The sequence below is a fragment of the Podarcis pityusensis genome (genome assembly GCF_964106645.2).
Source record: "Podarcis pityusensis genome assembly, chromosome: 4".
Lineage (NCBI taxonomy): Eukaryota > Metazoa > Chordata > Lepidosauria > Squamata > Lacertidae > Podarcis > Podarcis pityusensis.
This window is the reverse complement of record NC_138027.1, coordinates 15,447,660-16,449,179: the sequence shown is the minus strand read 5'-3', so window position 1 is coordinate 16,449,179 and position 1,001,520 is coordinate 15,447,660. Positions and strand designations below refer to the sequence as shown.

The following is a 1,001,520-nucleotide window of genomic DNA, read 5'->3' as shown; positions in this document are numbered from 1 at the left end:
AGATGGCGCCAGGCCAGATCCAAAGGCGGCTCTCGTCACCCAAGTTTCACACACTCGCCTTCACCCAGCAGTGGGGAACAATGGACTGAAACTGCATTGCCTCAGGCAGCAGTTACAGGCCTGACTGAGAAGAGCAGCGATATTGTCTCCGACCAAGCAGAGAAGGCTAGGAAATGCAGTTAATGGGGACAGGAAGGCTTGATTTCAGTCCTCCCCGGTGTGGTACCCTCCCAACATTGTTGGACTTCAGCTCCCATCGTCCTTGACTGTTGACCATTCTGACTTCGGGGCTTCTGGGAGTTGTAGTCCAACGCCTGGAGAGATCTAGGGTGGGTAAAGTTGTTCTGTCTCCCCCCCCCCCATATCTTCCTGTCTCACCATTAGACTCAGGTAGAGAGGGGCTGTGGGAGATCCACTGGGCTAGGCCCAGGCCCCTGTTGAGGTCAGGGCATGAGAGAGACGAGAGAAATAGGTTTCTCACAGCTGCTGCCAGCACTCTGAAAAGCAGCCAGTTCGGGAAGTCCAGCTCTTAGTCCAGAGGCTCTGAGGGCAGTTAATGGTGCACCTCTTTCCAGCTGGGCAGAGACCATAGAAGAAAATATCTATGGCAGATGGGAGGGCTCCCTGTTGCAGATTTCTGGTCCTGTCGCTCGCAAACATGGCGTCTCCGAATTGTGAAACAGGAACGCGCCATTTCCAGTTAGCAGTGTAACGGCAGAGGAGAGTCCTCTCTGGCCTCATTCTGCAGTCCTACTGGGATTAGCAGGTCCCTACTCTAATTAATTATATTAAACTTGTTTATGTAATTACTTCTGCAGTTAATTAAGTCCTTCCTTTCTAAAAGTGGCTTGTAATAATGCTGGTTCAACACTTGCTTGATGACTGCTCCTGTTTTTCCCACAGAAGTGAAGCCTTACTGCTCACTGTGTTTTCAAGTGTGACTTGAGTCTGAGGTCAAGGAGAGAGAGATGTCTGAGGGAAAGCTGTCTAGAGCAGCGTTTCCCAACCTTGGGTCTCCATATACTGTTGGACTACAACTCCCATCATCTCCGACCACTGGTCCTGCTAGCTAGGGATGATGGGAGTTGTAGTCCAACAACAGCTGGGACCCAAAGTTGAGAAACACAGATCTAGAACATAGCACTGCCAGGTCTAGAACCTGAGACTTCTCCTTAAGGGCTTAGACCTCCAAAGGCCGCCAGGTTTTTCTCATCATTGCTGCCTTTGCTCCTGATAAAGCTAAGAGACCTGTGAGATTGAACAGGTCCTGAGCAGGGAGGCCACATTTATTCAGATGAACCCAGGAAATTATTTGGCAACAGCCTTTTGATTCTGATGGTGTATTTAGGAAAACAGCAGTGCATTCTCTTGAGAAATTTTTAGAGGGGATTCTAGCGCTGTTAGTCTGTTGTGGCGAAAAAGACAACTCCGTAGTTTGTAAAAATTGTTTGGTGCTCTCAGATTTAATTAAATTTATTGCAACAGTTATAATTGTTAAGTTGCCCTGGAGGGGCTATTGGGCTCGGAAGACGCTGTGTATAACGGTTTCACTAATAAATTCATAAATTCCTAGTGCTTGCCCTCTGTTTGACTGGCGTCCATTCTTTCCCTTCTCCCTCCCCAAATATATGTATTGAGTCTCAAGGCTTCTGCATAGTAATATCGGCTGCAGATGGTGTTAGTTTCTGTTTGCCACTGTGCAGTGTTTTGGAGTCACAAGACTCTGTTTACATTCCAGAGACATTCCAGGCTGTTGGAAGTCTCACGGGAGACTGGAGACGGATGTGACGTACTGGTTTCCTTTTCCTTTGTTTCAGTTGCTCTCTGCTCTCACAGAGAGAGGATGCATTTCTTCCTGTTTGCGTGGCTTAGTAATGAAACCTAGCATGTAGCTCATACCTTCTCGTCTCTTCCCTGTGCTGGAAACTCTGCTGAATGGGGGATGTGCCTGGAGCCTTATCAGAGGCTCAGGTCGTTAATCACGAAGGGCGATTCTAGAAGATGAGCTTTATCAGCTCGGTCGAACGGAGATTCCGACAGATGGGTCATTATGCAGAGCTTGCACCCGTTGCTGCAGATTACAAACCAGCTGCACTGATTCTGCTGCACAAAAATCGGTTTGCTTTGCAAGTCACATTGCACCGAAAGGTGCGAACCGGTGTATCTGAAGGTCTGGAACAGGGAAGGTCTGGGTTCAGTTTCAACCCCCACCCCCCATTTAAGCTTGCTAGGTGACCTTGCTCCAATTGCTGCTATACCCCATAGGGTTGTCATGAGAAATGAGATGCTGGAGAGATCCCTGCACATTGCCCCTAAACTCCGTGAAGGGAGAACGGAATTAAAAATGTGCTAGCAAAGTGCACTTTGTGATGAATTTTCTCATTTTATAGAACAACCTGGATTTCACACCCAATTAAAAGAGGCTGAGATTACTTTATAACTGATGTTCACCTGCTGGGGCAATTTGTATAATTTTCATGCTATACAGACATCTGAATTATGAGAGTACAAAAAATGCTGATGCTGATAATCTTTTTTCCCCTCCCAGCAGAGAAGGGTAAGAGATTTGGGAACAGTTTATCAAATATTGCTTGTCAAATTTGTTACCCAGAGGTGGGGATGATATACCGTATTTTTCGCTCCATAGGACGCACCTGACCAAAAGACGCACCAAGTTTTTAGAGCAGGAAAATAAGAAGAAGAAAAATCTGACTCAAATGTTGTACTAAACTATTTAAAACAGCAAAGTGGGTGGCTCCTGTCCACTTTGCTGCTTTAAAGCGAGCCACGATATATAATGAAGAGAATGGAAAAAGGACAGACATTCCATTATAATGTAGCTGTTTTCATTATCACTGGGAAGTCAGTATTGGCAGCAGTCACAAAAATTAAAATTTGAGCATTTTACTGTTATTAATCAAGAATATTAATAGTCAGGGAGAGAAACCAGGGCTGTGCAAATGAGAAGTGCTTGGAGTATGGAGGAACAGCAAAGAGATCAAATGATTGTGCTCCAGTTCCTAAATCTCTGAAGTTTTCTCAAAACAGGCATGGTTGTTTTGAAAGGAAGATTCAAAATGGAGTGACTGAGCAAAGAACAGAGGAGGAAAAGAGGGCAGATAAATAGCTTCCATTCAATAACAAGAGAACACAATGTTTTTGGTTTGGTATAGGTGGACTGTACTTGTAAGAATTTGTATAATGAATTATAGATTTGGAGTGGAATATCAGTGCCTCTTTTCAGCAATAAAGATTAGCTGCTAGGAACATGGTCCACACACAAACACACAGGATGTCTGGTTATAGTTGTGTAGTTTAAACTGTTACTGAGCCAGATGCCTGCTCGGTTTTAGCTGAGCTCACTAATACTGGATTGTGGAAATGCTTTGCATGTATTTATGACTATTTCTGCAAAACTGCTACTTGAAGAAATCCCCAAACTTAATATTTTTAAACTTCAAATGGAGCTCAGAATCCGGTTAGGCAATCCTTTGCAGTTGAATTAGGAGGCACTGAGAGACAGCAATTTGCTGCTCCCCACCCCCACGAGCACCCCAGGAACACACAGCCTTCCCTCTGCCTGCAAACCTTGTCGGAGCTTCAGGGGGAATGCAAAAGCTATAGGCAGAGCAGTGTGGCTTCCCCCCCACCCCCAAAGAGCACCCCAGGAGTGCAGGGCAAAGACGCACAGCCTTCCCTCTGCTTGCAAACGTTGCTGGGGCTTCAGGGGAAAGCAGAAGCTGCCGACAGAGCCGCTTGGCTCCTCCCCCCACCCCCAAAGAGCAGCCCAGGAGCGCACAGCCTTCCCGCTGCTTGCAAACCTTGTCGGGGCTTCAGGGGAAAGCGGAGGCTGCCGGCAGAGCACCGTGGTTCCTCCCCCCACCACCAAAGAGCACCCCATCAGCGCAGGGCAACAGCGATTTGGCTCCAGGGACCACACATTTGCTCCATAAGACGCACAGACATTTCCCCTTCCTTTTTAGGAGGAAAAAAGTGCGGCCAATGGTGCGAAAAATACGGGTAGCTGGGATTTTAAATGTTGTGCACCTGGGATACATGGCATGCCCTGGATTTGCTATTGTTGGTGGGATTCTGTCTTGGTTTTGCATCTCTACACTCCGCACATCAAACATCTGGGATAAAGTGGAATTTATCTAAAATTTAAGTACATAATATATTGGCGTGTTTACCACATTCCTGTGGGGTATAATTTGTAGACTTAAATACGGCTTCAGGCTTAACACACTTGGACTGGTGTTTCTTTTGAATTGAAGCAACAGAATTCCACCCTCCATCGAACCACCCAAAGGCCATTTAGTCTGTTTGTCTGTCTCTTCCACAAAGCAGAGAGAAATAAACATTTCTGTGATCTCCTCTCACCTCCATAGCGGAGGCACTTACAATACGCCGATAATGCCCAGATCTGTTTCCCCACAACAACTGAGTCAGGAGACTTTTCCTTCTAACATCAAGTCTTGCACATTTCTGTGGAATGGTCCCATTTGACCTGTATCCTTCCGTGGAAAGCAGCTGTCTGCTGGCCGTCCGGTGGTAGGGATGACGAAGTAATTAAATTTAGTTGGCATTTTAATGCAAAGTCGACCTAATTCATACTGCTGGAAACAATGCGAGGAGAACCAAAACTTTAGGTGTCCTTCAGAATTCGTAGTTCTCCAAATTTTGCGTGCAGTTACGCAACCCAAGAATATGCACAAAAATGCATGTATTGTTGTAACCAAGATACAATGTGCATTTTGCTAGAGAAGATTTAGTAGAAAAGATGCATGCAGCAGGCAAAATCCATTGCAGAAGTGATTGTGTTAGGGGAAATGTTGGCGAATTCTCGTGAGGATTTTTATTTTTATTTTGCAAACTGATGTGGAAATATGGTAAAATGGAACCCTACAATGGGAAAATATGAAACAGAAAGAAAGCAAAATTGACAGGTTCATCCATCCTAAGGCTATTGGCAGTGAATTAGCTCTGCTTTCTCAGACCCCCCAGAATCCTTCAGCTCTGAGAGCTTCAACTTGTTCACTTCTACTTCATGTAGATACCTTATTTTATTTTATTTTTTAAAAAAAAATATTAACAATTTCAACATAATAACATATCAAAAATTCTCATATTCTTCATTTCCCCCCATTTCCCATCAAACCCTCCCCCCTCCCGCCCAAGACTTCCCTCCGCTCCTCTCTCTGATTTCTCAACTCATATTGTTCTCTGCATACTGTAAAATTGTATAACTCCTTATATTATCTATCTACTACATTAACAATCAATAGATTTGTGTATGTTTATTCAAAACCTGCCAAGGAGTCCAATTCATTTTGTTGTCTTTTTAAGTAATATGTGAAAAGTTCCCATTCTTCTTTAAAGTCACAGTTGTCCTTATCTCTCAACTTGTATGTCAATTTAGCCATTTCTGCATACAGTGGTGCCTCGCAAGACGAAAAGAATCCGTTCCGCGAGTCTCTTCGTCTTGCGGTTTTTTCGTCTTGCGAAGCAAGCCCATTAGCGGTTTAGCGGATTAGCGCTATTAGTGGCTTAGCGGGCTTAGCGGATCAGCTGATAAGCGGCTTAGTGGCTTAACGGATCAGCTGATAAGCGGCTTAGCGATCAGCTGTTAAGCGGCTTAGCGGCTTAGCGGATCAGCTGATAAGCGGCTTAGCGGCTTGGGAAAAAGGGGGGGGGGAGGAGAAAAACCCTGCAGGAACTCGCAAGACATTTTCGTCTTGCGAAGCAAGCCCATAGGAAATTCATTTTGCAAAGCACCTCCAAAACGGAAAACCCTTTCGTCTAGCGGGTTTTCCGTCTTGCGAGGCATTCGTCTTGCGGGGCACCACTGTAGTTCATCAATTTATCTTGCCATTGCTCTTTCGTCGGGATTTCCTCCTTCTTCCATCCTTGTGCCAGATATCTTAAAGTTGAAAATAACATGCCTCTCTCTCCCATTCCTCTCTTCTTAGGCATTCTGGCTGTTTCAGTCCCTCGCCTGGACATCGTCATCTCTCTCGTCGGAGCCATCAGCAGCAGCACACTAGCCTTGATCCTGCCACCGCTGGTCGAAATCCTCACGTTTTACAAGGAGAAGCAAAGCCTGTGGATGCTTCTGAAAGACATCTGCATCGCCTCCATGGGCGTGATTGGCTTCGTAACCGGAACGTACGTGGCCATGAAAGAGATAGTTTGTCCGGCTTCTTTCTTTTCTCTCAACACTACAGAGCCGTCTCTGGGCTCTTTCAATGTTTCACACTTGGCCGGAACGCCGGTTAACCTTGGAAAAGTATGAACTTTCTGGAACTCCTTGTTCCAGACTTCTTTGAGAACCAAAAATTCTGAATGGGAAGGTTTAGAGATGGGAGCCTGTCAAGTGCATTTCTGAGAACCTAAAGCCACTCCTGTTCCAACATTCAAGTTGTTCGGGCCCAAGGTCTTTGCATTCCTTCCTTTCCCATATGACCTCGTGAAGAGCATGGTTTCAAAGCATTATGGCTTTCCACATATTTATTTGCAAATGGGACCAGAGAGCAAAACACTATTCTGACACCATGTTTGGCCGATACAAACCAACGACTTTCCCGTTCATGTCTTGTTTGGCCACACTCGGCCTGTCTAAGATTTCCGCCGTCGCAAGCCCCACAGCAGTTGAGAGAATACAGATGTGCTTTTAAAATGTGAATTGTGTTAGGTTGGTTATGGGGCTTAGCCACAGGCACCACCCAGTAGATTCTGCTCCACCTGGGACCAGGTTTTGAGCTAGCTCCTCCGCTGCAGTTTCCTTCCCCTTGCAGGTCACTGCCCATGAAATGAAGTGTAACTAAATGAACAGGTTCCATAGCACGGGGTAAAGAGAGACCAAATGTGTCAAAATTGTGTCTTCGATTGCAGCGATGGGGATATTAAAACCTGTTTATGCAAAACAACAAAAATAACCTCTGCCGCGATGAGATTTTGCACGTGCAATGTCTGCTTAGTTATTTTTTGTGGAGCAGAACCACGATTATGAGTACCCATGCAAGCTTGTTTTAAATGGTTTTTTTTCTCTCTCTCCGTCGTAACTTGATTTTGACTCTACAAACTTGCAAGCTCCTGTATATTTTTCTATTTTATTCCTAACACTATAGAGCAATTCCTCTATTTTGTACTTGAGCGGTGTACATTGCGAAGGATTCTACTTTAAGCAAAAAACAACAGTAACGTGACATGCTGCGTGGAGTTCATGAGGTTTCCACCCACTTCTGCTTTTAGGAATCAAATTTCGATTGTATGTAAATGCCTTGGGCGTAATTGAAAGGAGTCTAGAGTTTTGAACCATGTTGAAACTACTTGGACTTCAGATGTCAAAGGGCTCTTAACTTGGGGCTGCACTCGTTCTTCCTAATATCTCTCCTTTGTTGTAATCTTCTTAAAGAGTGCAGCCACTCTTCTCCATACTTTAGGAAGCTCCTTTTGTGTAAGCTCCCATGGAAATGACGGTGTGCAGATCCCTTTTAATTTCAGTGAAGCTTGCCCAGGAGGACACAGGCTAGATTTTTGCCCTGTTCAAATGACGTTGGGTGTGTGTGTCTTCTGTATTACAGGCCCCTTTCACTTCTCTTCATCAGCAGCTGAGATGGAACCCCTTACTTCATAAAAAGCCAGCTCATACCTAAATCCAGCTAGGGGTCTTATCCTGGCCCCCAGGATCTGTACCACCTTCCCCCACCTGAATGTAGGCCTGATTCATGTGATCCTTCCCCCTCCTAAAACTGGGGGAGAGTGTGAATTCTGTGTGTATGAATTGAGTGCTAACACTACATGCCACAGAGTGGGGCTTCTGGAGTCATTCTGCTTCAACTCCTGTCCAGGATCTCTGCCTCTCTCTCTCTCCCTCTCTCTCTCTCTCTCTCTCTCTCTCTGTGTGTGTGTGTGTGTGTTGAATTGCATTTAAAACTGTAGTCATGCCCTGCACTTTTTAAATGAAAAAAGCCTATGCAACAGTTAGCAGCACTAATGTTGTTCATTCCATGCATACCACTACACCAGAGTTTCCCAAACTTGGGTCTCTAGCTATTTTTTTGACTACAACTCCCATCATCCCTAGCTAGCAGGGACCAGTGGTCAGGGATGATGGGAACTGTAGTCTGAAAACAGCTGGAGACCCAAGCTTGGGAAACCCTGCACTGCATGATAAAAACATAAAGCATCAACGTTTTCAACTCTTCTTCCCTGCCTCTTCCCCCAGACTGTTTGCAAAAGATACCTGGAGGTTACACGTCACCACGCATGATGGTTCAAAAACCCTGCTTTGCAAAGCAATCGCTTTGTACTGAGATGGTGAAAACGCATGTTGCTGCGATGGCTCTTTCCCCACTAGATATGTGTGCTTCTTTAATCCTGCAGTCCCAGAAAAAAGCCTATGGAGCTGGTAGAATGCCCCCCATGAGCAAAAGCGACACTTTGCTCCCCAGATGTTCTGCATCTAGGGCTGCTGCTGGCAGCTAAGCTGCATATGGGGAGAGATCTACGCTCCCCCTGCTTTGATCCCGAAATCCGACCTTTTCTCTTTTCCACCCCGAACACAGCAGATTAATGTTCAGAACCTCAGGTTGGCTGCCGTTTCCTTCACTTCAGCCTTCGGCTTGACTACTCTGTGCATCAGTCGACATGGTGCATTCTTGATATTGTCGGACTATAACTCCCATCAGGCCCAGCCTGAGTGGCCAATGGCCGGGGAGATTTGGGGAGGGGTGCAACATCTGAAGCGCACCCTGCTTGCTACCCTTTTGTGCAAAGACTTTAAAACAGACTGAGAACTCTAGCAAAGGCAGCACTGAGTTTAATTTCTCTCTCTTCCCCCCTGCTCCCGTGGTTCTGGCAATCCTCTGTGTGCCTTCAGGGGATATAAACCTGCCAGATCCACATGGCTTATCTGTTCCCTGCCCCATAAATCCCACTTGGAGACGACTGTGCAAAGCCTGCTCCAAACGCAGTGAAAGAACTGAGCCCTTAATGCTTGGCTGGCAGAAGTCTTTGGCTCACACAACCTGGATGGCGAGGCTGAGAGGCCGTGCCGTCCAAAGTCATGTTTGGTAAGTCCACAAGTGCCTTTTGTGAACAGGGCTGGGGGCAGAATCCTCAAGCTCTGAGCATCCCCAGCACCTGCCGCTGTAAAATAGACTCCCTCTTCCAAAATCCAGGGCACTGGGAGCGTTTAGTTCCTGTCTCTTGCAAGGATTCCATGCCGACAACCTTGGCAAAAGCGTGTGGCAGACTCTCCGCCCTACCAGCAAAGCTCATCTGGTTATTCCCCTCACTTGGCCAGCTGGTCAGGCTTGCTTTCCTGGGCACCACCTGAGTGTGAAGGACTCCTTAATTTCCGCCTAGCGTATTTGAAAATGCCGACAGATGCGGCTTAACTGGAAACCGCGCGGCGCCTGGGAGTTCGTTCTGTATGTGTGAATATTTAAAGCGTTCACACTGTGTATTTTTCAGTGTATTTCCTACTGTGTAGGACCTGGCTACTTCTGGGTTTGCTGATTCACAGCAGATTTTGCACAGGTGTATTGCCTCTTGTGTCAATGGCACTACTCTTGTATTCTAGCGTTGTGTGTTGGGCTTCAGCTGGTCTAAAGACATTGAAACCAGAGCAGCTGGCATGTACAAAATAAAAGTTCCGGGGAATACTTGCCAAAGATCTTTAAATGTAGCAAAAATCTTTTTAAAATAAGATAGTGACGTAGTAATTTTTTTAAAAAGATGTTACAAATGAGATGAGATGCTTAGATGAAGGCAGATGGCACTAATGAATGACGGTAGAACTTGACTCTGACATGTATTTAAAGATGGGAACAGAAATAATCATCCGCAAGTAAGATAAATGGTGTGTGTTGTTTTTTTATGTTCGCAAAGCATTGAATACAATTGAATTATGTTTATATGCTGTATGGGAATTTATATTTAAGTGGGCTATATTCTGATCAGTTTTAATGTAGCTTATTCACAGATGCTGGGCCAGAGGGCTGTGAATTTATGTGTTCGGTAGCCCTACTTTGCCTGTATCAAATAAAAATGGAAATACAATTCTCTGCTTTCCTTTGCTTTCATGATGGACCTTCAGGGTGCAATGGGGAAGGGATGCATGCTCTGGCCTCCACCAGACAAAGGTCTACTGGGAGAGGCAGTCTGGCTGGTGGCAGAGGCTTGGGTTGATGGTCGTAGGCTCAATCCCCACCATCTCCCAACTACAGGACTGGGAAATCCCTTTTCTGAAATCTTGGGAGAACTGTTGGCCGTCAAGAGTGGACATCATTTTGATGTAGAATGGCCAGTGGTCTGACTCACTGTGTGAAGTTAGCTTCCTGTGAGGTTGCACCCCTGTCCCCCCAGGAAGAATATTGTGGTAAGGGAAGAGATCAGCCTGGCCACATCCACTGGCTGAAGAAGAGAAGCATCCGCTGGGAGTTCGCTTCCCTCTTCCCTGCCTGAAAGGACACTCCACTCCAGACCCAAAGGGTGACATGTTCTGGGTTCCTCCGTCATCCAGAGGATTAAGGACTATTTGTGTGTGAGGGAGAGATTACCTGTTGGTTGTAAGCTGCCTTTGGAGTCATTTGATTGGAAGACAGTATAGACCTTCAAAGTAAGCAACAAGTATATTTTAGGGTAGCTTTTCAGCTGTAGGACTGGCCCGTCATTTGACGACAGATATTTTGAAGCAAAAAAAACTTGCCATTTGCAGACACCTTAGAACCATAGAAACAGGGACGCGGGTGGCGCTGTGGGTTAAACCACAGAGCCTAGGACTTGCCGATCAGAAGGTCGGCGGTTCAAATCCCCGTGATGGGGTGAGCTCTCGTTGCTCGGTCCCTGCTCCTGCCAACCTAGCAGTTTGAAAGCACGTCAGCGTGCAAGTAGATAAATAGGTACCGCTCCAGCGGGAAGGTAAACGGCGTTTCCATGCGCTGCTCTGGTTTGCCAGAAGCGGCTCAGTCATGCCGGCCACATGACCCAGAAGCTGTATGCTGGCTCCCTCGGCCAATAGAGCGAGATGAGCGCCACAACCCCAGAGTCGGCCACGACTGGACCTAATGGTCAGGGGTTCCTTTACCTTTTTACCTAGAACCATAGAATTGGGTCATCTTGCCCAAGGCCCTGCAATGCAGGAATCTCAACTAAAGCATCCACGACAGATGGCCACCCACCTTCTGCTTAAAAGCCTCTCACCTTCCGAGAAAGTCTGCTCCACTGTCAGAACAGCTTTTGCCACCAGAAAGTTCTTCCTGATGTTTAGTCGGAATGTCCTTTCTGGTAACTTGAATCCGTTCAGAGCCTTCAAATAGTGGTCTGTTCTGTCTATAGCCCTTGCGCAATGTCTCTTCCATCCTGTCCATAATCGCCTTTCTAGATGGTAAATATTGCTGGAAAGCGAGCAGCAAACATTCTGTAATCTCAACCATATCCACTGCGATGTCAAAACTCTATTATAAAATGCCTTTAAAATACACACACACAATGGCCACTCTTTTGCTCTTAAGATAATACCCGAGGGGCTCTAGAAGAATTAAATGAATACAGTCATACCTCGGGTTGCAGACACTTCAGGTTGCATGTTTTTGGGTTGCGCACCGCGCCAAACCTGGAAGTACTGGAAGGGGTTACTTCCAGTATTCGGTGTTCGCACATGCGCAGAAGTGGCACTGTGGGTTGCGAATGTGCCTCCCGCACGGATCACATTCACAACCCGAGCATCCACTGTACAACATGCAAAAGTTACAGCTTAAGTCAGACCAGCCTTCCCCAACTTTGGAACTCTGGTTTGTGAAAGATGCTGGAAATTGCCACTCTGTGAGGGAGCAGGACTACAACTCCCAGAATTCTTTGAGGCCATGTCCTTTACATGCCTGTTTGGTGTGCTTTCAATGTGTGGTGTGTATCTGCTTGTCGTCTTGAGCTAAAGGAGCTCACCCGGGTGGAGGAAACGGTCAGAGGGAGGTGGCTTAGGCCCACTAAAGGTGCTACAGCTACACAAATAGCATCCCTGTTTTTTCACCTTAAGACAACACTCCTCACTGTTCTGAGGTAGAGACGAGCAGCTTCTGACACTGAAACAACATGGCAAATAACAACTGCCAAAAAGCTGCCTTGCTCTGGAAATTGTGTACACAGGAGGGAAGGAATCCTCAGGACATAGTGCTGGCTGGCTGCTCATACTCCCTGGTGGTTATTTGCTGCTCTGGGGAAGTAACTCTGTGTGAGCACAGCAGAAACATGCAGATAGAACAAGCTGCTGCTATTGCTAACGCCTCGAGCCTCTTGGTTTCCCCAGCGACATGGTCTTGTCTTTTCCCTTCCAAAGGTTCTTTGTTCCTTTTTGCAAGAGAGATTTTTTGATGCCAGCCTCCTCCAACCACACTGTTACGTTCCATCCATTTTGTCATATTTTTATTGGAGTGGGGAGAGAAACAAACTTGTTTTATGTTATCAAACTATAAACGGGGCGACTGGTACATAGCCCCTTTCCCTCACTCGGTCCATGGCAACCCTCTCCTCGCTTCCTGAAAAGACTTAGTTCAGACATGTGGAGTATTTCGTTAGCTTCTGTCCCATTTCCTAACATTTCTTTTGCACTGCAATAACTTGTTGCATTAGAAAACACCGCCTTTTTGACCGATGCGCTGCCATGCCGTGCCACATTTTGTCCACACCAGTGTTGTGCGGTGTGGCACAACATCGGACGTCGCCAAACAACACTGCTGCTCCCCAAACCTTTCCAAACTTTCTATTACCTCGCAATTCCCCTGTGAAAAGAGCAGGAAAGAACTGAATGCTGGTATGCCTCCCCCAATTTTTGTCTCTTTGCTCCTGAGTTAACTGGGTTGCAAATGGATTGTTTCCGGAACATTCTGCTGTCGTTCTCTGCAGCACAGAAGAGAAGTTTCCACCCACGCTCACACACCCCTCTCCACCCTCCATCCAGGCGAGAAGGAGTCATCATGTGAGTTTGAGACTCACTCCAGCCAGGCAACAGGACACAGAGAGAAGCCGGACGACTAGTGAGGAGTGGAGCCTGAGTGAAATATACTCAGAATATAGAGTGGATTTCATGCTCTTTATTCAGCTCATAGTGGTGAGGAGGAATGAATGTTTCCCCACAGTATCCCCTTTATATACATTATTTACACAATGGGCCCCACGTGATTGGCTAATTCTGGAATTCTCCTGTAAGCCAATCAGGTTGTGGATTCACTTCCATCTGGAGCTGGATTGGGTGGCTCCTGCAGACCAATCATACTGCTGCATTGTTCTAGGACCAATCAGACCGCTGCATTCTGAATCCTATTGTTCTAGGACCAATCAGACTGCTGCATTTTGGATCCTATTGTTCTAGGACCAATCAGACTGCTGCATTTTGGATCCTATTCAACTCAGTACATAACACTGAGGAGAGAGGAAGGAGATGTAGCCTCTAGAGCGTCCCAAGGGCCAGACAGAGATGCAATTGGCCCCTGGACCTGAAGCTTCCCATCCATGTTATAAAGACATTATAAGGCACCTTGCTAAGGAGGCAGAAAAACAGGAGCCTCTTTCATGGGGAAGAAAACCTTTGAGAAACAGGGGGGGGGGCAGGTTTCCACAGGTTTCCACACAAGATTATCTCACGTCGCTTGTTACCCATTTATGTAAGGCGTGCATTAACAGCTAAATGCAAAATGGATCTCAAAAGCTTCAGGGCAACAAGGAATTAGTGGATAAAAACAAGTACCGTAAGTCTATTGCCTGTTAGTTGTAAGTGGTTTGCTTTTTTTCTTCCTGGTTTTTATATTAGTGAAGAATAAACATTGTGTCATAAATTACCCTATCTTCATCTTCCATCTCCCCTTGCAGGCATAAATATTTAAATTATTAGGAGCTTAAACTAATCGTTTTGCAAAGGGTACACTTATTACCTGGAGATGGGATTTTTCAAATTTTGATTTATTTTGTAGTTTTAAGCTCTAGAAATGCATTCATTATGTTCCTGAGGGTGGCATTTGTTTTGTTTTGTTTTGTATGAGCTCAGCAGGAGACTTCTGGCACATAGTCAGGGATCTTTTTGCTAGCTGTAAGGAAAGGCCTTCCTGAATCTGACCTTTGGCTCTCAGGACACAAGAGTGGTGGTCTCTTGCTTGTTCACAATGTTGGTGTCCGATGGGCTTCCATTGGGAGGGAGCTTCATAATGAAGTACAATGCGAGCTCTGCTTCCCATCTCTCCTACTAAGGCAGCCTTAGGGAACAGTTGCCCCAGACGACAGCTGAGGGAGAAGAAACCTGATAGAGCTGGTCTGTCACAGCAGAGCTGATGGAGGGAGCCCCGCTTCCCATCTCTCCCATTCCCCCTGTGAACAGCAGCAAGGAAGCACCTGGTTGTGTTTTACCACTCACTTATCCTTTCCCCCAACTGTTGGATACTGGCCAGTGGCAGGGAACTCACCCTGCTCCAGCAGAAGCGGCAAAAACACAGCAGAAGTCAGCAACAGGCCTTGCCTTCAGGAGGCTGTGTTAGTGGGGCAACAGTCTTCCAGACTGTGGGAGCTTTTGCAGTCAAACCTAACAATGCATATCTATGCTAGTTAGCAAATGAAAGGGTTAAGGACTACAGAGCTGTAAATTCCTAGAGAAGGCACAGCTGGGGAGGAAGTATTGTTTGTTTACCGTTCCTCTCTCTCCCTCCCTCCCTCTCTGTTTTTAACCATGTAACTGACCACTCATGTGGCTGGAACTCCCAGGTCCATATTCCATGCTTGAAGATACTTTTGTACTTTATACTAAAGAAGCTTTTACCTGTGCTGTTTCTGCTGTAGTGCTGAATGATGCATGAGTGAGACCTGTGATTACTGTAAGCAAAGCATTTAAACTCACACAAGTTTGTGGTCTATTCACTCTGAGAGGGGTAGAGAACTGTAAGCGCTTAATACTGGGACATTTAAAGGTCTGGCAACCTACATTTCCCATGCTTTGCAAATGCTGCATAGATTTGTGTTTAAATTCTGCTGAGGGCTGTTTTGGCTAAAGAGTGAGCCAAGCCCGGTGTGCTTTTTGAATTCAGGCAGTCAGCCATTTTTTTCTTTTGTAGTTCCTCAAACACATGAGACTTCAGGACTGACCCCAGTTATTTCCCAACATTGAGTGCTCACTGGAAGGACAGATTGTGAAGCTGAGGCACCAATACTTTGGCCACCTCATGAGAAGAGAAGACTCCCTCGACTAAATGACTAAACAACAACAACAACACAGACTCCATCTGCTTTGCCCATCACGGTCATGGTGGTGATGGCGGCAAGCACAGACCTTGAGATCACCCTTATCTGTCCATTCCAGGCATCTTCCACTGGGCCCAGTCTAACTCCTTCTCCCCACTCCAATTACACTGCAATCAGAGTGGTGGCTTCACCAGTCCCAGCCCCACAGCTCATGGGGGAACAGTGCTGAGAGTGGTACGGTAAGGTAAAAGGTAAAGGACCCCTGGACGGTTAAGTCCAGTCAAAGGTGACTATGGGGTGTGGCACTCATCTCACTTTCAGGCCAAGGGAGCCCGTGTTTGTCCACGGGTCACGTGGCCAGCATAACTAAACTGCTTCCGGCGCAACAGAACACCATGACGGAAGCCAGAGCTGCACGGAAACACCGTTTACCTTCCCGCCATAGCAGTAGCTATTTATCTACTTGTGCTGGCATGCTTTCAAACTGCTAGGTTGGCTGGGACAGAGCAACGGGAGCTCACCCTGTTGCGGGGATTCGATCTGCTGACCTTCTGATTGGCAAACCCAAGAGGCTCAGTGGTTTAGACCACAGCAAGTGGGACATGAAGGGAATAGCCTTTCCTTGCTGCTGTTCCCAAGGAACTGGCATTCAGAACCATGCTGCCTCTTATCCTGGAAGCACTTAATTGCCACTGTGACTAGCAGCTTCTGATCAGTAGCCTTATCTCCTGCAACCGAAAGGTCTTGGCTTAATACGGAGAATAAGTGGCACTGTTACATCCTGCTGGGATCAAGCCACTGGCCTATCTAGCCCAACACCCTGTTCTCACAGTGGCCCATCAGATTCCTGCGGAGGGCCTGCCAGCTGCACCTGAGGTTCATCAGCTTCCTGCCCACCTGTAGCAGCTTTCCAGGCTATGGGGCTAGGAGTCTTTTCCAGCCCCACCTGGAGATGTTGGGGATTGAACCTGTGACCTTCTGCACCTGAACCACATGCTCTGCCCTCCAAGCTACATCTCTTCCCCATCATTGTTTGTATTAATGCTCCTATTTCAGAAGGCGTGAATTGGCCCATGAAGCCAAAGGAGCAGAAGGGGCAATTTTCTCTGCTGGCAAATGACACAATCTCAGCCATGTCTGGCAGCATCCAAGTCACAGTTGGGAAAGGAACCACGAATAAATCTTTTGCAGCCGCGAAAAATATTGGCCTGTAAACACTTTAAGATGCCTCCCTCCTCTATACACACATTAAAACTGCTGCTAGATCTGTTTTGCTCCCTCGCCAAGTTTTGAAGGAATGGAAAGTTCCCACCTGGCTTTTTGTTTACCTGCGAGCATTCCATCTTTTAATTATTTTTTAAAAAATCCATTTCTGCCCAAAGAGTTGCAATAGTGCCTCGTGATAAATAATTTTAAAAAGAGATTCTTAATCCTGCTCCACAAGTATTTCAGCTCAGCATTTCCGTATCTCCCTTCTGGTGCTTTCTTGAGCTCCTAGAGGGGTGATCTGCAAACAGCTAAGCCTCGGAATATATTCTGAATTACACGGCGTTGTCCTAAATCTATTCCAAAGCAGGCATTCTCTCCAACATCCTACAATTTTCTCTTGTCGCGAAGCTTCTTAGATGACACCATGCTGGCAAGGAAAGCTGCAGTCTTGGTTCCTGAATATGTTTTTTGTGTGTTTTCTCCCAGCAGTCTGTAATGATTAATTCTGGGCTGAATTAATCCAAAAGTTTCAAATGAAATTTTAGATCGGTAAAAAGATACGCAACATGACTGAACAGGGGAAAGAAAGGAACGGCCCATGTCAGAACCCCTCAGTGACATTGTACTATGGGGAATATAATCCCATTCCTCTTTGCATTATCTGAATTGGAAAAGTTACCTACAACATTGATCAGAGTTGCCTTGTTATTTCTTATTTCCCTCTGCCCCAAACGTTTGCCAAACGTGCCTTCCTCTTAGCATGTTTTCCCCTTTTGTCCTGACTTCAAGCATCTTTACAGTCCATGACACCTTTGGTAAAGGCTGTTCTCCAGTTGGAGCATTCACAGGCTTTCCCAAAGGGATCTGTGTTTGGAAATACCTTGAGGGGTGGTAAGGAAACTAACTGGACACCATGCCCTACTTTTCTCCTTTTGATCTTGCTTTTAAAACAGACCTCGAGTACAAAAACTATCCATAAATCCAAACTAGTTTCTGAGATGGGAGTGTTTCAGATTGCAGTGCAAAGGCTTCTGTCCTCTTCTGCTCAATTTCACCGACGTCGTTGGTGATGATCGACTTTCAATACTTGTTTAGTGAGACGAGGCAAAAAAAGGGAAAACAGCAATCCAGAAAGTGGAATGTCCCCTCCCCCCCAATTGGCTTGTTTGTCACAAAAAAGAAAGTCTCTTTTTGGGATGTGGTGTTGGGGAGGTTCCAGACAGTGTGTTCTGAGAGCAGCCCATGATTGATTTAATTTTCGAGGCCCAGGTTACTCCTCAAAGGCGCTATGAACTGTTGGAAACGCAAAATATTTTTGCAGTGCCGTGGTTTGATGCTAAATGAGATTGGCTTTCCCTCTAAGTGTAGCTAATGACACTATTATTAATTTTTTATACAAACGCCAGCCAGATGTAGCGATGCATTCTCATTGTTCTTGGAGCGATGTGATTCACAAAAGCGTTGGGGGTGGATTTTTGCCGTTGTTGCTTTTAGTGGTTCTCTTACTAGCAGCTCTGAAAAGTTCTTCAAGAAGGATTAAAGGGACTGAGTAGCTGGTTCTCTCCTCCCTCCCCATCCCCTCCCCTCCCGGCAAATTTGTATTGACTGAAAATGTTTTATCAAGCTACTTATGCAAATACTTCTCTGAAGGGCCTTCCTGGAGGAATTGATATTTGCTGCAAATGAGACAAGGCATTTAGAAACCCACATATCCAGAGGGTGCCTGTTTTTCTTGAAGTCTCTCCTCTGGGTTGCTTCAAGGCATTTTAAATCGCCTGCGTTTTTTCAAGATTGTTTTCATCCTCAAGGAGCTGTGGGGGAAGAGAAGTGAGCTGCAAGAACAAGCTGAATAAGGAACTTGCGGCAGGGCACCCAACTAATCGGCGCACAGCTTGAAACAAGATTGAAGGACCAATAACCTCCAGTTGCTCACTGGAAGGACAGATTGTGAAGCTGAGGCTCCAATACTTTGGCCACCTCATGAGAAGAGAAGACTCCCTGGAAAAGACCCTGATGTTGGGAAAGATGGAGGGCACAAGGAGAAGGGGACGACAGAGGACAAGATGGTTGGACAGTGTTCTCGAAGCTACCAGCATGAGTTTGACCAAACTGCAGGAGGCAGTGGAAGACAGGAGTGCCTGGCGTGCTCTGGTCCATGGGGTCACAAAGAGTTGGACATGACTAAACGACTAAACAAAAACCTCCACTTGTTGTTGGGCTCCCAGCTCCCATCATCCCCAGTCAGCATGACCAGTGGTTAGGGATGGCAATGCTCAGCAACATTTGAAGGGCCGTAGTTTCCCCATCCCTAATGTAAAAGTCACGGGAGAAAAAACCCCACCTCAGCCTGGTGATTGATTGGTTGCGTTTACTTATACAGTGGTACCTCGGTTTAAGAACAGCCTTGTTTATGAACTATTCGGTTTACGAACTCTGCAAAACCGGAAGTAGTGTCCTGGTTTGCAAACTTTACCTCGGTCTAAGAATGGAAGTCGAATAGTGGAAGGGCACCGGCGGCGGGACCCCTCATTAGGGAAAGCACGCCTCGGTTTAGGAACGGTTTCGGTTTAAGAATGGACTTCCGGAACAGATTAAGTTCGTAAACCAGAGATTTACAGAAGATTGGAAGAAGTATATGAATTATTTGAAAAGCGACTGTAATCAACAAATTACGCTAGTAGGACTACAAGAAATTTTGTAAGGAGAAATATTAGTGTTATAAGTGTATACATAAGTGTTACAAAGTAGAAAAAGATAGAGATATTGGTTATGAGTTTGAAATGTAATATGGAAAATAAGAAATGCATACTAGGAGATTAGATTGGAAAATTTTCAGGCAGGATTGATGGAAGTCAAAAACATTGAATAAGATGGAAAAGTATGTTTAATTATTGTTGGAAAATGATATGTTAAAAAACTAATAAAAAAAATTATAGATATAAAACAAAGTTCATAAACTGAGGTACCACTGTTTGCTACTTTTCCACAAGGTGGTAATAGACATTTAAATAACATTCCTGTAGTGATGTGTATACTCCATCAGCAAAAAAAGAAGTCTGCACTGAGAATGCCTGCAGTAGGTTCTACTATATGATTTATTGGCTTAGAATCGTAGAGTTGGAAGGAAACCCCAAAGGTCATTGCAATGCAGGAATCTCAGCGAAAGCATCCATGACAGATGGCCACCCACCCACTGCTTAAAAACCTCCAAGGAAGGAGAGTCCACAACCTCCAGAGGGAGACTGTTCCACCGTCGAACAGCTCTCACTGCCAGAAAGATCTTCCTGATGTTCAGTCAGAATCTCCTTCCTTGTAACTTGAATCCATTGGTTCGAGTCCTACCCTCCAGAGCAGGAGAAAACAAGCTTGCTCCATCCTCCATGGCACAGCCTTCAGCTTGGGCTTCAGAATAAGTTCTTGAATTGAGTGCCCATTGAAACCAAGGCATGATTAGGTTATCCCATTCATTTCAATGGGAGTTAAGGTCAAGTGGCTTACAGTGGTGCCTCGCAAGACGAAATTAATTCGTTCCGCGAGTTTTTTCGTCTAGCGAATTTTTCGTCTTGCGAAGCACGAAATCCCATAGGAATGCATTGAAATTCAATTAATGCGTTCCTATGGTCAAAAAAAGTCCAAACAAAGCAAAATTTGGTACAACAAGGGTTTATTAAGTGCTCTTTAAAGTCACACATACTGTAAAGAGCATTTCAAAAATTGAAGGAACAATAAATTAAGTTTCTAAACATGACAGAAAAACATTTAAAAATCAACAAAGTGTACAGTACATTTTCTAAGACTCTGGGGGACAACTCGAAGAAGGTTCCTCTTTCACTCTTTGCTTCTTGCTGAAAAACCCCCTCCTCAACTGTTCCCCCAGCCACCCACCACACAGAAATTCAAATCCAGAATTTTTTTAAAAAAACAGCAGAGTGGCCCAATGGTCACAGAAAATCATAAAAATGCAGAAAAAAACACACAAGCTTCCAGATTCTTGCAAACCCTTCCTCAACTGTTCCTCCAGCCACCCGCCACACAGAAATTCAAATCCAGAATTTTTTTAAAAAAACAGCAGAGTGGCCCAATGGTCACAGAAAATCATAAAAATGCAGAAAAAAACACACAAGCTTCCAGATTCTTGCAAACCCCTCCCCAACACCAAGTCCTTGAATTCCAAACACCCCAACCCAAAATCCAAAACCCCCCAAAAAAGTTTTAAAAGTTTAAAAGAAGTTTTGGAAAAGCTTCAAAAATCACCAAAGTCTTCAAAAACCTCAAAAAAGGCTACCACACCGCGTTCTATGAGCTGCTTCTCGAAGTCAAGTTGCAACTGTATTAACGGTGTTAAGAAAAAGGAAACAAACTTGCAAGACGTTTTCGTTTTTCGTCTTGCGAAGCAAGCCCATAGGGAAATTCGTCTTGCGAAGCAGCTCAAAAAACGGAAAACCCTTTCGTCTAGCGAGTTTTTTGTCTTGCGAGGCATTCGTCTTGCGGGGCACCACTGTACAGTGCAACCCTGTGTATGCCTACTTGGCAGTAGGTCCCATTGAGTTCAGTGAGGCTGTCTGCCAGGTATGTGGGTATAGGGCTGCAAGCCTTAGTATTGTGATAAGAATTTTAAAGTCTTAGATATATATAAAATGTTCATAAATGTACCAACCAAGCACGTACATAGATCAGCACAGGAAGACAGACCTGAAACCATTTTGGATTCCCAAACTGACCAAATGTTTTCTCTGCAAGGTCAAAGGAAAATGGAAAAGCCTCCCCCATTGTCTTTTCCTTTACAAATCCTGTCTTAAGGGTATGTCTGTGTTTGAATAGGGTGTGAGCCTGTGACCTGGCCCAGGAACTAAGTATTTATCATTACAAAAGACTGGCCAGGCTCCCCAGGGTATCCAATCAAGTGAGCATTAATAGATAACCTGTCAGACGAGATAAACAACGCACTCAGATTTCTGCTGTAAACCGCCTTTTCTGTGATGTATGTATGATGTATGGAGGGGTGGTCTTGAGTTCCAGGGCAGGGAATTTAAAATGTCTATATAAGGGCAGGCACACCTTGGTTCTGGGTCCTCCTCCGTCCTCCTGCATGTGAGGGGAGCATCCTGTTGCAACAGATCAATAAAAACCAGGCTTACTAGCTGCTTTGCTTCTCAATATTCTCTGGTTGGCCTCTGTTATTTTCTCCTACCAATAGGGAACCTACATAAGGACTCTATATGGGCTCTTGGATACCCCATAAGGGGGAAAAGGGCAGATTTTTGTTTACAATAGAATGGACCCAGCAATATGCATTTTCAAGCCCTCGTTGATACCTGTGTACCAAGAAAGGGTGTTGTTGTTTTTCCGTTCTTGTTGTGAGGTTTCAGACAGCTTTATTGAGCTATTTGCCCTTTTCCAGCACTTGAAACAAAACGGGCAAAATAAAATAGCTAATATTTGTCCCAAGCCAGCAAGGGATATCTGTGTCCTGGACCAGTTTTCTGTTTGTGTATCCGACGCAGCTGTGCATCTGGCTACATATCCCCTTCCCCATCCATGTAATGATGGAAAGACCTCCAAGAGCACACAAACTGAGCCTTTTATGGACTAGATAAACGAATTGTGATCAACTGATAAAAACCCACAGCTGTGGCGTATTAACTGGGTCTTGGATTCATTTGGAGCAGCTTAACATGCAATTTTTCCCCTGGCACTCCTCCTGAGTGGGGTAGGGCTGCAGCCCAAAGACAGAGAATCTGTTTTTCAAGTGGAGGGTCCCAGGTTCAATCCCAAATATCGCCAGGTGGGGCTGAGAGATGCCCCATGCAAGAAACCCCAGAGAGCCACTGCCAGTCACTGTGGATTATACTGAGCAGGACCAATAAAGCAGAACAGAGTGGTATTATTACTTCCCTTGACCTGGATTCTATACTTCTGTTGATGTCGCCTACAAGAGCGTTAGCTGTTTTTGCTGTTGCATCACACTGTTCAGCTTGGGGTGTACTAATAATAATAATGATAAATTTTTATTTATACCCCGCCCTTCCTGGTTCAAAAACCGGCTAACAACAAATTTAAAACACTTAATTGTAAAAGCAGCATAAAACACAGTATAAAAACACGAATAACAATAAAATTCAAAATTCAGAAATCAGTTAAGGGGAAATAAGCATTTGATAATCTCCAGGGCTAGCTGGCTGAATTGGTCCTACTTGGGCCAGTGAGGAGGCCAGGGGAGAATTAGCTGTGGGGTCTCAGAGCGGGTGATCTTCATAAAAGGGGAGGGGGAGGGAAGAGAAGGGAAATAAAAGATCAGGCTGAGTTCAAATTAAAGGCCAGGCAGAATAGCTCTGTCTTACAGGTCCGATGGAAGGAGGCTGAATCCTGAAGGGCCCTAAGCTCATGGGACAGAGCATTCCACCAGGTCGGAGCTATCACTGAAAAGGCCCTGGCCCTGGTGGAGGATAGTCTGACTTCCTTAGGGCCTGGGACCTCTAAACTATGGTTATTCATGGACCTTAAGGTCCTCTGTGGAGCATACCAGGAGATGCGGTCCCGTAAATACGAGGGCCCTAAGCCACAAAGGACTCCTAGATCCTTTTTATATGCACTAAGGACATTGTGGGATAAAATGTCCAACCCCCTGCAATGCAGGAATCTCAGCCAAAGCATCCATGACAGATGGCTATCCAATCTCTGCTTAAAAACCTCCAAGGAAGGAGAGTCCACAAGCTCCCAAGGGAGACCATTCCACAGTCAACAGCTCTTATGGTCAGAAAGTTTTTCTAGATGTTTTGTTGTCCTTTCCTTTCTTGTAACGTGAATCCATTGGTCTGGGTCCTACCCTCTGGAGCAAGAGAAAAACAAGCTTCCTCCAGCCTCCTTGGCACAGCCCTTTAGATATTTGAAGATGGCTTTCATATCTCCTCTCAGTCTCCTCTTTTCCAGGCTAAACATACCCAACGCCCTGAACCGTTCCTCATAAAGCTTGGTTTCCAGACTCTTGATCACCTTGGTCGCCCTCCTCTGCACATGTTCCAGCTTGTCAACATCCTTCTTAAATTGTGGCCCCCAGAACTGGACACAGTATTCCTGGTGTGGTCTGACCGAGGCAGAATAGAGTGGTACTATTACTTCCCATAGGACGCGGGTGGCGCTGTGGGTTAAACCACAGGTCGGAGGTTCGAATCCCCGTGACGGGGTGAGCTCCCGTTGCTCTGTCCCTGCTCCTGCCAACCTAGCAGTTCAAAAGCACATCAAAGTGCAAGTAGATCAACAGGTACCGCTCCAGCGGGAAGGTAAACGGTGTTTCTGTGTGCTGCTCTGGTTTGCTAGAAGTGGCTTAGTCATGCTCGCCACATGACCCGGAAGCTGTACGCCGGCTCCCTTGGCCAATATAGTGAGATGAGTGCCGCAACCCCAGAGTCGGCCACAACTGGACCTAATGGTCAGGGGTCCCTTTACCTTTACCTTTATTGCTTCCCATGATCTAGACACTAGACTTCTGTTGATGCAGCTTAGAATTGCATTAGCTTTTTCTTCTTCGTTTGCTGCTGCATCACTCTGTTGACTCACGTTAAGCTTGTGGTCTACTAAGACCCCTGAGATCCTTTTCACATGCATTACTGGCAAGCCAGGTGTCCCCCATCTTATTTTTGTGCAGCTGGTTATTGTGCGTTGGGTGTGTGTGTGTGTGTGTGTGTGTGAGAGAGAGAGAGAGAGAGAGAGAGAGAGAGAGAGAGAGAGAATCTTGTCCTTTGCCTCAGGCAGCAAAATTTCCTGGGCTGGCCCTGTCTGTTCTCAAATAACCATGGCCACGTTCTCAGTTATGCGGTATACAGGTGTTACTTTGCTTCAGCAGATATATGGTGGCTCGTTATTTGCAACACAAAGGCGGATTTGCCAGGGATTTATGGCAAAGCAATACTCTTTCTCTTAACGATAGTGATCCATCATAGCTTTCCTCCCTGCCCTTCCTCCAGTCTCGTGCCTCTCTCTGAATTGGCAAACAGGCTACCTTTCTTTCTCTCCAGTACAGTAATTGGAACATTAGGGCTTTAAAGATGATGAAGTAGATCCGTCTCTGGAGACTCCCTTCTTCGGCTCTTGCAGCTATGCCTGCTGAAACAAAATTCAGGGCCCCACACTGCATGCTTAATATGCTGTTACAGTCTCCCTTCTGTAAGCAGAGGGCAATTCACAGCAGCCTTTATGGCAGAGTTTTATTCCCCAAAGTCAACACCATGACTCTATATGAAGTGGTGTGTATATATGTGTGTGGGTAAGGTTAGAGGATCAACTCTTGATTTCCAAGGGATTTAAACTAACAAAACCATTGATGCCCTTAGGCAGACAGCGTGGAACTGTTTCAGCGCTTAACCTGGATCCTGACTGTGTACCCATTGCTAAAAAACACATTCAAAACATATTCATTCCCTAGAAGAATTCTAGGCCCTGTAGTTCACTAATAATAATAATAATAATAATAATAATAATAATAATAATTTGTATTTATATCCTGCCCTCCCCAGCCGAAGGCGGGCTCAGAGTAGCTAACAACAATAAAAGTAACACAGCATTCTAAAATCAATTCATTCTAAAATTAATTTAAAACCAAATTAATGGCAATCATTGGGCTAGAGTTCTGTGAGGATTACCAAAGGAGGGGGTCAGGCTGTGCCCTGGCCAAAGGCCTGGTGGAATAGCTCTGTCTTGCAGGCCCTGAGGAAAGATGTCAAGTCCCACAGGGCCCTAGTCTCCTGTGACAGAATGTTCCACCAGATCGGGGCCACAGCCGAAAAAGCCCTGGCTCTGGTTGAGGCCAGCCTAACCTCCCCGTGGCCCGGGACCTCCAAGATGTTTTTGTTTGAAGACCGTAAGGTCTTCCATGGGACATACCAGGAGAGGCGGTCCCGTAGGTACGAGGGTCCTAGGCTGTATAGAGTTACAACTCCCAGCAACCCTTAATAAACTACATTACCCAGAAATCTTTGAGGGGGGGGATGATGTGTGCTCTTTCCCCCTCTAAAATTCTCCTTCCTTCCAAAGACAGCTTGCTGCTAGCTCCCCATAGTTCAGTTCTTGGGCATCTGTTCTGCATGAAGATTGCCCCTGGTTCAATCCTTGCCATCCCTAGGTAGGGCTGGGATGGGCAGAGACCCCGTCTGAAATCCTGGATAGCCACAGCTGGTGTGGGAAATACCAAACTCAATGGATCAATAGTCTTTGGCAAATAAGGCAGCTTCCTAGGCTCCTGTGTTCCATTATGGAGCAGAACAGGGTGTGCTTTGTGAGACAGCTCCTGCCCTCTAAGAGGTTATTCTGTCATGGTCTTCTTGGCTCCTCCTTTGCAAAGGCTTTGGAAAGGATGAACTATGCTTATATGGATGAGGAGAAACCAAAGGCGGCATCATTATCATCATCATTTTATTCGTATGTCTCCTTTCCACAGTTAATGCTCAAGGCGGCTTACAACATGACAAGATTTACATAATTACCAACATAACAGAAGTCCCAAACAATAAATAAAGCACATTGAAAGGTACACTACCAAAGGGAAAACAATTTCCACATAAATCATACAATCTAAAACTAAAAATACAACATTAATATCAATAACAATTTAAAATGACATAGATAAAAAAGAAAAACAATATTATAAAAGGAGTCCACTCTGTCGAGCAGCGGCAGCAGCAGCCCTTTATGCCATCAAGAAAAGCACTGTGAAACTCAGAAACTGCGGGCCCTCACAGCAGGAGAACCGTCCCTGATTTTTTAAGAAATCAACTTTGACTCTCCTGTTATCTTTTTACAAGAGGAAAGTTCAGCATCATCCTCAGAGAGAGCTCTTCCAGTGGCTCATTCTTTCCCATTGCTTTTATATTTTGCTGAAGAGTCAGGCCCTCATGCCAAAGAAGGCAGCTGGGCTGTGAAGGCAGGTTAATGAGCTGAGGGGCAGATGGGCAGGAAGCAGGCTGGCGAGAGACTTATGCTTCAGGCAAGGAGGGTCTTTGGCCACATGCAGACAGCGCTTCATCCCGTCTCCCTGATGTTTCCTTACCTGATCATTTCCATCTTTTTTGTGCTGTTTTGCACAACACAAAAGCAGCAGGAGACAAGCTTTCTCCATTATCCGTGTGACAGCCCTTCAGATATTTGAAGGTGACTATCATATCACCTAGTGATGTATGGAAGTGAAAGCTGGACCATAAAGAAGGCTGATCGCCGAAGAATTGATGCTTTTGAATTATGGTGCTGGAGGAGACACTTGAGAGTCCCATGGACTGCAAGAAGATCAAACCTCTCCATTCTGAAGGAAATCAGCCCTGAGTGCTGACTGGAAGGACAGATGCTGAAGCTGAGGCTCCAATACTTTGGCCACCTCATGAGAAGAGAAGACTCCCTGGAAAAGACCCTGATGTTGGGAAAGATGGAGGGCACAAGGAGAAGGGGACGACAGAGGATGAGATGGTTGGGCAGTGTTCTCGAAGCTACCAGCATGAGTTTGACCAAACTGCGGGAGGCAGTAGAAGACAGGAGTGCCTGGCGTGCTCTGGTTCATGGGGTCACAAAGAGTCAGACATGACTAAACAATTAAACAACAACAACAACAATCATATCACCTCTTAGTCTTTGTCTTAGCCAACATCAACTTCGTTGGACTGGTCATGTTTGGATCGTCATCCAAAGCAACTGCTCTGTTCCAAACTTAAAATGGAAAGCGTAATGCTGGTGGTCAACAAAACAGGTTTAAAGACTTGTCTCGATGCAATTTTTTAAAAAATGTAGTATAAACACCAACAATTGGGAAACACTTGCCTGTGAGCGCTCCAATTGGAGAACAGCCTTTACCAAAGGTGTCATGGGCTTTGAAGACACTCGAACTCAGGATGCAAGGGAGAAATGTGCTAGGAGGAAGGCATGCTTGGCAAATCCACACCGTGATCAACTCCCACCTGGAAACCAATGTCCTCACTGTGGAAGGACCTGTGGATCCAGAATTGGCCTCCACAGTCACTTACGGACTCATTGTTAAAACCATGTTTATGGAAGACGATCTTACTTGGCTACGAGTGATCACCAAAGAGGAGGAGGAGGAGGAGGAGGAGGAGGAGGAGGAGGAGGAGGAGGAGGAGGAGAAGAAGAAGAAGAAGAAGAAGAAGAAGAAGAAGAAGAAGAAGAAGAAGAAGCAGCAGCAGCAGCAGCAGCAGCAGCAGCCTTGGCAAGTGTCCAGGGATGCCAACCAGTCTTGCTGCCTGCCTGTTTGGGGCAAGTGACTCTCTTCGGGTTGAATTGGCACTGCTGGATTCTATGCTAAACTAAAGAGGCAGATGGACTCAGCCATTGGCCTCTCGTCCTGATTCACAAGTGATTATTCCATTCAGCATTAGCTGAGGTTAATGATAAATAATTGATATATATATAAAAAAGGAAACAGTTTTCGCTGGCAGCACAGTGTGCTCTCAAAACCCTTTTCCTCCTACATTTTGGTGCCCCCACATCCTCCCATGATAATTCGCCCTCCTACATACTCTCCCTGACCTACATTGTCTTTGAAATAATATCGGCACTAGGAAAGGGAGAGGAATTTGATTCCGTTTGCATTTAAATGTGAACCTAACTGGTCCACATCTTCCGAAGCAATGCATGAACTTGAAACCCAGCCGCCCTTCAGAATTTTGCACTTTTTCTAAAATTTGCAATGCGCTGCAATGCAGCTCTTCGGTCAAGCAGTGTAATCAAAAATGCATGTGAATACGTTAGTGAAAATAATATTAAATGCATTACATTTGGGAGTGTTGTTTTGCAAAAATATTGGGCAAAATTGCATGCAAACGTGTATATTAGGAGAAATCTTACTAAAATGCTGATGGGCTTGCATGAGGACTTTAAAAAAAATTGCAGACTGATGAGGAAATGTGGAGACTTGAAATTAAAATGGCAGAAATGAGAAACATTGGAAGACCAAGACTGACCGATTTGCCTGTTCCTATCTGGTGCCAGCTGAATACCAAACTGGCTAAGTTCTGAGCTTGTTTGTCTTCTGTTCCTGTTACCAATAATAGGATTTGAATTGACTGACAGATGTCTGTTATCCTAAACTTCTCACTGTTTTCTTTGAAAGGACCAGAGCAATTCTTAAGAACTGACTGGCTGTTGTTTGAGGATACAGACAGTGGCTTGGACCCTAAGAAAAGTTAACTTTGGGAAATAAGGAAAGTTACCCATCTCTTCCTCCCCTTGGCGATCCTTTTGCACCCCATCCCACGTCATCATAATCTCTCTCTCTCTCTCTCTCTCTCTCTCTCTCTCTCTCTCTCTCTCGTATAATATATGAGAATACAGTATGCAGACTAAAAACACAACATTACAATGAAAACAATACAAATGTCAAACAGATCTTTAAGAGCTGGTTGGCAAAGACTCTCAAGTCTGAAAGACCTGTCTGAATCATACAGTTTTTAGAAGGTGTTTCACAATGAGCAGGGGTGGCTCCTGCCCAATCTCTAGTGGCAAGGAGTTCCACAGGGGAGGGCTTCTCGAGCTAAAGATCTGTCTCTGTTAAAGACCAGCTGAACCTCAGAGGCAGGGCTCCCAACCTTTGGGAGAGACTTTTTGGAATCACAGGGGCTGCAGGCTGATGGAAGGGTCAGGAAACTATTCATAGAATCAAATAACTGTAGAGCTGGAAGGGACCACGAGGGTCATCCAGTCCAACCCCCTGCAATCTTTTTGCCTAACATGGGATTCTAACCCACAACCCTGAGATGAAGAGTCTACCGACTGAGCTATTGTGCAGGCAAACACTGTTGGTTAATTTTTCCAAGGACCCAACTCAGTATTTACAGCACTGACTGCGATCCAGAGAGCTATTTCAGCTTGTGCAAAAGGCTTGCTCCTGCCCACTGAGGCTTCCGACTTCCTTTCTTTGAAGAACTGCTCTTTGTGCCTCATCGCACATGTTTTTTTTGCAAGTCACCTCTGTTTCAAAAGCCTTTTGCCTTGCAGCAGCAGTGGCTGAAGCCCACTTGAGCTGTTTGGAAGTTAAAGCTCACTTGAACTCGAGGAAATAGTTTTTTGCTTTTTCAAATCCTGTCCATTGACTGGCGGCGGCAGTATAAAAATGGAGTTGCAGCAGGGAGCTCACATCGCCTGATGTTTCCAGACTGCAGAAAGAGTACATCCCTCTGTACAAATATTTCTGGATGGCATTGCTTTCAATAGGAAGGCGAGGCGTTGCACGCTTGGGTGTGTATGCTACATCCCTACATCCCATCATCCCTGACCATTGGGGATGATGGGATTTGTAGTCCAGGAACACCTGGGGACCCAACATTGAAGAGTGCTGCAGTCATCTCTGTAGTTTACCAAGAGGTCATGTTAATATATACTTCCTTTTTACTGAAACTCCTTTTTTGCATCATTCATCTTCCTACCATATTTTAAAGACTAGAGGGAATACCACACAGCAGAGGTATTACTGATCTAATCTGGAGATTATGATCTGATGGGTGACTCATGGATGAGATATCTAGAGTGAAACTGTTCCCTGACAATCATAAGAGCTTTAAAGAGTCTTAGAGCATTTCTCCATTTTTTTTTTAATTCAGCAAAACAGTGATGGGAAGCCCTGAGAAGGCTTCACAAATTATTTTACAGAACTTGACAGCCCAATCAATTTGTTACCTAAGTGAAAAATACCATGCCATCCCAGGGATAACTGAATTAAGGGAGGCTGACAGCCCCAGCAGGGGTACAGAATGATTAGCCTGAGATGGTTTGTGTCATTCCTGTGACATTGATTGTTGAACCAATACTGATGAAAGATAACAGATAAGTACTTGAAAGTTGTTGTTTTTTTAAAAAAGAAAATAAAGCAGAAACTAGAATCAATACAAGCTCAGCTTGCTTACAGTTGAAGACAGACTTGAAGTTAGGAATGTAAGTTGAAAGAATCAAACCTATGGAAATCTAGCTTCAAATAAAAAAATGGGGTTTTGTTTGTTTGTTGTCCATCTTGGCTCAAAGCAGAAGGTCTGGCAACAGCTCCAAGCAGATGCCTGTGTTCTTCTTCGAGCCATAGATTTTCAGATAAATGCAATGTTTGTGTAAAGGTAAAGGTAAAGGGACCCCTGACTGTTAGGTCCAGTCACAGACGACTCTGGGGTTGCGGCGCTCATCTCGCTTTATTGGCCGAGGGAGCCAGCATACAACTTCCGGGTCATGTGGCTAGCATGGCTAAGCCGCTTCTGGTGAACCAGAGCAGCACACGGAAATGCCGTTTACCTTCCTGCCGTAGCGGTACCTATTTATCTACTTGCACTTTGATTTGCTTTCGAACTGCTAGGTTGGCAGGAGCAGGGACCGAGCAATGGGAGCTCAGCCTGTCATGGGGATTCGAACCGCCGACCTTCTGATTGGCAAGTCCTAGGTCTGTGGTTTAACCCACAGTGCCACCCACGTCCCATTGTTTGTGTGGGGGTGTCCATAAATCTCATTTGGGGACAAAAGTCTGTAAATCCTAGATGTTATTTATAAATCGTAAAAAAAAGGTAAAAAGGTAAAGGACCCCTGGACAGTTAAATCCAGACTATAGGGTTGCAGCACTCATCTCGCTTCAGGCCAAGGGAGCCGGCATTTGTCCACAGGCAGCTTTCCAGGTCATGTGGCCAGTATGATTAAACCGCTACTGGCGCAACAGAAAACCATGATGGAAACCAAAGCACGGAAACACCATTTACCTTCCTGCTGCAGTGATACCTATTTATCTCCTTGCAATGGCATGCTTTCAAACTGCTAGGTTGGCAGGAGCTGGGACCAAGCAACAAGAACTCACTCCATCATGAGGATTCGAAGCGCCAACCTTCTGATCGGCAAGCCCAAGAGGCTCAGTGGTTTAGACCACAGCGCCACCCGCTCCCTTATAAATCGTATGCATGTGATGGATATTTGCTGCCACTGTGGGAGATGGAAAGAGAATAGATGGAAAGCATCACCTGGGAAAATGAGCAGAGTCTTCAGCAAACTAGACGGTAGGAATACCACCTGCATCCCCTTAGATTCTCTAAAGATTTAACAACAGAGCTTGGGGGGATTTTGGTACAAGTTGTGGCACACAACCCCCTCGTGGGCTTTGATATTTGCCAGCCTCATCATCTAGAATTAAATAATGCTGTACTTTCTTGTTGTTGCTTTCTGTGCTAACAGGAAGTAACAACGCCTGGATTTCAATAGAGAGAAGGGGGCGGATTCGGCCACTCAGAATAACACTGGAGTCGTTTTTGTTGATCCTGTAATGGGCTAATTAATAAAGATTCTGCTACAGCTCCATGGTGTAACAATTATCAAAAGACAGCGCTAATGACTATTAAATAGGGTAGTATCACAGGCTGCAGCAGTTTAATGATGGGAAGAAATGGCTTGTATTGCTGTGGTTGGCAGTGATTTATTAACCTTATAGCCTGTGAAACAGCTTGTGTGAATTGTCAAGAGCTGACTGTCTATGCAAAACAGAGGCAAGAAACATGCCTCTGTTATATATAACCAGCATGCTTGAGTCTCAGAATGCATGAAGGGGTTAAAACCATAGAGTAAGCTGTCCTGCCAGGCTTAGCCTATGTCACTTCTCCACACCTTGGGAGAAAATAGGTAACCAAGCCTTTTTGTTAATGCAGTCTCCATGTAAATGTTGGTATGTAAGGAGCTCTGAGCCACTCGCTCCAGCCAGCCACATGGCTTTAACCAGCCTCTTTTGTTTCAGACCAGAATGGTGTCTGAAACGAGCATTCTTCTATCTACAGTGGTACCTCGGGTTACAGACACTTCAGGTTACATATGCTTCAGGTTACAGACTCCGCTAACCCAGAAATAGTGCTTCAGGTTAAGAACTTTGCTTCAGGATGAGAACAGAAATCGTGTGGTGGCAGCGGGAGGCCCCATTAGCTAAAGTGGTGCTTCAGGTTGAGAACAGTTTCAGGTTAAGAACAGACCTCCAGAACGAATTAAGTTCTTAACCCGAGGTACCACTGTATACCAATAGCTTAGAAACCATTTTGCAGCTTACAAAATGCGTGGTCTATCTCTGTGCAAGGGAAGTGTGACAGTTTGGAAAGAACTTTTAAAAGGTGGCAATGTTGGGGTTCCCTGGAAGGGCACATTTTAAAGATTCTTTTACAGCCTAAACGTCCACGCTTTCCCTTGTTGCATGTTTTGTGATGTTAAATCTCTGCTGGGATTCTCTCACCAAAGAATGCATGCCCCAAACTTGGGTTTTGGTTTCCGGGATCCCAAGATTAACTAAGCTTCACATTACGCTGTCATGAGCAATTCCTCTCATGGGGCAACTCTGGGAACAGTTTGCCTTGTGATGAGCAGAGGCACAGCAAATTGCAGTGAAGTACCTTTAGGTCCTGGACTCTACCCACCTAGGCTAGCTATTAAATTATCCAATGTTCCAGTTATTCCTTTTATCCTTTGGCCCTGTTTTCTGACTATCTCCATGCTTCTGCTTCCTCCTCTGCCTTCCCTTTCAGATCTGACATGCCCTTCAGCCCCGACTTCTGCCTTGTCCCAGGGTTCCTGGTTTTTGACTCCTCTCCCGCTGTTCCCCGGCTTTGACATGCTAAGATTTCAGAGCATTGATTCTGCCTTCTGATCCTTTTCCGATCGTTTTGTTTTCCAACCTTGGACAGAAAATTTTGAGATCAGGCGGTTTTTGCATGAAGGAATGTCAATAATCCAACGAAAGTTTGCTTATTTATGAATGCTCCCCTTTGAGAGGCCACATCTAAATATTTATTTGTTTGATAGGGGGGTGGTTGTTAAACTTCCTACCTTCAGGAAACTTGGTTTGGGAGGAAGGGTTGTGGGAGAGCACATGGAGCCAAACTCCAGATAGTTTGAAACCCACAACTGCAGTGAATTCAACATGAATCAAAAAGCAGCAATTATACACCAATCTCTCCCCACCTTCCTTCTTCAAAAGTGGGAATTAAGTATACCGGGTGTATTGTAGGGCAGGGCAATATCTGGTCTTCAACACTGTGATAAACATCTCGATATATCTATTCAGTAAGTTTACTAGATGTCCCCGTTTCCTGGGGACAGTCCCCGGATTTACAAATTAGTCACCATACAAAATCCATTGAAGTTGAAAAGTGTCCCCGGATTCATTGAAAAAAAAATCTGGGAACCTTACTATACATTATATCGCAATATCTGAAATAAGGATGGAGCTTTGCTAGTTTTGAGATTTTTCCTGTATTGTGATTTTTGCTGGCTCCTCCTCTTGTGATTAAATGTTTGGTGTAGATGTGACCTTAGTCTGCTTTGCTATACATACCGTATTTTTCGTTCTATAGGACGCACCGGTCCATAGGACGCACCTCGTTTTTTTGGGGGGGGGGGAATGAATAAAAAAAATTATTTCCCCCCCCCCGCGGCTGCCGCCCCAAGCCTCGCGTGCTTCGGGCTGCAGGCTACCGCCCCAAGCCTTGCGCGCTCGGCGGGACCTCCTGCCGGGCGCGCAAGGCTTGCAGACACTCGCCCGAAGCAAGGGGAGCCCTCCAGAGGGCTCCCCGTGCTTCGGGCGACAAGCTGCAGCCCCAAGCCTTGCGCGCTGGGCGGGACCTCCTGCCGGGCGCGCAAGGCTTGCAGACACTCGCCCGAAGCAAGGGGAGCCCTCCGGAGGGCTCCCCGTGCTTCGGGCGACAAGCTGCAGCCCCAAGCCTTGCGCGCTGGGCGGTGTTGGAATTCTGCCTGGGTCAGAGGAATGTGCCACAGCGTAGGCACCGGCAGATATTCCTGTCGACCTTGCCTGCGTCTCCACTCTGCTGATAAGCAGGCGAGGTCCGGCGATTCTTCTCAGATGTATGAGAGGAACACACCGTTCTTCCTCTCTCCCCTTTGGTGTCCCCAGGGAGGGGAAAGAAGCAGACAGAAAACTATTTACATCATTTATTTCTGCCTCTTACATCAGTACAGAGAATCATGTCTGCACTCAACAACAGCAAGAAGAAAACTCCTCCCAAGTACATCCAGTACGGGTCATATGACACACACACACTGAGCTAACATCCGGTGCTCAGTACAGAATGGACTGCCCCTTTGTTCCCATGGCAACAGTCACAAACATCCTGTCTGGCTTTCCAGCCACAAGCAGCTGGCTGAGCTGCTGGAGCCTTTGCTTGCTGCAGCATTGGTGCTTTATGGTAACATACTCCCCCTAAAGTATCAATGCGTGCTGCGAGCAAAGCGTCATCCAGAGAAGAAAACAAACAGTTGTTATATTTATAACATTCCCCTGTTGTTTCAGTTCCACCCTTGGAACTACCCGCCACTGGTTTAACCAATGTACCTCTCTGGTTGTGTGACTTCGCATTACCTCGGTTAACAACTCTCTGTTGTGCCTTTGTCTCTGACTCAGACACAGCTTCAATCTGTCCTTGGTCGTTTACAATAGCAACATATGCAAGGTTAGCAAACTCCTTTGAATACCTCTTGGGTGGTACACCCTTCGTTGCTCTCTCAGACCTACGTATGAGGTTCTGATCCTCTGTGCTCACTGGTTCAACCTTTGGACTCTGTCGAGAACCAGTAGCAATCAGTGGTTCTTCCTTCACCTGTGAAGGTCTATCCATTGTGTGAGATTTCCTCTCAATGACTGTGACAACTGAGCTGTCTGAGCTATCGCTGTCATCATCAGTACTACTGAACTCAATAAGATCAAACTCATCATCATCATCATCATCGTCTGTGGGAAATGTTTGTACTACAACCCGCTCTTGCTTTGGAGCACTCTCTAGGAACTTTGTGAGAATCACCTGACCAGATTCAGACAAAATTACTCTGTAGAGACCTTTTTCATAACCCACAAAAATGCCTCTGGCATTCTTTACTCCACCTGGAGCTTCTGTTCTCACATGAGACCCGAAAACCTTAAAATAGGCAACAGAAGGTTTTCTATTAAACAGCTTCTCAAAAGGAGAACATCCCAACTCTGTTGAGACCTTTCTCAACCACACATGAAGATAGGACGCTAGCGATTCGGCCCAATATTCATGTGGCAAATGTGAACTCAGCAATTGCGCATTCATTCCCTTTTGCAATTCTTTGTTCACTTTTACACAGACCCCCCTGTTCCACGCTTCTTGCGAAACTGCCACTTTGTGGTCTATCCCTTTTCCATCCAGGAACTTCTGAAACTTCTGTAACAGAAAAATTTGCTTCTCATCTGTGAAAAGACAATCAATGTTAGCATCATGCATACTTTTAACCTTGTCACAAAACTCCTGAAACTTTTCTAAAGTTTCTTGCGGTTTCTCCATCATATAAACCCAAGAATAATTAGTGAAACAATCCACACACAAAAGGTAAAATCGTGCACCGCCTCTAGATGGTTCTAGAGGTCCAATCACATCAGCATACACCCGCTGAAATGCTCTGTCGACCTTCTTGGTCTTGGTGCTCACACTGGTCACACCTGCGAGAGAGATTTCGTTAGAAACAGAAGAATTACATTTCATGTAATCACTTTGATCAAAAGTCAACAAATACAGTCCATCTTTCTCTTTGGCAGTAAGAAACAGTTCTCCATCTTTGTAGATCTTGCAGCTTTTAGCATCATAGGACAGTTTCAGTCCTTTCTTTGCAATCTGCGACACGCTCAGCAGATTAAATCTCAGTTCTGGAACCAGGTAAACATCATTTATAGTCAAGTTCAGACTCTCAAGATACACAGTCCCAATTCCAGTCGCTTCCAACTCCTGACCGTTGGCCTGTTTCACAGTGAAGCTTTGCTTCCTCAACGTCGAAAACAGTCCTCTGTGCGGGCACATGTGAACCGTTGCGCCCGTGTCAATTATGAACGAGTTCCCAACATCTGGCGTGGTTCCTTTCGCCATCATAGCCTTTGCAGGTTTCACCTGGCACTTGGTACGGCTTTTGCCTGACGCCTGAGGCTTCGTAGAGCTGCTCTTTGCTCCTCTTGACTGGCGCGGCTTCTTACAGTTTCGCTGTAGATGCCCAGTCTGTCCACAATTGTAGCATCGGACAGCACTCAATGCTACTCCATGCTCTCCAGTAGCATCAGCAGTGGGGGAATTAGAACTCTGTTCTTCCCTCCCCCTGTCTTTTTCTTCCAGTGCAGCAAGTCTGTCGTGTTCATTCAGGACCACAGCACAAACTCTCTCCGCGGTCAGCTGCGCGGCCGGTAGGGAACCAAGCTGACTGGCAACAACCTTGTAGGTGCGGCTAAGGCTGTTTATCATCATGAAGCAAAACACTTCCTCCTGAAGACGAAAATTGCGTTCCACCATCTGTTGACGCAGAAACTTCATTTCTGTCAGGTGCGCTTGAACATCTCCATCAGGCGCAAGTCTCAGATTGGTCAATTTCTCAAAATACAGCAACGCTGAAGAACCAGCATCTCTCTGATGCGTTGTACGCAGCGTGTCCCAAACCTCTTTCGCATTTTCTAAATGCTGAACATGCACCAACTGATCATCTGAGACACACAGAATTATAGCAGTCCTGGCCCTTACATTCTGTGACTCCCAACCTCTGGTTGGTGCTGCAGGGATGGGGTTTTCAATTACATCAAAAAGCCTCTGATTCTGCAGCAGGGCCTTCATCTTTACAGACCAAGATGAATAATTGTTATTGGTTAAGGAAGGTGGGCAAGGCAAAGCTCCTTTCTTGGCATCCATCTTGAAGCCAAGCCTCTTCAGCTTTCCAGCCCACACTCTCAAACAAACTGTAAAATCCAACAGTCGTTTTCTTCTTTCTCACGCAGCAAACTGCAGATTGTTTACGCTCTTTGCACCTGGCAGCTAAACTCAGGCTGCTATTGGAAAGTCCCTTCCAAGAGCTCGTAAACCTTGTAGCCAAAACATTCTCTGGTTTTGTTTCGCTTTCCCAGGCTTACACTCAGAGTCCAGCCCCTTTGCCAGTAATTTTCCAGGACCGTTACCTAGCAACAATGCATTTCAATAGGACTTCTTATCTACCACAAATATTTGTGGAATGTAGGCTTCAGCCTTCAAGCTGCAGGCCTCTTCCTCCGGAGCTTTTGTTTTCTTTGAAACGCAGCTCCGTGAACCAGGGAATTAATCTTCCTGCGTTCACACTTTTAGCCCGAAATGCAGCATACCTTGAACTTTGTTGCTCTGGAAAACACCTCTTCTTTCCATCAGCCGTCTGTGGAGCCTCTGGCTTCTGTCAGACGCTTGCCTTTCTCCTTGGAGCAGAGGAGGACAATCCATCAGCCTCTCATGCAGATGTCCGATGAATCGCAACCATCCGAAGGCTGCCACTGTTGGAATTCTGCCTGGGTCAGAGGAATGTGCCACAGCGTAGGCACCGGCAGATATTCCTGTCGACCTTGCCTGCGTCTCCACTCTGCTGATAAGCAGGCGAGGTCCGGCGATTCTTCTCAGATGTATGAGAGGAACACACCGTTCTTCCTCTCTCCCCTTTGGTGTCCCCAGGGAGGGGAAAGAAGCAGACAGAAAACTATTTACATCATTTATTTCTGCCTCTTACATCAGTACAGAGAATCATGTCTGCACTCAACAACAGCAAGAAGAAAACTCCTCCCAAGTACATCCAGTACGGGTCATATGACACACACACACTGAGCTAACATCCGGTGCTCAGTACAGAATGGACTGCCCCTTTGTTCCCATGGCAACAGTCACAAACATCCTGTCTGGCTTTCCAGCCACAAGCAGCTGGCTGAGCTGCTGGAGCCTTTGCTTGCTGCAGCATTGGTGCTTTATGGTAACAGGCGGGACCTCCTGCCGGGCGCGCAAGGCTTGCAGACACTCGTCCGAAGCACGGGGAGCCCTCCGGAGGGCTCCCCGTGCTTCGGGCGACAAGCTGCAGCCCCAAGCCTTGCGCGCTGGGCGGGACCTCCTGCCGGGCGCGCAAGGCTTGCAGACACTCGTCCGAAGCACGGGGAGCCCTCCGGAGGGCTCCCCGTGCTTCGGGCGACAAGCTGCAGCCCCAAGCCTTGCGCGCTGGGCGGGACCTCCTGCCGGGCGCGCAAGGCTTGCAGACACTCGCCTGAAGCACGGGGAGCCCTCCGGAGGGCTCCCCGTGCTTCGGGCGACAAGCTGCAGCCCCAAGCCTTGCGCGCTGGGCGGGACCTTCTGCCGGGCGCGCAAGGCTTGCAGACACTCGCCTGAAGCACGGGGAGCCCTCCGGAGGGCTCCCCGTGCTTCGGGCGACAGGCTGCCGCCCCAAGCCTTGCGCGCTGGGCGGGACCTCCTGCCGGGCGCGCAAGGCTTGCAGACACTCGCCCGAAGCACGGGGAGCCCTCCGGAGGGCTCCCCGTGCTTCGGGCGACAAGCTGCAGCCCCAAGCCTTGCGCGCTGGGCGGGACCTTCTGCCGGGCGCGCAAGGCTTGCAGACACTCGCCTGAAGCACGGGGAGCCCTCCGGAGGGCTCCCCGTGCTTCGGGCGACAGGCTGCCGCCCCAAGCCTTGCGCGCTGGGCGGGACCTCCTGCCGGGCGCGCAAGGCTTGCAGACACTCGCCCGAAGCATGGGGAGCCCTCCGGAGGGCTCCCCGTGCTTCGGGCGACAGGCTGCTGCCCCAAGCCTCGCGCGCTCGGCGGGACCTCCTGCCGGGCGCGCAAGGCTTGCGGACACTCGCCGGGGCTGCAGGCTGCTGCCTGCAAGCCTTGTGAGCCCGCGGGAACTCCCACCGGGCTTGCAAGGCTTGCGGATAGCTTCCTGAAGCCTGGAGAGCGAGAGGGGTCGGTGCGCACCGATGCCTCTCGCTCTCCAGGCTTCAGCGAAAGCCTGCATTCGCTCCATAGGACGCACACACATTTCCCCTTCATTTTTGGAGGGGAAAAAGTGCGTCCTATGGAGCGAAAAATACGGTACATACATACATACATACATACATTTCTCCCCCTTTTCTATATACAGTGGTACCTCAGGTTAAGTACTTAATTTGTTCTGGAGGTCCGTTCTTAACCTGAAACTGTTCTTAACCTGGAGCACCACTTTAGCTAACGGGGCCTCCTGCTGCTGCCGCGCCGCCGAATTCTACACGAATTCGAGCACGAATTCTGTTCTCATCCTGAAGCAAAGTTCTTAACCTGAAGCACTATTTCTGGGTTAGCGGAATCTGTAACCTGAAGCGTATGTAACCTGAAGCGTATGTAATCCGAGGTAAAGGTAAAGGTACCCCTGCCTGTACGGGCCAGTCGTGTCCGACTCTAGGGTTGTGTGCTCATCTCGCTTATGAGGCCAGGAGCCAGCGCTGTCCGAAGACACTTCCGGGTCATGTGGTACCACTGTATAATACCTGAGGTACCACTGTATAATAAAGTTTATATCTATTTTCATCATTATTTTGTTTTTCCTTTTGCAAGCATGGTGGACAAAGAGAAATTGGACTGGGTCTGCTATGTTGGTCAGTTGCGTAAGAAAATTCAGTAAGTAACAAGTGATCAAGTAGTGAAGATTTGTGGTGACATACTGGAATATTACTGATTACTGCAGTCCTATCCATTCAGATGCTCAAGTGATAATTGCAGTTATTACGTGAGTTATGGAATTAGATAAATTGTTCTGACTCATCAGCTGAATCCTGATTTGCTGACATATTTGTGACAGAACTAGGAATTATCGGGTGCTTTTAAAAACAACCACACAGATTCCTCAGAAGTTCAATTCCTGCTCTTTAATCAGAGAATGCAGCTTTCGTTTCTCTTGTATAATAACAAGATCCATGCCTCATCCAATGAGGTTCAGGAGTTGTGTGTAGGTTCTTACGTTAAAGGAAATCAATTTTGTATCTTTTGAGCCTTGTATCATATCTTATACTCATTTGGGAGCATCCATTGTTAGAAAATCTTTGAGGTTAGTGCTGCAGTTAGAAGCTACAAAAGCAAATATTTTGAAGTCATTTGCTTTTCACGGATGTCTTTCCCTTGTGAAAAATACCGAGTGTCCAATTTATTTTAAATTAATTCCTAATTCCTCAAGAGCTGTGATTGCTGAGGATTTAATATCTCTCCCACATTTTTACTGCTCTGCTAATGGGCAAGGCAAAGCCAGCAGTGGTACCTTAGCTCCAGTTTCAAACCATAGGCTTCGGCCAGGCATGGGGAACCTGTGGCTCACCATAAGTTTTTATTCATTTATTGGGCTAACAACAAACAACAACAACAACAACAACACACCAGGCTCGCTGATACAATAAAAATTAAAGGCTGTGAATACTTTTGAATGCAGAAAATAAAAATAAAAACCCATTACTGTCACGAATGGGATGAATCTTAAAGAGGAATGCTATCACATCTTCTTCAGCCAACCTAATCTATGGACAGATTGCAGATCTGGTACATATAAGTCCAGTTTTGAGCTGACTGCGAGTCTCAATTGCTGGTGACCTCTGGGTCCACAGCAGCCTGCCATCTTACATGCTGAAGCTGCCAAGGTAAGTCTTGGAGCACTACTGAGAGGGCCTTCTCAGTAGTGGCGCCTGCCCTGTGGAACACCCTCCCACCAGATGTCAAAGAGAACAACAACTACCAGACTTTTAGAAGACATCTGAAGGCAGCCCTGTTCAGGGAAGCTTTTAATGTTTAATAGACTATTGTATTTTAATATTTTGTTGGAAGCCGCCCAGAGTGGCTGGGGAAGCCCAGGCAGATGGGCAGGCTGTAAATAATAGATTATTATTGTTTATATTATTATTATTATTGGAGCAGAGAGGTGAAGAAGGCAGTGACAGGCAAGGGATTCTTTTGAGTTTGAATTGGACACTTCCACTAACCTCATGGGAGGGGTATTTCCAGGGAGGGGTATTTCCAGGACTAAGGTGAAACACTGAATCTCCCTTGTTATTTTTGCTGTTGGTTGCTGCATGCGGTTCAACTAATCTTGCTCTATTTATAGTATTGAAATGTGGTTTATTGAACGTTGTTATATTTTAATTTGCTGTGTTATTGTTGCTATGTTATAGTTTTGCTATATTATTGTGACATTGTTTTTGTTATGTACTGAAGTTCTCACCCTGGGCCAGCAGGGGGATACTGTAGATAGTTCAGGTCCACATATGCAAATAAGGGATCGAAAGTGACGTTCAGTGATTGGATAGTTACAGAAAGTGGTTACTGTTGCGCTCTAATGGAGCTCTATATAAGCAGGCTGGCTGAACCCTTCAGTTCAGCTCTGACCTGACCTGTGAATAAAAAAGAGCTGTTTGGAGAATCGCAGTGTCGTCTGATATGTTCACCCACAACTTAACAGTTTTGGGAATGTTTGTTTGAAATGCATTCTCGTTTCTTTGTTGTAAGCTGCTTTGAGCAGGATTGTGTGTGTGTGTTTTTCAAGTGACGGTTTGGGGACCCAAAACCCTCCCTTATCCCTTTCCTGCTCCCTTTCAAAGAGCCAATCTTCCTGCTTTTGCTTCTTTTCACTAGGCCAGCAAATTCAGTTTTACAGCCTGGTCGTGTTGCTTTCCGTAAGTTAATTGATAGCGTGCTCTGACCTTTCCTACAGAACCTTCAGAGAAAAGAAAGTCTCCAATCCAAGATGCTGTCGATAAAATTAGAGGTGGATGTGAGTCATGAAATGCCGGATTCAGACCCCTCAAGTCTACTTGAATGCAGCGCTTCATTGTGTGTTTGTGAAGTATGATATGAGGACATCGGGTTCAGCTGGCAATTACTTCCATTCCTCCCAACATCCTTGGTGATAGCATGCCTTTCTTGCTAAGCACTTCACAAGGACGACTGAATCACTCTGACTCATTTACATATGTCTATGGATAAGCTGAAGCAAACTCTCAAAGGGTTGGGAAATTAAACAAGTCTCGAGCGTCAAAAAAGACAATGGAAGTTTCACACAATTGGTGGGAAGACGTCAAGGGCACGCATGGTTATGTCATCATCCATCACTGATGATCGGCCATGCTGGGAGTTGGTGTCCATCAACCTCTGCAGGGCCACACACTCCCCCATCCTTGGTTTATAGCCTTGGTCTTCAACGGAACCCACAAAACGAAGGATAGCTCAGTTGGTTAGAGCGTGGTGCTACTAATACCAAGGTTGCAAGTTTGATCCCCGTATGGGACAGCTGCATATTCAGGTTGGACAAAACGACCCTCAGGGTCCCTTCCAACTCTATGATACTGTGAACTGGGGCAACTGCCATACTTCCCCTCCCTTCCTATGGTGACATCATGTCCCCTGTAACCCTGGCAACCTCCCCCTCCCAATTCTTATGTCTATGTCCATTACTGAAAGCCAGGGGAAGGGGAAGGACAGTATTTACATTGCTCTTAATGACCCAGTACTCTGCTCTCTTTGTCTTTTAATAATACCTCTGTCAAGAATGATGCTGCTGCTGCTGATGATTTATTGATATGCCACCCATCTGACTAGGATCATGGGTAGGCAAACTAAGGCCTGGGGGCCAGATCTGGCCCAATCACCTTCTCAATCCAGCCCATGGACGGTCCAGGAATCATTGTGTTTTTACATGAGTAGAATGTGTCCTTCTATTTAAAATAATAATAATAATAATAATTATTATTATTATTAATAATAATTGGGCAGCTTCCAACAAAATATTAAAATACCTTAATACATCAAACATTAAAAGCTTCTCTAAACAGGGTGCATCTCTGGGTTATTTGTGGGGCCTGCCTGGCATTTTTACATGAGTAAAACGTGTGCTTTTATTTAAAATGCATCTCTGGGTTATTTGTGGGGCATAGGAATTGGTTCATTCCCCCCCCCCAAAAAATATAGTCCGGCCTCCCCCCCCCCCAAGGTCTGAGGGACAGTGGACCGGCCCCCTGCTGAAAAAGTTTACTGACCCCTGGACTAGGTGGCCCCAGCCACTCTGGGAGGCTCCCAGCAACACATAATGAAAGCACAAGAAAGAAAGCTAAGAAAGAAAACAAACTCATATCAATAAATTATCATCTTCATCCTTCTTGACAGAGGTACCATTAAGAGATGGAGAACCTGGGTTGCTCTTCAGGCATCATTGGACTCCAGCTCCCACTATAATTGACTCTTCCTCGACCTACGATTGTCCTCCCTGTCTTCCTCTCTACCAGTTCCCAATGTACATCAACCACCATGGCTGGAATTGAACCTGGAACCTGCTGTGCGGGAAGCATGCATTCTACCACTGAGTTATAGCCCTTCCCCACATCCCTATCAGACAGATAGTATTTTTTTTTTGAAGAGCTCCTGTTAGTGCTATGTGGGATATCTGGCTGGGGAGAAGAGTCGCAAATTGTTCAGTCTAGCATTATCTGATGGAGCATGTTCCTTCATCTCCTCTAAATGTAGAAAACGATTCTGTTTTAATCACTGAACTCCCAAATCCCTAGTGAAAGGAGATAAAAAAAATTGAAACCAAAAGTTTTTAACTAGAAAGTAATGGCAATTCCAAAGTAAATTACAATAGGAATGCGTTTCTTTGAAAGTAAAGATCACAGCTGCACGCTATATATGAAAATTATAGCTGTATTTGGAATGTTCTTTTTTGTGTGCAGTTTCCATGAAAGACCGAGTTAAAAAAAGATACTTTCTCTCCCCGCAGTTCAATATTCCTTTTTAATCTTTTGAAAAGCAGTCAACGACCCACCACCCTAGACTTAGAGGAACGTAATTAAGCCATTCATAATTTGTGTGCCTAATGAAGTACTTCTGTTGGGACTAGCAAAGTTGGGTTTTGTTCAGCTACATCAGCAGGAATTGGACATTCCCTCCGAGACTTGGGTCTCTTATAGGAAAAACAATTATGTTCTAAGAGCCAGATCTTCCAACTGACTGGATCCCAATATAGTTGGCATTTGGCTTGTCAGTGTTGTCAATCAGCTCAAGCTACAGTGTCTCAAGTTATGACCAACGTTCCTACAGGTGACACTTAGTCCCTCTCCTTGGGGAGTTGTGCTGAGCATCGATGCCAGTTCTTGGATCCTGGGCAACTCTGCGCACATCTGGGTCCTGCAGTGGGACTGCTGAGATCATTGACTTGAACAGGAAGTGCAGCCAGAGGTAAGTTCAGTTGAATGCCAATGACAGCAACAACAATATTAATCCATTGGTGGTTTTGCAGCAGGAAAAAGCAAGCCCATCCATGCAAGACAATGTGCCTTGGTTTTTGCCAGTGCTGTAGATCTCTGTACTATTTGCTGCACTATTCCAGAAGGTCTTTCAGCACTTAGGAGCAGCTTGTGATGGGGAAGAGCTGTAGTGTGTGGGCAGGAAGGCAGCAAGGCAGGAAGCGTGTTGCTGTGGCCAAGAGCTGAAGGGAAATGCTGACCTTATATCTCTTCCTGGCTCTTGCCACCAGGTGCTGAGAGTTACCAATTGGCCTCACCGTGCCTCTTCAGAACAAACTTAGGAAGGCCCCAGTCCTGCGAAGCCCTACTGGTCACAGGGCCTGGCTCCTGCACGCACTCCTGACAGACAAGCTCTGGCTCATCCTTCTATCCAAACTCATTGGTGGCAGCACAGGCAGGGGAAATAGGGACATTCCAGGATCAAAGCCGAAGCCGGGGTTGCTTCTGTAATTCCGGTACTGTCGTGGAAAACTGGGACGCTTGGAGGGAATGGCATCAACCTGCCGAATGGTAGACCTGGCCCTGTGACTGAAGCACAACACAAAATTGGATTAGAAGGGGAAGGGGAGAGAGTAGTCTCTTCCAATCAGACTGGCTAGCCCATTGCAGCAGCAGAACGGACAAACACAACAGTTACTATTGAATAAACGTCTTCCGAGATGCTCTCTCTATTTGCAATGGCCCAAACCTTTGATTGCTAATGTGGTTGTTCTTATTGTAACCTGTTTACTGAGAACAAGTGGTAGTTGTCTTTGCTTCCCACAAACAAGACCCTTAAATTGATGTCATACACATACTAATTACCATCTGCTTGCGGCGTCCATTGTAGTTAACAACAGAATGAGGATTATTATTTTTTTAATTTTTTTTAATGAAGCGTTCAGCTGCAAAATATTAAGCCGAGCTCCATAGAGTCGTCTTCTTAAAAACTGATGTTCTGGAATTATTTCCCAAACTGGTTATTGTCTCAAAACTTTTACTTAATCAAGAAACACTGGATAAAATCCAGGAGTTGCGGTAAAAGCTGGGCTTTGCCCCAAATGCAAGCGGGAGCCTGGGAATTGCAGGTGCCAGGAAACCCTTCCTAATGTTCTTTAAGTACATAACGTTAATTAAAAGGCAATGATTTAATTCCTAAGTTTGGGTTTTGTTCTAGCCTGGTCTCCTGCGCAATGACTGTGCAGAAATGCCAAGGATAATATGAAGGCATAGTTAGAACTCAGCTAAGCTCCCAAGATGTTGTTGTTTTTTGCTTGATATATAAGGATATCTACTCTGCCTCTGTCTTCCTTTTTTTTTATTATTAGTTTTATAAATAAGTGCAATTAAACGTATACAAAGTCCATTACATGGCTTACATAAATCATATCCACACCACCAATCATAAGTGTTATACAAAGTTTTTACAAATCATAGCTATAATACAGAGTTATTTTAGGCTCTGCCGAGCCTTGAACTTCCCTCCACTCCTTTGGTAAGTATCGAATAAGTTTTATGGTCACGTATTTTATCTCTTTTACCTAGTAATCACTTGCTGTTAGAGTTATTGCAACCCCGCCAGTGTCGTCTGAAAATTGGTTCCCATATACTTCAAAAATTTGTTCCAATTGTCATGAAATTTCTGTTCGTCTTGATCTCTTAGTCTTCCTGTTATTCTAGCGAGCTCGGCATAGTTTATCACTTTAACCTGCCAATCATTTATATTAGGTATAGCCTCCGTTTTCCAGTTTTGTGCTAACATATGTTGTGGCATATAGAAATAAGATCTTATCTTTTTCTGATTTCTTTACCCGTCATTCCTAGCAGGAAAGCTTCGGGCTTTTTGGGAAAGGTATATTTAAGGATTTTTTTAAGTTCATTGTAGATCGACTCCCAAAAGCCTTTCACTTTGCTGCATAACCACCACATATGGTAGAGGTCGCCTTCTACCTCTCCGCATTTCCAGCATCTTTTATTTTTCAACCTATACATCTTGGCCAGCTTCACTGGCGTGTGGTACCACCTATAGATCATTTTCCACAGATTTTCTTTTAATGCCGTACACGCCGTGAACTTCATGTTAGTATTCCACACTTCCAGCCACCTCTCGAAGTTGATGTTATAACCAATATCTATCGCCCCTTTAATCATGGCCTCCTTCACCTCCTCGTCTTTTGTGTGCCACTCCAGTAGAGTATCATAAATTTTAGACAGTATTTTATTCTTACCTTCTATCACTTCCACATTAAATTTGGATTTTTTATCTTCAAATCCTGATTTCTTTCTATCTTCCTTTAGCAAGTCATTTACCTGGTGGTATTGCAACCACCCCGTAAACGCGTTTTTTATCTCTTCATACGGTCTAAGTTTTATGCCTTGATCAGTTTTCTGTGTAAGTTCTTCATAGGTGGCATTCTTCCCTTCCATATTAATTTTTTTAACAGTTAGTACCTCTATTGGTGAAATCCACCAAGGGGTCTTCCTTTCCAATAGGTTTTTATTTCTTTCCCATGCTTGGAGTAATGGTCCTCTAAAAATATGGTTTAGAAAGCCTCTATGTACTTTCACCTTTTCGTACCACAGGTACGAGTGCCACCCGTACCTGTTATCAAAGCCCTCCAAGTCCAAGATATCTCTATTCTCCAATCTTATCCAATCTTTCAGCCACAGTATACACGCCGCTTCATAATATATACTTAAATCCGGTAGGGAGAAGCCCCCTCTTTCTTTTTTATCTACCAGTATTTTCATTTTTATTCGCGGTCTTTTTCCCTGCCAGATATACCTCGCCAAGGCTCTTTGCCATTCTTTACACTGCTTTAACCCTTTAAGTACAGGGATGGTTTGAAATAAGAATAGCATTCTGGGGAGGACATTCATTTTAATAACCGCTATCCTCCCCAAGAAGGATAGTTTCATTCTCTCCCAGATTTCTAAATCTTTCTTAATATCCTTCCAAGTAGTCTCATAGTTATCCTTGTATAAGTTAATGTTTTTAGCTGTAATCCACACTCCTAGGTACTTCACCTTCTTTGCTATCATAATTCCCGTCTTTTGTTCTAGATCTGCAGTATCTTCTTTGGTTAAATTTTTGGTTAGCATTTTGGTCTTATTCTTATTAACTTTAAGGCATGACACAGCACCGAACTCTTCAATTTTTTTTAGGGCTTCTTTTACGCTGTGTTTTGGATCTTCTAGTGTTAATACGATATCATCCGCATAAGCTTTGATTTTGTGTTCCTTAGTTCCTACCTTGACTCCTTTAACTTCTGTTGTTTCCCTCAGTTTCTTAGTAAATACTTCCAATACTGTTATAAACAACAAAGGAGACAAGGGGCATCCTTGTCTAGTCCCTTTGGATATGTCAAAAAATTCTGATGTAGTATTATTTATTACCAGCTTTGCTTTTTGCTCATAATAGATAGCTGGCCTCAACTAGAGCCAGGGCTTTCTCGGCTGCGGCTCCAATCTGGTGGAACGCTCTATCACAAGAGACTAGGGCCCTGCGGGACCTGACATCTTTCCGCAAGGCCTGCAAGACAGAGTTGTTCCACCAGGCCTTTGGTCAGGGCCCAGCCTGACTCCCTCCTCTGGCAACCTGCACAGAACCTTGCTTAACGGTTGCCATTAATTTGATTTTAATTAATTTTTATAATGAAATGTTTTAGAATGTTGGATTATTTGATTGTTTGATTATTTGTTTGTTGTTAGCCGCCCTGAGCCTGGCATTGGCTGGGGAGGGCGGGATATAAATAAAATTTATTATTATTATTATTATTATTATTATTATTATAGCTTCAATGCCTTTTCTAAATCTTTCTCCCATCCCCATCATTTTCAAATTTTCTGTCAAAAAGCGCCAAGAGACATTATCGAATGCCTTTTCAGCATCAATAAATATCAGTGCCGCCTGTTTATCTATTCTGCTTTCCAAGTATTCAGTGATGTCAATTACGTGTTTTACGTTATCCTTCAATTGTCTCCCTGGAAGGAAGCCCATTTGGTCTTTATGTATTCTACTATTTAATACCTTTTTTAATCTTTCTGCCATTACATCCGCAAACAATTTATAGTCGTTATTTAATAGCGAAATCGGCCTGTAATTCTTCACTTCTAAGGTGTCTGCATCTTTTTTAGGAATTAATGTAATATAGGCTTCCTTCCATGTGTTCGGAATCCTTCCTTCATTTATGGTATTGTTCATGACTTCACATAGAGTTGGACATAGTTGGTCGCTTAATACTTTATAATATTTGGCCGGTAAACCATCCGGCCCTGGCGCTTTTCCAATTTTCATTTTATTTATTGCCTTCCTTATCTCATTTTCTGTAATCAGCTGATTTAATAGCTCTTTTTCTTCCGTTGCAATCTGTTGTAGATGGTGTTTTTCCAAATAGCGTTCTATTTCATAGTCTGTTTCCTTTCCTCTTTTATATAAATCCTTATAGTACTTCTGAAATATCCTTTTTATTTCTTTTGGTTCTTCCACTATCCTTTCTCCATCTCTTATCTTGCAGATCGTATTTTGTTTTTTCCTTTCTCTTAATTGCCACGCCAGATATTTCCCTATTTTATTCGCTGATTGAAAGCTCTTTTGTTTCATCATTTTAATTCTCCCCTCAATCTCCTGGTTTACTATCATGGTAAATTGAGCTTGTAGTATCTTTATAGTTTGTTTTATTGTCTCCTCTCCTGGTTTAATAATTAATTTTCTTTCATTTTCCATAAGCTGTGTTAGGATCTCTTCTTTCTTTTTCTCTTTCTTTTCTTAGGTGACTATTTTTCTGGATTAGGAAACCCCTCATGACAGCTTTTCCTGCATCCCAAACCGTTTCTATAGTTGTCCCTTTGTTTAAGTTCCACTTGAAGTACTCTTCAATTGTTTCTTTTGCCTTGCTTACAATCTTTTGGTCATTGAATAAATATTCATTCATTCTCCATCTGAACGCTCTAACATCTTTTCCCTTTATCTCTATGAGTACTGGATTGTGGTCAGACACAGTTTGTGGGAGAATTTCAGATTTAATTAAACTCTGCGTCAATTCCTTCGAGATCCAGATACTGTCTATTCTCCCCCAACTCTTATTTGGGTTTGAGAAAAATGTATACTGTTTTGTAGTGGGGTTTTTAAATCTCCAAGCATCAATTGCTGCCTCTGTCTTCCTAATTTAACTGTTTTAATTGTTTTGCTATTTTAATGGGCTTGTTTCGTTGCACATTTTAATTGTGGGAGTTCAATACTTTGATAGAGTCGTTTTATTGTGAATTTTAATTGTCTGTTTATATATATATATATATATATATATATATATATATATATATATTGCAATTGGTTTCATGCTTGTAAATGGCTTCAAAACCATTTTGGCAATCATCATCATCGTCATCATATGCGTGCATGATACTCTGTAAGCAGAAGAGGACAGCTCTCGTCCCTGAGGTCCTTGCAAATCTAAAATTGTGACACTGGGGGAATATTAGAGGAAGGGGGGGGCACGGCTGATTGGTATAACTCATCGGTAGAACTCAGAGGGGTTCACAACATAAAAATACAAGATAAACCCCCCCCCCCCACAAAATCAGTGCTGGATTTACGTATAAGCTAAATAAGCTATAGCTCAGGGCCCCACTCTCTTGGGGCCCCCCAAAAAAATTTAAGGAAAAAAAACCTGGATGTACATTTCCAAAATATAAGATTAAAAAAACCAATAAAAGAAAACCTACATACAGCAACAATGTTTTGTGTTGTGTAGGCTCCTATGATGTCACTATTAATATACTTCTTAATTGTATTTCAGTTCAACAATTACTTTGATAAAATACATATTTTGTTATGTGCAAATGGCTTTAGATACCTATTCGGTCCATAAATTACCATATAGCATATATTCAACACAAAAAACAGAGACAATTTGTGGTTGACAAAGGACAGCTGGACATATAAAGGGCCCCATTGCCTTCAGTAGCCTAGGGCCCCATCAAACCTAAGTCCAGCCCTGCACAAAATAAATAAAAACAAGACCAAACCAAACCAAACCAAACCAATAACCACCTCCCCCCCCATTCATTTAAAAGGATATAGGTTGTTAATCAGTCAAAGGCTTGGTTGAAGACGGTTTCGCTTGGTGCCTGAAGGTGTATAGTGAAGGCATCAGCTGAACATCCCTGGGGAGAGCATTCCACAAACGGGGAGCCACCACAGAAAAGGCCTGTCTTATGTTGCCACCCTCCAGACCCCTTGTGGGGGAGGCACACAAAGAAAGGCCGCAGATGATGATCTCAGGGTCTGAGTGGGTTCATATGCAGAGAGGCAGTCCTTGAGGTATTGCAGTCCTGAGCCATTTAAGGCTTTTACGGTCAAGACTAGTGCTTTGAATTGGGCCTGTTAACTAATTGGCAGCCAGTGCAATCAGGCCAAGATGGATCTAATATGCTCAAACCGTATTTTGATATGTTGCAAGTCATCTTCAGCAGAAATTTGCAAAGAAGTGGCATACAAATGGTATCTTTTTGAAGATCAAGTGGCATATACATTTCTTAACATTAATTGCTTTCATATCTTACCTTTAAAAGGGATGCGGGTGGTGCTGTGGTCTAAACCACTGAGCCTCTTGGGCTTGCTGATCAGAAGGTCGGTGGTTCGAATCCCGGAGTGAGCTCCCGTTGCTCTGTCCCAGCTCCTGCCAACCTAGCAGTTTGAAAGCATGCCAGTGCAAGTGTAGCACCCTGTTTGTGGTTAACGCTTAGCTGGAATGAAATATTCAATGCAGCAATAAAGAAATTAAAATAATAATTTATTTGTCAGACAAATAAATGAGAGACACAGTGGTATATGGTTACCAAAGCTCTGCCCACTCCAGCCCTGATGGCCAGCACTTATATTTCCTCAGCCCAGTCCCCTTGCTCCTCCTTTGGCTGCCTCTGTCCAATCAGCCTGGTTGAAATTCCTATTGGCTGTTTGCTAGAACCAATCATAAAAGATACACCCATTTCCTATTACCTTTTATGGAAGACAAAGAGCTATATTTCCTTCTATCCATAAATGGCAGACAAGTAGCCATATATCTTACATTTGCCTCGACAAGGCACCTTAATTACCAGATCACCTTTGCCCTATTGCCCTATTGCCCTATTCACTCCAAAACAGATGGCTAAAACAGATGGCTCATGGTTTTAAATTTTATCTTAAACAGAGATCTTGGGTTCACCTTCTCACACACCATCAATGAAATAAGAATCTAACATAAGAATCTAACATTTCTTACTTTCTAAATCCTTTGCATAATTACATTAAGCCAATATATTTCATACATTAACATATATAGCTTTTTAGAAGAAAAGGAACTTAGTAAAAACAGTTTCAAAAGCTACCTCTTCAATTTACAACTCCCTTTCCCCAGCCAGCTGCTGTTCCCATTAGCTCTTGTCCTTTAACCTTATGAAAATATGGCTCGAGTCTTCTGTTAAACAATAAATCTTACTATTTACCAACTCTTAGTTAGTGTTTTTGCAGCTTGATTGTATTCTGTAATTTGTATGGTCAGTATGACCTTTGCTCCCAGCCTGTAATTTCCTTTTACAACTTTAAGGTACTGCTATAAATCAGGGGGGCCCTGTTCAAGAGGATAAACAACTGCCAAAACACTTAGCCAGCTGCTTTATGCCTGGCATGAAACATACAAACATTTGCAAATATATAAAATACAGGCCTTGATCAGATGCCTCACAAGTAGATAAATAGGTACCGCTCCGGCAGGAAGGTAAACGCATTTCCGTGCGCTGCTCTGGTTTCGGTGTTCTATTGCACCAGAAGTGGCTTAGTCATGCTGGCCACATGACCCGGAAAAACTGTCTGCGGACAAACGCTGGCTCCCTCGGCCTGTAAAACGAGACGAGTGCCGCAACCCCAGAGTCATCTGCAACTGGACTTAACTGTCAGGGGTCCTTTACCATTTAATCTTACCTTTGCCCCATTATATTTTGTTGGAAACCTCCCACAGTGGCTGGGGTAACCCAGTCAGATGGGTGGGATATAATTTATTATTATTATTATTATTATTATTATTATTATTATTATCTCAAAGCAAGTCTTACCCTATAGTTTCCAGTGCCTGTTTGCAATTACTTCCTTATCACAAAAGGTTTGATCTCAGGGCTGGGGTGGGGAGAGCACACAATCAGCTTTAATAGCACAACCTGCATTTGCCAGTTTGCGATTGAATCCCACCCAGAAACTGTGACAGTCTGGCTGTACTCTTAGATCCATGACACAACTCAAACAGTTCCAGTTTTCCTGCCAAAGGGCTGTTTCGCTGCCCCCTTCAAATTATTTGTTTTTCTTAGCACCAGCTCCCCCCACCCTGCCCATCACTAATAAAGCTTGAAAGGTCCTCTGAGAGATGCAGACATCAGACAAATATAAACGCACTGTTTTCCGCTGACAAAGCTCTGAGCAGCTCAAATTGGCCTCCCTTCCTTCTGCAAGGTGACTGCATGCCACAGCTTCGCTAGATGACAACGGCTTCTTAGCGTAGTGCTCTGAGCAGCTGTCTGGGCACCTCAGTGTTGGAAAAAGATAACAGGCTTACAAAACTGGAGTCCAGACTCCACCCCCCACCTTTGTTTCCTGAGTTACCTCCTTGTCAGTGCGAAACGAATTAAAGCACTCCTGTCAAACTAACTGCCATCCATCGTGAATCTGAAATCTGTTTGTCTGCAGATAAATGTGGCAAACTTCTGGCTTGGCAACTGAAGAAAAGACAGAAACTAAATACAGTCACAAATCTAGAAGTGGATGGAAAGAATATATCTAAACCCAACGAGATTAGAAACTGTTTCTTGAGTTATTTTAAAAAATTATATTCACAAGGATCACAGAATGAAGAGGACATAGACGAATTCCTTAAAAAATATGGATTACAAAAAATCTCTCATCAAAGCAAGGTGGATCTAAACCAGAGAATAACAGAACAAGAGATAGAGGGTGCCATTCAGAACATGCAATTGGGCAAATCTCCAGGACCAGATGGACTGACTTCCAGATACTACAAAGCTTTGAAGGAGTGGTTGGTTCAACCGTTAAAGGAAGTCTGTAACGAGATTTTAGAGGGGAAAAGGGCGCCAGAATCGTGGAAAGAAGCTTATATTACACTCATACCAAAGACAGAGACTGAAAAGACTCAACTCAAGAACTACCGCCCAATATCATTACTTAATATGGATTACAAAATCTTTGCAGACATTTTGGCAAAAAGATTGAAAAGAGTGTTGATGGAGAAGATTAATAAGGACCAAGCAGGCTTTCTCCCAAAAAGACATTTATCAGATAATGTGAGGAATATAATAGACATTTTGGAACTATTGGAGGTGAATATAAACACTAAAGCAGTGCTGATATTTGTGGACGCGGAGAAAGCCTTTGACAATATTTCTTGGAGTTTTATGAAAAAGAATCTTCATGGGATGGGGGTAGGCCAAGGATTTGAGAATGGTATGGGTGCGATATACTGTGAACAAAAAGCTAAGTTGATTGTAAATAATGTGATAACTGAAGAATTTAAGATAGAAAAAGGGACACGACAGGGGTGCCCAATTTCCCCATTGCTTTTTATTTCTGTTCTGGAGGTGTTGCTAAATATGATTAGAGATGACCAGCAGGTTAAAGGTGTACAGGTCGGAGCTAAACATTACAAGTTAAGGGCCTTCGCAGATGACTTAGTACTAACTTTACAAGAGCCAGACACTAGTACAAAAAGGGTGTTGGAGATAATTCAACAATTCGGCCAGGTAGCCGGATTCAAACTGAACAAACAAAAGACTAAAGTTTTAGAAAAAAACTTAACAGTTATGGAGAAGGAGAAATTTCAAGAAGAGACAGGTTTGACAGTGGTTAAGAAGGTGAAATACCTAGGGGTTCACTTGACATCTAAAAATTTGAACTTGTATAAAGACAATTATGAAAAATGTTGGTCAGAAATTAAAAAAGATCTAGAAATATGGTCAAATTTGAAATTGTCAATGTTAGGCCGAATTGCAGTTATCAAGATGAATGTATTGCCTAGAATGTTATTTTTGTTTCAAACTTTGCAGATTCTTGATAAGATGGACTGTTTCAAGAGGTGGCAGAAAGATATTTCGAAATTTGTCTGGCAGGGCAAAAAGCCCAGAATAAAATTTAAAGTACTTACAGATGCAAAAGAAAGAGGGGGATTTGCCCTGCCGGACTTAAAATTGTACTATGAAGCAGCAGCGTTTTGCTGGCTGAAAGAGTGGATGCTCCTCGAGAACACAGATATCTTGGACTTGGAAGGTTTCAATAATACATTTGGTTGGCATGCATATCTATGGTATGATAAAATCAAAGGGCATAGGGCCTTTAAAAATCACATTGTCAGAAAAGCGTTATTTAATGTTTGGATAAGATATAAAGACTTGTTGGAAAACAAAACCCCTAGATGGTTGTCACCCTTGGAGGCTAAGGCATTGAAGAAACTCAATATGGAGGCCGAATGGCCAAAGTATTGGGAAATCTTGGAACAAGATGGAGATAAATTGAAATTGCAGAGTCATGAGAAATTGAAACCTAAAGTAAGAGATTGGCTCCATTATTATCAAATAATGGAGGTTTACAAACAAGATAAGAAAATTGGCTTCCAGGTGGAGAAATCAAAATTAGAAACTGAATTGTTAGAACCCAATACCAAGAATTTGTCAAGAATGTATAACTTGCTGCTGAAATGGAATACACAAGATGAAACAGTTAAATCGGCTATGATTAAGTGGGCACAGGACATTGGTCATAATATTATGTTTGCTGACTGGGAATGGTTGTGGAACACCGGTATAAAATTTACGGCATGTAATGCCTTAAAGGAAAATGTTATGAAAATGATCTACAGGTGGTACATGACCCCAGTCAAGCTAGCAAAAATTTATCATTTGCCTGATAATAAGTGTTGGAAGTGTAAAGAAACTGAAGGTACTTTTTATCACCTTTGGTGGACGTGCCCGAAGATTAAGGTTTTCTGGGAAATGATATATAATGAAATGAAAAAGGTACTTAAATGTACTTTCCCTAAGAAACCAGAGGCCTTCCTCTTGGGCATTGTCGGCCAATCGGTGTCAAAGAAAGATAGAATTTTCTTTATGTATGCGACGACAGCAGCAAGAATACTCATCGCAAAGTATTGGAAGACACAAGACCTACCCACCGTGGAAGAATGGCAGATGAAAGTGATGGACTATATGACACTGGCTGAGATGACTGGCAGAATCCGTGATCAGAGGAAAGAGACGGCGGAAGAGGACTGGAAGAAATTTAAAACTTATCTTAAGAGCTATTATAAAATTGATGAATGCTAAAATGCCGAGGTGCTGAGAGAAAAGGGGAAACAGTGACATAAGATTAAGTTAGAGAAAGGACTAAGAGGACATATATTTGATAAAATTGCTCAAAAGCTGCTGAAATAATTTTGCAACAGGGATGCAGAAAGGGGAGGTATGGGGGAGTCCGAGAAACGAAGGTTATGGAAAAAAGGTTGTGAAATTATACATGTTTGTTTGTCTTTTTATTTGTTTGTATTGTTTAAAAAATGCTGTAAAACCAATAAAAACCTATATTAAAAAAAAAAAAAGAATCTGAAATCTGTTTGTTCTCACTTCAGATGTGCAGTTGCAACAATCCAAACAGGAATAGATGTTCACCCAGGCGGGCTGACAGGTTGTCAAAAACACATGATAAATACAGTCTTTTTTTATTTCAGAGTAATCCTGGGATTCTACAGATGTTTATTAGAAGATGACTCATGGAGACTCATAGAGATGGAAGGGACCTTGGAGATAATCTAATCTAGGGATAGCCAATATCATACCCTCCAGATGTGGCCAGACTCCAACTTCCGTCAGCCCTAATTGGCATGGACAATGAAGAGGACTGGAGAAGAGCATAGCTGTCAGACCACCATAAGGGCTGCTCAGAAGTGTTCAGATCTTCCTTTGATTTGCATATTTACATTTGCCCTACAATATACGTGTTATGTACTGGGCCAGCAGGGGGATACTATAGATAGTTATGCAAATGAAGGATCGAAAGTGACGTTCAGTGATTGGATAGTTTGTATGCAAATGAAGGATCGAAAGTAACATTCAGTGATTGGATAGTTTTAGAAAATGGCAACAGTTACATTCTTCTGGAGCTCTATATAAGCAGGCTGACTGAGCTCCTCAGTTAGTTCCGTTCTGCCTCTGAATAAAGAAGAGCTGTTTGAAGAATCGCTGTGTCGTCTGATATGTTCACCCATAACTTAACAATACAGAAGTGGCTTGTCGAAGCATCTCTGCACAACTTACATCATTACATGGGAAAATGCTGCTAATTTATTGATAAATGTATAGCCCACTTTTACCACCCTAGTTCGGCTCTTGTTGTTGTCAGCGCAGCAATAAAAACAGAGGAATAGCAACCATTGTTTTAGTACTGTAATATATTATAATAAAACTGCCAGATAAGCAAGCTGAGCACTACAGAAAAACTATCCTCTAAAGGTTTATAATATGCCTTACAAAACTTCCATCAATTTTTATAGATGTGGTCTAATCTTTTATCCGCTTTTTAAAAACACACAACTCCTAGCCCATTGTCTGAGATGGAGGTGATAAGCATGCATCTAATTCTCCCTTTGTGGGTGCTACTTTGTTTGCTAACATTATATTCATAATAGCATAGAACTTGTAGAGTTGGAAGGGACCCCAAACCTCTTCTTGAGAGAAAGTTGCTGCTTGAAAAACCTCACAAAAACCTGGGCAGCTGTCAGCAGCACGGCAATGTCCACTTGCTCACAGCATGGTGACCATGATAGATAGCACTGTGTGACTCCAGGATGCGTGGCTGCCATGCGTACCAGTTGGAATTAACTGTTGGGCTCCTCCGAAAGATTGATTTCTGTCCTGCTGTTAGTACGGAGAAAGCAGCGAGACAAGGCAAAAAGCAATCAAACTCCTTCCTCTTGGCATTTTTCTCTGGCTTCACTGACCATTAAAATAGTCAGGGGAGTAGGGAGACAAGATGTTCACCCAAGAGACTTAAAGCGGCTCTTGCATTTGTTCGCTTTGTAAAAGGAAAATACAGACCTGGTGCAGGGCAGAACTCTAATTCGCATGACAAATGCCTCTGCTCTCCCCTTTTTCCTCTAGGGAAAGGGCTGTAGAGCAGGTTATTTGCATGCAGAAAGTAATTTTGTTCCTTGGATGCCAGAATAATGTGGCTGGTCCTGGATGTTACATGCCTTGACTTATGAGGTGGTAGGTAGGATTGCAGTTTGATAGGTAAAGGTAAAGGGACCCCTGACCATTAGGTCCAGTCGTGGCCGACTCTGGGGTTGCGGCGCTCATCTCACTTTATTGGCCGAAGGAGCCGGCGTAGAGCTTCCAGGTCATGCGGCCAGCATGACTAAGCTGCTTCTGGCGAACCAGAGCAGCGCACAGAAACGCCATTTACCTTCCCTCCGGAGCGGTTCCGATTTATCTACTTGCACTTTGATGTGCTTTCGAACTGCTAGGTTGGCAGGAGCAGGGACCGAGCAATGGGAGCTCACCCTGTCGCAGGGATTTGAACCATCGATGGCCAAAGTATTGGAGCCTCAGCTTCAGGATCTGTCCTTCCAGTGAGCACTCAGGGCTGATTTCCTTAAGCATGGATAGGTTTGATCTTCTTGCAGTCCATGGGACTCTCAAGAGTCTCCTCCAGCACCATAATTCAAAAGCATCAATTCTTCGGCGATCAGCCTTCTTTATGGTCCAGCTCTCACTTCCATACATCACTACTGGGAAAACCATGGCTTTAACTATACGGACCTTTGTTGGCAAGGTGATGTCTCTGCTTTTTAAGATGCTGTCTAGGTTTGCCATCGCCTTTCTCCCAAGGAGTAGGCGTCTTTTAATTTCGTGGCTGCTGTCACCATCTGCAGTGAATCATGGAGCCCAAGAAAGTAAAATCTCTCACTGCTTCCATTTCTTCCCCTTCTATTTGCCAGGAGGTGATGGGACCAGTGGCCATGATCTTTGTTTTTTTGATGTTGAGCTTCAAACCAACAAACCTTCTTTGTTGCTTAGTGGTATCATATTAAAAAATATATATTTTAGAGTTTTACTCACTTTATACCCATGTTTATTATCTTACGCCCCCGTCCAATGTTTGCGCACATTTTGCAGAGAAGTAAATGGAAACAACAGCCAACAATCTGGATGAAATCAAGAAGTGTTCAAGTAACGAAAATGATTAAGGGATGAGTTTTCAGCTTTACCTTCTGTTCACATAGAGGACATTTCCTCTCTCTCTGCTGCTCTGAGCCACTAGGCGTGAGGCAAGCTATATGGGATTAATTTCAGGGGAGGACAAATCTTTTATTTCTACACTGCCTCCTGATAAGGGGCAGCAAGTTTTGGTGGAAAGGCTTAAGCAGCAAATAAATCAGATATGTATTGATAGCTTGTGGAGCTGCCTCAGAAGTTGCCAGCTGGTTTACACGAATATAGGAAACTGTATTAAACCAAGTCAGATCATTGGCCCAACTTGTTCAATATTCTCTTTGCTCATTGGTATAAGGATGTAAGAAGAGTCTGCTGGGCCAGGCCAGTGTCCCAGTGTTTACAATAGCCACCCAGATGCCTATAAGAAGCCTACAAGAAGGACCAGAGTACAATGGTCTCCCCAGGCTTTCAAACAGGGATATCTCCCAACCTGAACTTGAGATGCTGGTGGCTGAACCTGAGAGCTTCTGCATGCAAAACAGAAGCTCTGCCGCTGAAGAGCATCCCTTCCTCAGAATGAGGAATGAAAATCAGGAAAAATAAGGGTTCTGGGAGCTTATCTACATGTAGAAATTATTTAAATGGGCAGGCAAGCAAATGTCAGTGTACTGGAAGAAGCAAAGATCACCAGTGTCAAAGCAATGACTCTTCAACATTAACTTTGTTGGACTGGCCATGTTGTTTGGATGCCTGATTAGCGTCTTTCAAAGCAACTACTCTACTCCCAAGTTAAGAATGGAAAGCGAAATACTGGCGGACAACAAAAGAGGTTTAAAGACACTCTCAAAGCAAACCTAAAAAAAAAATGGGAAACACTGGCCTGCGAGTGCTCCAATTGGAGAATAACCTCTACTAAAGGTGCCATGGATTATGAAGAAGCATGAATTCAGAACGAAAGGGAGAAACGAACTAAGAGTAAGGCACATTTGGCAAATCTTCATCATGATCAACTTCTCCTAAGAAACCTATGTCCTCATTGTGGAAGGATGTGTGGATACAGAATTGGCCTCCACTGTCATTTACAGACACACTGCTAAGACTGCATTCATGGAAGACAATCTCACTCAGCCATGAGTGATCACCAAAAGAGAGAGAGAGATGTCAAAATAAGAACCAACAATTGAAGGGACTGGAGGTTCACATCTGGCTCCTGGGTTCTGAGTTTCCCTCTCCCTGGTTTGAAGTAAAATAAAGATCATGTGCAAAGCCAAACTACACATTTAATGGAACCATGTAGTTAGCTAACACCTTCCATAAATAAAACTTGTTGCAGTTTTACAAACTCCAGTGCCCTGTGGGGAGGGGAGAACCAAGGATATTAGTGAAAAAGGAGTTGGCTACAAAGGATTGCAGATGCAACCCCTGACACAGTCGCTTGTTTAAAACCTGAGGGGAAAACTGTAAAGCAGCTTGAGGAAACTACTGGGGAGAAAGCAGATGAGAGACCTGCAAGGAGCAGCCAGAAAAAGGACTCTTTATCAGCAATACCTGGCAAATGGCCACAAGGCATGGCAAGTGAGGGCTGTGAAAGGAAGAAAGGGGGTGGGGAGCAGTTGTCTCTGGGACAAGGAATAAATGGAAATGGTTCTTTGGCAAAGTCACTGCATTACGTATTATGAACAGGTGGAACCCCAGGAAGAGGAGCTAATGCAGTTTTCAGGAGGTATCTTGAGAGTGCCCTGTAACGTCCATTAATATTAGGTCTTCTGTACAAGACACCCTGACTAGGACAAGAAACAAATTATCCCTCCAAATTTTTCCCAAAATTCCTCTGGGACTTTTGGTGTTGAGTGTTAATGGGAGCAATTTACTTATTTAAAAATCATTTTCTAAGCTGCTTCACATTTTAAAAATTCCAAGCGGTATGCAAAAATACAACAATAAAACTATCATAACACAGGAGACACAACACAAAGAACAGTATAACAGGAACACACACAGAGAGAGAGAGAGAGAGAGAGAGAGAGAGAGAGAGAGAGAGAGAGAGAGAGAGAACAGAAAATCAATAACAACATGGTTCAATCTTACGGGTCAGGGAAGTCTGGACAAAAGGTTTTGTCGTTTTACAAGACCTCTGAAGCAGCTGATATCCTTCATGTATGGCCATGATGGATCTCTGAGTTCCTTGACTGACAGGTTTTGTGCAGCTAAGAGAGAAATCTCTCCTGACTGAGCAAAGTCTTTGTCTGCCAGACATTTTGGGGACTCAGAAGCCACATGAAGTATATCTGACAAATGTTAGTGGCTTTCTTTTGTAGCCTGACTATCCCCCCGACTCAGATTCTAATTGAAGTCAAGGAAGAATTCAGGAGCATGTAAAACTTGCCGGTCGAATTACGAGCCCCAGAAGTATGTCTCTGAGTCTGACCTGGGAGAACTTCGACAGTATCTCTATAAGCAAGTTGGAATTTGAAGTTTATCTGTATAGCTACTATCTATGGCCTGCTTCAAAGGGTGAGGGTGGGTCCCTGGCCAAATTTCCCCAGAATTTTCCATGGTAACAAATTGGCTGCAAGCTGGTGAACAAAATTGTCCTCTAACCAACATGAACATTGCCTGATGAAGTTTGCCAAGAACATGGACCAGATGGTTCATAATGATATATGTTTCCATGTCAACAATGTGGACAGAAATTTAAACTGTTACTTTCCTCTACACACAAATAATTGCTCTTTAAAACAAAGGGTTCTTGACCTTACTTTCTGAATGGATCTTCATATAGCTTAGATGAATGCCTGGAATATATATATATATATATATTTTAAAAGGCTAATCCCTTAAATTGGGCCAATTCATATATTTGACTTTTAGTTAGATAATCATTATTGTGTGGGTTTAAGTACCACAAAAATAAATAGGTAAAGGCTAACTCCATGCAGGACTTAATTTAATAAATAATATAAAATAATTTGCCATTCTAAATGTGTTTGTGAGAGTGGGGTTTATGGTTTGTTTTTGTTTGTATTATGTATTTTGTGTTCTCATTTTGCATTTTTATGTTGTGAACTGCAGTGTAATCTTCAGATGAAGGGTGGTATACAAATTTAATACATTAACAACAAGAACTGCTGTCATCCATGTGGGCTGTGCTAATTCATCACCAAAGTAGACCCATTGAAATGAATGGATATGACTAAGTCAGATCAGCTAATTCCAGTGGGTCTACTTTGATTAGATTTAGTTGGCTACCACCCGCTATAACTTTAATTATTCAACTTGGATTAATTAAACATGTTTTCAAGGTGAAAAGCCTTGCAGATATCAGGGCTGCAGACCAGGCAGCAACGAATTGTTGCAGCTTCTTGTTTGGTCCTCTGCCTACAGCCTAACACAGCCAAGCACCCTGAATGTTGCAGCTAAATACTACTAGAGGAAGTACTAGAGAAAATTGGACACATGATTCTTTCCAGATTTTATTGATCATTCTTGAACTGATAAGTCCCAGAGTCTCTTATTAGGAAGAGCATATCATTAGGAACCTTCTCCCAGGGTAGATATGACTCGTTATGAAACCGAATACAACAGAGATTTACTACACAGAAGAAAATCTTGCACGGATCTTGGTCATGTGAGGAAGGTACAAGCTGGTTTTAGCTATCACATGGATCAGCCCTCCATGGAGACTCAATCAATGTGAATTTATGACCTGTACCTCCTGAAAATTATTTGTTCATGATAAATACTTACACAGTGAACCACAGTGATAATATTAGGTGGCTTCTCTGGTAATAAGTAACTAGCAATGTTTTGTAATATTAAAAAATCCTCACCGCTTTGAACACATTCAGGTTTTTAGACTTCTCACAACTGGTTTAAAAAACAGCAACCCAAAGGAAGATCCAATAGTGTATTAACATTTTGTTACTCACTTTCATACCAACAATATTTACTACACAGTTCCGGACAGATGATCTGAATTCATTTCAGATTCAGTGGTTGTTTTGGCCTGACATTTATGTGATGAAAATGACCCAGCTGTGACAATCAGTCACTATGTAGTCACACATTGCATAATGTGATGCAGTATGTTAGACCATAATTTAGTAATTTGATACAAGATGGAGTATTAATAATGTGTGTGAAGGCCTAATGCAAAGCCTCGTCCAACCATCATCTTCCTTTGTTTCCGGCTTACTGTTGTAGCCCAGTCCAAGTCCCATTGCCAAGCAAGCAGAGACTCCGAGTCTCTGAGGAAAACTTGCCTGAGAGCAGAAGCCACAGACAGTCCAAAGGCCAGGGAATCCAGACGATCACAGAGTCAAGGGTTGAGATGGAGAGCAGAGAGCAGCAAAGTAGGGTCAGGAACCACAGGCATTCTTTCCAGCATCTGATTGCTGCTAAGAGCTTTGTTTAAGAAGCCTGGAACCAGCTGGTTCTCATCAGTGACAGCTGGTTCCCATCATTGCCTTCTGCTCTGTGACCTTGAAGGCTGATCAGGTGCAGGTGGAGTCACTTCACCTTCACTTCAGGCTGCTGCTCAGCAGGAGAAGCGGACTCTTAGCTCATGACACTATCATCTTGGGAGCTCGTTGATAAAATTTTACATTTGCTCATGCAAATCAAATTGATGCATATAAACAAGGAGAGCGTGTCCATGTGGTAATGACATGATGATGATCCCAATCTAATTAATTGCGGCACTAAAATCTCTATCTGCCACGAGCAAGATCAGATCATGTTTGATTTAATAACATTAGGTAACTTGGTTGCAGTTAAAAGTCTATTCAGGGTGTTGATTAAGCACATGAGTGTAATGAAATCAAGGAAGCTGCATGAAATCAGGGGGCACGGAGGGCGATGCAATAAAGATGTCTTTATTGTAATTGTATGCTTTGTTAGAGGATGCGGGTGGCACTGTGGGTTAAACCACAGAGCCTAGGACTTGCTGATCAGAAGGTCGGCGGTTCGTATCCCCGTGACGGTGTGAGCTCCCGTTGCTTGGTCCCTGCTCCTGCCATCCTAGCAGTTCGAAAGCACGTCAAAGTGCAAGTAGATAAATAGGAACCGCTCCGGTGGGAAGGTAAATGGCGTTTTCATGTGCTGCTCTGCTTCACCAGAAGCGGCTTAGTCATGCTGGCCACATGATCTGGAAGCTGTACGCCGGCTCCCTCAGCCAATAAAGCGAGATGAGCGCCGCAACCCCAGAGTCGGCCACGACTGGACCTAATGGTCAGGAGTCCCTTTACCTTTACCTTTATGCCTTGTTAAGTTTATGCTATAAGCCACCCTGGTAGGTCTTCACTGAAGGACAGTGTGTAAATGTTTAAAAGAGAAGAATGAATATTGGGCGGGGTGGAGGAATATCTCAGATGTTCCTGGCACCACCTTTCTCCTTCCACCAGTAAAACTGGAGAGCTGTCCAATGTACCAGAGAGCAAGGTTCCAGAAGAGCAGGGGAGCTGTCCAACCGCATTCACAGGAAGCTGAGCTAGGTGATGTGTTGTATCAGCAATGGCTAGGCACCAAATGAGAAGCTTTATAGCTGATCATGGCTGTGCCTTTCTGGAGGACCAATGTGGTCCTGATGCAGGGTACATGCTGAGCCCAGTTTTAGTGGAGAGGGGAATGTAGCTTCTGATCTGGGCTTCTGCTGAGGCCCATAATCCATCTCTGCCCTCCGAAACCTTGGAAGTGATTTTTAGTTTTATTTTATGCGTTTATTAAAAATAAACCACCCAATTTACCACATCTGGGTCTCAAAGGGACTTACAAAAAATAAAACTAATAGTAATAATAATAACAGTAATAAATCTTATTTATACCCCGCCCTCCCCAGTCAAGACCGGGCTCAGGGCAGCTAACAACCAATAACAAAAACAAGTTGATTGAAATACAACTTAAAAAACAAGATTAAAATACAGCATTAAAACATTAAAACATTAAAATGCAGCCCTATCACAGGAGAAGAAAGGAAAAAAGAAAGAAAGAGGGGGAGGGAGTCAAATTGATTCTAAGCCAAAGGCCAGGTGGAACAACTCTGTCTTACACACCCTGCAGAAAGAAATCAGATTCCACAGGGCCCTGGTCTCATGAGGTAGAGAGTTCCACCAGGCTGAAAAGGCCCTGGCTCTGGTTGAGGCTAATCTAACTTCCTTAGGGCCCGGGACCTCTAGGGTGTTGCTGTTTATGGACCTTAAGGTCCTCCGGGGGGCATACCGGGAGAGGCGGTCTCGTAGGTATGAGGGTCCTAGGCCGTGAAGGGCTTTAAAGGTCAAAACCAGCACCTTAAATCTAAATATGGGACAGAATTCAACTAATGAGTCACATCAAATGAAGCCTTGCTCAAGGGCTTCTACTTGAGCAAAGGGGCTTTCCTCCATCATTCCCCATGTGCCCCCAACCCCAAGATTGATTTCTGGTATAGGAAGAAGGGGTATGATGTGAATTTATCTTTGAACCTTATCTTCAGTCCAAATTATTTGCTCTGGATTATTAAAGCCCAAACCTAATAGGCCACTTAAGACTAGTTTGGTAGGGAGGAGAAGGTAAATATTCTACATGTACAAATGTGAATCCATCACCAGCCTTGGTCAGCAATTAACTTACTGGAGAAGGAAGAGAGTCGTGGAAGGACAACATGGAGCCTCTATCTGCAGGGCTGCAGCTTAGTATGCAGGGCCATAACTGAATAGGTCCCAGGTTCATGACCTGGCAAGTCCAGATAGAATGGAGAAAAATCCCGAGAGAACCAATTCCAGTCAATAGATGGCCCATTGGTATGTTGTCACATAAAGGCGTATTTCTAATACAGTGGTACCTTGGGTTACATACGCTTCAGGTTACATACGCTTCAGGTTACAGACTCCACTAACCAAGAAATATTACCTTGGGTTAAGAACTTTGCTTCAGGCTGAGAACAGAAATTGTGCTCTGGCGGCGTGGCGGCAACGGGATGCCCCATTAGCTAAAGTGGTGCTTCAGGTTAAGAACAGTTTCAGGTTAAGAACGGACCTCCGGAACGAATTAAGTTCTTAACCCGAGGTACCACTGTAGCTGGTTGTTTTTGGACATATCAAGGTAATAACGCCAACCAATAATGAATGAGATTAGGAGGGATTGATAACACAACAACACCTGTCCTGAGTTGATTTTTATATATAGCGCTAATAATCTGGCAAATATATAGTGCACTCTCTCTCTTTAAAAGTGTGGCAATTTACTTACAGCACATCCATCGGTTTACACACCTCAGCTTGTGAGAAGTGATGTTTTTGTTTATTTGCAGTGATAGCACTTGACAGGTTGTTAACCGTCTCCACTCTGTTCTGGCCTGTCACCAAGACTCACAATAAATCCCAAGCTATTACCACAATCCTTATGGCCAGATCCTGTGCATGTATACTCAGAAGTACGCTCGCTGTGAGTTACGTCCAAGTAAATGTTGTTGTATCTGCTGCCTACTGAGGAGCTTCTAGGCAACTCACGGTTAAAAATGAAATGCACAATATCACCATACATTATTTTTTAATTAAAAAAGAAGAAGAAAAACATGTAAAATTCAGCATTGCAATCACAAATCCCCTCTTCAAGCACTAACCAGGATAAAACACAGAGCCCCCTGTGTAACTATGAGCAGCTCCAATAAGTAATTTTTAGCCACTGGCTGAGAAAAAAGAGGAAGTTAATTCCAAAATATTGACAAGTTGCAAGTGCTGTTGAAAAAGCTGTTGGAGGGGAGTCTTTGCCTGGCACTGAAAAGATTATAAAGTGTGTGCACCAAGTGAGCTTTCCTCGGGGAAGCTTTTCACAGGCTGAGAAGCTCTTCTTTCCAGATTTCCGCACTCCAAGAGGGCCTTACCCAGCCTGTTCCAGGGTGCCTTTTCATAGGTAGGTACCAAATGTCTTTGGGTTCAGCTCAATCCAGGAATCCCCTTTGCGATATTCTACACATGCTAATTTTTATTTTTATTTTTTAATCATCTTTATTTGACTCCTCCCCACTCGTAAGAATGTCTCAGAGTGTCTTGCAATGTAAACACATTAAAACCAAGAATCATAGAATCATAGAGTTGGAAGAGACCACAAGGGCCATCGAGTCCAACCCCCTGCCAAGCAGGAAACACCATCAGAGCACTCCTGACATATGGTTGTCAAGCCTCTGCTTAAAGACCTCCAAAGAAGGAGACTCCACCACACTCCTTGGCAGCAAATTCCACTGTCGAACAGCTCTTACTGTCAGAAAGTTCTTCCTAATGTTTAGGTGGAATCTTCTTTCTTGTAGTTTGGATCCATTGCTCCATGTCCGCTTCTCTGGAGCAGCAGAAAACAACCTTTCTCCCTCCTCTATGTGACATCCTTTTATATATTTGAACATGGCTATCATATCACCCCTTAACCTCCTCTTCTCCAGGCTAAACATGCCCAGCTCCCTTAGCCGTTCCTCATAAGGCATCGTTTCCAGGCCTTTGACCATTTTGGTTGCCCTCCTCTGGACACGTTCCAGTTTGTCAGTGTCCTTCTTGAACTGTGGTGCCCAGAACTGGACACAGTACTCCAGGTGAGGTCTGACCAGAGCAGAATACAGTGGCACTATTACTTCCCTTGAATAGAATAAGAGCATGGGTAGGCAAACTAAGGCCCGGGGCCCAGATCTGGCCCAATCACCTTCTCAATCCGGCCCGCGGATGGTCAGGGAATCAGTGTGTTTTTACATGAGTAGAATGTGCCCTTTTATTTAAAATGCATCTCTGGGTTATTTGTGGGGCATAGGAATTCGTTCATTCCCTTCCGCAAAATATAGTCCGGCCCCCCACAAGGTCTGAGGGACAGTGGACTGGCCCCCTGCTGAAAAAGTTTGCTGACCCCTGAATAAGAGCAAGAAGAAAGAGGAAGCTAAAATGCTCATCCATAGATATACAGTGGTACCTCGGGTTAAGGACTTAATTCGTTCCGGAGGTCCGTTCTTAACCTGAAACTGTTCTTAACCTGAGGTACCACTTTAGCTAATGGGGCCTACCGCTGCTGCTGCACGATTTCTGTTCTCATCCTGAAGCAAAGTTCTTAACCCGAGGTAATATTTCTGGGTTAGCGGAGTCTGTAACCTGAAGCCTATGTAACCTGAAGCGTATGTAACCCGAGGTACCACTGTATGTAAAAGGGAAGATCCTACTCACCCCCTACCAGAAAGATGAGCACAAAAGAGATAGAAGATACAGTAGAAGATAGAATCATAGAATTGAAGGGACCGCAAGGATCATCTAGTCCAACCCTTGCAATGCAGGAATCTTACCCAGCATGGGACTCAAACCCACGACCCTGAGATTAAGAGCCTCATGCTCTACTGACTGAGCTATCCTCTGCCACAAACAGACCTACGCACCCTCCAAATTAAGGGTCAAAAGCCTGGGTGATTAAAAATGCTTTTGCCTGGTGCCTAGAAACAAACAATGATGGCATGTGGTGGGCCTCCCTGGGGAGAACATTCCACAGATAGGGGGCCACCAGTGAGAAGGCCCGTTCTTGCATCACTATCTCCCAAACAACCTTAGGAGGAGGCACATTGCTCTGTTCCTGCCTCTCCCAAACTGATGCCATCCTGCTGTACTGGTTTGGGCTGATGGGAATTGTAGTGCAAAGCATCTACAGGACCTCAGGTTGAGGAAGGTTGCTCATTCCCTTCCTTCCCACCATCTTTTTGCATAGCACAGCATATTCCAGTTGCCTTGTCTTGAGTTTGTTCTCTCCACGTTTTGTAGCAAAAAGCCATTTCCAGCTACATTCACTCAGGAGGATGGCTTGAAATTATGGCATCAGCTTGGAGGCAGTTCCATTTGGGGGCAGAACAATAGCCAGAGGACAGGCAAGCACTGTACAAGTTGGCCCAAATCATCTTTTTCTTTACAGAATTGATTGGAGTCACCTCAAAGTGCCCATTTTCGACTTGGACTCGAATCAGAAAAGCCATTTCAAAATGAAAGGGCTGTACAAGATGCAGCCGTGAAGGTCACATTCTGACGAGGTTCATATATCCTGAGTCACAAAAGGGATGCAGCAATGGCATTGTCAAAGGCCTACCCTTTGTCCTGAAGACTGTGCTGTTAAGTTGCACCTCTGTATCAAGGAAGCTGCCGCCTCTTCTTTTAGAAGGATAATAAAGCAGCACCATCCATTGAGTTCTAGTTTAGGAGTTATGCCGAATGTGTGTGTGTGAGACAAACTCACCCGTCTTATCCCTGGCTAATGGTGTGTTTCAACTGGGTTGCTGATTCCTGTATGTAGACTGTTGTTGTTGTTTAGTTGTTTAGTCGTGTCCGACTCTTCGTGACCCCATGGACCAGAGCACGCCAGGCACTCCTGTCTTCCACTGCCTCCCGCAGTTTGGTCAAACTCATGCTGGTAGCTTCGAGAACACTGTCCAACCATCTCGTCCTCTGTCGTCCCCTTCTCCTTGTGCCCTCCATCTTTCCCAGCATCAGGGTCTTTTCCAGGGAGTCTTCTGTTCTCATGAGGTGGCCAAAGTATTGGAGCCTCAGCTTCACACTCTGTCCTTCCAGTGAGCACTCAGGGCTGATTTCCTTCAGAATGGATAGGTTCGATCTTCTTGCAGTCCATGGGACTCTCAAGAGTTTCCTCCAGCACCATAATTCAAAAGCATTGATTCTTTGGCGATCAGCCTTCTTTACGGTCCAGCTCTCACGTCCATACATCACTACTGGGAAAACCATAGCTTTATCTATAAGGACCTTGCATAAATGTTTAGCATAAATGTCATTGACTGTTGTGCTGGAACAGAACCATGGAGATACCTTCCCACCACTGACATTGCTGCAGTTTTCCTGGACAGGGCAATGGTGATGGCCAAAGAGTCACAGAGCAAACATCAACCTCATCCAACGCATTTGGATTTTGGGTATATTGACTTACATGTTTAAATTAAGGTGTGTGTACTGATTGGCCCATATCCTTAATTTGAGCTGAAGGGGTGTTTTCTCTTTTCATTCTCTGCCTCTGCCCCCCCCCCCACATTAAAAGAAGTTGCGTGCCAAGGGCCTGTGCCCTGCAGTTCCCATAGATAATAAACACATGGACACAAATATTGTAGGTTAATGGGATAAGAATAGACCACAACTTCATTGGTTACAGATGTGAAAGGTTTGGCTTAGGTATTGGGTGAAACCAGACTATATCCCAACTCCTGCCCATCTGCAGAAAGTCTCACTAATGGTAAACCACCCTTAGGGGGAGCCCTATGACATACGTCAAATCGGGACAGCCCACAAGTTCCCTGTTAGGGTCATGGCATGGCCCTAGCCCACGTCCAGGCTTCAGACAGGATCCACACCCTGGATCCCCTTAACAGGATCCCCTTATCGAGAAGGGGCAGGCGGAGGCTACAGCCTCCCCTCCCATAACAAAGGCTTACCCAATGCCTAACTTGACGAAGTTGTGACGATTGTTACAAGGTAGGCGAAAACCAAATGGCTGGTGCCAATTTGCCAAGTGGAAAAATTCCTACCTGGCTCCACTGATATAGTGGCCAACATTTGCCCATAGCAAGGTCGCTGTGATAGCAACGCATAAAAAGAGGGTGGGCGGGCTGGGAGATCCAGCGAGGAGGTGAAAGGAGGACGCCCCACGGCTGCACCACAGTTTAAACAGCCAGACAGAAGGGAGCGTGATGCAGCTGGGAGTCACCATGATGTGGGTGGCATCCCTCCACCCTCCAGCCTGGTCATTGGGAGGTCCTGGATGCCTGACCGCAACACTGCCCACCGGGGAAGGTGAGCAGACTTGTACGTTCCATTTACTTCAATTGGGCTTGTTCCCAGGTGAGCGGGAATAATAGTAATAGTAATAGTAATAGTAATAGTAATTATTATTATTATTATTATTATTATTATTATTATTATTATTTATATCCCACCATCCCCGGCTAGAGTGGCGCTGTGGGTAAAACCTCAGCGTCTAGGACTTGCCGATCACATGGTTGGCGGTTTGAATCCCCGCGGCGGGGTGCGCTCCCGTCGTTTGGTCCCAGCGCCTGCCAACCTAGCAGTTCGAAAGCAACCCCGGGTGCAAGTAGATAAATAGGGACCGCTTACTAGCGGAAAGGTAAACGGCGTTCCGTGTGCTGCGCTGGCTCGCCAGATGCAGCTTGTCACGCTGGCCACGTGACCCGGAAGTGTCTGCGGACAGCGCTGGCTCCCGGCCTATAGAGTGAGATGAGCGCACAACCCTAGAGTCTGTCAAGACTGGCCCATACGGGCAGGGGTACCTTTACCTTTATCCCCGGCTAGAACCAGGCTCAGGGCAGCTAACATCAAAATATACAATACATTAGTAAAGGTAAAGGGACCCCTGACCATTAGGTCCAGTCGTGGATGACTCTGGGGTTGTGGCGCTCATCTCGCTTTACTGGCCAAGGGAACCGGCGTACAGCTTCCGGGTCATGTGGCCAGCATGACTAAGCCGCTTCTGGCGAACCAGAGCAGCGCACGGAAACGCCGTTTACCTTCCCGCCGGAGCAGTACCTATTTATCTACTTGCCCTTTGTGCTTTTGAACTGCTAGGTTGGCAGGAGCAGGGACAGAGCAATGGGAGCTCACCCCGTCGCGGGGATTTGAACCGCCAACCTTCTGATCAGCAAGCCCTAAGCTCTGTGGTTTAACCCACAGCGCCACCTGCACTGCATTAAGACATGAAATTCATCAATTTACTGAAATACAGCTTAAAATCGAATTAAAACCAAAATAAGAACAGATGGATACCTGCAAATTATAACTATAACTATAGGGGTTGGGAGCCTTAAGTACTCACTAGGCTCAGCTATTTGTATGAGCCGGTGAGAAGAGTTAGAGAGGCCACTTATATGCAGGGTCTTGTAAAAGGAGAGGGGTTAGACTGAGCCTGACCAAAGGCCTGGCGGAACAGCTCCGTCTTGCAGGCCCTGTGGAAAGGTGTCAAGTCCCGCAGGGCCCTGGTCTCTTGCGACAGAGCATTCCACCAGACTGAGGCCACAGCCGAAAAGGCCCTGTCTCTGGTCGAGGCCACTCTAACCTCCTTGAGGCCCGGGACCTCCAAGATGTTATTGTTTGCAGACTGTAAGTTTCTCTGCGGGGCATACCAGGAGGGGCGGTCCCATAGGTACGAGGGTCCCAGGTCGCATAGGGCTTTAAAGGTACAGAATTGCAGCCGAGTTGCAGACACTTTGGACTGCAGATTAAACTTCTGAATAGCAGTTGCTAGAAACCACAGAAGAGAGAGCTCTTGCGCTCGAATCTTGCTTGTTGGTTTCCCACAGGCATTTGGATGGCCACTGAGAACAGGATACTGGCCTAGATGGGCCATTCTTATGCTCAGTGGCGCTTGCTTCCAAGTAGATATACACAGGCATGTGTTGCAAGTCATCTAAAGAACCAGACATAGGGAACAGCAAGGATACCGATCATACGATTAAATTAGAAATAGATGCAGAGATGAAATGTATCATGCCAGAATATATGTCTCAACCATGCCCGAAACCCTCCCACGAAGATCAGCAGAAGTGGATTTTAGATCAATAAAATTGTGACCATAATTGTAGAGGGCAAGCTGGGAGTGTGTGCAGGTCAGCTGAATGAATTAGCAAGAAGTGAATTGATTATAAATGGCGACCAGTGTGTGGTATAATTTTGTTTTCGTAAACCCTTCAGATGTGATTCACACGTCACTTCATCTGGCGGAGTCTTGCTGAAGGAGGTAATATGAAAACATCAGCGTTAAATTCGGTGATCCCATAAAAATGCAAGGATTTTCTTTCTTATTCTCATTTTGCCTCCGAGAACAACACGGCCTCCTTTCTTCAGTGTGACTCATCCTGATGTATATTAATTCAAGGACATCTAGAATGCCATTCATGAAACATGTCTCTGTCCGCCACTTCCGTTGTGAGGATTTATTCACTCTGCTGATAAGAGCGTGAACAGCTTCTAAACGTATCTGACGCTTGTGTCGCTGATTGATGCTGTACCAGAGATCGCCCGGCTGCTGGCTGGAGCCAGCTGGGGACCTGCCAAATGCCCCCATCTCCCCGGCAGTATCCCAACAGGGGTCCCTTCCAACTCTACGATTCTATGATTCTAATCAACCCCTCTTCCCAGGAGAACTTTGGGAATTGTAGCTTTGGGATCAGTCTCCTAACAACTCACAGCATCCTTAACCAACTACAGCTCCCAAAATCCTTTGGTGGAAGCCATGAGCATTTAGAGTGGTGCACTACCACTTTAAATGCATGGCACGAATGTGGCCTCAGTGCTGCCGCTTTTAGGACTCAGCAGGGATGAGGTTGGGAACAAAAACAAATCAGTTGGCCACATTTCCCCTCCCTGAAAAGCAAATTAAAAGTCTTGAATATTGGACAGCAGCTAAAGTAACAATAGGAGCAGATATATTTTCCTCCCACCCCAGTTAACATGGCGTTACTGTTAGTATTCCTGCTCCATGATTGCAGTCATGGGATTTTTGTCTATCACATGACGGTATATGTTTTGACTCCACAGAGTGGGAAGTGATGAAGACAGGGTTTTTGTGTTACTGTGTTCCGTGAAGTGGGACTATTGTCCTTTGTTCTTTTTCTCTTTGCTGTCTGATGCTAGAGAGAGAAGGAGCCATATTTAAGTGCTCCATGTGTGTTTATACGTAAATAAAGTAGATTAGCCAAAATGCTGAGTTGCTGAGGTCTGTCACGCATGATGTGCAAACTCTGCAGATCCCTAAGTGTGCCGATGTCACTGTGATGTTTGGACTGAAGAAAGCTTTTGAAGCTCCCGAACGATCAACCAGGAGGGAGAGAACATGCCAGTCGGGCATATGTCTCTATCAGGGTCCTACTCGAGTATAGACTGAACTCCTGACAATTACATGGGAACATTCTTTGGCTGAGTCAGCTGGGGGGGGGGGGTTCAAATAAAAATCACTCTTTCTTTTCGCAAACAATTACTCCTTCTTTAATGGACCTGCTATCCCTTTGAAGTGGCAAATGCTGCAAATCTAGAATCTTTAATTATATAAGGAACCACAACTGGAGAGACTCTTTTAGCATATTAAGTGAAGGGTAGTTTCAAAACAATTCTCTGATGTCACCTGACTGTGGGATCTGGAGGAACTCTGACAGAGATGAAAACTGGCATAGTGAAACAATTGTGCCCATAAAAACTCATTCAATGAGCCTTAGGGGAGGGGAGGCTACAGCCCGTGGGCCAATTTTGGCCCAATAGGCCTGTACATTTGACCCACGTGGTCATTTTCTGCAAACACAAGGACCGCCTCTGACCTGGACCCTGCAATCGCCATCTGAGGTGATTGCATCCTCCACATGAGAACGGGCCTTCTCTGTGGTGGCTCCCAGCTTATGGAATACTCTCCCCAGAGAGACTCACTTGGCACCTTTGTTACATATCTTTAGACGCCAGGCAAAAACATTCCACTTCTGCCAGGCCTTTGGCTAAACAATCCATGGCCTTTTAAACTCTGTGTGGAAGGAGTATTGTTTTTGTTTGTTACTATGTTATGTATTTCTGTGGTTTTATATTGTAACCTGCCCTGTGATTCTCAGAGGAATGACAGTGTAGAAATTTAATAATCTACATCCATGTGTCTCCCTGCTGAAAGCAAGTCTGAACTTGCCTGTGTATCATTCAACCCTACTTGGTGGTTATCTCCCTATATGGGCCAATTTTGACAGGTGACATCTGGGACTGACTGGATGAGGAGAAGTGGGGGGAGCCCCCCAAGGAAGACAGGGAAGATGATTTAGACCCCGGGTTTGGACAATGGGGAAGGGTTGAGCTGGGAGGTTCCGGAAGCTGGAGGGTGGAAGAGGAAGGAAGGTCAGAGGAAGAAGACCCTTCTAGGACACGTCTGGAGGCTGCATGTCTCAGTGTGAGCGCAGACACAGAAAGGGAGGAATCAGAGGATTCACCTTCCAGTCTGAGTCCTACTGGCTCTCCTACTCTTACACCCCACTCATGGAGAGTCCTCCATGTTGCTGAACGACGAGCCAGACAGACCCAGAGGAGGAGCTCACCCCATGTCACAGTCTCCGTCTGTTGGGGAGGGCTCCAGAGTGAGAGGCTAGAGGGGAAAGGCAGGGACAGAGCTCAGATTTCTGCAACTTCTCAATATGAAGAAGTCGAGCCAAGGGGAGACTTTGCTGTGTTGCTTTCTGTAAATAAAAAGTCAATTGCATTCCAAGCCTCTGGCCTCTTCTTGGTTTGCAGGGACCCGGCACTCCCTTTCAGTTCTTGTGACAGGTAGGTAGATTTTTTGGCCTGGTGGGCCAATCTTTAGACTGCAGGACAACTTTGACATGGACCACCACCCCCTGTCAATCATCTGATTTCATAATGGCCACATTCATACCAGACATTTAAAGCACCATGATGCCTGGTGCCACTTCAAACAGTCATGGCTTCCCCCAAAGAATTCTGGGAGCTGTAATTAAATCCTGGAAGAGTTGTTAGGAGACCCCTATTCTCCTCACATGGCCATAATAAATCTCTAAACAAGGATCAAACACAATCACTTCTAGATGGGTGCTTTCCGTTCCAAGATTTGTCCCACCAGCCTGCTAAAGCAGGATGAAAAGTCTCTTCTGCTGATCAGGCAAAGGCAGTAGACCAAGCTTCTGGTATTTATATCAGGTCAATCCAATCTAGAGTTTTCATATTCCCTGCCAATGGCTGATATTGCACAAACTAAGCCAAGCTAGAAGTTTCATAGTGTTATGTACTGAGTTGAATAGGATCCAAAAGGCAGCAGTCTGATTGGTTCTAGAAGAATAGGATCCAGAATGCAGCAGTCTGATTGGTCCACAGGAGCCACCCAATCCAGCTCCAGGTGGAAGGAAATCCACAACCTGATTGGCCTACAGGAGAATCCCGGAATTAGCCAATCACGTGGGGCGCATTGTGTAAATAATGTATGTAAGACAGACATTCTGGGGGAAATTCCATTCCTCCTCTGCTGACGGCTGATGTTGCACAATCTAAGCCAAGAGAGCATCAGTGTTCTCTGAGAGGGACTCATGAACCTTCCACAACCTCCTGAGGTTGCTGGACCACAACTCCCATCGCCCCCAATTACAGGCTATGCTGGCTGGGGCCGATGGAAAGTGTAGTTCAGCATCATCTGGCACACACTACGTTAGAGAAGGCTTCCTTAGCCCCTCTCTCAACACACCAATGCTCTCTGGCATGCTGCCTTAGAGAGTGGAAATAAAGTCACAATAAAACAAGAGGCCCTGTGTGTGTCTGTGTGTGTGTGTGCGCGCGCGCGCGTGTGCGTGTACAAGTGTGAGACGAAGCAAGAAGTTCCTTCCGATTTCACTGTCTTGGAATATTATAAATTGCCCAGGAGGAATTATGCTTTAATTGCTCTTGGTTACATGAAACACATATTCTAATTACTTTATTAAGCAAAGCTATAATGATGAGAAGCCCAAGCAATTAAGTATTATCTGTCTTAGTCACTTAATCGGAAGGGTGCAACGCACAGCTCCACCCCCCTCCCCAGCACTTTCTGTCGCAGATAACGAGGTTGGCTTTGAACAACCACTTTAAAGGCAAACCCCGCCCCCCCCCCCCAAAAAGGAGCAAGCGACTTGTAAGGATTGATTAAAGAAGTTTGATTTAATAACTGGGCCGGGGATAGAAATGAACAGATGTAGAGATTTCTCTCTCTCAGGCCCCAAACTGGATGTGATGCTTGTCATGTGGTTTGTTGTTGTGTGGGGCAGTGGATGTTGTAGTGAGGGGCATCTGAAGGCAGCCCTGTTAAGGGTAGCTTTTAATGTTTAATAGGTTATTGTATTTTAATATTCTGTTGGAAGCCGCCCAGAGTGGCTGGGGAAACCCAGCCAGACGGGCAGGGTATAAATAAAAAATTATTATTATTATTATTATTATTGGTGTCACACACCAGGGGTGATGATCGCAGTTACAAGATGTATTCGTATCCCTCCAACATTTCTCTGATGAAAACAGGGATGTCCTAGTCTACATCAGGAAGCTTCTCCCGCATTTGATCTCACCACACTCTTATTCGTCATACACACATATACATCAGTCACCTTGAGCCAAGTGCAACCTTTCTGCCGAATTTACCTCACAGGATTGATGCAAAAAAAATAAATAAATGTGTGAGGGAAGGAATCGTGTACAGCTCCTTCCACAGACAAAGGAAATTAAATAAAATTTTAGCCGTAAAGTGGCTTGAGTTTCTGTCGGGGAAAATGGTGGGATATAATAATAATAATAATAATAATAATAATAATAATAATAATAATAACAGAAATTGTGAGAATGATTAGGAACATACCAGAGAGTAAATCCTGTTGAACTCAGTGGGAATCTAGTTCTGAGTAAATATGCTTGAGATTGCAGTGTAAGGCTGCCCAGTCTCTACCCAGTTACTTGGGGGTAAGCTCCATTGAATACAGTGGGAATTCCTTCTGAGTAGACAGAGTAAAGCTCCATTTACAATAAAGAAATAAACACTCCGCACATTTCCTTAAAAATGGCTGGCTGCGGAAGCATTGCAATTAAAGAATTCAAAGTGGATTAGTGACTTTTTCCTTCAAAATTTTAGGAAGGGCTTTGTAAGCCACCTTCACCATTTTCTTCATCTGGTACAGGGGTTTTATTTTCTGTATAAACAGGACTACATTTTTTGCACCTACACACCCACCCACCACTTTCAATTGTTCTCTGAGACATGGAGGGGAGGAAAAAAGGAAAACTGGGACATTCAGAGATCAGATCAGAAACTTGGATGGCTTCTATAATTCCGGGACTGTTCCTGGAAAACCAGGACACTTGGAGGGTATGTAAGGTAAAGGTAAAGAGACCCCTGACCATTAGGTCCAGTCGTGGCCGACTCTGGGGTTGCGGTGCTCATCTTGCTTTACTGGCCGAGGGAGCCGGTGTACAGCTTCCGGGTCATGTGGCCAGCATGACAAAGCTGCTTCTGGCGAACCAGAGCAGCGCACCGAAATGCCGTTTACCTTCCTGCTGGACCGGTACCTATTTATCTACTTGCACTTGAACGTGCTTTCGAACTACTAGGTTGGCAGGAGCAGGGACCGAGGAATGGGAGCTCACCCCGTCGCGGGGATTCGAACCTCTGACCTTCTGATCAGCAAGTCCTAGGCTCTGTGGTTTAACCCACAGTGCCACCCATGTCCCTTAGGAGGGTATGTACAAGTCATCATCAAAGAACTCTCCAATGGAGACAAGGTTGTCAATTCAGTACAAAAATACCAAGCTCAATATCACAGGGAGCTCAGGCAAGGTAGAACAGGTTGAAGCAGTAATGCTTCTGAATACTAGAAACCACAGGAGAGAATATTCTCTTGTGCTCAAATCCTGCTTGCTGGTTTCCCACAGGCATCTGGTTAGCCAATGTGAGGACAGGATGCAGCCCCTGACCTTTACAAGACTGTACACAACTCATAAGCAGCCGCAAGCAAGTGAAATATATCAGCAGCAGATTTGTTAGGGCAATCAAAACGGTCATTAAAAGTGATGAGGGTGTTCTCCAGGTGGTTTTCCCCAGGTGTTGATTGAAATCTATGACACCGGGGAAGTAATTTGTGTTTCCTAATTTAGGAGGAAAATTAGATGGCTCTGTAAACAGCTATGTTGGGGGAGGGCTGGGGAACCATACCCAAATTACTTGTTTTTTTTCTCTTGCTCATAGGAAAATCCTAGAGACAGGCAGCTGTTAGTACAAAACATCTGCAAGGAGATTGTTGCGCGACATTAGTTATATCTATTGTGTGTGCCCATCAAAAATGATGTGTTTGCTCAGCTTTTGTAGTTGTCATTAAAAGGCAAGATGTTTGATGAGAAAGCACAAAGTTGGAGGCAGAGAAGGAATCTTATGGCTGCCTGGTGGCTTCTGTAAGAAAGATTAGCAGCTGCAGCATTTTGGATCTGTTTCAAGGGGGCCCATGAGAGCTGAGGATCAGTCCCAACATGTTGCTCCCTTTGTGAATGATGGAAAACATCGCCTTTTGAGAAGCTGGTCTTAAATAACGTAAGCTTTGGAGTCTGGTGTTTAAAGAAAGCTGTGATCTGAGATTGTACAAAAAGGGAAAAATATATGCAAATAAGTATATTTGCACAAATGTAGTTAATTTGCATAGTCTATCTGCATAGCAAAATTTAGTATTTTTGTTTCCATTTTCTCCCTTTTACATAGACTAGATGATTTGTATGCAGCAATGGTTGTGTGTGGATTTTTTTTTTTTAAAAAATAAGCTTATTCTAAGATTTGCCAAGAGAGGGGAAGTGAAAAGGATAAAGCAAAAGGATTTTTCAGTGGAAGGGTCTCCCTCAGGAGTCTGTGGACTCTCCTTCCTTGGAGATTTTTAAGTAGAGTTTGGTTGGTCATCTGTCATGGATGCTTTGCTGAGATTCCTGCATTGCAGGGGGTTGGACTAAATAACCCTTGGGTCCCTTTCAACTCTACAATTCAATGATTCTATGATTCATCAGTGACTGTACAATATAATGAACTGTATGTGTGTCTGCTTAGTTCCTCTATGCCTGACTCAGCAATGAGCTTTGGGGTCTTCAATGCCCACTGCAAATGAGGAGTGAGCTTTAGGTAAAGGTAAAGGGACCCCTGATAGTTAAGTCCAGTTGCGAACGACTCTGGGGTTGCGGCGCTCATCTCGCTTTACAGGCTGAGAGAGCTGGCATTTGTCCGCAGACAGTTTTTCCAGGTCATGTGGCCAGCATGACTAAGCTGCTTCTGGCGAACCAGAGCAGCGCACGGAAACACCGTTTACCTTCCCGCCAGACTGGTACCTATTAATCTACTTGCACTTTTGGGTGTGTTTCGAACTGCTAGGTTGGCAGGAGCAGGGACCGAGCAACGGGAGCTCACCCCACCATGGGGATTCAAACTGCCGACTTTTTTTTTTAATCGGCAAGCCCAAGGCTCAGTGGTTTAGACCACAGCGCCACCCACAAGCTTTACAAGACCTCAAATTCTTCTCTGGCTTGGCTCAACACCTGAGCTACATGTGAATTTCTGGCTCTCAAATGAACTCTAATATATCCTGAGATAAGTGATGGTCTCTGAAGTGGAGATGCAAAAGTTTTACAGAGGCAGTCTTGTGGCTTGCAGCTCCTCAATGTGGTCTGGTGAATTTTTTTTGTCAAACATTCCTTCAGTGTCATTTAGAATGGTTTTCTCCCCATCATGTGTATGTGTTCTTTAAGGGGAGTGAGATTAATTAATGATGGTCGTGACAAATATCTGCTAACTCTAGGATTAGTGGCAGTCTGCCCTTGAAAACCAGTTGCTGGTACAGGACTGTGATTCTAAATAGGCAATCAGAGCGTGCCAATAAACTGATCACTGAGTGTATAAGTGTGTATATATATATATATATATATATATATATATATATATATAAAGATTTTCTTGTTTTACAGAAGTATGTGTAATGGCTCTCGTATTTTTTCCATGTAACATTTTTACAAATCCGTTTCATTTGTTGAGACATTAGGGGGAGGGGGGGAAAAAGGGGGTGGAGGGGGGGAAGATGGGTGGGGGTGGGGTCAGGTGGCGATGTTTCTATTATGCTTAATGTATGTAGGGTTTGGTGTCAGCGTTGCTTGTTCTGTTCACTTGTGTTCCTTTGGTGGTGAGAGAGGTTGGGGTTGGCCTAGGAGTTGTCTTCCTTCTCTTCTCCTAACCAAGATACTCAGTTTTATCACTTGAAGCTAAGCTTTCGGAAACTCTTCATTTAACTGATGTTGGAGAATTGGAAATTTCCCCAGTGCCCTCTCCCAGTTACTAAAGCTTGCAAATTAATGAAATACCAGATCTCTGTCTTTTGGTAAAGCTGGATTCTTTACATAATCAAATATGATAACTACTAAGTTTATTAGCAGAATAATGACCTCTGCTTCTCAACTTACAGCCATCTGAAAAATTCTTACGATTGGACAGCGCCAAAATATATGGCACATGTCTCCATTTAGGGCATTGCATTTTCAGCTCGGATTGTCGGAGCCCCTGTAAAGTTCTCAAGCTCTGCTCTAATAAGGCACTAGAGAACAGGAGGCAGACTGAAAGGCAGAGGCTCTTACTGCATTACATCTGTTTAGGGTCATGAATTGGTTATTCCACAGTTAATTCTCTCATTGTTTTCATGCCTGGCCTCTCACGTCTCCAGCAGTTTCCTCAGAACTGCAGAACTGCACCTCCTGGCTGTGATAAAAAAGGGTCAATTAAATTAAATGCAAATTGCACAATCATGCCATTTTGAATTACGAGCTTACATTCTCATTTTATTGTGTCATCTTTAGTGTAATTAAGCTTCCACTTAAGCTTCCAGAATCTGTGCTGTGCGGTCCTTCACTTCGGTTTGCCAAGTGGAATCACCAAGTTAAGCAAAACTGTTACTCGTGGTCATATTTATAGCCTGTCTTTTCTCTGAGGAGACTGGCAGAACACATTGTGGTTCTCAAGAACGCTTAAGGAATTTCATATTTGCAAGCTGCAATGCTGAACAGACCCAATCCAAACTAATGTGTGAATTGGAACATAATTATTAGGGCTGTGCACCAGATTCAGCTGAAACCTCTTGAATTGAGCCAGTTGTGGATAGGGGAGGGGAAAATTCGGGCTTGGGTCAAGTTGGCCAAGACATCCTCAGATCACGCCAAGTCAGGCTACCTAGAGCAATCCAGGGCTATCAAAGGAAGGGGCTTGGGCTAAAGGACTTTTAGGATCTGCTTCACCAGATGTCTATAAGAAGCCCATTCACTATCCACTCTTCCTTTTATCTTCTTTAACAGATTTTTAACTTATATGCAGAATTCATCATGCGTAGGGCTGGGCTGGATGAATCCCAAGCCGGAATTAAGATTGCAGGGAGGAAATATCAACAACCTCAGATATGCAGATGACACAACCTTGATGGCAGAAAGTGAGGAGGAATTAAAGAACCTTTTAATGAGGGTGAAAGAGGAGAGTACAAAATATGGTCTGAAGCTCAACATCAAAAAAACGAAGATCATGGCCACTGGTCCCATCACCTCCTGGCAAATAGAAGGGGAAGAAAGGGAGGCAGTGAGAGATTTTACTTTCTTGGGCTCCATGATCACTGCAGATGGTGACAGCAGCCACGAAATTAAAAGACGCCTGCTTCTTGGGAGAAAAGCAATGACAAACCTAGACAGCATCTTAAAAAAAATAGCTATCACCTTGCCGACAAAGGCCCGTATAGTTAAAGCTATGGTTTTCCCGGTAGTGATGTATGGAAGTGAGAGCTGAACCATAAAGAAGGCTGATCGCCAAAGAATGGATGCTTTTGAATTATGGTGCTGGAGGAGACTCTTGAGAGTCCCATGGACTGCAAGAAGATCAAACCTATCTATTCTGAAGGAAATCAGCCCTGAGTGCTCACTGGAAGGACAGATCGTGAAGCTGAGGCTCCAATACTTTGGCCACCTCATGAAAAGAGAAGACTCCCTGGAAAAGCCCCTGATGTTGGGAAAGATGGAGGGCACAAGGAGAAGGGGACGACAGAGGACGAGATGGTTGGACAGTGTTCTCGAAGCTACCAGCATGAGTTTGACCAAACTGCAGGAGGCAGTGGAAGACAGGAGTGCCTGGCATGCTCTGGTCCATGGGGTCACGAAGAGTTGGACACGACTAAATGACTAAACAACAACAACAACAACAACAACAACAACAGATTTTTAAAGAAATCATTTCAGATCCTCCAAGTGTCCCTATTTTCCAGGGACAGTCCTGGATTTACAGAAGCCATCCTGGTTTCTGATGTGATCCTGGAATGTCCCATTTTTCCTTAGAACCAGGGATTTTTTTCCCCAGCCGGGCCTCACCGGAACAGAGTTCCGGTACCTCTCAGGTGGGCACCATTGCCATTGTAAGAGAACAAGGGAGGTATTCATGGTGAGTTCTGGCACCTCTTTTTCTAGAAAAATAGCACTGGAGATAAGTAACTATACACCCTTTAGAAGACATCTGAAGGCAGTCCTGTATAGAAAAGTGTTTTTTGTTTGTTTAATGTTTAGCATTTCATTATGTTTTTATATATGTTGGAGGATGCACAGAGTGGCTGGGGCAACCCAGTCAGATGGGTGGGGTATACATAAAATTATTGTTGTTGTTATTGCTGCTGTTGTTGTTATGCAATAGGATGGCCCTGTTTTCGTCTGAGAAATGTTGGAGGGTATGTTGTTTTATTTAATTCTTGTAGTATTGGGAATACCTTGTCAGACCCACAATTGCACTTATTTCCTCCTCGTCCTCAGATTGCTGCGCCTTTGCAGTGAGGGCAAAACCGGTCTCTCATCCCGATACTTCCTGGACTAGCCCTATCCTGCAGGAGATCACAATGTGCCATTGTAGGCTGAACTCAAAAAAGCACACAGCACCCTCTTGCCAATCCTTCCCGTTGAAAACTCCTCCCTGCCACACACACACCCTTTTTAAAAAATACAATTTATTAATTTTACTATAACAAAAATAAAATAAAGAAGATCATCATAATCAAAAATACAACTTATAAATCTTAATTGACTTCCCTCCACTCCCCCTCCTGGTTCCATTATTTTATACTTAATCATGCATGTCTGTGGGACGTGGGTGGCGGTGTGAGTTAAACCACAGAGCCTAGGACTTGCTGATCTTAAGGTCGGCAGTTCGAATTCCCGCAACGGGGAGAGCTCCTGTTGCTCGGTCCCTGCTCCTGCCAACCTAGCAGTTCGAAAGCACCTCAAAGTGCAAGTAGATAAATAGGTACCGCTCTGGCAGGAAGGTAAACGGCGTTTCCGTGCGCTACTCTGGTTACCAGAAGCGGCTTAGTCATACTGGCCACATGACCCGGAAGCTGTACGCCAGCTCCCTTGGCCAATAAAGCGAGATGAGCGCCGCAACCCCAGAGTCGGCCACGACTGGACCTAATGGTCAGGGGTTCCTTTACCTTTACCTTTATGCATGTCTATAGTGCCTTATATTCTTAACAGTCCCATTTTAAAATCTTATTCATGCTATTACAAGTTTGGAAATTCAACTAATGCAGAAACCTGTACACAAAGCTTGCAGTATATGCCTTAAACATTTCCCCTTAAAAAAACAGCAACACAAAAAACCAATGTTCTTTTCTTTCTTGGGTTTCAGATTATGTAAATATGTCCCTCATGCTTTATTAATTTGTTTTGCCAATCTTCATCTTCTTTGGCGGTGGCTTCTTCTTTCTGTAAAGAAGATGCCGAAACAAAGTCTTTCACATAGTAAATCCAATAAATCCTGTACCTTCCAAAATCATAGCTGCTGCTTCTTTTTTTAACAAAAGCCATTCTCAACATTCTCTTCAAATCTTTATATATCACCTCCCAGGCCTTCTCAATAATTTTACATTGCCACCGCATATGGTAGCGTCTCAAACCTTTTGCCAGCCCTCCCTGCTACATCACTGCCAAAGCTTCCCAAATCAGTTCACCCATGGTGTCGTTTTTATCTTGGACTAGATCATAGGCCTCCCAAATCAATTCACACGAGGTGCCATTTTTGTCACGGGCCACTCTTACTTCCCCTTGCAGTTTCCTAGGTCCTCCCCTACACATCCCATCCATCCCAGTGGCAGACCTTTCTGTCCGATTCAACATCGCAGAGTCACTCGGGAAGCACCTGTTGAACTGCAACCGATACAACCAATTTCAACAGATTACTGAACATTGCCGGTACCTCGGCTGCTGCTTCGTTTATTGAAGTATAATAGAGACAAATTAGCTCCGCGGCGCACTGAGTGCCTGGGATCCCTAATTGCATCGCAAACGACTCCTCATTATTTATTTATTTATTTTGCAGGAGCCGTGCTAATTCGATCAATTTTTTGTTTGTTTGTTTGCTCCATCTAATTCAGGTGCACAGTGTGACTGATGTCTAATTTCCACCAATCTTCATACACACAAACATCTCCTTTTCTTACACGCCATCTGGAGGGATCACCAGTGGAGAACTTGAAATTCTGTAGCGATGAAGCGAATTAGGTCAAATCCAACCTGCTACCCTTAAAAAGAAATAAGGTAGTGGGATGAGGAGAAAAGAAAGAAATTGAGGAATTCCCTGGATGAAGCCATCTTGTTTCACCTGCTTCAACCCGAGTGTGGAGGCTGCCAAGTCGAAGTCATTAGTTGGGGGCAGGCCCCTAACCGGCCCTTATGAGCTGCCAGCTTGGCTCCCTGTGGCCGCCATTTTACGCACAGCGGGCCCCTCATGGAGGAGACTAGTGGGTGGCCAAACCTACCATTAGCAAAGTGCACTTGTTCAATTGCTCGTTTATTGCGGGTAATGGGAGGCAGATGAGATCAGGCAGATCTTCACAGTTTAGTAACGGGCAGGGGGCATGAGAGAGGTGTGGAGAAAGCAGACCCTCTAAGCGCCACTATTTTCCAGGGACTGTCCCAATTTTACAGAAACTGTCTGGGTTTCTGATCTGATTCCGGAATGTCCAGCTTTTCTTAGGATGTCCCTATTTTCATTGGGGAAAATGTTGTAGAGTATATTTGTTGTTGTTGTTTAGCCGTGTCTGACTCTTCGTGACCCCATGGACCAGAGCACGCCAGGCACTCCTGTCTTCCACTGCCTCCCGCAGTTTGGTCAAACTCATGCTGGTAGCTTTGAGAACACTGTGCAGCCATCTCGTCCTCCTTGTGCCCTCCGTCTTTCCCAACATCAGGGTCTTTCCCAGGGAGTCTTCTCTTCTCATGAGGTGGCCAAAGTATTGGAGCCTCAGCTGCAGGATCTGTCCTTCCAGTGAGCACTCAGGGCTGATTTCCTTCAGAATGGATCAGTTTGATCTTCTTGCAGTCCATGGGACTCTCAAGAGTCTCCTCCAGCACCATAATTCAAAGCATCAATTCTTCGGCGATCAGTCTTCTTTACAGTCCAGCTCTCACATCCATACATCACTATTGGGAAAACCATAGCTTTAACTATATGGACCTTTGTTGGCATGGTGATGTCTCTGCTTTTTAAGATTCTGTCCCTATTTTCATCAGATAAATATTGGAGGGTATGCAGCTATCTAACCCCTGAGCGATCTGAAGGCAGCCCTGTATAGGGAATTTTTTTTTTAAAAAAAATTAATGTTTTGTTACAGGAAAAGAGGTACAGTGGTACCCCGCAAGACGAATGCCTCGCAAGACGGAAAACCCGCAAGACGAAAGGGTTTTCTGTTTTGGAGGCGCTTCGCAAGACGAATTTCCCTATGGGCTTGCATCGCAAGACGAAAGCCCATAGGGAAATGCTGGCGGTCGGGAGCAAAGACTTTCGCCCACAGCCGGCCTTCAGAAGAGGACCTCTTCTGAAGGCCGGCGGGGGGCAAAAGTCTTTGCTCCCCCCCCGCCTGCCTTCCCCCCGCCTGCCCCGGGCGATCTTAAAATGCTGGCGGGCGGGAGCGAAGCGTTCCAGACAAGCGTACACGGAGCAATGGATCCAAACTACAAGAAAGAAGATTCCACCTAAACATTAGGAAGAACTTCCTGACAGTAAGAGCTGTTCGACAGTGGAATTTGCTGCCAAGGAGTGTGGTGGAGTCTCCTTCTTTGGAGGTCTTTAAGCAGAGGCTTGACAACCATATGTCAGGAGTGCTCTGATGGTGTTTCCTGCTTGGCAGGGGGTTGGACTCGATGGCCCATGTGGTCTCTTCCAGCTCTATGATTCTATGATTCTATGACCCCCAGCATTTTAAAATCTCCCCGGGACAGCAGAGAAGTCTCTGCTGTCCCGGGGAGATTTTAAAATGCTGGGGGTCGGCAGCGAACACCTGCCCCAGCCGCCCCGCTTCGTAACGCTGTTCCGAAGCGGGGCGGGGGGCGGGAACACCTGCCCCAGCCGCCCCGCTTCGGAACGCTGTTCCGAAGCGGGGCGGGGGGCAGGAACACCTTCTGAAGGCGGGCGGGGGGCGAAAGTCTTTGTCCCCCCTGCCTGCCTTCCCAGGGGCTTTTAAATCGCCCCAGACAGCGGAGAAGTCCTCCGCTGTCCCGGGGCGATTTTAAAATGCCGCCCGCCAGCATTTTAAGATCGCCCGGACAGCGGAGAAGTCCTCCGCTGTCCCGGGGTTTTTTAAAATGCTGGGGGTGGGAAGAAAAGCCCTTGTCCCCCCCCCAGCCTTCAGAAGAGGTCCGGGGACAGACTGTCCCCGGACCTGGTCTGAAGGCGGTTTCCCTAGGAACGCATTAATTGATTTTCAATGCATTCCTATGGGAAACCGTGCATCGCAAGACGAAAAACTCGCAAGACGAAGAGACTTGCGGAACGAATTAATTTCGTCTTGTGAGGCACCACTGTAGTAAGGGAACACCTAGCTACTTTAAATGAATTCAGATCTCCAGGGCTTGATGAGCTGCATCCAAGGGTACTAAAGGAGCTTGGAGATGTAATTTCAGAGCCCTTGTTTATTATCTTTGAGAATTCTTGGAGAACAGGTGAGGTCCCTATAGACTGGAGGCAGGCAAATGTTGTCCCAATCTTCAAAAGGGGGGGGGGGGGAATTAAGACCCAGGTAACTACCGACCGGTGAGCTTGACATCGATACCAGGGAAGGACCTAGAACAGATAATTCAACAGTCGGTCTGTGAGCATTTAGAAAAGGATGCTGTGATTACTAAGACCCAGCATGGGTTTCTCAAAAATAAGTCATGCCAGACCAATCTGATTTTTTTTTTTATGGAATTAGAAATTTTGTGGATCAAGGAAATGCTGTGGACATTTGGGCCATATTTTTCAATATGAACCATCCTGATCCACACTTCTTGGCCTAATTTGCGGCTCGGTACATAGATGTTCTTCAGTTTTTGAAGTTCTGAGAATTTTCTGATACAATTTTTTGTGGTGATATCCGCATCCTACATCCGCATCCTATGGAATCCGAACAGTGGAAGGGCACCGGCGGCAGGAGGCCTCATTAGGGAAAGTGCACCTTGGTTTAAGAACAATTTCGGTTTAAGAACAGACTTCCAGAACAGATTAAGTTTGTAAACCGAGGTACCACTGTACAAGAATATTGTGAAATTCAGTGCAGTGCAGGTTTCTTTTTTTTTTTCTTTTAAAAATGGCAGATCAGTCCTCAAACAGTACAGAACAAGCTTATGACTGACCTGTGTAACTGACACAGACAGCAGATAAACCGATTCATCCATCCCTATTCATAACGATGTATTGTTTCATTTTTGTCTTTATTTGCCTTCAGGGCATTGACGAGATTGAGCTGGGCGGAATCAATGTCTTGAGAGAGATCTTGGTAGCTGTCCAATTAAGTGCTGAATGCTGTCAGGTGTTTACAAAGATCATTAGTCATGATGAAGTTTCCTGGAACAGCGGTCGCAACTACCCAATCATGGCTTTAATGGCTTTAACTTTATTTTATCCTGATGAGATGGGCAACAGGCTCTTGTGGAGCCGATGATGTACGAGATTCGCTGATAACCATTCCCTAGGCAATCACCGCAGAGCTCAATGGAAGAAGGGGTCATGACCTTTTTGAAGCACATCCTGCAGTTTTGAAGCTTTGCCATTGCAGGGACTAGTAAAATACAGCTGCTGAAGGATTAGTGATCCCTCTTATATAAGGCTAAATTGGGATTAGCTGCTGAGAATGCTTGCCTGTACTGATAAGAGTGAGCTGATCCCAGAAAGTCTTCTTTATTTGGTTGGAGGAATTCATTTCAAAGTAGTGTGATTCAGCTTTCTGTGCTTTGCACACTTCAGCCTAGAACTTGTCCTTCTGTGGAAAAAAAAATCAATATTTAGCTGCTGCTAGAAGAAAGAAAGAAGGCATCAGCACAACCAGGTACCTTCACTTGCCCCACCTGCAACGAAACATGTCTCTCCTGTATCATTTTTTACAGCTGCCGCAGGCGCTGTAACTCTCCTGAAATATACTCAGAGTCGAGAGTGGATTTCATGCTCTTTATGCAGCTCATAGTGGTGAGGAGGAATGAAAGTTTCCCCAAAGTATCTGCATTATATACATTGTTTACACAATGGGCTGCATGTGATTGGCTAATTCCAGAATTCTCCTGTAGGCCAATCAGGTTGTGGATTCACTTCCGTCTGGAGCTGGATTGAGTGGCTCCTGCAGACCAATCATACTGCTGCATTGTTCTAGGACCAATCAGACTGCTGCATTCTGAATCCTATTGTTCTAGGACCAATCAGACTGCTGCATTTTGGATCCTGTTCAACTCAGTACATAACATCTCCAATGGTTTGACTTCACCCCCCCCCCAAAGGCACACTCTTCCATTGTCTCCGGAGACAGAAGGATGCCAACCAACTCAGAGTAGACCCACTAAAATTAATGACTACGACAAACCAAGGTCCATTAATTGCAACCCTTGCAGTCAACAATTAATAAAAGTGATACTCTAAAAATGTACAAAGTTGGCTTGTTCTGTTAAACCAAAGGCCCATCTAAGCCCAGAACTCTGTCTCCACCAATTTTTGTTGTTGGCATCTGTCTGTCCTGGGATGAGAGTAACTTAAATAGTTTGACTTTACTCCCGAAGGCGCACTCTTCCATTGTCTTCCAGTATCGCCAATAGGCAGCCAAGAATTCCACAAGGAAGGCATGTTCTGTTGTGTACCTATGAAGATCAAAGATTCACTTTCGCATCGCTGCTTATAACAGGGGTGGGAAACCTCAGGCCTAGGAGACCAAATAAAGCCTCTGGCCATTGTGACTGTCCCCAGTCCATTCTCCTTACTACCCTTACTTCACACCCTCCTTAAGTGTCTTTACCTGGCTGGAAAATGCCCTTGAACGTGGAGAATTACACCTGCTTGCCTGGATGGAGGACAGAAAAGTGTGGTTGTATGTGTGTATGGAAACTAGCCTATCTACAAAGGTCAAAATTTACTTTCATTTCTCTGCCCACTTCTTCCTCTGGCCCCGCCCACCACTGATTTGCAGGTCCTGAAAGATTATCCACAGTGCTCAGTCTGAAAAAGTTTTCTCACCCTTGGCTTTTAGGCTTTGATAGTACTTAGCTTGCTTGATGTTTTTTCCTCTACTTTCTGTGTAACTGCAGTCTATACAGGTTTAAACAAATGGATCTGTTGCTGCTGCACCTAACAGTTATTAAGTATAATTGGTTTAACGGACACTGAAATGGGAATGACTATGTGTATTAATGAAAGATTTCACTTGGGGATTTTCCATGGGCTATACTGAAGCCAAGAATAAGACACTGAGTTCTATCGGAGTTGATAATTAACTATTGTTGTTTTCTGCTAGCTAACATGTGAGTGTTTAACCTTAGATCACATGAGAGGTATTGAATTGCAAATCTGCCATCTTGGAAGGGTGGTGGCTGGAGTTCTGAGACTGTGAGAGTGAGGATATAAATGAAACTCTCCAGGTAAACAGCCTCAGGCAGGATGCAAGCTGAAATGTGACTTCCGGGGGCGGCGCGAACGGCAATGGCGGTCCTCTTCTGAACGGGAGAGGAGGCTCCGCAGGCAACGGGTCGTCCGCTACGGCGAAGCGGAGACCCATTCTGGAAAACCCCAGGCGGCAAGAGCCTGGGGTCTTGAGGCTCGGTGGGCGCCTTGAGCGACCCCCCAAGCGCAGAAGGAACCCCGTAAGGGGCTCCGGAGCGCGGAGGGGGGTTGCGGCGCTGAGAGCTGCTTCACAGCCTGAGGAGTGAAGCCGCGCTGCTACTGTCAGTGAGCGCTGATCCCTTTTCCTGCTAAATTACGGATTCGGACGAAAAGCAACTAACTTGTGAGTAAAAGACTGAGTCACTTGAATTTAGAGACTTTAAAGGGAAAATTTAAATTGGCTTGAACTTGGCTGAAAGCGGAGAGACGTGGAAGCAGGAAGTCCGTCTTCCGCAGCCATTGAACTTGAAAAAAGCAATCAGCTGGAGGAGTGGAGGCTGAAAGAAAGAGATCCTAAGTTTTACAGATCTAAGCATCTATTGAACTTGCATCTTAAAGTAAAGACTTTAAGCTAAAGATTTGGGATTTTTACTTGCACTTGACTTTCCTCCTTTTATTGGATTACAAATTAGAAGGTGAAACCCAGAGTCAGGAGCTGCCTGAGCACTAAGGGAGCTGTCAGTACTGCAGATTTGGATACTGTATATTGGAACTTGAAACAATCTGAGGGTATTGAGACCTTTTAAATTTGAAACATTCTTTTTGGAGATAAATAAGCACTGTCTGTAACAAAGTGACCATTTATAAACTCTGCTAAACATTTGTATTTGAAGGTTCTTGGACATTAAATTAGACTCTGAAAGACATTTTAAGCTCCCTCTAGAGGATTGGATTAAAACAGTGACTTTACATGCACATTTTACTTTTGATTCCCTTGTTGTTTGCTTGCTCTGGACCTTTCCATTCCCATGGGAATAACTCAGTGTGACCTTGACTGACAGATAACGTTGGAATGAGTGGCACAAGAAAAAGAGGGAGAGCTAAACAAACAACTTTAACAACTCTAACCTCAGCCTCACAGACACGTAGATCATCTGTACCTACTTTGCCCTCAGAAGTGGAGGGAGAGGGCGAAGCAGAGCAGTTACAATTGGAAGATATGGCCTCAGGAGCATCTGTTTCTGTTCTAGACAAAATTTTTGAAAAATTGGAAGCTTTGGACAAGAAAGTAGATGCGCAATCAGCAAAGATTGACAAAAACACAGAATGTCTAAATAAATTAACTACACAAGTGGTACAGAATGCACAAGCAATTGGACAGTTAACGGAGGCCTCAGCAGAAAATCGGAAATTGGCTGAGGACACCAGACAAAAATTAGAAAATTTAGAGCAAGAGGTAAGACCACTCACTAAACAAGTTGGGGAACATCAGATTTATCTCTCCATGATAGAACTGCGAAATCGTGAGAACAACTTAAGGATTAGATCACTACAAGAGGCAGAAGAAGGACATCTAACTGAGTTTTTGACCAAAGAATTCTCCAAGTTCTGGAATTTGGAAGAAAAGGACTTTAAAATCGTGTCAGCTTTCAGACTTGGAAGATTCATAAAGAAGGAGAGGCCCAGGGACTGTTTGATAACATTGAGATCAAAGGAGGAAAGGGATAAGATCTTGGGACTACATTTCGTAAAATCACTGGAGGTTTTGGATAGAAGAATTGAAATCTATAAAGATATCCCAAGACTACTGCTGGATCTTAGAGCCGCCTATTCTGAACTTGTTAAACTACTAAGGAGCAACGCAATTCCATTCAGGTGGGAATTTCCCCAAGGAATATCTTTTACCTTTAGAGGGAGAAAGGTTAAAGTAAGAACACTGGAAGAGAGAGACAAATTCCTGTCTACATACGGAGAGGACCTTCAAAAAGGAATTGAACTACCTTCTGGGCCTGAGGCAACGCCAGTACCAACATCAGCACCTGTGGAACCTGAAGATCCTGAGAACAAGATACCACCCCTTGAAAAATAACCAGATAATTCAGGATGTCTCTGCAACTCTTGAGCTGGAATATTAATGGTTGTAACATTCCGGAAAAAAGGAAGAAAATATTTCATATATTAAAAAAAGAACAATTGGACATTATTTGTTTACAAGAAACACATGTGACGAGGCTCCACAGAAAAGTGTTAATAAATAAAAGATTGGGCCAGGAATTTGTATCGTCGGACAAAGTTAAGAAGAGAGGCGTGGTGATATATGCAAAAGAGAGCCTGTCACCTAAATTCCTATTTAAAGATGAACATGGAAGAATTTTGGCTATTGAGATACAATATCAAGGAGAGAAACTGCTGATATTAGGAATCTATGCACCTAATGAAGGGAAATCGGAATTTTACAAGAAGTTGCAGGAGACAATGCTGAACTATCTAGACTACAACAACATCATAATGATGGGAGATATGAATGGGGTCGTATCAACTAACATGGACAAGTCACAAAGTCAAAATGTTACAAAAGACGGCAGACTACCTAAAACCTTTTTTGAAATGACTGACAATATGGATTTGATTGACATTTGGAGGACAAAGAACCCACTAGGAAGAGAGGGAACATTCTTTTCTGAAGCCCAACTGACCTGGACAAGAATCGACCAAATATGGATTTCTAGAGGCCTGGCACCTAAGGTCAGAAAAGTGGAAATCTGCCCAAAGACCTGCTCCGACCATAATGCAGTAAAGATGGATATGACACTATTACCAACTGGATCCTTTAGATGGAAGATGAATGACAATTTGTTTAGAGATCAGGAAATTACCAAGAAGGCCCAAAAAGTTTTGAAGGACTATTTTGAGATAAACATGAATAATATGGTGGAAAAAAGAATAATCTGGGACGCAAGCAAAGCTGTAATGAGGGGATTCTTGATACAACAGAATGCAGTAAAGAAAAGAACACAAAATGAGAAAAAAGATAAGATCTTGGATAAAATAAAAGAATTAGAGAAGAAATTAAGAGTGAATCCGAAGTCACAGCCAACTCTGAGAGAAATTAAACTTTATCAAACGCAATATTCTAAATTGATAAATCAGGAAATTGAATGGAAGGTTAAATTAATGAAACAAAAAACGTTTGAGTCGGCGAATAAATGTGGAAAACTGCTAGCTTGGCAGTTGAAGAGAAGACAAAGATTAAATACTGTTACGAACTTAGAGGTTGATGGGAAAAACATCCAGAATCCAGTGGACATCAGAAAGTGTTTCCAGAGATACTTCAAAAAATTATACACCCAAGGGCCGCAAGATGATGTTGAGATTAAACAATTTTTGGCAAAAAACGGACTATCTAAATTGTCACAAGAAAATAGGACAATCCTGAATTCTAAAATAACACGACAGGAGATCGAACAAGCCATCCAGAACATGCAACTTGGCAAATCTCCAGGACCAGATGGGCTGACCTCCAAGTACTATAAGACATTAAAAGACTATTTGATACAACCTTTGATGGAGGTCAGCAATGAAATTATGGAGGGGAAGAGGGCACCGGAGTCGTGGAAGGAAGCGTTCATCACATTAATACCAAAGTCGGAAGCTGAAAAGACACAACTTAAGAACTACCGTCCCATCTCTCTTTTAAATGTGGATTACAAAATATTTGCAGACATTTTGGCAAATAGATTTTAAAAAGTTTTAAATGAAGTAATTCATAAGGACCAGGCCGGCTTTCTCCCAGGAAGACATCTGTTTGCTAATACAAGGAACATTATTGACATTTTGGAACTTTTGCAAACAGACATAAATACAAAAGCAGTTTTAATTTTTATAGACGCGGAGAAGGCCTTTGACAATATCTCCTGGAAATTTATGATGGGAAATTTAAAAGAGATGGGAGTGGGACGGGGTTTTGAGAATGGGATTGAGGCGATATATTCAGAACAGAAAGCTAAACTGATAGTTAATAATGTGGTTACAGAAGAGTTTAAAATTGAAAAAGGGACACGACAAGGTTGCCCTATTTCCCCTTTGTTATTTATTTCGGTTCTGGAAGTGCTATTGAACATGATTAGAGGGGATCGGTTGGTGGAAGGAATTCAGGTCGGTCAGAAACAATATAAATTAAAAGCTTTCGCAGATGACCTGGTTTTGACCTTGCAGAAGCCAGAGCCCAGTACGAAAAGAGTATTACAACTGATTAATGACTTTGGTCGGGTGGCTGGATTTAAACTAAATAAACAGAAAACTAAGGTTTTGGGGAAAAATTTGACTGATACAGAGTCAGAACGGTTTCAGAATGAGACGGAACTTAATGTGGTTAAAAAAGTAAAATACCTAGGGGTAAACATAACAGCAAAAAATCTAAGTCTATTTAAGGACAATTATGAAAAATGCTGGACAGAAATTAAGAGAGACTTAGATAGTTGGTCAAAATTGAAACTTTCTTTGTTAGGCCGAATTGCTGCTATCAAGATGAATGTATTGCCAAGGATGTTGTTTTTATTTCAAACACTTCAGGTTTTGGACAAAACGGAGTGCTTTCAGAAGTGGCAGAGAGACATTTCTAAGTTTGTCTGGCAGGGCAAAAAGCCCAGAATTAAGTTTAAGATATTAACCGATGCAAAACAAAGAGGGGGCTTTGCCCTGCCAGACTTAAAGTTGTATTATGAAGCCGCAGCGTTCTGCTGGCTAAAAGACTGGCTACTTCTTGAGGACACTGATGTGTTAGATTTGGAAGGGTTTAACAATGCCTTTGGATGGCATGCATATTTATGGTATGACAAGGTTAAAGCAAACAAGGCCTTTAAGAACCATATTGTCAGAAAATCATTGTTTAATGTCTGGACAAAATATAAAGACTTGCTGGAAAATAAAACACCAAGGTGGCTTTCACCTTTGGAAGCCAAGGCCCGAAAAAGACCCAATATGGAGGCAAAATGGCCAAAATATTGGGAAATACTAGAAAAGGATGGAGACAATTGGAAATTGCAGAGTTTGGAGAAAATGAAAGACAAAGTGCGAGATTGGTTACATTACGCTCAGATTAAAGAAGTTTTTAAAAATGATAAGAAACTAGGGTTCCAGGTGGAGAAATCGAAATTAGAAACAGAATTGTTAGAACCAAAGATTAAGGTACTTTCAAGGATGTATAACTTGCTGTTGAAATGGAATACACAAGACGAAACGGTTAAATCGGCTATGATAAGGTGGGCACAGGACATTGGGCATAATATCATGTTTGAGGACTGGGAGAGGTTGTGGAGTAATGGATTGAAATTTACTGCATGTAACGCTCTGAAAGAAAATGTAATGAAAATGATTTATAGATGGTATATGACCCCAGTCAAACTTGCCAAAATTTACCACCTGTCTGATAATAAGTGTTGGAAATGCAAAGAGTGTGAGGGAACGTTCTTCCACCTCTGGTGGACTTGCCCTAAAGTGAAGGCGTTCTGGGAAATGATTTATAATGAACTGAAAAAGGTATTCAAATATACCTTCACTAAGAAACCAGAGGCTTTCCTTTTGGGTATTGTCGGCCAAGGGGTGGCAAAGAAGGACCAGACATTTTTTATGTATGCAACAACAGCAGCAAGGATACTTCTCGCAAAACATTGGAAAACTCAAGATCTACCCACACTGGAAGAATGGCAGATACAACTGATAGACTACATGGAACTGGCTGAAATGACCGGCAGAATCCGTGACCTGGGAGAAGAGAGGATTGAGGAGGACTGGAAGAAATTTAAGAACTATTTACAAAAGTATTGTAATTTGAGTGAATGCTAAATAAGGTGCTAGATCAAAATAACTGAGCACCACTAAATTTAGAAGTTTTTAAGAAAATAAGTAAGACTGTGAAATTTAGCTCCTTCTGAGAATTATAAGATTATGAAATATAGAAGGGATATAAGAATTTAAATAAGATGATAAATTGCTGACAAAACGTTACAACGATGAAAGTGGGAGCGGGAGATGTGAGGAAGTCCAAAGAAAATGTGAAAATATGTTAAGATCAATGTTATATTGCTTACTATGTTTATTTTTATTGTAAAACCTAATAAATTGCTTTAAAAAAAAAAAAAAAAAGGATGCAAGCTGAAATGCAGGCTGTGGGGAGAGACAGACTTCTGCTAAGTCTGTTGGAATTAGTTCATATTTTGCAAGATGCTGAACCTATGCCTTGCACTAGCATATGTCTTATGGAATTATTTGGATGTACCGTTGATGTTTTTGTTATGTTTTGAAGGACGTTCTGCAAATAAAGTTTTAATTAAACTTATGGGCCTTGATAATGTTTTACAGTCATATCTCGGGTTACAGACGCTTCAGGTTGCGTTTTTTTGGGTTACGGACCGCCGAAACCCGGAAGTACCGGAACGGGTTACTTCCGGGTTTCGGCAGTTGTACATGTGCAGAAGCGCTAAATTGCGCTTTGCGCATGCGCAGAAGTGCCGAATCGCAACCCGCGCATGCGCAGATGCGCAGTTGCGGGTTGCAAACGCTGTGGGTTGTGAACATGCATCCCTCACAGATAACATTCGCAACCCGAGCAGCCACTGTATTTCCAAAAAGGAGTCAGTTTTTATGCATCCAGTCGCTTCAAACTACACAATATTAATGTCTGCAATAATGGTAGCACCACACACAGTGGATTTAGCCTCTGCTCTGACCTCCTGACCGTCTCCAAGAGAAGAATCAGTAGGTCACACATCATGGACACATGAGAAACTATTCCTTTTTCTCATCTGCAGGAGCTGACAGCTTGTTTTACTACACTGTCAAGTGCTTTGGGTCCCCAGCCTTCGCTAAAAAAACAGCAATGGAAAAACCCTGGCTAAGCTAATATTCTCTGTCACAGAGCTTGCCTGTAGGGGGATGGACCCTTTGTGGGCTTAGAGATACGGTCTTTGCCTAAAGCTAATGCTGTTGGCATTTAGAATGAACTTTAATTCCTTTAATTGCCAAGCTTAGCTGCTGATATTCAGAAGAATTCTAACTGAAGTGTTTTGGGTTTGATTAAAACAAAAACAGGTGGAGGACAGGGAAATGCTGGGATATATCAAAACACCAAGGAGAGCTGAATAATGCTGTACATTTGTATCAATAAGAGATGGAAATCAAAGGTAAGGATCCTGAGAGGAGATTTAAGGCAGATGCCTTTTATGGTGCTGCTGTTTCCTCTTCCAGCCAGCCAGCCAGCCAGCCAGTTGTGCTGTCTTCCAATATACTCCATTACATTCTCCCAATGGTCAGTGGACACTCATTATGCTTTGCACGCAGGCTAAGACCCTACCTGCCCGCGGACTGTCTCGCCAGAGTGGTGCATGCTCTAGTTATCTCCTGCTTGGACTACTGCAATGTGCTCTACGTGGGGCTACCTTTGAAGGTGACCCGGAAACTGCAATTAATCCAGAATGCGGCAGCTAGACTGGTGACGGGGGGCGACCGCCGAGACCACATAACACTGGTCTTGAAAGACCTACATTGTACATTCCGAGTACAATTCAAAGTGTTGGTGCTGACCTTGAAAGCCCTAAATGGCCTCGGTCCTGTATACCTGAAGGAACGTCTCCACCCCCATCATTCAGCCCGGACACTGAGGTCCAGCTCCGAGGGCCTTCTGGCGGTTCCCTCATTGCAAGAAGTGAGGTTACAGGGAACCAGACAGAGGGCCTTCTCGGTAGTGGCGCCCACCCTGTGGAACACCCTCCCTTCAGATGTGAAGGAAATAAGTAGCTATCCTATCTTTAAAAGACACCTGAAGGCAGCTCTGTTCAGGGAAGTTTTTAATATTTAATGCTGTATTGTTTTTAACATTTGATTGGGAGCCGTACAGAGTGGCTGGGGAAACTCAGCCAGATGGGCAGGGTATAAATAATAAATTCTTATTCTTATTCTTATTATTATCCTTAATGGGTACACGAGCAACAGTACTCATGCCCAAACACTGCAGATAAAGGGAATTATTTAATATTCTATTTTCAGTATTTGCCCCAACTGTTTTATCATTTTTAATGTAATGCTGGCTGAATGAGGTGCTGGCTTATATACTTATAAAAGCATGCACATTCTCCTTCACTGAGCTAATCTTGGTGCAGTCCTACAGTAGTACCTCGGGTTACATATGCTTCAGGTTACATACGCTTCAGGTTACAGACTTCGCTAACCCAGAAATAGTACCTCGGGTTAAGAACTTTGCTTCAGGATGAGAACAGAAATCGTGCTTCGGCGGTGCGGCAGCAGCAAGAGGCCCCATTAGCTAAAGTGGTGCTTCAGGTTAAGAACAGTTTCAGGTTAAGAACGGACCTCCAGAACGAATTAAGTTCTTAACCTGAGGTACCACTGTATTATTATTATTGCAAACATATAGATATTCATACAGTGGTGCCCTGCAAGACGAATGCCTCGCAAGACGGAAAACCCACTAGACGAAAGGGTTTTCCGTTTTGGAGGTGCTTCGCAAAACGAATTTCCTATGGGCTTGCTTCGCAAGACGAAAATGTCTTGCGAGTTCCTGCGGGGTTTTTTTCCTCCCCCCCCCTTTTTCCCAAGCCGCTAAGCCGCTTATCAGCTGATCCACTAAGCCCGCTAAGCCGCTAATAGCGCTAATCCGCTAAACCGCTAATGGGCTTGCTTCGCAAGACGAAAAAACCGCAAGACGAAGAGACTCGCGGAACGGATTCTTTTCGTCTTGCGAGGCACCACTGTACCATGATGTGGACCTCATGGGGCATAAGCCTGGGCAGTGTTTATGGAGGTCCTGGGCTGCCCAGACAACAAGACCCGCCTCTTGGCCTGGCTGCCTGGCTGGTGTGGCCCAAAAGACCAATACGTTTGGCACCAGCTTGGCTGCAGCAGTTGCCGGAAGGAGGTATACGAGTTGTCACCCTACCATCTTAGGGACTCCATGCCGGATTTGCATAGGGTTTACTCCTGAGCCTTTTCTTTCCCCCAAATATCCTGCAAGGCAGTCAAGGTTTAGGATCATAGATTTCTTTTTCCTAGAGGGGCTACCTTCCATGTTGACGAGCCCCACCTGCCCCTCACTTCCCTCTACAGTTCGTGCAGAAACCACCTTGGCCATTGGACCAACTATTGGTCTCGTCCACTCAGTCTACTGGAGCCTTATGTGGCATTTGCCCTCCTAGGTTCATAAGGAAAGGGTTAACTAATTGTATAATGACTAACCAATGGGAACCCAAGGGGCAGAGTTAACTGTGTATATGGTTTAAGCACAGAGGTTTTTTGGAGGAGTTAGAGTTAGGGTGGTTGAGAAGACAGTTTGGAGTTAGAAGAGACAGAGAAGAGAAGTCTGTGGGTTGGGCTAGTCTGGTGTGAGAGAGGGAGAGAATTTGTTAAGACGAGTCAGTCAAACAGTTGAGATAATCAGTCAGAAGGTATTAGGAAGGTATAGGCCGGTAAAGAAACTGAAGTTAAGATACTGACTGGGATATTATCTGAGAAACCATAAACTTGTTAAAGTTGTAAAATAAACTTTTTTTTTTTTTGGTTCACTTTTAACAACTGACTGGACTCAGTGTTTTACCAGAGAGTAACTGGTTGGTGGCAGCGGGGAAGCGAGCACAGTGGTGGCACAGGGATCAATAGACCGTTAAACGCCCGGGGACCCTGTGTGATCACCACAGCTGTCTTCACATGCAGGGCAAGTCCCAAACTCACTAAGGGTTTAAAACCCATTGGATACCCTCACCTGGTTTAGCCAACCAGTCAGCCATTTCCTGGGGTGTGGCTGCTGTCTCATGCTGACAGCTTCTAGGAGCCACAGGTGAGAGCCGAATGCAGGCAGGGTGGACAAAGGTGGACAAACTACCTCAGAAAGAGCAGGATGTGTCTCCCACCAGAGGTACGACCCCTAACACCACCCCCTCACAAAATGATATTTCGGAGAAACGATAAATTGTGAATGAATAAACTCAATGCTGTTTTCCCCCTGAAACGGGATGAGTAACATTTCCCTCCACCCACCCACAAAAGCCCGTAATGAAGAAGTGCAACTGAATGACAGCCAGCTATTTAAAACAAAATAGCAATAAAATGCTCAGATCAATTGAGATTGCATAAAGCGAAAGCACGGGCTTAATCTGCTTTATTAAAAAAAATATATGGATCTAGCGTGGTTTGTATCTCTTGGCGATATTGCTTGATTGCTTTGACAAAATGAAGGCAGCGGTTGCGGCGGCGAAGTAACATAGGAGCAATGAAAGGTGGGGGAAGGGAATCAGGGAGGAGGGATGTTGAACATTCAAGGCTGGTTAATACACTGCTCCCCCACACCCACTTCTACTGGCAAGTAGGCTCCCAGTACGTTTCCGAGCACAATTCAAAGTGTTGGTGCTGACCTTTAAAGCCCTAAACGGCCTCGGTCCTGTATACCTGAAGGAGCGTCTCCACCTCCATCATTCAGCCCGGACACTGAGATCCAGCTCCGAGGGCCTTCTGGCGGTTCCCTCATTGCGAGAAGTGAGGTTACAGGGAACCAGACAGAGGGCCTTCTTGGTAGTGGCACCCATCCTGTGGAATGCCATCCCTTCAGAAGTAAAGGAAATAAGCAGCTATCCTATCTTTAAAAGACATCTGAAGGCAGCCCTGTTCAGGGAAGTTTTTAATATTTAATGCTGTACTGTTTTTAACACTTGATTGGGAGCCGCCCAGAGTGGCTGGGGAAACTCAGTCAGATGGGCGGGGTATAAATAAATTATTATTATTATTATTATTATTATTATTATTATTATTATTACATGTTGGTAAGGCATAGGAGCAAGCTAGGTTCAGTCAGCATTTAAGTCCCCAACCTTGACTCAGCTGAAGAAATGCCACATAACTTGCTTATCCCAGCTCAGCCAGGGCTCAGTTGACTAACAAGCTGTGCTCACAGCTAGAGGCATAAATGATTCTGAATACCAGTTGCTGGAGACCACAGGAGCAGAGGCGAATTTAGGACAACGCAACCGGTTTCCCCACACAGGACGTAGGGCCCAAGGGAGCACCTTCCTGCCTCTTTCCCAAAGTGCTGGGCTTTGGGAAGGATGGATGCAGGTGGCACTGTGGGTTGAACCACAGAGCCTAGGACTTGCCGATCAGAAGGTCGGCGGTTCGAATCCCTACGACGGAGTGAGCTCCCATTGCTCGGTCCCTGCTTCTGCCAACCTAGCAGTTCGAAAGCACGTCAAAGTGCAAGTAGATAAATAGGTACCACTCCGGCGGGAAGGTAAACGGCGTTTCTTCTGGTTCACCAGAAGCGGCTTAGTCATGCTGCTCTGGTTTGCCAGAAGCGGCTTAGTCATGCTGGCCACATGACCCGGAAGCTCCCTCAGCCAATAAAACGAGATGAGCACCACAACCCCAGAGTCGACCACGACTGGACCTAATGGTCAGGGGTCCCTTTGGGAAGGATGCTTGATGACCCTGACAGTGTGCTAGAATCCCTCTGCCTCCTTCCCAAAGCCTAGTTAGCACTTGCTCAGCTTTGGGAAGGCAGCATGAGGGCATCAAATTCTGGCGTCTCCCAGGGCCCCATATTAACAAGGTCCGCCTCTGACAGGAGCAGAGAAGAGCTCTTGTGCTCAAATCCTGCTTGCTGGTTTCCCACAGGCATCTGGTGGGCCACTGTGAGAACAGGATGTGAGACTAGATGAGCCTGATCCACCAAGATCTTCTTATGTACTTATGGCATAAGTAGGAATAAGAAGAAGAAGAATTTGGATTTGATATCCTGCCTTTCACTCCCCTTCAGGAGTCTCAAAGCGGCTAGCATTCTCCTTTCCCTTCCTCCCCCATAACAAACACTCTGTGAGGTGAGTGGGGCTGAGAGACTTCAAAGAAGTGTGACTGGCCCAAGGTCACCCAGCAGCTCCATGTGGAGGAGCGGAGACGCGAACCCGGTTCCCCAGATTATGAGACTACCGCTCTTAACCACTACACCACACTGGCTTAAACTTCAGAGACTCTAATCCTGGAGGGGCCCCAGAAGCAAATTTAGTTCACATTGCTTAAAAAGGGTGGTCTGGTAGACCCAATTTGAGTCATACGATTTTTTGTTTTGTTTTCAACCATCCCAAAGTTGGAGAGTCAGTAGCACAGATGCTGTAAAGGTTGTTGTAAACATCCCCACTGAAGAAGATAACAGTGGTTACCCAGACCTCGTTGCTGCTTGCAAAGTGGCCCCCATAACAGTTTGAACTTCAGAGCCCCCAAAATGTAGGTCCACCACTCACTCAGAAGGCTTCCTTTCTGCAGACATATCACCAATGCATGGACAGTGTGAGGATGGAGTTAGCATGGGATGCAATGAATCAGGGAGAGCCAGCGAGGGTTTCTCAACACAATTGCACGGACAGAAGAGCACTCAAAGTCGGCTTTAGCTAGGCTGCAGTCCTATACTCGCTTACCAGGGAGTAAGCTCTACTGAACTTGGTGGGACTTACATCTGGGTAGATGTGTGTAGGATTGCACAGGTCACCGTAGTGATTTGTGTGGTGCTGAGGATCTTATTTGTTTGCTCCTAATCCAAAAGAGTGTAAGGACTTCAGGAATGGCGGAGTCTTTTTTTTTTTTAAAAAAGCATTTAAATAAGTGTAAGCATATATACAAAGTTGTTGCAGAAGCCCAGGTTGAACTTCAAAGGAGAAAAATCATGGGGTCGCTGATCTGACTTTCATGACAATGAATGTTGATCCTGATGTGCTTGTGGAGTGTTTACACATCTTTCTGTTACTCATTCGTTCACCCCACACTTTTGAATGAAATTCCCCATCGTTTTCCAAACCACAAAATGTCCGCTTTTTTTTTAATATAAAAAAGTAGATTAGTTGCGCTAGGATGACAGAGCTCTTAGGCCTCTTTAATTGTGCAAGCCGAAAATTCTGGTGTGTGCTCAAATTGTTCCCTCAAATTAATGGCAGTCCGGAGGCAATAATCCCTAGAAATCGCACACTGCACTTTTTGGGTGATAGAAGACGGTGTTAAAGCATCATGGTAAGGTGATCTGTTAGAGCTCTGGGAACAAAGAACATGTCAGGCAGGCAGGACATATTCTTCTCGCACTCTTAAAAATTATGCTTGTTTCTTGCTGTGTTAAGCTCCACAAGATGCAATTTGGTCATTTATAAACTATGTCCTGTAAGGCCTAAATTAAACCCCACGTTGAACAAATGGCTGCCATACTCTTATGTCGAAATCTGCCATGATTGTGAGGGGCTGAAAAATGCTCTTTTCATGGCACGGAGTACAAATATTCACCGATGATTATCCTTCTTTTGCAGTGAAAAGATGATTGCCTCCCTAATTTTTTTGTCATCAGATAACAATGCATTTATGTTGCGTATTTTCTGTCTCTAGGCTAATGCATCTCCTTTTGACGTCACTATCAATAACCCTGCATCCCTGAGTTCATCTTTCCTATTTAAAAAGATAATGGAAAAAGGCACAAAGAAGAAGACTGACTGAAAATAATTCAGACGTTGCTGTTAAGATTGTGAGAAGAGCCCAATGGTCCATCTAGTCCAGAGTCCTGTTTCTTACTAGTTTGGATTAGGCAAGAGGGATGCCAGTTCAGGTGATGGAGAGAGAGTTTAAGAACATGCAGTCGCCCCTTCGAACAGCTCAGTTCTCGAATGTTTTGGCTCCCAACGCCGCAAACTGTGACCGATCCAGTTTGCGAACTATTTTTGGAAGCCGAATGTCTGACGGGGCTCCCCTGGCTTCCGGTTGGCTGCAGGAGCTTAATGTATCCAATCAGAATCTGCGCTTTGGTTTCTGAACGTTTTGGAAGACGAACGGACTTCTGGAACGGATTCTGTTCGACTTGCAAGGTATGACTGTACAAAGGACATATAAATGAATCAGGCCAATGGCCCATCTACTTCTACATTCTGTTCTTACAACGGCCATCAAGGTGCCCACTGGATGCCTGCAACAACATTCTCCTCTCTTACAACTAGAGCGTTGCTGCCTCCATCTGTGGAGGGAGACCATAGCCATTGTGGCTAGTAGCCAGTGCTATTTTTATAGAAAATGAGGTGCTGGAACTCACCATGGACACCTCCCTTCTAGTGGCAATGGTGCCCACCTGAGAGGTGCTGGAACTGAGTTCCAGAGAGTTCCAGGTGAAGAAGAAAGCCTTATTCTCCATGAATTTGTCTAATCCTCTTTTAAAACCACCCGGTATTATACCACTTTGAACAGTCGTGGCTTCCCCTAAAGCATCACAAGAAGTGCAGCTTTTTAAGGGTCCTGAGAGTGACTGAGAGAGCTACGATTCTCAGAGTGGTTTAGAAATGGAATCAATCCTTCTCCCCAGAGAACTATTCACCACAATGTGAATGTTGGAACTCTATGTTCAGAAGAGTGTGTCTCTGAAAACCAGTAGCTGAGGAGCAAAAGAGGGAGACAGCTTCTGCCTTCAAGCCTTGCCAATGGATTTCTCAGAGACGTGGAGTTGGCAGTTGTGTAGATTTTGGGCTAGATAGACATTTGGGTGAGATAGACATCTTATCTTCCTTCCTTTCTGGATCTCTGGATTTCTGAGTTGCCCGTATATCTCTGAGCCCAATTCAAGGTATTTGTGTTGACAAAAAAAGCCCTAAATGATTGGTTTCCCTATACTTTAAGAACCGTTTGACCCATTGCATGTCTGCCTGATCAAAGAGGTCTTCGGGAGAATCACTGCTATAGGCCCCCCAATGGCTTGGATTGGCATATTTTTTAACAGGCCTACAAATGACCATATTTCTGTGTATGGATCAAGTCAGATCAAAGACATTGTGCACTGTCTGTCTGTCTATATCATCTATATCTATCTATCTATCTATCTATCTATCTATCTATCTATCTATCTATCTATCTATTTATCTATCTATCATCTATCATCTATCTATCTATCACAGGGGTCAGCGAACTTTTTCAGCAGGGGGCAGGGCAACTGTCCCTCAGACCTTGTGGGAGGGCAGTCTATATTTGGGGGGGGGGGGAATGAACTAATTCCTATGCCCCACAAATAACCCAGAGATGCATTTTAAATAAAAGGACACATTCTACTGATGTAAAAACACGCTGATTTCCAGACCGTCCACGGGCCGGATTGAGAAGGCGATTGGGCTGGATCTGGCCCCTGGGCCTTAGTTTGCCTATCCATGATCTATCTATCTATCTATCTATCTATCTATCTATCTATTTATCCTGTATTGCCTTTATAAAACTCTCCCATGGGTAAATACTTCTATTCATTCAAAATTTCCTTTTAGGCCAATCAGATGGTTTCAAAATTAGATTGTTATTAGGCTGTGTGACAAAATAAAGTGGTGTTGTGTAGTGGTTAGAGTGTGAGACTAGGACTTTGGAGACCAGGGTGAATGAAGGAGAACCATCTTGAGCTCTTCAGAGAAAAGACAGGATATAAATGCAATAATAAATTACCATGTGGATATGGTACTTTTTGTAGTGGTCCAAAATAAAATATAATCAAACATAAGGAAGAAAGCGTAGAATTTCTGTGAGAGAGTTTTTAATAATATTTACTCAGGAGAACAATGTCAAAGTTGAAGTGAATTTGTTTCTTTGCTCAAAGAGAATGAAGATCCCTTTGCCCCGCCTCCCCCAAGAGGGGGAAAAAACATAAATGGCAAACATTACAGAGGAAAGGTTAATAAATTGAACAAAACATTGAACGTCCATGACAAAAAAAGCAGCATGCCAATCAAGTTCTGGTTAAAAAACGAAACCCAAAGCAGAATAAAGGCTTACAAATTTAACAAACCGACCAGTCCTTTGGAGAAATAGCAGAATATTTTTATTTAATTTAGTTTTCTGCACACAGTTGGCTATGAAGAAAAAGGTGCTTTACAAGTCTTGAGAAATTCTGGGAGGATGAAGGCATGAACAGATTCTGAGATTGCTCTGCCATAGTCCAACACAGAGTTATGGCACTTATGGAAGAATCGGTATGTCTGAGCCACACACCCCGATCTATAGATCCATGGCTGCTCATGTGCACCTGGATATCTTGTGAACATGCAACCTGGTGCGCATGCGCTGCGCATACCTCAGCTACATCGGGAATCATGCGCACAATTGGGCGCTGCATGCGGAAATTTCCATCCTGATCTAGAAGCCGGGGCTGCCCGGCCCACAGCTCTGTAAAATATGCTGCAAATGCAACAACCAAAGGTTCAAGGTCAGGAAGAGAATTGTGCATGGAGGAATTGGACTGAGATCATGTATTTCCTATTTAAAATATAAGTACCCTACCTTTTTTCTCCGAAGAGACTCAAACAATAATAAAACAATTTTGTGATTTTAGGTTGTAACTGCCCTGAGACCTGCAGGTATAGGGTGGTGCACAAATTTATTTATTTATTTAACAAACAGAACAAAGCAAACATCATCCTTAAGCAACATGATAATTCACTCACATCCTAAAGTGAAGAATATCTTTAATCAATTTGTCTTTGATTGTCTATGCAGTAGAGGTGAGGATGTTGCCTTGTGTAAATTCCATCTTGGGGCTGATCTGCACCCATTGTTTATAACATTATAAAAACGTGTTATTAAAATGGGACACCAGGGGGCGCTGCAGAGCAGCAAGCCACCGGCAATGGGAAACTGCATCAAACATTTTTAACGTTTTCAAATATAATGTTCTATGAGATCAATGTAGATCCGGCCACAGTCAGCACTGTTTACACTGACTGGCAGAAGCTCTCTGGGATTGCAGACATTTCCCAGCCTTACCTGGAGACACCAGGGACTGAACCTGGGACCTTCAGCACTGAAGGCAAATACTCTACTGCTGAGCTAGGGACTCAAAAGAAGCAAGTAACTCTTCATTGCCTGACCTTGCAAGTTTGAATTTCCATTTCTTCTTTAACCAGGTTAACATTCCAGCTCTCCTTCCTCACCCAACAGCAGACTGGCCCAGTTGCAGCTGATTTGACCAGCTTATACTACCACTAGCCCCAACCAATGATCAAGCCAATGCTCAAGGATTATGAGAGATATACTTCAACCACATCTAGAGGACAGCATAGTGGATACCCCGGTGGATACCCTACAGCCACTTTGCACGCACTGTTGGATCCGGGCCCCTCTCTTCTGCATTCATTTCAAAGCAGGGGGGGCTTCTCGGTGGCTGCTCCCAGGCTTTGAAACTCCCTCCCCAGAGAAACTGGACTGGCTCCTTCCTTCCTGTCCTACTTCCATTGGCCGGGGGAGACTTTCCTGTTCCAACAGGCTTTGGGAATCAACTGCTTTTAATGAAAGGGCTGGTGACATGATGTTTGTACTGGAATTATTTAAAACAGGTTTTATATATGTATATAGCTTTAATTCTGCCAGTGTTTAATTGTATTTTAATGATTGATTGTCATATTTTTTAGCGGTTCTTGTTTTTATCTGTAAGTTGCCTTAAGTCCCAGCAGGGAAAAAGGATGGGGTGAATATAATAATAATAATAATAATAATAATAATAATAATGCAGTTGTACCTCGCAAGTCGAACAGAATCCATTCTGGAAGTCCGTCCGACTTCTGAAACATTCGAAAACCAAGGCGTGTCTTCTGATTGGCTGCAGGAAGCTCCTGCAGCCAATCAAAAGCCGCAGAAGCCCCATTGGATGTTCGGCTTCCAAAAGAACGTTCGAAAACCGGAACAGTCTCTTTTGGTTTTTGATCGTTCGGGAGCCGAGACGTACAACTCCCAAGGCACTTGGGAGCCGATGTACGACACGTACTGTGCCTTTTATTTTTAAGGGAAAAGGTACCACTACTCACCATGCCACAATTTAAACATTTGGTCGGGAAAGGTGCTGGTATTGTGTACCCCCAGAAAAAAGCACTAATCCTCCTCCTCATCTGTCCACAGAGAGAAATGAGCATGTCAACCAGCTCCCTCCATTTAAATGAAGAAGGAAGCCAGTCTTTCAGAGCCCCCTGCGTTCATCAGGATGCATGCGTGTTGCAGAATCAGGCATATATATCACAAACACACAGACACACACACACACCTTGGAATCACTTACAAATGGTATTTACTAGTATAGAAGACATTGTGGTAGAAAGAAGGACAGAGTAGGCGCATTGCGTCGCAACGAGAGTGCCAGGTCTGTCAATGTTGTACAGCAGTGAGGGCTATTAGATGTGCCACCGGGGCACTTTTTCTGTTCAAAGGCTCGCTGCCTGGCAGCTGCCTCCAGCGGCACTGAACAATCCAGCTTTAAAGTGCTGGTAGCTGAACACGCACGCCTCTAGAGTTTATAGTTGCTAACTGCACAAAACATTCCCAAAGTGTGAAAAGTCCACTTTCAGTCTGGCACTGCAGTTGACATTCCATGCTATTGGGAGCAGAGGGGTAGAGAGAGAGAGGGAGGGAACGGCAGATGACGGGGCGATTAACCCCATTTAAAATAGGTAAATGTCTCATGCTGGGCTTCTGTTCTCCACCTGCACACACTTCCCATTTAACTGCAGTTCCAAGGCAAGCAGAATGGCCCTTAATTTCAGATGGCACCTTAATTTCAGATGTGGTGCATGCAGCACTGAAATCTAGTTCTTACTACATCTGCACTAAACCTGCATCGAAGGCTGTGGTCTAAACCACTGAGCCTCTTGGGCTTGCCAATCAGAAGGTTGGTGGTTCGAATCCCCACGACGGGGTGAGCTCCTGTTGCTCTGTCCCAGCTCCTGCCAACCTAGCAGTTTGAAAGCACACCAGCGCAAGTAGATAAATAGGTGGCGGGAAGGTAAACGGCGTTTTCATGCTCTCTGGCACTCGTCATGGTGTCCTGTTGTGCCAGAAGTGGTTAGTCATCCTGACCACATGACCTGGGAAGCTGTCTGCAGACAAATGCCAGCTCCCTTGGCCTGAAAGCGAGATGAGTGCCGCAACCCCATAGTCACCTTTGACTGGACTTAACCATCCAGGGGTCCTTTACCTTTACCTAGCAGCTCAGACTGCTGGTAGGGGCTTGTATGATCCAATTCTCCTTCACCTAAAAAGAAATCTCAGCGCGTAGAAAACAGGGAGAAAGGTTCCTAAGCTACTCTTCTACCTGAAATATAGTTTCCTATGTCCAGGGATTTGTTTGTGTCCAGTGCTATGAGTCCCCCACTACAGTTTAAAGTAGTACAACCCAGGTAGAGATTTAGCACTCCAGCAACAAGTAGGTCTGAATACCTGAGTGCATCAGGATGGTTAAGCAACAGAAAACTTATGTTTTTACCAAAGCAATATTTTGCAAAATTTTGTTCTGGGACACCCTTGGAATACCTTGCAAGGGGTTCCCCAATGAGAAGAAGAGAGACATACGAAAAGCAGCAATGGACAACCTTCAATGAACAACAGTTTGTTAACATACTATCCATCTTCCACAAAATGTGCAGATTTGTGGACATTAGATATACATGGTAAGATTCATTTACAGCTCCTATGGGACGGCGGTGAGGCCTTGTTTGAACTACAGAATGTCCAAGTAAGAGAGAAGGAGGGAAATATTGTGGAGGGAACAGTTTTAATGCCTCCGTTAAATCAGTTAGTGAGTCTGGGACTAGGGTAGAGATGTAAAATTTCTGGAAATTTTGAAGCCATGAGGGGAAAAAAAACATTTCCCCCCTGTTTCCCCCTGGAGAAAATAGAAATTTTGGAAAAATTGAAAAAAGTTCAGTGTGGAGTAGTTTTACAAATTGCGTGAAATGCGGTGTGTATAAAAGTATTATGCTTGCTACAAAACAGGTAGCCACTCTGCTTCCCCTCAAAAACAACAAAAAAGCCCTAACAAAAATGTTTTGAGCAGTTGCCGGAAAGAGTACAGTGAGAGCACCAGCCAGGTGTCAGATGGCAGGGAGCTCCAAAGTGTGGGTGCTGGAAGGCCTGGAAAAAAATGGAAAAAGGGGGGGGGGACGGACAGGCCCCCCCCCCGTTTTCCCCCAAAGCTGTTTTTTTCAGGAAAAATTGGGGCGGGGGGGGAGTTTGTGGACTATTCAAACTATATCAAACTATTTTTTTCCAGTTTTTCCAGAAAAAAACAGCTTTGGGGGAAAACCAGGGGGAAACCTGGCCCCCCCCCCATTTTCCCCAGGTTTTTCCCAGGCCTACCCATCTTTAGACTAGGGTAGATGGTGGATGGAGCTATTGGGTTAGGAACAGGCCTTCCAGATGAGAACTCGTATTTTTTAAAGCTTCTTTGTAGAAAAACATACCACAAGAAACACTGTACTCGGGTTACAGACACTTCAGGTTACATACGCTTCAGGTTACAGACTCCGCTAACTCAGAAATAGTACCTCGGGTTAAGAACTTTGCTTCAGGATGAGAACAGAAATCGTGCTCCGGCAGCAGCGGCGGCAGCAGCAGCAGGCCCCATTAGCTAAAGTGGTGCTTCAGGTTAAGAACAGTTTCAGTTTAAGAACGGACCTCTGGAACGAATTAAGTTCTTAACACGAGGTACCACTGTATTCACCAACAAATTAGCTCAATGTTTGTTTCTTCTTCCATTCTCTCACCATGAAGAAAAGCTTTTACATGGCTAATTCTTGTCTGTCTCTGGCGGAAATCACATTTTAAAGGTTTGAATATCCATCTCAAAGCAGGATGTTCATGCTGAGACCACAACATTTCCACAAAGTGATAGGACACCCTGGAAGATAGGTCCTAAGATGCTGTGGAACATGCTGGGGTTTCTCAACACAGACATTGACACAGAAAGATCTGGCAACCACTCCCCAAAAGTGGAACGTTAAGACTTATGGTGTACAGCAACATGGCGAATTCTCCTTCGTATTATTGCACAGATGATAATGTGGCAGAATAATATATATGGGGTTATCTAATGATGGTGTTTGCCCAGTCCAGCCTTCCTTACCCTGGTGTTCTTCAGATATGTTGGACCACAACTCCCACCTCCCATTACCATTCATCATGTTGGCTTGGACTGGTGGAGCTGTAGAAGTCCAAAACATCTAGAAAGCTCAGGTTGGTCCAAATCGTACAATTCAGCACATATGTATGCAAAAGTGAGAAGAGGTTGCTCATTGCTGAAGAAGGTTGTAGGGCAGGATAGCCAATACAATGCTGCCCTCCAGATGCTGTTGGACTTCAACTCTCATCAGCTCTAGCCAGCATGGCCAATGGTCAAGGATGACAGGAGTTGTAGTCCAGCAGCATTCAGGGGACGTCATGGTGGCTACCCCTAGGTAAAGGGGCCCCTCACCATTAGGTCCAGTTGTGGCCTGTTACCATAAAGCACCAATGCTGCAGCAAGCAAAGGCTCTAGCAGCTCAGCCAGCTGCTTGTGGCTGGAAAGCCAGACAGGATGTTTGTGACTGTTGCCATGGGAACAAAGGGGCAGTCCATTCTGTACTGAGCACCGGATGTTAGCTCAGTGTGTGTGTGTCATATGACCCGTACTGGATGTACTTGGGAGGAGTTTATTCTTGCTGTTGTTGAGTGCAGACATGATTCTCTGTACTGATGTAAGAGGCAGAAATAAATGATGTAAATAGTTTTCTGTCTGCTTCTTTCCCCTCCCTGGGGACACCAAAGGGGAGAGAGGAAGAACGGTGTGTTCCTCTCATACATCTGAGAAGAATCGCCGGACCTCGCCTGCTTATCAGCAGAGGTTGGGAGACGCGGGGAGGTCGACAGGAATATCTGCCGGTGCCTGCTTGTGGCACATTCCTCTGACCCAGGCAGAATTCCAACAGTGGCAGCCTTCGGATGGTTGCGATTCATCGGACATCTGCATGAGAGGCTGGTGGATTGTCCTCCTCTGCTCCAAGGAGGAAGAAAAGCGTCTGACAGAAGCCAGAGGCTCCACAGACAGCTGGTGGAAAGAAGAGGTGTTTTCCAGAGCAACAAAGTTCAAGGTATGCTACATTTCGGGCTAAAAGTGTGAACGCAGGAAGATTAATTCCCTGGTTCACGGAGCTGCGTTTCAAAGAAAACAAAAGCTCCGGTAGAAGAGGCCTGCATTCCACAAATTTTTGTGGTAGATAAGATGTCTTATTGAAATGCATTGTTGCTAGGTAACGGAAAGTTGGAAAGTTACTGGCAAAGGGGCTGGACTCTGCGTGTAAGCCTGGGAAAGCGAAACAAAACCAGAGAATGTTTTGGCTACAAGTTTACGAGCTCTTGGAAGGGACTTTTCAATAGCAGCCAGAGTTTAGCTGCCAGGTGCAAAGAGCGTAAACAACTTGCAGTTTGCTGCGTGAGAAAGGAAAAAAACGACTGTTGGATTTTACAGTTTGTTTGAGAGTGTGGGCTGGAAAGCTGAAGAGGCTTGGCTTCAAGATGGATGCCAAGAAAGGAGTTTTGCCTTGCCCACCTCCCTTATCCAATAACAATTATTCATCTTGGTCTGTAAAGATGAAGGCCCTGCTGCAGAATCAGAGTCTTTTTGATGTAGTTGAAAACCCCATCCCTGCAGCACCAACCAGAGGTTGGGAGTCACAGAACGTAAGGGCCAGGACAGCTATAATTCTATGTGTCTCAGATGATCAGTTGGTGCATGTTCAGCATTTAGAAAATGCGAAAGAGGTATGGGACACGCTGCGTACAACGCATCAGAGAGATGCTGGTTCTTCAGCGTTGCTGTATTTTGAGAAATTGACCAATCTGAGACTTGCGCCTGATGGAGATGTTCAAGCGCACCTGACAGAAATGAAGTTTCTGCGTCAACAGATGGTGGAACGCAATTTTCGTCTTCAGGAGGAAGTGTTTTGCTTCATGATGATAAACAGCCTTAGCCGCACCTACAAGGTTGTTGCCAGTCAGCTTGGTTCCCTACCGGCCGCGCAGCTGACCGCGGAGAGAGTTTGTGCTGTGGTCCTGAATGAACACGACAGACTTGCTGCACTGGAAGAAAAAGACAGGGGGAGGGAAGAACAGAGTTCTAATTCCCCCACTGCTGATGCTACTGGAGAGCATGGTGTAGCATTGAGTGCTGTCCGATGCTACAATTGTGGACAGACTGGGCATCTACAGCGAAACTGTAAGAAGCCGCGCCAGTCAAGAGGAGCAAAGAGCAGCTCTACGAAGCCTGAGGCGTCAGGCAAAAGCCGTACCAAGTGCCAGGTGAAACCTGCAAAGGCTATGATGGCGAAAGGAACCACGCCAGATGTTGGGAACTCGTTCATAATTGACACGGGCGCAACGGTTCACATGTGCCCGCACAGAGGACTGTTTTCGACGTTGAGGAAGCAAAGCTTCACTGTGAAACAGGCCAACGGTCAAGAGCTGGAAGCAACTGGAATTGGGACTGTGTATCTTGAGAGTCTGAACTTGACTATAAATGATGTTTACCTGGTTCCAGAACTGAGATTTAATCTGCTGAGCGTGTCGCAGATTGCAAAGAAAGGACTGAAACTGTCCTATGATGCTAAAAGCTGCAAGATCTACAAAGATGGAGAACTGTTTCTTACTGCCAAAGAGAAAGATGGACTGTATTTGTTGACTTTTGATCAAAGTGATTACATGAAATGTAATTCTTCTGATGTTTCTAACGAAATCTCTCTCGCAGGTGTGACCAGTGTGAGCACCAGGAAGGTGACTAACACCAAGAAGGTCGACAGAGCATTTCAGCGGGTGTATGCTGATGTGATTGGTCCTCTAGAACCATCTAGAGGCGGTGCACGATTTTACCTTGTGTGTGTGGATTGTTTCACTAATTATTCTTGGGTTTATATGATGGAGAAACCGCAAGAAACTTTAGAAAAGTTTCAGGAGTTTTGTGACAAGGTTAAAAGTATGCATGATGCTAACATTGATTGTCTTTTCACAGATGACAAACAAGTTTTTCTGTTACGGAAGTTTCAGAAGTTCCTGGGTGGAAAAGGGATAGACCACAAAGTGGCAGTTTCGCAAGAAGCGTGGAACAGGGGGGTCTGTGTGAGGGTGAACAAAGAATTGCAAAAGGGGATGAATGCGCAATTGCTGAGTTCACATTTGCCACATGAATATTGGGCCGAATCACTAGCGTCCTATCTTCATGTGTGGTTGAGAAAGGTCTCAACAGAGTTGGGATGTTCTCCTTTTGAGAAGCTGTTCAATAGAAAACCTTCTGTAGCCTATTTTAAGGTTTTCGGGTCTCATGTGAGAACAGAAGCTCCAGGTGGTGTAAAGAATGCCAGAGGCATTTTTGTGGGTTATGAAAAGGGTCTCTACAGAGTAATTTTGTCTGAATCTGGTCAGGTGATTCTCACAAAGTTCCTAGAGAGTGCTCCAAAGCAAGAGCGAGTAGTACAAACATTTCCCACAGGTGGCGATTATGATGATGATGATGATGAGTTTGATCTTATTGAGTTCAGTAGTACTGATGATGACAGCGATAGCTCAGACAGCTCAGTTGTCACAGTCATTGAGAGGAAATCTCACATAATGACTAGACCTTCACAAGTGAAGGAAGAACCACTGATTGCTACTGGTTCTCCAGAGAGTTCAGAGGCTGAACCAGAAAGCAGAGAAGAGCAGCAAATTTTACGCAGGTCTGAGAGAGCAACGAAGGGTGTACCACCCAAGAGGTATTCAAAGGAGTTTGCTAACCTTGCATATGTTGCTATTGTAAACGACCAAGGACAGATTGAAGCTGTGTCTGAGTCAGAGACAAAGGCACAACAGAGAGTTGTTAACCAAGGTAATGCAAAGTCACACAACCAGAGAGGTACATTGGTTAAACCAGTGGCGGGTAGTTCCAAGGGTGGAACTGAAACAACAGGGGAATGTTATAAATATAACAACTGTTTGTTTTCTTCTCTGGATGACGCTTTGCTCGCGGCACACATTGATACTTTAGGGGGAGTATGTTACCATAAAGCACCAATGCTGCAGCAAGCAAAGGCTCTAGCAGCTCAGCCAGCTGCTTGTGGCTGGAAAGCCAGACAGGATGTTTGTGACTGTTGCCATGGGAACAAAGGGGCAGTCCATTCTGTACTGAGCACCGGATGTTAGCTCAGTGTGTGTGTGTCATATGACCCGTACTGGATGTACTTGGGAGGAGTTTATTCTTGCTGTTGTTGAGTGCAGACATGATTCTCTGTACTGATGTAAGAGGCAGAAATAAATGATGTAAATAGTTTTCTGTCTGCTTCTTTCCCCTCCCTGGGGACACCAAAGGGGAGAGAGGAAGAACGGTGTGTTCCTCTCATACATCTGAGAAGAATCGCCGGACCTCGCCTGCTTATCAGCAGAGGTTGGGAGACGCGGGGAGGTCGACAGGAATATCTGCCGGTGCCTGCTTGTGGCACATTCCTCTGACCCAGGCAGAATTCCAACATGGCCGACTCTGGGATTGCGGCTCTCATCTCGCTTTATTGGCCGAGGGAGCCAGCGTACAGCTTCCGGGTCATGTGGCCAGCATGACAAAGCCACTTCTGGTGAACCAGAGCAGCGCACGGAAACGCCGTTTACCTTCCCACCGGAGTGGTACCTATTTATCTACTTGCACTTCAACGTGTTTTCGAACTGCTAGGTTGGCAGGAGCAGGGACTGAACAACGGGAGCTCACCCCATCACGGGGATTCGAACTGCCGACCTTCTGATCGGCAAGTCCTAGGCTCTGTGGTTTAACCCACAGCGCCACCCGTGTCCCTTGGCTACCCATAGTGTGGGACAAAGGGTACTCTTGCTTTTCTTCTTTTCCTTCCCCACTCTTCTTCTTCCTCCTTCTTGAAAAGCATGCTTTGACAAGATATCAGATGGTGAACGACCCAACACCCACAATGGGTCAAATAAAATGCATTCTTTACAGAACGTGTTAATGCGTTCCAGAATAATTCTTGCTACTGCTGGATCAGACTAAAGGCCCTACGTAGTCCAGTATTTTGTTCTCATAGTGGGCTGCTAGAACATGATGCACAGAAAGAAGGTTAAGCTAGGGGTTGGAGAAAACAAATCTGTGATGTGGTCTGAGGGAATGTGATACGGCAACCTTGCTGAAGCTAAGCAGATCTGGGTCTGGTCTCTGCCTAGACTTTCTCAAATCCTTACGTATGCCTTGAGTTCCAAGCTTCAGCTACTCCACCACAATGAGAACACATGAAGGTGTTTTATACTGATTCAGACCATTGACCCTTCTAGCCCAGTGTTGTCTGACAGAAGTTCTCCAGAGTTTAAGGGAGGAGTGTTACTGATCGCCTGCCTGAAATGTGGAGGTCTACTGCCAGTCAGTGTAGACCGGTGTAGACCTTGCTGTAGACAATATGGAGCTGGATGGACCAATGGCATGATTCAATATTGGCAGCTTCCTGTCTTCCTAAAGTTCTTTCCTGTCACCTCCTTCCTGATCCTTCTTTTAATGGAGGATGGCAAGAATCAAACCTAGGACCTTCTGAAACTTTCTGCAAAGTTTCCCAGCTCTGTTAGCTAAAACAATGTCTTTATTAGCCAGAACTTCCAGTGTACCTCTGTTTATCATGGAGCAATGCCTCTCCTTCAGTTTCTCAGCTACTTTCTTCCCCCATGAATGAAGGTTCTGTTTTTCTACCTCCTTTGTAGGAGAGTTCATAATTTCAGTGGGTATGGGGCTAAGTCAACCTTATCATAGCTGAGGGTAGTGTGGTCTGACTCAGTAGAAGGTAGCATCCTATGACTTCTATAACAACACTGGACAGCTGTCAGAAGAGTGAAGACAGCTTCCCTGGCTTACCAGACTTCCAGGGAAGCCCAGCTGAGGACATCACAAGGTTTATAGGACGTGTAAATGCAGACTTCCATAAAGATGATTCATAAATTGAAAAGAACTGATACTCATTTTTTTAAAAAAGCAACAAAAAACTGGCCATCTTGAAAGTAAGGTAAAGCGCAGTGAAAACCCTGCCCCCTACTCATGAGAATGTTACCCAAATGTTCTCTCCTGTGGGATAATTTTTGAATGCAATTTCTTTTCTCGTGAATTGACAGCAAATGTTAGGGTGGGGGAGAACACAAATAAATATTTGGCACAGCACGAACATATCTACTAATGATATCATTTAAAATGTTCTGTGCCCTGAAATGAACTCCTTGTGGAAGCGTTCCAGGCATCAGTGAGATTTCAGTCACGTCATCACAACTCAGTAAGTGCAGGAGCTTGGTGGATTCGCACTTAGAAGTGGTTTTGTACAACTGCTGAAACCTCATCGTAACTCCTGAAATTTGGGTCCAGGACTTTTGCCGGGTGAAGAAACTGCAGGATGTTTTGTTTTTTGTTTTTTTGCCGGCGAGCACATAACGGAGTCATAAATATTCCATGCCCTCGTTGTGTTTTACAAGCTCAGGTCAACTTGCTACTAAGCAAGAAGAAAACCGTTTCGCTCTTACATCATATTAGTGATTTCCTTTACAATGTAATTAAAAATATCACTTGTGCTGGAGGTTAGATCAAGCCCATTGCAGTTACAAAATATTTACAATAAAATAGACTTCGGGTCATAATGCCAGGATTTATCCGTCCCCCGTCCTCCATTGCCCCAGATATAGCTAATAGCATAGCAAAGGAGCTGGGGAGAAAAAGTCAATGACACGTTATACAATTTGACATCAATTCCTCGCACGCTTGATAAACCTTGAGGCAACCTCTGTATTTAGTATGATAGCATTCATAGTACCAGCCAGTGAAAACAACAATTCCCAACAGATTAGGAAACAGGATTTTCCCCCAGCTCCAAGAGAAAGTCCTGCAGGAAAAATGCAATATACAAGATTCACAACATATTTACAATATCTTTTATTTCTGCACAGAGAAAAGTCTCTTTAAAACTCTTCACCTCATGCAGCAATTGAAAGTAAATAAATAGAAGCACACAGACAAAAGTTAACCCTGTTTGAATTCAGACATGTCCTCAACCAATGGGAGGGGAGAGAGGTAGCGAAGCCACATTCATAGAATCATAGAATTGTAGAGTCGAAAGGGATCCTGAGGGTCATCTAGTCCAACCCCCTGAAATGCAGGAATCTGAACAAAAGCATCCATGACATCTTGTTCGTTATGTTTGACTAGCAAACTGTCTGTCATTGTGACTGGTGTGGTGCGGATGACAACAGGACAATCGAGTAGGTGGGGAGGAGGAGACCAGCCTGCTCTCTGTGTTGCCCCAGCCGCTGAGAATCAAGCACTGCTCTTCATCTACATAGTGCCACTTTGGGTTCTGTCTCTTGGTCACACTAGACTGTGACACAACAGTAGGATTTCAGTATAGCTAGATCATCAAAGCCCATCAAAAGCTTCTGGTTGAGCATAGACCAGATCAAAATTTACAGAGCGAAACCACAGTGTCAGGGACTGGACTGAAGAGGAGGCTTGGGAACAAGCCCCTCTTTCCCCTCTGCTTCCCTTGGAGGGGGGGACCAGCTCCCCTTTCCCCAGTAGTTTCCAGAGAAGAGGGAGAACAGTAATTATTATTATTATTATTATTATTATTATTATTATTATTATTACCCACCCATCTGGGTGGTTCCCAACAGATCGCCAATAAGAATGAAACTTCAACCATTAAAAGCTTCCCTAAGCAGGGCTGCCTTCAGATGTCTTCTAAAAGTCAGATAGTTTATTTCCTTGACATCTGATGGGAGGGCGTTCCACATGGTGGGTGCCACTACTGAGAAGGCCCTCTGCCTGGTTCCCTGTAACCTCACTTCTCACAGTGAGGGAACCACCAGAAGGCCCTCCTCAGCGCTGGACCTCAACATCCAGGGTGAACAATGGGGGTGGAGACGCTCCTTCAGGACTGTATTACAACAAAACACAGAGCTGCCAAGTTATGAGATCTTAGGGGAAGGAGGGGGAGTTGGAAAACTGCCAGCAGAGACTTCCTTGGAGAGCACAGAAGCCCCACCCTCACCCCGTACTTGTCACTCACTCAGAATTCAACAGCAAAGGGCTCAATGACTTTTGACTCCTTAAACCTCCCGTACAGCCATGGGCTGTAGCTGGGGAAGGAAGGGGCTCAGAGTGAGCAACGTCACCATGGCGTTAAGACTGGGCCGCTTGCCTTGCTCCACAATTGCTGAATAAAAACCACAAATATGAACTCTCTTGTTTCTTCTTTGAACCTCGATGCTACCAGGGGAGGAGAGAATCCATTGAGCCTGACACACACATTCCCTATGCCTCATATAGCATGAGGGGAGGTGCCCCACAGGAGTTCGACAGAATCTACCCATCTCCTAGTTAGGGATGAGCTAAACTGCCACTTCCACCTTGTTCCATTCTCACTGGCACTCACGTCATAGCTCTGCCTTGTCCCATTTTGCGTGGACTTCTTCTTGTCAGAACGGACACAAAGTCCACATTTAGGCTGACTGCATTTTGTACCCACATCTCACATAAAATATGCCACTTTCGATGCATTTATCCTTAAGATACAATGTGTGTTTTCATGCACACTTTTCCCAGAACGAAACTATATTGCAAAATCTGGAGATGTGCTTAATACGGCTGGCAGCAGCGTTCTGGTCTGTAAGCGAGCTCAGACTAGGTTGGTCCACTGCGAAAAGCAGCCCAGAACCAAATCCCTCCCCCATTCCTGCTCCTGGCCGCTGGGTGGAATGCATTTGTCCGTCCATGGCACATAAATGTTCTCCCATGCGCCTGTGTGGCTTCTGTGCCATGGGCAGAAACCATGCCATATCTTTGGGGACTATGAGGACTTTCGTAGGCTCTAGAGTTATTGCCAGTTGCACACACTGAACAAAATGCACATCACATGTGTATCTTCTGTTGGCAATAAATACAATCCCTTCACAGAAACCCATTATTTAAGAGAGAATAAAATGCTTGAGAGAACACACCTCTCTGTTCTGAAAGCAGTAGATTTCTAAAGTGTCATCTGCTCCCCCCCTTTTTGCATTATGAACATTAAACTTCAGCTTTCTTTTCTTTCCCTGACATATATAAACATATATATATTCAAATGCTGGTATTAATTCTGTAAATCTTCGAAACGGAACTGATAATTTCTTAAATATGCAAGTATACAGAGGTCACCACACAGTTTCGGTATATCCTTCCTGAGTTTCAAAGTCACACTAAAAACATATAACCTCTGTCAAAATTTACTAAAATAGCTTTTTCTTCTTTGCCGTATCAGAATTAATTGCCCCTTGCATTTACAGTGTCTTTACGATGTGAGGTTGCGAGAGGGAACTGAATCAATGTTAGGCAGTAAAGTGGCAGGAAAATGGTAAAGAACATACAGTTTTTCTACAGTTGAAAAACAAAGTATTGCTCATAAAAGGGAACATTCACCATGAACGAACAATGAGCGTGATTCAGTCCATGTCAAATACTTCTGAAGCCCAAAGAATTCGAGATACTGTAGTTTGTCACAAGTGCTGGGGATGCTAGCTGTGCAAGGGTTAAACTACAGCTCCCAGGATTCTTTGGGGGTTGAGACAAGTTTGCAGTCTAAGGGGGCAATCCAAACCCCAGCTGCAAATTGCGGAGGGCAGAATGGGGCACAGATCAGCAGAGGCACCATTCCATTTACAGCCTTGTCCTGGTGGCAGGTGATGAAGGTTGGGCAAGAGGATTGTTGTATCAGCCTGCAGCTCATGCAGCCATCATGCCCAAGTAGAACAAGGTGCCATCTCATGACAGAAGTGGGACAAGCTGCTGCGATGTCAAAACTGGACGATTGTTCATATAGGTCAGCCATGTCAGCTCAGAGTTGGAACGGACAAATATGCAAGCGTCAGTTTTTCACCCCCCGCCCCAATCCCAAGTCTGGTTTGCCCCATTTCTGCATCACGTTGTGAACTGTATTATAAATCCACATGGAAAATTTGTACTCATTTAAGCGCCTGTTTTTGTACTAATGCACACATTTTTGCAATAATCTCCCCCTAATATTTTTCAACATACTTTTTTTTTACTAATACGCATGTTCCTCTTATACATGCTTTTCTTTGTATGCATATTCTGCTTGGAAAACAGCACCATTTGGAGAAGTGTCAATTCAAATGATAGCTGTAGTTTTGGTCTGCACATAGTTTCAGAAGGTCCAGATTTCAGTGATCTGCATTAAAATGAGTGGATTTATCTTTCTTTGTCCCCTAAATCTTGGGGACAATATCTGTTCTATATTATACATAAGACAGGGCTGGCATTCAGCTGAAGATGCAGGCATTAATTTTCTTTTCCCTAAGAGAAGGGGAAATTGTTAGAAGTCACCATCCACAACACATCCTGACAAGACAGTGCAAGCATTCTGCTTCCTGAGAACCATATTTTGTATAAATGTTGAAGGACCCTGGTAGACCTGCTGTTTCTACATCCAAGTCCAAGGCTGGTTTCAGCCTGTTGGTTTGTTTACCTTCTTCTTCTGTATTCCAAAGCCAACTTCATATCGATACCTAGCTATCAAATATAGAAACATGTAAACAGAAGGTGCGTTGCCAAGAAGACAAGATTCCAGTCGCCACAGCACGCTCATTCAGTAGGGGAGAACACAGGACAGGGTAAGCAGGAACAAGATGTACAACTTTAAGAAAAGCATTGTTGGAATTCACAAAATGGCGCCCTTCTGCATCCACTGTCCCCCTATCTACAAGGTCTCGGTTTTGAACTGGTCATTGTTATTTAAAGCAGGAGACGGCTTGCTCTTCTGAACTTCGGTCCCTGCTTTGGATGTGTCCTGAAAAAGCAGCCTCGGCACCCACAAGGACATTAAGATCCGTTTGTATTCCTTCCGGAAGTTTTGGTTCAGAAGTCCATAGATTATTGCGTTAAGGCAACTGTTGAAGTAGGCCATGAAGTAACTCACCACAAACAACCACTCGGGAACCCTGGGCGCTATTTCGGAAGGGTTGATGGCCACAGCCAGCCCAATGAAGTTCAATGGTGCCCAGCAAAAGGCAAAGATCACAAACACAACAAACATGGTGACAAAGTTCCTGAAGTCACTCGGCTTCAGCCTCAGCTTGACTTCTGACTTTACTCTCCTCCGCACTTGGATCACCAGGATCCAGATTCGAAGGTAGCAGAAGCTCACGATGGTGATGGGCAAGATGAAGTGGATGACGACCACGGCAATGGTATAATAGGAGCTGGCCGTCTGGGTGAAGGTGCACGAATAGATGCGCGGGTCGTACTTGAGAGAGCCGACGAAAAAATTGGGCACCGTCGCGATAACCGTCAGCACCCAAATCAAGCAGACGTACATCATGGTGTTCCACCAACCGTACACTTTGTCGTACGCAAAACTGTGGCATATGTAGCAGTACCTGTTGATTGCGATGGCGGTGATGTTGAAGATGGAGCCAATGACGCTCAGTCCCATCACAAAGCCGCTTGCTTTACAGTGCATATCCCCCAAGGACCAGCCATTGTGGAAGATGGCCGAGAGCACTAAAGGGAAAGGGTACAAGGCCACCACTAAGTCTGCCAGGGCCAGGCTCACCACAAATGCATTACCTAGGAGGAGAGAGAAAGAGAAAACACACACTAATAATAATAATAATAATAATAATAATAATAATAATAAATTGGAAATCCCAACTCACAGGAAACTAACAAACACCTTCAAGTGACAAGTAATAAGGAGCAGCAGAATACCAGAATTGCATGCCTGTTAAGACTGAAAATCCAACTCTAAAATACGGACACTCCCCAAAAACTGAATATTGTGTTCTACCAACCTATGCCCACCTGAAGAGTCTTAGGGACAATCACCCAAACACAACACTATGTCTTCACATAGTGATCTTCAGAGGGTGCAGTTGGGGGGTGGGGAGTTGGTGACTGCCTCTCAGTAATAGTCAGGAAGATACCTGCCGTTGATCTACCAGTAAGTCTCCCTTCCAGCCCTTCAAAATGGCTGAAGTCCCCTCACTTTTGCTCTCATGATTTGTGATTTAAACTCAGGAGGAGGACACCTGTTGGCTCATGATATGTTAGAAAGCAAGGATACCCAAAGTGATATTCAATTTCAGGTGTTGTTGGGTCCATCATCCATCACCATTGGCTATGTTGGCTGATGAGAGTTGGGGAGGTCCAACATCGGCAGGGCACCATCTTGGGTACCCCTGGTATAAACTTCACAACTGTATGCCTGTCAGCTCATAATCTTCTTTGACTCTGCTAACTGATCAGGATGCTGGCGGATGGGATGACCATGCTCATTCATTTCTCAGAATTGCAAATAAAGCCCTCCATCCCACAATGGGGAAAGTAATAATAATAATAATAATAATAATAATAATAATAATAATATTTATACCCCACCCTCCCCAGCCAAGACCGGGCTCAGGGCGGCTAACACCAGGTATAAAAACAATTGATTAAAATACAACTTAAAAACAAGATTAAAATACAACATTAAAATGCAGCCTCATTTCAGTAGAAACTCAAATCAAAAACTTTTTTGGGGATGAAAACGTCAAATCTTCACGAAGGCCAACTATCCAGACTGGTCCCATGTGGGCCAGAAAAAAGCCAGGGAAGTCCCCAAATAGGAGTTCCATTACAGAAAGAGAAAGGAAAAAGGAAAGAGGGGGAGGGGATCAAGTTGATTCCAAGCCAAAGGCCAGGCAGAACAACTCTGTCTTACAGGCCCTGCGGAAAGAAACCAGATCCTGCAGGGCCCTGGTCTCATGAGACAGAGCGTTCCACCAGGCCGGAGCCAGTGTTGAAAAGGCCCTGGCTCTGGTTGAGGCTAATCTAACTTCCTTAGGGCCCGGGACCACTAGGGTGTTGCTATTTATGGACCTTGAGGCTCTCTGTGGGGCATACTGGGAGAGGTGGTCCCGTAGGTACGAGGGTCCTAGGCCGTGAAGGGCTTTAAAGGTCAAAAGCAGTACCTTAAATCTAACCCTGTACTCCACCGGGAGCCAGTGCAGCTGGAAAAGCACTGGGTGAATATTCTCCCATGGCAGGGACCCCCGTGAGGAGCCTCCCTGCAGCATTCTGCACCCGCTGGAGTTTCTGGGACAGCTTCAAGGGCAGCCCCACGTAGAGCGAATTACAGTAGTCAAGCCTGTAATTGCTTCTGGGTTTCAGGAAACCTCAGGAAGGAGAAGTGCTCTTGTGCTCAGGTCCTGCTTCCAAGCTTCTCACAGGCATGTGGTCAGCCACTGTGAGAACAGGGTGCTGGACTAGACAGACCCCCTGGCCTGATCCAATAGGCTGTTCTGGTGTTTTTATGTTCCTATGGCCTTAACCAAGCCATTTGTCTCTTAAGTTTCCTGTCCCTAAATTGGTTGCAACACTGATCTCCTTTGCAGGTGAAATATACTCAGAGTCAAGAGTGGATTTCATGCTCTTTATTCAGCTCATAGTGGTGAGGAGGGAGAAAGTCCCCTCAAAGTATCTGCTTTATATACATTATTTACACAGTGGGTTGCACGTGATTGGCTAATTCTGGAATTCTCCTGTAGGCCAATCAGGTTGTGGATTCACTTCTATCTGGAGCTGGATTGGGTGGCTCCTGCAGACCAATCATACTGCTGCATTGTTCTAGGACCAATCAGACTGCTGCATTCTGAATCCTATTGTTCTAGGACCAATCAGACTGCTGCATTTTGGATCCTATTCAACTCAGTACATAACAGCAGGGTTTGCCTATGAGGACAAAACTACTCTTGTTACTCCTTTTGCAAGCTAAAAAAAAGGAATGATAGCCCCTGTTATGGACTGCTGGTTCATGATGCAGTATGTTTACTGAAGCTAAGCAGGTCTGGATCTGGTCACTGCCTGGATGGGTAGACCACTGGCTTGAGTTCCATGGAGAAAAGAGAGACAGGATTTAAAGGTATCAAATAAAGATATTCTGGAACAGTGACAATGAATCACTTGCCTCTTCTGATAAACGGCACAAATTGAACTGACCTGCAGGAATGTATTTTCCTGTGAGTGATGATGAGCTGCTTGCTTTCAACCACTGATGTTCTGCCACCAGAGCAATTTGGGAAGAAAGCACCTCCTCTATACACTACTGAAATGCTGACAACAATGTAGAAAACTCAAAGCAATAAGAACCCAATGAAAAGAAACAAAAGCTTTCAAATGCTTAGAAGTCTCTGGGATCCTTGAAACGCATTCCTCCCCTCCTGGCAAAGCAATGGAAGCTCTTTGTCGATCTTTAAATGATGTTCCTTTCATCACTTTGCTCTCTCTATATAAAAAGCAATTCTTTTCTCCCCACCTCCCAACAGCAGGATATTAAAATTGATATTTGAAAAAAAGGGAGCGCATTTCTCGCAACATTTCTTCCGCAGAGTTTGTGGGATGAAGGCCAAGTCAAATCTGCAGTGGTTTTCTAACTGTATTTGTAATAGGAAAGCTCTTAATAGTAGGTTTTTGATAACTGGGCAGTAATGGGTATGGGGAGCTTTAACTGGATCTCTGTTTGTTTGCCTGCTTTTATGAAAATAAAAGTAATATACACCACTTTGCCCCATATATGCCCACTCAACCCCTTTGATCTGTGGACCTGGCATTATTAGAAGTGCCTCATAATACTCATCCTGCAATCATGTTGGAAATTGGTCATTTGGTGTGGTTGGCACATAAACTTTGGAACTCCCTGCCTATTGACACCAGGCAGATGCCCTTGTTATATACCGTATTTTTCGCTCCATAAGACGCACCAGACCACAAGACGCACCTAGTTTTTGGAGGAGGAAAACAAGAAAAATATTCTGAATCTCAGAAGCCAGAACAGCAAGAGGGATCGCTGTGCAGTGAAAGCAGCAATCCCTCTTGCTGTTCTGGCTTCTGGGATAGCTGTGCAGCCTGCATTCGCTTCATAAGACACACACACGCAAAAAATACGGTACTCTTTTGGGTGCCTGCTTAAACATTTTTGTTTAGGCAAGTCTACCCAGACACACAGAAGTCAGCATGTTTTCATCCCTTTTACTATTAATTTTAATTAATTTTTAAATTGTTTTAACTGTTGTTGTTTTTACTGATGATTTTAATATTTCTTGTACACCATTTGGAGATCTTACTATAATCAAGAGGTATAGAACTGTTGTTCAGTAAATAAATAATAACTTGCTTTTAATTTTTTTAATGCACTTATCCATCCATCCATCTGAATTTTTTATAGAGTTGGAGAACACCTCAGAGGTCATCTACTCCAACCCACTGCTAAACACAGAGTGCAATCCCTGGTAGATAATCACACCATACTTCATAAACATATGTGGCGTTTGCCCTCCCAGGTGTGTGACATCATACTGGGTTCATAGGGAAAGGGTGAACTAATTGTAAAATGACTAACCAATGGGAACCCAGGGGGCAGAGTTAACTGTGTATATGGTTTAAGCACAGAGGTTTTTTGGAGGAGTTAGATTTAGGGTGGTTGAGAAGACAGTCTGGAGTTAGAAGAGACAGAGAAGAGAAGTCTGTGGGTTGGGCTAGTCTGGTGTGAGAGAGGGAGAGAATTTGTTAAGACGAGTCAGTCAAACAGTTGAGATAATCAGTCAGAAGGTATTAGGAAGTTATAGGCCGGTAAAGAAACTAAAGTTAAGATACTGACATGAATATTATCTGAGAAACCATGAACTTATTAATGTTTGTAAAATAAACTTGGGTTTTTTTTGGTTCACTTTTAACAACTGACTGGGCTCAGTGTTTTACCAGAGAGTAACTGGTTGGTGGCAGCGGGGAAGCGAGCACAGTGGTGGCACAGGGATCAATAGACCGTTAAATGTCTGGGGACCCTGTGTGATCACCACAACATCCAAGGATGAAGACTGTACCTCTTACCATTACGAAGTTCCTCCTAATGTTTATCCAAAATCTGCTGGTCCTAGTTCTTCCCTCTGGTACAACAGGAGACAAGGTTGCTTCCACACCTTTGTATTTAACACACTTTTATATCACTTTGCCAGCCATGTTTCACCGCAAACAATCCTGGGAACTGTAGTTTGTTATGGGCACTGAGTGCAGTTAGAAGACACCCCCCACACACACACATGCCGCCACAGAGTTACAATCCCTATAGTCAATTCCTTTTCCAAAGGACCTCTGGCAATGGCAGGTCTGCAAGAGATATACACCAGCTCCCTCAGCCAGTAAAGCAAGATGAGCTCTGCAACCCCAGAGCCGTCTGCGACTGGACCTAATGGTCAGGGGTCTCTTTATCTTTACCTAACAACTCCCAGTACCTCTAAGAAGCTACAGTTTCCATATTCATTTGGGGGGAGCTATGGCTGTTGAAGTGATATGAGTATTAGAATTCCTGCTCCATGATTGCAGTCATGGGATTTTTGTCTATCACATGACGGTGTATGTTTTGACTCCACAGAGTGGGAAGTGACGGAGACAGGATGTTTGTGTTACTGTGTTCCGTGAAGTGGGACTATTGTCCTTTGTTCTTTTCCTCTTTGCTGTCTGATGCTAGAGAGAGAGGGAGCCATGTTGCAGTGCTCCGTGTGTGTTTATATGTAAATAAAGTAGATTAGCCAAAATGCTGAGTTGCTGAGGTCTGTCACATGAAATGCGCAAACTCTGCGGATCCCTAAGTGTGCCGGTGTCGGTTGGCATCAGTCGTTGTGATGTTTGGGCTGAAGAAAGCTTTTGAAGCTCCCGAACGATTGACCAGGAGGGAGAGAACATGCCAGTCGGGCATGTGTCTCTGCCAGGGTCCTACTCGAGTGTAGGCTGAACCCCTGACAATGAGAATGCCATGGTGCAGGTGTGACCCAAGTCTGCTCCATCTACTGTGGGACAGCCCCTCAGATATTTGAAGGTAGTTAAAATGTCCCCCACAACCATTGCCTGAATTCTCTCTTCCAGCCTAAACACAGTCCAGAGTTTCAAATGCCTCGTCTTGCTTCCAAAACTGGAATGGTGCATTCAGAGCCTTCTGCTCATAGTTTAGGGTTGCCATATTTTGAAGAGCAAAAAAGAGGACGCTATAACGGCTCTTGTTTTAAGTACCCCTACTATATGTAGGCTATAGAAGCTGTGATATATTGCTGGGGGAGGGGGGCAGGAGAAGAGAAGAGGAAAGCAAGTCTTCAACCAGCAGTTATGTCTATGTCTCATCCAGAAAGTATAGCCAGACACATTTTGGCGAATTTTAAAGATGTCCACTCAGACAGAAATTTTACCCCTGACAAAGATGACATGTCCTGGAAAAAGAAGACACGTGGCAACCATAGCTCGCTGCACCTCTGATGGTGCCTGGTTTTGCTTCTAGCCCCCCCCCTCCAGTAAGTGGCCCTTGGAAAGTTGACTAGAAGGAAATGTGGCCTCTGGAAAGGCTGAAAAAGGCCCCGCACCTCTGTTTTATGCATCCTAACAAGAACAATTTACAGGTGTAAGGTGGAAGCATGCCCCTGATTTTTAATACAGAGGGATGGTGAAAATGCATACAATATTGGCTATGCTTTAAAAGTACAACGTCCCCATGGTGGAAGATACTCAGTATTTCCATTACGGTGCCTCCTTGTACCTTTTCCTATGCAGGGTTATGCCCCAAATAAATGTAGCCTTAATTAAACTAGTTCCCCTTTCTTTGTAGTGAATGCATATGCAATTTCGTTTTGTTTTAAAAGATTAAAATATAGATTATGCAAAGCCAGTCCCAGTGGGGGGAAGAGACATCTTATTGCCAGCTGATGTGGAACAAAATATATGCAGAAGTAAGTTGCCATGAACAACAGCAACAATGGAAATCTGCCAGATACATTAATGGAGAACTACAACTACAGTTGTCAGCACACCAAAAAGCGGAGAGATGCTAATATCTAGAAGTGACACTCTGCCCTTACCATTATATCCTTCTGAACGTGAACAAAACATAACCAAGTATAGGACCAAGATGAGGACTGCGGAGCAGAGAGCGAGTCCTGACATGATAAAGGCTCTGTGGTTGAGTGGCCCCCGAGTCCAGGAATTGTGTATGGCAGCCTGTTCTACATGGGGTTGCACCCTCCCTCAAGGAACAGGTATACAGCCTGAGTTTACTCCACATCCAACACTGTTGACGTAGACACAAGTAGCCTCCATTGTGAGAGCCACTTACTAGCTTCTGCTGGTTCATCAGCTACGACCATTCTGGGATGAGAATAGGCTGGTCATGGTGGTAAACCCATAACTCCCAAGACAGATAACTGCAATGGGCTCTACTGGTGGTTGCCGTTGGACATGGGTGGGGAACCTACACTCTTGTAGATAATGTTGGGATACAGCTCCTAATGGTTGGAACCCATCTGTCTCAGGAGACAATGGAGTGCTCATCTGAGGATGAAGTCAAACCAATATGTTAGAGATGACCTCTCTGGGGCGCAAGGCTGGGCAGTGTGTATGGAGATCCTGGGCTGCTCAGGTGACAAGACCCTGTTCTTGGCCTTGCTCACGTCATCTAAAGGAAAGCAGAACAGTACGTTTGGCACTAACTTGGCTGCAGGAGCTGCTGGAAGGAGGCATACAAAGCGCCACCCAACCATCTTAGGGACTCCACTCCAGATCTGTGTCGGGTTTACACCTTAGCCTTTTCTTCTCCCAAAGATGCCCTGCAAGGCAGTGGAAGTTCAGGATCAGAGTTCTCCTTCTGCTAGACAGGTCACCTTCCCAGCTAGATGAACCCCATCTGCCCCTCACTTCTCTCTACAGCACATGCAGAAACTGCCTTCTTGACTATTGGACCCACAGTTGATCTCATCTGCCAGAGCCTGTCTTTCCATGCAGGCGAAGTCTCTAAGTCACTGAAGGTTTGAGACACCTGGTTTAGCTGGCCAGTGGAAGCCGTTCCTAGGGTGAGGCTGCTGTCTCATGCTGGCAGCTTCTAGGAGCCACAGGTAAGAGCTGAGTGCAAGGTGGGGGACCAAAGGTGGACGAACTACCCCAGAAGAAGCACGACCTGTCCCACACCAGAGGTACTACCTCTCCCCTAACACTCCATACATACCATACAGTCATGTGATAGACAACAATCTCATGACTGCAAACACAGAGCAGGAATCCTAACAGGGAATTGGGATCCAACAGTGTATGGAGGACATTATGTGACACCGGAGAAATATATTTTCAGAGCCCACCCTCTTTTTTGTGATTCTATATATTTATTTTTTGTACTGGTAAGTTTTCAAACTGTTTTTAATGTTGTATCTTAAATTGTTGCAACCTTAAATTGAAAGCGGGGGGCAGTTCACCATCATCATCATCATGCTGACCTATTGTCCTGCTCTCAACTTCCTCTTGCACGGTGATTGTTGCCAAATACGCTAGATCTTTTCATATCCCAAATCTTGGAAGCATAATATAAAGTACCCAAAGCCACAAATATGTGCTTGATATACAGTATCCGATAATCATAGAATTGTAGAGTTCGAAGGGACCAGAGTGTCAACTTGTCCAAACCCCTGCGGTGCAGGAACCTTTTGCCCAAGCTCACACTCCTGAGATTAAGAGTCTCATCCTCTACCAACTGAGTCATCTCAGTTCTCTTCTGTTTCCTGATTAGCAAGCAAAAGCATGCCCTCCAACATTTCTCTGGTGACAATAGGGACGTCCCATTCCATCATGATAATTTTGCTATCTATACCCCACACATCTTACTGGGTTGCCCCAGCCACTCTGGGCGGCTTCCAACATATATAGAAACATTAAACATTAATAAAATAATAAAATGGGGTCTGTGTGGAGAGGGTAACAACGTTCAGATTTTTGGGCATTGAATTACAAGAGGATCTGTCCTGGAGTGTCAACACAAGGGGGCTTGTGAAGAAGGCGCAGCAGAGACTGTACTTTTTGAGAATACTAAGGAAAAATCATCTTCCGCAGAAACTGCTGCTTGCCTTCTATCACTGTGCCATTGAGAGCGTGCTTACTTATGGCTTATGTGTGTGGTACGGAAGCTGTACTACCCAGGACAGGATGGGGTTGTGCAGGGTTGTTAAGGCAGCAGAGAGCATTGTTGGCTGCCCACTCTCCACCTTAGAGCAGATTTATGCCACAAGGTGCCATAGGAAGGCACTGGACATAGTAAAAGATCCATCGCATCCTGGTCACTGTCTCTTCGAGCTCTTGCCGTCGGGACAGAGATACAGGACGATGAAGACAAGAACGAGCCGTCTTAAGAACAGCTTCTTCTCCAGAGCGATCTCGGCCCTGAATGGGAAGCCCGGACTTTGAAAGTCATCTAATCTCCCTTGCTGTATTATACTGTATTGTTTAATTAGTGTTTTTATGGAGCAGTCAAGTAATTTCGTTGTCCCCGAAGGGGGCAATGACAATAAAGATATTATTATTATTATTATTATTATTATTATTATTATTATTATTATATTAAACATTAAAAAAAAACCCTTCCCTATACAGGATTGTCTTCAGATGGCTCAGGGGTTGGATAACTCTATACCCTTCAACATTTCTCCAATGAAAATAGGGGCATCCTAATGAAAAGTGGGATCAAATCAGAAACCGGGACAGTTTCTCTAAATCTGGGACGTCCCTGGAGAATAGGGACACTTGGACGGGTCTGCAACAGGTCCACAGTGCTGCAGGTGTTTTCTCTGTTTGCATACTCTCCTAACCTACCACAGGTGGTAAAATAAACAATCCTCATCAGTCCATTGTTAACTGGGGCTTTAAGCTCCCCCACGCAGATAAAGCTACTCAGCTACCGCCTCCCAAGAAGATCTCATTCAGCATTAATAAAGGTGATTATAATGACTCTCTGTTGCCACCTTGTGTCTCAGGGTAATTCCATGAAAATGTCAACCTACAGACTCATTTTTCATTTATATACAGCAAGGATGGCCAACAGGTAGATCGCGATCTACTGGTAGATTGTGGGGTGCCTATGGTAGATCGCGGTAGATCACGGGACCCCTTCCACCCCCCCAACAACTTTGAGCTCCCCAAAAAAGTTCAACAACTTTGACTTCTCCCAAAAAAAAAAGCTCAAAAAAATTGACTGCCCCCCAAAAGCTCAGCAACTTTGATTTTGACTTTCTAAAAAAAGCCCAACAACTTTGGCCAATCCAGTGGGTAGATCACCGCCAGTGTTTTTATAGCAGGAGTAGATTACAGTCTCTTGCAAGTTGGACAAGCCTGATGTACAGTATATGGTCAACATGTTCTATATCATTTTAAAGACAATTTCCCAAAGTTTCATTACCTGACAACAGTTTCTTTAAAATGACATTGTACTCATGAGTAAAACAAGAAGAGGCGTGACATGCAAAGTGACGGAAAATTTCCTCTACTATTTTTCTACAGTCCAGTTAAAGTCATCCCTAAAATAATATAGAATCTGTTTTAAAATGGAAAATCAAATATTGAAAGATACGAACACTTACTTCCCGTCCCCCCCCCCAAAAAAGCTGAAAAGCCATATCTTGATTGTGTTCATGTGAACGTAAGCAAAGTGTTAGGTATTGCTAAAGGTATTGCCCAGAAGTGAAGATCTTACTTTGCTTCTGTGCTATACCCACATTTTGAGAGGAGTGTACAGTGGTACCTCAGGTTACATACGCTTCAGGTTACAGACTCCGCTAACCCAGAAATAGTGCTTCAGGTTAAGAACTTTGCTTCAGGATGAGAACAGAAATTGTGCTCCAGCGGTGCGGCAGCAGCAGGAGGCCCCATTAGCTAAAGTGGTCTTCAGGTTAAGAAGAGTTTCAGGTTAAGTACGGACCTCCAGAATGAATTAAGTACTTAACCTGAGATACCACTGTACATGACTGGTCCTCCTTCCATAACTGGTCTTCCCTTCCATAACTTTGGGAGAAGATAGACCCTGGTCTGTTCTCTAGGCAGTGGTCCTGGGTGTGACAGTGGCTCTTTCTTCCATCTGTGAAACGTCATGGGGCATGCCACCAAATCTCACAGCAGCCACAAATTTAGCAGGCTGTTACCTGAATCAAACCACTCTTTTTGCAGCCTCTGCTTTCCCATCAGCCACCTGCAATGTAAGCATAACATCAGCCCACCTTGCAAGGTCGTCGTAGTGCAAAAATGCCAATGAAGTGCTATGACTACTCAGAAAGCGCTTCAGGGACTGGATGCATTGTTATTCGTGCCAACTGATAAGCTGAGCTACATATACATTGCATTCTTTTATAATGCCCACATCATAATGCTGTTATGCAAATCTATGGTGTGTCCACGTTTGGAATGCTGTGTGTGGTTCCTGTCACTTCAGAAGGGGTATTGCAGAGCTGGGAAAGGTTAAGAAAAAGGCAACAAAAATGATCAAGGCGATGGAGCAACTCTCTTGTGGGGAAAGGGTGCAGTGTTGGGGACTCTTTAATTTAGAGAAAAGGAGAGTCAGCGGTGACAGGATAGAAGTTTACAAAATCATGCATGGCATGGAAAAAGTGGATAGAGAAAAGGTTTTCTCCTTGTCTCATAACACTAGAATCCAGTGAGGCTGAATGTTGGAAGATGAAAGAAAGTGATGCAGCAGCCAAAAAAAGGGCTAATGCTATTCTAGGCTGCATCAACAGAAGTCTAGTGTCCACATCAAGGGAAGTCATAGTACCACTCCATTCTGCCTTGATCAGACCACAGCTGGAGTACTGTGTCCAATTCTGGGCACCACAATTTAAGAAGGATGTTGACAAGCTGGAATGTGTTTAGAGGAGGGCGGCCAAGATGATCAAGGGTCTGGAAACCAAGCTTGATGAAGAACGGTCGAAGGATTGGGGTATGTCTAGCCTAGAAAAGAGGAGATCTTCAAATATCTCAAGGACTGCCACATGGAAAATGGAGCAAGCTAGTTTTCTCCTGCTCTGTAGAGTAGAACTCCAACCAATGGCTTCTGACAGTAAGAGCTGTTTGACAGTGGAACAGTCTCCCTCACTGGAAGTTTTTAAGCAAAGGTTGGATGCTCATCTGTCATGGATGCTTGAGCCGACATTCCTGCATTGCAGGGGGATGACCCCTGGCATCCCTTTCAGCGCTACAATTCTGTGATTTTACTTCTTCGTGCTGTGCATGAAGTATGGAACTCATTATCACAGGAGGCACTGAGGACCACCAATTGGATGGCTTTGAAAGAGGATTGGACAAAGCAGTGGAAGATAAGCATAGCAAGGGCTACCGACTCCGATGGCAATGTTCTGTCTCCACTGTCTCTGAATGCCAGTTGCTGTGAACTGTAAATGGAGACAGTGCTGTTGTGCTCGGATCCTGTTTGCAGGCTTCCTGCAGGCATCTGGTTGGCCAACATGAGAAGAGGACGTTGGACTACATGGACCATTGGCCTGATTGAACAGACTCTTCTTAAGCTATTATATGCTCAAACCAGTGCAGTCTTTTCCCATGCAAAGGATCTTAGTAGAGGTCTAGGAGATAGTCACATGGTGTGTTACAGGAGTCATGCAACTGCAGTTCATTGGGAATTTTCCATGATTTGTAATAACAGGTCAATATTGAATTACACTGCTATCCACAACGTAATCCAAGCCCCAGGCGGACACAGGGCATATGACACCAACACTCAGTAGAACGATTAATAACTGCCAGAATAGCAGCAATCCCAGTCTGCCCTCTTAACGGGCACAGTCAAGTCCTGAAGATGAAGAATACCAACAGGCATGGCAAGTGATAACCCTGTTGGCATGCAACCAAGGAAACGGGGGCAATTGGCAGGCCCCCAGCTGGCTCCAGCCCACTGGCCGGTGTGCTGGGCAAATTCCAGTCCCTTGGTACAGCATAATAATAATAATTTATTATTTATACCCCGCCCATCTGGCTGGGTTTCCCCAGCCACTATGGCAGCTTCCAAGAGAACACGAAAATACAATAACCTATTAAACATTAAAAGCTTCCCTAAACAGGGCTGCCTTCAGATGTTTTCTAAAAGTCTGGTAGTTGTTTTTCTCTTTGACATCTGATGGGAGGGCGTTCCACAGGGCGGGTGAATCTGCGCAGCATGAATCTGTGACCCGAGCCTCCGAAGCTAGGGCACGCTACTCAGCAGAGTAAACGCTGCACAACAGAAGTAGCAGGAGAGGCTATGTGAGCATATTTACAAGCAGTTTATTCAGCATACATCAGGACAAAAGGAAACATGTCTGCTCTCCTTCGTGTCCAAAGCAAACAGCAAAAGCTATACACAAACGGCAGTTCCCAGCAAGCTGTGCTGGAGTGTAAACAGTCATGTGACACACAACAATCATGCCTGTTCCTTAAGATGGAACGGAATATTCCAACAAACCCTTGCCCTGAGGAAAGGTTGTAGCTCTGTAGCTGAGCAACTGGAATCCTGTCTATAGCTCTGGTAGCCTCACCTCACAAAGGATATTGTAGGGTTGGGAAAAGGTTCACCGAAATAATCAAGGGGGTGGAGTGATTCCCCTATAGCAGTGGTTTTCAACCAGTGTGCCATGGCACCCTGGGGTGCCTTGAATGATGGTGAGGGAGCCCGCAGGCAGCACCCCTCCTCTGATGCCTTCTTGCGTCTCTGCCTCCCGAAGGCTTGCACAGCTGTTTATTGCAGCAGCCCTGGTTGTAAGTTCTGCAGGCAAATGGTGCCTCTGGGAGGTATTTTTCTTTGGGGTGGGATGGGGGGCAGCTCAGAGACCAGAGATGGCAGCAGCTACTGCCCAGAGGACTCCCAAGGAGAAGGGAGAAGAGAAGGAGGAGGAGGAGGAGGAGGAAGAAGAAGAAGAAGAAGAAGAAGAAGAAGAAGAAGAAGAAGAAGAAGAAGAAGAGGAGGAGGAGGAGGAGGAGGAGGAGGAGGAGGAGGAGGAGGAGGAGAGTTTGGATTTGATATCCCGCTTTATCACTACCTGAAGGAGTCTCAAAGCGGCTAACATTCTCCTTTCCCTTCCTCACCCACAACAAACACTCTGTGAGGTGAGTGAGGCTGAGAGACTTCAGAGAAGTGTGACTAGCCCAAGGTCACCCAGCAGCTGCATGTGGAGGAGCGGAGACACGAACCCGGTTCACCAGATTACGAGTCTATTGCTCTTAAACACTACACCACACTGGAGGTTGAGGGAACACTCCACAAGGGAGGGTGTTTGAAAAAGGGTGAGAGGCTGCCCGCTCTTGAGGCAAGGGGTGACATAACTGGGCTCCTGAGCCCCACAGGGGTGCCACAGAAAGAATGCAGTTGGTCAAGGGAGCCATGGACTCAAAAAAGTTGAAAAACTCTGTAAAGGGTGCAGAGTTTTGAGGACTTTTTGTTTTAGCTAAAAGGAGAGTAAGAGGGGTCACAATGGAAGTTTATAAAATGATGCTAGGTGTGGAGAAAGTGGATAGATAATTTTTTTCTCCAGGGGTGGCATGCCCCAGGGGTCCCAACTTGAATAAAATATGGGGGGGCACATGCATTGAATGGCAATGCCCATCAATTTGGGGGAGCAGTCCCCTCAAGTATTTTATTGGGGGGGTTGCTCTAGTTATCTCCTGCTTGGACTACTGCAACGCGCTCTACGTGGGGCTACCTTTGAAGGTGACCCGGAAACTGCAATTAATCCAGAATGTGGCAGCTAGACTGGTGACTGGGAGTGGCCACCGAGACCATATAACACAGGTCCTGAAAGATCTTCATTGGCTCCCAGTACGTTTCCAAGCACAGTTCAAAGTGTTGGTGCTGACCTTTAAAGCCCTAAACGGCCTCGGCCCAGTATACTTGAAGGAGCGTCTCCACCCCCATCGTTCAGCCCAGACACTGAGGTCCAGCTCTGAGGGCCTTTGGCAGCTCCCTCACTGCGAGAAGTGAGGTTACAGGGAACCAGGCAGAGGGCCTTCTTGGTGGTGGCGCCTGCCATGTGGAACACCCTCCCAGCAGATGTCAAGGCAATAAACAACTATTTTACTTTTAAAAGACAACTGAAGGCGGCCCTGTTTAGGGAAGTTTTTAATGTCTGACGCTGTATTGTTTTTAATATTTGGTTGGAAGCCGCCCAGAGTGACCGGGGAAACCCAGCCAGATGGGCGGGGTATAAATAATAAATTATTATTATTATTATTATTATTATTATGAAGGGAAGTTGACCCCAAGGAGTTGGCTCCTATGCTATTCCCCTGATTGGCTTCTAACTTGCCGGATGAGGCTATGACAACCAGCCTGCACTCAACAAGAGCTCTTAGAAAATCGAGCCCTTTCTGTACCTAATAACTACAAAAAGCAGGCACATTACCCAGCATGTGCTTGAGGAGTCAAGTGCTGTTATGAGCCACTGCTAGTCTTAACCATCTGCTCCTTTGGGGAAAAGGGCCTTAAAAGCCATCGTCTGTTGGTATGCCTCATATTTATAACAATGCACTGCAGGTTGGTAAGGTGAGTAAAAAGTACGGGTGCAATGGAAAACTGATTCAAGCAACCTCTCTCCTAAAGCTTTGGCTGGAAGTCTAGCAAATTCATGGAACAACAACCTCAAAGATCCCAGGCTCAAACTTGCTTGCAAAGAAAACCTTTGTTTGCCTCTCCACATGATCCCAGGATTTGAACCAGACAAATACCTTTGCATTACATCGCTTGTTATCTTCTCTGCCCAAGCAGAATGCAAGGGACAAAATATATGTGACTGAGCTGCAAAACAGTTTGGCCGTAATAATGAATGGGGCAGAGCATAGCTTAAGGAGGCAACACAGAGTGACATTGATTCCTTATTTATAAGATGTAATGGAGGTGCTGTTTGTAAGGTGGAAAAAGAGGCCAGCTGGAAGAACGGTTTAACGGCAAGTGAAGGATGTCAACTGGACTCTAAATAAGAAACGATGCAGCAATGTGAGGAAATGAGGATGATCATATGTTTGGAACTGGGGTGGGAAATCTGATTTTAAGAGATTGTGTTAAATTAAATTAATTTGGTTTGATTTGTAATAATTTGGAAAATTGATTAAAAATAATTTGGGAGTGACGTTGATGCCTGCAGAACCAGTGTGGAATTGCAGATAGGCTATTCAGTTACAAAGTTCACCCAGTGACTTCAGGTCACACTTCCTCTCCTAGTCTAGCATACATTGTGTGGTTGAAGAAAGGTTGGATGCATGGGATCAAGTATGCAAACCTGAGCAGAAAGAGTAAAATGCAAATATTAAAAAATAAATTTTAAAAATCCAGATTTAGACAGGGAGCAGCTATTTCAGCACCAATGCTATTGCAAGAAAACATCCAAGGAAAAGCGCCACTCATTGTGAGTATCAGTGTCACACACATTCTTGACCACTAGCATGTGGTTCTTGTGTCGGCTGCATTCTCCCTAGGCTCGCAGTCAAGATTCCAAAGTTCCACTAGTTAACTGAAATGTTTCATTAACGATATTTCAAAAAGTGAAAATATAGTCACAAAAGTTGTTGAGATTTTTGGCCAAGTTGTTGAGTGCTCCCCGCCCCCCCCCCGCCCCCGCCCAGTGTTGCTGAGCTTCTTTTGCAAAATCTTTTTTTCTTTTTTCTTTTAAGGTTTTGAGCTAAGGAAATTCGCCAAAAGCTAGGTTTCAAATATGGGTTGCCATACACCTGGATTTTCCTGGATGTTTCAGCGATTTCCGCCTGGACACTGTTTCCGACTGCCATATTCCAGCTATGTCTGGGAAATTCCAGACATATGCCAGCCCTAGTTAACGATGACTCAGCCATGGTGATTTGCTGGTGCAAAGAACACCCCAAATAGTCTGTAATCCTGAAAGTTGAGGCACTCTTCCTCAACAGCCCACTCTCAATTTTGGCCACTTGCAGCTTCAAACACTGAGCAAAAACGGCATTTCCGTTTGCTGCTCTGGTTTGCCAGAAGCGGCTTAGTCATGCTGGCCACATGACCCGGAAGTTGTACGCCGGCTCCCTCAGCCAATAAAGTGAGATGAGCGCCGCAACCCCAGAGTCGGCCACAACTGGACCTAATGGTCAGGGGTACCTTTACCCCTTTACCTTACCTTATTATTGGCTTTTCAAACTCACTCAGAATGGGTGAGCACAATTGTGCACAGTCCCCAGAGATTTTTTTAAAAGAAAGTCAGGGCAGCCACGTTTTCCCATAAGAAATATTTCAAAATTTATACTGGCGCAATACTAGTTTGGATCAATGCTTTTATTAGGCCAACCAAAAATGTCATAAACTAATGTTCTTTAGAACTGTTCACCAGTCTAATCAGGGTCGTCAATGAAAGCAGGACTTGAGTGCAACGGCATTCACAAGGAAGGCAAGAAGGAAGCAAGAATTTCTAGCCTGCAAACTTTATAAGGTAAAGGGACCCCTGACCATTAGGTCCAATCATGACTGACTCTGGGGTTGTGGCGGTCATCTCGCTTTATTGGCCGAAGGAGCCGCGTACAGCTTCCGGGTCATGTGGCCAGCATGACTAAGCCGCTTCTGGCGAACCAGAGCAGCGCACGGAAACGCTGTTTACCTTCCCGCCAGAGCGGTACCTATTTATCTACTTGCACTTGGACTTGCTTTCGAACTGCTAGGTTGGCAGAAGCAGGGACCGAGCAACGGGAGCTCACCCCGTCGCGGGGATTCGAACCGCCGACCTTCTGATCGGCAAGTCCTAGGCTCTGTGGTTTAACCCACAGTGCCACCCGCGTCCCTGCAAACTTTATAACTTAAGAATAAAAAAACATTTGCATACCAGGAACTTGTGGGGCTTCAGTAAGAAAGTCATTTTAAATGGAAGCACCATATAACTTAAAAAGAGAGACACCCTCCCCCACAAAATAAATTAGATCCTTGCAAGTACAAACAGTCCATGCTTCATTCATACTTGAACAGCACTCTTCATCCCAGTGACCAACACTTTTCCTTTTACCCACCCACATATTAAGGGGGGGGGGAACCCTGATGATTGTCACTGATCTCTAGTGAATTGCATCCAGCCAGCTCAACAGAAGTAGGATTGCAGCCAACACCTCTTTGTGTAGCAACCAAGCATAAAATATATTCTGGTAGCCATCCAGAGAAAGTTGTGCACAGTTAAAGCTCGCTGAAATGGATTCCAATAGGATGAAAGCGCACCCTCTGGAATGCAGCCAGGATGCGTGCAACCAAACTTCAATGCGTTATTCATACAGCTGCATTTCCATTGTATGTGGTGCTGAAACTCCCCGCTGCTAAATCTTGCTACAGCCCAACTGGGAAAAGGAAGAAGCAGATGAAAGAAGACTACATGGGCTTCAGTTGGCTTAATATTATTCTAGTGTGCCCACTTACAGATCCCCAGAAAACAGGAAATGCATTGCTGAAAAACGAGGACACAGATTTGGGTAAAATTTGCCTGTGCTGCTTTATATGGAGAGATGCAGAATGTTGACATCTCAGCCAGGAAACAGTTGGTGGTCCCCAGAAACAGGTATTATGAAAACATAGTCATCATAGCTAATAGCCAAGAGAATAGCTTCATCTTCCATGAAATATAACATCAAACGTAACAGGCCAGTCTAAGAATTCAGTCCACTGACAGCCAAAGGAATGAATTGCTCACTCGAAGCATCATCATTGCAGAAGTTTTGGGAGCAATTTTTATCATCAGTTCCACACTCCCATCTCCAAAAAGAGATAAAGATTGGACAATCTGTGCTTGTTTCTTTGAGTGAAGTTTTAATTCAGCTCTATCTTGGGCAAAATTATTTCTCCTTCAGAATTAGACACAATGAAAGCGCCAATTTCTCCCCGAGCCCCACTATTTCAAAAGATCAGATATTACTCCACGTCTTACAAAAGAGGTTAGATACATTTATGTAACCGGCAAAGTGCTGCTGATTCATACCAATTATTGTATGCAATGGCAAGAAAAGCTTTCAGATGTTTAAATACAGCCCTCTTGGTAAATGCTTTCCTTCCTTCAATGCTACTCCATAGGCAGATTTGCAACTATAGCACAAGTTAAACAAACAAACAAAGAACATATGAAGAGTTCTGCTGGATTGGACTCAAATAACCAAACCAAAAAGATAGATGAGTTACAGGTGGTCTATGTTCCTCTGGTGACAGTTAGAATGAATAAATAAATAAATAAATAAATAAATACTAATCAACATAGAAAGTATCTTTGTTTTGTTTTGTTTCTCCGTGCCATAGTGTTGTGTATCAGTCAAACCAAGTACCATACCCTATCCCCTGTCAAACCATTTGCAGCCATGGGCATCTTTCCAATGCAACCCCAGTTCCACATTCACTATGATAAGGAGGTGATTTATCAGATTCTTACAAGGGAGAAAAGGAAGAGAACAAAGCTAAGCTTGCTAATAATAATAATAATAATAATAATAATAGCAACAATTTTATTATTCATACACTGCCCATTGGACTGGGTTGCCCCAGCACTCCCAACAGAATATTAAAAGCAGAATAAAACATCAAACATTAAAAACTTCCTTATGGAGGGCTGCCTTCAGATGTCTTCTAAAAGTCAGATAGCTCTTTATTTCCTTGACATCTGATGGGAGGGCGATTTCAGGGCGAGCGCCACTACCGAGAAGGCCCTCTGCCTGGTTCCCTTCTTGCAGTGAGGGAACTGCCAGAAAGCCCTCAGAGGAGGACCTCAGAGTCCGAGGTGAATGATGGGGGTGGAGGTGCTCCTTCATATTGCATTTCAATATCTCTGTGGAGGAGATCTTTAAGGATCAGAAAAGATTCCTGAAAAAAATTCTGTGCTTATGGTCATTCCCACTGCTTTTAATATTGTATTTATGAATTGTTGTAAGCCACCCTGGGACCTCCTATTGATTGCAGTTTCCCTCACCCCTATGTTTTTAGTTGTTTCTAAGCGATGACAAACCTAGACAGCATCTTAAAAAGCAGAGACATCACCTTGCCGACAAAGATCTGTATAGTTAAAACTATGGTTTTCCCAGTAGTGATGTATGGAAGTGAGAGCTGGACCATAAAGAAGGCTGATCGCCGAAGAATTGATGCTTTGAATTATGGTGCTGGAGGAGACTCTTGAGAGTCCCATGGACTGCAAGAAGATCAAACCTATCCATTCTGAAGGAAATCATCCCTGAGTGCTCACTGGAAGGACAGATCGTGAAGCTGAGGCTCCAATACTTTGGCCACCTCATGAGAAGAGAAGATTCCCTGGAAAAGACCCTGATGCTGGGACAGATGGAGGGCACAAGGAGAAGGGGACAACAGAGGACGAGATGGTGGGACAGTGTTCTCGAAGCTACCAGCATGAGTTTGACCAAACTGCGGGAGGCAGTGGAAGATAGGAGTGCCTGGCGTGCTCTGGTCCATGGGGTCTTGAAGAGTCGGACACAACTAAACAACAACAACAATTTTAGCTGTAAGCTGCTTGGTTCTCCATCAAGGACAAAAGGAGGAAAAATGAATGAATGGATGAATGAATGCATGAATGAATGAATGGGTTCAAAATCCAAATAACAACAAAAAACAGATAAAATACAGCACAGGATCAATACCAAATAAAAGCCAGCTCTGGGCAAATGGAAAGGTATTCTGTTGGGACCACAAAGACCTAAAGTTCAAACCCAAGTGAGTCTCTCTGGGGAAGTCATTGCACAAAGGTGGGGCCACATACAACTCTCATCCATCTCCAGACACATGGAGCAAATAAAATAATGAGTAAAGACTTGTGTGTTTATAGGGATAACTGCCAAACATTTTTACTCTGGCTGCATTAGATGGCAGATGGTTGAATCACTAGTCATCAGAACACATTATTTTGTCCCAACAGCATGACTACACTAGTCCAATGTTGTGCAGGGCAAGAGACGGAGAGTCTAGTAAACGGTAGTTCAAAAACTCCCAAACAGTGTGCCGCAAGAGAACTGTTAGCAAGCGAAGAGAACACATTTAGGAGTGATTTCCATAAGCCAGAGTGTCCACTCCCCAAGAAGGTTCCTTGCTGCATGATCCGCGGTGCTCTTAGAATCATAGAACTGTAGAATTGGGTGGGACCTCAAGAGTCACCAGCCAAACCTGGAGCAGTCATCTGAAGGGATCCTTTGTGCCAACATCATTATGTATTTAGGGAAATTTTATACAGCCACGAGATACATAGCCATCAGGGATTGGGGATGCACAGCACGCTCAAGACCAACTGGTGCATCTCCGTGACCTCCTCTTACATGCTTTCCATGTATGAATGATTAGGGTCATTGGAGCCCTGTTCACACTGAGAAGCTGAACCACCTACACCCAGACAAGACTTCCATTGCACCTCTTACAGGAATCACTGCTCCTCTGTCCAATCAGGAGGCATGCGAGGAAGTGCTTCACTGAGCGCAGCTAGTTTTGCACACCCTGAAATATTTGCGTGCCTTTTACTAGGGAGGTGTGGAGGGTGACAACACGAGAACGGGCCTCTTCAGTGGTGGCTCCCCTTTTGTGTAATGCTCTTCCCAAAGTAAGGTAAAAAGGTAAAAGACCCCTGGACGGTTGAGTCCAGTCAGAGGCGACTATGGGGTGCGCCACTCATCTTGCTTTTCAGGCTGATGGAGACAGCTTTGATCCAGCCTAGGACCCACATATCTATGGGACTGCCTCTCCTGGTATGCCCCGTGGAGGACCTTAAGGTCCACAAATGACAACACCTTGGAGGTCCCAAGTCGCAAGGTGGTTAGATTGGTCTCAACTAGGGCCAGGGCCTTTTCAGTACTGGCCCCGACTCTGGAATGCTCTGTCACAAGAGACTAGGGCCTGCGGGACTTGACATCTTTCCACAGGACCTGCAAGACAGAGCTATTCGGCCTGGCCTTTGGTTTGGACTCAGTCTGACCCTTATGTTTCCCTCCCCTTATGGTTTTGATCTATGGGCTACTATTAAAATGAGGCTGCATTTTAAATCATATTTTAACCTGCATTTTAAATTGGTTGCTTTTTTAAAAAATTGTAATTTTACGGGTGTTAGCCGCCCTGAGCCCAGCTCTGGCCCAGAGAGGGCAGGGTATAAATAAATATTATTATTATTATTATTATTATTATTATTATTATTATTATCCTCAGACAGCTTTCCGGGTCATGTGGCCAGCATGACTAAACACCTTCTGGCACAACGGGACACCGTGACAGAAACCAGAGCGCACGGAAATACTGTTTACCTTCCTGCCGCAGCGGTACCTATTTATCAACTTGCACTGGCGTGCTTTCGAACTGCTAGGTTGGCAGGAGCTGGGACAGAGCAATGCGAGCTCACCCTGGGATTCGAACTGCCGACCTCCCGATTGGCAAGCCCAAGAGGCTCAGTGCTTTAGACCACAGCGCCACCTGCGTCCTTTTTTTCATCCCAAGGAAGCTCACTTGGCATCATCGCCATTTTCTCCCTGTGTTAGTTCCAGGTTGCTCCAGCACTTGGGTCTAGAAGGTCCCCTCCTTAGGAAAACAGTCCAGCGCTGCATCTAGGTGGTCCATCCCTTGCCCTGTTCCACTCCCACCCTTCGCAATGCCCCATATCAGGCTCTTATAAGTTCACCAGCAGTAGCATGTGCTTCACTCTGCTTGCAACAGGTACTCTGGAAACCTCTGCAGCTGTGGCAGAGAGATATCTCTACAGCATCCTAACCCATTTGAGCAATGCAGACAAGGGGTCAGGATTGTTCTCTAGGTATAGATCCAGCCCTCTGTTTTTAATCATCTGTGTGAGCTGCCTTCTGTTTTGGGGTGTGGGGTGTTGGTGTGGGGCTTGTCTTGAATGATGGTGCAGAAGAAGAAGAAGAAGAAGAAGAAGAGGAGGAGGAGAAGTTTGGATTTGATATCCTGCTTTATCACTATTCTAAAGGTAAAGGTAAAGGGACCCCTGACCATTAGGTCCAGTTGTGGGCAACTCTGGGGTTGCGGCGCTTATCTCGCTTTATTGGCCAAGGGAGCCGGCGTACAGGTCATGTGGCCAGCATGACTAAGCCGCTTCTGGAGAACCAGAGCAGCGCACATGTCAGAGCTGCTTCCAGATCCTAGCTCACAGAGGATCACGCTAGCCAGCGATCATTAAATAAAAGTCTTTATTGAGTTACAGTTTCCATTCTCAAGCTGCTGCGTGCAACTCTACGTCTCATGGTTAGATCGGCGAAGCTCCATCTGAGTCTCCGCCCCTTGTACACCAACTTAATATCCTAGCCTTGCTCCACCTTTTCCGCCTGACTGTTCTTCTCTGGGTCCCTCTGCCCCCCGGGGTCTCTTCCTTCCGGGATTCCTCTGACGCTGACCCCCCTGACTCTTCTCCCTCCTTTCGGCGGGCTTTAGGACCTGGCTCCCTTTCCGGGCTGCCTACTGCGCCACCTTCCTGTGCATTTGAACTTGGCACGCGCGCCCAACCTTCCACCTTCCGTCTGACCGTTTCTTCGCTCCCCGATGGAGGTGTGGCCACTCCTGACTCGTGCCCTCCCCCCTGTTGTGAGCTGCCAGCGCTTGATCCCTGGCGCCCTTCCTCTTCCCTGCTCTCTGGCGGTGACGCTGGTCCTGATTTCCAACTGCTCCCCTCTGAGTCCCCTCTGGCTCTATCTTCCTGGGGTGTCCCCCTAGGCTCCCCCCTTGCCCTGGCCACTGGTGCTCCTTTCTGTGAATCTTCTGATTCACTGGAAAGACTCGGAGATCTCGGGTCGTCGTCATCACTCATCTTTTCTTCTGCCTCCTCTCCCTCGCTCTCTGTTTCCTCCCTTGCCCTTGCCTCTGCTCCTGAACCCCTGACATCCATCCCCCCCTCGAAGCCCCCTCTTCCCCCCTCCCCTCCTTCCGGTGCGGGATCTGGGTGCTGCCGTGTCAGGGGGACGAATGTCGGATACAGTTCGCTTCCCGTGGCGGGCCGCCATCCGAAGTCTTCCGGTTCTTCCTCCCTGCTCTCGTTGACGACGGTCACCTCCGCTTCCATCTCTGTGCCGCCGTGCTCGAAACCCGGGTCGTCCCCGAAAACGTCCATGTCCGTCTCTCCCTCGTTGCCTTCTGGAGACGTTGCTCGTCCTGGACCCTCCAGCCACCTTCTGCGGAACTGCTCCTCTGGTCGATCATCCCACCAATACGAGGGTTCTGAAGCAGATCCCGAGGGTGACCCCTCTGGGGAACGGGCGTCTCGTGTCGGTTCCTCGTCCGAGTCGAACCCCCGGAACGTGCTGGCTGAAAGCGTGGGCGTGAAAAGCCAGTCGTCGAAAAAGTCTGCTGGCATTGGCCTATGTGGGAAGAGGGCATGAAACTCTTCTTTGAGCAGAGGTTCGTCTAAAGCGTAGCCCGGCACCCAGCTGTTGGCACTGGCCGGGGTGCCCTCCTTGGCGAGAAGGTATTCTACCCCCTCTTCCCCCCATCTGGAGTCCAAAATCTCCGTGACTTCGTTGATGCGCTCCTCCTGTGCCACTCCCCCTTGCCCGGTTCTCTCTCGGAGCGGACCCGGTGCCGTTCCTGGTTCCTGAAACCTGTGAGGTGCCTTGTAGGGAGTGAGCACCGATCTGTGGAACACCGGATGCATTCTGGAACCCTCCGGAAGAGCCAGCCTGAAAGCCACCGGGTTGACCTGTTCGTCGACTTGGTAGGGCCCCAGTTGTTTATGCCCTAGTTTCTTCTTCGCCAACGACCTGGCCGGCACTGCGTGGGCTGCTAACCAGACCCAGTCTCCCACATGGATCTCTTCGCCAACCCTTCTGTGTTTGTCCGCTTGTACCTTGTATGCGTGTTTAGCCAGCTCCAGGTGCCGCCGCAGCTGATCGTGGACCTCCTGCAACTCCGACGCGAACGCATCTGCTGTCTGCGGCTCCCCCTCCCCCATTCTTTCCAGCCCCGGGAAGGTTCTAGGGTGCCTCCCGTTGTTGGCGAAGAACGGCGTGACCCCCGTGGACACGTGCTTCGTGTTGTTGTAGGCGAACTCAGCGAGAGGCAGGTAATCCACCCACGTCGCAGGCTGTTGATTCGCATAACATCTCAGGTACTGCTGCATGATGGCATTGACCCGCTCCGCTTGCCCGTTGGTCTGCGGGTGTCTAGCCGACGCCAGGTTGATCTTGACGTTCAGGAAGCCCATCAGCCTCTGCCAGAAGTTTGAGATGAACTGTCGCCCTCGGTCGGACAGAATAGACCGCGGCAGACCGTGAACCTTGAACACGTGGTCTATGAACAGTTTGGCGGTTTGTTCCGCCGTGGCCACCTTCGCACACGGAATGAAATGTGCCATCTTGGAGAACAAATCCACCACCACCAGCACAGCCATCTTGCCCCTCGAGCTGGGCAGATCCGTGACAAAGTCCAGGGCCACTCTCTCCCATGGCTCGAACGGAGTTTGCAGCGGTTCCAGCAGTCCGGCCGGCGGTCTGTGCACTGGTTTGGCCCTCTGGCAGGTGTCACACCTCGCCACGTAGTCCGCGACTTCCCCTCTCATTCCGGGCCACCAGAAGTCTCTGGCTACTAATTCCACCGTCTTCTCCTTGCCAAAGTGCCCGGCAGTGGGCGCGTCGTGCAGCTGCTGCAGTACCTTGGCGCGAAGTTCGTCTCCCGGCACGTAGATGGCCCCTTTACGGATGAGCAAACCATCTCGCAGCTGGAACTCGTCGGTCGCTGCCGTGCCCCTGTGCACCTCTGCCATCTTTGCTTGCGCGAAGGAGTCATCCTGCAACGCTCGTCGCACCGCATCCAGGTCAACTGTTGCCGCCGCGCACGCCCACACTGTCGGTGCGAAGATGTGCATGGCGGCCGCTGGCGTTGCCTCCTCCAGATACTGTGGCTTACGGGAGAGAGCATCCGCCATGATGTTGGTGTCCCCCGGGACATACTCTATTCGGAAGTCGAAATTCGCAAAGAACTCAGCCCAACGTATCTGCCTCTGGTTCAGGAACTGTGCCGTGCGCCAGTGCTCTAGATTCTTGTGGTCCGTGCAGACCTGCACCGTGTGCTTGGCGCCGATCAGGAAGTGCCTCCACGCTTTGAACGCTGCATGAATGGCCAGCAACTCCCTGTCCCAGATGGTGTAGTTCTGTTCGGACTTGCTGAGCTTCCTTGAGTAAAACGCTCCCGGCCTCCAAACCCCCTGCGGGTCTTTCTGCAGCAGGACTGCTCCCACGGCTCTGTCCGAAGCGTCTGTCTCCACCCTCATCGGCCTGCTGGGGTTGACATGAAGCAGCTGCTCTTCCGACGCGAAGAGACGCTTGAGTGCCTGAAAGGACTGCTCCGCCTGCTCTGTCCAGATGAACTTCTTTTTCTTGGAGCTGAGCGTGTCCGTGATGGCCGCTGTCTGCATCGCAAAGCCTTTGATAAACTTGCGATAGAAGTTCGCGAAGCCGACAAACCGTTGGACCTCCTTCCGGTTGCGTGGGCTTTTCCAATCCAACACTGCTCGGACCTTGGCGCTGTCCATGGCGAGCCCTTTATCAGACAACTTGTAGCCCAGGAAATCCACCTCGGTCACGTCGAATTGGCACTTCTCCAGCTTGGCGTAAAGCCTATGTTGCTGTAGCCTGCTCAGCACTTCCTTGACGTGTCTGTCATGCTCCTGCTGCGATTCCGAAAAGATCAGGATGTCATCCAAGAAACAGACGCACGTCTTGTAGAGGAGCCCCGCCAACACGTGATGCATGAAAGCTTGAAAAACGTGGGAGCCATTTTGCAATCCAAAAGGCATAACTCTATATTCGTAGGTGCCCAGGGGCGTGAACATGGCTGTCTTCCACTCATCTCCCTCCCGCATGCGAATGAGGTTGTATGCCCCTCGCAGGTCCAACTTGGTGAACACTCTGCCCTTCCGTACCTTTGCGAGGAGGTCGTCGATTCGGGGCATGGGGAAGTCCGATGGCTTGGTCACACTGTTCAAGATGCGAAAGTCCACTACAAGTCTTTTTTGGGGCGTGTCCCGCTTCTTAACAAAGAATACCGGACTGCCCCCCGCTGCCTTGGACTCTCGGATGAAACCGCGCTCCAAATTATGATCTATGAACTCTTTGAGTTCCTGCAGTTCGTCCTCAGACATGGAATACAGCTTCCCTTTGGGCAGCGCCGCCCCCGGCAGCAGGTCAATTTTGCAGTCATATGGTCTGTGGGGGGGTAGCCTGTCTGCCTCTTTCTCGCAGAAAACCTCCAAAAATTCTGCGTACTTGTGGGGAACCGCTTGCAGCGTGCCTAGCTGCAGCTGTGACTCCTCTTCCCCTCCTTCCTGCCTGGGCACGATGCAGTGTTCAGCGCAAAAGGAAGAGCCGAAGGTCAGCTGTCTCTGGTACCAAGCCAGCGTCGGGCTGTGCTTGTCCAGCCAACTCATGCCCAATACAATGGGCGTGTCCGATAGTTGAGTGACATTGAAGCTGATGATTTCCCTGTGATTCCCAAGTCGCATCACCATTGGTGGCGTCTGCTTCACCACTTGCCCCCCTAGCAGCTCCCTGCCATCCACCGTGACAACCTGCAGGGGCAGCGTGGCAGGCAGCAACTGTATAGCGTGCCGGTCGACAAAGTCCTGCCCTATAAAGTCCGCATTGCTTCCGGAGTCAATGGTGATTGGCACGTCCATGGTGATTCCATTGGGCAGCTGGAGCGACGCGGTGAGCTTCACTACCGGTTTGGGCGGGAGGGGGTCCATGGGCTGTAAAATCTCTGGGGACTGCTTCACTGACACGTCTGGCTGGGCCCCAGTGCCTCTTCCTCCAACCAGACTCCTTCGTTTCCCTGCTGTGGTTGTCCTTGCTGCGTTGCTGCAGTTACCATTGCTGAGGCTGCAGTGTGCTTGTGGAGCCTCTGGGGACACTCTTTCGCCATATGCTGTGGATCATCGCAGATGTAACACTTCCTGTTCCCTCTAGGAGGCTTCGCTTTCACTGCTGCCGGTGCTAGGGCTCTGGCTGCTGACTGAGCCCTTGCACCTCCAACCTCCATAGGTTCCGCTCCTCCTCCTGGCGGAGGCGTGGATTGCGCACGCGCTGCTTCTCTGGGAAGGAAGGAGGAGCCCCTGGCTGGTTCGCGCCCTCCACGCCCTTCGTCCCTGCTCCACGGACGTCCTTCCAGCCGCACCCCCACCGCCAGCGCCCTCTGAACGATCTCCTGCGTGGTCCGGGGTCTCTCCCCCCTCGCAATTTCATCTTTAACCGAGCCGTGCAATCCCTCCCAAAACAGGTCTCTTACAGGAGCCGAATCTCTGTCCCATTCCAGGGCACTGACCAAAGCGAAAAAGCGGGCATGGCACTGCCTTACGCTGGCCCTCCCTTGCTTCAGTCCATGTATCTCCTGCCGAGCAAGATCCACGTCAATGCTTGATAAAAAGCACCCATCCATCGCTTTAATAAAGGCATCCGCATTTTGGAGCGCCGGATCCTTATCTCTCCACAAATTGCGCAGCCATGCTTTAGCATCTCCATGCAAATGGGACATGATGAATCCCACCTTCTCTTGCTCATCTCTAAAGTCTTTGTTCAGCAGTTGCAGTGCACACATTACATCTGCTCTAAAGTTGGGGTACTGTTGCAAATTCCCATCGAAGTGAGAGACCAGACCGCCTGTTCGTCTCCCCAACCCAATCCCCTCCGGTTTGGGTGTCAGTTGCCCTTGCTTCGTAAGCACTTCCAACCTGACCTGGAGATCCCTGTAGGCGGCAGCTGCGTCCTCCTCTCTCTTCCTGGATGCAAGAGCCTTGGCATTCAGTCGTGTCACTGCTTCTCTGAGTTCCACTATCTGCTGTTCGGCCGTCATGTTGTCTGCCGTTCGTGAGCTCGCTAGTAGGCACCCGCTTTCTCTCCTCTCCGCGAGGACGTAGATGCCCACAATCTAGGGATGGAGCTTACTGTCAGAGCTGCTTCCAGATCCTAGCTCACAGAGGATCACGCTAGCCAGCGATCATTAAATAAAAGTCTTTATTGAGTTACAGTTTCCATTCTCAAGCTGCTGCGTGCAACTCTACGTCTCATGGTTAGATCGGCGAAGCTCCATCTGAGTCTCCGCCCCTTGTACACCAACTTAATATCCTAGCCTTGCTCCACCTTTTCCGCCTGACTGTTCTTCTCTGGGTCCCTCTGCCCCCCGGGGTCTCTTCCTTCCGGGATTCCTCTGACGCTGACGCTGACCCCCCTGACTCTTCTCCCTCCTTTCGGCGGGCTTTAGGACCTGGCTCCCTTTCCGGGCTGCCTACTGCGCCACCTTCCTGTGCATTTGAACTTGGCACGCGCGCCCAACCTTCCACCTTCCGTCTGACCGTTTCTTCGCTCCCCGATGGAGGTGTGGCCACTCCTGACTTGTGCCCTCCCCCCTGTTGTGAGCTGCCAGCGCTTGATCCCTGGCGCCCTTCCTCTTCCCTGCTCTCTGGCGGTGACGCTGGTCCTGATTTCCAACTGCTCCCCTCTGAGTCCCCTCTGGCTCTATCTTCCTGGGGTGTCCCCCTAGGCTCCCCCCTTGCCCTGGCCACTGGTGCTCCTTTCTGTGAATCTTCTGATTCACTGGAAAGACTCGGAGATCTCGGGTCGTCGTCATCACTCATCTTTTCTTCTGCCTCCTCTCCCTCGCTCTCTGTTTCCTCCCTTGCCCTTGCCTCTGCTCCTGAACCCCTGACAGCACAGAAACGCCGTTTACCTTCCCGCCGGAGTGGTACCTATTTATCTACTTGCACTTTGACGTGCTTTCGAACTGCTAGGTTGGCAGGAGCAGGGACCAAGCAACGGGAGCTCACCCCGTTGCGGGGATGCGAACCGCCGACCTTCTGATCAGCAAGCCCTAGGCTCTGTGGTTTAACCCACAGCGCCACCCGCGTCCCATCACTACCCTAAGGAGTCTCAAAGCAGCTAACAATCTCCTTTCTCCCCCCCCCAACAAGCACTCTGTGAGGTAAGTGAGGCTAAGAGATTTCAGAGAAATGTGACTAGCCCAAGGTCACCCAGCCGCTGCATGTGGAGGAGCAGGGAATCAAACCTGGTTCACCAGATTACAAGTCCACCGCTCTTAACCACTACACCACACCACACTGGCTCTGTGTGGCAGGCACACTGGAAATCAAATAAACACAATCCAGAATCTGGACTCCTTCCAAAAGCCAATGCCTTTCTTTCCCGCCAGAGCCTGATGCCGTTTCCAGGCAGGTTTTGTTGAGAAGTTACTCAGCTTCTGAAATTATCTCGAGTGGGATGCCTTTGCATGCTCTCTCTCTATTCTAAATTGCTCTTTCAACTCCAATGAAATCTACTTCTCTTTTACCTTCCAGCAACACTTATCCCTCCCCGCGCATCCTCTCCAACTTTCTTTGCTGTTTTTGAAACTGTCATTCTCTGACTCATTTCTTCCACAATACAAATAGGCTCTAATTTTGCTCTACAGAAATAATTTTAAAATGCCTTTCTTTGAGAACCACCTGCATTTTTTCCCCTGCACCTCCTTCTCTGCTTCCATTTCCAAGATGGCTGAACTCCCTCTGCACGCAATCTGGAGGAATTCTAAGTGCATAGCTGAGCTATTAATTCTTAGGCTGATTCATGGGAGCGCTTGATGATTCACCACCTGATGACTGGCAGCTGAGGCTAAGATCTACATACGCAGCAGAAAGAGTGTGTTTTATTGTATGTAGAATGAGTTGACAGGCTGGATTGTACCACTTCAGGGCGCCTGAAAATAGAAAACCAGCAAATTGGAGAGGAAGAGAAATAAAACGAGGACCGCAATCCCTGATGAGCTAGCTTTCTTCTTGCAGGGATCAGTTGTTGCTTTGATATGGAAGAGTATTAGAAAGGAAATGCATGCATGCATTTATCTGAAGTGCAGAACTGCAACCATGGCAGGGAGGCGGTGAAGGAAAAGCCAAACCGCTCCCTGAATTTCAGTTTTCACCTAAATAACTAGCTTTTTTAAATAACTAGAGAGCCAGTGTGGTGTAGTGGTTGAGAGCGGTAGTCTCGTAATCTGGGGAACCGGGTTCGCGTCTCCGTTCCTCCACATGCAGCTGCTGGGTGACCTTGGGCCAGTCACACTTCTTTGAAGTCTCTCAGCCCCACTCACCTCACAGAGTGTTTGTTGTGGGGGAGGAAGGGAAAGGAGAATGTTAGCCGCTTTGAGACTCCTGAAGGGGAGTGAAAGGCGGGATATCAAATCCAAACTCTTCTTCTTCTTCTTTTTTAAAAAATTGTGTTTTACAGGGGAAAGCATGCAGAGAGTATTCTACTACACCGAACCCCAAGAGAGCAAGCCTAGGCACAAGAAGCTGTTGTGAAGCAAGCCAGCGTAAGCTGAGTTACACGAGATCCAAACTCTGTTCAACAGCAAGACTGCTGCTCTGCCTAAACCTGCCAGAGGGAAAGCAAGCCTTCAAAACAGTGTTCAGTGCTGGGTTGCTAGGTCACATAACTAAGCTGATCCAGTCTAAGTCCCAGGGGTGCCAACTTGAATAAAATATTGGGGGAGACCCAAGTAAGCACTGCATAATCAATCACATGAGGCACCATTTGAATGGCAAAGCCCACCAACTTGGTGTGGGTGTGGCCCCCGCAAATATTTTATTGGGGGGGCCAAAGACCCCTCGGCCCCTAGGATTTGGCTCCAATGGGTGCTGCCATGACCCTGAACACCCCCTTTGGGGGGGACTTAAACCATCCTCAGCTCAGCTGGGATGAGCAAGTAATGCCGGTGTATCTCAGGTTAAGAACTTAATTCATTCCAGAGGTCCATTCTTAACCTGAAACTGGTCTTAACCTGAGGTACCACTTTAGCTAACGGGGCTTCCCACTGCTGCTGCGCCGCCAGAACACAATTTCTGTTCTCATCCTGAAGCAAAGTTCTTAACCCGAGGTACTACAGTGGTACTTGGGGTACAGACACTTCATGTTACAGACGCTTCAGGTTACAGACTCCGCTAACCCAGAAATAGTACCTCAGGTTAAGAACTTTGCTTCAGGATGAGAACAGAAATCGTACGGCAGTGGCACAGTGGCAGCAGGAGGCCCCATTAGCTAAAGTGGTACCTCAGGTTAAGAACAGTTTCAGGTTTAAGAACAGACCTCTGGAACGAATTAAGTTCTTAACCCGAGGTACTATTTCTGGGTTAGCGGAGTCTGTGACCTGAAGCGTCTGTAACCCGAGGTACCACTGTATCTTTAACTGAGCAAGAGTTGGACACTTAATGCTGGCTGAGCTGGGGATCATTTGGCTTATCCAGAGATCTGCTGCACCCTAAGCTACTCATCCTTGCAGATCTTGCCAAAGGAATGCCCTCTGTGAAGTAACAACAGTTGATTAATTTTAAGCATATTAAATCCTTTGTGTTTATGTTCTGGCTGCTCCGCATAACTCTTTAAGCCAATGATATGATATGATGTTATTGTATGATATGATATGACATTATAGCTATGGGCCTGCTAATATGGTGCCTTCCACACCTCAGGACCAGGGTTCGAAATTAGCAGAGCACCAGGCGCATTTGACATCTAAAGATTCTCCATTTGCGATCACCTCAAAAAGTCTGGCTGCCATTTTCTATGCCTGGCTGACGCTCAAGGATTACTGAAATGTCTGTGCTTTGATAGACAATATGTTAGGGAGTTTAACAATAAAGTGTAAGAGTGTTTTGAAAACTGCAGTACCAATATTTTTTATTGTAAACACAAAATTTAACACTTATCAACAATTTATGTTAAAAATGTGGTACAGTGGTACCTTTGGTTGCAAATGGGATCTGTTCCGGAGGCCCGTTCGCAACATGAAAAGAGCACAACCTGAAGCGCCGTATCTGCACAGGTGTGAGGCGCGATTTGGCGCTTGTGCGCACGCGCGAAGCGCGATTTAGTGCTTGTGCGTATGCACGAGTGGCGAAACCTGGAAGTAACCCTTTCCGGTACTTCCGGGTCGCCGCGGGACATAACCTGAAAGAACGTAACATGAAGCAAACGTAACGTGAGGTATGACTGTGTTAACAATGTGTCACTTATGTGAATTGCGTATTAGTTCATGCTTATCAAAATAATAAATAAAAATTGTTGCTGCCCCCAATGGCAACCGGACATCCTGTTTTGGCACCCACAACCCAGGTCCCAGGAGGCAGCTTTTCTATCCCAATTTCTAACACTGCTCAGGACTCTACGGCCTCATCCTGCTATCATGTGTAAACCAGGTCCCTCTTCCACTTTCCTATTTTAGCCTCACTTCTGGTCTGAACGTCTGCAGCAAAGCTAGACTCAGTCACACCTCATCTCCGAGTGTTCCCCATACATAAGAAAATGACATGTTTGCATAAGGTAAAGGTAAAGGGACCCCTGACCATTAGGTCCACACGTGGCCGACTCTGGGGTTGCGGCGCTCATCTCGCTTTATTGGCCGAGGGAGCTGGTGTACAGCTTCCAGATCATGTGGCCAGCATGACTAAGCCGCTTCTGGCGAACCAGAACAGCACACGGAAATGCCCTTTACCTTCCCGCCAGAGCGGTACCTATTTATCTACTTGCACTTTGACGTGCTTTGGAACTGCTAGGTTGGCAGGAGCAGGGACTGAGCAATGGGAGCTCACCCCGTTGCGGGGATTCGAACCGCCTACCTTCTCATGGGCAAGCCCTAGGCTCTGTGGTTTAACCCACAGCGCTACCCGCGTAGCCTTGCCTAAAACAAAAAAAGGTTTCAATACAGAGATTTGGATAAAATTACTCTGATTTAAATAGAGATGGAATCCATAGAGATGAGCTGTGCGCTTGCTCAGTCTGCTGCCCAGGTGAGAAGTGCTGATGAGCAGCTTCAAAAGCCCCTGCAGATCTTCCTCCTTGGTGGTCATCTTTAAACAAGACTCAGACCAGACAGCGCTTCAGAAAAGGAAGACCTTTCAACACAGTAATGGCCCCTGGCAGCCCCTCGAGTTGAGCCAGGGTTCCCAAACTGTTGGTCTGCAGACCACCAGTGGTCCATGAGCTTCATTTGGGTGGTCCACAGCAAGTCTGTGAAGAACGACAGGAGCAGCATATATAAAAAGTGAGTGCTTCAGCTGTTGCATCCTTCTAAGAATGCCAGTGGTCAGTCCACAAGGTGAGGAGGATGGACTGGGAGTGACTGGGGTGGGGTAGAAAGGCCCTCGGAAGTTGTGGAGAGGATTAGCAGTCAGAAAGAGAGAGTGAGAATAAATGAAAATCAATAAAAGAAGCAATGCAAATAGAGTGGTACCTCGGGTTAAGTACTTAATTCTTTCCGGAGGTCCGCTCTTAACCTGAAACTGTTCTTAACCTGAAGCACCACTTTAGCTAATGGAGCCTCCTGCTGCTGCCGCTGCACAATTTCTGTTCTCATCCTGAAGCAAAGTTCTCAACCCGAAGTATTATTTCTGGGTTAGTGGAGTCTGTAACCTGAAGCGTATGTAACTTGAAGTGCATGTAACCCGAGGTACCACTGTACCATTAAAAATCACGGAATACCTAGTACATTTCATTACAGTTGCGAAAACAGGCAGAAAAATAACCAAACAGTTCACCAAGACCTTCAGCAATTTTCATGGAGGGGGCAAGTTTGGAAACCTGAAATAGAGGATTGTCCTTTGTAAAGCTAGAGATCTCCCTGGGCCCCAGCCAATAGCGTAGCCATGTGTCCTGATTTGCAAAGACCAATCCTATATGAAGGGCTGTTATAGGGCATTACCCTGTTCAAATCTAACCAACCTTTTAAAGCAATTGCTTTCAGTCCCAAATGCATCTGATTTTAGAATCACAGTATTGTACATTTGGAAGGGACCACAAGGGCCATCTAGTCCAATGCAGGAATCTTTTTGCTCAGTGTGGGGCTCGAAGATTAACCGTCTCATGCTCTGCCAACTGCAATCAGCTCCATCCAGATAAAAACTAAAAGGAGCTGAGGGGGCCAGTAGGAGCATGTGAGGCAACCAGTAACACATACTTTAAGCCAGGAGCGGGAAAACTCAGGTTCAGTACAGGGACATAATAATAATAATAATAATAATAATAATAACCTTAAACCTTAACCTTAAAGGGTTGTTGCCTTGAAGAGGGGTTAATTGTTAAGCCACCTTGGGAGCTGTAATTCTATGAAGGGAAAGGGGCTTCCTAACAACTCTCAGAATGCTTAACAAATAACAACAACAACAACAACAACAACAACAACAACAATTTATTATTTATACCCCGCCCATCTGGCTGGGTTTCCCCAGCCACTATGGGAGGCTTCCAACAGAATATTAAAATACAATAGTCTATTAAACATTAAAAGCTTCCCTAAACAGGGCTGCCTTCAGATGTCGTCTAAAAGTCTGGTAGTTGCTTTTCTCTTTGACATCTGGTGGGAGGGCGTTCCACAGGGCAGGTGCCACTACCGAGAAGGCCCTCTGTCTGGTTCCCTGTAACTTGACTTCTCGCAGTGAGGGAACTGCCAGAAGGCCCTCGGTGCTGGACCTCAGTGTCCGGGCAGAACGATGGGGGTGGAGATGCTCCTTCAGGTATACCGGACTGAGGCCGTTTAGGGCTTTAAAGGCCCTGCAATGCCTTTCCACTTGACCCTTGAAACTCTCCCCAGGTCATACCCTCACTGCTCTCCACGCCAAACGTTTTTGCCAGACGGAAATACATCCTTGAGCTCAGACAATTCCTCTTGCTTCCCCAGCTGGAAGAAGGGGAGGGGAGTGTGTGTGCAAACTAGCCTACTGCGCAGGTGTGAAATTTACATAAATTGCCCCACCCACTTTTGCCCTTGGCCCCACCCACCCCGGCATGTGGTCCTCAGAAGGTCAGCCAGAATGGGATGGAAGGCTCATCCTTGCTATATATACACTTTGAAGTCCGGTAAAAGGGAATTACGTGAAAACGGCAAAAAGAACACCATCATTATTTTATACGGCATGGGGAAATAGCTGACAAGCTACTCAAGTTCTGTTTCATGGCTTCCTCATCACCATCTCCTCCTGCTTCAAACACCCCTATGTTACTAGGCAATTGATGACTAAACAGTCACACGGTTGTTTCCAGACACAAAATTGCTTTTAGATTAAAGCAGTTTGTAACACTGGCACTTTCTCCACTCAGCTTGTATGGCATACGCTTTCCCTGCCCTCTTAACTGTCTCCAGTCCAGCATTTTCCAAAGGCCAGAAGAGGACAGGATCAAGCTGCAAACTTCCTTCAGGAAACATTGTACCACAGAGAGGGAAATCCTGTGTAAAGGTAGGTAAAGGTGAAGGTAAAGGGACCCCTGACCATTAGGTGCAGTAGTGGCCGACTCTGGGGTTGCGGCACTCATCTCGCTTTACTGGCCGAGGGAGCCGGCGTGCAGCTTCCAGGTCATGTGGCCAGCATGACTAAGCCGCTTCTGGCGAACCAGAGCAGGGCACAGAAACGCAGTTTACCTTCCCGCTGGAGCGGTACCTATTTATCTACTTGCACTGTGAGGTGCTATTGAACTGCTAGGTTGGCAGGAGCAGGGACCGAGCAATGGGAGCTCACCCCGTCGTGGGGATTCGAACCGCCGACCTTCTGATCGGCAAGTCCTAAGCTCTGTAGTTTAACCCACAGCGCCACCCACATCCCTTTTAAAGGTAGGTAAAGAAAGGTAAATGATCCCTGGATGGTTGAGTCCAGTCAAAGGTGACTATGGGGTTGCGGTGCTCATCTTGCTTTCAGGCCGAGGGAGCTGGCATTGGTCCACAGACAGCTTTCCGGGTCATGTGGCCAGCATGACTAAACCGCTTCTGGTGCAACGGAACACCGTGACAGAAACCGGAGCGCACGGAAACATCGTTTACCTTCCCACCACAGGAGTACCTATTTATCTACTTGCACTGGTGTGCTTTTGAACTGCTAGCTTGGCAGCAGCTGGGACAGAGCAATGGGAGCTAACTCCATTGCGGGGATTCGAACTGCCGACCTTCCAATCGGCAAGCCCAAGAGGCTCAGTGGTTTAGACCACAGCGCCACCCGCGTCCCTATCTGTATTTGCTGTACATATAATAAAAGTAAAGGGACCCCTGACCATTAGGTCCAGTCGTGGCCGACTCTGGGGTTGCGGCACTCATCTCGCTTTACTGGTCAAGGGAGCCGGCGTACAGCTTCCGGGTCATGTGGCCAGCATGACTAAGCCACTTCTGGCGAACCAGAGCAGTGCACAGAAACGCCATTTACCTTCCCGCCGGAGTGGTACCTATTTATCTACTTGCACTTTGACGTGCTTCCCCGTCACGGGGAATCGAACCGCTGACCTTCTGATTGGCAAGTCCTAGGCTCTGTGGTTTAACCCACAGCGCCTCCCGCGTCCCGACAGCGCCACCTGCGTCCCGTTGCGCCACCCGCGTCCCCCACCAAAGAGCAAAGAGTTTTCCCAAGATCCTCTGATGTAGTTGAAATGTTTATATTATGCTGCAATTTCATTTGAAATGTTCATTGATCATTTTTATGAATCACTGCTCTTGCTTGCTTACTGCTGCCTGTATACAGTTTATTTTTGTGGGAAGATGGCAAACAAAGCCTAACCTCATTTAAAATGTTTAGTAATTCATCAGCACGAATTCTATCACATGAAGAATGTGGTTTGTTTCCCAGTAATCCAAATGTTATCCAGTTTTGAACAGTCTCATGCTTGCCTCTTTTCCTGCACATAAATATAATTGAATGCAGTGTGCACTGGCCCGCAGCTTAGTGGCAGAACATGTGCACTGCATGCAGAAGGTCCCATATTCAATCCTGGAATCTCCAGGTAGGACCAGGAGAGAATTCTGTATGTCCGTGTAGGTGATATTGAGCAAGTTGGCTACTGGCCAAACCTTTGCTGTGGTAAAAGGCAGGTTCTTCTGCTGTTTCTGTGAATCCAATCTCTTAATTACAGCCAGTGACCTGTATTATATGTAGTTCCTGCAATTCATTGGTTCTGATATTAGTGCATATATATATATATATATATATATATATATATACACACACAGAGAGAGAGAGAGAGCTTACTTTCTCATTTAGAGAGCTCTAGCAGTGTTGGCAGTTTCCAATACCAGTATCTGTGCTGCAGCTAACGGGAACAAGCTGCTACTTGTTTCAAAGTGTGGCTGATAGACAGATCTGTCTGTGTGATGTGGTGAAAGGGTGGTGATAGGCAGTCTACTTTGTGCTAAACGGGCATTTGGTATATACCCCGTTATGCCAGGAAGCATATTACCCGGCACACTACTAAAATGAGGCTGCATTTTAAGGTGCATCTTAAGCTGTATTTTAATAAACTGTTTTTTCTTTTCTCTTTTTTTCTATTACATTTTATTGTAATTTATATTTGGTGTTAGCCGCCCTGAGCCCAGCCCTGGCTGGGAAGGGCAGGGTATAAATAAAATTATTATTATTATTAGTAGTAGTAGTAGCAGTGGCAGTATTCTGCTTTTCCTCCAAAGGAGTTCAATGCACCGAGTCACCCCGTCATTATCCTCCCAATAAATGTGGCTCTAGTGAGAGATAGCAAGTGATTGTTGAGAGATAAGGAGTGGCCAAAGGTCACCTAGAAAGCTGCATGGCTGATTGTGATTCGAACCCAAGCCTGCCCATTCCAAGGCCAATACTCCATTCAACACACCACCCTGGCATTCTATGAAGCGAGATTCTCCACACCCAAGCTCCCCAAAAGATTAGGCTACAGAGCAAGGGTAGTAGCATTATTGTTGCAGTGTGGAGTGTCCATGGTCAGTCAGCTTTGTCATCCTCCAAAATGCTCCATTCCCTCTTGGTTTTCCTCCCCTCTGCCAACAGTTATAGACATCATAGAATTGTAGAGTTGGAAGGAACCCTGAGGCTCATCTGGTCCAACCACCTTGCAAGGCAAGACTATGCAGCTGTCTCATACGGGGATCGAACCTGCAACCTTTGCATTATCAGTACCATGCTCTAACGAGCTGAGACTGAATGCCTGCAATCCCCAACAGGCTGATTTGGGGATTCCCTCTGCCCTTAGGCATTTGTTACTTAAAGTTTTTGTGCTGCAAACCTTGGGCAAGTCTGCTGATAACTTTCTCTTTCTCCCTCCCTCCCTCCCACTCCTGTGGTTGGTGCTCTTTGGGCAACATAAACTATGGTCTGCATGACTGAACATCAGAAATGGAACCAACGATAATCATACTTTGCCAGCTTTCAGATGTATTAGTCTGTTGCAGGGAGGGGGGAGGGGGGTAATGAAATGCAACGTGGCATCTTAAAGACTAGCAGATTTGTGCCAAAGGAGATTTGCGACACAGAAGTCTTTGTGGTTGTCACCTTAACCTTACAGGGTTGTTGCCTGGAGGAGGGGTTGATTGTTAAGCCACCTTAGGAACTGTAATTCTATGAAGGGAAAGGGGCTTCCTCTCAGAACGCTTAACTAATAATAATAATAGTAATAATAGTAATAATAGTAATAATAATAATAATAATAATAATAATAATAATTTATTATTTATACCCCACCCACTCTGGGCGGCTTCCAACAAAGTATTAAAATACAGTGGTCTGTTAAACATTAAAAGCTTCCCTAAACAGGGCTGCCTTCAGATGTCTTCTAAAAGTCTGGTAGTTGTTCTTCTCTTTGACATCTGGTGGAAGGGCATTCCACAGGGCGGGTGCCACTACCGAGAAGGCCCTCTGCCTGGTTCCGTGTAACTTGGCTTCTCACAGTGAGGGAATCGCCAGAAGGCCCTTGGCGCCGGACCTCAGTGTCCGGGCAGAACAATGGGGGTGGAAACTCTCCTTCAGGTATACTGGATCACAGCTACTGGGATTGTTTGGGGGAAGCCATGACTGTTGAAGTGGTATCCTAGTGCTTTAAATATGTAGTGCGGATGTGGCCCAAATGTTGCATCAAGGAGTGCTTCAGCTCAGCATTCCTAGAATCTTAGAGTTGGAAAGGACCCAAGAATCATCTAGTCCAACGGTTTGGAAACTTCAGCTAGTGCAGAATTCAGCGGCCAGGTTGCTCACTGCAGCAAGATGGTTTGAGCATATTACACCAATCCTAAAGGGACGTGGGTGGCGCTGTGGTCTAAACCACAGAGCCTAGGGCTTGCCGATTGGAAGATCGGCGGTTCGAATCCCCGCAATGGGGTGAGCGCCTGTTGTTCGGTCCCAGCTCCTGCCCACCTAGCAGTCCCACTGTCGAACAGCTCTCCCTGTTAGTAGGTTCTTCCTAATGCTTAGTCTGAATCTCCTTTCTTGTAACTAGGAGCCATTGGCTCAGGTCTCTGGAGCAGAAGAAACTTTCTCCATCCTCCATGTGGCAGCCCTTTAGATATCTGAAGATGTCTATCATATCTCCTCTCAGTTTCCTCTTTTCAGGCTGAACATACCCAGCTCCTTCAACCATTCCTCATAAGGCATGGTTTCAAGACTCTTGATCATTTTGGTTGCCCTCTTCTGCAGACGTTCCAGTTTGTCAATAGCCTTCTTCAACTGTGGCACCCAGAACTGGACACAGGACTCCAGGTGGGATCTGACCAAGGCAGAATAGAGTGGGACTATTACTTCCCTTGACTGAGACACAGTGGAATGGTCTCCCTCAGGAGGTGGTGGACTCTCCTTCCTAGGTGGTTTTTAAGCAGAGGTTGGATGGCCATCTGTCATGGATGCTTTAGCTGAGATTCCTGCATTGAAGGGGGTTGGCGAACTTTCGGGTTGGCGCCTCCGGCAATGGGGGAGCTCCTCTGATCGGGAGGAACTAGCTCCGCGAAAACCAGGGTCTGACCGCCACGGCAAAGGCGGAGACCCACTGAAATCACAAGCGGGAGAAGCTTGTGAACTTGGGATCCGGCTGGCACCTTTGTGCCTCCCCTACTCGTGGGGAAACCCGGTTTCGGGGATCCGGAGCGACGTGGGGTGAATGGCGCGGTGCTTCAAATCGACTGCTTTTTTCGCGGAGTGAAGCCGCATTGCTGTTGCCGGAGAGCGCTGACTTTTTCCTGTGGACAATTGGACTTTAAACAACTACCCGTGAGTAGAATGCAAAATTGGATCTTCAAATAATTTAATTTGGTACCGAAACGGGGAAGGTTTTAAACAGGAAGTCCGCCTTCCCCTTTTTTGTAAATAGATTGAAGCAAAGACATTATAAGCTAAAGTCTTTGGAAGCTTTTTGCAAAGGATTGAATTTTCATCGGTTAAAGTTACAAAAAAAAACCCTGGAAGCAGGGGGGGGGGATTTTGGACTTAGCGAGCCTGCAGGAGGGAGTGAAAAATCAAATTATCACTGCTCCGAACCTGGGAAAGGGCTGCCAGAAAAAGGGAAATTTTGGGAGAGTTCATTGACTGTGAACAGAACATTTTTGACAACTAGTTATATAAGAGAAAGATACTGTTTCCATTGTCCTCTTCTGCGTTTAAAAAAGAGGAAAAGTAACTGGAAAGTGAAACTATTTTTATGGTCTGAATTGTGCTTGAAAGGATTGATACAAGTGGAGACTGTTTCCCTCTAGAGGGAGTTTTTGAAACTGTCACAGGACTGCACCAGCTGTATGATAAGTAAGTGTGAGAACTAGAGTTTGACCTTGGACCACTCAAAATGTTGATAGGAGAAACCATTGTGACGGTATTATGTAAGATAAGCTATTCATTGGAACAGCTCCATAAGAAGATAGATGACACTTCTTTTAAAATTGACAATTTGGACCAAAAAGTAACTAATTGGAGCCAAAAAGTGAGCATCAATACAGGAACAATTCAGGACTTGGCACAAGAAATTACTTTGGTTGGACAGATTGCGGAGGAGAAAGAGAAAGCTGTGGTGGTTGAGCCTAAAGTAATACAAGTGGGATTTTCAGCCATACAGAAGCAAATTGAGGACTACAAGTTGAGGCCTTCTACGATTGAATCTAGAAAAAGCCAGATTTTGAAGATTGGATCCCGGCTTGGACGGAAGAAGGAAAGTTGGAAAGATCCTTCTATGCAGGGATTAACTGACTTTTGGGACATGGACTTGGGTTTGGAGGAGACTGGAGTTTTGGGGGCCTTGGGACTTGGAGGAATATTGAAACATGTCATGAAACATCTTATAGACCTCAGCTTTAACTATGGAAATTTGGCTGACTTGTCCGGAAGGAATAAAAGTATTGCTAGGTTGGAGTTTTTTCGAGATTTGCTTTTTGGCACTAAAGAATATGAAGAAGACTTGCAGAAGGGACCTGGAAAAGACTTAAGAGCCTCGGACATAAGATCTCCAGGTTGATGGACTATATGGATTTGACAGAAAGGACTGGCAGAATCCGAAACCAGGGAGAGGAGATGGTGGATGAAGATTAGAGATTTTAAAGTTTATATATAGAAATATTGCAAAATTAATGAATGATAGAAAAATGGTGGAAAGAAATTTTATGGCTTTAGTAGAAATGTCATAAGGAGTTAAGGATATATGAGTATTTAGTTTTTAATGATAAAAAATATGTTAAGATATTTATAATAAGACAGAAAATAGAGAAAGATGGAAAGGGTTTGCTGAAACAATTAATAGAAGTGGAATACAAAAAGGGAGGTGAGAGGAAGTAGAGGAAACAAGGGAATGAAAAATAGAGTATGGAAAGGGTGTGATTTATGTTTTTAAATGGTTATTGTTTTGTTTTGTTTAGGGTTAGGGTTTTGTTTAGTTTAGTTCAATGTGATTAGGTTGTGTTTTGTATTGTTATATATTGTATTGTATTGTTCTTTCCCCCCCCTTTCTTTGTTCTTTTTCTTTTGTTTCTTTTCTTTTCCTTTTCTGTAATCTTTAAAAGTAATAAATATTATTTTTTTAAAAAAAATAGATTAGATGATCCTTGGGGTCTCTTCCAACTCTACAATTCTAGGAGAGCACTGTTAATTTTGCCAGTAGCTACCACTGCCTTTTGTGGGAATGAATTCTGTAGTTTAACTATGCACTTAGTGATGTATGGAAGTGAGAGCTGGACCATAAAGAAGGCTGATCGCCAAAGAATTGATGCTTTTGAATTCTGGTGCTGGAGGAGACTCTTGAAAGTCCCATGGACTGCAAGAAGATCAAACCTATCCATTCTGAAGGAAATCAGCCCTGAGTGCTGATGTTGGGAAAGATGGAGGGCACAAGGAGAAGGTGACGACAGAGGATGAGATGGCTGGACAGTGTTCTCGAAGCTACCAGCATGAGTTTGACCAAACTGCGGGAGGCAGTGGAAGACAGGAGTGCCTGGCGTGCTCTGGTCCATGGGGTCACGAAGAGTTGGACACGACTAAACAACAACAAAAACTTGTCCCTAGCCCTGGCATCTTCTTCCAATGTCCGGAAGCAACCCCATAATATATTATGAAAGAGAAGATGAGAGTGTCCCAGAGCATATGCTGAGTGCCTGTTGCCCACCCAATGTTTTTATCCCACCCTTCTTCCAATGAGTTCAGAAAGTGCACACCATCTGCTTGCTCCCCTCATTTTTGTGACACTTTGAGGGAGGTTTGGCTGAGGGATGTGCTCTGACCCACTGTTACTTTATAAACTCCCTAAGAGAATGTAGATTTGAACCCAGATTCACCCAGACTAAGTCCAACACTCCACCCACTAGACCACACTGCTGTCAGCTCTCTCTTACTACCCATCAACAGAGCAAGCACACACACCCCGACCCCACAGACAAGAGAGAGTCTTTGGACCCCTTACAGCCTAGCAGATACATTGCGGCAAGAGGAATGCCACAACAATATGTTAAATCAGTTGGTCGTGTGGCATCCCAGATATTCCTTCTGCTTTTGCTGTAATAGACTAAGCACAGAAGCTTAGGATCGTGGAGCTGGAAGGGACCATAGAGGCCATTTAGGCGAACCCCTTGTTCAATGCAGAATCTGCAATGGAGGATCCAGTGACATCACTGACAGATGGCTGGCCAGCCTCTGCTTAAATAACTCCAGAAAAAGAGAGCTTACCACCTCCCGAGGAAGACTGTTCCATAGCCAAATGGCTCTTATCATTAGGAAGCTTCTCCTAATGTTTAATTCAAATCCGCTTCCTTACATTGTTTCTAGTCCAGCCCTCCGGAGCAACGAAAGAACAATCCAGCTCCGTCATCTTCCGAGTGACAGCTCTGTGGATATTTGAAGAGAGCTCCTCTCTGAGATTTATTGACACCAACAAAGTACGTAAAAGTGAAGCCATTTCGTCTCCTTTAAGGATGAAATGGAGACTTCCACCACCTATCTAACCTATTTTTACAAAGCTCTCCTAAAACGGGGGGGGGGGGGTCATCCCCATCTTCAGCTCCTTCACGCTCCCCATTCAATATGGGTGAGGTCACAAGTGCTGGAGCTGTCCAGTCCGTCTACCACGGAGTGCTGAAAAGCTCACAGATTCCCATTCATTCCGACAGCCTGCAGTTAAGAAGAACTCCCCACAGGGGGAGAGTTTTGCAAACACTGCAGGAAATGAATTGCTGTCAGTTTCCCACGAGATCTAAGCGCTAAACTACGGAGAGCTCCCCTGCTTTAATCCCACCATTCATAAAATGGCCAAGGCTATTGAAAACTGCAAGACAAAATTGGCACAATCCGGCCCAGCCTAAGCATGTTTAAGATCCACTGTGTTTAATGGGAGAGTTCAACCGTGTTTAACTTTATCCTCCTGAAGCCAACAGGATTTCAAAGAAGCTTAACTCTGTTTGCTATTGCAGATGGTAGGTGAGCACGGTGTGAACTTGACAACCAGATATATTAGCTTGGCTGCTATGTGCCATTGAGAGCAATGGGGCTTACTTCCTGGTAAACAGTTTTAGGGTTACTTCAGGAGACTGCAACAAGGATGGAATGATAACTCACACAAAAGGAAATAAAACTGTTTATAGCCAGTAGAACTTATTTCTAAGTAGATCTGGTAAGAATTGTGTGATAGCAACCCACTCCTCCGGTCTCTTTCGCCCCCACCCCCTCGGTGTGTGAACTCGATAAGATTTGTATCTAGAGCATGTATTGATCTTCAGGCAGGTATATTGGAAGGGACTGCAACTGTCTCTTTATACACAAGGCTGAATATGTCCAACACAGCTTGACTATGGGCTAACTGGGACCAGGGTAGAGAGAAGACGGTCCCTCAGTTCAATGCGTTGCGTAGGTATAAAGATCAACAGAAAGTCTCGAGTAGTGTTGAGGTTAGTATCATAGCAATGCTGGACTCAGCATAGCATGCAGTTGTGGCACAATAGTTCAGTCAAGTTCACTGCAAAGTTGTAGAATCACACTGTGCACCCTGTAGCTTTTAGGGCTGACAAAGTACAACATGGAACGAAGCTGGACTGTTTGCAAGTTAAGCTCGAATGACAGGGGATGGATCTATCAATAGTTATTCGCTATGGTACTTAAATGGAGACTCTGTGTTCAATGAGAGTATACCAGACATTGCCAGGGAGCAAGAACAGGGGGGTCTACAGCCTTTAATCTTTGCTAGTGAGCTTCCTATAGGCATCTAGTTGGCCACTCTTGGAAAATGATTCTGGACTAACTAGACCTTTCGGTCTGATCCAGCCGGGCTTATCTTATGAACCAGATAGAGGCTTGTGTGACTTGGAGGGAGGTTTGAATCTTGGGACTCCAGAAAGTGAAAACGGGGAGCACGGTGGAATCTGGTATTCCTTTAGAAGTATGGGACGGTCTTAGGATGAGATCCGAGGTGGAGATTCAGGTTCTATTTGGGAGGTTAGCAGTGTGCAATGTATCTTAAATAAACAAACAAGCAAACTTTTGGCAGGCTCCGGTGGTTCTGCATACTTTCTCCCTCTGTGTTCCAGAAGAGATGTAAGAAGGGATCGATCCCTGGAGGCAAATCGCCACCCGCACAACTGCTCTCTCAGCCTGTCAAAAGCAGCCAGAACCTCTCATCCCCAAAATAAGGCTGCACAACGCCATGCGCAATCCCTCTCCCCGTCCCATCGCTGCTGGGACGCGCGCAAAGGGCTCAAGCCCTGCCCCGCACGCGCTCACTTTACGCACCCGCGCGCGCCCTCCTGTTACCTGAATTCCTGAGCTTGCGGTTCTTGAACACCGAGATAATGACCAGCAGGCTGCCCGCGATATCCACCACGGTGGTGAAGATCAGCACGCTGGACAGCGCCGCGACTACCCAGCCCGGCCGGGGGTCTGCTGCCCCAGCCGCCGCCCCCGCGGCTGCTGCTTCTCCTCCGGCCGCCTCCGCTTCTGCATCGGCCGCCGCCTCGGCCTCCCCTCGCTGGGAGAAGCCGAAGCCCCCTCGGCCGCCCAGCCCGCAGCAGTTCCTTAAGGAGCCATTCTCCAGCATCGCGGACCCCTGCGCCCCCAGCCCGGCCCTCGCTGCGCTCCCTCTGCTCGCATCGGAAAGAGGCGCCTCCGGGACTTCCCCTCCTCTCCTTGCCCCGTCCCAGGTGCGCTGCCTCCGGTGACTGCCCGGCTCCCGCCAGCGCCCAGGGTTTTAATAGACGGCTTCCCACTCGCCAGGCTCCGCCCCTCGCACTTGGCTCTTTTGTTTAAAAAAGGAAAGGAGGCGGGGCTCCAGCCCAATCCCCGCCCCCTCTAGTTTGACTCCTGTAAGGGAAAAGGGGACCGAGGGGAGTGGGAGGAGGGGTCAAGGCGCCAGGCCCCGCCCACTGGCCCACGGCCCCGCCCCCACGTAGGCGGGGCCTGCCAGGCTGCGAGGGAACTTTTTCTTCGCTGCCTTTCAGTTCGCCGGCAGCCTCCGAAGAGGGAAGGCGCGCGGGTGGGAAGGTGTCCCTTGCTCCTTGCACGCCGACACGGAGTGACACACGCCGATTACTCACCGGATTAGCTGTGTGGAAACGCGGACGGAGGAGGAGGAGGAGGAGAACAGCACGCGTTTTGGGGCGCGGAAGGGAAGATGTGTCCAGGAGGACTGGGAGGGGAGCAACGGCGGGACTGAAAATCGTAATTGTTCTCATTGTTGGCAGATGCGCGCTATTTTGGAAAACGCTGCAAAGAAATAGGTGACGGCTGCACGTGTTTCAAGCGCACGCCGCTCCCCAAGAATCCCGGCAGCTGCATTTTATCCCTTACAGAGCTACGTTTCCCAGCACCCTTAGCAAACTATAGTTCCCAGGATTCTTGGGGCGTGTGGGTGCTTCAAATGCATGCTGTGTATGCAACCACAGGCGCAGGTTAGAAACAGATCGTTTGCGAACAGTTTGAATAGTCAAAAGTTTAACAAAAGTTAGACAAGCAGGGGGGTTCCAAAGTGTGTGTTTGTGATGTACATTGGATGGGTCAATAAAAGAATCTTCTGTGTCTGATATTACAATATTCCCAAACATAGTTGCATAAGATGAGCCCAGATGGATCAGGTGAAAGTTCCACGTTGTGCAGCATCCTGTTCTCTAGCAGTGCCCGGTCAGATGCTTCTGCGAGGTCCACAACCTAGGCATTAACGCAACACACACACGTTCCCTGTATCTCCCTCACATTTGGAATTCCAAAAGTCCTGCCTCGAAACTACTGGAGAACAGCTGTCGGCAGACATGCCATGGATGCTCAAGTTGAGATTCCTGCATTGCAGGGGGTTAAACAAAGACCCTTGATGTCCCTTCCAACACTTCCAGTTCTGTGATTCTGTTTCCATTGTCAAACAACTCCTCCAGAAATGTCATAGTCCCCTCTGAACTGGCGGCTGTTACTTTGAGTGAGAGTCTTTGCATTGCACACCAACATACTTCTAAGGTTCCAATCTTATGCACGCTTACCTTGGGGAAAGGTCCCACCAAATGCAGTGGGATTTGCTCCTGAATGGGCAGGTATGGGATTGTGCTGTAAAGCTGAAATCTCAAACATGCTTACTAGGGCAGAACCTGTATGTGCCTCCAGATATCGCTGCTCACCAACTCCCATCAGCCAGAGCCAGCACAGCCAATAGCCATTAATGACTGGTGTTGTAGCCCCCAAAAATATCTGGAGGAGACCAGATTGGTGAAGCATGGCATACACCTATGATAGCGTGGGCAATCCATGACCTCCAAAAGTGGTTGGGCTCCAACTCCCGTAAGCCCCCACCAGCCTGGTCAATGGTCAGGGATGGTGGAACTGGGCACCCAGTTTTTCTGTGACGATCACACAGGGTCCCATGACTTTTCACCGTCTATTGATCCCTGTGCCACCACTTTATTTCTTGCTGCCACCACCCAGGCCCTACCTGGTAGAATACTGAGTCCAGTCAGGGTTAAATCGGAACACAAACTTCTGTTTATTTATTGCAGTTTAACAAGCGTGTGGTTTCATAAACAGTATCGGTCAATTACAGTCATGGGGTGCCTATCCAGACCTGTAACTTCCGCTACCTGCTCTCACTCACTAAACCACGTCTCAGATATTTACTCGTCTTCCTAGCTCCTAACTGTTCCTGACTCAGCTTATTTCGCTACACTAACTCAACCTACCCACAGACTCTATCCCAATTCACTCCCACTCCAACCAATCACCCAACTCCCAATGAACTCCTCCCTTCGCCCCTCCCAGAGCTGGTTTTATAGTCCCTCTGACTCCACCCCCGGGTTCTGATTGGGTAACCTGTTTAACTATTTCACCTCCAGCACTCTCATATGTTAACGTCACACCTTGTACTAAGGAATACACACCACTGGATATGCTACAAGTGAGTGTGCCCTTTTGAGCAAAGCAATAGTTATTCCAAAGCACATGGGCTCAATTTCACGGCAGCTCTATATTTCGTATGTCTTGCCTGATCGTAAACACATTTACTTGGAGGCAGGCCCTTTCTTCATTCAGCTGGGATTGCATCCTTCTAAAAGCTTCAGCCTTTCGTGGAGATAAAGAACTGCACTTTCCCCATTTAGCTTAGTGCATGCCTTTGTCCAACCAAGTACCATGTGGAATCCTGGTATCTCTGGCCCTGGGTCTTTGACTTTAACAACATGGCAACGCCAAGGTTGCACGTTCAGTCCCCATAAGGGACAGCTGCATATTCCAGTATTGCCGAGCGTTGGACCAGATGATCCTCAGGGTCCTTCCAACTCTGTGATTCTTCCTCTATTGCAACATCCTGATGTCTAGAACTGCAGCCAGCGATGTTCTTGTTCACACAAATATTAAGTCGCATAAGTCAGAGCTCCTGTTCCCTCCACTTTGTCAACACTCCCAACCATGGTAAATGCGTATATTACTCAAAACTGCACACAAAAACGTTCGTTAGAAGAAAGTGGCCCTAAAATGCTGGTGGATTTTCATGAGAAATTTGCAGAACGCTGCAGAAATGCAGAGAGTTGGATTTAAGAATGGAAAAACGAGAGAATTTAAATTGTCGGATTTCCCTTATTCTGAAACCATGCTTGTGAGTGCTCAGCCTCTGTGCTACTCCTTCTCCCCTGCCTTCCAACAACCACATGTTTAATTAGGGGTTTAAATCCCAATTAAAAACTGTGTCCAGTCTAGATCCTGTTTGGGTCAACCATTGGATCCTTCCAGGTCAGGCTATTCCTTTTATCAGATGGGAGCTGCTCCAAAGCATCACATTAGGACCCAAATCAAATTGGGGTGTATGTGTGTGTGTGTGCACATTCCAAAGCTAAAATCCAACTCTTTCGTCACCCGTTGTTTCTCATCCACAACAGACGCCCCAGGGAGGATGCCAAATTATTAAAGCTATTTTTGGAATACACATTCAATTTCTTATGGCAATACGCCCTAGTATATTTGGCAACAGCTAAGATGATCTAAACCTGCTTCTCATGATATAGCTCCTGGCGGGCGGGGTGGGGGTGGGGGCTGTTGCTAGAAGTCGTTTCTGTGTGGAGGTTGATCCCTCTCTAACAGGATATTTTATTTGTATTTCCTATCTTAGTACGCTGTCCTAAATATATGCAGCATAGATGCAAATTGGTGAGGTGCAGAAAAAGGGCAGCCAAAATGATCAAGGGGCTAGAGCAGGCATAGGCAAACTCAGCCCTCCAGCTGTTTGGGGACTACAGTTCCCATCGTCCCTGACCACTGGTCCTGTTAGCTAGGGCTGATGGGAGTTGCAGTCCCAAAACATTTGGAAGGCCGAGTTTGCCTATGCCTGGGCTAGAGGAACTCCCTAAGACAGTGGTTCTCAACCTGTGGGTAGCCAGATGTTGATGGACTACAACTCCCATCATCCCTGAGCTCTGGCCTTGCTAGCTAGGGATGATGGGAGTTGTAGTTCAACAACATCTGGCGACCCACAAGTTGAGAAAGGCTGCCCTAAGAAGAAAGGTTACAGCTCTGGGGATTTTTTTTAGTTCAGCAAAAAGGAATGAGTAAAGCAGGACATGATAGAGGTATAAAGGTTGGACGACCATCTGTCATGGATGCTTTAGTTGAGATTCCTGCATTGCAGGGGGGTTGGACTAGATGAACCTCAGGATCCCTTCCAACTCTACAATTCTATGATTCTATGATTATGCAGGTAAAAAGGTAAAGGACCCCTGGATGGTTAAGTCCAGTCAAAGGTGACTAGTCGAACCGCCAACCTTCTGATCAGCAAGCTCAAGAAGCTCAGTGGTTTAGACCACAGCACCACCCGCGTCCCTATCAGTGTCTATCAGTGTAGCTACTACTGATGGTGAGAGGCCGTAGAGCCCTGAAAGCTATCCTGCTCACATCCTCCATGTGGGATTCCCAAGGGCATCTGATTGGTCACCAAAGTACAGAATGTCATTTTATTTTATTTGTTCAAAATCATTGATATGCGGCCTTTCATTAAACAGCAATGGTTTCCAATATATGTTCATCGGGGTTTCTTAAAGCTGGAAACAAAGGCCAAGGAATGCCTGGGCAAGTGGTGGGAGCAACCCTATAGCAAGATGCTCCAGGGTGGGTAGGTTAGGATCCACTGGTTCCCTGGCTGAGCTGGGAGGATCGCTGGCTGAGCGGATCGCTGGCTGAGCTGTGCAGTTGAACTGCCTGCACCACTCTAAATCCAGAACCACACACACACACACACACACACACTCCTTTCATCCGCAGTGCTACTATTATGCAGAAGAATAACCAGCACTGAGTGTCCTCTGCTTGAAAATAAGAAGTGTAGGAATAACGGAGACAGGAGGTTGAATGCAGGTGAGCTGTGCAGAAGCGTGCTGGCAAGCATGCTCCAAGCAAGCTGCCGGCTAGCTCTGCCAAGGCTCCTTTTATTAGCAGAAGTCAACAATTGGAAACAGTAGTGAAACCACCCTGAACTTAATGTATTTCCATCTAAGCACATTTCCAGCATTAGCAAATACATGTGTCAGCAGGTGTTTCCCTCAAAGTTTCCCCCGATACTTGATTACGTCTGCGTCCCTGGTCATGCTCCAGCCAAGTGATATGTCTAACAAATTGTGAGAGGACAAAAGGTCAGGGGGAAAACCCTGTTTTCTAGCCAAGAAGGTGAAAGGCCAGGGAAAGCAGGCTCAACGCTCCTTGATATACTGTTGCACGTCTGGTGCGAGGTGTGCCTTCGCAAAGCGGAGCGTTACTTCCACAAAGAAGTCCAAACTGTGCACTGAGATGAACTTGATCCTGTGGGCTCTATAAACAATGCATATTAAGCAAGCGAGCCTAATAGCTAGTCTTTTTTATATACGGTATATAAATCTGATTCAATTTCTACTAATCTGACAGAAAAGCTAAGAACTGTATATGGCACGGAATCACTGTCTCTGATGACTGGAAACCATTCTTAGCAGCTGCTTTGGTTTCTTGAGAGTCCACAGGGACATAACCAGTAACTAGATCTTGGTAACCACAGGGGGAAGCAGTGCTGTTGAACAAGGAGGACACCAGGAACTTGACATTCTGCAGAAATTGAATTCTAGGCTCAGTGCCACGTTTTGTAGGGGGGAGTTGCAATGTATCATTGTGAGTTGAGGGTTGAGGTTAGGCTGCATGCCTGTGTCCCTTCCAGTTCTTGGATCCAGCAAAGGTTCCATTGCTAGAATAGCCACTCGAGCTTCTTGTTGAGATAATGGCTCCCTAAGGACGGGTTGTTATGGGAACAAATGAAGTGTTGGGACTTCCTGTTTCCGGCGGTGGAAAATGGCTGATCCCACACAAGCGGACTTCAGCCGTTCCGATAATTCAGGGCTGATATGGGGGTAATTAGCCCTGGCAGCCTCCCCAGGGCAGGGGAGGACTGTCTCAACGACCGGCGGTCTGCCCCAGATTGCCGATGTGGCAGACGGCAGGGGCACTGGGTCACGGAGCTAGGGACGGCTGACACTCCTGCGACACCACCCCATAGCCGGACGCATCTGTTTGGGAAAATATAAAGATTTGGAAAACAAACAGACACGCTCTAAATTGAAGAAGCTGAAAAAAACCTGCAGTATGTACAGTCTCTGGTGTAAAAGATCGAACTTCAAAGAGATCCTCATCATGACGTTTGGAATGTGGATGGGTTGTATGTAAAAAAAACATTCTTTTATCCTTAACATCAACAATCCGTAATGCATGCCAAGTCTCATTAAGAACTTAAATTGCTCTTCAAAAAGTGAGTTCAGATGGATTTTCATATATAATTGGGATCTACTCGCAGCCACTTCTCTTCTAAGACCGGAAATGTCTGTTAAAGACGAAAACAAAGGACAAAGGACAAAATGGCGTCTCGCACCACGTCGTTATTGAATATCTGAAATACTTCCCTGATTAAGAGAAACAGGAGCTAACGGATGGTTGGTTATAAAGACTGGAAACAATATTACATATACAACTGTTTGCAAAAAGATGTTTTTTTGATTACGAGCGAGAGAGAGGGTTACATGGATGTCTGGCAGCCCCCCTCTAGGGCCCGGAGGGGGGACTGGGAAGATTCCAAAGGCCAATTGCTAACTGTCTGATACATGGTTACATTGCAAACAGTCTGTTTAAAATAAATCAACAAGGAGGGTACAGAAGGAAATTTCTCTCTGTTTCTTTGATAACACCTGGACAGGAAAGATTAACGATCTGGGAGCTGCCAAAATAACAACTCTCAAAGAGCTGGACAGAACTTTGAAATTGGATGCAATTAAATGAAGCGGTGCGCTGAAAAAACAGTTCAAGGAGTACAATATATGGACAAATCTGCACTCCATAGGGAAAAAAAAGTATCGGTTTTCTGACATGAGTGAGGATCGTAGAACCAGAGTCAAAATGTGGAAGGGGAAAATCGGACATGGAATTATGAATAACATTGAGGATGATGAGAGGCAGGACTATGATGTTGAACACGCTTCGAAATTCAGACCGTGGGAAGTCAAAACAAAATTATTACAATTTGGAAGACAATTGGACCTTTTTTTATTTTAGTTTTTTATTTTTATTGGATTTGATTTGATATGTTAATTGGATGTTTTTATTGGAAAATTAATAAACGCTTAAAAAAAAAAAAGGAAGTGTTGGGATGCTGCCGGGGAGACGGGGGCATTTGCCAGGCCGCCAGCTGGCTCCAGCCACTGGCCGGCAGCCAGGCGAACACCGGTTCCCGGTACAGCATCAATCAGCGACATGAGCCTCCGAAACCTTCAGAGGACTGTGCACGCTCTTATCAGCAGAGTGAATAACTTCTCACAACGGAAGTGGAGGACAGAGACGTGTGTAAGCATTATTTATAGGCGTTTATTCAGCATTGTTCAGGAACAAAGGAAAAACATGTCTGCCTCCCTTCTGTGTCCAACAAACAGCAACATAGCAAAAGCAATATACAAACGGATGTTCCCAGCAGACTGCTGGAATGTAAACAGGCATGTGACACACAACAGTCATGCCCGTTCCCTTTTAAGGTGGAATGGAACTATATCCTAACAGGAAGTAGCTCTGCACCAGAGGGCAAGTGCGTAGATCTACCCCCCTCTCCCTTAACTGGCTGGTAGCCAGGAGGAAGAAAGGAGAGTTGTGTGAAAGAGAGCTGGAAGCAGGCTGCAGGCAGAAGCCTGTGAGGGAGAGACGTGCTTGATTTCTGCTGGAACCAAGGCTGTGGCTGTGGGGAAAGCAAGACCTTTTGGGGGGTGTTGAGCCCCTCCATCATAGGCCCAGGTTGTATAAATAAACCATATATCCTAAAGAAACCACAGTCTCTGCTGACCCTCATTCCAATAAATAATAATAAATAAATAATAATTTATTTATATCCCACCCTCCCCAGCTGAAGCTGGGCTCAGAGCGGCTAACAACAATAAAAGTAACACAGCATTCTAAAATCAATTCAAAATCAAATTAATGGCAACCATTGGGCTAGAGTTCTGTGAGGATTACCAAAGGAGGGGGTCAGGCTGTGCCTTGGCCAAAGGCCTGGCGGAACAGCTCTGTCTTGCAGGCCCTGCGGAAAAATGTCAAGTCCCACAGGGCCCTAGTCTCCTGTGACAGAGCGTTCCACCAGATCAGGGCCACAGCCGAAAAAGTCCTGGCTCTGGTTGAGGCCAACCTAACCTCTCTGTGGTCCAAGGGAACTAAACTCTGAATAAGTGCTGAGTAAGTCTCTGGAATCTCACATCGCTTGGAGATTGGGGTGGCATGCAACCATATATTTGGACCAGACTGCAACTCCTCTTACTCATTTTGCTCGGAGTTTATATGGTCTGGGGTGATGGGACTTGTAGTCTAGCAACATATGGAGGGCACCATGCTGGACCCAAGTGCTCTCGCCACAATGCACTGGCAGTGCTATTCTACCATCAATGGCTGTCAGGAAGTGTTTGCATCTCCCAATGTCTGTCTCTGTGCCGATTCACACAGGCACCAATTGACCTTTTATCACCTGACGGTTTGAAGTTGAGCATGAGAGTGGCCTTGACATAGAAGTAGGGTGGTGGGTTTTTTTTTTTTTTTTTTTTGAGAAATCATGAAAGCTCAGTGTGCAGTCTGTAATGCTGCCTCCAGACATTCGGACCATCCCTTGATTTTGGAGCGTGAATGCGGTGACATCAAGAAGCAGGAGAAGATGGCACATTGGTACATGATGCTGAGATATAGTGGTTGGCTCAAGAACACACAGCGAGCTTCATGGATGAGCTCACGAACCCAGATATCTCACTCTGTCCAATGCTTGAAACATATGAGAAGGTAAAAAGAGCCCTGCAGGATCACAACAGGCTTATCTAGGTCATCATCATCTTCTCATGATGGTCAACTAAAGCAGAGCACGAGCACAATAACACTACTGCTTGTGGTATCCTGCAAATAGCATTCAAAGGCAAGCTGCCATTGATATTGGTGGTAATATATAGCCATCATCACCAGTGGCCGTTGATAGCCACATTCCCCCATGAGTTTGCCCAATTGCCTTCTCAAGTTCTCCAAGCTTGTGGTCATCGCTACGTCCTGTGGGTAGCATATTCCACAGATTAAATATGCACCGTGTGAAGAGTGTAGTAGGTAAACAGTCCTGATTCTCTCACTTGGCAGCTTCATTAGATAGTTCTGGATCCTACTATTTTGAGAGGAGAAAGACTTCTGATGATTCCCTTTCTCCACACTAAACCACTGAGTCTCTTGGGCTTGCCGATCAGAAGGTGAGCGGTTTGAATCCCCATGACGGAGTGAGCTCCCATTGCTCTGTCCCAGCTCCTGTCCAACCTAGCAGTTCGAAAGCACACCAGTGCAAGTAGATAAATAGATACCGTTGTGGCGGGAAGGCAAACGGCGTTTCTGTGCCTTCTGGCTTCCGTCACGGTGTTCCATTGAGGCAGAAGCTGTTTAGTCCTGCTGGCCACATGATCCAGTGGACAAATGCTGGCTCCCTCGGCCTGAAAGTGAAATGAGCACCGCACACCTTAGTTGCCTTTGACTGGACTTAACCTTTACCTTTATCTTTAGTGTTATCCTTCTTAGGTGAAAGGGCATCCGCACTGCTCCGCTGAAAATTCTCTTGTGTTCAGGTCTGGCTTGGAGCTTTCTCATAGGTGATGTTCGACCAGATGGGCCTTTGACCTGAACTTTTTCTGTCCTTTAGAGGTCCGAAGGCTGCTCCAGCAGACGTTGGTAGAGGGGACCTTCTGTCATTCATTAATTCCTTGTACGGCCTGAAAATCCAAGATAAGGTAATCAAGCACTGGAAACATCTGCGTAATCGTCCTTTATCTCCTTCATTGAACAGGGTAGAGAGCATTGGGGTTTTCGTTCATGCCTTAATTAATGAGTCTATGTAATCTGCCTCTTATCTTAACTGTCTCTCCACAGCCTTGGGAGTTTCAGAATCTGGTGAGGATAGGTTGCTTTTAACTAGGAACTCTTAGGCAGCCTTTGGGAAGAGCCCAAGATGGACCTGGAATCCAGAGGTGCACATTAGGAAGAAGGAAAATTCTTCTTACCCACCTGGCAAGAGAATGTGTGCTTTGTTCAGACTCCCTTTGTGGGGAAATGTTTTGCAAAAAAATCAGATAAGCAACCATCGGCTGAGAAATCCTTTGGTCAGCTAGCACTCTTACTTTTGCTTTGTTTTGTCTCCTGTTTCCTGGTATGTTATTCTTCTGTAGTTCATTGATTCCAAGCATTTCTTGGAGCAGTAATTCATCAACAGCAATAAATATATTCATTCACTCCCATGTCACATAATAAAGCTGTCTTCCATGCACAGCCCCCCCCTGCCCCCCCCCCCGTTCAGAAGTCAATTTATGGAGTTTCTTTTCTCCTGCCTAGAGCTGCTTAATTGATTGACTCTCTGCAGTTCATTTTCATGCGACCTAACTGATTTCCCACTCTCCATACCTGAAATAAAGGGAGTATTTTTTTTGTGCTATGATCCTTTACTTATCTCTCGCGGGAGAAGGGTTGCGTGAAGCGCACACACACACACACACACACACACACACACACATTCTGCTTTCCACTACAGTGGTACCTCAGGTTAGGTACTTAATTTGTTCCAGAGGCCCGTTTTTAACCTGAAACTGTTCTTAACCTGAAGCACCACTTTAGCTAATGGGGCCTCCTGCTGCTGCCACGCTGCCAGAGCACGATTTCTGTTCTCATCCTGAAGCAAAGTTCTTAACCTGAAGCACTATTTCTGGGTTAGCAGAGTCTGTAACCTGAAGTGTATGTAACCCAAGGTACCGCTGTATCTAGTTCTTAAAGCAATGTTCAATTATTTAAAAATATATGCAAAATTGAAAACATAAATTATGGGGGCAAAGCTATGACAAAATCATCTCAGATAAGCAACTGAGAATGCAGCAGGTCTCCCTCCCTGCTGGACTCACCTACATGAATTCCCCAACCCCAGCTCAGCCAAAGATATGCCAATGTGTAAGTCCCCCCCCCCCCCCGGGGTGGGACCAGAAAGGGGAGATCCTACGCTTGTTCCGCTTGGTCATGTGACCTGGGAACCCAAATTAGAGCGCTGTTTTAAAGGCTCATTTCCCCTCTGCCTGGTTTAGGCAGAGCAGCAGCTGTAGCCCCTGTAGACTTCGGTCTTGTGTAATTTTATACCCTCCAACATTTCTCAGATGAAAATAGGGACGTCCTATTCAACAACAACGGACACAGGTGGCGCTGTGGGTTAAACCACAGAGCCTAGGGCTTGCTGATCAGAAGGTCGGCGGTTCGAATCCCCACGACGGGGTGAGCTCCCGTTGCTCGGTCCCTGCTCCTGCCAACCTAGCAGTTCGAAAGCACCTCAAAGTACAAGTAGATAAGTAGGTACCACTCCAGCGGGGAGGTAAACGGTGTTTCCGTGCGCTGCACAGGTTCACCAGAAGCGGCTTAGTCATGCTGGCCACATGACCCGGAAGCTGTACGCTGGCTCCCTCGGCCAATAAAGCGAGATGAGTGCCGCAACCCCAGAGTCGGCCACGACTGGACCTAATGGTCAGGGGTCCCTTACCTTTTTATTCAGCAACAACAACAACATTTATACCCTGCCCATCTGACTGGGTTGCTCCAGCCACTCTGGGTGACTTGCAACATATTGTTATAAGAAAAAACTGCTCCTTTTCCCTTATGGGGTATCCAAGAGCGCGTATAGAGTCCTTACGTGGGTTCCCTATTGGCAGGAGAAAATAACAGAGGTCAACCAAAATATATTGAGAAGCAAAGTGGCTAGTAAGCCTGATCTTTATTAACTGATACAACAGGGTTCCCACTCACCACACACAGGAGGGAGGAGAGAACCCTGAACAATGGTACACAAGCTCTTATATATGAAATTTCCCACCCTGTAGCCCATGACCACCCCGCTGAAACATCATACATACATCACAGAAGGAGGCAGTCTACAGCAGAGGAGGCAGTCTACGGCAGAAATCCTGTTTGCCAGGATACCTGATAATGCACTGATTGCATTACCTGGGCAGTCTGGCCATTCTTTTGTGATGATTAATACTTTACTTCCTGAATGCAGGTCACAGGCTCACCCTATTCATACACAAATATGCCCTTAAGACAGGATATGTGAGCAAAAGACAATGGGGAGGCTTTCCCATTTCCTTGTTCCTTGCAGAGGAATATATTGAGGTCAATTTGGGAGAGTCAAAATGGCTTCAGGATTGCTCTCCTGTACTATTTCAGACCTTAGGATTCTCATAACAATATATAAAAACATAATAAAACATTCAACATTTATATATATATATATATATATATATATATATATAACCCTTCCCCTTACAGAGCTGCCTTCAGATGGCTTGGGACGGTCAGATACACTGGCTTAAATTATGCTATCTTGCTTTGCACCAGTTTCCTGCACATAGGATTGCTCCCTAAACCTCAGACATTTGGAAACTTCAGAAATTTAAAGCACCAGTTCTTTTTTTATTTATTTTTAAACCACCAGAGAAGCATTCATGATGCAAAAGCCTGCTGAGGGGAAAAATGGTTATGAACCAAGCATCTGAAACTAAGCAGGGGCACTGAATGAATCACTGCTAGTATACGGGAGTTTCCGCAGAATTTGGCCTAGTTTATCTTTTTTTAAAAAAAATGCACCTCAAAAATAATTTTCAAAGCAATTTCACTCACCGCAACAGACAAACGCAAAAGCAACAACACAGGTCTAACCCTACCATTTGAGACGTAGGAGGGGTATTTCTTGGCTATGCTATCATTTTGTGAGTTTCCTGTCCCAACAGTTTAGCAGTCCTAAGAAGATATTTCAGGGAAATTAATAGCCAAGGACAACCCGATGCTTGAAAAATCAATGTGTGTTGTATTCAAAGGGTGTTTAGTACAGTCAATTCCTGTTCTTGGATGCCTCACAAATATTATTATTGTTTTCAAGACGGCTGAGAGCCAATTTTACTGGAGAAAGAAGTGTGCTTTGTTGAAAGAAAAGGAAAAAATAAAAGAGAACAATTTGTCTTGTTCTGGCCAAACATATTGATCAGCTGTGCAATGCTTGAATTAAATGAACCTCAGGTAGCGTTAGAGCGAAGAAGAGCCCGGTTGGATTCCATCAGTAGCCCATCTTCTCCAGAATCTTCTTCTTGTTGTGTTTTACCTACCAGATGCCTTTGAGAAGTCCACAAGAAGGAGGACCTGAGTACAACTGTACTCTCACTCCTTGTAATTGCGTGGCACGTTCCCGCCGCCCCCAGTGGAAATAAAGACACATGACACAATTATTAAGGTTAATGGGCTAAATAAGGCCACAACTTTATTGGTTACAGGTGATGAGCGGTATTGGCTTAGGCATTGGTCCTAACTGACTATATCTGACTCCAGCCCGTCCGCTTGAAGTCCGGGAAGGGTTAACCACCAATAGGGGGAGTCCTGCTAATGCACATCAACTAGGAACTCCCCCGGGGTCACCGCTAAGGGGGCGTGCCTTAGGCTCTCACCTCCATAGGCTTTGGACAGGGCCACGCCCCCTGGAATCCTTTATCGGACTACCCTTCAATATGTGGGGCAGGTAATGGCACTACCTCCCCTCTTCCATCTACAGAACAATACCAATGCCTAACCGCTAATACCCAGAAAGTTATGATTATTTGCTACGAGGTAAGCGAAAACCAAGTGGCTGGTGCCAATTTGCCAAGTGGAAAAATTCCTACCAGGCCCCTCAACAGCAACCAGTCAAGGTCCATAGCAAGGTCAAGGAATGAAAACATTACAGGCCTGGATGGTAGGAAAAGCAGGAACAGCTGGCAAGCGGGAAAAGAGGGAGATCCCCAGCTGCGTCCTGCCTTAAGTAGGGCAGGCGATTGGCTGGCCAGGGGGTGATGCAGCCAGGAATCCCCCCCCCAATTGTGCGGGGCTGGGCTCCAGTCACCGTGCACGTGTCGGACCGTGAAGCCAGCAACTCCACCTCCTTCAAAGGGCAGAAGTGGCTTTCTCAGCAGCTGGTATTCAGAGACTGCCTCTTGAGAGTGGAGGTAGAACATGGCAGTTAGCTATTGTCAGCCTCTACCTCCATGAATTTGTCCAATCCTCTTTTAAAGCCATCCAAGTTGCTGGGAGCGAATTCGATAGTTTTAAGTATGTGCTTTGTGAGGAAGTATTTTCTTCTGTCTGTCCAGAATCTTCCAGTACCTAGCTTCTTTGGATGATCCTAGGTTCTACTATTAATAAGAGAGGGAGGGAGGGAAATTACATAGTTTTAACTATAGAATGAAGGAAGGGAGGGGTTTATTTCTTCCATGGCACAGATTTTTTTTTTTAATGTTTAATGTTTTTATTTTTTTATCAACAACCAAAACACAAACAGTGAAATTCCCCAGGCGGCTGATACATTGGGTATACATAATCCATAATAACATATTCAAATCAACCATACATACAATTTTATATACGTTAACACTCCTCCATCCACAAGGTTTATTTAACTTTTAACATTTTAATTGCCCCTAATTGTTCAAACCTACCCAAATAATTCAATATCTTCTCAGACCAACCCTCCTCTTTCTCACTGACCTTAAACCCTTTCATGATGAGCCACCATGAATTAACATTTTCTTGTTGGAAAATAAATGTCTCAGTGGCATCACCAGTTGTCTGAAATGTCCAAGGGCTAAGACGCAACAGCATCTGTCTCTTCATGGTTCAAATGGAAAAAGCAAACAAATAAATAATGACTATATTCTAAAATGACAGGTGCACATTGTGGTGCCCATGTCAATAGCGTTAATGGTGATGATGATGATACATATTTCAGCCTGCTCTTCTGCTGTACCCAGATCAGAATAATAATCATAATAAAAGAAGATATATGATACAAATAAATAATTTACATCAGGCTGAAGCAGAGGGGGAAACAGAAGGGATGTCAGGTCGCTCCTTCAGCACAGCTGAGGGACTGGCAACGTTTGGTACCTCCTCTCCTTGAACTCTCCTGTCCATTAGAACATATTGTAACCATGAACTTGAACCTGAGTTTGCTCATTTCCTCTTTCCTCCCAGTCTGTTTTCCTTTCGTGCCATGTCCTTTTACACGGTCAGCGTGAGGGACTGTCTTTTCGTGTACATGGACTTTATGCTGCTCTGGGAACAGTGGGTTTTTTAAAAAATCAAAAGAAAGAAATACAGCAACAACAATGCCAAACGTGAATATGAGCAATGGAATCTGTAGCGGGTACAAAGGGAACAAATCAGATGGGTATGTTCATGGAGAATTAACAGGAGTCAAATGGGATGCAATGGATTGTGGCTGGGTGTTGCACCAGGAATGCTAAAAGGACTCCTCTCTGCATCCCAGAATAATTGACTTCATCTTTTGCCCCCATCATAAGGGACACAGGTGGCGCTGTGGGTTAAACCACAGAGCCTAGGACTTGCCGATCAGAAGGTCGGCGGTTCGAATCCCCGAAACGGGGTGAGCTCCCGTTGCTCGGTCCCTGCTCCTGCCAACCTAGCAGTTCGAAAGCACGTCAAAGTGCAAGTAGATAAATAGGTACTGCTCCAGCGGGAAGGTAAACGGCGTTTCTGTGCGCTGCTCCGGTTCGCCAGAAGCGGCTTAGTCATGCTGGCCACATGACCTGGAAGCTGTACGCCGGCTCCCTCGGCCAATAAAGCAAGATGAGCGCCGCAACCCCAGAGTCGGTCACGACTGGACCTAATGGTCAGGGGTCCCTTTACCTTTACCTTGGTCCCCATCAAAAGGAAAAGAGTTGCATACTCTGCCACAGGGGTAGACAACACGGTGCCCTCCAAAAGCTGTTGGACTCCATCTCCCATCAGCCCCACCCAGCATGGCCAGGGCTGATGGGAGTTGTAGTCCAACAATATCTGGAGAGGGCTCCACATTGACTACCCTTGCTGTGTGAGCTTCCACTTCCATAACAACTACAGAGGAAGCTTCAGGGATGTTAGGAACTACAAAGTGCAAAGGCGTTCGAAATTTTGCCAGGCCAAAAGTGTGCCCTGTGGCACTGAGCTGCGATGAGTTACAAAACGATCGTATCAGAAATCATCCTGAGTCGCATCTCTAAGGCAAAGCGGTATACTTTCAAATAACGTATTGCAGAAGGTTTTTTTGTGTGGGGGTGTTAAAGAAAAGAACACCTTCTGAATTATTGCCAAGGGGTTCCCTGTCTCAGATTAGTGTTAAGAGATTTGCTTTTTTGAGATGCAGGTCAGTCCTTTTTTCAGTTTATTCTCCGCCTCCCCCAAGACCCTCTTTGTGCTTGTGCTCTGGGAAAGAAAACTGAGCAACAGCCTCTATAGTGAAGCCATCAAACACTCTGCACACCACTTTTCCTGCCGGAGGCTACTCCTTCCCCGTTGTTCTTTCATTTTTATACTGTGTAGTTTTATAGCTGCTGCCTGGAGATGCGTCTGTGCTGCTTCCCCTCCTTCTACCCTACAAGCTTATCTCGAACCAATTCTCCAAAGCTTCAAACTCTTCATTAGGAGGGGTGGAAAATATAGGAAGACAGACAGCACCGCAGAAACTGGCATCCTGTGATTGCTGAATTTCCTACTAGAGCAGAGAATGGAATAAAAAACCAGCGGTACTCATTAGGTTCTTATGTGCCTCTGCATAGAGAAAAGCTACCATATTTCCCTGTGTATAACATGCCCCCATGTTTAATATGCCCCCTACTTTTGGGGACTCCGATTTAAGAAAATGGGAGGAGATGGCCCAAATTGTTGAGCTATGTTTGGGGAGGATTTCCCAAAGTTGCTGAGCCTTTTTTGGAGAGGAATGGCGGAAATCACTCACCTGACGCACAAACACTGCCAATCTCATGCGTCGCAGAAAAAAACAAGCACCTTGTTTTAGAGTAAAAGAAACCCTTGTCTTATACATGGAAAAGTACAGTAATTAGGAGCATTTTGTGTGTGCAAACATTTTCACCCCTGGCCAAAAAGCATATTGTTTATTGTATAATGGGGGATGGCGGCGTATGAGACTATGCCGGCTTGTCTGTCTTTGCTCCTTCCTCTTCATACCTCTTCTGATTCTGGGAGAGCAGGGGGGAGCTTGTTGCAACAGGAACAAGCAGCATATTGTTTATTGTATAATGGGGGCAGCTGTTGGTTTCTGTGTGTTGCCACTGTGCAGTGCCCTTGGAGTCACAAGACTCTGTTTACATTCCAGGGATTCCAGACTGTTGGAAGTCTCAAGGAAGATAGGCGACGGATGTGATGTTCCTGGTTTCCTGTTCCTTTGTTTTCAGTTTCTCTCTGCTCTCACAGAGAGAGGATGTATTTTCTTTTCTGTCAGCGTAGTTAGGAATAAAACGCTCTTTAGCCATGTAGCTCATACTATTTCGGCTCATTCCCTGTGCTGGATACTCTGCATAATGAGGGAATGTGCTTGGAGCCTCATCAAAGGCTCAGGTCATTAATCATCAACGGAGGAGCTCAGTCAAACGCAAGTCCGACAGCGGCGGTGTATGAGACTATGCCGGCTTGCCTGTCTTTGCTCCTTCCTCTTCATACCGCTTCTGATTCTGGGAGACCAGGGGGGAGCTTGTTGCAGCAGGAGAGGGAGACACCCTGGCTTCTTCAGCAGCCTGCATCTCTGCATGTTGGCTCCTTTCCTCCACTTCTGTCTCTGATTCTGGACATCTTTCTGCCACAGCCTTTTTCTACTCACTGCACCCTGTTACCTCTTTAGCTTCTGACACCTCCTTCTCCTCCCAGTCTTCTCCCTCTGACCAACCATTGTCGTCCCACCACCAATCCCCTGGCTCTGAGCCTTCTTCCCTGGGGAGGGTGCCTCTCACCATTCCTCTGCATGGGTCACAATATCAAATATCTGAAAGGCTGAATAAACAAGTTTTTGCCCGGAGCCTAAATCAGACAATGATGGTGCCATCTCCTAGCAAGTATCCAACAATAAATTAGCTGACCTTTCAGATAAGGAAGCAAAGAGCTAATCATTTCATAGAATAAGGGAATAATAGATTTGTAGAGTTGGAAGATACCAGGGGGGGTGCCATCTTGTCTAACCCCCTGCAATGCAGGAATCTCAGCTCAAGCATCCATGACAGATGGACATCCAACCTCTGCTTAGAAACCTCCAAGGAAGGAGAGCCCACAACCTCTTGAGGGAGTCTGTTCCACTGTTGAACAGCTCTCCCTGTTAGTAGGTTCTTCCTGATGCTAAGTCAGAAGCTCCTTTCTTGTAACTTGAAGCCATTGGCTCAGTATCTCTGGAGCAGAAGAAACTTTCTCCATCCTCCATGTGGCAGCCCTTTAGATATCTGAAGATGTCTATCACATCTCCTCTCAATTTCCTCTTTTCCAGGCTAAACATACCCAGGTCCTTCAACCATTCCTCATAAGGCATGGTTTCAAGATTCTTGATCGTTTTGGTTGCCCTCCTCTGCCGACGTTCCAGTTTGTCAATAGCCTTCTTAAACTGTGGCACCCAGAACTGAACACAGGATTCCAGGTGGGATCTGACCAAGGCAGAATAGAGTGGGACTATTACTTCCCTTGACTGAGACACAGTGGAACGGTCTCCCTCAGGAGGTGGTGGACTCTCCTTACTTGGAGGTTTCTAAGCTGAGGTTAGATGGGCATCTGTCATGGATGCTTTAGCTGAGATTCCTGCATTGCAGTGGGTAATAATAATAATGATAATAATAATAATAATAATTTCCCAGTAGTGATGTATGGAAGTGAGAGCTGGACCATAAAGAAGGCTGATCGCCGAAGAATTGATGCTTTTGAATTATGGTGCTGGAGGAGACTCTTGAGAGTCCCATGGACTGCAAGAAGAACAAAGCTCTCCATTCTGAAGGAAATCAGCCCTGAGTGCTCACTGGAAGGACAGATCGTGAAGCTGAGGCTCCAATACTTTGGCCACCTCATGAGAAGAGAAGACTCCCTGGAAAAGACCCTGATGTTGGGAAAGATGGAGGGCACAAGGAGAAGGGGACGACAGAGGACGAGATGGTTGGACAGTGTTGTTGAAGCTACAAGCATGAGTTTGATCAAACTGCGGGAGGCAGTGGAGGACAGAAGTGCCTGGCGTGCTCTGGTCCATAGGGTCATGAAGAGTCGGACACGACTAAACGACTAAACAACAACAACAACAACAACAACAACAACAACAACAATTTATTATTTATACCCCGCCCATCTGGCTGGGCTTCCCCAGCCACTCTGGGCGGCTTCCAAAAGAATATTAAAATACTGTGGTACATCAAATATTAAAAGCTTCCCTAAACAGGGCTGCCTTCAGATGTCTTCTAAAAGTCTGGTAGTTGTTCTCTTTGACATCTGGTGGGTGGGCGTTCGACACGGAGGGCGCCACTACCGAGAAGGCCCTCTGCCTGGTTCCCTGTAACTTGGCTTTTCGCAGTGAGGGAACCACCAGAAGGCCCTCCGTGCTGGACCTCAGTGTCCGGGTAGAACGATGGGTGGAGACGCTCCTTCAGATATACTGGACCGAGGCCATATACTGGACCGGGGTCCCTTCCAACTCTACAATTCAAGGAGAGCACTGTTAATTTTGCCAGTAGCTATCACTGCCTTTTGTGGGAATGAATTCTGTAGTTTAACTATGCACTTAGTGATGTAAGGAAGTGAGAGCTGGACCATAAAGAAGGCTGATTGCTGAAGAATTGATGCTTTTGAATTCTGGTGCTGGAGGAGACTGTTGAGAGTCCCATGGACTGCAAGAAGATCAAACCAATCCATTCTGAAGGAAATCAGCCCTGAGTGCTCACTGGAAGGACAGATCCTGAAGCTGAGGCTCCAATACTTGGGCCACCTCATGAGAAGAGAAGACTCCCTGGAAAAGACCCTGATGTTGGGAAAGATGGAGGGCACAAGGAGAAGGAGACGACAGAGGATGAGATGGTTGGGCAGTGTTCTCGAAGCTACCAGCATGAGTTTGACCAAACTGTGGGAGGCAGTGGAAGACAGGAGTGCCTGGCGTGCTCTGGTCCATGGGGTCACGAAGAGTCGGACACGACGAAACTGTGGGATGTAAACACAGGAGCAGTCAATGACAACATTCCTAGAGTGTACATGTTAGAACATGGGGAGGGATGTCTGTCCAGCAAGCAGGTAAACGTCCTGGGGACGGACTTCCTCCGCATGTGACCAGAGGTGGGTGTGGCATCACCTGTGCAGGTAATGACAAAAGCACAGGGCAGGCAGCCATCTCTCTCTCTCTGCCATTTTCCTTCAATGAAGAAAAATCTAAGGATGCCCTCTTGGCTCTCAGCCAAGAGAGGAGATAAGGACTATCTTGCTACAAGATAGATTCTGAATGTATGTAACCTCTGTAAGCTCTGCCTTCTGGGATCATATTGTGAACAGAACGTGAGTAAACTCTTTTATACTTTTATAAAGACTGTGTCATGTCTTGTATTTTAAGAGGGAACAAAGGGGAAATTACCAGAGTAATTATTATAGAGGTTCTAGCGAACCTGTGCACACGTTACCATTGCGAACTTAAAGGGGAATGTCTATAAACTCTGCTGATATTTTGGGAACTTGTTAGCACAAGTTGGATAAGGATATAATTAGTCAATATATCCTCTCCTGCACCCCAGAACATTCCCACAGAAACAACAACAAAAAACTATGTACTGTGCTCTTTCGCCAGTCCTGATACTCCCAACATACAGGTTCATTCTGCTGCTTTCTCCTTAGCCACACTTCTCCACTCTGTAGCTTTCCCTTTTCTTTCTCCACACTTAATCACCATCACTCTTCTCCTTTCCCTTTCTCCTCTTAACATTTTCTCCCAGCTGACCTCTCCATTCTGTACCCCTCCCTCCATGATTCTCAGGGCTTTACACCATACCAGGAGGCAAGTAATTTGTCAACGCATGTTGCCACCTGGCTTCCACTTAAAAGCGGGGACTTTGCGCCTTAGGAAGGCGCATGCAATTGCTTATTGATGTGAGCAATAATGTTGGCGGAGGCAAGTGGAAGACGTTTCCTGGGGATTAATGGATGTCTGGGGTGAGCGATGATGCCAGGCACAACTGGGTGGCGGAGATTCCCGCTAGGACTGTTAATTCCCAGGAAATCCTATATATCTCAAGGACTGCTGTTTGTATGGCCTTACAACCCAGAATACACCAGTCAACATTCTTCAAGTAAAAGGAAAGTCAGTGGGGGGAAAGGGGTTGGGGACTGAGAAATATTTGTACAGATATTTATTTTCAAAGTGTGCACCTGCGAAGGGAACGTGACACAGTTTTCAGAGAGGCCTGCGGCTATGAATCACGGCGCCCTCAATATTACCCAACCTGTGACGTGCCCGGGATCACACCTGTCAATATCTTCTAATGAACTTCAGCTACGCAAAAGCACATCTCCAAAGGAACTGGGTAATTGCATGCTGAAGGTGAGGAGCAAATCAACCGCTTCCTGCTGGTTAAAGTGGATTGGAACAGGAGGGGGAGCTCTCCCCTGCTTGCCAAAGAGGCAGCGAAGCTGTGTCGAGGCGCTGCTGTGGCATGAGCATCGAAACAGCAAAATCAAGGAAGGAGAAATAAGCCCTGGCAGGTGAGAATGAAGGCAAAGATGGGTTGGGTGGGAGTAGGCTTGGCACAGAGGGTTGTATCCAGAGTTAGTTCTACTCAAAACACACCCACTGAACAAGACTTTGCTGAATATAATCCATTGCTGGTCAGACCTACCCTCAAAGCAGCATTTGTGTAAAGGTAAAGGGACCCCGATCATTAGGTCCAGTCATGGGTGACTCTGGGGTTGCGGCTCTCATCTCGCTTTATTGGCCGAGGGAGCCAGCGTACAGCTTCCGGGTCATGTGGCCAGCATGACTAAGCCGCTTCTGGCGAACCAAAGCAGCGCACGGAAACGCCGTTTACCTTCCCGCCGGAGTGGTACCTATTTATCTACTTTCACTTTGACGTGCTTTGGAACTGCTAGGTAGGCAGGAGCAGGGATTGAGCAATGGGAGCTCACCCCTGTCAGTATCTTCTTCAGCTCACAGGCAGAGGTACCTGGCCTCCCCCGAGGCAATTGAGTGAGATACTGTGTGTTTACCGTCCGTCTGCGACCCCGGCAGGCTAGGTAAACAAACCCGGCGATCCTCCTCAAACGTGAGAAGAACACACCCTCCTCCTTCCTCCCTCCCTGCATTTCCTTCCCAGGGAGGGGAAGAAGAGACAGACAGGAGTCCTTTCTACATGTTTTATTCCTGTCATTCAACAGTACATAGAAATGTGACTGTTCCCTTCAGACTCCATCAGAAGAGTCACACACTCCTCCCCTGTACTTCCAGCACAGGTCATATGACACACTGAGCTAACATCCGGTGCCCAGTACAGAGAATAGGCTCCACCTTTTCCCCAACAGTACATCTGCACTGTTTTGCATTCCAGCCATCTGGAGCTGGCTTTTGCCTTGGTGCTTTTTCCTGACATCCTCCCCCAAAAGCATCAATTGGCAAAACATGATCCAGAGAAGAGAACAAACAGTTGTTATACATATAACAGTCCCCTGTTGTTTCAGTTCCACCCTCGGAACTCCCCACCACTGGTTTCACCAGTGTACCTCTCTGGTTGTCTGGCTTCCAAGGAATGAGTGCCTCTGCATTACCTTGGCTAGCTACTTTCTGTTGTGTCTTTGTCTCTGACTTAGACACTGCTTCAACCTGCTTTGAGTTGTTAACAATAGCAACACATGCAACAGCTAAGTTAGCAAACTCTTTTGAGTACCTCTTTGGTGGTACACCCTTTGTAACTCTCTCAGACCTGCGTATGAGGTTCTGATCCTCTGTGCTCACTGGTTCAACCTTTGGACTCTGTTGAGAACCAGTAGCAATCAGTGGTTCTTCCTTCACCTGTGAAGGTCTATCCATTGTGTGAGATTTCCTCTCAATGACTGTTACAACTGAACTCTCTGAGCTATCACTGTCATCATCAGTACCACTGTAATCTGTGACATGAGAAAAATCATCATCATCATCTGAATCGTTTCCTGTGGGAAATGTCTGTACTACTCGCTCTTGTTCAGGAGCACTCTCTAGGAACTTTGTGAGAATCACCTGACCAGATTCAGACAAAATTACTCTGTAGAGACCTTTTTCATAACCCACAAAAATGCCTTTGGCATTCTTTACTCCACCTGGAGCTTCTGTTCTCACATGAGACCTGAAAACCTTAAAATAGGCAACAGAAGGTTTTCTATTGAACAGCTTCTCAAAAGGAGAACATCCCAACTCTGTTGAGACCTTTCTCAACCACACATGAAGATAGGACGCTAGCGATTCGGCCCAATATTCATGTGGCAAATGTGAACTCAGCAATTGCGCATTCATCCCCTTTTGCAATTCTTTGTTCACTCTTACACAGACCCCCCTGTTCCACGCTTCTTGCGAGACTGCAACTTTGTGGTCTATCCCTTTTCCATCCAGGAACTTCTGAAACTTCTGTAACAGAAAAATTTGCTTCTCATCTGTGAAAAGACAATCAATGTTAGCATCATGCATATTTTTAACCTTGTCACAAAACTCCTGAAACTTTTCTAAAGTTTCTTGCGGTTTCTCCATCATATAAACCCAAGAATAATTTGTGAAACAATCCACACACACAAGGTAAAATCGTGCACCGCCTCTAGATGGTTCTAGAGGACCAATCACATCAGCATACACCCGCTGAAATGCTCTGTCGACCTTGTTCGTCACCTTCCTGGTGCTCACACTGGTCACACCTGCAAGAGAGATTTCGTTGGAATCAGCAGAATTACATTTCATGTAATCACTTTGATCAAAAGTCAACAAATACAGTCCATCTTTCTCTTTGGCAGTAAGAAACAGTTCTCCATCTTTGTAGATCTTGCAGCTTTTAGCATCATAGGACAGTTTCAGTCCTTTCTTTGCAATCTGCGACACGCTCAGCAGATTAAATCTCAGTTCTGGAACCAGGTAAACATCACTTATAGTCAAGTTCAGACTCTCAAGATACACAGTCCCAATTCCGGTCGCTTCCAACTCCTGACCGTTGGGCTGTTTCACAGTGAAGCTTTGCTTCCTCAACGTCGAAAATAGTCCTCTGTGCGGGCACATGTGAACCGTTGCGCCCGTGTCAATTATGAACGAGTTCCCAACATCTGGCGTGGTTCCTTTCGCCATCATAGCCTTTGCAGGTTTCACCTGGCACTTGGTACGGCTTTTGCCTGATGCCTCAGGCTTCGTAGAGCTGCTCTTTGCTCCTCTTGACTGGCGCGGCTTCTTACAGTTTCGCTGTAGATGCCCAGTCTGTCCACAATTGTAGCATCGGACAGCACTCAATGCTACTCCATGCCTCCCAGTAGCATCATCAGTGGGGAGATTTGAACTCTGTTCTTCCCTCCCCCTGTCAGCAATACCCATTGCACCTTGTTCAGGAACACCAACAGTTCCAACAGCCACAGTTCCTGCACTCTCCCCTCTGGGGTCAAAGCTCTCCTCAGCTTTCGTTGAGCTCTTAGGAACTTGGCCAGCATCATCTTGGCTCACCCCTTCTGGGGTAGTTATCCATCCAGACCCTGATGAATAACTGTCTCTGGTCAGGGGAGATGAGTTAGGGAAGTCTCCCCCCTTCTTGGCATCCATTTTGAATCCAAGCCTCTCTCATTTTCAAACAAGCTGTAAAATCCAACAGTTGTTTTTTTCCTTTCTCAGGCAGGCAAACTGCAGGTTGTTTACGCACTTTTGCACCTGGCAGCTAAACTCTGGCTGCTATGGAAAGTCCCTTCCAAACTTGTAGCCAAAACATTCTCTGGTTTTGTTTCGCTTTCCCAGGCTCACAGTCCAGCCCCTTTGCCAGTAACTTTCCAACTTTCCGTTACCTAGCAACAATGCATTTCAATGGGACTTCTTATCTTAACCACAAGAATTTGTGGAATGCAGGCCTCTTCTCCCGGAGCTTTTGTTTTCTTTGAAACGCAGCTCCGTGAACCAGGGAATTAATCCAACTGCGTTCACACTTTTAGCCCGAAATGCAGCATCATACCTTGAACTTTGTTGCTCTGGAAAACACCTCTTCTTTCCACCAGCTGTCTGTTGAGCCTTTGGCTGCTTTCAGACGCTTCTCTTCCTCCTTGGAGCAGAGGAGGACAATCCACCAGCCTATCATGCAGAGGTCAATGGATCGAAACCATCCTCTGCTACCATATGTCAGTATCTTCTTCAGCTCACAGGCAGAGGTACCTGGCCTCCCCCGAGGCAATTGAGCGAGATACTGTGTGTTTACCGTCCGTCTGCGACCCCGGCAGGCTAGGTAAACAAACCCGGCGATCCTCCTCAAACGTGAGAAGAACACACCCTCCTCCTTCCTCCCTCCCTGCATTTCCTTCCCAGGGAGGGGAAGAAGAGACAGACAGGAGTCCTTTCTACATGTTTTATTCCTGTCATTCAACAGTACATAGAAATGTGACTGTTCCCTTCAGACTCCATCAGAAGAGTCACACACTCCTCCCCTGTACTTCCAGCACAGGTCATATGACACACTGAGCTAACATCCGGTGCCCAGTACAGAGAATAGGCTCCACCTTTTCCCCAACAGTACATCTGCACTGTTTTGCATTCCAGCCATCTGGAGCTGGCTTTTGCCTTGGTGCTTTTTCCTGACAACCCCATCGCGGGGATTCGAACCGCCGACCTTCTGATCGGCAAGTCCTAGGCTCTGTGGTTTAACCCACAGTGCCACCCACGTCCCAGCATTTGTGTAGCACTGATATTTATTTATTGACAGGAGAGAGCCAGAAGTAAATCACACTGAGCAAGTGGAGTTAACTCTTTATTGCCAAAAACAGGATCTGCACAGGAGTGCCAGGCTTAATGAACACAGCAACTCATCTCTGGTAGGTCCTCCCCCCCCAAACCGTTGCTGAAACTGAAAGTCCTAGTCTCCCCACATCTGCCTAAGTCCTCTCCTCTCCAGGGTTTTCCCCAAGCAATCAGAGACTGCACCTGCATGAAGTTAACGTCTCCTCTGCCCTTTTCATGCCTCTCCTGGTTCAGGAAGACCAGAGAGAAGGGGAGCTCATCACAGCTTGAAGGGGAGACACTAGTCCCTCTTCACTAGCCAGACTCATCTCTGCTTCTTGGCCTCCCTCCTCTCCTGCTTCAGATTCTGCCTTCTCGACTTTTCTCTGCCACAGACTCTCCCCACTCACTAAGTCCTGTTACCCCTTCAGCTTCTGACACCTCCTCCTGACAGTCTTCTCTCTCTGACCACTCATCATCCCTCCACCAATTCCTGGGCTCTGAGCCTTCTTCCTTTGGGGGTTCCCCAATTGGTTTGTTTCACCATTCCTCTGGGTCCAGCCAGTCCATAACATTTATATATTGCACCTATATAATCCCACCTTTCCTCCAAGGAGCTCCCACCCTCTGCATTTAACCCTCACAACAAACCTGTGAGGTAGGTGAGACTGAGAGAGCTTGGTGACCAGTCCATGGTCACCCAGTCAGCTTTATAGCTAAGTAGGGATTTGAATGCTGGTCTCTCAGGTCCTAGCCTGACCATCTAACCACTATACCAGACAACTCACTATAACTATCAAACAACATAGGAAAGATCTCACTTGGCTTGTTATTCAATAAAGTGGAAAGTAATGTTTTACTTCACTGCCCATTAGTTATACAATGGACGCTCGGGTCGCGAACGTGATCCGTGCGGGAAGCACGTTCGCAACCTGCAGTGTCCGCAAACTGCAGCGCCGCGTCTGCGCACGCGCATGTCACAATTCAGCGCTTCTGCGCATGCGCAAGTGCCGAAACCTGGAAGTAACCCATTCTGGTACTTCCGGGTTTGGCGCGGTGCGCAACCCAAAATTGTGATACCCAAAGCGTCTGTAACCTGAGGTATGACTGTACACATGAAGAAGTTAAGGAGCAAAGTGAAATCACTCAATTTTATAAAAATATAGTAAGGTGTTTTTGTTTTTTAGAAAGCACAGGAAACACTAGTAAAATTGACTGATATGTTAGCCAAGTATTATTGAAATGGAGTTTGTTTTGTGGGCTTTTTCTACATTACGGGAATGTCCTTTAAGGGACCCAAATGAGCAAGTCTTTGCTTTCTGTAGAATTGTTATGAGGTGAAGCAGACTGTTAGACATCTGAGGCAGTTTTAAATTATTAGCCAAGAAAACTCACCAAAGCACCCTGCAGACCCACAAAAGAGAAATGCACACTTTTCAACACGGAGGAATGCTAAACCAGCCATTAAAATTGAGGCATCTGTTATGTACGAATAATTTTACTATCAAATCTCATCCCAAAGGTTCCCAACTTTTAGAGCTGGCTGCGCCTAGGCAAATGTTCCGTACATGTTGGCCTTGGCTGACAACCAGACTCCATTTTGCACCATTTTGTACATTCCTTTACCTCTATTTGCTTCTGAAAGCAGAGACCTAGTACATGGGTAGGCAAACTAAGACCCTGGGCCGGATGCGGCCCAATCGCCTTCTAAATCCGGCCTGCGGATGGTCCGGGAATCAGCGTGTTTTTACATGAGTAGAATATGTCCTTTTATTTAAAATGCATCCCTGGGTTATTTGTGGGGCCTGCCTGGTGTTTTCACATGAGCAGAATGTGTGCTTTTATTTAAAATACATCTCTGGGTTATTTGTGGGGCATAGGAATTCGTTCTCCCCCCCCTCCCTCCGGCCCCCCACAAGGTCTGAGGGACAGTGGACCAACCCCCTGCTGAAAATGTTTGCTGACTCCTGACCTAGTATCACCTCTTAACACAGCAACCCGCTTTACAGCAAGTCACAACATTGGTCTGCTTAGCCCAGTGTTGTCTATGCTGATTGGCTGCAACTTTCCAAGGTTCCAAACAGGGGTGTCTCTCCCAGCCCTATTTAGAGCTGCCAAGGATTGATGTTGGCACCTTCTGCACGCGCTACAGATGCTCTGCCAATGAGCCACAGTTCCTCCTAGGGTCAGCAACCTAAGGCCCATGGGCCGGTTCTGGCCCACGAGCTTCCTGGAACTGGCCCACGCCCGTTCCGTGGATCGGCGTGGGGATTCTGTGCTTTTTTTCATGGCGCCATTTTTTTCTCACCGCGGGGACTGACTTCCATCCCGGATATGCCCCCAAAATAGCTTGAGAGTACGCATGGGCACACACACTCTGGCCCACTGAGAGGTCTGCCAGGGAGTGGACTGGACCAGCCTTAAATAACATTGCTGCCCCCTGTCCTAGGGAATGGTGGGTTTGCATTTAAATCTATATCTATCTATCTATCTATCTATCTATCTATCTATCTATCATCTATCTATCTATCTATCTATCTATCATCTATCTATCATCTATCTGTCTCTCTATCTATCATCATCTATCATCTTCAGATATATAATCCCTTTCCCAAACAGTATGAGAATCAAAGCACATCCATCTGTCAAAATTCACACTTATTCAGATTTTGTGATGCACTAGTCAGTATTTGCAAAGATAATAATAATATTTTTTAAAAACAAACAAACAAACCTGCATATATAAGAGGAAAGGGTGTATAAAGATGAATAGACTGGTTAAAAAATAATGTATGAAAAATGCATTATATTAGGATAAACTATGCACAAAAATGTCTTTATGGGAAGAAACTCACACTAAAATGCTGAGAAATTTTCATGAGTGCTTATAAAAAAGAAAATTCTCAAATTGCTGCTGGGATGTGGAGAAACAAATTAAGTTTGGGAAATGAAACTGAGAGAAGCAATTGGACAGATCCTTCCATCCTAATCCATGACGCTATTTCATCACATTATAGAGCAGCTAATTTCACATCATGCCCCTCCCCAGAAGAAATGCACCACCAATTCTTGTGTATGAGATAAATGTGCCTACGCTAATTTAGATGTGTAGATGCAAATTTAGAAAGAATTACTATAATTTAAATTAAAACACATCTCACCAAATTCGGTACTTCTGTGGCCAGGTGAAAAGTGTGCTTTCTCTTTTTTTTTAAAATATTTATTCCAATTTTGAAATTACAGAAAAAGAAAAAAAGTTAAGAAAAAGAAAAAAAAACAAATCACATACATCTTACAAAAAACAGAGAGTAAAGAGAAAAATACAAAAGACAAAAAATCACAATAAAAAATAACAAAAATCAAATTGAACCATTACAACCGTCTTCCCATTTACTTGTTTCCATGACTTCCTCTCACCTCCCTGCTTTGTATTCTAATTTGAATCGTATCTCCAGCAAATCCTTCTAACCTTCTTTTCATTTACTTATTTTAACATTCAAAAGTATTTAATTCTCCTCTATCTTTATTTTACACTTCATATTTACTTATTCCATTATACTCTGTCTGCCAATACGATCTAATATTCTTCTCCAACCTTTTCTAACATTCTTTTATGTTACAGTGTTTCTGAAGATATATTTTAAATTTTTTCCAGTCTTCTTCCATCGACCCTTCTTCCTGATCTCGAATTCTGCCGGTCATCTCAGCCAGTTCCATATAGTCTATCACTTTCCTCTGCCATTCTTCTCGGGTAGGCAATTCTTGTGTCTTCCAGTATTTCCCAATAAGTATTCTTGCCGCTGCTGTCGCATACATAAAAAAATTCCTGTCTTCCCTTCGCACCAATTGGCCGACCATGCCCAAGAAAAGTGTGCTTTCTCAGCCTGCTGTTCAGATGTTGCTTGCAGTAAACGGGCAACCTCAAAGCCCACCTGATGTCCCTTATCATGGCAGTTTACCTTTGAACAGGACCAGGCAGCCCTACAAATAGAAAGAGCATGTAAAGTTAGGACGCCTGAGCTCTCAGAAATGCTTACAAGTTTCTCTGTGTCCACTTCCTTCATCGAATGGCCCTTTCTGGGGCACGGAAAGACTCATAGCACAATGATTTAGCATCCTATCTTGTGCCTCATGAAACCAGGGGGAAGAAACTGGATGGATCAGGCTAGGTAAAAAAGGTGAAGGAGCCCTGGGCAGTTAAGTCCATGAGTCACTCACAAAAACAGCAGGAAAGAACTGTATGCTAGTAGAAGTAAAAAGGTAAATGATCCCTGGGTGGTTGAGTCAAAGGCGACTATGCGGTTGTGGCACTCATCTCGCTTTCAGGCCAAAGGAGATGGTATTTGTCCACAGAAAGCTTTCTGGGTCATGTGGCCAGCATGACTAAACCACTTCTGGGCCAACAGAACACCGTGACGGAAACCAGAGCACACGGAAATGCCGATTACCTTCCCGCTGCAGTGGTACCTATTTATCTACTTGCAGTGGCGTGCTTTCGAACTGCTAGGTTGGAAGGAGCTGGGACAAAGCAATGGGAGCTCACTCTGTCGTGGGGATTTGAACCGCCGACCTTCTGATTGGCAAGCCAAAGAGGTTCAGTGGTTTAGACCACAGCGTCACCTGTGTTACTATCAGGTTAGAAGGGATTTGGTCTTGCAACCTTCATGTGAACCTTCCTTCCAGCCAGCGCTTCCCTCAAAGACAGAGCAATGGCAGAAAAAGCATGCGAAATTGCAAGTGCCAAGATAATATTATCTAATCCTATGGGATACATCTTTCATGTAGGGTGGCATGCAACCAGGTTTTACCCAGAATATACCCACTGAAGTTAATGAACATGGCTGAGTGAGGGTTTGCTCCTTTCAGCTGCCTAAGACCACATCTCCAAATGAAGTGGGTAACTGGATGCTCAAGCTGAGAAGCAAATCAGCCGATTCCTGCCGGTTAAAGAGGATTGGGAGCAGGAGGGGGAGCTCTCCTGTTCTTGCCAAAAGAGGCGGCGAAGCTGTGTCAAGGAGCTGCTGCAGCAGGAGCATCGAAACAGCAAAATCAAGGCAGGAGAAATAAGCCCTGTCATGTTAGCATCAGGACAAGGACAAGGGAAAACTCAGTTGGGCAGGAGTAGGAGGAGCGAGAAAGCACAAGGGGTTGCAGCCAATGTTAATAGTTCAACTCAAGGCAGACCCACTGAAATTAATGGGTATTTATGTATTTATTCGCATTAATATTCCACCTTCTTGTTGAAGGAGCTCAGGGCGGTCTACATGGTTCTCCCCGTCCTCATTTAACGTCCGCAGCAACCCTGTGAGGTAGGTTGGGCAGGGAGCCAGACCTTCCTTGTCCCTTTTCCAAGGACTGTCCCAGATTTACAGAAGCCATCTTGCTTTCTGATTTGACCCCAGAATGTCCCGCTTTTCCTTAGGATGTTCCTCTTTTCATATGATAAATTTTTGAGGGTGTGCTAGGACGTCCCTATTTCCATCAGAGAAATGTTGGAGGGTATGAAGTGCAATCCATTGTCAAAGCTACAATTCCCAGAGTTCCTGAGCAAGAGCAACGCCACAAGTGAAGGAAGTTGGAGACAGAGATGAAAACTCCCTTTGCAAGCGGCACTGCTGTCTCTAGCAATCTCCAGGAAATAAACATGTTTATGCAGTAAGTTTCCAGCAAGAGAAAAGCAGAACAAAAGGGATCTTACCTTGAGATTGTTAGCTGTCAGCCAGGAACCAAGTTGGACAGGGCAAATACGGGAATTAACATTTCAAAACTGAAAAGTAGGTGGCATTGTCATGGCGACAGTGAAAGGCGACACCCAGCTTTGTGTATAAACCTAAATGATGGTCTCTCTCTCCCCACCCCCCACCCCACTTCAGATGGTTGGCCACCTCTAGTGAGCTGGTGTGTTTTGAATTCAAAATTAGTCTGTTTGAAGAGAAAGAACAATGCAAGGAGTAATTCAAAAACAACAACTGCAAGGGAAACCAAATGATCTAACCACAATACAAGCTAACTAACAGCATAAGGAAGCATGAGAATTATACTAAACAGTATCAGGGCCTTTCTGTTTTGCATTCATGGCTATTTGTGCTCAGGACAGGGCCGGCCAACGCTTGAGGCAAGGCAAGGCAACTGCTTCGGGAAGCAGGATCCACGGGGCCAGCAGATTCCAATGTCAATCTTTCTTGCCTCCCTTGTTCCCTGTGTAGATCTTCCCTCAGCCATTCTTCCCTGGCGGGTAGAGGGGGCACCTTTTGGGCATCTGGCACCAAAATGTCTTGGGCTGGCCCTGGGGGTAGGTATGTGTGGTCCTCATTTCAGTATTGATTGCACCTGCAAAAGCTTTGGTGCAGACGTACTGCTGTCTTTTCAACCAGTGCATAAATCCTGTGCCTTTTTTTCTTCAAAGAACAAATGTTTAGGGGTGTTTGGGGTGTCCCACTTTCATTGCTCTATAGTACATAGGTGCCCCTCCAGGAGACAATTTGGGTGGGCACTGCAAGGAGCATCACAGATCAACTAATAGGTCCTTTCCACACTTACTGTTTATAGGTATCGTTGTTGTTTGATCCAATGTTTCAAAGAGTGAATTTGGAACTGATTTCTGCAACTTTGGTCACATGTTGCTGCCACTGGAGTGTGAGATTTTTCTTTCCATGCTAGTGGTGGGTTGTGTGCAAACTGAGAAAAGTTCTGTGGCTGTAGTCGCACCCCTAATGTATCCTCTTGTTCCTCAACCAGTAAAATGGAGTTCTGAGTATTTGCATGGGAATAGCTCTTTCCTGACTTTTATTTTTATATTTAATTCCCAGTATTTCAGACTTCTAATTTTGTGGGAGGCTAGAAGAGGAAATATGTGTCTTCCTGAGCTAAGCCTGGTTATTATGATGAAATTTTGTCTGCAGCTAATGATTTCTAGCATAGGCAATACTCTGTACTGTCATCTCTCTCTTTTGCGCTTTTTAAATTAACCATTTGGCAATTATTATTAACCATAATAAACAATACTCTTCCCCCAAATGCTTCAGGTTATAATGTTCTGCAAGTAAATTTGACCTAGCATAGAATTGCAATGTTTCTTTTATAAACAACAACAACAACTCAAAACCCACTTGTGTTTGCTGATTATTTCCTTGACAATATTGTGCAAAGAGCAACCAGTTTCCCCTGGAATCCATTTCTGTATTCATTTGCAATTCATGCTCTTAGATAAAGCACCATCATCTCTAACTACCATCTCTCTCCTCTGAACTGAGTTTGCAAACTGGTCAGTGGGAAGGGGAATAAAACAAATGCCTCACAAACCACAAGCACCAATCCCTCCACACAGAAACTGGGATGATGCTCACACACATGCCATGCAAATGAAAATAGTGAGGATCCACTCTGGATTTTTCACAAAAATTGGTTTTTTAAAATTATTTTTTGCAGTAGAAGAAAAAGCTAGAGGTTTTGTTTTGTTTTTTAGTACTTTACTCAAGAATACTAGCTGAATAAGGATGGCAGGAAAACAGCAACTGTACATTGCAAATGTGGAAAGGCTCATGAAGTGACCATATGTGTGAACTGCCCATTACAAAAGTATTGGGACGCAGGTGGCACTGTGGTCTAAACCACAGAGCCTAGGGCTTGCCAATAGGAAGGTCAGCGGTTCGAATCCCCACAACAGGGTGAGCTCCCATTGTTTGGTCCCAGCTCTTGCCAACCTAGCAGTTTAAAAGCACATCAAAGTGCAAGTAGATAAATAGGTACCACTCCGGCGGGAAGGTAAACAGCGTTTCTGTGCGCTGCTCTGGTTCGCCAGAAGTGGCTTAGTCATGCTGGCCACATGACCCGGAAGCTGTACGCCGGCTCCCTCGGCCAATAAAGCAAGATGAGCGCCGCAACCCCAGAGTCGGCCACGACTGGACCTAATGGTCAGGGGTCCCTTTACCTTTATTATTGGTATATACATTGCAGAATACACCTACCAAAAACACCAGCCTGGAGGGCCCCTCAAAGTATTGCAGTGCAAAATTCCTAAAGTCTGGGGCAGTTCTGAAGCTCATCATCCGGTTTCTCAAAAGTTTTCTTCACCTGTCCAGGAGGCTTCCAGTTTTCTGCCCTCTTGGAAGACACTTTAGAATTCCTTAGGAATTTTGGTGCTTGTGGGGTTGAACTTCCTTTACTGCTGCAAGTGGCCATGGGCAGTGTGGGTGTATTTTTTCCCCTTCTCGTGAAACATTTCTCCAGCACACTGTGTCTTCCCCAGCTCCCCACAGTTCCTCCTCCGAAAACAGCCCCACGGGAGAGGTTGTGTCATGACATCTTGTAAAAAAAAGGAACTTTCTGCACAGATTTCTTTAAAACTAAAAAGACTTTACTTCTTAAAAATAACACTGAACAGCAGTCAGGAACGTGGTAAGAGCGTAACATAAGAAGATCCTTCCTGTGTCAGGGAAATGGCACATCTAGACTAGCACCCTGTTCCCACAACCAGGTGCCCAAGGGAAGCTCTCAAAGCATGCAGGATCCCTACCTGTTACACTTACATGAAATGCCAGTTGAGGACATCATGGGGTTTACAGAATGCATGGGCACCCAAGGGGGCTGCAGAGCACCAGATATATGAAGATCAAACCTATCCATTCTTAAGGAAATCAGCCCTGAGTGCTCACAGATCCTGAAGCTGAGGCTCCAATACTTTGGCCACCTCATGAGAAGAGAAGACTCCCTGGAAAGGACCCTGATGTTGGGTAAGATGGAGGGCACAAGGAGAAGGGGACGACAGAGGACGAAATGGTTGGACAGTGTTTTTGAAGCTACCAGCATGAGTTTGACCAAACTGCGGGAGGCAGTGGAAGACAGGAGTGCCTGGCGTGCTCTGGTCCATGGGGTCACGAAGAGTCGGACACGACTAAACAACAACAACAAATGTAAGCATTTCTTGGCCATCTTGGAAGTAAGTCAAGCATCCCATAATTCCTTTGCCCCACCTATGAGAATTTCTCCAAAATTTTATCTCCCCATTTTATAACTTTCAAATGCCATTTCTTTTCTTGTTCTTTGGTGGAGAATGGCCTGAGTTAAAATGCAGGAGAAATGTTAAAACAGAGAACAGTTCAGTATATTTATCTGATATGTTATACAGTGGTACCTCGGGTTAAGTACTTAATTCGTTCCGGAGGTCCGTTCTTAACCTGAAACTGTTCTTAACCTGAGGTACCACTGTAGCTAATGGGGCCTCCTGCTGCTGCCGCGCCGCCGGAGCACGATTTCTGTTCTCATCCTGAAGCAAAGTTCTTAACCCGAGGTACTATTTCTGGGTTAGTGGAGTCTGTAACCTGAAGCGTATGTAACCCAAGGTACCACTGTACAGCCATTTACCAAAATTAATGAAGGGTAACTGAGCAAGCAGAAGGTCCAGGGTTCATGTGTGTCCTGTTTTCTAATGTTCTTTTCACAACACAGTACCCGTTGTGTTATAAAACTGTGACTTTTGGACTATTATATTGGCATGTCGCACTAAATTTCATTCACACCAATGGACATAGTGTGGCAGAACAACGAACGTCATTGGACAACATTGCTACTGCTCTACTTTCTGCACATGTATTTTTCCTCCATGAGTCACTCACAAAAACACCAGGAAAGAACTGTTTGCTGGTAAAGGTAAAAAGGTAAATGGTCCCTGGGTGGTTGAGTCCAGTCAAAGGCAACTCTGGGGTGTGGTGCTCATTTCGCTTCAGACCAAGGGAGCTGGCGTTTGTTCACAGAAAACTTTCTGGGTCATGTGGCCAGCATGACTAAACTGCTTTTGGCGCAACGGAACACCATGATGGAAACCAGAATGCATGGAAATGCTGTCTACCTTCCTGCCACAGCAGTACCTATTTATCTACTTGCACTGGCGTGCTTTCAAACTGCTAGGTTGGCAGGAGCTGGGACAGAGCAATGGGAGCTCACCCCATCATGAGGATTCGAACAGCTGACCTTCTGATCAGCCAGTCCAAGAGGCTCAGTGGTTTATACCACAGTGCCACCTGCGTCCCTTTGTATGCTGGTATACTACCCCAAATTTTGTCATCTCAGTATTGCAATTTTCTGGGTTAAATCGGATGCAAATGATTTTTCTTCTGGAAGCAATTAAGGCAGAATTGAGCACTATGCTTCCCCTATATTTTGCTAGATTTCCATGTCAGGGAAATGGAATAAACTTCTGCATGAAACTTCTATAGTCTCATCAGTGTCTGGATAGGATCTCTGCTGCCTTGAGTTGACATTTTGGAAGATAGACAGGATATGAACATAGTAAATAAACCGAGTGATTTATTGTATCAGAAAGGGAGATGTGGGAAAATAGTCGACAATCCCCCCCCCTTAAAAATCCCCACCACCATTCACATAAAGTATGCAAAACTTAACTTCAATTGTACTCTCACCATCTCTTTATTTAATACTTCTTGGGAGTACTGAGTTCAGCAATTCTCTCTCCACCCACCTCGCTCAGGATGAACCTATGTGGTTCTTATGAATGTTGTGAATATGTGCCGAGAAGGGAAAAACATGTCTAATAGATAGAATTTCTGCATGTTCAGGAAGCAGCTATAAAATTATTGTTGGGATTTTTGTACTGGTTTTTATACTAATATTTTGATCTTATCAGTTGGCTGAATTGTGGATTATTCTATATTCGATGTAACTGTTTATATTTGACGGACTCCCTTGGAACGTGGTGGACTCTCCTTCCTTGGAGGTTTTTAAACAGACGCTGGGTGTCCATCTCTCAGGTATGTTTTAGCTCAGATTCCTGCATTGCATGGGTTGGGCTAGATGACCCTCAGGGCCCCTTCCCATTCTACACTTCTATGATCCTTAAGTTCTTATGTTCTTTGCTGTCCATGCTGGCTGGGAATGATGGGAGCTGGAGTCCAGCAACATCTGGAGGGCCACAGCTTCCTCATTCCTGGAGTATGACACCCCCACCCCAACATACGATTAAAATCAGTGCAAGGTCTTCCACATCCGGCTGTCAGAGATGGATTTAGGGCAGTGTGCATCAGGAGCTCATCCTACTCTTGAGTAGGACCCTGGCAGAGACACATGCCCGACTGGCATGTTCCCTCCCTCCTGGTCGATCGTTCGGGAGCTTCAAAAGCTTTCTTCTGCCCGAACATCACAGCGACCGATGCCAACAGACATCGGCACACTTAGGGATCCGCAGAGTTTGAGCATCATGCGTAACAGACCTCAGCAACTCAGCATTTTGGCTAATCTACTTTATTTACATATAAACACACACGGAGCACTGCAACATGGCTCCCTCTCTCTAGCATCAGACAGCAAAAGAGAAAGAACAAAGGACAATAGTCCCACTTCACGGAACACAGTAACACAAAATCCTGTCTCCCTCACTTCCCACTCTGTGGAGTCAAAACATACACCGTCATGTGATAGACAACAATCCTATGACTGCAGTCACGGAGCAGAAATTCTAACAGTGTGACCAGTTCCCCTGCACAGGGCACAGGAGCCAAAGAGCCACCTTCCCGCATTCTTCCCAAACCCTAGTAACTGTTGGGCTTTGGTAACAAGGCATGAGGGCTCTGACAGTGTCCTAGAATCCCCCTGCCTCCTTTCCAATGTCTAGCACTTGCCATGTTCTGGAAGGAGATGGGGGGGAATTTCCTGGACACAGCCAGGAAACAGTGTCGGAAACAGTGTCTGGGTAGAAATCGCTGGAATGAAATCTGGACGTATGGCAACCCATGTTGGAAGTGTAGATTTTGGTGGATTTTGTTTTTAAAAATGTTCAACAGCTTTGGGCAAAACTTTTAAAAGCTCAACAACAGGGGTAGGCAACCTAAGGCCCGTGGGCTGGATGCGGCCCAATTGCCTTCTCAATCCAGCCCAAGGATGGTCTGGGAATCAGCGTGTTTTTACACAAGTAGAACATGTCCTATTTAAAATGCATCTCTGGGTTATTTGTGGGCCCTTCCTGGTGTTTTTACACGAGTACAATGTGTGCTTTTATTTAAAATGCATCTCTGGGTTATTTGTGGGGCATAGGAATTTGTTCATTCCCCCCCTAAAAAAATATAGTCCAGCCCACCACATGGTCTGAGGGACAGTGGACCAGTCCACGGCTGAAAAAGGTTGCTGACCCCTGCTCAACAACCTTTGTGTCTGGATTTTCACTTTTTTGAAATATGGCCATCCTAGGCACCTCCCTCACCTGGATTTGGGCTGGGTAGTGCTGGCGGTGAGGCTTCAAATTTTGGCCTCACACAGAGCAGCTGCCCTCCTGTCCATTTTGTTCAGTTTAAATGGAGCCAGTTTTGTTTATTTATGCCCTACTTGGTACGTTTACACCCCAGCTTTGTTCCACGGAGCTCAAGTTTTTATTTCATTGTCATGTTGAACATTGATACCTCTCCTGCCAAAGAAGCTGTCAAAGGAAGGGAAAACAGCCACCCGCTACCTCAGCACCTGTTTCTGGTTGGGATTCCTCATCCAGCTAAGGAGAATGGCTTTGGCACAAGTGAGAAGCATGTGGCCTTTCAGATGTCTAGAGACACCATCTTCCATTGACCCTGAGGGCTGCAGCTGACGGGAGCAGCATTCAAACATCACCTGGAGGAAGTCAGGTTCCATACCCCCATTCTGCATACATATCCCCCCCAGCGGGATTAATTGGGGTGTGGGTGTCATTCCTAAGATGGCAATTGAAATATACTCAGAGTCGAGAGTGGATTTCATGCTCTTTATTTAGCTCATAGTGGTGAGGAGGAATGGAAGTTCCCCCAGAATGTCTGCTTTATATACATTATTTACACAACGGGCCCCACATGATTGGCTAATTCTGGGATTCACCTGTAGGCCAATCAGGTTGCGGATTCACTTCCACCTGGAGCTGGATTGGGTGGCTCCTGTGGACCAATCAGACTGCTGCATTCTGAATCCTATTGTTCTAGGACCAATCAGACGGCTGCCTTTTAGGTCCTATTCAACTCAGTGCATAACAGCAATCTTACACGTAGTTTCTTGGGAACGCAACAGGATTTACTTTAGAGTAAACATGGCTTGGATTTTGCTGATATTTTCCCTCTAGACAGGTGTCTGTAGATGTTGTGAACAAGCTGCTACAATGATTCATGGTTATGTTCCGACTCAGTAACTTAGTCAATGCTTTTCTGCCATAACAAACCAGGGGAGGGGGCCATGAACGAGCTTTCTGCACGGACCTCACCCTGTGAGTGCTGGTCTTGCATAGGCAAGACAGGGAGTGGCGACTCCCATCACCGTTTGCCGTGAGGGGAATTTCAGGCAGACATTATATGTGGATCTCTGTTTAATTTCTTAGGCAAATAGGAAACTACCCAGTATAGGCTAATCCAGGCTTTCCCAAATTTTGGTCTCCAGCTGGTTTTGGACTATAATTCCCATCATCCCTGGCCACTGGTCCTGGGAGCTAGGGATGATGGGAGTTGTAGTCCAAAAACAGCTGGAGACTCAAGTTTGGGAAGCTATGGGCTAGTCATCCATTAGAGCTAATAGGGCACTGCCCCACCAACTTCAAGAGACCTTCAAGCAGTCCCTGCCACCTTGTTTTTGCAATGAGTCCAGGTATTGGGATGTTGTCAGCGGCTCTTGGCTGGTTGCCCAGGAAAGTATAGAGACAAGGAAAAGTGTCTTACAGTTCTTTTTTATTTCAGTCTTTACAGAGAGAGGCTATAGAACCCAGCTTCTTGGATAATGGTGCTGTCCCAAGTGAATCTCCACCCCCACCCCGTCTCTCCCACTTCCTCCTTCCTCATTCTCATCATTTCCTCTATGGGTGCTGCTACATTAAGTTTACCAGATTTTTTTCAATGAATCCAGGGACACTTTTCAACTTCAATGGATTTTGTATGGGGACTGATCTGTAAATCCGGCGACTGTCCCCAGGAAACGGGGACGTCTGGTAACCTTACGCTACATGCCCTCTGTCTTTGAGCTCTTTGCTCTCCTGCTTTTAAGGCTCGCCTGGTTCTGGAAGATGGAGGGTCGGGAATGCTTTCTAATGACAACCAGTCAGCTGGGTGTTGCTGTGGCTCTCCCATGATTTCCCAGCTTTCCCCCTCATCTGCCTCTGAGCTGCGACCTCCCTCAAAGCCCTGTTGTAAATCTACACTGTCTTCCTCTTCCTCCTCCCTGGAAGGGTCAGGGTGGGGAGGCGGTCTCCACTATTCCTCTTCTGCCCAGTCTCTGACCCCAGGGGGTGGGTGGGTTTGCCTGTCCTTGGCTCTGGTTGCCTTTCCTTCTTCCCTATCGTTCCCAGTGGGCACAAGCCAACACTGAAACTGGCTTATACCAGGTAGTACCATCAAGGGGGCAGGATAGGAGGAGGAGGAGGAGGAGGAGGAGGAGGAGGAGGAGAAGAAGAAGAAGAAGAAGAAGAAGAAGAAGAAGAAGAAGAAGAAGAAGAAGAAGAAGAAGAGCAGCTACTCTGACTCACTGGGACGATTTCCAGCCAATCTTCCCACAAAGCAATCAACGTTGGCTTCAGCTGGATCATCTGCTCTAACAAGTAGGCCTGGGATTGTACAACATCAGTTAACCATGTGCAGCAGAAGCCTAATTAGTTTCTGGAAACTTATCTAGAGCAAGCATATGCTCTTATATGACCTTCTGCTGGTAATGAGATTGGCTGCATTTCTTCGAAGCACGTTATCACTCTTTCCCATGAGGGACACCTGAGCCATCTGGCTGTGAGTTTCATTCATATATATATATATATATATATATATATATATATATATACTTGCATACTGCCAGTTCTCTCTCTTTTATTAAAAAAAAGTCAAAAACAAGGCAGTTTACAGCAGTTATATATACAGCTGTACCTTGGTTTTTGAACAGCTTAGTTCTCGAACGTTTTGGCTCCTGAACACCGCAAACCTGGAAGTGACTGTTCCGGTTTGCGAACTATTTTTGGAAGCCGAACATCCGACAGGGCTTCCGTGGCTTCCGATTGGCTGCAGGAGCTTCCTGCAGCCAATCAGAAGCTGCACGTTGGTTTCCGAACGTTTTGGAAGTCGAATGGACTTTCGGGACGGATTCCATTTGACTTCCAAGGTAAGACTGTACAGTAAAAGGGAAAGGTCAAGGACCCCTGGATGGTTAAATCCAGTCAAAGGTGACTATGGGATTGTGGCACTCATCTCACTTTCAGGCCGAGGGAGCCAGCATTTGTCCACAGACAGCTTTCTGGGTCATGTGGCCAGCATAACTAAACTGTTTCTGGTGCAACGGAACACTGTGACAGAAGCCAGAGCGCATGGAAATGCCATTTACCTTCCTGCCACAGTGGTACCTATTTATTTACTCACACTGGTATACTTTCGAACTGCTAGGTTGGCAGGAGCTGGGACAGAGCAATGGGAGCTCACCCCATCATGTGGATTTGAACCACTGCCTTTACGATCGGCAAGCCCAAGAGGCTCAGTGGTTTAGACCACAGTGCCACCCACTCCCCAACAATACACACACATTCATTAGGGGCTGCTGCCCTGCTTGTTCCACTCTCCAACCACTTCCATTTACACCTGACCCTCCCTCCCTTTGCACCTCACCCCTGCTCCTCCTCACGTGGGGTTGTTCCATGTCACATGCCTGTTTACATTCCAGCACAGCTTGCTGGGAACTTCCGTTGTGTGTATAGCTTTTTCTTTTGCTGTTCTCTCTGAGACAACGAGAGAGAGAGAGACGACATGTTTCTTTGTCCTGATTTATGATTAATAAATCCATAGTTGTAATATGCTTCCACAAGCCTCACGCCTATTCTGTGTGCACAGTTTGATCTGCTGATAGTGTGCCCTGACTTTGAAGCCCGGGTCGCTGATTTACGTCAGGGCAGAGGTGATAGTCTTCGCACTGGGATGGCTGGAAGGGAAGGGCCCAGCCGGGGCTAGCCAGCTGGCCTCCTGGCCCTCTGCATGCCGACACAGCTCACCCCAAGTCCCTCCCTCCCAACTCCCCCAACTCCCCTCGCCCCTACATCCAAATGTACCCTTAGTGTGCAAGCAGCAATTCCAAGCACATGTGAACTCACACGTACGTGATGTGGGTGCACTGGAGTTGGATGTATTTTCTCTTTCTCTCTTTTACAAAAAAAGGCTTGTTAATTCCTAAGTACTGTACTTACCGGTGTCAAACTGGAGGTTAATTTTTCCCAGGGATTTGAGCAGGATGCCAGCGTGCAGCCTGCCCTTCTTGCATCATTTAAATAGCCGGGTCAAACACAGAGAGGAGCCACATGGTGAGACGTGTGAGAGCAGATCTATGTGAAAATGCTTCTAATGTCTCTCTGAAAAATGTTCCCTTGTTTTCAGATTTTTTTCTCCTTTTTTATTTTATTAAATGCTTTTAACAGGAACCGTTGACCTCACTGGACCAAAGCTTAATCACCTCTACAGATATAATTTGATGATATATATTAGGGGCTGCATTTAAACTGTACAAAGCGGGCTGCATTTCAAATCGTGTTTTCCACTTAATTTATCTTTCTCGTAATAGTAATTTACCCAGCATTGAAGATGACTGCCATATACGTGGCGTATTTTTTCTGCCCTGCCTTCACTTCACTGCCACAATTGATAGCTTCATATAACTGCAGAGTTGGAGTCATCTAGTCCAACCCTTTGCATTGCAGGCACCACAACTAAAATAATCCCTGACAGATGGCCATCCATCTTTTGTTTAAAAACCTCCAATGACAGAGAGTCCACCACAAGCTTTCTCCATTTCCCTGGGAAGAAAGTTTGGTTGTTTAGCCACAACTCTAAGCACCCTTGATGAACTTCAGCTCCCATAATTCTTTTGAGGAAGCCGCAACTGTTTACAGTGTTATCAAACTACAGTGGTACCTCGGGTTACAGACACTTCAGGTTGCAGACTCTGCTAACCCAGAAATAGTACCTCAGGTTGAGAACTTTGCTTCAGGATGAGAACAGAAATTGCACTGCCACGGCACGGTGACAGTGGGAGGCCCCATTAGCTAAAGTGGTACCTCAGGTTAAGAACAGTTTCAGGTTAAGAATGGACCTCCAGAACGAATTAAGTTCTGTACTTGAATGGTTTGAATGCTGCCTACATTCCAGTAACTTGCATGCCTGCTTAATCTGCAGTCCCTGGGGAAATTTCCATGTTCTTGATATCCCTTCCTTGAGATTTTTTAATTTAACTGGATATAGGCCAGAGAGCCCTTTAGACAGAGTTTTCCCTTTACACAGAAGACTGCCTTCCGACAGCTCTCCAATTAGAGGACTGTCTTCTGCAAAGTAGGACACACGGTCACCCTACCTCTTGTGTCAGACTGGCAGCGGATCCCTCACATGCCTACATCCTCTTTCGTGCCCTGCAGTAAGCACCGCAGCTGTTGTCTTCACAACTCTCAGATATTTTCGGAGCACGGGCGATGGCCATTTGGCACCTTTTGAATACCGGAATAATAAATCAACAAGCTGGAGGGTGGGAGGTGGCAGCAATGACTAATATCTGCTTATATGTATCTGCTTATATGGAAATCTGGGCCGGATAAACCAGGGCATAATGATGCCATCCTCGAGCTGTATGGCAACAGTTACAGTTTAAAAGCCGGAGATTGTTATTTCTGAGAGCACCAACAGCAGACTAGCCAAGAGCGTTGGTTTCCAGTACCTTTTTCAAGGAAAGGAAGGATTTTCAGACCTTGGACAGGTGGCTGATCAGAACAGATGGTGGCTGTGCAACTGCCCTCCTTTTTTAATCACCAAGCTTTTGTCAGGAGCTCGGCCTACACTCGAGTAGGACCCTGGCAGAGACACATGCCCGATTGGCATGTTCTCTCCCTCCTGGTCGATCGTTCAGGAACTTCAAAAGCTTTCTTCAGCCCGAACATCACAGCGACCGATGCCAACCGACACCAGCACACTTAGGGATCCGCAGAGTTTGTGCAGTTGCGTAACAGACCTCAGCAACTCAGCATTTTGGCTAATCTACTTTATATATAAACACACACGGAGCACTGCAATATGGCTCCCTCTCTCTCTAGCATCAGACAGCAAAGAGAAAAAGAACAAAAGACAATAGTCCCACTTCATGGAACACAGTACAGTCATACCTTGGGTTGAATATGCTCCATGTTGAGCGCGTTCGAGTTGCGCTCCGCGGCAACCCGGAAGTAACGGAGCGCATTACTTCTGGGTTTTGCTACTCCCGCATGCGCAGACGCTCAAAATGACACCACGCGCATGCGCAGAAGTGGCGAAAAACAACGCGTGCGTGCGCAGACATGCCATCACTTGTTACATTTGCTTCTGGATACGAATGGGGCTCCGGAATGGATCACATTCGTATCCAGAGGTACCACTGTACAGTGGTACTTCGGGTTACATACGCTTCAGGTTACATACGCTTCAGGTTACAGTCTCCGCTAGCCCAGAAATAATACCTCGGGTTAAGAACTTTGCTTCAGGATGAGAACAGAAATCATGCTCCGGCAGCGCAGCAGCAGCAGGAGGCCCCATTAGCTAAAGTGGTGCTTCAGGTTAAGAACAGTTTCAGGTTAAGAACGGACCTCCAGAATGAATTAAGTACTTAACCTGAGGTACCACTGTAACACAAACATCCTGTCTCCATCACTTCCCACTTTGTGGAGTCAAAATATACACCGTCATGTAATAGACAAAAAAATCCCAGGGCTGCAATCATGGAGCAGGAATTCTAACAGCTCTGTGAGTGCCAGTTAGGCACCTGCAACCCTAAAAGTTAGTACTGCTGCAGGCAAATCTACTGTACAGTCTTAACCTGCCTGAATGGTAAAGTTCCCAGGTGAACTCTGGGAACTGTAGTTCTGCTAGGGATCTTTCTAGTAAGGAAAATGATGGCAAAATCCTTCACCTCTCACCCTGGATGGGCCCTACCCTCATGGACAAGGATCTGTGGGAAGAAGGAGACCTCCTCACCCCACGGTAGAGATGTAAGAAGGCAACAATTTCCATTCCAACTTGTCTTTGTCCCTACAAGCGCTGCTTCCATTCTGCTGCAGTTTGGTTTCTACCAAATACAGTGCTATTTGTTATGCTGCCCCGCTATTTAATGTAATTTACTTAAATTATGGATTTAATGCAATTAACAATGCAATTACTTCCACACCCTTCCTTTCAATGCAAAGGGAACACAATTCAAATGGGGGACGTGAGTCATCAGTTAGGAATTATCTGCAAACTGAGCTACATCTATTCTGTCAGACCCTCCAACGGTCCCTATTTTCCAGGGACGTCCCTGATTTAGAGAAGCTGTCCTGGTTTCTGATTTGATTCCAGAATGTCCCACTTTTTTTTAGGATGTCCCTGTTTTCATTGGATAAATGTTGGAGGGTATGGAGTTATCCAATCCCCGAGGTGCCTGAAGACAATCCTGTATAGCGAAGTTTTTTATTTTAAATGTTTATTGTTTTATTATGTTTCTATATATGTTAGAAGCTGCACAGAAGAGTGCTGGGGAACCCAGTAAGATGTGTGGGGTATAATTACAGTGGTACCTCGGGTTAAGTACTTATCTCCCCATTTTATCTCCCAATTTTATAACTTTCAAATGCCATTTCTTTTCTCATTCTTTGGTGGAGAATGGCCTGAGTTAAATGCAGGAGAAATGTTAAAACAGAGAACAACTCAATATATTTATCTGATATGTTATACAGTGGTACCTCGGGTTAAGTACTTAATTTGTTCCGGAGGTCCGTTCTTAACCTGAAACTGTTCTTAACCTGAAGCATCACTTTAGCTAATGGGGCCTCCTGCTGCTGCTGCCGCGCCGCCGGAGCCAGATTTCTGTTCTTATCCTGAAGCAAAGTTCTTATCCTGAGGTAATATTTCTGGGTTAGCCGAGTCTGTAACTTGAAGCATACGTAACCTGAAACGCATGTAACCTGAGGTACCACTGTAGTAAAATTATCTTTATGGAATGTGACATCCCTATTTTCATCTGAGAAATGTTGGAGGGTATGTTGTTTGATTCCAACCCACATAGGAGCCAACTCCTAGGGGCCAAGATCCCTTTGGGCCCCTCATTAAAATATTTGAGGGGGCCGGTGGGGGGCCAAAGTTGATGGGCATTGCCATTCAAATGGTGCGTATGCACTATGTCATGTGATTGATTATGTAGGCCGGTGCTGCACCAATCAGTCTAGAGCAGGGGTACACAATATGATGCCCTTCATATGTTGTTGGACTGCATCTTCCATCATCCCTGAGCATTAACTAGGCCAGCTAGGGATAATGGGAGTTGGAGTCTAGTAGAAGAAGAAGAAGAAGAGTTTGGATTTGATATCCCGCCTTTCACTCCCTTTAAGGAGTCTCAAAGCGGCTAACATTCTCCTTTCCCTTCCTCCCCCACAACAAACACTCTGTGAGGTGAGTGGGGCTGAGAGACTTCAAAGAAGTGTGACTAGCCCAAGGTCACCCAGCAGCTGCATGTGGAGGAGCGGAGACTCAAACCCGGTTCCCCAGATTACGAGACTACCGCTCTTAACCACTACACCACACTGGCTATAAGAACAGCACCAGTGTCTCAGGTCTGGACATGAATGGGAGGATTTCAGTGTAAGTCCGCTCCACACATTCTTGACTATACCAAGATGCTGAAAATATCAGATATTAGTCAAAATGCATTAACTCATTGTGAAAATGGTTTTTGTACTGCAGAAATGAGTTGACTGTTCATTCAAGCATCCTGGAGCACGGCATATGTTTTCAATCCCGCACCTGTCAAAAGGAATGAATTGGCAAGCTAAAATGTGTAGCGTCGCTGTGAAGACTTCTAAGCTGATGTCAAGCTGTGGGTGGAAGGAAGCCAGCAGAAAGCTACAGATGACTCAAGTGGAACCAAAGAATCATAAAACTGTAGAGCTGGAAAGGATCCGATGGGTCATCTAGTCCAGACAACTGCAATTCAGGCATCACAATTAAAGCATCCGTGACAAATGGCCATCCAACCTCTGTTTAAAAACTCCCAAGGAAGGAGTGTTTACCACCTTGCAAGGGAGTCCATTCCCCTGTCAAACAACTCTTACCACCAGAAAGTTCTTCCTGATGTTTAGGTGGAATCTCCTTCCTCGTAATTTGAATCCATTGGCTCAGGTCCTACCCTTTGGAGCAGAAGAAAACAACCTTGCTCCATCTTCCATGTGACAGCCCTCGAGATATTTGAAGATGACTATCATAGCTCCTCTCAATTTCCTCTTTTCTAGGTTAAGCATACCCAGCTCCCTCAACTATTCCTCAAGGCTTGGTTTCCAGACCCTTGATTCTCTTGGTTGCCCTCCTCTGCAGGCCTTTAAGCTTGTCCACAGAACAGGACGCAGTATTCCAGGTGTGCTCTGATCAAGGCAGAAGAAGAAGAAGAGTTTGGATTTGATACCCCGCCTTTCACTCCCCTTCAGGAGTCTCAAAGTGGCTAACATTCTCCTTTCCCTTCCTCCCCCACAACAAACACTCTGTGAGGTGAGTGAGGCTGAGAGACTTCAGAGAAGTGTGACTGGCCCAAGGTCACCCAGCAGCTGCATGTGGAGGAGCGGGGACGCGAACCCGGTTCCCCAGATTACGAGAATACCGCTCTTAACCACTACACCACACTGGCAGAATGTTGTTGTTGTTTAGTCGTTTAGTTATGTCCGACTCCTCATGACCCCCTGGACCAGAGCACGCCAGGCACTCCTGTCTTCCACTGCCTCCCGCAGTTTGGTCAAACTCATGCTGGTAGCTTCGAGAACCCTGTCCAACCATCTTGTCCTCTGTCGTCCCCTTCTCCTTGTGCCCTCCATCTTTCCCAACATCAGGGTCTTTTCCAAGGAGTTTTCTCTTCTCATGAGGTGGCCAAAGTATTGGAGCCTCAGCTTCAGGATCTGTCCTTCCAGTGAGGACTCAGGGCTGATTTCCTTCAGAATGGATCGGTTTGATTTTCTTGCAGTCCATGGGACCCTCAAGAGTCTCCTCCAGCACCAGAATTCAAAGGCATCAATTCTTCGGTGATCAGCCTTCTTTATGGTCCAGCTCTCACTTCCATACATCGCTACTGGGAAAACTATAGCAGAATCGAGTGGTACTATTACTTCCCTTGATCTGGACACAATACTTCTGTTGATGCAAACTTGAATTGCATTAGCTCCCCCCCCCCTGCTTCTTTTTTGATACTGCAAAACATATTAAGGTTCCAGTACCATCGCTGAGATCTTCCCTCTTACAATTTGCATTTGGGAATTTATTTCGTTTCCTGCCGGCGAAGTGAAAAAAAAAAAAGAATTTTACCTTGCTTTTGTTCCCAGTTTGATTTCATTCATATATTAATATATTTCATTAATATATTTGGGAGTGTATTTATAGTATTGAAATATCCTTTTGGGGTATGTCGCTATATTTGCTATTGTTCTGCTATGTTCCTATGAGATTGTTTTTGCACTTTGGGTTGAAATACATTCCTGTTTCCTTTGCTGTAATCCAATCTGGGCATTGTGTGTGTGTGTGTGTGAAAGTGGCATACAAATAAAACAAATGGATGAAATGAACTTGACCCTGAATAGCTGGGTTGGTTAGAGTATGGTGCTGATAATGCCAAGGTTGCAGGTTCAACTCTCTTATGGGACAGCTGTATATTCCTGCACTGCAGGGGGTTGGACTAGAATCAGCAGTTCTCAACCTATGGGTCCCCAGATGTTGTTGGACTACAACTCCCATCATCCCTGAGTTCTGGCCTTGCTAGCTAGGGGTGATGGGAGTTGTAGTTCAACAACATCTGGGGACCCACAGGTTGAGAAAGGCTGGACTAGGTGATTCTCACGGATCCTTCCAAGTCTACAATTCTATTATTCTATGTGGCTGCGGAAGGAAAACGAAAACTGGTTGGTCAAAGTTAATGCAAGCTGCCACTGTGTCCATCCAAGACCTTTGGAGGACTGAAAATAATATTCCAGGACTCCAAGCAGCAAAGAAACAGAGAAGGCATAGACCTGGGAAGGGCAGGAAGAGAGAAGGGATTAATTTGGTGCCAAAGTCAGTTGGCTTCCGTGACAAGAGAACAGCAGGTGCTGGGGAAGATAATTAAGGTGTGAAGTTTACAGTGTTGCAAGGTATTTTATATGGATAGATAATTGCATTTGAGAGGGCGGCGGGGGGAGATACCTCTGATGTGCTATGCTGAGCAGAAAAGCATGCAAAAGCCTCAGATACGATGGAAAAGTCAAGGGGATGCTAATTAGCTGCTTTGATTTGCAAAGTAAAATCCGACTCAAGAAAGCATTCCGGGTACCCCGCGTTTGGTCTCCTGTTTCAGGGATTTGGAGCAACATAGTGTTTTTATCTTTATAATAATAATATTATAATAATAATTTTTTATTTATATCCCGCCCATTTGGCTGGGCTTCCCCAGCCACTCTGGGCAGCTTCCAACAAAATATTAAAATACAGTAATGCATCAAACATTAAAAGCTTCCCTTTCCCCTACAGTTAAGGACATAAGAAGAACCCTGCAGGATCAGGCCAGGGACACATCTAGCCAAGAATCCTCTTCTTGCAGTGGGCCAAACATAAGCGGCCCATAAGCTGGACCTGGTAACAACACCATTTCTCCTCTCTGTTGCTGTTCAGTGACTGCTATTCAGAAGCATGAAACTTGTGGAGGCAGCACATAGTCATCACAGGCTAGCAGCAAAGTAAGTCACTCCCTTGCTGGTTCACAGGTGCAGCAGCCCCAAGTCAGTGCCTGTCAGGAATGAATGAAGACCATCACAGGGCTGAGCAGTGCTCATGCGGAAATGCCACTTGTGAAAGACATTGCCTCCACACAGGTCTTGTGCATGCTGGTGCTACAATCTGCATGACGTCAGTGGTTCTTCCTCCAAGCCACCTCAGCCCTGCTTCGCCCTTTGATGTGTTTTGCCTGGCTGGAATAAGTCCTAGTCTTCTGAAATGGTTTCTTCCTTGTCTGGATGGCGGATAGATAGGGATCTCTTAGTGTGTGTAGAAACCTGCATACTGCACAGAAGCGAAATGGATGTGACCTGCTGCATCCAGTGTGGTGTAGTGGTTAAGAGTGGTGGACTCGTAATCTGGTGAACCGGGTTCGCTTCCCCGCTCCTCCACATGCAGCTGCTGGGTGACCTTGGGCCAGTCACACTTCTCTGAAGTCCCTCAGCCTCACTCACCTCACAGAGTGTTTGTTGTGGGGGAGGAAGGAAAAGGAGATTGTTAGCCGCTTTGAGACTCCTTGGGGTAGTGATAAAGCAGGATATCAAATCCAAACTCTTCTTCTTCTTCTTCTTCACTTCTTCCTCTGGTTCCACCTCCTCTGGCATGTGGCCCTTGGAAGGTGCCCCAGATCAGAGGGTGGAAAAAGGTTCCCCTAGCCCATTCTGTATGGTGGATAAGGTGAGAGAGCCAAGAAGAGGTGCCGGGGTTCTTTTGTGAATGGTACGCCTTAAATCTCAATGAATGAATCCAGTAGGCAATGGATATGTGCTTAATTAGATGGAAACTAACAGTACTGGCAAATGTCTTTGATATGTGAGTTCATGCGATGTGCGGAGATCAGAACACGCTCACAAACTTCTTTGCTTAACTGTACACTAGTCTTTAAGGGAAGAGGGCATGATTTGTGCATAAATGCATCGCTCCTGAGAACTGTAGCACCGCTTTGGCTAAATGGTTCAAAGGTTGTCCGGATGACTCAGCCAAAGATTACCTTGAGGATATTTCCAGTCCACTTCACTGGAGAGGTGGCATCTGAGACCTGAAAAATCAGTTGACATTTCCCTTTCCCTTTCTTCCCCCCCCCCCCCCCGCCATAAGGAAACTGACGAAATGTTCGTCAGATAGCGTCAAATCCACTGTCAAAACAGTGGGGGGAAATTGCCAAGACATTACATAAGAAATCTGCGACATAAGACCTGTCGTTGTCAGAGACGCTTTGCATTTAGAAGTCCAATGAAGCGATGGAAAATTAGTCTTGGTGTGCAATGGTGAAATATTCCACATAACTTGGAACACTTCAGAGAACGGAAATGGCTCCAGCTTCCAACTGCATAATAAGATATCAGGAGTCTGCTGGATTTGGCCAATGAATCATCTGCTCCAGCATCCTGTTCTCACAGAGGCCAACCAGAAGCCTGTGGGAAACTGGCAGGCAGGATCCAAGCACAAGAGCCTTCTCTCCTCCTGAAGTTTCCATCAACTGGGACTAAGAAGGATTACTTCCTCTAACCATAGTCATCATAGCTTACCCTCCATGAGTTTGTCCAATCCTCTTTTAAAGTCATCCAAGTCAGAGATGCTGTTCAGGTTATGTGTAAGATGATGATGATGATGATGATGATGATGATGATTATAATTATAATTATAATTATAATTTATGATTTATGATTTATACCCTGCCCATCTGGCTGGGTTTCCTCAGCCACTCCGGGCAGTTCCCAGCAGAATTAATGATGATGATAATAAGAAGAAAAGTGATTAAAAAATCTGACATTAAAAGAAAGTTTGGATTTGATATCCCACTTTATCACTACCCGAAGGAGTCTCAAAGCGGCTAACATTCTCCTTTCCCTTCCTCCCCCACAACAAACACTCTGTGAGGTGAGTGAGGCTGAGAGACTTCAAAGAAGTGTGACTAGCCAAGGTCACCCAGCAGCTGCATGTGGAGGAGTGGGGAAGCGAACCCAGTTCACCAGATTACGAGACTACCGTTCTTAACCACTACACCACACTGGCTCTAAACAGGGCTGCCTTCAGATGTCTTCTAAAAGTCAGATAGTTGTTTATTTCCTTGACATCTGATGGGAGGGCGTTCCACAGGGTGGGCGCCACTACCGAGAAGGCCCTCTGCCTGGTTCCCTGTAGCTTCACTTCTCGCAGTGAAGGAACCGCCAGAAGACCCTTGGAGCTGGACCTCTGTGACTGGGCTGAACAATGAGGGTGGAGACGCTCCTTCAGGTATACTGGGCTGAAGCTGAAGAGATCTGCTCATGAGTAAGCAATGGGTACCAAAAGAGTAAGATCCTTTGCTACCAGGAGGTGGGATTGGGATGTGGTCTAGGTTTCTGTCTTGAGCCTCCTAGTTGGTTTCTGTCTCCTTGTTCTGGATTCTAGTTGCTCCCTCCTTGCTGAACTCCCTAAGATATGGATGTTGCCACTGTTTCTTCATGTTTTGGACCTAACCAATTCTGTGGACTCTATTTTGTTAAGACTATGCACCTTGATCCCCACATGCTTGGATAGATTTGGTAAAAAGCTTTTATCTCCTTGGGCTGAGACCCTGACCCCGAGGGCATCCTCTGCAGATAACAGGAGCAGGGTACCAGGTTAGGTCTATTTTCAGGTGTTGGACTATACATCCTATCAGTCCAGCCAGAATGGCCAAAGGTAAGGAGTTATGGTAGTTGTGGTCGACCAGTACCTGGGCTACACTGTCCTATGTGGGGCACTCCTGTGATTTTTGGGAGGAAGGCAGGTTGACTCTCACTGCAATATAATCCCTAACATGTTAGATTTCTCTATGGCAGGTGTGGGGAACCAGCAACCGTCCAGATAGACTCCAACTCCCAATGGCTGATGTTAAATGGATGAGGATGATGGGAGTTGGGAGTCCAGGAACCACTGGAGGCCACCACATCAGCCATCCCTAAATGGGGGCTCTTAGATTCCCATGGATGCTTCAATGAAGCTGACAGCTATATTGCTGTGGATGGAAAAGATTAGATTTGCAAGCCATTGATGTTCATTCTTCCATTCATTGATCTCACTACCTTTCATTCCAAGGTGTGATACCTAGTTGTGCCTGGGTTTGTTGGTTTCTTTCTCTCTGTTTTTGCAGCGTTTTCAGTCAGGTTCCTGTTTCAGAATACACAAATGCAGGAAGTGTAATCGCTCCTGTTCCTTGGCCCCAGCCTTTCTTGAACAAGCAAGACTGATGACTTCCCACAAGGTGTACTGGAACTGCAACAGCAGGGATTATTCAGCTAACATGGCAGATGGGGTGAAGGTGCTGCTTAACAGCCAGGCAGAGTGGCATTATGTCTACTGAGGTAGCATGCGCTCTGATTGGCTGTGTAGTTCTGAGGGTGTTCTTCCTCTGGAAGTTTGGTTCCATATCTTCCTGCAGTGTACAAGGCTTGGCCTAAGAGAGACAAATCTTCTCTGTTCCTTTCGCCACAAAATTATACACTGTTTTCGTTCAGTTTACTCATTAAAGTGTTATCAAGTATCTTTTGTCTCAGGATTCCATTTGCGCTATTTAAGTGACTAAAAAACCAAACACAACACCAATAGGTGTGTTCATAAAAATACAGAATGCATGACAGGGAAAGTGTTCAGGAAATGTGTGAAGCAACCTTTTTCACACAGAGAGTCAAGTGTGTAGGTTTTATTCATGGAAACAGCAGCCCTGACCAGCCAGTGGTCGATTTCTGAAGCAGCATGTTTGCAATGGATCACAAACTATTTGAATCTACAAACTTATTCAAACCTTCAAATGTAAATCACTTGGTGAGTCACCTTGTGAAAATTGTGCCGGTGTATGTTTACACCACCTAACCCAATTACCTTCCAAGGACTTTGCTGGTGCTGCTGGTGCTGCTGCTGCTACTATTATGACAACCAGTGACCATGGCTGTATATATGGCTGTTGCCTAGCAATGTTGACTAACTACGAAAGACCAGTATCCCAGTGTGTTGACAGAACAGGCAAGAGTGATCTAATTAGAATGTTAATTAGAACCCAAAGATTAGAGTGTCTGCTCTGATGAATAACAGTTCCTCCTTTCAGGATTTGCCAACTAAGTCACAATAGAAAGCAGGAAGTAATGCATGCAGTTATTTACAAAAAATACAAAAAAATTAAAATATATCCTGCCCTAGAAATTCAATGCCAAAGTAAAAACAGAGGAGACTGTATCTCATTTCATACAGCACTGAAAATGCAGAACTGCTTAGGAAAATGTCTTGTAGTTCAAATATATGCTGGAAGTGTAAAGAAAAGGAGGGGACATTTTATCATATGTGGTGGGATTGTAAGGTAATTAAAAAAATTTGGGAAATGATATACAACGAATTGAAGAAAATGTTCCATTTAACATTTGTTTAAAAACCTGAAGCATTTTTATTAGGGATTGTAGGGAAAGATCTGCCAAAAAAGCTGAAAAACATCTTCATGTATGCGACAACGGCCGCGAGAGTTTTAATAGCACAAGGATGGAAGACTGAAGAAATCCCAACCAAAGAATCATGGCAAGAAAAATTGATGGACTATGCAGAACTGGCAAAACTGACATACAAGCTACGGGACAAGGATAACTGTGACTTTAAAGATGAATGGGAACCCTATACAACTGTGTAACATGCAGAAAACAGCATTTTTAGGGAAATCAAAGACTGGAACTGAGGGAAGTCGGGGGGGTGGGGGTGGTTCTGTGGGGGGAGGGGGAGGGAGGGAGGAAAAATGGGGAGGAAATAGGGATGATATGTTTCTGGATAATATGTTTTGTTTTAATTTTGAATAAAAATTATTTATTTATTTTTTAAAAAGGAAAGTGTCTTGTATCAAGGCAGACCTTTCTCGCCCAGTATTTCCTGCAATGACAGCTCTCTGGGGTTTCAGAGAGGAGTCATTCTGCAACCCTACCTGTGTAAGAGTGTGTGCCAATTGAAACTTTTTACATGGTTTATTCCAGCAGATCATGTCACCTTTGCAACCTTGGCGTTGTCAGCACCACGCTCTAACCAACTGAGCTACCCATGCTAGGAATGGACCTACCCATTTAAAATACGGAGCAGGGACCACATATCCAGGGGATTACATTTGCCACAGTGCTGTGAGCTGGACCAGACCTTACCAGAAGGTGGGGATCTTTTGAGTCCTTCTCCCCATCTCTGCCAGGCAAATCAGTCCCTTGTTTTTTTTCTCGGGCACTTGGCTGCTCATTCAGTCACCTGGCCATTCACTCAGCTGCGCAGCCACTCAGTCATGTACTCATTCAGCTACTCAACCCCATCACTCATGCAGTGTGCCTCTCTCTCAGCCAGCTGCACAGCCATTCAGTCAAGCATCACTCAGCCGATCAGCCACAGTCCCATTCTCTCACAGAGCCATTCACTCTCAGCCAGGCAGCCACCTACTCATTCAGTTGCTTAGTCAGCCACACGTTCAGCTGAATATCTATCTCAGTCACGGACTCAGTCACCCAGCCATTCACTTACCCACAAACTCAGTCCCTCACTCAACCTCCCAGTCATTCATTCAGCAACTAAGCCAGTCATGCTGGCAGTCAACTCATTCACTCAATCAACACTCATTCAGCCAGCCACTCATTCCATCAATCAGCCAGTCAGCCATGCACTCACTCACTCTCTCACTCACTAATACATATGGACTAGACATTAATCACAATACTTTTTCAAAGGGAACTCTGGAAATCGTAGTGGTGTTTTTCTTTTAAGGAATAGGGGTCTCAGAACAGCTCCAAGCACCCTTAATTGACTACAGTTCCCAGGATTCTTTGAGGGAAGCCATGACTGTTCGAAGGTATAATACTTCTTTAAATGTGCAGTGTAGATCCTTCCTGCCCAGGAGAGGAAGGGAACTGACATCACACAGAGCCTTCTCTACCAATTACATCTCTATGGTCTGTGTCTGCCTATCAGCCACATGGCTCTGTGGTCTTAACCTCTTCACATGCTAACTTGCAAGAATGTGCATTGCTAGATTTGACTGCAAATCTTCCACAGTAACGTTGGAATCAGGTATTGCTTGGACCAGTGTCTGGATGAAGGGTAATAAAATAAGTCTGAATCAGGGCAAGACAAAGGTCATGTGTGTGAATGGTTCCCAGGTCCAGGAATTAGCTAACTTGCTTGCCCTGGGTGGGCCTAAACTTTGCCCGAAGAAGCAGGTGCATAGTCTGGGAATCCTCCTAGATCCTGCTCAGTCACTGGAGGCACAGATGTCCTTGGTGGCAGGAGTGCCTTCTACCTGCTCCACCAAGTAAGACAGTTAATAATAATAATAATAAAAAATTTTATTTATATCCCGCCCTCCCCAGCCGAAGCCGGGCTCAGGGCGGCTAACAACACTAAAATAGTGCAACATTATAAAAACATCAAAGAATTAATTAAAATCAAAATTGATGGCAACCATAAACTAAAGTATTGTAAAGATTGCCAAAGGAGGGAGTCAGGCTGTGCCCTGACCAAAGGCCTGGTGGAACAGCTCTGTCTTGCAGGCCCTGCGGAAAGATGTCAAGTCCTGGAGGGCCCTTGTCTCTTGTGACAGAGCGTTCCACCAGATTGGAGCCGCAGCCGAAAAAGCCCTGGCTCTAGTTGAGGCCAGCCTAACCTCTCTGAGGCCTGGGACCTTCAAGATGTTTTTATTTGAAGACCGTAAGTTCCTCTGTGGGGCATACCAGGAGAGGCGGTCCCGTAGATACGAGGGTCCTAGTTATGGCCATTCCTGGATCGTTAACCTCAATTTTGATTTGCTGCAATGGACTCCATGTAGGGCTACCCTTGTGGTTGGTCCAGAGGCTGTAGCAGGTGCAGAACATGATATCTAGGTTGCCTTTGGTGGGCAAACCACCAGTGTATAATACCTTGTTTGTGGGATCTGCTACTGGACCAAGTTCAGAGTTTTGGTACTAACGTATAAGGCCCAATACAGCTCAGGACCACTGAGCTTGAGAGACCACCTTGTCCCTTATATAACCAGTTGGTTGCTGTGCTCTGCAGGAAATGTTCACTTTGAAGTCCCCAAAACATCAGAAGCCTGTTTTGCAGTAATTCAGAGCAGGGCTTTCAGGACGACTGCCCCTGTTCTATGGGACAGTATTGTTGGCAAGGTACGACAGAGACCCACCGTATGTACCTTTTGGAAACAGTTGAAGATGAAATGGTCTCTGCCTAACTCCATCAGCCAGTCTTCCAGTCCTTCTCTCAGTCACCCACTCATCCATTCACTGACTCACTAATTCATTCACTCAGCTGGTCTGTCAAGCACTCAGCCATTCACTCTGCTTCTCCATTAGTTGGCTGCTCCTTCGCTGCGTCATCCCCATGGCCGGCCACTCATTCGTCTGCTCACTTACCCGCTCTGCCATTTGGTGGTTCGTTAGGTCACCCATTCCGCTGCTCAATTGGCTGTTCAGTCAGTTGCCCCACAGCTCGGTTGGCCAGTCACTTAGGACTCAGCTACACAGCTGCAATTACAATGTTTTAAATGCGCTTTAAGTACATTATACAAATGTGACACTAGATGGCATTGGTGAGCTAATGGTAAATCCCATACATTTTAAAAAATGTTTTTAAAAGCATTTTCACAGCATGTATATAGAAATTCCATGTATAAATCAATTTAACTGATTCCTCCTCCATCCCTAATTATGGGATATCTATATTTACGTGTGTGTGTGTGTGTGTGTGTGTGTGTGTGTGATCGCTACACATTATTTCCATGCTGTGCAAAATTATATATATACATGTGTGTGTGTGTATATATATATATATATATATATATATATATATAATTTTAATATTTTTTAAAATGAATTTCATAAATAACACTATACAAAATAACACTATACAAATGTATGGGTGCGCAAGAGTGACATGGAAGTCTCAAAGAAGAAGTTATTCCTCACTGCAAACTCTATTTGCCTTCTCTGTGCTCTTTGAATTATGGTGCTGGAGGAGACTCTTGAGAATCCCATGGATCGCAAGAAGATCAAACCTATCCATTCTGAAGGAAATCAGCCCTGAGTGCTCACTGGAAGGACAGATCCTGAAGCTGAGGCTCCAATACTTTGGCCACCTCATGAGAAGAGAAGACTCCCTGGAAAAGACCTTGATGTTGGGAAAGATGGAGGGCACAAGGAGAAGGGGACGACAGAGGACGAGATGGCTGGACAGTGTTCTTGAAGCTACCAGCATGAGTTTGACCAAACTGCGGGAGGCAGTGGAAGACAGGAGTGCCTGGCGTGCTCTGGTCCATGGGGCCACGAAGAGTCGGACACGACTAAACAACAACAACAACAACAAGAACAACAACATGCTCTTTGCCTCTCCCCATCCTGTGGCACATTTTGTAAGAGCACAGGGTGAGGAGGAATGGAGGAAAAACAAATCCCTTTCACACTCGAGACAATACTGTATGAGATGCATTACTGGCATTTGTGAGCAGCAAAATAACCTTCTTAAATGAGCTGGCTGGTTCTTACCAACTCTAGTTGCACTTACTGGATTTCAAATCTTAGCTTGGCAGCCTATGACTAATTGAACGTTAGTTGCTTGCCTCCGCTTGGTGATGAACGGCCCTGAACAACAGCAAGAAAAGAGGTGGTTTTTGTTTGACTAATGCACCTTAGATTTCACAGAGAGTTAAATAGATCTAATGCATTTACCTGGGTAAGAAGAACAGACTAGAATCTCTGTAGTGGGGTGGAAAAACTGGACCATCTCCAAAAGCACAAAGAGAATTGTGGGCCATTACAGCTGCTCAGTATTATAAACACAGCAGACACTGAACAATTATTGATACTTACCGTATTTTTCGGTCTATAAGATGCCCCCGTGCATAAGACACCCCCTATTTTTGGGGACTCAGAATTAAGAAAATTGGGGGACACTATCCATGTATAAGACTCCCCCTAATTTTTGACATTATTTTTTAGGAAAAAAACCTAGTCCCCTTTCTCTCTAAATATAGCAGAGGGCCGGAATTGACAGACTCCTTTTTACAACTGGATAGCTAGCTTTTCAGCCCTTGAAGAGCTTCCAAAACAGTTGGGGGTGACCTTACCAGACACCTTGAGCTTCCTAAAATGGAGAACGAATACTCCCCCAAACCCATCTGCAAGTATATTGGCAAGGGCACCCCCTGTATGAAATCAAGCCAACAATCAATGGCTACTACTCATGATGGCTATGAACTTCTGAATAAGAGTTCTGAATACCAGTTGCTGGAAATCTCAGGAGAGGAGAGTTTCTCATGTCCATCTTGCAGGTTTCCAGCAAGTATCCACTGTGAGAACAGGATGTTGGACTAGGTGGGCCATTGGCCTGATCCAGCAGCCTCTTCTTGTGTTCTTAATCTTTGCCTCATCCTGCAGTTCTATTTTTTCCTGCCTTGTCAGACTGTCCTTTGCGCTGCCTCTTTTTACATCTGTCTAATCAAGGAGCAGGAGGGACGCGGGTGGCGCTGTGGGTAAAACCTCAGCGCCTAGGACTTGCTGATCGTATGGTCGGCGGTTCGAATCCCTGCAGCGGGGTGAGCTCCCGTCGTTCGGTCCCAGCTCCTGCCCACCTAGCAGTTCGAAAGCACCCCTAAGTTCAAGTAGATAAATAGGTACCGCTTTATAGCGGGAAGGTAAATGGCGTTTCCGTGTGCTGCGCTGGTGCAGGCTCGCCAGAGCAGCTTCATCAAGCTGGCCACGTGACCCGGAAGTGTCTTCGGACAGCGCTGGCCCCCGGCCTCTTAAGCGAGATGGGCGCGCAACCCCAGAGTTGGTCACGACGGGCCTGTACATCCAGGGATACCTTTACCTTTTTAATCAAGGAGCAAGGAAACCTCAGACGCAACAGTGGACCTCTATGCTTTTTCATCTGATCCTCAGGACTTGCCCAACATCATATTGTCTCCTCAGTACACACATACACAGGTGAGAGAGCCAGTGTGGTGTAGTGGTTAAGAGTGATAGACCCGTAATCTGATGAACTGGGTTCACTTCCCCGCTCCTCCACATGCAGCTGCTGGGTGACCTTGGGCTAGTCACACTTCTCTGAAGTCTCTCAGCCTCACTCACCTCACAGAGTGTTTGTTGTGGGGGAGGAAGGGAAAGAAGAATGTGAGCCGCTTTGAGACTCCTTAGGGTAGTGATAAAGCGGGATATCAAACCCAAACCTAAATTTGAGAAACAAAGCTCAACTCAGTTAGGCATTTGGTTGACCACTGTGGGAAATCAGATTCCACGTGAGACAGGCCTTTGCTCTCACCTAACGGAGCTCTCCTCATGGCCAGAACCAAACTGAGAAGGGAGTCTATTTGAAAGGACCAAATGATAAATGCTGCTTTCAAAAAACAGGCTGGCATCCTCGCTGCTACAGCAGTGGAAAAGCTGTTTGATTTCAGGAGGAGTTTGCACAGTGAATGCTGTTTCTATTTCTGGTGTTTTCATTTATATTTTTAAATTTGGCATATTGTATGTTCTGGTTTTTTTTACAGTAAGTCATTTTAGGCAGTTGGATCCCAAAGTTATTTTGCGGTACTGTACGTTCTTGGAAGGATTGAGAATAGAAGTAGGGACACAATGAGGAATAGGTTTCATAGAAACATAGAATTGTAGAGTTGGAAGATCATCTGGTCTAACACCCTGCAATGCAGGAATATGCAGAGGGACGCGGGTGGCGCTGTGGGTTAAACCACAGAGCCTAGGACTTCCTGATCAGAAGGTCGGCGGTTCGAATCCCCGTGATGGGGTGAGCTCCCATTGTTTGGTCCCTGCTCCTGCCAACCTCGCAGTTCGAAAACATGTCAAAGTGCAAGTAGATAAATAGGTACCGCTCCGGCGGGAAGGTAAACGGCATTTCCGTGCACTGCTCTGGTTTGCCAGAAGCGGCTTCGTCTTGCTGGCCACATGACCTGGAAGCTGTACGCCGGCCCCCTCGGCCAATAAAGGGAGATGAGCGCTGCAACCCCAGAGTCGGCCACGACTGGACCTAATGGTCAGGGGTCCCTTTACCTTTACATATGGAGATCAAATCTGCAAACCTTGGTGTTATCAGCACCACCCTCTAACCAACTGAGCTATCCATGTTCATGAGCTATAATTTTCCATGGGAGCCCCAATCCTCATGCTGATTTTTTAAAGTATTGAAAGGATAGTATAGAACATAAAAACATACAATGAGCCCGGCTGGATCATACCAATGGCCCAACCATTCCAAAATCCTGTTCCCACAGTGGCCAGCCAGGTGGCTGTGGGAAGCCTGAAAGCTGGACACGAACACAACTGCCCAACTGCGATTCCCATCAACTTCTATTTCAAGCCCTACTTTTTCAGACAGTGGAGGTGGAATATCACCATTATGTCTAGTAGATGTCACTTGGCTTGTCCTCCAGGAATTTGTCTAATCCTCTTTTAAAGCCATCCGAGTTGGTGGCCACTGCCAACCAGAGATGTGACTATTGGTGGTCTCTATACCATGTGCCAGGGACGCGCGTGGCGCTGTGGGTTAAACCACAGAGCCTAGGGCTTGCCGATCAGAAGGTTGGTAGTTCGAATCTCCGTGACCAGGTGAGCACCCGTTGCTCGGTCCCTGCTCCTACCAACCTAGCAGTTTGAAAGCACATCAAAGTGCAAGTAGATAAATAGGTACCGCTCTGGCAGGAAGGTAAACAGCGTTTCCTTGCGCTGCTCTGGTTCGCCAGAAGCAGCTTAGTCATGCTGGCCACATGACCTGGAAGCTGTACGCCGGCTCCCTTGGCCAATAAAGCAAGATGAGCGCCGCAACCCCAGAGTGGACCACGACTGGACCTAATGGTCAGGGGTCCCTTTATACTATGTGCTCTGGCGCCCAACCATTGTGGATATCTTTTGTGAAGGCCATCTAATTTGACACTGATTTCCATAGATATTATATCTGTTGTACAGTGGTGCCTTGGGTTACAGATGCTTCAGGTTACAGATGCTTCAGGTTACAGACTCGGCTAACCCAGAAATAGTACCTCGGGTTAAGAACTTTGTTTCAGGATGAGAACAGAAATCAAGTGGCGGTGGCAGCGGGAGGCCTCATTAGCTAAAGTGGTACCTCAGGTTTAGAACAGTTTCAGGTTAAGAATGGCCCTCCAGAACGAATTAAGTTCTTAACCAGAGGTATCACTATATATTCAGATTCCTCGCTTCTTCTAAAGAAGTCAAGGCAGCATGCATTGTGGCTGTCAGAGATGGATACAGTTAAACTTAAGTATCTTATATTGGAGTAGGGGGCTTCTATAGATGGAAATGTGCATTACTTTACAAGATTTAATAATAATAATAATAATAATAATAATAATAATAATAATAATAATTAATAATAATAATAATAATAATATTTATACTCCGCCCATCCGGCTGGGCTTCTCCAGCCACTCTGGGCAGCTTCCAACAAAATATTAAAATACAGTAATCCATCAAACATTAAAAGCTTCCCTAAACACAGTAAGCTGGCCCCGAATTCCTGCCTGTTGCCCCCCCCCCTGTTGCTAGGGTTGTCTTCAGATGTGAAAGGGGCGAAAGCTGCCACTGACCGCAGTGCCTGGCAGATTTCTGAGCAATACATCAACGGCACTGCAGAAAATTAAAATGGTGGCTAGAATCAGCCACCTAGCTTTGGGTGGAAAACTTTTTAAAGTCCCAGCACTTCTGGAAGTGTCCCTGGACAAGTGCCTGTAGCAGGTTACATCATCCATAATGGAACAGGTCAGCAAAAAAATCCTATTAAAATAATGTATTTGAGAATGAATAATATGCCATGTTAAGAATGATTGCTTTTATCAAGGTGATGCCTTTTTTATTTTTGCTTTTTGCAGGTTTTAGAACTATTAACCAGGTTTTGTGAGATTATATAATGATCGTTTCATTGTAATTTTGTGCAGAAGCACAGGCTGCCCATCCGCGCAAGTCTCCCTAGACAAGAAAGAGGAACACAATGAGAAGGAATTAGCACAGAGCAGTAAAGGGCAGTATCTGTGATGAAGTGAGCCAGATGGTTCTTTCTAAAAGCAAGTGAACTCTACTCAATAATAGAACATATATAAGGTTTTTATATGCCTGCTGTTTTTGTCCATGGAGTTTTCTTGGCAGGGATACTGGAGTGGCTTGCCGGTTCCTGCTCCAGGTGAGAGCTGGACCATAAAGAAGGCTGATTGCTAAAGAATTGATGCCTTTGAATTATGGTGCTTGAGGAAACTCTTGAGAGTCCCATGGACTGCAAGAAGATCAAACCTCTCCATTCTTAAGGAAATCAGCCCTGAGTGCTCACTGGAAGGACAGATCCTGAAGCTGAGGCTCCAGTACTTTGGCCACCTCATGAGAAGAGAAGACTCCCTGGAAAAGACCCTGATGTTGGGAAAGATGGAGGGCACATGGAGAAGGGGATGACAGAGGACGAGATGGTTGGACAGTGTTCTCGAAGCTACCAGCATGAGTTTGACCAAACTGCGGGAGGCAGTGGAAGACAGGAGTACCTGGCATGCTCTGGTCCATGGGGTCACGAAGAGTCGGACACAACTAAACGACTAAACAACAACAAGGTTTTTATATATCTATAAAACCTATTTCAGGACACTGCAGTTCCACTGTGTAGGGGAAACCATAGGACAATGGTGGACCTTCTGCATGCATTCAGCATTGCGCATATTAATATTGCTCAGTTTGAAGTGACTGGAAGCATAAGAACTGACTCCTTTTGGAAATGATGCATTGTCCAGACTCATAAAAAATATTATTCAGAGTTTTACTGGAAGAACTCAGCAAAACAAAACAGAAAGATCAAACGATACATCCAAAACACCCATACAGTGTTTTGTGCTGTCTGGCACAGATTCAGCATCTCAGAAATAAAAGATAATTCCAAGTATCGAAACTGTGTCTCTCCCCCATGGCCTGCATTCCAGCCTCCATTGTCCTTAGGCTATGCAGCTCTTGGGGAGTCATTGTTCACGCTTTTGTTCTCTGCGGCAGTTCAGGGGGAAAACTAAAGCCACCAGCCTTTCAAGATGGCAAATTTGCAACTCAGTAGCCTCATCACATGATCAAAGGTTACATTAGAGTAACAGAAAACGATCAGCAGGTAATTATTAACCCACTTAGGAGCTTAGAAAACTACTGGGGGGAAACCCCAATGTTAGCAATACACATTTAGCCATTTTCCATTTTAAACGTTCTTTAATATACAGACGTTTTCCCATGTCTGTGTGAATTCAACCAATTATACTTAACATGAAAGAAGTCCCAGAAATCTCCAACAGCTTCAGCTAAAGAATCTTGCAGGGCAAGAGGGACCATTGGCTTGACTTGGGCTGCATTCAGATGTTTGGTTTATTACGATAATTTTGCAAGTTATCAAGCTAGCACATCTCTCTCAGTTTCTAACATTCCTTTTTACATTGCAGTGCCTGTTGCATTGTGCAATGGTGGTCTATTGATTGACATGCTACCGTGTCACACAAAATTTCACCGACACCAGTGGGTGTCGTTTGCTACAGCAGTAAATGCCATGTGACATGTCTCCAACTTTTATACACATGTGTGCTTCTGTGCTTCCATGATTCACTCCATGGTGAATGCCAAAACGCAACTCAAAGCGTCGTTATGTGAGCAAGGGGGACATCATTCATGAAAACCAGGGGAAACTTACAGTGCAAAACTCCTGTGATGTTCTGGGTTTCCATGGTTGCAGACCGATCTTTTCCACTGGAAACAATTAATGTGGAAACAAGTGCTAAACTTCTGCTGGATTTCCAGAAGTGGCTTTTAAAGTCATAGGCAAGATGATGTAAAACATGAAAATTAACAGGTGTGAAATCAGGAAGATGGAATAATGCAGCCTCAGTCTGACAACAACATGCAACTGCCAGAATTCCCCCCCCTCCCCCAGACATTATACCAGCATCAATGCCTCTAACTAATTGGGATGTATCTGAAAAAGACATAATAGTTGGAACAGATCTGAGACTGCTTGTTCCATAGTTTTATTGTAAACTGTCCTGTTTTATATATTTACTGTACATATCTGTGGGTCTTAAAAGCTGGTTGAGTATGTCTGACTCAATATAATAAAGCAGTTTCCTGGGTTCCTAATATGCTCTATTCTGTCCAGATCTCACTTCTAATTATCAGTCCTGGGTGTTTCACTTCAGTTTGCTGCTTTCTTTTTGTGAAGGTGCATCACATTCATTGCCAGGAAGTCATGAATTTTTGTCTTTGTTCCCATTTTAATGTTGAGCTACACCTGAGCATAAAGGTGGCATAGGGTTGCCATATTCCACTGAACTTTTTCTTAGTTTAGCCCCTCCTCCGTGAAGTTTCTGAGCTATTTTTAAGAAGATTCGCCAAAATCTACATTACCAACATATGGGCTGCCATATGTCCAGATTTTCCCAGACATTTCAATGACGTATGGCGCCTTTCTCCTTGCCATCTAGGAATCTTGAACGCCCAAGAGACCTGCCTTCAAAGCACATTCAAAACTCATTCCCCTCCCTCAAAGAATTCTGGGTACTGTAGTCTGTTAATGGCTGCTGGGAACTAAAACTCTGTAAGGCAGATTGTTTATCAACTTGTCAAACTCTGTGTTCTCTGCCAAAGAACAGTCCGTTAAAATTACAGTTTGATTTCCATTGTGGACATGGGACAAATAAGTGAACACCCACATTTTTGAAGAGTCAAAATGGGTAAAGTCTGGCACCATGACTTTATTCAAGGACTTTCAGAGACTTCAGTGTGATAATTTTGATGTTTTGCATTATTTCATAAAGTTTTCTATACTGTAATTATTTCTGGCCATCGTGTTGCTTTCGATATTGCTAACTTGGGAGAAAGCCACACACTTAAAACATATGATGCGGACGCGACATATGATGCTATGTGTTCCATGCAGGGGTGCACAGTGCAACTTGCCACGATCCCCGCTTGCGAGTGCTGCCTCAGACAGCGTCTGACAAGTGCTCCTCACCTCCCAACTCCAGAGGTGCAAGATAGGGATGGTCCCTTCCCCCTCCACAAAAAGGAAGAAAGGCAATGTGGTGTAATGGTTAGAGTGCTGAGCTGGAACCCAGGAGACGACAGCACTGGCAACTGGAATTCAGAGATATTCTGCTTCCATCGCTGGAGGTAGAACCTAGCCAAGAAGACCCCAAACCTTGCCCAGAATTCTTGCTCGTTCCAGATCTTGTCAGATTTCAAGGATGACTTTATTGCACCATGATTGTTGTATTGCCTGGTGAACTTACGCTACTTCCAGGCGGTGCTGTAAGACCCTCAAAGGTCCTGTGCAGCTAGTAAAATGGGGAAAGTCTTTTTGAGTGAAGGAAAATAAATAGACATAATCGTAATGCCTTAAAAAACGTTGGCGTGTGAAGAAGCACCAGACCTTTTGCAGGAAACAAATCATTGCAAGCTTTTTGTTTCAACCATGGCGGGGCCTAGACGTTTGCTGAGGATTCCAAATCCCATAATTTTTAATACTATCATACCCATGCAGAGTGCAAGCTTTGTTGCCTCGAAGTCTAGACAGGGAGTAATCGCCCTGACCACTTAGCATGTCTAGCTCCTTAACTGTGCTCTGCTAACAAAGGGATATTTCCCTCTTCTTTTCTGATTAGTTTCTCGCTTTTCAATACCTCAGCTTCATGGGTTTCCAAGGCACCTAGCGCGGACATTTGCCTCAGATAAATTATTCCACCAAAGTGAGGGCAGCCAAGCATTACACGCGTGTGACTCACTCCAGTCCGACTGTGGCACATCCATATGCATGAAGACTTTTCTAACCAATAATGAATGACCTAGTCACATATTTGAGGCATATTATTCGACCATCTCTACAATTAATTAAAAAGCAAGGGTGGCTCTTTTAACTAACCCCTCTGTGAATTATTCAGCATAGATGGGAAAGCAATTCTATTATACTAAGGCATGTTTTTTAATTATTTAAATCTGATGTTTTCAATATGTTTTTTCCCCATTTTTAATTCTGTTTAATTATTTGAGGAGGGGGCGGCCAGCGAATTAGAAGCATTAATTATGCAAGATGGAAGAGAAAGAGGGAAATAAGAAATTCTGAGCACAAAAACATGTTATTTTGCATATGATTTTGTTTGTTTTGGGTCCATTATCTCAGGCAGAAAGAACTGAGGAAGACTGTTTAAAGACACCATTGCACAATGTATTGCGGGTTGGTTGGTTAGTTAGTTAGTTATACCGTTAGTTGCTAAAAAAAGTCATGATAAGTAAGCCTCTTAGGAGGTTCAAAGTTTGGAGAAATCCAGCTAAATCACTGTTATCTTTAATTGATCCTAAATTCAATAATGATTTCCCTAAATAACATTACTGGAAGAAATGTGTGCAGATAAAGGGTTGTATTCAATGTCAGTAATGGGCATGATAATTTGAAGTAATGGACATGACTAACTGAGGTCCATTAATTTCAATGGATCCACTCTGAGTATGACTTAGTCTTGGAAGACTAGAAACTAGAGTTTCTGTCCCCATCATTACACACACACACACACACACACACACACACACATACACACTATCAGTTACAAGCACTTTAGCTAACCTTGTGTAAAAGTTCAGTGCTACCTGCATACCTACATCTTCCTGTGACCCTCTGAGTGATGTTGGACTTTTACAGAGCATTCCTATACACAATAATCTGGCACTAAAATAAGGCAGAGTAAATTAAGCCTGCCTAAACTATGCCAGCTCCAAACCCTGCTCAGGACCAGGGCCACTGCTCACTGAGCTGCCCTAGGAACCGGCAGAGGGATAACAAATCTTTAAAATAGTATTTGAGGGCTCGTCCACATTTCCCACTGCTTCCCCCCAGGGAAAACTGCTCTTTAGCGCTCAATCGGTGCAAACGACCATTCAGGTTTTCTCCAGATTGATGCTTGCTCCAATTTAGCACGAAAGAGCAGGTTTTCCATGGAAAAGGAGTGGAACAAGAGCAGAATTGCTTGGATCTTCTGCCTAGATAGCTTGGGGCAAGTGGAAAACCACTCCGACCTGTTCTTCCTAGGCATGTGACAAGCAGAAGTGTGGGCAAGCCCTGGGTTATGCCATACTTTTTGCTGGCACAGCTCATATTGAGTTGCTAGGTCAATGGATCCTATGCAAGTTTTCCTCCTCTCATCCCTGCCGTGTCCCCTTTTCAGGGTCGTAGACCTTCTGGGCTCAGTTGAGCTGGTTGGGATGGAGAAAATATCTCTGGCTCAGACAAGCATGGGAAACTGTGTCAGGAAACTCCCCCAATTCAGCCAGAGACCCTCTAGTTTCTAATTATCTCGGTGAAATCTTGCAGAATTTCTGAAACTTGGGTCACCAGCGGTTTTTGGACTACAGTTCCCAACATCCCTGACCACTGGTCCTGCTAGCTAGAGATAATGGAAGCTGGAGTCCAACAGCAGCGGGAGACCAAGTTTGTGAAACACTGTAGATTCCTCCCGCTGAGGTAAAGTTGTGTACTGGAAGCACTCAGCATAACGTCTGTGCCAAACATGTATTAAAAACTTCATCAGTACAAGACCCCCCTCCCTGAAGTGGTAGTCATTTTAAAAAACATTCTGTGATGGGGGGTATGTATAGGTCAGTGTGATTATGAATAAACATTTTAGCATGCACTAAAATGGATGACCAAAACCTCTGGCACTTTGGTGACTAATTTTCCTTAGATCTCTAATTACTTCTATTGAGCTTGGTATTTAAATTCCCTTTTTATCCAGCTGTGTGCTAGGCTCTTAAATTGCGGAATTAAAACTCTAAACTACCATTGCTAACATCAGTTTTCACCACACTTCCCAGGTTTTCTCTTTTCCTTTTTAACATTTTAAGGGCAGGAACAAAAATAACTGCAAAAGAAATCATAAACTGGTTCACTTAGAGCAGGGATTTTCAAGCTGTGCCTAGGAACCCTGGGATTTCTCAGAAGATGATCACGAGCTCAGTTCTCCTTGCTGAGAAGACTGATAAGGGCACACAAAATGGCCCAAAGAAGTTTTTGCACCAATACCAATCTTCTCCTTGAATCTTTCCCACTTGAACTGTGACAAATGTTGCCTCCCTCCCCTATAAGAATGACAACATGAGGCAAAAATGGGATGAAGTTGGTGTAGGGCAGTGTAGTCCAGATGTTGTTGGACTACAACTCCCATCATGCCTAGCCAGCATGACCAGTGGTCAGGGATGATGGGAGTTGTAGTCCAACAACATCTGGGGACCCACAGGTTGAGAACCGCTGGTGTAGGGGAACTTCTTCAGCCCAAGGGCAAACTTCTAGGTGGCCACATCCAGATGGGGTCAGAAGAGAACATGGGCAGAGCAGGAAATGCTCCTTTGACCTTTGCATGGCAGCCTAATTTCTGAACACCCACTCACACACCTTTCTCTATCCTCCACCATCATGGATTGGTTGGATACAGAGGAATGGTGGAAAGAACCAGCTGGGGAACCACCAAGGGCAGAAGGCTCAGAGCCTGTGGGACGGACAACGAAGAGTATTCACATGGAAATAAAGGAGAAGATTGGGGAAAGGTGGTGTTGGAAGCTGAAGTTGTAACAGAGCTTAGTGAGCTAGGAGAGTCTGTGGCAGAGAGCAATCCAGAATCAGAAGCTGAAGCAGGAAGCTTGGAGGAGAGAGGCCAAGAGGCAGAGATGAGTCAGGCCGGTGAAGAGTCATGAGTGTCCCCCTCTCCTTCTCAACAAGCTCCCTTCCCGTATGATCTCCCAGACCCAGAAGAGGCATGAAGCAGGAGGAGCAAAGACAGGCATACAGGCGCAGTCTCTGATTGCTTCTGGGGAAACCATGGAGTGGAGGAGATCTAGACAGCTGTGGGGAGGTGGGGACCTTTAGTCTTGGCAAGACCTACTGAGGATGAGTTCCTGTGCTCATCAACACTCTGCCAAGTCTGTGCAGGTCCTGTTTTTGCTAATGAAATCCATCGTCCATGGTGTGATTTTTGGCTGGCTCACTCTTGTTACCCACCCAGACAAGCAAGAGGCATTACCAGAGTTCAAGGATGTATTCCAGCTTGTACAGAGTTAGGGCTAGGGTGTCATGGCACCTGTCAGCTACTGCTCCCATCAGCTCCCAACAGTTGGGAATGATTGGAGCTGAAGTCCGCAGCAGCTGGAGGGCACAACATTTGCCCCTCCCCCTGCGTTTACTGCATTCCCCCCCAATAGTGCCATGTTGTCAGAGACAGGCGAGAGTGCCTGGGGCAGGGGATGATCCAGGGGAAGGGGCCAGTTATTTGTGGGGTTCTATGCCACTCATGGAAGGGAAAGCTGGACCATAAAGAAGGCTGATTGCCAAAGAATTGATGCCTTTGAATTATGGTGCTGGAGGAGACTCTTGAGAGTCCCATGGACTGCAAGAAGATCAAACCTATCTATTCTGAAGGAAATCAGCCCTGAGTGCTCACTGGAAGGACAGATCATGAAGCTGAGGCTCCAATACTCTGGCCACCTCATGAGAAGAGATGACTCCCTGGGAAAGACCCTGATGTTGGGAAAGATTGAGGGCACAAGGAGAAGGGGATGGCAGAGGACGAGATGGTTGGGCAGTGTTCTCGAAGCTACAAACATGAGTTTGACCAAACTGCGGGAGGCGATGGAAGACAGGAGTGCCTGGCATGCTCTGGTCCATGGGGTCACGAAGAGTCGGACATGACTAAACGACTCAACAACAACAAAATGCCACTCATGAGACTGGGAGAAGAGGAAGAGTCTGGAGAGACAAAGGCAGGAGGAGAGGAGGCAGGGAAGAGCCTCAGGGAGGTGCAGAGGTGGAAGAGACAGTCCCGGAGAGAGTTGGGCTGTTAGACTCCCCTCTGTCCCCTCCTTCAGAGGTGGATTTAGAGCAATGCAAGCGCTGCAGCAGCACTGGGCACGCAGCCAGTGAGGGTGCCTTCTCAAAATCTGGTAGGTGCTTGCCCTGCTTCGAGAAGGAGTATGAGGGCTCTGGCAGGGTCCTAGAGCCCTCCTGCCTCCTTCCCAAAGCCAGGCAAGTACTTACCGTGCTTTGGGAAGGAGGCATGAGGGCCTTAGGACCCTGCCTTGTTTACCTGGCTTGAACCAGTGCCCCAAGGTCTTGGGGGAGGGTATCAAATGTTGACCTTGCATAGAACAGCGTATTACTAAGGTCCACCCTTCCTTCGCTGCTGTCTCCCAGGACAAGGAGGGGCCTAAGGCAACAAGAGAAGCTAAAGATGGTGCACAGGAGAAGTCGCCTTCTGCTTGTTTGCATCACACCAGAAGACGGGGTTTAATAATAATAATAACAATAAAATTTTATTTATTTATTTTTTAAATAAAATTTATTAATAATTTCAGAATTACAAAAAAAAGAAAAAATACAAAACAGCACTACAATACAAAAAAAGAGAAAAACGAAAAACATAAAAACCAATACAACAATACAGCAGAAGAAAATAAAAAAGAGGAGAAAAGGAAAAAAAACCCAAATCCCAAATTGCATATCTATAATTTCCATTTGCTTGTTTCATTGACCTCCTCACACCTCCCTTTTTGTATTCTAGTTTAATTAATTGTTTCATCAAATTCTTTCCATCTTTCTCAATTTTTGTTAAAAAAATTATCTTAACAATTTAACCTAATAATTAACTCAACAAATTCTTTCCATCTTTCCCCATATTCTGTTATTCAAATTACCTTAATTTATTTAACCTTATCTAACCCCAAAATACCTTAAAGCTTAAATCTTAATTTTCAAATATACATAGCTCCTGATATCATTTCTGCTAGAGTCATATAGTTTCATTCCAACATTTTCCCTAATATTCATAAAGCTAATTCTAAATAAAAAGTTTCCTTTAATAAAATTTCTTCCAATCATCATCCAGCGTCTCTTCTTCCTGGTCTCGGATCGTGTCAGTCCTTACTGCCCATTCCATCTAGTCCATCAACCTGGAAGTCCGAGGCCCTTAAGTCTCTTCCATGTCCCTTCTGCAGTTCTTCTTGTTGTTTGTACTTGCCCTTTTCCTTGTCTTTTGTTGGTCTCTTTCTTAATTTCTTTCCTTTCTCATTGAGGGGTAGGTCTCTGGGGGATTCCAACCCAAAATTGTCTCCATCTCCCTTCATCCAGCCCGCCCATTCCCCACAGTCCCACTCCCCACAGTCCTCGATATAATCCAAAAGTATTTAAAGTCATATTTCAAGGTCTCTCCAAGGTTAAGAACTTCCTCAGCTCCAAACTCCCCCTGGCCCACTCCAACTTCAATCTTCAATGACAGCAGCTTATGCTCCTGTAGGGCCTTGGGTCTCTCCATTTGTATTATCTGAGGTGCAGCCACATCCTCCTCCATTGTCATCTGCACTTGCCCAGTCAGTACAGATTCATAGGTTGGTCCCTGGATGATTTCTGTATCAATGTTCCCTGTTTGTCCACAGTTATTAACCACAACAGTCAAATCCATTTTCTCATTCATCAAGTCCATCTTCTCGTGCATCTGTTCCAGCAAGGCATTTGTCTTGCATAAAGCAAGGACCCAATCTTCCTCCCAGCTCATCTTTGGTCAAGGTCAGAAAAGACTGTTCCCACGATCTTAATCTCACAGATGTTGGGTCCTCAAGTATACTGCAGCAACAATTTAACAAGCTCCCTCTAGAGGAGACAATTTCTGTTTGTATCCATTTTTTTTTTAAAGGCAAAAGAAAGTTACTTTCATTTTTCAGATATTTCAGATGTTTTTCAGATATTTTGTTTCTTTAAAATGCAAAAGGCAACATTAGAATCAACTTGTTTCTCTGCATTGGCTATCTCTCAAAATATTCCATTCACAGTCAATGAACCTCTCCAACAGTTTCTGTCTCTGACACCCCATTCCCAGGTTAGAGACGGTGGAAACTTATCCTTCTTCACTCCCTCTCCTGCTAGGGTTAAACAGAGTTAGGCTTTTTTAACAGCTTTCCCGGCTTTAGCTTACAGAGTTTTTGCTTTAGTCTATATACAAAAAGCGGAAGGTGGACTTCCTGTTTGCACCTTCCCGCTTCGATACCAAATTAAGCAATTTCTTGATCCAATTTTCCGTTTCTACTCACGGGTACTTGTTTTAAGTCCAATTGTCCACAGGAAAAAGTCAGCGCTCTCTGGCAATGGCTGTGCGGCTTCACTCCGTGAAAGTAGCAGTCAGTTCGTAGCACCGCGCTTCTCACCCCACTTCGCTCCGGAGCCCCTAAATGGGGTTCCCCGCGAGTAGGGGGCGCTTCTGGTGCCCTGCCGAACCCCACGTTCCCAGGCTTCCTCCGCCTGGGATTTCTAGCGGGTCCCCACCTTCGCCGCGGCGGGAAGACCCAGTTTCCACGGAGCCCGTTCCTCCGGTCGGAGGAACTCCGCAATTCACCAATGGCGCTGACCCGGAAGTCTCCAATAAAATTTTATTTATATCCCGCCCTCCTCAGCCGAAGCTGGGCTCAGAGCAGCTAACAACAGTAAAATAATACAGCATTCTAAAATCAATTCATTATAAAACCCGTTCAAATCAAATTAATGGCAACCATTGGGCTAGAGTTCTGTGAGGATTACCAAAGGAGGGGGTCAGGTTGTGCCTTGGCCAAAGGCCTGGAGAAGGCTCCAATGGGCTGGAAAAGGCTCCGACATTTGGGATGGAGTAAAGGCCTGAAATGCCTATCTAGCCTTATAGCAGGAGGCCTGCCTGTGATTCTTGTTCCTTAGGAGCTTGTGTAACCGAGTGCTTTCCCAATAAATAACTAAGCTTCCAATTGTGCATCCTCCTTGGGGGCTCTGGTGATTCTTGGGAGACATGCTGACATTCTTGGGACACCAACGTTTCCCTCAGTCTGCTTTCTCACGTCACCATAAGAAACAACACAGGTCAGGCTGATCCAATGACCATTTGGAAGCTATTTTGCTCGTGCATTTTGCCAGCTCATTTCCTTAATGGTATCAGATGATCTAGACTCATTTCTCGGTCACCCAGAAGCCGACTTGTTCCTTCTTAAGTACACAACATATTGTTCTTGTCATATTTCATTTATGCTCCATAAAGGTCTTTATCTTTTTTAGTCTAATTCAGTGATGCGATGACTGGGTGGGTTAGGCTGCTGATATAATAGATCTCCATCTATTATATGTGAAGGCAATGACTGTTCAGAAATTTCTCAGTCCACAATTCAAGGAGCATAGCCCATGAATTGCACAACAGAGAGGCACCATTTGTGTGTGTGTGTACACACACACACACACACACACACACACACACACACACACATATGGCTGTCCCATTATAAGCCATGTGGGCACTGGTGGAGGAAGGGGGTGCAGGGGGTGAGGTCCGCCCCAGGTGTCATCCCTGAGGAGGGGTGACATCGCCATGCCTCCCCCCCGGGATGCTTGCAGCAGGCAGTGCTAACACCCTGGGCTGCTCGCCGCAGGTAGCGCTGCCCCCATGGGTGGCTCGCCCCGCCCACGGGTGCACAGTATGTGTGCCACTCTGGGTGCTGGAGCAGCTAGCTCCACCTCTGCATGTGGGGTAGCTTCATTTAGGTAAAGGTAAAGGTAAAGGGACCCCTGACCATTAGGTCCAGTAGTGACCGACTCTGGGGTTGCGACGCTCATCTCACTTTATTGGCCGAGGGAGCTGGCGTACAGCTTCCGGGTCATGTGGCCAGCATGACTAAGCCGTTTCTGGCGAACCAGAGCAGCGCACAGAAATGCCGTTTACCTTCCCACCGGAGTGGTACCTATTTATCTACTTGCATTTAGACATGCTTTCAAACTGCTAGGTTGGCAGAAGCAGGGACCAAGCAACGGGTGCTCACTCCGTCGCGGGGATTCGAACCGCCGACCTTCTGATCGGCAAGTCCTAGGCTCTGTGGTTTAACCCACAGCGCCACCCGCGTCCCTGCAATAAGGAAGGTACCAAACATCAAAAAGGGCCGTAAGGTCCTCCGTGGGACATACCAGGAGAGGCGGTCCCATAAGTACGAGGGTCATAGGCTATATAGGGCTTTAAAGGTTAAAACCAACACCTTAAACCTGATCCTGTACTCCACCGGGAGCCAGTGCAGCTGGTATAGCACCGGGTGAATGTGATCCTGCGGCGAGGACCCCGTAAGGAGTCTCACCATGGCATTCTGCACCCTCTGGAGTTTCTGGGTCGGTCTCAAGGGCAGCCCCACGTAGAGTGAGTTAAGACTTGTTTGCATGTTGCACTGAACACAGATGCAAGCCACCTCCAAAACATGTACAAAGGTTTATGCGAATCAGTACACTCACTGATTTGTACATGTCAGCTGGTCTGCACATGCAGATACACCTATTTCATACTTGTTGAATGCAACATGTAAAGAGAAGAATGAGGCAACTGGTCACCTTTTTCAAAAGTAGCCTATTTCAGGGAATAATTGCTACACACACACACACACTCTATATGGACATTTTGTAGGCACTGGGTACACCATCAGCTCTCAACAGTTAATAACTAAGATATATTACTTCTACTTCCTAATGCCAAAGCATGGGTGGAAGCTTCTACTGGCATGGGAAGTAGTCCAGTTGACATTCTTCCATCAGGATTACTGCCAGCATCAGAAGTAGAAGAGAGAGAGCAAGATTGGAACTCGCACAACTCCTCCACTCAGCCTGATATTTCCCAGCATGGTCCACACACTCGTGAGTGCAGTGCGTGCCCAATTATTTTTAGGCCCCGTCTACGTAATCACATTTGCTTCAAAATTAAAAATGTAAGGCAACTGAGTCACATGCAAAAGCCAAAAGGAACTGCAACAGTTTACAATCCCAATTCTTTGTCTTAATTGTCAAGCGGAGGAACAGGGGTTTAATCTGTCCCACAAGATTCTGAAGAACAGTGCCCCACAAGATTCTGAAGAACAGTGTAATTCACATTTCCTTATGTGCCTCACCTGAAGGAGGGTGGCCAAACAAGAACGGGCCTTTTCAGTGGTGGCCTCTGACAGCAGAATTATAGAGTTGGGAGGGATCTTGAGGATCATCTAGTCCAACCCCCTGCAATGCAGGAATATGAAGGTGTCCCTTACGAGGATCGAAGCAGCAACCTTGGCATTCTCAGCACCACACTCTAACCAGCTGAGCTGTTGGAGTTTAGATGGAGGTGAGATTTCCCAGGCTTCTCCCTACCATACAGTCATAGGGATTTTTTTCAAACAATTCTACCACTCTGGTCCCACCCATGCATGATTTCCTTCTTGTAAGGTAAAAGGACCCCTGACCATTAGGTCCAGTCGTGACCGACTCTGGGGTTGCGGCACTCATCTCACTTTACTGGCCGAGGGAGCCGGCGTCCAGCTTCCGGGTCATGTGGCCAGCATGACTAAGCCGCTTCTGGCGAACCAGAGCAGCGCACGGAAACGCCGTTTACCTTCCCGCCAGAGTGGTACCTACTTATCTACTTGCACTTTGATGTGCTTTCGAACTGCTGGGTTGGCAGGAGCAGGGACCGAGCAACGGGAGCTCACCCCGTCGCAGGGATTTGAGTGATGCCCCATTATTATGTTTTTCTGCAGCAGGTTACAAGCTCTCCATAGACGGGTCTTTGTCTTTTTAGCACAGGCATAAACCACTGAGTATATCATTTATTATGCTACATAAAGGGAGGAAATAAAGTTATTATTCACCAGCTCAAGTGCCGTACTTTAACACCCACCTCTGAATCTCCCAGAGCCTCCCCATTAACCATCCTCGACAATGTGGTCTGGAATCATAATAGTGTTTTTCAGTAACTGCGCTGTGCACTTTCAATCAGCAGCTTTTGAAGATTCCTTTTTACAACCTATCTGGAAGGATGGCTTGTTCCCATTATTTCGGCAGACAATCCAGGGGCAGCTGTATAGAAAAACAAAAGTGGCATGGCCGAGGTCAGAAAGCAAACACGAACACAAGGGCACGATTCTCCAAATTATTATTTTTTATTATTTCTCCAAATTTTTACAGATCACACCAAATTACAGTGGTGCCTCGCAAGACAAAATTAATCCGTTCCGCGAGTCTCTTCGTCTTGCGGTTTTTTCGTCTTGCGAAGCACGGCTATTAGCGGCTTAGCGGCTATTAGCGGCTTAGCGGCTTAGCGGCTATTAACGGCTTAGCGGCTTTAAGAAAAAGGAAACAAACTTGCAAGAACTCGCAAGACATTTCGTCTTGCGAAGCAAGCCCATAGGGAAATTCGTCTTGCAGAACGACTCAAAAAACGGAAAACTCTTTCGTCTTGCGCGTTTTTTGTCTTGCGAGGCATTCGTCTTGCGAGGCACCACTGTAATTTAATTTAATACAATTTCTGAAAATCAGGTTTCCCGCTCCTGTTCCAAACATATGATCATCATCATTTCCTCGCACAGACGCATCATTTCTTATTTAGAGTCCAGTTGACATCCTTCATTTGCCATTAAACCATTCTTCCAGCTAGCTGCTTTTTTCATCTTACAAACAGCACCTCCATTACATCTTATAAATAAACAATCCTTTTCATGTGTGTAGTTCTTTATATACATTGTTGTTCTGGACCTGGTGTACCGGGAGAGTTGATTACTATGTTCCATTGTTCAGTTCTTTGCAGTGTTTATCTGGATGGTACAAGGTCATATTCCATTCCTTCCTCTGTTTACAGACTAGCGTACAAGCTGCAGTCATAAATAACTCACAGAGTGCATATCCAAACTCCGCCATTAAAATTATGCTCTGGAGTTCTTCCTCAGCACACAGTTGAAAGCAAGATCTTTTCTCAAATTTGTGGGGGTGGTTAGGGAGGCAGGAGAGGATATATTATTTAATAATATCCTTCCAAACTTGTGCTAGCAAGTTCTATATTCTAGCAGAGTTCCAAACATCCCCCTTTTTAGATTACGCAGTGATCAGCTTGTTGCTGACTCATCATTAAAGATTCCTTCCTGGTAAAATCCCTTGCCTTTCCCTCTTAAAAAGAATAAACACAAGAATCTTATTAATGTTAATATAAAAATAGTTTACTCTCCGATTCATTCAGCCAGTGTAGTGTAGTGGTTAGGAGCGATAGTCTCGTAATCTGGGGAACCGGGTTCGCGTCTCCGCTCCTCCACATGCAGCTGCTGGGTGACCTTGGGCTAGTCACACTTCTCTGAAGTCTCTCAGAAGACTCTCAAACTTAATTTGTTCTGGAGGTCCGTTCTTAACCCGAAACTGTTCTTAACCTGAGGTACCACTTTAGCTAATGGGGCCTCCCGCTGCCGCCACTGCGCCACCACAGCACAATTTCTGTTCTCATCCTGAAGCAAAGTTCTTAACCCGAGGTACTATTTCTGGGTTAGCGGAGTCTATAACCTGAAGTGTCTGTAAACTGAAGCGTATGTAACCCGAGGTACCACTGTAAAAGAACATAGCAAACATGGACGAGAGAGTCAGCTCTCTCATACTGACAATTAGTCTCTAGACAGATCAAAGAAAAACAGGCACACTACTGGGGACGGAAGTCTGGGAGAGTGGTTTCCGCCAGCTCCTTTCTCAGAGACAGAAAGGAAAACAAACATGATCTGGTGATCTTTGCAATGGGAGGGATGAAAATACTGATATGAACCTCCTCACTGCCCACGGAGGGCAATGAGGAGCAACCACCATTGACTTGCAACGTAGCCAGAAACTGCAAAGGCACAATTCTCAATATGCCACTGAGTCAAACTCTGTGAGCTGCAAATGTCTGTGACCCAGTTCAAGGGAACAACTGTGTGATGACACAGTAAGCTGCCTTCTATGGGGTCAAGCCTTTGGCCCACCTAGTGCACAACAGTCTTCTCTAATTGACTGCAACTCTGTATGGCTTCAGCCCTGCCAACTGGAAGGAGACCTTGGATTGTCAGCATGAAAATCATGAGCTGGATGATTTGAGGGGCATGCTGGGCAGCTTGCCCTCTTGACATCCCTCCCCTCCCAGCAACTCCCTCCTGCAGGAGCCAATGATTGCCACTGACCTAGATGGCTTTGAAAGAGGATTAAACAAATTCTATCAAGGTCTATTAGCCATGATGGCTATGCTCTGGGTACGAGTTGCCAGAAACCACAAGAAGGGAGAGTGCTTTTGTGCTTGAATTCTCTGACCACTATGAGAAAAGTATTCTGGACCAGATGCTTCACTGACCTGATGCAAAAGGCTCTTACGTTCCTGTGTTCTCATTATTATTTCCGTTTATAGGCCTCTTCCTAGCTGAAAGGTCTCGGCTTATTCATTTGTTAGGTTTCTTAGCTGCTCTTCACCATAACGTCCTAGGGCAGTTTGCAACAATATAAACATTCCATGCAGTAGAATCATTCTACACAAAAGTATCACAGTACAGGTTAAAGCAAAACAGAAGAGGTGGGTCTCACAAAAAGCCCCTTAGCTGTCAAAGGGCAGGCAGAAAATCTCAGAGGCAGAAAACCATTCTGCTACAAAGAGACGGAGAAGGCCAGCCCAGATAATAACACCTAGTCAAGGGCATCACCAGGAACACCCGCAGGTACCCAGAAGATCTGGGTAACAGGACCATGATGCGTAAATGTGTAGAATGCCTGTGAGGAAATTAGGATGATGGGTAGCTGGGATCTCACCCTCACTTTGCCGTGTGCTCACCAAATAAATTGGTGGGGAAGGGGCAGGCCTGCGGCCAGGAAATTAAAGACCTGGGTCTCTCCCTCCCTAACAGCACCCCTGCAAGGGCATCATAGATGGATGGAATGGAACCAGGGAGCAGCTAGTACAAGTGAGTAATCTGAATAGCCAGGAGGACGTCAAACTTCTCCAGAGAGATTTCTATAAAGAACAGCGTGTCACCCGAGAAAGGACATCAAATGTGCTGGTCTTGCTTTTACTGTGGACGTTCTCTTTGTGCTGCTCTGCTGGGAAATCACCATGTGGTTTGTCGGATGACACCGAAAGGCAGGCTCAGTAAATTTAATTTCCTCTCCAGGCAGGTTAAATGGCCATTTAAACTCACGCTTGTTTAGAAGACCTCACTTGGTGGCTGATGTACTAGAGAAGGCTACAGCAAAAGAAGCTACAGGAGTCTGGGTGTGGCCCTCAGGAGAACTGCATCTGCCCTCCAAGTCAGGGAAGAACACTGGGGTTTGTAGGGATTCCTTCTCCTTTGACATGAGTTTTTTCTGTGTTCTCAAAGTTCGTTTTCTAACCTGAGCTCAGAGAATTTAAGCACCCTTCCTAGTTCTAAGCTTTGACTCTCTAGTCAGGGATAGGGGACCTGTGACCCTCCAAACACTGTTGGACTCTGACTCCCACCAGCCTTAGTCAGTATGGTTGATGGTCAAGGATGATGGGAGATGGAGTCCAACCACATCTGGAGGGTCACAGTTTCCTCATCCTTGCTCTGGCCACTACATCGCACTTACTCTGTTGTATAAACAAAGAAACAGATGGCCAGCTGAGCCATAAATCCACCCTTTAAAAAAAAACAAAAAACACCCCAAACCAGAACCTTATTCTTTCTGGCCCCAAATAATCTGCATAGACTGCATCTAGACCTTAAACTTTGTTGGACTAGGGAATCTTGACACTATCTGTCCTAAACCATTGAGACCGAAGTGGTTTCCAGAGAAAGAACACTCCAGGAGTTTCAACAAGTATACAGAACAAAAAAATCATGGTACACTTGGTTCCATGCCCATTGAAACTCAAGTATGGCCATCAAGCTATTTGCACTCAGAATAGGTTATGACTGGCTATGAAACTGGACAGTTGTGGCCCCTACAGGGTGAAATAGAGTAGCCTCTTTAGGTGTTCAAAAGTATCATAGATGCTCCAAGGTCAGAGATCTTTCCCTGACCAGATACTTGGGATCAAATTAACCAGGTACGACAGGAATTGAACCTTGGGGCACCTAATGTATGCAAAGCATATGAAGAGCTTGGGCTCTCCAGTGATGCACTGAGCAGATCTTACTTCCCACTGTCACCATTGAAGATGAATAATGAGCCATCCATGAAAGAAACTATATAAATCTCTCTGTTGTAAACTCTCCCTGTGGTTTTGTTTTTTAAAAAGAACTTGGAGGGGCTGGTAGGTTGTCTTTTAAGTACTCCAGCAATAATGTTCCTGCTGAAAAGCTCCATCAGTATGAATGGCAATGATACGCTCAGTCTGTCTGGCATTCAAGTAGCCTTCTCGATGAGACAACAGAAGAGCTGGGGATGGAAAGGGGGTGTGGTGCCATCCGTCCACATGAGTGCTGAATAAAGCCACAAGCAGAAAATGTGATGATCGCAGGCAGGTTAACAGAGAGAGGCAAGGTAACCTAGACGGAAACTGAGATGAACAGAGAATCCCAAATGCAAATTGTGACTTCAGTAGAAATCCCAGGTAACTTCAAATTCAGAAACAAAATGAAAGATAGCACTGATAGCTTAGAAAGAGAAAAGGTGACTTTGGAGAAGGCAAACTTCTTGGATTTCCAAAAGAGCCACCATGGTAGTTGACATGCTTAATTCCTAAGCCATTGCTTCCATTTCAAGGACGAAAGAACAGCAGGTGAACTTGAACCCTGGGGAAAATTCAGATAAGAAGAATTTCAGAAGCCATCCCTGTGGTCATTTTGTTCTTGGAGTGATACAGTTGGGAGGGAGTCCCAGAGATCATCACGTCCAACCCACTGCTCATTGCAGGATCCAACTTGCAGCACCCCTGACAGATGGCCACCCCAACCTTTTAGAAATGTCTCAGCGAAGGAGATTCCACTGCTTCCCAAGGACAGCTGCTCCACTGTCAAACAGTTCTTCAGATATTTCTCTTAAGGCAGTTGTGGGGAAAACTTTGACCCTCCAGATGTTGGTGAACTACAACTCCCATCAGCCCCAGCAAGCATGGCCAATGGCTGGAGATGATGGGAATTGTAGTCTAGCAACACCCAAAAAGTTACAGGTTCCCCACACCTGTCCTAAAGTTTTGCCAAATTCTTCTTCCCTGCCAATTCTATTCATTGGGTTTGCTCCTGCTTTCTGGAACCACAGAGGGCTTATTTCTTTCTCCTCTGGGAATAGATGCCTTATGTCATAATGCCGTTACACCGTGCATTTTTCTGCTGCCACCAGCTGCCAAGAAATGCAAAGGTGGGGACACAGAATCTGTAAGACCCTGAAATAATTTTTACGTTAGGCTTTTCCGCACTTTTCATCAAATTGATTCATATTATCTCCTCTGCCCCACAAGGTAGTCTGAGCTCCATTTACAAAGAATTTAAGCCCACTAAAGTGGCCAGCAGAGGCACGAAAGCTGATTTTTAAAAATGTTGATTTCTGGTGTACTGATGCAAAAGGAAATGGAGCGACCATTGCAGCATTTTAACGGGTGCCACTGAAAAGACACTCCAGCAGGGTCTCTGCTAGGGGGCCATTGCATTCTTCTTCCTTGAAAATCATATCAATTGCATCTCACTCCGACACAAAAGAGCAGAGCATCAAAGCAGAAAGGTTCCCCGCTTGATTTCTCCGATTCCTGGAAGGCGAATGAGGAAAGTGTTTTTCTGCAAAATTGGAACACGGACTAATTTTTCAGAGCAGCTCAGCATGGAGATGTTGTTGTGTCTCCTCTGCTGACATTAGATGAACTCGGCTCCTGTCATTTGAGTTTTCATCTGTTTTGTTATCAGCAGAACTTGCCGTTCACTTCCCAGAATGGGCAAGTGAGCAAAAATGAATAGGCCTATAAAGAGGAGAATTGCAGGACTAGAGATGATTTAAAGGTTGTTCCATTTGTTTCCTTGAGTGCTAGTGTCCTCAAGCTCCTTCCTTGGGCCAAAATTTGGTGCCCCCATTGAATCTTCTGAATGATGGATCTTCTCAATGTTGCAGCCCCTTGGTTTGGTGCCTTTATTTTGTTATAAGAACATTTCCTTGGCGCGGCCGAGTTTGTAATTCTTCTAAACTTAATAAGGTTTCTTTTGACCTTATTACATGATTTATTGCAGGCACAAGATTCCCCCTCTTGGTTTCATGCTTCATGCATTTTCTCATTCCTTACTTCTAAGGCACAAGTAATCCGTTTTGGAAATGGCTCTTGTTTTTCGGTACCAAATCCATCAGCGACAACTCCCTTTGGATTGGTTCCTAGAAAGACAGGTGGGGAAAAGTGTCAGGTGCAGAGTGTGATCACCGTTGCTTTTTCTATGGAAAAGCTAAAAGATTTTGGTGGTTATGCAAACCCTCCAACATTCCTCAGATGAAAATAGGGACATTTCTCACTTCCCTCCCCGACTGACCCTCCTCAACCCCGGGTTTTTGTCCCCCAGCACACACAACAGCCTGTCCTCCCCCTACACCAGTGTGGTGTAGTGGTTAAGAGCGATGGACTTGTAATCTGGTGAACCGGGTTCGCTTCCCTGCTCCTCCACATGCAGCTGCTGGGTGACCTTGGGCCAGTCACACTTCTCTGAAGTCTCTCAGCCCCACTCACCTCACAGAGTGTTTGTTGTGGGGGAGGAAGGGAAAGGAGAATGTTAGCTGCTTTGAGACTCCTTTGGGTAGTGATAAAGCGGGATATCAAATCCAAACTCTTCTTCTTCTTCTTCCTCCTCACCTGGTCTCCAGCAGCCCAAGAGAGGAGGCCGACAGCAGCAGCCATGGAGAGGCAACGGGATGCTCCCTCGCAAATGCAGCCACCTTTGCTACTCAGGATAAGCACCAGCTCATCCTCATTATTATAATTTTTTTATTAGTTTTTTTAACATAGCATTTTCAACAGGAATTAAACATACTTTTACATCTTATCCAAATTTTTGACTTCCATCAAATCTGTCTGAAAATTTTCCAATCTAATCTCTCAGTATGCATTTCTTATCTTCTCTATTACATTTCAAACTCATAACCAATATCTCTATCTTTTTCTACTTTGTAACACTTTGTATATTTCTCCTTACAAAACTTCTTGTAATCCTACTAGCGTAATTTGTTGATTACAGTTGCTCTTCAAATAATTCATATACTTCTTCCAATCTTCTGTAAATCTCTGGTCCTGCAGGTTTCGAATCCTTCCTGTCATTTTGTCCAATTCTGCATAGTCCATTAATTTCGTCTGCCATTCTTCTTTCGTCGGAATTTCTTCTTGTTTCCATTTCTGGGTTAACAACACTCTTGCTGCAGTTGTTGCATATAAAAACAATTTAACATCTTGCCTATTAATGTCCTGACCTATAATACCAAGTAAAAATGCTTCTGGTTTTTTAAAAAATGTATATTTCAGCACCAGTTCATCCTCATCCCTGAGGATGGTGGAGGCACTGGTGGGAAGAATAGGGATATTCTAGACAAATCTAGAAGCCGGGGTGGCTTTCGCGATTCCGAGACTGTCCCTGGAAAATAGGGGCACTTGGAGGGTATGGGTTATGGAGCCTTTGGCCGAGATTGGCCGAGATATTGTGACCTTGCTGTCAGTCCTAGTAGCACCTCGCCCCTCCAGGAGTTTGACTCAACATGCATGTGCATCAAGCAAGAACTTCAGACAGAGGAAGCAATCCATCATCTGCGCCAGCTACCCTCTTTCACAGGAGCCTTTATTATCCATGAGGTGCAAGGGCCTGGTTAGCTCAGTTGGTTAGCGTGTGATGCTGTTAACACCAAGGTTGCAGGTTCGATCCTCGCATGGTACAAATATTCCTGCATTGCAGGGAGTTGTAATAGGGTCCCTTCCAGTGTGGTGTAGTGGTTAAGAGCGGTAGTCTCATAATCTGGTGAACCGGGTTTGCTTCCCCGCTCCTCCACATGCAGCTGCTGGGTGACCTTGGGCCAGTCACACTTCTCTGAGGTCTCTCAGCCCCACTCACCTCACAGAGTGTTTGTTGTGGGGGAGGAAGGGAAAGGAGATTGTTAGCCGCTTTGAGACTCCTTCGGGTAGTGATAAAGCGGGATATCAAATCCAAACCTCTCCTCTTCTTCTTCTTCCAACTCTACGATTCTGGGTTTATTCAAATGCCCTTCTCTGCATCTGCCTCCTTGGGGCAGGGCTTGTAACTCTGTGCTAGAGCAACTACCTTGCATGTGAAAGGTCTCAGGTCCAATCCTCAACATCTCCAGGTTGGGCTAGGAATATCCCCAAGCAACTAATGGGCAACTGGCTGGCACACCTGAACCAAGCAGGTGTTCAGTCCTTCTTCCTGCAGCTGCATATGATGTCAGGCATGAAGAAGGTGAGCCCAATGGAGAGGTCAGGTTTGGCACATGGGGCAGAGGTTCCCCACTCCTGCTGTTGTGGCAAGCACTGTGTCCACCCCCTGCGTCCCATGGGGCCTGCTAATAACAGACTAATTTTTACAAAATATGAACTATGTAAGGGTACAATCCCGCTGCAGGCTGCATCTTACACTTCTTCTGAATATCTGTTTGAAAATCCAATTTTTAGCTTCAGTGGTCTGGTTTCAAAAATCAATGTGAAGCATCAAGAGAAATGACACCGGATTTTCCGATGCAGTGAATTAGATGGTCGGGTGGATATTAGCCACCTCTTCCCAAGGCTAAAGATTTGTAACTAATTAGAAATCCAATTAATACCCAGTGCTAGGGTGTATAAGATCACCACGATTTGTCTACCTGCATTTAGTCTATCTGGGCAGCAACACAAACAACCTAAGAAGGTGCAGAAAGCTTTCCTTTCCAGTGTTGTTTTTATTATCACACTCCTTGAGGTTTCCATCACGATTCCTCAGATGTGCTGCAGGTTGCTGCTTTTACGCAGGGTTTTACTACAAGAAACAAAAGGCAGAAGAGGGAAAATGCAAATGATTTCTTTACAACTTTGCTGAATAATAGATAGCAGCCAACAACAAGGTTTGTTTATTACTTACACACTGAGAAAAATATTTAACGGCGGTGGGTTGACTCTCATGCATCTCTTCTGCATATGCATGGGGCTTTTTGTCCAAGAATGGCTTCCACACGTTGAGTTCAATTTTGCTGATTCTCCCTCCCCCTGCTGCCCCCCATCCTGCACACTCTTCTGGAGGGTCCCACCTAGATTTTCAGAAGGAATTTCAGAAGAAAATCTACGGAAATCACTTCTTCCACCAGTGACAGCAACTGAGGATCCAAGGCAATGTTGATTTGTACAACTGGTTAATCTTCTCTGAGATTTTCTTTTGCCTTTTCATTTGATGCCGGATTTCAAATTACTCATATACTATTAGACAGCATAATAAGATCCACCGTTCTCTCCCCCCCCCCCCAATCTCAAGTATTGCTCTGTCAGTTGGCTGACCCTAATAGTTAGATGGTGATTCATTACTGGCAGCTATCAGAAGCAGGCCAGGCATTTTGCAGAGATGTCAAGCAAACTCATTACCGCTCCCCATGCAATCCTATAAATCATCAGGAGTCCTTATTAGCCAATTTAGCATCGAGAGAGGCAGAGCCTGCTGTGGGAAGAAATGGTTCTTGTGCGGCGCATAAGGCTCTCGCTGAGATGTGCATTTACAGCTCACAACGGGGGCAAAGATGCCATATAGACCAAACCAGTTTCAAGCAAAGAAGACGGGGAACTGCAAAGAGTGCAGGAAGCTGCCATATATGATGGCAGGCCGTTTGACCATTTCCTGTAGCCTATTGTCTCCTACTCTGACTGGCAGCAGAGTCTACGGCAGAGGTCTTTCATTTCACCTGCAACCAAGTGCAGTCTCATCCTTTTGACTGGTTCTCAGCTATCACTGAAAACCAACTCCCCCCCCCCCCATGATCTTCCACTGTATAAATAGGGTTTCCTGACAACTCTCAGCAGCCTTGACAAACTTCAGCATTCTATGGGGGAAAGTAATGACTGGGACACGGGTGGCGCTGTGGGTTAAACCACAAAGCCTAGGGCTTGCCGATCAGAAGGTCGGCGGTTCAAATCCCCGCAACAGGGTGAGCTCCCGTTGCTCGGTCCCTGCTCCTGCCAACCTAGCAGTTCGAAAGCACGTCAAAGTGCAAGTAGAAAAATAGGTACTGCTCCGGCAGGAAGGTAAACGGCGTTTCCGTGCGCTGCTCTGGTTCTCCAGAAGCGGCTTAGTCATGCTGGCCACACGACCCGGAAGCTGTACGCCGGCTCCCTCGGCCAATAAAGCAAGATGAGCGCCGCAACCCCAGAGTCGGCCACAACTGGACCTAATGGTCAGGGGTCCCTTTACCTTTTAATGACTGTTTATGATACAACGTTAAATATATAGTGCATGTAGGGCCTCCCAGACCTCCAGGTCTGAACTGATGTTGCCAGGTTTGACTGGCCCCGCTCCAGATGACGGGGGGGGGCGGCCTTGAAACTGCAAGAGGGTAAAGGTAAAGGTACCCTTGACCATTAGGTCCAGTCGTGACTCACTCTGGGGTGGGGCGCTCATCTTGCTTTACTGGCCGAGGGAGCTGGCGTACAGCTTCCAGGTCATGTGGCCAGCATGACTAAGCCGCTTCTGGCGAACCAGAGCACGCACAGAAACGCCATTTACCTTCCTGCTGGAGTGGTACCTATTTATCTATTTGCACTCTGATGTGCTTTCAAACTGCTAGGTGGGCAGGAGCAGGGAACAAGCAATGGGTGCTCACCCCGTTGCGGGGATTTGACTCGCCAACCTTCTGATCGGCAAGTCCTAGGCTCTGTAGAGAATGCCATTTGGATCAGTGAGTTTGAGATGATGGCCTCCTCTTAGTATAGCACTGCCTAAGAAAAAAAAGGGGGGAAGAATCTAGTTTTGTGAAAATACATACAAATTCCATTGTGCTGAATGATGTGCAAAACTCACCCAAGGAATTCCATTCCCTGGTTGTTTGTCCCAGGCCTGAGGCAGAAGATTGTTGCAGAAAATTAGCCCGCCTGCTCAATTTTCTGTTTCACTGGCTCCAAAATTCCATCAATATTAGCAACCGGTGCATGGTTCAGTGGAAGACCCAGGAGCCCTTTGCATGGTATTGCCAACACAAGCAACACCTTATTAATGTCTCTATAGTGATTTAGCAGCATCGCCAGGGTGAAAGAGCATGTTATGAGCCACATCTATTGAAGATGTATTTCAGGGTCCAACAAATGGGTTTAGATCTAAGCGTGGATTCATTTGCTGAAAGCATGGACTGAAAGTAAAATGCACTCCATAACCATTTTCTTAGTGACATCTGCGAGCATCAAATCCCATGGTGTACTTGGCAGCTCAGGTGTATGTCTATCAGCAAATCGCTTTTACTCCTCCTCATCAATCATGGCCATTGTACCTTAAATAAAAGATGCCGACTCCCATTGGAAGAATGTTAACTGGATAAAGGTAAAAGTAAAGGGACCCCTGACCATTAGGTCCAGTCGTGGCCGACTCTGGGGTTGCGGCGCTCATCTCGCTTTATTGGCCAAGGGAGCCGGCGTATAGCTTCCAGATCATGTGGCCAGCATGACTAAGCCGCTTCTGGTGAAGCAGAGCAGTGCATGAAAACGCCATTTACCTTCCTGCTGGAGCGGTACCTATTTATCTACTTGCACTTTGACATGCTTTTGAACTGCTAGGTTGGCAGGAGCAGGGACCGAGCAACAGGAGCTCACCCCGTTGCAGGGATTTGAACCGCCGACCTTCTGATCAGCAAGCCCTAGGCTCTGTGGTTTAACCCGCGTCCCTTTGTTAACGGACAGTTAACAAAGGGACAGTTAACGGGCAGTTAACAAACAGGCAGTGAGCAGTTAGTGAAACCTCGGTATTCTTATGGGGGACAACACTCAAACTTGCACAGATTTTGTGTGTTTGCCAACATCAGGGAGACTTGGGCAATGATCCAGAAGCAAAGAGTAAAGAGAGGCTACTGGTGCTTTTCATGGAAAGAACACCAGCCCTTATACACTGCATGGTGTGATTTTGGGGGGGACTGTTTTGAAGGTAGCTTCTGATTCACCACAAAGAACTGTTAAAAGGACCAAGTGGCAAGCTGTAAAGCCTGCAATACAAATCTTTGCTCAGTTTTAAAAGCCCCCCCCCCCCCCCGATTTCAGACTTGAATTTTGTGGTGATTTTGCTAGGATTGAAACAACAACAATTTATTTGTACCCCGCCCTCCCCGGCCACAGCCGGGCTCAGGGCAGCTAACATCATAAAACTAACACAGTATACAAAGAACATAAGAACATAAAAACAGGCAATGAATTAATTAAAATACATCTTAGAATTAGTTCAGAACAAATTAAAATCTGGACCGATGGCAGTCCACGGGTAAAATTGAGAATGGTTAATATTCTCCAGGGCCAACTGTTACCACTGGTCTTATAAAGGATCTATGAGCAGGCTAGGAGGTCTCTTTAATGCTTGTTCTTATACAGAAAGAAAAGAATCAGACTGAACCCCAACCAAAGGCCTGGCGGAACAGTTCTGTCTTGCAGGTCCTGCGGAAAGATGTCAATTCCCGCAGGGCCCTGGTCTCCTGTGAGAGAGCATTCCACCAGGCCGGGGCCACAGCCAAAAAGGCTCTGGCTGTGGTCGAGGCCAGTCTAATCTCCCTGGGCGCTGGGATCTTCAGGGTGTTATTATTTGCAGACCTTAAGGTCCTCTGTGGGGCATACCAGGAGAGGCGGTCCCGTAGGTATGAGGGTCCTAGGCCGTATAGGGCTTTAAAGGTTAAAACCAGCATTTTAAACCTGATCCTGTACTCCACCGGGAGCCAGTTCAGTTGGTATAGCACCGGATGAATGTGCTCCCGTGGCGAGGACCCCGTGAGGAGTCTCACTGCAGCATTCTGCACCTGCTGGAGTTTCTGGGTCAGTCTCAAGGGCAGCCCCATGTAGAGTGAGTTACAATAATCAAGTCTGGAGGTGACCGTCGTATGGATCACAGTGGCGAGGTCAGGGTGAGAGAGATAAGGGACCAACTGTTTAGCTCAGCAGAGATGAAAAAATGCCGCCTTTGTTGTAGCTGTAACTTGCGCCTCCATAGAAAGGGAGGCGCCAAACGCCTGACGGAAGGCGCTGACACTAGTTGCACCCCCACAAGGGATGGGAGTTGGCCCCGCCAACCCCATATTGTCCTGACCCAGCCAAAGGACCTCTGTCTTTGAAGGATTTAACTTCAACCGGCTCCCACGTAACCATCCAGCCATAGCTTCCAAACCATCCAGCCATAGCTTCCAAACATCTGATCAGTATGTCTGGGGTCGAGTCAGGGTGGCCGACCATCAACATATAGAAGAAGAAGAAGAGTTTGGATTTGATATCCCGCCTTTCACTCCCTTTAAGGAGTCTCAAAGCGGCTAACATTCTCCTTTCCCTTCCTCCCCCACAACAAACACTCTGTGAGGTGAGTGGGGCTGAGAGACTTCAAAGAAGTGTGACTGGCCCAAGCTCACCCAGCAGCTGCATGTGGAGGAGCGGAGAAGCGAACCCGGTTCCCCAGATTACAAGACTACCGCTCTTAACCACTATACCACGCTGGCTAGAGTTGGGTGTCATCAGCATACTGATGGCAGCCCAACCCAAAACTCCGGACAAGTTGGGCAAGGGGGACATAAAGATGTTGAAAAGCGTTGGGGAGAGAATTGCGCCCTGCGGCACTCCACACACCAAGGAGTAGTGCAACGACAGCTCTTCCCCTGCCCAGCACCACCCCAACCAGAAAGGAACGAGTGCAGCCATTGAAGGACTGTGCCCCGAATCCCCATGTTGGCGAGGCGGCGGTCCAGAGGTTTGTGATCGCCCACGTCAAAGGCTGCTGATAGATCTAAGAGAATCAACAGCCCCAACCCACCTCGGTCCAGCCGCCTATGGAAATCATCAGTTAAGGATGACCAGAGCCGTCTCGGTCCCATGACCAGAGCGAAAGCTGGAATGGATCTAAAGCCAACCTACCCCTGCTGCTGGAATCTGCATCGAAATATTTCATCCCTGCCAAGAGTGCTCCAGTTGAAGATTTCAGCCAGCCAGCTGTGTCCTTTTTCTGTTTTGTTTTGTTTTTAAATTTAATTTAATTTTATCATGCATGAGATATCTACACAAACTGGATCAGCAAATGTAAAGATACAAAAATATGGGCTGCAACCAAAGATTGCAATCTAAAGAACTGGTAACATGACTGTTCGCAGCAGCCTGGATGTCTGTAGTACAAAACTTCGCAGAATAGATAACCCACAATATAAAGCTTTTCATGGGCTAAGAAGATCCAAAACATTTTTTATGCTGTGTGTAAGTCCCCAAAAGGGGAATTCCAGCGGTATGGTGAGGGCAGGAGCAGAGGGGAGATGTAGGCTGGCTCCTAAGCCCATTCAGCTCTGTCACATGACCTGGCAACCCAGGATAGACACTATTTTAAAGGTTTCTTTTCCCTCTAAGTGCTAAACAGTGATTTTCCCTGGGGGAAAGGAGCAGGACAAGAAGAAATGTGGATTAACCTTAAATCTTTGACATGGCATTGTTTAGTTGCTTAGGCTGGAAGCAGATCGTCTACGGCAGTCTGCACTGCAATGGAAATGATTATTTCTAAATTGCCTCATGTTCATTCAGTAGTACATTTTCACGGCTCGCCTATGAAATTAAGGAATATCCTGCAGCATTTTATCTTCTCTTACTTCTCTTACTGGACTTGAGAAGTTTGCTTTTGCTCTGAAAACAAAGCCAAGGTTAGTTCACTCCCTTTTTTTTAAATCTCAGTACATCTGGTCAGCTTGCCTTGATGAATCTAGTGGATACTGTGGAATAGAAGAGGGATGCTCTGTGTAGAAAGAGAATTAAGAATCTCTGTTATTAACAGTAGCTGTGTAAATTCCCCAGAGTCTGTGCATTTCAACTCTTGGGGGGTCTGAACGGAGTGATTCATTGAAAAATGCAAGGAGTTCATGAACACCAAGTGCTTATTAACAGTACTGTTAATAACAAAGGATTATTTCTTTCTGTTCTTTAAAAAATCAACATGATGCATAAATTAAATGTCAAGGAAAGAGGCTCATGGAGGGGAAAATAATTTATTCACAGTGCTGTCCAGAAAACCTTAATCCTGGCCGCAGCGGGGAAACTGGTAGGGTCTTTCGTAAGTGCAGCTTCGCTATATACTGCTGTGCTTTCACAAACAGAACTTCCATCCCACGTGATTCTTTCTTTAAACTAATCGATCCCTCCTGCCCCAAACCCCTACGAAGATGAGAAGCTGAAATTGCACTTGGAGAATTGCGCTACAAAATCGAAGAAGTGCGGATTTCAAAGGAGCTGCATTTTGGTTCAGAAAGGGAAAATTAGATGAATATACCTTTAACCAGGGCTTTTTCCCCCAGCTGGAATTCACCAGAACTCAGTCCCGGCCCCTCTCAGGTGGGTGCCATTGCCATTTTAAGAGAACAAGATTTTCTTGGTGAGTCCTGGCACAACTTTTCCTAGACAAACAGCATTGCCTTTAAATATGAATTGAATCTCTCTCCCATCCCTAAATCGGTGGTATGTCAGTAATTCATGCTGAATATAGATTTTGCCACTGGGTTTAGCCTGGGGAGCTTTTGGTGGACCAGGTAGTAGAATCTGGTAGATTTTGAGAGGTGAGGGATGGGGAACAGTGGCGAAGCTACCTGCTCTGGCACCAGGAGTGGCATATATCCAGGAGCGTGGCTGGTGCATGTCCCAGGGGGCATGGCATGCTGCCCACGGGGGTGTGTGGTGTGTGTCGGGATGTGTGTGCGGCAAGTACTGAGCATCCTGGGGGTGTGCGGTGAGCGCTGAGTGTCCTGGGGATGGGGAGGCCGCGATGTCACCCCCCAGGATGGCACCCAGGGTGGACCACTCCCCCCACCCCCACCTTTGTCCACCAGTGATGGGGCCTTGGTATTTTTCAAGGTGAGGAGCAGACTGGCAAATTTTGGCATATTAAGTAGTACAGTGGTACCTCAAGTTACAGACGCTTCAGGTTACAGACTCCGCTAACCCAGAAATAGTACCTCAGGTTAAGAACTTTACCTCAGGATGAGAACAGAAATAGTGCTCCGGCAGTGCGGCGGCAGCAGGAGGCCCCATTAGCTAAAGTGGTGCTTCAGGTTAAGAACAGTTTCAGGTTAAGAACGGACCTCCGGAACGAATTAAGTTTTTAACCCGAGGTACCACTGTATGGCCTGAAGCGTCCGGGAGGTAAGATCTAGAGTGGAGATGAAATCAGATTTATTTCCTGATAAAATTGTTGAGGTTCTCCTTTTTCTTACCTCCCAAGAAAAAGAAGGAATGTCCTCCCTTGCCCTGTCTTTTTCTTTTGGTTGCCCCAATTCCATTCCCTGCCCCCCCCCCCCGAATGATGCTCAGTGCAGGGCATTGTGGATAATGCCCAATGGAGGATTCAATGTGGAAGGGGGCGGGGAGAACCTGTGATCCAGCCTTCTCTCCCTCTATGGGAGCAAGGGAGCAACTGGTATTCAAAAGCATTACTATGGCCAGCCATGGAGGCAGCGCATAGTCATCATGGCTAGTAACCATGGATAGCCTTATCCTCCATGAATTTGTCCAGTTTTCTTTTAAAGCCACCCAAGTTGGTGGCCATCACTGCTAGAGGTGGCAATAAATCAATACATCACCTGAAACCGGTTTGGAGTTCAGCTCTTGATAATGAATTTTCAGATAACAATTTTTCAGAGTTCAGAATTTCAGAAAGAAATTTCAAAATTTTTGAGCTGGCAATGTATCACGAACCCCCATGACCATGACCATGACAGCACATTTCACTTCTGGGCGATGCTGCTGCCTCCTTCCTCCCTCCCTCCTGGTTGCTCCTCCTTCCCATTCCCTCCCTCCCTCCCTCCCTCCACAACCCAGCCCAGCCACCCCTCCTTATTTCAGACATCGTGATATATCACTATATCACCATGGGTAGCTGGTGATATATCATGATGTTGAAATACAGATATTGTTGGGATGCTGCCAGGAGCAGGCCCCCAGCTGGCTCCAGCCACCAGTCGGCAGCCGGGCAATCTCTAGTCCTTGGAGCAGCATCAAACAGAGACACAAGCCTCATATACCTTTAGAGACTTGGCACACTCTACTCAGCAGAGTGAATAACTTCTCTCAACGGAAGTGGCAGACAGAGACATGTGTAAGCATTATTTACAGGCATTTATTTAGTTCAGGGACAAAGGAAAAGCATGTCTGCTTCCCTTCGTGTCCAACTAAACAGCAGCATAGCAAAAGCAATATACAAACGGAAGTTCCCAGCAGACTGTGCTGGAATGTAAACAGGCACGTGACACACAACAGTCATGCCTGTTCCTTTTAAAGTGGAACGGAACTATATCCTAACAGATATCTCCCAGCCCTAATCACTGCCTTCTGTGAGGAGTTCCATAATTTAACTATGTGCTGCGTTAAGAAGGACTTCCTTTGATTTGTCCTGAATCTTCCAACATTCCGTTTCATGGCAGGCCCACAAAGTCTAGCGTCATGAGCAGAGGCTCGCCTATCTCCCAGCAATACCAAATGTGACAATGGTCCAAGTACCCTTCCGTCCACATTTGTGGGACCACTTCAGGCAACTTCCAATGTTTCCATGGGGTTCTCTGTTCCTTCCTGGAATGCTTGCAGGCTGATGTGGGGAGTTAATTATCCACTTAAAAGCAGCAGCAATACTTCAAAAAGAGGGAGGGAGAACAAACCCCTCAGCTAGTTAATGCTAAGATAAGAAGGTTCCACCACATAAAAGTTCTTAGAGTTCCCACACCTTCCCATGTTGATTTTCCCTCCCATCATTGTAAAAATGTACACACATGTGCACAAGCTGAGCTGAGTATGTTGGCTGACCTGTAGCCAAGCAGCCTAAGAACTGGCGGCCACAGCAACAGAAGGGTTGCCCATCTTTTGCACACATAGGTAAAGGTAAAGGGACCCCTGACCATTAGGTCCAGTCGTGGCCGACTCTGGGGTTGCGGTGCTCATCTCGCTTTATTGGCCAAGGGAGCCGGCGTACAGCTTCCGGGTCATGTGGCCAGCATGACTAAGCCACTTCTGGCGAACCAGAGCAGCGCATGGAAACGCTGTTTACCTTCCCGCTGGAGTGGTACCTATTTATCTACTTGCACTTTGACGTGCTTTCGAACTGCTAGGCTGGCAGGAGCTGGGACCAAGCAACAGGAGCTCACCCCGTCGCGGGGATTCAAACCGCTGACCTACTGATCGGCAAGTCCTAGGCTCTGTGGTTTAACCCACAGCGCCACCCGCGTCCCGCCCTTTGCACACATTTGTTGTCCGAGTGATAGCACAGGAACACTGCTGGAAGCCCCAATAAAGATGAAATGTGTTTTTTTTTTCAAGGGAGGATGTAAAAAAAAACCAACAGTTTTTGGAAAGAATGCAAGTCCACAGAGAGTTTGTGACGAGGCTGACGTTTGTTTTGCCTTTTGACAGTACCAGCTCCCTTATGGTGTCTTCATCTGATCTGAAGAGAGAGAAAGGGAGAAACAAGTTTGACAGGAACTAATCACTATCACCTACTGATATTCAAATGCCACCTGACTTTTGCTTGAGGTGAGTAATGTATTCCAGAGTGTGGGAGGTGATTTACTTACCCACAAATGTTTTCTTAGCTGCTTTCATCGTGTACTTGTTTTCATGTTCAGTTCGTTTCAAACTGGCACCTGGGAGCCATGGTGAAATCAGGTGGCATAAGCAGGTGACGTAATATCCATGCCATCCCTGATTCGCTGTTCTGGCTCTCATGGTTTTGTTTATTACATGCCAGGGATATAACTGCACTGCAAATCAGCAGAAGAAGAAGAGTTTGGATTTGATATCCCACTTTATCACTACCTGAAGGAGTCTCAAAGCGGCTAACATTCTCCTTTCCCTTCCTCCCTCACAACAAACACTCTGTGAGGTGAGTGAGGCTGAGAGACTTCAGAGAAGTGTGACTAGCCCAAGGTCACCCAGCAGCTGCATGTGGAGGAGCGGGGAAGCGAATGCAGTTCACCAGATTACGAGTCCACTGCTCTTAGCCACTACACCACACAGTGACTTCGCAGTGGAGGACCTCTCCATCTACAAAATGACACATGACTCCGCACACCTTTAAGACTGAGGGCTGTAAGGATGGAGATGAAACAAACAACAACCGGATCCTTTAGATGGAGGATGAATGACACCTTATTTAGAGATGAAGAAGTTTACAAAAAGGCCCAAAAGACTTTGAGAGATTATTTTGAAATAAATATGAATACCAATGTAGAAAAAAGAGTAATCTGGGACGCAAGCAAAGCTGTGATGAGAGGGTTTTTGATACAACAGAATGCAATAAAGAAGAGAAGTCAAAATGAAAAGAAAGATAAAATCTTGGAAAAAATAAAAGAAGGAGAGAAGAAATTGAGAGCAAAACCAAAGTCCCAGGAGATTTTGAGAGAAATAAAATTATATCAAGTACAATATATGGAAATGATGAATCAGGAAATAGAATGGAAAATCAAACAAATGAGACAAAAAACATTTGAATCAGCTAATAAATGTGGAAAACTGTTGGCCTGGCAAATGAAAAAAAGACAAAAATTAAATACTATTATAAATTTAGAAGTGGAAGGAAAGAGTATACATAATCCAAATGAGATTAGAAATTGCTTCCAGAAGTACTTTAAACAATTATACACACAAGGGCCACAGAAGGAAATGGACATAGACCAATTTTTGAAGACAAATGGCCTACAAAAAATCTCTCAAGAAAGTAAATTAATGCTGAACTATAAAATATCTGAACAGGAAGTAGAAGGTGCCATACAAAATATGCAATTGGGCAAATCTCCAGGACCGGATGGGCTGACTTCCAGATACTATAGATCTTTGAAAGAGTGGTTACTGCAACCTTTGAAGGAAGTCTGCAATGAAATATTGGAGGGGAAAAGGGCACCAGAATCGTGGAAAGAGGCGTATATCACACTTATACCGAAAACAGAGACTGAAAAGACTCAGCTTAAGAACTATCGCCCTATATCGTTACTTAATGTGGATTACAAAATTTTTGCAGACATTTTGGCCAAGAGATTGAAAAAAATATTGATGAAAGAGATTCATAAAGACCAAGCGGGCTTTCTCCCGGGAAGACACCTGTCTGATAATTTGAGGAATATAATTGATATTTTGGAAAAATTAGAAGTGAATATAAACACTAAAGCAGTATTGATATTTGTTGACGCGGAGAAAGCTTTTGATAATATCTCTTGGAGTTTTATGAAGAAGAATCTGCATGGGATGGGGGTAGGCCAAGGTTTTGAAAATGGTATAGGTGCAATATACTCTGAACAAAAGGCTAAATTAATTGTAAATAATGTGGTTACGGAAGAATTTAAGATAGAAAAAGGGACACGACAGGGGTGCCCAATTTCCCCACTGCTTTTTATATCGGTCCTGGAGGTTTTGCTAAATATGATTAGAAAGGACCGGTTGGTTAAGGGCATACAGGTCGGAGCTAAACAGTACAAATTGAGAGCATTTGCAGATGACCTAGTATTGACGTTACAGGAGCCAGAATCTAGTACTAAAAGAGTTTTAGAATTAATTCAGGAATTTGGTCAGGTGGCAGGTTTTAAATTGAACAAGTTAAAAACTAAGGTTTTAGAGAAAAACTTAATACCGATTGAAAGAGAGAGGTTTCAGAATGAGACAGGATTGAATGTGGTAAAGAAAGTGAAATACTTGGGGATTAATATGACAGCCAAAAACGGGAATTTATTTAAAGATAATTACGAAAAATGTTGGACGGAAGTGAAAAAAGATTTAGAAATTTGGTCAAATTTGAAACTCTCGTTGCTGGGCCGTATTGCTGTGATAAAGATGAATGTATTGCCTAGAATGTTGTTTTTGTTTCAGACATTACAAATTGTAGATAAGATGGACTGTTTCAAGAAGTGGCAGAGAGATATTTCTAGATTTGTCTGGCAGGGCAAGAAGCCCAGAATAAAATTTAAGATATTAACTGACGCCAAGGAAAGAGGTGGATTTGCCCTGCCAGACCTTAAACTTTATTATGAATCAGCAGCTTTTTGCTGGCTGAAAAAAATGGCTACTTCTTGAAAACACAGACATTTTGGATTTAGAAGGTTTTAACAATGTATTTGGATGGCATGCATATTTATGGTATGATAAGGTCAAAGCACACAAAGCATTCAAAAATCATATTGTTAGGAAAGCATTGTTTAATGTCTGGATAAGATACAAAGACTTATTGGAAAATAAAACCCCAAGGTGGCTGTCACCAATGGAAGCAAAAGCTCTGAAAAGGCTCAATATGGAGGCCAAATGGCCGACATATTGGGAAATTTTGGAGCAAGAAGGAGATAAATTGAGATTGCAGAGTTTTGAAAAATTAAAAAATAAAGTGAGAGATTGGCTCCACTACTATCAGATAATGGAGGCATATAATTTGGATAAGAAAATAGGCTTCCAAGAGGAAAAGTCAAAATTAGAAACAGAATTGTTAGAACCCAAAACTAAAAATTTGTCAAGAATGTATAACTTGCTGTTGAAATGGAATACTCAGGATGAAACGGTGAAATCTGCTATGATTAAATGGGCACAAGATGTTGGCCATAATATTATGTTTGCTGACTGGGAACAGTTATGGACCACAGGTATGAAGTTTACGGCATGTAATGCCTTAAGAGAGAATATTATGAAAATGATATACAGGTGGTACATGACCCCAGTCAAGCTTGCAAAAATTTATCATTTGCCCGATAATAAATGTTGGAAATGTAAAGAAACTGAAGGTACATTCTTTCACCTTTGGTGGACGTGCCCAAAGATTAAGGCTTTCTGGGAAATGATATATAATGAACTGAAAAAGGTATTTAAATATACCTTTCTGAAGAAACCAGAGGCCTTCCTGCTGGGCATAGTCGGCCAACTGGTGCCAAAGAAGGACAGAACCTTTTTCATGTATGCTACAACAGCAGCAAGAATACTTATCACAAAGTATTGGAAGACACAAGATCTACCCACTTTGGAAGAATGGCAGATGAAGGTGATTGACTACATGGAACTGGCGGAAATGACTGGCAGAATCCGAGACCAGGGAGAAGAGTCGGTGAAAGAAGACTGGAAGAAATTTAAGGACTATTTACAGAAATATTGCAAAATTAAGGAACTTTAGAAGGATGTTGGATAGAAACTAAGAGGTTTTTAGCTGTAATGCTTTAAGAGACATGGAAAAAAAGGTTAACAATTGGGTAAAAGATTAATGGTAAGGATTTGCTGAACCAACAAACTGAATTGGAATACAAAGAAGGGAGGTATGAGGAGGTCCGGGGAAATAAGAGTAAGGAAGATAGGTTATGGAACACTATTGTGTTTTTAACTGTTCTATTTTGTATGTTTTTTCTTTCTTTCTTATTTTTTACTGTTTTTGTTATATCTTAAAACTTTATACTTTTTCTTTATTCTGTACTTTCATGTATCTTTAATAAATATCATTTAAAAAAAAAAAAGACTGAGGGCTTTCTTGCATGTGAGATGCATCCAGCTTATCTTATTCTTTTTACTAATTCCTGTTTTATTCATTGATTCTGACAAGAGGCAAGTTTTTTGTTTTTGTTTTTACCCATTTTACTAAATATTTGAACCATTCTTGCATGCTATTGTACACATACCGTATTTTTCGCCCTATAGGACGCACCGTCCCATAAGGCGCACCTAGTTTTAGGGGGGGGACTAAAGGGGGGGAATTATTTTCCCCCCAGGCACGGGGCTGGGGTGGGGGAAGCTTGGGCTTCCCCCGACCCCAGCCCCCAAACAAGCAGCTCTCTGTAAGCCGTGGGAGCCCAGCGACGGGCTCCCGCTGCTTGCTGAGAGGTCCGCGAAGCCTGGACACGCTGAGCTCAGTGCGCGCAGGCTTCTGCATGCAGGCAACTCTCCGCAAGCAGCGGGAGCCCAGTGACGGGCTCCCGCTGCTTGCGGAGAGGTCCGCGAAGCCTGGAGAGCGAGAGGGGTCGGTGCGCACCGACCCCACTCGCTCTCCAGGCTTCAGCAAAAACCTGCATTCGCCCCATAGGACGCACACACATTTCCCCTTCATTTTTGGAGGGGAAAAAAGTGCGTCCTATAGGGCGAAAAATACGGTATATCTTTGATTCTGGGATGTGGGTGGCACTGTGGGTTAAACCACAGAGCCTAGGGCTTGCCGATCAGAAGGTCGGCGGTCCGAATCCCCGCAATGGGGTGAGCTCCCGTTGCTCGGTCCTAGCTCCTGCCAACCTAGCAGTTTGAAAGCACGTCAAAGTGCAAGTAAATAAATAGGTACCGCTCCGGTGGGAAGGAAGGTAAACGGCCTTTCCGTGCGCTGCTCTGGTTCACCAGAAGTGCCTTAGTCATGATGGCCACATGACCCGGAAGCTGTATGCCAGCTCCCTCGGCCAATAAAGCGAGATGAGCGCCGCAACCACAAAGTCGGTCACGACTGGACCTAGTGGTCAGGGGTCCCTTTACCTTTACCTTTGATTCTATGATCTTATATACAAGGTTGTTTAAGTAACCAGCACATAAAAAGATACATACAGCAGTGCATATAACTGTACCAATACTTACAGTATGTATTAACATAATTATGCAGAAATCTCATCCTACAGGGGGCTTGGCTCTTTCGTACACACACACACACACACACACACACACACACTTTTGCATATAACTCATTTCACTTCTACAGAATCAATGTAAAGAAATGGACTCACTTGCAGGGTTTGATCAAACACTTGCAATTAACAAAACAAATATGGGGAATAGAATAAGGATGTTAAAATGATAAGAGAATAATAATTATGTTAATTTTTTTAAAGAAAAAGAAATAACCAATAAGCAGGGAGAGACAATATGACAAAAAAGTAGAAGAGGAAGCTGAGGGGAGTCAGGGAGGGGAGGGGGAAATTGGGGGATGGCATTTTTGTTATATGTTATGATATTTTGCTGATAAAAATGTAAAATTTCAATAAAAATTATTTTGCATATAATTAGTCTGACAAATAATAAGAATAAGAAGAATACACACATGGCTCAGACATAAGTGGATGCACGATGCATTAATAATAACAACTGCAAGAGGCTGTTCAATGTGTGCAAAGCTTAAAAAGCATTATTATTCTTTTAAGAAAATCCCATTCCCTATCTGTGGCTCTGCAAATATTGCTGGACTGCAGCTTCTGTCATTCCTGGCCATTTGCCCTGGTGGCTGAGACTGATGAGTCTGCCAGCCTCTGAAGGACCACTGGTTCCTAACCCCAGTTCCAAATGCTAGGAACACTGCTCCATCTAGCTCAGTACTGTCTACACTGACTGGCAGCAGCTCCCCAAGTTATCAGCCACTGGGACTGATAGGGTACAAGGCAGGGAGACCGACAGTGGTTTGAGCCAGAGCCAATAACAAGGCAGAGCCAAATAATTTTAGGTTTGTCCCTACCCTCTTCCCTGCTGAGTTCTACAAAGGCAACAGGGAGGGGCAGACTTTGGTAATAAGGCACCTGAGCAAAACCAAAATTTGATGCCGCCCAACTGGATCTTCTCAATAATGGAACTTCTTATTTTTCAGGGGAACTGCCTGCATCCTCTAAACCCTACGATGCAACACAGAGGCTAAGGACCAGGAAGCTGGCAACCATCCTCACCCCTGTCTTCTTCTTCTTCTTCTTCTTCTTCTTCTTCTTCGGCGATCACTCGTAGCCAAGTAAGATTGTCTTCCATAAACACAGTTTTAACAATGAGTCCGTAAGTGACTGTGGAGGCCAATTCTGGAACCACACGTCCTTCCACAGTGGGGGCATTGGTTTCCTGGCAGGAGTTGATCACGCTGTGGATTTGCCAAATGTGCCTTCCTCTTCACACGTTTTTCCTTTTCTTCCTGAGTTCAAGCATCTTCAAAGCCTATGACACCTTTGGTAAAGGCTGTTCTCCTACTGGAGAGCTCGCAGGCCAGTGTTTCCCAGTTGTCAGAGTCTTTAAACCTCTTTTGTTGACCACCAGCATTACACTTTCCATTTTTAAGTTCGGAATAGAGTAGTTGCTTTGGAAGACGATCATCAGGCATCTGCACAACATGACCAGTCCAACAAAGTTGGTGTTGAAGAATCATTGCTTCGACGCTGGTGATCTTTGCTTCTTCCAGTACACTGGTATTAGTTTGCCTGTCTTCCCAAGTGATGTGTAAAAATTTTGAGAGACACTGTTGGTGGAATCTTTCAAGTGGTTGGAGACAGTGCCCCATTTTCTCAAACAGATCCGTGTTCACTGTGTCCAGTTGTACCATTTCTCCATAAAACATGTTCCATCGTTGAATTGCTCTTTCCATTTGGGACTCCTCACCCCTTCTTGGGCTCCATGATCACTGCAGATGGTGACAGCAGTCACGAAATTAAAAGACGCCTGCTTCTTGGGAGAAAAGCAATGACAAACAAATCCTTAAAAAGCAGAGACATCACCTTGCCAACAAAGGTCTGTATAGTTAAAGCTATGGTTTTCCCAGTAGTGATGCATGGAAGTGAGACCATAAAGAAGGCTGATCGCCAAAGAATTGATGCTTTTGACTTATGATGCTGGAGGAGACTCTTGATAGTCCCATGGACCGCAAGAAGATCAAACCTATCTTCTGAAGGAAATCAGCCCTGAGTGCTCACTGGAAGGACAGATCCTGAAGCTGAGGCTCCAATACTTTGGCCACCTCATGAGAAGAGAAGACTCCCTGGAAAAGACCCTGATGTTGGGAAAGATGGAGGGCACAAGGAGAAGGGAACGACAGAGGATGAGATGGTTGGACAGTTTTCTCGAAGCTACCAGCATGAGTTTGACTGAACTGCGGGAGGCAATGGAAGACAGGAGTGCCTGGCATGCTCTGGTCCATGGGGTCACGAAAAGTCGGACACGACTAAATGACTAAGCAACAACAACCCCCTCTTACTGCATAGCATGGGTAACATCCTCATGGCCCTGCAGTTTGAAGTTGAACCTACTGCCTGTGGCGTTGGGCTGCCATCTAGTGCTGCCTCGGATGGTTGCACTGCCCTGCGGGCGAGCCCAGTTTGCCAGGAACAGGCAACATCTGCATGCGTTGCCTCGGAACAATCGCTGTATGTGAAATGCATCACCTGGTGGCCATGCAAAGCTCTTGCCTAACATGGAATTAGGAAAAGGCAGGAGTAGGATAGGGCTTTATTGGTGAAGTATACCCTGGTGCATTGCACATCTGGAATAGCATTGCAGCAGATAGCCCTTTTGCAAACTTTAGAGGCAAGTCTAATTTTTCTTCCTTTTGCTCCTGAATGACTCTTTATGAGCTGGAAAAGCAAAAATGGAAACGTAATGCTGGTGGTCAACAAAAGAGGTTTAAAGACTGTCTCAAGGCAAATCTGAAAAAAATGTAGTATAAACACCAACAATTGGGAAAAACTGGCCTGCGAGTGCTCCAATTGGAGAACAGCCTTTACCCAAGGTGTCATGGTCTTTGAAGACACTCAAACTCAGGACACAAGGGAGAAACGTGCTAAGAGGAAGGCACGCCTGGCAAATCCACACCATGATCAACTCTCCCCGGAAACCAATGTCCCCACTGTGGAAGGACGTGTGGATCCAGAATTGGCCTCCACAGTCATTTACGGACTCATTGTTAAAACCATGTTTATGGAAGAGAATCTTACTTGGCTACGAGTGATCGCCAAAGAAGAAGATACCCTCGTGCATTGCACATCTGGAATAGCATTGCAGCAGATCGCCCTTTTGCAAATTTTAGTGGCAAGTCTAATTTTTCTTTCTTCTGCTCCTCTTTATGAGCCAGAGAAACAACCCCATATTTATAATGACACCACACTTCCTTCCTTCCTTTCCAGTAAAGCCATTGATACCACTCCTTAGATCAGGGGCTGTCAACCTTAGGCCCATGGGGGTCATTTAACCAGCCCATGGACCCCCGCCACCCACTCGGGGACCCCCGCCACCCGCTCGGTTGGCTCCCATGCGCCATGCTAAACCGGCATGCAGCAGAGCAGGGGTTGCCTTCTGCAACACTGGCCGGCTTCCCATTGGCTGTAGGAAGCTCCTGCAGCCAATGGGAAGCTGCGTACGCCTCCTCCACACCAGAAGGAGCACCGGAAATAGCGTTTGTGCATGCGTGTGTGCTTGTGCACTCCGGCCCACTGCGGCGTCTGCAGGACCGTGAACTGGCCCAAGCCACAAAAACTTTGCTGACCCCTGCCTTAGATCATTGCTGAAGCTATACCCTAGTCGACCTGTAATGCAGAGGTAGTCTATGTCCGATTGGACTACAACTCCCATTAGCCCCAACCTGTGCACATGAGGATGAATGGAAAAAAATAAATGATCCAACCCAGATCATTATCACTGTCCAAGGTGCTAGGGAGAATAAGAATGTTTCCTGGAGCTGGAAGGACGACAAAATCAGCACCAGGAAAGCCTTTCTGGGGAGGGCATTCTACAATCTGGGGGCCACCACAGAAAAGGCCCATCTTTCATTGTCCAAACATGGAGAAATTGAACTTATATTCTTTCATATCAATAAAACCTACCCCAGATTTTCAGTTAACTCGGTTCAAACCCCCCACATAAGACCATTTAAAAATAGGATGAAGGGCAACCCATGCCCTTTTAAAATGTTGTTGTTGTTTTTTTGGAGGGGGGTTATTGGGTTGTTGTTTTTTATTTTGATTATCTATTTTGTGGTTTTAGATTTTGATTTTGTTCTGTGAACTGCCCTGAGACCTCTGGGTTTGGGCGGCATATAAATTCAATTTAATAATAATAATAAATAATAATAATAATATACAGTCCAAAGGGGATACATATGTAAAGAATAGGTCATCAGTGGGATTCCATGCTAGTAACGCTCAGCACAATTCTATAGCAGAAGATTTCAGCTGCAAGACACCCAGAGCAGTTTATATATAGAAAAAAGAGGAAAGCAGTAATATGTTGGCTGCATTGACCACAGGGTAGAAAAATGTACGTTCCATGCCCAGGTTCTGGCTATAGCCAACCAATGCCTGCCCTTGATGAGGACGAGGAATGATCTGCTTGTGGGTTTGAGTCCTGTCTCACCTCAGAGCACTGATAACCTTTAGATGCATTTCATCCTTACGATTGTGTGGCTACGAAGTTGGCATTCATGGGTCTGGCCGGATGACTCACTCATTCAAGTCATTAGTGTTTTTAACTCTCCACAAAGTTCATTCCACCCCCAGCCAAAGCTCTCCGGAGGAGGGAAACAAGACCCCTAAGAGCATCTTAGTCATAGTCTTACAGTTCTTTGCACTTAATGGTAGAGCAGGCAATTGTGCTTCCTTCATCGCACAGTGGGCCGTTCCTCTTACCCACACTTTCTCCCTGCAGTATAGATCCATGCGATGTATGTCATTTGTATCACTCCTTCTAATACTCAGCTCATGGCGAGTGCCACCAGGATCGGAGTCAGAAGAGAACCGGCAAAAAACAAGAGGGAAGTACTAGCGTGGTTCAGTTTGCCGAGGTACTTTGAAAAGAAATGAAATCCCCATGAGAACTGTTATGTACTGAAGTTCTCACCCTGGGCCAGCAGGGGGATACTGTAGATAGTTTTCACTCAGGTCCACATATGCAAATAAGGGATTGAAAGTGACATTCAGTGATTGGATAGTTACAGAAAATGGTTACTGTTGCGTTCTAGTGGAGCTCTATATAAGCAAGCTGGCTGAACCCTTCAGTTCAGTTCTGTTCTGGCCTGTGAATAAACAAGAGCTGTTTGAAGAATCGCTGTGTCGTCTGATATGTTCACCCACAACTTAACAAGAACTGAGCATCCCAGGAGCCACAGAATGTAGAGTGACAGCTGGCACAGAAAAATGGTACTTTGAGGTGTCCTCCTGGGAGAGAATGGCTGGCTGGAACTCTGAACAGATTAGGAGGGAGTTCTGTCAGGCTTTGGGGAGTCAGATCCCTTGCCCGGTGACAGCCTAGAATCAGAGAAACAATAAAACAATAAAAGTTTTTACTCAGGAGCTCTATTTCAAAAAAACAACAACCCAGAGTCATACTTATTGAGTTTATTGACAAACGACATAGCCAAGGACAAAAGGAATATATTTTTGTATATAACCGCAGCCGCAAGAATACTTATGGCAAAATATTGGAAAACAGAAAAAGGACCACAAATGACAGAATGGCAAGTTAAGATTTGTGAGTTTGCAGAGATGGCAAAAATGACTGCAGGAATCAGGGGTGGCCCCAATCAAACATTCTATAGAGAATGAGAATGCATAGGGGAATACATGAAGAAATATGGTGTTAAAGCAGAACTCTTCATAGGCAATTGTTAAGTGTGTAAGGACAAAAGAAGTAATTATAATTTAACAGTTTTCATGTTACTCTATTTTACCAAAGCAACTAGGAAAAAAATATTATGATGGGAAGATCTCACACAGGTGAAGGGAAGCAGTAGAGAGGAGGGGAGGGTTAGGTTGAATTTGGGAAATAAAATAATATATGGGACAGCAAAGGATATAATAGATTCTTATGGAATAGTAATATATTGTAACCAGAATAGAAGTTTAAAAGGGGAAGTAAATGTACTTTTAGTATTTTCATTATTGTAATAGTTATTATTTCTGATCAGTAGAAGGCAATGTTAATTTAGGCTTCTTTGTTTTGCTGTCTGTATATATATATATATTTAAAGCCAATAAACAAAAAACGTTCTTACCAAGCAATTTATTCAATAATTCACAGAGAGTGGTGAAGGAATGCACCCTTCCCTAATAATGGCATTGCTCCAAGTAAAGTCCCACCCATGTCTCCCCTATTCCTGCGTTGGTTAATCTGTGCTTTCTGCCTCTGAGTTCTCTGTTCTAATACCCTCAATGCCCGCCTGGTCCTGGGAGAGGGGTGTGTTTCAGGAATGCTTTCCAAGGACACTGAGTCTGTCGGCTGTCTCTCCCCTAGTGCTTCTTCTTCTTCTTCCTGCTGTTCCTCTTCCAATATTTCCCAGCTTCTCCCCTCTGCAGCCTCTGAACTATGACCTTCTGCAAACCACTGTTCTAAATCTATATTGTCCTCCTGTTCTTGGGAAGGTTCAGGAGAAAGGGGGGTGGTCCCCACCATTCCTCCTCAGTCCAGCCCCTGACAAGTACACAGTGCAATGTTATCACTTGCAATAAGAACACAAGAAAAGCCTTGCAGGATCAGGCCTAGAGCCCAGCTAATCCAGCACTCCGTTCTCACAATGGCCAACCAAACAGAACCCAAGTACAACAACAAAAGGACAGGCCTCGCATAGTCTTTCTCAGGCGGGATCTTTGTGATGTCTCATCCCATCTCTAAGTTTCCCTGAAGCAAAGTTTGAATTGATTGGGGAACATGGGAAAAGGGTAAAGATGGGGGAGAAATTTGGTTCAGTTCAGATTTTAATATTCCCTGTTTGTGGGATGCTCTCCCCGGAGACACTCGCCTGGGACCTTCATTACAGATATTTAGGTGCTAGGTGCACAGTCATTTCTGTTGGGAAAGCCTGAGGCAGGAGTTTCAAACTGAACCCTTTCCCCAGATCCATCTCTCAGTACTCAGTGACTCTCTAAAGTTGGTTTTGACTTGGAGATGCCGACTGGGAAAGAGCTCAACATGAAAGGCTTGTGGGAAGAAGAAGGTCTTCAGTAGATATGATAAGCTAACAGTGATGGATTTTCGAGGGGAGGCAAATCCAAAGGGTAGGTGTCACAATTCTAAAGGCTGAATTCCTGTGGGATGTAATCCATTGGTACAGTCAAATGCAACATTCCTCCTTCCCCCTGCATGTGAACTGGGAGATGGGTGTGGCTCTGGCTGACTCCATAAAAGAGCAGAGTCATGCAGCCATTTTCACTGTCTTGTTCAGCCCAGCCGTTTTGTTCTTTCTCTTGTTTGCTGCCATGCTGCTCTCCTGCAGTCATTTTGCACTCTTAATTTTGCTGTCTGCTGGCTCTCAGCCCACAGCACATGAGTTCAGTCTCCATGTGAGATGAACTCACAGTTTGTTATATAACTACTAAGTAAAGCCTGCCTTTCAGGGATCAAATCGTGAACTGAAATGTGAGTAAACTTTTTGTTACTTTACTCAGAAAGATTCTTGTGTCTTTACTCTTCTAAGAGGGATCAAAGGGGACACCAGGAAATAAACTTAACTAAGAGATTGAAACGAATCTGCAGACTAGCTTCCAGCTATATTGAGGGAAATCTACTCTGCTATATCACTTTGCTATAGTGAGTGAAGGAAGGATAATACTTATTCAATATATCCTTTCTTACTTATCCTTAACATTCCCACACTTCCTGTGTTGTACATTATGATAAGATGGTATTTGCAAGGAAGTCCTTACTTGCGTAGCAGATTGATCAGTAGGGTGTATAGGCTTGAGATGATCTTCCAGGTAGTCCAAAAAGCCAAGCTTGTCAAAAGTTTGCCTCACATCTATGTAACTTAAATTGATTTATGAGCAAAATCTTTTTAAAAAACAAAACCCAAAGCACAGTGGAAAGAGAAAGTACTTAAAAGACCATTCTGCTGATCTTGGGTCCCAGGCCTTTGAATGGATCACAAAATGGAGAGGAAATGTTTATCTTGTATTTCAGTGAAAAGTTTAATGGAATATAATACCCAGTCTAGCAGGTAAGGAACAGCCTGCTCTGAAATGTTCCAGACTGCTGCCCACCTGCATTTGGGAACAGATTATTTGCTACTATCTCTGCCCCTGTTATCACCCAAAAGTCAAGCATCACTCTATTATCCATCTGGCTGGGTATGGCAGAAGCGGGGACCATCTTTTCGAAGCCAAATTGCTATTTTGCATCTTTCGTAAACATGGGCGGTTGCCAAGCAAAGTCCCAGGTATATCTTTTGTGCGGGATTTAAAGAGAGCCATTAGCTGGTGGCTTTATTCCCCCCTCCCCCTTCTTACATAATGTGCCGCTTTCTCAGTATGCACATTTCAAGTGTTTAATTTTCTTTCCTAGAATGAAAATCCCTCCAACAGGGCTTAATAGGTCCTTAATAGAATTTCATGCTGGAAGAGTCCTGCCCTATGCAGATTGCCAGCTCAAAAGTGGAACCAAAAGACCCGTTTCACCGAATAGACAAGCTTCACAAATTGTCCTGTTCCAGACAAGCAGACTTACGCGGCAAAAGCATTTGCTTGGCATCTTCAAAGGAAACACTCTCAGGTAGGGCTGGGAATGTCCCATGTCTGAAATTCTAAAAAGTCACTGCTAGTCTGTACAAGGCAATAAGGAGCCAGATGGACCAATAGTCTGACTTGGCATATGGCTGATTCCTATGTACCTAAAGGTGGTATGTGGTCTAAACCACTGAGCCTCTTGGGCTTGCCAATCAGAAGGTCGGCAGTTCGATTCCCCACGACAGGGTGAGCTCCCGTTGCTCTGTCCCATCTCCTGCCAACCTAGCAGTTCGAAAGCGCGCCAGTGCAAGTAGATAAATAGGTACTGCTGCGGTGGGAAGGTGAACGGCGTTTCCACACGCTCTGGTTTCCGTCGCAGTGTTCTGTTGTGCCGGGAATGGTTTAGTCATGCTGGCCACATGACCCGGAAAGTGGTCTGTGGACAAACGCTTGCTCCCTTGGCCTGAAAGCGAGATGAGCGCCACAACCCCATAGTCACCTTTGACTGGACTTAATCGTCCAGGGGTCCTTTACCTTTTTACCTAAAAGTGAGTCTCTCTCTCTCTCTCTCTCTCTCTCTCTCTCTCTCTCTCTCACACACACACACACACACACACACACGACCAGCCCACCCATAACATACCCTCCAACATTTCTCCAATAGGGACATTCAGTGCAATTTTTCTAGAAAAAGAGGTGTCAGAACTCACCATGAACACCTCCCTCATTCTCTTACAATGGCAATGGTACCCACCTGAGAGCTCCAGCTTGGGGTGGATGGGAGCCCTGGGGACGTCCTATTCCATACCCTCCAACATTTCACTGATGAAAATGGGGACGTCTTACATTCTGTGATCAAATCAGAAACCGGGACGCCTTCTGTAAATCCGGGACCATCCCTGGAAAATAGGGACACTTGGAAAGTCTGCCATAAGGGAAGGTGAGGCAATGGCCACGGGTGTGAGGATCCAAAGGGGATAGCAGATCTGGCATCCAAGTTTACTCCTTGGAGGTTGGAGGTTGGATCTGCTGCCTCTTAATGTAGAGGCCGCTCTACACAGCCTCTCCCATCCCAGGGAGGAAATTACAGAGGCTGCCCTATGTGGTCTCCTGGGTTCTTCACTGACCTGGCATGATTCAGAGCAGGCTTCTCCCCACAAAGAGGTCTTTGATGCCCACTTTCAACTATTGGGGAAGGTTGATTTGACAACTGCCCACCCCACTCCTGCTGGGGACCCTCACTCACAACTTCTTCCCTGTCAAGAGAGGCATTTTGTGGTTCGCCTCGGGTGCCGAAATATCTTGGGTTGGTCCTACACACACAAACAAACACAGCACAGTTTGTTATTGTTCCTGTGTGTCGCTCTGCTACATATTGAGGGGAATATGGCTGCCAACGTGTGGTAAAATGCTTGTCTGTAAGGCCACTTCTGAACTATTTATACACTGCTCAATAGGCATGGACTTCACACAACAGTTTAGATAAAATTATTAACACGATAAACATCGGTAAACAGAAAGCTGCCATAAAACAGAATGGAATAAGCAACAGGGAAGAAACATTTCTGGGAGCTGGGTGGTGGCGGCAACTCACCCAGCAGTTTTTAGTTCTTCTCCACTTGCCTCAGGGCAAGGTTTCTCGATATTTTCCATAGTAGAATTGAGGTTTTTTTCTCCCTCGTAATATTAAAACCAGGGGTCACCCAGTCCAGGGGAATTCGTGACCGATAAATGGAAGTCTTTCTTCACACAGCACAAACTACAGAATTCTCTATCACAGGAAGTGGTGATGGCCGCCATCTTTGATGGTTTTAAAAGATTAGACAAATTCATGGAGGATAAGACTCATGATGGTTTCTAGTCATGATGCCTATATATTGCCTCCAGTATTATTACTATTATTATTAAAGCCCTGTAGATTCCTCTTCCGGACACATAACAGCCTGCCAGCTTGTTTCCTGCTTTCCTGCTTACAGGTACACTTCACTAAGTTCTTATAAAGAACCCACCACCACTAATTCAGTTCTGTTGGTCTTTTTTAACTGAATATAGGAAGCTCCTTTATTCCGAGTCAGACCATAGATCCAATCAGCTCAGTATTGTCTACACAGACTGGCAGCAGCTCTCAGACATGGGGTCCTCCCCCCAGTCCTAGCTTGAGATGCTGAGTATTAATAATAGAACTGTAGAGTTGGAAGGGACCCCGGGGTTCATCTAGTCCAGCCCCCTGCGATGCAGGAATCCCAACTGTTGAGAAATCTCAACAGGACTGAAACTGGAAACTTTTTCATGAAAAGCAGATAGCTGCTCTCTGCTATTAAGCTAAAGCCCTGAATAGGCCCAGGATGTTTGATAGATGGGCAAGTGACAAAGCATTTGTATTTAGCAATTTCTCTCTTTGTTGTCTCTCTAGCTACAAATACCTTGGGTAAGAGGAAGTTGAAGATTCGATTAAGCCTTTCCCCCTCTTCCCTCCATTTCTTTTCTTTTGTTAAATGTCATGTTTACAGCACGACAGAAGATTGAGTGGACAGTGCTTCTTGCAAACTTTTCAGTGGCATTTGGGACAATGTGTTAAGCTTCCTCCGCCTCCTCTCTTAGAAATTCTCCTGTTATTGCCATGAAATCTAGTGGGGAAAAGATCAGGGCACCAAAGAAATCATAGGGCGTGAGGTTTCTTTTTTCCACTGCTCCAGACGAGAGCTTGCAGAGTAATCTCCCAAGCAAGAAGATGATGGAAATTGTGTCTTTGTAGTGAGCACTGAAGCAAACCACACTTCTGAGATAGTGGAAGTGAAATTTCATGAGAATCTGTTCTGCTGAGAGGCCAGCTCTCTTTCACACCTCCTCCCTATGAGCCACTTCTATTCTGGCTGCTCATTATAAGCATTACTAACTTTATACACCCCTTCATGGATCCCTAGCCAGAATTAAGATTGCCGGAAGAAATATCAACAACCTCAGATATGCAGATGACACAACCTTGATGGCAGAAAGTGAGGAGGAATTAAAGAACCCTTTAATGAGAGTGAAAAAGGAGAGCGCAAAATATGGTCTGAAGCTCAGCATCAAAAAAATGAAGATCATGGCCACTGGGCCCATCACCTCCTGGCAAATAGAAGGGGAAGAAATGGAGGCAGTGAGAGATTTTACTTTCTTGGGCTCCATAATCACTGCAGATGGTGACAGCAGCCACGAAATTAAAAGACGCCTGCTTCTTGGGAGAAAAGCAATGACAAACCTAGACAGCATCTTAAAAAGCAGAGACATCACCTTGCCAACATAGGTCCATATAGTTAAAGCTATGGTTTTCCCAGTAGTGATGTATGGAGGTGAGAGCTGGACCACAAAGAAGGCTGATCGCCGAAGAATTGATGCTTTTGAATTATGGTGCTGGAGGAGACTCTTGAGAGTCCCATGGACTGCTAGAAGATCAAACCTATCCATTCTGAAGGAAATCAGCCCTGAGTGCTCACTGGAAGGACAGATCGTGAAGCTGAGGCTCCAATACTTTTGGCCACCTCATGAGAAGAGAAGACTCCCTGGAAAAGACCCTGATGTTGGGAAAGATGGAGGGCACAAGGAGAAGGGGACGACAGAGGATGAGATGGTTGGACAGTGTTCTCGAAGCTACCAGCATGAGTTTGACCAAACTGCGGGAGGCAGTGGAAGACAGGAGTGCCTGGCATGCTCTGGTCCATGGGGTCACGAAGAGTCGGACATGACTAAACAACTAAACAACAACAACAAACTTTATACATTCGTTTCTGAGCTGTTACTGAGGAGTGCAGCCTTGCTTTCATTTTAAGCATGCCTCCAGCATCTTTACTCCAGAGATCTCCCTGCTGCCTGGGAAAGTGTGCAATGCAAAAGCTTTTGGGGGAGAGGGACAATGTTGTTACCAGTATTTGCTCGTTTTGCTTTGCACTAAAAAATTGGGAGGACTCTCTCTAGCTTTGCATACCACAATACCTCCAGAGCATGCAAACACCTTTCTCTCCCATCTGACCTCTAACTGAATGAAGTCATCCCAGGTACTTTCTAGATTCCTGAAAGAGAAAGCTCCACAGCTAAGACACTGCCACCTGCAGTAGTCATCTTAGCATTCATTTGCAGGACTTACCGTATTTTTCGTTCTATAAGACACACCAGAACACAAGACGCACCTAGTTTTTGGTAGAGGAAAACAAGAAAAAAAATATTCTGAATCTCAGAAGCCAGAACAGCAAGAGGGATCGCTGCACAGTGAAAGCAGCAATCCCTCTTGCTGTTCTGGCTTCTGGGATAGCTGCGCAGCCTGCATTCGCTCCATAAGACGCACACACATTTCCCCTTACTTTTTAGGAGGGGAAAAGTGAGTCTTATAGAGCAAAAAATACGGTAAGTCTCAGAACTCTTTAACAGATGCACTCATCCAGCTCTACACAGTTATTTCCCATATATTCAATAAACGTTTTCCAATCTTCTCTAAACGTATGTTCTTCTTGTTCTCTTATTCTATATGTTAAGTCTGCAAGGTGCGCATATTTTGTCAACTTAAGTTGCCATTCTTTTTTAGTTGGGTCCTCACTCGTTTTCCATTTTGGGGCTAACAAAACACGGGCTGCCGTAGTGGCATACCTAAATAACCTTTTTTTTGACACCTGGGAATTTCTGTCTGAATTATCCCCAACAAAAAGCACTCTGGTTTTTTTGGGGGGGGGGGGGAAGGTACTTTAAAATATTTTTTTTCAATTCATTATGGATCATTTCCCAATACTCTTTTACCCTTTTACAGATCCACCACATATGGAAAAATGTTCCTTCAACCTCCTTGCACCTCCAGCACTTATGTGATTCAGTCTTATACACCTTAGCAGGCCTACTCAGAGTTAAATACCATCTGTAAATCATTTTCATGTAGTTCTCCTTCAAAGAATAACATGCTGTGAACCTCAAATCGCTTTTCCAGAGGTTGGGAAACCTTTTTCAGTCCAACTCCAACATTCCCTCCTGTGGAACCATGTGGAGACTCCATGTCAGTGGTTGGCAGGGCCAGAGGCAAAAGGGACAGAGTTGTGGGTGCGACTCTTACCTTAGTTGCGTAGTCTACATTCCAGCCGCACAAAACTCAGAGGTTTCTACACATACACACACTGGCCTCTATTCTCATGCATAGCTAAATCATGGAATTTGTGTTGAGAATTTCGTTCCACCTTAAGGAACAGGCATGTGGAATTGTTGTGTGTCACAAGTCTGTTTACATTCCAGACATAAGAGCATTGGGCGGCTCTCAATGCATCTTGTAAAGGCTCCATTTTCCTGTTCTTTGCTTCAGCCAGGAAAACAGCAATTACTGTTTCTTTAGCTGGCAATTTGCACCCACAGGCCACCATTTTGAATGGCTTTGAAAGAGGAACGGGAAAATTCATGGTGGAGAAGGCTATCGAGGATGGCTAGCCACATTATGGCTATCCTCTGGCCCCATGGTTGGAGAGAGCAATGTTTCTGTATACCAGTCACTGGAAACCACAGGAGGGGAAAGGGCTCTTGTGCTCGGGTCCTGGTTTCCCACAGGCAACTGTTGGCCACTGTGAGAACAGGATTCTGGACTAGAAGGGTCATTGGCCTGGTCATTGGCAGGACCTTCTTCTGCTCTTCTCTCCATCCATGCAAGAAAGAGGCATGGTCACAGTCGAGTGATACATTGCAGCTAGACAAAAGAACTTGGAAAGGGTGCAGAGCAGAGCTGGTGAGCGGTGTGGCCTGAGGGGAAGAGGTGTGGCCAGGGATCCCCCTCTTCATCCCTAATGGTAGTATAAGCACAAGGTAGTATAAGCACTCCCATCGTTCTGCCCAAATGCTGAGGTCCAGCACCGAGGGCCTTCTGGCGGTTCCCTCACTGCGAGAAGCAAAGCTACAGAGAACCAGGCAGAGGGCCTTCTCGGTAGTGGCACCCGCCCTGTGGAACGCCCTCCCGTCAGATTTCAAAGAGATAAACAACTACCTGACATTTAGAAGACATCTGAAGGCAGCCCTGTTCAGGGAAGTTTATAATGTGTGACATTTTAATGTATTTTTAATCTTTGTTGGAAGCCGCCCAGAGTGGCTAGGGAGACCTAGCCAGATGGGCGGGGTATTATCATCATCATCATCATCATCATCATCATCATTATTATTATTATTATGAAACACTGGCCTGTGAGCGCTCCAGTTGGAGAATAGCCTCTACCAAAGACGTTGTGGACTTTGAAGAAGCATGAACTCAGGACGGAAGGGAGAAACAAGCTAAGAGGAAGGCACGTCCCTGCTGTGGAAAGACGTGCGGATGCAGAATTGGCCTCCGCAGTCACTTACAGACTCACTGTTAAATCTGTGTTCATGGAAGACAATATTACTCTTCTACAAATGATCGCCAAAGAAGTAGTCATTACCTACTTCTGCAAGACAAAGGCTCTTATCTTTAGTTCCAGAAAACATTGCCAGGCTGTTGCTATCATCATTGACCTGTAGCAGCATAGCAACTGCTGCCTTTCATCCCAGTAGTTTTGCTATGAGAAAAGCCTGCCTTGAAAGGGAAAATGCCCCCGCCCAAACCATCAGAGAGATGCAAACAGTAATGAAATGGAACTCACTACCTCCCAGCCCTGACATCAGTGAACAACTCTCCCTTATTACTCACTGCTCTGTAACTCAATTTTCCTTGGTTTTCAGAGGGAAAGGACAGGTGACTCTCCATTGATCAGTTTCTGGATCCGGGTTCTGTTGAAGAGTGTCAGAGAGAACGAAAACCTTGCACAATATTTCTGAGCCCAGGAGCAGGTGGGGAAGGTCCTCTGTGCCTTGGAGAAGAAGAAGAAGAGTTTGGATTTGATCTCCCGCTTTATCACTACCCGAAGGAGTCTCAAAGCGGCTAACATTCTCCTTTCCCTTCCTCCCCCACAACAAACACTCTGTGAGGTGAGTGAGGCTGAGAGACTTCAGAGAAGTGTGACTAGCCCAAGGTCACCCAGCAGCTGCATGTGGAGGAGCGGGGAAGTGAACCCTGTTCACCAGATTACGAGTCCACTGCTCCTAACCACTACACCACACTGGCACACTGGAGATAAACTCCTATGTAAAGGGAGGTAGATTACATCCCCCTCCACACACAACCACCACCTGCCCAAGGGGATGGATGTTAACGGGCGCTGGGTCACATATTTGCCTGCGACTTAATTTCACTCCTGCGCTATCTATCCTCTTGCACTTTTGCCACTTCAATTAGAAGACAAATGCAAAGGCTTCATGCACCGCCCTCCCATCGACTCCTCATAAAGCAGACACGGTACTACAACCATTTGCCTTAATTGCTGGTTGCAGCATGAAAAACTCTAATAAAAAATCTTATTACTTAAGAGCTGTGTTACATATCCAATACCCCTTGAATGGCAGCCACACAGCAGAGGACCCAATACCTGTTGTCTGCTGCCCCCCAGAGGGCAAGAGTTACAGGTTAAGTTTACATATTTTGCTTGAGATTTGAAGAAGGGGCTTCGTGAAGTTCATAGCTGTTTGCCAATGGAAATGTAGAAACATACAATTGTAGATGTTATGTACTGAGTTGAATAGGATTCAGAATGCAGCAGTCTGATTGGTCCTAGAAAAATAGAATCCAGAATGCAGCAGTCTAATTGGTCCGCAGGAGCCACTCAATCCAGCTCCAGGTGGAAGGGAATCCGCAACCTGATTGGCCTACAGGAGCATCCCGGAATTAGCCAATCATGTGGGGCCCATTGTGTAAATAATGTACATAAAGCAGACATTTCGGGGGAACTTCCATTCCTCACTACTCTGAGCTGAATAAAGAGCATGAAATCCACTCTCGACTCCGAGTATATTTCAGTAGAGTTGGAAGGCAACTTGAGGGTCAGCTTGTACAAACCCCCTGCAATGCAGGGATATGCAGATCACTACAAAAAAAGACAGCCCCAAACACTAGACTTGGAAACCTATAAAGCTGTGGCACAAAAGAAAAATGAATTGTGAGAGAGGAGGGTGGGGGAGAGGAAGCAAAGTCAGGCACAAGTTCTTAGTTCCTTGCTCTTCTAATGCTCAAGAAAAAACTGGAGCTCAAAGCTGGTGGTTTTTCTGCTGCGCTGAAGGAGTGGACCTGCATCCCTCCTCTCCTCTCTTCTGTTCCATCCTGATGGAACGCTTGCTGCCAGGTGATATAGGCTGTACGGATTGGGCTTAGAAGGAGGGGGCAAGTGGGTAGGCCATGGCAACAGCAGCAAGGACGAGGAAGGACTGCTCAAAGTCCAAGATCCCTCCAAACCCTGGAGGCAATTCGGACACCAGTATCCCAGGGGTTCCTAAACATCCAGGGGGAACCAGGTTGGGATTCCTTCCAGCTCTACAATACTATGATGCTCTCCTGAAAGATTTGGCATTGCCCGGCCAGAGAACAGTTCTGAGACATTTCTTGTCCAACACTGCCACCATGTGGCATCATTTCCTTCTCCCCACCCAAAGTCAAATTGGTCTTAAAAGGAAACACTTCTAGTGCTGTTTCTTTCTTAGGAGCCACGCAAACCAACTTCAGGGTAGTTTCAGTGCACACGCAGCCAGAGACTACGCCCGCATGGAAACTTCCTCTGCTCTTCCCGCTTCAACTCTCTCCTGGATCTGGGAGACAGCCGTGCAGGAGATTGTGGGGAAGTACCTGTCCATTCACTTGTGTCTCCTGCCTCTTCCTCTAGCTCTGAAGCTTCCCCTGCGTCAGAATCTTGCCTCCTGGGTGATACAGATCCCCACAAATCACTCACCCCCCTCTCCCAAGTCAGACTCCAGTTCCCCTTCCCCTAATGCACAGTCGACATCCTTCTGCTAGTCTCTGACTCAGTGTGCCATTTAATTAATTCATTTATTTCATAAAATTTATATACTGCTTCATTTTAAAAAAATAAATAAAACAAAGCTCAAAGAAAGGTTTTAGTCCTTCAAAATTGCCCTCCAAAGGGGACCTCTGCTGTTTCAAAATGCATGTTTAGTCAGCAGTATGGTAATTTCAGAAGCTAGTCGCCTCTTTTTTTTTTTTAAATACTTTTCAGTTTCTGAAGATGCTTATAACCAACAACCCCCATATATACCCCCCACCCCAAGAAACATTCCATGCATATACAGTGTAAATGATACTGTCAAACAGTAAGCAGATTCGTATAATATATAGTTGATAGATGGTGATCAGTTAAGTGTCTTCTGGTGGAACAGACTTCAATGAGAAGTGGTGGACACTCCTTCCTGTGAGGTTTTTAAGCAGAGGTTTGATAGTCATCAGTCATGTATGATTTATTTGAGATTCCTGCATTGCAGGCGGTTGGACCAATTATTATTATTATTATTATTATTATTATTATTATTATTATTATTACTATTATTATACCCCGCCCATCTGGCTGGGTTTCCCCAGTCACTTTGGGCGGCTTTCAACAGAATATTAAAATACAGTAGTCTATTAAATATTAAAGGCTGCCTTCAGATGTCTTCTGGTAGTTGTTGGTCTCTTTGACATCTGGTGGGAGGGCGTTCCACAGGGCGGAAGCCACTACCAAGAAGGCCCTCTGCCTGGTTCCCTGTAACTTGGCTTCTCACAGTGAGGGAACCACCAGAAGGCCCTCAGTGTCTGGGCAAAATTATGGGGGTGGAGACGCTCCTTCAGGTATACTGGACCAAGGCCGTTTAGCTCTACAGTTCTCTGATTCTACACTCTCAGTCTTAACCGATCATCCCAGAGTGATGGTCTCAGTAGCTGATCTCAACTTGTCCATGTCTGCTTTCCCCACTCCTTCAAATTCTTTGCCTTTTCATCTTCCCTACATGCTATCTTCCTTCATCTCTGCACCTCCTCCTTGGGTCTGGCACCACCTACATTTGGCTCTGGCCCCATTTACCGGCTGCTGTGCTCAGTGCGATGATTGTTCCAGGCTGCCAGGGACTGGAAGCCCCCTTGGCACAAGCTGAATGTCGGAAACATAAATTCCAACTTTGCAGTGCTTTCTTTGGCCCGCCCTGAATCTCCCAACATTCAGCATTCCAGAACAGACCTGGGTTCTGGTCTTGCAAAACCTCTTTTCTTTGCTCACCTTTTCTTCCATGCCTCACATAACTTTCACACGTGGTCTCAGAGGAAGGGGGCTGCGTCTTTCTCCATGTAGATCATTTAGCAACTCAAACATAATTACCTAGCTCCTCCTGAGAGACAGCTGTGCTCCAGGCAACAGCACCACAGCACAGCTTTCTTTATTATTAATGACAATGCTCCAAATCGATAGCAGGGTATTGATTGAACTTCCAACCACAGAAGTAATTATAAGACTGATATTTAATTCAGCCACAGACATGTTGCTTAAATGGTGCATTTGTGCTCCCGGAACATCCGTTATTCTATTTTCTTTCCGGCATACTTTGCAGTGTGCATAATTTCATTTGGATCAAACACCTAGGGCTGTAGCCATTGCTTTGCTACTCAGAGTAAACCTGTCGAAATGACTGGACCTATGCAAGGCTGCTGAGCAGGAGCCAAGACCTTGAAGAGAAGGGAGAGCTTGGGTGGACAGCAACAATATTGGATGTGTGCTGCTACACATAGTATTGGTAAGCCCTTTTATATTGCTCCCTTTCTTGTTTGATGCTGGTTTTTAATGCTTGCTTTTGTAAGTAGCTTCGAGTGCACCTTTCTGAATAATATTGTTATGAATTGGGGTGGCAGGGAATAGGCTGCATGACAAGATCCTTCTACTCCCTGGATCCAGCAAGTGTTGAAATATAATCAAGGATTCAAAACTGGCTTCCTGGTGAAGTGATAGGTTGTTAAGGGAACAAAGGAAGTGGATCTGTGCCGGGTGAAAACTTACTGGTAGTTAGAAAGACAAAGGGCAGAGCTGAGGTGTGTGAGCTTGAAGTAGATAGAAGCCAGAAATAGAGTATGATGCTCGATTTCTACTGAAATCCATGGGAGAAGCAAGACCCTCTTGGGGTGTTAATACTGTAAACACCTCTGTCGTAGGCTCGGGTTGCATATATATGCAAATAAACCATATATCATGAAGACATGATAGATCTGCCGAGTGGCTGAATGAGTGAGTGGCAAAATGAATGTTTGGCAGCTTAGCTGAATGGCTCAAAAAGGGACCAGCTGAGTGTGTTGATGGGTCAGTGGCTGTGTGGCTACTCAGTGAAAGACTAACTGGCTGAGTGACTATATTCCAAGAGAGGAGCAAAATCTGGGACATGGGCATCAGGTAAGGGCTCCTCCTACTGCAGACATATATAATGATCCTTGGGCAGCCAGGAGAACAAGAGAGCCAATGCTTGTCCACCTCCCTACTGACCCTAGGATGCAGGAATTGAGAACTATTTCCAGCAGGAGGTTTGAGGGCAAATCTATGGGGCTTCTGTGTCAATGGCAGGCATAGCCAGAGGCAAAAGTGAACCTTACCTTTGTACAAGAGGCTACAGTCATGCAGAAGAACTTCTTGACAGTAAGAGCTGTTCGACAGTGGAATTTGCTGCCAAGGAGTGTGGTGGAGTCTCCTTCTTTGGAGGTCTTTAAGCAGAGGCTTGACAACCATATGTCAGGAGTGCTCTGATGGTGTTTCCTGCTTGGCAGGGGGTTGGACTCGATGGCCCTTGTGGTCTCTTCCAGCTCTATGATTCTATGATTCTAAGAAGCCAGAGGTTTCTATATGCATGCAGGTCCCACAATCCTCCAGCCCGCTATGTGAAAATTCACTTATCCGAACATAAAAGAATTTCGCCTAAACCTCGCTACTGAATAGATACTGAACAGCCGGTTTGCCCCCTTCCTGATGTGATTGTGCTTTGCTGGTCAGGGGTAGCCATTTTCAGGCAGAAAACGTGAAGGGAGAAAGACAGCTTTGTTATTGTTGTTGTTTAGTCATGTCCGACTCTTCGTAACCCCATGGAGAGAGACAGCAAAATCAGACAAATCAGAGATCAGGAGATCAGGTATATAAGTTTTCCCTTTGTCTCTCTTTTGCTGGTCGGCTGCAGCCATTTCAGGAAGAAACCATGGTGTGTGGGCGGAGGGACGGGGAGCAAGATTGAACAAATCCTGGAGTCGGTCAGCTATAACTCACACAGCTTCATTGTAGATAGCTCTTTATTCACAGAAACAAGGTAGCTCAGGCCAGGCCTGGAGAGGGCACCAACTCTTCATGGTAGAAGTGGCCCCATGGGGCAGTCGTGAGCACTGAAGGTCCCTGATTTCCCACAGCTCTCCAAAGCTTCCTTCCCAGGCAATCTGAGGCTCCAACGCCTTGTCTGTTTTTGCTCTACCCTCTTCATACCTCTTCTGGTCCTGGGAGACCAGCAGGGAGGGGAAGCTGGTCACAGCAGGAGGAAGGCATTTGCGCCTCTTTAGCAGCCTGACTTATCTCTGCTTCTCAGCCCTGCTCCTCTCCTCTTCTGCCTCCGATTCTGGACTGCTCTCTGCCGCAGCCTCTTCCTGCTCACTAAAGCCTGTTACCTCTTCAGCTTCTGACACCTCCTCCCCCCAGTCTGCTCCCTCTGACCACTCATCGCCATCCCACCACCAATCCCTTAGCTCTGAGCCTTCTTCCCTCGGGGGTTCCCCAGCTGGTGCCTATGACAACTCCTCTGCCTCCAGCCAGTCACGACACTTGTACTGTACAGTGAAAATACACCCCAATGGAAAAAGCCAATGAAGAATCAACTCGATGTGTTTTTGTTTTTACTTGAAAACTGGTTTTAAATTTTGGCAGTTACAAACCTGTACACATTTTTTTTCTGTCTTTTTTTTCTTTTTTAGCAAAATAACACAAGACAATACTGCCAACAGCAAATATGAAAGACCGATGCATTTGCCGACGAGGGACCAGATCCACACGAAGTGATAACCTTCCCTTTGCATAAAGTTGTTGTGTAGTTGGAATAATGGCGGAACCTCAAATGCCTAAGTGAAACAGCATTAGAAAACATGTCTGTAATAGCATTTGTGCAAAGACCCATTCATCTGAAGGGGTGGGGTTCATTAGGAAGCAGTCTTAGAAACTGAGAGAAATGTTAATGAGAAACAGCTGATTCAAAGAAAAGTTACAGTACATTCTGAAGTGATTAAGAAGTGTTGTTTCCCCAACCTATTCACCTTTTTTTTGTTGATTTTTCCATTACCTTAAATCTGACATTGATGAGTTTCTTCAGAATACATAAATGAACACGGAAAAAAAGAAATTAAAAGGAACTTGATTGGCATCAAATATCTACAAAAGCCAGGTAATTCCAAAATTATTATGTACATTATTTTATAAACTTTTTTTTAAAACACCAAAAACATACATCTTTTACAAACCAGCCTGCTTGCAACAGGTAAAATTTACAAGACAACTATCTTTCTTATACAGTGCTTCAAAAGAACTCCTTACATTTCCCAGACGACCCTCTCCAAATGCAGTTACTATGGGCTTCTGGAAACAACCCAGGTCTCTGATAATGACAGGATTTAGCTATACAGTGAGGGTTCAAATTTCCACCACCCGGTTCAAATTTATCCTTAACACTGCCGGTATCAAACCCTGGTTATGGCCTTGTAACTCAACATTTGTAAATTATTGCTTTATAAAAAAAATTACATGATGGGAATCATTTCATTTGCAGTACTCTCCAGTTGCCCCTCTCACATGTGAAGTAACAACAACGTCAGTGCCTTTTTGTTTGGTGCATAGCCTTGGAAACAGCAAGCTGAAATTAACAGTCTGCAATGGACAAGCTTACAGTAAATTGCATTACAGATATGTCGGGTGTGAGGACAAGTGCCAAACAGGCAAAACCGTGATTACAAAATGATTTCAGAAACACCAAATGTTGCATCATCATGAACACGCCTCCCACCTCCATTTCCTGATTTAAGGTCTTTCCGCAAACTATTTTTTGAAACTACAGTTCAATATGATAGCCCTGTCAAAACCTTCTTACAATTCTTTCCCTCTAGAATCTGAAAACTCCCTTTAAATAAAAGCAGCCCACTAACTTGACGGCAATACCAAATTCTTACCACGAGGAAACCAGAAGTCTGTGACCCTTGGTAGTATATGAATTCATCATGATACACCATGAGCTGCCGCCTGAATGGAAAGAGGTTTGGAGTCACAAATACCTCGTGGGCAATCCTTTCTTTGGATAGATTTGGTTTTTGTTAGCGGGACGATCTTTTAACACTGAAAGCAGATCTGGGCAGCATACAATCCACAAAACGTCTCCAGGATGTCCCAGTCTACTACATGGAGGGAAGAGAAGTCAGAAATGTGGTTTTCCCTGCCTGAAGTCTGAAGTGCTTCAGGGTAGAATCCTACTTCCTCAGTCAGGCTATGGGCACATTCATACCACACATTAAAAAAACGGCCACTTTACATAGTAATGGCTTCCTTCAAAGAATTCTGGTAGCTGTAGTTTGCAAAGGGTGCTGAGAGGAGGGCCCTGTTCCTCTCCCAGAACTACAACTCCTGGAGTGGGAGTTTAACAGTCAATCCCTCTCCTCAGGAACGGGATAGCTCTGGGAGGGGAAGAGGGGTCTCTTTAACAACTCTTGGACAAACTACAGCCCCCAGAATTCTTTGGGAGGAAAGCCATGACCATTTCTAGTAGTATCATAGTGCTTTAAATGTATTACAGTGCGAATGTGGCCTGTGAGCCTTGCAAGACCAGCTCAAATTCAGTTGACTCAATCGAGTCACGGAACTTTCTTACAACTAACCTTTGCCACACGTCACTGGCACTAATCCAAACCGAACACAAATCGGAAGCAGAAATGATGATTCACACAATGCATGCCCACTGTTTTCTTCTAGATCGTGGCCAATGTTGTTAGGGATTTATTTATTTTTTAGCCTGGAGGATTAAGGGTGGAAACATGCTAGCAGGTCTGTGTGGGGTTAAGGAAGAGCCTAAATGAAAATATGGTGCATGGGTTAATGAATACAATTATTTCTGAGGTTTGCACAGCTGGACTTTCCCCCTTGCATAAGTTGGGCAACTGTATGGGCCGAGGGGGCAGAGAGCAGCTGGAGGAAAAAGAGAGAGGGGAGGAGAATGGTTGGCTGCATAGGCTTTGGGAAGAAGGGGAAGGACTGAAAACTGCAGGGCTCCCACAGAGGGGAGGGCAGCTTAGGATGTGCAAGAATGGAAGATATTCCCTGCTCAGGAGCCAAGGCTCCCACCATGCTGCTAACGTTAGGCAGCGTTAGAGTCCTTTGTGCGGAAGACTTGTAGAAAACAGGCGGGGGACACACCAAGTGCAGGGAATAGCGACGTTTATCTTCTTGCTTGTGCATTAAGGGCTTCCCGCTTTTCAATTTATTTCCCTGTGTGACCCTGTTGATATGTTGCAGTCAAAATAAAAAATAAACCTAGACATTGAGCGCCCCGGGGAAACACGAGCTGAAATGCACCCTCTGTGAGGTGTAAACCAGGTAGGGATTATTTCCCAATTACTTCGTGGTGGGGGACAGAGGTCACTGGTTCAGTCGAAGAAAGGTTCAAAGTTCATGCGTGCAATAGCTGAAGCGACCCAACGCATACTGGATGCGAACTACGGCAGAACACCTCACTGCCCATCCCGCTATTGAAAAAGGAAGTTAAATTCTCCTGTCCCACCAGAACAATTTACACACACACACATCAGCGAGCTTCTCCATCGATGAAGCACCTCTGAGTCAGCAGACCCTTTTGGCCAGTGTTGGCCGCCCCTCGCTTGGAAGAACTGGTTTGAGTTTGGGAGACAAATTTGTTATTTAGCTTCTTCTTCACAACTGGCAGACAGGAAGTTCAAGTAATATTGCTTCTCCACCTACCCTCCCAGAAAACACATCGGAGGTGGAAGGACTGAGAAAGCAAAGGTATCACAAATTTGTTACGTCCATGATATTCTTGAGGGGAAACCAAGAAAAATGTCCATTAATTTAACAGGAAGTATGGACAGGCCTATATTTATCAAAATATTCATATGGGTGATATATTTGCCTTGGCTCAAAACCCATTTTTAACAGATGTCTCAGTGCTCTATCCAGAATGTTTGCTTCGGTACAAATCTTTGCGATGATGCTCTTAAGAGAATGTGGGAAAGGGGCAGTAAACATTGAATTACGAGCTCCACGATGTGGATTTCAGAGTCCCTTTGCTATTAAAAGTGTTACATGGCGGTTGTGTTGTTTATTCCTTCTTGTTGCTTTTAACCATTTTGACTGCTGGGTGGCAGCTTATGAACAATATTTTTCGTGGCAGAAAGAACTGGCTGCTGATTAGCTTAATGAAAGCTGAAACGATGAAATTCGGTTCAGTCAGCAGAAAAGAAGAAAGAAAAAAAACCCAGTTCATGGAAGGGAAGCACTGGGAACACTCATTTAACGTCGTGTTGATGGGGAACTCGGATAAGGCAGGGGCATGAAAAACCTGTTAGGGCATCTATTCATCCGTGACTCCACTCCAGGGGGAATGATTTATTCATTCCGTACCCTTCCTGGCTGGCTGAATTCTCTTAGTACAGGGAGAGTGGCTTCCCCTCCCACCTTTAAACTGTAAATAGGCAAAATAAAATAAATAAAAATTATTTTAAGAGATGGCAACCCCTTTCCCTTTTTGCAGCATTAAAGCCGGGGATGCAAATATGGCTGGGGAACACTTCCCCAGACTGCCACAATTTTCTAGTTTCCCCCCTGTTTTTTTAAGAGAGCACGTGGATGAACAAAAAGTGGTGATGAATCCCAAAAAGTCTAAAGTGGGTCGCAAGGGACCGAACACACCAAAATAAATAAGTAAAAATAGTGTGGATGCCTTGGGGTTGTTTTTGCACAGACCAAGCGTGGGATGCAGAAGCAGCTCCTCGGCAGAGTTCCTTGAAGAACTGCAAATCCTGCATCCTTGGAGCGCCTCTCAGCAGAGTGGCCAAGTGCGAAGGAGAGCAGGGCTCCTGAATCCTTTCACTGCTGTGCAGTGGCTGGAGTTTTTCTGCAGCTGCTGCTTACTCCTGCCCCAATCCTCCTTCTTTCCTGGAACTACAGGATGGTCAGTATGGTCTTAAGTACATGTCATCCTCATTTGATGAGATCAAGGCACCGATTGCTACTAAGGAGTTGGTCTGGCAGTGTGTTAGCTCACCATCGTGCACAAGCCGAGGCACAGTGACCCACTGGATTCAACTGAGAGCATGCAGTGATTGTTGCAGATTCCACATGGTTTGCAGCAGATGGGATGCCCCGCCACTCAGTGTCTCAAGATGGTGCCAAAGTATCTCTCAATCCCCTCTTGCTTTGGGGCTGGAGGAATAACTACGACCTGCAGATCAGATCCACTTTAATTAACAGACACAGCTTACTTAGATGCTTAAGTCTACCCTGCGTGGGGCTAGAATTGGAAACAACTCTTAGAATACAAACACATTCACTTTAACTACATCCATAACATGGCAGAAAGGGATCTTATTATGGACTGTTGGTTTGGAAAGGATGTCCCTTTCCCCTCCTTAAAATTCAGATTTACTTTGTGCAGCAGCAGCAGCAGCCTTGGCACCTAATTCACCCTTATTTCTCACTTCACTCAAGTTTGACCCATGCAGCCACAGTTCTAGGACCCAGGAAACGAGTTTCAGCTTTTCTTGAATACTGCAAGTGCTTCAGCCTTGTAACACTTTTAATAGCATGATCCCCCACAAAGCTGGTTGGAGGAGAATTCAGTCTGCCCCCACACAACGGGGAACCTCTATGCTTGGCAACAAACAACCAACGTCAACTCCAAGGGATCAAGAGCCTTTTCCAGCTACCAATTTTGGGAGGCAACCATTTGCTCTCTCCTTGCACAAGGTCACCACGGATTTCTCGACAGGGTTAAAAATGGGTTATGCTATATTTCCACTTTGCCCCATATACAGATCTATTTATTTTTTTTCTCAGTGAAAAGAAAGCCTTCTTGACAGTTAATGCTATGAATGGGACCAAATGACAGAAACAACGTCAACAAAAGAGGCTCCTTCACACTTGGGTCTGGTGGTGGGTCTCCACAAATGGAATGTGAACGTGGTGGTGGTCAAGGCGCAGCTCCTCAATGCTTTCATAGTCACTCATGGCCACCTCAGAGTCATCAAAACCACAGCCCATAGAAACGTCAGACGACGACGCGTCCAGGGAATTGTGTAAGGACAAGGGCTTCTTGGCCAGGCTATTGTTCTCTGCGTTTGGTCCTGGGCCAACGCCAAAAGTACTAAACTCGTTCCCAGTCTGAGACCCGCCGTTGTCCATCTCGTTGGGGAACTGGTGCGGAGGGAGGTACTGGCTCGGGTGGAACTGTGGCCGTCGCCGACAATCCGGGCTAAGTGTGCCGGCCATGGAGACCGGCTGGGATGAAGGAAGGGCTTCGTATTGGTCTGGGTAATCCTCCGGGAGGGGAGGCGGCAACTGGTCCTGGTTTAAAAACTCCTCATCCTGCGGCGGAGGATAGTCGCTGTCAATATCGTAGCCGCCAAGGTAGTAGTCTGTTTCCAGCTCCCTTGTGCTCCCGTGATGCACTGAGCTGCCATCTGTTGTCTCATAATTGGGCACCTCCTCAATGTCAGATAGTCGAGCGCTCGGCATCCAATCAGAGGTGTCCCAGTGATAAGCTGCAGAAGGAAACAAACCCACAGTGAATAGGGAGGGAGGCGTAAGTCTTGGAAGAGAGGCAGTCAATGGCATGCACCCGGCATGAAGCAAATCCCCACTGGGTCCGAGCATAATGAAACTGTATATGCAATAAATAGCTGGCATGCATCACCATTGTTTTGCTTTTTAAAACCCTGGCCAACCATGCTTTGGCCCAAGTGGAGAGAAGCGATATAACGTCACGATGACAACCAATGCAACACAGCCAAGTTTATGTTAGAAAGGAAGTGTCTGAGAAATAAATAAAAAATGCTGAAAACCCAACATAAGCATGGGAGGTGAGCATCAAACTGTTAGCGCAGAACGCAAATATATACATTAATAGAAGTCAGCATGCTCTTGCTGCTGCATTCTTTTCCAAGATCTTGGTCTGGGGAGGGAAAGCAAAATTACACAGGCACACAAAATAAATAGGCGGAGATGAAAAAGAACCAACAAATCCCTGGAAGAAAAATTAAAACAAAATGCCACCCCTCCCCCGCCTTGGGCACCCAAAATATATACATGCTCAGACATGCAGAACATGGGCATAGCATGATCTAAAAGGTGAAGGCCGAACTGAGTGTATTAGTAATGTGTTAAAACACCGGCCTTTGGGACCCCCCTCCACATTCCCACGAATTGCAGCAAGCAGGTATGCGTCACCTCTATTGTAGTTCTGTCCTTGATCCATATCAGTCACTGTTAAATACAAAGTGGGAGAAAAAGCAACACTGGAAACTCTCAGGCCTGCACATTGCAGAAAAATCTCACATTGCTTCTAAAACACATCTGACTGAAAAGCGCTTTTAAGCAAAGCTTCAGTTTAAGGTTTATCTTTTTAAAAAGCAAATAAATCTGATTTTTCTAGGCAGAAGTCAATCGTCACAATCGCTTTACGTCTAATCATTACGACTATAGTTATCTGAATTAAACATGCAAAGCTGACTCAAGCACATAGCTTTAACACAAACAAAAAAACCATATGCAGTTTTCCCCCTCTCTCTTAAAATTTGCGAAGTATGTTTTATCTCTCTCTTGCTCACTGTGAAACAGAAAAAAAATAAGAATCTACCATTCTCAGGGCCGGTTCAAACAAATCTGGGCCCAAGTACGCTCAGATACCACGGTGAGAGGCACGGTATAACAACCTGAACAGAACAGAATAGAAAGGCAGTCAATTGGGCCACCAGAAGCAAATACGACAGAGCCCTCTCCTAGCTAGAAAGAGGAGACTTTCCATATGGAGCGTGGAATGAGGCCGGGGGAAGCAAACAGCCTGGGTTCCTTCTCTGCCTTTATCGTAGGGTCTGCTAAGGATAAGCCGCCACGGTGGGGTGCTGCTGCGCTCCCAACACAGAAGTCACTGTTACTTACTGGGATGGAGCAAGGCAGGTGGCAGCAACCTCAGGGCCATGCGGGCACTTTGGTGGAGCCAATCCCTTGCTTCCACTGGTGCATCCACACTGTGGCAGCTTTGCTGCCACCCTGCTCCATCCCAGTAAGTGGTAGGGTGCGAGGCAGGTCCCCAGAATCCACCCCACTATCTCGGCGGCTTCAGATACCAAGTCCGACTGCTGGCCCAGGTTGTTGTTATCTAGCCTTAGGGCTCATGCAGACTTCCTTTTGCACCACACATTCCAGGCACTTGAAAGCTCTGTGTCTGGGAGGTTTGTTTTCGTCCCCATGCTTTACCCAGGAAAACCTTGAATTGGAGCAAACGGCAATCCGCAGAAAAGCCATTCGCTCTGCTTCAGTGGTAAAAGGTGGGCTTTCCCAGGGAAAGCACTGGGACAAAAAACCAAAAATACAGCTTGGAAACAAGAGCTCTAAAGCCCAGATGTATGCCTAGAAACATGGACGGAAAGAAGACTGGATGAGCCCTTAGTAGCAGATTGCATCTGTCCAGGCTTTCTTTCAGGCAGTGGTCTTTCTTAGCCTACCTAGAGGTGGCAGGGATTGAACCTGGGACCTTTGGCATGCAAAGCTTGCTCTGTACTGCTGAGCTGTGCAGTTTGTTCTGCGGGAATGATAATAGTATGTTTCCAAGCACAATTCAAAGTGTTGGTGCTGACCTTTAAAGCCCTAAACGGCCTCGGTCCAGTATACCTGAAGGAACGTCTCCACCCCCATCATCCAGCCCGGACACTGAGGTCCAGCGCTGAGGACCTTCTGGCGGTTCCCTCACTGCGAGAAGCCAAGTTACAGGGAACCAGGCAGAGGGCCTTCTTGGTAGTGGCGCCTGCCCTGTGGAACGCCCTCCCACCAGATGTCAAGGCAATAAACAACTATTTTACTTTTAAAAGACAACTTGGCGGCCCTGTTTAGGGAAGTTTTTAATGTCTGATGCGGTATTGTTTTTAATATTTGGTCGGAAGCCACCCAGAGTGGCTGGGGAAACCCAGCCAGATGGGCGGGGTATAAATAATAAATTATTATAATGAGCACCACCATATCCCAATATAGGGCTGCCATTCTGCAGTTGGCAGCAGTGTCCGGGCAAAAATCGGCAAAATGTCTGGGAAAATCCGGATGTATGGCAGCCCAATAGCCTTGAGCAAAATTAGAAAAACTCAACAACTTTGCCCCCCATCCAATCTTTCTGTCCAGACTTTTACTGTTTGGAATATGGCAACCCTATCATAATAGGTTAACAGCAAGAGGGATTTAAAGGCATAGGATGGAAAGAAGCCAGAAAGTAGGCTGTCCTTTTGGAGAAAAGGGTACTTATGATGCAGCCCTAATAGGACTTTTTTTATTATTATCGGGAGATATGACCTGAACAAATTGTTCAGGGCAGACCTTCTGAAAGTAATGGACATGATAATTCATTTCTACTCTTAACAAAACTTAGGTGGAAGCAACCCTATGTTTTTCAACTATGCAGCTCAGAAGTTTACTTTTTCTTGTTTTTTAAAAAGAAGGTACGGAGCAGTCGTTGGGGCAGAACTGCAGTGAAATTTATTTTGGGGAGAAAAAGACTTTCCTCTGGAACGCTAACCCTGCAGAAGCTTGGTGAAGCATGGGATCCTTTCAGAAGGTAGCATTTTGTGATTTGTTTGGACCACGTCTCCTGTGGTTATCATTTAAAGGCTCTCCTTAATTATAAAGGCCGAAGTGGAACACGACAGAACTGGACTGTCCTGGATGCAGAAATTCCTCAAGCCCCGGCTGGCGAACCTGAGGTTCTGGCCAGGATTTGAGCTGGGGAAAATCCTGGCAAAACAAAAACAAAAAACCTCAATCTCTCTGTTCCTCATTTGTACAAGAACCTCCCTCCTTCAGTGTTGCTGCACCAACTGGTTTGCGTCTTTATGTGAGCATAACTTGCGCCGTTTCCCTTCAGCACACAGGAGCTTTGATGGCAATGAAAGATGAACTGAAACGAGGCGAACGAGATGGTCGGCAGAAGGAAAACCCTTTCTCTCGTGACCAGTGGTTACAGCTCAGGTAGCACTGTCTGAACCGGCCCTGACTGCTCCAAAAGAACAAAACAAAAAACTGACTCAAAAGCATTGCATTGAGAGGAAACGAGGACCGTTTCTGGGTCACTGGTTTTATGCCCATACCCCACTCTGCGCGGAGGTACCGCGCGTCTTAGTGCATGCCTATATGGACAGTTTATATTTATGCTACACAGCAGAACCTCACTAACCTCCTCACTTGCCCACCATGCAGTTCAAAAGGACTTCCCTTCCTTTCCCACGTTGAAGCAAGATTTATGCAAGCAAGGTCTTGTGGATCCATCAAATGCAGAGCTACGCCCAAATACACTATAGAATATTTCGCTGTGGAGACTACAGGGACTATGGCCACCTAATTCTTGAATGTCTTCTTTCATAAATTGGTTTTGTCCTGTTTATACACATAATGCATGGGCAATTCACATTGAAATACCTATTTCTAATTGCATTTTCTCATAAAACCTGCAATTCTAAAATGTTTTCACTCAAAAAGCATCTCTATTAAAAATAGTGTGTAAAAACGCATACAGTGGTACCTCGGGTTAAGAACTTAATTTGTTCTGGAGGTCCGTTCTTAATCTGAAACTGTTCTTAACCTGAGGTACCACTTTAGCTAATGGGGCCTCCCGCTGCTATCGCGCCGGCACTGTGCGAATTCTGTTCTCATCCTGAAGCAAAGTTCTTAACCCAAGATACTTTTTCTGGCTTAGTGGAGTCTGTAACCTGAAGTGTTTGTAACCCGAGGTACCACTGTATTGTTTTAAGTCATGACCAGATGGATGGGAGGTGGCCTGCTCCTGATGGGTTACGCTCCACCTGAAGGATCAGGTACGCAGCTTGCAGGTACTTCTGGATCCCTTGTTGTCGCTTGAGGCTCAGGTGACCTCAGTGGCGCAGAGTGCCTTCTATCAGCTTCAGCTGGTGGCTTATCTATACACCTAACAGGACAGGGACAGCCTAACTTCTGTCATCTATGATCTGGTAACCTCCAGGTTAGATTACTGCAATACGTCACACATGGGGCTGCCTCTGAAGATGGTTCAGAACCTTCAGCTGGGGCAGAATTCAGCAGCCAGGGGCAAGGCGGTTTAAGCATGTAATCCGGATTCTGGCCCGACTGCACTGGCTGCCAAATAGTTCCCACGCCCAATTCAAAGTGCTGTTTTTTTGACCTATAAAGCCTTAACACAGCTCAGAACTCCAATACTTCAAGGATCGCCTCTCTCCATATGAACTGACCCATAGCCTGCACTCATCATCTGAGGCCCTAATGAATCTCTGAGGCCCCCTCCATGAGAGGTCTAGAAGGTGGCAACATGGGAACGGGCCTTTTCTGCGGTGGCTCCTTGATTGTGGAATGCTCTCCCCAGAGAGGCTTGCCTGGTGGGTTCACCACAAATCTTTAGGTGCCAGGTGCAAACTTTTTCTCTTCTCCTTGGCCTTTGGCTAATTAAATGACCTATAGCCTTTTAAACTGTGTGCGTGTGAGGGGTTTGTGTGTTACTGTTTTGTCTGTTATTATGGTATATATTCCTGTGCTTTTATATTGTAAACCACCCTGTGATCCTCAGAGGAAACGTGGCATATGAATTTAATAAATAAAATAAAAAATAAATGGAATGAATTGCATTGCAAAAATAAAAATCTGAAGCACAGCTGTGCTTTGATCTGCATATTAGTCCAGGAGGCGCAAAGCAGGTCAATTGATGCTGGAATTTGCAAAGAACAAATTAATCAAACGTCTTTATTTCACAGCAGGCCCATGGGCTGTGCCCCAAGCTGAGGTCGGGTTCAAACTGAACTGGGCATTATTATTCTTATTTATTCAATTTATATACCGCCCTTTATCAAAAGATCCCAGGGTGGCATGGTCCTCCAAACAAATATTCCTACTTGGATCTCCTGGTTCATTTTTACTTTTAACATTGCTAGTTAGGGACATAGTTGGGTTTAGGGACTTGGGGGGGGGGGGAAGAAAAGATTTTGTTAATAGAGAAAACTGCAATCTAGATGATGACGATGATTATTATTATTATTAAAAAGCTCCTTTATGCTAAACCAGAACATTGGTCCACTTAGCCCAGTATCATTTATTCTGACAGAGTCAGCTCTAAAGTTTCAAGCAAAGATCTTTCCCAGCTGTACTTCCTGAGACCATTCAATGGGACAAGCTGTGGATTAATCCTGAGGCCTTCTGCATTTAAAGCATATGCTCTACCTGGCAGACATCCAAGATGAAACGGCTCCCAAATCAGGCCTTTTGAGAGGTGTGATCGCAACTGGAAAGCTTATCATGGCTGGGAGAAGCAGCCCAACGGGATATCAATGCTAAGGCAGGGACCTCAGCCTAAAAGCAAGCGGCTTCTATAAAAGCCAATTCTAAAGGAGCTTTCTTGAGATGGTCTGAAAGAGATTCTAGTTTTGCAGAAGATGGCCCTAGCAAAGAACGAAGCTCTTTCCAGCTGGACTATACTATACCAGCTTCTTAATCCCGCCCACCGCGTTAGGATTTGCACTATGCTGAAGTTATCTTTGGCAGGCAGAGGCGTCTGGGATTGGACATTTGGTATCTGGGGGATACAGAAAGCAACTTCTGGTCCTGGGTTCAAACCTCGCCGCTAACACAACTGCATGAAGTAGACTGAAGCCAGAGGGGAGGAAGCTTTTTCAGTCCAAGGTTGACAGGGGCAGGGGCTAGAGGTAAAAGTGGATGAAACAACAATTGTAATTTTTCTCATTTGCACAGCAGTCTGGTCTCTACATGCACCTGTCCATATATCACATCCATAAGAGCAAGAGGCATGATCAGAGTTCATGGACAAAATTCAGCCAGGTAAACAAACTCGGGGGCAAAGCAGGGCTAGTGAGGGTTGTGGCTTGGGGAGAGGAGGTGTGGCTTGGGGAGAGGAGGTGTGGCTTAGGGAGAGGGGGTGTGGCTTGCGGAGCGTTCCAAAGGCCAGTCACAGAGGCCTGGACTGCATTTGGCCTCTGGGCCAGAAGCTTCCCAGCTCCGTCTTAGGCAAACCACTGTTTCTCAGTCTCTGCCAGCTATATGCAGAAGACAGCATGATTGGCTTATTTTACAAGGTGATTTAAATTAAGCTTTTTGAGGAAGCGGGGTCTGCCCCATTAAAAAATTGGCTAAATTTGGCTAAACAAGTTGGCTCCACAAAAACGTGAAGCTTTGCTCTTTGTGTATTGTTTATTTACCACGGTGTCACTGTGCTTTGGATAAGCTAGCAATGCGCCTGATGTCGCAGCATCTTGTCAAATCCATTTTTTCTTTGGGGACGCTTTCTGACAACGTGATCCCTCTGGGACCATTAGGACCGTAAAAGACACTGCATGTTGGGGTGGGAGGGGCGAACCAAAGCCCAAACCCGCTCTCCTCCTAAGCACTGACTCTCTGATGTCAACAAAAGTCATAATAATGAACAGCTTGCCTTCCTCCCAGGCCACCCCTCTCCCCACCTTAAAGACCTTGCTTATTCGTCAAACGAAATCGTTTGCTGCGGCCTGGCTAGTTAGGGTGAGTTAATGAGTTTCTGCTGCGGCTTTTCACACAGAAGAACAAAACGGAAAAACAACGACGCGGCAATTCAGGAGAAATAGTTTTTAAAAATGATTAAATACCTTCATTTTCTATATTGTCAACTACGTTGTTGACAAGCTGTATGACAGTCACTATGGAAGCTTGTGGGAGAAGGAGAGCAGAAATAAAGGGAAGGGTAGCTTCATGTTAGTATTTATAACACACAACGTTCTAAGGCTACCAATATTAAATTCTCACAGCGCAGACAGGTTTGCTGGGACCAGGGGTGGGTGGGTGAAGTCTATGGGCATGGGAAGGGGAGGCGGTGGCATTAATGAATTATGCAGCGGCTTGAAGGACATTTCAATTTCAGATAATCCCATACAATTCCACCCCCCCAACAGAAAAGCAAATGGGGATACATTCAAAGGCAGTACTTTCAGAAAGCTCATATGCAGTGATGAATATCAGTTCATAAATTCAGCCTGGATTGTCCAGCAGATTCAATTAACCAGGACAGTATCTTGCCCACCTGACACTAATCTCTAATTAATCCTCGCTTAAAGGCCTCCAAAGGCAAGCTGCTATCCTCCTGGCGACCATTATCTTTTTAGGCAATCACAAGGATATGAGATGGTGTGAAAGTCTTTTGGTCTAAATCTTTTTTCCAATAAGAACGCTTTCACTTTATTATACTGTGCCTACGAGAACAAAGCCCTGGTGGGGGAAACGAACAAATCGAGCAGTCTTAATTAAAAGATCATCATCGAATAGCTTTCGTTGAAGGCAGGGCTAACCAAAGTCGTGCCCTGCAGATGTTGGGGGCTACCACTCCAATCAATCCTAGCTAGCATGGCCAATCACCATGGTTGAGGAGAGTTGGTGGTCTAAAACATCAGGCTACCCTTGATTTAAGGAACTGGCTTAAAAAATCCAGAAACTGTTATAGATCAAAGATGGCCACTAGGGGCATCAACGGACGGGGGCGGGGCTGATGGCCACCTCAAAAATTTTCAAGGAGAGGGCCGGGCTGCCTCAAAATTCTGCGGCGGCCACAAGTGCTTGCAGCACAACATGCTCACCTCACTCGCACGTGCATGAGTGACGTCAGCATGTTGCACGGCGTGCAAGCATGTTGCACGACATGTGCGCATGCTGCGCCAGTCTCCTTAATTGTGGGGGCAAGCCGGCATGCTTGATGGCCACACTTTCAGCATTGGGGCTGCCGCATTTTCACCAGCTTTGTAGAAGAGGGACATTTCATCTCAGAAGCAACCGGGTGAAGAACTGATGGACTCCTTATCTGTGTCGTATAGCAACATACGGAGCCAGACAGCTGGAGTTCCACCTAGTCCAGTATTCCCTACTCGGACCAGAAGTGGCTCTCTTGGTTCTCAGATGGAGTTATTTTCCAACGACTGAGACCTGATCCTTTAACCCAGTGATGGCCAAACGTGGCCCTCCAGCTGTTTTGGGACCACAACTCCTGTTATGTACTGAGTTGAATAGGATCCTAAAAGCAGCAGTCTGATTGGTCCTGGGATTCAGAATGCAGTAGTCTGATTGGTCCTAGAACAATAGGGTCCTGAATGCAGCAGTCTGATTGGTCCTAGAACAATAGGATTCAGAATGCAGCAGTCTGATTGGTCCTAGAACAATAGGATCCAGAATGCAGCAGTCTGATTGGTCCACAGGAGCCACCCAATCCAGCTCCAGGTGGAAGTGAATCCGCAACCTGATTGGCCTACAGGAAAATCCTGGAATTAGCCAGTCACGTGGGGCCCATTGTGTAAATAATGTATATAAAGCAAACATTCTGGGAGAACTTCCATTCCTCCCCACCACTATGAGCTGAATAAAGAGCATGAAATCCACTCTCGACTCCGAGTATATTTCAACTCCCATCATCTCTAGCTCACAGGACCAGTGGTAAGGGGTGACGGGAACTGTAGTCCCAAAACAGCTGGAGGGCCACGTTTGGCCATCAACACTTTAACCAAATGCAGAATTTTAAATCTTCTGCACGCAGAACGTGTGCTCTGCCACTGATCTGAATTTGTAAGATTTTAAAATATCCTCTCTTGTGATGATTATTTTGTAGTAGTTTGTAAAAAAAGTATTTATACCAGAATAGCCGTCTTCAGCATAGCAAACTTTAGGGAAAGCATGGACTGTTCTTTAAGTCAGTTACGTCTGACTTAAGTCAGTTACCTCTGGCACATAGCTGTGCACAACTGATCGTGCTCCTTTCCCCTTCAGCTAGGAGCCATTCCATGAGAATTTGTACTACAGAGTGGACACACCATGCTATTCAGCATTTCAGTTATCCACAGCACAAGAAAGTCTCCTAGATCACCACTATACATATAATACACTCTTGGTGATAAGTGAGGGGGTTAAGATAGCTATGCCATTACCATTATCATCGCCCGAGTCTGACTGGTAAGAACTGAGGGACTGGACTTCAGAGTTGCTGCCTTTATTGCTGCCTGAAAAACAGGTCACCTCTTCCACGTCATCAAGTCCTTTGCCTAGACATACAAAAGAAAGAAAGGAAATTGGCGGGGCACAAATCTTTACTGAATCTAACAATGTGCAATCAAAGCTACTTTAACTATTATTATTACTGTTGTTATATTCAATATATTTACATCCTGCCCATTCCTGCCAAGTTGGAATTCAAGACGGTATTTAAAATAACTACCGTATTTTTCGCTCTATAAGATGCACCAGAACACAAGACGCACCTAGTTTTTGGAGGAGGAAAACAAGAAAACAAATATTCTGAATCTCAGAAGCCAGAACAGCAAGAGGGATCACTGCGCAGTGAAAGCAACAATCCCTCTTGCTGTTCTGGCTTCTGGGATAGCTGCGCAGCCTGTATTCGCTCCATAAGATGCACACACATTTCCCCTTACTTTTTAGGAGGGGAAAAGTGAGTCTTATAGAGCAAAAAATACAGTAATTATAAGAATCAACCCAGCTTAAAAGATTTTAAAAATAAAAAACTCTCCTCCGTGCTCTTTTCACCCCCTTCTGCTGCCCTATCTGCTAAAGGAAAAGATAAAGACAGCGGGAATATTTGGAAGGCTGGTGGTGGCAGAATTCTGACATCCAGATGTGGCCCAAAGGCTGGCAATTAATAACCCCCATTTTAGTGAAAAGGTTTGTGCATCTGCCTCACCACAAAAATGTGAGTTGTTCGAAGACCACTCCATGTGCAGCTGTAATACACCCCCCGTTTATCCTTTCGTGTTGTATATTTTTAGGTTGTGAAGGTGAGGGCAGGGATTGTGCGTTATTCTCTCTTGATCTGCAAGCCACTCTGACAGCCATGGTGGGAATAAATTAATGAGTGAATGAAGTAAGAAATAGGGGGCGGGGAGAGCCCTGTAATCCACATGTTTAGAAAGCTGGCATGAGTTTGACTTTGTGGTTTTGACTTTCTTAAGTTATGCTAGAAAAATGCAACCTGTGCTGCTGATAGTAGTGTGACTCATGCAATACGTTGGCGATCAATCTACACAGAACAATAATTATACATACTTTATCACTGTCTACAACTTTATTAACATCTATCTACAACTCCACTAGCATCTCTGGGTATTGTGAATAACACTGAACTTATCTTGGTATCTTCATGAACTTATCTAAAAGACTGAGTTAAGCATTTGAAAAATCTATTGAAACCAGACATTATAAGTTTATTTTAGGCTGGGTAGTTCGCAAGTCTCTGTGGCTTGGTTTAATGTTTTGTATTTTTCTCAGAAGGTTGATAAAGTATGTACAATTATTGTTTTCTGTAAGTTATGGCTGCAAAATTTCTAGTGATAATTTTATTGCTTCTATCTTGTTCGCAAGCCTCTTTTGAGGTTTCTTCCTACAATTGAAGCGGTATACAAAATTTCGCGAAACCAATAAATGTGCGTCTGCCTAAACCACTCACTTTCAGTGCCGTTTTCCCAGGTCTTCCTGATGGAGTCGCAGTCGGAACGGCACGGAGACACAGCAGGAAGGTTGGGCGCCACACTGCACACGACGACTCCTCGCCTGGCTGTCAGGATCCGAGGAGACTCTGGGTGGAACGTTGTCATCTCCTGATGCTCCACCCCGAGCCCATCAACGATCTTGTCCAAATTGTTCCTTGAGTCGCTCTGGAAGCAAGGGGTGTAGGCCATGGGCCTCACGGGGACCTGAGGCGGCCCCACCTCCTGATAAATATTGCGGCCATCTCCGCTGTTCCTCATGTTTTTGAACTGAATCCCGTTGCTCTTGTGAAGCAGAGCGGCAGTCGCCGGGTCTTGCACCAAGGTGATGTTGTTGCGGGAGTAGTTCTTCCTGAACACTTTCTTGCGGAACACCACGAAAAGGACGACCAGCAGGAATATGACGAAAAGCACCACAGCGATGCCGATGAGCTCCTCTTTGCCCACGTAAGAATGGCCGGCTTGGATGTTTGGGACGACCACCGGTCTCAGCCCACAGTGCTGGCCCACGTATCCCGGAGTGCAGTTGCACAGAAAGGACCCAAATACGTTGACGCAAGAGCCGCCATTTTCGCACTCTTCTCTCTCGCATTCGTTAATATCTTCCTCACACCTGAAGGGGGGAAAAAGTAGGGGTGACATCAGAGGCCACAAGTGGCATCTCTGCCACCATCGATCAGCCCAGACGCTGAGATCCAGCATCGAGGGCCTTCTGGCGGTTCCCTCCCTGCGAGAAGTGAGGTTATAGGGAACCAGGCAAAGGGCCTTCTCGGTAGTGGCGCCCGCCCTGTGGAATGCCCTCCCATTAGATGTCAAGGAGATAAACAACTATCTGACTTTTAGAAGACATTTGAAGGCAGCCCTGAATAGAGAAGTTTTTAATGTTTGATGTTTTACTGTGCTAATGTGTTTCACTTGTTGGAAGCCGGACAACCCAGTCAGGATTATCCCCAGGCCACACATCTCCCTGAGCCCATCTCCTTCCCCTTGAGTGTTTTCTCATGTGCCCTCGGATCATTACTTTATACACAGAGCAAAGGGCTGAGTTAAGCTAGCCTTCTTCAGATGATGTCCTCCTGAACTTTGGACTACAACTCCCATCTTCCCTGACCATTGGCTATCCTGATTGAGGTCGATGGGAACTGTAGTCCAAATCATCTGGAGGGAACTGGGTTGGGGAAGGCTGAGTTAGGCCATTGCGCTTACTTGCATTAACTCTTCAAGGTTTATTTCCCACTTTGCTACAAGATGATGTCGTTTACCAGTGATGCTGGACCTGTAACCTAGGTGCATAGTACCGCATGACCTCCAACACCTCCCCAGGCAGCACAAGCATCAAACTTACGTCAGTCCCGTTAACCCGCTCTTGCAGCTGCAGATGAAAGCGTTGCCAATGGGATCGCACGAGCCTCCGTTGCGACAAGGATTTGGAAAGCAGGCAGTGATCTCTGACTCGCAGTTTCGCCCGGTGAACTGAGAGAGGCAACTGCACTGGTAACCTAAGGTGTTTTAAAAAAACAAAACAAAACAAAACAAAACAAAACAAAACAAAACAAAACACACAAATCAAAGATTGCTCTCCAAACATGATACAGTACAGTTTGCCTATTAGCATTCGTAAGTGGGGCTTTATTTCCCCCTAGTGGCTGGCTTAAGAATGTGGCTCTTTTTGGAGCCATAAAAATCTACAGCTTTCAGTTGCAAGGTCTCAGGAACAACTTCCCATATTACACTGTTTAAACATAATCCCTATTTAAGCAAAACGTCATGTCTGAATGACCTTAGGTGACAATGATTTTAGAGATCCCATGTTGATGGCAATCTTTTTTTAACAAAGAGGTTGAAGGACATTTAAGCTTAATATAAAAGAAGACCAATGGGGTGAGTTTTTTTAATAAAAAAACCAGTGTTTCTTTAACACTATCACAGAGTAGCCATACTTATGCATAATAGCTGACCCGTCTTATTGCAATACTCTTTCTCCACAAGAGGAGTGGGGAACTTGCAGCCCTCCATGTATTGCTGGTCTCCAGCTCCCATCACCCTCCGTGAATGTGGCAAATGGTCAGGAATTATGGGAGTTGTGGTTCAACAACACTTGTAGGGCCACAGGTTACCCGTACCTGTTCTATAACACGCCCGTTTAAGTTGTGATCTTCTCCCTAAGCTGAATGCTGTTTTTGCAATGCTCGGTTTAATGTTCTGGTGAGCCATGTATGGGAGGGATGGGCTATATTTGGCTTAGTAAGGATCACAAGCCGGGTCCAGCAGATGAACTGGGGGATTCTCAAAAGCGATTCCAAGAATGCCTTTCAGTTTGGAATGTGCTGCTTGATATTGCTGTTGGTGGAAGATAAAAAGCAAGAGGCAACTAGTGTAAAATTGAATGCAAATTCTAGTCAACGCACACGCTGAATTTCACAGCTACGTGAAATACAGGAGCTGATTTCATCATCATGTGTGAATGAAAAGTGAGAGAAGCTTCTGGTGGCCGCAAACAAGTGCCATCAACTACTAGCACAGCTGTTTCTGTCTTTGGCAGGTGGTGTGTTTGCAATGTACAAAAAGGATATTGTACGGAATGTTAAATGCCACCTGCAACTTTTCTGCCAATGGGTGATATCTTGGTAAGTCATACTCGGAGTAAACCCACTGGAACCAATGGACGCAATCGCACAATGCCCAAAATATTTTCCCGACATGACAAAAATAAGCACTGCCAATCCATCAGTAGAAACAGGTTAATTTGACTGAAGCCAATGCATAAATGACTATCCCTTCAATATGGTTTCAAGAGATATTTCATCTTTTATCTCTCAAACTGCACAGAAGCTGATGAAGTTACAACAGTGTCTTACACAGGAATCACAAATAGGGCTTGATTCAGTTATTTCATCCTTTTTGCTGAAAACAAATGTACTTAAGGGCTTAAATCCACAAACCAGTTAGCTGGAGAACTCTGATTTAAGAATCCTTTAATTCCATCAAGCAACCAAATACAATGCTTTGGTTTAAATCTTTTCTGAAAGGTAAACAGAGGCTTCCTTTCTGAAGTGGAATAAATGAATACCTTTGCTTCCTGCGTGCTATTTTTGGGCTGATTCATACATGACATTATTTATTTGTTTGCACCTGAGATGTACACTTGACCAGATGAAGCGTGAACAAGAGAAGAGAAGAGAAGAAACTTGTATTTACAGACATGTGTACCACCCACACCCTTGCATTAGGGGGCAGGGGAGTTTTAGAAATTTGACCTTTCTGAATTCTAATATAAATTGATATGTGAACCTGAGCTTAGATATCCAATGGCTTTTGGATATTTTTTTTTAATGTTCCAACAAAATTCTCATATTTAAAAAAAGCATTAAAATGATGTTTAAAAACAAATGCTTGGAATCACGGAATCATAGAGTTGGAAAGGGACCCCCAGGGGTCATCTAGTCCAGCCCCATTGCCATGTAGGAATCTCAGCTCAAGCATCCTTGGCACATGGCCATCCAACCTCTGCTTAAAAATCTCCAAGGAAGGAGAGTGGGCTTTTTTTAAAATGCATTATTCAGAGGGAAAACCTGTTTTTACTTTTGCCCCTCTAAATCTAACATTTTACACGAGGGACTTTTAAAAGCAACATTCACAGATTAATGTGGAAATGGGGACAGAACAGACTATGGGACTCACTTCCAGAGAGGAGGCAGTGATAGCCACCAGCCTGGATGGCTTTACAGAGGGCTGGACAAATTCGGGGGGGGGGGGGGCTTTCAATGGCTACTAGCACAATGGCCATGTTCTGCCTCTACTGTCAGAGATGATGATGATGATGATGATGATGATGATGATAATTTTATTTATACTCCGCCTTTCCCGGTTCAGAAAACCAGGCTCAGGGCGGCTAACAACAAATTTAAAACACTTAATTGTGATACAACAAAAAAACCAGCATAACATACAGTATAAAAGCGTGAATAATATTAAATTCAAAAATAAAAAATCAATTTAGGGGAAAATCCATCCAATAAACGTTAGATGATCACCAGGGCTAGCTGGCTAAATTAGTCCTATTTGGGCCAGCGAGGAGACCAGGGGAGAATTAGCTGTGGGATCCCAGAGCAGGTGATCTTCATAAAAAGGGGAGGGGGAGGGAAGGAAGGGGAATAAAAGATCAGGCTAAATTCAAATTGAAAGCCAGGTAGAATAGCTCTGTCTTACAGACCCTCCGGAAGGAGGTTAAATCCTGCAGGGCCCTGGTTTCATGGGACAGAGCATTCCAACAGGTCGGAGCCATCACTGAGAAGGCCCTGGCCCTGGTGGAGGATAATCTGACTTCCTTAGGGCCTGGGGCCTCTAAACTATGGTTATTCATGGACCTTAAGGTCCTCTGCTGGGCATACCAGGAGAGGTGGTCCAGTAAATACAAGGGCCCAAAGCCACAAATGCGCCTCTGGATACCCCAGTAGCTGGGGATTGCAGGTGGGCAGAGTGCTGCTGTGCTCCTGTCCTGCTTGAAGACTTCCCACAGGCATCTGGTTGGCCAGTCAGAACAGGATGCTGGACTAGACAGGCCATTGGCCTGATCTGGCAGGCTCCTCTTATGACATGTGTTATAAGAATTTTAAGGTCTTAGATATGTAATAAATGTACCAAGCAAATACATACATAAATATATAAACCACAGGTCTGGAGCAGCACAGGAAGACAGTAGTGAAACCATTTTGACTCCCAAGCTGACCAAATGTTTCTCTGCAAGGAGGGAGGAGGTGAAAAAACCTTCCTTGTTACAGGAATTTAGTAATCACCATCTCAAAGGAATGGCCAGACTACCAGGAAAGGCAATCAGATAAGGCATTATCAGATAATATGGCAGACAGGAAAAACAACATTTAAATTTCTGTTGTAGACCACCTTTTCTGTGATGTAGGTATGATGTTTGTGGGGGGTGGTCTTGAGCTCCAGGGCAGGGAATTTAAAATGTCTGTATAAGGGCAGGCACACCTTTGTTCTGGATCCTCCTCTGTGTGAGGGGAGCACCTTGTTGCAACAGCTTTAATAAAGATCAGGCTTACTACCTGTTTTGCTTCTCAATATTCTCTGGTTGGCCTCTGTTATTTTCTCCTACCAATAGGGAACCCACGTGAGGACTCTGTACTGTGGTACTTCGGGTTACAGATGCTTCAGGTTACAGACTCTGCTAACCCAAAAATAGTACCTTGGGTTAAGAACTTTGCTTCAGGATGAGAACAGAAATTGTGCTCTGGCGGCGCGGCAGCAGCAGGTGGCCCCATTAGCTAAAGTGGTGCTTCAGGTTAAAAACAGTTTCAGGTTAAGAATGGACCTCCAGAATGAATTAAGTTCTTAACCCGAGGTACCACTGTACGGGCTCTTAGATACCCCATAAGGGGAAAAGGGCAGGTTTTGTTTACAACACATGTCCCTGGTTCACAGTGACTGAGTAATGTGCGGAAAGGCCTTCAGTCCCGTTCTAACGCGGCTGCCGCAAGCATCTCTTCCAGCAAACGCAATCCTCTGCCACACACGGCTGCAGTTTGAGGGCATCTGACAAAGAGCAGAGACCTTGCACCCAGCCCCATTTAATTACATATGCTCTTTTTAATGTGCAGAAGATCTCTTGGGCTAACAAATTTATTTTGCCTTGGAACTGGGGGCAGGAGAGGAAAGAAAACAAAGAGTGGCCACATCGATGTCACAGCAGATTGCTTTATAGATTGGCTGGCGCATAGTTAGGGCCCATTGCTTTAGAATTATGGCACCATAACAATCCTTTATTTACATATACTGCTGAGACAGTGAAAAAAAAACCCCGAGCAAATACATTTCCTAACGAGAGAGAAAGAGAGCGAGCCTGCATGCTGAAATATCCCCCCAGGGTGTTCGCTTTGCAGCAGCGGCAGCAGCAGCAACAACGAAGGCATTGAGGCCTAAGGAGCTCTGGAGCAGAGAATGGAGAGGCAAACCATTTCACCGCAGAGCTGTTTATATGCCTCTCATAATAAAATGAACCCATCATTTGGAGATGTATTCACGCAGCCCATTCCCCTCCCAGCAGCCAATGTAAAATATGAAATATCTAACTCTGCCTGGGGGGAGGACAGAAGGGGGAAATTATCCTAAAGTGATTTGTTAGAAAGGTTTCAATTTGCACATCACGCTATTTGCTGACTGGTCGTGTAAATAGACTCCAGCGAAATCAATAGGAAGAGGAGCCTGGTTTCCTCCTTTTACTTAGTTTATTCATGCGGCGAACGCTTGACCTAATTTATTATACGCCGTCCAAGTTAAAGTTAGGCATTTGTTTTATCCTCACTCCCCAGGGACGTAAATAATCTTGTTTAGCAATTTCCTTGAAAGCTTCTACATCTTTTGAATTATTACCCTTCTTTCCTTGCTGGGTCCTGCTACGTGCTCTCTTTCCTCAACCTCCTATTTGCAGATAAAGAGCCATTAAACATACAAGTTAGCCCCAACATGCGCCCTGATGCCTCATATTAAATTCCAAGCCTGCTGTCTTTACTTGTTTAATGTGCTAAAGCTTTTACATTCACTACCTTTCAGCTCTCTGGGCACCATCTTCAGTTCAGCTGACGTGCCCTCAAGCTCACTCCCCGCTAAACCAAAGCAAACGAGAAAGGAGTCAGTGTTAATATTCGTACCGCACAGGGATTTTCTGAACCAAACGGGTAGAACTACTGAGATTGGGAATCAGGGTCATGCAGGACGGCTACTGAGCAGCATCCTGGCATTGCTGAAGTGTCCCCTGAACCTCCATAGCATATGATAGCTCAGTTGGTTGGAGCGTGGTGCTGATGATACCAAGGTTGCAGGTTCGATCCCCAAATAAGGGGCAGCTTCATATTCCTGCATGGCAACTCTGTGATTCTATGGTTTCCTGCATCCCTGTGTGGGAGAAGTGTCCTGTGTACAGCAACAGTCTTAGAAAGGCTCCTGGACAGGTCAATCGACAGATGGGAGAGAAAATGCAGGTCATGGGAAATTCAAATTCAGTTCCTGGGTGGTTCAGGACGTGAATGCCCTCTCGCGGGCCAAGACTCAGGGCCAATCTGGACATTGCAACAAACTGCGTATTTTGCATGCCCCATGTCTAGGCAAAGCATTGCTGTCGTAATAGCTGAAGAGCAACTCTTCCTAACAGGGAACCCAAGTGGTGAGTGCCAGCAGACTTGACGCCGATACGAGACCACTGAGAAGGAAGAGGGAGGAATCAAAGGGAACCCCAAAATTTGCAACAGTAGAAAACTAAGGGGGAAACTCCTCCTTCCCCAGTAGCTGAATGAGGACTGCTCATGTTCAATTGCCGTTTAATGTTGAGTGAAAGCTGGAGGAGAAAAAATGGTGGGGAATTTGGAAGTGATTCCCTGCTTTAGTTCCCTGCGTCTTACTCATATCCTGCAGGACAGCACAGTTGGCTGCCTGGAACCCTGAAGAGGAGCACTCTCCTCTTAGAGAGGAGGATAGGCAGCCATGTTTTGTTGCAGGTTCCAGGTGTAGAAGTGAGATGAGCGACGTTCAGTTGCACATCCAGCTTGTGAATCTTATCTACGCAAGTTTCCCTTTGTGATATTGCGGCAGACGACAAACTGGGAATGCAAAACAGTTGCATCTGTCGCTGTGCGCCTGCAGACACACCTTAGGCTCGCACAAGAACGCATCAGCACAGTGGAATCCTGAGTGCTTGGGCTTGCACTGCAGCCTAAAGCAAGAATCGTGGAATTTCAGAGTTGGAAGGGACCCTGAGGGTCTTCTAGTCCAACCCCCTGCAATGCAGGAATCTCAGCAAAATGCAGAACCTCAGAAGGCATTCTCAGACAAAGAAATAATAAGCATATGTATGCATGTAGATATGTGTGTGTATATTTCTGTGATTAACAAAACAGAGATTTTATTTTTGTGGCAAAACATTTCCGCCTTCATCAGTGTGTGTGTTTCTTTTTTAATCAGAGCAGCTGACGAAGGTGGAAAGGGAAACGTTTTGCCATATAAATATCTGTTTTGTTAATCACAGTAACGTACGTATATATTATTTTAGTGATGAACCAAATCCCCAAAGGGATCAAGAGCAAGTTTGTGTGAAGAGCTGTTTGTTGCTTAGCTCTCTATCTCTCTATTTGTGGGGCAATCCTATCTCAGAGATGTTTTTGATTAGGAAAAGGGAGCTCTTGGGTCTCTCTGAGGTCACGATTCTATGGACCAGTTCACATTTAAAGTGACCCGCAAACAGCAGCCAGGCAGAGGAAGGTCATTTGTAAGAATTGTACATGTACCTCTGGTTAAGAACATAATTTGTTCCGGAGGTCCCTTCTTAACCAGAAACTGTTCTTAACCTGAGGTACCACTTTAGCTAATGGGGCCTCCCACCGCCGCTGTGCCACTGGCGCGCTATTTCTGTTCTCATCCTGAAGTAAAGTTCTTAACCCAAGGTACTACTTCCGGGTTAGTAGACTCTGTAACCTGAAGCATTTGTAACCCGAAGCATTTGTAACCCAAGGTACCACTGTACCTCCACTTCTTCCGGGATACAGTGGACCCTCTGGATACGGATTTAGTTTGCTCTGGGGGTCTGTGAGCACTCTGAAAAATCTGTAACCAGAGGCGCCGCTTCTGCACATGGTGTGATAGAGCACTTCTGTGCATGTGCATGGCACGCAGAGCACTTCTGGACATGCGGCGAAACCCGGAAAAATACTCCTGGATTTGCCGCTTTCGCAACCCGGAGATTACGTAACCGGAGAGTCCATTGTATATGTTTGCAACAGCTAGATGTGGCACTTCCATTCGGATGTATTCATGCTTATGAAGGCCTCCTTTGCTGCCACAAACTCAGTTGTGACCCAGCCTACTCGGCTCCAGAAATGCTTCCACGCAGCCTGCCATAATGGCCAAACGACCCGACAATGCTATTGATCAGAGCTGCAAGGGACGCAGCAAGATGTTGCTAATTGAAATGAGGCAGATTATTAAGCTGGTAGTTCTGTGCCAAGAAGGAAGCAGAGGCTGTTTCCAACCCATTCCTTAGTTCAACAAAACCTCTTTCTCTCCCCCCGCCCCCAAATGGTGACTGCTGGCATGAGAAACTTAAAGCTCAACCAATCTCCCTCCCCGTCACCTCCGGAAATGTAAGGCTGAATGCAAGATATTCACCACCAGATGGCACACTCAGACAAGTCCCTCCATTCTGGCACGGGCTCCTCTCGCAGGCGTCCGGATACAGCACACAGCCCAGCTTCAGCTCTGTAAGGCCGACCACTTCTGCAAAACTGCTGCGCTTGTTCTGCAGCGGCAGCTCGTTGTTGTTGAGGACGACGGAGTCCAAGCAGCCCTGGAAGCCGCTCGACACCTGCGTCGCTCTCTTGTCCGTCAGGCTCCGGACGTTGTCCACCTGCACCTGGGCGCCGAAGTAAACTGAGCTGTCGGTGCTGAGCGTCTGGAAGTAGAGCGGGGCTTTGCGGCGCTCCACGTAGCTGTCGTCGAGCGACAGGCTGGTGAAATTCCGGTTCAGCTCCAGGAAGACCGAGTGCCAGCTCCCATCATTAACAGCTCTGCCGGAAATCCCCAAGATGCCCGGGCCGGTTCCGCAGTCCAGCTGGAACCACAGTTTGCCATCCACGATCTGCAACAGGAAAGCGGAAATGTCAGGACAATGAAGGACTGCGTGCCCTTAGATTTGTTCCGTAATGCAATGTGGTCAGCATCAGCAGTGTGCACTAACATTCTGCTGTTACTGATCGCAGCAGGATGGTGGTTACATTTAAGTGACCTGCAAAGTACAGGCATCTCCCCACTTACATATGTGTTGCTGGGAAATAAATAAACAGGTTCACACCTGGAAATGCAGGGTCCTCGTGGCTCATGAGAAGACCCTCCCTGGAGCCCAAAGAGGATGTCAGTGAGGGTGGAGGAAGCCCCAAACAGACCGGAGGTGCAGCGGGACTTTGTTTACGTTGCTCAGCCTAACAGCTGACATGCGGGGTAGTGCAGCAGCAAGAGTCACTTTCCCACACGTCATCCAGCCTCCTGCTGGCCCCAAAACTTCAATTCTAGTTGCGGATATTTTTGGATACAGTACTTTTTGTATTGATTGGAGAGAGAGTGGCAGAGAGGGTGTTTAAAGGGTTCTCCCCACTTTACGCAATTTCAATTATGCATGTAGGGGCCTGGAACGTAACTCCCACATTATTTGCGGGGGGTGGGGGGAACGCACCTGCATAGGGATTCTGCACCAGCAACCTCTGTTTGTTAGGTTGCTTAGGGATATATTCACATGTACTGATCGGTGCAGGACTAGCTACCGTTGAAGACTCCATTGCCATGACAATTTATTTTTAGCACTTGACTTTATAACACCATCTCTGCACTTCCTGAGCTGAAGAAGCCTTCACCGCCCCTTTGCCTTTGTTTGCATGTCTCTGCTATCTGACTCATCTTTGCCTCTATACAACAGGGCAAACCCTATTGCTCTTAGAACACGGTTTTTTTTGCTTGCTTCCAGTCTGCCTCCTGCTGCTACTGCTGCAACTTCCTAGCGTCCCTCTCAGTCACTCCTATTGCTTCTTCTCACTCTGCTAATAACCAGAGCTGGCCTCTGCCCGTTTACAGTACATTGCATTACATTGTGAATGGACTGCAATATTGCAATGACAGCGGGAAGCAGCTGCTGGCAAACGTCCTAAAAATGACCTAACCAAATGGCTTGTGACTAGTGATGGGCAAGCCACCCATGGACTGCCTAAGAGACAACCTTTACAGAACAACAAACCCCTGTGTTGCAAACTTAACACAACAAACAATACAAGCAACACGAAGACCAGTATACTAGATAGCACTGCAATTCTTATTGCATAATATACATGATTTAGTACAACAAAAACAAAATGGGTACACTTGTAAACTCTAATATATTTGAAATCAAATGAACATATGTCTGTCAATCTTTAAAAGTCCGTAGAAGTATAATAAGTCTATGGTTGAAACAAAGTAATAGATGCTATCCTGTGGGCTAAGCGGTAAAACTTTTTAAGGTGTTCACGGTGCCGAAATAGTAAGTGGTTACATATTCTCATGACCACTGCTCCTTGTGCATTTTTCTAATTTATGGGTTGTGCTGAAGAAGATTCCAGCGAAACGGTCAGATTATCCGGGATCATTGTCCTACGTTGTTATTCACTTACTACTTCAGCACCATGAAGCAACCTTAGCTGTCCCCGTCCCACACGTCCCGTCCCATCGAACAAGTTGGGAAATGGGTCTAGTTTCTCCCAGATCCCTTGCCCTCAACTGACAGCTTTTGCAAGGTCAAGGGTGGTCTAGGCAGTCCTTCTCCTGACTCTGCAAAAGTTTTGTTTTAGGGGGTTTCAGTTTGGAGAGTGGGGTGGTGATGAGCCAAGGATTCTTCTGGAGCTTGAGTTTTAATCCTATCGGAAGAAGAATTCTTGGGGGTTTGCAATGCTTGTCTCTTCCTTGAGGTGAGAATTACTAGCCCAGGCTATGATATCTGGGGCCAAGTGTGGCATAATTCAGTGACATATCAGGTTGTAACCCATCCGTAGTCGGAACAAACAAGAAAGAAAGAAAGAGATGTACAAGCCTGGTTCGGACACTTACTGGACCAGTGCTGCTATCTGTGTGGAAGAGGACCAGCTATGTCTCCCTCCTTTCCACCACATACATAACATAACATGAGTGATGGGGTCCTCATGGAAGCCAATAAAAGGTAAAGGTAAAGGCACTTCCCACAAACAGGGGAACAATATAAGGTAAAGGGACCCCTGACCATTAGGTCCAGTCGTGGCTGACTCGGGTTGCGGCGCTCATCTCACTTTATTGGCTGAGGGAGCCGGCGTACAGCTTCTGGGAAATGTGGCCAGCATGACTAAGCCGCTTCTGGCGAACCAGAGCAGTGCACGGAAACGCCGTTTACCTTCCCGCCGGAGCGGTACCTATTTATCTACTTGCACTTTGACATGCTTTCGAACTGCGGGGTTGGCAGGAGCAGGGACCGAGCAACGGGAGCTCACCCCGTTGCAGGGATTCGAACTGCCGACCTTCTGATCGGCAAGTCCTAGGCTCTGTGGTTTAACCCACACCATTTCTGTTGTCATTTCTTCCCTTTTTTGACAGTATGTTTAGGATTTTGCATGGAGCAGCTTGCAATGTGTCATGTATGCCAACCCTTTTAAGCTCATTGGGCCCATTTGGATTTGTGACTGAGTGCTGTCAGTTCACTTCCACCCACTCCTGGTTCAGCACCCCACTGTAAAGACATGAAAAGGAAAGGTACACAGTGTACGTCACTTTCCCAATGGGTCAGATCTAGCAGAATTAACCTGAGCCTTTGATGGGCAGATAGAGATGAAAAAGGAAGTGGGATAGACTGTCGCTTTTCCAACTTCCTCTTTCAGGTCTATGTACTTCTCAAGGGAGAAAAAGGCAATTGCTCTCATCACCTTGTGACCAAGGGTACTGTGTGTGTGGAGGAGACTTAAAGGTTTTGTGGGTGCAAAGAGACTATCTCAAGAGCATGGCAGAAGCGGGGGTGGGTATGCCCTTTCTCCTCCATCACAGAGTTTGCAGCACCTGCCCAATAAGCATTTCAAGCAGGCTTCAGATTCCGTCTTAGGAGAGGAAAAACAAGGTTGAACCTACATATGTGATGCTCCCCCACAGGTGGTAGCCGAGGACAAACCCAAAAGCAAGCAGACAAAGAGGGACTTGAGGCTTTGCTGAATGCTGAGGGAACAGATTGCAACCTGTACGCGAAGAAGCACATCAGCTGCCTTTCCACCTGGCCATTATGCAAATCCACCAGAACCCTCTGTGTTTCCGTGTCCTCTTCTTCCCTTACCATCCCTTCCCTTTTATGCCACATCTGCTAGATTGTAAACCGTTCTGGCAGCCATTCTGCCTATTTCATCCTTCGCACAGTACAAAATAGAATTTTTAAGTGCTTCATAAATAAGAAGAATGAGGAAAGCCTGTGGCAGGTTCAAGGGTGGACGGCAGCGCTGAGGACACCACCGTTCCTGGCCAGGATAGCTGTTTGCCGATGCAACTCGCAGCCTGGAGACAGTTTATGGTCCTTAAGAGCAGTGAAGGCAGTATGAGAGAGACACCGTTTCCTGTGATGGTGATGTTGTGCCTCCCTTCAAGCAGGCTGGCAGAGTTTTGAAGCTCCTACCAAACCTTGCATGGGACGCGGATGGCGCTGTGGGTTAAACCACAGAGCCTAGGACTTGCCGATCGGAAGGTCGGCGGTTCGAATCCCCGCGATGGGGTGAGCTCCCGTTGCTCGATCCCTGCTCCTGCCAACCTAGCAGTTCAAAAGCACGTCAAAGTGCAAGTAGATAAATAGGTACCGCTCTGGTGGGAAGGTAAACGGCGTTTCCGTGCGCTGCTCTGGTTCGCCAGAAGCGGCTTAGTCATGCTGGCCACATGACCTGGAAGCTGTACGCCGGCTCCCTCGGCCAATAAAGCGAGATGAGCGCCGCAACCCCAGAGGCGGCCGCAACTGGACCTAATGGTCAGGGGTCCCTTTACCTTTTTTACCAAACCTTGCAATGCAGGTTTCATTAGAAACAAGAGTGGGAAGGAACACACATACCACAGGTGCCAACAGCAGTATCATTCCCTTCTCAACACCACCGTTGTCTCTAGTCACAGTTGCAAGAAAGCCATTTAAGAATGCAAGCGGGCAAGAAGAGCTTGGCTAGAGCAGAACAAAAGCCTATCTAGTCCAGCATATTGTTCTCACAGTGACCAATCAGATGCCTAGGGGAAGTCTTTAAATAGGACCCAACTGCAGCAGTGATTATCAGCAACTGGTATTCAGCTGCTGTGGTTCTCAGCACCTGGTACTCACACAAGTGCCTGCAACACAACCTGCAACACAACCACCAAAGCTAGTAGCCACTGACAACCTTTTCCTCCATGAATTTGTCAAATCCTCCCTGAGAGCCATTCAAGTCCGTCGTTTTCTTTGGGACCACTGTATGCAGGAAAAGGGACGAATATTGCCTCCCCCATACCATCCTCCCAATCCTGACCACCCCTACAATTTAGTGGGAAATGGGCAACAACAACAGTGCAATTCTTTCAACAGTGCAATTCTTTCAGCAAAGGTAATGGTTAAAATGAATCCTAGGAAGGACAGACAGACCACAGAAAAGGAAATAGCTAGGACGTTCTATGGAAGTCATAGCCAGACAGAACAGCAGCGGGCTGTGCACAACTGGGGAAAATACAAAGTTGTTTTTTTTGTTTTTTTTAAATCAAATTCTGAAAGCTGAAAAAGGAAGCCACAAGAGGGAGACACTGATGATGTTTTGCAGCTGCCATGTAAAATGCTAATCCCACAGGCCTAGTGAGCATAGCAACTCTTCATGGCAGAACTTGCCCCAATGAGGCAGTTGTGGGGGCTGAAGGTCCCCGCCTTCCCACAGCTGCCTAAACCTCCTCCTCCTCTGGGTCCTTCCCAAGCAATCTGAGACTATGCTGGGGTGCCTGTCTCTGCACCTCCCTCTTCATACCTCTTCTGGTCCTGGGGGACCGGGGGGAGAAGAGCTTGTTGAAGCAGGAGAGGGATACACCTTCGCTTTTCACGAGCCTGACTCGTCTCTGTCTCTTGGCCCTCCTCCTCCTCTCCAGCCTCTTCTGCCTCTGAGCCTGGACTGCTCTCTGCCCCAGTCTCTTCCTGCTCACTAAACCCTGTTACCTCTTCAGCTTCTGACACCTCTTCTTCCCAGTCTTCTCCCTCTGACCACTCACCATCGTCCCACCACCACTCCTCTGCATCCAGCCAGTCCATGACATCACGTCACTCACCTGCTTTCCTCTAGAGATTCAACCTGGATAGAATATGCCCTTGAAATGTAGCAATATGTCTTGGCTGCCTAGATGGAGGGAGTGGTATGTCTGGCTGCAGCTGCTGGGGCGATAGCTACTACAGATATATGGGCACCAGAAAGCTGGGGCAAGTTCCCCTCCCCTCCCCTGATATACCTAGACGTGCATCCACATAAAACCTCATTATCCTGACCAAGCAGGAGAGTATGAAGCAACCACTAAGGGGATATACAAATTGGCACGCTTGAACGGCTTCCCCAAATAAGCAAAGCGAGATGAATGGGCATCGTATATCATTTTAGAATATTAGCCTGGATAAGGTGCTTGGATGTCATCCATTTCTGCATATCAACACAGGCAATGAAACCATCAAACGGTCCTTTTGGGACCTCCCTAGACTTGCAAAGTCCATCTGCAGTCACAGCTCATGAATACAAAATGGTGCCTGCCCATCCATCCAGGGGAATATTTAGTTAGTGGGATTGCATTTCAGGTTCATTTGGGCGAAATGTTAGGTTTAATTAAAATATTACTTTCTCCAGCTCCTGCTGCACCTGGGATCACATCCAAGGCTTCTTGTAGCTGAAGCAATGGGAGTTTCAGGCGACCCTTGACGAGGGTAACGTATGGCAGCCCCACACTTTTCAGTATTGAATTTTACTCAGTGAGGCCACATATACATCACCAAATGCCTCTGATGGCAAGGACAGAGAAACAGAGATTTTTTTTTTTGTCTGCATTCTGGCTCCCACATGAAAACGCAGGTTCTGCTAGCCCTGTACTGTCGGATGCAGATCAAGAGTTTTGAAGGCGGTGAGGACAGAGTTCTGTGCAAACGGGCTCTCAGAATTGCTCCTCCGTGCTTTTTAGGTAGAAAAACTGGGGCAGAAGGAAGAGGCATTTCACTGAACTAGATTAACTGCAACTAATCCATCTGCAGGAATATGGGATTGGTCTGATCACATGTAAAAAGGGAGGTGGGAATTCTAACTTTAATAGCAAAAAGGAGTGAAATGCCCTTTTCCTTGCAGCCACCTCCTTGCAGTTCCCCAACACTATTGTTGTTGTTATTATTATAGCAGGAATAATATTTTTTATTATTATTTATATGCCGCCCACCTGGCTGTGTTGGGCAAGCCAGTGGGTGGTTCCCGGCAAAATATTAATAACACATTAAGACATCAAACTTTAAAAGCTTCCCTATACAGTCGTGCCTTGGAAGTCGAACGGAATCTGTTCCAGAAGTCCATTTGACTTCCAAAACGTTCGAAAACCAAACCGCAGCTTCTGATTGGCTGCAGGTGCTCCTGTAGCCAATCGGAAGCTGCGCTGGACGTTCGGTTTCTGAAAATCGTTCGAAAACTGGAACACTCACATTTGGGTTTCGATTGTTCAGGAGCTGATTGTTCGGTAGCCACAAGGCGTTCGAGATCCAAGGTACGACTGTACAGGGCTGCCTTCAGATGTCTTCTAAAACTCAAATAGCTGTTTATTTCCTTGAGATTTGATGGGTGTTCTACAGGGTGGGCACCACCACCGAGAAGGCCCTCCACTGTCCAGGACATCCAGGTTTTTGGGGCTGTGCTCTCATGTGGGTCATGTGAGCTCAGTTAGTTCGAGCATGGTGTTGATAAAGCCAAGGTTGTGGGTTTGATCTGCGTATGGGTGCATTGCAGGGAGTTAGACTAGATGATCCATGGGGTCGTTTCCAATTCTATGGTTTTATCACTCACTCTTGAGAGGGCCCAGAATACATGCACCCCGTTTTTGCATTGGGACACGTTGGAGGGTATGGTGGCACCATTTGCATAACAAAAACTACAGCAGAGATATCAACCTTTTCAAAAGTTCATGGTTCACTAAAGAAGTATGGCAAGAGAAATTGATGGACTATGCAGAATTGGCAAAATTGACACATAAACTACGGGACAAGGATAACTGTGACTTTAAAGATAAATTGGAACCTTTTACAAAGTATTTAAAGATGCAACAAAGTGAATTGGACTCCTTGGCAGGTTTTGAATAAACACCCACAAACTTTTTATTGATAACGACCAATCAGATAAATTAAGGAGCTATACAAATTCGTGATATGCAGAGAATAGCATTTATAGAGAAACCAGAGATTGGAACTGAGGGAAGTCTGGGTGGGGTGGGTGGATTGCTTTATGGGAGAGAGGGGGGAGGGGGGAAATGGGGGGGGGGAATTAAGGATGATAGGTTTTAAGATAATATGTTTTGTTTAAATTCCTAATAATATATATATATATATATATATATATATATATATATATATATATAAAGTTCATGGCTTGGCTTTTGAAAAGCAGGGGTCCACAGCTAATTAGGAACCGTGCCATAGGTGATCAAACCTCAGGGAAGGGATGTAGTTCAGTGGCAGGGTATCTGGTTGCCTTGTATAGGGTCCCAAGCTCAATCCCCAGGTCTTCTGTCAATCCTTGAAAAGCTGCTGCCAATCAGTGTGGACAATACTGACCTAGGTGGACCGATGGTGCGACTTGATATAAAGGCAGCTTCCTGTATAACTAAGGGCAGCTTTTACAGGCATTGCCGGAATAAGTCGCCTGGGCTTGCTACAGCCTATCACACCCCCAGGAGCATTTTTTCTCCAATAGAAACATGACTATCAGAAACAATGAGACAGTTCCCTCGTTGCTGCTGAAGCTGTGGTTTCGTTCCTCATTATCCTAAAGAAAGAAAAGCCCCGAGAGCGCCGAAGTTTCTGCATCCACAGCTAAAAATGGGAGCAGCATTCCCAGCAGTGGGAGCCCAAAGAGAGGGAAGCGTATAATCAAGAAAAATAACTGCAGGGAAAGATAAACTTATTTTAATTACCTTCAGAATTATACAGGGATTTGCTCTGGTGTACATTATAATCCCGTTGCTTTGCAGAGTCCGCAGACGCAGCGCCAACTTGAATTCCTCCTTCTTGCTATTTTCAGAAACCCGGTATTTGATGTAACTATTCCCAGCAAAGCTAAGGGAAGTGTGTCCTGAAAAAACCATTTGGAGAAGAGGCAAAAATAGAGAGAGACAAGCCATATATATATATATATATATATATATATATATATATATATACACACACACACACACACACACACACACACATTTGGAAATAAGACTTGGGAGATTATCCTACCGCTTGCCAAAGGGGAAAAAAAAAGTTAATTAAGGAAGATGCACGGCTAACAAGGCTGATAAAGGAGAATATTTTTTTAAAAAAAGGAGAGCCCATCTTCTGATAGATTAAAAACTTGTCCCTCTTGTACAAGCACCTTACGTTAAGGAAGATTAATTCACTAATAAGGGGGGAAATGTTGTTTCTTGATAGGAATTACTACCATGCATAAAATGCAATCGGGTCTATTTGTAGTGAACAAACCAGATAACAATTTTTATTATTATTATTTTAGCGCTGGTACATGGGGGAAGCCCTGTACAACTTGTGTTTTGCCAAGCTGAATACAGCCTACCAGCCATGTGTTCTGATGGACCTTTGTTAACCTGGCACCCTCCAAATAGATTTGGACTAAAACTCCCATCAGCCCCAGCAAAAATGCTGCATTTGCAAAGTCTGGCCGACTCAAGAACCAGCATGGAAAAGCAGTAAAGCGCCGCGCTGACCCAACTCTCTTTTCATCCGCATTGAACTTCTACAACCAAGATGGTTTGGGTGATATCTGATGGTGCGACAGAACAGAGCGTGTACCTGAGCACTCCCCGAGCTTTCCAGGAGGGCACTGGCAGATGAATGGCCTCCGGTTGATTTCGTAGCCCACGCATTGCATATCTCCGGGACAGGGCTTCTCTGTGCAGGGATCACTAGAGCCTGGACACAATCCTCCTGTTGCAAATTGAGAAGAAAACAGATACTGCTATGTTATCCATCACATAAAGTAAAAACCTTCTTCGGAGGAATTACAGAATTTTAAGAGGTAGGTGGTGTGAGGAATGAGGAATGTGGTTTTTCACATAAACCACAAATGCAACAAGCTAGACAGATGTTAGCAGTTCAGATCGATTCATATCTGATAACTAGAAAGGTTTAGAGCGCGTGGCCAGAATGAGGTTATAACAGTTATCGACAGACACCTGCAGTCTAGGTTGACTCACTTCTCATAACTGGAGATGTTTAGAACTTGTGGTCAAGATGTGGTTATTTTTGCTTGGCTTAGCAAGTAACTGCATAGGAACATAGACCAAATAAGGGAAATAATAAATAAGGCTAGAGGGGCGCTGAAATCAGGGTAATGGGAGATGTAAACAGAGGCGGGAATGTTAGTAGGGAAATTAGGCGGTCGTGATAGGCTGTAAACCTTGTAGTACCCAGCCAATGGGGAGTCAAGGGAGGGAACCTGCGCTTCAGGTATAGGGAATATAAGCTTATGCTTTGCCAAAGCTGGGGTGTGCCTACTTTGGACACCCAATCTTGCAAGAACGTATTGCACTAAATAAACTCTTTACTGCTTCACCAATTTTGTTCAGATTTTATTTTAAGGAGTGGGATTCAGGGTCTTAGGGCCCACTTATTACAGACGGGACCTTGGATGTTAGCTAATCCAACTCTTGCAACAAATCTTGCAACTGGAGCATCTCTGAGATGCATGCCTGTGGGATCACATACTCCACTTCTTCAACATTGTGAGCAACTTTTCCTCCCTCCCTCCCTCCTCTCTTCTGGATGAATTTCTATGTCCTTCCCTCTTTGGAACCATCCATGATGCAGTGTTGTGCTTTTACCAGTGTTTTTGCTAATCATGGCCATCTGAAAACACAGCTTGCAAATCTCATTCTATCCAAAACTCAGCCCTAATGGAAGGACATTTTTTTGCAGATGCTTTCGAGTCCCAAGAAATATGGTTCCTTTCAGAGATCTTTCAGGGAGGATTGTGCCAGGGGCAAGTGCCTGCATTGCGGGCCCCCCCCACAAAAAAACCCACTAATTCTGAGCGACAGCAATTATTTATTGCCCTCACTCTGAACTGGTGTTGCCATCCAGCTAAGTCTGAAGCTATGGGGCACCGTCACCAAGCCAAATATGATTGATAAGATGGAAGCATTATATCAACATGTTGGCTATGTGATCATTGATACCATGTGGTTAGCAAGAACGTGGAATTTTGAGGAAAAAAGGCTCTGAACCATTAGCTGACCAAGGCTGTAAACTAAGGAAAACAGCACAAAAGTATGTGCGGAGGGCATTGTGGAACCGTGAAAGTTGTTTTTTCAAAATGATCATGTTCTCCTGCAAAATTTTGGCTTCACTTCTCCTTCTAATCATAGCTTGATCCACAGTTAAATGTGTTTGTCTGTCTGTTTATTTGGCTATAATATCTAAACATGGTATGTGCATGTGTGATATCTTAAAACAAATTCGGGAAGAAATATTCCTTCCTGTTGCAATTAAAGCAATCTCTGTTAGTCTCAGCCAAATCAGGATTCTCTGACCATCTCATTTATTTGGCTCCCAAGTCTTATTTACAGAGTATAAAGGACACAGTGAACTTGTACGGGGGCAAACACTCCTTGTAGTTATCACAGACAGTGAGTCCCTAATGCACTTCACCACAAGGGAAGCATGGTATTGCTCGAGGCATAGCTCCAATTACTTTGCATTGTAGGTCTTTTCCTGGAAACAGAAAAATTATTACTGTAGGCTTCTAAGTGGACACGGCCTGCCTACAAATACGGCAGCAACCATAAATGCCTGTGCTTGATCTACAGTGCATTGCGGTCAATTTAATCTTTCCGGGCGCTCCTCTCACTTCGTCAAATATTTGCTTGCTAGGTCTTGAAGGAATAAAACAGCTCAAAGGGCCCTGCCTTGCCACCGCCGTGCAAAACGATGCGTGGAAATTCTTACAAACAATGTACAGTGCTGAGCGCAGTATGGGAATATACGAGCCACAATGGAAAATCTTATACCAGGCTTGGTCTTAAGTTCACAGCACTGTGTAGGACACCTTCACATTATGGAGGCTTGCATCATAACAACAAAAAGCCTTGACAAGCAAGCTGTCCGGCCAGAGGATGAATCTGAAATGGAAAATGACCAACATGCTGTCTCCTCCCATTGAGTATATACAGTGGTACCTCTGGTTGTGAACGGGATCCGTTCCAGAGGCCCGTTCGCAACATGAAAAGAGCGCAACCTGAAGCGCTATATCTGCACAGGTGCGTGGTGCGATTTGGCGTTTGTGCGCATGTGTGAAGCGCGATTTAGCGCTTGTGTGCATGTGGCGAAACCCAGAAGTAATCCTTTCTGGTACTTCCGGGTCGCCACAGGACGTAACCTGAAAGAACGTAACATGAAGCAAACGTAACATGAGATATGACTGTACTCACTTTCCATTGCCCCAAATAATATTAATCTTCACCCCTCTTTTGCGTTTAGAGTTAGCCATTGTGGGGCCAAATATCACCAGTTCAGGAGACCATATTTGGCTCAGGGGATGCCGGTGGCAGGTAGGACTGCCAACCTGCTCCTGTGTCAACAGCACAGAGGGAGGCAACCTGTGGCCATTCAGGTGTTTCTAGACTACAACTCCCATCATCCTTCACCACTGGCCATCCGGCTGGGACTGATGGGTGTTGGAACCCACAACATCTGGAATGCCACAGGTTCTCCACACCTGCTGTTAAGCCGTCTTGAGTTGCAAAAAATCACCAGGTGAAGCTTTTCATACCTTGAGCACATAGTACGGCAGTCATGGAATCATTTATCCTGTTATTTCACATTCTCATTTCAAGGTTATTTTCTTCCTATCCTGCTTGCTTCTTTTAAACACTACCAGCAGCACATGGTTAAAAATCATGGCTTCTCTTTCAGGGCTGGAGGAAATCCTTATTCTATTTTGTTGTTTTTATGTGTATTTTAAAATGCGTGGATAACTTGGCTGCAGTGATATAAGGCTCTGCTAAAAATTGCAAAGCAGTTGAAATAGTATCTTCTGGAGTTCCCAATTGTCCATCTGATTCCACTGGCTCTTTCAATGTATCTATGTATCGCCTAGGCACTTGCGCAGAGATCTGTATGCACAGGTTATTTGTCCTCAGAACACAATTAAATTTTATGTCATGTCAGGCGATAATTTTCAACAAGCCTCTCCGCGGCTGACAGATAGACAAGTTACTTGGGCAAAAAAGCTGCAGGACTCATGAATATACATAAGCTTGTTGGAAGACAACCCTGCGGAGAGTTTGGAACAAGGCACCGCATGTTTTCACAACCTTTTAACCTCTGGTGAAATCTCTGACACCAAGCAATAAAATCAATACACAGCCTTGTAATCAATCTTTGCCATGTTTCGGCTGATTCCCACTCTAGGCAGAATAAACTCCCCATGAAGCCCAGAGACATGTGGGAAGAAGCTTATAATTTAATGCGACAGGCCTGCATGACCTAGCAAGCCAAACACAGCTCACCAGTCATGCACTAGGGCATTCCGGGCCTAGGCAGGCAGCACAAACAGCAGTGTGTGGGTGTGTGATGTCAAACTCTTGCTGGGATTTCACTCACGGCTCACGGGCTATGTTCTGTTTGATGAGGCACAAGGTGTGTGGGCCTGAGCTACAAAGTTCATATAAACTGACAGGTGCGCAGGCAAACTGTCTCAGGTAATCTCTGTGATGGCAGAGGCCTTCAGATCCTACAGTAGCAAGACCCCAAGTGAACCACAACCCTCCACGCTAGCCAAAAAACACCCCAAAGAAACTCATCGATGCTTTGGCTGAACTACAAATGGGTCATAAACCATCAATCAGCCCAAGATGCACATGGGTATTTCACAAAGGCATGTGACTGAAAAGGTTCCTATAGTTGGTTGAGATGCTCAAGGTGGCTATTTTCCGACACTTTTGTGATGAGCCTCCCGATTCTCCAAGGAAGCAAATGACATTTAGGTTGCTGAACTGAGTCAACACGAAACAGATCCATTTATCAGCTGCCCAGCGGCAGACGTACCCATTGTCAGGAGCTACCAGGGCTGGAACCATGAACTTTAGGATGAGTGGCGAGCCACTAAGGCAGAACTGTTCCCAGTGCTGTGATGTCTTGTAGGCGGCAGAGCAGGGTTTCCCAAACTTGGGTCTCCAGCTATTTCTGTACTGCAACACCCATCATTCCTAGCTATCAGGATCAGTGGTCAGCAATGATAGGAACTGTACTCCCAAAACAGCTGCAGACCCAAGTTTGGGAGCCCAGGCTGTAGAGCAACCCTGCCTAGCTAGGCAGCTTATTGGCCTCCCCTAAACTGACAGGGGCTATAAAATGTGCTGAACGAATATAATAAAATAATAAAATCTGCATCCAAAATGTGTGCTCTGCTGCCGGGTTGGATATACATTTGGGCTCTTTTCAGCAAGCTAGTCCCAGCTTGCGCACGAGCTGGTGCTAGGATGCGATCGCAGAACTAGGGTTTCATTAAATCAGCCGTTACCCCATGCCTCTGCCACGACTGCAGCACTGTGGCAAAAGCAGAAGGGCACCTAAGTGCAAATGCCAGGAGCCACAACTGCTAGTGCTATCGTGTGCTTCTTCCGATTCTTTTCTTTTCTTATTTTTAATCGTCAAGAGGTGTTCTCCGCCAAGCAACTGGGGCCACATCGGATGGCTCCATCCTGTTCTGCCAATACTGTGACGCCGCTTCAGCTCTGGCACTGCTGCCTAGTCCTTGCACAAAGCCACTATTCAGCGCAAGCCAGCGTTCCCATCAAACTGTAAGAGCGGTCCTGACAGATAAACTACAGGCATTTCAACTTTTTATTCAAGCTTCTGTAGGTGAATTTTATAGCTGTCACAAAACTTTTAAAATATTGAAGCTCTGGAGAGGGTTCTTTATGTCTGCCTTTGTGGATATAAGGGCCCCAAGCTACAAATCTTGTCTTATTGCCTTGCTCCTGGCTAACATGCATTTTCAGGGTGATTTCACAATGGCAGGGACCAAAAGCCACTAAAGCACTCACCAGGACATTATCCACCTTTGGGGATTTATAGCCCAGGCTTGAGTCTCTGCTCTGAAGTCCAGCATATCCTCCGCCCCCCACCGCCCGCTGTTCTTTTTTTCTTCCCGCAATTAGAACCAACAAATATACAATCTCTAGGCAACCTCAAAATAAACAGATGACACTCCCCTGCGGGAACAGGAACAGGAACAGGACTGTGCTTCTGGACTACAGATATAAAAGCAGAGGTTCAGCCAATGTATCAAGTCTCTTTAATATGATGGGATGGATCCATCTGATTTTAGAAACGAATAAATGTGACAATTAGTTGGAGAGCAAGTGTAGTGCAATGGGTAGATTCAACCTCATCTTGTATTGAAGAGGTGAGGAAGTCAAATTCCTGTGTGGCCACAGAGTTCATCACACTCCAGTAGGCAAGTCACGATATCTCAGCTTAAGCTACCCCAAGGTCTGCTGTGAGGTTAAGCTGGGATAAAAGAAGATGAGTGATATCGAATGAGTGGTCCTACTCAGAGTAGACCCACTGATGTCAGTAGGTCTGCTCTGAGTAGGACTTGGCTGGCTGTCACTCAATGATTTTATTTGTTGGGATGGAATCTTTTTAGTAGGGTTAGGGTCTGGCAAAATAAGGCCCAGATATAACTAATTTATTTTATTTATTATGCTATGCTTTTAAGTTTATCCACCAGTCTACACATATTTATGTTTGATTGCTGTGCATATTTTTGTGTGTTTGGAAAATGAAATTAAATTCAAATATCAAATGGGAATATATGCAGGTTGCAAATGCGTCCCTAAAATCTTTGAGCTAGTACAATGAGCTGGAATGGGAAGATGGACTTCCTTTCCATCTAAGGCTGCTATGGCAAAATACCAGAATCAGTGTTCAATCCTGACAATACTTGCAGATTTAGGTGTTGTCTTTTTGACATATTTTCCATGGTGGTGATCACTATGGCCACCACCAACTGAACAACCGAGTGCTTCATCTGAGTTTTCCTTCATAATAATCACTTATTACTTATACCCCACCCATTTGACTGGGTTGCCCCAGCCACTCTGAGTATCTTCCAACATAACAAAAACACAGCAAAATGTCAACCATTAAGAACTTCCCGATACAGGGCTGCCTTCAGATGTCTGCAGAAAGTTGTGAAGTTTTTTTATCAGTTTGACATGGATTGGGCGCTGGCTACCATTACAAATAAGATCATATGACTGCACAAAGCAAAACGCATGGTGTAGATTGCTTTCCACACAGGTACATGATTTGGAACTGTGAAAATGCAGGAAACTGGACACAAGGCAAACGTGAAGAAGCAGTATAGAGAAGGTCCATATGCACTACACACTAAAACCAGAGAATGATGTTGTTAAAATAGCAAAGCGCCAATAAACTGTGGTCAAAACATGTCATTGCTGCAGGACCATGAAATCTAGCTAGAACTGGAGCGACTCTGGACAACGTCACCTTTGTTAGTAAGGAAACGGCTGCCTGACAACATGGTGATGACTCCATGGATCCATTTTCCTGGATTTACATGGATATGCATTAACGCTCAACTGGGCAGTGCAGAATCCACCCACCATCGTGGATACATACTGATGTGTAAGCAAATGCTATTATCATGATGGCAGCATCTACATGGTGCCAAAACTGGTGTGGCTGCTACATCACCCAAAGGTAGATCGCTTCTGGCTCAGTATGTCAACTGTTCTTTGCACGCCACGCCATGTCAGAGCAGGTGCGATACTGTGGGGTGAGCTGTAAACTCCCTGCACAAAATCTCAGCTCAGCCCCAAATATTCACAGTGACGATAAGACAGAGAAAACCAATACTACTGATCCACGCTGCTGCGCTGTTGTGAGGATTACTAAGGCAGTCTATATAAAGTGCTCTGAACACCTAGGAAGTGCCTTTTGCTAAATATTATTATTAAGAGATTTGGCTATTATGTCATGTGCAGACACAGCCTACCAGCAGGAACAGGAACACCAATCACTTTTCAAAACTGGATGCTTATTATTAGATTACTGGAGTTGTAGTGGAGTGTAAGGTTCAAGCTACTGATTGCTTCTTTCAGAGTGTCAAGCTAGAAAATAAGACTCGAAAACCCAAAGCACTGCTTTCTCCCCCTGCCCTAGCCCCGGTCGCATCTTATATTTTATTTTCCAGACAGGAAAACTAACTGCTGTCATGCTTTAGAGTGACATTCTGTCAATGCTAATACTGACTTGTGACAACCGGTATTTAAACTATATTGTATACTGTGTTACGGTGTCAGCAAAGTTCCTGAACGGTTACATCAATGTCACATTACTGACTCCTTAGTTTCCACCACCATGAATTCTCCCTTCTAACTATGGCTCTCAGAATTGTTGGTGGGAGAAGAAAACTCTTAACCACCAAAACCGTAAGTCTCTAAAAGCAGAGGCTGTGGAGCCTGTGACCCAATTTTGTTGGGACTCGAACTTGCAATTGCTTCAGTCAGCATGATCAGAAATGATGGGACCTGAAAGTCTAATGACATCTGCAGAGCAACATTAAACAATACCATAACTAGGCAATACTGAATGGGCTGCCTGGGTGTGAGGCATGCCCGTAAGTGGGGTGGGTGGGAACTAGGTATCGGACATGGAGGAAAATTTTATTAAGAAAAGGTCTTGCATTTCACCATTAATCACTGGTTGAAAGGGAATATAACCAACAGCAATGATGTGCAAGATCCACAGGATTTACCGTATTTTTCGCTCTATAAGACGCACCAGACCACAAGACTGTGTTTTTGGAGGAGGAAAACAAGAAAAAAAATATTCTGAATCTCAGAAGCCAGAACAGCAAGAGGGATCGCTGCACAGTGAAAGCAGCAATCCCTCTTGCTGTTCTGGCTTCTGGGATAGCTGCGCAGCCTGCATTGGCTCCATAAGACGCACACACATTTCCCCTTACTTTTTAGGAGGGGAAAAGTGAGTCTTATAGAGCAAAAAATACGGTAATTGTTTCTGGTTAGATGAACACATTTTAAGTCACATTTTGTTTACTTCTGTGGATGCAGGCGAAAACCCTACCTTATGGACATTAATATTACCAGAGAGGGGAAACCAAAGCACTGGACCCAGTCTCACTGAGGCATCTGGCTGGGTAAACATGCTTCTGAAAAAATTTCATTACAGTCGGTGGGATTAGTTCAGAAGACTTAAAAATTAAACTTTATGGATTGTAGCCTAAAGATTTGGACAGAACCACCTACAAATCTGGATGCTGTCCAACCTGAATCAAAGTACCAAACCCCTGGAGATGCCCAAACCCTTGCTTTCCTGTCTTTCGGACTACGCGGTGTTTTGATAACTCAGTTTGCTAATCAAGGTAAACTAGGTAAAACTGCTGCACAGCTGGCCTGAATAAATAGTGAATAACCATGGCATCTGCCAGTGGGAATAGCATTCCTAGTAAAATACAAATTTCAAGAATGTTGCTTGCTTCTGCTCCAGATTTCTTGAGCTGCAAGCTGACCATTTATTTATCAGACCTGTAGCCTTGGATTTATACACTCACCTGGGAGCCACAGGGGGGTAAGGAATTGCATGTAGGTGAGTGCATGGAATTCCATGCAGGTGAGTGAGCAAGGTAATAATGCACAGACCCAAAGCCCACCTAGTCTAGCAGCCCACCAACCACATGCCTATGGGAAACCCACAAACAGGATCTGAGTGCAATGACGCTCTCTCCAATAGTGATTCACAGCAACTAGAAGTGTGGTTGGGAAGGAGCACTCCATCCTTCCGCTGTGTCCAGCATGGAAATTGAGTGGGCTGTCAGAGCAGAGAAGCTCTCTTCTCCATGCCCAGCACAGAAATACAGTGGTACCTCAGGTTAAGAACTTAATTCGTTCTGGAGGTCCGTTCTTAACCTGAAACTATTCTTAGCCTAAAGCACCACTTTAGCTAATGGGGCCTCCTGCTGCTGCCGTGCTGCCAGAGCACGATTTCTGTTCTCATTCTGGATTAGTGGAGTCTGTAACCTGAAGCGTATATAACCCAAGGTACAGAAAATTACTGGAGGGAAGACAGAGCTCTTGGTCCCTTCTCTGCCAGATCCCACCAAGCTAGCAACATTTTCCTGCAGATGAACGAGTCATTTTTTGTGGGTACGTTTCCAAGCCTCACCTCCCTGTGATGCTCACGCCCCGGAGTGTCAATTCTATAAAAAAGAAGCAGCACCCCAAAACTGTGGCACGTACGTAAATGGTGCCTAATTTTAACAGAAAGCAAATGTGCAGTATTCCGCGGCAATGATAACCACACCCCCTTCAAGAATGGTACAAAAGTTTCAGATCACAATCTCACAAGGTGGTTTATTAAAGGGGGGGAGGAGCTACATCCTTAGCATAGCATTGAGCACAGGCTGAAAAAGGTCAAGAACCCTCCTTTGCTACCAATTACTTAATGAAATGCTTTTTTGGTTTTCATTACTCCAGCAAAAAAAAAAGGGAATGAGACAAGCCCTTTTTAACTTTATCACTTGGGTCAAATGTCACCTTCTATTTGAAAATACTGAATACAGTCTGGGGCTGTTCTTACACAGCCACCCTTCATGCCCCCCCAGATTCGGCTAGAAAGCCCTATAACCTTTCTTCGTGGCACGAGGTTTACGGATCCCTTTGACTGGCCTGCCCCTGGAAACTTTGGACAGCTTTGTTCCACGGAGGTCAAGGTTCACCGGCTCCCATTTGACATCAATAAACGCAAGCCATTCCTGCTGAGCGTGAGAAATCGATTCTCAGCTGTACATTTTCCAAAAGCTCTTTTTAAACTAACTGAATGGAACTGGCTGGCGTTAGAGAAATAAAAACTATGCTCCGATGTGAGGACGGGGAGGAATGGGATTGGTGGCGGCAGGAGAGAGGGGGGCAGGAGAGACCACTCACCATTACAAGAGCAGCGTACGTTTCGGAAGAATCGGGGACACACAAAACTAATCCGCGCTGTGCTGTAGGTCATCAGGGAATGGGAATCAATAGACAGGCTTTGCTCGCAGTGCTGCTCCTGACAATCCAATCCTGAGCAATTCTTCTCCAGTATAGCTGAGACGCGGATCACATTTTCCAAGTGTCGCCTTGCATTGGTGAGCTTCTGAATCAAGTAGGCAGGCTTATAGAAGCCGCCCGTGTGCATCTGAACCGCGAACAGCATGTCGAGGTGGTTGGTGCCCGCCACGGGCTGAATACTGATGATGTGCAAGCTGTCTTGCTTCTGGGTGAGCACGGCGTTGCGCAGGGTGCGCCTGAAGCCGTGCATATGGAGCCCCACAAAATCCTCGGGGGAGACGTTCTCGAAACGGATGGTGACTGTGTTCTGAAGCATCTCCTGCATCAGCTGCTCCACGTGGACCGTCACGTCCATGGGCACCTGGAACCTCCCGTCGCTGACCGATACATTCAGGATGTACTTCCCGCTATCCAACCCGCCCAGGGCAATGATCTTCCCATCGTGGTTGTTGACCTTGAACAAGCTTTTCTGCTCGGACTTCAGGCCGTACGTGAGGATGTCGTACATGTCTTGGTCCGTCGCGTGTATCTTCCCGATGACGCCTCCTGGGAAGTCGTCTTCCATAGTGACGATAAAAATCTCCAGAGGGATGGCTGTTGGCTTGTGGATACTTTCTTCGATGACCCGGATTTGGATATAGGTGTGGGATACCTGCTGAGGTTTTCCAGAATCCTTTGCCTAGTTTGATGCATGATAAAATTGCAAAACAAAACACACCATTACTTCAAATAATGGTCGATGAAGATCCGAGCGCTCCATTTTCTGAAAGAACTTCAGAGTCTTTGCAGTACAAACTCTGATCCCAAATAAAATAATAAGGAAACACACATGCACAGGTAAATCTGCCAAGTTTCTCTATCAGTGTTCGTTGTGCAGTCCACATTAGCTTTGAAACTTGACCCAAGGCTACAATCCTAAATACACTTACTAGGAAGTGAGACTCAGCAAACTCAGTGGGAATTAATTACGAGTACCTGCGTTTCACACTTAGGATTGTGTTATGACTCTTCCTGAATTGTTGGAACTGGAAATTCATCTTCCCCTCAATAGTTTGGGTTGGAGGGTTGCGAGTGGACAGTTTCCCTGGCCCCTTACTATTTTTGCAAAGATTACCTGGAGTACCCTCTTCCCAAATGGGCAGAGCTACTTGCACACTGCATATGCAGATTGCAAAACAGGATGTATACACAGAGGCCTAACAGCCTGTGTGATCTCTGTCCCTTTTATGTAATTAGATCAGGGAACATTTGCAAAATGCATGCTCTTTTTGGCAGCAGAGTTCTGGTCCTTCCTGCTTACACAGTAAAACAGTGGCTTTGCCTGCATGTGTGACAACAACAACAATAATTAAAATCCTGCATCATTAATGTTAATCAGCTCCCAAATTCCATTTAACGTGAACGGTTTTGTAAGGTATCTGGTTAATTAGCCATCTCTACAGAATTAAAAGTGGGTAATAAAATACACAATTTTGTGCACAGTACAAGGGGGTGAAATCAGAAAGATGGCACACAGGCCTAATGAGAGGACGACAGTTTGCCATGAGAACTATTCCCCAACACTTTTGTGTACGAAGAGAACAATACCTGAATGCAGAGCACATATTCAGTTGCTTCCCTGTACTTGAAGACGACTGCAGATCGTAAGACGCCTTGCTGGTCCAATGCAAACTCTTCGCCTTCATTACCCGTCAAGATGGAAAAGGTGAAAGGGGGTCCATTGTGCAGAGAGTCTTTGTCTGTCACCACCAGCTGCAGAATGCTTGTTCCCACTGGTTTATTTTCCTTTGTGCATACACACAGTGTATATGTTAAGAAATGGGTTTTAATTATACATCTCAATGCATTTTTGCCTGCTGCATAGAATGCATACGAATGTGGGTTGCTTTTTTATGAGGGTTCTTTTGTTTGTCTGCAAAAAAATCTCCCACTTTGATTCTGCATAAGAGCAAGTTGTAGCAAAATGCCTGCTAGGCACGCTTATTTGTACTGATGGGATTGTTCTGATGTCTATATGGAGCAGGGGTGGGCAACCTCTGAACTCCCAGATGTTGTTGAACTACAACTCCCATCATCCTTGACCACTGGCTATGTTAGCCAGGGGTTGGTAGGACCTGAGAGCTCAGCAACATCTGAAGAACCACATATTGCCCACTCCCAATTCACAGCAAGATAGATAATTTTTAATTAGGGATGTAGTCACACCTACACTAAGGATAACACATTTTGGGGTGAATTAAAGGAGAGTGAATTGTCAGTGATATTTTATCACCCAAAAAGGAGGGAGCACCCCTTTGATTTTAGGCCTCTGTTGGCTGTTACTTTCTTTAGACTCTGTTCACGGCAGTGACAAAGTAATTTGCATCTGTACTGTCCCCACAACAGACCCATGTAGGGCGTAAACTGGGTAGGCAGTGCAGACCCTACAGAAGTACTGCTGGAGAAAACTACGTTTGTTGGAAGCATACATGTGAATGTGGACAACAGAGCAAGCAACTTCAAGAAGCAGACGTGCACTTGTTTCTCTTTCATCATTCAGCTGTGTGTTGCTGTACGAGTGCAAGCCAAACAGGAGCAAAGTACAGTTTGCCAAACACAACTGTGAAAATTGGAAGTGCTGAAACAGCACTTCTGACTCCCAAGCAGGGATGGGTGACACTGTCAATATCCGTTTCTATTTCTCCAGCCTTAAATTTGGTTCTTCATTCACATTTCTGCATCAGTTTGTAGTTTTTTTGTTTGTTTTTAAGTCCTCTCCTCATGAAAATTCATCAGTGAATGTTTCGCAATATACACACGTTTGTGAGCAAATTTGCGAAATATACAGATTTTTGCTAACCAATTATCCCAATTATAATGCATTTTTTTATTTTCACCAGCAATTACAGACTTTTGCTAAGATATTTCCCCTAACATAATGCATTTTATATCCCAGCCAGATGGGTGGAGAAGAAGAAGAAGAAGAAGAAGAATAGCAAAAAATTGAACACTTTCTGCTAACATGTACATATCTGTATGCATTACTAGCCTGGAGAACTGCAATGCAATGTGAAGAGAAGTGTGAATTTCGAAGAACAGTTGTGGCTTTGGTTTCTGAAAGTGTGGTTTGTTTCTGACTAGGAAAACCAAGTCTTACCCTAGGTCACATCCTTCACTTCCCATGCCAGGAGTGGGGCACCCCCAGATGCTACTGAACTCCAGTGCCAATGAGCTCTTATCACTGCACATGGGGCTGATGAGAATTGGGAGTCCAACAGTGTATGGAGGCCACAGGTTCCTCAAGTCCACTACAGGGACTTACATGGAGGTGCTCTTAGGTATATGTGGGCCTCTAGCTATTAAACTGCTACTTATGCAAATCAGTCATAAGATGGTTCCTTATCACTGCAAACATAATACCTGTTGCTAAGAGCTAAGGAATAATGTTCTTATCCTTTCCGGGGGGTAGGGGCAGAAGAGATAATTCAGTGCTGATAAGCCACTTAAATCGTACCTAAAGCATCAGATTAGGACTGGAGATTTTCTTTCTGATGTTCAGGACCAAACTTACTTGAATCACAGCTGTATAGTTGGCAGGTGTAAATACAGGGCTGTTATCGTTCACGTCAGAAATGTCAACGTTGACCGTCACAGACGCCGACAGAGGAGGAGTCCCACTGTCTCTTGCCTGTATGACTAACGAGTATCCAGAAACCTGCAAAATAATAATAATAATACATTACATCTTTAAATCAGCTTGAAAAGCCTTCAAAATTCCACCTTGGATTTGCTACTATCTGCATAGGTTTGCGTGTGGAACTGAATGAGGTAGCAATGGATGGGTGGAATTTTGTGGTGACAGAATAGAGACTGTGCCATTTAATGAGCCAGGTGGCAAATTCATCTGTCTGATTGGTCCTCTGTATAAAACAACAACAACAAAAGCACCTGCAGGGAAGCAAATAACAGTGTGGAGTTGGCTTATTCAGAAAAGGGACAGCGTCTCTCTAAAGCTTTTGTCAGTTGAGAAAAACATTCGCTCTTTCAGTAATTTGGGGGCGATTGTAAAAAAAATATTGTTGTCTTAAGGAGAAACACAGTCCTCACTCTGAATTGGCATGGAAATTTTAATATACCCAAAATGGATTGGCTGCGTGGCGCTGCGTCAACAACATGCTCATTCCTGTTTTAGGCCATACTCACAGGAAGATCATGCAGATTTTTATTTATTTATTTATTTATTTAAAAAACCCAGTGCCAAAACAGCTGTTGATTGGATAATGCACAGTCCTCAAATAGCCAATGTAATACATACATATATAATAAAAAAATGAACTCTTCATATGAGGATTGCCCACCTGTCTGCCCTGTGGGGGTGAGTATTAAGAATCACACACCCCACCAGAAAACTGAAGTGGTACAGTCCACGCTACCACCTTATGCTGATTCATGAGTTCCTTAGAAACTTTTATTGCACGCCATGTATTCTAACACAAGGCCTCATTGCATTCTCTGGCCTTTATATATCTGTGTTTCCATGCTTACTGCTGCAGTGCATATCAGACTCTGCTTTCTAAAATAAGGCAATCCATAAGCATAATGGCTCTGTGGCATCAAAATTACTGCGCCAGATGATACAAGCTGCAGATAATGGGACACTTAAAAAAAATAAACAATACAGCTCCTTGCATAAGAAATCTAGTACTGTACCAGCCATTATAAATTTAACTATAAGTTGTGCACAGGAAGCAATTTTAAGCTTCATAAGCGTCAGAAATAAACTTAGGCACAGGAATGGATTTCAAAAGGCGTTACTAAAACCACATCCAGCATAGCTACCAGCCTGAGTGCCCCTTTGGTTAAAAGCTGGAGCCTTGAGCCCAATCCTGTGAGCAGTGGCAGTCAAGCACTAGTTCCTGGCATCACGCCACTCAAAGGCACTTGTGAAACTGGAACTTGCATTCTTGGGTTCTTACCAGTCATATATGCAGGAAAAGTGCAAGGCCCTCTCTGGGACTGCAGAATGCCAGGGAAAGTCACATTTTTTAGATGCCCTCATATATAACCAACAAACGTACATTTCCCTGTATATGCAAATCTAACAGATCCTCCTCTTCTGCTTGGAGTGCTAGCTTTCACATGCAGTGGCCTATTTTTTGTTTTGTTTTAAGAAGAAGGAGCATTCAAACTCTGAGAGGTTGCAATCGAGAGATAGTCAAAGGCGCAGTACTATCCTATCTGTATTTATTTGAAAGCTAAACCCCATTAGCTTCATTAGCCTGGCCTTTGGTTTGGACTCAGTCTGACCCTTCTGTTTCCCTCCCCTTATGGTCTTGATTTATCGGCTATTTTAAAATGAGGCTGCATTTTAAATTGCATTTTAACCTGTATTTTAAATTGGTACCCCCCCCCCTTTCTCTTTTCCCCCTATTATGTTTTTACGGTGATTTTATTGGTGTTAGCCGCCCCGAGCCCAACTCTGGCTGGGGAGGGCGGGGTATAAATAATAATAATAATAATAATAATAATAATAATAATAATAATTAATGAACTATGCACTAAGGAGAACCACCCCAATGCTATTCAGTGAGGGGAGGGCCAGTTGTGACCCTCCAGGCTTCTCTATCTGTCCCTTGGGCTAGGCCACACCTCTCACTGGGACCGCTTAATACCCTAAGAGGTTTCATCCGGCTGGAATGTATCCTTGACCTCTGTTAATGCCTCCAGCTTGCCTGTATGGAGGACAGAGAGGGCTGTGTAAATGTGTTAGTTGCCCCGCCCAGTTTTGCCTCTGGCCCCGCCCACCTCCTGGAGGGTTTCCTCGGAAGGTTGCCCAGAATGGAACATGTCCTTTAGCCTGGAGAAGGTTCTCTCCCCACACCGGGTTAGTATGGCCATCAGAGAAGCAGAGCGGTGGGGTGGTAGTAGAATTGCTTGCTTGCTGATGTCTCTTTCCCCTGTTATTGTATGTAACCTGGGAAATATGATGTGAGTTGGCAGCACTTGGGCATCTCCCTGTAATATGCAATTTGGAATTTAGGCATGATTAGGAATTGCAACTTTTGCCGATTCCATTCAGAGCAATGGGACCTGTCCGTGGGATTCAGTGTTTGCTGAACCCCCACCTGATCCAGCAAAACTCCAGCATGGCTACTTCTTTCTCAAGATTATTTTTCCTACGGTCTACAGATGGCAATAAATCCACACACCCTCTGCTTCTCCTGCATTCCGCTGGCAAACTATCTGCAATGGTGATTCCAAATATTGACAGCTTTATCCAGCTGACATGTTAATACGGGCCGGATGTTTTCTTTTGCATTAAGCAGCCTTGAGGCAAACAGAATTATTTTCCAAGAGGAGGTTTTTATTTTATTTATTTATTATTAAAAAAAAACACCTGTTTGCTTGTGGAATTTAGTACCTCTGACATTACCTTGTTTGCTGGGAAAAACCAAGCAGAATTTACTTCTGTTTTCCACAATTAATAAAGCAGCGTCACTTAAAAAAAATCAAACAACTGCATGGCACACTGCAACAGAGAATCCGTGGTTTCTTTGAGGAAAAAGTGTTTGTGCATTCCAAAGACCCCTAGTCTAGACACATGCAGAAGACTAAGATGGTGGAATGTACTGTTCCATTGCTGGTGATATATGTATGTATTTGTAATATATTTTACCCGCCGATCCCCATTCTAACAGTATAATCAGGCAATGAAAAACAAGCAAAACAGTTCATACACAATTATAAAAAAACCAGTAACACAATTCCAAACAAAAGCAGACCAACACAGATTAAACAGGACAAAAGAGGTGGGTCCCACTCCTAACTATCGAAAGCTGGGGGAAAGTGGTATGCCTTTAGCATAGGAAGGAAGCTATATAATGAAGGTGCTAGATGCAACTTTGTGGGGAGGGGGTTCCACATTTTAGGGGCTGCCACAGAGAAATCCCTCTCCCAGGCCACGATTCCCCCACTTCTGAGGGTGGCAGAGCTACCAAGAGGGTGCTGCTCCCAAGAGTGACTGAAGGGATGGAGGTGGTCTTTCAGATACTTGGGATCCAAGTCATGCTGCCATGCCGAAACCGGAATCCCAGTCTAATTCCAAACCAGGTTCACACTGGTGTTTAACATGAGCACATTGAATTGGGCTGAGTTTTGGCACGGCGGCACGGCATGTATATAGATTATACATGGATGTGTATAACTGTCCTTTAGACACTACCCCATTTGGGCATTCTTCTTACTGGTGAAGACAGTCATGAAATGGAGAGGGGTGTGTGTGTGCTGGCAACCTGCACATCTCCAGCATATGACCTTCCCTCAGAGCTCTCCTTGGTTCTGCAACTCCTGACCCGACTTGCTCTGTGCACCAGGACAGGACAGAGTGTTGCTTCTTTCATACGCTTCGGAGACCAGAGGCCAAACTCATTTATTCCCATCTGTCCTGGGACCTGTAAATCCTACTGGCAACACTGGCTTCTATTATCCCCAGGGTCTTTGTGCCCCTTTTATTGTGTTTGTCCCTCCCTTCTGCTGTCAGCTAACCCTGTAGGCTCATCTTCCCACAGGAAAAGCTAACAGAAGCTGAGGACCCCTGGGATTTGTAGTTTGGGAATGCCACACACTCTTCTTTCGATCTTGGAAACTGTAGCTCTTAGAGCAGGGGTAGACAATGTAGTGCCCTCCAGAAGTTGTTGGTCTCCAGCAGTGTTTCCCAAACTTGGGTCTCTTTGAACTGTTTTTGAACTACAGTTCCCACCACCCCTGACCAATGGTCCGGCTAGCTAGGGATAATGGGAGCTGTAGTCCAAAAACTGCTGGAGACCCATGCCTGTGAAACACTGGTCCACAGCTAATCTCCATTCCTGACCTCCGACCAAGCTAGCTAAGGCTGATGGACGTCTTGAGGGCAATATGTTGGTCATCTCCGCCTTAGAGTTACAAAGAAAGTTGCCTTGTATCAATACAGGCCATTGGTCCATCTAGGCTCAGTACTGTCAACACTGGCGGGAAGTAGCTCCCCAGGGTTTCAGATGTGGCAGATTCCCAGCCCTCCCTGGAGATACCATGGGTTGAATCAAGGACTTCCTGCGTGTGAAGTGGCCTTTCCCCAGGATCTCTTATATTAACCACTGTAGTTTCTTCTTCTGAAAATCTTTTTCAACGGAGTTTTCAAACACCATTGGAAACAAGCGATGTCAAAGCTTGCTAAACACTTTAAAAAGGCATTGGTACTTTGGGGCTGATCGAAAACAAGATATATAAATTCTGGAGTATTTTCTTGTGATAATTATACTGTTGCAAGAGGGACATTTAAACACTGATGCCCGTAGTCGTAAGCAAAGCTAGCATGTGAAAATATTGTGTTTCCAAAGAAGTGGAAAAGCAATGAATCTGAGGTGGCCTTACCCTTTCTCGGTCCAATCTCTTCTTAACCTTTATAAGTCCCAAGCTAGGATCAATTGAAAACTCATTGTTCCGATCTCCATTGATTATGGAAAAATGGATCTGCCCATTGGGAGGACTGTCAAGGTCTTCAGCTATCAGCTTTTTGGAGAATGGGGGTAGGGAGGAAGAAACGAAAGTGAGAAATACGGATTCATGCATAAACAAATTCCATGGCACAATGATTCACTAGATACACATGCTTACACACTTTATTAAATAACACCATTCCAATGCATAAAATAGCTTGTATTTCCTCAGCACAAGACTTCAGCGCTACTACAAAAGGGATTAAATCTATGCATGTTCTGTGCAAATCTTAGGGAATATAACGCTGCTGCTCCTTGCTATTAATGCTCAACAAGAACATTTTTGTTAGGTGCTTGACAGTTCCAGGGCATGGAACCGGAGCAGTCAGGTCACAAAGCTCTGCAGACTTAGACTGAAGCACAGAGGGAAATGATGTGTCAGATCTTGCGGGAGGCCCAGACAGGCCTAGGAATGAGATGTGCAGAGAGACTGGAAAATTTGTATGAAAGGTGCTCCTTCCCCTATGAGTTGCCAACACTTATACCCTTATTCTTTTGTAAAGATCTGATTCCTTCTATTTTAATAGTGCATTTTCACACCCATTCAAAAGTAAGCCCCACTGAATTAAATGAGGCTTACTCCCAGGCAAACCGCATAAGATTGTAGCCTAAATCAGAAACCTGTACTGTTTCATTCATATATATATATATATATAGTGTGTGTGCGCGCATCTGTATCTATCTTTTGCGATCATTGATTTTAGCTGCAGAATTCATTTTTCTTAATGTTAGTGCTCACAACTCTGATGTTCCAACAGAAGGCAGGATGCAAATGTCTGGAATGAATTATGAAAAACTAAAGGCTGGTCCTTTAGAAAGCACTGAAAGTGAGGTTTGTATTTTGCATCAGTGGGCTAGAGGGTGGTGACCAGATATGACTAGAGGCTGGAAAGTGTTTGGAAACTCAATTTAAAATATATCAGCAGAAGACCAGTAAATACATTTTGGTTTACTCCATTTTTGCAGTAAATATGGAGCCCTGTCTCCACTTATGGAGAGAATGACATAGGCAAACCAGGTCTTTACCCAGACCGTGACAGGCACGACTCTGGAGTATTTATAACCCGAATGGTAAAAGTAATGCACTGAGTGGGAGGAGTTATGTCTCGCGGGTGGTGGTAATGCAACAGTTTCAGCCATCTCCTTGCAGACTTGCCCAAAAGGGGCTCCAGGATATATATTAGGGACCCCTCAAGATCTTGTCTTAGTGACTCCTGACAGTGCTGTACAAGAAACAGAATCCCTGCCAACGGTTCTGATGCACTTCTGAAGTTATTGAAATTACCCACCAATAAAATACACAAACAAACACTTCATGGAAACCTAGGCAAGGATTTGGTTATACTGGCTCCAAGCTGGCGTATCAATATGGTAAACGTTTCGCAACTCACCGTTATCAATGAATCGCCTACTGAGGCATCCTCGCTGATGACGGAACTGTAGACTTCTTGGCTAAATCTCGGAGCGTTATCGTTAACGTCTGTCACATTTATATTCACTGTTGCCACGGCGCTTAGCGCCGGGCTGCCCCCATCTTTGGCTTCGATGACTAGGAAGAAGTCCTTGCACGTTTCATAGTCCAGAGGTTCAATTACAGATATGGACCCTTGGAGACGGAAGAGAGAATTTCAGTAAAGCACAACACTAAGGACACACAAGCAGATTTTGAATACTGATGTTGAATACTCCAGTGACTGCAGAAGAGGCCAGGCTACACGAGGACCAGTTCTGATATACCTTTCCTTGTTTTGTAAGAAGCCTGTAAAAATTGCAGAAATCTAGGCAAGATGTTAAATTGTTTTTATAGGCAACAACTGCGGCAAGAGTATTGTTAGCCCAGAAATGGAAACAAGAAGAAATTCCGACGAAAGAAGAATGGCAAATGAAATTAATGGACTATGCAGAATTGGACAAATGATAGGAAGGATTCGAAACCTGCGGGACCAGAGATTTACAGAAGAGTGGAAGAAGTATATGAATTATTTGAAGATCAACTGCAATCAACAAATTACACTAGTAGGACTACAAGAAGTTTTGTAAGGAGAAATATACGAAGTGTTACAAAGTAGAAAAAGATAGAGATATTGGTTATGAGTTTGAAATGTAATAGGGAAGATAAGAAATGCATACTAAGTGATTAGATTAGAAAATTTTCAGACAGGATTGTTGGAAGTCAAAAAAATTGAATAAGATCTAAAAGTATGTTTAATTACTGTTGAAAATGATATGTTAAAAAACTAATAAAAAAAATATGTATTAAATTTTTCTTTTGCAGAAATCAGAGATACTATTAACTATGGTTAAGGACATAAGAATAATCCTGTTGGATCAGGCCAAAGACCCATCTATCCAAGCATCCTATTCTCACAGAAGCCAACCAGGGTAGGCAGCCTGCAAATAGCTTCTAAATCCTCATGTAAGGATGAGTTGGGCACGAGGTTTATGCAGAAATGGTGGAATTCCCTATCTTAAAGTACAGTAATATAAGAAGAACTGGAACCAAAAGAACTGTCACAGAAAGACTTCTGACCTCACCCCTCTTTGAGACATCCTCAGATTCACAGCACAAAATGAGCAATTGACTAGCCAATCTGAGTTTATGACTCAACTGTGCAGACAGGCAATGGACAACTGCTGACAAAAGCCCTGACGTATTCAGGTGGATGTCATAGGAGCCAACTCCTAGCGGCCATGGGGGCTTTGGCCCCCACAATAAAATATTTGAGGAGGCCGGGCTCCCACAATGTTGATGGACATTCCCATTCAAATTGTGTGTGCGCACCACATCATGTGATCGATTATGTGGGACAGGGCTTACCTGGCCCCCCCACAACATTTTATGCAAGTTGGCACTCCATCCAACCTCAGAAACAAGCCCTCTGTGAGGACAGACATGCACCAGCACAAAGCATCCATTTGTCATTGGTCCATGGATAAGGAGATTTCCTTTTAAAAGCCTCAATCGGGCATTTTACATAATTATAAGACAGCCTGGAATCTTCAGTTTCTGCCACCGAGCTGCTGATAAGGGAGCTGTCACACATTAATGCATAATAAATGCCTTTCCCCCTCCTTCTCTGGTGATTAAACGTCACCCCGGCTATTTTATTATCTTCCTGCCTTCATTGTAAAATACAGCTTTAACCATTATTTTCCGTACCCATTCCAGGGGTGTTGATATGCTAATGCCATTAAGCTCTCCTAAATAATAAACCTTAAGGTGCACTTGAGTAGCATTTTTTTAAAAAATAAAACCACACACTTCAGGGTAAGAAATGAGTTTTCATGACCAAGGGAAGAGAGGAACTGCCAGACGGAGGAATATAGAGAAAGATCAACTCATTATTTTAGGCCAATGGTTCTCAAAAGGAAAAGACAGACCCTATAGACATGTGGAAATAATTTGCCTGGAGAAGCAAAAGGTTGTCACTCCTTGGTATATCTTGATCTGATCAAGAAAGGGCACTTGCCCAAACCAATGGGATTCACAGCTACAATATGTGGTTATGGCCTGCTGTTTGTACTTTCTGGAGACAAGTGAAGACATTTTTCAAATTTTTCAAAGTGCTGGTGCTTATCTTTCAAACAGCTTGCAACCTGGCATGAGGGGGACACCTCCTCTCATATGATCATCCATGGAGACCCTCCTATTGGTGCCCACACTATCAGAAGCGAGGGAAACCTTTTTGGGTTGTGGCACCATGCTTGTGGAACTCTCTTCCCAGGCAAGCTCACCTGGTGCCTGTCATATAAAGGTAAAGGGACCCCTGACCATTAGGTCCAGTCGTGACCGACTATGGGGTTGCGGCGCTCATCTCGCTTTATTGGCCAAGGGAGCCAGCGTACAGCTTCCGGGTCATGTGGCTGGCATGACTAAGCTGCTTCTGGCGAACCAGAGCAGCGCACGGAAACGTTGTTTACCTTCCCACCAGAGTGGTACCTATTTATCTACTTGCACTTTGACGTGCTTTCGAACTGCTAGGTTGGCAGGAGCAGGGACCGAGCAATGGGAGCTCACCCCGTCGCAGGGATTCGAACCGCCGACCTTCTGATCGGCAAGTCCTAGGCTCGGTGGTTTAACCCACAGCGCCACCCACGTCCCTTGGTGCCTGTCATATAACCTTTTCATTAACCTGGGTTTTTAATCTCTTAATGCGTTTTTAAACTTCTGCTCTGATAATGTTCAGCGCTGCCTTTTACAGCTGCAAACAGGTGCTTTATGAATTATTACAAGCCACCCTGACAGTTCTGAAGGTCAGGACAGAAGTGTTTTAAATAAAATCAATAATAAATAATTTACTGCACCAAACTAGGTTTTCTGGAATCCCCCCTGTATGTGGGTCAAGGGCTATTTCTCCCTTTCTCTTGCTTTGGTAACTACAATAGGGTGGCTGAATATTGACAAATTGAGTACACGGTTCTGTAGGACCCAGAAGAAGACGGGGAGGAAAAATTGGTTTGCTTCACATTTTAATGTGACCCAAATCCACATTTCCTGCACCAAAACGCAAAAAAATAAATAAAATGCAGCTTTCCTTCAGAATCCACACTTCTTTGTATTTTGTGATACAGTTCTCCAGCCAAAAGTTGTGTATGAATTTGTGTACATTAGGAGAATTGTGCACAAAAATGCACGTTAGTGAAAATAACATACGAAGATGCACTATTGGGGGAAACTACTGTTATTCTTCCTACTGTAGACCTTCCTTTTGCAACAAGCCTTTCAAGTGGAGCTGGTTATCTCAGTCTGTATCTGCACTGGCCTTAATTTATTTATGTTTTTATTGTTAAAAGTGAAATAATAGATCAAGTATATATTACACAAACATGTGTGTGTTAGGTAAAAGGTGTGTATTACACAAAACTACAAAGAAAAATGTCTGTGTTTGTGGAGATGTGACAAATTTTCATGTGAACTTTAAAAACGATTTCAAACAGATGTTGAAACGAGGTGAGCCAAACTTAATGAGAGAAGCCAAAATCGACAGATTCAGCTGCCATGAGCCTGAAGGTATGAACCTGGTCAATTACACCATGCCAAAGTGAGGGGAAATGTAGGCCAGCAAAGTTGGCTGAAGGATGAAAAGACAAAACCTGAAAGGATTTCACAATGCATTTTCAGTTTTTCCTAAGCACTGCTATCTGCTGATTTCAGTAAGGATTAACTGGCAAGTCCATTTTACTCTTTGCTGTTTGACCTGACAGAGGTATGATTAAGTCACTGACAGCTCACTGATGTCCCCGGATTCTAAAAAAAAAAAAAAGGAAAAGGAAATTGAGATTTTCACCTTGAAGGCCTCTATGCCAGGTGGATTGAACAAAGAATGAAACTTGTGTCCTATATTATAGTTTATACTGCATTTGTATGCTAAATGTATAGCATTGAATTGTCAGTTATTTTAATCATTGGCCATTGTGGCTATTTGAATTACGGTGTTATTAATTTCTTTTCCTCTGTCTAGTCGAAAGTTTCTCAGAAATGGCTTCATCTTCACCCAGGTGTTTTATAGGTGTGGGAAGATTTTCCATTGTGTTCACAATTAACTACATCATTGTGTTAACTTCTGACTGATGGTGGTAGGCACATGTCGTTATGCTACCCTATAGCTTCTTAAGGATTTTTCGAAAATAATTATCCTCCTCACTAGGATATATATACTGAAACTAGAAACTAAAGGGGTAAGCATTATCTGGCCTTCTGTAAGACTGGTTCTGTATGTCAGTATACCTACTTTTTATAATTCCAAGTATTTATGTTGTTTCAGTGCATGATTTAAACACCTTGACTTTGGACAATTATACTGAAGCCTATGGGCAATTGATGAGATTGCATAATGTATTGGGAGAGTTAAAACCTGGTCTCCTAGATCCGAGTGCAACACTTTAACCACTACCTCACAATGGCTCTCCGTGATAGTATTACCACAGAAAAGCATTTAGATGCACATTTTATCTCCATGTACCTATTTCTGAACACATTCCAGCCTGTTATGCTTTTAAAAACATACTTTGTTATGTTTTTTGAGCCAAGAACTGTTATCAGACGATCCAGAGAAGTATGAAATCCAGAGGATAATTGATGTTCCAACTGGCAGATTAGTTCAGGAGATGCAAATTAAGGTTGGTTCACTTACAAATGCAGAACAAACTTATCCTTGATCTCTAGCATGTGCTACATGCCAAAAAGTTTGCATTTTGAATGTTGATACACCATGAACCATCATTGGTCAATGCCAGTTCCACCCATATGTCATATGATAACAGTAATATTAGTAGGGTACTTTATAGGATTGTTGCAAAGAGTACTTTACAAAAGCATGTGAATATGATCAAAGTAATACACACTTGGGCTCCATGATCACTGCAGATGGTGACAGCAGTCACAAAATTAAAAGACGCCTGCTTCTTGGGAGAAAAGCAATGACAAACCTAGACAGCATCTTAAAAAGCAGAGACATCACCTTGCCAACAAAGGCCCGTATAGTTAAAGCTATGGTTTTCCCAGTAGTGATGTATGGAAGTGAGAGCTGGACCATAAAGAAGGCTGATCGCCAAAGAATGGATGTTTTTGAATTATGGTGCTGGAGGAGACTCTTGAGAGTCCCATGGACTGCAAGAAGATCAAACCTATCTATTCTGAAGGAAATCAGCCCTGAGTGCTCACTGGAAGGACAGATCCTGAAGCTGAGGCTCTAATACTTTGGCCACCTCATGAGAAGAGAAGACTCCCTGGAAAAGACCCTGATGTTGGGAAAGATGGAGGGCACAAGGAGAAGGGCACAACAGAGGCCGAGATGGTTGGACAGGGTTCTCGAAGCTACCAGCATGAGTTTGACCAAACTGCGGGAGGCAGTGGAAGACAGGAGTGCCTGGCGTGCTCTGGTCCATGGGGTCACGAAGAGTCGGACACGACTAAACAACTAAACAACAACAACAACAACAACACACACAACACAACACAACCAGTCTTCTGCTGCTCCTGTTATGTCTTCTTTTCCTTTCCTGAACCTTCAGGGTAGAAATTTAAACTGTAAAATTTAAATACTTTTTAATGACACTTTCCCTCCCTTACATACCTGTCTTTGAATTGATCCTGAATTTCCCCTTTTCATTCCCAGACCTGATGATGTAGGTGATCTCTGCATTTGTACCAATGTCTTTGCTTGTGGCAAAAACGGAGAGAACTTCAGCACTGGGCGAGGTGTCCTCAGGCACCGAAACAAGGTAGTCTCTCCTCTCAAAGACAGGAGGGTTGTCGTTAATGTCCAGAACCGTAATGGTCACCGTGGCGAACGAGGACAGGGTCTGCACAATGCTCTGGTCTGTGGCTTTGACAGTGACATTATACGATGGCTGGAGTTCTCTGTCCAATGGATGCTCCAAGATGATGATTCCCGAGGATTTGTCCACAGAGAAGAAGCCACCTGAAGAATCTGCTAGGGAATATACAATCTTTCTGTTCACACCTAAGAAGAAAAGATGAAGAAACAGAAGATGTTGTTAATTAAGGAGACCAATGTTGTAACATCTGCCCTGTGAGAAATAAGAGTCCAGAAGGGAGGTAATCATTTCAGCATTTCATGAGACGAGATCCAATTGTGCTTGCATTTCAAAAAAGGACACAGAGACACAGAAACATGAACAGAGCCCATGTTGAACAGAGCAAGATGGTGGTGGGTGAGGGCAAGGTGGCAAACTGGAATTCCCAGAGGCCAAGTGTGATGTTAACATATGAAAGTGCTGGAGGGGAAATAGTTAAACAGGTTACCCAATCAGGACCCAGGGGGTGGAGTCAGAGGGACTATAAAACCAGCTCTGGGAGGGGTGAAAGGGGGGAGTTCGTTGGGTGGTTGGTTGGAGTGGGAGTGAATTGGGATAGAGTCTGTGGGTACGTTGGGTGAGTGTAGTGAAATAAGCTGAGTCAGGAACAGTTAGGGGCTTGGAAGACAAGTATATATCTGAGAGGTGGTTTAGTGAGTGGGAGCAGGTAGCAGAAGTTATAGGACTGGATAGGCACCCCATGACTGTAATTGACCGAGACCGTTTATGAAACCACACGCTTGTTAAACTGCAATAAATAAACAGAAGTTTATGTTCCAATTTAACCCTGACTGGACTCAGTATTGTACCAGGTAGGGCCTGGGTGGTGGCAGCGAGAAATAAAGTGGTGGCACAGGGATCAGTAGACGGTGAAACGTCCGGGGACCCTGTGTGATCGCCACACCAAGTTCCTGCACCACTGAGGCAGCTGAAGGAGCCTCAGGCTGCACGGTGGTATGCTGAGGTACCACCTGGGCAGCCTTACAAGCTCTGTCAGTTGACTTGGCACCCAGTCAGGTGACCCAGGGAGCTAATACAATGCCACCTTTAGGACATGGTCTGTCCCTCAGCTGAAGCAAATTGTTTCCTAGTGTGATAATGTGCCAGACAAGAGGACATGATTGCTCCTCACCCTGCCTCTGCAATGTAACCTTTTGCGCCTAGCTTGAAGTGCCACTCATTAGTTACAGAACAAGACTACTACTTCTTCTTCTTTTTTTGCCTGCTTTAGACTACACAGACTGCCAAGCCAGGGGGCTGACAGCTTGTTCTCTCCTCTGATCCCTGTACCGCTTGGGATACCATTCCCATTGAACTGTGACACAGAGCTGTCTTTGGTCATCCCACCAGAACGTGGTGGGATGACCAAAGTGTGTGCCAAAAAGTGTGTCTGGAGAGGAGGGGTTATGCGTACAAGAATCCTGCCCCAAGAATCCTGTGCAAACTGGGCAGGTATGCTGCCCAGGTTGTGCTGGAAGGTCTAAAGAAGACACCTGTGCGTGTTTGACTAAATGTACTGAGAAGCCTCTTTATGATCAGGAACCCTGCTGATGTGCTTAGAAGACTTCACGTAAACATGTGAAGGTTGGGGGTGGCAATGTGTACAGGGGCATTGGGGTGGGACATGTGTCGCCAACCTCCTACACATTTTTCTTCCCTCCCGTGCTCAGGCAGAACACCTGGAAAGGGCTGGTGCAGTAGGCCAATCAGAGCTCTGTGTTGACATCAGGCACTGGAGCAGAGTTAACTGCACTTCTTCTAAGTTGCAGTAATCAGGGCTGGTAACACCATTAAGCAAGATGAGATGGTATCCCTCGGGCAATAGATTTTTGAGCACTGTGGAAGATAGTAAAATTGTCATTTATTTTGCATATTGTTTTCATTCCCATAGGGGATGGGTGGTATTTGGATTTTCTGCCTCAGGTATCAGGTTGCCTGACAATGACTATTAAGTCAACGTTCTAATTACCAAACTCGGCAGGAGGAAGAAAGACGAAGAGAATAAACCAAAACCACTGCCCACGTTGTAAGAGGCAAGGGACAAGGTGTGACCAATGAAGCCGCTGAGAGAAAGTGGGAGAAGAAAAATGGAAGAAATAAAGCACAACGTATCACGTTCATATCTATTAAAAGAAACCCGTTTTGCAATCTAAGATCTCCTCTACAGATTGTGCTGAACAGGCTAGCAGGACCACCTGGGGCAACATAGCAACTGTTCACAGTTCAAAATGGCAGCTCCTTTGAGGCACTTCCTGCTCCACTTCCTCTTTCCCATTGCCAGGGAAGCTGCCACTTGGAACTGCTCTTATTTCAAAGTGTCTTGTCTCTGGGTGCCCATCCTTCTCTGTTAACACTCAGGGGTGGAGATGTCTGCTAAACAAGAGAGCCAACCACAGCGACTTCCCGAATTACAGGGAGTCGTACGCTGAAGCTGACTCGAGACCTGAAGGGAAAGTATTGTTGTGATTGCCAAATTTCTTTCCACTGTAGCGGGACAGCTACTTGAAACCTAATTAAACGCAAATGCCAAAGCAAAGCCATATACGTTCCCATGTTGATGTATTTATTTCTACAGCCCAGCAACAGAAACAGCAAACAAAGAACATTGCTGTAAAAGTGACAATGTACTGAAGCTGGTGATTCCTTATCCTCAGAGGCAGTTGCAGAATTGCGGCCCCATTGTTCGAAAGCAGAAACTTAAAAGCTTGACATTAATCAGACACACCAGAGCTACTGATCTTCCTCCCAGGCATATTCTGTTAATTTAAAATTTTGTGTCGGTATTTTATGTCTTTTTGCAGTGACAGGAATGCATGGTAAAAAATAATAATAAAAAGAAGTGGGGGCGGGGGGAGATGATCAAAAGCAACAGAAAATTACTTTTGTTTTCTGCCTGATATGGCAGAAGTGCAGCTGCTTCACCAGAGGGATCTGGGGGACTCCGTTTCCTCCAACCATATTCGTAACGAGCAGCCGCAAAAACAGAACACGGACTCTCGCTTAAATTGCATTACGAAAGATTAGATCACCCTCTATGGAGGAAGACTTGACAAGAAGAAGAAAAACCACCCTTCTTAATATAACCGAGACAGTATCATAAGCCTAGAAAAAGTCATTAAGCCCAAATGGTATTTAAACAATAATTTTACCATTTATCATCTGCAGGGTCAATACACATAGGATATATTTCCAAACACTCAGAAGTCATTAAAAGTATGTGGCATTTAAATGATGATTTTATTATCTGTCTATTCTGATACACAAAGGATATGTGGCCGAGCATTCAGAAGCCATCACAAATGCAAGGCATTTAAATGATGGCTTTATCATCCATCATTACTGTTATTTATTTGTATTGCTAGAATTCCCCGTGGCCTCAAGAGAAGGCATTGGTGGGTTATACGGCACATAAATATGGGGTTACAGATGGCTTGGATTTTTTATTTGTCAGTGAGGATTTGGAAGATTTCGTTTTAGTAACTGTTTGGTATGGAGACGTCACATGGGATCCATTTCTACTGGTCTGAGATGTAATGAGGAGAAACATATAGCATGCCTTATAATGGGTTTGAGATCCTTTGCGATTTGTTGTGTTTTCCTTCCACATGAAGACAAAAATGTTGAGAGTAAGACAGAGAACATCTCTCATAACCAGGTGCAGGGATAAGCAATAGGAGATGGTTTGCAACACCACTGGAGAGAAAATGCTGGAGCAGAAAGAACTTCTCATCCAGCTATGCAGTTCTGAAGATCATTAAATCTGGATTAGTCAGCCATCAACACCTATGACCATCCTCTTCCAAGCTCAAAATCACAGTGGGCTACTGAGTAAGTTTGTGGGTCCCTTTCCTGCACATCTCTGAGCTACGTTTTCACTGAGGTGATAAACCTATGCCTCGGTTGTACTACTTCAACAAGGAAGGGGAACTGAACAACTGGATGCTTCTCTGTATATAACAAATTATAGAGCTGAGCCAAATATTCTCAGAATAGATTTTTTCTGAAAGGGACCCCCCCCCCCCGATATTTTCCCCTTTCCTTAGTTCCCCAGAAAAAGGCCATTCTACAGAGTTTTTGCCAAATATTTCCCACAGTGGTATGCCTCATCATCCCCAAGAAACTCTTGTACAATTTCTTTCCCCTGACACAGAGAAATATGGTGAAATTGTTCCTCCAGTTTCATTGCCCAGAGATAGGCTGGAGACTTTTGAGAGGCCATTCTGGCAGGAGCTGATAGGAGTATAGTTCAAAACATCTCAAGGGCATTGGCTTGTGAAGGCTGGCACAAACTACCATGGTTTTGTGTGATGTGTGAAAGTAACAGATGTCTTAAGGTTACTTCATAGACTCCCCCCCCCCAGCCTTTGACACAGGGAAAAGGTATGAGGAGCATGTCTGTGAAGCATTTAATTAGTTTACCTGGTTGTGGCTACTTGGATTACCACCAGCTGCCTGAATTATGTAGTTCTGATGAGACAAACTATCTTCTAATTATACACAGGGGTGTTAGGGAGGTCATTCTCCCCAGAATTTCCCTACTTCAGGGTTTTAAAAATCCCGAAAGACAAAAAAGAGAGAACCAATCTCAGGATATTGAAGAAAGAGTAATGCACTTCTTTAAAAAAAGAAGAGAGTGCCCAACACAATTCAGCGAGAACAGGCTTTCCTACAAGATATGGAGACAACACTGTTATTGACAATGGAATTTCTGTGTGAATGATAGTAATGAGAGTTTATATAAATATGTTACTTTTGAGATTGTATTTGGAGATTTTCATATGTTTTAAGTACAGCTTATTAATTGTTGTACCATTTCTTGCAGAACATCCCCCCCCCGCCCCCAGGAAGGCCTGTTCTCATTAGTCACTAATAAAAACATGAATTACTCTTTCTGCAGCATCTTGAGATTGGATTTTTTTTTGTCTCTTTCACAGGATGCTTCCCATCCCCCCCCCGGTGCATCGTAAAAACTTTACTAACTTTCCTCAAACTAATAATTAGAAGCTGCCCTCTTGACTCTGCCCCCTCCCCACTCTTCTGTAACAGAAATAAACTTTTAAAGTGCACCATAAAACCAAGTGCAGGGCATGTCTGCAAACGGCAAGTGTGTATGATGGCTTCATGTCTTCAGTATGGAAAGATTTATAGCTGTATTAGCAGAGTGCTGAATCAAGAGATCTCCCTTTTAATATCCACACATCAATACTGTCATGTTTCATTACTAGCATTTTGCGTTACTAGCATTTGACCCTAATAGCTAATCAGTATGGAGAATTGAAGGTCTGCAGGATGAAAATTATAGAATGAAAGCTTCAAGTGATGTCTCTACTAGTAATCATTACCATAAAAGCTGCTGACTCCAAGCTTTCTTCTGAACTGCCATAATCGCTTATTTCGGACATCAAGTGCCCTGGCTTACGGCATCACAAAAGTAGAGAACTGTAGATGCAATAAAATTTTGCAAGGAATTTTACACTTGCATTTCCAAACGCTAAAAATGTCTGAACCCGAGATCTAAACGCCAACATTTAACCTGAAATTCCAAGTTCAAAGACTCCCTTACTGTTATTCTGAAAGTTCGGATTTCAAAATACGAATCCCAAGTTTTGAATAATTCATATTGAAAAATCAAAACTTTGGCACTCAGAAGTCATCGTGCAAGTTAAGATTTGAGAAGAAGAACATTGTGTTTACAATTACAGATAGGTAGCCGTGTTGGTCTGCCATAGTCAAAAAAAAAAAAAAATCCTTCCAGTAGCACCTTTAAGACCAACTAAGTTAGTTCTTGGTATGAGCTTTCGTGTGCAAGCACACTTCTTCAGATACACTGAAACAGAAGTTGCCAGATCCTTCTATATAGTGAGAAGGTGGGGAGGGGTATTACTCAGAAGGGTGGTGGGAATGGGAGATTGGCAGATAGCTGAGATGAGCCTGCTGACGACTCTTAACGACTGTAATTGGTCTTACAGGAAAAGGCAAGGGGTGAGAAGGTGAGAAATGGCTTAGTCATGTATAATGGGATAAGAATCCAATGTCTTTGTTCAAACCAGGTCTCTCCATGGTTTTAAGTTTGGTAATGAGTTGCAATTCAGCAGCTTCTCTTTCCACCCTTCTGAGTAATACCCCTCCCCACCTTCTCACTATATAGAAGGATCTGGCAACTTCTGTTTCAGTGTATCTGAAGAAGTGTGCTTGCACACGAAAGCTCATACCAAGAACTAACTTAGTTGGTCTTAAAGGTGCTACTGGAAGGATTTTTTTTTATTGTGTTTACAAGGAATTCAAAGGCTGTATGCTGCATTCCATATTGGTTTTAACACAAACTGTAGCTCAGTGGTACAGCACTTGTTCCTCATGAGGAAGGTCTCAGGTTGAATTACCAGTATCTCTGGGTAGGGCTGGCAATGTCCCTAGTATGATACCCTGGAGAGCTGCTGGCAGTCTGTGTAGACAATATTGAGCTACATGGACCAATGGTCCAACTAAGACACTTTCTTATGTTCCGATGTTACTAGTGTTCCGATGTTACTAGTGTTCCGATGTTACTAGTGTAAGAAAGCAGAAAGTAGAAGAATGTAGGCAAAGAACAGAGATTTGCAAGCTCTGCCAACCTACAAAATATTTGTGGTTTGCATCCATTGCAGTCTTATTGACTTACCTACGTCAGGATCGTTGGCTTGGACTCTCGTCAGCAAAGCTTTCGTGGCCGTGTTCTCATAGACACATGCGGTGTAATGGTCAGAAGAAAACGCTGGTGGGTTATCATTAACATCTTCCAGGATGAGATGGATTTCGGACTGACAAAACCTTCCTCCTCCGTCCGTCGCCCTTGCGATCAGGTTGTACACAGGGATCTTCTCGCGGTCTAATGGGGCTAAGGTTTTGAGTTCCCCTAAAATCAATTGATTGGAAAATGGGGGGAGAAATGAAACCAGAGTCAACATCATTCTCACCATTTGTTGTTACTATTACTATTGCTCTGTTGCTGCAATGCAATTTCACTTTCAAAATGGTTCACAACCTGAGAAATGAGCAAAAGGAATATCACAGAAAGGAATTGCCCAATCTCCTCTTTCCCTTTGCATCTTGCTCAAGTGCTTCCACCCAAATTCAGGCAATTCCAGCTTCCCACACTGCAGTCTACTGTGCCCTATCACACACTATTCAACAGGCCCCCAGGCCTCCATTGGTATCTTTATGGGATATAGGAAAGCTCTCTTGCCCGAGCCACCTTCCACTTGCAATTCTCAGGAGGTTACGTATTTTTGAACGTTTGCTTGTCCCAAGAACATGGTAAAATGATTCTATAAAAGGATGTGCCCAAGAACATTATCAGTTGAAGCAAGCATGCTTTGTTCTTCAAATAGTTAATGCAAAGCCATTAATTTTAGTTGAAGCAAACCCCCGGATTTTTCTCTTCCTTCTTTGGTTCTTACGCAATGAACAAATTTTGCATTCAACAACTTTTGACTTAACACATAGGACGAGTAGTGGCATGCCAAGGTTTTGACAACTCATGGGTTTTGCAATCATAAGAAATGCAGAATCAGACCAAAGGCCTGTAACGAGTGCAGCTTCCTGCTTCACCGAATGGCCAACCAATTGTCTCTTGGGTAGTCCACAAGCAAGACATGGGGGCATTAGTCCTCTCCTCATTCTCCCACCCCCTGCCAACTGGTATTCAGAGGTCTACCACTCATGCGGCATGTAGACATGATAACTGTTGGAAACACGCCTGGGAAGGCTGCCAACTTCCCAAGTCATTGGGGCATCTCTCCGGTGGTCCTCTCTGGCTGTAAATCTCCCTCAGTCCAGAGAGACTGGTGATAAGCGACTCCTCTCTCCTGAGAGGAGCACACTCGTCTTCTGGCATATCACTGCAAAAGAAAGAGCTCTAAAACTAATTTATTTACAGTCTATAATACAAAGACTCCATCAACACATCTGTGCTCTTTGAGCACCAGTACAGAACAGCAACACTTTTAGAAGTGAAACTAACTTCCAACAGTACTCCAACAACACTCAGACCTCCTGTCTCAGGCTCTCTCAGACACTCACACGATGTATACAAAACACATTACAACAGTACCACTTGCTGGAGCATCTCAGATAAAAATCCTAACAATAACTGGTGTAGCCACTGACAGACATGTTCACTCAACACTTTCTACCACATTGCCAGAGCCAGACCAAGGTGTGTTTGTTGGATTCAGACCTACACTTGGATGCTACTTTCTTCATTCCAGGGACCCTGAAGCCAGTTGCTGGAAATGCAGCTTGAAAGAGAAGCTGGAGAACACTAGGCAAAGGCTACTGTTTTGCTGATCAGGCAAGGAAGGAAGGACAGGCTTCTGGTATTAGATCTGTCCAGTCCAAAGCATCCATAATGCCTACCAATCACATGGACTGCTGTTGCTCTGAAGAGAGCTGTGTGCACACTGTCCTATGTTGTACTCTGCCTTCCCAGGCACAGTGGGTGCTTCTTGGTGACTTGTTTATTGAGCACTCATCCTGATTTGCTTGCAGGGAGATTAGACGATGTTGTCTACTTAATCAACAACGGTTCCAATTTGTTTGCTTGGAGATTAGATGATGTCGTATTAAATCAAGTCTTATGCAGTACATTCCTGCACATTTATTGCTAAAACTCTTATCTTTGGGGGTAGTGGATTTGTTGTACAAGACCTCTCAACAATAATTGCACAGCCTGAACCTGTCAGCAAAGTGACTAAGTCCCACACCAAGATGGCGACAGTCTGGAAGCGCCTGTACATCCTTCAATTTCGGTGTTATACTCACAAAATGTTATTGCCTTTTTTTTTTTTTTGAAAGCACAAACTCCTTGCACCTGCTGATGGGATAATTAATTAACCATGGAGGTCTCTGTGCTTTTAAAGTGGCATCACAGCTTCTTTACTATCACAGCACATAACCCTTGCCTTCCTCGTGTCTTTCTCACTGCATGGGATATGGCAAAGCACCAAACTTACTGGAGCTTTCTGCTTTCAGTATCTGTGCTATGTTAAAATTAGCCAGCAACTCCATCTGATTGCAACTTCATTGAACATAAGCAGATATTCTTCCTGATCCATGAGAAAAGCAATGCTTTCTGCTGCATGCCAGCACCTAGCAACTGTGGGTAGCTGCTGGCATTGCTTTGGCTCTCCCACTGTGCCCATGCCTTGGTCTGAGAAGCTGCTGGTCATTACGATTTTCCCAGCATGCCCTGAAGCCCCCAATGTAGCACAGGAAATTGAAATGGAGGGCAGTTTCCCAGACCCAAACCTTTCAATTAGGTAAGCCTGTGGTTTGGGAAAGACACATCGTGGAGGGGGCCATATTGTCACTTGGTGTCAATTGGAGAAACTAACTTTGGAGGTGGGGGCTCAAATCTGGAGCCAAGCTTGGCCTCTTTCTAGGTCCAACAGAACCTTTCACTAATTGAGGAAGCTACTGTGACACACCAGTGTGTCTGCACAGCCCCAACCCTGCTGCCACCTTGCTCCTCCCAGTAAGCACCAGAGGCTCAGCTGCTGGGAGGCTATTGCTGCAGTTCCTGCCCCACCAGGAGAGCCATTCCTGAGATGAGCCAATAACCCGATTCAGCATAAGGCAGCTTCTTATGTTCCCTCCCACCCACCACGGTTGGGATCTGTCTGACACTTAAGGATGGATGGATCTGTCAATTTAGGTTTTCTCGTTTTCCCCGTCTTAAGTTGCATTCTCCACATTTCCACATCTGTTTGAATTAAGAAAAAAAAAGTCCGCATGAAAATTAATAAGGATTTTAGTGTATATTTCTCCTAATACATACACTTTTTTTCTATGCAATTTCCCCTAGTATGTACGTTTTTTTGCAAACCAATTTTCCTCGCTGCAATGCATTTTTATGTTACATTCACCAGTACATTCATTTTAAAAAAATTAAATGCACTTTGTACATATCACCTGGCTGCAGTATCACATTGCAACATTTGGATAAGTTCAAGTTTTGAAGGCTGTTTGTGCTTCAGCCTGTGTATTCTTTTTTGGGAAAATGTGAATCATGTAGGTTTCCTTTGAGTGCAAACTGTACTGAATTTCTCTGCCTTCCCTGTTATCAGGTCCTCAGCAGGCCTTGCGGATAGGCTGTGTGGGGCAGCAGCAGTGGGAGCAGTGGTTCCTTTCTTCTCCCCTGCCCTTGGGAGAGGAAAAAGGAAGGTCTCACATCCATGCCTCACACAAACCTCTCATCCGCAGCCCTTATGGCTGTCTCTTCAAAGCAGGAGGTCCTTGCCTGCTTACACAAATCCCCCCTGAGCAAGCAAATGCAGCAGCTGCCTCAGCAAATGAGAAGCTCCAGCTTTATCAAAAGACAGCAGCAGGTTGTGCTGGTGTGTGGGAGATTTTCGTAGAGCAATAGAAAGTGTAACGGCTCCTTCACCTTCCTTGTCTGAAGCCAGGCATAGGAGGTCTCTGTGGCCTCCGTATAGGGTTCTGACTGCCGCTACTGTGCATCAGGATATCTGTGTTCATCCTCCATATTCGGAGGCATAATATTGGTTGCTGGGGAGGAACAACTGGAGAGGGCTACTGCCTTTATGTTCTGTTGCACATGGGCTTCCTAGAGGCATCTGGTTGGCCACTATGGGGAAAAGGATGCTGGACTGGTTCTTTTTTATTGTCTCGTGACAGGCTTACATGATATCGATCTGCAGGGAAACAGACTCCTCAGATCTAGGTAAAAAAAATCAAGGAGTTGATGATAGCTCCATCCCTAGGAATATCTAGCTTTTCAAGCATCAGTTACTCAGCACAATAAGCTGTAAGCTACCTTGCCTCTGTACTGTTTACTCTGTCTTTTCAATGGGGAGTGAGCTGTTATTTTTCCTGTTCCCACTGTTCCCTCTAACGCAGAGCTTCCTAAACTTTTCATGCTGGTGGCACGCTTTTTAGACATGCATCATTTCATGACACAGTAGTTCAGCTTTACTAGCAAACCAGAGTTCAAACTAACCCTTTTCCAGCCCCAGGAAGAGCACGGGGAGCGTTCGCACGACACACAGTTTGGAAAGCTCTGCTCTAATGGTCACCCCTGTTTTGCTTCTACTTAACAAGTCCGCTTACCTTGATGGTGGGCAGTTTTGAGGCCTTGCAGCAATCTGGCGAGGGGGACAGGGGTCTGGCTGTCTGCCTACCGGTGACTGGCCAGTCTGGTGGGCTTTTGGGTGGGCCTCCTCCTGGGGGAGAGCTCGGCTGGCCAATCAGACCAGTTGGGCCTTCCCCCCCCGGGGGGGGAGGAGATAAATTGCAGCCTGACCCAGCAGTCCTTCCTTCTGCTTATCCTCGTCAGACATTTAACAAAGGGATACTGCCTTACCTTTCAAAGAAGCATCAGTCCTAACACTTTTCTTCTGCTCCTTCTTCAAGGAAGACAAAATAACCACACCCTCTTCCAGAACAATTTACACAACTTCTTTTATGAGAATCAGCAGCGCACATTTCTATGGCTCAGCAGTAATCTAGCCTTAAACTCCTCAGCATGACATGCGGACCATACAGAGAGAGCCATCATTCCAACATTAAACCAGCAGTAAATTTCCTGGGTGAACATAGCCCACTGTGAAGATCACTCTTACCACTTTCTGGTTCCAAGAAAAACTTGTTGTTCCCAGGGCCGTACAGCGAGTAACGAATTTCCCCGTTGGATCCGATGTCCGCATCTTTGGCGCCCATTTTAAGGATGACTCTGTTGGGTGGAATGTCCTCAGGAAACAATGCCATATATGTGACCTGAGGACCAAAACCCAAAACGACAGAAGGTGATTGCTGTTGTGAACGAAACTGTTTGTATGGTTTTAGAAAAGAGATGGCTTTTGCGCCATGAGGGGCCATAGCTCAGCAGCACAGTATCTGCTTTACACACTGAAGGTTCCAGATTCAATTCCCGGTATCTCCAGGTAGGACTGGGAATGTCCCCTGCCGGAGATGCCAGGGAGCTGCTGCCAGCCCGTGTAAACGATATTGAGCTAGGTGGGCCAATGACAGCTTCACATTTCCAATTTCTCATTATCTCATGGACATCTCAGCATTGGACTTGCAAAAAAACAAACCAAGGTACAGAAAATACAAACCCAAGCTTTCCAGTATAAATTAAGTGGATACTCAGGGATGATAGAAGACCACCTTGGCTGTGAGTCCTAGAAGACCTATCCCCTTTTTTGCAGGCTTTTTTTCACTTGGCCTAGGAGGGTGGTGCCTGGACTGACTCCAGCTACAGAAGTAGAGGCTATTAAACAGGCTCTTGGGTTGGTATTGTTGAGGGTTTTTCGTTGGTGAGGGGGCATACTAATTTGTGTACAGTTGTACCTTGGTTCTCAAATTTAATCCATTCCGGGATTCTGTTCAACTTCCAAAACGGTTTGAAAACCAAGGCATGGCTTCCGATTGGCTGCAGGAGCTTCCTGCACTCAATCAGAAGCTGCAGAAGTCACGTCGGATGTTCGGCTTCTGAAAAACGTTCGCAAACCGGAACACTCACTTCTGGGATTGTGGCATTCAGGAGCCGATTTGTTCGGGATCCAAGCCGTTCAATTACCAAGGTACCATTTTATCTTTATTTTCAGATTTTACGATTTATATGGAAATTGTTCAATATGGTCGAACTTTTTGGCATGCTTTATTTATCGTTTATGACTACTTTTGCTACATTTGTAATTCTGTAAATGCTGTCATGTTGTAAGCCGCCTTGAGCTTGGTTTTAGCTCTGGAAAGGTGACATACAAATAAAATGATGTATGTCTGAGCTGTAGTCAACATATGGAGAAGCACCTATATACATCCCTGGTCTTTGTGATGCTCCTTGTCTGGTACGATTTTGTACTGCATTGTCCAGGCATTTCACTGGCCAATTTAAATTTGCCAATGGGAAGGTGTGATATATAAACCTAGACAACAACACTCTATTTTTAATTTTGTTAAAAAAAATATGTTGCCAACCAACCTGATCGCAGACAGGGCTGTTGTCATTAACATCTGTGACAATCACTTCCACAGCACTCTGTGTTACAAACAGTCCATCAGTCGCTGTAATGTTCAGAAGGTAGACATCCTGTTCTTCCCGATCTAATGGTCTCTTGACATAAACCTTCCATTCATTCTGAACCATGCCAAGGGCGAACTTCCCTTTGGGATTTCCTCCTGTGGAAAGAGACATTAACTGTCATTAGAGCCACATATATTGTTCCCCAGGGACGCGAGTGGCGCTGTGGGTTAAACCACAGGGCCTAGGACTTGCCTATCAGAAGGTCGGCGGTTCGAATCCCCGCGATGGGGTGAGCTCCCGTTGCTCGGTTCCTGCTCCTGCCAAACTAGCAGTTTGAAAGCACGTCAAAGTGCAAGTAGATAAATAGGTACCACTCTGGCGGGAAGGTAAACGGCGTTTCTGTGAGTTGCTCTGGTTTGCCAGAAGCGGCTTAGTCATGCTGGCCACATGACCCAGAAGCTGTACGCGGCTCCCTTGGCCAATAAAGCGAGATGAACGCCGCAACCCCAGAGTCGGCCACGACTGGACCTAATGGTCAGGGGTCCCTTTACCTTATATGGTTCCCCTGTTTGTGGGAAGTCTCACAAAAAGTGAAAGCCTGGAGGTGTGTCCCAACCTTTAATGGCTCTCATCAAGAGAAGGAGCTGACATTGGTTTTATTTTACTTGCTTCCTCACCTGCACTCAACCCTCCCAATTTCACAAAATCTTTCCAGAGCTGACACTAGCAAAGCAGTACAGGTGGTCAGCTTTGCTTTAGACTCCTGATAACTATTTGGCTAACTGTGGTCCTCTGTCTTCTGCAACTACTCCAAAAGCTTCTCCCACAAGTCAAAACTGGTAACTTTCAAGGAAATAATAACAATAAAGTTTTGAGATGATCCCGTTGTTTAGCTTGCGTTAAGGGCAATCAGACTCAAACTGTGAACAATCAGTAGCCTCCTCTTCACGATGGCACGACTGTCTTTCCACTTCAGTCTCAAGAGAGGATGTTCTACAACCCCCTCACTCTTGTTACCAAGACAATTTCATTAGCTCTTGATTATGCAATCAAGGGAGTGCAGCAGGTTTCCATTAAGAATCGTCTAATGAAAGCTTTTATCACACTGCAGTGTTGTTTCTATTTTCATTACAATTTTTGTTGCGTGCGTGTGTGTTTTGTAGTCTGCAGAACACACAAAGACACATGTGCCTTAAGTAGACCTAACGAGGGGTCGTTTAAGGAGCAGCTTAAGATAAGGCTGGCAATTAGATCGAATTTATACAAGAGGAAAAGGCAGCCAGGAGAAGGGATGAAGCCAATCAGCTTCCTATTACGCTGAAACTGTGACACCGAACCCGGTGATATTACTTTTCTGCATCATTACACCGCATGGCAACTAAATCAAGTCAGAACGCTTGTCCCCAGCTATCCTCCGAGAGGAAAATAAGACCATTTCACACACTAGGGGATACGGGGAATTAAAAGCATTGCCAAAACAGTCCTGGTGGATGGCCATTAACGTTTCCAGCGGTTATTTATGTTTCCGCTTAAAATGTTACATTTGCCAGTTTGTTCCGTGCAGTAATCACCTTCAACATGGCTATTCCTTGCTCATGAATTTCCCTGGGGCACCTGGCTAGCCATACTCGGAGACAGTGGACTGGGCAAGGGAGACCTCTGTTATCAACAGTACAAGCATTGCGATGTCTGCTCCGTTCCACTGAGTTCAATGGAGCTTACTCCCAGCGTAAGGCACCAGGAAATCAGGTCAGATCTTGTTACAACAGAGACGCAGTCTCGCCGGTCCTGCTCACCTTGTGACGCAAACATGGCGCAACAGCCATTTATGGAAGTCCACTAGGAGCCCGATAAAGCACCAGTAATTTGTTGGCTGCCCGGGATTGCACAACAGCAGTGACAATGGTGGGGGTGGCGAACATTTTAAGAGCTGTTTGACAAGGTCTGCTATGTGAGAAGTGAGGTTACAGGGAACCAGGCAGAGGGCCTTCTCAGTAGTGGCGCCCGCCCTGTGGAACGCCCTCCCATCAGATGTCAAAGAGATAAACAACTACCTAACATTTAGAAGACATCTGAAGGCAGCCCTGTTCAGGGAAGTTTTTAATGTGTGACATTTTAATGTACTGTATTTTTAATCTTTGTTGGAAGCCGCCCAGAATGGCTGGGGAAGCCCAGCCAGATGGGCGGGCTGCAAATAATAAATTATTATTATTATTATTATTATTATTATTATTATTATTATTACTATTCTGTGAAGAACATGTTGTGGAATACACCTCGAATAAGGCACCAGTCTGGAAGCCTTTAGCTGACATCATCCTGCCTGACTTCAAATTACAAGAATGAGATTCTGACTAAACATCAGGAAGAACTTTCTGAGAGTAAGAGTTGTTCGACAGTGGGACGGTCTCCCTCGGGAGGTTGTGGGGTCTCCTTCCTTGGAGGTTTTTTAGCAAAGGCTGGATGGCCATCTGCCATGGATGTTTTTGCTGAGATTCCTGCATTGCAGGGGGTTGGACTAGATGACTCTTGGGGTCCCTTCCAACTCTACACTGCTATGCGGCCTGGTAATCACATGTTATATAGGCCTGGCCTATATGGAACATCATGTTCCTTTTAAAATTGGTGCAAATAATGCCAATAAATAAATAAATAAATGCCTTGCACTAAGTCAGATCTCTTAACTAATTCAATCCTACAGCAGCAGATTTCCAGGGTTTCTGATGGGGCCGTTTCTCGGCCCTACCTGGAACTGCCAGGATTCGAACCTGGGACATTCGGTATGTAAAGCAGATGCTCTCCCATTTGCCTGTGGTTCTTTCTCACACATGAAACAAATATCAGCGCATCCATGTGTAGCGAACTTTCCTACCAGGCGGCTGCGTTCAGCCATGCAACAATCCCTCTGCATTCTGATGTGTAACATGGTCTCTCCCTGAACTTCTGAATCACACTCAACAAAGATGTAACACAAATAAATGAGCCTTAACTGTACAATAGTTTAAATATTCTTGAGATTAAAGGGAGCGGGGGAAGTACACAGATACATTTCCTCCCCGCCCCCCCGCAAAGTTCTATGTATGCTTTCCTGCAGACCTCGTTCTGTAGTGATTAATTAGCTCTCCCCATCAACATATTTAAGGCAGGTTCAGCATCTTAAGGGCGCTCTAATTAATTCATTTTTCATTGTAGATTTTGTTTCAACCGAAGGCTCCTGGCTGCAAATGTTAATGGCTAATTTTAAAAATCCACCCGCAGTTTTTCTTCCTACATTCTGTTTGGGCATCACAAGATCTAAGCGTTCGCTCCAAAAAAACCCCACCACCCCAACTTTCCCCAAAGGCCGCAAGACAAGAAAAATATGCACTTTTTTCTCTCGTTTGTTTTTGTTTACTGCATGGTTGAATAACATCCCCATCCAAACCTTCCCTCCTCAGCAAATGTTGCAAAGCATACTGCAGAGCTCAGCGAGATGAAAGGGAATATGCAGATCAGAAATGAAATCTTTCAAGCACATTTTGGCGAGCCACATGCAAAGGAAGTTTAAGAGGCAGAGACTGTGTGATCGCATGAATTCTTGCTGTGAGTGCTAACTTAAAACTGAATACAGTCTAAATTATAAATATATAAAAAAGGCTGAAGATGGGCCATAGCTCATCTCCTGAGCACACGAAAGGTCAAAGGCTCAATCTCCACCGATGCCAGCATGCTTTTGCCTGGGATAGCTCAGCCGGTAGAGCATGAGACTCTAAACCTCAGGGTCGTGGGTTTGAGCCCCACGTTGGGCAAAAAGATTCCTGCGTTGCAGGGGGTTGGGCTAGATGACCCCTGTGGTCCCTTCCAACTCTACAAGTATATGATTCCAATGTCTCCAGGTGGAGTTGAGAGGGACCTCTCCGAAATCCTGGAAAGTGGCTGTGCGTATTCCTTGCAAAGTACGAACGAGGTACATTCTCCTTTAAATGTGAACTGAATAGAATTTCTTCTCCATCCCCTCATACTTTCTGCTTCTTCATGTCTGAATTGGCTAGAATCAGCATCTTGGTTGAATAGTGCTCTTTCTCAGGTAGAACTAAATTAAAAAATTCCTTCCAGTAGCACCTTAAAGGTAAAGGGACCCCTGACCGTTAGGTCCAGTTGTGACCGACTCTGGGGTTGCGGCACTCATCTCGCTTTATTGGCCGAGGGAGCCAGCGTACAACTTCCGGGTCATGTGGCCAGCATGACTAACCTGCTTCTGGCGAACCAGAGCAGTGCATGGAAATGCCGTTTACCTTCCCCCCGGAGTGGTACCTATTTATCTACTTGCACTTTGAGGTGCTTTCGAACTGCTAGGCTAGCAGGAGCAGGGACCGAGCAACGGGAGCTCACCCCGTCGCAGGGATTCGAACCGCCAACCTTCTGATCGGCAAGTCCTAGGCTCTGTGGTTTAACCCACAGCGCCACTCGCGTCCCTTAGTAGCACCTTAGAGACCAACTAAGTTTATTATTGGCATGAGCTTTCGTGTGCGTGCACACTTCTTCAGATACAGGTAGAACTGTTTTCCTTTCGCTGTGTTCTGGGCATTATACTGACTGAAATGTCTGTGGCAGCGCATGTCCAGGCCTCTTAGGACACACATGGTGGGTGGAGAGTGTGAAAACACAATTCTACAGACGTTGCAATATTGTAATAATTTGGCCCATTATTAATTCCAATAATGGCAAAATGATGATTTACAGATCATTAGCATCAAGGAGCTCAGGAACTGTGGATCACCTACTAACCGCGGGAGTAGTTTGCTACTCAGACAGAGGGAAGCCTACAGCAAAACGCTGAAGTCGATGAAAGCATTCTTCCAAAAAGTGCTGAGATCTCTTGAGAGCAGAGCAGACGTCCGTATGATTTTACATTTCCAGCTCAAGATGGATTGTCCACATCTTGGAGGTAACCACTGCCTTCCCTTTGAGGGCAGATCTAAAAGACTGCTCAGAGCACAACAAACACTGTTCACATTAATTATCCCCTCACCTCTGGGTTCAGTGATCCGCTTGCTCGCGGAGACTTCGTGAAGTAAATGGTTCGTGCATGATTGTATTTACAGACCAGCCTTCTGAGCCTCGGAGTGACAGAATGGAGTTGGCAAAGGAAAGCCAAACACTTGAACTGATCCCAGTGGAATATTCCAGCTTGCAGAGTGAGCTCACTTTGGGGCGGGGCTACCGGTGGAAATAATTTCTAAAAACCTTCAAGTGTTAAGTTCAACCTTTAAAAATCCACAGTGCCACCAAAATTGCTGAATATGCTCGGAAACAAATGGAGTGAAATGCCCATGATATTCGTTTTCTAGAATTTGTATCTCAATAAATGACACAACGGTAACTGATGGGAAAAGATGTAGTTCAGCTGTAGAGCATATGTTTTAACACACAGGAGGATGCAGTTTCAATCCCTGACATCTCAACACAGAGCTCGGAAAGGGCCATGTCTGAAACCCAGCAAAGCTGTTACTTGTTCTTGTACACCGCGGTGGGGAACCTGAGGCTCTCTAGATGTTGCTGGATGCTGGCTCCCATCAGCCCCAGCCAGCAGGGCCAATAGTCAAAGATGATGAGAACTGTAGCTGAGCAACATTTGGAAGGACTACAGCCCTACTGTAGTAAATCCTAATCTAGCTGAATTGATGGTCTGACTCTGTACTAGGGAGCTTTCTGTGTTCCTATTTACACTCCTTCTGTGCTAGCACATCTTAGCCTTGAGTTCATATTGGTCTACTCTGAAGAAGGAAACCATAGCTTGGTTACATTTAATCGGATGAATTCAAGTCAACTGTAAATCAAGGGTAAAAATCGACAGCAGATTGTTACGTATGAATATGCTCCACAAGATACAGGGCTTATCTGCACTTAACTTTCCTCTGCTCTTTCCAGGCATGGTCCACAATTTAAAGCTCTGTATCCAAGCACCCTTTTCTTTTGCTCTGGAATTTCCCCCATGAAAACCCACTCCACAAAGCTCAATCGGAGCAAACGTCAATCCACTGAAAACCTGAATTGACGTTTGCTCTGAATCAGCTTTAGAGAGCTGGTTTCTGCAGGGAAAGCTCAGGGCAAAAAACAACAACACCCAGACACTTGGCCTGGAAAGAGCAGGGCAAAAGATAAATGTGGATAAGCCTATAAACTACTGCTGATCTATGATCTTCTGAAAATTCATGAGCAATGTTTGCCAAGCTGCTATTGGACAGGTCTTGAGTATGTCATGTGAAGGCATCCAGCTTCAACCCACAGTCACAAGGAAGAAGATCACAATGTCAAATTCCTCCAAGTGTTTATGTATGTAGCAGATCCGCACCCTTGTGGATAAAGGATGGTAGGAACTGGGCTGTACACACAGCCAGAGGGCAGCTATTTATTTCTCTGATTGGGTCAGATCACAGAGGTAGCTGCTGGCTTTTCATGTCCACAACATGGTTCACAGAAGGCTTCCTTATAAGGTTGTGCACGTACCTAGGCGCACCCACAATGATGTGCACAAATCCAGCAGGATGCACTGGCTACAGGAAAGTTAACCAAAACGGGTTAATCTGTAATTGTCTTGTGCTGTGCACTGGAACTGGTGACTTAACAGCACAATTTCCAGAGGGCCAGCTGTGTCATAGTGAAAACACTCATTACTGCTGCTGTCATGGGTCACTGTGCTTATTTTTGCATACATTCAAGATCTAATTGAATCGGCTGATTAACATTCTATGTCCTTTTAAATGTGTTCGTGGGAGAGGGGGTTATTGTTTTTTTATTATGAATTTTGTGTTCTCATTTTTTATGTTTATGTTGTAAACTGTCCTGTGATATTCAGATGAAGGGTGGTATACAAATTTTAATAATAATAATAATAATAATAATAATAATAATCACTCAAATTGCATTTTCCTTTGACCTCATTGCTTACTGTTCCCTCCCTCATGTGTAAATATTTGTGCTATGGAGGATAACACTTCATAGAAATCTATCTAAAGCTTAAGATCCGAGGCACTGTTGCAAGTTAGAACAGGGCCTTTTCAGCAGTGGCACCACAGTTGTGAAGAGAGAGGCTCACTTGGCCCCATCTTTATGGTCTTTTTGATGCCATTGGTGCCAGGTGATATACCGTTCCATTCACCCAGGTCTTCTGAACAAGTTGTGCTTCACAGATACGGCTTCTTTCTGCTGGATATGCAGCAGGAACCACGCTATGAGTTCTTAGGAAATGTGCTTCCATTTCCAAAGCACCCTTCCTTCCTGCAATTCCCACTTCATATGCATCTAACTGGCAACTCTGTGCTTTGGCCACAGTGTGACTCTCCCTTATCTCTAGTCTGAAAATTAAAAGTTAATTGTGCGGTGATGATAATACATAAATATAGAGAGATTTATGAGTGTAGAAGATTTTACTTTCACACCAAATAACGTTTCACTTTCCTTTTGGTGGGGGTGTTGGGGGGAGATAGTCAGGAATGAATTAAATCCCCTGAAGGCGGCAATACTTTGAACATACACCGTCACAAATCCATGCCGATCGGTGCTTCATGCCTGTTGATGCACTTTGGGAGACAAGAGTTTTAAAATTGGAATTCACTGACAGCAATGAGAACTGGAGACTCAGCCCCCCAAACTGTGGGCTCCTCTATTAAAATGAGACTTGAAACCTAATCCTCTGCATGGACCGGGGGACTTAGGGCAGCTCTGTGTTTATTTTGATATTTCAGCGTGGCATGAATTCCTCTTTGCAGTAAGTTAAAAGGGTTACTTCATTAGGAGATCAGGATGATTAAACATGAGAGAGAGAAACTGTGTACTTAAAACTGGTTTTACACGTATCTCCAAACATCAGGGAACAAAGAGTACTGAGATGCATTTGGGACTAACTATCGTAATTTGCTAATGTGTGAAATTGGTATCTCCTACAGCAACTGTAATGTGTGGATCTTACACATGAATAGGTGTGCACAGGACTGGAGCATAGCATCCCCCCCCCCCGCCCCCTGGTATCTCTATTACCACAGCAGAAGGGGCTTAAGGAGCCTCATTATGGGTTGGCATTTAAATGAACACAACATGGCTCTTACTTGGCATGAAATGATACCTGCTTAACGAGGACAAGCAGATGTTTTAGCGGGATACTAACATTTCCACCCGTCCTGGAAAGCTTCATCGTTTTTCTCTGCTTCCAAGTTGTACGGTCACATTCATGTTCGGATGCATCTTGTTTGAGAGGACGGCAAACGCAAGCCCAGCAGCCCCTGCTTATCTGCCGCCATCTCATGCAAGATGTGAAGCTATTCCACAATCGTGGGCCCACACTACCCAATGGTCATTCCCATAAGCACGTGGAATATTCTCAAGTAATTCAACTCAGTCCCTACAGCTGCCCACAAATGCTCAAGGCGGTCAGTCATTTTTGTTTTTACCTTCACAGAAAGCCTGTGAGATAAGATTATTGTTTGAGGCACGGTGACTGGCTCAATGGGCAGAATTCAGTTTGGCGACAGAACACATGGCTGGATGCAGAAGGTCTCAAATTCAACGCCTGGCTTCTCCAGTGAAAAAGGGGTTTCAGGAAGAGGAAAGCTCCCTGCCCACAAAACCTTAGAGAACTAATGACAGTCAGAGGAGACAATACTGGGTTAGATGGACCAATAATCTGCTCCAGTGTAAGGCAGCTCCACTTACTCACGGCTGTCAGGGCCAAATTATATGGCCTTAACTTGCAATCTGCTTAGAATTCTATTTTGCCATTAAGTGATATAGGACGAGGATGATGGGAGCTTTGGCTGCAAAAAGCAACAAGGTTGACACCGGGCAAGCCGCAGCAAATTGCTAGTGGGTTGAATTCCACTTGCTAGGCCACAAAGTGCTTGCACTGAATGAAAATATGAAAACAACATCCTTAAGACAATCCCTTAGCACAATGGGAAGAAAGTAAATGGGCTAATAGCAAGATGGCCCAACAGTTATTTGTGGTCGCAACCTTTAAAAAAGGTCAAAGAAGTCCAAGCCATAGATTATTTATTGGCTTTTATATATGGGAACCATCACTTCTTTCTTTTCTATGGCTACTTAATGCCTTTAAAAACGAATGTTTCTAATGAGGTTCTAGGAATGGAAAGGATGCTTTTTAATTAAGTAAAATAAGACAGTTATGAATGCACAAAAGTCTCCCACCCACCCAATGCCTACCCCCTCTGCCTACCCTGAAAAACAAATGTTGCTCATTTTCTCTGGTTGATGCACAATGCTACAATCCTTTCCATGCTGATAACATAAATCTTAAGGGGGTTATATAAAGAGGCTGCTAAACGGCAGCACAGTGTGAAGTGTGAGTTGGTTAAATTAAAAAGGCCCAATACAAATTATGCTTTCCCCTGTTTTTATGCACTTAGGGCTGAATCAAGCAAGAGAATAATACCCTAAAAATTGTTTGTCTGGATCTGTGTTGTGGATGTTAAGTTCTCAGCAATTTCTGGCACCCAGACCAGACCACACATTACTCTCTCTGCTGGAGGTTTTTAAGCAGAGGTTGGACAGCCATCTGTCTTGGATACTTTAGTTGAGATTCCTGTATTTCAGGGGGGCTGGAATAGATGATCCTTGGGGTCCCTTCCAACTCTACAATTCTATGGTTCTATGACTGGCTCCTTGTGCCAGCGATCAAAACATGTTCGAGATGAACATATGAAGCTGCCTTGTACTATGGCAAACCACTGTTCCACTTTCCATAATGCTGTCTATTCTGAATGGTGACAGACCTCCAAGGTCTCTAGCAAAGATAGGTATTTCCTAGTTCTGCTATGCAGGATGCTATTTAAGCAGAAAAGTCATGGACTGAGCACCTGTGCTTTGCCACTGAGTTCAAACTCTCCCCGCCCTTAGCCCCCCAACCCGAGAGGCCCATTACCTGTAATGTGATAGCTAACTTGGCGGTTGACATCAGATGTATCTTCATCCCAAGTGCTGAGGACAGCCACAACTTCGCCTGGTGAGTCGCTCTCCTTCACGGACCCCCTGTACAGCTCATGCTCAAACACTGGAGCGTTATCGTTGATGTCTGTCACCGTGACGGAGATCAAGGCGGTTGATGAGAGGGATAGGGCTTCTCCCAGGTCGGAAGACACTACAGTGAAGGCAAAGGTGGGGTTCTTCTCATGGTCCAAGTCTTTCAAGGTGCTGATCCAGCCGCTGTTGCTGTCAATGGTGAACACCTCTGTGATTGTGTCAGCATCCGATTCTGCTGAGAGAGAGTACGTGACTTGACCGTTTGCCCCCCAGTCTGCATCAGTGGCTTTAACCTGGATAAGTTTGGTTCCTATGGGCATTCCTTCCATTATGATGGCTTCATAGCTGGCTGCCTCAAACATGGGTTTGTTGTCATTGACGTCCAAAATCTTAATGTCCACATCCACTGTTAACACAACATCCACTTTATCTAGCTGTATAGTTGCAGCAACCTTAAAGTGAAAGGCAGGAGTTGTCTCGTGGTCCAGTCTCTTATCAAGTTTTATGATGCCGGTGTCCTGCTCTATAATAAACACTCCATCCTTGTTGTTCCCTGGCAATTCACCATTAACTGTGCTATAGGTGGCACCCTGGCTTGGCAAAACATGCAGAACATCAACAGTACTACCTATTACAGTGTCTTCCGATAGCGTAAAGGAATATTGGGGTTGAGAAAAAGAAGGCAAGATGGTTTCTGGAGGTAAAACGTGAATGTACACAGGGATAAGCGAATGCTTCACAGGAATGCCGCCATCAACTGCTTTGACAAAGAAGGAGAGTACTGTGTTTTTAAGCTGGTTGAAGTTGCCCTTGGTTACCATCCACCCATTGTCAGGGTCAATTTCCAGCAGATCTGCCACAGAAACCGAGGCCTCGCTGTACAACGAGTAGGCAATCCTCGCGTTTGCACCATCATCTGGATCAACTGCTTGGACCTGGGTGACCAAATGACCCTTTCCAACATCCGCTTTGACGCTTGCCCTGTATTCAACTGTCATGAACTGGGGAGCATTGTCATTCTCGTCCACCACTATGACTCGCACGGTACAGAATGTGGTTCTCCCTCCCCCGTCGAGGGCTCTCAGGAAGATGGTGATGTCACCTTCCAAAGGGATCTCCCGATCAAGTTTCTCAGTTGTGATGATCTGTCCGTTGTTATCAATCAAAAAACGATCCTTGGCAAAGTCGTTTATGATTGAATAGCTTATTTGCCCATATATGCCTGAGTCTCCGTCTGTTGCTTTCACATGGATTACCTTGGTTCCAGGAGTGGCGTTTTCTCTAACCTCTGCCACGTAAATACTCTGTGTGAAGACAGGACTGTACAAGTTTGCTCCGAGAATCCGGATATGGACCTGGGCTGTGCTTGTGAACAAACCATCGGAGACAGAGACATTTAGACTGTACATTGACTCCATCCTCTGCTTCCGATGGTTTGACAGGGAGATGACCCCACTTTTGCTGTCCATCACGAAACTTGTACGGTCATTTCCAGACAAGATGCTGTACTCCAACCGGTCATAATCAGAGCTGTCTGCATCAGAAGCTTGGACGCAAGTCACAAAATGGCCCCGAGGAGCTAGCTCACTGACGTACGATTCATATATCAATTGGTTAAAAACGGGAGGGTTGTCATTCATGTCTGTTACGAAGATGCTGACTAGAACTTCGCTGCTCAGCGGTGGGAATCCGTTATCCGTTGCCCGCACTTTCAGACTGCATTGCTGCATCAGCTCATGGTCCAGCAAGCGGGCTGTTAGGATCAAGCCACTCGTGCCATCGATGTGAAAGTAATCTGTGCTGTTGAAGTTGTCCTGGACTATCTGATACTGAACAATTTTGTTGTTCTCAGAATCTGCATCCGTAGCAACAACCTGCAAAACAGGTGTCCCAATCAGAGACGCTTCAGACAAAGTGGCATTATATGCAAAGTGGTCGAAAACTGGAGCATTGTCATTGACATCGTTGATAATTAAGTCCACCGTTACTTCAGCTCGGGCCCCAGTGAGAGCATCGCTGGCTCTCACTGTCAATTTGAAAATGGGGTTTACTTCATAGTCTAATGGACTGATGACATTGAGGACTCCGGTGTCAAAATCAATGTTGAACTGATTATAGGGATCACCGTCTACAATGATGTAAATGATTCCTTGACCTTCTGGGCTGGTTGCGTTGATGCTCAGAATTGGGGTGTGCATTTCGATGTCTTCGTTTACAGAGGCCGTATAGAAAGGCTTGTTGAAAACGGGCATTGCTTTGTTAACTATCGTAATGGGCAGTTCTACAGATGCAGACAGTGATGGATTGCCTCCATCTTTGGCAATGACGATAATTAGATACTCGATGTTAGATAAGTCAGAATTAAAGGCTGCTTTTAATGTGACGCTGCCAGTGTGCCTGTCAATTTCAAAGTGCCCATAGTCCTCCTTCAGCAGGTACGATACGTCGCCATTTGCATCCTTATCTTTATCAATTGCCGTGACTCGGTATATCAGGGTGCCGGGATCAGCTTCAACTTGTACAGCGGCATAGTATGGGAGCCCAACAAACACCGGAGCATTGTCATTGATGTCTTCAATGTGAACTCTGACAACCACCCTGGCTACCCTCAGGTGATCCAGCTCACGACTAGCCTCTACCACCAGCTCGTAAAATTCCTGTTCCTCTCTGTCAAATGGGATGCCAGTAGTTTGAATGACACCCAGAGTGGATTTGATCTTGAATTTGTTCCCTGGGTTTAATATGCTGTACTTCAAGGGCTCGTTAAGGCGGTTTCCAACAGCGTTGACCACTGCTACTTTTGTGATATTGGTGCTGTTTTCTGAGATGGATGTGGAGTAAAGGCTTTGTGTGAAATGCAGGCCACTGTCCATGGCTTCTTTGACCATTATGGTCACTACGGAAGTGCTATAGAACTTCCCATCGGATACTTTTGCTATGAGCATGTAATGATCTTTGGAGAGGCTGTTGTTTTTTATAGTTAGTACTCCGGAAACAGAATCAATGAGGAAATGCTCAGTGCTGCCTTCAATCAGGCTGTAGGTCATTTCAGGTGGGACTTCTGAATCTGGGTCCGCAGCCCTGAGCTTAAGAACCTCAACTCCAACGTATGTTGGTAGGAGCAAGATGGTCTCAAACATGGCCTGGCTGAAAACTGGAGGGTTATCATTGACATCCGTTACATCAATGGTGACTTCAGCTGGATTTTCTGCAGTAAGCTGTGGATTTCCACTGTCTCGAACGTGGACGTGAAAATGGAAATGCGCAATGGTTTCATGATCTAAGTCGGCAATAGTCCTAATTGCACCTGTACTGGAGTCTACGGTGAAATAGTTCTTTGCAGTGGACTCAACAATCTGGTAGACAAGCAAAGCGTTCTGATTACTGTCTGCATCTGTGGCTCGTATCACAAGCGGATTGTTCCCTAAGCTTCGAACGATGCTATTTACAGGTGCAGCCTCGCTGATGCTGCCCAGGTATTTTGAGAAGAGGAAGACTGGTGGGTTGTCATTTTCATCAATGATCTGGATGTTCACAGTGGCATTGGATGCCATCCCGGCCATGTTTGTGGCTTGTACGGTGAGTTGGTACGAGGAAGTGCGTTCATAATCCAGGGGCTTTTGAGTAGTGATGACTCCAGAGTAGGGGTTTATAGCAAAGGCTCCGTTGGTGTTGCCCTCCTTAACCTCATAAACTAGCGTGGACTGGCTGATTGCCGAGACCAAGATAACTGAAGTTCCAAAGTCAACATTTTCATTCACTTCAGCTTGCCATTCCTTGTGCGTGAACTTCGGGTGGGAATTGTCTGACATGGTCACAGATATGCGGACAATGGCTGTGGCTGACAGTGGTGGAGAGCCCTGGTCCGTCACTTTGACTGACAGAACGAACTGGTTCATGGTGGTCAGGTCTGGTTCCTTCAGCACCGTGATGATGCCCAGAACAGGCTCAATCTTGAATGTGTTCCCAGTATTCCCTAAAAGAGAAAAGAAAAAAGGGATATATATCAAAAATGAAATGTAAATATGTAAAAATGATGAGCAATATGTTCAAAGTCCACTTGTTGGTATCACGTCATGCTTGCATAGCGCAAGGCCCACCAATTTAAACTCAGTCCGTCAACCATATATGGCCAGCTGCCAACCCAACCTTCACTATTTTTGCTGTCCCCAGTGGGCAGCAAAAACAAGAGTTTTGTCAAAAACAGGCATCCCCAAACTCGGCCCTCCAGCTGTTTTGGGACTATAACTTCCATCATCCCTAGCTAACAGGACCAGTGGTCAGAGATGATGGGAACTGTAGTCCCAAAACAACTGGAGGGCAGAGTTTGGGGATGCCTGGTCAAGAACCTGGTAAGCCACCATTAATGGCCTGACGGTTGTGTTTTGCTTGGTGAGACTAACTCTGCAAGCACACAGCTGCATTTCATACTAAAACCAAGAAGAACTAGGTCTGATCACTGCCCAGTTGGGATCCCTGTATAAACCACTCCAAGAAATCTGAAGTATGATCTTGATATAAGTGCAGAATTCAAGCCGATTAATCTAATATGAAGCAGAAGATCTGTGGGCAAGACTTTTAAAACCAAGGGATTGCACTAAGACTACCAAGGGGCTATCGCTATACTAGAAAACATTATTCATTAAGAACAAATAAAACTCGGCAGATGAAGATGATGGACTATATGGAACTTGCCGAACTGACCGGGAGACTCCAAGACCCGAGAGAAGAGACGGTGGAAGAAGACTGGAAGAAGTTTAAGGAATATTTGAAAAAAATATGTTAATATTTAAACCTTAGAATAGCTTTGGAAGTGGATATAGGCTGTAGGGTTAGAAGTAGAAGATAGGGTATTTTAAAATAGTATTATTTGTAAGTGATAAAATGTGAAGTTATTTTAAGTATTAAAAAATAAAGATGGTTAGCAATTAGGATATATGTAAACGGCTAAAGATGAAGTAAAATGAAAATCAGATAGGTGGAACTTAGGGAAGCCAACCTAACAATGTTTAGAAAAATAAGGATATGACAAGAATTTGTTTGTATTGTTTGTCTTTTCGGTCTGTGTTTTTTATTTGTGTTATAGAAGGAATATTTTTTTTTTTTGAAAAAAAGAACAAATAAAACTCTATTGCACTCCCCAAGGAGTTGCAGGAAACTGACATTTCAAGGCTGTGCTGATCATTCTCTCCGGAACCCCTGTATCACCGACAAAATGTGGAATGATATCCTTCCCTAATCCACATGTGAAGCAGCAACCATCAGTTGCTTTGAGTGTCTTGGAAAGAGTTATCTTTTTGCTGAGGCTTTGCCTGACCCACAAAAGTGGACCCTGATTTATGTGTATGAATCCCCCAAATCTCCATTTTCATTTGATTACCGTATTTTTCGCTCTATAGGAGGAACTTTTTCCCCTCCAAAAATGAAGGGGAAGTGTGTGTGCGTCCTATGGAGCGAATGCAGGCTCCTTGGCTTCAGTGATAGCAACGCGAAGCCTCCGAAGCACAGAGGGAGAGCTCCCCCTACGCTCCGGAGGCTTCGCGTTGCTTTCGCTGATGCTGCCTGAAGCCCCCGGAGCGCAGTGCGAACACCCACTGCGCTCTGGGGGCTTCAGGCAGCTATCCGCAAGCCTTTGTAGCGCAGCAGGAGTTCCCGCTGCACTCTGAAGGCTTGCGGATACCCGCCTGAAGCATGGAGAGCGAGAGGGGGCGGTGCACACTGATCACTCTTGCTCTCCAGGCTTTGCTTCGCTGGAGAGGTGCTGCACAGTTTTCCCTCTCTGCGCAGCGCCCCTTCAGCGAAGCGGGAGGAGAAATGGAAGGGGCTCTGTTTCTCCTACCGCTTCGCTGAAGGGGCGCTGAGCAGAGAGGGGGAGAATTAATTCCCCCCTGTTCTCCCCCTTCTATGGTCCGGTGTGTCCTATAGAGCGAAAATACGGTATATATGGTTTGAGGTTATATTTTTGTTTTCATGGATGTCACTTTTATATAGTACATAGTCTGCACCGCATAGAGGTTTTTAAATGTACATAAATAAGTAAATAAATGTGTGATTACACTTCCCACCGCTTTTTGAAGAGATCACAGTAGTTTAAGTCTACAGTGCAGAGATGCTGTAGAAGGGTAAACAAACCATTGCCAACCTTGGTGCCCTCTAGACATTTTGGACTACAATTCCCATCAGTCAAAGCCAGCACAGCTGTACTGGCTGGGGCTGATGAGAACTGCAGTCCAAAGTATCTGGAGGGTAGATAGGCAAAGCCACCTGCAAATCATTAACTGGCTGTAGTATTGATACAGTACCACCTGCTAGGATCTATGTGACCGACTGCAGCTGATGTGTGGACTTTGCTTGCCTGCATTATGTGATTTGCACAGTAATCCTACCCATGTCTATTCAGAAGTAAGCCCCACTAAATTCAACAGGATTTACTTCCAGGTGAGTGTGTATAGGATTGCAGCCTTATCCTAAACTCGCTGGCCCCAGAGTTTTCCTATCAAATGCAGTGGGGCTTACTTCTAAATCAATATGCATAGGATTACACTAACAAGGCTGTGATTTCACACATGTTTACTAGAAAATGCATTTTACTGAAAGCTCATGGACTTCAAAGAAGAAGGGTTTAAGATCTGGCACAAAATAGAGATAAAAGACGAAGAAGCCAAATTGTTCAATGTGTGAGCAACAGTTCACGGCCTGAAATAATGAGGATTTTGAGCAATTTAATATTACTGGTTGAATGCTTCAATAGGACTGAAGGCGAAGCATGAGAACAGCATATATATATATATATATATATATATATATATAAAGAAATACACACAAAATAATAGCTCATCAAACAGATAAAAGGAAGCTAATGACAGCAAGGTTTGTTTATTGATCTTAGTGGATAGGGGGAAATCAAGAAGAATCATTGTTCAGTGAAGACGTAAATGGGCTCCTTAGAAGGTCAGGGTTTGCCACATACAAAATACAATAATGAGGTAGGATCAAGAGACTCTTTTGTCAGAAGCGTACAATGAGGACCGAAATTACCTGTTCCAAGGAACATGGAGCTGGTGGTGGAATCAACAGAAACTCCCTGCATTCAATTTGTCCTCACCTGCGTAATGTGTTGTCAAGCTTATCCTATGCCTTGGAACACAGAGAGCTGCATTCTACTGAGAGAGACCACTGGCCCATTTACTTCAGTATTGTCTACACTGACTGACAGCAGCTGTCTAGGGTTTCAGACAAGGATCTAACCCAGTCCTAACCTGAGATGCTGGGGATTGAACATGGAACCTTCTGCCTGCAAAGCAGGTGGTTTACCGATGAGCCAAGGCCCTTTCCCTGCCAATGCTATGAACTTCTCCATATCACTAGCTCCTTCTCAGGCATCTTACCAAAGGTTTCATGAGTGAAGGGAAATGAGGAGAATGAAAGGGATTTCCAGGCTCACTTCATACACTTTAACAGAACCAAGAGATAAAGCTCACCCTCCACCCCACCCTGACTTTCACCTCAGGTTCAAAATTGCAAGAGCAGATGCTTCTTCGTGCAACCAGAGATGGTGCAACCAACAATAGCTGTACTCAGCCATCTTCAAGCATCCTTCTTTGGGGAAGGTTCCGTGGCTTAGGGATAAGAGCATCTGCTTTGCATGCAGAAGGTCCCGGGTTCAATCCCCAGCGTCTCCAGGTAGAGCTGGAAGAGACCCCCTACCCAAAACCCTGCAGAGCCACTGCCAGTTACTGTAGACAACACTGATCTGGAGATTAGGCACCTAAGATTAGACATTCGAGTTGGTATTAGGCAGCTGTGCTCCTGGAGTTAAGCAAACCAATGAGAGAATGCTACCTCTACCCCATTCACCACCACACAGGTCACCCTGTGTAGGCAAAGTTATGGAGCACGAAGCCTCCTGTATCTGTAGAAGGTCCATGCATGTTTCACAGCCCTGATCTTATAGTGTTTTGAATGCCCAGAGAGCCTCCATGAATACAGGAGGCTCCCAGCTTCAAATACCTGCCCTTCTATTTGTCCCGCCCAGCTGAAATCAGACAGACCCCCTCGTTTGATGAACTTTCAGCACCTGATAAAGACCTTTTTATTTTATTTCAAGCAAGGTTTTCTGATTTTTCTATTAGTTTACATTAGAATCATAGAATAGAATCATAGTATCATAGAGTTGGAAGAGACCACAAGGGCCATCGAGTCCAACCCCCTGCCAAGCAGGAAACACCATCAGAGCACTCCTGACATATGGTTGTCAAGCCTCTGCTTAAAGACCTCCAAAGAAGGAGACTCCACCACACTCCTTGGCAGCAAATTCCACTGTCGAACAGCTCTTACTGTCAGGAAGTTCTTCCTAATGTTTAGGTGGAATCTTCTTTCTTGTAGTTTGGATCCATTGCTCTGTGTCCGCTTCTCTGGAGCAGCAGAAAACAACCTTTCTCCCTCCTCTATGTGACATCCTTTTCTATATTTGAACATGGCTATCATATCACCCCTTAACCTCCTCTTCTCCAGGCTAAACATGCCCAGCTCCCTTAGCCGTTCCTCATAAGGCATCGTTTCCAGGCCTTTGACCATTTTGGTTGCCCTCCTCTGGACACGTTCCAGTTTGTCAGTGTCCTTCTTGAATTGTGGTGCCCAGAACTGGACACAGTACTCCAGGTGAGGTCTGACCAGAGCAGAATACAGTGGCACTATTACTTCCCTTGATCTAGATGCTATACTCCTATTGATGCAGCCCAGAATTGCATTGGCTTTTTTAGCTGCCGCGTCACACTGTTGGCTCATGTCAAGTTTGTGGTCAACCAAGACTCCTAGATCCTTTTCACATGTACTGCTCTCAAGCCAGGTGTCACCCATCTTGTATTTGTGCCTCTCATTTTTTTTGCCCAAGTGCAATACTTTACATTTCTCCCTGTTAAAATTCATCTTGTTTGCTTTTGCCCAGTTCTCTAATCTGTCAAGGTCGTTTTGAAGTGTGATCCTGTCCTCTGGGGTGTTAGCCACCCCTCCCAATTTGGTGTCATCTGCAAATTTGATCAGGATGCCCTTGAGTCCATCATCCAAGTCGTTGATAAAGATGTTGAATAAGACCGGGCCCAAGACAGAACCCTGTGGTACCCCACTAGTCACTCTTCTCCAGGATGAAGAGGAACCATTGATGAGCACCCTTTGGGTTCGGTCAGTCAGCCAGTTACAAATCCACTGAGTGGTAGCATAGTCAAGACCGCATTTTACCAGCTTCTTTACAAGAATATCATGGGGCACCTTGTCAAATGCCTTGCTGAAATCAAGGTAGGCTACATCCTACATTGAGTTCACCTTTACTGTATCTTTTTAAACTTACTGTACACAGCTTAGAGACTATGTTGTTAAAGTGTGAAATGAATTGTGCAAATAAAATAGTAATAAATTGATAGGGTAAAGGCAACACAGGGAAGGGGAGTGGTGGAGCTTGCTGAATATCCCCACCCTCCCTGGCATGATTTCCATCATGTGTAGTTTTTGGACACCATGAGACAAGACATAGGCTAAGTTCAAGTCCATGTTGCAAAGGGACATTTCAACACAGGGCTCCCATTTTCAGTGAGACACTTCTGACCCTTGCAATATTTTTGCCCTCTGTGTTACATTCCATCTACAGCAGTGGTTCCCAACCTTTCTTCCCTTTGAGCCACCTTAAAGCAGCTGAGGATCTTGTAGGAGTGCTTAATGGTTGTTTGTCTTGTTGTAGCTTTGGGCCAGATGCTGCATGGTTTTTAATTGTATTGTACAGCTTCCTTCATTTCTTTTAAATTGTATTTTATTTGTATTACACACAACCACAAATCCAGACAGGCTGCAGACCACCTGAATGAAGCATGTAGACCACTGGTTGTCCATGGACCACAGTTTTGGAACTCCTGGTCTACAGATTGACAAAAAGGATGAGTTAATAGGTGACAGAGGTAATACATGATTCAACCAATCAATGGGACTGTATGTGCCCCTACCACCTGTATAGTTTCTAGGATGGAAATATATGAACAGGTCTATGCATATCTGTGCTCATCACTTCTCACCTGGATTCAGATTTTGTTAAAGTGTGTGCGTATTGGTTTCTCTTACTGAGTGCTGTGCTCACATGAGCTGAATTCCCTGAGAAGTAAGGAACCATGCATATAAGCTGAACCCATCAGTTAAAATTAGCATCCTCCCTGCACATCCTTTCATGGGTCAGAGGAACGACAGCCTCAAAAAGTTCTATTATGCTGCATCGAGGAACATCTGGGGATAACGAAATGGTGGGAATTTGCAGCTGAAACAGAGGTTTGAAACCTTGACTTGCTGGCACTATGGGAAGATGAAATCGAAATCAGAGGCAGTCGTGGGGAGATAGTCTCATCAAAGGCTTTCAAGCTTTGGAATAATTGGTCTGGGTAGAAGCCTCACACTGTCCACACTTCCAGGCCACTGCCTCATCCCTCCCTCCTCCATGATTATGGGAGCCATTTTATTACACACTTTTTACAGCTGATCTTAACACCATTGTATCACTCTATCCATTCACCATAGGACCAAATTAGACACTTGGAAGCAGATCTAAGTCTCAAAGCAACAGGAGCAAGACTGTTTGCAGCGAAGAAGCGTTGGACAAGGGGAGGGGATGACTGAGTTTTAAACCTGCGACTCCCTCCCTGCCTCACAACCCCAGCTCCCCATCTTTCTACCCAAATGCAGTCCAAATGGATTTTTACCACAACACCAAGGAGTAGTGGCTTGAGGGAGGGAGCTGATGCAGAGGAAAAGTGCTGACTGGGTCGTGCACTCCTCTTCTGCTTGCCATCTCCCCTGCTGCTTTGCAGCTGTTTAGCAGCAACGAGAGTTTAAGATCTGGGTCTTCTGTCAACTTGATGAGTTACCTCTGCTAATTCCCTTTAAAAGAAGCTAAACTTGTCAACCTCATGTACTTAAGACGACAACAACCTCATGATGCCATCTTAATGATTCATGATGCTATAGACCAATGTTTCTCAACCTGTGGGTCCCCAGATATTGCTGGACTACAACTCCCATCATTCCTAGCCAGCATGACCAGTGGTCAGGGATGATGGGAGTTATAGTCCAACAACATCTGGGGAGCCACAGGTTGAGAACCGCTGCTATAGACTCAGTGGGGAGGTGTATAGATTGGGATGCACAAATTCAGTACTGTATAAAATTGAAAATCATAAATAAAATAAAATAAATCAGTGTTGATTGGCAAGGGTGATCAAGCCTGCAGTTCCAGGGGGAGGGCACACATAGGTGAATTAGAATTGTGATTGACAGAACTGAAAGCAAATACAATGCAGGAAGAGACCTAGTCCAGGGGTCAGCAAGCTTTTTCAGCAGGGGGCTGGTCCACTGTCCCTCAGATCTTGTGGGGGGGGAATGACTATTTTTTGGGGGGGGGGGTGAATAAATTCCTATGCCCCACAAATAACCCAGAGATGCATTTTCAATAAAAGCACACATTCTACTCATGTAAAAACACACTGACTCCTGGACCATCCGCAGGCAGGATTGAGAAGGTGATTGGGCCGGATCTGATCCCCGGGACTTAGTTTGCCTACCCATGACCTAGTCTAATGTGGTCCTGGTTGCAGGAATCTATCCCTTCTGTTATCACGCTAGAGTTATCCAAACATTGGCAAATTAGGTAAATGTGAAGGGACAAACGGAACATGCTCAGTCCACATCCTGCCCTTTGCATGTTTGCTGTAATTGTGCATGAGTAAGAATGTAAATCTACTAATGCATGATCCATCCCAGACTGTGCATTTGTGAGCAAAGGCCTGTACGTAGCAAGCCACTGGATAAAGGCTCCACAGAACTCTGTGCACATGGTTGAGGTTACGTGGGTAGGCCTGAGGGCAGGGAGGGCAGGCTCAAAAGACTGACCCAATGTTTGTTTATTGTACTCAGGTTGCCAGATGTATATCTATGCAAGCTGAAAGATCCGAGTCCTTGGCCACTGTTCTAAAATGCAGGCAGAGGAATGTAAGTCCAGAAGTAGCTGGCAATGGTTGACAGAAGCAAGTTTCCATTACTGGAAAAGAGTGAGAGGCTGCCAGTTGGGCTCCTTGAAATAAACGGTGGGGCAGGAGGTAAAAGAACAATGACCACAGGAAAGTAATGGAAGCAATGGCCTCAACTAGACAGGAAAATTGCTGCAGGATAAAGTGAACTGGACTGCCAAGGCTGAAATGCATCAAACGTGGAGTGATTCTGCACCATCTTCTACCACCAAATGAAAGCATTTATCTATCATGCTGAAACAGAGGGTGGGAGAGAAGGAGAGGCAGAGGAGAGAGAAGGGCTACTCAGTCAGCTTTGCTGAAAGTTCAGCTCCCTTCAGTCCTTCTCTTTTTGAGTTGTTTCCATGCCAGCTGGTCAACCTAAGAATTTTTTAAGATTAAGAATTGGTGCTTGAGTTTACTTGCTTTTCCTCTTCCACCCACACACCTTCTTTCCTTTTATGTTGACTGATCGAACCCAAAGAGTACTTATTAATGGTTCCTCATTACCCTGGGAAAAAAGTGGCAAGTGGGGTGCTGCAGGGTTCTGTCCTGGGCCTGTTGTTGTTTATCGTATTTATAAATGACTTGGATGAAGGAATTGAGGGGATGCTCATCAAATTTGCAGATGACACCAAACTGGGAGGCAGAAGAAAGAATCGGAATTCAAAATGACCTTAACAGATTGGAGAACTGGGCGCAAGCTAACAAAATGAATTTCAGTAGGGACAAATGTAAGGTTCTGCACTTAGGCAGAAAGAACCAGATGCACAAATATAGGATGGGGGACACCTGGCTTACTAGCAGTACATGTGAAAAGGATCTAGAGGTCTTGGCGGACCACAAGCTTAGCATGAGTCAACAGTGTGATGCAGCAGCAAAAAAAGCTAATGCTATTCTAGGCTGCATCAACAGAAATATAGTGTCCAGATCAAGGGAAGTAATAATACTACTCTATTCTGCCTTAGTGAGACAACATTTGGAATACTGTGTCCAATTCTGGGCACCACAATTCAAGAAGGATGTTGACAGGCTGGAATGTGTGCAGAGGAGGGCAACCAAGATGATCAGGGGTCTGGAAACTAAGCTTTATGAGGACCATTTGAAGGAGCTGGGTAGGTGTAGCCTGGAATAGAGGAGACTGAGAGGATATATGATCACCATCTTCAAATAACTTAAGGGCTGTCACATGGAGACATCTCCTGCTCTGGAGGGCAGGACTCAAACCAATAGCTTCAAGCTGAAAGAAAGGAGATTCTGACTAAACATTCGGAAAAACTTTCTGACAGTAAGAGCTGTTCAGCAGTGGAACAGACTCCCACAAGAAGTAGTGGACTCTCCTTGGAGGTTTTAAAGCAGAGGTTGGATGGCCATCTGTCATAGATGCTTTAGCTGAGATTCCTGCATTGCAAGGGGGTTAGATTAGATGACCCTTGGGGTCCCTTACAACTCTAAATTTCTATGATTCTATGTCAAGCTCTCTAAATTATAATCTTGTAAACATCTTGTTTTTACTGACCTCTGGAAGCTATTCTGGGAACCTTTATGGTTGGGTATTGGTGATGGAGATGCTTTAAGTCAACAAATAATAAATAATTATTGGGCTCAATGGGGCTTATTCCTTAGTAAGTGCGTTTAGCAAAGCAAGTACAGCAGCAGCAGCAACAACAACAATGGTGCAATTCTGAGATGCATAAAAAGGCCCTGCAAGGCACCATCTCTTGAATGAAAGACATAAGAAGGCAAATGAGTTAAACATAAGGCCTCATTGATTTCTAAGGAATCTTGGCATACTTACCTTCCTTGCTGTAATCTTTAATTCTATCCAACAATTGCATTACATCGTGTGATTTTATTACGTGCAACCTCACAGTGCAGAAAACCTCACTTGCTAACCTGCTTCAATTGTGTAGATCAGCTCTGCGTTTTCGCCTTTGTCTTTGTCCAAGGCGGTGACCTGCAGAACAGCAGAGCCAATGGCAGCCGATTCAAACACAGAGGCTTCGTACAAAGGGCTGGAGAAGTACGGACTGTGATCATTGGAGTCTTCCACGTTGACAATTACCCTTGCCAAATTCCGCCGATAGGGGAACTCTTGGTCACGAACCTGGAGAGAAGGAGCAACAATCACTGGAGCACAGAGACAAACTGGTAGGGCCACAAAACCCGGCCAATATTACATCTGGGGAAGAAGTCATGAATTCAATACTTCTTTACCCATCGCCTAGTTAAACTAGGGAGTTTGCTGCTGCAATATGTAGTAAACAAGTTTCTTTTGGGAATTATAGGGACAGAACTACCTAAACTGTATATAAACTTATTCATGCATGCTACTACAGTGGCAAGAATGTTACTTGCCCCCAAATGGGAAAAGTAGAAGTCCCAGCAAAGGAAGAATGGATACAAAAACTTATGGAATATGCAAAAATGGTGAAACTTACCGGAAGAATAAGAAATCAAGATAACAAACTTTTTATATCTGAAGAAGTGTGCATGCACACGTAAGCTTATACACAGAACAAACTTAGTTGGTCTCTAAGGTGCTACTGGACTGGACAATTTTTTAAATTTATTTAAACTTTTTTTTTTTATAAAAGAATGGAAGTGGTTTACTGAATATTTACAGATAAATTGCAAACAGGTAAGAACATTGGCAGGATTATTGTAATAACCTGCAGTTTCATAAGAGTATATATTTAAAGCAGATGAACAAATTAAGTTAATTTGGATATGCAGAAGATATGAAAAACCAATTTAAGGAACTGTAGAAAGAGGGGGAAGGAAGTCAAATTTTAAAATTTTAAAATGACTGTAAAATTATTGAAATGTATAAACCTGAAAATCATGAATAATTTTTTTTTAAAAAAATGTAGTAACAGATCCTGGCCTTGAGGGTAAAGCTATATACCTGAATAGTAGTTGGTTGGTTGAAAATACTTCGCTATCACCATTTATTAGGTTTTGCTTCTGGAGCGGAACCAGTGTGCTAGCCATCCATCTTTTTTCTGCTTTTTACTTCCAGATTTTGTACAGATACAGCACATGCATCAACCGCTCTGTTTTTAAGGACATGTTCTCACTCCCAACCAACCTAAACAGCTCCCTGATATGCTCTAGCACGCAGACAAATCACAGAGCAGGAAAGAGATCCTGATGTGATCGTGCAATAGATCGTGACTAGAGAGGCAGCTGGATATTTGGAGGCTATGAAGTTGACTATCTCCTTGCTAAATACTATGACAAGGAGAACTGAGTGAGATCCAGTCATCCCTGGAAAAAACTAGTAAAATTTCTCAGAAGGTGTGAGATGAAAGTCAAGGTTAGTTTGGAAGTTCTAGCCCACTGCCAACAAACAACAATAATAATTTCTGCTCCATAATACAGCGGTACTTCGGGTTAAGAACTTAATTCGTTCTGGAGGTCCGTTCTTAACCTGAAACTGTTCTTAACCTGAGGTACCACTTTAGCTAATGGGGCCTCCCACTGCCGCCGCCACGCAATTTCTGTTCTCATCCTGAAGCAAAGTTCTTAACCTGAGGTACTATTTCTGGGTTAGCGGAGTCTGTAACCTGAAGCATCTGTAACCTGAGGTACCACTGTATTCAGCATCCACTTCACAGCAGAACAAGCCCCCCCCCCCGCCCCCCATAATTTAGGTGCATAAACCAGTGTCTTCTGCCTTGGGAAAATCCTACAGAAATGCAAGATGAATCAGAGCACTTTGCTTTCAATAACAGGGCATGGGCAAGAAGAGCGATAATCACCTTGTTTAATAGATTCTGAAAGAACTTTAAAAACTTCTCCTGAGAAACTCTTCAAGAGAGTCACCTCTGATAAAAGGCCCAGGCATTGGGAGATTATAATGTTTCTTCCGTGTTCTCCCTTAAGATGGCAAAACCATTTTGTGAGATAAAAACGCTTTCATAGTAAGCCTCACAAAGCTTCAGCACTGAAAGAACGGAACGAATAAATAAATGCACGCCAGTGGAGGGAGGAAAATTAATTACTGCTTCCTTGCCAATTTTTAAAGCCTCGGTGCTTATCAGGAGACTATAGCATACACCTATTAATAGGCACTGATTGTGCCTGAGCACACAGTTAATATTCAGTTCTTACCATTACGTTTAGGATGTGCTTATCTTGGGCTTCGTGGTCTAAGCGCTCGGCGGTGTACAGAACTCCTGTGTTGGGATCCATCCTGAACTTCCTCACACTGACTGAGTCAATACTGCTATGAATGATGTAGCTGAGCTTGTGCTTCTCATCTCTGTCTATGGCTTCAACTTGCAGGATCTCAGTGTCAGGGAGGATGTCCTCAGAAATCGTGACGTCGTAACTCGGGTGGGAAAATTCTGGACCGTTATCGTTGTTGTCCAATACTTTGATGAGAACCTGCAATATAAAAAGAAAGAGGGGTTTCGTGTTGGAGAAGAAGCAAATTATACACAGATACCTGCCACATTGGCATATAATGATGATAGATTACGCTTACTTGCACACAAGCAAATTGCACCTGCTTCACTCCTCCCAGCTCCTATTAGGAGGAAGCAAACCGCAATATCCGGCTTACAGTTCATCCAAACTAGGGATTGTGGTTTGTTTCATTCCCAGAAAACAATAATCTTCAGACCAAGTTTGATCTTGGATTATCATTTGGACTCAGTCCTTGGAACTCTTGGCTTGAGGAAACCCCAGTGCTTTATTTAAGAAACACAGTCTCATCATGAGCTCAAGGTACAGGACACTGTCGGAATTCAAGCCTATATCAGTAGTAACTGGCAACTCTCCAGGCACCCGGCTTGATCTCCTTGTTGACCTCCCTGTCTGCATTCCCCAGCAAGATCCAGGCTAGGTCGCAATAGGCGATTCTTCTCAGCGTGAGAAGAACACACCCCCTCTTTCCTGCCCCCCCCGGCAGGGGAAAGCGATAGACAGAAACGTATTTACATTCCTTTATTTCTGTCTTTGCAGCATTACAGAAAACATGACTGCTCTCTTCAAGCTCCAGCAGTCGAGTGACAAACACTTCCTGTATTTCCTGTACAGGAACAAAAGGAAGAGCTCATATTACACTCTGAGCTAATTCCGGTGCTTCGCACTGTGAATTGACTGTCCCGCTGTTTCCCACGTACAGTCCCAACATTCCCATCATGTTTACTTTTCAAGCTAGCAGTTTGCAGCTGCATTGCTTCTATATCGTAACAGATACATGGTTCATAAAGCAAAGTTCTAGGATGCATCACCAGGCAGTAGAAAAGACACAGTGTCTTTGCAAAGTTTGGAGGAGTGTGAATTTCAGAGGATGGTTGCGTTTCAGTTCCTGCATTGTTTCAGAAAGTGCAAAACAGGTAGGTTTGCCTTTAAATGAGAACTGAATCAAGATTCTCCCCCATCCCTATAGACTAACCATTCCAATATGTCTGTGGGGAAGCCTTGGCAGGCCACAATAAAACACATAAAATAGATGTACGTGACCGTTCCAAGGTTAAGTCCCATTCAGTTCAATAGGGAATAGACAGGAGTGGGATTGCACTGTAAAGAAATCATCCCTTCATTCCCTACTTGTTTCCTATCTGAGAAAGGAACCTTATATGAGACTTAAGTTGTCTGCTGCTCGAGGTTAATTGCCTGGCTGCAAAGCAGCACATGAAGGTGTTAGCTTGCCTTGTACCAAGTCAGACCTACTAGGTCAGAGACATAAGAAGAGCTTGCTGGATCAGGCCAATGGCCCATCTCGACAAGCATCCTGCTCTTACAGTGGCTAACCAGATGCCTGTGGGAAACCGACAAGCAGGATCTGAGCACAAGAAAACTCTGCTGTCCAGTGGCTTCCATAAACTGCTATTCAGAAATGTTACTGCCTCCAACTGTGAAGGCACAGGTATCATGGCTAGTGGCCATCAATAGCCTTTTCCTCCATGGATTTTAATGCCATCTAAGTTAGTGGACATCACTGCCTCCTGTGGGAGAGAGTTCCATAGTTCAACTACGCACCGCATGAATAAGTGCTATAAAAAAATCTGCCCTGAATCTTCCGACAACTAACTTCACTGGATATCTATAAGTTCTAGTCTTACGAGAGAGAAAGAAAAAACTTTTCTCCATCCACATTCTCCATGCCATGCACCATGTTATAAACGTCTATACTGAGAAGATGCTGATCTCCAGGTTTTCAGATGGGGCTCTTCCAATTCAACTGAGGATGCCAGGGATCAAACCCGGCAAAGGATGTGCTCTACCACGGGGTATAATGTAGCGAAGGGAGAACAGACCGTGGCTCAAATGCCTCTCTTCCACCGTACTCTAAAGCACCGCCGCAGCAAAAAGTTTATTCGATGCTCCACCAGATGAATCACTGACTTCTGTAAAGTTTTTTTCTGAATGAATTGCCTGCCACTTCAGCCCTGCCTCATTTGGCTGCTTGTGTAGATGAGGTCGGCGTGGCCACCATCTTATTGCCGCCTCCATCAACAATGTGAGCCATTATAAAGCTACTGGAAGCACTCAGCAGCTCTTTTGCCTGACACAGGTTCAGTCAGGATGCGGAGAGTGTGAGCTCTGGAAAAATCCGAAGGGCAGACGGAGCTAATAAGAAAACAACTCACCGCCCCCACACTTTTTAAGTGTGCGTAGGGGGTAGAGGGGTGGGTGGAGAGGATGCCTACTCAAACGTGTTTACAAGGCTTCAGTCTGAGCCCAGTCACTTACACCCACACTTCACGTTTTAATGGAGGGAAAGATTTACTTATAAGCTATTATGATAGTATTTTATGAAAAGAGGTTGCCCTCGGAGAGACATGAAACATTAGCTTTCCACGACGTTAGTGAGACGTTTGCTGAATGCTTTACCAGAAAGTGCGTAAACAATTCCCAAAAAATTGCCTGTAATGACCTATCCTGGGAACAGTCTAGAAGGCAGTTGCAATAAAATTCCCTCTAAGTTAAGACTATATTGCATGTTGCTTAGGGTAGGCTTGGGATGGAGTCGTTTCTGTGAGCTTTACACGGCTGGGGGAACAGAAGAGGGAAGACGAGGTACCCAGATTTGCTGAAGATGGAGGCAGCAGTAGAAACGATGGATACCCTGTAAAATCCGAATTGCTAATGATTACAAATATCCCTTGCATGCTATCGCTTGGGATACTCAGTGGGATACTCTGTTGGCCTTAGGAAAATAAGGAATGGTAGAAATCATTAAAACTGAGCACACCGTTGGGAACTTAGGTTGCTAAACAACAACAGCAACAACAACAACAGCCACAACAATAATATGGAAAGTTAAGAATGAAAAAACTGAAAACCAAAGGTCTAATTCTGTTTTGTTGGGTCTAAAGTAATGCCCCATTCTATGCATATGATGAATGATATTACGACTAATGACACCAACACGGCATAAACATACATTGTGGCTGCCATACACGATGCCCATGAACCTGAGTAAGTCCCGATGAATTTAATGAGTATTCTGAAAAGACATGCACAGACCTGCTATATGTATTTTTTAAAAGCTGTGATGTATCTGAGATGGACCAATGCATCCCAGAGGATATGAATCAAAATTATAACTTTGCCACATTTAAGGAAGAGATTGTGGGTGGGTGGGGAGCTTACATTGAGCTGTGTGTTCCCACAGCATTCTTACAACAATCCTCTGTAGCAGTTTAGGCTCAAGGTCACCTGGCAACCTCAATCACAGAATCATGAAATAGTAGAGTTGGAAGGGACCATCTAGTCCAACCCGCTGCAATGCAGGAATCTCAACTAAAGCATCAATGTCTGAGCACCTCCATCGTTCTGCCTGGACACTGAGGTCCGGCACCGAGGGCCTTCTGCGGTTCCCTCGCTGCGAGAAGCCAAGTTACAGGGAACCAGGTAGAGGGCTTCTTGGTGGTGGCACCCGCCCTGTGGAACGCCCTCCCACCAGATGTCAAAGAGAAAAATAACTACCGAACTTTTAGAAGAAATCTGAAGGCAGCCCTAATTAGGGAAGCTTTTAATGTTTAATAGCTTAGTGTATTTTAATGTTTTGTTCGAAGCCGCCCAGAGTGGCTGGGGAAACTCAGGCAGATGGGCGGGGTATAAATAAATAATAATAATATATAATAATAATAATAATAATAATTAGCAGGAATTCAAACAGTCATGTTGTACGAAGCTACCTTATACAAAGTCCATCTTACTGGTCCATCTATCCCAGCATGCCTTCTATTTGACTCCTGGAACAGTTTGAAAACCACGGTACAGCTTCTGATTGGCTGCAGGAGCTTCCTGCACTCAATCGGAAGCCATGGAAGCCGCGTCGGACATTCGGCTTCCAAAAAATGTTTGCAAATCGGAACACTCACTTCCGGGTTTGCAGTGTGCGGGAGCCAAGCCATTCGACAACCAAGGTACCACTGTAATGTTTATTATCCCTTTTAGTAGTAGTGAAAATACAAGGAACCCAATCTGGATAAGAAGCCGGTGTAGTCCTGATGCAGATTGTTCCCCTCCCCTGCACACTTGTTATTTGAATTTGGAGCAAATGAGGGATTCCCCCCCCCCCCCCCCCAATTCAAAAGCCATTCACACAATTGCTAATTGCATAAACAGCATCACGTCTAGTTTGGCCCTGATGTAAAAGCCTTAACATTTTAAATGTCATAAGCTCCCATTTTCACATGAATATTGTTTTAGTTCAGGTGAATTGGCCCTGCTGGGGAGATTAATTGCAAGTCTACAGGGAAAAACAAAACCAGCGTGTGCTCACTTCAGAACGTTTGTTGCCCAAATATTGCAAGAATAGACTGTTTAATGGGCTATCCAAAAGCTTTACTCCACCAGAGAAAAATACTAGAACAAAATGAGAAAATATATATACATATCACATAATGTATATTTATGCATGTGTGTGTGAGAAAGGGGGGGCAGGGCTTATCCATACTTACCTTTGCTTTGCTCTTTCCAATCATGGCTCACATTTTAAAGTTGTGTGCCAAAATACCCTTTTTTAAAATCCAGAGCTTTCCCTGCAAAAATCCGCTCTCTGTAGCTCAATCGGAGCAAACAGCAATCTGCAGAAAGCCCAAATTAATGTTTGCACCAATTGAGCACTAAAGAGAAGGCTTTTGCAGGGAAAGCTCTAGGGCAAAACAAGCAAACAACTCAGACACTGAGCTTTTAAGTGCAGACTTGTGCCTAGTAAGAGTGGCGCAATAGGCAAATGTGGAAAAGGCCAGAATGAGAGGGAAGAGAGGATGGATATGCAGACAGAGGTCTTATGGCTACTGGTCCACATCAATCTGTTAGGGGGAGATTACTTGTTAATATCCCAGAATGATAAGTCAATGTGGACTAATCAGCTGGATTTGGGAACCAGAGAAGTAATTATGATGCTCAAGGAACATGACTACAGGCTGTTTCTCTCTCTCTCTCTCTCTCTCTCACACACACACACACACAATTCCTCTTCCTACTCAAAGTGTTGCTTCCTCCTTCCTACCCTCTTTCCTACCTAGAACACAGCAAAGCAATTGTCTCTTACTTCTATTAGGCATCAAGGTTATGACACCAGAGAAGAGAGCAGAAGAGATGTGCTTTCTGTCATGAAGAGAAGGAGCTTGGAAAGCCATGTTGCCTATACCCAAATTCATGCCAAACAGTCTCCTTTGAGAACTTCAGCTCACCTGCTTATATACCTCTGCCTCTTCCAAACTGACTGCAGTCCACTATTCCTCATTCCTTCCTCTTCCTGCCTGCAGACAAGCTACAAATATTGGGATTGTTCTTCTGCTTTCATTTCTATGCTCTGAGCAGACTCTGTAATTCATCCCATCTCTTGCCTTTGCTCTCAGAAAAAGCCTCTTGAATATTGACATGCTCATGGCAACCGGGAGCTTTCCTTGTTCCTCGACTCAAATTTCGGCCCTGACCCATAAACAGATTGGGCACAGTTCTCTTGATCATGACAAACAACAACTAAATAAAACTAATATACAATTAATTCAGTGCTGCTAGTGTGGGCAGCTCTGAAAGATAAACATAGTGAGCAGAAGGCGAGTAGACCACCGAGCTGCTGCAACGCGTTTGAATTTTACAGAGGTTCATTCTGGTATGCTTACGCTTTCAGAAAGAAAGGAAAAAAATGTCATGGGGAAATGTTAATGCTTGTGTTCTGCCAAGTGCCAATGAGCTCTGAAAGTTTCAATTTGTTGCAGAATTCCTCCTTAATTCAGTTTCTGCAAGGTTAGTCACTCTGGTACAGCCTCATTTATCAACACACACTGAAGAACATGAGGTTTGGTTCACAAGAGCAATGTGTCTGTTACAGAAGGCAGCATAAAATCCATAGTTCTTGAAGGCAGGTCTCTCTGAGGAAGAGCAGAGCCAGGCTCAACTGTTTGAGGTGTGCATTTGTGCGCCAGTGAATGTAGAATTTTGAGGGCTGTGTGTATATGGGCTCTTTTGACCCTATCCAATATTTATTTGCAGGTCCTGGGTTCAGGATCCATTGTGGGCTCAAGTCCAGTACATATAAGATGCAAAAGCATTTCCCCTCACTCTGAATCAGGCTGTTCAGAACTTTGGACAATGGGGAGACCTCATGTTTTTCCAGTGTGGCAAATTATCTTGTCAACAGTGAGTATTCCCTCTCACCTCCTGAACTTCCAACAAAAGACCTGCTTATAGGAAGGGAACAATTTCTCCTTTTTGTTGTTGTTTAGTCATGTCCAAATCTTCGTGACCCCATGGACCAGAGCACGCCAGGCACTCCTGTCTTCCACTGTCTCCCGCAGTTTGGTCAGACTCATGTTTGTAGCTTCGAGAACACTGTCCAACCATCTCGTTCTCTGTCGTCCCCTTATCCTTGTGCCCTCCATCTTTCCCAACATCAGGGAGTCTTCTCTTCTCATGAGGTGGCCAAAGTATTGGAGCCTCAGCTTCAGGATCTGTCCTTCCAGTGAGCACTCAGGGCTGATTTCCTTCAGAATGGATAGGTTTGATCTTCTTGCAGTCCATGGGACTCTCAAGAGTCTCCTCCAGCACCATAATTCAAAAGCATCAATTCTTTGGCGTTCCTGGTGAAAAGGGGAGTTGCTCTCCCTCTGGTGGTTTTTTGGGGGGGAAGGAGTGACTTTACCTAGGAGACCTGGTTTAAAATTGTAGCCAGATATGATGTCACTGGATTGCAAGCCAACTTATTTTTTTAATGATGGTTTTATTGTTTTATTAATACTAGTTTTGTTTTACGGATCTGGAAGCCACACTGGGTCTATGCATCCAAGAAGAGTGGGCAAGAATTATAGCAACAAAAATAGTTGCATTAGGCCCATGGATTTTAATGGTAAATAGCCGTGAAAGAACGAACTGGGTTAGCAGACAAGCAGTGCAGCAGGAGACAAACAGTCCATTTGCTTGCAGGTTCTCAGTTGGCATTGTTGATGCTCTACCATTTTGTTAGAAAAGATACTCAGAATAGGCTTGGTATACCTGAATATTAGAGAATGAAAGACACAGCTTAAAAATCTATTGTATAATCCTTTCATTGTGCAGAACTGACTGCCCAGGACAACTGAGATGCCCACCAAATGACGAGACTGAAATGTTCAACGTGGCCCAGTTTTCTATTCTGAGCTCACATTTTTCGAACACTGAAAGGGGAAAGAGAGAAGGGAGTCGTGTGCTGGTTGTTGCTGCCAAAGTGCTCCAGTCTGGAGAGAGTCCTTTCCTTACTGCTATTCCTAGGGGGGTGGCAACTTGCAGCACCCACCTTCCATACAGACGATTCAAGGTTACAAAGATGCCATGCAATCCTAAGCATGCTTATTCCGAAATAAATCCCGCTAAGCTCGGAGGAACTTGCTCGCTAGTAGGGATGTTACAGAATTCTGATGAAAACAGAAATTGGAGTGGAAATCACCAATGTTCGCTTATTTGCTTGTCAAGACCTCCCCAGCTACCCCAGGAGAATAAGGACACAAGGACACAGAATTTTAGGTTAATGTTAGGAGTTGTGCCATGGTTTCCATCGGCCCAGGCCACACACCCGAAGTGGCCAGGATCTCCCCCAGTGTGACATGGGACGCCGTCCAGCCCCCACGCTGAGGGGAGTGGCCAGGAGGCCTGATCGCAACCCAGCCCCACAAAAAGGTGGAGCCGATATATCCCACAAATGCAACAGAAATCAATCCAGCAAATACAGTTGTTGTTTGCAGACTGCAAGCAATAGATGACAATACGGAATTAATGATGCTCTTTCTTCCGATCTGCATTGTGTTTCCTTTCATCTGAAATGAATGGTGCAGACTTACATGATTAAAGTGTTTCTCCATAACGGACAGCGAGAGGAATAACATAGTTTTTGCTGGAAGCTAAATTGGAGCGGAAGAGAAACAGCGCTGCATGCAATGAATGCAGGGAAGAATGTAAATCAATACCTCCTTTTATCCCTACTTGCTAGAAAACGGGTTTAGAATTGCAGCCAGACAGTCATGCTCCCAGACCCCTGGGATCTTCTGATTCTAAGATTCATTACTTCCACCTATTCCTAATTCAAACATCCTTGGTAAGCAAAGCTGCTAAGATGGCCATTAAACCACACAACATCTGTAATGTGGACAGAGTGAGTACTAAAACACTGGACCATTTCTGCTCACACTGTTAAGGCTTGTTTTTCACAAAGAGCAGCTGCACCCCCTGTGCACACACAAAATTCCTGAACACAGAAAAATGGAAATCTTGGAGGTCAGTCTCAATACTGAGATGTCTCCTTCCATCAGCAAACAGGCAGGGTCTTAATTAGAAGATTCTACCTGTGGAAGGGGCCATTTCACTCTCATCAGACCACCTGGTAGAGCAAGAACAATTGGGGAAAACTAGGTGTCAGAGAGAAGGATTCTAGTTCTGCCCTCTCCCTGACATACTAGTTTTCTATGTGTGTGGGAATTTATTCTCTCCTCCCATTACCCCCATGGAAGAGCAATTCCATTCATATCAATTCACACATCCAATCTCAAGTGATATAGTCAGGATACAGGTATATGACCTCATTGGATGTTTGAAAGAACTAGATCCAAGAGGCCTCATTTACAGTCAAGGGATGTTGTCTGTGTATAAAAGATTTCCTTTTCCCTGCTTACTTCCGATTTCCCACAGTTAAAGCACTTCCAAATAAAGGCTCTTTGAGGCCCCTGAGCTTATAAATTAGCAAAGCAACACTCAAAGCATTAGCAAAGATGTTCTACTCAGGGGTGGGGAATCGGCAGCTGAAAAGACCCGAAGAAATACAGCTAAATCAAAGCAAATTAAAAATCCAGAGTAGGCGAGTCTCTTCCAAAGCGGGATCCAATGTTGCCCATCAGAAATACCTTTGGGTTTGGCCAAAAATGCATCTGAATAAAAAAAATGTGATGTGCCAAGAACAATTACATTGGCCTTTGAAGCAAAATGTTGTGGTGGTATAGCAGTCCAATCCGAATCATGTCTACTCAGATGTAAATCCTATTGAATTCAAGGGGGGTACTCCCAGGTAAGTGGGGTTAGGATTGCAGCCTTAATACTTATTAAATAACTGAGTTATACAGGGAATTTTGGAGGAAGATGATATGGCAAGAGGGAGTAAGAGACCCACTGATTTAATATTGCTTCCAATATGGTTTTCACTAGACAAGCTGGATCATGAATCTGTGGAGGCTTCCTTCACATTTTAGAACCCATAAAGGTCCAGGGAAGGAATCATCTCCATGAATATAGGGGTATTCAAACTCAAGTGGTTCACCCTCCAACTTCTGAAGGGCTACTAGAATGGAAACGTGGGGAGTGGATCTGCCCAACTCCTGTGCTTTGAGGACCTAGGCTAAGGTGGGAGCACCATGCATGGAAAAGCAATTCCCAACCAAAAATGCTAGACTAGCGGGGGGGGGGGGCAGCGGCTTTGCCTCTTGATTCTAGGCTTCTTCACACATTACACTGAACACAGGTACAAGCACTATTTACACCTGGTACAAGTGTGTACAACTGTTGATCTGCACAGGATGTACACAAGTTCACAGATTATCTCCATTTCTTATACGTGAATAACTGTTCAGCTGTCAGGTACACAGGTTGTACATTTGTTGACTACAACTTGTGAACACCCCTTCTATAAACTAAGTCTGGGAGTCACTTCCCCATTCCCACAAATTTGTAACAACTAATTAAGATGTTCCTTTTAGACCTCTTGGATGAGACTGAGTTTTGAAATTTTGCAAAGTGCTCTGACAATTTAATGGAAGGGAGAAATATAAATCCCTGACATAACACATACATACGCTTATCACAATGATGAAGCTTCATTTTTTAAAATTAATACAGCGCTACTAATATGCAACATGAATTTGCCATCCTTTCCCCAAACATTCCCATAAGAAGTCTGTGGACACATCAATGCAATCTGCATTGTGCCACATGCAGGCTTTACACCAAATGATTATCACAGATGTGCGGCAAGCTCTTGACTTCCCTTTATGCACACGAGCTCGGAGTTACGTTCAAGCAGCAGAAGAGATGAAGCTGCCCCGTTCCCACCATTTCTGGGAAAAAAAGTAGAAGCCAAGACATCCCGAGGCAATTACACACACAAAAATAAAGCAAAATAATGGCGCGCGCACAAACCCAGCCTTCCGTAAATTACTGCATGCCCTCAGGCTGTGATGAATCGGGCTCAGAAAAACTCAGAAAGCCCATTGCTGGCGTGGTCCTCCTGGCTCAGTCTTTGTTAAAGTTAATCAATCTGACAGGTACCTTCATACTCACATGCGGATAATAAATCAAGTAAATCAACGTTCTCCCCACTGCCACCGTTCAGCTTGAAGTCCCAGCAAAATCCACATTAAGATGGATCTTTTCTGGCATTAAAGCATTGGTGGCGGCTATCTGTCCACAAAGAGAGTGTGATGGCTGAAGACACCTGATTAACACAAATATAATCTTTCAAAGTAGTCGCTTGGGGAGTCAAGTTGCTTCATACACACACACACACACACACACACACACACTTGACTTCTACCATTCCCCCCAGACCTCTCCTTAAATTTATAGAGAAGGGCTTAGTGCCTCCTAAAGTATCCTGAGTTTTTCTGGTAAGCTGCCATCAAAGCTAACACACAAGTAACATAACCCCTGTGTGAATTTTAAGCCACGGTCATTTGATTCCCTTTACTAAGGTAGTAATGGGCTATGCGGAGAGGCTGGGGAGGGAGAAAAGGAAGTCATAATGGTTTTTAGGAGGCGAGGGGAAAACAACCCTGTAATAGATGGGCAACAGTGTTGGAACTAAAGCTGTTCAGCAGATCCACGCCACTGATCACATTACTGAATAATAATAATAATAATTATAAAACAAGCTCTGGCGTTTCTACAATGCTTTTTACCACCTCTGACTACATAGCGGACATGCTGCCAAGGCAAGAATAAAAAAAAACCTGAAGATGAGCAGGTACTATTATGGAATGAAGATGAAATATGGTTTCATTCCATGGGTTGGAGCTCAGCTGTCTGGTGGACAAGTCTAGCTGTGACACAAGAGGGAAATTTAGTATATATATATATATATATATATATATATATATATATATATATATCTCGCAAAGAAGAGAACTGACATATTGGATGATTTCTTATAGCCACCCACTTCCCCCAGAATCATGTTTTGGGGTTTTTCTTTTTTTCTTTTGGCAAGTATCATTGGAAGTGCAGGTGTCTTAAAGCATAAAAAGGGAATGGGTTACAGGCTGGGAGATGCTTAAGGGTCATCAAGAGATCTGCCATTGATACTTTCCTAGGGAAGGGTTTCATCCAGGCATATGGCCATATGGACAAACAAAAGGAGTTATTTCCCCCCCTCCCCACATCAACTTAATTTGTTGCACAAGAGGCCTTAATCCGTTCCCAACTTTTGCTCAAGTATGTTGCTCACTTGAAGCTGTCCATGGTCCAGCAGCCTTGCATTTTCCCTTGTGTTTCTGAAATCGGACCAGAACACGAGAACTGAGGACCCACCAGGAGGCAAGGTTGAGGAGCAAACAAAAAGTCAGTGAATGAATAGCTAAGGATGCAGGGAACACGCCAGAGATCAAGAAGACCTCAGTAAAACATTGTTGCCCTATACTGGATGGAAGGCAGGTTTATAAATGTACAACTGAATGAGCAAATGGCTGAATCACTTCATTGTTAGTAATAGTAATACCTTCTCTCAGCACACAATGGATGGATAGATTTTCTGTTTCTGGTCCAATAAGTTTTGCACTTGTTCATTCAATAGCCTGTTTCATCCACTTCTGAATTAAGCTGTGGGTTTTGTTTCTAAAAGTACTGTTTAAATATGTGTTTTATCACAAACGACATATTTAAATAACAGATTTCATCTCAGCGTGTGTATTTCCAAAAGTGCCTTACTCTAAAATGTACATTTTGAATACATTTCGCTAAGTCTTTTTGCACTGAGAATTATATTGCAAAATTTGGAGAAGTGCAAAATTTGAATAACAGTTTTATTCTACTCTGCACATCAACCCAGGAGGTGACGAACAGATTGTTGGAATCCACAGAATTCAAAGGAACAAGATGCACAGCTTAAAACTGACATATGTGAAATGGTCTGGGATTCTTAAACGGCACTATTTTACATGATGCACTTGAAATAATTTGCAATTCCTGCAAAACAAAGCAGAAGCATTTGGCATAGGAAACTGACGTGATATGCCTTACCTGAGTGCTTGCCACATTTGTGCCATCAGTGACTTCCACAGTCATGTTGTACACGGACCTCTGCTCAGCATCCAAGGGCTTTGCGATGACAATGGTCCCCACACCTTTGTCTGCGTCGAAAGAGCTCTCGAAATTCCCCCCTAGTTGTTGCAACATAAGGCACAATTAAATCTCTGGAATGTTTTTGTTTTTGTTGTTGTTGAGAAACAACACCTAGAGACCAGGGTATGGTAATTTACAGAGAAGCGCTGCACATAACATGCACTGCACATTTAGCAATCATTGTTCTAAGCTAATTTTTTCCTTTCAAGCATCATTTGTACATTGTAAAACAGATGTCATAAAGGAAAGAAAGGGGGGATAAACGAAACAACCCATACTGCAGACAAAAGATTCAGCAATGCATCCAAGCGAAGCATAATTGATTCCTTAAAAAGGCTTTACAAGGCTATTAACCTACAAAGACTGATGCCCTCGTTAGTACGAACAAGCGCTTCCCCTCCTTCCTGTGATATTAATTTGGGAGCAAGATTCAAGTGTTATTTGTATGTCAATTCTGAGAAACTCACCACCAGGGCTACCTGCAGTTTTTAAGGCAATCTGACTAATTAATAGTCTACTTGTGCCCCCCACAAAAAACCTACCCATGAGGTATCATCCATCTAAAGAAGCTGCCTTAAGATTATTTGCCCAATAAGACCGCTATTGGCTATTTTGACTGGCCCAACGTGGGGCTCAAACCCACGACCCAGAGACTGAGGGTCTCATGCTCTACCAACTAGGCAATCCCAGTAGATCTCCAGGGTCTCATGAGAAGTATCTCACATCACCTCAACTGCAGGCTGAATGTGGAACCTTCTTCAAGCGAAACCTGAGGCATATTCACTGATCTGTGGCCCTTGCTGTCAAGGACACGTATAAGAGCTGGTTCCCAACATCCTGTCACATTCTAGCATGACCAACATAATCAGGTCACAGCAAATTAAGGGAGGGTCCATGCAGATAGGATGGGGTCACTAGGAGTGCAAAGCGGGTTTAGCCCCCACACTAATGGGGTGCCCTTGAGTGCAACACTTTACTTTCTTCCAAGTAAGTGCATGGCCTTCAAACACTCGCCCCCCCCCCCCGGTGAGGAAAACATAAAACGCTACACTATGTACCGTATTTTTCGCTTTATAAGACGCACCAGACCACAAGACGCACCTAGTTTTTGGAGGAAGAAAACAAGAAAAAAAATATTCTGAATCTCAGAAGCCAGAACAGCAAGAGGGATCACTGCGCAGTGAAAGCAGCAATCCCTCCTGCTGTTCTGGCTTCTGGGATAGCTGCACAGCCTGCATTTGCTCCATAAGACGCACACACATTTCCCCTTACTTTTTTAGGAGGGAAAAAGTGAGTCTTATAGAGCAAAAAATACGGTATTCCTGTTGTTGTTTCTATTTATTAAATTTGCATACCACCCTTCATCCATAGATCTCAGGGCGGTTCACAACATAGAATTACAACATAAAAAACACAAAAAGCATAATAACAAGAAGAACCAAAACGAAACAATAATCCCCTCTCTCACAACACATTTAAAGGGCATTGGACGTCAATCAGCCAAAGGCCTGATTGAAGAGGAAGGTTTTTACCTGGCGCCTAAAGATGTATAATGAAGGCACCAGGCAAACCTCCCTAGGGAGAGCGTTCCACAAACAGGGAGCCACCGCAGAGAAGGCCCATCCTCGTGTTGCCACCTTTTGGTAGCTTTTGGCTGTACAACCGTTTATAAATTGGCAAACAGATGCATAAATATTTGTGGGAACGGGAACCGTTTCAAAAACTCAAGCACACCTGGAGCTCGCTAACAGAGGAAGCAGTGATGGCCACCAACCTAGTTGGCTTTAAAAAGAGGATTACACAAATTCATAGCTATCACAGGCTAGGAGAAAGAATGGCTATGGCAGGGTCTCTGCTTTCTTTCTTCCCTAGGTTACTTTTTTTAAGGGGAGTGGGGCTTATACTACAAGCAGAGGCAGCAGACGCTACAGCAACCCTGTTGCTTGAACTTCTGATCTGCATCCTCCAGTATCTTGGAACCAGTGACGGAAAGGGGTGTTGAGCAAAAGGAAATTTTTTAATGGGGGGGGAGCCTTTTGAGAATTTTCAGCTCAGCTTTAATGTACCCCCCCCCCCACTCTCTCTCACCCATCACAATGGCAAGTCTTTCGCTAGTCATAAATACCGGGCTGTAGGGTTCAAATCGTAAGCCTCCCGAGAAGGCACTTAATCCACAATCGGCAGCAAATTATTTATTATTATTAAAAAATCTTTCCTATTTAAATTAATAAGAATCTGGATTTCTTTCACGTTTTAACACAAGACGCCTGCTGACTCAAGTTACGCGTTGAACCTCAGCTAAATTAAACTGGGAAACGGGGGGGGGGGACCATATTTCTGTGACTCCTCCCCTCCTCACATTACTTTTTATTAAAAGTACAGATTTGACGTGAATGGGGGAAAGCCCCCACCCCACATGGTACGAGAGAGAGCCATCAATAACCCGGGACGAACAAAAACGGGTCATTATGTTCAGAAACGCAACTAATCAAAAGGAACCGCAGTTAATTTCTTGTCCCCTGAACCTCCCAATGAAACAAATCCATTGCAACTGTATGTTTCCTGGAGATGGTAGGATTGGGGGGGGGGGATGTGAGAGAGAGCTGGCCAAAGCTCCCCCCACCCCCACCCCCGTTTTAACTGAAAAAGCAAAACAGATTAATGAATCATACTGGCCTCATCCTTCAAATGGCCGTGCTGCGTCAAATCGCATGCTGAGCACTGGGAAACGAGGGTGGTCACGCCACTTCGGAGGTAGCTCAGTGGCTTTCAGAATGAGCACGCACAGCGGGGGAAATTTTAACCCATTGATTAATATCACCCCCCTCCAGCAATTCTATTGAACATTTGTGCACTGGCGGGGGGGACACACCCAACTTTATCGCTTTTTAAACCTTCCTGGGTGAGGGAGGGCAGAGAATGAAAGGGTTTCTCTTTTATTTCGACATTGCAATTTACGCTGATTGTTCGCCGGAATTGATAACACTGAGGGGGTAACTGCATGTTTAACCCAATGATACCCCCCCCACTCCAATAAAATAAGGCTGTACTCATTTCTGATGTGCCGATCACCTGAGTTGCAACAAACCAGGGAATCAAAATAATGCCTTAAATTATGAGTTAAGCTCCTGACAGCCTCAGGACTCAACTCAACCCCTAGGGGTTTCCCATCAGGTGTTATTATCCCCCCCCCAAAAAATAATAATAATAATGCAGTGCAGTTGCTTTTTCCTGCACCGGTGGATACAATAGCTTTTTAACTCTCTGACCCCTATTGTGAAGGCCCGTGACGCTTTTGTAAGACACGCACTCTTATTGTAAAATGCACCTCAGGCACGAAAAGGGTTTTAAAATCCACTTTTAACAGAGCCTATCTCACTGTTCCTCCTTCAGCCGTCTCTGCTCTGTGCAGATTCAGGTCAATGGAAATGAGCAGGAATCCATTTCAGTTTCACCTGGGATGAAGGGGGTTCAAAAGACCTTATTGCCTTTATCTCGCCCTGGGATGGCAGAACCAGTGTTATTGGCCTGGCAGGACTGCCATCAAATTTAGTGGACAAACACATACTTTAAATAACTAAATACTATACCAACTGCACATACACACAACTAGTAATAATTTCAGTTTATCTTAAGGTTCAGTTGGATTCCATCTAGCAGGCATCAAATCTGGACCCACAGTGATCAAAAGGGGCCCAGTCAAACTGGGAGAGCCGCCATTTTAACAAGCGGCAGGAATGTAGACTTGTGGGCATGTGTTTTAATTTGGTTTTTGGCTTACTGTTGGTTTTAATTATTTTTGAATGTTTTAAATACTTGTTTTAAACTGGTTTGTTTTTTAAAAAAACAAAACAAAACTGAGAATTGTATTGTTTTATTCTTTCTGTATACCACTTGGAAGTTTACAAGCAAGTAGTATATAAATAAAAAAAATAAACTCTACCGAAACCAAGAACAAAAGAGAAAGTGGGCTCCGCTATTTTCATTAGCTTGAGATCCAGCAGCAGAAACCTGTTAAAAATCCCCAAGAAGATGAACAACTGGAAAAAAACTCCTTTTGCACAGCAGGAGCTGCCTTAGGACTTATAATCTAGGCCACAGGAAAGAGACTTTGAAGCTGCACAACAGACAATTTACTGTCCAACATGTTTTTTTATGGGTTGTTTTTTTAGTACTGGAACTTTTCCTCAGAGGTGACTCTTATGCAGTTGCTTTAAAGATAAATCAAAACTGTCTTCCACACTAGTTATTTTCAGATTGCTCCTTTCGTTTCCGGCTTCCGCACAAAGCAGAATAAGATAGTATTCTGAGGTAACAGAAATTTTGGTCTGTCACCGCAACAGATGGCAGAGACCATTTCTGAACAGGTGCTTTACCAAACACAGGGAGATTTATTGATATGGGGGGAGGTGCGTTCAAAAACCTGCAGACTAAACTATCCACCCTACACCTCAGAGGTCTTCCACCTCATTTTGCTGCATGTATGGCTCAGACCAGAGTTACTTCAAATTGAGATACACTTGGATCTGAGTCTAGGTCTGAGGGAGGGGGACCATTTTCATCCTTGGGGCCACATTCTGTCCTGGGCAACCTTTTGAGGTCCACATACTAGCACTGGTCAGGGCCAGAAGCAAAAAGTACGCAGAGCAATGAATACATGCAACAACTATTACATGGAGGAGTTCAGTTTCTGGCCCCCATGCAAATTGGAGGAGCATGGCCTGCCCCATTACGCCCCGTTCTGCCCTCTTCTTCTGGGTCCAAAGGGTTCTGTGTGTCGGTGATTGCGTATCAATTTGACAAAATGGCCGCCATCTGTGTCATTTTTTTTGCACACAGGGCCAGATTTAGGTTTGATGAGGCCCTAAGCTACTGAAGGTAATGGGGCCCTTTAGATGTCCAGCTGTCCTTTGTCAACAACAAATTGCCGCTGTTTTGTGTGTGTTGAATATATGCTATATGGTAATTTATGGACCTAATAGGTATCTAAAGCCATTTGCACATGTTGCCATGCAACCAGTCCATGCAGAATGTAGGCACTCTATATATAGAAAAGAGCAAACCAGTGATATTTTAGGGAGCAGGCTAGCAGGCGGGGCCCACTACTTACATCACAGAAGCCTACACAACACAAAACACTGTTGCTGTATGTAGGTTTTATTTTATTTGTTTTTTATGTTATATTTTGGAAATGTACATCCAGGTTTTTTCCCTTTAATTTTTTGGGGGGCCCCCAAGGAAGTGGGTGACGCTGTGGGTTAAACCACAGAGCTGAGGACTTGCCGATCATAAGGTTGGCGGTTCGAATCCCCGCAACGGGGTGAGCTCCCATTGTTGGGTCCCTGCTCCTGCCAACCTAGCAGTTTGAAAACACGTCAAAGTGCAAGTAGATAAATAGGTACTGCTCCGGCGGGAAGGTAAACGGCATTTCCGTGCGCTGCTCTGGTTCACCAGAAGCGGCTTAGTCATGCTGGCCACATGACCCGGAAGCTGTACACCAGCTCTCTCAGCCAATAAAGCGAGATGAGCGCCGCAACCCCAGAGTCGGCCACGACTGGACCTAACGGTCAGGGGTCCCCTTACCTTTTAAGGAAGTGGGGCCCTAAGCTATAGCTTGTTTAGCTTATACGTAAATCCATAGCCGTCAACGTTTCCCTTTTTTTAAGGGAAATTCCCTTATTCCGAATAGGATCCCTCACAAGAAAAGGGAAAAGTTGACAGCTATGTAAATCTGGCATTGACTGTACAGAAGGCTAGCTTCTATGCATGCACCTCTCTCTCCTCCATCTCTCCCCTCTATCCCACACTGAAAGAGTTAAAAAACAACATGATGTCCCATCTGGTAAAATACTGAAGGAGGGGGTGAAGCTGGGCTGGGGAGTGCTGTGGCCTGGGGGTAGTCTTGAGGGACACAGTCCCATGTACCTCTGAGTCTGAGGTACCCCACATCCAGTCTAGTCCTTATTAAATACACAAAGAAGAGGTTCTACCACTAAGCTTTTCATCCTGCCTGATGCATGGTACCCACTTCAGCTGTTCCCATGGGTCCTCCTCAGCCCACTGCAAGATATGGCACCGTGAACCTGGTGCTAACTTGATTTCATGCCCAAACCCCATCAATTCCCCACGTCCTTCTATGCGTGTCTCAATGACTTATCTCGGCTGTTATGTACACACTTAGCAGCAGTTAACTGCAAGCGACAACGTAATTGTTCCTGACATTTAATTAAAGTTCTGCAGACACCAAGGTATTAAAACATTTCTATTGGATTATATGCTTTTAATTATTTGTTTGAAGCCAACCTTCAAAAATAAAAAATAAAAATGCAAAGGAAAAGGACCTCTATTAATCGGTTATTGTGGAAGGGATCTTTTTGAAGACAAGATCTGCAGATTTCATGAAGAAATTTCTGATGAAAAAAGGGTAGCCTTGGGACTGCCAGAGCTTTTTATTTATTTATTTAAATGAATGTTTTATGCTGATAACCGTGAAAAGGGGGGAGGGGGAATTCCGATTTTTCATTTAAGTTGCTTTGCAACCATCTTAATGAGCAATCAGAAAATCACAACGTTATCAGAGCACACTTCTTAAGACAACTTTGCCTATAAAACCTAGGAAGAATTCAAAGGGGGACGATAACGACAGCTGATGCCTTTAAAATGCCCCTTCTTTTGCTCACAAAATATAGATTAGTTTCAACTAAATCCAATATTTGTTTAAACTCTAGAGTTAGTATGTTGAGCTTCCTCCCCTCCCCTGCTAAAATTCCTACATTTTGCATAACCAATTACTCGACACATCAAATATATTTTGGGTCAAGTCCAATGATTAATTATGTTCTTGTTGCTTGGTTTCCTTTTGCTCGTTTCAACATATTGTATGTACAGTCAACAATATCTGTTTGCATGTTTTAACATAGGCCTTAATATAATTATCTTGCAAAATTTCAAACTGTGTTATTTAAAATAGGATGCCTAAAATGCAGGTGCATGGAAACATCTTTCTTTAAGACTTATTCCTTACATCCCTGCTTATGGGTTAGTTTCCTCTGCTAATGAAGGAAACAGCAGCTAGAAATATTGCCCACTCCAGATCCCAGTGTACACCAAGACAGTGCTGTGGTACCTGCTATGAGCAATATTCAGCTTTTGGCATGTGCCAGCCACAAATATTATTATTATTACTACCTCCAGCTGGTTCCTCCCACCACTCCTTTGCAAGAACCAGTCCATGACAGCAATTTCTGGGAGGTGTGGATTAGGCTGGTATAAAATTAGGTTGCATAAAAATATGGAGTAAATGAAATCTTTTTGCATCATTATTTGTAGGGGATTACTTGTTCTGCAGTGGTCCCCAAACTGTGGCCTGTGGACTACTGAGTTTCGTTAAGGCGGACTGTGGTGCGCCCATAAAGAACACGTACAACCTGAATTCAGTGGAAATTGAATTGTAATAATACAAAATGCCATATAAGAAATAAAAGAAGAGTTTTAAATGCCATTAAGAATGATACAGCATCCAGCACAGAACATTGTAACTGCTACAATGGGCAGAAAAATCATCAAGTGGTCTGCCAGAACCCTCAGCAATTTTCAAGTGGTCCGTGGGAAAAGAAATTGGGAACCACTGCTCCACTGGAATGTTACATGCAGCAGAAGCAATGATGGCCTCATTGAAGAGTTTTTGCTGGGAGCTTAATTTCATTTCAGGATGCAGATCTGCAATAAAGATTAGCCACCCTGTCAAAAAGAAAGAAAAAAAGTTCCTGTGGCATCCTGCTTCCCGAAATTGGGATGGCAGGTCCAGAATGAAACTGCAAATAAGGCCTGCCAATCGACTTCCTTTATCTGTTTGTTTAATCAATTGCTTTTGTAGTTCGGCATTAATGCTAGGCAATTGGAATTTAAATTAGTGTAAGGTAAAATAAATTAACGTTTGCGCTTGTGTGTGTGTGTGAACTCATTGATTCCAACTTCTTCTCCTTTTGCCTTTTGAGATTTTATTTGCTTCATCTCCTTTGCCTGCAAGCAACTCTGCCTAGACCTCAAAAATAATCCCTCTTCAGATCAGAATACAGTGGTGCCCCGCAAGACGAATGCCTCGCAAGACGAAAAACTCGCTAGACGAAAAGGTTTTGCGTTTTTTGAGTCGTTCCGCAAGACGAATTTCCCTATGGGCTTGCTTCGCAAGACGAAACGTCTTGCGAGTTCTTGCGAGTTTGTTTCCTTTTTCTTAAAGCCGCTAAGCCGTTAATAGCCGCTAAGCCGCTAATAGCCGTGCTTCGCAAGACGAAAAAACTGCAAGACAAAGAGACTCGCGGAATGGATTAATTTCGTCTTGCGAGGCACCACTGTACTAGAACAATAAGAACTATAAAACTCACAAGAGCTTCTCTTCAGGATGAAGCAGAAGCTCTGAAAGCAGTGAATGAAGAATTATTGCTGGTTAGGGAAAGGAAAAAAGAGCTTTGTCAGAAGCCCACAGATAGAAGCCACAGAGAATACCCTTCCTCAAATACATTGCTTTATTGAGGCTGAGCTCTGCCCTATATTCCACTCACCCTGAATACTTTTTTAACTACGAGAATTACTAAAATTAATTCTGGAACTAGAACCATGCATGTTCTGCCACAGTGGTCAGTTCCTCTGCATCTCCTTCCTCGTGATAATGTGCTTTAATAAAATAGAGCAGAAAACCAACCATGGTAGAATCCAACTCTTTTCCTGTGGTGCGCCCATGCTATCCTGCATCTAGGTAAAACACCACAGAAAAGTAATTTTTATATACACCAGCTTGTACAATAGTCTGCCTTCCACAGGAATTTCGCAATGCAGTGCTTTAGTAAAACACTGCAAGAAAAGAACCTCGGTGCAATTACAGATACAATCTCCTCAAAGTAAAAAAAATATTTTTTGGAGTGTGTTATCAAAGTACATTGGTGTACTTGCAGGCCTATGCAGTGCAGTGTGTGTGTGTGTGTGTGTGTGTAGCCAGGTACACTTGCTCTAGGCCTTGGAGGGCTAAGCTGGCCAGGATGCCGCACTGGGGGCCTCCTGGACTTACCCTGTAATGGCAAGAATGTCCTGTTGCCTCCCAGATGACCCGGGATTACTGCCTTGGGCCTCAGACGAGTTCTGCAGGGGCCTGTGCACTGGCAATGCTGATGGGGGTGATGTGAATGAACAATGGAGGATTCTAACAAAAGCAGGTAATTGAAGCATCCAAAATTCAGGGAATTTGGATGCAGCTATGCTGAGTTTTTTGGGACACAGGTGGCACTGTGGGTTAAACCACAGAGCCTAGGGCTTGCCGATCAGAAGGTCGGCAGTTCGAATCCCCGCGACGGCGTCAGCTCCCGTTGTTGGGTCCCTGCTCCTGCCAACCTAGCAGTTTGAAAGCATGTCAAAGAGCAAGTAGATAAATAGGTACCACTCTGGCGGGAAGGTAAACGGTGTTTCCGTGCACTGCTCTGGTTCGCCAGAAGCTGCTTAGTCATGCTGGCCACATAACCCGGAAACTGTACGCCAGCTCCCTCGGCCAATAAAGTGAGATGAGCACCGCAACCCCAGAGTCGGTCACGACTGGACCTAGTGGTCAGGGGTCCCTTTACTTAACCTTTATGCTGAGTTTTGGAGGCACTCTGGAGGAGAAAGGCTTTGGAAGTCCCTGCAGCTTGAAGGATTGCAAGGATAAACCCGAAAGGACATCCCCACAGTTAAGACTAAGCTTTGGAGGTGCTCAGAAGCAGAGAGAGACGCCAAACCCAGCATGAGGTCAGAGGAGAGTCCTTGCCCATCTTTAACTGTACGCTTACTACAAATGCACACACAAGGACAAGAGGAATGCTCTCCACTTGTGGACTCTACCACTGTTGTTTCAGTTATTATAGAAACTTGACCACAGTAGTTTTTGCATTCTTTCCATAAACAACATATGATTCTGAAATTCAGTTCACAAAGATGAAAAGCAGCGCATGTTAGTAAATCTAGCAGAGGGAAACTGGCAGGCCTGGGATTTGGAAACTGGCTTCTAGTTGCATTTTGCAGACTGCTGATCCAGCTATGCTGCAGCTCAGACTGACAGGCCAGTATTTCAAATACCTGAATGCTATTTTTGCCTTTATTGTTTTGTGCCTGCTTTCTAACACTCTTCAGTGGCATACGGGAGAGAATCCTAGCATCCATTGCTGTTAGTGGAAAATGTAATCACCTAGTTTAAGTCACAGGTGGGCCAATCATGTGCCCAAGCTGCTCCACCGTGGCCTCTTTCAGTCAATCTGCTTTTAGCCCAAATGGTGAGCCATTTGTCTTGAGGTGCTCATCAGGGAGATGCCACACATTTTACTGCACCGCTACAAACCTACATTTCAGAGGCCCTGTAGTTGCATGCCTTCTGCAGACTGAGACAGCACCTTGCTGGCCCATTTGATGTCATCAGGCCAACTGAGAATCTGTGCATTTTGCTCTTCCTGCCACCCAACCCTTCCTCCTTTTCTACTGTGCCTATTAGATTACAAACCATCCTGTCAGGAACCCATCTATCCCCTCCTTTGTGCAGCACTCTGTAGAATTTAAAAGTGCTAAATAAATAATAAAAGGGTGATTCGTTATTCCAGGAGTGCTGAGCTGCTGTTGATGGATTTACATGACTGCTGCTTTCCTCTCTGTTAATCCTGCCAGGGCTTTTACGTTTGTCCTTTAGGAGAAACGGGCACAGGTGACATCAGGTGTTTGGGTGGTCAGCAAAAGTAATCACAATCCAGGAATAGATAGCCCAGACCAGGCATCCCCAAACTTGGCCCTCCAGCTGTTTTGGAACTACAATTCTCATCATCCCTGACCACTGGTCCTGTTAGCTAGGGATGATGGGAGTTGTAGTCCCCAGCTAGAGGGCTGAGTTTGGGGATGCCTGGCCCACCCCATCTAGTCCACAGGTGGAGAACATTTTTCCTACAGTAGGTTTTTTTTCTATTCCATATCACACATCCCTCTCCATCCTCCAGCCAGACTTGCAAGAGACATTTTCAAAGATGCATCCCTCAAAAGGCAAAAATGTTCAGGGCACAAAGCAGAGGTATTGAAGGATGTGGCCGGAGGCAGCAACTCCGACTTTCTTTCCCTAACTCAGCTGATGTTGCACCCGCTAGTTATAAATAGGAGAATCACCTGGCCGTGTCTCTGATTCAGCATGCGTCCATGAGGAGGCAATTTAGCAATATCAGCTGCAATCTCAAACGCTCTGGAGTGCTTGTTGAGTCCCGCTACAGTCAGCAGGATTTAGAAATATGCAAACCCTTCATATGCAAACAGCATCCTTCATTTGTAACACACCTGCCAATCTAGCACAGAATCAGACTCCTGGCTTCCCCCTTTCTCTATCTGTCCTCTTCTCTTTACCCCCACTTTTTTAAAAAAAAAACAGTGGTTAGACTCAAGTTTTTTAATACAGCCTTATGAACAGCTACTTGCCTGGCCACCTGAGGCAAGGAACAATGGCCTCCAGGTGACCAAACCAAGCTACTTTTACAAAAGGTCAGGTTCTGTCCTCCTCCCCACTTCCTCTCTTTGTGACTGTCCAAATCTGTAATATAAATTACTAAGAAAGGCACAGGTGGACAAATTGTGTTGTTGTTGTTTTGGCATTTATGTGTTAAGCTGCCTTTCAACCCAATGTCTCCAGGGTGGTTGGTTAATGAGGTATACGAGAGCAGCTACATATCATATAAAACATGCTAAAAGTAATTTAAAGCACACTATAGACACTGGCAGCAAAAAACAGGAGAGGAAGATGATTTGGGCCACCCAAAAGCCCTCCAAAAGAGGACCACATCTATCTAGAATCAATTAAGGATGGAGCAAGGAAAGCTTTCTAGGAAGGCAACTGCACTGTTTGGGAACCATCAAGAAGGAAGCCCTGTTCGCAGAAGAAGCAAGTTGTCCAAAGGAAATCTCAACACATATACAGTGGTACCTCGGGTTAAGTACTTAATTTGTTCTGGAGGTCCGTACTTAACCTGAAACTGTTCTTAACCTGAAGCACCACTTTAGCTAATGGGGCCTCCCGCTGCCGCCGCGCCGTCGGAGCACAATTTCTGTTCTCATCCTGAAGCAAAGTTCTTAACCTGAAGCACTATTTCTGGGTTAGCGGAGTCTGTAACCTAAAGCGTATGTAACCCGAGGTACCACTGTATAGGGAGCAGGCAGTCCTAAAGATGTCAGCGGGCCCAGACCATTTAGGGGATTAAAGGTAAAAAAAGAAAAAAGAAATTGGCACTTCAAGTTGTTGCGATATTAGTAAAATATTTCCCACAATGCTTATTCCAGGCCACATCCCAGGAGCTATTTTTGAACAAGCTGAAGTTCCTGGGCACTTTTCAAAGGCAGTGTGATGTAGGGCTCATGCTCAAAATTTCTAGGCACAAGTCTAGGCTTTCCTGGTCTGTATCAGGGTGTTGCCATTGTTTGTTTTTGCTCTGGAGCATTCCCTGTGAAAACTCGCTCTTTACCGATGAATCGGAACAAAGGGCAATCTGCAGAAAACCCAAATTGCTGTTTGTTCCGATTCAGCGTTAAAGAGCAGGTCTTCCTGGGGAAAGCAGTGGGGAGCAAAATAATAATAAAAAGCGCTCAGACACAGAACGGGAAGGTGTGACTCTGTGCCTAGAAAGCGAGGGGCAAATGTTAAGTGTGGATAAGTCCAAAGTCTAATCTGTCAAGTGGGCTTGTACAAACATTTACAGGTAGAAACATGTGCAGGCTGGTAACTTCTATGGAGTTATTTGCAAGGTCATTCCAAATTATTTAAAAGCTTGGGGTGATTGCGGGCGACAAAACTCTTAAACTCTTCATGATCGTCAAGATATGCTGTAGTTAGAATGACTATAGGAATGGCTGACAAATGGCTTGAACAATTTCCATTTGTCGTCTCTGAGGTAGCTAGTAAAGATTTAACTGCAGTTGGCTTCAGACTGCTCTCTTTTAAGGGTTTTTTCTTTTAAACACAACACCATCCCCCCCAAAAAGGTAAATAAATAAGGCAGTTTAGAAAGTGTACTGTAGCAAATGTGTTTGCACTGAAGGTACCTTCTGTTGAACAGTTCTGCCCACAAGCTGTCTGTAGGATATAGAACATCTCTCGAGCATGCTTGCCACCTTGAAGCACAGCAGTCGGAAGCAGAAAAAAAAGAAAGAACCGAGATAACAGAATGCAAGAGGGAAAAATAAAAGCGTGAAGAGAAAAGAGAGAGAGAGAAATGAGGGACAGCCGATCTAAGTTACCATCAAAATACATTTAGAAATGGGATTAGCAAACTATGGCCAGAGAATTTAAATGACAGACAACATTAGGATTGCAAGTCAATCACATATTATGGAAGAGAAAAAGGAAAAATCCAGCCATAAAAGCTTAGCTAAGGCATCATAACCAAAGCATGACAAAGTAGTATATTAAGTTAGCCATTGTCAAGTACAGCACCACAAATGCAGTCTTAATTCCGGGGAGCTAATCCCTTGTTAGTTTCCCCCTTATCAAAATCCACACCGCACTTATTTCCTCCTGCTTGGAAGATGCCCACTGGCACCATGCCCACGCTTACCGACAATGTCAAACCACAGCGGGATGTTGGCAGGTTGCACCGAGACCACGCCAACGATCTCCGTCACTCGGTCGCTTTCCATGACGGTGAAGTTGTAGAAGGGCTCGTCGAATGTCAGCGGGATGGGGGAAGGCAACGGTTTCTTAATCCACTCAATGTGGAGGCGAGCGGTTGAAGATTTCTGCGGCCGCCCATTGTCAACGGCTTTTATCTGTTGCACATGGAGAGAGGGAAAGAAGGCAGGTAACAATCTGGCAGACTCCTTTCTGAATAGAATTTATGTGTATTTCTCTCTCTCTCTGAAACAGTCCACAACTTTCAGTTTTCCGGATGCGAGTCATAGCTGAAAGATTATTTGCCTGTGCCCAGTGCCAAATTCAATCATAAGATTTGTGTTTTGGTGGTTGGTAAAAATGTGCATGTATATATATATATATACATATACATGTATGTATACACACACACACACACACACACACACACACACACAGTTGGAAGGGACCACAAGGGTCATCTAGTCCAACCCCCTGCAATGCAGGAATCTTTTGCCCAACATGGGGCATGAACTCACAACCCGAGATTAAGAGTCTTGTGCGCTACCGACTGAGCTACCCTTTGGTTAAAGCAGGGATAGAGAACCTGTTTTCAGCCCAAGGGCCACATTCACTTCTGTGCAGCCTTTAAGGGGCCATATGCGAGTGGTGGGTGGGGCCAAAGGCAAATGAGGGCAGAACAACAACAGGAAAGAGATGTATGCAGATATACTGCCCCAAATACTGTCACTTTACTCCCATGATCTTCTGGGTCAAAGGGGGTGCTAACAGATTTTTCTCTGGACCCACATAACGCAGAAATGAGCGCCAAACATGCACTATACCTCATGATTGCATTCTGAGTGGGGGTTACGTTCTGGGGTTACTTGTTATATGCAAAAACATGCACAGTTAAACCACCCTCTTGGAACTGCCCCAGCATGACCATCCTTTCTACAGCTGTGCACCGAGTCATCCTTGCCCCCCAAGCGAGGCTCTGGGGTGCTCTTGCAAGATCTGGTGGTGCCATCCAAGTTCCTGCGAGGTCTTGAGAGAGCATCCAACCTCGGTGTGCAAGGCAGAGACCTTAAAAGCTGAAGGCAGCCCTGTTCAGGGAAGCTTTTAATGTTTAATGTTTTTAATGTTTGATGTCGTATTGTGTTTTCATTAGTTGAAAGGCACCCAGACTGCCTGGGGTAACCCAGTCAGATGGGTGGCATATAAATATATTATTATTATTTCCATGCTGATAAAACCCTGTGCAAAAATAACTTTTAAGCTCCTTCCTTCCATGCGTTTAACTTGTGTGATTTCAACCAAACAGCCTTCAACCATGAAAGGTTGAAATTAAATGTGAGTAAGATGCGATCCTACTGTATTCCATTCATTTTCCAGAAGTGGCTTTTGCATGATGTGAAAGCTCAGATACACTGTGATGCTGAAATGTCAGGGGAATGCTGTGTGAATGCAGCCTAAGCTTCTATCCCATGCCAAAGAGGAAACATTGCGTATGGATCTGTAGCTGGGCTAATTGTTTAAGTGTGGTGCCAGAAGTACCATAACTCAGCTCCTGTCTTGGAAGGTGGATACAAGAATCCATCCTGCTTATTTTCATTCTAATGAAGATCCATCCCATACTCTCGGTGGTGGAAATTCCAGGTAAAGTGCTCCTCTTGGGTGAAGATGCCACAGGACAAATTCACAGGTTTAGAACCAGGGCAGGACTGGAGAACCTGGAACCTCCCAGGTATTGCTGGACTACAACTCACATCAGCCCTTGCCTAAATGGAGATGCCCATAGACCAGGCATGGTCAAACTTGGCCCTCCAGCTGTTTTGGGACTACAACTCCCATCATCCCTAGCTAACAGGACCAGTGGTCAGGGATGATGGGAATTGTAGTCCCAAAACAGCTGGAGGACAAAGCTTGGCCATGCCTGCCATAGGCAGAGGAAGCTGGAGACTGTGGTGTGGTGTAGTGGTTAAGAGCGGTAGACTTGTAATCTGGTGAACCAGGTTCACTTCCCTGCTCCTCCACATGCAGCTGCTGGGTGACCTTGGGCCAGTCACACTTCTCTGAAGTCTCTCAGCCCCACTCACCTCACAGAGTGTTTGTTGTGGGGGAGGAAGGGAAAGGAGAATGTTAGCCGCTTTGAGACTCCTTCGGGTAGTGATAAAGCGAGATATCAAATCCAAACTCCTCCTCCTCCTGTAGTCCAACATTATCTGGAGAGACAGAGGTGCCCCCCCCCCCAATGTGGTACATGGACAAATGCATATCTGCAGGGAGCTACATCAATTATACCTAGACCACAAGAGGGAAAAAGCTTTGGTCTGGCATGGGAAAACGCAGCTTCATATGTTCCCCAGTATAGATCAGAAATAGGGAACTTTAAGCCTGGGGGCCGAATGTGGTCCTGCAGCCTTCGCTGTCTTGCCCTCCGGACTTTTCCCAGGCTACATGTTCAATTGCTCTGCTTTGCAAACTCCTTGAGTGTGTCTGTCTGGGGTGGGGTGGGGGGGCTGTGTCCTTGAACTGCAGCAGTGCCTCTTCCTTGCCTAGATGGGGAGATGTGTGTGATATGAGGTCCATGAAGAAACATCTGACTTTCTCGTAAGTTGGAAGGCAGCCCGTTGTGAGTCACAGCTGTTGCTTCGCTCACTTTTGCCACCGGCCACCAACCCCTGGCAGCTCGCCGAGCGAAGGATCTTGCTCTCTTATTAAGTTTGTGTACGCAGGTTTTCCACATTCCAGGTAATGCAGAGGATGGGGCTGCATTTTGAAATCTGCTCACGCTTGGGCAAATCTCTAAATTAGTGCTCTATACGACTCGTGGCAGAGCTTGTGGCACCAGGCTCACCTTTTATGGCTATGTCAAACCATAGTGGGGTGGGAGAGGTTTGCAGGGAGGCCAGTCCAGCAATTTCCACCACCCTGTGACTTCCCATGATTTTTTGCCTTCTCGCCTAAGTAGGTATTGCTGTCTCTAACAAGGGCTGCTGTCCAAAGCAGTTGGGTCTGCATAAAAAGGGAGAGGGGGGCTTCAGAGCTGCAGCTGAGCCACTCCGAGGGGCAAAGCAGCCAAACCAGGGGGCTGAAGGGGGACAGCTAGATTCGGCACTCTGTGTTGAGAGGGGGTTGCCGTTCATTAAACCAGATCCCAAAGAGAGAAATCTCTTTTTCTGCTTCACAGTGTGAGTCGTGAAAAGCACCTGCTTACAGTGTTGCTTACTCTCACTTGGAAATCACTGATAAGGCTTTTAAAAAAGATGGGGTGAGTGGGTGGGGGGGTTGGAGAAGCTATCGATCAGCATGGCAGACCACCAAACACCTGTGCCCACTCAATACTTCGCTGTTTACCATTTGCTTAGGTTCCTCCTCGGTCTATTTCCAATCCATGTAAAATTGTTCCAGCGAAAAACACTCCAATTAACGTTCTGTGTTAAGGCGAGTCTGCCAAGTGCTTTTTATATTCATTAAAGTCTCGAAATTCTTACATATATTTTTGGGGGGAAAACAATCTATTTGAATGCTCAGTTTGATTGAGGACACCTGAATTCGACTTAGTGAGAAGCTTCTGGCAAAGTATGTTGTTGCCAATGAAAGCTGTTGTTGAAATACTCTCGCCAGTTTGTAAAGTGGCGCTGGACTTAGGAGTCGCCCACACTTCTGCTCGTCTCATGCACAGAAAACATGGCTATCAGTCGTTTTCTGCTTGACCTACACTTTCTAAGCATGGGTCCAAGCAGTTTCCCCCTTGCCCCAATTCTATCCCAGATAAAACTTGCTCTTAAATCAGAGCAAATGTCAATCCGAAGAAAACCCAAATGGCTGCTTGCTCCCCTTGGGAACTAAAGAGCAGTTTCCCCCTAGAGAAAGCAGAGGGACAGAAGGAAGTATGGATAAGTCTTTAGTCACAGGAAAATAAGCTACATGGAGCTACCTTTGAAGGCGAGTCGGAGACTTCAACTAATTCAGAATGCGGCAGCTAGACTGGTGACTGGGAGCGGCCGCCGAGACCACATAACATTGGTCTTGAAAGACCTACATTGGCTCCCAGCACGTCTCCTAGCACAATTCAAAGTGTTGGTGCTGACCTTTAAAGCCATAAATGGCCTCGACCCTGTATACCTAAAGAAGTGTCTCCACCCCCAACATCCAGCCTGGACATTGAGGTCCAGTTCCAAGGGTTCCCTCACTGGGAGAAGTGAAGTTACAAGGAAACAGGTCAAAGGGCCTTCTTGGTAGTGGCACCCACCCTGTGGAACGCCCTCCCATCAGATGTCAAGGAGATAAAGAACTACACATTTTTTTAGAAGACACCTGAAAGTTTCTCCCACTACCTGGTACCTCATCCTCCAAACTGGAGAGATTAGGGGCTGAACCTAAGACCTTCAAAGTGCAAAGCATTTGCTATACCTGTGATTTGCAGAGGCTCAGAGGTTAGTGGCTCTGGAGGTGCCAATTCAAGGAGCCCAACAGACCTCGCCATGATGTTTGGGCCTGGATCCAACCCTTCTGATGGCGTTAGTCCAACTGCTGCTTCATGATAATCTGGGTCAGAGTTACAGTCTGGTTTGCTGCTCAGGGTCAGATATTATGGCCCCATTGAACGGGGTGTTGTTGACAAGAGGTCCGTGCAGCCCCTCACCCTTTTACCCCGGACTCTAGAGCTACTGCCCTTCCTCTCCCCTGTAACACACACACACACACACACACACACACACACACACCATGGACGCCGTAAGGTTTAGCCAATGTCCATGTGTGACATTTGTAGCAAGGAATGGAATGGCATGTTCTTCAGCTCTCCCCATCTTCTTTTCAAAAGAAGAGATATTTTGGGTTTGTTCCCCTTCTCTCCCCCCCCCCCCCGGAAGCTGGGAGGGGAATTGGCAATAGTTGGCGCACTTCACCCATTTCCTCCCCCCCACAACCCGCATTGCATGCTTGGGGAAAGTCCCCTAGCATTCAGCAGGAAATCCCAAGGAAACCCAAAATGGTTTTTGTGGTGAACAAGGTGCAGAGTCCTCATAACATCTAGGAAAGTCTGCTGCATAAAACAACACTGAAGAGAAGCCTCCCTATAAAACTCATAAGTGGTGCACTTGCTCATTTCAACCATGGATGGCTTACCGTTAAGATATCGTAGCTCCCAGCTGTGAACTGCTTCCTTGAGGAGACCATTCCAGTCTTCGGGTCAATGAAAAACTTCCCGTCGTCATTCCCATCCACGATGCTGTAGGAAATCTCCGCATTGGGGCCTTCGTCCTTGTCAAAGGCGAAGGCTCTGTAGATCGGCTCGCCTCTCTTCTTCCGGTCCCTCTCTGGCAACTTGATCTGGTAGACTTTCTCTGGGAACTGGGGCTTGTTGTCGTTCTCATCGAGGACTTGGACCACCAGCCAGACTGTAGACTGCTTGGGAGAGGCGCCTCCATCCGTGACTGTAACCTGAGGGAAGAAAACGGTAACAGCAAAAGGCAAAATGTCCACAGGCGTTGTGAAAACTGTTGTGGGAATACAATGAGCCTGAATGTTGTTTGGGGACAGATAAAAGAAACCACTTCTTCACGCAAGCTGTGGGACCCCCTCCAACAGGAGGCAGTGATGGCCGCCATCTTGGATGGCTTTAAAAGAGGACTGGAGAAATTCATGGAAGAAGAGGCTATCAATGGCTACTAGCCATGATGGCTAAATTCTACACTCACGGTCAGAGGCATCATGCCTCACAATATCAGTTGCTGGGAATCACAGGCAGGCAGAGTTCTGTTGCATTTAGGTTTGTGCGCTTACCACAGGTGGTACACTCTGGACACTCTGAGAATAGGATGCTAGACTAGATGAGCCATTGGCCTGACCCAGCAAGCTTGGCGCTGTGGTCTAAACCAGCCCTACCTGGAGATACTGAGGATTGAGCCCATTGCCTTCTACATGCAGAGCTGGGAACATGGGTGGCGCTGTGGTCTAAACCATGGAGCCTCTTGGGCTTGCTGATCGGAAGGTTGTGGTTCAAATCCCTGTGATGGAGTGAGCTCCCGTTGCTCTGTTCCAGCTCCTGCCAACCTAGCAGTTCGAAAGCATGCCAGTGCAAGTAGATAAATAGTTATTGCTATGGTGGGAAGGTAAACGGCATTTCCATGCGCTCTGGTTTCTGTCACGGTGTCCTGTTGTGCTGGCCACATGACCCGGAAAGCTGTCTGTGGAGAAACACTGGCTACCTCAGACTGAAAAGCAAAATGAGCGCCACAACCCCATAGTTGCCTTTAACTGGACTTAACCATCCAGGGGTCCTTTTCCTTTGCCTTTTACTTATGTTCTCAACATGGGATTCTGTGTAGTTTTGATCAACCCATGTTGAATTTGATGGGGCTTCTTCCCACATAAGTGTAGTTCTGACTACAGTCCTAATCCGCTTTCTACTGTGGATTTTAAAAACAGGTGGAATACATCATTCATTATTGTCCCTTTTCACACGGAAATAAGAGATCTGTTTTGTTACTCTGTTGTCAAATACAAAATCATATTTACCACAACAATTTAAAGCATGAATTAACTTGAGAGTTATATTTCAGCAGATGCTCACGCCCAAGAGTTTCCTGTACAAAATTTATCAAACAAAATGTTGCATCACACAAAGGACTTTTATATGCGGAATGAAGAGTGCTTGTAAAATGTTTATATGCTCACAGGAATTCATACAATCCTACAAGGATGCAAAAGAGCAAAATACCAACAGGGTAAAAGAAAAAACAACAACACAGAACTGTCCTTCCCTGATGGCTGAGCAGGGGAAACGAAATAGGATTAAGTCTATATTGAACTGTAAAATCAAGGCAGGAAGGCTGCCTGCCTGGCAGAAAGCCCAACTGAAATCAAGGAGATTTACTTCTGAGTATACATGGCTAGGATTGCAGCCATAGATGGCTTTGTGGTAGGCCATGACTCAAATCTTTAAATTTTGTAAAGACTAACATGGCTATTCCACTGGAAATCCATTAACTTTGAAAAGGGAACACATAGGGAAGGTAACTTGATTTGGAAATGTCCGCTGATGGCTGAGATATGCCTGTTTACAATGTGCTAACATCTACATGGGAAAATTATGTAAATTTTGGGCCAGCGTGAGGATTGGAAATGCATTACGGTATCTACAATATTTTGAACTACTCAAATGCCAAAAAATACATCAGAATGTATATTTTGAGACAAAATATATTGGGTTGGGTTTTTTTTTTAAAGAGAGAAAATAGGTTTAAAATTAGTATTTAAATGGGGGGGGGGCAGATTAAATGGGGATGCCACTCAGGGTTAAGTCAGAAAAAAACCTTGAGGCCATTTCAGTGAATTTGAGCAAATGTTATTTTTTTCTGCGGAGACAGAGGGTGTTTTTTTGCTTCATTCCCTCCCCTGAACTTCTTGGATGTGACGCGCTATATAAATCAAAATTACAAAACATATAAAGATTGTCAGATTCAACCCCCGCCCCCCTCGTAATTATTCAGAACCACCAGTTTGCACTTTTAAATATAAAAAGGTGAAGGGGTGGGGGGGGGGGGGAGGGCAGAGGGAAAGCCAGCTAAATAAACTAACACAGCAGTTACCCAGCAAAGCAATCAGTGTGAAATGGGAGGTCAGAGCAACCAGACTGAGCAAAATACAAGATCTTGGCTCAAAACCATCAAATGCTGCCACTGTGGGAATTGGGTACGTTAGCAGCTTTTTACAGAAGCAGAACCCACGCTATGTTCATGCAAGCAAAAATCAATTTCTGCCTCACTAGTGTCATGCTATAAAAGTTATTGCTGAAATGGGGGAGGAGAACGCTGAAACATATATGGATTTCATTCTTTTTTCTAAAGTGGCACACGTTACTTTTATCTCCTGGCAGCTCTCTGATCTTGCATTATTTATTTCTATGATCTCCCCCACAGTTCAATTATCAGCCATTCCACTTTAGTCTGAAGTCCGGTTGTTAATTTAACTCCTTCTGCTCCCCCTCAGGGTTCGTTCAAATTATTTGCTCAATGAACTGTACTCTAAACCACAAGATCTCTCTCTCTCTCCCTCTCTCTCTCCATGCAAATTATGCTTCACATCAGAGAAGCTGAAGAAGGCAGAAGCTGAAATGTTTTGCTATAATAATAATAATAATAATAATAATAATAATAATAATTGTACCCCGCCCATCAGACTGGGTTACGCCAGCCACTCTGGGCGGCTTCCAATTTATATACAGTGGTACCTCTGGTTACGAACGCTTCTGGTTATGAACACTTCAGGTTACGAGCTCCGCTAACCCAGAAGTAGCTGCTCCCGGTTGCGAACTTTGCCCCAGGATGCGACCAGAAATCGTGCGCCGGAGGCACCATGAGCAAAAGCGCACCTCAGGATAAGAATGGTTCCAGCTTAAGAACGGACCTCCGGAACGAATTAAGTTCGTAACCAGAGGTACCACTGTAAAAGCATAATAAAACATTACACATTCAATGGCTTCCCTATACAGGACTGCCTTCAGATGTCTTCTGGAGGTTATATTGTTGCTCATCTCCTTGACATCTGACCGGAGGGTGTTCCACAGGTTGGGTGCCACTGCCGAGAAGGCCCTCTGCCTGGTTCCCTGTGTAATCTCACTTCTCGCAGTGAAGGAATCGCCAGAAGGCCCTCGGAGGTGGATCTCAGTGTCCGAGCTCAACGATGTCAGCATTCGATATCTTACAGAAAACCCCTGCCTCATTTCCCCACGGGGCTACCACAACAAGAAGAGCTGCCAGATATGCCCCACTGTTCCTCAAAGTCCTACTGGTGAGAGGAGAAGTTTAGTTTAAACCTTTAGTGATGAACTGCAGACTACTGGGATCCAGGGCAACAGTAGGATGTAACGCTTTGCAACTTCAATGTCTTGCTACATCCACACGTTTTCTTATGACACATGTACCTCTCAGCAGGAAAATGGTGCGGTGGGGCAGCAGTGCTCACCTGACCTTCTGAAAGCTAAGTCATTTTCTGCACCGGGGAAGGAGAGAGGTGAGGCGGCTGGGAGGTTCGTGGTTCGAACACATCAGGAGGAGCACCAAATTGGTTTTGCCTGTGCATTTGCAGGGCACTGACCTCCCTATTGCCTTGCCCCTCTCCATCCTAATAAGCACCAGCAGCTTTGCTGTCAGGAGGTCAGGTGACTTCCCCTTCCCTACGCCGTTTCCTACTGGTAAAAGGTAAAGGTAAAGGTACCCCTGACCATTAGGTCCCGTCGTAGCCGACTCTGGGGTTGTGGCACTCATCTCGCTTCATTGGCCAAGGGAGCCGGTGTACAGCTTCTGGGTCATGTGGCCAGCATGACTAAGCTGCTTCTGGCGAACCAGATCAGCACACGGAAATGCCGTTTACCTTCCCGCCGGAGCAGTACCTATTTATCTACTTGCACTTTGACGTGCTTTCGAACTGCTAGGTTGGCAGGAGCAGGGACCGAGCAACGAGAGCTCACCCCGTTGCAGGGATTCGAACCGCTGACCTTCCCATCGGCAAGCCCTAGGCTCTGTGGTTTAACCCACAGCGCCACCAGCGTCCCTCCATGTGAATTTTGCAAGAACGCATTCTTAAGATTCCCAGTAAAAATACAAGGCCCCTTTCTCAATTTAGGAAGAAATGTGTTTACATTTCCCTTCTACATGAAGAAGCACAACATGCCTTTGTTCTTCTGGTTATCTGAAAAGTGTTTTCAAGAGTATACAGCCACAGAAATGGATCCGAACGAACGAAGAAGCAAACCTATTTGCATGGCCTAGATCTCGCTAAACTGGCAAACGTGTCTCTGGACTACATCAGACTGCAGGTGGGCTTTGCACGATTTGAATGGTCCTCCACAGAAACAAATGCATACTGTAGACCAGGGGGAAGGGTTTTAGCCAAGGCAGGGACATAAGGCAATATCTTTTATTTGGATCAATTTATGCTGGTGTAGGAACACGCATACATAATCGTAACGTTTGTCAATTAATCAACAGACCAAGGAATGTTATGCTTTTTAGTGTACATGGGAAATTTTAACACATTTCTTTTTAAGTACTTGGAATCTGACAGCTCATTAATTGCAAAACTGCTTTGCATAGCTGCAGGGGACACAGAGAGGTGTGTGTGTGTCATACAAGTTTTAGAAAACGCACAGTGCAGTTCAAAAGAATCCTCCCCAACCCCCCCTTTTGAATTAGGTGTCAATTTCTTCCACTTCTACTCCGTATCTATCTCAGGGTCAAATTAGGTATGAATGTAAGGGAGCCTTTTAAGGGTGTTCTTAAGATTTGCCACGTTTCATTTTGAAAAGCAGCTGCGGAGGCTCTCAACCTGTACTCCATTACGGGGTGGAGGGGGGGGTTACCCCATTCCTCCCATGCTGTTTTCCAGCAAAAAAAAAAAAAAAAAAAAGTCTTGAAGCTTTGTAATAAATAACATTTCATAATGCGCGCGCACACACACACACACACTGTCGTCACTCACACCAAGTTCCAGATCCACCAATCCATTCACGTCTTTCAGCGCAGGAGGGGAATGAACCTGCAATTCATGCTCATTGACTCTCTAAGTTCATTGACACCTTTTTCGCCTGTCCTCCTCAAAACTGTGCTGGCAGAAGGTGGGTCCAGTGGGAGTAGGAGACTCAGAGCCTGAGCAGGAGTTTGTGAGGGCCGAGGCTGGCTCCGCGAGGAGGAGGGCTGAGAGTGAGAGTTATCGCAGGATGCGGGCAGAGGATGGGGCAGGGTTGGGAGGAGAGAGAGAGAGAGGAGAGCTTTGGCGCAGGCAGAGGGTGGGTCGTGGAGAATGAGAGGGGGTTTGCGGTGCACAAGGTTGCTAGGGTGGAGTATGGGTTTTGTATGGGGGCGGCGGCAGCTGGGTCAGAGAGAGAGAGAGAGAGATTGCAGGGGCCTGGTCCAGTGCAGGAGAGAGAGAGTTTTAGGACTAGAACAAATTTATATTTTATATGAAAGAAAATTGTAAACATTTGAAAACGTTTGTAGGCTTGAACTGAAATGTTTTGTAATGTAAATCTAAGGAACTGATTTACCGATAATAAAGTGAAATAGTATAATTTAGTAAAGGTAAAGGGACCCCTGACCATTAGGTCCAGTCGTGGCCGACTCTGGGGTTGCGGCGCTTATCTCACTTGGCCAAGGGAGCCAGCGTACAGCTTCTGGGTTATGTGGCCAGCATGACTAAGCCGCGTCTGGCGAACCAGAGCAGCACATGGAAACGCCGTTTATAATTTTAATTTGACAAAGTGTAAATAAGTGTTTATAGAAATGCGAAGAATATGGAAAGTTATGTGGAAGTCAGAAAAAGGGAGGGAAGGAGGTCGATGCTCTTACAGAGTAATATATTAAGTCATAGAATTATGTAACAAAATGTGAATATGATTTAAGTGGAAAACTCAATAAAAAAGATTAAAAGAAAGAAAGAGAGAGAGTGTTTTTGCATGGGCAGAGGGGATGGGTATGGGTTGGACTTGGAGAGCGAGGGGAATGGTGCATAGCCATGGTGGAGAACAGGGGAAAGAGAGTTCTTGTGTGGGAAGAGGCGGGTGGTTTGGAGACAGAGACTCAGAGACAAGAGAGCAGGGGTTGTTGTTTTTTGCACAGGCCTGTTTGGAGAGTAGGGAGGGCAGCTTGGGAAAGAGTTACATGCAGGCAGAGGTGGGTTAGTCCAAGAGCAAGAGAGGGGGTTTGCACGGGTCGGGTGGAATCTCAGGCGAGAGGATTGTTGTTGTTTAGTCGTTTAGTTGTGTCCGACTCTTCGTGACCCCATGGACCAGAGCATGCCAGGCACTCCTGTCTTCCACTGCCTCCCGCAGTTTGGTCAAACTCATGTTCGTAGCTTCAAGAACACTGTCCAACCATCTCGTCCTCTGATGTCCCCTTCTCCTTGTGCCCTCCATCTTTCCCAACATCAGGGTCTTTTCCAGGGAGTTTTCTCTTCTCAAGAGGTGGCCAAAGTATTGGAGCCTCAGCTTCAGGATCTGTCCTTCCAGTGAGCACTCAGGGCTGATTTGGAGAGGTTTGATCTTCTTGCAGTCCATGGGACTCTCAAGAGTCTCCTCCAGCACCATAATTCAAAAGCAAGAGAGTAGCACCTGGTAAAGTAATTTTTAGCTCCTCAAATCCCTCCAACCTGTCTGGGGGTTTTTTTTGCTACACCAAAGGTGGCGACCCTAATTCCTACCCACCTTCCCCACCGTGGAGATTCTGTAAGGGGGTGAGTATCTTGGGAGTACGTGTATATTGGTAAACACACGAAGACAAAGGGCATGTGATGAAGGCACACTTTAAGTGGAATTTTTCCTTTAATTGCATTTTTTTTAAAAAAGTTATCTGAAGCGACTATGAAATTTTCTTATCGTTGTTGCACTATAACTAAGAGTTACGCAAATAAAATAAACAAAACAAAACAAAATAAAAATCCACCAAAACAAAACAAAAATGCTCAGCATTTTTTTCCTATTCATTTTTATTGAGAAGAGGCAAATTTGTTGCCATTCTCATCTCTTTTCAAACTGTTCTTATTAATCAAGAGTGTGCTGAGGTGGCAGTATCATTTGAAGATGAGCGAAGTTCAACATTTTGAGGGATGCAGTATTGGGGATAGAGAGAGAAAAAAATTCTGCACCTGCAAGTAAGAATTAGTCTGCAGAGAAAAAATGCAGCAACAACTAAAACCGCTCAAGGGACCTAATTTAAAGAATTTGAAGAACGAAAACCAGGAGAGTGGCACCAAAGCGTGGAGGGAAACCCAAATGCAAATTGCATGGAAAATATATAAATATAGAAAGACACCTGAAGGCAGCCCTGTTTAGGGAAGGCGGCCTTTTTTCATCTCCACCGTATTAAGCAGTTGGTCCCTTACCTTTCTCGCCCTGATCTGGCCACAGTGACCCATGCGATGATCACCTCCAGGCTTGATTACTGTAATTCACTCTATGCAGGGCTGCCCTTGAAGCTGACTCAGAAACTCCAGCAGGTGCAGAATGCCATGTTGAGACTCCTTACAGGGTCCTTGCCACGGGATCACATTCATCCAGTGCTTTATCAGCTGCACTGGCTCCCGGTGGAGTACAGGGTCAGGTTCAAGGTGCTGGTTTTGACCTTCAAAGTCCTATGTGGCCTAGGACCCTCGTACCTACGGGACCGCCTCTCCTGGTATGCCCCGTGGAGGACCTTAAGGTCCATAAATAACAACACTTTGGAAGTCCTGAGTCCTAAAGTTTAGATTGGCCTCAACCAGGGCCAGGGCTTTTCAGTCTACCACAGGAGATCAGGGCCCTGTGGGATTTGACATCTTTCCGCAGGGCCTGCAAGACGGAGCTGTTCCGCCTGGCTTTTGGGCTGGACTCAGTCTGACCCCCCTCTCATTTTTTAATTATTTTTTGATGGAACCCCTTATATGGGATTTTGTATATAAATTTTCCCTCGGCTCTTTTTGCTGGCCCATGTAGAACCAGCATGGATAGTTGGCCCTGGTGAATATTTGACGTTTTCTCCCCTTATGATCTTGATTTATGGGCCACCACTAATACAACGTTGCATTTTAAGCTGTATTTTAACCTATATTTTAATCAACTGTTTGTTTGTTTGAAAATGTTTTTACTGTATTTTATATTTGGTGTTAGCCACCCTGAGCCTGGTCTTGGCCGGGGAGGGCGGGGTATAAATAAAAATTTATTATTAATATTAACATTTGATATTTTTATTGTGTTTTTAATATTCTATTGGGAGCTGCCTAGAGTGGCTGGGGAGGCCCAGCCAGATGGGCGGGGTATAAATAATAAATAAATAAATAAATAAATAAATATTATTGTTGTTGTTATTATTATTATTTCTTGCTGCTCCAGCTCAGGCTAGCACAAAAAAAGGCTCCCAGGTCATGTCCAGTGGCCAGAAATGAGGAGAGCAATAACATTTGGAGGTACCACATTGGCTACCACTGCAGCCGACAATACTGCAAAGACAAAGAATTTGACCTTGTGAAAGCCCAAAAGCCTGCAAGCGTTCTTTAGAACGTACCTTTAACATCTCTCCTGCTTTTAAACTAGCTCCATTACTGCAGGTGACAAAGTTGGGGAAAGCTTTTATATCGAGTATTGATAGTAGGGGAGACATTCTTCTCTTAACTTCCACTGACTCTACTTTGGTGGATAATAGTCATTCAAAACCTCTTGTCTGCGCACTTCGGGGGATAAAGTATCTCTCAGCCTGACTCCTCTCAGAGTCCTTGTGCCTGCTGAGAGCTACGCTCAGACTACAAAGCTCATCACATTACCATCTTTTCACAGGCTCATCTACCATTCATTTTCTATTCACGCAACTTGCTTGATTCCAATCTCCTCAGCCAGCGGGAACTAAACACCTTCTCTTCAAAGTTTCCTTAAAATTATGGTGATTGCTGCAGAATTCTAATCTCCTCCCTTTCCAAGCTGCCTGGCCCAGATACGTATAGGACCCCTGACATCACCCCCCCCCCCGCAGTAGCAAAGGTAGTTTCAATCCTACAGTCCTTCTCCTTTATTTCTCTATTTCTATGTTTTTAAATGCCTTTCATCTCCTTTCCCTTTTTAATATGACTGGGGGAAAAACAACATCATTTTGAAAGCTGGTAAACTATCAAATTTGACTGAATCCCCAAGAAATGGAAATCTATTCTTCAGCTGCTGTGCTGAAGTGAGTCTAAGCCTCTTTAGTTGGAAGTATGCATTGCTGACTTCAATGGGATTCACTGCTGAGTAAATGTGTGGACCTTTAGTGCACATTGTGGGCAGCCTGTGGCCTAATTTCAAAAGCCCTTTGCAAGTACAGATGGACATTCAGTTTCAGATCTCCAACTCAGTCCTCCACATAAGTTTGCAACTCTTTTTTATGTCTTCATGAAAATTCATCAGCCGCGAGAATTTAGTCTAATACACACCTTTTTGAATATCCTTTTGCCTAATGCGTGTAGGGGTCAGATGGCATTATCATGAGGAATTATAAAATATACATCAAGCCATCGTGTCCACGATGAAAGCATTGTGTTGACTGGGTTTGATATATTGACGATAATTTCTGATTAAATCCCATAAGATTCTACATTCATGCCCTCTTCATGCCCTTTTTGCCTCTGATGCCCATTTCCCCTTGCCTGACAAGTCACGTACACTGCCAGTTGCTTCGCCAGCCAGGCATCCTGGGCCATAAAGATAGTGGGCAAGTTTCTTTGATGTAGGATGCTAATCTTAGGGCCGGGAAACAGATCTCACATGAAGGTGATAATGATTGCTGTCCTCCTGGCCATCCTCCTTATCATGTGTATTGCTTGTTTATTACCTCAGGGGTTGCCAGATGCTCTTCTTTGTAGTTCTGTTCTTTATTTAACCCAGAAATATATGTGCTTAATTAGTTTTAGTAGTTTAACTTGTCCCCACGTGGGTTTGTGGAAATGCTCAGAAAAAATCTGATTGGTTCTTTTGAACACTCTGTAAAAAGTTATTATGTGAATAAAAACTACCTGGGCCAGTGGGCTGCACACAGGAGGGACAAGCACAGAGAGACACGATTATACGCACCCTTCCCAGAGTCTTGCTGGTTCAAGTCTCTGTGTGTATTCTTATTAATCAGAGTTCAATCCTTCGTTTACTTTGCAAACACAACAAATGCGCAAAGCAATTTTTCCTTAAAATGATGCATTTTTTTGCGTTATATTCACAGTATCTCTGCATTTACATGAATCCTTTTAACCACAGTATGTGCGCACGGTCTGGAGAACTTACAGAAGTACAAACTTGGAAGAATAGCTATGTTTTGGTTTGTGCATTGTTTCAGTGAGAACATATTTGGTGAGCTCACTTTTAAATGCAAGCTGAACCGAGTTTCTTTCCCTGCTACCCCAATCGGTAAGTGATCACTTCAGACACCTGTCAAGGGTGATCGGTCCCTTCCCAGCAGCCCTCTGGATATGAAGACAGAGGGGGAGAGAAGGGGTGTCAGAAAGGAGAGCAAAGCAAGGATCAGAGAGGGGTTGTCAGAAAGATGGAGAGCAAAGAGGCTAGCTCTTTAGCTGAGAATCGTGTGCTTCAGGATGAACTTTGAGGTCCCTTCCAACTCTACAATTCTGTGATAGTCCTGCCCACTTTTGACTTCAGCAACAACTAGCTTCAGCCCCACACACTGCCAACCTATTCCCCCCATTTCCCATGAAGGAACACAATTTTGGTGTACACGTGGACATACAGACATTGGCAAACCCTGTGCTACGAGGTTTGTTATCTTCCGCAACTGTGTCTCTGAAAATTTTTACACAACACTTGGGAAGACAGGCAAACTAATGCCAGGGTACTGGAAGAAGCAAAGATCACCAGTGTCGAAGCAATGATTCTTCAACATCAACTTCGTTGGACTGGTCATGTTGTTGTATGTCATGTTGTATGGATGCCTGGTTATTGTCTTCCAAGGCAACTACTCTATTCCGAACATAAAAATGGAAAGTGTAATGCTGGTGGTCAACAAAAGAGGTTTAAAGACTCTCTCAAGGCAAATCTTTAAAAAATGTAGTATAAACACCAACAACTGGGAAACCCTGGCCTGCGAGTGTTCCAATTGGAGAACAGCCTTTACCAAAGGTGTCATGGGCTTTGAAGACACTCGGACTCGGGACGCAAGGGAGAAATGTGCTAAGAGGAAGGCACGCTTGGCAAATCCACACCGTGATCAACTCCTGCCCGGGAACCAATGTCCCCACTGTGGAAGGACGTGTGGGTCCAGAATTGGCCACCACAGTCGCTTACGGACTCACTGTTAAAACCATGTTCACAGAAGACAATCTTACTTGGCTACGAGTGATTGCCAAAGAAAGAAGACGAGGTCACACAAGTGGGAACAATGGCTGGGTACTATAAGAAAGCCAATGCCTTGATAATGAAAATAAGATCATGCGAGGACTTATAAATGCAGGTTTTGTCAATAGATATTTCAATGGAGCTTTCCTGCTGAATTGGGCTTCTTGGCTGCAATCTTAAGTTACAGTGTGCTTCCTAGGAAGCAGCAGCTGTTGAAACCAATGGGAGTTGCTCCTGAGCAAATACAAGTTTGGGATGGGGGCCTTTCAAGTCCTCCTTGCAGTGCAGTAAAAACAGCTTTAAGTGACATATGGAAAAATAATGACATAGGAGTATGTGGGAAAGGTCACTCAGGTTAGGAATAATGAGATTGCAAATGTCACTGAATACCAAATACATTTTATGCTTCACAAATCTTTTCGCACTGTTAGGAGGAAGCTTTGTTTTGTGTGCTTTTTTCCTTCCCTCAAAAAAAGAGGATTTGAAGAAATGTGTTTGCATCGAAAAATACATGTTTATTTGGTAGTAAACTGCTGCTTAAGAAAGAAAAAGCCTTATGGGAGCTGAATTGTAAACATCTCAAAACCCAGAGAGGTGCAGCTATTTAGTGCCAAAGGTAAATGCATAGAAACATACTGCGCATGAGCATCGTCTGTGCAAACCTATGAAAAGGCTGCCTTATACTAAGAGAGACAGTACAGTATTTGACCATTCCAACTGGGGGAGGCTTTCCATGGTCTAAGTCAAGGGTCAGCAACCTTTTTTAGCCGTGGACCATTCCACCGTCCCTCAGACCATGTGGGGGCCTGGACTATATTTTGAAGGGGGAAAAATGAACGAATTCCTATGCCCCACAAATAACCCAGAGATGCATTTTAAATAAAAGGACATTTTCTACTCATGTAAAAACAGACTAATTCCTGGACAGTCCGCGGGCCGGATTTAGAAGGCGAATGGGCCACATCCGGTCCCCGGGCTTTAGGTTGCCGACCCCTGGTCTAAGTCACTGGTCTTTTATATCCTCCAGTTAGAGATGCCTGTTAAGTATAGTAATTTAATTTACTGAAATTGTAAATGCTTGAATGCATGACTATGTGTTTAAATTTGATTGGTTGGTAACTGAATTCTAGAGAGTTCTCTAGTAGTTCTCATGTGATCGGCCAACACTGGTCACATGGGAGTCAAGGAGAGACTCCATTTTATGTGAGGCAAGGTGACTGTGTTTTAGAATCCACAGTGAACACTGCTAAGTTGAATAGAGTGTGGAAGTGCTTTTTCTCTGCTGGAAAGAAAGAGAGCAAAAGCTGCAGCAGAAGGTAAAAGTGGAAATCTTTCATAGGAGCTGCAAGGCTTGGCCTGTATGAGATACAGAAGGCCGAGTGCCGAGGTCTGGAAAGAGAGGAAAATACAGTGGTTTGGAAGGTAGAAGAAGAGACTGCAAGCCCATGCTTAGAAAAGCAAGTGGCTGTAAATATTATGTCTTAATTCATCTATAAGTTTCTGCAAGTAAAGCTTCTGAATGATCAAGTCTGGACATTGGTTTAATTTTCAAAGAAGGGTGTCAGTTATGTATATGATTTGAGCTACTTAGCTGCATTTCTGATACCCTTACTTCAACAACGCTGGGGACTGGTGTGGAAAAAAATTGATAAGAGATGTGCTCCTCCTCTCATTGGGGGCTGCCTACCAGAAATGACCGAGAGTAGATTCAGCACAGGCAAAACAAAACATGACACAAAGTGAAACTATGGAACTCTCTCTGACAGGAAGCAGTGATGGCCCCCAAGGATTGGACGTATTTATGGAGGAAGAGGGTATCAATGGCGACTAGCCATGATGGCTATGCTCTGCCTCCACAGTTCAAAGAGGCAGTGCCCTCATGAACTCAAGTGGCCAGAAGCCACAGGAGGTTTCCTTGTTCTTGCGCTCAGATCCTGCTTCCCAGGAGCATCTGGTTGGCTACTGTGGGAAAGGGATGCTGAGCTAGAAAGATCATTGGTCTGATCCAGCTGGCTCTTCCTGTGTTCTCAAGTACTTCTTTTTCTTTCTGCAAAGCATTGCTTAATTTTGGAATTGGCTGCAAAAAATTTTTTTTGGTAAAGGCCAGTGTCCCTGTGAGTTAAACCACAGAGCCTAGGACTCGCCCATCAGAAGGTCGGCGGTTCGAATCCCCGCGACGGGGTGAGCTTCCATTGCTTGGTCCCTGCTCCTGCCAACCTAGCAAGTAGATAAATAGGTACCACTCCGGCAGGAAGGTAAACGGCGTTTCCGTGCGCTGCTCCGGTTCGCCAGAAGCGGCTTAGTCATGCTGGCCACATGACCCGGAAGCTGTACGCAAGCTCCCTTTGCCAATAAAGCGAGATGAGCGCCGCAACCCCAGAATCAGCCATGACTGGACCTAATGGTCAGGGGTCCCTTTACCTTTACCTTTACGTGTCCATATTGCTGAATCCACACCCCATCAGGCCATGGCAAAGGTCTGCACCATAATCATGATCTCTCTCTCACACACACCATTCCCCTCCTCCTCACTTTAAAAAAGATTAGGCATAGGTGGCATAAATCTCTAACCAGCCCTATACGTTACAAATCTCTCTGCATTACTTTTCTCCCAAGTTATTCGGAAGAAAGGAACAGATTAATTAAGTACTGACATTTTTATTCTTTTGGATATATTCATTCAGAAACTCCTATAGGGCTATTCGGAATAAGCACATTTCTCAGAAAGATAGATAGAAAAAAATAATAACATACTACCCTACAAACTATCTTTGTAATGTGACAAGTTAGAAAATGAAATTATGGTTCATGATATTCCTCTATTTCTTGGCATCTTGACTTCCTCAGGCTAAGAGAAAGAAATTGCTTTTTGAGGGTAAACTTCATTGCACTTGATACTTTAGAGACTTGGTACCTTTTCTTCCTCCCAAAAAAGATCTGGTGAAAACCCGCAGTGTCTGGTCTGTGATTATAAATTAAATATTAACTTGCAGAACTGGTTAAACTAGAAAATGAAAACATCCAGCATTTATTTTCTGCCAAACACTGTAATAGTAAAATGCAGCAAGAACTTTTTATATATATAAAAAAATCAATAGCAATAAATATTATTTCGTGATGAAAATCTATCCCATTTTCTTCCACACACGTTTGGAAAGAAATTTGGCGCAGCATGAACAATGGTGGCTATCTTAACATTTCTACTTGAAACCAAATCAATCTTCCAATGCCACTGGGCAACCAGTTTCACAGGCTCTCCCAGCATTAGGATTATAAAATAACAAAAAGTCTTGTGGCACTTGGAAGACTTAACAAATTCATTATGATTATATACAAGCTAAGAAATCTTCCCACACTCACATGATGGATGAAGATATGAATTAAATGGATGCCAACATTAATTATCCTACAACTCTGAATACGGTTTTTCAGCGTAGCCACTCACCATTTAATTATGCCCTCCTGCGCTAGAGATGGAAAAATCTACGGCTTTCTGTTGCCTTTGAAAAATGAGTTCAAGGAAAGATTGAAGACTACCATATCTATTACACATAATCCTCATGTGATTCAGACGGTTTCCTATCCATATATTTTATTGGCACCACGCTACAAATTATGACAATTCTGGAGCCTTGCTTTCTTCTACGACGGCTGGTGAATAATAGACATTTTGTTTGCAATGATACATTATTTGTTAAACTAGGAGGGGAAATAACAACAGGATCCTAAATTTTATTTGTCATTTGCTTACTCCTGCATGCATGACTTCTCTCTATTTGCGGCCTGATACAGATTTTAGTCTTTGCCTCTCCAGACACATTTTTCCTAGCTGGGATACGAAGAAAACGTGGCCATTCTGCTAGGAACGAAATGGTGCCCTTAAATACACCTACTGCAAAGTCACCTCCATCCAGAATGGCTTTGTCAGGAAGGCCAACCCATGCTTGGCCCATTTTGAAGTCTATTTCAGCCACAGGGAAGAGATCACAGTCCTTGTGTGCATCCCAGGAATTAAAGCAATACAGCAGTAGCAAATGAGAGGCCTTGGCAACGCTTAGGGGCTTTAAATATATTTAACAAAATAATGCAGAGGTAAAGCGTACACTTCTTGTTACAGCAAAAGCAGGTAAAGGCAAACTGTGAAAGACATCATGCTGCTTGAGACTCTTTGAAGCGTCAGAACACTTATGAAAAATACAAGTGCAGATATTTAATGAATCAGAACGCCCTTCTGGATGCTTGGAAGACGGCAAAAAGAAGAGCCCTTCTTTGTTTGGTAGGTAAGCCGAACATCACTGCAGAGCTACAGAATTTAAGAAGCATGCAGCAAAGTGTGGGGTTGCAGGGAGCAGGGGAGGAGAGGTTTGAACCCTGAGCTAATCACAGAATTGTAAAGGTGGAAAGGACCCCAAGGGTCATCTAGTCCAACCCCCTTGCAATGCAGGAATCTCAGCTAAAGCACCCATGGCAGACGGCCACCCAACCTCTACTTAAAAACCTCCAAGGTAGGAGAGTCCACAACCTCCAGAGGGAGACAGTTCCACTGTCCAACAGCTCTTACCATCAGAAAGTTCTAGTGTTGTTTTATTGTTGTTGTTTAGTCATTTAGTCATGTCCGATTCTTCGTGACCCCATGGACCAGAGCACGCCAGGCACTCCTGTGTTCCACTGCCTCCTGCAGTTTGGTCAAACTCATGCTGGTAGCTTTGAGGACACTGTCCAACCATCTCATCCTCTGTCGTCCCCTTCTCCTTGTGCCCTCCATCTTTCCAAACATCAGGGTCTTTTCCAGGGAGTCTTCCCTTCTCATGAGGTGGCCAAAGTATTGGAGCCTCAGCTTCAGGACCTGTCCTTCCAGTGAGCACTCAGGGCTGATTTCCTTCAGAATGGATAGGTTTGATCTTCTTGCAGTCCATGGGACTCTCAAGAGTCTCCTCCAGCACCATAATTCAAAAGCATCCATTCTTTGGTGATCAGCATTCTTTATGGTCCAGCTCTCACTTCCATACTGGGAAAACCATAGCTTTAACTATACAGACCTTTGTTGGCAAGGTGATGTCTCTGCTTTTTAAGATGCTGTCTAGGTTTGTCATTGCTTTTCTCCCAAGAAGTGGGCGTCTTTTAATTTCGTGACTGCTGTCACCATCTGCATTGATCATGGAGCCCAAGAAGGTAAAATCTCTCACTGCCTCCATTTCTTCCCCTTCTATTTGCCAGGAGGTGATGGGACCAGTGGCCATGATCTTCGTTCTTTTGATGTTGAGCTTCATACCATATTTTGCGCTCTCCTCTTACTTGAAAGTTGGCTCCAGAAAAACCATTAGGGCTTACTTCTGATAAAACACGCCTAAAATGTGGTGGTTTCTCATTTTGAAAATTGGGATGAAGCTCCTCACAGACACTTTGCCCATTCTGTGTCCTTCCGTAACTTCCTTTCCTTTTGATGTAGTGCTGGGTAAACTGCAGCCTCAGCTAGGTCCCACCATTTTGAATTTTGCATAAATTTGAGCTCTTCCTCCTCCCTTTTAATGCCTCCACGGGAGGGCTGATGTAGTGCAGTGCTTCAAGGATTAAGCTGCAAATCAGGAAGTTGTTGACTTGAAACTCAACTTCACTTGAATCTCGCAAGGGAACATGAAGCAAGCATCTGTCCTTGTAAGGATTACATGAAGGCAATGAATGTGAAGTACTCTGCACTTAGGAGTTATGTGCAAATGCTGCTGCTTCCGTTGCCCCTTCTCCAGTTCTATTATTACTACCCTTATTATTTTATAATACTGTATTACAATAATATTCATAAATTTGCCTCTTGTTCACTTGCAGCGAAAATCTATTAGAAAGAGGTACTTCAGAGAAGCCCTCTCAGCTTGAAATTTCTGCAAACAAAAAATGTGCGTCGCCATTACTTCGTCTTTTGTGAAGAATTCCAAGCCACCTAGCTGGAATAGCTTTCCACGGTGACGCATACACTGCCCAGTCAATGACCATTTAATTAATAATCTATAAATATTCAGCAAAGCTACTGTGCTGCTCTATAAACAGCTTTGCAAGCTGAAGGATCTATATTCTGGAACCGTATGTTTAGCTTCCTTTTTTCGAGCCCTCATTCCCAAGCGAGGGAAACAGTGCTAGACCTCTTTTATCTTTTCCTTGAGTGAGAACCATGCAATTTTATTTACCCCGATATTCTCTTCTGCTGCCTCCTCTTCTCCATGCCTGCTCCATTTATTTTAATTATGGGGTTTATGTAGTTATTCCATTATGTTAGATTACATTAGATTTCCTGAGCCTCGGGGGCACAGCAAGCAATAAATCTAAACAAACCCTTCACAACAAATTTGGCTTACACCTAGGATGCGCATTGTACTGCCCTTATACAAACCTATGGTGCAACAACCCTTAGAATAGTGTGTATGCTTCTGTCACCATGTCTCAGAAACATTGATGTTGAAAATGGCTGGATATTCAGCTAGAAAAGGTGCAGAACAGCCAAAATTACCAGGGTTCTCGTAAAACTTCCCTAGGGGTAAAGATGAATACATTTTGTTCTCTCTTTTTAGTTTTTAAAAAAGGAGAGTAAGGGGAGGCAGGACAGAAGTCTATAAAATGATGCATAGTGTTCTCCCTCTGTCATAAAGTGAGAACTCAGGGTCATCTAATAAAGCTGAATTGTGAGAAAATTGGGACAGACAACAGAAATAACTTCTTCACACAATGCATAGCCAAACCACGGAATCTGCTCCCACAAGGTAGTCACTAACAGGTAGACCAAGCCAAACCCCTGGCCAGCAATTATGGTGTGTAAAGGAAGGGGTACAGCGACTCTTGCATCCACAACCCCACTGCTTGTGTGTGGAAGAGGAAACAACATTTTTGCAATGCAGCTCTCAGGGTGCTGCGGTGGAAAAGCCCGGTTCAGGTCTGCTGCCATCACAAAACAGCACAGCAGCTGACTCAGGATTCAGCAACGTATTGCTGGCCTTCCCAATGCCAAACACCGTGTTCTGAGGGTTTCTGCTGGTTACTGGACACCATCAGTGGTCACTTCCACCCAATCTGCTGTTTGGGGAAGCAGTGGCCGGCCATTGTGCCTGTCGGCAGTGGAGCAACGGAGCTCGTTTGCCCACAGGGTTGAAGAAGGGGCACGCTTGCCTCATCCAAACTTCTTCCAGCCCAGCAGGGTTCTGAATCTAGGTTTAGGGTTCTATAAAATGGGACTAGACACATCACTGGAGACCGATCCAGTCACTTGCGAACAACAGCGGGAGAGGCCTGTTGCTCTCGTGACCTTCTCGTAAGCATATGGATGGCCCTTATGGGAGAGAGGATGCTGGGGACTATTTGATGCATCAGGACTATTTTTTTATTGCTTTTATGTGATGGAGGAACCATCATTTGTCCACAGGACAAATACCAGGCCTACAGTCAGAGGTGTTGAAGTGTGAGGAGTGTGTGTCAGAGAATCACTGCTGAATAGCCCAATATGTGTAATGTTATTTAACTGAAGACAATCTTACTTGGCTACGAGTGATCGCCAAAGTAGAACACATAAGAAAGGAAAGGAAAAGTGACAGGCAGAGGCTTCCCCCTTTTTTTCTAACAAAAGTTGAAAATTCAGAGAAAGTGTCTGAATAATCCATAAGAGAACCAGAACCCAAGAGAGACAGAGAGGAGGAGGAGGAGGAGGAGGAGGAGGAGGAGGAGAAAAAGAAGAAGAAAACATGTTTGCTGTGGGCGATGCTGAAAATATTACACTGCCCTCAAGTCTTATAAAATCTACTATATATATATATATATCACAGCATAACTGTCTCATTTCTTTGTTCACACTCACTCCAGTTAAAGCAGAAAACCCTTAACTGCATTTTGTGTTATAAAACTGCTGACTAAAGGAACATAATTTAGCCTTCCTACTGTTTTTGAACAGTCGTGCTTCTCAAGTTGCCTCTCTTAAAAATAAAGGGGCATGGAAGACTCCCCAAACTGCGGTAAGAGCAGGAGGGAGGAAGACAGCAGTCTCTGAAACGATGCTGTTAGCTGCTTGGCAGAATTTCGCTGTAGACTGCAGGCCACATGTAAAAAAAAGTAGGGGGAGCTACTGGACCTGAAAATCAAATAGGACCGCTCTCAGCGATGCAGCTGACAATCCTTCATCTCTTTGGAACCTATTAATTAGGAGCAGCATGACAATCTATGTGCCTACTTATCAATACAGACAACTATAACAGCAGCCAGACTTTCTCATTCTGCAGAACAAGTTTTTTGGGTTTTGTTTTACAATTGTTCACCACCTGTAACAGCACTCGGCAGCCAATACAAGAAGAAAATCAAACAGCATATCAAATAATAAAACTGCACAACGCCTACTACTACTACTACTACTAATAATAATAATAATTCCCCGTCCATCTGGCTGGGTTGCTCCAGCCACTCTGGGTGAATTCCAACATATATAAAAACATAATAAAAGATCAAACATTTAAAAATGCAACAAAAAACCCCAACCCCAATAGAAAAAGCTAGGTAAGCTAAGAACCAGCGTGCAGACACTGGGCAGTATCTCAGAGGGAAAACTCTTTAGAGAGCAGTGTTTTCACCAGCCACCCAAATTCTGTATGTATGATTTAGTTGAGATCCCTGCATTGCAGGGGTTGGACTAGATGGCCCCCGGGATCCCTTCCAACGCTACAATTCTATTATTCAAAATGAGAATAAGGCAGATTCTTAAACCTATTATGGAGGACTTGTTCTGTGCACAGGATAAAGGCTGGTGAAGTCCTGGCTTCAGCATTCCTTTTATTCCCACATGCGGCTTTTATTCTACATTCTGCCCTCACTTCCCATTCTTACTTGGCCAGCCCATGTTCTCCAAAATATAGCCTTAACTACATAGCTGCTTTGTTTCTGGGAAACGCAGGAGTCATCCCAGAGAATTTCTGTCTAGTTATGCAAGCGAATATTCGAGACATAAGGGCAAGTTCCAATTCACCGAATGCCCTCTTGGGAAACCATTAAGTCTCAGGCAGACTCTTGCCCATTTTAAAACCTCATGCCAGGAAAGGATAGTCAGTGTGCTATGACAAATGTGGGCAAGGTTATAGCAGGAATAACTGTACAAAATCTTAAGTTAGATTTGAGTCTGTTAGACTTGTGGCCAGTGTTTGAAAACGACTAAATCTTTTCCGTAGAAAAAACAGCAACAGCCATGCAGACTCAGGGATAAGTTGAGGTCTGAAGAAGTGCAAAAAATATTAAGAAGGGGGAGGAGCTAGGAAGAGAATTCCCAAAACATCCCTGGAGTGCATATTATGATTAGCAGCATGGCTCGCAGCATGAACAAAGTAGTTTCCAGTGAAAGGCAAACTGCAGCAAAACAGAAACAGTGCTGTATATCACAAATACAGGTAGGACTGGAAAGCAATGTCATCTGGAAAGCCCTCCCATCAGATGTCAAGGAAATCAACAACTATATGACTTTTAGAAGACATGTGAAGGCAACCCTGTTTAGGGAAGTTTTTAGTGTTTGATATTTTATCTTGTTTTTAATATTCTGTTGGGAGCTGCACAGAGTGGCTGGGGAAACCCAGCCAGATGGGCAGGGTATAAATAATAAATAATTATTATATTATATCTTACATCCCAACTTTTTGTACCCCTATTATTGATTGAAGGGCTGTGCTCGGAAAGAGAGTGGGAGAGGATGCTTACAGCAACTCTGCAGTGCCAAGGACTGCTAATATTTCTGACAAGTGTTGTGGCTACTTAGTTTTTCTTCTTAGACCTCGTCTCAGGACAAATTACTTACATGGAAGACTCTTCATGGAGGTTTTTAAGCAGAGGTTGGATAGACATCAGTCATGGATGCTTTAGATTGGACTAGCTGGCCCTCAAGGTTCCTTCCAAGTCTACAATTCTATGACTCCATGCTTCTATGCGTGCAGAAGCCTCATGCTCCACTAACTCGGATAGACTCGTTGAACTTTGAAATGTTCAAAAATGCTCAAGAAGTCATGACTTGTAGTAACTAAGTAGAAACAGGTAATATCCCACATGCCTCAGTAGCATGCATAATGACCAGAAGTGGCTACCCACATGTGTGAATTAAAGAACATAAGGGTCAGAGGTCAGATTTCACCCACAGGGTGACTAGAGAAGACCTTGAAATGTATTGGGGAGCGGGGTGAAGTCTTCTCTAAAGGCCTTAAAGCGTACAGGGGTATATATGAAGAGGAAAGTTATTTAAGACAACTAAATCCACTAATAAATTGGTGGGAACAGGGTGGAGTTTATGCCTGTTTCACAATATGAAAACAGTTGCTGTTAATAAAGTTCACATGTGTGTCTGTAAAGGACAAAATTGCTCAAGAAACACATTTGTGGTGTCCAGATGGATCTCTGTAAAGTGAAATCTGTCTCCTATTATCAACTAAAGCTCTCCCTTGCGAAAGAGAGAGCTCTTAAGGCATGAGGTTCTATAAAAATCTCAACTTACTAGACACAAAAACTGTCACGGCAGAACTAGATAAGAGCTTTGCCATTTTTTCCTCTCCCATTAAATATCCCCAACTTTGACTATTCTAGGTCAAGTAATGAGAAAAGAAATTGCATTCTGAGATTACCAAATGGTGGAAGATTTCGGTGAAATATTCCATGGGTGGAATGTGGGTGGTTGTTGTTGTTTTGCTTTTTGCACTGGCCGAGCAGCCATTCCTTTCATTCTGCAAATCATCTTTCCACTGGTCTGTGCTCTGCAGCCTTCCTAGGAAAGGAAAGCTAAGCCAAGGATATCAGTGGGTTTTTTTGGGGGGGGGGTGAGTGTGGGCTAGAAACCCAACAGACTAGCAAGAGATAGCAAAGATGGCACCCCTCGCCCACTTTTTAAGTCCGTTAAGTGCCAACACATCTAAAATGAAACTATATAATGATTTCTCAAGCACTGTGAGCAAGAAGTAGGAAAAAACTCCAGAATTTTTCTCATGGGGATGAGATTACCCAAAAATTGGGGGCAGGATTCAACACAGATCTAGTGCTAGCTGGCTGCCCAGAAAGGCATGAATGACCTCACGTACGCTAGAGCTCATTCCAAACCTTGGAGCTGAGCACAAAGGTTTGGATCTCTTTCCCTTTCCCCATTTTAGAGCATCAATGTGCAAATCAATGAGCTGTAACTGGATTAAACATTTCACTTCCATCAAACTGCACATGTACACTGGCAGAGCAGAGCAGCCGTAATTTATATTCTCTCCACCTCAAAGGAAACTGGTGGTAAAAAGAGAGGAGATGCTTGTATATTCATATCTGAAAATGATTCACTTTCAGCATGCGCGTCAGACAGCTGTCACTCCGTTTGCTACCTGAACAGAATCAGACAACTAATTTTCAGTATACGAACATGCAGCAAAGAGACGGGAGGGAAAGGAAGCCCCCGGCAAAGGGCTGATTTGCAAAATGCTTACAGCCATGTTGCTACAGAGGTCTGGGCTGATTGATGTATATGCACTACAGAAAAACAACAACATGCAGCTGCCATGAAAACAGCAGACTTGTCTGGCGCCTTGACCCGCCCCGTCCATGATCTGTAGTGAAACTCACCTTGTGTCTTAATACCGTCATCACCTAAGCAAGAGCTAATATTGCAGAAAGGGGCAAGGAAAGGGACAGAATGGTGGCATTAAAGACATACAGCCAGTTTTACTCTGTTACAAAAATTTGGAGGATGGAACGAAATAAAAGGCTGCCATTTTGGTGCCAGCCCTGTGGTTCTTATAACTTGCAGTTCTGGCCATCACTCTAAAAGCAACCGAATGCGACATTTTGGCCAGCTTCCCCAATAAATATTTGTGCTGAATGTTTGAGGCACCTTTAATTATGTAGCTGGATGAATCCCAAGCCGGAATTAAGATTGCTGGAAGAAATATCAACAACCTCAGATATGCAGATGACACAACCTTGATGGCAGAAAGTGAAGAGGAATTAAAGAACCTTTTAATGAGGGTGAAAGAGGAGAGCGCAAAATATGGTCTGAAGCTCAACATCAAAAAAACGAAGATCATGGCCACTGGGCCCATCACCTCCTGGCAAATAGAAGGGGAAGAAATGGAGGCAGTGAGAGATTTTACTTTCTTGGGCTCCATGATCACTGCGGATGGTGACAGCAGTCACGAAATTAAAAGACGCCTGCTCCTTGGGAGAAAGGCGATGGCAAACCTAGACAACATCTTAAAAAGCAGAGACATCACCTTGCCAACAAAGGTCCGTATAGTAAAAGCCATGGTTTTCCCAGTAGTGATGTATGGAAGTGAGAGCTGGACCATAAAGAAGGCTTATCGCCAAAGAATTGATGCTTTTGAATTATGGTGCTGGAGGAGACTCTTGAGAGTCCCATGGACTGCAAGAAGATCAAACCTCTCCATTCTGAAGGAAATCAGCCCTGAGTGCTCACTGGAAGGACAGATCCTGAAGCTGAGGCTCCAATACTTTGGCCACCTCATGAGAAGAGAAGACTCCCTGGAAAAGACCCTGATGTTGGGAAAGATAGAGGGCGCAAGGAGAAGGGGACGACAGAGAATGAGATGGTTGGATGGTGTTCTTGAAGCTACCAGCATGAGTTTGATCAAACTGCGGGAGGCAGTGGAGGACAGAAGTGCCTGGCGTGCTCTGGTCCATGGGGTCACGAAGAGTCGGACACGACTAAACGACTAAACAACAACAACAACAACAACGCTTGGGCCATAGGTCATTCACATATAAGATAAATAAGTGCAGTACAAAACCCAACAGTATGAAATATTGCATAAAACCACATTGCTCCTTCAATTATGAATATATTATTATTGATTGCACCCGCACAAGTCCTTGCGAGCACAGTGAGTCTATAGGATTAAAAGTTGTGATGGCAGGCCCAATGTTTACTATAGCCATACCTCATGTTACGTTTGCTTCAAGTTGCGCTTTTTCAGGTTGAGTCCCGCGGCGACCCAGAAGTACCGGAAAGGGTTACTTTTGGGTTTTGCCGCTCGCGCATGCGCAGACGTGCAAAATGACAACATGCAGATGCGCAGAAGCGGCGAATCGCGACCCACGCATGTGCAGACGCGGGTTGCGTTCTTTTCAGGTTGCAAACGGGCCTCCAGAACGGATCCCGTTCGCAACCAGAGGTACCACTGTAGTCTGAAGAGTTCTTGTGGCATGCACAGAAATGTTCTCAAATATTCAGTGCGCCTTTTAAACAACGACAGCAAAAACAAACCAGGTAGCATGGGAATGTTGTTCCCACTTTTTATTATTTTTTATTCTCACATCTTGTTATGAAGTAATGACAGTATAAGAAAAGATGATGGGGGCTTTCTCTGAGCGGGAGGGATAAGATATTAATCTCTTTTGCGCTCCCTCAGATACCTGACTGAGCAAAAGAAAAAGAGCGGCAGCCGAGAGAAGAAGAAAAGAGACAAGAAGGCGGGAGGGAGACAGACTCAGACAGAATTGCTCAGATTGCGCAGCGCTGCAAAGAAGTAAATACAGGTTTCCTGAAAACCGCAATCACACCTCGCTTTGTAGGAGGTATTTATTTTCATTTATCTGTTTCACAAGAAGATAACCACCTAAATGTCATTTCTTTTACTACACCGAATGTTTTTCTTCTTCTTCCTTTTAAACCCACCATCCCAATCTTCCATCCATTTAAGGCATTTTTTTCCCCTGGCGAGTAATCAGAGGAACTGCATTTGGGGTTGCTGGAGGTTATAAAGTAATGTAATGCTCATGTAATCTCCGTCCCTTTTAAGCTTGATCTATTTTATTTGCAAGTTCGGGATGAAGCGGGATGGGTGGGGGATTTGAATGTGCGGCCCACGGAGTATCAATCAGTACCTATCAGAACGGAATAAAAGTATTCAGATTGGCAATTTAAATAAGAGGATCACTGATTGGATTTTTTATTAAAGGGGCTTCGGGAACAGAGCAACCAGTACAGAGGGCCAGACCCTGTTTTCTGAGGGGGTGTTAAATGCAATTCTCTGCTCATGTGGTTGGCTGGGCTAAGAAGCTTCCAAGTCTGGTTACTCAACCTCCACAGCCACAGTTTCTTTTCCTGCCGTGTCTTGGGAGGGAGTGTCACTGGGCTTGTAATCACCAGTCCCCGAAGCCTTAAAAACAACATCACCACCAACTACAACCTGGGACTATAATGAGATTGCTTTTTCCAAGCATATTGAGACCCATGAAAGAGCCTTGAAGCTAGCAATCTAGAATTTTGCTTGAAGTAGGCTAGGCAAAGGTGATATTGGGAAAATGTACCTTTCTTAAAACCTCTCTATATCGATTTTATGTTATGGTACTGAACTTGTCAAGTGGAAGAGCTCTGCTGGGCATAACATACTTTGTGGGATGTCTCTGTTCAGAGGAAGCCCAAGAAAATTGAAATCTCACCCAAAGGTCATAAAAAAGTGGGACGGACTCCCCCGGAAGATGGTGGACTCTTCTTCCTTGGAGGTTTTAAATTAGATGGTGGATGGCCACAAGTCTTGGATGCTTTAGTTAAGATAGTTGGACCTCAGTGTCCCTTCCAACTCTACATTACAATGACTAGGAGCCTTGAAAATCTCCTTGTTTGGTGATACTGCTAAGGTTTGTTTGACATGGGACTACTGTCTCAGACCAGAACAGTGTATAAGATTTTAAACCAATATCTGAATCCATCAACATCCGCTGGTAAGCCACAAATAAATAAATGTACGGATAGTTCACCAAGGAAAGTTCATCTTAGTATGCTGCGGCAGCAGAACGCCCTACAAATTCAGTGTCTTCTCCTTTGTCTATGTAGTTCCAACTCTTTCATTCCAATTCAAGCTTCACACTGATTTGTTCTGAATAGGCTAAAGAAAGACCTTTACGGGTATTATGTCACAGTCAAATATAGAGGAAATAAGGGCAGGCTTATTTCATGAATCAAATAAAAGACCTCCATACTCCTGGGGCCCCATCAACGCCTCCCTCCGCCCCTCCTAGGCATGCATACACCATGCAAGCGAGAAAACGGAAGCTTTTAGGTCAATCTCCAGTCAGATATCTTTTCACGGGGAGCCAATTTTATTCTCTTTTTATGCCAATCAGACTCTTAATGGGAGGAAGAGTATAAAATAATTCCGGAAGGCAAAAGTGGTGCTATGGGGAGGCCATGGTTATACTGGCAATTAAAGGTTCCCCCAGGAGGTTAATTAACCACATTAGGAGCCAAACATTTCACAAAATGCTTCACAAGTGTCGTAAAACCAAGCTCTTCCTCTTCAGACAACCTAGTGCCAAACTGTCAACAGCCTGTCTGATTTTTGTTATTGAGAAACATGCCGTCAAATGGGCAAATTTTAATGCATTCTAATCATTTTGGGGGGAGAGGTGGCGGCCAATCTGGACCTCTAATCTTTGCACCTGCCAGTCCACAATTTGGCTTCTACTAGTCCCGAAAATCCTGGAGCAGTAGTGTGCTAAATCATCCCCCTTGACTATTCCATCTTCAAACAGCCTGCAACAGTGGGATTTTGTATTCATCTCCAACCTATTATTCTGAAATACCAGGTAACAGATTCCTCATTAGCCGCATGTGAATCAATCCGGAACAGACGACTAAAGCCTAAGTGTAATAAATTAGCTGCCCTGCAACTCCTTCCCCAATTAAAAATAGATGCCTATTTTCATTTTATTTGAAGGGGTATTCTCAGCAAGTATTCCGTCTGCTGTGCTCCAGTTATATGCTCAAGGCCTACAGACCAATAAAACACATATCAGGCCTGAAAACCTCTCATTAGTAGACATGCTTCTGCGGCAATTTAATTTCATTTGGCCGCTTTTCCTCAACACTGATAAATAAAGATGTTGCCTTCAAGCCCAAATGGGGCAGATGTATATGATTACTAAGTGGGTTGGTTTTGGTGGAATACAAAGCACTAGGCTGAGAAGCTCCCTTCACTCCTTGTAAACAATCCAGTGTGGTGTACTGGTTCAGAGTAGTGGACTCGTAATCTGGTGAACCGGGTTCGCTTCCCCGCTCCTCCACATGCAGCTGCTGAGTGACCATGGGCTAGTCACACTTCTCTGAAGTCTCTCAGCCCCACTCACCACACAGAGTGTTTGTTGTGGGGGAGGAAGGGAAAGAAGAATGTTAAGCAGGATATCAAATCCAAACTCCTCCTCCTCGTCCTCCTCTTCTTCCCACCACCGCTGTCTCCATATTTTGCCATTTACATCCAAACTCGACTATAATGGGTATGGGGTTGCTCGTGCGTAAGTTGCCGCCTCTCCTGGCTATGTTGCCTTGTTAAACCTTTCTGTCTGGACAGCCCTTCAATTCGTGTCTGCCTCAGTCGCTAGCAGAATCTGTCAGTGGGTGTTTCTTAAACCTCTTCCAACATAAAAGTTGTTTGACGCCCAGTCTCCTCCTACTCTCCCTGCGTGGAAGTCTTCTGCGCAGGGAGGGCGTGGGTAGCGGAGGACCTGTGCTCTCCCCGCTGGTGTCCAGTGAAGAGTCCTGGAGCCCTCTCTCCGATTCCCCCATCTGCCCCCCTTTATCCCTGGTGTAACGTTGATTTGCTTCCCCTTCTGCTGAACTGCCTCTCTCCCTGCTTGGCCCTTCTCCAGCATCATTTGAGAGCCTTCCCTTCGCCTCAGGCTCCGATGTCAGTTCCCTGACATCGACAAACTATGGTTTGTACAAGCCATAGTCTACCTTCAAACCAGGGTTGCAAACCCAATTCAAACGGTCTGCAATCATGGTTTATGTGCAAACGATAGTTTCTCCAAGTTGGATGTAACAGGAAACGGGAACATGTCACAAAATCAGAAGTAACCAAGGGAATCAGATGGCACAAGGAAAGGAATGAGGGGAAAGAAGACAAAGGAGTGTGATAGCACCAGGCAAATTCATTTAGAATCATGAGGTTAGATCCTGCAGGACAATCAGATCCTGCAAACCTGGTCTGCACAGCCGTTTTAGAACACATTCCCTATCTCATCTTACCTCCAGAAAATGTTCTGCCTGCTGTTCACGATCCAGTTTTCTTGAAGTCGTGGTTATGAGACCTGTAAGAAAGATCAGAATTATTTTCAGTAACATGAAAAAAGAACAGGTCTCCGGATGGATCACTAGAAGCACCCGGACCCAAACTTCCAACGTGAACCACTTTAGCATACAGAAACAAGGTTCTTGTGCATTTCATGAAAGCGCTAATTGGATGATGCTTAGGATAAAATACATTCAGGAATGTGTTCATTGGAATAAAACAGGCATTTTAATACAAATTTCCACACTGATTTTTTTTTTAAAGAAACTGCACATTAATGCAGAAATGGGATCAAACAGATTGATGGATGAACACTGGTGAAACTGACACAGATATAGACTGATCTGAGCTTCCCTACCTATGAGGACTGCACTAGGTATGCTGGGGAATGGAAAAGCTGTTTTTAATCAGCGATGACTGATTCAAAGTTTTTGCTTCATGCTACAACCAATGAGCAATTCATGAGCCTGAACGTTGTGGACAATGAATAGTCAAGTTACCTTTGGCGCTCTTGCTAAATTCCCCATGTAGAGTATTCCCCATCTCTTTAATAAGGGTTGAGTTCATAGAATCATGGAATCATAGAGTTGGAAGGGACCCTGTGGATCACCTAGTCTGATCCCTGCAGTACAGGAATATGAAGCTGTCCCTTATGGGGATTGAACCTGCAACCTTGGCGTTATCAGTACCATGCTCTTAGAAGATGGTCTTCAACATCCTCCTTGGTGGAACCAATTATGATTCTATACACTCCAATTGCTAACTCAATCAAAAATCAAGGCGTAGGTTTGTTTATTTCTGAGTTAGATTTTCACCCTGCCCCCATAAAAACCATGATAAATTGCATATCTCACCCATTCTTAGTTAAGAAAGGCTCATTATCGCAACTGAAACGAGCTCTTGCATAGGCTAATACAATACATCAGAGGGGTTTTCTGAGCCAGCGCCACATGCAAGCGTCTCTAGTCTTCCTGATAGCAGGCATTATGGAAGGCATCAGAATAATAAGGGGCAATTTTATTACCCAGTATGAATAAAATGTCTTTTGAACACTAACAGCATGTTTGTCTAGCTAGCTTAGTAAATCACAGATTGGCATGATGAAACAGAGGTGCTTAGGGGGGGAAAAGAAAAAGAAAATAATAAAATACCCCGGAAAATAAGTTAAATGTGACTTTGGGTGTAAATAAACATATCATTTTATATAATTACTGATGTAAGCCTCTAATTTGACAGTGAGTGTGTGCTTATCTGGGGGGGGGGGGATGGGAATTTGTTAAATATGAAATGGGAGGCAGATAATCCTGAAGACAAATGTATGATTATTTTAAAATCTGAAGCATTATTCCCCTTTTTGATTACTGGACGAGAGTGAAATGCCCATTCCTTATAAGATAAGCTAAAAGAGAGAGAAAGCTCATGTTAACAGCAGTAAATGCTCCCGCATTCCAGGGGCTTTGTTTACTAGTGAAACTGCTAAACTAGTTTCTCGACATTACACTTAGCGTATTTCTTCCACACATTTTCCCCTCATGAAATAATAGTGTTGGCTTTATTTTAAAGTCACCATGCAAGCTCAGGTGCCAAGTTAACGGTCAGGGGTGTAAGAAAGCATTGCTTTCCGTTCTGCCCAATATTTGTCGCAGGCACCACTGTCTCCTGTCTGCTGCAGTTCCTCTTTTGCCCAAGGCTACACTATCAGCCTCACTGTCTGCAATGGCAAAACTGTGTGTAACTTACATAATTCACGTAATAAACTACAGTCATACCTCTTGTTGCGTTCACTTCATGTTGCGGATTTTCGGGTTGCGAATGCGGCAAACCCGGAAGTGTACACTTCCGGGTTGCGCCGCGCGTGCACACGCAGAAGCGTTCTGCATGTTTTGCACCTGCGCAGAAGCATTCTGCGCACTTCACACACGCGCAGAAGCGCTTCATTGCGCTCCGTGCCTGCGCAGAAGTGCCGCTCTAGTTGCGGACTTTTTGGGGTGCAAACTAGAGGTACCACTGTATTCTGTAAATTATTACGTTGTTGTTGTTGCTTAGTCGTTTAGCCCTTGTGACCCCATGGACCAGAGCACGCCAGGCACTCCTGTCTTCCACTGCCTCCCGCAGTTTGGTCAAACACATGCTGGTAGTTTCGAGAACACTGTCCAAACATCTCATCCTCTGTCGTCCCCTTCTCCTTGTGTCTTCAATCTTTCCCAATATCAGAGTCTTTTCCAGGGAGTCTTTCCAGGGAGACCTATGTTTTAGCAGCAGGCCACTTTTTCTGCCTGTTGCAGTAATCGTAATGTGATGTATGATTTTTAATTGCATTTTTATTGATTCTCTTATTTCTTAGGTACTGCATTTTATTGTATGACAATTTGAGTTCCCAAGAACTCAAAGTGTAATACAATAAAATAGAATATAAGAAAAAGAGGAAGCAATAAAAATGCTTTATGCAATGGATGTGTCGCCATCTTTAATCACAAATCCACAACTATGCCACGGACCACCTGAGCTCACAGACCACCAGTGGTCCACGGACCACAATTGGGGAACCCTTGATGTAATAATTTGCATAAAACAAATTGTCTCAAGAAACGTTTGTAGCATTTCTAGGATTGAATGGTGACTTGTGTTGTTGTTTTAAAAAAATCACAAGACAAAGTTGCGGGCATTACCTTACAACGTCACAGAAGGGGCAATCACATCACAGAATTAAACTGTGTCAGTCATTCCCTTTTCACACACACACCCTCCTGAGAATTGTGGTTCAGAGAGAGGGAACAGTTGCTATTTCTAACGAAGAATTATCCGCATCCTCTCCAAACTATAATTCCCAGGATTCTTAGGGGAAAACCGTGATAGTTAACGTGACATAAAAAGCAATAAAAGTTTATAGAGCAGACAGGACCACAGACTGTGGAATTTCTGCATTCCAAGTTATAGCCCGAGGTTAGTTACTATGATTGGACTGTGGGCAAGCTCTTGCCTGGGCTGATTTGGGTTTGGTCTGTTCCAGTCGATGTTTTATGTACCTTTTGAGATTTGAATTGAACATAAATTATCTTATTTACAAATTTTGCAGCGCACACCCTGTAACAGCCGAGCTGCCAGCAAAGGCTAAAGATATATTTTGTTCCTCCCCAAAGAACACTAAAAGTGAAACGACACCAACCCTTTATTTTTCTAATGCAACAAAGTGCCTTTCAATGAATATATTAAGATAGTGTATAAATCAAACATCACTATATAATTGCATATCCCAGATGCACTGTATCTAGCAGAAGGCCTATTTATGCTAAGCTCATAATGAGCTAGAAATGTAACAGTGGCTGAGGAAAAAATGGAGAGTAGGTCTGCCTTGGTGGAACTAGGCTGTGGAAGAGAGAGCTGGGGCTCACCATTTAGGGCAGCCTTCTCCAATACAAAATACCAAGATGTTGTAAGACCACAAAGCCCAGCTCCATCAGTCACACTAGCCAGTGGTCTCGGATAACTGGGAAGGGGGCTTGTAGTCCTACAACATCCAAGGACCCAAAGTTGGCTGGTTTAGGTCAACCACACAGGCAGCATATTTGTGGCATCTCTGGATAGGAGATGATGTCTTGGTCTGCGTATGGTCCTTCTGCAGGTGTTAGATCCTGTTCTTGTCAAACTGGAAGCAGGAGGTAGCTGCCACAATGAGTAGAAAGAGAAGTATCTCCTTGCTCAGAATTAATCTGCAATTATTATTATTATCATTATGATTGATTGATTGTAAGGGTTTGAGATGGGAGGGTAACAGTGTGGAAAGTATCTGTGGCAGTGTGGGAAGTATTTTAGCATCAGCATTGTCAATACCATATTATCACTGTCCTCATCATCTTGCCACTCTCATCACCACCGTATTCAAAGCATTCCACATGCTCCTGACAAAACCTTAGCAATACAGATCAGCACTGTTAGTCCCATAGTACTGGTGGGAGGCTGAGACTAACAGCAGTTTGTCCGAGACCACCTATAAGTTCATGGCAGACGTAAGCTTGCAGGACTTTCCCAGCACGATGTAATTTCAATGCAATACTGTTCAAACGATATAAACCTCAGCTCTCATCAGATTTTATAAACATGAAGTTTGAAACTGCTATCTCACAGCCTTTGGGTGGCCAACTTTTTGAAATGCACCACCGACGTTCAAAAGGGCAGATGGTTTGGGGGCACCAATATGAATTTCTCTGCTACAGCATGAGCAGAAAACTAATGTATATGTGTCAACAAACATTCCTAAGACATATCATGTTTTGACATTGCATATGCTTTCTAACACAACAAACAACTGCATAGTCACCAGGATTATTCAGGCTATTGATGCTGACGATGGTTCTGTGCTTCGTTTGGGGTCACACCTGAAATGTCCCACTACCAGACATTGCCCAGGGAAATGCAAACCTATTTGTCTGGTGCTGAAAAGATGACGAAGTTGGCACCTGCTGTGCCTCGCTGGAGAGAGCATTTAATAGATGGAAGCTGCTGCAGAAAAGGGCATTTTCTGTAGTATTTAATCCTATTTGTCATGGTGCCTGATGTGATTATGGAATGAAGAAGAAGAAAATGGCACCTGGAAGACGCATAGCAGTGCAAGAACACGAACACGAACATGAACATACACACACAATTACAACCTGATATTCCCAACAGGTAGATGCCAGATATTTTTCTGGCAATTGGATGGTCTGCAGCTTTGCATGACTAAAAAAAGTTGTCCTTTTATGTACAACTGGCAAATGGGAAAAGATGGGTGCTTTCAGTTTCGCCAGCTGTAATTCTTTCATAAAATACTCTATTTTTAAGAAGCGGCAAAGAGAGCATCTCGATTCTAAAGCACCAACTGCAGATGTTCCCTGTTAGGAGGAATGAATACGCGCCCCCTCCCTGCATTTGATAGAGCAGATTGCCAAGACGTTGCCACGCTGTGACCTGAGCTTGTGTTTTAGGAAAGGAAAAGGCTAGAAACTGAGCTTCCTCTCCCACATTAATGCAGATTTAGACTCAAGCAACACAATGGGATTGCAATTCACTTGAAGTGCAGAGTACCCAACTGGTGGATGGTTTGTTTGCCTTCCCCCTAGCCTCTCCAAGTGCCACTGCCACCCCCATTAACATGGCACGAGCTTGCTTTCTGCTAAGGGGCCAAACCAATTAACATAAATTATACCCATGGGCTTCCCAAGTTTTACTCAGTTTCCCCTGGCATTTATGCATGGAAAAATTGAAGGAAATTGTATAATGATCATGTGTGTTGAGTACCAAGCTAGCCAGCAGTTAGGTAAGTATTTATAGCTACTGCTGGAAGTACTAATTACATGCTAATTACAAGCAGACCAGAATACCGTAATTTTCATTGGAATTGAGAGAGCTACACAGTTGTTAAAATCTGCGCCGAGGCTTCATATTAATAATTAGCTGTTTAGGAGACACTGAATTTTGTCTGAAGAGGCAGACAAAAAGGGACACAATTTTGTTTTATATCCATCTTTGTTTTCATTTGTCTGCAAATGAGGACAGTTTGAAACCTTTTAGCTACCAGGGAGTGAAGGGGAAATGGCTGATTGAAGAGGGTTTGTTTAAGGGAACAACTGATTGCTCACTTGCCCCCATTCATTAGAGACAGTTGCTCCAATTCTCTGGAGTGAGTTGGGAGTATCTTACTTAAGCTGTCAGTTTTATCACATGTGATTTGGAACCAATTATTTATTTAGGGTGGACATGTGTTCTGACCCAGAGATCCATATCTGCATGTGCTACATTTGGATTATCATACTGAACCTTTTGGTCTACAGCCCCAGCCCCTTGTTTTTCTCCTGCCTTTGCCATGATTAATAGAGGAAGTCTCCCATTTCACCTGAACTGGGAAACAAAGAGTTCTTAAATCTGGAAGCCAGGTTCTTTGGAAGAACAATTGTTTGAAGCTGACTTGATATCCTGCCTTGTATAAAGTCAGTGAGCACAGTTCCCTGGTATGGACAGTATGTAGTTTATTAGAGGCTTCCTGGTATAATTGTGGTTTGTGCAAAGGGAGGAGTGACGGGATTCCATACATGAGCAAAAGTCTTGTGTATATCTCAGCTTAATAAACTGAGATATGATCATTCAAACTAGTCCACTGGGCATACCAGGAATGGGGAACTTGAGGCCCTTCCAGTGTTGTCAGACTCTAACTCCCATCAGCCCCAGCCAGCATGGCCAACAGTCAGGGATGATGGGAGTCGTAAACCAACATCTGGAGCACCACACGTTCCTTATCTCATTTGTGCCCAGACTAGGGTTTCTATGGTACTTTCAGGACCGGTACCTCTCCAGTTGGGAGGACGTGTTTGAGGAAAGGTGGTCTGCAGCTGGTGTAGAGTCCTCCTACGAGACCAGACCAGCCACCCAATCACTTTTATAGGGATCAGGCCCTATAAAGACCTGGATTCATTCTGACTCGTTGCAATTAGAAGCTTCTTTGATGCTTCTGCTGGCCTCCTGGCAGTTCCCATTTGGGGACAAAGCAAGGCAACGATGCAAAAGCTGAACCCACACACGCCATTCCTCAGGCCCCCAGTCAAGATCTGCTGCAAATTCAGATGCTGACAACTAGGACTCTGTGGTAGAACTTCCACGGCATGGACAGCAATGACAGCTGCTGTTTTGTATTACGTATACAGATGCCATCCTGCATGAGCTCCCTAACTAACTACGTATTAGTTAGATTGGCAGAATCGATGTTTGTCTGCATGTGTTTTCAGCACCCAGATTAGAGAACTGGGCAAAAACAAACAAGATGAATTTTAACAGGGAGAAATGTAAAGTATTGCACTTGGGCAAAAAAAATGAGAGGCACAAATACAAGATGGGTGACACCTGGCTTGAGAGCAGTACATGTGAAAAGGATCTAGGAGTCTTGGTTGACCACAAATTTGACATGAGCCAACAGTGTGACACGGCAGCTAAAAAAGCCAATGCAATTCTGGGCTGCATCAATAGGAGTATAGCATCTAGATCAAGGGAAGTAATAGTGCCACTGTATTCTGCTCTGGTCAGACCTCACCTGGAGTACTGTGTCCAGTTCTGGGCACCACAGTTCAAGAAGGACACTGACAAACTGGAACGTGTCCAGAGGAGGGTAACCAAAATGGTCAAAGGCCTGGAAACGATGCCTTATGAGGAACGGCTAAGGGAGCTGGGCATGTTTAGCCTGGAGAAGAGGAGGTTAAGGGGTGATATGATAGCCATGTTCAAATATATAAAAGGATGTCACATAGAGGAGGGAGAAAGGTTGTTTTCTGCTGCTCCAGAGAAGCGGACATGGAGCAATGGATCCAAACTACAAGAAAGAAGATTCCACCTAAACATTAGGAAGAACTTCCTGACAGTAAGAGCTGTTCGACAGTGGAATTTGCTGCCAAGGAGTGTGGTGGAGTCTCCTTCTTTGGAGGTCTTTAAGCAGAGGCTTGACAACCATATGTCAGGAGTGCTCTGATGGTGTTTCCTGCTTGGCAGGGGGTTGGACTCGATGGCCCTTGTGGTCTCTTCCAACTCTGATTCTATGATTCTATGAAATGGATACAGGGCTAATGCTGTGAAGATAGTTCCTCTATGCCAGCTATTCATGTCCTGATGCATCTAACCAATGCCCTTTTGCATGTGGGAGGGTATCTATCAACTGCATAGGCTTCCTCTGAAACTGGATTAATACGGCAGCTGCAGAGCAACCTTATATCCTATGTTTCCTCTCCCACCTCATGCACAGTCCCAAGATCACCCAGCGAGCTTCACAGCTGAGTTATGATTTGAACCCTGGTCCTAGTCCATTTTACTCTCTTTGCCTGTTATTTCCTTTTCCCTTACCTGGTTTCTTTTAAATAACACTTTTTTACTTGTTCCCACCCTCCTAGCAACAGCTGAGTAACTATGAACTTTATTCCAAAATGTCAAGTATGCTAGGAATCTGGGAAATTAGGATATGCTATGGAGCTGTTGGACAACTAGATGGGGTGGAGGTGATTAGGAGGAGGTCAAATCCTTGGTTACGTCGACTGATGGCTTTGTCGATGCAATTACAATCTCATGAAACTCCTACTTTACATTATTTTCTTAGCACTATGTTGCTACTCTGCACGGCTTTATGTTGCAATCTGACTCCTGGTTCAGAATATCATCGCCTTCCATATGAAGATAATAATATACTTCGAACGAACCAATTGCACATTAACGAGCCGATTGATTAGCTTCAGTTGCGATCTCGAGCCTGTGACCTTTTGTCACTGATTATGCTCTACTCCTTGACCCACTGGGTTGCTAACGAGCAAATCCAAACCCTGATTAGATAGCCAAATTAGCAGTGACTCCCACGCTCGCTTCTGCCATGCCCTCTGCTGGCATGCAGCCCTCATGAAAGCTGCCCAACAGCAAATGATGCCCACGGGAGCGTTTGGAGGGGGTACAATTTTTACCAATTCCCCCTGCAGTCTCCTAAAACCTTCTGGAACCGTGTGGGGGGTTGCACTGGGAGCACTGTATATGTGTGTGGGGGGGGGGATATTAATCAGGAATGGCTCCCCTCTGTTTTGCCAACAGGAGTGGAGCCCATCTCTCTACTGGTAAAAATAGAAAGAAAGAGAGGAAAGCGCGATAAATATCCACAATACCACAAAGAGATTAGGATGGGGTGATACCTGGTTTTCAACATCGCAATACATCACCAGCCCAACATGGTGATATATGACAGGAAAGCGGGGAGGGGGCGCACGATGCACAGCCCCCAAACTGAGAAACCTCTACAGGCATCTTCCCCCTTGAGCACAGCACAGGACGTTCTGTAACTCTTCCGTTCGGGTGCGCAGCAGCGACGCATATCCAAAGACATGTGCACGCTCAAACAGCAGAGTGGTTGTGAGGTGTGGCATATGAGTTTATTAAGTAAAATATACAGGACAAAGCAATCATGGCGTCTCTCTCACATCTTCTCCGAGAGAGAGAGAGAGAGAGAGAGAGAGAGAGAGAGAGAGAGAAAGTACAAAGGACTGGCTTCCGTTTCCCACACTTCCCAAGCATGGGACGTAAACACAGACATGTGGTGTAACAATCACACATCTAGCAACTGGAGAGAATGAAAAATCTGACATCATATTGATATGTCACAATGTCTGAAATAAGGATGGAGCTATGCAGAGGCGTTCGCTGGCTTCATGGTTTTTCCTGCATTGTGATTTTTGCATAGAACGAAACACACACACACACACACACCATGATTCGCAATATATCGCCAGGTCTAAAACTAAGATTCCAATATCACATTATGGCCGTCAAACAGGTTTTGGATGATACATCAATATATCACCCAGCCGAAAAAGAGACGCAAGGCGTAATTGTGAAAACAAAACAAATACTCCATTCAGCTGTGACGTAGCGTGGTTTAGTGGTCAATTTTTATCTGATCCCCATTATTAGTTCGGGAAGTGAAAATCAGGCTACTTCACTTAGAGATGAAGGAGGAATAAAATCCTTCAGTGTCCCCCCACAGGACACTGGGAGAGTGGATGTTACCGACTTTTATAGAGATAGAAGGGCATGTTAAATGTGACTGAAGCTATCCGTTTTATGTGGGAGAGCTTTAAGAGCTGAGAAGAGGAAATGGCAAAGTCCACCTGAGGCAAGATTACAGCTCACACCCCCAAAGTCACCACATGCAGCAGCGCTATCAAGGTTCTATGGCATCAGCGGAAGAAACTTGCCTTTAATGACCCATGCAATAACCAGAAAGGAGAGATCAGCAGTTTTGCTTCCTACTCCTGCCCTGGAGAGGATTGTCAGCTGTGTAAGTGGATAGGCTGACCCTTAAACAGCTCTGGAAAGGCTGGGCAAAGTGCTGGAGCATGGACTCATCAACAGATATTGGCCATTATCAGTGAAATGGGGGGGTATAGTGGCAGGTACTCCTCTATAGGTAGAGGGGGTTTAAACAGACCTTCATGTTGACCTTAATGACCTGAGTGCTCTGAGACAACCAGAGCCAGAAACAGAATGATACAGATATAGGGAGGGTCTAGTCCCGCATGGCAATTCAGGCGAACTAATACCAGTGTACTGGAAGAAGCACAGATTACCAGTGTCAGAGCAATGATTCTTCAACATCAATTTCGTTGGACTGGTCATGTTATGCAGATGCCTGATGATCGTCTTCCAAAGCAACTACACTATTCCGAACTTAAAAACGGAAAAGCGTAATGCTGGTGGTCAACAAAAGAGGTTTCAAGACTGTCTCAAGGCAAATTTTTAAAAAAATGTAGTATAAACACTGACAACTGGGAAACCCTGGCCTGCGAGTGTTCCAGTTGGAGAACAGCCTTTACCAAAGGTGTCATGGCCTTTGAAGATGCTTGAACTCAGGATGAAAGGGAGAAATGAGCTAAGAGGAAGGCAGGCTTGGCAAACCCTCACCATGATCAACTCCCGCCCGGAAGCCAATGTCCCCACTGTGGAAGGACGTGTGGATCCAGAATTGGCCTCCACAGTCACTTAGGAACTCATTGTTAAAACCGTGTTTATGGAAGACAATCTTACTCGGCTACGAGTGATCGCCAAAGAAGAAGAAGAGCTCTGCCTTCACAGCTGGAGGCAGTAATGCTTCCGAATGCCCATCACGGGAAACCGCAGGAGCTGAGAGTGCTCTTGAGCTCAGCTCTCGCTCGCAGGTTTCCCACAAGCATCTGGTTGCCCACTTGGGAGAGCAGGATGCTGGAAGAGATGGGCCACTGGTCCAATCTGGAAGGCTCTTCTTCTCTTCTCATTTGCAAATTTCTCACACTGATTTACTCCACCTATCTATATCATTGTTTGTGGCCTCACCCAGCCTGTGCTAACCACCATCCAGACTCAATTTCGACTGTCCATTGCCTTCCATTGCCATCACTGCCCACCCCTGCCCTGCCGCCACTTCAGTTGCTGTCCTGAGCCCAACAAGGAAGAAAACCACTGAAATATACTCAGAGTCAAGAGTGGATTTCATGCTCTTTATTCAGCTCATAGTGGTGAGGAGGAATGGAAGTTCCCCCAGAATGTATGCTTTATATACATTATTTACACAATGGGCCCCACGTGATTGGCTAATTCCGGGATTCTCCTGTAGGCCAATCAGGTTGCGGATTCCCTTCCACCTGGAGCTGGATTGGGTGGCTCCTGTGGACCAATCAGACTGCTGCATTCTGAATCTTATTGTTCTAGGACCAATCAGACTGCTGCATTTTGGATCCTGTTCAACTCAGTACACAACAACCAGAGTGTGTCTTTCTGCTTGTTTCATGTGGGCTCATACACACTTTGTTTGTCTGTCAAAACCACGGGTCCGAGCGGTTTTCTGTTTGTCCCATCGCTTTTCCTGGGAAAGCCTGGGCCTTAGCTCTAAAATCAGAGGGAATGTGTGGAAGACCCAACTGACTTCGCACCAATTCAGAGGTAAAGAGCGGGTTTTCCTGGGAGAAAGCAGGAAACGAGTAGTGTGGATGAGCAGCTGCACTAAAGGACCAAGGTGGATCCAGAGATAAGTGACACTGGCTTGGCTTAGACCAGCTAGCAGCAACAGCACTTGCCATCCCTACAACCGCTGTTGGGCTTGTTTTTGTTAGGATGGCAGCACACCTGCAGTTTGGGGAACTGATCTAAGTGCCCTCAAGGCCCCTAGGCAGCACAGCCAGGATGCAGAATATACACCCCCAGTTGGTAACTAGGCTAAGTAACATCTACCTGGATTAGATATGCAGAGAATCCCAAGGAAAGTGGCACACTCAAAAGGGTTTCATTTGCATGTCAATAGGCAGCACAGTCTATCTCCCGGAGGCGGAGGCGGTTTCTGCACAGAATGGCTGCCCTGAATCCCAGGAAGGAGCTGAAAAGATCTAGGCAGCGTGCTTTCTTGTCCTAGTAAAGAATGGCTTTTGCATAGCGGTCAAATTGATCCCACTTTCTCTTTCTGCAGCCTCCCCTTGTAGTTTCCAGCTATCGTGCTCCAATCTCTTAACAAGGAATGAAATTATAGCAATGTGAGCCCTGCCTGGGGGCCTCTCTCTTGAAAGCACTAAAGCAAGAATGATGTCCCACCTGCATTAAGCCAACGGGTATGGAAGACAAGCCACGCTTGGCCAGGTGCTATATTTTCCCTCTTGTTTACTTGGGGTCTGTTAAAGGAAAACAAGGGCGACCAAAATCTAACCACGTTTTATTCTGCTTGCTATGTTGCTCACCGGGTTACTGGCGGCTAGAATCTTATACCAGTTAAGCCTAGTTAAAAGAAGAGTGGCCTCATTCAGCTATGCCCCCTTTGGCTTAGCTAAGTGCAAAACTGATCTGATATTTAGTGCATTAAATCGGCTTCTTTAAAGTAACAGCTGTGCTCCCCCCCCCCTCCCAATCAGGGTGGGGAAAGGAGCCAGGGGAATGAATACAGTTCAGGGGGAAGATAAGATTAGCACACAGAAGGTCCCATGTTCAATGCTCAGCAACTCCAGGTAGCATTAGGAGACACCCTTTTCCTGAAACCCTGCAGAGCCGCTGCCAGTCAGAATTGACATAATGGAGCTAGATGGGCCAATGGTCTAATACAGTACAAGGCATCTCCCTGTGTTCCTATGTCTTGTAGGAAAAACAATGGAAATGGATATCCTGAAGGAAGGTATGGCTGATTGACTGGCACACCGAAGAGGCGATGTCTGGATTTTAATTAAATACAGTGGTACCTCGGGTTACATACGCTTCAGGTTACAGACTCCACTAACCCAGAAATAGTACCTTGGGTTAAGAACTTTGCTTCAGGATGAGAACAGAAATCGTGCTCCGGTGGCGCGGCAGCAGCAGGCGGCCCCATTAGCTAAAGTGGTGCTTCAGGTTAAGAACAGTTTCAGGTTAAGAACGGACCTCCGGAACGAATTAAGTACTTAACCGGAGGTACCACTGTAATAATAATGAGCACATTGGAAACATACAAGTTACTGAAAATGCAAGCAATATGTAAACATTTCAAAAGAAGCAAGGAGGCTGGAATTGAGAATAGAACTCTCACTAATACCAAGGCATGCATGTATGCATACACACACACACACACACACACGCACACACACGCACACACGCACACACACGCACACACGCACACACACACACACACACACACACTCATTTACCTACTCCTATTGAAATAAAGTGGTACCTTGGGTTAAGGACTTAAAAATCAGACAAACTGTGGACAAACTGTATATACCTTTCTTGCTTCCAGAAATGCAAATATTGTTCCACGGTGCCACACAATTTGAGGCCTAACATGTACTATGAGGAACGTATGCACACTGATACACCCGTTCACATCTGCTTTCTTTCAGCTAGCAGAGTATTTGGCCTGATCAGCTTTTGTACGCCCGCCACCCCCACCCCCCTAAACCGGGTTCTATTTCCACCTTTATTTGAGGGAATTACCCAAGACATTTCAAAGCAGCTGATGTTTTGCAACAAGAATGAGAGGGTGACCTGACACAACTCGGCTGCGCTTTCCGAAGTCTCTATGCAAAGCAACGTCCATTTCAACTGGCTTTGACGCAGGAGCGGGAAGCCCGGTCAACACTCAGCTCCCCTTTTGTAATAAAATAAAGTAAGTGAATGAATGAATGAAAAAGAATTCTCTCTCTTTTTAAAAGGTGCTTTGTGCGTGCCAGACCTCAAAAAGAGGGCGATATTTGCTTGTGACCACTTTTATACGTTATGCTGGGACCAAAGAGTTGAGCTGAGCCAAGAGAGAAGAACGGGGCGATGAAAGCAAACAAGCAATTCAGCAAACGGCGTTTCCATGGAGAAATTGCTGAGCCAGCACAAAAGGGCGCAGATAAAAGTAGCGGTCAACCCAGCGGTACCCTTATTGTCGCATATAGATTTGCAAACACTGACACTTGAGCAATGCTAGGCAAGTGTGGGGTGGGGGTGTTTGAGAGGCACTTGGCCATCTGTTGCTAGGGATGACATCACCCCCTCCATCGCTCGGGCTCATACTTTTATTTCCAGCATTGTGTCTGACTCATTAAACAGCACGGCCCGTTCAGCGAGACCTCCACTGTCAGCGCTCGAGAGTCGGGGTGCAATGGAGACGATCCGCGAGCATCGGCCCGAGTTGGCACGTGGGGACGTCCGTATCTGTAACAAGTGTGTGCTATCTTAAATTAAAGGTAAAAGGACCCCTGACAATTAGGTCATCGTGACCGACTCTGGGGTTGCGGCGCTCATCTCGCTTTATTGGCCAAGGGAGCCGGCGTACAGCTTCCAGGTCATGTGGCCAGCATGGTACATGTGAAAAGGATCTAGGAGTCTTGGTTGACTACAAACTTGACATGAGCCAACAGTGTGATGCGGCAGCTAAAAAAGCCAATGCAATTCTGGGCTGCATCAATAGGAGTATAGCATCTAGATCAAGGGAAGTAATAGTGCCACTGCATTCTGCTCTGGTCAGACCTCACCTGGAGTACTGTGTCCAGTTCTGGGCACCACAGTTCAAGAAGGACACTGACAAACTGGAACGTGTCCAGAGGAGGGCAACCAAAATGGTCAAAGGCCTGGAAATGATGCCTTATGAGGAATGGCTAAGGGAGCTGGGCATGTTTAGCCTGCAGAAGAGGAGGTTAAGGGGTGATATGATAGCCATGTTCAAATATATAAAAGGATGTCACATAGAGGAGGGAGAAAGGTTGTTTTCTGCTGCTCCAGAGAAGAGGACACGGAGCAATGGATCCAAACTACAAGAAAGAAGATTCCACCTAAACATTAGGAAGAACTTCCTGACAGTAAGAGCTGTTCGACAGTGGAATTTGCTGCCAAGGAGTGTGGCGGAGTCTCCTTCTTTGGAGGTCTTTAAGCAGAGGCTTGACAACCATATGTCAGGAGTGCTCTGATGGTGTTTCCTGCTTGGCAGGGGGTTGGACTCGATGGCCCTTGTGGTCTCTTCCAACTCTATGATTCTATGACTAAGCCGCTTCTGGCGAACCAGAGCAGCACACAGAAACGCTGTTTACTTTCCCGCTGGAGCAGTACCTATTTATCTACTTGCACTTTGACGTCCTTTCAAACTGCTAGGTTGGCAGGAGCAGGGACCGAGCAACGGGAGCTCACCCCATCGCAGGGATTCGAACCGCTGACCTTCTGATCAGCAAGTCCTAGGCTCTGTGGTTTAACCCACGGCGCCACCTGCGTCCCTTTTTATCTTAAATTAGAGGGGGGATCCATCATTTGCACCATTGCATTGGTCTGGAGAAGCAACAGTCGATGTTTTGCAGCAGGGGTGGGTTGCCTGTCCAAACGTTGGTAGACCACAACTCCCATCATCCCTGCCCGTTGGTCATACCCGCTAGGGATGACAGAAGTTGGTAGCCTAGCAACACAAGGTGAGCCATGGGCTCCCCATCCTCGTTTTATGAAAGTGCAGGTTTCCTTTTCTTTTCAAGAAGTAGGAATTGGTGCTGCCTGATATCAAAGGAATGTCTAGACCGCAAACTGAAGCCCGTTCCAGCCTTGCTTAGTTTGGCTTCCAACAAGGACATCTGGAAACTGTATTTCTAGGAAGCCTCCCCCAGCTTGCTGTCCTCCAGGTCCTGGGGCTATCGCTTCCATCAGCTCCATCCGGCCAATGGTCAGGGATTGTAAGAGATGCAGGCTGTGTTAGAAACGGAAATAGGAAAACTAGGAGCTAAATGGCATCTTAAGCCTAGGTTATGGGCGCAACAACGGAATGTCTAGGCGGTGCTTTTTTTATACAACAACAACATAAAGCTGAAAATGAACGAATTTTTCACATGGTCTAGTCCATGGGTGGGCAACCTAAGGCCCGGGGGCTGGATCCGGCCCAATCACCTTCTATATCTGGCCCGTGGACGGTCCGGGAATCAGCGTGTTTTTACATGAGTAGAATGTGCCCTTTTATTTAAAAGGCATCTCCGGGTTATTTGTAGGGCCTGCCTGATGTTTTTACATGAGTAGAATGTGCCCTTTTATTTAAAATGCATCTCCGGGTTATTTGTGGGGCATAGGAATTTCCCCCCAAAAAATATAGTCTGCCCCCCCCAAGGTCTGAGGGACAGTGGACCAGCCCCCTGCTGGAAAAGTTTGCTGACCCCTGGTCTAGTCCTTCCCCCGCCCACCCCTCTAATATTCTTAAGAGGGTCTCTTCTCCAGTCTTCAGAGTGTTGCTTGAAGCGGGGAGGCAGAAAAAGGTCCTCCTTTCCTTCTACTCTGCAGTCTTAGGCACAGAGCTCAGAAACAATGGGAGTTTTGAACACTGGATGCTGGCCAAAACATATAGGTGCTGACCTTTAAAGCCCTAAACGGCCTTGGCCTTGTAGACCTGAAGGAGCATATCCACCCCCATCGTTCAGCCCGGACACTGAGGTCCAGCGCCAAGGGCCTTCTGGTGGTTCCCTCACTGCGAGAAGTGAAGCTACAGGGAACCAGACAGAGGGCCTTCTCAGTAGTGATGCCCACCCTGTGGAATGCCCTCCCATCAGATGTTACGGAAATGAGCAACTATCCTACTTTTAAAAGACACCTGAAGGCAGCCCTGTTTAGGGAAGCCTTTTAGGGTTTAATGTTTTGTTATGTTTTTATATATGCTGGAAGCCACCCAGAGTAGCTGGGGCAACACAGTCAGATGGATGGGGTATAACATAATAATAATAATAATAATAATAATAATAATAATAATAATAATAATATCCCTGAGCTACAGCATCTTGCCTTGAGGCAGTGGGTCACCTCACAGTCAAAATGAAGCAGATTGGTGCATGCAATATAGCCACTCTCATAACATGTGGGAAACAATGAGCCAGGACTCTCCAAGAAAGAATAATCTGGGTCAAATTTGGAGCAATACAAACCCAAAATCTGCTGGGACAAGCAAGTTAGGATCCATCAGATCTGCAGCTCAGCTGGCCAATTCTTGGCTCAAGCAGCAATATGCCAGCATAACTGGGGCTCACCCAGCTGAGTCAAGACCAGTAGAAAAAATGGGTGTTCTGGGAGAGTAGCAGGACTGGGCAGGGGCAATAATATTGGAACACAACTCAGTTCGGCTCAATCACACAACCCGGCAACCCAGCACTGGCAAAACGGGTGGCACAAATCAAACTCTTATTTTGAAGACTTTTTATGTCTCTGTAGGTTTAGGCCAGCTCAACTGGAAGTAGTCTACATTGAATAGAGTTTAGAATAGGTGATTTACACCAGCTTCTTATATTTAGCAGATTGCTCTCTCTAAATTTGGTTATGCTCCTATTTAATGAGTGGGATTTAAGTTATGTCACGGCTAACTTGTTCCATCGATTTCAATGTGACCTAATTTAGTCTGGCGTTGGGAAGAAGCCGCCATCAGTAAATCAAACTAGGAGCGCAGATGAGCTCAGCGACAGGGCGAAAAGTAGACCTCATCATACCATGCACCAAAATATAATTTCTGCACCAGGGAAAATGCACACTCTGGGCTGACTTTATAGCTTGTGTTTTTGGCATGCATTTGTACGGATCCAGAGGTCTCTCTGTGTTCCAACGCCTCCAGTAGAGCACACTTATTGACAAAGACATTGTTTGGGGGATGAGCTTCACCTGGGTATCAGAGCTTCTATGCCATCAAGGGACTGCTGGGTAGGGATTGCTGCTTGAACATTTTTCTGCATGGGACCAATGAAGCCTGCTTTATTTGAAAGGAGCCACATAGCGAAGTCGAAGTGAAATTCCACGCACATGGAATCGCGGAGGGTGCACAAATCCCTTTATCACAAAGCGTAGCACGGCTTAAACGTCCCGACATTCCCAGCCCAACCCAGGGCTTCATGTGCTAGGAGAGCCGGTGGGAATGGCAGGAGCACTCTGGCACGCTAATGGCATTAAACTTTCAGAGAGATGAAATGAAACATGACAAATTACTTAGCGAGTCCACAAAACTGTATAGACCAGAACACACTTGGGTCCTATTATTCATCCACCTTCTCTTCCAGTTTAGGAAAAGAAAAAGAATAAAGCAAGCAAGCACAGAACCTGGTTTCATTTGGCAAAAAAAGGTTTCACTGCTTATGCAGTCGGCTTTTTTAAGTGCTGCTGATTCTTTTATGAAAGGAGAGGCATCTTGGGGTCTAAACCAGGTTGCAACTCAGCTATCAGTATCTTTAAATCCCAGATTCTCTCCCCCCCCCACCTGCTATTTATATTTTATAACATTCCTTTCAATAAAATTAAATGTTACAAAATATATGTAGCAGTGGCTGAAAAGAGTAGTCTCGTATCCCTCTATCCATCTCCCCTGCGCAAATACAGGGATGAGTTCTGAAACAAGGGGTTTGCGTGCTGTGAAATGATTTTGCCCACCTTCAAAATGCACCCTCCCAGTTTTGGCAGTCATTTGAGGGTCTCGTGAAACAGAGCCCTCGCTCTGGCTTGGCTTCATTATATTGTAGCATAGTCAAATCTGACCGGCTACACAGCACTGTAAAGTCAAAATGTTGAAACCTGATTGGCTGGATCATGTAGTGAGGGGGAAAATAATTCTTTTTAGGGGGGAGAAATGTGTTAAAGGAAGTGCCAAGATTGGCAGTAAACAGAAAAAACAACGATGGTGTAAGACAGGCATAGGCAAACTCTGCCCTCCAGATGTTTTGGGACTACAACTCCCATTATCCCTGACCACTGGTCCTGTTAGCTAGGGATGATGGGAGTTGTAGTCCCAGAACATCTGGAGAGCTGAGTTTGCCTTTGCCTGGTGTAAGACAAGTTTCTGGCTTTTTGGAGAATGTTTCAGGAGACCAAATCTTCCCCTTTCCGCACTGAAAATATGAAGCTATGAAAATTCAGTTCAGCGCCAATGCTATCCAGTATGTAACAGTATGCCACCATCCATTTTCTGTGCCTTCACAAATTGTGCCCAGTGAAATAGACTCCAAGGGAGGGAAAATCAAAGAACAATGATGTCACTTTATTGGATGGGGCACTTTCAAGGACAGCCATGTGCCTCGTACAACCTCTAGGGACACCATAACAAGCCAACAGGCACATTCACCCTTCTCCCTAAATATGAACTAGGTAAACTTAGCAAAACTACAAAGTATGAGAGGAAGCCACAGTCAACTATCAAAAGCTATCCCCATAACAATTTTGATCACACACCAGTTTAGTATAGTGGTACCTCGGGTTACATACGCTTCAGGTCACATACGCTTCAGGTTACAGACTCTGTTAATCCAGAAATAGTACCTCGGGTTAAGAACTTTGCTTCAGGATGAGAACAGAAATTGTGCTCTAGCGGCGCGGCGGCAGCAGGAGGCCCCATTAGCTAAAGTGGTGGTTCAGGTTAAGAACAGTTTCAGGTTAAGAACGGACCTCTGGAACGAATTAAGTACTTAACTGAGGTACCAGTGTACAGTCATACCTCAGGTTACAGACGTTTTGTGTTGCGCACTGCGCTGAACCCGGAAGTACAGGAACGAGTTACTTCCAGGTTTTGGCACTTGCACGTGCGCAGAAGCACTAAATCGTGCTATGTGCAGAAGCACTGAATCGTGACTTGCGTGTGCGCAGACGTGGCGCTGCAGGTTGCGAACGCTGCAGGTTGTGAACGTGCTTCCTGCATGGATCACGTTCGCAACCCGAGCGTCCACTGTACAAATCATTTCCCTCAGTGTTAGCTTTGCAACCTATATTCGTTGTTAGAAAACAATGTTAAAGAATTAGAATAGGAAGGATCATTTTCTACATTACATCTTCCTAGAAAGCGGATGCACGATTTACATGGGTGCAGAATTCGGGTCCCCGAGAAATTTCGGCTCTTATTCAAACGAAAGCCCAAGATCCTAGTGCCTGAGACTAGGCCTTGTCTAGGAAATACCTGCCAGAATTTCAGAAGACGAAAAGGTAGCAGAATAATATGCCTGGCGCTTATTCAACCACGAGCAACGCTACAATTATACGAAACAGGAATAACAACGGGGAGGGAGAACTAAGATACAAGAATATGCACAAATATTGGGGAAAGGTTTGTGGTTTTTTGTAATCTCAGGGAGCCATTGTTTTGAAAGCACCCCTGCACCTACTCACCCTGCAAAAAAACCCTTCACTAATTCTAACAAACATATGCTGGAGCTTTCAGAAACAGGGGCTACGCCTACGCTTCCCACAAGTTCAACGAAGCCTTGGTAACTGGGAAATTCTTCCCTCCGTCACCTTGCAGGTTGAGCGTGCCTCTTATCCTGCCTGTCACCACACTCACGCCAACTCCAAATAATAGCTCCTGGCACACGGCACTCATATATTGTAACACATTAACAGCAAGCTGTGAGGAGCTGGCAAGTCAGAAGTAAATTGCTGGCATGGATTTTTATGAGGGGTTTTTTCAGGGGGGGCAGGGAGGAATAATGTGATTAGTTGCAGTTCAATAACTGAACATATAGTGTGGTGGCGGGGGCAGGGAGAGAGGGAGGGAAAAGTTTGCATGGCTCCAGTTCATGTGAATGTCCAGCTCCAACTCTATGTGAGGGACAACAACTCTGCAATGAAACTCACAAGGAACTGTCAGTTACGATGAATCTTTTTTCTTTTTTAATTATTCAATTTTCTTTTTCATTCATTACATACATCTCATCTCCATAACATTTACTATACATTCCTTCCTCCCTCCCCTCCTAGGCTTCCCCCAACTTCCGCTTCTGGTTTGTTTCTCCTTTCGCCCACCTTAACGGTAAAGGTAAAGGGACCATTAGGTCCAGTCACGGACGACTCTGGGGTTGCGGCGCTCATCTCGCTTTACTGGCCGAGGGAGCCAGCGTACAGCTTCCGGGTCATGTGGCCAGCATGACTAAGCCGCTTCTGGCGAACCAGAGTAGCGCACGGAAATGCCGTTTACCTTCCGCCAGAGCGGTACCTATTTATCTACTTGCACTTTGAGGTGCTTTCGAACTGCTAGGTTGGCAGGAGCAGGGACCGAGCAACTGGAGCTCACCCCGTCGCGGGGATTCGAACCACCGACCTTCTGGTCGGCAAGTCCTAGGCTCTGTGGTTTAACCCACAGCGCCACCCGCGTCCCTTGATACCACCCAAAAGAAAAAATACTAATATTTTTGTACAGTAACATCAAACCTAAAAATAAAAATGAATATACATTTTTATTTCTCTATCTTCTACACATTTTCTACTAAGGATGTGAATGTTTATTTAAGTCAGTTATGAGGAATCTTGGTAAGCAAGAGTGAGGCAGAACTTTTGCCCAAGATCATTGGGGGCTGTTGCTACTGAAGTTTGCCCCGTCTCTTTGTGATGTGGGGATGAGTGGGATTTGCGATGGATTTTTACAGCACGGACTGCTCCCCCAAGGGTGCATTCTGACATGGTGAACATTGTGTTAGTTTTCCTGATTGTAACGCCAATGCTTCTGTCCTGTTTTCCAATGTTCCTTTCACATGGCAGTGCCTGCCCTGTTACGGAACTGTGGCTTTCTTTTTCGTTTTTTACCAATATACAGACAGCTCCCCGTTTACGCGGGGGTCACATTCTAAGGCACCGCACATTTAAGTGAAATCGCGTATGTTGGGAACACCTTCGGAAAAGCCTGCAAACACCTGGTACAGGCAAGTCGCCATTTACGTGGGGGGTTACTTTCCGAAGTACTTCTAAACCTCTGGAAATCCTTGAAAAAAACTTTTTTAAAAAACAAACGAACAAGAATTCAATTGCTCCCTCCAAACCTCCTTGTTCAAAATCCAACTCTCCACAGGCCTCAAAGTTCGTTGCAAGGGCTCCTGGGACTGCACTTGCAAAGGCTTGTGAGATTGCTAGACACTGTTTTTACGCCGCTTTGCACCCTTTGAGGGCTGTTTTCGACCCTTTTGGTGCCGCTTCCGTGTTTGCAGCGATACACATATGTGCGGTCATGCGTGCCTTGAATGCACGTAAAAGGGGAATTGCCTGTACCGGCTTGTTGTGCTAAATTTCATGCACAATAGTGGCTGTGGCATGACCAAAAAATGAACATCACTGGACAAGACCCTTACTCTCCCACCCTCTCCGCAGATGTGTGCTTCTGTTCCCCCATGCTTACTCCATGAAAACAGCAGTAAAGAACTGTCTGCTGGTATATTGACCCAAATTTTGACACTTTACTCCGGGTTAGGAATGCTGCAAACTGTTTTTCTTTCCTTTCCTTTCCTTTCCTGGAATCAAACAGCATGGAAGCGAGCACTAAACAAGCACCGTACTTTTCTGGGAGTGTCATTTATGTTGCATGAAAACTCAAATATAACACGGTTATTAGCATTTAGGGAAATATGGGGATATGGAATGAAATGTTACATGACCGCAAGTCAGTCACGTTGTCTTCCAAAGCATGCTATTCCACTCCAGGTTTTCCTCACTTCCCCAACAGTCAGCCTGCATCTGAGAATGCTCAGTCATCAGGGGGCAGTTTTCCATTCTCCATACAAGAGTTTCTTCTATTGTGCTTCTGCAAACCTTCAGTTCCACTCCCTCCAAGCCTGCTGATGCCTTCCTCTTGTGCATAGATGGTACCCATCAGTTCTGTCTACACAAGGATCTAAGAACGAGCTCCCTATTGGTATGTAGTATCATTACATTTCAAGACTAATGAACTATTGAAAGCCATCAAAGCACAAGCCCTGTAGCAAGTTCTTCAGTACCCAACACTCCTAATTTGTACATACTCCTAATTAGCATGCAATGCTCCTAATTAGCCAGTGTTACTAATTAGCATGCAACCACCACCATCACTGCGGTAGGTGATGCAGTCTGATCATTGCTCTGGCCACTGCATCATTATCTACAATGAGGGGCATGGGCTCTCCTGGGCTTCAGAGGCATCTCCCCCTTATACCTGGAGATGCCAGGGACTTAACCTGGGACCTTCTGCAAACAAAGCATGTGCTTCTCCACTGAGATATTGTATTCCTGTGCCATGTTAGGGAATGGGAATGTGTACTGTTTCCCAGGTAGCTTTCACTGATGCTCTGAAGAGTCACCTAACAAGTAGCTTTGAACTAGCAGTAAGAACTTCTATGAAGGGAAAGTGGAGTGCCCAATTTTTGCCAGTCGGCCAACCCACTTTGGAACCAATGAAAGCTGCTCCTGGGGGTTGGGGGACTCTCTGGAGCAGTGTGGGGCATGGCACAGAGGGCTGCAGGGATGCAAGAATCAGATGCCCTGCCTTGCATGAATGGAAACACAAAGCAGTGTCGCAAAGCCGTTAGATGTTTCAAAGTACAGTGGTGCCCCGCAAGACGAATGCCTCGCAAGACGAAAAACTCGCTAGACGAAAGGGTTTTGCGTTTTTTGAGTCGTTCCGCAAGACGAATTTCCCTATGGGCTTGCTTCGCAAGACGAAACGTCTTGCGAGTTCTTGCGAGTTTGTTTCCTTTTTCTTAAAGCCGCTAAGCCGTTAATAGCCGCTAAGCCGCTAATAGCCGCTAATAGCCGTGCTTCGCAAGACGAAAAAACCGCAAGACAAAGAGACTCGCGGAACGGATTAATTTCGTCTTGTGAGGCACCACTGTATACCGCAGCAGATGATCAGTACCGGTTTGTGAGATGTCCAGTAACCATGTACAGTGGTACCTCGCGTTAGATACGCTTCAGGTTACATACGCTTCAGGTTACAGACTCCGCTAACCCAGAAATAGTGCTTTAGGTTAAGAACTTTGCTTCAGGATGAGAACAGGAATTGTGCCCCGGCGGCACGGCGGCAGCAGGAGGCCCCATTAGCTAAAGTGGTGCTTCAGGTTAAGAACAGTTTCAGGTTAAGAACGGACCTCCGGAATGAATTAAGTACTTAACCCGAGGTACCACTGTAATCAGACCGACATGAGCATTATCTTTTCCAATGTTTGCCGAGCTCTAGAAAGAGGTAAGCATGGTCAGCCACCATTTACATATTCAAATTAAGGTCTTTATTAAGGAACATTACCACGTTAGGATTTCTTGACCTACCTGAAAGAGGGTATCTACTAGTCATTAGCCATGTTTGCCTTTTGACACATTTACTCAAGTCCGCAATTTACTTCAAATTATTTATCTATGGGCCTGTGAGATTCTTTAATCCTTATTATGCTATCTTCACCTTGATCAATGTTTAGACTGCTGCTGATTATCACAGATATAGTCTACCAAGCAGGATATAGTGACTTATCAAGATGGATGGCCACAGAATTAAGGGACAGGGCAACTCTGAGTGCCTCTTAGCCCTGAAATTTGTTTTCAATACCAGAACCGAGCTCAGCTCACGGGCCTTTCACACAAAACCAGTTTTTGATTTCTCCTCAAGCTTTGTTTCATAGGCCAAAGAAAAGTTGTGTGCAAGCAATAAAGGGCAAGAAAGGAGCAATTGGAGGAGAGGGGCACAGGAAGGGCCAAACATTTCTCTCAATCCTAAACACATTTATTTAGAAGTAAGTCTCATCGATTCCAGTTAACATATTTCCAAGGCATGTGTTTAGGATCACAGCTCTGGCCTAATTATCTAAACATAATGATGCTCCACAGGCTGCCTGGATAAGATTGCTCTATAGATGGAGATAGAGAAGAAATTTGGTTTTGTCTGCATTTAAGAGAGAAATGAGCTAATTCATACTTTTTGACCGAATACAGCTACATTTCAAGATTCATACTTCTCAGAATCTTGGGATGCCATTTTCTAGCCAATTGTTGTGAATAAAAATGTGCAAATTACAGGAAATGATACATACAAATGCATACCTTAGCGAGCATGTAATATAAATGCATCGTGTTAGGGGAAACGGCTTCTAAAAATGTGTATTAGTAAGAAGCACATAGAAAAAAATGGTATATTATGAGAAAATGCTGATAAATTTTCATGAGGGCTTTTTTTATCTGTTCAAAAATTGCTGAGCTGAAGTTAAGACGGGGGGGGGGGGATGAGAAAGCCACATAAATTGATATAGACAGGTGCATCCAAAACTACTTTTAGGGAAAAAAGCAAGCTCATCTACATAGTGAAACCAGAATGCAAGCTCACATCCATATCCCAATCTTACTCCCCACCCCCCAACCTAAAACACCCACACATGGGATGTTTGGAAACCATATTTTGGCAGCCTCTTAAAACCATGAAGGTCTTGTTGACCTACAGCAACATCTTAAGGGTCGAATGATGTCCATCCTAGAGGGAAATCAACACTCGCACCTTTAAGTTTTGATAAAACACAGCAACTCTTTTGCAGCATGAGAGCGAGCAGGGATTTTTTTTTTTTTTTTAAAAAAGGTACAAAGAAAACCCGATCAGAGCTTTTCAACATGGCAGGTTATTCCCTTATTGAGGCCCAACGTATTGCAGCATCAAATGTCAACATCAAAACAATATAGGGGGAAAAAATAATTACAGACAGTGTTAGTGTTGTAAGCTGATAAGGACCAGATGGTCTTTTGTATTTATGGTTTGCTTTGTGCATACAAATGTGTTGGGGATCTAATTAGCCTTCTCCAAAACTCAAACTGGGTAATTACTATCATTATCCCCTTTTCAAATAAATCTGAAGTCTAAACTGCAATTAAGTTTTTTTTCCCCATTTTGTTTTTTTACAGTTTTGTAGTCACACATTTTAAGGATTGTTCATTGGAATCCTTTTGCCAATGCCCCTCAAACACCCCCCCCCTTCTAATGGTGAGTGGCATAAAATGCCCTAGCTTGATTTGGTTTTTTTTATAAGCAGAGTGGGTGGGAATGAAGGAAAACAGTAAATCAGCAATATATATATATTGTTGGTGATTCAGTGTTTTCCAGACAAACATTGACTCTCTTGTTCTCACAATAAGTGCCACTTCCATTCACACTGAGTTCACATCTACATCATACATCCAAAGCACATTTAATGCACATTGAAAGCGCCTGCCTTCTTCCAGAGAATCCTGGGGACTTTAGTTTGTTAAGGGTGTCTGTAACTGCAGCTCCTGTGAGTGGCAAACTACAACTCCCAGAGTTATTTGGAAGAAGTTGTGTGCTTTAAACAATATGGTGTGGATGTGAGCTTATTTATAGTTCAAGAAAGAAAGGAAGAAAGAGACAGAGACACACACACAGAGAGAGAGAGAGAGAGAGAGAGAGGAAGAAAGAAAGAAAGAAAGAAAGAAAGAAAGAAAGAAAGAAAGAAAGAAAGAAAGAGAAAGAAAAAGAAATCTCTATGAAATTATTTCAATCTTTTCTGGATGATGAGAGGTGTTTTGAGACTTCCTAGCCTTGTCCTAAGGAAGAGCCCTGGCGTTGTGATTCTCCACAGTAGCATCTCCTGGAAGCTGCACAACTCTGAAACTTCCTGTACGGTATCTCTGTGTCTTTGGAACAGAGAAATTTCATCACTGGCTAAACCTCAATTGAGAACATAGAATCATAGAACTGTACAGTTGGAAGGGACCCTGAGGATCATCTAGTCCAACCCCCTGCAATGCAGGAATATGCAGCTGGTCCATACAGGGATTGAACCTGCAACCTTGAGTGTTATCAGCACCATGGTCTAACCAACTGAGCTATGGGGCTGTCTGTCTTTCTTCCTTGGTAATGGTGCGCAAAGAGGTATGTATATGAAAATGCAGTTGCAGAAGCTCAAGATTGCAACTGCTTCTTCAAGAAGCATTCCCATTGTTCAATTTACTTTGGAGTAAATGATCCTGGGGGGAATATTCATTCTCTAATGCAAACTTATTTATCAGGGTGGTAAGGGTGGATGGGTAAGATATCAAACACCATCTGGCAGAGCTTCTGGTGCCCTAGATTCCTCCACTGATTAAGAAAATTATAAATTAATATATCTAGAATAATCCACTACTAGTTACAGAGAATTGTGCTGCCTTTCCAAAAATGTGAACATTGTTGTAATGCATAAAGACTCTGGGACTTTTGCTGCAGGCAACATTCGGTTATGAAAAACATGTACATTTTTTGCAGATATGTTTTTGTATTTCTGCTGCTAGGCCTTAGAGCAAATTATTAGAGTATTGTTAAGCCCCCCCCCCCCATTTACCATCTCGCACACAGCCCCCTTTCCTTTGTTTCCCTTAATGGCCCATCACCCAGGCAATTGACACCTTGACACAGGAAGCCAGCTTGCCTTATGTTTTAACACTTGATAGATCCAGAAGTTAGAAGGATCTTCCATACAGCCTACTTCCAACCCCTCCCCCACCAAAAAATAAAAACTCATAACAAAATGATATGCTTGTCTGGCCCACTAACTTCTACACAACTATTTAACTATTGTTATGGGCTTGTTACAGATTTATCTTGAAATGTTGTGATAACTTTTCTAATGTAGCGGTTTACCACTTTGAACAAGTTGTACCATGGATAAACAGCATACAAATTGTTGATGATGTTCCTCCTCTAACATTGGATAACACCTGCAAAATTTGCACATCTCCAATTCGTGTAGGGGGGGAGGCGGGTGGTGCTGTGGGTTAAACCACAGAGTCTAGGACTTGCCAATCAGAAGGTCGGCGGTTCGAATCCCCGCGACGGGATGAGCTCCCATTGCTCGGTCCCTGCTCCTGCCAACCTAGAAGTTCGAAAGCACATCAAAGTGCAAGTAGATAAATAGGTACCGCTCTGGTGGAAAGGTAAACGGCGTTTCCGTGCGCTGCTCTGGTTCGCCAGAAGCGGCTTAGTCATGCTGGCCACATGACCCGGAAGCTGTACGCCGGCTCCCTCGGTCAGTAAAGCGAGATGAGCGCAGTAACCCCAGAGTTGGCCACGACCGGACCTAATGGTCAGGGGTCCCTTTACCTTTAATTTGTGTAGGAGAGAGGGCAGACGTTATGCACAAACTGCTTAACACACAAGGTAAATGGGCAGGCTTATTTGCTTGTGTGTGTGTGTGTGTGTGTGTGTGTGTAGTTCAGAAATGATCCAGCAAACCTAGTAAAGCTGGGAGATACAAACATGTGAGTGAGCCTTAGGGAAGAGTGTCAGGTTGTACGAAAGTGATTCATCAATAGGTCCATCTGGCTGCAAGTACGAGAGAGGTGCAGAGTTTTGTATTTCTATATAACTGAAAAAACTGGCACGTAGCCACATTGTAAATTCTCATATGCTCGAAGTAGTAATTGCTTATGAGATAAGAAGCGGCTGGTAATTCTTTTTTACGAGATAAGAAGCAGCACTCATTCTAATTGACTTTCGAATCTGCCCCAATAGGCAACATGTAGCCCGGTGATGGGAGGGAGGCCCAGGAAGCATGGCACGGCAAATAATTACTCGAGGCACGTCGGTCCTCTTGGCTCCTTGCCCTCCGTATGGCAGATCACATGGCAAAAGTATCATGCCACATGAAAGCATGACAGTGCAATAGCACGCACCGGTGAACTCACTTAATGGAAAATTTAATCAAAATCTGTCCGAAAGCTAGATGAGTGGAGATGACAATGTTATAAGTTAATCACTTTTTGCTGCTCAGAAAAAAAAAAAAAATAATTACAAGTTTCTGAGAAATGGAACTCTCCTCACATCCCACTCCCTGTACCACAAATCAAAAAAACACTGTCTTGAATCTTGATTGTGCAAAACTGAAGCGTAATCCAGACAAGACTGAGGCACTTTTAGTGGGAGGTTCCCCAGGCAGGACGGATGGGAGGTTGCCTGGTCTTTGTGGGGTTACACTCCCTCTGAAGGAATGGGTAGGTAGCTTCTGGATCATTTGCTGTCACTTGAGGCTCAGGTGGCCTTGGTGGGCTGGAGTGTCTTAAATCTGTTTCGGCTGCTGGCCCAGCTTGCGCCCCTATCTGGACAAGGATAGTGTAATTCCTGTTGTTTATGCACGGGTGACCTCTAGGTTAGAAGATGGTTTGGAAACTTCAGCTGACGCAGAATTTGGTGGCCAGGTTGCTCGCCGGGGCAAAATGGTTTTGAGCATATTACACCAATCCTGGTGCGACTGAAATGGCTGCCCATTACTTTCTGAGCCCAATTCAAATTGCTGGTTTTGACCTGTAAAGCCCTCAGGACTGTAATACCTCAAGGACCGCCTCTCCCCGGACTCTGTGTTGATCATATGAGGCTTACCTTTGGATGCCTCCTACACGAGAATGGACCCTTTCTGTGGTGTCTCCCTGTTTGTGGAATGCGCTCCCCAGAGAGGCTCGCCTGGTACAGGCAACTCCCCATTTACATGGGGGTTGCTTTCCAAGGCACCTCTTAAAAAAATATTCACCCAACTCCACCACAGTTGCTCCTTCCAAACCTTCTTGCTCAAACTCCAACTCTCCACAGGCCTCAAAGGTTAGTGCATGGGTGTCACGGTCCGGTTCAAGATGGGAGTCAAGATGCCAAAGGTCCAAGGGTCAGGAAGCAAGGAGTCACAAAGTCAAGGGTCCGAGGGTCAGGAAGCAAAGAGTCACGAAGTCAAGGGTCCGAGGGTCAGGAAGCAAAGAGTCACGAAGTCAGGGGTCCGAGGATCAAGAGGCAAGGAGCCAAATGCAGCAGGGTAGGGAATGTGTTGCTGTGGCAAAGAGCCAAAGGGAAATGCTGACCTTCCTGGCTCTTGCCACCAGGTGCTGTGAGTTACCAATCGGCCTCACCTGTGCGGCCGCGCATTGCCTCTTCAGAACAAACTTAGGAAGGCCCCAGTCCTGCAAAGTCCTGTTGGTCACAGGGCCTGGCTCCTGCACACACTCCTGACAATGGGGATGGCCTACTTGACCCTTGAGTTGCTTCCAACTCTACAATTCTATGACCCTTTTGCGGCACTGAGACACATAAAGGAGATCTGTGGTATCTGGAGACTTGATGGGATGTCAAGGGGGTTAAGGTAATGTGGTGTTCCACAGATGTTGCCAGACTCCAGCTCCCATTAACCCTGGTCACTGGTTATGCTGAATGAGTCTGGTGGGAGATTCAGCTCAGTGATATGTGGAGGATAATGTGTTAATTACTCCTGGATTATAAAGCAGGCAATTTATGTACACACTTCCACCAATTTTCCGATTGAAACCAGTAGGGCCATTGGCGTTAGAAAGCCTACACAGATGAATAATGGTGTTCTGGGTTGGCCTCCCCTTATGGAACAGCCTCGTCTTGGATGATATATCGGTGCCGTGAAACGTTTTGTGTGGTATTTCACCGAGTCGCCTTGAAAGCTGGCGTCTCCGACCTTCACAAAACACTGTTTGCGGCTTGCAGATCAGCCACAGAAAGTTCCTGGGTACATCCAATTTCCTCTCCTGCCCCGGGGAGATAAATACACGTTTGGTATTTATGTACGGAGATTGTGCAGCAAATCCTCAATTAAGAAAACGCAGCATGTCAAAATTCAGCATCACCTCGCTCCTCTTTTAAGCTTGAAGGAGCTACTTTGTTTGGCTTTTTGTTTTTGCTTTCTTTTCGATGGGATGCATTATTGGAACGAGCAGGTGAGAAAGGCCTTCTCTTTGTCTGGATTCTGGCACGGCATGCCATGCAGCCATCAAAACTGTTGCTCTGGTTTTACAACAATAAAGCCTATTCCAAATTACACAGCAGCAAAGCCAGGCTTGTGAATGAATGTTCGCTTGACAGAGAGTTGCAGCTAATTCACTCCTTGGTGAGTGAATCTGGATGATAGATGTTTTCAGCCTCTCTGCTTCCAGCTTTAAGGTTCACAGTCTGTGGGGGGAGGGTATTTATTATGTTCCCTGGTGGCTCAAGTGGCCTCTGTGGCATAAAACACAATTAATATAGCAGTTGGTGCCCATTTGAGACTGCTGGGGTTGAAGGCAGGGAGGTCAACACTTGCTGGAGCTAGAATGACAAGCAGAAAGATGTCCTGTTCCTCTTTCCTTCTCAGTTCCACAACAGGCAACACTAAGACAAAGGAGTAGGAATGTGACAGACATTACCACCTCATGGAATGGTTGTTAGAAGGCAGGCAGGGGCTGGCTGAGACAGAGGTTTGGTCAGTGGTGGGACCTATATTATGGGTGCCCTGAAGCTTGAACTGTTTTGGGGGCCTCTTCTCAACCAGCAACAAGGTCTGGGCAATTCTTCAGCAGGGTTGTTCCATGATAGATCACATTTTAATAATAATAATAATAATAATAATAATAATAATACAGTGGTACCTCGGGTTACATATGCTTCAGGTTACATATGCTTCAGGTTGCAGACTCCGCTAACCCAGAAATAGTACCTCGGGTTAAGAACTTTGCTTCAGGATGAGAACAGAAATCGTGCGGCGGCACAGCGGCAGTGAGAGGCCCCATTAGCTAAAGTGGTGCTTCAGGTTAAGAATAGTTTCAGGTTAAGAACGGACCTCCGGAACGAATTAAGTACGTAACCAGAGGTACCACTGTAATAATGATAATAATAATAATAATAATAATAATAATAATAATAAATAATTACTACATCTCAGATTTTGATTAAAATTGCTGCACTGGATTATCTCACATGTCAAAGCCCCCGGTGTGAATGAAAATTCCCTATGCCTGATAGTTTTTGAGTTACCATGACAGCCCACCTTTGTAACATCTGTGCTATTGATTCTCAAACTTTGAGATTGTTGAGCTATGTACAACAGCAACAAAAATGAATCAAATTGAGTTGTGTGACTCAAATTGGGTCTTCTAGACCCAGCATGGTTAAATCATGTGGACTAAAATCACTTCTTGGGCTCCTCCGGGATGAGGGGCCCTGAATTTTAAGCTTCACTAGTTTCATATAGAGCCACGCCTCGGTTTGGTAGGGCAGAGAGCCTCACCCGTCCCTTGTGGAGCAGACCACACTGCCTACCGCCAGATAATGCTAGTGTGCCCCACATATCTTGCCTATGTGAGGACTACCTTTGAAGAAACTGAAGCTAACTCAAAACTAGATGCTGTCAAGCCTGAAGACTGGAATGTAGGGAAGATGAAACATATTGCACCATGGTTGGAAGAACTAGAATGTTTCCCAGTTCACTTCTGAGCATAGCCTGTTGGTCTTAACCTCTGAACCTGTGGGGAACATGCGTCACTCCACATGTTTCTGCACTACAACTTCTATAATCGCTGACCACTGACCCTGCTGGGTGGAGCTGATGGGAATTGGGGAGATACAGTTGTTTCCCACCCCTGATTTGACGCCCCAAATGTCATGAGGGCTGGCTACTTCAAAGGACTGACCCACTTGGAACATGACCTGAGTACACAGACCAGTTTGTCAAGGGCTCAGGTGGGAGGCCTTCTGCAGCCTTGCTACTTTTAAACTGAAGAGTGCAAGGATTGAACCTGGCTTGCAAAGCACGCACTCAGTTGTTGAGCTTGGTATACGAACATGAAAATCACACATACTGTTCTGCTCCAAAACAGCCCCACACATTCCAGTCAGTGTGAGCCTACTGTGAACATTTTGGCCCTTGCTTAGTAAGATGCAGAAAACACAGCAGGTGGACATGTCCAGATTTTGGAACAAGACAGCCCAACATACTTCTCCAGCCTGATTTGTTATCAGTTGCCTCCCACCCATAATTTTCAACCTTTCCACTTAGTGCCTGGCTGGGAATTGTATAACTCGGAAATGTGCGCCACAGACAGTTAATGCTGCCAACTGCCTTTATCTTGGAATCAGATGGTGAAGCATACCGTACCGGGCTGTACCTTGATGTCACATCAATAGTGGCAGCCAAGCTGTATTCTGCAAGCAAACGTGTCTGGCTAAGGAAGCAGATGGAACGCACTTTCCTCTTAAGCCACAACACACAGTGGCTTGTAATGTTTGCTGCTTCTTCTTTTTTTTCAGAGGCAGAAGAAGAAAACAGTAAGCTCTTAATTATCAGCCATTCCATTCCTCTGAAGCACAATGTGCAGCCCTTGCCAGGAAAGTCACATATTAATTATTCCTAAATTCTGTCCTTCACTGTCATTTGGTTCTTCATTCTGCGTTACTACCTGGCGTGAGGGGGACAGATGCCGAGTTATTTCTTTCATTTTGCTGCTATTTGGCACTCTTTATTATATCAGTTGTAGATTTTAAAAGCAATGAGTAACACACGACTGAGAACTTTCTTGAGGCTGGAGCAGAACTGGAAAAACATAACGACCATCTCTATCTATCTATCTATCCATCCATCCTTATTCCTGATTTTGCATTTGCATCCATGGACAAGAAAGAGGCTGCTGGAGAGGAAGGCCGGACAATATATAAGTAAAGAAGGATAAAGGGGGTCATCAAAGAAACTGACCAATATTATGATCAGAGGATAAATTTATGGGTATGCAGTCATCACCAAGTGTCCAATTCACACATGCATATGTGTAAGTTTCAGTTCACATCACCATATGTTGTGAATCGCCCTGAGATCGATGAATGGAGGGTGGTATACAATGTTTAACAACAACAACAATTGAGAAAGAAAGGCCCTTCGTTTTCCAAGATAAAATATTTCCAAATATTTCTAAAGTGGTGAACCGGGACTTATGCAGCAAAAAAATGGCATTACCCATGCACAAGCAGCAAGTACTGAGTGTGCTCGGTGGCCAAGGAATCATGGTTGAGTAGGGGAGAAGAAACCAGGCAGAAGCGGCTGGAATGGAATATCCTAGAGCAGGGCAGATCTGGCTGTCTGGAACACTGAACAGGACCACCTGCATGGAACATTTGGTTAAGATAAAATACCTTTGTCCACTATCGCACCGGCCCACTCTTCTGCTTTGCCCCCTCCCTGTCTCTCTTTCCAAGCGGCTTGCCATTAGACCAGACCCCATGGGAGAACTGGCTGACTTTCATTTAAAATACTCCCAATTTCCGAACTGTAATGATATACTGCACTGGAACCTCATTTTATGCACTGATAATATACTGCACATAATGAAATATTTAATGCTGCAGGTGATTTGCAGACCACCTTTTTTTAAAAAAAAAGAAGTGATACCTTTGAGAAAACTATGAAAACCACACTAAGAAATTCTGCTGAACGATCACATTTTCAAGCTTCCTCACCACCACTCTGTTTTTTCCCCTTACTAAGGAAGTTAGCATGAAAAATTGATTATTGCTGCTTAGGAAATAATCTGTCCCTTCTGCCTAATCTCTACCTGTAGTCATAAGACTGCCCTTGAGAATTCAAATTCATCCCAGCAGCAGCTTATTGTGATGTTAGAAGGAGAGGGTGTCAAGTTTGGGTGTGGAATAAACAAAGCAGTGGGGGAAAGATGAACTCAAAGCAAAAAAAAAAGATGATAATTTCTTCAAAGCACACAGCCCCAAAGGGGAACCTTTAAATTAAAGAAAAGCTTATATGCAAAGTAGGCACTATACTATAACTGGCTTTCAAGTGGATTCCTATCTCTAGCCTAGCTTCCTCTTGCAGGGGTGGGTGGAATTCTTTAAAGTATGAAATAAATATTGTGTATCTCTTTTTTAACATTGCATGATTCATATATTTTGCTTTACCATGTTCTCTCTCTCTCACACACACAGTTGCTGCACTTTACAGTGCAAGTATTTGGTTTCATTAAAATAAGCCAGAACACATCGTAGTGCATGTCATACTCTGCAAGTCACACTCTGCAAAGGACAGTAGCATGGATAGGACACAAATTTTAAAGGATGCATGCTTCTGCAACAATTTGCACTCAAAGCTGCCCAAACCATGTAAAAAAGGTCTAAAGTTCTAAAGCATCCTGGACAGTGGGGCTGCGAAGGACCTTTGCCTAAGACTCTGAAGAAATGCTACGTACCAAAACAGAACGATAGAATTGTTGAGTTGGAAGGGACCACAAGAGTCATCTAGTCCAACCCTCTGCAATGCAAGAATCTTTTGCCCAGAGTGGGGCTGGAAACCCACAACCCTGAGATTAAGAATCTCATGCTCCACCGACTGAGCTATCCCAAGCTCAGCCCATACCAAGAGCCACAGGCACCCTCCTGCTAAATACCAAACGTTGGAGAGTACTAAGGAAAGAGCTCCTGGACTTCCGGGGTGGCGCCATCGGTAATGGCGGACTCCCTCTGATCCGGAGGGACCAGCTCCACGGGAAACGGGTCTTTCCCGCTACGGCGAAGCGGGGACCCTTTCAAAAATCACAGGCGGATGAAGCCTGTGACCATGGGACTCGGCAGGCACCTTTAGCGCCCCCCCAACCCGTAAAGGAACCCATTTACGGGCTCCGGAGCGAAGAGGGGGAAGTGGCGCGGTGCTGTGAGTCAACTGCTTCTTCCGTGGAGTGAAGCCGCACAGCCGTTGTCGGAGAGCGCTGCCTTTTTCCTGGGACAATTTGGCTTTTAAAACAATTACCCGTGAGTACTTTAATTTCGGACAATTGGACTTTGAATAATGACCTGCGAGTAGAAAGGAAAATTGGACTAAGAAATTCATCTCAATTTGGCACTGAAACGGGAAGGTCTAAACAGGAAGTCAGCCTTCCGTTTCTTGTAGATAAATTAAAGCAAAGACATGGCAAACTAGAGTTCAGAAAATCGCTTGTAAAGGATTAACCTTCATCATTTAAAATTGTTGAACCCCCTTCGGAAGCAGGAGAAGAGGGGGGATTTTTTTTCCGGACTGTTTAAACCTGCAGAAAGAGTGTAAAGCAAAGTAATTTTCCACCGTCTTGATCCTGGGAGCGGGTGTCAGGACTGACGTTCTTAGCAAGCTCATTGACCAGAGACAAACGTTTTTGACAGATAGTTAAAAGAAGAGAAACATAGTGATTCCATTGTTCTCCTTCGCATTTTAAAGGAACAAATATTGACAAAATATCTGAAAAAGGAAACTTTGTTGTTAGATCTGCTTTTAAAAGAAAAGAACAAATAGAAGTTCTTCCCCTAGAGGGAGCCTGTGAAACTGTTACTTAATCTGAATCGGGGAGCTCTGCAGCTGCAGCAGATTACGATCGTGGGAATAGACTTCTGACCTTGCAGAACAATGTATTCAGAAGCTCTGATGCGTGCCTTCTGCAAAACAAGTGCCCTACTGGAACAGCTACCTGAGAAGACGGACTTGATGACTGTTGCGATCGGAAATTTTGGACAGGTAGTGGGTAACTATATAGAGCCCACCCAGGAATTAAATCAGGAGTGTGCTCTGACAGATCAGATGAGGGAAGAGGATGTTGTTGAACCTCGGGCGCCAGAGATGGAGGGAGCTGTGGCCCAGCAGGAACATGAGTTGTTGGATTTGACAAATGAACTTGGAAAAAGCCAGGCTTGGAGAGATAGAGTTTTGTTTGGTTTGGAAATGGGGGGTTGGGCAGACCCCCCTATGCAGGGATGTTTTGACTTTCCAAGTCTGGCAATGGGCCGTGAGATGTTTGGGGTTGTGGGGGCTCTTAATTCTGGAGGGATCTTGAAACATGTTTTTAAATACCACATGGAGTCTAGTGTGGACTATGGAAAAGGGGCTGATTTGTCGAGAAGGGTCAAAAACATTGTCAAGTTGGAGTTTCCATGAGTGAAAGGAGGAGGAGATAAAGCAAAGTACAGGTATAAATATGAAGAAGAGCTGCGGAAGGGACATGGAAGAGATTTAAGGGCCTCGGACATAAGATTACCAGGTTAATGAACTAGATTGATGGGATAGAAAGGACTGACAAAACCCGGGACCAGGAGGAAGAGATGCTGGATGAAGATTGGAAGAAATTTTTTTTTATTAGGATTGTTTTATAAAATTGATGAATGTTAGAAAAATGTTGGAACGAAATTATTTGGCTCTAGCAAAAATGTTAAAAGAATTATGTAAGAATATGTTATGGTTATGAGAAATTGGTATAAATAAGATCTAAGTTTTAAGTTTTAAGGTTTTTTATAGTAAGATAAGGTTAAAATAGATTAAGGTAATGTAATGACAGAATATTATGAAAAATGGAAAGGATTTGCTGTGACTATTAATAACTAGGATACAAAAAAAGGGAGGAGTGAGGAGCTCAAAGAAAGAAGGTAATGACAGTCAAGGATATGAGAATATTGGAGTTGTTTTTAAATTTTTGTGGCTTATTTTTGTTTTTTGATTGTGTTCTGTTACGTGCTTTGTTTTTATTTTTTGATTTTGATTTTTATCAATTTGTATTGTTTGATTGTGGTTTGTTTTTCTTTTGTTTTTTCTCTTTCTTTTTTCTCTTTGTTTTTTCTGTAACTTTAAAACTCTTAATAAATATCATTTAAAAAAAAAAAAAAAAGGAAAGAGCTCCTGCCCTCATGTCCTGCTTGTGAGCTTCCTAAAGGCATCTGATGGAAAGCAGAAAGCTGGTCTAGATGATCCACTGATCTGATCCACTAGGATTCGTCTTACGTTCTTGCGACCGATTCAATATAAGGGAGTTTCACATGTTCAAACTTGTAGTTGTTGTTGTTTAGTTGTTTAGTCGTGTCCGAGTCTTTGTGACCCCATGGACCAGAGCACGCCAGGCACTCCTGTCTTCCACTGCCTCCTGCAGTTTGGTCAAACTCATGTCCAACCATCTCGTCCCCTTCTCCTTGTGCCCTCCATCTTTCCCAGTATCAGGGTTTTTTCCAGGGAGTCTTCTCTTCTCATGAGGTGGCCAAAGTATTGGATCAGGATCTGTCCTTCCAGTGAGCACTCAGGGCTGATTTCCTGATTTCCTTAAGAATGTTCAAACTATGGCAGCCCAATTCAAGGAACATGCACCGTGTCAAAAGCAGTGATGCACTTCTGTGTTTCGTTCTGCTCTAAGGTTTGCTGGTTTGCACCATTTCCAACCCTGGCGCTCTCAGAAGCAAGCCGTTTACACAGGAAGCATATCTTCTGCCTCGCCCGGGGCCTCGCGGAGCTGGCCCTGAATGGAGGAGTTTCTCAAGCAGGGCCAACAGATATGCAAGCCCGATAAATCAAGATGTTGATTTATGCTTTGCTCTCTAGAGTCAACGTGTAGAACTTGTTTGACAAGTCAAAGGATAGCACAGCCACCTGCGGCAACACCGAGGCTTTGACGCCAACGGTGTTTTAGCTGCGTGAGTTGGTGTTTCGCTAAAAACCCTGGTTCTTTCCTCTCTCTCTCTCTCTCTCTCTCTCTCTCTCTCTCTCTCTCTCTTTTTCTCTCCCCTGCAGGAAAAAATTGACTGCCCAGCACCTGGCCTGACGAAAATTAGATAAATTATGTATGTCGCGATGACATGCGCCGATAAAAGGAATGGTGCGCAGAACTAGGAGTTACCATCATGCACGGTTCACCAGGAGTGAAAGAATGACACTTAATAGCAAGCACAGCCCGTGGAGCAGAATAAATCTAGCATGGCAGAGCTAATAATAGCACATTGCAAATTTACTATACACTTCTGTTAACTGTTTGTAAGGGGAACAGAGCCCAGTGCTCGTAGCAATTCATCCTGTTCGTTAGGAATAGTGATGTGGGTTTTATTGTGGGGCGAAGGGACCCTAGGCAAATCAAGTGAGGGTGATTTGCATAAGGTAACTTGCACAAGGGATCTGTATGTTTACAGCAGGAATTCCCCCCCCCCCCGATGTTCTAGAGCAGGGCTGAGCAACCTCTCTCAGCAGGAGGGCTGCATCCCCTCACTTTATGGTGATGGCAGTCCCAGAGGGGGGCGGGGCAATAGGGAGGAAGGCCTTGAACCTCCAGGAGTCTGAAGTTCTCTATCGCTGTGCTAGAGAGTGATCTAATTTAGCACGCTTATTTTATTTGCATACAGTAAACAGAGCTAAAAACAGTGAAACTGCGCAGCTTGCCTAATCATGTATTTGCAATTGCCATTTGTTCATTGCTACTAATGAGCTGATGAAAGGGAGGGAGGAGGAATTCAATGGGGGAAAAGAAAGAACTGGGGGGAAATCCACCCCAAACCACAGATTCTTGTTGTTGTTTAGTCGTGTCCGACTCTTTGTGACCCCATGGACCAGAGCACGCCAGGCACTCCTATCTTCCACTGACTCCCGCAGTTTGGCCAAACTCATGCTGGTAGATTCGAGAACACTGTTCAACCATCTCGTCCTCCGTTGTCCCCTTCTGCTTGTGCCCTCCATCTTTCCCAACATCAGGGTCTTTTCCAGGGAGTCTTCTCTTCTCATGAGGTGGCCAAAGTATTGGAGTCTCAGCTTCAGGATCTATTCTTCCAGTGAGCACTCAGGGCTGATTTCCTTCAGAATGGATCGGTTTGAAAACCCAAAACAAACCATCTCAGCATAGCATCTCCTAAAAATAAAATACTTTTTAAAAAAAAATTATCTTGGTGGCTTTTGTCAGTTCCCTTGGAAATGGAAAATGTGCAACACATAACCACAGTCACCATCTCACAACCAAGGACTGCAGTGTTCGAAATTCCCCAGTCACTAGGCGTGTTTTGCTACTGGTGCGGGTCCAACTACGAACATGTGGAGATCTCTGGGTGCCAGACTGGTGACCGACATCTCCCTCTGGCTGGCCCCTCCAGTTTTCTTAAGGAGTAAAGCAGAAGAGCTTATTTATTGCATTCATATCCCCTCCCCGCCAAGAAGTCCATGATTCATTCCCCTCCTCAGTTAACCCCTACAACAACCCTGTGATGTAGGTTTAGAGGCCTAAGGTCACCCAGTGAGCTTCCTGACTGAGTGGGGATTTGAACCCTGATCTCCCAGATCCTGGTCCAACACTCTAACCACTACAGCACCCGGTGAGTTTCCTAGCGTACTTCTGCTATGGGGCAGCTATATAAATTAAGTAAGTAAATAAATATGGGGAAAGCAAAATGTGACTTAGAGAAGGATCTGAACAATTTAGGGAAAACTTCAACAGTAGTACTCAAACCAGGACTATTGTTAGGCAACAGACACTCGTGTGTGTCCGTGTGCTAGTTGACGGTCTTAAGAAACATGGTTCCTCCCTCCATGACAAACTAAGGACTGGGATAACTGGATATTCCTGGGAGAGAACTGAATTTGGGGATGCCACTAGAAGCATATGTTGTGTTGAGCTATTTCCATTGCTTTTTTTGATTTGCAAACAGTCAAAAGTCTGTACAAACCGATTTGCAATGGGGGTTGAATAATTTTGATTGCAACTGTATATACCACTTGACTGCAGTAAAATATTTAAGGGGTTTACAAGAAATATTTAAAAATTATCAATGGAAACAGTTGAAATAATTAAAGAAACGTTTTAAACAATTAGCAGTAAAATAAATTAAAGCATTGTGCGTCTGGAGAGGCTTGCCTAAGCAAAAATGTTTCAAGCAGGTGCCCCAAAGAGTGCCTTGAGAGAGCCTGCCATATGTCAATAGGCAGGGAGTTCCAAAGTGCAACGCCACCACACTAGAAGGCAGGTTTCTTACAAAGCGTGTTCTCCTTCACGGAGAGCACGTGTTGTGGTGGAGGCTGACAAGACACTCCAAAGTTGGGGGCGGGCTAATTGATTGTTGGCCACTGATGCAATTGGGGCTTCCCTTGTTGTTGGGACGAAGTTAACGTTGCCATTTGTTGATTGACAGCCAGAAATGCTAAAACTTCTTGCACGAGGCTAGGGCTTCCTCTTTTCGACCGTGTATCGGATTGCCCGTCCCTCCCTCCCTAGAATAGGGTTGTTCGCTTTGACCTTGCTATGCCTGTCATGGGGTCGTCTGCTTTGGGGCAGGGGCCCGGTAGGAATTTTGTCCATCTGGCTGATTGGCTGGTGCTATTTGGTTTTTGCCTACTGCATAGCAAATCGTCACAACTTGTAAAGTTCGCGGTTAGGCATTGGTTTATGGTTTGGTTGGTTGAGGGGAAGTGGTTGAGTGCCTGCCCTTGGTAGGTTGAGTGCCTGCCCCTCTAATGCTGCTGCTGCAAGGGATTCCGTTAAAGGAATCGGGGGCTAACTATTGCTTGTCCACTCTGACAAGGGAGCTCGGGCCATAGCAATGAGCTCCTGGTTGCATTTGGGGTGGGCTGAGGGCAGGTTCCCTGCGCCGACGCTACCCCCAAGTGTATTCCCCTGTTCTGACTTTCGCATCGTGCGGAATGTCAGTCTGTCCTCCATGGTGGGGGCAGATAGTGGCAACCAATGCCTAAGCAACCACTCACAAATTTGTATTTTAATAAAGTTGTGGCCAAAATTATGCCAAAAATCTTAAACAAAAATTCTGTGTGATGTGTGAGTTATTGGGGTGGACCTGGGGACCTCGCTCGACACGCAACTGCAGAAAGAGCATTATGTAACACCACGCGCTGCAATTGTAGAGCGAGGGAGGTTCTTCTCAGCTGCTTCCACAGCAAGCTACAAGTGTTGCATTCGGTGGAGTGTGCAGACGGGTGTCTGTGCTGGGTTCACATTTCTGAGCATCGCTTCCTGAATGCTCACAACACCACAATGACTCTTGCGGCTAGTCAGAAAGCCTGCTGGAGCTGGAGCGACAACTCAGCTGAGAGAAGCACCAACAACACAAAGCTGCAATTTAACTAATCACTACTGAACATTTATGGGTGGCTCGCAGGCTCTGGAGCTATAAATAATATTGCAGAGCCGTCGCGAGCATAGCTGTCGGGGGCTGCTTTGAATAGCCTTGTCTTAAACGATGGAAATGAATTTGTCCTTTACTTTGTCAGAATCTATCAAACGGGCAGACACGATGATTGCTGCCTCTGCCCTTTGAAGTGAACCATTAGAGAGTCTATCTTGTTAAAGGTGACCCACAGAAGCTGCGTGGAAAACTCCAGCAGCTTTCGAACCGCTCTGTGCCCTAACTAGCAGGGACAAAACACACATACACTGTGTTTGGAAGACACAGCAGTCAAATGTATTAGTGTTAGGATTAATGGTCAATGCATGACGTTCCTTTACTCTGAGTCAAACTGGTGATCTCTCTAGCACAGTAATGTCTACACTAGAGGGAGTTGATGGTTTTCCTTTCATATGCTGCTGAACTACAGCTCCCATCATCCCAAACCCTTTGCCATGCTGGTTGGGGCTGATGGGAGTTGGAGTCCAACACTTTTCGGAGGGTCCCAGATTGGCTACACTGACTCCACCATCTCAAGCACAGATCTTGCTCAGCCGTCCTACCTGGGTTCCTTTTAAGTGGAGACGTTAGGCACCAAAATTACAAATTTCTGCATGCAATACAAATGCTGTACAGCCAACTCACAACCTGCGCTCGTTTAATGTGTGCGATCGCACAACACATGGAAGGCAGAGGGCTCCAAAGCTCATTCTGGCTCAGAAATTTCTAAGCTCTCAGGCTTGCTTGCTGGGCTCTGGCAAGCTAAAATGGGAACATCCAGAAAGGGAGGGATGGAGGCGACTCCAGTATCATTCTGGCAATACGTGATTTCAGCTTTACGCATAATCCCCAGACCCTACCCCCTGTGCAAATTGTGGGTCATCTGCACCACTGAACAATGCCCCGCTCCCCTTTCTTCTCTTTGTTCTGCCATCCCTACAGAGCCTACTGCCTCCCATCATGTAAACTTTCTGTTATGTATGGTTGCATCAGAACTTGGAAGTCTCTCCCTCAATCAGTTGTGTACTTTGGCTCATGTACTTCTGAGATTTGGAAAATATATGGAATTCATGGTGACCTCAGGGGTTCTTAAATTCTGCCGCCTTTTCCTGAAACCCTTAATTCACCCACCATAACCATTAACTTTTAAGAACGCAGATTCCATAACGCATTGCAACTGTGAGCAAGTTATGTCCACACAACACAACAAAATCCACAGCCAAGCACAGCTTTGAGCAAGATGCAGTGAGAATATTAAACGAAGCAACCGGGAACAGTTGCTCAGAGGTGAACAATAGAATCGCACAAGGAAGTGGGTAGGTTTGTAGTCAATTAATTTTTCTGAGGAAATACGTTGCTTGGGAATATTAAACCAAAAAAAAGGATTTGGGAATTGAATTCCTTTTGGGTTTCAGCACATCCCCTCCAAGTTTTATCAAGTCTAAACTTCAGCATCCATTAACTGCTTGGGTGTAGGTGGAATCTTTGGCAACTAATCTGCACTTAGCAGGTCTGCTTTCTTTTCAAGTTTTTATTCCACCTAGGATAGATAAATTCTTCAGCTGTGTGAGGCAGAACACCTAGTGAGATGCAAACAGTTTCTGGCAGAAAAGCTCCACTGACACTTACCACAACAGGGGAAGAGGTAGACTGAAAACTATAGTCTTTCATAAAGATCCAATAGAGGCTTATTTAGAGAGAGAGAGAGAGAGAGAGAGAGAGAGAGAGAGAAGCAGAAGTAGGTCATCATTTGACATACTAGAAAAGCATAAACCCTTTAAGCCTGAAGCCCTCCAAGACATTCAGTGCACTATTTATTGTCATTTTCCTTCCAAATCTGAAGTCACTTCTGTTTTGTGGCATGGCAGTTCAGCAGCACAGAGCAAAGAGACCACCATTGGGTGCTTATGGTCAATAGTCAAGACATCTCATTTATGCCATGTATCTTCTCCTATGCCAGTAAAATCGCTCTGGAACAGTACAGTGTTATTGACAATCTTGAGTGGATCAGAGCAAGACAGAATAGGAATGAGGCGTGAAAAACCTTCCAGGCATGTGCATGATGGTGGCAGATTTGGTTGGAACCGCGTAACTTACGGTAGCTCACCTGCAGCAACCACCTGACCAGAGGGTGGTGATGGTAAGATCAAGAATGGTGTTGCATGTTCCAAATAATTCGAAGTCACGGTTGCAAAGGAAGAAACTGGAATGCACTTTAAATGCAAATTCCTTTGCAGCCAAAGCTTGAATTTGGCACTTTATAATTTGCATGACAAAAGGGACTGGGGCCTACGCTGGTTGTTCCACCTTCCGCTTTTCAACATCGCAATGTATCACTCTATTGTGATGTTTAGCTGGTGATGCATCACAGTGTTGAAAAGCTGGTATCTCCCAGCCCTCGTATCAACAGACATATAGTGGTACCTCGGGTTAAGTATTTAATTCGTTCTGGAGGTCCGTTCTTAACCTGAAACTGTTCTTAACCTGAAGCACCACTTTAGCTAATGGGGCCTCCTGCTGCTGCCGCGCCGCTGGAGCACGATTTCTGTTCTCATCCTGAAGCAAAGTTCTTAACCTGAGGTACTATTTCTGGGTTAGCGGAGTCTGTAACCTGAAGCATATGTAACCCGAGGTACCACTGTATTGGGTATCGATCAAGGGAAGTAATAGTACCATTCTATTCTTCCTTGGCCAGACCAAACCTGAAATACTGTGTCCAGCTCTGAGCACCACAGTTTAAGAAGGAAATTGACAAGCTGGAACATGGAGAAGAGAAAACTGAGAGGCGATATGACGGCCATCTTCAAATATCTGAAGGGCTGTCATGAGGAAGATGGAGCTTTCTGCAGCTCTAGAGGGTAGGACACAACCAATGGGTTCAAATGGCAAGAAATGAGATTCCAACTAAATATTAGGAAGAACTTTCTGGTGCTAAGAGCTGTTTGACAACGGAACAGGCTCCCTCGGAAAGTGGTGGACTTCACTGGAGATTTTTAGCAGTGATTCCAGCAATGTAGGCGGCTGGACTTGGACGTACAGTTCTGGAGGCCCACAGATTCCCCACTACTGAACAATGGTAATAATGATTATTTAATTTCTGTACTGATTCATATACTAAAAATATCTCTGAGCGGTGTGCAAAAAACCCCTGAAGCAACAACAAACGACTGGGTTAAGTGGAAGAAAACGGTGACATTTTACATTCTCATGCTATCCTGTCAGTTGATGAGAACTTTTCTCGTATCATCAGTAGAAAAATAATAAGAAAAGATGAACAGGCCAAAAGGAAGGACATGAACGCCTCCAATTAAAGAAAGGTGTAAGTTTTACCAAATCCCTGTCAACTACTTCTATAAATTACAGTATAGCAGACTGCAAACCGGGAAGCTGACAGCTTGTCTACTAAATCTATATTGTAAAGAGGGAGTTTGCACAAAGACATCTTTGGTTCAAGGTTCAGTGTACCTGCATTCAAAGGGATTAAGGCACTGAAAAACTCTCCAAACGTAATTGCTTCCTATTTCACTTATGAAGGCTTCCATGGCCTCCCTGTCTGATTGTAAGAAAATAAGAAAAGACTTGCTTTTTTCGGTAAGTCCTTTTGCAACAATTTGCTATTATGCTTCCATTACAATAGCCAATACTGGATGCTTCCTAAAGAAGCATAAAGCCTCCATTATGTTCCCAACAATACAAAACTAGACATCATACAGGAAGGGGTTTTTTCCCCAAAAAGGAAAAAAAGAAAAATAGCCTCAGCAGGAGGTCACTTTCCAAATTCGCACCTAAAGGGTGACAACTCTTGTACGGTACAAGTTATCTTCCATAGCAAAATGGCAGCTCTTATTCAGTCTCCCTTTATTTGAAATAATGATCTCTTGCACACCCCGATTTGCTGAATGGAACTCTTGTCATCTCACGGCAAAGGTACCGCAAGGATCAACTCCACCTCTCCAACTGATTTGACAAAAGCCGGATATAGTTGCAAATAAGCAGAGGAAAGGAAGCTTGCTGAGATAGTTCCTTCTTAAACCCTGCAGGGAATGGGGCTGACGTTATGCATTCAAACACATGAAACGGAGCCCAAACAACTCCCCTTCACTGCAAAATAAAGAAAAGCTGCTCATTTTAGAGCAGGAAAAGTATACTGAGGAGGCCTGCTTGAACCCCTGACCACAGCTTCTCCACTTAAAATGTGGCAGAACGCACCCTAAGGCAAGAACAGGCAACAGGATGCCGTCCAGATGTTGTTGGACTACAACTCCCATCATCCCTGGCCACTGGCCATGCTGGCTGGGGCTGATGGGAGCTGGAGTCCACAACACCTCAAAGGCACCATGTTTGTTCCCCTAGAGCAGGCTTCCTCAACCTCAGCCCTCCAGATGTTTTTGGCCTACAACTCCCATGATTCCTAGCTAGCAGGACCAGTGGTCTGGGATGATGGGAACTGTAGTCTCAAAACATCTGGAGGGCCGAGGTTGAGGAAGCCTGCCCTAGAGCAATTGCTCGGGGAGTTACAAGCTCCCCCCCCCCCTAAATTCTAGCTCAGCAATTTGTACACAGGCAGACCTCAGACCTCAAGGTAAGGGAGGGGGAACAGGGAGGTTCTTGTGGACATGGCATTCAACCTGGGGTTGGAGTGATATTTCCGAAAGCAGCAAGCTACAGAGTGGAGCACTGGCTTCCCTGCTTTTAGGCCAGATTTAAAATCACTGTGACGGAGTTTGAGTTGTCTTTCTTTGCTGGTGGCACACCCTAGGAACCTCACTTCAGGGGAAGAATGTAGAAAGAGCGACACATGTTAGGTACTTAGACCCACTGAGCCTGCTGCTTGCACAAGATTGATTTCCTGTATTTATGCATCCTTGCATGACAAATAGTTCCTGATACAGAAGCTGGCAGAAATGTGAATGACCCCAGTTAGACTACACTTGCCGATGTCTCATCTTTATTACGGAGGCAAGAGTCACTTACCGAGGGCTGGTTTTTTTATTTATTTACAAAATGAAGTCTACCTTCAGGCACGCTTTGCGTAAGTTCAGTTTAAAGTTCTGTGTCATGTCCTGTAATCATCTGAGCAAAAGACAGCAGCAGAAGCACCAAATACATATCTAGGTAGGAGCCAGGTAAAACTGATTGCTGAACTTCATTTCACTTTCGCATCATTCTCTAGGCCAGCATTCTCCAACATTAATAATAATAATTAATAATAATAATAATTTATTTCTACCCCACCCATCTGGCTGGGTTTCCCCAGCCACTCTGGGCGGCTTCCAACCAGAAGGTTAAAAATACATTAAAACATCAGTCATTAAAAACTTCCCTAAACAGGGCTCCCTTCAGATGTCTTCTAAATGTCATATAGTTGTTTATTTCTTTGATATCTGATGGGAGGGCGTTCCACAGGGCAGGTGCCACCACCGAGAAGGCCTTCCTGGTTCCCTGTAACTTCGCTTCTTGCAGTGACGGAACTAGCAGAAGGCCCTCGGCCTTGGACCTCAGTGTCTGGGCGGAATGATGGAGGTGGAGATGCTCCTTCAGATATACTGGGCCGAGGCCTTTTAGGCCTTTAAAGGTCTTTGAATTGTGCTCGGAAACATATCACCAAAATGCTCTGTGCTCCCCCCAGCCATCATCTCTCCTGTGGTTTACTAGCCACTCAATAACAAGAATTATCTGCAGTATCTGAATAAAATATTAGCTAGAGCTCATGGAATGTATCGTCCCAAGTTGTCTCATAGCTCTTTCTGCAGCATTATTATTTTAACTTCCAGAATGGGGTACATTTATGAACCGGGACCTTTGCACTTCGAACAGGAAGTTGAGCTGCAGGCTGCTCAACTTGCAGGCTGAATGGTCAGTTTGCCACCTGATTGCAAAATAAAGGGGAAGAGAGTTTCCAAAAGGGCTGTCTGGTTTTTTACAACCATCAATAGCAATTCCATTGGCATCTGAACTACAGTGGTGCCTCGCAAGACGAAATTAATCCATTCCGCGAGTGTCTTCGTCTAGCAGTTTTTTCGTCTTGCGAAGCAACCCTATTAGCGGCTTAGCGGATTAGCGCTATTAGCGGTTTAGCGGCTATTAAAGGCTTATCGGCTTAGCTGCTAAAAGGCTATTAAAGGCTTAGCGGCTTAGAAAAAGGGGGGGGGAGCGGAAAAAAAATCTCAAGACTCGCAAGACATTTTCGTCTTGCGAAGCAAGCCCATAGGGAAATTTGTCCTGCGAAGCAACTCAAAAACGGAAAACCCTTTCGTCTAGCGGGTTTTCCGTCTTGCGAGGCATTCGTCTTGCGGGGCACCACTGTACATCATTGCTGTGAATCACCCTGAGATATTAGAATTAAGGGTGGACTACTACTACTACTACTACTACTACTACTACTAATACTACTACTATGATCCACATGTGAGATGGATTCATAAAGGCTTTGTTAAAAGTAGAAGTGAATATAAACTTCATATTCTGCCTGCTACCCCACAGCATGGCAAGAATCTGATCTCGAGGTGCTTTTTGACGCATGCCTTGTGTGTGGGTGTGCAGGATGGAAATGAAACGCTTTTACTCCTAATGTAGAATAATAAGCTGACTAAATTAATTCAGAAAATTGCTATCAACCCCCTTCTGGCTTTCTAATTCCAGCAAAACTACATGCATTAATCAGGTGCATACAGACCACGTTTCTAATCTTTTATTTTTAAATGTAGTGGAGACAGCTGAGTTCATATGAGCTCAAGGTGTGAAGCTAATATCCTTTTGCTGAACTGCATCTAAAACAAAATTTACCTCAAGTGCCCATGTCGTTATCAGGCTACATATTTTGTGTGATGGGACGATGAGCTGCTTGTGTGTAAAATCCAAGTCCCTCAGAGTTTGGTCAAGTTTGCAAACCTCTGTCTGTAACGGAGCCCCTTAAACATGGCTCCGTCAGTCGCTTGCAGATTCCGACAGTGGTTGCTTTCGGAATCGCTTCCAACATAAAAGTTCCTTAACGGAAACACGTCTTCTGGACTCTCTGCGTGACAGTTTCCGGCAAGGAGTGGGTGTCCCTACAGGAGGTCCTGAAACCTCCCCACTGTTTTCGCTGGAAGTGTCTCTGAGCCATCCCTCCAGCTCACTTTCCCTCAGCTCACCTCCTCTCCCCCTACTGGTTCCCTCTTCAGCTGCTGAGTCTCTCCCAACCTGTGCGAGCCCTTCCACCTCCCTTCCTTCCGATGGCAGTTCCCTGACATTTTGCTTTCAAGAAGAAAGAAAACAGGTGATTTTACATTTTGTGGGCAAACATCGGGGGGGGGGGGGAATCCCCTTGCTAATTTCACCTCTGCTGCCCAGGCATCTATCTCAATCACCAAACTGAAGCCAAACTTTGTGAGAACTGAAAAAAGGTAGAAGCCAAACAGAGCTCCCACCACATGCTTTCTAAATGGGGAAACTGGGCCTTGTACTTTGTCAATTGAGCCAACAGAATCATGTAGCATCACTGGTGGCGATATTCTGGCCCCATTTAGAAAGCGTGCAGTCCGTGTCACAGTTTGAAGTTGCCCAATGTGACTCTGACCGCAAATTCCTGAGTACCACCCTCACCTAAAAGCCAAATAACCTCCTCTCCCTCCATCCATCCAGAATGGCAATTTCTACCCAAGGGGTGACGGTGTGTGTGCATGTGTGCATTTACACCTGTGTGTGAGCGCCCTGTGAACTGGCCTGGTAGAATTGAACACTAACACCGGGACACAAAGTCCCTTACTGTCATCACTCCTGCCCTGATCAAGACTTTGGCACAAAGAGGAAGAAACCAGATGGACCAGTAACAGCAGAGGTGGCAAGCGGTGGGCATCTTGAGCCTTGTCCCTGAGCCTGAGCTGAACCTTGGTAGCTAGAGGCATCTTGATTAAGAGACTCTGGAATTAGGGCACACCCCAGACAACACTGTTATGTGCTGGTGGCAACTTGCCCTCACAAGCTGCCATGTTTTACATCAGTGGTTCTCAACCTGTGGGTCCCCAGATGTTGTTGGACTACAACTCCCATCATACCTGAGCTCTGGCTTTGCTAGCTAGGGGTGATGGGAGTTGTAATCAAACAACATCTGGGGACCCACAGGTTGAGAAAGGCTGTTCTACACTAACTGCAGCCTCTGGACAAACCCAAAGGGAAGCCCCACACAGAACGCACTGCAGTAACCCAACCATGAAGTCGCCAATCCCTGGACAGCTGTGGCTAAGCTATTCTGATCCAGGAACAGCTGTAGCCATCTTACCACTCAAAATTGGTAAAAAGCACTTGTGGCCACTGAGATCACCTGCTCCTCCAGTGACTCCAGCGGGAGGAAGAACTTTCTGACAGCAAGAGCTGTTCGGCAGTGGAACAGTATCCCTCTGGGGGTTGTGGACTTTCCTTCCTTGGAAGTTTCAAAGCAGAGGTTGGATAGCCATTTTCATGGATGCTTTAGTTGAGATTCCTTCATTGCAAGGGGCGGGGCATGATGACTCTGTTAGGATATTGATGTTCCGTTCCACCCTAAGAGGAACAGATATGTGGATTGTTGTATGTCACATGTCTGTTTACATTCCAGCACAGCTTGCTGGGAACTTCCGTTTGTGTATTGCTTTTGCTTAGTGCTTCTTGCTCATAGACATGAAGGGGAGCAGACATGTTTTTCTTTGTCTTGATCTATGCTGCATAAACTGCTTGTAAATATGCTTTACATATGCCTCTGTCTGCCCTTCTGTCGCAAAGAGATTATTATCTTTGCTGGCTACTGTACTCCAGCTTCTGAAGAGTTCTGAAGTTGTGGGTCGCTGTTTGATGCCGTTCCGAGGACCGGAGTTCGCCCGGCTACCGGCCTGTAGGCTGGAGCCAGCTGGGGGCCTGCCGAATGCCCCCGTTCCCTTGGACGCATCACAACAGACTCTTGGGGTCCCTTCCAACTCTACAATTCTACAAATATATGGGGGGGGGTCTTCTAGTTGCAACTGAACTACCATTATCCTTGAGCACTGGTCATGCTGGTTGGACCTGATGGGTACTGTAGCCCAAGAACATCAGAAGGGCCACAGACCCTGATCTGCAGCGTTTACTCCAAATACAACTCTCACAACAGGAGCAGCTAATAGTGATAATAAAACCTCAGCATGCGCTATTTCACACACATCTCCTCAGAAACCGAAATCATTCTGGCAAAAGCACTCCAGTTGTTTCTTCTACGTTTTCTGTGTTATCAAGAGAATAGCACGCTCCCACTCACCTCGCCCTCTAGCTATGCTTTACTGCTCTGCTTGGAAGGATGGGAGAAGAATAAGCATGCAGACGGATCCCGTGTACCTCCCCCCCCCCCCAAGGTAGCGGAATAATAAGAGTGCAGATGCATGCTATATGTATCTACTTTCCCACATGAAATTGCTTGTTGCTTTCTTGCCTGAGGAGTAGTTCAGAAGCCTCGGGCGAAGCTGTCTGCTAAATTTGCACATTCCTTTCTCTTTTAAAGGAGCTGTCTCAATGAGAACTTCAACCGGTTAACCCCTCAGCCTTGCCTTTCAAATGCCCTTTGGACATTTTCTCCAGCTGCTGGGGAGCTGGTAATCTATGAGTGGCTCCCCACATGTCTGGGAGAACATTGAAATGGCTCTGCCAAATGGGTGGGGCAGATAGGATGGATCGTTCCTGCAAAAGCGGCAGCTTCTTGAACTGATACAGTTTAAGAAAAAAGCCCACCAACAAGCCATTGAGTCATTTAAGTATTTCCATGTATGAAATGCCTTCCTCAGAGAGGGCCTTACCAAGATGGCAACCTTTTTTTTAAAATTTGCCTGAGTTTATTAATGTGCAGTGGTTTTATTATTTATTATAGGGGTTGGCAACCTCAGTCCCGGGGCCAAATGCAGCCCGCCAAGCATCTCAATCTCCAGGGCACACCCCTGGTTTGCAGAAATGCTGACCTCTGATTAGAAGTGTTGACATCTGATGATGTCTCTTGCTTCCCTGGATGGAAGGTGGGGGTATATGTGTAGACACTAGTGTACTGTATAAGGATCGGGATGTGGGTGGCGCTGTGGTCTAAACCACTGACCCTCTTGCGCTTGCCAATCGGAAGGTCGGCGGTTCGAATCCCGGAGTGAGCTCCCGTTGCTCTGTCCCAGCTCCTGCCAACCTAGCAGTTCAAAAGCACGCCAGTGCAAGTAGATAAACAGGTACCATTCTGGCGGGAAGCTAAACGGCATTTCTGTGCTCTCTGGCTTCCGTTATGGTGTCCTGTTGCCCCAGTAGCGGTTTAGTCCTGCTGGCCACATGACCTGGAAAGCTGTCTGTGGACAAACACCGGCTCCCTCGGCCTGAAAGCAAGATGAGCGCTGCAACCCCATAGTCGCCTTTGATTGGACTTAACCGTCCGGGTGTCCTTTTCCTTTTTTTTACCTTACTGTTTAAGGATTAAATTTGGCTTTGTTTCTCCACCCACTTTTGTCTCTGGCCATGCCCACTACGAGCACATGCCAATACACCAGGAAGGCTGCTCAGAAGGCAATACAGTCATTGGGCTGACAAAGGTTCATCACCCATGCTTTATGCAAGTGTGGGGCCATCAGCTCAGCCGACCTATTCCTTCCCATTTCTGCTCCTTCGCAGACTCAGCTTCCTCCTTCAAAAACGGCTGCAGAAACCTCTGACGACGGGGTACTTTTAACAGGAGGGCAAGAAGGCTTTAAAAAGCACACACTCCCGTTTTGCCCAAGGGCAAGTAATGGCGCCTAGCAGCCTTACCTTACTCACTTTAACCTGCCGCAAATCTGATCCTGTTCTTTCCAAGGACCTTGGGACATTCTGATCAGTTATCAGCATTAATGGAAATGAGGCACTTGCCCTTTTTAAAGCTTGCCTTGGAGACATGTTCCCCCAAATATCTGCTGAAGGAAATATTTCGCTGGTGACTTCCACCTGACGCAGCACCTTCTCTGTTTGTGAACTAGGGGTTGTCTTAGGGGAGAGGAACAACCTACCACCTATGAGGATGGCAAGAATTGGGGAGGTTTTTTTACACTTAATTCATTTTCATAAACACTTATGCACAGCCGAATACTCAGCTTGTTTGGATATATCCTAGAATCATAGAACTGGAAGGGATTCTGGACGTCACTCAGGGTGATATCCCTGGACATTTTAGGGCAGATGAGACCAGAGTGGACAATGTCTTTGAAAAGGGAATACACCACATAAGGATTCCTTCCAAGGTGTTTTATACATACGAACTCCATAACTAACCACATTATTGCTTTATGTTATCACTATGCTGTTATTATTTTCCCCATGATGTTTGGAACAACGTCAGGATGGGATACTTTAACAGTTGTTTAAATTTACATCTGGCTCAAGTTGCCTGCATCATGTCAAAGAAAGTAGAATCAAATATTGGTGCACAGAATGCAACTCAAGTTAGCAACGTGGTGCTTCCATGTGGCATGGAAAATCTCTACACAACTTGAATGAATCATGAGGGCCGGAGCTACATGTTCTGGAAGCCGTGTGGAAGAGACAACAACAACAACAACAACAACAACAACAACAATTTATTAAACAACAACAACAACAATAATAATAATAATAATAATAATAATAATTTATTATTTATACCCCGCCCATCTGTCTGGGTTTCCCCAGCCACTCTGGGCGGCTTCCAACAAAACACTGAAATACAATAACTTATTAAACATTAAAAGCTTCCCTAAACAGGGCTGCCTTCAGGTGTCTTCTAAAAGTCTGGTAGTTATTTTTCTCCTTGACATCTGGTGGGAGGGCGGGCGCCACTACCGAGAAGGCCCTCTGCCTGGTTCCCTGTAACTTGGCTTCTCGCAGCGAGGGAACCGCCAGAAGGCCCTCGTATGGCGTGCAATTCAGGGATCAGCACTCCAAACTAGGGGATGGGTGGAGAAAATAAAACATGCAATCGGAAGAGCAAGTACGCTTCAAAATTCAACTCCTCTGAATTTTGCAGCACGGTTCTCCAGCCGAAACATGCGTGGAGGTACGCATAAAGCATCATGCTCTGATGAAATAACTTTCAAATGTGCATTATATTAGGGGAAGCGACGGGCAAAGATGTGTACATGGAACAAAACCATAGGCAAAAAGGTGTATATATTAGGAGAAATGTGCAATAAAATGCCGACAGCCTTTATGTGAGCACTTTGCAAACACTTTGCCAGCAGAGATATTTGACGTCTAAGGCCATTTCTGCTTCTGATTTTAGTAAGGGGTTACTGCTGAGCGCATATGATTAGCATCTCATGCAAAAGAACCTCTACAAACCCCAACCCAGGCACACAAACTCTCTCCTATACAGATATTCAGTATCCAAGCACTTCCTAATAATATATTCTGGTGGACTCTGATGCCTAAGGCTACTTCAGATTCTTGTTCCCTCCCCTTTTCTTCAAGCAGCGGAATAACAGAGCTGATAAGATTCTTTTTCAATTTCACTTCTATCCCGAGGGTTGTAAAAAGCAGAAGAGAGAGAAAAGAACAGCCTCAGTGAGAAGCCCATTTAATTTCTGTTCTTGTCCAACATGGGAGCTGTCCTTATGGGCAGCAAAAAAAAAAAAGGGGGGGGGAGCACTTAAAATGTAGATGTGCAGAATGGCATTACGGTCTCTGTTTACATCCAGCATCTGTTCACAACAACAACAACAGTAAACAACTAAGAAATCCTCTGGTTTAAAGGCTCAATAAAAACTGTACTTTTTGCACATATTGATTTCTTTTATGTCCCAAGGATGGAAACGTACCAAGTTGATGGAAATAATAAGGCCTTGCTTTATATGGCTGCTGCTGTTGCTGTTTCTACTTTATATTATTACCAGCATTACCGTTTCCTGCATAACCTGCTGGTTATATGGTCATCATTAGGGAGGTGTGATCAAGTGCAAGAAAATACAGGTGAAACTCGAAAAATTACACCATAATCATCACAATTATAACAAATAAAGGCTTGACATATCTCGCTTTGCATGTCATGAGTCTTATTTTCACCTTTTAAGTTGAATTACTGAAATAAATGAACTTTTCCACGATATTATATTTTTTCGAGTTTTACCTGTATGGGGAACCAAACAACGAATGGCAAACCCATCTGTTGAGGACCACACCCTTTCCCATCACTAATTCCTGGAGAACCACATATAACCCAAGGCTAACTTTGTTAATATACTTACCCTGGATGATAAAACCATTATTGTTTACTATAATAATATTCAGCACACCTGTGTATTCACACTTTTTTCCAGCCATCAATTATAAGCCCAGTTTGCCCACTGTAATTTGACGACTGTACACGCAAGCGACCCCCTGCTTGACGGGGATTTTAAATGAGATTTCCTACCCAAAATCTGAGGTGAATTTAGAGGGTCAGAGGATCTTCCTAAACCCAAATGTTCCATTTAGGAAGCAACCACAGAATTTTAATAATATCTACTCGTATAGAGGTTTTGGTAAAACACAACTTTTTTAAAAAATGCAAATATATTTGTATCTTAATTATTTAGCTGATTAAAACACACATGACTAATGAAGTTTTAATGGATCAATTGCTTGACAGCTCTAATTAGCCTGCTAAAAATCAGGTCTGCTTGTTTGTGTTTTCGGTGCAGCTATAATTAGACATGGCAATGCAAAGTTTCTGCAACTGTTCAGTCTTTGGTACTTTATTTCACATGAAGGTGGTTGCGAAACAAATGGTGCCCGATGACTCAAATAAGTGAGCTAAGCCACACAAGACAGACTGGATCAGGGGTCAGCAACCTTTTTCAGCTGTGGGCCGGTCCACTGTCCCTCAGACCATGTGGTGGGCTGGATTATATTTTTTGGGGGGGGGTCGGGGGGAAACGAACAAATTCCTATGCTCCACAAAAATAACCCAGAGATGCATTTTAAACAAAAGGACACATTCTACTCATGAATAACATGCTGATTCCCGGACCATCTGCGGGCCGGATTGAGAAGGCGATTGGGCCGCATCTGGCCCCCGGGCCTTAGGTTGCCTACCCCAGACTAAATAATAGAAACATTTACACCACAGTCCTGTGTGGTGACTGTTACCATTAGTTACCATTCACTAAGTCACAGGTCGGCAACCTAAGGCCCATGGGCTGGTTCTGGCCCATGAGCTTCCTGGAACTGGCCCACGACTGTTCCGTGGATCAGCGTGGGGATTCTGTGCTTTTCTTCTTTCGCGGCGCCATTTCTTCTCTCACCACGGAGACCGACTTCCAGATCGGAACAACGCCGGAATTAGCTTGAGTGCACGCACGGGCGCGCACACTCCAGCCCACCGAGAGGTCTGCCGGGGAGTGGACCGGACCGGACCGGCCTCAAAAAACTTCACCAATCCCTGCACTAAGTTCTGCTTCAGAGCTCTTGATTTGGGCTCCCTCACCATCTGGGGGAAAGTTGTGCTGGGATGTTGTCCGAGACCTTCAAGAAGGCAGAATCGTCAAACAGGAGCTGTGATGGAGGAGACATCATCCTCACTCCCCAGTCCTCTACCCTAGATCTGAACCTCCTCCTGAACCAATGCCAGTGGATATCACAGAATCATAATCTCATAGAATAGTAGAGTTGAAAGGGACCCCGAGTGCCATCTAGTCAACCCCCTGCAATACAGGAACCTCAAATAAAGCAACCATGACAGATGGCCATCCAACTTCTGCTTGAAAAACTCCAGTGAAGACTTTTCTCGCACGGAGCTGTCGTCAAATATATTATGACTTCAGGTACTTGCTACCAAGCACATTCTTTTATAATAATATATTTACACCAGAGAGATTCATTTCTATGGCCAAGGTGCCTTCAGATGCTTTGAAACGAGGACTGGAGGCAGGTGTGCACAATGTATAACGAATGCATAACAAATTGAGACAGCGTGTTCATGCCCCTGTTCAGGTAAAACATCTGAGGAATTCTGAGGAGGCTACCAAAATCCCTTTGCTGGGGTGGGTGTAACTCTGTACATCTGTTGGCCGTCAACTGGATTTCGCCTAAAACAAAACCTCAAGCAAGTTTCATAGGAATTTGGAAAGGGGTGGGGGAGTCGAAAGAGCTTCAGCTAAACAACCAAAATGCCTCAGAGCGATTTCACGTGCATCTAGATGCAGAGGGAAATAAAAACACACATTCCAACCTTTCGGTGGATACACAAATGTCTCCAGTCCAATGTAGAGGTTGCAAATGTGAGGAACGTAAGCGACAATTTGAAATGTGACATTATTGCCTGCTGCACAATGCTATAGGATGGCATGCCATTAACACAGGAGGGCACTGTAGTAATAATAATAATAATAATAATAATAATAATAATAATAATAATAATTTATTACTTACTGTATACCCTGCCCATCTTGCTGGGTTTCCCCAGGCACTCTGGGCAGCTTCCAACAAGAGATTAAAAATACATTAAAAATTAAAAATACACCCCTACCCCCATTTTTATTTTTACAAGAGGAGTCTATCCCCCTTGTATTTCCTAACAAGCAGCTCTTGAAAAGTTGGAAGACCTTCTAGAGTGCCTTATGATGGCACAGCGTGAAGGAATTCCAGAAGAAGGAAGAGAAAGGAACTATTTATCTTATGGGAAAACTGGTAATGAGCCATCCAATAAGTTTCCTGAAAGAGGAAATTTGGACAAATCTGCCCTCACTCCCATTCCAATGACAAGGGCAGATTGGCGACATAGCATCCAAATTAAAAGATCAATCAAATATGTTGAAATCTAGACAGGGTTAACACTGCTAACATATGAACTTCCCTAGATATGACGTGAAAGAGTTTCAAATCTGGCAAAACTTATATCATAAAAGTAAATAAAATGTTTTATCCACTGGCTGATTACTTACCATTGAACCAACCAACATCCGATACATCAACCACGAACCAATTTGGATGAAGTGATCATTGCTATAACTCTGGATTTTAGATGCTGATATGAAAATAATCACTATTTTTGTTCTCTCAGGCCTTTTGTGAATTCTTAACGTGCCTGAAACATCTGTCCCACAACGTTATCAACATCTCTCTCTCTTTCTCTCCTGTACTGTTTTCAGACCCTTTCAAAGTATAACTGATATTTTAAACCTCATTTGTTTAAAAATTGTAAATGAGATTGAGGTCCCTAGACAAAGGATGGTTTGAAAAGCTTCGAAATAAAATAATAAATTCTGGACTGCAGAACTATAGGGAGCATTATGTGTCGTGCTTTAGTCAAAGTGAAGTCCGAAAGCATTCTTGTGATAAGTAATTTAACAAGTTGCAAAAACACACTGGGTGAAATATTGAGTTCTACCCAGACCCACTGAAATCAATGGATTTAAATGTCCACCCACAGCTGAGAGAAATTTTTTTTAAAAAATATTTGGGATTAACCGTCGTTTTAGGAATTGCAAATTAAACAATACGTCTTTGTTTTTGAACAAGCAGTTAGAATTATTTGAAGAGTGTGATTTCTGCCTATTCTAATACGGACTGGCCCAATTCACACCTAATTTGTGGATCAGGCTGTAATTATACTTCAGATTTCACGTTTTACCAAACAGTGTGATATACTTCTTGGCTTGAAAGAACTAACAAAATGTGCCAATGGATGTATTCTAGGATTTTAAAAATGCTTAAAAATGCAATATGTTGAGATAAAGTATTATTTAATACTTCCCCTCCCCCAACACACAAACATATTTAACTACTTTTTAAATATATTTTCTGTAATTTTTTTTTTAAATCACAGAGTAACGCAGAATTTGGATGTAACACTTATAAATTAACACATAAACTTTGACATGGATCAGACATCCTTAAAAAGCAGTGGATGATATAATAATAATAATAATAATAATAATAATAATAATAATAAATTGATTGATTTATACCCCACCCATCTGGCTGGGTTTCCCCAGCCACTCTGGGCAGCTTCCAACAAAATATTAAAATACAATAGACTATTAAGCATTAAAAGCTTCCCTAAACAGGGAATATGATACAGAAATAACACAAGAGGAAAGGATCAGGAGGTGAACTGTTAGGTAAGAAGAAAATGTGATTGAACCACTTCTTTCCTCTCATTATGAGTGAAGTCTTACATGAGCGCAACGTGACAGAAGTCAACACAAGATCTAAACCAAAACCCAATTTCGCTCCACTGGTTTCACTTTCCCGGTGTGTCATTAAAACACCTCACACACTCTTTCCATCTGCAATTTGCTTAATGTGAATATTATATGTCAAGAGTGCACTGAGTGACAGACTTTCAGAGGAGGGAAAATTCTTACTCATTTTATTAATGTGCATTACCGGTTCCCATCAATTTTTTATATTTTTTTTAAAGAAAACAAACCTTTTTTTCCACATAAAGAAAATTGAATATCTAAACGCAGGTTTTTTAATTTGAAGGGTTATTTCTAATTACATGCACAATTGCTAATCCATCTGTTTACCCCATGCTGTAAATTTCTGTGGTTATGCATGCTTGAATAACGATTAAAATTTTAAATATTGTAAGGAGTCAAGTTAACGTCTCAGGGTAAAAGTCATGCAAAGTATTATATATAAAATAGAGGGGGGGTGTTCCTCCCCTGGAAACAAAATTAAGCCTGGTGTATATTTTGCTCAGTTTGTTTACTGCAAGTATTTCCTAAACATGAAAAGTTCGAACACTATATACCTGACAAGGGTTTGAAAAATGTATGCATGGCCTTAGCAAGAACAAAAATGGGGTGGTCTCTCTCTCTCTCTCTCTCTCTCTCTCTCTCTCTCTCTCTCTCTCTCTCTCTCTCTCTCTTTTGGGGGGGTGAGGTCAAGCTGTTGGAAGGTTGCAGCAATCAAGCTGGAAACTGGGAAATTTAGCTCTGTGAAGAAGACCAGAGACCTGTTAAGAGAGTCTCACCCAAGTACCATTCCCATAATTCCTTGAGGGAAGCTACAAAACAGGTATAAAAAACCTCAATCTGGGTTTTCCCCAGATTGACGTTTGTTCCGAATGAGCTTTAAGGAGCAGATTTCCGCAGGAAACGCTCTGGGGCAAAAGAAATGAAGGGAGCTTGGATACGGAGCTTTAAGTCGCAGACCATGCCTAGAAAGAGCAGAGGGAAGCCAAGTGTGGATAAAGCCCAAGAGCTTCTGCCGGTCGCAGTAGACCAGGTTTCCTCAACCGCCGCCCTACAGACTACAACTCTTAATACCTCCTGCTAGCACCCTGATGGCAGAAAGTGAGGAGGAATTAAAGAACCTTTTAATGAGGGTGAAAGAGGAGAGTGCAAAATATGGTCTGAAGCTCAACATCAAAAAAACTAAGATCGTGGCCACTGGTCCCATCAGCTCCTGGCAAATAGAAGGTGAAGAAATGGAGGCAGTGAAAGATTTTACTTTCTTGGGCTCCCTTATCACTGCAGATGGTGACCGGAGTCACGAAATTAAAAGACACCTGCTTCTTGGGAGAAAAGCAATGACAAACCTAGGCAGCATCTTAAAAAGCAGAGACATCAGGCCAACAAAGGCCTGTATAGTTAAAGCTATGTTTTTCCCAGTAGTGATGTATGGAAGTGAGAGCTGGACCATAAAGAAGGCCGATCGCCAAAGAATTGATGCTTTGGATTATGGTGCTGGAGGAGACTCTTGAGAGTCCCATGGACTGCAAGAAGATCAAACCTGGGAAGAGCTGAAGTAGGCAATATTGAGCGAGATGGGCATCTGGCCTGACTTGGTATAAAGCAACTGCTATTGTTTCTGTGATTTCTAAATAAAATCAGGTATTGAATGTGGAGCCCTTACTTGGCTCCTAGCCACAGCGTCTATGTTTTACATCCACTGTCAGAGGCATTATGCGTCTGAATGGCAGCATCTGAGAACTGAAGGAGGGCAGAGGACTCTTGCATGTAAAACTTCCAATAGGCATCTGGTTAGCCAATATGAGAACAGGTGTCAGGAGTGCCTGCAGGAGCCAGGCCCCGTGACCAGTAGGGCTTTGCAGGACTGGGACCTTTCTAAGTTTGTTCTGGAGAGGCAAGGCGCGGCCGCACAGATGAGGCCGCTTGGTAACTCACTGCACCTGGTAGCAAGAGCCGGGAATGGATATAAGGTCAGCATTTCCCTTTGGCTCTTTGCCACAGCAACACATTTCCTGCCTTGCTGCATTTGGCTTCTGGCTTCCTGATCCTCGGACCCTTGACTTCGTGACTCCTTGCTTCTCGACCCTCGGACCCTTGACTTTGTGACTCCTTGCTTCTCGACCCTCGGACCCTTGATTTTGTGACTCCTTGCTTCTCGACCCTCGGACCCTTGACTTTGTGACTCCTTGCTTCTCGACCCTCGGACCCTTGACTTCGTGACTCCTTGCTTCTCGACCCTCGGACCCTTGACTTCGTGACTCCTTGCTTCTCGACCCTCGGACCCTTGACTTTGTGACTCCTTGCTTCTCGACCCTCGGACCCTTGACTTTGTGACTCCTTGCTTCTCGACCCTCGGACCCTTGACTTTGTGACTCCTTGCTTCTCGACCCTCGGACCCTTGACTTTGTGACTCCTTGCTTCTCGACCCTCGGACCCTTGACTTCGTGACTCCTTGCTTCTCGACCCTCGGACCCTTGACTTTGTGACTCCTTGCTTCTCGACCCTCGGACCCTTGACTTTGTGACTCCTTGCTTCTCGACCCTCGGACCCTTGATTTTGTGACTCCTTGCTTCTTGATCCTCGGACCCCTGACTTCTGGACTCTTGTTCTTGCTACCACCCCGCCATCTTGCCCCCGGTCCCGACGTCCTCAGCGAGAACTTCAATCGCCCGTAGACCGGACCGTGACAACAGGATGCTGGACTAGATGGGCCACTGCGCTGATCCAGCAGTCTCTTCTCACCAGAATGGGATCCATTTAAGGTACAGCTGCCACAACACTTCTGGGTTTTCTGCTCACCTAATTCCACTGCTGGCGGAGAAGGCACATTAGAAGCATGCAATCAGGGCACTTACTACAATCTATTCCTGCTGCCCTCCTTCCCGGTTGTCAAGAAATAGGCCAACGTAGCGGAGATGAAAGGGGCAGGGAGGGAGAGGAAAGTAAGCCAGGTCTCTGACTGCCAGCTGAGCCAGAGGGAACAAGCAAATTAAGAGCCAAGGCATGGGGAAACTAGATAGAGAGGGAGCAGAGAAGAAGGGGAGGAATAAAACTGCATATACCACAAGATATGGAGCACGCGCCTTCTATATATTTATCACTGAAGCACATACTACACATGCAGTATTTGAGGAAACGAGGGCTTTGAAGGGGGAGGAATCAGTTCTGCGGAGATAAATCATGCAGCAAGGCGGTTGGAGACATCAGCCAAAAGCCCCCAGAGCTGCCAAGGAAAGCTGCATTATCTCGGCTCAACAGCCAGCTTGGGATGCTTCCCTTCAAACATGGCGCAACCCTTCTGTCACTTTCAGACTCTGAGCCTGGAGCTGAAAAACGTCCACCTTCGGAGGCCTGGATGCGGGCCTCTGAACCCACATCAAGGAAGGCCTTCTCCTCGCAATCTCCAAGAGGCAGCTGAAAGTAGCGGGAAAGTTTCCACGCACACAGTCAACTGGAATTCTATAAGCAAGAGAGTTTGGGGATTTTTTGTGTATGTGTGTGTTTTGGGTTTTTTAAATGCATGTGCAATATAACCTCAAGGAGCACTGGGAAAGTTTTAGAAAAGGAATTGAGACCGAACTGACATTTAATAAATTGGGTTGCACAGTATCAGCCACAGAGCTCCCTCTTAACTATTTCACACACCATTAGCACCTTTATAAAGTATGTGCAAACATTTCGTTTATAATGGCAGAAATGTCCCAATTTCAATGTCAGTCTCAGGATCAGGGGTTGGGGAACCTGTGGATCTCCAGGTGATCTATTTATAAAATATGATTATTTACCACTATTTCCTTATTTTTTTAAAAAAATCAGAGCAGTTTACAAGCACTGTGCATAAAAAATCAATAATAATAATAATAAATAATAATTTATTCAATTTATACACCGCCCTATACCCAGAGATGATTATATATATATATAAAATCATCTCCGGGTGATTATATAAATTTTTAATGGCGTGTATGTGTGTGTGTATATATATATATAATTATACATACACACCATTAAAAAAAGTTAACGTACAAAATCAGATCACTGTTTTGGAAAGATGTGTTCTTAATCACCTGACAGAATAGAGAAAGGTGTTTAAAAAGTTGAAACAGAAGATGCCTCCTAAACCTCAACTGGCAGAGTATTCCACAGGACTAGGAAGATGACACTTAAGAGGCTTAATTTCTTCTTGTTGATCAAATGAGCTGCACCAACTATGGGAACAACCAATGTTGTTGGATCAGAACTCACACCAACCCCCAGCAAGCATGGCTAACAGTCAGGGATGATGAAAGCAGTTCAACAACCCTGCAGTATCTGCGTTTGTTTAGCACTCTTTCAGCCCTCAGACTGGCTTTCTGACTGACTGTGGAAACTCCTTCCTGACCTGACCCAGTTTTAAAACCACTGCAGCAGCACAGATGAAGAAGCGCTCTCCTCCAGGCCAAGTGGAGGAAAAATTTCCTTTGAAAAGGAGAGCAGGCATGCCTTGTACATCAATTAGTGAATCAGTGTTGCTGTTGTTGTTAAGAAAAATGAATTACTTTCCAAGAAAGGAAGAGATCATTTGGCAATTTTAGATTTTTTAGAAGAAGTATAAAGTATGGCTAGTAAAGTCTATTTATTGGTTTGTTGCCTACCCCAAAATGGCACGCAGCAGGGGTAGGGAACCCTCTTCCTACAGAGGGTCATGAGGCTTCACAAGCAAACTTTCAGGGGCCGCATGCTAGCAATGAGTGGGGCCACATGTAAAAATTAACAGCAGCTGTCCAGGGTTTCAGGCAGGAGTTGAGCCAAGTAATGTGTACAAAGGCACACATACTAGGGTAAAGCGTGCACATAAATGCACTATATTAAGGGTAACTGCTTTGGAAAAATGTGTGCATTCAGCAAACATGTATGCAAAGGTGTATATTGGGATAAATCTGCACTAAAATGCTGGTAGACATTTTTTAAGAAAGAAAGGATCACAAAGAGATCAGGTGGAAACGTGGAGAACTTGAAACTGGAAAAATGTGGAACGGAAATGGGCAGCTTTGCCCATCCCTACTGGGGTGTCCAACCGCCATAGAAACCAAAAGATGCATCCTGCCAGAAACCCGGAAGTCCCGGTGTGCATCACAAAGCAGATGGCCACACCCCTGGGTCCATCTGCATCCACAAACAGATTTGATTTCATTTCATTCCAGTTGCGTGGCGAGTTCCTGCCCTGCCCCTCAGCTAAAAATAATGACATATGACACAATTATTAAAGTTAATGGGCTAAAAAAGGCCACAACTTTATTGGTTACAGGTGATGAGGGGTATTGGCTTAGGCATTGGAATTTGGACCTAACCGACTATATCTGACTTCAGCCCGTCTGCTTGAAGTCCGGGAAGGGTTAACCACCAGTCCTGCTGATGCACATCAACTAGGAAATCCCCCGGGGTCACCAATAGGCCCTAACCTCCCTAGGCTTCGGACAAGGCCACACCCCCTGGAATCATTTAACGGACTACCCTTCGAAATGCGCTACCTCCCCTTTTTCCGAGCAGCTGGCGGGCGGGCAAAGAGGGAGATCCCCAGCCGCGTCCTGCCTTTAAAGGGGCAGGCCACACCCCTGGAACAAGCCGATTGGCCGGCCTGGGGGTGACGCAGCCGGGAATCGAATCCCCCAATCGTGCAAGGGCTGGCCTCCCACCCCCTGGGCACGCGGAGGGGCCGTGAAGCCCGCAACCCTACCTCCTCCCTAAGGCGGAAGTGGCTTTGCTCCTTTTGTACTATTCCTTTTTTTCTAAGAGAAGCCCAAAGCTGCTGACAGCAAAGAGAAAAACAAGTCAATTAAGGCAAAATATCAGAGCAAGCAATATAATGAAACAAAGCATACGTCAAAATACAAAACCGGGTCATGGCCACGTCTGTGTTAAAATAATAACACCATAAATCTTTCTAAGCCTCATTGATTCAGGTGAAGCGGTTTTCAGGGAGGAGGTTGCGAGTAGGGAAGGGAATCTCTAATCATTCTCCCTGCATTAATTAAGCTTACCAAGGGTGTGTGTGTGTTCCTGAGCATAATTGCTGCACAGGAGGTAGAAGGTAAAAAAGTAAGGTAATGGGGCCCCTGGACGGTTCAGTCCAGTCGGATTCAACTATGGGGTTCGGCACTGGTCTCGCTTTTCAAGATGAGGGAGCCGGCGTTTGTCCACAGACAGCTTTCCGGGTCATGTGGCCAGCATGACAAAACCGCTTCTGGCGCAACGGGACACAGTGACGGAAACCAGAGTGCACGGAAACGCCGTTTACCTTTTCGCCGCAGCGGTACCTATTTTTCTACTTGCACCAGTGAAATCAATGGATTTAAGACAGTCAAGTCTGTCGATTTCAATGGTTCTATTCTGAGCATGACCCAGGGAGCAACCCCATACACAAGAAGCTGGTATAAAGGCAAGGCGGCATAACTTAAGCTGGAGTAAAGTAAACCAGATTCAAACTCCATTCAGGAGCAGTGTTGCTGCTGGCTGAGCTGGCCTAAGCCTGACAGTAGCAAAACAAGCCTTTGAAATAGTGCTTGAGGTACACCAATCTTTTTACCAGCTTAACTCATGCTGCATGACCAAGTCTTGCAGGCTTAGGATTTTGCCTAATTCCCTCTCTTTGGTCCTGCCACAATCCCATTTTCTGTCAGCAACCATGCTGCAGCATTCTGCGCTAAACTGGCATTCTGCACAAAATCTCAGGGTCCTGGGTTGAAGCCCCATTTGGGGCAAAAAGATTCCCGCATTGCAAGGGGTTGAACTAGACAACCCTTGTGGACCCTTCCAATTCTAAGATTCTATATAGTGCACTGCAGTCACCCAATCCTGAAGTCACCAGTGTCTGAACTACTGTGGCAAGGCTCTCCAGGAACGATTGCAGCTGGCATATCAAGTGTAGTTGCAAACCTTTGCTTCCAGGTACTGAGGTTACTTGCACTTCCAGTGACCAGGTAAAGGTAAAGGTGAAGGACCCCTGGACAGTTAAGTCCAGTCAAAGGTGACTATGGGGTTGAGGCACTCATCTCGCTTTCCAGGCCAAGGGAGCCGGCGTTTGTCCACAGACAGCTTTCCGGGTCCTGTGGCCAGGATGACTAAACCACTTCTGGCGCAATGGGACACTGTGATGGAAACCAGAGTGCATGGAAACGCCATTTACCTTCCCGCAGCAGCAGTACCTCTTTATCTACTCGCACTGGCATGCTTTCAAACTGCTAGGTTGGCAGGATCCAGTGACCAAGCAGGATTCAAAAGTGCCCCCCCCTACTCCTTCGGGCAGAGTGAAATCCCATTAAAAGTTCAAAAGGCACACGGGAGAATACTTTTAAAAAACCCACCCATATTTATGAGGCACATAAACTGACCAGCCTGAAGGCTTAATTGAATATTTTATGGTATGTGCAACATCACCTATGCTTATTGCAGAGCATAAAAGTACCCATGAACCTTTTATCTCTCAGGAGTAGGGCACATTAAAAGAACATTTATTTACTGTGTCCAAAATATGGGAAAGAGGTTCTAAAACGATTGTGGCAGGAAAAGTATCGCTACTTGCTTCGAAGATTCAATTAGGTAACATTAGATCTCAAGGTTTTTTAAAGGGGGGGTTTAGAGTAATCCACATTATTGCTATCCTCATTATTGCTATTAATTTGCACGCCACATTAAACCATAGGTTAGCAAACAAACTATGGTTTAGTTCAATGTCGCGAGAAAGGTTTTGCTCTGCTCCCCGCCACCTCACTCCTGCCGACGACTGAACCCATGGTTTGTCCACCCCAAAGAAATCATGAGCAGTAGGCCAAGAACAAACCTTGGTTGCTGATTATGGTCTGTGCGAGAGAATAGAATCACAAACCCGGGACTGGACATTCCAGCAAGCCAGGCTGTGGCGGCGGAGCAGCAGCAGCAGCAGAAACAAGGAAAGAGCAGGGTGAAAACTTTTCAGCAGCCTACGCCAGCACTGAAGCCTAGTTCTGACTACAGGAAGCCTGCAACTTGCAAGGGGGTTGCATTCCAGGTATTGTGTCTAAAGCCAAAATTGTGCATAGTCAAAACGTGTTGGGTTCAGTATCAGGTGGGACGGCCAAAGTCGTTCCCCCCCCCCCCAGAACCCCACCTGCTTTTTGACCGATTTTTATTTATTTATATTTATTTCCCACACACATAAAGCTGAATGCACACAATTCAAATGCACCTAAAATGCAGGCTTACCGTACAGTTTGATTTAGTTAAAATATACCGTTTAATTTAGTTAAAATACAGTGCAGACTAGGACACCTCGGACTTGCATTTATTTAGTTTGAAAATGTTTAAACCCTTCTATCTGATGAATATTTGATGAATTATTGCATTTTAATATTTTGCTGGAAGCTGCCCAGAGTGGCTGGGAAATAAATAAATAAATAAATAAATAAATACATAAATAAATAATTCTATTGATTTAATATAAAGACTGAATTATTTCTTATTTTATTTTTGCTATAATAGTTCCAAGACAATGCTTTCAACGCTGCATAGATTAGAGACCTTTAACTGTACTGCATCTGACACTTTGGGTCAATTCTATATATCCTAAGCAGCTGAAACTGTTCCATCGCTGGTGGCTGCAGAGCAGAGCAGCTGAAGTTTCTGGAAGTAGGTTCAAGGGCATCCCCACACAGAGAATAACGCCACAATAATCCGATCTACAGTTTCCAAAGGTTTTGTGATGGGAGAGAAAAAGGGCACTGCTGGCAAAGGGACACAACCTGGAGAAAAGCAATCCTGTACTGTAACTGGCTGTTTGGCAGTACCAGCTGATTGTCAAACAATATAATTAGACCCAGTACTTCTCCAAGATGAAAACCTTATGCGTCAGAGGGAGTTCATCCACATCGTATGGGAATACCATGGGATTGGCTATTGCATTCTGCCTGGTGCTCCCCTCTGTCGCAAGACTTCTTTCTTTTTTTAAAAAAAGAAAAGTGTGTGATGGTTTGAATTAAAATTCACTGCTTCCCTCAGAGCACAAAAAATTGCAATAAATCAATGCAATAAATTACTGCTATGCTTTGCTGTGAAATTAACACCCATATATGGGAAATAAAGCGGCAAATTTATGGCTGCAATCAATCTGTTTTAATGTATATAACTCCATCATCTGTTTTATTTACCTTCCCACCATTCCCTGCCTCTTACTCAGGCGTCAGCAAACTTTTTCAGCAGGGGGCTGGTCCACTGTCCCTCAGACCTTGTGGGGGGCAGGACTATATTTTGAAAAAAATAATAATGAATGAATTCCTAGGCACACTGGGAAGAATGGGGCGGGGGAAGGGCAGGCGTAATAAATAATAAAATAAATAAATAAAATAAAATAAAATAAAATAAAATAAAATAAAATAAAATAAAATAAGTGTGCAATAAAGCGGGGTGGGAAAAGCTTCTCAACAGACAAGCTCACCCACCACCATGCTGCTCATCCTGCCGCCACCCCTCAAAACACACACACACAGACCCACAACTGCCCCATGGAGAAAAGGGTGGCAAGTTCAATACGCAAAGAACAGCCAAGGTGAAAGAGGGATGGTGGCTCTGGAGAAGGGGCAACCGGGGGGGGGGGCTGGAAGAAGCGGTGAGGAGGGCAAGTAGCCCTCCTCCCCAGCTGCCTTCTCGATTCGCCGCCTGCCTCATTCGCCAAAGAGTTGGCGGTGGTGGTACTCCCTCAGCCAGTAAAGCGAGATGAGCACCACAACCCCAGAGTCGTCCGCGACTGGACCTAACGGTCAGGGGTCCCTTTACCTATTACGCAAAGCAGCTTGCAATACTTAAAGCATATAGAATATGCATGTTAAAATATAACAACCAAACATAATGAGAGTGTGCATAGCTGATGAAAAAGCATGCACAGAGAAATGACCAAAGTTAGTACTGTAAACAATATGCAACCTTTCTTAAACTTGGCAAACAAACAATAACAAAGGGTCTGGTCATTCTTTTGACTTGTAAATACTCTATATGCAAAATGCATGCACACATTTTAATGGCTTCAGTATAATGGCATGTGTTTGTTTTGTCAATGTGATGGGACAGTTGGTTGCATAAATTATGCATAGACCATGGTTAATGCTTAAGCCTGAAGCATGAGGAATAACAAAGGAGGAGTCAAGTAATGAATCGTATTGGGAAGTACAGTTCATCTAGAATTCTAGGCTACATTCTAAATAGGTTATATACATACATACATACATACATACATACATACATATTATCTTGCTCTTATTTTTTTATCAAGGGTGATAAGTTGGCAGCCTGAACCAATCTTCTTTGACTCCTGCAAATGTTAATCAAGACATAACATCCAAAACCACTGGACATGTTGAAGGGACCTGGAGTCCAATACATAATGATTTCTTTGGCCCACAGTGTCAGTTGGGAAGGGGTATGGAGTGAGGGAAATGGTTTCAAAAGTTGTAGAATTACCCTACACTATAATGCTATATATCTGATATATGGAAGCAAATGTGTGAATTGTTTAAGCAGCAAATGACTTATATTACAGAGCAGCATCACCACTATCATCACCATTTATTTATTTATATTTATTTATTTATTTATTTATTGAATATACACACATCCATGGCAGTTCACTGATGAAGGAACTGGAGAACACAATTTATCTGGGTTTTTTGCTGCCTTAAGTTTGTATCAGTACCATAGCTTGCTGTTTAGCAGAAATTGTACGATTTTGGTGTTTTAATTTGCTTTTAACAGGTCTGTGGCCGTACAATAAAATTTGTCGTTGCTGCGGGAGAAATCGGTGGCTCTTCAAGAATACAGAACCAACTGGTGACCACTGTGTTAAGACATACCTGACAGATACCCAACCTGCCTTCTTAAAAAGGAAATGCAATTTCACAATCACTCTAGGCAACACGGTTATACCCATGTTGATTTTGTGTGTGTTTTACATGCTCAAAAAGTCACGCTGCAGTTTAGCTTTTGTCCCTTCTTTTCCAAAGCAACCCCATGAACAGGTTAATCTTAACACCTCTTGCAAAGCACCTCTTGTTCGAAGTATGATTTTTCTCTCCCACGTGGCCCTGCATGTTCGATGAACTTCGCTAATATCTACTGGTTTATGAAGACTTCATTTCAGAAAACTCAGGTTTTATGGATATGAACTCATTGTAGGTGCATGTGCTGTGCCTCACGGTTTGAAATTTGCATCTGTAGTACTATGAAAGGCTTTCCAGACTAATGAAGAAGCAAAATAAATTACAGGGCTACATGGAAAACCTAAAATGTGTTTCCAGAACCTATTACATTTGAAGAATCCAAGGGAGGGTTTTAAAAGCATCTCTTGAAATCAGACTCAAGAGTGAACCAATAACACGAGGAAGTCTTTGTATAGATAGCCATCAAAATACAAAATTCAAGGTTGTATAGCGGGCAGGCATACCGGTGCAGTTAGAGGAGGCATCGATAGTCGAATAACATTAGAGGCGAGGGGGAATTTCCCCAAAAGCTTATGAAAATGCTTAAACTGTAGTTTAAAACCCTTGGTTAAGAAAGGAATCTGGCTAGCCTTTGCTGTTCTTAAGAGCACTAACAAAAGAAGGGCTTTGTTGTTGTTTAGTTGTTTAGTCATGTCCGATTCTTTGTGACCCCATGGACCAGAGCACGCCAGGCACTCCTGTCTTCCACTGCCTCCTGCAGTTTGGTCAAACTCATGTTCGTAGCTTCGAGAACACTGTCCAACCACCTCGTCCTTTGTTGTCCCCTTCTCCTTGTGCCCTCCATCTTCCCCAGCATCAGGGTCTTTTCCAGGGAGTCTTCTCTTCTCATCAGGTGGCCAAAGTAATGGAGCCTCAGCTTCAGGATCTGTCCTTCCAGTGAGAACTCAGGGCTGATTTCCTTCAGAATGGATAGGTTTGATCTTCTTGCAGTCCATGGGACTCTCAAGAGTCTCCTCCAGCACCATAATTCAAAAGCATCAATTCTTTGGTGATTAGCCTTCTTTATGGTCCAGCTCTTGCTTCCATACATCACTACTGGGAAAACCATAGCTTTAACTATACAGAGCTTTGTCAGCAAGGTGATGTCTCTGCTTTTTAAGATGCTGTCTAGGTTTGTCATTCCTTTTCTCCCAAGAAGCAGGCACCTTTTAATTTCATGGCTGCTGTCACAATCTGCAGTGATCACGGAGCCCAAGAAAGTAAAATCTCTCACTGCCTCCATTTCTTCCCCTTCTATTTGCCAGGAGGTGATGGGACTCCTTCATAGATCACTGCCTTGTTGTGGCGAAGTGGCTTGAAAAACTAAGAGAAGCTATGAGCTATGCCATGCAGGGCCACCCAAGACGGACAGGTCATAGTGGAGAGTTTTGACTGAATGTGATCCACCTGGAGCAGGAACCGGCAAGCCACTCCAGTTTCCCTGCCATGAAAACTCCATGGACAAAGACAACAGGTGTATAAAGAAGGGCTACATCTGGTTGAATCCAGAAGATAGGGCTCCCCCAAATTTCAAGAGGGTGGAATTCCTCAGTCTGGTTGAAATCCTTTAACTACAGGCCTTAAATAAATTAACATCTGTCTCAACAGGAAATGTTCACTGGCTGATACTATCACATCGTCAAAATAGGTATGTATCATTTCATAGGGTACCTGAACACCTGAACTCCAGTTTGACATAAACATTAAACCAAGGCTATCCAAGGTCACAGAATGTGAGAATTATCTGCATTTTTGTTTAATGCATACATCAATTTGTTTACAAACCTATATGATTTCCTGCTTAATTTTTCACTCTTACATCATGACTAATTGCACGGGTTGATTTAACGCTAAGTGGCAGTTACGAAAAAAGACAACCACCCATCAGCCATCAAACTGAGCACTGTGGGAGTCCTTAAGAGCTATTTCTTCATGGGATTATTCCGTGCTGCACAATTCCAATTAAACAGAGACCTTCTAATCAGCACTACGCTTCCCTCAACACAGCCAAGAGACTTCTTAGGACAAAGACACCTCTAAGCTGCAACTCGGATGACAGAACTACCAGTATTTCACTCTCTTCATGCATCAAGGACAGTTCATAATTGCTAGATTGGTTGACAGCTGATGAAGACTTCCCCAGTTAAGCCATGACAAATGTAGCTCAGGGTCTGGCTACGATTTCGGTATGTTCTCATTAAGGCACATATTTGAAAACATTTGCAATAATCATACAAAATCTGTTGTTGACGCCACTGATGCGGGTTGCAAATTTTTCTGCTTCACTAAGTTCAATAGACACAATGAATGGATGCAAACCCCAAATAAATATGAGGCCACTAGCACCATGTTGGTTTCCGCCCTATGCATCTCCCTATTCGCAACAGCTTAACAAAAGGCTGGTCCAGAAAGAGATAAAACAGTACGTACACATTAAATCTGCCAATCAACTGTACACATACCGTGTCAACAGCATACAAGGTTGGAAGACATCTCCTTACCTGTTTTGGTATTGATGATGAAAAAGTTCTGGGGGTTCCCACTGGTAATCCTATAGGTCATCTTTTCATTCGTGCTGGAGTCAGGATCTTGAGCCTGTATCTGAATAACCGATACATCCTTAGGAGAGTTTTCCAAAACAGATGGGTAATATATGGGTTCAGAAGTCAATGGGGCGTTGTCGTTCACATCTTCAACCTCAATGTAGACCTCAATGGTGGTGTAAAGGGGAACAACACCACGATCTGTTGCATACACAGTTAACCAGTAGGACTGAGTCGTCTCTCGGTCCAGGATATCTGCAGTATAGATAACTCCTGTAAAAAAAGACATGGGGGGGGGGGGAGAGAGAGAGATTCAGGATCGTTGGTGAAGATAAGAAAAAATAACTATTTCAAACACAAGGATGCCCCATTAAGGAAACATGAGAAAGCATTCTGAAGCCATTGTGTGTTCTTGATTTAAACAATATGGCTGTTACATTCAAGTCAGCATGTGGACATATCACATCAGTTTTTGGTTATGCGCATCCTTCTTTTCTTCCATTTTGCCTCTCAGATTCCTCCCTTCTTCTCCCATTTCATTATTATCCTGGAGCACTCCTTACTAGCTGCCTCTCCCCACATACATACCATGAGCACATGCTGATATATGTCAAGTCTGAGGTTATCATTCATTCATGACATTCAACACACTGAAATTACACTAAAGCTCTGTTTTTGCATTCAGGTCATGCATTCCATGGACAGGCATGGAGGTAGCGTAACAGGCTCTGCCTCTCACCTTACACGGACTCACTGAAGGGTCGGACAGAGCCACTGTGCATGGAACTATACGAGAGAAAGGCTGCATCCATGGGAGCAAGCAACTGGCATCAAACAGCTCCTCAATTCCAAAAAGCCTTTCATGGATTCAGCTGCCCATGCAAGTGTTCTAGGGTTGCGGATAAACAGAGGCGGCACATGGCCCCCAATGCCTTTCCACTGGACCCCTGGATGGGGCATCCTTTTTGCACAAAGGTGTTTTGTTGTTGTTGTTTTTTGGAGCTCTGCAAACTGCGAATTGGACTTCTTTGGACTGTTTCTCTACGGGCTCACTTGACTTTTCCCTAAAGTGGTTTTAGTAACCATTCCTTGCTTATGATGAAACTGAAGGTTTTATGATGGGATGGATTGACTTCTGCAAATGTTGCACTGAGAATTTAAATGGTTTGATTTCAGCAGCATGAATCAAACATTCCCAGTTCCGCTTAGAAGGGGCAAAACTGCCACGACAATTACCAAAAAGTGCAGATAGCATTAAGCATACAGTGATGATGCACACCAAGTCCTGCTTCTAAAGCCAGAAAGTGCAACTATGTAATTCCACCACTTTTGGTCATCCTAATCCATCATTAATATTCAGGGATGAAATGTTTTGAAAGAGATAGTCCAGGACCAAATAATAAGAGAGATATTAGCAGGAAAGCTTCAGGGCAAAATGGAAGGGAAAGAAAGTTGGGTTCACCTACCGATGGTAGTTAAAGAGTTTAAGTACATCAATTTGTCATTCACGGGAGAAAGATTTAGCTCCTGGGCAGTGCTAATAGAGAATTTTTGATTATGCCACCCTCTGAACACTTCTCTGAGACTGCCTAGTCTTATGGAAGGTTTCAAACAGCTAGCATGTGATTCTTCCCACAAGGAAGAATATTTCTTTGTGTACAGCTGTTTTAAACCCAGGTGCCCTGAATCAATCCTGACTTCCAAAAGCAAAGTTTTAAAATGTCTAAAATGAATAAGCCAATGAAGAACAGAAAACCACCACCTGGCAACAGAGAGAAAATCAGAATTGACAGATTCATGCATCCTTAGGTACAGGGCATCTCTCCCCTGGAAAGCTTTCAGTTAACAATATCGTTTTCAATATAGTTTCCACTGCTGAGTTAACGTCACTGTTAATCTCCTATATTAATTGGCTCCTATGAAGCATCTTGAAACAATTTCACAATACAATAAAAACCTACGTAAAACCAGTTGAAACAATTACATATATAAAAACAACTTCAAATCCAATACAAATACAAGACTGGGATTTTTAAAAATCCACTTAGAAGGCTTGCTGAAGTGTTGTTTCAAAGTGTATTTTTGTTGTGACTGTAAAGTGGGCTTCTTGGAAAAACAACAGAGAAATACTTTGTTGTATCAATAAAGCAAATACGAGGCAAATGCTACGCTTCTGCAGAAGAAATGCCAAACATTTGTCCGTTATTTTACAGAAAAGCAAACTTTGCTGGCATATTAAGGAACCCACTGCCTAAAATCCCACATAAATGCACAACCTCCCCTCTTTTCATTCCCCCAGTGAGGTGCCCCAAACTGGTCATCCGGAAGAAGCATCCATAATTAGCGGCAAAGCTCCACCTTGTCTTTGGTCTGTGTAAAACAGGAAGCGATACATATGCTAAAAAGAACAAGGTCCATTTATCTCTGATTTAAGCCCTATGCATATTTATGTGCAAATTCAAAATACCCTTAAGGCTGTTGGCGGTGTGCCAATGCAGCTTTCATTGATGGATAGGCTGAGAAGAACTTATCTGCTTCCCATAAGCTGCCTCTACTTTCTCTAAGCCGACTCTTTTGAGGCTCCACTTCGCATTGAGTTTAGGCAGGATTGGAGGTGCCACAGATACCTTTATTTTCTGATTCCGAAAGCAAAACACACACTCGCATATTCCCTGGCTGTGCCATGAATAACAGTACAGTGGTACCTCAGGTTAAGTACTTAATTCGTTCCGGAGGTCCGTACTTAACCTGAAACTGTTCTTAACCTGAAGCACCACTTTCGCTGCCGCACCGCTGGAGCACGATTTCTGTTCTCATCCTGAAGCAAAGTTCTTAACCTGAAGCACTATTTCTGGGTTAGCGGAGTCTGTAACCTGAAGCATATGTAACCCGAGGTACCACTGTGTGAGAGGAGTCAGGAACCAGGGTATAAAGTCAGTAATTACAACCAAAGAACAAAGTCAGAACCAAAGGACAAAGAAGGAGGCAGGATAAAGTTGGATATCCAGAACCAGTGTCTACAAAAGGACACAGGAACATACCTAAGTTCAAGCTCAAGCAAGACTTGCTATGACTAAGTTTGTTTTTGACAATCACGTTTTTGTTTCAGAAAGCCTACCCAGTCATGGAAATTTAACACAAAAACTTATCATGTATAGTTAGTTTAAAACAACAACACCTGCTGTTTTTGTTTTGATAAAAAAATATGGCAACATGTTTTTAAGGGTTTTGTTTTTGCTGCTATTTTTCAATGAATACTTGAGTCTAATCAGGACACTTTCCCCTGCTCTTAGTGTCCATGCAAACTGCTGTTAGGAAGCTGTGAGGCCCAGTTGGCTCATAAATTACTTCCTGCACACGACTGGGTGAGGTTAGAGGTCTGCTCTACAAGGGAGAGATGATGCTAAAGCACATGATGAATTTGGCCACGACTGCAGCTAAGGGTACGGAATATGTGAATATTCTCCTCAGATATCTGGAGACTTGATTGCGCAAGTTTTCGGGCAAATTAGGCAAGCACAGGAATAATTCGGGGGGGGGGGGACATTCTACTGCCAGGGATTTGAATGAGAACAAGACAGATTAAAAGCGCTTGTGTGTGTGATGTGCAGGAATGATTTCAACGTGCGTTGTAATGCTTAGAAGTCTGATTTTGAATGGGGATCTTAATGCACAAGAATGCCAAAAGGAGCAAACAATGCACAACAATGATGCAGAAAATAGCCAGAAATATCCCAAACGAACAGTGCCGGTGTTCAGAAAGGCAGAAACACCCACAACAATAGACCGAAAGCTGTTTGCACATCCTTATCCAGGAAGGTGAGTTCCTTTATTAATATGCAAGTAGAACTTCAAGTGTATGCTAACAAACGCTTGCCTCAGCAATCCAAAAACCAAAGTTGTGCCATTAGCTGGTGCAAATCAAAACATATTTGCATCAGGGTTCTTTAGTTTGTCTAATTAATTCTGATTACTAAGGTCGGAGCAGGGAGTACCAGTCAAGTTTACCCCTTATGTTAATGAACACTGTCTCTGAAGGAAACTATGAACATGGAAGTTTAAGCGATATAGAAAGCTGCCAGCGAGTGGCTTAGTCGGCGGTGGGGGGGGGGGGGACCTGTGCCCCTCCAATTGTAGCTGGACTCCAATTCCCATCAGCCCTAGTCAACATGACTAATGCTCAAGGATGATGGGAGTTGCAGACATGAAACATCTGGAGGACTGCAGGCCCCTACTGCTGAATTAAGCAAAGTAATTGTATATCTCCATTGGTTGCAGGGTGGATAAAAATCAACGATTATTTTTTAAAAAATCAGATTTTTTTTTAATTTAAATCAGATTTTTAAAATAAAATGCTTTTGGAGGGAAAATCTTTCTTAAAAAGTTTTCTTTTTAAGTTACATTATAGTCCGAAGGCTATTCATCAGAAAATAAGAATTTGTTTTAAGTTTTTCATGTGTGCTACAACTCAGTCTGTTTGTTTGTTTTTTAATCATTTAACCACATCAGTTAACAAACATGGATACATATGCTGTAATGTTATTGTTTTAGTTAAATAAATTGTTTAAATTGTTATTAAGGAAATGATTATTTTTCTCCTTCCAATAAAGTACAGCAGAAAAGTTGTCCATATATAAGCTGTTAACTTAGAAAACCTCACAATAATTTCATAATTACCTGTCTATGTGTTTCTAATAGTATAACCAAATCAGTAATTTTTATATAACTGTAAAAACTATTCTGAAACTTTATTATTTCAATAGTGAAACCTTCATCTGGTTGTAAATATTAAGATTATACCAGCAAGAATGAGTCTTTCTGTTAAATCAAGTCTTACTAACTAGTGATTTAAATCGTGATTTAAATCAAATCCACCCTGATTGGTTGCTCAGGATCGTTTACTCCTAGATACCCTACATAGTCAAACCACATCAATATTTATGGAGAAGGATTTTTCTTTATTTCTATTTTTGTGTGTGTGCGCCCTCACCAACTAGTGACAGGGAAGCTCTCCCAACTAAAATTTGCTGTGAGTATCAGCTGAACAGAAACCTGATGGATTCCAAGCCCGTCCTCCAGGATCTTTGCCCATCCTCCCACAAGCCTGCAAATCCAAAACTGTCAAGAATCCAGGGGTTGTAATATCTGCTCCACATGTGAAGCATAAGCAATACCAGACTCCACAACTTGTATTTCCAAGCTAGGAAATCTGAGTCTTGGTGACATGTCTGTGTTGAAGCGCTGCTGGTGGGCAGGGTGAGTTTAAGGAACATCTCGGGGACGGGACACCAAGGGGTGACACATTCAGTGGGTCACTTTAACCGGGGAGGGAGGGAAGAACTATGGTCCTTCTTCCAACGATGGACTAAAAGGTACCATCAACCCTGAGCAGTGGCTATGCTCACAGAGGCTGATGCAAGCTGGAGTCCCAACAACATCTGGGAGGCCAAAGGTTCACCAGTCCTGCTTTAACAAGAGTTATACCCACCCACATTAGGTAAGAGATACCAATTCTCCAGCTCTTGCTGGCTGCTGCCACATGCTTATTGCTTTATCACATGCTCCGTACACACCTGCATTCATTAATTAAAACAAAGGAAGATAAAAGAGAAGCCAAGTTGCTGATGGCATGAGTTGCTGCAACCTACATTGCTGAAGTTATTACAATCTTCAAAGCATGGATTTGGTCACAAGCTTTAATACAGTTTAAGTGTAAGATTATATGGGTGTGCAACCAAAACCAGTAGCTTTGGGGTGAAATCTCGCCACTGAGTCCACAGCATCCAGTTCAACCTATCTGGCTTCTCAACATCATTAAGTGGCGGCGTGTATTCCATCACTTCGTTATGTGACATTGGCTGCCATTGCAGCAAAATGCAAAATACAGTGGCTTCAGGACATGAGACAAGTTGTGTTAAGATGACAGGGAGGTGTGTAACCACGAGCATGCCATTATTTTTTACAGCTGCCCTGTGTTTCTCGGGACCATTTTCTTTTCCCCTCAAAACTGAAGGGGGAAATACAATAGTCTAGCTGGATTTATTTGTTCGTTTATATTTATTTATGTCAGAGATATATGCAATGCCCCTCAACAAAACCCCAGGTTGGCAATGAAGCACTGTGTACAGAGTTAATTGCACATCTGATACTGTTTGAAGTGGTACCCTTAAAAATAAAAAAAAATCAACAAGGAATTGTTTTAAGTCTTCGAAACACAAGGTTTCCAGGAATGAGATATAAAAGAGATGAGATATAAAAGAGATGAGAAAGGTTTGTGTGCGATCAGTTTCAGTATGAGTAAACAAACACTGCGGTTTATCTTATGTTATTTTCAAAATGCTATTTTGTCAGCCAGGTTGCACTTTTTTAAAAGATGGCAAAAAGCTATCCAACGGTTCAAGAGAAGATAAGGTTTTTTTAATCAAGTTTCCCTTGTTCTTATCTTTTTAAGATTTCCTTGATCGTTCTCCAATTTCCATTTCCAGTCCTTCTATTAAACGACTGTAACCCCGTGACCTCCATTTACCGGACCACATTTATCTTCAGCTCCTAATTGAGATGTAATATGTCCTCCTGCCAGGCACAGACTACCCAAGACAACTTGCTTGTAAAAACAGACTGTTGTAGGGACCTCATTCCAGCTTGAGAAGTCCAGGACAATAATCTTGGACAGATTTTATTTTATTTTATTTTGCTTCCCACCACCTTGCCCCTCTCTTTACAAATGAATTTGTCTTTCCAAGATCCAGCCATGGCAAGTAACCGAGAAGGCAACACCAGAGGAGAAGGCAAACAAGACACACAGATAAATACTATTAATTCCGATCTGAATAGGACTGATCACATTGGGACCACAGTGGAAACAGCCCAAGATAGGCAGCCTTCATTTAGACTTTAGAGCAAGGAGTTTGATAGTTACCCACTTCTTTTCCTCCCTTCATAAATGGTGATCCTTTCCCTCCTTTTCTGGTTTGAAGCAAAACATCGCCCTAAACAGCAAACAATAGTTTGTGCTTTCCTTAGAAAACAGGATTCCAGTTTCCCTACAAACCACTTTTGTTGTTTTATGTGAACTGGGGGTGGGGGGGGCAATTATGGACACTGCTCCTTCAGAAGCACAAATATTGCCTTGCTTACTTCGGGGAATTTAGTAAGAAACACGCAATTATTTTGATTAAAGTACACCAGTGTGGTGTAGTGGTTAAGAGTGGTAGACTCGTAATCTGGGGAACCGGGTTCGCTTCCCCGCTCCTCCACATGCAGCTGCTGGGTGACCTTGGGCTAGTCACACTTCTCTGAAGTCTCTCAGTCTCACTCACCTCACAGAGTGTTTGTTGTGGGGGAGGAAGGGAAAGGAGAATGTTAGCCACTTTGAGACTCCAGGTAGTGATAAAGCGGGATATCAAATCCAAACTCTTCTTATTTACACAATTTGGCAGGCCCTGAGTGAAGCAGCTTTGTAGCTAGGCGCACCAGTACAAAATGCAGAACGGTAAGACAGCTAGCTAAACAGTTCCTACTGCAGAAAGAGAGAGCCAAGAGAGAAATTGCCTCACATGGAGAGAAAGAGGAAGCTCACTAAGCAGGAAAGTGAAATGGAGGCCAAAACGGCTTGGGCACCTTTGGGAGGAAGGGTAGGATATAGATAGACTTCCTAGTGGTGCAGCAATAAAACTGCTAGCACATTTGCAAAGATAAGCAGGGTCCAGTACAGTTTCAAATTGGATGGGGGACCGCATGCTCACTGTTATGGGGTTGGACTAGATGACTCTCGGGGACCCTTCCACCTCTAAAATTCTATGACTCTGTGAATGGATGATTGACTGAATGAATACTCAGGGTTGGGGGATCTCGGATGCAAAGACTGGTTTTGGGAGTAGCATGTTAAAAGGCAGAAAAAAATAGGACAATGAGAAAAGTAGATGCAAAATAAAGGGAGGTTGGAAGAAAATAATTACCTGTTCCAAGGAAGGGAGAGCAGCTACCTTAGTTTCAGTGTGACCTGCAGATCAAGTGTGTCTCCAGGACTAATGGGGGGGGGCACACCTAAGCCCGAATTCTTTGAATTTTACAGGTCACTGACAGTGAGAATGTGAGCTGTCAAGAAACAAAGACTCTGCTAGTTATGGTGTGGCCAGAGACAGGTGACCCTTTCGCAGGTTGCCCTTGAGCTAAGTCCACTCACCACCTCAGGCCCCTAGGAACCCTCCCGATGGAGTTCAAAGGTATACAAGCAGCAATAAGAAGGGAAGAGGCAGAGGTACGGACACAGCTAAGCTGATTAATAGACATCTATGGGGTCAGAGCACACTCTTTAGAAGGAAAAAAAAGAGTGGTGTGGAACAGTTTGGCGAGTTCAGCACCAAAGGTCTGAACAGGAGGGACTGCAAGGTAACCAGTCGTAGGAAACAAGCTTTCTGATAGGCTCTAGCTGTAAAACAATAGGGTGATCTTGTTAAGGACGGAAGTGGCCTGAAATGACAAAGGGCACAGGTAGCGAGCTGCCCATGAGCACCGCAATGCAATTTCATCACCAGAGCGGCAGGTGGGTCACAATGGTCAACCGGAACGCAAAGACAAGTGAACGCGGCGAAGACCTTTACTATGATTATGACTATTGCTCGTCCTTTGTTCTAAGGTCGCAGGGTGGGTTATATTTAAAATGCACCAGTGATATTAAAGCACAATTTTATGCCGTTTTAACAGCAACTTGTAACAGCTTAAAATAACAAAAATAAGGTGGGTCCCCAAAATACGCATCTCCAGCGTCAGTGAGCAGATGTGCCTTCAGCATTTGCTTAGAGCTGCACCAATGAAGGTATCAGAAACAGCTCTGTGGGAAGGCCGTTCCACAACTTTAGGGTGCTGCCAAAGAAAATGCCCTCTTCTGGGCTGCTGACCCCTGAGCTTCTAAGGTGGTAGAACAATGAAGACTCCACAGGAAAACTCCAAAACAATAGCATCCCATGACTACTTTCTGGAAAGAGCCCTGGAGGTAGGAGGGGAGCCACTGATACAGTTCCCCCAACCGTCAAGAAGGGTAGTGTGGTCAACAGCATCAAAAGACACTGAGAGGTCAAGGTGAACCAGCAGGCTGAAACAATATAAACTGGTCCAGTATAGATCCAATTTTAAAAAGCAGAGACATCACCTTGCCAACAAAGGTCCGTATAGTTCAAGCTATGGTTTTCCCAGTAGTGATGTATGGAAGTGAGAGCCGGACCATAAAGAAGGCTGATCGCCGAAGAATTGATGCTTTTGAATTATGGTGCTAGAGGAGACTCTGAGAGTCCCATGGACTGCAAGAAGATCAAACCTCTCCATTCTTAAGGAAATCAGCCCCAAGTGCTCACTGGAAGGACAGATCCTGAAGCTGAGACTCCAATACTTTGACCACCTCATGAGAAGAGAAGACTCCCTGGAAAAGACCCTGATGTTGGGAAAGATGGAGGGCACAAGGAGAAGGCGATGAGAGAGGACAAGATGGTTGGACAGTGTTCTTGAAGCAACCAGCATGAGTTTGACTAAACTGCGGGAGGCAATGGAAGACAGGAGTGCCTGGCGTGCTCTGGTCCATGGGGTCACGAAGAGTTGGACACGACTAAACAACTAAACAACAACAACAACAACATATATCCCATTTAGATTCAATCTGATTGGCAGTAGAAGATACTTGCTGGAGGAAGCCCCGCTGTTACCATCCTGGAGTTAATTAATAACTGAATAAGGCTGTCTAATTGTATTAGATATGTGAAAGGTTCCAGGCGCTAATAGGGTTTATATTTGTGTTTTAGTTCCTGCAAATAAAAATAAATATAATAAATATAATAAATATATGCACATCAATCACTGGGACTTCCCCAGATTGGAGGCACTTAGCTCGAACTACAGCTTTCCCTGTTCTCTATCTGCTTTCTCCATGCACAGTTTTATAAACTTCTATCATGTCGCTTCTAACTCTCCTTTTCTCAAAACTAAAAAGTCCCACGTGCTACAACCTTCCTTCAAACGAGCGTCGCTCCATCCCTCTTGATCATGTTGTGTTATTAATTGCTGTAGGCAATCCTAATAAACGGTATTTACTGAAGTGGACGGTATTTAAATGATCCTCTGTGTTTTAATACTGCAATTAACCTTCCTTGTCCTACTTAATTCCAAGAAACTATACAGTGTGACATCTACGGCAAACTGCAAACCTCTTCCGTAATAATTCTTTCTTCTTCTTCTTCTACTACTACTACTAGTAGTAGTAGTAGTAGTACAATCGCCGCTGCACGTTTCACTTGACAGTGATAGCAACATTAGAGGAGACTTCCTGTGAAAGATTACCTGTGTGAACAGAAACACGACTAAAGGCTACTTTCTGGACTTCATTCATGGTGTTTGAGATGATACGTGGCCAAGCTGCAGGCTGGAGCTGATGGACGTTGGTGTCCAAAACATCTGGAGAGCACCAGATTTGGGGTTGACCATCCACAGCTAACTTTGCCCATCTCCAATTGCCATCAGCAGAGAGGGAAAGATCAATGGCAGCAGCCCAGAGAAAAGAAGTTAAACCACAAGTGTCAGATGGGCACATGCCAATGATTCCTTTAATTCGCTCACCCTTCTCTGTCTGTGTGTGTCTCTCAGATACTTCTAGTGAGAATTTATCATCGCAAGCACACTTTTGCATGCAGTTTTGAGAAATACACACATTTTGCATGCAATTTTCTCTAATATAGTGCATATTAGTTTGTTATCTTCACAAATATGTGTATTTATATGCACACCGTAAGTTAATACATGCATTTTGTACATGCAGAACAACACTGCAAAATTCAGGGGGGAAATGTGAATTTTGAAGGATGGTTGTGTTTCAGTTCATGTGTTCTTCCAGAAAGTGTGGGTTAGACAAGTTTGTTTCTGAAAGTGAACAGAATTGAGCAACCTAGTTGATCATGTGAGCTTGAAGTCTGCTACAGCTGCTGCTTTATCCATTCATTTATGCTACAGATCGGACAAAAACATGGCGCAGTGTGTTAAAAGTAACACAGAAAAATAATGCTGCAAATGCATGAATGATGAACCACTAAAATCTGAACTGGACGAATGGTTGCATTTGATCCTCATGAAACAGAGCTCATGAAAAGCTCATAAATCAAGCAGGGCTCATGAAATGCTTATAAATCTAGGTTAGGCTGAGCAATTAGTCACCTCTTAGCTAAATCTGGTCCCTTGAGAGGTGATCCCTGCTCCCTCAAGCTGCCAATTCTGTGATCCTTGCTCCTCCAGCTCCAATACCTTCCACTGTCCAAAGTTCTTATCTCTGGAGAGACTCTGTTCTTTCTCCACTACATATGCAATGGGTCAACCCCAACACTACCTTGAATATTGCTACCTTGAATATTCCTCTGTCCACTTCCTTCCCTCTCCTCTGCTTCCTCATCAAAGCAGGGACAGGTCTTCTTTCCACTCTGATGGTGCGTTATTATTACTGTACTATCATTTCATCTTCAAGAACAACAGAGTGTTCTCAAGACTTACCTCCAGGTAAGTGTGGGTAAGATTTAGTTCCCCATCTTCATACTGGAATTAAAATATGCACTAACCAAGTTTAGCAATTTTCGGTTGCAGACTTGCTCTCTAGCCTTGGTCAGTCACTTCCTTCCCATCTGTGTTGGACTGGAAAGGGTTTAAGGTGGGGAGAGCAGTCCCCTATGCCCAGAGACTTTGCACCTGTCCATTGGGAGAGATAGGAAGCCCAGAACACTTGTTCTTTAAATGTCCCTTTTACGAAGAGGCACGCAGTAAGTTCACTGATCCCCTACTGGTGAGGCTTGCCGACCTCCCGCAAAAGCAAAAATTTGACCTTTTGCTGTTAGGCAAAGACCAGAAGAAGACCTGGATGGTCGCCAGATTCTGTGTGCAAATCTGTAGACGCAGACCATCGCCCAACTCAAAATAGTCCAGCATGAAAATCCCCAAACCCGGTTCCATGGGTGATTCTGAGTCAGCTCCCTGGGATAGTTTATTGTTGCACGGTGTGCCTAAATTTATTGTTGTACATTGTTTTAATTGTCTGTTTTAACCATATTTGCACATCAGTTTCTAATACCGTGAGTGTCCTCTATTTCAGAGGCGTCTACTCTGCAGCCTCTTACAGTTGTTTTAACTGCGAGTCTTTTAGTTCTTACGCTCTTACAGTTGTTTTAACTGAATGTTTTTATTTGTTTTTAGTTTTTATCTGTTTTAATTATCAGGTTGTTGTTTTTTAATCCATTTAATGTTCTATTCTCTGACTGCTGGTCTATGACTGTAATAAACTGATTGATTGAGGTGGGGAGAGCTGCAGAATGCGAAGCGTGGATCAAAGCTGGGGGCTGCACATCTGAACAATGCTGAGCATTTGGTGGCACCCATTATCACAGTGCCATTGGTCCATCAGACTGGCAGTGGTTCACCAGGGGTTCAGAGAGGGCACATTCTCAGCCGGACCCTAGAGATGCTGTCGGGACCTCCTGCATGAAAAGGATGTGCTCTGGCGCTCAGCCACAGCCCCTCCCTTGACGTTGGAAGCCATGGCCCTCCGAAGAACATTTGCATTCCCGGCATGAGGGCTCTTTTAACATGCGCGCTACCCAGCAAGCATCTGGTGCCAGGCAACTGAAGTGCCAGTTCCATTAGGTGGCACTAAGTGTCGTGAATCAACGGAAACATCTGCTAATTCTTACAACAGGCAGCCAAAACAAGCCAAGGGGGACAAAACAAACACATGCAAAGGCGCGCACATACCCTTACCCACAGATTACAAAATTTTGGCACGGGGAGCGCTCCGCAACGTAAGATCAGTGCAAAGATCTCACACATCATTAACCAGCAAGCTTAACTGAGTCACTGTGCAAACATCCCCCAACTATTGTGCTGGGACCCGGCGCACAAAACTAGCCAAGATGCTGCGACGGAAAACTAATGCAAGAGCGGCAGCGTTTATGTTACAATGTGGTGGAATTGGCCAACGGGTAAATTTCTCTCTCTCTCTGTCTCTCTCCCCCCAACCCCCTCTCTCCAGTTTGAATCCAGCAGGCAAATAAATGGAGCATTATTAACAGAAACGATAGAAAATCTCGGGGAAAACCCAGACAGTGTAACGCTGCTATGCGAAAACAAAGCAAAGAGCCTTGTGGCACCTTAACATCTTTATTATGGTGTAACTTTAATGGGTTATTAGAATCCACTTATCAGGCACACAGAGTGTAGTTCTCAGTGTGCACATGTGAATAATGGCAGCCAAACGCATCTGCATACCCTCCAACATTTCTCTGATGAAAATAGGAATGTCCTGTTCCATTACCTCACCCATCTGGCTGGGTTGCCCCAGCCACTCTGAGAAGCTTCCAACATATATATAAAAACATAATAAAACATCAAACATTAACAAAATTTCCTATGCAGGGCTGCCTTCAGATGTCTTCTAAAAGCTGTATAGTTATTTATCTCCTTGGCTCAGGGGTTGTGTAATTCCACAGCCTCCAACATTTATCCAATGAAAATAGGAGCATCCTAAGGAAAAGTTAGACATTCCGGGGTCACATCGGAAACTAGGACTATTTCTGTAAATCCGGGACCATCCCTGGAATATAGGGGCACTTGGAGGGTCTATAAATAATTTGTGTGTGTGTGTTAAATGTTAATAGGTTAAGATAATCAGGCATTTACATTACTTCCTGCTGTGCTCCGATATTCAAGCATGATTTGAAAAACCCCTTGCAAGCAGAGGACAAACTCTGCAACTTGCCGTTTGCCATCTAACACTTCCTTTGGGCACCAACACACTCAAGGAAGGTTATTAGGTTTGCAAACGTTGAAGAAACTCTGTAAGTTGCATAATCAAAATGTAAGGCTTATTTTTTGTTTGCATTGGCCCCTCTCTCTTTTTTTCTTTCAAAAACTGAAACTCAAAGCGACTTACAAAAATCAACATTAAAACTGAGGATGAAACAACCTAAAATATCCTTAATATTCCTTTATATATAAAACAGATCCAACTCCACTCCACTAGAAAGATAAGCAGAAAATGAAGACACAAAGGCCTGGGGGAAGAAGGATGTTTTTGCCTGGTGTGTAGAAACATACAGGAATGGTGCCAGGTCAAATAGCTCAGTTGGTCAGAGTGTGGTGCTGATAACGCCAAGGTTGCAGGTTCGATCCTCGTACAGGACAACTGCATACTCCCTCATTTCAGGGGGCTGGACTAGATATTCGGGGTCACTTCCAACTCCACGATTCTATGAATTCTATGAAACTCAAAGGGTGGACTTAAGTAACTCACCTGCCTCAAAGGGTTGCTTAAAACAAAACAGGGAGGAAGCTTGGCCAATGAAAGTGCAAGCTGACGACTGATCAAGTGGCAATCAGAAGGATAATCAAGTCAATTGACAGAAATAAGACCAGAGTACAAGAGCTGCAGAAAGCTGGTGTACAATTGTGTCAACCTGAGGTGGGGAAATCCACACCACATACATAAAAGGGAGGACAACGTATTGAACCAGCTCATACCTGGTGGCAACAAAGCTGGTCTCTGAGGGTCCCCAAAGCAGAAACGGGTAAGTGATCATTACTCTTTCCTTCCCTACTCTGGCATTTTGTCATTTAATTAAAATGATAACAGATTGGTTCTGAAGTTACTTTTCAAAGCTTTACGGCTATTAATGTTAAGACTCAAGTTGTGTAAGCACTTTCCAGTTCTCTCCAGTAGGTTAATCTTCAAAAAAGGATCCAAGATTGTCTCATATTTATATTTTAAATGCGGGCAAATTATTCCTGAGAATAGAAAAGGCTGTATTAATGATTCAGAAAACTGTGTAACAGGTAGAGATATTGGTAAATTCCACTGGAAATGGGAGCAGAAATTCCCACAGTTCCATGTTCTTTAGATGTCAGGTATGGAAATCGTGCAAGTGAATTCAGCATGTTTGGTGTAGCTGTTTTAGTGAGCAAACATTATGAAAATATTTATATTTATCACATTATTTTTGGCGTTTCCCTTGCATTGAGATTAAGTAAAATAAATAATTATGTATGTTTCGGCCACAGCAGATAGCAAGATGAACCATGTAGGTTTAAGTGGAAGTGTAACTGCAGTTTAATGGAAACAGCATTGATTGCGGCAAACCCACTGCAGGATCGAAACTGCTGCTTCCTCACATCCTCAATAACAGGGACCCATGCTGACTTGAGATGCTTGCTGTTCTGTAGTTATCTAGGCATATCTCAAAATGGAAAGGATGCCTACTCTTTGTTTTCTGCCCTTGCCCACTTTCAGCATTGGTTTACATGCTCACCTAAGCTGCTTCTCTATAGGTTTGGTGCACCAGTTTGGTTGCTCGCACAGTGCCACAAAGGAAACAAATTCACGGACAATTGCTTTTGGGGTTTTTCCTGCAATCCTCCCAGTTCACAAATAGCCACACCACATGTTATGTTGAAAGCAAATGCTCATTAATGCTTCAGCAACATAGAAAAGGTAAAGGGACCCCTGACCGTTAGGTCCAGTTGTGGCCAACTCTGGGGTTGCGGCACTCATCTCGCTTTATTGGCCGAGGGAGCCGGCGTACAGCTTCCGGGTCATGTGGCCAGCATGACAAAGCCGCTTCTGGCGAACCAGAGCAGCGCACGGAAACGCCGTTTACCTTCCCGCCGGAGTGGTACTTATTTATCTCCTTGCACTTTGACGTGCTTTTGAACTGCTAGGAGCAGGAACCGAGTAGCGGGAGCTCACCCCATCGCAGGGATTCAAACCACCAGCCTTCTGATCAGCAAGCCCTAGGCTCAGTGGTTTACACCACAGTGCCACCCGCTGTGGAAAATATGGGTGGAAAATAAGGGAAATGTATCAACCCATTGTGAATTACACAACCTCTCTGAGAAAGAACTGAACAGGAAAGCCGCGTGCGTGCAGGAAAATTTGAGATGAATTTACAAGAACTGAGACAAGAGGATCACCCTACCTCTAATTTGGCTCCATGATGATGTAGTATAGTCAATGAGATTTGTCTCCATAAGCATTTGAAATCCAAGAGAGTGAGGACTGCCCCTTATGGGTAATTACGAAAGGGGGAGAAATGGTCGTCAGTAGCACCAGGGAGACTCAAATTCCATTGGTACCAGCAGAGGCGGAGCTAGCTGCTCCAGCACCCAGAGTGGCGCACATGTTGTGTACCCAGGGGCTTGGCCATGGGGGCGGGGCGAGCGTCCCAGGGGGGCACCATAGCAAGCATCCCAGGGGGCGAGCTGCCCATGGCGGGCTGCTTCCTGGGCAGGAGGGAGGGAGCTGCGCTGCTTTGCCAGCAGCCTTCCTCCCCCCTTCCTTTTGACAGCTCAGGGGAGGCTCCCCCTCCAGGAAGCAGCCCAGGAGCGGGGGGCAATGGCGCAGCACCCGCCCGCGACTCCCAAGCCTGCCGAGCTGTCAAAACGAAGGAGGAAAGGCTGCCGACAAGATGGCGCAGCTCCGCTCCTTCCCCGACGACTCAGGGTAGGCTTGCGAGTCGTGGGCAGGCAGCGCGCCAAATGTCACGCCTCTCAGTGATGACACCCGGGGCGGATCGCTCCCCTTCCTCTGCCCCTGGGTAAAGGTAAAGGTAAAGGGACCCCTGAGCATTAGGTCCAGTCATGGCCGACTCTGGGGTTGTGGCGCTCATCTCGCTTTATTGGCCGAGAGAGCCGGCGTACAGCTTCCGGGTCATGTGGCCAGCATGACTAAGCCGCTTCCGGCGAACCAGAGCAGCGCACAGAAACGCAGTTTACCTTCCCGCCGGAGCGGTACCTATTTATCTAATTGCACTTTTATGTGCTTTCGAACCGCTAGGTTGGCAGGAGCAGGGACCAAGCAATGGGAGCTCACCCTGTCGCGAGGATTCGATCCGCCGACCTTCTGATCGGCAAGCCCTAGGCCCTGTGGTTTAACCCACAACGCCACCCGCGTCCCTTTTTCTGCCCCCTGGGTACCAGGACCATGAACAAAGCATAGAAAGGCTGCTATAGGTGTGGGGAGTAGCTTTCTCTTACATGGAAGAAAAGGTCCCTCTAACATTTGGATTACCCATAGAATTCACTCGTTGTTTTTTGACAGAAAATATTATTGTGTCATGACTTTCTCCTGTCATTTTACCACAGAGACAATTCCTTTGCAAAATCCCTCTCTTTTACCTCACAGTAGGCCAATTTCCCCTCTCTACTCCACAATGTAGAGGATGTTCAGAATCTGCACATGCAGTTCCTGATGTGACTCATGCTTCAATCACCGGCTTCATTAATCATCTCCTTTATTAAAACGTTGTTTCAACATAATTATATGTTGCCACATAATCATCTACTGTAATGGCTCTACAGCCAACTCGGAAAACAGGACCTCCGCACAATTAAAACAAAATTACACTTTCTGACCTCGACAGTAAAGCAGCCACTGTTGGGAAATCCTACATAAATGTTTTACACTCCAAACTAATTAAAGACCCCCTTTCCCGTATAGCCAGTTCACAGATACGAGTGTCAATTTCGGAGGCATGGTTCCTGTTTTGAAGGTTACCAAAATTAGCAGGAACTCACAAGGACGAGTGAACTGAAAACAACCACAGCGAGATACACAAAACGAAAACTCTGCCCAATAAAGTAACAATATATTAATAAATAACAGCAGTGTCAATAAGAGATGCCATCAGAGCAGGACAGGCTAGGGCTGTGGTTGGCTGAATCTCAATCTCTAGTTCAGCTCCTTGACATCAGTAGATGCAGAAGCTACGAGATCAAACAGAAGGCGTTGGTCTATTGACCAGGCAGGGACAGAATGCCAGACTCCACTATTTATATTGGAGTGGGCCAGCCCAGAGGCTTCATAGCAATCGCAGAGGCTGATGTTTCCCTTCTCTTCCTGAAGAGGTCTGAATAAACATAATTTTCGTAATTTCCTAAGCCTGGTCTGATACAGTGGTACCTCAGGTTAAGAACTTAATTCATTCTGGAGATCCGTTCTTAACCTGAAACTGTTCTTAACCTGAGGTACCACTTTAGCTAATGGGGCCTCCTGCTGCCGCCACACCGCGGCAGCGCGATTTCTGTTCTCATCCCGAAGCAAAGTTCTTAACCCGAGGTACTATTTCTGGGTTAGCGGAGTCTGTAACCTGAAGCATCTGTAACCTGAAGCGTCTGTAACCTGAGGTACCACTGTACTCAGGAAGTCAAATGGCAAGGTAGAATCAACAGCACTACTTCATGAAGCAGGAAAGGAGAACTGCATTTCAGAAAGCTCCGTTGAGACACACACCTCCCATCAACTAGAAATTAGGAACCTTACACCAAGTCAGACCATTGGTCCATCCAGCTCAGTACTGTCCACATGGACTGGCAGCAGCTCTCTGGGGTTCTAAGACCACCGTCTCTCCCAATCCTACCTGGAGATGCCGGGCATTGAACCTGGGACCTCTTGGGTTGCAAAACGGATGTTCTACCAATGGGATATGGCACTTCCCTCTATTAGCATAACAGGGAATGACCTCCCCCCACCCCGTGAGTTTTCCACGTGAGGATGCATCCAAAATCAATATCCCTACCCAGCATATTGAAATGGCACAGTCTGCTCCACCAATCCAATCAATATCCCTACCCAGCATATTGAAATGGCACAGTCTGCTCCACCAATCCAGGATTTTTAACATCAAATTTTGCTAGATGTGTGAAGACAAGCCACTGGCTGTGAGGCGTCTGGTTCTGAAAAAGAGGCTGAGGGTAGGCGTCCGCTCTGAAGAGCAAAAAAGGGGGTGCTGATTTGGTGCAAAAAAGGGGCCTCCTTACTGCCTCCACCCGCTTACTCCCCATACCTAGTTGTTTTTTACCCTAGCTGGCTCATTTCTGATTCTAGTACCCACCAAAGGTAAAAGTGAGTTCAGCAAAGATACTGCATTGGTGTTGGAATAGTTCACTTCTACTTACTACAGGGGTAACCATCATGGTGTCTTCAGTAACTTGCAGGACTACAATTCTCATCAGCCCAGCCAGCATGGCCAGTGGACAAGAACGATGGGAGCTGTAGTCCAACAACATGGGGGGGGGGGGCGGCACCATGTCAGTTATCTCTGCCTTATTTGCTTCTTGTTCACTCACTGGTTTGTTGCTGTTTTTTTCGGCCCCTCCAGATACACATGCATATAACCAACTGGAGCAGAACGAGCTTTAAACAAACTATCACCTGGAGCCTTCTCAATGACTTCCTTTTACCAGCAGAGATTCAGAACAAAGTATCGCTATCACACCAGTGCACGAATTCTGAACTTAATTTACTAATGTGAGAGATTCAATTTTCTTGTTGTCCAAGCCAGACACCGTACAGGCTATATTATTGTGGTATTAAGGTGATACTCCACGAAATGCCTCAAGCACCACTATATATATATATATATATATATATATATATATATATATATTTCTCTCTCCTCAATTGCCTGGAGGTAAATTAATAGGTTTCTCTCTTGTACCACAGGCTCATTGAGTTGCATCTGGCAAGCCGCAGTAACAGTTGGTGCATTCTGCACAACATCACACCTGAATCCCGATGTCTCTGTTGTACAACATATGGTTCCCTTTAATTACTTCATCCGTTCTGAGATCGGCTTTCACAACAGCTAAGCCCCCGTCTAAGTAAGACAGCGAGGACTTATTTTGACCAGGTATTGGAAGTAGCACAGATATCGATTGCCAACAATGGTGGACTTGCCATGGGCAAAAGACAAAAGGAATGATTGGGGTATATCAGGAGAGTCATCAAATAACTAGGGATTGTAGTCAAGAGGCTATAGATGGCAGAGGTGGGAAAGAGATTAAATAGCTCCTTATCCCCTTCAGAAACTAAACCTGAGGCTAGAATTGATGTGCACCTACAAGGGAGTCGATCCCAGTGAAATCAATAGGGATTCCGTCCAAGCAAAAATGCACACAATTATAATGCAAGTTCATGTAACTGCACAAGGCCATTGCTACTCTTGCCCTCTTGCCTATCTCCTCTGTCAAAATAGAAATTAAAAATATTGATGATTCTGAGAGGTACCTGAAGAGGAGTCGAGCTTGACTCATTATGTACTGTACTATATTTCACTTATTTTGCAAATTCTGGTCCTGCTTATGAACTAGGCGAAAGGCTTATGGAGCCTTGAAGAAAACTCCCTATGTAATAAATTCACAGTTCGTATTCCCCAGGACTCTGCAGCTATAGCATATGAGATTCCAGTTGTATATGTGTACCAAATCCCTGATCGCTTTAGCACTGGTACGATTCCACTGAATCCAAATGAAATTTAATGCTGTCACGATAGAATACTATAAATCATCACTGCACCGCACCTATGAATGAAGTGCAGGTTGGTGTGTTTTTTGCACAAGTGGAGGAGAAAACAAAACCTGAAACATGTAGCAAAATGCCAGTTTCCCTAGAAAACCACTCCCACAATGTTAGCTTTGCTAACCTAGCTGCATTTAATACATATGTTCTTAATTAGAATATTGTCGGAAAGGGCTAAGTTATTTGCTGGCAGGTCCACCCTCAGACTTGGCATCTAGCTATGTGTTTTGCAGGAGTTAATTGTAATTAGCCTTGATGAAAGGCCAGTTCTTTTGTAGAACTGTTAATTTTGAGCTGGTTGTAGTATATGCTTAGATAATGACGATCAGTTTGAAAATTGCCACTACTCATAACTTATATGTATACTTTATAGAACTCTGCCATTAAATGGCTTTGTACTACATAAAGAAATTTACAAGCAGGTAGACACCAAGATTTGAACAAATGTCTCATATTAAACCAGGAGAAAAATAGGAATGCCACAGATATCCTCTTTGATGCGTGGCAGGTCCCAGACCCTCCCGGGAAGTGGAATAAAGACACATGAAACAGTATTTTAGGTTAATAGGCGAAAAAGTCCACAACTTTATTGGTTACAGAATGTGAGTGGTATTGGCTTAGGCATTGGAAACCACACAACTATATCTGACTCCTGCCCGTCTGCGGGAGTCTTGGAAGGGTTAGCCATCAGAAGGGGGAGCTCTGCTGATGCACATCAACTAGGGACTCCCCCAGGGTCACCGCGTGGGATTGTGCCATGCCCCTAGCCCCCCGTCTGGGGCTTTGGACAGGGACCACGCCCCTCGGATTCCTTTAACGGAATACCCTTGAAATAGGAGGGGTAGGTGATGGCCACTACCTCCCCTCCCCTTCAACCGAATACTCCAATGCTTTACCGCCAAACCTTACAAAGTTGTGACAAATTGCTACGAGGTAGGCGAAAAACCAAATGGCCGGAGCCAATTTGCCAAATGGAAAAAATTCCTACCAAGCCCCTGTTAAAAAACAGGCGACCAACCGAAGTCCATAGCAAGGTCAGGAGATAAAGAGCCTAACCTAAGGGGAGGGGGCCGAGAACTGTCCGAGCAGGGAGAAAAGGAACATGTCCTTGGCCGTGGGCAGTTTAAATAGCCCACACTACTGTCGACATGAAGAGGGCCGGGAGGCCAGCTGGCTAGCCCCAGCTGGGCTGTCTCCTTCCAGCCATCCCGCTGTGAAGACCCATTGCCTCTGCTCCAATGTAAATCAGCGACCCAGGCTTCAAAGCCAGGGCACAATATCAGCAGATCGAACTGCGTACACAGAATAGGCGTGAGGCTTGTGGAAGCATTCGACAACTACGGATTTATTAATCATAAATCAGGACAAAGAAACATGTTGTCTCTCTCTCTCTCTCTGTCGTCTTTTCAAAGAGAACAGGGAAAAGCAAAAGCAATACACAACGGAAGTTCCCAGCAACCTGTGCTGGAACATAAACAGACATGTGACGCGCAACAGTTTCACACGTCGGCTCCTTAAGGTGGAATGGAAATCTCAACAACCACACCCCTGGACCATCCGGGTTGGACAGCCTTGGGTTGACACGGCCGAGGATCAACCAATGGCGCAGGGGCTATCCCGCCCCATGCGCGTGGGGAGGGCTTGCTTCCAGCCCGCAACGTCATCTCCCTGGGGACGGGAAATGGTTTTCTTCTCCTGATGCAAAACTCACTTACTGGGTATAATGAATAGCATTCAAAATTCGCCAAGCACATTTTGCACCTGGCTATCGGCCACCCGCAACCAAGTGAAGATGCCCAGGTGTCAGGATAGCACCTGACATCTCTATCTGGAGGTGCATGCCTGGGGATCCATGGATCTTTCCTGTTTTCACATCTTTTAGAGTTCTATATTATATTTCATTTGCACAATCAGAAAGAAAGGATTTCAGCAACCCAAAAAGTCGTATTGAAAAAGACAACCTTCGAGTCGTCTGGCCCCAAAATGGCAACCAGGCATTCCATTCTGGCGAATGTAACCCCGCTTTAAGGAGCCATTTGGCACCTAACTTATATATCTGAGTTTCTAACACTGATAACACATAACGGTTCCAAATACACAGCACTATCCCTGGATCCATGAGGGTAAAAGTAATCTCTACATGCAAAACTTACTGCATACTCAAGCAAATTCACGTGCAATATTCATATACACATTTTGCTGCTTATAAAAGAGTTTTTGAATATGGAACATGATGGGCAATGATGTCGAGACAATAACACATGTGCAAAAGAAGAAGAAGAAAAGTGTTCTCATAGTGAAGTGTCCCCCAGCTGCTGATCACCTGCTATGGATTTTTTCAGTGAAAAACTGACCAGGTTTTGCACTAACAGATTTGAAAACAAACAAAACAAAGACATTAAGGTGGGTTTGGGCAATCCAGAATTATTTTGTGGAAGGGCACGTACACCGATGTGCATGTCTATAGACGTCACCAGTGCCTTCCTAACCACTGCATATATGTAAATTGCTCACCTCTATTGTTTTAAAAATTAATTACAAGTAGAGCTGGACTGCCTGGAAGCCCATAAAAGAAAGAAGGTAAGATCTATGGTTTAGACCTTTTCAACTTCTCTATTAAGGCATGTAAGTTGCCTGCCAAAAAACGGCTTTTGAAGTAAGGAGCGATAGCTCTATTTCAGGCCCAAAGTCAATGACTCGCTGACATATGCAGGATTATCCAGGGAACATTTGTCGAAAGAATGGGAAGACAACTCTACTTTGAGAGAAACCTACGCCACTCGTAGAAATTCTGTGTCAAAACACTCCAGCTGATCATGGCAAGTTATGGGCAATTCAGAAAAGCTATAAATAAAATGGAAACAAACATATATAGTTACGAGCAATCTCATATCTTGGTATTAAAAACGCTTACTTGGAAGGACATTTTGTTAGTTTAACTGAAATAGTTTCCATATTGAATGCATTTAAGAACACAGTTATCGTCATTATGCATCAGTCCATACCTTTTAAAGATAAGCACTGTCTGCCAATCAGAAACAGTAATTTTCACAGATTTTGCAAGCCCAGGCAGGCACACAAAACAGGCTTATTGAGCTTTTGGTGTCTTGCTGGGTGGAGCTTGGGTCACGAGTTGCAAATATCTGACTTAATAGCTTCAACTGATCTGGTTCGAGCTTCTTGGGAACTGAAATACAACCAGTTAATAGCTTGCAGCAGCAGTGTTGACTGGTGTCCACTGGGACATAGGTGGAGCCAGTGACCAATGGCAGGCAGGGTCACCGCATTCCAGTTTTGCCCCAAACTTGCTCCCTACAGAGTTCTATCAGGGCAATGTTAAGGAAGAGGAAATCGGCAGCCAGGTTAAAACGGGTGGGCTGGATGAGGGCAGACTCAAGTTCATGGGGCAGTACTCTGAGGTTCAGCCACTCTCACCTGGGCAGGAGTGGCTAGCTCACAAAAGTAACTACAGAAATTACAGTTAACTTTAATTATTTGCATTTAGGCAACACTAGCAGATGACGTCCCGTCCCCCTCCCCCCCCCGCCAAGCAAACACAAAACCTAAGTATTTTCAGCATAATTGGACGCATGTTTTATCAGACATCAGTCCTAATGCGTTCGGTGTGTATTACTCCCAAGTAAATCTGAATGGGATTGCTGCCTTTATTTATTAAACACCTGCCTGTCTGCCTGCCCTAGAAAGATCATAGAATCATAGAGCAATGAATCACCGCTGGCTTTTCAAATGTTGCGCCTCTTCCAGTTCCCCAGCATTTATTAAATCTAATAAGCGCAAGAGGAAAGAATCCCCTTATGCTTACTACAAGGTATTTAAATTCAGTTATATGCACGATAAAAGCTGCATTGCATTAGTTTACACGACCCCAGAGCTGCTGGGTATCTCCCACAGGCAAAATTCGCATTCTTATAAACTGCTAATAAACATGAACATATGGTGGTTGAGGGCATCATGGAGCCGTCATCTCTTTCGTAAGATGAGCATGCTCTGGCCTTTCTAAGCCTAGGCAAGCAGCCCCTTTGGGATAAGGGCAAAATACCTAGCTTCCTTTAAGCGACGAGTATTTATTACTAGTATCAAAACAGCGTCCAATATTTGAGGCACCAGTGATAACTTCCTGAGTGAAAGGTTAGGCCTTGGCTTGCGTGCATTCTTCACCAAGTTTGGGCAAAGCCTGCAACTGAAATATCAAGCAAATGCCCACATTTTGCATCATTCCTTCCATTCCAAAGTTGTATTTTCTTTTTTATATTTTTAAAAGATCTCCAAGAGTCTAAGAACTGGCATGTTGTTGTTGATGCTGTTGCTGTTGTTGTTGTCGTCGATGAGGATGATTTGGGGATAAGTGGCCAGAATATAATTATAGAGAGATGTGGAGCAAAAACGTACAGTACAACTAGGATTGTGTCTATTTTCTTTGTATTTATGTAGATATATCTTCAGCAACTGGCAAGGCTCAAAAATTGTGGCCACCCAGTGGTAAGAAAAAGACACTGCCTGCACAAATGCTTAATTGACACAGTGGGTGGTTGGGGGCTTATGTTCTGAAAGGCAGGGATAGAGTTGTGAATTAGAAAGGCCAGAATGATGCTCATTATCACTTATGGTTCTGTTTCAACTACCAGAGAAAGAAGTTGCAAGCTTGCCACAACCCTCCACCACTGGCTCCAAATCCCAGAGTCTGAATCAGAAGTGGCATCCTTCAGATGAAGACACAAGATCTCCAGGACCTTCAAATGGAGGCATTTTCAGCAATGGAAGAAGGGCTACCACAGGTCCTTTCCCCCAACCCTCTGAAAGATGTTTATCATTTCACTTCAGCAGGTGCAGAAGCAACCTTCTTTCAGGGACAACCTTTTTGGTGGGTGCGAGGAATTTTTATCACATGGGGAAAGTCTTGCAATGAAAGTGGCTTAATACCACAAGGCACCTTTAGAGTTATCGCTAAAGGGAGATGGAGATGAATATGGGCTGCAAACAACGTTCGTTATTAATCTTGAGTCGTTGATGCGAGCACATTTTTGCTATGTCGAACACACCGATTTGTTTATAACTGCACGGTGTGACCTGTTTGCAATTTGTTTTCTTGCAAAAATTAATTGCTGTTTGGACTGCATTATTAGATGCATAAATGTAAGCATTATAAATAAAATATCAGAGAGAGGTCTTTCTTACTACAGTCGTACCTTGGTTCTCGAACGCCTTGTGGCTCGAGTGTTTTGGCTCCCGAATGCCGCAAACCCGGAAGTGAGTGTTCCGCTTTGCGAACTTTTTTTGGAAAGCCGAACATCCGACACGGCTTCCGATTGAGCGCAGGAAGCTCCCGCAGCCAATCGGAAGCCATGCCTTGGTTTTCTAACATTTTCGGAAGTAAAACGGACTTCCGGAACAGATTCTGAAACAAACCCCAGTACGTTTCCGAGCACAATTCAAAGTGTTGGTGCTGACCTTTAAAGCCCTAAACGACCTCGGTCCAGTATACCTGAAGGAGCGTCTCCACCCCCATCATCTAGCCCGGACACTGAGATCCAGCGCCGAGGGCCTTCTGGCGGTTCCCTCATTGCGAGAAGTGAGGTTACAGGGAACCTGACAGAGGGCCTTCTCAGTAGTGGCACCTGCCTTGTGGAACATCCTCCCTTCAGATATGAAGGAAATAAGCAGCTATCTTCTCTTTAAAAGACATCTGAAGGCAGCCCTGTTTATGGAAGTTTTTAATATTTAAAGCTGTATTGTTTTTAACACTTGATTGGAAGCTGCCCAGAGTGGCTGGGGAAACTCAGCCAGATGGGCGGGGTATAAATAATAAATTATTATTATTATTATTATTATTATTATTATTATTATTCCGTTTGAGAACCAAGGTACAACTGTACTCAGATTCAACTCAATCAGAATAGGGTTGGGTGAAGGAGGAGCTGTTCTGATGGACAAGCTGGTGTTCACAACAACCCTGTGAGGGAGGTTAAGCCGAAAGGCAGTGGCTGGTTCAAGTTCTCTCTGTGAGCTTCATGGCAGAGTAGGGATTTGAATCTCAGTCTCCTTAGTCCTGGGAATGGCAGTCTAGGTGCTACAGTACACGGGTTTTGATTTGATATGTTCTGCAAAATCAACAGCAGCTTCTCATTCGCTTTACTGAACAAATGAAACCCTAACCATACTTGTTCAAAAAGTAAGCCCCGCTGATTCCAGAGGTACTTACTGTCAAGTAAAGATGCTGACCTTAACTTGCCAACAAAAGTCCGTATAGTTCAAGCTATGGTTTTCCCAGTAGTGATGTATGGAAGTGAGAGCTGGACCATAAAGAAGGCTGATCGCCAAAGAATGGATGCTTTTGAATTATGGTGCTGGAGGAGACTCTTGAGAGTCCCATGGACTGCAAGAAAATCAAACCTATCCATTCTGAAGGAAATCAGCCCTGAGGGCTCACTGGAAGGACAGATCCTGAAGCTGAGGCTCCAATACTTTGGCCACCTCATGAGAAGAGAAGACTCCCTGGAAAAGACCCTGATGTTGGGAAAGATGGAGGGCACAAGGAGAAGGGGACGACAGAGGACGAGATGGTTGGACAGGGTTCTCGAAGCTACCAGCATGAGTTTGACCAAACTGCGGGAGGCAGTGGAAGACAGGAGTGCCTGGCGTGCTCTGGTCCATGGGGTCACGAAGAGTCGGACACGACTAAACGACTAAACAACAACAACAAAAGATGCTGACAATTGCAGGCCAAATTATGTCCCACCAGAAGTTTGCATGCGGTACTTTCAATGATTCTATATGGGGGCAAGGAGTTGTTCTTTCATTGCTCCTGCCTTTGAAGCCCAAAAGTTTCCGCATTTAGGATGCAACTTTTTTTTAAAAAAAACAACAAACAAACAAACTAGAGAACTTGCCGGAGTTGACTCTGCTTTTCCTACTAATACATAAAGGCAGGCAAACTTGTGAGGACTTCCGGAACACACAGATAGCAGCGATTAGAGCAGCTCCACCTCTCTTCCAAGAGGCAACTGCAATTATCTCAGCGTATAGCCTACAGGTTTGCTCCAATCCCCTTTGTTTTGCTAACAGAAGACAGATGGCAACTTGGGCAACAAAATAATTCTGGTAGGCAAATAAGTGCAAAATGGGCTGCTTTATAAACAAGGGCTATAAAGAGCTCTTATTTTTATTGCAGTTAATGCGAAGCAATCTTTTCCTAATTACCTTTGTAAACAATAAATGGCAATAATTTAGCAACTCAGTATGTTCCATTAGCTCAAATGGAGGGCTGCTACTCTCCCGTTTTTTTGCTACGTTATTATTCTCCATCAGAATAATGTTTTATGGCTTGTCAGCTTAAACCGTGTTGATGTGGATTTATTGGCGAAAAGTAGCATTACATTAGCATTAAAGCTGACGTGTACTTTTATTTCGGACCCAAACCCACAAAAAAACAAGCTAAAGCCAGCAGATATTGCTTTCACAACAATCGCTTTGCTTCCCACAGACAATTGCGATTTATGCCTCTGTCAACTCCTAACGCGGCTTTATCACAGGTTATTTGCTTGTAAATTCTTGTGACCCGACAAGCCAAACGCAGAACCACCAGCCATGCAGAGTGGGCTGCTGGGTGTTTTGCGGGCCTTATTGCGACGCAGCGTAAAACAGAATTGCAGAAGAGGAGTCTGGTGGCACTGGCAGGTCATGCAGCCTAACCACCAGCTCAACGCAGGAAATATAGAGCAAGAGACAGCTGCCCAGTCTTTGCCTGAAGACCTCCAGCAAGATGGAGACCACCCAGCGGTCCGATACATATCTACAGCTCCAAGTCTACAGAAATGTCACACTGCCCTCTGAGGCAGCATAGAACAGCTCTTTGCCTTCAGGTATTTCATGAGCGTTACAATACCCCTCCACGAGTTTCCTCTTCTCTAGTCTAAGCATGTCCAGTTGGGCAATCAGGGCTTTCTCAGCAGTGGCACCCACCCTGTGGAACATCCTCCCATCAGATGTGAAGGAAATGAACAGCATATCTGAAGACAGCCCTGTATTGGTTTTTAATGTCTGGTCTTTCACTGTGTTCTGTTATATTCTGTTGAAGGTCACACAGAGTGGCTGGGGCAACCCAGCCAGATGGGTGGGGTACACCAATTATTATTATTATTATTATTATTATTATTATTATTATTATTAAAGGTAAAGGGACCCCTGACCATTAGGTCCTGTCGCAGACAACTCTGGGGTTGCGGCACTCATCTTGCTTTATTGGCCGAGGGAGCCAGCGTACAGCTTCCGGGTCATGTGGCCAGCATGACTAAGCCGCTTCTGGCGAACCAGAGCAGCACACGGAAACACCATTTACCTTCCTGCCGGAGTGGTACCTATTTATCTACTTGCACTTCATGCTTTCAAACTGCTGGGTTGGCAGAAGCAGGCACCGAGCAATCCCCCGTCGCAGGGATTCGAACCGCTGACCTTCTGATTGGCAAGTCCTAGGCTCTGTGGTTTAACCCACAGCACCACCCGCATCCCGTTATTGTTTTATTATTATTCCATAAACTGAACCTGCAGGCCTCAACATGGCATTGCAGCAAGTACCATATTTTTCGCTCTATAAGACGCACCTAGTTTTAGAGGAGGAGAACAAGAAAAAAATATTCTCTCCCTCTCTGCGCAGCACCTCTTCAGCACTGAAGAGGCGCCGCGCAGAGCCTCTCCAGTGAAGCAAAGTCAGAACAGCAAGAGGGATCGCTGTTCTGGCTTCTGGGATAGCGGTGCCAAGCCTCTTCAGCGCAGGGGGAGCGTTCCTCCCGTTGCCCTGAAGAGGCTTCAGCAATAGCTGCACAGCCTACATTCGCACCATAAGACGCACACACATTTCCCCTTGAGAGCCAGTGTGGTGTAGTGGTTAAGAGCGGTAGTCTCCTAATCTGGGGAACCGGGTTCGCGTCTCCGCTCCTCCACATGCAGCTGCTGGGTGACCTTGGGCCAGTCACACTTCTTTGAAGTCTCTCAGCCCCACTCACCTCACAGAGTGTTTGTTGTGGGGGAGGAAGGGAAAGGAGAATGTTAGCCGCTTTGAGACTCCTGAAGGGGAGTGAAAGGCGGGATATCAAATCCAAACTCTTCTTCTTCTTCTTCTTCTCTTACTTTTTAGGAAGGGAAAAGTGTGTCTTATAGAGCGAAACATACGGTAAGTTGTAGACAAAAGGAAAAGTTTTACCCTTACTCTGCACTGCCAGATGAGAGTAAAAAAAGAACACCAGCAAACAAACAAACAAACAAAATGCCTCCCCAAAACATCACTGAAACATTTATTATTTTTTATTGTACTATTGCAGCTTCTGCCCATCTGTTTCTGTTCTTTTATCTCCCCCATCTGCTTCTATTTTGAGGCCTATACAGTAATAACGCTTTTGTGCACCAAAACAGAGAAGTAATTTGCATCGGGGAGGTGGGGGGGGGGGCAGAATCTTAACCTCCTTCCATTATTGGCTTTGCTTGAACTTTCCCGAAACAAAATGAACTGCAGTCCCAGAAGGATCCCGGCATCTACTGTAATTCCGCCGGATTTCAATTAACAGCTTGCACACATCCAGGCAAAATAAATTGATTTAGCATCTTATTCCTTTGCTACCGGAGTCTAAATGGAGGGGCTTCCACCACCCCCGCAGCCCTGTTCGCTCGCCTATTGTATGCTGTCCGCAAATATTAGTTACCATAACGGACTATCACGTAAATCAAATAATGGACTCTCTTCCGTAATCACCTCGGCAGCTGCAACGGCATGTTTCAGTAGTTATCCACTGGAACTCATTAAGAAAGCATTATGTATAGTAAATTAAAATGCAGGGTCCATGATCTGCAGACAAAAGATGACAAAGCTTATCATATGTATGCCATGGACTTCTCATTAACGGAGCTCGAAACAGCATTGTCCTTTTAGAGCAGGTCACGGTGCTCTTAGGATATTTCGGTTTTGTAATGAGTAGGTTAGAGCAGACAATGAGAACCTAGACTGTATGGGAGAATTTCTGAAGAAGATGCTGCAGTATCTATTATCAAAATGAAAAGGGGGAAGGCAGCTAGGAAAGGAGCCATCTTGACACCTCCTGCATCTGACATGAGACCAGCTACTATAGCCAGGCTTAATGTGAAGCGGTTAATCTCTGAATGCAGAAAGGTGTCATAGGCTTTGAAGAGGCTCAAACTCAGGACAAAAAGGAGAAATGTGCTAAGAGGAAGGCATGTTTGGCAAACCCTCAATGTGATCAACTCCCGCCTGGAAACCTATGTTCCCACTGTGGAAGGATGTGCCTTGCAATTAGTGTAAAAAGGCCGCATACAATCCGAACACAAGCAAATATATGCCTAAGAATCTGTGTTTCAGAAATGTGTCATGAACAGTGAAATGGGAGTCTGGTAGGGGTGCAGCAGACGAAATGGGGAGGGTGCCTCGTGATTGGCAGATCTCCTCTAATCTGGCTTGTTCATCTTAACGTGGAACTTGTTTTGCAACCATAAAAATATTGAGAAATCCAGAAGTGACAACACAAAAAATTCTACGCATGGAACATTGAGACACAGAGAACAAGTCCATTTATCTGACAGGACTCACAAAATCAGCTCCGTCCAGCAGCAGTTCTGCATTAGCCCTGAATTTGCTCCAAACATGACAATGTGAGGATCGCTGCCATGCTTCGAGGGGTCTTTGATTTCCCCAGCGACAGCTCTCTTTGAAGACTATCACTCATTGAATGCAACATATAAAACACATCAACAAGCTCGCCCAGAACCAGGCAACTGTTTAATTATCTACACCCTCTTTAACATGGCTAAGGCCTCAGTATTTCTGCCCCTTCTCTCACCTTTGGAAGGGAAAAGGCCGATCAAATCTATCTCCCAAGGCTCATTTCAGACAGTTGCCTAATGTTAATGTAGGCCTGCAAAGTAGACAAGCAGTAAAAATTTAGACAGAGGTGGAGGTTAGGGAAAGGAAGGTTAACGGCTGCACTTTGAAAGAAGACTGGTGAACATGACTGGAGACCCTAATAAGCCAAAGGGAACAGCAATGCTGCCTGTCTTATTCTCATTGTCTCATGTTCGTTGCATAAATAAACTGAAGAAGAGAAGTGAGGTATTAACCACACTTAGCTTCCTCCACTTTTCCCAGGCACAGTCCGCGATTTAAACTTCTGTGTCTGAACATCCCCACAGACCTTTTTGCTTTAGAGACGTTCACAGCGAAAATTCGCTCTTTAAAGCTCAATCAGATCAAACGTCAATCCACAGACAACCCAATTTGAAGTTTGCTCTGATTCAGTTTTAAAGGGCAGGATTTAGCGGGCAAAAAAAAGCTCAGACACAGAGCGTTAAAGTGTGTCTGGAAAGAGCAGGGCAAAATATAAGTGTGGGTTAAGTCCTGGGAGGCACGCATTGTTATAGGAGCTGGTTTGGATGAGGCCTGTGTGTCCCAACCAAGCCTGTGATTTTTGCATTTGTAAGATGGGAGTTAGTAGTAGAAATGACTGGTCCAACCAACCTCTTTGTTAAGGTAAGGGACCCGGCCAAGTCTGATAGGCAAGCATTTGCATGTCTAAAGAGTTGGTCAAGTTCAGATGTGTTGCCATACAGACAAATGGCAGGTGATTATCTATCAGGAAAAGGTTATCTATCAGGAAAACTCCCCCAGCCTCACCTGGCTGGAGGTGACATGATCTTGTAGGTAGAACAACAAGAGCTTTTGCTAACCTGGTCTGAAGCTGGAAAGAGACACAGAGGTCTGACTTGCTCTCTGTGCTGAATCCTAAGCTATCGTTCCAGGCACCCACTTTGAAACCTAATGGGAAAGCAAGATCTGTTGGAATGTCAGTGTGGCGAGTCCATGCACCTTATGCTCAAGCTGAAGAAATGCAATTCATTTTATGAGGATGTGGTAATGATGATGATGATATTGCATTTAATCTACATTTCAGTGAAACCCACGGCACATAAAGGCTTTCCAATACTTGCATTTTAATCCAGAGCAAACCTACACCCCAGGAGAGCGCAGAGTTTAGAAACATTGTTCTACAAGCATGCAAATAATTCTTGCACACCGTTTTGTAAAGTTAGAAAAGCTCATTGGGAGCGTAGTTAACACCTGATGTCAGAACTTCAAGTCTTTGGTTTTCTCCCCTCTTTCCCTCACCCCCCAAACTTTTGAGTGTTCTACCAGCTTAATCAGAAGCTATGAAATCTCTTGGTGAAACCATCAGCAAGCTGAGCATCACGATAAAAAGGGAAGGAAAGTGGCAGGAGCCTAAGTGCCAACAATACAGTTGTCTGGATTTATTGTACTTGCTTTGCAGGCAAAAAAGAAAACCACCCTCACTGCGTTCTTTCCAGACTCTGCGTAGCTCTCAACGGCAGTTGTCAAAAGCCCTGAATACTATCAAAGACTTGGGGAGAATCAGTCTTCTGGAAAACACTGACACGTTTTAACAGAATGCATTACAGCCTGTCAGGGAAAATTACTTAAGAAGGGGAACTACTCTACAGTAAAACCATATTGGCTGTTTAAACCAATTAGGTATTGTTTGATCTTTCCAGGCCCTCAAAGGCCAACTCTCTCCACCTGCCTAATTGGTCTCTCTCCCTCTGTCCCCTTCCTTCGTTCTCCTCCCCTTGCTCCCTATACCTTAGGGCCAAAATGGCACCTATAGCAGTCACATAATTCACACAGGGATGCAAATTGTTTCCGGGGCATTCGTATCCCTCCCCTTCAGCCGAGCTCCGTCACCAGCAAACTTTTGTTGCATGGCGTGTAGACTGTATCGCTTCATAATGAAGACAGAAGGGAACAAATGTCCTCTCACACTAAATAAATAAATAAAATTCTCACTCCACCTACATATTAGACCAGGTTTACACATAGAAGCAGTGTGTGTGTGTGTGTGTGTGTGTGCGTGCGAGAGAGAGAGAGAAAATGAGGAAAGCATATGACACAGTGAGGGCTTCTCCCCACACCTGATCTACCGTACTAAAGCCCAAATAATAGATTCCTTGGGAGGAACTGCACAGACACCTGCATATGGAGAAATTGGGGGAGGAGGGTTGCCTTCTCATGAGTCAGACCATCAATCCACCAACCATCAATCTGCCAAGCTCAGCATCACCCTCCACTGGCTGGTGGGAACTCTTTAAAATTGCCTAGAATGCTGCTCTAACGTTACTCACCTGTGGCCCTGCTGACTCACCTGTGGCCCTGCAGGTGCTGTGTTGTTATTTACTTTATTTATTTATTTATTTATTTATTTAATCTCATAAGATTTGTATATCGCTTCATTGTGATTTTTTAAAAAAACAAAAACACCTCAAAGTGGTTTACAGAAATAAAAAGATGAAAACGTTTTTGATCAAAACAGGTATTTAAACTACAGTGGTACCTCGGGTTAAGTACTTAATTCGTTCTGGAGGTCCGTTCTTAACCTGAAACTGTTCTTAACCTGAAGCACCACTTTAGCTAATGGGGCCTCCTGCTGCTGCCACGCCATTGGAGCATGATTCCTGTTCTCATCCTGAAGCAAAGTTCTTAACCTGAAGCACTATTTTTGGGTTAGTGGAGTGTGTAACCTGAAGCGTATGTAACCTGAAGCGCATGTAACCCGAGGTACCACTGCATTCAGAAAATAATTGAAACCAACAATAAGCTGAAAACGGATCGGAGCACTGCTGCTGCTGCTGCTGCTGCTATTATTATTATTATCATCATCATCCCATTTCTTATTTATTTATTTATTTATTTATCTATCTATCACCTTTCCTGCAAGGAGCTCAAGGTGGCGTACATAATTCTCCTCCCCCATTTTATCCTCGGAACAAGCCAGTGAGGTGGGTTGGGCTGAGAGTGAGTGGCCCAGGGTCAACTGGTGAGCCTCATGGCCGAGAAGGGATTTGAACCCCAATCTCTCAGGTCCTAGTCCAACACTCTAACCACTACACCACACTGGCTCCATATACAGAAAGGATTCCCGTTATCATCACAAACTCTTCGTTTACATTGGTCAGATTTAACTTGCTTCGGTGGCCTGATTTGGCCCACTTGGAGCTCCATCCATCTGGTTTGAACGCTCTTTCCAAGGAAAGAGCTCTGAAATGGGGTGTTCTGGGGCAGGGAGGGGGCTGGGCACAAATACTAAACTAGATTGATTGCCCTGCCCCATCACCATATACCCGGGGCTGGCATGAGCAGGGAGGGTACAGATGAAGCAGTTACCCCACCTCTCCCTCGCCAGGGTTTAGACTGCAGAACTGTATGTTTACATACAGTTACATCAACTCTGCTACTCCAGATCAGTCCTATCTATCTGTCTGTCTGTCTGTCTGTCTGTCTATCCATCCATCCATCTATTTGTTCATCCAACCATCCATCTACACACACCCTCCCTAGCTGTGATTTCTGCATTGCAGGGAATTGAATGAGACGGCTCTTCCAACCTTTTCAATTCTATAGCTCTATGACTGTTACAGCAGGTTGAAAGAACCATAAGGTTGAGCATCATCACTGAACTCATTGTTCCAAAACACTGCAAAAAACCCACAAAACTCATTTTTCCATGAACCTGTTAGGCTGGTTTACAATAAGCCAACGTAATAACTATGGACCAAATGTTCTCAATCCATTCTGATGCAGTAGGTGATATGCTTTTCCCTCCCCAATTTCAAGCCCCCCCCCCCCAAAAAAAACATGCTGTTTTGTCTATTTAATGCAAAAGGTTATTGAGACGGTCGGCTGCGGCCTTAAGTGATACGGTCTCACAACAGGTATATATATCCACAGGCGGATGATGGGAGTGTTTTGGTGGCAGAAGGCAGTCTACTGGAGTTGCCAAACACTCTTACCGCAGAAGCTTGCCCACTGTGACGTCTGTTTGTTCAGGGCCCATCTGCCAGTTCCACAAATCTGACTTCAGATTCACAGGCCTGCCACCTCCGCCTGAGCCTCGCAGCCCAGAACACCCACTGCCGGCAGAATGCGACTGTGCCTGGTAGGTAGATGTCAAATCCTGCAAGGATTCTGCCCCAAACCAGCCTTGCCTTTCAGTGGTTTTTATTTATCCATTTTAAAACAACCCTTACCCATACTTACAGACGCAATTCCACAGCAGGTTACAATGCAGACAAATACACACGATTCATTTAAGGCAGGTGGAATTGCAACCAGCTAATGTTAAAATAAGCACCAAAATCCGCCACTAAACTCCGGCAAAGGTTCCAGATAACTCTGGAAGCCTAGGTGCTAGCTGCACCTCAGAGGGGAAGGAGTTCCAGAACTGAGGTGCCACCACTGAGAAGACTCTGTCGTATGCCACTGCAGAGCAGATCTCAGTTGGTTGTAGTCAAGTTTCATTTCACTGTGTGTTTGTTTTACAAAAGCTCTGTTTTGCTTATAAGCAACTAGGTCCCCCACAAACATATAGATTTCCTTCCTTCCTTTCCTTTATTCCAGCCCAGTCTGCAGACTCAGTGTATATCTCTGGGTCCTATGATGAGCAAGGACGCAAGAAAAAAATCACTTTTAGCGGTCACTCCTCAGCTGTGAAATCTGCCTCACATTTAACAGCCATGAACCGAGAGGCAGCTATTTAATGTTGACGATGGCTCGTGGCTGGTCATCCATTTTGCTAGGTTGCTGGTCAAGGATGATGTTTCATCAATGACATGTAAAAAGGGGAGATGTTCTCCCAACATGTGGGAAATATTCTTTGGGCTTTTGAAATGCAAGAAACTGGAAGGCCAAAATACAGTGGTACCTCGGGTTACATATGCTTCAGGTTACAGACTCCGCTAACCCAGAAATAGTGCTTCAGGTTAAGAACTTTGCTTCAGGATAAGAACAGAAATCGGGCTCCGGCGGCGCTGCGGCAGCCGGAGGCCCCATTAGCTAAAGTGGTGCTTCAGGTTAAGAACAGTTTCAGGTTAAGTACGGACCTCTGGAACGAATTAAGTACTTAACCTGAGGTACCACTGTAATAGGTCCATGTACACACACATGCCCATACACACACCTTCCAGGAACGATGAATAAGAAGCTTCAATAACTTTGTTTCAGTCAAGAGAAACTGGGGAGAGAAGAGGTGACAGTTTTAAGATGGCGTTAGCTAGGATAGGGGGAGTAGCTTGGGGTACAGAAGGTGTTCTTTGAGTGGGAGAAATGCAATTCACTTGGAATTTTAATGCAAGTCTACCTAAGCCTCACTTCCTTTGCAAAGCCTAAAACACAGCTACACTTTCAGGTTTGAAATTTTGCAATGGAGTTTAACAAGAAAATAAAATTTGTGTATTTGGGGAAACTGTGCTTAAAAATGCGTTGCGTTAGAGGAAATGACTTGCAAAAATGTGCGTATTAAGAAAAAATGCACGTTAAAACACTGAGAGATTTTCACAAGCACTTTAAAAGAAAAAGAAAAAGAAATCTGAGGCAGAACTGTGGTGGATGGAACTTAAGACTGGAAAAGCGAGAAACAAGACAAAACAAAATGGACAGTCACCCATCCCCACAGCCGTCAGAAGCTACACTCCGTTGAGCTGCTCCTGAAATTTAATACCACTCAGGAGTGCCCAATACATTATTTTAAACTCATCTGCTGGTTTCCAAAAAACCCACAAATAAATCCAGATTTCTCCTGATTTTATAGCATGAAAAAAGAAGAAGAAGAGAAAGAGGCACATAAAGGAAAGTTGGCAAGGAGAACTCTGTCCAGTGGCTTCACCGCTGTAAAAATTAGAAAGGGGACAAGGACTATTACATCATCTAGTCGGCGTCCTTGCCAAAGGAGGGTTTAGGAAGAATCGTTTTGAGAATTTGAAAAGTGTTCTAAGCCCTCTCTGGAAACGGCAATCTACAGACTGCCAGCTAGTAGGGGTTTTACAGCTGCTCTGAAATGCCCGCAGCAACGGCAGAAAGCAGCCAGCAACATGGGGATGAACTTGCCCCTTAATCTGCACTTAATTTATTGGCTTACTTATCCAGGATACAAGGGATTTGTTTTCTGTTTTCTGTTCTTTCAATTATTAGCAATGAGAACGTGCAACGTCCCATGCAAATGAAAACAGCGGAAATCCAGCCACAGCAATCTCCTTAGCATATTCGTTTTCAGTCTTCTGTTACACCGGACCGAAGCTATAGAGTCATATCGCAAGATATTGAAACGTTTACATCCCACCTGTCTTCCCAGGAACTTAAGGTGATGTATGTGGCTCTCTGCCTCCCCGTTTAATCCTCCCAACAACCCTGCGTGAAACAGTGACTGCTCCAAACGAGCTTCATAGCTGAGTTCTGGCTGGGGGGGAAAAGTCCTGTTTGTGATGATGGGGGGGGGGGGGGAGGAATATACATACCTGACCTCAGCTCCATGGAGGAAGTGTGGAATGAAGATTCCACACTTATGAGTGACACCCTTTGGGGTCCCTTTGCTGAGAAAAACCACCAGCCCTTCCAGGAGCAGTAACAATGGAAGTTGGGTCCTCCCAGTTCATACTAAAGGCCTGTTTCATCCATCACCCCACTCACCCAATCTAAATGTTTCTCCACCATAGATACAGAGGATATTGCTTTATCCCTCTTATTTTCTTTCTGGAGCCCTAACATCAGGGCTAACCAATCTCTGCTTCACTTTTATGTAGTCACAGTCGGCATTTAAGCACGAACCCGCTGGATTTAAATGTTAGCATTTTAGTCCTCTGAGAAGATTCTAAAATGTCAGAACACTCCAGTTTTACATTCCGCCCCACCCGTTTGCAAAACGAGCCGCTTTATATCACGTAATTGGCCTACCGATTACAAAAACATGTTTCTGTTCATTTCTGTTAATTCGCAAATGTGCTTTAATGGGGTTTCGTGCATGTTGCCCTTTAAAGCACTTAATAAATACTTTGTCTTGTGTGCAATATTTGGACTGCATAATTGTTGTTTTTGGTTGCTTATTATGCCGTTTTGGTATCCAACATTGGGCACATAGGCTGCCTTGAACATTATTTCATGAGTGGGGGTGGGGAGGCAGCAGAAAGAAATCGCTGAACTAATAACAACAAGATGACAATGAACAGTGTGGTGGCTGAGAAAGCCCAGATTCATTCCCCAATTATTCTGCTCTGAAGCACACCAAGTGGATTTGGACAAGTTGCTTTTGCTAGTTGGGAAGCCAAAACGCCACTCCACTCTCAACTCCTGGAAGACAATACAAGATACAAAAACTGGCGAGATATTGCTATGCTTTAAAGGGAACCAAAAATCATTCTCAGTGTTCTGTCACATTTGAGAGTGACCAAGAAACAGAAAAGAGGTTCCTAGCCACAGCATACATTTAAAGCACATGGTTTCACCCCAAGCATCATGGCAACTGCAGTTTACTCCTCACAGAGCTGAAATTCCCAGTGTCCTTAATAAATTACAGTTGCAAGGACTCTTTGGGGAAAGTCATGGGGTTCCTGGTGCAGTTGAGACCCAGGATGCGCAATGGTAGGGCAGGGTAAGTAGAGTGGGAACTACAAAAGAGTGTCACTGTGCTCATGTCCTGACTGAGGGCTTCAAACAGGTTGGCCACTGTGAGAACAGGATGCTGGACCAGATGGGCCTTTGGTCTGGTCCTGCCGGCCTCTTGGGATGATGGGAGGACCATGATATTTGTCTTCAGATATCTGAAGGGCTTTCGTGCAGAACATGCAGCAGACGGGTTCTCAGCTGCTTCAGACGGAATGACTACTAGAACTAATGGGCAGGAAACTGGCAGGTCGGAGCCAAACAATACAAATTGAGAGCATTTGCAGATGACTTAGTATTGACGTTACAGGAGCCAGAATCTAGCACCAAAAGGGTTTTAGAATTGATTCAAGAATTTGGTCAAGTTGCAGGATTTAAATTGAATAAGGTAAAAACTAAGGTTTTAGAGAAAAATCTAACACCTATAGAGAGAGAGGGGTTTCAGAATGAGACAGGTTTAACAGTGGTTAAGAAAGTTAAATATTTGGGGATTAACTTGACAGCAAAAAATGGGAACTTATTTAAAGATAACTATGAAAAATGCTGGGCTGAAGTGAAAATAGATTTAGAAATTTGGTCAAATTTGAAGCTTTCACTGCTGGGTCGTATTGCTGCTGTAAAAATGAATGTGTTGCCTAGAATGTTGTTTTTGTTTCAAACATTGCAAATTGTGGACAAAATAGACTGTTTCAAGAGGTGGCAGAGAGATATTTCTAGATTTGTCTGGCAGGGCAAGAAGCCCAGAATAAAATTCAAAATACTAACAGATGCAAAGGATAGAGGTGGATTTGCCCTGCCAGACCTCAAACTTTACTATGAATCAGCAGCTTTTTGCTGGTTGAAAGAATGGCTGCTTCTTGAAAACACTGACATTTTGGATCTAGAAGGCTTTAACAATGTATTTGGATGGCATGCATATCTGTGGTATGACAAGGTCAAAGCACATAAAGCATTTAAAAACCATATTGTCAGGAAAGCACTGTTTAATGTTTGGATAAGATACAAGGATTTATTGGAAAATAAAACTCCAAGGTGGCTGTCACTGATGGAAGCGAAAGCCTTCAAAAAGCTCAATATGGAGGTCAATTGGCCGAAATATTGGGAAATTTTGGAACAAGATGGAGACAGATTGAAATTGCAGAGTTTTGAAAAACTAAAAAACAAAGTGCGAGACTGGCTTCATTATTATCAGATAATGGAGGCATACAATTTGGATAAGAAAATCGGCTTCCAGGTGGAAAAATCAAAATTAGAAACAGAATTGTTAGAACCCAAAACTAAAATTTTGTCAAAGATGTATAACTTGCTGTTGAAATGGAACACTCAGGATGAAACGGTGAAATCTGCTATGATTAAATGGGCACAAGACGTTGGACATAATATTATGTTTGCTGACTGGGAACAGTTGTGGACCACAGGTATGAAATTTACGGCATGTAATGCCTTAAGAGAAAATATTATGAAAATGATATACAGGTGGTACATAACCCCAGTCAAGCTTGCAAAAATCTACCATTTGCCTGATAATAAATGTTGGAAATGTAAAGAAACTGAAGGTACATTTTTTCACCTTTGGTGGACGTGCCCAAAGATTAAGGCTTTCTGGGAGATGATATATAATGAACTAAAAAAGGTATTTAAATATACCTTCTTGAAGAAACCAGAGGCCTTTCTCCTGGGCATAGTCGGCCAATCGGTGTTAAAAAAGGACAGAACTTTCTTTATGTATGCTACAACAACAGCAAGAATACTCATTGCAAAGTACTGGAAGACACAAGATCTACCCACACTGGAGGAATGGCAGATGAAAATGATGGACTACATGGAATTGGCGGAAATGACTGGCAGAATCCGTGACCAGGGAGAAGAGTCGGTGGAAGAAGATTGGAAGAAATTCAAAGACTATTTACAGAAATATTGCAAAATTAATGAATGTTAGAATGATGTTGGATTGAAGTTAAGGGGTTTCTAGCTGTACAGGCCAAAAGAATATGGAAAAATTGGTTTTTAATATGTAAAATGTAAAATTTAAAGTTATATTATATCAAGATTAAAGATTAGGATTAAAAAGGAGGGAAAGGAATTGTTGGATTAACATATTTAATTAGAATACAAAAGAGGGAGGTAAGAGGAGGTCCGGGAAACAAGTAAATGTAAAAGAAGTGAGGAAAAAATGAAATTGTTTTTAATTGCTTTTTCTTTTTTTACTTTGTATTTTTTTTTTCATTGTTATTTTTTTCTTTACTAATGTGGTTTTCTTCCTGTGAAACTTTAATAAATATTATTTTTTTAAAAAAATGGGCAGGAAACTGGAAAAACCTCTTAACAGTAACAAATGTTTGACAGTGGAGCAGTACTCCTTCATTGACCGTGGCCAACAATTTGAACCCAAGATGGGCCCATGAAGTCAGGGGCGACACAGTTCTGTGGAACAAAGAAATCAGGCTGCAGTCTGGAACACAATTTGGGTTAGATGAAGCCCACCCTCCTCCCCACCTGCCATAACAACAACAACAACAACAATTTATTATTTGTACCCTGCCCATCTGGCTGGGTTTCCCCAGCCACTCTGGGCAGCTTCCAACAAAGATTAAAAATACATCAAAATGTCACACATTAAAAACTTCCCTGATGACTTCTAAATGTCAGGTAGTTGTTTATCTCTTTGACATCTGATGGGAAGGCGTTCCACAGGGCGGGCGCCACTACAGAGAAGGCCCCCTGCCTGGTTCCCTGTATCTTTGCTTCTCGCAGTGAGGGAACCGCCAGAAGGCCCTTGGCACTGGACCTCAGCATCTGGGCAGAACGATGGGGGTGGAGATGCTCCTTCAGGTATACAGGACCGAGGCTGTTTAGGGCTTTAAAGGTCAACACCAATACTTTGAATTGCGCTCGGAAACGTACTGGGAGCCACTGTAGGTCCTTCGAGATCGGTGTTATGTGGTCTCGGAGGCTGCTCCCAGTCACCAGTCTAGCTGCCGCATTCTGGATTGGTTGTAGTTTTTGGGCCACCTTCAAAGGTAGCCCCACATAGAGCGCATTGCATTAGTCCAAGCGAGAGATAACCAGAGCGTGCACCACTCTGGCAAGACAGTCCGCAGGCAGGCAGGTAGGGTCTCAGCCTGCGTACGAGATGGAGCTGGTAGACAGCTGCCCTGGATACAGAATTGACCTGCACCTCCATGGACAGCTGTGAGTCCAAAATGACTCCCAGGCTGCGCACCTGGTCCTTCAGGGGCACAGTTACCCCATTCAGGACCAGGGAATCCTGGGAATAGACATTTCAGGAACAACAACGACTACAACTTTTAAATCCTGGATTCAAACTGGCTCATCTTACACACTATGACATGCATCTCACCACCATCAACTTGGCCATAACTTGTTCCACCTCTGACTGTCCGTGACAAACAGCTCTAACCCTGTATATGAAAATGCACATTCTCAGCTGCAGTGCTGATGCAGAATTATCCTTCTGTGTTACGTTATGCCTGCATGTGTGGGATAAATCTCTCCCGCTCCGCCCTCAGGCCACGAGAACCAGACAGAGAACACAATAATATCTACACTTGCTATGGAAAAATATGAGAAACCAATGACGCAGCTTAGTCTGATCCTGCAAGTAGCCCCCGTATCAGTTGGCATCTTTCATCTGCTCAAAGCAGAGCGTATTGTGGTTAATATACTCTGTGTGCCTTAGGTCTGAGACCCGAAACAAGCATCTCAGGAAAGAGAAGACTACTGGAAGAAACCAATTAGGTTTACTGGTTGGTTTGACATGTCTCTCTGGGAGATCTGTCATCCAGCACATTATTCCTAATTGCTCACCCTGGCTTCATTTGTCTTGGGACCTAAAATTTCCTCCGCCGCCCAAGAGTAAGAGAACAGCAGGCCACTAATTGTTTCCAGGTCCAGGCAGTCTGTGGCTATGCCTGTTCAAAAAGCATCTTGTTGTTTCTCTAGCTGTGCCATCAAGGTCTGGCTGCTTGTCAATCCAGACTCTCTGCACCCAGCTCTTCAGAAGATCCGGCTCTTGGGAATTAAGCATGCAAATCCTCTAGGCTATGCACAGCGAGATATGCACCCCGCTTTTCCTGAAGCATGTGTAAAATCAAAGATCCCGTTAAGAGCCCTGGAGAACAATATGCAATCCCCTGTAGCTAGCACACTTCATCCAATATTCAATTTAAAAAAAATAAATAAATAAGAAATTTGGGGGGTTGAAAAAGCAAAGAGCATTGGTAGTGGAAAAACTTAGGAATCCATTTACCATTTCAAACAGCTTTGTAATTATTTACTTGGACATCATATAAATGCAGTACGGAGACTGGAAACAGATAAACTCCTTCAGCGCAGATCAATATGCACGTATTGATTTAGGCAAATAGATAGCATGAAGAAGAATAACTGCTGAAGAGGGGACTGTGAGTAGTGGAGGAAGGAGATTATGGCCCGATCCATAATAATTGTGATTTCTTTTTCTTTCTTTCTTTTTTAAAAAAACGAATTTAATACCGTAAACGAAAACTTTTAATGTATCCTTCAACTGTTCCTCATACGGCTGTTGTTGAGATGATGGCCTGAAGAGATCGGATTTAACCATTTGTCCCTGTTGTGGTCCCAAGAGGAATCCTCCAGTTGCATGCACTATTCAAAATTAGAGGGGCTGCAGATCAATGATTAGGAACGCGGGTGGCGCTGTGGGTTAAACCACAGAGCCTAGGACTTGCTGATCAGAAGGTCAGCGGTTCGAATCCCCGCAAGGGGGTGAGCTCCCATTGCTTGGTCCCCGCTCCTGCCAACCTAGCAGTTCGAAAGCATGTCAAAGTGCAAGTAGATAAATAGGTACCGCTCCGGCGGGAAGGTAAACGGCGTTTCTGTGCACTGCTCTGGTTTGCCAGAAGCGGCTTAGTCATGCTGGCCACATGACCTGGAAGCTGTATGTCGGCTTCCTCGGCCAATAAAGCGAGATGAGCGTCGCAACTCCAGAGTCGGCCACGACTGGACCTAATGGTCAGGGGTCCCTTTACCTTTACCTAGATCAATGATGGAGCCCATGAGGAAGGTCCCCTGGTTTAAATCCTGGCACCTCTGAGCAGGGCTGGGAATGCCTCTCACCTGAAACTGCGGAGATCCAGTGCTACTGAGTGTAGACAGTACCACTGGTCTGATGCAGCAGAAGACAGTTTGCGAGGTACGTTCCCACAGATACTCATGGGAGCTTGCTTTTCCCTTGCAAATGGAAGATGTGAGGGCAAATACAATTAGGACAGAGCAGAGACAAAGGCTTAAAGTTTCCCTCTTCCCTCTTCCCACACCACAGTTCAAATCTTGCATCCAATCCAGCACCAGCTGCTTATCTTTCTGTGTTGTTTTGTTTAAATCAGATATGCAAAGTGGAAGTTAGGTCTGCTTTGGCCCTAAGACGTTCTTTTTTAACATTATACTAAGATATGCCTGTTAAGCTATTTTGGGGGAGCAGTACCAAAAATAAAGCAATATCTGCTTTTTAAGAAATGATAATTGCTGCCAGAATAGTTTTTAACCAGACGGCTGGAAAGAAAATAATATTCTAAGCACTTAAGAAGAATCATTAAAATTATGGGTAAAATAAATTGCCCAACTATGTGCACGTGATGGAAAGCAGACAAAAGGAAAATAGATTTCTGGGGTTTTCCTATGCTAGACTTTTGGAACGATGAATGTAAACTAAGCATGGCTCTTGATAATAACTTTGCTTTAATAACTTTGAATTGTGTGTTTCGAATATATACATATGCGGCTGATTCAAAAAGACATGACTTTTAAAGGAAGGAAAAAAGTCTCCATACATGGCTATTCAAACAGCTTAACCCCTGCTGGTGTCTCTTACCTTGCTCCAGAGATCCCAGGCTGAGTAACTGTAGCAAATCCTCAAATAGGAAAATTGCACACATCCCTACAATTCTGCCACCAACCTTCACTCACTGCTAAATAAAAATATGATGTTCTAGACCAGGGGTCACCTTTCTTTCTTTCTTTCTTTCTTTCTTTCTTTCTTTCTTTCTTTCTTTCTTTTGACCAGTGGACACATTTTGAATTTAGAGAGAGTGCTGTGGGCATCAGTTTCAAAAAATATAGGGAGTATATTCATGGTGATCCCCCCCCCCCATACTTGTATTGCCATATGCGTTACCTGTTGAATTTCTACCTGCCAAAGAGCTGTTAAAGATACAGAAACCCTGTTTTTACCAATGCCAACCCTAAATCAAAGGCAAGACTAGAACCGCATACCAACTTACCTAGGACTCAGCCCATTACACACAAAAAGGACTGACTTTGGAATACAAAAGCAGAGACATCACCTTGCCAACAAAGGTCCGTATAGTTAAAGCCATGGTTTTCCCAGTAGTGATGTATGGAAGTCAGAGCTGGACCATAAAGAAGGCTAATTGCCAAAGAATCGATGCTTTTGAATTATGGTGCTGGAGGAGACTCTTGAGAGTCCCATGGACTGCAAGAAGATCAAACCTCTCCATTCTTAAGGAAATCAGCCCTGAGTGCTCACTGGAAGGACAGATCCTGAAGCTGAGGCTCCAATACTTTGGCCACCTCATGAGAAGAGAAGACTCCCTGGAAAAGACCCTGATGTTGGGAAAGATGGAGGGCACAAGGAGAAGGGGACGACAAAGGACAAGATGGTTGGACAGTGTTCTCGAAGCTACCAGCATGAGTTTGATCAAACTGCGGGAGGTAGTGGAAGTCAGGAGTGCCTGGCGTGCTCTGGTCCATGGGGTCACGAAGAGTCAGACACGACTAAACAACAACCATTATACATGGAATTCTCAGTGAGTGCCTGGACACCACTCCTGCAAATAAGATGGCATGGCTAAGCCTCTTTGCAAAGCTTTCACATTTGCCTCTGAGGAAGGGGGTGTTCTTTAACATCCATCAACACCATGTAGCAGTATTTGCAGAAAATCACTTCTAGAGAGTACCTGATCTCAGACAAATGCACCACAGGAAAGAAGCATCCTGGTTGCTAGGAGAAAGGAAGGGCAAACTATGGAGATTCCAATGGCTATATAATAAGCCAGAAGCAGGAAAGTGTGTAAAAAAACAGGAAAAGGAGAGTCAGTGTGGTGTAGTGGTTAAGAACGGTAGACTCGTAATCTGGTGAACCGGGTTCGCTTCCCCGCTCCTCCACATGCAGCTGCTGGGTGACCTTGGGCTAGTCACACTTCTCTGAAGTCTCTCAATCTCACTCACCTCACAGAGTGTTTGTTGTGGGGGAGGAAGGGAAAAGGAGATTGTTAGCCGCTTTGAGACTCCTTAAGGTAAAGGTAAAAGGACCCCTGACCATTAGGTCCAGTCGCAGACGATTCTGGGGTTGCGACGCTCATCTCGCTTTACTGGCCGAGGGAGCCGGCATACAGCTTCCGGGTCATGTGGCCAGCATGACTAAGCCACTTCTGGTGAACCAGAGCAGTGCACGGAAACGCACGGAGACTCCTTAGGGCAGTGATAATGTGGGATATCAAATTCAAACTCTTCTTGTTGTTGTTGCTAAAGGGGAGTAGGAACAGCTGCTCTTTATGATCCCAGGATTCCTAGTCTGTGTTGTCCAAATAACTCACTTATCATTCACAGCTCCGACTTCACGCCTTGGCTAAAACACTGATAGGCAGGAGCAGCTATGCTGGCTCATGGGTACCTCCACATTTTGTTTCATAACTTTCTTTCTAGGAGGGCTAGAAACTTAAAATAAAAAAAGGTCAAAATTTGGGACCCCCGCCTGAGGGCACCAATGAACACCTCCTTGGGTGATACAACATCCATAGGAGCTGCATTGGTAATGTCTGGAGAGTGGGTTGGTGGAGAGAAAATACTGTGGTGGGAAATGAGAATCAAGTAGACTTAGGGTAGAAAACTGTGTGTTCATCAGAACCTGTAAAAACAAACAAAAACCCTAGGTCAGGGTGAAAAAGCAAATTTCTTAACAGGTCCCCGTGGATCTGTTAAACTATATGCAAGAAAGAGTTTAAAGAGTTGCTTTCTCTGCTGAAATAATGCAGCAGCCTTGAAGAAGAGATCCACATGCGCCTTAGAGCTGCTCTTGGGTATAAGCAACCCTGCATGTTTCCAGTCAGCAGAGGGCACTGCTGAGACTAAAAGTCAAGGAAAAATACATTTTGTGGTTTCCTGTCCAAGTCCCAAGCTCCACCCCTTCCTCTTCCTTGCTCTCTCCTGCATGAAGCAGACACTGGGAACCAGGATTCTCTTCTCTGTGCCCCAAGGAAAACTTAGCACACCCTTATTTTGTGCACCCATAAAGACGTTGTTTCTCATCTACTGGCAGAAGGTGCAGGGAGGAAGAGATTTAGGGGTGAAGGGAGGTGATTTAGGAGTTGAGTAACCAACATTGTGACCTCCAGATGTTGTGCACTGCAACTCCTGACCCCCCTGTGTATTGGGGCTGATGGGAGTTGTAGCGCAACATCTGGAGGGAACCAGGCTAGTTACCCCACAGAACTGGGTACCCACCCCAATTCAAATGGCATGAAGTGGTGGGTGAAGCTGAAATGGAAACTCAAGTTTGCAACGACAGTGCAGTCCTTCTGGCGGCACACTAGTTTGCTCCGGGATGCATTTTGGGGGATCGTTTGTCTAACAGCATAAAAACTTCACATTTTTAATGGCACTGTAGGAACACCCCAATTAAAAAAATGAAATGAAAAGGCCTTGCATGTGTTTGTGCTTAGTGAGGAAGAGCACTGCAGCGATGTTATATTGGCTGCCATTTTTATTGAATCTCTTCCAAAACTATATTCCTTTACAAAAGAATGAGGTTATTATTGTGTTTGCTATATTTATCCCTCTATTCTTTATTAGCATTGCTCCTGATTCATTGCTGGCAAAATTCTTTACTGCACATTAAATCTCTTTAGCTAGAATGGAGGCCTTTAAATGCTTTTCTAATGAATTGTAGTTACAAACCCATAGCCATCCCATTTACATAAAATGAATATATATTTATTTACTCGCCAGCAACCAAATCTATAATGCTTTTGTTGCAAGGCTGTGCATCCATCGTGATTTTTCTTAATAGTATCAGCATGCTATTCATTTAAACATATTTGGCTGGATTCTTATCAAGGTTTTGTTTCAATTTATTGCAGATGTGCCCAAACTAATAAAACGTGTTGAACTCTTTGTCCTCAGCTATGGCTGAATATTCCAATTTCCGATATCCTTCAACTGGTGCCTATTTAGGACTGAAACAAGCAAAGAAAAGCCATGGGGAAACGGCATTAATAATTTTACATAATAGTCCCATAGCTCTTGGCAGCCCGAGGGACCTCCTATGTTAGTTCTCCAGCAAAGACAAGACCCCACAGAAACCTGTCCCAATCGGCTGTAACTGGGAAACTGGGGTTCAGTTTATGCTGTAACAAGTTAGGAAATACTAACTTATTGTAGAAGTTACAAGAAGTTAGTAATGTAACTTGTAAACCCACCGCCCCCCGAAATGATAGTGGAGTATATAAATACTAATTATGTTTTTGAGATGGCAAAGGTAGAACTTTGGAATGACAGGCGCTGTGTGGCCCAGATGTTGCTCTTCTAGGATATAGAATGATGTCATTAATTTCAAACAGAAATAACTGGGTCCAGCTACAAGGCAGTCAAGGATGTCCACCAGGCCACACACATCTTGATTAAGAGAGAACGGGGAAGAATGGCTCGGGAGCAATGTACAGTAGGGAGGCATATCCTTATGTACTAAAATACAAAATTAAGATAATTAGGAATATATGCTTAGCAGTACAGATTTAGGTGTGTACACGAACCACAAAATGTAATTCGGACGCCAGTTTGGTGCTTTGTAAAATGGCCCATTTCAGCTCAGAACAATCGGGAGGCTACCTAATATGGCTCCCAGTCCCAATTGTCACCCTTCCCTCCCTATTAGGTAATCAAATAACTTTGTTTCCTCTTTTGAGAGAAATGGGTGGAATTTCCAGGCACCTCAGACTCTCCATAGAGAATAAAGCCTGCCAAACAGCAGGCAAAAAAGGTCAAGGCAATTTAGCACCGACTATCCTTTGAAATTGCGGTTTTTGTATTAATTCTGTTTTTAATGATTGGATCCCCTCCTCTTATGTTTTTAGCTGCTCCTATGTTCACTGTAAGCTGCCTTGACTCCTTTCTTTGAGAAAAAGGCAGGATATAAATACTGTAAATAGAAAAACAGCAACTATTTCACCTGTATTCTGGCTCACAGTACTTTACATCCTGCCAAGAATGTGATGTGAAAGTAATGAAGATTCTGGGGCATGGAAAGAATGTGCTACCAAGAATCACAGCTTATGGACCATCACTGAACGAGCAAAAAAAGACCACAGGACCATAACTGTCAACGTTTCTTTTTTTAAAGGGAAATTCCCTTATTCCGAATAGGATTCCTCACAAGAAAAGGGAAAGGTTGACAGCTATGCACAGGACCCCACTGCGTTAAAAACAACAACCCTAAATCACATCCTTGCCCAATATTTAGAGGTTGTCCCCATGTTACTGACGCCCTGTGCCCAAAATGCTTTTAAGGGAGCAGCTCTTCCTATCTCCTCATAATGAATGGCTGCTTCTGAGGATCCATTTTTCATTACCACCAGAGGCACAAGATTAAATATATTTCTGACGCAGCCGCTCCTGTTGGTCTTCGTACCGCAGGCTCAGGGTGAAGCTGTCAGCTCAGGAAAACGAATGTCACCCCAGTTGCCAAAAGAGCTACGGGAACCGAGGGAAAGAGTTACTAAACGCATAACTGCTGCCACATGAGAGTGGGGACGAGGAAAGGGAAAGGCAGCCAGACACAGGGAATTTTGCATGGTAGCTAATGTGGATGGGAGATAATGAAGGAGGGACGAGAATTTGGCCCAGTAGGAGCAGCTGCCTACTGGAATTAGGGGAGAAGGTTGAGCGCCCCAAAATAAGTGGAAACAAAGTCGGTGGCAGCCACAGTCAGGGCCAAGGATGAGCAGGGCTAACTAATTGCAGGTTTGTAGGACGTGGGTGGCGCTGTGGTCTAAACTACAGAACCTAGGGCTTGCCGATCAGAAGGTCGGCGGTTCGAATCCCCACAACGGGGTGAGCTCCCGTTGCTTGGTCTCTGCTCCTGCCAACCTAGCAGTTCGAAAGCACATCAAAGTGCAAGTAGATAAATAGGTACCACTCCAGCGGGAAGGTAAACGGCGTTTCCGTGCACTGCTCTGGTTCACCAGAAAGCGGCTTAGTCATGCTGGCCACATGACCCAGAAGCTGTACACCGGCTCCCTTGGCCAATAAAGCAAGATGAGCGCCACAACCCCAGAGTCGGCCACGACTGGACCTAATGGTCAGGGGTCCCTTTACTTTAAGGAGTCTCAGAGCGGCTAACAATCTCCTTTCCCTTCCTCGTTGTCCCACCACCATTCCCTGGGCTCCAAGCCTTCTTCCCTTGGTGCTTCTCCTGGTTCCTACCACCATTCCTGAGAGACCAAGCAGTCTGTGACGCACGCAAGACATCCCAAGTTCAATACCTCACAAGGGCTGGGAATAATAATAATAATAATAATAATAATAATAATTTATTATTATTATTTATACCCCGCCCATCTGGCTGGGCTTCCCCAGCCACTCTGGGCGGCTTCCAAAAAAATATAAAAATACTGTAATACATCAAACATTAAAAGCTTCCTTATACAGGGATGCCTTCAGATGTCTTCTAAAAGTCTGGTAGTTGTTTATTTCTTTGACATCTGGTGGGAGGGTGTTCCACAGGGAGGGCACCACTACCAAGAAGGCCCTCTGCCTGGTTCCCTGTAACTTGGCTTCTCGCAGTGAGGGGACCGCCAGAAGGCCCTCAGAGCTGGACCTCAGGGTCCGGGCTGAATGATGGGGGTGGAGACGCTCCTTCAGATATACTGGGCCGAGGCCGTTTAGGGCTTTAAAGGTCAGCACCAACACTTTGAATTGTGCTCGGAAACGTACTGGGAGCCAATGTAGGTCTTTCAAGACCGGTGTTATGTGGTCTCGGCGGCCGCTCACAGTCACCAGTCTAGCTGCCGCATTCTGGATTAGTTGTAGTTTCCGGGTTACCTTCAAAGGTAGCCCCACCTAGAGCGCATTGCAGTAGTCCAAGCGGGAGATAACTAGAGCATGCACCACTCTGGCGACACAGTCCGCGGGCAGGTAGGGTCTCAGCCTGCGTACCAGGTGAAGTTGGTAGACAGCTGCCCTGGACACAGAATTGACCTGCGCCTCCATGGACAGCTGTGAGTCCAAAATGACTCCTAGGCTGCGCACCTGGTCCTTCAGGGGCACAGTTACCCCATTCAGGACCAGGGAGTCCTCCACACCAGCCCGCCCCCTGTCCCCCAAAAACAGTACTTCTGTCTTGTCAGGACTCAACCTCAATCTGTTAGCCGCCATCCATCCTCCAAACGCCTCCAGACACTCACACAGGACCTTCACCGCCTTCACTGGTTCTGATTTGAAAGAGAGGTAGAAGGAAGGGAAGGAAGACTCCTGCCTGAAACCGTGGGGAGCTGCTCAGGTCCATGTAGATGACACCAAACTAGATGGACCACAGTGGTCTGACTCTGCAAGGTAGGTTCCTATATTCCTATGGTGGCTAACTCAATGTGGAGCCATGGGTGAGGAGTCAGCAGCCACCCAGTGCTGCAAAACCTGGCTGGGTGCAAAGAACAACTTGCACTGGGCTGTAGAACAGCATCTGTTTTGCAGGTTGAAACTCTCCGGTCTAATCCCCAGCATCTCTAGATAAACCTGAGGCGCCAGTCTGAAACTGCTGCCAGCGAGTGAGGCCAATACGTAGTCAGATGGATACCTGGTCCAAATCCGTATAAGGCAGTTTCCTATGCTCCTATTCTGGCAAGAGTTAAACACTACTTTGCACTATTGACTGCAAATAAGGAGAGAAGCAACTGTGTAAATAATAATAATAATAATAATAATAATAATAATAATAATAATTCCGGATGATGATGATAATAATAATAATAATAATAATAATAATAATAATAATAATTCTGGATAATAATAATAATAAAGTTCTGGAGGTCCGTACTTAACCTGAAGCACCACTTTAGCTAATGGGGCCTCCTGCTGCTGCCGTGCCACCAGAGCACAATTTCTGTTCTCAACCTGAAGCAAAGTTCTTAACCTGAAGCACTATTTCTGGGTTAGCGGAGTATGTAACCTGAAGCGTATGTAACCTGAAGCGTATGTAACCTGAGGTACCACTGTATCAGTGAGATTTAAGAAGTGCTAAACTCGGGGCTTGATTGTTGCTCTGGAGGGGTGAAAGTAAGAGTCAACACTCAAGTGGGCATTGCTGGCAAACAGAGACTTGAACCCAGACCTCCTACCGCTGTTTCCTAAGCGAGCCCCTGCAGGAGAATACGTTCCAGCTGCGGAATGAAAGGATCAAGAACAGGGTCGCACTGGAAATGCAAACAGACCGTTCCTATCAAACCCACTTTGATGTGAAAATCCAATGAATACCAGCTTTGCTCGCCTCCCTTTCGCCAACTTGCCAGGCCTTTAAAATCTTCCCTGCTCTCTTCTCCACCATCACTGCTCCCCCCCCACATACGCTCCCCCCAAATTGGCTCCCTGTTTTGACCTCGCAGTAATAATAAACTGTAGATTAAAGAAAAACTCCACCGCCTATTTACCCAAAACCGTCTGCAGAATTTAAAAGTTTAATTTAGGGAAAGAGAAATGATGTTTCCCGCCTTTGTAGTTGAAAAGATAACCTTTTACCCATGAAATGATTCAGAGCTATGCTTTTGAAGCTGCGGCAGCTTAGGGGAGATGGGGGTGGGAGTGAGGTGCTAGGTCAGCTTCTACTGCTGGTTAAAATCTTCTTCTGAAGTTTTAAAAAGGAAAAGCTGACAACTGTATTATCCGTTTGAGCAAAGGGGGGGGGGGCAGGAATCTGAAGAAGGAGCTCCATCACATAGCAAAAACTTTTTTTCCCTTGCTGGTGAATTTCTCTCTGCCTCTGTACTGTGTGTGTTTAAATGCTCCCATACTAAAAACAGGAATCTTTTGCCCAATGTTGGACTTGAACCCACAACTCTGAGATTAAGAGTCTCATACTCCAAAGACTGAGTTTCTCCATTATCAAGTTTATATATATAATTTTAACATATCATTCCCAACAACCATATAATGTATTTTCTTATCTTATACAATGTTTTGGACTTCCATCAACCGCATCTGAAGATTTTTCAATCTGTATCACTTAGTCTACATTTCTTAATTTTTCTGTTACTTTTAATTGTCCTTAACTAAGAACTCTCTTCATAATCTTCACTGCAATATTTCAGATAGTCCTCCTTACAAAACTTCTTGCAATCCTACTAGTGTAATCTGTTTATTACAATTGTTTTCCAAATAGTTCAAATATTTACTCCAGTCCTCTAAGAATCTCTGGTCCCGCAGGCTTCGGTTCCTTCCTGTCATCTTATCTAATTCTGCATAGTCCCTTGATTTCATCTGCCACTCCAGTATCGAGTTGACTTTGCGACAGTGACTGGCCCAAGGTCACTCACCCATGTGCAACAAGCCATACATAGGGAAACATGCAACTTTCGTTTGGGCTCAAATGTGAGGGGAGCCAACCCTTGGAAAACTTCCAAGAGCATGGATTCAGAGGGCAAAACTCATCAGCTGCCTCAAAATCACCACGAGAGTGCACAGGATTGCTCCCAAGAGCTTTGGGGAACAACGGAATGGTAGACCCAGAAGAAGACACTCCAAAGGTTGGTGGTTGAATTTCACCCACCCCTAATTTTCATTTCTTCCAAACACTGGGCCCAAAGGAGGTGGAAGCTTGAATGTCTCCCCACCTTCAGGGAAAATCTGTCCTGGGAATAATCTCAATGGGAATGTGGGATAAATGTGTTTGGTTCACATTTTAATGGGAACCTCCCTAATTAGCGGTTCCCAAACAGTTACAGGAACCGAAATACAACTAGCCTTCAAAAGTCTCACTTTTCTTCATTTTGTGGTGCAGTCCTCCAAGTAAATAATGCATGCAAAAATGCATGTTTGTATTAGCGAAAGCAATGTAAGAAAATACATTATATTCAGCAAGATGGCAAAAAAAAGTTACGTATTGGGTAAAATGTGCACACACACAAATGCATACAAATTTTCATGCTTTGAAAAAGAAAGAAAGAATTGCAAGCTGATGTAGAAACAGATGGGGAGAACCTCAGATTTGGGGGAGGGGGGAATGAGAACCGGAGAGAAATTCCTATATTCATCCACCCCTAAATCCAAACAGCCTCACAGCATGAAACTGGCTCTTCTGACTCCCACCCACCTTGCCCGCAGTGTGAGGACAGTTTGCCCAGAGCTATCACTGCTGCATGGCAGTAACAGCCAATGTGTTGAGGCAGAACAGGACAACTTCCATGCCAACATCAGCATTGCTGCAGCTTAGTTGGCTGGCGCAGGGCTGGCAGTGAGGTTGGGGCTGTGCAGACAAAGCTGTGGAAGAACTGGATTGGATTTATTCATACTGTTATCTGCAAAGCCCTAAGCTCACTGCTGCCCGACATCCCCACCCCTGGGTGCCTTGTCCAGGTGGGCAGTAGCAATGCCAACATCAAGAGGGCAGCTCTCCAGTTCTGCCCACTAAACCAGCCACTGGTGCCACAAGGTATCCCAAAGGAGTGGAGGAAGCAGTTCACGTGCCACATATGTCAAATAATGTTTTCATGTGAAATGTTCCCCCGAGCCAATGCACGAATTGTTGGCGCATACATGATGTATAACTGGGTGCTTTCTTCTCTGTTGTGCCCTCCTCCTCTATAGAGCAGTGATGCTGGTCTAAGATCTGGAAAACCTTTGAGCTGCAATTTGAGGGGCAGCTGTTTATCATCTCTTTCTGCAAATCTACCACCACACTTTGCATTGCTTCACAGACACAGGCACAGATTGCTGCTCTATTTTAGATGCACGGAGCAGAACAGCGAGGGACTTCGCTACACAAGAGCCTTTGCAATGCAGCTGTCACCTTCCTGCCACAGATGCCCCCAAACGTTTTGCAATCTTGCTGACTGGTCAGGACACTTGCCTAGCGAAGGTAAATATGCTGCTTCCGCTTTGGGAAAGGGAAAACCACAGATATTTGCTGCATCCCCAATTAATGTAGACCCAGCCTTCCGAATTGCACTCAACACTTCAAACCGCTTGCTGCACAGCATACAAGCCTGAAGCCATAAAGGAACAGATGGCGTTCCCTTGCTGCAGAGCACACTTTAGGTATCTGCAGCATTCGTGCTCAACATGTATTCCATAGAATCAAAACTTCTCTTTACAACTGGCTTTCAGAAGCATTCAAGGCTGTGAGATCTGTGCTGCAAAACCACCTCAAGTGTTTTGTTCTTCCACCGCGTAAGCTTTTTCTTGCATCTCTGCTTTTCTCACCTTTTCGCGCGTTCAGAGACATACCAGAAGGAGCCACATTTCCTTGTTTTAGTCACCTCTCGAGGGATGGCTCAAGTTAGCATTTGTGTTGCCGCATGCATGCCTAACACAGACACTCTCCAAGGGTTTCACTCCTTCGCAGAACTGGGATTTGTTCTCTTGCTAGTTCTGTTCAGACACTCTGCGGCACGTGTTACACTCAACGAAATCTGGGCTCTTTTTTTTGGAAAAGCTTCCCAGCGGACTTGCCATTGTAGAGCATTTGGGGCCAGAATAAGACAGCTGGCGCAGAGCAGTGCTCTGAATGTTCTCCATGCAGCCCATCCTAGAGTCAAAGGGGAATTTTCTACGTAAAGTGTTGGCAACCAAAAGCCCCCAGGCACAACCTGGCCTGAGCAAGACTGTTACTTGGCCCTGTAATTCAAACTTTCCCTCTACTCGCCAGCTGTGTCTAAACTTTGGTTGAAACTGTCCAGTGCTCTATGCTACTAACTGCAAGTGGTTAGATATGCATCATCTCCCTTTCCAATGTCACCTATTTCTTGTGGCATAGAAGAAACAGGGGGTGTGAGCCTTCAGTAGGCAACCACACACACAGTTATCCCAATTTTCTCCACTGTCCTTCCACAATTATAGAAGAAGGAGAAGGAGAAGGAGAAGGAGAAGGAGAAGAAGAAGAAGAAGAAGAAGAAGAAGAAGAAGAGTTTGGATTTGATATCCTGCCTTTCACTCCCTTTAAGGAGTCTCAAAGCGGCTAACATTCTCCTTTTCCTTCCTCCCCCACAACAAACACTCTGTGAGGTGAGTGGGGCTGAGAGACTTCAAAGAAGTGTGACTGGCCCAAGGTCACCCAGCAGCTGCATATGGAGGAGCGGAGACGTGAACCCGGTTCCCCAGATAACCAGACTACCGCTCTTAACCACTACACCACACTGGCTCTCAATTATAAACCAGTTGAAAGCTACCAGTATTAAAATCTACTGTTGACAGGAGCAAGCAAGCAATAAATCACACCGAGATTTATATGAACACTATATTAGAAGAAATAGGATGTACTCAGGAGTGCCAAGCCTAATAAGCACAACTTTTCTTTGGTAGGTCCTGACCTTATGAGGCAGTTGTAGAAACTGAAGGTCCCTACCTTCCTAAGTCTCCTCCTCTCCAGGGTTTCCCCCAAGCAATTTGAGGCTGTGCCTGCATGCCTGTCTTTGCTCCTCCCGCAGCATGCCTCTTCTGGTTCTGGGAGACCAGGCAAGAGGGGATCTTGTCGCAACGGGGGGGGGGGGGGGGAGACACCTGTGCTTCTTCACAAGTCTGATTCCTCTGCCTCTCAGTCTCCCTCATCCTACTCTCCTGCTTCAGCTTCTGTCTCTAATTCTGGTCTGCTCTCTGCCACAACCTCTTCCTGCTCACTAAGCCCTGTTACATTCTGACACCTCCTCTTCTCAGTCTTCTCCCTCTTCTCCTTCTGACCACTCATTGTCACTCCCTGGACTCTAAGCCTTCTTCCCTTGAGGGTTCCCCAGCCAGTGCCTACCACTATTCCTCTGCGCCCAACCAGCCCATGACATACGATACAATACAATAATCTTTATTGTCATTGTCCCATACAGAACAACGAAATTGGGGGGAGGGGTCTACATAAGACATTAAAAACCAACAACCCTGCTATCCCAGCTATCCCAACCTGGTTAGCCCCCTAAAAACTCTGATACCCCATTTTTAAAATACAATATACTCCCCATAGAGACTCCTTACACCGCATTTAAAATTGTCCAGTTTCATTCCCCTGCCCATTTCTTACCTGATACATCATCAGGAACCTACTAGCAATGGGGCAAGGAGTGATCCAGCACCAGAATATCCAAATTGCTGACCAAAACTACGCAGTCATTGGGTCTGGGAACATGACCAACAGTAGCACCAAGTGTTTTAACCAAGTGCATTATGAAAAGTAGGCCTGGACTCACTAGATTCAGTCAGCAAAAATCATTGGGGTAAATCTCCCACAACCTCAGTTCCCCACCTCTAGAACTGAGAAGCATGCCGTAGCCCGTAATGAACTTTTGAAACGGAGATTGCTCCCTCTAACAAGCAAACTCAGGTATGGGGTGCAAAAACTGGGCCACTGAGAAACAAGAGGGAAGGTATCAGCAGGTACAAGGGAAACCTGAGACTTGAAATTAATGAAGCAGAGGCTAATAAGGGGCCCACCATGTTAATTAGAATACCGAAAGCCACTCAAAGGGCGCAAATGAAAAAAGGGGGCATGACTGCTGGATAGAACCAAGATCAAGAGAACTGCTATTAGGAGAGGAAAATACATTGCAATGTTGTTATGGTTGCCCACTATCTATCTATCTATTTATTATTAATAGTAGTAGTAGTAATGCATTCTAGTATTTTATGTCCCTTCGTTCAGGCTCTTTAATACATTGAAAGAGCCTTAATGACAGTGACAACAACAGCGTATCCCAGCGATACTTCCTAGCCTTTTAGGTATTTTCGTTCTGATTCCAGGAGTGGAATTAATCATCTGTTCTATTACTTGGTGGGAGATTTCTGGTCAAAGCAGTTCAAGGAGCCTTCTCATGATCAGCCAGCCTAATTTGGCTACTCCCCCAATGAGCTTCAACAATGCTTTGGTGCTCACTTACGTATGTTCACAGTGTATGGGCCCCTTTCAAGACCACAAGTATTTGGGTAGATGTGTTTTATTCCACTGTAGCAAGTTAATTAGGAACGTTTATTAGCAGGGCTGGAATGTAGACACTGTGAAAGAAGATTAGAGGGACTGAGACTCTTTAACTTAGATCAAGAGGTTCATATGGTAAGCCTCGCTTCATCAAAGGGGGGGAAATGGCTCTGGCCTTCCCACAATTCACCTCCCACACACAAACTTTTCATGAAAATATCTGCCTGCAGTTCTGCCCCCTTGCCACCTTAATCCAGCAGCAGTTGGTGGCTTGTGAAATATGAATCTGCAAGGAAATAGCAATAAATATGCTTTCTTACAGTGCAATGTTTCTTCATATGCATCTTTTACACCAGACGGAAATTCACAAACACACACAAAACAGCCCATGAATCCACCTTTGCACATAGTCGTTTCTGGATACCTGTAGTAGCAACAGGCTCCAACATCCACTACAGGGATCCAGTTATAACCCATCTTCCTCCAAGGAGCTCCAGGCAACATACATAGATAGCAATGGGGTACCTCAAGCAAGATTCATGGTAATCTTCAACCTCACGGATGAAGCTTAGCCCATTATGGTACACTTTTGAAAAAAAAAAAAAAGTTTATAATCAAATGTATGACCCTGTCCCAATGCATTTGCTTCAAACACCTTTCCCTCCAGAGATCAAACACGAAACTATTTTTCTATGGGTGCCCCACAGCAGCCTGGTTTGCACGTTACATTAAATCATAGTTATAACAAGCTATGGTTTACTGTGAACAAGCACCATGCCGGCACACACAGCTGAAATCACGGGCACTTTGTTTGTGCCTCTCACGTGGACTTCATCTTGTGGTTAGGTTTTCTCCCCAAACGAATCATGAGCAGGTGTCAAGATTTCTTCCTGGAGTTTGTTAGAAGGAAAAAAACCAAACCAAACCAAACCAAACCAAACCCTATGTGTTCACCTGTAACAACAGGTCAGATTACACCTTGTTTCCTCAGCAGCAGAAACAAGCGCATGGAAACAGAGAGGCACCCATTATTCCTGTGTTGCACCAGCATGCTCTTGATTCACATTAAACCACAGTTTATTTTAACTATGGTTTAATGTGGCGGGAACCAGGCTGGTGGAGCAACCATGTGAAGAGGTCATAATGGGTTGGACTTACTGGAAACGATTAAAGTAGCAGCAGGCTATTGTTAAGAGTTGGACTGACAAACCTTCTTTCCATTCAGTATTATTATTTTTCTACTAAGGGATCAGTAATTCGTTCAACATTGTCTGCTACAGGGTACAGCTCCTCCATCATTGGCTCAGTGATGTTTTGTGCTTTTGTCTCAAAAGCAGCCCACTGATTCCTTTCCAAAGCATTATGAGTCTGTCCTGAGGTGGAATATCCAGAATGTGATTAAGTACTTAACACAGGGCTGTTACAGAAGGGCCCCAACAGTAAGTAATTGACTTGGAAAGAGCCTCAATTGAAATAACTCTTCTCAACAAATCTGGCACTACTTCCAAATACAATTTTTGCCAGTGCATACACGATACTACTTACACACAGATTCTCTTCAGAAAACGTGCATGAATTCTTGGCTTCCGCTACAAATCCCTCTTCCCCCAATCCATTAAGTTTTTTCAAGGGGGAACCCTCAAACGCTTCTATTTTTGAAAAGCAGTGTTTGGGGGCAAATTTCAGAAAGGAAGGTCCTGAAAACATACGTTCACAGTTCAGAAATCAACATCTCATTATGAATTCTGACTAAACCGCTCCGAATTCAAGCCTGTTTTGTTTTATTTTATTTTTAAATGGGTTTCTTGTTTTCATCACCTCCAGCCAGCCTTCCCTCTCAAATGGGCACAGGAAGCGACACTGCCCATTCCTCACATTGGGAAATTTTGTCTAAAACGTGACTGGCGAGGTGGTCACGGGCACATTCCCCAAAAAATAAGTCATCAGCCAAAAAGGAGAAGAAAGGGCGTGCGGATTTGCTTATAAAATGGGCATGCTAGTTTTCCCCTGAAAATGTAGAAATAACTACTGTGTTTTAGTGGGACACGGGTGGTGCTGTGGATTAAATCACAGAGCCTAGGACTTGCCGATCAGAAGGTCGGTGGTTCGAATCCCCACGACGGGGTGAGCTCCCGTTGTCCGGTCCCTGTTCCTGCCAACCTAGCAGTTTGAAAGCACCTCAAAGTGCAAGTAGATAAATAGGTACCGCTCCGGCGGGAAGGTAAACGGCGTTTCCGTGCGCTGCTCTGGTTCGCCAGAAGTGGCTGAGGCATGCTGGCCACATGACCTGGAAGCTGTACACTGGCTCTCTTGGCCAATAAAGCGAGATGAGTGCCACAACCCCAGAGTTGGCCACGACTGGACCTAATGGTCAGGGGTCCCTTTACCTTTACCTTTTACTGTGTTTTTAAACAGGAATACAATGCATCTCACCACTGTGAGCATGGAAGTGTGTGTCTGCTCTGTCTGCCATTCAGGTGGGCACCTCCAAAGCCCGCCTGCTCTCTCTTCTCAGGGCTCTCGGACTTGCACTTCAAGGATGCCTTCGGACAGAACAGGTGAGGAGAACATTTGGCCCTTCAGATATTGCTGAACTACAACCCCCATCCACCACAACAAGCATGGCTAGTGGCAAGGGGTGATAAGAACTGTAGTTCTGCAACTTCTGGAGGGTGAATATCTCCCACGCCTGAAACAAGAGGATTGCCCTGTGGCAGCCCTTCAAATAGAGGACTGTCCTCTGTAAAGGAGGACACATGGGCACCGCTGAAATGTGCTGGAGTTCTGGAAGCTCCTTCCTGCCCCCCCTTGAGGGATTGTTACATCCAACTATTTCAACAGGCATTTCCAGGCCAGGGTTATTGTCGTTGCTTCAAAAAAGTTTCTCCTCCTCCTCCTCCTCCTCCTTCTTCTTCTTCTCCTTCTTCTTCTTCTTCTTCTTCTTCTTCTTCTTCTTCTTCTTCTTCGAGTTTTGCAGTGACCTAGATACCCAGCGGCAGCTGAACCATCAAAGGGCTGGGGAAAGGCTTGCAAAAAATATTTGCACTCCGGGATTTTTTCCAGCTGGAACTCACCGGAACTCACTTCTCAGGTGAGCACCACTGCCATTCTAAGAGAACAAGGGAGGCCTCGTTCATGGTGAGTTTCTTTTTTTTCCTTGGTAAATCTTTATTGATTTAAAATACAAATGTACAACGGACGTAAGTATAGAAGGGTTAAATACAAAAGAACAAAACATCAAGACATAAAGGTAAGAAAAAAATTAAAAAGAAAGACAAAAACCCAACAATTTATACAAAATCATATCCATCAAATAAAAAAATTCTGCATAAAACTTCCAATCGTTCTTATTATACAATTTCTATTGTCATGGTTTCGTCGCACAGCTTTACTTTATATCCTTTCTCATACATTCCACTAAAGTATACGTTTCATTCGTTTTTGTTCACAAGTATCATTCAAGTTCTGCTAAGATGGTATTTCAGCACCTCTTTTTCCATAAAAATAGCACCATTTGCACCCCTGCCCGCCAGCAGAAACAAGGCCTCTTGCACCTGCCACCAGGACTGGAGCCACCAGAATTAGGAAGCCTTGCCCACAGAGAGTGTGCAGTATTTTAAATACACTGTGAGCTGCCTTTAAAAACTTTGATTGGTAAATATGAATATTTCAGCTGAAACAAATAACTGGATGAATTTCAGCTTCTAATCTGCCCTACCCATCCTGATACCCTCATGAATAAGCAAGGGTGCCAATGCATCTCGATATAATATGAAACTTTATATTTTTTGGGGAGGGTGGAATGTATCAAGACGCTGCATTCGCCTCCCCCACTTGCGATGCAGTGTCATCCTGCCGTTTGAGGCTGTCAGAATTTCCTCACTTAGGGAGGCACACAGAATCCCAATTGGACAGGGCTGTCAAGTCCATCAGTCATCCTCTTGAATGAAACAATGCTGTGTTAAGGCAGAGGGAGAAGTCTAAACAGCTGAATATTTTTAAAGGGTGCTTTTTTGCTGTTTTTGAAACTGCCATGCAGTTTCCTTACTCCTCTGCCCCTCTTTTGAAACACAACAGGGGACAGCACACTTTATCCCAAAGTAATGAATGCATACCATTCTAAGAACACAAATGCCAGCTTCTTGCTTGGCAATTATCGGTCAAAGCAGTCCTAATCCTGCAAGAGGAACAGGGCTGAGGAAGCGGTGCATGGGCTAGCTCTTATCTGCCCACTTGCCTCCTGCACCCAGAAGAGCCAGTAACAGAGCAGCCCACAAGAACATGGGCACATAGCTAACTCATAGCCATGGCAGAATTGCCGAGTTGGAAGGGACCATGAGGGTCATCAAGCCCAACCCCCCTGGGATGCAGGAATCTTTTGCCCAACATAGGGCTTGAACCCACAACCCTGAGATTAAGAGCCTCATTGCTCTGCCCAATGAGCTATCCATAAAGCTCTTCTCCAGACCTTGAACTTTTACTATACAAACTTGGACCCAACTTGGTACTTGTGCTGAATTTTAATTTTAATTTTCTACTTGCACTGGGAGAGACAGTGTGGTGTAGTGGTTAAGAGCGGTAGACTCGTAATCTGGTGAACCGGGTTCGATTCCCCGCTCCTCCACATGCAGCTGCTGGGTGACCTTAGGCTAGTCACACTTCTCTGAAGTCTCTCAGCCCCACTCACCTCACAGAGTGTTTGTTGTGGGGGAGGAAGGAAAAGGAGAATGTTAGCCGCTCTGAGACTCCTTAGGGTAGTGATAAAGCAGGATATCAAATCCAAACTCTTCCTCTTCTTCTTCTTTACCTCAGCAATTCAATCACCATCACCAATAGCTGTACAGTGGTACCTCAGGTTAAGAACTTAATTCGTTCTGGAGGTCCGTTCTTAACCTGAAACTGTTCTTAACCTGAAGCACCACTTCAGCTAATGGGGCCTCCCGCTGCCACCGTGCTGCCGGAGCACGATTTCCTGAAGCAAAGTTCTTAACCTGAGGTACTATTTCTGGGTTAGCAGAGTCTGTAACCTGAAGCGTCTGTAACCCGAGGTACCACTGTATCGCTAACAGCAAACCCGTTCTCCTACCCTATGTAGGGCCCTGTGGAAACCTGAGGAATATTAGGCAATCATCCTCAACATTATCGCTGTGTTCTGCGCAAGATGGGATGTCAGGGAGACTCTTGACATCAGCAGGTCACAGTCATACTCTCTGACCCCTATAAAGGTCTATATGGGCCCTGCTTCCGTATTAGTTTTTAAAAACTAGGTTATTCTAACCTTGCTTCTAGTTGGTAGCTACAGCTTGCCATCATGCCCTGCCCTCAACACAATTTAACAGTGTGACACACCCCTCAACTGTCCTCAATTAAATCAGGCTATCCCATTTTCATGGGACGCACGTGGCGCTGTGGGTTAAATCATACAGCCTAGGACTTGCTGATCAGAAGGTCGGTGGTTTGAATCCCCGCGACGGGGTGAGCTCCCGTTGCTCGGTCCCTGCCCCTGCCAACCTAGCAGTTCAAAAGCACCTCAAAGTGCAAGTAGATAAATAGGTACCGCTCCGGTGGGAAGGTAAACGGCTTTTTCGTGCACTGCTCTGGTTCGCCGGAAGCGGCTTAGTCATGCTGGCCACATGACCCGGAAGCTGTACACTGGTTCCCTCGGCCAATAAAGCGAGATGAGCACCGCAACCCCAGAGTCGGCCACGACTGGACCTAATGGTCAGGGGTCCCTTTACCTTTACCTATCCTATTTTCATGCTCTGTGCTATAACGTGGGTCATGTGACTTGCATGCGAGCACGGCCCCGAAGATGTGCGTCTCGGTTTTCAGCTGCAACATGTTGGAGGGCATGGGGTGAGCTTGCCAAAATATGCGCCCTACAGAACACTGAAAGGCATCTCTAAGTTTGGGCAAAGCCTCTGACTCACAACTGTATCTGCAGAGAAGTTTGGAGCCACTGTGAGTTATGCAAGTTGTCAAACAAAAGGGTAAAAATTAACTAGCTCATTAGGCAAAAGAAACAAACTCGATCAATTATATATACGGAGGGATAAACAGCCTTCATCTGAGACACCCACACTGCCATAAGAAAAATAAATTTGATGAAACATGAATGCATACATCAGGGAAAACTGTTATAAACATTTTCATCAACTTTCTCTGGCAAATGGTAGAACAGTTTCTTTTCTTTTTTTCTTTTTTTGTATAATTAATCACAACAAATCTTTAAAGTAATAAATCAGCACCATGAAGCAAAATCTCAGCAAATGCAAATACTGAGCACTAAACAGTTTTTAAAAGTTAACAACCACCACTGAAACTGACTCTCTGGTCTGAACCTGTTGGTTAGTCTTCCACAACCTGGTTCCCTCCAGATCTTCTGCACTATAATTCCCATCACCCCTGACCACTGGCTATGCTAGCTGGGGCTAATAAGAACTGTAGTCCTACTCAGAGGCCACAATGAGTTCAGTGTGACTTACCCACCTTCTGTTTCTAAATAGTAGATCTGTTATTTACTGACTGCTACCATGTCTCCATCTCCTCTGGCTTCACACATAGGGTAACAAATTCCTACTAACCTTTCTCTTAATCACCCCCCACCAATACCTGAAAGTACAGATTGCCAACTTGATTTTCCACCAAGGCTCTTGAGCTCAACAGCAAACATATGGACATTCTGTGGGGAGAAACTGGAGACTGTCCAAGGTATAAAAACCAAGCTGGAAATAAAGGTGGCAACCCTACTCATTGAAGAGGAAGAGCAGCAGCGCGGCAGCAGCAGGAGGCCCCATTAGCTAAAGTGGTGCTTCAGGTTAAGAACAGTTTCAGGTTAAGTACGGACCTCCAGAACGAATTAAGTACTTAACCCGAGGTACCACTGTATTTTAATATTTTGTTGGAAGCCGCCCAGGGTGGCTGGGGAAGCCCATCCAGATGGGCAGGCTATAAATAAATTATTATTATTATTATTATTATTATTATTATTATTATTATTATTATTGAAAAGGTCAGCTTGTAAGAGAACCACATTGTTAGAGGGAGGGAAGGGTGGGTGACGCTTCAGAGAGACGGTCGGCTGGAGCCCTGCAATACTTGGTCTCTGCTTGCCTCCCCCCCCCCCAGCCAACAGCTGATTGGGTCGCTGAAAAGGGGGCAGAGCAAGAGCCAGCAACAAAAAAGGGGGTGTCACCCTGGCACAGGAAGCCCATGCAGGGTCACAAACCCCGCCCCCTGCTTGGATGAGAGAGCGGTAATTACTGTGTCGCAAAATGATGCAAAATTGAATTACCGTGTCACAAAATAAAAGTGTGTCACCAGCATGAAAAGTCTGGAAAGCTCTGCTGTAGAGCATGAGACTCTTAATCTCAGGGTTGTGGGTTCGAGAGCCATGTTGGGCAAAAGATCCGTGCATTGCAGAGGGTTGGACCAGAAGATCTTCATGGTCCCTTCCAACTCAACCATACTATCTATGATTCTATGATTCTCCATCGTTACTTGGGTCTTTCACAAACACCATGCATCTTCAGAAATTCCCAAATAACATGCCAGAACATTCCTCCGTTTCCAACTATTAGTTGCGCAGCTCTGCCTGACCATTAATTTCGCAACAACAAAACTCTGATTCACGCACCACAAGTCAAATACAATCCATCGCGCTGCAGTGTGACCAAAAAACGGAACCTAGGATGCACTCTGCAGATGGGAACAGATTTGATTATTAATTGCTGAGGTAATCAAAGGCAGGGAACAGATTTAGTCCCCGAGCAAATGCTGTCCTCAAATTCATGTAAGTGAATGACTGTGCTGGGAATGAAGCATGTCCGGACAATGTTGTGATATCAGCGGGGAGAGAAAAACCACACTCCCCACAGCAGTTAATTGTTGGATTTGATTATTTATATCCTGCTTTATGCTACATAATTCAAAGGGGCTAATAAATAAAGTCATTAAAATGTCAAACAGCCAAACTATCTGGTCATGGCAATATTATCATATCCTGAATACCAAATACGGAGGGAGGGTAGAAGCAATGTCCTGTTCAGGTTTAAGTCCATCTTAGGTTCAATTCACTTGTATGCCTCTTTTCCAGAAAACAATCTTCATCAAATGCCATACAACGAAGAACATTCAATATGAATAAGCATTAATAAAATCTAAGAAGTCAGCACACTGCAAAAAACAGTCATAGAATCATAAAGAGTCATCTAGTCTACCCCCTGGAATGCAGGAATATTTTGACCAACATGGGTTTTGAACCCCAAACCCTGCGATTATAAGTCTCATGCTCTTCCGACTGAGCTATCCTAGTCATGTGACTACAACACAGATACAGACGTAATTTTATTAGTATGCCATCTTTCCACAGCTAAAACCACGCTCAAGGCAGGCTACCACGTGAAAAACTACGTAATTACAAACCTAACAAAACTAGTCATAATTAAAACATCAAAAAGTACACCGCCACATTAAAACAATTTCCACATAAACCACAATGGCATCTAAAATAAAGATGCAAAAAATAAGAATATCAATAGCAGCAACAACCTCAACCCTGCAACGAACCCCATCCAAACAATGCCCCAGCCCAAAAGTCTGTTCAGCACCTCAGCTTTTGTAGCTGGAGTCAATCCAGGCTCCACCCTCCCAGGCCAGGTGGTAAAGGCCAGCAAGGCAAGGAGCAGGTCTTCCAAGCTTCACAGCTGAAATGTTACCCAATAACCATCAGGCAGACTGCTTAATGTTTCACAAAACCATTCCCACAAGGCCAGATGTTGGTAACACTCCCCAAACCCTTGTGGTGAATAACATCTACACATGAGTTAACAGCAAATACGGAAGGGTGCAGATGGTGCTCTCAAAGAAGCAGAGCAGAAACATTTTAAACTTCAACCAAATAAGCAATATACATTCCGGCATACGCAAGGATGGAGAAAAGAATTTCACACACTTACATTTTATTGTTTCCAATTCATACCTGAAAGCAAGTTGACGTCGGCATTGCATTGTTCTCCTGACAAGTTCAGAAATGTATCTGAACGCATGTCATCTTTTTCAGGACTGTAACGGCCAAAACGACGGGAAGTGAATAACAAGACGAAGAAAACGCTATATAGCATAGAGACTGCAGCACTATAGAACAGCGTTTGTGAACCCTGTGAGCTCCACCTGATTTGGACTATAACTCCCATCAGCCCCAGCCACCTCATTACTTACGTAAAATTCCACCACAGCGGACAGCAGGAGGGTTAGCATGGCTTTTGTCAGAAGCCGAACTGCAGCAGAATGGAAACAGCACAGCATGGGATGAACAGAGGTCACATTAGAAATCAATGACTTCTTACATCCCTATTTGCAAGAAGGCTGATAGCAGGCAGTCGGAGCCCTAACAGAGCATCTTCTCTTGCTGGGGTTAGGACTGGGACTGCAATTTCCTTTCTGCCACATGTTCTTTCTGTCCTCACCTCACTGCCTCGGTCCAGTATACCTGAAGGAGCGTCTCCACCTCCATTGTCCTGCCCGGACACTGAGGTCCAGCGCTGAGGGCCTTCTGGCAGTTCCCTCACTGCGAGAAGCCAAATTACAGGGAACCAGGCAGAGGGCCTTCTCGGTAGTAGCGCCCTCCCTGTGGAATGCCCTCCCACCAGATGTCAAAGAGAAAAATAACTATCAAACTTTTAGATGACATCTGAAGGCAGCCCTGTTTAGGGAAGCTTTTAATGTTTAATAGGTTATTGTATTTTAGTGTTCTGTTGGAAGCCGCCCAGAGTGGCTGGGGAAACCCAGCCAGATGGGCGGGGTATAAATTATTATTATTATTATTATTATTATTATTATTATTATTATTATGCCATGGCTGACTGCCTCCTTCATATGCCCCAAGGCAGAGGGAGTTGTGGCAGGAGGGAACTGGAACCCTGTACGTTTTGCCACCAATTTGACTGAGGCTACCCATACTTCGACAAGCCCTTAAGATTTTCAAGGAGGAAAGCTGAAAACATGGTGTTTGAAACCAAGAGGCTGATTTTCATGGAAACTGGTCTGGCCATTTCTACTACCCTATTCCTAGAAGGTGTATTTTTATTATTATTATTAGAGAACGCAGGAGGGATGATTTACATGCCATGGAATTATTTCAATGTTTCGCTCTGTGTGTGTGTGTTTAAAGAAACTCACAATCCCGAGCGGTGGCTTTGTTTGTTCCAGTTTTTGTGTGACACAGCAGGCCGGAAGAATGATCCGATAAGGTGCGCAGCTAATGCAACATGAGGAAAGTTGATAAATGGGAGTCAAACTGGGAACATTACAAGCAAGGGCGAAAAAACACAATTCACGGGAGCAGAATGCTACTGCACGCCTAAATATAATAAAGCGGTTGCCTAGCATACAGACTATGAGCTATGGAAATAATCTTAAATCAAGTGAGTTACTGTTTCTTAGCAATTTGAAAGAAAGGGAAAAAACAGTCTAATTGGCAATCAAGTGCTCCTCCGGGAGTTTCTAAGCAGCCAGCTCAATTTGTCGGCACGTGCTAAATTCGTCTGGGGCAGATCCTGACACAGCATAAACTTGCAGAGACAGTTTCACGTTTGATGTGAAGTCAGTCGGAAGGAATGTGTGTGAACAAAAAGGCACATTATGGCTAGATGTAAATATAGTCCATTGTCCAAAACCTTGCCAAGACACCAACTATTATTATTAAGCAAGGCCTAACCTCTTCTTCCTTGGCAACCCCCCACATCAAAAGAACCAACCACCACCACCCATATTTAACTTTGCATTAAACAGCTTGAAGCTGCCACTTGTGTCATACTGCTACTATCTATATCTATATCTATATCTATATCTATATCTATATCTATATCTATATCTATACAGTGGTGCCCCGCAAGACGGAAAACCCGCTAGACGAAAGGGTTTTCCGTTTTTCAATGCGCTTCGCAGGACGAATTTCCCTATGGGCTTGCTTCGCAAGACGAAAATGTCTTGCGAAAATGTCTTGTGAGATTTTTTTTCGCTTCCCCCCCCCCTTTTTCTAAGCCGCTTAGCCTTTAATAGCCTTTTAGCAGCTAAGCCGCTAAGCCGCTAAGCCTTTAATAGCCGCTAAACCGCTAATAGCGCTAATCCGCTAAGCCACTAATAGGGTTGCTTCGCAAGACGAAAAAACCGCTAGACGAAGATACTCGCGGAACGGATTAATTTCGACTTGCGAGGCACCACTGTATCATCTATATGTATATCTATAAAGGTAAAGGGACCCCTGACCATTAGGTCCAGTCGTGACCAACTCTGGGGTTGCGGCACTCATCTTGCTTTATTGGACGAGGGAGCTGGCGTACAGCTTCCGGGTCATGTGGCCAGCATGACTAAGCCGCTTCTGGCACACGGAAATGCCGTTTACCTTCCCGCCGGAGCGGTACCTATTTATCTACTTGCACTTTGACATGCTTTCGAACTGCTAAGTTGGCAGGAGCTGGGACCGAGCAACGGGAGCTCACCCCGTTGCGGGGATTCGAACCGCCGACCTTCTGATCGAAAAGTCCTAGGCTCTGTGGTTTAACCCACAGCGCCACCCGCTATATTTATGTCTATATCTAATCTATACAGTCATACCCCGGGTTACAGACGCTTCAGGTTGCGTTTTTTCAGGTTAAAGATGCGCCAAAACCCAGAAGTACCGGAACATGTTACTTCCAGGTTTCGGTGGTCACGCATGCACAGAAGTGCTAAATCGCGCTTTGCGTATGCGCAGAAGCATCGAATCGCAACCCGCGCGTGCGCAGATGCACCGCTGCGGGTTGCGAATGTGCGTCCCGCACGTTTGCAACCCAGGCATCCACTGTATCTCTATATATCTATATATCTCCAGGGCTTTTTTTCAGCTGGAATTCACCAGAAGTCAGTTCTGGCATTTCTCAGGAGGGCGTCATTGTCATTCTAAGAGAACAAGGGAGGTGTTCATGGTGTAGTCTGACACCTCTTTTTCTAGTAAAATAGCACTGGATATATATCACACATCCTTCAGGGTGCTCAGGTTAGGCAATACAAAATTCTCTTCCTCCTGTGTTATCCTCATAACTCTAGATGGACGAAGGTGAGAGGCAGTGACGGGTCCAAGGTCACCCAGTGAGCTTCATGGCTAAGTGTTCAGATCTTCACAGTCCCCATTTTATGTTCTAACCAGGTTATCATTAGACCTTGCTCACCTATGGCGAGTAATAATGGACTCCAAGGGACCAAGTAAGGAAGCTTTGTCCTTTTTTTGTTTTTTCTTTCCACGGTGTGGCAGTATGTTGGAAAACAATATATCTTCCAGCTAGCATTTATTTGGACCGTTTGGTTCTGGTATTCAGGAAGGCCTAAATACTTAACCTTCTTCAAGTGCCTTTCGTTCAGAAAATATTGATGATCCAATTCTATATCTCTCATAGTCTGTATTTATTCCATGATTCATATTCTGTCTGAGGTACTACTACTACTACTGCTACTAACAATAATAATATTGTCATATTTCTCTCTCTCTGTACACTACTTTGTCAGGGCTGACCCTGAAAAGCAAGTAATAAATAACTGGAACAAATAAATAAATAAGACAGGGTACTTAATTTTTATTTTCTGTTGATTTAGCTGTAAGACAAATTTATTTAAACTGTTTGTATCCTGCTTCTCCTGTCTCCCCCCCCCCAACATATAGCAAAACTAGCCTATAAAAGCTACATATACATATACATATATACATAAATACATACATACATACATACATGTGTGTGTGTGTGTGTTTGTTTGTTTGTTTGTTTGTTTGTTTGTTTTTCCAGTGCTGGTTTAGCACTGAAGAGCAAGTTTTCCTGGGGAAAGCAGCAAAATGAAGGGAAAACTTATTTCTTCCTTTGAATATCTTTCAAAGGGGGGAAGAAGAAGGGAGTAGCATTCTAAAGCTCATTTCAAAGACTTGGGGACAGTCCTGAAAAGACCCTGCTCCTTCCTTCTTCAAAAACACAGGCAATGAGAGGCTGCATAGCCTCTGAAATGCGTTGGCCTGAAAGGTGACAGTGGGTTCTTCCAATCACAACTTTGCAACTCCAGAAATTAACAACAGTAAAACTTTCTTTGATCCTAAGCCTTTATGCTTTTGGATGGAGGAAACGCCTTCTGCCAAATCCTACTACTTTGATTAAGTGTTTTAGCCATTTGGGTTCGTTTGTCGGTTTTCCTGACAATTCAGCAGAAAAAGGAAGGTGGGGGAAAATAGAATCCTGAAGCAGAAGAAATCAAATTACTTAAGCAACGATGTAACAAAGGGGGCCCTGGAACACAGCCTTGCATTGAACAGCCTAAATGAATAGGTTATTATTTATATTGATGGATCCTGCTATTTTCTATTAAGGGGATTTTGATACATGAACCACCGCTCCAAAATAAATCTCACACCAGCACCCCTAAGTCCCCTGACGTCTTAAAATGTTCTTATTTAACATTTTCCACTGAGCACAATGCGTCAAAAAGCACTGCCTGAGATGTCACTTTCAAAATCAAGTGACTATTTAGAAATAGCAAGCAGCACTATTTTTAATTTTTTTAACAGTGGGTAGGGGGACGAGATAAAAAGGCAACATAAAAAGCAACCAGAGGATACCTGAAGCGATCGCATCTCTGAGGAAGCCCATGTTTAAATTCATATTTTTTCCCCGTAGAAAATAAAAGCATCCCAAGGAAAACAAGCTCACAGCAGAACCAAATTCAGAAACACATCCCATGAGTTGAATGGGCTTTACTCCCGAGTAAGCAGGTAGGGGGACTGCAGCAGGCCCAGTGAGTTTTAAGCAGGGAGGGAGGGAGAAATAGCTTCTTCATCTCTAAAAATGGAAGTCTGCAATCAAAGTGGAGATGTAGCGATGAAACATAGTAATTGTCTCTTGAGCAGTGATCTAATTTCCCCCTGAATGCCCTCAAATAAAAGGTTTCTTTTAATACATAATACAGAAAAGCGAGAGCTTTAAAAAGCGGTAATTTGACAGCACGCAGAACGGTAGATGCATTTTATTTCCGCTCATGGCATTAATGAATTCCAGGTCACTCCAGCTTCTACACGCTGAGGGGGATACCAACGCTCACACAGAGTTCTGGGAAAAGTGCAGAGATATAAATGCACCCGGAGTCGGGGATGATGCTCGTCAGATTGCTAAGCAGCCGAGGCTTATAAACAGAATATTTAACTAGAAGCTACAAAAGCTGCTCCGGAAGAGCCTGCCAGAGCTTGCTTGCAAGCCTTTGCTCCTTGAAATGAACGGGGGGAAACAAGAAAAGTGTGACATTAAAGCTCAAAAATGTGAACCTCTCAGGATTAATAAACTCTCTTTAAGGAGATAAACATAATACAGAACTCGGTCACGGAGTCCCATTTGCGACCAGTTCTTGAGGAAGGATATTTCCCTGTCTGCCTGTCTACGCCACAGAAATGTGGCGAGCACAACTTCGCTTGAATCAGCAAACTCTCGTTCAGCCTGGTAGAGAGGCAGAAGACAGAAGGAAGGTGGATGTTGGGGGGAGAGCCATTCCCCAAGAGTATTATAAAATGCAGAGGAAGCCGGAAGAATATTTTATAAGAAAACCAAATGTTTAATTCATCAAGGCGCGATAAGAGATCTATTGAGGGGAGGAGGACCTCTCCGTACCACTAAAAATGAATTTAAGGGAAGAATGGGAACACCACAGAAAATTATTCTGATCTTTCCACCACCCCAAAAGAGTTTAATGCTTTGCATCAATCATTCAATGGGTTATCTCAGGTGTTTCACGTGAAATCGAAATCTGAAATGGCATGACGCTCGGAAGGTGGCGGACTCTCCGAGGTTTCTAAGAAGAGGTTTGGTCATCTGCCACCTAGAAGATGGAGCAAGCTTGGTGTGTCCCCTCCCCCCGCTCCGGAGGGTAGCAGATTCCGACTAAACATCAGGAAGAACTTTCTGACAGTAAGAGCTGTTGAACTCCCTCAGAAGGTGGTGGGCTCTGCCTCCTTGGAGGTTTTTAAGCAGAGGTTGGATGGCCATCTGTCATGGATTCCTTAGTTGAGATTCCTGCATTGCGGGGGGGGGGTTGGACTAGATTACCCTTGGGGGTCCCTTCCAACTCTACAACTCTATGATTCTATGACTAGAGAGGTTACAACCCAGGGACTGGGGAGCATGGCTGGCTGATCTGGAAGCAAGCTGGCTGAAGCTGTGAGAGTAGCAAGGAAAGACACTCTGGAGATGTAATGCTGTGAACTCGCTTCCTCTCCGTGTAGAGCCAGGTGTATATAGGTGTAAAATGAACCATTTATCTTAAAATCCTACAGCTTCTGCTGTTCAACGAATTCCCATGGCGGTTTATTCCATATTCACATTTCCCTAACTTTCAGTTTCTACATTAGAGAAACCTTCTACCTTGGTTTTCAAACAGGTTAGTTTTCAAACATTTTGGCTCCCAGGCGATCAAAACCCAGACGTGAGTGTTCCGGTTTACGAACATTCTTTTGGAAGCCGAACATCCGACAGGGCTTCCGGTGCTTCCGATTGGCTGCAGGAGCTTCCTGCAGCCAATCCGAAGCTGCGCTTTGGTTTTCAAATGCTTTTGAAGTCGAACATACTTCCGGATTCCATTCGACTTCCAAGGTATGACTGTATATTTGAGCTTTCACACAATGTAAAGGTCACTTGCATACCCAACAGCAGAGTCCCCTGCCCCATCCCCGAGGGCCTGGCCTACTAAAGGGAAAGAATAAAATGGACACAGCAACTGCCCGGGATTAAAAATGGCCACAACTTTATTGATTTCAGGTGTAGGAGGCCTTGGCATAGGCACTGGGCATGTATCCCCTCAGTCCCCTGCTGTGGGTCTGAGGTCGATCTTGGAGATGATGGGTCTAAGGCAAAACACAGGTCTACGCGAATGGTGCTCCAAGGCGCTGAGAGAAGCTCTATGGTCTGCTAGCCCCAGTCCGCCAGCTCTTTGGAGAGAGACTTCCCTCACAACCCCTCTAACGGGGTGCCCTGTTTTCGTCGCCAAAGAAGTGAGTCACCACTTCAACCCCAGTTCGGATGCTAGACTAGAGGGTTCTGCCCAAGGCCTAAACCACCAAGTTGTGACAAATGCTATGGGGAAGGTAAAACCTTCTCAGGAGCAACAGGAATGGCCGCTTTGGGTCGCAACAGCCTCCCACCCCAGATTCGAGGTAAGCAGCCATTCTGAAAGCATAGTGGAATGTAGCGCAAGCTGAGCACTCATTTCCCTATTATTGACAAATGAGTTTTTTTCTCTGGATGCATATACAGTGGTACCTCTGGTTGCGAACAGGATCCATTCCGGAGGCCCGTTCGCAACATGAGCAGAACGCAACCCACGTCTGCACATGCTGCGATTCACCGCCTTCTGCGCATGACGTCAGTTAGCACATTTGCGCATGCGTGAGCGGCGAAACCCGGAAGTAACCCTTTCCAGTACTTCCAGGTCGCCGCGGGACGCAACCTGAAAACGCACAACCTGAAGCAAACATAACATGAGGTATGACTGTAACATGGAAATGAACACTGTATTCCACTATAGTTCCAGAAGTGACTTTTACACCACATGAAAGCTCAGAGATTACATGATGTGGAACTTAACACTTAGGGGAAAGTAATGAAAGCAGAATAAACTGCGAATGCAACCTTAATCTCTCCAAACTTGGAATCCAACTTAACTATCAGGAACCAGGAAAAGATTAGCACATGTAATGGAACATTAAGATGGATTAATTTTTTCCTGCATGAAATCTGGTAGGACTTCTTCCTATGCAGTGATCTCCGACGATGGCGATGATGCTTGTGCAAATAGGGTACACAGTAGGAGAAAGGAATTCATGTGCAGGGCTGCGATAACTAATTTGTCAAGAGCTCCGCAATAACTCAGTACAAATTAATGTCCATTTAATTTAAAACATTACCAAATCTATGGCTTAACAGACAGCTAGAACTGGTATTAATTGATGTCATCTGAGTGTGAGAAAGAAATCCATTTGTGACCCCCAAGTGTCATGAAATTTAACGTAATTACACACTTTATCATTTGGTTTATTTTTTTCCATTATATTAGTTCATAGGACGGTTACACTCCTTCATCACTTTATTATGCTTACCTTATGCTGAAACACTTCCTTCCAGCTAACGTCTCAGAAGATGAGCTATGCCCCTGAGAGATTACAGCTCAGCGGCAGCAAAATACATGCTTTGAATTCAGGGTGCCCCGAGTTCAAATCCTGATACTTCCAGTCTTAAAAAAGGGATCAAATAGCAAGTGCCGAGACCATGAAGAGTCGCTCAGTGACAAAGGAGGCAATACTGGGCCAAACGGGCAAATCATGACTTTGTAAAATACTGTTTCCTATGCTCCCAAGAGCTGGGTTATATAAAGATGCACAAAATCAGAATAAAGCAGGGGTGATGAAACTTTTTCAGTCCTGGGTAACCATGTGGCAGAGGTGGGCAGGACCAAAGGCAAAAGGAGATGGAACAATGAATGCACATTTCACTGATGCACAGCTAGTTTCTACACACACTTGCACAGCAGCGCTCTCTCTCTCTCCTCCATTCAGACCTGTGTAAGGCCAATAAAGGAAAAACACATTCCAGCCAGGGAAAAATATTTGAGGTGTGAATTGGGGCTAGATGGTGAGGCCTGGAGGGTTGCATGAGACCTGGGTCTAAGGTTCCCAATCCCTGGAATAAAGCAGCAATGCAAGAAAGATAGAAGTGGACACCAAAAGCTCAAGAGGAAATTGGAGCAATGGCAAATCTGCTACAACACAGCCCTGATGATAGCACACTGTGTGTTACCAAGTCATTTTTCCTAGGGCGAAAACAAACTTTTTCCAGCTTAAAAAAACACACACCCCTGGAGAATTTTGTGCTGACGTTGAATTGTTGTGAATGGTAAGTAGAGTCCAAGGGTACCCATAGAGACCCCCCCAACAGGCCACCCTGATTCCATCTAAAGTGAAATTTCTTAGTCCCTTCTTAAGAAGAAGAAAAAGAAGAGGTTGGATTTGATATCCCGCTTTATCACTACCCTAAGGAGTCTCAAAGCAGCTAACATTCTCCTTTCCCTTCCTCCCCCACAACAAACACTCTGTGAGGTGAGTGGGGCTGAGAGACTTCAGAGAAGTGTGACTAGCCCAAGGTCACCCAGCAGCTGCATGTGGAAGAGCGGGGAAGCGAACCCAGTTCACCAGATTATGAGTCTACCACTCTTAACCACTACACCGCACTGGAGTGACTTCATGGGAAGCCAACTGATTAAGATTATTTTGATCATCTTTGGGGGCGGGGAGTGTTGCACACCCCAACTTTTTAGGCAGTTTTTGCCTTAAGAAGAATCTAAGTTGGAGGTGAAACATTGGAAGAATTTCATGGGGAGCCAAAAGAACTTCAACCAGACTTGAAAAAATTATCAACAATTTTTTGTACAACTGTAAGAATGCCAGTAGGGTAAAAAATCTACTCACTGACCCAGGAGACCCCACTATCTAAGTCATGAAAAATATATCAACACTCCCTTAACCTCCCAAAAACACTCATAATCTCAATTACAATCTGTTAACTTTGCCCCGTGGAACCCAATGGGATCTGCTGAGGATAATGTTCTTCCATAAGAAAAAAAAAAAACACACACACACACACCAAAGTGCATTATATCAGAAGTTACAATAATCTGAATGTACACTAAGCTTGTAATTTAGGAAGCACTGTGGGACTTATTTAAGGAAAAGTTTCTTAGGGCCAAGCCAATTTTCCTCTGTTTTTTTGGAAGAGGGAGAGAGAGGTAGCTCGCGACGTACTAAAAATGCAATTAGATAAAGTAACTTCATGAAATGCAGCTAAAAGCGTCCGCCGTATGAGGAGCCCCAGGACCATATGAGAAACCAGCCGGTGCTCCAGATTTCTGACTCTGTGAAAAGGTTTCTTTGACATTCTGCCAGGCGACATCTACTCTGAAGAAAAGCAGCTGAATGCACAAGCCCAGAAGGTTGAGCAAGTACCTCGGTTTATGGACAGCAACCTGCTTGGTGGGTCTTTGGGAGATGCTTTGCAATTGTACCTGACGTGAAGTCAGGATAACAGTATGATGGCAGGGTGGGGAAGCAGGATATTCACAATTCATATCATTTGCATGAATACCTTAAAACACTTCATCGTAAGATCCCAAGGCAAAACCTGGCAATCAATCACACAAAATGCAATTTAAAACAAGGAAATAAAAATAACTTTCTTTTTTTTAAAAAAAGAAGAAGACGAAGCTGAAAACAGATTAAAACACAATTTTTAGAAAACCTCATCTAAAATGCCTGGGGATATAACTGCACCATGCACTCTCATACTGAAATAAACGTCCAAAAGCAAAGCTGGGTGCTCAGAAAACCCAACCTTTCTCCAACCTTTCAGCATGTCTGATCTAGAAGCATTTATAAGGATCAGGCAGTATCAGCCAAGACACAGGCCACATTCACACCATATATTGAAAGCACTAGGACACACAGTCATGGCTTCCCCCAAAGCTTCATGGGAGTTGTAGTTCCCTAAGGCTGCTGAGTGTTATTAGGAGGCGCCTGTTCCTTCTTACAGAGCTACAGTTCCCAGAGTTCCCTGCGAAGAGGGACTTCAGGATTCTGCGCTGCATCCCCACATACATGCACCAATTCTGGTACAAGGTCTGCAGAACATCTCCTACAGGCATGGTAGATAAACAACTTTGAGGAATGAACATCAAGGTCACTCAGTGCTTTAACAAGAGTTTTCCATTGCAGAATGACTCCCTTTGTCTCCAGTGTCCTTCTCTTTTCTAGTTAATTTGTTTTTCTAAAAGATGCTTTTAAGCCTGCTTCTTTCTTCTCAAACTCAGCATGACCGCTGTGGCTTTATTTCTCCTATAGAGAACTCAGAGCTACTCCTATGCAGCCACCCATCCGGCCTTGTCTGCAGTTTATTTACAGTGCATCTGATTGCCTGATGCTAATCTCCTGCAGACAAACTCCTGGGCCAGCCTTTTGTGAGGCATCCAATACGTTCTCCCCACCCCACTCTGCCATGCTTCCTGCCGCCCCAATAATGCTGCCTCTGTGGTCATTAAGCATGGCAAATGGATGCATGGTTCAGAAACTCCCTATTGAAAAGGTACCGCATTTAACTTAGGAAATTGGTTCACAAACTGGTCTTCAGCTGCGGCTACGGGCGGCTTTATTGATTTGTGCTGTGAAAGGGGAAGGATCTGCAATGATGGACTGAGGGGGACATTTGCCCCTGAACCCAGCCCCCTGCAGTCCCCAGGGTCTAGAGCAGAGGGCAAGGAAGTTCACCGATCAATGCATCTGTTCATCTCTCATGATCTTGCTGTTATAGATTCCTTACCACGTTCTATCTTAAAAAGCAGAGACATCACCTTGCCAACATAGGTCCGTATAGTAAAAGCCATGGTTTTCCCAGTAGTGATGTATGGAAGTGAGAGCTGGACCATAAAGAAGGCTGATCGCCGAAAAATTGATGCTTTTGAATTATGGTGCTGGAGGAGACTCTTGAGAGTCCCATGGACTGCAAGAAGATCATACGTATCCATTCTTAAGGAAATCAGCCCTGAGTGCTCACTGGAAGGACAGATCGTGAAGCTGAGGCTCCAATATTTTGGCCACCTCATGAGAAGAGAAGACTCCCTGGAAAAGACCCTGATGTTGGGAAAGATGGAGGGCACAAGAAGAAGGGGACGACAGAGGACGAGATGGTCGGACAGTGTTCTCGAAGCTACAAACATAAGTCTGACCAAACTGCGGGAGGCAGTGGAAGACAGGAGTGCCTGGCGTGCTCTGGTCCATGGGGTCACGAAGAGTCGGACACGACTAAACGACTAAACAACAACAACCACGTTCTGCCTCCATTCTACACCGCTTTGTCTCAACCTCCTAACTCACTTCCAGGTCTGTGCAATACTGATGATGATATAACAACAACAACATTGGATGAAGAAGTGTTGGTTTGGTTTCTTTGGGGGTGGGGGTGGGAGGAGAGACCACACTGAGAACTTTAAACTGGCTTCTGGACTTTAAAAAAAACATCAACAACCTAAAAGTGTGTTCCCAGAACACATTCTTTCATGCGTATGATCTTTCTGCACAGCAGAACCAAAGATCATCCAGGGCTGGTTTTTGTTTTCAGTAGAATCAAACGGTTATGTTCTCTCTAGACTGCACCATTTCTGCCTGCAGACAAGTAACAGATCTTGTCTGGAGAAATACATATTGTTAAAAGTAGAAAATATCACATCAGGTGGAAGGCTAAGCTGAAACCTCCATGGATGAGCATCACCCACACCTTCAACACAAAACAGTCTAGGGGAAAAATGTAATACCGAATGAATCTGCTGAAATGTATACATTTATAAATAAATTCATCGATAGGCCCAATTTGAAGGATCGGACATGATGTTTAGGCACTTCTCATTCCTGCACTCTATACAAGGCCAGCCTTCCCAACCAGTTGCTTTCCAGATGTTCTTGGAATCCACCATGGCCAACCATCAGGAATGCCAGGAGTTGTAGAGGACACCCGTGTTAGAAAGATCCAAGAAAGGTGCCTTAGAAACAGTATTGGTTTCTGCCATGACCCAGAGTGTGCAATGGAGGATTCTGATGAGGATGAGGGTCACACCACTCCCTTAGGGGAAGTACTGCCAGAACCTTATTTGAGGACCTTTTCGATCGAGTACACAGCCCCGTCACCATCCTCTGACTCAGAGGATGAGACTCCTGTAGAATCTTTGCCGCTCCAGCCTTGCAGAGATCCAAGGCTATAAAATAAGGTGAGAGAGCTTTTCCCAGCAAGCCAGCCACTTCAATGAGGACAATAGTCTTAGTTTTGTCAGCCGGCATAAGCACTTGGGTTGGCTCTAGCTCCCTGTAGCGCTAATTCGGGAAGTATTGTCCTCACTCTGAATAGGCTAAAGTCGTACCTTGGAAGTCAAACAGAAACCGTTCGACTTCCAAAATGTTCGGAAACCAAAGCGTGGCTTCTCATTGGCTGCAGGAAGCTCCTGCAGCCAATCGGAAGCCGCGGAAGCCCCATCGGACGTTCAGCTTCCAAAAATAGTTCGTAAAGCGGAACACTCACTTCTGGGTCTGCAGCGTTCGGGAGCCAAAACGTTCAAGAACTAAGCTGTTTGAAAACCAAGTTACGACTGTAATTACCTTTCTAGGCAATCTTGTGTGCCTCACTCTAAACAGGCTTAATTATCTTTCTAGGCAATTTCGTGTGCATACACAAAAAGATCTCTGAAGCTTTGCAATGCTGCTGAAAAATACTCCCCTCTTTACTTGCTCCTAAGTTTTTTACCGCCTTGAGCCACCATAGGAATTTTGGCCTAGTTTTCAAATTTCCAGATCTACCTACTGCTATGTCACAGCACAGACATTTTGAGAATCATTATAAGAAGCATGACTAGCTCAGTTGGTTAGAGTGTGGTGCTGATAATGCCAAGGTTGCAGGTTCAATCCCTGTTAAGGGACAGCTGTATATTCCTGCATTGTGTAGGGGGTTGGACTAGATGATCCTCAAGGTCCCTTCCAATGATACAATTCTATGATTCTATAAACTGCATTTTGTTTCCTCCTCTTTCCCGGTATTTAATGGCCCATCGTATTCATACTGCTGAACGGAGCCAGAGCAACATTCTAAATTTTAGTGTGAAAAGCTTTTGCGGGGAGGTTATATCCCATAATCTCTGTACAAGCCAGCGCACTGATAACATAATACAGAGCAAAATGATTTTCTGGATATTAAGAAGATTATTTGGATAGGTCAATATTTTTATCTAACGGTACAGAGTTCCCCCGAACTTTATCAAGGACAGATATAGGTTATCTGGGTTCCATTTTGATGATGAAATGTCAAATGATGAATTGTTGGTTCACTGCAGGTGCTGCCGATAATGGATTTACCAAATTGTGAGAGAAAGAAGGCTCAGGAGCTTTGATGTCTACTGAAAAAGTTGTAATCCTGACTTCTGGTACATTACATGTCTTGTTCACCATGAGTATGACACTGTTTCAAATATGTACCAGATGATCAAGATGATGCTCTGACTACTGCAGTAATGTGCCCTAGAAGATTGTCTTCCTTTAATACTGAGAGGTTCCTGTTCAAATAAAGAGTTGCAACTAGATGAGCAAGATGCTGTGCAATTAATCCACCTACAGATAATGATACAAATGAACTGCACAGCCACGATAAAAGATTACTGTCTCCATTATACTGCTTGAAAGATACCGCTTGAAAGAAACGATAAAAGATTCTCATCTGCACTATATACTGCTTACCGATGTCTGTGTTTTTGATGTACAACCTTGCACACTGCAGATAAGCATGTGGTGTGCAGCAACAATTTAAATTGCACGCTGTGAAAATACTCCCCACCCCACCCTTCGTGGCTCTCTACATCAGGATTTCCCAAACTTGTGTCTCTAGCTGTTTTTGGACTACCACCATCCCTGCCTCGGCAGTGGTCCTGCTAGCTAGGGATGATGGGAGTTGTAGTCCCAAAACAGCAGGAGACCCAATAACAAACCTTCACTACTTGCGTAAACGTGGGCATTAAAGTTCCCAAGCAGCCATTCTAACCGTTCAGCGCCCATCAACAGGGTGTTGCGACTTTTTAAAGCACAAAGGGTACCTAAAGTGAATGACAGGGTGTCATTGGCCATGACATGTTGCTAAGGCTACAGATGAAATCAGAAATCCATGAGCCTTCTGGTTGGTCCAAGAGGGGAGGGAAGTGAAAGCAGAACCTTAAATAGAGACCAAATGCAGGAGAATTCATAGCGGAAGGCAAGAGATTGTTAAATATTCTCATTCAGTTAAATTAATTCTCTCTTTTTACACACAATGTAAACAAGATCACCATATCCCCCTGGAAATTACCTTTTTTAATGTTTGGGTAAATACATGGGCTAATCTTGAAATCCTAGAAAACACAGTAAATGGTTTTGTTTGTTTAAAAAAGCAAAAGCCAAGCAGGAAAGGGCTTTGTAAGTAATACAGGCCTTCAAAGAATCTGGCACTTCAATCCACTAAGACCAAGAAACTGTGAAGGTAAAGGAGGAGAGCGCTTAAGGACATAATTGCCGTTAAGTGGAAATGAACACGCTAATGCTAACACCTAATTTGCCATAATCATGAGAATGAACCCTAAGCGTTAGCAGAATGAAACTATGGATCAGACACGCAACATTTGCAGAGGCGGAAAGTAATAGCTACGGGATAGCATCAGAATATGGCCGCAGGAATTCCAAGGTGATACCTATTCGAACACACCTTTCGAACATCTCTGGGGAGCACGTCCACAACTGAGGTCCTGTCAGGTGAGAAAGCCATCTCTTGGGTAGCCTCACCTAAGATGGGACACCCAGAAGGGTGTAGTGTTGCAGTGCGTTTCTGTCCTTACAGATTCAGGGCCCATAATTAACATCACCTTCCAACATGGAGTACAGTGGTACCTCAGGTTACATACGCTTCAGGTTACATACGCTTCAGGTTACAGACTCCACTAACCCAGAAATAGTGCTTCAGGTTAAGAAATTTGCTTCAGGATGAGAACATAAATCATGCTCTCGCGGCGCGGCGGCAGCGGGAGGCCCCATTAGCTAAAGTGCTGCTTCAGGTTAAGAACAGTTTCAGGTTAAGAAGGGACCTCCGGAACGAATTAAGTACTTAACCTGAGGTACCACTGTACTCTCTCCCCACTCTTTAAATTTTGAAAGCATTTATTAGTCTTCTTCCTTCCATGTTTTGATGCAGATACAAAGGAGGAGAGTTCTCATAACATATAATAGCTGTACAGTCATACCTCATGTTACGTCCGCTTCATGTTACATTCTTTCAGATTACGTCCCACGGTGACCCGGAAGTACCGGAAAGGGTTACTTCCGGGTTTCGCCGCTCACGCATGTGCAGATGCGCAAAATGATGTCACACGCATGCGCAGAAGCGGCAAATCACAACCCGCACGTGCGCAGACGCGCCGCTGCAGGTTGCATTCTTTTCATGTTGCAAACGGGCCTCCAGAACGGATCCCGTTCGCAACCAGAGGTACCACTGTATTCGGAAGAACATTTTGGCTGGTGCAGATTGCCATTTAGATTTTTGAGGAGGGAACTCCCATCTTAAAAAAAATCCCTGCAGGTGTATCATTCCCTGTGCCTTCCACCTCTCTTAAAAATAAAATAAAACTTAATTGTCTGGTGAAAGACCAATGGCCAGGTCCACGTTGCAACTGCGAACTATCAACCACTATCATATTGAGCCGCCTAGTCCCTGATACCTCAGAGATATGCCCTAAATACCTCAAAGATGCCTTTTTCATTATGGCTCCTTCACACAAATACTACTATCGGCCAAAGCAATGACTTAGCATCCCCGCTGAGATGCCACCTTTGAAAAGGAAGAATACACAGGTAATTTTTGTTGTTGTTGCAAATCTTTCTTCCTTTTGTGCGTCACCAAATATATCCCTGAACGTTTGAATACTGGGTGACTGGACGCAAGTAATGAATTGTATTACTTAGCGCTGCTATCATGCTGCTTCGAAATATTTCATAGGCATTGTCATCATGGTAATCTGTCACCACCCCAGGGGTCTGAGTCCTCATCTTTCACCAGAGCTTTGGAGAAAATATCGAAGTCCCAGTGAAAGAGAGACCTGCTTTTCCAGCACTTATCCAGCCCAAGGTCAGTTTACAGTCAGGGACTTTAAGCACTGAAGCAAAGTTTGAGCCTGTGGCGTTCGCCTCCTAGGATGGGTCGTAAGGAAAGGGTTTAAATAGGTGTGATGTGATTGGCCAGTGAGAATGCATGGGGGGAATAAAAGTTAGAGTGGGAGGTTTTGAAAGTCAGTTAAGGTTTGGGAGTTGAGAGTTGAGGTTTGGGAATTGGAGTTGAGGTTTGGGAGTTGAGAGTTGAGGTTTGGGAGTTGAGTTGAGATTTGGGAGTTGAAGAAGGAAGAGGGAGGTTTAGGTGTGGGCTGGTAGACTTATACTGTGAGAGAGTGAGAGGAATTGTTAGGTGGAGTCAGATAGATAGTTGGGAATAATCAGTTTGAAGTTGTTAGGAACTAAGATTAAGAAACTGTCAAGAAAAACTAACTGAAACCATAAACTTGTTCCTGCATTTAAAAATAAACTTGATTATTTGTTTATGTTAACAACTGACTGGACTCAGTGTGTCCCCATGAGATACGGGGTGGTGGCAGCGGAAAAAGCAATCGCAGTGGCGGCACAGGGTCAATAGACCGTCAAACGTCCGGGGGCCCTGTGTGTGATTGCCACAGAGCCTGTTTGCAGGACTCTTCAGCCTGAGCTTCAAAGAGAGCTATCGAGGGTGATTTGCCTGTACTGCGCCTTACCAGAACCCCATGCCTCTTGAGTTGCTTGGACTTTGCCCGTCCAGAACCTGAGCTTTGTGATACTGGACCCCGATCCTGTTTTTGTCTAACTTTCTCTCGTCAGAACTGGAAAATTTGCTTGATTTTGCCTTATGGAACTTGAACTTGGATTTGCTTGAGCTTTCCCTTGCTAAACACAACACACACATACACACACACACACCAGCTGGGGTTAGAACACCATCTGACTGAGACCACCACCTGGAACTGAACATAATCCTTACAGCAGGCTTGTAAAGTAAGTCAGTATATTATTACTCCCATATTATAAATGGGGAGCCGAATGGTTTGCCTAAGGCCACCTATTGGGCAGAATCGGAACCAGGTTTCTCACAGATCACACCTGTAGCCCAGCAAACAGCCTCTTGTTTAAAATGCATGTGTTACGCTGTCGCAATATTATTTCTGCTTCTTCTTGGGCGCACGCCAACGGAGCCGGGCTGGAATTCCTTTGCTAGCTCAGAATTGAAACATCAAACAGCACAGGCTTTAGCAATTCAAGTTCCCTAATGTCATTGTCTTCAAGAACCTGGCCTGAAGCCCTGAAATGGAAATTGCTTAACTTGTGTTAATTCTCATCAGGGGGAGAAGAAAGATATATCCTTGAACAAGATTTAGCACAAGGACATCGTCTCCATATCTTTCACTTGATGGGATCACGTCTTTCAGGGAGACTACACGAAGCACTTAACAAAGACAACACTCTCGCAAAAAGCACCAAAAAGTTATCTAAACAGGGTAAACCCAAACATGCAACGCAGGAGAGGCTGGATGGCACACAGCCTTGCTTTTTATTAAGGCGAAACTGTATATCCATGACTGGAGCAGAACATACAAGGCATGCCTTTACCCCCACAGACCACAGTGCCCGTTGCCAGTCTATGTGCATTCACACAAACCCATGTGAATGCTTGGGACAAGAAGGGTGAATGCTATATACTCCCTTGGCCCAATGGAAAATAGGAAATATACCGTATTTTTCGCTCTATAAGACACACCAGACCATAAGACGCACCTAGTTTTTGGAGGAGGAAAACAAGAAAAAAAATATTCTGAATCTCAAAAGCCAGAACAACAAGCTGTTCTGGCTTCTGGGATAGCTGCACAGCCTGCATTCGCTCCATAAGATGCACACACATTTCCCCTTACTTTTTAGGAAGGAAAAAGCGAGTCTTATAAAGCAAAAAATACGGTAATTACTAACTGGGATGAGGTGGATTCAAAGGACTGCATCCAATGCTGCACAGAGTTCTACTCCTACAATGGGATTCCCTCTCCCAAAATATTTTGGGGAGGGTCTCCCAACCCCCAGAAGAAGGTTTTGAGGGTGTGCGCTGGGGAGAGGAGCAGAAGGGGGAGTTCTGTCGCGCAAGTAGAAGTCTTGATGTTTTCTGCAAAACGAAGCCACTGCGCCAACATCTGTTTGAGGCTACGAGGAGACATAAATTAACTATGTGTTATGTCAAGAAGTAGGGATGCGGGTGGCGCTGTGGGTTAAACCACAGAGCCTAGGACTTGCCGATCAGAAGGTTGGCAGTTTGAATCCCCGTGACGGGGTGAGCTCCCGTTGCTCAGTTCCTGCTCCTGTCAACCTAGCAGTTCAAAAGCACGTCAAAGTGCAAGTAGATAAATAGGTACTGCTCTGGCAGGAAGGTAAACGGCGTTTCCGTGCGCTGCTCTGGTTCGCCAGAAGCGGCTTAGTCATGCTGGCCACATGACCCGGAAGCTGTACGCCGGCTCCCTCGGCCAATAAAGTGAGATGAGCACCGCAACCCCAGAGTCGGTCACGACTGGACCTAATGGTCAGGGGTCTCTTTACCTTTACCTTATGTCAAGAAGTACTTTATGCCACCTGCCTTAAATCTACTGGCAATCCATTTCATACTTGTCGGGGGCCAGTCCTACCAATAGGCAGAGCGAGGTGGTTGCCTCAGGCAGCTGCTTTGGGGCGTGGTGGAAAAGCAAGCAAGTTTTTTATTTCATTTTTTGTTGTTGCTGTTGTATATTTAGCCTCTCCCGAAGAGCTGCTTGTGGGATTTTCTGCCTCAAACACCAAAATAACTTGGCTGACCTCAAAGTACTCTGCACTGTGACTTGTGGAGAGGGCACCAATTACTTTTCCACTAAGTTAGCAAAACGTCTTGGGCCAGACTTGCAGAATGCTGTATCTAAGAATCTTCTGGTCATTCTGCTGTGTTCAATTGCCTTTTGGGGTGGATGGGTTGCTCATCCTTTCTTATTGGTTTTAAAAAAACAAAACAAAACAAAACAAAACAAAACAAAACAAAACACAAGATGGCAAGAGCACTGTTTTCATTCTGTTTCCAGACTTTGCTCCTGTCCAGATGTTCAGACGAGGACTGTATGAAGTTCATGCTGTTGACACAGGCGAAGAAATCTAAACAACAGAAACGGAACCCATGACATAGATGAGCAAGCGTGGAAGATTTTTGCAGACACACAGTTTTGGTGATGGCAGAATGCTGACAAGAGGGCTTTCCTGTTCTACACAAGAGAATATTAAAAGTTAAACAATTGCAGTTCTCTGAGGTGTGGGCTTCAAGGCCTTCTGGGCCACTGGGAAGAGTTAAGCATGGCTCAAAGAAAACCCAGCAATTTCCAGCTCTCGGAGTTTTCAACACTTATTCTACTTTTAGTTTTTTAATCTGTATCCTCTCAGTCATGCAAGAAACTCATGAGAAACATCAAGAAAAGTCTTCACTAACCATCTGCCTGCTAAGTACATTTTGCACAGAACACTTAGGTCCAAGGGAAACGTGACTTTAAAATGTGTTCCTGCATCCAACATGCAGGGTTTTTAACAGGATTCTTGTAAATCCCAGCAGTCACTTGAAATAACTGCAAAACGTGGACCCCATTTGTTCAGTATTGGAACCCAAACAGACCCGACGAAATATTGGCTTTGGACTCCTTTAGGAGGTAAGGGGATATAGGTTTAATGAATTGAAAATACTGGGTATGATATGATCTACTGTGGGTGTGTGACGCAGGTGGCACTATGGTCTAAACCACTGAGCCTCTTGGGCTTGCCGATCGGAAGGTCAGCGGTTCGAATCCCCGCGACGGAGTGAGCTCCTGTTGCTCTGTTCCAGCTCCTGCCAACCTAGCAGTTCAAAAGCACACCAGTGCAAGTAGATAAATAGGTACCACTGTGGCAGGAAGATAGACGGCATTTCCAGGCACTCTGGATTCCGTCATGGTGAACATTGCACCAGAAGCAGTTTAGTCATGCTGGCCACCTGACCCAGAAGCTCTATGTGGACAAACACCAGCTCCCTCAGCCTGAAAGCGAGATGAGTGCCACAGCCCCACTCTACATAAATATAAATATTATTTTTAATTCTTTTTATTGGCTTCTTTCAGCATAGAAAAAAAGAAAACTGTGTGCTCTAAAATACAACAAAAACAAGGGCAAAACAACATATGTGCCATAGCTTACAAATATGAAATTAACCACTTTCCTCATTCCATTCCAGATCACACAGAAAACTCTCCAGCCTGTGAATGACTATAGCTCTATATAGAATAAGCATCGATTTCGCCAAATACTCCATGCCTGGAGTGTTGGACGTTTTGTAAATGTTCCTTGTGATGTATATGCAATAAAATAAGGGCATATCATATAAAAGGAGCCAGGTGTGACATGCCCTTGTACAAGCCTACTTGATGGCTTATTTTTTCCATTATAGCAATACTCCACAGGGATTGGCACTAGCAGTCTATGTGAAGGTCTTGCACCATTTTTCATTGACTATGGGTGTAGTTGTATTGTGTTTTTTCATAACTCCCACCAATTTCTCCATATTTCAAAAAATAAATTACTCTTAACTTACCAGGTTATTGGGGTCCAATTTACTCCTGCCGAAGTAAATGGGGAAATGAAACTGCTGAATGCCTTAAGCTAACTTGGTCGTGTTCTATCCCAAGCAACCTCTCAAAATAATGTGTGGGGGTGGATCTGTATCATAAATTCTTTGCTTTAAAATGCTGTTATACCATTTCAAGAGCACTGGGGTAGATTTATTTCCTCCTTCCTCTGTTGTGTTGTGTTGTGGTTTTTTTGTGTTCTTAAGTGAGGCAAGCCACACAATGGCAAAGAGGTGGATTAATCTGAGGTGTTGCTATGTGCACGGCTGAATGGCCTTCTGCTTCCTTACAACTTACAACCCTATAATTCTATGATAAAGGGACAGCGAAATTGCCTATCTAATGAGAATACCTTCACTGTGCTCTCGGACTCCCCATTCATCAGCCTCAGACAGGCTTGTCAAGGTTATATTCCAGGCCAAAGTGATTGTGGCAGTGCAACCGGGATTCCGCGGCAGAACGCGACCTGCAGTCCACAGCGCCACTGTAGATCATTATTTCACACTCCCTGCCTCACCGATTCAAAAATTATTGCAAGATACTGTCGCCCTCGACCAGTTTCGGCTGACACAGCCTTTTTGCTGTTTTCGTTAACGCAGCCTTCGGTGTTTGCAAATATCCACAGCAGCGCTAGCTGGTTCATATCAACAACTAATTTATCGTTCATTCACGAGCTTTCTCTTGTTCTTTAAAACTATTTCACTAAGCTGATTTGCCCCCCAATTTCCCCTCAATTCACCCATGAAACTGCTGCCGCCACCTTGGGGTGTGGTGGGGAGCTAGAATGAGTAAATGAGTGGAAGAGTCTACTGAAAACGATCCACATCGGATTATGATTATGATTCAGGGCCTTGCAAACCATTGTTAACAAAGATGGCTACAGCATTAAAGCCAAGCATCCACTCCTGCCCAGTCTCTGCTCTCACTAGGGCTGGGCAATATCTGGTTTTCAACATCGTGATATATCAACAGCTAAACATCTCGATAAACCAATATATCACAATATCTGAAATAAGGATGGAGATATGTAAAGGCACTGGCTGGCTTCATGGTTTTTCCAATGTTGTGATTTTTGCATAGCACACACACACACACATTATGAAACCAGTATCTCGATACAGATTTCAAACCTGTTTTGGACAATATATTGATATATCACGCAGCCCTAACTCTCACCTCTCAAGTCAACTCTACTTTGACTGCAATGGCTTCCAAAGTCGACTTGCTCATCCTCCTCTCCATACTTATTCATCTCATCCCAAATCAATTCTATTCTTTTCTCCCAGCAGCAAGATTCACAAGTTTTCTGCAAAGTGGAAGTTTCTGGTGAGGGACACATACAAGGCTTGAGGCGGGAGGGGTGTCCCACAAAATGGAGAGATGTGGGGAACATGCTGTACAATATTGAACCATCCCTTTTCCTACTTAACTGCATTTTATCGCATCTAGAAACAGCCCAGAGATAGATCAATGTGTTTGTGATTAGGTTATTATGCTAACTCAATTTATTTAGTAGAATATTAACAGGAAAAGGGATTCACCTTCTTAAAAGGGCACCGAGATAAGCACACTGGTGGTTCTGTTAAAGAGCCACGCTTTCAAAAATTGACAAAGGATTTTAGGCTCCTTCAGGGAAGTACAAGAGGACTTTGCTCCAGGCCCGTTCCTGTTCTTTAAAAATAAAAAATCATTAAAATTTCTACCTTGCCTCTTGTGACTTACAAATGAATAAACAAGAACAACTGCAATGCAAAATGGTAAAACATGCAAGGGCATTTTAACACAAGTCTTACTTAAAAACAAACTGGTAGAGCAAGCAGTTCTAAAATTAATTTTCAGTTCTGAAATCGAGCATCTGTCAGCCCAAAAGACGCCTTGACGATTCCCCCCACCACCACCACCAGTTTGAAGAATGACAGGTGGAGGGCACTGTGATGTGAAAGGAAAATTGCCACTAACGTCTTCTGCACATCCCATTGAAATGAATGGGAGCTGCACGGGGACATGTTAAAAGCAAGAAGCTGGGAAGCTCACAAGCAGAGTTTGAAGGCGATAGCTCTAACTCATGTTTTGCAGCAACATATTCAGATATACAATACCTCTGAATGTGAAGTTTCCATTTAGGTGTCATGCCAAATAGGTAAAAGTAAAGGGACCCCTGACCATTAGGTCCAGTTGTGGCCGACTCTGGGGTTGCTGCGCTCATCTTACTTTATTGGCCAAGGGAGCCGGCATACAGCTTCCGGATCATGTGGCCAGCATGACTAAGCTGCTTCTGGCGAACCAGAGCAGCGCACAGAAACGCCATTTAACTTCCCGCCGGAGCAGTACCTATTTATCTACTTGCACTTTGACGTGCTTTCAAACTGCTAGGCTGGCAGGAGCAGGGACCCAACAATGGGAGCTCACCCCGTCGCGGGGATTCGAACCGCCGACCTTCTGATCGGCAAGTCCTAGGCTCTGTGGTTTAACCCACAGCGCCACCTGTGTCCCGCCACGCCAAATAGCCACTAGCAATTAGAACCTTTAAACTGCTCATGTTCATGGCTACAACAAACAAGCCTTTTCACTCCACTTCCCTCTTGCCTGAGTGGTTCTTGTGCAGTCAACAGCTACGTCTGTAGAATCAGGAACAGCAGGACATAGCTGACTTCCTATGGTAAGCATGCAGTTGTGCAGGATGGGGGCACTGACCCAGGGGTCAGCAAACTTTTTCAGCAGGGGGCCGGTCGATATTTTGAGGGGGAGGGGGAATGAACAAATTCCTATGCCCCACAAATAATGCAGAGATGCATTTTAAATAAAAGGACACATTCTACTCATGTAAAAACACACTGATGCCTAGACCGTCCACAGGCTGATTTAGAAGGCAATTGGGCCGGATCCAGCCCCCAGGCCTTAGTTTGCCTACCCAAGGACTACACTCTAATTTTGTTTTATCCCATGCCCCTTTGGCAGTCATTCTGTGGCTGGGGCCTTCAGCACCATCTCAGAAATTGAAATGTGTTCCCTGGTCCAAAGAGGTTGGTGACCTTTGATGTAGAGATGGCTGACAATGCTTGGATGGCCACCTGTCATGGATGCTTTAGTTGAGATTCCTATATTGCAGGGAGTTGGGCTAGATGACACTCTTACAATTCTGTGATTCTATGACCTAGGCGGAACCAACGTTTCTGATTTGGTGTAGGCCCACGTCTTATGTTCCCACACAAACATACAGTGTGGGAGGGACAATGGACAAAAAATGCCTATAAATCAGTGGGCATGGTTTTGAGTGGAGAGGCAGCTCTTAATCCTTTCCTTGCCAGTGATTATTCTGCTTAATGTCAGTAACCCAAACTCTTTTTTTCTCCTTTAAATTTCCAGATGTGCCTTTATTCTTGTAAGCATGCATCTGTAAAGGCAGCTGAGGCAAAGAGGAGGATCTGGAGAGTGAAAATGGCCTATCATGGAAGGACTGAGCGCCTCCCCTCCCTGTACAGTCAAAAGCACGTCCTTTTGAGAACTTTTTATTTGCAAAAAGCAACTACCGAGGCCTTCTTACACACGTTTGCAGGCAACGTGACACTTTACCCTCAAAATAAATTGTTAATGGATTGTAAACCTAGTTTCTTCCGCCCTCTCCTCTTTTCTAGGTGCAACCGCCAGAATGGATTTTTAATAATAATACATAGTTGTGAGACAATCTCCATAAATCTTTTTTTTTAAAAAAAAAAGAATGCATTTTGCTAATTCTATCAGTTCCACAGAGCTAATGGTTTTCCTCCTTTTATATCTGCAAAGGCCAGATAACTTACTTACTCAATCGCCAATTTGTTGTTGCTGCTTTTTAATCACACACTTATTTTGTACAGTACAGAACGGGATGCGTTTTACTGAAATTTTGCCAAGGGTTTAAACACAGAGGTGCTTCTTACGAAGCACGGAACATGTTCCCAACACTTTTAAAAACAATTATGCTACACTAAGGTCAACAGTACAGGTCTTGGTGGGATGAATCCAGCACTGCTTTCAGGGTCAAGACTTGCCTTACTTTCCCTTTCATTCAAACAAAGAGTCGTACAACAGTCAAGGGAAATTCCCTAGCCAGAAAAAGATGTTTGGCGGGGGGGGGGGGACAGAGACGTGTTCAGACAATATTGATCGGTTTATACTTAGCTGGCAGAAGGGCTAAATGACTCAATCCAACGTATTGTGTCAAAAGGAAAATAGATGTTCTTAACATGGGGAGGTTTCTGGAGTGTGCTCTTAGCCACTCAATTCCATTTATTGCTCGTGTCAAAAGTTAACACTTGAGCGCTACTCGTGTTACAAAAGGAAATAAGATGTTAAGCAAAGGCAAAGTGAGCCAGGATAGTAGCAGCAGTGGTAGTAACAACAACAACGGCACAGGTATCAGTATAAAGGAGAGACAGGATGGGGATGGTAATTAAAGGCAGGTGAGTCTTATATGAATGGTCCATGGTTCTTGTATTATTTGTTTGTTTTGCTTTTTTATAATCTGCCCTTCTATTAAAAAAAAAATCAAGGCAGTTTACAATGCACAAGAATAAAACCAATGAGCTTTTTTTAAAAAAACAACAACAACAGTATTTCAAGGTGCTTTAAAGCAAATGAGAATAAAAATCAACCAGGTATCCATAAAATCATCAATAAATGCATACAGTCGTACCTCGGCTCCCAAACGCCTTGGGAGTCGCACGTTCTGGCTTCCGAACGATCGAAAACCAGAAGTGAGTGTTCCGGTTTACAAACATTCTTTTGGAAGCCGAACATCTGCTGTGGCTTCCGATTGGCTACAGGAGATTAATGCAGCCAATCAGAAGCCGCACCTTGGTTTCCGAAGTCAAACGGACTTCCAGAATGGATTCCGCTTGACTTCCAAGATACAACTGTATTTATTTAACTGCCCACCTCTGCATAATTCCATCCTTATTTCAGACATTGTGATATGTAGCTATGTTTAGCTGGTGATGTATCACGATGCCGAAAACCAGATTATCACCCAGCCCTCACACAGATCGTGATTCGCGATATCTTGCCAGGTCAGATACTATGAAACAGTTATCACGATATGGACTTCAAACCGGGTTTGGACGGTAAGTTGCCCAGCCCTGTACCTGAGATATTTAAACAAGAGATGGTGGGGATTAAATCAGGGGATCTTTCTGAATGAAAGGAAATTGCTTTGCCACTAAAGTAGCATTGACAGCTTAGAGGGGGCAAGGTTATGTAAAGCTCCATCTGTCTTGATGGCAACATCACCAACATCATGGCGTAAGAATGAATGCCTTGAACAATCTTTCCAAAAATGCAAAGCGAGAGGAGCTGACTCAATGAAGTTTAAAAATTATAATTCTTCTGTAATGGCATTTGGAGTATAGCACACTTGGCACTCCATATAGCATCTTGCTATATGGAAAGGCTATGTATTCCAGTAATTAAAAACTGCTCAGCACGACGTCAAATCCAGCCTCCCTTTTATAGCTCACGTACCACTAAGCCAAGAATTTAATATAACCTCGGATGAATGGTGCAGGCAGCTCCTCAAGAGATCTGTTCCATAGATAAGACATCCTTTCATAAAAATGGAAGCTAAAAATAACAAAGGTAGGGCTGGCTGGTTGTCACCCCCACCACCACTCCCCCCGCCAGCCAAATCTTCATTTTTATTACATTTTCCTTTCAATGAAACTCTATCTCGGCAGTGGCAAAACATACATATTTATCAAACTCCTTCAAACGGTAATGATAAATGAAAGCACCCTTCAACTCAAATATACCTGCAGAAGCATTTGGAAAGACTGAAATGAGATGCAGCTTGTCTCCAGCAATGTGTTTACCCTACTCATCTCCCCAAGATGAAACAGTAGCAGGAAGAGATCACCGCCGCCGCCTCCTTCTAAAGCTTTTCTTAGTGTTATAAGTTCCCAGCACAAGTTAATTTGGAGCCGCAAATAAGGCCTTTCACCTCCTCCCACTTCCAGCCCCCAAATTGGAAAGTTTCTATTTCGATTCATGCAAGCCCATCTTTGAGGCCATTTCAATCGCTACTGTTGTTTAATATAAGAAAATTTAGAATCGTGTTATGAAACCTCTGTGCGGGCTCAGAAGAATTCAATCTGCCCAATTTATAATCATTTAAAATCCCACCTTTGCTTAATGGAATTTCCAGCTGTTTTTTATCACTTAAGTAGGGGATATAACTCTTTAAAGCCCGAGGGTAGGTTAACACTTTATAAACTTCAAAATCAAAAGCACTTCGATCAACACCTACAAACCTTCAAGCACTGGAAGCAGCGACTTTTTGGCTAAGTAGTTTGTGGCCTCCACATATTTCCTAAACCAGGTGGTCAAGGATCTATATGTTTCCCTTATCCCTTCTTGAGGTGAACTTTAAATAAGAAAAACTTGACTCTTGTTAAGGAGATATACTTTACACGCAACTAATTATCTAGGAAACAAAAATATGGACAGACAAGTTACAGAATCTGGCACTTTCAAGGTCATGAAATCTAGATCCCTGCCGTTCTTAGATCAAACAGGAGTCTGTGAGTGAGGCTTCATTTGACAAAAAGCCGTGTCACCCTGACATCAAAGTGACAGGGCTTCCCACCTGACAAATTTGGCCCACAACGGCAGGAAGAATGAGGGTGTAACCCCCGCCACCAAAAAAGATTCCCCATTCCTGCTTTAACACTAAGATAGTTCTCTAAAAGGTAAAAGTAAAGGGACCCATGACCATTAGGTCCAGTCGTGGCCGACTCTGGGGTTGTGGTGCTCATCTCACTTTATTGGCCGAGGGAGCCGCCGTACAGCTTCCGGGTCACGTGCCCATCATGACTAAGCCGCTTCTGGCAAACCAGAGCAGCGCACGGAAACGCCGTTTACCTTCCCGCCGGAGCAGTACCTATTTATCTACTTGCACTTTGACGTGCTTTCGAACTGCTAGGTTGGCAGGAGCAGGGACCAAGCAACGGGAGCTCACCCCATTGCGGGGATTCGAACCGCCGACCTTCTGATCGGCAAGTCCTAGGCTCTGTGGTTTAGAGCACAGTGCCACCCGTGTCCCTCGAGTTCCCTACCCCACCCCAACTCCTTTGCTTAACATCCAACCTGACAACAAATCCTGCAGAACTCAAAAGTTTGCTGATTATCTAGTGACATTATGAACAAGCTTTATGGTCACCTAGGGACAGAGTGCCACAAGGGAGGAGGTCCTATGGCTATCTTCTGGGGTAGGGTTTTCCAGACAGAGAACTCTTTAAAGGTACTTGTCATCTGAAGCTGAATCTCTGGACCATGTACTTGCGAACTACGCTACCTTTACACAATGCAAGTGTCAGGGCTGCAGCTCAAACAGACTTTTAAATGTTTTCACTGCCTTTTTTCCTAAACCAGACCCCAGAGTGTATACAGCGCTGTCTGGCTTTCATAATCAGCTTGGGATCTTGATGTCTGATTAAACAGTTTGAATTAGTCCAAACAGAAACTTTTTTCATCTTGTGCTTTAATAACAAATGAAAAAATTATCATAGGCCTTTGGAGAAAGAAATGCATTCTGTACTTCAACCACAGCAACCCGTGAATGACAACTACATACATAAAGACTGTGCTTTGAAACCAAATTAGCAAGTGTGCTGCGTATATTACAGTGTGGGTATCCAACTCAGTGGGCAGAGAGGGCCGCTACGGTGTATTTACTGGGGAGCTGGTATGCTTGCTCCCTGCTTCTTGAAAATTCCCAGCAGGGAAACTTGGTTGTTGTTGTTGTTGTTGTTGTTGTTGTTATTGCATTTATATCCCACTCTTACTTCTGAAAAAACTTGCAGGACTTTTCTCATTGCATGCTGTTAAATTGGGGGAATCTACTATTTTGCTATCCTGCACTCAATGGTTTCATATAGATGCTAAACAGCACGGGGGATCAAACTGAATATAATAATTTATAATAATAATTTATTATTTATATCCCGCCCATCTGGCTGGGTTTCCCCAGTCACTCTGGGTGGCTCCTAACAGAATGATGATGATGATAGGGAAAAAGATCAAACATTAAAAACTTCCCTAAACAGGGTCTTCTGGCGGTTCCCTCGCTGCAAGAAGCCAAGTTACAGGGAAGCAGGCAGAGGGCCTTCTTGGCCTTCTTCCCACCCTGTGGAACGCCCTCCCACCAGATGTCAAAGAGAAAAACAACTACCAGACTTTAAAAATACATCTGAAGGCAGCCCTATCTAGGGAAGCTTTTAATGTTTAATAGGTTATTGTATTTTAGTGTTCTGTTGGAAGCCGCCCAGAGTGGCTGGGGAAACCCAGCCAGATGGGTAGGGTATAAATAATAAATTATTATTATTATTATTATTATTATTATTATTATTAACAGGGCTGCCTTCAGATGTCTTCTAAAAGTCAGTGTTTATTTCCTTGACATCTGATGGGAGGGCGTTCCACAGGCAGATGCCACTACCGAGAAGGCCCATTTCCTGGTTCGCTGCAACCTCACGTCTCGCACACTGAAGACTCCACAGGGCCAAGCAGCACTGCCCAAGCATCACCCTCTGGAAACGACCATCCAACTAGGACTGAAACCACTGCAAAGCAGTGCTGCCCACTTCTAACTTGGACACTCGTTCCAGAAGGATACCATGGCCGGTGGTTATTGAAAACTGCTGAGAGGTCAAGGAGAAATAAAAGGGCCACATGTTCTCCCAACAGATACCGCCAAACAGGGCAACCCAAGCAGTTTCTGTGCCCAATCTATGACTGCACATAGGTGGCAACAAGGTCAGGCCTATGTAGGTGCACTGTGTAGTTCTGGATTGGGTCCACTGGTGGATTTGCACAGACCCAACCTTACTGCAGTCTCATCCCTTCTGACGGGAGGCTTCCTGCTCTGTCTCTGCCCCACCAGGCCAGCCACTCCTGCTCCCACCATCGCTGTCTTTCATCTACGTTGCCGAGGGCAGATGTGAGTTCCAGGCCAACAACATCTGGAAGGTTTCCTTATAGATCTCCAGCTTTTAAGGGTCCTTTATTCACTGGCACAGAAGAAGCAGACAAGAGGAAGGGGAGGCGGCGGCGAGTTCACACTGCCGATCCGCAGCTCGTCTCGGGGCAAAGCTCAATGCAAAGGCAGCTCTTAATGAAATTTCTGAAAAAATGCAAACTAATGCTTTCTAATTTCCTCACTTAATCTAATGTCACAGCTGTCCCATTAACGCCAGCAGCTATTAGATACTTAAACAACCAGCTTGTTGAACTGCAATTTTATCATATGGCTGTATCCCTCCACTCCTTCCTTCTCCCGGTTTTGATAATGTTCCATAATGGCAGTGAGGGGGTAATTTAAATCTCTGAAAGCCATCAGACCCATAATCATCTCTGGAAAATGAGTACATTTAATGCATTTTGCATAATAAAAAAAGGACACCTGATACAAGCACGAAGTTCAAACATCAAGCCGGCTCACCCTACTACAGCTTACTTCTACAGTAATTAACGTTCCTTCTGAACTGCCCTTTTTTGTTAAAAGAAGCCAAACAACTCCATTGAACAAAACACATGGAGAACAAGACACCCAGTAATGCTTCCTCCACCCATCCCAAAGCCCATTTGGCAGAGTCTCGCGTTTTTGATGGGGTCAGGAGTGCACCGACTGTCTAAGCGCCACCACGACCTGCATAATTTACAGTTATCACAACATAATACACAGGCAGTAATGGAGTCACCGATAGGCCACCATTTGCTTTTCAGTAAGAAGAGGGCAGCAGCAAAGGAAAGCATGTGATTTTGTGTCTCCACTGGGATAGATATAACTGAGCAATTAACTCTTTTTCATGGCTATGGTGATCGACAGATAGGATTTCATTGCTGCTGAAATAATTAAAGAAAAGCTAGAACGCATTTGTTCAGTGCCCAAAGCTTAATATCCAGCAGCTAATTTTTAAAGCCCTAACCAAGGCCCCTTGAGACAGCCTTTTTATTGCAAATACGTTATTTCCCCCCCATGATGTTCTTTGGATGGTCAAATGCACTCCCACTTTCAATGTTGCTTGTGCATGACGATTTTGGGGTGGTCACACTGCTTCGTTTCCAATCCGTGCATATCTCATAACATCCCACAGAAATCCCGTAACTTTTATTCTTCTTCAACTTTCTATTGGATGAAATGCTGTAACTTCTTAGACCACAAACATTCTGGTTTGTTTTTGTCCTACTTCAGCTGCACTGTAGCCTCTCCAGAAAGCAATCCTGTGGTAGCATTGAGGAAGCACCTCAGAACTTAAGTCTACCACTAACAAATTATAGCTGCCTCGAGAATACGTTGCAAAATATACCCACAGTAAAACACAAGTCTGGAAGGACCCCCATCTAGCAAATTTGCACACAAAAGAAGCTTCTGTGCCTAGATTTACTTTACAGGAAGAGAACTATCAAGCATTGTGGGTTCCGATGCTTATCTGCCTTGTGAAGTGAATCCAAAATTGAACCATCTGGTGTGGCTCCCATTTACACCACCCAATGTGGATATCAGTGCACACTTCCATTACCCTGAAGGGTTAACATCCATTGGCTAAGATTGAGCATGGTTATATACAGAACCTAGTTCTACTCAAGAGTAGACCCACTGAAATTAACGGACTTATGTTAGTCATGTCAAGGAGCTTCAATGGGTCTCCTCTGAGTATGCATAATATTAGATATAATCCACAGAGACTGTACTTGGATCGCCGAGACACCTGCAACTTTTCCGATTTGGTTTGCAGCAACACTTACCCGTTTCCTCATCTACGTTGAACCGTCCAAGCCCACTGCCATCTCGGATAGAGTACTGGATCTCGCCATCCCTGCCGGTATCGTCATCCCTCGCGCTCACTTGCAAAACGCTTGTTCCGATGCGCGAGTTTTCCTTTACTGATCCAATGACGGCAAAGTCGGAAAAATAAGGGGTGTAGAGGTTTTCGTTCACATCCACGACTTCGACTTCCACAAAGGAAACCGAGGATAAAGAAACGGGGCGGCCTTTATCCTTTGCCCTCACGGTTAGGTTGTAGAACTGTTGCTTCTCGTAGTCGAGTTCTTTGCTTAGGCGGATAGCGCCACTGGCTTTGTCGATTTCAAACCTCCCATTGTAATCGTTCACCAAGGAATAGCGCACTTGTCCTCCAAGACCAAGATCAGGGTCTTGAGTTTCAAGCCAAGCAATGACGGTACCAACTGGCAGATCTTCCAGGACCTTCACACTATAGCTAGGGGGAATGAATGCTGGGGAACAATCATTGACGTCATCCAAAAAAACATTCAGAGGGACGACAGAAGACTGCTGGTGCCCACTCTCTGCTCTGTCTCTCGCCTCTATCTTTAATGTATAATTTGCCTTCGATTCCCTGTCTAAATGGTCCCCCGTGTATACTATTCCTGTGGAGCTATTGATAACAAATTGCTGTGTGTCTGTCAATATGGAGTAAGTCACCTCCCCGTTGGGCCCCAAATCTCTATCTCTGGCCTCTACCTGGATAATTTCCACACCAATACCAGTACTTTCCAACATATTAACCGAGTAGCCTTCCTGCAAAAATAGAGGTGCGTTGTCATTTGCATCCTCTATGGTTATAGTAAGTAATCTCCACGTGGCTTTCTGGGGGCTACCTAAGTCATAAATGGTAATGTTCAGGAGATATAGCTCTGTTTTTTCGCGATCCAGGGGCAAAAGGACCTTAAGCAGCCCTGTCTCCACTTCAAGGTTAAAGCAGCTGTCTGTATTGCCATCTGATATGGTGTACAGCACTTTCCCGTTAAAGCCAGAATCGGCATCATAGGCCTTGATTTGGAATATGGTGGCCCCAACGGGAAGGTCCTCTCTGACAGATACGTCAGAAGGAAAGGATTTGTCAAAATGTGGGGCCTGCCTGTTCACGGAATAGAAATCCAGGAAGCCATCTTCGGAATTTAGCTTCACGTTGGCTTTAGCCTTTTTCAGCAACTTCTCCGCCAGCCTCTGAGCAACTCTGGTCTCTCGGCAGCTAAAGGTTTTAGAAGACACCTTCCCATGAACCACAGAGATGTTGACGAACATGGAATCGGCAAAATTCTCCCCGTCGGTTGCTGTTATCCTAAGTCCAAAGTTGTTGCTCTTCACGCCGGCGCCAGACAGGGACTTTTTGAGCTGCAGAACCCCCGAGTCTGGATTCAGATAGAAAAATCCCAGCTCGTTACCCGAAATTATTTTGTATTTCACAAGCTCCAACTCGTCTATATCTATAGCAGAGACCGCTGTGATGTGCCCGCCAACAGGGAAATCTGATGAAATCACTCCCTGACAAGCCACCTTTTCAAACAACGGCTTGTTATCGTTTACGTTGCCTATGTATATTGTGACATTCACCTCGCTTTCGTGGCGGTAAGGCGAGCCCCAGTCTGAGGCCCTAACAATAAACCTGTAGCTCTCTGGGGAGGACTCAAAATCCAGCTCTTCAGATGTGCTAATAACCCCCGTAAACTGGTTGATGGAAAAGGGGAGCGAATTTAGACTAGCAATGCTGTATGTGATGTAGCCGTTTTCTCCACGATCCTTATCAAAAGCAGAAACTGACAAAATGCTAGTACCCACGGGGACGCTTTCGTTGACATAGGAGCTATACGAAGGTTGTGTAAACTCTGGGATGTGATCATTGGCATCTTCTATCCTGACAGTAACATGTGTTTTCAAGTATCCTTCTTTGTTCGTTACTTCTAAGTCGTAAAATTCCTTGTCAACAATTTTTAAAGGGCGTGCAGTGGTAATTAGACCTGTCCTGGGATTAATCTTAAAATACTCTGCATCCTCGCTGGGAGACAATTTATATCCTTCGCCCTGCAGTTCTGGGGTTAGCTTAACTATGGCAACGACTACTCCGGGAGGAGAGAATTCACTGATGGCCACATCATATGTTTCCTTTTCGAACTTTACAGGGCTGCTTCCTCTACTGGGACTGGCAATATGTACCAGTTTCACAGCCGAAAACTTTTGAGGGGACCCTTTGTCTTTTGCTTGGAGCGTAAGATTGCAACCATATGGGAAATGGTCCCAATCAATGGGCTTTTTCTCTTTGATTTTGTACTCGTTCATCCATCTGCCATCCTTAGTCAAGTGGAAATGTTCCAAGGGATCTCCAGCAACAATAGAAAGAGATTCTATCTCACCATTGGCACCTTCATCTAAGTCATCCACATTAACAATAGCATATGTAGGCTCCTTGTCCGAAGGGAAAGGAATGTGGGTTACGACATTGATAGTTGGGGCGTGCTCATTTATGCGCTCAATATGTATGTAAAGTTTGGCAGTGCTGCTTACGCCGTTGTTACCATAGAGTTTCATTCCACGGTCCACAGCCAAAACTTCAAGGTCATACCTGTTTTTCTCATCGTAGTTTAGCCGGCCACTTAAAGAGATGACCCCACTAGTTGGATGGACAGAGAAGAGGTCGACTTTATTTTTAAAGTAGTAATAGAATTCACCGTTGGAACCAATATCAGCATCTGTTGCTGTAACCTGTGCGATGCTAGTTCTTAGAGGAGTGCTTTCTGCTATGGTTACCGAATAGGTGGTTGGTGAAAACAAAGGCCGCAAATCGTTCATGTCTAAAACCTGGATGTTCACTTTTGTCCATGCTTCCAAGTCTTCTCCACGGACAGAGCCCTTTATTATCAACAAATAGTTGTCCTGGATTTCTCGATTCAATATGGCAGAATTCCCACCTTTAGTCCTTATCCTAAGGAAACAGAAATCAGCTATTACAACTTCCTCTGCCTTGAAAAAGCCTTCATCGTCGCCAGACACTATCCTGTATTTGATATCCCAAGAGAGGTCCGCCATAGTGATGCCCATTCTACTTTGGCTGTTAAGATAGGTCCGTGCCGCAGAGTTCTCGTACACTGTGGTGTTATATATGGAATGTGTGAAGTGGAAGCCAAATGGCATTGCCCCTTGAAGGCCATGGCAGACGCTGGCCAAAAGCTGAACAAGCAGGAAGACTAGGCCAGGCGTGGGGGCCAAAGGACCTGACCAATGGCCCATATTTCTCTCCATCACATCATTCTTTCATCCTATAAGAAAAAGATAGGCATTGATTAGTGGAAGACAAATATTCCACATGCTGCCATTATTCAACTGTGTTTATAGAGTATGTAATTTTTTTATATAAAAAAAATTCAGTTCCCAAGATTCTGCCCCACTCTCCAAATAGTCTATCACATTCTAGAGCAGCCTTTCTCAACCTGTGGGTCCCTAGATGTTGTTGAACTACATCTCCCATCACCCCTAGCTAGCAAGGCCAGAGCTCAGGGATGATGGGAGTTGTGGTCCAACAACATCTGGGGACCCACAGGTTGAGAACTGCTGTTCTAGAGAAACCTGAACAACCCATGTTGCAGAATAGCTGGTTGATCACAAACATAAATCAACTTTCGATGAGCAAATATGACAGGTTTACATCTTGGTGAGTCACAACCTGCTCAACCCGACTCTAGCATGAGTGAGATCTTCAGCTCCGACCATAGATACCTATAAATAAGCTGTAATAAGGGGGGAAAGTCTGGGAAATATATGGGAACCTCCTCCAGCCAATGAGACCACCAAAAGCATGGGTGAAGTTCTACCTTCAACTGAAAACGCATCCTTTATTCTCGCATGCACGAAGGACTGTCATTCACTCACATGGGGAAAAGCAAAGAGCTGAACTTGCTGCAATGTTGTGGTGGTGCCAAAACCTGCCCAGTAACCCTGGCTCCTAGCTGCCCTGGCCTCTACGAACAAAGTGCACTGCAGTCATGTACAGACAGTGCATAGGACTGCAGCCCCAGACCTTCCTAAAATATATGTACAGGAGAGGTGTCAGTACCTATCACCCTTGAGCATCTACTGAGGGTCCACCAGTGCTGATGCCTGCTACAGATTGGGCCCACCCACCTGCACATCCCAGTTGCTTCTACTTATCAGAGATCAACTGCAAGCTGTCCAACATTTTAAATTATCTGCAATCCTCCTAGGCATTTAAATATAATTTGGATGATGGGAAGCTCACTACCGTTGCCCAATGGCACTGGTAAGCCCACTGTTGCTGGGGTGTGGGTGGGCATCACCAAATGTTGGGGGCATCAGACACAACTTGGGGGCGGGGGTCCACAAACCTGGATCTGACCCTGACCATGTACCTTCCCTTGCCATATAATGTGTCCCACATAATGATGGAACATTTTTCCTAACAAAAATTTAAATGTGACTTCGAAGGCTGCCATTCCAAACTTTTCCCTAGGATAAATTCTCCTGTTTAAGTAATCCCCCTGTGTGGGGTTTTTTATGCCATTAATTTCAGGAAAATATTTTTTCTGGCCTATAAATAACGACAGCCAATATTTCACCAAGACAGCGTGCTCTTCTTATTCAATTTACAAAGGATATGCTGGACAAAGAACAAATCACAGGTTAGGTTGTTTGGTGAAAAGCACCTTGTTCCCTACTGATTCCTGATGCTTCCCTGAAGCTCGGACACTCAGTTATCTTGTTCCATGAAACAAGCTAATGGACTTCAGTTATGAAAACACCCATCGTTTGCTATATACACCATGAACGCTCATCTATGACACTGGCAGTGGAGTGGCCATAATTTTGGTGAGACTTTAAAACATCAAAAATAGCAGGGCGCAGAAAAGAGAGGACGCTGCCTCTGATAAGAGTGGAAATTTCTATGAGCTGCGCACAATTTTTTATGGCATGATTTCAGACCACAGTCGTCCTTTCAAACTGAGTATAATTCTGTAACTCTGCTGCTAGTTTTTAAATACTAGTGGAAATCAATTTATTGCAATGATGTTACAACACTCCCACAAAGCACCTTAGCTCCGACCCCAGTCTATATTCAACTGCAAAGCGCATTAATCAATAATACCTGATCAACTCTCCTGTGTGTTTCGTCAAGACATGCAGCTTTTTCAAACTGTTTACTTTCATACATTACTCCTTTCTTCCACCTTGTATTGATCCCTGGCAAGTCTGAGCAGCCAGGAACCTCACAGCTTTCAAGGCTCCTTCGCTGGTGGTATCAGGGAAAGCGACAAATATAGCTATGTTGTCAGGCAGGTTGGACTGGCACTAAGAAAGCATTCAGGGAATCATAGAGCGGAACAGACCTCAAAGGTTCTCTAGTTCAACACCTGACAGGGCAGAAAATCTACTGCTACAACATCTCTGACAGGTGGTCATCCATCTACTGCTAAAAAGTGTCAAAAATGAAGGCAAGTCCACCCCCTTCTGGGACAGCCTGTTGCACTGTCTCACTCAGGGTATCGTGGACTGCTTGGATGTAGAGGAAAGGTGGGAGGAACCAGGTGGGAAACCACCAAAGAAAGATGGCACAGCCCAGGGCGTGGTGGTAGGACAATGAAGTGGGAGAAGATTGAGGGGAGGAGGTGTCTGAAGCTGAAGAGGCAACAGGACTTAGTGAGCTGGGAGAGTCTGTGGCAGAGAGAAGTCCAGAATCAGAGGCAGAAGCTGAAGCAGAAGATGGGGATGAGGGAGGCCAAGACACAGAGATGAGTCAGGCTAATGAAGAGTCACGGGTGTCTTCAGCTGCAACAAGATCTTATCTCTGCTTTTAACCCAGAACCAGAAGAGGCATGAAAAGGGTGGAGACAGGGTTGCACGCAGGCAAGGTCTCAGATGCTTGGGGAAAGCCCTGGTGAGAAGGTAGGGACTTTCAGTCTCTGCAACTGATTTTCATGGAGGAAGACCACTGGGAATGAGCTGCTCTGTTCATTAGGCCTGAGAATCAGTCAAGTCTGTGGAGACTGTGTTTTTGCTGATAAAGAGTTAGCTCCATCTTTGAACTGTGTGATTACTGACCAGCAGGGCTGCCAACATGGTAGTCTCCAATTGCTGTTGGACTATAACCCCAATCATCCCTAGTCATGCTGGCTGAAGCTGAAGTTGGATTGCAACAACTTATGGAGGGCAACACATTGGTTCCTCCTGGTCTAGCTGCTCATGTCATTATCAAGTTCTTCCTTCCATTAAGCCAAAATCCTCTTTCTTGCTATCTGAATCTTGTTTAAGGTCCTACCCTCTGGGGAAACCTGTATAACTCACATTAAATAGCTGACAGTGAGACAAATATTTGGCAGAAACTGAACTGAAACAGTAGGATAAAAACAGTGCTGACAGTAATGAATACAGATCGAAAGGAAAATCGCTGCCTTTCTACATCCCTAACGTTCACAGAGGAGCATTTTTAAAAAACTGCATTTCTTTATTTTGGGGATTCATACCCAACCCTTCAATAAAATTCCCACGGCAGCCTAGTAAATTTCAGAACACTGAAAACGTACACAAATATGCAAAAAATAAAAATAGCAAAATCAATAGCAGCGGCAAAAACAATAAGCCCAGCCAAGAGAAAACAGAACAGCATGCCAGAGACTAGCTCATTATTGGAATTATACAGAGAAACTGCTCCACCAGCTAAGCAGTGTACAGGGGGGGAAATCCACTTTGTTCCCACCATCACTGACTTGATGACAAGTAACATGTGAATTCTGGGATGTCACCAAAAACAACAACCGGCCTATGGTCCCTTCTCCTTTCTGCTATAAAGGAAAGAGATCAGGGGGAGATTGGCATTAGTTAACCTCCTCTGCAGCTGCCAAGAGACATGGACCACGGAGCTGGAGATTCACAATGGGGAAGTGGTAAATTTGTTCCTACCATTACTGTGGACCTTGGGCCATCTGCTACACAGAGGACATTTTTCTCCCTACCATCTTGGTGGCAAATACAATGGATGTTCCTGGCCTCAGCCACGAACAGAAGCACCAGGTCTACAGAGGCCAACTTCTAAGGGCCGAGGTCCCTTTGCCCCCGCCCATAAAATATTTGAGGGGGCTGGGCCCCCAAAAGTTCATGGGCATTGCCATTCAAATGGTGTCCATGGTCCATCTGACCAGGGGTACCAACTTGAATAAAATATTGAGGGCAAGGCTTACCCCCCCCCCCCAATATTTTATTCAAGTTGGCACCCCGGTCAGATCACAGGCTTCCATTCTTATAGTAGCCAAAGGGCTAGGCCTTGGAAACATAGTTGGGATTGGGGATATCCAACATGGTGCCCTTCAGATGTTGGTAGACTAAAACTCCAGCATCCCTGACCACTTGGCATGCTGGCTGGGCTGATGGGAGTCCAATAGCATCTGAGCAGAACCGGGTTCGCTACACCTAACCGAAACCTTGTTTTCAAGGTTTAGATGATAGAAACTGTCCCGAAACGGACCTGTGGCATCAGAAGATCTGAGTTCTCGACTGTTCAGCTGGGCAAACAGGATTCTTTGAGGGAACAAGAAGAACATATGTTTTCTGCAGGCTCTTTCTTGTTGGTTATTTGTTTTATAGAGCTATGCCACGTTTAGAAGGCCGGAAATGTAATGTGATAACACGCAGCCCATTACAAAGGAGCAGAACGTGGACGGACAAAAATCACTTCGTAAACATTTCTGATTTCGAGAAGAAGAAGAAAACCCGCTCAACTAAATATTATGGTTTCAAGTGGGAGATTAAGGGTGTGATTACTTGTGTGCGGTTTTAAAACATCCAAGCAGGAAACTACTTAGAACGGCGCGGGTTTCATTAAAAGGGGTGGGTGGGCATGAGCTCTCGTTTGTGCAACTGTGTTAATTAAAAATGGAAGTCATGCTCCAAATATGCACAGCACCAGCCAAGGTGACTTTAGTTAGGCGAACAGCACCCTTTGACAACAGATACTAGTCTCTCGCAGTGCTAAGAAAGCTCTGAAGCCATTCACCTTGTAAATGCAAATTTTCCAAGTCCAAGACAAATACATCATTACCATACTGATGAAATTTAGAGCTATTTTCTTGCCTCGGTATATCAGCGGCGTGTAACTTCACCAACGGTTACAAGAAATGCAGGCAGGCAAGAAAAAGGGGGGGGGCGGTCATCAATGACACTACATGAAAGGACAATATAAGCCAATCTTCACATTCTGAAAAGGACCACCTACTCAGATACATTTCCTCAATTAGGATGCAGTGACAGCCCACGGTTTGATATTAAGAGTACAAGGAATGGGGAGCCTCAGATCTACGTGCTTCTTCGTCACCTTCCCTCTCTCAGCATGCAAGCGGAGATCAGAAGCTTCCCTTTTTACTTTGCAGCACAGTCGTACCTTGCTTTTCGAACGTCTTGCGACTCAAACGTTTTGGCTCCCGAATGTCGCAACCCGGAAGTGAGTGTTCCAGTTTGCAAATGCTCTTTGGAACCCGAATGTCCGATGCGGCTTCTGATTGAGTGCAGGAAGCTCCTGCAGCAAATCAGAAGCTGTGTCTTGGTTTTCGAACCTTGCCAGAAGTTGAACTGACTTCTAGAACGGACTCCATTCGAGATCTAAGGTACGACTGTACACCCATCTGCCTATTCATCCCTATACGGTGAACAATGGATTGCACAAACCATTGTTCTTCCCCCCAAGTCAGGGCCCCAAAACACAGTATGGTTTGAGATAAACTAGGAGGAGAAATTTCTTATCTCCTTCTGCTACTCACGAAGGAGTATAAGGGCACATGTGAGTTTAAGATGTGCCACTCCTAGTTTCTGAAGGCACAAACCATAGTCTGCAGTTATGTCAACTGAGCCAACTAGGCTAGCTCAAAAGATGGCCTTCCACACATAGAAGAAGGTTAGACGAAGGGCTACAATACAGAAACATAATAAAATAAATAAAATAAAATAAAATAATTCCTTCCAGTAGCACCTTAGAGACCAACAAAGTTAGTTACTGGTATGAGCTTTCGTGTGCATGCAAACTTCTTCAGATACACTGAAACAGAAGTCACCAGACCCTTATATATAACAGAAACGTGTGAATAAAGTGAAGCTAACTCCGAATGTGCTGCTTATTGGTGCAATCTTTTTCACAAGCAGAAGCATGGGAAGTGCTATTAGAACACTGTGTAAACATTTGCACAAGCTCTTAGAGAAGGCTACTAGCGGCTATTTTTTCTTCCTTCTCTAAGTCCTTTCATTTCCACACAAACAGCCATAGCTCCAAGCATGTTGCGTAAATCCCATAAATGCTCTTGGCATTAGCAGGTGGATCAACCTCTGCTCAGGTATTCCAGAGGGAACTGTATTTATTTTGGAGGGTTGTTGTTTTTTAAGTACCTATGTATCCACGCATCTCCCAAGGAGTAGAAAGAAACACGCACAGAGCTCCTCTTCACCATCCACACTACAATAACATTACCCTGAGAAAATGTAACTTGTCCATAGACACTTAATCTAACTTTGGTTCAGCTGCAGCTCAACAGAGAGTCCAAATATAAAATTTATCTACCAGAAAACCACACACACACACCCTATGTATCAAGCTCATACATGGGGAACCAGCCGCCCTTCAGATATGGTGAGATGATAACTCCCAGATTTATCTCGGAGACCATCAGCAACAGGTTCCCCACCCCTGTGATAGACAATACGGTAGGAGGCGGTTGGAGGATGGATGGCGGCTAACAGATTGAGGTTGAATCCTGACAAGACAGAAGTACTGTTTTGGGGGGACAGGGGGTGGGTGGGTGTGGGGGATTCCCTGGTCCTGAACGGGGTAACTGTGCCCCTGAAGGACCAGGTGCACAGCCTGGGAGTCATTTTGGACTCACAGCTATCCATGGAGGCACAGGTTAATTCTGTGTCCAGGGCGGCTGTCTGCCAGCTCCATCTGATACGCAGGAGAAGACCCTACCTGCCTGCCTGCGGACTGTCTCGCCAGAGTGGTGCATGCTCTAGTTATCTCCCGCTTGGACTACAGCAATGCGCTCTATGTGGGGCTACCTTTGAAGGTGACCCAGAAACTGCAATTAATCCAGAATGCGGCAGCTAGACTGGTGAAGGGGAGTGGCCGCTGGAACCACATAACACCAGTCCTGAGAGATCTGCATTGGCTCCCAGTACGTTTCCGAGCACAATTTAAAGTGTTGGTGCTAACCGTTAAAGCCCTAAATGGCCTCGGTCCTGTATACCTGAAGGAGCGCCTCCACCCCCATCGTTCAGCCTGGACACTGAGATCCAGCGCCGAGGGCCTTCTGGCGGTTCCCTCATTGCGAGAAGTGAGGTTACAGGGAACCAGACAGAGGGCCTTCTTGGTAGTGGCGCCCACCCTGTGGAACACCCTCCCTTCAGATGTGAAGGAAATAAGCAGCTATCCTATCTTTAAAAGACATCTGAAGGCAGCCCTGTTCAGGGAAGTTTTTAATACTTAATGCTGTACTGTTTTTAAAACTTGATTGGGAGCCGCCCAGAGTGGCTGGGGAAACTCAGCCAGATGGGCGGGGTATAAATAATAAATTATTATTATAATACTTTCTCTGTGTGTGCATCTGTCTGTATCTCTCTCTCTCTCTCTGTGTGTGTGTGTGTGTGTGTATGTGTGTGTGTGTGAGAGAGAGAGAGAGAGAGAGAGAGAGAGAGAGAGAGAGAGAGAGCGCTTCCTATCTTCAAGGGCAGAAAGACATTTTTTCCAACTGTTGCTCATAAAAAGATTCCTAATGCATTCATATCCTCAAGAGACGGGGGTTAATGTATTGAGTCTGACTTCGACTAGCTGAAACTTCAGATCGTTCCAGCTCTAAGACTCTAGGATACTATTTCCTAATCATGCTCGTTAACATTCAAAAAGTGGCCTTTTTAAGTTCAGAGACCAGGGTCTTCAAATCAATAATTTAAAACGTCAAAGTGAGCACTTGGGTACTTTACTCGGCCACCCGACAGAGTCTGGTGACAGAATGCAAGCAAGCTGTAGAATTTTAAGTCCTTGTCAAACGCTGAAGTCTAAATAACTCAATACAATGTGATGTGCCCACAAAAGTGACAGGGACTCCATATGTCCTAAATCTCCATGTGTCCTAAATCCACAGCGTATTCTTTTGCTCTTTTCTTTTCCAAAGGCTGAGCGCATTCTGAGCATATTCCTAGCCATCCTAACTACACTGCCAAATCCACGGCCCTGTGAGCTACGTATGTAACATGTAAATAAAGAGACACCAGTAATTTTTTTGTTGCTATCTTGCCTTTTATATGCCTGTTGTCTCTGTCCATGGAGTTTTCTTGGCAGGGATACCAGAGTGGCTTGCCGGTTCCTGCTCCTAGACAGCATCTTAAAAAGCAGAGACATCACCTTGCCAACAAAGGTCCATATAGTTAAAGCTATGGTTTTCCCAATAGTGATGTATGGAAGTGAGAGCTGGACCATAAAGTAGGCTGATTGCCAAAGAATTGATGCTTTTGAATTATGGTGCTGGAGGAGACTCTTGAGAGGTCAAACCTCTCCATTCTTAAGGAAATCAGCCCAGAGTGCTCACTGGAAGGACAGATCCTGAAGCTGAGGCTCCAATACTTTGGCCACCTCACGAGAAGAGAAGACTCCCTGGAAAAGACCCTGATGTTGGGAAAGATGGAGGGCACAAGGAGAAGGGGACGACAGAGGACAAGATGGTTGGACAGTGTTCTCGAAGCTACCAGCATGAGTTTGACCAAACTGCGGGAGGCAGTGGAAGACAGGAGTGCCTGGCGTGCTCTGGTCCATGGGGTCACGAAGAGTCGGACACGACTAAACAGCAACAACAACAACAACAAACATCTTGCCTTTTCAGAATATGCTGCATGGGCTCAAATGTGCATATTCCCTTCAAAAAAATTCTTTTGCATCACATCCACAATTGCTTTTCATTTCCACATGCCACAAAAATGCTTGCAAGCTTGCTCCCTGGTTTGGGAGCCTTATCTGATTCAGCAAATATGCTGTGGAACAGAAAAGCGCGGATATTTTCAGCGTTCATGCATAAAAGGAAGTATCACAGGAAAATCTAGAAGCTGCCCTAGACTACCAGGAAACAAGTTTAGATGATTTTAGCAAAAGACACCCCACAACACACTGACCAGGAAACAAGCCCCTCCAAGATGCACAAAATATAGTAAAGGAAAAGGCAAGGACAGAGTGACATGGCAAGTAGGACTGAGGAAGGAGATTTGATTCAGTTCACATTTAAAGGCCAATCTACCCAACTTGAACTTTCTGAAATAATTTGTGAACTAAAAAAACCCAGTCATCTTCCAAAATTCACACGTCTCCAAATTTTGCACTGCGGTTCTTCAGACATGCAATGCGTGCAAAACTCCGTAAGGTAAAGTGTGCTTAGAAATGCATCTGCTGCTCTCACCACCAAAGGAACACAAGTGAACAACACAAGCAACGCTGACACCAAACATAAATTAAGCATAATAGAAACATCGCCACCCGACCCCACCCCCATCCATCTTCCCTCCCTCCACCCCCCTTTCTTTCCCCCCCTTTTTTTTATTCTCCCCCTAATGTCTCAACAAATGAAACTGATTTGTAAAAATGTTACATGGAAAAAAAATACGAGGCATTACACTTACTTCTGTAAAACAAGAAAATCCTTAATAAAATATTAAAACAAGAAATGCATCTGCTGGTGAAAATATTGTGTAAAACTGTATTATATCAGTAAAAGATGCTTTGCAAAAGTATGTATATTGGCCAAAGCTGTGTACAAAAATGTGTGCACCTTGCACTAAAATGCTGGTGAATCTTCACAAGACTTTTAAAAAGAAAAGTCATCGTGAACTGATGTAGAAATGTAAGAGAACTAAACTTAAGGTGAAAAACTGAGAAACGCCACAATTGACAGATTCACCCATCTTTAATCACAAGACATGATATCGTTACGCTACAATGGTGGTTTCAGACTTGTCCCTGCATAGGTTTCTTTGTGAAAAGGAAAGAGGTGAATGCCTTCAGTCAGAAGCAAGAACCTCAGGACAGGAGAAGACTAGTTCAAATTGTGATGATCAAGTCCCCAATGTAAGTTGGCACGGCCTCAGTAGAATGGCCACTCTTCAGGTGCCCAGAGTCCCTGCCTGCTTCATCTAATGGGCAGCTCCCCACAAACTCACTCCTTCATAGGTGGGAATATGTTGGATGGAATCTCTACTGCAATTGTAGTAGTGGCTGTCACTGCGACCATCACCAGCTCCTGCAGAGACCAGCTCTTTCTTTCATCCCACCCCAATTTCCGCTGGCTGCAGCAGAACATGTTCAGACCCAGGAAAGTGTCTAAAGATGCCAGCTCACCAGCAGTCCCAATACCACTCCTGCCCCGGCTGTGTTTAATTCTGACCAGGTCAGGTGCGTTGTGGGGTAGGGTCAGCATTAGAAATTAGCCAGGCACATTTTGCACTTGGCTATGGGCTGCTTGCGACCAAGTGAAGATGCCAGGGTGCCAGGATGGCGCCTGACGTCTCCACCATCTGGAAGTGCATGCCTGGGGATCCTTGGATCTTGACTGTTTTCCCACACAAGCAACACATCCCGTAGAATTCTATCCGTTATATTTTATCTGCACAATCAAAATGAATTTCAGGAGCCAAAAAGTCGTATTGAAACTGTTATGTGGTGAGTTGAATAGGATCCAAAATGCAGCAGTCTGATTGGCCCTAGAATAATAGGATCCAGAATGCAGCAGTCTGATTGGTCCGCAGGAGCCACCCAATCCAGCTCTAGTTGGAAGTGAATCCGCAACCTGATTGGCCTACAGGAGAATCCCGGAATTAGCCAATCACGTGTGTAAATTATGTATATAAAGCAGACATTCTGAGGGAACTTCCATTCCTCGCTACTATGAGCTGAATAAAGAGCATGAAATCCACACTCGACTCCGAGTATATTTCAGAAACATATGACTTTTGAGCCGTCTGGCCCCAAAATGGCAACTAGTCATTCTGTTTTGGCAACTGGTTTAAGGAACCATTTGGTGCTTAGCTTATATATCTTGAGTTTTGTACGGTGTGCACTTAACCACACTTAGGATGGGCTGTCTAACACTGCACATATTCCGGGCATACAGCAGGCTTGACAATATTCAGCCTACAAAGCCCAGAACACATCCCCTCCAGCTCTGTATATTGGTCCACCAGGGACTTGAGATGCCTTCTGGTTCAAAGGTCTACCTTGGCCTGCAAAATCTGCAGTGCAGCTTTACTTGGTTTTGCAGCCTCCCTGGGTGGGCAAAAGCGGCTGCTCTCCAAAGACCTGCCAGGTTTGCAATGCAAGCTGTGCTTCTGGTACAGAAATGTATATATATTCAGCCTCCATGACAACTTTAAACTTTACACAGACGTGGATATATATTAAAAGCCTCCACCGCAGTAGCATTCCTCCCTTACAGAAGCTGACGCTTGTGTCACACAAGAGTAACTACTATGGGCACAATACATTTCTATATGTCATTTTCTAAAAAGGAAGCCTGAAACAGCTTTTGGCATTCGAAAGCTGGAAGCTTTATGAACGGAATTTCAATAAAGCCAAGGCGGCTGCAAAAAAACCTCCATTTTGCACCTGTCCCAAGAATTTATGTCCAAATGATATTGTAGTATTATCTGTGCTTTCTACGCCTCAGAGACAATGACTTTATTTTATTAAATGAACTGGGAGATATATTGCTCATCTAAAAGAAAAATGTTTATAAAGGAACCTCAAGGAGCCTTCCTATGCAGGAGGCAGAAAGCTACTGCTTGCTTATCAATAGCCTTTGCCAAGAGGCCATCACGGAAGTAAGTTTTGAGAATAAATGCTGTCACAGCGGGTTTTATGTGTGGGCTGGTTCAGATCTGGAAGCTTAAGAAATACAGTCCCTTCATGGGGAAAGGTATGTGTGGACAGCCATTTGCCTGGAGGGCATCTCAGATGAAAATTGTGCCATGTATGTATATGTATGTATGTATGTATGTATGTGTGCATGGATAGATAGATAGATAGATATAGATAGAAAGATGATAGGTAGATAGGTAGATAGGTAGATAGGTAGGTAGATAGATAGAGAGAGAGACAGACAGACAGACAGACAGGACTCCTTTCCCATGGAGCAATTTATTATTATTATTGTCTTACTTGTTTGCTGTAGTTGTACATACATTCCCTATAATAATTCCCTAAAATCTTTTGATAAAGGGTGGTATATAAATGGAAATCATAATCCCATTTTCAGTTGTTTAGTTGAGGGTGAATGTGGTGGGATCATGGCCCCAGGACTTTTTTTCTTTTTTTATATTTTATTTATGATTTTCAGTTTTATACATTTCAATAATTTTACAATCATTTTGACATTTCAGAATTTGACTTCCTCCCCCTCCCTTTCTGCAGTTCCTTATATTTATTTTTCATACTTCTGCATATCCAAATTAATTTAATTTGCTCATTTATTCATCTGCTTTAAATATATGCTCTTAAAAAAACCTGCAGGTTATTACAATAATCCTGCCAATTTTCTTATCTGTTAACAATTTCTTTGCAAATATTCCATAAGCCATTCCCAGGGCATTTTTTTCCCCAGAGCGTGAGCTATGGCATCAGTGGCAGAAGTACCAGAGAAACCAAAGTCTCTGCCCAGAAGCCAAGGCCAGAGGCAGATGGGCCACAGAGCTTCCTTCCATCCACGTAGAGACCGTGTCTTGCGATGGAACCATCTATCGCATGATCAACCCTGCCATGCCTCAGTCCTCCAACAGGAGGCTGAGAGGGGTATATGCCCAAATCCTACCTACATCTGGAGCCAATAAAGCTATGGCCACATTTTTTTTAATACCGGAAAGTTGTCTTTTCCAGTTTGTTCACCTTCTCCCAACAGGCCTTGCTCCCGGGGGTGGGACTGCAATGTGTTTCGCAAGCTGAACTGATGCAGTCGGTGGTAAGCACCACTAAATTGAGTGGCCCTTACTCCTAAGAAGCTGTGCATAGGATTGCAATCAAGCTTCTCACAGGCATCTGGTTGGCCACTGTGAGAACAGGATGCTGAACTAGGTGGGCCATTGGCCTGAACTATGTTCTTCTGCTGTTCCTTATGTTCTTATGTTGACCGTACTAAATTGCTATGGTGATATGCAGTGCTTAGGGATGTAGGGGGTGTGTGTGTGTGTTATAATGAATACCACTTGTTATCCAGTTGGAGAACAGCCTTTACCAAAGGTGTCATGGACTTTGAAGCCACTTGAACTCAGAACGCAAGGGAGAAATGTGCTAAGAGGAAGGCACGCTTGGCAAATCCACACCGTGATCAACTCCCGCCCGGGAACCAATGTCCCCACTGTGGAAGGATGTGTGGGTCCAGAATCGGCCTCCACAGTCACTTATGGACTCATTGTTAAAACCATATTTATGGAAGACAATCTTACTCGGCTACGAGTGACTGCCGAAGAAGAAGAAGAAGAAGAAGAAGAAGAAGAAGAAGAAGAAGGTATAATGAATCAACAGTGCTACCTGCATTTTTCAACTCTCCTTGGGGGCTATGAAGGTACGACTGTCATTATGAGCTCCTTCACAAGTTATTTCTACACCACTGTCAAAAATTCCACATGAACCCTAGCTGCAAGTTCTGTGTTTTGCAAGACACTGCTCTATCAACCTCACCAATTAAATCTAAGAAGTCTTCAAGCTAGCACTGTGGGGGGGTTTTAGGACAGCCACCAAACTATGCACTTCCTTTCAGAATACGCTCACCTAAACATGGGATTACCACTTTCTAGGGAAAATGCAAAAATCCACAAGCCTTTGGCTAGCTATCAGATACATCGACAACTCTTTGCATCCTGTTAAACAAGGTTCTGCAAATCCTCAGTAGCCCAATTCACTCCTTTCGGGGTACTCTATCGTTCAGTATATATACCAGGGTAACTGTACACAAAACAGTGCAAGACTTAATGCAGAGAGAAGACAAACCCTCTTTCATAATCTTCACACAAGCATTGACTTGCTTGGTTGCAACTCACGATTCACAGCATAACCCAAAGTGCCAACGCTTCCCTAAACAAACCCAAGCTTTCCACAGTGGCTCAAACTGCAGCCAGCTCTGGACTCAAAGCAAACTGCACAGATTAATTGCCAAAGTTAAGACTCCTCTCCCCCTGCCACCCTCTCTGGTGATGAGAATACAAAGCATTCATCTGCCTTCGCCTCCGAGCGTTCTTCTTCTTCTTCCAAAGCCCCAACTTATTGGAACGATTATAGCAAGAAAGCATCTATGCAACTCTATGCAAAAATGTTCCGTATCCAAGGAAACTGTAATGGTGAAATTAGAGAGTGCTACGTTTGCCGTAACTCCTAAATCACCACCGAGAATTTCCAAAGCTTTTGGACCATTTATTAGTGCGAAAACTGTCAATGCCACTGACGCCGTGATAGCTTAAACATGCTGCAAACCCAGGAAAAGGGGGTGGTGATAGCAGAATTGCTAACAAGGTACCTTTCAAGAAAGGATGCTATTGTTTGGTGTGTAGAAGCACACACACCCCGTACGCGCCTTAGCATCTTGTTACGGAGTTAACGGCAGGAAATAACACACAGCAGATGCATACATGAAACTGTTGTTGCCATTCTTTATAGCGTTACCCCCCCCCATTTAAAAAAAACAAGAGAATGTGTCTTTTCGTTTCCAGAAACAGTTATAACACCCAAGCAAGTGGCAAGAGAGCATAATGATACGTTTCAGTTTGCCCACAGCTCACAAAGGGCAGCTGTACCATGACAATTTAACTCAAGGAAAACGGTGATGGGTCTGTTGGTTTTTACACTCTCTTTAGTGCTTTGGACCAGCCAAATGCAAGTTTTGCACCTTCCTTTTATATATACTTTGGCACTGTCACTAGTCCCCAGGTGGCCACAGGAGCCGATTGCCTTTTTCCAACTCCAAATCATTCACCAGCTATGGACGCTTTTGGACAGAGATGACTTGCCATGGTACTCCATGCTCCAAAGGGGCTGTCCTAGAAGACAACTCGGGAACTTCAACCAGCCCAAAATGCAAGATTCTTAGCAGGGGTTTCCTTCAGAACTCACGTAACCTGCATTCTAAAACAGCAACACTGGCTACCAGTTTGTTTCTAGAACCGATTTAATGTGCTCTCAATGGTGTTTAAAGCCCTGAAAGACTTAGGTCCCCAAGTATCTGAAATACCACCTCCTTCCCTCCCAGACCCTCCCAGGTGCTAGGATCAGCAGAGGGGACCCTTTTCGTAGCTCCAGCTCACCCAGGCCGGCCCACACACAAGGCAGGGTGAAGCAGCTGCCTCAGACGGCCTAAGCCCCTGAAGCGATGTCAGCATCAGCGATTATTTCCGGCAAGATTTCATCGAAATATCAGGAGATCTCGTGGAACTTGGGAGATCTTGCCAGAAATTGGTGCTCCCCTGCACCTCCCTCAAAAGTTTTTTTGTGGGGGCAGGAGTTAGCCCGGAAAAGGGCATTCTCTGTGTCAGCCCTTCAGTTGTGAAATTCAAGTTATTCGTTTAGTAGTAGTAGTAGTAGAAGAAGAAGAAGAAGAATTTTATTAAAGTTTATTAAAGTTATTCTATCCCATTCTATCCCAGTGTTATGAGAGCTAGGAGCTAAATGGTTATGTTCATTTTTCACATGGTCTAGTCCTTCCCTTGCCCACCCCTCTAATGTTCTTAAGAGGGTCTCTTCTCCAGTCGTCAGCAAGTAGCTAGAAGTGGGGAGGCAGAAAAAGGTCCTCCTTTCCTTCCACTCCACAGTTTTAATCTGAAATTTTAGGCGCAGTACTGCGCCCAGAGCTCAGAAACTGCTCATGCTAATGAAATTCCCTGTCGCAAAATGCGCCTAGAACAACGGGAGTTTCGAACACTGTTCCATCCATATAACAGGATGAGTTAGATAGCTTAGTGCAGGGTTCCCCAAACTTGGGTCTCCAGCTGTTTTTGGAGTACAACTCCCATCCTCCCTAGCTAGCAGGACCAGTGCTCAGCGATCATGGGAATTGTAGTCCAAAAATAGCTGGAGATCCAAGTTTGGGAAACCCTGGCTTAGTGATTGCCTTCATGCCTGAGTGGGGATTTCAACCCTGGTTGAAACTGTACCACAACGGTTCAAAGACTTCTTGTAAGAGCATTGTTGGGTTACTCTTCCAACCCACAGTTCCTTAAGCACATACAATATGGGTGGGGTATAAAATTATTATTATTATTATTATTATTATTATTATTAAAAGAGGACAGACTTTTAGCAGATAGATCACCTTTTCTTGCATCTTGGTACAGACTTGTTGCTTTGCATCTTATCTGGGAGCAGATCTGTGCATCTTGCACAAGATGCTCATGTTGCAAAAGGAACTCCAGATCTAGTGCGCGCTCCATTTTATATCGGCAAACTTTGCTTTCTTGGTGCAAAGTTCTCGTTCCAGATTAGCAAATGTTCAGCTTCAACAACTCTGCCCAGATGTTGATCCCACCTTGCAATCCGCTAAGCTCTTCCCTGCTGTTGCAAACTGCTCTTCATCTAACACACACCTCAATCCTTTGTTGTTCAAACAGGTTTCTTGATCCACTCAAGCTTTGCAACTCACCTTGACACCATCCTTGCTGATCTTCCCTTACTTATCTACTTTGTCAGATTTCAGGATTTTCTTAATCTTTTTTCTTGAAGACTGTACATTGTATACCTCTCTACATAGCATCTCTACACAGCAAACTTTGGATTTGTAAGATAGGAATTTACCCAGCTCATCTCTCGTAATATGTGAGCAGGTTGCTTGAGGTCCAGTAATTTGACCCATCCCACACGGTCCCTCTCCCTTTCTCCTAAGGCTAAAACTACACATTACAGGGAGGTTTTTTTTACCGGTTTGATTCGTAGGTTTTGGTTGGTTGGTTAAAAAAACCAACACCAGCCTGGACAACTTGGAAGCCAAAACAGAAGCAGTATCATAAAGGAAAGCGTCAATAATGGAGAAAATTAACATAACCCTTTCCTTCCCAGCATTCAAATATCTCAGGGGCTATCGCTGTGGGTTAAACCACAGAGACTAGGGCTTACCGATCAGAAGGTCGGCGGTTTGAATCCCCACGACGGGGTGAGCTCCCGTTGCTCAGTCCCTGCTCGTGCAACCTAGCAGTTCGAAAGCACGTCAAAGTGCAAGTAGAATCAATAGGTACCGCTCCGGCGAGAAGGTAAACGGCGTTTCCGTGCGCTACTCTGGTTCAACAGAAGTGGCTTAGTCATGCTGGCCACATGACCTGGAAGCTGTCTGCGGACAAAAGCCAGTTCCCTCGGCCAATAAAGCGAGATAAGCACGCAACCCCCGAGTCGGCCACGACTGGACCTAATGGTCAGGGGTCCCTTTACCTTTACCTATCACATGGAAGTGGGAACAAGCTTGTTTTCTCCCACTCTGGAGGGCTGGACTCGAACCAATGGTTTCAAGTTACCAGAAAGGAGATTCCGGCTCAACATCAGGGAGAACTTTCTGGCAGCAAAAGCTGTTTGACAGTGGAAGGATCTCCCTCGGCAGGTGGTAGATTCTCCTTCCTTGGAGGTTTCTAAGCAGATCTCGGATGACCATCTGTCATGGATGCTTGAGCTGAGATTCCTGCATTGCAGGGGGCTAGACTACATGACTCTACGGGGCCCCTTCCAACTCTACAGCTGTATGATTTTTATGCTTCCGTGATTTATCTAGCTCATAATCATCCCCAATCTGCTTTTATTAGCATAGGGTAAGGAGAAGGTGAGACCCGTTATCAGGTGAGTAATATTTACTATTTGTGTATCTTGTTTTTCAGTAAAAAGTAGGCACTCCCCAAAATGGCAGATAATTGCACTGGGCTTAAAAATAATTTTAAAAAAAAGAAGTAAGGAGGGGGAAAGCATAAAATTGTAGGCTCATAAGTACATGGCTCACTTTAGAAAAAGGTAACCACTTACTCAAAAACAAAAATGTGTTTACTTGTAGATGCACATCTTCACTGTTAGTACAGTGGTACCTTGGGTTACAGACGATTCAGGTTACAGACTCTGCTAACCCAGAAATACTTCCTGAGGTTAAGAACTTTGCTTCAGGATGAGAACAGAAATTGTGCTCCGGTGGCGTGGCGGCAGGAGGAGGCCCCCATTAGCTAAAGTGGTATCTCAGGTTAAGAACAGTTTCAAGTTAAGAACGGACCTACAGAACAAATTAAGTTTTTAACCCGAGGTACCACTGTATTTTTAAATGCAAGACAAAACGCACAGTGCAAAGGATGATGTTCCCACAGTTCTCCTTGGAATGCTCTTGAGCAGATGACAGGTGAACTATGTTGGCATACAGTGGTGCCCCGCAAGACGAATGCCTCGCAAGACGAAAAACTTGCTAGACGAAAGAGTTTTCCGTTTTTGAGTCGATCCGCAAGACGAATTTCCCTATGGGCTTGCTTCGCAAGACGAAATGTCTTGTGAGTTCTTGCGAGTTTGTTTCCTTTTTCTTAAAGCCGCTAAGCCGTTAATAGCCGCTAAGCCGTTAATAGCCGCTAAGCCGCTAAGCCCCGCTAAGCCGCTAATAGCCGTGCTTCGCAAGACGAAAAAACCACAAGACGAAGAGACTCGCGGAACGGATTAATTTCGTCTTGCGAGGCACCACTGTATCTGGATGCTGTTCTCTTTCTGTGCACCCCAAGGCTTGTTGATCTGTTTATGGACCACATAGCAGGGATAAAAACCTATATGCCTCTGGGTCTTATTGAACTCACAACTCCCCACAACTCTAGCTAGCATGGCCAGTGAGTGGTTAGAGCTGATGGGAGCCTCTAGGGCAGGGGTAGGCAAACCAAGGCCTGTGGGCCGGATGCAGCCCAATCGCCTTCTCAATCCAGCCCGCAGACGGTCCGGGAATCAGCTTGTTTTTACATGAGTAAAATGTGTCCTTTTATTTAAAATGCATCTGGGTTATTTGTGGGGCCTGCCTGGTGTTTTTACATGAGTAGAATGTGTGCTTTTATTTAAAATGGAAACTATTTGTATGTGAGTGTGCCCCCCCCCCGAGTTTTAAGAAACCAGAGGGAAGGAAACAGGATACCCCAAAAGTAATCCAAAAGACCACTTACCTTTTATTGTTACTCCATGTGATTGTGATATTTGGCTACCTAATTAGTGGATTCGTTTATCTAAAAACAGACACTCATACAAAATACTAGCGGACCTAGAGATGCCTGGGATTAAACTTGAGACCTTTCACATGCAAAATATGTGATCATCATGTTCCTGAGTATATGAACGTTCCCAAATACTACAATGGCATTTGACGTGCACTCAAAAATTACACCAGACCAACAACCCATCTTTCCAGGTCAGCCTAACATATAATGGTCAAGATGATGCCAAAAAGGCATATGTTGCAGATACCTGACCACCTCCTGTTTGCATAGACTCAGGTAGGCAGCAGAAACAGACCCCCATGAGCCACCATATGAGGCTGTGAGCTGCATTTAGGTCAGCATGTCACAAGTTGCTCACGCCTGGTTCTGTGTAGGGTTCACGGCCCACCATGGCATGTTATCAACAGCACCCATGCAATTTCGCCACTGTGCAACTGGGCTGTTGAAATCAGTTCCAAGAAGAAACTGATAAATGCTAAGAATTGCTGAAACATACATTTAAGACGGTGGACAGAATGAGAGAAAGCTTTCTGAGTTCCACTGACTTATACAGAGTGTGAAGGTTAAGCTAAAATACAGAAAGTCCAGGCGAAGCAGGACTAAGCTTGCAACTTCCAGGTAAGAGCAGGACAAACCAACCAGGAAGCTGGGGAACTGAGTTCGGGGCTGAGAATAGGTTTAATGAAAGAGGCAGCACTTGCCTCAGATCTGCAGAAATAGTTTCTGAAAGGCACGGATAATTCTGCCAGCCCATTTCACTTCACCACAGACTCTTCTTTTAAGTAAAGTTTGGTAGCAACTCTGTTTTGCTTGGCAAACTTGTTTTCTTAGTCCTCCTCTCTTGTCTCCCAATTCCATGAAAGGAAAACAGAGAAAAGGGAATTACCTATTCACCGGGGTGTTCTTAAAATTCAATCATTATTCTTGCATAACTTGGGAGAGAAACGTTTACTCAGCTGAAAATTTGCAGGAGCAAGGGGAGAACCCACTGGGTTGTGTTCGACTAGCTATATTACTCAGAGTAAGCCCATTAAAATAGACCCATCTTAGTAATGGCTATTAACTTCAGTGAGTTTACTCTGAGTAAACGGTAGTTGAATACAACCCGTTGTCTCAGGGAAGAGGCACAGGAAGATCACCTTGGGCAGCTATCGTGTACTTAAAATAATGGCTTACGAAGAGTTTGGCCTTTTGCATTTCTGTTAAATTCTGCAGGAGAAAGTGGAGACTATTTATGGCACAAAAAATGGTTTTGCAGGCTCTGGAAATCACAACAGTCCTGGTCTCCCTCCCCCCTCAGTTCTGCATGGGCACCTTAAACCAACACACCATGCAGCCCCTTCATTCTCATGCTAATACTCTTCAAACAAGAGGGCCCTGTATTCTCTCTCATTTGGGCAGTAAGCCTGTCTTTAGAATCACTTTTCCTTGTCATTTTAAGCCACAGAGAAAACATGATCTGTTCATTTATTTGGAAGGGTAAGGGGAGGGGGAATAAGTGGGGAGCGATCCAATATCTGGGGGGGGGGGGGCGGGGGGAGAGAGAGCAGCCACAAAGCTAAGAGCAATTTTCCATGGAGCCTGCTGCATTGCTGGGGAGCAATAGGAACAGGAACTGTAGTTCATCGACACCTAGAGGGTCAAAGGTTTCCCACACCTGACGTATTATGTCAGTGGGATGACGCCACAAACTTGAGAAGTGGCGTTAAGTCACTTATGGAGGAAGAAGAAGACAGCAGTTTAAGGTCTCTGATATTAATGCACTGATAAATCCCTAGCCAACCCTCAAAACTCTTTTGTCACGTTCTGCCCCAGAAGAGAATGTATTAAAAAATAAACCTCCTAGTTTTTCTGCACACATTCTTAACAACTGTGACATTGAAGACATGCGTGCCCTTCAGAGGGGATTTCCTTTCCCCTCGCACCTTGGATTTTGAAAGCACCGCAAATGAGAGCTTTCCCCCTAATCACTGGGCTTTTGGTAGACTTTCCACTTATTTAAAGCCTGCATATAGGCAAGGCTGGAAGCAAAGTCGGATTAGGAAAAGGAGGCTGTTCAGCTGGATTTCCTCCTGATCATCTTAAAGGAGATGATTTGAAAAGGGGTGCCTTTCCACATGGCACGGTTAAGCAAATTCAAAGAGCAAATGGAGCCCCTCTATCCCCAAAATAGTTCAGAGCAGCATTTCGGATGTGGTCATATTCATGTTCCAAAAGAACAACACTTCTCAAAGTGTTTGGGCAAAATTCAGCAAAACTGAAGAACAGAGGAAGCTTCCTCACACCAAGTCAGACCATTGGTTCATCCAGGGCAATAATGTCTACACTGACTGGCAGCAGCTCCCAAGTATCTCTCCCAGCCAAACCAGTAAGACTGAACCTGGGACCTCAGACATGCAAAGGATAATAATAATAATAATAATAATAATAATAATAATAATAATAATCTATTATTTATACCCCGCCCATCTGGCTGGGTTTCCCCAGCCACTCTGGGCGGCTTCCAACAAAGTATTAAAATACAGTGGTCTGTTAAACATTAAAAGCTTCCCTAAACAGGACTGCCTTCAGATGTCTTCTAAAAGTCTGGTAGTTTTTTTTCTCTTTGACACCTGGTGGGAGGGCGTTCCACAGGGCGGGTGCCACTACCGAGAAGGCCCTCTGCCTGGTTCCTTGTAACTTGGCTTCTCGCAGTGAGGGAACCGCCAGAAGGCCCTCGGCACTGGACCTCAGTGTCCGGGCAGAACGATAGGGGTGGAGACGCTCCTTCGGGTATACTGTGCTTGATAGTGCTTGATAGGGCTGGGTGATATATTGATATATTATCCAGAACCAATTTGAAGTCCATCTTGTGATATTGGTTTCATAATTTCTGACCTGGCAATATGTCAATATGTGTGTGCTATGCAAAAATCACAATGTGGGGAAAACCGTGGTGCCAGCCAATGCCTCTACATAGCTCCATCCTTATTTCAAACATCATGATGTTTGATTCCCAAAAATGAACAGTTGTATATTTCTGCATTGCAAGGGGCTGTAAAAGATAAAGGGACCCCTGACCATTAGGTCCAGTCGAAGACAACTCTGGGGTTGCGGGGCTCATCTCGTTTTATTGGCCGAGGGAGCTGGCATACAGCTTCCGGGTCATGTGGCCAGCATGAGTAAGCTGCTTCTGGCGAACCAGAGCAGTGCACGGAAACGCCGTTTACCTTCCCACCAGAGCGGTACCTATTTATCTACTTGCACTTTGTGCTTTCAAACTGCTAGGTGGGCAGGAGCAGGGACCGAGCAACAGGAGCTCACCCCGTCACAGGGATTCGAACCGCCCACCTTCTGATCGGCAAAGCTCAAGAGGCTCTGTTGTTTAACCCTCAGCGCCACCTGCATCCCAGTGCAAGGGGCTATACTACTACATAATCCTCAGGATCCCTTCCAACTCTACAACTCTACAATTCTATGATATATGAGTATATTGCGATGTTTAGCTGGTGATATATCACCATGTTGAAAACCAGGTATCGCCAACCCTGCTGCTCAACCACTGAACTTCAGCCCTTCCTGCGTGCCTAGCAGTCCAGCACCCAACGTTAGCAAATTTGGGAGGCAACATCTTGGTGCATGCTCATGTGTTGGCAGACACAAAGTGTGTGTGTCATCCTCCCCACCGACACACAGCAACACCTCCCGCAAATTCAATGAACTTGAGTGTGGGGGTGTCTGATCCACCCACCCTTTAGTTTCTGGTCACCACCATGAAGTTCCCTCTTGAACGAGCGAAGAATGAGTGCGTAGGAAAGGGCAAGAAGGTTGCGAACCTTGTGAGATTTCTCCTAAGTGAGCGCCATGACAATGCAGGACCAAATGAATATCTGTGAATGTCTGGTTTAGCATAAAGAGATTTATTCTGCCCTTTCCACCACCCAGCTCGCCTGCTGTAGCAGATAAAACACCTTTCCCCCTTTTTCGTCTGACACTGGAGGGGAAGCTGCAAAATACACCTTTGATTGTTGTGGCCTATATTACTTCCTTAAAAACGAATGTATTTTACACACAACCCTGGATGTGCTACTTTACACAAAGCCTTAATTAGCTGTTATGAACGAGGGACAACTACACAATGACTTCTCCCACACACGGTCCAGCGCTTTGCCGCCAAAGAAGTCTCCCAAGCAGGGATGCACAGTGTAGAATAAACGCTGAGCTGATGCAGACCCTGGGGACGGGACCCACTATGCCTTTATTCTGTTTGGAATTGCAGCCACCTTGCCACAAGAGCTCCGGGCAAGTATCAACATCAAAGCCGAATGTTGGGAAAACCTATAAAGTCTATAAGCATTAAAGATGGGCTTGTAAATATGCACTGTCCTGGATGCCTCTGGCAAGGAAGAATCAACTCCAGAAGATCAGGCAAGTGGGGAAAAGGAAAGGGGGGAAAAACACACTTGTAAAATTGGAAGAGAATTGGATTGGCTTATGGAGTTTATTTTTTACTTCTTCCAAGCAATCAGCGTGCCAGAAATTACTCACACGGGTTTTTGTTGGCAGCAATTTGTGCACTACTAACTTTCTTTGTGGATTTATTTCCTCCATCCGTTTCCACATTTGCTTTCATCCTCCAAAGAACTCAGAAGGATCTACATGAGCTTTTATGGGTTTTCTCCACCCAGCAACCTAGTGAGGTAGGGAAGGCTGAGGGTCAAAGTCATGTACGCAACTCTTATCACCGTGGTGTTGTTGTTTTCGTACCCAAATTCTTTCATTGCAACGTGGAAGCTGCAATGCAATCTGCAGGGAAAGACTCGGGAGAGTCAAGCTTCTCTGATCCTGAAGTTTTCCAGGTAAAAATCCTCCCCACCCCAAACTATGGGCAGCAAGAAGTCCTTTTACCACTCACCTCTGGACCAGTCTTCCTACACTTTAGTCACATCCATAGTAAAGGTAAAGGAACCCCTGACCATTAGGTCCAGTCGTGACCGACTCTGGGGTTGCGGCGCTCAACTCGCTTTATTGGCCGAGGGAGCCGGCGTACAGCTTCCGGGTCATGTGGCCAGCATGACTAAGCCGCTTCTGGAGAACCAGAGCAGCGCACGGAAATGCCATTTACCTTCCCGCCGGAGCGGTACCTATTTATCTACATGCACTTTGACGTGCTTTTGTACTGCTAGGTTGGCAGGAGCAGGGACCAAGCAACGGGAGCTCACCCCCGTCGCAGGGATTCGAACCGCCAACCTTCTGATCAGCAAGTCCTAGGCTCTGTGGTTTAACCCACAGCGCCACCTGCGTCCCTAGTCACATCCATACTATACATTTAAAGCACATGGCGTCCCTTAAAGAACCCTAGGAACTGAAGTTTGTTAAGGGTGCTGGGAACTGTAGCTCTGTGGGTAGAAAACTGCAGTTCCCTTGAATCTTTTGGAGGGGGAAGCCATGTAGTTTAAATGTGCTGTGTGAATGTCAGTTAGCTAGTTAAGTTTATTTCAAAATGACATTAAAGACAGGAAGGTTGCAAAGGGCAACGTCATGGGAAAACCATCTGGCCATCAGGGATGCCTCATAAGAGATAGTTTTGTAGCTCTGTATTGATACCCGGGTACAAAATAACACAGACTGAACTCCAGGACCGAAGCGTTTGCAGCGTAGATCTTTGTGCCTCCTGCGTGTCTTCCGCATGAATGGTGCGGGTGTTTGGGGGAAGACTTCCTTTTAAAGGCGCAAGCCCTGCACAACACACACACACACAGCGTATTTCCCAACACAGCCCAGGCGTGTGTGTATTTTTGCAACCCAGGTACAAAACCTATCTGTTAAGAAGGTATCCCCCATGCACCAAAGGGGGTCACGGGCTTTGAGAAGCGTTGACCGAGAGGGGCAACAGGAGACGAACGGAACAACTTGCCACAGCAAGGGCTGTTCACTCAAACGGGCAATCCTTAAACTTTGGATATGCAGAGCTAAGATCCCCTTACCTGAGGAGAAGTGTTGAGGACATCAAACTTCACCATAAAAGGGATGAAAAGCATCCACATTGCTTATAGCTTCTTATTTCTTCTTTTTCCACCCACCAAGTGTCAATAATATACACATCTGCCCCTTCTCTGTGAATCTCTCTTCCTCTCTCTCTCTCAGGTCTTGCATGTCGCGCAGGCAACCCCACATGGCAGAATACCATGGGAATAACAAGGAAACGAAGCACTATTTCTGCACTCGCGATTCATTTCACCATGTTTTTTTACTAGCGGAAAACACTTGTGACACCGGGGGAAATTCTTACGGACCAAGCACTCTTCGGAGGTTGGAGGGATGTACTATTTGCAAGATGCAAAACTCCACCTTTACACTCTTTCTTTCTTTCTTTCTTTCTTTCCTTCTTTCTTTCCTTCCTTCCTTCCTTTCTTTCTCTCTCCCTCACTCACTCCCACAAGCTAATGAACAGCAAGCTCTCGCAACTGAACAATGCACACAGATTTTTACCAGAAAAGGGATCCAAAACAAACAAGCAACCCACTTATAGAGAAGCTCTCACCTTTTAACCGGAATAAGTAGCACATAACAAACTCGGTAGGGCATCCTTGCTGCGAACGTCCCTCTGAGGGCTCCTCTCCCGTAATCCCAAGCGCAAGGGGCAGAAGCAAAAACCGCTGCCAGCTTGCCTCATTCTCCGGCACTGAGATGCACACGCTGCCACGGTAACAAGCGAAAGCAGAGAGAGAACGGGGCCCAGTCTTAGTTTTCTTTCAAAAGCTTTGTGTTATAAATAGAGAGAGAGGGAGAGAGGGAGAGCGCGGAGGGTGGAGGGGTTTGTTTTTTTGGGGGGACAACAACTCAAGGGGGGGGAGGAATGGGGGGAACCGAGTAAGCACTAAGCTACACTCATCTTCACCGGGTACTCAGGCTATATGTAGCCTGTTTAAAGTTTGAATTTCCCTGCTACCACGTTTCCTCGGAGGGGAAGGGGTAAGGATGGGGAGGGGGAATCTGCCTTTAGGAGTTGGGGGAGGGGAAGCAATAGATGGACGGTGGGAAGGGGAGCGAATTGGTGGGGGGGGGGAGACGACGAGCGCGCAGAGCTCCTATGTGACATACATATGGAATTAGTACCAGAACAATGCTGACAAGGACAGGCATGGCAAATTGCACTCTGGAGTTTGCAAAGGAGGGAGCTTGCAAAGGGGCTATAATACAGATTAGGGAGATTCCCTGCCCCCCCCCTTTTACCCCTGTTCTTCCTTAAAGGCAGATTGCATCTGAATAAACTAACAGCCCCCCCCCCCTCTCCCCACATCATAAACTGAATACAACGGGTGTGGGAAAAGAGTCACTTATTAAAAAAAAAACCCGTTTGTTGCAATATCGCACATAGAAGCCTTCTCTGCTTGCGGCTGACGTAGCTGGCTTGCATATATTTCCTCTCCTCCCTCCCCCCCCCCTCGGTGAAGCTCTCTTTTTCGAGGAGCCCCCATGGGAATGAGAATTCCACTGGACCCAATTAACACTCTGCTTTGCTAGCTGCGCAGCCTACGATTGATTTAAAAATAAGCTGTGCTTTAGAAGCCCTGGATATCACGGAAAGTGGTGGGGAGGGGGGGTCAGTTCCAGAGAGAGAATCTGCGGTTCCTAAAGGCTGGCGCTTCTTCGGGGTGGGGGTGGGGAGAGGAATGATGAGTCAACAGAAAAGAGGATGGTGGTGGTCAGTGAATGGCTGTGTGATGATAATAGCTGGCCTTTAAGCATGCCACAGAACACACTGGCTGCCCATTATATAAGTTAGTGGCTTTGGCAGAGACGGAATAGACAACCGGGGGGGGGGGTGCTTCACTTTTACAGCAGCTCCCCGCCCCCCGTGCAAACGTCTAAAGACGGGTGGCCAGGATCAGTGCACGCCATCTGCAAGGAATGCAGCTCCACGTGGGGATTAGATGTGTGGACACTGGCATTTACAAGGCTGCAGTACTCCCCAAACCCGCAATATTGCTGCAGTCATGGCCACCACGTTTATAGACCCCGGCCGCACCATACATTCCGCTTTAAACACTTGTGACTCACCCCCCAAAAAACAATTCTTTGTAGTTTGTTTAAGGTTCAGTGGTACCTCGGGTTAAGTACTTAATTTGTTCCAGAGGTCCGTACTTAACCTGAAACTGTTCTTAACCTGAAGCACCACTTTAGCTAATGGGGTCTCTCGCTGCTGCCGCGCGGCCAGAACACGATTTTTGTTCTCATCCTGAAGCAACGTTCTTAACCCGAGGTAATATTTCTGGGTTAGCGGAGTCTGTAACCTGAAGCGTATGTAACCCGAGGTACCACTGTACTGGGAATTGTTAGGAGACCCCTGTTCAACCTCCCGGCTACAATTCCCAGAGTTGTTTAACAATCAGTATGTTTCGTTTTTAGACCCCCTGCCCGATATGCATTTTTGTAAACACTGATTGGAGCGCTATGTTGAAAAATTTGGATAAGCGCAAATTTCAAAGCATCGCTGGGGGGTTTGGGGGGGTCGCAGACTTGCTTCGGAAACTGTGAATTTCATTGGGCTTCGAATGTATTTTGAATGGAACTGCTCCTGCACCCCCAATGGTACTGCTAAAGTTACTATGGGCAACTGCTTACTGTATTTCAGACAGTGAAGAGGCTGGATAAGGCCTGCAAGGAAGATCTTAAATCATATTTCAATCATATTGGTTTCTTAAAAACATATTTGTAACCCACGTTGCATCAAACTGATCTCAAGATGGAGGGGGACAAGACAACATGCGAAACAATCCTGCAATTCATTTAAGAAAACACTAATATTCATTTGGTGGGGATGTCCAAAGGTTTGAGGGCTGAGGAACGTGTTTCCATGTTTTTAGCAGTCCCTGTTTCTATCCACAAGTTGCCTTGAGTGGGGAAAATGCAGAATAAAAATAAATATGTTATTATAACAAAAACAACCACCTATCTCTTAGTGACTACGAGGGTTTTCTTCACACCAGACCATAGGTAACACCTGAATCTATGCTGCTGCTTCATTACTCCACCTCGATCACCAAGATCTTCTGATGGGGCACTTCTGATGGTTTTGCATGACCCTAAGGTTCGGATGGCCTTCACTGGGGACCAGGATTTAGTGCAGAAGAAGAAGAAGAAGAAGAAGAAGAAGAAGAAGAAGAGTTTGGATTTGATATCCCGCTTTATCACTACCCTAAGGAGTCTCAAAGCGGCTAACATTCTCCTTTCCCTTCCTCCCCCACAACAAACACTCTGTGAGGTGAGTGGGGCTGAGAGACTTCAGAGAAGTGTGACTGGCCCAAGGTCACCCAGCAGCTGCATGTGGAGGAGCGGAGAAGCAAACCCGGTTCCCCAGATTACGAGACTACCGCTCTTAACCACTACACCACACTGGCCCTGCCCCATTGAGCTCCCTACAAGTAGAGGTTTGTCAGGAACCAGCCTTACCCTCAGTTAGATGTCTCCTGAAAAATGCCTTTTTTAAGACACAATAGGACACAATAGGAAGTTCCATTTTTTCACCAACCAGTATCTACTGATGTTTTATTGACGGTTTTCAATTGCCCTTTCATGGATACTATGAATGATTTTATTGTATTCTGAATGTTGTATGCCACCTTGATATATCTAATTAAAGAGTGGTTTCAATAAATAAAACCTGAACCTAATGACCCTGGACTCCTGCCCAAAGACCTTATTAAGTAATTCAAACTGGCAGCAAAGATGTGGATTGCATATAACTGGAAGTCTCCCAAATCAACCTTCTAAATAGCATTGGACTGATAGCTTGTGATAAACAATGAAATTTCAGATATTATGGCAAATCCTAGGTGGGAGATCCCTAAACTTCTGACCACATTCCAATCAGACCTAAGGTGTGATTTGTAGAATGAAAAGACGTTCACCAAATCCCTCAGCCACCTTGAAAGTCAACAAAGTCCTGCACCTTTCCCCAAAGTATCCTCTTCTCTTGATAATTTCCCAGTGTGTCGTCACGTTAACTGATGGGAAACCGTTGGTAAGCAAATGCATTTTTAGCACAATACTAATTCTTATAGTGCCCAAGCATTCTGCAAATCTTGCAAGCGGCTTTGAGAATGTGAGCCAAAAAGCAGGATATGTAAATCTACAAAATATGAACAAGGTTCCATATAACTGATGCTTTAAAATTTGATATATATATATTTTTAAAGCAAGGGGGGGAAAGCAGGTAGCCCATGTAAAGCATGGCAGGAAGGGTGAAATTGACGGTTAAACCAGCGTTCAGTTTGCCAAGATGTACATCTGTCATGCAAACTGAAAATCTGGGGGAAAGCTGAGCCTACAACACAGGTCAACAACCAACTGTGCCTTTTCTTTTTATACAACTCAAGAACATGCCACAACAGATTGCATGGCAAATAGCTATCAAAAATAGCACAGGTGTTGGCTGCAAGTGATCTGTTTGCTCAAAACTCTCAATTTAACGAACTTATCCTTTACAGATATTTAATCCCCCACCCTCCTTTAATCTTACAAAAATGAAAGGAAAACTGGGATCAAGAAGGAGAAAACCAATCGCTGCCTTCAGATCACTCCCGCGAAACAACCAGGAAAAAAAGGCAACCCCCTGCGGTTAACTTTCACAAAAATACCACTTTTTGCTATCAGCTCCTGCTACCTTTGTAAGAGACGGCACGGGTGGGTGGGTGGTTTCGGGTGTGTTTCTGCCGTCAACAATGAGAAAGGTTCAGCAAATATATTGGCAGAACAGCTGGGTTTACAGTAGACTCTATTCTGTCCTCTTGGATTAATGGGAGATCGCATTTCCATACGAATAAGGTCAATTTAAAATGCTTCTGGAAGGGTCATTAATGCAAGGGTGCTGCTGAAGCCAACGAAGAGTTAAATTAATGAATATTAACAGCCTATGTTTAAATTATTTTTGGGGTGATGATACTAAGCCAGGGAAGAAAACAGAACAACATGAAAAGGTTATGAACTGTCACCGGTGGCCTGAATCTGCCAGCTTAGGTCACAGAAGTTGTTCTGTTTCATTAGTTTTGCATTTTGCATCCAGTAGCCACAAACATTTAGCCCACTAAGCTAAATACAGCTCCACTGGGCATGGAGTTGGGGGCACCATGATCATGATAATAATAATAATAATAATAATAATAATACAGGGGTACCTCTGGTTGCGAACGGAATCCGTTCCAGAGGCCCGTTCACAACCTGAAAAGAACACAACCCGTGCCTGCACACGCACGGGTCACGATTCGCCGCTTCTGCGCATGACATCATTTTGCACGTCTGCGCATGCAGGAGCGGCAAAACCCAGAAGTAACCCTTTCCGGTACTTCCTTTTTTTTAATGATATTTATTAAGGTTTCAAAGAAAAGAATTACATGAATTAAAAGGAAAGAAAAAAAAAGACGAAAGTAAAAATAAAAGAAAAAAAAATACAAAATACAGAAAAAAGATAAAAAACACTTAAAAAAACACATCAGTCTTTCCATACCTTACATTCATTTCCTTGTTTCCCTGACCTCCTCACACCTCCCTTTTTTGTATTCCAATTCAGTTAGTTAATTCAGCAATTTCTTTCCCTCTTTGTTTTTATCTTAGTCCTTTAACATAATATATTATAACTTTGGATTCTCACCTGTTAACATTCCATTTTTACATACACCTTTAAGACATTGCTGCTAAAACCACTTGGCTTCATTCTGACATCATTCTAACATTCATTAATTTTGCAATATTTCTGTAGGTAGTCTTTAAATTTCTTCCAATCTTCTTCCACCGACTCTTCTCCCTGGTCTCGGATTCTGCCAGTCATTTCCGCCAATTCCATGTAGTCCATCACCTTCATCTGCCATTCTTCCAGAGTGGGTAGGTCTTGTGTCTTCCAATACTTTGCAATAAGTATTCTTGCTGCTGTTGTGGCATACATAAAGAAAGTTCTATCCTTCTTTGGCACCAATTGGCCGACTATGCCCAGCAGGAAGGCCTCTGGTTTCTTCAGAAAGGTATATTTAAATACCTTTTTCAATTCATTATAGATCATCTCCCAGAAAGCCTTAATCCTTGGGCACGTCCACCAAAGGTGAAAGAATGTACCTTCAGTTTCTTTACATTTCCAACATTTATTATCGGGCAAATGATAGATTTTTGCAAGCTTGACTGGTGTCATGTACCACCTGTATATCATTTTCATAATATTCTCTCTTAGGGCATTACATGCCGTAAATTTCATACCTGTAGTCCACAACTGTTCCCAGTCAGCAAACATAATATTATGTCCGACATCTTGTGCCCATTTAATCATAGCAGATTTCACCGTTTCATCCTGAGTATTCCATTTCAACAGCAAGTTACACATCTTTGACAAAATCTTAGTTTTGGGTTCTAACAGTTCTGTTTCTAGTTTTGATTTTTCCACCTGGAAGTCAATTTTCTTATCCAAATTATATGCCTCCATTATCTGATAATAATGAAGCCAGTCTCGCACTTAATCTTTTAATTTCTCAAAACTCTGCAATTTCAATTTGTCTCCTTCTTGTTCCAAAATTTCCCAATATTTCGGCCATTTGGCCTCCATATTGAGCTTTTTCTGAGCCTTTGCTTCCATTGGTGACAACCACCTTGGGCCCTTTCCGGTACTTCCGGGTCGCCGCAGGACACAACCTGAAAACGTGCAGCCTGAAGCAAACGTAACATGAGGTATGACTGTAATAATAATTTATTATTCATACCTCGCCCTGGGCTGCTTCCAGTAAAAGATTAAAATACAATAATTCATCAAATATTAAAAGCTTCCCTAAACAGGGCTGCCTTCAAATGTCTTCTAAAAGTCAGATAGTTGTTTATTTCTTTGACATCTGATGGGAGGGCGTTCCACAGGGAGGGTGCCACCACCGAGAAGGCCCTCTGCCTGGTTTCCTGTAACCTCACTTCTTGCAGTGAGGGAACCACCAGAAGGCCCTCAGCACTGGACCTCAGTGTCTGGGCAGAACGATGGGGGTACAGACGCTCCTTCAAGAGCTTTATGAGTTTGCTGATGAAATGAGCAAAAACAGAAAGGCTATCGATCACAATCCGGAGGCCTGCACATCATTTTCAGGCAGACTTAGCAAGTGCTGTGAATTAAACATAGCTCACTTCAGTTGGCGGTTCCTTCCCACCGAAAGCCCTCCAAGGACCATGGTAGTATCCATAGTAGACCATCCATAGTAGATGATACTCTAGATAGGTGTTGCAGTGAAGGGATGTGGTTCAACAACAGAGCATCTCCTAAACTTGCAGAAAGCTCCATGCTCAACTTGTGGCAGCTCCAGCTAGGGCTGGGAATACTCCCAGTCTGAAAACCTGAATGCAGCTGCCAGTCAGTGTAGACAACAGAGCTAGATGAACAAATGGTCTGTCTCAGTATAAGCCAGCTTCCTATGTAGTCCTGAACTAAACTAGTAATGAGCATGGGGCATTTTTGAATTTCACTTAATATCTGGTTACATCTGTCCTTAAATTTGTTTCAAACACGTCCTATTGTTTTTCGATGTTTATATGTGGTTAAAATAGGTTTTTATTCTGCTCTTAGTTGTACTTCTTATCACAAAAGTCTTTGCTGCCCTGTGCTCCTTTAGAAGGAATGGCGTGACTTAGTTTCGCGAATAAGTAAACATAAAATTAGTATTAATCACTGTGAATTGTTCAGCGCTCATAAGGATGGAGCTGAGACTTGCACTGACATGAAACAGAACCCACATAACCGGGTGTAGAAATGGAGTACAGATCTGTCCATGGTTAACAGACATGAAGGTTTGCTCTACGTTTACAGACCTGCAAGGGTGCCAAGTTCCTCAGGTGAGCTCCTTCTTCCAGCCTGATCAACATCAGCGGCACAATTGGTGGGGACAAACTACAGAGCCTTCTCTGTGGCTGCTCCCAGACTGTGGAATCCCCTCCCAAGAGAGTTAATATGGACTCCCTCTCCACGCGGGTGGCACTGTGGGTTAAACCACAGAGCCTAGGACTTGCCGATCAGAAGGTCGGCGGTTCGAATCCCTGTGATGGGGTGAGCTCCCGTTGCTTGGTCCCTGCTCCTGCCAACCTAGCAGTTCGAAAGCACGTCAAAGTGCAAGTAAATAAATAGGTACCACTCCAGCGGGAAGGTAAACGGCGTTTCCGTGTGCTACTCTGGTTCTCCAGAAGCGGCTTAGTCATGCTGGCCACATGACCCGGAAGCTGTACGCCGGCTTCCTCGGCCAGTAAAGCGAGATGAGTGCTGCAACCCCAGAGTTGGTCACGACTGGACCTAATGGTCAGGGGTCCCTTTACCTTTACCCTCTCCATTATCCTTCCGCAAGCGGGCTAAGGCCTTCCTATTTGAAAACCGAAGATGCAGAAGAAGCTGACCAACGGTCAAACTGGGTTTTTTAAAATTGCTAGTTCCAAATGTGTTTTCATGCATTTTGACTATTATTTTTAAAATAATTCGCTTTTATCACTTTTTTGTTTCAGAATGGCGTTATTAAATATTGCAAGCCGTCTTGAACCCCAACTTGGAAGAAAGACGAGGTATAAACGAATAAATGTTTACAGGTGGTAAACCTCTGCATAGCAGTTGCTAGGACAAAAGGAAGAGGGAGATAGCCTTTACGGCCAGCTCATGGACTGCCATTATTGTGCTGGAAATGGTGGTGCTGGACGAGGTCACCCTGCAATTTAGTACCCGTCTGTCAGATTTTCTGTTGCCGGGCAATGGAACTGAACTTCCAAATAGGAAATTGGCCTTTATCTCCAACGCTGGCAACATAATAGAGCCAGAATGACTACTCAGCTGAAATTCAGTGGGGGTTTATTGGGCAGTCATAAATCGTAATTATCTATCCAACCACCTCAAGGCTCAAACTGTGCAAAATGGGTAATTGTGTTCTTTGAGCATTCTGTTTATGCCATATAATACTACAAGGAGGGGTTATGTGGTGATGAAGCAAATGACCCAAACTCTCTATTAGCCAGAGGGTGGGACTGATAAAGCGTGGATAAGCCAGTCCCTTGAACCCCAAGATGAGTGCTTTGCAAATGAGGCTGTTTAAAATGTTCACAGGCATGGCACTTGTGTTCTGTACTACAAAGGCCAGATCAACATGCATGTTCCACTGCCCCTGCTTTGAAGCATCAAAGCTTACTGAGGTTCATTTTGCATAAGATCTCCTACCACCTCCTTTCTCCCAATTGAAGGGCAGGGTGTTTGAGGACTGGGACATTTGCAGGGAAACAAAAATGCTTGTTTACAAAGCTATTGTACTACCAACTTTACTGTACGCTTGTGAAACATGGACCACTTATAAACGCCATCTCCAGCTCCTTGAAAGATTCCATCAATGGTGTCTCTGAAAATTTTTACACATCACTTAGGAAGACAGGCAAACCAATGCCAGTGTACTGGAAGAAGCAAAAATCACCAGTGTTGAAGCAATGATTCTTCAACATCAACTTCGTTGGACTGGTCATGTTGTGCGGATGCCTGGTTATCGTCTTCCAAAGCAACTACGGTGGTGCCTCGCAAGACGAAATTAATTCGTTCCACGAGTTTTGTTGTCTTGCGATTTTTTTCGTCTTGCGAAGCACAGTGTCGGGAAAGTTTTGGAAAAGCTTCAAAAATCACCAAAGTCTTTAAAAACCTCAAAAAAGGCTACCACACCGTGTTCTATGAGTTGCTCCTCGAAGTCAAGTCGCAACTGTATTAACGGTGTTAAGAAAAAGGAAACAAACTTGCAAGACGTTTCCGTCTTGCGAAGCAAGCCCATAGGGAAAATCGTCTTGCGAAGCAGCTCAAGAAACAAAAAACCCTTTCGTCTAGCGAGTTTTTTGTCTTGCGAGGCATTCGTCTTGCAAGGTACCACTGTACTCTATTCCGAACTTAGAAACAGAAAGCGTAATGCTGGTGGTCAAGAAAAGAGATTTAAAGACTCTCTCAAGGCAAACCTTAAAAAATGTAGTATAAACATCAGCAACTGGGAAACACTGGCCTGCGAGTGCTGCAACTGGAGAACAGCCTTTACCCAAGGTGTCATGGACTTTGAAGACACTTGAACTCAGGATGCAAGGGAGAAACGTGCTAAGAGGAAGGCACGCTTGGCAAACCCTCACCATGATCAGCTCCCACCTGGAAACCTATCTCCCCACTGTGGAAGGTCGTGTGGATCCAGAATTGGCCTCCACAATCGCTTATGGACTCACTGTTAAGACTTCGCTCATGGAAGACAATCTTACTTGGCTACGAGTGATCGCCAAAGAAGAAGAAGCCCACCTCCTTTCTTTTGATATTCAGGTGCTAAACTTTGTGGCTCCTCTGGTTTCAACAAGATTTAGAGGAGGAGCAGAAGATTAAAACCAAAATCTCCCACCCACCCACACGGACACCTCTATCTTTCAAATCTTCAAAATGATATCAGAACTACAAGGCTGAGCCGCCATCGCCTAAAGCCTTAAAGTACAGTAGTGGTTAAATTGTGAGGCAATTGCTAAGACAATTGGCGTTGTTGCCAGTTTCTAATAAATTGGATTAATTGCTACACGATGTTAAGACAATTTGTATCTTCTCTTGCCTTCCCCCCTTAATCTACAACATTTGTTATTTGGGTCAAAGGTGCATTGGGAGCGTGTGCACAAATTACAACTTTCTGCAATTTATTTTGAGCAGTGGCATTTTATTTTTTTTAATATCGCTTCCCTTGGAAAAGGGGGGCAGGCCAGAATCCCCCACAGGGTTTTCCTTGCCAGTTCCGGCATGTTCTACAGTATTGCTCCATTAGCGTTGGTCGTTAGTTCTTGCCCTGAAGCAGTAAACACTAATTGTGCTTTCCCTTTTTGGTAAGGAGCTTTTGTTGCTTTGACAAATCTTTCCAACGGCGACTTTTATTAGGTGCTCATTAATGCTTTGGTAGAATGGAGACTTCCGGATGAGTACAGAAAAAAGAAAAAGAAAAACGTTAGGGAGAAGGAATGACTCACATACTGTAGGAGTGTTGCTCCTTCCCCAAACAGTATTAAAGCAAACATAATGATTTGTGCAGTCTGACACGTTGTCGGCGTAACGTGACTTGGACGGAGCTTCAGAAAGGGGCACTGCTCTTTTCCTCAGAGGCCTCGGGCTGAAGGCATCTCGCTTTTCAGAAAAGGCACTGTTGAATTTTCTCACCCTACTTCTGCAACAAGGCCTCCTGGGGGAGGCGAGGAAAATCAACAAGCACCACTTGACAGAACTCCCCCTTGCATCCAGTTCCAACGGCAGTGGTACCTTGGTTTACAACCATAATCCATTCCAGAGGTCCGTTTATAAACCAAAACAGGTTGTAATCCAAGGCGTGCTTTCGCCAATGGGGCCAAAAAAAAAATTGTTCATAATCCAAAAAAAAAGGGGATTGAAATCCAAAAAAAATTAGCAAAGCAGGACACGCACTTCCGGGTTTGACGTGTTTGTAATCCAAAATGTATGCAAACCAGACTGTTCGCAAAGCAAGGTACCACTTTACAGTGGTACCTCGGGTTACATATGCTTCAGGTTACATACTCTTCAGGTTACAGACTCTGCTAACCCAGAAATAGTATCTCGGGTTAAGAACTTTGCTTCAGGATGAGAACAGAAATTGTGCTCCGGCGGCGCGGCAGGAGCAGGAGGCCCATTAGCTAAAGTGGTGCTTCAGGTTAAGAACAGTTTCAGGTTAAGAACAGACCTCTGGAACGAATTAAGTCCTTAACCTGAGGTACCACTATACTGCTAAACGTCTTCTCTCCAGTATGGTAGTTTTCTGTCTGCAAGGGATACACTGCACATGGGAAAGAATTTTATTTTTGTGTCTGGTTTTTTTAAACCACACCTCTTCCTTTTCCACCTGAAGGTTCCCCAAAATGGTTCAAATTTAAATTTCTTTAGCATCCCACTATGCAATTCTCAGCTGTAATGTGAACCACACCACATTCTGTTTATGACTGAATCAATCCTAGAAACTCTGCAAAAGGGAACCTCTGTTTGCAAGGCAACTGTGTTTAGTGAATGCACACCAGCGATTGCAGTCAGACACACCAAGTGAAAATGACAGGCGCATATCCTTCACTGTCCATGCGCTACACACACCGAGCATGTAACACTCAAGTAACTGTGGTGAATGCAACTGCTGGGCATCTCTTGAGCTGATCTGGGCAAATCTCACACCATGCTGCTATACGTTAGAAAGCAAGCTTCTGTTATCTTCTGGGACACTCCGCTCACAAGATTGCGATTCGGGAGTCAGAAGTATATTTCTGCACACCATCTGATCTCCTCGCAAATAGACTCCATTAACACAGTTGTTGCCATCCAGCAGGCACTGTTTCCACTGTTTCCAAGTTATGGAACAAAGGTGCCTATGCATAACATTATATATGAATCGGAATAGGCCTTCTCCCTGCTCCAACGCACAGGAGGGGAAAACTCTTTCAAATACAATAATCACAGTTTTTTTCAAGCATTAAAATAAGAATCGCATTTTGAAAACCTACCATCCAATTATGGCTGCAATCATATACACACTTACTTAGAACTAAGCTTCCCTGAACACAGGAGGACTTATTTTGAGATAATCATACACGACATTGCGCTGCTCGGCTATAAACCTAAATTAACCTCCTAGGGACTATTGAGAATAGTGGGACTTACTTATGAGTAAACATGCATAAGATTGCGCTGAAATGCCAAACACGCTTGCTTAGGGGTAGGCCCCACTGAACAACGTGAGGAGGGCTACGTGAAATATACTCGGAGGTGAGTGTGGATTTCATGCTCTTTATTCAGCTCATAGTAGTGAGGAAGGAAAGTTTCCCCAAAATATCTGCTTTATATATATTATTTACACAATGGGCCGCACGTGATTGGCTAATTCCGGGATTCTCCTGTAGGCCAATCAGGTTGCGGATTCACTTCCACCAGGAGCTGGATTGGGTGGCTCCTGAGGACCAATCATACTACTGCATTGTTCTAGGACCAATCAGACTGCTGCATTCTGAATCCTATTCTAGGACCAATCAGACTGCTGCATATTGGATCCTATTCAACTCAGTACATAACACTACGGGTTTGCTTATGTTAATTATTACTGACCAATTTACAAAACCTGTTTTACATGTTACGTCCAAAATCAGAGAGGAGGGCATTAAAATGTGCAATATCAACACTTCTTACAACCTGGAAGTTGTCCCACCCTTCCAGCTTTTTCTGCAACCAAAATTTCTACCATACCTTGAAATTTGTCAGGGCGACAAGTGGCCAGATTAAATAGCCCTGGAAGCCATTTCTGGCCTAGTAACTGCTGGTCACCCGTGTCTCCAGCATAGCACGGAGGTCACCACAAAATGAGGCCCCTTGTGTAGAAAGCGCAAGTGTTGTAAATGTCAGTGGAGTGCCTTCTGATTAATTAGGTTCATGGTTATTTCCTGGAAGGGTAAGCAAGTTTCTTCTCTCTGCTAAGTGCTTTGGGTTCTGTATATTTTTATATCATTCCCCCCCCCCCCTTTCACTCTCTCTCTTCAAACCTACAGGAAGCTGCAGACACTTAAGACCTTTTAAATAAATAAACCATGTTGGGATCTTGCATAAAGAGCATTGTATGAACATAAGCCAACAGCTATCAAATCCGTCGTTGCAGAAGATTTCATACAGGAGGTGGGAATCATTTGCAGAGGCGGAGAAACTTTAAGAAGAGAAAACAAGAAACACAAAAGCTTATGGTGTGTCAACATGCAAAAGACACCAGGAAGAAAAACTAACAGAAAACACATTTGTGCCAAATTTTGCTTGCAGGACAGAAAGAGGACGAAGTCCGTTTCAAGAACTGGGATAACCTGTCAACATGAAGCAATCATACACACAAGAATAATTTGGGTGTCAGCTGCACAATCAGGCCTAAAGACCAAACCTTTTAAAATGAAAAAATAAATAAATAACAGCATGCAATTAATTTTCTGGTGGGCATTCTATTGCTTAACCCCGTTTTCTATGCATTAAGTCTGAATCATCTCGAGGGGAGAAGCCACCCATCACTATATATATATATAAACAGCTGCTTGCAACTGGATTTGCTTCTCTCCAGCCCTTCCCTTTCGTATTTTTAAACACAGAGAGGATAGCAGGCAATGAAAGAGTTACTCTGCCACCTGCTGTGTCTGGTTACAAGATTCGGCTGCAAGCAGCATATTCCTAACACCTGCAGATATAAACGGGAGACAAACAGCAGGACAGAGAAGGAAAAGGAGGGTGCAACTGAATACAGCAGCCCGGCTATTGTGATGCATGCAATACTGTGCAACTGTTATGTAGGGCTGTCACTAAGGGTGGTCTGGAACTGCAACTGATGCACAACAACAGCAGGTAGGTTGTTCAGCGGGGCTTCCTGCGGTACCCACCTTACACCAGTAGCAAAGGAGCTGATGAGCTACCAAGTCACGTTTAAGACGTTGGTTTTGTTCGACAAAGCGCCTAATCGCTAAGGCGATCTGATCCTATATAAGCAGGTCAGGTGACTGTTGTTCATGGGTGAGGACCACCTGACTGTTGAGCAAGGATGGGATGTCTCCACCCCCATCGTTCTACCCGGACACTGAGGTCCAGCTCCGAGGGCCTTCTGGCGGTTCCCTCACTGTGAGAAGCCAAGTTACAGGGAACCAGGCAGAAGGCCTTCTCAGTAGTGGCACCCGCCCTGTAGAACACCCTTCCACCAGATGTCAAAGAGAACAACTACCAGACTTTTAGAAGACATCTGAAGGCAGCCTTGTTTTAGGGCAGCTTTTAATGTTTGATGTATTACTGTATTTTAATATTTTGTTGGAAGCCGCCCAGAGTGGCTGGGGAAACCCAGCCATATGGGCGGGGTATAAATAATATATTATTATTATTATTATTATTATTATTATTATTATTAAGCCCTTGCAAGTGTGGCCCACGGTCAGGGATTATGGGAGCTGCAGCCAAGCAACCTGGGGAGGGACACAGGTTCTCCATCTCTATAGCAGAGTTTGAGAACTCAAGGTGTGTTCTGTATCTCCATCTTTGGCCACTGAAGTAGACATGATGTAGGCAGCCATGTTGGTTGTTGACATCACTTGCCCCGTTCCTGTAAAAATGAGAATGAAGGGCTAATTCTGCAACCCACAAATGGATGAACTGAAAGTACTTCACGCAACACGTAACTGACCAATGGAACTAGCTGTATATGACAGGATGCGGAGACGGCCAATGGCTTGAGCGACGCCGAAGATGAGTTAAGACAAATTTGTGGAGAAGAAGTCTACTACTTATGGTAGGTCTGTGCCACTCAGTAATAGCTGATGGGGAGAACAAAGGGATTGGGCTATTGCTTTTCTGATGTGCTTCATGGCTTCACGGTGAATCAGATTGGTCTTGTTGCAAAAGGATGCTAGATTAGCCAAACACCTTTCACCTGTCCCAAAGGAGCTCTTCTTGTGCCTTCAAAAATTAGATGTTCATCAGGCCTGAAAATGTCCCAGGTGATGGCACCCAGGACTTCTGAAATAATTCTACAGCTTTTAGAGGGCTGGCAACTAAAGCATGGCTCATATAAACTGGGTGCTGGAACTGAAGAATGTGAAATATTTTCCCAGCCCTACATTAAATATTTGCAATGGTAACGCAAAATGCCAGTTGCTGTCCACTTCCCTTTTTTGTTAACAATGCAATGAGAGAGAGACAGAGAAGGTTAAGTAAAATGTGTACGGCATGTCTGGATATGTGTGGAAGGCCAAATTAAATCTTCACATTGCTCAGAAAGAGTTAAATGCTTCACTGCTCAGATCTTCCCCTTTCCGGTGTCTCCCCGATAAGTACAGAAGATTTATGTGCAATGAATTTCCAATTACTGATCTCTACCAGCTGGGCTGTCAATCAGATTCTAGCGTACACTGGATGGCTTCACCCACCCACCCCCGTCCTTTCCTTGTTGTTAACAGATGCATGCAAAATCACAGTATTATATACATGGCAACTCTGATAACCAGCTATGTTAGAAAAAAGGCATGGCTGAACCAAATATTCTCAGGAACCATCATTAGCTATTAGGCAAGTTAGACGTAGACCTAGGGCACGGAAACTGGGTCAGGGAGCAAGCTGGTCAAATTCCCATTTCCCCTCAATGCCAGTAGCCTGATCAAGAATAGACAGAAGTCCTAAGCCACGAGTATAGGTACTCTTTCAGAGCAAGAGTCACATCCCTTTTAATATTCAAATGGGATTGTTTCGTTGCCTATTTGTATTATGCAATTTTTATCTGTTCGTGTCACCCTATTACCGTGACTGTAATTTATTTTAAACTGTTTTAATGTTGAATTCTAAATTGCTGTAACCCGGCTGTAGGATCTGATGGTGAAGGAAAGGTAATAAATTGAATGATTATTATTATTATTATTAATGATGATGATTTTATACTTTTAAACCAGTTAAAAGCCTATTTTTGCTTTAAGGTGTATATAAATTAATAAATAATTTAATTAGCATAATTATAATATTTATTCATTTTAGAATTTAATATACAGTGGTACCTCTGGATGCGAATGGGATCCGTTCCGAATGGATGGTGGCCAACAGATTGAGGTTGAATCCTGACAAGACAGAAGTACTGTTTTGGGAAAACAGAGGGGAGGCAGGTGTGGAGGACTCCCTGGTCCTAAATGGGGTAACTGTGCCCCTGAAGGACCAGGTGAAGCCTGGGAGTCATTTTGGACTCACAGCTGTCCATGGAGGCACAGGTCAGGTCTGTGTCCAGGGCAGCGGCCTATCAGCTCCATCTGATATCAGCTCCATCTTACCTGCCTGCGGACTGTCTCGCCAGAGTGGTGCATGCTCTGGTTATCTCCCACTTGGACTACTGCAATGCGCTCTACGTGGGGCTACCTTTGAAGGTGACTCAACAATTGCAAATAATCCAGAATGCGGCAACTAGACTGGTGACTGGAAATGGCTACCAAAACCATATAGCATCAGCCCTAGATATTCATTGGCTCCTTGTGCGTTTCTGAGCACAATTCAAAGTGTTGGTGCTGACCTTGAAAGCCCTAAACAGCCTTGGCCCAGTATACCTGAAGGAGCGTCTCCATCCCCATCATTCAGCACTGAGCTCCAGTGCCGGGGGCCTTCTGGCAATTCCCTCACTGCCAGAAGTGAAGCTACAGGGAACCAGGCAGAGGGCCTTCTCGGTAGTGGCACCCGCCCTGTGGAATGCCCTCCCATCAGTTGTCAAGGAAATAAATAACTATCTGACTTTTAGAAGACATCTGAAGGCAGCCCTGTTTAGGGAAGTTTTTAGAGTTTGATCTTCTATCGTGTTTTTAATATTCTGTTGGGAGCCACTCAGAGTGGGAAACCCAGCCATAAATAATAATAGTTGTTGTTGTTGTTATTATAATTATAATTATAATTATAATTATAATTATAATTATAATTATTATTATTATTACCATTAGGCAAGCTGGACAGTATCAAAGCTGCTATAAATGTATTTCAGGTGCTTATCCCTAGCAAGTAAGTGAGCAAATGTATCATGCATAGTTCTTTGGGATGGCAGAATGTAGTCGCATGTCAACAGTTTTCAGTACCTTTGGCTTTTCTTCTTAAGTTTAAACAATGTAAAGTAGGTATGTGCTATTGTGTTTACATTTATATATGCATTCCAATAAAAATGTCCACACGCTATTTAAAACTTTAATTCCCCCCATCCTTGCCCAATATTTCAATACAGTGGTACCTCGGGTTACATATGCTTCAGGTTACAGACCCCGCTAACCCAGAAATAGTACCTCAGGTTAAGAACTTTGCTTCAGGTTGAGAAAAGAAATCGCAGCAGTAGCAGGAGGCCCCATTAGCTAACGTGGTGCTTCAGGTTAAGAACAGACCTCCGGAACGAATTAAGTACTTAACCCGATATACCACTGTATTGAGAAACACACACAAAAAATCACTGCATACTTTTTTCTTTTTTTGCTTTGCTTACTAAATACAAGTAAAAAAAGGCATACAAAATTGGATCACTCTCTATGACACCTGAATAAAAAAAACTTCGATGAAAATGTTCTGGTATACCTGAAGGAGCATCTCCACCCCCATCGTTCTGCCTGGACACTGAGGTCCAGTGCTGAGGGCCTTCTGACGGTTCCCTTCCTGCGAGAAGCCAAGTTACAGGGAATCAGGCAGAGGGCCTTCTCGGTAGTGGCGCCCGCCCTGTGGAACGCCCTCCCACCAGATGTCAAAGAGAAAAACAACTACCAGACTTTTAGAAGACATCTGAAGGCAGCCCTGTTTAGGGAAGCTTTTAATGTTTAATAGAATATTGTATTTTAATATTTTGTTGGAAGCCGCCCAGAGTGGCTGGGGAAACCCAGCCAGATGGGCGGGGTATAAATAATAAATTGTTGTTGTTGTTTGTTGTACAAATTACCCCACACAAATTCTGGAAGGCCCACAGCACTACTTGGGATGCAGTGCAGGAAGGTTCATAATAAGAACTTCCTCCGGAGAACATGGCACATTTGCTTCCCAATTTGTACTCCTGAAAGCTTTTATTCTCCTGGGAACTGCGAGCGCAACACAGAAACAGACTGCATCAGTCTGTGGGAATCGAGGTGACATGTGAAGTAGCTGCTTCCTCAACATCTGCATAGGAAAGAAGTAAAATCTGCATGGCCACTGTGCATTTGAGGATTCTGAGACTGCTTTAAATTTTTGACAGTTAAATATAAGGTGTTTTGAAGGTGTCCTATTGTCTTCTGATCTATTACGAACTGGAAACATGCAATTTCCAGGAAGCATTCAAAGTAGTGCCCTCCAGAAGTTGTAAACTACAACTCCCATCAACTTCAGCCAGCATGACCAATGGTCAGGGCCTGTAGCCCACAATGCTGGGGGGGGGCACACATTGGCTGCCCCTCTGCTATTTAGTCAACCATGAGGGTCCCATGTCCCAATTCCCCTGGAAGTCAACGTCTAAATCATGGGCCTTTCTCCGCTTATAAACTGGTGAAGCTGCTGTCTGATACTCTTAAGAGTGAAACTGGAGCTGATTGTCTGCATCTTTGGTCACGTGTTTTTGTTATTAGAATGTAAGGTTTTCCTTTCCAAACTAACAGCAGATTTCACCTGAACTGAGGAAAGTTTGGTGGCTGGAGTCATGCCCCTTATATGTACTCCTCCTGGTCTTCCAGCTAATAAAGGTCAGAGTGATGAAAATGTACATGAGGGCATCGCTTTTGCGGCTTTAGAAAAAATGTACTATTTAATACCGCATACAGTCAAACTTCGGTTTCCAAACGCCTCCGTTTTGGAACGTTTCAGCTCCCGTACGTCAAAAACCTGGAAGTAACTGCTCTGATTTTTGAACCATTTTCAGAAGCTGAACGGCTTCCAAGCCACGTTTTTCATTTTTTCTCTACTGACTTTGCAGCCAGCCCTTTGAACCCTGGTTTTCAAACTTTTCAGAAGCCGAACGGTCTTCTGGAACAGATTACAGTGGTACCTCCGGTTACGAACGGGATCCGTTCCGGAAGCCCGGCCGTATCCCGAAAATTTCGTAAGCGGAGGCGCTCTTCTGCGTGCATGCGTGGTGCGTAGAGAGCTTCTGCGCATGTGCGTGTGGCAAAACCCGAAAGTATACAGTTCTGGGTTTGCCACATTCGCAACCCAAGGATTATGTTACCTGAAAGTAATGTAACCCAAAGGTCCACTGTAAATTCTAAAATCGAGGTTCCACTGTATCCTGAAATTCTAATCCTGTGTGAGTTTAGGAGATTAGAAGTGGAACTAGGTGTCTGCCTCAGCTAAGGGAAGACCTGGTTATTGCGATGAAACTTTGTCTTCAGCTAATGGCTGCTATCATGGGCAATACATTGACCTAGGACAATAGATCGTCCTGATCCTCTAAACCAAGCTCACAGACAGACTGCTTGCATGGAAACAGACGTCTCCCAAACCATGCTCACCAGGCCCTTCCATGCAGAAACCTGGCAATACTTGACACATATGAAAATACTGAAGATTCGTTCAGGAACTTTTGCGAAAGTCAGGAAAGGTTTTGAGTAGTAGAAAAAGTGTGAGTATTCTTAGTACAGTACATTAAACCAGAATATTAGCTGAATAATGGCAATGTTGTGGGAGCATGACAAAAAATAATAAACCACAAACTAAAAAATAATAACCCAGCCCCACATTCCAAAGCAAAGTGCTCCGTTTCATATCAAACCAACGGCACATCGATTTCTCTCATGTTGCACACGCAGCATTTCAAAAGGAAACACAGGACAGCTTTGATTCAGCCCAGGAGCCGCTCGGCAGAAGAAAACACATAAATTCAAGCGCGAAAAGGAAGAATTAAAGGAAGAGCATGTAAAAAGAAGCTGGGATACTAGGAGAGGGTGTGTAAATGGATGTACTAGATATTTATTCCCCGTCAAGGAAAGCTGTTAATCCTCACAATGGCGTCTCCTCCAAACTGCACACCAAATAAATACTTGAGACGGAAAGGACAATCGCTTCTGCGAATCCACACTGACAATGGGAGCAGCTGCCAGGTTTAAAGTGGGTATTTAGAAAAGGAACATTTCCTTAACTTACTTGTCTTTAAAAAAAAAAAAAAAAGCAATCTGACTGCTGGCACTTGCATTCATGGTTAGTTACAGAATAGTGGATCCCTGTCGCCAGCCCCCAAGGGGGGAGGGCCTGTAGCTCAGTCCCAGAGTGAATGCTTTGCATACACAAGATCCAGCCCCTGACAGCTCCCAGGGAAAGAATCCTGCACAGCAGAGGTGGGAAAGGCCTCATTCTAACTCAGACCCCCAAGAGCTGCTGCTTCTGCTGCCACCCAGAGGAGATAATAATGGACAGGATGGAGCCCTGGCCTGATTTGGCATGGGGCACGTTAATAGATTCTACCCATCGATGGATTTGACTTTGATTTCAGGTTCTTTTCACACAACCACCGAAACACATGTTAGAACGCAGCTGATATCTGCATTCTCGTTGCACAATTCGGAGAAGTACAAGTTTCGAAGGACGGCTGCTGTTTCAGTTTGTGCCTAATTTTCGGGAATTATGCAAACGGAACCGAAACTCTCTCTCATCCCTAAAGATAAGCTCAAAACCGCATCCGCAAGAATTCGGGGGGGGGGAGTTATTAAGCACCCAGAAGAAGAGGCAAAAAGCAGCCACAACTTTTGCAGGGTAAAGAAAACTTTCAGGAAATTAAAGGACCGGTTTCCGCGCAAAGAGCAACACGCCAAGCAATGAAAAGTGATGGCCTGAATAAAACCACAGAGATAAAACTTTTCTATCTGAGTGAGGAGCACTGGGTAAACATCAAATCTCTTGCTTCTCCAGAATACACACGAATGCTTTTCAAACATATCACCCCTCAAGGGGCTAATTTTGCAGAAACAGTCCAGCAAGAATCAGAAGGACATTTCAGGGAGGGTTTTTTTGTGCATATATAGATAAATAGAGAGAGAGAGAGAAAGAAAGAAATATGGTCCTATAGGCCTCATTATAGGAGGAAACAGCCATTCTGTAACCTCCCCCCAGCCTCTACTCGCGGTTATTGTTTAACCCTCCTGCATCTCCAATTTCAAAGTGGCATCCCCAGCCGTCATGATTGGCAGCGCACACTAATCCATAGACTACAGAAGCATATGAGGGAGAATTCAGCCATACAGGGAAGATTTCAATGCACACATTTCCCATTTCCCATGAGCATTTAAAAAAAAAAAAAATAGCCTAACAAAACTAACAGTCAGGCTAAGAATTCCCAGCATTCCATTGTCCCAAAGCCATTAAAAACACGAGCTTGTGGTCAGGGGTAAAGACATACAAAGTGGCTGCAGATTTCTGAAAGAAAATCTCCCTCGAAACAGGATAGCATCAGTGTTTTTGTTTGTTAAGAAAACATTAATTTGTGTCTTGCTGCAGAATACCAGTAGAGAGACTCAAGTCCCCTAGCGAATAATGTTTCTACTCGCTCCCCCTTGCTTCCTCCTGAATAGCCAAAACGTTATGGTTTACCAGCAAATAGAGAGAAAAACCTTCGATTGCTTAGATGAACGTTCCCTCACTGAAATAGCTGTCACCTGGGGGGGGGGCATCACGAGCAATTTCAGCACCCCAGCTACATTGGTGGCATTGCGGAAGTAACACAAGGAACTCTTGTGAGATGCAATGATGTCAAAATCATAGGAAGAAAATTGATTTTAGGGAGAGGAGGCTGCGCAGATTTGATACTAGGCTATTAGCGAGGCTCGGCGCTGTGCAAATAAATAAATTAATGCATGCATTAAACAGATCAACAGATGAATGGGCTTAACAAAGCGAGACAGAAAAAAACACACCAAACCCTGCAACCTGAGCTAACTTTAGAATTTGGGGTGCGGGGAATACATGGAATTCTGTGACTGAGCCACCATATGCAAGAACTTAACTCTCCCCAAGGAGAGTCGGACGAAAACCATTCCCAGCCCCAACTCTCTAAACTAGAGGTGTATGACTTATAACTTCATTTATTAAACTGATATATCATCCTTCCTCCTGAAGGAGCCCAGGATGGCAAAAAGCAAGTGATAAAATAGTAACAACATACTTAACGCCTATGAGGCTTACTGAAGGTCTTCAGCTGGCACCTTTTAGGTGCTACTGGGGTGCAGTTCCCATCATCCCTGGTCCCTGGACACACTGAATGGGGCTGATGGAGAGAAACGATATGAGGACCAAAGGCTAATCATCTCTGCTCTAAGCCATCCTTCCCAGTGCTTTGGCTTTCAACTCCCAACTACTGGGCTTGATGGAAGTTGCAATCCAAAAACTCTGGAAGGCGCTACAATGGGGAAGGATCCTATAACTTCCTGGAGTTCCCTGGAAAGAGGAACTGATTGGCAAACCAACCCCTGTGAGAGGTATAGGGGTCTCCTGACAGCTCTCAGCACCCTTGAAAAAGACAGATCGCAAGGTTCTTTGGAGAGAAAATCACAGCAGCTTTTCAGCTGTGTGATATTCATTTAAACATATAGTGCAAACTGGGCCATTCTTTTCTCCAAACGAAAACCTACACTGTAATTTTAAATTCTAGGGCAGGGGAAACCTACATGGTTCCCTCTTGAGAATATTGGATTACAATTCCCATCACCCCCAGCCAGCCTATCCAAGGAACAGGAATGATGAGAGTTGTGGTCCAATGACATATGGAGAGCAGGATATTGGCTTCTTCTACTCTAGGGATGCAGGTGGTGCTGTGGGTTAAACCACAGAGCCTAGGGCTTGCCGATCAGAAGGTTGGCGGTTCAAATGCCCGCGACGGGGTGAGCTCCCGTTGCTTGGTCCCTGCTCCTGCCTACCTAGCAGTTCGAAAGCACAAAGTGCAAGTAGATAAATAGGTACCGCTCTGGCAGGAAGGTAAACGGCATTCCCATGCGCTGCTCTGGTTCGCCAGAAGTGGCTTAGTCATGCTGGCCACATGACCTGGAAGCTGTACACCAGCTCCCTCGGCCAATAAAGCGAAATGAGCGCCGCAACCCCAGAGTCGGCCATGACTGGACTTAATGGTCAGGGGTCCCTTTACCTTTACTCTAGGGTTTTAAGAGAGCATGCATATCAAACCCCCCCCCCCCTTTCAGGACTGTTTATTGTTTCATTGACCTGTACCAAATCGCTCCCACCCACCCCTAAACCTCCCTTAGCCATCCAGCCTTTCTTCTTAAGGAAAAGACACACACACCCTCCCCAAACCTCAATCGCCAATCATTTTAGCTGCCCTCTCCTTCCCCTTCCCGAGCTTGACGGCTTCTGAAATAAGGAGGCTAAGGAGAAAGCGCAGCGCCACTGATGCATGAGCGAGCCCTCCTGACCTCTGACTGTGGCAGATCAACAGCAGGCAAGAGCGCAGGACAGAAGAAGAAGAAGAAGAAGAGTTTGGATTTGATATCCCGCCTTTCACTCCCTTTAAGGAGTCTCAAAGCGGCTAACATTCTCCTTTCCCTTCCTCCCCCACAACAAACACTCTGTGAGGTGAGTGGGGCTGAGAGACTTCAAAGAAGTGTGACTGGCCCAAGGTCACCCAGCAGCTGCATGTGGAGGAGTGGAGACGCGAACCCAGTTCCCCAGATTAGGAGTCTACCGCTCTTAACCACTACACCACACTGGCTCTAGGACAGTGCATAGGACAGAGTGATGGGAACTGACAGGGGTTTCCTCGCGGAGATGGGCTGAACTGAGACATCACCTCGCCGATGACAAAGTAATATGGGGTTTCAAACGTGAAAAGTGGGTCAGGGACAATACGACGGGACACACCCTGCGGTCGAAGTCGTAGTGGGGGGAAGCGAGAGAGAGGCTGGTGGTTAGCTCGAGGCGCTAGGAGCCAAGTTCTCAGAAATGCCAGCGCTTGTAAGATGAACAGTGTGCCTTTTTCTTATGCGCCTTTTCCAAGCTCCTTAGAGGTGCCCCTTCCCCACAGGGCGCAGATCAGACACGAAACGTTTGGCTCCTTGGAGTGACATATCTGGTCCAAGACAAACATTTGTTAAATGCAGGCTTGCAGATGAAACTCACAGTTGTGTTATAGCAGAGGATCACACACACACACATGCGCTAGCCTGCCAACCTTCATGTATCATTTTTGGTAGCATGGAAGCAACGTGCAAAACGGATTAGAGCTGGTTAAGGAACGTGGCAAATAGTGGTGAGAAGGCAGTGAGAGGCAAGGAAGTGAAGTATGGAAGGAAGTATGAGTGAAGTATGGAAGGAAGCGGGAGCAAAGGAAATGAAATGGAAGTTGAGCATGGTCTTCCAAGCCATGAATTGCGGGGGGGGGGGGGGGGGGAGGCAAAACGTTCCCTGTTATTCATCAAAGTAACGTTAGGGAAATCGGCACTCAGCCATGAAACTCACTGGGTGACCTTGGGTCACTTCCTGCCTCTCAGCCTAACCTACCTCACAGGGCTGCTGTGGGAATTAAATGATCGGGCCCCTCTCTGTGGCCATCCTGTCTGGGCCTGATGGACATTGTACAGTGGTACCTCAGGTTAAGAACTTAATTCATTCCGGAGGTCCGTACTTAACCTGAAACTGTTCTTAACCTGAGGTACCACTTTAGCTAATGGCGCCTCCTGCTGCTGCCGTGCTGCCACAGCACGATTTCTGTTCTCATCCTGAAGCAAAGTTCTTAACCCGAGGTACTATTTCTGGGTTAGAGGAGTCTGTAACCTGAAGCGTATGTAACCCAAGGAACCACTGTACTCCAAAAACGCCTGGAGGGCACCAGGTTGGGAAAGGCAGCTTTAGACCCACAACTCTCAGAGTAACAGGCAGATTGGAACTTAGGCTGCCACTAGATTTTTTCATCCCTGTCTTTATCTGTATGGTTAAAGGGGCTTTAATTTTGTACTGGTTTGTTTTTATTGCTGATTTCTTCAACGTTAAACCACTTCAGGATGTTTCGTGGGATGTGATTCATGAACGAAGTTCAATAAACAAATGCCACCGTCTTCCAAAAAAATACTGTGATGCAATTCCTGGCAGTTTAAACATATCAAAATACACAGTTAATTACATACCGAAGAAATGTGTGTGCGCGTACACACACACACACACACACACACACACACACACACACATATTTAACAAGATATCTTGAGAGAGAAAAAATGCCATTTTTAATATGCATATTAATACAAATATATTTTAGAAAAATTGTTTTCTTCAATTATGAGGACTAGAAACTGCTTAGGGTTTGGTTTTGTCTTGCTTTTTCAAACCAAGGTTAGGCACACCTTGGGACCTTTTGACTACTGTGTTCAACCAGATGAGGCTGGCATTTCCCTTCCGCTGCGAGGACCATTTGAGTTGTCGCAGCTCAGCTGCCTGGACTGAGTGGCCATTGGATTGGACTGTTTGTTTGTTTTCTTAAGAGAGGAAGGTGCAGGGGATGCTAAACAGCCCTTAGCCGCGCTGGCAGAGGAAAAGGAGCAGCTGTGCTCTTGCAGCTGGTGGCATGTCAGCCAATCTGTCACACTGGCAGGATAATAGAGAGTGCAGGAGCTTTGCTCCGTGAGCACATGACAAGAGTTCGTCACCCCAAAGTTGAACTACAAGGGCAGGCAGCGAAAAGTATATGACAAAGGCTAGAGAGCAAGAGAATGTGGCGTCTAGTGTTACACATAAAAACTCAGATATGCTTTTAACATCCAGCCCATTACATTGTCTGCATTGAACTTTGGATCCTACCCTTTGCAAAAAAAAAAGTGCTATTTTTTCCCCCCATTTCAAAAATAGCTCTTAAATGGTTCCCTGTCCCACAATAACTTGATCATCACTCACACGGTTCATCCAAGCCTATTAAAAATGTATACATACCTTCTCCATTTGGAGGGTAGAGACCCTTTCATTTGTCTTACGATGAAAGAATCTTCGATTTGAAGTTCTCCAAGGTTATGGTTTTGGATCTGCAGGGGTTTTTTTCTCTCATTAAAATTAAAATGCTTCCAGCCTCCCAAAATATGAAGTTCTGCAGAGTTTATAAAATACCCAGTAGAACATGGTATAGAGGCAAGACTGCCCTTCCTGCAAATCAACTATCTAATAAACAGCCAACATTTGGAATACACATATGCTCGCCTTTTAAAAATTTTTTAGTTATTTATTACATTGATCTTCCAAATAAAAATTTCCTTCCTGTAGCACCTTAAAGACCAACTAAGTTAGTTCTTGGTATAAGCTTTCGTGTGCATGCACACTTCTTCAGATACACTGAAGAAGTGTGCATGCACACGAAAGCTTATACCAAGAACTAACTTAGCTGGTCTTTAAGGTGCTACAGGAAGGAAATTTTTATTTCGACTATGGCAGACCAACACGGCTACCCATCTGCAATTGATCTTCCAGGCATCTTAAGGAAGTGTACATGGTTCTCCTCCTCCCCATTTCACCCTCACAACAACCCTGTGAAGCAGGTTAGGCTCAGAGAAGGTGACTGGCCCAAGGTCACCCAGGGGGCTTCATGCCTGAGTGGGGATTTGAACCCTGTTCTCCCAGGTCCTAGTCCAACACTCTAACCATTATGCCACACTGGCTCGCCCATCTACTAACTACATTGGATCTCCCTTCTACGGATCTAGCTTCCCCGCTTCTTCTTGGCAACCCTGCAGCACAATCAAAGTACGACCGAGCACAATTCAAAGTGTTGGTGCCGACCTTTAAAGCCCTAAACGACCTCGGTCCTGTATACCGGAAGGAGCGTCTCCAACCCCCATCGTTCAGCCTGGACACTGAGATCCAGCACTGAGGGCCTTCTGGCGGTTCCCTCACTGCGAGAAGTGAGATTACAGGGAACCAGGCAATGGGCCTTCTCGGTAGTGGCGCCCGCCCTGTGGAACACCCTCCCATCAGATGTCAAGGAAATAAACAACTATCTGACTTTTAGAAGTCATCTGAAGGCAGCCCTGTTTAGGGAAATTATTAATGTTTGATGTTTTATTGTGGCTTTAACATTCTGTTGGGAGCCGCCCAGAGTGGCTGGGGAAACCCAGCCAGATGGGTGGGGTATAAATAATATATTATTATTATTATTATTATTATTATTATTATTATTACTCAGGCGTGCCCACTGAGAAGCAAGCCCACAACATGCATAATGAAGCTTATTCCCAGTGCAGTATATGCACAGGATTGCTGCCTTCACTGTGCTGAGCCAGTGTAGTGTAGTGGTTAAGAGAGGTGGACTCGTAATCGGGTTCGCTTCCCTGCTCCTCCACATGCAGCTGCTTGGTGACCTTGGGCTAGTCACACTTCTCTGAAGTCTCTCAGCCTCACTCACCTCACAGCGTGTTTGTTGTGGGGGAGGAGATTGTTAGCCACTTTGAGACTCCTTAGGGTAGTGATAAAGACGGATATCAAATCCAAACTCCTCTTACTCTTCTTCTTCTTCTTCTGCATCACATGGTGAATGGTTCCCAACATTTGCTCATAAACCAGGGTTTGCAACCAGGCTTACAAACCATGGTTACCATGGAACCCTGACAGCATCACCATTAGAACTGGTGCACATGATGTTAACAACATCAGCAGCAGCATCACACAGAGCTAGTGTGGTGTGGGGATTAGGAAATCAGACTCAACTGCTTAAAGCAGGGTAAGGAAATATGGGGCCCTCTAAACATTGCTTGACTTCAACTCCCATCAGCCCTAGCTTCTAGGGTCAAAGGTCAGGGGTGAAGGGAGGTGCAGTTCAGCAACAGCTGCAGAGCCACATGTCCATCCCATCTCCCAGCCCGAAGCTTACATAGCTTATGCACTCTTGGGAGCAGAGGGGAAAAGTGATTAATAAGTTCTTTCATCACTGGAACAGACACAATCAATTCAGAGCAAACAGCTGGAGTGATGTATTTAAGAGATCAATGTTAACTGTCAATGACAAGGAAAATCTAGTGACGAATTGGATAATTATTATATCCACACTAGTATAATAGTAATAATAATACCCAGCTTTTAATGTATTTTGAGCCCTGTTCAGGCACATGACAATTACGGCATGCAGGACTACAGCGTGGCGATGAACATTTGCCCCATACGGGTGCCGGACCCTTCCCAACACTGTCCATGGGCAGAGGGCAATGTCTGAAACAGGGGAGTCTGCCAGATACCTGTAGTTTATCCCTGTGGGTTGGAATCCTTAGGATTCCAGGTCATGGGGTCAGTCTACGTGTATCTGGCAAGGCTGCTGAAATATACCCAGAGTCGAGTGTGGATTTCATGCTCTTTATTCAGCTCATAGTAGTGAGGAATGCCAGTTCCCCCGAAATGTCTGCTTTATAAACATTATTTACACAATGGGCCCCACGTGATTGGCTAATTCCGGGATTCTCCTGTAGGCCAATCAGGTTGCGGATTCACTTCCACCTAGAGTTGGATTGGGTGGCTCCTGCAGACCAATCAGACTGCTGTATTTTGGATCCTATTGTTCTAGGACCGATCAGACTGCTGCATTCTGAATCCTATTCAACTCAGTACATAACAGCTGCCCTCCTGCAGATATTGCCCTGCAGAAAACAAGATTGCCAAGACGTACTCTGCAAAATTGACACACAACCCCCTCACTCTACTCTGATGGGGTTTTTTTTGGGGGGGGGAGGAGACACGGTAATTCATTTCCCCTTCCTCATCTCTGCCATGTTTCTATTTAGGTTTAACATGGACCCCACCCCCAAATTGATTTGGGACCAGATCCAAGGGTGGATTGGCCCCAGGTTGGCCTGTCTGCAGGTGGAGGGGTTGAATCTGAGCCACAGTGCAGATCGGGGGGCTGTGTGTATTTATCTTTTTTATTTATCTAAACAAGGACAAACATTTTAATGACACAAAAGAGGGAGGGAGACAAAAAAAGCCTGAATAAAAACTAAAATGAAACATACACACCAAGTACAAACTATGGTAGTTTCATTCACATTCCCTATTCAGCCCTGGTGATTATTATAATGATCATACGCATTATTAGAATCGTAAGCACACAAACAGAGCTCTGTAATAAGACTGGGAAATACAAATCCCATTTAAGCCATGAAAGTCAATGGATAACTAACCTGACACCAGTTGCTATCTCTCAGCCCAACCTACATCAAAGGGTCGTTGTTACGATATAATGAGGGGTGGAGGAGCTGACCAGGGCTTCTTAGAGGAGCGTTCTGATAATAATATATAAAAGAAATAAAACATTGGTTAAAACTACCAAGGGCAGGCAAAGAAATCCACTTCAGAAGTGAGCAGGCTTCTGAAGTGAATGTCTTTGAGGCTAGCTGTTTATTTGCAGAGAGCCAGTTTTATATGTACAGTGAGCTTCAGAATATGAAGCTGCTATGTGTTACCTTGCAAGCGGTATCAGCTGAAACTTTTTCAAAATCCAGAATGGATCTTCTTCTTTGGTACAAAGCAATAAAAGTGCTGTTTCGCTATATTGCAGGGGCGGGGGCGAGAAAAACATTAAGGAACGCAATGTTTACAGAGAAGACCACAGAAAGGTCAGCTTCCTTTCAGGCACATATCCAAAAACTAATAAAGCTCCACTCCATATCTCCGCGCCCAACGGTTGGCAAACCAAGCCAACTTTCAGTCAAAATGATGTACTGAATTATTCTCCGCCGGACAGAGTTTTAATGTATACCAAACCGCCCTGAATTCGGCCTTTTCCAAAAGACGTTTATAAGAAGGTGCTTTCAGATGCTAAGTGCCAGCCTCAGCAGATAACCTAGAGAGAGCATTTCAGACGGATTTATTCCCAATACACCCCCAAGGATAATCTTCTATATCATGGCCAAGGTCAACAGGATTCTCACAAGGAGAAGAAGATTTTAGGGAGCTGTGTCTGCTTGTAGGGGAGGTGGAAACTAATTTGTGGCAGACACTTCAGGATTTGAAGTAGAAGCTTTGAGGTTCAAAATGAGCACCACACTCCGCTTGCCAATAAATCCTCTCAGGTGACCCTTAGGGAGTTGTTCTCTCTCTCAGTCCCTGAGCTGTGAAATGGGAAGAATGACATCCCTCCTTCCTGGGATTGTTGTTGCCACTGAAGAGGAAAATGAAGGGCTGCGCACATTAAGAAGCAATGTTAAAACGGTTAGAAGCTATTTATTTACTTACCGCAATTCTATACTGCCTTTTAACGCAATCATCAGTAGTCCGCTTGGACTACTGCAATGTGCTCTACATGGGGCTACCTTTGAAGGTGGCCCGGAAACTGCAATTAATCCAGAATGCGGCAGCTAGACTGGTGACTGGGAGTGGCCGCCGGGACCACATTGTTGGAATTCTGCCTGGGTCAGAGGAATGTGCCACAAGCGTAGGCACCGGCAGATATTCCTGTCGACCTCCCCGCGTCTCCCAACCTCTGCTGATAAGCAGGCGAGGTCCGGCGATTCTTCTCAGATGTATGAGAGGAACACACCGTTCTTCCTCTCTCCCCTTCGGTGTCCCCAGGGAGGGGAAAGAAGCAGACAGAAAACTATTTACATCATTTATTTCTGCCTCTTACATCAGTACAGAGAATCATGTCTGCACTCAACAACAGCAAGAAGAAAAACTCCTCCCAAGTACATCCAGTACGGGTCATATGACACACACACACACACTGAGCTAACATCCGGTGCTCAGTACAGAATGGACTGCCCCTTTGTTCCCATGGCAACAGTCACAAACATCCTGTCTGGCTTTCCAGCCACAAGCAGCTGGCTGAGCTGCTAGAGCCTTTGCTTGCTGCAGCATTGGTGCTTTATGGTAACATACTCCCCCTAAAGCATCAATGTGTGCCGCGAGCAAAGCGTCATCCAGAGAAGAAAACAAACAGTTGTTATATTTATAACATTCCCCTGTTGTTTCAGTTCCACCCTTGGAACTACCCGCCACTGGTTTAACCAATGTACCTCTCTGGTTGTGTGACTTCGCACTACCTCGGTTAACAACTCTCTGTTGTGCCTTTGTCTCTGACTCAGACACAGCTTCAATCTGTCCTTGGTCGTTTACAATAGCAACATATGCAAGGTTAGCAAACTCCTTTGAATACCTCTTGGGTGGTACACCCTTCGTTGCTCTCTCAGACTTACGTATGAGGTGCTGATCATCTGTGCTCACTGGTTCAACCTCTGAACTCTCTGGAGAACCAGTACTAAGCTTAATCAATGGTTCATCCTCCTCTTCTGAGGGTCTAGTCATTATGTGAGATTTCCTCTCAATGACTGTGACAACTGAGCTGTCTGAGCTATCGCTGTCATCATCAGTACTACTGAACTCAATAAGATCAAACTCATCATCATCATCATCTGAATCGTGTCCTGTGGGAAAAGTTTGTTCTACAACCCGCTCTCGCTCTGGAGCACTCTCTAGGAACTTTGTGAGAATCACCTGACCAGATTCAGACAAAATTACTCTGTAGAGACCCTTTTCATATCCCACAAAAATGCCTCTGGCATTCTTTACACCACCTGGAGCTTCTGTTCTCACATGAGACCCGAAAACCTTAAAATAGGCAACAGAAGGTTTTCTATTGAACAGCTTCTCAAAAGGAGAACATCCCAACTCTGTTGAGACCTTTCTCAACCACACATGAAGATAGGACGCTAGCGATTCGGCCCAATATTCATGTGGCAAATGTGAACTCAGCAATTGCGCATTCATTCCCTTTTGCAATTCTTTGTTCACCCTCACACAGACCCCCCTGTTCCACGCTTCTGGCGAAACAGCCACTTTGTGGTCTATCCCTTTTCCATCCAGGAACTTCTGAAACTTCTGTAACAGAAAAACTTGCTTCTCATCTGTGAAAAGACAATCAATGTTAGCATCATGCATACTTTTAACCTTGTCACAAAACTCCTGAAACTTTTCTAAAGTTTCTTGCGGTTTCTCCATCATATAAACCCAAGAATAATTTGTGAAACAATCCACACACACAAGGTAAAATCGTGCACCGCCTCTAGATGGTTCTAGAGGACCAATCACATCAGCATACACCCGCTGAAATGCTCTGTCGACCTTCTTCGTCACCTTCCTGGTGCTCACACTGGTCACACCTGTAAGAGAGATTTCGTTAGAAACAGAAGAATTACATTTCATGTAATCACTTTGATCAAAAGTCAACAAATACAGTCCATCTTTCTCTTTGGCTGTAAGAAACAGTTCTCCATCTTTGTAGATCTTGCAGCTTTTAGCATCATAGGACAGTTTCAGTCCTTTCTTTGCAATCTGCGACACGCTCAGCAGATTAAATCTCAGTTCTGGAACCAGGTAAACATTGCTTATAGTCAAGTTCAGACTCTCAAGATACACAGTCCCAATTCCAGTCGCTTCCAGCTCTTGACCGTTGGCCTGTTTCACAGTGAAGCTTTGCTTCTTCAACGTCGAAAACAGTCCTCTGTGCGGGCACATATGAACCGTTGCGCCCGTGTCTATTATGAACGAGTTCCCAACATCTGGCATGGTTCCTTTCGCCATCATAGCCTTTGCAGGTTTCACCTGGCACTTGGTACGGCTTTTGCCTGACGCCTGAGGCTTCGTAGAGCTGCTCTTTGCTCCTCTTGACTGGCGCGGCTTCTTACAGTTTCGCTGTAGATGCCCAGTCTGTCCACAATTGTAGCATCGGACAGCACTCAATGCTACTCCATGCTCTCCAGTAGCATCAGCAGTGGGGGAATTAGAACTCTGTTCTTCCCTCCCCCTGTCTTTTTCTTCCAGTGCAGCAAGTCTGTCGTGTTCATTCAGGACCACAGCACAAACTCTCTCCGCGGTCAGCTGCGCGGCCGGTAGGGAACCAAGCTGACTGGCAACAACCTTGTAGGTGCGGCTAAGGCTGTTTATCATCATGAAGCAAAACACTTCCTCCTGAAGACGGAAATTGCGTTCCACCATCTGTTGACGCAGAAACTTCATTTCTGTCAGGTGCGCTTGAACATCTCCATCAGGCGCAAGTCTCAGATTGGTCAATTTCTCAAAATACAGCAACGCTGAAGAACCAGCATCTCTCTGATGCGTTGTACGCAGCGTGTCCCATACCTCTTTCGCATTTTCTAAATGCTGAACATGCACCAACTGATCATCTGAGACACACAGAATTATAGCAGTTCTGGCCCTCACGTTCCGTGATTCCCAACCTCCGGTTGGTGCTGCAGGGATGGGGTTTTCAATTACATCAAAAAGCCTCTGATTCTGCAGCAGGGCCTTCATCTTTACAGACCAAGATGAATAATTGTCATTGGTTAAGGAAGGAGGGCAAGGCAAACCTCCCCCTTTCTTGGCATCCATCTTGAAGCCAAGCCTCTCTCACCTCCAAACAAGCTGCAAAATCCAACAGCTGTTTTTTTCTTTCTCACGCAGCAAACTGCAAATTGTTTACGCTCTTTGCACCTGGCAGCTAAACTCAGGCTGCTATTGAAAAGTCCCTTCCAAGAGCACGTGAACTTGTAGCCAAAACATTCTCTGGTTTTGTTTCGCTTTCCCAGGCTGACACTCACAGTCCAGCCCCTTTGCCAGTAACTTTCCAACTTTCCGTTACCTAGCAACAATGCATTTCAATAGGACCTCTTATCTACCACAAAAAATTGTGGAATGCAGGCTTCAGCCTTCAAGCTGCAGGCCTCTTCCTCCGGAGCTTTTGTTTTCTTTGAAACGCAGCTCCGTGAACCAGGGAATTAATCTTCCTGCGTTCACACTTTTAGCCCGAAATGCAGCATACCTTGAACTTTGTTGCTCTGGAAAACACCTCTTCTTTCCACCAGCTGTCTGTGGAGCCTCTGGCCTCTTTCAGACGCTTCTCTTCCTCCTTGGAGCTGAGGAGGACAATCCACCAGCCTCTCATGCAGATGTCCGATGAATCGCAACCATCCGAAGGCTGCCACTGTTGGAATTCTGCCTGGGTCAGAGGAATGTGCCACAAGCGTAGGCACCGGCAGATATTCCTGTCGACCTCCCCGCGTCTCCCAACCTCTGCTGATAAGCAGGCGAGGTCCGGCGATTCTTCTCAGATGTATGAGAGGAACACACCGTTCTTCCTCTCTCCCCTTCGGTGTCCCCAGGGAGGGGAAAGAAGCAGACAGAAAACTATTTACATCATTTATTTCTGCCTCTTACATCAGTACAGAGAATCATGTCTGCACTCAACAACAGCAAGAAGAAAAACTCCTCCCAAGTACATCCAGTACGGGTCATATGACACACACACACACACTGAGCTAACATCCGGTGCTCAGTACAGAATGGACTGCCCCTTTGTTCCCATGGCAACAGTCACAAACATCCTGTCTGGCTTTCCAGCCACAAGCAGCTGGCTGAGCTGCTAGAGCCTTTGCTTGCTGCAGCATTGGTGCTTTATGGTAACACACATAACCTGAGAGATCTGCATTGGCTCCCAGTACGTTTCCGAGCACAATTCAAAGTGTTGGTGCTGACCTTTAAAGCCCTAAATGGCCTTCGTCCAGTATATCTGAAGGAGCATCTCCACCCCCATCGTTCAGCCCGGACACTGAGATCCAGCGCCGAGGGCCTTCTAGCAGTTCCCTCATTGAGAGAAGTGAAGTTACAGGGAACCAGACAGAGGGCCTTCTCGGTAGTGGCACCCACCCTGTGGAACACCCTCCCTTCAGATGTGAAGGAAATAAGCAGCTATCCTATCTTTAAAAGACATCTGAAGGCAGCCCTGTTTAGGGAAGTTTTTAATATTTAATTCTGTATTGTTTTTAACATTTGACTGGGAGCCGCCCAGAGAGGCTGGGGAGACTCAGCCAGATGGGCGGGGTATAAATAATAAATAATAATAATAATAGTAATTATTAATATTATTATTCCCAAGGAGATTTGAAATAACTTTCTAAAAAGGGAGAAAGAATCTGCAAATGTGCATAGAATGTTTTAATAAAACAGATTTTAAAACTGGAGCGACAATAAAAAAAGCACTTCTGATTAACTGATATACTCCTGTGAGAATAATAATAAAAAGGCACTTAGAATATAGTCACTTGAGAGTCTAGTAAGCTCTGGTCTGAGCAGAAGCTCATCTCAGCTCCCAGTAAGATGGCACTAGGGGTACTGTTTCACTGGCAGATCTTTAAACCCCAAGGTGAGTTCAGAAGGGAGAACGAGATGCTAAAATAGTCCGGGCTAAGCCATGTAGGGCTTTCAAGATGAAAACCAGCATATTATGGGGATTTCAGTATCCTGGTTGGCTGCGGAAATGCTCCTTCTGGATGTTCCCCCTATGGAGTAGAGTTATAGTTTGTGGGGCTCCTGGATCCCAGGATTGCAACCAGATTCCGCATGGTCAGCTGTGCATAGGAAAAACCCTTCCCTAGATAGATCCATGCTCTACCCACGGATCCTGCAGAGGAATGAGCAACATCAGGTGTGGTGCTGTGATGAGCAGGGGCTGTGCTGTGTGCAACACAGGGGCAAAGAGCACCTGAATATGGCTCCTGGCTTCCTCTTGAGGACTTCAAAGCAATTATTGCATGAACAGACCAAATGCTGAAACTGACTTTTGATGGTATTCTGTTATTAATTGTACTTGCTGTATGTACTGTAATTTAATCATTGGATGCGTTCAACCAGTTATATGGGATTGAGTACAGCACAACTACCATTTTAAATATTTTGAAGTCTTGTAACTGTGCCACACGGTATCAGCATATTGATGATAACTCACGCCTTACCTTCCGGATGATCTCTCTTAACCCGTTTCATGAAGATGTTAATCAAAAGCAGGTCCCCAAAGGGGGAGCTCGCGCCAAGACATTTTGTCTCAACATAATCATGGTAATTTCAGCACTCTGCTGGGGAGCACAACTACGGCTTAACCACATGCCACCAGATGTCGATGCAGGCTATGGACTAGCCACTTGAGCTGCACTCTTCAAAACGTGTCGCGCAGCAACAGCAAAATTAAAAATTAAAAAATGAGGCACTTCTCAATCTGCAGTGGGTGCAATTCCTATTCAGTAGCGGTGTGGCATTTGGCTGCAGAGTACCCAGAAGCTTGCTCAGCATATTGTGCTTCCTATCACCCTTATAGCTAAGTTGTTGAAGATGATTTATTTAGAGGGCCTCTGAATACCTGGCATCTTGCTGTATTTCAGGAACAGAAGACTCGCACCGCTCCAGCTCAAGTTAGCTACCCTACAAAGCTTCTGGGGCCCCATTGCTAAAGTATTCTTACTGAAAATAGGAGCACAGTCGATGGGATTCCCTTCAGAAGTTGTTGGGAACCAACTCTCACTGGCTCCAGCCAGCATGGCCATTGGTTTGGGACAGCGTTTGAAATTCGCCAGGCACCAGGTACATTTTGAAGCTGGCTATTGGCCACTTACGACCAAGCGAAGATGCCCGGGTCCCAGGATGGCGCTTGACATCTCCACCATCTAGAGGTGTATTCCTGGGGAGATTCTGGGATCCTGACGGTTTTCACGTACTAGCAACACACCCTGTAGAATTCTACTTGTGATATTTTGCACATCACAATCTGCACAATCAGAACAAATTTCAGAAACCAAAAAGTCATACTGAAAAATACATTTGAGCTGTTTGGCCCCAAAATGGCAACTGGACATCCCATTTTGGCGACTGTAACCCTGGTTTAAGGAGCCTTTTGTGCCTAGATTATATATTTGAGTTTCAAAACCCTTTTTTGGGATGGTGGAGGACTGTTGTAAATCATTTCATATACCAGGAGTGGGGAACCTCAGGCCTGGGAGTGGCCCTCCAACCCAGTCAGTGAGTGTTGAGGGCTTGCGCACCATCCCAAAGTGACTGACAGAGAGACATGGAAGGCAGAATCCAGCCTCTGAGCCTTAAAAGTTCCCACCCCATATTAAAAAGCATCTCAGGTATGTAAACATGGCCAGAGTAATGCACAGGATTCATTGCAGAGAGACTTGCACTGAAGAATACTTTAGCAATGGGGCCCCAGAAGCTTTTTCAGACAGGTGAGAAGAAGCCGTTACTTTAAACAGCTCTGGCTTTTGAAAGAGGCAAACAAAAACGAAAGGTATTCAAAGTCTGCTTCAAAGCAGGCGTCAGCTATTAATGGGCAGGCTGGGTGTGTAGTTGGTACCCATAATGTTCACACACCCTGAGAGGGAGATAAAGCATGAGAGGCACTCGTTTTTCCGACGGCAGCCATGCCGTGCCCGTGCATTTAAAGAAATGTGCAGAATGGCACAGCCTTTATTATTCTACTGCTTCAGACATCAACTGGCCAAAGGAATCTAATTTATGAGAAAGAGGGAACGCGAGACGACAGCGATTTATTAGTCTTTTTTCTTTCTTTTTCTTTCAAAAAAATGAACTCAAAGCGACTTGCAAAATGCAAAGATCAAAAGGAGATTGAAATAAGTGCTTTGGTATTGAAAATGGAAGGCTCCTTTAAAGAAAAGAAAAAGGGACAGGAGAAATACTCTCCCTTTCACGATATCCGATTGTTCCTTGCAAACTAAGCACCAGGCCACGCAGATTAAGAAAGCATTAAGGAAGAAAGTGGAAGGAAACTTGAATTAAAAAGGTTTTAAATAAAATAAAACAATAAAGCTTGATTCCCAAGCTCTGGGACTTAATCGGATTTATATACATGCATACACACACATAATAATAATAATAATGATAATAATAATAGGAAGTTCTCGTTAAAATAGGTGTAACTTAACTGATTCATAAGAATGTCTACATGGCAAACAGCCATTTCTCGAAAGCTTGGGAACTGCAGTCTGACACGTGATGAGGATTTTAAAGAGAGCGATCAGTGAAAACAGAGTTCCCGGGCTTGCTCCAACCTCCAGAGTTGCAGACAGATTAGGACAGTTGATGCCGCATGCCACAAATACTCTTGATTTTCTTTTAATAAAGGAATGAACTGTGGGAAGCCTTCAGGCACCAGAGAAAGGAGCAGCCCGTCGCTCAGTCCCCTACCCAACTTCATCCACAGCTGCCGGCTGCCAGCACTGCTACTCTCTCGCCGTTTGCCAGAATCTGTTACCCTCTTGGAAGGAGGCAGGAGAGAGGAGTTGGAAGCGTCCCTCCTAGATGGCCAATGAGGTGACCACCTGCAGTCTATTTCCAGTGGTTCTGCAGTTAGGGCAATTTCAGACTCCCTCCTCTGGCAATCTGCACAGAATTTTGCTTAACGGTTGCCATCAATTTGATTTTAATTAATTTTTATAATGAAATGTTTTTAGAATGTTGGATTATTTGATTGTTGTTAGCCGCCCTGAGCCCGGCTTCGGCTGGGGAGGGCGGGATATAAATAATATTTTTTAGTATTATTGACATGTTGGGAGGCTGCTCCTACAGAGCTCAGTCTGCCATATCCAGCCTTCACCTGCCTGCCGTCTTACTTATAGCCATTGCAGGAGCTGCCAGACAGTTTCTTCCTCCTTAATTTTCACTGTTCCCGTTGAAGAACTCAACAGAGAGGTGGATTGGGACGGAACTAGAATTCGCTGTCTATGCCTGTCATTAACTTTGGCTCTGACAACTGTTGGCCTTCCTGTTGCCCTACGAGTCACAATGGGTGCATACACAGATCTCTGGACGTGGTGATCTTAGCGAGGAAGGGGTGTTCTTCAGGTGGCAAACGGACATTGCTTCAGAGCCTTAAGTCAGCCCTGCTGTCAGGGCATCTGCAATGCATGCAGAAAGTCTCAGGTTCAGATGCTGGTATCTCCATGTAGATCTGGGAAACTCTGTAGAGAGCTTGGGTCTCCAGCTGTTTTTGGACTACAAATCCCACCAACACTGGACACTGGTCCTGCTAGTTATGGATGATGGGAGTTGTTTGGGGAACCCTGCTGTGGGCAAAACTGAGCTAGGCGGGCCAAGTATAAAGCAGCTTCCTATCCCACAAGTTTGAGATGTCTATGAGCAGGACATGGACGCAACAGCACTCCCAACTGTGGGAAAGTCAGTACAAAGGCAGATCTGCAGCACAAAGTCTGCAAAACCCCTGCATCTCCACCGATCTCTATCAGAAGGCTCCAAGGGAAGTCCTACCATGTTTGTGCAGAAGTATTGATATGGTTAGGAAGACGACAGACTCCTACAGCTTCCTACCTTTTCCAACCCCACAAATAGGAGAATTCCCTGCTTCTTTCCAAAGACCTCTGCATGCAACAGAAGGCATGCCTTCCCAGGTAGAGAGGGACTTGGTGACAAGACTTGTGGAACCTGCGTCAATAAACTGTCAGCAAGGGAATATAAGAGGCCTAAGGAACCTCTGACAATCCACATTTGTTGGATTCTAACTCCCATCATGCCAAGCCGAGGATGTGGCTGGATCTACGTAATAGTGTTCTGCCCCCATTTATATTCATTAGGAAAACTCTGCAAGTTTTCTAGTGGTTGTTTTACTTTTTACTTTTGTGGTCAAAATTAGTTTTGCCTCCCTTAAAGGTAAAGGTAAAGGACCCCTGACAGTTAAGTCCAGTCGCGAACGACTCTGGGGTTGCGGCGCTCATCTCGCTTTACTGGCCGAGGAAGACGACGTTTGTCCGCAGACACTTTTTCCAGGTCATGTGGCCAGCATGACTAAGTCGCTTCTGGCGAATCCAGAGCAGCACACGGAAACACTATGGCAGACCAACACGGCTACCTATCTGTAACACGGAAACACTGTTTACCTTCCCACAGGAGCAGTACCTATTTATCTACTTGCACTGGTGCCCTTTCAAACTGCTAGGTTGGCAGGAGCTGGGACCGAAGAACGGGAGCTCACCCCATCACAGGGATTCAAACCAGCGACCTTCCGATCGGCAAGCCCTAGGCTCCGTGGTTTAGACCACAGCGCCACCCGTGTCCCTTTCGCCTCCCTTACCTCTCAAAAAGCCACCCATCCTTTCCATTCTATTCTTCATTTCAGCTCATTTTCTACAAGGTGTGATATCCAACCACACAGGCACTTTTTACATTACTATTGTTTTATAAAGTGCAAGGATATGACCCACTTGCTGCAAACCATCTCTGCAGGATAAATTTATTGCTAGATCAATATCCCAGCCTCTCATTAAGTGGCTGCGCAGCTAGTCACAAATCTTCATTTCATTATAATTCAAATCCTAAAATATCTGGGGGACTTTATAGCCTAAATAATTGCTGCATGTGTTTTATGCGAGGAATTCCCTCCTAGGCACCCGTTCTGTTGATGCAAGTATTCCAATGATGCCTCTCTTCACTGCTTTTTTAATTCATGGTTTTCGCTGGAACAGCATCTTTGGAACTAAATGTGTGAGCTGGAAACACCAGTTTCCCAAACGGTATAGTCCTATTAAGACCTAACCCTAACCCCATTAAGGTCTTCTTCCTGTGATTCACAGATTGTGAGTTCTTGCAAGCAGCCCGCACTCCTCTGTGTCCTTCAAAAAAGGGGAACGTAGAATGCCAAAGTCTGATGGGAACTTAGAAGTAGTCTATTCCAACCCCGCTCTTTAATAGAGGATCTACAATGCAGCATGTGACATCTCCAACAGACAACCATCCAGCCTATGCTTAAATACCTTCAACAAAGGAGAGTCCACTACCTCTTTCAAGGCAGGTTAAGGTGACACATTAGGCAGTCTCTAGTAATGCTTAGCTACAATCAGCTTCCTTGCTATTTCCACCCAAATGTGTCCATTTGCACTCGCTGGAGCAACTGAGAACAAATCTGCTCCATCTTCTGCAACAAATAGCTAAAGAATGCTAGTATGTCTCTCCTTAATCTTCTCTCCTCCAGGATAAACATACCCAGATCTTTCAACTGTTCCACATAAATGGACTTGGTTTCCAGGCCACACATCATCCTGGTCAACCTCAAATTGGAGGAGGCCCACCTAGTCAAGTTCTCAGAGTGGCCATCTAGATGCTTAGGAAAACCCTACCACGGCCACCCTCTGGACTCACTCTTGCATTTGGGCAGCCACGTCCGGCCACAGTACTCCAGAGGTGGCCCTGACACAGCGGAATAGTATAGAGCTCAAGTCATCTTCAAGTGTTCAAGTCTCATGCAATCAGAAGGAAGAGGGCAGGATAAGCCCACGGGCCCCAGCCCTTGTCTGACATTGTCCCTTCATTGCAGGGACTTTTCTACACATGTACACTCCCTGTGCATTTACATGACTAGAAGCCTGTAAGACTGGGGTTCTAAGTCACCCAAGGAGCTTACTTGAGTGCAGTAGACTCCCTGCTGCAGCAACTGAAGGATCATATTCACTCTCCCCTCCGGTAACACAAGTAACACCCTTTCCCAAAGAGACTTAGCCATGGTTAAAGGGCACAGCAGGCTTAAGTGCTAACTAAGTTCCTTCTGCACTAGGATTTCAGAGTGATGCCTTACTCTGATTCCAAAGGCCAATTACACTGGAAACCCTTGTATGGCCAGTGTGAGCTTAGCGCTTAAAGGTAAAGGTACCCCTGCCCGTACGGGCCAGTCGTGTCCGACTCCAGGGTTGTGTGCTCATCTCGCTCTAGAGGCCGTGAGCCGGCGCCGTCCGAAGACACTTCCGGGTCACGTGGCCAGCGTGACAAAGCTGCAGCTGGCGAGCCAGCACAGCACACGGAAACGCCGTTTACCTTCCCGCTATAAAGCGGTACCTATTTATCTACTTGCACTTAAGAGTGCTTTCGAACTGCTAGGTGGGCAGGAGCTGGGACCGAACGACGGGAGCTCACCCCGCCGCGGGGATTCGAACCGCTGACCATACGATCGGAATGTCCTAGGCACTGAGGTTTTACCCACAGCGCCACCCGATAGTGCTTAGCTATCGTTAAAGCCTCTGGAGAATGGAGGCTGTGAATGAGGTGCAAGTGGAAAGGTTATGGCTGACTTCATGGTCCACTCCCAATCTTTATCCATGATTAGAACTTAGGAGCAAGTGCACACCTGCCCAAAGCGATGCACATGCAGAGAGAAGAATGAACACCTTTCATTTAAAGGACTACAAAAAAGGCAGTGTCTTGCACTAATTAAACGATCCCACCCAAGTAAGCCACATGCCATTAAACCAAAACAAACAGAACTGCAAGTGGATTCTCCCATTCACGGGCTTTTTTGGGCTGTGTGCCCCGTTTGAAATCTCATATTAATTGCCTTTTCCTCTGAAGGAGCAGCTAAGACTTTCCATTCTTCCCCGGTAAGCCAACAAAACCCTTACGTACACTTCAGAGGCCAAAAGCTATAATAGCTCCCAACTGCTGAATTAATTCCATTAATTCTCCTTCCCTCTTTGGTGTCACTCAAAGTGAGACTTCTATGAGTTTTCTGGCTAAATTTAAAACTATCTCAAAAGTCACCAGAGATCTGCCTTGATCTGCCTGGATCTAGCGATAAGGAGCTGAAAGGCATTTCGTACACTTTCATGACGTTCTCAGCATCTCAAGGACATCACTTGAAGTCAAATCAGGAACTATATCTATTTACAGGAGATACAGTGATTCCACAAAAAGTCACCTGCTCTCACGTAGCATCACTTGCTCCCATATTATGAAGTCAACACGTAATGTTCTCCTACCACCCACTTCATATCACTGGCTGTCATTGGCTGGGGGATGACGACAACACATTATTATTATTATTATTATTATTATTATTATTAAATAAATAAATTTGTATAGCGCCCCATACTCGTAGATCTCAGGGCAGTTCACAACACTACCTACAGGACCGCCTCTCCCGGTATGCCCCATGGAGAGCCTCAAGGTCCATAAATAGCAACACCCTAGTGGTCCCGGGCCCTAAGGAAGTTAGATTAGCTTCAACCAGAGCCAGGGCCTTTTCAACTCTGGCTCTGGCCTGGTGGAACGCTCTGCCTCATGAGACCAGGGCCCTGCGGGATCTGATTTCTTTCCGCCGGACCTGTAAGACAGAGTTGTTCCGCCTGGCCTTTGGCTTGGAGCGAATTTGATTCCCTGCCCCTCTTTCTTTTTTCTTTTCCTTTCTCCTCCTGCGATGAGGCTACATTTTAATATTTTAATGTTTCAATATTTTAATGTTGTATTTTAATTTTTTTTTTAAAGTTGTATTCATTCAACTTGTTTTTATTATTGCTTGTTAGCCGCCCTGAGCCCGGCCTTGGCTAGGGAGGGTGGGGTATAAATAAAAATTATTATTATTATTATTATTATTATTATTATTATTACTTTGTGCAATTGTGACATGGAGCAAGGAAGGGAAACCTGTGGCCCTGTACATGTTAGGAACATAGGAAGCTGCCTTATACTGAGCCGGGTAATTGAGCTACAGTGGTACCTCTAGTTACGGATTTATTTCATTTCGGGGTGCCGTGCACATCCCAAAAAATCCGTAACTAGAGGCACCACTTCTGCGCATGCACGTGGTGGCATGCAGAGCGCTTCTGTACATGCGTGAGCGGCAAAACCCGGAAGTATACACTTCCAGGTTTGCTGCAGCCGTAACCCAAAGATTCCGTAACCTGGAGGTTACGCAACATGAGGCACTACTGTATTTAGCTCACTGTTGTTTACACTGGCTGGCAGCAGCTCTCCAGGGTATCCGACACCGAATTCACCCAACCCTCCCTGGAGATGTCGGGGATTGAACCTGGGACTTCTGCATGCAAAGCAGATGTTCCACCATTGAGCTACAGTGCTCAATGTGGACCCTTTGGTCCACATTCTGGAAGCATTTCCAGTGAGTCGTTTGTGTGGCCGCCAGACACCTGCAAGCTTTAGTCATGCAAAAAGGTAATTAACCGACTTGGTCCGAGCCATTAGCAAAGAGGATTGCTTAACCACTCTGCCAGTATTTTTCTACAAAATCCCATCATAAAGCCACAGGTCTGGAGGAGCCTCTCAAAGATGGTACCCAGACCATAACCCTTCCTGACCCTATAGCAAAAACATGACAACTTCTGGCTCTATGCGGCCATAGCTTTTATCAGATTCCCAAGTCACATGCATTCCAAGACCCATTAAGCCTCGTGACAATCCCAACCTGTGACAGCCAAGGAAATTCCTTGCTACTTTAGGACAGTGATGTGAATTTTCAACTGCTTCTAACATGTTACACAGAATAATAATAATAATAATAATAATAATTTATTATTTGTACCCCACCCATCTGGCTGGGTTTCCCCAGCCACCCTGGGCAGCTTCCACAAAGACCAAAAATATACTAATATGTCATACATTAAAAAGTTCCCTGAACAGGGCTGCCTTAAGATGTCTTCTGAATGTCAGATAGTTGTTTATCTCTTTGACATCTGAGGGGAGGGCGTTCCACAGGGCGGGCGCCACTACCAAGAAGGCCCTCTGCCTGGTTCCCTGTAGCTTTGCTTCTCGCAATGAGGGAACCACCAGAAGGCCCTCGGCGCTGGACCTCAGCGTCCGGGCAGAACAATGGGGGTGGAGACGCTCCTTCAAGTATACTGGGCCGAGGCAAAGAACATTGTGCAACTTTTAAAGCTTTCATACCGGCAAAGTGCATTTCAATGCTCCAACGAAAAGCATTGTCCTTTGCACATTTTACAACTCTTAACTTTCTCTGGAGCGAGGAAGGCGAGCCTGCAGCAAACGTATTTGTGCAGGCACGTGGTTTGGTTTCTTCTTTCCAGTAAAGTCCAACTACGCAGGCCACAACACAATGCAAAGTTCCTTCCTCTTGGGAGCAGAGAGAAGAGAAGAGAGAAAGAACTGGCTCCCTGAGCAAATCCAGCTCGTGATCCTTCTTTAATTGTCTGTTCTGTACACTTCACATTCATTTTAAACGGCAGAGAGGAAATCAATGCTCTTTTATTTTTAGGAAAGCTTCCCTCCACCACCACCGCCGCCCCTCCCGCTTGCTTTCCTTGCGACTCTATGCCACAAACTCTATTCACATTATGTCAGGGAATATCAAAGCTATTTGCAGATCAATCAAACCAGCAAGGAAAAGACCCTACTCTCCCCTGCTTAAAGTGAACCTCGAAACCCAGCCTGGCTTACTTGCAGGAAGAGGCAGCCTTAAAAAAAAAATATGTGTATTTCGACAGAGCAGCTTCTTGAACCCCTTCGGCTAAAATTACTCTGTCTGGAAAGGGCAATAAAAGGCACTACCACCGAAGTGGCAAGTTTTATTTCACACGTATTTCTGTGCACAGGTCAGGAGCTGGTATGCAGAGAGAGGAGGCAGGTTCATTTGAATTCAGGTCACTATAAGGTGAGGGGAGTGGGAGGCTAGGCAGACAACCCTCTAACCATGCATTAGTGAATTAACCAACTGTTTACAGATGTGTGGTCTCTCCCCCCACCCCCGGCACTCACTCTCTCTCTTTCTCTCGATATTCTGAATCATTCTGTAGCAGTGCAAAATTTTAACTGCTGATCCCCGAGTCCAGTACAAATCTCTTTTAATTCACCTACTTCAAAGTCCTGAATTATTCAGCTAATGTGCTGCAAGCAAAGGCTATTTAAGATACGGCTATTTTTCCACCCCGGGAGAATGCAGGGGCCAGGGGAGGCACACTTTACATTCCATCCCAGGCTCCTCACATAAAAGACTCTATAATCAATGTCTTTGAGTCTTGATCTTGTTTGGGAGGAGGGAGAAGGGAGAGAGGGGGGTGGAATTAAGAGAGAGGGATGGCAAGAGCTGGGTGGGAACAACCCGGAACATAATTACTTCAGAGCTAACTCAAAACGTTTGGTAATGACGGCCGCTCTCGCAAAACACAAGCCACCCCTTTCTTCAAAAGAGCAAAATTGCAGGTCAGACTCCACACATTTACAAAAGGGTGAATTTTAGCTATGTTTCTAAATGGTAATCAGTACCATTCTTGAACCTACGCAGACGTGCCTTTAGAGAAGGCCTAGGGAAATAGGGGAAGTATTAATCGGCAGGAGGAGGAGGGGAAGATTTGGCCGCACAAACATTAGCTGGGAGAAAGGAATATATATATATATATATATATTTAAAACTCTGAAAACAGTGTGGCCTGAGGAACATTGTGTGGTCCAGTGACATCTGGAGGACCACCTGTCCCCTGACCCTTGATATGTTTGATGCCGTCTTTCTGAACCCAGAACCAGTGCACAGCTCGCAAGCATGCGTAGCTGTACTGGAATCAGAATCCTGTCCAGCTGAGAGCACAACATGGGGCAGAACATGCATTGACATCACTGTGGATCAAATAGAAGCCACATTCCCAACACTATGACCGGGAGAAGGAACATGTCCCTATGTCCAATGAAACTGGACCAATTTTTTCTATCTGGCTGCACAGAATTGGTGGTTTTGCTACACGGACTTGCTGTCAGCTCCTGAGCATAGAAAGAGAGAGGAAAAAAAAACATGGGTGCAGCTACCTCAGCTAGAAACACGCATTCCTTCTCCCATTTCAAGTGGGAACACGTCACTGGGCTTCCTTGACCGTCGCCACTAAACAATGAGCAAACCCACTGCCTCACCTTCAAAGCACTTGTGGGTGGGGAAAAAATATCACAGTCCACAGTGGCCAAAAGTACAGTGGTACCTCTGGTTACGAACTTAATTCGTTCGTTAATTCTTAACCTGAAACCGTTCTTAACCTGAGGTACCATTTTTAGCTAATGGGGCCTCCCGCTGCTGCGCAATTTCTGTTCTCATCCTGAGGTAAAGTTCTTAACCCAAGGTACTACTTCTGGGTTAGCGGAGTCTGTAACCCAAAGTGTTTGTAACCCGAGGTACCACTGTATTTGCAAAAGCAGACCCTTTTCTGTCTGGGCCCTACACAGAATTCAGCTCCCAAGGAATTTCAGCTTAAAGTTGTTGCTGTGATGGTCTTGGCAATACACTTCCACTTGCCCTGTTCCTGGAAAACATGGGTCTGAGCAGTTTCCCCTTTGCCCCACCAGCTTCTTGGTAATGGCCCCCTAAATATGGGTCGTTCAGGTAGCAAAGACAATGGCTCTGAGCCAGAGGGCAAATGGGTTGGCCACCTTTCCCTCAACTAGCTGTTAACTAGAAGGGGGAAAGCCAGAGTTGAGGTGTGTGAGAGAGGCTAGAAGCAGACTTGGCAGCTGGGAGACAGAGCCATGCCTGATTTCTAATGGGATCCAAGGCTATGGCTATGGGAGAAGCAATGCCTTATTGGGTGATAATGCTATGGGCCTCTCCATCGCAAGCTGAGGTTGTATATATGTGTAAATAAACCATATATCCTAAAGACAGACTCAGTTGTCCCCCATTCCAAGGAAACTGAACCGTGGGTAAGCGCCTGGAACCTCTCAATGCTCAGAGATTGGAATTGATGCAACAATTCTGTTTCTCTTCCTGAGCAAGATCAGAAAAGTGTTGCTGCAAATGTCATTCTGCTTCTCAGCTCTCTTCACCGTTCCAGGACTTAAGATGCGCTAGCAGAACTTTGTCAAATGCAGGATTCCCCTGCACAAAAGCAGTGAACTTCCCCTTCCCTCTCTCCCAGTTATGCGTCCTGGATTTGATAGCATGACAACAGCTCCCACAGAACGCTCTGGGAGACATAAACTCTCAGAGATATCCTTTTATAGACTCGGCAACAGCTGCCATATAGTCAGAAATATGCCACTATATATACATTGGGTTATATATTGTCATCTTCGCCCGGGAGAGAAAAAAGGCATCGGTGCCAAGAGATACTAATTCCGTTCCGCTTCATTCCATAGCCTTTATATGTGTGAACACACACGGCGCAAGTTCTCCGGGCGAAATTACGGGAATCCAACGTCATTGAGGGAAGGGAAAAAATAAAGCTCCCCAAGGCCTGAGCTGCATATGAAAAAATGGGGCTCATTCAGAAATGACAGTGGGTCCTCAAAGGCTCATCTAGTCCGACCCTGCTGCCAAAACATAGGTGCTGTTGCAGTCTCGGATTAAAGACCTCTAATGGGGAAAAAAGTCCATCACCTTTTATTTCCCCTTCTCGTCCTCCTCCACATTTCCTTCCTTGTTCAGCAGGATGTCTAAGAGATGTCTTCCCTTCAAAGGTCCTTACCAACATTCCAAGTGTATCATTTTTAGAACAGACAAACTGACATGATTTCCCCAAAGGAATCCTGGGGATTATAGCTGGCGAGGATGCTGGAAGTTTCTACTAGGAATCCCAAGCTATGCGGTCACAGAACTAAAATTCCCCGAAAACCATGCATAGAGGAAACAAGGGTGGTAGTTTAGTGACAGAGGACCTGCTTTGCATGCAGAAGCTCCCAGATTCAATGCCCAAATTCTCCAGGTAAGACTGGGAATATCCCCTGCCTAAAATTCAAAGAGACCGTCCCAGACTGTGTAGAGTACTCAGACATTACCAAGAAGCTGGGGGGGGGGGGCAGCACAAAGGGGAAACTGCTCACACCCATGCTTTCCAGGAACAGGGCAAGTAGAAGTGTAGACGGGAGCCCCAGATATTGCCAATGGACTGATGTGGCCTATACAGTAGCTTCCCATGTCCATAGTGATTAAAACTGTGTGTGGTATACATAATACAGTGGTAGCTCTGGATGCGAATGGGATCTGTTCCGGAGACCCGTTCGCATCCTGAAGCAAACGCAACCCGCGTCCACACGTGTGGCGATTCGCTGCTTCCACGAAGGCACGTGACGTCATTTTGAGCGTCTGCGCAAGCGGTGAAACCCGGAAGTAACGTGCCCTGTTACTTCCGGGTCGCCGTGGAGCGCAACCCGAAAATATTCATCCCGAAGCTACTTCAACCTGAGGTATGACTGTACCAAAAGGTCCCACAAGTCTTTTTCTTTCTTTTTTTTTTAATACAAAAGCTAAGTGATTTTTGTGCATTTTCCGTAGAAGTATAAGTTATCACATATTTCCAGGAGTTCACCCAACTGGCTGGGAATAAGAAACAAAGATGGCTCAAAACGATGGTTCACAGAAACACATGTTGCGGTTGACTTTAGAAGGCTTTGCAGGGGATTCTGGGAAATGTTTCAGGGTGCAGCCGGAATGCTTCACCTGGGGTGTTGGTTGTGCCAATCAGGCCTCCACCACGAACGAGACAGCACCCAAGAACACACACATTAGCCCTCTGTTGCCAGAACACTATTAGGAAACGTAATGCTAGAGCAAGTTGTGTTTAAGGGATGCTGGGTGGACATAATATCTTACAGCAGGAATGAGGAAACTACAACTCCAAATGTTGCTGCACTAGAATTCCCACTATCCCCAACCAGCATGGCCAGTGGTCCAGAATGACAGAAGTTCTAGTCCAGCAAGCATTTGAGAGGACTAAAGGTTCCCCATCCCTGTCTAATAAGCTTCTTAGGCATTTCAAAATTCCCCAGAACAGTTTGTAAAATTGGTGTCATACAGGAACCTCAGAAGGAGACAGTTTCCTTCCCACTGCCGCCAAACAGACACAGCTTCTGATTTAATGACAGCCACAGCACAGTGGAAATAACACACATGCTTCTGAATGTTTGCAGTTGCCAGGGGCTTCCATGTTCACCTTGAAGTTTGGCTTGAGAAAAAAAAACTAGGCTTCCTCTCCAAGTACAATTTGAGATACCCGCTGTTATCTCTCACTTTCCCAGAGGAGGGGTTAATTGCCGTTAGGAAATGGAAGGCTTTTTATTTTATTTTAATGGCCAACATATGAGAGATAAGATGGTATTTTTATAGTTAATGCTAGCCTTGTGACTCAAGGAACACAGCGAGAAAATTGTTAACCTGTCTAATCTGTGGAGATAATTTTGTCCCTTCCCCAGTAAAAAAATATATTGGCCCTGTCATGTCACGGCACAACAGAGCTTTTGTTCTCTTTCCACTAATGCTATGTTTACACATTGTCAAGAGTGTTTATCTTTGTCTACAGCCAGACACATAAAAAAAAGAGGCCTCCCGTCCCATAATACAATAAAGGAACAGAAGCGATTGCAAAAGTATTATGAATGTGTAATTTTTCGTGCACGCTAGCGAGTTTTCGATCTATCCACCTTCAGGGCTGAAAATTCGCAGTCCCTGTAGGGCTGGTGGAAAGTCTGGCCAACCTGATGGCGTGTCGCAGAAGACTTCCCAGAAGCCATTGCAAATGCAAGGCTTCAGTGTGGGTGTCTTGCTGCCCAGAGCCCCTTTTATATCTGCTCTGAGCTCCCCACCCCACCGTCCCCTGCTGTTGGTGTTGCAAAGAACCCGGAGGCATTAGTACGAAAATATATAACAACTGAAATGCCATACTATTCTGTATTTCTTCCAATTAGTTCAAAGTGTGTCATGTTATCCCAGGGTTTCCCAAAGTGGTCAATGTAGAACCCGCCCTCGGGGTCAATGGGACTGTGTAAGAGCAAGTACAGTCATACCTCGAGTTGAATGTGCTTCAGGTTGAGCGCGTTCGAGTTGCGCTCCATGGCAACCCGGAAGTAACGGAGCACGTTACTTCTGGGTTTCGCCGCTCGCGCATGCGCAGACGCTCAAAATGACGTCACGTGCATTCGTGGAAGCGGCGAAACGCAACCCACGCACGCGCAGATGCGCCGTCACATCTTGCGTTCCATTCGGGATGCGAACAGGGCTCCGGAACGGATCCCGTTCGCATCCCTAGGTACCACTGTAAATTATATTTTGTGTCAGGGGGTGAGAAATAAAGGGCATGGACATGTACAGATTGGTGTGGTATTATTATTGTGTTTGCTTGTTTGACTTCCTTATTTTCTACATACCCAGTTGTGGGTGGAGGGGGGTTGGGTTAAGAACATGGATCCCTTCGTTTAACTCTCTCTGGGCCCAGCCGAACTCTCGCTGCCTGCTAACAACAGAGGGGAATAAGTGTGATTTTGTTCCCTCTTAACCTGCTGAACATTGGCACTACAACTGGCCCTGCAGCCCCAATACAAAACCCCTGAATCATAGAATCATAGAGTTGGAAGAGACCACAACGGCCATCGAGTCCAACCCCCTGCCAAGCAGGAAACACCATCAGAGCACTCCTGACATATGGTTGTCAAGCCTCTGCTTAAAGACCTCCAAAGAAGGAGACTCCACCACACTCCTTGGCAGCAAATTCCACTGTCGAACAGCTCTTACTGTCAGGAAGTTCTTCCTAATGTTTAGGTGGAATCTTCTTTCTTGTAGTTTGGATCCATTGCTCCGTGTCCGCTTCTCTGGAGCAGCAGAAAACAACCTTTCTCCCTCCTCTATGTGACATCCTTTTATATATTTGAACATGGCTATCATATCACCCCTTAACCTCCTCTTCTCCAGGCTAAACATGCCCAGCTCCCTTAGCCGTTCCTCATAAGGCCTCGTTTCCAGGCCTTTGACCATTTTGGTTGCCCTCCTCTGGACACGTTCCAGTTTGTCAGTGTCCTTCTTGAACTGTGGTGCCCAGAACTGGACACAGTACTCCAGGTGAGGTCTGACCAGGGCAGAATACAGTGGCACTATTACTTCCCTTGATCTAGATGCTATACTCCTATTGATGAGGCCCAGAATTGCATTGGCTTTTTTAGCTGCGGCGTCACAACCCTGAAACAGTGTGTTCCAAGGGCAGGGCTGAGTTTGCCCAAGATCCACTAAATCTCAGCCCTTGAAGGCTAGCATCAGGCCCAATCCTCTGTGCCACCTTCTGCTGTGGAAGGGTGGAAACGTGGCACCACTATTCTGCAAAGCCCCATCACTAAGGGATGGGGGTGTTCGCATCTCTCTCTAAGCTGCAACTCTACTGTTTCCACACCGTTTTTTGAAGGTAAAGGATTCCTTTGCATTTCAGTTACCCTAAGCATGGATTTTGCACACTACGAAGCATTTCAGCGGAGGCAGGGAGCTTGCAAAAAGGTCTATACAGTCTATATAACCCTCTTCCCCTTCAAGCATCTCCTCACAGGGAAGATCCATTTCGCTGCCCATGGTTACAGAAGTCTCTGGATTTGCATAGCCTCTCTGTGCTCTCTCATTTGCAAACACTGACAAAGATAACAGCAGAAAGCTTACCTAGAGGTTTTAGCAAATACAAGGCAGCACTGTAATTCAGCACTGCCAATCAAGGAAGCCTCCAGCACAGGGCACAAACAGGACTTAGCAAAGGAGATACAGAAGCCGCTCACGATTCTGCCTTTATTAAGAGCTGTGTCCCATCCCATATATTGATTCTGTTTCAAATGACAGCCTATTAGTTGTGGCTCGAAGAGCAAAGACCGTACATCTGGTGAGGTGCTATTCATAGACTAAACTTAGTAATTTTTTAAAGAAAATTATCCCATATCAAAAAGACAATGGGGAAAAACTGATAAATGTATTTAAATATAAAAATCATTCCTTTTGTTCTTGCTTCTATTCCTTTTGGCTCCAAAGGGGAGGGAATCACAAGTGCTACACTGAACTTTCAAAAAGCTGCTATTTTTGTAGTGGCATTCATCACTCCCTCTCCCACCAAAACAATATCCCTTGCAATGAGCAATTTTGGAAATGTTGGCTGCCATTCCAATGGACCTTTGTAGAGTTCTAATACATTTTGCCTCCCCACGCCCCCCAAAATAGTGAAATTATCCCTGCACCCACCCATTTGATAGTGAGTTGCATCACAAAATTCAGAGGGCCATTTCACCCAGATATATACATTTTACTACCAAACTTTCTTGTAACTTGGGTTCAGGTTCTACCCTTCGGAGCAGATGAAAACAAGCTTGCTCTCTCTTCCATGTGACAGCCCTTGAGATATTTGAAGATTGCTACCACATCTCTTCTCAGTCTCTTCTTTTCCATGCAAAACACACCCAATTCCTTCAACCGTTCCTCATAAGGCTTGGTTTCCAGACCCCTGATCATCTTGGTTGCCCTCCTTTGCACACGTTCCAGCTTGCCAATATCCTTCTTAAAGTGTGGTGTCCAGAATTGGACACAGTATTCCAGGTGGGGTCTGACCATGACAGAATAGAGCAAAACTGGACACTATACTTCTGTTGATGCAGCCTAGAGTAGCATTAGCTTCTTTTGCTGCTGCATCACACTGCTGATAGCCTTATTCTCCAGGAATTTGCCTAATCCTCTTACAAAGTCATTGAAGTTGGTGGCAATCACTACTTCTCATAGGTACGTATTCCATAATTTAACTATGGGCTGTCTGAAGAAGTGCTTCCTTTCGTATTTCCTGAATCTTCCAAAGTTCATCTTCATTGAACATCCATGAGTTCTAGTGTGATGTTCCAGCTTTATGGTCACCTGCTACGGCCTAGGCTTTTCAGTGGCATGAGATGACGGGGACAGAATCGGCAGCTCTGACTATGCAAAGAGATTCACTGAGCTGGGTGTGCAATGGCACCAACACGGAGAACACCAAAACAGTGGAAGAATCCTACCGACTGCAATCAGCTCCTCTCTGTTTGTTCACAGAGACATTCCTAGAGAATACCCTTTCCATTTATTGCTCGATTATCGCCAACGCTGCTGTATTTACAAGCCATAACACTGCAGGGCTATTTTATATGAGTCCATTAGCAATGGCCACGGCAAGCTTTGTGACACTTGCTGCACACTTTACACAGAATCTGACCTTCTAAAATAACCCAGGAAACTTGGAAATGAAAATGCTTACTGGCTCATGTAAGACAATATTTCACCAGATGCAATCATCTGCAATGAAATCTCACCCACGTAACACTCCCAATTTCTGCTTCTTGCTCCTTGAACTTCATTTTGCCATCACACTTCCAGATCATTTGCTTCCCTCTGAGAACGTCCCTTCAAATATTTATTTATACCTGAACTGTAGTGCATCTCACATATCAATTCAGATATCTTATACATTTCTCCCTCTCTATCTCTCTCCCCCACCCATCTTTCATCACCCCATTCATGACACTTTTTGCCAGGTTGATTCCTAGGGGAATTCCAAATTTCGCATTATTCAATCTTCTCCTCCCCACTTTTTGGGTGGCAGCCAACATTTCCACCCCTAAATCCAGCATATGGTGGAAGACAGGACATGGTGGCCCGGCTACTAACACGGTTGCTGTTGGCGTTTGCAACAGCACCCGCCTCCTACCAAAAAACAACAAACTTTATTTCCTAAAGTAGCTGCCACTGCTAATGGTGGGACTCCCTCCCAACCTGCAACTGCTGGATATTGATCACCCCCAATTCCTTTGTCCAAAAACAGGGTGGAGAATTGCGAAAGACCATCTGCATGCAGCTGAAAAAGAAAACGAATTATGCCAGCTGTGAATTTTGTCTTCACCTGAGCATTGCATACCTGGCTTGCAACTTAGAAGATACCCCTGGTTGCCAAGTGAGGACTACATTTCTATGAGCCAAACAGCCATCTCTTTGCATCGTTATGTTTATGATTATTTTCCTTCACACGGCAGACTTTAGGATCTTGAGGGATCTCGAGGATCTTGCCCTCCTTTGCTAGACCTCCGCAAATGTACACTGCAGCAAACAAGCAAGTCCCAGAGAGACTGGGGAGATTACGACTGGCATCGATTCCTTTGTACTTTAAAAAAAAAAAAAACTTTTGCGCTTGATACTGTGTCATTGTGTAACCGTCATTGGATTTAAGTTGCACAATGGCACTAGGATTGATCCGAAAGCGCTGCTCGATGGAAACAATAATGGCATTACAACAGCTATCACAGAGTCAACTTGGAGCTCGCAGGCTGATACTTTTGCAGGATTTTGCTTTGTCTATTGTTCCCCCTCTGAACGGTGATCAATGCAAAATCGCCGCCACCAAGAGCAGAGCAGTCTGAGTAGCAGAGCAACACTTTCCAAAACAACCTATAAGTGACAGGCATTGTTTTCCTGAATTAACACTGGTAGCACATTTCACGGAACCAAACTCAAAAGGCTTAAATTGGGCGTGGGGGGGTGAGAGCACTTCCCTGCCCTTCTGTTCCTTTGTGACGTCCAGTTACCATCTTTGCATGAGACCACTAAACGGAAATCTGTAATTTTGCAGCAGCTCCCATGCCTCTAAAACACTGGAGCACAGAAAACTACCTTCTACCAAATCACACCACTGGTCTGTCCAGTTCAGTATTTTCTATACTGACTGGCAGCAGTTGATTTCAGATAGGGGTCTCTCCCTGACAGAATCACAGAACTGTAGAGTTAGAAGGGACCACAAGAGTCATCTAGTCCAACCCTCTGTAATGTAGGAATCTTTTGCCCAATGTGGGCATCGAACCCACAACTCTGAGACTAAAATACCATCTGGAGATGCTGGTGACTGAACCCAGAACCTCTTGCATTCAAAGAAGATGCTGTGTAAATGAGCTATGCAGATGTTAGACATGTGGATTGCAAGGCCACAGGTTCTGGATCAGTGCCCTATCCCATCAGATATTGATGAACTAAAATTCTCATCGTCCGTCTGCATTGGTTGTGCTGGCTGGGGCTGATGGGACTTAGAGTACAACATCTGAAAGGTGACAGGTTCCCTCCCACTGTTCTATGCTAAACTCCTAAGTAACACAAAGACAAAACTTAGTTGCAAAGTGGTATGTTCCTACTGTTATAGCAACCAATTCATATGTATGATTGTTTAGGAAGTACGCAGATGAGAAAACTGGAAACTTGATTTAATCAACTTTCATCCCCTTGGAAACTTAAAATCAATCCACCCAGCACAGTTCGCAGGACACTGATCACACAGCGAATCACCTGCTTTACTATGGAATCCTCTCTGTTTCCTCTCTGCTTTGCCTTGCCTGACTTCACAGGATTCCGCAATTAGGGACGGGAGAATATTTTCATTTTGGTTTCTCTCAGTTTCTCATTTTTCCACATCAGCTTGGGATTTTTAAAAAGTTCATGTGAAAATTTATGAGCATTTTAGTGCAAATTTCTCCTAACATACACATTTGTATGAAATTCTGCCTATTTTTGCAAACCACTTTCCCCTGATTAAACACATTTTTGCATGTTATTTTCGCTAATGTAAGCATTTTTATGCAGACTTTATCCTCGCATATAAATTTTCACGCACAATACTTGGCTGGAGATATTCAAAGAAGGTCATAAGGTGACTGTGTTTCGAGTTTGCATCTTGGGAACTGCACTGAATTTCAACCCCATCCCTAAATTTCATGCACCCCAAAGAGGTAAGGCACATGTAAGAAAATTGGCTGAGGCAGGGTAGCACCCACCAATGTTCATTTATTCTGAGTCTAACATTTTAGCATTTAGGTAACTACTGTGTATGATGGAATACAGTGGTATAGAACATTTCTGAAGGATGCACATTGATACAATTTAAAGCAACATAAAACTTAATGAACTGCAGGGTGGGGGGCACATTTATATATCCAAGTGCCCTATTGATAGGGCAAACTTTTAACTTCTTTTTTTTTTAATGACCTGATAACATAACACGGTGCTTTGCTAAGCTGCTATCCAGTCCCTTGTGTGTCTTTTCCAAGCAGCTCAGCTTGACACATCTACTGTCTTGATGTCTGAGACGGAACATCTCTGATCTAACTACCAGATTAATCATTTCAGCTCTACTTCGAACGGAGCAGACAGCTGTGAAAGAGATCTCTGCTGAAAATTTATCTAAGATGTTCGCGCCAGCAAATGCCACACGTGTTCTTTGCTAATGGCAAGAGAAAAGGGGTTAAACTGCAGAAGCGAGGGTGTCGGGGTAATGGCAGTAAATTGGACACAGGCTGGTTGTCAGCATCTAAATCACTATGTCACCTCCTGACGGGCAGGAGCGTCTTACTGTAACCGTCATTACAAAATGATTGCCTATCTCAAACCAACAGCACTTGTGACCCACCAAGCTAAACACAGCTCAAAACACCTTGGGTTATGGATTACCTCGTGCTTGGCTAACCCCCACACAGGTTTTTGGTTTTCTGCACTGCAGGCAGCAAAATGATGAAGATGTTCTTCAAGGTGGGCTGCCATACATGGCTGATGTTTGGTTGGGTGAGTCTGAAGTCACAGAGGCCTAGTCTATCACCATGTGCAAACTTCTCAGGAGTAGAACTTGGGAAGCCATCAGTAGGGCTGGGCGATATCCGGTTTTCAACATTGCGATATATTACCAGCTAAATTTCGCAATACAGTGGTACCTCGGGTTACAAACACCTCAGGTTACAAACACTTCGGGTTACAGACTCAGCTAACCCGGAAGTAGTACCTCAGGTTAAGAACTTTACCTCAGGATGAAAACAGAAACCGTGCGACAGTGGCACGGCGACAGTGGGAGACCCCATTAGCTAAAGTGGTAGCTCAGTTTAAGAACGGTTTCAGGTTAAGAACAGACCTCTGGAACAAATTAAGTTCGTAACCAGAGGTACCACTGTATATTGATATATCATGATGTCTGCAATAAGGATGGAGCTATGTAGAGGTAATGGCTAGCTTCAGTTTTTCTACACTGTGATTTTTCCATAGCACACACACACAATCACAATTTGTGACATATTGCCAGGTCAAAAATTATGAAACCGGTATCACGATATGGACTTCAAACTAGTTTGGGGCAATATATCGCCAAGCCCTAGCCACCAGGTCTTTATGTTGGAGTAGCATCAGGAATTGGCACTGTCAGTCTGTAAGACAGCAACTTCCACTGGGGACCCCTTGGTCCTCAAGCTATTGTAGGACTCCAACTCCCATCAGCCCTCAGGAAGTATGGCAAATGGCCAAGGATGATGGGAGTTGGAGTCCAACATCATCATCATCATTACTACTACTACTACATCTGGATGGTGACAAGTTCTTTGCTAACCCTTGATATAGTACCGGTCAAAGAGTCCTAGAAGGGCAAACCAGGCACACTTCAGAGGTTGAGGAACATGCATGGTTCCCTTGAATCATGTGCTGAGGCTCCTGAGGACCCCTCCAGGGTGAGACCTGCTGAACAACCCTTGGAATTGCCAGAGGAGGAGGTGGACCCACCCCTCATTCCTTGTGAACTACCCGTGATGACAGGACCTAACTGCAAGACCTCACTCTCCCATTCGTACTCCCAGTGACATTCAGAGGTGTATTGCCTTCAATAGCGGAAGGCGAAAAGCTTAAAATAGACACAGGAGGATTCTCCTATAGGGGCACAGAGATATTTGCATCCCAAGTTTCCTCATCTCCCTGAAAAAAAACAAGCTAGCCAACTGCAATTCTGCCGGAAAGTTTGGGCATCGCTATGAATATATTAATCTGGTTTGGCAAACCTCTTGAGAAAATAACCTGCTTGCTGATTGTAGGATATGACCTTTATGTGGTTTTCCCCCAGTGTAACACATTAAGAGCTTTTGAAATAAAAATAAAAATAGAACGAGTTTGGAAGCATGAAGGAAAGAGAAAGTGCTTCCAAAATTCACTCTTTGCAAACTCTATTAGAACATGACAGCCCGAGATAAGGTTATTATGGAAAACTCTACTGCACAGAGTGGTGAATACTTCATTTTCTCTCCTTGCCGCCTCGGTCCTCTCTCACTGAAAAATGCATAGGCTGACTTTTCGCTCTAGGGATCCCCAACGGCTGGACTCAACTGGGAGCAGGGGAGCCTTGCTAAAGGTTAAGGAAATGTGGGTTAAATCTAACTAAATCTAACTAATGCAGAAGTTAGGCCCCATCTACGCTTCACATTTAAAGCACTATGGTGCCACTTGAAAAAGCCACAGCTTCTCAGAGTGCTTTTAACAATCAATTCCTCTTCACAGGGAATGCTAGAAATGGTAGCTTTCTGAGGGGAATAGGGTAGCCTAACAACGCTGAGCAAACTACAGCTCCCAGAATTCTTTGGGGTAAGCTGTCACTACGTCATACTATGTCAAATGTATGGCCTTGATCTCCCAACTCTATAACAGTCATAATACAATGGTCATTTAGGACATGGCAGCACAGTTTTGAACCCAGTTCCGGCTTGTATCATCTGTTTGCAGAGAGCTAGATTCCTTCTTCTTCTTGTTGTTGTTGTTTAGTTGTGTCCGACTCTTTGTGACCCCATGGGCCAGAGCACGCCCGGCGCTCCTGTCTTCCACTGCCTCCCGCAGTTTGGTCAAACTCATGTTAGTAGCTTCAAGAACACTGTCCAACCATCTCGTCCTCTGTCGTCCCCTTCTCCTTGTGCCCTCCATCTTTCCCAACATCAGGGTCTTTTCCAGGGAGTCTTCTCTTCTCATGAGGTGGCCAAAGTATTGGAGCCTCAGCTTCAGGACCTGTCCTTCCAGTGAGCACTCAGGGCTGATTTCCTTCAGAATGGATAGGTTTGATCTTCTTGCAGTCCATGGGACTCTCAAGAGTCTCCTCCAGCACCATAATTCAAAAGCATCAATTCTTTGGCGATCAGCCTTCTTTATGGTCCAGCTCTCACTTCCATACATCACTACTGGGAAAACCATAGCTTTAACTATAACTCAGAGAAGCTATGAGCTATGCCATGCAGGGCCACCCAAGATGGACAGTGGAGACTTTTGATCAAACGTGATCCACCTGGAGCAGGAACTGGCAAGCCATTCCAGTATCCCTGCCAAGAAACCCCATAGAAACCCCATGGACAAAGACAACAGGCTAGATTCCTATGCTCCAATAACTACCCGAAAGCAGACTGAAGTAAGGGAATAGGATATATACCCCATAAGGAAGCCATAGAACATCAACAGGCAACCATATTATGTCCAGAATGAGACCTCCACCCCAAGCTCTCTCCTGGCCACACCTCCCCCCTCCCCCCAACCATGCACCCTAATTTCAGCCCCTCCTTGAATGTTTTCTCCTAGATGCAACCCAAAACAAAATGCAGACCTCAGACTGAAAACGTCTCTCCATCCTTGAGACAGAATTATCTTCCTTGGAGAAAAGAGTGCATACTGTTATGAGTTTGTAGGCGCCAAACCCCCCTAAATTCCTGGGTCTGGTAGGCGTTAGAATTGAATCAACGCTTGGAGTGTTGAAACTGGGTGCATTAAGACTTCTTCTTGAAGTGTGTGCTAGACACCTCTAATCCCCTGGAATCAGCAAATGTTAATAGCTAATTAAGCTAGGCGAAGCTTCCCATGTTCACGAAATTGCCTGGGGCTAGCAGGAGAACAAAAGGAAGGTGATGGACCATTAGGAAAGCCAAAGAGAGGGGCATGTAAGGCAGATTGCTCTGCCACTGAGCTACAGCCCTGCCCTGAAAGGGGCAAGCATGCTTGAGATGTGAACTACCTAATATCAGGACAAATCTCTCCAAAGACTGAGGGCCTTTCTGACATATAAGGCAACCAAAAGAAGCCAGCTGGCCTGTAAGGCCTGGAGCCTGAATGAGTCTGCAAAAGAGGAGGCTTTTGGTCAAATGGGTAGCTCCCCCGAAATTGCCAACCTTCCCCCCCCCCCACTTCACCAGCATAATATGGCAAGGGAAAGATTTTGCCCTTCATGCACATTGATGCTCTTGGCTCAAGCGTTGCTTTGGTTTCCTATTCAGTACCACATTTAGTACCACATTTTCCTATTTTAGTACCACATTGTAGTATATATTTTCTATTTTAACTGGAATTAGATTGAACAAATTGCCTCTCTCTCTCAGCTACAAAGAGTTTGGCTCATAGTCTGCAGACTGGATGAGGAGGGCGGGAAAATATATCTGGTTGTGACGTGGAACAATGGGATTGACCAACAAGAAAGATGTCGTGTGTTTCTGCTCCCTTCCTTTAAAGCTCTCCACATCTTCTCCCTGGCTTGGTTTTCTTCCTCGCCTCACCTTAACTCCATCCCCCCCTCTTTTGTGAGGCGAATTCACAAAAGCATCACCTTCGCTTGTGTACTGCAACTTCCAGGTGATTACCTGGAGACTAAATGGCCACATCCAGAGCTTTCAAACTACTCAGCACCATTCCCAACACAATATTTTGAACGGAGGGAGCCCACATATCAAGCTAAAGTTAAAATTACTTCAAAACCTGAAGCTGGTGTGGTGTAGTGGTTAAGAGAAGTGGACTCGTAATCTGGTGAACCGGGTTCACTTCCCCGCTCCTCCACATGCAGCTGCTGGGTGACCTTGGGCCAGTCACAATTCTTTGAAGTCTCTCAGCCCCACTCACCTCACAGAGTGTTTGTTGTGGGGGAGGAAGGGAAAGGAGAATGTTAGCCGCTTTCAGACTCCTTAGGGTAGTGATAAAGTGGGATATCAAATCCAAACTCCTCTTTCTCCCCCTCCTCCTCCTCCTCCTCTTCTTCTTCTTCTTCTTCTTCTTCTTCTTCTTCTTCAGGAAAGTGGTGTTTGGCTGGATCTCTACAGTACAGAATTAGCTGGGCCAGATTCACTGCAAGGCAGTTCTCTCCCAGTGTATGTTAACAGGTCTTAAGAATTCCTCTCGATTTCAGGTTGTCAGATGTGTGCCCTGTTTTCTGTGGCCTATTTTTCACAGCTTCCGTGCGCATAAACATTTCCAAGGAAGCAGACACTTGCATAAATATTTCAAGCCCACCAATTTTAAGACAGTTAGGCTCCCTTCTGCATTAGTGCTTTCACAGACGGAACGGGGAACGTGGTTGGTTGGTTTGTTTGTTTACTGTATAGGGTAACCTCTTGACACTATAGCAACCCAGTGGCAGTGCATCTTGGGAGGAAAAAGTCATGAAAAGGAGAGCCTGCACATCTTTCTCGTGCCCAGAAGCCTAGTCTCAAGCTCAACTGAGACTCAATTTTGAATGCTGGGAGATCTGGTTTAAACCTCTCATTTGCTTAAAGCAAGGAAATGCAGTTTGGAAATTCCACTCCCCTCACATTGCTTTGACTGCTGGCAACTATTTTCCGCCCTTGTAATGCAAAGATGAAGGGGGTCTCTCCATCGCTCATCCGGGTGCAAACAAAACGCCATCTCCTCCAGGGTGCAAACAAACTATTGACATACACCATTACAAGATGTCAGGCAAACGGCACAGGCGAGAAAGGATGAAACGGGAACACATATAAAGTACTTTCTAATATGCGCTGGGAAATTTGGGTACCACTCTTGGCCACAGCTTAGCTCCCATAGACAAAACAATCTGGTGCTCAAATTCTGCTTCTGGCTTAACCCACATAGGCTTGCAGTGGTTTTGACCTCTGGCATAAATACTTCACCCTGCTTCTACAATGGTAAACAAAAGGTCATTTCTGACTCTCCAAAGATCCCACATCACCAAGAACAGTGCTATCATACGAACAGAAACAAGACCCAGAACGTAATTCAAAGTGTGTATTGCAGTCTTATAGTTGTGATACTATTTATTCAAACAATAAGCATAGCAATTGCAAAAACAGTGACAGCAACAGTGCTTCCAAAACTTGAAATACTTCACATACCCCAGGAGTCAGAAATGGGGAGTGAAATAGTTAACTTGAGCAAGTTTTGTGCTGCAGACTGCATACATGCAGACTGACCTTTCCTGCACCTCATTTGCATGGCAATACTGTGTGATAAAGGGGGGGGGGGTAAAGGTTCTATATTCATTCAAGACTGAGCATACCAGGTTTTTACAGAACCCTGAATAACTTTAACACCAGGGGGAAGTTACAAAACAGATCACTGGGCAGAGATTGAAAGCCAGAGCATGGTCTTGGGGTAAAGAAAAACAAGAAACACACACACTTATGGCCATATCTTTCTTGGAAAATAACAACTGTAGAAGAAATAAAGGAGCACAAAATAATATGAAGTTTGAAAACCTTTCCACAATGGGAATATGGAAACTTATTTTCTCTCCCCCTGTGTAAAGTTGATCAACGTGATTTATTTTGTTGGGGTGCAACACGAGTCATGTAGCATTTGCAAAGCAATTTATCAATGAAATGGGTTGGATCCACATTCAGAAAATAATGTATGCTGCAGCCTTAAGCTATTTTCTGTTGTTGTTTTCCCCGAAATATGTAATTTGACACTACGTTTAAGAAAAATGAGGTTGTACTACCACACAACTTAGTTACTAAGCAGCTCCTGGGAGATAACTTGGTTCTCTTTGAAGCAATTCCTCCATCTCAGTAATTATTAGAAAAGATGCAAATGTACACTGGAAGGTTACCACGCACACAGATAAAACGTGAGAGGGCAGAAGCCTCTATGCTAGCTAGGGATGGGTGAAATCCATCAATTTCGCTTTCTCTCAGTTTCTCATTCACCTAATCTTAAATCCAATCTTCCGCATTGCCACATTTGCATTTCAAAAAAAGAAGTCCTAATGAAAATATACAAGTTTGCATGCCATTTTGCCTGAAAGGGAAAATATAATGCTTCTTTTGTATGGTATTTTCACTAATATCTGGCTTGCTATCAACGCTTCACCCTAACGTATTCATTTTTTGTTACACATTTCTTGGCTGGGGAAGTGAACTGCAAATTTCAGAGAAGTGCAAATGTCAAAGGATGGGTGCATTTCTGTTTGCATACGGTTTCAGAAAGCGTGGATTGGGTAAGTCCCCCTTTAAATGTGGATTTCTCCACCATCCCTAATGCTAGCCCAGCCTGTGTCTCTCCACTGTGAACAGCCACACAACACTGAAGACGGGATCACTTGCATGGTCCCACTCTGCCCTCCACATAATAGTCTTATGCGCAGAGTTAATGTGTGAACAGGGGAGCTGACACTCTTTTAAGAAATCAGCCACTGCATGAAGCAGCGACGGCCACCATTGTTGTTGGTTTTAGAAGAGGATGGGAGCAAATTCATGGCAGAGAGGGCTACTGATGGCTGCTGGCCACAAAGGCTATGCAGTATGCATTTCTCAAAATTCCAGTTGCTTGAAATCACAAGTAGAGAGAGTGCTTGGTCCAGCCATTATTTCTTGTGGGTTTCCTGTAGGCCACTGTGAGAGTTTGATGATGGTCTCAATGGGCATCTGATCTGAGCATCTGGATTGGGGTTAAGAGGACTGTGCATGTTTTATCCCGGTTCGATTACTCTTTCTAAGCCTCCTTTAGTCACTTGGAAAAATAAGTGGGACAGGGGGTGGAAATAAAGCAAACAAAATGCCATTTTGATTGGACTCAAAGGTTTATAGCGTCTTGCCCCAACCCATTCCAAACTGAGCAAGGGAACGAGATGAATCATCAATCATAAAATGTTCCTTTTGTGCATCTGGAGCTGGCACAGGGTGATTAGGACTTTTACCACCCAAGATTCTGCACATAACTAGTATTACGCTTAATCGCTTGTCATTAATACCAGTAACATAAGGGTAAGGGGGAAAATTCTCTATAATCTAGACAGTGTGTCTCAGATTGCATTGACACCCGCTTTTAAAAGTGTAGTAACATTTAAGTGCAGCTTCACTTAAATTTTACAGCTGTGACTTAGAAGCAGTAATAATATTTATGACTCAGAAACCACATACACCCTACAAGTCAGAGCGGGTAGGAATCCAACAGTGTGTTTGGGTTTTTGGAAAACAGGGCCCGCATTGTTTCAGACACCTTTGGTTTCTCTGTATAATAATGTCTGTCGCACACATATATACATGCATGCATCCATATATATATAACACACACGTATTTTATTATCTCAGGGGCTTAGGGCGGCATCTAAGCACAGTTAGATAACAATAACAAATGCCACATCCAAGACATAAGATCCCAGTGGCCTCACTGGGATCCCACCTTACAAAAGCCTGGAGAAACGGAGACTTGTACATTGTCTAGGCACGTTGATGGTTCAGGCTTCAAGGGAACTCTACAGCAGAAAAGAAATCTATAATCCGAGAAAACATGCAAGAAAGTCAATCTGTGTGCCATAATGCAGTGGATATGATGTACTCATCAATTCAGGGCTGCTGCAGACAAACTTAGCAGAGCTAAATGATCTTTTAAAAATGGGCTATATAACTGTGGAGTTATGATCAACATGTAAACTATTTTAATCCTGATTACAACCAACATTGAGATGCCCTGAAACTAGCTTTTAAGATTTCCATCAGTCAGACATAATACTAAAACAGCGGAAGGGGAGCCAAAGCAATTCAGGCACAATAAGAAAGGAGATACAAAATGCCACAGCTCAAATCTCCATCCTTTGACCCTAGTGAATGGCCACTCATTATTCTGCACCAGTCTCTATCAGTGATGCCTTTTTGCATTATCCCTGACAAATCCAAAAACCTCCCCAGGCTCATACAAAAAGTGCAACTCAGTAACCCGAAAGTGACTAACCTGCAATCCTCCAGATGTTCCCGGACTACAGCTCCCATCATCCTTGAACACTGGCCATGGGACTGATGGGAGCTGGAGTCCAGAAACATTGAGAAGGCCACAATATAGCTTGCTGGAGACTTGGGGAAGTCAGTTCACCACACGTCAACCGGTGTGATTTATCAGCACAGCATGCAGAGCCCCAGCAGAGTCCTCAAATATTTCCTGCTCCCAACAGAGGGGCTGCTTCCAGAGTCCCCAAGTTAAGGGGAAAACACAGTTCAAAGTAACAAAGTAGTGGCCCTTAAAATGTAAGTAAGTAGTAGATTTAATAAAAACATTACATAAACTTCCATATATTTAATATATTTAAGTGATTTACTAGTCAAGTTGGATCTGCTTTCCCACTCAGAGATCTAAGTGGAATCTGTGTATGCATAAGCCCCACTAAGTTCAACTTAACTTACTTCTACTTTCCTAGGAGTAAGCCTCATTGAATTCAGTAGGGCTTGCTTATGAGCAGACACGCATTTGCTTGCACTGCTTGCTGAAAAACACCCTCCCCATCATTCTCCCATTTCAGCATAAGGCAGCCCTTCTCCCCTCCATTCTGGCCCAAAAGCCCTCATCCCACCAATCTCTTCTTTTTTACCAGAGGGAGGAAGGGAGGGCAAGCAAGCGAAAAGATAGTCTCCTTTAAATAAATAAATAAATAAATAAACACCAGGACTAAGGCTGTGCAATATCTGGTTTTCAACATTGCAATATATCATCAGCTTTACATCGTGATATACTGATATATCACAATGTCTGAAATAAGGATGGAGCTTTGTAGAGCCATTGGCTGGCTTCACGGTTTTCCCCACATTGTGATTTTGGCATAGCACATGGTCACCCAGCCCTAACACTCATCATGATTTGTGATATATTACCAGGGCAAAAACTATGAAATTGGTATCATGGCATCGCTTACCCCCATTCAGAACATAATGAAAGCAATGCCCTAGAGAAGGGGTCAGCAAACTTTTTCAGCAGGGGGCCGGTCCACTGTCCCTCAGACCTTGTGGGGGCTGGACTATATTTTGAAAAAATAATTATAAACGAATTCCTATGCCCCACAAATCCATAGATACATTTTAAATAAAAGCACACATTCTACTCATGTAAAAACACGCTGATTCCCGGACTGTCCGCGGGCCAGATTTAGAAGGAGATTAGGCCGGATCCAGCCCCCAGGCCTTAGTTTGCCGACCCATCCCCTAGAGACTACTATACTCATCTAAACACATAGGCATATTTCCTGAACCAATGGTAGGGCGAACAACTCAACACTTGACCTCGCTGATGTTGTTATGGTAACCCAGTGTACCTGGCACCCTTATCTCAGAGCATCAAGATGAAACCAGGATCTCTTGCACCAAGCTGTTGGTTCCTCCCTATGAACTACTGTATGCCGCAGAGCTTCCTTGCTTTAATAAACTTCAGCCCGTTAAGGAAGTTGCCCTCACCCGCCTCCCATTAAAACCAAATATCATTCCCAGGAGCCTTTCCCAATGAAGGACCAAATTGCTTTTAAAATGCGTGTGGACATTTGTCTTCCATATCGGCATACTGTCTCTCCCCGCATCAGAATTCTCATTAAAACAGATCAAAGGCAAAAGGCGACACCAGAAACGGAGGAGCGCAGCGGCCGAACGGCATGCACACAGAGAGATCGTTGCAGGACATTTCTGATTAACTTTCATGCCAGTTTCCCTTTCGAGGCGGTTTCCAAACAGCCGTCCCAGGTGTGTCTTTGTAACCCGGTTGTGTGCTCCTGTGGAAGTTGATCTAGGTTGGCAGGGAATGATGGAGTGCCTCAATTTGTGTTTTTTTACAACAACAACAACAACAACAACAACAACAACAAAACAACAACAACAGCATTCCTGGATAACTGAAGTGTACTTAACAGAGCAGTGAAAACTATCAGGTTCTGGGAGAAGTCGTGAAGAAATGACGGATAAGGTTTTGCCGACGACCAAGAGCACCCACCCTGACGAAACTCCATTTGCAGCCAAGGGAGAAAGGGAAGGCGGGGGAAGGAATTACATGCTGGAATAGCTTCTGGAATTGGCAATGCTCCTAAGTCTTACTGATGTAGCACTATTAAGTTTAGGCTGTGGTGTATCGTAAGTGGTAAGGTGGTCTCCTCCCTTCTTGTGGGGGAATCAGAGTGGCTGAAAGCAAGGACTGCGCTGCTCAAAAAAACAGGACATGGCATTTTTTCCAATAAGCAAACTGAAGGAAGCCCAGAATCCGGGCTCAGTAGAGCACTGTTTGTTGAACTTTTGATAAGCCAAGCATATTTATCTCTTTTTTCTGAATTAAACCTAGGTGTACCCCCTTCACACAGAATTTGAAAGAGGGGACCCTAACCTGTGATTCTCCATGAGTTACTGTTCTGCATGTGCCTCTTCTGAGAAGTCCGCTCACCTTCTATGGTGGGCGGTGTTGTGGCCAGGCCTTGGGCCACACCAGTGATCCGGCCAACGGCAAGCCGGATCGCCGGGCAGCCAGCTACTGACTAATGCTGGCAGGCTTAGGCGGGCATTCCCCTGGGAGCAGGTCCAATGGACCAATGAGCAGCACTTGGGCCCTGCCAGGCACTCTTCTTCTGTCTTTTCGTCGGATCTGTAATCAATAAAGTTGTAGCCTATTTGAACCGATAAACCAATACACCGTTGTTCTGTTTGATTATTCACTTCCCAGCCACTGCGGGGTCTTGGGGTCTTGGCACGCAACAGAAAATGCTGAATGAGACAGTTGCAGATGCAGCAAAAATCCCAAACGTACACCTTTGTTGCTGAACCAATTGCTTAAACAGATGATCCTGGGACTGGATACTGCTAACAGAACTACTGGTATGTTTTATATGCACTTAAAATTTCTGAGATGCTTTATGCTTTGATTCAGGGTTTTACGACGCCAGCTTGTTTAACCTAAATGTAGTTAGCGGTAGCTGCAAATTTCCCCACTTCAGGCAGACCAGCAATCTGTGGTTAGCTAAAAGAAGAAGCAAATGCTTCAAACTCCTCCTCTCAGCCACATGGGATGAGAGCAAGGCAGGTACAAATGAAGGGGGCAAGGCTCCTTCACAGTCTTCCCCAACCCAAATCCCACTAGACATTGTTTGTTTATGACTCCCATCAGCCCCAGTCAGTATTAGCAGGGATGATGGCAGCTGCAGAATAGGGCTGGGTGATATCTGGTTTTCAACGTTGTGATATATCACCAGGTAAACTTCACAACATACCAATATATCACAATGTCTGAAATAATGATGGAACTATGTAGAGGCGAAGTAGGGCCAGGCGATATCTGGTTTTAAGTTTCGTGATAGACCACCAGCCAAACATCACGATATACTGATATACTGCAATGTCTGAAATAAGGATGGAGCTGGTTTTCAGCTTTGTGATATATCTCCAACTAAACATTGCAATACAGTAGTACCTCGGGTTACAGACGCTTCAGTTTACAGACTCCGCTAACCCAGAAATAGTACCTCGGGTTAAGAACTTTGCTTCAGGATGAAAACAGGAATTGTGTGGTTGCGGCGCAGCAGCAGCGGGAGGCCCCATTAGCTAAAGTGGTGCTTCAGGTTAAGAACTATTTCAGGTTAAGAATGGACCTCCAGAACGAATTAAGTTCTTAACCCAAGGTAACACTGTATACCAATATGTCACAATGTCTAAAAAAAGGATGGAACTATGTAGAGGCATTGTGATTTTTACATAGCACACACACAAACACCATAATTTGCAATATATTGCCAGGTCAAATTATTATGAAGCCAGTAGCATGGTATGGACTTGAAACCGGTTTTGGACAATAAATCGCCCGACCCTAACACACATCATGATTTGTGAAATGTTGCCAGATAAAAAATTATGAAACCTGCATCATGATATGGATTTCAAACCATTCTTGGACGATGCGTTGCCCAGCCCTAAAGGTAAAGGGACCCCTAACCATTAGGTCCAGTCGTGGCCGACTCTGGGGTTGCGGCGCTCATCTTGTTTTATTTGCCGAGGGAACCGGCGTACAGCTTCCAGGTCATGTCCAGCCCTACTGCCCAGCTAAACCTGTAGCGCTAAACCACTGTTTAGCATAGCTTTGACCAACCTGGTGCCCTCCAGCTGTTGTTTACTACTCCTCTCAGCACCATTCAGCACAGCCAAATTTCAGGCAAGATGCAATGTGCAGTCCAACATCTGAAGGGCACAGCAGGTTGGGCAAGATTGACTCACCATTATGTCTGAAAACAGGCACAGTGTTTGCCAACCTTCTGGCTGGCTGACCTGTACATAGCTGGGCAGCCCACAAGTTGTGCAGGCCTAACTCAGAGATTGCATATTGATGCTTTTGAATTATGGTGCTGGAGGAGACTCTTGAGAGTCCCATGGACTGCAAGAAGATCAAACCTATCCATTCTGAAGGAAATCAGCCCTGAGTGCTCACTGGAAGGACAGATCCTGAACCTGAGGCTCCAATACTTTGGCCACCTCATGAGAAGAGAAGACTCCCTGGAAAAGACCCTGATGTTGGGAAAGATGGAGGGCACAAGGAGAAGGAGACGACAGAGGACGAGATGGTTGGATAGTGTTCTCGAAGCATGAGTTTGACTAAACTGCGGGAGGCAGTGGAAGACAGGAGTGCCTGGCGTGCTCTGGTCCATGGGGTCACGAAGAGTTGGACACGACTAAACGACTAAACAACAACAGAGTTTCAAAATGACACGACAGATCAAATATGGCTGCAAGCAAAGGCGGAATACTGCATGAAGCGAGTTTGCTTTGTGCTAAGCCGCCATTAACCTGACAACGCTCAACTGATGGTTCCCACTCTCCGTTGTATTTTTTAAAGTACCCATCCATTCCTGCAGCGGCAGGTGGGGAGGAAGAGCTCTACCGAGGGAGCAAATTGCTTGGGAATCACAAAAAAAACTAAAGGAGGGAGGGCGAGGCGTAAGGTCAAGCCTGGGGGTATCATAAAAATATGACACGGACACATAAATCTGAGCCGGAAGCCCGCAAAGAATCTCAGCAAGACAGAGAGCAGCATTAAAAGCGCAGAAGGTCAACGGTAAGGTTTTGAAACACTGGGAGAGTAACTACACAAATACGAAGACACTGTGTGTAAATCTCAAGATTAAAGAAGCTAGAGGCATGCTAAATCATGTGTATAGGAACAGGAAGAAATATCCTTCCGAGGGAGCCCTGCCAGTATGATGGAAGCTCTAACAGCTAAGTGATAATGGTAGGAAGGTACCTGGAACATTTGCACTGAAGCAAAGCATAGAATCACAGAATCGTAGATTTTGAAGGGACCCCGAGGGTCATCTATTCCAACCCCCTTGCAATGCAGGAATCTCGACTAAGGCATCCATGACAGAGGGTCACCCAACCTCTGTTTTAAAAACCTCCAATCAAAGAACAATCTGATTGTGTTCTGCTACTAGAAAAGTAGAAAGTAAGTGAACCCGAAGTATTCCTTCTGAGTATGCTACTCGTTTTTAATTAAAACTGGAGACCTGCTAAGCATTTCTGTTAGAAACCAGAGGGAGTAAGGTGGTCTAATTGGCCTCCAATACCTCAAGCTATGAGCCTTGTTACTGGAAGGCTGTGTGCTGTTTTCTGAAAGCGCTTGCGGGAAAATAACCAATTATGCACACAAAAAATCTGCTTTGGCTCTGTTTACATATGGTCTATCTCACCTATTATCTGAACAGAAAGGGCTCCCCCCCCCCCCACAAACGTATAAAGGCTGCCTGTCTCAATTGACAACACTGTTCTCAGCATGGAATTATGTCAGATCGATTTGCATCTCATGGGACCTACTCCTTAGTAGTAGTTATTATTCCGCACTTTTTAAAAGCTACCTGCACCATCTTTTAAGGAGGTCATGCCTGAATTTTAATAAACCAGTAACAATGTTTTGCATTTAATTAGCACTTTATAGGGCAATGCTAAACACACTTACTAGGGACTGAGACTGCAATCCTTACTTGGGACTGATGGGATGGGCCGGATCTGTCAATTCCACTTTCCACGAGTTTCTCATTCTTTCAGGCTTAAATTCAATTATCAACATTTCCATATCAGCTTGGAGTTTTGTTTTGTTCTTTAAGTCATTATGAAAATGCACCAGCACTTTATTATGCATTTCCACCAATAAATAAAAATAACAGCTTAAAAATGTATTTTTGCAAGCGATTTCCCGTAATGCAACACATTTTTGCTTTACAATTATGCACAATTGTGCATTATGCACCCTTCCCCCCAATATATACATTTCTGGTTATTGAACTGGGTTGCAAAAATCCAGAAAAAACAAGAATTTTGATGGACAGCTGAATTGTTTCAGAAAGTGCAAATTAGGTAGAGGCCTGAAGTGAATATTTTAGTATTCATTTTAATATTAAGAATAATAATTTCATTTCTATAGCACTTTATATTTTTCAGAATGGAAATCTGAAAGCGGTTTACCATTGATATTAAAACACCCCCCCCCCAAAAAAAAACAATCCAGAATAGAACATTATTGAACAAAGTCAAGTATACATTCAAAGCAACACAATTAACAGGAAGCTAAAATATTATTTTAAGGTCTTCAAAATAATGGTGGTTCATGGTGGGTGGTGGATGTGGAAGCTCATGCTCTGTGAACTGGGTCTGCACTAAGAGACAGACAAGATGTTCTCTGGCCTCTTCCACAGCCTCAGCTTTTGCAGCTGGAGTCAGTCTGGGCCCCGCCCTCCCAGGTCAGGTGGGGAAAAAGGCAGGGAGCAGCTCTTCCAGGACTCACAGCCAAGATGGTACTAAGCCCCGCTAACAGAGTCAGTATGCATCTAGATTCAGGTAGGTAGCCGTGTTGGTCTGACACAGTTGAAATAAATAAAAAATTGTCCAGTAGCACCTTAGAGACCAACTAAGTTTGCTCTGGATATAAGCTTTTGTGTGCATGCACACTTCTTCAGATACACTGAAACAGAAGTCACCCACCAGACATATATGTGCTTTAGCATATGGAATGAGACAAGAATCCAATATCTTTATTCAGACCTGGTCTCTCCATAGTTTTCAGTTTAGTAATAAGTTGTAATTCAGCAACTTCTCTTTCAAGTCCATTTCTGAAATTCTTTTGTAATAAGACAGCTGCTTTGAGATCCTGTATTGAATGTCCTGGGAGACTGAAGTGTTCTCCTACTGGCTTCTCTGTCTTGTGATTCCTGATGTCAGATTTATGTCCATTTATCATTTGGCGTAGGGTTTGGCCTTTTTGTCCAATATAGAGAGCTGAAGGGCACTGCTGGCATTTGATGGCATACACAGTGTTAGAAGATGAGCAATTAAATAGGCCCGAGATGGTATGTTTGATGTTGTTGGGTCCAGTGATGGTGTCAACAGATTTACCATACCCATTTAGTCAATCACCCATCTCCTACTACTCTTCTGAGAAAAACCTCATCCCACCCTCCCACTATATGTAAGGGTCTGGTGACTTCTGTTTCAGTGTATCTGAAGAAGTGTGCATGCACACGAAAGCTCATACCCATAACAAACGTAGTTAGTCTCTAAGGTGCTACTGGACAATTTTTTATTTATTGAGTTAGTATGGACAGAACTGCACTGTAAGCTCCCCTGAATGCAACAGGACTTCCTTGTGAGTAAACATGCTTAGAATTACCGTATTTTTCGCTCTATAACACGCACCCGACCATAACACGCACGTAGTTTTTAGAGGAGGAAAATCCGTAGGCATGCCACCCGTAGGCATTCCCTCCATAACACGCACAGATGTTTCCCCTTACTTTCTAGGAGGAAAAAAGTGAGTGTTATGGTGCAAAAAATACGGTATATTCTATGAGTCTTAAATGCACTTCACATGCTATCTCTGCCTGAGCAATGAGTTGTTCGGGCTAAAGAACCAAACCAAATCCAGGAGCTTTCTAAGGTCATGGGATATCCTACTGAAGCTTACCGTGATGTCAAACTCCCCCAACTAAGGTGGTAGCTGTAATACTGTCCTTGGCCAGTTGCATTAACTTTGTTCAAGGAGAGCACATGTGTCTGTTGTTAGAGCTGGAAGAAGAGTTCTTCCTAGAAGAAATGGATGGGAAGTTTCAGGATGGAGCAAAACTACCCAACTCGCATAACCTGAATGCACAAAATGAAGCACAGCTATCCTTTGAAATCTATACTTCTCCAGATTTTGCAATGCAATTCACCAACAAACACACAAGTACAACAATGCACCTATTAGAGAAAGAGTGCATAAAAACGCGTGCATCTGTGGCAATAATATACAAAACATGAATTTGCTGTAAGCTGCTTTGAGTGTGGATCCTTCTGCGGAAAAACAGTATGGAGGCAGCGGCCATTTTAGGCGTGTCCGATATATCTGTGACCACGCCAAATCCAAAACTGACATGGAAACATCACAAAAAAGGGCAGAACGGGGTGTTTGCAGGCTTTTTCAAAAGAGTTTCTAATATATGCAATTTCACTTAAGCACACAGTGCCTTGAAAGAAAACCCCACGTAAACTGGGAGCTGCCCGTACAAACAAAATTATGAATGAATGAATAGGATTAGGCAACATTGCTGGCGAACATGAGCATTATTAGGGCAAATGTGCACTAGAACAGATTTCATGACGTCTAAAAAATAGGAAACTGATGTGGTGAATGGAACGTGAGACTGGAAAAACGAGAAGCTAAGAAACCAAAGTTGACAGTTTCATCCATCCCACTACACGGAAGGTTTTCAAAACCAAGCAGTCAGATCAAGCTCAGGGATTGTTCCAAAGGATCAGGCACTTCCCTCAGTTGGGCTCTGTATATAAGATGAGGGATGCAAAGTCCACTGGAGCCTGGAAAATCAGCCTTTGGAATTTCTAAACTGTTGGGACTATTGTGCAAGACTTAGCAGCAGGGAATGAGGAAGGGTGGGAGTTTTGAGTGGAAAACCCATTGGGAAATGGTGATACTTCTTAAGAACAAATGTGGAAATCAGAAAAAAAAAACTCACCGAAAAGCCCCTTGCAACATTCTGAAGACTTGCCCAGAAAATTCGTGATTCATGAGCTCAATCCAAACAGATTTGAGTTAACCTATGCCTAGCAAAGGGGTCACACCGCAACCTTTTTTTGGCACAAGTGCAAACCAGAGAAACTGGACAAGGACTTGGGTTCAAATTCCCACATTAAGCTCACTGGGTGACCTTGGGACCAGTCCCCATCTCTCAGCCTAAGCTCCTTTGTCGGGTTGATTTGGGGTTAAATGAATGGGAAGAACCACATATGCCAGCTTCAGCTCCTTGCATCAGATATAAATGCAATAAATTAAATAAAAAATAAAATAAGTAACGGGCACTGTGCACACAGTACAACATCACATGCCAGTACGGCAACCATTGCATGTTCTCTCCCGCCCATCCCAGCCCAAATTACATCTGGAAAATGATGTGACAGGAGCATTCAGAATCCGAAAGTGTCAGATCCCAAATCTCTGCATGCCTATATGGGAGTGCTCAGCGTTGCATTACTAATACTAAATGAGTACGCGTGACTGCACTGAAAAGATTGTTGCAGGCTCCATAGCAGACACGCCGGCTTCTAAATGTCCATCATCCTCAATGTCTTCAATTTCAGAGTTATGGGCTGATACCAGTGTGCCAGCCAAAGCTGTATCAGACAGTATATTATCGACATTTTCAAAACAGAACAAAAAGTCCTTTCTCCATCAGTGCGAAAATGCACACGTCTGTGCGTGCATGGTCGTTTTTTGTTTTTTTAAAGCTGATGACAAAATTGCCCGGGTTGTTACTTATGCAGCAAAATCTACACATACACACACTGCACTGATGTGGTCGGGTCCAGGCTATAGTAGATATAGCAGGCAAATTGAAGAATAGAGCATACAAGGAAGAAATTCAATACTGAGGGGGGAAACCCTATCAAGCAAAAAATTGTTAGCCTGGGTCCTGATAGGGGGAAGCAACATCAACAATGATCCGCTAATATGCACTTATGCGACAGTAGGAGAGCGGACTGTCTGTTTCAGAGGAGTAAGTGATACATCAGGAAATGCAGGCGCGAGGGTATCTGAAAGGCGCGGGAGGAAGAGAAGTAGCAAAAGCAAGAAGAGTCCTTAAAATGATAACAAGGCTATTTTGACATGTGCACGGTAATAATAATAATAATAATAATAATAATAATTTATTATTTATACCCTGCCCATCTGGCTGGGTTTCCCCAGCCACTCTGGGCGGCTTCCAACTGAATATTAAAAACAGTACAGCATCAGACATTAAAAACTTCCCTAAAGAGGGCTGCCTTCAGTTGTCTTTTAAAAGTAAAATAGTTGTTTATTGCCTTGACATCTGCTGGAAGGGCGTTCCACAGGGCAGGCGCCACTACCGAGAAGGCCCTCTGTCTGGTTCCCTGTAACCTTACTTCTCGCAATGAGGGAACTGCCAGAAGGCCCTCGGCGCTGGATCTCAGTGTCCGGGCTGGATGATGGGGGTGGAGACGCTCCTTCAGGTATACAGGACCAAGGCCGTTTAGGGCTTTAAAGGTCAGCACCAACACTTTGAATTGTGCTCGGAAACGTACTGGGATGAATGTTTGAAGCTGCAAACTCACAACACAGAAAAATGCAAATGCCAAATGCAGAGTTTGGCCGCCTGAACCATGGCAAAAGAAGCCCTGCTGCATTGGAAAATAAGGATAAGATCAGTAGAAGATCGAGATCAATTTTTAAATCACTACAGGGAAGACCTTCTGAAAGGAACAGTCGGAGAGGAAATAACATCAGAAACGAAAGACGCAACAGACATTTTAAACCTGACGTTTGGACTGAAATCACCGACAGAAGAAGAACAACTACTCGGAGCGACAGGAGGTAAATAGCTTCAGGATGGCCCTGCAACTTCTAAGCTGGAATTGTAATGGACTCAATCTTCCGCGAAGGAGGAAAAACATATTCCATTTATTGAAAAAAGAGCAGTTGGACATAATTTGTTTACAGGAAACTCATATAACAAGATTGCATAGGAAATTACTCGTCAATAAGAGATTAGGCCAAGAATTTATTTCATCGGATAAAGTTAAGAAAAGAGGAGTGGTAATCTATGCAAAAGAAAAATTTTCCCCAAAGTTTATATTTAAAGATGAACAAGGAAGATATTTGGCAATTGAAGTGCAAATTCAAGGTGAAAAATTTTTGATACTAGGGATCTATGCACCTAATGAAGGGAAGTCAGAATTTTTTAAGAAGCTGCATGAGACATTGTTGGACTATTTGGATTACAAATTAATTATGATGGGAGATATGAACGGAGTGGTATCTACAAATATGGATAAAGCACAAAGACAGGTAATTACCAGAGATGGGAGACTACCAAAGACTTTCTTTGAAATGACTGAAAATATGGACTTGATTGATATATGGAGAACAAGGAACCCTCTCGAGAGAGAGGGAACCTTCTTCTCTGAAGCAATGATGACCTGGACCAGAATCGATCAAATTTGGATTACTAGTGGGTTGGCTCCAAAGATTAAGAAAGTGGAAATCTGTCCAAAGACTTGCTCCGACCATAACGCCGTGAAGATGGAGATGAAATTTACAGTAACTGGTCAATTCAGATGGAGGATGAATGACAACCTATTTCGAGACGAGGAGATCCATAGAAAGGCCCAAAAAACTTTAAAGGACTATTTTGAAATAAATCTAAAAACTGATGTAGAAAAAAGAGTGATATGGGACGCAAGCAAAGCAGTGATGCGAGGATTTTTAATTCAACAAAATTCAGTAAAAAAGAGAAAGCAAAATGAGAAGAAGGATAAGATCTTGGAAAAGATAAAAGAAGGAGAGAAGAAATTGAGATCAAAACCAAAGTCCCAGGAGATTCTGAGAGAGATTAAGTTATACCAGACACAATATATGGAATTGATGAATCAAGAGATTGAATGGAAGATAAAACAAATGAGACAAAAGACTTTTGAATCAGCAGATAAATGTGGTAAGCTTCTGGCTTGGCAACTGAAGAAAAGACAGAAACTAAATACAGTTACAAGTCTAGAAGTGGATGGAAAGAATATTTCTAAACCTAACGAGATAAGAAACTGTTTTTTGAGTTATTTTAAAAAGCTATATTCACAAGGACCGCAGAAGGAAGAAGATATAGACGAATTCCTTAAAAAGTATGGACTACAAAAAATCTCCTACCAAAGTAAGGTGGATCTAAACCAGAGAATAACAGATCAAGAGATAGAGAGTGCCATTCAAAATATGCAACTGGGCAAATCTCCAGGACCAGATGGACTGACTTCCAGATACTATAAAGCTTTGAAGGAGTGGTTGGTACAACCATTAAAGGAAGTCTGTAATGAGATCTTGGAGGGGAAAAGGGCACCAGAATCGTGGAAAGAAGCGTATATTACACTCATACCAAAGACAGAGACTGAAAAGACTCAACTTAAGAACTACCGCCCAATATCATTACTTAATGTGGATTATAAAATTTTTGCAGACATTCTGGCAAAAAGATTGAAAAGAGTGTTGATGGAGAAGATTCATAAGGACCAAGCAGGCTTTCTCCCAAAAAGGCATTTATCAGACAATGTGAGGAACATAATAGACATTCTGGAATTATTAGAGGTGAATATAAACACTAAAGCAGTTCTGATCTTTGTGGACGCGGAGAAAGCCTTTGACAATATTTCTTGGAGTTTTATGAAAAAGAATCTTCATGGGATGGGGGTAGGCCAAGGATTTGAGAACGGTATGGGTGCCATATACGCTGAACAAAAGGCTAAGTTGATTGTAAATAATGTGATAACTGAAGAATTTAAAATAGAAAAAGGGACACGACAGGGGTGCCCAATTTCCCCTTTACTTTTTATTTCTGTTCTGGAGGTGTTGCTTAATATGATTAGAGATGACCAGCAGGTTAAAGGTGTACAGGTCGGAGCCAAACATTACAAGTTAAGGGCCTTTGCAGATGATTTAGTACTTACTTTACAAGAGCCAGACACTAGTACAAAAAGGGTGTTGGAGCTAATTCAAGAATTTGGTCAGGTGGCCGGATTTAAATTGAATAAACAAAAGACTAAAGTTTTGGAAAAAAATTTGACAGTCATGGAAAGGGAGAAGTTCCAGAATGAAACAGGTTTGACAGTGGTAAAGAAGGTGAAATATCTAGGGGTCTATTTGACATCTAAGAATTCGAACTTGTATAAAGACAATTATGAAAAATGTTGGTCGGAAATTAAAAAAGATCTAGAAATATGGTCAAATTTGAGATTGTCAATGTTAGGCCGAATTGCAGCTATTAAGATGAATGTATTGCCTAGAATGTTATTTTTGTTCCAAACATTACAAATTCTGGACAAGATAGATTGTTTCAAGAGGTGGCAGAAGGATATCTCGAAATTTGTCTGGCAGGGCAAAAAGCCCAGAATAAAATTTAAAATACTGACGGATGCAAAAGAAAGAGGGGGGTTTGCCCTGCCGGACTTAAAACTGTATTATGAAGCAGCAGCATTTTGCTGGCTGAAAGAATGGATGCTCCTCAAGAATACAGATATCTTGGACTTAGAAGGTTTTAATAATACATTTGGTTGGCATGCATATCTATGGTATGACAAAATTAAGGTGCATAGGGCCTTTAAAAACCATATTGTCAGGAAAGCATTATATAACGTTTGGATAAGATATAAAGATTTGTTGGAAAGTAAAACCCCTAGATGGTTGTCACCTTTAGAGGCTACAGCGCTGAAAAAGCTTAATATGGAAGCTGAATGGCTAAAGTATTGGGAAATTTTGGAACAAGATGGAGATAAATTGAAGTTACAGAGCTATGAGAAATTGAAACCCAAGGTTCGAGATTGGCTCCATTATTATCAAATAATGGAGGTACATAAACAAGACAGGAAAATTGGATTCCAGGTGGAGAAATCAAAATTAGAAATTGAACTGTTAGAATCCAATACTAAGAATTTGTCAAAAATGTATAATCTGCTGCTGAAATGGAATACACAAGATGAAATAGTTAAATCAGCTATGATTAAGTGGGCACAGGACATTGGTCATAACATTATGTTTGCTGACTGGGAATGGTTGTGGAACACTGGTATAAAATTTACGGCATGTAATGCCTTAAAGGAAAATATTATGAAAATGATCTATAGGTGGTACATGACCCCAGTCAAGCTAGCAAAAATTTATCATTTGCCTGATAATAAGTGTGGGAAGTGTAAAGAAACGGAAGGTACTTTTTATCATCTTTGGTGGACGTGCCCGAAGATTAAGGCTTTCTGGGAAATGATATATAATGAAATGAAAAAGGTACTTAAATGTACTTTTCCTAAGAAACCGGAGGCCTTTCTCTTGGGCATTGTCGGCCAATTGGTGTCAAAGAAAGATAGAAATTTCTTTATGTATGCTACGACAGCAGCAAGAATACTCATCGCAAAGTATTGGAAGACAGAAGAATTACCCACCTTGGAAGAGTGGCAGATGAAGGTAATAGACTATATGACACTGGCTGAGATGACTGGCAGAATCCGTGAGCAGGGGAAAGAGACGGCGGAAGAAGATTGGAAGAAATTTAAAATTTACCTTAAGAACTATTATAAAATTGAGGAATGTTAAAATGTCGAGGTTTGGAGAAAGAAAAGGAGATTACAGTGACATAAGATTAAGTTGAAGAAAAGAATAAGAAAAAATATATTTGATAAAATTAATTAGAATTTGCTGAAATAAATTTTGGAAATTGGGATGTAGGAAGGGGAGGTTTGGGGGAGTCTGAGAAGAGAGGGACATGAAAAAAAGGTTATGAAACTTTACATGTTTGTATGTCTTTTTTTATTTGTTTGTATTGTTTAAAATTATTCTGTAAAACCAATAAAAATTCTTAAAAAAAAAAAAAAGAAGCCCTGCTGCATCAGACCACATGTGCACTTTGGCCAGCATCCTGCTTTCCATAAGGGCCAACTTAATGTTTCTGGGAAACGCACAAGGATGGTTTAAAGGAACAGCCCTCTGTTCAATGACTGCAACCCCACCAAGCGATATTCAGTGACAGCGTTAGAAATTAGCCAGGCGCATTTTGCACCTGGCTTTCAACCACGTGCAACCAAGTGAAGATGTCCGGGTGTCAGGATGGCACCTGGCAACTCCATTTGGAGGCGCATGCCTGGGGATCCAGACTGTTTTCACACTCGAACAGCACATCCTCTAGAATTCCATCAGCTATATTGCATCTGCACAAGTCAACTGAACTTCAGGGTCCAAAATGCTCTTTCTATGCAGCTTGAGCAGGAACAGTGAACGACGTTAATAGTTAATTGTTGTCGCTTGCCGTTACTCACCCCACCCCACTGCCCTGCTCACAGTTGTGAAGAATATCCTTACATTATGAATGGTCCATGTCACCATTAAGAAAAAGAGGTCGGAATGGACTGATAAATATGTGGACTGGCCCTGGATCAACTGACTTTTCCTCTTTAAGTTCTCAAAGCTTTTAACCAAGCTCAAGGTTGTCTTCTGAACTAGTCAGATGCTTAACTGAGAATCAATCACAGTCAGTCCATTGTTTGAAAAACAAGACATTGCAGCCGTCTTGCCCCAAACGGCAACTAGACATTCGGTTTTGGCGACTGCAGCCTTGGTTTAAGGAGCCATTTGGCACCTAGCTTCACTTAGCTCAGTGAAGACCTTACTTGGAAAATCAATACGACCCAAGAAAGCCCAACAGAGACTCCATCTCCTCAGAGTATTGAGAAAGAACGGTGTCAATCAACATTTGATGATCTCCTTCTACTGGTCAACAATAGAAAGTGTCCTTTCATACTGCATCATGTTGTGGTACGCTGGTTTGACATCATCTGATAGGAAGTGCCTACAGAGGGTGGTGAATGCAGCACAAGATATTATGGGCTGTCCCGTGAATCCGCTGGATGAAATAGCGGAAGAACGTTGCCTCAGGAGAGTGAGGAAAATTCTCAGGGATGATTCACACCCTGGCCGGCACTTTCTTGATCTCCTGCCCTCAGGCAGAAGATATAGAAGCATGATTAGTCGCACCAACAGGGTAAAGAACAGCTTCTATCCGTGGGCTGTTAGGCTGCTGAATGAAAAGATAACAAAAGCGCAACTGACTTTTGGGTTTGGTGGGTGTGCGTCAGTAAATTAGGGGAATTAAGACTAAGAGAGCTGAGTGGGGGGGGGGTGCTCGTGTAATTTCAATGTATACAAGTTGTACAAGTGACAATAAAGTATTTCATCTTCATCATTTCATCTTCATATAGCTGAGTTTCTAACACTGTTCAGTGATACACTGCCGCTAAATATGGAGGTCCTATTAGGCCATTATAACTAATAGCCACTGGTGGACTTACTCTCAAAAACTGAAAAAAGAAAGAATGAAGGGTGGTATACAAATATAACAATAAAAACAAAACTAATAAACATAAAAGCAAAAAAGCTCCTCAGACGGAGGAGGCAGGAACTGTTAGCTGCAATACCATATTTTGGGCTCCTCACAGTGGTTCTGCCAAAGTGTTGCAGAGAGCAGGCCGTGGTGGTGCAGCAAAGAAGCCGATGCTGAAATGTTCAACGAAAAGAGGTTGGGAGAACGTGGGTATCCAATAATAGTCATGAGGTGCACATTGCTAATGAGGTGTTAAGGAAAATCACACCACTGAACTGGCAGAAGTCTTCCATCAGCATCCCTGCTGAAGTGATAATCCATCTTTTGGCTGCAATCCTGCACATAATTAGGCATCTTATATTCCAGCATCTTCAATGTGAATTAAGCAACCTTAAGTCTGTGCAGGATGGCAGCAAGGGTTTTCTTATTCCCTCCCCCGCCCCAGGTGCAGAAAAATTTTCTCTTCATCTGGATTAACTCATTCAAAACTTAGAAGTCAACTGGGATTTGAGAAAGCAGGTGAACCCTCCTCTCTTTCTCCCCCTCCCAGTCTCTGAAGATACCAAGATTATGATTGTGTTTATTTTTAAAGTACATGCATACTTATTTCTCATGTTGACAGGGCTGAAATAATCTGTTTAACTATTATGGCTGTGAAATGTCAAACATGCTTTGGTTTCTCAGAGCACGATGTAGTCAAAAAGTTAAGCATTTCTAAATCCCTTTCCTTTCAATGGGCAGTTAAGCACATCCCCAAATCCCCCCCCCCCATTGGTGTCAGTAGGCCTTTAAAAGTGCTTAGCTGAAGGTGGATCATGCCCTGGTTTAAATGTGTGTTTAAAACTAATGCGGTTTGGCACATATCATGACTAATCCCGGAAAGATCCATGGCTAATCTAGGCCCTGACATTGACCCATCAGAGTCAATTGAGGCTGGGTTTCCTCCTTCTTCATTGACTTCAAAAGCATCAATACCCTCCAATATTGCCAGAGACAGAAAAAAGAGAAAAATAGAGGGAGGTGTGTGAGGAAAACACCATCATCTGCTGCAGGGATGGCAGCTGGAAGTAGTGCAGAGGCAAATTCAGAGGTGCAGAGCTGTTAGGGTTAGGAAAAAAGAAGAGATGCAGAGTGCCTTCATGAGAATCACAGCCATTCCCCCTTCTACGATGATACAACCTTCTAAAATTCTACAATACCTTGGATCCTGAACGCCTTGGTACTCGGACGTTTTGGTTCCTGAATGCTACAAACCTGGAAGTGACTTTTCCAGTTTGCGAACGTTCTTTGGAACCCGAACGTCCGACGTGGCTTCCGATTGCTGCAGGAGTTTCCTGCAGCCAATCGGAAGCTGCGCCTTGGTTTCCAAACATTTTGGAAGTCAAACGGACTTCCGGAACGGATTCCATTTGACTTCCAAGGTACTACTGTAATTTTATACAATTATAATAAAGCCAATTCCCTTCGCAGGAAGTCAACGTTCTTGGCAGATCATGAGCTTAGGTAGCTCTGCGTCACAGGGAGTCCCTGGCTGCGTCATTTCATATTGGCCAGTCCGATCGGCCGAAGGGGGCGTGGCTTAGCCCATTTAAACAAGCTGCGACCAAGCTTGTGCCCTCTTTTACCTTGCTCCCACTTGCGCAGTTCTCCCTCCCTCCCTAAGGTTAGGTCTTTATCCTTTGACCTTGCTATGGACCTCGGTTGGTCGCCTTGGTTGTCCTGGAGGCCTGGTAGGAATTTTTTTTTTCCACTTGGCAAATTGGCACCAGCCACTTGGGTTTTCACCTACCTCGTAGCAAATCTTCAAAACTTTGTAAGGTTTGGCGGTTAGGCATTGGAGTATTCGGTTGGAGGTGAGGGGAGGTGGCAGCCATCACCTACCCCTCCTATTTCAAGGGTATTCCGTTAAAGGAATCCGGGGGGAGGGTGTCCTCTGTCCGAAGCCCAGACAGGGGCCAGGGCCATAGCACGACCCCTATCGGTGAACCTGGGGGAATTCCTAGTTGATGTGCATCAACAAGGTTCCCCCTATCAGTGGTTAACCCTTACTAGACTCCCGGCAGGCAGGCAGGAGTCAGATATAGTCATTGGTTCAATGCCTAAGCCAATACCACTCACATTCTGTAATCAATGAAGTTGTGGTCTTTTTTCAGCCCATTAACCTAAATTCTGGTGTCAAGTGTCTTTATTCTACAATGGGGAAGGGTTCAGGACTTTGCCACGCAATTGGGAATGCACTGCAACAGTCAACGCAGAACCCACACACAAGAGCGACTGGAGGGATAAACTGCAATTAATGCCCTCTGCTACTTATTAAAACCCACCCCACAAGTTGCACGTGAAGCACTACAGGAGTGTGGATGAGATGGGCCTTAGGATCCCTTCCCACTCTACGATGCTCTGATTCTAACGCCGGGGAAGATGGATTCCGAAACCTCAGTGTTAAACAGCGTCAAGGACGCATTTCAATCAGAGAGCCGTTGAAATGTTCCACCCTCCAGCACTGCCTAGCTCTTCCTTCTTTGAGAGCGCTTGAATGCCATAACAATTTGTATATGCAAAGCGAGATGTTATTGAAGAGCCCAGTGTGTAAGAGCCTCGTATCCCAAGGCAAAACTGGCATTTACACTCTCATAACATCCACTTCACACTCCGCACTTAATCCTCACCTGTATGTGCTCAGGTGCTTCTAAGGCAAGATATGGTGTTAAATTAGAAATTAATATTTTAATAAATGCCCATTTATTATGAAACTTTGAATGCTAATAAATAACTGGAAGAGATTGTGCATAACTATTTTTATGTATGCAACTACGTCTTCATGGACATTATTAGCACAATATTGGAAAGAATTTAACTTGATTGGCAAGTTAAATTAATGGAATATGCTGAAATGGCAAAACTGACAATGAAACTAAGAGGAAGAGATGACAACAAATTTAAAGAATAATGGAAGACGTTTATTGCATATATACAGAAGAATTGTACACAGGTTAATACATTAGCAGGGTTTTAAAAATTACTTGTAATTTTGTTATGCGATGGATAATAAGTAATTTAAACAGCTTATAAACTGAACAATGGACATGAAGTATATTGACAAACAATGGAACCAAGGAAGAGACTAGAGGGAAGTCAATTTGTTTTGTTTTGTTTTTGTATTGTTCTTGTTTTTATTTTTTGTTACTTTGGAAAATCAATAAATTGTTATATACAAAAAAAGAGATTGTGTTTAACTAAGAATGGGACGTGGGTGGCGCAGTAGTCTAAACCACAGAGCCTAGGGCTTGCTGATCAGAAGGTCGGTGGTTCGAATCCCCGCAACAGGGTGAGCTCCCGTTGCTCGGTCCCTGCTCCTGCCAACCTAGCAGTTTGAAAGCACGTCAAAGTGCAAGTAGATCAATAGGTACCGCTCCGGCGGGAAGGTAAACGGAGTTTCCGTGCGCTGCTCTGGTTCGCCAGAAGTGGCTTACTCATGCTGGCCACATGACCCGGAAGCTGTACGCCGGCTCCCTCGGCCAATAAAGCGAGATGAGCGCCGCAACCCCAGAGTCATCCGCGACTGGACCTAACAGTCAGGGGTCCCTTTACCCTTTAAGAATGGGCTGAACAGCTAATTCCATCCCGCTTCACTTTCAGCAGATCTCAGTCATAGATCTGTTCTATTCCGTCCAACCCCTTGCATACCATTGCATCATTGTGTACACACTGTGTGCACTTTTCACGTAAATTCGCACACTTTTTTCAGTGCATTCGTCAGTAAAAAAAGCACACTTTATATGCATCTTTTACACAACATACATATTTCTGTGTGCATCAGAAAACGTGTTCCAAAATCCAAAGATCAGAAGTCAAGTTCCAAAATCCAAAGACCAGAAGTCATGTTCCAATCTGCTAGCAAGTTTGAGAGCATTAAGTTGGCCCACTGCAAAAGACAGAGCAAATGTATTCTCCCCCCCCCCATCCCTGTGTTTAACCTTTCTTTACAACTTCCAAGTGGGTGCAGTCTATCAGTCAGTTTGGAATTTGATTCACTTATTCCTGAAGCTACAATTAAAATTCACCATTCCCCCCCCCCACCCCACTCCAAATGATACTACTTTTCAGCAGCTGAGGCAATCTTTGAAGCATGGGAAGAAAAAGGAGGTGTTGTAGCAGGTGTTATGGTCAAAACGAGTGAAATATTACTTGCAATCGGATTACACCGGGCAAGTCCCAGCAAGCTTTATTATATATTTTCAACACCAGCATGCAAAACATCATTTCTCACTCACGCTTTTCAAAAAATAAACAGAACTCCTGGCTTGCCCCACCCAACTTGCACACGCGTAACTAGATACCAACAAATACTTCTGTTGGGGGAAATCCCCGATTTTGCTGATGCCACCATGAGAATTCTTGAAGTTACCAGCCGGCGGTAATCCAATACCGTCTCATAATAAAATCCCCTTTGCATCCGACCGTCCCAGAATCAGACTCAACAGCCGACGAATACCACTGTTTTGGGAATGGAGGGATAAACAATGGATGCCCACCAACAAAGCAAAACACACAAACATACACCGTTTATCCTATGTGCACATAGGTGGATGAAAGCTGTGTTACGCCTGGATTCATCCCTAAGGACTGTTGGTGAAGGCCGAAAATTCACACAGGCCTACCTGTTCCTGAAGATCTGCAGAACAAGGCCTTCTGGTTGTTCCACCACCTGGACAGATGCACATTGCCTTTTCCAAGATGGCGCCCAGACTTCGGAATCCCCTCTCCACTAGAGATAGGGCAGGAACCATTTGAGGCATCATTTCAGGATCTATAAAGGACTCGCTTTGTCCACCTTTGCCGACTTTTCAATACTGGGCTTTCGGTGCCAACCTCCCCTCAGAAAACGTTTGAGAAGCATTCCTGCTCGCTGCCTGTTTACATTGGGTTGGCCCTTCCTTCACTGAGCACCAGGGTGGATAAAAATCAATGGTTTTTTTAAATTTAAATCAGATTTTTTTATATTTAAATCAGTTTTTTAAAAAATAAAATGCTTTTGGAGGAAAAATCTTTCTAAAGATAGTTTTCTATTTAAGTTACATTATAGTCCAAAGGGTATTCATCAGGAAATAAGGGTTTGTTTTAAGTTTTTCATGTGTGCTAAAACTCAGTCTAAGTTGTTTGTTTTTTTAAAACCCTTTTAATCACATCAGTTAACAAACATGGAACATATGCTATAATGTTACTGTTTTAGTTAAATAAATTGTTTAAACTGTTATCAAAGAAATGATTATTTTTCTCCTTCCAATAAGGTACAGCAGAAAAGTTGTCCAAATATAAACAGTTAACTTATTAAACCTCACAATAATTTCATAATTATCTGCCTACGTGTTTCTAATAGTATAAGCAAATCAGTAATTTTTGATATAGCTGTAAAAACCACTCTGAAAATTTATTATTCCAAAAATGAAACCTTCAACTGGTTGTAAATATTAAGATTATATCAACAAGAATGAGTCTTTCTGTAAAAAAATAAATGATTTAAATAAATTCTTACTGACTCGTGATTTAAATCAAGTCTTACTGGGTAGTGATTTAAAACGTGATTTAAATCGATTTGATTTAAATCAAATCGATGCCCCCTTAAATATGGCCACGTTTCCTTGGATGCCAGGACTCATCACCCACCCCTCTTATCCAGTCTGAACAGAGGAGAGGAGGGAAGGGTTTTGCTGTGCAATTGGTATTAGTGTGATAAGATTTCTATACCGCCTTCCATTCAAAGATCATGTGGCAGTTTACAGTATAAAAGCACAGAATACGTAACAAAACAACAAACGAACCAACAAAAGCAATACCCTCCCAGTATAGATGTCTTCCACCCCCGCCCCACTGACTGGGTAAGGGGGCTGATAATAGGCAGCCTCATCGTCTCTTTGGATGTGGCAGCCATTTTGTACCGTAACTTGTCCCCACAGCAGCCATTTTGTGCCTGGCACCAACCACGCTTCCTCAGAATCCCAAATACAGTCATACCTCGGGTTGTGGACGCTTCAGGTTGCGCGTTTTCGGGTTGTGCACCATGCTTAACCTGGAAGTACTGGAACGGGTTACTTCCGGGTTTCATTGCACTTTGCGCATGTGCAGAAGCGCTGAATCGCGACCCATGTGTGCACAGACATGGCACTGTGGGTTGGAAATGTGCCTCCCGCACGGATCACGTTTGCAACCCGAGCGTCCACTGTACTCCAAAAAAGGCTGGCAACTCCAGTCGTAATTTGATGGGGGGGTGGGCGTTAACACAACCCATCACGCATGTCCATCGAACACATTAAGGCAGTGTTGGGTCTACACGGGCTATCACCCTGCTGAACCAGCAATACATTTGCCAACCAAGACCCCTGCTGAGCATGTCTTCAGCTGCAAAGAGAATGGGGCTCATTGGCGCCTAGATGCACGATGCACAAAATGGATTCTGGACCCTTTCACCTGCCTTCATGCAATGGGGTGGAGTGGGGTGTGGAAATCTCCCTATAATCCCAAGCAAGCAGATTCTCACTGCTGAATTTTCACCTGTGCTGAACAAACTCTTAAAGGCAACTTCCATTAGAAGCAGGATAGAGAGCCACGTGCCAGTTCAGGCAGAGCTGCAAGGCCCAAAACTCTTGTACAACTGGCCTGTCCACTGTTGTCACCCTGACACAATCCATCAAACAGGGTTGCAGCGGGTCATATTGCAGTCCTGGATAATGGCACTGAAGAGGACTCCGACACAACAGATGCTGTCTGTTGGAGGTGAGATGGAGGGAGAGAAAGAGGGGCAGAGTAGCAAACAAGGAAGGCGTGGGCAAAAGAGGTGAGTGGCATTAAGGGCAGCACTGCAGCCATCTTCCCTGTTATTACTGCCAGTAAATAACACAGCACAGCCCCTAAGAGCCATCTCCTAAGCAACATTTCTCCTGCACAGTGGAATACCTGCGAAGTGTGTTAACTGAGATGTGCAATGCCCACAGAGGCTCTGGGAGGAAAAGACTGCTGCACAGAAGCAGGCTACAATCTGCTGCTTTTCCCCTCTTGCTTCGCTCCTGCAAAATCCACACGAATTCTGCACTCTTGCACATAACATAAAACAACATTTCTCCCTCCGTGTGCATTGCAACAGAATTTTGTCAAGGCTCCATGGAATGAGAGTTGAGTCCCAAATAAGACTATGCATCCTTCTGATCAGAAGATGCCAGCTAGGCTCTTATTCAGCTCTAATTAGCTATAATATAAACATGCTTAGATATATACTTCACAGTGTACAAAAATCACGCCGTATTGCCCAAGTTCCAACAGCCCACCAGGAAATGATAGCCATAATATGCCAATAATAATGCTGATCTACTATTCAGGGTTATTGGGAGGATTACAAGCTGCTTACAAGTGCATAGGAATCGTAGAATCCCGAGGGTCATCTAGTCCAACCCGCTGCAATGCAGGAATCTCAACTAAAGCATCCATGACAGATGGCCACCCAACCTCTGCTTAGAAACCTCCAAGGAAGGAGAGACCACAACCTCCCAAGGGAGACCGTTCCACTGTCAAACAGCTCTTACCACCAGAAAGTTCTTCCGGATGTTTAATCAGAATCTCCTCCCTTGTAACTTGAATCCATTGGTTCGAGTCCTACCCTCCAGAGGAGGAGAAAACAAGCTTGCTCCATCCTCCACGTGACAGCCCTTGAGATATCTGAAGATGGCTATCTTATCTCCTCTCAGTCCTTGGTCCAGTATACCTGAAGGAGTGTCTCCACCCTCATTGTTCAACCTGGACACTGAGGTCCAGCGATGAGGGCCTTCTGGTGGTTCCCTCACTGCAAGAAGTGAGGTTGCAGGGAACCAGGCAGAGGGCCTTCTCGGTGTAGGCGCCCCCCCTGTGGAACGCCCTCCCACCAGATGTCAAAGAGAAAAACAACTACCAGACTTTTAGAAGACATCTGAAGGCAGCCCTGTTTAGGGAAGCTTTTCATGTTTGGCGGACTATTGTATTTTAATATTTTGTTGGAAGCAGCCCAGAGTGGCTGGGGAAACCCAGCCAGATGGGCGGGGTATAAATATATTATTATTATTATTATTATTATTATTATTATTATTATTCCAGGCTAAACATACCCAGCTCCTTCAAGCGTTCCTCATAAGACCTGGTTTCCAGGCCCCTGATCATCTTGGCCGCCCTCCTCTAAAAACATTCCACCTTGTCAACATCCTCCTTAAATTGTGGTACCCAGAACTAGACACAGTATTCCAGGTATGGTCTGACCAAGGCAGAACAGAATGGGACTATTACTTCCCTTGATGTGGACACTAGACTTTTGTTGATGCAGCCTAGAATAGCATTAGCTTTTTTTGCTGCTGCATCACAATCATGACTCATGTTAAGCTTGTGATCCACCAAGACCCCTAGATAATAATAATAATAATAATAATAATAATAATAATAATTTTTATTTATACCCTGCCCTCCCCAGCCAAGGCCAGGCTCAGAGCAGCTTACAAGCAATAATAAAAACAAGTTGAATGATTACAACTTAAAAACAAAATGAAAATACAACATTAAAATATTGAAACATTAAAATATTAAAATGTAGCCTCATCGCAGGAGGAGAAGGAAAAGGAAAAAGAGAGGGAGGGAATCAAATTGGCTCCAAGCCAAAGGCCAGGCGGAACAACTCTGTCTTACAGGCCCGGCGGAAATAAATCAGATCCTGCAGGGCCCTGGTCTCATGAGACAGAGCGTTCCACCAGGCCAGAGCCAGTGTTGAAAAGGCCCTGGTTCTGGTTGAGGCTAATCTGACTTCCTTAGGGTCCGGGACCACTAGGGTGTTGCTATTTATGGACCTTGAGGCTCTCCGTGGGGCATACCGGGAGAGGCGGTCCCGTAGGTACGAGGGTCCTAGGCCGTGAAGGGCTTTAAAGGTCAAAAGCAGCACCTTAAATCTGACCCTGTACTCCACCGGGAGCCAGTGCAGCTGGAAAAGCACTGGGTGAATATGCTCCCATGGCAGGGACCCCCGTGAGGAGCCTCCCTGCAGCATTCTGCACCCGCTGGAGTTTCTGGGACAGCTTCAAGGGCAGCCCCGCGTAGAGCGAATTACAGTAGTCAAGCCTGGAGGTGACCGTTGCATGGATCACTGTGGCCAGGTTGGGCCACGAGATCATTTTCACATGCACTACTGGCAAGCCATGTGTCCCCCATCTTATGAAGCCCTGTGACTGCTATACAAATATCTTTATTTTGACTTCAGTTACACTTACAATCCCATCCTTCCCCCCAAGGTGCTGATGTTAACATATATGCAGTTTTATTCACATTTGATCCTCACAACAACCCTGCAATGTAGACTAGACCAAGAGATAGTGACTGGTTCAACATCCACCAGTGAGGTTCACGGTAGAGAAGGGAACCGAATGTGTGCCTTCCCAATTCCAGCCTGTTACACTAACCACTAAACCACACTATCCTGTTTGTTTGTTTGTTTGTTTGTTTGTTTGTTTGTTTGCCTGCTTTTAAGCACCAGATGAAAGCAGATTTATTTACTTGGTTCAATTAATTCAACCCTCTTTTTTTCTTGTGCTGCTGCTGCTTAACATTTTTTAAAAAAAAAACCCATTTGTGTCACTTTATTGATTAACTTGTTTATTAAATAATAACGTAAGCTGCCCAGAGGGCTGTTGCCTAAAGGAAGAAGTACAAATATTTCATTAAGGAAATAAATAAGCTCCACATATCTTTTTATTAGTATGATTAATACCTACAAACATCTGGCCCTGCACTCACAATATATGGATTTGATGGGGCAGTTTGCCCATCTAGAATCACTGACTAAATGTGGGGGGGGGGGTTCCTCCATTTTTGAACCACTATTCAAATATTTAGCTTTACTGTGCACTACACTGAACAATTGTTACTTGTTTTTATTTATTATCTGCCCTTCACCGTAAGGTCCCAGGGCGTGTCACAACAATGCAAAATATAACAATAAAAACATTTCATGACGATAACCTCAAACTGAGTGGGTTCTAAAATTATCCCCCTCAAGTTGTGAAGTGCCCTGAGATCTACGCGTATAACAGTGGTACACAAATTTAATAAATAATAATAATTAATAAGAAGTCTGGGGTGTAAGAGGTGTGTCTTCAGCATATAAGGAAGGCTATATAGTGAATAGTGAGGGAATTCCACAAAGAAGGTCCTCTCCTGGCCCACCAGCAACCCCCCAGCTTCAGAGGGGGGGGGTGTACGACTACCAAGAGGCCAGGCTCTGTCAATTTTAACACCTGAGGACATCTGTAGGGCAGTGCCAGCTGTGAGGTTTTGTGCAACCCACACCAAGAGACGAGCCCTTTGCCTGTACAGTCATACCTCAGGTTAAAGTTGCTTCAGGTTGGGCGTTTTCGGGTTGCGCTCCACGGAGACCCGGAAGTAACAGAACACGTTACTTCCAGGTTTCGCCGCTCGTGCATGTGCAGACGCTCAAAATGACATCACGCGCATGCGCAGAAGCGGCGAATTGTGACCCGCACAGACACGCAGGCGCAGGTTGCGTTCGCTTCAGGATGCGAACAGGGCTCCGTAATGGATACCATTTGCATCCAGAGGTACCACTGTATCTTACGCATGAGTCACTGTGTGGAGCATCTGCAACTTGCAATCTACACTAGTACAGTGGTACCTCGGGTTATAGACGCTTCAGGTTACAGACTCCGCTAACCCAGAAATAGTACCTCGGGTTAAAAACTTTGCTTCAGGATGAGAACAGAAATCGTGCGGCGGCGGCCGCAGCGGAAGGCCCCATTAGCTAAAGTGGTACCTCAGGTTAAGAACAGTTTCAGTTTAAGAACGGACCTCCAGAACGAATTAAGTTCTTAACCCGAGGTACCACTGTAGATGAAAGGTTAAAGAGCCCTTTGCCTGTTTCTTATGCAGGAGTCACTGTGTGGAGCATCTGCGACTTGCAATCCACACTAGCAGGCAAGAGGTTGAAGAGCCTTTTGCCTGTGTCTTTCCCATATGCAGGACTTTAACCCCAGGGTGGGTTAAGTGCTGCCTTTCCAAGTGCATCTTCCCACTACCTAATTCTGCACAGGATTGGGGGGGGGGGGACTTTATATCAACCATAGACGTCCAGTGAATTTTGTCCTCCTCCTATTACAGAAACGTGTTGAGGCTAACAGTTTGTCTAAGGCTAAGTGAGTTAGTGGCTGGAATGAGTTCTCATAACAAATGCAGTTAACAAACTTTTTAAAAATAATAATAATAACAAATGCAGTTACGTTAACAAACTTTTTTTTTAAAAAAAGGAACACACTCAAAATGTTTGCTGGTGCCTTCATTTCCCTGCAAAAGCCGCTATGCATAATCTCTGAAATGTCTGCTTTTCCCAACGTCCCTCTTTAAAGAGATCAGGGCAACAAGCACGGTGCTCCTTGCTCTTTTGATGCTCTGCAACAGTCCTGCAAGGTAGACTCAGGCAGCATCAAGGTCACCCGCAAGCTGTGCAACCGAGTCAGGATTTGAACCTGGGTCTGCAAGGTCCCAGCCAGGCACTCTTACCACTTCACCACCACCGGTACAGCACAATCCTAACCGCATCCATGCAAAAGCAAGTCTTGTTGAATTGAACAAGGTTTCCTCCCATCTAAGGGAGCTGAGGATTCCAGCCAGACTCTGCTAATGTTTCAATGCCTCTTCTCAGGGACTGTGTGTGTGTGTGAATGAGAGTGCAGCTTTTCCAAGGAAACACTCTCAGTTCAGCTGTTACCGAACAGTTGATCCTTTCCCCCTTTCTAAATCCAGCAGACCTCTCTCTTTGCAAGTCTCTTATACCAGCAGCAACCTGAGCAATCGCTCATAAAGTTAAGAGCCGGGGCAGCGTGTGTGTGTGTGTGTGTGTGTGTGTGTGTGTGTAATAAAGGAAAAGAATCACTTGCTAAACGCTGAAGGAAGTTCAATGCCTTGTGCCTGCGGAGAATAAGCCGGGATTGAAGCTGGTTCAGAGATTTTGACAGTACACAAAAGCCAACAGAGGATGCTGCAAAAAAAAACCGTGGTTGTTTGATAGCAATGAAAGGAACAAGCACTATGCAATGAGACAGAAAGGAGCAGCCAGCTACACAAGCAATTTCTTTGAAAGAAGGTGAACAGGGGGGCTGCCCTGTGTGCAGAGAATTTTTTTATATTATTATTATTCCTATTTCGGTGCCTTTGTGCTCCCTTACACTTGCATTCCTTTTAATTGGATGTGGGACGGTGGAGGGAACAAATTTCTCCCAACAACAAAGCCAGAAGCAGGAACAGAGAGAGAAAGGGAAGGAGAAAGGATCCACAAAAGCAGGCAACAATTGCAGCTTAATCTCTTAACAGGATCGGTGGGTAGTTAAAGGAGAGTCTTTGTTTGCACCTTATATTTCCTTGCTCCCGCCCCTCCCTTTAAAAAAAAATCACAAGGCGGCATCTCTAGGGGCTGCAACCCTATACCCCCAGTTGCCTGGGAGAAAGCCCCATTGAATTGGGATGGGGGGGGCTTGCTTCTGAGCAAACATTGCACACCATCCGGCTGTAAAAGAAAGTTTGTAAAAGATATCTCGAAACACACTGAAACTGCGCGGGGGGGGGGGGGCAGGTTTGCACCTTTCCAGGCAACGTTTACCAACAAAGTTACAGCACCATCTGGAAAACCCGTTACTTTAGATTTGTTTTAACTGGATGTTTCTCTCCACCCCTTTCTATAATGGGAGTTTTACCCAAGATGAACAATAAATGCACAAACGCGGGGGGGGGGGGGTTTAGGAAGTTGGAAGCAAAGCTCACAAGATCCTTTGCCTTAGCTGCTAAAATCATTAGCTGCAGAAGCGTCAGGGGGTCTCTTATGCCTTCCCACCCCACCCCCATGGCTGCTGGGGGGGGGGGGAGAGAAGGAATGACCTGCCAGCTGCCATTCCCTCCCCCCCCCCCAAAAAAGACCTTCCCCTTCCCAGCCTCCCTGCCAAATGTTTTTGGGTGTTTTTGATAAAATGTTTCTAAGGATGCAATCCAATATATACACACTTAAACTGGGAGTTAAGACCCACTGAATAGCACAGGGCTTGACTTCTGAGTACATATAAGGTTGCACTATGACACCCCCGTTTCCTAGCCACCACAAAATTTGCTCGCTGATTTCAACAGGGTGGTGGGTGTATTTCTCAGGGGAGAAATCTCTCTGAAACTCCTTTCCCAAGCCAGCCCTTAATTTGTGGAGAGAGAGAGAAAATGCTACTGGATCCCTTGAAAGGTCTGGGAAGACGCTCCACCTCCGATCTGGAAAACCTTCCATTTCCAACATATACACACACGGATGGGGAGGGACAATGCACTCTGCACTAACTCAGGGGAAAGTGGCATCTATTCCGGGTTTGCTCCAGGAGTGTACTAATCCTGCCACCTAAAGTGCCAAGGCTAGGCAGATGTAAGCCCTATCCTCCCGTCTACAGATACATACATCCATAATTCTATTTGTATGCCGCCTTTCCACAGTTCAAACCACGCTCGAGGCGGCTTACAACTTGAAAAAACCCGCATAACTTCAACATAACCGAAGCAGTCACAAAGCATTACAAACCACACAATTTCCACATAAATCACTGCCATACGTGACAGACGCACGCACTGATCTATAGAGAGCGCGGGATCATTGTGATCTATTGCGGGAGGCGGGGAATCAGCCATGGGGTATCTTCTATGACCGTCTCTCCACTCACAAATCCCCTTTGTGCGCGGTCCCGGCGAGGAATCTCCGGCAAAGGAACCCCAACGGCTCGCCCCGGGAGCCGCAGCCGGGGCAGCCTCTCCGCTTCCACATCCGCGGAACTCCCCGCCCCGGTAAGTTCCCAGCTTCGGAAGATGCAAGCAAGGCGCCCCTCTCTCTCCAGCCACTCCTGGGACGCAGCAGCGAGCGAGGATTGCAAAGCAGAAGCGGCCGGTTCTCACGTCTCTCCCCCAACCCACAACACCTCCCTTTGGCAATGCAGAAACGCGCTTCTTCGGTCGTCTTTCTCTGCAAGCAGGCGAGACATCCACCGCTCCCCGCGGCTTCCCCGGCTCCTCACGCCCGCCCGCGGCAGAAATGCTCCCTTCCCCAGCGAGATCGCCGCTCGACTCCAGCGTTAGCAGGTGAAAACCAGCTCTCTGGCCACCCCCGGCAGCATCCCCTCCCAAAAAAAAAAAACCCCTTCCGACCGCGTTTGAAATAAGCCGCTCAAAGCCCGACACAATAAATAAGAGATTATTTTTCTAAAGGGAGAAGACCCAATTGCAACACCCGCCGCCGCTCGGCACCTTGCACTGCCTAAACCGGGGATCCCCCTTTGGCAACGAGGAAAGCATACGCGCGCCAAACGCAGGAGAAGGCAGAGACCTAGGAAGCAAGTTAGCCACCCGGTAGAACTGCTTTAAAAATAAAACAAAATTTGGCGCTAGGGAAAGAGTATTCTTTCTTTTTTTCGGGAGGGGAGAGATACAACAAGCACGAACTTTTCCCTCTTTTTTTTTTTGCAACTTGAACGCAAATAGATATCTCGTTGCAAACCAAGCCTCTCCGAACACGTTGCGGAGAAGAGACGACCAGCCGGTCCGCGTTAGCGCGGGGGCTGCGGCGCTTCCCACGCTCGCAAGCGGCTGCCGGAGTGAGCCTGGGCTTTTTGCAAACAGTGGCAAGTTTGCAACAAAAAGATGGGACGGGGTTGGTTGGCTGGCTATGTATGTGTGGAAGTTTCGCATGCAACTCTCTCCCCACGCTGACTCCATCGCGGATCCCCCTCTCCAAACCCATTCATCCAGGCAAATGAAAAGCGAGGCGCCTGTTTTCAAGGAAATAAAGAAAGCCCAGCTCACGCACCCTTCCAAGAGGCCGATCAGCTCCGGAGCTTCGCAGCTTCCCTTCTGCATAACGTATCCATGGACGGGGGCGGAAGACGGGGAGCCAAGCGCCGCCGCCGCCGCCGCTGCTGCTTTTCTCTCGCCTTCCTGGCGCAGCGCGCAGCGCGGGACTGGTGCCGAGTGGAGAAGCGCTCTCGGTAGCAACTCCTAACTCGGGGGGTGGGGGTAGGTGGGGGGGTGCTGGGAGGGGAGGGGAGGAAAGGGGGCGATTCCCAGCCCGCGGCGCCGACGATCGCAGCGCAGCCTACCGAGAGGCAGAGCGCGCCAGCGGCTGCAGCCAATGCGGGGAGCCGCGTCTCCTCACTCGCCAGCCCAGCAGGGAGAGAGCGCGAGGCGCGGCAACGCGAGAGAAAAGGCTGGCTGGATGCACAACGCCGGGGATGCTGGGGGGGGGGGCGCGCACATTCACGTGCACACAAACCCCTTGCACACGCAGACGCGGTGCAACCGAGCCCGGCTTCTGCACCGCCGCCTAAAATGCTCCTGCAAAAAATAAAATATATTCCCTGCTGCTCCTTGCAACCGAGAAGGAGGCAGGCTCCGGCGCGGCTCTTCTCGCTTGTGACGGGCAGGCAGGCTTTCATGCATGCTGTGAAGTAAGTCCCATCGCACGCGGCGTCTGGTAGTCAATAAGGACCCCCCCCCCCACTTTTTTTTTGGGCGGTGGGGAGGTTTAATGATCCCCTTCCTCCACGCAACTCAAAGTGGTCCCCACCATTCGGCGCTCCAATTTGCGATGCTCACAGCCGCCCTCTCGGGTAGGTTAGAGCAAAGAGCAGGCATCCCCAATCTCGGCCCTCTAGATTTTTTGGGACTACAATTCCCATAATCCCTGACCACTGGGGATGATGGGAGCTGTAGTCCCAAAAACATCTGGAGGGCCAAGTTTGGGGTGCCATGGTCATTGGATTTGAACCCAAGCCTGACTGGTCTTAACACTGCGGAGGCTGGTTGGTTACGGCAAGTGGGGCGCTGCCCCCAACATCCTCAGCTGGGTCTCATCCAGCCCTAGCCTGCTTGCCTTCCTGCTTACTTGCCAGGCCAGGGGTTGGTAGCGGTACCTGTCAGCCTCTTCCTCCTCCTCCTGACTCTCAGTGTTGCCCCTGGCAGCGGAGAGGATGGGGACAAAACCAGAATGAGTTGGCCCCGCCTATCACTGGCTCTGGCTCCACCCACTGTGGGCTCCCTGCATTCCACCTAGCCAATCTCAATGGGCACCAGCCACCGCTGCAACTCTACCAAGCGCCATAGAGGGCGCCAAAGTGGTGTAATGGTTAGAGTGTCTGCCTCAGACCTGGGAGACCAGAGTTCCAATCCCAAAGAGGCGTAAAGCTCCCTGCGGTGACCTTGTGCCAGCCACTGCCTCTCAGCCTAACCTACCTCACAGGGTCGTATGGGGATTAAAGGAGGAGAGAGGAGAGCCAGGTGCACCGTGGAGAAAGAAGGTGGGATATAAATTAAATAAATAAACTTTAAGAATTTTAACTTGTAAGACAAGTATATTCCCTGCTCCATCTAAAAAACACACTTTATCCCTTATACATATATCGTTATTATATCATATATCTTAATTGTGTAAGGGATGAGATATGTCCTACCTGTTTTTCCCTAGTGCTCTGATACTCACCCTGGCAACCCACACAACTGGAGTGGTCCTGGGTCATCTCATATTGGAAGGAATGATCTCTACAGTGGTACCTCAAGTTACATACGCTTCAGGTTACAGACTCCGCTAACCCAGAAATAATACCTCGGGTTAAGAACTTTGCTTCAGGATGAGAACAGAAATCGTGCTGCGGCAGCGGGAGACCCCATTAGCTGAAGTGGTACCTCAGGTTAAGAACAGTTTCAGGTTAAGAACGGACCTCCAGAACGAATTAAGTTCTTAACCCGAGGTACCACTGTATTTCAAACTTTAGGGATGTCACAGCACAAATTTCTCTGTGTGTGTGTGTGTGAGAGAGAGAGAGAGAGAGAGAATGTTTCAGTAGCCTAGCAAAAGTGATTTTTATTTCCCTATAAATTCCAACTACTGTCTTAAAATTGGCTTTGGATTAAATCTAAGGACACACAGTGCCCACTCCACACAAAAAAAAGGAAGGAAAGAAATGACTGCCATAAACACATTTTCAGGTAGGAAAATAGGAAGTTGCCTTATACTGAGTCAGATTATTGGTCCATTGTGCTCTGTGCTGTCCACACTGACTGGAAGCAATACTTTATAGAGTTGTAGGCAAGAGTCCTTTCCACCCTTACCTGGAGATGCCAGGGACCGAACCGGGGACTTTCTGCCTTCAAGGAAGATGCTCAGCCACTGAGGTTTTGTGTCCTGGCTACAAATCCACATCTAGCTTTCTCTGGATGAAAGGAATTTCAGCAGATTTACTACGGCAAGTCGCTCTCAACTTCCAGCAAAATTCACCAGGCTTTTCCCCACAGAGTCTCTTCAAATGTGGATTTGGGCTAAATTTTGGTGGCAACTACTGTATTTATCGCTCTATAAGACACACCAGACCACAAGACGCACCTAGTTTTTGGAGGAGGAAAACAAGAAAAAAAATATTCTGAATCTCAGAAGCCAGAACAGCAAGAGGGATCGCTGCGCAGTGAAAGCAGCAATCCCTCGTGCTATTCTGGCTTCTGGGATAGCTGCGCAGTCTGCATTCGCTCCATAAGACGCACACACATTTCCCCTTACTTTTTAGGAGGGAAAAAGTGAGTCTTAAAAAAATACGGTACTTCTTTATGAATACCTACAGCGCTTCTCAATAAGTGCAGATGTGTTTTCGGGATTCACATCTCCTCCTCCCACCAACAACCCTGGAAGGGAGCTTGGCAGAGCCATACCAGCTGTTTGGACATAAAGCCAAGCTGTGGTTTGGCATTATAGGAGCGAAGGTCATGGGCCTTCTCTCCCCTCCTCCTTCCCTTCCTGTTTTGTGGTAGCTTTGTGGTTCACCATTACCTCTGGACCAGCAAGTTATTTTTTATCTATTACCTACCGTTTGCCCTAAGTTCCCAGGGCAGGTTACAGCATTAAAACTCTCTCTATATATTAATTTTGACAAAGTAATAATCATAAATAAGAATAAAAATGCACCCCACCTCCAAGTCCAATCCATTGTTCCAACAGACCTTTGTTGTTGAAAATTCCTCTGAGACAATGGCCATCCTTGTATACCTGAAGGAGCGTCTCCACCCCCATCGTTCAGCCCGGACACTGAGATCCAGCGCCGAGGGCCTTCTGGCGGTTCCCTCACTGCGAGAAGTGAGGTTATAGGGAACCACAGAGAGGGCCTTCTCGGTAGTGGCGCCCTCCCCCGTGGAACACCCTCCCTTCAGATGTGAAGGAAACAAGCAGCTATCCTATCTTTAAAAGACATCTGAAGGCAGCCCTGTTTAGGGAAGTTTTTAATATTTAATGCTGTGTTGTTTTTAACACTTGATTGGGAGTTGCCCAGAGTGGCTGGAGAAACTCAGCCAGATGGGCGGGGTATAAATAATAAATTATTATTAATTATTATTATTATTATCATCATCATCATCATCATCATCATCATCCCTGGGCAGAGCCAGTCATGAAGCTTTTGCCCTGAGAAGCTGTCATGAACACGGCTCGCTACATGGGGCAGTGTCCTATAGTTTCTGACACCTGAGTGCTTTGAAGGAAGGAAAAGTGATGCAATCGCAATCACATCCCAGATTATGCTTTGCTGTCTTGGATGGTGCATTTGGACTCTCATTTACTGTTCTGTGTTACACAGAAACCTGAGGATGTTTGCAGGGCAAAGGGAGAGAAGGAAGATGTTGGACATGGGCCAATGTTCAGTCATATTTAGCTGCTGCTAGAAGGTCCCAAGCATTTCCAGAGGGCTAGCATAAAAAGCAACAAGGTGGGCAGGTCCAAAACCCAGAACAGCTGTTTCAGAGGGAAATAGGTTGTCCTTCTGCAATGTACTTCATGCAAACTGCTAGGCCTGCAGCATAGCCGTAACATTTTTCTTATCCCCATAGTGTGCAAAATAAAAAATAGTGTTTTGAGCATGCCCAGAGTGCACGTTGCTCACCCAGTATGTGCAACCAGAACCTAAACTTCTCGGGTTATTGGGGGGGGGGGGAGTGAGCTCTGCAGGACAGAGGATGTGATTATCAAGCTGACTTGGATCCCAAATACATCCCTTTTTTTAAATAAAAAAAAAGTTCTCGTTTTGTTTTGTTAGCCATGCTTAAATTTTATTTATAGATTTTCCAAATGTAAAAGTAATACCAGTAATACAACATTTTTCCAATTTGCATTTGGTAAGTAATAGTGTGTTTGAGCATGCAGAGTACGTTTCTTTCACCCAATGTGTGCAGAATCTGAACATCTTGTATTGGGGGAAAGTAAAAGGAGGAGGACATTATGATCAAACAGGCCTGAATCCCAAATACTGAATCCTCTATATATATGACACTCAAAGAAGTACTTTTTGGTTAGGGCAAGCATCTCACTAGAATTAGTACCGAGAAAGCTTGCTTCTACACATCACATGATGAGACCACCAGGAATGTTTCCAGCCAGTGCTGGAACACACTTGGAAAGTTTCCAGCTCTAGTTTATGCTTACTGCTTTTTGTACTGGGTAAGAATCTGCCTGTTTTGTTCAGAGAGGTAATTTACAGCCATGCCGTCATCTCTGTGGGATCCTCTCCCTACCTGCCCTTTCTCAGCTGAATCTTTTTTTCTTTCCTTTGTCTTTTATAATTACTCGCTTTGGCTTGCTTGGGATAAAAGTGGAACAAAAATGTTTTCTTTGCAGCCAATTTCGAAACTGGCAAAATAGTTTTTAGTGCAAGCGTTTCCTAAGCAAAGAAGTGCCTGAAACTTTCCCCTCCGCAACCCCCTCCTGCAACCAAATCTGAAAACAAAGCAACAACCTCCACCAACCTTTCTTTGGTCTCATTTTTCCATTTTAATTATTGTCCTCCTATCTGTCTTATAGCAACACTGTTGTGGAGATCAGAGGGAAAGTTACACCACTGGAGATTATTATGGCAAATTTCAGAATTGCGGTGAATGTTGACATTTACTGGCCATTATTATTATTTTCTTTAAAGAAGGCCCAGTGGGAAATTTCCAAAAATGTGTCATGAAGCACTTTTTTGACATTTCGGTGCAGTAGCACTGAAAAATGTCCTTTGGCAGAAAGCACTGGAGAGAGATATAATATTTGGATATTTACTGGTAAATGTCAGCATTTTATTGTTCATGTTCAAATGATTAAAAAAAACAAAACATTTCCTTCTGGGTGTCTTGAAAACTTACTGATGAATGCCAACATTCACATTTCTGACACCGACTGCAATACATTTATTTATGGGGGGGGGGTGTTTCAATGCAGCATGTGGCTTCACCACATTCTTCTCCCCACCCCCTTGAATTCTGTAATCAGTTCAAGGTCACCCATTCCAAATTCTGCAGTATATCAGCTTGTGGGTTGTTGTGACACCCACAGGTCGCTTCAGCAAGGGAGCCAAGCTGAGATTCAGAAGCTCTGGAGCAAACCTTGCTTTCAAGCACACTGTGATGCAAACCAGCTGCCAGTCAGAGCATTTTCGCCTCTGTTTTCAGGGAGCAAAATCATAGCATCAGAATTGTGGAGGTGGAAGGGATCCCAAGGGTCATCTAGTCCAACCCCCTGAAATGCTGGAATCTCAGCTCAAGCATCCATGGCAGATGGCCACCCAACCTCTGCTTAAAAACCTCCAAGGAAGGAGAGCCCATAACCTCCTGAGTGTGCTGGGCCCAGGGGTAACCTGTAAAACGTGGTCCAGGACCAGTCCAGAATCCAAAGGTTCCGCTGGGAGTCAGTCCAACAGGGCCAAGGCAGGAGACGAGGCAGGAAACCAGGCAAGGACAGGTACAGGATCTCAGGCAGGATCTAGCATACAACAATGTTACTCCCGCAACCTGGGGCAGGGTTCGAAAGCCTTTTCTCTTTGTTGGGGTAGTGGCCGGTCCTGATCCCCCAGCGACTCACCTCCCTGTTTCGCCCGAAGGCGAGCACTCCTCCTGCGAGTACTCAGGTCTCTCCTTCTCTCAGACCTTAGTCTCTGCAGCTCGGGAGACGTCGGTGGGTTACTAGACCCAGGGGCCGCCTCAGCCTCTCCTGACCCAACTGGTAGTGGAGCAGCTGTAAGTGATGGCCCAGCTGAAGGCAACGAGGTAATCCCCGCATCTGGAGCCAGGGCAGGCTCAGGCCCCTGACTCGGCCCAGCTGGTGTTTGTTGCAGGGGAACCTGTGCAGACTGGGACTCTTCAGGATCAGGCCCCAGACTTGGTTTAGATGATGCCTGAGGCAAAGGATCTGGTGCTGACAGAGTCTCCTCTGGTTCTGAGTCCGAGCCCAAGTCCCAGGCCATCACACCAAGGGAGACCGCCCCACTGTCGAACAACTCTTAGTGTCAGAAAGGTCTTCCTGATGTTTAGTCAGACTCTCGTTTCTTGTAATTTGAAGTCAGGCAGGATGGTGTCAGCTAAAGGCACACTGGTGCCTTATTCGAGGTGTATTCCACAACATGTTCTTCACAGAATAGTAGTGCGTCACCGCTGAATTTATTCTGCTTTGTTATTTGTTATGCGATGCTGTACCACGTCGTTGCTGTCCGGAGGGGCTACAGCACAACAAAAGTGGATCAACCCCCCCCCTGAACATATATAGTATAAAAAGTTATCGGAGCTCAGCAGGAATATATGGGATATGCACCAAACGAAGCAATTTGACTGTCCCAGCACTTTTTCAGGTGCAGATAGCACTGAAAAGAGGATTGTGTATGACCACCTTAACAGCATCATGAGCACAAATAATGACCAATGCGCAATAAAAAATGATGTCTGGGGCAGCCCTGAGAGATGCAGTACAAACGAAAGAATATTTTATTGCTCCAGGTAATAGAATAAAATGGAAGGCAAGGCAGTCCTATATCTCAAGTCCTGGAAGAAAAAAAACACAGAAAACAAGTAAGGGAGAAGGAAGGATGATTTGGAAAAGTCCAAAACCTTGCAGAGAGGGAGAAGGGAGCAAGAGATCTTTTGCAGGCTGCAATACCCATGCTTTGCCAGAATAGTTCAATGGCAGCATGTGAAAACATCATGGAAAAAGCAAACAGTCAATCTTTCACCATACGATACACCTATGATTTTATTAAAGTCTCTTTTATTCTTCCTTAGGTCTGGGATTGTAGCCCACTAAGGAATGAAATCACTGAAATGAATGGGCCTAAATGAGTTATATCCATTAATTTCAGCAAGCCTTCTCCAAGTAGGACTATCACTTTTGCGATGATGGCTAACTTTTTTTTTGGTGGCAACTAAGATTTCCTTTATTCTGGAAGCACCAGATTCAGGATTCTCCTACCACAAGGAAAGCACTGTGGCGAAAATTTTAACCATTTCCAAAGAGGGATTACATAACAGTAAAAAACAGCAGCAACAACAACAAAACCAGCCATTGCTAGCTTATGACTCTTCCTCCCTCTGCCACCATTTTGAAACTGGCTCTGTTCCATGCCACCATTTTGTGACTGGTGGGCTTCAGTTATTTCCATCTCTTTTAAGTGTGCCCTAGGGGCTTCAGAACCCCTGGCATTTAAAAAAATCATTTTTAAGTGCACATATTAGTGAAATTGACAAGCGAAAATGCATTATGTTAGGAAAGAGTGCTAGGACAAATATGCAATGAAAGGCTGGTTTTATTTTTGTGAGAACTTTCTAAACAAATATATTGACAAACTGTGAAAAGGTGGCAAACTGAACTTGAGGTCGGAAAAAGGAAAAAACCGAGACAAGCCTTTATCCCCCTCCTTCTCACTGTACAGTATATTTAGAGAGGTACGGTTTATAAATGCTATTAGTAGGAGTAGTTAATTCAGTTTTCCTCGTTAATCAATCCCCTTGGCCCTGTAATGATTTTTGTTGCTGCTGCTGCTCTCCTCTGAACTGTCTCCAGCCGAGAGGAGGGTCTGTTGATTAGCAGCAGTGCTCTCTATGCCTATGGGATATGTTCGCTTCCAGATCTCTGTCTACCCTGGTAGAATAGTCAATAAGTACTTTCTAACATGACAGTGTGGTAATTGCATATGGTTAAGCGTGTGGCTTGAGGAATACTGAAGAGCTTAGAAGAGCAAGAGAGCTCTCAAGAGGAAACCCTTAAGTCGGGGATGGGGAACCGAGGACCTTCTAAACCAGGCACCCCCAAACTCAGCCCTCCAGATGTTTTGGAACTACAATTCCCATCATCCCTGACCACTGGTCCTGTTAGCTAGGGATGATGGGAGTTGTGGTCCCAAAACATCTGGAGGGCCGAGTTTCGGGGTGCCTGTTCCAAATGCTGTTGGACTACAGATCCCATCATCCCTGACTGTTGGCTGATGGGAGTTGGAGCCCAGCAACCAGCAGCACACACGTTCTTTATTACGGTCCAAAGACCCACAAAAGCCATTTCGAGAGCAAAGCACAACGGAAATACAGTGGTACCTCGGGTTAAGAACTTAATTCGTTCTGGAGGTCTGTTCTTAACCTGAAACTGTTCTTAACCTGAGGTACCGCTTTAGCTAATGGGGCCTCCCACTGCCACTGCGCCGCCGCCACACAATTTCTGTTCTCATCCTGAAGCAAAGTTCTTAGCCTGAGGTACTGGGTTAGCGGAGTCTGTAACCTGAAGCATCTGTAACCTGAAGCATCTGTAACCCGAGGTACCACTGTATGGAAAAGACTCCTAGGCAGTCACTGTCTTTCATCCAAGACATGTGGATTTTTAATTCTTACTACCTCCGAGATAAATTTTGCCATTACAGTGGTACCTCGGGTTACAGACGCTTTAGGTTACAGACACTTCAGGTTCACCAAGCACAAACCCAAAAAATTAAAATCTGAGACAGGACAGAGGCTTTCGGACATGCCAGGAAATATCTGGCTCTCCTTGGTCTCAGATACAATCTTAGTTGAACCTTCCTCAGCTCCACTGCAAAAAGATCTCCGCTAGTGTCATGAATTATGAAACACTGACATTTCATGTCGAATTAATGCAAAGGGCTCTTTAAGGAGTAGAGCGGAATGAGTTGCCTACATGGCAGGCCAGCTATTTTTCAGAATGAGGTGGTGTTGGTGGGGATGTATTTGCATAATGGAAATGACCTATTAATACAAATCCTTCCCCTGGGAAAGACACGGGGAGATTATGCTACACAGGTAATCAGCTTGCCACACATCACCAATGCGCTTGTCTCAAAGTTTGACTAGTAAGTTATCCTGCATTGTTCTCCCATAGAGGGTGATGATACGCTTTTGACTAGGTGAGCTTATCTTCATACATGGGTACAGTGGTACCTCGGGTTACAGACACTTCAGGTTACAGACTCTGCTAACCCAGAAATAGTACCTCGGGTTAAGAACTTTGCTTCAGGATGAGAACAGAAATTGCGTGGCGGCGGCACAGCAGCAGCGGGAGGCCCCATTAGCTAAAGTGGTACCTCAGGTTAAGAACAGTTTCAGACCTCCAGAATGAATTAAGTTCTTAACCCGAGGTAACAATGTATGTGCAAGAGGTGCATGTGTTTGTGCATGCAGGAGGTATGTGAGGCAGAGCTGCGTCGCTGATGCTTACCTGGGCAGCAGTGGTGGGCTGGAGTCCATTGCGGCTGGTAGGGCAGAAAGTAGGGAGACCAATAGCAGTTGGTGCCAGAACCACGGACAGGCAGAGCCAATCCTCAGGTTGCGGGGGGGGGGGGGGAGTCTGGCTGAGTTTAAAGGGCAGTGCGCCATTTGCCCTAATGGGTCAGCTTCCACCACCATAGAATCGTAGAGTTGGAAGGGACCTCGAGGGTCATCTAGTCCAGCCCCCTGCAATGCAGGAATCTCAACTAAAGCATCCATGACAGATGGCCATTCAACCTCTGCTTATAAACCTCCAAGGAAGGATAATAATAATTTATTATTTATTATTTCTACCCTGCCCATCTGGCTGGGTTTCCCCAGCCACTCTGGGCAGCTTCCAACAGAATATTAAAAACAATACAGCGTCAGACATAAAAAACTTCCCTAAACAGGGCCGCCTTCACTTGTCTTTTAAAAGTAAAATAGTTGTTTATTGCCTTGACATCTGGTGGGAGGGCGTTCCACAGGGCAGGTGCCACTACCGAAAAGGCCCTCTGCCTGGTTCCCTGTAACCTCACTTCTCGCAGCGAGGGAATCGCCAGAAGGCCCTTGACGCTGAACCTCAGTGTCTGGGCTGGATGATGGGTTGGAGATGCTCCTTCAGGTATACTGGACTGAGGCCATTTAGGGCTTTAAAGGTCAGCACCAACACTTTGAATTGTGCTCAGAAATGTACTGGGAGTCAATGAAGATCTTTCAGGACTGGTGTTATATGGTCTCGGCGGCCAATCCCAGTCACCAGTCTAGCTGCCGCATTCTGGATTAATTGCAGTTTCTGAGTCACCTTCAAAGGTAGCCCCTTTGAGTCTACAACCTCCCGAGAGAGTCAAACAGCTCTTACTGTCAGAATGTTCTTCCTGATGTTGTTGGAATCTCCTTCCTTGTAACTCGAAGCCATTGGTTCGAGTCCTACCCTCCAGAGCAGGAGAAATCAAGCTTGCTCCATCCTCCATGTGACAGCCCTCAAGATATTTGAAGGTGGCTTTCAGTCTCATCCAGGCTAAGCACACTCAACTCCCTTAACCATTCCTCACAAGGCTTGGTTTTCAGACCCTTGTTCATTTTAATCGCCCTCCTCTGCACATGTTCCAGCTTGTCAATATCCTTCTTAAATTGTGGCGCTCAGAACTGGATGCAGAATCCCAGGCAGGGAAAATGGGAGGTCCCGGTTTTTTCCAGGACACTTGCGGGGTATGTGAAAGTCGTTTACACCTCCAGGGCCCCCTGGCACCCCCCTTGACTCCTAGTGCGGCCGCCCCCCAATAATCCCACCTGCACCACTTTGGGAGCCACCGATTTAAAAGGAGGAATCATGCAAGTCTTTCTGTGGAGAACGTTCCTGTATATCACCCCAAAACTCCAAAGCAAAAGCCCAAGAGCTTGTCCATTAAAATGTATGGCCTATGTTGGTTTTTGCACACGAGTCTTGCTCTGATTTTGGAAATACAGTGGTACCTCAGGTTACATACACTTCAGGTTACAGATGCTTCAGGTTACAGATTCCGCTAACCCAGAAATAGTGCCTTGGGTTAAGAACTTTGCTTCAGGATGAGAACAGAAATCGTGCAGCGGCAGCAGGAGGCCCCATTAGCTAAAGTGGTGCTTCAGGTTAAGAACAGTTTCAGGTTAAGAATGGACTTCCGGAACAAATTAAGGTACCACTGTAGAGGCTTTGCTTGGAGCTGCTTTGAAATAACCTGTTTTTAAAGGTCTGGATCATAACCACAACCAGGGCAGATTTTGCCAGCTGTCCTGTACTGGCTGAAAGTTTCCAACCTCCCTTCCCGGCCCACGATTAGTAACAAGTCACCGGGTGTTGGGAAAATTTACTTGGAGTTCTCATGTTTTCAGCTGCTTTTGCCCCCCCCATACCTGTTTCTCCCCCCGCTCCTCCAAAGCATACATAAATAATGCATTTCAAAATGGGAATATTTTTGTACTCATTTCGTAGCTGCCATCTCAGATTAGGAGAGACATCTCTCAGTGCGAGATTTAAGCAGGCGTAACTTTTCTTCTGCCTCTTGTCCCAGATTCTATTGTTAAAAAGCTGCTCCGAACAGAAATCTGGAATTAGAAAGTTTGCAGAAACCAACTTGACACGGCACAAATTTATTTTGACATATCTCACTTTCCTCGGCTTTGCCCCTCCCCGACATCTCTGTTTGCTGAATTTGTACTAGCGACAGGTTGGCAGGTAAAAAATAGCATTATTTGTTGATTCCATTGCCACCTACCTCCCATCTGGTTCCAGATGTACCGTTCTGTATAACTTTGTGTGTATAACTAACTCCTGTGCAACTTTGCAATATGATAGTTTGAGAAGAGGCGGGTTGAGTGCGATATATAAAAACGATATAGGGAGAATAATTGAACACACCATAAAGTCTTGCATGAGCTGTCTCTGGTTCTCTGATCCCTAGCCATTGGCTGAACTGCTATGATGTCACAGAGTATTTTGTCCAATCGTAAGAATGCGTAAGGAATAAGCATAAAGCAAGGAATGAACGGCATGTTGGAAAGAGTGCTGCTTTGTGTGTTTACATTTTGTTGCAAGGGAATCTTGACCTTTGGGTACAGCTTTTGGATAGAAAAAGCTGGAAATTTTTGGAAATAAATGGAGACAGAGCAAGTGGCCGTGGGAAGACAAGGGAGGCCAAGGGCAGCAGAGTAAATGGACAAGGGTAGTGCAAAGAACAGGGGCGTTGAATTAAAGCAGCTTGGAATTTAAGCATCTTGTGGTCAGCATAGAATTGCAGGGGGAAATTGGGGACAAACAGTGGTGTAGTGGTCAGGGCAGGGGTCAGCAAACTTTTTCAGCAGGGGGCCGGTCCACTGTCCCTCAGACCTTGTGGGGGGCCGGACTATATTTTTTGGGGGGAATGAACGAATTCCTGTGCCCCACAAATAGATGCATTTTAAATAAAAGCACACATTCTACTCATGTAGAAAAACACCAGGCAGGCCCTACAAATAACCCAGAGATGCATTTTAAATAAAAGGACACATTCTACTCATGTAAAAACACGCTGATTCCTGGACCGTCCGCAGGCCGGATTTAGAAGGCAATTGGGCCAGATCCGGCCTCCGGGCCTTAGTTTGCCTACCCTTGGGCCAGGGGTTGGGAAGGCTGGAGACCCATTGCTATTTCGTTTAGCATCCCTGTCTCCAGTATCCTAGATTTGTGCCATCAGCATGAAAGGGGAGCTTTATAGTCACTGTAGGCTCCAAAGCTAGGAGTGAAGGCAGGGTCAGCCAGCCCATGCGGCAGAGTGAAACAGCACACCTTGGGTGGCAGAATCCTGCAAGGTGGCATCCCCTCACCTACCCCTGCCACTGCCAGGATCACATTCCAGGATCAAATCAGAAACCGGGGTGATTTCTGTAAATCCTGGAAAATAGGGACAGTTGGAGGGACTGTTAACCACTTCTTTCTAACTCTCATAGAAGTTGGCTTCTTATTTTATTTTAAGGCCTTTCTGCTGTGGCTACTCTTTCAGTAATTCCACCGTATGAACATTTTACTGGTGAGCAAACAGAATCAGAGATGTCATCAGCATGGGTCCCGAGGAAATCAAAAGGGGAGAGGCTGCCACAGAAACAAGTTTATTGGAAAATGAGCGGGTGGTGGGAGCTGGGGGAGGTTTTTAGGTCCAGCTGTGCCTCTGCAGCTGTTGAGCTGTCAATATAGCTTCTAAGAGCAAAGATGTTTTTAAGATTTATTCCTGGTTAGATATGGATGAAAGTGGCCAGGTCTCCCTTTAAAGGCACCCTCTTCTCTCTCTCTCTCTCTCTATCTCTCTATCTCTCTATCTCTCTATCTCTCTCTCTCTCACACACACACACACACACACTTTGCAAGGTTGCTCTGGGGGACTTTGTTAGTGAGAAGACAGGCAGGGCAAGGAGCCAGGCAGAGTGAGGAAGGGTGGAGCAACACCAGCGAGAGAGACTAATTTCGTTTTTGAGTCCCTCACCTGTAGCATCTCTGTAGCCGAGTGAGCAGCAAGGGCGGAGCACTGCAACAAACAAAGATTAAACTGGGACAGCAAGTTTTGGACTTGGTAACAAAACTACAGTCAGCACAAGTCAATATTCACAAATGATAAAGGTAAAGGTAAAGGGACCCCTGACCATTAGGTCCAGTCGTGGCCGACTCTGGGGTTGCTGCGCTCATCTTGCTTAATTGGCCAAGGGAGCCGGTGTACAGCTTCCGGGTCATGTGGCCAGCATGACTAAGCCGCTTCTGGCGAACCAGAGCAGCGCACAGAAACGCCATTTACCTTCCCGCCGGAGCGGTACCTATTTATCTACTTGCACTCTGAGGTGCTTTTGAACTGCTAGGTTGGCAGGAGCAGGGACCGAGCAACGGGAGCTCACCCCTTTGCGGGGTTTCGAACCGCCGACCTTCTGATCAGCAAGTCCTAGGCTCTGTGGTTTAACCCACAGTGCCACCCGCGTCCCATTCACAAATGATAAGAACATCCAAAAATGCCCTGCCATAGGTCCATCGATTTCAGCATCCTGTTCTCACAGCAGCCAGTTGGATGCCTATGGGAAATTGCAAGCAGGCTCTGAGTGCAACAGCGTTCTTCTCCCCAGTTTGGTTTTCAGAGGTGTACTTCCTCTAACAGTGAAGGTCAAACATAGTCATAGTGGTGAGTAGGCTTGCTGAGATGTATAAGGCTGAATCAGATAAGTGCTGGAGATGCAATGAGGTTGAGGGAACATTCCTTCACATGTGGTGGACTTGTAAAAGGGTAAAAGAGTATTGGGAAATGATCCATAATGAATTTAGGGGGATGTTTTAAAGTACTTTTCCAAAAAACAACAACAACCATAGGCCTTTTTGTTAGGGATAATTCAGACGGAAATTCCCAGGTGTCAAAAACGGTTATTTATGTATGCTACAACTGCTGCCCATGTTTTGTTAGCCCAAAAATGGAAAACGAGCGAGGTCCCAACCAAAGAAGAATGGCAACTTAAGCTCACAGAATATGCGCACCTTGCAGACTTAGAATAAGAGAACAAGAAGAACATATGTTTAGAGAAGATTGGAAAATGTTTATTGAATACAGTGGTACCTCGGGTTACATACGGTTCAGGTTATATACGCTTCAGGTTACAGACTCCGCTAACCCAGAAATAATACCTCAGGTTAAGAACTTTGCTTCAGGATGAGAACAGAAATTGTGCTCCGGCGTCGCAGCAGCAGCAGGAGGCCCCATTAGCTAAAGTGGTGCTTCAGGTTAAGAACAGTTTCAGGTTAAGAACAGACCTCCGGAACGAATTAAGTACTTAACCCGAGGTACCACTGTATATGGGGGGGGGGGTTGTACACTTGAAAGATAAATTCAACAGTGTAAATAAGTTTCGATAGATAATGGAATACTGAATGGTTTAGTTTTTGTAAAATATGCAGGGATTTATGATATGTAAAATGAACCATGGAAAGTGAAGAAGGGAAGTCATTGATACTTTAAGGATTTCTAATGCTCTTTTAATCCAATCCAAGTTGGTGGGTATTGAGGGAACGTCAAACTGTGGTTTATGATACTAGTTTGCCGGACCCAAACAAATCAGTTAGTGAGCCTGGTTAGTTTGAGATATACGAACAAACCAGGGTTTAGTGTTGCGTTCAGACCAGACTAAAGGGTGATGATGGAGACACTGGAAATGATAGGGACTATGGAACGATCTTTGGTATAAGAGGGGTATTGTAATCATGTCCCTGTTTTAATCTGTGGCATTCTGGAGGCTATAAGTTCAAATGTGTACTTCAGACAACCTTCATCCAGGCTTCCAGCTAATCTAGCTTTGATCCGGCCAGGACCACAGCACAAAATTAATCACTCCAAACATGTGAAAGAAGTAAAACAAGATCCAATCTGCGACTTAAAAATACTTTCTAAATTCCAGCGCTTTCTTGAAGGGGGCAGTGGTTGCTTTTGGCAATTGCACAGCATTTAGCATTTGAAAGCCGTGTCTTTATAGCTTTGTAGAATGACAACAACGTTTTAAACAAAAAACAGAAAAGGACAAAAAAAACACACAAAACAAAACCTTGTAGATCATAGGAAATTATCCCTCAAGGATAGAAGCAAAACCATAATTAAATCAGAAAGTGATAACTGATAGCTGGGTCTGTCTTTTCTTTTTTCTTTTTGTGGCAACATGGCTTGCAAAAAAATAAGACGAGGGGAAAAAGTACAGGGGGGGGGGAGACCCCTCACTTCAGAAGTTGGAAAAGCCCCGGTGCCTTATCAAGGCAAAAGACTGTCAAAAGAAAAGAGATTCAAAGAGATATATTTTTCTTCTCCTTTTGAAAGGCAATCTGGCAGTGTTTGCTGAAAGTCTGGATTTTGTTTCAAGAATGTGAAAACAGAACAATTTCCGATTACTGTTTGTTTTTCCTGAGTGCGATTTGATAGGATAGACTGCCATGAAGGGGAAAGAAGGGGAGGGAGGCAAGAGCGCAAGGCATTCTCTGATTACTGACCCTCCATGGTTAATATTTACAGCTCATTAAGGCCCTTTCATCTTCTACAAACTTTTATGGAAGAGCTGCTCCATGCAAGGACCTGTTAGGAGATTTGAAGCTGAAATCATCCTACAGATGTCCATGTATACGCAGGGCAGGGCAGATGCGTGTGTACATGATGCAGAGATGTGTACATGATGCGCACATGGCAGGAGGTGACTTTGACATCTCTATTATCTCCTCTCGCGAACCTGAACGGGCAAGCTGAAGATAAACAGTAAAGGAGCTCCATTGCAGCAGGAACTTCCCTGACATCTCTGGTTCTGCATGCAGTTCCCTTTTTGTCTGCACATTTGTATTAATTGCATATTTATCCCACCTGCTAGTGCTTCAGATGTGTCCTGACTCTGCTATGGCTGTCCTCACACTGAATGGGGCCCAGGGGTTACTGTGAAGAGACTTCCCTCTGCTGTCCTTTAATCCATATTGAAGAATATGCCGTATATGAAATATTATGTAAAGGGCAGGATTGATATAACATTTATGAAGTAAAATGAATTAAAGTAGTAAATAAGGAGATGAAATAGAATGGATAATTATAATTATATGCAAGAAAAGAGGGTAAAATATGGAAACCAGGGTGGGACGGGGGGGAAATCTGAGGGGTTTGTATAATCCTAGTATTGTATATATGGAAAATGTTTGGAGTGCATGAAATAATGTTAACATTAAAAAACTGGGGAAAAATTCAGGGAAACTCTGGATTAGATGAGCAGAGGCAAACCTGGAGGCCTGAAGGAATAGCCCTAATGTAGAGACAGCTTGGGTTTTCTGCTGATACAAAGCCACCACCTAAATTTCCTGATGGACTCAGGCACTAGAAGAGAGGTAGGCAATGTTCTGCCCTCCAAATACTGTGAACTACAACTCCCAGCAACTCCAGCCAGAATGGCCAATGATGGATGGGAGTTGAATTTCAGCACCTGGTGGGCACCTATCCCTGCAGTATCCCTGCTCCTCCACATGCAGCTGCTGGGTGACCTTGGGCCAGTCACACTTCTTTGAAGTCTCTCAGCCCCACTCACCTCACAGAGTGTTTGTTGTGGGGGAGGAAGGGAAAGGAGAATGTTAGCCGCTTTGAGACTCCTTAAAGGGAGTGAAAGGCGGGATATCAAATCCAAACTCTTCTTCTTCTTCTTCTTCTTCTTCTTCTTCTTCTTCTTCTTCTTCTTCTTACATAACCATTGAGGCCACGTGCTCAGTTTTGACCTAAATTTAGTCCACCATTTTGATTCTCAGAAACCATTAGTAGAAAATTAGTGCTATCTCTACAAAAATTAACAGGCAAAAGCAGTCAATGAATGTACTTCAGTAATACGAATCATAGTCCATTACAGTTAAATGGGTGGTGATGGTCCTAACTGATTCCTAAAAATGCATAGGAAGGTCACATAGAACGCTGCATTGTACTGAATAAAATCATTGATTCATGCAATATCATACCATATTGTTCATACAATACCATACCCTCTTAACATCCTGGGGTCTGAAATCGGGATGCTCCATTTTTGGTCGCGAGCTCTTGTGCACGCGTGAGGGCAGGAGGCCAAAAAGACACTCATTTTTTGGTCTTATTGGACCATATAATGAGAGGCTTTCGATCCAGCACTCTGGAGCAAGCCAGCTGATTCTCGCCAGACCAAAAAGAGTAGTTCACTGAGACTATGTCGTCTTGCAGCTTAAGCTCTTTAGATGCAGTGTTTGGAAGTGAAAGGCAGACGAACAAGAAGTGATTCAGGTGGAGGTGGGCAGCCAATTCCGCTGTCAACACACTCCAGCCAGACTGGTCTTTGGGATCTGGGCGTAAGCAGACATGCACCATTAAACAGCGCCACGTACAACTTGTCATTTCCTGTTGGGGCCCATTTCTCAAGGAAAACTAGTAAGTGGTTTCCTTCTGCTGCCAGCCTCCTTGATCAGCGCACGCAGAGCCAGATGTCTTTGTTTTTCGCAAGATCTTCCATCTCGGTGATCATATGTGGAGAAAATGACAACACCATATCTACCTGGGAAGATTATCTATTTACTCCTTGCAGAGAAGCGGTGTATTGGCCTACATATCTCTAAATGTCAGCTTGCCCTGGGCAGTTCCATGTAACAGGGAGATACATCTGAGAAGGCTGCGAGAACGCCTCGGTGTGAGTGAAAAATGCTTCCTCTGTGCTTCGAATAACCCCATGCGGCTAAAGTAGTGAGCCTTTTGCAGCTTTCGGTTGGGTCTCACTGACTTACAGAGCCATCTACCTGGTGTTTTGTTTATTTGTGGGCAAAAGGAGAGAGGGAAAGGCAAGAATGTGAGCGTGGAAATGTGCTGATAAGCGATCTTGCTCTGTGTCCAGATACACATTGCAAACACACATGCCTTCATGAGCAATCACAATGAAGAGCAGGCTCTCCGGTGTTGCAGGAAGGTTTCGCCTTCCCTCCTCACCCTAGAAGTGAATGATACCCATTCGCTCAGAGGAGCACAGAGAGAAGAACGCCATGGTGCAGCTACTGCAGCACAACTGCATGCCTTCATCTCTGCCCAGCTGCAACAAAACATGTCTTACCCATATTGGTCTCTACAGCCACAGGAGGCATTGCAACCTTCCAACAGTTTGACTTCACCCCTAAAGGCACACTCCTCCACTATCTCCCAATACATTATCTCCTAATTTATAAACTGCAAACTGCAGGGATTGAACCTGGGACCTTCTGTGCTTTATCACTGAGCTACAACCTCTCCTAGCATTGGGGTAGGGCTTAAATCTCTTCCCTATCGAGAGCCAGTGTGGTGTAGTGGTTAAGAGCGGTGGACTCGTAATCTGGGGAACCGGGTTCGCGTCTCCGCTCCTCCACATGCAGCTGCTGGGTGACCTTGGGCCAGTCACACTTCTCTGAAGTCTCTCAGCCCCACTCACCTCACAGAGTGTTTGTTGTGGGGGAGGAAGGGAAAGGAGAATGTTAGCCGCTTTGAGACTCCTTAAAGGGAGTGAAAGGCGGGATATCAAATCCAAACTCTTCTTCTTCTTCTTCTATTTTGTCAGGTGATCACAGTCAGTATTAAGGATCAACCCCTATCGTGGCTTCTGTTTCTTGGTCACTCTCGAGCGTGACAGAATGTTGGGAATTGTCTCTTACATAGATTGATATGCACATTAGTTTTGAGAGTTAGCAAGTTGTTCCAAGCATCCTTTAAATTAGTTATTGCTGGCCTGCTTTGCATCTGGAACTGCTGCTTTTTGGTCTCTGGAACAAAAGGAGATTGAACTGCTGACCTTGGTGGAAGAAGAAAGCAGGTCCTCAGTTCAGCTCAGCTCAGTTTTTTGGGTTCTTTTTTAAATATATATCTGTGTACTGAGTGAGATCTGAAAAAGATGGTACATTTCTTTCAGTAGAGAGGGGAGGAGAGAAAGAGCTGTAGAATATCAAACAGCTGGTGCTGGAGAGAAAAGTAGGCCAGAATCTTGTGAACATTAGTGAGTCATTCCATCAGGCTATCTTCTTGCCCAGCATGCTCACCGAGTGCCAAAAGCAAGAAGACTCGCGTCACTTTCTTTCATTATGATGACCTTACAGGAAAAAAAAGAAAGATCTTGACATCTGAATGGCCCATCAGGAAGGAACAAGCACCAGCTTTCTCTGCAATATGGCAAAAGGCTGACCTGTATTTGAGGTGTGGGAAGATAGGACAGAGCAAAGATCTGAAGGAGGAACGAGATGGTTGGCCGTGCCTGTGGTTCTGTGACTCCAGCGAGATAGCTTCAGTAAGAAGCTCTAGTTCTGCTGCAAAAGGACAGCATATCTCATGGAAGAAAGCTGTGACCTGCTTGTGTGCTGAGACAGTCTAATGCAACTTAACTTTTGTCAGGTGATCCCAGTCTAATGCAACTTAGCTGTCCATAAAGCAGGAGTAGCCAATGTGTTGCCCTCTAGATATTCTGGACTACAACTTCCATCGGTCGCAACCAACATGACCAGTAATCTGGAATTAAGGGAGTTGTAGTCAGGCAACATGTAGAGGGCACCATGTCACCTATCCCTACTCTAAAGTATCTTCATGTGTCAGCAGCTCTTTCTGAATTAGGAAGGATCCTTGCTTCCTAGTTGGCCAACCTGCAGCTTAGGTAGCAAGAGTTGGCGGCAAATGGGGATTGGAATGGTTGTGAACCTTGTTCTGACAGCATCAAGCTTCCATTCCTCTCTGTATTTTGAGCCACACAGGTGCTCACCTCTCAGCCCAGTAGGCTGAAGGGCTCACTCACAGAGGTACAGTGGTACCTCTGGTTGCGAACGGGATCCGTTCCAGCGTCCCGTTCGCAACATGAGCAGAATGCAACTCGTGTCTGTGCCTGCACGTGCGCGGGCCGCGATTCGTCATGTCTGCGCATGCGCGTGATGTCACTTTGCACGTCTGCACATGTGCGAGCGGTGAAACCCAGAAGTAATTCTTTCCGGTACTTCCGGGTCGCCGCAGGACGCAACCTGAAAAAATGTATCATGAAGCAAACGCAACACGAGGTATGACTGTACTAACTTATATTTTGGAAGTTGGCCAATCAAAAAAAAAAAAAAAAAAGGGCCACCGCTGCATTAGTATGAAGGTGATCGTGCTAATGGACCTGAATTAAACAAAGTGGTGTCTTTGATATTATTTGCTTTGCTTTCCAGCCATTTGTATGTTTTGTTTTTTCATGATTCCATCACTGAACCCTGAGATATGAAATTTGGTAGGTCCATTCAGAGCACAATTCTTCACCTGTAGGTCTGCTCTGATCAATCACAGCAGTTTCCAGATGGGGTTGGATGACAGGGTCAGGGAAGGAACAGAAAGAAGCTGTGATTGCATTCTTCCTTACCATGTCAGGATACTCAAAGGCATGTAAATGCCCCCTTACTTTGCATTTGGCAACTCTGTCTGGTGGCCAGCACCAAATCTTGTACATACTTTTTCCATACAATTAAATAAATAGCATAGTCAAAAATCTCCAAACAAAAACCTAAATTCAGATGGTAGGAAACACATTCACTTCTCTTACCCTGCACTTGGGTTGCTACAAAGCTGGTTGGATGTGAAGAGCTAAGTGCTGGAATTTATCCCAGTCCCACACTGCTGAGGATGTCCATGTGGACAGTCCTACCCTTTCAAAATATTTTTATTGAATTTTATAATGACAGGCAGGTTGCGGAGGGGGGAGGGAAACAAAAGAAAAATTAGTTCTTTAAACAATGATAAGTTGTCATAATTGCCAATAAGGAAATATAGGATACAGCTATGTGATTTACTGAATCGATAATATTGCATACCGAGAGGGAAAAAGATGTGTTGTCTCTATTTGCATAGGGCCCATGGTCTGAATAAAAACAATTGCACTCTATTTATTTCAGAAAAGAAGATAGAATGTCACCTTGTGGACATCGCTCAGTTGGTTAGAGAATAGTGCTGATAACGCCAAGGTTGCTGGTTCGATTCCCATATGGGACAGCTGCATATTCCTTCATTGCAGGGAGTTGGACTAGATCAGCCTTTCTCAACCTTGGTGGGTTCCCAGATGTTGTTGGACTACAACTCCCATCACCCCTAGCTAGCAAGGCCAGAGCTCAGGGATGATGGGAGTTGTAGTCCAACAACATCTGGGGACCCACAGGTTGAGAACCGCTGGACTAGATGATTCTCAGGGTCCCTTCCAACTCTACAGCTCTATTATTCCAAATACTAATCCAAGCACTCACATAGACCTGTGGTACCTGCTGTTCCTGAGCTGCTATGTTTGTATATGAAATAAAATTTGACCAAATGGCAAAGAAGCAATTTTGAGCACTTTGACCCCGCCACATTTATCTTATGTGATTTTTTTTTCTTCAAGAAGGGCAATTTGTCAAGTCTGGGAACACCAGTGATCCAGATTATTGACATCAAAAGTCTTCCAAAAGTTGATAGTTGTGGCCTGGGTCATCATCAGAAGATGTGAGATCAGGTCCTTGTTATTCAGGTCTCGATGCGAATCAACAAACAAATCCGAAAGGGCCCAACAATCCTATTAATGCAAACAGCATGGAAACATAATTCAGATATATATAAAGGCACCGAGCAGAAAAGACATTTAATCATTATGCTGCTGGCATTTTATGAGGCGTTATCAATTAACCGCTGAAATTTAACAAGCGCTTTAGGTCAGAATCATATCCTTTTGGAATAAAAAATATATCTTCACGCCGAGTTTTCCAAGAAAGGCTGCAGACATAATTGGTTACAGGACATGTAACAATCTAATTGCAAGTCTTGTCTCTGCTGCCACGGTAGAATCAGAAGGGGCTTATCATTTAGAAATCCTTTACAGAGCATCATTTTCTTCTCCTCCAGAGCTGTTAAAATTATGTGTTCTCTCTCTCTCTCTCTCTCTCTCTCTGTGTGTGTATGTATGTATGTGTGTTTGGCTCCATTACACCAAGCTCTGCTCAGTTGTGTCATGAGACTTCTTGTCGTAAATATCAATCTCTCTAACTGCACCAGGCCAGCTTTTAAGACAAGACTCTTTTTTTTTTTAAGCTTTAAGAATTGATATCCTTACTAAGGATTCAAGAAGTTTAACATGTGGTGATGGTATCAAGGGAAGCTTCCAAAAATATGATTCCTGTTAAATATTCTGGAAACTTCCTCCAAGGTCATCGCCACAGGTTGGCTCAGTGGTGAAGAACCTCTGGGTTAATTAGGTCCACCAGACCTCCACATTTGGCCCACATTTAAGCCAAGCCACACCTCCCTGCTCGACACATGACCTCAGGTGTGGGGCAGGTTAAAAAAAAACCTGGCTCGGCTAATTGTTGGCTCTTCAGAAGCCCCCTTCAAAGCACTGTGTAAAATAGCACCTTGAGAGGGGCTTCTGAAGACATCTTTCCAAAGGCTTGTCAAGACTACCTATTTCCCTCATCCTGCATATATCGCCCTATCAAATATTGGATCATTATTTGAAGTTCCGTGGTTCTTCTTTGATATGTTCTAAAAAGGGGTCCCTGAAGCTGCAGGCTGTTGTGGAAGGCTGGCGTGGGGACAGACGGGTACAGACAGCTCTTCAGAAGCTTTCGCCGATGCATTGTTTTTCTACTGAAAATTGCCCTCCGCCTCGCTTGCTGCGGAAATGCTATAGGCGCTTGTATATTTTCCCTAAGGTAAAGGTACCCCTGACCGTTAAGTCCAGTCGCGGGTGACTCTGGGGTTGCGGTGCTAATCTCGCTTTACTGGTCATGTAGCCAGCATGAGTAAGCCGCTTCTGGTGAACCAGAGCAGCGCACGGAAACGCCATTTACCTTCCCGTCGGAGCGGTACCTATTTATCTACTTGCACTTTGGCATGCTTTCGAACTGCTAGATGGGCAGAAGGTGGGACCGAACAATGGGAGCTCACCCTGTCACAGGGATTCGAACCGCCGGCCTACTGATCGGCAAGCCCTAGGCCCAGTGGTTTACACCACAGCGCCATCCGCGTCCCATATTTTCCCTAGTAGAGGAAAAAACAGGGATGAGCAAAGTCATCCCTGTATATATACACCAGCTGCCTAATACTGTAGTTTGTTGGGCGAAGTATTCTATTATTATTATTATTATTATTATTATTATTATTATTCCCTTCATCACAAGATCTTAGGGCAGTTAAAATAGAAACAATAAGCACCCTCACACAAACACATTTAAAAGGCCGTTGAATGTTAATCAGCCAAACCACCAGGTTGAAGAGGAATGTTGAAGGCGTCAGGCAAACCTCCCTGGGGAGAGCATTACACAAAATTAAGTTGGCATGGGTCCTCGCTTATAGATTTTCTGAACTGCAGGCCTCAGTGAGGGCCCGTTCAAGTGGTTTGATGCAAGGATACCAAAAAGATGTCAAAAAACGCCAGAATGGCCAGTTCTAGTGATTTATTAAAGAAAGGTGTACATTTACAATGCAGGGAGCAGAGCTCACTGCCTTTACAGACACAGGATGGGTACCGCGGCAGTGAGAGGTCGTTGTGACTTGACCACACCCAAGCAAAAGCGTATACAGTGGTACTTCGGGTTACAGTCGCTTCAGGTTACAGACGCTTCAGGTTACAGACTCTGCTAACCCAGAAATAGTACCTCAGGTTAAGAACTTTGCTTCAGGATGAGAACAGAAATCGTGCTCTGGCGGCGGGGCGGCAGCAGGAGGCCCCATTAGCTAAAGTGGTACCTCAGGTTAAGAACAGTTTCAGGTTAAGAATGGACCTCCGGAACGAATTAAGTACTTAACCTGAGGTACCACTGTACATCCTTTATGCACAACGCAGCATGCGTCAGCTTACCCACAGCCTCCCAGCACACCTAGGAGGGAAACCAACCAAAGCTTCTTCCCTCTCTGGGCCTAGAGCCCAACATCCCAAGGCCCAGAGATAAGCAAAGCATCAAATCAAGCCAATTAGCATACATCAAAGCAAGTGAAAATATAATTTATGAGCTCATTCTTGCCACAATTGCCAATTAGTTTTTGGGGTCATATTGACTACCAAGATGGCATTGGCAGGCCTTCTGGAACATTCCGCCTTTGGTTCGTCACAATAGAACATCCTCACTGGAGTGTGTGTCTCCCTAACAGTGACTGTGATGTCACTAAGTGAAAGCATTTCTATCTAGCCGGACATTTAACTTGCAATAACAATTGTACGTGGGTTTTATCTGCTTGGCCTAAACCAGGGATTGCCAGTCTGTGACCTTCCAGACATGATGAAATTTGCCCTTTTATCTATTTATTTTATTTATTAAATTTATATAATGCCCTTCGTCTAAAGATCACGGGGCAGTTTGCAGCATAAAAATACAAAGTGAGAATACAAAATACATACCAACCAACCAACCAACCAACCAACCAACCAACCAACCAAACAAACAAACCAATAACCTTGCCTTTCACAAGCACATTGAAAAGGCCATAGATTGTTTAATCAGCCATAGGCTTGGTTATAGAGGAACGTTTTCTCCTGGCGCCTAAATATATGTAACGAAGGTGCCAGGCGAGCCTCCCTAGGGAAAGCTTTCCACAAGCGGGGAGCCACTGCAGAAAAGGTCCTTCTTCATGATGCCACGCTCTGGACCTCTCGTGGAGGAGGCACGTGAAGAAGGGCCTCAGATGATTATTGCAGGGTCCAGGAAGGTTTATATGGGGAGAGGCAGTAAGCTAGTTTCTACACACACTCACACTCTTCCATCTAGACAAGCTAGAGATGTTATTAGAGCTCAAGGGCACATCCCAGCCAGGAAAAAAAACCACTCAATGGGGGTGTGAAGCAAGGATTGTGAGTGGCCTTGGGTGAGGTGGTGTGGCTGGAGAAGGGATCTGGCATGAGTTTCTGCCGCAAAAAAGCACAAACAAATAAGGAAGTGGGAAAACTAAGTACAGTGGTACCTCAGGTTAAGTACTTAATTCGTTCCGGAGGTCCATTCTTAACCTGAAACTGTTCTTAACCTGAAGCTCCACTTTAGCTAATGGGGCCTCCTGCTGCTGCCATGCTGCCGCAGCACGATTTCTGTCCTCATCCTGAAGCAAAGTTCTTAACCTGAAGCACTATTTCTGGGTTAGCGGAATCTGTAACCTGAAGCATCTGTAACCTGAAGCGTCTGTAACCTGAGGTACAACTGTATCTGAATCTGTGGTATGTATAGCGAGGCTTGAGCATAATTCTTTATGTTTGGATAAGTGAATTCTTGTATAGTGAACAGGCGGGTAGTGGGATCTGTGTGTATATGGAATTTAGTAGCTGTAAAGTGCAGTTGCAATTGATGCTAATGATAACAGTCACATAAGATGTACCAAATCAATCCCAGGGTTTCTGTCTGCTCCTTCCTGAGCAGCACCCGCAACAGAACATCACACATTCCTCTGTGACAAGTCACCAAGGTAGGAACTGATTATTTTATACTTTGCAAGAACTGTGCATGTTGATAGCGCTATGGAAACCAGGGGTGACTAACAGTTTTTGGCTCAAGGGCCATGTCCACCCTTGGCCAACCCTCCAGGGGTCACAGGTCAGGAATGGGCGTGGCCAAAAGGGGGCGTGGCCAGTTTCATTGTAATACACACACATGGGATGTACATGCACAATTGCAGAGGCACACACAGGCCCTCTCCTCAGCTGAGCTGTGCAGATCTGGCACTCAGGGCCGAGAGGAACCAAATCCATACACGGGCAAACTATAGACGTTTGTGGTACTGGCTGCATTAGTTGGAGACAAAGAGCCGCAGTGGATCTTGCCTGCAGTTCTGACAACAACTCAGAGCTGTCTATACTTAGCTCATCTCAGACACACACCACATTATTCAGCTTGCTTCGGAAAAATAATTTTGTTAAATTATGTAGCTAATAAACAAGAGAAGCCCATTTGCAGAATGATAAACAGAATTCTCTCTTCCTTAAAAAGTGAGTAATTCCCCCCCTAGAAAATAATCATTGCACACCAGAAACTCTAAATTTGATTAATAGTGTCTATTATATATTGATGGGGGGAATAATTACATATTAGTCCTGCATTCTGATTACCTGCGGAAGGTTCCACTTGTAATATAATTAAGAGCAGCTCCTCTGGAGTTGTGGGCGGCTGGCTGTGTGTATACACATTCCCCCTGCTGATGGAAAGTCGAGGCATTAATGAAGAAGGCCACGTTTTAATTCCTGTGCTTCTAGTGCAAGGGAATTATTGTGATTGCCCTACTTATTTATTTTATTAATGTAGCAGTGCCTTGAGTTCCTGGATAGACAGGAAATAGCTTTGGCTTGCAGATCTTCATTGGACATGGAGAGTGGCTTCTCCAGAAGCCATTTGCAAGACAAAGGCGAATCACTGAGTTACTCCATAAGGAAAAAAATCCACAAGTGGGCAATGCCTTTATTGGGACTAGGTTTGGGGGAGAAATTGAGTTTGGATAGCACTTTAAGGCAAATAGACCAGATTTGTACTTAATTAATAGGTGAACCAAAACCTAGCTAGCCTTAAAAATCCACAGTTCTCTGAATTTTGGGATTAAGGGAGCAATCCTGTGTACAGGAAGCTGGCATAAAGTGTTGTTGTTTAGTTGTTTAGTCGTGTCCAACTCTTCGTGACCCCATGGACCAGAGCACGCCAGGCACTCCTGTCTTCCACTGCCTCCTGCAGTTTGGTCAAACTCATGCTGGTAGCTTCGAGAACACTGTCCAAGCATCTCGTCCTCTGCCGTCCTCTGCCGTCCCAACATCAGGGTCTTTTCCAGGGAGTCTTCTCTTCTCATGAGGTGGCCAAAGTATTGGAGCCTCAGCTTCACGATCTGTCCTTCCAGTGAGCGTAAAGTAAGTCGGTGTAAATTAAGCCAATGTAAAGTTACATCAGATCTGATCCCCGTTCAGCAGCGGGACTGCTTCTGCTTTTCCTAAACCTGGCAGAAGGAAAACAAGCCTTTAAAAGAGTCTCTAAGCTAGGTTTCCAGGTCATATGACTTAGGTGCCCGTGGGGGTTGCCCGCCTAAAATGGTAGCAGCCTTGAGTTAAGGGGAAGCCTTTCAATGAAGGTTTATACAGGCTGTGTATCCACTTTTTATTCACTCTTTAAAACACACAAACACATTTTTAGCCTTTGTGGTTCCATAGCCAGCTTGAAAATGCATTAGCGAAGTGTATGAGAATTGCCTTACTAGGTCAGACCAAGGTCAACATAGTCTAAGCATTCTGTTTCCAATTTAAAATATCATCTAAGGGTCAAACTGAATGAGGCAAAAGAACGTAAGCAGCGGCTTGCTGGATCAAATCCATGGGCCATCTAAATAATAGACTATAGACAAACTACAAACAGGCAAATCTTGGGTCCGGACGGCATTTTACCCCAGACCTCTCAAACAACTCAGATGTGACATTGCTGATCTTGTAACAAAAATATGTAACTTGTCCCTCAGATCAGCCACTATACCTGAGGACTGGGAAGTAGCTAATGTATCTCCCATTTTTAAAAAGGGATCTGGGGGATCCTGGAAAGTACAGGCAGCTTAACGTCTGTCCTGGGAAAATTGGTGCGAAGTATTGTTCAATGACAAACCTAGACAGCATCTTAAAAAGCAGAGACATCACCTTGCCAACAAAGGTCCATATAGTTAAAGCTATGGATTTCCCAGTAGTGATGTATGGAAGTGAGAGCTGGAGCATAAAGAAGGCTGATCGCCGAAGAACTGATGCTTTTGAATCATGGTGCTGGAGGAGACTCTTGAGAGTCCTATGGACTGCAAAAAGATCAAACCTATCCATTCCGAAGGAAATCAGCCCTGAGTGCTCACTGGAAGGACAGATCCTGAAGCTGAGGCTCCAATACTTTGGCCCCCTCATGAGAAGAGAAGACTCCCTGGAAAAGACCCTGATGTTGGGAAAGATGGAGGGCAAAAGGAGAAGGGGAGCACAGAGGACAAGATGGTTGGACAGTGTTCTTGAAGCTACCAGCATGAGTTTGACCAAACTGCGGGAGGCAGTGGAAGACAGGAGTGCCTGGCGTGCTCTGGTCCATGGGGTCACGAAGAGTTGGACACAACTAAACGACTAAACACCACCACCAACAACAACAACAACATTGTTCAAGATGAAATAGCCATGCATATAGAAGAACAAGCCCTTACTGAAGCCGAGTCAGCATGGCTTCTGAAAGGGCAAGTCTTGTCTCACAAACCTATTAGCATTCTTTGAGAGTGACACCAAGTGTATAGCTAGAGGTTGACAGAGAGCCCTTGAACTTTCTAAAAGCTTTCAACAAACTACCTCACCAAAGACTCCTGAGTAAGCTTAGCAGTCAAGGAATAAGAGGAGAGGTCCTTTTGTGGATCAGGAACTGGGTAAGTTGCAGAAAGCAAAAAGTAGGAATAAATGGGCAGTTCTCTGAATGGAGAAATATCATAGAGTTGGAAGGGACCCTGAGGATCATAGAGTCCAACCCTCTGCAATGCAAGAATATGCTGCTGTGCCCCGCGATGGCGTGAGCTCCTGTTGCTTGGTCCCTGCTCCTGCCCACCTAGCGGTTCGAAAGCACATCAAAGTGCAAGTAGATAAATAGGTACCACTCCGGTAAGAAGGTAAACAGTGTTTCCGTGCGCTGCTCTGGTTTGCCAGAAGCGGCTTAGTCATGCTGGCCACATGACCCAGAAGCTGTCTGCGGACAAACGCTGGCTCCTTGGCCAGTAAAGTGAGATGAGCGCCGCAACCCCAGAGTTGTTTGTGACTGGACCTAACGGTCAGGGGTACCTTTACCTTTAAACTGGTTAGGAGTGAACAGTGAAGTGGCCAAGTGATAGTAAATGGTTCACGGTTGTTAAAACAAACATAGATTGTGAAGCGCTCCCAAAGGACCTCTGCAAAGCGAGTTGATAGATGGTTAAATGACAAATGCGATTCAGCATCAACAAGTGCACCGTGATGCATGCCAGGACCAAAAGACCTTAATTTCACATATATGCTCATGGAGTCTGACTCGGCGGCGACTGACCAGGAACGAGATCTTGGTGGTCTGCATCACAGCAGTTAAAACGGTAGCTGCTGGTTGCCAAGTCAGGCAGAGTTGTCTAATTAATTTTGCCTCAATTTCCAGAAAGGAAATGATATTGCAGAAGGAGACAGCTACAGGGCAGGATCCAGTAATGAGGGTCAAGATGCAACGAGCCCCTTGAGCAGTAAAAGCCCTTCTACAGGCATACAAGGACCAGAGTAACAGCAGCAGCAGCAGCAGCAGCAGCTCAAAATACCCAGGTTAAAAAGCCGGTTTTTAAGAGGAACACGTCTGCTACTGCACCACACTCTGGCACTGTCAAGTGCGTGAGTGTGTGGGATTTGAGGAGCTGCCATCTCTGAAGGACAGTGGCAAGTGACAAACTTCATCCAGGGGAAAGGAGATCAAGACAGGACATGTTATAAATACAGTGGTACCTTGGTTCTCAAACACTTTGGTTCTCAAACTCCAAAAACTTGGAAGTGTGTCGGTGCTAAACTTCATTTCATTTGTCTTTGCTTGCAATTATTGTAGGCATTTTGTTTCTTATAATATTGATCGTAACGATAAGGGTTTGTAACCAATGTGAGTCCTGCTCGGAGTAGACCCATTGAAATGACTAGACATAACTAACTTGTGTCCATTCATTTTAGTCTACTTTTGAGCAGAACTTGCATGCATTCAACTCATTGTTAGCTATACAAATCTACGTTTCATTATAAATTTATCTTTTTTTAAAAAAAGCAGATGGTTATTAAGATTCTTGGAGTGAATAAGAACATGGAAGAGCAGAGAGAGAGTGAAGACAGGAAGCAAACCGGTGCAAGAACCTCTTTAGCATCCTTTAGCAAAGCTGCATGCCAAAGGTTATGACAGCTTCTTGGTGTAGAGATTTTATGGGAAGTCTATTGGTGGGTACCTGTTTCTCCCATTTCAAAGACCAGAGTGGATGAAGAATAATTTCGAGGGACTGTATGGGAGGAAAGGCTTTAATCCATTACTAATTAAGGCAAAAGAGAAAATAAGGGTAGCTACCATGAAAGAGGGCCAGCTGCGATGTACCACATAGTATGCAAGGAATCCAACTAGACTTTTGACTTCTTTTTATTTGAGATCTGGCCAAGCACTGAGAGAACAGATTGGAATTGTTTGTGCAAATGTCACTTTTCAAGATTCCTGTTTTTTAAAGAAGATGCACAGGTAATTGGCAAGCCCATGTTTCATTGCTATGTTTCATTGACAGGTAAGATGTGATTGCTTTCAGCAGCATTTATTTGCCTCCTCCTCTCCTTTTTATCTTTTTAAAAAAAAGCATCCTTGTGAAAATGTTAGGTCAACCGCCGGCCATCAGAGTGTGCTTCAGGAGACGAACGCATGCTGCGATGTCTTGTTATGAAATGTTTATGTTCAGAGCAAATGGATACGGTTTATTATTCCTCGTCTTCTGTGAATGATCTTTGGAGTGGGTGGTAGCAAATATTCTTTAAACAGAATGGGCTTGCTTGTTTTAATGGTGCAATAGCTGCCCTGGGGCTAAGCTATATTTCTGGAAAAGTCAATATAGCACCTGCCAGATCTTGCTGGACTGCAGCATCCATCACCCCTAACCATTGGCCATGCTGATCAGATGATGGGCCACAACAACAGCATCTGGTGAGTACCATATTGGCAACCTCTCCTATATCTGATGGTGGCAGAGCTGTGCTTCTAAATATGGATAAATCTGCAGTGCAGAATAGTATGTGAGAGGGTGAAGTTTAAAAGGGAGTTGTATTGCAGGAAAGAATGCTGAATATGGCCCTCATTTATTTCCCAACCACCCCGCTGTATCCCTGAGTTAATCCCCAGAAGCGAGCACATCTGGAAGAAAAACAGCTGTTGGGAAGGGCTGAAGAGGTGTGGGATGGGCTCAGATCCATCTGTCCATGGTTTAAATTGCTGGGTTGGCATTGATAATAATTTTTCACTGCTTCTTATTATCAGTTATATAGTATTTTGTATTGCATATCATTATTGATTATATTTACCGTACTTTTCCGTCTATAAGACGCCCCCATGTATAAGACACCTCCTATTTCTGGGGACTCAAATTTAAGAAAATGGAGGGAAATTGCCCAGAGTTGTTGAGCTTTTTTTGGGGAGAATTGCAGAAAATCGCTCACCAGAATGACCAGTGCAGACAGCAGCACATGTCGTGGAAGCAGCCTCTCACCTACGTGCTCGCAGCCAGCAGTCCTGAATCACTCGCTTGATTGCCGCAGGGGCAGCCAATCAGCAGCAGCCCTTGCCGCAGCCACCAATCAACTGTCAAAACGCCCCATACAATCTCCAGCTCCCAGCTGCAATCAGTTGCATGTCACAGCACTCCACTACCCATGTATAAGACGAACCCCAATTTTTGACATTGTTTTTGGGTCAAAAAACCTCGTGTTATACACAGAAAAATACAGTATATAGCCGTTTTAATTTTTTGCATATTAGGAGGGACACGGGTGGCGCTGTGGCCTAAACCACAAAGCCTAGGGCTTGCCGATCAGAAGGTCGCTGGTTCAGATCCCCGCGACGGGGTGAGCTCCCGTTGCTCAGTCCCAGCTCCTGCCAACCTAGCAGTTCAAAAGCATGTCAAAGTGCAAGTAGATCAATAGGTACCACTCCGTCGGGAAGGTAAATGGCATTTTCGTGCGCTGCTCTGGTTCGCCAGAAGCGGCTTAGTCATGCTGGCCACATGACCCAGAAGCTGTACGCCGGCTCCCTTGGCCAGTAAAGCGAGAGTCGTCCGCAACAGGACCTAACGGTCAGGGGTCCCTTTACCCTTTACCTTTTATCACTATATTAGGGGAAATGGGAATGCCTGAAGATGGCTTCTAAGGATGTTTATCCAAACATATGACTGGGAAACCTGCGTTGTCAGGGGTCCTGGTTGTCAACTTCAGACGAACACTTTTGGGATCTCCTCTTCAGACTTTTCCGTTCAACACAGGAAGGTCAAAAGTGGAATAGGTTCAACCAGGGTACATAGATGCTAGGAGCAGAGCCAGCAAGTACCCCCTCTGGAACTCCTGCACACTTTATGCCTTCACATTTTGTTTTGAATAGATGAAGAGGGCTTATATTTGTTGCTGCTGGGATGTTAATTGCTCAGAACTGGAAACCAGCCAAAAATCCCAGAATTTACTGAAAGGCTTTATAATATCTGGGAGATTGACTTTTTGTGCAAACAAATGCTGGACAGGGAAATAGAAGTCTCTTCAGAACTTTGCAAATGGCTGGTCTTTATTTATTCAGTGCTGGAATGCAAAGTTTCCTCAAATCAAGGTAAATACCCATGTCTTACCCAAGTGGATTTTTCTTTTTTTACTTTGACTTATTTCATAATTGAGGTCTTGATTGATACCTCCTCCTGATAGATATATCTATTTTCAAAGACATGTTAGTCCATTTTGTGGCAATAATTTATCTTATTCTTTATTTGTTTTGTTCTCTGTTGATTCTATTTTTTTTTTTAATATTTTTTATTACATTTTTTCCAGATAGAAATACAAAGTCAGATATACAAAGAACTAACAGAAAAGAAAAAAAGAAAAAAAAAAGAAAATCATCTTTTCAAAGCATTTTCCCATAACCAACCGGACTTCCCCACGTCTCCCTCACCGTGCGTTCTTTACAATAAAATTTTTCAGCAAATTATAGCCTTATTTCGTGCATTCTTTTGTTCTTTCAAATACTTGTGGTTTACGTTTAAAATACTTATTGTCAATTTACACTAATAACATATATAATATTCTTTTAAACATTAGTCCTTTCATTAATATAACTTAGTTTTCCATACCTTAATCTTATTGCTGGAGCTGAATTTCCCTAATCATGCGAATTCTTAACATTCATATAACTTATAAAATTTTTGTAAATAATCTTTAAATTTTTTCCAATCCTCCTCTATTGCTTCTTCTCCCAAGTCTCGGATCCTGGCAGTCATTTCGGCCAATTCCATGTAGTCCATCAATTGCGTCTGCCACTCTTCCAGTGTGGGTAAATCTTGAGTCTTCTGTTCTCTGTTGATTCTAGATCAGCAATGGGCACCACCCATTGTTGCATTCCAACTCTCATCAGCCCCATTCAATGGTCAGGGATGATGGGAGTTGTAGTCCAAAAATATCTGGAGGGCCATTGGTTCCCCTGCCTTTGGTGAGGCTGGTTGTTAGTGTTGTTCACAACTGTGGTTTTATAATTGTTGGGAGCTGGCCAGAGTAGCTGGGGCAATCCAATCAGAAGGGTGTTGTTGTTGTTGTTGTTGTTGTTGTTGTTGTTGTTGTTGTTCCAGGGCATTTTGTGTGTAAGCGAAAGAGGGATGGGTGAATCTCCCATTCCAGCTTCTCTTAGCTTCTCATTTCCCAATTTTAACTTGACTTCTCCACATTTCCACACATTTTTAAAGTCTTTGCGAAAATTCACCAGCATTTTAGTGCAAATTTCTCCTAGATCACAGATTTTACCCTGCTACATTCATTTTTGTACACAATCCATGACTGCAGAGCTGCACTAGAAAATTCAGGGAAGAGCAAATTTCAAAAGACGGGTGTATGTCAGTTTGCACATTGCTCTGGAACTTTGCTGAATTTCTCCTCCAGCCCTGGCATGAAATGTTAGCCACCACAGAAGAAAATGCTACAGGCAGAGAAAAAATAAGCTTTATATTTTGGTCAGGAAGGCAGGGAATATGAGTTGAGGGGAAAAATATCGGAAAATTTCTCCGAAATTTTTTTTGGCCCAGCTACAGATTGCACTGGAAGGACAGATCCTGAAGCTGAGGCTCCAATACTTTGGCCTCAGCTTCATGATCTGGAAAAGACCCTGATGTTGGGAAAGATTGAGGGCACAAGGAGAAGGGGAGGACAGAGGACGAGATGGTTGGACGGTGTTCTCGAAGCTACCAGCATGAGTTTGACCAAACTGCGGGAGGCAGTGGAAGACTGGAGTGCCTGGCGTGCTCTGGTCCATGGGGTCACAAAGAGTCGGACACGACTAAACGACTAAACAACAACAACAACAGATTGCTCACCATTCTTTCTGTATTGTTTTCCTTTCATTAATTAATATGCTGAGTTAAAAACCGAGAAGCACCCCACATGCGGAGAGTCCTTTATACTTTCTATCTTCAAGGAAACCTTTCCATATCAACTGATCGCTGCCAGCTTGGAGCTCTGCCACACATGCTGTGGAACCCCTGGGAACCGGGGAAGAAATCCGGAGCCTGTTCTAGGATGCACAGTCATTTCATGCAGAGTGTGGGCCAAGCCTAAGTATTGCCCCAGAAGAATTGAGAGTGCATTCTGGAATGTGTCCAAAACTCCCCTGGGGCTGCAAACTGCAGGGAAGACTCAAAAGCAGTAGGCGGGCTGCCTTTCAGTGATGCTTGCCAGTTATTAGGGATCATCTCCTTGAGGAACCCATGTCAAACTTCCAAGGGCTCCTGGGAGCACAGCTTGAAAAATAATGCTCTGCCACATGTTGTGGGGTCCCAGCTAGGAGCCCCACCTACAGACTCCCCATGAACAGATGGGGAGAAGAAAGGTGCAGGATCTTACTCCGGAGAGCACGCAAAGGAATCATGCCAGATAGAAAATGTTCAACAGCGTAAGTGAATGGGTTTTTGAAGCTAGTTGGTTGACAGTGCAATTACTGCAATGTGTTGTATGCCTCTGAAGACGGTCAGGGAACTTCAGCTGGTGCAGAATTTGGCAGCCAGGTTGTTTGCCAGGGCAAGACAGCTTGAGCATATAATGCCAATCTTGACCTGATTGCACTGGCTGCCGATTAGTTTCTGGGCCCAATTCAAAATGCTGGTTTTTAATAATGATGATGATGATAGTAATAATAATAATAATAATAATAATAATAATAATAATAATTTATATATATCCCGCCCTCCCCAGCTGAAGCTGGGCTCAGAGCGGCTAACAGGAATAAAAGTAACACAGCATTCTAAAATGAATTCATTCTAAAATCAATTCAAAATCAAATTAATGGCAACCATTGGGCTAGAGTTCTGTCAGGATTACCAAAGGAGGGGGTCAGACTGTGCCTTAGCCAAAGGCCTGGTGGAACAGCTGTCTTGCAGGCCCTGTGGAAAGATGTCAAGTCCCGCAGGGCCCTAGTCTCTTGTGACAGAGCGTTCCACCAGATCGGGGCCACAGCCGAAAAAGCCGTGGCTCTGGTTGAGGCCAGCCTAACCTCCCTGTGGCCTGGGATCTCCAAGATGTTTTTGTTTGAAGACCGTAAGGTCTTCCGTGGGACATACCAGGAGAGGCGGTCCCGTAGGTATGAGGGTCCTAGGCCCACAAAACCTTAAATGGCTCAGAACCGCAATATCTCAAGGACTGCCTCTCCCGATATGAACTGACCTGACCCTGTGCATTTTTGTATCTCATGTTCACACACACACAGAACTGCATTGCTAGATTGGGGAAAGTGCAAATTTCGAGAGATAGCTTTATTCCTGTTTGTGTCTTGTTCTGAAAAGTGAAGATTAGGTAAGGTCACCTTTCAACGTAAACAGAATCACATTTGTCCCCCGTCTCTTGTGGCAGGTTTTCCCCTAAGCATCATAAAGTATTGGGTCTGCCCTGGGCAAATTTTGAGTCTCTCAGCAGCAGCCTCAGAGCTGGTCGAGGCCAAAGCGTGAACATCGTCTGGGTGGGAACTGTATCCTAAAGAGTAGGTGCTGGATAAGACGCTGTTACTATCAGGGACAAAAAGAGCTAAGGCTGGCAACTTAAACATGAAAAAAGAAAAATAGGGGGGGGGGGGTTGTTTTTTTTTAAACTGCTTATCATTTGGCGTTGTTATGAATAATGTATTACTTGTTTAACACTGCTACTGTGCTTAGGCTTGCGTGGGTAGCATTCATTACAGGATAGGAAAATGCAATTATTAAAAACAGTTCCATTAAAACTGTACATTTGTTTTTGAATCAGCTGTGTCTTTTAAACCTCATTAATTAAATTAAGGTCTGTCGTACCTGATAAATTATCATACCAGAGCCATCAAAGCTTTCTTCACAGTTGAGGATGGGGCAGTTTATGTAGCACGAACCCAAGGACTGTTCCTTAGGATGGTTACCTTTGGGGTGTTTCTATGTAAGGATTGCATTTAGACTCATGGTACATCTGGATAAGGATGGAGGGAAACCCCCCCCCCCATTTCTGTTCCATGGTCGCATCCATGCCATACACCATGCCTTTCAAGAACACTTAAAGCACATGACATGCTCCAAAGAATTCTGGGAATTGTTCTTTACCCCTAAGGCAGCTACAGTTCCCAGCACCCTTAACAAAGAATAGGAGTGTGTGAGATCGTGCGGCATAGTCACACTCACCACGGGTGTGTGGTTCCTGGAGGGTTGACGAAGGGTGAATATTACTGGTTATTCAATTTACATACCGTCCTTTTTTTTCAAAATGTCAGCCTGGATAGCTCGGTTGGTTACAGTGTGGCGCCGATAATGGCAAGATTGCAAGTTCGATCCCCGTATGGGACAGCTGCATATTCCTGTATTGCAGAGGGTTGGATGAGATGATCCCCAGTTCTACAATTCTGTGATTCTATGATTCTATCCCAGACACTGAGATCCAGCACAGAGGGCCTTCTGGCGGCTCCCTCATTGCAAGAAGTGAGGTTACAGGGAACCAGACAGAGGGCCTTCTCGGTGGTGGCGCCCGCCCTGTGGAACGCCCTCCCTTCAGATGTGAAGGAAATAAGCAGCTATCCTATCTTTAAAAGACATCTGAAGGCAGCCCTGTTTAGGGAAGTTTTTAATATTTAATGCTGTATTGTTTTTAACACTTGATTGGGAGCCGCCCAGAGTAGCTGGGGAAACTCACCCAGATGGGTGGGGTATAAATAAATTATTATTATTATTATTATTCTACATACAGCGAGCGGCCACAGAATGCTGCCTTTGAGTGAAAAGGTTAGATATGTTTGCCATGAAATTAACATTAGTGTCCAGAACAATGCCTTGGTGCATGTGTTTACAGAAGAGACAGGGAACCTGTGGATATTCAGTGTTGCTAGACTGTATCTCCCAGTATCTCTGACGCTTTGCAACGATGATTTGGGCCAATGGGAGTTGGAAACCAGCAGCATTCCCCCATTCCTGGTCTAGAGCATGCCCCAATATGACTCACAAATACTAGGCTTTGTTTGCACTGGCAGAATGCATGCGGACTGAGGATCAAAACGTTTTCAGATGGATTCAATGTGGAATTAACCATCAGCGGAAGATTTCCATATTAAAGCTATACAGAGTCCTTTGCAAACAGATCCAAACATGTTTACTCTTTTCCAGGTGGAGCTCATTGGAACTGTCTGCCAACGGGATTTCAAACTAAATTGAAAATGGTTTTTCCCCCTTAGAAACCCACTTGGAACTCTGGCGCTGACCTCCAGTTTTTATTATCATTACTATTATAAAGTTTTTTCAGTTATACAAAATAATGTGAAAATGAAGAAGAAGAAAGTGTAATACAATCATACCTCGGGTTGCAGCCACTTCTGGTTGCGTTTTTTCGGCTTGTGGACCGCCGAAACCCAGAAGTACTGGAACGGGTTACTTCCGGGTTTCAGCAGTAGCGCATGCGCAGAAGTGCTAAATTACGCTTTGTGCATGCGCAGAAGCGCCAAATTACAACCCGCGTGTGCGCAGACGTGCAGCTGTGGGTTGCGAATGTGCATCCCACATGGATCATGTTCGCAACCCGAGCGTCCACTGTATATGCTACTATATGTAGGATTCTTATATATACTAATACATACAGTAGCACCTCGGTTTAAGAACAGTCCTGTTTACGAACGATTCAGTTTATGAACTCCGCAAAACCGGAAGTAGTGTCCTGGTTTGCAAACTTTACCTTGATCTACGAACGGAAACTGAACAGTGGAAGGGCACTGGCAGCGGGAGGCCTCATTAGGGAAAGTGCGCCTCAGTTTAAGAATGGATTTGGTTTAAGAACAGACTTGCGGAACAGATTAACTTTGTAAACAAAGGTACCACTGTATACGATTATTAATAACCTACTATATTCTGTGTAAACTCATTCCAAATATCAATATATTTATCCAAACAAAGTCTGCGCCTGTAAGCAATCCGTTCACATGTTGCAAGTGCTGTCATGCCTCCAATCCATTGATTAAAGGGGACCATATTTTTGTTCTTCCAGTTCATCAATACTAGTCTTTTGGCCATAGTTAGGGTACGTACGGTCATACCTTGGTTCCCGAACGTAAAGACTCTCCTCCCTGCAAGAGAGGGGAGTGGTTGTGGCCGGGAGCCGGACTCCGCCTCAAGCAGGGGGCGTTTGCCCCCTGCCTCCCACCCACCTGGCTGGCGCCCACGCCCTCGGCCAGGCACCCAACCAGGTGCCTTCAAGGGGGCGTGTACAGCAGCCTAAATTGCTGCGGCGCCAGCCTCCAGCCCTCACTTTTTGTCGTCCCGTCGCGAGTGGGGGTTAGACGACCTGAACAGATTCTAGAAGTCCATTTGAAAACCAAGGCGCGACTTCCGATTGGCTTCAAGAGCTTCCTGCACTCAACCGGAAGCCGCGGAAGCTGAGTTGGAAGTTCGAGTTCCAAAGAATTTTCGCAAACTGGAACACTCACTTCTGGGTTTGTGGCATTCGGGAGCCAAAAGGTATGAGTACCAAGGCGTTCGAGAACCAAGGTACAACTGTACTGTGTTTCGTCTGGGGGCATGTTGTGTGCTACCTTGGCTGTCTGATAGTGCAGACCCAGGCCACTGAGCTTGAGCTTCTACAGCCGCCTCTTGCCATGAACCCCCATTGGCAAGATTGCCAGCAACAGCAGCAGATATGTCCTATGCTTAAGATGATCTTTTATTCTCTTGCTAGTTATGCTATTTCAAATGTGCATTTTATACATCCTTTAGTGATGTTATCTTTTGAAAAAAGAAATGTTTGGGGTAGCTTTGCTGTGTTAAGTATGCGTTCTGTAGTTGACCTCCTTTGTATTGTTTTCTTTTGAAAACTTTGAAGATAATATTTTAGCTTCCTGTTAAATAATTTGCTTTGAATGTGTGCTTTATATTTGACTTTCTTTTCAGTAATGTTTTATTCTGGATTGATTTATCTGATGCTGTAAACTGCTTTGAGTTTTTTTTTCTTAAAAAAATAAAGTGATATAGAAATAATAATAATAATAATAATAATTTCATCATCCCCTGTTTATTTTCCAAAACATTGTGCCCCACAATCCTTTTTTTTATGGGCAGTGATTTATTACTAAAATAAATAAATAAACAAATAAACAAACCCAAACTCGGAGCCAAGAGCAGCTGAATAAATCATGTAAAGTAAGTTCAATTCCATGTTTGTTTACTTTGTATAATTTATTCTCCTCCTGCTAGCCAGAGGCGATATCAGCACTGAAGCCTCACCTCCTGACTTACGTCTTGAATAGAGATGTGTACATGTCTACTAAAAAATAAGCCCACTGAGTTCAGTGAGATTTCACTAGCAGGTAAGTGGGTATAAGCTTGCAGAAAGTTCCGGGCAACATTAGTACCATACATTTAACAGTGTTATTTTTCTAGAAAAAGAAGTGTTGGAACTCAACCTGAACATCTCCCTTGTTCTCTTATAATGGCAAGGGCGCCCACCTGAGAGATGCCAGAACTGAGTTCTGGAGAGCTCCAGCTGAAAAAAAGACCTACATCCGCACCAAGGGGCAGAAGCAATAGACAAAATCGATAATTTCCTATACAGTGGTACCTCGGGTGAAGTACTTAAATCGTTCCGGAGGTCCGTTCTTAACCTGAAACTGTTCTTAACCTGAGGTACCACTTTAGCTAATGGGGCTTCCCGCTGCCACTGTACGATTTCTGTTCTCATCCTGAAGCAAAGTTCTTAACCCGAGGTACTATTTCTGGGTTAGCAGAGTCTGTAACCTGAAGTGTCTGTAACATGAAGCGTATGTAACCCGAGGTACCACTGTATACTTATTTATCAGCTAAAGTAGCAGAGTCTAAAATCAGTATTCATTCACTGACCGTTGCTGTCACCACGACCTGTCTTGTCCTCATTGCCATAAAACAGAATTTCTTGACAGCCCTTGTGACATCTGGGTCTTTGTCAGCAAGACAGTGTTCAACATAGGTTTCCTCTGAGCAGCCAGACACAAACTCATAAAATGCAATTTTTAGCAGTGGTTCCTGCATTTCAGGTGACTGGAGCAGATGATTCTTGGGGTCCCATCCAACTCTACAGTTCTGTGATTCTATGAAAACAAGTTTTGTGGCACCTTAAAAAATAAAAGCAAACATATTGTGCCATTAGCCTTCAGGAATTAGAACCCACTTTGCCAGATTCATGAATAGTTATTCTTTCTTGTCAGGTGTGTGTGTGTGTGTGTGTGTGTGTGTGTGTGTGTGTTGGGTTTGGATTGCTTCAATAATGATCATCAAAACACTACTAAACCTTAGGTTACGCAAATACAATCCTAGTAACAACACACATAACATAACAGGCTGTTTTTGACTATGTAACTTCTATTTCAAACACAATTCAACACATAATATCTCACAATGTGTATCTCACAATGTGTAATTCCATAGACCAACACATCATGCAAACAGAACACATCCTGAGAAATTAAATATTGGCATATTGGCAATAACCACAATATGGTAAGCATACCATATTGTGGTTATTGCCAATATGCCAATTTAGGAACTGAATGGACTTTATCTCCTGACCATCCATTGGACTTTAATTTCTCAGGCTATGTTCTGTTTGCATGATGTGTTGGTCTATGGAATTACACATTGTGAGATATTATATGTTGAATTGTGTTTGAAATAGAAGTTACATAGTCAAAAACAGCCTGTTACGTTGTGTGTGTTGTCAATAATGATAATCAACAACAGTTACAAAGGCCTTTTGGTTTCCGATGGGTTGGCCATAGTAGCAGTGCCCGCCCTGTGGGACACCCTCCCATCAGATGACAAACAGCTAAACAGCTAACTGATTTTTAGAAGACATCTGAAGGCAGCCCTGTTCCGGGAAGTTTTTAATGGCTGATGTTTTATTGCATTTTTAATATTTTGTTGGGAGTTGCGCAGAGTGGCTGGGGCAACCCAGTCAGATGGGTGGCATATAAATAATAAAGTTGTTGTTGTTGTTGTTGTTGTTGTTGTTGTTGTTGTTGTTGTTGTTGTTGTTGTTTTTAATAGATAGGTCTTTGGTCTGATCCAGCAGAGCTCTTCTTAGGTTTTTAACCCACCCTCAAAGCTCTGATTGACCAAGCTTTCATGCATCTTGGCGACTTCTGATTTCAAAGATCCTTGAGAGAAAGGAACAGCGTGTGGATTGTCATAAGCCATCTGGCAAAGGACTGGCAGATAAACCTCTCAGATCGTTCAGCACAGATGCATATTCTCCATCGTCTAACACCAGAAAGCGGCGTCTTGCGTGCGACTTGGAAGGCGCTGCCCTGCTCTGCCGAAGCAAGGGGATGCACAGAGGCCAAGCCTGAAATCCTGCGCGCCGTTCCGTTTGACAAATGGCGTGCTAAAAATGGAAAGCACAGAACAGAAGGCAACCAGTAGGATAAAAAAAGAAGAAGACACACACATAGAAAGAGAGACTTTGGTTCTTCAGGAAGGATGGAGAGGGGAGCAAAGGAATCCCAACAGCAAAGCCTTCGAAAACCGAGAGCTGAACAGAGGGACCTCGTTAAGGTAAACAAAAATTTCATAAGGGGAGCAGAAAAGATAAACGCTACCTGGTTTATTATTAGCTCACGTCAAATACGGGAGCAGCAGGGATGTGCACTTCAGACACAGTGCAAGAGCTTCGCAGAGTTTAAGTGGAATTCCTTGCACAGAATGCGGTTAATAGATGGAATGTGGCATTGCTGGCAGCATGAGAAACAATCAAGCTAAACAGCCTGCAGAGCTATTAGAGGGTGAAATACATATTGTGGAACGAGAGACAACAGGCCTGCCCATCCTCGTCTGTGTGTTTACTTAGAAGTCAGCTCCACTGAAACCAGCAGGGCTTGATCCCAAAGACGTAGGCGCAAAACGGCAGCTTCAGAGGCAGAAGGAACCAAAATAGGAAATCTGCTGCTGGCAGAATAGTGGCTGTTATATTTATTTATTTGTTTGTGGCTTTCCCCCCCTTCAGAACCCTGAAATGCTCTTGATCTGGCTGTTGAAAGGATGACCGACTATTGTGGGTAGAGAACAAAAAGGCTAACGGAGGACGAATGGAATGCAGAAGCATGAAAAAGGACCCAGCCGGCCAGACCCCTGAAAGACAGTGCATTCCAGTGCATTCCAGTGCATGTTCCCCCCCCCCACGCTGCAATGTCTTGTTGCCCGACTCGCTTTGTCGATAACAAATGTCAGATTCACGGGTGTTTAATGATGTTGGGCATACAACAACCGCGGCGCTCTTTTCGTTTGCCTGAAACATCTGCAATAATGTCCTGAAAGGATTTCTGGGCATTTTGCTGTGTGGAAAACATACTTCACCTCTGCTATTTGGTGGAGTAATATGGTTATTTGCTATTGGTATTTCTTACTACGTTTCTGCTGTTATTCTCAGGGCTTGGAAAATGCAGCTGATTGATTCCCGCCCCCCCAACGTGGTAGGCCAGTCCCGTGATTGTAATAAGGGCCAACTGCTGGAGAAGTATTGGGATGAACCATTGATTAAGTTGACACCGTAATCTATTTTCCTGCGCGTCGCAGGCTGAATTTACAGTCCGTGTACACCCACATTACTGACACATTGTTCTGTGTGAATAATCTTGCTTGGGCGACTTTGCCTGTGCTCGGCTTTTATTAATATTAGAATACCTCTTGGAACTCTTGAACAGAATGAAAGGGGAGGCTGAAGAAATTATACCAAAGCTTGCTTTTTTTTTTTAAGGAACAGGAGGAAGTACAATGGGGAGAAATAACATAGATGTTCAAAATGGCTGCCTGAAAAAGCCGCATTTTCCAAACAGAAAGGCAACAGTCGCAATCCAGGTCGGCAACTTTGATAGGTTGCTCTAAGCAGTCCTTTTTCGGGGGGGGGAGCAGGGGTATGCATACCCCTAAACATTTTGTGAATCTAAAAAATGAAACTAAAAAACTAAAACTAAACTAAACTAAAAAAAATTGAAAATTTTTAGTTTCTTCTCTATCACGGTGAATCATTAGTTCCATTGCTACGACTGATGGTGGCCTCATTTCTTATCATGGTGTTTCCTAAGTCTCAGACAGAAGTGAATGTTTAATGTGTGAAGCAGGAGTTGGAATCTAGCACGGTGATTGGTCAGTTTCGTTGTTACCACCTCCGATGGCGGCTTCATTTCCTTTCCCAGTGCTTCCTGAGTTTCAGTTGGAAGTGAGCGTTTAATGTGTGAAGCAGTGTGGAATGCATCTAAACACTGTAGCCAACTTAATGTTTATAAAATTGGTACGTACTCCTTTGTGTTTGTTTAAGCCTTCAGTGTATGGTTTTTGAAAGGACGACATCTGGCGACAGACGCCAACAGCAAACAGAGGAATCGGGAAGATGTTAGTGCACACAACCTCATGCCAATGTGGAAGTTACTGTGAGCTGTCAGCTGTGTAATATGAGGTAATGCATGTTCTTTGGACTTTTGTCCATTTACTGTATTTATTTTCCCCGATTTGAACTAGAAAATGGTGATTTTCTTGAGTCAAAATGGGAGTACCCCTTTTTTTTTTTTTTTTTAGAGGAAGAAAGCACTGGTTTTAAGGTACTTACTTATCTCATGACAGTTCTTGCCAGCACCTGCAATTCTGTAAATATGGCTTTTGGATTTCATTTTGTGTTGATGTTTTACTTACGTTATGACTCATAGCTGTAAGATGAATGCAGACAAGCTGAGATGTGGATGTCCAAATCACACAAAATCCTAGCCAGGAGGGCTATACTCTGCTTCCTTAGTTGGAGTCTGTAGTGCTTCTGAGTACCAGTTGTTGAAAGCCACAGGATGCGCTCAAATCCTGCTTTGGGTTTCCCTCAGGCATCTGGTTGGTCACTGTGAGAACAGGATTCTGGACCAGATGGGCCGCTGGCCTGATCCAGAGGGCTTTTCTGGTGTTCTTAAAATGAAATGACAAAAACCCTAAAATGAAAACTAACACAAATGCATTTTGATTTAAGGTCTTCTTTAGTGGTTTCTGGCAAAGATAAAGGTAAAGGTAAAGGGACCCCTGACCATTAGGTCCAGTCGCGGACGACTCTGGGGTTGTGTGCTCATCTCAGTCTATAGGCTGAGGGAGCCGGCGTTTGTCCACAGACAGCTTCCGGGTCGTGTGGCCAGCATGACAAAGCCACTTCTGGAGAACCAGAGCAGTGCACGGAAACGCTGTTTACCTTCCCGCTGGAGCAGTACCTATTTATCTACTTGCACTGGCGAGCTTTCGAACTGCTAGGTGAGCAGGAGCAGGGACTGAGCAACGGGAGCTCACCCCATCGCGGGGATTTGAACTGCCGACCTTCCGATTGGCAAGCCCTAGGCTCTGTGGTTTAGACCACAGCACCATCCATGTCCCTTTCTGGCAAAGATACTTACAGTATATAATGAAGAAAGAAAGAAAGAAAGAAAGACCTGTGACCCTCCAAATATTGACATTAAACTCCCATCATCCCTGACCATTGGCCATGCTGGAGCTGTAGTCCAATGGTAGCCAGAGGGCCACTGGTTCCTCACCCCAGAATTGTAGAATGGAGCAGAGAAGGGAACTCAAAACAAGTTTGCCACAGGCCAAAGTTCTCTCTGTAGGCCTATGCAGAAATCTTCCTTGTTCTTCTATGCCCATGTTCAATTTGGCATGCCCGCCACAGCCGTCTCGACTAAAATAAATGCATAACGGATAAAATGAGAGCCAATAACGAAGGATGACCTCTCCCAGCTGCAGTGGGCTCTCCTTTAAACCCTTGGCGAAGATCATTAGTGTCTTGTCGTAAATGCAAAGCTAAAGGTTATTGTTATTGCCAGAGCTGTCAATCTCCTTTGCAAATAATGAGAGCAACAAGAGCAGCAGCAGCAGCAGCAGTGAACGGCCGCTTGAAACAGTTGGAATCCCTCTGTGCTCTTGCACACTTCCCTTTTTTGGGAAGGAAAAAAGAGCTTTCGGAGCCGTTGCAAATGGCAGTTAAGAATAACAGATCTCCACAGCCTGTCTGGCTCCAGGGTCATTTAATTCATATACCGGCGCAGGCAGCTTGAAGGGGAATCGAGAACGGAAGCCAGCTATGCGTGGAAATCCTTTATTTTTGATTTGCAGTGTCTCAGCATGGAGGATCATGGGAAATCAAGAGAGATTTCTTGTGTTGCTGTTTTATCTTTTAAAAAAAGCAACACAAAATTATTTGTGCAAAACTAACTGGTGCGGAGAATAAGGCATACTTAACTAAATACTAAATACAGGCTGCAGTTTGAGAGCGCTCTTTTCAGCCCAGAAAGACTGGCCGGGCTGGCCACAGAATGAGATTTGGGCCACATTCACACAAAGCGCTTAAAGTCCTGTGATGCCAGTTTAAGCTGTCAGGGCTTCTCTCAAAGGATTCTGGGAACTGCCATTTGTTACGGGTGCTGAGAGTTGTGAGGGGACCCCAATTCCCTCCCCCCCAGCTACAGTTTCCAAAGTGGTTTAACATTCAACCCCTCTTCACAGGGGAGTCTGGGAACCGTAGCTCTGTTAGAAACACAAGCCTGGAAGCTAAGTCTGAAGTTACACCGTGTGTTTAGATACTCTGCACGAGCTCAAGAGCTCTCTCTCTTTTAGAGCCAGTGTGGTGTAATGGTCAGAGTGTTGGACTATGACTTGGGAGCATAGCTGTCAACTTTCAGATTTGAAAATAAGGGATCAGCAGCCTCGAAAATAAGGGAGCAGCAGCCTCACCTGTCCTGGGGACAGTCTATGGGATAACTAACAATCCGGGATAGCAGCGGGAAGCAGCGGGAAATGGTGCTGGAATAAGGGAATTTCCCGCAAAAAAAGGGAAGGTTGACAGCCATGCTTGGGAGGCTGGGATTCAAATCCTCGCTCAACCTTGAGCTTACTGGGTGGCCCTGGGCCCGTCATTGCCTCTCAGCCTGACCTCCCTCACAGGGTTGTTGTGAGGATAAAATGGGGAGGGGAGAACCATGTATCCTCACCTTGAGCTGCTTGGAAGAAAAGGTGGTATATAAATCTATTAAACAAAGAAACAAACAAATCAGTGCAAATTAAACCATATGTACCACCCTAAACCACAGAGCCTAGGGCTTGCTGATCAGAAGGTTGGCGGTTTGAATCCCCGCGACGGGGTGAGCTCATGTTGCTCGGTCCCTGCTCCTGCCCACCTAGCAGTTCGAAAGCACATCAAAGTGCAAGTAGATAAATAGGTACCACTCCGGCAGGAAGGTAAATGGTGTTTCCGTGCACTGCTCTGGTTCGCCAGAAGCGGCTTAGTCGTGCTGGCCACATGACCCGGAAGCTGTACGTCGGCTCCCTCGGCCAATAAAGCGAGATGAGCGCCACAACCCCAGAGTCGTCCGCAACTGGACCTAACAGTCAGGGATACCTTTACTTTTACCTTTTACTACCCTATCAAACTAATTATTAGTCAGGCTTGTAATCTGTTTTGGATTTACTTTTGTGGGATGTGAAACTTATAGCAGTCAAGTTCAACATTCCTACAGTGGACATGTTAGGGAATGTTTTGTACCACTCGGGAGAAAACTTCCTGTTTCCTCTTGAGCTGGGACAGACTTCCACTGCATGTGACTTGAAGTGGGTGTGGCCTATTCTGGGTAGAGGAGCACACCTCCTCCATGTGCTTCTTTTTCTTCTCCTTCATTTTTGTTTTCCTATGTATTAGGAGAGTGACTCAGTCACTGCTCAGTCGCACTCACTTGGGACTAACTCCCTTATGGGATTGTTCATGCAGATATGCACTTTTGTAACCTAAGTCTGCCTTCAGGGATCTAACTGTGAACTGAAAGATTGTAAGTAAACTACTTTTACATTGACTTTAATAAGACTGTCGTGTCTATTCTTTTCAAGAGGGACAAGAAGGGATCTTATCAGGAATCTTATATTGAGAGGCTCAGACGAGCCTGCAACAAGCTAACCACTGTGTGATTGAAAGGGGAATGCTCTGCTAAGATACAGAACTTGCTAACGCAAGTTAGGAAGAATATCATCAAACAATATATCCTCTCCTGCCTCCCTGAACATTCCTACAACTTTTTAATGGTTTATTGTATTTTTGTGTTGTGCTTCACACTACTTTCTGATTTATTTATTTTTAAGAAATGAAAAGTGGTATATAAATATTTTTTAATTTACACTAAAAATGAAGAAGAAGGAGAACAAAAACAGAGCAAGACAGTAAAGGATCCATAAAGGCAGGGAAACCTTTTCGGCCCTAGCGTTGGAAAACAGCAGGAAGGAAAGATACCCGTGTCTTGTCTTCTGCTTGTGGTTTGCTGTGCCGGCGTCAGTGGAAGATGCTGCCTGTCTGATAAACCCGGCACTCTCCATCTTCAGGGCCATTTGCCTTGGGAACCAGGTTCACGTGATGCTATCGGCAGATGATTTATGGCCGTTGCCTCTCGCCTGACATTTTGGGGGAAAGTTTTCATTGTTCATAACCGGCTTGCAAACAACGGCAGACGTTGCAGGTGCAGCAGAATTTTAAATGCGAGCGCAATTAAATGGGATGTGGGCCGCCAGCCGCCAGCAGGAGCTTCCCCGTAATAAAAAAGGAGAGTGGAACTCTCTGCAGTATTGATCTTGTGATGTTTCAGCGAGAGGTTGCTTCAAAGCACAGTTGCTACATAATGGCATATGGTCTCTCTCTCTCTCTCTTTCTCCCTCTCTCTCCATTGCTGCTGCTTCAATATTTTCTGCATAGCGAAGATGCACTCTGCCAGCACCTCTGTGGCAATAATTGGATCAGATGTATGTTACAAGCGAAAGATGATAAAAAAACAGCTCGCTTGATTGTTGTTTAAGCTCTGCGGATATCTCCCGTCTTGTCCCTTTGATAGATTCCGCTCCTTTTTCTTAAGCAAGCGTACAAAGTGCATCTCTTAAAAACAATTAAGAATCTACGGTAGCGGTGGGGTAAGGGTAAAGAGGGGTGGGTGGGGAATTAATATACATGCAAAGGATGTAAGTAAAAGAAGACAGAAGTTTGTGCAAACAACATTCTTTCGACCTCCGGGGCGAGGTACGTGGCCAAGACTCCCGCTGGTGGAGCAATGCCATCCACGGTTGAGTTGTCTATAAAAAGGCACGCGGCTCAAAATATTACAAGTTGCAACACCTTGTGAGATTTATTGGTTGAGAGTCTGGCAAAGCTGATGAGGCAGGGAATATAATGCACACCTAGCCAACATAAATCAGAGCCGGGGACACGAGACACCAGATTCGTCTCTTGTTATACAGCTAATATCTCCAGATTGCTTTTAATCATTTTGTTTTGTGCCCTCCAGAAGCAGGAAGGGAGAAACATCATACGCCACATGCAGCAAGCGTCATCCATCTGTCAGTTCCCAGCCCAAGGCGGTGCAACGGTTCAGCTGATCCCTGTGCATAAGGAGGCAACCCCGATGTCTTGGCAGTGCTTCCCATTTACAGATGCTCTGCTCTGAATTCGAATTCTAAAGCAGGGGTTAGGAACTTCTGGTTTGCAGGCCTAATTAGGCCCACCAGGCAATTTGAGCCAAGCAACACCCACCTGCTCTACACCTGACATCACGTATGGGACGAGTTTAGTTGCAGCTGGGCCAAAGAGGGGTTTGCAGGTACCTTTGATCGGCTGATCGACAGCACCTGTAAAGCCCCTGGCAAGGCTGATTTTCCGGGGCTGCAAAGCACAGCACAGGATCTCAGCAGCCACCAAGACTGAGGTGATCATTTCAATCCAGGGGGCTTGGAGGATTCCCCATTCCTGTTGCGTGGTGAGTTCCCACCTCCCCCCGGTGGAAATGAAGACACCAGACATGATTATTTAGGTTAATGGGCAAAAAAGGCCACAACTTTATTGGTTACAGGTAATGAGTGGTATTGGCTTAGGCACTGGTCCTAACCGACTATCCAGCTTCAGCCCGATTGCTTGAAGACCGGGAAGGGTTAACCACCAGTAGGGGGAGTCCTGCTGATGCACATCAACTAGGAACTCCCCCGGGGTCACCGCTCAGGGGCGTGCCTTGGGCCCTGGCCTCCATAGGCTTCGGACAGGGCCACGCCTGATGGGAAGTTCTGCTTCTGCACATGAGTCTGGCAAACCGCTCTAAGCTGAAGCATTCCTTCCTCACCCACCCTAGAATGTTTAGTTCACATTGTGTTCATGAAACATCGTACCCTGACCTGTTCTTAATGCATGGTTGACCACATCTACGGAATGCGATTGTTATGCTCTTTTAAGTTTTGCAATATCAATCACTAGTAACAGTTTAATAAGGAGGTTTTCATACTTGTCCAACCATGTGTTCCCAACCTTTAATCTATTGATGATTAATGCCTATATGCAACCCTTGTATTGTATCTGTGTTAACCAATCAACAACAAGCACATATGTGGCAATGCTGTAATATTCAATAAAAGGGACTCCCCGAGACATGCTCGGCAGATGCCTCCCATATGACACTTGTCATTCGTCTGTCGTTTATTTCAACCCAACACACACACCCCAGAATCCTTTACAGGACTACCCTTTGTTATGCGGCGGAGGTGATGGCGCTTCCTCCCCCCTTCATCTACATAACAATACCCCTACCAATGCCTAACCGCCAGTGCCGAGAAAGTTGTGACGATTTGCTACGAGGTAGGCAAAAAATCAAATGGCTGGTGCCAATTTGCCAAGTGGAAAAAATTCCTACCAGGCTCCTTGACGGCGACCAACCGAGGTCCATAGCAAGGTCAAAGAAAGGACCTAAAGGGCGGCGGGGGGGGGGGACCTGAAGAGCTGCGGCGTCCAAAGAGGGAGATCCCCAGCCACGCCAGTTTAATAAGGTGCAAGCCCCGCCCCCCTAGGCCAGCTGATTGGCTGGCCAGGGAATGACGTGGCTGGGAATTCCATCAATCGCATGGAGGCTGAGAGCCAGCCCCCGCACATGTGGAGAGGGCGTGAAGCCCGCAACTCCACCTCCTCTCAAGTTTGGATGTGGTTTTCCTGCATTTCAGGGGGTTGGACTAGATATCTCTAGGGGTCCCTTCCAACTCTACAATTCTATGATTCTATGACCATAGCTCAGTGGTAGAGCATGCAGAAGATATCAGGTCCAATAGCCAGCATCTCCGGGTATAGCTGGGAAAGGCTCCTGCCAATCATCCTGGAGACTGGCTGCCAGTCTGTGTAGACAATAGTGAGCTAGATGGACTGAGTTGGCATCAGGCAGCTTCCTATGTCCCCACGATTGCTGTGCAGTCAGCAGCACAGTCATGTGCTGTCCCAAGAGCTCTCACTCTGTCCATTTCTCACAGCTATTATTACAGGAACATTGTGCAGGTATACAAAGCTATACAAAGCCTCTCACATGTGTGGCAAGCACTGCCTGGAAGTTGGGACAGTTCTTATGCTGCAGCCAGTAGAGACTCCTTCCATAGGTGCAGATGAAGCTATCGGTTGTCTGTGTAGCCCTGCACAGTGTGCTCAAGCTGTGTTTTATAGGCAGAGATGAGCCAGGAGTCACCAGCCAAAACTGGTAGTCATTAATGCAGGAATGGAACAGAGCTATGGGTAAAAAACAAAACAGGGAAAGCAACACAGATCGCAAGTAGACAGATTCACCTGCCCTTAGTCTGAGCCAGAGAAGAATTAAGGGGTCATAATATTCTCAAATCTTTTGTGAGGCAAGCATTATGAACTCTCCGAAACTCATAATACCCCAGCTTGGAAGTAGAGTTCTGTGGTTTTTCTATACATATAGGAGGGACCTCCATATGTTGATATAATAATAATAATTTATTATTTATACCCCGCCCATCTGGCTGAGTTTCCCCAGCCACTTTGGGCGGCTCCCAGTCAAATGTTAAAAACAATACAGAATTAAATATTAAAAACTTCCCTAAACAGGGCTGCCTTCAGATGTCTTTTAAAGATAGGATAGCTGCTTATTTCCTTGACATCTGAAGGGAGGGCATTCCACAGGGCGGGTACCACTACCGAGAAGGACCTCTGTCTGTTTTACTGTAACCTCACTTCTCTCAATGAGGGAACCGCCAGAAGGCCCTCAGTGCTGGATCTCAGTGTCCAGGCTGAACGATGGGTGTGGAGATGCTCCTTCAGGTATACAGGACCGAGGCCATTTAGGGCTTTAAAGGTCAGCACGAACACTTTGAATTGTGCTCGGAAACGTACTGGGAGACAATGAAGATCTCTCAGGACCGGTGTTATGTGGTCCCGGTGGCCACTCCCAGTCATCAGTCTAGCTGCCGCATTCTGGATTAATTGCGGTTTCCGGGTCACCTTCAAAGGTAGTGCCACGTACAGCGCATTGCAGTAGTCCAAGCGCGAGATAACTAGAGCATGCACCACTCTGGCAAGACAGTCTGTGGGCAGCTAGGGTCTCAGCCTTCGTACCAGATGGAGCTGGTAGGCAGCTGCCCTGGACACAGAATTAACCTGCTCCTCCATGGACAGCTGTGAGTCCAAAATGACTCCCAGGCTGCACACCTGGTCCTTCAGGGGCACAGTTATCCCATTCAGGATCAGGGAATAGATAGACTACAGCTCCCAACAATCCTGACTGGCTGGGGCTGGTGGGAGTCCAACCACATTCAGAGGGCCACAGGTTCCCGAGCCCTGCAATATATAAATAAATAGGGACACGGGTGGTGCTGTGGTCTAAACCACTGAGCCTCTTGGGCTTGCTGATCGGAAGGCCAGCAGTTTGAGTCCACACGATGGGGTGAGCTCCGGTTGCTCTCTCCCAGATTCTTCCCACCTAGCAGTTCAAAAGCATACCAGTGCAAGTAGATAAATAGGTATCGCTGTGGCGGGAAGGTAAGTGGTGTTTCTGTGCGCTCTGGCACTTTTCATGGTTCTCCGTGTGCTGGTAGTGGTTTATTCTTGCTGGCCACATGACCCGGAAAGCTGTCTGTGGACAAACGCCAGCTTCCTTGGCCTGAAAATCGAGATGAGCGTCGTACCCCATAGTCACCTTTGACTGGACTTCACTGTCCAGGGGTCCTTTCCATTTTCCATTTTCCCTTTTCCCTATATCAGTAAATCTTTGCATATATTGGTGCCGCTTTGCAACATGTCTGGCAGGGTTGCACCTAAATAATTCCCATGAGAATCAGGATTCCTCCTTGAAAGTATCACCAGCACTTCCAGATTGTAAGCCATTTTAGTTTTTGGAATCATTCCTTGGACATATATGATTTCAGAGAAATTAGTCAAAGAGACTGCAGTCCTAAGCATATTTACGAGGGAGTAAATCCCATTCAACACATTCAAAGTCCCTGGCGGGTTCTGGTCATGGATTTCCCCCCTTGGAAAGCCTGCTTCTCTCTCTCTCTCTCTCTCTCTCTCTCTCTCTCTCTCTCTCTCTCTCTCTTTCTCTTTCTCTTTCTCTCTCTGTCATAGATATACTTGAATCACTGCAAAAGCAATCTCTGGAAGAAAAGAAAACATGACATCAAGCTTGGCCCTCAAACATGCAGGATTACCATTACTATGTCATATAAAACAAATCCTCTTTGAAACACGGAAGTCAAATGACTTATTTCTGCAGGAGGGTTCCAAACTTGTCGTATAACTCATTCAGGTTCCAAAAACAAATTGCCTGTAAGTGGAACAAGATGAACCAGAACTTTCAGAAAGCACCATTGAACAGCCTAAGACAGCTACATGGGATCAATTATCATTCCTATTGCTGTTGTTTTGTTGAATTCCTATACCCACCCTTCCTCCCTAAGGAGCCAAGGATGGCACCATCTTATTGGATTCGTCTGCCTATCCATCTGCCATGGATGCTTCAGTTGAGATTCCTGCATTGCAGAGGGTTGGACTAGATGAGCTTTAGGGTGCCTTCCAACTCTGCGATCCAATGATTCTAACATTATCACACCATCAGTGCTCATGGCGCTTTGCAGAGCGCATGAAGACAAGGCCTTTGCCCCCCAAAGGTTACAACCTGAACTCAGACAAGAGGGAAACTTGGCAGAATGGATTTGTACCATTCCGGCGAGGGGGGTGGTGGTGGAGCCCTACTTTTGAACGCTCTCCATGTAACATAATTGCCAGCAAGTAAAAACTAGCACAGTGGGAAGCAGACGGAGCCAGATCTTCCCCCCTGATGTTTTATGGGCTTCTTTTTTCTCACTGTGAGGATGTGGTGAGCTGCAGAGAAGATGGTTGGAGTTTCAGGGCTGCCATTGAAGCGCTTGGCTTGTTGCTTCTGAGGCTACTTTGAGGAGGGGACGCACATGTAAACAGAGGCCCGCAAGTTCCAGACGTATCATACATTTACCTACATTGCAAATACCATCAGTTTTACAAAAATGCATCTTGAAATCCCTTGCATGTTTATGCTTACGAAAAAAGTCTGAAAATCAAGGCTCTGGAACACAGAAAGGGCAATTTCCCATAAAGATCACCATGAATTACCTGAACATGCTGGCAGGTAGTTGGGGTGTGTGGGATTTGATTTAGTTCACATATGAAAGCGAACTTGTTGTTGTTGTTTAGTCATTTAGTCATGTCCGACTCTTCGTGACCCCATGGACCAGAGCATGCCAGGCACTCCTGTCCTCCACTGCCTCCCTCAGTCTGGTCAAACTCATGTTAGTAGCTTCGAGAACATTGTCCAGCCATCTCATCCTCTGTCATTCCATTCTCCTAGTGCCCACAATCTTTCCCAGCATCAGGGTCTTTTCCAGGGAGTCTTCTCTTCTCATGAGGGGGCCAAAGTATTGGAGCCTCAGCTTCACGATCTGTCCTTCCAGTGAGCACTCAGGGCTGATTTCCTTCAGAATGGATAGGTTCGATCTTCTTGCAGTCCATGGGACTCTCAAGAGTCTCCTCCAGCAAACTTACCTAATTTTTACTTTCCCAAACAATTGGAGAACTGTAGCACAGTTGTCCTTCGAAAGACATAATACTCTGGATTTCACAGTGCAGTCCTCCAGTCAAGTGTTATGTACAAGAATGCATGTATTAGGGTAAAGTGTACGTCAAAATGCCTGTATTAGGGGAAATAATATACAAAGATGCATTGCATTAAGCAAGATTGCTTTGCAAATACCTGCATGTTGGACAAAATTGCACGCAGCTATGTTTCTATTAGGAGAAAATCACGCCAAAATGTTGGTGAATATTCATGAGGGTTTTTTCTAAATGCAAACTGATGTGGCAAGCTGAACATCCCTTTCTGGAAAACTTCTTTAGCTCAGCCCTAAATTATTTTAACGGTTAAATATGGAGACAGGAAGCAAAACAAGGCACTGATGCTTCTGGCCATTACGCCCCCTTGTTATCTGAAATAGCAGTTTCAGAGCAGTTAATGAGAAACAAAATAGTGTCATTTACAATATATCCTAGTTGGCTCCTTTTTTTTTTTCTTCCTTCCTTAAGCGTAATTGCTCGTGCCCTTCATTGCCTCTTCCTTTCTCAAACATGTTTCTGGAAGCAAAAGAAAAACTCGACATTTATTGAGATGCACAACTCTGCCATTGCACAATGAGCTTACAACTTCACTGCGGCAAGTCCAGGGGGCCTGCCTGACTCAACCCTGGTTGAGGGATGAGTCAAGCAGTAATAATAATAATAATAATAATAATAATAATAATAATAATGATAAAACATCAAACATTAAAAGCTTAAAAATAAAATATTAAATACTTCCCTAAACAGGGCTGCCTTCAGATGTCTTCTAAAAGTCGGATAGTTGTTTATTTCCTTGACATCTGATGGGAGGGCGTTCCACAGGGTGGTGCCACCACCAAGAAGGCCCTCTGCCTGGTTCCCTGTAACCTCACTTCTCTTAGGGTGTGAACCGCCAGAAGGCCCTGGAGTTGGACCTCAGTGTCCGGACTGAACAATGGGGGTGGAGACGCTCCTTCAGGTATACTGGGCCGAGGCCTTTTAGGGCTTTCAAGGTCAGCACCAATACTTGAATTGTGATCGTAAATGTACTGGGAGCCAATGTAGGTCTTTCATGACCTGTGTTATATGGTCTTGGTGGCCACTCCCAGTCACCAGTCTAGCTGCCACATTCTGGATTAGTTGTAGTTTCTGGGTCACCTTCAAAGGTAGCCCCACGTAAAGCGTGGTAGATTTAGGGGAATGGGTGTAGAGTATTGGCACCGCAAGCGGCACCACAAATATGGTTTAGAATGGGAGCACAAAAGCGGGGAGCACCAGATTTTGGTGTCGCACAGAGCTCCGCCAACATTTGTGAGCCCAAGATCCTCCACTGATGGGCACCAGACAGGTGCCAATCATGCTGTCCCTTGCTGCCAGCCCTAGGGTAAACTCAGCCCATGAGAATTGTTCTGCTTCTTATGGACAAAACTTCTGACATCTGAGCAGGTTAGAGCTATGATGAGCAGGAGGTCATACCCTGTTGGAAAAGATCTTAAGCATTCCCCTGCTCTATATTTCCAGGACTTCAGCATGGAAACTCTGTGATACATGTATTTCCTATTGCATTTCGCACAGACGTTTGGGGACTAATCCCAAATATGCCTAACTTGGCAAATCTGACACAATGAGGAAAGGTTAAACTATGATTGCAATCTCTGCTAAGCTTGTCCTGGCTAGAAGGCATTTTTTGCATAGCTTTGCGATGTGCATAATTCCCTCCCAAAAAAAGAATTATTATGAAGTCAGCAGAATAGTGAAGAAACTATTTATTTTCCTGCTTTTGAGGAGCTCTGTATAGTTGCTGGAAGATTGTATTCCCTCCGCCCTCTTTAAGCTCTTGACTTCAAGGTTCAGAAAGAGACTCGCTGTTCTGGCTCATCTAGACCAATGCATCCAAACTATTAGGCAGTAGTGCTGAGTGAAAATGCACCCCAACTCCACTTCCCAGCACCCCGCTTCTGCTGGTGCTATATTTCCTCAATACTACCTCCTCAGAAAATGCCCATGCAATAGTTATTTCCCGATCCTGCCCTCACTCAGTCAAATGGGAGGGACTGGCTTCATCAAACTTCCAACCCTTTCCCCCAAACCCAGTTTCGTACTTGAGAAGTTCTCGGAAGAAATCTTTGCTTAGCTCTGCTTAAGAAAAATGCAGAATGCAGAGAGAGTCGTTTCCCAGGAAAAGCTTGCTTGCTGGAGCAGGAGGCAAGTCAGAAATGGGACTAGACTGTGGCCAAGAAGGACACCCTAACCTTTTGTGCAATCCAGGCAGAACAAAATCTGAAATAAGTAATGCACCTTTTCAGGTTGGCAGACAGGAAAGTCATATATCAGCTTGGAGGCATTCATACCAGGAAAAGGAGGCATCATTGCAGTTTTCCCTCCATTTCTTCAGCCTAACACAGTAAAGCACATTCAGAAAGTGAGTGCATGCCAGTGGGGTGCAGTGATTCAAGTGTTGGACCATGACCTGGGAGACCAGGCTTCAAATCCCCACTCAGCCATTAAGCTCATTGGGTGATCTTGGGCCACACGCAGCCTCTTAACCTAACCTACCTCACAGGGTTGTTGCGAGAATAAAGTGGGAGAATGAGCTCTTTGGAGGAAAAGGTGGTATATAAAACGTCGCAAATAAAATTGTGGAAAGAGAAAACCAGAGACGTGGAATTATGGGCAGCTGCTGATAGGCTGATTAGATGGCAGTATTGAGCAACGTTTTGTCTGCACGGCTGTCCATATTAACACGGTTAGCCCATCCCAGCTGTTACCACCAGCCTCATGAAGAAGACAACCTGAGCTTTCTATATAACAGGGTCTAAACCACCTCTGCCCCTCACATTGCAGAAAACGCCCTGCAAGCTGTTAGCACACAAGACAACCCAACAGCATAAATTAAAATTTGCGGGCAATTGTGGGGTAAGCCCATGGTACAAATTGGTCAGTGCATCTGGCTGTTAGCCAGAAGAAGAAGAAGAAGAGGAGTTTGGATTTGATATCCCGCCTTTCACTCCCCTTCAGGAGTCTCAAAGCGGCTAACAATCTCCTTTCCCTTCCTCCCCCACAACAAACACTCTGTGAGGTGAGTGGGGCTGAGAGACTTCAAAGAAGTGTGACTGGCCCAAGGTCACCCAGCAGCTGCATGTGGAGGAGCGGAGACGCGAACCCGGTTCCCCAGATTATGAGACTACCGCTCTTAACCACTACACCACACTGGCTCTCATACATGGTTAAGACTACCGCTCTCAACCACTACACCACACTGAAGGTTGGTGGTTCAAGCCTACCTGGGGACAGCTGTGGGCAGGATTCCTGCATTGCAGGGGGCTGGACCAGATGACCCTCGGGATCCCTTCCAGCACTACAATTCTATCATTTCAATCCCAGGTACCTACATATAGGGCTGGGAAGGATTTGTTTCTGCAGCCTTCTGAAGAGCCTTGGAGAGCTGTTGCCAGCCAGGGTAGCCAATACTAAACCAGACATAAAAGTAAAAGTAAAAGGTTAAGTCCAGTCAAAGGTGACTATGGGTTTGCAGCGCTTTTCGGGCCGAGGGAGCCAGTGTTTGTCTGCAGACAGCTCTCCGGCTCATGTGGCCAGCATGACTAAACCACTTCTGGCGCAATGGGAGACCATGACGGAAACCAGAGTGCAAGGAAACGCCGTTTACCTTCCTGCCACAGTGGTACCTATTTATCTACTTGCACTGACATGCTTTCAGACTGCTAGGTTGGCAGGAGCTGGGACAGAGCAACGGGAGCTCACTCCATTGAGGGGATTCAAACTGCCAGCCTTCCGACCGGCAAGCCCAAGAGGCTCAGTGGTTTAGACTACAGTGCCACCCGTGTCCCATGAATATACCAACGGTCTAAGGCAGCTTCCTATGTATGATACCATTTTATCAGAAAGATGCCACAGAAAGGCCGTTTTGGTTAAGTTTCAAATGAGGTTGCTTCCTGCGGGGAGTGACCTTTAAAAATAGGTGAATAGAAGATGTTACACAGACATACGAACGTGGTGACATTTCAGCTTAATTAGGAGGACTGCTGTGCAAACAAGTGTTGGTTATATCAAAACATCCCCACTTCCAGATTGCAGTTCACGGTAAAAAAAATGAAGTTGGGTTCAAAGATAATTGCATTGGGCTGTTCGGGAGCTGGGTCTTGTTTTAAACTGGGCCAAAGATCTAAGGACCGGTACACATGCTGGATTCTCAATACTTTGTTTGCAGAAGGATAGAGCCAGGGTCTGTGCCTTTCAGACAGTCGTACCCTCTAACTCAAAAGCTCAGCTGTTCTTTATCAGTCGAATCAACCAACACACAAACTGAAACACGGATATCGCAAGCGCCTTCCCTAAAAGCACACTGAACGTCCAATCCCTTTTAGCAAACCTCTGTTTGGAGCTTCTCTCTCGCTTTGTTAAACACGCCTAGAACAATAGAATCATAGAGTGGGAAGGTGCAGGAATCTCAGCTATATCATCTGTGACAGATGGCCATCCAACCTCTGCTTAAAAACCTCCAAGGAAGGAGAGTCCACTAAATCTTAGTATCAGAAATTTATTCCTGGTGTTGAGTGAGAATCTTCTTCCTTGTAACTTGAATCCATTGGTTTGAATCTTACCCTCCAGAGCAGGAGAAAACAAGTTTGTTCCGTCTTCCTTGTGACAGTCCTTGAAGATGGCTATCTTTTGAAGATGGCTATCATATCTCCTCTCAGTCTCCTCTTTTCCAGGCTGAAGGTCTCCAACTCCTTCAACCGCTCCTCATAAGGCTTGGTTTCCAGACCCTTGATCATCTTGGTCACCCTCCTTTGCAGGCGTTCCAGCTTGTCAACATTGTTTTTAAATTGTGGTGCCCAGAATTGGACACACAGTACTCCAGGTGTGGTCTGACTAAGGCAGAATAGAGTGGTGCTATTACTTCTCTTGATCTGGACACTAGACTTCTGTTGATGCAGACTAGAATAGCATTAGCTTTTTTTGCTGCTGAATCGCCCTTGTCAAAGGGACCACTTTCCAGGGACCTGTCAAATTGTGAAAGGATCCATTTGTGGCAGCTGAACTGCATGATGATTAGGGTACATTTTGCAGTAAAATCTGGATCGTTGTCTTTGAGTCAACTGTGAACTTTTGCATTCTGGGAGCATTTTGCACGCTTCTACCATATACATCAACAGTTCTCAACCTGTGGGTCCCCAGATGTTGCTGGACTGCAACTCCCATCATCCCTGAGCTCTGGCCTTGATAGCTAGCGGTGATGGGAGTTGTAGTCCAACAACATCTGGGGACCCACAGGTTGAGAAAGGCTGATATACAGTGGTACCTTGGGTTACATACACTTCAGGTTACATACGCTTCAGGTTACAGACTCCACTAACCCAGAAATAGTACCTCGGGTTAAGAACTTTGCTTCAGGATGAGAACAGAAATTGCGGCGTGGCAGCAGCGGGAGGCCCCATTAGCTAAAGTGGTGCTTCAGGTTAAGAACAGTTTCAGGTTAAGAACGGACCTCCGGAACGAATTAAGTACGTAACCAGAGGTACCACTGTACATGGTTCAAGCTGACTGAGCTGCTTTGGATGTTGAAGACCAAGCATTTGGGAGACTGGTTCTGTCAGTGTGCCGCAGAACCTGGCTGTCCACAACACTGAGCACTTGGGCTCCCCACTCTTGACAGGTCAGGTATATATTATAGAATGTGTAGCAAAAGTGGGGTGGAAGCTGGCACTCTTCCATGGTACCTCACCCCCCACCCCGCCAGTGCAGCACAAGTTCCTGTTTAAAGGTACTTCTGTCACCCGCCTTAAGTAGTCTAGTGGCTTCCATCTCATTTAGATAATGAGGTTTGCGTTCCAGAATGCTTAATGTGGTCTCTCTTTTTCCTTCTGGGCTGGCATGCAGTCCTTAGCCAGGTTGCTCAGCGACCAAGAGCAAGACGGTTTGAGCATGTTACACCGATCCTAGTCCAACTGCACTGGCTACCAATTAGTTTCCGGGCCCAATTCAAAGTGTTGGTTTTGACCTATAAAGCTCAGGACCGCAATACCACAAGGACTGTCTCTTTCCATATGAACCTACCCGGACCCTGAGATCATCTTCTGAGGCCCTTCTTCTGAGGTCCGGAGGGTGGCAACATGAGAACAGAGCCTTCTCTGCACTGGCTCCCCGTCTGTGGAATGCTCTCCCCAGGGAAGTTCGCCTGGCACCTTCATTATACGCCTTTAGGCACCAGGCAAAAATGTTCCTTTTTAACCAGGCCTTTGGTTGATCTGTTTGACATCCTATACCCTTTTTAAAGTAAGGATGGGGTGGCGCTGTGGGTTAAACCACAGAGCCTAAGACTTGCCGATCAGAAGGTCGGTGGTTTGAATCCCCGCGATGGGGTGAGTTCCCGTTGCTCGGTCCCTGCTCCTGCCAACCTAGCAGTTCGAAAGCACGTCAAAGTGCAAGTAGATAAATAGGTACTGCTCTGGCGGGAAGGTAAACGGCGTTTCCGTGCGCTGCTCTGGTTCGCCAGAAGTGGCTTAGTCATGCTGGCCACATGACCCGGAAGCTGTACGCCGGCTCCCTCAGCCAATAAAGTGAGATGAGCACCGCAACCCCAGAGTCGGCCACGACTGGACCTAACAGTCAGGGGTCCCCTTTACCCTTTTTAAAATGCTGGCTTTTTAAAGGTTTTTTTTTATTGGGTTGTTGTTTGTATTTTGATTTTATGTATGTGATCCTTTATGTGAACTGCCCTGAGACCTTTGGGTATAGGGCGGTATAGAAACAACAACAACTAGCCCCTGCCCCCCCCCGCCACAGCCTCCCCTTGCATGCCATCAGTGAAGAACACATGGCTTCATAGAAGGTGCTCATTTTAGCTGGGGGATTTTTAGATTTCTCGAGGAGGCTTCCTCTCCCACCGTTTGCCAGCCATTCAAAGGAATTCTTCTGCGGGTTTTAACTCGACATCTTTCAGATGAATCCGATCCCCAAAGACACGGCTACAGGTTTGGCTCCCTGTTAATCTATGTCATCTCTTTAATTGCTTGTAAGCTATTTCCCTCCCTCTCCGAACTGGAAGAATGCACCGATGTTCCCAAAATGCAAGAAATGTAGTTCCTGACGCTGCCAGGAGTTCTTGCTTGGCTGTGTTCCCGGCGAATGTAATTTAATAGGTGAGAAGCAAAATGTGTGCGAGAGATAATCGTGTGATAGTCTAAATTTAAATGAGATTGAACAGGAGCAGATTGGGGTTGCTTTTTTTGTTGGAGGGCGGAGGGTTCGTTTCCCCTCTTCCTTCCTTGTCTCAATAGTATCTGTTTTCCAAAAGATGTTGCCCTTGTCTGCGTTATGTTTCGAATATTCCACCTTTTTTTGTACAGCATTGCTCCTCTATAGACATTGCAGCTTTCTCCATTCGTCCTTCCATGTTCTTTGACCTCATCACCCTCCTCACACCATTGTCATGGACGGGGTATAAATAATGAAATTATTATTAAAATTACCATTATTGAAAAATAAAAAGTACAAAGAGACAAGTGCACAGAGTAAGATAACACACACACACACACACACACACACACACACACACACAAATAAGGAACAAGAAATAGTACCCATGTAGAAAACAAAACAGAAAAATAAAAATATTGTGTACATTACAGAAAAGGGGGAAAAACTTGTTATTGTAGTTAACCGGTCTGGTTAACCCCCATCATGCTTGATGGAAGGCATGTAGGGGAAAGAGGTGCTTCTTAGGGAGTCCCACATCTACTCCATGCTATTTGAAGCTAGAAGATACAGGATCATTGGACAACTAGGTACTGGATGATGTCTTCCCATTGCAGTCCTCACTGCCTCCATGTTGCAGGAGCTGATGCTTACAGAACAGGGCAGTGGCCCTTTAAGAGAACTGGCAGCTCCTCAGAGTGGGTGGGGCCAGCAGCAAGACCACACTGCCCAGACCTTCAGAAGTCCTCGCTCAGGGACAGCCAACGTGGTGCCCTCCGGAAGTTCTTGAACTCCTGCTCCAATGAATCATAATCAGCATGGCCAACGATGGCTGAGGATGATGGTGGGAGAAGAAGACAAAGAGTTTGGATTTGATATCCCGCTTTATCACTACCCGAAGGAGTCTCAAAGCGGCTAACATTCTCCTTTCCCTTCCTCCCCCACAACAAACACTCTGTGAGGTGAGTGAGGCTGAGAGACTTCAAAGAAGTGTGACTAGCCCAAGGTCACCCAGCAGCTGCATGTGGAGGAGCGGAGACGTGAACCCGGTTCCCCAGATTACGAGTCCCCCGCTCTTAACCACTACACCACACTGGAGTTGATGTCCAGCAACATTTGGTGGGAATCATATTGTCTACTCCTGTTTTTGCTGCAGGAACAGCTCTTCTTGTGCGAGTGGCAATGCCAGCCAGACACCTGCCATATCCCCCATGTTCTAATCCAGGCACATCCAACTCCCAAGAGTATAAAAAAACTGGCACTGATCTACCCATTGTTATTGGAGGCAGGAGGAGTGTGCATGGGGTGGGTGGACTGCCCAGAGTTGTTGAGCTTTTTGGGAATAGGATTGCCCAGAGTTCTTCAGCTTTTATTTGTTAACTTTTGGTAAACTTTATTTAATCCCCCAATCGATAAGGGTCCCGCGATCCACCATGATCAGCTGGGGATCTACCGATAGATTGTGATCTACTGGTTGGGCATGCCTGTTGTAATCCAGTTCCCAACCCTACTGGCTTTCTGTCCCCTCCTACAAATAGACTCTCAGCATTCCGTGGCCACTGAACATGCCTATTCCTCATTGGCTCTTTTGATGGGGGGCTTGGTTTTTTGTCCTGTTAGTCCCACCCACCCAGCAATACTCCCCTTGTTCTTCAGTGGTCCTGTTTTGGCTACAATCCATTCAACAGCCAAGTTGATCTTGATTTTCTTCTTCTTTCCAAATGTCATCCATTACTAGTAATTGTATCTGTACCTGGAAACTTTTATGTTTAAAAGAGTTTATTTTTGTAACTTTTATATGTATCTTTTTATTTAAAAAAACCATGATGAATGTTGAATTCTGTTATATGTTTTCCTCCCTTTATGCTACACGTTTTTCCTCGCATGTATGCAAGAAATAAGTTTTGCGGCTCATATTACTATAACTAACGTATTGTCAAAGGGAAGTTTGTTTGAAAGGATTCCACTGTGTTAGGATTATCCTGTAAAGATGACTCATTGGCAAATCTATCTCTTATAAAGGCTTCCCTAATTTCTTCCTGCATGTTGACACAGCCATTCTCCATGCATTGTTTATCTGGGTTTCTAAAGCATTTTATCGATTCGCTAAAGTGATGTATTGATGTGCTGGAAAAGCTTAAGAAGCGTTAACGATCAAACCGGAAATAGATGCTTCATATATGCATTTGTCAAGAAGAGGAGAAGAAGGAAGGTCTCCTGGATTCTATACGCTTGGGTTAGAGATGGAAGAGAAATTTGATTTAGTTCACATTTTAATGCAAACCTACCTGGTTCTCATATCCTGAAATTGCACACAAGCTGAAAATTTTCCACTTCTCTGAATTGTGCGACGCACCTTTCCATACGAACCATGTGTAAAAGGTAAAGGACCACTGACAGTTAAGTCCAGTTGTGAACGACTCTGGGGTTGCAGCGCTCATCCCGCTTTACTGGCCAAGGGAGCTGTCGTTTGTCTGCAGACAGTTTTTCTGGGTCACATGGCCAGCATGACTAAACTGCTTCTGGCAAAACCAGAGCAGCGCACAGAAATGCCGTTTACCTTCCCGCCGGAGTGATACCTATTTATCTACTTGCACTTTGATGTGCTTTCGTACTGTTAGGTTGGCAGGAGCTGGGGCCGAGCAATGGGAACTCACCCCATCGCAGGGATTCGAACTGCCGACCTTCCGATCGGCAAGCCCTAGGCTCAGTGGTTTAGACCACAGCGTCACCCGCTCATCATATCCTTATCATATCCTTATCCTTATCTTATCCTAGGGTGAAGTGTGCATAAAATTCAACATATTAATGAAAATAAAATATACAAAACCTCTTTATGTTCAGGAAAAAATGCATTAGTTGGTCTCAAGAGACAATGGAGTGAGCCTCTGGGGGTGAAGCCAAACCACTGAGTTACCAGCACCTAAGTGACCTCCCTGGGGCACAAGCCTGGGCAGAGGGTATGGAAGTCCTGGGTTGCCCAGATGACAAGACTGCCCCTCTTAGCCTCACTGATATGGTCCAAAGGAAAAATATGTCTATTGAAAAAAAATGTGAAATTGCAAACAAAAATTTGTATATCGGGATAAATTTGCACTCAAATGCTGATGCTTTCTCATGAGTTTATTATTATTATTATTGCAAACTGAAGCAGTAATGTAGAGAATTAAACTTGCAACAGTAAAAATGGGAAATGGGGAGAAACCAAAATGGACAGACTCCCCCATCCCCCACTGCTAGTTTCTGCAGAGGGTTTTCTATGTACATGTGGTTCCCTTTCATCCTGACGGGTTTTAGCCAATATGTGTCAATCACATTGACAGTGGCGTCTTTTTTTCTTTACGCAACGTCCTTCATCACTTGGACCTCTTTGCAAATTTATCGTTCAATGTGATGAATCTGTTTGGAGGGTGTACAAAATGCCATATTTGGAGCAAGAGTTTAGAGACCCATCTGCACCATACATTGAAAGCAGTTTCATACCACTTTGAAACAGTCATCAATGTTTCCTCTGAAGAATAAATCTCGGGTCGTTGTTAAGGGTGCTTAGCAATGAGAGAGAGAGTTGTTAAGAGAACCCCCTCTATTCCTGTCACACAGCTACCATTCCCAGAGTGGTTTAACTAGTGCTATTTTTCTAGAAAATAGAGTTGCTAGAACTCACCACGAACACCTCCCTCTTAGAATTGCAATGGCACCCACCTGGAAAAAAAAGCCTTGAGTTTAACAATCAACCCGTCTTCCCAGGGAATTTCTGGGAATGGTAGCTCTGGGAGGGGAATAAGGGGTCTTCAGGCTGTAGGTAGGGTCTCCTCGCAAGCCACAAAGGCTCTCCATGGTGCTCCTCACTTCTGTGTTCCTGGCCCCACGTATGTTCATGGTCATGCAGAAGTAGATCACACGAGAGTGGGGAATTGCCTGTACTCACACATCAAATCCACTTTAAGTTTGTCCCGTCGAAACTAGTAAAACAAGTTAAATCATGACCAGCTCAAGTCCAGTGCTTTCCATGAGACACACAGGTGCCCATGGACATCTGGGCAGCCACTGAGAGAACAGAGGGCTGCAGTAAGTGGGTCTTTGGTCTGATCCATTGGGGATCTTCTTGCGTTCTTCAGACATAGCAGGGGCTCTTCCTGATGTAACTCATCATAGTGACATGAGTGCTTTGGTCTTGTGCTGGGCCCAGGGGTAACCCGTGAAACGCGGTCCAGAACGGGTCCAGAATTCGAAGGTTCTGCTAGGAGTCAGTCCGATAGGGCCAAGGCAGGAGACAAGGCAGGAAACCAGGCAAGGACAGGTACAAGATGTCAGGCAAGATCTAGCATACAGCAATGTTGCTCCCGCAACCTGGGACGGGGTCCGACAGCCTTTTATCTTTGTTGGGGTAGCGGCCGGTCCTGATCCCCCGGCGACTCACCTCCCTGTTTCGCCTGAAGGCGAGCACTCCTCCTGCGAGTACTCAGGTCTCTCCTTCTCTCAGACCTTAGTCTCTGCAGATCAGGAGACGTCGGTGGGTTACTAGACCCAGGGGCCGCCTCAGCCTCTCCTAACCAAACCGGTAGTGGAGCAGCTGTAAGTGATGGCCCAGCTGAAGGCAACAAGGTAATCCCCACATCTGGAGCCAGGCCCCTGACTCGGCCCAGCTGGTGTTTGTTGCAGGGGAACCTGTGCAGACTGGGACTCTTCAGGATCAGGCCCCAGACTTGGTTCAGATGATGCCTGAGGCAAAGAATCTGGTGCAGACTGAGACTCCTCTGGTTCCAAGTCTGAGTCCCAGGCCATCACCACAGGCCTTAAGAGTCACCAATGGCTTGCTTCTGCGGAAACAACTGGCAAATTCTGCTTCAACTGGAGGAACTTTTCAAAGGAGAAGAAGACACCTGGGAACCCCATTCCTTGGGGCCCCCAGCCTGCACCTTAAAGGAGACCAGCTGGAGCAAGAGCTGCAGGTTAGTTGAACCCGCGTTCACCATGTGATCTCCTGGTTGTTGGCGAACCACTTCAACTAAGGTGTTGCCCGTTGGCGGCACAAAGCAAGGAGGAGCCAGATCAACTGGTCCCCCAGCTGACAATGATTTTATATAGGCTGGAGAGAGAGAGATCTTAAAGTGGGATCAAAGGGGAGAGAGAGTCACTGGGTACCTCGGCTGCTTTCAGCGCCATTAATCATAGGCTATTCCTTTACCTCGGCTTAAGCTCGGCTGTTCCCCCCTGGTTTTCATGATCCTTATCGTGTTGCACTCCTAGCGCTTTAATGCGTGTTCATCTGTCCCCCCACCCCTTGTCTTTTCACTGCTGCAGCTGGTATCTTTCTCAATAATATTTGAAGACGGCCACGTAACACCTCAGGCATCTACCAGCCTGACTGAAGGTTAAAAAAAGAAAGGACTCCATCTGCAGAGAGCCATTAGTTACCGATGGAGCAAGTATTTGGAAGTGAGTTCTGTCAAAGTTGCAGCCATTTTGAGGGGATTGAGAGATCTTTCTGAAGCTTCCTCTTGACCTCTACATTGTGCCAGGGAGTTGTTTTCCCAACTGATGCTGGCTCTGCAAAAGAAGTAGAATGAGGGGGGAAGGAGGCAATAGAATGGGCCTCACCTCTTCAGGCTACAGGTGGGGAAAGCATCTGCTGTGTGCATACAAAATGTTCCAGGTTCACTTTTGGGGATCTCCACATGGGGTTAGACCATTGCCTGAAGTCCTGGAAAGTTGGTGGATGTGCACCACAATGGAAGGTTATTATGCAAATTAGCCACTCCACTTACCTTCCTCTTAACATTAGCACATCACAGAGGACGGTTTTAGTCCACTGTGCTAGTTTCTTCTTTCTAAGGAGTTACATGCAAAGCATACAACAACCATGCATTCAGTAAATACAAAGGCGGGGATCAGAATTGCACTTACTGCAGTGGTGCATTGGATGGGGCACGCTGAGAAGTGAATCCTTGGAACTTTATTCAGAACAAGGGAGATGATCGCATCTGCTGGAGTGCCAGTGTGGTGTAGTGGTTAAGAGAGGTAGTCTCGTAATCTGGTGAACCGGGTTCACGTCTCTGCTCCTCCATATGCTGCTGCTGGGTGACCTTGGGCTAGTCATACTTCTCTGAAGTCTCTCAGCCCCACTCACTTCACAGAGTGTTTGTTGTGGGGGAGGAAGGGAAAGGAGAATGTTAGCCGCTTTGAGACTCCTTCGGGTAGTGATAAAGCGGGATATCAAATCCAAACTCTACAATGTTAACTGATGGGCATCCCTTGCTCTGGCAAAGGAATGAGGCGATAATGAGGCTTACGAGTTAGTGACAGATTAGCAGGGAAGGAGGTGGAAAGGCGCCCCCTTGGCTAGACACCTGTCGTTGACTGGCTGGGTGCAGAGGAACGGTGGGAGGCACCAGCTGAGGAACCCCCTAGGGAACCCACACGAGAAGAAGGCTCAGAGCCAGGGGATTGGTGGTGGGACGATGATGAGAAAGAGAAGGGGCAGACCAGGAGGAGCAGGTGGCAGAAGCAGAAGAGATGACAGGGTTTAGTGAACAGGAAGAGGCTGCGGCAGAGCATAGTTCAGACGGCAGAAGCAGAAGCCAGGGAGTCTCCCTCTCCTGCTGCGACCAGCTCCCTTCTCCGCTGGTCTCCTAGAACATTCATAGAAATTAAACAAGCAGAGCAGAGGGTGGTTGTGTGTAGACGCAGCCTGAGGCTGCGTAGGAAAGACCTTGGAGAGGAGGAGTCCCTAGTGGGCACTGGGAAGGCAGGGGGCCTTCAGTCCTTGCAATTGCTTCATCAGGGCAAGACCTCCTAGAAAGCATTGGTGAGACCACTAGGCCTGAGCTGTGGCTTGTTTCCTTGAATAAAGAGTTATCGTACTTTTCCACGTATAACATGCACCCTTGTATAAGACGCCCCCTATTTTTAGGGACTCCAAATTAAGAAAATGGCCCAGAGTTGCTGAGCTTTTTTTGGGGGGGGGGGGATTGACAAAGGTTGTTGAGGGTTTTTTTTGGGAGGAAATGCAGTAAACCACTAACCAATTGCTTGTGTTGTTTGATAACAACTGCTCCTTCTGCAAAACACGTCTGCCTGATCGCCAACGGCAAAAGGAAATCACAAGCCCAATTGCCGAAGTTGCAGCAAATCAAAAACTGTCCTTGACGCAACAACCAAACACACACCCTTTTAATGCAGTATCAGCCAATACAAATCATCCTTTGCTGCAGCCATCAATCACACACCAAATCACCATCAGGCGAGCGTGGGATGGCTGAGGTTGGGCTGAGAGTGTTGGGGCAGTCCCCATTAGCTTCAGTGGGTTAGCATATACACTCGTTAAGTTTGTCAGGAGCTCAGCCTACACTCGAGTAGGACCTTGGTAGAAACACATGCCCAACTGGCATGTTCTCTCCCTGCTGGTCAATCGTTCAGGAGCTTCAAAAGCTTTCTTCAGCCCGAACATCACAGCGACCGATGCCAACCGACACCGGCACACTTAGGGATCCACAGAGTTTGCGTACCTTGCGTGACAGACCTCAGCAACTCAGCATTTTGGCTAATCTACTTTATTTACATATAAACACACATGGAGCACTGCAACATGGCTCCCTCTCTCTCTAGCATCAGACAGCAAAGAGAAAAAGAACAAAGGACAATAGTCCCACTTCACGGAATGCAATAACACAAACATCCTGTCTCTGTCACTTTCCACTCTGTGGAGTCAAAACACATACAGTCATGTGGTAGACAAAAACCCTATGACTGCAATCATGGTGCAGGAATTCTAACAAAGTTGACCCCACTGAGCTCACGCAGAGTAAGTTTCCTTCTGATGATGTTCCACCAGAGACCACACAGGCACTTTCAACGTAGAGACCAATTCGCCTGTCACAAATCAATCAAGTGCACCCATGGTGTCTCAGTGTTGGAGAAGGGGCCAAACATGCTGAAGTAATAGCAAATATAGGGAGGAAGATTTCACCCGCACCCATGTTTCCTAAACCAGACCTTTTTTGCCAGTAGCTAAGCAGTTTCTTCACCCAGAATCTTTGTAAGCATCAAATGCTTTGTTTCACGGAAAGAGCCTACACTGGAAAGAGCTGAGCATCTTATACGGCAAATATCAAATGTGCCTGTGCTCAATCTATCATCAAAAGCAAGCCTAAGGGAGAATCCTGGAAAGAGGAAAACTCTCTCACAAATATCTACTGTCAAGATCCTTTAATCTCTCCAAGAGCCCTGAGGCTCCTCCAAGTCCGTCAACCACATTTTAGTTTTCAGGAACAATTGTGTATAACTTCTCCTCCTTCTCTCTTTCACCTCACATTTTCTCCACAGCTTTTCCAAGGCCTTCCCACACATCATAAAAAAGCAGAAATTACCTGAGGGGGAGCTGAAGAGAAAGATGGTTGTGGGGAACGCAAAGCGTAGCAGAATATAAAAAATATCAAGTTCAACGCAAAGTAAGCAATCCTGGTAAAAGAAATCTTAAAAAACAGAAGAAGCGGTTACTCCAGTCTGGGTTTGCAATTGTGGAGCTATACCTTCCAGTTAATTTTCAGGACTAAGAGGGTGTGATTTGAGAAATGCTCCCTGTGTGAAAGTAATTTCTTGTCCCTTTAGACTCAGGCGAAGGTTATACAATAATCTATAACGGAAGAAGTTGCCACCTAGCACATAGCTATACATTACAGATGATTTAGGAGCCATTCTTCAGGCCCAGGGAATTCTGGGAGCTAGACTTCTGCTCAGGAAGCTGAGAATCTCTTAACAGACGTTCGGCGCTATTGCTGGACTTTGAGCCCCAGAAACGTTGCAAGGAGCCATGACAGCTAAACAGATATTAATTTATTGATTTGCCCATTAGTACCTAAAAGGTCCATAAATGACCACATTTATAAACATAAACCTAACCAAAATACACTACAACATAGAGAAACAGGAGACTTCATATAAGGCATTAACATTTTCATGCAACAGACAACACACACACACACACACACACACACACACACACACACACACACACCAGTTACAGCCGCAGAAAGCTTTAGATCAAAATTAGCTCAGCCAAGGTTTGGAGAAAAAAAAATGTAAGTTTTTTCTTGGTGCCGAAAATATGGCACCAGGTGAACTTTGCTGGGAAAAGCATTGCACAAGTGGGGGGGGGGGAGACCTTCTCCCTTGTCATCACCCTCTAAGCCTCTCTCAGAGGAAGTATGTGGAGAAAGGCAATTGATGAAGATCTAAGGGTCCAGATAGCTTGATGAGCAACCAAAATAGTTTTGCAGTGTAGATATGCCCAAGTAGCTTTTCTTGGTCATTCCCCAGAAATAAGCTTTATTGTAAATGTCCACCTACAAGGTTAGGCTTGTAGGAAAAGTTAGTCCTCCCCCACAATAATTCTTCATGCCCAAACTCCATAGGGGTGTTCATACATGACGCTTGGCAAGTGTGCAAGCGATCAACCTGTGCACTCAGATAGTTGAGCTGTAGCCTCATGCAGTTATTCACAAGCAATGTTCAATGAGAATACCATCTGTGTACCTGTGGAGACAACAGCTGAGCTGCAGAAGTCAACAAGCATACCCCACTTTTGTGCAAACACATGTAGATTATGTAGAGACAACTGGTACCTGTGTAACATGCAAACAAGCCTCATTTGAGGGCTGCAGACCGGTGTCAGGATTCAACCCTGCCCAGATATGGAAACGGGGTCTTCTTGAAAGGAGGAGGACACTCCACAGATCTTCACTCTGCCAGTGACTTTGCAGGGATGTTGGATTCCTGGCCAGCTCTTGGCTCCTTCCTCACGTCCCCCATGTTTACAGGACCAGAAGAGATGATGAGCCAAGCAGCAGTTTCAGAACATGAGGCTACTTGGCAGAAGCACCTACTTGGATCAGGGCCTAGCTGAGAGTCAGGAAGGGGTGAGCTCTTGTAGAAGCTCCCAGTATGAGCTACTTCATTTCTGAAGCACCAGCTGTCTCCCAAGCCCCAGCCTTCCTGAACTGAGTGGCCTGTATGGCCTGATGCAATCACACCCAGTTTTCCTCATGCCATGACCACCACTGATGCAGGTTACCCCTGAAGCTGCTATTAGCAGGACGGGATGAAACATATGGGCATAAATACTTGAACCCCCTGCCATCTCCCTGCAGCCGTGGCCCAATTTGGGTTTCCCTGCAGCTACTTTTACAAGAGAGGGACGCGGGTGGCGCTGTGGGTTAAACCACAGAGCCTAGGACTTGCCGATCAGAAGGTCAGCGGTTCGAATCCCCGCGACAGGGTGAGCTCCCGTTGCTCGGTTCCTGCTCCTGCCAACCTAGCAGTTCGAAAGCATGCCAGTGCAAGTAGATAAGTAGGTACCACTCTGGCGGGAAGGTAAACAGCGTTTCCATGCGCTGCTCTGGTTCACCAGAAGCAGCTTAGTCATGCTGGCCACATGACCCAGAAGCTGTACGCCGGCTCCCTCGGCCAATAAAGCAAGATGAGCGCCGCAACCCCAGAGTCAGTCATGACTAGACCTAATGGTCAGGGGTTCCTTTACCCTTTACCTTTTACTTTTACAAGAAGGAATTTATTTCAGGAGTTCAGAGGTTAGGAAAGACGAAAAGCCAACTGAGCAATGGCGTAGGAGCAACTCTTGTGACTTTCTTCTTTACCGTTGCTCCGTCCCCTTGATCATTTTGCTTGATGTTTTCTGAAACTTTTCCAGGTGTGGTGGCCAGAACTGCATTTCAAGTGTGCTTGTGCTATAATGTGTGTTTGTTTTCTAGTTTATCTTCCCTTTTTGTGTGTGTGTCTTGCTTACATTAAAAATAAAAATAAAAATAAAAATCCACTGCTCTGTGACACCTCCAATTTCACACCGAGGACTCTAAAGACTTTGCAGTGTGCTTTGGTTGATGCTGGATAATGATTCCAGCAGTTTGCGTCAAGGTGATAATCTTTTCTTCACTCCTTTTTTTAATCAGCACCATTCATCTGCGTCAACACGAGTGCCGAGAAAATCACCTTCGATGCAAACCAACCAGGTGGACGTGTTGAAGAACTCTGCTATTTGTACCCCTCCCCCGACACACACACTCTTTAAATATTTTATTCATGATTTTGGCACTCCTAGCCATGTTTATTTCTATAACCTTCTGCAGTTTCGACACTTATGATTAATGCATTGCCTAATGGCTCCCCATCAATTAATTGGCCAAACCAGAGTTTTCTGACACATCAGATCCAAGCATCCATTAAGCCAACCTGGTGGATTCCAGATGTTTTGGGATGTATTTTCCATCAGTCCCAGCCAGTATGGTCAATAGTTAGAGATGGTGAGAACTATGGTTCAACATGACGCTTATAAAGACGTTCCTTTCGATTTTCCAACATGGTGAATTGGGGGTGACCGCATTTCAGAGAATATTCTAAATACACTGGCCTCATCCAGGAATTACTATTGTTTCTTCGCCCTCTCCTCTCTTTGATTGCTTCCAGATGATCTCGTTATTAAACGTTCATCCAGATTTTTTTTGCCTTCAGATCAGATGACATTGGCTATTTAATGAGCCTTTATTCTGATTTGTTTGCAGGCAGATCAGATTAAAATTGCACCAAAGCGAGGACTTCCGGGTTAGCGCCTCCAACAATGGCGGATTTCCTCTGATCGGGAGGAATCCGCTTCGTGAGAATTAGGGTCTGGACCGCCACTCGCGGGGAAACCCGGTTTCGGGGATCCGGAGCGACGTGGGGTGAATGGCGCGGTGCTTCGAATCGACTGCTCTTTTCACGGAGTGAAGCCGCATTGCTGTTGCCGGAGAGCGCTGACTTTTTCCTGTGAACAATTGGATTTTAAACAACTGCCCGTGAGTAGAATGGAAAATCGGACTATGAAACTTCTTAATTTGGCACTGAAGCGGGAAGGTCTAAACAGGAAGTCCGCCTTCCGCTTTAAGCAAAGACATTGCAAGCTAGAGTCTGGAAAGTCGTTTGCAAAGGACTAAATTTCCATCAGTTAAAATTACCAAACCCCCCTTGGAAGCAGGAGAAGAGGGGGGAAATTTTAGACTGTTTAAACCTGCAGAAGAGAGAGTAAAGAAAGATAAATTTCCACCGTCTTGAACCTGGGAGCGGGGTGTCAGAGACAGACGTTTTGGGGAAGTTCATTGACTGTGGATAAAACGTTTTTTGACAGATAGTTAAAAAAGAGAAACATTTTGATTCCAATGTTCCCTTTTGCACTTAAAAGGAACAAAATATCTGAAAAAAGAAAGAAATTTTGTTGCTGGATCTGCTTTTATAAAAAAAAGACGGATACAAACAGAAATTGTTTCCTCTAGAGGGAGCTTGTGAAACTGTTGCTGGAGTCGATCTGGGGAATTCCACAGCTGTAGAGATTAAAGATCGTGAGACCAGACATTGACCTTGAACAAGAATGTGCCCAGAAGAAGCTTTAGTGCTTGCTTTTTGCAAGACAAGTGCTTTACTGGAACAGTTACATGAGAAGATGGATTTGATGACTGTTGCAGTTGGCAATTTTGGACAAATAGTGAATACCCATATAAAAACCACTCAGGAATGTGCCTTGACAGGGCAAGTTGTGAAGAAGATAAAGGAGGAGGTTGTTGCTGAACCTCAAGTAATAGAAATGGAGAGAGCTGCGGCCTTGCAGGAACATAAGTTGTTGTTTCTGACGACTGAACCTGGAGAAAGTCAGATTTGGAGAGATGGAGTACTGTTTGGTCTGGAGATGGGAAGTTGGATAGATCCCCTTATGCAGGGATGTTTTGACTTTTCGGATCTGGTTTTGGGCCAGGGGGAGTTTGGAGTTGTGGGGGCCCTTAACCTTGGAGGGACTTTGAAACATGCCTTCAAATATCTTTTGGATTTCAGTGCTGACTATGGAGAATGGGCTGACTTGTTGAGAAGGGATAAAGATATTGTCAAGTTGGAGTCTCCCTGAGAGAAAGGAAGGAAATTAAGAATAAGATCAGCGGAAGATAAAGTAAAGTGCAAGTATAAACAGGAAGAAGACCTGCAGAAGGGACATGGAAAAGACTTAAGAGCCTCGGATAGGTCACCAGGTTGATGGACTAGATGGAAGGGATAGAAAGGACTGATAAAACCCGAGACCAGGAAGAAGAGACGATGGATGAAGATTGGAAGAAAGTTTTAAAAAAATTCATTTAGAAAATCATTGTAAAATTAGTGAGTATTAGAAAAATGTTGGAAAGAAACTATTTGGCTTTAGTAGAAATGTTAAAAGGAATTATGTATAAATAAGTTTTAAGTTTTAAGCTTTAGGGCTTTTCATGGTAAGATAAGGTTAAAATAAATAAAGGTAATTTAATGACAGAATATAGTGAAAGATGGAAAGGATTTGCTGAGATAATTAACAACTAGAATACAAAAAAGGGAGTTGTGAGGAGGTCGATGAAACAAGTTAACGAAAGATAAAGATTTGGGAATATTGGATTTGTTTTTAATTTTTTTGTTTATTTTATTTTTGGTTTTGATGTATTGTGTATTTTGTTTTTTCTTTTTTTTGTTTTTATTGACTTGTATTGTTTAATTGCTCTTTTTGTCTACCTTTTTTTTCTTTTCCTTTCCCCCCCTTTTTTCTCTGTAATTTTAAATTCTCAATAAATATCATTTAAAAAAATAAAAATAAAATTGCACCAAAGCAAGTGCTATTCCACATTTAGCAGTCCATTTCCCCATCACTTTCCTTACTGCAAACAGTCCAATCATTTGGATAAGTGGGTTTGCTGCGCAACAGCTCCAGATCAGTTTTAACCGTGCAACGTGAATTTGCCAAAATGTGATTGAATCCCACTGCAAGAAAATAGTGACGGCCTGGAAGGGCGATATATATACCATATTTTTCGCTCTATAGGACGCACTTTTTCCCCTTCAAAAATGAAGGGGAAATGTGTGTGCGTCCTATGGAGCGAAGACGCCATAGCCCTGCGACCCTCTCCCGGCTGGAGAGGTGACGCGCGGCTATGGCAGCAGCCTCTCCGCTGCGCCTTTCCGCTGCTCCCTGACCTGCTCTTTGGGGCTGGTGGTGGGCTTCCCCCCGCCAGCCCCAAAGAGCAGGTCAAAAGGAACCTGAAGCCTGGAGAGCAAGAGGGGTCGGTGTGCACCGACCCCTCTCGCTCTCCAGGCTTCCAAGGTAGCCGCCTGAATGCACCTTAAACGGCACCTTGTTTTAGAGCGGGAAAACAAGAGGGGGGAAATTCTTCCTCTCTCTGCGCAGCGCCTCCTGCCGCTTCGCTGAAGGGGCGCTGGGCAGAGAGGGGGAAATTTTTTTTTTCTTGTTCTCCCCCCTCTAAAACAAGGTGCGTCCTATTGTCCGGTGCATCCTATGGTGTGAAAAATACGGTATATATAGGGCGATACACACACACACACACGACACATTTATATGATGCATTTAAAGTACTGTGATACTACTTTAAACAGCCATGGCTTCTTCAAAGGGATTCTGGGAGCTGCAGTTTGTGAAGGGTGCTGAGAGTTGCTATGAGCTGTCCAATTCCCTTCACAGAACTACAGTTCCCAGAGTTCCCTGCAAAGAGGAGTTGATTGTTAAGCTACTCTGAGAATTGTAGAACTGTGAGGGGAATGGGGTGTGTGTGTTTCTCCTAACAACTCTCAGCACCCTTAACAAACTACAGCTCCCAGAATTCTTTGGGAGTAGCCCTGACTGTTTAAAGTGCTATGGTGAAACTTTAAATGTATAGTGTAAATGAGGCTTATACTCTCTCTCTCTCTCTCAGCAGTGATTTCTCTGGCCGGGAGCAGGTCACCCAGCCTGTGCACTTAACAGAACTTACGGAAGCAAAATATCTATTAAATGTTGTGAAAGCATTATTGCTGATACTTGCAGTTTTATAGTATTAAAAAGGCTTTTGAAAGTCAGTGTTGGTTTATTGCTGTACTGACAACCAACTGCTATAAGAGAACAGAATGAAATATAAAATGGAGAAAACACTGGAATAGTAATTCGGATTTTTGTTGATGTTGTTGTTGTTTTAAGGACAAAGAAAAATTACAGGGGCATTGCTATACCTCACACACCCCTTTCTGCATGATAAAACATAGGCTTTCAGAAAAGGGACCATTGACTCCAGTAGCTGAGAAAATACAGCAACTTTCCTGAAGCTGAATTAGCTATTTCATTTTTGTTTAGTACATGTGGTTTGACAGTGGAGGTAGAACATAGCCATTGTAGCTAGTAGTCTTTGAGTCTTGTCCTCCCTGAATTTGTTCAGTCTTTTGAAGCCATCTAAGTTGGCGGCCATAACTGACTCCAGTGGGAGGAAGTTCCAAAGTTTAACTCTGTGGAGCTCATGGAGCATATTGGGGCAGAGGAAGATATTTAGGTTGTGGCTTCTAACTGAAAAAAGTAGCTACTCCCAATATCATGAACTTGTCAGAAATATTGGGAGTATATACTACCTCCCCAGCAATAAAAAAACCAACTATGTAATTTATAGGGAAATTGATCTATTACATTATAGCTTGAGCAGGAAACCAAATAGCTAACAGAAGTATAGAGTCGATTTTTATAATATACTGGAATGATAAGTATAGAGATAATAAAGTTCTATGTTCAGTATTTTCTCTTTTATAGTTGATACTTCATTTATATATATAGTCATCTGTTGAATATATATATAAAAAAGAGGGAAGGCTAGTCTACACTCAAATGAGGTCTCCTCCCTTCTTTTCTTTTCTCATTTGCTTTCTATCTTTTCCTAAGGAGTTCACTGTAACGTGTGTACATATCTTACATACCAATACTTCTTTTCTTAGTTTTCTTTTAATTAGTACATAGAAACCCGAGCTTTCTTCCAAAGAATTCAAGGAGGCAACCATAGCTCTCTACAATCTTTTCCCTTGCCACAACCCTGTGAGGTAGGCTAAGCTGAGAGATTTTGTGATGAGTGCAAGGTCTTAGAGGGGGGGGAGAGAGCTTTTGCAGACTGAGTGATATAGCGGGGGGGGGAGGGGGCAGGACCACAGGGGCAGTTGCCCTGAGTACAAAATGGTTAGGGGCGCAAAAATGTCAGTGCCCGGTGCTGCCTTAATACAGCTTCATGCTTCTAATAATAATAATAATAATAATAATAATAATAATAATTTTTATTTATACCCTGCCCTCCCCAGCCAAGGCCGGGCTCAGGGCGGCTAACAAGCAATAATAAAAACAAGCTGAATGAATACAACTTAAAAACAAGATTAAAATACAACATTAAAATATTGAAATGTTAAAATATTAAAATGCAGCCTCACAGGAGGAGAAAGGAAAAGAAAGAGGGGGAGGGAATCAGATTGGCTCCAAGCCAAAGCCCAGGCGGAACAACTCTGTCTTACAGGCCCTGCGGAAAGAAATCAGATCCTTCAGGGCCCTGGTCTCATGAGGCAGAGCGTTCCACCAGGCCGGAGCCAGTGTTGAAAAGGCCCTGGCTCTGGTTGAGGCTAATCTGACTTCCTTAGGGTCCGGGACCTCTAGGGTGTTGCTATTTATGGACCTTAAGGTCCTCTGTGGGGCATACAGGGAGAGGCGGTCCCGTAGGTACGAGGGTCCTAGGCCGTGGGCCCTCGTATCTACGGTCCAGGGTCGCTGTACCCTGTTGAAAATGGCTTCCCTGTGCAAACCAGACAACGGAATGACTCTTCTTTTCTTATCTCTGCAGCTGTGATCTCCTGGGTGACACAGATGCCGTTAGGCAGTTGAATGGGGATGGGTACACCGTCTGTTTCCCTCCCTCCCAACCCTCTGCACAGCCTTGGGCTCTGGCAACCCATGCTACACCACTGCTGCCTTCTCATCTGCACAACCTTTTGGGAGCCACATGCAAGTGGTGGGTGGAGCTAGATGCAAAAATGGACAAAGCAGTGGATGCCATTTTTACCCTTGTACAGGAAGCCAGTTTCTACACATCCCTCTCTAGCCTCCACTGAGGCAAGCAGGAAGCGTCGCTAGAGCTCAAGGACACATTTCAGCCAGACAAAAGCACTCCGGAAAGGCATGAAGGGTGTGTGGGCTGAGAAGAGACTCCATGAAAGCGAGTGTTGGAAAATGCAAAAGAATGTACACAATGCATAGTTAGACCCTGGAATTCGCTCTTACAAGTGGCAGTTAAGGCGGTCAATAGCTACTAACCCCAATAGCTATGTTCCACCTTCACGGCTGGAGGCAGAAATGCTTCCATAACCCTCCAAGTCTCCCTATTTCCCATGGACAGTCGCTGATTTACAGAAGAAGTCCTGGTTTCTGATTTGATCCTGAAATATTTTCCCCAAATTTCCTTAAAAAGGACCCCTGACAGTTAAGGCCCCTCGCGAACGACTCTGGAGTCGCAGTGCTCATCTTGCTTTACTGGCTGAGGGAGTCAGCATTTGTCCGCAGACAGTTTTTCTGGGTCATGTGGCCAGCATGATTAAGCCACCTGTGGCGAAACCAGAGCAGTGCACGGAAACACCATTTACCTTCCCGCCGGAGCGGTACCTATTTATCTACTTGCACTTTGAGGTGCTTTTGAACTGCTAGGTTAGCAGGAGCAGGGACTGAACAACAGGAGCTCACCCTGTCGCGGAGATTCGAACTGCCGACCTTTCGATCAGCAAGCCTTAGGCTCAGTGGTTTACACCACAGCACCTAATTTCCTTAGAGTGTCCCTATTTTCACTGGAGAAATGTCGGCCGGTACTGTATGTGCTTCTGAATATCAGTTGCTGAAAGGCAACTCGTGTGCTGTGGTCCTGCTTGTGAGTTTCCCACAGGCCTCTGATTGGCCACTGGGAGACCAGGATGCTCGATTAGGTGCCTCAAGGACCGCCTGTCCCCATATGAACCGACCTGTACCTTGTGATCATCATCTGAGGCCCTTCTTCACATGCCTCCTCCATGAGAGGTCCAGAGGGTGGCACCATGAGAATGGGGCCTTCTCTGTTGTGGCTCCCCGCTTGTGGAACACTCTCCCTGGGGAAGCTCGCCTGGTGCCTTAGTTATATATCTTTAGGCGCCAGGAGAAAACATTTCTCTATCACCAGGCTTTTGGCTGATTAAACATTCTACAGTCTTTTAAACTGGAGAGTATTGTTTTTGTTTGTTACTATGTTACATGTTCTGTGTTTTTTATATTGCAAACCTCCCTGTTATCCTCGGATGAAGGGCTGTATAGAAATTGTAATCATTATCATCATCATCAGTACCATTTTTCTAGAAAAAAAGAGGTGCTGGAACAAAACATAAATTCTCTTATAACGGCAATGGCAATGACCTGAGAGGTGCCGGAACTCAGTTCTGGTGAGTTCAGGATAAATAAAAGCAATAATAATAATAGTAGTAGTAAGTAGTAGAAGATGGGTTGCAGCCCCGATCTAGCAGGCTGTTCTTTTGTAAAATAGTAGCTGCCTGGTGGCAATGAGTGCCAGTTTTGAAAAAGGCCCCCAGGACAGACATAATCTCATTGGAGCTCTTGCAGCTTCCAGCAGTGCTGCGGGTTCCAAGGTATCATCGCGCAATGTGTACATTCAATAAGCTTGCTTCCCGTGGTGCGCAGATCACGCTGACCTTGACTAAAATATAGATGATGGAGGCAGAGTTCGCATTCCTCGGGGCAGGTGCACATCAGAACGCATCGTGGATGACTCCGACCGGCAGCTGTGCAGAGGCATTCTGCCAATTATTTACAGTGCAATTTGCTGCTTACTGGTGCACAAACGTAACACGCAAGATTTCGAGGAACTGACTGTATAATGAGCGCGAAGTGCCAGGCATTCCTTAGAATGACTTTTGCTCTCTGTAGTTTGCAAGACTTCATCAACAGCATGTTCCTGTCTCGGAGTCTGATTTACACAATGCCATACGCACACACACACACACACACACACTCATACCACATGTTACGGACGCTTCAGGTTACGTGTTTTTGGGTTGTGGACTGCAGAAAACCCGGAAGTACCGGAATGGGTTACTTTCGGGTTTTGCTGCTCATGCATGTGCAGAAGCGCCAAATTGCACCGGCGCCTGCACAGACGCGGCACTTCAGGATGTGAATGCTGCGGGTTGCGGACGTGTCTCCATCACGGATTATGTCCACAACCCGAGGTTCCACTGTGTATATATATATATGTGTGTGTGTGTGTGTATGTGTGTATATATATATATATATGTGTGTGTGTGTGTGTGTGTGTGTGTGTGTATATATATATATATATATAGCCAAAGGGGAATATATCTGCAGAAATATTTCAAAGCTTCTGGACCCCAAACTAGATTAGTAGTGCCACTAAAAACAACCCCATCCCTGCAGTCCTGATCAGTTTGCAGATCAATAAACAGTTTGTTCTGCATTTCAAACACAGCATGTGAGGGATGCCCAAGTACAGTTTTTTTTTATGGGTTTCTGGAGTAGTCATACCATCAGCCACATAATGCCTGCAAACCACATAGATCCCCTTCATGAATACAGTAGTACCTTGATTCTTGAACTCAATCCATTCTGGAAGTCTGTTTGACTTCCAAAACGTTTGAAAACCAAGGCGCAGCTGCTGATTGGCTCCAGAAACAATGCCAACAGCTGCAACGGATGTTTGGCTTCTGAAAAAATTTCACAAACCGGAACACTTACATCCGGGTTTGTGGCGTCTGGGAGCCAGTTTGTTTGTCAACTAAGCTGTTCGGGAACCAAGGTACCACTGCAATTGTGGTTTGTACCTAGATGGTCAAGCCAACATGTGGGGCTGAACAGTGGTGATGTATGGAAGGCATAATAAGTCATGGCACCTCTGTGCATATAGCTCAGGGCTGTGTGAGGTCTTCTGCCAGCCCTACAGCACATCTGGCCTCATGCAGAAGTGAATGGCTATGACTGGCACAAAGAAACAGAGTCATCATCAACATCATCATTTTTAATTTGTATACCACCTTTCTATCTAACAATACTCAAGGCGGTTTACAAGCTGAAGAAACAAAAAATGTACATCTTATAACAATCTAATGCAATACAAAAATGTGATAATAAAACAAAACTTTTAAATAGGCAACCTCCATCAAAAAAGTAACATTCAACAATCATTAGAATAGTATAAAATAATAATATCAACATATAAAAGCTAAACAGAAATCCACTCAACAGTTACAATAATATCTAAACTATAATCAATGAAACAACGGCAAGCCACAGTACATAAAACAATACAATACACATTGAGAAGCAGAGGGTAGAGCAAGGCAGGTGGAAGGAGGCCATGCTTGATGGAGTCTCTCCCCTCACAGTTCTTCCTCCAGGAACAGCTTCCTTATGAGGAGACCCAGGGCTGGAGGGTGGGACAAGGCAGGTGGAAAGAGGCCTTGCCTGATGGAGTCTCTCCCCTCACAGTTCTTCCTCCAGGCACAGCTTCCTTATGAGGAGACCCAGGGCCAGGGGGTGGGACAAGGCAGGTGGAAAGAGGCCTTGCCTGATGGAGTCTCTCCCCTCACAGTTCTTCCTCCAGGAACAGCTCCCTTATGAGGACTCCTAGGGCTGGAGGGTGGGGTAAGGTGGGTGACAGGAGGCCTTGCCTGATGGAGTCTCTCCCCTCACCAGAACCATGCAATGGCCATTCAAAGAGCTCTGATGTTGAGATGCTAGTTTTACCTTTTTAAAAGGTGGTTATGCTATGAGCTTTCAAGAAAGGATCACAGGAACCTAGGAAGCTGCAGTATACCAAGTCAGAACATTGGTCTCACAAGCTCAGTACTGGTTTGCCATGGCTCTCCAGGGTTTCAGATGGGAGACATACCTGGAGGTGCTATGGATTGAGTGAGGGACTCTCTGCATGCAATGCAGACATCTTACCACTGAGCTATGGTGCTCTCTCAATCTTGAGAAGGTTGTTGTTGTTTTTAAAATAATAATAATCAGTGATGAAAGAACTAAAGTCAGATCCAAAGCCAGTGGCATTTCATACCAAATCATACACAACAATGTCCTGCTTTGAGAGTGAAGGTGATGCAACCACAAATCTAGAATCTAGCTTGGTGATGAAATTGGCCATTGGCCATGCTGGCTAGGGCCAATGAGAATTTCAGTTCTGCAACATCTGCAGGGCCACAGGCTCACCAGCCCAACACAGCTCTGGAGCTGGCCCTGTCTAAGACAAACCACTGCATCCTCTGGCTTGCCATTGTCTGTTCCAGGAACAAACAAGATCTTTGGCTTGGAAGATCTAGTTTGTCTTTCACTAGAAGGTCCACCAACAGCAGCCAAGTCCAAAACAATGACTCAAGGAGGAAGACACAAGGATGGACCATAACTCAGCAGCAGATCTTCTCCAAAGTTCAGTCTTTGGCATCTGCAGGCAGGACTGGGAGAAACACCTGTCTGAAACCCTGGACGACCACTGCCAGTCAGTGTAGGCTATTCTGAGCTAGATGGACCAATGCTCTGATTCTGTATAAAGCATCTTCCTATGTCCGTATCATAGGTTTGAGGAATTAAGTGCTCTGAGCACATGCTCAGCCCAGGAATGTTGAACAGTGCACATAGAAATCATTTCTCTCTCACACATCTATTTCTGTTCTCTCTCCCCCTCCCAGCTTTCTTGATTTCAGCAGCTTAATTTAGGAGGGATGGGGAGAAGACTTTTTGTTGTCAGCATTGTTAAGCCATTAGGAGCTGGAAACTCTTGCTGTCAGCAAGGCCACTTCAGACCTTCCTAATAGTGTTGGGAAATTGGTGGTAGAGCTCACACATCCAGAGCAGGTTGGGATGATACTTCGTGTGCTTTACCTCCCTCCTTTCAGCACTTTCATGGCCAGGATGGAATTTGGAAGAGGGCTAATTTATCTTCTAATGCAGATATGCAATATGATCCAATCAGCACGACAGCTTCCCATGAGTCACAATGCAACCGGATCATCCAGGCCTTTAAATTTTGGCTCGGAAGGACGCTCAGAGATTGCTTGGGGGGGTGAATATGGTCTGGATCAGCACGATCGCTTGACCCTGCAAAACTCTAACATCTGAAAATATGTGCATGGCTTAGAGACGCAGTGATATCACACTTTGCTTGAGCTATTGTTGCCTGGGGACGGAGGAAAGGGGATGGAACTACAAAGGGTTACGTTAGAGCTGGCCAAGCATCTGATAAGGTGCGATTCCAGCAAAGCAGTTTCTCCTCTGCCTGTAAAAAACCTCGCTGAGCCATCATCTTCATCAAAAATGGGAGATAAGCTGTCAGCCACAGCTCTAAGCTGCTCGACGCTAACAATACGTCTGAGAACCATCATGGATTTTATTTTTTTATCACTTCATTTATTATCAAAGTTCTTACAGCCTTGCATTTTCCATTAGGCGATCCAGATATTTCAAGTCAGCACACCACAAGGTACGTATGGCCTGCATTAGTGGGATTGATTGTTTATCCATGTCAGTTGGCTGTTATCGCCCATCCATTTTGGAAGCTGACTTAAGATATCTACCAGGCTTTGGAGAGTTTCTGTTCTATCGCATAACCGGAGCTTTGCACGTTATAGCACCTTAATTGCTAGCCTTTCCTGACATCTTTGTCTTCCGGGGAAATAAATGCGAGTTGGAAAGAGCCATTTGCAACATGGCGGGTGGGAAGGGAGGGCAGAAGAGGAAAGACAGTCTGAAAGCCCTGTGGCGGTCATAACAGGAATACACACACATATATAAGCATCTCCAAGAGGTGCCTTGAAAGTCAAATTGAGGATGTCTGCCAAATCGTCACTAGAAGCAGGTTCCACAACAAGGAGGGTGGACATCTTCATTGCTTCTGTCCAGTTCTGACCATATTGCTGTCTTCTTCAATTCCTGGATCGTGATGCCTGAATTCTGTGTCTTCTATTGCTCCCAGTGGCTGAAGAACAAAGACTGGACAAAGAGTTCTTTCAAAGGTCTTTAATGCTTAGATTACTACAGTAAAGGTAAAGGGACCCCTGACCACTAGGCCCAGTCATGGCCAACTCTGGGGTTGCGGCGCTCATCTCACTTTATTGACCAAGGGAGCCAGCGTACAGCTTCCGGGTCATGTGGCCAGCATGACTAAGCCACTTCTGGCGAACCAGAACAGCGCACGGAAATGCCGTTTACCTTCCCGCCGGAGTGGTACCTATTTATCTACTTGCACTTTGACGTGCTTTCAAACTGCTAGGTTGGCAGGAGCAGGGACCGAGCAACAGGAGCTCACCCCGTTGCGGGGATTCGAACCGCCGACCTTCTGATTGGCAAGTCCTAGGCTCTGTGGTTTAACCCACAGCGCCACCCGTGTCCCTAGATTACTACAATGCCTGCTAATTATTGGCTTAAGGCAAATATAGCGACAACAATGGCAGGTGCTCTAGCTGGCAAGCTTTGAGAATTGACCTGACACTGTCACACCCATTGGGGTGGAGTGGGATGGGCTTTTCTTAAGGCTGAAAGCATTTCTGCAATCTTTCGCTATGTGTAATAGGCAGTGTTAAGTATACGAACAAGGGGGTAAACGGCATTATAACAACCTCTCCACTAAATTTTAATATCTGGAACATGGACTTTTCCTGTTTTAAAAACAGAAAAAAAAATCTCGGAAGAACTAGGTCATGTTGTCTGATGGAGATGTTTGTCCTACAGTAATTCATGGCTGAGAGTTTAATTGAATTTTCATATGCATTATGAAGTCGAGACTGTAAGCTCCCTCCCACACTAGTCCAAATGGGTGACTCATTTGGACTTACAGTAGAAAAAGCACTTTTATTTATAGTTTTCTTCCCACATTTGTCTGACGTTTGAGTGCCCATTGATTTTTCCTATTGTCCCATTTAATTATGAGCATTAACATCAGTTAGAGGATTTATGTCTTTAATTAAGTGGGTCCCAATAGGAAAGCTTCAAAATAATACGTGGAGATATATTTTTCAAGCTGTTATACGACTGTACATTACTTTTCTTAATCAAGAGGTATGAATAACAAGAGTTAATTGCTTTATTTTCTATAATCAAGGAAGAGCATTTTTTTATTTATTTTCTAAAAGCCAAACAAATAAACAAAGGAAGTAATGAAAGCCCATCTCAACAGTAATTTTGAGGGTTTGCTTGTTGAAAGGTTTGCAAATGCATTTGTTTATTTATTAAGGCATTTATGCCTCACCCTCTAGTTTCAAAGGTATGACTAACAATCAAAGTTATACTATTAAGCAATATATTTTAAAAACACACACATAAACAACAGGCAGAGGAATCCACATGGGGCAAGAGAGGAGATCAGCCCTGTTTAGGGAAGTTTTTAATTTTAGAGGTTTTATCACATTATTTCTTCTTCTTCTTCTTCTTCTTCTTCTTCTTCTTCTTCTTCTTCTCCTTGGCGATCACGCGTAGCCAAGTAAGGTTGTCTTCAATAAACACGGTTTTAACAATGAGTCTGTAAGAGACTGTGGAGGCCAATTCTGGATCCACACATGGTGTGGATTTGCCAAGCGTGCCTTCCTCTTAGCACATTTTTCCCTTGCGTCCTGAGTTCGAGTGTCTTCAAGCGCATGACACCTTTGATAAAGGCTGTTCTCCAGTTGGAGCGCTCGCAGGCAAGTGTTTCCCAATTGCTGGTGTTTATACTACATTTTTTCAGATTTGCCTTGAGACAGTCTTGAAACCTCTTTTGTTGACCACCAGCATTACGCTTTCCATTTTTAAGTTTGAAATAGAGTAGTTGCTATGGAAGACAATCATGAGGCATCCGCACAACATGACCAGTCCAACGAAGTTAATGTTGAAGAATCATTGCTTTGACACTGGTCATCTTTGCTTCTTCCAGTACAGTGGTGCCCCGCAAGACGAATGCCTCGCAAGACGAAAAACTCGCTAGACGAAAGAGTTTTCCGTTTTTTGAGTCATTCCGCAAGACGAATTTCCCTATGGGCTTGCTTCGCAAGACGAAACGTCTTGCAAGTTCTTGCGAGTTTGTTTCCTTTTTCTTAAAGCCGCTAAGCTGTTAATAGCCGCTAAGCCGCTAAGCCGCTAATAGCCGCTAATAGCCGCTAAGCCGCTAATAGCCGTGCTTCGCAAGACGAAAAAACCGCAAGACGAAGAGACTCGCGGAACGGATTAATTTCGTCTTGCGAGGCACCACTGTACGCTGGTATTAGTTTGCATGTCTTCCGAAGTGATGTGGAAAAATTTTCGGAGACACCATTGATGGATTCTTTCGAGGAGTTGGAGATGGCATTTATAAGTGGTCCATGTTTCACAAGCACACAGTAAGGTTGGTAGTACAATATTCTGTTGGGAGCCACCCAGAGTGGCAGCCAGATGGGTGGTGTATGTATGTATGTATGTATGTATGTATAAATAAATAAATAATAGAATTGGAAGATACTCCAATGGTCATCTAGTGAAACCTCCTAGACCAACCCCTGCAATGCAGGAATCTCAACTAAAGCATTCATGACAGATGGCCCTACAGACAAATTAGGATGAGTGCTCAGTGACAAGGTTGTCTGGAAGCAACCAAAACTCTTCAGATAGTCCTCCCCCTGAAATGGTGCAGTCCGAAACAAATAATAATAATAATAATAATAATAATAATAATAATAATAATAATTTATTATTTATACCCCGCCCATCTGGGCGGCTTCCAACAAAACACTAAAATACAATAACCTATTAAACATTAAAAGCTTCCCTAAACACATCCTCTGACTTGCTGAGCTCACCAAAGGAAAGTCTTGGATATCTTCTAGTTCACTGTACTGTATAGACCAACTCCCATTTGGTCTGAAATCAGAGATTGACATATTCTGCGCAGGAGGGGGCAGCCGCAATGGCACCCCACCGGGATTGCGCCGCCGGGGGCGGTGCGCTCCCCCCTTACTCCTCTTCCTCCGCCACTGCCAGGATGACTTCTGTAAATCCGGGACTGTCCCTGGAAAATAGGGAGTGACACTTGGGCACTTGCCGGATGTCAATAGCCAGGGACTTCCAAAGTGCAGGTGCTGCCACACTAAATGACCCAGTGCTTAGAAATGCAGAATGGGTATCTGTAACAGTGGTCAAGGGGGTGGGAGCAAATCTCACAGGTAAACTGGTCCCAAGTAACTGTTGGGATGCGTCCAAGGGAACAGGGGCAATTGGCAGGCCCCCAGCTGGCTCCAGCCCACCGGCTGGCAGCCGGTCGATCTCTGGTCCTTGGATCAGCATGTAAATGCGACTTGAGCTTCAGAAACTTTCAGAAGCTGAGCACGCAAGCCAGCAGAGGGAAAAAAAACCCCTTTGCAACAGAAAGGCAGATAGAGGCTGTGTAAAGCATATGTACAGACATTTGATTCAGCATCAGGACAAAGGGAAAAACATGTCTTCTCCCCTTCATGTCTAAGCAAGCAGACATAGGCAAAAGGTATACACACAACGGAAGTTCCCAGCAAGCTGTGCTGGAATATAAACAGACATGTGACATACAACAATTCCACATATCTGTTAAGTTGGAACGGAATATCGTAACATCTTCCCCCTTTCTGTGTAACCTGTATCACCTGTGGTTCAACCCAGTTGCAACCGCTGTACATAAACCCTAAGTTGTTCTCTGTTAACAACCTTAACAGATCTGCAGGAATTTCGTTTCCTGGCATGTAGGACACCTGAATGAGTCCTTTCTGAATACACTCTCTTGACCTTGGCCTGCCATCAAGCTGGCAACCAGTGCAAGTCGTCTCTGAGTGCATGTGTTACATGCTGGCAGGGTCTCACCCCAGTCTTGAAGTAACCACTGCATAATTCATGGGTAGGCGAACTAAGGCCCCTGGGGCCGGATCCGGCCCATTCGCCTTCTAAATCCAGCCCACAGATGGTCCGAGAATCAGTGTGTTTTTACATGAGTGGAATGTGTTCTTTTTTAAAAAATGCATCTCTGGGTGATTTGTGGGGCATAGGAATTCATTCTCCCCTCCCCCAAAAAATATAGTCCGGCCCCCCACAAGGTCTGAGGGACAGTCGACCGACCCCCTGCTGAAAAAGTTTGCCGACCCCTGGATAATCTAATACTTAACCCTCCCTCCTGGGACAGCAAGGGATATTAGAACCTGACCTAAGATACTGGAATTGCAAGATGGATTCCTTTATGAAAAACCATTAAGGGCTGTGCTTCTCTAAAAGCACAAACAAAAACAAAGGCTGGACTTTGAGCGTATCCTGACAATCAATAGTCCAATAAATTTACGGGCTTAATGTGGGCTAAAGGGTCAAGCCTGCCAACACACCCATGGCAAGGAGAGAACTAACTGCTGTGCTTAGGAGCTGACAAACAGCGGATTTCTAGAGGACAGTGGTGAAACGATTAGCATAACAGATTACTGTTCTGTGGCTAACGTGCGGCATTTTTCATCCCAGTGTCTTTTGTCTGGATGAAAAGCAGATGCAGACGTATTATGCCACATTCCCACCGACTCTCATGCACTCATGTTTCTTATCAGCAAAATGAATTTGAAATGAACCGGAGGGGTTGGGAAATGGACGCTCCTTGTCTGAGCAATGTATATCGGTTAGCCATTCATCTGACATAATCCCTTGGTTATTTCTTTCCTGCTATTTCTCAGGGCTCATAAGATTTGTCATGTAAATAGCCGGCGGACTTCTTTATAGACCTAACGCGCCCGTATTTTTGGATGCCGGCACAATTCGTCCGCAAACAAATAATGAGGGGAAAAAATTAGAGATGAGCTTAGCAATAGATTTGGGATTTTTACTTATTTATTTGGGGCTCTTTTTTTTTTTTTTTTTGAAAAGGGAGAATCAAGCAGCAAGGTTTTGAAAGAAGCATGCAAGGTGACTTTTCAGTGAGAGAGTTATCAAAAGAGTGGAGATGTGACCGGAATCCACAAAGGAAGGCGCTGAAATGGTAGGGAAGGCAGCCAGCGTGCAGTTGACCTGCGCGGATTTCCCTGGAGTAGACGTGGCCTTAGAATTTGTTTGTGTGTTCTCTAGCTATTGATAGAGAAATGTTTCATCTTGGCATGCCAAGCAGGTTTTCGTTCCTGTAGCAAGCACAGTGCAAATATTTTTTTTTTTAAAAAAACCCCTATGTTTGTATACTCTACAGTAGGGATGGAGGAGAAAAAATGGGAATGCATTCGGAAGGGAGTCAACCTCATTTGCAAAGGCCTGGACTTATATGTGGATGAGAACATAGCTATCAATCAGATTGCATATGTCTTTGATTTTGCCATGCAGTTTTGGCTGGGACACACACACACACACACACACACAAACACACACGGTGTTTTATGGGAGAAAGTGTACAATGTACATCGCTTAGCATTTGCTAACATTGAAAATTGTTTGCCGTTTTCCTTCCCATTCAGCTTGCAAAGATCTCTTTGGAGCTCCTCCCAGTTTCGTTGTTCACTTACCATTCTGACAATATGGTGTTCTCAATAAACCTTGTCACTCACTCCACTAATTGCTACTTTCTGCTTTCTCATCCTTAGATTAGTTACTGATCCATAAGAGGACCTATCCTCTTACCCTCGTAAGAGGACCTATACTCTTATCCTCTGACTGCTAAGCTTACTCCAGATGCTTTGGTGAGGGACATTATTGAAAGCTTTTTGAAAGTGCGAGTACACAATTTACAGAAGCTGGAGGAACTGATATTGGATTAACATGCTATGAGACACTTTTATTCATGCATCTGTCTTGTTGATCTAGGACAGACCTGGGCAGAAGGTGGCTTGGGATCTTGTGTAGTAGATCTCTGGGTGATTTGCAGTAGATCGTCAAGAATTGTCAAGCAATGGCAACAATTAAGAAAATTAAATTAGGTTCCTGGAAATTAATGGTTGGGGGCGAACCCAGGAGTGGATTTTTGTGTAAAAGGACTTGTGTGTAAAAGGACTTGTGAGCTTGATTCTGATAAATCAAATAAAAAATCTAATAAAATAAAAATCTAATTAATAATAATAATAATAATAATAATAAATCTAATAAAGTCAAATAACAAATCTAATACAATATCCATGTGCTGAGCATGTGCTCAGAGACATCATGCTCCTTAATACTTAGAGGATGTCTACCTAGCTGAGCCACCATCTTGCACCTGATTCTGCTAGCTAGACCTGCTAAAAAAAGAAAAGAAGATCCTACAAGTCAATTAGTAAAAGTTTATTGCTCTAGCCAAAGGCCATGACAAACCTGCAGCAACAGCAGCAATAAAACAATGCAGATCATACATCTATAATGTCATCATGTAAAATCCTGTGATGGTGTACAGCAAGCCAAATCATGTTTTGTTGGAAGCTGAACTGCAGCAGAACAGACACAGTGCTGCATGCGACGAACATGGACTGGAACGTCAATTGATGCTTTCTTACAACCCTAGGTATGAGTTCTACAGAGGGTGGGAGATGTTCAAATGCAGCATGCTGCTGGATGCAGCTGCTTGGAGCAACATCAAGCAACGACAATTGCTTTCCTCCTTGCTTATAAGCTCCACAGAGGTATCTGGTTGGCCAGACCCTGTAGGAGGCATGATGCTGAACTGGTTGGAGCATTGCTTCCAGTCCTTGAAGACCCAGTAGGGCTGATTACATGTTCCCTTCAATTTGCTTTTGATGCAGCTTAGCAGAAGGCAGTCATCTCTTCTGCCTCAAATTTTGAGGCTATGTTGACACAAACTGTTGTGTGCTCAGCACATCTTTAAGAGTGGAGTACCAATTCTTTTAGCAGCCCACTTTCACAAGGGTACCCTTGTCATTCTCTTGCTGCAAAACCAACAAAGAGTCTTCTTGCACGTTCAAGACAGGCAGAGCAATCCAAAGTATAGTTAGAATCCCCAGCCCTGTTCCATTCCCACCAAATGTCCATTTATTCAGGGCTTATGTCGGCATACGATCTTCCATTCTGGTTACTTATTACCAGCTGGGATATGTGGCTTATGTGTGGCATAGCCCAGCTCTGATGAAATTAGGCAGCTGAGTAAGAGATCCTAACTCACTTACCTTGGTGGATCCTGGGTTTGGTTCACTCCCGAACGCATTCATCATGGCATCAGCTCTTAGAGTCTACTTGCATCTGATGATGTGGATTCAACACAGTGAATGCTTACCACAGGTATGAAGTTTACGGCATGTAATGCCTTAAGAGAGAATATTATGAAAATGATATACAGGTGGTACATGACCCCAGTCAAGCTTGCAAAAATCTATCATTTGCCCGATAATAAATGTTGGAAATGTAAAGAAACTGAAGGTACATTCTTTCACCTTTGGTGGACGTGCCCAAGGATTAAGGCTTTCTGGGAGATGATCTATAATGAAATGAAAAAGGTACTTAAATATACCTTTCTGAAGAAACCAGAGGCCTTTCTCCTGGGCATGGTTGGCCAATTGGTGTTAAAGAAGGATAGAACTTTCTTTATGTACGCCACAACAGCAGCAAGAATACTTATCGCAAAACACTGGAAGACACAAGATTTACCCACTCTGGAAGAATGGCAGACGAAGATGATGGACTATATGGAACTGGCGGAAATGACTGGCAGAATCCGAGACCAGGGAGAAGAGTCGGTGGAAGAAGATTGGAAGAAATTTAAAAACTATTTACAGAAACACTGCAAAATTAATGAATGTTAGAATGATGTTGGATTGAAGTTAAGTGGTTTTTAGTAGCAATGTTAGAAAGGAATATGTAAAAATGGATTGTTAATAGGTGATAATTTAAAGTTATAATATATTAAGATGGAAGATTAAGATAAAACCAAAGAGGGAAAGGAATTGCTGAATTAACTAATTGAACTGGAATACAAAAAAGGGAGGTGCGAGGAGGTCAGGGAAACAAGCAAATGAAAGATAAGATATGGAAAGACTGATTTGTTTTTAACTGTTTTTACTTTGTATTTTCGTTTTTGTTTCTTTTTTCCTTTTTTTTACTTTTTTCTCTTATTTTTGTAATATCTCAAAACTTTAATAAATATTATAAAAAAAACACAACACAGTGAATGCTTACGCCACAATAAATGGTTTAGTCTTTAAAGTGCTGCAATACTCTTTGTTGGTTTTTCATCAGCTACCCATAGTCTATCATGGGTCTGAAAAACAACAACCCCAAAGCATGTTCTCATGATCTATTTAATTGCAAGCGTAAAGTGTCTGTAATATTTTCAACTCCTGCTTTGTAACCACCATGCAATCCATCGCAGGCTCATAAACCTTGCTACCAATTTATATGACCCCCATCGGCAAATGTAATTTTTGATACCATAATGCTGCACTGTGCTGAGAAGTACATTGGAAAATATTACAGAAACTATGCGCATTTACGACACTCGGGAGCACCGTTCTCTATCAATCAGATACCAATCATGTACTATCCATTTCCATTTTATTAGATTTTTATGAAAATAACAAGAATATGAAGTTGGTAGGTCATAATGTACACTTAGAGTGCATTAGATGCCTTGTATATACGCTGCAGATAACGACAATAAAGTGAGACAATTTGCTTTTCACAATGGCCACATTACTTCTCTTATCCCAATAGTTTCAAATAAAAAGTTAGCATCTATCGTTATGCGTATTTGCAATTTGTCTTCCTTGACGTACGCACAAGTGGTAAATTCCCGACATTATTGCCGTATCCCATAACTTAAATAACCGTATTTCTCAAAGCCTACCAGTGGCTGCTCTCAAACTAGCTTAGCTGTAAGTAACGTCAACAACAGTGCAATCCTACCCATATGGAGCTGGCACGGCGCATGCCAGTGCAAAAGAGGCTGGCGTGAGGCCACATCAGATTCTGAGCCCATTCAGAAGACCAGGGAAACACCAGTGGAGGCAGCAGAGCAGGAATGTACAAAGTGGCAACACAATATGGTGGACCTGGCATCACCATGGCAACTGAGGCCTACAGGGGAGCTTTCCCAAGCCCAGTTGACAGTAGATGCACTGCAAGGCCATGCAGAGATAGCCTGTCCTGACGTCCCATTCAGAGTGCCTGGGGTTGGTAGGGCTGCCTGGTGAGTTTGTGCCTGAGTTCTGAGCATTGGGCTCACCCCATTGACTTCTATGGTAGGATTTTCCTTAAGGTAAAGGGACCCCTGACCATTAGGTCCAGTCGTGACCGACTCTGGGGTTGCGGCGCTCATCTCGCTTTATTGGACGAGGGAACCAGTGTACAGCTTCCGGGTCATGTGGCCAGCATGACTAAGCCGCTTCTGGTGAACCAGAGCAGCGCACGGAAACGCCATTTACCTTCCCGCCAGAGCGGTACATATTTAACTACTTGTACTTTGACGTGCTTTTGAACTGCTAGGTTGGTAGGAGCAGAGACCGAGCAACGGGAGCTCACCCCGTCGCAGGGATTTGAACCACCGACCTTCTGATTGGCAAGTCCTAGGCTCTGTGGACAGTGCCACCCACATCCCCTAGGATTTTCCCTAGACCCGCCTTTTTGCCAGTGCAAATTATGCTGGGTGCCTGGAGCCCAGTGGCCACAATGAAGGGGCTTTGGATGCAGTGCATGTCCACCTCTCTCTTGTCACACTCCTGGGATGCCCTCTCCTCATTGCTGGTGCCAGCTTCAGATCCACCAGTCTTGGATGGACTGGCTGGATCCTGGATCCACAGGTGGGCAGCCAGTGGTGTTGTTTCTGGCTGCTCTGGGCTTGGGGACTTGGGCCAGGGTAGCCTGGCCCCACCAGGGACCTGCTGCATGCTTTGCTGCTCATATCAGTGGATATTGCCATAGGCCTGCCCCCTAAATACTAATTCAGCAGATTTGTTGCCTATTGTAGAATTTACAGGTTAATAAAAATATTAATGCATGCAATTGACAGTGTTTCCTGTTGTTTCCTTTATTACATTTGATACGTTTCCAGTAATTTGTAGCTGCTGGATATAAAGCTCACCTTCTTGGTCCTTAACATTTTCATCAGCCGTGCCGGAAAAAAATTCCCTTTCCCTGTTATTTTATTAGCATTTGTTGGGGCAAGACAGGCTGGAATATGAAATTTGGGAGGTCCCTAGATTAATGAAGGAGTAGCAGTTTCCATTCTTAAGGAAATCAGCCACCTCATGAGAAGAGAAGACTCCCTGGAAAAGACCCTGGTGTTGGGCAAGATTGAGGGCACAAGGAGAAGGGGACGGCAGAGGACAAGATGCTTGGACAGTGTTCTCGAAGCTACCAGCATGAGTTTGACCAAACTGCAGGAGGCAGTGGAAAACAGGTGTGCCTGGCGTGCTCTGGTCCGTGGGGTCACAAAGAGTCAGACATGACTAAATGACTAAACAACAGCAGCAGTTTGTTTATCTGTATTATTAAATAATAATAATAATAATAATAATAATAATAATAATAATTTATTATTATACCCCGCCCACCTGGCTGGGTTTCCCCAGTCACTCTTGACGGCTCCCAATCGAATATTAAAAAGGCAATACAGCATTAAACATGAAAAACTTCCCTAAACTGGGCTGCCTTCAGATGTCTTTTATCTGTATTTTAACTGCTATCGATATTATTATTGATAGTGTTGTTCTGATCATGGGGACCTGGGGCCACAGATTCTCCATCTACGGCATTATTCATAATAATGAATAAAGTCGTGGTCCTTGTTTATTCCAGTTCCACGTGTCTTGCCTCTCTGTTTTGAGTACAATAGCCGTACAATTGTGAAAAGCAGACAGAGGGGAGGGGGCAAGCACTTTGCTTCACCCACCCAGCGCATAAACATTTTTTCAAATTAAGCTTTAATTTAGCATTTGTCATTTCAAGATGCTCAGGTGATGTCTTTGTCACCCGGATAACATAAAACCCTACTCTCTCTCTGAATTACGATTACTAATCACTATTGTCAAAACATTATGTGTTGCAGAAAGCCAAGTGTGTCACCAGTAATGAAATCAAATCAGCCTGCCTTGACTACCAATAAACAGGAGGTTAAGACACTCTGAAACCACTCTGAACCACAATTTTAGAGTGGTTCAATGGTCAATCCCTTTTCACAGGGAACTCTGGGGACTGGAACTCTGGGAGGAGGATAGGGGTACCTGAACAACTCTCAGCACCCTCAACAAACTACAGCTCCCATAATTCTTTGGGGGAAGCCATGACTGTTTAAACTGATGTCACAGTGCATTCAATGTATGGTGTGGATGTGGTCTTAAAAGCATCTTCCTATGTTCCCACCATCCCTGATCATTGGCCCATGCTGGCTGGGACAGATGGCGTTTGGGATCCCAACAACATCAGGAACGGCCACAGGCTCCTCATTCCTGATGTAAAGGAGTTAAATGACCTGCAGAATCTACAACCAAATTATTGTTGTTTTTGTTAAAGCCAAAGAGTTTGCTCAAGTGCGGCTTGAGTTTGCTATGGTCTGCAAACTGAAAACAGGATTATTATTATTTTTCAAATGTTTGCTCTGAATAAGACATTTCACATCTTATGCCTGCATCTCTTCATTATGATAAGATTTCACTTGGCCAAACTGCTCCTGTGCAGATCTCAATTGGCTAGAGCCTGGTGCTGATAATGCAAAGTTTGCTGGTTTGATACCCATAATTATAAGCCTTTTCAGACCCTGGGCATTGCTGAGATGTTTCTAGATTTGGGAGAGGTGTATGAATTCTTTTTAGGCTACCCAGGGCTGTGAATACAACAGGGGCTGGGAGGAGAAATTAGATTCCTTTCACACTTCATAGAATTGTAGAGTTAGGGGGGGATCTGAGGGGCATCTAGTCCAACCCCCTGCAATGCAGGAATCTCAGTTAGATGATACATGACTGATGGCCACCCATCCTCTGCTTTAAAACTTCCAAGGAAGGAGAGTCCAATGCAGCCAATTATTATTATTATTTTGAATATTTTTTGAATTTTATAACAATGATACAAATCTCATTCATCGTGTTATTTACAATTATTCTCCCTCCCCTCCTCTGGACTTCCCTCAACTCCCCCTCTGCTGAGTTATTTAGTTTTATTTATCGTATCCTGCTTTTCCTACACAAAAATAAAATCCCTTGTCATTTCTCTGAAATATCTGTTACTCAAATGAAATTGTGCAAGTTTATTCAAATCCTGCCAGTGAATCCAGTCCAGTGTGTTGTTTCTGCAGATAAACTGTAAATGGTTCCCAGACTCTTTTGAAGTCCTTCTTGTCCTTCTCTCGTAGTTTGTCTGTTAGCTTAGCCAATTCTGCATAGTTCACCAGCTTTTCTTGCCATTGTTCCTTTGATGGTATTTCTTCCGTCTTCCAATATTGTGCCAATGCAGCCACTTAAACGTGAACAAAAAATGCATGCTGTGTCCATAAAAATGCACATGTTAGTGAAAAACAACTTACAAAAATGTATTATATTTGGGGGAAATTGATCTGCCCCCCCCAAAGGGCACGCTATGAAAAATTACTACATACAAAGTGTCTATACTATCAGAAAGCCAACAAAAAATGCTGATGAATTTTCCACGAGGGCTTAAAAAAGAATTTGCAAGCTGGTGTGGAAATCTGGAGAAGCGAACGGAAGGAGGGGGGAAATGAGAAATGAAAACTGACAGGTGCCTCCATCTCTAGACTCTAGACAGCACCTGAATCAATCTCCCACCTCCTGCCTCCAGTTCATTCACACTTGTGTCCAGAATGCAGTCAACGGCCAAAGCACAGAGAAGCCATTTCGCAGGCCTGCGAGGGCAGTCAGCAGCCAGCCAATACCATGCACATTTTATGTATACATAATATGAATTAAATTAGCTTGGTGGTGCCACACCACGGGTTCTGATCCTGTTTTATACACACGCTGTAAAAAGAAGATAAGGGATTAAAATAAATAAATAAACAAACAAGGTCTCCTTAAAACTTGCTGACGACAAGAGCTGCAGAAATGATGACTGTGAATCGCTTGAACGGTTAAGTCCTTGGTATTACCACTGTGATGGTTTTAATTGGGTTTTAATTACGTTTTAATATGATGGCTTTTATTGACATTCTAAACTGCTCCTCTAGTTGAAAAGGCAGATTAGACATTTGAAGGATTTTTTAAAAAAACAAATTGTTGTTGCAATTGACATCCAGGGCTGTTTTCTTTTGGCTTAGACGTTGCAGATATAAATACATCCGTCAAGGCAAAGGTCTATGGAAGGGGCTGTCAATACTGTGTCCTTCAGATGGGAGAGTACAGCTCCCATCATCCCTCATGCTGGCCTTACTGGCTGGGTCTCATGGGAATTGTAGTCCAATATTGGCTTCCCCTAGTCTAAGGCTGTTGTTGTTGTTTAGTTGTTTAGTCCTGTCCGACTCTTCGTGACCCCATGGACCAGAGCACGCCAGGCACTCCTGTCTTCCACTGCCTCCTGCAGTTTGGTCAAACTCATACTGGTAGCTTTGAGAACACTGTCCAACCATCTCTGTCGTCCCCTTCTCCTTGTGCCCTCCATCTTTCCCAACATCAGGGTCTTTTCCAGGGAGTCTTCTCTTCTCATGAGGTGGCCAAAGTATTGGAGCCTCAGCTTCACGATCTGTCCTTCCAGCGAGCACTCAGCGCTGATTTCCTTCAGAATGGATAGATGTGATCTTCTTGCAGTCCATGGGACTCTCAAGAGTCTCCTCCAGCACCATAATTCAAAAGCATCGATTCATCGGCGATCAGCCTTCTTTATGGTCCAGCTCTCACTTCCATACATCACTAAAGGGAAAACCATAGCTTGAACTATACGGACCTTTGTCGGCAAGGTGATGTCTCTGCTTTTTAAGATGCTGTCTAGGTTTGTCATCGCTTTTCTCACAAGAAGCAGCCGTCTTTTAATTTCGTGACTGCTTTCAATGCAGTAGTGAAATAGGCATACATATTTCTCCCACTGAAACCAATGAGGTTTACATATGCTGGACTTTGGATTGTGCCCATTGAGTGCTATTTTATTTTTGTTTTTAAAAATTATTTATACTTTCCAAGTTTATACATTTCACTAATTTTATACATTTCACTTTTACAATCATTTTGACATTTCAAAACATGACTTCCTTCTCCCTCTTTCCACAGTTCCTTAAATTTGTTTTTAATATCTTCTGCATATCCAAATTAACTTAATTTGCTCATTTATTCATCTTCTTTAAATATATACTCTTACGAAACTGCAGGTTATTACAATAATCCTGCCAATGTTTTCATCTGTTTCTAATTTATCTGTAAATATTCAGTAAACCATTTCAATTCTTTTATAAAAAAATATTGTTATCTTGATTTCTTATTTTTCTGGTATGTTTCGCCATTTCTGCATATTCCATAAGTTTTTGTACAGTGGTGCCTCGCAAGACGAAAAACCCGCTAGACGAAAGAGTTTTCCGTTCTTTGAGTCGTTCCGCAAGACGAATTTCCCTATGGGCTTGCTTCGCAAGACGAAACGTCTTGCGAGTTCTTGCGAGTTTGTTTCCTTTTTCTTAAAGCCGCTAAGCCATTAATAGCCGCTAAGCCGCTAAGCCGTTAATAGCCGCTAAGCCGCTAATAGCCACTAAGCCGCTAATAGCCGTGCTTCGCAAGACGAAAAAACCGCAAGACGAAGAGACTCGCGGAACGGATTAATTTCGTCTTGCGAGGCACCACTGTATTCATTTTTCCTTTGCTGGGACTTCTTCCTCTTTCCATTTTTGGGCAGGTAACATACTTGCCGCTTTAGTAACATGCATGTATGAGTTTCTATACATTTTAGGTAGTTCTGTCCCTATAATTCCCAAAAGAAAAGCTTCTCCTCCTCCTCCTCCTCCTCCTCCTTCTTCCAAAGGTTATTTTAAATGACCTTTTCATTTCATTATATATCATTTCCCAGTAAGCTTTAACCTTACTACAAGACCACCACATATGATAAAAAGAACCTTCTTTCTCTTTACATTTCCAACACTTATTTGATTTAGATTTATACATTTTTGCCACATTGTGTGCTATTTTGAATGCTAATAGTACAAAAAGTCTACTTGTTTCTCCAGAGGTGATGGTTGGGGTGTGTGTGTGTGCACGCACTAATTGCAGTGCATTGTCTATGTAAGCCACAGCATAAAGAACCAAAAATGAAAGTTGACAAAGTTATGAGCGCTTTGCAAGCACATGATGGATGAAATGGAAAATCTAGCCAAGGGCTGAGGAACTCGATCTGGTTGAGAAATGCGTGATATCCAAATCTCACAGAGATTTAGTGCCGATTAGATGAGAGCTAATGAGAGGACTTTAGGCATTATCCGCTGGTGATTAATCACTAAGGTTTCCGACTCTGAATTCGTTATAAAAGCACCCACCATGATCAGCAGGCTCCAATTTCTCCATCAGATAACGGTTTTGGGAAATCTTTTCAAAGCGGCTTTGCTCCTGATTTAAGCGGAGATCTTATTTGCGATGTCACCAAAACTCACAATTACCCGATTTGGAATATCAATTTGGCACTCACAGTGCCCACCGGCATTCTAAACTATGTGCCACTCCTCCAATTGTTGCTCTCTGGTTTGGGTTCCAGTCCAAGCTAGAGAAGAATTTCTGACTTGAAGACCAAGTTGGTTCGTACGAGAAATGCACACGTGTCAGATTCCTCAAGTTTCCCACTAGAGCAGCCTTCTCCAAACACGGCCAATGGAGAGGGATGATGGGAGTTGCCACCCAAAATATCTGGAAGACAGCAGGTTGGGGAAGTCTGCTATGCATATCTGTATAGGGAGAAATTCCCATCGAACACACTAGGCTTGCTTCTGAGTCCTCACATCTAGGACCTCTCTGTAAATCCATAGTGTAGACCAGTGGTTCCCAAACTTTTTGAGCTCTGGAGCACTTTTCAGGAGAGAAATTCGGCATGGATGGAGCCCTTATGCCAAAGGCACATATTTATTTATTTTTTCGTTCCAATCTCTTCGCGGAGCACTTGGAGGTGCTCTGGGGAGCACCAGGTGCTCCAGGGAGCACAGTTTGGGAACTGCTGGTGTAGACATAACCAGGACTAGATTTAGTGACACACAACAAAAAGCATCATGTCTTGAGCAATCATGATGTAGTGCAGGACTAAGCTACCCCGCTTCTCTCCAGCTGTTTTGGACTATAACTCCCATCATCCCTGACCATTGGCCACCCTGGCTCTTGGGTGTTCGGAGTGAAAGTCCAAAACATCTCGATTGGGGAGGGGAGCACCAGCTTCACAAAGATTACAATACAGGAACATATATGGGTACATACGATTATTTATCTTGTGCATTTGATTATGTTTTGGAGATGCACAAGAGCAATCCTATGTGAATCTACTCAGAAACAAGTCTTCTTAAGTTCAGAATGTCTTTCTCCCAGGTAAGTGTGTAGCACTTACTGTTTTTTAATTATCATTTCTTTTCTCTTTTTAAAACCAGCATCCAGATTTTTTAAAGCTTTAATTTGCCACCTTTCCAGCGAATGAATGTTCTTTCTTGGGACCTCTGCTGATGTTGTTTTAATCCTGCCTGTGTAGAAAGGAGAGTGATTGGCTTTTGATATGCGATTTTTATTCATGTCCAGCTCTTTGTGATTGCCTAGATAGAAAGAAGGCGGGGGGGGGAGGGGGGGAGCCGAGTTCATGCTAGAGAAGGCGAAAACAATAGCTTCTGTGTTGATTCTGTCAATGCACACAAGATACATTAGCCACCGAATTTACTCAACAGACAGAGAAAAGGCCAGCAGGGATTGTTTCCCGAGAAGAAAGTTTGTTCTACAATGTCTCGGCAGAATGAAAGATGGTTTGATCTAGTGCCTTTCATTTTCAAGGTGTCCCAAAGCACTCCGGAATAATGAACTCTATACCGATAGCGTACCAAGTGACTGAGGCCGTAGAGAAATATGACAGGCTCTGCATTTTCAACAGCTGTCCATAACCTTGGGCCTTCTATCCATCTTAGGGGACACACATAGCCCAAAGAACCGTTAAACGTCTAAGCACCTTAACCACTTTAATGCATTAATTCCACGCCCGAACCAAGGACATCCTCTGCGAGTCGATCTCATTGGGGCCAGGGCAAGTGATGTGCACCAGGGTTAGCTTGCAGGTCTATTCAATAACGTTATTTGGAATTCATAAAGAAATGAATGCACCTGCATGAAATATCCCCCAGGATATTCCTGGCTTGGCCTGAGATTGGCCCGGTTTATTTATTTATTTTGTTCAGAGTTCTCCATCCTGCTTTATTAGACACCGCGGTTCTCACGGCAAGATAAATCCTCTGAAACAAGGACTCCAATGAAAAGAGTGTTACGAACCATAACACAAGAGAGCCAGTGTGGTGTAGTGGTTAAGAGCAGTAGACTAATAATCTGGTGAACCGGGTTCGCTTCCCCGCTCCTCCACATGCAGCTGCTGGGTGACCTTAGGCTAGTCACACTTCTCTGAAGTCTCTCAGCCTCACTCACCTCACAGAGTGTTTGTTGTGGGGGAGGAAGGGAAAGGAGAATGTTAGCTGCTTTGAGACTCCTTTGGGTAGTGATAAAGCGGGATATCAAATCCAAACTCTTCTACAATGCAGTAGAAAAACATGAGAGCGAATGGGGAACAGGCTCCCTCGTAACCACAAACCTAGCTGTAGTCACATGGGCTGGAAGGGGGAAATTTAAAAAGAAACCGCACTGCTCTTTTTTTCTAGGCTCAATTCACAGTGTTCACATTGCTGTTGTCATTAACCTGCCTCAGACCCTCCAAGTGTCCCTATTTTCCAGGGACGTCCCTGATTTAGAGAAGCCATCCCGGTTTCTGATTTGATCCCGGAATGTCCCACTTTTCCTTAGGATGTCCTTATTTTCAATGGAGAAATGTTGGAATGTATGGAGTTATCTGACCGAGCCGTCTGAAGGCAATCCTGTATACGGAAGGTGTTTTTTTTTTTTTTTAAAAAAAAGTTATTATGTTTTTTATATATGTTGGGAGCAGGGCAGAGTGGCTGGGGCAGGCAACCCAGTAAAATGTGTGTGGGGTATAAATAGTAAAATTATCATAATGGAATGGGACGTTCCTATTTTCATCAGAGAAATGTTGGGGGGGGGGGTTGCTGCCCTTCCTCCTAAGGTCCAGTAATGGGTGAGAACAGTCAAAACACAAATTTTAAAAAAAACAACAGGTTGAAGCAGACACAGATATAAGGTGTTTATAAAGTCCTAAGCCACTTAGAACCCAAATACAGTGGTGCCTTGGGTTAAGAACCTAATTTGTTCTGGAGGTCTGTTCTTAACCTGAAACTGTTCTTAACCTGAGGTACCACTTTAGCTAATGGGGCCTCCCACTGCTGCCACCGCACAATTTCTGTTCTCATCCTGAAGCAAAGTTTTTAACCTGAGGTACTATTTCTGGGTTAGCGGAGTCTGTAACCTGAAGTGTCTGTAACCTGAAGCGGCTGTAACCCAAGGTACCACTGTATCAGAATGAACACCTCTATTCTTACAGACCCTCTGGTGTGTTAAGATGGGCAGATGGGGTCCTCTTGGAAGTTCCACTACCCTCAGAAGGTCATGTGAGTGTGATGGCCCATGACTGGCCTTTATCAGTAGCACCCCCTAAACTGTGGAATGCTCCCCCCCCAGACATGCAGCTTTTGCTGTATGCAGATGTCAGTTATCCTCATCATTAAGAGCAGAAGCGTATCTTGTAAAACCAGCAGGGTCCTATCAACTGGCTCCTCCTCCCCTTCTCTCCAGAGGAGTGGAGTGTGCTCAGTGAGTGTCTCTTCAGAGGAGGACCAGAAGCCAGCCTGGAAGACGAGACCTGGTTTTTTCATTTGTTGAAGAAGAAGAAGAAGAGTTTGGATTTGATATCCCGCTTTATCACTACCCGAAGGAGTCTCAAAGTGGCTAACATTCTCCTTTCCCTTCCTCCCCCACAACAAACACTCTGTGAGGTGAGTGAGGCTGAGAGACTTCAGAGAAGTGTGACTGGCCCAAGGTTACCCAGCAGCTGCATGTGGAGAAGCAGGGAAGCAAACCCAGTTTACCAGGTTACGAGTCTACCGCTCTTAACCACTGCACCACACTGGACTCTGATTACTACATTCCTTGAAAAATAGGAGATTGAAGGGACTAAAATTCAGAGGCTCAGTGTTGGTATTCCAGACCCTCCAAGTGTCCTTATATTCCAAGGACAGTCCTGGATTTACAGAAGCTGTCCCGGTTTCTTATCTGATCCTGGAATGTCCCGCTTTTCTTTAGGGCGTCTCTATTTTCTCTGGAGAAAAGGTGGAGGGGAAGGCATCCAATGCACTAATACTTACACTTGCACCACAGAACTTGTCCCCCCCTCTCCTGCCCCACATTCCAGCACCCTTCCCAAATCTTCTGCAGAGGATTGGGGAGCCTCCTGAGCAGATTTTGGGGGGCACACAGGGGGAGGAGAGGGAGGAAAGTTTAGTTGTGAAAGCATCAACCTTTTCACCAGTGGAAATAGCTACTTAGCACAGTACTGGACGCAGCCGGGGTGGCCTGGGCAGGTACCCAGTGGAGCTCTCTGGTGCAAGGGATGTATGCCAGAAAGCTTTTGACAATACAATGGACGGAAAAGGGGGGGGGAGGTATTGAGAATGGCATCCAGACATGAAAAGTGATGCAATCTGTTGTTCTGGGCAATTAGTTAGCTCCTCTGAGCCCTTTTGCAAAAGCAGCAAGCAACAGCAAGTTACACTTTTGTTCTATTTTTGGTAAATTATTTTGCCCTAAAAAAAGTTGCCTAATCTGATTAATCTTCCTTTCCCCACTCCCCCCCCTTTAAAGCCGTATATTAATTTGCAAACAGAAACACCTCCAGGTTGTAAAACATCTTGTTATGCCACTTATAACAAGCCGATGTGACAACTTGCGAGATGAGACAGCTTGGCCCATATACATTAGAAGGAATTATATGTCAGTTAAAGATAGGTTAGGACAAGTTCAGGATGGGGGAGGGGGAGGGGAAATCATACTAATTTATAACACCTAATATTTTTAAAGTGTCAGAGAGTCTGGCTCAGAAAGATGGAGCAAATGTAATTAAATAGCCAACGGTAAAGAAAAGAAAAGTCAAAAGTGAAATAAACATGTTGGCTTACAACGATACGGTGAGGGAAGACACTGGGACATTCTGCTGCCTTGCCTGCAATGGAAAAGGAAAGAAACTGGTTTTTAAATGTTGGTGGCAGTAGGAATGTAAGGGCATAAGAACGGCCCCATGGCATCAGACTAAAGGACCATCTAGTCTAGCACCCTTGGAGGGCTTAATTTGGCACTGCCGTTTGAAGTTTCCCCAATCCTGGCTTTTTACATGAAGCATTTCTCTTATAGATGGAAAAGTAACAGGAAAAACCGTGTCCCTGGACCCAAGAGTCTTTGAGTGCATTCAGACATGGGAAACATTTCATTAGTTCCCCTAATTATGGTGCAGACAATTCTGTCCCATTTGCTAATATTCCTTTTGCACCGCAGTATCTGTTGCATTGGATGCGGGTGGCGCTGTGGGTTAAACCACAGAGCCTAGGACTTGCCGAGCAGAAGGTCGGCGGTTCGAATCCCTGCGATGGGGTGGGCTCCCATTGCTCGGTCCCAGCTCCTGCCAACCTAGCCAACGTCAAAGTGCAAGTAGATAAATAGGTACCGCTCCGGCGGGAAGGTAAACGGCGTTTCTGTGCGCTGCTCTGGTTCGCCAGAAGCGGCTTAGTCATGCTGGCCACATGACCCGGAAGCTGTACGCCGGCTCCCTTGGCCAATAAAGTGAGAGGAGCGCCGCAACCCCAGAGTCGTCCACGACTGGACCTAATGGTCAGGGGTCCCTTTACCATTACCTGTTGCATTATGCAGCTGTGGTTTTTGACTGAAATACCAGCTTGTCGAGCTAAATTTCATTCACACCAGCAGGCAGAGGGTATAAGCTCCTGGGGGCCAAGGCACTTTGGGGCCCCTGCATTATTTTAAGGGGGCTGGGGCCCCTCAATGTTCAGAGGGCATTTGGCTCTTCCCCCTGGCTCCTTGCGACATCAGAATGTTGCAACAGAGACGTCAGAATGTCGAGTATGTGTGACAGGATGTTGTGTCTTGAGAAGGTGGTGCCTCTGGTGGAGTGTGACAATAATGTCATATAATCCTAGAGTTGGGACCCTGAGGATCATCTAGCGCAGGGACGTCCAACTCCCAAGAGACTGCAATCTACTCCTGGGGGTGGGGGGGGGGGAACTGGCAGTGATTCTTTTTTTGGGGGGGGGCAAGCCAAAGTTGTTGAACTTTTTTCAAACAGTAAAAGGTAAAGGGACCCCTGACAGTTAAATCCAGTCGCGAACGGCTCTGGGGTTGCTCATCTCGCTTTACTGGCCAAGGGAGCTTGTGTAGTACAGCTTCCGGGTCATGTGGGCAGCATGACTAAGCCACTTCTGACAAAACCAGAATAGTGCACGGAAACGTCGTTTACCTTCCTGCCGGAGTGGTACCTATTTATCTACTTGCACTTTGACATGCTTTCAAACTGCTAGGTTGGCAGGAGCAGGGACCGAGCAACGGGAGCGCACCCCGTTGCGGGGATTCGAACCACCGACCTTCTGATCCAGTGGCGTAGCGTGGGGGGGTGCAGGGGGGGCCGGCCGCACCGGGCGCAACATCTGGGGGGGCGCTCGCATTCGCAGCTCTCTGCCCCTACCTGGCTCACTCACTCTCTCTCACTGCAGTGCTGGCTGTGCGAATCCGATCCGAGCCGCTGGGTCGCCACCCACTGTGGAGGGGGTGGGTGCCAGGCGTGCGGTGCGGAGAGAGAGCGAGGGACTATCTGGGGGAGGGACAGTGCAGCGGCCGCCCAGCGCAGCGCTGAGCGCGGGAGAGAACCACACCAGACCAGACCAGGCAGCAGCAAGAAGAAGCTGGCAGCGGCGGCAGGTTAGGGGTTAGGGGGCGCAAATTACTTGCCTTGCCCCGGGTTAGGGGGCGCAAATTACTTGCCTTGCCCCGGGTGCTGACAACCCACGCTACGCTGCTGTTCTGATCGGCAAGCGCTAGGCTCAGTGGTTTACACCACAGCGCCACCCGTGTCCCTCTTTTTAAACAGTAAGTGTGCTTAATTAAAACAAGTTACAGATAGGTAGCCGTGTTGGTCTGCCATAGTCAAAATAAAAAAAATCCTTCCAGTAGCACCTTTAAGACCAACTAAGTTAGTTCTTGGTATGAGCTTTCGTGTGCAAGCACACTTCTTCAGATACACTGAAACAGAAGTTGCCAGATCCTTCTATATAGTGAGAAGGTGGGGAGGGGTATTACTCAGAAGGGTGGTGGGAATTGGAGATTGGCAGATAGCTGAGATGAGCCTGCTGACGACTCTTAACGACTGTAATAGGTCTTACAGGAAAAGGCAAGGGGTGAGAAGGTGAGAAATGGCTTAGTCATGTATAATGGGATAAGAATCCAATGTCTTTGTTCAAACCAGGTTTCTCCATGGTTTTAAGTTTGGTAATGAGTTGCAATTCAGCAGCTTCTCTTTCCAGTCTATTTCTGAAATTCCTTTGTAGTAAAACAGTTACTTTGAGATCTTGTATAGAATGTCCTGGGAGATTGAAGTGTTCTCCTACTGGTTTCTCTGTTTTGTGGTTCTTGATGTCAGATTTATGGACATAAATAAATGGACATAAATCTGACATCAAGAACCACAAAACAGAGAAACCAGTAGGAGAACACTTCAATCTCCCAGGACATTCTATACAAGATCTCAAAGTAACTGTTTTACTACAAAGGAATTTCAGAAATAGACTGGAAAGAGAAGCTGCTGAATTGCAACTCATTACCAAACTTAAAACCATGGAGAAACCTGGTTTGAACAAAGACATTGGATTCTTATCCCATTATACATGACTAAGCCATTTCTCACCTTCTCACCCCTTGCCTTTTCCTGTAAGACCTATTACAGTCGTTAAGAGTCGTCAGCAGGCTCATCTCAGCTATCTGCCAATCTCCAATTCCCACCACCCTTCTGAGTAATACCCCTCCCCACCTTCTCACTATATAGAAGGATCTGGCAACTTCTGTTTCAGTGTATCTGAAGAAGTGTGCTTGCACACGAAAGCTCATACCAAGAACTAACTTAGTTGGTCTTAAAGGTGCTACTGGAAGGATTTTTTTTTATTTTAATTAAAACAAATCGCTCACCAATAATGCAGCCGCTAACAGATGAACGCAGCGCTACAGCAGGCAACAAAGGAATGCACGCTAAACGTGACGCAAGGAAAGATGGGGGGGCGGAGACATGATTCTAAACAACGTGAGTGATAAGGATCCCACGATAGACCACGATCATCCTGGGATCGACCTGTTGGACACCCCTGATCTAGTGCAACCCCCTGCAATGCATGACTATGAAGCTGTCCTATATGGAGATCAAACCTGTAACCTTGGTGTTATCAGCACCAAACTCTAACCAGCTATCACTGGACAACACTGTTACTCAATGCCTGCTTCTGTTCCCCCCTGATTCTTCCAGGAAAACAGCAGGGAAGAACTGTTTACTGATATACTGCCCCAAGTTTCATCACTTTGCTCCCAACAATTTTCTAGGTTAAGGGGGCTGCAAACAGATGTGTGCCCCCCGCCCCCCGGAATCAAATGGCACGGAAATAAAGACCAAACATGCACTATATTCCATTTTTTCACCCCAGGAGTAGCTTTTATGTCATGTGAAAGCTGAAACATTGCGTGGAAATTAACAATTAGGGAAACGTCAGGGAAATGGAATAAGCTGCCATGTGGACACAGCCTTTGAAGAAATGCTTACATTATTCAAATATGAGAAGAGGTGGATACAAAGAGAAGGGGCAAAGTCGAAGGATAATTTGTGAAGAACCGTATCAAATTAAGTTTCAACAGAAGACAAAATGACATTGATGGTATCGGGTCCTCCCCCTTATTATGCTACAGATAATAAAAGTTGTTAACACTTCCACAATATTCCTGTTCTATTAATATATTCTAAGTGCTAAGCTTGCATCATGTCTTGGCTTGTACAATTGTTCTCAGTCTCCTAACAACAACAACAACGAAAGTCTAGGTGTAAATAGAAACTCATTAAAATCTCTGTCACAATGTGCTACAACCTCATTTATCTGCAGGGCCTAAACGAATTCAAAACAGACTTACAGCTTCTCAATAGGGGTGTTAGCTGTAGAATATTACTTTGACACCGGGCTGCTTGGCTAGAAAGGGATGCAAGGAAGAAGACACGGGAAACAATCAGTTTGGATAAACTGGATCAATTGGGTTGTGATTCGGTGCTCATGAGGCAACCTGAACTTCCCCTGTGGGATATGCAGAAATTTTGAGCAGTGGCTTATTTTACTTGTCTCCTTTTGCTGAGTCCAACTGTTCCTTACTCAGTCATGTCTCAGTCTAGAGAAGGTTCCAAAACTTGGGTCTCCAGCTGTTTTTGGACTACAATGCCAATCATCCCTAGCTAGCAGGACCAGTGCTCAGGGGTGTTTCCTGCATTGCAGGGCGTTGGACTAGGGTCACCTCAGGATCCTTTCCAACTCTACAATTCTATGATTCTATGCGAGTCACTTTTCCTCATGAGCAAACTTCTGGGCATGCTGTGTACCTGTGGTGGGGGCCTGAGCTGGTGTGGCATGTGGCCTGGGGCCAGTCAGTGAGAATTTTAGGGCTGCATTTGACCCATGGATCTGAGGTACTCCACCCTTGTTTCAAGCAGTGGGTTGTTTTTATAGCTTCTACAAGGGGTCAAATCCCAAACTTCACAGCCTGACATTTGAGATGTTCTTAATCTCTAAGGCAGTTTGAAGCTTATCAGCAATGTTGGTCTCCTGCTTTTGGACTTTCTCCAACGAACAAAATGCATTCTGCTCAAATGAGATCACAGGATGATTTTTAATTTTTTTTTTACTACAGCAAACAAAAATGTAAAACAGCAGAGAAGTGGGGTCTGTACAGACTCAGGGAAGATGTTAGTAAGCTCCTGTCTTTCATATCCTACCACAAGGCTTAGCTGCTCCCACAACCACTCAGGTTATATTATAAAAAGCTCAGGGTTTTGTTTTGTTTTTTAAATAAGTGCAACCTCATCTCAAGACTTAAGAACTTACTTGGAAGCAAACTCCCTGTTAATGCTACCTACTACCAGAACCATTCCGGTGTAGGTCGAAGAATTCCTTAAGGAGAGACAAGGGTGGAAGGAGATATTTGATTTCATTAAAGGTGGACCCACATAACAGTAAGGGACCTGCAAAAATATGTGAGCCTTTGAAATTCGCACTCCTCCGAATTTTGCAAAAGAGGTATCTAATCAAGTATGGAAGTGAGAGCTGGACCATAAAGAAGCTGGTCGCCGAAGAATCGATGCTTTTGAATTATGGTGCTGGGGGAGACTCTTGAGAGTCCCGTGGACTGCAAGAAGATCAAACCTCTCCATTCTGAAGGAAATCAGCCCTGAGTGCTCAATGGAAGGACAGATCCTGAAGCTGAGGCTGGCCACATGAGAAGACTCCCTGGAAAAGACCCTGATGGTGGGAAAGATTGAGGGCACAAGGAGAAGGGGATGAAAGAGGACGAGATGGTTGGACAGTGTTCTCAAAGCTACCAGCATGAGTTTGACCAAACTGTGGGAGGCAGTGGAAGACAGGAGTGCCGGGAGTGCTCTGGTCCAGGGGGTCATGAAGAGTCGGACATGACTAAACGACTAAACAACAACAACAATCAAGTAATGTTAACAGGATGCCCCCTGTCACCAGCTCTTCTCCAAAGCCTCCTTGGGTGTTCTTGCCTGGGCCAAATATGTCCTTTGACAGCAATCATGCCTCTCTTCCTTGGCTGAGTGGTGAGGAGTGTTTACGTGTGTTTAGAAACCTCTGGCTCTTGTGTGGCTGGAATATGCCTGACAGAAGGGAAGAACTGTGTCCATTGTTCCTCTCACCACATCCACCACTGGCCCTCAGAAGGTTGAGCACAAGAGAATGTGGCCCCCTAGGCTGAAAAATGTTCCCCACCTCTGCTAGGAGGAAATCAGGAAAAATGTGCAGCTTGGACTGTAGAACAAGCATGCTCTGTCTTTACTCATCAACCAGAGGATTATTGGGGGTGGGGACTACCATGAGTTTGCCTTTTATTGCTATTATTATTACCTGTTTGTAAGCTGCCTTGAGAATCACTCGATTGAGAGGCATAGCTGTCAACTTTTCCCTTTCCTTGCAAGGAATCCTATTCGGAATAAGGGAATTTCCCTTACAAAAACGGAAATGTTGACAGCTATGTTGAGAGGTGAAGCATACATATTCTAAATGCCTGAATTTTTTTCCTAAAGTAATGTGTACCAAAAAAAAGCATATCCTGGGACAGAGTGTGCATGAAAATGCATATATTCATGAAAACAACACACAAAAAACACACATGGTTTGTTTTTTTTAAAAGATGTAGTATTTGGCAAAATTGCAAAGTGTATGATAGGAGAGGTTACGCTAAAATGCTGGTGAAATTTCATGGGAACTTAAAAAATAACCATAAAAAGATGTGGAAAATTTGAGATTGGAGAAACTGAGAAACTGAGTGGACCTGAAACTGTCAGATTTGCACATCCTTAGGAAAGACCACGACACGTAGCTATGGAGCAATTGGAGTGGGTAGGTAGGAATCGCCAAGCGAGAAACTGAAAATAATTTTCCATCTCAGATTTTAATCCCAGTTGGAGAGGATTTGGAGGTCTTGCAAACTTGCCCCTCCCCAGATCTCAGTTTGGGAGACCATTGCTGCAACTATAATACAGATTAGGGTGGATTTTGGGTGGTGGTTAGGAATCGCATGCTTTCAAAACCTTCCTGTTTTTGTGATGTAAGGTTCTCATGCATTCTCCCCTGACCCTGAGAGTTGTAGATTTTTCAAAGTTTTCCTAATCGCAGTGCAGCAGAAGATAGGTTGGCTGGTGGAGACTGAGGCTGGCATTCAGATGCCTTGATGCTTAATATCTGTTTATATGCCGGCATCCCTCTAGAATGTCCTTGAACAATTTCTTTTCTCTGTAGCACAGCCTGTATAATTTACAGAGCATATAGTCTATGCTAATGAGGTACTGGAAATATCAACAGCTTTTGCAAATTAAAAATTAGAAATAAGCTGTGCAAATGAGCCTTCGGAATGCAATGTATATTTGCAAGCATGAGCGTACATGTTGTCTGCCAGCTGTTGATAACAAATATTCTTTTTTATGCTATAGAGTTTATTTAACAGACATTTATTTGCTCCCTTAAAAGGCAATTGGTATACATTATCTTTATTGCCGTTTTCATCTGAGGAGATGTTGCTTATGGAAAAGCACACTTTGAGCTGCAGTCATCCGCAGCTGCTTCACACGTGATACTGAAGATGTGATAGAGAGCACCCAAGTCACCTGCATGGTTACTCCCAAGTGGGTTTTTTTGGGGGGGGGGATGCGAGGCTTGTGCATATGGAAATGCACAATAAGGAAATAAGGAAATGGATGCATCCAGATGGATGTGCTTCTGTGATTTACTAATAGTGATGACCTGATCCCACCCTGCACGACATCTTCGAAGTCTAGGAAAAGGATGCAAATATCTTTTGTCCATATTTGTTGTCTGCTGCCACATCTCATTGCAAAGCCAGTTTTTTTGCAGTGCCAAAATCTGTAGTGCCACCCTTCACCCTAAGGTCTCAGGGTGGATTGAAAGGTAAAAAAAGTAAAGTAGGTAGCGCTGTGGTCTAAACCATTGAGCCTGTTATTATGTATAACCTTGGGTTACAGATGCTTCAGGTTACAGACGCTTCAGGTTACAGACTCCGCTAACACAGAAATAGTAGCTCGGGTTAAGAACTTTGCTACAGGATGAGAACAGAAATCGTGTGCCATTGCCGGCGGCGGCAGCGGGAGGCCCCATTAGCTAAAGTGGTACGTCAGGTTAAGAACAGTTTCAGGTTAAGAACGGACCTCCAGAACAAATTAAGTTCTTAACCCGAGGTACCACTCTGTGTATGTGTGTGTGTGTGTGTGTGTGTATTCATTTCATGCACACTCCATCAACATGAGTTGGTCTGCCAATTGGCCTGGTGCTGGAAGCCAGTTCCTCATAGAGCATGTCTGCTGGATGTGGGCTTGCCGATCAGAAGGTTGGTGGTTCGAATCCCCACAACGGGGTTTGCTCCTGTTGCTCTGTCCCAGTTCTTGCCAACCTAGCAGTTCGAAAGCACGCCAGTGCAAATAGATAAATAGGTACCATTGTGGCGGGAAGGTAAACAGCGTTTCCATCACGGTATCCTGTTGTGCCAGAAGTAGTTTAGTCATGCTGGCCACATGACAGGGCAAACTCTGCGGACAAATGCTGGCTCTCTTGGCCTGAAAGCGAGATGAGTACCGCAAACCCATAGTCACCTTTGACTAGACTTAACTGTCCAGGGGTCCTTTACCTTTAATCTTTAGAGCATTAAAACACAGTTTGAAATAACTGTGGCTACTAAGACGTACACCAACTCCAGGGGGTGGAGGTGTCACCTGCCCCCTCAATATTCTTTAGCAGGGGGCTCAGCCTCCCCCCCCCCAATATTGAGCGTCAGAGGAGGCCAAACCACTAAGCCTCAAAGGCAGGCTCTTCCTGAGTGAGAGAGAGGAGGAGCCATGACTGAGATGGACAAGAAAAATTAGGAGAAGGATTTCTAGATAAGATCCATGGATACGAGTGAACCTGTTCAGCTAGTTGTGGCCTGCCCTATTCAGGCTATATCCCCGAAGAGTTTGCATCTCGTCCTACAGAATGTGGGCTTAGATTTTGTTATTCAGAAAATCCAGCTCTGCCTCCTGTCTCAAAAGTGCACCGAGGCCTACAGTGCAGTCAAAAAGCAAAGTGGAAAGAAGTACCATTATTAATTTTTAACCAGCCCACTGAAAATTTATGAGGATAAATACCTGAGGGGCAGTTGAGCTTACCCAGTAGGCAAGGTACTATATCACTGTAATGTTTCGTGGATCTGCTTATTGACTAAGCAGGTCTGATTCATTTTTAATTCTTAATGCGAGTTTTTGACATGCCTCTTCATGCCTATGGTATGTTGTCATCCCTTCCTCCCCATGGAAGGGAGATGATGGTAGTAGAGGGAGGGGAAGAAGAGTAAATGGATGTGTCAGGAAACCTTTCAGAACTTAAAATGTGTTCTTCCTGGAAGAGCACGGAAGACAACTAATTTTTCCTTGAGGCAGACTAATGGCAGCGGCAGAAATGTACAATGGAGATCATCAAAGGGTTTCTTGCATCAAGGTGATATTTTGTGATGTACTGATAGGCTTGCTCGTACAGGTAAGACATAGGTGCATCATGCCAAGACAGAACCACATAATTGTAGAGTTGGAAGGGACCACAAAGGTCCAACCCCCTGCATTGCAGAAATCCTTTACCCAATGTGGGGCTCAAACCCACAACCCTGAAGATTAAGAGTCCCATGCTCTAACCATCTGAGCTATCGAGACAAATCAGTTGACATAGTTGGGGAAGGGTGAGCAGGAGGACCTCCTTGGAGAGGATCCATAGCTTTGTAATAGAACACATGTAATAGTCCACAACATCTCTACGTTGGGCTGGGACTGTCCCATGTCTGAAACCCCAGAGAGTCACAGCCAGTTGATGTTGACCATACTGAACTAGATGGACCAAGGGGCTGACTTGGTCTAAGGTAGCTTCCTATGTTCCCAATAATCTCTAGTTGAAAAGATTGGATAGCAGGTGATATGAGAGGCGGTCTCTGCTTTGTGCCACTGGGAAGACCCATAGCTCAGCGGTAGGTGATGTGTCCTGCATGCAAAAGGTTCCCGGTTCAACCCCGACACCTCCAGATAGGGCTGGGGATGCCTCCAGTCAGAGACACCAGAGAGCTGCATCCATCATTGATAATACTGAGCTAGATGAAGCAACCGTCTACAGACAATGTTCCTTTTGGCAGAGGAATGCTCTGTACAAGTAGCAGGAGAAATGAAACATTTATAGTAAAGGACTTTCTGATATAGAATCTTACTAAGGACTTTAAGTAGAATTGCTATTGTTTTGTTGTGCAGATTTGTCCTACTTGAGACCCACTAAGCAGGGCACATTTCCTTCACCAGCCATGCCTTGTGGACTTCTGGACACTTCATAACCCCACTGTTCATACAATCCAGGGTTTATGGAATGGCTAGCAGGCTTCCATATGTGGCAGGTAAATAGTGTTTAGCAAGTCGTGGAAGCCTAGATCAGGGAATCCAGAATGGAGAGACCATTGGTTGGCCTTGGTGCCGTTTCACAAGGAGTGAGGTGTCAGGAACATTTGTTTCCTGTAGGTTGCAACCACAACAACAGAGATCACAGAGAACAACCACTGTCAATCTTTTTGTACTAATACACTGAATGCATAAGGATTCTTTTATGACACAGACTCCCGCCTGTTATCTCTTCAGCTTCTGACACCTCCTCTCCATCTCCTCTCTCTTTCCCCTCTGACCACTCATCGCCATCCCACCACCAGTCCTTGGGCTCTGAGTCTTCTACCCTGGGGGGTTTCTCAGTTGGTTCCTCCCATTATTCTTCTGTGTCCAACCAGTTCCTGACATTTACCATGCTCTTTAAGGTCCTTGGGTTGTGAATTATGACATCAAGAAGTTTTTTGAGAGACTATGATGGGACATAAGAATCAAGGAAAGAGATGTGTTTTGGGTTTGGAGGACTCAAGAATTCTTACCTTTCAATCTCAGCAACAGAACTATGGTTTATTCCTGTAGAGCAGGCATAGGCAAACTCGGCCCTCCAGATGTTTTGGAACTACAACTCCCATCACCCCTAGCTAACAGGACCAGGGATGATGGGATTCCCAAAACATCTGGAGGGCTGAGTTTGCCTATGCCTACTGTAGAGGCTGAATTAGGTTGAGTTCAGAAGGCAGGCTGGATTATGGAAGAAGGAAGGTGAAAGGGTATCCTTCTGACACCTGTTGCATTGCACCAGAGAAGAACTCCAGCATAAGTAAGTTTGGAGTTTTCATAAATAATGGGTTGCAATTGATTCAGAAAGTAATTATGCCTTAATGTGAACTGGAACAAATGTTACATGGATTTTAGATACTGCATTCTAGGCCAGTGACAAGAAAGATGAGGAAGATGGGTATGGTGCATATAAACCAAGCAAGATAATTATTTTGCTCTCCACAGCACTGCTGAGTCAATAATTGAAATACTATGTTTTATTATGAGCGCAGTGCCTCCCTGAAGACTTAGACAAATGAGAAAATGCTCAGGCAAGGGGTAGGGAATCTGATTTGGAAAAGTTTAAGGGGTCAGATCCAGAGAAAGTTAGTCAAGTTGAGGTCCTGCTGAAAACAAGGGAGAATATTCATCATGATGAACTTAAGCCTAAATCAGGGATTGACAATCTGTGACCCTCAAGGTGGTCCTGGTCTCCAACTCGCATCAGCTCCAGCCTCCATGACCAATGATCATGGATGAAGGAAGCTGTCATATAGCAACAGCTGAGAAGCAAAAGTTTTTCCACCTCTGGCCTAATTGATTTGAAACAGAACTTTGGCTCAGCTAACATGTCTCTGAACAAGTGGATTAAAGCCCAGCAGACAACGTGCTATAGAGAAGATGCTTATTGTTTTTGGAAATTAAACACAAATATTGATTGTGGAGGAAAGGTTGAACATTTTAATGGTGGTAGCCTAGTTAATGGTCCAAATGGCACCATTAAAAGCTTCCTTGTATTGATTCAGAACATTGGTCAATTTCGCAACGCAGGTCTCCAGGCATGTACAAAAATTGTGGAATACAGTGTTACCTCGGGTTACATATGCTTCAGGTTACATACGGTTCAGGTTACAGACTCCACTAACCCAGAAAGAGTGCTTCAGGTTAAGAACTTTGCTTCAGGATGAGAACAGAAATTGTGCTCCATCGGCGCGGTGGCAGCAGGAGGCCCCATTAGCTAAAGTGGTGCTTCAGGTTAAGAACAGTTTCAGGTTAAGAATGGACCTCCGGAACGAATTAAGTACTTAACCCGAGGTACCACTGTATCAGGGTAAAGTTTTTCGTTACGTGGAAAAATGCATTACATCAAGGAAAGCTGTGTGCTAGGTAAAATAGCATATGCAAATGTGTGTTAGCAGGAGAAAGTCTCACTAGCATGTTGATGAATTTTCTAAGGATGTATATATATATATATATGTATATCAAACTGATATGGTGAACTGAACTTGGAGTGACCCATCTAGCTCAGCATCTTGTTCTTCCAGTGGCCAATCAAATGCCCAAGGGATGCCTGCAAGCAGGATTCTTCCCTCCTGTGGTTTCCAGCAACTGGTATTCAAAGACATGCTGCCTCTGCCAGTGGAGGTAGAACTTGAGGGTTGGTAGCTACCCACAGACCTCACCTCCATGAATTTGTCTTATGCTCTTTTAAAGCCATCCAGGCTGGGGGCCATCACTGCCTGCTGTGGGAGCGAATGCCTCTTGGGCTTGCCGATGAGAAGGCTGGCGGTTCGAATCCCCGCAATGGGGTGAGCTCCCGTTGCTCTGTCCCAGCTCCTGCCAACTTAGCAGTTCAAAAGCACACCAGTGCAAGTAGATAAATAGGTACCGCTGCGGCGGGAAGGGAAACGGCGTTTCCATGCGCTTTGGTTTCCGTCACTGTTAAATGTTTGGAAAAAGTCAGAAGCCCAAGGCAGTATAAGTTCCTCAACTAAGTTTATTCAACATTTGTCAGTGACAACAGCTCAAGAACCAAACTGAGTGGACAACACGATAGTAATCACAAGCATGAACTGACCGTTGACAGTTGAAAGAGCATGCACTTACTTGCCATTAGAACGTTCGTCTACCAACGCTTCTACAATTGGTTAGAACGAGCCTTGTAACATAAAATGTGTTAAACCCAATACATAACAGTCATGGTGTTCCGTTGCGCCAGAAGCAGTTTAGTCATGCCGACCACATGACCCGGAAAGCTGTCTGAGGGCAAACGTTGGCTCCCTTGGCCTGAAAGCGAAATGAGCGCCACAACCCCATAGTCGCCTTTGACCGGACTTAACCATCCAGGGGTCCTTTACCTTTACCTCTACCTGTGTTCATTATTATTTTCTTTTGTCTGCTATGACTTGCCCATGTTTCTGGATGCACAAGTCATGGGATCAAGAGCTGTTATATAGGGTGTCTTTGCCTAGGCACCGGGGCAGTGCATAAGAGCATGTTACCGTGGCAACATGCGACAACAGCTTCAAATGAGCATTTCCTTTCTATAGCAGGAGCCTCACACCGGGGGCGGCGGGGTTAGAATTGCAACAATAATGGTGTGCGCAACATGTTGAAGATGTGTACAAAGCCACCTTAGCTTTTTGTTTTCAAATCTCATTTAAAACAATTCAGTATCATAAACAGAGTTGTGTGGGTTTTTTAAAAGCTATGCTAAGTGAACCTTCCGCAAGAACACAGCTGTATTAAGAACTGCAGAGATGCTGTTAAATAAACAACAATCTCTCTGGAACTGGCGTATAAATATTAATTAGGGATGGTAACAAGGCAGCGTCTAAACTGTTTCTATTAATTTTTTGGCTCGGATCCAGTTTCCCCCCACAGCATATGGGACTTTCTCCCCCATTTCGATTCTCCCAAACAATCTGTCTGTGGCTTAATTTTAGGCTGCAGGAGGAATCTGGGAACCAGCAAAAATAAATAATTAAATGCTCAGCTGTACAACCTTTGTTGACTTGGTAGAGACAGAAGGAGATATTTCCAAATCGATGGCTAGAGAGTTTATGCAACTTCACTGGGTGGCAGGTTCTTTTTCTGCCCCACATTGCCCTATGGAAAAGCCAGAGGTCTTGCAATTCCAATTCAAATTAATAATAATAAAAAATCTGCTTCAGATGCAACAATTAAATTTGGCATGGCAATTTACAGGCGAGCCTTTCTTTAAAAAACAGCAACTCAAACGCACTCACCCACCCTCAGTGAGACAATCTGACATCTCTGTAGCCATGTTTTCTCTAGGATGAGAAAATGTGCATTTGGGTCTGTATGGAGATGACATGGGCAGAGCTCACTTCACAAGAAGGCTAAGGCAAAACTCTCACATGCACATCAGGGGGGTTGAGTGATCCAGACCAGCCTCCCACACTCCCACAACATTCCCCACTGGCGTACACCTGAAGGCCCAAATGCATGCCCTTTAGGATTCCCCCTTGGGTCGGTAAAGGTAAAGGGACCCCTGATCATTAGGTCCAGTCGCGGGTGACTCTGGGGTTGCGGCACTCATTTCACTTTATTGGCCGAGGGAGCCGGCGTACAGCTTCCGGGTCATGTGGCCAGCATGACTAAGCCGCTTCTGGCGAACCAGAGCAGCGCACGGAAACACTGTTTACCTTCCCACTGGAGCGGTACCTATTTATCTACTTGCACTTTGATGTGCTTTCGAACCGCTAGGTTGGCAGGAGCTGGGACTGAGCAACGGGAGCTCACCCCATCGCAGGGATTTGAACCGCTGACCTTCTGAACGGCATGTCCTAGGCTCTGTGGTTTAACCCACAGCGCCACCCACGTCCCCCATTGGGTAGAGGAATCCTTAAAAATATAGCAGCAGAAAGCTTGTATTCAGTGCTGCATAACCATAGCTTCCTGTTCCACTACTCTCCCTATGCATTCTCTAAATCTGCCCTAGAGAGTCCGCCAACCCTCTGGAGCAGATTCAGAGAGTGCATGGAGGGCTGCAGATCAGAGGAGGTGGAAGCTCAGTTGCATAAGCGGAAGTTGTTGCATGGGTGGAAGCATTGGATACAACCAAACAGCCATGCTGGATCTGACCCAAGGCCCAATCCAGTCCAGCATCCTGTTTTCACAGTGTTCAACCAGATGCTGGTGAGAAGCCAAAAGCAGGACCTGAGGAAAACAATGCTCTCCCCATCTGCGAATTTCAGCAACTAGTGTTCAAAGGAGGGATCCCGACTGAGGAACAAGAGCTTTAAAAGTGTACAATTGTACATGAATAGAGTGTGCCTGTATTCAGTCATCCTGGGTGCATCATAAGTACAGGGCTCTTGTGGTATCTATGAGGCCTGCTTAAAAAGTGCAATATTTCCTTCATGGGCATCATGTTGAGACATTTCTAGTAATTTATAAACGCCTGGAAGTCTCTAATTTTTATACCTTAAGATGCGTTAAGGGCAGCTGTGGGACTCTAAGGACGTTGTTGTTGAAATCCCTTTTGGTAAGGGACATCAGAACAAAAGAAGAACCTGCTGGATCAGGCCCATCTAGTCCTGTCCTCATTGGAGCCAACCAATGGACTGCCTTCAGATGTCTTTTAAAAATAAGATAGCTGCTTATTTCCTTGACATCTGATGGGAGGGCGTTCCACAGTGTGGAAGCCACTACCGAGAAGGCCCTCTGGCTGGTTCCCTGTAGCTTCACTTCTCACAGTGAGAGAACTGCCAGAAGGCCCTCGGTGCTGGATCTCAGTGTCCGGGCTGAACAATGGGGGTGGAGACGTTCCTTCAGGTATACAGGACTTTAGGGCTTTCAAGGTCAGCACCAACACTTTGAATTGTGCTCGGAAACAGACTGGGAGCCAATGTAGGTCTTTCAGGACCAGTGTTATATGGTCCCGGTGGCCACTCCCAGTCACCAGTCTAGCTGCCGCATTCTGGATTAATTGCAGTTTCTGGGTCACCTTTAAAGGTGAACCCGTATGCTACGGGTTCCTAACCCCTAATCCCAACCCTAACCCTAGCCCATCTAAACCCTACCCCTACCCCTAAACCTAGCCCAGCCCAACCCTCATGACAGTATCCAGAATTTTTGAGCGGTGGAAACATTTTTCAAATGTGCTTTAAAGGAATTATGTGTCCTCAGCCTAAGTTCTGATGCGCACTATAGCCCATTAGGTGCAGATCATAGTATCTCCTACAGTTTTGTGATTATGGTAATGATGGTGATGATGGTGGTAATGATAATTGTATTGGTATTGGTATTATTAGTATTAGTATGCCTGAGTGGCTTCCAGCATATACAAAAACATAACCAAACATTAAACACTAAAAACTTCCCTATGCTGATATAAAGGGCCAAGGCCATTTAGGGCTTTAAAGGTCAGCGCCAACACTTTGAATTGTGCTTTGAAACGTACTGGGAGTCAATGTAGGTCTTTCAAGACCGGTGTTATGTGGTCTTGGCAGCCTCTCCCAGTCACCAGTCTAGCTGCCGCATTCTGGATTAGCTGCAGTTTCTGAGTCACCTTCCAAGGCAGCCCCACGCAGAGCATGTTGCATGTATCACTCTGGCGAGACAGTGTGCAGGCAGGTAGAATTCCTCAGGTGTCATTAACCACATGCCTAGTTTTCCTCTCCTCCACCAGCAACAGTCAGTGACTTGCATGTGCCTTACAGGATAAAAGCACCATGCGCCAGGCAGTTGATCACCAGTCACGCCAGCCTGACATAACCTCTCCTTTGCGATGCTTTTCAGCAGCAACACAGTCTGTTATTTACTAACCCTGAAGGGACGAGGGGTGAAAGGAAACTGTGGAGGATGCAGCTTGCGTGACCTGCATGCCAGTGGCATGAGTGGCAGGCTGCGCAAAGTCAGCTGTGACCCCTCACCTCTCCTTTACTCTGTGCCTCCCCAGATCACAGCCTGAACAGCTGGTTGCTGACACAGTGCAGGTGTGGGTCTTCCAGTTCACAAGCATGTGGGGCAAACTCTGCTCTTTTATTTACTCATTTTAATGAATGACCCTCAGCCTCTAATGCACTGGGTTTGAAATAAATGGTTTGAAATAAATTGAAGAACAAGAGATATATCATCTATCTATCTATCTATCTATCTATCTATCTATCATCTATCTATCTATCTATCTATCTATCTATCTATCTATCTATCTATCTCTATCTATCATCATCATCTATCTATCATCTATCTAACTATCATCTATCTATCATCTATCTATCTATCTATCATCTATCTATCTATCATCTATCTATCTATCATCTATCTATCTATCTATCTATCTATCTATCTATCTATCTATCTATCTATCTATCATCTATCTATCTATCATCTATCTATCTATCATCTATCTATCTATCTATCTATCTATCTATCTATCTATCTATATCTATCTATCATCTATCTATATCTATCTATCATCTATCTATCTATCATCTATCTATCCATCTATCCATCTATCCATCTATCCATCTATCCATCTATCTATCCATCTATCCATCTATCCATCTATCTATCCATCTATCTATCTATCTATCTATCATCTGTCTATCTATCTATCATCTATCTATCTATCATCTATCTATCTATCTATCATCATCTATCTATCTATCATCTATCTATTTATCATTCATCTATCTATCTATCTCTATCTATCTATCTATCATCTATCTACAGTGGTACCTTGGTTTTCAAACACTATGTTGATACATGTTCTCTATGCTTTCATTTTACATTTAACAGGCTGGCAAACTGAAATAGATTTCCAGAAACTGATAGCCTCTTCAACGGTGACTCACACAGAGTTCTCTATCACCTGAACCAGCACCAAGAGGAGAGGACAGACTCAAGTCTTGAGATTCCCATCATGCAAATGTATCTCTATCCTGCTTTGCTGTTTGTGGATGTGGGAAGGAGACAGTGCACAGAACTAAAATGTGGCTGCAATTTTTGCTTACGTTACGGAAATCTGAATACTGATCATTTGTGTGTGTGTGTGTTTAAAATGGATACAGAGTCTTTTTCATTAGCTGGTTAGTCATTAGTTAATAATTCATTAGTTCATTAGTGGGAGCCGTGCAGAGATGCGATGCAGCCTTGCAGAGCATCACAAAACTCTTGCCAGTCATTCAGCTGACCTACAGAGGCATTGCTATACAAGTCTCAGCTAGGAATGGAAGGATTGGTCAGTCTTAGTTCTCGTGGTTTCCCATCCTTTTGAATTTGGTTCTCCACACATCTGCAGCAATTTTAAATATTTATTTTAAAATCATTCCTTGAAAATTCTTCAGCAAGGTCCCCTGATGTAATATAATGCAATTTTGCATGTTATTTTTAATCTATCTATCTATCAATCATCTATATCTATCTATCTATCTATCTATCTATCTATCTATCTATCTATCTATCTATCTATCATCTATCTATCTATCTATCTATCTATCTATCTCTATCTAATCTATCATCTCTCTCTCTCTCTCTCTCTCTATCTATCATCTATATCTATCTATCTATCATTCATCTATCTATCTCTATCTATCTATCTATCTATCTATCTATCTATCTATCTATCTATCATCTATCTATCTATCTATCTATCTATCTATCTATATCTATCTATCTATCTATCTATCTATCTCTCTATCTATCTATCTATCTATCTATCTATCTATCTCTATGATCTATTCATTTCATGCACACTCCATCATAATGAGTTGATCTGCCAATTGACCTGGTACTGGAAGGCAGTTCCCTGTAGAGCATGTCCACTGGATGTGGGTGGCACTGTGGTCTAAACCACTGAGCCTCTTGGGCTTGCCAGTCGGAAGGTTAGCGGTTTGAATCCCCACGACGGGGTGAGCTCCTGTTGCTCTGTCCTAGTTCTTGCCAACCTAGCAGTTCAAAAGCACACCAGTGCAAGTAGATAAATTGGTACTGCTGCGGCAGGAAGGTAAATGGTGTTACCATGTGCTCCGGCTTCTGTCACGGTGTCCCGCTGTGCCGGAAACAGTTTAGTCATGCTGGCCATATGACCCGGAAAGTTGTCTGTGGACAAACGCCGGCTCCCTCGGCCTGAAAGCAAGATGAGTGCTGCAACCCCATAGTTGCCTTTGACTGGACTCAACAGTCCAGAGGTCCTTTACCTTTTTACCTTAGAACATGTCCTTGGGGATCCTGACATCTTCCATTCTGTGGACATGAACAAGCCAAAACTGGCACTACCTCTAAAGCCACCAGGTTTGGACCAAAGAAAAGCCTTCACCTCAACCAGGGCTCAGATCTTCTCCCTTTCCATGCAGTGCAAAATAAGAAACGAATGAAGTTAAAAACTGACATCTTTCCATGCCCAGTTTGCCAAAGTTTGCCAAAGGAAGCCCCACTCCTCCACTGACCTCTCAATTGATCCTCCAATGTACCTTTGCTATAATGTAATTTATTATTATTATTGATCATTCGAGCTCCCCATCTAGTGGTAAACGCTGGAAGCAAAGACTGAAGGCCGAGCAGCGATTTTCAAGGAATTTCTCCTCTCCTCTTCTGCCAAAATTAAATAGGGATGAATGGGCAGGAAAGCAGGACCACCACCTTCCCCACCCCCCGGCTGTCTCCACTGGGTTTTTCACCAACATTTTCCAGGTCTACCCTCCCTACAAGTCTCAGACACCCACATGTTTCAGAGGTGGTCTGTTAAGCTGAACAGTAAAGTCATCATTTTAAAACCTTGCAGCGGTTCCTGTTCCCCCTCCTTTCCCTTCCTTGTGATTAATTGGATACATACTGTGTAGTCCTTTAGAGAAACTTGTCTGCACGTCCCTAGATACAGATCACTGCCTTGCATATAGCAGAGAGTGAATCTCACACTGTTCAAGGACTACAGCATTGCTGCTTGACCCTTCAAGTCGGAGATGCCAGCACTGCGCTCCTTGCTGGAATGCTTTCTACTGAAAATATTTGATTTCAAAAGCTGAAGTCAATGCCAGAAGGCGAAACAAGGTTCCCAAGAGGGACGAAATCGTGACCACCATTGCATCGCTGCAGAAGGAGAAATGATTGCACTGAAACAACATTCCCACTTGTGCTATTTTGAATATATTTCCAGTGGTAAGTCCTGTTGGATTTAGTGGGGATAATTCCCAAGTAAGCAGAGTTAAGAGTTGCAGCCTTAGTTCCTACATGGTGCTCCCCCCATTCTTTTTGTGAGAATAAGGACAAGGTTGTAGTGAAGATACAATTGACAACTCACCTGGAACAGAATTATGCTTAGAATCATAGAATTGTAGAGTTGGAATAGACCCTGAGGGTCATCTAGTCCAACCCCCTGCAATGCAGGAATCTCAACTAAAGCACCCATGACAGATGGACACCCAACCTCTGCTTAAAAGCCTCCAAGGAAGGAGAGTCCACCACCTTCCGAGGGAGCTCGTTTCACTGTTGAACAGCCACTACCATCAGAAAGTTCTTCCTGAAGTTTAGTTGGAATCTTCTTTCTTGTAGCTGGAAGCCACTGGTTCCTGTGCTACTCTCTGGAGCAGTAGAAAACAAGCTTGCTCCTTCTTCCATGTGACAGCCCTTTAGATATTTGTAGGTGGCCATCATATCTCCTCTCAGTCTCCTCTTTTCTAGGCTAAACATTCCCAACTCCTTCAACTGTTCCTCATAAGCCTTGGTTTTCAGACCCTTGATCATCCTGGCTGCCCTCCTCTGCACACACTGTGAATATCTTTCTTGAATTGTGGTGCCCAGAACTGGACACAGTATTCTAGGTGTGATCTGACCAAGGCAGGATAGAGTAGGACGATTACTTCCCTTTACACAATACTTCTGTTGATGCAGCCTAGAAGAGCATGAGCTTTCTTTGCTGCTGCATCACTCTGTGGACTCAGGTTAAGCTTGTGATTAAGCTTCCTGTCCTTCCCGTCTGTTCAGCACATTCCCCAATGAAACTATTAATATTTGGCATCACTGCTGGAGTGGAAGAGGGCTTTGGAGTGAAGATCCACCTACTTCCTTGGCCTGGGATGGAGAACTAATCTTCACCCCACCCACTCAACTCCACAACACCTTTTCTAATGGTTGCATTGACAGGTACTCCTACTGCTGCAGGAAGAGAGGGACACCCTCATTTTATTTCTTTATTTATTGTATTTCTATCCCACCATTTTTCTCCAAGGAGCTCAAAATGGTCTGCATGGTTCTCCCCCATCACCTTCAATTTCCACGGCTACCTTGTAAGGTGGGTTAGGCTGAGAGACAGCGACTGGTGCTAGATCACCCAGTGAGCTTCATGGCAGAGTAGGGATTTGAACCCTGCTCCCCCAGTTCCAAGTATGATGCTGTAACCACTACACAGCACTTAGGTCTCCAACCAAGGCCCTGGAATGGCTGTCCACTTGGGCACAGCTTTAGAGACATCACTGCATTTGAACTTTGATCCTTCAAATTCCCAGCCCAATTCCCAGCACCTCTTCAAAAAAATTGACATTTGGCATGCGACTGCCTGTACAAAGCATTGAGCTTTAGATGGTGTTTGTGGAACACAGGGAGTTGCTTTCTATTGAGTCAGACTCATGAGTCCATCTAACTCAATGTTGTCTACACAGACTGGCAGAGAGGCTCTCCAGGATTTCAGTCAGGGGTTTCTCTTGGCTCAACCTAGAGATGCTGAGGATTAAACCTGGAAAGCAGGTGCGCTCTCTCTCTCTCTCTCTCTCTCTCTCTCTCTCTACCATGTCCCTATCCTTAGCCTGGTTATTTGGCTCTCAGTACGTTTCCGAGCACAATTCAGAGTGTTGGTGCTGACCTTTAAAGCCCTAAACGGCCTTGGCCCAGTATACCTGAAGGAGCGTCTGCACCCCCATTGTTCAGACACTGAGGTCCAGCGCCGAGGGCCTTCTGGTGGTTCCCTCACTGCGAGAAGTGAGGTTACAGGGAACCAGACAGAGGGCCTTTTCGGTAGTGGTGCCCACCCTGTGGAACACCCTCCCATCAGATGCCAAGGAAATAAAGCAACTATCTGACTTTTAGAAGACATCTGAAGGCAGCCCTGTTTAGGGAGGTTTTTAATGTTTGATGTTTTATTATGCTTTGAATTCTGTTGGGAGCTGCCCAGAGTGGCTGGTAAAACCCAGCCAGATGGGTGGGGTATAAATAATAAATTATTATTACTAACCATTTGATTTCCTATGACTGTGATGCACTTGGGGACAAAACTATTACAATTTAGGGAAAACTGCCATCAGCTGCCATGAGCCCATGAAATAGAATGAGACAACAGTCAATCAGTCAGTCAGCCAGTCAGTCAGTCAGTCAGTCAATCAATCAATCAATCAATCAATCAATCAATCAATCAATCATACATATATACATACCTACATATGACCAAACAAACAAACAAACAAACAAACAAACAAACACAGCTTACCAAATGTTAGTATTGCTGAGTTATTTATAATGTTCATCTGTTCACTAGCATTTAGTGATATCCAACTAAGTTTTTCTCAGAGGAGACCCATTGAAATTAATGGACTTAAAGACATGTTCATGAATTTAATGGGTCTACCTCCAGTAAACTTTAATTGAATACCACTCTTTGCTCAGGGTTAAGAGCCACGCTGCCGTTACTTTCCATCTCCTAATTGCTCCTTCGTTTACATTTTTTAAAGACTCGTTTGGTGAAAGCAAAGTGAAAATTAAATGGTAATTAGGGAAACAATAACCAGAACCGCACAATACAGTCCAACATTGCATCAAGCAGGAAAATGTCAGGGTTTTAAAAAAGCATATTTAGCTTCACAAACTGTGTACCTTCTTAATGCATATAGAAAGTCCAACATTTTAGTTAAGTGCCATCTCTTGCAGCAAGGTGCTGTGGAAGAAGGCACATTTGTGCCATTTTTACATTCTTGGAATGAAAGTCAAGAGCTCCGATAAATGACAAATAGTTTAATTTTCTCTCTTCCAGATAGAGAATTTCCCGTGGTAATATAGTGTATTAATTTGGCCGGTGAGCACTTAAAATATGAAAAGCGGCAGAGCTCATGAGGTGCGATACAGACCCCCGAAAACAAATATCTTATAGCCATAAACATATGTTTGATCCATAAAAACTTTTAATCTCAGTCTCCAAAATGTACACCACAAATCATTCAAAAACTTAAAGATAAGCAAGATTTTTGTTGATAAAAACATAATGGGACATATCCTCTTTGGCTGCTGGAGGAAATGAGCAGGGAGGGGAAAAAAAACCTTCCCTGATGTATAATCAAAAGAAATAGCTCGATTTACTATCCCTGTCCTGTGCCAATATCCCCTAAGCCCCCATGGAATGGGGACTTCTGGAAGCAAATAGTTGAGCCTCTGTAGCACGAACCACGCTAACCGAAGATTGAAACGACTTCCAAGTGTCCTTGTTCTGGAAGGAAACATATGGAGAATCCCAAGTGTAAGGATAAAGTAGTTGATATTCCAAAGGAGCCTTCTGGAAGAAGAACTGAAAAAACTCTCTCTCTCTCTCTCTCTCTCTCTCTCTCTCTCTCTCTCTCTCTCTCTCCTTTTAAAAAAGCAACTCTTCTGTGGACACCTACCCTGCAGGCTGACCTTGGTTGTTCTTTGTCCACCTACTCCAAGCCATGCAATCGAAAGCCAGCCACATATAATTCATGCTTTTAACGGTTACAAAACCAGTGCCGTTTCTCGACTGTTGTCTACAAAGAAACAAAGGCACATTATTCGTGGAGTTCTTTTTAAATAGTCTGATATTGCTGGTCTCTGTAATAACACGCTGCCTTTCCAACTACTTGGTGGGTAGAACATCACGGGTGGAAAAAGAGGAATTGCACTGCTGTTTTGGGGAGCTGTGACTGGCCCATTATCATCCTGGAACGCTAGGCTGAACACCTGAATGATTTATCTGCCAAAGAACAGATGGGGAACCTGTGGTCTTCCAGAAGTTGCTGGACTACAACTACCATCATCCCTCCCACCTTTGGCTATGCTGGATGGGTGTTGGAGTCCAACCGGAGGACCACAGGTTCCCCATCCTTCCACTAAAGAGTGGGTTGATTATGATAGGTGGAGCAATTCAGGAAAAAAATGACAGTGATTTATGGATATCTTTTTTTGAATTTGTGGAGGAGAGGACTATTGATGGCTACTGGTTATTAGTTTATTCAGCTCCGGCCCTCGAGCTGATATGGCTCATCTTGACTTGAGCCCAGCAGAGTTTAATCCCAGTCCGCAAATGAAAGGATGAAGCAGATATGGTGCTACATTGCTAAGCTTTATTTCTAAGCTATACCGAGAACACACAAATGTACATCTTGCCTCTGTGAGAGCAGAGAGCAACTCCCAACAAAGAGACGACAGAACAAAGAAACAGGAAACCAGTGAACGTCACATCCAGTCTCCCTTTCCTGTGAGAATCCAACAGTATCTGGACTCTGTGGAATGTAAACACAGTCTTGTGACTGTAGCAGCTGCTCAGTGAGAGAAACAGAAACTAACAGGCTACGGTCTACCTTCACAGTTGGAGGCAACAATGCTTCCAGATACCAGTTGCTGGAAACCACAGGAGGGGAAAGTGCTCTTGTGCTTGAGGCATCTGGTTGGCCACTGTGATGGCCTGGGACTCGGGCTCAGACTCGGAGCCAGAGGAGTCTCAGTCCGCACCGGATCCTTTGCCTCAGGCGGCAGCTGAACCTAGTCTGGGGCCTGATTCTGAAGGGCCCCAGTCTGCACAGGTTCCCCTGCAACAAGCACCAGCTGGGCCGAGTCAGGGGCCTGAGCCTGCCCTGGCTCCAGATGCGGGGATTACCTCATTGCCTTCAGCTGGGCCATCACTTACAGCTGCTCCACTACCAGTTGGGTCAGGAGAGGCTGAGGCGGCCCCTGGATCTAGTAACCCACCGACGTCTCCCGAGCTGCAGAGACTGAGGTCTGAGAGAAGGAGAGACCGGAGTACTCGCAGGAGGAGTGCTCGACTTTGGGTGAGACAGGGAGGTGAGTCACTGGGGGATCAGAACCGGCAGCTACCCCGAAAGAGATAAAAGGCTGCTGGACCCCACGCCAGGTTGAGGGAGCAATGTTGCTGTTTGCTAGAATCTGCCTGTGGTCCTGTGCCTGACCTTGCCTGGCTTCCTGCCTTGGCCCTGTTGGACTGAGTCCTCGCGGAACCCTTGGATTGGGACTGGACCTGGACTGCGTTACTTGGGTTACCCCTGAGCCCAGTACAACCACTGTGAGAGCAAGATACTGCACTGGATGGGCAATTGGCCTGATCTAGCAGACTCTTCTTATGAGTGCTGATTTCTGGCTGCTTTGCACTTGTTTGAACAAGTTCCTTCCTTCTGTCCGCCTGCCCATCATTAGTTGGGGTTGGCTGGGCAAAGAGACGGAGAATTAAATTCAGTTCACATTTTTATGCAAACTGACTTATTTCTCTCATTCCCAAGTAATACATAGATAAGAACATTATTATTATTTGGGTTTCATACCTCTCCAAATTCTGCAATATGGTTCTCGGCAGAGAGAGAGATGCCAAAATGCAAATAAATATGTATTTTAGGACAAACTATTTATGGAAATGCATGCAATGAGATAAAGTATGCATTTAAATACAGGTTCTGTGATAAAATGTGTGTTTCAACATTCTTGCATTTTGTGATAAACTATGCACTGGGGTGTGAATTTTCATCGATTGGTGTGGAAATGAGATGGAATGGACTTATGAATGAATGCATGGGAAATTATTTGTTACTATTTTATTATTTATTCAATTTCCACACTGCCCTTCATTCAAGGATCATAATGTGGTTTACAATATAAAAACACAAAAATACACAACATAGTAACAAACAAAAACTATCCCCTCCATGCAGTATATTGTTACACATCACTTGGGAAGACAGGCGAACTAATGCCAGTGCACTGGGAGAAGCAAAGATCACCAGTCTCAAAGCAATGATTCTTCAACATCAACTTCGTTGGACTGGTCATGTTGTGCGGATGCCTGATTATTGTCTTCCAAAGCAACTACTCTGTTCCGAACTTAAAAATGGAAAGCGTAATGCTGGTGGTCAACAAAAGAGGTTTAAAGATTCTCTCTAGGCAAATCTAAATAAAGGTAGTATAAATACCGACAACTGGGAAACACTGGCCTGCGAGTGCTCCAGTTGGAGAACAGCCTTTACCAAAGGTTTTATGGGCTTTGAAGAAGCTCAAACTCAGGATGAAAGGGAGAAAGGGACAAACGTGCTAAGAGGAAGGCAAATTTGGCAAACCCTCACCATGATCAACTCCCACCCAGAAACCTATGTCCCCACTGTGGAAGGATGTGTGGATCCAGAATTGGCCTTCACTGTTAAAGAAGAAGCAGAAATTAAGGCTGATATGGGTCAGGAACAGATTATGAGCATAAGAGTCCTGCTGAACAAGGCCAGAAGTCCGTCTACTATAGCATCCTGTTCTCACCAACCAAATGCCAACCAAATGCCTATGAGCAGGACCTGAACACAACAGCTCTCTCCCCACTTGTGATTCCCAGTAGACTGATCAGCACATCCATAGATTGTCAGAACAGGAGTGTACTGGAGATGGGGGGAGATGTTGTTTCCTCAGGAAATGTTGAATACATTGGCCATTACTAATGTCATTGGAGGGATGTTTGCTAGATCTTGTGTTGGAACTCAGAGCAGGAGTTGTTGGAAACAGCACCAAATTATTAGGCACATGTCTCCATTGCTGATGACTGAGTTAGTAGTATGACTGTTCTCCGGTGCAAGAGAGAAAGGGATCGCAATAGCAGCTCCTCCCTCCCGCTCACACCTGCTGATGACCTTGAAGATGTATTGCCATATGGTCTTGCAAACATTATAATATATCAACGCTTGTTTGCCAGATGTTGTTGGATGCAGGAAGACGGTGGTTGCAGAGGCACAGTGATTATTTAGTTAGCACAATGAATCTGGCTAAATTGAAACAATTTTCTTTTGGCTTGGCATTCGCTGGCTGGGTTTTAAAACTGAGACCAGAGCTATTTAAAGTGGTGTAAATTTAAGGAACCGTGCAAATGTTACACAGAGCGAAGGGCATGTGAATTTGCTTCCTCTACTGAAGTGAATAAGGAGCCAATAAAGTGAATAAGAGTGCCAATGATGTAAGAAATGGGTGCTTGAGGATGGTGTGTCCTTGTTTGACTCACAAGGATGGGAGTAGCAGCAGTTCTAAGGACAAAACACCCTTGTAGTCTGTTGGCTCAGAGTATAAACTGAACCATAGCTTAATTTTTACTCCTGTCTTAAAGCTCAGCAGGTCTTTTTATGTTTGGAAATAAAACGCTGACATTCATGTGCACATTTATTTGTTCCTATAGAAATAGAAACGTAAGGCTGTTGTCATACTACAGTTTGTATGGCCACCTGTAGGCGAGCAAACAGTGGAAGGGGGCAGGCAGCTCAGATGAGCTGTTTAAAAGAAAGTGGAGGGTGGTGTGGGTGGTTACCCAGATGGGTGTTTGTACACAGCCTTGTCAGCTGGCATGGTGGAGTAGTAGAGGTATTCGGGTGAATGGGGTGGAACCAGCTGAGGTTGGCATCTTTTTAACAAAACTGATTTGAGACTTGCCCCAGAGTGGGGGGCATGTGGGGTAAAGCTTATCCAACAAGAAACGCGCTTTTCTTTTCCCATTCCAAGTCCCCCATCTCCATAGATAGAGCAAATCATGGTGCCTTCCTTGGTGACCATCATAGCTGACCAGGGGCTTGAATCTGGGTCTTCCGTGTTCAAATGCAACACTCCAGCCATTGTATTGCATTGGTTTTTGGGGCCGACCACGCATACAAGAGCTCATTACACTTTATAGCTTAATCAGGCAGGACACTCAAGCCATTGTTAATGCATTCTAACAGCATCTACATGTTTAGGACCTCTCTTTATGTTCTCTTTATGTCAGTGGGTCTCTCTTTCTCTCTCTTCCCGTCTTCTTCTGTTTTTATACGTGTCCTCTTCTGACCCCCATAAGAGCCCTTTAAAAAAAAAACCACACCAAACAAGAGCTCCCTTTTCTTTTTCATCCATAGTGATTGTTTCTTTTTAATTGGCAGGTTTGCATTGAAGGTTGCCAAAACCAGCGGATTCATTTTGTTTTCCCCTCATTCTGCAAAGTGAGGGGACCAGGGATAGTGGCGCTGGCTGGAGTGGGAGGAGGAATGAGCTGGTTGTTTTTTTTGCAATGGGCTGACCCAGTTCACTGGTCCCCAACTAACTTGTGGAATGGAATGCAACTGCCATCACAATTCCACACTTCTTCAGGTTTCAGTGTGCAAGAAGTGCACCCCAAAATATGCTTTTTAATGGTTAAATCATGCACAAAATATGTCATTTACAGAAAAGTGCATTGGGGGGGGGAAATGGGTGTTTTGGGGAAAATGTGTACTAACATGCATATAATAATGCACACATGCAAGAGGTGACATGACAGAGGTTTAAAAGATACATGGCAAGGAGACAGTGGATAAAGGAAAGCTTTTCGTCTTCTCCCTCTCAGAACACTAGAGCTCATTAACATTCAATGAAGCTGAGTGCTGGACAAAAGGAAGCACTCCTTCACACAGTGCATAGATGAACTGTGGAATTCATTTCCAGAAGATTCAGTGATGGCCATCGACTTGAATGGCATTAAAAGAGGGTAGGACAAATTCATGGAGGAAAGGGTTATTGATGGCTAATAGCCATGATGGAAGCTATGGTGCCCCTCCACAGTTGGGGGCAGAAATGCTTTCGAATACCAGTTTGTAGAATCAAAGAATTGTAGAGTTGGAAGGGACGCCAAGGGTCATCTAGTCCAATGCCCTGCAATGAAGGAATCTCATCTAAAGCATCCATGACAGGTGGCCATCCAACCTCTTCTTAGAAACCTCCAAAGGAGAGTCCACAACCTCCCGAGGGACACCACTCTACTCTTACCATCAGAAATTTCTTCCGGATGTTTAGTTGGAATCTCTGTTCTTGTAACTTGAATCCATTGGTTTGAGTCCTACCCTCCAGAACAGGAGAAAACAAGCTCACTCCATCTTCCTTATATTCTTGGCCGAGTTTGATTTCCAGCAGATATACAGTTGCTTGAAACCACGGGAGGTAAGAGTGCTTTTGTGCTTAGGTCCTGAGTGCTATTTCCCACAGGCATCTGGTTGGCCACTGTGAGAACAGGATGATAGACTACATGGGCCAATGGCTTGATCCTCCAAGGTCTTCTTATTTTCTCATGTTCCTACAATTTAAAGTATATTTTTCATGCACTCTTTCCAAAATCCACACAAAATGAGAGGAGCGGAACTCTGTGACAGAGCACCAGCAAGAATGAAGCAAGATGGAATTAGATTGAACTGTTCGTCCTTAATGCTCCTTGGCTTTGGTCCATTTCCCACATCTTACTCTTCCAGTGACCTCCATTTTATTCCAGCCATGCAAGTCTCATTCTCCAGGTTCAACCAATTCCACCGGGACCACCAGTCCCTGCCGTGTTACTTTGCCTCTCCAGCAGTCTAGCTGAGTTGTTCTAACGCCAAAGCAATGGCTGCCCTTGGAGGAGAGATGTCACGATGAAACGCCTGCATTTTAAAACATCTCGCCAGGCAAGGAGCTGCGCTTTTGACATTGCAATGTCCCCTTAAACTCTTTATGACTTGGAGAGGATGTGCTTCGACTGGCAACATTTCCTAGGAGAAGCGGAAAGGAGTTCAGAGGGAAGTCACTAACAATGATGGTCGACCGAGGGCATGGAAGAACTTGCGTAGAGGTCAGAAGGATATTGAGAGCATGAAGCCAATTGTGCTCTGCAGCAGAGAAGGCCATGAAAACGTCAGATGGGAAGACCTGCCTATGAACGGGGTGGGGAACATGCGCTCACTGCAGACATTGTTGGACTCCGACCCCCATCATTCCTGACAATTAGTTGTGCAATCTGGGACTGATGGGAGTTGGAGTCAACAGCATCTGGAGGGCCACAGTTTCCCCAGCTCTGATCTTAGAGGCCTCAGACACAATACAGAAGGAAGTCTATGGCCAGGTTCATGCACTACTCCTCCATAGAGATAATTGGGAAGCAGGAATGTGGGTAATTAATAATACTATTATGAATAATGACAATTCAGTGGTGGAGCTTCTGACTTGCAAGTTCAACCCTTGACATCCCCAGTTAGCAATGGGAGGACACCCTGGAAAACTGCTGCCAGTCACTTTGGACAATCCTGAGGTAGTTCGATCAGTGGTATGACTCAGTATAAGGCAACTTCCTCACAATTCGCCTGAGATCGCTTTGGAGAGACCCCTGACAGTCCAAGTGGACTAGCTGGACAAATAATCTGACCTGGGCTAAAGCCATGTCTGATGGTCTCTCTCAGGGGTCAGCAACCTTTTTCAGCAGGTGTCTGGTCCACTGTCCCTCAGACCATTTGGTGGGCCGGACTATATTTTGAAAATAAATAAATAACCAAATTCCTATGCCCCACAAATAACTCAGAGATGCATTTTAAATAAAAGGACACATCTACTCATCTAAAAACACCAGGCAGGTCCCACAAATAACCCAGAGATGCATTTTAAATAAAAGGACACATTCTACTCATGTAAAAACACGCTGATTCCCAGACCGTCTGCGGGCTGGATTGAGAAGGCAATTGGGCTGGATCCGGATCTCGGGCCTTAGTTTGCCTACCCATGGTCTCTTTGCATCAGTCAATGGATGTCCTATGCTTAATGACAAGCAAGAAAGAAACAGATGTGGAAAAACCTGGAATGTTCACTTTTTCAATTGAAGTGGACACAAAGGGAAACACCATCAGCTCTCAAGATATTATTTATTTGTTTGGTTATTTGCAGCATTTATACCCCACCCTTTAGCCAAAAAAGGATCTCTCAGTGGCTTACAATATCAAGAAAACACAGGCTCGCAAGCTAACCAGAGGTGAGGAAAAAGGAAGAGGAGGCATGAGGAAAACGGAAGAGGAGGGAGGAGGGGAAAGCAAGCTCAAGCACAAGGTCTTCATTATAGCACAAGAATATTCAGGACCAGGGCAGGTGGGTGCAACATATTGGCCAGGAGGACAGAGCAGCTCTCGCAACACCATTCTTATGGTTGAAGTACACCAAGGCATGTGAGTGTATGGTTAAAACACAAGCACAGGCTTCTTTCAGAAGCAGATGCAGTTGATTTGTCAGGACAGTTCCTCTTAGTCAAAGCCGCTGGATTGAAATGACATGCCAGCCTCCTGGGAAAGGAAGCCAGCGCATAACCATATCCCTGCACATCAGTGCGGAAGAGATGAGGCAGTGTTGGATGATTAGGAGAAGCTTCCTGACTGCTTTCTAATGCCAGAGGAGCACGGCTTGTTAGCAGCTCTTTCTCCACGGGGGAATTATGGCATGATTGGAAATGTACACACACACACACACACACACACACACAGCCTTGCACGTTGAATATAATTATTATAAACACTTGGGTGATTTACAGTTAAGAGAAGCAAAAAGGAAAGAAAGAAAGAAAGAAAACACCATGCAATGATTAAAAACAGAAGCAGGCTGGTGCAGGGTAGAAATAATTCAGCGAAAAGGTCAGAGGCAGGTAGCTAGGTTGGTTCATTACAGCAAAATTCACGAGGCCAGTAAAATAACATGATTATGAGGACAGAGAACTCCAGGAGCTCAGGGGAGCACTGAGGATTGTCAAGGACTTCAATCTTTGATAATTCTGGCATGGATTGACTCGCTGGGTACATCTGGACTAATGTGGGAATTGAAATTTAGTTATAGTGGTACCTTGGTAGTCAAATGGCTTGGCTCCCGAACAATTCAGCTTCCGAACGCTGAAAACCTGGAAGTAAGTGTTCCCGTTTGCAAATGTTTTTTGGAAGTTGAACGTCCAGCGCAGCTTCCGCAGCTTCCAATTGAGTGCAGGAAGTTCCTGTAGCCAATCGGAAGCCGTGTCTTGGTTTTTTAACGTTTTTGGAATTTGAGCAGACTCCTGGAACTGATTAAGTTCAACAACCAAGGTACCACCGTGTAGGTTTTTAGTTATGAGCCAGCCAGTGTTGGACTAGGGCAAGCAGGCAAACCAGAGTTCAAATCGCCACTGGGCTGTAAAGCTCACTGGGTGACTTTTGGATCGGTCACCAGAAACACAAGAAGAGCCTGCTGGATCAGGCCAATGGTCATTCTAGCCCAGCATCCTGTTGTCACAGTAGCCAGCCAGATGCCTGTGGGGAAGGTGGAAGAAAGGTGCGCAGTTGCAGGTGGGAATGTGTGCACAGGTAGATGAGATCACGCAGCTTGCCGCGGGACAACAGTCAACTTCCACCACTTCTGAAAAAATCCTAAACCAATCCGGGGAAACCAGGAAATGACCCTACTATTCCTCATCTGAAGCTCAACATCAAAAAACCCAAGATCAGGGCCGCTGGTCCCATCACCTCCTGGCAAACAGAAGGGGAAGAAATGGAGGCAGTAGAGATTTTACTTTCTTGGGCTCCATGATTACTGCAGATGGTGACAGCAGTCACAAAATTAAAAGACGCCTGCTTCTTGGGAGAAAAGCAATGACAAACCTAGACACCATCTTAAAAAGCAGAGATGTCACCTTGCCAACAAAGGTCCATATAGTTAAAGCTATGGTTTTCCCAGTAGTGATGTATGGAAGTGAGAGCTGGACCATAAAGAAGGCTGATCGCCAAAGAATTGATGCTTTTGAATTATGGTGCTGGAGGAGACTCTTGAGAGTCCCATGGACTGCAAGAAGATCAAACCTCTCCATTCTGAAGGAAATCAGCCCTGAGTGCTCACTGGAAGGACAGATCGTGAAGCTGAGGCTCCAATACTTTGGCCACCTCATGAGAAGAGAAGACTCCCTGGAAAAGACCCTGATGTTGGGAAAGATTGAGAGCACAAGGAGAAGGGGACAACAGAGGACAAGATGGCTGGACGGTGTTCTTGAAGCTACCAGCATGAGTTTGACCAAACTGCGGGAGGCAGTGGAAGACAGGAGTGCCTGGCGTGCTCTGGTCCATGGGGTCACGAAGAGTCGGACACGACTAAACAACAACATTCCTCATCCACAAAGCACCCACACAACCTTCCCGTTTACTTAACACTTAACTCAGAATGGCTCTTTAAATAGCTGTGCCCAGGAAACAGTGGGGAGAAAGGAAGACCTCTGTCCTTCTCCTGCTTGCTTTTCATCTGGACACACTCTGCAGAGTTTTCTCTCTCTGGTTTTCCAGGGGAAGGCTGCCATAGCAAAGAGTGACTTCCTCTTTCTTTCTGATGGAAACTTTTGAGTGTGTGTGTGTTAGGGTCACTGGGAGCCAGAGAAAGAGTTTCAGGCAGAGAAGGGGGTGCATCTGGCCCAGAGACTGCCAGTTGGCTATCCTTGACCCAGACACATGTAGTGTTTACAATCCCTTCCCCCACCGCACACAGTTGTCAGTTGTGACGAGTTGCCAAAACATGTCAGCAAATGAATGTGTCTTGTTCACACTCAAGCAGTGCACTGGCTGTCAAGCCATCGAGTTGTTTCTCTTAAATTGGAGTGCGGTACTGATTTCTCCGAAGGCCGCCTTGGAAGTTGATTTATAAATGACAGTTGCTGCAGGACTTTGGGCCAAGGCTTCCCAAGCTTCTGAGAGCCGAGCTGCTTCCTGAATTAAAATTCAGAGGCGCCCTGTATGTTCTTATGGCTCCCCCAAACGGGGAGTTTTAGAGCATTTGAGGTGGGAACTTCCACAAATGTCAGTGTGCCCGCCAGCACCTCATTTCAGCCCTTGAAAAAAGTGTCCCTCAAAAATTCACAGCACTATTTGCTCTTTCTTCTTACAGGCCTTCATTTGACTGGATGCTAGGAGTAGACACCCTCCCTCCTTTCCACTCTGAATGAGGTGCAAGAGGTTCTCTCTGTGGGTGAATGTGGTGGCGGCTGATGCCAAATCTGGAAACGGGGATGAGGAGAAATTCAATGCTGTTCACATAAAGGCTGACCTACCAAATTCACATTTCCTGAAACAATACGAGAACTGAAACACAGCCATCCATCGAAATTCACGAGGCAGGTTCTCTGGCCAACAAATGCGTGCGAAAATTCATATACCAAGCGTGCACAATAATACAAGTATTAATGGAAATGACATACAGAAACGCATTCTGTTGCATAAAGTTGCTTTGCAAAAAATGTGTGTGAGGAGAAAGTAGCACTGAAATGTGCAACTATAGCTGATGGGGTGCTCTTGTGCAACAAACCCTCTTCCCCAAAGGATCTGAGTTCTTTGTGATAAGGAAAGCAATGGGGAAAATGTACTGGGAAGTGCAGGATAACACTTGCTTTGATGCAACGTCCTCTAACCTTCCTGCAGACAAATACTCATGAAATAGCCAACATCACCCTACAAACAAATCAGAAGGAATGCTTAATATATACAGGTCATCTGCAAGCACCAAGGCTCTCCAAGATACATGTAACTCACCGGGCTCATGTTATTGTGTCTGCCAAAGGGCTGAATCCCTCCCCTTCAGGAAGTTGACCAAGAAAGCACCCCCCCATCCCTGGGCCCTCAAAACATAGATTGGTAGGCTATGCTTGGCCAGGTTGGTTACAAGTGGTGCAATTAACTCAGTGGTAGAACATCCGTCCAAAGTCCAGTCTGTGGCATCTCCAGGCAGGACCAGGAAAGACCAGGGAGCTGCTGATGGTCAGTGCAGACCATACTGAGCTAGAAGGACCAATGATTTGACTTGGCACAAGCTACAGTGGTACCTTGGTTCCCAAACTTAACCTGTTCCGGAAGTCCGTTCCAAAACCAAAGCGTTCCAAAACCAAGGTGTGCTTTCCCATAGAAAGTAATGCAAAGTGGATTAATCCATTCCATACTTTTTTTAACCCCCCCCCAAAAAAACAGTAATTTAACATGAATTTTACTATCTAATGAGACCAATGATCCATAAAATGAAAGCAATAAACAATGTACTACAGTCTCAGAATCAATCAATCAATCAATCAATCAATCAATCAGTCAGTCAATCAATCAGTAGCTAAACTGGGTTCCACACAGTCACAAAAACAAAACAAAAAAGAACCACAAAAACACAACAGAAATAGCAAAAACAGACAGACCTCAGCGTAACACTCAAATTGGAAGTGTAACACTCAAAACGGAGCACGTTCGGCTTCCAAAAAAATTCGCAAACCAGAACGCTTACTTCCGGGTTTGCAGTGTTTGGGTTCCAAGTTGTTTGAGGACCAAAGCATTTGAGAACCAAGGTACTACTGTATAGGTTTGGGGTTATAGACAGGGGCCGAGTGTGGAGAGGGCCAGGGGAGCCATAGCCCCAGGCACATGATTTTGAGGGGATGCAAACCAGAAGTCCCCACGGAGCGATCTTCATCCGCCCTGCCTGCTGCCAGGGCCCCAGAGCCCAGCTTGGCCTTGTAGCTGCACCCTGGCCACCTCACTGAACACTCCCCTCGGCATTGATGGAGGAAAGTACCAGCCAAGGGCCACACCAGCCAGCCGTGCTCCTCTCTGCGGGGGCAGGTGGACAGGGGGCAAAACGCAGCCCTTGAACTCTCCATGCCCCATGCCTGCCTTGTGGTGTCGACAGCTAGGTCTGTTCTGGTCTGGCTGGTTTTGTTCACCCATCATACCCCACCCGTTGTCTGGCTTGGCTCACCCGCATGTGCATGTGTGCCCTGGGAGCCAGCAAAGGTTGCCACGCCACTGGTTACAGATGACCTATGGGCACGGTTAAACCTAATCTGGTCGTTCTTTTTTCTTGTCAGAAATGAGCCCAGCAACAACTGCCAATGAGGCAGAGTTGGCTTAAAATTTCCTCTCGTTCGAAAAGTGGAGTGGTGGGGGAGAGGAAAAGGGAGTTGTAGCCATAACTCTTTGCCTGGCTTAAGTCAACAACACGCATTACAAAGAGGAAGATGCTTGTCCGCTGGGACTTTGCGCCAACTCATAGGCTGCGAGAGAAACGCCGAGCGAGGTGGTTTTCTTTTCTTCTGATCCAAAAAAAAAAGCGAGAGAGAGGGAGAAGGCGAAGGCACATTCCCAACAGCTGACTGCCTTTTTGCTACTTTAATTTGATACTACAGATGTTTTATTAAGTGAATTGTAATATCCTCTTACCTAGAAAGTAAAACATCAGGTGGTGATGTAATGGGAAGCCGCTCTTTTTATGTTCCTCCTGCTCCTTCTTTCTTGGCCTTTATTCGTTTAAGTGCATAGACAGGTGTTTTGAATAAGTCAGACGCACAGCTTTTTATGCACTTTGAATCTCACATTCCTTGTTCTACAGTTTATCCAGGCCATATATTAACGTATTTGGCATGTCTAGTCCCAGAGCGGGGGGCAGTGTTGGTGGGGGCGGCGGACAAACCGGGAGTGAAATGTTATGGTTCATGGCTTAATTGTGCTCTTAAAGCATAAAACAAAACCAACTTTCTGCAAGGGGTTGGGGCCCCAGTTGCTGCTGCTTAAGGAGTTCCTTGCAGATGGAAAGCTAGCACTTCAGGTCTTCTTCTTCATCATCTTATTTCATTTCATTTAGTTAGGGTTGCCATGTTTGAAGAGCAAAAGAGAGGACGCTATGACGACTCTCATTTTAAATACCCTTACTATGTGTAGGCTATAGAAGCTGGGATATATTGCTGAGAGGGGCAAGAGAAGAGAAGAGAAGAGAAGAGAAGAGAAGAGAAGAGAAGAGAAGAGAAGAGGAAAGCAAGTATTCAGCCACCAGTAATGCCTATGTCTCATCCAGACAGTATAGCCAGAGACATTTTGGAAAATTTCAAAAATCCACCCGGAGAGAAATTTTACCCCTGAGAAAGAGAACATGTCCTGGAAAAAGCAGATGCATGGCAACCCTAAAGTTCATTTGTTTTATATATTTATATATGGCCCTCTCAGGGACGTGGGTGGCACTGTGGGTTAAACCACAGAGCCTAGAACTTGCCGATCAGAAGGTTGGAGGTTCGAATCCCCGCAACGGGATGAGCTCCCGTTGCTCAGTCCCTGCTCCTGCCAACCTAGCAGTTCGAAAGCATGTCAAAGTGCAAGTAGATAAATAGGTACCGCTCCGGCGGGAAGGTAAACGGTGTTTCCGTGCGCTGCTCTGGTTCGCCAGAAGCGGCTTAGTCATGCTGGCCACATGACCCGCAAGCTGTACGCTGGCTCCCTTGGCCAATAAAGCGAGATGAGCGCCACAACCCCAGAGTCATCCACGACTGGATCTAATGGTCAGGGGTCCCTTTACCTTTTTATACTGCCCTCTCACAAAGCATCAGGACAGTGAACAGTAACATAAATAAAAACCTTTCAAAGGAGCACATAACGATTATTAAAAAGACTGGCCACTCAGCAACTGCACAGGTTTGTTGACAAGAGACTCCTGAAAGTCAAATATGAGGATTCCTGTCGAATCTCTGCTGGAAGAGTGGTCCACAGCATGGGACTGGTAGGGTTAAATGCTTGACTTCCGCTTGAGTCAGGACTCTGTAACACAGGGGTCAACTAAGAGTCATCCTCTGGATTATCTCAGTGATTCTGCTGGAATTTAAGGGCTAAGGTGGTCCTTATGGTATTCTAGACCCATTGTTCTTGGCAAGTGTCTGTCTCAGGAGACAGTGAAGGAGTACATGCCTTTGGGGGTGAAGTCAACCTGTTGGAGAGTTGCAAGGTCTGCTGTGGTTGTAGACACTGATATGGGAGAGATATGTTTTGTTGCAGCTCTGGCAGATGAAGACGTCCAGTTGTGTTGCTGCAGATGCACCAGGGCATTTCCTCTCTCTGCACTCCTGACCTGACTGTCTGTTTCCAGGCACTGCTGTTTTCTGCAAGGGATTCCCTTACATACTTCTTTGTAACGCAGAGTTGGTCTGCCAACAGGCTTGGTGCCTGAAGCCAGCTCCCTATAGAGAAAATCCCAGGGGATCCTGCCATCTTCCATTCTGTGGATATGGCCAAGCCAGCGTAGATGTTGCTGAGACAGGAGTGTGGACATTCTGGCAAATTGGCACCGACCATTTGGTTTTTCGCCTACCTCGTAGCAAATCATCACAACTTTGTAAGGTTTGGCGGTTTGGCATTGGAGTATTCGGTTGGAGGTGAGGGGAGGTAGTGGCCATCACCTACCCCTCCTAATTCAAGGGTATTCCATTAAAGGAATCTGAGGGCCATGGCACAACCCTTAGCGGTGACCCTGGGGGAGTTCCTAGTTGATGTGCATCAGCAGGGCTCCCCCTGCTGGTGGTGTAGTAGAGCCAGTGTGGTGTAGTGGTTAAGAGCGGTAGTCTCGTAATCTGGGGAACCGGGTTCGCGTCTCCGCTCCTCCACATGCAGCTGCTGGGTGACCTTGGGCCAGTCACACTTCTCTGAAGTCTCTCAGCCTCACTCACCTCACAGAGTGTTTGTTGTGGGGGAGGAAGGGAAAGGAGAATGTTAGCCGCTTTGAGACTCCTTCGGGTAGTGATAAAGCGGGAGATCAAATCCAAACTCTTCTTCTTCTTCTTCCAAGACTCCCTGCGGACAGGCAGGAGTCAGATATAGTCGTATGGTTTCCAATGCCTAAGCCAATACCGCTCACATTCTGTAACCAATGAGGTTGTGGCCTTTTTTGCCCATTAACCTAAAATGCTATTTCATGTGTTTTTATTCCACTTCCTGGGAGGGTCTGGGACCTTGCCATGCAATACATCTTTGTCTGAGACTGTGTGCTGCCAAAATCTTCCTGATGCAGTGCATGTGGAAGGTGTTGAGGCTTCACACCTGATGGTTGTTAGTTGCCCATGACTCACTGCCATAAGCAGCGTGCTCAACATGCAAGCCTGGTAGACCTTCATCTTGATAGTGGTTGTTAGTGACCCAAGGCTCTGTATATCAACCTAGGGATGTGGGTGGCGCTGTGGTCTAAACCACTGAGCCTCTTGGGCTTGCCGATCAGAAGGTCAGTGGTTCGAATCCCGTTGTGAGCTCCCATTGCTCTGTCCCAGCTCCTGCCAACCTAGCAGTTCGAAAGTATGCCAGTGCAAGTAGATAAATAGGTACCACTGAGGCGGGAAGGTAAAAGGCATTTCCGTGTGCTCTGGTTTCCATGACGGTGTCCCGTTGTGCCAGAAGCGGTTTAGTCATGCTGGCCACATGACTTGGAAAGCTGTCTGTGGACAAACGCCGGCTCCCTTGGCCTGAAAGTGAGATGAACGCCACAACCCCATAGTCACCTTTGACTGGACTTAACTGTCCAGGGGTCCTTTACCTTTACCTTACTTTGCTTTGTATATCAACATAAGAGCCTTGAATCTGGACTGGTAGCATATGGGCAGTTTTGTTGATGCAGTTGTCATTTCTAACCCAGAGGAGAGCATTCCTCCATGTGAAACATTCTTCCACTTTGAAGCGGTGCAGCCCAGATGGTGGTTTGTCATCTCACTGAAATGTAGGGCATAGTCTCCGGCGCTTGCTGAATCAAATTGGAAATTAGGATTAGCATGTTATTTCCCCAGCTCATTGGCTAAAAACTGTACTCCCAGTTTTTAAAAGCCTTGTGCAATAATGAAGGTTTCTAGTGTTTAAAATAAAAAGTAATTCTCATATTGGGTGGGGGGACGATGACAAGGATCGTGTATTTCTTTAGGGCAAAAAGAAACTTTGCAAGGAACAACATAGAATTTAACATGAAACACTGCAAGTGGAATGAGGAGATGGCGGTAATTATTGCCTGAAGTTTCCCCAACTCCTGCAGTAAGAGAAAGGGACCCTGTCACCTCCATTTACATTCTAATTTTCTCTCCAAATAGGGTTCCTTTCTTCCGGCCCTCAAATATATAACATGTGTTTGCACTGGAATATTCATTTTGTCCGTGTGCAACAGAGGAAGAAGGAAAAGGGATGAAGAATGGCCAGTTCTAGTTGAAACAAATAAACTAGTAGATTGGCACCCAAACCAAGATTTGAGGCAAACATGGAATGATTTCACAGTGAACACAATTCATCACAAATGTATGGCATCTCACTAAAGATAGATGAATTGGTCAATTTTCGTTTCTTCTGTTTCCAGTCTTAAGTGGAGATTGCTACATTTCAAATAAATCAAATATCTTTAATATGGTCAATGACCAGCAAGCAATTTATAAAATAAAATATGACAATATAAGTACTATTGTACTACAGATAACAGTGGAGATATGGCCAAATCACAAAATTGGTACTTATGTTTATGACCAGGTTTCGACTTTTAAGGTTTTAAGGATTCAGTTCAAATGTCACTACTGTTTATTATCGTTCCTTCGATGTTTGCAATTTGAACTCCGTTGCACCAGTGTACAACTTCTGCACCAGTGTACAACTCTTTCTCTTAAAAAAAATATTTGCAAAAAATCACCAGCATTTTAGTACACATTTTCTTCCTATATATACACATGTTCGCAGTGTTGTTTTTATTTTGACAGGGACTTCATCCACACGTTCCCCAAATATACACATTTCCCCACATCTTTTTCCATTGGAGAACCTCATCATGAATTTCAGAGAAATACAAATTTTGAATGACAGTGGCATTTGGTTCATGCATTGTTTCATGAGTGGATTTGGTTCATGTTGCAAATATGAATTGAACTGAATTCCATCCCTTTTTTACATCTTCCTGGGGACTTGAAATACTAGCTTCCTATTTTTTGCTTTTTGGGGCTTCAATGATAGGTTGGCGCCCAAGCACCTAGCAGGGCACAATAAACAGCCAGTGGACTATTTCGTAGGTCACAAATTTTACAGATATACCTTGGCCAAGAGGAGATCATAGAATCAGGAAGCCATAGGTTTGATATGATAGCCATCTTCAAAAATCTCAAGGGCTGTTACATAGAAGATGAAGAAATCTTGTTTTCTCCTCCTCTGGAGGGTATGACTCAAACCAATTGATTAAAAGTACAAGAAAGGAGATTCTGACTAAACATCAGGAAGAACTTTCTAACAGCAAGGGTTGTTTGACAGTGAAGCGGTCTCCCTTGGGAGGTTGTGGACTCTCCTTCCTTGCAGGCTTTTAAGCTTCTTCTTCTTTGGCGATCACTCGTAGCTGAGTAAGATTGTCTTCCATAAACATGGTTTTAACAATGAGTCCATAAGTGACTGTGGAGGCCAATTCTGGATCCACACATCCTTCCACAGTGGGGACATTGCTTTCTGGGTGGGAGTTGATCATGGTGTGGATTTGCCAAGCATGCCTTCCTCTTAGCACGTTTCTCCCTTGCATTCTGCTCTGTTCCGATGGCATGAAGTAGTCACGACAAACTGGTAGATTCCTATCTGCTGCAGCCTTCATCCGCCTTCACAGCCATTGTAAGATACCACTTGTTATCATCCGCCTGTTCTGCCGTTGAGGACTTCTTGGATCATTCTTTGTCCAGCTCCTTCCCTTTGACCTTACCACCTTGGGTGACCCTGCTGGGAGTATGAGATTCCCGACGGCTTCGCTCACAAGGGTCATAGGAAAATGCAAGTCCACTCACCACGACAAGGTGATGATCCAGCGAGTGGGAGGCTTTTAAGCAGAGGTTGGATGGCCATTTGTCATGGATGCTTTAGCTGAGATTCCTGCATTGCAGGGAGTTGGACTTGATTAAGCTAGTGGTCCCTTCTACATGTCTACGATTCTATGATTTGGATTACAGAATCCAAATTATTTATTCATTCAGTATATTTATAGCCCACCTGGGAGCCTGTCCTGGGGTGAGTGGTGTCTTGGAGCCCCTATGAAATGGGAGCCTCAATGAAGGACAAGGTACTCTAAAGTACAGGAATTTCACTGCATTTAATAGATACAGTGCCCTAATCTTTCAGTCCTTTCCCCAGGCTAAACAGACTCAAGTTCCCCTAAGGGTTTAGAGTACAGTCGTACCTTGGAAGCAAAATGGAATCAAGGCCATGGGTCTTTGCCAGTAACATCAGCTCCAAGACTCCATAAACTCAGTCTGGTCCCAGATTATCCATGTCCTAGAAGAGGCATAGTTGGTGTACCACCCATAGCTGCTAAAAGGCACTCCTAGCCACTGAACCACCTGAGCCTCCAGTGACAAAACTCTGGAGTACCCCTAAACTCTGAACTTGTTCTCCCAGGGGGAGTGCTCTTCCATTCCATAGAGGAAAATGGCCAATCTTCTGGGGAGTTTTGTAAGTTATTTGCATGCATGTATGCAACCTAGTAGGGATGTGGGTGTTGCTGTGGGTTAAACCACAGAGCCTAGGACTTGCTGATCAGAAGGTCGGCGGTTCGAATCCCCACACAGGGTGAGCTCCTGTTGCTCGGTCCCTGCTCCTGCCAACCTAGCAGTTTGAAAGCATGCCAAAATGCAAGTAGATAAATAGGTACCGCTCCAGTGGGAAGGTAAACGGCATTTCCGTGCGCTGCTCTGGTTCGCCAGAAGTGGCTTAGTCATGCTGGCCACATGACCTGGAAGCTGTACGCCAGCTCCCTCGGTCAATAAAGTGAGATGAACGCCGCAACCCCAGAGTCGGCCACGACTGGATGTAATGGTCAGGGGTCCTTTTACCTTTACCTTTATGCAACCTAGTATATGCATCTTTCTTCACAACAACTTGACTGCAAAACTGCACTGCAAAATTTAGGAGAAGTGCAAATTTTGAAGGGTGTTGCTTGTTTCAGAATACTTTTAAACGAGAGCTGAATTGATTTCATCCCCATCCCTCACAAGGACTAAAAGGGGGGGGGGAGGAACCCCACCATTACTAGAATAGGTGGAATTGATAAGAAAAACAGCTTCTGCAAATGCGCTGCAAGATTCAGAATAAATTATCATCCTGTTTGTTCGTTCCTGAGGCCTTAAATGAACCATAACTATATGTGCATAGCATTGTGCCTGTTCCAGCCCACCTTGCTGGTTAACATCTTAATAATAATAAAAAAAGCAATCTTGCACCGCTTGAAGATCCAACTTTCTGAGTGTGTGTTTCCTTGGAAAGTCTGTGCTGCGTGAGAAGCCGTTCTGAATCAATCATGGGATGAGTCGGACAGCTTCCAGGAGTTTTGTTTTCATAGGCTCTGGGGAGATCTGCAAACAAATGGAGGGAGTTTTCTTGGCAAGAGAGATGCTACCAGTCCACTCGTTTTAGACTTTACTCACAAAGTCATGCTAAATTAACAGCTCTCGCTCTATAGGACATATTTGGCAAGCGCTCCAGGCAGACGCCTTGAGGTCCGCATGGCTGTCGGGCTTGTTAGCCTCTTGCGTGCTTTAGAGAAGCACACACAGACAAAACCTCTGTTTGTCTCCATAAGTGGGCTCATTGTCCTATCTCGGCTGTATATTTCTGGCTATAATCTGTGGCAACAGTTGGCACTGCCTTCTTTTGGGTAAAACTGCTAACATTTACTGAAGTTTATTTTTTAACGACATGCAACAAACCCCTCCACCTCTTTTCGGTTAGCAAGGAACTCCAACACCTCACCTTTCCTCGTTGCAAGAATGAGATTTTAACTGCTCTTCTGGGTGGCCAACTAGTCAAAAACTCCCAGGTTTGATTCATTGTATGCCCTCTCTTTTGTGCTTTGCTGGAAGGGAGAGGGGACTGGGTGGGCATCACACACATACCAACAAATCCAAACAAAAGCCTCCTGTTAGGAGGCATGGACTTTCTCTCTCTTGTTTCTTAAAGGTGTGGCATGTCGCCAGACCACCCTGTTTCAAGATGAAACAGTGTTGTAGACACTCTGGACAAACATCCAAAAGGGAATGTTAACCTGGGGGTTTTGGACCCAGTTTCAGATACAGTGGTACCTCGGGTTACATACGCTTCAGGTTATAGACTCTGCTAACCCAGAAATAGTACCTCGGGTTAAGAACTTTGCTTCAGGATGAGAACAGAAATCGTGCTCTGGCAGCGCGGCAGCAGCAGGATGCCTCATTAGCTAAAGTGGTGCTTCAGGTTAAGAACAGTTTCAGGTTAAGAATGGCCCTCCGGAATGAATTAAGTACTTAACCCGAGGCACCACTGTAGTGGCCTCATGCATGTTACAGAACATGCATGTGCACACATGTCTTTTGAAAGACGCTTCCTGGAGAGGTCAGACCTTTCTCATGAAGAAACAACCATGTAACGTTCTAAATGTGTGTCTAGTAATACATACACTTTTTTTTATCTAAGGAACACTCTCACACTGTTCTATGTGAAAGTTTGGTTTATTGCAAGGGAAAATGCGCACAGATCTAAATGAGCATGAACTGATGTGAAATCGACCACATAAGAGATCTGTGGGTCAGTGCTTATAATTAATACAGCCACACTCCTGATTCTGTAAAAAATAAGAAGCCCTAATCTAAAAGAAGAAAACGAAGCAGTGGAGTTATGTTGCTCCTAGAAAACAGAGAAAGATAGCAAAGGTCACCCATCTTGTGCCTGAAGAGGAACTTGTAGTTTAAATAATTTTGTATACATGTGTAGCAGCCAGAACCAGCAGCTAAGGCAAAGATCTTTATGCCTAGAGACACATGGTCTCTAGGGACCCACGAATCCTGCAGTATAGTTGCTGTGGGTCAGGAGTGCAGGAAGGAAAAATAAGGCTACACAGTTGTCTATCTCCAGGCTTCCTGGTATCTGTCATGCTAGGATGCTCCTTACAGTGTTCATGGTGGGATGAAATATTAGTGTACACGGTTCTCTGTGTGTGACTCTAAACCTTCCTGAGACTAGAAGCAGGCACCCACACAACACTATTGAGAAAGGATGTGGGTTTTTTAAAGAAAGACTCAGAGAATCAATAGGCTGATAAAGCCTTGGCAGTATATAAAAAAATAACATTCTGTCACAACCATACTCCTGAATTCAAAAAACCCCAACCACTATACCACACTGGCTCCTGCCCACAGCATCTTCTGAATGATGATACATATGTCAGGGAGTGGGCAGAGGAGGAATCGTGGAGACCGCTGTGGTGATCACACAGGGTCCCCGGATGTTTCACCGTCTACTGATCCCTGTGCCACCACTTTATTTCTCGCTGCCACCACCCAGGCCCTACCTGGTACAATACTGAGTCCAGTCAGGGTTAAACTGGAACATAAACTTCTGTTTATTTATTCCAGTTTAACAAGCGTGTGGTTTCATAAACGGTATTGGTCAATTACAATCATGGGGTGCCTATCCAGTCCTATAACTTCCGCTACCTGCTCTCACTCACTAAACCACCTCTCAGATATTTACTTGTCTTCCTAGCTCCTAACTGTTCCTGACTCAGCTTATTTCGCTACCCTAACTCAACCTATCCACATACTCTATCCCAATTCACTCCCACTCCAACCAACCACCCAACTCCCAACGAACTCCTCCCTTCGCCTCTCCCAGAGCTGGCTTTATAATCCCTCTGACTCCACCCCCTGGGTTCTGATTGGGTAACCTGTTTAACTATTTCACCTCCAGCACTCTCATATGTTAACGTCACAACTGCCTCCCCAGTCTGACCCTTCCAGGGAAGAAGAAGATAGTTCAGAATCATAACAGGGGTTTGAGGGAGGTCACAGCTCAGAGGAAGATGAGGGGGGAAGTTGGGAAATAATGGGAGAGGTGGAGGAGGCAGAGCCAGAGCAGCCGGCTGACACGTTATCACTAGAAAGCATTCCAGACCCACCATCTCCCAGAACCCGGTGAGCCTTAAAAGTAGGAGAGCAAAGAGCTTGGAGACAGATGGCCCTAAGAGGCAACTGTGTGTGTGTGTGTGTGTGTGTGTGTGTGTGTGTGCTGTTGAAAAATGAAGAAGTGGGAGAGAAGGGGGGGGGTTTACAGTGGTACCTCGCAAGACGAATGCCTCGCAAGACAAAAAACTCGCTAGACGAAAAGGTTTTTTGTTTTTTGAGCTGCTTCGCAAGACGATTTTCCCTATGGGCTTGCTTCGCAAGACGGAAACGTCTTGCAAGTTTGTTTCCTTTTTCTTAACACCGTTAATACAGTTGCGACTTGACTTCGAGGAGCAACTCATAGAACGCGGTGTGGTAGCCTTTTTTGAGGTTTTTAAAGACTTTGGTGATTTTTGAAGCTTTTCCAAAACTTTCCCGACACCGTGCTTCGCAAGACGAAAAAAATCGCAAGACGACAAAACTCGCGGAACGAATTAATTTCGTCTTGCGAGGCACCACTGTACTCGGGACAATGCCATTATTCCAAGAGGCTGCATTCCTAAGCCTCTCTCTGTGAATATTGAATAAAAAGCAGATGGTAAGGACCTTTCCTTGTCATATCCGTTCCTGGCACCGTGCTCTGGGGGTTGGTTCCTCTGCTGCCTGACAATACATTCCTCACATAAATATAATGTTGCATGCCACCACAACCTCTGAGCAGCACAAGATTCCAGGGGTTCCAGACGTACTTACCCAGGACCTGCATTTCGTTTTGGAAATGAGGCACAGTGGAGATTGTGGTGTCTTTGGGAGATATGGTTTATTTACACATCTATGCAACCTGAGCCTACAATAGAGGGGTTCATGGTTTCAGCAAGAGGGTCTTGCTTCTTCCATAGGAGCAACCCTGGATTCAACCAACATCAGCCATCATGCACTGACAACCTCTAGAGCAGTGGCTCCCAAACTTGTGTCTCCAGCTGTTTTTTGTACTACAACTCCGATTGTCCCTGGCTAGCAGGATCAGTGGTCAGGGATGGAGGAAACTGTAGTCCAAAAACAGCTGAAAACCCACGGTTTGGGAAATCCTGTTCTAGAGCTCTGCTGACTTTTACGGCCTGCCGCCTTTCCTCCCTGGGTCACACCACGGCAAATTCAACTCAGAAACTCTACTTTAAACTCTCTCTTTGTCTTCTAGCTAAACCCCCCCCCCCATTTGCTGTCTGGCTTTCCAAATGCCTCATCACCTTCATTTTATTCTCCTGATGACTCATCACTCCAGGCGATTCCCTGGTCAGGAAATTGACCTGGTTCATATTTTAACATTTACTGGACCCAGGAATTTAGGGGAGTCTGGTACCCGCTAACACATCACACTAAATTATTGACAATGGAAAGCAACTTACCTTTTTACATCAGAAGACAGCTCTACAGGGGATGGGGGTGGGGAATCCTCTGAAATGAGCCATAGTCTTTTGTCAGGCAGAGACTGTCTATATGGGGTGGGGGGGTGGGGAAAATCAGTGTAAATAATTTACATTCCATAATGGGAATGCCCAGTGCCTGGTGCCTGGAAATGTCCAACATATGCCTGGCATTCAAGAAGTTTCCAGAAATAATACCAGTCTGCAGTGTCAGGCATGCAATATTGTTTTATGAGTGGGGGAAAAAATGTGTGAAGAAAATAGTGATCTGCCCAGAGATTGTATGATAATATGCTCAAATGCAAAGCTTGAAAGCTTTATTTAGGACGTGTGTCATTCCTTGGAAGGTGTGATCCCCGAGGCAGCTAAAAGGAACGAAACTGGATCGTGGATCGTGTGTTCATAACTATTGCAAAATGTCGAGACTTGGCATCACACCCACTTGCTCTGCTGCTCATCTTTTAACAATGTACCCCACTTTCCCTCCAGCAGTGATTGGCTGAACTGCAGTGAGGTCAGAGAGAGGTTGAGCAGGAGGTGGATACTTATGCATTCAGAATGGAGATAACTGACAGAAGAGAGCAGAGCAAGTATTGGACTGAGGAAAGAATAGCTGGAAGAGAAGGGGGCTTGAAACAGAGAGAACAAAAATGGACAGATCCTTCCATTCCTAGCGATCAACAATGCCTATTTGCAAGTAAGCATTCATAGGATCGCAGCCTAAACTTTTTTTTTAAAAAAAAATGAAGCAAATTCCACTGACTTCAATGGGAATTACACCACAGAGAGTTGGATTAGATGATCCTTGGAGTCTCTTGCAATTCTGCAATTCTATGATACCTACTTCCTAGCAAGCATGGATAGGATTGCAGCTTTGGTTTCACGAAAGCACAATCTTAATCACCGGACAGTCTAATCTCATAGGAATTTAGAAGCACAGCTTGCCCTAAGATGACAAAGGTTCTGATGAGTTGCTCATGAAAATGACCAAGATTTCTCCGGCTGTTTTGCAAGGGAGTGGAAAAGTTCTAAATAAAAAAGCATTCTGGGCATATTCACTTGAGGGCAAATTGCATAAAACTCAGAAGAAGTTTGCCAGGTTGCAAACTGGTGCTTCTGCCAGTTTGTTTGGATCATGACAACCTCTTTCTGAGTAAACATGCATAGGGTTGGATTGTGTAGTTGCAACCCTATGTATTCTTATTTTTTTGGGGGGGGGAACCCCATTGAACTCAATGGAACTCAGTCCTCAATACCTGTGCAGAGAATAAGCCTATAAGATATGTAGAATCTTCCAAGGAAATTCATAAAAAATATATACCTCAAATACTTCTAGCTGCTCGACTAATGTTTTAGCACAGTCATCGAGAGGCAGACAAAGCCTCTTGCTGAATTCCCTTGAACAATTACCACAACTATTTGCAGAAGTTTCAAACGATTAACAGGCAGCATATGCAATTCTCGGCTCTTCCAGATGGCAGCAGCCCATTTCCCAAAACCTTTAACGAAAGGAGAAACCCGATGACGTTGACAGGACGTGCAAAGTCGAACTGTGACATTCCTCGGCGTTTAAATATATCAGAGAAGCAGCTCCTTTTATAAGCTCCTTTTTAGAAGAATGAACATTTTGAAAAGCAGTGCAGTGCCTGTATTTATAGCAAAGTTTTTAGAAGAAGTTGCTGCTCTGGTAGAAGTGGCGCTGCAAAAAAAGCAATGTGCCATATTCCGCAATAATGAGTGTGCTGATAATATAGGCAACGTTGCCCATCATTTTAAAATCCTTGCGTGAGCAAGTACATGGACCTTTGTGTGGATTTCAGATGTAACAGTGCTTTAGGATTCATGCTTGCAGTGACATGAATGACTATGTTTTGAGGAGGGGGGGAACCTTTGACCCTTACATTCCTACCGAAGGACGGAAGAAAAAGCTTTGCTGAATCAGGATCAAGGCTCGTCTAATCCAGCATTCTGTTCTCACCATGGTCAACCAGATGCCATGGGAAGCTCACAAGTGGAATCTGGGTGTCACAGCTCTCTCCATACTGCAGCATGCATTCAAAGGCATTCTGCCTCCATCAGTTCGGCTCGGATGCAGCTAATGTGGTTAGTTGCCAGTGATAGTCTTATCTTCTGTAAAACTGTTTAATTATTGCCTCTTGTGGGAGCAAATCGGGGTGAATTTGGGGTGACCCAATGTTAAATTCCTGAGGATCCATGGGCTTTTACCTCCTCCCTCCCAGACAGCCTCCACTAGCATCCCTTATCTCTCTTCCGATCCCACAGATCAGCTGTTTCCTTTCAACACTCCCTTCCCTCTTGTTTGCCTTAGTGGAGAGCTAGTGTGGTGTAGTGGTTAAGAGTGGTGGACTCGTAATCTGGTGAACAAGGTTCACTTCCCCGCTCCTCCACATGCAGCTGCTGGGTGACCTTGGGCTAGTCACACTTCTTTGAAGTCTCTCAGCCCCACTCACCTCACAGAGTGTTTGTTGTGGGGGAGGAAGGAAAAGGAGATTGTTGGCCGCTTTGAGACTCCTTAGGGTAGTGATAAAGCGGGATATCAAATCCAAACTCTTCTTTTTTTAGTGTCTTTTCCTTAGCAGGAGCAGTTTTTTGCTCCTCCTTTTCTTCTAATTTCTCTCCTTATTGCTTTAGTCTTCCTGTTTCCCCCCTTTGCAAGTTTGCTGTCTTTACCTCCCCCCTCCCAGGCAGCCTCCTTTATCTCTAGCGTCCCTTATCTCTCTACCCGATTGGCAAACGATCAGCGGCTTTGTTTCAACACCCACTTCCCTCTTTTTTAAAAAAGAGCATGATCTGCTTTTTGCCCCATGGCTATTCAGCTCCAGGGACCACACATTCGCTCCATAAGACGCAGACATTCCCCCTTACTTTTTAGGAAGAAAAAAGTGTGTCCTATGGAGCAAAAAATACAGCACTTCATCCTAATGATCTCATCCTAATGATGATGGAAACTGAGAGTCCAGCAACTTCTGAGGGGGGCACAGGTTCCATATCCCTGTGTTGAAACCTGTCCGATGGTGGCACTGATAACAATCCCCATCCCTGATTCAGATCATGGCACAGAAGCTCCTTGGTTTCCTGTTGTGAGTAGGGCATGCCACACAATGGTTTGCAGAATTCGGAACATGTCTCAATGTCTAAGTCTTGAGGTGGACTCGGGAAACACACAGCCATGCATCTACAAATACCTTGCAAATAAGGACCCACTTAGTGGTCTAGCTTGATTTGTTCTGGCTGTTCTTTTGCATTCCCGTTTTAATCCAATTAAATGAGTCGAGCCAGATGTTCAGTGGTGGTGAATAGCAAAGCTGGCTGTAATCAATGGGAACCGTAGCGATGTCCACCGTTTGGGAATCTAGCTCTGTTGAGCATCGGCAGAAAGCCCTGTTTGACAAGACAAGGCTTTCCTACTTAAAAAACCCCACCCTTGTCTTTGACCCAATAAAAACTATTTTACGTTTGGGAAATGTTATTATGGTGATTAATCCCGCTTCTCCTGAATTGGGAAATCAACAACAACAGCAAAAGTAAGATCTTTTGCTATAAATAATGGAACAGTTCCTCCCAAGCATGAAGCCACACAATTTTGCTGTACATATCAAGGTTCCTCCTTCAAAATCCATAATGTTTACCCAGTTGTGGCTGGTCCATTAAGGTGAATGGGGCAATGCCCCACCAACCTCAGCCCTCAGCCATCCCCTAAGTCCTGCTTGGCATCTCCTATATGACCATTGTGAGAATAGGATGCTGGACTAGATGGGGCAATGGCCTGATCCAGCAGGCTTGTGTTATGCTGAGCTGTTCAAGTTACTTTGAGATTTATTTATATTTTGCTGTTAAAACAAATCAAATAAATCAATACATTGAAACTGATGAATGTGAGAGACAGCCCTTTTTTTCAAATTCCTCATACCTACCCATTAGGTTCTGAGAGGCTGCTGATTTTGAGTATCATGAAATGCAAACAAAAGTTAGTTATTCTCAGCACCATCCTATGCACGTCTACTCAGAAATAAGCTCCCCTTTGTCCATTAAAGCTCACTCCCAAGTTAAGTATGCATAGATCTGCTGGATCTTGCTGAAGCCCTGTCCAGTTTAGTATTCTGTTCTCGCAGTGGCTAACCAGATGCCTTTGGGAAGCTTAATAGCAGGACCTGAGCGCAACACCACTCTCCCCACTTACAAGCAACTGATTACCTTAATGTTGCATGCCTGGCAAGGCTCAAGAAATGGTGACTCATCTGCCTCCCTTCCATCCATTTGGTTTCCTCTATTGCAGTGCAATCTTATATCTATCATCTATCTATCTATCATCTATCTATATCTATCTATCTCTCTATCTCTCTATCTCTCTATCTCTCTATCTCTCTATCTCTATCTCTCTATCTCTATCTCTCATCTATCTATCTATCTATCTATCTATCTATCTATCTATCTATCCATCATCTATCTATCTATCTACTCAGAAGTAATCACTGTTGGGTGACAGTTGGGACACGGGTCACACTGTGGGTTAAACCACAGAGCCTAGGACTTGCCGATCAGAAGGTCGGCAGTTCAAATCCCCGCAACGGGGTGAGCTCCCATTGCTCTGTCCCTGCTCCTGCCAACCTAGCAATTCGAAAGCACGTCAAAGTGCAAGTAGATAAATAGGTACCGCTCTGGCGGGAAGGTAAACGGCATTTCTGTGCACTGCTCTGGTTCGCCAGAAGTGGCTTAGTCATGTTGGCCACATGACCCGGAAGCTGTACGCCGGCTCCCTTGGCCGGTAAAGCGAGATGAGCGCCGCAACCCAAGTCGTCCATGACTGGACCTAATGATCAGGGGTCCCTTTATCTTTACCTATTGCAGTGCAATCCTATATCTATCTATCTATCTATCTATCTATCTATCTATCTATCTATCCATCTATCTATCTACTCAGAAGTAATCACTGTTGGGTGACAGGAGCAAACCAGCAGTGAATCATACTGAGCAAGTGGACTCAACTCTTTATTAGCAAAAACAGGATCTTCACAGGAGAGTGCCAGGCCTAATGAGCACAGCATCTCACTTCCTGTAGGTCTCGCACCGCTAAGCAGTTGCTGAGACTGAAGGTCCCCTCCTTCTCACAGCTGCCCCTCCTCTCCAGGGTTTTCCCCAAGCAATCAGAGACTGTGCCTTGTTAGCCAATCACTCCTCCGAGGCTGCATTTTGTGATTGGTGTAATTCACATGCCTGTCTGAGAAGAAGCGTGAGATCTGGATACGGTCCTATCTGTATATACTACGTGCTGTACTTTCACTTTTACTAGTTTCCTGTTTTGTTCTCAGAGCTGAAGAGAACGATCACCATTATGCTGTAGTCTGTATATAGGGTGTAAATAAATAGTAGATTAGATCTACGGTGTTTCACTCTTCTTGCTGTGTTATGCCAGAAGATTAGTGTGCATATATCAAGGTGATATATGTCGCTGGAGAGCCCTGGAGAAGAAGGGAGATGCCTTTTCCAGTGCTGTTCACTTCAGAGGACACTTGGAGTTTTGGGGGGCTTGCAGGGCAGGTTTCCGACATGCCTGTGTGAAGCTAACTTCTCCTCCGCCCTCTTAATACCCCTCCTGGTTCTGGGAGACCAGAAGAGAAGGGCACTTGTCTCAGTAGGAGAGGAAGACACCCACACCTTATTTCATGTCTCCCTCCTCTCCAGCTTCTGCCTCTGATTTTGGACTTCTGCCACAGACTCTCCTAGCTCACCAAGCCCTGTTACCTCTTCAGCTTCCAACACCTCCTCTTCCCAGTCTTCTCTCTCTGACCACCCATCATCATCCTACCATCATTCCCCTGAGCCTTCTTCCCTTGGTGGATCCCCAGCTGGTTCCTCCCACCGTTCCTCTGCACCAGACTAGTCCATAGCATTGGGTTCAGTGGAACTGATTCCCAAGTGAATATAAGAGTACAGTCTTAAGGAAGTCCCATGAAGGAACACCCCACCACCACCACAGCAGTCCCGTGTTCCCCATCTCACATTGTTAAGGAGGGGTCCCTGATCCTATGGAAAGGCTTCATGGAAGAGAGGTGGCAAAGGAGAAGGGTGGGGGATGATAAACTTTCTTTCCACAGACCTCTCTAAGTTATCTTATTATAGGATCCAAGCCGACAAAGAAACCAATAAAAACTGATGCAAGCAGCCGGCAGAGAAACATGCTACTTTTGGGCCCTGCAGAATCAATTAAAAAGCACAGCCAAGGCTTCTGAATCCTTGTTGGTTCAAGGAGAAAAATAGGTATGGTTATACCACAAGTCTAAATGCTGTGAGCTGGGAATGAATTTAGCACGAGTTAGTTCTGGGTAGAAATGGCTTGAAGTGCCCTGCGACTTTCCCAGAAGACCTCTCAGCATCATCAGAAAACAAACATCCTTGGTATCAGACTGCGTAAAAAGGTGTTTAAGGAGAAATGCCGTGGTAATCTTTTGAAAGGTTTTCACCTGGAAGAGTGTGTGTGTGTGTGTGTGAGAGAGAGAGAGAGAGAGAGAGAGGAAGGAAGGAAGGAAGGAAGGAAGGAAGGAAGGAAGGAAGGAAGGCGGGCCTTCTGGCGGTTCCCTCGCTGCGAGAAGTGAGGTTACAGGGAACCAGGCAGAGGGCCTTCTCGGTAGTGGCACCCACCCTGTGGAACGCCCTCCCATCAGATATCAAGGCAATAAACAGAGTATTTTACTTTTAAAGGACAACTGAAGGCGGCCCTGTTTAGGGACGTTTTTAATGTCTGATGCTGTATTGTTTTTAATATTCAGTTGGAAGCCACCCAGAGTGGCTGGGGAAACCCAGCCAGATGGGTGGGGTATAAATAATAAATTATTATAAATTATTACATAAGGAAGGAAGGAAGGAAGGAAGGAAGGAAGGAAGGAAGGAAGGAAGGGGTTGGTTCGTGGAAGAGAGAACAAGAACAAATTCAAAGTAGGGGAAAGGCAGTTGCTTAGCAGTAGAGCATCTGCTTTGCACCCAGAAAGTCTCAGATACAATCCCTGGCATCTCTGGGCAGGGCTGGGAATGTCCTAGATCTGAAACCCTGGAGAACTGCTGCCAGTCAGTGTGGACATGATTGAGCTAGATGGACCAATGGTCTGCCTGCATTGCAGGGGGTTGGACTAGATGACCCTTGGGGTCCCTTCCAACTCGACAATTCTGTGATTCTACGACTCAGTGTGAAGCAGATTTCCATGTTCAGCGCCTGTCCTCTCTCATTAGGGAAATGTTGCTATCCTGCTTTGTGTTATTGTATTCTTTTCTTTTAATGGAGCTGAAATGAGCCAGTGGGGAGACATCCATGGTAAAGTATCTTGTTAGGAACAAGCACTTGAAAGGGTGGGCGGGGAAAGGCTTCCCGAACTCCCTTTTCCTTCTGGATGCTCTTAATGCAGCACATCCTCATCTCTGCTCCTTCACCACTGAAATAACAAGAATGACATATCGCACATTAATCGTCTTCCCCGTCACCGTCTCTCCTGTTTAGCTGCGCCGCAGGGGGTGAGATGTAGCGAGGCAGGATAAGGCGCTCCAAGATCAGTCAGACAGACTGCATTAAAGTCTGCCCTAACATGGATAGTACGAGAAAGCGCACTTGGAAAATCAGCTTCGTTTCACGCCGGAAGGAAACAGGAAGGAATCCAGACGCTCTTTCCAGAATACTTGAACCTTATGTATTTAATCACAGCATCCGAGAGGCAGCTGCATGGAGCTGCAATGGCTTTTCTTTTCTTTTTAACATGCTTCTAGGCCAAATTCGTTAAAGCTATGGTTTTCCCAATAGTGATGTATGGAAGTGAGAGCTGGACCATAAAGAAGGCTGATCGCTGAAGAATTGATGCTTTTGAATTATGGTGCTGGGGGAGACTCCTGATAGTCCCATGGACTGCAAGAAGAGCAAACCGATCCATTCTGAAGGAAATCAGCCCTGAGTGCTCACTGGAAGGACACATCCTGAAGCTGAGGCTCCAATAATTTGGCCACATAATGAGAAGAGAAGACTCCCTGGAAAAGACCCTGATGTTGGGAAAGATGGAGGGCACAAGGAGAAGGGACGACAGAGGATGAGATGGTTGGACAGTGTTCTCAAAGCTACCAGCATGAGTTTGACCAAACTGCGAGAGGCAGTGGAAGCCAGGAGTGCCTGGCGTGCTCTGGTCCATGGGGTCACGAAGAGTCGGACATGACTAAACGACTAAACAACAACAACAGGCCAAATTCATGCTGTACATCTAAAGCCCTATGGTACCACTTTAAACAGCCGTGGCTTCCACCCAAAGAATTATGGGAGCTGTAGTTTGCAAAGGGTGCTGAGAGCAGTTTGAGGCCCCCTATTCCCCTCACAGAGCTACCATTCTCAGAGTTCCCTATGGAGAGGGATTGAATGTTAAGCCACTCTGAGAATTGTAACTCTGGACAAATTCGCAGAACGTAAGGTTTTCAGTGGCTGCTAGCCGTGATAACTGCCTCCGCAGTTGGAGACAGTTTGCTTCTGACTAGCAGCTGTTGGAAACTGTTGAGATTTCCATTCCACCTTAAGGAGCAGACGTGTGGAACGGTTGCATGTCACATGTCTGTTTACATTCCAGCACAGTTTGCTGGGAACTACCGTTGTGTGTATAGCTTTTGCTTTTTCCGTTCTCTCTGAGAAGACGAGAGAGAGAGACGACATGTTGCTTTGTCCTGATTTATGATTAATAAATCCGTAGTTGTAGTATGCTTCCACAAGCCTCACGCCTATTCTGTGTGTGCAGTTCGCTCTGCTGATATAGTGTGTCCTGGCTCTGGAGCCCGGGTCTCTGATTTACGTTGGAGCAGAGGCCAATGGTCTTCGCAGTGGGACGGCTGGAAGGAAATGGCCCAGCTGGGGGTTGCCAGCTGGCCTCCTGGCCCTCTGCATGTCGACAGAAACCACAGGAAGAGAGAGGGCTCTTGTGCTAGAGTCCTGCTTGGTGGGTTCCTACAGGCATCTTGCTGGCCACTGTGAGAACAGGATGCTGGACTTGATGGGTCATTGGCTTGATTCTGCAAGCTCAAGTTCTTATGTTCGCTTATCCTTCACAGAGCTGCGGTTCCCAGCATTCCTAACAAAACTACAGATCCCATGATACTTTGGGGGGAGGGCATGTGCTTAAAGCCTCATTCTGTACCCAATAAGTGTGGGACACCTTTTGCCCAGCGGTGCTGTGGCCCCTAGACTGCAGCCAAATACCAGGCAAGGTTTGTCCCCATATCTTGCTTGTGTGGTGGACTCATGAGAAAAAGATGTCCCAAGAGCCCTCAGGCTGGAGCCTTCACAAAGCAATTTTGGGTCGCTGGCTGACAGGGCCGGAAAGGATATATATCTCTCTCTAAACCTGATTGGTACTTAGCTGGGTTTTGTTTTGCCTTTCCCTCAGTGAAATTATGGCCTGCCTTTGTTAGGCAAGGAACGTTGTTTGTTTGAGGGCGAAAATGGCATTGGGCAGGATCAACATAGTATAGGGGGAGGCCCACAAGGGACCTAAGGGGAGGACTGACCATGGCACCCCAAGTTCAGTGTTGGGGTACCTGCCTGGTAGGAATCTGGTTGCCCAATGAGACCTTGCTTGCTTAACTTGTACCATGGCAAGGTTCAACACTGGCCAACTCTCATGGAACAGGTTTGGGCTGTGCTGGATTTACGTATAAGCTAAACAAGCTATAGCTGAGGGCCCCACTCTCTTGAGGGCCCCAAAAAAATTTAAAGGAAAAGAAAACCTGGATGTACATTTCCAAAATATAAGATAAAAAAGAATTAAAATAAAACCTACATACAGCAACAGTGTTTTGTGTTGTGTAGGCTCCTATGGTGTAAGTAATGGGTCTCACCTGCTCCCTAAAATGTTACATATTTTGTTATGTGCAAATGGCTTTAGATACCTATTAGGTCCATAAATCACCATATAGCATATATTCAACACAAAAACAGTGACAATTGTCACACAAAAACAGTGACAACTTGTTGTTGACGAAGGACATATAAAGGGCCCCGTTATCTCCAGTAGCTTAGGGCCCCATCAAACCTAAATCCATCCCTGGGTTTGGGGTAGTTGAAACCCGGCAGATCCATTCCATTAGCATGGGACATGTTGAACTGATCCTGAACTGATCCTGGGGCCCAATGCCATGCCAACCCTAACCCTTCCTGATGCTGTCAATGAAGAGTTGGCCTGATTTTATCCCATCACCGTTGTACAGTCTTGTTATTTTGCTGCTCTCATGGGTCACATAATGTACCTGCCTGGGCAAATGGTGTCTATGCAGCCTTATTTGGTACTCTATACACTTCCAGGTGGTACAAGTGGAATATAGGATGCTCTCATTCCATTACCATCCAAGACACAGAAGTCAATACTGCCAGTTCTCCCAGTGTTTTCTCTGTCTCCCCCTTTGAAAGAGGTATACCTCCAGTCTTCTCAATCCTCGCCATTCTCAATAAACTCTCAAAAATGGGTTTCTTTTTAGCATTCTCTGTCATGAGATCTTCATTAATTTGAATCAGATATTCAAAATTGGATTCCACCTTTCATTCCAAAATATTCATATGAGTGCTCTCCCTAAATAACTCGTCAAAGCTAGAAGTGGGGAAAAGACAGATTGAGAGTCTTTCTGTAGCTTAGTAGGGAGAGACTAGATTTTAAAAACCCAGCAGGCAACAACTGAGAAATAATTAATTAGGAGCGATGTTTGAATGTTGTGTGAATTGCATACACTCCTATTTTGGGGTTACCTCATCAATATATTCACCTTATTGGCAGAGCAATTTAGCTGAAGAGGCGGAAAAGTCAATTTTCTCACCAGCCAAAAGTCCCCAGCATTTTAGTGAGCATCACACATGCAGTGATTCTTTTCATTATCTTTTTTTCTTGCAGAGAAGAACTTCCAAAGTGCAGCAATTTCCTTTCCATAAGCCTCTTTCATTCTTTAATTAAGTGTCTCATTGAGATAAGTGTGGCTGTAATCACTTACATGCAGAAAGGAAGAAGTAAAGAATCCAAAAGGTAATTCAGAACTTAGCTTAGAATAGATATCGAGTGTGCTGTCATTAATTAAAAACGCAACCCTGTGGCCTGTTTTATTTATTAATTATTATTATTAATTGACAAATAAATGCAGGTGGCGCTGCGGTCTAAACCACTGAGCCTCTTGGGCTTGCCAATCAGAAGGTTGGTGGTTCGAATCCGCACAATGGGGTGAGCTCCCATTTCTCTGTCCCAGCTCCTGCCAACCTAGCAGTTCGAAAGCATACCAGTATGAGTAGATAAATAGGCACCTCTCTGGCGGGAATGTAAATGGTGTTTCTGTGAGCTCTTGTTTCTGTCATTGTGTCCCATTGCACCAGAAATGGTTTAGGTCATGCTGGCTACATGACCTGGAAAGCTGTCTGTGGACAAACACCGGCTCCCTTGGCCTGAAAGCGAGATGAGCGCTGCAACCCCATAGTCGCCTTTGACTGGACTTAACTGTCCAGGGGTCCTTCACACACACACACACACACACACACACACACACACACTGCTATATTGTAAAATGTATCAGAGTGGCTTGCAACAATATAAAAACATAAAACCAAACAATAAAATCATAAAAATTAAATAAGTAAGTAAGTAAATAAAGCAAAAAAATTTAAACATCAATAGATGTTTACTCATTACTCAAAAGTAAGTCTCACAATAGTCAGTGGAGTACTCTCTAGTAAGGATGCATAGAACCTTAGTCTGCAATCCTATACCTATTTTCCAGCGAGTAAATTCAATTGACGTGCTCTACTGGGAGCTAGCTGCAGGCACCAGGCCCATTGGCAGAACAACTCTGTGTAACAAAGATTTCTGCAAATGTGATATATAGGCTGGCAACATCAACCCTGTCTTTGTGAATCCCTTGCTGATGCCTTGTATCCATAGAAGTGACCAGAGGGCAAATGACCACTGGGAGGAGTACAGAGAGATGACATGCCATGGTGCATCTGCAACAGCACAACAGGATGCCTTCATCTGCCCCAGTTGCAACAAAACATGTCTCTCCTGTATCGGTCTCTCCAGCCACAGCAGGCACTGCAACCTTCCAACAGTTTGACTTCACCCCCAAAGGCGCATTGCTCCATTGTCTCCCGAGACAGATGGATGCCAACCAACTGACCAAATCCTATTGAACTAAGCGGGACATTTGCAGGATCCAGATCTAGACAGCATAGGATCTGATGTGGGAGAGGGGCTGGCACCCACAGCACTTACTCAGGTTACAGCGTCTGTAACCTGAAGCGTCTGTAACCCGAGGTACCACTGTATGTCCATTGGACTAAAGGGCTGTTGACCCCTGGTTCATGTAAACAGTCCAGAGAACTTGCTTGGATGGGTGGTATACCAATGTAATAAATAAATATATTTTGCATCCATACCATGTACAGTGATACCTCGGGTTACATACGCTTCAGGTTACAGACGCTTCAGGTTACAGACTCCGCTAACCCATAAATAGTACCTTGGGTTAAGAACTTTACTTCAGGATGAGAACAGAAATCGTGCTCCAGCAGTGCAGTGGCAGCAGGAGGCCCCATTAGCTAAAGTGGTGCTTCAGGTTAAGAACTGTTTCAGGTTAAGAATGGACCTCTGGAATGAATTAAGTACTTAACCTGAGGTACCACTGTATACTGTGTGGAAAAAAGATAGCTGCCTCTATAGAGCAAAGAGATCCTTTGCTAAGAGTTGGAACAAAGCAAGCTGAGCCGAATGAATATTATTTCTCTTTTTAAAAGTGGAAAAGATTCCATGAGCAGTTTCTCACCTTCAGCAAATGTTGCCGTGCCCATGAGGGCACAAATTTGTAAATCCCCACTCGGAACAGCCCTCTTCCCATTCCGAGAAAACCTGTTTTGTTATTTTTACCAAGCGCCACACCGCTTTCCCAGCAAAAGGATCGCATCATGAAACAGTTTTTGAGGTCCCTGGATAATGAACAGATGCTGCAGTTTTACGGTGACATTCCTGCCTTTGTAAAAGATCCTGTTACCGTGTTTGACGGTTGGCTTTTATAGAGATGTTAAAGTGCTGCCATTTGTTAAGACACTCTAAGCTGCTGTTGAAACAAAAACACCGCACTGATTTTTTCTCTCTCTGCTGGGGAATATACTGTGAGAGAAACCGTCTCGTCCCTGCTTCCCTCCTGCAATGGAAAAAAAAATTGGTCTCAACCCTCCATGAGGGAACACTAATTTTATTTTTGATTTGGGGTTGGTGGGAGGGAAGCTTCCAGTTTATCGTGCCTGTGAGCTTTCTTGGTAAGAAATCTCATTCATGTCTGAGAGATTTCTCTGTAGGAAGAGCCCTGCACGATCAGTCCACAGACCCATCTAGGTCAGCACTCTTGTTAAGTTGTGGGCGAACATAGCAGACGACACAGCGATTCCTTCAAAGCAGCTCTTCTTTATTCAGATGTCAGAACAGAACTAAGCTGAGGAGCTCAGTCAGCCTGCTTATATAGAGCTCCAGAACAATGTAACTGTTGCCATTTTCTAAAACTATCCAATCACTGAACGTCACTTTTCGATCCTTCATTTGCATACAAAACTATCCAATCACTGAACGTCACTTTTCGATCCTTCATTTGCATACAAAACTATCCAATCACTGAATGTCACTTTTCGATCCTTCATTTGCATAACTATCTACGTTATCCCCCTGCTGGCCCAGGCTGAGAACTTCAGTACATAACAATTCTGTCCTCACCATCAGTGATGTAGCATGGGGGAGGGCCACAAGGGCAGTTGCCCCGGGTGCAAAATTGTTAAAGGTAAAGATAAAGGGACCCCTGACCATTAGGTCCAGTCGTGACCGACTCAGGGGTTGTGGTGCTCATCTCGCTTTATTGGCTGAGGGAGCCGGCGTTTGTCCGCAGACAGCTTCCAGGTCATGTGGGTCATGTGGCCAGCATGACTAAGCCGCTTCTGGCGAACCAGAGCAACGCACGGAAACGCAGTTTACCTTCCCGCCAGATCGGTACCCACTGCGGGAGGCAGTGGGAGACAGGAGTGCCTGGCCACGAAGGGTCACGAAGAGTCAGACATGACTAAACGACTAAACAACAACAACAAGGAGTCTCAAAGTGGCTCACAATCTCCTTTCCCTTCCTACCCCACAACAAACACTCTGTGAGGTGAGTGGGGCTGAAAGACTGCAGAGAAGTGTGACTGGCCCAAGGTCACCCAGCAGCTGCATGTGGAGGAGCAGAGACGCGAACCCGGTTCACCAGATTACAAGTCCACCGCTCTTAACCACTACACCACACTGGCTCCACACTTTAGCCTTGTCCCCCAGTGTTGCACAGCTCCCTCTGCCTTGATGAGACATAAGGTCTGAAGTGGGAACTTACTTGATGCATGGAGATTATTGATGCACTATTTAGAACCCCTGGCAGAGGATGATTGCAGAGGAAGTCATGTGGGGTTGTTGTTGTTGTTGTTGTTGTTGTTGTTGTTGTTGTGTGTATGTATGTGTGCATGACTATGGTTCCCCTTTCACTAAGCTTGCCCACTTCACACAGGTAATTGTTGAAGACGGCGACAGGTGTGTGTCGCTCTGTGTTGCATGGTAGACAATCACCTCTGCTACATCTTGTTTTCCTTGTTATGCAACATTTAGCCACCTCAGAAATAAAATCAGGTAAGGGAGGGAGAAGCCATACAGGGATTAAACCTGCAACCGTGGCATTTTCACATAACAAGTGGGGGGGGGGGGAATGTAATTTAAGGAGAAGGCTACCTGTTTGGAATACAGAACTTCTAAAACCTGGCATTTCCAAGTCGGAATGGAAGTAGCTTGGAATGTCTATTGTAGACGATCTTGAGTTAGATGGATCAGTAGTCTGAATCAGGATGAGCCAGCTCCCTATGTTCCAAAATAATCTCTCTTTTCAGAAATTAAATAAGCACTTCAGGGCCTTCAGATGGGAGGTGACATAAAAGTGGTTTATTTCTATGTGTTTTCTTTTATTGGTTCTGCAATAGCACATGATCTAAGGCCAACGTCATAGAGGCACAAATAAAATTTAACTTAGCGTACGTGGAATAGCCAGTAGGCAAGAATATCTAAAAGGGCATAAAAAGCGCTAATGAAGCATAAAAGATCATTATGACTTCAGCAGAAGTGGCACCAAAGGACAATCACCTGAAGTGTAAAGACACTTCCAAACTTGTTATTGCAGATAAACAAGTAGACAGAACATATGGATCAACTAATAAACCTCCCTGTGATAAAACCCAGGGAGTTGTAAGGCCTTCCTAGAGCACTTCCCCTGCCCAGGTATTGAGTCTAATATGTCTCATGCTACACCAAAGCTGGAGAAAGCAATTTTCAGCTAAACATTAGAGGAACAGGATGAAATTTCTACTTCTTTGGTCCATGGAACCTGCTGCATCCCTGATGTGCATGAATGATCTGCCTGCACAAATAGAAAGGGAATTTGTTCTCATGAAGCACTGAAACTAACAGATGTTTTATAATTTGTGCCACTTATTTAATTCAGTGGAGGCTCTTCCCTTAGGGCAACTGGGGTGCTGCCCCACCAGCCTTGATCTGCCTTCAACCAACCCCCACCTTCCTTCTTACTTACATCCATTCCAGGTAACACCATTGCTTGTCAGCTTCTTCCTAAGTCTCACCTTTGATATTGCAGAACTCAACAAGGAGAGAGGTGGGTGCAAGATTACCACTGGCTCCACCTATTGATGCCCCCTGTTCTACCAACGAAGCAGGGACAGCATTTCTACTACTGGTTGGGAACCCAGGATCCACTTGACATAGCTATGCCGGCTGCATGTAGTGCAGCTTTTTGGGAGGTGGGTGGCGCTGCGGTCTAAGCCTCTGAGCCTCTTGGGCCTATGGATTGGAAGGTTGGCGGTTTGAGTCCACGTGACGGTGGTGAGCTCCCGTTGCTCTGTCCCAGCTCCTACCGACCCAGCAGTTTGAAAGCATGCCAGTGCAAGTGTGGCAGGAAGGTAAACAGCGTTTCCATGCAGCTCTGGCTTCCGTCACGGTGTTCTATTGTACTGGAAGCAGTTTAGTCCTGCTGGCCACATGACCCGGAAAGCTGTCTGTGGACAAACGCTGGCTCCCTGGGTCAGAAAAGTGAGATGAGCGCCATACCCCATACCCGCCTTTGACTGGACCTAACCATTCAGGGGTCCTATACCTTTAGTGCAATAGGTTTTCTTTTCTTTTTTAAAAAATATTTTTATTAAACAATTTCAGCATAACAAAATATCAATCCACATAATCAATTACATTATTTCCCCCCCTTTCGCCGTCCCATCCCTCCCTCTCCCCCCCCCACCAAGGACTTCCCTCAGCTCCCCACTCTGATTTCCTTGCACATATTGTTCTCTGCATATTATAAAATTGTGCACATCCTTGCTTTATCTATCGTATGTTCAGCTAATAAATTTGTGGATGTTTATTCGAAACCTGCCAAGGACTCCAGCTCATTTTGTTGTCTTTTTAAGTAATTTGTAAAAAGTTCCCATTCTTCCTTGAAGTCACTGTTGTCCTTTTCACGCAATTTATATGTCAATTTGGCCAGTTCCGCATAGCTCAGCAATTTTTTTTGCCACTGTTCTTTCGTCGGGGTTTCCTCATTCTTCCATCCTTGTGCTAGCAAGACTCTTGCCGCTGTTGTAGCATACATAAATAAGTTCCTAGTGCAATAGGTTTTCTACTGACAACCTTGGCATCAAAGAATCGTAGGTGATAGGGTCCCAAGGGTCATCAAAACCCAACCCCTTGCAATGCAGGAATCTCAACTAAAGCATCCAAGACAGATGGCCATCCAACCTCTGCTTAGAAACCTCCAAGGAAGGAGAATCCACCACCTTCTGAGGGAGATCGTTCCACTGTCAAACAGCTTTCACTGTCAGAAAGATCTTCCTGATGTTGAGTTGGAATCTCCTTTCTTGCAACTTGAAGCCATTGGTTCCAGTCCTGCCCTCCAGAGCTTGCTCCTTCTTGCTACATGAGTCCTGCCTCTTTCTAGACACACAAACTACAGTGGTACCTTGGGTTAAGAACTTAATCTGTTCTGGAGGTCCGTTCTTTACCTGAAACCGTTCTTTACCTGAGGTACCACTTTAGCTAATGGGGCCTCCCGCTGCCGCTGCGTCGCTGGAGCACGATTTCTGTTCTCATCTTGAAGCAAAGTTCTTAACCCGAGGTACTATTTCTGGGTTAGCGGAGTCTGTAACCTGAAGCGTTTGTAACCCGAGGTACCACTGTATGACTTTTGAGACCCCTTTCAACACCATGATTTCAGGAGACCAAACAGCTGGCAACGTAGCTGAATTCTCCCATCCTTGCAGGTGGTTCCTAAGCCATAGCAGATGGCCAATGAGGTTGCTCAGGTAAGAGCTTTGGCATCTGTGCCTCATTTCCATTCCCTTCCTTACTGCTGAGGGGTGGAATATGATTCCAAGACAGTGCTTTCCAAAACCTTGATACCCGGAGGGCATGATTTATTTCCTGCATTAAATTTGGAGGCATGCTTACCCCCATTACACTTAAAACTGTAGGCGTGCACTTTCTCAGTCACCCTCTAGAAACAATGGGCAGGCATCCATCCACAGAGAGCCCCAGTAATGTAGCCTCCAAGCATCCTATCTTTCGTTTTCTTCATGGTTGCTTCAGTGAATTCTGATATCTGTCCTTGGAAGAAAGTGTCTGCCCTTCAAAGAGGATTGTACATTGATGTAGGCTGGAGATACTTTCAAGCGGTTCTGGATACTAAACCCAATACTCTCTAATTCCTGGGAAGATGTGAAAGCCCTGAACCAATCTCTCTTTTCAGGGAACTCTGGGAATTATAGCTCTGTGACTATAACGATTGTTGCTGTTTAGTCATTTAGTCGTGTCTGACTCTTCGTGACCCCATGGACCAGAGCACACCAGGCACTCCTATCTTCCACTGCCTCCCGCAGTTTGGTCAAACTCATGCTGGTAGCTTCGAGAACACTGTCCAACCATCTCATCCTCTGTCGCCCCCTTCTCCTTGGGCCCTCCATCTTTCCCAACATCAGGGTCTTTTCCAGGGAGTCTTCTCTTCTCATGAGGTGGCCAAAGTATTGGAGCCTCAGCTTCAGGATCTGTCCTTCCAGTGAGCCCTCAGGGCTGATTTCCTTCAGAATGGATAGGTTTGATTTTCTTGCAGTCCATGGGACTCTCAAGAGTCTCCTCCAGCACCATAATTCAAAAGCATCAATTCTTCGGTGATCAGCCTTCTTTATTGTCCAGCTCTCACTTCCATACATCACTACTGGGAAAACCATAGCTTTAACTATACGGACCTTTGTTGGCAAGGTGATGTCTCTGCTTTTTAAGATGCTGTCTAGGTTTGTCATTGCTTTTCTCCCAAGAAGCAGGCGTCTTTTAATTTCATGACTGCTGTCACCATCTGCAGTGATCATGGAGGCCAAGAGCATAAATATAACAAAAGGAGCAGCTGTAACCTGGTCATCCACACTTTAACTTTATAGCTCAGTTGTTAGAGCATAAGACTCTTAATCTCTGGGACATGGGTTTGAGCCCCAGGCTGGTTGAAAGATTCCTGCTGTTACGTATTCAGTGGTCTGTGTTTGCCTGAGCTTGTCTGGACTATGGATTCTGAGCCCCTGTGTTCTGATTCGATACATGATATCCAATCGCAGAACATTTCTGGATTTGGGCCTCTGCCATTGGCCCTTAAACTTATGATTCACAGATTGGAAGTTTGGACAGCCAATCACGTTGGGAGTGGGAGTGGCCCAGGCCTTCAGAAACGTATATAAGCAGTTGCTTTGCCCTTGTTGTCCAGTTCTGTTTGTTCAAAAAAAGTTCATGCTGTTGTCACTGTGTCTTGCCTTGTGGGAACCCGCCTACACTTCATCTACATTGCAGGGGGTTGGACTAGATAACCCTTGTGACCCATTCCAATTGTACGATTCTACGTTTTTCAAAACAAAATAAATTTTGATGCTGCAGTGACCAGCATTAGTCCTCAAACCTATGTGGACCCAGGTGTTGACACTGGGCATTTTTTCATTTCCCCCAATTATATTTGATTAAGTTTTAATATTTTTAACATGTACAATCGAAACATAATTTTGTCTTTTCTCTTATTCTTGTTGATTACGCACCAGTTTTCCATGCATTTGGTGTTTCTCCCCTTCTGCTGCACCCTATCATCTGTCTACTAAATCATAACCACAATATTATAATCATGATGGGCATCTTTTTCTTTCTTTCTTTTTTTTTTGCATAATAATATTTATTATTTTCCATACATAGACATAACAAAAGAAAGTTGACAATAATAAAGGAAAAAGAAAAAAGAAAAAGAAAAAAGAATATAGAACATAAAATAGAACAAATCATCACTACACTAACACTTGATTAATTAATTAAAATCCATCTTCATAAACATATTATTTGACTTCCTCAAATCTCTTCCATCTGAATTTCTTAGTAATTATATGTAGCAGTTTTCCAATATCATTATTTCATAAAACCATATCACAGTCATAATCATATTTCCTAACTTTTCTTATCGTACATTTTCTTATTTATTTATTTAATCCCAATTTAGTCCTAGGCCTAATTGATTCTTTCAAGTGATTACATATCTTTAATATTTGGGCATCTTTTTCTTGTTGCCTCCATTACTTGCTACTCTCTGGGTGATCATTCTCCCTCAAGACTGCAGGCCCCTGGATTTGGCTCCAGGGTCCAGCAATGGCTACACCACTGAGCCCCGGTCCTCGGACATGGCCTCACCATGGCCTCTCATCTGAGAATCACTGCTCTACAAGGATCCTTCATAAATTGGCACCCATGACTGAGAACGAAGAGAGCTAGTCAAAAGGAATTCTGGGCACTGGAAGTTAAGATCAGAACAGGATACAGCAGTAAACCCCGAGACTGCAGTGATGAACTGTTTATATCCTCCATAAAACAGAATATATCCATGCTTTTTTCTTCTGGGCATGTGCCAGACTTTGAAGGTGACCGTGAAATTTTGGTGCGCATCCTACTCCTGAGGTGAAAACACAGAGAATTTCTCTGGCAGCATAAGCCACTGGGGAGAAAAAAAAACACCCACAGGCCACAAGCCTAACTGCTAATTTAGAACCTGTACACTGACCTATCGCTGGGGGATTTCTTCCTCTCCATACCTTGGGGGAAAGCTAATGGCCACTCAATAAAAAGGGACGAGAAGCAGTAACATCTCAGTTACGTTAGAGCAGGATGTGCTTGCCAGATTCTTATTGAACTACCTTGTCAAATCTCTCTCCCCATCACACACTTCTTCTTTTTTTTATTCTGTTTAATTCATTAACTTCAGATCTCCAATTAGGTGCAAAATCTCCAAAGAAGAGAGCGCAGTTTTAGTGGGCCACTTAGCTCTCTCCTGCTCACTCCGTAAGCACGCTTGTAAAACGGTTAAGGCAGCCTTTGAAATCCGAGCAACGAGGAGACGTTTGTTACAGAACATTAGATCACCAAATGCCAGAGAACAAAGATGCAATCAAGTTGCAAACTGAAAAAGATGGCTCTAGAAGTTTTATTCCTCTTTGGAGAGCTTTGATAATTAATTGCCATCTTTATTTTATTTTATTTTACAGATGAGCTGTTCAAAGGAGAGAGAGCCGTGTGCATCTGGCCTCACTAAATTGTCTGTCCCGAATTTGTGAGCAGAGAGATCGCAGGGGACCATTGCACTGAATTTCTCCAGGGGGAGGAGACATCCTATAACAGTTTCTTGGGGAGGGGCCTCACCACCGGCAGTGTCTGTGTGTAGCACCAATTTATTTCTTTGCGTTTTTGCGTGTTCCATCCAAGGAAAGTACAGAGGATGGTCACACGAGAACGGGGCCTTTTCAGCAGTTGCCCCCTTTCTGTGGAATGCCCTGCCCAGGAAGGCATACAAGCAAAAGCACTCAAGCAGGGCCCAGAACAGGCTCGGTAACAGGCATATCCTGGTGAAAAGGGGTGTGGCCTCGGAGGGGACTTTGCCCCAAGGGCCAGATGGAGATCTCCAGTTGGTTGGGAGTGGAAGAGCAGTACTAGGAAACAAAAGAATCTCGATGGTGCATAGAGAGATAGGTGCAATACAATTTCACTAACAAGAATACTATTAAGAGTCTTCTATCTTTGTAACAAGGGCAGCTGATGTGGAGCTGCCCAGATGGTGCTGGACTACAGCTCCCATCTTCCCTGACCATCAACCATGCCGACTGAGACTGATGGGAATTGTAGTCCTCTGCCATCCACATCACCAACCCCTGCTATAACATCCTTGATTCTGTGTGTTTGGCTTTCTTTCCAAATCTGCCTGCATATATTATTATATTTCAAAAAGTGAAAATCTGGGCACAAAAGCTGTTGAGCTTTTCTTTCTTTTTTTGGCAGGAGGGGGCAAAGTTGTTGATCATCTCCCCAATGAAGTTTTTACCTATCTTTTCGGAGAATCACCGAAACAACATACTCCCTGGTTTTCCCGGACATTTTTCTGCTTTCCGAAAATTGCGCCCAGACATCATTTGCATCCTGGCTATGTCCGGGAAATTCCAGATGTATAGCAGCCCTATTATTATTATTGCTGCTGCTGTTCTTGACATTTCCAGACCTCTCTATATTTTAAAGAAAAAAATCTCAAAGCTGTTTACAACACATTATAAAACAATCCAGAATATTTTATTTCATTTATTTATTAGATTCTACACCACCCTTCATCATTATTGAAGAAAGGCAAATAGCAAATATACATTTCAAAGCAACCTAAAGCATTATCTTAAAGATTTCAAAATTAAACATTACAAAGGAAGTCCACTACGGAATGCACATTAATGCAGCAAAATTAACTCTCTCTCTCTCTCTCTCTCTCTCTCTCTCTCTCTCTCTCTCTCTCTCTCTCACACACATTTCAAAACAAAACACTACTAAAGGAAGTCAAATACAAAACACACATTTCAAACAGCATAATTAGCAAGAGGATTAAATATTATTGTGAAGCACAGAATATATTTGCTGCTCTTGCTGCCCATCCTGCCAATGATGGTTCATGGAAGACAGCGGCTGTGGAAGGTCAGGCTCAGTGACCTGGGTCTCCACTAAGAGACAGTCAAGATGGCTGAGATGTATGTTTGTGTGGAATCTTTTCACTGTTGACAATATGCTGACTCTATATATCCATGCTTTCTGGGACTTGCGTTAAACTGCTGCAGCAGAATATGAAACCTTAGCAAATCTGTGTTTGTGATCTATGGAATTTCAGACAGGTTTGAGATACCCTCCTTCTAAAGTCTCTTAAAACACACACACACACACACACACACACACACACACACACACACGTTTAATGACTGAGCTGTTATGAACTCAGTAGCTTCCTATTATTTCCCAGGTAGACAACACCAAAAATATTATCTCCTATTGATTCCCCCCAGTTATTACTCAGAAATGCCTGACTATATAATCCAACTCAGTCTTCAGGGCCATGGCACTGACAGCTAAAAGCCGGCAGTTGGCATTGTGAAAGAAACACAAGAAGAAGCCATGGGGGACCGGATTGGGTGAGGGGAGAGAGAAAAATGAATACCATGCTGCATTATTCATATAGTTCTGCTACCAGACTCACTGGAATTTCATTACCTTGCACGGGGTTTGTGTATATGCACGCCCAGGCAGAAGGTTTGGGAGAACAACAAAACAACGAATAGCTCTGCAGACATAGTTATAGAGGCAAAGAGTGGAAGAACCCCCTCCCTGTACCCCAAATTTAAATGCAGAGGGTGCAGTTAAGGGTTCCCTCTGCCCCTTAGGGTGGAACTTGCATGTAAGGGCCATAGCTCAATGGTAGAGCATTCACTTTGCATGCATGCTCATCTTATGTTCTGAAGGTATCCCTACCTTCTGCTGTAAAACCCTCCAGACTGGAGACTGTGGAATAGTTAAGGAAATACTCCGAGGAGAGAAGACTGAAGCCACTCTTGAGAGGAATGCTATGAGGAACCAAGCAGCTTCAGAAACATTGGAGAGCCAGGAGTGTATATATTATGCCCCACCAAACTCTGGTGTGATTTGGAGTGGCTTGCACAATCTACCCTGGCCAACTCATGCAACAAATTCAAGTTGACACATAAGGCAGTCAGTTGTGGGAGGCAGAGAAACAAACAGCTTGAAAATGAGGAAACCAGGGACTCTAGGATTTCTCAGATTAATGTCAAGGAGCAATATGTGGCTGATGAGAACCTTTACTTCATTTGTGGTGGGTGGGTGGACACTGGAGGGGTATAACCCTATATGTTTTTGGTGCGTTGTGAGTTTTGCGATGGGAGGAGAAGTTGGCTGCTAGACACCCAGAGGAGCTCTGGGAAGGGCTGACAAGGTCCTTAGCTTGCAGTTACTACCATACCACAAATAGGTGATATTACTGTGCTTAAACATTGACTTTGGTCCATGGAAGTTGGTCCTTTTGGGTGGATGAGACACTGCCCCATGAACCTTAGTTGGCCTTCAGCCAACACCCACCTAGCTGCTTTCTTACTTGCATTGAATCCAGGGATGGCATGGGCTGTCAACATGCTCCTCCTTAGCCTCAGTAATGTCCTTGTAAAACTCAGCAGTGAGGAGAATGGGGTTGTTGGCATCCGTCTGTCTTGAGAGACACCTCCCGGGGCAAAGTCAAACTGCTGTGTAAAAAAATGCAAGAAGGGCCTTTACACTCGTCAGTAGCTCAGCCCTGCCCTAGCCGGTCCTGGAAGGAGCCTTTTAAAAAGTCCCATATGCTCAGAGACTCTGCGCCTGTTCATTGGGGGAGATAGGAAGCCCAGAGCACTTGTTCTTCAGATGTCCCTTTTATGAAGAAGCACGTAGTAAGACCATTGATCCCCTGCTGGTGAGGTTCGCTGACCTCCCGGAAAAGCAAAAGTTCGACCTTTTCTTGTTAGGCAAAGATCAGAAGACGACCCAGATGGTCGCCAGATTCTGTGTACAGATCTGTAGTCACAAACCATCTCCCAACTCAAACTAGTTTGTTAAGAAAATCTCCAAATTTTGGGTGACTTTGGGTCAGCTCCCTGCGGTAGTTTATTGTTGTACATTGTTTTTAAATTTATTGTTGTACATTGTTTTAATTGTTTGTTTTCCTTCTGTGACTGTACCCCCAAGTGTGTTTTATAAGCTGGTCTCTGATGGTAATAAATTATCTATCTATCTATCTATCTATCTATATCTATCTATCTATCTATCTATCTATCTATCTATCTATCTATCTATCATCTATCTATCATCTATCTATCATCTATCTATCATCATCATCTATCTATCTATCTATCTATCATCATCTATCATCTATCTATCTATCTATCTATATCTATCTATCTATCTATCTATCTATCATCTATCTATCTATCTATCTATCATCATCTATCTATCATCTATCTATCTATCTATCTATCTATCTATCTATCTATCTATCTATCTATCTATCATCTATCTATCTATCATCTATCTATCATCTATCTATCTATCTATCTATCGATCTATCTATCTATCTATCTATCTATCATCTATCTATATCTATCTATCTATCTATCTATCTATCTATCTATCTATCTATCTATCTATCTACCTACCTATCTATCAAACTGCTGTGTCAGCAGCACCAAAGTGACCTCCCAGGGGTGCAAGCCTGGGCAGTGTGTATGGAGATCCTGGACTGGCCAGGTGACAAGACCCACCACCCCTCGGCCTCACTGATGTGGTCCAAAGGAAAGGAAAGCAATATGTTTGGCACCAGCTTGGGTGCAGGAGTTGCTGGAAAGAGGTGTGCAAGGTGCCATCTAACCCACTTAGGGACTCCACTCCAGATTTGTGTAGGGTTTACTCCTTAGTCTTTTCTTCTTCTGAAAATGTGCTGCAAGCCAGTGGAGGTTTAGGATCAGAGTTTTCCTTCTCCTAGATGGGCTACATCCCCAAGTTGACAAGCCCCACCTGCCCCTCTACAACATGTGTAGAAACTGACCATTGGACCCACTCATCTGCTCAATCCATTGTAGCCTGTCTTTGCATGCAGGGGATGGAGAACGGGGACAACACTACCTGGTTTGGACACTACCTACTGTTGGTTGTCTTGCCTTCTTCCCTACCACTTCTAGGGGGTGTGAGCCTACCTCTGAGCTTGGTTGACAGTTTTCTCCCTATGTAGCTGTTGCAGGCATTTTGGCTTTCCACATGACAGAGCTGTTCCACCCAAGAGCTTCTTGCATACATTACAGCAGCTGTCATGCAGAAGTATATTTTTGGTAGCGACTGCAGTGCTATTATGGCTTACCAAGTGGCCCTGAGGAAATATTATGACTATTGGAGATTCTGCATTTATTTTTAGATCTGCAACAGCTATTTTCATTGCAGTTGCAGAGAGCAGAAGAACGTAACAACAATCCCCTTTGGATAAACAGTGAAAATTAATTTGCTAAATAACAATTTTCTCAATTTGCCACCAAATGGGTATGCCGGTAATGAAATGGGGTTAACATGCAACAGCTAGAATGGGCGACTAACAGTCAAATAACTCACAGGGAATTAGTAGAGAAAACACTTAATGTAACGCTAAGCAAGCACAATACTCAGGGTAGCTGTATAACTCTTTAATATTATTCTCTTTATAAATAAGTGACTAGCGGCTATGGTGAGCCTCAACTGGCTAAGATTCTCTGGGTGAATGGCAAAGTAGAGGCAGCATTCATTCTAAAATGTGATGGACATAGGAGCCAATTCCTAGGGGCCAAGATCCTTTCGTTCCCCCATAAAATATTTGAGGGGACTGGGGGCCCCCAAAGTTGATGGGCATTGCCATTCAGATTGTATGTGTGTAATCTTGCGATCAATGATATGAGGTGAGGCTTCCCTGGGACCCCCAATATTTTAGTCAAGTTGGTATCCTTGGTGATGGAAGTTGCTCAAACACCAGCACTACTCAGGTGTTTGACCAGGCAGGGGTCTCCAACCTTAGGGGTCCATGGGCTCATTTACAAAGCAATGAAATTGTTGTGGATCTTGGCTGCATTGGCTACCCCTGGAATAGGGTTTAAATCATGGGTGTGGAATATCAGAATGCAGTCCTCTTTTCCTAACCCTTGTGGCTTCAAAAATAGAACACAGGGAAGGGAGTTACTTTGCCCCCAACCTACAAATTGGTGGGAAATTCTCAAAGGAAAACCTTTGGCCCGTTCCTAACGACTGCATGCTTAGAACGAGGGATGCTCCTGCTATTTTCCCTATTTTAATTTCTCAGTGGATTTTAGAGTTCTCAATGGACTGGCCTTGTGACTTAGGGATCCTGCAAGTTTCTGTCTTCAAATCTGAATTTTGTACCAGGTGTTGCTGCATGTGCAGTTGCCCATAGCCTTCCATTAATTTGTGTCTCCTGCCCCTCTATATAAAGTGGACTGCGTACATTTATAATACAAAAAATCTTACTGCTATTATTCTATGACAGTTAAAGGTAATTTTGTGTGTTGTTTTTGATTACACATAAGGCTGCATCAAGACTGTATCTGTGTGGTGTTCTACAAATCAATCAATCATTTTATTTGTATACTGCCTTCCCTAAGTTTTTTTTTAAAAAATATTTATGATTTTCAGGTTTATATATTTCAATAATTTTACAGTCATTTTAATATTTCAAAACTTGACTTTCTTCCCCCTCTTTCTGCGGTTCCTTAAAATTATTTTTAATATCTTCTGCATATCCAAATTGACTTTATTTGTTCATTTATTCATCTACTTTAAATATATACTTTTATGAAACTGCAAGTTACTACAGTAATCCTGCCAATGTTCTTATCTGTTTACAATTTATCTGTAAATATTGAATAAACCATTTCCATTCTTTTATAAAAAGTTTGTTATCTTGATTTCTTATTTTTCCAGTAAGTTTTGCCATTTCTTCATATTCCATAAGTTTTTGTATCCATTCTTCCTTTGCTGGGACTTCTATTTCTTTCCTAAGTTAAAACCATGCTCAAGGCGGCTTACAGCATATAAAAAATTACATAACTACAAAAAAACCACAAAAGGAATCATAAACAAAACTTCAAAAAGCACAATCAAATTCAACAATTTCCACATAAATAATAAGATCCAAAATGAAGGTACAAAATATTAACATCAACAACAGCAACGACCCCGCCCAGCAGCAACCCCCTAAACAATAGCCTAGCCCAAGGTTCTGTTCAGCAGCCTCAGGTTTTGTAGCTGGAGTCAGTCAAAGAGGTTAGGAAAAGGTCTTCAAGGCCGTGAGCAGATCCTCCAGGACTCACAGCCAAGGTGGTCACACAGGAGCGTGTGTGTTTGTGCGCAGAAATTATACAAGACACAAGCTGCAAGCCTATAACCCACTTAACTGAAAGTAACCCATATTGCACTCAGTGAGGCTGACTTCTGAGTAGACATGACATCACACTCTCCAACATTCTGCATGAAAATAAGGACATTCCATTCCCTGTTGAAAGAACAACTTAGCTATCTTCAGTCTAGTCCCTCTAATCTCCTCTGTGACAATTAAGAGGCCCTCTGAGTCTTTATCTCCTTTATGTAATAAATAATTCCAAATACTTCTTGAGTTATAATTGCGCTGAAGTTTTGTTCTTTGCTGAGAGTCTCTTAAACTGACCCTGACAAATCTATCCAGTTACAATGTCATCCCTGTGACGGCTTGAAATTATCAATCATTTCTACCTTATCTGTGTTCCCATGTTATTATTAATCAGCTCTAGATTATCAGTCATGTTTAGGTGAAAAGTCTTAAAATTTGCACTTCATCCATCATGGCAAGGGGCCCTTTGGGACATGACATTAATATTCCTAGGGCTCCTGTCAGTTTTGTGATTGAGCAGGAATTTGGATTGTATCGAAATCCCCTACACTCGATCAAATGGACCACACCAGCTGTGAAAACTGCCAAGGAGTTGCTGTACTCTTTTGAAGCACTGGCCAGGAGCCTCAGGCCTGGCGATGGGACAAAGGCTTATTGCCTCAGGTAGCAGATTTGGTGCTGGTGGCAAATTGAGAGGGAATTTCCCCCCATAAGAACATAAAGTGTTCTGGATTATCACTGCCCAATCTTGCTCAGAAACAGAAGACCTCACTGCCTGTACTGTTGAAGGGAGCCAATGGGCAACCTAGGAATCTTTCACCACCCTGGGAGATTCTCTGACTTGAATCCATACTAGATCTTGCCTAATGAACATTGTGGGTTCCTAGTTCTAGACCTCACAGTTCTTTGCACAGTGTAGCCTCCACGGAAGGACTGAGAACCTGTGTTCCCAAACTTGGGGACTACTATTGTGGTTACTACACATTTGGAAACAACGTAGATGAATAAAAACTGACTAGTCTTGAAATAAAAACTGTCCAGTCCAAAAATATGGTTCAAAAGCTTTACTAACAGAACTTGCTCCATAACAAAATGCAAAACAATTAATGTTACATCCAGATAATTTATAATATCATGTGCTGGTCCCAGCACTGGCAAAACATCACAGAAATATGAAATAACTTCACCCATAGCTGAAAGCAAAGCTCCGCCTCTCCAAACAGCCTCCATTAGCCTTTGGGCTATTTTCCTAGAGAGAGAATCATTTGCACATCCTTTCTTCTCTTGCGCTTCAGAAAAAAGCTACTTAACTCACACACCCAAAATGGAGACTTAATACTTGAATACTTCATGTGATCTAGGTTAAACACCTCGTGGGAGCTAGCAGAGATCTATTCTCACCGAATCATTACCTTGTTAGGCACTCTGAGAGCTTTGTTTAGCTCAGTGGAAGATTCCAGACCATGCTTTCAGCAGTATGCAAACAGACATATACAGATTACAGATAGGTAGCCGTGTTGGTCTGCCATAGTCAAAATAAAAAAAAATCCTTCCAGTAGCACCTTTAAGACCAACTAAGTTAGTTCTTGGTATGAGCTTTCGTGTGCAAGCACACTTCTTCAGATACACTGAAACAGAAGTTGCCAGATCCTTCTATATAGTGAGAAGGTGGGGAGGGGTATTACTCAGAAGGGTGGTGGGAATGGGAGATTGGCAGATAGCTGGGATGAGCCTGCTGACGACTCTTAACGACTGTAATGGGTCTTACAGGAAAAGGCAAGGGGTGAGAAGGTGAGAAATGGCTTAGTCATGTATAATGGGATAAGAATCCAATGTCTTTGTTCATTTCTCCAAAGCCAAAGCCATTTCTCACCTTCTCACCCCTTGCCTTTTCCTGTAAGACCCATTACAGTCGTTAAGAGTCGTCAGCAGGCTCATCCCAGCTATCTGCCAATCTCCCATTCCCACCACCCTTCTGAGTAATACCCCTCCCCACCTTCTCACTATATAGAAGGATCTGGCAACTTCTGTTTCAGTGTATCTGAAGAAGTGTGCTTGCACACGAAAGCTCATACCAAGAACTAACTTAGTTGGTCTTAAAGGTGCTACTGGAAGGATTTTTTTTATTTAGACATATACAGAGTTATTTTCTGTTTCAATGTACAATTAAACTTAACAACTACAACTCCCATCATCCCTGGCCACTGGTAGGGATGATGGGAGTCATAGTCCAACAACAGCTGGGGACTCAAGTTTGAGAAACACTGCCTTAGGCCTAGGGGACAAATGTGGCCCTCAGAACTCCCTCAGGCCACACCTCTGACTGGCTTTACAGTGGTACCTCTAGTTATGAACTTAATTCGTTCTGGAGGTCTGTTCTTAACCTGAAACTGTTCTTAACTAGAGGCGTGCTTTCACTAATGGGGCCTCTTGCTGCTGCTGTGCCACTGGCACACGATTTCCATTCTCATCCTGGGGCAAAATTCTCAACTCGAGGTAACTCTTCCATGTTAGTGGAGTTTGTAACCTGAAGTGTTTGTAACCTGAGGAGTTTGTAGCGGTACCACTGTACTTCTCACCCTGAGTGTTTTTGCCTGCCTGGAATATGACATTAAATTTGGAAAATGCCTCCTGACAGGATCCGAAACCGACAAGATCAAAGATTTACAGAAGATTGGGAAAAATTTATGGAATATGTGCAAAAATTAAGTGATAATCAGATTACGTTTGTAAGTTTTAATGAAGCACTGTGATGGGAATGTTATAATAAGTATTAAAATGGGATGAAGTTCATAGTAATAATATAAACAACAAAATAGCAATGTGTTAAAAGTTAAAATATGAAGGATTTGCAGACAAGTTGAGGGAAGTCAAAAAAAGAGAAATAAGATGTAACTAAGATGTATGGAGTGTATAATTTTGTTTTGTATTTGAAAACCAATAATATACATATATATATATAAAAGGAAAATGCCTCCTGACTGCCTGGAAGTGGGATAGAGATGGGTAAGTGTGTCTGCATAGAATCTAGCCTGTTGTTGTTGTTGTTTAGTCGTTTAGTCACGTCCGACTCTTCGTGACCCCATGGACCAGAGCACGCCAGGCACTCCTGTCTTCCACTGCCTCCGCAGTTTGGTCAAACTCATGTTAGTAGCCTCGAGAACACTGTCCAACCATCTTGTCCTCTGTCGTCCCCTTCTCCTTGTGCCCTCCATCTTTCCCAACATCAGGGTCTTTTCCAGGGAGTCTTCTCTTCTCATGAGGTGGCCAAAGTATTGGAACCTGCTGTACAATGGCAAAATGCAGATTCATTGCCCTACCAACTGATTACCTTTGGCTGCTCCTGCCATGGGCATGTGGTCCTCAGAAGGTAAAAAAACTTTCCCCAGCCCTTCCCCACCTGGAGGGCACATGGCCTCTTTGCCCCAGGTGGCTCAGGGAGTATTGTGCTTCACCCCTCTCCCAAAACAAAGGATAAGAGGTAGGCAAGCCACAGAAGCCAATGCATTGCATGAATACACGGAAGCCGTTCCAACTGAAGTGAATGGAACACGATGCCTAGTGCAGATGTTTAGAACTGAGCCTGATCTTTCCGGAGAAAGGCATTTTTGCAGAAGGAACTGATGACACCGTGCAATTAACACGGAGGAGAGACTTCTGGTTCGGAAGCTCGCTGTGCGATCTGCCGCGCAGCTTTAATTATGACATTTATCACAACGCAGCCTTTTCAGAAAGGGAAAGCGACCCAAGAACCAAGACAATACACTTGGAACGCAACCAGTCTCCTGCTTGCAATAATCGACAATGCTCTTCTGCTACCTTGAAAAGCAGTGGGGATTCTGGAGGTGTCAGGTTCATTAAGGAGCTGCTTCCTGCAGCAAAGCAGCAGGAGGAATAATTCCCTGTGGCATGAGGCAGCTTTGGTGGCCCATCATCCCTTCTCCAGCAGTGCGTGAGTGCTGGATGAGAAAGTAAATAGGGGGATGCATTTGCAACATCCACAGCTCAAACTAATAGAATATAGGAAGGTGGCAAAATAAATATATATATATATATTTAAAAATGTTCAGTAGCACCATAGAGACCAACTAAGTTTGTTCTGGGTACAGTGGTACCTCAGGTTACAGATGCTTCAGGTTACAGACGCTTCAGGTTGCAGAATCTGCTAACCAGAAATAGTACCTCGGGTTAAGAACTTTGCTTCAGGATGAGAACAGAAATTGTGCGGCGGCGGCAGCGGGAGGCCCCATTAGCTAAAGTGGTGCTTCAGGTTAAGAACAGTTTCAGGTTAAGAACGGACCTCCAGAACGAATTAAGTTCTTAACCCGAGGTACCACTGTATAAGCTTTCGTGTGCATGCACACTTCTTCAGATACACTGAAACAGAAGTCACCAGACCCTTACATACAGTGGGAGGGTGGGGTAGTAGGAGATGGGTGATTGACTCAATGGGTGTGATAAACCTGCTGATGACTGTTAACGACTGCAATTAGTCCTACAGGAAAAAGCAAGGGATAGTATACAGATGACCAAAAATAGCTTTAGCTGGTTTATACTGAATCAGGCAGTTGACCCATCAGGCTCAGTATTGTCTACACTAATTGGCAGCTGCTGTCCTAGGTTGCAGACTAAGAGCCTTTCCTAACCCAGATTGGAGATGCTAGAGATTGAATTTAGGGCCTTTTGCATGCAAAGTAGATGATCTACCACTGAGCTATTGTTGGGATGTATCTGGGGAGATGGGGGCAATTGGCAGGCCCCCAGCTGGCTCCAGCCCACCGGCCAGCAGCCGGGCAAACCCCAATTATTGGAACAGCATCAAAACTGCGACTCAAGCCCCAGAAGCCTTTAGAGACTGAGCACGCGAGCCAGCAGAGATAAGAACTCTTTGCAACAGAAGGGCGGACAGAGGCATATGTAAGCATATTTACAAGCATTTTATTCAGCATCAGGATAAAGGAAAAACATGTCTACTTCCCTTCGTGTTCAAGCAAACAGCAATAAGCAAAAGCTAGGTACAACGGAAGTTCCCAGCAGGATGTGCTGGAAGTAAACAGACATGTGACATACAACAACTCCACATGCCTGTTCTAAAGGTGGAACGGAACTACATCCTAACATCCTCCCCCTTTCCATGTAACCTGTATTACCTGTGGTTCAACCCAATTGCAGTCGCTGTACATAAACCTTAAGTTGTTCTCTGCTAACAACCTTAGACAACAGATCTGCAGGAAATTCATTTCCTGGCATGTAGGACATCTGAATGAGTCCTTTCCTCATACATTAAGAAGCAGAAGGTTGCAATGGTAGGAATAACCTCCTTCCTCTTCTCTTAGTTCATTTTAAACATTCTGCACATTTCCTTCCTGGTATGTTCCTGGCAGCATGGACCCAGTGCCAGCAGCTCAATATTCTCTAAATGGGATCAGGCAAAAAATTACTCCTCACATCTTGTGAAAGTTTGAAAGAATGAAAATCTACCCTTTTCAGGTTTCTCTGGGGAAACCATGACTGAAGTGCTGCTGGTGCTGTGGGTTAAACCACAGAGCCTAGGGCTTGCTGATCAGAAGGTCAGCGGTTCGAATCCCCACGACGGGGTGAGCTCCCGTTGCTTGGTCCCCGCTTCTGCCCACCTAGCAGTTCGAAAGCACGTCAAAGTGCATGTAGATAAATAGGTACCGCTCCGGCGGGAAGGTAAATTGCGTTTCCGTGTGCTGCTCTGGTTCGCCAGAAGCGGCTTAGTCATGCTGGCCACATGACCCGGAAGCTGTACGCTAGTTCCCTTGGCCAATAAAGCGAGTTGAGTGCTGCAACCCCAGAGTTGTCCGCGACTGGGCCTAATGGTCAGGGGTCCCTTTACCTTTTTTATAATGCAGATGGGGCCAATGCAGAGGAAAACAGTGTTTATGTCTGTGGCGTGAATATGCCCAGTCTTTTTCAATTGACTGAGTTCCCTTTTCACTTGTTTTGGAAGTTCTGTACTTACCAGAGTGAAGCTTGCCAGTTAGTCCCTCTCCCTGCCCAACATTTTCAAATTAATACATTCTTGCTGCACATATTTTGCTGTTATCGCTTAAGCACCTGGGAATCCACTGCCAGTTGGCAGACTGGACAAATATGAAAAGAAATGAAATCTACAAAAATTGAACAGCATCAGCTCCCCCCCCCCCTAAAGAAACAACAAGCCCCAAAATGAAATCTGTTGCGCAGAAGGTCAAGGAGAACAAATTAGATGGTCAGAATTCAATAAGAAAAACTTTGAAATATGTTGCTGTTGTGTTATTGCAATGGTCTTCCAGCGTTAGGTCAGCATATTTTTGTGTGGCTCACAACTTACAGCTGAGGCTGCAGTTGTTCCCTCTTGCCTTGGATGTGGCAGATCCTCCTTAGTTGCAATCATGAAGGACTTGGAATTAGAGTTGGACAAGAAGCTGATGTAAAGCAAATTGTCATTAGCTGCTATAAAGTACACGTCGAGCTCTGAACTCTGTTCAGAAGCAGGGCTACTACTGGCCAAGCCTGGAAAATGGAAAACAAGCCTTCAAAATAGCGCTTTGGGTGCACCACCCCTTTTGCTGGGTTGCCAGTGAGCTGAACGGACTCAGGATCCACCCCAAGTTCCCCTTTCTCTGGTCATGCTCCCACCATGCCCCTTTTACAGGGCTTACACAAATTTGAATCCTGTACAGGAAGCATTCTAAGATCCTTCATCTGAAAACATTTAGAATCTGCCTCCCTGCTAAATGCAAAAAAAAAAAAAAAAAGGGGGGGGGAGGCTCTTGAGTTCAGTAAGGCTTTTGACGAAGTTCCCCATGATATTTTTGAAAGGAAGTTGGTTAAATGTGGGTTGAACGAGGTAACTGTTAGGTGGATTTGTAGCTGGTTGACTGACCAAACCCAAAGAGTACTGATTAATGGTTCCTCGTCATCCTGGAAAAAAGGAACAAGTAGGGTGTCACAGGGTTCTGTCCTGGGCCTGTTGTTGTTTAACATTTTTATAAATGACTTGGATGGAAGAAATGAGGGGATGCTCATCAGATCTGCAGATGACACCAAACTGGGAGGGGTACCTAATGCCACAGAAGAAAGAATTGGAATTCAAAATGACCTTAACAGATTGGAAAACTGGTCAAAAGCTAACAAAATGAATTTCAATAGGGACAAATATAAGGTTCTGCACTTAGGCAGGAAAAACCAGATGCACAAAAACCAGATGGGGGACACTTGGCTTACTAGAAATACATGTGAAAATGATCTAGGGGTCTTGATGCACCACAAACTTAACATGAGTCAACAGTGTGATGCAGCAGCAAAAACAGCTAATGTTATTCTAGGCTGCATCAACAAAAGTATAGTGTCCAGATCAAGAGAAGTAATAGGACCACTCTATTCTGCCTTGGTCAGACCACACCTGGAATACTGTGTCCAATTCTGGGAAAGGGCTGAAGAGGGGAGAGAAGTGACCAGAGAGGTTGTCCTCCACAGCAGTTGTTCACTCCCCCCCCCCCCCAAAAAAATAGTGCCCCTGGGCCTGGAAAGGTTGGTGATTTCTATGATACAAAGGTGGCAAAAGTTAGGCTGGTACACAAGCAAAGTTTACATGGGGGCATCAAAGGGGATTTAAATTAGGACAATTGTTTTATGTAGCCTTTAATGCTGAGCATCCAAAACTGCTAATCACTTGCTAAATAATTATGAGTAGGCAGGCAACGTATAGATTCTGCCAGCCATATATTCCTCACACTGGTATTTTTCGCTTTTAATTACTCAGAAGGGGAGCTATTGAACCTAGGAGATCTATAGCTAGTAGGCGCGGGAGCCCTATATTCAACTCTAAAAGGGGAAGTGATAGACTTAGGCTAGGTTACATGCAGGGTCAACAGGACTTGACAATGTGCCTTTGAGGTTTGATAGAGCTGCAACTTTGATCTATAAATAAAAGGAAGGAAAGAAAGAAAAAGCTGGAGGAATGCTAGTTGGAGGAGAGAATAAGTCTTCTTTGGTGAAGATTTGATAAAAAAACAACTTATAAAAAAGCATCTGAGACACTGAGAAGGAAAATACAATTGCTTTTCATGCTCAGGATGAAAAACCCAACATTGCTTTATTGGAAGAGATCAAGGCACGGATTGGTACTTTCCACTTGAGAGAAAGGTCAACATCGTGTTCCACCTGAGCTCTGTTCTAACCAAGTCTTGAAACTTCTGCAGATATATTGGTAAACTGGGTGCCGAACCTATATATGCTGGAGAAATGTGACTCAGCTTTTGCAAGTCTCCACCGCATGGGAAATGGCGAGAGGGGAATCAAATGCTTGGGTGCCCACCCCCGAAAAAGAAAAGAAAATCCTCCTGCATATTTAAAAATCCCCAAAAATTTAAGGAGAAAGGCTAGGACTGGAATTTTATGTCTAACATACTAGGGTTTTCTATTCAAGTAGGTAGTGGTGTTGGTCTGACGGTCTACTGGTATCTGAAGAAGTGTGCATGCACACAAAAGCATGCACCCAGAACAAACTCAGTTGGTCTCTAAGGTGTTACTGGACACTTTTTTATTTTTAAAATTTATTTCGACTAGGTTTTTTTTATGTGCAGGGAGGTCTCTCTCCCTCTCTCTCGTTTGGTAGGCTAGCATTCGAACGTACAGTCTTCATTCCAACATGGAAGAGACTTAAAACAAAAACAAAAAACCACAACACTTTATCACATGATTCTCTTGCATTTAAATATGCTTCCTGCTCAGTCCTTTAAGGTCTGGTCTAAACATGCAGCAGAAAGAATGTAGCATTCTGGAATGTTAACATATTACACATGAACACAGAGCATTGCTTTACACCAGCTTCCTGGGTATATGATCGCTCCCTTATTGGTGTTCACTACACCGATGTTGGCTAACCAAACTGGCATGATCTTGACCCTTGGTTCCCCCTAAGGCAGGGGTCTGCAACCTTTAAGACAAAAAGAGCCACTTGGACCCGTTTCCGAAGAAAAAAAACCTGGGAGCCGCAAAACCATTGCGACATTTAAAGCATGCGCACCGCTGCCCTCCGATCTGACAGCGGCCGGGAAGGTGACGTCGGGACGGTGCGTGACTAACGCACGCACCGCCCCCATGCGACGTCACAGCCAGTACAGCGCCCGCCACAGTGGGGAGTGTCGGGGCGCACAATGCGCCTCCTCCCCTCGCTAGTATCCGCCCCGGAGCCGCGGCAAAGGTGTAAAAGAGCCACATGTGGCTCCGGAGCCGCGGGTTGCAGACCCCTGCCCTAAGGGGTCTTCCCTGAATGTTCAAACAATGTGGGTTACCATTAAATTCACTTTTAAAAAAAAGTTTTCAGAAGCCAGGAGCTCTCAGATGACTGTGTTCATTTTGGACCCCTTGTCATTCAGCATTCGTGGCACCGAGCCAAAAAAACTCAGTTTCAGGGCAGGACTCCGGAGGCTTTTCATCTGTTTTCATGAGCTCCAGTTTCCTTCCTTTTGCTTGCAGCGTCAGGCCCGGGCTGTATTTTATCTTATCCTAGCAGCTGCCTTGGAAAATATTTGACGGCAACAGTTGCAGAAACGGCCATTGTGGTCTCCAGCTACCATGGTGGGTGGCAAGACTCAATAATGGGGGTGGGGTTGCGTCGTTGCTGGTCCCCTCCCCTTTCAAATTAAGAACTAAAGAGCCTTGTTTCCTCAGAGAAAGACACGGTGGAAATGAGGGAGGGACGTAGTCAAGAATGCCTAATTGAGCCTTCTTTGAAAAACACAGTCCTCCTTCGACGGGGAGGAAGGGAAATGAGGGAGAATGGCAGGCACCTGTTCCCTTGCATCTTCTGACAGCACCCCCCTGGGGAACAAGGCGCTTTCATGATTGCTAGCTTCCACATGACGCGTTGCAGGGGGTGAGACCTTTGGAAAATTAATAAATAAAGCCACAGCCACCTGTTTGACAGAGGAGGGAGTGCATTTTTTTTCCTACTGGATTCCAACACCGCTTGAGTGGAACTTACCTTGAAATTATCACCAGGTGGGCAGGATTCTGAAGTCCCTGGAAAAGTGAATACTAGAATTCAAAGCCTTCTGGTGACATAGGCCTGAAATATTTTGATGTCTGAGGTGTAATCTCCCAATGGGACTCACTAATTTATGTGGGGCACTGCCTGCATGGGAAGGTCTCCTGCAAATGTCTCCTAGGCAAGGGCAGCACTGCATGTTCAATGAAGATGGCTCATGAGAAGTTCCTGACAGATGAGGGCTATGGATGCAGGTTGTGGGGGGAGGGAGAAGAAATTAAGTTTGGTCCACTTAATTAAAAGAGCCAGTGTGGTGTAGTGGTTAAGAGTGGTAGACTCGTAATCTGGTGAACTGGGTTTGCTTCCCCGCTCCTCCACATGCAGCTGCTGGGTGACCTTGGGCCAGTCACACTTCTCTGAAGTCTCTCAGCCCCACTCACCTCACAGAGTGTTTGTTGTGGGGGAGGAAGGGAAAGGAGAATGTTAGCCGCTTTGAGACTCCTTCGGGTAGTGATAAAGCGGGAGATCAAATCCAAACTCTTCTTCTTCTTCTTCCACTTTTTAAATGCAGGCCTAATTCAGGCTTCCCAAAACAATATGCAAAGCGAAACCTAGCTATCTTTCAAACTGAGCACTTCTCTGAATTTTGTGAGGGAGCTCGCCATCTAAATAATGAGTACACAAATGTATGTATTAGAGTGCATAACAAAAACATATTAGTGATAACAGCATACAAAATCGATTACAATCGTTCTTTATTTAAAAGCATTTCTGTCCAGCTGAGTATTTCAAAAATCTCTAAGCCGCATATAGTCTGAAAGCAAACAATGTTATCGTTAAAATAATGACCTAAAACCAGTAGAGCAGCACTATAAACACACAAAAGCAAATAAAACAGAAATTCAGAATACTGAAGTGCGTAAAGCAGAGTCCAGTCTTATGGGTCAGGGAAACTTGAGCTTTCTTCACGATGCTAGGGCATATTGTTTGCAAAAAAAAAAAAAAAAAGAAGAAGTGTGTATTAGAAAAAATTGCATACCAAAATTGTATGCAGTCTTGGCCATTGGGGGAAATATGGAGTTTTAAGAAGACTTTTTAAAGCTTGCAGCCTGACTGGGAAATATGGTGAAGTGAAGGCTGGAAAATAAGAAATCAGAATTGACAGATTTATCCATGCCTAATTGTGCCCCAAGGATCAGGCCTGCATCCCCTTTCCTACTATATTGCCTTTAAAGAAGCTAAAAATATGCCATTTGAGGTGGCCATCAGAAGCTGAGCATAGACAGAAAACAGCACTTTCCCAAATCACATACATACCTTGGGTTGAAGTAGCTTCAAGTTAAGTATTTTCAGGTTGCACTCCACGGCGACCCGGAAATAACAGAGCGAGTTACTTCTGGGTTTCGCCGCTTGCGCATGCGCAGACGCTCAAAATGATGTCACGCGCATGCGCGGAAGCATGACCCACGCAGACGCACAGTCGCGTCTTACGTTTACTTCAGGATGCGAACGGGGCTCCGGAACAGATCCCATTCATATCCAGAGGTACCTCTGTATATGGAGTTCCCCACCACATGATATGACAGCCACTAGCTAGACTTTGGGTTGGAGTGCTAAATAACTCTTTGCACAAGTGGAACAACTTGGGTGACAAATTTCCCTTCTCTCATCACCCTGTGCACCTCCAAAATCTGTTATGGGTTCCCCCCAATCCCCAGGAGCAAATTGGGGGGTTGTGCAATGCATGCGTGGGGGGAGGAGAGAAGGGACCCTGGCGCACGCTATTCTGCTTGCACCACTATTTTGTTGAATGCCGTCCTTGGTTTATATATAAATAAAAAACCAACAAATGGAAGAAGTCTCCGAATGAGTCTGAAAGCAATCAAGGGCACATTGTTGAACTTCAGGCTAAAAGGGCCCTAGCATAAGATCACTCTGTATGTTTGTTAGCCTATCCAGAGATTTCACAGATAGCAGTGCAACCCAAAAGCTCCCACCATATTCTTCAAATACTGCCCCTCCGTTGATCCACGACTGTTTATTTCATTATCTGTTTCCTGTGGGTGTGCTCGGTAGCACTACTGCTCAGCTTGGACAAGAACATGTAACTTCTGCTTAAATCTAGCCCTCAAATCTCTTTGAATGTCCCAAAATCGAATTATAAGCATATGGAAGTCATCTAAACCAGCATTCTCTGCAAATGTAAAACGTCTTTGCGGTTTCCCACACTATCCTGCCATATATTGCTCTTGCCGGTAATTATACCGTAGGTACTTTATTTTAGTACACACACACACACACACACACACACACTTCTTTGGTACCAAATAGGGATGCAAGTTAAGATTATTCTGGAAACTGAAATGGATGTTTGCCTATGATGTAAGAGGCATAGATCACAATTTCAACCCAAGCTGAAATTTAAAAAAAAAAAAAATGAGATAAGCACCAACCACTTCAGATAATTCTGAGTAGGTCTGAGAGGAAGGAAACATAGCTAGTTTGCTACCCAGAGTGGCTTCTGATGTAGTATAAAAGTGATATACAGTAGTATGAAACTGACATATGGGAGTTTTATGGGGGATTTTTCTGGCCCAAGTCAATCAAAATGTGTCTCGGGCTGGCATAACATTGCCAAGAAACCCACATCTGTTGCTTCAGAAGAAGGGCACTTTTCTGCTTCTCGGAGTTAGTTTTTGCTAGAAAAACCACATGGTACTTTTTTCTTTTCGTTTCTCTAAATGGTTGGCATTGAATGGTACAAAGAGCACCTCTGTGGTGTGTGTGTGTGTTGATCGATTTAATGGGATACTTTTTGTCCCAGCTTTTGCAATTCAAAACATTTACAATGACAAGTGGCTGAAATTTGGGGACACTGTTTGCTGCTGTACTTAAATTAAGATAACCATGATGTGACTCTTGTTCTGTGTCAACTCTGCAACCAATGGTGACCCCATGGTGGATTTCAACCCTAGTTTTTTTTGTAATAATTTTTTATTAAGTTTTCAAAAGTTTAACCTCAATACATAACAAACTTATCTTGCCCCCCCCCCAGACTTCCCACCCCATTTTCCATGTGTTTTTATTTCTCCCCCTCTTCTGCACACTACCTTCAACCCTAGTTTTTTGGAAGATGCTTAACTGACTGAAAGAAGGATCCAATCCTGGCTCCCCCATTGCACCAGGATGAGGGTGTGTGGTTAAAGCAGAGGCATCCCTTTAGCTGGTACCTCCCAGCAGTTACCACTGATTCCTCTGTTGACGTAGGGCATCCCTTTCTGCTCATGAATGTGTGCATGAGTAGAGTTGCCAGTGGAGTCGCTGCTCACAGCAGAAAACCAAAGCCCTCAAAGTGTGGCATTCTGGAGGCAGGGAGGGTTGAGTTGGCTTGGCACCTGTTGGAGACCACTGTCCCAATGCAATCTGGGCTACGTGGGGCTGCCTTTGAGACTGACCCAGAAACTCCAGCGGGTGCAGAATGCCGCGGTGAGACTCCTTACAGGGTCCTCGCCGCGGGATCACATTCGCCCGGTGCTATACCAGCTGCAATGGCTCCTGGTGAAGTACAGGCCTAGGACCCTCGTACTTATGGGACCGCCTCTCCTGGCATGTCCCACGGAGGACCTTACGGTCTTCAAACAAAAACATCTTGGAGGTCCCGGGCCACAGAGAGGTTAGGCTGGCCTCAACCAGAGCCAGGGCTTTTTTGGCTGTGGCCCCGATCTGGTGGAATGGTCTGTCACAAGAGATTAGGGCCCTGCAGGACTTGACATCTTTCTACATGGCCTGCAAGACAGAGCTGTTCCACCAGGCCTTTGGCCAAGGCACAGTCTGACCCCTTCCTTTGGTGATCCTCGTAGAACTCTGACCCAGTGGTTGCCATTAATTTGATTTTGATTTGATTTTAGAATATTGATTTTAAAGTGCTGTGTTACTTTTATAGTTGTTAGCCGCTCTGAGCCCAGCTTCAGCTGGGGAGGGCGGGATATAAATGAACTATTATTATTATTATTATTATTATTATTATTGCTTGCTCCATCAGCTCCAGGCTCAGCACCAATCACTGCTGCATGGGGTTGGTCAGAGGTGAAAGGATACATGGGATATGGTTAGCGGAGGAGACGAAATCTTTAAGCCTGAATACGAAATGGAGACATGCTGTGGATAGGAAAATGACCTGTCTGTAGCCGAAGGAGCGATCATTCCATATCCCACCTTCTTCAGACTAGGACAACTAGATCTTCTTTCTCTACTGGGAAGAGCAACCTTTCCCTTGCCATGCAGAGAAATTCCCCCAGGGAAATTACGCCGAGACGGTTAGTGCTGGGAAACTAATAAAAAAGTGTAATTTCATGGCAGCGAAGCCCTAATTAATTCCACCCTCCACTGAAAGGTTTCTGCAATTGTAGTACATTATTATTTCTCCTTAGTTTTTATTCTCGTGATATGGGTCAAAAAGGCCAAAACATTTCACTGAATATCAGCAGATTTTGTCCGTTTGCAACACATGGATGACTCTTCTGCTCTCTCAGGCGTTGGCCAAATAATTAGGAGTACGCCGGCTACTCAAGGTCAAACACCACTAATGACAAGGAGGAAGTCTAGCTAGAATAAGTCCTCGAGACTTCCTCTAGACCAGGGTGGGGAAACCGTGGCCGTCCAGATGTTGCTGGTCTTCAGCTCCCATCAAGGCTAACCAGTGTCCATGCTGACAGAAGCTGATGAGAGTTTGAGTTCAACAACACCTGGAGGGCCAGAAGATTCCCCTCCCATGCTTTATCCTTTTAGGCACGCAAGACAGGAGGACAAGTTTATTTCTGCTTTGTACAATATCAATTCTTCTTCTTCCTGTGGGGATGTTAAGGATAGTAGAAGAGGATATATTGCATAAGTATTATCCTTCCTTCACGCACGCTAGTGAGTGATATAGCAAGGCAGATTCCCCGCAATACAGCAGGAAGCTAGTTTGCAGATTCGTTTGAATCTCTTTAGTTAAGTAATCCAATCTGCCTTGATCAGACTGGATTATTCCTGGTGTCCCCTTTTATCTCTCTTAAAAGAATAAAGACACAAGAGTCTTTCCTTAAAAGTAACAAGCAGTTTACTCACATCTCAGTTCACAATTTGCTCCCTGAAAGGCAGGCTTTACTTTGTAGTTACATAACAAACTATGAGTTCATCTCACATGGCGATTGAGCTCATGTGCTGCTGGCTGAGAGCCAGCAGACAGCAAAATTACATTAAGAGAACAAAATGGCTGCAGGAGACCAGCGTGGCAGCAAGCGAGCAGCAAGCAAGAGATGGAGAGCAAGAGAGAGAAAATGGCTGCATCTCGCCTCTTTTATGGAGTCAGCCAGGGCCACGCCCATCTCCCAGGTCACATGCAGGGGGAGAGCGCTTCAGACCAGTAGAACAAGAAGTTACACTGACTGGAGAAGCATCCCCCTGCCTGTGCCCACTCTAGGAAAATAAGGAATGTTGCATTTGGCTGTTCCAATGGATTACATCCCACACTTCCTTGCCACTTCTACTGTAAGAGCTCATGTTGTGGTTTTGGTTGTGGAGCATTGGCTTTAGGGTTTCCAGGTGATTGCAGCAAGCTCCTGTATCCTTAGACTACCAGAATATATCCAGCCATCGTGCTCTGCAGAAGAGGGCCTCCTGCAAATACCATCTCAACAGGAGGTCTGCTCCATACGATATAAGCATTTGAGCATTAGTATGGCAGCACCTACTCATTTGAACTCCCTTAGGCAGCGTATCAGTCAGGCTCTGTTTTCTTTTTCAGCACCATCTAAAAACCTTCCTCTTCCAGAAAGTCCTTTAAGCGGAAATTTTCCTCCCAGTCTATATCTGTACTGGGCTTGAAATGGTTTTAAAGTAGGTACGTACTGTGGATGTTTCCATTGTTAATTCACAAATGATTCATCAGTGAAATAATACAACTAATAATGTCGGCTTTTTCTCTCAGCAGGGAAAGAGGTCAAGAACTGGATAAGTTTGCCAACCTTTAACAATCTTTTGAAGAAAACTGCAGAGAGGAGACTTCATCTTAGTTTTTCCCAGGGGAATGTCAGAAGCTCGCTTTTTTATGAAGAAAAGAAAAAATAGGACACTGGCTAACATATATATCTGGATAGCTTCCAGCTCTGCAATTCTATGATTCTATGTCTCTGGCTCCCTAAAGATGAGGGACAAGTGAAATTCCACAAATGCTGATTTAGAAGACGGAAAACGGGGAGAAAGAACTAAAAGAAAAGGTTTCTTTCAGATTTGCCATGTGACGTAGGATAACCAAGTATGATAATAAATGCAGACGTCACTAACACAAAACTGTGCATTAGCTTTACATTATAGGTGCATTCATTAGAGAAACTGATTTGCAGCAGCTTTCTACGAAGCGTATAAACCAGGCATAGGCAAACTCGGCCCTCCAGATGTTTTTGGGACTACAACTCCCATCATCCCTAGCTAACAGGACCAGTGGTCAGGGATGATGGGAGTTGTAGTCCCAAAACATTTGGAGGGCTGAGTTTGCCTATGCCTGGTATAAGCCAAACTGCCTCTGCACACTGGGTGAAATGACCTTTAGGATGCTTTTACACTGGCAAACACTCTGAGCAGGATCGAACCCTGATCTGCTCAAGGACGTGGTGGGGAAAAACCGTGCAGGCATGATGGTTTCCCCAGTGGTTCAGGTAATTTCCATGGGTTCCAGCTGACCTGCATTGTTCATCAGGGTTAAGAAGAAGCAATGCTATATGGTGAGTCTGTGGCCTCAGTTCAGTATCCTGTGAGGAGATTTTATCTATCTATCTATCTATCTATCTATCTATCTATCTATCTATTAGTGGTACCTCAGGTTAAGTACTTAATTCGTTCCGGAGGTCCGTTCTTAACCTGAAACTGTTCTTAACCTGAAGCACCACTTTAGCTAATGGGGCCTCCTGCCGCTGGAGCACGATTTCTGTTCTCATCCTGAAGCAAAGTTCTTAACCTGAAGCACTATTTCTGGGTTAGCGGAGTCTGTAACCTGAAGCGTATGTAACCTGAGGTACCACTGTATATATATTCCACTTCCCAAGTTGGTTGGTGAAATATTTCCCGTGAATCCTGATAAGAACATTCAAAGAATAAATGCAGCCTGTCCATCACCGGTAGATTGGGCTTCTGACAGTGTAATGCAAACATGTTCGTTTTCATGTGGTTAAAATAAACAGATTGGCTGTGCCCCCTACCGTTTGGAATACACTTGCCTAGCAGCTCTCAGTTTGTCTCAGGTTACTAACTCTTCCTGCTACAATTGTCCTGAGTCTGGGGGAAAGTATGGAGAGGATTTTGAGGTGGGCAGAAAAAAAACTTGGATCTGGATTTCGCAGAGAATCCCAGTGGTTTGAGCTGCCCAAACCAACAAGCGGGGGGAAGTTAGGTTGTGGACTCCGACAATTGCCTGTTGCTCAGGCCCCGTAAATGAATGCGCGGCAACAGGCAATGGTGTGTAATTTAGCTCAGAGGCTGGCTTAGCCGGTCACAGGTGTCACTGAGATATTCTGAATGCGGAATGCTCAAAACTTTTCACCATGAAATATTGCACATGTGGTACTGTAATTGAGACACACTGGGGAAATCTCCCTAGAGCTCACACTTCCCTATCTAACTGGATTCCTGGCCAGTGTTTTGATTCCAACTGCTGGGTTAGCTTGGAGAGCATGGAAATGCTATCTGACACATGGCCAGCTGACCTTGATACTCGGACGAATTTCATTGTGTGCGGACTGAAGTTTTTTTTGGGGGGAAATGGGCCTGTTTCTAGGATTCAATGAAGCTGAGGATCAGTTCATTCATCCAACTAAAGTGGGCTGTCGTAAATGTATTGAAGCAGCCCTCCATTCCAAACACAACAGGTAATCTGTGAGCGGGTGGAAGGATTGTGTCGATCACCTGCTCATGAGGCCTCCCCTGAAAAACAAAATAGATTTTCTTTTATCAACTCCAGGGATAGAACTTTTAAGAAGTCACAATTAAGGTGGAATCTAGACACATTAAGAAATGTTGTGAAAGTGTTTGTTTGTTTTTAAAAAACGTTTTGGAAAATATATTGAACTTGCCATAGCTCACCATCGCCATCTAGTGTCACATTTGTATAATAGCTAAAGGTAAAGGACTCCTGGATGGTTAAGTCCAGTCAAAGGCGACTATGTGGTTGCGGCCCTCATCTCGGATTTAGTCCGAGGGGTGGCACATAAATAATAAATTATTATTATTATTATTATTATTATTATTATTATTACCCAGACCTCACATATCCTTCAACTTTCCTCAGATGCAAGTAGGGACATTGCTCACTCCATTCCCCAACTGACCCTCCCTTACCCCCAATTTTTGTCCCTCTCCCATGCAGAGCATTTCCACCACTAACAGGACACAATAGGACACAGCACGCACTCCCCTCCATCATCCTGAGAAAACCCATTAATCCTTATTCCATTCCATTCCATTCTTTGGTAGATTTACAAAAATAAAAGCACACTCCTTCCTTCCTTCCTTCCTTCCTTCCTTCCTTCCTTCCTTCCTTCCTTCCTTGTACACACACCAATATATACACCATTTATTATTGTTGGAATTTTTTGTAAAATACTGAGTGTGCATCGTAAGAATCCTGTCAGTTAATAATACAGTCATACCTTGGAAGTCGAACGGAATCCATTCCAGAAGTCCATTCGACTTCCAAAACGTTCAGAAACCAAAGTGCCCCGTCGGACATTCGGTTTCCAAAAACAGTTCGCAAACCGGAACAGTCACTTCCAGGTTTGTGCTGTTTGGAAGCCAAAACGTTCGAGAACTAAGCTGTTCGAAAACCAAGGTACAACTGTAATAATAATAATTTTATTATTTGAACCCCGCCCATCTGACTGGGTTGCCACAGCCACTCTAGATGCTTTGCACTATTAATTGCTATTTATCAAGGGTGAGGAATGCTCACTGCCAATCCTCTCGCTGCTTTGGTAACACGGACAGGCCTGACTAACGGGTGGAGTGACCCTTCAGAGCTCCCCCCCCTTTTTTGTCACTAATGAATGCCACTCTGCTAATTGGTTTTACCCGAAGAATTATGTAGGATGTTTTCTCCCTGGGCACGTCGTGTTTCTTCGCCTGCGATTTATATCTTGCTTATTGATGCGGGCGTGAACGAATGAAAATACACCCTGGCCATGGTTATCTTTCACACAACGGCTAATCAATCATCTTGCTTGTTGTTGAACTTGCTTCATTCAACCTGCATGCTGATGATATTGCTTAAGGGGGGGCTGATGGGGGGAGGAGAATGAGGTAAGGTAAAAGGTAAAGGACCCCTGGACAGATTAAGTCCTGTCAAAGGCAACTATGGGGTTGCATCGCTCATCTCGCTTTCAGGCTGAGGGAGCAGGTGTTTGTCCACAGACAGCTTTCTGGGACAGCAGGAATATGTGGTATGTAAAGTTGCAGTCAAGTGCAACATTCTGACAGGACTAACGGCCTCCATGTTCTAACCGGTTGCTGCGACAACCAGTTTGTTGGTTGCTGGTAGTTAAGAAAGATAACTGCTCAGCTGCAGTCACCTCAGGACCAACTTCCTTCTGGTATAGTTTATTTGCTTGTTATGTAACCTAAGCCTGCCTTCAGGTAAAGTTAAAGGTAAAGGTAAAGGGACCCCTGACCGTTAGGTCCAGTCGTGGCCGACTCTGGGGTTGTGGCGCTCATCTCGCTTTATTGGCCGAGGGAGCCAGCATAAAGCTTCCGGGTCATGTGGCCAGCATGACTAAGCCGCTTCTGGTGAACCAGAGCAGCACACAGAAACACCGTTTATCTTCCTGCTGGAGCGGTACCTATTTATCTACTTTCACTTTGACTTGCTTTTGAACTGCTAGGTGGGCAGGAGCAGGGACCGAGCAAGGGGAGCTCACCCTGTTGTGGGGATTCGAACCGCCAACCTTCTGATTGGCAAGCCCAAGAGGCTCGGTGGTTTAGACCACAGCACCACCTGCTCCATAAATGAGGTAGAGGAAAGAGGCCAGTTCCTAGTTTACATTGGTGCATCTAGCTCAGTAGTCTAGACTCTGCACTGACTGGCAGTGACTTTCCAGGGTTTCAGCCTTACCTGAAGACACCAGGAATTCAACCTAGAACGCTTTTGCATGTAAAGTGTGTGCTCCACCATCGAGATATGGACCGTCATGTTCTATAGGACCCCTGCTATGAATGTTCTAAAGAACCCTGGCTTTCAAAGGACTCTTTGTTGGAGACATCTTCTAGTTCTGTTTGCCTCTGCTAAATGGCTTCATATCTGTTCTTGTATCCAGTCCTCCTCTGCTCCCACCCTACCATGATTCATTGGACTTATCTCTGTCTGCTTCAAGGAAGCTACCTTGAATGGAGTCAGAAATCTGAAGGCAACCCTGTATTGGGAAATTCTTAAACATCTAATGTTTTACCATTTTTATGTGCTGTAAGCTGCCCAGACTGGCTGAGGAAACTCAGCCAGATGGGTGGGGTATAAATAATAAAATTATTACCATCATTATTATTATCATTGCTCTGTCCTGCCAACACTGATTGGAAGTGGCACTCCAAGATTTCAGGTGGAGAATCTCTCGCAGCCAGGGATTGAATCTGGGGTCTTCTGCATGCATAAAAGTTGCTCCACCACAAACGGCAGCCCTTCCATGTATCTTGCTGCCAGGGATTAAAAGTACAAACTGGGTTTCATTTTTCAGATTGCTCCAGAAAGTGTGAATTAGGTAGGATCACCTTTAAACCAAATTGATTTTCTCCTCCAACCCTAGTTATCTTCATGAACTTGTCTGTCATCCTTGGGCAGGGGCCGTGCCAACCTGCACCATCCCAGTGTTTGCATCTATGCTGCCAAGGCATGTTTCATCCCGAACATGGAGTAAAGGCATCTCTGATTAAGGCCTCCTTGCATGGTTCCGTTTTGCCTGAAATCCCATTCCGTCTTTCCACAAAAGTTTTTTCTTCTTCTCTCTTTCTCTGTTCTGTTCATAAATTTAATTCCCAGCCCTGGGATTTTTGTCTTGCTTTTTTTTTAGTTCTGATGAGAGTGAACAGCTGGCTTGTACTGTGGATTTTGTTGACAGCATTCAGTTGTTACTCTTTTTTTTTTTTGGTCAGACGGAGCCTGCGTCGCTTTGTCTGGCTACTGTCTGACATGTCAGCTTACACACTGCTCCAGCCCCCAGCTGTTGCCTCCTTTCATGCTATGGATCGCACTTTGCATTAGATTTAAACGTGCCTTCAGAAAATAGTAATAATAAAAATGTCGGCAGAGCTGATCAGTTGCCACAGCAACCTGTAAAATGGGAGAAATCTGATCCTGGAGCAGCCAAGAACTTTGTTGGAAAGGATTTCTGCATATGCATTTGAGGGCACACTTATCGGCCCATCTTGAAAGTGATCATAATGGCAGCTGAAGAGGCACTGCTTTGAACACTGAAAATGCAATGAAAACCTTGATTTACTTAAGGGAAAAACACAACTTCAAAACCCCGTTAAACTTTTGATGTGTGTTACAAAGACTTTGGGAAGTGTCTCGACACAACATTTTGCCTCCAAGGATGGTGGGACAAATGAAAGTAAAAGAAAGAATAGATAATTCTGTTGTTGTTTTTTACTTCTGTTCACACATACGCTATTTTTCCTTGTTGTTGTTTAGTTGTTTAGTCATGTCTGACTCTTCGTGACTCCATGGACCAGAGCACGCCAGGCACTCCTGTCTTCCACTGCCTCCCACAGTTTGGTCAAACACATGCTGGTAGCTTCAAGAACACTGTCCAGCCATCTCGTCATCTGTCGTCCCCTTCTCCTTGTGCCCTCAATCTTTCCCAACATCAGGGTCTTTTCCAGGGAGTCTTCTCTTCTCATGAGATGGCCAAAGTATTGGAGCCTCAGCTTCACGATCTGTCCTTCCAGTGAGCACTCAGGGCTGATTTCCTTAAGAATGGAGAGGTTTGATTCTCAAGAGTCTCCTCCAGCACCATAATTCAAAAGCATCAATTCTTCAGCGGTCAGCCTTCTTTATGGTCCAGATCTCACTTCCAGACATCACTACTGGGAAAACCATAGCTTTAACTATATGGACCTTTGTTGGCAAGGTGATGTCTCTGCTTTGTCATTGCTATTTTTCCTTAACTGAGACCAATTCATACTTGGCACAGTGTCTGATTGCGCAAACAACTTCACCCATATATTTTCTTCAGGTTTCCACCATTCATTTTCCAATTTAACTGAGCAGCCTGGAAGCCACTGTGGAATGTATCTTCCTTGGACTGCTTGGACGGCAATTACCCTAGGAGAGGCAAATAAGAATGCCCTGGGGTGGTTTCCGGTTAGCATGGCAGGCACCCCATCCAATACCCTCATCTCACTATGGAACGGTCAGATGAGAAGAGCTGTCAATGTGGATCATCCTGAGCACCCTCTCCAGCTCTGTGGAGTTCAGCTGTCTCATTGCTTTCCAGGAGAGTTTCAAGCGATGAAACTGGACCACAGCTTGAGTTGAAGATGGGAGGTGGAGCAAGCTTGTTTTCTTCTGCTCCGAAGGGTGGAACCTGAACCCACAGCTTCAGGTTACAAGAAAGGAGATTCCAACTAAACACCAGGAAGACCTTTCTGATGATGAAAGTTGTTTGACAGTGAAACGGTCTCCTTTGGGAGGTGGTGGAATCTTCTTCCTTAGAGGTTTTAAAGCAGAGGCTGGATGACCATCTGTCATGGATGCTATAGTTGACATTCCTGCATGGGGTGGGGTTGGACTTGATGACTCTTTGGGTCCCTTCCAACTCTACATTTCTGTGATTATCAGTCAGGGGACTCTGGATCTGAGAAGTAGATAAACAACCTATTCTGGAAGGGGTTGTTCTTCCTGTGAATGACCAGGTATGTAGTCTGGGGTACTCCTTGATTCAACTTTGACACTGGACACCTAAGTTGCTGCAATGATCTGGAGTGCATATTTCCACTCCATGCCCAAGTGAGCTCCCAATTAGACTACTATGATGTGATCTGCATGGGGCTGCTCCTGAATATATATTGCTGCTAGTGCAAAATGCGGCCGACAGAGTTTTGACTCATCAAGGCGATGTGAGATCATATAGCACTATAGTCCTTAAAGATCTGCAGTTCAAGGTGATGGATTTGAGGTATAAAGTCCTAAACAGCTTAGGACTCAGCTACTGTCCTGAGCATGGTTTCAGATTCCACCACCAAGTGAAATCCAGGCTACTCATGGTTCCCACACCACTAAGTTAATACCAGAAAGGACCAGAAAGGATTGTTCAATGCTTGGCCCTTATTTAAAGCATCATTGAGAAGTTGTGAGGGGATACAGAAGTTCTCTCTGTGGTCTTGACAGTGATGAGTCCTTCACACCACCAACCTTTTAGTATTCAGCGCATGATGAACCAGCATGCATTTATTGACTGGAAGACAATTATCAAAATGAGCTAAGCGATTTTACACAAAGTACAGAGAAAGCAATCTTCAAGGTTCTTATTTTTTTTTTAAATGGAGCCATTTAATGCTCAACAATGCGTCTTTGTTTTGCACTTAAATCCCCACTAAAGCTCCTAGTTGCAAAAGTTAAATCATGAGATTTCCCCTCCCCTAACTAATGATTTCACCATTTTTTAATGGGAGAACAGGGCTGTTACACGTGTCCTCATTTTCACCTGTGAAATGGGTCCAGGCCAGGAGGCAAGGCAGAATTAGCTAGGTTTGGAAACAAGAAGACAAAGGGCAGGATTCCCCTACTGAGCTCTGTTAGGGGCTGTCTTATACTCCATATATCGTTTGCTTTCTGAGCAGGATATATATGTCTTTACTGAATGTCCACTTATTAGGGTTTTAGCCTTGTTTTAAATGCATGTGTTTTTGTGTGCTTTTTCAACTGTTTTTAATTATTGTTAGGTGTAAATCACTTTCACATGGTGGTTTAGAAGGTGATTAATAAATTATTTGTAATAATAATAATAATAATTTCAGTACTGTCTATACCAGGTATCTTTGACCTTTTAGACCCACAACCCACTTTTAACCCAAACATTTGGGGTTCTGATTTCTTAATCTTGCCTGGTGGTAGTGCTTGGATTAAGCCATAACCCCCGAGGGAGCGGGTGGCGACGTTGTCTAAACCACGGAGCCTCTTGGGCTTGCCGATCAGAAGGTTGGCAGTTTGAGTCTGCCCAATGTGGTGAGGTCCCATTGCTCTGTCCCAGTTCCTGTCAACCTAGTAGTTCAAAAGCAGACCAGTATAAGTAGATAAATAGGCACCTCTCTGGCGGGAATGTAAATGGTGTTTCTGTGTGCTCTGGTACTCGGCAAGATGCTCTGCCATTGAGTAATGGGCCTTCCCCAAAAACGGACTGAAAAAAAAAATCTTCTCTGTCCCTAAACACCCCAGATCTGTTTGTTAAGCATACGGCATCAAGCCTTGAGGCATGTGACCTGACAGAGCATTGGTGCAATGTGTTCCCACCACAACCCCAGAGGACTGATTTTTAAAACCCCAAAGTTTTCATTGAAAGATTCTCCTCTAAACCAAGAAGCCATTAGCGGAGGTTATCAGAGTTTACTGAGCAGACTACCTACCTACTCAAAGGCAAGGCTGTCTTATCCTGAATGCGCATTTCCTATAGACGCTCAAATAATACACAACACCAATTAGCATTAATGAGAGCTTAAATCACCCCATGCTGAGATACGAATATATATAATAAGCACTGTGAGCTCGAGGAGGAAAATGTGTTGAGGTAAATCTAAATGAGGAAATGGTAATGCAGAAGCAGAAATGGTGGTATTTGTAGACCTGGATAACAAACCACAGAGAGGGGAGCAAAAGGCATCTGCTGGCAGAAACTTCAAGCCAGGGCTGGATCCAGGTTTGAGGGAACACATGGCAAAGGGCCCTCCAGCAGAACCTGCCTACATCAGAGGGTCTCCTGTCAGGAGAAGGGTTGCAGCTTAGTGGTAGAGCATCTGCTTTGCATACAGAAGGTCCCAGGTTTGATCCCCAGCATCTCCAAGTTGGACTGGGAATGTGTCGGGTCTGAAATCCTGGAGAGCCAGCACCCGTCAGTGTACAAAATACTGAGCTAAATGGACCATTGAAGCACTAAGAGCGGTAGTCTGATAATCTGGGGAACCGGATTCACGTCCCCACTTTGCATGCAGCTGCTGGGTGACCTTGGGCCAGTCACACTTCTCTGAAGTCTCTCAGCCCCACTCACCTCACAGAGTGTTTGTTGTGGGGGAGGAAGGGAAAGGAGAATGTTAGCTGCTTTGAGACTCCTTCGAGTAGTGATAAAGCGGGATATCAAATCCAAACTCTTTTTCTTCTTCTACTATAGCCAGCACCAGGTAGATAGGTGGCAGGGGTTGCCATTTTAATTTCCCACAATGCACTTCATGTAGGCACTGTGAAGCCCTGAGCTGGCTCAACCAGTGCAGGTCAGAGCACATGAAAAAGCATAGCTAGGTGGCTCCAGATCAGGCCTTTTCTGGTGGGCACTGCCAGGGTGCAAATATCTCACAGACAAGAGGTTATCTCGGGCTTTACTGATCTGGCACCCTACCAGATATTTGGACTACCAATATTTGGCCCACCGAACCCTATAGCACTCTGCCTCCAACAAAGTTTGAGAAGCCAGGCATCACACAGCAGCGTGGAAATGGACCAAAGGACTTCTGAAAACATTCCTTCTGTCTTTGGAAAGGCTTTACTGCTGTCACAGAGCTAAAATGCCCAGAGTGGTTCAACAATCAGTCCCTCTTTCCGGGGAACATTGTAGCTCCCTGAAGGGGAATTGGGGATCCACTATTTAATCTCAGAAGCCTTAACAAACTACCATCCCCATGTTTCCATACACTCCAAGTGTCCTCATTTTCCAGGAACAGTGCTGGTACAGTGGTACCACGGGATGCGAACAGGATCCGTTCCGGAGCCCCGTTTGCATCCAGAAGCAAACGTAACTAGCGATGGCATGTCTGCACACGTGTGCGTCGCTTTTTGCCGCTTCTGCGCATGTGCGTGACGTCATTTTGAGCGTCTGCGCATGCTCTAGCAGTGAAAGCCGGAAGTAACGTGCTCCGTTACTTCTGGGTTGCCATGGGGCGTAACTTGAACGTGCTCAACATGAAGCATATTCAACCCGAGGTATGACTGTATTGTAGAAGCCTTCTCGGTTTCGGATCTGATCCTGGAATGCCCTACTTTCTCTTTTTCCTCTGCACCATGTCTCAGAGACCAATTAAAAGTGTGTGCAGTGGTGGAGGAACCCTCTCTGGCATCCGGGGCAGGATGCCGAGGGTGGGGCAAACTGCCCGGTGGTGCATGCATGACATCCGTACGGACTGCGCACATGTGGCATCCCCTATGGACTGCGTACATGCAGCATCCCATACGGACTGCACACATGCGGCAGCCGTGAGGTCGCCATGCGAGAAGCAGCCCATACGGACGCCCATATGAATGGCGCATGAGCGCGGCAGCCCATACGGATGCTGCGCAAGCGGCGCCCATGCTAACTGCGCACTCACCCTTGGCTGTTCTACAGCTGGGGGGAGGCAGCGGGCCATCTTGACACCCCTCTGAGTGGTGCCCGGGGCGGAACCGCCCCCTCCGTCCCCCTTCGTATGCCCCTGAGTGTGTGTGTAGGTGCAAAAAAGGGAGTCCCATTTATATTGAAAATAAAATACCTGCACAGAATGAAGGAAATGGCGAAGCTGGCATACAGAGCCCTTCCTATAATTTTGAAGGAAAGGATCACCAATCCACTTTAAATTCTTTCACTGTAATGCTTCAGCAGCCAGCCATTTCGTAGGAAACGTGGGGGAGTGTTTATTCCTTAATTGTACATGGAGACTTACACTTCTGCTCAGAAGGAAGTCCCACTGTATTCAATGGAGCTTACTCACAGGTAACTGGGTAAAGACTGGGCAGCCTTACACTGCAATCTCAAGCATTTTTACTCAGAACTAAGTCTCACTCAGTTCGATAGGATTTACTCTCTGGTATGTTCTTGACACGGGTAGTGCTGTGGGTTAAACCACAGAGCCTAGGACTTTGCGACCAGAAGGTCGGCGGTTCGAATCCCTGCGACGGGGTGAGCTCCCATTGCTCAGTCCCTGCTCCTGCCAACCTAGCATGTCAAAGTGCAAGTAGATAAATAGGTACCGCTCTGGCAGGAAGGTAAACGGCGTTTGCTTGCGCTGCTCTGGTTCGCCAGAAGTGGCTTAGTCATGCTGGCCACATGACCCGGAAGCTGTACGCAGGCTCTCTCGGCCAATAAAGCGAGATGAGCGCTGCAACCCCAGAGTCGGCCACAACTGGACCCTTTACCTTTTATTTTCTTAATCACTCAAAATTTCCATCAACATCATCATCATCAGTGCCAACCTGAATAAAATATTGGGGGGGGCAGGTAAGCCCCACCCCACACAATCAATCACATGACACGGTGCACATACACTATATGAATGGCAATGCCCTTCAACTTTTTGGGGGGGCCCCAGCTCCCTCAAATATTTTATTGGGGGGCAAATCCCCCTAGGCCCCTAGAAGTTGCCTCCTATGATGATGATTCCCCCCCCCCCCATCTTTATCCCTGACAGGGACTCAAGGCAGCTTGCTGCTAAGATCTTATTTCCTCCTATTGATCTGTGGAAGGTGCTGCAGATATTTTATTGACGACAATTCTGTGTGGTCAGTCTGGCAGAAAGGTTGACATTGGCTCCAATGACCGATGTATATGTGTCTATGGTGTCTATGGTGTAGGACAGAATTTCCCTGTTTTGATCTGAGGAATGTTGGAGGGCACAGGCTTCTTGTTTTGCAAGAGGTAGAAGGCACGACTTTCAAAATGGTTTAGAGGGGCTTTAAATGTATGTTGTGGATGCGACCCTGAACTCTCTCCTGACACATACGTTTGTAAGGAGGTACATTTACAACAAAGCAGGTACAGCCCAGACGTAGGCTTATCTCATCAGTGAAAACTAGGTCAAAAGAAAACTCAAAAGCGACTGTTCGGAGGAGAGAGAGAGGACTATATGTGTGTGCGTCTTCAATAACTGTAGAGGCAATTAGTTCAGTGGGCTGTAAAACAACAATCATTTGGGATGGATTTCTGTGTGCCTTTTCATATTACAGTTTTCATCCGCTGCTTTATTTTCGTAGCCACTCTGATATCTTAACATCGTTTTCCCCCCTACTAGAGTCATTGCCAAACATTTGAAAATGTTATAGAGAAAGGCAAAAATGCTTGGTGCGTCACACGTACAAATATACACATGCATACTCTCCCTACTCGACACCTTTTCCAGCCCTCCGGCTAATATTTTTTCAAATGTTAATGGTGCTTTTTACAATTGTATGAGGTTCGGGAAGGAAGAAACACATCGTCTCATGAGAGGGATAAGATCGGGATCTTTTTTTAAAAATACTAGAGCTGAGCAGACATTTTTCAAAAGACACTTTCTGGGATCATTTCTTTTTTTCTTCCTGCCCCCTCCCTAGAAAAAGAAATATAGGAATACAGGAAGAAGGGGCGAATTTAGGGCAGTGCAACCGGTTCCTCCTCACTGTGTGCTGAGCCTAGGGGGTGCTGCAAATACGATGTAGTGATTTGAGCAGAACTGAAGGTGAGAGGCAAGGGGTGCCCTGAATTTTGGCCTTGCATAGGGCGCTGGTGAAATTTGAAAGACCAAAGTCTGCCCCTTCAGAAAGGTGCCTTGTACCAACTCGGCAATTGGTCTATCTAGCTCAGTCTTGCCCAAACTGACTGACAGTGGCTATCCAGGGTTTCAGACAAGGGGAGATTCCCAGCCACACCAGGAAATGCCTGGAATTGAACCTGGGATTGAACCCGGAGCCCCTGAGATATGAACCTTCCCTACATATGTCCAGTATATCTGAAGGAGCATCTCCACCCCCATCGTTCTACCTGGACACTGAGGTCCAGTGCCAAGAGCCTTCTGGCGGTTCCCTGACTGCAAGAAGCCAAATTACAGGGAACCGGGCAGAGGGCCTTCTTGTTAGTGGCGCCCGCCCTGTGGAACGCCCTCCCACCAGATGTTAAAGAGAACAACAACTACCAGATTTTTAGAAGACATCTGAAGGCAGCCCTGTTTAGGGAAGCTTTTAATGTTTGATGGAGTCCTGTATTTTAATATTTGTTGGAAGCCGCCCAGAGTGGCTGGGGAAGCCCAGCCAGATGGGTGGGGTATAAATAATTTATTATTATTATTATTATTATTATTATTACAGTGGTACCTCGGGTTAAATACTTAATTCCTTCTGGAGGTCCTTTCTTAACCTGAAACTGTTCTTAACCTGAAGCACCACTTTAGCTAATGGGGCCTCCTGCTGCCGCCATGCCACCGGAGCACGATTTCTGTTCTCATCCTGAAGCAAAGTTCTTAACCTGAACACTATTTCTGGGTTAGCGGAGTCTGTAACCTGAAGCGTGTGTAACCTGAGGCACCACTGTATTATTATTGCATTTCCCCTGAATATTCACCTTTTCTTTTTCTTTTGGTATGGTTTAACCATCAATCCTTCTTCCCAGGCAAACTCTGGGAATCGCAGTGCTGAGTGGGGAACAGGGGTCTCCTAACAGCGCTCAATACCCTTAACAAACTGCAGCTCTCAGGATTCTTGGGGGGGGGGAGACTTCGGCCAGGGGTGTAGGAAGGGGGCGGGGGCACCCCAAGTATCACCATGGAGGGGGGTGGCAAATTATCAAGGAACAATTACTGCCCTACTAGGGCAGTTCATGAAAAACTTTTTTTTTAAAAAAATGCCTGTTTCAAAGGTCTTATTGCCATGGTCCGGTCTACGGGTGATCGAAGTCCCTGCTGAGGATGTTGGGACCGGAAGCAAGATGGTGGGGTGGGAGCAGGAATGAGAGTCCAGAAGCCAGGAGTCAGGAAGCCAAGAGTCCGAGGGTCAGGAAGCAAGGAGTCAAGAAGCCTAGGTCCGAGGATCAGGAAGCAAGAAGCCAAACACAGCAAGGCAGGAAACGTGTTGTTGTGGCAAAGAGCCAAAGGGAAATGCTGACCTTATATCCCTTCCTGGTTCTTGCCACCAGGTTACCAAGCGGCCTCACCTGTGCGGCCGCATCTTGCCTCTCCAGAACAAACTTAGGAAGGCCGCAGTCCTGCGAAGCCCTACTGGTCACAGGGCCTGGCTCCTGCACGCACTCCGGACACTTATCTTACACCACTAGGGATTATATAGTTATATATGAAATTTCAAGCATACAATATCTTGACCCCCCTCCACGAAAATAGCTGTTTACTTGGCCGTATTCCTATGTTGTGAAGGGCGAAATTTTAATTCAGTGGAGCAGGGTCAAGATATACACATAATATCTGTACTTACTGTGACAGCACCTGCACTTTGGAATTCCCTGCCTATTGCAACAAAGCACGTGCCTTTGCTAGACTCTTTTCGGGCAGCTGCTCAAAGCATTCTTCTTTAGGCAAGCATTCTTAGATGCTTAGGAAGCTGAAGTAATTTTAATCTTAATATTTTAGCTTTTGTATGTTTTAAAGTAGGATTGTTATTTTTTTCTTGATTTTACTGCTGTGCTTTTTTGTTTGTTTTGGTGAACCACTTTGCAGGTTTTTAAAAATAAATTTTATTAAATAAATAAACAATAAATATAAATAAAATAACACAAGCCAAAACACAAGCCATCCTGTAGATTTAAGTATCTGTCCACAGCCGCCTACTTGTTATCAGAGGCCCAGAATCCACATTCCTTTGTAAGAAAATATGAAATAACGTAAAACCATTTTTGCAGGCAAAAGAAATCACTGTGGGGGGAGGTGACAAAGAAATTTTCCGCACTGGGTACCACCTGCCCTTCCTATGCCTCTAGCCTTGGCTGCATTAAAGTGGTATGATACTGCTTCAAATGTCTAATGCATATGGGATGTTGGATGGTGTGAAAGTTTGGTGTTTGTACCCGCCCAAAGCAGAAGAAGAAGAAGAAGAGGAGGAGGAGGAAGAAGAAAGGGTGGTGATGAGGAAGAGAAAAGCCACATTGGCTATAATTTACTTCATTTGGGTCTTTTCTCAGGGCTTCCTCTTTTGCTACAAACATTGAGCCGGCTGACAGAACATCGCTAAATAGGAGGCGGCTTCTGCTGATGGATGCTATGGCAGAATCGCCGCATGTTTATCTACTTAACAGCCCCGCAGAGTTGCCAAGTTCTACATCGTGCACTGATCTTGCTGCGAGGCAGAATTTATACCTCCCCATTTGGACAGTCTTAATTTTTTCCTTCTGCCAAGAGGAAGACAGCGTATTCGCAAGGTGAGAAAGAGAATTCCTGCTAAAAATGGAATACTCTTGGATGTGTATGTTTCCCCCGCCTGCTCTTTACTTCTCCGGTATCAGACATGAGTTTTGGAAGTCATTTGGAACCGTAACAGGAGCATAATGGGCCTTGCCTTAAGTGCATTTTTTTGTGTGTGCTATGAAATCTGATGGCCTCTTCTACTTCTCTGTCTCTATAAATTCCCAAGGCAGCTTCCCAGAAAGGGAAAAAGGGATCCTGCAGTGGTCTACAGCAGGGATTGGGAACCTGTGGCCCTCCAGATGTTGTGGTCCATTGGATTGCTTGCCCACCTTTCATCCAAATTTTCCAGGGAGCGTTGCAACAATATAAAAATGGAAGATTAAAACCAGCTCAACCATGCTTTGGTTGAGATTCCTGCATTACGGGGGGTTGGAACGTTAACAACTTAGGACCATCATGTACCCTCTCATCTGCTTTGATCTGTGAAATTGGATCTACTACAGGTGCCACAATAATACCCATTCCACATTTGTAATAACTCAGTCATTTAATATGGCAGTGGTTACACTTTGGAACTCCCTGCTTATTGAGATCAAGCAGGCATCGCCACTGTACTCTTCTCGGTGCCGGTTAAAAACATTATTGTTTAGACCTGTCTACCCAGGCCCTAAGACGCGGGTGGCGCTTTGGGTTAAACCACAGAGCCTAGGACTTGCCGATCAGAAGGTCGGCAGTTTGAATCCCTGCGACGGGATGAGCTCCCGTTGCTCGGTCCCTGCTCCTGCCAACCTAGCAGTTCGAAAGCATGTCAAAGTGCAAGTAGATAAACAGGTACCGCTTCAGCGGGAAGGTAAACGGCGTTTCCGTGTGCTGCTCTGGTTCGCCAGAAGTGGCTTAGTCATGCTGGCCACATGACCCAGAAGCTGTATGTCGGCTCCCTCGGCCAATAAAGCGAGATGAGAGCCACAACCCCAGAGTCGGTCACAACTGGACCTAATGGTCAGGGGTCCCTTTACCTTTACCCAGGCCCTAAGAGAGTTGAGGTCAAATTAATCTGTATTCACATTTTACAGTATTTTAAAGACTTTGTTTCCTGTCTTGCCAAAGGCTTATGCGTGAGGTACTTTCTAGAGGGCTTTTCACTGCTGGTTAAATTATTTTACTTCCATGGAACAGAGGGGAGAAACAGGGTGTTTTTGAGCCCAATTTCTCTGCATCTGGGGAAAGACTATAACAGGGGTCAGCAAACTTTTTCAGCAGGGGGCCGGTCCACTGTCCCTCGGACCATGTGGTGGGCCGGACTATATTTCGAAAAAAATATATGTATGAATTCCTATGCCCCACAAAAAACCCAGAGATGCATTTTAAATAAAAGCACACATTCTACTCATGTAAAAACACCAGGCAGGCCCCACAAATAACCCAGAGATGCATTTTAAATAAAAAGGTACATTCTATTCATGAAAAAACACGCTGATTCCTGGGCTGTCTGTGGGCCGGATTTAGAAGGCGATTGGGCCAGATCTGGCCCCTGAGCCTTAGTTTGCCTATCCATGGACTATAACATATGTATGAGAGCCAGTGTGGTGTAGTGGTTAAGAGTGGTGGACTTGTAATCTGGGGAACTGGGTTCGCGTCTCCGCTCCTCCACATGCAGCTGCTGGGTGACCTTGGGCCAGTCACACTTCTTTGAAGTCTCTCAGCCCCACTCACCTCACAGAGTGTTTGTTGTGGGGGAGCAAGGGAAAGGAGAATGTTGGCCACTTTGAGACTCCTTCGGGTAGTGATAAAGCGGGATATCAAATCCAAACTCTTCTTCCTCTTCTATGTAATAGCTCAGTTGGCTAGAGCATTGTTTTTCAACCACTGTTCCGTGGCACACTAGTGTGCCACGAGATGTTGCCTGGTGTGCCGTGGGAAAAATTGAAAAATTCGAAAGATTTAAAAAAAATTAAAAAATTCAAATTTTCACCCACTAGGCGGGCGCCGGACTGTGTCCTGGGTATGGGGTGGGTGGGGTTTTTTACCCCACCCTCAGCCAGCAGGGGCACCGACTGGCGCTCCTCGGGGGGACACCCTCTACTTTTCTGATGTCCGGGCTGTGATTGGTCCAGACTCCAGCCTGGACCTATCACAGTAGGACATCATCTTCCGACTTCCTTCCCGCCCGAGCACAGTGTGTGCAGCAGCGGAGAGAAGAAGACGTCGCAACTCGAGTCACCAGGAGGACCGGAGAAGTTGTCATTGTATTTCTCTTCAGTCTCCACTGAATGCCTTGACTGGGTTAGGGACCCTTATAGCTCAGCATCAGTTGGTGGAAAGGACATGACTTTACAGGAGCAGGAGGAACTAACTGAACTGAGACAAAATCGTGGTTTCAAGCTAAGATTTGCTGATCTACCTCTGGACAGTTTTTGGTTGGATACTGCCAAGGAGTTCCCCCTTCTGGCAAACAAAGCTATTTTGACATTGCTCCCATTTTCCACTACATATCTGTGTGAGATGAGCTTTTCAAGCATGATTGCTATAAAAACTAAATACAGAGAGAGACTGAGAGCTGTTGACGAAGAGCTACGTGTGTGTCTTTCTTCGATTCCAGCCAGAATATCAGCTTTGTGTTCAGCCAAACAGGCCCAGGTTGCGCACTGAATAAAGTATTTTATAATTTTTCATATTTCTGTTTGCTTACTATTTCATAATAAAGTAATTATAAAATACTTTCTTTGTGTTTATTTGATTCCTATTCAAGAGAATTACTTTATATATAGTCCATATAGGCACAGAGTTAAATTTTTTAACATTTTCTAATGGTGGTGTGCCTCGTGATTTTTTTCATGAAACAAGTGTGCCTTTGCCCAAAAAAGGTTGAAAAACACTGGGCTAGAGCATGGTGCTGATAGCACCAAGGTTGCAGGTTCGATCCTGCTTTGCAGGGGATTCGACTAGAAGATCCTTCCTCTGATTCTATGAAGCATATGTGTGCATATTTCAACAGTTTCTTTTTTTTTTAGGCTGTTTTAACTTCTATCAATAATTATAATGTATATTTTATGCAAACTGTTTAATGGTTTTATGATTAAACAGTACACATCCCACTGCCGCTTTTTCATTTGAAAATCTTATTTACACACTTCTTAACATCCTTTCAGATGTTGTTGGGACTCCAACCCCCATCAGCCCCAGCCAATATAGCCAGGGGTGAAGGATGATGGGAGGTGGAGTGCGACAACATCTGGAAGCCCAGAGTTTCTTCCATCCCTGACTTAAGGCATGTGTCTCCTTCAGGAAGGCCATGAATTACCATTATGGTCCAGACACGCATCATCGCTCTGGTTGCAGCCACAGTTCAGATCCACATCCTGAATGTTTTTCAGACACTATTCATAACGACATTTTCGCAACTGCTGCTTAAAACATTCCTGAGGGTTTACGGAAAAATCACTTTGACTGATTCCTCGAGGGGTATTTCTCTCCCCCTTGAGCGAGCCATGAAAGGGGATGAAGTGACGTGTTCTGCTTTCAGATAAAATCCCTCACGTTTTAAACATTAGGAATCCTTCAACCTCTTTGCTGAGCCTTCACAGAATTCCACACTAGAAACATACACACGTTGTCAGGAAGACTCGACATTCGTGGAGATCGACTTAAAGTGGAATGGTACTTAATTGTGCAATTGCAGTTAGAAGTTGCGAGCAATAATTAACTATAGGCTGTCACAATACACCCCTTGAAATTTCATACTTTTACTACAAACATGCTGTCTACTTCAGCCTTGCAATGCATGCCAGCAGCTGTCTAGGTTGCTAAAGTGTTTTGAAGGTTCCACCCCCCCCAGCCCCCCATGACGAGGTGATCTTGTAGATAACCTTGTCTCGGTATTTGTGGTTACATTGTGAAGTTTGTATCGGATAGGTTTTCATGGAAATATTAATAACAGCTTTGTGTTTGACTGCCTAATTAAACCTGCCTCTCTTAAGATGCCATAATTGCACATCCTTTTCCAGCATTTCCACATATCTTGAAAAATAAGCGCACTTCCTTGAGGTGAGTGTTTAAGAGGAATGTGTAACACACACACACAAATTCACACATGGTCTGTATTTGAGAACTTTTGATTATCTTACTGATCACCCAGCCAAGTGGGCAGGGTAGAATAATAATAATAATGTCATTATTTGTAAAAAAAATGATCAATATTAGGCAAATTTGTTTTGCAAAAATGCTTTATATTAGGCAAAAATAAGTACAAATATGTGTACATGAGGAGAAATTTGCAATAAATTTCCTGATGAATTTTCATGAGGATTTTAAAAACAAAATTTGCACACTGATCTGGAAATGTGGAGAATTGAGGTTTGGAAAAATGAGAAACTGAGAGAAACTGAAACAGATTGATTTACTCATCCCGACGCCAGATGGATTGTGCATGGGTACTTTTATACGACAAACTAGAGTTGAGCACTAGATCTGCCTGAATCCTAGATCCTGTACCTAATTTGGGTTGACTCAGAATTCCACTGGATTGGGTTGAGGCAGCCCTGGATCATCGGGGGGTCAGACCAGGTCTGCCCTGTGCAATCCAGCGCTGTCTAATGGGGGGGGGGGAGCGATCTGACAGTGTTGAGGGTGCAGACGACACATAGGCACTGTATCTTCCTTATTCCTCGCTTCCAGTTAAGTATGTAGTTGGGAGCAGGAGAGGTATAGAATCATAGAATCTTAGAGTTGGAAGGGACCACAAGGGTCATCTAGTCCAACCCCCTGCAATGCAGGAATCTCAGCTAAAGCATCCCCGGCACATCCAACCTCTGTTTAAATACCTCCAAGGAAGGAGAGTCCACAACCTCCCACGGAAAACTGTTTCACTGCCAAACAGTTCTTACTGTCAGAAAGCTTTTCCGTATGTTTAGTTGGAATCTCCTTTCTTGTAACTTGAAGCCATTGGTTTGTGTCCTACCCTCCAGAGCAGGAGGAAACAACCTTGTTCCTTCTTCCATGTGAAAGCCCTTGAGATATTTGAAGGTGGCCATCTTATTTCCTCTCAGTCTCCTCTTTTCCAGGCTAAACATACCTAACTTCCTCAACCCTTCCTCCTAAGACTTGGCTTCCAGACCCTTGATCACCTTGGTTGCCCTCCTCTACACACATTCCAGCTTGTCAACATCCTGTGGGAATGTTCAAGGATGCAGGGGAGGATATATTGTTTGATTATATCCTTTCCAACCTGTGTTAACAAGTTCTACAATTTAGCAGAGTAACATTCCCCATTTTAAACCTGCACAGCGGATGCGTTTGCTCAGGCTCACTAAGGCCTCTAAAATAAGTTACCTGCTAATTTCCCCTTTAGTCCCTCATGAAAGAAATAGACATGGCACAGTCTTCTATAAAAGTATAAAAAGAGTTTACTCACTCACTCACTCATTCTGTTCACAGATGGATCCCAGAAGGCAGACTTAAGTTACGAAAGTAATATACCTGGAATCTATCCCATAAAGATGTAGTTCCTTTGTCTTCTCTTGATTGGAAGCCAAGAGAGCATCTTAGGCTAAGCAGATGTTGCTTCTTCGACGAATGTAGTCCGAGAGAGAGAGATGGCAGCCTCAGCTGAGGTATTTTGTTACCTGCACATGTGAGGCCATGCCCACCTCTGGTCACATGCAGAGGAAGTCTGTCCCAGCCCAGGAGGAAACAGGAAGTTCCGACTGGCTGGTCCAGACATCCCCTTTTTATGTCCACTCTAGGGATGTTATACTTGACTGCTCTGTGTTTCACATCCCACACATCCTTCTTAAATTGTGGTGCCCAGAATTCTCCCTCCACTCCTGACTGCATGACTGTGCAAGGTTCCTGAATCAGTTTGGGATCTGGATCAAAGTCAGGTCAGCCCTGGATCAGGTCAGATTGGGCTGCTTGAAAGTGCCAGATCAGGCCCCAAATCAGATTGAAGAGGCCACGCGGAGCCATTCTACAAACATGTGTGCAATTATGTGCATATCTTTCCCCCATCTCTCCCTCTTGCACACACATTTGCTATAGTCTTTCCCCACATGCAGAAAAATTGGGTTCAACAGCACCCTGTTTCTCCCCTCTGTTCCCATCGTGTGTGTCCCAATCATACCCACTCTGTGTAATTATCAAACATAATCCATGCAAGTAAAAGAATTTAACCAGCAGTGTAAAGCACTCTAGAAAATACGTTGCAAACAAGCCTTTGGCAAGACAGGAAACACAGCCTTTATATCTGTAACACTCATGTGAAAATAAAAAAGCAAGTTGATCATTTAGCTACCCTGCCTCTACATTACCTTAAAAATGACGGCTATTCTAAGCATGTCTTTCATAGATATAATCATCTTGTTGGTTTTTTTTTTCTATGCTTCTGAAAGCAATGCTCGCACGTTATCCACCTACAACAAAATATCAGACAAAAGGCCTGTCATCTGTGATTGATCTGTTGCCTGGAATCCATGTTGGAACTTTCATATTGGTAATTACTTGTATGGAGGCGCTGGTTTCCTGTGTGGCAAAAGGACAATTCCACACATCCTACCCCATTTGTACCTATCACTCAACTTTTGTTGAAGACTGACCTTTCATTGACTAGGAAACCTAAAATCCCACCAGAAACATTTAAGTCACAACCCTGTTAAGCCAGCAGTGTGTGCCAGAGACTAGCAAGGAAAGAAATCTAATCTGGATAAGATTAGACGTAACGGTCCTTCAGCAATTCTTCCTGTACATCTAGACAGGAACTCACATTCCCCCTATTTTTCATAGTATTCTGGATACATGAACGTCTTTCATCACTGATGTTAATTATCCCCCAAAGAACCGAAGGTCACTTGCTAAGTAGAATGTGTTGACAAAAGGCGCATTAGGTTCTGGTGAAATCCACCTTGGTGGATTCTGTCAATGATGTTCTTTAAATCACAAACAGGCCAAGGTGGTTCCATGCTAATGGCCTTCTTTCATCAATATAGTAGGTTTTCACACTGAATGAGTCCAAGGTTCTTTCTAAATTTTAATATTTGATGAATCATTGCATTTTAATATTCTGCTGGAAGCTGCCCAGAGTGGTTGGGGAAACCCAGCCAGATGGGTGGGATATATTATTATTATTATTATTATTATTATTATTATTATTAATGTCACCTTTAAAATCAACTACAGTTATCATAGCAGCTTTACCTAAAGTAAAAATTAAAATATCTGAGGGATTTTTGAGAGGAATCATGCTAGTTTTGCTGCTGAAGAAATTCAAGAAGAGTAACAGAAATTCCTATTGATCCTAAGGTTGGTTGTTTTTTTTAATAGATCCTAAAGCAAAATTCAAAATTTACCTCATTTGTACTGGGACAACCTTTCCCAGCCTTGGATGCTTCAAATGTTTTGGGCTACAAGCAGGGATATTGGATAATTTCAATGGAAACAGAAACAGAAAATGAAATGGCTCATGTTTGTGTATTTTGTCTCATGTCTGGAATGGAAATCAAACCAGTGATATATTAATGTTGAGCTAGATGAGCCTTTGGTCTGATTCAGTGACGGCCTTATGTTCTGATAAGCTAGAAGGAGTATCCGTCAAAATTATAACATAAGAATAATAGGTTTCTGTATGGTGAAGCTTTGCAGCCAGATCAAAACTCACTTTGGGCCACATACAGGCACAGACACTGTGTTTGAGAAACTATAACAATACAAATTGTTGCACCACAGGCCTGAAATATCTACACTTCTACCGTGTGACTACATCTGATACAAAGAGATATTTGCGCTCAGTTCTATCTTCAAACACCACTGTCTGATCTGGAAGCCTCTAATCCCTAATAAGTGGAGACCCTCTGGAGGGAAGAAAATACATCTTTGCACCTGCTCAGACCATTTTAATCCATGCTTTAATCCATGCTTACATCATATGTCCCAGGGCATATGAACATAGAAGCCCTGGTGAGTCCTGGCAGAAATTAAGCCCTGTCTCACAACTATTCACTGGAAATACATTGCAAGCGCAGGTTCACATCCAGTAGTGTTATTCCATTAGCACAAACCTGTCCCACAAGGCTGGGCCTTGCTCTCAATTCATAGCAACTGGTGCACCCAGTGACTGATTTCTGCTTCTGCAAGATGTTTGGCAACCGCTAGCTTCTTGGCACATAGTGAAATATTTCCTGTAACTTCATTATGTTAGGAGACAGCTGTGGAACTAGCGCTATTACATACCACTCAGCCACCCTGGTTTAAGTGTGGCATCCTGGAATTACAGAAGCTATCCCAGCTTTTGGTCTGGAGCTCTGGTGCAATCCTGCTGACTTGTGCCAGAGCACCATACCAAAAGGCACTCATTTTTTGGTTAGGTACTGTGGTAGGAATCAGCTGGTTTGTGCCAGAGCGGCTGACCGAAAAACAAGCATCTGAATTGGATCACCAGGACGTTGGAGGGTATGCTATTTCCGCTGAATTTCTGCTCCAGTCGTATGGCAGTTTATTCCATTTCTCCCGTGTTTCCCTAACTGTTAATTTCCGCAGTATATTTAATCTTTCACATGATGTAAAAGGCACTTCTGAAAAACTAATGGAATATGGAGTATGTTTAGTGTTCGTTTCCATGATATTTGATACCAGAAGAAAGTCTTTTGGCATCCCCCTTAACCGGAAAATCTCACGGGAGTAAAGTGATGAAATTTGGGCTGCAGTATACCAGCCTACAGTTTTCATGGGGGAACAGAAGCATGTGTGTGCAGAAAGGGAGTACAGTGGTACCTCGTGTTACATATGCTTCAGGTTACATACGCTTCAGGTTACAGACTCCGCTAACCCAGAAATAGTACCTCGGGTTAAGAACTTTGCTTCAGGATGAGAACAGAAATTGTGCTCCAGCAGCGTGGCAGCAGTGGGAAGTCCCATTAGCTAAAGTGGTGCTTCAGGTTAAGAACAGTTTCAGGTTAAGTACGGACCCCCAGAACGAATTAAGTACTTAACCCGAGGTACCACTGTATTGGCATTGTTCAATGTCACTCATTGCTATTTCACACCACACCCACTGGTGCGAATGAGATTTCGCTACAGTTCTATAACACAGCAGGTTACTGTAGTATGAAAGGAACATTAGCACACAGAAGTGTCAGTATTATGATCAAGTCCTGGAAACTAAGCCTTATGAGGAACAGTTGAAGGAGCTGGGTATGTTTAGCCTGGAAAAGAGGAGGCTGAGAGGAGATATGACAGCCATCTTCAAATATTTCTTCGGCTGTCACATGTAAGATAGAACAAGGTGGTTTTCTGCTGCTCTGGAGGGTGGGACTCAAGTTACAATGGCTTCAAGTTACAAGAAAGGAGATTCCGACAAAACACCAGGAAAGTACTTTCTGACAGTAAGAGCTGTTCAACAAATGAATGGCCTCCCTTGGAAGGTGGTGGGCTCTCCTTCCTTAGAGGTTTTTAAGCAAAGGTTAGATGGCCGCCTGTCAGAATTGAATTACTTGAGATTCCTGAATTGCAGGGGGTTGGAATATATGATCCTTGGTAGCCCTTCCAACTCTATAATTTTATGATAATAAGGAAATCTAACACAAGTTTCACTATGTCTGAATGCACCCCAGTAAGCTAAAAGGTTGACTATGCAAAAGCCTTTGACTGTGTCGACCACAGCAAACTATGGCAAGTTCTTAAAGAAATGGGAGTGCCTGATCACCTCATCTGTCTCCTGAGAAATCTCTATGTGGGACAAGAAGCTACAGTTAGAACTGGATATGGAACAACTGATTGGTTCAAAATTGGGAAAGGAGTACGGCAAGGCTGTATATTGTCTCCCTGCTTATTTAACTTATATGCAGAATTCATCATGCGAAAGGCTGGGCTGGATGAATCCCAAGCCGGAATTAAGATTGCTGGAAGAAATATCAACAACCTCAGATATGCAGATGACACAACCTTGATGGCAGAAAGTGAAGAGGAATTAAAGAAACTTTTAATGAGGGTGAAAGAGCAGAGCGCAAAATATAGTCTGAAGCTCAACATCAAAAAAACGAAGATCATGGCCACTGGGCCCATCACCTCCTGGCAAATAGAAGGGGAAGAAATGGAGGCAGTGAGAGATTTTACTTTCTTGGGCTCCATGATCACTGCAGATGGTGACAGCAGTCACGAAATTAAAAGACGCCTGCTCCTTGGGAGAAAGGCGATGGCAAACCTAGACAACATCTTAAAAAGCAGAGACATCACCTTGCCAACAAAGGTCCGTATAGTAAAAGCCATGGTTTTCCCAGTAGTGATGTATGGAAGTGAGAGCTGGACCATAAAGAAGGCTGATCGCCGAAGAATTGATGCTTTTGAATTATGGTGCTGGAGGAGACTCTTGAGAGTCCCATGAACTGCAAGAAGATCAAACCTCTCCATTCTTAAGGAAATCAGCCCTGAGTGCTCACTGGAAGGACAGATCCTGAAGCTGAGGCTCCAATACTTTGGCCACCTCATGAGAAGAGAAGACTCCCTGGAAAAGACCCTGATGTTGGGAAAGATTGAGGGTACAAGGAGAAGGGGACGACAGAGAATGAGATGGTTGGATGGTGTTCTTGAAGCTACCAGCATGAGTTTGATAAAACTGCGGGAGGCAGTGGAGGACAGAAGTGCCTGGCGTGCTCTGGTCCATGGGGTCACGAAGAGTCGGATACGACTAAACGACTAAACAACAACAACAAAGCTAAAAGGTAAAAGGTAAAGGGACCCCTGACCATTAGGTCCAGTCATGGCCAACTCTGGGGTTGCGGTGCTCATCTTATTGGCCGAGGGAGCCGGCGTTTGTCCGCAGACAGCTTCCGGGTCATGTGGCCAGCATGACTAAGCCTCTTCTGGTGAACCAGAGCAGTGCACGGAAATGCCGTTTACCTTCCCGTCGGAGTGGTACCTATTTATCTACTTGCCCTTTGACGTGCTTTTGAACTGCTAGGTTGGCAGGAGTTGGGACCGAGCAACAGGCGCTCACCCCGTCGCAGGGATTTGAACCGCCGACCTTCTGATCAGCAAGTCCTAGGCTCTGTGGTTTAACCCACAGCGCCACCCGCGTCCCCATAGTAAGCTAGCAGTTGTGAAAAAACTAGGACAAACACAAACCACTAGCAGAGCAGTGCAAACCCTAATACTTTTTTGTGCTAACACTGTGTACGATATCGCCCATAATCTTGTGCTGAGCTGCTGTTCTGTGAGGTCAAAATCTGCCTCAGAATGTGCCAGCAACATATTCACATTATTATTCCTGCTATTTCCCCAGCCGTTTACAGTGTGCCAATAAAAATCTGCCATTAGGGTTCAAAAAGTTTAAAGCATGGCAAAGATGGCGTCAGCGATGCCTAGGTTTTTGTGTTTCAGAACGGGTCAAGAAACACGTTTGGGGTTTTGTTTAGAGCTCCTTCTTTGTGCCTGTTGTTTAAGTTCTCAGTCTGACTTTTATTGAAATCAATGAAAAACTATCGATTTCGACGCAGAAGATGAAATCTAGATGTAGAGAAAGGAAAGAAAGCCACAGAGCTGGGGTTTTCATTTCCCCCTCTTATCCAGTAACATAAAACAAGCATTGTTTTATATGCTTAGCAAACGTTTTCTGAGTAATAATCTGGTTTCACCCTGCTGGGTTAATTCAGAGGTCCACATAGTGCAGGAAACTCGTTTTCAGCCAAGACCAACCAGGCAGATGCCACCAAGAAGCTCACCAGCAGGATAGGAAGAAAGTAGTCTTACACTATTTCCCCCAGCATCTGGTATGCAGGAGGATATTGCATCTGTACATGGAGATTCCATTTAGTTTCTGTCAGGGACAGGCAGTTCTGTCAATTTCAGTTTCTCTGTTTCCAATCTCAAATCCATTTCTCGACATTTCCACTTCGACTTTGCAAAAGAACAAAGAGGGAAATTAAATAAAAGTCCCCATGGAGATCCATCAGCATTTTGGTGCAAATTTCTCTTAATATCCACATCTGTAGGCAATTTTGCCTAATAGACACATTTTTGCCAAACACTTTTTCCTGGGACAGTGCATGTTTTTCACCTTGTCTCATGGCTGGGAGAACTACATGACAAAATTCAGAGAAATGCACATTTCAAAGGACTGGTTGGTGTTTAGGTTCACATCTTGTTTTGGAGAGTGTGAGTTAGGTTGTTGTTGTTGTTTAGTTGTTTAGTCATGTCCGACTCTTCGTGACCCCATGGACCAGAGCACGCCAGGCACTCCTGTTTTCCTTTGCCTCCTGCAGTTTGGTATGTTGCTCATTAAATGTGAACTGCATCAAATTTCTCCTCCACTCTTAGTTATAATGACTAATAGCGGTTCACAGTGCTAGAAAGCACCTAAAAGGTATTCTAGTCCAACCCGCTTGCAATCCTTTCTCTAATTCAAAATTCCCTGATTCTCAGAGCAGGGGAAGGAGTAAATTACCTAAAGATAGGAATATGATTTGTATTTACTTTTCTAAGAGGGGTAACCTGCAACAAATTTGAGGAAATTATTCTGAATCAAATTAACCTAATTCAAATGTGCTTGCTTAAACACACACACACAGCATAGTTTATATTCCACTAATTCAATCCCTCTCTTCTGTTCCCAATTATGGAAGCTGTTAAATTAAAGAAGTTAGAAATCAAACGATGTACTGTAAAGGTGCTGGAGTTGGCAGACTGCTACTTTAAAGAGGTTTTAGAATCCAGGGTATTGAGAAATCCTCCTTGCCACCCACTATTTTAGTATTTTTGCTTGCCACCCCAATCTCTGAGTGGTTGAGATCCCAGGGCTTCCAGCGGCTTACTCAAGAATCCATGTTTCCTTTTGGGGATGAAACGCAGCAGAGCTTGTGGCGTCTTTATGATATATGACTTATTCCCACAAATATACAACCTGTGCCTGCAATAGAGGGGTTCACAGCATTGACATTCTGAGAGGGTCTTGCTTCTCCCATAACAGCAGCTTTGAATTCTAGCAGAAATGTTATGTACTGAGTTGAATAGGATCCAAAATACAGCAGTCTGATTGGTCCTAGAACAATAGGATTCAGAATGCAGCAGTCTGATTGGTCCTAGAAGAGTAGGCTTCAGAATGTAGCAGTCTGATTCGTCCACAGGAGCCACCCAATCCAGCTCCAGGTGGAAGTGAATCCGCAACCTGATTGGCCTACAGGAGAATCCTGGAATTAGCCTATCACGTGGGGCCCATTGTGTAAATAATGTATATAAAGCAGACATTCTGGGGGAACTTCCATTCCTCCTCACCACTATGAGCTGAATAAAGAGCATGAAATCCACTCTTGACTCCGAGTTTATTTCAAGAAATCAGAGGGGGAATGGAGGCAGGCTTCTTAAAACAAATCAAGGAAATTTTCAAAAAAAAGTATTTTTCACATTTCCTCACAAGAAAACAACTCTTGATTCATTGAGACAACAATACCAGTCAATGCTCATAAATCCTCAATGTTCCCTCAATAACTGAAATAGGGTGGACCGAGGATTTATATTAGCAGCATGCAACCTCAGAACTACCATTCCCTTCTGTGTGAGCACATACTTCTCATTATTGCTAATAAGTATTACACGCAACAACCTTAAAACCAGAAGTGGGCATGCTTTGGAGCTAGATTAACACATGGCCATGGAAGCTGTTATGTTCCGCCGGATCAATAAGCCATTATAAACAAAATACGTTCTAGTGACTAGATGGCACAGGGGGTTTGTAAATGGCCTACTGAGACTCCTTAGTCACTAATTGGAATGCAGATGAGATCAATGGTGAGCCAAGATGGCTACCACTTTAGGGCTATACAACATGAGCACAAAACAGGTAGTGTTTTCGTTGTCTTCTACTCCACAGAATAGCTTGTTTTATGACTGGCTATGGGTTCAGTGGTCCCTGCTAGAGAAACAACAGAGAGTTAACTTAGGATGCTCAGGGCAAATGTTACATAACACACATCTCTGTCTGTCGACCATTTTTTGCTACTCACTCATCTAGCTGCCACAATCCTCCCATAGCACTCGTTGCCTGAAGTAGCTTCCCCACTCTGCCTAATGATTGGGCCGGTCCTGATATTTGGCACGCTTTTGCCCAGGGGGACATATCAGACCACTTTGCTGTTAGATAGATAAATAGATAGGAACTACTCTGTTCCAACTCCTTGAAAGATTCCATCAATGGTGTCTCCGAAAAATTATACATATCACTTGGGAAGACAGGCGAACTAATGCCAGTGTACGGGAAGAAGCAAAGATCACCAGTGCTGAAGCAATGATTCTTCAACATCAACTTCATTGGACTGGTCATGTTGTACAGATGCCTGATTATTGTCTTCCAAAGCAACTACTCTATTCCGAACTTAAAAATGGAAAGTGTAATGCTGGTGGTCAACAAAAGAGGTTTAAAGACTGTCTCAAAGCAAATCTAAAAAAAATGTAGTATGAACACAGACAACTGGGAAACACTTGCCTGCGAGCGCTCCAGTTGGAGAACAGCCTTTACCAAAGGTGTCATGGGCTTTGAAGACACTCAAACTCAGGATGCAAGGGAGAAACGTGCTAAGAGGAAGGCACACTTCGCAAACCCTCACCGTGATCAACTCCTGCCCAGAAACCAATGTCTCCACTGTGGAAGGACGTGTGGATCCAGAATTGGCTTCCACAGTCACTTACGGACTCATTGTTAAAACCGTGTTTATGGAAGATGGTGATCGCCAAAGAAGACTCTGTTCTTCTGATCGTTAGGTGTTTTCATAGATTTTGATAAGATATTTTTCATAGTCCTGCAACCCGCCCTGGCGGCTTGCGGTGAAAGGCAGGCAAGATATCTAATAAGCAATCAGCATCAGCACAATAATAACCACAAAAGGAGAGCCTACTCATGAGTAAGGCAGGGGATTCAGGAAGAAGGCTCAGTTAGAGCAGAGGAAGGCACATGGAGCATGCTGGCTTCTCTGAGAATGTAAAAAGGGAGGCGGGAAAGAGTTTTTGGGTTCGTGGGCTCTGTCTGGCTTGACTGGTCACAACTTGTTTTGGAACAATAGGAATAGCTTATACTGAAGCAGAATGACCTCAACAAAAGAAAAAGCCAATCCATCGGCAGTCTTAAATGTTTCAGACTAAGGAATAACAATTCGATGCATACAAAGCAAATGATTTGCATGGACCTAAGGGTCAGATCCAGCCAGCAATTTAAAAATCAATATTTAATAACAATATTTGCTCGTGGAGCTCAGTGGGACTGCCAGCAGAGTAGGAAATATGCTTTTTCTAGCCAAGAGTATTTGTGCATTACCTCTCGGCAGATTAAGTATGTGGAATAAGAGAAACTGAGTTAGTATGCGACAAGTGGCAATGCTTGAAGAACCCAGTCCTTGCAAATGTTGATAGGAGCAGAGCAGAATGTTATCCACTGAATTTCACCCATATCCAAATGTTGGCTGTGCATTTCAGGGCTCAAAAAGAAACAAGCTACATTCAAATATGCATATTTTGAATGAAAATGTGTTTAGAAATGCGTATTTTGAGTGAAACACGTAGAATATGAATGTAAGTGCAAATTTCCATGCATTATTTTTTTTAAAAAAATTGCAGATGGATGCGGTAAAGGAACGGAACAGATTCAAGGGTTCTTGTTTTTTCCTGCTCTGGAGGGCAGGACCCGAACCAATGGCTTCAAGTTACAAGAAAGGAGAGTCTGACTCAACATCAGGAGAACTTTCTGATGGTAGGAGCCGTTCAACAGTCAAACAGTCTCTCTAGGGAGGTGGTCGACTCTCATTTCTTGGAGGTTTTTAAAGCAGAGGTTGGGTGGCCAACTGCCATGGATGCTGTAGTTGAGATTTCTACAAGGGTTGGACTATAGATGACCCACGGAGTCCCTTTCAACTCTACAATTCTTTGCTTCTGTGATTCTAATGCAGGCTTCCTGAAACTCTTCCCTCCAGATGTTTTTGGCCTACAACTCCCATGATCCCTAGCTAGCAGGACCAGTGGTCAGGGATGAGGGGAATTGTAGTCTCAAAACATCTGGAGGGAAGAGTTTGAGGAAGCCTGTTCTAATGGTATGCGAGAGGGAGAAAAACTTTAATCTCTTGCTCCATGTCATACATAACTTTTAAAACATCTGTCTTGGTCACCATTTGTCCCCTAAGCCCAGTATTGTCTACAGGGTTTGGTCACAGCTTTTCAGGGTTTAAGGCTATCCCAGTCCCAGACCTACCTAGAGATACTGGGGATTGAATCTGGAAACATCTACCTACAAGGAAGATTCTCTGTTGCTGAGATATGACCCCTCACTCATTATCAACAACAGAGGGGCCCACAGCTGGGAAGATAAATTTATTTTGACCTGCGATTTTATATATATGTCACTTCTCATATTTGAAAGAAGAAACATATATGTTCACCAAGGAGCCTTCCAAAAACAATAAAACATTTGGAGCCAGACTTACTTTTGTTTACATTACACTGCCTTTTGTTGTGTTGGTTGTATTTCATACTGTTTCCCCCCCAGAAAATTGTTTCCTGCATTGATGGGTTTCATTGGCTTTGGTGTTTGTGAATGGCAGATCTTTTCATTGTTTTTGCAATGGAAATAGTCTCTCTCCGTCCAAATAATAGATGGGTTTCTACTTCAAGAACTGAAGTTGCTGTGGATGTTTTATTCACAATATTTAAAGTTTTGTTGTTATTGTTTTTTAAAAAATCTCCGTAAAAGTACTAGTAATTCACATATCCTGTCCCCCAGTTTGCTGAATAAGCTCAGTGGATGAAAAGAAAGATTCCGCAGTCTGCAAGCCCAGCTTAGATATGAAGTTCTTTTTATGTATTTAGTTTGTTTATTTGACAAAAGAATTCTAAACCACTTAATGTTTCTATAAAACGTCTAAGTGCTGCAGAGGTGCACAATAAAAATGTAATATAAAACCAATAAAAACATTTAAACTATTCAAAAACAAACCAAGAATACAATACAATGCAGCATTTAACAAGTAAGTACACAAAAAAATACAGGTCCCATCGTTCAGTTAGTGTTTGCAACTAAGCGAAAGGTTTTAAAAAATAAAAAATAAGAAAATGCAAACTGATAATTAATGGGATCAGAGCAGCTGTGGAAGGAGTGAGAGCATATGGTCAAGAGGAATCATACAATCACAGTTTGAAGTGATCTTGGTAGCAATCTAGTCCAGCCTTGGGATGTTGGGAAATTCTGGTGAAAAATGGAAACAGGAGTGAAAACTGATGATGTTCACTTATTTGCCTAATGTCTGGAATGGAAATCAATTCATTAAATATAATCAGTATTCACTGTTGTCGTTACTTTCAGTCCACAAATGAGACATTTGCATTGCATTTACTTTGCATTGGAATGAATGGGGTGGAATAATGAAATGATACCTGATGAGTATTTCTTAAAAGGGTAAAAATAAGAGCAGATGCCACATCATTTCCCAAATGTAATTCTTATAAATTTGCGTCTTCCCCAGTACTAGGGAGCATTTTCCACATGCACAAATTACCTTCTCCCATCCCCCCAAAAAGAGTTGGGTCAATTTGCAGATCGCTATCTAGGGAAGTACGGGACATGGGTGGCACTGTGGGTTAAACCACAGAGCCGAGGACTTGCCTATCAGAAGGTCGGTGGTTCGAATCCCCGCGACGGGGTGAGCTCCCATTGCTCTGTCCCTCCTCCTGCCAACCTAGCAGTTCGAAAGCACGTCAAAGTGCAAGTAGATAAATAGGTACCACTCTGGCGGGAAGGTAAACGGCGTTTCTGTGCGCTGCTCTGGTTCGCCAGAAGCGGCTTAGTCATGCTGGCCACATGACCCGGACGCTGTACGCCGGCTCCCTTGGCCAATAAAGCGAGATGAGTGCTGCAACCCCAGAGTCGGTCACGACCGGACCTAATGGTCAGGGGTCCCTTTACCTTTATCTAGGGAAGTAGAAGAACAAAAACAAATATGAAAATAATCTCAATAAAGGCCCTTTATCTGTGGCAACAGCTACATCATCTGACTACCAGGTTAATGCTTTCAAAAAATAGGCAGGTAGCAGTACTTAATTCATGACTTTAATTCAGAAAAATAAAGCCCTAAAATGAATTGTTACATTTGTAAAATGTAAACACTGACAATTGGGAAACACTGGCTTGAGAGTACAGCCTTTACCAAAGGTGTCATGGCCTTTGAAGATGCTTGAACTCAGGATGAAAGGGAGAAACGAGCTAAGAGGAAGGCAGGCTTGGCAAACCCTCACCATGATCAACTCCCGCCCGGAAGCCAATGTCCCCACTGTGGAAGGACGTGTGGATCCAGAATTGGCCTCCACAGTCACTTACAGACTCACTGTTAAAACTGTGTTTATGGAAGACAATCTTACTCAGCTACAAGTGATCGCCAAAGAAGAAGAGAACATCTGCTTTCTACCCAGAAGATCTTAGGTTCAAACTTTGGCATCTCCAGGGAGGACAAGAAGAGAAATCCCTGTCTGAAATCGTGGGGAGCTGCTTCCAGTCAATGTAGATAATACTGAGTTAGATGGACCAATGTTTCATCTACTCCGTTCAGAAAGCTTTGCAAGACTCGTCTCCAGGCTGGATGTTGTGTGAGACAAAGGTAGCAAAAAATGAGAGGTGCTTGGGGTCATGATGGGAGGGCGAAAAAGGCCTAGTGTTGTACATGGCCAGTAGCAGTTGGTGGGATGGGGCAGTATAACTCATCTCACCTCCAGCTGCCTACATTGCTGCTGCATAACAGGGGGAAGAGGGGAAGAGGCAAGGCGTTGTTGAGGCCAGCACAGTGCAAATGCACTTGTGGAAGCACCGGACTGGTTTCACCTGTGTTTCCCTCCCTGCGCTCACCTCACTGCTGCATCCTCCCCACCCCTCTCCATCCTATGATGCAGCAGCAATGCAGGTGACTAGTGGTCCAGTATAGTAAAGGCTATCGTTTTCCCAGTAGTGATGTATGGAAGTGAGAGCTGGACCATAAAGAAGGCTGACTGCCGAAGAATTGATGCTTTTGAATTATGGTGCTGGAGGAGACTCTTGAGAGTCCCATGGACGGCAAGAAGATCAAACCTCTCAATTCTTAAGGAAATCAGCCCTGAGTGCTCACTGGAAGGACAGATCCTGAAGCTGAGGCTCCAATACTTTGGCCACCTCATGAGAAGAGAAGACTCCCTGGAAAAGACCCTGATGTTGGGAAAGATGGAGGGCACAAGGAGAAGGGGACGACAGAGGATGAGATGGTTGGACAGTGTTCTCGAAGCTACCAGCATGAGTTTGACCAAACTGCAGGAGGCAGTGGAAGACAGGAGTGCCTGGCGTGCTCTGGTCCATGGGGTCACGAAGAGTCGGACACGACTAAGCGACTAAACAACAACAAAGTGGTCCAGTAGGTGATGCTGCCCAAACTCACTGTCTGCTGCTGCTGTTTCTATATTAAGCTGCACATCATCCCACCCTCCAGCTATTGAGAAGTCCTAGATCTTCCTATACCCAATGCCTTCCAGATGTTTTGGACCACAACTCCTAAGTGCTGCCGAGCGCTCAGGGATGTTGTCATTCCAAACTTCCAAAAGGTGCTATAGCAGCAGGTAGGGACCTCATTTTGAGTTTCCTTCTCAGGCCAGGGTGAATTTACTAGCAATCAACAGAAAATATACAAGAACACAGCAGCTACGTAGTTTGAGTCAAATCCCTGTGTTGATACAACTTAGGATGTGCACCCAATTCTTGGCTCATTAGCTGTGTTGCATCTCGCTTTCTGTGTACGTCTAGCACTGGATCAGGGCCCTAGACATATTTAATTTCTTTGTTTGCTCAGGTTTCTTTGACATTAATAAAGAGCCAGTTCCTCTACGGGCTTTTAAAGAAAGCTGCATTGACTTCAGCTAAGACAACAGTGCCAAAGTAAACATAGTTAGCATGTTAAGTTTTACTGATGCTAACAGTAGAGATCAAGATAGGAACCTTCTCTGATTTCATGCGTCTGGCAAGCCAAAGTTCTCCCTGACATTGGCTAAACAACCCGGATCATTTCGTGTAAATTCCCAAACTGCTGAAGAGTCACAGTGAGCAAGTCACAGTGAGTAACCCAAAGGATTGCTAGCCTGCCCTTAGCCGTATGCATAGCTATACTGATACAAAGTGAGCATTGCACCAATATGAAGCCACAGCCTGTGAAGCTGGACATTCTCTGGATCAGTGATATATATATATATATTTTTAAAATGGTCCCCATTCTCATGTACTGACATGAAAGCCCATTTTCTCTGGGGGTGTGTGTGTGTGTGTGTGTGTGAACATCAGAACCACATGAGCAGATTCAATTGTTTCAGTCTATTACCGAAACTGATCATTATCCAGTCCCTCCAACATCCAATACATAACATAATGAAAATCCTTTTTTACTTACAGGTGTACAAACAACCCCTCAATAGGTGTACCTAACAATCTCAACATTTTTCTATATTTTCTCAGAATGTCAGCTCATGGTTCCCCTGGGTGGAACTGCCGCAGTAATTTTGATGTCCACTTGAGGGGATATTTTGGAGGCAAATCTTATGAAGCCCCATTATTCTTAAAAACAGCTATTGTAGTTTCCCAAGTGATGTTTCAGTTGGGTGGGAATTGGCTCTAATGTTCCTCATTATCACACCACAGAAGTGATATTGATGCCCTATATCTAAGATTTGCTTTTGAAAACCATGAACAAGACATCAGGCTTTCTACATCCAAAGCTTTTTAGTTCAGCTCAGCTCAGAAGAAAAAAACTAACCATATATTCCTGTTTTTGCCTCTGGAAGAATGCCATTACAGGCAACTCCCCATTTACATGGGGATTACATTCCGAGGCACCACACATTTAAGTGAAATCATGTATATTGGGAACTCCACTGAGAAAGCCTGTAAATACCTTCTAAGACACTGGAAACCCTTGAAAAACCCTTTAAAAAACCAGCAGCACTCCTGGGATTGCACTTGCAAAGGCTCATGGGATTGCTAGATGCTGTTTCCGCACCATTTTGCTGTTTTTGTGCTCTTTTGCAGGCTGTTTTCACCAAAAACTTATATGCCACTTTTCCACAATGAGTGGCACCCAAAGTGTCTTATAGCAAACATTCCAAACAATTAGCCTTTTCTTATAATGTCGAACCGGATGCCTATGGGAAGCTGACAAGAAGAATCTGAGTGAAATGGCAACTCTCCCTCCTTGTTATCCCAGAAATGCATACAGTGGTACCTTGGTACTTGAACGGCTTGGCTCCTGAACAAATTGGCTCCCAAACCTGGAAGTTAAGTGTTCCGGTTTGCGAATGTTTTTCGGAAGTCGAACGTCCAACATGGCTTCCACTTGAGTGCAGGAAGCTCCTGCAGCCAATTGGAAGCAGCACCTTGGTTTTCAAATGGTTTTGGGAGTCAAACGGACTCCAGAATGGATTAAATTTGGCAACCAAGGTACCTCTGTATTCAGAGAAACATACTTACCTCTGACAGGGGTGGCACTGTGGTCTAAACCACTGAGCCTCTTGGGCTTGCCAATCAGAAGGTTGGAGGTTTGAATCTCTGTGACGGGGTGAGCTCCCGTTGCTCTGTCCCAGCTCCTGCCAACCTAGCAGGTCGAAAGCACGCCAGTGCAAGTAGATAAATAGGTACCACTGCGGTGGGAAGGTAAATGGTGTTTCCATGCACTTTGGTTTCCATCATGATGTCCCATTGTGCCAGAAGTGGTTTAGTCATGCTGGCCACATGACATCAGAAAGCTGTCTGTGGACAAACACCGGCTCCTTCGACCTGTAAATGAGATGAGTGCCGCAACCCCTTAGTCACCTTTGACTGGATTTAAACATCCAGGGGTCCTTTATCTTTACCTTTTTTACTTGCCTCTGACAGTGGAGATAGAACATTTCCATTATGGCTCATAGCCACCGATAGCCTTGTCCTCCATGAATTTCCCTAATGCTAAGTACATAAATAAGAAAAGGCTATGTTTTGCCCATGTATTTGTTTTTTATGCTTTGGAATATTTCTCCACTAATGTTTTATGCCATCTGTTGTGCTACTTGTCTAGTTGCCATCTTGCCTTTAGCACTCCTCCCCTCCGTTATGCCATCCTCCGTTCTAAGGAGGGTGAATAGACACCTGCCTCCCAACATTTATATTCGGATGCAAAAATTCTCTCTCGTTCAATCTCTCAGTTATCTGTGCAGCTCTTTTTCCTAGACAGAAACAGAAATTGACCCAATATATCCACCCTTTTGTGGATATATTGGGTTCAGGACTGCAAGGTATTTAGCTGCAATGACAAAAGAGATGTTAGGAATATGCTCAATACGTTTCCCAAACACTGATTGTTTTTCATGTACTGCAGGGCAAAGAGACTAATCCGAACTAAGGGAAAGAATCAGAGATAAAATCTTAGCATTTGACAGCATGCATTTATGCACTTTGCTTGTTAGTGTTTTATGTTACTCCTTATTGGAAAAGTCAGTTCTACAGATTTCAGTAATAACAATAGCAGACCAAAGAAAACGGCACTAATTATTTGGAATTACTATTCCCCTCACATAGCTGTATTTCCCAGAGGGCTATGGGATTTCTGTGAGGGGAACAGGAGTTCCCATGCAACTCTCAGCACCCTTAACAAACTACGGTTCCCAGGATTCTTTGCGACTGTTTGAAGTGGCATGATCTTGCTTTAAATGTATAGTGCAGATGTTCACTTAGCCTCCTAGTCAGGGCTTTCCCCCCAGCCAGAACACTCCGGAACTTAGTTCTGGCACCTCTCCTGGGGGCTCCAGCAGGCAGTGCGTTTTCTGGGTGCTGAAATTTGGATGGAGCGGGAGTTGGTGTGTTGCACATTTTCTGCACTCGCAATCTGGGGAACCGGGTTCGCGTCTCCGCTCCTCCACATGCAGCTGCTGGGTGACCTTGGGCTAGTCATGCTTCTTTGAAGTCTCTCAGCCCCACTCACCTCACAGAGTGTTTGTTGTGGGGAAGAAAGGGAAAGGAGAAAGTTAGCCGCTTTGAGACTCCTTCGGGTAGTGATAAAGCAGGATATCAAATCCAAACTCTTCTTCTTCTTCTTCTCTTCGGAAAGAATCTCCTTAAGGGAGGCATGTGTTTTCAGTGGCTTGACAACTTCGGCGCTTCCTAAAATAAAACTCAGCAACTTTGGTGGCACCCTAAGAAAAGCTCAGAAAAAGCGAGAGTTCCTGCACCTTTTTTTTCTAGAAAAAAGAGAGCACTGCTCTTAGTACTGGGCATACTCTTAGCACTGAAACACAAAGGCAAGTGTCTTAAATATAAGCCAAGAAAAAGAACAGAAATATTCCAGCAGTATATAGGTTATGATCACTCTGCCTGCTCCCTTTCCCTAGCTAAACAGCTAGACCTCCTTGCAACTCCATCGTACAGGATATGCAATTCATTCTTAACCTTGGCTGGCTGCAGAGATGTGTACGCATAATTTAATATCCCCATGATGGCATGGTGGGAATAGGTTACATTTATGACAAGAAAAGGAACCTGAGATTTCATCATGATCAACAACGTGTGCCATCATACCATCATGGGAAGATCAAATTATGCTTACAAATCTCTCCAGGCAGGCAGAGTAAAGAAGGTGTCATATATTACGGGGTGTGAGGTGGTCTGGTTTTTTGGTGGGCTGGATAGGGAGGGGAGAGCGATCTTTGAGCTGTGCACTGTGGAAGTTGTCTCTGTTGGGTTATCTATAGGTCATTCCAGGAAACTGTCTTAAATCTTACTACTACTGCATGGATAATTGCGTCAGAGCCGCGGAAGAACTAAAAGTGAGTCTTAAGCATTGAGCCATGGTTAAACAAAGCCGTTGGAACTTTTCCAGCAAGGTGAAAGTGATTCATTGTTAGACTGCAAGAAGGCAGACAGGAAACTGCTCAACAAAAGCTCTGTTCAGACATTAGGAGCAGAGGAAGCTGCCTTATACCAAGTGAGGCTGTTGGCCCATCCATCGCAGTATTGTCTTACACCTTCTGGCAGTGACTCTCCAAGATTTCAGACATAGTTCTCTCCCAGTTCTATCTGGAGATGCTAGGGACTGATGCTGGGGCTTTCTGTATGAAACACAGATACTTTTTTTTTTTTATTGAGCTATGGCCCTAGACAGCATCTTAAAAAGCAGAGACATCACCTTGCCAACAAAGGTCCTCTAGTTAAAGCTATGGTTTTCCCAGTAGTGATGTATGGAAGTGAAAACTGGACCATAAAGAAGGCTGATCGCCAAAGAATTGATGCTTTTGAATTATGGTGCTGGAGGAGACTCTTGAGAGTCCCATGGACTGCAAGAAGATCAAACCTCTCCATTCTGAAGGAAATCAGCCCTGAGTGCTCACTGGAAGGACAGATCCTGAAGCTGAGGCTCCAATACTTTGGCCACCTCATGAGAAGAGAAGACTCCCTGGAAAAGACCCTGATGTTGGGAAAGAAGGGGACAAGGAGAAGGGGACGACAGAGGACAAGATGGCTGGACAGTGTTCTCAAAGCTACCAACATGAGTTTGATGAAACTGCAGGAGGCAGTGGAAGACAGGAGTGCCTGGTGTGCTCTGGTCCATGGGGTCACAAAGAGTCGGACACGAATAAACGACTAAACAACATCAAATTGCCCTTATTGCCCTTCTAAAATGGAGAGTGGGGATACACTTACTGACCCCACCTACTTGCTCACATCTCTGTCACACTGCCCTGCTACCCTCAACACATTGTAAGGCAGACATTTGCGGCAGGGAGACAGCTGCTCTCTACCCATGGAAGCTCCCTGCATGAGTTAGAATCCTACATAAAGTCCTTGCATGATTTAGAACTTTGCATCATCAGGAATCTAAATCACCTGGGGAGACCTCACAAAACAATAGAGAAGGTTCCTTGCTGAAGGAGCGTCTCAGCCTGGACTTCAGCTTCAGGATCTGTCCTTCCAGTGAGCACTCAGGGCTGATTTCCTTCAGAGCATCGTTCAGCCTGGACTCTGAGGTCCAGCTCTGAGGGCCTTTTGGCCCTTCTCTCACTGTGAGAAGTGAGGTTACAGGGGACCAGGCAGAGGGGCTTCTTGGTAGTGGCACCCGCCCTGTGGAATGCCCTCCCATCAGATGTCAAGGAAATAAAGCAACTATCACAACCCGAAAGTTACATTACCTGAAGGTCCACTGTACTTCAAGTCTGGAAGGATAAATATTCCCCATCTGTTATAAAAATGGACTGAGGAGGTTAACACCCTTGGTACATTTGAAGGCACTATTTGTAAACACCAATTTTGCTTTGAGTGTTTATTCAGACATTTGGATGTCATATGTAGATTTATACAGTGGTACCTCTACTTACGAATGCGATCTGTTTTGGGGTGCCGTTTGCACCCCGAAAAGTCTATAAGTAGAGTGCTCCTACTGCACGTGCGCAAAGTGTGATAGATCGCTTCTGCACATGCACGAAGTACGCAGATCACTTCTGTGCATGCGTGCACGGCAAACCAGGAAGTAAACACTTCCGGGTTTGCCGCGTTCGTAACCTGAAAAGCCACAACATGAAGCAAATGTAACACGAGGTATGACTGTATATCCAACTTAAGATGCATGTAATGATGTTTATTGGTTGGTTAATAACAGCCAACAGGTTTCTCCCCTCCCCTTTCCTTTGTTTTTCCCATCTCTTTCTTCCTCTTTTATAAATTTACATTAAAATAATAATAATGAAAAGAGTCAATATCTTGCCCCACCCACTTTTGCTTCTGGCCCCACCCACTTTCAGTTCCAGTCCCACCCACTACTGACATGGGACCCTTGGGAGATTGCTAATGGAACGCAACCATGGGGCTGAAAAATGACCCTCACCCTTGCTATAATTCCTAGATGAGTTACCAGGACAAGAATTAATTTCCATATAGTGTTAAGTGAGGTTGGAAGAGTGCTGCCAATCTCTTCCTTTTTTTCTATTTAAGTAGAGATGGCAGCTTTCGCCCTGCAAATGTGTTGCACCTAGCACACAGGTCCCCATAATCTCCCTCTGTCTTGTGAACCTCAAATGCACCAGAAAGCAAGCAGCCAACCTTTCGAGAAACCTCCCATACTTGACTGGCATCTTTGTTTCAGCTTAAATGTCCAAGGGTCCCAGGAAGCGATACTCAAACATCTTCCCAGTCATTCCCAATAGACCCGTTAAGCACTTCATCCTCTTTTGAAAGCCGTCAAAGTCATTAGACCTGCCGCACAGTTTTTAAAAATATAGCAGTAGAGAATTTAGCTCATCTGGCACCTTCCTTTTCAACCCTATGAAGTAATTTAATGGCTATTGGAACTTTACATATACACAGTATTGAGAAAGTTCCTGGGAAGTTTGTTGACAATGTTTATTGGCATAAATTGTACTTTGATGCTTTTCTTTTCTTAGTGTATGCTACACGTGCACTCATAAGAGCGCAATAGTCATTTAGGCTCTTTATCCTAGATTGAAGCTAATGTGCACAAAATTCCTTGTGGTGCACAAAGTTCCTTGTGGTGCTGGGATGCTACTTCAGCACCTGGAGGCCTAATACAAATTTATTTTCGATTAGACCAGACAATTGGACCTTTCTGCACAGAAGCTGGACTGCAGGCATTCCGGCATCTTGAGCAATTTGAATGCCCTTGAACATTTCATTCCACCACAACAGCTCATATCAGACACTTCACTGCCTACAAACACTGTATAATATCCATGAGACTGAATACAGTGTGCTGAAAATTCTGCCAATGAACTTAAATTCATGTCACCTGCATATGTAGGCTGGAATCCATACTTTACTTCTTATCTGCTTAGATTGCACGCCATTTTATTTAAGAACTTAAAAAAAAATCTTCACAAATCTAATAGAAGACATTTTCTCCTGTAATGATTGCCTTTAATAAGAAGGTGCATTCAAATTTGCATGCCATTAGTGTAATATTTCAGTAATCACGGGTAATTATGAACTTAAGCTCTTACATTTGAAATACAATTCCATATTCAATGCCGCGAATGTTCCCTAGTGAATTTTCTGACTTTAATTTTCTTCATGTGGCTCATCCATACTGTTCACTCCTCGCGTGTGGGGCACACTCTCTTTATACTTTTTGATATTTAATTTGATTTAGGTCTGAGTTATCAAAATCAGAGGGGCTGCCATTTCCCACATTGCACTTCCTCTGTCCTCAGAGTATGCAGCAGGGATATGGAGCCTGTGGCCCTCCAGATGTGGAATGATGATGCCCATCATGCCTGACCATTTGCCTTGCTGGTTGGGGCTGATGCAGCAACATCTGGAAGAAGAGTTTGGATTTGATATCCCGCTTTATCACTACCCAAAGGAGTCTCAAAGCGGCTAACATTCTCCTTTCCCTTTCTCCCCCACAACAAACACTCTGTGAGGTGAGTGGGGCTGAGAGACTTCAGAGAAGTGTGACTAGCCCAAGGTCACCCAGCAGCTGCATGTGGAGGAGCAGGGAATCGAACCTGGTTCCCCAGATTACGAGTCTACCGCTCTTAACCACTACACCACACTGGCTCTGGAGGAAATCAAGCTGCCTATCCTTGCATCTACAGCCTTTCAGTAACAGGAAAAACCAAATTACAAATGCAATATTCTGCATACTCATTCCCATTGGTAGGTTTGTGACTTCCAGAGTCCTGGCTCCCCTTGCTTTTGCATCTTGCCCTGTCCACCATTGACATGTGGCCCCTAGCATGTTGTCTCTGAGGGAACGCAACTTTTGGACCGAAGATGTTTCCTCTCCTCTGGTTTAGGGTGTCAGAATGGCCCAAAGCTGCCATGTTTCACGGGGCATTTGCACAGCAGGAGCTTTGAGGTGCTTAACCTCTGGAAGCAATGACGACATCCCGGGACCCTGTAGTGCAGGGATAGCATGCTTCAATGTCACAGGAGTCATTATTACTGTTGCGCATCTGCTTGTCATTGTAGGGAAGAACTGTCAATGCCTTTAAACTGCTGAAGTAAGCATTTGTCCTTAATGAAAGAAGCCACTCCACATTTTTAATCAATTTTCCATCAAGAAAATATTACACCTCCTCAGGGCTTTTTTGTGTGTGTGACAGTATTCACTGGTACCTCTCTTTTTGCTGTCCATGGCAGCCATTTTGTGTTGGCACCATTTTCTCAAAAGATGAGCAGTAGCACCTCATTATTATTATTTTTACCTCAAGCCCCTGCACTGCTGCTACTACTTTACTGGTGGGGTTTAATGAGGCCTGCTAGGCCTCAGAGGTTGGGCCCCCAGGCCGTTTCAGATACAGCACTGGGGCAGATGGAAATAGGGGGAAATAGGGAAATGCAGACTCTCCCACCTCCTTCCCAATGCCCCATAAACCCTTGTCCACAACCTTGCATTTACCCAGGCAGTCCAGACCCTGCTCCATTTCTGGAATATTCCCAGATCAAATCAGAAGGTGAGATGGCTTCCGTATTTCTGGGAGTGCCACTGTTAAATCATGGCTGTTGGCCATAGCATCCCTACTTTTCCTGGGCCTGATGTCATAAAATGTCAGGCACAGGAAAGTCCAGCCTGCTGCTTGAAACGTCAAGCCACAGCTGAAGGAAGAAGAATCAGAAGTTCATCTCAGTTTCCTCCACTGCAGCCTAAATACGGCACTTTTAAAACCTGGCACCTTCTCTCATCGACCTCCACCATATTTCACCTGCAGATTGTGCTTCCACTTATTCAGAGTGTGCTTCCTATTCTTCCTTTGCAGGTGGGGATTGTAAAGGAAGAGACTGAGCTACAACTTGGTTTTGCGGCTCTAGCCTGATGTCAGATGATTGACATGTGGGTAAGCTTGGCCAGCTATGAATCTCTGATGGTGGGCTACTAAAAGGGGTGGTATTAAACTAAGCTTCACCCTGAAGAAACCTATTAAATTTAATGGACCTAATGTCATGCTCATTCATTTCAATCGGTATACTCTGAGTAAAACTTAATTGACTACCACCCTGGGTCTGGCCCTGACTAGTTGTTGGCATCTGTATGTCTCAGGAGAAAATGGAGGATTGTGCCTTTTGGGGGTGAATTTGAGCTGTTGGAAGGTTGCAGTGCCTGCTGTGGCTGTAGAGATGGATACAGGGAGACATGTTTTGTTGCAACTGGGGCAGATGAGGGCGTCCAATTGTACTGCTGAAGATGCATCATGGTGTTTCTTCTCTCTGTGCTCCTCCCAGAGGTCATTCCTCTTCTGGTCACTGCTGTGGAGGAGACCTGACTGTCTGTCTCCAGGTGATCATCTGCAAGGGATTCCCACGTGGCAGGGCTGATGGTTCCAGCCTTCGTGTTGCATTTGTAGACATCTTTGTAACACAGAGTTGATCTGCCAGTGGGCTTGGTGCCTGAAACCAACTCCCTATAAAGCACATCCTTGGGGATCCTGCCATCTTCCATTCTGTGAACATGACCAAGCCAGCGTAGACATCGCTGAGACAGGAGTGTGAAGATGCTGGCAATGTGGACTTGGGAGAGCATATCTTTGTTTGAAACTCTGAAAATCTTCCTGATGCAGCACATGCAGAAGACATGGAAGCATCATTCCTGATTGTTGTAAGTTGCCCACAACTCACTTCCACAAAGCAGCGTGCTCAACCTACAAGTAGAACAGGTATCATTAAATACAATATCAAAACAAGACAGAACGTTGCATGGCGCTACAATAAAATTGAGACGAGCAAAACTCTTCAACCAGCTGAAGCAATGCCCTAATTTAGAGTGCCTGGACAATCAAAAAAGTTTTGACCTGATGCCAAAACAAAATCTGCTTCCTAATACATTTGCAAACTGATGATATATTCCTGAATCATTTTTTTACCCCCCAATTAAAAGCTGCTTATAAAAAGGAAAATGCAATCGGACACAATAATATCTGTAAATTGAAAATGTGGAACAAAAGGCTAATCACAGGAGCATGGGAACCTGCTTTAATTGGAGTCAGAGCACTGACTAGCTCAGTAATGTCAATAATAATAATAATAATAACAATAATAATAATAATAATAATTTATTTATTTATTATTTATACCTCGCCCATCTGGCTGGGCTTCCCCAGCCACTCTGGGCGGCTTCCAAAAAAAATATTAAAATACTATAATACCTCAAACATTAAAAGCTTCCCTAAACAGGGCTGCCTTCAGGTGTCTTCTAAAAGTCTGGTAGTTGTTGTTCTCTTTGACATCTGGTGGGAGGGCGTTCCACAGGAAGGCGCCACTACTGAGAAGGCCCTCTGCCTGGTTCCCTGTAACTTCGCTTCTCACAGTGAGGGAACCGCCAGAAGGCCCTCGGTGCTGGACCTCAGTGTCCGGGTAGAACGATGGGGGTGGAGACGCTCCTTCAGATATACTGGACCAAGGCCATTTAGGTCTTTAAAGGTCAGCACCAACACTTTGAATTGTGCTTGGAAACGTACTGGGAGCTAATGTAGGTCTTTCAAGACCAGTGTTATGTGGTCTCTGCGGCCGCTCCCAGTCACCAGTCTAGCGGCCGCGTTCTGGATTAGTTGTAGTTTCCGGGTCACCTTCAAAGGTAGCCCCACATAGAACGCATTGCAGTAGTCCAAGCGGGAGATAACCAGAGCGTGCACCACTCTGGCGAGGCAGTCCGCAGGCAGATAGGGTCTCAGCCTGCGTACCAGATGGAGCTGGTAAACAGCTGCCCTGGACACAGATTTGACCAGTCTACACTGACTGGTAGCATCTCTCCAGAATTTCAAACACTGGGTATCTAATACTCTCTCTTACTGGAGAGGAGCCCAGATATATACCAGAGCAGACTTTCAGCTTGGAGGGTCTAGAACTACTTCCATGCACTCCCAACTACAGAATGATGACATGCATGGTATTTCACAGCCTCAGCACCTGATAAAGAAACAATAAGGCTGGTAACAGATGCAGCATGATATCGCACAGTTAACAATTCCCACCCTACCTGCTTTGTTTTGTGCTTTAGTGCTACCAAAACCTCTTTAAAATGATTCTACTGTAGAGGTATTCTTTCTCTAAACCTCTCTTTAGAAAACACACACACACACAAAAACCACAAATCTTTGCGAGGTTTAAAAATCATATTTAATTGGGAGCTCTTCAGAAAAGCAGCAAGAAGTACTCTGTAATTGCATTTAAAAAAAACACCAGAGTTCAGTCTGCACAAACTGTAATAAAAGAATAACCTTAAAAGGATCGGTACTTAATACCTCCGATTCACAAAGCAGTTGTTTCATTCCCCAGCCTACACAGTCTTGTCATTATCTTATAGCTTCCGATAAGTAATGCAAAGTAGTGCTGATGATGATTTGTGTGTGTTTTAATCTAACGCGCTTAACTCCAGGATTTTTTCCCTTTTTGGTGGAGGTGGGGGGGAGGCCGTTGCCATAATATTTTAGAATAGATCTGTAGCTTCTTGCAAAGCCAAACAAATTAACAAGGACTAAAACTCCAAAGAGCTTCCACCAGTAAATGTTGAGCTGGTTGGACCAGTGATCTGACTCAGTATAAAACAACTTATTATGTTCCTTATGAGCAGTAAGACATAGCCGAAAGTACTTTATCTGGTTGGATTGGGGGGGGGGTAGGGTGAGGTACGTCAGTAGGGTGTTGGACACGTTGGTCAAGAGGTGGGTGGGATTACAGGTACAGTTCTACAGCCACAGTCCACTTCATGCAGAACCCAGGTGTGGCAGGACATGGTAGACTTAATGGACCAATTTGGACAATACTAACCTCACATCTCAATACTGGGAGAATAGGGCGTGTTTAATTTTTCAACTTTCAAATTAAAAAAATGAGGGATGCTAAAATGTAACATGACTTAGGAATTCAAAATATATTTTGATTAAATTAATACAATTTAGATTTGCTTGGCAAGTAAAATGTCTCTAAAATTGCACAGAAATCATTGAAAATGATTGCCAAGTACTAGCAGTTATCAATCAATCAATCAATCAATCAATCAATCAGTTATTAAGCATTACCTGACATTTTCAGAAATCTAAATTCTTTGGTATTCCAAAAGCAGTTTATGTGCTTGATCATCTTAGTGCTGCCATACGTCTGGAATTTCCTGGACATTGAAGGGATTTAGCCTTCGAAAGCTGTGTCCAGCTGGAAATCAGAATTTTCAGGAAAATGTATCTTTTTAAAGATGTTGCCAAAAAAAAACAAAAAAAACTCAACAACTTTTGTGTCCAGATTTTCGCTTTTTGAAGTATGGCAACCCTAACATAGACTTACCAAGCTAAATCTTGTCCAATAGCAGATTTGAATTCCTCACACTCAAAAACATATTTTAAAGACCCCTCACTGAATTATTATTATTATTTTTTGCAAAACTTAAGTTTCGACCCCAGAATGGCACGACCTACTGGGAAGAGGTGTTCATAGCTCCTCATCCTGGTCTGGTGTTTTGGCCTCCACATATCCTGCTCACGTAGGAAATGATCATCTGAGCTGTGCCTTCATGTGTACAAATAGCATGGACCAAAAATTGCATGAATTAGGAGCATCAGCCGTGTGATCCATGTGTTTTGAACATGCGTACAAATGTCGAAAGATGTACATTCTATGTTAAAGATGCACATAAAAATGCACAATATGGGACGGAATAGGAAACAGCAGCACCCAATCAGACAGAATGGGATGGAACAGACCTATGAGACCCAAATGGAAGGCAATGATCTGCTCAGCCTTGTGGGTGTGTCCTTATCACCCTCCATCATAGAGCTGTAGTGGAGGCAGACAGTGGCTCGGGCTGCACTGTCCAGATGTATGGCATTTTAGTGACCAGTAGCACCTGGAATTGCTCCTCAACATCTGCATGCGTGCAATTGCACTGCCAACCACTACTTCCTCCTAGTGTCGTCTGCTGATAAAGGCTTGAGACCCCTTTCCTTCTCTGCTCAGCACTATGTTCTGTGCCCACACACAAGCTGCCACAGCCACTGCCAAAACTACCCTGATTAGAATAATGGAATTAGAATAGAATTGTAGAGTTCAAAGGGATCCTTCTATGCAGGAATCTCAGCTAAAGCGTTCATGACAGATGGTCATCCACGCTCTGCTTTAAATTCTCCAGCGATGGAGAGTCTGCAACCTGCTGGGGGAATCTGTTCCACTGTCAAACAGCTGTTTCTGATGTTTAGTTGGAATCTCCTTTCTTGTGAATTGAATCCATTGGTTCGAGTCCTACCATCCACTGCAGGAGGAAACAAGCTTGCTCCACCGTCTATGTGACAGCCCCTGAGATATTTGAAGATGGCTATCATATCTTCTCAGCTCCCACAACTGCTCCTCATAAGGCTCGGATCATTTTGGCTGCCCTCCTCTGCACACGTTCCAGCTTGCCAACATCTTTCTTAAAATGTGGTACCCAGAATTGGACACAGTATTGCAGGTTTGGCCTGACCAAAGCAGAATGCAGAAGGACCATGACTTCCCTGGATACTAGACTTCTGTTGATGCAGCCTAGAATTGCATTAGGGTTGTTGTTGTTGTTGTTTTGCTGCTGCTGCTGCATCACACTGCTGACTCATGTTAAGCTTGTGGTCTACTAAGAGATCTTTGCCAGCAAAGTGGTTTCCCAGATGCTCCATGGAGTAGCGATATGGGGCATGGACCCAAATGCTAACAAAGCCTTAGAAATTTGTTGTTGTTTAGTCATTTAGTCGTGTCCGGTTTGAATTATGGTGCTGGAGGAGACTCTTGAGAGTCCCATGGACTGCAAAAAGATCAAACCTATCCATTCTGAAGGAAATCAGCCCTGAGTGCTCACTGGAAGGACAGCTCCTGAGGCCGAGGCTCCAGTACTTTGGCCACCTCATGAGAAGAGAAGACTCCCTGGAAAAGACCCTGATGTTGGGAAAGCACAAGGAGAAGGGGACGACAGAGGACGAGATGGTTGGACAGTGTTCTCGAAGCTACCAGCATGAGTTTGACCAAACTGCGGAAGGCAATGGAAGACAGGAGTGCCTGGTGTGCTCTGGTCCATGGGGTCACGAAGAGTCGGCCTAAACGACTAAACAACAACAACAACAACACCTGAGAATATTCTGCTATTCTATTCTGTTTAATGCAACAAATAATTTTAGTAGCCATGACTGTGGTTTTATTGTATGTCTGTGCCTGATTATTTTTATGGTTATTGTTGTTTTTTCTTTTTTAATTTTCTTTTCTCCTTCTGAATCATGCCATGGCTTATGGCTAGTGCAATAAAAAGTTTAATTGGAATTGGAAATTGGTCTACTAAGGCCCCTAGATCCTTTTCACTTGTACTACTGGTAATCCAGTTTCTTTTCTTCTTCTTTTTAATCAAAGCACAATTGAGCCAAACCTCCTTGAGCCTCCTGAGTTTTCAGTTGTTGGCCGGAATAGACCACATTATTCTGAAAGTTCTATTTCAGCCACCGGAGGGCTCCCATTTTTATTTCTCCATTTCTCTCCCAGAACTGCCTAAATGAATAAAGGGGTGTGTGTGTGTAGGTAATTTAACGAACAGCTCAGTATGTAGAGAATAAACTTCTGGTGTGCTGCCTCAACAGAGCAGTATGGTGCTTGCTCCTTGCTCAGAATGGAAAGCAGGAAATTAAATGAGTAGCTATAGATAATCTGTCTCCATAGAACATTTAGAGAAATAACTGAAGCCATACTATGCAGCCTTAACTATGTTGAAGAGCAACTGTGCTAAAGGCATCTATTGAGGGCTTTCCAGATATCAGGTGTCAGCAACACCTGGGAGACTTAAGGACTTATTCCAAGGACATCTGTGAGCATGGAGCAATAGACAGACAGCCCAGCTAAGCAGCATCATATTCATGCCTCACAATTTGTCCAGGTTTCCTCTGTGTCCCTACCCTTCTCATATTGTTTCATAACTAAGAATAGGGGCATACCAAAGTTTGTTGCTCAAGGATCCCCTTTCCACATTAAGGATCTTCTGCACCTGCTCTGCATGGTTTGAGTTATCCTGCAATAACTTGGATCACTGCAATGCACTCTCCGTGGGGCTGCCCTTGGGCCTGGTTCAGAAGCTCAAGTTGGTGCCAAATGTTGTGGTCAGATTGCTGATGGGCGCATCTGGCTGAAAACATGTGGCAGCATTGTTAAAGCATCTGCATTGGCTGCCCATCTACTGCTTAGCAATATTTAAGGTCTTTCTTTAATTTAAAGATAAAGGTAAAGGTAAAGGGACCCCTGAATACTAGGTCCAGTAGTGGCCAACTCTGGGGTTGCAGCACTCATCTTGCTTTATTGGCCGAGGGAGCCAGCGTACAGCTTCCGGGTCATGTGGCCAGCAGGACATTTACCTTCCTGCCGAAGCAGTACCTATTTATCTACTTGCACTCTACTTGCACGTGCTTTCAAACTGCTAGTTTGGCAGGAGCAGGGACCGAGCAATGGGAGCTCACCCCTTCGCGGGGATTCGAACCACCGACCATAACTTAGTTTCAGTGGACCCCCAGGGACCACCTTTATTGCAGCTCGAGCACTGAGATCATCTGCAGGTGTGCTACTGGTTGCTTCCCGAGCTGGTGAGGCTCATTCGACAACAACAAAAGGCAAACCTCTAGTGTCACAGGCCCAGTCTTGCGGAATACCCTGCTAACAGAGATTCAGCAGGCACCTGCTGTTTCAATTTTTACATGCCTGCTGAAAACTTTTCTATTCTGCTGGGCTTATGCAGGCAATTAAGAGCACATCTGAAATATACTCAGAGTCGCGTAGTGATTTCATGCTCTTTATTGCAGCTCAAAAAACAGTGAATGAATTTCCCCCCAAACCTCAGGCTTTATATACATTATTTACACAACGAGTCCCGTCTGATTGGTTGCTTATGTTTCCCTCCTGGAGCCTGATTGGGCTGCTGTTGCAGGCCAATCCGTTGTTACATTCTAGGTTCCTACCTGCCTATTGTTCTAGGATCCAAGCTTAGTACATAACACCCATCCCCTCTAAGTTCCCGTTGTGGCCGGAAGTATTTATAGTCATTGAGGCATGCCGGTCACCTACGTATGCGTTGTGGTCTGGGGTGTCCGTCAGTAGGGGTTCCTGGTTCTGGCTCTTGTTCTGGGGCTGCTGGCTATGAAGGGACCGTTGGGTCAGGCACCGCCTGTCCGCTCGGTCGTGGCTCTGGTTCTTGTGGCTGCTCAGCCTCGGGGGTCACCTCTGGGCTTACTCGTTCTGCCTCCCTTACCCGCTCCTCATGCTCTATGGGCCTCACCTCCCAGCTGTGCCCTTGGGAATCCTCTGTCCAGCCCTCCTCCTGGTTTCCCCCCGGGAATTGTCACCGTATTTGATTTGGGCTGCTGCTGCAGGCCAATCAATTGTTGCATCCTAGTATCCTACCAGCCTAATAGGGTGATTAACTTCCTCCTGGGGTCTGATTGGGCTGCTCCTGCAGGCCAACCAGGTTATTGCATTCTAGGATCCTACCTGCCTATTGTTCTAGGATCCAAGCTTAGTACGGTAGTGGTACCTCTGGATGTGAACGGGATCCATTCTGGAGCCCCGTTCGCATCCTGAAGCAAACGCAACCCACATCCGCGCATCTGCGGGTTGTGATTTGCTGCTTCTGCACATGTGCGTGATGTCATTGTGAGCGTCTGCGCATGCCCGAGCGGCAAAACCCGGAAGTAAAGCGCTCCGTTACTTCCGGGTTGCCGTGGAGCGCAACCCGAAAATGCTTAACCCGAAACTACTTCAACCCGAGGTATGACTGTACATAACAACATCCATCCACACATAGGAGCCAACTCTTAGAGGCTGAGGTCCTTCGTCCCCCCATAAAATATTTGAGGGGGCCAGCCCCTCCCAAGTTGACAGGCATTGCAATTCAAACAGTATGTGTGCACCATGTCATGTGATTGATTATGTGGATGTGGGGCTTACCTGGCCCCCCAATATTTTATTCAAGTTGGCACCCCTGACTGGCCATGCCCCTTCATGATGATGTGCCCATTGGCCACCCCCCCTTTGCAATGGCATCTGAGCATTCGCTCTCAGGCACAGGGATTGGTGAATACAGGACTCCTCCATGCCCCTGTTGTAGGGAGGAGTGATAAAGCATGCAGATCACCATGCATAGGACCCATTCTCACTGAAGCCAAATGTTCTGCTAATAGAGCATGGGGCTATGACCAGCACATCTGTTCCCAAATCCTCCTTATGTATCATAAGATGAGAAACACCCTTGTGTGGTGTTTCAGTAACTTCCAGCATGTTGGCATGCAAACCCACCAGGATCAAGATGCACTCAAACTTCTAAAGATTTAATAAAGTGGGTTGAAATATGAAAAACTAGAGACAAATTAGGGACCAGCGAGGTAATATATATATATATTTACACCCCATCCATGGGAAGTAAGGATAAGTGTATTGCCTGCCTTGTTATTCTCTTCCTGCAGCCTGCTATCAGTCTCTGTTGTGTTATGAGTCCACTCTGAGACACTTCTGTGATTAACAGGGAACAATGTGCTGAATTATAGGGGGAAACGTTCTTGGAAGGATTCAGGCCAACACATCACAATCAAGCACAACATTTATCTTTGCCTGCCAGTCTCATACTTGTCCTTGGGCGTAGCTCAGACACCCATCCATTAGATGACTGGGGAACTGCTGATTTCTTACTGAAAGAAGAAAGTATCTGTGTGTATACAAAGAAAGAGCTGCACAAACATAAAGAATGCTACTATAACTGGAATGAGTCGTTCTGGGTCCTGAGAATTCAAACAGTGGTGCTCAACCATGGTAGCATCCTGCTAGCATTCTCCCAACCACAACTAGCCACCTTATTTCCATTTATACCGGCTTGAGCTTTCCCATCTTTGCCTCCTGGGAGCCAAAAAATCTTACATTGAGGGCCTGGGTTAGACTAGCAGGCAGCAGGGGACTCTCATATACACAATCTTGTACAGGTCACATAACTCACACGGGAGCATGGATGTCCCAGTTTGGGGCCTCAACATGTTGAAGGGCATTCTTTCAGGCACTGAAAAATGTTTTTGACCAGTCCTGTGGTTTGAAGGTGACCCAGAAACTGCAACTAATCCAGAACGCGGCAGCTAGACTGGTGACTGGGAGCGGCCAACGAGACCACATAACACAGGTCCTGAAAAACCTACATTGGCTCCCAGTACATTTCAGGACACAATTCAAAGTGTTGGTGCTGACCTTTAAAGCCCTAAATGGCCTCGGCCCAGTAGACCTGAAGAAGCGTCTCCACCCCCATCGTTCAGCCCAGACACTGAGGTCAGCACAGAGGGCCTTCTGGCGGTTCCCTCACTGCGAGAAGTGAAGTAACAGGGAATCGGGCAGAGGGCCTTCTCAGTAGTGGCGCCCTCCTTGTGGAACGCTCTCCCGTCAGATGTCAAAGAAATAAACAACTATCTGACTTTTAGAAGACATCTGAAGGCAGCCCTGTTTAGGGAAGTTTTTAATGATAGAAGTTTTATTCTGTTAATATTCTGTTGGGAGCCACCCAAAGTGGCTTGGGAAACTCAGCCAGATGGGTGGATTATAAATAATAAATGATGATGTTGATGTTGATGATGATGACAATGATGATGATGATTAGTAGTAGTAGTAGTAAAGTAATTAGTAGTAAAGTGGCCTCCTTGGTGAGCGATGCTGTCAGTCTCTTTTCTGGCTGGAAATCATGGAGACTGAATTCTAGTTCCCATGATCGCTAGAAGAAAATGTCAACAATGCATGTTTGGGACAAGTGTATGGACAATCACCCATCCCTAAAACTTTCTACATATACAGTATATGCTCTGCCACAGAGTTATAGCCGTTCCATATAATGTAATAAAGCCACTTCTGCTTAAATTAAGGCAGATGCAAACAACAGCTTCTGGTCATCATTTTTTAGGTGCTTGTCAAAGGATGGTGCATCATAGCGCCGTAAAAGAAAACCCACATTATTTTTGACTGCCTGTTCTTTCCTGTGGCTAAAAAACTCCACAGCAAAACAAGGTTTTAAATTATTTTTTTTACTACATTTAGTTTAGGGCTTTTGCTGTCAGCTTAGACAGGAGTGTGGGATCCATCTTGTGTCAGTTACTGTTACTAGCAATTTTCTAATGCCAGCTTATCAGTGTCCCTTATTAATACTTGCTGTATTATAATTTAGCTCTAGGTGTTCATTTGTTCATGAAAGCAGCTATTAAGTATCTTCATAGACATCGCTGCCTATCAGTCAATGACAAAGCATAGATACATTAGCTGTAGGAGAGTAACTGTGGAATTCAATTAACTTATTAATAAGACATCAAGATGTTTTAGAGCTTGCTATGGGATATGATCTACTCAGATAAATCTTCTGGAGTATATAAGTGGCAAGTGGAATGAATCTCCTTGTAAGTGACATTGAAGACACCAAGTTTGGAGGGTCTTAATTCATGCATTGTGGATGCCTGGTTGCATTCCAGAAGTGGCCATGATGGAGGGAGGTTCAGAAGGGCAAATGGGGCACTGCCCCACCAACCCTCAGGCCCTCTCCCTTGCCTGCCTTCTTACTTACAAACAATCCAGAGGGTGGCCTGGCTCTCAGCTTCCTCCTTCTCCTTAGCCTCTGTTTGACCTTTATAGAACTCAACAGGGAAGAGGATGGGGACAAAATGAGAATTAGGTGGTTCTGCTCGTCATTGTCTCTGGCTCCATCTACTGATGACCTCCAGCCTCATGCCCTTAAATCCCCTAAGGCAGCGGTTCTCAACCTGTGGGTCCCCAGATGTTGTTGGACTACAACTCCCATCATCCCTGAGTTCTGGCCTTGCTAGCTAAGGGTGATTGGAGTTGTAGTTCAACAATATCTGGGGACCCCCCAGGTTGAGAAAGGCTAAGGCACCAGCCACCATTGTGACATACCCTCCAACATCTCAGGTAGGCAAATTGGGCTGTTCATCGTCACCAAGTCCTATGGAAATGAGTTTCAAAGATCAAGGATTCAACCCCATAGAAGCCATTTTTTTTATTCACTGTAAAGTGCTAATCTCCAGGTTGTTCTCTAGATTTCACATTATGCATAGCTATTGCTTTCATTGTTGATACCAAAAGTAATAGTAAATTATTAATAGCACTTTCACTGCTGAAGGGGAATTTGAATGATCTCCAGTCCCCCGCAGAGTTATGAAGAATCTTTTCTGCAGTGGATGACTTATTAATTATTATCATTATTGCAGATTAACATATGCAGGTTCTCTCTCTCTCTCTCCCTCTCTCTCTCTCTCTTTCTCCCTCTCCCTCCACACCATCAGTTTTCAATGGCATTAAAACTTAAAACATTTAAACACCCCAGTTTATAAATAAAGCACAGATGAAGAAGGATTTGTGGAGGGGGAGATGCAGAGAGGGGGAGATTTAAAGCAAAGGAACCCTGCATCTCCCACGGAAACCAGAGGAATCATACTATTTCAGGACACATTTTAGAACCATTCGCTTTAACAATGGCTCTGTTGGAGTTTTGCAAGAGAGTTGTCTTCTACGTAAATACAAGCACTAAATCACAATGCATGATCCCTGACAATTCCATGACTTTGGAGGCAATCCTATGGCAGCATCCACCCATCGGATGAACAGCTGTGGATATGGCTGATCTCTGAACCCAACCCAGGCTCGATAAAAGATGCAAGACTGTCAGAGGCAGATTTAAGGCAGCGCAACTGGTTCTGCCGCACTGGGAGCAGAGCGTAGGGGGTGTTGCAGGGCATCACAACTATGATGTAGTGAATTGAGCAGAACGGAAGGCGAGAGAAGTTTTTTTTTTGGGGGGGCACCAAATTTTAGCCTTGCACAAGGTGCCACCGAAATTTGAAAGACCAAAGTCTGTCCCTGCCGGTGTTAAGTTGCTCTACCCAGATCAGTCAATGCTCAGCTGGCTTCCTCATAGCTGGCAGGACCAAGGCTGGTGCAAGTTCCCCCAAAAGGAGTCTTCGAGGGATGTGGCCAATGTGTGTGTGTGTGGAGAATTGGGCTGGCTCCTAAGTCCGTTTCGTTTAGTCACGTGACTTGACAGTGAGAGCCAGTGTGGCATAGTGGTTAAGAGCGGTAGTCTCATAATCTGGGGAACCGGGTTTGCGTCTCCGCTCCTCCACATGCAGCTGCTGGGTGACCTTGGGCTAGTCACACTTCTTTGAAGTCTCTCAGCCCCACTCACCTCACAGAGTGTTTGTTGTGGGGGAGGAAGGGAAAGGAGATTGTTAGCCGCTTTGAAACTCCTTCGGGTAGTGATAAAGCAGGGTATCAAATCCAAACTCCTCTTCTTCTTGGCAAGCTGCTATAGAACACTATTTTAGAGGGTTGATTTCCATCTGCCTGGTTTAGGCAGAGTATCAGCAGCAGTCCTCATGCTGAACAGGGTTTGGATCTGGTGTAACTTTATGCTGGCTGCATTTAACCAGCTTGCTTCATGCCAGCTTCTTCTGTATAGGATTTCCACATTAACTAATTTCTTTGGATTTGTTTCCTGTCTCATCCTAAAGAGGTGCAATTAACAACAATTATAGTAATAATTCAGTAGTGATTTAAAGGATTCATAGTTCATCAGGTACATTCCATTTTTGAGCTCCACAGCTTGGAATTTTATTTTATTTTTAATACTGTTTTATTTTTAATACTTAGAACATGTGTGTTTATCATAAGCACCGTATGATTAAAAAGTGCAAGTTCAGCTTTGGTTTGCTAACGCCTCACAGAATTAACATTTTGGCCTTCTTTTTATTAATTGCTGTTGCTTTTATTAATTGCTGCTGATGTTCTAACTGCTATAATTAAATTTAAAGGGGTGGTGTAATGCGGTTTTAATTGTCCAATTATTTTATTGTGCTTTATCACCATCGTTGTTGTATTTTGTACAATTTTGTGCACTGCCTTGAAGGGATAGCTGCACTCTAAAAGGAATATATAAATTAGGTCATCAATAATAATAATAAAAATGAATTAACAATAATTCAGCAGCACGGTGCTGCTGCACCGTGAGTGTTGGGGAAGGCCGCTCCCTCTTCAGGCTAACTCCACCAGGCCTAGGGGGCGGGGCCCAGACTCACCTTCGCCACAGCTTTAAGAGGCCTCATTGAGGCACTGGGACATCGCTGCTGCTGCACCGTGAGTGTTGGGGAAGGCCGCTCCCTCTTCAGGCTAACTCCATCAGGCCTAGGGGGCGGGGCCCAGACTCACCTTCGCCACAGCTTTAAGAGGCCTCATTGAGGCACTGGGACATCGCTGCTGCTGCACCGTGAGTGTTGGGGAAGGCCGCTCCCTCCTCAGGCTGATTCCACCTGGCCTAGGGGGCGGGGCCCAGACTCACCTTCGCCACAGCTTTAAGAGGCCTCATTGAGGCACTGGGACATCGCCGCTGCTGCACCGTGAGTGTTGGGGAAGGCCGCTCCCTCTTCAGGCTAACTCCACCAGGCCTAGGGGGCGGGGCCCAGACTCACCTTTGCCACAGCTTTAAGAGGCCTCATTGAGGCACTGGGACATCGCCGCTGCTGCACCGTGAGTGTTGGGGAAGGCCGCTCCCTCTTCAGGCTAACTCCATCAGGCCTAGGGGGCGGGGCCCAGACTCACCTTCGCCACAGCTTTAAGAGGCCTCATTGAGGCACTGGGACATCGCTGCTGCTGCACCGTGAGTGTTGGGGAAGGCCGCTCCCTCTTCAGGCTGATTCCACCTGGCCTAGGGGGCGGGGCCCAGACTCACCTCCGCTACAGTTTTAAGGACACTGGTGCTGCTGCAGCAAATGTTAAAAATGTTTTTATATATTTTAAAGTGTTTTAAAGGTGTTTTTACTTTTTACTTTGTTGTACCACTGTGAACAGTGGTTTTTATCTATGTATTTTTATTTTGTTCCGTTTTACTGTGGTTTGGGGTGGGGATTGGTTTTGTTTAGGTATAATTGTTTTCGGTTTGTTTTGTTTTTCTATTTTGTAAATGGAGGCTTGTATGAGGCTTGGCATTGCTACCGTGGAGGGGCGAGGGAGGTATGGTGGTGGGGGCAGATGTTATAGGCGAAGGGGATCGAGATACGGATATGCTCGTACCCCTTCCAATCTGCGCCCCATCCCGAGGGACGAGGGTAGGGTGAGCAAGGATTACTCACCTCCGTCACTGGTGTTGTGCAATGCCAGGTCTATAGGCAACAAAACCGCCACTCTGCGAGATTTCTTTACCTCGCAGGGGGTCGACCTGGCTTGTGTGACGGAGACCTGGGTACACGAAGGGGCAACAGTTACCTTACGAGAGATGGAGCCCCCGGGTTTCTCCGTCCTCCACCAGTCGCGGACTGTGGGCCGGGGGGGAGGGGTGGCATTATTAATCCGGGAAGATTGTCCTTTCAGGGCTCTACCATCGCCATCGATCCCCGGCATTGAATGTGTTGGCCTAGTGTGGGGCTCTGAGGTGAGCTTGGCTGTCTGGCTGGTGTACCGGCCACCTAGCACACCAGCAGCCACCCTGTCAGGCCTGCTGGAGGCGGTGGCCGGCTGGGCCTTGGAGTTCCCTAACCTATTGGTATTGGGGGACTTCAACATCCATGCTGATGCCACTCACTCCTCACAGGCTCTGGACCTGGTGTCTTCCATGGCAACACTAGGGCTCTCCCAGTTTGTTTCAGGCCCCACACATCAAGCAGGCCACGCGCTGGATTTGATCTTTGGCGTAGGTATAGATGTGATCATGTCTCCTTCAATTAAGGTGCCATGGTCTGATCACTACGCTCTGAAAGCCAGGATTGACTTTCCACCCCCACCCTGCTTAGGTGGCGAGCCGATTTGGGCTCGCCCGCAGAGGCTGATGGACCCTGATAGATTCCGTCAAGCCTTGCGGGACCTTGCTCCCCCTGGCGACTCATTGACTGAGCTTGTTGAGGGCTGGAATACCCAG

The 1,001,520-nt window shown here is 44.9% G+C and overlaps 3 protein-coding genes and 3 long non-coding RNA genes across 22 annotated transcripts in view; 4 read left to right on the top strand and 2 right to left on the bottom strand.

The window, feature by feature from the left end:
* SLC36A4 (solute carrier family 36 member 4) overlaps window positions 1-10,065 on the top strand; it is a 112,477-nt gene extending 102,412 nt beyond the window's left edge. For 3 of the 4 annotated variants that reach the window (XM_081002197.1, XM_081002198.1, XM_081002196.1), the window contains exon 11: window positions 5,970-10,065. In XM_081002197.1, the coding sequence (XP_080858323.1) occupies window positions 5,970-6,292 (323 nt within the window). In that variant the 3' untranslated portion in view covers window positions 6,293-10,065. The remainder of the gene's footprint in view (window positions 1-5,969) is intronic. The other variant, XR_013985107.1, reaches the window with a different exon arrangement.
* A 17,515-nt stretch (window positions 10,066-27,580) lies between these two features.
* Window positions 27,581-747,137, bottom strand: FAT3 (FAT atypical cadherin 3). 11 transcript variants are annotated; one of them, XR_013985096.1, is made up of 31 exons: window positions 746,962-747,136; window positions 621,800-625,108; window positions 522,536-522,850; window positions 450,474-450,535; window positions 421,750-422,064; window positions 416,582-416,792; window positions 416,070-416,138; window positions 402,885-403,024; window positions 390,276-390,551; window positions 388,056-388,266; window positions 374,024-378,097; window positions 364,066-364,262; window positions 362,702-362,855; window positions 357,742-357,975; window positions 350,840-351,229; window positions 345,155-345,369; window positions 343,639-343,776; window positions 338,801-338,944; window positions 336,838-337,035; window positions 335,131-335,929; window positions 324,947-325,081; window positions 324,070-324,227; window positions 315,517-315,985; window positions 312,906-312,965; window positions 307,688-307,841; window positions 306,303-306,955; window positions 304,774-304,887; window positions 302,458-302,517; window positions 296,027-296,062; window positions 294,250-295,341; window positions 27,581-27,633 (listed from the first exon to the last, which is right to left on the bottom strand). XR_013985096.1 is itself a non-coding variant. In XM_081001695.1 (31 exons), exons 2-29 carry the CDS (start codon window positions 625,089-625,091, stop codon window positions 296,441-296,443), a joined length of 13,308 nt encoding a protein of 4,435 aa, XP_080857821.1. In that variant the 5' UTR covers window positions 625,092-625,108; window positions 746,962-747,137; the 3' UTR covers window positions 295,251-295,341; window positions 296,027-296,062; window positions 296,436-296,440. The 11 variants fall into 11 exon arrangements, 10 of the variants coding, with proteins under 10 accessions (XP_080857819.1, XP_080857822.1, XP_080857823.1 ...); XM_081001695.1 differs by lacking the exon at window positions 27,581-27,633 and adding an exon at window positions 296,436-296,511 and having other exon boundaries at window positions 295,251-295,341; window positions 746,962-747,137; XM_081001693.1 differs by lacking the exon at window positions 27,581-27,633 and having other exon boundaries at window positions 289,412-295,341.
* Window positions 117,760-168,354, bottom strand: MTNR1B (melatonin receptor 1B). Its single transcript, XM_081002280.1, has 2 exons — window positions 167,838-168,354; window positions 117,760-122,610 (listed from the first exon to the last, which is right to left on the bottom strand). The coding sequence occupies exons 1-2, from the start codon at window positions 168,118-168,120 to the stop codon at window positions 121,742-121,744; spliced, it is 1,152 nt and encodes a 383-aa protein (XP_080858406.1). The 5' UTR covers window positions 168,121-168,354; the 3' UTR covers window positions 117,760-121,741.
* On the top strand, window positions 461,832-463,244 carry LOC308475482. Its single transcript, XR_013985247.1, has 3 exons — window positions 461,832-461,982; window positions 462,503-462,669; window positions 463,163-463,244. It is a non-coding gene; the product is annotated as an uncharacterized lncRNA (long non-coding RNA).
* Window positions 747,138-771,772: 24,635 nt separating the features above from the next.
* LOC308475471 lies at window positions 771,773-777,191 on the top strand. Of its 2 annotated transcripts, none has more exons than XR_013985233.1 (3): window positions 771,773-772,049; window positions 773,050-773,122; window positions 776,815-777,191. It is a non-coding gene; the product is annotated as an uncharacterized lncRNA (long non-coding RNA). The 2 variants fall into 2 exon arrangements; XR_013985234.1 differs by having other exon boundaries at window positions 773,077-773,122; window positions 776,815-777,189.
* A 9,850-nt stretch (window positions 777,192-787,041) lies between these two features.
* On the top strand, window positions 787,042-943,058 carry LOC308475438. Of its 3 annotated transcripts, XR_013985193.1 has the most exons (4): window positions 787,042-787,245; window positions 788,979-789,463; window positions 791,223-791,360; window positions 942,048-943,058. It is a non-coding gene; the product is annotated as an uncharacterized lncRNA (long non-coding RNA). The 3 variants fall into 3 exon arrangements; XR_013985194.1 differs by lacking the exon at window positions 942,048-943,058 and having other exon boundaries at window positions 788,982-789,463; window positions 791,223-791,900; XR_013985195.1 differs by lacking the exon at window positions 942,048-943,058 and having other exon boundaries at window positions 791,223-791,900.
* The last annotated feature ends 58,462 nt before the right edge of the window (window positions 943,059-1,001,520 follow it).

Coding starts and splice junctions, on each gene's coding strand:
- FAT3 (XM_081001693.1), bottom strand. CDS start 625,091: ATGGAGAGAAATATGGGCCATTGGTCAGGTCCTTTGGCCCCCACGCCT. Junction 337,036..338,800: donor ACTATACAGCTGTGATTCAA/GTAAGTTTGGTC, acceptor GTATGCACAAAG/GAAAATAAACCAGTGGGAAC. Junction 295,342..296,026: donor AGGACAGAACTACAATAGAG/GTGACGCATACC, acceptor TTCCTTCTGCAG/CTTATCACTGGGACACCTCT.
- MTNR1B (XM_081002280.1), bottom strand. CDS start 168,120: ATGCTGGAGAATGGCTCCTTAAGGAACTGCTGCGGGCTGGGCGGCCGA. Junction 122,611..167,837: donor CCGCAAGCTCAGGAATTCAG/GTAACAGGAGGG, acceptor CTCTCCTCCTAG/GTAATGCATTTGTGGTGAGC.